A 1,153,433-nucleotide genomic window follows, 5' to 3' on the forward strand; every position below is an offset into this window, starting at 1 on the left:
ATCTGTAGTGTGTGCATTTATCCCTAAATTGAAAGTAAAATAACTGTCTTTTCCTGTAGTTTTTCCTCCCGTGTATCAGTATAGGGTTGTATTTCTAATATAGGTATAATAATATTCTTGGTGTTTGCATGGAACTGATCTATACACACCATACACTTATTTGTACAGAGACTATGCCACTTGACTCGTGCAGAAAAAAACCAGCACATGGATTTTCAGGTTGGCCAACATATGGGCATATTGGTGTACAGCTGCATCATCTTCAACAGGAGCTATATTCTTTTTGTCCCTCTTGCTTGGCACAGCACACCTAAATTTGTCACTAGATCCTCTATCTTACATGAAGATGTGAACAAAGTGTTAAGAATAAAGGTGGGGAAAAGAAGTATTTCTGCAAAAGTAGAGCCCTAATTCTGTAACAGCTGAACAGCATCAAAAAACTGGGACACTGAAATCAATAGGACAGAATATTCTCATACAGTCATGGTCTATTGTTGCTAGATAAAATACAGAGGCTTTTATAGCACAAACATGCTGAAGTAAAGCAAACATTTATTTTGAAAACAGGAGACCTTAATTCTATGACAGTTTTTTAAATGACTAAAACCCACTTCTGTGCTGCCTGCAACTAGTGAGTTGTCCTCTTTGTACTTATTTGCTGTAAATTGTGAAATAGTTATACTAGCCCAGTTTACCTGGATTGATGGGCTGAACTTCTTCACACTAATATATAGCAGTAAATTCCAGCTAGGTTATCAGAAATCCTCTTAATTGGCCCATTCCATTTAGTATAATACAGCTTCTAAAGAATTCCATAAACCAATACACACATCACAGGTGCAACATGTCTCACTCAGTGAGAAGCTGTATAATTGAATAGTCAAAATAGAGGACTGAGGCAGGAGACGCCCCCCTGCCCCATTCTGTTTTCAGTTGTGAAGCTATCTCAGTGTGCAACCCTGGCCAAATCACTTGAGTGTGTTTCATGATACTTATTTATACAGAGCACTTTAAGATAATCAGATTGTAAGTGCAAAGTCTGATTGACTTCATGATGTCAATGTCAATATTAGTATACAGAGCTCATAATTTTTAAATAGAATATTTTACTAGAATAATTACACAATATATAAAGTGCCTTGGAGTGGCTCAGATCCTTTCCAGTAGATGTCAGTTGGTATTAATGAGTAACTAGTCATCAGAACCAACAAAGTTTTCCAAGCATTTGACATATCACCCTTAGTGCTCAGTGTGTATTTTATAGCATGGTTTGAGTTGATACACTGATCCAGGTGGGTTACTATGATCTAATTAGGTTGAGATTCTGTCAACTTCAACTGCATTTATGGACTGAATGTGTCAATGGTTAAAACCCAACTTGTATATGTTGGAAGCACCAATGGGTGGGTTGTGTGTGTGTAAAACAAACAAACCCCATCAGTAGGAGGTTGGCTGTTCCACAACTCACCCATTTATTGATGGGGACTCTTGCTACAGCTATGATTGATCGTGTGGGTCATTTTTCACTAGGCATTAACAGATATTCAATATGTTTATGATCAGAAATTACTCCCTCTCCATTGAAACACTTGAAAATTGCATCTTTTGCTCAGAGATGTTCTCACTCCACTAATTGATCACTGTGTTATAAGATTGTTGTAATGAGCTTTAGGCCCAGGTTAAGGACTCTTAAACAACTCCAACACCTTCAGCCTCATATGGTAACACCTATGTGCTATGATCTTTGCAGGTTGTCTGAAGGGAAGTTGCTTTTAGTATTTAAAGCTTTAAATAATATAGGATCAGTCATTCTGTGCTATAACTGCAATTAAGAGGGGGAGTACATTATAAAGGTACACTTTTGTGAGCACAAAGCAAGGCTTTGGGTCAAAGATGCAGGACTGATACTCCAGTCCTTCCCATCAACAATTTCCATGGTTCACCTGGACGATTGATCCTTGCAGACTGAGGTGAAGACCTTTCCTTTTTAATTGTGAGGTGGACTGTGTAGTTCTTACTGTACATAGAATTTTGGACTTTAGGCAGTGGCACCAAAAATGAGTAATGTATTACAAGGAAATTCCCACTGTGATACTGATTTTAAAGTCTGTTTATTGTTTTATAGCATCCAAAAGAGCAGTAGGCACATCACAGAACATAGAGAAGGCATGGTTCCCTACACTGAAGGGCTCATACCCGATGTAATAAATGGCTTCCACTGAAAAACAAACCATGCAGAGAGAGTGAAAGGATAGGAGCTTGTAGGATTGCTTGTAGCGTAATATACAAGTTAAATGGGTTTCTATCGAAATTTTGTATTGCCGTTACTTATCCAATAGGGTAGTTATTACCATATAATAGGAGCCTTGTCAAGTGTTTAAAACACGGCTCTGAGAATGAAGACTTCTGGATTTTATTTCTGATTCACTATGGGTGGGATCCACAAAGGGATTTATGGGTTGCAATACTGAGCATCAAAGTGCCTGTTAGGCACTTACGAAAATCACATGAATACTGCAATCCACAAAGCCTGAGTTTAGGTGCACAGGCCCCTAAGAATGTGATCCACAAAAGCCATTCCACTTGGTGGGGAACTGCCTAAGCTAGCCAATGGGAGATGCTGACCAGAGGGGGTATGTGCTAAGCTCTGCTCCTCTCTGAGATAGGCATCTAAGTCTAGACTGCAGGGAAGGCATCTAGCTCTGTTTAGCAATCCACAAATGGGAACCCGCTGGCTGGAATAAAGTGGCTTAGGTTCCTAAGCTGTTTCTTGAGAGGAGTTGGGTGCCAGCCTTACTTTGCATAAAACAGATGGTGTGTGTCTCCCACCTTAACTTTTAGTTAGAACACTTGCATAGTATGTTGGAGACCGAGGTTCAATTTCCCTCCTTTCTTCCAGAGGGGGTCCAATGCGTTCACCACTGGGCTAAAAGTTAAGGTGAGCAGCACCTCCTCCTCTGGTCAGATTTTGAATGGGATCCACTCTGGTAAGCAGCCTCTGAGCATGCCTACTGGATTGGGCCCTGCCTGCAACTTAGGCAGTCATGAATCCTTCTGGGGTTTAGCGAGGAGACAGGCAGCCAGATGCCTACAGGAAGGTACCTGTGTGTATGGCCAGAGACAAACACAGATGTCTAGGAAACTTTTACTTTGAAAACTTAAGTGCTTACATGGTTTGACAGTAGTTTTGTGGAGTCAAAACAGGAACTTAGGCACCTATGTACCTTTCGTGGATCTGGGCCCACGTGACCATAAGCTAGGGTCTAACTGCCCTAAAACACTAGCAGTAGAAGAATGTAGAGTCCTGCTAGCTTGCCATGTCCTTAAATCAGATGTCATCTGCTCCTCCCTGGTTGCTGACCACAATACTGCCATTTAGTGATTCCGTACATCCCTATTGCTATTTTAATTCTGCTTTTACTTAAGTTCTTCCCTCTTACCCCAATTCTCCCTTCCATTGCTCATTTTCACCTTTTTCCATTATGGCTACAACCTGGGGCTCTACTCAGCCCAGGTAGGCAAAGGTGAAGAAAAGATGGCTTTTGGCTACCTTTGTCATCCTGACATGATATGGACTGCTATAGTTTACATCTGTCTTCTTATGTCCTTGGAGCCATTCTGGCAGCTGCTATAAGCTAATAACCACTATCCCATTTCTGGGATGTACTTGGACCTCTACTCAAGATTTCCTGCCCCTTTTTGATTAACTGAATTGGAAAGACCTTTAATGTGGGTAATGCCTACATGGAGGTATGCCTACCTAAGGCAGCAGCATGGGAAGGTACCATTCGCTTGTAAAAGAGGCATTTAAAAAGGAGAGCTGCCCTGCCACAGCATTGTTGTTGATAAATGCAAAGTAATGCACATTGGAAAACATAATCCCATCTATACATATAAAACAATGTCTAAATTAGCAGTTACCACTCAAAAAAGAGATCTTGGAGTCACTGTGGATAGTTCTCTTGAAAACATCCACTCAATGTGCAGTGGCGGTCAAAACAAACAACAGAATGTTGGGAATCATTAAGAAAGGGATAGCTAAGACAGAAAATATATTGCCTCTATATAAATTCATGCTGCGTGCAGATGTGGTTGCCCCCATCTCAAGAAAGATATATTGGAATTGGAAAAGATTCAGAAAAGGGCAACAAAAATGATTAGGGGTCTGGAACGGCTGCCATATGAGGAGAGATTAATAAGACTGGGACTTTTCAGCTTGGAAAAGAGACAACTAAAGGGGGATATAATAGAGGTCTATAAAATCATGACTGGTGTGGAGAAAGTAAATAAGGAAGTGTTATTTACTCATAACACAAGAACTAGGGGTCACCAAATGAAATTATTAGGCAGCAGATTTAAAACAAACAAAAGGAAGTATTTTTTCACACAATGCACAGTCAACCTGTGGAACTCCTTGCCAGAAGATGCGGTGAAGGCCAAGACTATAACAGGGTTCAAAAAAGAACTAGATAAGTTCATGGATGGACAGGGATGGTGTCCCTACCTCTGTTTGCCAGAAGCTGGCAATGGGTGATAGGGGATGGATCACTCTATTACCTGTTCTGTTAATTTCCTCTGGGGCACCTAGCATGGGCCATTGTTGGAAGACAAGATACTGGGCTAGATGGACCTTTGGTCTGACCCAGTATGGCTATTCTTATGTTTTTATTGCTGGAATTGAGCAACAAGACCTAAGATGACACTTATCTTTAGAATACCACAGCTGTTCTGTTCAACCAATATTGATTAGTTCAGCCAATATGGATTAGAAATAAAGCTTGGAAGATGTATGAAGAAATAGGTCCTTTGCTCCTCCTGTCAGGCTGGTGTTGAAATGGTGGATGACAAGTTTATATCAAATCATTGAAAACAAGGATAAAAAGATACATTTATTCATTTTAAAGGCTAGTTAACTGACCTGTTCGGCTAGGGGAATTTAGACACGGATTAATACATTCAAATGTCTGAAGGAGTGAGAAAACCACTTTTAGTGCTTTTTAAAATTCTTTGTGAAGAGATTAGAATTCTAATAAGGGCTGTTTGGGAGGGAAGAATAAGAACCACAACATAGAAAGTTCAGCAATATGAATAAATATCTCCAACTATTAACAGGGGAAAAATTGGTGTCACTAATTTTGGAAGCAGAAGAGCAGCAGAAGCAAGACTTTACAACCATAAGCAATGTATTCCTAAGAGATCCAGTACCTCTTAAGGCAAATATTAGTTGCAAACATGCTTACTTGGGAGTAAGACAGTTAATTGTCTGGGTCTTCCCTTCAGATGAATTTGGATAGCTGACTTTACCATTTTATAAGAGTGGCCAGCTGATTTTAGGGAGGGGCATTTGTGACTAAGATACACAAGGGATTTTTCTGTTTCTTTTCTTTGAGTGTCACTCTGGCATGTCTCCATCTTTGCAGCCCATCATGACTCATTAGGACATGAAGATCCACGCACTGTTAAACAATAATGAACTACACAGGATCTGAGTCCTATCCTAGTGCAGCAAATTTCAACATTAAGTTCTAGCCACTCCAAGTGAACAACAAAACAGAGGTAAGGCAAACCTTGATCTGTAATATTTAAACAAGTTGTTACTACCTTAACTTGCCTACCTTTTAATGAGCAGTAGCATAAAAGTGACTGGACACTATAGCAGGAATTTTATCTTGCAATTAATGTGTTACTCTGGACAGTGAAGGTAGTGTTCAGTAAATAACTTATCACAGTTAAAGGACATGCTGCATTTTTACCTTAGCTGAGCTTCCTTGCTTATGATGATACACAATGTTCAAATGCAATTTCTAGTATCTCTGTAAGATTAGTGATCACTAAGAAGCATATCTACTACGATTCAGTATTGCTAAAGACTGTCCCCTCCAAGCACTTGTGGGAAGGGTTTATAAACTAAATGGGTACTATCCTCTGCCGTACTGTTCAAAATAGAACTTAAGTTCAATGCATTTCTCTGGCTGGAATTTGGAATAGCATTTACAGTTTGATTAAGTCACAACGGTGCATTCTTTGTTAAACTGTAGCTGTTCTGGATCCAAAGCTTTAGTTTCCTCTGAAAGGCTGAAGTTGTGGATAAGATGTTTAACAGTTGAGACGTTTGACTAAGCCCGCCCCCCCTCCCCCCTTGCTGTTGAGCTTTCAACACAGCCACCTCCCAGTTTCTGTTTCCAGGATTTAAATCCAAGTACCCCAATCCCTTCCCCCTTGTATACGCCTTCGCAGCGCTCATTTATTCTAGCCTGTCTGGTTGAAGGGACTGCCCACCCCAAGGCCCCCAGTCTGCTGAGTCAGTTTCCTAAATTCACTTTCAGGGAAGCGCGACAGCACCTTGCCTTGCACATCGATTAGTGGCGCCCTCACCTTCCTAACGCGCCCTCCTCCGCTCCGTCCCACTCCCAGCTCCAGGAGCGCAGCTGGCCCAGCCACCGGGGCAGTTAGCTGTGGCCGGGAGCAGAGGCGCTCCAGTAGCCCCGAGAGGCGTTTGAAATCCCCGCGGAGCAGCGACACTTACTGACCGAGGGGAAAAGGCAAGGGGTTGTTGCTTTCCTGTGGAGCCCAGGTGGGAAGCCGCAGCACAGCCCCACGCCTCCAGCCAGGCTCGCCTTCTCCCCAGGGCCGCTCCGCAGCGAGGGGAGGCAGGCAGCACAGGCGCTGGGAAAGAGCCTGCCCCATCCCCGAGGAGAGGGGCGCAGGGTCGCGGCTACCCGCCCTGAACCCCCAGAGCCCGCCTGGGCGACGCTGCCTCTCCGGGGGCTCTTTGCCCCTGGCCCCCCAACAGCTGCTGCTCGCTGCCCCCTCCCGAGGCTGGGCGTGGGGCCCGAGGCCGCGTCTCCTCCCCCGCCCTCCCGGTGGATCAGTTACACGCAGCTGGCACAGGTGTGGGGCGCCCTTCAGACTCGCTCCAGCGACAAGGGCCAGACGCAGGGAGCAGCAGGGAAACATGCAGCCATCTTGGGCTCAGGCGGACAAAGAGCTGCCTTCTCTACCCTCCGTCCCCTCCCCGCGTGCGGCCCCCGTTCCCCCCCGCGGCTCGAACTAGCCTCACCACCATCCCTGTCCAGCCCCCCCGCCCCCTTCTGCCCCCGCTGCTCCTACAGCGTCGCGTCCGGGCCGCCGCAGCCCGACTCCTAACTAAGCCTTCGCAGCCATTTGCCCTGGCTTTTATACGCGGCTGGCGGCCAATCATCAGCGAGCGGAATCCCTCTTCGGCCGGTGATGTGAGCCTAGGCCTGCGCGCCTGCGCAGTGAGAGGGCAGCGTGTGTGGGGGGGTGGGAGGGAGGAGTGAAAGGGGAGGAGGGAGCAGCTCACAGGAACCCTCCAAAAAAAAGATGGCGGCGGGCTCGGATCTGCTGGATGAGGTTTTCCTGAACACGGAGGTGGATGAGAAGGTGGTGAGCGACCTGGTGGGCTCCCTGGAGTCCCAGCTGGCGGCCTCCGGTCATCACCACCAGCACCACAAGGCGCAGGAGCCCCTCAGGGCCGCTGGGGGGCTGCTGGGGAACCATGTTGTGAGCAGCAGTAGCAGCAGCAGCCCTAGCCCTAGCCCTGGAGGAGTAGTAGTAGGAGGCAATGCTAATGTCCAAACAGAGAGCAGCAGCAGCAGCAGCAAGATGGGACTCAGTGCCCCAGAGATCACAAAAGCAGGTAACCTGGGCAGGGGTGGGGGGCTCTCTGGGAAAGGGGCCTCCCCTCCCCCCACTCCCAAGCTCTGACTGCCTCCCTCCCTTACTGCTTTCCCCCCTTTTCCCTCTCTCCTTCTCCTTGTTGTTGTGGCAAGAGCTGGAGTGCAAGGGGTGGTATAAATCATATTGGGGAGAGCCCCCCCCACCAGGCCCTTTAGTATATGTCTGACTGTGCTCCTCCTCCCCCTCCTTGCTCCTGGGGTGTAGATGAGGTGTTTCTTGTCATATGGGGATACTGCCCCCCATGATAGAGCCATAAACAGACACTGATGGGTTATCAGTCTCTCTTTTTTTCTTACCTTGTTGCTGGAATGTAAAAGGGTGCTATTAATCATAGGGTCAAGGGGGATGACCAGTGGGGGGTAACTATCCCTTTGATAATGGCTTCCCCCCAGTTTGTTTGAATGTTCCTCTGCCTTCCCTGTTGCTGGTGTACATTGGATTGTGGGGTTTATTGGGGGGATTCCCACTTAATAGTGCCTTCCAATCTCTGTCTGAGTGCTCCTTCCCCTCCCCCTTCTCTGTTGCTGAAGTGCAAAGGGGTGTTATTAATCATGACACCCGTTTCCTGTAGAGGAGGAAGTGAGGAGGGATTTCAAGGGAAAGAAGCCCCTAAAAATGCCTCCCTCCATATCTATCTGGATATTCCCCTTTGCCCCTCTTGTAGCAGGAGCTTGGAGGGGGCATTCAACACCTTTCATTCCTCTTTTTCCCTCAAGGGGGTGTTGTGGCAACATAAGGTCCTAGTATTGGGGGGAGGATTCAGGGCACAACCCCTATCCTCCTCCTTAGAATGTCTTCTCTATATTTATCTGTGAACGTTTGCCCCCTTGATGGAGGAGCTGGGTTATAAGGGAATGATGTTAATCGTAATATTAGGTCTCACTTTGAGAATGGGTGGGAGGTTGTTTTTAGGGAAGGGAAAAATATCCTTATCTGCCCACTATCTATCTGTGATTCTGTTTCTTCCCCCCCCCCCCCCCACTTTTCTCTGCTTCTTGTTGCTGAAATGTAAGAGGATGCTGACATTAATAATAGCAGGTCTGTAATGAGGATCTTACAGGAGGGTCCTCTTAGCTACTGAGACACACATTATAAGGGTTATCTGTGACCGCTCCCTTCTCATTTCTCTTTCCTTAATTCAGGACCTGGACTGCCAAGCTGGTGTTAATCATGATACCAGGCCTCATTAAAGCGGGATGAGGAGGTCTCAGGGCAGGAGGCCACATTGTAGTGTCCTCAGTGTCCAAGTCTGTTTTCTCCCCATATTTTTCTTTATGGTTGTGGGAGCTTGAGGAGCAGAATCACAACAGCAGGCCCTGGTATGGACGAAGTCCTCTTATGGCAACTTTTTCTTTGTCAGATTGACAGCTCTCACCCCCTACTTTTTACACTGTTGTACTAGTTGAACTCCATGATACTACTGGGATCTACTATAGGAGATGAAAGGATTGGGGGTAGAGTGTGCAAGGTATAGAGGGCACAGAGAGAACTCTTTATTGATGTCTTCCCCGCTCTTCTTCTCCTCTCTCTCCCTCCCCCCCCCCCCCCTTGCAGGAACTGGAGTGCAAAGGATGTTGTTAAACATAATGTCAGGCCCTGGAATGGGGGAGAGAAGGAAGTGTAGGGAAAAGAAACACCCTCAACCCCCTTTATTGTCCAGATCCTATCTTGTTGTGTGTCTATCTTCCCTTTTTTCTCTTGTTCAAGGGGGTGCTATAATTAATATCACTGCTTCCAGGTGTCAGTATGGGGAATAAATGGGCCTCAGGGTAACCTCTTTACACAGAGGAAGAGGACTTGTATTTTCAACCCCTTTTTTCTTGTCTCAGTGCATGCAGTATGGGGGGTGAAGAAGGATTGGGAGGGTGGAGGAGCACACTCCCTCTACATTTGTTTTCCCCTCCTGCACATTCTCTCCTTTGAACCTTGTTGTTGTTGTTTCAGGAGCTGGAGGAGTGCAAGGGGGCGTTATTAATCATAACACCAGGTCCCAGAGTTCAGCTCTGGATGGAGTCACTACAACCAGCACCACCACCGCAGCAGCAGCAGCAGGAGGAGGATCTGAAGCTGCTGCTGCTCCAGGGACCCTCAGTCAGGGCAAATCAGTGGTTATCAGTACCATGGCAACTGCCTTATCCACCAGGAATGGCAAAATTGGGACCACAACGGTGCAAACTTTGAATGGGAGTAACGTGGTGATGAACTCTCACCATTCGGGAAGTGCTGCTTTCTCTGGGACTCCTGCAACTGCTAATCCTGCTGCTGCACCTGCTGTTGCCCCTCTAGTTAACAATGGACCTGGATCTGTGGGGAAAGGAAATACAGTTAATGCTGTTTTGCCATCAGCTTCTAACACTGTCATCCAGACTTCTTTCCTCAGCACTGCTGTGTCCTCCGCCTCATCCTCATCACCCACAGTAATCTCTTCGCAACCGCCACCAAGCATTGTAGGTGGGGGGCCTACTGTAGCACTGGTGAGGCCACCAATTCACACAGCAGGACCCACGGTTGCTGCAGCTGCTGCAGCCACCCAGAATGGGAGCAATACTGTGATCAATTCAGCCATCGGTGTGGGGAGTTTTCCTGCTGTTGCTGCAGTCACTGTGGGTTCTGGAGTTTCCCTCCAAACATCACTTGTGAACAGCCAACCTGGTTCCAGTGTGCCGGCAGCACCCACCACACAGGTCATCAAATCGGAGTCTCCTAAAACTATAGTGCATGCAGTATCCCAGCAGCAGACACTAGTTGCTAGTGGCCAGCCCAGTACTACAGGGGGTAATATGATAATTGGGCAAACTATGCAAGCTGGGCTCTCCAATGTGGCCCCCAATCCCGGTGGGATACCTCCTGCAGCTCCTGGTACCCCTACAGGAATGGCTAAGGGCACTGCCAGTACAGTGGCACAAAGTCTGCCAAGGACTCCAACAGCAACTACAAGTGGTATCAGAGCAACTTTAACTCCTACAGTTTTAGCACCTCGTCTGCCTCAGGCACCTCAGAATCCAACTAATATTCAGAACTTTCAGTTACCACCAGGTAAGTAAAGACTAGAGATTTTTATTTTGTGGCTGTATATGTTGTTGAGAGTAAGATGAATGATTAATATATCTAGATTTAGTTGTAAATCATGGGGAAGCTCTTATTTTCAGATATCACTTGCTTTTGGACAGTGGCATGGGATGTGGCATGATTTTTATGCTGTTTCAGGTGAAAAAGGTATGTTGACACAGAATTATTTTAGAAATCTTACTATTGTTTAGATTTTCCTTTTTACTAAAATGCAAGTGTGAACAAAGCTGCAAACCAACACAAATGTGATTAAAATGCTATTTTAATGCACCTTGCTGTTTCATTTTCACATGATGAATTTTGACTTTAAAGCAGTTTTGTCAGTAATTCATCTAACCTAGCATGCTGCTCTTTTCCCTGTCCCTGTATGCCCCCCTGTACCATACAAGGAGCATTGCTTGGTAGTGCAGCAGCAGGTACAGCATAAGGAGAGAAGCTGCCTTCTTTTACCATAAATATATTAAAATAACATTAGAAATCTGAGTTATGCTCTCAAATTTGGAGCTCATGATGATCTTTTGTCACTGGACCTTCAATACAAAGGCAATCTTACTCTGTCCTTACCTTACCCTGTTGTGTGTAGGGTTGCAGCGCCTGTAGTAACTAACATCACGCTTAGTCAGGGAACCAAGCCCTAGACCAGTAGGGAGTGAGTTAAAGGCAGAATAAAAAAAAACACCTTCTGTTCTGAGAACTGGTCTATGCTCTGTCAAATATCCTTGATTTTTTTTTTTTTGTCATTTTGCTAGGTGATATTACTATACAAAGAACAGCCAATTAAATTTTATTATTACTACCTAATGAAATCAATGGTGTGCATATGCAATTCATTTCAATAGGTTTTAGAGTAGTAAACATGATATCTGTTGAAACTACTACCCAACCTTAGATTGATGCACTTATTACTAAGATACCAGCAACCATATCTTACGGTACACTGTTTCTGTATAATACTCCATTTATAGTATGTGACACTGCATGGTTCAGTTAAGTCTGTCAGACATTCTGAATATTTAAATCACAATTGGGATATTAAAAATCTACATTTTTCTTGCATAGAAAGATATTACCTGGCAAGAATAATTCATATGCTGAAGTTTCAAAACTGTTTTTAAATTTATCAAAAAGTCTTAAACCCTTGAAATCCCTGTTTTTAAGTTGGAGCCTGGTTTTTGTTTGTTTATTTTTTAAAAACTAAACTAAAAATGCATCAGACGTTTCAGGATTTGAAGATGTTCTCTCTTGCTGCAATATTAATCCAATTGCCCTTATGGTTTACAGTTGATGTTAGTAACCTTTAGATATATAGCTCCATAGTGGCAATATGGCAATACTACATAGTATAGCTAATTATGGAAGAAATCTACTGGACATGATCAGCAGTTTCTAATAGTGTTTTTAAATCACTAACATTTTTATCAACTTGCTAAAATGTGCCCCATTTACCAACAAGGGTCCAGTCTTTATGGTTGAGCATGCATAAGTTACTCCTGTGCATGGTCCCAGTGAAATCAAAGTAGGGCTTTGCAGGATCTAACCTTTAATTTTTAGGATTAAGTCCTTTAAATTTAAATTTGACAAAAATCTAAAATCTCAAAAGAACTATATTTTTGGTCTGTGACTCCATATAGCATGCCTTTTTAAAACAGAAAAATGTACATTTCCACTAGAAATCTAGCACTTGGAAACTGGCCTGGATTTGATTTTTTTTTTTTTTTTTTTTTTAAATGGTTGTGATATTCGAGACTATTCGGAGTGAGGCAATTATATTTTTAGGTGACAAAGTTTCAACAGAACTCAGCTCTCATTTAAGTACTTAAATGAAATGGCCAGATTTTCACAAGAGCTCAGTGCTCAGCAGCTTCTGTTGAGCACACTGGGAGCTGCGGGATGCTGAGCTGTTTTGAAAATCTGCTCCCAGTTATGGGTGCTGAGTACTTCAGAAAATCTAACCCTAGATGTTTAGGGTTCTCCCTCTCTTCCTCACTATCCACTTAAGTGCCATTAACTTTAATGGAGTTTACATATATGTATGAGGGGAGAATAGACTAATACAAAAACATAATGAATTAATTGACAGGGTGACCAAATTTTCAAAGGAAGTTTTACCCATCTGTCAAGTTGCACCAGCAAAGTTTGTACATCCAAGTTTTTGCACGTACAAAACCTCAAATTAGTCTCTGCAAGCAACATTTGCATGTAAAAATTGGAGAGCTGTATGCTAATACAGTTTGCTCATGCAAATCTGAGGAGTTTATGCATGATATAACTAGAGAACAAAAGCTGAATGTGCAAACAGTAGTGTGCACAGAGTAACAACAATTTAGCATCCACTTTTGAAAAATTTGCCTGTTGTGTAGCACAGTGGCTTTCACCTTTTCCAGACTACTGTACCCCTTTTAGGAGTCTAATTTGTCTTGCATACCCTCCTAGTTTAACCTCACTTAAAAACTATTTGCTTACAGAATCAAACAAAAAAATACAAGTGTGTCACAGCACATTATTACTGAAAAATTGCTGCTTTTCTTATTTTTACTATGTAATTATAAAATCAATTAGAATATAAATATTGTACTTACATTTCAGTGTATACTATATACTGCAATATAAACAAGTCGTATGAAATTTTAGTTTTTACTGACTTCGCTAGTGCTTTTTATGTAGGCTGTTGTAAAACTAGGCAAAAATCTAGATGAGTTGATGTACCCCCTGGAAGACCTCTGTGTACCTCTGGGGCACATGTACCCCTGGTTGAGAACCACTGGTGTAGCATATATTCTGTATTTATTTTCCAAACAAAAATAAACTAGTTGTTTAATTTCCAGTCCCCATCCCCAAATGTCCAATTACTGTTCCACATAAATGACACTGAATATAAAAATGTCAATATTTTTATTAACCTGGGGCTTTACAAAAAGATTCTTTAAAAAAGTGTTTTTTGAGGTAGTCTGTCTTTACCTTTACAAACAGTTTAGTTGATTTACACTTCTTAAAATATATTGCTCTTAGAGTGTCACCTGTATGGTGAATCAATTTTTAGCTAGATGGAATTTAAAATTGCCAAATTAGAAATTAATTGTTGTGGTGCTATTGGGTTCTGCCACATTATTAATTGTTTTTTCCCCTCCCCAAGGAAACCGGGTTATCAACATTCGTTTTGGTTAATAATGAATTCATTTTTGTTTTACCAAAATCTTAGGAGGGTGGGAGAAGTGTGTATATAATATATATACACAATGTGTGTATGTATATGTAAGCAGTATATCTGCACTTTGTCTCTTCTCCAGCAGCCCAGATTTGTAACTTGTAGCCTGAACATTTGGAGCACTGCTATACAATTCCAAAAATTGCCTAAAAGACCATCTTTTTGGCTTTAGCAGAGATGCTGAAAATACTCTTGAATTGACTTTAGAAAGGATGATTCTGTCAAGTATGCAACGAGTTTATTTAAAGATGACTTATTTTGATTCATAGTGCATTTTATGAAGTTATCGTATGTTTTTAACTACTTGCATTGTTCTGAAGTAAATAGTGTGAGGAGATCTTTTATGCACTCATCTGGTAATAGCTGGGACAATTGATATTAAAACATCATGACAGTTGGCAGTTGTTTCAGATACACAGAAAAGTATCTTGGTTGCTCATAGATGGAACAGAAGTCTGCAAGTAGAACAGAACTTTGCAGCATACATGAGATAGTAAAAAGTGACCAGAAGTTATAATTGGCAGGTGCTGCAAATGTTTTTTTTAATGATTTTCACACTTCTATAAATTTTATTCCCCCCCCCCCCCCAAAGTTAGTTTTAGGATTAGCACAGCAGTATTTTCAATTGCACCGGTATATAACCGGTTCTCAAAACTGGCCACAACTGAAATCTACAATCTTCTTACCATAACTGTATTGTCAGCCTTGAGAATTTAACAAAAAACAAAACAGGTTTCTCTGATCACAGGTATAACTTAGAGAATTTTTTCACTTCAAGGTCCCAGAAACAAAGGCAAGGTGTTCTGCTATCTTCTTATGGCATTATAATAAAGTGTCTTAGGCTACGTCGACACTATGCGCTAGGGACGTGGTTCCCAGCTCACAGGTACGTACTCGCAGTAGCTCAGTGACAGCTAGCACCGGTGTAATAAATGAAAGTGTAGCTGTGGTAGCACGGGTAGTAGCAGCGATGGTCCAGCTTAGCCATACTGAGTATGTATTCACAGGGTTCAGACGGGTTTGTACGTAGCACAGCTAAGCCATGCTCCTGCTGCCCGTGCTACCATGACTACACTACTAGCTCTCATTGAGCTAGCATGAGTATGTCTGTGAGCTGGGAATCACACCCTAGCTTGTAGTGTAGACCGAGCCTAAGAAGCCTGCTAAAAGGTATGCAGCATAGTGGAGGCGGAAAGTACTATATGCATATATTGAATTAAAACGGTACAGAGCTGGTAGATCAGGAGAGTTTTTTCTCCTACCCCCCCACCGGCAAAAGTGAAATATAGAAACCCCACTTTTTTTTTCTTTTGAGTGAGTTTTAGTACTTATGAAAATTGCAGAATAGTATAGCAAAATGTAGTGACCGTTAAAGCTTCCCTACACACCAATCTGCAGGGATCACCACTAGGTGATGGGGAGGGGTAGATCATTCTCTGTGCCCATTTCATCCTCTGTTCTTTTGGCTGAGACTGCCAACAAGGATATCACAGTTGTCCACTAGTCACTGAACTGATGCCACAAATTGATTTTTATGTGGGTCATAGAACAACCATCAGATGGTAATGGTAGAGGATCTCTACAGCTTTACTCCTTCCCCAGTATTTCCTAGCCTCTGCTAGTAGTTGGGTGTGGGAAATAGGGACACAAATGTGTATTGTATTCTATCACCTAGCTTCTTGGTTTTTTTTGGGTCCTCATGCACTATGAATAACTTCAGTGGCTGCCACCACTGGTAGCTTTCCCAAGCAATAGCAGCGTGAAACTGACCTGATTTGAGGAGTTTCATTGTTGTAGGGTTCTGAATAGCTAGTGAAAATGACCAATGTTAATTTCACGCTGCTGCTGCTTGGTAGAGCTATAGCTCCAGTGCTCCACTGGCACCTATGTAATCTGTATACTGAAGAGGACAACATTATCGTTTATATTTGTCTCACATTTTGATGGTTTTCTTCACAACCATAGAGGTTGGATACTTAATTTGTTTTAAATGGAGGTTTAAATTCTACAGAAATATATGGGTTTTGGCTCTGTCACTTGCTGAAGGAGGATTCTTACTTCTCTTGGTTTTTGTTTTTGTTGTTTTTTCCAAACTCTGCTTATTGTGGTCCCATTTAGAAAAGTACTTTATGCCTAACTTTAAGCATATACTCAAGTCTCATTGACTTGAATGGTGATGCTTTCCTGAACTGGAGCCATTAAAAGCAGCTTGCACACCTGTAATATATATTTTTTGGCAAACAGTCTTCTTTGTATTTAAAAATCCAAATGTTTGTCACCAAAAATCAGCTGGGCGCACCACAATAATTAAGTCATAAAATTGGCATGAAGGCACAGAGAGAGACTTTGGTCCCAATCCTGCAAACCGTTTATGTACATGTGATCGTACTCAGATGAATGGTCCCACTGACTTCAGTAAAGAGATGTATCTACTAATGCTTTTCCAGGATTGGCATCCTAGACTAGTAAGCATAAGAGGGTGGAAAGAAAAAAGGGGAAGCTAACAGATTTTGAATAAAATGATCTAAACAGTTTTTTTCATTGTAAAACTGATACTTGTTATAGCTGAGCACATTGCTTTTTGGGTCCATTCTTTTTTTAAGTAGGCATCTCTGAAATGCTTAATTGTCTATTTAAGTTTCTGTGAATGTGAATACACATGTGAAAACTTGCTGACTTTCCGATGAAAGATACACACAAAGTATCTGAAGGAAGAATGCTAAATATTGGAATGTATCTCCAATTCTAGTTCCCACCAACTTGTGAGCAAGTCCAAATGTTCCCACCTGTGTACAGCTTTGTGTACTATACTATAGCCTACCAGTGTTATGCTTGCTAACTGTTAGCATGGCCATATTTTGTGTGGTTTAAAAAAAAAAGGGTATCTAACAAGCAAGGATAATAGCAGCTTACTGTAGTACTTTCACTTTCAAAGCATATTACAAATGTTAATCCTCTCATAACCCCTGTGTGGTTGGTAAGTAAGTGTATTCTCTCAACTTGAAAGCTGGGTAAACTGAGGGTGAAAAGTTGTGACTTTCCCATGGCCATTAGGGGTGTCAATGTCAAATCCAAAATTAAAACTTGGAAGTTCTGTGCTCAGATCACTGGATGATGATATCTGTTTCCAAGAGAGAAAATTATGGATTTCCTCTGTTCTACATTTAAAAGGGTTGGGGGGGGGGGGGGGGAAACTGCTCAAATTATATATCAGCAAAAGGAACATTTTGCTTAATTTGAAATCTTTTTATATGTAGATCCATCAGGTTTACCATATATTTCAAGACTAAGGGGGGAAAAAAAGTTTTAGACTTGTTAAAAATTGAAAGACCTTACCTTATTATGACAACCTTAAATTTTGCCCCAGAAGAATTTAAGGTTGAGAGGGTAATTTTCTTTTTTTTTTTTTTTAAAGAGCATATCATGAGGCAGAGCAATAAATTGTTTTACACTGACCAGTAAAATACAAATTGACACTTTCAGTGACCAGGCTTTATAGGATGTATAACTGTGATTCTTCAGAGCTAACTTGTGGAAGCATTTAGTTATCTTGAGCTGTATATAATATAGTTCCATTTTAGAGTTAGAGTAGTTATGCAAAAATTTGTATTCACGCCAGTCTTCATAACAAACTAGGATTCCCTTTTTAAAATGTGCTTCATTTCAGTTGAAGTTTGGTGTTTTGGGGATTATTTACCCCTTCAGTTTAAGGGCCATGCAGATGCCAATGATCAAGGCAGTTGCCCAAGAGCTGTGAATAGGGGTTGGTTGCTGCTTCTGAGGCATTCTGCACACCACTGCTAGTATAGGAACTGTCCAACACAGTGTGTTTGCTCAGCGAGGCACCATAATTTTCTATTTCCATGAATCTAAGTGGGCCACTTCTGAAAGGCACTCAAACTCTTCTGGCTTGGGGACCGAAAATTTGGATGTGGCTCTCAACTTGAGTTCACAACTTAACTGCAGTATTCTATTTTAGCTAAGCTGGCAATGGCAAATGTAAATGTGAGCACTTCATATTAATCAGAAAAAATGTGCATTGGTCAACCAACATGGTGATCAGACAAATCAATTATTACAAAATACCCTTGAGATTGTTTTGATCCATTGAGTATTTTGATCACTTTCAGTTCTAATTACTGAAAAGTGCTTCTTTCAATGCTTGTAAATAAAATTTTAAAGGAGTTTTTTTTAGTTGCATGAGCTATATATATAATTCATTTCAAATAAAGACCCAGAATGCATTATTACACTACCTGAAGTTCTTTTATTAAAAATATTTTAATATGAAAGGGCTCAGTTTAAAACACTCTTGACAGTTTTAGTTACCTGGGGTCAAACTCAGCCTTGGTGGGCTCTATTTGCCCATGTCTGAATATCCATGTTTGATTTTGAGATACTCAGTTACAAAGTTACTTTTTCAAGAACAAAGTATAAACTAATTAGCATGACTGACAAGTAACTGAAGCAGTAGCATTATAGAAACAGTTGGTCACTTGAGAAATATAGTTTAAAAAAAAAAAAGTTTACTACTGACCTTAGTATTGGAGAAAATATCTTTTGACAGTCTTTAAGTCAGCTAAAACACCTGATATTATCAACTGTTAAGATTCTGTGTATGGTCAGGTGTACCCCTGCGCCTGGTGGAGCCTCTCTGATGTCCAATGGGGTCTACCCATGGCCACATGGGTACACTTGTGCCAAGTCAGTTGTGCAATCAGGACCTCAATGAGCATTATTGAAATGAGGATCTCGTTAAAATCTCCTCCCTCCTTCTGAATACTTTCCTTCCCTGATGCACGTCTTAAATTAAAACTAGGAATCCATTCTGACATTTCACCTAAGTTCCCTTTAAGCTGTGCAACTGCCTATTAAGCCTATGCTGCGGTAGGGAGAGGCGCCTCTCCCTCAGCATGGACCAGAACTAAAAATGTAAATTTTGAACCTCATCTACCTGGCAATCTCCCTTTTAACTTTACAGCATTGGTTCTTGACAAAGTATTGCTGAGAAACATTTTTCAGTGATACATTGTACCTAATACAAATTCCAGAGAGCTTGGTTTGTATTATGTAAGAAGTTTGTATCATTTTAAAACAGTCATGCTTTGGGTGGAAGAGTTCATATGGATCCATATATAGTAGCTCATTCTTCTAGTAAGAGCAGTCTAGATAACTTTTAAACAGTACTATCCTAATATATGCCCTTGTGAGTTGCTGAATTATTAAACCCATAGCATCAGTTTATCATATAGAATTAAAAGTATGCTATGTACTGTACAGACAGCTAAAATATTATTATCCTTGTCCCATAGGGCAATGTTTCCTAAGTGGGTCATAGGAAGGTTCTAGGTGGTTGTCATGTGCAAGGCAGGATTAACCTATCACTAGGCCCTAGGCAAACATCTCCTGACTCAGTGCAGAGGTGAGGCCCGGAAAGGTAATTGGGGGTAGGGGTGGAGAGATTGGAGAGCAAGCTCACCCCACAGCAGCAGCTCCAGTGCCATGGGACACTCTGGGTGTTGAGACCTGTGGCACAGAGTTGCAGAACCAATCAGGTTTGTCCTGGCTGCCCCTCCATCACACACACGGGTGGCTGGGCCAAGCCTGAGTGGTGCTGTGACCTCATATGCCCAGTCATCACACCAGGAGTAGGCAGGAGCCATCGCTGCAGGTTGAGTGCAGGGTGGGCTTCCTCTATGCCCCCACCCCTCCCTGGGGGCCTTTCCTTTACACTGGGCTGGCATTGGGGTTTTGGTTCCTGGGATGAAAGGTGCACATATGTAATGGTGGGTTGCAAAAAGAGAGAGAATGCAGTTGGTGGGTCGCCTTAGTAAAATGTTTGGGAATCACAGCCGTAGGGCATACCATCTAAATATCAGTGTAGAAAGAGAGGCTAGGCGATGGGACACAAACAAAAAGCAGATGACTGACCAACGTTTAACTTTTGAAAAGTAACTATTAATAATCAAGTGTATCTATTTCCATGAAGAAAAGCTAGGACCGGTAAACCTCTTAGAAGAAATATGTTTTCAGGGAGGACTTGAAAGAAATGAGGGTGGGGCATGGTGGACCTGGTCAGGGAGGGGGTTCCAGCCGTAAGGAGCAGCATGGAACAAATCACAATGACGGGAGAGGAAAATCTAAAGAGGGTGATTAGTAGAGTGTTTTGGAAAAAAGAATGAAGTGATAGAAATAAAGTCCCAGAGAAAGGAGATAAGTTGTGCAACACATTGTAGAAGTACAAGGAGCTCAAATTTGGTGCGGTGGTGGTTACTTTCTAATAAAGATATCCACTGACCCATGCAAAGGTCCTACCACAGGAAACCAAAAAGGGCTCCTATCCATGCAATATGTGTCATTCACAAATATATTGTCTTGTTCCTCTCTTCCTAGTATGCCAGCTACTTTTCTTTTTCCATGGTCCCTTTTAAAAAAAGAGAAAAAACTAAGTCTTTGTACTCGTTACCCCACATTGTTCCCTTGAAGCTTTTTTAAGGTTTCTTAATTGATGAGTTGTTAGAATGGGAAACCTATTTACAGATGTGGAAAGAAGATTTTACTTTTTTGGTGAGATTTTTTTGGGGGGGGCTTTATTAAAATTAGTTCTATTTTAAAAAAAGAGATGGTACTGAATAATGTTGCTATTATGATAGACATTTTTGTATCATGTCCATGTAACAGTTTAATTTTACTTCTAATTGACAGAGGTCTTACTGGTCTCTCTTGTATCTGAACTTCCAGGAGCAGTATAGTGCTGTAAATCCCTAAAATATGAAATTCTGTGCCTGCCTAGGGAACTCGAGGCAGGGGGAAAAAAACCCCAGTGATGCCACCACTGGTTCAGTTATATATTTAGTTGGCACGGTGGTAAGTGCCACAAGTCAGAGGAATCTTGTCTACATTATGGCTCCTGCCACTGCAGCAGAACAAGTAGCACTAGTGGAAATTTTTCCTATAATTCTTTAATGTAGACAAGGCTTTAGCATGGAATGAAAACTAGCTGGTTTGCAAAACCACAGGTGCAATTTAACATATTAAAAAAATTGGCGACCCACTTGTGAATTTAATTCTTCCTTCCTCAGAAGAAATTAGGTTCATATACCACTGGGTCATATTCCCTCATGTAACTCTTTTGAAGTTAGTGGAGTTACACCAGGGATAAATTTAATCCACTTTGTTTATTGAGATCAAAATTCTTGAAGTAAAAATTTGTTTACCCCTTGATAGTGGTTTGCCTTCTAAGTTCTTGCCTTCTTGGACTTTGCTAATAATGTACAACTAGGGCATGTTAAGCATGAACTTGTTACAGAAAAACCTGCTCTGTGAATTTCAGAATAAAACCAAACATGCATCAGTTTGTTTATAGCTTGACAGAAAGGTGCGTGGTGTTTTGAAAGAAGACTTGAAAGTATGTTAACACCTTTCCAGGTAACATAGCTTTCTAGAGAGGTGTTAACATAGTTTCAAAGCTGACTGTAGTTGGGGTGTTTGTTACTTTATTATTTAATTAGCAGTGGCTGGCTACCAACACTGCTCCCTCATCTTGGAGAGTAAAACTTTTCAAATGAGTCCAAAGTGTGGTCATCATTTGGCGCTTTAACATTGATATTTGCTTCAACTGTTAATTCTTAAAATATTTTCATTAGCAACCCATACTTGATTCATCTATTGAATTGGTAAGCAATATAGTAAATTAAGCTGTATGGATGCAATGAAGTTCTTGTGTAGGGTTAGTGAGAAAAAGCCTTTGGCATGAAATTAGTCTACTTTTATACATCGAGCAATTAGGAATAACAAACTTATGAAAATTACTTTTGCATTATACAAACTTGTCTGTAATTAATTTACAAAAATTAGACTGTGAGTGAACTACAGTTGGGGGGCCCTGTGTAATCTGTGATTCTGTGCCCATGGAACTTGCCACAGAGGTCATCCTAATGCCACAGAATTGTGCTCCAGAATCTCAGCTTTCATTTTTAAAGAGCTGTTTCTAGCCTTCACAGTTGTGAAATCTAAATTGGGGGCTTGTCTACACTGGCACTTTACAGCGCTGAAACTTTCTCGCTCAGGGGTGTGAAAAACACCCCCCTGAGCGCAGCAAGTTTCAGCGCTGTAAAGCGCCAGTGTAGATAGTGCACCTTGTGCACCATGGCAGCGCTTTAGCGTTGTTAGTGAAGACCTGCCCTGAGTGTAAACTGATGTGGTCGTATCTTCCTGGGTTTGCATAGCACTTGAAACAATAGTTCGTAGGGGTGTGAATTGCCCCATTCATTTGTCAGTCACTCTAGTTTGCCATGGATTTTTCCTTTTTGCTCTAGCCAGACACCTGATATCCTGTTTTTATATATATTTTTTTGGTGTCGCTATCTTTCTGGGACTAGCTTGCAGCTTCCTTTTGCTCTCCAGGTTTCCCCATGAGGGGGAGTTAGGTTCTAGTACATGCTCCCTGCACTGTTGTATATAACCAGGAAGAAAGAGGTTAAGGGGGAGCTGGGCTGCCTGGAAAATAGCTGGATAGTCAAGGCTCAGGGAGCTGGGGAGATACGCTGCAGAAGTCAGCTACGAGTTTCCCCATTCCTTGAGAGATAGGGAGTGAAGCCAGGCTGTTTGGAGAGTATAATGGAAAAACATATTCTCAGAAATCACTGTTGAAAATATTATTTTTATAACAATGAATATTTTTTTCTGTTATGAGCCACAGTTGTGTATGTTTGCATGGACTGGGGGTATTTTGAGCAGTACAATAGATTAATACTGCAGAATAATTTAGGGGTTGTTGCAAAATTTGGTCCATTGTGCCATACATGGAGTGCCTCGACCTATGTAGCGTTTTCAAGTTCTTCCCAAGCTACTTCAACATGCCCAGTGTAGTTCAGTTGCCATTTTATGCCAATGTGATGGCAAACTAGGTCCTGAAGGGTCTTTGAAAGCCTCTCATTGATCTGCTAAGTTAGAAAATTCACATTCTTAGAGAGCAAGACGTTATTTATCCAAACAATTCAAGAGGAAGTTCAACCACAGAACTGACTGACTGGGTAAGCACAAGACACTTTCAACTGGAGTTTGGGAACTTGACCAGAAAATGTCCATTCATGTATCAAAGATGTATGTTTCTTCCACAATGCTTCCCAGGGTAAAAAGTCCAAATCTTTGGCTTGAGGCTATTGTAGAGCCAAATGTGGAGAACACATATTGTATCTTGTGGGTTGTTGTGTTTTTTGGAAAATGTCTATGTACTTTGCCTTCTAGCAAGAGTAGCTTGGAAAATCAAGGAAGGCAAGGCCATAGTCCCCAGTTCCCTTATTTGCTGATCGTGTCAATCTATGGTTCATGGCAACTTGCTGCTTATAAGGATCTGCTGAAGGAAAGCCCACTTGTTCCATGCCTCCAGAATCTCAACTTGTTGGTCTAGAACTTGAGGCAAAGGCTCCAAGAGTGTGGTTACTCATGAGAGCCAACTGACTTCCATCCTTCCTGGATTTCAGAAATGGTAGTTCTAGAGTAGTTCTGATGACTTGAATTCATCTACCTTATCTAAACATTCTAGGTGGTGCAGTAGGGACGAACAAATTATTTTGTAGACCTCCCTGTCAAATATAGAGCATGCTCTTTTCATGTTTAGAAAACAGTTATGTCTCAACTGTTTTCAAGTTCCTGTGCACAGTCTTGGACACATCAAATAATTAAGTGACATCTTTGTTGTTTATCCTTTTATTTCATGAGTTCTTTACAGAAGTAGCCAGGCTTTGCTCCTTTCAGTACTCATCAGATGACTAAGAAAACAAACCAATGGAATCTTAACTTTGTCCTCTGAGACCTGATGAAATCTCCTTTTAAGCCATTTTGCACGGGTGTCAGACCATTTCTGAACTCTGAAAGTAACTTCTTATTTTGACTGGAGCTGGGTGAAATGGGGAAAAGACCCTCCCCATAAAACTTCATGAAAACTTTGTCACTGTTCTTTCACCCCATAGATTTTGGAAGACTCCAGACTTTTTTGCAGCAAAGCACACAGGACTTTGAAGTCCTTTGCCCAAAATTTCAACCAGGGGAATAGTGTAAGTTCTACAAAAGTCTTAATTTTTTAAAAGGAGGATCCTCTGTAGAAGACGTATATCCCTAAAAGAATGATAGGACTGGCACATTAAGTGTATTGAGTATGAATAGTTATTTTATCATTAAACTGCCCCATTCCATATGACTCCTTAGCAGGACCCTGATCTAATTCCAGGTACTTGTTACTTTTACTCTGATGTGTGTAGCTGGATATGTTTGACAGCAGGAGAATATGAGTTATGGACTACATGTTTAACTAATTCAGTGGTGTCTTTTTGCAGTAACAGTCTAGTGGTCAGATGTTTGTTTTGTGAGGCTTTGGTAATATAATGGATCCAGTTTTATGTCATAATTAGTGCTTGAGAGCAAGACTCGTTTTTTAATATGAAATTTATGTGGGTTCTCTACACTTATCTTGTCCTTCTGACTTTTTTTAAGATTGGCCAGAGATGTAGCTTTAAAAACTATTTTTTCCCCATCTGTTCCTCTGTGAATAGAAATCAAAGGCAGTTATTCATTTAAGCTGTTTAAAAGTCACGGTACTCTTCCATTTTAAAATAGAAATGTAGGGCTGGAAGGGACCTCAAAAGGTCAACAAGTCTAGCTCCCTGCACTGAGGCAGGATCAAGTAAACATAAGCTATCCCTGACAGGTGTTTGTCAAACCTGTTCTTAAAGGCCTCCAATGATGGGGATTTCACAGCCTCGCTTGGAAGCCTATTCTGGAGTTTAACTACCTTTATAGTTAGAAAGATTTACTAATATCTAACCTCCCTCTCCTTTACAGCAGATCAAGCCCATCACCTTCTGTCCTACCTACAGTGGACATGGAGAACAGTTGAGTCCCTGTCCTCTTTATAACAACCCTTTACATATTTGAAGACTATTATCAGGGCCCCCACCTCAGTCTTCTTTTCTCAAGACTAAACATGCCCAGTTTTTTAACCTTTTCTCATAGGTCAAGTTTTCTAAACCTTTTATCATTTTTGTAGCTCTCCTCTGGACTCTCCAATTTCCCCACATCTTTCCTAAAAAGTGGTGCCCACAATTGGACACACTGGTCCAGCTGAGGCCTCACCAGTGCTGAGTTATCTCCTGTGTCTTACAACTCTCCTGTTAATACGCCACAGAATGCCATTAGTCTTTTTCACAACTGCATAACATTATTGGCTCATTCAATTTGTGATCCATTTATAATTCCTAGATCCTCTTCAGCAATACTTTCACATAGCCAGTTATTCCTCTTCTTATAGTTATGCATTTGATTTTTTTACTTCCTAAGTGTAGTACTCTTACTTGTCCTGGTTGAATTTCATTTTGTTGAATTCAGTCCAATTCTCCTTATTTGTCAAGGTCATTTTGAATTCTAATCTCGTCCTCCAAAGTGCTTGTAACCCCACCCAGCTTGGTGTTCTCTGCAAATTTTATAAGCATATTCTCCACTCAATTCTCAAAGTCATTAATCAAAATATTGAATAGTACCAGACTCAGGACTGACCCATGTGGGATCCCAGTAGATATGCCCTCTCAATTTGACAGCAAGCCATTGATTAACTATTCTTTGAGTATGGTCTTTCAACCAGTAATGCACCAACCTTATAGTAATTTCATCTAGATTGTTTGAGAATGTCATGTGGGATTGTGTCAAGTCTTACTAAAATTCAAGATATCATGTCTGCTGCTTCCCCCACTTTCCATTAGGTCAATAATCATGTCAAGAAGGACATTAGGTTTACGTGGAATGATTTGTTGGCAAATCTGTGCTGGCTGCCCCTTATGACCCTATGATCCTCGAGGTGCTTACAAATTGATTGTGTAATAATTTGTTCCAATATCTTTCCAGGTGTTGAAATTAGGCTGACTGGTCTACAATTCCCTGGGTCCTCTTTATTTCCCTTTTTTAAAGATAGGTACTAGGTTTTCCGTTCTCCAGTCCTCTGGGACCTCACCCATTCTCCAAGAATTCTTGCAGGTGACTGCTAACCATTCCAAGATTGTTTCAGCTAGCTCTTTAAGTATTCTAGGATGAATTTCATTCTACTCTAAAGAATATTTAGATAAGGTAGATGAATTCGTCATCAATCTGTTCTTTCCCTATTGTGGCTTGAGTTCCTTGCCTCTTGTTAATGTTAATTGTATTGAGTATGTGGTCACCATTAACCAGGGGTTCTCAAACTGGGGGTCGGGACCCCTCAGGGGGTCACGAGGTTATTACATGGGGGGTCGTGAGCTGTCACCCTCAACCCCAAACCCCACTTTGCCTCCAGCATTTATAATGGTGTTAAATATGTAAAGAAGTGTTTTTAATTTAAAAGGGGGGTCGTACACAGAGGCTTGCTATTTGAAAGGGTCACCAGTACAAAAGTTTGAGAACCACTGCCATTAACCTTTTTAGTGAAAACTGAAGCAAAATAGTCAAACTCCTTAGCTTTCTTGATGTCATCAGTTATTAGCTCTTTCCCCCACTAAATATAGGGACCTACACTTTCCTTCATCTTTCTCTTGTACCTATTTATTTAACGTGTGTTAGTCGTCTAGCCAAGCGATGACAGTTCTTCTAGGCCACCGTTGAACCTAGTCTTGTACCTAATGTATCTAAAGAACCTCTTATTGTCTCTTAGGCTAAGGCACAAAATGAGTTACAGCTAGCAAGGGACCTTTCTGATTTTTGTCAGTAATGCCAATAAAGGTTGTGATTATAATATCAGGATACTAGAAAGTTGTAGTCATTTCTCCTTAATGTTATGGCTTTCAGACTTGGATTGAGTCTGATTAGTATAAATACTATTTTAAATGGTTTAGTGCCTCTTGTTGAAAAGAATCCCAAGCACCTTACAAACTGTGGGCTCAATCGTTCTTGGAGAGCCCAAAATACCTATTGACCTTAGTGTGTGTGGGGTTCTCTTTTATGGAAATCCACTGCTTAATCAGGAAAACTGTTGGGTTTCAAGTGTTGTGGGCAGAGCAGAAGGTTAGCCTTGTACCTTGTTTGACCGTGCTCTCTGGTAGTGTACCTACTGAACTGCTGTCATATTTCTGATCTTCTGCCTCCATGATCAGAAGCAGAGGTTCCTCTGAACTTCCCTCAGGCTTCTTCCTTACGAGGCAGACTTCCATTTTTTTTCCTTCCTCCTACTAGCTTGGCTTACCTCTGATAGGAGGACAGTCTTTACACATGCACCTATGGCAGGTTGGGATTAGGCCCCAATCAACACTGGCAGTGGGTAAATTGTTCCAACAGCAACTTCAAAGGGCACACCTACTGTGTACAACTTAGCTTGTCTTACAATATAGATGCCTGGCTTTTTGGCAAATGTTGAGCCAAAAAAGATGCAAACAAACATCATGGCCACCAGCACAAGCTGGTCAGTCATAGGACGAAGAAATGAGGGTTCTGTGGGACAACCTGGATTGCCACAGTGGCAGGTCCCTACTACCCCTGCCGCTGTTTCTCTGGAAAGTTTTCTAGTAACTCTGTGCTTTCTCTGATTCACTACATTGAATGTTCATCCATTATGCCGCTCTGTGTAGTGCTGTCAAGTCATGCTGTAGAAGAGACCATAGTGAAACACCTTGGCTTTGCAAGTAAAAATTGGACACCACTCCATTATTGGCTCAAGTTTATTCAGTCATTCTTCAGTCCGTCATTTCTTAACTCACTCCCTGCCACCTTCCCCCCCAGTTTTTTTTTTTTTTTTTAAACTTATCTCTGGCCTTCTCCATTCATTTATTCATTTAGGGATGTGTTCATCTCCGTTCCTGAACATTATGGTTTTTGATGATGACTTTGTTTGTATTCCTTGTGTAATTCAGAATGCTATTGTTCCCCACCTCTGCTTTGTTCTCACATGCATGTGGCTGTTAGCCCTTTGTGGTGATTGCTTATAAAGTAGTTTTTCTTAAATCTGGTCTACACTCAAATTAGACTGAACAGCTATGTCACCCAGGGTGTGAAAAATGTTGTGCCCTGGGCGCTGTAGTTAGATCGACCTAACCTCAAATGTAGATGGCATTCTTTTGTTGACATCGTTACCTCCTGTCGGAGACATGGATTAGCTACGTTGATGGAAAAACCCCTTCCTTTGATGTTGATAGGAAGCACATATGCTATGGTACTACAGCTGAGGCGATGTAGCGTAGACGTGTCCTTAGTTTAGACTAACAGGGACTCTGGCTAACCTAGAAAAGGTGGGGTTTTTTTTGTTTTTTTTTTCAATTAAGCTTGCTCTGTTGAGTCAATTTAACTTGATTGAAAACTGCACTCTACACTTATGTAGACACAGTTTTACACCTTCAGCTTGATTTTTAGCAAGTTATAATAACTAGGGTCCTGTTTTGATGAGTTAAGCTAGTTCAACTGAAAAAAACCCCACACTTTTCTCCTAGTCTAGACGCCATATGAACACCAGGTATGCTAGCGTTGTATTACTGATTGACTTTATTTGGTGGCTAAGATTTCCACACTAAAAGTTTTTTCTTTGAAACTTCTTTGAATAATTTTGTATATCTTCATAAATTATCAAAATACTAACAAGCAATTTTTAATTTCTGAGCAATTTCAGACACTTAGATTTTAGTATAGGATTGTAGCAAGGTTACAACCCTGATTCATCTTACAATATTTTTCTAGTCTTATGTTGACACAGGCTGTTTCTGTAATTTGTTAATATTATTATTAATTTTTATAGCACCATAGATGAACAGGACAATTTATAAATAATCCTGTAATAACCCAGATACAAGGAGGCTTAACTTGTATCAATACCACAGTATGTCTTTCTCTGGAGTAACTATCTACCAACTAGATCAACACACTAACTTTAGACCAGTAAGGTTATTTGAATTATTTTAAAAAGAGAAACTATATTAAACTAATTCAAAAACTATATTAAAATAATTTATATTGTTACATAAACAAGCCCTTTGAATTTGCAGTTAAGGATCAAGCTTTCAACAGCCGGGTAGGATGGACTGTAATAGAAGAGGTAGTAATTCTCCATTGTTCAGGTTCAAGGTTTTAATTGCCAAATGTGAATTTCTAGCCTTTTATACAAATTGCGCCTAAAATTTATTTTTGCCTCCATGATGCCAGAAGTCAAACTTTCTTGGTATGCATTCTGTTGCCTGTTTGCAGTATGCGTCACAACTGTCAGTTTCAGGCAGTTAGTATAGATATTTTATATAATGCATATGCATGTTCCAATTCTGCTGCTTGTTAGCTCTCAGAACAAGGAATTATACTTAATGGGCTTGATCTTCAGGTGAACCAGAGCTCCATTTGCTGTCTTTGTCTCTCCCTCCCTTCTTTCACCACCTCCAGTCTTGGGAGTGTGAAACAGAGGAGTCTTAAGGCTGTTCTGACTTAGGTTGACAGTAGGGCTGTCGATTAATCGCAGTTAGCTCATGCGATTAACTATAAAAAAAAGAATCATGATTAAAAAAATTAATCGCAGTTTTAATCACACTGTTAAACAATAGAATACCAATTGAAATGTATTAAATATTTGTGGATGTTTTTCTACATTTTCAAATATATTGATTTAAATTACAACACAGAATACAAAGTGTATACTGCTCACTTTTGATTACAAATATTTGCACTGTAAAAATGATAAAAGAAATAGTATTTTTCAATTCACCTCATACAAGTACTGTAGTGCAGTGATTCTCAAACTATTGTACTGGTGACCCCTTTCACATAGCAAGCCTCTGAGTGTGACACCCCCTCCCCTTATAAATTAAAAACACTTGTTTAGATATTTAACACCATTATAAATGCTGGAGACAAAGCGGGGTTTGGGGTTGGAGGCTGACAGCTCGCGATCCCCTATGTAATAACCTCGCGACCCCCTGAGCGGTCCCGACCCCCAGTTTGAGAACCCCTGCTAGTGCAATCTCTTTATCATGAAAGTGCAATTTACAAATGTAGATTTTTTTTTTGTTACGTAACTGCACTCAAACAAAACAATGTAAAACTTTAGAGCCTACAAGTCCACTCAGTCCTACTCCTTGTTCAGTCAATCACTAAGACAAACAAGTTTGTTTACATTTATGGGAGATAATGTTGCCCACTTCTTATTTACAGTGTCACCAGAAAGTGAGAACAGGTGTTCGCATGGGACTTTGGCAAGTAAATACCTTGCACTGCTGGCTACAAGATATGCTAAACATTCATATGCCACTTCATCCTTCGGCCACCATTCCAGAGGACATGCTGATGATGCTTGTTAAAAAAGTTATGCGTTAATTAAATTTGTGACTGAACTCCTTGGGGGAGAATTGTATGTTTCCGGCTCTGTTTTACCTGCATTCTGCCATATGTCATGTTCTAATAGTCTCGGATGAAGACTCAGTACATGTTGTTCGTTTTAAGAACGCTTTCGCTGCAGATTTGACAAAATGCAAAGAAGGTACCAATGTGAGATTCTAAAGATAGCTACAGCACTCGACCCAAGGTTTAAGAATCTGAAGTGCCTTCCAAAATCTGAGAGGGATGAGGTGTGGAGCATGCTTTTAGAAGTCTTAAAAGAGCAACACTCCGATGCGGAAACTACAGAACCCGAACCACCAAAAAAGAAAATCAACCTTTTGTTGGTGGCATCTGACTCATGATGATGAACATGAGCATGTGTCAGCCTTTGGATTGTTATCGAGCAGAACCCGTCCTCATCATGGATGCATGTCCTCTGTAATGGTGGTTGAAGCATGAAGGGACATATGAATCTTTAGTGCATCTGGCATGTAAATATCTTGCGACGCCGGCTACAACAATTCCATGCGAATGCCTGTTCTCGCCTTCAGGTGACATTGTGAACCAGAAGCAGGCAGCATTATCTCCTGCAAATGTAAACAAACTTGTTTATCTGAGCGATTGGCTGAACAAGAAGTAGGACTGAATGGACTTCTAGGCTCTAAAATTTTACATTGTTTTATTTTTGTACATAATTCTACATTTGTAAGTTTAACTTTCGTGACAGAGATTGCACTACAGTACTGAGGTGAATTGAAAAATACTATTTATTTTGTTTTTTACAGTGTAAATATTTGTAATCAAAAATAAATATAAAGTGAGCGCTGTACACTTTGTATTCTATGTTGTAATTGAAATCAATATATTTGAAAATGTAGAAAACAACCAAAAATATTTAAATAAATAGTGTTCTAATATTAACAGTACGATTAATCGCACGATTAATTTTAATTGCATGATTAATAGCAATTAATTTTTTTTAGTCGCTTGACAGCCCTAGTTGACATTAAGGGATAGCTCAGTGGTTTGAGCATTGGCCTGCTAAACCCAGGGTTGTGAGTTCAATCCTTGAGGGGGCCATTTAGGGAACTGGGGTAAAAATCTGTCTGGGGATTGGTCCTGCTTTGAGCAGGGGGTTGGACTAGATGACCTCCTGAGGTCCCTTCCAACCCTAATATTCATAATGGTGTCCTAGGTGCAGTTCTGCCAGCCTAGGACCATAAAATTACAGCACACTCCAGCCATGTAATGAGCATAGCCCCTATACTGAGGTGGGGCCTGGAACAAGTGGGATAGAGCTGGCTATGTTGACTGTGTACTGTCTAGAGAGCCCCTCATGCAAGGCGACAATCACCAACCACCCCTTTAGGGCTGTTTTAAACCCTCTTTGCACTAGTAGGGCAATGCCAAGAGGACCTATTATTGGATGGAATCGCTCACGGTTTTTCTTTCTGGGGGGAGGGGAACAGAAGTTAAACTTAATTTTATATTTTTTGGATGAGCCAAAAAACCTAGGGAGTTCAAAAGTTGTGAATTTTAAGAACTAAGTCCATCACATGCACTTGCAAGGTAATGGCCTTTGTCACTGAAGGATTTATAGCAGGGGTCGGCAACGTTTGGCACGCGGCTCGCCAGGGTAAGCACCCTGGCGGGCCGGGCCAGTTTTATTTACCTGCTGACGTGGCAGGTTCGGCCGATCGCGGCCCCCACTGGCCGCGGTTCGCCGTCCCAGGCCAATGGGGGCGGCGGGAAGCTGCGTGGGCGAGCAATGTGCTGGCCGCGGCTTCCCGCCGCCCCCATTGGCCCGGGACGGCGAACCGCGTGCCAAACATTGCCGACCCCTGATTTATAGTTTCATCTGGCCTTATCAGTTGGTAAAAAAAAAAAAAATTAAATTTCATAATTTGTCACAAGACACTGCATTTGTCTTGAACGTGGCACTTGGTGTGTTTATAAAGTACAGCAGGAGTTTGATTATTTTCAGTTTTAATCTTATTCAACTATACTGATTCAGTGCTTCTTTCTAGATCTGATTAGTGTAAGATGTGACAAAGCAATGGGTGAAATGGATTTGTTGCCCAATAGTTCACATTTACACACCGGAATAAAATGTTAAGTTCAGTTTGTGTAGTGACACTTGAATATATACATAATAATACTCATTGAGGATGTGAACAAGTTTGTATTGTATCATTTTTCTACTCATTCAAAAACATTCTGAAATTGTCCATTTTTGCAGTGATCAGTATTGTATATAAAGGGTGATAGATAGGAAAAATTCAATGGAGGTTCTGACAGCAGTTAAAGTGAACAGAGAATTTGACCTGGTTGAGTATTCAAAATTTCCTGTACCAAAGTAGTGTTGCTTTTATAAGATATTGCATGAAAGTTTAGCAGTTATTTTACCATCTCTCTAAGCTCCACAAGCATAAACATAGCAGGATACAACATAAGTTATGACACAAGTGAAAGGTTTTATGCTGCTTTTAATTGATTAGCTAGACAATGTCTTTCTTTGAAATCTGATGTAGAAACTAAATCCAATTAACTCCATGATTTGCAAGTTTATAGTCGTGGAAAAAACTAGTAATTTTTTCCTCTTCAGAAAAATACACTTAAAATATTCATGCTTTGTGGTATAACTCTCATTGTGTGCAGTGGTCATAACTGGACACTAGTTGAGGGATGTCATTTAAATTGGCTCCTTGTTGATGTAAACTATCTTCAATTCTTTTTGTGCTGATTTGCTTCTATAAAGAGGAGTAACTACATAACTCTTGGAGATCAGTGTTTTTTTTTTTTTTTTTTTTTTTTTTTTTTAAATTGCAGTGTGAGGATATATAGGGGAAAACCTGTCTGAATTCAATATGTCATCTTTATCTTTGAAGTCATCTGGTGGAGAAATTAAACAAGTGTGTATAGTTTGAAAGCACTAGATTGGAAACATGCCAAGAAAATGATGACAAATCTTTGTCCATATACAGATGTGTTGAATTGTTTAGAAAAGCAACCTAGAACATGACCATTTCAGAGTCTCCTCTTCTAAAAGTGCCTTAGAACAGATCTTCAGCTATAGCTGGAGATCTAGAATGCTCTAACTTATTTGCTGAGTGACACGTAAGGCCGAGTCTACACTACAAAATAAAGTTGACTTAAATTACGTCAATGTACAGCCACCACAGTAATTAAATTGTTTCTGCGTGTCCATACTACGCTCCTATTGGCGGTGCGTATCCTCACCATGAGTGCTTGCACTGATTTCACTGTCAGTGTGAAGTGCTGACAGTCTGAGCCCTGTCATTGTAGGGTGCTGACAGCCAGAACAGCTTGAAAGGGAGCAACGTGATGTAAACAATGCGGTGTCTATATGGACACTGCATTGACCTAACTAAATCAACTTAAGTGATACTCCTTTCACAGAGGTAGAGTTATTATGTTGGTGTAGTGGGCGATTTATTGGTAGGGAGCTACATTTTAGGTAGGTTGATGTAAGGCAGCTTATGTCAACCCAACTTTTGTAGTGTAGACGAGGCCTAAGACTTAGTTTTCTGGTCCTAATAACACCTCTGTTTTTTTGTGTGTGCAAATAAATGTAGGTGCAGTTTTTCACTTAAGCCAAAATGTTTAGAAATGTTAACTGTTTTTGTTTTGTTTTGTTGTGTGGGGGTTTTGCCACTATTTTTGGGTCCCCAACTTGACTCCTTGGGCTTCTTCAGAGGCGCTGAGGACTTACAGCTCCCATTGACCTGACTGCGGCACACAAAATTAATAAGCACTTGGGAAATGTTTTGGTTAGATATCCCAGGCCCTGGTTACAAAAACAAACATAGCAGCTACCATCTGAAAATCTAACACTTACAGTCTTAACCCAACTGGATAGTTGTGGAGAACCAGTGTTTGGATATGTGACTGAACAGGGAATGACTGCCTCATTGCCCTCTCTATTTTATTTATCTTTTGGGGTGTAATGCAGCACAGTACCATCTGTTACAGATGCACTTGAGAGAGATTATGATTTTATAACCATTTTCATTGCTAAATTTGTTATGGAAAATTAATTTAGAAGTTAGAGAAATGTTACTGTTTCTGATAACTTTTTTTAAGCCAGGCTAATGGGAATCTGGTTTATTGGCAGGATTTTCTTTCAATTGAAGCACTTCACAAAAAGTGAATACCTTAAAGTCAGAAAAGAATAAGTAAGATGTTTTCAGGATTACTAGTTTTAACCTATTAGCTATGTGGAATGGTTATGATATTGTATATTATGTGCATGTAATATTGTACCATAACTTGCTAGACTTACTAAAGAAATGTTCTTTAGTTTTAATCAAGATTTTATGATGAGTGTTGGGGATATTTAATCTTTCTCTCTATTAAAATTTTATAAATCAGTTTTGTGAAAATCCAGACTACTCGCAGTTGGATATACATTCCAGTGTACATGCTAATTTCAAATTTGTTGGTCTTTTTAACGACACTTAGAGCTGCTCACTTTTTGTTCTGTAGCCACTTGCATGTGCAGAATATTTCTTGACCCCTTTCTTTTTTCACAGGCATGGTCCTTGTGCGTAGCGAAAATGGACAGTTACTGATGATCCCTCAACAAGCCTTGGCACAAATGCAGGCACAGGCACAGGCACATGCCCAATCCCAGCCCCAAAATACCATGACTCCTCGTCCTGCAACACCTACCAGTGCACCACCAGTACAGATATCAACAGTGCCGGTGAGTTTATTAATTTACATAAGTAAGAATCATTTTCCTTAAATATTTGTCTGTGAATTTAGTCATTAGGAAAGTGAGGGACTAATAATGTGGTTTTAGGCAGTAATAGATCAAGGCAGTGCTGTGCAAGCTTCACCATACAGCACTACCACCGCGCCCCAACCCTAATGTGTTACACTTTGACTGTTCACTGAAACTGATATTCATTTCAGTTGACTGGAAGTAAGTTTAAAACTAATTAAAAGAAATACTTTTAGACCATGCATAGTTAACCCATGGAGCTCATTGCCGTAATAAATCATTGAGGCCAAGAGCTTAATATGATTTTTTTTGTTTCAAGAGTTAGGTATTTCTATGTACAAGTCCACCATGGTTACATTAAATAGGGTAAAAAAAATCCTATTGGCAGGTTGTTCCATAATAGTCCACTATGGAGTTTCTTGCACCTTCCTCTGAAGTATCTTCTACTGGCTGCTATCAGAGGCAGGGTACTGGACTAGATGAACCATTCCTCTGGTCTTGTATTGCAATTCCTATGTTCAAACTCTAACATAGTTTGGATTCTTTTGTAGGCTCCTGGAACGCCTATAATTGCACGGCAGGTGACACCAACTACTATAATCAAGCAGGTGTCTCAGGCTCAGACAACTGTACAGCCCACAACAACATTACAGCGTGCTCCTGTAGTGCAGGTGAGTTTGTAGAAACATACATATGAACAATGAAACTATGAATTGCTAAAATAACTTGGAGTAAAATAGTGTTTGGGAATATCTCTGGGTGAGCACTTAGAGTACCCAGGACACTTTTCTCCACTCCCTAAAATGTCTGATAATCTTAAACTATGTCAGATTTTGGACTTCAGCTACTCAGCAACATTCCTTTCAAAGTCAGCTTTCTTTTTGAAAGTCCTGTGTTTGTTTAAAGTACCTCCTATGCTTTCCTCCAAAGGAATAGACACAAATTTCTCTTTGGATTTGAAACACTCTTTGATGCTACAGGACTATAGATCCATTATTGTCTCTGCTTAAGCTTTTTAAAGGGCTCTTATTATAAACTTCCTCCTCCCCTGTAATTCCTCTCTAACCTTTTCATACCATTGCTTTATCTTCTCCTGCCTCCAGCTCTTCTGCTTTTGGTTTATGTATCCACAGGGATTCAATACGTCTCATGGTGCCTCCTCAACTTGGGTTGGGGGACTCGGTCCTAAGTACAGTTCTGACTAACAGGGTGACCCACACTTTCTAACCACACCACCAAAAACATCTGGAAGTAGGGATGGAGTGTTGTATGCAGTTCTGATACCATCTGATTCCTACATCCTAACCTTCATTTTTCCATGCTTTCTTTCCCCTTTAAGCTGGCAACAGATGAATCATTGAAGGGTTTTCTTAAGTGTTCCCCTTCTTTACATTGGGCACCAAGTGCACAGTTCTTGTTCTCCTTTAACCTAGTTTTAGCCTAGACTGAGGGGGAAGACTCTGTAGTGACCTTTCCAGATTTGAGCCTTCTTTTATGCAATAGTGCCTCCTTCATTTTCACTACTCTTGTGCTGGATGAGCAAATTCACTCTGTCTTCATTGCCTTTTGGAGTGAACACACAATGGTTTTCACTTCATTCTTCTCTTTTCCTGACAGCAGTGTAAATTGGGTAATCCTCTCCTTCCCCTCCTCCCAAAAAACAATGAAACATTGCTTTGAAAAGTCGAGTGCCTTCTCTTGTGTACCTTGTATAGTACGGAAGAGTAACTTTTTATAAATGGGCTATTAATGCAAGTGCTGAAAACTAGTCCTAACGTGCAGTTATTTTCTTGATGCAAAGGGATTGTCATCAGTAGTTTAGGAATACACCTTGAAAGCCAACAGGCAAGTAGTGTACATGAAAGAAGGGTCTAGTTATAATTTTAGTTCTTTAATTAAAGACATTATTTCTGCATTGTTTGGTGTTTTGTCTGTTTTTTTAAAAATGCTTGGAAGTACTAAATTGTTTAAAAGAGCTCTTCTCCCTTTTCTGCATGTTCTCCCTAAATTTCAGAATCCGGCTGAAGGGTTCTACCACTGCAGCCATTTTTTTTTTTAAAGGAATGTTCAAATTAAAAATATACAAAAAACCTTGCATTTTTCTGTGTGCTAGATTAATTTTAGAAGCATATTCAATGAGTTTTGTATAACTTTATGAAGAAAATTATTCTCTCCAGCTATTCAACCAAAAGGTAATAGAAACAACTGAGAGCGAAGTCTTTACCCATTATGCTGTCTAAAAAAAAATCCCCCTTTCAGGAGGAATGGCAGTTGAGGGAAACAGGTAAACAACTTTGGATGTCTAGGTAGCAGAAATACAGCACTAGCTTAATAATGCTTTTGGGATTTGAGCATGTTTTCTTGCTCAATGTTGTACTTTCTTTTATCCTGTAACCAAAAATCATGCATTCTTTAATCAACTTTCAGTATTTTCAGTTTTAAATATGTAGTGTGTTCTGCCATCTGGTGGTTCTTTCTCTGAACTACGACAGATGGCTGCTAGTATCAGTACCAGTTTGGGTTTTTTGTAGCAGCTTTGAAGGATATTCCATAGTTCAGTGATTTGGTTATTCCTTCTCCTTTGGTTATGTGGTACAAAAAGACAGATTTTCGCACACTCCAAAAGGGATAACCCATGTCTGTATTCTCTACAGCCTCAAATTGTTCTGGGTGGTACCGCACAAACAACTGCATTAGGTACAGCGACAGCTGTACAGACTGGAACTCAGAGAACTGTGCAAGGAGCAACAGCAACCTCTACTGCTGCCACAGTAAGATCATGGTTACATATGTTTAAAATTCTGTGCTACTCTTCTCATTAGACACCTGTTGTACATACATGTAAGTAAGTTAACATTATCAGAGTAAGGAGCAAATCAAGACTGAGTTTCCCTTGAGTTATTGGTCTCATAGAAAATAATGAAATTTAGCAGAAAAAATATAATTTAGGATACATGTAAGCAAGTATGAGCTGAATTTTGATTTGTAACAACCTTTTTTTATGATTGGTAATGTAGCATTTATATAGAACTCTTCCTTTTTCAAAGCACTTTGACTGCCGTCTGGGACGTGGGCAAATCATTTGCTGTGACAATTTATTCAATGTCGGAATAGGATTAGAACTCAAGAATTACTGGTTCAAGATATGTATCATATATCTTCAAGATAGGCAGTGAGTGATGGCATAAGAGACAGAATCAAGCTGGAGTGCCCTTTGTTCTGTAGGGAGATAATCACCAATTCCTACTTGTTTCTCATATTATAATACACTATTTAAGCATGAGGTTACATGGTGTGGTCTTGACTTCCATTCCCCAAATATCTTATATGCACACCAACTTCAAACATCATTGTAAATTACTATGTTTTAATAATTGAAATTATTATATAATAATATTATATAAAATGTTATATATTTACATATTATATAAAATGTTTCATTGCGCCACACCTGCAAACATTCTGTCAATTTTATTATACACGTCACCCTATCTAGTATGTAAAATCTTCGCTAATATTCTGCGTGTTGTGGGGTTATAGCAGAAAGAACTAAGGGGTCAGAGGACCTTGCGTCTCAAGACCACAATCCGGTCATAAGCCAAAGGAGTTCTTTCTTTGTAAGCAACCATTAGAGCATGCGACCACTTTGGAAGCACCCTGCCTTTGAGAGTATCACCTGCGTGGTGCTTTCATATTTCAGGGCAGCAGGAACTGGAAGTCCCCAGGTCACTTTGAAACCAGTGCTTATAATAATAATTATATAATAATAATTAATGGAGATATCCCATCTCCTAGAACTGGAAGGGACCTTGAAAGGTCATCGAGTCCAGCCCCCTGCCTTCACTAGCAGGACCAAGTACCGATTTTGCCCCAGATCCCCAAGTGGCCCCCTCAAGGATTGAACTCACAACCCTGGGTTTAGCAGGCCAATGCTCAAACCACTGAGCTATCCCTCCCCCCCAAATGCTTCCCATATGACAGAACTTTTTAGTAGGAATAAACTATTTGCTGCTTGCTTTTTTGCCTTTTTTTTTTTTTTTTTTTTTTTAAGCTGTCATGTAAAAGAGCATGTCTGGTAAACTTCCAACTGAAGAGGCACATCTTGCCTTCCTCTTATCTTCCCTAACTTTCTTTTCCCTGCCCAATAGGAAACTATGGAGAATGTGAAGAAATGCAAGAATTTTCTATCCACATTAATAAAACTGGCTTCATCTGGAAAACAGTCTTCAGAGACTACAGCTAACGTGAAAGAGCTAGTACAAAACTTGTTGGTAAGAAAAGCTCATTAAAAGTACTGATCAATCAGATGCTGGCTAAATTTAATTAATAAAATTAAGTTTTATGAAAAACAGTTTTTTATAAAACCTAAGATGAATAGATATTCTGCATATGGTTTTTCTTATGAATTAAAATGGACTTTTTTAAACCCAACAGTTTCCTGTAGCATTTGTAATGCAGATATCATACCACTGTACTAGAACAGGGGTTCTTAAACCGGGGGTCGGGACCCCTCGGGGTTGCGAGGTTATTACATGGGGGGTCGCGAGCTGTCAGCCTCCACCCCAAACCCCGCTTTGCATCCAGCATTTATAATAGTGTTGTTTAATATATAAAAATGTGTTTTTAATTTATAAGGGGGGGTCACACTCAGAGGCTTGCTATTTGAAAGGGGTCTCCAGTACAAAAGTTTGAGAACCCTGTACTAGAATGTGCAACTGATTAGCCTAATGTCATGAGATGAGTGGAATGCAAAAAGAATGCACTATGAATGGTGAATATTTAAATTAGAGTTTTAAATTCTAAAAGTTTTACTGATCTTAGATGGTATTAACAAGTATAAGGATTTTTTAATTAAAGGCCCATTAGTATGCTGTATTTGAGTATGAAAATTAACAATTTCTTATTTATAGATTTATTTTTGGACAATAACATTGCATACCAATATTAAAAAAGATGACATTTTTAGTATTTGTAGAGTACCTGGCAAAATTGTATAGCCTATGAATTCTAAAACTGGATGTGCTTTTTGGGGACCAAAAGGAAAGTTGTGTGTTTAGGATCTATTCATAATATTAAAACTTTCAAGTAATGTTGCAATTCAGTTTCCACTCTCTAAATCAATCAGGGCTGTGGAATTTTTGATCTTGCCTAGGTTAATTAATTGTCTGAGACTGGTGTAACTTGTACTTCATAATTGGATTCTACAAAATGTATATGACCATAATACTCTTGATAAATAAAAATAGCCAGGCATGATGGAAATGACAACTTCTCTTTAATAAATTAGTGGACCTTTAGAAATAGGTGTGGGCCTTACTGTCCAAAGTTCATTTATTTGGTGAATTTGAATATCTATTTTGTTTCATAGGATGGAAAAATTGAAGCAGAAGATTTTACCAGTAGGCTGTACCGAGAACTTAATTCTTCACCTCAACCTTACCTTGTGCCTTTCCTGAAGGTAATTCATATGCCCCATATTCTTTTATTATCTTTCAGTGCTTACTCATCTGAGCACATCAATTTAATGAGAAAGATGCTCTTCTAGAACAGTATGTGTGCATGTTTTAACTGTTACCTGATCAGATTTTTAAAAAGATCCTTTAAAATACACAAATACATGTTTTGTTTCCCAGTCTCCTGAGATTCTCCCCCTCCCCCCCACAATGTTTTATTAACTGTACTAAATGAGCACAGGTTCCACTGTAATGGCTAAGTTAGTTTTGTGAGAAATCTGGAACATAAATATTCTTTTTCAATGATCAAAGCCATTCATCTCTCCACGGTGCAAAACCCTTCAAGCAATTGGCAGCCTTGGATTCTCTCATTCCTAGAAGTTAACTCCAAGGAACAAGCTTGAAGCACTCTGATGGAGCCGTATGGGGAAACTTGCGCTGTTGTGTTTTATGGATAAACAAGAAAATTTACTTTCCAGGGCTGTTTAAGGGGGACAGAGTTAAGGTTGCATGTGCAACTTTCACTTTGGCATTTCCTGTCTCTTACGGTTGCGTAGCTAAGCACTTAACGTTGTTATTACAGCCTTTTCCTGCCTTTGATATATAAGGAAATCTCTGATCTATGTAGCAAATGGAAAATTGTGGTTTAGGATTCTAAAATCTTCAAGCAGCATCCAGCGACTCAGCCCTCTGGTTGGGTCACCATCTTAAGTTTACCCCCTTTGTCTTAACACAAAACAGATCCTTCTGCCCTCTCTGGGGCTGTTTCTCAGCCTGTTGAGGTTCAGCTTGCAGCCCCCTTCACTGGGGCTGGTAGGGGAACCCAGTCCCACCTTTGGCTCTGGGTTCCAGCCCAGGGCCCTGTACTGAAAAGTGACATCTGCTCCTTTACTTGTGTTGCAGTTTTTCCTGGGCCACTTCCTACCTTGATGCTTCTTGCTTTCCGTCTGGGTCTCCCAGTCTCTTTCCTGTCTAGTCAGGCTCCCTCCCTGCTAGAGAGCTTTCCTCCCTGCTCTGAGCTTTCTATCCTGCTCTGACTTTCCGTCCATCTCTTTCCCCAACTGCACTTTATTACTACTTTAAGCCTGGATCCTTTTTACATAGGAATCACTTCATTCCTCTTGGGTGGGGCAGTTCTTCAATCAGATTGGTTTACCTCCAGGCTCACCAGCTCCTGGGGCAAGTCACCCTGTTAATCCAGGGTTGGCGGTACCTTGCTACCACCTGCCCTTAGCACAGACCAGACTTCCTCATGCTGACTCCACCAGCCTCTGGCAACACATGCTCCACCTTCCAGGCCTTGCTATCTCTGTATCAGAAAGTGATTGGGCACACATGGACTCCTAAGTCCTCAGAACATGCCTTTGGTACGCTCAGCCCCTGTTCCTCTGAATACTCACAGAACTCTCAGATCCTCTCCTCCCAAAGGAATAGTACAGACTAGCTTGCAAGATTCAACTCTGGATCTATATTTATAGTGAAAACAAGAATAAACTTATTATCAAAGAACAGAGATTTAAATAATGGAAAGAACATTGGAAACAAATGGTTACATATAAAACAAAATATAACAAGCTTTCTGGAACCTAAACTTATAAGACAATCTCCTGTCTTCTACAAGATACCCAAAGTCCTTTCCCCAGCATTTTCAACCAGGATGGCTGAGATTGCCCCTTTTGTCAGATCAAGCCTGCTGGCAGCTTGTCTTCACCAATGGAAGTGTCTTTTTGCGCCCCCAGATACACTATATTAGCCCTTTGATCTTCATCTGAAAAACAGGATTTCCCACACTCCCTGTTTTACTCTTCCTGTTAATTTCCTTCTGAAGTTTCTGCAAGCTTTTCATTAGCATTTGACTCAGTATGCTAATAGACTTCCATTGTGAGACATACAGTGGTCCACCAAGGAGATGTTTCCCACTTCCTATCTGGAAAATTTTGTCTCAAGGTAGGCTACTGTTGAATGGTCTGCATTTAACTTCAAGGCCTAGAGAACATAATTTTCAGCATATATACGTAACTTCTCACATTTTCCATATATACATCTTGCAATGATTATGATGGCCAGTATGACACAGGCTTTTATTAGACTTTACATGACATTTTCTTGATGAACCCAGGGGATCCTTGTACCTATGTCTTCTGCTAGATGGTATCCAGAGGTCCTTGGGTCACACATACGATGTTTTATCTGTAAAACCAGACTCACATTTTTGACTGAGATTAAATGCATTGATTCTTTTTTAATTTTTTTAAAATAATATCTGCATAATTCCTGTTAGAGCTCCATGGTGATCTAGGATTTTTGTACTCAGAAAAATTTTAACTTAACCAGAATTCACCTTAGTTATGTGAAAGTAAATTCTTTCCTTCTCTTTTCTTCAGAGGAGTTTACCTGCCTTGAGACAGTTGACCCCAGACTCGGCAGCTTTCATTCAGCAAAGTCAACAGCAGCAGCCCACAACACAAGCAACAACCGCGCTGACAGCAGTGATGCTGAGCAGCTCAGTTCAGCGCACAGCGGGGAAGGCCACTGCCACTGTAACGAGTACTCTCCAACAGCCTGTAATTAGTCTAACTCAGCCTACACAAGTTGGGGTTGGCAAACAAGGGCAACCTACACCTCTGGTACGTAAACCAAAGTGCATCATCTATTGGCTTTTGAAGTATAATGACTATTCTTCTTAAATTAACAGTTTAGCTCAGCCAGAGACCTTTCTGTGAACATTTAAAGACGGTAACTGCTAAGAAGAAAATAATGTATTTATTTTAAATACAGCAGTGATTAAAGTCCTCTATCATTTCCTAATTATTAAAAATGAAAGAATTTGCTGTTGGCTTTTTTTTTTAAATCACTGCATAGCCAGGTCGTAAATTCTTAGAACTGTTTTAAACAAAAAGTGACCCCGTTTTTAGGCGTGTGTAATAATATAATAGTATTGTAGGGGTTTTTATGTTTTTGTGTTTGTTTTTTAAAATCTAGGTTACACAATTTGTGGCTTTTTTTTTTTTTTTGAATGTAGATCATTTGGTAGCTTGTATTAACCAGCGATAGGAAAGAATATTAATATTCCATTTAACAAAAGCCCATTATAACACAGTATTGATACCATTCTAAGGGACTTGATCAACATATTGCAATAGACCAGTTTGCCACATGTCCATGTTAAACTTTGAATTGTCCATAGAAAATACAAAAGCATTCACATCTATTTTGGGTACTAACATGGCACTTATCAACGTAGTATGGTTACAGTGATAAAATATTATCTTCGCAATACTTCTGTGATGTAGGGAGGTATTATTATCTCCATTTTGCAGCTGGAGAACTGAGGCACAGAGGGTACATCTACACAGCCCGTGGGAGCATGCCTCCTCTGGTTTGACAGACTCTGCGCTTGTGGGCCTTGTGTTAGTGCTTTAAAAATAGCTGTGTAGACAGCCCTTCGAAGTTGCGGGTTAGGCTGGTTCTCGGGCTCTAAGCTGCAACTTCAAAGTGTTGTCTACATAGCTATTTTTACGGTGCTACCATGAGCCCCACTAGCCCAAGTCTGTCAAACTGGGCTGGGACACTTGCTCTCGCAGGCTGTGTAAACGTACCCAGAGAGATTGAGATTTTGCCTAAGGTCACACAAGAAGTTTTGTGGCAGAGCAAGAATCTGGAGGGCTCCAGGCCCGGTCCACATTAACACTGACAAGGCCGTGCTTCCTCTTTTGCTTTGGTTAGTTTACTGGAATGTACATACAGATAATACTAGTGAAAGCAGAATACGAAGAAACAAAATCTGATGATGTAGAATCTCTTCTCCTTAAGGCAGCAAAGCATTGTTTTGTATTTATGGTTGCTTTTCCAGTTGGGTTTGCAGATTATTTATATAGATCATTTATATTTAGTAGTGTATTGGCCAGTATTGATATTTATTGTGATGTCTGTTTAGAATCTACTTCTGTCCAGAATTTGAGGGATTGAGGGTGGGGGGCAGAAATGGTAATACTGATAGCATCTTTGTATAAAGGCATTATTTGTTTATTTCCTTAGACAAATGAATTCATCCTGTCTCCGTGCAGGGCACTGGACTTGATGACTTTTCAAGGTCCCTTCCAGGCCTACATTTCTATGATTCACTATGACCTATCTGGACAGTCTGGGAAAGCATAATGGAAATTAAGCATAATCTGTGAATTATTTTCTTCTTTTGTTTAATGGGATACTGACCATATTTACTAGGATGAAACAATTACTAATTTACTAGAATATATGTGCATATCTGTTGTGTGGTCTTCACACCAATATGTGGCAGTGCGGGATAACTTGTGGAGGACTTGAGCACAGCTAACAAAAGAAACGTGAAACTAATTATCTACATGGGGTGCTTTTGCAGTGTTTCTTAAGATATATGATTGAATTTTTAGAAGCTATTCTGTAGATCAGTGGCAGTAGATTTGATACTTAACCAAAGTCTCTGGAGAGGGCCATGATAGGCCATCATTCTCAAAAATTTTCATTTGATGGTGATGCCTTCTGATTTAAAATCCACTTTGCTTTTTGTGCTCTAGGCTCTTTTTTGGGAAGGTGGAAGCTATAGCAACTTCATCTTAACAAATAGGAAACTACCTCTTTCAGATGTTAGTTAGAATACCAAAAGCATCTCTTGCTGTCAACTAACTACACTCAGAAAAAGGAAAGATTATGGGTGGTTCTAGGAATAGGAAATAACTCCATATGGATGTTTTAGACTCTACTAATATTTTCATAGACGGGTGGAAAATTAAAAAATAGGCTGGACCTACCATTCTAACCAGGTCATAGACATTCTATCTTTATCTACCAAGTTGTTGGTGTATTGTCAAAATTAGCAATCATATATGGTATAACTAAATGCATATTATGAAATAACTTTAGAACCAGTATGTGAATCAAATCCAAAATTCAACACTTCTCACTCCAGAGGAGGTTTTGGACTTTCAAGTTTGATGCAAGAACTGTAATTGTAAAGATTCATGGTGTAAGTTTGACAGCTAGTATTCATGACAAGAATTTTGGAATGTATAGATGGCTTTCTCACTGTTTAACTCCTAAGATTCCTAAGAGGCAGATTGCAAAATTAGGGTATTGCACTCTGATCAGAACCAGTATTTTCAGCAAATATGTCCCTCAACTAATGATCTGCCTCCAACTCTGTTAGCCTGTAGTCCAAACTTCCTTACAGCAGAAAATGGTAAACTCCTAGAGTTCATCCAGAGGACTATAGATTTGTTGTGCGAGAGAAGAATCTTTGATCCTACTGTACTCTCTCCATTTAAATAACTGGTTTTCCTCTGTTCAAGAAAGGTCTGACTTAAATGCCTGGCACTTCACATTTTCAAAGAGATTTCTTAAATTAAGTAATCCTCAGAACTGACAAGGAGGTAAATTTGATTATAACTAGTTTTACACACCAGAAAACTGAGGCATAGTGATGTTAAATGACTTGTTGAAGGTAATAGCAAATTTATGGTAGGACTAGGTAAGACTTATAAGTTCCCAGGTATTAGACCTTCACTCGATACATTATAAGGTCTTTGCTATTCAGAATTTTCAATAACAAATCTAAAGGGGAGTTGCTTTTAACAATCCAGTAAAAAATAGTGTTAGGATACTGTCTTGAAAGAAATATTTAGTGGCAGATAGGTTCAGTCTGACTAACGTATAACCTGGTGTGTTGGCTTTCTATTAAGGCATTTGTAGCCTACAGAAGAGAAGGCTAAATTGATCATTTAGTCCTTAATACTTGTCTGACTTCTTGTAAGTCAAGCAACTACATGTACAGTAACTGAAGAACATATAGGGGCAAAGCTAAAGCCAGAGTCACAGCATTATGGAAGTTACGATCTTGGGTCTAGAAGGAGTTTGTAAACTATCTTTTTGTGGCAGTTTGGTAGTAAAGGATTGCTGAAAACTGAAGAATTCTAGTTGCAACAAGAAAGCTCTTTCATGCTAAATCACTTTCTTTAGTATAGCGTTCTATGGTAGCATTGACAGGTTGCAGTTAGCAGGTGGGCTAAAAAGAGAAGCTTCCTGTTAAACTTGTCTTCAGTTCATGAATCCACCACTTGAAATGTTTTCCCATCTATTTTTGAGGAGACAGTGATTCTGAAAGGTAGACATGAATAACTGTCTTAAAGTCAGGTTTTTATCTAAGGGTCAAATTTTCAGCTACTTTAACCCAAATCTGAACATGTACATGGAAATTTAGAGACTTTAGCTGACCATTTGACCCTAAATATCTTTTGCCTATAGAGAAGAAATGTAACCTGCAGCAACCGGGCTGTTCATTTTCCATGAAATAGGGTATATCTAAAGATTAAGATTGTATTGCTTCTGAATTGGTTTTGCTCAAACACGTCTGTTCACCAGTCTAAAGGTTGGCATAAGGATTTGGTTTATCCATTTGATTAACATCTTTTGTATCATTTTTCCTCAAATAGTTTAACATTATTTCCTCTCCCCCTATTGGCAGGTTATCCAACAGTCTCAAAAGGGAGGGGCATTGATAAGGCCTCCACAGGTAACGTTGACACAAACCCCTATGGTAGCATTGCGGCAACCACATAATCGTATTATGCTTACAGCTCCTCAACAAATTCAACTGAATCAACTTCAGACAGGTAAGAAAAGATTTTTGATACTCTTATGCTCTTTAATAGTATCATTTTTTAAAAAATGATCCTTAATACACTTTTAAAACAGGATTGATACTTTACTCGGGAATGAATATAGCTGAAAGATTTTACTTTTCTATTAATACTTAGCTATTATGTGGCACTTTGCATCATTAGATCTCAAAGGGTTTGACAAATGAGGGTTTTAAAACTGGGGATACTGAGAGACAGAGGTGAAAGGACCTTTTGAAGATTACCCAGTAGGCCAGTGTCAGAGTTGGGAGTAGAACCCAGGTTTCCTGAGTCCCAGTGCAGTGCCCTATCCACTAGGCCAGTGTTTCTCAATGATTGGTCTATGGGTTGGCACCAGTCCCTGAGATCTCCCTGACATGGTTTAGGAAGGCAGCAAGCTAGTTCCTGATATCAAAAAGGTTGAGGAACACTGCACTAGACACTACTGCAGGTACTGCTGTGTCTCATTAAATCATTCAGAACCAAATTCTTTCCTTAGATATGTGTGAATCTTTTATCAAGTTCAGAGGAAGCCACTAGATAAATGCACTCAAAGTCAGAATTTGGTTATTGCTTGTTAAAGCCTCTGTCTAGTTAGAGAATAAAACTAGAAGTCAGCAAAGATCCTGGTTCCTAATTTTGCACAAGGCACTGTAGTAAATTCATGTTGCCATAGCTAGTGGTTTGCTTTTGTTTCCAATACATCTCAATCTTTCTTTAACAACGACAACAAAAAATGTATTTTGTGTAAGAATGGAGTCTTTTCTAGCAGTGTTGCCCAATCTTATTACACAGGAGGGCCACATAAATCTAAGCACAATCTTGTGTGAGCCAAACAGATTTTACATAGTTTAATAAGATTTAAAGTCACTGGTATTTTTTATATTTTAAGTTCAGCTTGTTTTGTATGTATTAGACAATACTGTGTGTATAAACAGCCTATTTACAAACTTGTGTAAACTAAGGCTATGTCTACACTACGCAGCTTTTAGTGACATGGCTGTGCCGCTACAGCCATGTCGCTAAAAGGCGCGCAGTATAGTGCTGTTTGTTGGCAAGAGAGACTCCGGCCGACAAAGCGCTGTTCACACTGGCGCTTGTCGTCCACAAAACTTTTGTCTTTCGGGGGGGGGGGTGTGTCTGGTTTTTTTTTTAACACTTCTGAACGACAAAAGTTTTGTCTTTCACTTGCCAGTGTAGATCAACTTGATGACAAAATGCTGATGAATCGGCTGTTAGTATATTGTGTTAAAGCAGTCTTCAGGCCTTATAAAATGCTCTTTTGGGCAGTGTATGGCCATAGGATAGATACCTCTGATTATTTGTAGTGTAAATAGGGCTTGTGGTAATTAAGTTTCTTGTGTGAACATCAGTTTAAATTCTCTGACTGAACTGAAATATCTGTTACTTCTAGACTGTTTCATGCACGATGCTTTAATGCTCGGGGTGGACACGCTTCAGAGGAGGGTTTTTAAATTCAGCAAAAATGGTTGGGAAAGAGTAACTAAAAATGTCACAATATTATTTTTTTACTTTTGTACTGCTGCCATTTTTAAAAACACCTTTGTGCCAAAGTTGACAATGAACCTACCCAAAAATAATTAAAATGTTGAGCTAAAATCTGAAGCTCCATCACAAGTGATATAGAGAATACAAATATTGACTTTATTTTCTTTCAGTACCTGTGGTAAAACCAACAGTATTACCTGGAAACAAAGCTCTGTCCACTATTTCAGCACAAGCAGCTGCCGCTCAAAAGAATAAACTGAAAGAACCTGGGGGAGGTTCTTTTAGGTAAGGAACCAAAATCCTTGTTTCTGTACACCAGGCCTGAACACTGAAACCACTGGGAGGCTTTGCAGTGACTTCAGTGGTGCATTGGGTCAGGGCTATATAGATTTGGGGGGGGGGGGGGGAGTAATTTGAGGAGGCTTCCTCTATGTGCTCGTTTGTTTCTTAAAGATTTTTTTCCCCTCCAAGCTGTTGTTGGCCTCTTAGCTTACTGGTACCTAAAACAACGCTGTCAAATGTTCTTTGTCTGGGCAGCAAATAGAAAGTATTCCTCCTTCTGTCTACTATGCTCAGGCTTCCTCCACTCCACTTTATGCTGAATACATCTGCCACCCAGCCTTTTCCATAGTAGTGGGTGCATTCTGTTGCTGTCTTATGGAAACAATGTAATCTGGGTTTCTACAAGATGGAAGAGAGGACCTGTGAGAGCAGCAGGGCAGGGCAAGGCTGTCAAAGCACACTCAGGGTTCTAGTTCTAAGCTGAATGACAGTTTAAGGAACAAAAAAAATATTTTGCATCCTCTGTTTTTGTATGATCAAGCCAAATTTACAGGTTTACTTTATTGACTGCAGATTTGCAATGTTCTTACTTTGGTAAATGTGAAGTCTGTATCATTGTATGTACTCATGGGGAAAAGACAGCTATAACTTTTGACCTATTTCTACATGCTTTGAAAGTTATTGCTACAGTGTCGCAGTTCAGGCCAACTGCACCTGTATTTCTCCAGTCTGTGGTCCTGAGGACACCCACTTCAGGCTCCCCAGCCATACCTGTTTTGGGCAGAGATGTATGCCTCTCTCCCTCTTGACTGGGGTTTTGTCCTGGGGTTCCCTGCCTACACTGTCAGACTGCCAAAACCAGCTTTGCTTCCCCCCCTTCCTTCCCCCAGAGGCTATAAACAGCAGAATTGCCCATAGGTATAAGTTACCACACTTGCTTTTCCTAAGCAAGCACATTTATTCACCCACGAAAGCTTATGCGCCAATACATCTGTTAGTCTTAAAGGTGCCACAGGACTCTCTGTTGCTTTTTACAGATCCAGACTAACACGGCTACCCCTCTGATATATTAGTCAAGTCTTCTCCCTTGAGATGTTACATAAACCTTTGCATTTTTAATACAATGAACTCCTAAAATAATTGAACTTAATTCAGTAAGATTTAACTTAATTCGATAAAGTTTGTCCAGGAAATTGCCATGTCGGTCGCAGGGTGTGCATGGTTAATACGGGTGTGCACACAAAGCTCTGACCCCGCAATCAACAACACTAGCTTTTGGCATCCACAACTTCACTCACAGATTCCCCTTAGATTAGTAAGGTTTTGCAAAGCTGCAGGAGCTTAGTGGCTCTCAGGTTTCTAATGAACTTACAGAGCACTTTAGATTCCTAATGTTTTTTTAAAGTTTTTTTTTTTAATACAGATAAAAAATTAAGCTAAAACTAATCATATGCCCGACAGGGGATGTACATTTATATTGTGCTGTCACACATCAATTTCTCTTGTCCTCATTTTTCCCTACGAGCACCCATTTTCTGTGTCCCACCTTTCTTTGAAACAGCAGTTTTTCCTGTGATGTGTAGTACCTATGTGCAGTAGGCTAGGGGAATCATGATATGTATGGTGAGGTGGATGGGTAGAGAGTAATTCTGAAGGATATGTTAATTCTAAGTTTGATTTCATTAAGCAGCAAGAAAATGAAGTCTTCTAAAATTGTAATTTTATTTTGTGGAGTAGTAGAATTATTGGGCATAGATATTGAAAACTGAAGAGCTTTTAAGTCAGTCTCTTACGCAGCAGGGTTGTAGAACTTGTGTTATATACAGTTGCATTGAGCAGCATGTCTATACATGTCCTAAATATGTTGTAACGATTTTTCTCTTCCCAAGGGATGATGATGATATTAATGATGTTGCATCAATGGCTGGAGTCAACCTATCAGAAGAGAGTGCACGGATATTGGCAACAAATTCTGAGTTAGTGGGCACATTAACAAGGTCCTGTAAAGATGAAACCTTCCTACTTCCAGCATCTTTGCAAAGAAGGATACTAGAAATAGGTATGTTGACACCTGCTAGTTTAATTGTTATAAACACTAATTTTACTAAATCTGTTTTCTTAAAAATGGGTTTAAAAATAATTAAATATGCCAGAATAGTTTTATGCATTGGTATCTTCTGACATTCATTTGCAACTGCTATAACCTTGATATTAGAAAAAATAACACAAGTGTTTTAGGAGCTTTTCAAACTGTGGCTCTTGGATAAGAGTTGCTTGTTTTTTATAGCAAAAAAAATATATCACTAGATCTGATTGACAACCTTTTGCTGAGTTTTTTATACTATAAGCCGATCAAAAAACAACAATAAATATTGGGGGAAAAACTGGAAAAACATTTTGACCAGCTGTATAATAATTCACACTAATTATAAATTGTAAATTACTTACTTTTGTAATTAGTGAGTAAATAGAGCAGTGATACTACATCATAAAACTTCATTAATTTTATTTGTCTCTAATACTTCATAGCATATTGGTAAATCTTCTATGGCATATTTTGCAGTGCTTATGAAAATGTAGTAGAGTGAGACCTTCTCTACAGCGTCACATGTTAAATCTTGGCTGAGCAATATATAAAGGCCTCTATTTTTTGTTTGTGAATTACTTACAAATTTTTGAAGTTGGGTTAGCAAAAGTCAGCTGTATTGTAAAATATGTCTTTGCAACCGAGTGGTACTAAAAGCGTCATTTCAATTTTAACCACAGGTAAAAAACATGGAATAACGGAAATCCATCCTGATGTAGTTAGCTATGTATCGCATGCAACACAACAAAGGTTACAGAATCTTGTAGAAAAAGTATCGGAGACTGCCCAACAAAAGAATGTTTCTTATAAGGTAATTTAATTGTGCAAATGGGTAGTGTTCCACAAATGATGCTTTCACCTCTGGGCAAATGCACTCAGATCTGATCATGGACTGCACTGGAACTTGGGGCTGCTTATAAGGAGCATTTGCAACCCCCAGAACAAGGATGGGTCTAGACAGAATCTCTAAGTAGTAGTATTTTTGAGTGCCCAACCTTGTCTACTGTTACAGCTTTTGTGGGAACTGATATCGCAGGCGGTAAGATGGCAGCTCCCAATACACAAAGGGGACAGAATGGAGGAAGAGAGGAGGAAGGTTGCAGGATGATGATATTGCAAACTAGCTTGCTTAGGCTTTCATGTTTTTTGAGGACACTGCCTTGAGAATTAGAGGTTCTCTTGGCCATGTGCCATGGATCATTTGAGCGGACAAGATAGAAAGCTTTGTTGGATGACTGAAATTTATTACAGAAAGGTTATCTATTGCAGTTCCTTTTGAAAGAATCATATATATTTTAGTGTACAAAAAGGTTAATTAGACCTGGCCTAATTTCAAAAAAATTAAAGTTGGAGTGGTCACTGTGTAGACCCTGGTTAATGTACCCGTCCAAAACAATCAAACATACTTATTCCATGCAATAGTCTTTCTATAGAATTTAAAAAGAATGTTCTGCAGTAACTAACTTTTTTTAAAAATAGGAGGTTGAATATGAAGCCTGTCAGAGTTGAGATTTCCTCTTGAGAATCTAAATAAGCTAGACTAGAGTATGCACATAGTGATATTTTCTTTATTTTATAAAAAGATGTTATAAATTTAAGATAATCAACAAAGGAGAATGAAGACCCAAACAAGACATGTGGGTGGATTTAAAGTAGCAGGCTGCAACTTTATAAACTTTTTAAATGAACTGATGCAAGGCAACTGTCCCCCTTCCCACCTGTCACGTATTAATAGCGTCCAGCGTGGGATTAACTGGCCGTAAACCAAACGACCACAAGGAAAGGAGGGAAGCCTTCCCTCAGCCTAACCCTCCATACCTGGACATGAAATTCAGTCTAGCCGCTGAATCCCAACCATCTCCCAACACAAGGGGGAATTATGGTACAGATGAAGTGCTCTAGCCTGTACAAGTTTTAAGACCTCACTTCCACCCCACAGGCTAACAAGGTCTATGCCAGTCATCTCCTAGGTCTCATGCTCAGGTTAACTCTAGGAGCTAGCCTCCAGAAGCCTCTTCTCCACACTGGATGTTAGTTGCATGTTGCAAAAATAGCTGAGTTTATCAACTTCTGCCCCTTCTTTTCAAATGATGATCCTTTATCCTTGCTATTCTAACCAGCCAGGCCCCTCGGATGCTGTGAGGAATATGGGGGGAAAAAACACACTGGCCACCTTTCTAATTTTGCACAGGAGGGAAAACTTCATCTCCTCCCATTGCCGTCTCCCCTCCCCCAAATAAAAAAACATAGCAGTCTGGACATACACCCAGCAAACCTGGAAGCCTAGCACTTGCATCTACAACTTCCTGTAGGGCAAGGCAGATGGGGCAGCATCTTGGGGCACTAAATTTGGTGGGCCTACTCTGGAAGGACTATGATGGAGCCATTCTGTTCCTTTGCTTTACCCCAGTTGGTCTCTGAGCAGCCAAGAGAGGTGAATATTCCTGTTTGTTCCCTCCCACCCCTACCCCTACCCCTACCCACGCATGTGCTCCAGATGCATTCTGGGTGGGAAGGTGCTTGGAGGCTGAATGATCATCATCTTCCTTCCAAGCAAGTGATCATCCCCTGCTGGTCTGATCAACATCTGTCACTGCTGCAATGGGGTTGGAAGTGGAGATAGCAGTCAGTCTCTTATGGAGAATTACAGACTATCGGATAAATGTGAATTCCGTATATGATTCCTGTAAGAACGGATAGAACACTGTGCCTCACAGAGCGCAATTTAAAAAAACACCTCTATGAAACGTATTTAAAAGGCCAAAGTTATGTGATATTACTTGAGTCAAACCCTGATGAGATCACAGAACAGTACAGAGTGCTTGTTTTTTTTGTTTTTGTTTTTTAAATGGGTTTTAGCCCCAGTTTGACTGGTTTAAAGATAAACTTGGTGGTTGAAAAATACTAAGTGAGCATTTGAGCTTAAAAGCATGGGATCTTCTTAAACTGTACAGGACAAGCTACTAGCTTTGTTTTTAAGATTTGTAGTGAAACGCATTTTTACTGCATTTTCAGGATGATGAAAGATATGAGCAAGCAAGTGATGTTCGGGCACAGCTCAAGTTCTTTGAACAACTTGATCAAATAGAAAAACAGAGAAAAGATGAACAAGAAAGGGAAATTTTAATGCGTGCAGCAAAGGCAAGTGTTTTGATTTTACTTAGATTTGCAAAGTCACGTTGGACGTCAAAAGAATAGGGTGCCTTCTATTCTATAAGACATGCAGCGAAAGAGAGGAGTCTCTGTTTCTAATCTCAGCTTGGAGAGCACATACTTTAGTTAGAGCTCTGCTATGCTTTCCACTGTAAATTGTGTAATGTAGGCCTCTCCCTGCCCCATTTCATTCCCATAAATAAAAAAAAAATTAAATCTAATTTTTTGTGTGTGTGGTGTGTGTGTGTGCACTCCTCTAAGCAAGAGAGAGACTTCTGCAATATTTTTATAGTCATTGGTCCTCCATTGTGGACTAATCTCCTCGCTTGCTTTGAGAAAAGAAGAAACCAAGAGAATAAATTTTGCATGAGGCAATATTTGAATTGGAAAATGAATATTTATAGTTAGTGGATAGAGGAAGGGATTTGCTGACTCTTAGACCCTGGTTTTTCTGTTTCTTTAAGTGAGCAGTTACCCAATTTGTGTAAGCAACTATAGTAACTGCTAGTGCAAATGGCCAGTTAGCCATTTAACTGGTCATTTGCTCAAGCAGTTACCTGATTTGCATTGGCAGTTGTGGTACCTATGTTCATAATTAGGTGGGTAATTGTACGCCAAAGGGGTAACATTTCACAAAGGTCAAGGTCCAGTTCTCTTTTCTCAGGCATAGATTTAATCTGTGTTTATGAATGCAATAAATCACAAGCTCCAGTCTGTGTAGTTTGGGCCCCTACACAGGTAGCTAGAGACACGAATTTTCAGATACTTGGATGCCATTTGAGTCCACCAGAAGAGGAATGCGCTTTTTCCTTGCTGCATATTGCTGATGCATGGTTACAGTGAAGTAGAATTTTTATGGAAGCAACCTGTCTACTTAAGTCAAATGCAAAATAGGAACTCTTTTGTATTAATTGGATGCTGATTCTGAATAAAGAAATGAAAGAACAGTGATTTTTCAGGTATCTAAGTGAAATACTGAAACAGTGAATGTAGCAATGATTTTTGGATTACTAAGTAAAATACTGAATGAATGTATATCATCAGTAACTGTACCTTCTGTGATGGGTGCCGTAGAAATCCATAGAATCTGGGTGCCATATGTGTAATGATTCATAAAGACTTGCATTAAGAGAAGAAATTCCAAACTTGGGTACCCTAAGTTACCTAAAAATAGCTTTACATGTCTATCTACAAAGTGGTCTGATTTTTCAGAAGTGCTGAGCACCCTCTACTCCCATTGAAGCCAATGAAATAATTTCAAGAAACTACATATAGTTTAGTGTCCACTTCTTTTGCAATTTTATTAATTTATGTACTTCTTCCTCCTATACCCTTTACCAATATACAGTCTCGGTCTAGACAAGAAGACCCAGAACAGCTAAGGTTGAAACAGAAGGCCAAGGAGGTATGTGTTCAGATGAGCACGTCATTTAACAATCTAAATATTCTCAGAAAATCAGAAGGGGGAAAAAAAATGAATTGTAACTTTGTTCTGAAAAACACAGATGCAGCAACAAGAGCTAGCACAAATGAGACAGAGGGATGCCAACTTAACTGCATTAGCTGCGATTGGTCCTAGAAAGAAAAGAAAAGTGGATTCTCCAGGATCTGGATCAGGGACAGAGGTACAGTATAATTCTAACTTTTGTATGCAAATATGCTATGGTTTTGTTACCCTGTCCTCTGCAACAGTCTTTCCCTTTATTATCTTCTTCCCTTGTTGCTGAAAGTTTCCTGAGCAGCAGAAATTATTTTAAAGTGCAGAAAGAATCATTTGATCCTAAGACTAGGGCTAATGTTAGCACTGCTTCCATGAGCAGAACATAGTAGAACACAATAGATCAGGCCCAAGAGAGGAAACTTTGGAACTGTTGGCCTTGCAGCATGCTTCCCTCCCAATCCCAGCCATGTTCAGCCTCCACAACGTTGGAGGAGGCAAACTGGCAAGAAGAGGAGGTAGTGGTTGCTTTCTGCATGGTAATTTCTCTCTCTACCAAGAGGCGTGTGCGTGTTAAATAAATAAAATCCTGTAACTTTATGGCTCTCCCATAGTAGGTTGGAATCCCCTGAAAGGGATTTGGGAAGGGGAATGTTCCAGAAGTGGAGTCAGAGGTTAGGTCTCTAGGAGGATACATGTTTCAGTGATGCAGAGAAGAGACCAGGGGAGACAGTGCAGTCAGTTACCTTGTTAATAGTAGCCAAACTGTAGACTTTCTTTACTGCTCACCTCTTTGGGTATGTCTACACAACAGCTGGAAGTGTGCTTCCCGGTGCAGGTAGGCAGGCATGTTAGCTCTGCTCGAATTATGCTAAAAATACTAGTGCAGTCCAGGATGTGTATTCAGATGGCTAGCCCAAGGTGCCATCCATTCCAGTCCTGTCTACACTGCTACTCTCAGCGTCCTAGCTGGAGCAGAGCTAGTGTGTGACTGCCTACCCACATGGGAAAGTATGCTCTCCACTACAGTTGATGTATACCTCTTCTTTGAGTCCCTATGTGTATTCCATTGTGGGTATGCATATGTTCCATGTGCCTGGAGCTGGAGAATTTTGAAAGCAGTGTCCGTTGGTCCACACATGCACCTTGGCTCACCTCATGCATCTGACCTAGGAGATAAAGGAACCAGGCGGGCAGACCAACCGCCTCTCCATTTCCTTCTCGCCACTGTAGGGTCCGGGTCAGAACCCCCAGTGTCCAAAGCTTCAGCTTTCTCCTTTATCTGTGACTATTTAGATATCTGTAAATAGAGTTTAAAGTTTTAAAGGTTTTTTTTTAATCTGATAGTTTGAGTTTTACGGTTAGTCAGTCTCCCCAACCTGGTACCCATTGGGTACCAGACTATGCCCATAACATAAATTTGTGCTTCCTGTCCATGATCCTTCTCAGTCAGTGACGACTATTAATGCTGCTCGTACTGCCTCGGGGAAGCCCACTTTGCAGCAAGGTGCAATATCTGCTATTTGTTCCCCACCTGGAAAGGATGGAAACTTTGCCTTAGGAAGCACCTAATGGAAAAGGCCATGAAGCTGCACTCAGACCCAGGCTGGGTTACCCTTCAAAACCTCCCCTCCCCCCATCAGCTTGACTCAGTAAGGAGTGGGCATCTCCTGCCACAAGGTCCAATTCAGGAGAGAGGGAGTCTACCCCCACAGATCCCTCGGTGAGGTTTTACCAGGAGAGCAAGGAGCATTCTTACAAGCACGAGGCTAAGTCTCCAGATCCACTTTGAAGAAGTTGGATTAAGCCCTGCCTAAACCAAGCAAGTCTTTTAAACTCAGCTCAAGAGAACATAGGATGTACTAAGTCTCAGAGGCATGACAAGAAGGCTCACATATCTAGGGCACTATCAACACCAGATCACAATCCAGTGGCACCAGTGCCTCCAGTACACTGCAAATCCTGGGATCTGTGGGCACCAGTGAAGACTGATTACCAAGAGCCTCGGTTATTTGCAGTACTGGTTTTGTCTTCAATGGCTGTGGCAGAGACTGTCTCTACTGCATCTCCAGTGGTGCAGGCAAACAGGACCCCTCTAACTCCGGAAAGAGCGGAGACCTACGCTTTTCCTGAGGATGTCTTTGCTTTCCCAAACCTGGAGTTTCCTGCTCCACTGGGTCCCTCCCTGTTGAGAGAGGCTATGACTCCACCAGGGGAGCTGGCTTTTGGGTGGAGTTTGTCTCCCATTCCATCTTTGAGCTATGATTTCCCTCCAATGGCACCGTCAGTGCCACCGTTGGAACCAGAATTGGTTGTCACCTCACTGGGAGATTCTTGCCCGATGAACCATTATTCCCTCCTCCATGACACACCTTCCCAGTCAGAAGGCCTGGCCCAGTTTGGGACCTGCTTCCACCTCATCACCTGCCTTGTAGCCATTGATACCCCATAGCATGGGGAGCTCCTCAATCCCCATTTGATCCATCTTTTTGGCCATACTCAACACAAGCTCCTGGAAGTCCTTCAGTCCTCCGGCTCCAGTCAAATAGCGCTCCCTGTTAACAAAGCCATCATGGAGCTAGCTAGAGTGGCCTGGCATACCTCAGTTACTGCGCTCCTATTCCAAGATGGCAGGGAAACAGTATTGTCTCCCAGCCAAAGGGATGGAATTTCTGTTCTCTCACTGCTCCTAACTCTTTAGTCATCCAGGCTGCAGTGGAGAGATCTAGGCAAGACTGCCCAGTTCTACTGCAACTGACAAGGAGGGCAAACGCCTTGACTTGTTGGGAAGAAAGGTCTTTTCTTATTCTAGACTCCAGTTCATGATAGCTGACTATGAGGCACTTATAGCTAAGTACGAGTTCCTTAACTATTCCAAATTCATGTACTTTACTGACATTCTCCCACAGCAGGACAGAGCTCATTTCCAGGCTCTCAGAGAGGAAGTCAAAATGGTTGCCAGGACCACTGTACAATCACAGTAGATCTGGCTGATGCATCTTCCAGGACAATGACTCCTGCAATTGTAATGCTCAGGGAGTCATGGCTCCATACTTTGGGGTTTCCCAGGGAGGTCCAGAACACTGCTGATGACCTACCCTTCAATGAGACTCATCTGTTTAATCAGAAGACAGATGAATCCTTATACACTTTTAAGGACTCCAGGACCACCCCTCTGCTCCCTAGGAATATTACACTTGCCCCAAAGAGAATTCCACCAGCAATCATACAAGCCTAGGCTAATGGTTTAACAGTTCTTCCATCAGAGACCTTATGAGAACCCATAAGAGACAAAGGATTCAAAAGATTCACTTCCCCACACCACCGGCAGCAGGTTCCTTATCCCTCTCTCTCAGCTAAATATTTTTGATGGCATCTCGAGAGATGCAAACCACTATGTCCAACACCTCCTGATTCCTGTGTACCCTTTGGAGGTAATCTAATATTCTTTCAACACTGGGAGTGCAGTAACAATGGACAGGTTCTGAATGTCCTCCATTCTTGCTATATGATGGTTTATGTTCCTACCCTCTCCAAAGCCCTCATTTCCACCCCCTCTTAGGGGCTGCTCTCACAAGAACATTATCAGACAAGAAGTGGAATTTCTCTGTTATAGCAAGGAGTGATAGAGTGGGTTCCTCTTCAGTACTAAGGGAGTAGTTTTTACTCAACATACTTCCTATTACCCAAAAAGAAGGGTGGTAGCTGGAAACCCATTTCAACCTTTGCCATCGCAGCTACTTTATTTGCAAACTCAAGTTTTGCATGGTCACATTGGCATCTGTAATTTCATCCCTGAAAAAGGACCTGTGGTTTACAACTCTCAACATGAGGAATACCTACTTTCACATGGTGGAGAGGCCTAATCAGAACCTTTCTGCCGATAGAAAGCCTGTTCCTCAATGGGACTTGAATCTTGTTCTCTCAGTACTCACTTAGCTTCCTTTTGAACCATTAGCTTTTTGCTCCATGTCTTTCCTGTCCATGAAGGTCTCATTCCTGGTAGCTCTCACCTCAGCCACGGGGGTTGGTGAGCTTGGAGTGTTAATGGCAGATCCTCCTTATGCTACATTCCATAAGGATAAAGTCTCATAATGTTTTTACCCTCTAAATTCACCCACAAAGCAGTCTGTGAACCCATTAGTTCACACTTGTGTTCTTTCAAAGACCTCTCTCATCCTCAGAAGAAAGGAGGCTCCATTCCCTCAACGTTCAGCGAGCCTTAGCCTTTTACCTGCAGAGAACAAAACTGATCAGGAAGCCTCCTAGACTGTTTGTCGCTGTAGCGGAAAGGGTCAGGCTAGATGCTCTCAAGGAATCTTAAAATGCATCTCAAGCTGTATTTTGCTCTGTCTAATCTTCCAACTCCTCTTGGGGTAAGAGCTTATTCCACAAGAGTGAAAGCGATCTCTGTGGCATCATTTCAAGAGGTGTATCTACTTGACATTAGCAAGGCAGCTACATGGTGCTCCATCGACACCTTTGTTGAGACACTGTGCTTTGGTACAGGACTGCTCTGATGATTATATCTTTAGGAATGGCAGTCCTTTGTTGTACTCTGCCATTTACAACCTCCCACCCACCTCCTATTTGAGTACTGCTTGTCAATCACCCACAGTGGAATACATGCAGGGACTAGAACTTGAAGAGAAAGTTATTTACCTTTTATAGTAACTGGAGGTTCTTTGAGATGTGCGATCCCTATTTGTATTCTACTACCTTCTGTCTTTCCCATCTGTTTTGGATCTTCTCTGATTCGTGGTAGAGAAGGAACTGGAGAGGTGGCTGGCCCACCGCACACCTTCATCTACTGAGTCAGAGGCATGAGGTGAGCCAGGGCATATGGTGCAGACCAACGGACACTGCTTTCAAAATTCTCCAGCTGTGTGTGCATGGGGTGTGTGTGTACCGATAGGGAACTACACATCTTGAAGAACCTCCAGTTACTATAAGGTGAGTAACTTCCTCTTCGAGCAGTTAATGCCATTGGGAACCACTGCCATGCGAAAATGACTAAGCAAGGTAGTTTGAAATCATGACTGAATTAGGCAGCAGGAACATGTATAAAATCGACATGGTTTCTAAATATTTACTAGCCAATTTTTTACAATTTTGGACTAACCCTAGTTTTTGCTGACATTAAGGACAATCGATTCAATCATTTTTTTGTAGTTAAAACTTTAACTGTTAAATTGTGTTTTCTGCCAGGCACAGTTGCACTAGGTTTGGGGGCGGGAGGGAGGAGAAGTTGCTGGAGAGAATTAAGTTTGACTTTGTCAGCAGTGTACTCCATTTTTGGTAACTGTGTGTGCTCTATGCTCTGGTGCATTTGCAGACTTGTTAATAAACAGGAAATAGAGTCAGTGTTTCCTGTTGAAAGTACAATTTCTGTAATTCTTTTAAGCATTACAACTTCTTGGAGTTGGCACAGTTTTAAGGGTTTGCTCTGTAATTTTTGACTTGTGGATGGCAAAGAGGTTGCTCTCTAACTGATGGTTCATGCAAAACTGATAGTAGCATACAAACAGTTAAATAGTTCTTCCTATATATCACTTTCTGTATTAAGCATCCCATGTTCTTTATTGGTAAGCTAATTTGCATGAAAATAAGACCTTTGTTTCAGAATAGCTCATCTTCTTCTTATGTATTTTATTCTGCTTTTGAAGTAATAATTCTATGACATGATACTATATTATAACATCAAATTGGTTATGGAACAAATATGATAGTAGTAAATGACATTTTGACCCATTAAAGCATAGGCAACTTTTATTTGTATCTATCATGTTAAGCACCTTTTGACAGAAGTATATTAGTGTTCAGGTTTATTAAAATACATAAATTAGGGAGAAAAGAATTTATATAAAAATCTAAGCCAATAAAGATATATGGGTCAATTACAACAGTATAAACACAACAGTAAAAATTGCAAGATGCTACATTCTTATCTAAGACTATAAAAATTAATGTGCTCTGAGAAATATGTAATTAAAACATATGATTGTCATGATGTGCAGGAATAGAGTCACTGGGACATGCAGTTACAATGTTGGCACTACCTATTTCTGCTGTGCAACCTTATCTCTTAGTGCCATCTAGGTTATGGAATATATTTTACATTCACTGGGAATACCTGATGTATTCTAACTAAATCTGGCTAATTTAGTTGTCTCAGATTAATAAGTTACTGGTTAACCAATTAGAAACAGGTTCCCTTAGAAATCTAATCTTTTGTCTGATTAATTAAGAACCAGCTGCTTTTGATGTGATTCACAGCTGTGCCTTTGCTGTGTTTCACTTCACATTTTTAAATTGAGCTCCACTTGTCACCATTTGTATACAGTTTGTAGTTAGGGCATATTACAAGAAGTGTGGAAAATAAGGTTTGTCACTACTTAGACACAGATTTGTAAATGTGAGCTTTTGATGTCAAAGGAATTCTGAATCTTAATTACATGTAAAGTCACCTCTACGTAGTAATTGTAGTGTTACAGAATTCAGTAATACAGATTGCAGTCGGGTTAGGTATTTCATACCTGACTAGTTCATTTAATTAAAAGTTAGCAAAAATATCCTCTTAATGCCTTGTATGCCACAACTCAAACATTTGTGGCCACACCTTTTACAGTGTTAACCTCTATATATTTTGTAATACAGGTGTCACTTTCCTTACCTTTTAAAATGTGGTCCTAAGTATTTAAGAGCCTAAAAATGCAGGTAGGCACCTACTAGGAACATCAGAAGTGTCTAACCTGCACTAGGTGCCTGTCTGCATCTTAAGGCTCCTAAACACCTCTGAAAATCCGGCCCTTTAGTCCTGTAATTAGGATAATTATTTAGCTGGTGAGCCAATGAACATTGTTAACCTGCTTGAAAAGCACAAGTCTGATTTCATGATTAGAATTGTATGGAACTGGGAAGAGCTGCACTGAACAGTATAAAGTACCTGCAAGGGAACACTAATCTCAAACACATTAGTTTCTTAATCAATAATGTAGTCTGAGCATGAATATATTGCTTTGCAGTCTAGAGGATTGTATTACAGTCCATTTCTCAGTATCTCATTCACATGGCTTTAAATTAGTGTAATTTTTCTTGAATCTTTAATGTACTACATTTTCTCCAGAACATACCCTATAGTTTCATTTTTTAAAAAAAAAAAGATATAGCTGATGTTTGAACCCACCAGTGGAACATACTTGAGACCTTTGTAATGTGTTATTTGGTACTATAGTGATATAGGAAAATGACTATTTACCTATAAGCATGTTATAAACAGAATATGCTGTTTGCAGTATTCCAATAAAACATACTTTCAAATAAAGTAATATGAAATGGTAACAAAATATGTAAAATGAAAATCTGCTCTCTGCATTTTTTTAAAATAATTCTTAGCAAACAGACTTGTAAAAGTGTAGTGCATTTCCATCCCACCTGCAGGGTTATTTTGATGTATTTTAGAAGCGTTTATTATAAAGCAGCAGCAGCAGTCACGACAATAAAGCCTTTTTAAAATTAAGGCACAAGCAGACTTCTTGGCCTATGAATGCCATCTGCTGGTCATAGCACGTCCCCACATATATCTGAATGTTTTTAGCCTGTAACAAGGAAACACTTGACATCCATCCATGTGTACCAGCCTGTTTTTCTAGTCCAGTTATTCACACAAGCGCCAGTATTTTATTTCCATAAAACTGGTAATATTAAATTCACTTGACAAATTTTTTAATAGTAAGGCATTTTATGGAAAGTTGTTTGCTTTTGCTGTTCATATTTATTGACAGCACAATGTAAATCAGTGAGCTTTAAAATGATGTATTGCATTTTACTGTGGCTTGCTGTAACATTTTAAACATGTGACTATTCTGGTCTCAGTATTCTATTTTAATTATAGCATAACGTTTCCCCCTAATTTTTTCTCTACTGCTATATTTAATATAATTTTGCCTTTTAAAGCCTCTTTACATCGTAGCATTGGCACTTTCTCTGCCATTCCCAGGCTTTCTCCAATGGGGTCCTTAATTTTTACCTGGCTTCTTCTTGCCCCTTTTTCCTATTCTTATTACTGTATATGTGTCTTCATGTTGTCTTGGGTCTAAGAAGCATGCTCTTCCCACTGCAGCCAAACCAGTATTTAATCACACAGAAACTCTCTATTGCAGAGAGTTAGCGCAACAGCCTCTCTGGAGACTTGTCCGTAAAATAAACTGGTGTTCTTCTTTGAGTATGTGTCCGCGTGGATCTCAGGGTAGGTGTGCGTGCGCGTCATGCAGGTGAGATTGGATTTTTTTGAATAGCCGTGTCCGGTGGAGCCTGACATGCATCCAGTGCAGCCTCGTGTTTCCATTCAAGGGCCTAAGGGACAGAGCAGTCACAACCCTCCTGCGTTTCCTTTTTCCCATTGCACTGCCACAAGTGGTAGCTGGGGAGCGTCCAACCTGCTACCTTTCTTTGCTTCAAACGGAATCGAGAAGATGAGGTTGAAGAAAAACTACTTGACCCTCCTCTTTGATTTATTCACTAATTTGGATGTTTTCCACACACAAAAATGTGTACCCTCTGATTACTTCCCTGGACGGTGGGGTAAGACATCTCATGCCAACTGCCAAGATAGTGTCTAAACCATCAGGATTTAAGCCCGACCTGACGTAGAGTGGACTCATTCCTCTCATTAAAGCATGTAGCCAATGCCTTTTCTGTCTGGGAGAGAACCACCTCCGTGAGAAGTGCTTGGTGTGTAAATCTTTCTCATTGAGGACTCGCAAGTCAAGGGACACATGGCTGAAACTACACCTGCTTGATCAATTGATGGACGTCACCTTAGACCCAGTTTCAAGGAACCCAAAGGGTTATCCTCAGCGAGTGCTCCTCCAAGCAGACACACACCACGGCATGATCTAGCAATGAAAGGAAGGTAGGCAGGACAGTTCTGGCAAAACTGATACCAGCCACATCCATGACGATCACACTGGGACCAGGGCTGTCCGCATCAGGCACTGCTGTCTCAAGACTGAAGCAGGCTATCACTTCCACACTCGTACCATCAGAGTTGGCATTGGCCGCTCTGGGACTGATGACCTCATCGGATCTGGTGCTCAGTATAAGGGTGACACACTGTGCCAAACATTAAGGAGTGATGCATCGTTTGCCCTCTAAGGTTAGGGCACCTAAGTAATCTGCCAAGGGAGTGGCAATGAGTAAGCTGGCACTGTAGGCATCAGCACCGATGAAAGCGCCAGCAGCTGCAAGGATTATAGGATTGAAGTACACCCTTCAAGATCTCCATCCAGAGACATCAATGATATCAATGCAACAACGGGCCCACAACTGAAGCTGGACATTACTCCTCAGCACAACTATTTGAGGAATACTATTTCTCATCACCAGACTGCACTTTCTCCCCAGTGTTGAGCAGGGATGTCTCCCCATTACAGTCTGAGAGCAACCCTAGACCAGTACCAGAGATCCTCTCCTAGCACAGCCACAAATTAGACAAATGACATCGGGCTGACCAGCTGCAGCTGCGCCAGTGAACAGTGTGAAGTTGCATATGAACATCCTGGAGCTCGGGGCTATTGGACTGGCCTGTGTAGGGCACTCCTGCCAGTCTGCTGAAATTCGTTTGTGCCGATCTTCAGACAACACCTTAACTATGCTCTACATAAGCAAACAAGGGGACACCTGCCTTTTGTGTCTGGAGGCTGTCAGGTTCATCAGAGATCCATGATCTTTCATATCCCAGGAGTCGGCAACAATCTGGCGGACTTCCTGATCAGACAATCTTTGACCAACCACAAATGGTTCCTGCACAGATTCCTCATGGAGCCATGTGATGGGGTGTACCAGACCCTTTGAGGCCCTCTGGAAGGCCCTGTAGTCCTGCCATACCATGCCCCAGAGAGGAGTAGAAGAGAAGTCCTCTAAGTGGCCTAGAGTGGTTGTGGGAAAGCAGCCAATGAGGGAGGCCACTGGGAGCAGCCAATCAGGGCCCAGCAGCCTCACATAAAAGGAGCTGTAGGGCCAGAGTCAGTCGGTTCCTGGCTGGAGCTGGAGGAGTACAGATTGTGTGGCTGGCTGAGGGAGCTACAGGACCTTGGACAGCACAGTGCTGGCAGAGACCCGGGGAAGCGAGAAGGACCTCCAGGCTGGCTGCTGGACTCATCCAGAACAAGGCTCTGAGGATAGGGTGAAGGATGTGCTAGGGCCATGGGGAAATGGCCAAGGGAAGCGTAGCCGCGATGCAGTTTAGTTAAAGGGATGTGGTGGACAGCTGCTATGTAGAGGGCCCCTGGGCTGGGACCTGGAGTAGTTGGTGAGTCTGGGTCCTCTTCCCCCCCCACCCCACTTCGCCACGCTAGCCACTGGGAAAGTGGCTGGACCTTGATGCACCCCAGAAGGGAAACTGAAATCTTTTAGTGGTCCAATGGGAGAGTTGGGACCCGAGAGGCCAGCGATATTTCCTCCGGGGGGGAAGCCCTGAAGTACGGCTTGATACCAGGGCCGAGACCATTTATAGACTGTGGGACTAATTAAGGACCTAAGCCCAAGGAGGGCTACCGGGAGAGAGGGTGCAGGCAGGCATGCACTTGAACAGGGGGCACTCATGAGAGGTGAGTGTACCCCATTATAGGCCAATATTCCATCTTTGGGAATTTCTCCTGATAGGTTAGTTTGCCACCAAGGGCTGTGCCAAGTCTCAGAACTTTAGCTCCAGAGGCAGATGCATCTGGTAACCATGCTGGATTATTTCCTACTATAGTAGAACAGGGCTGCTCTATGCCTTTCCACCAATTCCCTGACTCCTAGGGTAATCTGCAAGATCAGGAGAGACAAAGCCATGGCCATTCTCATTGCCTCTGATTGGCAGAGGCAGTTTTGGTTGACAGATCTCTTGCAAATATCCATTTAGCATCCACTCCAGCTCCTGGACTGTTTGGATCTGATCTCTCAGCACCGCAGCCCCACCCAGACCTGGAGTTACTGCTCCTGACAGCATGGGCTGTTGGTTAACTACTATGGACAGAGATGGCTCCCTACAGGACCAGAAAATTCTGGTTCAGCATGAAGATAACTACCAGACTGATGTACTCATTGAAATGGAAGAGGTTCCTAGTAAGGTGTGGACCTGGCCCAGGACTTGATACTGACAATCCTCTGCTTACTGTAACACTTGAAACAGTAATTTAATCTTTCCACCTGCCTGTACATGAGAGAGATTGATCACTAAACCCACAGTATCAGTTTCTCAAGAGATTCTTGCACACTTGCTTACTGGTCAGAGAATCTGCTCCGGGGCAGACTGAACCAGATTTGGCAGTCCTCCAGTCAAGCTGCTTAGAATGTTTCCTACATCACCTCTCTCTGAAGATGGTGAAAGTGATCAAGATTCTAGGGAAAGGAAGGAGTGAGAGCAGCAAATAAGGATGATGGACTTCAACAAAGTCATGGAACTGGTGGATAAGGTCCCATAGGAAGAAAATCTTAAGAGATAAAAGTAGTTCAGGAGAGCTTGCAGTTTCTCAAGAAGACCGAAGTAAAGGCACAAAACTGCAAACTATCCCAATGCAAAGGAAAGATAGAAAGAACAGTAAGAAGCCAATATGACTCCACCAGGAGCTCTTTAATGACCTGAAAATTGAAAAAGAATCCTACAAAAAGTAGAAACGTGGACAAATTGCTAAGGGGGAGTACAAAAGAATAGCACAAGCATGTAGTGACAAAATAAAAAAGACTAAGGCACAAAATGAGTTACACCTAGCATGGAACATAAAAGGCAACAAGGAGAAGTTCTACAAGTACATTAGGAGCAAGAGAAAGAAGAAGGGAAATTTAGATCCTCTACTTAGTGGGGCAGGAGATCAAATATCTGACTACATTGAAAAGGCTGAGGTGAAATATGGAGATATACCTATCTCATAGAGCTGGGAGGGACCTTTGAAAGGTCATCGAGTCCAGCCCCCTGCCTTCACTAGCAGGACCAAGTACTGATTTTGCCCCAGATCCCTAAGTGGCCCCCTCAAGGATTGAGCTCACAACCCTGGGTTTAGCAGGCCAATGCTCAAACCACTGAGCTATCCCTCCCCCCCATCTTAATGCCCCGTGTTTAATGCCTATTTTGCTTCAGCCTTCACTTAAGGGCACATACACACTACCACCTATGTTGGTATAACTTATGTCGCTCAGGTGTGAATAAGCCATCCCCCGAGTGATGCAAGTTACACCGACCTAAGCGCTGGTGTGGACAGTGCTATGTCGGCAGGAGAGTTTCTTCCACCAACATAGCTACCACCTCTTGCAGAGATGGTTTTATTATGCTGACAAGAGAGCTCTTTCTCCTGGAGATGTGCTACATTTGCACTGCTGTAGTGCTTCTAGTATAGACTAGCCCTTAAAAGGTGAATAGTGATCACGTACTCAACACAATTAATATTAACAACAGGGAAGGAATGCAAGCCAAATAGGAAAAGAAAAGGTTAAAGAATATCTAGGTAGGTTAGATGCATTCAAGTCATCACGCCCTGATGAAATTCATCCTCAGATACTTAAGGAACTAGCTGAAACAATCTTAGAACTGTTAGGAATTATCTTCAAGAACTCATGGACGATGGGTGAGATCCCAGAGGGATGACAAAGGGCAAACACAGTACCTATCTTTAAAAAGGGAAACAAAGAAAATCCAGGGAGTTATAGAGCAGTCAGCCTAACTTTGGTACCTGGAAAGATACTGGAACAAATAAACAATTTAATTGGTAAGCACCTACGGGATCATAGGGTTATAAGGAATAGCTAGCATGGATTTATCAAGTACAAATTATGCCAAACCAGCCTAGCTTCCTCTTTGACAGTAGTGCATAGAGGGGAAGCAGGAGGCAGGAGAGATCGATTTTTTTAGTTAGGCTTTTGACACAGTCCCACATTACATTCTCATAAGTAAACTAGGGAAATGTGGTCTAGATTAAATTAATAAGTAGGCTTGGTAGAATTTGATTTTTATTTTTTTATAATTGACAGATATTGATGGTTATTTTGAAGCATTTTTTTCTATTTTTATCTATTGAAATTTTCACAGTTGAGGGAAACTGAGTCTGTGACAAGGGGCTGTTAGCATCTACAAATAGAGCCCTTTGGAAGCCAGCACCCAGGTAACTTAGCTCACTAAGGGCATCAGATGGGGTTAGAGTAGGAGGGAGTTGAGTAGTTTGAGCAGATTTGGAAGAACAGAAGTGATCACTTGCACCTGTAGAGAATCTAATGAGCTTGTGAGGTAATTAGCTCACCACCTGGGTAGCTGCGAGAAGAAGGCAGTATAAAGGGCTGGAGGTGTTTAAAAATAAGTTGGACAAAACACCTGTCAGGGCTAGTCTAGTTTACTTGGTTCTGCCTCAGTGCAGGGGGCTGGACTTAATGACCCCTCAAGATCCCTTCCAGCCCTACATGTCGTCTGATTCCTGCTAGATATTGTTTCAGACAGGAGAGTGAGTGAGCTTCAAGTACTTATGGCTGAACCCACCACCATGTAACATTCCATAGGGACAAAGTAGTGCTGAGACCGTCTCCAAAATTTATTTGGAAGGTAATCTTGGAACTTGATCTGAACCAGTGAGGTAAATTGATTTGCCTTCTTCCTGAAGCCACACTTGACACCAGGAGGAAAAACTACATGCACTTGATGTTTCCAGGACTTCACTTTATTATATATTGACAGGACCAGACCATTGAGACTGTGGGCAATAAGCTGCCAGGATGTAGCCAGACATTCTAAAGGTCAAGCTATCTCTTCACAGAGGATATCAAAATGGCTAACACAATGTATCTCATTGTTACCAGCTGGCTGGTGCACCTTTCCTACTAAACATCAAGACCACTCCACCAGAGCACCAGCAACATTGTCTGCTTGCTTCTGGAATGTGCCAGTATTGGAGATCTGTAAGGCAACAACATGGAGTAACCCACTGATTGTTTGTCAAATACTATGCCTTGGACTTAGCTTGTAGGTCAGATGCCAACCTTGGGAGAACAGTACTACAGTCATTGTTCAACTGATGCAGCTGGAGCTCCTCACTTCCACCATCCTGAGGGCACACGTAATGCTCACTCACCACCCACTTCCAGTGGGATCCACACTGACACCTACTCAAACTGTTACCCTACAGTAACTATGGTTCTTTGAGATGTTGTAGTCAGTGTGGATCCCACAACCTGCCCTCCATCCCCACTTGGAGTCCTTGGCTACCATGGGCTTCTAATTGAAAGGGAACTGGGGGAGGGTCGTGGTCACTTCGCTCTTTATGCCCTCACGTGGCATCAGATGAAGGAGTGCCCTGCTGGATAGTGTTTAAAAAAACAACAACCCAATCTCACGCACCTGTGATGCATGCACTCCAGCAGGGGGAGACATACTGACTACAGCATCTTGAAGAACCATAGGTACTGTAGGGTAGGTAACTATTCTTTAGTTAAATCTGTCTTCTGTTCCCCACTTTTGTGTTTTAAATACATTCCACCTGACTAATCTGTACACAGGATACCAAGCAGGTTGTGATATTTGGTGGGAAGAGTTGAAGCTAACCTGACAGTGAACTTTCAAGAAAAGTTAATCTAAAAACCAAAAGCACCTGGGTGACTCGAGCCTAAATCCCATTGAAAGTCAATAGGAATTAATCTCCTAAGGGTGAGATTTTGTGCTGCACCTCAGGGGAGGAGGGTGGCAGCAGCAGTGGGCTAAGGTGCTTTGCCTTCCTGATCATGGGCTGTTCTGGTGCCCCTGGCATAACGTACACAGCCCTGGGGGCCTTTCTAAGTTATGTCAGCCTGTCACCCACTGACCTGTGGGCCAGGACCTGCCCCGACACACCCTGCCTTCAGCACACCCAGGCTTGTGAAGGGGTCCTCAGAAGGCAGCTTTTATGGCAGACTTCTGTAGTCCCTGCATTGGGGGAATTCTCCCCGCCAGACACAAGTCTTTAGGGACCTTTTACCACAAAGGTCCTTTTACCCTGTGTAAAGGGGTTGGAGTGGGGGTCAGGATCTCATCCTAAGTCAATTTTTAAAATGGGACTGCGGAGCCTAAGTCACTCAGGCACTTCTGAAAACTTTATTTTATAGCTACATCTGTGCAGTACCAGTATCTGCTAAAGAGTGTTTAAGGACATGATTTGAATAGCTTTTCCCAACAGATGATGTGGACAATAAAAGAACTAGATTTTTTTTGCAGGTTGTATACTAGAACAATGGGTGCGTCAGTCTGCTAACTGAGCTATGCTGCTGTTTGAAAACAAAATATCTCCCCTGTCTAATTGTTACCCCAAATTTGACATTCCTGCATGTGCCCCAGAATTTGAAAGTACTGCAGTCAGCAACTTTGTATGTTTAGCGACTACCAGTTGAAAACCAAACATCACATAGCTAAGAAAATCTTAGGCCCTGAGAGGCAAGGCCAAATAGCTGCATGTTTGCAGTTTTGCTATCAGAATGGGAGCATGGGATAAAAAGTGAACATATTGTGAAAATAGAAGGAATGTTTGGATGGCCAACCTTGGTCTTGAGCGCCTCTGATACGTAAGTTTTTTTTATTGTTTTGATAAGCGATGAATAGTTTTGCTGAAATTAGGAGAATTGGTGACTCCATAGGAGTCACTATAGGTTATGTGCTTTGTTTGAAGTTAAAAGAACAGGAGTACTTGTGGCACCTTAGAGAAGTTAGTTATAAAAGATTAGACAAAAGAATTTGCTTTGGAGCAGTCTGAAGACGCTTTCTTTGGGCAAGGATCTGACAGCTAAGTTCCCCAGCAGCTAGATGGAAGGAGGGCCCCCCCCGAAGCCTGGCTGCTGATCCCTCAAAATCATCTAACTTTAGATAAATACAAATGTTTTGAAATGCTCTATACCTACTGCAACTGTGTGTGTGTGCGTGCTTAAGATGTAATAAAGCAGTTTTAGATAAAAACACTCTGGCTTGTATCAATTGTATATCAGACGGATGAGCTGTGCCCCCGTTGATTTATTCCTGACGACGCCTGGAGAGAAACAGTTACGTTACCACAGTTTTAGGTTCTGAAAACCTTGGGTAACATAATGGCATACAGTACTGGATAAATTCCTGTGAGAAGTCCCTCGCTTTATATCCCACACATTTGTTGTTTGTAAAACTGTCACAAGTTCTTGTCACAAAACATTCTCTGTGGATGTTTAAAAGTTCTGACTCTAGCTTTTCTTCTCACCTCCAGGGGTCCAGTACAAGTACACCAGTCCCAGGCAGCTCTGGAGTCGGAACAACTAGACCGTTTACGCGACAAAGGATAACGCGGGTGAACCTCAGGGACCTCATATTTTGTTTAGAAAATGAGCGAGAGACAAGCCATTCACTATTGCTATACAAAGCATTCCTTAAGTAAAATGGAAAAGATCAAGGTATTTTTGACGGAGAGACGCCTGAGGACATTTTTTATATATTTGCAGATTACGCCTTTTTGTAACAAGCAAATGGGATATTGTTTCAAAAACAACCACCTCTTTACATGGAACAGTTTTTTATTCTTGTTTATAAAAAAAACTCTTCAGTACAAGAGAAATACATTTCTTTAACAGTGAGGATACTTACAAGGCCTGTGGATACTATAAATGGACAATTAAACTTAACTCATCTCTTGATTGAGTGGCCTTCTTGCCAAACAAGCCATATATAAAGACTGATGGAATCGTTTAGCAAATAACTAGCTACCCTTTGTCATACCTGTAGCAGTTTCAACATTAATTGTGCATTTTAGTTCAGTTTTACTTAACTAAATTGATTATATAGGTATATGTCTACAGCAGATGACCTCATTTCATTTAGCTTTTTTTAAACAGTCAGTTAGCAAAGCAAACTGATTTTTAAGAATATTTATCTTTCCCCAAAACGTTCAAATTCTAGAGGGATATACAATTAATTGAAACATAACCTCAATTTTTAATCACATTATTGCTTATTAGAGGCCCTGAAATCCCATAAAGGAGGGTTACTTCTGAATGTTTTTATCAGCATCTGTAAAAATGCATTTTATTTGCTATAGTTTGTAAAGCTGTAAAGTTTGAAAAAAGAAAAAAGGAAAAAAAAAGAAAAAGAGAAAAACCTTTTCAGCATAAATATATTTTACTTGCACTGTGTTTTTAGCTAAAGTGAAAGCTTAGATTAAATAAAATCAAAGTTGAGAGGAATCATCAAAAAGACTTTCTCAGTGTGAATCAAGTGTTGAAAAATGGTTGGTGTATTTTGTCAGTAATTGTACATAATTTTTGGCACATAACATAAAAAATGGCTATGTAAACTATAATTATTTTGCTAAAAGACTGTATGCAAGCTGTGGGCCTACTTTAAAGATGTCCAGAGCAAAGTCCCTTCTTTGTACCTATTTTTTTATTACAAATATACTAATTGGTTCTTTATATTTTCAGAGGTTATTGTATTAAATTGTCTATTGATAGTACTTTTATGACTGTAAATACTTTGGCTTTCTTCGTGTGAACTCTCATGTTAGAATTTAACTCTCTTGCGTGTAAACTGAATGCTGATCAGTATTTTTATCAACACCTGACAACTGTTACACCTTTTATTTTGTCTTTTAGGAAATCCTGTCTTTCCATTTTTTTCATGTAAATTTTGCACAGTTACTTGTTCATATGTAAATATTTTACTTTCAAAAATGAAGTTTTTAATTGCTATTGTTTTATATAGGATTGAAAGAAAATTAACTCCTTTATTAAAAACAAATTTATCTGTATTTGCTAATGCATTTTCACTCTCTACATCTTTCCTCTTCCTGGGTTTATTTTTCTTAACACAGAAATAAGATCCCTCTATGTGAGGGGATGCTACCTTCCAATGATGCACTTTATTTCTCTTAAGCTTGCTTGCTTTAACCAATATTTTGAAGGCATATAACTACCCTTGCAACGAATCCAGAAATTTCACAGTCAGCCTAAGGCGTTCTGTGTAAAGATCAAGGGTAGAATATCTGTAGCCAGGAAGTCTTGTATAGAGACCGTGACATTTTATTTTGACTTAGTATTTTATGAAGAACTTTATTATGTTCACATTGAGGGCCAGACTGCCCTCAGATGCACGTACTACTGTCATTGACATCAATGAGAGGCACGTGTGTATCTCAAAAGAGAAAGTGGTGCTAAATTTTAAAGGGACAGTGTCAGGGAATTTATTTTCAAATAGGTAGGTTTCTTTAAGTGTGTTTTCTATGCTGTAGGTTATTAAAATCTATTGTATTTTTCACTATTAATGCTGTCCATTCACTTTTTGGATTTTATTCAGCTTGGACAGTGCAAAAAGATTGCTCACACATTCCCTTTTGTTTCCATTAGTGAGGCCCAAGTTCTGCCAGCAAACCGATGCAGAGTCCTGTTCATTTCAGCAGGTATCCTTGCAGGTGCCTGGAACTGCCAGTGCAGATATGATTGCAGGCTACTGTCCCAAACTCACTATTGGCTAATATCAACGTAGGACACAACCCTGCAGTAACTTAAGCCTGTGAGAAACTATATGCACAGGAGTGTAGTGCCATTGAACTCGATGGGATGACTCCCAGGAGTAAATTTACTCCCCTGAGCAAGTGTCGGATTGGGGCTAAAGCGGTTCCTCTTGGTTCTTGTGCTCTATTGCAATGCTGAGTTCACAAATACTGGTGGGAAATCAAACAAATCCAGACATCTGCTTTCATTGCAAAAAAAATTTTAAATTAGTTTTTAAAAACTTTGAAACTCTTTTTAAACATAGAACATAAAAATACCTATTTTAAATGTTAGATGCCATTTAGAGTTGCAAGGAAAAACATAAAAGCTGGAATTTAGGTCTTGGCAGGTAAGTGGAGAAGAAACTAACTTAGATATCACCTCAGTTTTCATGTTTAATTCTTAAAGCACAATATGGGATGGTAAGGCTTGGCCCAGAGGTTTTACTAGCAGGGTTTGAGATGGCCACGTTATTTACAAGTGGCAGATCCATATTTGAGTAATTAAAGTCATCACAAACGTACCTAAACCAATGCTGTAGCATATTTGTATATGCCATATTTAGCAGCGAAAGTGTTGTAGAAATATTCTGGAGAGACTTAAGTTGTATTGGGGAGGGAAAAGAAGTTACTTTTTTATTTCTCTCCATCCATTGAGCTCCCTTAGTAGTGTGAGTCTACTTATACAGACTACTGAAGAGAAATTTTAACACCCTCTTTAGAAAGGCCCAAAAATCCTTTTTCTATACATACAAAGTAAATATTTTAGGACTTCTCAGGGCTAGTAAATGTGCTGTTTATCTTGCTGGCAATCTCCGCTTTCCAATAGTGCAAAGCAACCATTGGGAGCTGTGAACTCTTGTAACTGAGGTACCAGACCTTAAGCCTATCACGAGTGCAGAACTGAACACTACCTAATCAGGATGTTGGGTTATTAGTCTTTTTGGGGGGGGGGGGGGGAGAGGAGGAAGGAGAAGAGGGGTTGTGGGGGTTTCCAGAATTGGGAGGAAACGTTTTTTAGTATGTTGATTACTTTATTTAAATAACGGGCAACTATGAAGTTGCTCAGAAGTCTGGAATGTTAGGGGAAAAGTTCTGGTTGAGAGGGATTAATGGAGGAGCAAGCAGACAAAGTTGTCTGAGTTGCCTAATGAATGTGACTTTAGCCCAGGGACCCACAATTTAGCATATGGCTATCAGCCCATGTATGTGGCACGTGTGTGAGTGCATATGCATATTTTGGGGATCATAAGTGGTTGAATGTCTTTTTAGAAGATTTTCTGCTCTTGTGTAGGGATTCCAGACACAATCTAAATAAAGATATGTCGTCTTTGCCCTTATGGGTGCATCTACAATCTCAACAAAGGAATGATGCAAATATATTGCAATTCTTCCTTAGGTCTCTAGGTGTCATGTGATTGAGATGTAGGAAAAAATAAACCAGGGAAATCTGAGTTCAAGTGACTGCTATAGAGCAGTGGTTCCCAAACTTGTTCCGCCGCTTGTGCAGGGAAAGTCCCTGGCGGGGCGGTCCGGGCCGGTTTGTTTACCTGCTGCGTCTGCAGGTTCGGCCGATCACGGCTCCCAGTGGCCGCGGTTCGCTGCTCCAGGCCAATGGGAGCTGCTGGAAGCGGCGGCCAGTATGTCCCTCGGCCCGCGCCGCTTCCAGCAGCTCCCATTGGCCTGGAGCAGCGAACCGCGGCCACTCGGAGCTGCGATCAGCCGAACCTGCGGACGTGGCAAGTAAACAAACTGGCCTGGCCCACCAGGGGCTTTCCCTGCACACGCGGCGGAACAAGTTTGGGAACCACTGCTATAGAGAGATCCGCTGCAATAAAGAAATGGTAGAATGACTGACTTTATTTTGTTAGCCCAAGCAGCACCAAAGGCAGTATGTAGTTGTAATGGACCTGAACTATTGATACTATTCATCTGACATGAAAATTCAGCAAAACAATTAGAATTTAATAAGGAGCTCTGAATTCAACCTGTTTTCCTATAATAAAATAGGGGTCCCATGAACAAACCTCTCAGAATGAGACGTGTAAAACTTTGATAATGTCCATAAAATGTGCAGTAATCATTAGGCCTTTTAATATGATCCAGAAACTTTTTGTCTAAGTTAGACAATTGGTTGAGCTACTGAGTAATACAATGATTGTAATATGACTGTGTTATTTCCATATTCAAATGTCTGCCCAGATAGTAAAGCCCTACTTTTCTGGGGTGTGTGTGGGGTATAAGGTACTATGACTTGGTTATTTGCTATTCAAGTTCCTGTGTGTGTGTGTGTGTGTGTATGTATGTGTGTGTATATATATATAAAGGCCCAAAGTTCAGCACAATCAAGCATGGGTTTTTGGATGTGAAGATGGAGGCTCCTGAGGACCTCCTGAAAATATGTGCCAAGCTTCAATATTAAAATTGGTTCTAACATGCAGAACAAATTTTAAACGGAAGTGAGTTCAACCTAATCGCTCTGGTTTTTGAAAATATAGCACAGACCTACATTTTTATAATGTCTTGTTTTTTAGTTAAGGGAGGCAGTGTGGTTGCATTGATAGAACACTGGAGTGGAACCTAGAAGAGAGGGAAGGCCCGGGCGCGCCTCTGGTTGACTGGAAAAGGCAGTGCAGAAACCCTCTCGTGCAAGAAGGAGAAGAACTACTGAGTTTGGAGCTAGGCCTCTAGGGAGAAAGCCCCGGGGGGCATAGCTCTGCCCCAAAGTGACAGGATGACCCTGCAGAGTCTGGGACGGGGTGGAGTGTCTGTGGAGGAGTGAGCCCAGGTAAGGGGTGAAGTTAGGTTTGTTTGTGTTTAGTTTATTGGACTCCTTGTTTACCTGAGAATGGGTGGCACTAAATGTGACCTGGCCGGAGTCACGAGTCTAGGCAGACCAATGCAGAGCCAGAGCAGCTGTTGGCACTTGTTGCTAGAGGAGACGTGCCTGCAACGCCATGCCTAGTGACAAGGGGATGCTCCAGCGGTGAGTCCACTCAACACCCCTCTATGCACTGTACTTTGTAGGAGGAAGTGAGCAATTAGACAGACCAAATGTTGTGAAAATAAGTTTTACTATGTGCCATTCCATCCAAATAGCAAAATTAAGCTATTGAGAGCAATCTTAGTTTTAAGTAAATTTTCTCTAATTTATTTCAGCATGCACAGAGCAGTATGATTTCTAAGACAAACCGATACATTGCACTTGGCTTGTAGGCTAAGCTGTTGAGAACAAATACCTTCAATAGTTCAAGGAGACCAACACTCCACAACAGTTAGAAATTTGGCCCCTATCTTTATGGGAGAACATTGTTTTCAAAATAACATATCATCCATCCACACACACAGCCTGATTCTTTTACTCTAAGGACACTGGCATGGCAAAGGGGACTTAATGTGCATATAATACTCCTGAGGGCATTCTGCACCCAAAAAAAATGGATTCACCAACGGCAAGTCACGACTGACTAACCTGGTTGCCTTCTATGATATAACTGGCTCTGTGGATATGGGGAAAGCAGTGGACCTTGACTTTAGCAAAAAGACATACCTTGACTTTAGCAAAGCTTTTGATATGGTCTCCCACAGTATTCTTGCCAGCAAGTTAGGGTACGTCTATACTTACCTCCGGGTCCAGCGGTAAGCAATCGATCTTCTGGGATCGATTTATCGCGTCTTGTCTAGACGCGATAAATCGATCCTGGAAGTGCTCGTCGTCGACGCTGGTACTCCTGCTCCGTGAGAGGAGTACGCGGAGTCGACGGGGGAGCCTGCCGCGTCTGGACCCGCGGTAAGTTCGAACTAAGATAGTTCGATTTCAGCTACGTGAATAACGTAGCTGAAGTTGCGTATCTTAGTTCGAAGTGGGGGGTTAGTGTGGACCAGGCCTTAAAGAAGTATGGATTGGATGAATAGGCTATAAAGTGGATAGAAAGTTGGCTAGATTGTCAGGCTCAACAGGTAGTGATCAACAGCTTAATGTCTATTTGGCAGCTGGTATCAAGCGGAATGCCCCAGGGGTCAGTCCTGGGGCCGGTTTTGTTCTAGATCTTCATTAATGATCTGGATGCTGGTATGGATTGCACCCTCAGCAAGTTCGCGGATGACTCTAAGCTGGGGGAAGAGGTAGATATGCTGGAGGGTAGGGATAGGGTCCAGAGTGACCTAGACAAATTGGAGGATTGGGCCAAAAGAAATCTGAGGTTCAACAAGGACAAGTGCAGTTAGGATGGAAGAATCCCATGTACTGCTACAGATGGGACTGGCTAGCTAAGCGGCAGTTCTGCAGAAACCTCTCAGAATGAGACACATGTAAAACTTTGATAATGTCCGTAAAACTTGACAAAGCCCAGGCTGGGATGATTTAGTTGGGGTTGGTCCTGCTTTGAGCAGGGGGTTGGACTAGATGACCTCCTGAGGTCCCTTCCAACCCTGATATTCTATGACCCTGTGGCCAGCAGCTTATGTCTGCTGTCTCAGACTCCTCATTTCCTCCCTCCACTTCTTCCTATCTTGGCCTTCCTTCAGGCTCTTTCCCTGAGCTGTTTCCTGGACTTTTACTGTACAGCTGCCTCTCTCTAGGGGGCATCATTTCAGAAAAATTCAAGGGAGAGGGGTCAGCAGTTTATTTATGTGTGATTATATTATATCCAGCATTTGTGGGAGGGGAGGAGTGGAAGACACAGTGGGGCATACAGACCTATGAAATGGCAGGGGGAAAACAGCCCCCCTTGCTCCATAGCAACCAATACTGCTGCTCTAGGCCTTTCCTCTACTCTGTCAACCAGCAAGGTACTGCTGAATCCTTCCTTTCTCCCTGTAGCCGCCTTCTCATCTAGGTTTCCTCCCTTTATCCCCAACACCCATCTCTTCCCCACAACTGGGCTTCATCTTCAGTTGAGTCTAGCCCACCCACCCGTGCAACCAGCTGCACTAACTGCTCTCTCTCCCTTTAACTCCTTTCATTACCCATATGGAGTACGTACCACATCCCCAAGGAACCAAATGCTGCTCATTAATTCACACAAGTAGTCCTACTGATTTGTAAACAGGAAAGCTCCCAGGGATAAGCCAAACAAGATTTGACCCTAGCTGCTTTGTGAAAAACAGGAAGCAGTAGCAAATATGCCACTGCCGAAAAAGGAAAGGGAAAATACCATTTCATGAAGGAAGCTATTTCTGAAAGAGCAGATCATACGTAGAGTCTAGTACCAGCTTAAAAAAAAAAGTCCACCCCCACCCCCAATATTGGCTGTAACATAAGCAACAGCCCACATCTCTCACTAACCAAGAAAGCATGTGAATCAAGACTGGTAATTCCTTAAACAAATTTCACAAAGTTAGGAAGTTCTGTTAAAGGGATAGGAGTGAAATTCGATAAAGGAATATTGGCTTTCACCTCTAGCTCTCTGGTTCAAATCTAGCCCAAGGCTGGTGGTGAGTGATAAGAGTTATGTGCCGGCTGTTTAGTGGCCTATGTGAAATGAGCTGGTTGTGACCTCTATTCATTTACTATAGGGCACGAGTTCATAGCATAGAAAGCCCCAGGGGGAATACTGTCCTAATTTGCACACCTAGGAATAGTCTCAGTAGAACCAGCAAGGAGTGATTGACAGTCACACCCACGGGTAATACCACCAGGGCAAGGATGAGGCAGAGCGGCAGGGTAGTACAAGCTGTAATGCTACTGCCCCTGCTCTCCCCACTCTTTGAATAAATAAAATGCTGCCTGCTCCAGGTCTGGCAATTGATTGTCTTTCACAGACACCAAAGTCACTTACCAATAATAATACCTAGCTCTGATCTATTGCTTTTCCTCCGTTGTTCTCAAAGCACTTTAAAATGGGATTAGTGATACTGACCGCCTTTTATCCGGATGGGGCATCTGAGGGTGTCTACACAGCACCAAAACAAAAACCTGGCAGTGAGTGTCAGAGCCCAGATCAGCATGCTCAGACTCACGGTCCAGGAGCAATGGGGACAATAATACTTGCCGTTCCTGTCTCCCAGGTGCGAGTTTACTTAATGCCGAGGAAGCACTTACAGAACCTGCAATGGAAAGTGCTATACAACTTTTTATTATTTTTTATCCTTTTACCTCCCAGGTAGAAAAACAGAGGTACACAGCACCTATTCAATCTCTGCTTGTTTTACCCACATCTGGTATCCAAATGGCTTAGGAATCCAATATTGGCTGACGTGCTGATATGTGATCAGAGGGCTGTGAATTTAAACATCAGCATTTCCTGTCAATCTGACAGCTCAGACTATAGTGATGAGCGCATTGTAAGAACCTATATAGACAAGAATGGGACATTTCCTCCTTTGGACAGCAGATGGTGCTGTCAGCCTATGTAAAATAATGAAATTCAATATCAGGGAATGAAGAAATAAACTGTGATTTTACAATCCCTCTAGATCGGTCTTTGGCAAAAAAAAGTCCTTTTGAATTTGCATGCAAGGAAAAAGCTTTTCTACTTTATGTAAGATATAATGTAAATTATTCATCTACCTCGCTCTAAATAATAGAAAATGGGAAAGGGAAAAAAAAGGGGAGGGGGGAATTAGTTTAGTTGGCAAAAATCTTCAAATAAATAAAAAGTAGAATGTCCCTAAGTATTTCAGCATGCTTGGATCAAAAGACTATTTATTTATGCATTTAAGTCTTTATGCAGGTCAGAGTAGCTGAGTTTAGCAGATGTCTGCGAGTTTACAAGTGAAACCCAATTTAAAAGCTAGGGGAAATGATGAGGGTGTGGAATAAAAGGAGCACTACACGAATACAAGCATCTACAAAACAGGATGCAAACACTGAACGGGGACACTTGGTGATGTAGAGATGTAAAGAAATCAGTGTCAAAATGCACAGTACTTACAAGATCAACATTTTAACCTCCACCTTTTAACACCTTGATTCCATTTTCTTTAAACTAATCTAATTTCTTCAAGTTTTGAATCTGTCCGGTTGGAGAGAAGAAAATGCAAATTTCCCTTACAACCGTTTTTCAGAGATTGGAATGTAATTTGAGCCAAATGGAGCGTTTGTGGCCGTCAGAGATGGAATGTAATTTCTCTTCCAAATGTCTCTGGATTATCTTTAATAAAGGCTTTTAAATGTAGAAGCAGACAAAGCCTAGACACCCAGGAAAGACAAATACGCTCCAAACTCAGAGCTATTGAATGCAGCTCCTGGGACTTTGGGGGAGTTTGGTTTTTTTTGGAGCAAAGCTGCATTTTTCTTTCTGTTGACTGTTTTCAAGGTCCTTTGCAGGTTTAGATTAGCTGGGAAGTACCAGCCACCTTCTGCTTACTTTGAATTAGTTTAAATGTTTGCATTTACTGTGTAACGTGTGTGTGTGTGTGTGTGTGTGTGTGAGAGAGACACACACACACAGTTATCTGTAGGGTCTTTGCTGTATGTCTTGTTCATATGAAAACAAAGTTCTCTGTTCTCCCCTCTGCAGGAATAACCCCCTGTAGGAAAGAGGCAACTCACTGGAATCTCCTCCACAGTTGTGTTGATTTATGTTCTGCAAAACCGACCAGTCTCCATTTTAAATGCCTTTTATGTCTTGGTTTTAATTCATTTTCTCGTGTGTATCCTAATCAGTAAATTTCCAAACTTTGGCCTGAGTTGTCCAGGGTCTTTGCCATGGGGCTAAGCAGGCTGAGGTCTCTTGACTTGAAAGCTGTGTTGTTAACGTGACCCTCTAGCTGTATGCCCTTGATGCTCTCGGCCCACTTATTCCATCAAAATGTTGTCCGTGGACAACATGGTCCACAGATGAAATCAGGGGTTCTCTCTGCCCCTTACCCAATTATCCCCGAGTCCTGCAGAAGACAAGGGGTATCCATAAGTACTCCTGTTGCCTCTGCTCTGCTGCCCATTCCTCCCAGATCCTCCCAGTCCTACAGTTCCTGTAGGAGTCATGCTTTCAGGGGCTCCCTCTAGCATGGCTGTCTCCAAAACCACCTCCCAAAGCTTCCTCAGCACAGGGATGAAACAGCAAGTTACCACAGCGTTGTTGCTACCCAGCTGGCTGGTAAGGGGGAGAATTGGGAGGAGCCCAACTGGCTAATGTACCCTGGCATCCCTCTTCCAACTGCGGAGCTGGGACCCTGTAGAAGGGCTTCTGCCGAGTGAGAGCAAGGGGGAGCGGAGCATGCAGCCGAGATGACCCCACTCCTCCTTCCATGGCTTTAGGATCCCATCCACACACACAGCTGGAGAGGAGCTGAGGCCCGAGTGCTCCATCTTCCGTCTGCTCATGGGATTCCTGCCCTTCCAACACTGCTGACAACCTTCTGAGCACACACAGCTCCTGCTGCGCGAGTGTGAACGCAGGTCAAAAAGATGAGAAAATACTGTGATATTACACAACAGCTTTAGGACTCTGGTCCACCTGGAGCTTTCTGACTGGCCGCAAATGCTGTCCTGCCTACAGCCCTAATGCTCTACAGATGCATCAATTCCAGTTCATAATAGCCCCAGGGTCAGTACATTGTTAGGGAATTATTTCATTCCCCAGGTTAAGGTCCATCACCCTTTAGTTCTTTACCATATACATACCCCCAAGGTGTGTTATAATCACCCCAAAATGCAAGGTCTATTGTGTCCTGTTCCCTGGCAGGTGGGGAAGAACAGGATCAGCGTAAATCACAATAATCAAGATGTTCTCTAACAAATAAACTCCAGCATCTCTGGTGGTGAGGAGGCAAAGGCACCGTCTGGCTCTCTGTAAAGGGCCGTGTTCAGCAGTAATCTTATTTGTAATGTAATCAATATGTTTACTGAAGGGGAGAATATCATCAAGTATTACTTTAAGATACTTAGGAGATGTGACACAATCCAAAGTGGAACCCACAACTCGAAATGTAAAGGTATTAGCCTGACTGAATTTGCTAATAGAAAAAAACAGCTACAGTTTTATCAAGACTGACAGAGGAAGAGAGGTTTATTAAGCCCGCTGATCACATAGGCTGTTTTAGAGAGGAGGGTAGTAGAGGGAGAAGGAACATCATTGACAGTAAGTGAAAGAGCCTTGTCATCTGCATCCATAAATCATTTTCAGCAGGCCGGGAGCCTGGCGTTCCCCAGCCACAGCTTGAATCCTGTCTGAGTAGAGCAACATGTGGCTGAGCGGGCATAGTGGCAGATCTTGAGCTGTAAATTGCCATTCTTCCATGGACTTCAATGGAGCAACACTGATTTACATCAGCTGAGGATACAGTCCATTACGCCTGGAGCTGGGAACTAATTTGTGAAACTCGTTATCTTTTAACCAAGGAGATATTGACTTCAGGTTTGGATCATGACTGGGCAATTGGCTTCAATATGATCCTGGAAACACTTATGCGTGTGCTTAGCTTTGCTTATGTGTCTTGTCTCATTGAAGTCAATGGGACTGCTCATGTGAGTGAAGGAAACTCATGTGCTTAGGTCATCATAGGATTTAGGTATGTCTTCATAGTCCCCTGGCTCATATCCCCAGCCAGTGGGCGAAGAGACCAGTGTAACGCTTGTCTACAAGGCATTTTCTGCTTTTTCTAGTGCTTTGTCTACAGCTTGTGTGGGAAGAATCCTTTGACTCATGTAAGAGCAAAAGATTTTGAACTGGGAAATTCACACTAGCCAGCCATTTTTATTGAGCTCAGTTGAGCAAAGAGGACTGCGATTTCTGGGGCACTTGGAAGAGCAAGCTCGTTAGGCGGGAGACCAAAGGCAAAGTGAAGAGGAGGTAGATATCCTATGACGTGGTGGGGACAAATGAGTGGGCATCTGGTATGATGGACAAAATCTTCACTGGAAGCCAAAGAAAGTGCATGACCAGGGTCGTATGGAAGAGGTGGGTCACCTACATGAGAGGAACTAAGTTTAAATAACTTTCTCTTTTGAAGAAGTAGAATTGTTCATACCGCTGAGAGGAAGAAGCGCTTTTGAATGCGGAAAAAATCCTTAGAAAGTCCCTATGGAGATTTTTCGTAAGTGATTAGAGAGGAGAAATTCCAGTGGTATTTTAAAGTGAACTTTCCTAGTACTTCTGTGTGTAACAGCCACTGTGGTTTAAATCTGCTGGACAGCAGGACCAGAATTTTCAGAAAGGCTCCATGTCCGCAGTAAGTGTCGCGATGGGAACTGCTGGGTGCTGAGCTCTTCTGGAAATCTGGCCCTTATTTGAGTGCCTAAATGGGAACTGAGTTTGGAAAATTAGAGGTGCTCTGGAAAATCTGACTTCCACCGGCTTAGCACAGGCAAGGATAGTTGTTTGGGAAAGGCTAAGATGCCTCTTTATAAAAAAAAAAAGACTATATTTGTACAGTATGTCACAAATATACCTGAAACTACAAATAACCTTGTTCAAGTAACATCTAAGAGGCTAAAACTGTTAATCTTAGAAAAGAGATAACTAAGGGGGATATGATAGAGGTCTATACAATCGTGAATGGTGTGGAGAAAGTGAATAGGGGAGTGTTATTTACCCCTTCACATAACACAAGAACAAATGAAATTGTTAGTTTTAAACCTGCTGCCTAAGGAAGTATTTCTCAGACAATGCATCATCAAGCTGTGGCATTCATTGCCAGGGTGCCATTGTGGTTGTGGAGGCCCAAAGTGTAACTGAGCTCACAAAAGACTTAGATAATTCCTGGAGGATAAGTCCATCAAAGGCTATTAGATAAGATGGTCAGGGATACACACCCTGGGCTCTGGGTGTCTCTAAACCTCTGCCTGCTAGAAGCTGGGACTGGATCTCACGGGTTGGATCATTCAGTAGTTGCTCAGTTCTGTTCATCTCTCTGAAGCCTCTGGCACTGGCCACTGTGAAAAGACCGATTATTGGGCTAGATGGACTATTGGTCTGACCCAGTATGGCCATCCTTATGTTCTTATGCTACGTAAGAGCCATGTAATCATAATAATAAAAAATGATGTAAGCCCAAAAGAAACGATGCAAGTTCACCCCACCATTTTCCATCAGAGTGACAGCAGGATTCATTTGTTCTGAACACGGAGGTGTACAGTCTGGCAGGTTTGACATATTGACACTGGCACAATTGATAATGGCAGCTGTGTCAAAATGTCAGTCTGGATACAATGGTTTTCAAATATAGATTCTTGCCTACAGGTTGGGAGGGTGCAACAGGGCTGAGGAAAAGGAGGAGGCTGTCTTGAACCTAACTTGCCAGTGCTATCGCCTTTGAATCACCTTGTGGTACTATTTGGTTTATAGACATTTGATATGTCCTAACTCTGCTGGAGTATGTTTGGGTTCCAGACTGTGTTTCCATTTGAGCTGTGAAGGTCTGGCCCCAGCTTCTTTTCCTTTCTCGAGTTTCAACTGCCATTCTTCTGCCTGAGTAATAGTGATTACTCTTGCATCTGTAAGGCTTCTGGATCAGACTAATGATCTTACTGTTAGAGACAAGATACTAATAGAAGCAGCTGCTTCAGAGGAAGGTGTAAAACTTCCATAATGGACAAGCGTGCCCATAGAGGAAGTTTCTTCCTGACCCCAGTGAATTAGTAGTTGGCTTGTATCCTGAAGCATGAGAGTTTATATCCCTTATAATTTTTTATCTTATCTAATGCAGTGGTTCTCAAAGCCAGTCTGCTGCTTGTTCAGGGAAAGCCCCTGGCGGGCCGGGCCGGTTTGTTTACCTGCCGTGTCCGCAGATTCGGCTGATCGCGGCTCCCACTGGCCGCGGTTCACTACTCCAGGCCAATGGGGCTGCGGAAAGCGGCACGGGCTGAGGGATGTGCTGGCCGCCCTTCCCTGGCTCATGCAGAAAGTGCTTTCCTGGTCAAGAGGACCTTGTGTTCACATCTCAGCATGTGAACTTCCAATAGCACAGAACTCCCTATCACCATGCTGGGGTACTGAGCATCTTCTGCTTAACCATGCGGTTGGCCTCTGGGGTCACCCTAGAATGCCCCGGTAGCAGTAGCCAGTACTATCCATGAGCAGTTTTGGTTTATGATCCCAGTGCACTGGCTACTTTGGCGTTAAGGGTATGTCTGTGCTGTCATAAAACACCCACAGCTGGCCTGGGTCAGCTGACCGAGGCGTGCGGCGTTCAGGCTGCGGGGCTGTAAAACTGCAGTGTGGATGCTCAGGCTCAGGCTTGGGAGAGGAGAGGAGAGGGTGTGAGAGGAGAGGGTCTCAGAGCCTGGGCTCCAACCCGAGCCTGAATATCTACACTGCAATGTTAGAGCCCTGCGAGCCTGCGACAGCTGCCCTGAGCCCACCACGGGTGTTTTATTGCAGCGCAGACAGATCTAAAGCGTCTATAGGGCAACACCGACTCTGGACCTAGGAACGCAGGATGAGCAATCAAAATCTGGTTTTGTCTGTGTCTGGGCAGAGCCTCCTACTACCACCCCCCTGCACGCAGCCTGCACCAATCAACTTAGACCTGAGCTAAACTGACAAGAATGCTGGTAGGAAAATAAAAACAACACAAAAAATAAACGGCACTCGTTTAATTATTTAAATTAAGACTTATTTGAAAGACGTGTTTCCAGCAAACACTCCCTCTTTACTTTTTAATGAGCTGCAGTGCATCGAAAGGAAAAAGCCAATAAACTTCCCACTGCAGTTTCTTAACATGTTTAATTAAACAGGTGCTGCGGGGGGAACCAGACACTGCTCCCAGAAATAATGGTATCAGCATTCCTTCCTGCACAACACGCTACGCACAACCAGGGGCAACAGCGCCGTAGGGTGTTCCTTGCTCCGTCGAGCAAGGCAGAGCTCCCCCTCTTTATAGCTCCAGCTACCTCCTGTCTCATTGCCATGTTGTACAGTGGTAATTTAATCGAAGACGTTTGCAAGTGCAAGGAGATTTGTTTTTTTATGTATATTTATTTTTATGATTCACTGGCAGCTGAGCCTGTTAGGGGATGCTGGTTGGACTGCAACGGAAGCTGATACACACCTGAGCCACTATTTGTAGGGATGAGAATACTGCACTTCTATAGCGCCCTTCTAGGTAGGGATGTCTCCATAAATAGATATAGGCCTTCTGGAGGAAGGAGGGAAAGGGAGCACAAATAAGGGCTTGTTTTCTACACTGAGAAATTAATTCGGATTAAGGTTGTGGTGTGAATGTAAAGTGGAAGAGCCTGTGTGGATGCTCTTATTCTGGAATAAGAATGCCTAATTCCAAATTATCTTAATCCATTTCAGTCAACACTGTCTTAATTTCCCTGGGTAGGAAGATAGTGAGCTCTCGTCCACTGAGTCTGGACATGGTGAGTTTTGCACCCCAGTCCTCTGGGGATAACCCTGTTACATCATATCCCAGAATAACACATCAAAAGAACTATCTTCCCAGCTTCCCACAATCAGAATCCCAGAGCCTTCTTAGGTGTCCATATTGACTCAGGCTCCAGGCAGAGAGATGGGGTTCATAGGAGGAACTTTTACCCACATCTGCATGCCTGCCACACTCTTATTCTGGAGTAAAAGCGTCCACACATGGAGATAATCAGTAGTAGCTATTCTGGTATAACTCCCTATGTAGACAAGCCCTAAAATCCCTTCACCACTCCTGACATTAAAATCAATGGGACTACTCTCACATTTAAAGTCAAGCACATTCTTAAGTGCATTGCTGGATTGGGCCCTTGGTGGGCAGCTGGTGCTGGGAAGGATTCTTGGAAGAAACGAGCGGAAGGAGGGATCAGGAGGAGGAAGGAAGAGAGGGACAACTGGAGGTGGCTGGGGCAGTAGAAAGGAAGCACTGGAAGTAGAGGGATGAAATGCTGGGAGAGGTCTGGCAGCAATATGTGGTTTAGGGGCAATGGAAAGATTGTGGTGTGGGGCTTAAGGAAGGAGGTGACATGATGGAAAAACTGGGCTTTCCTGAGAGCTCAGAGAAACTCCCAGGAGAAAAGGCAGATTCAAGCTCAGCTGGTGGGAATGAATCAGCAGCATCTCCTCAGGGAGACTCCAGGTGCAGCCGGCCACGTCGCTCGAGCCGTCTTTGAGGCCTTTGAAAGGAGTGTCACTGACAGGGCTCTGAAGGGTTGTGGCTGTGACACAGAGGGGCTGTAAAGCAGAGGAGAGGGCTCTTCAGCTCCACCAGAGAGACAAAGTATCTCCCAGGGAAATAAAATACATCAATGGCCTGATTTGGGGCAGCCAGAGGTTTCCCGTCATCGCTGACACCAACACTAGTGAGATGGGCTCATCCTCTGCCTTGACTAGAAAAAAACCCACTGCGGGAAACATGTCAGCTCAATCCTCCTTTTGTCATTTTAATTGAATTGTGTCACATTGCTTTACTTTGCTAAAAATCATAATGGAGAGTTAATTAGCAGTTCACGGAGTCTGTGGGACGAGAGCAGCTTGCCAGCCGAAACAGGGAGATCTCATGGAGATGACATTAATGCAGTAACTGCAGGCTTCTCTAGCTATCTAAAATGGGGGAGGAAAATACAATCATAAATAATCCAGGATAATAAAATCCTCCAGCGTTGTCATATACAAGGGAGAGGGAGGTCACACACACGATTGGGAGCCATGACCCTGCATGCTAATGGTTACCACCAGTGTATCTGTGCAGAAATAGCAGGGAGACATTTTTGGGTGCAGATTTGCAAAGGCAGTCAGGGTTGGCCTAGTGCTTGTCCCACTGAAGTCAGCGGTAATGGGAGTTTTACTGGGAGCAGAATATAGCCAATTCCGAGAGCTTTTGAACAATGTCATCCTATGATTTGTGGTTTTCATCCCTTTTTAAAAACCTTTGTGGATGGGGAAGAATGGATTGCTGAAGGGACTATCTCTAACTATATGTGGCCTGGTCTACACTGCCGGGACGGGGGGGGGGGGGAAATCGATCTAAGTTACGCAACTTCAGCTACGTGAATAACGTAGCTGAAGTTGACGTACTTAGATCGACTTACCGTGGTGTCTTCACCGCGGTGAGTCGACTGCTGCCGCTCCCCCGTCAACTCCACCTGCGCCTCTCCCCGAGCTGGAGTACAGGAGTCGACGGGAGACTAGATGTGATAAATCTATCCCCGCTGGATCGATCGCTGCCCGCCGATCCGGCCGGTAGTGAAGACATACCCTGAGTGTACAGTGCCTAGCACAAGGAGGCCTTGATCTTGGTTGAGGCGCTAGGCACTATTGTAATACAGACAATTAAACAGACCCTTCCCCCCCTTTGTGATCCTGTCTTCCACTTTATCAAATAAAGAGGAGCGGTGAGTGGGTGGGGTTCTTTATTGGTCTGTGGACATGAAAAGCAAAGGAACATTCGCCTTTATACCCTACATGCAAAGAAGCTCTTTATGTGGCATACGGTGGTTTAAAAGCCAGTTGAGACAGAGTGGTTATAAACCTGCAATCCACCAGCTTTTCAGTGCTGCTACAGCCCCTCTGCAAGAATCTTTCTCTTATCGCAGTTAATCACTGAGCCTTAGGCCTGGGTACTCCGTGTCGTGTTTTTAATTGAACTTGAGAGAAGGGGTATAAAATGTGGCAAAGGGCCAAATTATAAATGAAGTGCAACTCCATGGAGTTAAAGGGAGGTCACTCACTGCTTACGCTTTGGGCTGAATATGGAGTAGAGAGCTCAGCTGATTGGCTTGGAATGCAAACATCAAACGCAGGAGCTGTAAAATGGAAAATGGGCTGAGGGAAGGTCATTTCCTCATGTCAGTCTGAATGGCAAAGACCTAAGGACAGTGCAGCATGGTTGTTGGTGCTGTATGGACAAAAGGACACAGTTGGCCCTGGTAGGATTCCGTTAATCCCAGTGGAATTCCACTGGGGTGAATCTGGCCCAATAAGCCAATACAAAGCCTACCCCTGTCCTTTCTGCACAGCTTCAGTATTGTGGGTTCTGGCTGCAGGTGTTCTGACCTGAGTGCGAGAAAAACCATCAGGTATAAGCATGTGGCTGGGAGAGCCATCACATTAACACTTCTCTAGCTAACCGTGCACAGCAGTACAGTATGAACTGAGGTGTCCAGCTGTGTTAGACACTCTCATTACTCTCCCAAGTTGCATTGCAGCCATGTGGTTGTGATGGGAGCCAAAGTTCAATGTGTGGCCTTGTCTTCGCTATGGAGAAAGGAAGGGTTTTTAATCACATGCTGGTTAAGGTGGGGTGGAATCCGACTGTAGAAAGGCAGTTTTAGTTTTAACATATGTTAGCAGGTTGAAGTAAACACTAGAATGCTTCATTTAGTTCATTTCCATATTGAAGGTCACGATGTCAACTATCTACTAGCGGAGGCTACACCTTTTCCAAAGGGCTCTCTGCTGCATAACTTTAGCTTCTGTGAGTAAAACTGGGCTCATTAGGACAGTGAGAAGAGTGACCAGCAGTAACTCTGTTGCCATGTGTCCTTGTAATGGAGACTGGAGATGGTGTAATGTCTCCTCAATAAAAGGAAATGGGAAATAAAAATGAACACACGGGTTTGACCATGTAGGCCCAATTCTGCAAACACATAGATAGATGTTTGATTTTACCCAGATGACTAGTACCATTAAAGTCCGTGGGATTAGTCATGTAAGTAAAGTTAAGCACATGCTTAAGTATTTGCAGGATAAAGGCCTTCTCTGTAGCATCCTGCTCTCTCTCTATAATGAACAGAAACTGAAAATAAATTCCTCCCGTCTCACCCTTTTTTCCCCATTTAATTTCCAGCATTGCTGCAGAAATGGAGACCGGGGCCAAACACCTCATGTTTTCTAGGGCAGAATCTGTGACGTTCCGAAGCCAAACACAGCAGTTTCCTCTGGAGCATGGGGAGTGGTTTCTAGGAAAGGCTGCTGTATCATGACACATGCTGAGGTCTTTCCCCCTGCTCTGCAGCTCCATTTTGCTAACTGTGGACGAGGGAGCAAAGTGAGCATGATATGAAGGGGGATTAAGGAAGGATGTGATTGTGCCTAGGAGCTCTAAGTGTGGAGGTGTGGAGGAGTCATTTCACAGAGAGGACGGAGGCCCAGTGTTTAGGGATTCCATTTCCTATTTTGCCACAGGCTGCCTGTGTGACTTTGGGTAAGTCTCTCTGCCTTAGTTCCTCATCTGTAAAGTAGCCCTTACCTACCACCTGGGGATATTGTGAAGAAAAGTACAGTACAGATTGTGAATGGCTCCGATGCCAGGGTACTGGGAGCCATTATAAATACCCCAAGATAGATAGCTGTATATCCATTTGCATGCGCTTGAAATGTCCACTTTTGATGTGTGTGTGTTTAGAAAAACACAGAGGAATAAAAATAAAACCCACTTATTGTGGGTTGCAAAGCAATTTTAAACTCCATTGTTTCAGCAAAACTGATCTTCCCAGGCACTAGAGAAAGCTGCTCAAAATAGAGTGGGCAGATCAAGTGGGCTGGATGCCCAGCATGCAAACTGGGCCGCAAAGCCACTCTCTCATGCCAATTTATGGAGAAAGCAAAAAAAAAGAAAAAAGAAAACAGGCGGAATTTCTAGCCCCTGGTGTTGGAGATGAAACCCTAGCTGGGTCTGAGGGCTGATGCAGGGATGTCTTCATGTGAAACTCTGCTCATTAGGATGTTGTGTAATGCAGCCAGGGTGGTTCCCGACTCTCCTGCTAAGTGACGTATCACAGGGTGATTTATGGACAGTTACTCGGGGCGGACAGTGGTGATAGGTGAGAAATGAGAGCTTGCTCGTTCAGTACCCAGCATGTCAAATTAAAGCTGTGTTTGGGGTAGGGTTGCATGGCGACCATCTCCTTCGGGCAATGTCCGTGCCACTGCAGGATTACTCGCCCCTGTTCATCACCACTGATTTATTCTGCAGTGTCGTCCCCAGCTGGATATGCATGTTTAGTGCGGTGAACAGGTAGAGGGAGCCTGGAAGCCCCCCTAGTGTCTGGATATGGTCATTACAGTATCAATGGCAGTGCCCTGCTCTATTTTATTGCTCCCCTGGAGAATGAACATGAGAGAGCAACCCAGCAGATTTCCTAAGACTAGCCAATCACAGAAGAAAGCTGATGACAGGAATGATCACAGCTGCAGGCCCTCTGTCTGCAAAGGGAGGCAGGCTGAGGCCAGCTATAGCGAATTATGCCAGCTTTCTAGATGCTGTAAAAGGGTCGGGATGTGTTCTGAGCAACCATTGCATTTGGAATCAGACGTCCGTAGAGACGTGGGTGAAGTCCCTTTCGAACACTCAGCTTAAATGCCTGATCCTGGGATGCTGCTTTCAGTGGGGTCTGGGAAAACCTAGCTGTGCCTCATTCAACCCTGCACGTACAGGAATTGACCGTGCCCTTTTTTGTAAGGGAGCTAACTCTCCTGATTGCCCTGCTTTGGGAACGTGCCACTGCCTTCTAAGAGGAGAAACCAGGGCAAAGGACAGAGCTCACACAGAGCAAAGGAATATCAAGAATGTTCTCCCTACCCTACAGCCAAGCTATAAAGGGAACAAGGAAGCAGCAACCTCTCTGATAAGCCAGTTATTTAAAATAGATATACTAGCACTGGCAGATAGACCAGCCCTGCGGCAGCACTCTACAGTCTCAGGTGGGAGTCTTGCTATAATTTATTTTATACAGAGCGACTTTTCAAGGACGCAGATCTTGAATACTGTGCATTTCTCTAGCTCCTTTCCTCTCAGCCCCTCCAAGGGCTGCACATACAGTAATGACTTATGCCTCCACATACAGAAGTGACTCTTGCGCTGTGGGAGGCAATCGGTTTTGTTATCCCCATTTTACAGAGTGGAAAATCAAGGAAAGGAAGCAACCAGGTCCCAGAGAGAATCTGTGGCAGATCCAGGAGGAGAACCCAGGCAGCCTAGTCCTGTGGTTCAACCACAAGATTAGTTTCCCTCTCTCAGAAACACATTATTGCCAATAATGTCAGTGGGTCCAATAACAGAGAAACTTGGGTTCTAATAAAATGTCGGCATGGAGAAGAGGTGCCATGAAGGGCGAACAAAACACTTGAACTTCAGGTGATTGACAAGTATGAATTTGGCTTGGAACCAGCTAAGACAGCCAAATCTAAACACACAAGAGTGCTGTCAATCATCCAGGGCTCTTTAAAACTAACAATAATAATAAAAACTCAGCTGTAATTTACACCGTCGCTCTGTTTCCTGTCTGCTGTCATGTCCCCTAACCCACAGGGATCCTGTAGGATCAAGCAGATAGAGCTGATTGTGTGGGTGACTCAGGCCCTGATTCGCAAAGGTACCTAGGCACCTAAACCTGAGATTTAGGTGTCTAAAACTTGGGTTTTAGGCTCCACTCTGATCCACCAAAATTCCATCATAGCCTGTAGCCACCTAAACTCACTCAGTGCCTACATTTGCTGAGTGAAAGTTCCCTTGGTGCCTATGTGTCTGCCTCTGGGCATGAATATTGCTGCCTCATTCTGGGCATCCGGTTTCCTGTCTCCTGCCTAAGCCCCAGGGTGATTCACGGATCAGGGGAAAACAGGCGTTCAGCTGCATAAATCATGTATTCAGAACACCTACCTGATCAGGTCCCATTTAAAATCTGGCTGCTGGAGGAGATGGTGCCACCCACCTGATAACTTTTAGCCCAGTGGTTAGAGCCCTTGCCTGGAGTGTGGGAGACCCACCCCAACCACTTTGTCCAGCCATTTCTCTGTGGAGCAAGGCAGGCACCTAACTCATTCCCGCAAGGAATGACTCAGGTGCCTAAGCCATCTGGCCCCGGGACAGAGATATGCGTTCATGGATTGCTAAGCAGAAAGAGGCACCTCTCTCTGGCCTCGACCTAGGTGCCTATCTCTGAAGAGGCGGGACTTAGGACACACCCCTCTTGCTGGCCACTCCGTTGGTTAGCTTAGGAGGCTCCCTGCCTAGCACGCTTGCTTTTGTGGATCACGTTGTACGGCATCTCTCTCTCTCTCTCCCTGCTCATTATACAGGGAGTCTAGGCACCTAACTCAGGCTTTGTGAATCACAGTGTTGTTCCTGTGATTTTCTAGGTGCCTAAAGGTAAGGCACCATGCCACTGAGCGTTGCAACAATGCAGTCCTTTTACGGATCCAGGCCTCAGTGCTTATCCCAGTTAAAGGAAGCTGTAAGTCTGGAGGCTTCTGGCCAGTGAGAATGGTATTGTTCTGAGATCCAATATACAGTTATATTTACTCCCCAAATCCAAACAACGGGCGCAGACTTGTATTTAACAAGAGAGTACTAATTACAGGAAAGGTACAATAAGCTTAGCAGAGCTGGTCAGCTGCAGCTCCAGTCGTAGGTATTGTCAGGCAAGCCAGCCAGCATTCAAACTCTTGGGGAATAACACCTGCTTGGATAAAAGCCCAAACCAAACCATCCCTTTCGGCCTCTAGCACACAGAGGCCTGTCTTTATACCTGGATAATTGACACAGATGTTATCGCTCATTAAATGGAGCATAGCTGGGATCTGAGTTATCAACCAGCTGACACCCATTCTTTCTGGTGCTTCCCTGTGCTATGCTAACCCAGGCATCAAGCTGAGAGCCAAACCCACTGCCTTCCCTGGCACAAAAGGACTTAAGAAACATAACTAAGGTCCAGGGCTCCCTATCCCAAGGGGGAAAGAGATGTGACATTTCTTCCATGTTATCTCCTCAGATGAGGAGGGGTTTGAACCCCACAGCTGCAACAGGTGGCCTAGCCCTGGACTCAGTAGATCCCCCAGGGATCTATGGTCTCTCCTACAGATGCAGCACGTGGCCTGGCCTTCAGACTCAGTATATTGCCCAGGAGTTATGCAGACCTGTGGGATCTGCTAGAGGCACTGGGCCAATTCCTCTGCATAGGCTTTGCGATGCTTTGCCTCTCCCTGCGCCAGCTCCCTGGCAGTACAACTGCAATTGAGCCTCTCGGTGCCTGTAGAACTGTCATAACAATAGTAGAGGGAACAGTTGACAACGAGTGACATATCCGATTGACTTAGCCTCTTTCCCTGCTCTCGGAATGTTGACTAGCAGCAAGTGGCTGCCTCACATTTATTTGTGGTTTTAAATAATTCAAATAGTTCTTTGTGCCAATTTTTTTTCAACTCTGTGGGTTGATTGCAAACAGTTCTTCGTAAGTATTCTCTGTTCCAGCTGTGCTGCTTGGTTGTGATAGGTCACGTCGACTTGTTTCTGCTCCCTGATTAGATGAGTGCACAAACACTTCCAGCAATAGTGCCCAACATGCAGTAATTTAAAATTTTGGCTTCTGCAAAACCTCACACTTGGATGTTCGCTGCGGGTGGAATTCACCCAGGTGCCTTGGGCCTGGTGCTGAATCTCTGCACAGAGATGAGTTCTACCCATGCTGCAAACATCTGTGCTAGTAAACCTCAGTGGCAGAAATGCTAAAACATATTAATCTGCCTCATAGGGGTGTTTGCAAAGGTCTTTGAGATCCCTGGGTAAATGGGGCTATGTAAGTGCAAACTAAGGCCTCCCATCCTAGCAGCTGTTCGGAGTGGGCAGATCCTCCTGCAGTTCACCACCAAAGCCATGGGGTTCTGTGTTGGCACAGGAGAAAAGAGATCTAAAGTAGAGATGTTAAGGTAGTGACTTACTTAAATGAGATATACGGTAAAAACCCTGTCTGTTTGTTGAATGGATTTCAAGGTTATGTCTGATGCCGTAGAATGTGCAACTCTCGGATCGTCTTGAAAAAGTTTTTAACCCCCATCCCCCAAATTTAAAACAATGCAAATTAAATCTAAACATTCTAAATAGTATTTAGACTTGGACATATTTAGAATTGGAGATATTGCAATGTCCAGGTTATGAGAATGGAAGTTACTCCTTGCTCACTGGGAACGCTGCTCTTGGACTCTGGTTTTAGAGCACGTCAGCAAGCCCCCGGGGGTGAAATCCAGGCACCAGTGAAGTTGATATCAAAATTCCCATTGCTGAGAATGGAGGTCAGGATTTCATCCATGTACTGTTCTGCACACTCATGCTTACACAGACAGAAACGCGGCTTTTGTCTCTGCAGGCCGTTCAGGTTATGCAAAGTATTTTGAAGACTATGGGCTCAGCACCCACTAAGTTCTCAGAAGGGCTCAGCTCCCGTTTAGGCACCAAAATAAAGGCCAGGGGCGAAATCTTGGCCCCACTGACGTCAGGATTTCACTCCTGATTTTTCAGAAGACCTCAGCTCTGCAAATCTTGCCCCTTAGGCCTCTATAGTAATGGTGCCTCTTGTTTCTCTCGGTTGTGCATGTACTTCACACTATCTTCTCCCAAGAACTTATCTCTGCTTCCACAGGAACTTCAGTGAGAGCAGCAATGGCTCCAATAGGAGCTGTGCACCTGCCTATCAGGGTGGAATTTAGCCCTGTCGCTTTACTCCTTAACTGGAAAGGATTTGCATGTGCAAAACAGTTTTAATTAGGACCCTTGGACCTGATTCTCATTTACACAAAGGCCTCTTTACTCCATGCTGGCAGTGTAACGGGACCTTTAAGTAGGTGGCAATAATATGCACCTACTTTGAGGCAGACTTTACACTGGTACAGTGATGGAAAGAGCACTTTTTGCCTGGTCTACACTTGAAAGTTATACCAGTGTAACCATATTGGTCAAGGGAGCAATTATTTTTTATTTAAAATGATATAGTTATATTAGTACAAGCCCTAGTGTAGACACAGTTATAATGGTGCAAATAGCTATATTGACAAACCCTCAGTGTAGATCAGAGGTGGGCAAACTACGGCCCGCGGGACCCTGCTGCCCGGCCCCTGAGCTCCTGGCCTGGGAGGCTGGCCCCCCGCCCCTCCCCCACTGTGGGAGGCGGGGCTGCGAGCTCCTGGGGCAGTACAGCTGCAGAGCCAGGCCTGAACTGGTGCTCTGTGCTGGGCAGTGGCGCAGCTGCCTGTCCTGCTGCGCCGCCAGCCACTGGTGCTCCAGGCAGCGCAGTAAGGGGGCAGGGAACGGGGGGGTTGGATAGAGGGCAGGAGAGTTCGGGGTGGTGGTGGTCAGGGGGCAGGGGTGTGGATAGGGGTTGAGGCAGGGAACAGGGGGTTGAATGGGTGTAGGAGTCCCAGGGGGGAAGTCAGGAATGAGAGGAGGGGTTGGATGCGGCGGGGGTTCCGGGGGTGGTCAGAGGACAGGGAACGGGGTGTGTGTGGATGGAGCAGGGGTTCCGGGGGGGGGGGGGGGGCTGTCAGGGAACAGGGGGGGGGTTGGATGAGGTAGGAGTCCTGGGGGGGCTGTCAGGGGGCAAGAAGCAGGGTGGGTCAGATAAGGGGCAGGGGCTGGGCCACGCCTGGCTGTTTGGGGAGGCACAGCCTCCCCTAACCGGCCCTCCATACAATTTCGGAAACCCGATGCGGCCCTCAGGCCAAACAGTTTGCCCGCCCCTGGTGTAGATACATGTTATATTTGTATAAAAGCTTCTGCTGGAAAGCTTACACCTTGAGACACACAAGTAGTCTTGGCAGAATTCAATTTTTACTTGGTATAAGTGACAGATAATATTGATTCTAAACCTTTTTTAATTTAAATTTTCATAGTTGTACAAAATTATGGATTTTAAGTTGTTTCATCAATTTAAATTTTCACAGCTGCAGGAAATTATGGAGGAATCAGACCATGGGGACGGGGGGCAGGAGGGGGTTCAGACAATTATTTAATGACGGGAGATTCAAAAAATTAAAGCTTTATAAAACAGTAATACACAAATTGTCAACATCATATGTCAAACTATACAAAGTAAATAGCAGTAAATCAGACTAATTAGTTCTCAAGCAGCATTTTTCTTACTTTTCCTCTGTGTACGTTTCAATTATTATTGATGGAAATATTTTTTCATCAGTTTGTGCATGTATGGTGACATCAACACTCTTCGGCTGGGGGACACTCTAGGGCTTATACAAAACAAAACAGTCTACACCAGCGGTTCTCAAACTTTAGCAGCCCAAGGACCCCCGTTTTGATTTAAATTTTTTCGCGGACTCCCAAGCCTCCCACTCAGCCCCAGGCTCCGCCCATACTCCACCCCTTCCCCAAGGCCTCACCTCTTCCCACCCCGGCTCCACCCTGCCCCTCCTCTTCCCTGCCTCTTTCTGCCCCCTCCCGTGAGTGGGCCCTGTCCCCTGCTCCTCCCCCTCCCTCCCAGAGCCTCCCGCATACCGCGGAACAGCTATTCCATGGCGTGCAGGAGGCTCTGGGAGGGAGGGGGAGGAGTTGATCAGCGGGGCCAGCTCCAGACATGACTTGCGGACCCCCTGGAGTACCCTTGGACCCCAATTTGAGAAACGCTGGTCTATATATAGCTATGCCAACAGTGCCTGCTAGTGGAGATGCGGCTTATGCTATCGAAGGCATTCTTTTGGCAGAATAGTTAAACTACCTCTGAATAACAAACTGTGTTGGCCAAAAGATTCTTTTGTCGATATGTTGCATCTACACTGTGGAGTTTGCACACCCTTTGCTGACAGAGGTCTGCAAACAGAATTTTCTAATATAGACTTGGCCTCACCCCCACCCGACATAACTATCCCAGTATAAGTTTTAAGTGCAGGACAGGCTTATATTGGTGTGATGATTCCGCTTCCCATACTGGTATAGTTAAAGCAATACAACTTTCCACTGTAGACAAGGCCTTAGTGTAAGTGTAGGTCTTCTTAGCACAACATAGCTATCATGCTCAGGGGTGTGAAAAAGCCATAACCCTGAGCACCATAGCTATGGCGACATAACCCCCAGTGTAGACACAGCTAGGTTGACAGAAGAATGCTTCTGTTGACCTAGCTACTGTCCCTCAGGGAGGTGGTGTTCCTGTAGTGATGGAAAGACCACTTCCCTTGCTGTAGGTTGTGTCTACACTACGGGGCTATGCCAACAAAGCTACAGCCCCGTAGCTATACCACTAGTGTCCTCATAGTGTGGGCCTGGTCTAGGAGTGCTTTGCTGCTACAGCTATCCTGCTAGAGCCAAGCAGCACTTTTACTAGTATAGATTATTCCAGCCCCCTCTTGAGCAAAACTAGTTATACCAGTGTAGAAAGCCACGAGGCAGATTTACCCCATCTTGAATAACTTCCTACCGGTACAGTGAACAGCTGGGGGTTACATCAGTTTTGCCAGTATAATTGTGTCTATGGTAGGGGCTCTTGCGAGCACAGCTCTCAGTCAGGGATCACACCAATTCACACCACTGACTGACATGGCTATGCTGGCAGAAATCTGTAGCGTAGATGTGGCCTAAATGAGACTCCGCACCCTTATCTGAAGTTTGTTTATTCAGAATATAAACAACTATGAGTATTAATGAAGTTTATTAAGCCATATTATTTATAGATTTCAAGGTACGTAGTATCTGGGGGCACCTTACAAAGATTAAAGCAAAAAAAGAAATCCCAAGTATGTGAAGTAACTATAAACAACATGCCCTCCCTCTGTGTAATTATGTGTTAGTCTGTAATACACTGGCACCTAATTAAAGAAAATATTAAAATGCAAACATGTAATAAATATGCTGCAGCTATTTATGTATTTAAACCACTGGGAAATAAAATGATTACATTATGATTGAATGTAATCAAGACATTGAGTAAGTGATATTAATTCACAACTACAGTAAGTAACACGAAGCTGTATTTGTTTAAAAAAGATTCATTTTAATGCTAACATTGCTAGCTGTCAAAATGCCTGGAAGAAACTTGTAGAATAGGAAGCAGACAATAACATAGTGGAGGTTAAACATTTAAAAATATTTGCAGTTTTAATTTAAATTTTGCATTGTGCATTACATATTTTCACTTAATTAAAAAAATATTTTCAGCATCATAATTATTACATATATTTATCATATGTAGATTATATGTATTCTAAAATGCATGCAGTTTTTTTGGCTGTATTTACTTCATATTGTAGTAGGATTCTGACACTGAAATCTGATTAAACCAGAGAATATATTAAAAACAATTCTGACAGACATGCTTGTCGAGAATATTGTTTATAGAATGTCTGAACATCTTTAAACACTCAGAGATTAGCCACTGCCTAGTGTCAAAATAAAAGAAATAAAACTTAAAGTGTTTTGTGTAATAAACAAGAGCATTACAGGTACTAAAATATAAAGCAAGTAGAAATGTTGGTCATAGGACCAGGCATTTAGGCCTCAATCCTGCAAAGATTTAAGCATGCCCTGGTACCTTTAGTCATGTGAGTAGTCTTGTCAATGGGACTGCAGGATCCGTGGTTTAGGCTCATGTACTCGGGACAGCCAGTCGTTCCTGCTGGTTTTGCTGCTGTGGCTACCCCATATTTTTAGCGTGCTAGGTCAATGAGAGCTAGCACACTTATGTCTCCTTGAGCTGGGAATGTCACCCTCAGCTCCAAGTGTGAATGTGCCCTTATTCTCTGTTTCTTGGCTGTTTCCACAAATGCAGTAATATCTGACACATCCCCTCAAGCTCCAACTCCTCCCCACTCTTTACTTCCAGTTGATTTTAATAAATAAAAGTACTTAAGAAACAGTTTCTGCAGCTCCCCCGCACTACTTTGGTCAGGGGCTGGCGTGTCGCCGTGACTGGGGAGGGCAATGCGCTAGACCTGTAATATGCTGTCCTTCCTCTAGACAGGTGTTTAATGGCTACCGAATGAGTACAGGGCTCTGATCAGACTGCTGGCTGGGGGATCGGTGGGGACGCCTGGGAGCCCCTGCCTTGAAAACGAAGGGAAGGGAAGTGTGACCCACGCTTACCAGGAGTCTCTGCCCTCCTCTAGCGGCTACTCCACATGTAGGGGTTTGACTCTATGGAAACAGGGATCTTTAGCTTCTGCCGCAGAGGCTGGTGGTTTTACATCCAGAGGTCCTGGGTTCAACTGCTGACTTGTGCAGGTGTGTTGTGTTGCAAGCGGGGACCTAGCCTACATTTTGAGCTGTGGTGGATCTCTGAAGCTTGGGAGGCATTTGCTAGAGGTGCCCGTAAGCATGAGATGGGTCTGGCATAGCAGGTGTGACGGGTTCGGTCACCGAGACCCCCTTGGGACTGTCACCTGCCCTGCTGAAATTACCTCTGAGCCTGTTTTCTCGGTCAGCTTGGGTGCCAGCAGTCCTGCTACGTGCTTAGAACTGAGCTGAGTGGGCTGGAAACCAAAGCCAAGGGCGGGAGCTAGAGTCAGAAACCAGTAAGAAGGCTGGAGCTGAGGCAGGACAAGCACAAGAGCAGCTGGGGGCCAAACCGTTGAGCAGCCTGCTGCCGCTGTTCAGAGCTTAAAACCAGGTTGGCTGAGGGGAGACAGCAGATCAGGTGGGCTGGCCAATCAGGCGCCCCTGCGGCAACCCAGCTGAGCTCATTCATCTGCCGGCAGGACGGGTTGGCTAGCCCTCAGGCTCATCCGGAGAGAGGTGCTCAGTCCTGACCATGGGTTATAGAAGGAGTCTTGCATTTCTGGGATTGACAGCGCTAGTGAGGAATAAAGTCCTATTTCTGGAGGCTGAGGAGGGCCTGGGTAACAATATATTCAGCCCTTATGTGCGGGACAGTAGCTGCCTCAGTCTTTTTCGGTATCTAAATCTTTGAGAGATTACCTGCGGCATCTCTTTGCGACAACATGGGATCTTCTGTCAGCCTGATGGTAGCTTGGTGAGGTCATAGACTTTTAGGGCAGAAGAGGGACCATTAATCAACTACTCTGACCTCCTATATAACACATGCCTGTAGAATATCTCCAGTTGCTCCTGCATTGAGCGCATCACATGCGTTTGACTAAAGTAGATCTAAATGAATGAATTGTGAGCTATGCTATGTTTATCACCAAGCTACTTTTTAATCATAGATTTTCCTCTTAGTGAATGGTTGCCAGCTTGCTACTTAGAGATCGATATATTTATTCACCCTGACAGGCATGTCATTCTTTCCTATTAGCCGTTTCCATTTTAAAGCCTAATTAAGGTCACCCAATCAGCAGAAGGCTACTTAGAGACAGATTTTTTTTTTTACTTGCCTAACTAATAACTTTGCAAGAGACACACCAAATATCCCGTGTTAGATCTTCCCACTACAGCAGCGTACTGTGACCCAGAAAAGAGTCCAAAGATATGCTTCCTCCTACTGCAAGGGGAGACTGTACATATGCCAGCAAATACAGATCCAAATAAAGGAAATTACAGATGTGCCCTAGTAATGTGCTCCTGCCAGCTTGAGAAATGTGAGCTCAGGAAAACCCACTGAAAGATGCTCAGCTTTTGATTCGCTCCTGAAGCCTGAATTGCTTCCCTCAGATCCAGAGAGGATAAAACAAGATGCATCTCGCACAGTCTTCCTCCGTTGTCTTTTTTCCCCAATGCAGTTTAGCTCAGGTTGGTGTCATATCTGATTTAGTTGTGAATAACTTTAAAATCCTTGGCAGGGCAAGATGCCTGCTGAACAGATTGTAGGACCTCCACCTACCTCTCGCCGAGATTTAAATCAAACTTCTTTGAATATATTACACAGCAGAGCCATTTGTTCAGTGCCACTTCCTTCTGTATCGCTTGTATTTCATCCTGCTATAAGCTCTCTGAGATATATGGCTGTTGCCCAGAAAAGGAACAATGGACTCTCTGGATCTTGTCAGGCTGCAGTGAGAAATTGATTTTCAGATGGTTTGATTGAGTCACAGGTGTAAATGTCACTGTTGTGGGGTTGGGGAGAAGATTTCTATCAAATATCATTCATTAAGGAATAGAGGTGTTCCCTCCACCCCAAGGGCTTGGCCAATTCACCCCTTTTTATAAACCTTGCCAGGATTACAGCTGGGTTATACAACCCAGGGAATGACACCTACACTGACATTAGCCACCGCTAGATTGGGTGTGTGTGTGTGGTTTCCATAGTAACAACTTAAGAATGAAACAGATAAGAAATAAAATTAGTCTTGGGATTTTTCTTTTCAAGGGAAAGTAAGGGAAGAGAAGCGGTTAAATCAAGAGTGAGTGGTACACCCCCCCCCCCAATCTCCGCATCAAAACCTGCAAAGATAATGGATATTCTGCAAAGAGATACACTTTAAAAAAAAAAAGCTTTTAGTGTCCCATGTCCCTCATTCCTTAGGGACTTTCTAACAGCATGGGCTGAAGTTCGTGTATGTAAAAGGGGCTTGCTCTGCCACTGCTAGGGTGACCAGACAACAAGTGTGAAAAATCGGGACGGGGGTGGGGGGTAATAGGAGCCTATACAAGAAAAAAGACCCAAAAATCGGGACTGTCCCTATAAAATCGGGACATCTGGTCACCCTAGCCACTGCACAAAATCAAAAGGCAGAGGCCTCCAAAAAGATGGCGAGATTCAGATGCAACCATGTCGCGTGCTCATGTACATACTTCTGCTTTCACGTTTCTCTTTGGCTTGGGACGTGTCCCCTGGCTTGCTTTGGACCATTTGCCAAGCTTTCCTTGGTCATGCTCTATGCTTCACTTGAATATGCCCACACTGGAGGAGCCTGTGTAATGCAAACACTTTTCTTTTCAGGTGCATTAGCTTCCCTCCCCTCCACCCCCCAATTTCCTTCTGTGAAAGGCCAAGATGATTTCGGGAGGATTCTGGAGGGTGTAAGAAAACAACAACCATGTTTGTCTCTATGGTCTCCCAACAGGAATATCTGCCTGCAGGAATCTTTTTTTACAGCATGTCCACACTTTGGTCTCCAATTTACACATTATTACTGGGTTTAATTTAGTACTGTGAGATTTACCCGGGCCCCAGGGCAGTGGGAACCTGCACTGAAATGTCTGTAAAGCATGAAACACCTTGTAAAGTAAGGGTGAGAGTCAGGCTGTCACTGGATGGGTGCTAAGAGGAGAGTTGGGGCAGCCCTGCAGTACTCGGTTCACTAAAAGCTTCTCATGGGAACGGATCCCTGCAGGTTTGCTTGGAGTTCAATAACTCAGGCCTCCATAAGATCCCTTCTCACTCCACAACAAGAAGCCCCACGGTGCCCTTCTGACGTTAGCTATCTTCACAGCAGGAGTCCTAGGGTTTATTGGAAGAATCGGCTGTCTGGGAGGGGGAGGGAAACTATTGCACTCCAAGAACTGACAAACCAGGCTCGAATTTATTAGTACCAGGATTTAATGCTCAATTGAGAAAAAATTCTCCTGGTGTTTCATTATAGACGTAAAGGTGAGTTTTCAGGTGCGGTGAGGTGCAACCTTCCTGTTGGCATGCATAGTCTGCACTAAAAAAACCCCAATGCAGACAATTTTTGGATGCCTGCAAATGAATTGCGGGCCCAGATATTAGCTTTTGGATAGCCACAGATCAGGCTGTTTGCTGTCCAGATACTACTCTTAATTCACAGCTACAGAAGAGAAGCCAGCTTTCTGAACATGTAGGGCCAGATTTTTGAAAGGTTGGAGCAACCAGCTGTTCCCATTTAGCCTAAATAACTGGCTGGATTTTCAAAAGCGCTCCAGCCCCCTTTTAGGTACCTTGATGAAGCAGACAGACTTTCAAAAATGCTCAACATCTAGCCGCTTCCATTGAGAACTTCTGAAAGTCTCTCCACTTTGCTTAGGAACCTAAGTGGATTTCGGAAACTCGGGCTTCACTTGTGGGTGCTGGGCACTCTTTCAAAATCTGGCTGTAAGCAGGTGACCCAAAGCCCATTGAAGTCGGTGGAAGTCTTTCCATTGACTTCAATGGGTATTGGATCAGACACTTGGTAATCAGAATATTTATCAAAGTTTTTCAAGTTAAGACCATAATTATTAGGCAAGGCTGCTCACTTGTCTCTGTCTTTATAACTTACACAGCTGTCCCTGATTTAAAAATCATGGGGGCAGTTAGAATCCTACAGGTAGCTTCTGTATCTTTGCCACCTCTTCTCAACAAGTGGGCGACTTTCCACCTCTTGTCCTGTAACATCCAGAAAAGACACCACAGCTGGGTTCTACATAAAGCTGAGAGAATTTTTTCTGCTGATTTTTATTTTTTGGCCTAAACATGTGGAGTCAGGTTGACCAAAATGTTTTTTGTGAATTGTTTGGGTTGGGGAAAAAACATTTTTTTAAATGGTTTTCAATTTACATTTCCGTGTAATACTTGGTTGGATAAAGAAACTGTAATGTGTAAGGCTCAATTCAGAAAGGGCATAAATATGTTACTGCCTGTCATGGGGGATAAATATGTTTCCTTCCTCTCTGAGTGCTAATGGAATCTGCTAAAGACTCACTACATCACACCGTCATTAATATTAATGAGCCTCTCCTGCAGATCTGGGGATGGGGCTTAACCTATACTTGTGTCTGGCAGTTAAAATGCAGCCATGTTGGATGCGTCTCTTCTCTCCTTTTACCTTGGCACTCACACTGTTTCATGGGCTCTTTAGCACAGAGTGCTGCTGACAGACGGAGGAGCCGATTGAGAAAGGCCAGCCCGTGGCTGCACAAACCCTTTTGAAGCTGGGATGACATTTTAAAAGTTCAGGGCATCATAGTGCTAGGCGCTGTACAAATACACAATAAGAGGTGGTCCCTGCACCGAAGAGCTTACAATCCAAATAGAGAGGGTGGGAGGAAACGAATTGAACAAGGTCAGAGGCAAAACCAGTAATAGAACTCAGGTCTCCAGAGCCCTGGTTTACTGCTCAATCTACAGGACCAGGCTGTCTCTCCTGAAGTGCCTGTGCCCTCGTCATTGTACTGTTATATTAACAATGGCAGGATGGTGTTCGTTTTGTGTTCTGCCTGTGCACCACCTGGATTCTTGAGGACAGTGACTTCTGCAAGCTCCCTCAATAGCTGCAAAGGCCTTACTCCTGCAATGGAAATTCTCTGTGTCCCCTGGGGATGAAGAGTTGGGTTGTAACCAGAGTAGACTGGCAGCCATAGCGTGGACGGCCTGCAAACAATTCTAACTAAAGCTTGGTGACTAGGGCGCATGGATAATTCATTTGATGAGTTTTGCCCTTTTCTCTGCTCATGAATTGTCAGTGAGCAGACTGCGATTTTCTCAAATATATTGGTTTTTAAATTAAATTAAAGGACATATCCTATCTCTTAGAACTGGAAGGGACCTTGAAAGGTCATCAAGTCTAGCCCCCTGCCTTCACTAGCAGGACCACATACTGATTTTGCCCCAGATCCCTAAGTGGCCCCCCAAGGATTGAACTCACAAGCCTGGATTTAGCAGGCCAATGCTCAAACCACTGAGCTATCCATTGCCGTTACTTGTTGGAAGTAATTTGCTGAAGGGGTTCAGAGAGCAATTCTGGGCCTGTAGCTTGTCAGCAAATAGTTTGTGGCAAGTATTTTACATTCTAGCTGTTTTGTTTGGACGCATGTCGGTCACATGCCATGCTTCTGCTCCCCGATTGGATCATTTGTTACTCTTACAATCAGTTTTCATGGGTGAATACTTCAGCTCTGCCCTCAAGACCCACCTCTGCTGTGTTGCCTCCAGGGATAGTTTGTTTGTGCATCAATGGGAAACAAAAGATTTTATTTTATTTATTAAAGAATCATCAAGCTGTGCAAGACACGAGAACGAATGGATACAAACTGGCCGTGGGGAAGTTTAGGCTTGAAATTAGACGAAGGTTTCTAACCGTCAGAGGGGTGAAATTTTGGAACAGCCTTCCGAGGGAAACGGTGGGGGCGAAAGACCTCTCTGGCTTCAAGATTAGGCTTGATAAGTTTATGGAGGGAATGGTTTGACGGGATACCGTGATTTTAGTCAATTAGGCATTAACGTGCCATCGCGGGTAAAATGAGGGTCCGGCTGTAGAATCTTGCCTGTATGCTCGGGGTTCTACTGATCGCCATATTTGGGGTCAGGAAGGAATTTTCCTCCAGGGTAGATTGGCAGAGGCCCTGGAGGTTTTTCGCCTTCCTCCGCAGCATAGGGCAGGGGTCGCAGCCTGGAGGATTCTGTTGTGGGTGGGTCAGCTTTTGTGGCCTGCATCATGCAGGAGGTCAGACTAGATGACCATATTGGTCCCTTCTGACCTTAAAGTCTATGAGTCTATGAGTCTATGAGCTACGCATGGAATCATTCAATCTTATTTTCATGGTCTCCTCTCCATTCCCTCTTTTGTTTGTCAAACATACTTGTTGCATCTTGCCTCAAATTAGATTGCCTTTGGGTCAAGGAGTGTCCATTAGTAACTGTTTGTACAGTGCTTAGCTCAGTGGAGTTGCTGGGCTACTCTAACTAATAATAATGCCCCATATTCTACAAGATTCTTAAGTGTTTTCCTAACTTTAAGCATGGGAGTAATCCCAGACAAGTCGTGATGGTTAAATACTTATGCTGAATCAGAGCGATTATTTGCAGTTATGAAACAAAAACTTACTTTTTGTGCCTATTCTCTAATATTGACTTAAAATGCACTGTTTTGGGTAACATTCCTGCCAGCAAATTCCCTGCTAGAATATTCACAAATAGTGAATGTGAAAAGGGGTGCAAGCATAGATGAAATGAGTTCATTTAAAAATTCAAAGACCGTGACTGCAGTATTCATTTAAGCATTGGGTAATTTCTCTCTGCTCCTCCGTAATTGAATCTGTGAAGTTTGCAAGTGCATTAGTTTTGTGCACAAAAAAACCTCCCTCCACAATTGAACTTGCAATCAAAGGTTTGTTCTCTCTGACTATTATTTAAATTGTTCTGTCCTCACTTCTGTGTCTTTGCTTCAGCAAATGCCTTGGTACTGATCTGGGATGGAAATTACTCTCGTTTAGGCACACTCGTACATGAACTTGTCAGAGGACTAAAGTGTGCTTGTAATTAAATGCCTATCACACCTACCTTAACCTCAGTCTTGTTAAGTCAAAGCACTAGAAAAGCCTCGAAGAGACAGGAAAGACTCGTAAATTTGCAACAAGCTTCATTTTGCACCTTGAAATGCCCTTGATTTGAGAGATCAGTGCTGCTCATGTGGAACAAAACTATATGGAATGTCAAATGCTTTTTATGTAGCATCTGTTTTACATACTGAATTTATGTGTGATCATATATTGATGCACATACAAACTAATGTGAAAGTGGCCTCTTTGATATATTAGTCCCTTTACACGTGTAGCATATCTAACATAATTATGACATGCTGTCTCTCTGTGTATATATTACATGGGGAAAAAAACTATGCAAAAAGAATTACAAAGTCCATCCCCTGAAAGGAAGGAAATGCCAGGATTAAAGTTGTCTGTGCAACCTTAATTCAGGCCCCTTGTGCATACACATTGTGGTAAAGTCTTAGGTTACACTATCAAATTAGTGATCACATAAACACTTGCTCCCACAAGTCTAGAGCTGGGAATAAGGCCAGTCAATGAGAAAAGCTAGTTTTTGAATAATATTTCCAGATCAGTTGGAAGTGGGATCGACGGGAAATCTCACAAAAGCCTGTTCTTGCATGATATCTAACTCACTCTTGAACTACAATGTCTGGTTAGTGGGGAAAAAGTTGAAGTAAGCACCTGGCTACCAAATTAAACCAAACTTCTGAACACTCACATTCACTCATCACTACAGGTTATGTGCACTAAACCTATTTCCCTGTTCATATTGTTTGATTCTCATATGTCTGTGTGTATGTCACAAGTAAAAATTTGTTAGAGTGGAAGGAAAGGGCTACCATCTTGATTTGATTTAAAGAAAGCATTTGTTGCTGGAAGAATTGAATGCATACGTTTTGCTTATCTGCCGTGTCCGCAGGTTTGGCCGATCGCGGCTCCCAGTGGCTGCGGTTCACCGCTCCAGGCCAATGGGAGCTGCTGGAAGCAGCAGCCAGTACGTCCCTCGGCCCGCGCCGCTTCCAGCAGCTCCCATTGGCCTGGACCAGCGAACCGCGGCCACTGGGAGCCGCGATCGGCCGAACCTTCAGACGCGGCAGGTACACAAACTGGCCCGGCCCGCCAGGGGCTTTCCCTGCACAAGTGGCAGAACAAGTTTGGGAACCACTGCCCTAAGGGACAGATTTTCAATATTGCTCCACACCCAGCAGCTCCCATTGCTGTCAGGTGGTGAGCAATTTTACAAATCTGCTCTGGACAAAAGCTGAGGCAGGTCATGGCTTGCTCTGTTTGTTGATGGGTTGGATCAGCTCAGTTGGGGGGTTTACTCTTTTTTCTAAAGAAACTATTGGATTAATACGACAGGAGCACTGAGCCTTGCCTAGATATGTATTAACATAGGAATTGCCGCGCTGGACCAGACTGGGCTTCAGCAAGTCCAGTATCATGCCTCTGACAGAGGCCAGGACCAGATGCTTCAGAGCAAGGTGTAAGAATCCCCCAGTAGCAAATGTGGAATAATTGGAACCCCCTACATAGGTTTTATTCTGATTTCTAATAGAAATTGGTTTAAATCATGAAGCACGAGGTTTAATTCCCATCCAAAATTTTATTCATCACTAATTAGGATTTTTCTGGGTATTTTTGCTCTCCATATACATGTCCAGTCCCTCTTTGAATCTTGCTTGTCTCTGCTCCCACTGAAGTCAATAGGAGATTTTTCTTTAGCTAGTGTGGTTGCAGGCCTTTAGCGATCAAACAAAACTTCTTTTGTCAGTTGTAGGTTCTGAAAGCAGGGCTCTTACCTCTGATTGAAAGTTGTAACCCTCTCTGTTCTGTGGCTTTTCCAACCTACTGACAAGTTGGAATACAAAGCCAGGCAATCAGATTGCAAGATGGCCTATTATTAAATCACTAGCAAGCTATAGAAATGAAATTCTAGCCGGTTTGTTTATTAAAACGAAGACTTTTAGGTAAGCTAGTCTTGCACTGGGTGGGAGTTGGGGAGGGGGGTGACACCTAAATGATGTCAATTTAGACACTCTGCAATAAAGTCAATTTCATCTTGGCTAAGGCACTATCTTAAGTGCTCCCATTACCTAGTTTCTAGGTGCCAGTGCATCTATTCTAATCAGAATTCTGGAAAATAATGAGCTAGTCACCAGGGAAGTATGAGCAAGTACCATTCTTCTATGATCAAAATTCAGCCACTGAAATGACCGTGTCTATAGCAATAATTTGCTGTGTCACAAATAATGTCTTTGGAATGGCACAATGTCAGAAGATCAGTGTCTCCTGCTCTTAAAATAGAGGCTTGGCTTTGCTTCAGCATTTATGTAACAGCAGAAAAAAAATCATGACCCTGTGATAATGCTCTATTTCATGGACATTATCTCAAATTAAATTTAGCTTGTGCAAGGTAGAAGTACAGCTCAAGGCTATGAAAGTATGTATGCATACTTTGGAATTTTCTGAGGAAAGCAGTAACTAACTAGACTAAGATAGCAAAGGCAAGATCCTTAACAGACCAAGCTGGTAAAACTCAGAGAAGGATCAGTCATGTAGAACAGGCTAAGAATTTTCTACTTAGACCCAGCTTGAATTATTGACTCATCCACAGCATTGGGATGGGGGGTTATTGACAAAATGGAAAATGTAGTCTTCAGGGAGAATGAGATCTCAGCACTCATAACAATGAGTCAAAAGGAGGAACTATTGAATGAGTGAAGTCAACCGGGTGTTTTCTGATATAGAAACCTCTTGAAGACTGGAGATGATTCCTGGGAGTTAGAATCTAAGTAGCACTCTTGCAGGAAGCTCTGCAGATGAGATATTGAAGATGACTTTGAGTCTTTGAGGAGATTCATTAACTTCTAGGATGTACAGTTTTGCAAACCAAAGCGATTTCTACTCTGGGTCTTGACATTTCATTTAGAAATCTCTGAAGCTGAGAACTTTGGAGCCAGGTCTTGATTCCCAGAGATTTTGTCCTCTGAGAGAACTGATGAAATTCCATGGGGATAAACTAGATGTAAGTAACTCAGTAGTGGCTAGATATCTTCCAACCATTCCTTTGGAACTGGATAGTTCAAGGTGAGCTCACTGAAGTGGAGCTAAGGTGATGATACTTTCGTGCAACAATAAGCATGTAACTATGGTGTGTGTAGCTTGCTCTGTGACAGGTTGTAACTTAGTGTTCGCTGACTTGCACCTCTAAATTTCTAAGTTGTCTGCAGAGGCAGCTGCCACTGGGTGATAAGGCAAAAAGCTGATGTAGCATGCTGCAGGGACCCCGCTCTGTGCTTTCTCATGGAGACTTCACATGTGCTATTTCCCTGACTCTGAAATGGAGGCCATTTTGGACTCAAAGTATGGGATTGTTCTTGGTGCATGGACAAGCGTGATAGGAATTGTTCTGAGAAGGACATTCAGACCATTTAGTTAAAAATACAGGCTTTTAAATGTCTGTATTGATGCCTTTGGCTCCAAGGAAGCAACTGAACAATGAAGACTGTTTAAATTATACAATCTGCCTTATAAAATGTCTGCAAAGTCATCTTTACTCACAAGTCTGTTTGCGGACCTTGCTTGCCTGCTCGTCAAGAGTTCTCCTTTATGTCCTAGAACTTCTCTGGGAACAAACGGAGTGGTATGCTCTGTGCTATGCTTGTGGCACAAATCCTGCCCTCCCCAGCAGGAGGTCTAGAAAGCTGATGCATGGGATGGGGGCTGCATACCCTGGGCACCATGGAGAAGATGTGCTCCACTGGGATTCCATCTAAAGTAGCATGTAGCTGAGTTCTTAGGAGAAGGTCTTTGGCATAGTCAATGGATACAAAGTAACCCTATGTAAGGGGGTACCTGATCCCAAGGGAACTCCTCTGTGCACCATTTTCTCAGTCGGGAAGCCGGTTGAAGCCCCAGTTCTTTTCACTATGATTTATAGCGGGGGTAGGCAACCTATGGCATGCGTGCCGAAGGCGGCACGCGAGCTGATTTTCAGTGGCACTCACACTGCCCGGGTTCTGGCCACCGGTCCGGGGGGCTCTGCATTTTAATTTAATTTTAAATGAAGCTGCTTAAACATTTTAAAAACCGTATTTACTTTACCTACAACAATAGTTTAGTTATATATTATAGACTTCTAGAAAGAGACCTTCTAAAAATGTTAAAATGTATTACTGGCACGCGAAACCTTAAATTAGAGTGAATAAATGAAGACTCGCCACACCACTTCTGAAAGGTTGCCACCCCCTGATTTATAGGCTGGAATTGTTCTGTCAGAGGAAGAGTTGGGATTAGAACTTGGGACATTAAGGCTCCCCCCTCTGAGCTCAGCTCTCTGGATCGTCCTGCCTCTATAACCCCTTATTCAAACTTCTGAATCATTAATATCAGACATGCTAACATGGGCTCCATTATCAAGGATGTGTCCATCTGTGTGGGCTTTGATTGCAGATTAAGATAAACAAGAAAGAAAGAGAAAACAAAAACCCAGATTGATAAAACGATCCATCGGCAGACAAGGAATGCCTGTGACAGCTGGCTTCAGCCTAGATTGTTTTATCTGAACACTGAATGGGCTTGATTTTGTTGTTTCAAGCCAAACTCCTGAAGTTATTCTCATGTCGTTCTTTCTTTGGTAGGTTGAATACATAGCCAAGCCTGTGATGATAATTACAGGGGAAAAGACATCTCCGGGTATGGCTAACTTTCAATGCCAGACTCACAGAGGACCACTCAAGGCACCAAGAGCCTGGGACAGCACTATCAGCACAGGCACGTGCTTGTCACTTCTGGAGTGGAGATTGCTAATGACAGGCAGCTCTCTCTCTAATGGAGAACTGCTGTTCTCTTTGCTACACTGCCTGATTTGCTTATATAATCCCATAAAATCAAAATGATTGTATATTATTAACTAGATGGAGTTTGATGGATAGCTTTGATCCAGGCAGTGCTAAAAAGGATGGGGGGGGGGGAAAGAGAGAAAAAAGAATGAGATAGAAGGAGGAAAATAGAGCGAGAAAGAAAGATAAATGTCTAGACCCTAACTGACACATTAGAAGGAACTAATAAGTGTGGCAAAAAAAGAATGAAAACTGTTCCCTGCAGTTGCTCAAATAAGGGAGGATTTTAGACTGCTACTCAGCGAGGACTTGCTCTTAGACATATGCTGTGATTTCATTTGATATCATCAGATCAGTCGCAGAAAGGGAATTTTGACATCAATTACTGTAGTTCTGTTTTTTCCTTGCGTTCACAGCAGCCCACATTTTAGAGAAATATATATTGGACTTGCCAGATGTTATATAAAGTAGAAAATTAAATGCAAGGTGCATTTAATGACTCTCTTACTACTTGAGAGAAAAAGTTGCCTAATCTGCCTGTATGCCTACTTTAACAAAATCCTGACATTTCAAAGAAAACAGATTTTTTTAAATAAAAAATTCCATTTTGGTGGAAAACCGTTTTTGGCAGAAAAAACATTGCCAGAAAACTTTTGACCAGCAACAATCCTGAGGGCTGATTATTTGGGCTATTCTCTGGAATTAACCACTAGCACTGTCTGTCTTCATTGCTCAGCTACATCAGTTTTCATGTACAATTGTGAGTAAATGAGCAAATGAGGCATGCAACTGTCCCCTGATTGCATTAAAATAAGCTCACAATGTATATGGTATGTGGGAGACAGTTATTATACCATTCCCTGTAATTAGAATAGGAAATAAAGACTTGACATCAAAGGGAGTTTTTCTGTTTGAATTCCATGGACTTTGGAATAGGCTCAAAGTGCAGGGTCTGATGTGGTCACCATTGGTAAATGCTGTCTTTAATGGCTGGCTGTGTGAGTGCATATCCACAATCCTCTGATTCTTCTTTCTCAAGTAGCACCCTCATTACTTCTGGGGGAATTCTGCGCCACTGCACAATGCAGAATTTTGCAGAAATTAACGTGCACGCAGAATTTCCTTTCCTCCACAGAAATGGGCTGCAGTGTTGCGGGCCGCCACTAGGGGCTTCTGGACCCATCAGAACCCAGCTCGCATATAGAAGACACTGCCGGGAGAGGAGGGGGAGCTAGAAGATTACTGGCAGCTGCAGTTCCCAGCATGCTCTGAGGGAAGGAGAGGGCGGTGTGCAGGAAACTCCGTGCAAGTCTGGGACCAAGCATCAGACCGTTCCTTCCTCTGGATCCCTGGGCTCGGGGGGGGGGTTCGGGGGGAAGAGGGTGTTTGGGATGGTGGCGGGGGGACACAGCTGGGCTCTGGGGGGGAGGGGGTGTGGCTATCTGGGCAAGGGGGGGGCCCTGTGGCTGGATCTGAGGGAGGGGGTGCTGGTATCTGGCCCAAGGGAGAGGGTTTGGGTGTACTGGCTGGGGGGCACACCATGGCTGGGCTATGGAGGGGAGGGGTTGTCAGGTGTCTGGCCCCACAGCTGGGTTCTGGGGGCGGTGGAAGAGGGCAGAGAAACAGGAACTGGATTGTCATAGAGGTTTCTTTAACTCACTACTCCTGGGGGAATTTTTGTGCGTGGCTGTATTGTTACAGACATACTTGCTGACAGGTATTTTGAAATAAATTACCAAAATAATTGAAACTGGCATGATTATGTAGTGTTATTTTGACAATTAAAATTTGGAGAATTTTGCAGAATTTTTAGGGGCAGAATTTTTAGTTTTTTGGTGCAAAATGCCCCCAGGAGTACCTCATTCTATCTTAGGTACTTATATGGCCCCCATCACTGTGTATGAGCATCCCATAATCTTTAATGCATTTATCCTCACAACACCCCTGTGTAGGGGATAGTGCTATTATCCCCATTTTACAGATTGCCTATCTGTGACTCAGGCCCCTGATTTGCCCAGGGTCACATGGGAAGTTGGTGGCAGGACCCACTTCTCTCAAGTCCCAGGCTAGTGCAGTAACCACTGACCCATCCTGCCTTACGCCAAGAAAGGTTGTTTTCTATGTAATCAAATACTAAAACTGATTCAAAACAAGCTGGGAAGGATGGGAAACAGAGCTGCTGAATTCTATGTTAGCGAAGGAGCGAGTGTAGCATGCCCTCGGGGGGCCCTGGAAATAATGAACAACAATATTCAAGCCGTGCAGTAACAAAGGAGAAGTGTTGGTAGCCTGCCTGCTGCCTCCTCCTTCCCTCCCCAAAACAAATTCACCAGCATGTCTCCTGGACGATGCAACCACACGGTGTTATTGCACAATTTTTAAGCTCAACTTCGCACATTTGGAGGTCTGCTGCTGCATAAGGGTTTTACAAGAGTACCTCCTGGTAGCCTGATGGGAGCTGTGTGTGTGTAAATTCCCTGTGTACTGAATGGAGAATAAAGCTGATATAATATAATTAATATGTGATATCCTCTTTGACCTCCCTGGAAAGCAATCTCATCCCTCTCAGGGGAGATCTGATTAGAGGTTTACATGAGAGGATAGCAATTTCATCTGCACCTCCCTCCAGTGTGAAGCCAGAGCACTATCCATTACTCAGCAGGTACCCCAGTCCAGCCAGCTGCCTCTGTTTTTGGCTTGGCTTCAGTTTCATGAAATGAAATACAATCCAGGAGAGAATGTCTCTGAGGCAGATAGTAAGTCAGATCTGCAGGCTGAAGCAAAGCGTCATCTGAATCAGATTTTTTAATGGTAAATGGTAAATGGAACCTCCACACACACATTTACTTTACTACTGAGGTTCTGATTCTTCCCCTGGATGTTTAGTAGTGGAGGCTTCTAAAAAGGGGAGTTCCTGGCATTATTTGCAGTTAAAAGGGCAGGTATTGACACATTTACAGCTTAGATAGTAAATGTAATTTATGGCAAACCAATTTACTGCATTTGTCTGAGACTCTCTGTTGCCAGGGATTTGATTGAAAATTGATGGAATTATTTGTTCTAGATACACCAGGGATCAGCAACCTTTGGCACGTGGCTCGCCAGGGTAAGCCTGGGGGGCCGGGCCGAGGGATGTACTGGCCGCCGCTTCCCGCCGCCCCCATTGGCCTGGAGCGGTGAACCGCGGCCAGTGGGAGCCGCGATCGGCCGAACCTGTGGACGCGACAGGTAAACAAACCGGCCCGGCCCGCCAGGGGCTTTCCCTGGCGAGCCACGTGCCAAAGGTTGCTGATCCTTGAGATACACTGAGGTCTGCATTCCACTGAGGTGACTAGATGGATGCTGACTCTGGGGTGGGGATGGGGGTGCAGGGAGTGGAATGACTGCCAGAGGCAAGTATCTGATTTCTGTGCACCACATTTCCAAAGGGGGGTGGTGGTGCAGATGCCCAATGGATGCAGCTAAAAAACCCATACCTGCCTCTTGCACTCCTCTTGTTTGTGCACATAGGCATTTGCATATGCAAAATGGGTAACTGCGCATACAGATTGGTAGGGGCATAATTGATGGCGGTATGTGTGTAGGCATATATGGATTTTGTCCGCATTTCTGTGAGTGCGTCCATTGCACCCACATCTGATATTAGCCCATGGTGTCTTGCCAGGCTAACATGCTAAGTTTACTGACAAAACTACATTTTTTAAATGCTGTCGTTGCCTCTGAACTAGTGTGGATTTGTTGAATGCATCTAGGGTGACCAGATAGTATGAAAAATCGGGAAAGAGGGTGGGGGTAATAGGCACCTATTACCAAAGCCCCGAATATTGGGACTGTCCCTATAAAATTGGGACATCTGGTCACCCTAAACACATCCAGCTTTGGTGCTGAACATATCTCCATTAGTGAATCCTGGAGAGCTGTTGCCAGAGAAATGAAGAATAGAAACAGCTGCATCAACACGTGGGTGACGATTTAATTGGCTTGGGTTGTAAGCAGGGCTAGGTCTGAGTGACCAAGTTCAGATCTAGGCTTTGCCCACAATTCTGCAATCAACTCTATGCAGGCAGCTACTAGATTCCCCACTGAAGTCAGTTGGGGCTCAACATGAGTACAAGGCGCTGGCTACATGGAACTCAGTGTAGGGTCAGTGTTTTCCGGACGTTTGATTGGAGATCGAGGTTCAGTTTGGCCATCAAGGGAAGACTTTCAGAAGTGACTAATGATTCTTGGGGCCTACCTCAAAGGGCCTGATTTTCAGCAAGTGCCGAACAACCAATCTCTGAGAATCAGGCCCCCTCAAGGTGTCTCAAGTTGGGCACCCCAGAATGGAGGCACCCAGAATCACTAGTCGCCTGTAAAAACCTTGGCCTGTCCAGATGTAGGCTAGCCAGGATATTTGGGCCTGGATGTGAATTTCCTTTAACTAAAGGGGTGTTGAGATGCAGGATTTCGAATAGGACTCCTCTTTACTAAGTAGGACATTTCCAGACATCCTCAAACTTTTTGGATTTATTTTGATTACTTTCTATCCTTCCCTTAGAGCCAAGTTTGATTTCTGTAAACATGGAGTCCTAACCTGAATTTATCCTATAAACACGAGAAGTATAGATCAGAAAAAAGAAAAGTTAGAAAAGGCAGCTTTATTTTTATTTATTTATTTTAGCTGATGGCAAGTGGTAAGCATGTTTTATTTATGCAGTCAGAGATCTGCCAATGTTATGGGTTTTTTCCGACTGATGCATAAGCTACAATGACAGCTTACACCGAACCGGCTGTGTGCTAGGCTTATTTACCCTAGACAGAAGGCTTTTAAAGATTGACAGGGAAATATTCTGCACACTGAACTGCTGCTCTCTTAATGGAATGCAACTTTTTTCTTTTATTAACAGTTATTATTAAAAATGTGATTTTTTAAAAATCCCAGTGATGGAGGTTGGTTTTCTGGATGAAAAACAAAGAATCCTTAAGAATATTATTAAATACTACCCCATGGATGTCCTGCTTTCCACTGACTAGCTGTGCATGGATGTGTACACATTATCAGATAATTTTAATAATGGATGTTGCATTCCTTCTCCCCGCCCAATCCTTAGTGGAAACAAGTCAGATTTTGCAGGGTCAAGCGTGCTGCATAGTGAGAGTAGTCCCATAAATTTCCAGTGTTCTGCTTGCTCATTCTCCACTTGTAATTGCTAAAAGTGTTTGTTCTGTGAAGCCTGGATATCATGTGCATCCCACAGAAAACCCTTTTGAGATTCTATCTTTGATGTATGCTTCAAAGGGAGCTCATGATACAGCCCAAACACTTATCAGGCACTGGTGCTCACATTACAACACTTTCCATTAATCCTCTATGGCACCGTTAAGATGCAGAAATTGACTAGCCATCCTATTTCTAAATTTGATAGGAAACTGCTTTGGCAAAATTATTGCTAATGAGGGTTTTTAGCAGCATGTAATATGGAAAGTAGCCAGGATTCATGTTTTTCAAGGTAACAGCTGAAAAAAAAAATAGAGTAAAGATGTGACTGTGCCTTTGTTAAGTAATTAAGGAATTCAGTCTTGCTTAAAAGCCCTAAGGCTGTGCTTCTGTGTCTGATCTGGAGTTTTTGTACATAGGTAAACAATTTGCAATTCTTGGCATCTGAATTATATTATATAAAAAGAGAGCCAGGAATGTTTGTTTGTTTTCTGCCACTGAACCAGAGGATCGGTATCATAACATTCACGTTTTGTCATAGATTAGCTCTTACGACACTTTATTTAAAGAAATAATTGAAGTTCAGCAGAGAGTTCCAAATTAATCAGAGCTTGTGTTCCTTCCTTTGGAGGAGGTCTAGCCAGTGTGTTTAAACAGTGGGGCTTGATACACAAAACATTAATATGCTCCTTATGTATCCTGACTGTATGCTTAAAACCTAGAGATTTGCATACTAAATTTATACTCCTGGAGCCTGCACACCTCCATCAGTAATTAAGCAATGCCCTGCGTTTCTGTTCTATAGGATATGTGGATATGTGCACATTGTAATGTGCAGGAGATAATTTTGTACTGAAGTTTCCTGTTTGTTTAACTGAGTATGAAATTAACTTTGTGGGTAAGTGCACTGCCATGATAAAATCCACATACTCTATTGTATTATAGCTACTTGTGTATGTTAACAAAAAGCTGCAATTGCTTAACTAGCAGCAATGGCCAAGACTGCTTTCCCCCTGACCTCTGCAAGAGAGGTGCAGCCATCTGGGTTTCAATTACGTACATCTTTCTCCTCTTGTGACTAGCCCACCAGAATGGGGCTGTGCCTTGAACTCATTTGAACACCTGAGCTGGTGCAGAATGTGCCTGCCCTCTTATTGCTTCAGGCAGATAGTGTATTATACTGGTGCTTTGAGATCAGCATTAGTTTCTGGGTGCTGGCTTTAGACTTTTGGCCAGCAAAGTCCTAGATGCGTTGAGAGCCAGCTACTGAGAGACTTTCCTCTCTTTGCATGTGACACCCCCACAATCAGGGGAGGTGCTTGAGCAAACAACCCCTTGGTTTTAAACGTGGGGAGGGGAATAGCAGCAGGGCATTCTCTTTGAGGGGGCGCGTGGGTCCGGAACTTACATCTCCCTTTTGCCTGATAGAGTCTGAATTTGTTGCTCTTTGTGGTATGCTGCAATGCTTGTCTGTTCCCTTGGATGTCACCAGTCACCAATGGCAACATGGCTCGCTCAAGCCAATAAACCTCATGCCACAGCCTCGGGCAATACGGACATGTTCAAATATATACTTCGGTGTGTTCAGCATACATATGGTGTGTGCTTTGTCCAGCCTTTAGCTAGTCACCTTGGAGTGGCTGAGAGGATAGAATGATGCTGCCATATACTGGGGATACGGGAGGGTGTGTGTATTTAGAGTTGCAAGGTCTCCCGTCCCTTGATTTCTGGGGTAGTAGCCAGGAGGAGAGAAGGTAGGAAAGGATTCAGGCCCAACTCCTGAAACTGCAGCCATGGAGACAAGGGGATAATTTCAGAATTTTTTGGGTGGGGCGGGGAGGGTAAGATGGGTCAGCAAATAGAACATTATATGTCACATTATAATTTATAGCCCGTGCAGTCGGGGGCAGGCAACTGCTCTCCTTGTCCAATAAGAAATGATGGCCCTGCATGGATCCCCATTGACTTCCATTAGAAGGTGGTGATAATAGGCGGGTAGGTATACATTATCCCATACATCCTGCCTAGACTGGGAAAATTACATGTGTTTAGGAAATGTGGTAGTGGTGCACATGCTAATTAACCACACAGCGAACGAACACATTTTTACACATCAGGGTCTGTCTAGGTGCCCCGTGGTGTTTAAAAATGTGTTAAGTAACACCTGTTTACCAACATTTGCTAAACACGTCTCATTTTCTCAGTCCAGACTGGGACATAGTAGCTTAAGAGAGGCTGTAGAAATGCACCAACTTCACGGGCCTGCCGAAAATCTAATCTGAATTAGCAAGAGTTTTGTGGATATTAAATGGAAACTTTGAATGGGAAGTAAATTCTGCAGTGGCTGCTAAATTGTATATCAGCAAAAAAAGGGAAAAAGCAACGTGTACCATTCCTATTATCTTGAAATCCAACTTCCTTCTAGGTGATGGCATGGTGCATAATCCTTGGTATGATTCCTGAATTGCTAATATTTGTAGTGACAGGATTCCTGCCTCTCCTGCCTTTTGAAAATATTGTTTCAGATAAGCTTAAACATTCACAGGTGGTGTCTGGGGGTACAATTTGCCATTCATTGCAGCAAACCAGCTTCTAAGTCAAAGGTTTCAAGAATTTATTTGAATGCCGAGTCACTTATTGTGCATGCGGGAAATAGTGCTTTCTTTGTTGACGTTTGAATAAGTTGTCTTCTTTTGCGTGCTATACGTACAGCTGCAGGGGATTAGGGTTGCTGACAAAGGAGGTTGGACATCTCACTGTAGAATACCGGGACTCAAGATGATACCTACAAATGACGGGGAAGTGGCAAGTGTACATACTCAGATTCCCAGTTTGCAGAAGTGCTTACTATAAATAACCATGGCAGTTGTTTCTAAGGAATCTGGTCTGTAGCTAGACATGGAAATAAAATGTAAATGCAAGAAAACAGAGGGCACCAAACTTTGTAACACCCAGCATTGTATTGGTGCCTTGCCAGAAGCCCAAAGATGGCACTCAGTATGTGTTTAATATCAAAGCTAGGTTCATACAACAAAATGAGTTTAGACTGATCCTGGTCCGGACATGATGGGCCTGGTTCTCAAACCGTTCTCATTTACATTGAAGCCCTTTACATTGCTCTGACCGTGTAATGGGGCCTTAAAGTGAGTGTAACTTATTCCCACTTGAAGGCTGCTTTATGCTGCCAGAGTGCTGTAAAGGACCTTAATGTATATGTCCAATGGGTCCATTGCACCTGATCGATCTCTTGCTGACATTGGTGTAACTTGAGAGTAACTCCATGGGAATGAGAGCCCAATTGGGCCCAATATTGGTTTGTACTTTGATCTTCCTAGATGAATCAAAGCAGCTTGTCGTAGGACTTCTCCAGCAACAAACACCTGACGTGAATTGGCTTGGGGCCCACAGCGATTCCCGGGGGCGGGTGGCTACAGTTGCCCCTCTCATCCCCCTGGGCCTATCTGCTGCTGCATTGTGGGCACCCGCACTGCGCTCTACACAGATTACAATGGGAGCGATCAGCACGGTGCTGCTCGACTGAAGATATTCTAACCTTTCTGAATAGGCTACTTCAGTCCCCGGTACCCGCAGTGCTCTCGGTAGATGGGCACCCAGTACTTTAGAGCCTTTACGCAGGATTGTGGCATGAAGCTGGTGCCCGAGTTGCAGATGTTTTGTGTCCCTGGAAACTCCAGTAGGCATTGGGCCAGAGGATAGGCATTAAGTGCCTGCTGTAGCTCTGGGGAGAGCAACCACAGTACCATCCTTGAAGAGGGTGCAGAATCTGTTTAGCATCCTGGTCCTGTCCCTTTGCCAGGGACAAGCTGGGCCAGCTGCACTACCCCACGGAGGCCTTGGGCTCCCTGGGTGTAAGGATCACCATTGTGCCTGTTCCCGGGGGAGGGGGGATACAGAAGGAGGCTCCCCTGTGCCCTGTATAGCAGCTGGGCAGAATCAGGCCCTTCAGGATACCACAGATGGCAAGACTAATGTGAGAAAGTTTCATCTACAGAGCCTGGGTTCCTAACATTCCCGTTGACTTAAAGTCCATTCAGTGGGGCATTGAAAGCCCATGTTCAGGTTATGCTCCTCATTTCAACTAAGCAGGGGATTCCCCTTCCTGTCTGTTGGGGCAGTGACTTCACTGGCTAACATTCCCACAGGCCCAAATCCCAGCCTGATGCACTGACATCTCCATAAAGTTTAATTACAGCCATAAGCCAAGTGGTGTTGGAAACAAAGTCCCAAGTCATAGGAATTAAATCAGGGACCTCATAATTAAACTTCAGGGTAACATAGCAGTCAGCTGAAGCAGCAGATTTGCTAATTCCAGGATTTTATATAGGCTCCTTCACAACTCTGCTGGGTTATAGGACCTTTCATTCTCTCTCTTCTTGATAGAAGCTTTTCAAGTGCAAATGAAACTGTCCCTTTTCTACTGACACTTGATCAGTATCATTTTGGTGCTAGTTTGGGGATTGATAATCCACTCCGTCTGCTGCTGAGCCGTTTCTCTTTGGAGTTCAGTTCTGCTCTTTATCGTACAGCAGAGTTGGTTGGATTTGCAGTGCTTTAGCTGATATCTCAGTTACTTCCTGTGAGCTTGTTTTCTCTTGTACTTGCAGCGTTAGGGAAGAAAGTGAAGCAGTGAGGACCTTTATGAGCTTTGGAAGATTAGTAAGAAGGTAAACATCACAACCGTGCCATTTCTCTTTAGCTAAGTGTTATTTAGAAGTTAGAATGAAGTGGCGCTGCCTTTAAATGAGCAGATGCAAAAATAAATTCAGTGGAGGAGGTTGGGGAGCAGCATGCAGTGCTCTCTTCTAGACTGAAAATAAAACCATGATATCTCCACCTTCAGTGGTCAAACTAGGAGGAACAAGTATGGTCATTGGTGAGCTATAGTGAGTCTAAACTTATTGGGTCAGGGAATTTCTCTTTGTATTTGTCATTTTCTTCTAGGGATGACAAGAAGAAATCCTGATCAGCTAATCATTAAGGCCCAGATTTTTAAAGTTGCTCAGCATTGCAAAGCCTAAGGTCTGGATCCTCAAAGGTATTTAGGCACCGAACTCTCATTGATTTCAATGGAAGTTAGGAAGCTAAATAGCTTTGAGGATCTGGGCCTAAGTGACTTAGACTACTAACTCCCATTTTCAAAAGAAGCCTAAATCACTTTTGAAAATGGGACGTGGTGTTCTAAGTCACTTAGGCCTTGCAACACTGACTGGAGTGATACCTAAGTACCTCTTATAAATCTGAGCCTTATAGACTAGTACATCTCACCGCTACCATTACCACCATTAGCCGGTCTCTGTGAAACAGAAACCTTCACTGGGGCAGAAGTCCATCCTCAATGCAGGCAACTACCCTAGTCCTCACCATGTTCCTATCATACCTAACAAGTACTAATCCCTTACCTGAATATAGTCCCTTTCTTTGAGGCACTCAGATTGCTTCGCAAAAATGGGTAAGTACCATTATCCTTATTTTAGTGATGAGGGTACTCAGCTATATAGAGATTAGGGCTCAGATTTTCAGAATTACAAGTGGTGGGTGGGAAGAAATGCATACCTAATCTTGCATGCATGGTTATTGTGACTGCATATATAAATAGCAGTTAAGAGCCAGATTTTCAGAAATAGGGGTGTGCACATGCATTTGTGCACCTAATTTGTGCTTGCATTGACTGTAGTTGCACTGCAGTAAATAGCGTATAGATAACTGATGAGCTAAAGGTCTAACAGGACATTTTTGTTTGCAGTTCCAGTGGTAATTGATGTGGAAATTAGGTGCATTCTGAAAATACAGCCCTAGACCTTAACTGTTCATTTGTGTGTGCAGTGCCCATGTTTTTGTGCATGCAATTACATGAACATGGTTCTGAAAAGCTGGGCCAAACAACTGGTACAAGGTCACCGTGTGAGTCAGCATACGTGTCAAGAGATTCCCATCTCCTATGACCCTTACTCCCCTGCTGTACCAACTGGACCATGATTGCCTCCTTAAGAAAGGGCTAAGAAATCAGGGGAGGTGGAAGATGACCAAAGAGAGAAATATTGGGCCTGGGGGGGCAGGGGAGAATGAGGAGAAGGCAATAAGTCATGTGACAAGAAAAATCTGGTGGTAGGGGCTATAGAACTTTGTGCACAGATATTAAAAATGAAAATCCATAAGCAACACTGCCACCCCACCCCCCCATACACACACAGATACACACAGCTGTGCCAGGGAGAAAATAAATAAATAAGAAGAAAGTGACAGAGTAATTACTTGTACCTCAGTGTAGTATGTACAGATTCAACCTCTCACAGCAGCCGTGTGAATAATACGTCCCTATGGTACACTAGCAGCCCGAGAAACACAGAGCTGCTGCTATGATTCCTTGCCTAGGACAAAAAAAACAACAAAAAAGAGAGAGAGACTTCTCATTGTTTCTTAATAATATGGAATCAGCTTGGACTGTCTGGGCTGGGAGGGGGAGAGCGTGAGTATCTGCGTAGGAGGAGGCGAGGGTAGCTTGGCATGTAGTTCTGACGGCTTCAGAATTGTGGTTCAATTCCCCTTGCTAACCTCTCCAGTCAGGAGTCAGAACTGTGGCGATCATGAAGTTTTCAACATGGCAGGCTGGTTTTACGCTATTAAAAAGCAATAGTTCCCTAGTGCCCTTGTGTAGTGGAAATTAAAGCGTGCGTGGTGTGGAATACTTACATTCCGCCTTTTCGGACAGGTCTCCAAGCGACTGGTGTGATGGTACGTTACCCTTAGAGGAAGGCGAATGTGGGCAGAAGTGGTGGGTGGTAGTCCTGGGAAGGAAGGCTGTCTGGTGAAAGGTGAAGGGTCAGGGGATGACTTTGAGTGTGTGCTGGGCAAGGGAAAGACAGGGAGAAATTAGCCCCCTCTGTTTTCTTAAAATAACTGAATAGAGAGAAGAGGGAATATTAGTGGAAATAATTTTGGAGCAATGTTTTTGTTTAAAGCCATAACTGAAGGACCCCCCCCTCTAGATCTCCATATCTTTAAGCCAATTGCTTACCAGTCTGTGACTGATTTATTGTGATACACAACAGAAATGAAGTGCATTTACCTTAAAGCCTTCTTGGCAGGCTCTGCATCAGAGCAATTGGAGAATTATGTTCAGTGCACCCCCACTGTTAGCTAGCTCTTAGTGTTTTAGTCTGAGTACAGTTAAAAAGGCACAGTATTTTCTGGCCCAAGAGGGTGGCTAAAAGACCAGCATGACCCAGTCAAGTACATGTCACCATGAACTTGAGAAGCTGGAGTCTGGTGCCAGGTGGCCTCACTGGCTTGGCTGGAAATGGAAATCTTAGAACTTGGGGGTTTGGGATCTTCTTTATTTCATTTTAAAAGACATGAATAAATTCTTCCTCCTAGCTCCCCCCAGGGTCTCAGCAAAGTAAAGGAAGTCAGTGAAGTTCTGGGGAGCTGGCACATGTGCCTGGACTTGTCTGCATTTTAAAGAAAGTTAGAGCAGCAGCATTTGCTTCTCACTACCTGGCAACACACAACCTGGAGGGGAAAGAGAGCTTTGTGTGGGATAAGATGCTGCACTCAAAGTGCAGGGGATTTCTACTGAACGTCACCAGACAGGGCATATTAGGCATTCTCGATAGGGTTCAAGGAACTGCTGAAAGGAGGAACACAAAGAGAATTTGGAGGCTCAGTCCAGTTCCCAATCAACAGGTGAGCCTGTCAGCAAATCATCCAACACTACAGCACCTCTGCAGAGAGAAGCAGGACTGCGTGTGTGTTTGGGGTGGGATGGAGGCAGCCTGAAGGCGCAGCGTTGGGGACGCTTGCCCAGCTGCTATCCATGTTGCACCTGTTCTGTGCACGAACAACAGGCTTCAGTTTGCTAGACTGCCAATCTGCCACATTTTACCAGCACAAAATTCACGTTTTTTAATAAGTAACCCTTTGCTAGTTGGAATATGGAGACGAGAGGGCATCCTGGGGTTTGTTAACCTTGAGGATTCATTCTACAGCATTACCAAGTTTATTTGCACTAGAGCTCTGTGGTTTCCCACCGGGTGTTGGTTGTTTCCTCCCAGGGAATACATCTCCCCTCACCCACACAGCCCTTGGGTTGTGGCCATCAGCCTTCCAGTTATCCTTGAGCTCATCAGTACATAGGAATTGCTCTCAAGTGACATAACGCTCTTTCTCCTCTTCAGGAGCTGAGTGTGCCATCTATAAAACTCCTAGTCCTTGTTGGGTCAGGTAGTAGGGACTGGGACTGGGTCTAAGACCAGCACAGAAAATCAAACCTGGGTCTCCTATGTGATGGTGCAGTGCTCAAATTGTTAGGCCATTGGGTTGGGTCTTAGATCTGGTTTAGAACTTGCCAATATTGTAAACTATTCAAGGGCATAGACTTGACACCTACTGAAGTGTCACGCAAGCACAGCAGCTCCTCCTCCCCCTTCAGGAGAGTGATGAAATCTGAAGCACCTTCCCCTTGCAATTGATTGGTGTTTATCAGCTCGCTTGCATCCTAAGCAGTTCTGTAAGCCCATGGCCAATTTTGCATCTCTGATATTGATGAAAACTCCAACTCAATCAGCTTTAAGCAAAAAGGAAGAGAGCCTTATACACTTGGGAAGGAGATTAAGGTTAAATGAGAGGCTGCACTTGAATAAAGGAGACTTGGCAAGTTTACAGTTTGCTGCAGGGGCTATCGTAATAACCTAATTTGATTAAAGGACCTTTTAAAAAGTTAGCTTTATGGCTTGACTACCTTTACATGTTGCAAATAAATTAGGAATATTCATTGTGTTCCCTCCATTGCTGAAAGTGTGGCTAACAACTATAAAGTACTGTCAGTTTTTGGCCATGTGTATGTTCTCTCTGCATGCTGCACCGGCTCTGGCCAGATAGACAGTATCACAGACTCCGCTCGAACTGCCTAAGAAGACCACGGACTCAGTTCAGCGGCGAAAGCGCTCAGTGAGGTTTATTGCCGATAAAGCATGGCACTGGCTCCCTGGATCAAAGTCTACAGTTACGCTAGCACATGTACGCCAGTGACAACGGAGCGACTCAGTGAGCGGCAGGACTTTCCACTCCCCCTTGGCCAAAGACACCACTTCTGTGACCCCTCTTTTATGCACTAAGTCCCATTGCCATTCAATGAGACTTAGGTTCTCAAGTGTCTAACGTCACTTTTGAAAATAAGACTTGGGCTCCTAAGTCAGTTAGGTGCATTTGAAAATTTACCCCATGCTGACCAGGCGTTACACTTGGTTTTTGGGAAGATCACCTTCCATGTGTGTCTGTGCGGATTCACGAGAGTGTGCTGTGAAGGTGTTACCACCTGTTGTGTGCTTTTTAAAAATTGTGCAAAGGTCAACATTGGCACCTGTAAAAAACCATGTGTGTAGATTTCAGGTTTGATCTTTGCTTCAGGCGCTTCCCCTTCGGCGCTGTGTCCCTCTGTCTCAATGCCGGACTGCAATAATATGCAGGCTGCCTGAAGGATGCGAGGGAAAAATAGTTCTATCAGAATGTGCAATAAAGACCAATACCATGACTACCCATGGGAATAAAGCTACGCGTGGTAATAACCATGTGACTAATCTAGCTTTAGTGGCCAATGAACATCTCAGTTTTTGGGTGTATGGGGATCGCATTCCCATGTCATTACACCAAACCTTCACTGCACAATTTGTGTGGATAAATGATTTGATTGATTCCTCTGATAGGAAAATCCTTTCTCTTTGAGAAGGGTGAGGGACGTGATATCAATGAGAGTGCCTGGTTACAGGGCTGGTGTTTCCTGGTATAATGCACTCTTCCTAAAACTCATTGCCTTACACCTTCATTTCCGAACAAGACTGAAAAAGTGCAGGGCCAGCTGCTCTTGTCCTTTACACCATTGCACAAGATTCAAAGCTAGGAAAATGGCGCAATTTGTGTAAAATTTGTGCTGCTAGTGCCTTATGACTTGCACGTTGCTTAGCTATGGAAGCAGTGAGAGTGTGATGCATCTTATGTGCTAATTAGAATGCTCTTTTTGGAGCAACAGGTACATTGTGGGAGCCGAGGGACCCCTCCAGCGAAATCAAGGACATGCCAAAACAACTGGTCCGTTATCTGAAGTGAACTCCTCTGCTTGCTGCTGATTTAATTTAGGAAATAACGATGCCAACAAAAGCACTTAAGACAAAAATGGTCACACACAGATTCCCAGGAAAGTGGAGAATACAGAACGATGCTGTAGATGCAGACAGTGTCTGATGGAAATGCTGGTGGTAAATACAATAACTTTTGAGGCTGCTTGTGGAGCTCCTGATAGCTGGATACCGCTGAAAAGAAGTGGCATCTCTCCTTGCCTCATTGACTCCCTAGCTCTTTTCAAATCTCATCTGAAAATATATCTTTTTTCCCTCTGGCCCCATTCGTTCCTCTTCCCCACTTTCCTATTTAATTGTATTATTTAACTCTGTGTGAGTGTTGTTTGAAAGATCACAAGAAAACTCTATTGCATGGTGTGTAACTCTCAGAATATTGAATGTCATTTGTCAAAGGGGGATGCATGGGCGTGACAGCCTGTTCAAACGAGTTAATGTGCAAACGAGTGCCTAGTTTGTGCCCATAGTTTCTGTGCATAATTAGGGGTGAAATTTCACCTTCCATGCAGGGCCCAGGCACTACTTAAGTCCTCAATAGTGTTTAAGTGGTGCATAGGTCTGTGCTGATCCTCTGCTCGGGAGTGAATGTCACCCTTAAAGTGTAGTTTATCTAAACCAGTGGTTCCCAAACTTGTTCCACCGCTTGTGCAGGGAAAGCCCCTGGCAGGCTGGGCTGGTTTGTGTACCTGCCACGTCCGCAGGTCTGGCCGATCGCGGCTCCCACTGGCTGCGGTTCGCTGCTCCAGGCCAATGGGAGCTGCTGGAAGCGGCCAGTACGTCCTTCGGCCCGCGCCGCTTCCAGCAGCTCCCGTTGGCCTGGAGCAGCGAACCACGGCCACTGGGAGCCGCGATCGGCCGAACCTGCGGACGCGGCAGGTACACAAACCGGCCCGGCCTGCCAGGGGCTTTCCCTGCACAAGCGGCGGAACAAGTTTGGGAACCACTGATCTAAACTTATATTTGGAACAAAGCACTCATTTTCTGAACCGTGTGGAGGGACTTTCTAATGTCTCAGACAGGGCTTCAACTTGGAACATCACAGGAGGAGTTTGTGGAACTGACTAGTTAGCTCTTCTGAGTTTCTATGAAATATTTGGTTATATCATAAGTATGATTGTCTATTATTCCGATAACTGACCTTGTCGTGATCGTACCAAGAGAATAGCGGCCCTCATCAAATCATAGAAAGGAGAGGCTGAAAAGACCCAATTTTCAGCAGCTCTCTCGCAAATGCCGCTGCAAAATTTGAAGGCACACCCTGAATGCTCATCAACTCCTGTGTGTATAAACCCATATTGAGTTGTAGGGCATGTAAGTTACCCGATCTATGTGTACAAGTGACTATTTGCATATGCAAATGGCAATTAGTTTTAGGCATAAACAGGGGCAGTGCATAATGTGAGCATGCGCAGGTCAAACGCCTTGTTCAACGCTGGCCTTGGTAATCATCCCCTTAACAATGCAGGATTATTTCCTAACTTGTATTTTGCAGTACCTCTTTCAAACAAACTTTAAGTTGCACAAAGAGACGGGCTTCCATAACTTCCCCATGTGTCTTCAAGGTTCAGTTTTAGCCTGAAAAATGACTATGTAAAAATGGCAACAGTTTAGACTTGCACCTTGTGTACTCAGAATCTCATCTTGCTGTAGTGACCAAAAAATAAGTTTTTGGTACTGTTACCTTTCAGTGCTAGTCACAGAGTGTTTATGCAAACACATCCTGATATCAAGTGGTACTAGAACATCCCGATATCAAGAATGGTACAAAAACATTCCCCAAGGATAACAGGAGCATGCTGACTCCTCCTGAAGGATAAGGTCAGGATGACAGTATGTAATGGAGATGTTTTAATCGAACCAACATGTACAAGATGAAGGGTGATAACTAGCGATGTCAGGGAGCAGTAACTAACTACGTCAAAGGGGAAGTACTAACTTGTTTGTATTGGGATATAAAAATGTATCTCAGAAGGAATATCTTTGGCCAGCCTAGGACCAGTGGAAAGTCCCACCACTGACTGAGCTGCGTCCATTGTCACGAGCATACATGTCTTAGTATCCTCGTAGAGTCTGCCAGGTGCTATTACGGTGCTTCGTCAACAATAAACCTGGCTGGGTGCCTTTGCTGAAAACTGAGTCTGTGGATTTATTGGGCAGTTTAATCAAGGTCTGCTATCTCTGCTATCTGTGCAGAGCTGGGACAGCACACTGAATGAACACACATGCAACCAACATCTGACCACATAGCCAATGCTGCAGAGAGAGAGGAAAGTGTGTTCCATTCTTTCTTGTACATCATCAGCAAGATTGTTTACCAAGTTCTAACCAGTCAATGAGTTTGCACAGGCATTGCTAAGAGTCTAATTCATTATAATTTATTGTTTATATTGTGGGACAGCCTCCAAAGCCCCAGACTCCAGTTTGCTAGGTGCTGTACAAACACAGAACAAAACGATGGTTCCTGACCCAAATAACTTACAGCCTAAGTTAGAAATGTATCCTGTGGAATCTTTCTGACGGGTGGTGCTATATTGTAAGCGAAGAACCCTGCTGGACTCTGAGCCCCAGCTGAGTTTGCAGGGCTGGCAATGAGAAAAACGATATTTTTACTTGCACAAGGATCGGTTTTGATATAGAAACCATCTAGAGGCGAAGTGGCAGGGAACTCCCCAAAGTCATTTGTACAGAGTCACTTTCCAGCGTTGAAACGCACTTTAATGCCTCCTCTTCTCAGGTCTAACTTCATTTCCCACCCTTTTCACTCAGCAATGCTTCAGTGCACACTGAAGGAAATGGTGAGGACACTAGTAATTTTGTTATGAGCCAGCAGCTCAGAACTCCCTTCAACAACCTTGACAACATGAAAACACTAAGTGAAGAGGGCTCTGACAATCAAAATGTTAATGCAGACACAAATGATAATATAACTGGATACCCTCCAAGTCTTTCAAGAAATGCCCCATTGACAAGTGCTGTCCCACGTCTGAAAAGAAATGTTCCTACATAAAAAAGCATGACAGACTGAATCAAGAGCTTCAGCAGTGACAAAATACAAATGGAACGGGGGAGAGGGCCGTGGGAGGGCGCGTGTACATGTGTGACTGTGTGTGAGTGAGTGTGAATGTGTGTGTGGTTTGAAAACAAGTAATTCAAGCAGCGAATAAGAGAACTGTCTTATGGACAGGGCCGGCTCCAGCATTTCTGTCGCCCCAAGCAAAAAAAAAAAAAAAAGCCGAGATCGCGATCGGCGGCGGCAATTGGAAAAAAAAAAAAAGCCACGATCGGCGGTGGCAGTTCAGTGGCAGGTCCTTCGCTCCTAGAGGGAGTGAGGGACCTGCCGCCCCCGAATTGCCGCAGGTGCCGCCCCTCTCCCTTGGCCGCCCCAAGCACCTGCTTGTTAAGCTGGTGCCTGGAGCCCTGCTTATGGACATGGGAGTCATTCGACTGCACAGCAGATCAGCTCTCACTCTGCTCTGAAGGAGCTGAGGCGCTGCTCTCAATACCTGAATGTTTGTTTTTAATGTTACATAGGAAGGAATTATTACAAGATTTTGAGAAGTGCACCAAAGACTAACAAAAGGATGGAAGGCCTTGTAATGCTGCACAGGTGTTCCACAGGGGGCACAAATCCTTCACTGTAGGTCACAGTGCAAGGGCCAAGAGCAGCCTTCGAGAAGCCACTACTTCCACTCTGTGTGGGCTGATGGACAAGTGGGCTAGTAGAGGCAGAGCTTTGGCTCCACCCCCATCTTCCCCCACAATGTGCTGAGTAGCACCGCTGAGCTGATACAGAGGGAGAAGTAATCGGCTCCTGGTATAGACTAGCAATAGGTTACTTTCCCCACCTCCCGGAGCAACACAGGGGACTATGGAAAAAATAGGGATTGAGCCACAGCTGGTTCCCTGGTTTGCTCCTGGGGTACAGATGTGATGGTCACTTCCCAAACTGGCATTAAAAAAGCAAGTCACCAGTGACAAAAGTTTGCAAGTGGTATCTATGGAAAGCACATCTTTTATTTTTTTTTTTGCATCTGCAATGTTCTGCTGGTCTTCTTCCTGCCTGTGCCTCTCTCACTCTGGGGTTGGGGGAGGAGGTGGGAAAGGGGAAACTAACAAGCACTTGAATATTGGAAATTGTCTGCAGGGCATGCAAAGGCTTCAGAAAGTGGAATACTTGCACCATACTGAGCAGAGAGAGAGATATGCATGATCGGGGAAAAGCCCCACAAGTCAAAAATCTGATACCGCACACGATCATGGAATAAGGCCATAAAATAATTCTTTTCAATCCCGCCAGTACAGCAATTTTCTGGAGGGTAGACAAGAATTGGGTATCTTTCAAATGGCAATACGTAGCTTGGTGTTATGGGACTGTTTTAATCAGTTTTTCTGGGGGAGGGTTTGAGCTTTAACCTGTCCCATGACTTCCTGAATTCTGTATTACTAAACTTCCCGCTCTCCCTCCTGATCATTTTTCTTTTCTTTTCTTTTCTTTTCTTTTCTTTTCTTTTCTTTTCTTTTCTTTTCTTTTCTTCAGCAGATGCTTTCTTTCATCCTTCCTTATCTGGCAGCATTTTGTTGCTGTGTGCTGAGAAATGTTACCAGAAAACTTTAACTACCATCACCAGGGATAAGAATAGTTAAAAAAAAACCCTTAAGTCCTTTATATCTATCTATCTTATGGTGCATGCACCAAAGAGTCTTCAGGTCTTTCACTCACTGCTGACTTTGGCCAGAGTTGAACCTATAACCCACAGGTCAAAGGCTGTTTGCATCCTATTACCAATTTCCAGTAATCCTACACTTTGCTCCGGTACTCTATTCTTATTTTGTACTGATGAAATCGTCCATTAAAAGACTATTATACAAAAAAAGGTTGAAGACAGAACAAAAATAATTGGAAAATAGTCACTCCATGTCATATTTCCTGAAGTTTTCATCCCATTCTCTGGCAAATTATCTGGGCAGAACTCAAGGTGGTTTCCTTAACTGCCTTTCTGTTTACAACTGCAGTGCCAAGAGATCATTAATTCATTAGCAGTTTTCCTAAAATGGAGATCGGTTGCTGTTACTGAAGTAAAGAGATCAAACCCCATGATCCATCGCTTTGTGACGGCAGGTTGGATTATCTGCTAGAGCACATCCATGGTAAGTCCTCAGTTTGTAGTCTCCCTCTCTATGTAGGATTTTTGATAAATTGAAGGCACACTGAGGAGGAAAAGAGTAGCAAAAGCAACAAGCTACTTATTAATATTACTGCAACACATTTGCAGGCAGAATAAAGAAAATGTGGAGTAGAAGTACTTCTAATCCAAGGTGACCTTCATTTTAGAGCAAGGGGATGACTTCTACTGGAGTCCAGCGCATAAACCTTGTGTTTTTTCTCTCCCTTTTCAGTTAAGATAGACGCCTAACATAAAAGCAATTGGTGTTTGTACCAGTTCGATCACTTTACTGTTAAATGATCTACATGTGCTTTCCCAGCACATACATGAAAACTGGAGGCAGTAAAATTAAAATGAGTTCACAGCCTTGTGTAGCTCTCACTTTATGTATCATGTTGTGGTTGCGAGATAATGAAGAGTCATTTCCAAACTCACTCAGTGGAATGATCCCAGCTGACAGCTCCCTTCTGAAGCCCTTGTTTATAAAAGCATGTGTAAAAGAAATCTAAGCATAATGTGTCTTTCTGGGAAGTTTTTCTGCAACCAGCGCAGACACATACACAGTCTGCTTATCTTAAGGCCTGGGCAAAGAACTAATTATTTGGACGTAAACTTAAATCTGTTTCCTCAAAGATGGATTTGTGACTCTTGCCAGCTTTCCTGAGAGGATTGCAACCTCATTTTGTTTGCTGTGAACTTCTGCTGAGGTGTAAAATAACAGCAATCTTGAGAGCTAGAACCGCTGAGGGATAGATTAAATTATAATGCAACGGCTTCTGTCTGAGACTAGCCAGGACTGCTACACACTGAAGATGGGCATCCACTTCTAGATAGCATGGTAATACCACGCCTGCGTCAGTGTCACTGTCTGAGCCAGGAGACAGTATTTCAAGGGAAGAGAGATTACATTGGCTGCAAATAAATATTTATGGATCTGTGGCCATTTTCCTAAAGAAGGAATGACATTTAAAAAAAAATCAACTTGCCGCCTTTGTGGCAGTGGGGTGATTGAAGGGAAAAGGAATTTAAATCACAAATGGGAAGTGAAGATTGTCAACTCTTTGGGGCAGGGATTCTCTTGCTGTGCTTTGGTTGTGCATTGGGGTCCTGGTCCACGGCTCTACCGCAATACAAATAAATAATAATAAATAATGAATCTGACTTTCAAAGGCACAAAGGGTAGTACGGTGCCCTTTGAAAGCCAGTGGGAGTTGGGTGCCTGACTCCTATTTGTGCCTTTGAAAATCTCCCCCTCTGTCCCCAGTGCCGAATTGCCAACTCGTGATTTTCTTGCAGATTTGGGGATTTTTTTAACCTGTCTCATGATGAAAACATGACAGGCTCCCACCTCAGTAATTTTCCTTTATTCAAAATGGCCACTGCCTCCTCTTACTGTCAATGAGGCTGAAGCCACCAAGATGGCTGCCATTGCCCTACAGTCTATCTGCACGTGGAAGTGAGGGTGCCCTTCATAAAGCCGGAGGCCACCTCCCACTGTTTTCAATGAGATTCAAGCCAAGAGGCAAAATGGCCGCCACTCTGTGGTTCAGGGGGCTGGACAGAACACAAGGACTGTGAGGAGCAGCCAGAGACACTGTGAAAGGGGGATGGAGGGAGTGGGGGGATCAGGAGGCAGATTTAGGGGTTTCAGGGGAATGAGGTATAAGGCGTGAGGAGGGGAGTTGAGGGGGGATTTGGAACAGGGGGAGGCAATGCAGGGGTCGGGAGGGGGCCCCAGAGCAGCAGGAGGCAGGGGAGCAGTGTGTGTGTGTGTGTTTGTGTGGAGTGCTGCCCACTTTCAGGCAGAGAAATTGGGGGGAGGGAGGAGTCAGGGTAGTGCTGGTTCTTGCAAATGGCTAAATCAATCCTATGTTGTTTTTACTGTGATAATGTGACTTATATGAATGATTGATATAAGTTTAAAGTTCTTTAATATATTTATCTGTAACTCGTCAACCTTGAAGAGTAATATAAGTTCTGGATACAAGGGTGAATCATGATGAGTTAATTAGATCAGTGGTTCTCAAACTATTTACCATCCAGCCCTTCTTTTATCAAAGGGGATAAACTAGGAGGGGAGAGAATCAAGACAGTAATAGGAACTGGATGGCAGTTTTCCTATTTAGGGGTGTTGGGAGGGAAAGTGGACTCACCATCTGAGCAACCAGGGAGAGGCATTTTTGTGCACATTGAAGATTGATTTATCAGTCTGAAATTATCACACACACATTGGCAGAGGAACAGAGGAGAGTTAAAAAGGCAAAAGACAGATTAAAACTCATGATTCAATGGTTTTTAAAATCTCATGACTTTTGAGGATCTAACTCATGAGTTTTGATCTTTTGAGGTTGGCAATACTGCCAGTGAGACCTAAACTGAAGTCCTCCTATTCCACAAAGTAGCAGCTCTGTTACTTACATTATAGGATAATTCCTGGAGGGGAATAATGGCCAGTTCTGATGTGGGTCTCCTCTCCTGGGTCCCTGTACTGAGCTTTACTTGATCCATCCATCAATCCATCCATCCAACTGAACAGTCCAGCTCTCAAGAAGCTGGTAGTCAAAGCTAGGGAAGATTATGAGGGACTATAAGGAAATGTTCCCCCAAGGAATGGCTGCTAAGTGCTACATACACCTATGGTGATGTAGAAATGAATAAAATCAATATAGTATAATTAGATGCACTCTGGATGATTTATGCCTTTTTCTAAAACAACTCATATTGGCCACCATCAGACAAAGAATTCCAGGGCTTGACGGGCTTTGATCTAGGATGGAGTGTCAACATCCCCATTTATCATTTCATTTTGTTCATGTTTTTTAAAATCCCACCTTATCAGTTGCTCAATTTTTTAAATTGTTTCACAACCTTCTGTTTCTTTGTAAACGATGGAAAACAACAAATTTAGCAGTTTTTTGTCTTTTCAGTTTTTGGTTGTTTATTATTTATGTTCTTTTCCCCCTTCCCTGTTTTCAGAGGAAAAAGGAAGAAGGGATGGAGAGAACGGGAGAAAAAAAAAGAAACAAAATAACTAAAATGCGCAATTAACTCACGCGATTAACTAAAAAAAAATTAATCACAATGAAAAAAATTAATCGCAGTTTTAATTGCACTCTTAAACAGTAGAATACCAATTGAAATGTATTAAATATTATGGATGCTTCTCTACATTTTCAAATATTTGATTTCAATTACAACACAGAATACAGAGTGTATAGTGCTCACTTTATATTATTATTTTGTATTACAAATATTTGCACTGTAAAAATGATAAACAAAAGAAATAGTATTTTTCAATTCACCTGTGACAAGTATTGCAGTGCAGTCTCTAACGCAGGGGTCGGCAACCTTTCAGGAGTGGTGTGCTGAGTCTTCATTTATTCACTCTAATTTAAGGTTTCGCGTGTCAGTAATACATTTTAATGTTTTTAGACGGTCTCTTTCTATAAGTCTATAATATATAACTAAACTATTGTTGTATGTAAAGTAAATAAGGTTTTTAAAATGTTTAAGAAGCTTCATTTAAAATTAAATTAAAATGCAGAGCCTCCCGGACCGGTGGCCAGGACCTGGGCAGTGTGAGTGCCACTGAAAATCAGCTCGCGTGCCGCCTTCGGCACGCATGCCATAGGTTGCCTACCCCTGCTCTAACGTGAAAGTGCAACTTACAAATGTAGGGGTTTTTTTGTTACATAACTGCACTCAAAAATAAAATAATGTAAAACTTTAGCGCATACAAGTCTACTGAGTCCTACTTATTGTTCAGCCAGTCACTAAGACAAAAAAGTTTGTTTACATTTACGGGAGATAATGCTGCCTGCTTCTTATTTACAATGTCACCTGAAAGTGAGAACAGGTGTTCGCATGGCACTTTTGTTGACGGCATTGCTAAGTATTTACGTGCCAGATATGCTAAACATTTGTATGTGCCTCCATGCTTCGGCCACCCTTCTGGAGGACATGCTTCCATGGTGCTAATGCTTGTTAAGAAAATAATACGTTAATTAAATTTGTGACTGAACTCCTTGGGGGACACTTGTATGTCTCTTGCTCTGGTTTACCTGCATTCTGCCATATATTTCGTGTTATGGCAATCTCGGATGACGACCCACCACATGTTGTTCGATTTAAGAACACTTTCACTGCAGATTTGACAAAGCAAAGAAGGTACCAATGTGAGATTGCTAAAGATAGCTACAGCACTCGACCCAAGATTTAAGAATCTGAAGTGCCTTCCAAAATCTGAGAGGGACGAGGTGTGGAGCATGTTTTCAGAAGTCTTAAAAGAGCAACACTCGGATGCGGAAACTACAGAACCTGACCCACCAAAAAAGAAAATCAACCTTTTGTTGGGGGCATCTGACTCAGATGATGAAAATGAACGTGCATCAGCCTGCATTGCTTTGGATTGTTAGTGAGCAGAACCCTTCTTCAGCATGGAAGCATGTATTCTGGAATGGTGGGTGAAGCATGAAGGGACATATGAATCTTTAGCACATCTGGCATGTAAATATCTTGCGAAGCCAGCTAAAACAATGTCAGTTGAATGCTTGTTCTCACTTTCAGGTAACATTGTAAATAAGAAGCAAGCAGCATTATCTCCTGCAAATGTAAACAAACTTGTTTGGCTGAGCGATTGGCTGAACAAGAAGTGGGACTGAGTTGACTTGTAGGCTCTAAAGTTTTACATTGTTTTATTTTTGAGTGCAGTTATTTTATGTACATAATTCTACATTTGTAAGTTCAACTTTCATGATAAAGCGATTGCACTACAGCATGAAAAATACTATTTATTTTTTCTTTTTTGCAGTGCACATATTTGTAATAAAAATATATAAAGTGAGCACTGAACACATTGTCTTCTGTGCTGTAATTGAAATTAATATATTTGAAAGTGTAGAAAACATCCAAAAATATTAAAATAAATGATATTCTAATATTGTTTAACAGAGCGATTAATTGTGTGATTTATCATGATTAATTTTTTAAATTTTTGACAGCCCTAATATTTAGCAAAAAATGATTTGAGTAAATGAAAAAGAGCGTCTGTTTTGACAGCTAAAGCATGCAAATTACTTTGAAATTTTGGAAACTTTTGGTGAAAATTACTTTTGAATTTTTGATCTGCTGTACTGATGTTCTCCCTCCCCCTTCCAAGTTTCTCACCTCACCTTTGTCTCTTCTGCCTAATTAATTCCATCTTTTATCCCTACCAAACTCCTTTTTAATAGAGCAGGTTGAAAAATGTCAAAATTAGAAATTTTTTGAACTGGGGTGGAAAAGGTACAATTCTCATGAAAAACGTGTCTCTTTCCCCAACCAGCCCTGCTTTTTAATTTGGACTTACTGTTTCCATCTTCCTCTCAGTTCATGGCTAACCTTGCTGTCGTCAATTAGGCTGCCATTGTGTAATTTACTAACAAGTCTTTCTTCATTTCTAGCATTTATTGCATGATATCAAGTGTGTTCAGGAAGAGGAGAAAAGAAAACAAACAAAAAACCCCAACCAAACACCTCCCCTCCTCCAAACAAACCCCCTATTATCGCAGAACCAGGTGACATGATACTGGGGTGGGGTAGGAGAACTCCTCCATTAGGCCCAGTGTGGAAAACACTCCTGTCTGCAGGTTATTATAGGGTTCAGAAGTGAGGAGTTGTCCTCCTGCAAAGACCTAAATATAGGTAGTAAAGCCTTGCACTCAGTTTGCACCATTTTTCATTAGGAAAAGGGCACGTTGCAGTGCTTTCAAATGAGTCAAACGAATGGAACAGACCAGACTGAGCATGTTCTACAATTTCAATCAAATTATTTTGTTCATGAGTATTTTAAGACCGCTCCTAGCCAGCGTTCGGCAACAGTACATGAATCATTCACCCATTGGCCACAACTGTAGCACCAATTTCCATTCTAGGATTATGGGACCTTCTGGTCTTCAGGTGCACGAGGTCAGGCAGACCTCATGTGAGACTTGTCCTGGGTCTCCTGAGTCAAAGCTGCCACGGTGCTGAAATGATGTGGGGTTATTCTTTGATGGATATTTCTTTCTGATTGCATGTCTTTTACAAGGACACAAATGTAATCTCAAAAGAAACCACTTTGCTAATGTTCTCCAAGGTTAAATATTTTATATTGTGCTATATTTATTCAACGCATTTCCATCCTGTTGTACTTTTATATTTTGTAAGGTCTGATTATGGCAAGGGCCTGTAAGTCTGAGTTCTGTTTCCAACTCTGCTACTGATCTTGGGCAAATCCCTTAATTTCTCTCTGTCTCAATGAAATGAGGATAATAATACTTTACTATTCTCACTGGGCTGTTGTGAATCTTGGTTACTTAATGGTTATCTGGTGCTTTAAGACCTTGCATCAAGAGTGCCCTATTAGTACAAGGTGTTTATGGTAGTGTACCTTCCTGAGATGAAACATTGAGGTATAGGGTTATATTTTGGATATTAAAAGGCAAGGAGCTTAGCCAGCTCAGGTCCTACCTACAAGACACACGGCCACATTTAAAAAAAATTATGGCTACTGAAATTCGTACGTATTTGTGTCCAATTTGCACTTACAATTAGCACAGTTGTAGTAATTAGGTGGTAAATGACCTGTTAAGTGGCTGAGTGAGCAGACTCACAAGTGATCGTGTGTAATACTGAAAATCTGGGCTGTACAGCAAAGTGTCTGAGAGAGAGAAAATATATCAAGCACCTTTAAGGTATCAGTACCTGCCTTAAAAAAGTAAGTAGCAATGATATCATTCTGTTACAGGCACCTGGTAAAGTTATATCTTACCACACAAATATATGTGTGACATGTCATTAAAGACATTGCATGTCGCTCCATTCTGCATTGGTTAAAGCACAACCATCTGTACGGTAGTAATGAGGATATAATATCCCAAATAAAATGAAAAGATACAACAGGGCCATTTATTGCTGGTGGACTGTCTTGTGAGGAAATTACATGGAATGGTTTATGTTCACGTTCTTGGTTAAATAAAGAATGATACAACATGCCCTGGTCAGACCTTGCCTGTATCGATTCAGCGTGTTTTGTTTCTGACAGTAGCATGGGATGTTTGAAGAGCAGGAAGTTCGGTAGCACTGTAAATTGATCTCAGTAATTACACACTTGGTTTACATTTAATAGGCTGGGTATTCTGAGTTAAAAATAAATCACATGATTGATAAAAGTGTTCACTGAGGTTGTAAATGCTCTCTACTTTACCTAGTGGTTGAATGCTAGCACACAAGGTTTTCACGGTATGGAGTTTGTTATGGCACCTTTCATACTCAAGGTAACTCAAAGTACTTTAGCAAGTAATGAGTTATAGATAGTGTAGCATTTTAGAGATTAATGGAGTAGCCATTGTGAAGTCAAAAAGAACAGGAGTACTTGTGGCACCTTAGAGACTAACAGATTTATTTCAGCATAAGCTTTCATGGGCTACAGCTCACTTCTTCAGATGCATAGAATGGAACACACAGAGAGAAGATATTTATACATACAGAGAACATGAAAAGGTGGAAGTACGCATACCAATTGTAAGAGGCCAATCAATTGAGATGAGCTATCAGTAGCAGCAGAAGAAAAAACTTGGGTCATCTCGATTATCACTTCAACGTTTTTTCTTCTGCTGCTACTGATAGCTCATCTCAATTCTGTTTAGAATGCACTTGCTTTATAGATAGGACAATTATTGCAACTCTGGTAGATGTATCTAAGTTTAATATTCATTTAGTGATGAATTATGATTCTTAAAAGAATTTAGAAAGAACTAAGGGGAGATTTTCAGTGAAACAAAGAACAATCAGGAGCCCAACGCCCATTGGAAGTCAAAGGCACTGACTTCAAAACGTGTACTCGTGAGATAGTCTATCATACAAAGTCATTTAATTAATAAAAACTTTTAAATATCAATTTTAAATTAAATTCTTGCATGAGATCCAAATACTAAATTGTAAGCAGAAATTTTCATTTCTGACATCCTGCCTATATGATATGTTTGAAATACGATAAGAAACAATCCTTAGTTAAAGTGCAGTTAGCAGCTTTCTTGGAGCATGTCTCACTATATATGAATGTTTCCTTGGAAGTTGGACACTATGATGAACAAGTTAGGCAGCCCTCATCCATCCCTTCAAAGTCAGACAGTTTTGTAACCTTTGTTGTGCTGACTCTTCCTAGAGTGATTTGACTTATTGCCTTCAGAGAAAAATAACTCTCTGGTCTTGGATCTGACACGAAGTTCCCAGAGTGGCAGTCTGAACCGTACTGTATCAATCATACTGGTGTCCATGGTTGTGAAGCAGAGCAGCATCTAACCCAAGGAGACTGCCATGTTCCTCAGAGCAGCTTTCACAACAGCTAGTCAATATCATTTAAAAAATTTCTTACTGAGCTCCTTTTCCTTTTTGTTCTGGATAAGCACAGCATTTAAAAATATGCTCCATCACATTTCGTGTTGAAGGTACCTGTGAAAGTGACTCTCAAAAAAGACATTGAGGGTTTCCATATTTATTCGCCTGGTGACATGTGCACCTATTATATTGGCTCAGATGACAAGTCAAAGGTGATATTTTTCCCACTGTAGTCTTATAAATGCCACCAGGGCTCTGAACAATCAAGGTATTATTCTGTTTGCTCCTACTTCCTCACCAGGAATAAACAGTTTGCCATCTTTACTTAGGATCAAATACCAACTCCTGGCTCAGGTCTATACTCCTCTTTGAGCTTCTCAAGAGAAGAAGGATGATCTAGCAGTTAGCAGTAGCCCGGGAGTCAGGAGATCCAGGTTCAACAACCTGCCCTGCCACAGACTTCCTGTGTGATCTTTGGCAAGTCATTCAAGGTTAGAGCTACAAGGGGATTTAAGCTCAGCATTGCGAGGTCACCTGTCACTCACTGGAATCCCCAGTGCTGAGTTAGGCACCTAGGCTCCCTATAGAATGCTAGAAAATGCTAATTGCCTAAGAATGGCATTCATAGAAGCCAGCAAGTTGAGAGGAGTGCTCACCCAGGATGTGCTACACCTGGTACCAATCTCTACTCCACCTGATTCAAGTAGGGACTTGAGCCCAGATCTCCCAAATCTCAGGGAAGGAGGGTGCATTTGCTTGTCAGCAAACACCAGCCATGCTCTGGCTCCCACCAGACTTAGTTATTACTTGTTGGGTGACCCCCCAACACACTCCCATTCCCTCCCAAATGTGTGTTCTCCACTGTGCAGCTCTCTCCTGGACAGGTCAGATATTTTCAGTCCGTTGTCCTTGTAAGAGAACAATATGCAACAACTCGCTCCTTTTAAGGCCTAGTCTCCACTGCTGCTTACGTTGATGTACGTTACATTGCTCGGGGGTGTGAAAAAAAATCACCCCCTTCAGCGACGTAGCTTACATTGACCTAACGCGGTGTCTACACTGTGCTGGGTCGATGGGAAATGCTCTCCTGCTGCCTTAGCTTCCGCCTCTCGGGGAGGTAGAGTACTGAAGTCAACGGGAGAGCGCTCTGCCATTGACTTATCGCATCTTCACAACTCCTCCTGGGTCTTAGTGAGGAGCTGATTCCACTGTGCTGCAGCCACCCTGCCCCTCAGGGGCTCCATGTCCCCTGGGCACGGGCGGCTTCTCCCCACCTTAAGGGGGCATGGTATACAGAGGCCAATGAACCCGTGGGAGGACAGAAAGGTGTCCAGATCCTGGGGAAGGGAAGGGGGACTAGCACAAGGGGGAGGGGGGGAGAATGGGGAGGAGAGGAGCAGCCAGGCAGAGACAAGCAGGCTGGAGGTGTCGTTGAGCTTTTCTATGTGTCATACAGGTTCCTGGGACGCTGAGGAGGTGGTATCTGCTACTCAGCTTCCTGGGTTCATCAGTAATCTTCCTTGAGCCCAGGGAGATTACTGATGAACCTGGGAATCTCTAGCAGATAACAGTTCCTCATCTGCCCTGGAACCTGCATGGCACATAATAAAAATGTCCTCGGGCAGAAGCCCAGACAGTGCAAACCGCCAAAACCCGCCATCCAGCGGCAGTGGCTGTGGCAGGGAAGGCTGAGCCTTCCCTGCCCTATTATCCCCGCCGCCCTTGGTTTTGCCCCTAACTTTTATAGTTCAGATACCCCGTGAAATGCATTTTCCTGATAGTGACCCGCCACACCCCCCAGATAAAGTTATTTTCAGCTGAGCAAGCAGACTCAGAGTCTGGTGGGGAAGCGGTGTTATGCTGTTTCTTTTCACCTGCGTATGCTGAACTGTAGATTTTCTTTGTCTTCGTTCTGCCTCCCTCGTGCTGTCTGAGGACTCTGTTTACAGCTTATACGCAAACTGAGGTAAACACACATCCCTTTGTTTAAGACAAGCTTGCTTGACCCGTTCTACCTAACTGGGAGAGGGCGGTATGTGAGTTTTAACGGCATACAAGGGTGATTTCATAACTTTACATGAAAATGTTGCTATATACAGTTCACCATGTGAGTTCGTTTTCAAATCATACCTTACAAGGCAGAGCTTTGTACAAACATTATGACAATAGTGTGTAGGGTGTGAATACAGGTGTACATTCCATCACAGACAGGTGTGCGCATTGGCTAACTTGAAGTTAGCCTCATGGCCATGATGTGAATTAATATGAATGTATGAAAGCCGGGCCTCATGTTGGATGAAGACAGCCATGGTACCATGCTCACTGAAATGATAAGCATGACCCCCGCAGCAGATTACGACGTCAGGTGGGTGCTTAGCAGCAGGAGTAAATGAATTCTTAAGTAATAAAGAGCCACTTTTCATGCAAATATGCCTAGCAATAAAATCTGAGGGCAGACAAATCCCCAAGCATGGAACCACTATAAGCAACATTGTTTTAAAATGGAATGTTTTATCAAACTTTTTCCCATCAAGGGCTGCTTGCTGCTCTTTAAGGAGTTGGGGTGCATAACTACTACAATTACAGAGGCAGAAGGTGAAAGCAGCTTATAAGAGCTGGGTGAGGTTGGCCCTTGACGCTTTAATCCAGAATTAAACAGAATTAAACTGTTTCTGATTTCATGCAGGAAAGACCCTTTGCAAAATGAATGGACTGCTAGTTCATTCAGAATCATGGAGCTTCTTGAGGCAAGGGTCCCCTTCCAGCCTTGTTGGCTGACCATTGAAATTCCTTTAGTCTTTGGTGAGCAAAGACTGTCAGGTTAGGAGGTCATTTGGGTCGGGCTAGATTAACCCCACCTTTCGGAGTTGAACAGACAGCTGAAAGATGGCAATTTCAGGCTCCACTCCTCCCAGCACCCTTATCTTAGTCATTCAGGGCTGGATGATGTGCAAAGTTATTCCATTTCCCAAATGTCAGGGAAAGAGGCATTGGCAAAAGAAGCAACCTCCTTGCTGTGATGTGGCATTAAAAAACACAGCTGCTGGGTTTAAAAAGGTCCTCATCCCTCATTACTGCATAAAGAGATCTCCAACCAGATCATGCATCACTGACGGCCTGTTCAGATGTGGGAGAGGTTTGATTTCTTAGGCCCGAATGCTTTCCCTACCCTTTGCTTTCCCTTCATTGCAGTCACCTGACTGGAGATTCAGCAGAAGTAACCGCCGCTTTGGAGACTTTTCCTTCATCCAAAAGAGTCATTTGGGTGAGCTGGGGGGCTTCTCTCAATGATGCAATGCAGGGACATCACAGTCCGCTTGCGGGCTGGCTGCTTCCTCCGTAGGTAGGCCAGCATGAGGCCTGCTGCTAATGTGCTGAAAGCTGTGTGCCGCAGACGATGGACCGAAGCCGGAAGCGGCTTTCTGTCATTACTCACAGCCACCAACGTGCGGCTGCTTCCAAAAAAAGCATTACAGCAAAAAATAAAAATATTTTTCTCATTAAAGGGCCAGGGGGAGGGAGGAGAAGGAGGGGGAGGGGGCGGGGGCGGAGGGGGAAAAGGTCTACAAGCAGGATAGATAGATTGGGCTGTGGAGCTGAGATGAACGCTGTGAAGCTGTGCATTAATCACAGTGGGGGTGGGGGGGAAGATAATACAGCTCTATCAGGAGGAAACCATGTGTTATAAAACAATGCAGACATCTAAGCAACCAAACAGCCATGTGCGATAGGGAAGGGAGCGTTTCTGTTCAGACCAGGTAGGTGCCCCATTCTGTGGATGTTTTAATCCCCAATATGAGAGGCTGGGGAGAATCCAAAAAAATGACTAGGGTGCTTACCTTATGAGGATGCTATTTCTGTGAGCTTCCTGTAACCCCCCCTCCCCAACGTCAAAATACAAATCTTTAATGTCTCATTAACTCTATCCCCCTGTGCAAGCTCTACAGCAATCAGGAGATGAGACAGTAATAAATAATAATCTTGGCTGAGGCATCGCCGCCGTAAGCTGGAGAGAGGCAAAAGCTTGTAAAAGAAACTTGCAAATTCAGTCCCCTCTGAATACCCTCACTTGTCTTTGTTTCCTTTCAATCTACACTGGTATTAAGCGAGATGCTGCATCTCTCACTAATAAGTTGCATGAAATGTGTCACTTCCATTCCCACAGCAAATGCACTGAATTAAAAACTAAGCAACTGAAAGCCTTTCTGTTAAAGACTCAGAAGAGAGTGCACTTAAGAGCTACCTCCGACACGATTTGCAGTTTGAGCTACCACTTATAGACACGTTGGACTATCCCGATGAACAAGCATATCTTCAGGTGGGTTCATTCAGCCTGAACTTCAGCTTTGGTCCCTTCAGTGCGTTTACTGAGTCCCCGTTTCGCTAACCGATCATTTCACTAGCGGCTGTTCTAAAGGATGGGCCCCGGCTCTCTGTTGCCAGAGGCTGATCTCAAGGATAGCACTGTAAATCTCAAGGTATGTGATTGCAGTCAATGAATTTACAGTGTTGTAGCTGAAGGCAGGAGCCGGCCTTTAGAAACACTGATGTGAATAGGAGGCAACTTGGTTTAAACCTCCCCCCACCCCACGCCAGTGAAATGATGGCCATGTGCTGAAGACTGAGAATGTCAAAAGTGGGCCAAAGGGCTCCACTTCCCACTAACTTTAAATGGAAGTTGGGCATCTCTCTCTCTCCTTGGCTACTTAGAAAATCCCAGCTACAGCCTCCCACTGAAAAACGAGTGTTTTGACTACGTAATCAAACTGTGGCTTTCTCACAATTTCCAACCTTGCACTTGAAGGGACCTTTCCATGGGTCTCATTATTTTCTTTCTCCACCCACTTTGGGCCTTCAGAAATTTGATTTCTTTTTTCAATGCTAGGATTTCCTTGCGGGGGAGGGAAGGGGATGGGGGGAGGAAACCAAACATTCTGATTTTTTCTTTAATCAACAGAATAATCAATAATCGTCTCATGTCAGTGCTAATGACGGCTGAACGCGCCACATACGGAACATTGAGGCAAAAATAAAAAATAAAAAATCTTCCTTTGGACTAAGCTAAAGTTTTAGGGCCCACTCCAGAATTTTATGTACATGCTGAACTTTAAGCTTCAGTCAGCTCTTTAAGTTAAGCACATGTCCACGTCATTGCAGGGCCAGGGCTTTTGGGGGCAGATAAGAAGCTCTTACTATGGCGACGAAGCCCACACAAGTAGCTAGAGACGGTGATGAACTAGATTTTTGTGATACAACTGTGTTGCATAAATTCCTTGGGTAAAAATAATTCTAAGAAACTGAGCAGTGCAGTTTGAAAACCGGTGAACCAAGTATACACAGTTGGCTCAGGGACAGCAGATTGGGCTATATAGCATTTTTCAGTTCGCTTGTTTGCTTAAAAAAAATGAGCCAACGGGGTTCCACACACTTGCCTGAAACAGCTCCCAAGCATGGTGGAAGCGCTCGCTTCTCAAGGAGCGGCATCAGCAAGGTTCTTAAGCACTTGTGCAACTGCCAGCATGTGCTTCATCCTCCTGAAGGCAACAGAGTAAACTGGCGTCCTGATCAATGGTGTAAAACTGGTGTGACAGCAGAGCTGGGCCAAGACTAGGCAAAGGGGCCCTGTAACATTAGCTCTTGCTTTGGTGGATGATTAAAAGGTATCCCACCTTGAGCCTTTAGAGTTTGTTGGGAAAATATTGGAGATAGTCCTGGATAAATTCTGAATTTAGCCATGTTGGCCTCGCTAAAAATGCAAATGGTTGGATTCAAACTTTGGCACTGGAGAGCAGCTGCAAATGGGCCTGAGAATGTTGGAGGAGCTCAGGGCCTGATTTGGATCAGAAGTTTGTAAACGTGTGTGTGTGATTTTAGTGCTAGTTTGAAGCAGGTATTGGCCACTGCCCGAGAAGGACATTCAGGATCTTGGAGCAATGGTCTAAGCAGGTCTGACAAAGCCTATGGCATGTAGTGCTGTTGCAGCTGTGTTGGTCCTAGGATATTAGTGACACAAGGTGGGTGAGGTAATATGTTTTATTGGCCCAACAGCTGGTGTGTGTGTGTGAGAGAGAAGGACAAGCTTTTGAGCTTACACAGAACGCTACTTGAGGTCCTATGGTCACATTAGTAGCACAATTACAACAGTGTGTGTGTGTGTACCTGGAACAACAAAAGATACTTTGCCTTGCTGAATGCGGCTACAGATTTGGGTAACATATTTACTATTTTCACTGAGCTCGTCTACAAGCCTGGGTCCTTCATACTGTACTTTATAGTTGGGCTAGTTTATCACCGGCACAGCCACTGGCGTCAACATAGTGTCAACAGCACTTCACTTGTGTACCTTCCTGCAGCTGGGCAGAATCACAAGGGTTTTACACCTTGTGACAATGCCACCAGAGTCTTTCGTGTGGGTTAGGCGTGCGCTGAGACCGTGAACTGGGTCAGGTCCTGCAGGCAAGATAGGCAGGGAACCACCTAACTTGAGACCCCCACAGGGGCTTATGTGTGAGCTAGGTACTGATCAGCTCAATGCCATCAGGACGCAGGCAACTGTGTGCACACACACAGGCAACGATTTAGGCGCCTATGGACTTTACGTGGCTAGGCGGCTGCTGAACAGGGGTTTTGAGGATCTCAGTCGTACCTAAATGCTGAACTTTGCCACCTAAAGTGGCCTAAAGGCTTGTCTACACAGTGGGGTAATGCGCCCCACAGGGGTGTGATTTCTAAAGCCCACTAACATGTTGCAAATTAATTGGTCTGCATAGACCCTGCTAGCATGCACTAAAGGTTCCCTAGTGCAAGTCAATGTAGGGCTATGTGGATCTAGCCCCAAATGCTTTAATATCATAGTAGCTGTGCTTGTGTGAGTTCATGCACAGGAGTTTCTGAATGTCTCCTAGCACTGTCTCTCCACCGATCTCTGTTACTGACACACCAGACAAAAGGAACAGCTCTGTCTCTCTGTGTGTGTGTACACGTGCACGTGTGTGGACGCAGAATAAGGGGTTGGTCAAATGCCTGTTTGAGGTTCTGCATTGACTGTGAGTGTGAAGGCACCAGACGCTATGCGACCCGCTGACCTCCATCCGTTCCAAGTGACAATGTGTTTGCTGGCAGTGCAAAAACGGCTGCCCAATTAATGCTCAGTGAGAGGCCCAGGAGTGGGCCGGCAGGTTTGAAGGTCACAGACTGTTGCCAGAACACGGTGGGAAAGGTTACACAGCACCTGCCTGCGTTACGCCTTGTGCTAGCCCACTGTAAAGCGATCACTTTAATGAGCCCTCAAGTCACAACCACAAAACAAGTTTGGAATATCCTGAAAACCAGGAGTTTGCAAAAGAAGTGTTGACACCACCTTTACTATTGGCCCAGTGCAGCTGCCCAAGTACGGCAAGACATGGCCACAGTTAAGCTCATTAGTGTTTACCCTTATCTTCTTGCTTCAAGAGACGATTTGAACTCTAGTAGCTGCTGTATTTTTTGCTAAATGAACAGAGGCTGTGTATATGAAAAAAACAACAAGTGAGACTATTAAAAGGGGGATTTTATTTATTACACCGGAGCTAGGCGCTAATGCACCAGTTCAGCTTTGATACACAATAAATCAGCAAAGCTGTTACTCAGTTGTGAACCAAGATTGCAGTGGCACTAAAAACACATTGAAAACATTTACTCTCTTCCCTTTTTTTCCCCTCTTTTGTTTTTGGTACAAAAATGGTACAAACAACAATACAAAATAGTTGTGCTGTTGACGGTTACAAAAAAAGGTTTTTGAACTTGTTTAACTGATGCACTTGCTTTTGCATTTCGGCGTGAATACATCAGAACACTAGAAGTCTTCTTGAAAACAACCACAATCATGCGGGCTGCTACACAGTTTGTCCATTTTAAAAGGAAACATGCAAAAAGAAAAGAAAAAAAAGCGCTCCAATTATACATGTTTTTTTTTTCTTCCCCTACTTCATTTGTAGCTTTGAGCAAATAACTACATTATGTACACATTGCAGTGAGCAATTGTAGGTGGGTTTTGTGTGTACTTGAGATACCTTTTTCTTTCCATGTGAAACTGAGAGGATTTTTGCCTGGGAGAAAACTACATTGGCTCGTTGCTGTTTTTAAACATATGCTTTTAACACATACATTGTTTCCCCCAACACTTTTACATTTACACTGAAGAGTTCCAAAAGACGTTACAAATAAAGGTCCCATAGTTTCAAGATAAGTTGTCTTCAATATTTTTTTTTTAGGCCAATCAAAGTTGCAACTGCTGCATGTGTGTTCTACAGACCCTTCACAGACTATAGCAATTATGCATGGGTGAGATTCACCCCTGTGTGAGGGAACTATGGATTAATTAATTCCCACTGAAACCCTATGGGGTGGCTTCAGATCTGAGCAGCACTGAATCAGGCCTTAAGGAGGTACATTGACCTTGTGGTGGCCTCTGCACATGAGTGAATTTCACCCCATTGCCTTAAAACAATCAACGGTAGCTCTCCTGGGCCAAAAACAGAAACAGAACTATGAGTAGTACATAAGGACAGTTAATAGCACCAAAGGTTACCCATTTACTGTCAGTTTCCCGTAATCTCCCATTGAGGGCATCTCTTGTTTTGCATTGTTGCAAATGATTTCCTTGACTGATGCTTAATATTTACAAGCTGCATAATAAATACATTGGATACTGACAGTTATGTTTACTAATGCTGTCACTGGCCATGTTCTGGCATGAGGCAGTCCCAGGTGGGGGAGTGACCTCAGATATTTATGATCTCTGGCTCAGAGACTATATGTAACCTTGGTCTCTGGGAGGTAGGGCAGCTTCTACATTGCATTCAGCATGCCCCTTGCTGGCCTCTTCCCCTAGACAGAGGTGAGAGGTGCTACAGTGTTTATTGGCCATTGTAAGAGGCATAGTGGGGAAAATGGAAATCACAGAATGAGGATACCAGGAGGGGGTAATGCTCCATTCTTCCTGAAGCCAGCGCTCTTTCAATCATCTCCCATGTCACATGGGAAGTGGAGGATGAAGGAGCCCATTCTCGTATGTCTGGACTCCACGTCTTTCATTAATTAGCTTGTTATGTCCACTACTATTATGTAGATTTTTCAGAGAATAAACTTTCTTGTCCCCAATATATTAGCTGTTAAAAAACCCAACAACTTACAAGTGAGTCTTGATAGCTGGTAACCTGTGCCTCTAACATCCTGCCTCTAAACAAAAATGGTATGTCCCATCATTGACCATCATCATAAGGTTCAAAGGAATGGTTTGGTACTAGGCTGGGTGGGAAATGGTTTTTCCCATCCCTGGGAAATGTTCACATAGCCACATTTTTTCTTGTCCTGAATCAGAATGAAAATCAAAACTCACAGTTGCAAGAACCAAAAATCTGACATTTTTTGGAGGGTGTGTGTGTGTGTGTGTTTCAAGTCAATAGAAATATTTTATTTTGACATTTTCCTCTTTTTTTAAAAAAAGTTTAATTTAACAAAGATTTTGAAACAAAAAGTTGTTTTTGACTCAATTTTTTTTTTGAAAATTTCCAGTTCAAAAATTGGGACTTTTTGCCCCCAAAACTTTTCACATCAGAAGATTTGTTGAACCCAAGCCTGTCTTGTGAACAATTTTGGTTTTGACAAATCAGAATTTTTTGGCAAAAGAAAAAGTTTGTCAAAAAACTTCCCAATCAGGTGTCTTTGATACAAACATCTTTTTAAAGGGACACTGTCAGCTTAAATGTAAGCAAATTTCCTTGCCTATCTTACAAGCCCCAACTAACATAATAAAGGTGAAAAACTGTAAAAAGTGAATTTATTTTTGCTATTTATGCTGCTTGCTTCCCTTCTCTGCATATCCCGCAGCTTGGACAATGGGTCAGATTCTTTCCACAGTTACCCCCATGGACGTCATTGGGGTCTTATGGGGAAAGTGTGAGTCAAATTTGGTCAGAAGACAACAGATTAATTTGTTTCATGAATGGGCTCATATGCACTAACATGGGCTGTAATATTTGGAGGGGCAAATGCTGCAGGGAAATGTTTGTTTATTTTTAAAATTTCCAATGGAAACAGGTTACTTTATTTTATTTTAAACCACTGAAAGATTTCTGTTAGTCTTCGGATTGGTAAACACTAAATGGTGTGATACGCTTAACCCTAGCAATGTCCTTTTTACTGTTGGTGGATAAATGTCTTGTTCATCTCTATTGTAAGTCCACTTATTGGGATAATCAAATTAACTTGTACATAGTTACGCTGTACATTCTCCCTAACCTCAGCTTCTTGTTATCGCAGTTCAGCATTTTTACCTATACTACTACCATACTGTTTTTATTTTGGAAAATCCACCACCACCACCACCACCAAAGACACAAGAGGTAACACCAATCCTTCCAGAACAGATGTTTAGACTATTTGCATTAGCCAACTGGTACCAAGTGGTTTGCATAGCATAACTTAGAATTGGGGACCATCAGGTTTGACTCCTGGTTAGCGGCTGTTCACTTAGAGTAAAGCTTTCCAGGGACTGGCTGTCTGCATAGAGGGAAAGAAACATGCTAGCTAGACAGAACGGGGCACTGCTTGCATCTCGTGTCTATAAACTGGATAACTCCCTCCACCCCTTTTGTTTCTTCCTTCTCTGATGAAAAGGAGGTTACAATAATGGTTTCAAACAACTGACATGTACTAATCATTGAGAAACACTAAGTGCATGTTTTTTATTCATTCATTTTGTTGCGATTGGGCAGTTTCCATGCAGGTACATCATCCATCCTGGTTATAATCTATTCAAGTCAAACGTTTTTCTGGAAAGAAAGAGGATCAAGACAGTACATGGATAAAGACCATAGGCCAAATCTCTGCAAGGAGACTGCAATTCAAAACAGGCTGCTGTACAAGGGCCATTATTTCCCCATGTATCAGAGCAGGTACAAACTGCTTGACTTGCCAGATGCTGTATAGAAAAGTTTGCTAGTGTGTTACATTGGGCTGGAGGGGTGAGGGGTGTGGTGCTAGTGAACTCAGGTTTTCAGACTCTGCAAGTGGCAAGATGAAGAAGGCTGAGTTCCCAATTATGGGGTAAATATTTTTGAAAGGCATCAGATACTGAATTTGTCATGCACTGCACTTCATCCCAGATGAGGCATCTGCTGATAACCAGCACCTTTTGAACAACAGTGATGTGTTACCACTGGACTCCTCACTGTTTCCTCAGGTATTACCTGCCGCAATTTTCTCTCCTCAAGAAACCTGTATGTACGCTTTTTGTTTTGTTTTTTTCCTGGATAGTGAAAGGATAAGCCAACCAAAACCCCTCCCCCCCCGGCATACTTGGTAATTAATAATATAAAAGATAGAGATTGAGTCCTCTCAAGCATACTTTTACCACATTCCATTTCAGACAAGACACATTTCAAATGCTCATTAATTTACAGAAATTGCATTTTATAGAAAATATGATACAATGAAATATAAAATGCACTAGGAGCATTTTAAAAATCTATAGACACAATCCTGCAGCCTAGTATTCCCTCTTAAACAATGTCTATTCATTATCACGCACACACTTTCTCTCCTGCTTCCCCCCTGTTTAACGCTCAGCATTCAATCTACATATCAAAAAAGCATGATCATCCCCTGGATAATCACCTTCTGATACTGTGCACATTCTTGGATTTAAATGAAAATATATCTAAGCACTTCTACAATTTTTTAGCGAACCCACTGCAAAATTGTCTGCAGAATATAAAACATAGGTAATCCAAGATTTCATAGCACATGAATTAAGTGGCTCATAATCCATTAAATGTGGTTTATATTACACATCCATGCAGTCTAAATCATTTTACAAACATTAGACGTAAAGCCACTAGTCCAAATCAGTAAAGGAAAAATGTAATAATAATAATAATAAAAAAGCTAATAACTATTTGTTATTGGTTAAACTGACCCTACATATAAACTAGGTAGTATGCTACCATTTATAATACTGACGTTGTGTCTGGATGCTGCAAAACCTCTTGCTTAATTGGCAACGTTTGAGCATGTTTACCACAAAATACTTACTAGGTCCTTGTTGCTTTTCTTCTCCAAAAGACATTTAATATAGATAGAAGTGCCTACCCATCAAATATAAAGGACACACATTAGTTGGGTTACATGATGCTGTTGAGCTTTGGCTACGGATGCTCAAAGGCATTAATATTGTACTAGACCTACTTTATTCTAATGTCATGGTAATGTACTGATAAACGGTCCGTGTTATTAACACTGCCCTAGTCTTGAGGTTACTGATTATGCTCTGTCCCTGTGTATGGTTAAGCTAGGAATACAGCATTGATTTTCATACTAACAAGCATCATTATGGATGCATGACAGCAACATGTAACCCAGCTTCTATTTACACTCAAAAGGTTGGGGGAGCCAAAAACACATCGATAGCAAAAAACCAAACAAATGGCCTTTGGTCATTTCATGATTTACTGTAGGGTTTATGCAAGGTCTGTTTGAGATTTTTTGTTGCAATAACCAAAGGCTTATCAATGCTATAGTTCTATGCAGCTACATCAAGTGTGACCAGGTTACAGGAGAAACCCCAGTCAATATTTTGCATCTGATAAAACTGAATTATATACAACAATATGACTAATTCACCACCTGCTTAGGCTTAAAGATGGCTGTTAAGATTTTTCCCCCCCACCCCAAAACGAGTCACCCACTTAAAAAAAAAGGCAAAAAAGAAACAATCTCCACAGTTCCTTTTGTTAACTCCTTCCCAGCTAGAACTGGCTTAGGGTCATAGAGAGTGCTGCTCAAGATGGTTGAAACATTTGTTTTTGTATGTTTGTTTTGATCACTCCTGAGATTGAAGGGAATCTGATACATGTACCAAAAGGCACTTTCAAATATATATATATATATATTTTAAAAACAGTGCTTCTGTTCTAAGAAATTCAAGTTAAGACAGAGTGCCTTTCACTCTCTTTAGTCATAAAGCGGATAAATGAGTGATATCCCGGCTGACATTAAAAAAAAATAATGCAGCAGAGACAAGTGTTCATGCTAGACAGCTCAATGTTCTAAAAAAACCCAACCAAACCCATTAAAAAAACAAAAAGAAAAACCTCCTAAATCACCACTAAAAATAATACAGTCAGCAGGGGATATTAATTAAAAAAGCTGCCACTTCTGTACAGTTCTTGCTTCTTCATTGTCTCTTTTTTTTCCTGTTTTCGTCTTTTTTTAAAATGTTTTTCTTCCTTTTTTTTTTAAATAAGAACATGAGGTCAGTTTAATCTTCCTCGCCTCCCCCATACATGTCCGCCAGTTTCTTGAACCTAGGCCCCCAGTCATTAAGGTAGTCGTAATCCTGATCACCGGAGCTTGAGGAGTTGAGGGAGCTGACAGAGCCTGCAGTAGATCCACTCCCCTCGTAGTCGAAGACCAGCAAGGAATCATACGGTGGGGCTGTAGGGTCATTATCTGCTGCTCTCAAGCCCTGGGATTACAAAGAAACTGTAGTAATAGATGCTGTTTGTTACGTTCAGGGTGTACACAGAGAGAAGTTAGATAAAAATATAAATATGCTTCCTGGAAGATTGTAATGTAACCCTACTTTATTTCTTAGAATTCAGAATGATAACACACAAGAACCCAAAACCAGAGAGAGACAAAGCAGGCTGCTCCCTAAAAGCTGAGAGACACAACTCACCCCACCTTACTCTAGGCTGTCTGTCTGCAGAACTGAGTGCTGCTCTCAGATCACACACTTCACTACAGAGCCCCTCTAGTCTGCAAGCAGGACCAGGAACACCACTTCCCCACAATTCTTAAAGTGATACCTTGCAATTCTAACACTTCAATATACCACACTGTTAAACTTAAGAGAACTCTTCAGGGACTGTGATAATGGGGACTGTAAGTACCTAGACAGACAGATTTCAATGGGGGTGGTGGCCTTGATCCAGCAAAACACTTAGGATGAGATTTTGTGCTTCACCTGTACAAGGTGAGTCTCTGGCACATTTTAGAAAGGTCTCTTTTCTGGTTCACTCTGCACAGACCCTTTTATATGGCTGCAGTTGGGGACAGGCTGGGCTAGACTAGGGAAGAGGTCCTGGGATATGGATACAGATTTAATTCCGGTCCAGTATAAGGAAAAATAACATAATGGAAAGTATCTGATCTACAGCAAAAGTTCCTCTTTATTAATCATTTCCAGAAACTGCAGTCAAGGTATGAGTGGGTGGAATTAGTTTTACTGGACTGAATAATAGTGGAAGTGTGTCTGCACGCAGAGGTGCGTAAACATCAGTGAAAAGAAGGGGAGAAAGAATTTAATGAGAAGAATAAAAACCCAGCAGAAATTGGTATATGATAGAATTAAATTGCTGCCACATTCATATTTCTGACATATGAAATGAATCGTGTTTTGTCTCAGAGGAAATAACACATTGATTGGTTTGCAAACACACAATCATTCATTAAAAAAATTATTGGATAAACATTTAAAAAGAATTAAAAGTGCAGTAAAGTTGCAATAATCTAATGTGCTCTGCTCAGTTATGAGAAGGATTTCTCTTTTATGAAAAGGTTTTGGTGCCAAACAGAGCTTGTTGGAGATGGAGGCATGTAAACTGATAGGAGTCTGAGAGGCAGGAGCTCCTGATAGCTTTTGTGGCTGTGAATAAGTCATTTAACCCCTCTGCCACAGCTTCTCCATCTGTAAAAAACCCTCTCTTGGTCAGAACCAGATGCTGCTTTCATTTCAGGCAATTGTGAAAGTCCTAGGCACTGAAATGGGAGCAGGATTAGGGCACAGTTCTTTGAAGATGAAAAGCTACATGCTCAGTATTGCATTCTGGGTGAAAGTAGAAAATAAACCTTGGGCTTCATTGTTGCATTTTGGCTCATTTGGGCTTTAAAGCCTTTGCGAGGCCAAGTCCTGTTTCCATCATGTCCATTGACTTCTGTTTGATTACTTGACTGAGTAATGGGAGCAGAATTTTGGCCCATGGCGAGAACTGAAAATGTGTTGGTAAATTTTACTCCAAGCATTTTGTATCAGTGGCATTAGCTGACTGAACAAGCCTTGAGAAGTGAGAGAGAAAGCCTAAAAGAACATACCTCATTAATAAAGTCACCAATGTCCCCAGGATGGGGGATTACTGGTCTTATAGGATACTGGGGTTCAGCACCAATGGGTCTCTCATCCACTCGTCTGACTCCAGGTGCCTTGTTCAGTACATGATCCATAGTCTCCGGCTGTTGAAGTTGGCTTAAATCATAATCCTGTAACAAATGGAGATGCACAGAGTGAAACCTAGAGCTTTTTGTTGAGATTTTCAAGAAGGTCTACATTACACTGGCATATAAATAACTTGATGGACCCAATCCTGTTTCAACTGAAGTCAATAGCAAAATTTCACCACCATCTATATGGCATCTCTAGTTGTGTTAATCTAATCAATAAATAACTCATGAAACTGACCCATGTGTGCTCCATGAGACTAACCCCATTTAAAACAAATTTAACACCTAAGTTAAATCAAATATATTTGAAACACTGTGCGTATTTCACTTCAATACCCTATATCTTTGTGATAACTTGGATTTATTGCACATGTGTGGCTGTGGATATATGTGCAACATTTTGATCAAATACGTAATTTACTGTAAGAAAATCAATATTGGTAGCTATATTATTGCAATAATGTTTCTGTATTTTAAAAGATTAAAAACAAACTTGAATAGCATGTATGGATATAGATCTTTTGTAATGAATAGGTTCTTTTCCTATAGATCTATTATGGTAAAAATGAGACTAAGATGTAACAAGCACTAGGTAATATTTCAAATTCATAACTGTAATGGTGTTTTGCTACACTTTCTTTGCTGCTATTTTTAAAGAATTCTTCCTAAAACCACATTACAGTTGCTTGAAACCAGATTTTTCAGCTGGTTTGAATATTTATTACTTTGATCTGTTGGTTAACCTGTTCCTACTACAGAGAACTGCCCTTGGATGTGGGATGCTTAAATCTACAGGAGCAGTATTTATAAATAATTTCTTCGTGATATTAAAAACAAGAAAGAAGAAAGCGAGAGAAATGCTAATTATGAGGATTTTTGTGCTGAATAAGAGCTTGACTGTGAGAAGCTTCTTTCCCATGGATGTCAGAGGGCTTCTGTAAATGTAGGGAGAGCAGACTATTGGAGTTGACTCTGGATTCTGTTAAATGGGTCTGATTGAGTTCATAAGTCCAGTGTTTTGACATTAGTGCAGCACTGATGCTAATACTGTTTTATTGTTTCCTTGTATTCCCCTGTGTATCTGTACCTACGTATTGTCTCTTATACTTAGATTGGAAATTCTTTGGGGCAAGGATTGTCTTTTTATTCTGAGTTTTTACAGTACCTAGCACAATGTGGTCCTGGTCCGTGACTGGGGCTCTTAAGCACTACCATAATAGAAACCATAAAAATTCCTTTTACGATAAAAGTGATGCCAGAATAATGATATACCTAAAGGAAAATGAGATTCTAGGGCAGTTCTGTTTGCCCTTTGTATTACAGTCCCTGGCCATATTCACTTCTGGAATAAATAAGCTCAGTTCCATTGACTCTGTTAAAGTTTAATCCATTCACACCAACAGTTAATTTGACATTGCGCATCTGTAGCTATGAAGTTATGCAGCCCACAACAAACAAATGCTGATAAATCATTTATACCACCTCACAGCTTTATGTATTCTATATGAACAACAGATTTTAGAGAAGATCTATTTTAGAAATGGTTTAGAGTGTTTTTAATGGGACTATTTTTTGTATATCTCCACCTGAAAAGCCAGGGACCTTAGATGTGAGTGCAACTGTCCAGGGGTCGGAGAGAAGAAAATGAATACATTTCTAAAAGTCCCTAAAATAATCTGAGATAGGCCGGAACAAATGCATAAGCAATTTACAGCTGTACATTATATATCCATGATCTATGTACTATGATCATATTATACACACACAAATTGAAAATTCCACACACAGTATATATCAATATTTTATTTTTATCTGTAACTCTCCCCCTTCTACACAATACAATACAACACAACACAACAGAAAAGGTGGAGGAGTTGCACTGTATGTAAGGGAGCAGTATGATTGCTCAGAGCTCCAGTATGAAACTGGAGAAAAGCCTGTTGAATGTCTTTGGGTTAAGTTTAGAGGCGAAAGCAACAAGGGTGATGTCGTGGTGGGCATCTGCTATACACCACTAGACCAGGAGGATGAGGTAGACGAGGCTTTCTTCGGACAACTAACAGAAGTTTCCAGATCACAGTCCCTGGTTCTCATGGGGGACTTCAATCACCTGGACATCTGCTGGGAGAGCAAGACAGCAGTGCACAGACAATCTAGGAAGTTTTTGGAGAGTGTTGGGGACAACTTCCTGATGCAAGTGCTGAAGGAACCAACTAGGGGCCGTGCTCCTCTTGACCTGCTGCTCACAAACAGGGAAGAATTGGTAGGGGAAGTAGAAGTGGGTGGCAACCTGGGCAGCAGTGACCATGAGATGGTTGAGTTCAGGATCCTGACAAAAGGAAGAAAGGAGAGCACCAGAATACGGACTCTGCTGGACTTCAGAAAAGCAGACTTTGACTCCCTCAGGGAACTGATGGGCAGGATCCCCTGGGAGGCTAATATGAGGGGGAAAGGAGTCCAGGAAAGCTGGCTGTATTTTAAAGAAGCTTATTGAGGGCGCAGGAACAAACCATCCCTATGTACAAATATAGCAGGTGACCAGCTTGGCTTAACAGAGAAATCTTCGGTGAGCTTAAAAACAAAAAGGAAGCTTACAAGAAGTGGAAACTTGGACAGATGACTAGGGAGGAGTATAAGAATATTGCTCGAGCATGCAGCGGTGTAATCGGGAAGGCCAAAGCACAATTGGAGTTGCAGCTAGCAAGCGATGTGAAGGGTAAGCAGAAGGGTTTCTACAGGTATGTAGCAACAAGAAGAAGGTCGGGGAAAGAGTGGGACCCTTACTGAATGAGAGAGGCAACCTAGTGACCGAGGATGTGGAAAAAGCTAATGTACTCAATGCTTTTTTTTGCCTCGGTCTTCACAGACAAGATCAGGTCCCAGACTACTGCACTGGGCAGCACAGTTAGGGGAGGAGGTGAGCAGCCCTCAGTGGTGAAAGGAACAGGTTAAGGACTATTTAGAAAAGCTGGACATACACAATTCCATGGGGCCAGATGCAAGGCATCCGAGGGTTCTGAGAGAGTTGGCTGATGTGATTGGCTGTTATCTTTGAAAACTCGTGGTGATTGGGGGAGGTCCCGGATGATTGGAAAAAGGCAAAGATAGTGCCCATCTTTAAAAAAGGGAAGGAGAATCTGGGGAACTACAGGCCAGTCAGCCTCACCTCAGTCCCTAGAAAAATCTTGAAGCAGGTCCCCAAGGAATCCATTTTAAAGCACTTGGAGGAGAGGAAGGTGATCAGGAACAGTCTACATGGATTCACCAAGGGCAAGTCATGCCTGACCAACCTGATTGCCTTCTATGATGAGATAACTGGCTCTGTGGATATGGAGAAAGCGGTGGACGTGATATACCTTGACTTTAGCAAAGCTTTTGATACGGTCTCCCACAGCATTCTGCCAGGAAGTTAAAGATGTATGGATTGGATGAATGGATGATAAGGTGGATAGAAAGCTGGTTAGATCGTTGGGCTCAACAGGTAGTGATCAATGGCTTGATGTCTAGTTGGCAGCCGGTATCAAGCAGAGTGCCTCAGGGGTTGGTCCTGAGGTTCAGCAAGGACAAGTGCACTTAGGACGGAAGAATCCCATGCACTGCTATAGGCTGGGGACTGACTGGCCAAGCGGCAGTTCTGCAGAAAAGGACCTGGGGATTACACTGGACGAGAAGCTGGATATGTATCAACAGTGTGCCCTTGTTGCCAAGAAGGCTAATGGCATATTGGGCTGCATTAGTAGGTGCTTTGCCAGCAGATTGACAGAAGTGATCATTCCCCTCTATTCAGCACTGGTGAGGCCACACCTGGAGTATTGCGTCCAGTTTTGGGCCCCCCACTACAGAAAGGATGTGGACAAATTGGAGAGAGTCCAGCGGAGGGCAACGAAAATTATTAGTGGGCTGGGGCACATGACTTATGAGGAGAGGCTGAGGGAACTGGGCTTATTTAGTCTGCAGAAGAGAAGAGTGAAGGGGGATTTGATAGCAGCCTTCAACTACCTGAAGGGGGGTTCCAAAAAGGATGGAGCTCGGCTGTTCTAAGTGGTGGCAGATGACCGAACAAAGAGCAATGGTCTCAAGTTGCAGTGGGGGAGGTCTAGGTTGGATATTAGGAAAAAACTATTTCACTAGGACGGTGGTGAAGCACTGGAATGGGTTACCTAGGGAGGTGGTGGAATCTCCATCCTTAGAGGTTTTTAAGGCCCGGCTTGACAAAGCCCTGGCTGGGATGATTTAGTTGGGGTTGGTCCTGCTTTGAGCAGGGGGTTGGACTAGATGACCTCCTGAGGTCTCCTCCAACCCTAATCTTCTATGATTCTACGAACACACCACACCATACACACTCACACACACAGCTTACCTACGAAGCAAAGCTTTGCCATTATCAGCTTCGCAGTGGAAAAGAAAATCTCCAAACATATTTAGACATTTCTTACAAATTAAGGCCAGAAATTAAGAGAAATTAAAGGCACCTTAGAGACTATTAAGGAAATACAGAAAAAGCCCAAGGCTCAAGCAAACCCTGGGGCCATGGGACCCAGGGGAGGGTGGTAGCTGCTATCTGATTTTATGTAGCCATCTAAATGGAAAATGGGAAAATACACAATTTTAATTATTGAAATAATAGAAATGTTGTTTATATGTTAGTGTCACTATGTTGGTTTGTCAAATTTCCCCCAGCAGATAGGCTTATGTAGATAAATGCTGCACCTGGCCCACATCACTGTCCAACATGCCTGGAAATGTCCCATCCATGGTGCATTGTCCCAGCTACATAAAATGGAACATGTTGCTTCTTATATATGCTCATGCAACACCGCTGAAGCCAACAGAGTTGCACAGGCATAAATGAGGAAAGAACTTGAACCTGTGCATACAAATCAATGAAAAAAAACCCCAATATAAACTGTAACTTCGAGTACACCTCTGTAACAGCTAATGCAAATCTTGTGACTACTCCCTGGCCAGGATGAGCCTGGCAGCCACTGCTTATCTAAAATATCACACTTGGGAGCAGAATGAAGATTCTGAGGTTTGTAAGATGCAGAAAAATGACTCTGGGCAACCTCAGGCTGAGCGTTCAGCTCTCCTCACCTGGTCTTCCTCTCCACCTCCCTCTTCATCGTATTTCAGAATGTTGTCCCGCACATCATCTTCAGGGTCGATCAGAAGTTGCTTCGTATGCCTCTCCTTTTCCCTGCGTTTCATCCACACCACAAACAGCAAGACCATGGCTGCAACAATGAATGACACGAGCCAGAGTAGTGAGATTTCACATAGCACACGGACGAGCTGCGTCGGTTGAAGGGAGCATGTTAAAACACCCTAACCTTTCCCCTCCCCCGCTTCCATAACAGATGGGATGTGGCTGCCAACAAAGAGCCACATCCTGATTTATACACCCAGAAGCAGCAGAGGTATGTACCATCTCTGTGTGACTAGTTCCATTTTGCTAAGGTGACATTTATTTAGCAGTGTTAGCGGTTAATGCTGTTGTAAATAGAGCTGGGGGAACAAGTGACTTTTTGGTTTGCTGGTAGTTCCAAAAAAACGAAAAAAAAATCATTATGGGTGGAACTGAAACCCAACCTTTTCAGCATATTTTGTTAATCAAATATATCAGAAAAATTATATTCCTGGTTGAATGAAACTTTTCATTTCAGGTATTTTAAATAAAACCAAAGCAATTGAAGGGCTAGATTCAATACTCAATAGCCCAGTGGCTAGGGCTTTCTCCTGAGATGTGGGACAGTCAGCTTCAGATGTCCACTCTTGAACAAGGGCTGGAACTCAGGTTTCTCCGTTCCCAGGTGAGTGCCCCAAACAGGCTATAGGATGGATATCTTCCAAGCTGTCCTGTTGAAGCTGTTCCACTTTGTATAAGTAATTAAATATCCAGAGGAGCAGGGACTGGACCCCCTGGTCTCCCCCCACCATGAGTGCCCTCACCGCTGTGTGATAGTGTCATTCCTATTCTCTTTCTCTGGCACTATGAGCACTGAAGTATTTTATACAAAATGGAAGCACTTCAGCAAGCCACCAAAATCAACACAACAAATGTCACCCAGCTCTTGTTGTGAATACCTCCAATGATAGAATCCTCTGAATGTTTCAAGGTGTACATTTTAACCAAACAAGCCTGGAATAAATTGCAAATGCTGTAACTTTTAGCATGGATTACAAACCCCAATATGATTGGGGAAGAATACTTAAATTCTACTAGTAAGCTTCATACAATTCTAACCCGTTATTGCATGTTAAGAATATAAAAGGGATAGATCAATGGAGGGGGGGGGGGATGTAGATTCCTCCAAAAGCTCTTTGCTACCCATATTCCTTTCAGCATGTTGATTGAGGCCAAGGTTGAAAGGAGCCATATGCATAATCCAAAAGAAAATGAACAGAAAATGGGAGAACAGTAGCTTTCTCCAAGTGTTTATTCTAAAACGCAAATGACTGCAAGAGCTGGAGGATGAAGGAACAGGGGAAGAGGCATCAAGATGTTAAGAAGCAACCAAGCCACAGTCTAATGCCGAGCACTTTCCCATGAGTGGGTGATTTTCAGTGGCAGAACAATAATGCCCTTTGTGTTTATAAGACGACACTGCTGTGATCTTTTCCCCCACTTAATGATCTGCAATTTACTCAGAAGGGATGTAATGGGGTGGATAACATTAGTCCATATAATTCAATTTGGACTCATTCTCATTCTTTTTTTGGGGTGGGGGGTGGGAGAGGCTTTCTATATTTCCAAAATCACATTAACTAATGAGACACATTAGCAGCACTAAGGACTCTCACAGGTCTCCACTAACACTAGGTAATGCAACCTCTCTTGTTGTTAGCTTTAAAAAAACTTCACCATTATTCTAGTTTTTACTCAAATAATTGATATACAGCTGAGAAAAGAACAATCAGATTACGGCTCTGTCACATTATCTTCACTAGGAAAAAATGTGTTCTTAACTGGTGATAGCTAACATGTGCTAACTACTATGTGGTAAAATTCTAGTGAAGATAAGGCAGCTTGTAGTTTTAACACGAGTTAGCAGACTCAGATACACCCTAGGGTCCCTATAGTCCAGAAGTGGGCAAACTACGGCCCGCCGGCCACATCCGGCCCGCGGGACCCTCCTGCCCAGCCCCTGAGCTCCTGCCCTGGGAGGCTCGCCCCCGGCCCCTCCCCTGCTGTTCCCCCTCCCACGCAGCCTCAGCTTGCTCCGCCACCAGCGCAATGCTCTGGGCGGCAGGGCTGTGAGCTCCTGGAGCAGCGCAGCTGCAGAGCCCGGCCTGATCCGGTGCTCTGTGCTGTGCGGTGGTGTGGCTGGCTCCAGCCGGGCGGTGCGGCTGCCTGTCCTGGCGCTCTGGGCGGCGCGGCTGTAGCTCCAGCAGCGCGGTAAGGGAGCAGGGGTCGGGGGAGTTGGATAGAGGACAGGGGAGTTTGGGGTGGTGGTCAGGGGGCAGGGGTGTGGATAGGGGTTGGGGTGGTCAGAGGGCGGGGAACAGGGGTTGAATGGGGGCAGGGGTCCCAGGTGGGGCAGTCAGGAAGGAGAGAGGGGGTTGAATGGGGTGGTGGGGGGCAGTCAGGGGCAGGGGGTCTGGGGACGGTCAGGGGCCAGGGAGAAGGGCAGAGGTCCTGGGGGCAGTAGTCAGGGAAGGAGGGGGGGGTTGGATGGGGCAGTGGGGGGTCCGGGGGCTGTCAGGGGACAGGGGGTTTGGATGGGGCAGGAGTCCCAGGGGGGCCGTCAGGGGACAGTGAGTGGGGGAGCGGGGTGGTGGATGGGGCAGGAGTCCCGGGGGGTGGGGGGAGAAGGTGTCAGGGGCGAGAAGCAGTGTGTGTGTGTCAGATAGGGGGCAGGGGCCAGGCCACGCCTGGCTGTTTGGGGAGGCACAGCCTCCCCTAACCGGCCCTCCATACAATTTTGGAAATCAGATGCGGCCCTCAGGCCAAAAGGTTTGCCCGCCCCTGCTATAGTCTTTGCCTCACCCTGCTAACTCATATTAAAACCACAGATCATCTTGTCCTCACTAAGATTTTACCTTATGTTAGTTCCTACATATTAGCTAACTCGCCTTAAGAACACATCTTTTTCCCAAGAGAAGAGACACCCGCAGGGAGAATGCAGGGTTTTCAAATTCTATTTGGAGGCTCTAGCTCTCCCCGGGTATTTAGCTGAGCAATGGGAATGAACATTTCATATTTTGCTCTGTCTCGCTGTGGTTTTTAAAACATTTTTTCTCCTTGTCTCCTCATGGTGCCTCAGCATCACTTCACTGAGCACAAGAGGGAAAATGAGACAAACTTGGGCTGTGCGGACTCCAAGGGACTTGCAATCAAGGCGAGCTATCCGATGTCCTTTCATCTAAAGTGGTTAGGAAGCTCTGAGTTCTTCCTCTTTCTTTTCTTCTGAGCGCTACAGTATTTATACCCAACAAGAATTCACTGAAGTGAACAGAGGAGGACTGGACAACTAATTACTGCCATTGTGTGCCAACTGCCTGCCATCCCTGCCTGCTAGCTAACAGAACTATTTTCAGATAGTTCTGTGTTTCTTTACAGCGTATCCCAGATCTATTCTGGAGTAAAATAAAAATTTGAAAAAAATGTAACTCTTATCTCTCATGTAAAATCTCTTGACTATTTAGCAGATGACTGAAGTCCTTTTCTTGTCATTTTTTTCAAGTCTCTCACAACAAGCTTCCTGCCTAGCACACAAAGACAATATTATAATGGTTAGCAGGGTCTTTTTTTTAATGCTACTTTTCCATCGCGTTTTGGAAAAACGGTGCCATTAATGCCTTTACAGCTACCTTGAAGAAAAGACCTTCAAAGTGTCAATAGCAGATGTCGTGCGTTCTCTCTCTCCGTCCTTTTATTCACCCGACAGAATGGGAAGCTGTATTACTACTGTTAGATCCATTTTAACTCTGCATGTAGTTTTTCTTGAAATCTATTGTCTTCACCCTTCACAATTTTTTACTGCATAGTTCTTTCCTCAAGTGTGTTATCCTGGCAGCTAATACGTCAGGTATGAAGGGAAAAAAACATTGCACCAAGGTAAAAGAAAGAAACTTTCTACCGCTTGCAACCACAGCTAGTGTATCCTAGTCAGCTAGTCAGGGGGCAGATTTAGAGAGTTAGTGGTGTCCTGTGTGCAACTTCACTGTTGCCCTCCCTAACCCCTCGGGACCCAGCCAAGAAAAAGAACATTCTCTCTTATTTCCCACCCCGTTTTTCATTCTTTTTTTCTTGATCCTCCTCCTATATTATAAGCAATGGGAAGTAAATGAAAATAAAGTGAGGTACCTTGATTGGGGCAGGGGTTTGGGGTGCAGGAGGGGGTGCGAGGGGCAGGCTCTGGGAGGAAGTTTGGGTGCTGGGTGCGGGCTCTGGGCTGGGGCAGGTGTGTGGGAGGAGGGGTGAGAGGTGAGGGGTGTGGGCTCTGGGAGGAAATTTGGGTGCAGGGTGCGGGCTCTGGGCTGGGGCAGGTGGTTGGCGTGTGGGAGGGGGTGAGGGGTGCGAGCTCTTGGAGGAAATTTGGGTGCAGGGTGCAGGCTCTGGGCTGGGGTAGGGGGTTGGGGTACGGGAGGGGTGGCACTAACCTTGGGTGGCCTGACTCCCAAAGCGACAAGCACACACACCCTCTGGCAGCGGCTCCTAGGCGGGGTGGGCCAGGGCGGTCTCCGCACGCTGCTGCCTGCAGGCGTCACCCCAGCGCGTGGAGACACACACCCCAGGGGCCTCAGGGACATGCTGGCCACTTCTGGGAGTGGCGTGGTGTGGAGGGAGGGAGGCAGAGTGGGCAGGGGGCTGCATTAGCCCTGCTGCTGGCACGTCTCTGTGCGCCCCTCGGGGGTAGGGGGGCAGCGGGTCTCCATGCACTGCCTGGGGTGGGGGCAGTACATGGAGCCGCCTCCCCTCCCCGCCAGGGGCGTGCAGAGACGTGCCAGCAGCCGGCTGCTTCCGGGAGCGGCATGGGGCCCCCGGCCACGGCATGCAGGCAGCCTGTCTGAGCTCTGCTGCGCCACTGACTCAGAGGCAGGTTGTCAGATATTTGTCCTGCATTTTGGGGGCCCCCCTGTCATTGGGTACCCCGTGCCACCGCACGGTTTGTTTCATGGTAAATCCACTCCTGCATCTAGTGTATCCTATTGCTTGGTCTGACTTATAAAGCTTGACCTGCCTGACTCCAGAATGGAATTACGGAGCAAAAAAACCACACGTGCCTTTTTCCACACCATCATTCAGAGGTCACAGCATAAAATATATCTTTAAAAATAAAGAGGTGAGACAGTAGGACAATGTAACTGAAAAGCTCTTCTCATCGCAAATTACATTTTTCAACACTGATAGAGGCCTTTGCAGCTCTTGAACATTAAAAAAGTCAATTAGAATGACAATGAATGTAAAAATAAGCTTTTGTAATAAAAACCATAATTTAAAATGGGCTAATGTATCTGACAATGAAAAAGGAATATCTTAAATCAAGTGTCTGTCAGCTGAAGTTAATTTTAGTCAATAGAATTTTCAAGTGTTTAAATCACACTTTCGAGTTTGATTTATACGGGAGGCAGCAAAAGGAAACTCTTGTGGTCTATTGCGTCTGTTACTTCTGGTTCAAAGTTTTACTATGCCCTCATTCTTTTTTATGAAATCAACATTAAAGGCCAACATTTCATCTGATGGGGCTTAAATCAGGCCTGCATACGCACACACATCATGCACCTGCAAAAAGCACACCTGCTTATTACAAAGGACAGCCATGCTGCACACAGTGGCACTGTGCATGGACACACCACTGCCTGTCACTATGTGCAAATGCGGGGTAGCTCCCTGTACTTGCAGCTTATGTTTATGTTGGAAGAGGTGGCCATAAAAAAGCATTAATAATTTAGATGTAGGAACCAGATAATCCTTTGTACCCTGTGTAGATAATAAGGGACAGATTTTCAGAGACGAGTGTGACAAATCTGCATCGCATTTTATTCTACAAATACCGCATTTTTTTTCCATGCACACGTGGACAATTAGGTGCATAGCTGGGCATGTGCAGATGCAAATACCCTGCTTTAATGCTCCACCTTTGCATTTGCATGTATAAATTATATATACAACTGTATGCTCCCATCATTGAAACTCAAGCCCTAGAGGGTTGAGTGTATGGCCAATGGAATCCCACTCTCCTAATGTACCGTAGCATATATATATATTAGGCAGCATTCACGGCATAAGTTGCTCTGTCTGCTCTCCATTTAAACACATTGGGGATAAATATTAAGTGTGATTTAGCACCAGAACTCCCATTAACTTTAATGGGAGTCCCACAGTTTCATCCTGCGTTTCCTGATGAATATTTACCTCATTGTACATTTCAGTGCTTCTTTTTATCCGTCCCTACTGTGCCAACTCCTGCTTGAAGTTATAATGATATCATTTTTATTTTTAAATGTGTATACATTTAGTTAATGTTAGTGCTCATGAAAGCCCAGGAATGACGGCACTGCTAGAAACAGGGCATCTTCCCCTTAAACCATTGTGATACAGCCTCTCAACTCTTTCAGCAGGCTTGTGAATAGCAAATGTTTCTTGCCGACAATATGACAACGGTGCTCAGATACTAGAGTGATAAGGGCTGCACAAGCACCTGAATTAGAATAGAACCCAACGACAGAACTCCATTTTTACCATTCCTAGAACCATCCACAAAAACTGTAACTCTGCAAATGAATGAAGGTGGTTAGCTTGCATGAGGAGTAAATGACAGTAGATAGAAATCAAGATTTTTACAGGCATTTAGGTATTGCTTCACTCAGCCTAACTGAGTTAGGTGCCTACGTCTCATTTTCAAAAGCGACTTAGGCACTTAGGAGCCTCTCACTGAAAGACAGTGGGATTTAAGCTTTTGAAAATGAGATTTAGTCTCCTAAATTAGTTAGGTGTTGCAATACTGAATGGCACAACACCTAAATACCTGTACAATTCTGGGCCAAGTAGTCCAATCTTTTGCCAGATATATCAAGCTTAATTCTGTTATGAAATGATTAAGTTGTTTCCTGTCTAAAAAAAAGATATGTACAAAAGAGTGATGTAAAGAATGGATCTACTTGTACACTCGCTTCTTAAAAATGTGAGCTGGAACATTTTTATTTTGCTTGGTTCAGCCAGCTTGAGGTGATGTATATTTACGTCTTTGTCTTAAAGAACCCAATGTATGTTTAAACTATCTTTCCTGAGTGTTCTTCAAACTTGAATTTTTACAAGTGATGGGAATATCTGTCATTCTTTTGGAATCCAACACCTGAAATAGGTACAGCAGGAACCGGTAGTCAGGGACTTGGTTTCTAAATGCCACGAGCAGCAACCTATATGCACCATAGACAGACAGACAGGTGAGTGATCTGGGTGCTATTATGTATTCTGTCACTCACTTGCTGTGCGACCTTGGACAAGTCATTTAACCTCTCAGTGCCTCACTTCCCTCATCTATAAAATGGGTCTAATCATATAATTCACCTAATCTGCAAAGTTATTGTGAGACTTAATGTTTGCAAATCCATTTGGGATACTCAAATGACAGGCCTTATAGAAGCACAAAAGCCCAGATCCTTAAAGGTACCTAGGCACTGCTCCACTCAGCACTGCAATGCCTAATCCTAGTGGAATTTTCAGCTCTGAGCAAGGTGCCCCATACACTGCATGGGGATAGTTAAGTGCCTAAGAAAGGGACTTGCAGAAACCAGCTGGCTCAGTGGGGGAGCTGCGTAACCTCTCCAGGAGTGAAAAGCTGAGGAGAGGAGTGGGGAGGAGGCAAGGAGAGGAGCTTAGGTGCCTATGTGGTTATCTGGTGTGCCTGGCTGATGAGCCGCAGACAGCCAAGCCCTCTCCTTGGGATATTTAGCCACACCGCCTCTCCTGGAGTTCGGCACCTAAGCCAGGTCAGCTGTTTAGGAAACACATGCCCTTGCAGGTGAAACCGACTCTCTCTCTCTGTCTCTTGCTCAAACTCAATAGCTCTCTCATGCTCACAGTACATTTCTCTTTGCCATCTGCGTCTTTTGTGCAGGTGCTCTGCGGTCCCTTCACCTATTGGTGGCCTGCCTCTGCTGATGCTGGGGCTGGCACATAACGGGTGTTAGGTGTGCTCTGAGTGCACACCTGTAGGATTGGGTCTGGCTAGCAAGACAGGCGTTCCCCTGCCTGGTTTGAGAATCTGACTTCAGGGCCTGTGGGGCTTCATCTTGAGCCAGGGCTCTGAGTGGCTCATTAGCTGGGGGAGCGGCATCAGCACTTCAGTGGCTTGCGAATGATGACTGGAGGAATGTTAAGTACCTAGCGGACTTAGGTGCCTCTAGGATTAGGTAACAGCTGAGCAGCAGCTTTGAAAATATAAATGACACCTAAATGATGGACGTAGGCGCCTAAAGAGGCAGACAGAGGCCTAAGTATCATTAAGGATCTGGGCCAAAGTGTTGTGGGTTAGTGATTCAGTCCATTCTGCTTACATTGTAGTGATGGTGGTTTGAATGCAGGGGAGTGAATCACCAGCAATGTGGTCTGCACCTTCCACCCTTTGTATGAAGCTGGTATGCACCTTGAAAGATTCAGCATGTAAGAGTGAGACTAGGGAGGAGGCGGGCAGGAAGGGAAGTGGAACACTGATGCTTTTACATCAATCCTAGGAGTACCTCTTTCGCCAACAGCATTTCCAGGAACAATGTCACATAAGGGTAACCTGGCAGAAGGATGGACACAGAGGTGTTTTGAGTGGGCTGCCCAGCACCAGATATTTTCTGTTTTGCTCAGGTACCAATTCTCTATAATACATAAATAAATAATAAAGGCGTCTAAAGTTCAGCATCACGTGGACCACGATTCACTGTAAATATTTTGCACAAGAGTTTGCTTCCAACCCGTTACTTCTCATATTGTTTGATGATGCAGCTGCTAACTTAAAAGGAGACTATGTCACCTCAAATGACAGTCCTGGCTTTACGGCCCATTTTCTTGGCCACAGCTGAATTGTTAAAGTGCAGTTAATTAGTCAAATCTCTAGGAGAGAATGGAATTTGGTTGCTCTGTGATCTACCGGAGGGATCTGCTCATAAACCTTTCATTTCAATCAGAATGATTCTGACGTAAGATCTCTGCACACATGTTACCTGGTGCAACACTTACTTAGTAAAATAATGATGCATATCAAGATCGCTATGATGGCACCTGTTCCCAGGCCAGCTGCAGCGACAGCCCCGATGGTAGTGCAGTCTCCATTCTCATCACATGGACACACCTTCACTTTAATGATGGAAGTGTTGTACAAGGGAGGGTTCCCTGAATCCGTCACGACAATTGGGACATCATACATACCAGCTTCCAGATACATTATTCGCAAACTGAGCTGGGCATAGTCACCTGGGGGCAACAGAAACAGACATAGAGGTGACTGCAGTTCTGACAGGGGTGCTAAAAACAATACTGATACATTGGAAACTTCACTATCAGATTAGCTCAGTGAAAAAGGCTAACCAGGCTACAATATCCTACTCCACATCTGAACCACTTGAGCTTCAGACTGCTTCCCTGAAGTCTTGTTGAATGGTCAGCCTGCCACGACTAACAGGATGAACAAGATGCGTCACGCATGCTTCATTTCAAAGTAATGCCAGTTCACTATACTATTAACCCTGCTTGATGTCGTTAGTAAACCAGTGGTCAGTTGCTTGAATTTAAAAATTGATGGCAAGGAACTAGTGAAGCACAGATGATAATGTTGAAAACTGGCTGGAGAGATTTAGGAAATCAGTGATAAAATGGCTTTGCACCTCCCCAATTCTGGGCTGTAACAGGGCCACTACGCTGGGGCTCTGCTCATATACTCTCCTGCCCCAATATTTTGCACAGCCCTATCCCAGACATCCTACCATCTTATTTCTTCCTGCCTTTCCTTTCTATTGCTACACATGTAATGACTGCAAGAGGTGCTGGATTGGCAGTTTAGGAGACTGAGAGTCTACACTCGGGGGGGGGGGAATCGATCTAAGATACGCAACTTCAGCTACGAGAATAGCGTAGCTGAAGTCGACGTATCTTAGATCGAATTAAAATTACTTACTTTGCGTCCTCACGGCGCACCGCGGCTCCCCCATCGACTTTGCTTCCGCCTCTCGCCGAGCTGGAGTTCAGCAGTCGACGGGAGAGCGATCGGGGATCGATTAATCATGTCTACACTACATGCGATAAATCGATCCCAGATAGATCGATCGCTACCTGCCGATCCGGCGGGTAGTGTAGATGTACCTTATGTCTACACTATGGAGACTACACCAGCATAGGTATGGTGCCGTAGCTATGCCGGCATAACCCCATAGTGGAGACGCAACTTACACACACGGAAGGGGTTTTTCTGTCACTGTAAAACACCACATCCCCGAGCAGCAGCAGTTGCATAGACGGAAGCATTCTTCTGCTGACACAGCTGTGTCTACGCTGAGGGTTAGGCCAGCAGAGCTATGGCACTTGGGGGTGTGTTTTTTCACACCCCTGACCAACGATGTCGCCCTAACTTTTAAGTGTAGGCCAAACCTGAATCCCTCTTGTCAGCCACTGAACAAGGAGCTTTCTCGTGCCACCCTGGCAGAGTGTCTCAAACCTGGCCGGAAGTGATCAGCTTTTAAGACAAGAGGATAGTTCAGTCTCCATGACACGTCCATTCCTTTCCTTCTACACGGAAACTGCCAGTAACTGGGCCAATTAGAGCCAACTGAGGTTGCACACCGCAATTTAAAAATCCTTCACATACTGGAAATCTTCACACTTACCTAGCCCGCCTGGTTCCATGGTAAATTAAAAGGCTGCCTTTAAGCAATTATGGTCAGAGAAATGAACATTGATCGTGATTGTGGCTCATGACAATTACCCTGGAACATAAGGAAGACTGATAATAGCTTTTTTCCCCTTGGCCATCACGGATGATTTATACCCAGTTCAGTCCTGATAACTGTTCATAATTATGAACTGCATTAAAAAAGCCAAGTGCCAAAGCTCTTAGAATTATGCTACAGGTCTGATACAAATCATTTCTGATTAGCTATCTTGTCTATAATGTTGGGCATAATGTGTTTAAAAAAATCAGATGAAGAAGCAGGGAAGTTTGAAACTGTATACGGTCCTCATTAGTGCACAGGATTTCAGATGTCCTCCGGATTGCCTGCCCCATTTACCATTTAGCCTTGTTATGGTCCAGTTCTTCCTGACTGCAGATGGCACACTTGGCAGCTCGAAGACAAAGGGCCCAACATTTGGATCGATGTCAGCATCTGCGGCTGTTATGTTGATGACATTCAGGTTTGGCTTTTCACAGATCTGTGCCTCCTTTGGCAGGAGCTCAGGAGCATTATCATTGATGTCAATTAGATAGATCTGCAGAGTGCCAGTGCCACTTGCTGGGGGGATACCTGAACGGGAGAGGCAGATTCAAATGAGTAATGACAAATACAGCACAAGAAGTGGCATGCACAACGACGCTAGCTTCCACGCCCTTGGAAAACCTTACAGCCCCATGTACTAAAGCACGGATGAGGCCTGAAGGACTTTTTTTTGTTTCCCCCTTAGATTCCTAGCGATTTCCTTGTCCCTGTGTGACATCTTGCAAGAGGTATCATTAAAATCTGCCAAGTTCTCATGAAAAATGCTGTTTTGTTCCACTGAGTAAAACGGAGCTGTTCCATGATTTTACACTAGACCCCATGTTACACAATTCCCACGTTAATTGTGTAGTTACAGTGTGTCCCCATCATATTGGGCAGGCAAGTCATTCAGTAAGAGGGAGGAAGAGTTAACGAGAAGGGAGGAGTTCCTAAGGCAAGACATTTGGTATTAACATGATAGCTATTCGTAGTAATTAGTTGGTAGGAGAACAGAGACGTTCAGAATTAGGCAAAAATTAGCCAAAGTTCAGGGTCCAGGTCTCATTTTCTCCAAAGCCCTGAAGCTGGGAGACAGTCAAATAAATGGTTCCAGATTTGGCTCAGTTCTCTAGAGAAGGGCTGAAACTGCAATGGTTTCATTCTGCATAACCTGGTGGGTTAGGTTTTAGTTTTTCTAAACCATACCTAGGATCTGCATCTCATTTTATTCAACCCCCAAACCAGTAGGAGGGTGGGGTAGAATAATTTTTACTAATTTCTGTTTGGGAGGAAAGAGCGGGAGGGCTGAAGCAAGACGGCGGGGTGGGGGGAGGGGAATAAGAAAGACGATGTGGGGTCAAGGATGAAAAGAAGTGTAACGCACTGGTCAGGATGTGTACGTGTCCCCCTCTCTGTCCAGTCCACAGATGATATGGCTTTTAGGCACAGTCTCTCTGATTGCCAGACGCTGGGACTGGACAACAGGGGATGGATCACTTGATAATTGCCCTGTTCTGCTCATTCCCTTTGAAGCATCTGGCACTGGCCACTGGTGGGAGACAGGATACTGGACTAGATGGGCTACTGGTCTGACCCAATATGGCCAGTCTTATGTTTTTAGTTCAAGCTGGAGAGACACCAGTGTTTAGGTCTGAAGTCCTTGGTTCAATCCCCCGTGTGTTGGCCAGACGGTCACTGTCACAAAAACACATTATGATTCTACCTGAACCATGCAAAAATAGATAGTCCCACTAAATATATCCTCCTCCTTTTCAATTCTAAACCTTGTTCCAAGTAGCAGGGGTGCTGTGCATCTCCCTGACACAGAGGTCCCAGTTCTGCAATCCTTACTCAGATGAGTAGTCGCATTGACTTCAGTTGAACTATTTGCCTGAGTAAGGCTCCGTCATGTAAAGTTATCTGGATCAGGCTCTTAGTTTTTGTTTTACTTTTTAAGATTAAAAGCTGTCACTGTCCTGTGAAATCCTCCGCAAAGGTCTGGTTCTTCTGCTTTCCTAGCCCTGCATGCGTCAATAACCGCCCCTCTAGCAAGAAAAACAGCTAGTTTTCTTTTAAATGGTTCAGTGTTTTTCATTTCCCCCCACCCCTGAACTGCAGGCGGTTTTGTTCCAGGCCTCTACACTACTTATTTTCTCAAACAGCTCTGCCTCAGTAATTTTTTTTAAGCTTATATTTTCAATTCATAGTCCCGTCTTCCTAGTGCTGGCATAAAACAAACTAAAAAAACACCACTTTTTCCATCATTCCATGATGCTTTCTGTTTGTTTGGGACTTCTCTATCAAACAAGTTTAGGACTTCTTCTGTCAAACAAGGACTTGCTCCTTGTTTGTTTTTGCTGACTGTGGGGTCTCAAAGTCCCTGGTGGAGCCCTGAAAATCCCTCTCCCATGATTCCTTCATTCTCCCTCCCCCCCCCCAACCTTTTATCACAGACACCATCCTTTCACCCTGGAGCTCTGCATAGGTCTTCCTTTAGAACAAACACCCTTAATCAGCCCTGGAGTTTGCTGCAGAGAGATGCAAAGCCCATGGGGCTACTAAGGCTGTACATGCAACAGAGTCATTGTTAGTATCGTCTGTGGAAAAGCGCAGGTGATTTTTCCTGTTTACATGATGCCCAGAATATCTTTAGGACTGACTACAGACTCTACATGTGCTTCTGCACCTTTAGGGACACGTTTTTAAAGGGTCTTTAAAATAAGCTTCCGATACTAGGAGGCAGTAATGCAGACGTGACTGAAATAATCTGCATTGGCACATGCAAAACGGATACTTGCAAGTGCATGCACAAATGCTGATTTATGCATGCAAGTGGGTGTCTCTGTGCCCATTTACTCATTCAGCTGGTTCTTGATGTCCCTGAAGTGCATTCAGGAGCAACCCCAGGAGAGATTAAAACAGTCATAATAACGATTTAAAACAATTTATAGAAATTCCCTTTACCAAACAGATAGTTTCAAATGGTTTCAGCTACTCTAGGGGAAAGGGCAGGGAGGTGTTGATGTCCTAAAAGGATCATGGGGCTGAATCCTCAGCTGGTGTAAATCAAAACAGCTCATTTTACTTCAGTGGAGAATCTGGCTCCCTGGCTTGATCTGAGAGTTAAAATAGAAATGAGCTCGTATGGAAAAGATTTGGTACCTCTAAACGCAAGAGTAGAGGTGACAACTCTACATCTAGCCACAGTGCGAGTGACCACTGTCTTTTCCTTTTCCTTGTAATGGGTGCTCTGAAAGGCCTGCTCTAGCTAACAGCATTGGAAAAGCCTGCTCAACACAGGCAGCAGCTTCTGGAGTGAATAAAAAATGTGATGCTTCCCCATTATCAATTCATTGTACCTTTGGAGGGATTTTCTAGAGTATGCATAGATCTGCTGCCTGGTGGGTCTTCTCCATTCAGGAGAGGGCAAATGCCTTTAAAGTGCCTTCCTATGTACAAGGACGTTTCCCTGGGGCCTTGTAACACTGAGCTGACAAGTACTGGCGGAAACAAATTAAACTGAATTTATGTGACCTGGTGCTGGGGAACCATCCACCCCTTCTTTATCACTGTGTAATGGCAGACAACCCAAGAGGACCCCCCACAGAAGCACCTGAAACTAGATGGAGCAGAGGGGAGGCTGAAAAGGGAAATAACTTGAAATAAAAACATTAAACTGATTATGATTTTTTTAAATAGAAGCTGCACTTTTTGCTCCTGTGTGAATAGCTCCTTATTGTAGTTCAGGGAGAAATCATGTCCAAAGAGTGGAACAGCTTATTAATCACATACAGAAAATGTTCAAAAGGATTTAACAAAACAGAATGTTGTTTCTTCCTTCAGGGAAGGAAAAAAACCCCAAACCTGCTTTGATAAGTATGTGATGACACAGCACATGGAACTTAGGAAGAAATTTGAAAGGAGTCAATTAACCTAGACAAAACTTTAGCCCTTACCCTAAGCACTCAAAACAGCATTTTAAATAAGGGGGTGTTGTATATGCATTTTGATGGCTGCACTAGAACAGCAACAGATTATTTTTTCAAAATAAAGGAATTAATTCAGATTTCAGCTCATGGAGTTGCTGAATAATGGCTCAAGAGAAGAGAGAAGGTGGGGAGCTGAAGCCTGAAGAACTCCCTCCCAGTCAACTTTTAAAGGGGGGTGTCTGCGGCGGGACAGGAAAGGCAAAATCATTTTGGTTCGGCAGCCCCAGCAAATCTGCTGATGGGGGTCGGAGAGATATCAGAGCCACAAATTCTAACCTGGTATTGGGTATTTTAAAGCATGGGATGGGTGCTCAGGCATAAATTCACAATAGTACTTAGGCACCTAAACCCGAGACTTAGGTGCCTACGTGCCAGTTTTAGGTTCCACCTAAGATTTTGCAGTAAAAAGTTCCCTAGGCAGCTATGTTTTGACTCTGCTACCTCCCACTAGGCACCCCGGCACCTATCTCCCTGCCTAAGCCCCAAAGCAATTCACAAACCAAAGGAAGACAGGCATACATCACCTAACTCATGTGTGGGGCCCAGTCTGATAGTCATGGTCAGAGGCCACATGTACATCTGCCCAGGCAAGTTCACACAAAGCTGCCAGAGATAGGGGTTCCCCCATAACTTTTAGTCCAGAGTATGCACCTGGAAGGTTGGTGATCCCTAGTTCAAGTCCCCCCTCCAGCTGATGAAGAGAAAGGATTTGAACAGGGATCTGCCATCTCTCAGGGGAGCACCATAGCCATAGGGCTATGGGATATTCTGAGGTGAGACCCCATCTGTCTTCCCTGTTGAAGCTGTTGCACTGGACACTTAACAACTCAATGGAGCAGGGGGACTGGATCGGGGGTCTCCCACATCCTGGGTGAGTGCTCTAACCACCAGGCTACAGAATCCTGCTCATGTGTGTGCGCTCTCTCTTTCCCTCACCCAAATAACTAAGTGGTTATCCACAGTGGAGCAGGTTACAGAACCATTTGTGGCAGAGAGAGAGAAATAACTGTAGCCTGGTGACTAGGGCACTCAACCAGGATGCAGGAGTCCCAGGAGAGTACCCTAACCACTGTGCTAAAAGTTATGAGGGAGCTCCTCCTTCCCTTTTCCCACCCCCAACTCACTGGCTTCTTGAAAAAAGAAGCCTAACCCCAAAGAGGGTTCACAGCAGAGCATGGCTAGCAGAACATCAGAACGGCCATACTGGGTCAGACCAAAGGTCCATCTAGGCCAGTATCCTGTCTTCCAACAGTGGACAATGCCAGGTGTCCCAGAGGGAATGAACAGAACAGGTAATCATCAAGTGATCCATCCCCTGTCGCCCATTCCCAGCTTCTGGCAAACAGAGGCTAGGGACACCATGCCTGCCCATCTTGGCTAATAGCCATTGATGGACCTATCCTCCATGAACTTATCTAGTTCTTTTTTGAACCCTGTTATAGTCTTGGCCTTCACAACATCCTCTGGCAAGAAGTTCCACAGGTTGACTGTGCATTGTGTGAAAAAATACTTCCTTTTGTTTGTTTTAAATCTGCTGCCTATTAATTTCATTTGGTGACCCCTAGTTCTTGTGTTATGAGAAAGAGTAAATAACACTTCCTTATTTACTTTCTCCACACCAGTCATGATTTTATAGACCTCTATTATATCCCCCCTTAGTCGTCTCTTTTCCAAGCTGAAAAGTCCCAGTCTTATTAATCTCTCCTCATATGGCAGCCGTTCCAGACCCCTAATCATTTTTGTTGTCCTTTTCTGAACCTTTTCCAGTTCCAATACATCTTTTTTGAGATGGGGCAACCACATCTGCACGCAGTATTCAAGATGTGGACATACAATGGATTTATATAGAGGCAATATGATATTTTCTGTCTTATCATCTATCCCTTTCTTAATTATTCCCAACATTCTGTTCGCTTTTTCGACTGCCGCTGAACATTGAGTGGATGATTTCAGATAAATATCCACAATGACTCCAAGATCTCTTTCTTGAGTGGTAACAGCTAATTTAGATCCCATCATTTTATATGTATAGTTGGGATTATGTTTTCCAAAGTGCATTACTTTGCATTTATCAACATTGAATTTCATCTGCCATTTTGTTGTCCAGTCACCCAGTTTTGTGAGATCCTTTTGTAGCTCTTCGCAGTCTGCTTCGGACTTAACAATCTTGAGTAGTTTTGTATTGTCTGCAAATTTTGCTACTTCACTGTTTATCCCTTTTTCCAGATCATTTATGAAGATGTTGAATAGGAATGATCCCAGTATAGACCACTGGGACAACACTATTTACCTCTCTCCATTCTGAAAACTGACCATTTATTCTTACCCTTTGTTTCATATCTTTTAACCAGTCCACAATCCATGAGAGGACCTTCCCTCTTATCCCATGACAGCTTACTTTTCTTACAAGCCTTTGGTGAGAGACCTTGTCAAAGGCTTTCTGAAATTCTAAGTACACTATATTCACTGGATCCCTCTTATCCACATGTTTGTTGGCCCCCTTAAAGAATTCTAGTAGATTGGTGAGGCATGATTTGTCTTTACCAAAACCATGTTGACTCTTCCCCAACAAATTATGTTCACCTATATGTCTTACTATAGTTTTAACCAGTTTGCGCAGTACTGAAGTCAGGTTTACCAGCCTATAATTGCCTGGATCACCTCTGGAGCCCTTTTAAAAAATTGGTGTCACATTAGCCATCCTCCAGTCATTTGGTACAGAAGCTGATTTAAATAATGGGTTACAAACTACAGTTAGTAGTTCTGCAATTTCACATTTGAATTCCTTCAGAACTCTTGGGTGAAAAGCATCTGGTCCTGGTGACTTATTATTGTTTAGTTTATCAATTTGCTCCAAAACCTCCACTAATGACACCTCAATCTGGGACAGTTCCTCAGATTTGTCACCTAAAAAGAATGGCTCAGGTTTGGGAATCTCCCTCACAGCCTCAGCCGTGAAGACTGATGCAAAGAATTAATTTCGTTTCTCCACAATGGCCTTATCATCCTTGAGTGCTCCTTTAGCATCTCGATCGTCCAGTGGCCCTGCTGGTTGTTTAGCAGGCTTCCTGCTTCTGATGTACTTTATTTTTTGCCATTACTTTTTGAGTCTTTGGCTAGCTGGTCTTCAAATTCTTTTTTGGCCTTCCTAATTATATTTATTTATAATTATATATACTTCATTTGCCAGAGTTTATGCTCCTTTCTATTTTCCTCACTAGGATTTAACTTCCACTTTTTAAAGGATGCTTTTTTGCCTCTCACTGCTTCTTTTACTTTATTGTTTAGCTACGGTGGCACTTTTTTGGTTCTCTTACTTTTTTTTAATGTGGGGTATACATTTAAGTTGAGCCTCTATTATGGTGTCTTTAAAAAGTTTCCATGCAGCTTGCAGGGGTTTTACTTTTGGCACTGTACCTTTTGATTTCTGTTTAACTAACTTCCTTCCTGCTCTTAGGCTCGTAACTCTGGGAGACGGGTGGGCTTAGCACACCTTCCTCTGGTCAGCATCACCCATTGTCTATCTTAGGCGGCTCCCGGCCTAGTGTGCTGGCTTCGGTGAATCACAGTCTAATGCACCTATCTCTCCCCCTTCATTGTACAGGGTGCTTGGGTGCCCGAATCAGGCTTTGTGAATCACAGTGTGTTCCTGTGATTTTCTAGGTGCCTAAAAGTGAGGCTCATCCTTGCAACAGCTCAATACTTTTGTGAATCTAGCCCCCAGACGCTGGAATGGGCATCCATAAAGGCTGCTCCAAATCTAAAGGAATAATAAATTAAATAACAATGTGGCAGTGTCTGGGTGTAGTTCCAAACATAGCCACCTTCGCTTATCTCTGGCCTCTCCTTGGAACTAGGAGAGATGTAGGTCAGCAGAATTTAATCACTTGAGTTTGCATTGGGTCAGGATACCGGGGTTGACACCACTAATTTCATTAAAAGTGCTGTGCTATCTTTAATGACTACAAGAGTTCAGGACCTCAGCCTGACATCTCAAGAAGATGACTAGAGGTGTTAACTGTCCACGACATTTTGAATAGTCTCTTGCAACACGTGTTAACTCCTTAACTGTTCCACCTTGTATTTAGCTGTGAGTCACGCTCTGAGTACCTTTCCCAGACCTGAAGAAGAGCTCTGTGTAAGCTTGAAAGCTCGTCTCTTGCATTAACAGAAGTTGGCCCAATAAAAGATATTACCTCCCCCACCTTATCTCTCTAATCCCAGGAAGAAGCATTGTACTGGTCACTAAGCACTAAAGCACACTAGGTACTATGGTGATGACTGGGCACTTTAGAAATGTAGACAGATAGAGAGAGATCAGATCAGATGAGACAGACAGTTTTAAGAAAGTTATAGCATCTTAACATTAAAACAGGTCAGTTTCTTTTTAATACCATCCCCTCTGTCCCCTCAGATTGTTTCTGATTTCCTGATGGAACGTTTCCTACACGTTCTCAGCTGCGGATTTTGGATGATAATGAAGATTGCTGTGTTTTGCAGCACATGTAGCTCAGACCCCATTGGTATTTCCTTAGATATAGGCTACACTGCTACACAGAACTTCTCAAATCAATTTTCCATTTGCCCTCACTGAATGCTGTGCACATTTAATTTACTCCAGCAATTTCCTGTCCCACTTTCACATTTTTAACCATAAAACCTGGGAAAAAGATAACTTATACTGACAACTCTGTCAGGGCATCATTCCTGTTAATGCATCACATTAGAGTATTATTGAAGCATGAACAATGGGAAGCTTGAGCCCACCGTTGTCAGCCGCCAAGAACGTGGCCTCATAGACATTATTCTTAATGTAGACTGACTCTCGATCAAGGACAGCAGCAGTAGTGATCTGACCGTTTGTGGCATTAATGTTCAGCCAGTTTGCAGGATCTGACAGCTTGGAGTATCTACAGAGAAAGGAAATAAATACATGGCAGTCTTTTCAGTGACATGTCCTTAATACGGCTTGAAATAAGGGTTTTTTGGACTCCTGACCCCTGTTTTGAAGGAGCTTTGGATAACTGGTTTTGTTGACAAACAAAACACTAATTGAGTGTCTATTGCTGGTCATTTTTTTGACCTCCGCAATTATTCAATTTTCCCATTTCCTTCCCATTAAAGGTTCTGCCTTCTGCTAAGTGCCACTTATGCTCCAGCTTCCTGCTACAGGCAACAAGCCTAATCTACAGCAAGTTGCTAATAAAGATAAAAGGGCCCTTGTTAGAGTACGAAATGGTCACTACATTCATGTGTTTGTTCCTCAAGAGCTCAGACTAAAGGAGAGATTATTTCCCCATTTCCTACTCCTGCCCTCCTACAATATAGATTGCTCCAAAACTCTGGATATACCTCCCTGTCCACCCCGCACCCGATAAGGAATTAGCACTGGAAGGACCATATCTACAAGGTGGTACTCCTAAGACTGACATCATTCTGGCCAATCAACATATTTTACATTAGAACCAGACACAATTACCTCAGTGGTGTATGATGGGAACTCATGGCTGTATTCGCCATGAGGCCAAACTGAAGCAATTCTAGGTGTGCCATTTTGGAGTGGCTGCAGGGAGGTGTGTGTGTATATGTGTGCGCATGTATAGGGAATAGGGTGACCAGATAGAAAGTGTGAAAAATCGGGACAGGGGGTGGGAGGTAATAGGAGCCTATATAGGAAAAAGCCCCAAATATCGGGACTGTCCCTATTAAATCGGGACATCTGGTCACCCTAGTAGGGAAATTGGAGAAGAATCTCAGACAGAGAGATGGATGGTCAGGTGAAGAGTGTCTAGCCAGTATGTGAGGACATGGTTAGCCGGAGCAGCTGTGTACTGGCTGTGGAGAGTAGAGCATCAGTGTAATGACGGGCAGGGAATTTGGGATGAGAGCTACTGGGGAGCCGGCTTTGTGAGAAGAAAGAGTTGCAATGGAAGTGCTGAAATTCCGTGACCTTAGTAGCATGCAGGACAAACGTTTAGAGCCTATGGAAGCGGATAGGGTCAATACAGTCCTGAGAACAAAGAGTAACACTTGGTGGCAATCACAGAAGGGAGTGTATTTTAGTAGTTAGTGCGCACGACTGGAAATTGGAAAATCTATTCCTGGCTCTGGCTCTGAGACACTGCATCTCCTTCGGCAAGTCACATAATTTCTCTGTGCCTTAGTTTGCCCATATATAAGATGGGGATAACAACACTTACCTATGTATCTCAGGGGTATTATGAGGCTTACTTAATTGCCTGCCAGTATACGGGCAAATGATCGGTCCTAAAATATCTAGCTAAACAACGTGGTCGTACTAGATCCGAGAAGAGCATTAAAACAAATTCATTCTTTTTCACTAGATCAGAGGTGAAAGATTCACGGCAAAACCAGGAACCACGCAGCGGTCCCCTGAGTTCCTGATAGCATTGTAGTCTTGAAATTCGGACCAGGTGGTTCAGCACAGCTTCATCTGAGGCACATTTTCTGCAATCCCCAGGGGTGCCCTGTTAGGCCCAGAGGCCGGGCAGTCTCAGCTGGAGGGCCCCCAACTGTGGAATTTATTCCCCCACGGATGCTGGAACAATTTCTACAGTTGGGGGTGCTGAGAGCCATTGAACCAAACTGTAAACCCTGTATACGTGCAGCACCCCCCGCACCTGAAGTCCCAGCACCGATGTACTCCCCTTGCCAATCTATCATAGCTCAAGTTTGTTAGCATTCTACAGGGTTGGCTCTATAGAGCTTGGCACATTCCAGTCAAACCTTTTCCAAATGGCTCTAAACAGAGGCACTCTCTTTAATTTCTTTTAAAATCTCTCTTCATTGCTCATGATTTCTACCTGGCTTACTTTTCTAGTGTGAATGGTTGTTGCTATCTCTCATGTGTCCAGGAGCGGTAGAAAGGACCATATTTTATGTGATTGACATAAACAAACACACCTGGGCTTATTTTAGAGACAATTTGGGCTTATTGATGGTTTTTGCATCAACATCCTGCAAAATTCAAGGTCCCCTGATACGTAAGCAGGTGAAACTCCATGGCTTTGGCTGAATTTCACTTTCAGGTTCTGGTTTGTTTGAAGTTGGAACTCAAAGTGAAAATTGAGCAGCCTGAGTCCAGTCTGGACTCAAACAACAATACATTGTCTGCACAAGCCCCTGCCAAGTGAAACTGTTACGTTGCGTGGAGCTATGTGCTTTAAGGCGATTGTTTTTTAATATCATTGTTGTCACTGTGCCCTTTCATTGCTGAAAATGATCAGTGATCCGGCCTGCAAAGCTGCCTTTATGGATTCGTTTGTGGCTAAAGAAGATAATTTGAGATGTGACATAGGCTATGATCACTGACAAAAGCTGTGGCTTGTTGGGGGATGTTCTTAAGCCCGGATCTTTCCTTTGGGAAAATTATATTTAATAAAAGACTATAAAAGCTGCTTGCAAAGATATAGTGGCTGGATCCTGTTCTCAGTTAACTGAACACTGTTTAGGAGATTAGTGTATACATATGTATCTCCCATTCATTTCACTGCTTCGAATATTTACCCTCTGGCATTTTTTTTTGTCTAACTCAGCAGTGCCAGCTGGGAAGACAAGACAAAAACAAACCAAAACATCATTTTGCATTGTTCACAAAAACTGCTGGGGGAAAGTCTCAACTGAGCCTACCAATATTTTGTAGCTTCTTGCAAAGCCATGGAGTCACTCTGCCCTGATGAAACCCAGGTAAGCGAGAGCTACACTTACATTTAAAAATAGTGTGTTGCTGGATCCGAATTTTCAATGAAATGTGTGTCCTGGGAATGCTGTGAAGAACAGCTCAAGTAACTTGCTGTCGATATATAGAGAAGATCATGCAAGGTCCTATGTGTGTGCCAGGCAGTCAGAAGAATGGCTCAGCCCAGCCAGTCATTCTCCCCAAAACTGGAGAACGTTACAACTAGCAATTTTCATTCTGGATTACAGTCCAAACATCCACAGATCAGAGAGAGTATTTGATCAGAATGGGAACTGTTCTCCTCTATGGACTTCAAAACTGGGTTTAGTGGGGAAGGGAGGGAAATGAAGATCCTTCAAAGCAGTGGTGGGCAACCTGTGGCCCGCATGCGGCCCATCAGGGTAATCTGATTGCAGGCCGCGAGACATTTTGCAGACGTTGACCATCCACAGACACTGCCGCCCGCAGCTCCCAGTGGCCACAGTTCTCTGTTCCCGGCCAATGGGAGCTGCGGGAAGCAGCAGCCAGCACGTCCCTGAGGCCCGCTGCTTCCCGCAGCTCCCTTTGGCCGGGAACAGAGAATAGCTGCCACTGGGAACTGCGGGGGGCCGTGCCTGCGGACGGTCAACATCAGCAAAATGTCTCGCGGCCCGCAATCAGATTACCCTGATGGGCCGCAGGTTGCCCACCACTGGCCGCGGTAGCTGCATGATTCAAGCCTAACCGTTTTAAAAGTCAGGCCCATAAAGTTCAGTGGGATTTGAACATGCATCTGGAAGGTGCCCAGGTGCTCCTGAAAGAGGGATGAAGGATGGTCTTGTGATTCATTCACTAGAATGGGACTCTGGAAAAGTAGATTTGGTTCCCAGCTTTGCCACGTTTTCTTTGTGACATTGGGCAAGTCACTTAGGGCTGGATTTTCAAAGGTATTTAGGCACCCAAAGATGCAGATAAGTGCTTTTGAAAATCCTGCCTATCTGCATCTTTAAGTGTCTAAATACCTTTGGAAATCTAGCCCTTAATCCTTCTGTGACACCTGTAAATTGGAATAATATTACTTCTTTCCACCTACCCTTTGTGTGTCTTGTCCATTTAGACTGTAAACTCTTTGGGGCAGGGACTGTCTATGATCATGCATATGTACCTAGTATGGTGGGGCCTTAATCTGAGGAATAATAAATATGTTTTATACTGATAAGGGGACGTAGCTCCCCAAATGATGATTGATTTCAGTGGGGGTGGGTGAAGGCTCTCAGCATTGCTCAGAATTAGACCCTTTCTGAGATTCACTTATGTGATGCGGGGTCTGACAGTGTCTTACTTCACAAATAGCCCCATTCAGAATCTCACCCATTGGTATGGTCCTGAATATTAAAGGCTGCTAAGTGTGTTGAGAGCTTTGGATGGAGGGTGTTAGAGAAGTGCCAGGTATTATAATTACATTATATAGGATAGTTTATGCAGTAGATTCTGATTGGAGCATACTGTTGCTTTGATTGTTCTGACTGATGCATGCCCCCAGCCTTCTCTATCCTAACTCTTGCTCTTGATTTTATACTACCTCCTTTGTCCATCTGGTTTCCCACCTTACTGCTTGCTGCATGAAGCGATCAGGATCCACAGCTGAAAATGTTGTCAATGCCGTCCCCATGGGCACCCCTTCCTCCAGCCTGATCAACTTGTGGTTCGTTGGAAAATAGGGTGCCTCATTGATATCCGTGACTGAAATGGTGACTCCTGCTGTAGACTGGAAGGACATCTGGATTCCGCTTGCTAGTGGAGCTTGGTTTGACACCATCACTGTCAGCATGAAAGCCCTGTTCATTTCGTAATCGACAGCCTACAACAAACAAGCACACAAGATAACCCCATGTGAAGAATAAATCCCACCTGCTGGTGGAAATCTGGAAGATTTAGAATGGGGTCAGTACCATAGGTCACTGTGTAATCTAATTTCTGGGTGTAGGGCCAGGTTCTGCTGTCAGCTGCAAAGGTGTAAATCCAAAGTAATAACCACTTCAGCAAACGAAGTTACTCCAGATTCACACCTGTGTAAATGAGGTCAGAATTTGGCCCTTAGATTTCTGGGAAGTAAGAAAACAGGATAAAAAAATTGGAAAGACCAGGAAGGATTTTCTCTAAGTTTTGGTCAGGTGCTAAGTATTTTCCAGAAGGGAAGGAGACTGACTTTAGGGCCAAGTCTACACTAGGAGTACTTTGCCAGTGTTTAACTAACCCAGTATCAGGGGCGCTGGAACAGAGGGGGCCATGGGGCCCTGCCCCCCCCCACTTTTTACCAGCGATAAGGGCAAGCGACGGGGGGGGGGGGGGAGAGGGCAGAAAGGAGCGAGTGGGGGGCAGAGTCTTAGGGGTAAGAAGTGGCATGGGAGTAGGGCCTTGGGGAGGAGTGGTGCAGGGGCGGGGCCTCAGGGGGAATGGTGGTGTGAGGGCGGGGAGAGGAAGAAGGGGCGGCGCCTTGGGGTGGCGCGGGGCCACGGTTCGGGCGCCTCTGCCCCCCACCCCACTTTTAAGATGCTTCCGCCACTCCTGCCCAGTATACTATACTGACAAGGTGCTCCTAGTGTGGATGCAGCTTTTGTCATCATAGCTGACTCCAGTCCCCCCGAGCAAAATAATCTATACCAGCAAAAGTGCAGTTTTGCTGGTATAACTGTGTCTACACTAGGGGCTTCTGCGGGCACAGCTCTGTCGTCAGGGATCACACCTCCTCCCACCCCTGTCCGATAGAACTATGCTACTAGACGTTCGTAGCGTAGACCTGGCCTACCGTAGAATTCAGATTTCAGCAACCGCTCCCACCAAGGGCAGCTATAAAAGCAACAAGCGTAGCCATGTTCAAAGGAATTAGACAGGTACTTAACAGAGTTATTAGCATTAAAGCTGCTGGCTAAGTAACTGGGTCAGACTCAGTGGACTGCTGAGCCTGTAGCGTTCCTAGTTTCCTCTCAAGGAAGATTGTATGTGAAGGTTGGGTCGCAAGGTACTACAGCTGGTTCGGTAAATCATCCTGGCTCCCACTGGCGCCTTTGAAAGCTGGTCGCGCATGATGCTTTACGGTTACTCACACATTTCCAAAGGTATGTTTTGCCAGTGGGTGGCTGTAGATCTCATTTCAACATACACAAAAGGAGAGCGTCTCTTAGAAGCGAGAGGGAATAAAAAAGCTTTACCTGGCATAACTGATTGAACTGCAGAGTAATAATAATCTCTATACCGTCCCTTGTAATTATTATGAGGGTAGCTTCTAATCATACGCCAGGGAGGCTTGAGTTATGCAGTATCACACCTCTGCCCATTAAAACACGCTTTGCCATAATTTATTAATTTAGAAGTATATTAATTCCCTCTAATATGTCTTCTAATGTGATGACTATTGACTGGCTCTAGAGGCTGAGTGCTAGCGTCTCAGCTGGTGTAAACTGGTGAAACTCTACTGACTTCTATACTGATTTGCACCAGCTGAGGCTCTGTCCCCTATGTTCCATGTAAGAAACAGGAATGCCAGGGCTGAATTCAAACCATGGAAAGGCTGGTCTGAGGCTAATGGCCACAAGGGAAAAAACAAATTCCATGGAGGAAAAATGGCAAAAGGTAAAATATTGGAATCTATGTTTGACTGAAGTGCTTGTGCAGGGTTCCCATTACTAAATGATTTCTTGACAGGCAGGTCCAACACTTACTTAATAAATAAAAGGAACTCAGACAGACTGATACCCAGAACACCCACCAGCACTGGCGCAGGGACTTACGCTGCTTTCAAGAAAGGAGGCACATTAAAACTTCTTAATTCAACACTATTTGAAGCCTTGGAACTGTTCAGCTAATGTGTTTCCAGCTCCGAACACTCCTTCTAGTCTCCTTAATTCATATTCATTAATACTTCATTTTCCTCTGCACTTGCCTTTTGCTAAATATATCAAACTAAAAAAAATTATTTATACACATTCAACCCACCGTTCTGTGGGCTGTAGCTCATCAGATGAAGATATGTTGAGGGACGGGGCCCATAAAGCAGAAGACAGTACATTGATATGCTACGGGAAGCAGAGATTTGTTAATGAATTCAGAGTTGTGGCCTGGCTCTTGGTTCCAAGGGAACTAGTTCAAATCTGTCTGTTCTCTCTCACCCTTCAAGCCCTTGCCAAGGATTCCTGAGCATCCCTTTTAGAACCTTCTTCCCTACAAGGCTCAGTATTGTAGCCAAAACTTCCTTAGCCTAGGCTGGAGAGGATGCCTTCAGAATGTGACAATGATCAGACTTGATCCGCTATCAGTGCTGACACTAGAGGCCACTATCAGTTCTCTCTAATATTTCTTCCACTGTGCTGAGAATTTACTGATTCTGTACTGTGTTCCACACCCTTTGCACAACGGGAGTGGAGACCGACTGCCAAATCCTAAGCCTCCCCTGGAACGAGGGAGTCCTCAGCAGGTGCAGACTGGTGTAGCTGGTTCTTATGCCTCTCTCCCTGTGGCCCCCCTCCCCAGCAGAGGGGTGCACTGGGGCTGGAGGGAGTTGTTCAGGGGCAGAGAGAGGTGGGCAGGGGGGAGTGGCTGGACTGCGAGACACTCTGGTAATCCCCAGCTGGTAGATGGTCCCTTGAGGATCAAGTTAGAACAGCCTCCAATCTGCACCTGAGGTTGGTCAGGGAATCAGAGGGGTGCAACTGGCTCCCTGACAGCCCTCTCAGTCTCCTGGCTTAGCAGAGAATCTGGCTTTGCTTGTTTTAGGTACGCAAAGGGAATGCTAGGCCCGAATTCAAACCATAGAAACACTGAGGCCAGTGGAGAGAATTCCATAGGGGGAAAAAATGGTGAAATATGGGCTCTGTATTTGACTGAAGTGCTTGTGCTAATCTTCCCATTGCTAAAGAATTCCATAGCAGTCAGGGCCATTTCAGCCCTACACAGACTTAATACAGCACATGCCCTGGACAGCATCCATCAGGGAGACTCTTACAGAGCCCTGACTTCAACTTAGAGCTGACCTCTGTGAAGAAACCCAATGGTGCAAACGCTGTCTGCCCTTTCCCAGGGCTGCAAACCCACCGGGATGGCAAGCTATGCAAACTGCACTTCCCTGCCTGAACGGAGGTCCATCCAGTTTTCAGTATAATAGCTGCGTGTAAACGGAATAATCCGCGACTATTGATATTAACCTCAAACTTTATTTCATTTCTGTATGTCTCTGGGGTACCATATGGTTTATCTGAGCGTACGGATGGCAAATGGGTATGCAATGGGTGAGCATTAATCAGATGTGACGGGACAAACCTCATAGTGGTTTGTTCCTCCAGTTCTCAATTCTTCACACTGGGCTAACACTTTCCATCTTCATGTCACTGAAAATGCTACATATTGATTAGCCCAACAGCAGGAGCAATAGCCCAGAAATATGTAACATCTTGGATGAGAATATGTCTCAGGCAGAATCTGATTCCTCATGTATTTCTTTTATTATATATATGTGTGCATGAGAAAGAGATGTATGTGTATTCATATGATATATTACACACATACACAAACACAATAAAAGAACATTATTTAAGATTGCAAAGTCAAACACTCAAAAGACAGGAAATTCCAGAATTAAGGTTGCCTGTGCAACTGCTTGCCACCACAAAAGTGGTTCTGCACCCGCTGCGTGTACACCAGTTGGGATCTATATATGAGGGGTGCGCCCACTTTTGCAGGCACTATCCGCTGTGTGCACAAAATTTGAGGCTGTCCAAAAATATGGCTCTGACATCTTGTCTTGGGACGCACAGCTCAGCCCTCCTATGAGCACAGTGGCTCAAGTTACCTAGGCACAGCTGGTTAAAACAGAGGGCTTACACTGTGTCCTTCTCTTCTCAACATACTTGTAACTGAAGGGAACAAATTTGCTTTATGCTATTGTTATGCCAAGAGTGAGATCATTAACGGAAGTATCTCCATGCAGAGTACATAATACCGCATTAGTGAGCTGGCTGCACGGGGCATCCACAGCTGCTCTTGGAGATCATGTTCAGACTCTGCTGTGTCTCTACTGAGGGGGAAGTTACTCTCTCTCCATTTATAAGGCTTGCAGTGGAGAAAAGGGCCTTGCACCCTCACAGGAATGATATGAAAAGCAAAAATGAAACTGTGTCCTTTGGTGATCAGACTGGAAGGGCACAGGTGGTTTTGCTGAGAGCTGGTTAAATGCTGCAGAAACAGCCTTCACAGACATTCATTTGAGTTCTGACTGGCTGTTTGGTTTGAACAGCTTTATTAGGGTTACCATACGTCCGGATTTTCCCGGACATGTCCAGCTTTTTGGTCCTCAAATCCCCGTCCGGGGGGAATTGCCAAAAAGTCGGACATGTCCGGGAAAATAGGGAGGGAGGGGTCGTGGGGCTTGGGTCCGGGCTGGAGCCGCTGGGGCCATAGCCGTAGCGGCCAGCGGGTGCTTGGCTGCCGGCCGGCGCCGCTCACTCTGCCAGGGCCGGGGCCGGGCCGGAGCCGCTCGGCCGGAACCGGGGCCCGAGCCGAGCCGGCCGGAGCTGCTGGGACCGGGGTTGCTTGGCCGCCGGCCGGCGCCGCTCGCCCAGGGCCGGGGCCGGCACGCTCAGCCAGAACCGGGGCCGGCGCCCCAGGGCCCGAGCCGGGCCGGAGACGCTGGGGCCAGAGCCTCTTGGCCGGGGCCGGTGGACTGATCACTCAATGAAGCAGTGAATCTATGACATACTTCTTCAGCCCAAGAGTCTGTCTGTGAGCCTGTGCCTTCGGGTGGTGGGAAAGAACTGGCCAATAGATGCCACAAGCATCTGAGGGATCTGAGGTCAGTTTGCACTCAATCCCCCAAAAGTAAAACATTTTGTCTTAACTGAAAAGGCTCAACAGTTTTCAAAGCAGAAGGTGAAATCCAGAGTCTTTCCTTCCCCACCAGGAACAGTTAGTCAGAGGCAGTTTTCTCTCACACTCTCCTGTTGAAGAGCACTGAGAAACAGGGCCGGCTCCAGGCACCAGCCTGGCAAGCAGGTGCTTGGGGCGGCCACTCCAGAGAGGGGCAGCACATCCAGCTATTCGGCGGCAATTCGGCGGACGGTCCCTCACTCCCGTTCGGAGCGAAGGACCTCCCGCCGAAGTGCCGCTGCAGATCGCGATCACGGCTTTTTTTTTTTTTTTTTTTTTGTGGCTGCTTGGGGCGGTCAAAACCCTGGAGCCGGCCCTGCTGAGAAAGTCTTCCAGTTTGATAAGAGTGAGAAACTTAGGATGTACAGAAGGAGCAGGTGAGGTTATCTACTAAAGACATTCTATATAATTTCAGGCTTTGAGCTCAGTGTGACATGACAGGATTTTCGGTGTGATTCGTTGAATTGTGATCACTATTGGTTATATAGCAATGGAAAATCAGCATTGGCATCAATGGCATCTTGACAAATCTGTCCTGCTTTTTGCCTGCAATTTCTGAATAAGGGATGGTTCATTATGCAAATGTCCTGGTGTAGCAAGGATGATCATGTAAATCCCTTGGTTTTCATTTTGATGTAGCTCTAAAACTACAGTCATGACACTTTATGCTTTGCTAGATTAGGAATAAAGGGCTTTTTTCTTTTAGTGAAAATTGTATGAGTGTTGGCATTTCTACTTCAGATCAGCTGCCGAGGTGGAAAAAAGTTAAATTGTTTCATTTTGCCATGTTAAGTTTTTGTTTTTTAAGCAGAATAACCCCCTCGCCCCAACCCAACCAAATCTGAAAAGGTATTTTGATGTTGCAGCAGATAAGGCTGTCAGTCATCGTTAGAGAGCAATAAGAGTGATAAATAAAAAGACCTGCTGAAATACCATCTAGCAGGTAAGATGATGCTTCCTTTAAAGTCTCAGCAAAGTGGCATTTGCAGACACAAACACACAGCCTAAGGGGCAAAGAATAGGACAAGCTCACACATTCCTACCACGGGAATGTGAATGGCATTTCACTGATGTCATTTTTCCTAATAGTCGAAGTGTATGTATTAAGAATGACTGCAATTTGTTAGCGACGAGGGAGTGTTTTTTCACCCACAGAGTCGTTCTCTAATTGTGCAGCTCTTTACATTTAGGTGCTGCTTCAGCACTGTATTTATTAAAACTTTTTTGTTAAGAGAAGGTCACACTTTTCAAAAGGTGGAGGCTTTGTTCTTGACAGCATAAATAAATCTTTTCAGGTGCAGCGCATGGTACATGTAGGGCAAGTTCCTTCAGATCACAGCAGCCTATTCATGCTTTTCGCTTTCTTGAGAGTCAGTGGGAACATCCGTAGGAATCTTATCTACTAACTGATTCACTGAATGTTGAATGAATGTAGCTGTGTTCTGACTGCATTTAATATCTGCAGAGGCATTCACTGCCTGCGGCGGCTGGTCTTATGCAAGTGAATGTGAAACAAGCCCTCAAATGAAGACTGAACTCGTGCTCTTTGGAAGGGTAGGGGATGAAGGGAAATGGAATTTGATACCTATTCCAAATTTTCTTAGGGTTCCAGGTTCCAAGCTGTAGCATTTAGGACATTGTAGAAACTGGATGACAGTGGATGAGGCAGAGCTCTGAACTTCACATTGCTCACTTCCTACTTCTGCAGCAATATTGAAAGCAACAAGCTGTAGGTTAAGAATATCCAGGGACCTGTTTCTCAAGGAATCTTTGGGCCAGATCCTCAGCTGGTATAAATATGTATAAAGCCATTGATGTCAATGCAGCTGCTCTGAGTTGCACCTGCTGCATATCTGGCCCACAAAGTGTGTTGATGGTTTGGTATCGGTAAAGCAATAGCTCCCAAACTTTTCAGGCAACTTTACTAGAATCATAGAATATCAGGGTTGGAAGGGACCTCAGGAGGTCATCTAGCCCAACCCCCTGCTCAAAGCAGGACCAATTTCCAACTAAATCATCCCAGCCAGGGCTTTGTCAAGCTAGACTAAAACCTTTCCTGCACCAGCTACGGATGACTTCGTCCCCTTTCCTCTTTGCCACCAACAACCTCATCCCTTCTTGTGACAACAATCCTCCTTCCCTCCCTGCTTTCATAAGATATTAGGTGTCCAGGTTTTGTGCTGCTGCCCATCTCACATGCAGATGGGTCTGTTCCAACCTTCGATGGAGTGTGGTGCACTCCAAATCCTAGAATACGTCAGACTGGGCAAGGCTACAGAGTACAATCTCCACTATAGTTTGGAGCCAGAAAATGGTAAGACAAACAGGAGTAGTACCTAGAAGTGCAGCTCAGAGACTGGCTCCTACGTTCATCATGTGAGTGTTTGTGAGGGCTTGTGGTGGCGCAGCCAAAGAATGAGAGGGTGGTGAACCAAGAATTAGTGGCTTGTAGTACAGTATGCATGTCACGTGCTACAGAGAGAGATGGGAAACAGCAGATGGAGATTCAAGCACTGACATTCCCAGGCAAAGAAACATGAAATAATGGCAGACTTCTGGGAATCCTCCTGGGAGTAATAGCTTAGAGGGTCACAAAGACTGACTCGATTTGGCTCCCATTGAAGTCACCTACCTTCACCACAGTTACCATGCCTTCATTGGTAATTGGATCCGTCCGAATGGTGAAATGACCAGAAGGATCTCCACTGATAATACGGTACACGGCGTTCCAGTTGGGGGAGTGAGGCTGGTCCCGGTCCACCACAGTCAAATTTGCAACCACAACTTCCACTCTGTTCTCAGGAACCTCCCCGGAATACTGCAGTCAAAAGACAGAAACTGTTATGAAGAGTTCTTAAGGATTGCAGGGCTAAATCCCCAGCTGGCTTAAATTAGCATAGCATCCTTGAAGTCACTGGAGCTATGTTGATTTACATCAGCTGAGGAAGTGGACCTCAGTGTTCAGAGACGGTACTTGTAATAAAATAAGAGTTAAAAGTATTCTCAGTTACTACACCTGCCCCTGAGTCCCGTTGGCACTTGTGGTTTTACAATTCCATGTTCTTTTCTTTAAATGTTTTTCCCCACCGTGTTGCTGTCTGAAAGACCTACACAAACAAATGCGTGAAACTGACTAAGTGGCCAAGAGAAACAGCCAAACTGTTGTCAGATGTGCAAAGTAAGCAAATTGGGGGGAAAAAAGAGATTTCCCCTCCTTAGTAATCACGTTCAGTTATAGTAATCGGAGCTGTTAATTGTGACAATAGGAGATGAAAAATGTCAGACCAAAGTGATTTTTAAAAAAATTTGACTGTGTCCCTTTAATGTAAAACATTTTCAGATACTCAGCTTTCAAATGATGCAATCTTATAGCTTGATTTTATCTAATTTTTCTTCTTTCTGCTTTTGATTTGATTTTGCCTACTATTTTTCTAGTGATTTTTTGCGTCAGCCTTTCCTATAGGTTAATTCTATTATTTGTTTTCATGAACCACATCCAGTTTATGCATATTATGATGCATTATCTGCCTTCCTCTCAATTTTCTGCTTTCAAAACCTTGATTTATCATATATCTGGTCAAGAACCCTTGATAGTTCATATTTCCTGCCTTTAGGGCCCAAAAGCTCCCACTTAGACACCTAAACAATGCCCAAATCTTCAAATGTGCTCAGCAGACTGACGCTTCTATTGACAACAATTGCGAATCAACACTTAGATGGGCATACAGCAAATTAAACACCAGGCAAACAATGGAGCTGCTGGCTCCAGTTCTGAAATTGAAACTCAAGCCCCAATTGTGGGCTCGAACACTTTTGAAAATCTGGCTCTTAATATGTCTTTATGCAGAAGTATGCGAATTACAACAAATCATTATTTTGTTATTTAGCTGAAGATTCCCTTTAAAGAAATATTGTTCTAGTCTGACACCATTCAACATTTTTGTTTATATATACTTGCCACCAATATATAACATTTCACATCTGACAGCAAAAAGTTTTAATTTGCCATATGCCAATCTAAATGTAGTTTTGCCCTTTAGTGCTGTCTTTAATGACATTTTGCTGTCTTTTCACTTATGCCCCTGTCCTAAATAAGTTTTCATTAGCAAATACAGATGGTGTTTTTGCCTACGTCCATTAGGTAGTGGAGCAAAACAGTGGGATGCCACTTATTAATTCTAGTTCTAAAATATATCATAGTTCCTCTACTTCTCTTTGTTTCCCACTATGTAGCCAGGTCTTTATGTATTCTCAGGCCCAATTTGGAATCTCTGCAGCATTCAGTTTAAGCAGGGGAATATCATATGGAAATGTATCAAAAGCCTTTTGAAAAATCCATTAGATCATGTCATCTGCACACTTCTATTATCAGTCTTGTCTGAAACCTGCTCAAAAGAACTCAAGGAGATTAGTTAAGCAGGATCGTCTCTTGCTAAATCCATGATGGTTATATCCCATTGGATTAGATTAATGTTGTACTGCATGCCAGCGATGACAAGTTGATGGCTCTTTGGCTTGCTTGGGCAGTTGACTGTACTGTGTTAAAATCAAGGTATCATATTTGCTGTAATTCCAATGGAACTAAGCATGTTAAATTGAGTAATGTACATATCCCAGGTCACTGCCAGTTTCTGTCTTGAGCCCACGTGAGTCACATGAAATTTAAAGATTTAATCTATCCTATTGCTCAAATCTTAAAGCCCTCAGCCAACTTTTATTTACTCAAGCTAAACTCCCATTGCCTTTAGAAAGAGTTTTGCTTGCGTAAAGACAACAAGAAATAACTGTGAACTTCAGAATTTGGTCCGCTATTCATTTAACTCTTTGTGGGACCAAGTAGGATGAACTCATTCAGAACAAATCATTGATAGAACTTTTTGCAATAACAGTGGACCAAATCCTGCAAGATACTGCACATCCTTTACTCCCAGTGGGCTATATCCTGTAAGGGGCTGAGTCTTTGAGACATCCACTGAAGTCAGTCCTTTAAGGAAAAATCCTATGGAATTTAATAGGGATGAAATCAATAGAATTTAATAGAAATAGCTCTAAAAGCCTTTAGACTTTGAGAGAGAACAATATTCTCTCTCAGGGTTATTTTGACCCATCAGATATAATTCTCTAGGATGTGTTTTGGGGCTTCTTTTTTTAAAAGAAGCCTCCAGGAAGGTTATTATTTTATGTCAGACTTTTCCATAAGGGTGGGAGTCACAATGCTCAGCAAGTATTAAGCATCTTTCAGGATTTGGTCCATTCAGGTCATTGGGAGTTGATGGCATCTGAGGAAGCAATCAACCCTTTACAAGATCCAGGGGTTTCCGTGGAAATTGGTCATTATGCATACAGGGCCAGACCAGCTCGGGTAGATCAGAGTAGCTGCACTGAAGTCAATGGAGCTATACCAATTTACACCAGCTGAGGAATGAATCCTGAAAGATACTTAACACTTTGAAGTCTACATCAATTTTTTATCAGCTGTGGCTCAGTACTCATTGTAACCCACTGCCTCAGCCCTCCGGTCTATCTGACACTCTTCCATTGTTTATGTAAGCATGTGCTGTAATGTGCCCACAATTCTGTTTGCTTTTCATAAAATTAAGTAATGAAATTAAATTACATCTGGTACTGGACTGATGGGAGTTTGGAGATGCTCAAACATATTTAACATCATTTCCTCCCTATCCTGAAGTAACTGAGAATGATGAGCAGTGCGATATTTTACTGTGCTTTCCCCAGGCCTAGTAAGTTTTCTTTAATGAAGAGTGCAAGGGATTTTCAAATAGCGAGAGGAGTATCTCTGCTCAAACATTGTAAAATAATAAGGGGTCCAGAGAGAAGTGCTGGAATAAACAAGAACAACAACTCAGTAGTGCCTGCCCTATACTTGCTGCTTTATCACGAGTGTGATTTTTATAATGTCAGGTAAAAGGAGTACAGTAATTAGCAGACAAATGTTTTCAGAAAACAGACACCATATTCCAGCTTGTCCCATGATCTTCATAATCCAGTGTGCTCTGCACGGACTCCACCTGACACACATGGGAGTCAACAGAGCTCATCCCTCTTGGAAGCACTTGCAGGATCAGGCCCTAAATGCACTCATCAGTGCCATTTTATGACTTTGGGCAAAATGAGGCAACTCAGACTTATCCATGATGGGAAAGTTACAGAGATCCTGTTATTTAACCTATGAAGGGAATTGGTTTTTCTTAGCAACAAAACTTTGGTCTCCTCTTCCAGGCTAGTTTCTACAAGCAGTTGCCTCCTTCTAAGGACTGCAGCCCAAATGAGAATAGAGACAGGACATTATAATGTAATGTGAATCAACAGTGTGCATGAGAACAGTCTCTGCGACACCAATGTGTTCACACTGGATCCATGTAATTGCAGACCGCCCCCACCCCCTTCCTGGTGTTCCAATTGATACATCTTTCAGAAGAACAACACCAGAAAGAACCATACTACAAACGAAAAAGAAAAGGAGATTTCTCAATAAGGAAGCAAGATTTCAGTCAGAAGGACGCTTGTGAGAATCAAAACAGGCCCTCATTCCCAGTGGCCACTGCTGAAATCCAAAAGTGCCTGCTGCTTCTTGTTCTGGGATTTGCATCATCTCTGTTTGCAGGTATGAGGATGAGGTAAGACTATTTTTGAGCTGAGTTGATTGTTATGAAACAGCTGTTCAAAACTTTCATTATAGAACCTGAAACCACATGAAACACACCTACATTTTAGATGTAAGGACAAACTTGATGCCCAGCTTAGGTGTGTCGAAAGCGAAGGTTTGGGAGCCTTTCAAATGAACCCAGGTACAGTTTTAATTGACCCTGGATTCATTTAAGATTTTAACATGAAACGCATCTATTTTGACTGAGGTTGACTTTGAGATTGTTTATGCCTGAAATTCAAGAGGTGCAAACCCATATGCACTGAAATCAAAGAAAAGGATGCACATGGCCTCTTACAAAGCAAAACTGTAGAGTTTCACCCAGCTCTGCAGCAAGCATCACGTCTGACATAAATCTCGTGTCAGTTATGAGCAGGCATCACACAGGAATCATATATCATATAAAATATTCATTGCTTAAGATATTTTATCATCATCTACATCTTCACTTTATCCTAATATTGTAACATTTACTTGTATTCATCTGTAATTTATTTTGCTTCATTTTCTATTGCTGCATTATGAAGCTTTTCATGTTCTTAGTCCTTTATTTTAATCTCTCTCTCGCTAGTTATTTTGGAATTGATTGTTATTCAGTCTGAACATACATTATGAGATAAATAATTGGTCTGCCAATTTACCATGATTTCTTAAACCTGCCCTATTCATCTGAAGTTATGTAGGTTCCATTTTTTTTCATATTGGCATGATTGTAAAAGATCCTCTCACTGGCCTCTAGAGTTGGCCTGTTTGAAGTCATATGGTGCTGGAAAGGTAATAATTCATTTTGATTTCCAGGCTGCATCAAATTATACTGAAGTCATTTAACCCTAGAGTTTATTTTTGTCTTGCTCAGTACTTGACAGCACATATGTTCAAGCATCACTCAAAGGAGGAAATGGAAAGAAGCAGGGAAATGATAAGTTCACACACGATGACTTTATGACTTTGCAGCATCTTCTAAGTCTAGTCTGAACTGTAGAGCCAAGCACAGTGGAATAAAACCAAGCAGCTCCTTGCAGCCACTCCCAGTGTGTGCTGATGTGAGATGGCTGAATAGGGAGAAAAATTATTCAGGTTCATTTTGGTGACTGCTACAGGGATTTTCATTTCTTCCATGTTAGCCCCTCTTTCTCTTTGCCTTTCATGAAGATTTGCTATTGCAAAGATTGCTCATATGAATATTTGTAAAAAAAGTGAATTTCTGATCTCTAACCATAATTACAACACAGAATTAGTTGTGAGTAGAAGCAGTTTAGACGGGTTAGGCTATCCACACAGAAACAATGCCCTGTCATGTAAGTGACCAACCGTACACCCTGAATATCGAATCACACATACCTAATACCCATAGGAATGCTTGTACGGAACAGTTTATGATCAGTCCAGAAGTTGAAAGTTGTTTCCACAAAATATTTAGCAAAGAATTTTGAATATTAAATAAATTGATAAAAACTGTAGTTTGTTGGCAATTTGTGTAAAGGAAAAAGGGTTAGATTATCCCAGGGGTCGGCAACGTTCGGCACCCGGCTCGCCAGGGTAAGCACTCTAGCGGGCCGGGCCAGTTTATTTACCTGCTGACGCGGCAGGTTCGGCCGATCGCGGCCCCCACTGGCCGCGGTTCGCCGTCCCGGGCCAATGGGGGCGGTGGGAAGCCGCGGCCAGCACATCCCTCGCCCGCGCCGCTTCCCGCCGCCCCCATTGGCCCGGGACGGCAAACCGCGGCCAGTGGGGGCCGCGATCGGCCGAACCTGCCGCATCAGCAGGTAAATAAACTGGCCCGGCCTGCTAGGGTGCTTACCCTGGCGAGCCGCGTGCCAAACGTTGCCGACCCCTGGATTATCCTATAAATCATTAATTGAGAGTTCTTTGCCCAGCTTCAGCATTGAAACAAGCAAATGCCATGCTAATTGACTGCTCCTATACCATGTTTATACACCTGCATTTTTACTGTTAGGATTAAATAAGTCTTCTACATCTCAGAAAAGCCCAGAGAAGTAAAACAACTCCAAATTGTACTCTTGATCTGACAACTGGATATTTAGATCAATAATCCTCTATTTTTTTCTCTCTATATCTACTACCAGTAATTTTGCTTCTCTTCCTAGCAGCCTAATTGCTGTTTTCTTAAGCCTTGCCATCAGTTCTCTGACCTTTAATTTTCAATATAATTTGCTGTATGGATGACTGCACTAGGTTCACAAGTTATCCGATCTAATCTGGTCTCTATGCAGATTGGGATCTCAATTTCTGTGCCAGTGTAAATCTGGAGCAACTCTCAAAATGGCTTCAAAATTGTTACTCTAAATTTACCACCCCATAATCAGAACCTGGCCCTAAATCTCCAAATTTTGAACAAGATGATCAAGCCTTGTAAGTAATGTACATCAGATTTTTTGTGTAAATTGGGCAGATATTGCAATTTTAAAGTGTTAATCAGATTTTATTAAAGGCCTTCTCAGTGGCATGTGTTCTCTTTCTAACACTGATCGTGTTCTAGCTACCCCTAGCTCCACAGCCCTTCTCCTGAAGAGTAGCCCACTGAACACCTCCTGCCTACCCTATCATCAAGTGACCAATCAGCAAACTCCCTTTCCTTTTTGTGTTCATTCTTACAGTCTCTCTCGCGCAAACACACACTGCACTACACTTCTGTGTGTATTCACTTGGATCAATTCAGTATTCATTTCATGGGTACATATGACACATCAGACTAGTTATATGCCATGTGGCAAATGCCTTCCAATGCATAATCTGCAAAAGTCCAATACCATTCTTGCCAATTTGTAGTTTTGCTCCATTGGCCCAGCTGTCACATATCCCATTATGAAATGAATTACTTGGCCTGGATACATTTGCTCTCCACATGTTCTTTAATGATCTGCAGGAGTCAGCCTTGTTTTAATGATGTTCAGGAACATGGATTTGGTAGCTCACCAACTTTTAAAGGCTGATCTGGAAGTGCTAGCTTTATCTTCACCATTTGGTGCTACTAAAATGCCCATCTGACTGAAAAGCTCTGACACCTGTGAGTGAGGTTCTAAGGTCTATTAAAAGTGTTATGTATGCATACTACCATCTTGTTTATTTACAAATGTGTCTTGATTTAGGGCTTATAAAGAGAACAGTGAGTGGCAGAATTTAAAGAGGGGGGAAAAAAGGCTAGGAAAGAAACAAACTAGTCAGAGATTGGTTCATTTGTTTACTTACAGATGTTTAGGGTATCTTTTCTATTTCTCTTTCACTCAGTGGGCTTGCTGGCAGGATCCCACTAGTATGTCAATATGCCTAGCACCAATGGGCTAAGCATTTCTTCCAATTGTTCAGGTCCATTCCCTGACCCTGTTTGATGCTGCCTGGTGTTTGCAGCTAGGACTGTGGGATGACTTTGTTTTCTGAGTACAGCACCTTTCAGTTTCTAAGACCACCCCTTGACTGTGTGCAGAGACAGCAACCGTTTTGATCTCAGACTTGCTGAGAGCTGTTGACTTCACTGTTGTTCTTTACCAGTGTTGCTTTCCTTAATCTCAAGTAACAACTACATTTAACTGAAACAGGATGGTTTGCTCTTTGGATAAGGAAACATAAGTTCAAACTAAGAACTTGGAAAGAAGAAAATGTGCTCTTGGGAATGGCACATCCTATCCTCCTTGCTCTGAGCACTAGAAATGGAACTTCTGTAATCTCAGACTCTTACATTCAAGAGAGCCAAGCTTGGATCCAGTTTTAACCTTGCATCAATGACTCCCAGAGTACTTGTCAAGGATTCACAGACAAGAGGACAGAATGGTGGAAGGCTTTTTTTTTTTTTTTTTTTTTAAAAAAGCTTTGCATTTCTCATAACAAAAGTTATTTTTTTCATCCTTAAGATGTTACATTCTTTTTACAGTATGAAAAGATGTTATGAAAATGATGACACTGAGACACTGCTTTGCTGCAAGATAACCATTTCTGGATAAATATATCATATGAAACGAAGCCCACATATACATTTATACATTTAATAAAAATGCTTTACAACACAAAGGAGCTTTTAACAATGTTCGCATGAAAGGTTTAAAAAGAGATTAAAATTATGTCCTTGGAAAGGTGCACAGTCTTGTAGAAAGAAAATTCTACATTAACCCCATGCAGGAAAGTTGTATGTTATCTGTATTTAAAAGGCTATAAAGTACTACTTTAATCAACCTACTTGACTTTGGGGACTTTCATGTCTCACTGAAACTCACGAAGTCTGGCAGAGCGTGGCTTCTAGAACACAAAAGCCTTTAATCTGTAACCTGGCACTCTTGTACATTCAAATCCTGATACTATCACCTTGTTAGGAAGAAAAATTGTGAATTTATCCAAAATGGGATCTCATCCAGTCTAAATGATGTAGCCTTTGCAGCAATGACCTTTAACAATGGTTGTACTCAACAATAAAAGATCTTATCTCAAGATCCAATGGAAACAGTGTATGTTAAAATTCTGATCTGATAGCAGAGACTTCTATTTTCAAGTTTAGATGAGACGCTCTTGAACAGTCCATTTGCTTTCTTGTCTAACCCACCTTTGTTTCTTGCCTGAGGAACAAATGGCATGAAAAAGAAACGGGTGCATTTCTGATGAATATTTGTCAGGTTTCATTAATAATGCTACCTTTTAAATAAGGGCATAGACGCTAAAACTGCGGGAACTGGCTACAGAAACCTACAAAGCTTAATTCTGCTAATAAAGTAAAATAGCACTAACTCTTTGCACTGATATAGCACTTCTTTACAATGATAGGCAAACACTATAGCCTGCATTGAACTGAAGCACAGAGAGGCTGTGACTTGCCCAAGGTCACACAGAAAGGTAGTGGTTGCGTCAGGATTGGAACTCAGGTCCTGTGCTCAGCGGCCTAGACCAGAGCGGCCTCCTGAGAATATCATGAATTAAAGTACATACTTTACAAACACATTCAGGTCAGTCCAGGTTAGTCTCTCCATCACCACAATAAATAAATAAATTAAGGGAGATATCCTATCTCCTAGAACTGGAAGGGACCTTGAAAGGTCATCAAGTCCAGCCCCCTGCCTTCACTAGCAGGCCCAAGTACTAATTTTGCCCCAGATCCCTAAGTGGCCACCTCAAGGATTGAACTCCTAACCCTGGCTTTAGCAGGCCAATGCTCAAACCACTGAGCTATCCCTCCTTTATAAGACAAAGCTATATGCATTGCCTTATAGCTCTCTGATAGCCATCAAGCTGTTGCAAAGCAAACGACAAGATATGACGCCTGGAAATGAATTGCATTAAACACCGTAAAGCAATGCTGCAGATCAGCTAGCTCAGCAACACTTCAGTCAGCAATTTCCTCCTCAGAGTTTCACAATGCATTGATTTCAAAGAAGAGAAACCAAAATGATTTTACATCCCTAGAAAAAAAAATCAACAGAATTAAAAACAGCCCTGGGTTATAACCCAGCCCTGTAACAACTGGTTGTAAAGTTCTGTCTGTAGTGGCTGCAGGATCTTATCCTCCTGGACTCAGGAGCAGTGCTAATGGGACTTTCACCTTGCAACAGATGGTATAAGCAAAGCTCTTCAAAATACAGCCTTAGGTCCAGATTCTGCCATTATTATATTTATATTAAGCACTTACCTTCCTGAGACTTGGCTTCCCATGTGCTCAGGACCATGGTGAAAGAAATGATCAAAGAGGAATGTTTTGGGGCCAGATTCCCATTCCAGTTACACAGTTGAATAACTTTTGCTTTGGTGTAACTGAGATCAGAACCTGGCCCCCAAATTCAGGAAGGCACTTAGGCACATGCTAAACTTTAGGCATTTAAGCCATCCCATTGAAGTCAATAGGACTATTCTTGTGCTTAAAGTTAAGCATATGGTAAAATACTTTCCTGAATTGGGGCTTTGGTCATTTGTATGCAAACTTTCTTTTTACATAAGTCTAACATGAAAATCCTCCTTTAACTACATTAAATCAATTTTAAACCTGATGAACTCTACTAATTTGTTGGAATGCATAATTAACAGGCCCCAAACCTTATTCTTCTTCTCTATACCTTAAAGTGGCAAATCAATATGCTTCATTTGCTCAGATTTTACAAAACCTTCCCCCCCCATTTAGAATATAAACCCACTATGACAGACAAATATTCAGTGATACAGTTCAAACCACAAGCCACTGAAATGCACCCCATAGATCTGACTCAGTACTTCTTGGTGAAATTTGTATAGAACAAGCTGTTTTAATTCATGCAAGTTTAATAAAGTTTCACAAAGAAGGGCCTTAAGCTGATAAATCTAGTTTAGGATTTTCTTATTAACTGCCCACCTCTCATAATGAGTTTTTAATTTATTTTTTTCAGATTTTAAGGCATATAAAAACTGTTCATGTACCTTTGGGATCTGAAGGCAGCTATTTGGGAAAAGAAGACATTTAAGAGTACCGGAATTGAATTTTTCATCTACACCATAATCCTAGTATTGAGATTTATAACAAGTTTCCTCTGTAGCAAGGCTCAATCAGTCTGCATGGTGATTTCTTCTCAACCATATTCCATGCTGCAATGGAAAACTCTGTTGTTTCCAGATTAGTTTCAGAATTCGCATATGGAATTTTTTTTTTATGACTGGAACTGTACAGCAATACTAGACCGGAAAATCCATAAAATCTGCTGTTTATTGATAGAGCCCCCCAATTCAGTGAAGTATCACTGTTCAAGAAAGGCACTTAAACACAAGGTAAAAGTAAAGCACATCCTTAGGTCCCATTGATGTTAAAGGGACTTAAACACATGCTTTTCCTGAATCAGTGCCAAGATGATTATCACTATTTGCTTGCTGCTACAAAAAAATTAGTGTACCAACATGCAGCAGAAAAAAAATGTAGGCCCAGCTGCAAAATGCAAACATAAAGTGAATGTAAGGAAATTAAGTCAATGTTTTGATGGAGTGGCTAATATAAGGGGTAAAACAATAGTAAACATGAAGGCCTGGCTACTTAGAGTAATGTGGAATAGTAAAGAATAAATAAATAGATAAAATAAATGGCAAATAATGAATGGACCTTGGAATGAGAACGAGAGAGAGAGAGAGGACTAGAAAGAAAAGGAGGACGAGGACTGGGTCTTTTCTGAGAAAGAGAGAGAGAGACACACACAGCTACATTGGAAGAGATAGGGAGGAAACAGAAGAGAGGAAGGCTGTGTGTGTTGTGTCAGGGGTGCGTGTGTGCGTACGTGTATCTGATGCTTGGTGCCAGGAGAATGGTACTTTCTCTTTTGCAGTTAGATTACTTTATTATTGCGTAAAGCTGAACAGTTTGAAAAGTTCTAGCGTACTTAAAAAAGCCATGTGAAACCTTTTGAAAGTCCTCTCCATTTCTAATTCTTCCTGTACTGTGTGTTCTGACCCTTTTCACTGCAATTGGGAAATATTAAGGCATCCTGGACAGTTAGAAATATTTGATAAAAGAAAAGTCACAGCACTACTAAATCCTTTGCTAAGTTATTTTATTTAAGTATGTCACTGAAGATTTTATAACTGAAATGTGCTTAACAGAATTCTGACTATATATCCTCTTATAATGGCATCCTTGGGAAGCAACTGTTTTTAGGCCAGTTAGGTTTTAATACTAGGTCAACAGGATGTTGAAGATTTTTTTTTTTTTAAAAGCCCAGCCAAAGAAGTTAGCATATTTCAGAAAGAGAAGATTCATTTTTAGCCCTTTAAGACTATGGATTTACTATATGCATCCAGATTTCTCAAACTCCAATCAGAATTATTAAAATAATCTATTACAAATGGGTATTTGCCTTGAATTTGTTCCGTCAGTTGTGTCAAATCTAGGCCTATAACGATACAGCACATTTTAGTGTGGTGCCCTGGTTTACAAAGCAAAGGAGCCAGGCCTGGTGGAATATAAAGGATATAAAACAATGAATCATAAAATCACAAGAGATACAGTCTTTTTCAAAATTCCTAATTATGGATTGATGCTGAAGGTAGATTAAAAAAAAGGTCCAGGTGAGGGCTGCATGGCATTTTTGAATAGGAAAATTAGGCTGATACTGTCCTCCTGAAACTGATCAAATGAGACAGTTTGGAAAGAAAACATCTGAAATCTCAGCTGCTCTGTGGTTAAACTGCAAAGCAATATTTAAAAAACTATGACAGTTGGAAGTACAAGGGGTATTGAATTAAGATCTGAGTTGTTGACCCCATTTGAAAATCATTTTCTAACTGTGACAAAGCCTGCTAACATTCAGAGGCATTTGTATTCAGGTCAATAGCTTACTCACCCTTTCATCGAAGGTCTAATGAACTATCAATGTTGTAGCATATACTGAGCAAGTTTCACACCTGTCTTTTGATCTGGTGAGCCTAACTTAATACATGCAGTTGAACATATGCACAAAACCTGTGCATCTCTTTGGTGTGCAAACAAAGGTTTTGCACAAGCAACTTGAGCATCTAATGGCCCAACTATTTTGTGTTCTCAAAATATGTCCAGTTTTGCAGTCCTCATTTGCACACAAAACACTGGGTGCACAAAATCAGAGACCAGCTGAAAATGTTGCCCAAAATTTACTGAAGAATCATATAATATGGCATTCAAGAAATTAAGATTTTAAGAATCCTAATTTGTGACCCAAATTTCCAGGCCATGCCAACACTTTGGGTCAAGGTTCTAAAAACAGATGTCTAAGTTACACATACACAAAATATAAATGTGCATGTGCAAAATGGATAATTGAATGGACAGCTGAATGTAGCTACGTATTTTGCATGTCCAGATCCTCAGCTGGTGTAAACTGACTTCTCTCTAATGCTTTAGAGGAGCCATGCCAATTTACACCCAAAACATGTAAGCACATGCTTAACTTTAAGCATATAAGTAACTCCATCACATTCAGCAAAGTACTTTAAAACATGCTTAAATTCCAGTGAAGTTAATTTGATTTAAGCACACACCTAAAGTTAAGCATGTGAATAAACGCTTTGCTGAATTGGGGTCTAAATCCCTATTTTTGAAAATCCCCATGATTTGGAGTTCTGAGATCCAGCAGGAAATATTGGCTTTATTCCTCCAATGAAACTTTCTCAAAAGCTATTTTTTGATAGAAAGAATGCACCACGGGCTGTGGTAGTGGTGTCTAGTTGATACACATCAGTTGGATGGAGAACACTGGTGTTTTGCCTCAAGATTTACCACTCAATGTAGGTAGGGTGGAGATCATTTAATTTAATTGTGGACATTTTGTCGGCAACAACTGGTAATGTTACATCTCATTGCACTTTGGCACTGGCATCTTTTTTACACTCTGGACATTTCATCCACATTATTACATAATGCATATTACAAGGGTATGGTTTTATGGTTTCTTACTCCAGATCCCATATATATATATTAAATGGAGAAGGAAAATTGTGATGAGACACTATTAAATGAGCTATCACAGTAGGAGATGTAACACAGCCAGATGTTGCAAATGAAATAGCTCATGACAAATGGTCTATGACAAGATAATGTGAGAGCTGATGTGGTGAAACTATACTATATAGAATGTGTACGATCACTTCAATATACAGCTTTAGTGAGCAGGTTGATAATATTGAATATGTTGCATGAGCCAACAAAAACCATCATGCTAGAATATCAAACATCCCCAACAGATTATTGTGTGTTACTAGGGGTACGTGCATGCAGTTCATTCCCATTCATGGGAATTAGATACAGGCACTGAGAGGACAGAAAAGCTCTTAGTGTTGTAAACTACGGCTGAGCACATACTTATGATGTATCCATTCACTGAGGTTATGTTGTAATTTTTGGATTTCAACTACTTATGTGTTGTGAAGCAGGGAATGAATAGTGCCATGGGCTCTACCTCCTGTCCGGCATTGTAACTCTAATTGGCCAAAACTGTGCTTTCTAGTGTAGAAAGAGATGGTTGCATTATTCTTGATTTTAAACCAAGAAATACATGGGTCCAATTTAAGAGTGATCAGTCAAGCATTTTTTACTGCCTTTTTGGGGGGGAGAAGGGGTGCAACAGGGAATTGAAATCTGTAATGAAATTTGTCATTTCCAAATTTTAAATGCACTGGTCTTTGGCAATTTACAACTCCAAGGTCTGAAAAATTCATTATTAACAACTTCCATCAAGGGTGTTCCTGAAACCAAAATTACTTAATCAACTCAATTTAGCTTCTTGCGTAGACCTAATTCAGAAAAACTTTATCTTCCTGAATTGTTATTGCAATTAATTTCTTTCCCCTTTTCTTTTCTGCAGCAGACTACGTTACAGTAATTAGATATTTTATAAAAATGAGTTATATTCATTGAGGGTAGCTTCACTTTTACATTTGATTAATCATATTACCACTGAGGTCTGGGGTTTGTCTCCAAGGAAAGTTTAATGACCTCATTTTAATTCTTCTTTTAACCACAGAGCAGGTATAAATGAAAAGAAATAAAATTATCTCGCCCCCCGCCCAATCTCAAGATTACATTTGATGGTTTTGCTGTGTGACTGACCCATTTACAGGGAACAGTCTATCTGATTCTAATTAGATACAGGGCAGAATCAGGCTAAATAGAGCCTTGAACTGTCTCTTAGTAACCCAAGCTCAGTATAGTGGTGAGGAATCAGTGCTCCTGGAGCAAAATGGCAGCCAGTTTTTAATACCTTGGATATCTAATTTAGGAATAATTGGGCAATAAATATACTAAAAACAAATAAGCAAGCCAAAAGGCACTGAATTTAGATTTCAATTAAAGGATTTTATTTGTAAGGAAAATATATCAGGGAGACCAGATGTTTGTGTGCGTGTATAATGGGATCATTACACTTATATCACTTTAATTAGTTTGGAGGCACTCAGCTATGGCACCACCTTGTGGCTACCTCTGGGGATTAGCACTGTCCCAGTCTGACACCCCCTCCTTCAGTTGCGCACCCCTGGGTCTCTCTCTCTTAACTTGGGTGATTCCTCTTTGTGACACTGGACATTGGCCAAACTGTCTATCTGCAGTCTCTGGCAGTCTGCTGATCCATTTCCAAGTCTGTGCCACTTTCCCAGTGGCCAATAGGGGAACCCAGGCCCCCGAGTTACTCCAGGTTCCTGCCCATGAACCCTATGCTCAGCAACCACAGTCTGAGGTGGGTGAGGCGTTGCCTGGACAAACTAAATGCTTTCCTAAGGGTGTCAGAGGAAGTGGACCCAAGTTCCAAAATTTGTATTGATTTATGGAGTTTTGTTCATTCTATAAAAAGGTGGGAACATCAGTGCAGGTCAGATCAGTATATGCTTCAGATTTCCAAAGCTTTGGTGGTCAGACCTGGGGTTTTGGTTTGGGTCTGTCATAAATATAAGGGAAGGGTAACAACCTTTACGTATGCAGTAACATAAATCCCTCCTGGCCAGAGGTACAGAATCACTTACCTGTAAGGGGTTAATCCGTTCAATTAACCTAGTTGGCACCTGACCAGAAGGACCAATGGGGAAAGAAGATACTTTCAAATCTGGGGGGGGGGGGGGGGGGGGAGGAAGGTTTTGTTTGTGTTCTTTTTGTTGGTTCCCTCTTGGGACAAAGAGAGAGACCAAGCAGGTAACCCAGCTCCTAAAAAGATTCTGAACTGATACATCTAAAAATTACAGAAATTGTAAGTAATAGCAAGGAAATGTGTTAGATTATCTTTTGTTTTAGCTTGTGAATTTTCCCTATGCTAAGAGGGAGGGTTATTCCTGTTTTTGTAACTTTGAAGTTGAGCCTAGAGGGGAATCCTCTGTGTTTTAAATCTTTTTATTTACCCTGTAAAGTTATCTTCCATCCTGATTTTGCAGGTGTGATTCTGACAGATATTGGTTGGTATATTATTTTCAAGCCCCCCCAGGAAAGGGGGTGAAGGGGCTTGGGGGGATATTTTGTGGGAGATAGGGCTCCAAGTGGCCCCTCCCTGAATGTTTGTTTAAATCACTTGGTGATGGCAGCAATACCGTCCAAGGACAAGAAAAGGAATTTGTGCCTTGAGGAAGTTTTTAACCTAAGCTGGTGGAAAAGAAGTTAAGGGGTTCTTTCATGTGGGTCCCCACATCAGTACCCCAGAGTTCAGAGTGGGGAGGGAACCCTGATAGGGTGCATCTCTAACTGTCCCACAAAAAGCCAGTGTGCCAATATGAAAGCTATTGTGCAGACCTGGATTTAAAGAACTTCTTAAAACCTCTTTTAATCAAGAATAAGATATCCTATTGGCATTAGTCCAAAGTTGCCCAGGCAAGGCAGTATGTCAGATAAGAGGAGCGAAAAAGCACATTTTTGACCAGCAAGTCCACTCTCTCCTTTTGCTGCTGTTACTTCTGGACCCACACCCTGGCTCTAATTAATTATTTATGACAAAGGTTTTCAGGGGCACCTGGAATATAATTAAGGGCAGAAAGACCATTTCCCTTTAAAAGCACTAAATTCTTATTCAGAAGAACTAACCTGATTTGCAGTTTCTAGACTTCATTGTTTGTATATTTAATTGAAATGCGCAGGAGATTAAGAATATATTCTGGTAGCAGCCTAAGCACCTGGGCATACTGCATTCACTTGAATACAGTCATTTACTTAGGTTATAAGATGACAGCTCTGTGACTGCATATACTTTACAGTGTACTTTGTTCCAACTTCATTTTGAGTGAAAAATGAATCGAAGACTACAATCAGCTGGGATTTTCCATGAAAACGCAATTGATTTTTAATAATAAATCTCATTGGCAGAACCTTATAGAACTCCCTTGTTAGCTCTTATCTATAAACACTGGTCTACAATTTTTGAGAAGTCGTCTGCTTCAGAGATAAAATGTGCTATTTATTATGTATTTTGATGTGCTGAATTCAAATATGACAATTAAAACAACTGATTGGCTACTGTTTCTAAGATATTTAAGTTTTTACATTTTATGTCTATGTATATTGTGTAGATAGTAGAGTTTTAATCATAAATTGTAAACCTAGGTCTTTTCATGGGTTTATGGTTGCTTTACATGATAATATTTCACCTGTCCTGTTTATGTAACACTTTAAAAATCAGCAAAAGGGTTATATAAATAAAATTTATTATGAAACAAAAGGCAAAAAACTATTATGTACATAGTTTAGTCCTATTCAGTGTCTACTCGGCGCTTCTTGGCTTGTCTCTTGTATTCATTAAATGGAGCATCTCTTGTCACTGTCCAGCAATAGTCTGCAAGCATTGATGGGCTCCATTTGCCCTGATAGCGTTTCTCCATTGTTGCAATGTCCTGGTGAAATCGCTCGCCGTGCTCGTCGCTCACTGCTCCGCAGTTCGGTGGAAAAAAATCTAGATGAGAGTGCAAAAAATGTATCTTTAGTGACATGTTGCAACCAAGGCTTTTGTATGCCTTGAGGAGGTTTTCCACCAACAACCTGTAGTTGTCTGCCTTGTTGTTTCCGAGAAAATTTATTGCCACTAACTGGAAGGCTTTCCATGCCGTCTTTTCCTTGCCACGCAGTGCATGGTCAAATGCATCATCTCGAAGAAGTTCACGAATCTGAGGACCAACAAAGACACCTTCCTTTATCTTAGCTTCACTTAACCTTGGAAATTTTCCATGGAGGTACTTGAAAGCTGCTTGTGTTTTGTCAATGGCCTTGACAAAGTTCTTCATCAGACCCAGCTTGATGTGTAAGGGTGGTAACAAAATCTTCCTTGATTCAACAAGTGGTGGATGCTGAACACTTTTCCTCCCAGGCTCCAATGACTGTCGGAGTGGTGGGAATCTCTTGCACGACTATCCCATTCGCAGAGAAAACAGCAGTACTTTGTGTATCCAGTCTGCAGACCAAGCAAGAGAGCAACAACCTTCAAATCGCCACAAAGCTGCCACTGATGTTGGTCATAGTTTATGCACCTCAAAAGTTGTTTCATGTTGTCATAGGTTTCCTTCATATGGACTGCATGACCAACTGGAATTGATGGCAAAACATTGCCATTATGCAGTAAAACAGCTTTAAGACTCGTCTTCGATGAATCAATGAACAGTCTCCACTCATCTGGATCGTGAACGATGTTGAGGGCTGCCATCACACCATTGATGTTGTTGCAGGCTACAAGATCACCTTCCATGAAGAAGAATGGGACAAGATCCTTTTGACGGTCACGGAACATGGAAACCCTAACATCACCTGCCAGGAGATTCTACTGCTGTAGTCTGGAGCCCAACAGCTCTGCCTTACTCTTGGGTAGTTCCAAATCCCTGACAAGGTAATTCAGTTCACCTTGTGTTATGAGGTGTGGTTCAGAGGAGGAGGATGGGAGAAAATGTGGGTCCTGTGACATTGATGGTTCAGGACCAGAAGTTTCATCCTCTTCCTCTTCCTCGTCTGACTCAAGTGAGAATGATTCTGGTGCATCAGGAACCGGCAGTCCTTCTCCGTGGGGTACTGGGCGTATAGCTGATGGAATGTTTGGATAATGCACAGTCCACTTTTTCTTCTTTGACACACCTTTCCCAACTGGAGGCACCATGCAGAAGTAACAATTGCTGGTATGATCTGTTGGCTCTCTCCAAATCATTGGCACTGCAAAAGGCATAGATTTCCTTTTCCTGTTCAACCACTGGCGAAGATTTGTTGCACAAGTGTTGCAGCATATGTGTGGGGCCCACCTCTTGTCCTGATCTCCAATTTTGCAGCCAAAATAAAGGTGATAGGCTTTCTTAACCATAGTGGTTATACTGTGCTTTTGTGATGCAAAAGTCACTTCACCACAAACATAGCAGAAGTTATCTGCACTGTTCACACAAGTATGAGGCATCTCTGCTCACTTTGGCTAAACAGAAATGTGTCCCTTTGCAAAATCAAACATTGACAAATAAGAGAGCACGACACTGTATGATTTCTAGAGCTGATATAGGGCAATTTGTTCAGCAGAGTGATGTAAGCTTCGTTATGATTGCATCATCCATGACTTCTAGGAATAACATGATGCAATTCATATCATGTATGACGCAATACCAGCTTCAGATTGCATCATTCATTGTTTTGCCTAAAAAGCAAGTACTGTCCAAACCCAGTCATAGATTTATTCATAGATCCAGTCAAAGATGTATTTTAGTCATTTCTGGTTTAAATTGAGATCCCTTCCCTTTATAACTCACTTATCCTCCGCCATTCCCAAGTCAAGGGTCGTATATACTGACCCAATAGCGTATCTTGAAAACTAGAGCCAATCAACAATTTTAAGCACCGTTTTCGTTCTCAGTGACCCAGAATTAGTAAAGTTTGACTACATTGATTTCAGAAGCATTTTGGCTGTAGAGCAGTGTAATCAGTGCAATAATGTAGATTTCTTCATGATGACAGAAGGTCTTTTTCCTTGCCGGCTTTGATCTGTGCTGTTCACCTCTATCTTCATTTTTGTCTCTTGTGATAACTGTTTCCAAGTTGTGCTGGTGCCACTTTGGTGATATAAATTATTATCATTTATTATTATTTTAAAATCGATCCCCAAATGTAGTCCCACATTTTCGGAACAGTTGACATGCAATCATGGTGAATGCATATGCAAATGGCCACATAGAGGGCTGCACCACAATGGCACATGCAGTCATGGTATAAGCACTGGCAAATAAGGCACGTTGTTCTGAATATCTAGGCCCTAAATCTTTTCCAAGTATGGACACAACTGTTTTCTACCATCCCAGTCTGGGGCAGACTACTCTTTAGGATGAGACGCACTGGTCAGTGTCCTGAACCATCACTTCAGAGTTAGGTAAGTGTCGTTATCCCTATTTTACAAATGGGGAACTCAGGCACAGATATTAACTGACTAGACCAAGGTCACACAGTAAGTCAGTAGCAGAGCCAAAAACAAAAGGTAGGTCTGCTGATTCACCGTTCTCTGCCCTAACAGACCACATGGCTGCCTTTTTGATTCAGATCTCTCTTTTTGCCATCAGTCGTACTTGACATTTGATTGATCTGATTGCTTCAGCCAAGTGTGAAAAACAGGTTACTAACATAATATTACTTAGCAGCCTGATATGATTCCAATCTGAAGCCATTAATTAAATATCCATGTGAAAAATCTCCCAGTCAATTTGGCAGAACTGCCAGAGACTGTTTTTTTTCCAATGAGATGTTTCAGTGCACTGGTAATGAATATGTATGCATTCCCTTCTACAGCTAGCCAACTCTTCTGCTCAAAGCAGAGTGGGATTGGGCCATGCCCTGCTCTCTGTCCTGCCCGTTTTGCAGAAGATAGCAGTGTTCATCGTACTTACCTGAGGGCTTGTTGGTGTTATTCCAGAATAGCTCTTTCTGCTTTGAATTCACATCCTACCTTATTCCAGAATAACTTGCTTGTGTAGACAAGCCCTTATAACAGTCCTTGTGTTCCCCGAGTACAAGGATTCCCACTGTGAACGGTGCCTAAGCTGGGCATGCAAAGTGGGAGAAGTTCTTTGTGCCCATTCCCTTTTCTTTTTTGCACACCTGCGCAGGAGACAGGCCGATTTGGTGTGCGGGCAGCCCCCCCAAATTGTAATCAGGGCTACGATTAGAGAGTGAGCACTGAAAGGAAAATGGTTCCAGAGGCATCCCCTTCAAATATGCTCCTTTCTGCTTTGGATTCAGCACTGGAAGAGCAGATTCTTAAAGCAGTGCCAAAGGGCAAATTTTAAAGTAGCTTTAAATAAGACCTCCTAAGACTCAGGAGCTTAGAGAACTGGAATAGCCCAGTTTCTCTCTTTCTCTATGTTCCCTCCTAAAGAACATCTTGATTGTAAGGCAAGTTTTCCCAAGAATCCACAGCTCTGCTAATCATGAGCACTTCAGCCTTGCTAAATAATATTTCCTTTCCATGGGCTACTATAAAAACAAGTTCTGCACAGTAGGCAAATTTAAAATAACTTTTAATTAACATTTAAGTCACAGAAGTCTGATCATGCAAATTCATCTGCATCTCCACTTTGTGCCTGATTGTTCCTGATTGAATATGATAAAAATAGACTTCATGTGAGTGGAGTGTGGGCATGGAACTCCCTTTACTTCCCCTCCTCTCTGATTAAGCATTTACTTACTTAAAGTGGAAACCCTTGGATGGCTATTAACTGTGTCATGGGTAGAACGGCAGAAAGGCATCCTGTCCAGTATGTAGTTATAGATTGCATTGTAATTAAATCCAGTTTTTCAGTGGGCAAATAGTGTTGTCTTTGAAAATCCAACCATTTCAGTGATTTACATACACCTGGGACTGGCCAACATTGTGCTCCCAAATCCCAATTCAGGAACACAGCACTCATCAATTTATCATTCCCAGAATCAATGCTAATTTCTGTGACATGATTCAATGCACCTCCCGTATCTGAGAGGAGAGTCTGGCCAGAGGCATAGTTAAGGTTCTGTGGAAATGCGTTACAATTGTAACGTTTCTGATCATGAAGGATACTGGATAAGTGGGGATAATAAAGGTCTGGGATAATATAGGGAATTTTACATATAATTAAAATATCTCAGGGAATATGACCTTGTTATAGATAACAGGAAGTTTGGATAACTGAGCTTATACTGTATATTGATTGCAATATCTCAGTTTACTGCAACTGTCTTTGTGTCAATTGTCCTGGTAAAACTCCCTACTGGACCTTTTCAGTCTTGTTCAGTTGATTTCAGTGAAGCTAAGACAATTTATTCCAGCTGAGGATCCGACCAATGGCTCCCAATAGACAGCTATCCATATATCACAAAAACCACTACTAGAATTGGGTCTAATTGCTACCTTTGTTGGCACTCCAAGCAGAAGGGACAAAGACTGACTGAGCAAGAAGATTAAAAAACCCTCTGATCCCTAGCAGAGAACCATCCAGGACTGGGTGATGCACATTGTTCAGGCAACATGGAGAATGTTACAACAGCCAGTGCTGTTCCCTTACATCTTTTGCAGACAGAAAACTTGAATCCCTAGGGCTAATTCTGTTAACCTTTCGCAAGCACTAAATTCACACGAAAAACATTTTAGAAAAAAGAATGGGTTGCAAATATCCATCCCTTGGTCAGAAGAGTTTTCAGCAGCTCATGGTACCGCACAGCTCCAGTGCATTAAAAACGTAGTTTCCCAGTAATGCCTTGGGTCAATTCTATCTAAGAAGATCAATAGGTGCACGAGGTGCCATATTGTTTCAGTGTAGATCTGGCTGTTCCAAACGCAGAAGCATCCAACATGATGCACACCCACTGCCAGCTGCTTTCTGCTGCCACAATGCGAGATAAGATACAAGAGAAGCAGGTAGGGTAGGCTGTCCCCAACAATGACGAATATGCTAGTTAAAGAGTTCATTCCTCCTGGAGATGGCAAATCCCTCTCCCAGATGGCTTCAGAACCCTTTACAAGAGAAGGCAAGGTTCTTTTTTTCTCATCATTCTACAGACCCTCTCTCCTTTGTCTTCCAGGTGATATATTAAGGGATATGATAAATACTTTGGTCCGGTATTAACTTAGAAACCAATCGTTTCTGGGTTTTATCATACCATTTTCACTTTATGGTTTTAAACAGCTCTTGCCTGACTTTACTACTTCTCTTTCATTCCACATCTAGCACAAAGCTTTTATGACAGTGCAGCTGTGACTCTTTTTTGGTGCTCTTTAACCAAAACCTTTTTTGATCATAATATAATATAACCTTTTTTGGCCTTGGTGTGTAATTCTGACATGCATAAATCTGTCACTTGGGTCTAAAACTTCATCTGATATATATTTATAGTAAAATCAGTCTTACAAGCAGACAATTTGCCTGATTTTTGACCACCACTGTGGTTGGTTTTCTCCTCCTTTCCAGTTGTTAAATTTTACATAGTAACATTAATTCCTGCTGCTGAACACATGAGCTGTAACACCAGCATGTTGCAATGTCCTCCTGGGCTACATTTATTGCCAGAAACTATTAAGTCTAAAACCACCCAGTTTGAATGACAGGTAATTTAGGAACACTATAGGGTGTGCTTTTGTATGTTTCTGCGCTGAATATCATCCTTGATTTCCTCTCATCTGGCAACTTTCCAAGAGCAAACCACCATTTCAATTGTTCAGCCTATTTTGTTTTTGATTGTATTTCAGTGCAGAAATATCTTTTAAAAGTCACGGTATGCTTTCTTACCCTTAAAGAAGCTGTGGATTTAGTGGAACCTTTTTTTTTTTTTGTTTAAAGCACAAGGGAGGCATAAGAATACATTTCAGAGTTGGCGGGGGGAGCAAAGCAGTTCACTTCAGGTTTAATGAGAATTATCGGACAGATGATTTTACCTGTGGCAGCCAAAGGTAAAGATCAGATGGCATTTTTGTACCCACCGGAATGGGATCTTTACTATACCCAGGAGGATACAGTATTAAAGATCACATTTACTAGAGAATCATGAGGTAATATCACTATAAAATATCCTCAGGTATGAATTATGCACAGTCCCACTTGGTACTGTATAAAGGGGCCTTTTTGCCCTTGCAAAACTCTTTCTTCAGTGATTGAAATTAGAGAAATGATGGTACAAATCATTCCTGCTTAGGGGAAGAGTAGAATTTTCTGATCCATTTAACCTGATTCTATGGATAATTGTCTTAGTAGCTTTTATCCCTTCTGGATCTGATGCATGCTGAGACTTTAAATACCCAGAATTTACCTGAATGCAATTTTCCATGAGCTCCCCTCTGTCAAATTCAGTTCTGGATAAATAAAGTCTTGGTAAGATTTTTAACATATGCTCCTTTATCTCACAAGTCTCACAATATAAATACAAGGTTTCCTCCAGAAAACTGTAACAGAGCCATATGGTCACTCATAACATGGTTAATGTTCGCGCCAAGGAGTTACCAGTCACTTTAAATTTCCTCTATTAACTTTAGTTGGAGACAAGTACCAGTTTTTCTGAGATATCTTTAAGACATTCACATCTGTGCTTAAACAACTTGGCCACTAGATGTCAGCACTTTTTCACTCAAATTAAGGAGGAAGAAGTATTTACCTGGCAGCATAAGGTTCCCCAAAGCATTAGCATGCTGGGGCACATATATTTTTGTGGTGGAAAGACTCATTGCTTGGGATATTGAAAACCAGACTGGATAAGACTCTACAAATTGTATAGGAGGAAGCAATCCTACGCTGGCAGGAGAATGGACTAGATAACCCAAGATCCATCTCTGCTTTCTATGGTTCTACCAGAACTGCATGTGTCATATGCTGAAATACATTCTTTAATATACTAAATGGAAAATACCCCATTAAATGTATTACCACGACAAACATCATCACACACACCCTATGGTGAGCCATACTCTGTATGCTCTGGGCTAACAATCTCAGATACTGAAAGCTGAGTTACTTCCATGGCAAATGCTGAGTTTCATCAGGTGCCTGTGAAACGCTCTCTTCCCTAACATCAGTGGAAGATGAAGGAACTCAGCACCTTCTTTGCGACACTCAGCACCTTGCAGGTCTGGAATCATGAGCCAAATTGTGCTTTCAGTTGTAGAAGCCCAATGAGTTCAGCAGAGTTTCATGGGTGTAACTGAGGCCAGAGTTTGGCTCTGTGCTAACAAATATTGATGTACCTTATAGAATAGTATCATTCAGTATCATACAGAAGTAGCATGAACCCACTCCATATATCTACAAGAGCACTCAGTGACATGATACACAGTACAATTTTGGCTTTAAGTGGTGCTGAAGAAAAGGCACTGTTCCATCTCTCTGGACTCTGTATTCCCATATCTTCAGTGATGTTCAAGTAGGATGCTCAAGATGATTTTTTAGTGCTTTGGTTGCATTTTGAGACGTATTTTTCCTTTGCAACTGAAACTTTGCTTTTCTTAATAGCTGACCTTATTACTAATGTAAACAACTGACAGCTAATAATTCATTATTTATCATTATTTCAACATGACATCATTACGCACATTCAGAATACTGCACTTCTCTGAGTTCCTGATATATCATTAATTCCTGCATTTATTTTTGGTAAAGAGATCAATTAAATTCCTTTAGTACCTTTTCATCTCCCAGCCCCCGTTCCTTACATTACCTTGTCCACTGCAATCTCTTTATTTTTCCCAGTCAAAGAAGTTAGACCAATGGACTTGGAGCAGAATTGGATAAACACATATTGCACTAGTATATGAAGGATTTTGAGCTAATTAAAAACAGATGCACTATGGTTTAATGCATTTACTGCCTGCACAACAAAGACATCTGTTACAGTTATCAGTGAAATACGTATGGATGACTAAGTGTTACCATTCAGACTATTTATTTCTTCTTTTGAAATTTAATCCAAGCTACAAAATATAGTTCAGGGTTTAGCTCATAAGTAATAAAGTCTGATGTGTCTACAACCACTTGCTGTGACACCACTGCAACCTCCTTAGTGAAAGTAGACACTATCCTTGCCACATTCTTTGTTTCTTCAGTATCTCAGTGAAACTAGTAGCCAAACAGCGTTGCTAGTTCAGGAATCTCTCTCTCTCTCTCTCTCTCTCTCTTTTTTCCCTCTGAAAGTCTTTGTTACACAGTTATTTATCAAGTTTTTATTCTGTCTGCCAAACCAGCAAACAGAGACGAGCGATATCAAATGTCCATGAGTTACAAACACATTGTGTGTGCATGCATCATTGTGCTGATGTATTGATACTCACAGTGCTGGCAGTGAATTCTGGTGGGTTGTCATTCACATCTGTCACCGTAATGATTGCAGTTGCTGTGTTTGAGAGACCATAGTTAAGATTTCCTTCCATATCTGTAGCCTGAACGATGACTGTGTACTGCTGAACTTTCTGGAAGAGAAAAAAAATACCATTTATGTGTCAAAATACCATAATATGTCTTGAGTTATTCAACCCCACACATTTGTAGCTTAAAGGAATACCAAGAGTTATTTGGACTCAAAATGTCAGTCACAGGGTTGGGCAAAATTTACCTTCAAAACTTTTTATTTTTATGAAAAATGTGGTAGTTGACTAAGCAAAAATGTTTTGCAAGTGTCTACTTTTTTAATATTTTCACTTTGTCAGAAAGTGCCCTTTTTTTGGCTGAAAACAGTTTTCAGTTTTTTAGCAGTTTTTGGCTAAAACTGAAAACTGACATTTTTTCAGTTTTGGACAGAAAGGTGAAGTTTTTCCACTGAAAGTTTTGCTGAAAACAAAACATTTAATGTTTGTTGAAATTTTCCACAGGGAACCTCTTCCCCCTCAATTTTCCAACTAGCTCTGATAAATTGGTTTTATAAAACCTAGGATTAGAAGAAATATTTTCATTACACACTTGAACAGAGGTAAAACTCAATCACAATTGGTTTTTGGGAGTCAATCATTCTTCTGCAGGGTTTGAAACCTAAATGTTGCCACCACATGCTATTTCATGAGAAGCAGAAAGTGAAATGACTATAAATAAAAGTGCAAACAACTAGTCTGTTTTCATTGTCCAACACAAATGAAAAATAAAAAGGAAACACATAGCATAAACATGGAAAAGTAAATAATATTTTTATAATCACTTCACTTTTGATAACCTGGAAGGGGGAAACTGACCTCTCTCATGGAAAACCATGGGATGAGCTGAAAGAGAAGGGAGAACTTTCCCTCATGGAATTGCCCTCAGTCCCGTTGGAGAATAGGATTTGCCATGTAGAAACAGCAAAAGATTTCAGCCTCAGAGATCCCATGAAATCTGCACAAATCTTGGGGATTCAGTGGAGACCTTCTGAGCTGGTTCTAGGGTTCTTTGCTGGCCCTTTGGTTCATGGACAATGCAGCCTTCTCTGCTTGTCACTGCTCCTGGGACTTCCCCTTTAGATTGGGTTTTCACAGAATGGAGGAGAGGGGAAGAGTTGTACAGACTCAGGCTGCATTAACTTTTTAGTGCAGTCTCCATGCAGTTAGAAAAGAGATGATGTTTGTCCCCCAGCTTTGGCCCAGACCTCCATCTTCCCACCCGTTCTGCCCTCTGACCCACATGCAAAGGGGAAGATACAGTCACAGAGGGTCACCTCTATGTGCAGATCATGGGTGAATGATTTTCCTTCTATAGTCAAACCTTGGCATTCTTACTAAATTCTCACTTATTCCCTATTCAGGCCAAACTAAGTAAGGATTTCAGAATTGGACCCCTACTGAAGTGACAGTGACACGAGGAAAGAACTTAAGATGTGTTATTCTTAATCCAGCGTTTTCCCTACAATAAAACTAAAGCATTTCACAACGTATGTGAGTAGCAGAGAGCTTTCCACACAGAACTGTTCTCTGTATACCTGTTTTCTCCAGTTCACTCTCTGTAAGTGACCCATTATCATTGAAATGCAGCATAAGGAAGTTTAACTTGGTTTTCATTTCAAAAGACTGGAGCATGGGAATCCAGAGTGTATTTTAAAATGTATAGTGACATTTGTATAAAGCAGCCTAGAAAAAGGAGCTTTTTTATTTACTCTTTTGATGGTAGAATTAATGTCAGCCTAAGATGCCCATTTCTTCTTAATCAAGAGAAGGGCAGTATTAAAGCAGTAGGGAAAAAAAGATATAGGACACAAACATTTTGCCAGACAAATGACAAATTTGTGCTTAGCCAACTCAGCAAGGTCAGTGGGGAAAGCATGCTGCATATGAAAAAGCAATTGAAGAAAAAGCTAACATTCCTGGTAAGGGGGATTTTAACAAGGATAGAAAGTGTAATGTAACAAATCACTTATTGGTTATTGTTTTACCTGTGCTATTTTTCATTAGCAATGTGCTTTCAGTCCCATCCTTACTGGGAATCATTTAGAACTGAATTTCCACCAAGCGCTGATCTGTTTCCTTTCTTAATACTCACAACAGTCATGGGTGATCAGGGAGTAGTAAATTAACATTAATAAATAAAAGTGAACCAATTCAATGTTTGCCGCAAACTCCAGTTAAACCAAACCTAAACATTTTGGATGTACCAAACAGTTTGGTTAATTTAAAGAACCACCTTTAAAGAACAAACTGTGAATATCAGATGTTTGTCCCTTAACAAACTACTGGAAATCACTCATATTCTATGGTGATGAGGTTGGTATAAGAACCTATATTGACTAGCACAGAAATTGGCCCTCACCTTATATGTGTACAAAACACCACAGGAATCATCTACACTTCTGAATACTCAGTTGAACCAAGACAAAACTCCTAACCTTTAGAGTTGCATCCAGTGATATGTCTCCATTTGGGACTGCAAGATGTATTGTTATTGATCAATATAGCACTAACAGTATCCAAACTAGGCTAGAGACAGGTATGAAAACCAGTTCCCTTGCATGAAGTGTGTGCAGTCTAAATGACGTGAAAAAAATGAGGAAGTGAGCCAATCAAAATCAGTGTGACTGAAAAGCGAAGCTAAGCATTAAGCCACAATCTCTAAGCGCATCACGCTGCCATTCTTTGGCTCACACGTCTGTACTATGGTGGGAAAGATTCTGGAATCTATAGGTCATTTGGGGAAGGTGCATTTTGAGGAGGGATGACAAGAAGGAAAAGATGGAGGCACGTTGGATTGTGCTCAGTGGGCTCAAGGCATATGAAGCTACATGGAAGAAAACCAAGACACAAGGCAACTAATTGAGTGACTTGGGGAAGTAAAGGGGAGACTGAGGTGAGTGAAAGATAGAGGCAGAGTGTTACACAAGAACTAGTATGTGCAGGGCTTAGATGGTCAGGACAAAGAAGGTGAGGGAAGTCAATGAAGAAAAATGAATGGGGAGACGAACATTGTTAGAGCAGCTGGCATGTTAAAGTGCATGTAGGTATGATGTTTTTGTGGTGACAATGAGCTGAAACCCTGTTTTGTTTCCATCCGCTGATGTTACAAGTAGTTATTTCAATCTAAGAAAACTGAAAGTTTCTAGTGAGGATTAGGTCGATTTGGTTTCCTTCTCATTGTTCAGATATTGTTGCAATAATGGAACTTCCCTGTTTCTTCCCGTATCTTCCTTGCTGGTATAAAATGGAGGCCAGAATTTCAGTCTTAGACTCACTCTGGGGGCTTTCAATGACAGGTGTTAACTCGCTGACTGGTGTAACAACACCTGACATCACATACCAGTTTTCACTGGCCCACTGTAATTGAAACCCATGTTGGAGGCAGTAGTGGGGCCATGTTAATTTATACTGCCTGGGACGAGGCCTCCTGTTTTTGTATAAAAACATACCAGGGAGGAATTGGTCAAGTCACAGGACTGCGTGCCAGGAAACTGTGGTTAAGCCTAAGGTTTCCCATCTATAGGGATAATAGTGCCTTCCTCCCAGGTGTAGTCCATTAATGTTTGTAAAACGCTTTGAGATCCTAAGGTGCTGTAGAATAGAAGCACAGTGTCATTATTAATGAATGTGCTCTCTCTTTATTTATTATTTAGTTCTCTCTCTCTCTCTCGAATTTACATGACCGATATTAGTGTTTGTTTACAGCCCAATGATCATGTGTTGACTCAGTGGCATAGCTAGGAGTGGAAATTTGGGTGGGCTCCAACTTTTGGGTGGATGGGCAATGACAGACTGTGTTAGTTCAGGTTTCAGTGGTAGCCGTGTTAGTCTGTATCAGCAAAAAAACGAGGAGTCCTTGTGGCACCTTAGGGACTAACAAATTTATTTGGGCATAAGCTTTCATGGGCTAAAACCCACTTCATCATCTAGCCCACGAAAGCTTATGCCCAAATAAATTTGTTATTCTCTAAGGTGCCGCAAGGACTCCTCGTTTTTTGTGTGTTAGTTCAGCTTCTCCCCTGACGCCACGCTCTCTTCCTAGCCCTGGTGCCTCCAGACACAGAGCTTCACCTGCCGAGCTGAGCACGGGAATGGGGCGGCTCAGAAAATGGCAGAGCAGAGCTGCTGGAGTGTAGCTTTCTGAAGGGCGGGCGCATAGCTCCGTCCTGGATTTCAGGTGCCCAAGTGACGCTCTGGGCTGCCGTGACAGCACTATACCCCTGATCAGATTTGGGTGGACCTGGATGCTAAGTGAGTGGGCGGCAGGCCACCCAGGCCCACCCGTGGCTACGCTCCTGGGCTGAATTATCTTTTTAATGAGGTTTAAGCAATGGAGGGAGTGGGAGGAGGAGGAGGATTGGGGGGAGGGAGATTTAAAAGTAATCAGATTTCACAAAAATTAGAAAAATCAGATGGAAGTCCATATTAAAGACCACAGTTCAACAATGTCTGCATTTAAAATGGTGACACCACTTCCAATGTTCATCACTGCAGCGAGATGTGAAGCAATTTAAAGCATTTCTTATTTGATGGCATAGCTGTTGCACACTATTATAAAGGCTTCAGTGCCTCAGTAACATAGCAGAAGAAAAATGTTCCTTACTTTCCATGAAAGAACAGGGCGATAAAACATTCCTCATCTGTGGGTTCTCTCTCTCTTTCTTTTTTTTAAGTTGCAGCTTTCTATTTTACCTTGTTTGCAACCCGACCCTTTCAATAGCTGTTGGGCTTAGAGGCTACCACTTACAGGTTTATCCATTGGAACAACCTGGGACTGTCAGAGCCACTCATTGCTCTTGTCTTTTTGTCTTGCCTCCAGGTAGGGCACTACAAAGGCAGTTTGGTTTCTGTGTCAAAAGCAATTCAGAAACTCATGACACTGTTAATGCAAACTTTACTCTCAACTCCAAGAATGAACCAGACCTTGGATAAGGTCACACTAGGCTCCATGCTAGGCTGAAAATCTAGATGGTATTAATTCATATTAGGCCTAAACCTGCAAAACTCCCATTACCTTTAATTCTTGGTTTATTTGCTTATTTGTTTGTTTATTTATTTAAGTTGCTTAAATAAATAAAAATTTGCTTTGAAGAACATTTCTTGAGAAAAATCATCTGACAGAATACCAGATAAGGGACCAGAAAGTCTCATTTTAAAAAGTTTTGTTACTTCATTATCTTGCTTTTCTTTTTGTAATATAGAGCTCAGAACCTGCCATTCATTTGCGATACCAAAAGACCCTCTCTTGATAACACCAGACTGATAGCACAGTTTATTTATTTAATAAGGTGCCTCTTGTGAAACATCTACCGATAGTATAAAACATACAAACAAAACCCAAACACAGCATATTAAAGGAAGGAAAAATAAAAACAGGGAACAAGCCAACTAAATACAATACAAAGCTGGACAATGAAAAAAATGCAGCACAAGCACAACAAATTCAACAGTCAAATGACCCCACCCATGGGGATATTCTCAAGCTAGGAAGAGGAAGAGAGAAAACAAAAGTGCAATGGATACAAAAACAAGGGTAGGGGATCCAAACCCAGTCAAAAACACTACAGAGCAGCTAAAGTCAATAAGGCTTGAAGCATGTCCTAACGACAGATAGTGAGGGACCCAGGGAATAAAAAAAGGCCTGTCTTGGATGTAGCTGTCAGTCAGGGACATAGGGTGAGAAACAAACTGCTGGTATAAAGCTTTGCTGAAAATCAATAAAGGAGACACTGATTTCCACCAGCTGAGGATCTAGCCCACTGGGTCTAGGGTAGATAAGGAAACATGTGTTGTCTGAACTACTAAAGAAAGTTTCTAACAAATGGAAAATGCTACAGCACTATGGTTGGAACTTTAAGTTGTATTAAACCTACAGACAGACAAAATATAGGAGTATGTGGTTTGTAAAACCTGAGGCATTAGGTTTGGATCCATTTCCACTGGCTTCAATGGGACTACTAACATGCTTAAAGTTAAGCATATGCCTAAGTGATTTGCCTATATCTGAATTTCTCTGCTGTGCAGAGGGCCAGCACAAGGCCTATTATATCATTGAAGTCCCATTGTAAACCCTATTTTGAGGGTTTGGGAGGATTTAAGTGGTGCATAGCTTGGTCGTCTGCCAAGGGGTGAGACCATTTGCATCAGTAATAGGATAAACTATCACTTCCCATCAACTTCATTCTGAAAATGTGAAATGTTGCATACTGCTTATTATACCGATTCTGGATGCTTTCTTAGGCTTAATATGACTCACTTTATATTCTGTTGGTGAAAGGTACAAGCTTTCAAGCTACACAGAGCTCTTCTTCAGGTCTGGGGAAGGAAATCCATGGTCCAGGGTTTTGGTGTCTAGCAGAGTTATGAATTTAGGTACACAGGCTCACATTTTGAGGGTGTTGAGCAGGTTTCCTCTAAGCATGAGTATTGAAAGATCAGATATGGAGTGATCACTTTGTGAAAAGCTTTCATCCATGGGTGACAGAGTGTTTTTGTCGATTATCATTTTTCTATGCAAGCTCATTTGAAAGAGTATTGATTGCCTGGTTTAATCCACACAATTGTTATTGGGGCATTTGGTGCACTGGATGACGTACTCCACATGTTGTGAGAGGCGTGTGTAGGAACCCATGAATCTTGAAAGGTATGTTGTGGGGGGTATTGATCATCACAGCAGTGGAGATATGTCTGCAGGTTTTGCATCTGATGTTCTGGCAGGGTCTAGCTTTGAGTTGGTGTGTCCTGGTCTATGAGGAGCTGGCTTCTGATGATGAGCTTGGCAAGGCTGAGGTGTTGTGTGAAGGCTAGAATAGGGGGTATGGGAAAGATTTCTTTCAGTATGTGGTCCCCATCTGTTTGATTATACCCCATAGGGGTTCCAGTGACACAACAGGGACACTGGCTTTATGGATCATTACAATAATTTGTAACACAACATACTGCCTGGTACCTTTAATTGCCTACTTCAAACCCACAGTAACAATCTAGCCCTCAATTTCCCACTTCACTTCAAGTGGCCACCTACAACCTGCACTACTCCTTAAGCTTAACAATCTGTCCCAACTTGTGTTTAGCTACCTTCCCCAGACCTGAAGAAGAGCTCGGTGGAGCTCAAAAGCGTGTATCTTCCACCAAAAGAAGTTGGTCCAGTAAAAGATATTACCTCATCTATCTTGTCTCTCTCATATCTTGGAACCAACATGGGTACAACAACACTGCAAACAAACTTTGTATTTCCATCCCGGTAAAAATATCACAGATCTTATGTATTATTTTAATAAGTGATTAAAATATTAAAAACATAACAAAACAGAGTCTTTTTGGATCATGTTGAAGTTACTTGTAAAGTATGGGGATAGCAGAAAATCAGATCTCCTGGCATGCTCTATGTACAAACAATTTTGAAAAAAAACAGAACAATTTTCTGTCCAAAAATCACTACATGTTTTTGCAACAAGGATTTAAGTGGAGAGGTTTTCTATTTTATGACCCCTTTTCTTAACACAAATCAATATCACTGAGCTGGCAAGTTACATGGCCAAAAACAAAGGAATCTGTGACCTGAACAAAATTACAGTTATTACATGTGGCTATCTCCATCAAGACCCAGACTGGCATGACAGATACCTTTTCCAAGAACCTGGCAGCACAAGTTATTGTTGTGAGAGTTTATAAACAAGAGTAGAATATATTTACAAAGAGGCTCTAAAGGAATTGGGCATTTTTGAGGCAAAGAGCAACAATAAATAAAACCTATATGTGATTTATGGTCCAAATTTTCAAAAGTGCGTGCACAGTTGTTTTATGCACACAACTGTGTTCCCAATATACACCTGTAATGCATGCAAATTGGGAACTGTATGTCAAAGTCCAGAAATACAGTAATTATGTGATTAAATTAGTCCACATTAGTGGACAGAGTTTGCAAAATTCAGACCTACATTTTCAAAGCACAGTTAAAATATTTTCCAATTACACCTCTACCTCGATATAACGCTGTCCTCGGGAGCCAAAAAATCTTACCGCGTTATAGGTGAAACCACGTTATATTGAACTTGCTTTGATCCACAGAAGTGCGCACCCCCACCCCCCTGGAGCACTGCTTTACCGCGTTATATCCGAATTCGTGTTATGTCGGGTCGTGTTATATCGAGGTAGCGGTGTAATTACCACTTTCCTAGGAGTGGGTGTCTGGCTAAATTTACCACCTTGTTTGTTAAAGCAATATAAGGTTACAGGGGTATTGCTTCTGAATGGGGAATTATTGGAGAAAGAAAGAGAAAATCTATAGGTGTTGAAATTTCCTATTTCTTCTCACATCTATCCTTACATCTTCTCTTCTGATATTTATGTGTTTTTTATCTGCTTAATACTACTGCAGTAATGCTGAATGCCAATGAACGTAAACCTAGTGTAATTCTCTTTGGCTAATTTATTTTTGGGCCAATAATAACTTGGTATTTGCTTTTCAGTATAAGGTATCTTGCGTTATCCAATGGCCTTGTGAATGTAATAAATATTGTAGCCCAATCAGGAAAGTCAGATTTTTAAAAAATTGTCTGTCTGTACTGAAAATAGTTTCTGCAGAGAGATCTAATTATCAATCACTTAAATAAAGCTCAGGAGGACAGATTTTTAAAAGAGTTTAGCACACAACAGCTCCCACTTAGACACACCTCAATATAGGGCCAGGTTTCCAAATTGCTTAACTCCCATTCAGGAAGCTAAACAAAGCAGGCAGATTTCAAAAAATGCTCAGAGCATCCAGTACTCTCACTGTTCTGTCAATGAATGGGTGGGTTTGTGTGTTTCAAAATCTGATCCCTTCATTTAGGTGCCTAAATGGGAACTGAGTTCCTTTTGAAATCTGCCCCAGGTTGTGGGTGCTAAGCCCTTTTGAAAATCTGCCCTTTTTCTTTTTCACTATAGTGACAGGTCATGTCTTTGGGTGGGTTGTTGGCAAGGGGGGGAATCAAACCTGGGACCGCTTGCTCTTAAAGCATGAGTCTCTAGTGCCTGAGCTAAAAGATACAGCCAGGTTCGCCAAGTCATGAGCAGGATCATCAACCTCTGTATGTGGCCCAGCCCCTCCAGAGGTGTGTTTCATTTACCATGTGCTAGGTAATAACGTGAGAGACTCCATGTTTCTAAAACTAAATTGGGTCTTTATTAAGAGAACTATTTACAGAGATGCTGCCACTGCAGCTAGCCTTAAAGCCATGTGCAAACAGACTGACTTCCTGGTGCCTCCTTCAAACTCTTCCCTCCTGCAACCTGTGCTCCTCCCTCCGAGTTCCATGCTACAAGAGGGTTCCAGAGTGTCACACTAGGTCCAGTGGCTTACGGTAATAATGTTATTTTTTTATTCCCTAAAATTTCTACTCCCACAGGATAAAATTCACCCCATGAAGGGGGCCAGTATAATACCTATGGACCACCTAAATCCAACTTCCACGAACACTCTCATGTATTCTCTCTCCTCCCATTTGCCGCTTTTGTAAGTGAAGACCAAATCAGACTGATTTACATTGCTTTGTTACTCAATGCAATTCAATTACAATGTTGTTCAAACAGGTAATATTTCACCTACAGGAAGTACATGCGAAAAGCTGGCATAAACAGATCAGCTTTAAATGGGAAACTTTCTCTGCTATTCTTGCACAGGCTGAAATTCACTCCTGCGCACAGGACCAGCCCAGAGCCTAATCGCCACTGAACGCCCACCTAAACTTTACTTTGAGGACTTAAATGGGACTAAGGGGGGCAAATGCCTCCCTGTGCTAGCCCGCTGCAGTGGTGAATTTCCACATTCAAGTGCTGATTTTTACTGTGACTCAAAAGAGACCAGAGACACAAAATATTTACTTAGAAATACACCACTACCTCGATATAACACGACCCGATATAACACGAATTCGAATATAACGTGGTAAAGCAGTGCTCCGGGGGGGGGGGGGGGGCGCGCGGGGCTGCGCACTCCGGTGGATCAATGGAAGTTCGATATAACGTGGTTTCACCTATAACACGGTAAGATTTTTTGGCTCCCGAGGACAGCGTTATATCGAGGTAGAGGTGTAATTCACATGAGCAATCCGAACGTTCACTCTGATTCACGGGCCAAAGCACAGGAGGGTTCTGCCCACAATACCACGTCAGTCAGAAAAAATGCTCCATAAATCTTGGTAAAGCATTGAAAACATCGTATGTCAGGGTTTCTTGAGACAAGTAGAATTCCAGAGGCCACAACCTAGCCCAGAATTTTCATTTTAACACTGCAAAGTTTTTGAGAGCTGACCTTCAATAAATAGGTTTCATCTATCAGTGTGACTAATAATCACAAGTTCTGCTTTAAAAAAACCCAACACTCTCCCTCAATGATTTAAACATGTAAAACACTCTCACACCTTATATTATACATCTCTGTTTGTTTCCTAAGCTATTACTCTTTATCTTTTAAAATGCTGTGATATGCAAATACTTTCTTGTTTTAAAAAACACCTTCTGAATTGACAGATACTTGATCATTTCTTTTCCTGCTTCAGCTTTTCCGGGAATAGGTGTCAAAAGCTTAAATATAAATGTGAATCCAGCTTAATACATGTGATTTAACATTAAGGATTTCTTGTGTGGTTACTTCTGAAAGCACAGTTCTTCATTCTGCTGGTGTTTATATCATCTCGATAATGTTATGTTAACTCCAGTGCTTTTGCATGAGGAAGTGTTTTAAGAGTTATCTGAAGGAAAGTGGGAATAATATTAATCTTTTTCACTATAGAGATTATAAAGTTAATAACAGAGCAAAACCCTTGTTGGGTTCTGTTCTCTGACTCCTGAGCAGGTTTGGACACAATGGAGCAGAGTCTCTGCCCCTTGTTTGTTCCCTTTGTGCTGCTCAGCTGGTTGTGGGAATGGCAACCTCTTTTTAGTACACAGCTGGTAGAGGAGAGCCCCTGGCAGGCCTGGAGACAGTTTTGAGGGCTGCTATACCTCCCCTCCTGAAGTCCCCAGTACACAAGGCATGTCAGAGGCACAATGTTGCCAAATCTCATGATTTTATCCTGAGATTTATTGGATTTGGTATTTTTCTTGAAGACCTGGTTCCAGGAATCATGTGAGCATGTGAAAAATCTCACCTCAAAAAAGTACCGGTAAGTTTCTAGCCCTTGTGGGTGTGGAGAAAGCTCAGAAACATGCTCACTAAAGGTTGGAAGACAAGAAGGCAAATAAAAAGAACCCCACATTTATTTAATGTATTTATTCATTATAAAATTGCATGGTTTTTAAACCCATAACATGATTTTGGGGGGGGCCTGGCTCATGATTTTTACTGCTTGGGGTTGACAATCCTGAGGGTCTGTCCCCTGGGGAAGGGAAGTGGCTGGAGGGTGATGGACTCCAGCTATTCCCAGTTGGTATACTTCTTACAAGTGGGTTGAATTTTTCTCTTGGAATACCAGACAATAGATTAGTGCAGTGTTTCTCAAACTGGGGCCGCCGCTTGTGTAGGGAAAGCCCCTGGCGGGCCGGGCCGGTTTGCTTACCTGCCCTGTCAGCAGGTCCGGCCGATCGCAGCTCCCACTGGCCACAGTTCGCTGCTCCAGGCCAATGGGGGCTGCTGGAAGCAGCAGCCAGTGCGTCCCTCGGCCCGCGCCACTTCCAGCAGCTCCCATTGGCCTGGAGCAGTGAACCGCAGCCAGTGGGAGCTGCGATTGGCCGGACCTGAGGACGGGGCAGGTAAACAAACCGGCCTGGCCCGCCAGGGGCTTTCCCTACACAAGCGGCGGCCCCAGTTTGAGAACCACTGGATTAGTGTGATCAAAGTTTTGGAAAGCAAACCAAAAAGTCAGCAGACACATCCTGTTCCTGTGAAACATACAAGCAATATATATAAAAAAGGCACTTCTCTGCTAGGAAGGGGGCCTGTTGAAAAATACCACAATCAGAGTAGTCAGTCAATCCCCATACACCCGCCAAGATATCTATCATGCTCTGACCTTGGGCAGGCACAATAGATGGCGAAAACATGTTTCAAAAATGCTCTGCATCTAAGGTTAATAGCGAAGCATGTTCTGTTTTTACCTGATACTAGCTCTAGATTATGAGTTGCAAAGGGTGGGGTTAGAGGCCACATCATTTTTTATTCTATTTGTTTGGTTTAGGAGAATGCCATTACTTGCACATGGCTGCCTGAAAAACAGTAGACTGTATTGAAAAACAGAAGCTGTTAAACCCAAAGAATTTTTTCATCGCTAAATAGCACCTTTAAATTCATCTCATTCTTCAAAGTTGACACAAGCACCTACTTTCTAAATTGTGCCTCTATAGTTAAGTTTGTGTCAGCATTTTCTATTTTCAGGGGTTTTATAACAAGGCCATACAATTTGTTTATTGACTGAAACTTGGCAAAAGGCACAGCAAGCATGGAGCAAATTGAAAATAAAAGGTTGGGCTGTTTTCAAATTATAGGTGTGTGTATGTGTGTGTTCGGGGAGCAGAGGAGGAGAGAGAAAAGAAACTAGTGTTTTCAGGTGCTTTTTTGTATCCTTTTAAAAATTAAGGCCCCAATCCTGCAGATGGGTTGCCACACCTGCACAGAGCCCTGCCAAAGTCAATAGGGTCTCTGTACAGTCAAATCAATTTGTCCAGGCACAATAGATTGCAAGATCTGGACCTGAACTAGCCCGGCACCAGACTAGTTTAGAAAACGTCAAAGTTTTCAGACTTTGCAAATGCTAGAATTCCTTCCGTGGAACTGTTTCCAATAGGAGAGCCCAGCCATCTGTTTCATGACTTTCCAAAATTAGCATATTAGAAAATATTGTGCTTTAGAAATGTGCACTGTGCATATGGGTCTGAGACTCAAAATAAGGCACCTGAAAAGTAATAGTGCAAGAGGCTTAAATGATGGTCAACTATATTTTGTGACCTTCTTACCTCAGCAGAAAGCAAAGAGCAACTTAAATCTAAGAGCTGCCACTTTCGACTGATGTCAATATTTTGTATGCTTTATGCTCAGAAGATTCCATTTTCATTTTAGAAATCACTTGAAAATAGGATTGAGGAACAAGATTCTGGCTGTGGCAATTTTTGCAAAATTACTGTATTATTTCCAGCTTTTCCAGGGCAGAAAAATACTCAACAAAAGTTTAATATCTAGGTGGCCATACAGCAACTGTCATTGTCAGCAGATGCCCTTCAGTAAATATGTCAGAGTTGCATTCATGCTGCCAACAGTTTGCATTTGCCTTGTTATGACAATGGCAGGGAGTGTTAGAGAAAACCTAATCAGGTGCCATGAAGAAGGTAAAGGGAATGACGATATTTAAAAAAAAAAGTGCCCTCCTCTGGAGTTCTGCAAAGCAAATCCTTCTTGCAGTATGTAACTTCTTGGAGATTACCCGAAGGCCATGCTTTAGTTTTAAAAAATCCTAGTTATGTCCCTTGCACTTTCATAATCTGCAAAACCTTTGCTGTCAAATGCTGCCAGAGCAATTTAATAAACAGGGAGAATGCCTTAATGTATTCTGAAACCTGAAAACCACCCATCATTAGTCCCACATGCTGTTTCCCTATTTTCTCTGCTTTAAGCCATTTAGCTGCTACAGCTGTTTTCTTCGCAAATCTGACTTCTGTTTTTATCAGCCTGATTTGTTTTCGGGTGTATCTGGTTTGATTAAAAAGGGAAAAAAAAAAACAACGACATGATTCGGTTTTAGGGAAAATTGCCTCCTTTCTCCAACTCTGTTGGCTGGGCTGCTTAAAAAACATAATCAAGAAGAGTAAGATAAATCTAGGTCAATGAATGTTGATAATATTGTCCCTCTCATTTTTGTAGGGAAACGAGAGAGGCCACAATCAAGGTGCCACTTTTCATGGGTAGCTGAAAAAATGCAGCAGAGTCATAAGTTTTAAGTCCCTACAGTCTCGCATTAATGCACCCATCTTAAAAAAACACACTAAAATATTTCCAATCCATTTCATTAAATCATTTGCTATATATATATATATATATTTCTATCTATCTTGTTTCTATCAAAGCATCGAAGGGTCTAGGATTTTGGATCCTAAAGATTATGGCACTTTGGAGCACACCACAAGCCTTGGGAAGCTAAGGAGCATTGACTCTGTATGGAATAAACAAACTATACTGCTGCAAATCTAGTGTCATCCAAGATTTAAGAAATTACTTCACTTTGATTAAATAGCTTTGCTTGCTTCTTGCTAACGGCATATCACATATGCGCTTATACCTTATAACGAATGCAGGGGGACATCCAAAGAAAGAAGGAACAAGTTACATTGGAGAAAGTAACTGACTAATTTAAATTCAGCAAAATGAAAGGTTAGTGGGAAGTAGTAAAATAACTGAACAGCGAATGTGAGGTTCTCCCTACTCTATTTCCCCTACAATTTGTTTTATACAGTACTGGCAGGCCCACGTTGGCTCCCTGGGTCAATTTGCTGAGAGAAACTGTGATTGACATTATTATTGGAAAAGAGACTAAAAGTCAGAAAATACTAAGAGGAGCTTCTGCCAAAGGAGAACTCTGAAGGCAAGTGACCGTTTCTCTGCCCATTGCGCGGAGCATAGCCTTCATGAGCCAAATTCTCCTAGGGAAACACCACTGACATCAGTAGGGAGTCACCGGAGTAAGGTCCAGATCCAATTTGGTTCCTGGCCAATGGGAGCTGTGGGAAGTGGTGGCCTGGCCCGTGCCGCTTCCCGCAGCTCCCATTGGCTGGGAACGATGAACCACAGCCACTGGGGAGCTGCGAGCGGCCGTACCTGTGGACATTTAGGTAAACAAAGCGTCTCGTGGCCGACCAGGGCTTACCCTGAACAAGCCGCAAACCAAGTTTGGGAACCACTGCTCTAGAGGAAGACGTAGAAACAATGACCAACAATTTTAACACTGTAATGAATGAGGCAGCAAAGTAACGTTGAAAGTCATATTGAACAGATTGAATCGACAAGCGGAGAATATCATCGCTGAAGAACAGGCTGGCTTTCATGCTGGAAAAAGTACCACAGAGATGCTTCCCTTGAGTCCGGCCCTTTTGCAGGGCCAACTGCAGGATCTAGTCCTGGTTCTGTAGCCCTACCCCTTTTCTTTCCCCATTGATCAGGTCCACAGCCAGTCTCTCCTCCCAGGAGAACACTTCCTCTCTAACTGACTACCTTGCACTCTTACTTTTAAGTTCCTCCTTCAACCTAACTATGCCTTCCCCAGGTGTAATAGGTAAGGTCAATAGAAGTTTCAGGCTCATTTTAACCCTTTCTGGGGTGACGTGGGGTTTATACTCCCCATCAGAGTCATGTTGCATCTGAGAGATTTTTTCATGATGAACGGGACTTTTTTTTTTTCCAATATCGGCCTGTCAAATTTAATGATGTCCCCTTCTCTAGAATCACCCCTATGGACAGGTAAGATCGTTATTCAATGAGAGCAATTATTACTATGCATGAAACAAACTGACCACGTCAACTACCGTAAAAGAACTTAGTGTGAACAATTTTTTTTAAAAGTACTCACTCTGTGTTTTGAGGTATAACGTATTGAAGGCAAGGGTACATTTATTAATTTAAAAGGAAGAACTAGATTTAGATGGGTTTCCTTTAATTCTAAAATGTTCCAAACGTAAAGGGAGACTTTTGGCAGCATAAATTGGGCCCTTTTTATAAGTATAAAGAATCAAGCAGTAGCCACAAGCCATTTCAATAATTGAAGGCAGGATTTAATTTTCTCAGATCAGACCCTTAATCAAGCAGTATTTAATTTCCATACTTTTTGTAATCCAAGGGATGCATAGGATCTTTGCAAGTGTCAAAGGCTTTTAAGTGACCAGTAAGCAGGTTCCATCTTTGCAGGGCAAATTTCATAAAAGAATTATCCATTGACATGATCCCAGAGTCTCGTAATATGGAATTAATTTCACATTGCCACAAGGTACCAAAGAGGAACTTGCCAATCATATTTACATGATGAAATGTAATTCATGTGGATATAAGACTGGAGAAACACTGAAGTTTCCTGTTCAGTAGCTGCAAGGGGGAGTTTCTGTAGCTAAGCTTTCTGCAATTTTAGCTACCTTCATTTAAAAAAACATTAGGCTATGGAAGATCTGAATTTCATCTGGGAAGCAAAATGACCCTGAATTTTAAAGTTGAATTTAGCAGCATATATTCTCTCAAACGTAACGAGCCTAAACCGAAAAAAAAATGTGCAAAATATAATTTTGACAAAATAATTAATTGAGGTTAACTCGAGACCTGATCATATTCAATGCTTCACTGAATGCTTATTAAAATGACATACATAATGGTGGTGTATTTTATTTTATTTATTTATAGATACAAGCATTAACAATTTCATCACCGTGATACTTCTGTGAGGTAGGGAAGTATTATCATGCTCATTTTTCAGATGGAGACCTGAGACACAGAGAGATTCAGGACCATATTTTTGAAAGTATCCACTAATTTGGGGAGCCCAGTTTGAGACACCCAGGCCTGATTTTCAGAGGTGCTGGAAATAGTCTTATTCAATGGTTGAATTTTCCTGGAAAGTTTGAGGCAAATTGTAAATGGCGATATGGAGACCAGATGTCTTAAAGAATGTTTAATTGCCGTGTCGATGTTCTGGTTCGGGCTGCAGCCTGAGCTCTGGAACCCTCCCACCTCTCAGGGTCCTAGAGCCCGGGCTCCATATGAGCGCGGACGTCTACACTGCAACTAAACCAGGGGTCGGCAACCTTTCAGAAGTGGAGTGCCGAGTCTTCATTTATTCACTCTAATTTAAGGTTTTGCATGCCAGTAATACATTTTAAGGTTTTTAGAAGGTCTCTTCTAGAAGTCGATAATATAGAACTAAACTATTGTTGTATGTAAAGTAAATAAGGTTTTTAAAATGTTTAAGAAGCTTCATTTAAAATTAAATTAAAACACAGAGCCCCCCGGACCGGTGGCCAGGACCCGGGCAGTGCGAGTGCCACTGAAAATCAGCTCATGTGCCGCCTTCGGCACGCGTGCCATAGGTTGCCTACCCCTGAACTAAACAGTAGCCTGAACCCTGCGAGCCCGAATTAGCTGGCATGGGCCAGCCGTGGGTGTCTAATTGCAGTGTAGACATACCCTTTAAGTCTTGAATATTTTCCCATTGGTCTGGAGATGAAATTGTGAATGAAATAATCTTCACCCTGGAGAATGCTAGTGTGGCATCCTCTCCCTCCAAATATATCTCAAGTTCTGAAATCTCAACTCCCAGCATGCTAAGGGGTTAAATAAGCAAAACCTTGAAATCAGAAGTCTCAAAAACCACATTGTTATTTTCTTTAGGATCTCTTTTTGTTTCCTATCCCAACAGCAATTTTGGAAGGAGTTACCTGAACTCATTAGGATTAATTCTCTTCTCACACTCATTTTAGAATACTGTAACTCCATTCACTTTAATGAGGTTACTCCTGAGATGCACAGGTGTAAGAGGAGTATTAGGCCACCTTTGTAATCATACAAAAGCCTGCAAGCAATTTATACTGATGTACCATTGACACTTTTTGAGAGGAAAATAAATAAATAAATAAACCATACTTTAATCTTCTATAGTGCTTTTCACCTGAGGTTCTCGAAGAGTTTTACAAACAATATAGTAATTATACTTTATAACACCCATGTGAGTTAGATGCATGCTATATTTCCTCCATTTCTTGGACAAAACTATTTTGTGAAAGTACAGAGAATGGAAGCTTTACAGCAGTGCTATATGATTATGTGCTATTCTGACCTGGTAGGACCACCCTCTTTAGGTAGGATGTGAGGGGCTTTAGACCCTGGGCATGGGTCTCTCCTAAGTAGAAGCTGCAGGCTGTGATAAACTATGGGTCAAGGTTTTTGCGAAGCAGATTAGCCCCCTGCAGGGAATAAGGCGAGACCATGAAATGTATTTAATTTTATCATGAGTTGCAGTCACTTTTGTATCTCAGAGGTGAAAAGGTTTTATCTTTGCAGCAACTCAGCCCCACCAATGGCACTGCTTGCTTTACTTCTGAGTTTATGGAAGCTATATAGATATTTTTATTTCTCCTTTCTAGTAGCAAATGTCAGTACAGTCCAGGTTTTGAAATTTATTATGTGACAGAAGAAACAAAGCGCTAACTTAAATCAGCCATAACAGGTCCTTAGTTTGAGTCCTCGGGGTCTCTAACTAAACTATTAGCCCATGGAGTCATTGATTTAGATGATACCACATAAAGTTCTGTCACTTTCAGGAAGCACAAGTGGAAAAATACAATACATGTAACTACGATCCTATTTTCAACATTCAACAGGGGAGGCTATAATACAACAAAAAGTTTTACCGATGCCTATGAATGGGGGAAAACACAAAACAAGGATTAGACGGTAGTACCACAACTCAAGATTTATTTTGGTTTGCTTTGGAAATTACAACTCAGCCTGCAAATTAAAACTCAGCCTGCTCCTTTGAGGTGCTAAGACCCTCCTATGAGGTTGGAGTCTTTGGGAGTTGAGGGTGTTGCTGTAATAATGGGGCCTATGATTTACCCTAATTGTGAGCTCAACTGTAAAAAGTAAGTGAAAGTTCATAAAATATCACAATAACCTATAACAACAAATGCTGACGGGAAAAGGTACGAAAGGGAGACAGAGACGGAATTATTCCAAACAAAAAGGCCCCCTGATCTAAGCATTAAGATCATGCCTGGTAAACAAGAGGCACTGAGGTCTGAAAATTAATACACCAAAATTGGTATGTTGGATGTTAGGACTAATTAGTGGACAGAATAATGAGGGGATGGACCATTCACCCATTGCTCTCTTTTGGGGTCCTTAAGAAAGAGACTTTGGGGAGAAAAATTGGCTACTGAAGCGAGCTTCACAATCACTGCTGCCACTCCTACCATCGCCTGTGACCCCAGACCTTCTGCTTCCTAATCCTAAAAGATGTCCTGACCAGATCGGGCCAGAGAGAAGGATCTAGAGAGAAGGACCACCAGGTCCACTAACTCCAGCTGAATCCTGAACACCACCTGGGATGTGAGACTTTGTCTTCCCTTCCCCACCCTGTGTCCTTTTCCTTCCCCACCTTATTTCTTCCCTTTCCTATCCCTCTCCTTTTCCCTTCTGCCTACTAAAAATCTGGCTTAGCAGGCAAAGACTCTGTATTTTGCAACACTGCTGTAAGCCTGTGACCAGAAAGAGACAACTAAATACAATGCCCTAAACAACCTGATGCTTGTACAAGTTTACCAAGTCCCAGAGTGGCAGATGAGACTGTGACCTGTGCCTGTTTTCCTCCATCAGTGAGGTTGCAAGTGAAAGTCAACACCAGAGACAGAAGCTGCATTTTCTATCTTTTCTTTTCTTTTCTCTTCTCTTGTGTGTGTGTTTCTCTTGTTTTGTCTTCTAGGAAACAGGCTCAGACTAACAATAATAGAACAACATCAGCTCCAGCCCATCATAACTAACTTCTTCTCTTTTCCCCCCAAAAAGGACAGTTATTACCATCTATGATACCATCTAAAAGACCATCAAACAAGCTTTTTATTTTCTTCTAAAAACTCTCTCAGGCTATAGGGAAAGGGAACAAGGTATGTTGTTAAAACAAACGCCTTATTTAATACTTTACATTTCAAATGCTTTGATGGGTTTTTCTTTCTTTCTGTATTTTAATAGACATCTAAAAGGATTTTTAATTGTGTGTTTGCCACTGTGCTAAGCAGGCTGATGTCTCCATACACCAAACCCCAACCTTGCTGAACATTGCTGAATGTTGGACAGTGACTGGGTTCTGTTAACATCTTTGGGCCCCTCCATTCCATCCAAATTAATTGAGATAGTGGTTTGGTTTTTTAAAATGTTTTATTGAAATACTTCTAAATGCTGGGCGTGATCCTCCGCTGTGTTAGGCTCATGTTTAGCACAGCTGATAGATATGGGCAAAAGTGGTTCTAAGCAGTGGTGCAGAACCTAGGGATGCTGGGGGTGCTGCTGCACCCCCTAGCTTGAAGTAGTAATAACAAATACATGGTTTCCATCATCAGCAACCCCACTATAAAAATTGTTCCAGCACACCTGCTTCTAAGCAATTTTTATGCCTCTCCCTATCCTGGGGGCCACTGAAGGTCAAATAAGCTTCTGGTTCAAGTGACAGCAGCCACATGATAGCTCTAATATGTGCAGGTTTGGTACCATTCCACTGGCCGGACATTGGCAGAGTTTCAGAGAGCCCTATCCTCTCTGAGCTGCATCACGACCCCTTGTCTTGGCTCCCTGCATTGGTGGTCAGCCCCCAAAACAAGAGGAATTCTACTCACCCCTTTTAGGGCAGATTTAAGGTCCCTCTGCATTGCTCGCAGGGGTATGCAGGGGCTGAGGATCTGGCCTGCTGTCATTCATCAGCTCCCTTTTCAAGTAGAGTGGAGTACTAAAAACTAAACCCTGTCCCAAGAGCACACCCAGTTCCTGCTGATTTCTGCTCAGAATTGGGCCCTGATTTTTTCATAAAAAGAAACAATCAAACAAAATTGACAAACGGAAGCTTTCAGCTGGATTGTGATATATTCGGTATTTCTTTAAAAGCTGCTGATGTCTAATGGAAAATGTCCATTTAGAACCAGTGAAGGTTTCTTTAGCCCATATTTTTTGCATTTCCTTTCCATCATTTTTCATAGCTAAGGACATTTGCTACTCTGCTCAGTCCCGGCACCTTGAATTGTATCCTCTGTGGCCTCAAAACTGGTTGCTGTGGAGATGACCGATGCCACAAACAACGGTTTACATCTTCGAGTGGAGGAGTACTTCGGGAAACGATATGTTCTTCAGCAACAAAGGTCCACCTGTATTTTTAAAATCTTATATGGGAGAATGGAGAAGAAGATATAAGCAGGAACCTCTTTCTAAACAGAATGTTTTCTGCAAAGTTTTCTGAGAGGTGTCAGCTGCTTTTCATATCACACAGAAGCAAGGTACAGCACCTTTCTAGTTTTGACACCAAAGAACATTTTCTACCTGTATTTGAATAATGCGAATATATTAATTAAAGTTGATAATGGCTGATAATGATTTCCATCAGCAGTGGAATGAGGCTATATTTATCTTTAGCTATGAGATCCTTATGCCTAATTATAATTTATACAGAGAAGATCTGAAGTAATGTGAACTTGCCATTTTAACAAATTTCCTGAAAACACCCTTAAAGCAACAGAACGTTGTTTTCACCAGCATCCTTTGCTGAAGATCTAGAGGGAAGAGGTTCCATGCAGGAGAGGAGCTCTAGGCAATCGGATTTTGCTGCAAGCAGGTACACTTGAAAAGAAGCTGATTTTGAGGCCTGTCATAGCTGGGACAAAAAATATTTGCCCACAGTTTAGCAAAAAATTATAGACATGGCTTTGCAGGCAGAACCCTACAGAGGTTTGTAGATGCAATCAGAGGTGAAAGTAAGAGGAGATCAGGGAGCGGGGACCATAGGCTCAGCTAACTTTCCTCTGAAAAAATCTGAGGGGCATTCTCTCTTTTCCTCTGGGCTTTGGTGAGCAGCATTCCTCCACAGCTCCCACTCTTGCCCTGGCTTGAGTGGCAGTGCTCACCACTGCATGCCACTTGCTTTGGGATCAGCATTCCTCTACAGCTCCTCCAGCTTGGTTAAGCAGCACTCTCCCACAGTCCCCCCTTCTCAAGCTCCATAGTGCCTCCTAATGTGGTGAGAACTCCCTCTCCTCTTTCAATCTGTTTTAACCTCTGGAACGCTCAATGCCCAACAGAGTTCACACCTTGGCCAAAGTCTCCTGTTTTCCCCAAGTGCCATAAGGGGAAGCCGGATGTTGAAAATCTGTCCCGAAAATCCAAATCTTGTTCCTAGTGGAAGTTGATGACAAAAGTTCTCTTGACTTGAGTGGAACCAGAATTCACTCGAAAGACAGAGAGTAAACACAGAAACTTTCTTAAATATTTGTTAAGGTAAATCTAAAAAGCCTGTCTAGGACAACATTAATTACATTGTACAGCAATCAAAACAGAGATATTGAGTCTAATGAATCCCTTCTCTTATGTTTGGAACAGAACTGGAGTGTCTTGTTCACCTCCTTATTAGTCCATAAATATTCTAATTAGGAAGCAACTCCAGATGAATAGGATTAGCAATAAGGACATTTTAGACTAGGTACACAAGAGATACTCAAAACTCTCATGTCTTATCTAACACTCTCCTGACATTTATAATCATGTAGAAATGCTACATTTACATAGCTCTGCCTAATTAGACATGGTTGCAATTATGTTTGTGGGCTTTTTTTCTGCCCAAGTATGACTTAGACAGTCAAAAGAGGAATCGGGAATTGAAAAGAAGTTGCAGCAGAAAAAAATGACATGTACAATTTTTTAAAAACTTTTTTCAATTTTAAATGTACATTTTAAAATCTAAGTTGTTTTGATCCTACACAAGCCCTGGATGTCACCGATCCAATTTCAGAATCAGTTCCATGCTGCCAAATTTTCAGAATCAAGCACTAGGATGAACTAAATGTAAAGTGAGCTACAATAGCACAACTAGACAAGTCTGGTGGTTATCAGCACTTCAAGAGTAGGCATTAAGTTAGGCATTGATCCTGCCAAGACTTATACGTGTGAATAGTCCCACTGACTTCGATGGCACTCCTCCCATGCCTGAAGTTAATCACGTACACAAGTGCTTGAGGGATTGGGGCCTGGTAGTGCTATGAAGGTCTATAACCATGAAAAGGAACACTAACACAATAGGGAAGCTTCAGTTTCCTAATAAACTTTTTGTGGCACCGAGTGCTGATTTTACAGATCATTTGAAGCAGATAAGCTACTGTCAGCCATTTTTTCACCCATTCTGTGCAACTGAGTATTCGTGTCCAGTGAAGACCTGAATGGCCAATTAATACTGTCCTACTGTCTTTAGATGGCACCCCATTGGTTCCTGATAAAGGAGTTACAAAGAAGTGTTGATGTAACTCTTGGAAAAGATCCTGTGCATGCTCTAAGCTCCCATTGAAGTTAGTAGGAATGGAAGCACCTTGCAGGATTGCACAGCATCCCACAGGATCAAACCATTGGGCCCCATCCTGTGATATGCCGAGCACCCTGAAAGCTCACCATGAGCACACCGGCAGGGCACTCTCTATGAGGGCCCTTTGACTTTACTACTTCCACTCCTCTCCCTGTTCTGAAATAGCCTGAATGTGTTGATGCACTAGGGATGTTGCAAAGTCTGTTTACTCTCCCTGGCTTTTGGAGAGGTGGTGAGTGGTGGAGAAATTTATCACTGTGCATTTTCTGTATGACAATTGTTGGCTGTATTGGGAGAGGAGTTAGATAAATTAAGGGAGTGTGTATTACAACAGGGGTATTTCTATATATCATCAAGGGTTCCTAGAATCATGCATAGGTAGGCACTTCTTATCTTGTAAGAACGTCAAAATATATAATCTACACTAAAGAGAAAACACATTCCAAATGTCAATTTTCAGGATTAGACCTTGATCCTGCAAACTCATACCTCTAGGCAGATTGCTTACAATGGTATGGAGCTCCACTGGAGTCAATGGGACATCTACACAGACGGGAGCCTGTGAAGATGTCCATCCACATGTATGAACGTACGCGATCCGGGCCGTAAACAATTCCTCTGCCAAACCACCAAAAATCCATTTTATTGTCTGTTCAAGATCTAACCCTTGCCTCCTCAAAATGCTTTGTTTATAAGAAAAACAACTTGCATGCCACAGTTTGGCCTCATGCAAGTGACACCAGCTGAAAATGCTATGAAAAGCAGGGCTTTATGGGGCCAAAGGCAAGTGACCCTAAAGCACAAACACCACTTTAATAAAGCCATGCGAGGAATAAGAGCACGACTCAAGAATGTTATCAGAAACCTCTTGCTCACAAACAGCTGTGGAACAGGGGAGGGAGGATGAACCAAAATGAAGTTCAGGCTGAGGTTTGTGCTGGTAAAAAATTAGTCAATTAAAAAATCCCTGATAATTAACGGAACATAACAAAATAATTTCTTCTTACCAAACTGCAGAAAAACACATTGTTCCAGTGAACTGGTATTCTCACATGTCATTTAAGTGAAAGCTTGGACCCATAGCACATATCTGACAAACTAAGGGCCTGATCCAAAAGCTGCTGCATCTCAATGGAAGCCTTTCAGTGAGCTTCAGATCAGACTTTAAATGCAGAATTAATATCAAAATCCAATATATTTTTTTAATATTAGAGTTCAAAAAAATGCAACAATCAACTTCTAACAATGAATGTAGGTGGCTCTCTCTTTGACTGGAACATTTACCTATCGTTTACTTTGTTATCAGAGTTTTTAATCTGGAGCCTTGTAAATCAAGACAGCTGGATCCAAAAGCTCAGGATGGCATACCAAACAGCTGAAGATGAAGTCAATAACTATTCAACCCCCAACCTCCTTCATATGCTCTGTTATATTTAAGATCAATCAATATGTACAAATGACTAGCACCAGGCACATCGGCACTAGACTAGCGCATAATCAACTTTGTCTTGTCTCAGCTTAATATAATTTTCCACCATATTAGCAGTCTTTATGATATCCTGTCTTTTCAAATAGATATGATTCAGAAGAACTGCATAGTTCAATTGGATTATTTTAGTTGTGTGCATATACGCACACACACGCAATCCTCTCTTCAGACACAGCTTCTCTTCATTTCATTACCCAATGGGATTATAACCATGATTAGAGTGTCTGTGATGGGGTGACACTCAAGGCAATATCGAACCTTTACCAGTACCACTTCAGAAAAATTCTACGGGTTTAAAAGGATGGAAAAAGAAATGAACATAATATCAAACACTGTGCAGTAGCAGCCATTAAAAATGTCAAACAGATTTAATGATTTGGGAGAGGGTTGCTGTTGCATAAATTAGCTTTCCATTCATATGCCTTATTTGCTATAAATTTTACACTGTAAAATTATCAGGGCAACCCTGATGGAGTTGGAACATGCATTTAGGAAATAATTATGATTTCCACTGGGAAACCACAGAAGGTCCATTGGTTTCCAAACCACCTCCAGATTAGATAATCAGTGATAAACTAATCAGAACTCTTCTTCATACCTGTGGGTGTCCATTTCAGACAGCATAAAATTAGCAGGAAGCTCATGCTAATAAGATCTCCACCATCATCAGAACTTTTATCTTGATTCAGGGGAGGAACCTCTGTAGCATCTGTTGCTTAGACACATAAACGCAGTCAAGACAGCATGAAAATCATTTTGTCTCTTCAATTAGTATGAGACTTTGCTTAAGCCAACTTCTAACTCCTTGGGGTAAGAAATGTCCACCCCAAGATATATCTCTGCACAGTTGTCCATTATGGAGGTTTCATACCTTCCTCTGAAGCTCTGATACTTGGCAAAGTCAGAGACAGATACCAGACTATATGGACCATTCATCTGACCTAGAATAGCAATTTCTATATTCCTTTAAACAAAGAGGTCACATCCTTTGATAGAATTCACAAGGAATGTAAGGAGGGGCAAAAGCTTTAACTCGGTAGTATCTAGGACAAAGTGTGGGCCAAATTCTGTCCTCAACTACTCTATAGTGCTACTTGACTAGTCTTTACTCAACTTCCTTTCGTTCAACCGTAGGGCACCCTTCACATTTCAGATGGGACCCCGAGGATACTGTAAAGCATCAATGCTTTAACTCTTCCTTCTACCCAGGATGTCCCATACTGTAACCACCATTCACATATCAGCTGGAGGTCTTGCTCCCATTGCTTTCAAAGCATTCCAAGCACCTACCATCACAGAGAGCAAGGAAAGGGATGTTATGCCTACTTCTTTAATCCCTCACCCCCAGAAATCTCTCATTCTCTCCTTCCATCCCTCCAAACACCCCCATTTCCTTCTACCGTTACCCTATCCCCTGTCATTTCCACAGTGTTTCTATTTCCCTCAATGGTCAGGAAGGTGAGTGGCAGATCTTGTCTCTTCCCTCATTTCTCTACATAGTCAATAGACTGCCTGGCAGCGAGGACTATCCCCATAGGCCAGTGGAGATCACCCTGCAAATTTTTTTTAAGTACATCAGAATCAGGAAGCCTGCCAAATAATCAGTGGGCCCCCTGGATGACGAAGGCATTAACAGAGCACTCAAAGAAGACGAGTCTGTTGCAGAAAAGCTCAATGAATTCTTTGCAGAGGATGTGAGGGAGATTCCCACATAGGAGCCATTCTGTTTGGGGGATAAATCTGAGGACCTGTCCCAAACTGGCCTCCGTCAATAGAGGAGGTTTTGGAACAAACTGATAAATTAAATAGTAATAAGGCACCAGGACCAGATGGTATTCACCAAGAGTTCTGAAGGAACTCAAATATGAAACTGCAAAACTACTACATGCATCCGACGAAGTGGGTATTCACCCACGAAAGCTCATGCTCCAATACGTCTGTTAGTCTATAAGGTGTCACAGGACTCTTTGCTGCATTTACAGATCCAGACTAACACGGCTACCCCTCTGATAATTGCAGTATGTAATTTATCATTTAAATCAGCTTCTGTACCAAATGACTGGAGGATAGCTAATGTGATGCCAATTTTAAAAAAGGGCTCCAGAGGTGACCCTGGCAACTACAGGCCAGTAAGCCAGTGCCTGTCCCCGGCTGCGGCAGGTTCAGCACTGGGCTGGGTCGGGGCCAGGGGAGGGACACTGCAACAGGTCCGGGGCTTGGGGAGAGGCCTGTGCGGCACTTAATAGGCAGCTGCGCGGCCACGCAGTTTAGAGGGAACTTAGGATATGACAGAGTTCTATAAAATCATGAATGGGTATGGAGAAAGTGAATAAGTTAGTCTTATTTACCCCTTCACATAACAAATGAGCCAGGGGTCACCCAATGAAATTAATAGGCAGCAGGTATAAAACAAACATAAGGAAGTACCTCACAGAACATACAGTCAACCTGTGGAACTAGTTGCCTGGGGATCTTGTGAAGACCTAAGTATAACTGGGTTAAAAGGGAATTAGATAAGTTTATGGAGGATAGGTCCATCAATGGCTATTAGCCAAGATGGTTAGGGATGCAACCCCATGCTCCAGGTGTCCCTACACCTCTGACTGCCAGAAGCTGGAACTGGATGAGAGGGGATGGATCATTCGATAAATTGCCCTGTTCTATTCATTCCCTCTGAAGCATCTGTCACTGGGCACTGTTGCAAGACAGGATACTGGGATAGATGGATCACTGGTCTGACCCAGTATGGCCATTCTTATGGTCTTATTCTGATTTGTGAACTCTGCCTAAACAGAGTACAATGGCAGAAGGCGACTCCACAGCCTTACATTACATTCCTGACTTGCCTTCAAATTAAAGACTCCCGGGAATCTGGCCCCTCACATGGTTGAACATCCCAAAAGCTGCCTCTGAAGTTGTACCCAGTTATCAATGAGCTAACAAATGGACAGACTACACTTTTGAAGTGACATATTTATCCATTTGCAGTGTGTTGTACTTGTGTTGGTCCGAGGATATTAGAGAGACAAGGTGGGTGAGGTAATATCTTGGATTGGATTAACTTCCATTGGTGAAAGAGGCAAGCTTACACAGGGCTCTTCTTCAGTCTCTCTGCAAGATCAAAAGCTTGTCTCGTTCACCACCAGAAGTTGGTCCAATACAAAATATTACCTCCCCCACCTTACCTTGTCTCTCTAGTATTTATCCATTGCAGGTAAGAAGAGGAGGAATACGAGAAGGCCTTTCTGCAGCTGAACAAAGATCAGTTAATGGCAGAGACATGCAGTATTCATTCATTCATCCATTATGCTTCACTCACAACGTGTTGCAAAGTGCGCTTAACACCCGATTTCCACCCCAGAACAAATTTCATTCTTATTTATAAAGAAACAAAGTACAAAACAGGGTCTCTGATTTTGATAAGTGCCTCTGTGATTATTCCTTCAATAAATGCCACAAGGTCCTTCAGATTGTTCTTTCATGTTTTATTTTGGTTTGGAGCAGAGAAGAGAGAAGTCACAGAGACAAGCGCCTGTGCCTTGAATCGAATCAATTGCTTTATTTTTTTATTTATAAAACCCAGGGAACCACTAGAACATATTTCATTGGTACTTAAGGAACTTTTGAACAGTGGATTATACTTTGTGAACTGGACTCCCAGTGGAATATAACCAATGCCCAGCTATAGAAAGTGTCACAATTTATCAGGTAATTGCATCCTGTTAGATGATAATGCACTAACAGTAGGCTTTCAATATTATCACCACTGATCATGACACAGCACTCCCCTGGAATAGAAATAATCTTGATTTCAAAATAAGCAGCAAGCCAGTCTGCTGCTGGAAAGTCTGTGAGCAAAATGCATGTACAGTAAAACCAGCATACTCTAGACATTAGTTCACTGCACTGGAAGGGAGTGAAGAACGTTAAATGAAATGTAATCACCTCCTCTGACTTTTCTGTTTACATTCCCATGTCTCAAGCTAAAATGTACCATTTGTTTTGTTTACTGGATGTGCTTTTAAGGTACCCATCAACATAATATCTGGAAGCACAAAATATTAAGGATGGGATTTTCAAAGATACACAAGGATGTCCAACTCCAACTGAAATTCACTGCATGTTGGGTGCCTAATTCCCTTAATCTCCTTTGAGAACCCTAGCCTATATTCAGAGTAAACATATACTGTACATATTCGGTGGGGAAAAATCTGTGTTTATGCAATGATTCAAGCCATTCCACACACAAATGGCTGCTTAGACATGAAATGGCCTGATGTGACCATGCAAACAATAAATTATATATTAATGTCCAGACTGTGCCTTGCCCAGAAATGGGAGAAAGAGTGCAAGGAACCTCAGTCCCTCTCAGGCTGGGACAGTTCCCTGTTAACACGCCTTTATGGGATAATGAAAGATGGCGAGGCTGCAGGATCAAGATTTCAGTCTTCCTGTCAAACTATCAGGATACAAAGGTGTGTAATAATAATATCTGGCTCACATGTAGCCCAGTAAATTTTCAATGGGCTGTCTAACAGGATGGCAGATTCTAGAGAAATTTAGGACTTTTTGATGTCAGAGGGTTGAAACCTTCATAGAGCTGCAATCATGTTTGCTGATTCTTTCTGAGGTCAGATCAAGATGGTCCTACTGGTTCCAGCCAGATATGAAAGAGTTTGAGCAGCTCTTTAAGGCAGAGGGGCATTCTAGAGAAAAACCCAGAAATAGTCAAGGTTCAGGCCAGGGTGGGAAACCCAGCTGGTTACAGGCTGCACACACATTCATAGAATAGAATATTCTTAACTGATACATTTACAGATTAAAGGGGGGATGGGGGGCTGAGAACATGGAAAAGGGGGAAGATTAGACACAAAGTGTGAAATTTTGGCCCCATTCAAATCAATGGGAGTTTTGCCATTGATTTCAATGGGGCCAGGATTTCACCCAAAAAATCCAGTTGCATCAATTCACAGAAGGATATACATTATTTCTTATGTCCTGAGGTGAATAGATTGAAGCTGCTTCAAGCTCATTTATTATCGAAAATTACAAATAACACTTTCATCCTGGGTTCCTCTATAAATATGCCCCGAACCGAGGTCAGCAGCGTTATGCAGGAAATCATCTCCAAATCCATGAGAGTTCCTTCTAGATGCTAATACCAAAGGCAGTGGTCATTTAAGTGATATCAGTAGTTTCTTACTATGGACAATGGAATAGCTTTCTTCAGTTTGGCATGTGAATAATTTAGTGCTCATCTAAATATCATATGGGAGGTGGATCCACTGATAGCAGCAGCAGAAACCATGTATAAAGCAGCTAAGAGGGCATCAGGACAATCAACAAAAGCAACCAATGTTAAGTTGTTGTCTCTCCCTGGGCTGTGAAATCATTAATTCCTGTGCAGTATATGCTGATGGAGGCTGCCTTTTTAGTTACCATGTGAAATGTACAGTCAGTCCGGAGACATACACGTTTCCTATGGACTGTGATGACCACTGGGAATCCCTCTCCTATTTTCTCTTCAGTCTCTAATATGTGGTCAATCAAACCACATCCACTTGCTGGTTTACAAGGCAAATATCATGTTTTATCTTTTTGCTAAACATCACGTCTTCTGCTGTCAAAGATCAATGGGGGAAAAAGGCATGAATTAGAAATCTAATAATACATTTCCAAATCCCATCATGCTCCTCAGCAATGCAGTGGCCACAAAAAAGATGGAATCAGCCAAGATCAAAGCATTTCTAAGGCTAGGAGTTAGTGGCTAAAAGAATTAGAAAAATACGTATCTCCAAAACAAACCACTCGGAGAATGAGTATTGTGTAGCGAGCTCTTCTAATTACTACTTCACCTTGGCATTAAGCTCCCATGGCAGTTAAACAAATAAATACAGATACTTCAAACATAACAGATCACTACAGCTACACCAATACCACTGCAATGCAAAGTAATCATTCTCTTGGTGGTGTGAATGGCACACAATGCAACACGAGAAGCATGTCCGAATGTTCGCTTCATCCTTATAAAGCTCACTTATGGTAGAAAGGAAGACGATGCTTTTCAAATAAGAGTTTGTCTTTGGTACATGTTTTCTTATGCAATACTAGATCTTCTCTTTCAAAAGGCAGAAATTTACCAGTCATTAGCTATGACACAAGACTTACAAACTATTAATGTACAGACTCTGTGCCAGATCATCAGTTGGTGTAAATCAGATCTGCTGAATTACAACAGCTGAGGAATTGGCTCCTCTCCTCTTTTTTAAACATTTAAAATTGTTTACTGTTCCTTCTAATGGACAGGCATTCCATATTTGTATACATGCGAAATTGCAATCCAGAAACAGATCAGTCTGCTTGATTTTTTTCATAGATCCATAGAATTTAAGGCCAGAAGAGACCACTTGTCACAGAATTTCAACCATCCATTCTGCCATTGGAATTTGGCTGTCAGATTTAGGGTCAGCACCTGCGTCATATGGTTATTTGAACTGAAAACTACAGACGTGGCACTGGAAATATAAAATGTTATAAAGTGTGAATAAATGACCAATTTGGAAATACCAACTCTCTATGCCAAGTGCTATGTATGCACATGGCATACATACCCATGATTTCTTGCATTACCTTCACACTGAACACTGGTTTTAAAAACAGGAGTAATAGGATGATGATGGAAAAGAACAGATTTAGCTTAGATATTAGGGGAAAAATTGACTGTAAGGTCAAATGGACAACAGAACGGACTGCCTAATTGCTACTGTAATTACTCCAATTCCTAGATCTCTAAGGAAAGATTACATGTGTTTATGGAAAAAGAAGTATAAGCGCCTTCATGCTTACAGCAAAAGACTAGAATAGATTACTCATTTTAAACCTATTATCTAGGGACAAAATTTTCAATCCCTGGTGCCTAATGTTAAATATTAGTGTTAATTACTTATACGCTAATAGTGAATAAGTAATTCACAATTGTCCAGTGTGAGTAGTTCCTTCCCTCCTTCAAAGGGCCAGATTCTGCCACTCTTTCCCATATTGTACAGTATGTTATTCTTCAAAATCCGTGGCACTTCTCGAGGAGCAGGGTACTACCCAGTGAGAGTAGAGTGGCAGAATCCGTCCCTATTATGTTTGTCAATTCACACCCATCATGTCCTCCACAACTGTATATTTCATTTTTGTAAATAGGATAAAAAAAATTCCATTTGGAAGGTCAAACTCCCCAGACATTGTGGAGTTGCAATTGCTCTTCTTTGTGCTTAAGCTGCCTTTCCCCTGCATTAGGCTGAGAAAAATGTCTGCTGAAAGCTGACATGGACTGTAAATTTATTCCTGTGCCACAGACAGAGTTGCAATGATAAGACCTCTATAAACAAGGTAGCCAAAGGGTACGTTTTAAATATTGTAACTCTGTATCCTTAAATATAGCCGGGGGCTACATTTTAAAGAGATTTACTATTCAAAATGAATGTACATAGCTCTAGAAAGTAAAGAGTTAACTTAGCTCCTCTTTAAAATGCTAATAACAGACAATGGTTTGTGGATAAGTTAATTAGCAGAGCCAGCGTGTGTTTAATTATTTCACTTGACCTGGTGCAGATTTATACAATAATCCCTTTTGAACGGGGAAGGGGCTGTCAGAAACTATGTGATGTACCAGAGGAAAAACTTTCAAACTGTCTGAGCTGAGTAGGGACTCTTCTGACTAAAACTCGAATGATACACTATTCTCCACGGTAAGACAAGTTCAAATGGAAAAAGAAATGCAGGTCTGAACCACAGAGAATATGCTAAGGACCCGGTATGCTTCCCACTCTGCTACTTAACTCTCCCCGCCCCATAGTCTGCTGGGATCTTACTACTGAATAAGGCATGAACCAACCCACTTTAGTTGGTGGTGGGATTTCATGAGCAACCTGAAACAAGTGCAACCAGACTTGTACCAGAATTCAGAGCTATCTGAGATCTTCTAGCAGAGAAGAAATGGAATGAGAACTGAAGAGGCTATCTGCTCAGTTCTCATTCAGAACTTGCTAATTGGAATCCAATTAAACTCAAAGGTGTATTTTGACTCAGTAGGTCAAAGTACTTTTTGTCTGGCAAAAGAAATAGTAAGGAGCCTGAATATGAGTTTTCATGAAAAATTAATGACTCTAAAGACGTCATTACAGTTTAACATGCAAGAGTATGCCCAGAGCCAAAGGATGCAATATCTTAATGCCAGCAATACCTAAATGAGACCAGGTGCAGTGGAAGAGAGTCAAACTCAAAGAGAAAGAAGTGAAAAAACTGGGAAAACAACTCTGTTGGCCAGCGACTAGATTTAGACTCACTATGTGATTGGGAAGAAAATTCCCTCCATTTGAACCAAGTACTAAGAAATCATCCTTGGTGGAGATTACTCAGGGTGTATGTAAACTGGCTCTCAAGAGACCTTTAAATGCCAGCTGTTTCTGTCCATTTTCAGATGTCACCATCCTCCTCTGCTCATCATCAGAAATGACTTACAATGACCCAAGAACCTGAGCTGAAAACTTTTCTATAGAACAATCAGACTCACCATCACCATGTGAGCAACAGCATTACCTCTGCTTTTACTCTTAATTAAGACATCATTGATGTAGGGAGAGGTGGGGGAAAAGCAGGACCAAGGGTAAGGCAGACAGTGGCATGGGACAATCTCTGTTTTAGGGAAAGCAGCGTGACCAGGAGGCAGATTACCCATTAGCTCCCATGGCAGCTGCATGTCACTGGAACGCCCTCAAGTGTGAAACCCCTGATTGGAGGAGTCAGAGCTTTCTTGGCAACTGGTCCACAACTAATTTCTCAAAGGGATCGGCACGCACTTCTTTGACCTAGCTATCCTTCAACAGAATTGCCAATTCTACCCTGCCTCCACACCTAAATAACAAGAATTCTCACTGACTGCAGAATGGAAAGAGAGACCCTGAGAACACTGTGTGTTCACCTTGACACATGTAAAGTGCTCTGGTAGCACATCGATTGTATAAATACCTAGCTAGATAGACTGAATGTGGCAAGGAATTATTGAAGAAAAGTTCAAAATTAAAAAAAAAAAAGTTACAGCAGAACACAAAATGAACCGTGGGCTGGAGATTTTGCATAGACACTTTTGATTTGCTGTCTGGCTGGTGAGTGTTGTACCAACGTTGTGCCACTTCAGCAAGTTGCAGGCAGAGTGTATGATTGAAATAGCAAGAATGCATGTGATAATCCTCCATGGAAACCACCAGATTATGGATCACCCAGCGTGGGTCACATAAACCTAAAAAGCAGCTCTTCTAGCTAAACCAAACGGTTGATGTACTGTTGATTCAGCATGTCCAAAGTGTGCAGCCCTGCATCTCCTTTTCATCAGCATGACCACAGGAAGTCAAGGATTAAAATGTCACATGGACCTATTGATCTAGAACTGTTCCCAAAGATACAGGCTGGCATCTAAGCAATTTCCTCTCTCAGTGTGTCCAGATAGGTGATTGAATGTGTGTGCTTTGCTCTGTTTTACTTAGTCTTTATTAGTGTTTATCTGTGTTTGTCAATATTATTTACTTCCTAAAACCTGTAGTGATATTAGCAGCATGTGCATTTAAACACAGGTAGTATACTTAGTGAATGGAAGTAGAACTATGGTGACCTATCTGCCCGAAATTCAAACTTCCACCAGGGCTTTGTAGCTTATATGACTAACTGTTCTTTAGCCCATTAGGTTTGTGTCCAGCTCACCTTCTTCCTTCACTTGATTGTATGAAACTTGTGAAATGATAACTACTGATATTAGAATTGAATGCACTAGTGTGGCCTCCCTTATAGGCAGAAAGCGAAGTCAGGAGAAGTCCTGGGAACATTTCTTTTTTGAAGAAGGAGCCTAACTAATTTCTGTGGGTCCTTTCTCTCTCTGTTCATAGGGCTGACACAGCTGTTAAATCTCCTTTTCTCTATCCTTTCATTCTGCTTCAGTTGAATGACCTGCTTCTCCTATGATCTTCAAATCTCTTTTCTAGGGACACTTGTGCTCATGCTCCAGTTCTCTCTCTCTTTCTGACTACTTCCACGGCTTAAAGCTCCTCCAGTCTCTCTTTAAGTCACTGATACAACAGCTATCATTGCAGTACCTGTGAAACTTCACCATGGTAAGTGACAGACTGGGGTTTTCTAGGGCTACCTTTAACTCTATGAGTCATGGCCAGCAGTCCTACCCCTACCACTTATTCTAATATTTCCAGACCAGACACACACCTTGTCAGATACTTTAGAATGATGTTTCTGTTAGCGCCTCCCTTACTTTCCTCCTCTTTACTTGATTGATCCAATGGCTGGCTTGGTGAGTGGATAGTCACTTATCCTCCATCTTGCTCCCCCACCTGGTCTTTAAGGGGCCATTTTAAATTTGTCTTATTTAATAATGTATAAAATGTGTCCATCAGAAATATAACAAAGAAGATAACATATTGACCAACGTCAACTAAACTGTCTCCTCCATCACCATCTCAGCACATCATCTCCCTCATCAGGCAAAAGTCTAAATAAACAGATAATACTTATGTGATTTCTTTAATTTCAACCAACACAGGGTTTTCTGGACCGACAGGGGGAGCTAAATCCAGATCTGAGGATTGGTATGCCCCAAATCTAGCCCTCTAGATTTAAAATATAGGGAAGACTTACAGAAGTGTCCCAGCATCTTCCATGATGGTTCATAGGAAAGATGCAGTCTCTCCATAAGGCAGTCAGAACCCAAACCACTCTGCAATCAAAATCCTCACCTTGAACTTCACCAGAGGCAAACAGGAAGCCAGGACAGCCTTTGAAGAAAAGGTAAAGCATAATCTTTATAGCTAATATTGCTAAGTAAGCTGGCAGGAGTCTGCTACCCTTGCTGAAGCTTCTAAATCATCTTCAGGGATGGTCTCACATAGAGTGCCTTGCAGTGATCTAATTCGGGGGCACTAGGATGACTGGAAAGGGCTACATCAGAAAAAAAAAGTTGCACAGTTTGGGCAAACACAGATGGTGAAAAATAACACTTCTAGGGCCTGTGAACCCAGGACTGCAAACTTCAGTGACATACCCCCAGGTTAATAGGGGCAAACTGCATTCCGACCGGAGCCTCCTTATACATCTTCCAAATATTGGAACTCCAACTTCAGAGGGTTTGGTTATGTGGAGCAATGCTGAATGGAGAGTATTTGGAGTGGGTTCCTAACTCTTGACATCTACAGATTACTACGAATGGCTCTACACTGTGTTTCCAAAGGCACTAAATGGAGTTAATAAACTGACCCCTCTTCACTGAGGAGTAGTAGCACTCCTCACAATCATTTGCTGACTGAAGGTCATTCTGATCCCTAATGAGAAAATGAAATGCGTGTTGGACTTGCGGAACAAGTTCAAATCAGCCCTGCATACAATGTAGAAATATAAGCTTGAATCAACTATACGTTTACTGGCTAAATTCAGTTTACAGCTAATCAGCTCTTCCTTTGACAGATAATGCTGCTGTGGAAGTGGGATAATTTCATAAATGAATAATTTAACCTGTTTTATCTTTTAAATAATGATATTCAGACATATTAACATATAAAGCCTCAGTATTTACATTTTTGTTACCTGGACCTGCAGAATTAAAATGTATCCAGAGTATTTGGTGATAAATGACATTTATAGAGTGGCTTTCATCACACAGGGCTTCTCCGTGCTTCACAAAAATCCCTTGGATGGAGCATGGCAGACAATTGGCACACAGCTCACCACATGACTGCATTAGGGGAGAACTTCTATTTTAGTATCGCAGACAAACTTTTCTTCTTTCATAGGTTCACAGATTTTAAGGCCAGACGGGATCATTAGGTCATTCAGTCTCATCTCCTTCCTAACACTGGCCATAGAATTTCACCTCTGTACCCCTGTTTTGAGTGCAATAACTTGTGAGCTCATCTTCCAGAGAGGCATCCAGGCTTGATCTGAAGACAGCAAGAGATGGAGCATCCACTTCTTCCCTTGATAGTTTGTTCCAGTGATTAGTCACAGCACTCTGAGATAAAAAGTGTCCTGGAAACCTTAAGGCCACATGTTCAAATACAGAGACTCAAGATCTAAACACACAGAAATACATGTGCATGTGCAAGAATGTACCAAGCAACATATCTGCAAATCTCCACCCTTGTGCATGCAACTGCAGGAGTATTTTTTTGCATGTGTTTTTAATGCACTGACCTCAGGGCTCCATTTTTGAATAACTTCCTTTAGGCCCATGAAAATCGGACAGAGCTTAGTTGTTTTAGGTCTTGTTGAAAAGAAAACAACGGAGAGAAATAAAAAAGGAACTATTCCACAGCAATATCTCTTTATTTAAGGCAAAAGACTCAGCTAGTACATGGAAAATACAGCTCATCTTTAATGGTGCTTGTCATAGAATGACAAGCCCTTACCAACTTTATGTCAGCCATTGCTGCTCCTTTGAGATGGCTAATTTTGGTGAGGAAAATATGAAACAAATTCATATAACACAGACAAGCTAGTTAGATGTTATTTTCCTCTCATTCATTGTCCACCCCTCTCTATACACCCTTACCCATCTGATCTGCATAGATTTACTGAGGTATACCTTGTATCATGTCAAGATCCTTCAGTATCATGTTGCAGCAGATGTTATTATAGTCTTATTCAGGAGGGAGGAGTAGGCTTGGATAGCAGCACACTGATAAGCAGGGTGAGAAATAAAAAACACAGATCCTAACCACAGGCTAAATCCCTTTTGTGCTGTTCCAGTAGCATAAAGGGGGATTAAAGCTGCCAATAAGGCTCTGCTCCGGATTGTCCTGTCACAGTGGATTCCCTGGTGTCGTAAAGCCAGTGAAGCCAGTCTAGCTACATCCTGTGCCTAGTGTAAAGGACTGGCCAGGAGAGAAAAGGGGCATGGCTGGAATCCACTGCATTTCGGCAAGCTTAGGCCAGTGGAATAGTGCCCAGGGCACCATTCCAGAGGGTGTAAATTAGAGCAGCTCTGTGGCTGCTCTAACTTGCCACAGAGGCTGAACTAGCCCCCAGCTGTCCCCAGGCCTGGACATATAATGTCCTTTCTGCCTCCTCCTTCTCCTTACAGGCACTGAGCAAAACTCTGGTGCACATGAGCATCCAGCCCAATAATTCTCCAAGAAAGTGAACAATGGGTTTCTAACAAAACGGCTCCTGCAGTTACCAGAAGACAACTGTTCTCATTCACCTACATACTCAGAATAGTTACCATGTAGGGCACAAATGAACCCTGACATTGACCGAGCTGAATTACACAAAGAAAGCAAGGACATTGTTTTTTAAATGCACCCTTTCAAAATTCTGTTCTCCCCCAAAAAATTCTAGTTTCAACAAAGACATACTGGGGAAGAGGGCAGCCACATTTTCCAACCAGTGAGAAGAACCTCTCTCTCACACCCCAAAAAATCCTGCTGTTTCATTCATAAATAAAATAAGCCACAAGCTCAGTTGCTGGCAGGCACTCCCTTTTATCTTTCACTTGGTTGAGAAAGAGACTAGCAACATCACATTTTCAGAAAGCCAAGGGTGGTAATCACAGAACTGGTTGTCATGTATTTTTAAAAGCATTTGCAGCAGCACTGCTCCGATCATTTTAAAAAGAATTATAAGCATGCAGAAAATTCTGAAGGAGCAGCTTAACTCTCTTCTTTACTTATTTTTAAGATGAGAAGAATGCACTGGAAAAAGACCACTTCCAAAAGGAGATCTCAAAAAGTTAGCACCATTTCACTACAATCACAGCAGAGCTGAAATACTTATTATCTCAAATAAGCCCGGGTGACATTTGAGATGTCTAGACAATTATTGGCCTGCCAGCCGTGTGTGGAATCAGCCAGTTCCTTTTCTCTTTTTGGTATCTTTTTTTTACATGCTCAAAGACCTCATTCATAAAATATGTAGCGGGAGCTCTTCAGAGGATGATATTGCCTATGCTGTAGACCCGATGAAGGTTACTGTGCTGCTGAGACAGATATTCTGCCAGAAGATAAATCAATGTAGCTGGTGGAGTTGAATTACTGCATCAAGAACTCAGTGGTTGGCACACTGGCCTTCAGAGCGACAGTCTGGGTTTGATCCCTGGCTGGTGGGACAATTTTGAGATTCAGTGAGAGTGTGGAATAAACACTCGGTGTGGTCCTGGTCACTATCTCATGAGTGCAGGGAGAAATGCTACTTGTTAGAATAGGAAAGAGATGTGAGTTTGTGGCACATTCCCATGGGATGCACTTGGCCCATTTATCTCCTGGATGGTGCAGACAAAGAGAGAACAACGAGGACTGTAATCTGGACATACTGCTAAATTAAGCAGATAAAACGATTAGCAATTGGCTAGCAGCTTGATATAAACCAAATAAAAGAGCATGGCTTTTCCCCTACAGTTTAGTTATATCCTGTCCATCTCATATCTTTATGGCCTTTCTTGCAAATCCAAATATTCCATGCTCTAGTCACTGCCTGATTTTCCCTTGTCTTAAAATGTTCTCCAACAGCCATTTACATCTGCTTCACTTTTGCCTATTTTAGAGCAAGTGTTTGATTTTAATCTGCTGATGTTAGCCTGGTGTTTCAGTGTACCTTTGAATCTTTGGTTCTTCACATTCTAAAACCCCATCATTTTCTCCTATTAGTTCAATGGGATAGATGCTCTTTTGTTCCACCTTTGGCATTTCTTACCCTTTTGCAGGCAGGAGTTTAAATCAGACTGTTGCTAAACTGTCCTCTAATAATTTTTATGAAGTGCAGTCCAATTTTCTTTATCTTCCTTGGGGATCCATTCAATTAAGCACAGTCATAATGAATGAATGGACACAGAGCTTTGTAACCATATTTACATCCAGATTAATGGGAACCAGGTAAGATAACTTTAAAGCCATCAATATTTTAATACCTTTGCTTTTCATTTTGCTATCTTCAATGTCAGACACATTTAGAGGCTGAGTTTTTAATTTCCTCCTCAGTTTGTGAGAAATCAGAGTTTATACGTGGCTTTAAATTACCAGAATTTGCCTCAAAATAGATTTCTTGCAGTCTTCCATCTTGATAGTCAGCTGAAAGACTGCACATGACACAAACTGAGTTGCAAAGCTGATCATTTATTGGCGACTGTAACGAATGTAATCTATTTATCTGCATATTGCCAAGAAGCCAGTATTTATCAATATTAATATTTAAATGAAGACTCTGAGAGAGCACTAAAAATATAATGTAGGGAACATTCAGGCAACAGAAATGCTGAACTAGATCAGCTAAAATGTCTTCTCCATCTCACCTTTACCACTCACGTTTAACTATTTTATCCAATGCAAGGTGTTGTTGTTAGACCTCGAATATGAGCCTGATTCTCATTGACACTAAGGCTCAGACAGTTACATTTACAGAGCCGTGTAAAAGGGCCTTACTGTAAACGAGGTTCTATATCAATACAATCTAACAGTCCAATGTCACAGATAGTGTGATATGTACATAAACATCTGAGAAAATTATGATGTTGGTTTGAGCCCATAGAATGTATCTTTTAGGAACTTCACCCACACGGATCAGACTTGTTAACATTATAATCCAGATCTCAAAATCCTGCTCCAATTTGGCTCCTGCTCCTAACAATGGACAGACAACAAAACCTAATTTAGTCCCCTTTCTTTCAAGAATTCAACACACATTTGCGGTCTGGTTAGTAAAGTTCCCAGATACAGGTTTCTATTTAGATTTGAGAAAAAAAGATTTTATGTTGATAAAATATAAATTCTTCACTCCAATTCCAAATATTATCTTGGTGTCACCTGAAAAGCAACAAAGACACTGGGAATAAACACATTGTGTTGCTTTAGGGAGCACCAAGGATTATGTCTGGACCTGAGATGTTTGGTTTCATTGTCTTTTGTCCAACCTTGTACCCAGCTATGTCTTTTGTCCAACCTTGTACCTTGTACTATGGGACGGTCAATATTCTATTTCCAACTACTTACTACTACCGGGCCTCAATTTCCTAGGAATAAAGTCACAGGGAAGATGGCCCAAAATGCAAGCTTCTTCTGAGAGCCTTAGACCTGGTCTACATTACGAAGTTGATGCCAGCAAAACTGTGCTGGCTAGGAGTGTGAAAAATTGACACTTCCAGGGTACATAGCTATCCGGGCAGAACCCGCAGTGTAGACGCAACTAAACTGACAGAAAAGCGATTCTCTTGGAATAGCTAACGTCATTAGGGGAGGTGGACTTACTACGCTGGCAAAAGAACTTCTGTCAGCATATGCAGTGCCTACACAGGGGCTATCCCAGCATAGCTATGGTAACACAGGCTCTGTAGTGTAGACATGGCCTTAGAAATATTTCACATGCTAGCTCAGAGATGGGCAAACTACGGCCCGCGGGCCACATCCGGCTTGCGGGACCGTCCTACCTGGCCCTTGAGCTCCCGGCCAGGGAGGCTAGCCCCCTGCCCCTCCCCTGCTGTCCCCCTTCCCCCGCAGTCTCACCGCCGCACGGGCAGCGCTCTGGGCAGCGGGGCTGTGAGCTCCTGCTGAGCAGGGCAGCAGTGTGTCTAGCTCCAGCCGGGTGGCACAGCTGCCAGACATGCTGCTCTGAGCGGCATGGTAAGGGGGCTGGGGGGTTGGATAAGGGGCGGGGGGTCCCAGGGGGCAGTCAGGGACAGGGAGTAGGAGGCAGTTGGATGGGGCGGAGTTCGGGGGGGGGCGGTCGGGGCCGGGCAACGGGGGGGTTGAATAAGCGTGGGAGTCCCGGGGGCCTGTCAGGGGGCGGGGGTGTGGATAGGGATCAGGAGATGGGGATTGGGGGGAGTTTGGATAGGTGTGGGGTCCCGGGGCCTATCAGGGGGCAGGGATGTGGATAGGGGTCGGGGCAGTCAGGGGACAGGGAGCAGGGGGGGTTGGATAGGGGATGGAGTCCTGGGAGGGCAGTTAGGGGCGGGGATCCCAAGAGGGGGCGGTCAGGGGACAAGGAGCAGGGGGGGGTTGGATGGGTTGGAGGTTCTGAGGGGGGCGGGGAGTGGGAGGGGGCGAATAGGGGGTGGGCGCCACGCTGTTTGGGGAGGCACAGCCTTCCCTACCCAGCCCTCCATACAGTTTTGCAACCCCAATGTGGCCCTTGGGCCAAAAAGTTTTCCCATCCCTGCGCTAGCTGATAAAGGTGGGGGGTGGGAAGCAAAGATTCTGCCTTTGTTTTTTTGATTGTTTTGGCCAGTGAATTTTTAAGTTGATTTGCTCTTCCTTTGCCTTGCACCCCTGTCCCTAAGCCACTGAAATTACTAAAAAACTAGGACCTCTCTAAGACCTAAAAGTCAGTAGGACAACTGGAGTTTTGCCATTGATTTCCACAGGATTTCATCTTTAGGATTTAGGATCCAGCTTTGGGTACCTGGTTGCTGTCCTGTCATTTCTAGGAGGGCTATGAGTGATTCCTATGCTGCCTATAACTTCTCTTCTACCACAAGTCTGCAACAGGCTCCTGCATTGCCTGGGATAAGCTATCTGCTCATGATTCAGTTAAGTTTCTGATTGTATAAATAGAGAGAGCGTGGAAATGCCCGTTGTCATGTTTGCAAAGTCGCCTAGATCAGAGTGTGGAAGAGGCAAACCACAGTGCTATATTTTTTCCTCAGCTCTGTTTCCTGTCTTCACATCCAATCTCTTGAAAGTTCTTCTTTCATTTGACCAGCTCCACAGACAGCTGTTTCATTGAGCCTTCTCCCTCAGGGTCAGCACTAGCTGACGCTGTGCCTTGGGGGAGCCCCAGTTCTGTGCAAGCTCCATCCAGCACCCCTTGTTTCTATTCCAAATCTTTCTGACTGCCACAGGGGCCCTCTTCTGCCTGCTGTTGCTGACTTACTGTCAATGTTTCTATCCAGTTCTCTGTGTTCACCAGCGGCCACCTTCCCTTGCTCTGAGGCTGTGTTTAGGATTTCTGCTCCCAGGCTGAACTGAGATGCATGGAAGCGGCATGGAATCCTGAAGCCTCAGTGTAGCCTGCGGTATTTGAGTAAAGGCAGCCTGCGGTATTTGAGTAAAGCGTTCAGCAGCCAACTCTCCACAGAGTGCGTTGGAACCTAGATGCCTTGACACACAGTGAAGGCAGCTTGTAGTGACTGAATGAAGTGGAGAAACAGTGACGGAAAATTTCAGCATCCTCCCACTCCTACCATTTTGGCATCTCAGACAACCAATCAGTTCACCAGTCCTTTGAATGGATCTCTTACCCATTTAGTCTCTATCCAGAGAGACAAATGGGTTGCATAGTTAAGGGAGGAAAAAGATGATAATTTAACTCATTTTTGGAAGGCCTCCATTAAAAACATGGTACACTGGGCACTGGACTTGCACTGCAATATTTACCTTTCTGGTACTGCCACCTACAGGGCCGGCTCTAGGATTTTTGCCGCCCAAAGCAAAAACAATTTTGGCCGCCCCCCCGCCCCCCGTTTTTTAATTACCCCACCCCCGGCCCCGCCTCAACTCTGCCCCTTCCCCAAATCCCCAGCCCTGCCTCCTCCCCCCAGGCTCTCAAGCCTAGGAGGGAGGGAGGGAGGGAGGGAGGGGGAGAAGCGGCACCCGCGCAGCGGCCACTCGGAGTCTCCCCCTCCCTCCCAGGCTCTCAAACCTGGGAGGGAGGGGGAGATCCCGAGCGGCCGCGGCGCGTGAAACAGCTGATTCGCACGCCGCTGCTCCCCCTCCCTCCCAGGCTTGAGAGCCTGGGAGGGAGGGCGAGTAGCGGCGCGCGAATCAGCTGTTTCGCGCGCGAGCAGCAGCAGCGGCGGAGGTGAGCTAGGGCGGCCGGGGCACATTTTTAGGGGCGGCATTCTGGCGCCGGCCATGCCGCCCCTAAAAATGTGCTGCCCCAAGCACCAGCTTGTTTTGCTGGTGCCTAGAGCCGGCCCTGGCCACCTAGATTTAAAATGGAGAAAACCACGAACATCTTGGTAAATTTAACTATAGCAGGGTGTGGATCCTGTTGTGTGTTTTTTTTTTTAAGAGTGTTCATCGTATTATCAGTGGGATATCACAGTACAGTAAACAACTAGCACTACCAATCACTTTTACATAGTTCAGAAAATAAGATTGCCATGTTTGACATTTGAAAGGTAGTAACTCAACCAATCATAAGACAATGGAGAAAAAGACATGGCATAAATTCTTCCTCCACCACCAGCTAATCAGAATGGCAAAGTGCAATGAATCTCCACTGCCCAGACTAACCCAGTTGGTTTTAATTTAGGGGCAAGAAATTCCACTTCCGTTTCTGTTCCACTTAGTGACTGATTCTGGGGACAGGACATCCTAGCATTTATGCTAATCTGATCATTTTTTCTGTGAGAGGTTGGAAAGCCTCCCATTGGATTCACCCTGACTTTCTCTAATAAGAAGCGCGTTTCCAAAGAAGGTGGGGGGAGGGGACTTGTGAGACTAACTTTAGCTAATCTGTGCTGGTGGAGTGTAGTTTTTATAACTTAACATAGTTTTTTTTCCCATTTGGAACATTTGCATATTCTATAATGACAGCAAGAAGATCTATTTAGAGAAGAGTGCTTCTCGAAACAAAAGCACATGTGCCTTAATATACAGCAGTAGACATTTTCCTAATGTTGTCAACATAATCACTATTAAGTGGGGACCACGCTGGTTCTCTAACACTAGTGGGTGAATTTTTTAATGCCCGATAATGAAGCAGTGTTTGGGATCTAGCATTATATTTAAGAAATGTTCACAATGGTACTCTAATTGTTTCCAAAGATACAATGTAAAGACCCGTAGAAGTTAGAGATGGGAAAGACCTTTGTCCATCCCCCTGCTGGTGAAGGACTGTTCTCTACAGTTTATTTTCCACGGCTTTGTTTAAGTTATCCAGGGATAAGGCTTTTTAAACTTTTAAGACTATCCCACAGTTTCATAGATGGCTGACGATTAGGACAAAAGGCCCAAACCAGAACCCGAAGATCCCCATCCCTGGACTTTGTGCAAGTCACATCCAGATCTGAACCTCATGGCTTCACTCTGAATACAAATGGCTCCAAACTTTAGGACATTTGGGTGTAAATCCGAATCTGGATTTTACAGTTCAGTAAATCAGTGACAACCAGAAACATCTATATTTTTTCTTTTAAACTCACCTCTCTGTCAAGTCCAGCAGCCACTGTGACAATGTCTCCTGTTTCACTATTAATGGTAAACATATTTTGTGATGGACTCTGTGGGGTCTGAGTGACAATCCGGTATCTCACCATCCCATTGGCTGTAGTACTATCATCAGCGTCATTTGCAGTCACCGTCATCACATAGGTCCCTTGAAATAAGAGAAAACAAAACATCAATATCTTTTCAATCGGCAGAAATGCGTTGTTGGTGAGTTGGAAACCTGCGCTTCATTCAGAAATGTTATAGGCAAGAACATCACATTTGAAATCTACCTAATTAGCCAAGAAGCATATTGTGAAAATACTATCCCTGTTTGGATTGGATACGCTGGAAGGACAATGATCATATATAACCAACCTTCCCCTGTTTCATTATCAACTCCAGCCTTATAGTTTTTTCAAAGATTGTATGTTTTAAGGCAACGTTTGCCCTCTGCGGCTTCCTGTACCTTCTCCCAGAGGTATAGATTTCTCCTTCCAAAAATCAGCCCAGTTACCTTGCTATGAGACTATTTCTAGAATTTAGCAGCACAAGGTCTCCTAGGGTTCTCAGCAACTTCAGAAGGATCCACCAACATGCACCACTGCAGCATGGCTTGCCCCATGCCTCCAAATCCTGCAATAAAAAAGTCCATCACTCCAGTGCCAGCACCATTTCAGTGCAGAAACAAGGCTTATCTGCAGAGCAAACCAAACAGCTGCTGCCCAGCAGGGAGGGAAATCAATGGTTTGGTATGTGTGGCCAGCAATGTATTGAATCGTTGGTTTGTTTCTTGCTAATCATCAGCTTCTTCATTTGCCTTGCAAAAAGCCTATTTTCCAGATATTGCTAGGAGCACAATGACAGGCTTATTATCACTGGAGTTTGGCAGCAGGGTGTTCTGTTAAAGAGGGAAATTATCATTATGATGGTAGAGGATGTTGCTTGATTGGATGGACTCCTGCAGCTGCATGGTCTTATGACCCCCCTCCCCTCCCCCAATAGCTGATGCACCGCAGCCTAACATTTGTTATTATTGGGTGGAAAGAATGACTTAAAAGATGGGCACACACTGCTTACAAATAACGATCTCCAATAATATATGTAACTGATGATACGGTACACAAACAAGAGAAAGGGGAAAGCAGGGCTGGACCAAGTTTACTGGCCACAGCAACAAACAAGAATCAGTAGAAAAATGGAGGGCATCGCTATTACACTCCTCATTTGAGAGTCATGCATAGTGAGGGACAGATTATGGCTGGCAATCCATGGCCCACACTGGAGGAGGCACTAAGGGGTCTCAGCAGGGATTCTAGCTCACTCTAAATGGGCACTCTTTCAATGGTGGCAGCACGCATGCCCTTCTGAACTCAGCCAGCTATACTAGCCACCGCAGTGTGTACCGCAGTTCATCACACTGCTTTGCCCCACTTTTGGATAGCTACCACCTTTGGGGGTGCTAGCAGGAAGCTCCCCAACAGTATCACATCCTTGTGCAGGTGCACATAGTCCTACAGGACTCTTTCCAGCTTGCACAACCAAGCTGTCTTTGTTCTCTATGGTACTACAGATCCCTGTGAATTTTGCTATTTTAGCTTTTTAAAAAATGTGTAAGGCAAATTCCTGTGATACATGAAAGTCCTGTTTTTCTACAATAACCCTGGCCCTCATCTGTGAAATGAGAACAAAGTATTCAACGACCTTCAATTTTTTCTGATCAATAAACTTGGGCTGAAGAAAGGAATATTGACTTGGAACAAGATTGCATGAGTTATGATTTGTTCTCCTTTCTCTTGTAGCATTCCCTTTTTTTCTCCTGTAAAAGCAGTAATGATGAGAAAACTGATACAAGCAAAGAATCCATCCTTAGATAAATGCTTAATAGGAGAAATTTCAATAGAAAACATGTTGCACAAGATGTTTGATTTGAAATTTATGTTATCTTAATGCATTCCATAGAGATAATAATCTCTGAGCAGAATGTCAAAACTTATGGTTAATGAAAATGGAAGAGAAAATAAAATCTATTTTAGGAGATATAATACACACTGTAATACACTCATGAATCCAAAACACCAGGCTCTAGAGAAACAGATTTCACGATTTAGTTTTCGGTGTAAGAAAACATAACAGTTCAGAAATAAAAGTTGTTTGGTACACTACATTGCCGATAGGAAGCAAAGAAGATTCTTTTATATTCACGAGAGATGCCTAGGTGTAGGAATTTACAAAGTCCCAGACTCTGCAAATTCTTACTCATGTGAGTAATTCCATTGATCTCATTGAGACAGCTCCTGTGAAGAAGAATGACAACCCAGGTGAGGCTTTGTAGGATTGGGCTTCATGGCTTTTCTTTCCCTTCACCCTTGTTTCCCTCGATGCAGCACTTTGACCAATAAAATAACATTTTATACATTGCAGTTCTAGAAAACTGATTATATCAATTGTCCTTGACCTGCAAGCCCATAAGGACACACGAGACATGTTAAATGCCTCTTATGATGTGAACTGAGAACCAGGCAGCTGTGGCTCTTGCTTCAATCTGCTCTGATTCTCATGTGTGAATATTATAATTTTCTATTGTGAGATCCAAATTAGCAGGAAGCAGAAAAGGTTTGGGGAACTTGACATTAATGCCTAGCTTGTAGCATAACAAGTTGCCACATGTAAGGGTGGCAAGTAGCTGGGGTGGATTCTGTAGATTTTGAGAAAGTCACATTTCCTTCTCTGGTTCCCTCTTTGCTCCAAGAAGGAAGTAAGCTGATAGCATTCCACCATCCAATACCTAGTATACACTAGTAGCAGATTACTTCTCCCTCTATGCCATCTCTGCTCTGCTGCCTGATATGTGGATGGATGCAACCAATGTGCCCATTCCCTTCACCTGCCCACTTAATTCCTGCCTGGCTCTGTTGGAAGAGAGTAACAGTTTTACAGAATCTGCTCTGCTCTCCATGCTGTGACCCATGTGCAAAGGTGCACTGTCTTAAGGGCACGTGACAATTCTACCATTATTGTGTGTATTCTGTATTATACATATTTACTCCATCTTAACCAAGACACAGCTCTTGCTGGACACCTTCTCAGGGTATCGTAGTGTTCAGTTAAAAAAAGGTACATTGTTAAAATATGGCCTGCTGAAGTGAATACCATAAACACACACACACACATATTCTGTATATATCTAGGTGGAGTGGGATGGGCATAAGCTGCGGTGGTATTGGGCATCTTTGTGATTGCAAATTTAACTACTGTCAGCGCATCTAAATAGTTTGCATAGGGATACTTGTTTGTATATTTTTAATTGAAATCAAATATATCTATTTCTACAGTACTCATCATTGTAGTATCTAGGCACATATATCGGGCTAGACTGTACAGCCCTTACTCAGGTGAGGATTCCTACTGATGTTAATGGGGCTACTCGTATGAGTAAGGGTTCACCAATGTAAGGACAGCCCAATCTAGCCCATATAGTGTATGTGTTTGAATTGAGCAGAAATGAAAGTAACAGACTAACAGTGCTGGCTGTGTGCCAGTGTGCATGCAAAGAAATGGCCATTATCATCCCACAGCTCTTTTCCACCCGACGTCATGGACGGACACTGTGAAAGCTGTTCCAAGCAGCCTTGCTAAAGTGTTGCACGCCTGACTGTTCCACTTCTGGGTCAGCCACTGCCAACCGTGATGAATTACAAGGTGGTTTTTAAGATGCAGGACTAGAATGAAATGACCAAACCATTTTCCCTCGTAACCCGAGACAGGATTTGAAGCTGTCATGGGTTTCTGATAATTAATACGACTACTCAGCACTTTACTTCTGCAAAGCATGAACTTAGTGCATTTCTGATCTGAAGAGCTAGTGCACGAACACAATGCACAACCCAGACCTCATTAAAAGAGAACTCACGAACTGATGAAGCACAGAACATTGACCAAACCCAGGTAGTGTATCACATGCTGAAACACATCATCTGAAAGATGTATTCGATATAATTGCACTAAAATATACACATGATCTATGAATATCAGTAGATAACCTGTTGAAATAGAAACATTTATCACTTCAGGTACAACATATATTAAATAAAATACACCACCTAGTAAATCATGTCAATATTAAATCAAGTTTGTTACACCTGTTGAACAACCCTCCCAAGCAACTGATTGAATTATCATGCACAGATAGTGCTGACAAGAGTACTGTACATTAGCTCTTCATTAACTAATGTGCCAAGTTCATATCTCAACTGAGTCAAAGTTAACATATGACATGGCATTGCTGATCTACCATTAAAAAGAAGACACCAGGAATCTGAACTTGACAGTGCATGCCTTCCATTTTACAACGAATGCAGCCTTCTGGACATTACTTTGTCAAGTAATGCAAATTTATTTCAACCAGATGATAGTTGAATATATGAAATAGCAAGGCATCCATTGCCCCGATCTCCTGCCTACCTGAGACAGAGGGTATGCGTACGCTAGATCTGATGGGGTAATTCCAGCTCAGGTAGACATACCCACACTAACTCTGATTGAGCTAGCATGCTAAAAATAGCAATGCAGCCGTGGCAGCGCAAGCAGCAGGTGCAAGCTAGCTGCCCAAGTATGATCCCACCTGAAACCCCGGGCACATACTCGGGGCAGCTATCCTGTCCCACTGCTAGTGCTGCTGCGACTACACTGATTGATCAGAGCAAGCACGGGTATGTTTTCCTGAGCTAAAAATTACATCTCCAGCCCCTGCCTAGACATACCCTATGAGTGTCACTATGTGAAAACATCCCCTTCAGATTGATTGGGCTTTCTGTGGGATGTGCACATGATTAGAGGAAGTGATAAAGAAACCATTAAGTGCAAGATAGAGCCTTACAGAATATATTATGTCCAGAGGAGCGGGGGCTGGTAAAGATGATTAATCCACTTAGTGCAGAATGAGAGTTTCTACACAGGGAGTTAGCTTTTGTGCTTCATATTCACATCCTAGAGACTTGGCACTAACTTCCCCAAGCCCTAAGATGGTTTGGTTTGGAAATGATTACTAAAGTGCAGTTCTGCATTGAAAAGTTACTATGTAAAACTGGCTTTGTGGGGTTCCTTGTATCTCAGTGACTCAAGATCATACTGTATATACCCATTTGATAAGGAAAAATAAAAGTAAAAAAAAGATTATATTTGAATCTCTAAATACATGCATGGATGCATGCACTAAAATGTTTAGCTCTGCAAAGTCATCCTAGGATCTGACTGGCAAGGTGGATTCTTTCTGGCTCAGATGTTAACAATAAAGAACTGCAGACTAATTGCTGCCCTCGCTTTCCCTTTGTCTTCAACCTCTGATCTCTCCCACATCTGTGCCACCTCATTTCTGTACAGTAAAGATTGGGTTTTCACAGTGTTAAGATTTACAATTGTGCAAACAAAATCGGAGAACAGTTGCACTCACACCTCTTTGAAAAGATGGCCTCTAATGCTTTCGTGTTACAATTGCATCATAATTACCTCTATTCTAAGCTGGGTAAAAACAAGACTGATGTTTATTAGTTAGACTTAATGCAGAACTAATGGGGCATTTATCAAAAAACAAAAAGCCTTCCACGCTGTCCTTTATGCCTCATACCAATGCAATAAATACATAAAATAACCCCCACCCTGTCTGTTCTTGTGTAGAAACAGACACGCTAAAACTTCATACAGTTTTCAGTGATAGCATTAATTCTTTATTGAGCTGTGTCTTACAGTTTATGTTTTTAAATGGCTGGTAAATGTTACAGAATCATTAAAGGTTGGTTAACCTTCTCAGTCTAATTTTGTCTTACAAGATACTTAATTTAATCATCTCCCCATAGAAAAGGAATGAATCATTATGTGCAGACATGTAGTGATGACCATATTACATTAGATCTTCATTAACCCAAGTTAATAATGGCTTTGAGCTGATGGAATCCTCCCCTTCCTCCTTATTTCCCCCCCCAAATTGCAAAGCTCATATAGTGAATGCTCTACATACCAATGTTTGGTAGAAGAATAAAGTTATCACTGATGGAAAGTTCATGCTTTAAAAGTGGCACAAAATTTGTAATACTCTCCTAAAACTGACAATTTCTCATTTAAAAGCATCCTGATAATTGCTGTCTTATACTCCCTGGGTCAGATTCTCAAACCCTTACTCATGTTGAATAGTACCTTACTCTTCAAGCAATACCATTCATTCCAAGGAAATCTCTTACAAAATAAGGTATGGCTCGGAGAATAAGGATGGCAAAATCTGCTCCTATATTTGTACACAACGGGATCCCAAACCTGAATATGTTCTCTGGGTTCTACAGTTATACGAATACTTCTCCTCCGTTTACAATAATAACTTTTAAATATTGCTTCAGTGTTGAAGGCAGCAACCATCTGAAAATCTCAAGTTCCAGGCTGAATCAGTCCATTGTCCACCTTGGATTTGTGTATGAGAATTGCACTTTGCCTTTGTTCTCCTCTCCTTGATGATTTCATTCTGATTCCAGCAAAAAGTGAAATGGACAAGACTCTTTTTCTGAGAAGCAACTTGTCAATTTCAATCTTCTGCCAGTTTGCCAGACCAGAGCATGATTTTCATCCAGCCTCCAGGCTGAGGGACAGATTCTTAATGTAAACAAAAGGCACCAGTGGAGCCACAACAATTCACAGAGAATCTGGCATTGGCATTTTCGGTCCACTGAAGCTCTTGTTTTGGAGGGCTGATATTCTTTTAAACCATCAAGGGAATAGTTGAAAGCAGAAAACATGCTTATGGAGTGGTAGGACATTTTGGGCCTTGCCACTTTTAACCATGATCCTTTACAACTGAAATAAGTGCAAGAGTTACTCTTGTCTGTAAATGGTGCACATTATGGCTGTGACCAGCTGTGTTTTATACACCAAAATTCAGGTTCTTCATGAAGCACTGTAGAACCCCAGAACAACCCCATACATATGAATATGAAACAATAATAATACCTCTTATACAGCACTTTTTAATCAGAAGATCTCAAAGTGTTTTACAAGGGAGATCACTGACCATATCCCCATTTTACAGATGGGGAAACTGAGGCACAGAGCGGGGAAGCGACTTACCTAACGTCATCTAGAAGAAGAGCTGGGAATAGAACCCAGATCTCCTGAGTCCAGTCCAGTACTTTCTCCACTTGGAGTTAACAACATATAAAATCAAATCAGAATCAGAATAGCCCTGGCTAAACTAAGCATTATATTTTGACCTAGAGACCTTCTAAACTTTCTTGGGTGAAGGAACAGGAGTCTTGTCATTGATGTCAATGGGGCCAGGATTTCACTCCTTGTATTTTGTCAGCTAAGGACAAGGGGGGCAAAAACTAAAACCATGATCATTCAAAGTTTTAAGCACAGGAAAGGACGACAGACACAAGTGCATAGCCATAGCCTGCGAGAGTGAGAAGGAAATAAAATAAACCTACTATTTTAGTCAAATAAGGAGAGGCAAGACTTGGAAGCCACTGAAATGCCAGAATAACTATTTTCAAATCAATGAAGTATTGTCTGGATAATCAATGTAATGAATGAAGAATAGGGAGAGTTGTCATTACTAAATGTAGAAGTAGTGAAGATGATAGAAGAGGCAATTTAGAAGATATGAACTTGAGGCCAGCATAGAGACAACTGCTGTAGTATCTAAGACTAAAGCTCAACCGTGCACAAAAAATGGATTAAATAGATGATAAAAAGCCATTTTTACATTCTCATTACCCCAAATGCAAAATGAGACTCAGACCCACCAAATTTATGCAGTAGTGTCATCAAAATAAATAAATAGTGTCAACTAAATGAACAAGTGCAAGGCATGGAGATGAGACAGATGCTTGAAATTCTGTTGCAGATGTAATAAATCGCAAATATGTCTAATCTAAACTGTATCCTGCATCACATAGACAAAAAAGTAAAGTAGAAGCAGCACTTTCCTTTCAGATGCCGCTCCCTGGGGAGTAGCTGATAGCTCCTGGCATGCTCTTTTACCATTTTTTTTTTGTAATCAATGGCATATTTTGACCTTTCAAGCAATTAACCTAATTCACAGAGGATGTCACTCCCTAATTACTGGAGACATCAGATTGTCAACCTCAAACAAGGCACAAAGAGACAACCTAATGTGAATAAAGAGAACAAGTGGGTCTAGAGAGATGATTGAAAAAATCAGAAAGGGTGCTGTCATCTGGAACTGAAGAACAAAATAAACATCTTGGGAAAGAAAACTAATGAATGCACTGAGTACCAATCACACAGAGGTATAGCCAGATTTGAGGTTAACTCTTGTATGATTTGGGAATGTAGTCTGCAGCCTGGTGAGACTGAAAGCACCACAGAGAAGTTATATGAAGTAAAACTCGAAGAAAGACAAAACAGACTTCAGTACAAATGGATGAGCCTCAGTTTATGAGGCAGTTTAGTAAATGGAACCGCTTGCTTCTCACAGTAAACTCAAAAAGTGGAATAAGAGAGATTTAGGACAAAATATTCAAAACTGTAAGCAACCAACACAATTTGCATAAAAGCATGAATGTATTTGCATGCCTAATTTGCACACACACATATTGCACAGCTATAACTGTGCATGCAAACAGAAAGACAGATGTCCGATGGCAAATGCATATGCAAATAGTGAAATTATGCAGACATTTCTTTACAAAATCTGGGCCTCCACACACACTGCACAATACCATTGTGTATCTTGAATTTTCACTGAGAAAGTGGTCTATACAATTATAAACTATAGTTTCGTAATTTCCAAAATAGAATAAAAAAAGTTAGGCTTTTTTTCATGACAGAGTGGAAATTAAAGTGCACAGCAGAAAATCTATCCACATTACTCTGTAGAATTGAGCTATGAGAGAGGCCATTAATGCAATTAAAGAAAGAAAATATACAATGATGGTACTTAATATTCAACAGATTGAGAACTGGAAGAATGTATCAGGGCAACTGCACCAATGTTTTCCCTCCATGGTCCAGCAAGGGCTCCCACTCTAGGGCCCCAGATCCTCAGCTGTCAACTCTCTTGAGCAGAGACCCATATCTCTCTTGCTCCTGACTGGAGTTTTTCCCAACCTGCACTGTTCAATACCTACACTGTCATATTCTCAGCAAGCCAGACTGCCTAAACAGGCCAGTGTGTGTGCTTTACTTTCTCTCCAAAGGTTATGAACAGCTGTAATTGCCAGCAATCACAGGTTACCACACATCTCTTTATAAGCAAGCACATTTATTCTTAAAGTGAAAGCATTATGGAGAAAACATATTAAAAAAACCTACTAACATGCTAATAAGCTTACCAGAGATCACCTCCCAGTTCCAACAAGGGCTCTGGTAGGAGTCAGTCCTTCAAACCACACAAAGGAGTTTTCTGTGGTTACAAGCTTTCACAGCTTTAGCTCAGAAACGGCACACCAATGAATAGATAGTCTTTCCTTTATACAGCTTAGGTTTATGAGATTGGTCTCATGTAATAGGTGATCAGCAGACAAAAACAGTCTCCTCAGGGCAAGTTTCAAAAGACTGGATTTTTGCATAACCAGAGGTGAGAGATATGCATTAACCTCTCCTTAGGTATTTTCCAGGAACACATGTATTGTCTGAAAAGACCATTCTTGTCTGCCACATTGTTCGATATAGTCCTTTGTTCGTTCAGGCTTCTCATCACATCTCTCCCCTAGAGAAGTTGCATACAATACTGGCCCAGAATAATATATAAACTTTGCATTTAGTACAGTAGACCCAAAGAGACAAACTTAAGACAATAAGGATATTGAAGGAAACTGCTGGATCTGTCACAGCAGCTGCACAGGATGTCTCCAGAAAAGATGCAAGATGTGCTTGACACCTGTTCCATCCTTTCAATTGTATTTAGATATTTTCATTTGCTGTAGTCTGATAAGACTTGGTGATGCTAGGTGAACAGGTAGGGCCAAAGTTCACTGACTTCAATGCAGTTAGGTCAGCAGAAAATTTGTCCTTTAGTCTACAAGGGGAAACTGTGTAGATTGTGCATAGTTTTCTTGCACAATACGTTACAGACACACAGTCAGTACACACACACACAACCAATGGCAGATTCAACAAAGGACCAGATTCTTGATTGTTTTTGACTATTAACTACTTGCTGGAGGACCCCTGGAAGAATAGTTATAGCCTGGTTAGCATGATGCTTCACAACTCTCCACTGCTATCAACTTATTTGTTTCTATTCTTTTAAACAATGTGTCTTGATTATGTTTTCCCATAGGTATATGGTACATTATTTGTGGTTGTTTGGTAAAAACATTGCAGTGGATGGGCTACTGCATTGCTATAATTTATTTCCAGACTGGTCTCAGAAGACTATTTCAACCAATTTTTCTTTACATCAACTTGGCCATTTTCTTTGAAGGGAAAAGTATCAGAGTTTTTGGATGTGGATTTTTTTCTTCTTGAGCCCTATAATTCACTGCATTGCTACTGGGACTGGCTGTTTCTATACTAAAAAATAAGTAAGCAAACTATTTCATAACTACCCAGTTTTGACACAAAATGGAAAGCAGTAAAATGTGGTTGCATATGAGAACTTGCTTATCTCAGAATGGTGCTTGGCTGAGCAAAAGACTTGAAAGAAGATATTGTCTGTCCTAAATTTATGTGCAACGTGTCAGAGAGAGAAGAGAGTGGGTCGGATGAAGCCATTTTTAATAGTTTACAAAATGCAAGGATGAGAGTAGCCTCTATCCAAACTGAACAGACTGAGGCAGCATTAAGATATTTAAATGGGCTGTATGATGAACATAGTGATAATGCATCTGGTAAGACTGAGAAAACTGCTGAATCATATTCTGTTAATAAGGCAATCAGATGAGTTTTTAAGTGTTATCCCTTTAAGGACAATGATACTCTTGCTATTTCTATGCTTTCCTAGCTCTAGTGCTGATTAGGAAGAAAATGCAATTAGAAAAACACACTCTCACGCAGGGTAGGATCCCCCACAAGATTTCACTGTATACATAGTAATGTGGAATTTGATCATGAATGGTAATAATGACTGAAGTGAGTAAATCTGGGTCATGTTGAGAGAGGCAGATTCTTCTCTTGCTGTGTGACACCTAAATTGCATCCATTTTAGGTCTCCTTTTTCATTTGGTAGAGAAAAGGCTTAGATTTTTAAGGGTACAGGTATCATTAATTTTGTCCAAAACTAACGAGAATAATACTCCACAATTTCAAGAGTCAAAGAAGCAGCTTATATGTTTGAGATACTTTCATCATATTTCTGGGTCTACATCCACTCACCCCACACATGCGCTTTGACATACAGTTTCAAGTATAAGTCTCTCTTTCACTGTGGATCAGATCCTCAGTTGTGTCAATCACTGTAGTTCCACTCAAATCAATATAGCTATATCAATTTACATATGATGAAGACCTGGCCCTAGATAGTCACATATACACATTGATGTTGGGATGTGGTAAGTGGTAACCCACTGTTTCCAGTTCATGAGTATGTTATGATGTCTTGGACTTGTATTTTTCTGAATACTCCTCATTTATTAAGGCTCTGATAGGACAAAGCACTTGTAGACGTGCTTAACTTTAAGCACATATTTAAGTTTATCCTCATTCAGCAAATTCCTTAAGAATAGCATATTTCACCTAGGCCGTAGGGAGGGGTGGAGATAAGGGATGGGTTAATATTAAAATGCCTCCCACATAGAGCTGGTAGGAAATCTTCCAACTGATGGTTCTTCCAGAGGAAAATGCCAAGTCCGACTGGCTTAAGCGAGATTTAAGCACATGTTTAAGTGCCTTGCTGAATCAAGGCCTTAAATAAAGAATAATGAAAATTATTTACCTCCAAGCTTGTAAAACAACACTGACTGTATTAAAGTTGCGATTATTAGCTTCAACATAGTGTTTTTGGATTAATTCAAATTCAAAAGGGAAGGAAGTGTTTTTCACTTACTGTCTCCTGCCAGCATTTAAAAATGATGGTTCTTATTGCCACTGACTCTGGAACTTTACCTTTGCCATTTTCATTTCCTCTCTCACAACAATTTTACCACTTACGGCACTCCACCCACTTGTAATTTAAGTGGAAATACAACCTTCAGGATGATGAGCATCTCTTTACTAACTGTACTATCAGGTAAATGAGAGGAAAGAGCCAGGAATTCAGAACCTCAGTGCTTCATACAAGTCTATGTATAAATGCAACTCTATGCCTTAAAGGATTAATTTCACAAGTCTTAAATTGCAGTTTAATTTGAAAACTAATTCAGCCCCATAATTGGCTTTTCTGTTCAAATCACTGAGGCTAAAGATTTAAATTCTTAATATTCAGATGACTTTCAAGTATCTCGCCCCATCTGTGCATTAGTCCATGGTGTTAATCTCTCAAGGGAATCTCTGCTAGCATAGAAATAAAATAAACAAACAAACAACTGAGGCACTAATAGCATAAGCTGCTTTAAAAAAATCCCTGCTATTATATAGAATATTTATTTTTATGAGATTTCTTTAACTCAATTTTCTACATGTAGATTTTGCTCCCAGGTATTTAATTTTTTAGGTGACATCAATATCAAGAATCACACTATCAGAATTGCATGGAGTTAGGGGGAGGCAGCGAATTTTAATTACAAAATTTTTCACTTAAGGAGTATCAATTATAATGTTCCGTTTCTTTGAAGGTTTACCCATGATGCTCAGAGCTTCTTCCAGTTCATTCAGGAATAAGAAACTGGTATCAATTCTGCCCTTCAGTTTAACAATGTGCTAAAAAATCAAATGAAAAACAGGGTGAGGTGAAATTCTGGCATCATTAAAGTCAATAGGAGTTTTGCTATGGACTTCAGAGGGTCCAGTATTTCCCCTAGGCCGTAGGTGGGGTGGAGATAAGGGATGGGTTAATATTAAAATGCCTCCCACATAGAGCTGGTAGGAAATCTTCCAACTGATGGTTCTTCCAGAGGAAAATGCCAATTTGTCAAAAGTGAAACATTTTTTACAAAATTTTGACAACATTTCATTTTGGAAAAACAAAAACAAAAAGCTGCTGGAGCGAAACATTTGGATAGGGTTGATACTTGTTAGACCTTTTTGGAGCAGAATGTTTTGATTTCCCATTTCAAAACATCTTTTCATTTCAATTATTAAAATATATAATATAATATAATATAATATAAAATATAATATAATATAATATAATATGTAAAGTCAAAATTGGAACAAAACATTTAGATTTTATCAAAACACAACATTCTGATCACACTGAAGCTAAACTTTTGCCACAATTCCATTTCATGGGAAATTTCAATTTTTTGTTTTGTTTTCATTCTATTTTGGAAGGGAAAAAAATTCAAAATCACAGAATTTCCCATGAAATGGAAAATCCAATTCCCAGCCAACATTACTCTCACAAGATATCCCTAGGATCCCGCAATCCTGTACAAGCACTGCTGTAAAACTCTAGTAGCTAAAGTTTGTGTCAGGCAGTAACTGGTAAAAATATTTGCAAGAGGATTCTGTGAAGCATGGTAAGAAGAAGAAGAAGAATTTCCCCCCCTGGCTATTACCCAGTAAGCTAGTTTGCCCTGATTGATAGAAATAAGCTTTAAAGGTACAAGAGAATTCATGCAGCACGTACTACATTCAGAAAAGAAGCTGTGCAATCCATACAGCTTTATCAGCTCTTGAAAGGAAAGTTCTACAGTTATGAGGGAACTAGAACTTCGCTGATTAAGGCTGCTGGAGGGACCAGGGGAATTTCAGCGCTAGCTTGCAGCAGCATTTTTTAAACTTAGCTGTGTTCTTCACATAGAGGCAAAGTTCAAAGAAGCAGAACATTATTCAATGTGAGTAAAACATGGCCTTTTAAGATATACTTTCAAACAGTGGTGCATTAAATCAAAAACAACTTGAGTGTCTGTGTGTGTGTGTGGGGGAGCTGATTCTGTGGGGAAAAATATCACACATAACTATTCATGTTCTGTGTTTGTTTGGAAGGCCCTGCATTTTAAAAACTAAAGGGTTCATTTGCATACCCTTAGACTAAATAAACTAGAAACAGCAAGGAAGAATTTATTGCAGAGTATCAAAGAAGGGAAAAGAGATACATTTCAATACAGCATCTAGCACCCACTTGGGAATTGTACAAGGACCAGAGAGTGATACCCCTATTCATACAGAGTAGTACGTTACTCTGCAAGGGGCAATCCCATTAATTTCAAAGGGACTACTCATGGCATATGGTGCTATTCAATTAAAGGAGAGCAGAATCTTACTCAATGATAATAATAGATTATAATTAATAATACATGAGCTCCGGTCAGCATTCCTGTCCAGGTCTGATTACAATGGTGGCTGGCACCCCTCAGACAGTACATTCTCTGGAAACCTGGGCAGTCTGTTGGACTTGGAGTGCCATGCATTCCATTAAGGCCTGTTCAACAAAAATGAGTTCGGACCGTCTTTGAATAAGTCTCTCCATCCTTCTGCATCAGCCTTCTCCTGGCTCTTGATCAGTCTAGATGGCCAAGGAAGGCAATTTCTATGTTTTAAGGAAGTGAATCCATCTTACACCTGGGGTGACACACAGGGAAGCTAGGCAGACAGAGTAAACTAGCCACATTGCACACTTGTAGTTCACCCACCCATCTGCATTCCCATCATCTTGAAGCTCAGCACCTTCTTTTGGATCCTTGGCACAGAACTCTTCAGGCCATCTTTTGACTGGACCTCCACCACTCACAGCAAAGGCCAGGCACAGTTTGCAGTGCCTAAGCTCTCCTGACCATAGGGGATGTTCCCTCCTGCCAGGGCCAGCTCCAGGGTTTTGGCCGCCCCAAGCAGCCAAGCCACGATCGCGATCTGCGGCGGCAATTCGGTGGGAGGTCCTTAGCTCCGAGCGGGAGTGAGGGACCGTCCGCCGAATTGCTGCCTAATAGCTGGACCTGCCGCCCCTCTCCGGAGCGGCCGCCCCAAGCACCTGCTTGCCAGGCTGGTGCCTGGAGCCGGCTTTGCTTCCTGCTTGTCTCCCCAGGGACAATAGCCACCCCAAAGGGACAGGGAGTAAGCAAAACGCTAGCTCCTCCTCACTCTGCTCACTGGAGCTTGCTGGCTGTTGAGAAGGGAGCATGCTGCACTTGGCAACTCTGTGTATGCTGTGTATGCTTGAGGCACAATCCCTTCTGCAGCTCCTCCTGGGCTGGGGCAGCTCCACTCTGCCCCTTACTCAGGGATGTGCTGTAATGGCACAACAGAGTTCTTTGTTGTTTACTTCAGAGGTGATCCGCTCTAGTGATCCTGTTAATCAGCCTCACAGGGGCTTTCCCTGGTATCTCAAGGTCACTGTGCTTTGCTCATCTGCATATATTTGATTCTCTCTGGGAAATTTCCATGGGTCAGATCTTCAGTTCTTTACTATTTTCACTTGGGCAAAATTTCCACTAAGTTCAACAGGACTTTGGCCCATGGTTGTGATTGCTATTAAAGTCAACGTTTATCCAGGATACTACAGTTACTTTCCTAAGTTAAAATACATGAACATACCGGTGGCATTCCTCTATAATGTGGTAATTGAATAAATATAGTCTTTACAATATTGACCACTGTACATGGACACATAGCAAGTGTCAGAAAGAGTAATCAAGGGGCTAGTCAGAGATGAATAATCAAAGTCCCAAGAAGGAGTTCAACAGGAGTGAAATGTGCCTTTTGTGGCAATGAATGCTGATCTGCTATATCACATAAGAGTTTTTTTTCAGCTTGCTTGAAGCAGAACTAAACCTATAATGTAATAAATTGCTGAATCAATAGTGAACACATTTTGCCTTTTGTTTTCTGTAGGAATATTTGTTATACCTTTCATTTGTCGATCGTTGTGATGAATAATTAGGAATCCTGGCTGCAGTTTTTTTGCATTGTACGAAGACCTAGTGTCGTACCCTCTTATGACTGTAATTTCCTGATATAACTCGTGTGAAAAAGGATGTTTCCAAGTCTCTGGGAGCTTCATGCTTAGCTAAATATGCGGTGTACTTCATTTTAGCTATATATATCTCCAAACAAAACAGTGATGCCCTAATTTGAAGTGGGTGAGGAGTGCACAGGTTCCACAACCTAACTCTACGACCTCTCCATCATTATCTCAAAGACATAATCTCACAATTATTGACATGTTTCGCAGAAAGAGGGCATCAGACACCCAAGTCCCCAGACAGGTTTACAGAGGCAAGGAACAGAAATTCAATAACTATTATAAACCTTTAAAAAAATACTGATTAAACAAGAAAGGAGGGAAAACAAATACATCAAAGGCAAATGTAATTGCTTTTGAATAAAACAGACTGCTTCCCATTTACCTGCCTTAAAGGCAGACACACTGGACTGGGATGCAGAATACCAAAAATCACTGGTATAACAGAGGCACAAGTATTTTGTAGTCCTATTCTGATTTAATGGCTTATAGGCTTATCTGGATTTCAAACAAGAAAGGGCTGCAATTTACTCCTTCCCTCATCCTAATGAGCAGAGCTAGTTAAACATTTGGGAACACTTTCAATATTGATTTGTTTTAGAATAAGATGTGGGAAGTCTGATTTGTTATGGAAATGTCATGACCATCATGGCTTATTTCAGTCAGCACTTCAGATCTTGATAACTTGTATGTGGAAGCCCCAGTGTGGCCTTAGGGTAGGTCTACACTTACCTGGTAGTTCGGCAGCTGGCGATCGAACTTCTGGGTTCGACTTATCGCGTCTTGTCTGGACGCGATAAGTCGAACCCAGAAGTGCTCGCCGTCGACTGCGGTACTCCTGCTTGGCGAGAGGAGTACCGCGGAGTCGACAGGGGAGCCTGCCTGCCGCGTGTGGACCGAGGTAAGTTCGAACTAAGGTACTTCGAACTTCAGCTACGTTATTCACGTAGCTGAAGTTGCGTACCTTAGTTCGAATTGGGGGGTTAGTGTAGACCTGGCCTTAGTGTAACAGAGGGGAAAAAAACTTCTCTGTGAAAGAGTCATTAGAATGATCAGTTCAGTTTCTTTACAGCCCAACTCTGAGGATCAGAATCTGGATGAGAACTTTGAAGCTTTGGTGCATCTCTACCTCAAACATACCAAGAGGGAAGCTATGTCATGTTCTTTCCTCAAGAAATAATGCCACACTTTGTCCCCATGACATGTCACCACAAGAGCCATTCTTCACACTGCTGAAAGACAATCAATCAGGATTGCAATTCACCTTGTTAAAAATAGTGGCCTCAGGAGACTTCTCTATGACAACTACCTCAGGCAGCAGAGAAGTAATGATAAATGTTTGCTGACACAAACCAAAAGTCATGTGATGTTTAACCCTTCTACCTGTAAACAACTGCAGATAAATTTATCCGGGGGGGGGGGGGGGAATCTCATTAAGGCTTTAGGAGCATTGTATTTTATAGCAGTTTACCTAAAAATAGTGGCAATAGTTTTCACAACACAATCTCCACTTCTTCATTAAATAATGAATACATTTATATTAGTTATATTCAGGAATAAGCTAAAGCAAACCATTTACCATATTGTAAACTGCCTACTTATGCTCTACCCCCAATAATGAATCAACAGTATATTTGGAAGGGAAATGTTAAAAAAGGCTAAATTTTTCCAAAGACTTCTTAAATGTGCTAATGCTTGCACCATTACCTCAATGTATGCACAAATTAGGTACTCACTGATTTTGCATGAGAATTTGCACACTTAATTTTTTTGAAAATCTGGTCTCAGATCTCTGCATAATTCACGATCGGCAGAAAAAACATGGCACGAGAGCAGACACCATGAAGTCAGTGGGAACCTTGTAATTTACTACAACGATTTTTGGATCAGATCCCGTATAAGTAAGTTGTTTTTCCACAACTTGGGACACAGACCTTACTGGACTCTGGATGGTAAATACTGAGTTTACAAATGACTGGATTACGTTTCAGTCAGCCAGATATACAGTATTTCGAGCATACAGTCAGGTAAAAGTCAAGATCATTGCAGGGTTTGTTTTTCTTTTTAGGATTCTATCATTATTACTGTACTGATTACATGTTACTGTAGAACACTGTAAATGTAACAAACGTTCGAGACAGGCAACACCAGGTTTGATTTTACAAAGCTTCAGCAGGTTTCAGAGTAGCAGCCGTGTTAGTCTGTATCCGGAGTACAAGGAGTACTTGTGGCACCTTAGAGACTAACAAATTTATTAGAGCATAAGCTTTCGGGGGCTACAGCCCACTTCTTCGGATGCAGTTGCTTTTGCAAATAAAACTTCCAAGTAGTGTGATTTGGATGCAGCTCCCATTTTATTCAACTCTACACCTCCTCCCCTTCAACGTGTATGGTAATTCAGCTAAACTGTTCAAGTTTTCACCAATCTTTTACAAAAAACAACAATCCCTGTGCATCAAGAGGAGTCATGAAACATGTGATCAAACCAAGTTGTGCTTTATATTTGAAGACTTAGACTTATCATAAGAGCTCTTCCAACTCTACCTGGTTTAGATCCTTCATCAACAGATCCATTATAGACTTGGTTTATAAACTCAGGCCTGTTGTCATTCATATCAATCACATAGATGTAGAGGTCAATGGGGTTCTCCACCTTGTTTCCATTCATATCCACTGCATGAGCCCTCAGCTGGAAATAAACACAGTGGAAGCATAATGTCAGTGACAGAATTCGTTGGATAAAAGAGTTTTGTCAGCGTTGACTTCAGCATTTAAATTCTTTCCAAAAATTAAACTATAGGAATGTCATTTTTCCAGTAGAAACCAGATATCTGGTTTTCATCTAGGCGCTGCAGGATACATAACGTTTCACAACAGGGCCCAATATTAAAAATCATTTTCAAATAATAATAGTAAATAGAAACAAATAATTTTATCAGCTAAAAGAAACATTTTCTCCACGGCTAACAAATCACTACTTTTAAGTAGTTTAAGAAAAGTAGTAATTGTTGCCTGGCAATCTCCGAAGACTAAGTTTTGCTTACTGTTATTAATACCATGATGACATGGGTTTATTTTCCACTGGTCACAAGAACTTCAGCAATGTACCATGGAATCTCACATTGCTTTGTGGCCACAATGACCTGTGGTAATTAATAAGTAAAGAGATCTCATAATTGTTGATACTATTGTTATTATTTGTATTCTGTAGCACCTAAGAGCACTAGTTATGTACAGCAACCATGGTCCTAGGCGCCAAACACTGAACAAAATGATGGTCTCTGCCCAATACTTATTCAATTTCTCCAAAGGGGAGACCCATGTATACTTAAGAATGGGAAGCCTGTCTCAACATTAACTACAGCATCAATGATGCAACATTATAATAGCCAGCACTGTACTGCTGAGTTCTCAGTTAAAATGGCACTGGGACCCCATCTTATTAGGACTAACTATTGATAATAATGCTGGAAACCGAGACCATCAGTTTTCAGAATAAAAGGGACAGATATAGCATGTCAAAATGAGTAATTAATAAAACAAAGCAATCAACAATACTCTGGAACAATCAGTAATCAGGTGAGAAAAAATGGATAGCTCCTTCATTATATGGAACAGATGGCTGCTCTAAATGGGTCGTGTGCTGAAGGTATTTATCAAAGCTGGCTTGGAAGAAGGACTGGCTATGAAAGTCTTGTATTGTGCCTGACTTAAGTTGACCAATGGAGAGACATCTGGCTCTGGGAGAGTTTTGCAGCTTTAATTTTGTCACTTTCCCTCATTTCAGTACCAGTGAGCACTGTTGAATCCCTGCACTGACATAAAAATCAGGGACAGTGTTCCACACCTCCGGGGCAGATTCTGAAATACTGATGAATGAAGAATGAAAACGCCACATAAAAGGAGTTTGGTGAAACTGCTGTCTAGAAAAACAGGACTGTCACTTTAACACCAGATACACAAGTAGGCTTGCCCCATCGGCCCTTAGTGAATTCCTCATATTATACCACCTGCTATCATGCTTTTCCCTACAAGATTCCTAATGTATAATGGCCTAGAGGTTGAGACGTGCTGGTATCTCCAGTTCCCATTCACGTCAATTGAAGCTGCAGATGCTCAGCACTTCTAAAATTCAGGCCCAATGTGTCAAAGAACGTACGTAGTTCTGAGGCCTAGCACGTAAGGGTGCTAATTGTATTAATATCGATTTCAGTCTTTCGCTTTTGCCGAGACTATGATTGATGGGATTTTACCCCTTTGTGTCTGTTTTCCAAGAAGGTTTAACAAATATAATCACGCTATATTTGATAGGCTGGACTGAGATTTAATCCAGAGAAGAGAGCAATCTGCCACACAGACTGAGGGTGGACATTTTTTTTTTTAAAAAAAAGGTTAAAAATCACATTTTTTTAAATATTAAAAAGGCTGACTTCATTTTTAATACAGACTCTCTCATTTGTGTTTCCTGATGCTTAGTGCTCTTAATATTTGCATTTCATGCCTACGTATAAACTGCTCTGACTTGTGTCAGCAGAGCTATCCTTCATTGTCAGATGTCGCAATTCAATAACTTTTACAAGTCAAAGGTCAGATTGTCTTTGAAAAAAAGTAATTCTGAGCTAAAATTAAAGTTATTATCTTCAAACTGAAGCCTCACTGGACTCCTACTTGCTGCATTTTCAGGAGCGGAAACGGCTCTATTCAGAGATAAAGCAGAGTGCAAAGCCGATATCTTTCTCTTTCAGATCTGGCTCCCCATCCCCCCCAAATTTTAATTACATTTGATAGCTCTTGTTTGAAATCTCCAGGAGTAAGTAATTTCTCAGCACTGCACGTCTATCTGCTTGTCACACACACATGCCTGTGTATATATGCATATGTTACTGATTCACTCAAGAAAAAAATTCAATAAGCAAGACGGTAGTTATCTCACTAAACCTGCAGTGATACACACGCATGAGGCTCCCCTGCTCCATGGTAACATCAGCATTAGAGCCTCAAACCTGAATTCTGAAGGTGAGAACAGTACTTGAGAGTATGGACAGCTGAGCTAAGGCTTGCACCCTGGTGGATTGAATTTGGTGATACGCGCCCTTTGATTTAACATGCAATCCAAACACAGAGCACCACAGTCCCAATGCTGATACCCCCCCCGCACCCTTCCGGTTTGCATTGGTGACTGGGTGCCCTCACAGCTTCTCTTGTGTTATCTCCCTTGTGTGGTTGTTACTGCCTCCTTTCTGACCATTTTTTTCTCTCTCTCCCCCTCCTTTTTGCCTGTTTTCCTTGTCCTTTTTTGTGTATTTTTTTATTCTTTCTGTGCTCTTTTGGTTGTTCTCACCTGGCAATGACCTTCCTCCATATCCTTTTGTAGGCTACATGCTCCTTACCTGGGGGTCAGGACCATCTGCTAGCATCAACTACAGTTGACATGAACTCCCTGGGAAAGACGCTCAGTCTAGCAGGCTGCTGTCTGAGTCTATAACAATGCACAACAAGAGTGACTCCTGGGACTGGCTACATTAGAGTTCTTTGCAGGAGCAGGGAGGGAAGGCAGGTGGCTTTCAAGGGGTCACCTGCGGCTTTGAGGCATGTTTAAAGGAGGGACAGGGTGGAGCAGATATTAGGGAGCTTTCCTTGCCCTCCTCCATCTTCTCTTCTGTCCTGCAATCCCTCCCACCCTCCACCCTCGAACTAGTGTGGAGCTCTCAAAATGGGAAACACAGACATACCACATCATCATGAAGCCCAGCATATTTTACATTTTTTTGCTCCACAAGTATATATGACTATGACTTATTTATTCAGTATGCATGATTTAGTCTCACACAGTGCTCAGCGGGCAGGGCAGCAATCAAGTTCCATCTGCTACACGATGGATGTTGTGATAAGACAACGGATGGGATTAGAAATTGATACACTTAAGTGCTTTTTCATAGTATGTGAGCTGTTCAGGGGGGCAGGGCGAAGAAGGTGACTAAACAACCGTCAGGTTTACTTCTGACAACTGGAACGGAGCACACACAGATTCAGGATGGGACTAAAGTCTTCCGGAACTGGAGAAACCATTGTTTGAAAGGCCAGTTACCATAGCCTTGGGTAGAAGAGAAGGTGGGAGCACACAAAAACATTACATGGGAGACCATCAGGTGGAATTTCAATTGGGTGCTTGGAGGGATATTTAGTAACTGTTTATTAAAGTTGACATTAAACATTAAAGTTGTCACAAAGTGGAGAGCATGGTGTTGGCTGAAGGTTAGAGAAAGAATAAATAGGAACAATGGAAAATGTTGGAATCCAACAGCCATTGTGTAGGATTCATAAATATAAATAAAGTCTAGCTAGTGGTCCAGATCCTCTGCGGTGGAAGTAGTTATAGTTCCATTTTGTATCAGCCAAAGAGCTGGCCAGTCCCCTTGAACAAATATTTTTAAAAGTATGACAGTCTTTATTAACCTACTTAGGCAGCAGCTACCACTAGTCTCTGTGTTTTTTCCAGAGACAATTTCTAGAGCAAATGTAGCTGTTGGCATACAAATGCTTCAGCATCATGATTATTGATGACATTGGAGGCTGGTGCTATCTGAAGGTAGTTAGTCAAAGTCAACATAGTGAAATGTGTTAAATATAAATACTACTTCTGCACTAATACAATTAATATAAATATGTATAATCAGTAAGTGACAGATCTTTAAAAAAATTAGGAATACAATTCTGTGCCTAATTTGCACACACTTTATCATGATTAAACATCAAGTTATTATGGCACAAATGACCAGAATTACACATACGCTTCTGTAAACATGGTTCAAAATATTATTGAAATTAGTTCTGGTTTCTCTGGGTCAAATTCCTTGTTTCTAATTGTCTTTTTGTCTCCCAGAGACAGGTGGGTGAGGTAATATCTTTTATTATACCAACTTCTGTTGGTGCAAAAGACAAGCTTTCAAGGTACACAGACCCAAAGAAGAGCTCGGTGTAAGCTTGCAAGTTTTTCTTTTTCACCAACAGAAGTTGGTCCAATAAAAGATATTCCCTCATCCCCCTGGTCTCTGTAATAACCTGGGACCAACATGGCTACAACACTGCAAATAATTTTTGTCTCCCACACAGTCTAAATGATTCCCGTCTCACCCTGTAACCAATCTCCCCTTGTCCAGGCATCTCTGACTGAATGATATTTCATAAAAGTGTTAATGGAAGCAAAGTGCTGGTTGAGACTATTCCAAGCTATATCTGTATTTAAAAACAGGCATATAAACGAAGCATGTTAATTGAATATCGTTGCCTGACTGCTAAATGTTATGTTTTATGGTGATGGTGTTTTGTTAACAAAGCTTGAAAATATGTGAGAGACCAACCAGTCTGTTTGCCCATCACTACTGACTGCAGTTTGATAGGAAGTTCTGGCACCTGAAATAATCAGAAAAGCACCAGGAGGCACTGATTTGCCCATGAGTGCAATCAGAGAGTCATCACCTACAACACAGAGAGCTGATGGGAACTCAGGTTGACCAGGGTCAAGAGAAGTGATCCATGTTAAACACGGATATCTCCTGAAAGTTATTTGGCACTGTTTAAAAACTGAGACACACAGACATCCGTGTAACAGAGAAAGTACTGCTGCAATGAATCAGAGCCTTGGAAAATCCATCCCTCTGAAGCTCAAGAGAAACATTAAAAGCTGACAAGCGAGTTCTGCTTCAGAACTACCAAAATAATTAAAAATTGATATGGTTCATCTCGGAAAAAAGGTGGGTTTCATCAGGCAAATGCTTCCTAATGTGGAGAATTAAAAGATGAGTGCTTTAGAAAGAGCAATCTTGACGCAATCAGGATAATTATACAAAAGAAAGTATACATGGAAAACATGGGAGTTAATGAAACAGAACTCTGGCATGTGTCCTCCCTAATTCTCAGGAAGATTTTTTTTACTGGCTTTTAGGTTATTTAGAAATAAAATAAACATGGACAGCATGTGATGCTAACAGAGATGCCGAAAAGATTTAGCTCTGTGTGGGGCTGTAAAGAAATGGAGTTGCATATATCATACATAGCCAGCACAGCTGAACTGCTAGCCTGTGGCACACAGAAGATAACCCAATATGTTACATGCTAAAAACCCAGGGGCCAGATCTTTACCTGGTGTAGATCAGTGTAGTTCCACTGATCTCAAATGGATTTATACCAGCTGAAAATCTGGCCCCAGGACTCTACTATGTGAGCTAAGAAGAATCTTCATTAGGTATTAATAATACCTAGAGATGAACTGAGCTGTAAAATTCAGACCCAACTCTGAATCTGGAGCCAAATTTTCCCAAAGTTCAGATGTGTCTGGATCCGAGGTCAGGCCTGTCTCTAGTAATATTGTGGCTTATTGGCAGGACCCTCAGCTACGAGAAATTGGCATAAGCCCAATCAACTTCATTGCAGCCAAAGAGAAGCCAGCCATAGATTTCCTATCTCCTAGAACTGGAAGGGACCTTGAAAGATCATCGAGTCCAGCCCCCTTCCTTCACTAGCAGGACCAAGTACTGATTTTGCTCCAGATCCCTAAGTGGCCCCCTCAAGGATTGAACTCCCAACCCTGGGTTTAGCAGGCCAATGCTCAAACCACTGAGCTATCCCTCCCCCCCAAAAATGCCTCCCTGCATTGGCTGGGAATCAAACCTGGGTCAACCGCTTCAAAAGCAGCTATTCTCACCACTATACCACCAATGCATGCGATGCCAGCAGGGGCAGAAGGAACCAAAGTAGGAACTGCTATATTGCAGGGGAGGAGGAAACATGGGGCCCAGCCAGGGCCACTCCTTTCTCAGCATCTCCCTGGTCCCAGAACTGTGCACAGTAGCAGGGGTGCCAGAATAGGGAGGGCCAAGGGGCCATGACGCTCCCACTTTTCACCATGGACCTGGCTCCCTGCCCCTCCTCTTCCTCCTGAGGCCCCGCTCTCCAGCCAGGCTGGAAACTGGAGCCCGACCTGGGTAAGAGCGGCCTAAGGAGCCCTGGCAGCTGTGGGGAGCTGCGGACCCTCCACCTGCCCGTGTGCTCACCTGCTGGGCTCCCCACCCAAGGCAGATGGAGGGTCCACTCTTACCATGGCCCGGCTGTGGATCTTTGGCCCTTGAGGCCCCGCCCCCAGGCCAGCCCAGAAGCCAGAGCCGGGTTGGGGTAAGAGCCATGCGGACAGTTCTGGGGAGTTGTGGACCCTCCACCTGCACTGGGCGGGGGATCTGGGGCTGCACTCAGCCCCCGCCCACATCCTGGGCAGGTGGAGGGGCCCGGGCTCCCTGGCCTGGCTCCAGCTTGGCTGGGGGATGGGGCTTTGGGGGAAAGAGAAGAGGCAGGGGTGGGGCCATGGAGGGGGCAAGGCCTCATGCTCCTCCCCCCCCTTTTAGAAAGAATCCATCACACCTGCACAGGAGACTTCCCCCTCTGAGGGCACTAGGACCACACACTGTCTCCCCTCCTCCCCCAACATGTGGGGCTTGACAGAAAACTACAGAGGGCAGCCAGCCAGACACACCTGTTGGTAGGGGCAGAAGCAGCCAAAGCAGGGACTGCTGGTCCTTTGGGGAACTTTCTCTAGTTTTGACTGGACTTTCTCTGCCCTGTGCTGATAGGCTGTTTGCTTGAATCTTCCCCACCCCCTCACTTTCAGTCTCTTCAACTGAGCTTCATTCCACACCTGCCCCCTTACCCTATTCTCCCCTGCCCGCCCCCTTTCCTCCCATGTCCCATCTCCCTTCCATTTTCCTCCCATTTAACCTATCCTCTCCCCAGTATGCCCACCTAAAGGGAAAAATAAATCCTGCATCTAACATGATGCTTGCGGCCATCACATTACTTACTCTTCTGGGGGGTCACACCTCTTCCCATACCCTATGTCTGTTGCCTACTTAGACTGTAAGCTCTTCAGAGACTGTCTTTTTGTTCTGAGTTTGTACAGCAGCAAGTGGAGTCCTGGTTCATGACTGGGGCTCCTAGGAACTACAATAATAATAATAATGGAGCCATGCTGATTAACACCAGCTAAAGATCTGACCTCTGTCTTCATTGCTTAGAGAGAGAATCACAAACAGATCTAGTTATGTCCCATATAGGGAAGTCTTGCACATAAGCCTTTTCTGTCTTCCTGTAACTCTGGGACATTGGCCTCACCACAGTGTTTTGGGTTACCACTTTATATAAAGGTACATTTATAAATGGGTAACACAGGGTTAATAAATGCATAATCTATGGTTTAATAAATCACTTATCAATTGCTTAAAAGTCCAATAGGTCAAAAGTTTGTTTATAACCATGGCTTATAATGATCTATAAATACCTTCTTCTGATGTGTTTACCCCCATTTAAAACATAGAATCACAGAACCATGGGATTAGAAGGGACCGCAAGTTTCATCTAGTCTAACCCCATGCTAAGATGCAGGATTTGTTGTCATATACTACTCCTGCCTGTAATGGGCTTATTATATCTATTAATCATTTATTAACCCTTAATTTGGCTGTGGTTGTTTGGTTATGCCTAGGTCTCTTGCCTTCCAGAAAAGAGACTCCCATGAATGAGATTAAAAGAAGTTCTCATTGATTCCAGGTGCTAGAAATTAAAGTTGTTTTTTGGGGAAGTGATACCAGTCACTTCACGGCAGCCTTTTCCAAGCTTTCCTGAAATTTCTGGTCTAAATATACTTATAGGATACATTTGTTATGTATTATGGGTCACATAAGTCATTATTATGGGAGACTAAGTCATTTTTTTTTTGGCTCAGAGTGTCTTGTACTAGACATCATAATGGTTCCATCAAAGGGGTTAGCTTGTGAATTATATCAACTGAGAGCTATTAGAATGACCCAGCAGCATTGAAAAAATATCGAAAACACTGAAGCGACATAGGCTCTATCTCAAATATTCCTGACGGATTTCGCTAGCCTCAGAGGCTCACTGTGACCCTCCCCTTAACCCTTCTCTCTCTAGAGACAAGGGTCATAGTCTACTGAGCCATTTTCATCATAAGCCAGCGAAGGAGGTGAGGAGAAGCTATCCTCCCTTGCACAGTCTCTGGTGTCTCCCAGTCTCAGTGATTAATCAGGGGCAAAGGGGGGGGGAGCCCGGGCCCGCCCTCTACTCCGGGCTTCAGCCCAGGGACCCTAATAGTATCAGCTATGGTAGCTGACCTTTTAGAAACAGGACACGTACAATTCCCTGGGCTACTTCCCCACAGCAGCCCCCACTTCCTCAAGCTCCACTTCACCCTTACCTCAGGGTCTTCTTCCTTGTACCTAGTATGGTGTATACAGCTCAGTCTCTCCAACAGCGCAACTTCTCACAGCTCCTGGCATGCGCGCCCACCTGACTAACTGGGAGGCTTTTTAACTAGTTTCAGCCAGCCCCTGATTGGCCTCAGGTGTCCCAATCAACCTAGCAATCTCCACTGCCTTCTGGAAAGATCTTAATTGGCCCCAGGTGTCTTAATTGACCTGGAGCAGCTGCTATTTACTTATCCTGGTACCAGGGATTTGTTTAACCTGGGGCTAATATATCTATCTCCCATTACTTTTCTATAGCCATCTGGCCTTGCCCCGTCACACTACCTACTTAAGATCTTATATGATCTCCGCACTGTACTGTCTGCGTCTGAACACCTCCAGAGGATTTAAAATGAAAAATGACTATAATTGTTACTGCACGTCCAACTGCAGTAATGAATCGGTAACTTCCTATGACACCCTACTGTTGATATTGGTTTCTCACATTCTTTTAGGCCTGGTCTATACACAAACTTGACCAGCTTTCAGTTACACCACTGCTACTCTATCAAGTTACAATGGCTAAATGACATCACTCAGGACTGTGAAAAATTTCACACCCTGTGTGATGCAGTTAAACTGACCTAAGCCCCAGTGTGGATATTGCTAGGTCAATGGAAGAATTCTTCTGTTGACTTAGGCTTGGTCTACACTTACCCCCCAAGTCGAAGTAAGGTACGCAAATTCAGCTACGTGAATAACGTAGCTGAATTCGACATACCTTACTTCGAACTTACCGCGGTTCAGACGCGGTCCACACGCGGCAGGCAGGCTCCCCCGTCGACTCCGCGGTACTCCTCTCGTCTAGCTGGAGTACCGCAGTCGACGGCGAGCACTTCCTGGTTCGATTTATCGCGTCCACACCAGACGCGATAAATCGAACCCGGAACTTCGATCCCCAGCCGCCGAACTAGCGCGGCAGTGTAGACATACCCTTAGCTAGTGCCTCTGGGAGAGATGGATTTACTGCAGTGACAGAAAACCTCCTGTTGCTGTAGTGTCTATCCTACAGCTGTGTCACAGCAGTTTCCTAGAGTAGATATGCCCTAAATGAGTGTAACATTGTGTGCGGACACTACATCCGTTTAAAGCAGGCTCAGGCTATGTCTTCACTAGAAACGCTATAGTGACACGGCTGCAGTGCTGTACACTACAGAGATAGAAGGGATTCTTCCATTGGAGTAGCAAATCCAGCTCTCAGAGAGGCGGAACTAGATTGACAGAAGATGTTTACAATGGGGCTCAGGTTGGTTTAACCACATCACAAACAGCGTGACATTTTTCACAGCCCTACCCCTTGGTGTAGACACAGCTAGACTGATGGAAGAATGCTTTGACCCATCACTCGGGAAGGTGGAGTTCCTACGGTGATGGAAATCCTCCTTCTGTCGCTGTAGTCTGCGTCTACACTACCAGGGCTACAGTGGCAATAGCGATGCTGCCTATTTAACAAGGGCCAACCCATGTAAAGCACATTTAAAACAACACAGAGAGTCTACACATAAAGGGTATGTCTACACTAGAGCTGGAAGGTGCAAATTCCAGCTCAAGGAGACATATCCATGTCAATAGAACCAATGTGCTAAAAATAGAAGTGTAGCAGTAGCGAGTGGTGTGAGGAGATAGCTGCTTCAAGAGTGATCCTATCCAAGGTGCTAGGCATGTACTTGGGCAGGTTAGCCCCTCGCACCGCTAGCACCACTATGGCAACATTTCTAATTTTAGCATGCTAGTTTGATCACAGCTAGTGCAAGTCTGGCTCCTTGAACTGGAAATTACCCTTTCCAGCTCCCACGTAGACATATACAAAATGCACCGATTTAATCAAATCAATGCAGAATCGCACCTTTAGTGAAAGCCATGCAAATCTGTTATGAAAACCATGCCTTAGTCCTTTTCTCAGTCACAGGGAAAGGAGTTGATCTGTGCAAAATATGTGATCAATAAATTCTGAACTGGGCAACACTCGCATGCTTTCTCATTTCCTTATAAACTGGAAATGCAAACCTGGGCCCTAATTCTGAGCAGACAAGTTGGGTCCACAGTTCTACATCTAAATTGTACAAAACATTCAGTGATGAGATGAAACCTGCTGAAATCTAGTAATTTTGATTGTTTTACTTTGACTTTGTGAGTTCAGACCCCAAACTCAGGGAAGGAGCCAAATCTGTGTGTGTATTCTAGCCACAAAGTCCTTTTGCACTATTCTAGTGCAGGGGAGCTGGGGATTAAGGGGATACATGTACAAACCATTAAAAAAAAAGATATTTTCATATACTTACATGGTAGGAGGCTCTTTCTTCTCTGTCCATTGGACGTGTCACATACATTCTGCCAGACACAGGATCAATGCTGAAGACTTCCATAGGTGGTTGGTCAGCTCCTACTCCAGTGATGCTGTACCTGATATGGATCTCACTGTCCTTATCGGAACGAATCTGTATAAATAATTAAAGATAACAGTCAGTAAGCTATGGACAATGGGTTAGTGACATTGATATTCATGCTATATAGTTAGTAGGACATTAAGGCCCAATCTTGCAAGCCTTCTATATGCAATGCTGTTAACTCTGATAGGAGCTCTGCATACCAACGGCCTGGAACTAGGCTGCAGAAAAAAGATCTTTAATAAACTTTCAACTCATTTTTTTCACTTTTGTTTACAATGATCCTTTGGAACCTAGAAAGCAGAACCCTCTGACATTCTGGCCCTGATTCTCAGAAGTGCATCCGTTTTCATGCACAATTTATGCAACTGGCATCCACGGTGATTAAATTATGCATTCAAATAATTAGGGCTGAGATTTTTTTAAAGGAGTCTAATGGAGTTGGGCACCTAATTCCCTCAGGTTCTTTTGAAAATCTTAGCCTAGAATTCTAACAGGCTGACTAGGCATACAGACCCTAAATTTTCAAAAGCAACTAGTGATTATAAGGGGCATCTAACCTGAGACACCTCAAAGGGGGCCTGACTTTCACAAAGTATCAAACGCTTGCCCTCTAAAAATCCAGCCCCTTTTAGGTGTCTGGAGCTGGGCATCTGTAAATCACTAGACACCCACTAATCACTTTTGACAAGTCTCTGTAATCACCAGGATTGCATTTCCAACTATTTGAAATGTGTATGTAAACACACACATGCTGTTCTGAAAACAGAAGCCTTGATTTCATTCCTAATACAAGCTTGTTGGCTTGTTAATGCAGGGTTACTGATGCCTGATGGACTGCTAGCATTACATTTGAACGTCTTCTTATGGAAAAGAGCATTACAGCATTGCTTTCAAAACCCATTCCTCCCAGCCTCCTTCCCACCTTGAGAAACACACACAAAAATCAGATATGGCATGAAGAATTACATGAACTTTGGAAACAGATAAAAGAAAATAAAAAGGCAGGCTAAGATGTTACCCTAGCAACCTTGATTGTATTGCTTTAAATCTGAAGGTAATTTCTAGACCAGCCATTTAAAGCAGTTCTTGTAATGTCAGGGCTATTTCTGAAGGAAAATGCAAGGTACAAGGTACAAATAAACAAACTACCAGCCCCCACACTGTCACAAACTGTCTTACAAGTGTCAATGTGAAAAACAGGCATTTTTTTCTAGCCAGGTTTATGAATGCAATAAATTAGTGGGAACATCATATAAATCCATTTTAGAGATGAGTGTACGTTAGCATCTCTTTGATATGGCAGTGCATTTTCTGAAAAGTCTGCACACTCTGGAATACTATGGTGTATGCAGGAGGCACAAATAACGGAATTAAAAGAAGTTCCATTCTAGGTGAACAAAGGTAGTTTCTGAAGGGGAGATGAGGGTTTGTTTATCAGATACAGGAAATTGGGAGGGGGTGGCTACTATCCTGAAACCCTCCATATGTGACCAATATATATGCACGCACTTCTTTCCATGGATTTCTTTCATTAGCATTAATGAGAGTTAAACTTTCTGTAAGTAAATCACTGCAGATCCAGGAAATGAAATATACCGTGAGATACATATGAGTTATCCAGCTGTACTAAGAAAATCTATGAGATAATTATTCTACATTGAGCAAAACAAATACACTGTGTTAAATCTTGCAAACATTTGGCAATCACTCAAAATTTGTTGTGAATCACACCCACACTCTGATAGTCTACTACTTACCTGAATTTACTTTCCAGTAAGAAAACAAAAATACTTGGTTTTCGAGAGAAATTATCTATGGGGAAGTGGTCATAAAGACTGATGATAATGAAACATAGTATGTCTTGCCACTACTGAGGTATTCCTTGTACAAAAGCACATTAATTTTGTATCAGAACATGTAATTTTAACATTTAATGAGATTTTTTTAAAAGAATACTTTAAAAAAGAGAATACTTCCTATCTGTAACATTCTGACCATTCCGAGTGTGTAATCTAGCAAATCTTTTTGATCTATTAAGACTATTACGTGAATACAATATAAGCTTTGCTTATTTGTCAGAATAGTTACCGAACCAGCTTACCATATTAAAAAAAGAATCACTGGTTCAGGGAATTTCCTAGATCAGGAAAGAGCAGCTTTACATCTTATTTGTGTCGGGTAAATGAGAAAAACACAACACATGCTTATGATAAAGATTTATACGATCTGAAGAGAAACCAGAGACTACACACATGCATGCCATTCACTTAGCTTACATTTATAATGATGATGAAAATTATGCTGTTTTTTTATTTACAGAACAGATGGTGAAAGGTTAGTTTTCCTTAAATTTATTAACATATTTTAAAATGTTATTACTGTAGCACCCAGAGGTCCCCAGGATCCTCAATGTTCTACTGTGCTAGGCGCTGTATCAGTATGTATGAAGACCTGGTTAAAGTGATGTGTGCATTAAATTACCGTTAACTTATGGTGTTTGGTGATAGTTGTAATGCATTCATTCTTTATAAAAGGGTTTTCACTCTCCACAAACACATGGGAAGGAATTTAGCCTTTGGGACTGTTAACCACATCAAGAAATGCACTATCAATGGAGAGTTTGTCAGACTCAGAATCAGGACAAATGTTATAATTCTGTATATCTAGGTTCTGAAATGGCTCTCCTCACCTTATCCTGAGCGCCTCACAAACACTAGTGGAGTTTTCCTCACACCACCCCAATGAGGTAGAGAAACGTTATCTACAGATGGGGAACTGAGGACCAGAGAGATTGAGTGACATGACCAAGGCCATAAAGGAAGACTGTGGCAGAATCAGAAACTGAACCCAAGTCTTCTGAGTCCCAATCAGACCTCCCTGTTGGCTTAATGAGATGCATCATTCAGTAAGCTGCAGCATGTTGTAGGGTCAACCCCCGCTGAACCAGCCAAAATAAAATCCAATAATTTAATTCCCAACTCATAACTGGAAAGAGTTTGAGTCTGATTCTGCTCTCTCATTTACACTATAATAAATCCAGAATAACTGGAGATCAATGGAATGACAGAGATGTAAAATCAGTGTAAGTAAAAACAGAAACAGCCCTTTCCCCTTTAAAGATTCTCGGACATAATAGCCAAAATACACGGAAATGTATGATGTAAACCTTGATATAAAATTCATGTAATTCTGTCATCAGATCTGATCTTGTGGTTTCTAGCATTGCTGAATTTTAATGGACTTTCCCTTTCACATGCTAAGTATCCTTTACTGATATAGGACTTTCATGTCACATTTTTAGGCAAAATCTTAAGGGACATAAACCTCCATCAAGATTTAACATCCAGCTGTATTGTTCCTATAAGTTTTACTATTGGGTGAGTTTTCAATTTAAGAGCTTGTTCAAGGTAACAGACTTTATACATCTGTTTTGTTTCTACTGATCATATCCCTGTAGTCTTAGTGTTCCTAATTCCTGCCCTGGGTCTCGCAGTTACTAACCGTCTCACCCTACAGGGTGACAAGAGAATAACTATTCTCTGAAGTTGACAGCACTGCTGCTCTGTGACTGGGGATAAGAGGAACAGGAGTCTGTTGAGAATTGTATAGTTGGCAATTTGGGGGGACACCAAATAACTGGTAAATTACCCGATCATGTGTAATCCAAGATACCATGTAATGACACACAACTGTATTTCGCTCAGAAGAGCTTCTGTGAAATATACTATATCACGATATAATATGATGTTAATATGAAGTTAACCTGGACTTATTTTGTCATTGTATAATATTTGCTATTTGATACAAAACGAGTCATTTACAAGTCACGGGCAAGGTGTACCCAGCTGGGGATGTATCAAGGCAAAGTAAAATGATCAATTTATCCCCTGATTCAGTTTCTACTAACAAACTGAAAAATAAGATGATAGATCATCCCACAAAACTCAATGTAAAAGATGAAACTGTAACATTAATATTTGCATGACTTCCGGATACTTGAATCTGGTTTTCTGTTTTACACAACACGGCATAATTATTAATGGCCATGTAGAACAGTGTCAATGCTAAACAATAAATATCTTTTATTATTGAGCTCTGAGCTGTTTTGCCCATTACAAGGACCAAATGGAAAATAATTGAAGGCTATATTCTCGCATGTATTCAAAGTGTTGCATGGAAGCCAAGAAATGCAAACATATTCAAATCCTTTAAATTAGCACACTTACGAGTCAATTTAAGCATTCTAAGTTTGGCTCATTAATTTTAGTGGAAATATTTTAATTCAGCTACATCTTATTGCTCATTGAGACTCCTACTAAGGGTTTTTTTTTTTATTAAACTGAATTTGCTGTATGTTTAAGAATCATTCATGTCAACATTTTCAGCTATAATGTCACAATCTCTTTACAAATCAGTAAAAAGACAGATTTCGAACACCGCATCTCCAATCATATTATTGCCCGTTGACTTTTAAACATATTTTATTTCAGTAAGCCTGGCCAAAATAAAATGGACAGAGAATAATTAAGTGAGAGAAATGTGGAGAACCATTGGGTTAAGATAATATTTATTAATTTCTGTCCTGTATTAGTCCATGACCTCAAGCTGCTACCCAGGCAGCAAGGGAGGCACTGGAAAGAAAGAAAGTAACAATTGCAATTGTCTTCTGAGGAATTTGTCTTTGCTGGGACTTGAAAAAAGGACCCTCAGATCTGAAAGAAAAAGTGCTACCATACCTGAGCTAAAGGAGAATTCCCATTAACTACAGCAGAAGTCGTTTTAGAGCAGTGGTTCTCAAACTGGGGCCGCCGCTTGTGTAGGGAAAGCCCCTGGCGGGCCGGGCCAGTTTGTTTACCTGCCGGGTCCGCAGGGTCGGCCGATCGCGACTCCCACTGGGGGCGGTTCACCGCTCCAGGCCAATGGAGGCTGCAGGTAGCGGCGGCCAGCAAATCCCTTGTCCCGCGCCGTTTCCCGCAGCCCCCATTGGCCTGGAGCGGCCCCAGTTTGAGAACCACTGTTTCAGAGGTAGCACTCAGGCCTTCAATCTCTAGAACATAAAGTTATTATCATATGTAGTGTGTTCCCAGTTTCCCGTAATGACAGTCTACAAACAAGCTGACTGGGAGGGGACCTTTACCCCTTTTAATTGGGCTGACAAACAGAGAAAGGTTGGAAATACCAAATGGAGTTGAGTTATTGATTTCTTCTGTCTCTCTATGTAGCTACTATCAACATTCCTAAGGACGAGCTCAAAACACTTAAAAAAAAAAAAACCCACAAAAACCTAACTGTGGAGGTCTTGTCCATTAGCCTGGTGTTCCCTTAGCCCTAGTGGCCTGATGCCTCTCATGTGAGGTTGAATCCTTTGGAAACTCTTGGCCTGTAAGATTTTTTAATTGATTTAGCTTAATGCAAAGGAGAGTAAAAATATTATACTGGAGGCCTTTGGGGCTCCAGAACGTCTTTCGCCTGCATTAAAACCTTTGCTTTTACATCTCGCTCGTATGATCTGTGTATGTGAAAGGAGATGCTTCAAAACACTAAAATACAAAGAAATAAACCTCATAGCCACTACCATACTTCTCTGCAGCTTTCAAGCAACTACAGGTACTCTCTGTAAGCGCCGATAATCTAACCACAAATCTGCTTGGCCTCCAAGCTGACACTTACCAGTAGAATTCTGTTTCCTTCACACTGACTCTCTGAATGGGGTAGCAATGAAAATTTACTAAATTATGGAATTGCACCTGAGTTTCCAATGCTTTTCAGATTCTCTGGCTTCTGCCAATCTCTCCCCAACTCAGCCTCCCAGCAGGCCAATTTCTGTTCATGAGCAAGAGCCTGTGTGGATGTGCATCCCTTGATTTCCACCCCTCCTGGTTATTCTTTTGATCCATGTCTTTCCCTCCAGGTTTTTCTGGTTTGTTTATTTAGGTTTTGTCTTTCTTCCCTGTGTATGATATAGGGGAAGATGCGGAAGATGTAACACCAAGCAGAAGGGAAAAGGAAGAGTCTAAACCAGACTTAATAAAGAGACCTTAATGTGTTATTGAAAATCTCCTTTTCCAATACAATCATGAGAGCTATTACAAGGCCACAAGGCTTTGTAAAGTGGCAATACTAATTGCACTGGCTATCAGCTGCATTTTAGCTTTTGCTGTAATACCGTTTGCAACTGCAGAGCACTTGTGTTTTAGCATGAGTTAGCAGTCTGTATGCTGCAGGACTAAGTGACTGTTGGACTCATATGGCATCTCAGCTTGCTGTACTCTTATCTACTGGTGCAAGAGTTTAGAGTGGAGATACGGACCTGCAATGGCTGACAGTTGATGCCACTGCCATCAGGTCTCTTTTTCTTTACTGGTGAAGATTCAATATACTGTAATTTGCTGCATGGTCTTCATGATTAGCTAATTAAGCAACCTTCATTACTTGTTATTATGAAGGTCAAAAAGCTAATGCATCTGTAACAGGAAGTGGCCAAAGCTAATGGGTCTTCCACATGTAATCTTAATTGATACAGAAGAGTAGTTTCTAAAGCAATATGTACTGTTCTCCAGTTCTTTTGCAATAGATTTAGTTTTCAAATTGAAAAACTGTACCACATTGTGGAAACAGTGAAAAATACGGGGGGCGGGAGGGGGGCAAATGGATAGAAAAAGAACATTATTGAAAGTTCTAGAACATAGCAGCATGTTACCAATATTTTTTACCACAGCAAGAATTTAGATACCCAAAACTGCCAATCCCACCTTTACTAGTCTGAGCTCTTATCATGGGAGTTACTAGGGCACAAAGTCCCTGGTGATGTAATTAGGGGCAACTCCAATGGCGCAACAGCCATTTCCAGGTGCAGAGAACTTGGCCCTTTCTTAAGCTACTGGGGCTATTTCATTTAGTTTGATCTCCCATCGTGCAAGATACCAGGGCTCCTTATTAAATGATGGGGGCCTGGAGACTCCATCCATTTAATCAGTGCCATCTTGCAAGATGAAAGTTGAAACCAAATGAAATTGCTCTGGTAGCTCAGGAAAGAGCACTAGTAACTGTCATGATAGGAAAGTCACTGGCCTGCATGCTACAGGAGGACATTTTCCTTTATCTATTAATAATGGACTAAAACCTGACATCTTTATTCATAATTCAGTCCTGCAACCCTTCCTCAAGCAGCTAGTCAGTGACAGCTATGCATGAGTGAGGACTAAGTAAAAACCGAGTAAGAATATTGAGATTTTTGCCTGAAGTCTTTTCAGAGTGTGTCCTTATTGTGGGTACATCCATGAGCCTTCCATTAGCTTCCATCACAAAGCCAATGTAGGAAAGAGAGAGACCAGCACTCTCCTCGGAGTGGTACTGGGTGAAGAATAAAAGCACTTGTTACATGAGGTTAGAAGAATTAGCAAATACCAACCTTAACGGGGTTAACTATATCACTGTAACTAACGAGGCCAGTCCTCAGCTAGTGTAAATCAGTGTAGCTCCATTGGCTTCCACAGAATTACATCGATTCACCCCAGCTGAGGATCTGGTCCAAGCGGTTTAAAAAATCAAACGGCACATCATATCAGTGAGGAAAGAATAGTCTTTGTACAACCAACATACAGGCATTTCAACACAAGTAGCATTCCTCTTGGTATCACAGTGTGGGGGCAGCACAAAGGTAAACATTAAGAAACAGACACTGCTGTATCTTCATGAAGGGAAGTTTTTTCCACTCTCATGGGATATAATTTGTCTCAGTGTGACCTTTACTTTCATAATAAGCTATATCTTTTCCCCTGTTGTCTAGCTCTCCTGACCTTAAATAGCAGTGCATTTCAATTCACACTCTGTACCATGCCTACAGATATCACTGATCACACATAGTGGGATTAGAGGACACTATCCTCAGCCTTAAATGAAACTTTTAGACCTGTTTACAAGCAGCTAACAATGTACAACACTGGAAACAACAATAAAACTCTAAATTTCGAAGTTTTGGGCTACAAAATCTGCCTAGATTAATCTTGGAGATATTACACCTCTACCCCAATATAACACGACCCGATATAACACAAATTCGGATATAACGCGGTAAAGCAGCGCTCTGGGGGGACGGGGCTGCGCGCTCCGGAGGATCAAAGCAAGTTCGATATAACACGGTTTCACCTATAACGTGGTAAGATTTTTTGGCTCCCGAGGACAGTGTTATATCGGGGTAGAGGTGTACTTCATGGATGCTGGAAGGGCAGGGATTAATAATCTTGTCATTGTATCGATTCCCTCATCCGTAAATGGTCTTTTACACTGAAGACTGTATTAAGTCTCTAATGATCCCAACTATATAACAAGATACTTTCCTCCTGTAGTGTATATTACATTGTGTAGAGTATATGGAAAAGTGATTTCATTCATCAGCAAAGGAACGAGCTAAACTTGAAATGGCTGAAAGTGTAATTCTCCTTAAAAGAAAATATCTATCATAGGGACAATATTAGAGGGCATTAATGCATGTTTAAATCCTCCCTGTTTTATTCTTCATTGGTGCAGTTTCTGAGAGATGGCTGTGATCCCAGTGTCCTTTCATTGAGATACTATACAACTTCTCAGACGAAATATTGTTTTTCAACCGTATCTCTTAGGGCCAAATTCTGCCCTTGGATGAACATTGTGCTTCTTTGTACCAAGGACAAAGGCCGCTCAACATGGACATCCAAGAGCAGCATTTCTTCCTTAAATTATACTGCCAAAAGAGTGTTGGGACTCCAGTAACTCTGAGAACAAAGCATAAAAAGTACTGACAAATGAGCAAACGTCAGACACAAGTCTACAAACACACATCCGTACATGTCATATGTACCATACACACACACTGTATGTATGGTGCATAAACACATGCACGAATATACTTCATGCACTGTGCAAAAACATACATACACACTGTCCGCATCTCACACATACCACACTTGTAAACATTATATGCACAGCGTACACTAATATACACACATGCCATTTGCACCACACACACATACGAGCATGCACATGTGTGCACACCATATACATCACAAGAACACATGCTGTATGCATCACAAGCACTCCATATACATTGCAAATAAAACTGATCTCAGGTACACCATAAGGTATCTGGTAGAGTGCCTCTTAGTCTGGGACAGGCAAACCATTTTGGGAATATCACTCTCCACACATCTCCAAACATTGGGCCAGACTCTCTCTTGCACCAGAGTTCTAACCACGGAAAAGGGTGGGGAGCATCAAAAAACTGGTTAAAGCTGATTCTGAATCACAGAAGTATAGGACTGGAAGGGACCTTGAGAGGTCATCTAGTCCAGTCCCCTGCACTCAAGGGAGGATTACATAATAATTAGACCATTCCTGATAGGTGTTTGTCTAACCTGTTCTTAAATCCTCCACTGACAGAGATTCCACAACCTCCCTAGGCAATTTGTTCCCGTGCTTAAATACCCTGACAATGGGGAAGTTTTTTCGAATGTCCAACCTAAACCTCCCTTACTGCAACTAAAACCCACTGCTTCTTGTCCTATCCTCAGAGGTTAACGAGAACAATTTTTCCTCCTCCTCCTTGTAAAAATCTTTTATGTATTGAAAAATGTTATGTGCCCCCCCCCAAGTCTTTTCTTCTCCAGACTAAACAAACCCATTTTTTTCAATCTTTCCTCACAGGTTATGTTTTCTAGACCTTTAATCATTTTTGTTGCTCTACTCTGGACTTTTACAATTTGTCCACATCTTTCCTGTAATGTGGCGCCCAGAACTAGACACAATACTCCAGCTGAGGCCTTATCAGCATGGATTAGAGAAGAAGAATTGTCTTGCTAACAACATTCCTGCTAATAAATCCTAGAATGATGTTCGGGTTTTTTTTGTTGTTGAAACAATGCAGTGGTACACTGTTGACTCATATTTAGCTTGTGATACACTATAACCCTCAGATCCCTTTCCTCAGTACTCCTTCCTAGGGAGTCATTTCCCATTTTGCATGCGTGCAATTGACTGTTCCTTCCTAAGTGGAGTACTTTGCATTTGTCCTTATTGAATTTCCTCCTATTTATTTCAGATCATTTCTCCAGTTTGTCCAGATCATTTTGAATTTTAATCCTATCCTCCAAAGCACTTACAACCCCTCCTAACTTGGTATCATGTCTGCAAACTTTACAAGTGTTTGCATCCAGATTACAGCTCCCTTATAACAACTGAGTGGTGCAAAGGGGCCAGACCTGATTATAGAAATATTTACAGGTGTGGGTAAGCAACGGGAATTTGTACGTCCTCTCTCCATCCCACTCACTTCCAGCTATCAACTCCTGCTCTCCTCTGAAGGCAACTGTTGCTGAATCTAGCCTAATCCCTTCCACCCATCTGCAATTTACATTTTCCTAAAATAATTTCCCCTTACTGATCTCTATCTCTTATTCCCCTATGACCCTTTCTAGTACTATTCCACTTCAACGATCTAAGGTCAACAATTATCTGCAAAACCCTCTTCCTTCCTCATCTTCAGAGACCCTTTTGGTTCCTATTGCAGTTATCCCTCTTTTTCAAAGACAATTGCCCCAGCTACCTTCCACTCACTGTGATGCTTCCTGGGGGTACCCAGGGCTGTGAGACACTTTGCCACCCCTGGCCCTTAGCGTGAGAAAGCCTTGTCTGTGCCTGTCATCAGTCAGCTACCCAACTCCACTGGCCACCAGCAACACAAGCACTGCCTTTTAGGCCTTGTAGGTCCTGCTGCCACCCTACAGCTTAGCAATTGGCACACTGCAACCCTCAAGCCCTCTGAGCACCTCCCTAGAGTGTCCAGCCCCTGCTCCACTGGACACTCAAAGTATTTATAGATCTGATGCTTCCAAAGAAACAAGACATCCCAGCTTACATGTTCCACCTCGGATCACTGCTCTGTTTAATGCCACAGCACTTAGAAATATTTATAGCGAAATCAGTTCTGTGTTTAACAAAGCCCAGAGATTTCAGCGGTAGCAAACAGAAATACTGGCAACAAAGGGTTACATGTAAAATAAAACCATAACATGCATTCTAGAGCCTAGACTTAATTAATAAAATGCTCTCGTGTCTGATAGAGTATTGCTCACGCCAAATCCTTGGCTGTGACCCTCCTTTCATGAGACAAGCACACTGTCAGTTGCCTCCTAGGTGGAGGATCCTGTGTGTTTTCTTGCACCCCAAGATATTCCTTGCACCCCTGCTGTTTGTGTCCTCTCTGGGACATTTCACAATCTTTCGTTCTGCCCATTGTTCAGTATGCGGATAGGCACGTATTGTGAGGCACAGAATACACCAATGACCAGACAGGCAGATAGGCATCATTTCCTGTCTGAAAGGAACATTTCCAAGGTATGTAATCTCCTGGTGACCTGCCTTAAAACTCCAAGACCTTACGAACATAATTTTTAGCATAGATACATAACTCCTTAAATACTATCCACACATACATTTCACAGTGATTATGACGATCAGTGGGCTCTTGGCAGAGACCTCATATCCCACTCTTTGGTGAACTATTGTGCATATATCTGACCCAGGGGATCCCTGTAAGTCCCTGTGTATCCCCTGTGCCCTCTGCCAGTTGTCCCCAAGGAGTCCCTGGGTCACACTCACCCAGATGCAATTCTTACATTCATGGTCTACTTTTCAAAGGTAACTTTACTCAACCAATCCCCCTTATACAGATGTCCTCAGACTCCATCAGCCTCCGCTCCTGTCTGCAGAACTGCTTACTTAATTAGGGGTGGGAGATTGCCTAGAAGTAAATTTCAAACTTAGCTGAACTTCACTGATTTGAAATGTATTCATATGATTGAATCTCTGGCAAATTTTTCTGTTTCATTAATTAATTTTCTGTTTTTTTATTCCCCCAGAGCTGGTGGTCCAGTTTCAGTCTGTTAGATTAGTTCATCTCTAGCAAGACTTACATTTTACTGATATGGCCCCCATCTATTTGCCTTTAATATGGGAAACAGGACTGCTGTACCATACTGCAGCATACAGCCCTCTCCTTTTAAAAACATGGTGAGCCTACAGCTTTTAGAGCAGGGGTCGGCAACGTTTGGCACGCGGCTCGCCAGGGTAAGCACCCTGGCGGGCCGGGCCAGTTTTATTTACCTGCTGATGCGGCAGGTTCGGCCGATCGCGGCCCCCACTTGCCGCGGTTTGCCGTCCCGGGCCAATGGGGGCGGCGGGAAACGGCGCGGGCGAGGGATGGTCTGGCCTCGGCTTCCCACCGCCCCCATTGGCCCGGGATGGCGAACCGCGGCCAGTGGGGGCTGCGATTGGCCGAACCTGCCGCGTCAGCAGGTAAATAAAACTGGCCCGGCCCGCCAGGGTGCTTACCCTGGCGAGCCGCGTGCCGAACATTGCCGACCCCTGTTTTAGAGTGTCTATACAATCCTCAGTATCACTTCCTTTTATGAGAGAATCTCAACATTTCCTTTTCAAACTTAGAGAGACAGATTTGCAAAACATCAGAAGCCAAGGTCCATGTGCAAAAAAGCCTAACTGTGTGCCTAAATAGTACACACATTTTCCACTACTGTAGGAGCAAACCAGGTATCTGGACAAACAGATGGCCATTTAGACAAGTATTTGTTCATGCAAGTACCCAAATTGCACATGCAGTTACAAGAAATGCACTCGCAAATTAGGCATGTGTTTGCATGTGCAGCTGTGTTTCACTAACAGGCACAGTGATATCCCTTACCTACAGCACGGTGTTTTGAAGCGTAGGGCTTGTCTACACCATAGGGCAATATGCTCTACAGGGGTGTGATTTCTAATGTGCACTAACATACTGTGCATTAATTGGTCTGTGTAGACTCTACTGGTGTGCTTTAATGGAGTGCTGTTTGAAACCGTACTATGTTAAAATCCACTAGGGAAACTTTAGTGCATGCCAGAAGGGTCTACACAGTGCAACATGATAGTGCGATTTAGAAATCACACCCTTATAGAACACATTATCTCACCATGTAGACAAGCCTTTAGTTAATGTTTCAAAGATGTCTCGAGATCATTGAAAGAAAGATGCTTTAAAGTGGGAAGTGTTACTATTAATAATATATTGAAAAAGGATATACAGTAATCTACTTACACCACCTACTTCTCAGAACTCTTCCAGGGAAAGGGCATTCCAAAAATGATGACTGCTAGAAGCAAAAAGCTTGCACTGTGATTTTCCATGCAAGTCAGATATTTGATTGTTTTGTATATGTAGAGACCATACAGTTCAGTAAGATTCAAGATCCTAATGCATTGTCTTTATAATTCCAGATAATTGTACTCTCTCTGTCTGACAGACATGTTGACTCTCCTTGTTAATATTTTTGAAGTATTTTTGATATATTAACCTATCATTTAATTTCAGAACTGGTAAATTACAGACAGTTCCTTCACCATCACTTAAATGCCATGTTTAGAGCAGAATAGTTTAGGTAAGCAGATTGCAAGTGCTTAAGGCTGTAAAACATAATTATGTACAGCCAACTGTATAACATGCTTGAAAAAATTATAAGCCTAGTCACTGAAATTAAAATTATTTCAAGATGAAGTTGTACAAATACAACTGCAAAAAGCTGCAAAATCCTGTTAATTTATTCCAATTGCAGTGGGCAATGCAATGGAATTTCAACCCCCTTCTTCCCTGCCAAAGGGAGTTTAAGTGTAACAAAAATAATCAAAGCATGAATTTTAAAATCTGAAAGTGGCACCAGAAAATATTCAGATATCATTTTTGTACTTATTTAAACTCTTGGGCATCAGCTGGTAACTTGGCATGGTGCTGCTTTAGTGTGTCAGGGCAAACATTAAATGCTAAATTTCCATACGTCAGCTTAGAATAGTTAATGATTCTACCACATCTTGGACAGCATGAAGGTTTTTCTGAAACTGCTGTCAAACTGAATCTTTCCCCCGATCAATAAAGAAGCACAATGAAATGTGCTATTTGTGGTGTCTGTAAGAATGGATTAGCAAAATACAGTAAATGCAGCTGGCAGGGACTAATTCTAGTTCTTAGGCAGCAATCCCACAAAGACTTAAGTATGGGACTAGTTCTATTGAGTTCAATGGGACTACTCTTGGATAAAAGTTACTCACATAACTATGCATTAGCAGCATTAGGCCTTCTGCATTACAGATCTCTCTATTACACAAACTTTAACTCAAAGTTCTGCTGCTAAACTTCCCTTCCAACTCATAGTCACATGTTAACTAGTATTCTAAGGGACAATAGTTAATTGTTTTAGGAATGTTTGATCCACAGTTAGATCTTTCAACCTCAGCTAGAAGAGGTACAAAGAGAAAGACGACAGGTAAAATGTTGAGAACAAAGGTGAATCACTGGGAACAACCTTGGAAGGTATGACAATAAAATGTCTACATGTCGTAGTTAATGTAAAGGGACACTTTAACTTGGAAAGCATATTTCCATCAGAATTGTTTTCTATTACTGTTACAACTGAACGTAATATTACTGTAAGTGAAAGAGATCATAGGAAAAACAAACGTGTGCATTTGATAGCATGCGGGCCCCGATTTTCAAAACAACTCAGGGGTTCATATTTTCAAAAAAGCTCAGTTCCCACTGAGGTGTCTGAACACAGGTCAGATTTTCAGAAGTGCTCATTTCTCAGCAGTTTCCACTGAAAGATTTATGGCCAGATTTTCAAGAGATCCCCACCCCCAAACATACTGAGCTCTTTTTATAATCTGGCTACTTATTTTGGTGCTTAAATGGAAGCTGAGGCTAGGTCTACACTACAGCGGGGGTCCGACCTAAGATACGCAACTTCAGCTACGTGAATACCGTAGCTGAAGTTGCGTATTTTAGGTCGGCTTACCTAGCGGTGAGGACGCGGGAAAGTCGACCGCTGCCGCGCTGCCGCCGACTCCGCTGCCGCCTCCTGCCGAGGTGGATTTCCGGAGTCGACGGCAGAGCGATCAGGGATCGATTTTACCGCGTCTTCACTAGACGCGGTAAGCCGATCCCCGATAAACCGATTGCTACCCGCCGGATCGGCGGGTAGTGAAGACAAAGCCTGAGATCTTATTGTCTGATTGCTTCCTTGTGTTCCCCCCCGTCTGTCTGTCTGCCATATCCACCTGCTGGCTATCATCTTATACTTACATTGTAAGCTTTTTGCACATTAGCCATATGTACCAAAATACAAATGAATGAATAAATAAATAAATAAATGGTGCTCCGTTCCCTTGCAAATCTGGCCCTTAGCGCAAAGCCTGTTTCATGATTTGTTGATGATCACTTGCACTTCCCCGTCTCAGGCACTAGCAAGATGAAATCACTCATGCACAGCTCTGGGTTTTTTCCAGGCACTGTAAGAGACTTCTTACTAGTAACAGCAGTTGTGAAATTGAAATTGAAGAGGAAGGGGAGGGGAAATGAGGCTTGACCAAATGTTTTGTTGTTGTTCTTGGGCGCACCTACTCTCTCCTGCTAAAAAACAACAACAAAAAACAGCCCTTAAAAACATCCGTGAGGGACAGAAAAACCTCTTAGAGATTCTTTCTTTACAGGATTGCAGTAATGTGTGTGTGTGTTTGTTTAAATTCAGGTCATGCTATAAAAAGGGGGCTTGAGCACTGATTCATTTCTTTTGCAGATGTCTCCAGAAACATCTCTAGTTATATGTTTAGTTATATCATTTGAACTGGAATATTATGTGGGACTAAAGTCACGCAGGTGCATCAATCACTTGTTCTCACATCCACTCCCCAGAGCACACTAACAAGAAACAGATTTTTTTTTAATCACACTTCTCCTGAGATGCAAGTTCAGAGATGATGGTCTGACACATGCTAGAATCCTCATGGGGACATTTAATAAGCTCCACACTGGGACTGATCCTCGGCTGTGGCAAATCAGTGTGGCTTCACTGACTTCAGCAGAGCTACATCAACTTACAATAGATGAGGATCTAGGCCGGTAATTTCGCGGTGCTTAGTGTTGGCTGTCCCTTCATGTTTATTTCTAGGAAAAAACACAAAGACAGCCCTCGTGTCTTTGATCTGCTGTATGTGGCGTGCTGCTATTTGGGGATGATGTTTTCAAGCACTCTTGTTTTTTCTTAAATAAGGGGGAGGGGGACACTTTTCTGACCCTCAGACCTAGCCGTGGTTTTGAATAAGCTACACGGTATGCCTGTAAACAGAAGAAAAAAGTTCTTACATGAAACTCTTTAAAATGCAGAGGAAGATGGACAGCAAATGGGCTGGAAGCCAAGGAACACGACAATTAGCACACAGAAAGTTTTCAGGTTTTATTTTGTCAGTCAGCACTTAAGGAGGCTTTAGTGAGGGAGGAAAAACAATCCATTTATATATTAATCCACTACTGCTGTACTCTTCCTCTGGTCCATGGATTTAGTGCTTAGTTGCTAAACAGCCATATGCAGAGCTTTAATAAAAGAAGGTTTGTTTATTTTAGAAATAAAGACCCCATGTCCATTAGTTGACACAAGGAAATTAAAATAAAAAAAGCTGCCGTTGTGTTGGCTGATGCAACGTTCTGAGTTTCAATGGCGTATGGCAGCTTTTCCCCATTGGAAACTGGGAATTTTACTTAAAAATCAGGGTAACAAAAAGCTGACACCTCTGAATCTGCAACTGGTGGTCATTAGCTTGCTAAAGAGTCAGGTTGTTGTGTTGCCAACAGTAAGGGAACTCAAAGTAACCAATGGGGGAAAATACTCAACATCCTCCTCCCCCCACCTTTTCTGCCTTAATAGACTTGTCAAACTTCTGAAGAAAAGCTTTACTGTTTCAACATGAAATATTGCTTTTTTTTTTATTATTATGAAACAGTTCTTGAGCAAGAAGCTGGCCAGCAGCGGGAGGCTAAGCAATGCCAATATTAATTAACAACATCCCAAATGAATCACAGTTTATGCATAGCGGGATGTTTGTAAGCATGTGAACTTTTAAAATGCTGTGTTGAGCATAATGGTTGCAGTTGTTATTTTTTTTTAATCAGACAAAAATAAGTGTTGCTTTGGAAGGGCACCCTATTAATTCTTTTTTATGGCCCCATTCCCAGCCTTTTGAGCTTTTGGCCACCTCTTTATTCTGAGGATGCCATTGCCCTTTGATCATCCCTCTTGCTTAGAGACTATGGCTGTGGGATACTATTTTTCCTCTAATTAAGAGAATGGCATACACAGCTGCCCACACTGAACCTTATATCTTCCAGCAGGGAGTGTATTGCAGTAGACTAAACTTGTCATCTGTGTGACCTATTTGTTTTTCTGCTGGCCAAGAAATTAGGAGTCCACGGGCACTCCCAAATCTGCCTTCCCCTTAGTGGTGCAATGTACTGGCTCCCTGTTACCCGGCTGCCTTTCTATTTCACAGTTTTCATAACCATGCATTCTGGTCTTTTCTGCACATTGTGCCACAGCATGCGACTCCAGAAGCAGGTAGCAGCTACAGTAATAGACTCTGTCTTGGCTTCAGGAGTATATAGGGATTTAATGGAGAGGAGCTGTAATACAAAATAAGAATATGGTTTATTAAGTGCTCCCTTTGGGGAGAGTTTGCTGCTGCTTCTTTTCAGTGCTCTGGGCACTTGGAGAAAGAGGAAGAGAAGAGAGAGAGAGAGTGTATGTATAAAACCCACACTACAATGCCCAGACTTCTCTCACTGTTTCTGAAAATCAGATAGGCCTGAACTTCAACCCCAGATCCAAACACCCCTGAGCATGGGGAAGTTCAGATCCAAACCTCACACACTCATCTCAGCTAAAACATGCCTTTTAACTGGTTAATTTAGTAAAACATGATTCCTAAGGCATATAACTGTAAACATCAAATAACAGACAGTAAAATGAAAGTAAAGAAACTAGCAGACCAAATATGCAACCAACCAGAATCCAAGGATTTAGCACAACAGCAAACCAAACAACTCATGGGCAAACCATCCACCTAATGAGAAGAATCAATTCCCATCTGATACAAACATAAAATCAAAGAAGCTGGCTACATCTCTTTAATCTGTGTCCAGTTGGTCAAGTTTACTGGCAGGTGGTTTTAACTGGTCTCCCGATGGCTAAATTTTGCTTTGTACTTCATGGGTGAGCTAGTGAAGAAAGGTCTTAGGCAGGGCCGGCTCTAGGCACCAGCAAAACAAGCTGGTGCTTGGGGCGGCACATTTTTAGGGGCGGCATGGCCGGCGCCAAAATGCCGCCCCTAAAAATGTGCCCCGGCCGCCCTAGCTCACCTCCGCTGCTGCTGCCGCTCCCGCGCCGCTACTCGCCCCCCCTCCCAGGCTCTCAAGCCTGGGAGGGAGGGGGAGCAGCAGCGCGCGAATCAGCTGTTTCGTGCACCGCGGCCGCTCGGGGTCTCCCCCTCCCTCCCAGGCTCTCAAACCTGGGAGGGAGGGGGAGATCCCGAGTGGCCGCGGCGCGCAAAACAGCCGTTTCGCGCGCCGCTGCTCCCCCTCCCTCAGAGCCTGGGAGGGAGGGGGAGAAGCGGCGCCCGCGCCGCGGCCGCTCGGGATCTCCCCCTCCCTCCCAGGTTTGAGAGCCTGGGAGGGAGGGGGAGACTCCGAGTGGCCACGGCGCGGGCGCCGGTTCTCCCCCTCCCTCCTAGGCTTGAGAGCCTGGGGGGGGGGGGGGAGGAGGCAGGGAAGGGGCGGAGTTGAGGCGGGGCCGGGGGGGGGTAATTAAAAAATGGGGGGGGGGGGCGGCCAAAATTGTTTTTGCTTTGGGCGGCAAAAATCCTAGAGCCGGCCCTGGTCTTAGGAAGCCGCTATGCTCCTGCAATGCAATTGGGCAGAATTACTACCAAATGGTCCAAAGAGCACCAAGGAGGAGGCTGGGTACTGGGCTGGATGGCACAACAGGACTTAAAGGAATATAGGGGGAGGGATAGCTCAGTGGTTTGAGCATTGGCCTGCTAAACCCAGGGTTGTGAGTTCAATCCTTGAGGGGGCCACTTACGAATCTGGGGCAAAATCAGTACTTGGTCCTGCTAGTGAAGGCAGGGGGCTGGACTTGATGACCTTTCAAGGTTCCTTCCAGTTCTAGGAGATGAGATATCTCCATTTATTTATTATATTAAGCCAGACACGGGTTGGGCATGCCATCTATAGCAAGCATTAGCCAACATTGAAGGCAGGTCCTTTTCCAAATGTGCAGCCTCTCAGCCACTTCTTTGCAATCCTCCATGGTAATCAGGACTGGAAGAACAGAGAAGGCAAGGGGCAGTGTCCCTGGATCCCTTTAGAGCACTAGCAGGGAGGATTTAGCTATAAGTAGTGACATACTGAGTAACCCCTGGATTTTTGTATTATAGGATATAGAGGAGATAAGAGCTCGACCTTATGTATATTGCAGAAAAAACTCCTCTGAAGGCATATTATTCGGCCTCACAGCAAAGTGCAATACCCTGAAAAGACAGAGGTCCAGGTTTAAAAATTGCTCAATGGAATGAGTCCAGGAGAAAATGTAGGTGTTGTTCTATGTGTTTAGTCATTACATAGCAAAGTTTGGGGGCCACCACAACCTAAACAACAACGATTTCAGTTTCAATGCTGTAAATTCAGAGTAACTTCATTAAATATGATGGAATTACGCCCAATTAAGAGCCTGTTGAAAATCCATTGACATCAATGGAAAGATTTTCATTGATTTCAACAGGCTTTGGATCAGGCCTCTACAGCCAAGTAACCAAAATCAAAACCATGTCTTTCGAGAAGATCTCATATTGCATGAAAGATCACCAGGTGGGTTTTGATAGGGTTTTATTCTTGTTTAGGAAATTCGATAATTTTATAGAAATTATTGTACATATTATACAAATCACCATGTATCAACACAGGCAAAACAATGTAGGTTTCAGAATCTCATTCTCAGAAACAACTAAACTGTTTTAGCAGAAACTTAAAAAAAAAAAAAAGAATTCTTGCTTGAAGTAGACACCAGGCATGGAAAAGTTCAGACGGAATGGTTAAAGTTTAGAAAAGTTATAAGCAACTGAAAATAGAGTCTTATAATAGAAAGTGCTGGGAGAACTTAACTAAAGGTGCTGCCTACAATACATGTATTAGGTAAAATCCGAGCTCCACTGAGGGTTAATGGAAAACTCCCTTTGTTTTCAGTGAAGCCAGCATGTCACCAATTCTGTTCATGTGGACAGACAGACACGCATGTACACACACTTATTCGTTTTCCATTTCCCACCCATACTTCCCATTTCTACAAGAAACAATAGAAATGTAAGCAAAACGTAAATAGAATTACAGATTTGTTATCTAGCAAAATATTCATGTTTAATACTAAAATATAATAACAGTTATCATATATCCCAACATAACCTAATAATCTTTTGAGATATATGAATGTAAATTCATGAATCAAAGCATATCTTTAAAACATGCTTCACACGTCTTATAAGATTGGTTTTATTTAAAGCTATGTATTTATACGGAAGCCAGACATTCCATTAAAAAAAATCCTACAGACTGGTGAGGTAGTAAAAAAAATAAAAAGATTTCTTCTTTTACATTTTATGTGGGAAAACTCAAACCTGAAGAGTGTTGGGGTGTGACTTTACTGCCCTTCACATTATTAGATGCTTCACAGAGTTGGTGTAATTAAGTACTGAGTCTGTGAAAGAAAAGTTTATTTCCCATTAAAGAGGCTGAACTGAGTGAGCTCTTTAAATATCTGGTGGGGACTAGCTGGGCCTTATTGTTCTCAGCTGCAGAATCACAGTCCTTGAGCTTTCATTGATTCAAGAGGTTTAGCAGGTAAACAGATAAATCCCACTTGAAGTCTCTTGTGTTATCCTCGAATGATGGTGGAGGCTGTACTGGCATTCTTGGTCATGCTAGTGTGGAAGAAAATAAAGGCACTATTTGAAAACAAGTATTTTGGGTTTAGATTCTGCTATTTTTACCCATGTTGAATATACCCAGTGATTTCAATGGGACTTTTTACACAGGAAGGTGTGATCCAATCAGAGGGAGGCTATAAAAATCTGGCCTTTAGTATTTTTTAAGCTAACTGATCCAAAATTCTAGCAATACCATCTCATTCAAAGGACATTAGCAGATATAGCTATATATTACATAGCTAGTTATCAGAGAATCTACCACAAGATCTCTCACAGCGCAACGGGACAGAATGGCGCTCATTCAAGATTTCAAGCTAAAACTTGTAAGTTGTCATCTAATAGCCCTGAAAGGCCCGCATGCCTCAGGCTGACAAATGAGACTGGACACATAGGGCCCAAGTATTAAAATAGTCAGGTCCAAAATTGCACTAATGTAATGCATTGCGGTTGCATGCACAGACACAGCCTGTTTGCAAGTGGGAATTGAACCACGAGCTGAACCCAAAGCACAAGCCTCTGCCACATGCACTAAAGGGGACCTAACAGCTCCACCACTGTAGTAGGTTGTTTAGTTGCTGGGATAAGCCACTAAAAGAAAGAGGATCACACACACCAGGCCAAGCATATCATATAACAGTATTAGATCAGGATATTACACAAGCATGATGAAAAGGTGACTGCATAGCTGATTTGCACAAGCAAACACAATTCTACTAGTTGAATGTGCGTGTGTGTGTGTTCGTGCGCACATGTATAGATATATTTACAAATGATAAATATCAGTATTAGACCCGTCTTGGTGTCTCTTATTTGGAAATGTTTGTTTACATGTTAATTTGATTTGGGTCTCCTAATTTCTCCCTTTCTACCCACTGGTACACAGAAGCCATGACCCAACCCTTCCTCCCACCCCTCTGTGGTGGTTGCTTCTTAGGTTATCAGCATGGGTCAGACCTTGTGGTTGTGGAAGAGAAAGAAAAGTTGCTGATTTTTGAAATAGGCAAGGAAAGCACCAAAAGGCTGGTGGCGCAGTTTAAGATCCATATCTCACCAGCCATAAGGGTTAGAAGGAAATGTTGCATAGTACTGTAAAACCAGGGTCCCCAGATTGCCGACGATGAACAGGATATGTTTCTAGTCAAGGTATTTGAACTTCCCCATGGGGTCTCTCCCTGTTGAGGACAAAGAAACAACCTCTAGAGGAGGCTGGAGTTTCTACCTTGAATTAACATGTGAGTTGGTGGGACCCAGGAATTAGAGCAGGGGGAACAGAGACAAACTAAATTTTAAATAGCATTCTAAAAATGGATCAAGACTGAGCTATAACTCTCCACACCCCTCAGCTGTTAGGTAGCATGGTCTAGTGGATAGGGCACAAGAAAGGGAGTGAGGCTTCTACTCTGCCACTGACTTGCTGCATGACCTTTGAGCAAGTCACTTATCCTCCAATCCACTTCATACTCTCTGGCTCCTGCCCTCCTACCCCCCACCCCCACCTCTTTCTAATGCAACCTTCAGGGCTCCTGCCCCTCCCTTTCTGCTCTTACTTACCCACCTATTCTCCACCTCCTGCTCCTCTCCCTCTCTGTGCCTATACACTCCTCAGCACCCCTCCCTTCCCCCTGTCTGCACCTATATACCCCACAACCCTCTTCCCCTCTGTATCTATATACCCCTCAGCTATATACCCCCACCCAGCTATTTACCCCTCAGCCTTCTCTCCACTCTGCTCCTGTCCACCCCGTCCACTGACTCGTCCCCCCCGCAGTGTCTTCATCTGTCAAATAGTGGCCAGGATGCCCATCCTCTTTTGTAAAGCACTTTGAGATGCACAGATGAAAAGAGCTACATAACTACGAAGCGCTATTATCGGGGACATCAGTGATGCCAGTCATCCTGCCATTTAAAATCTGGATGTCTTACAAATGTATTTGCTGTCTGTTAGTTTTCTTTGTGCCTCTCTCTCCTGAGAGATTCCATCTCAGTGAAAGTGACGGGGGTCTCTGTACAAAGCGCGCACAAGCTCCACGCAGCTTGGAATCGTTACAACTGGGACTGAAAAATACAGTTCAAACATCTCTTAATGACCTATTATCTATGGATCATTGACAGTGTTGATTGTAACGGTTCTAAATGACTCCACTGGACTATTGTGTCAATAGATACTTAGGGAGTTTATAATCTGTGGATGCTTCTGGAATAACTGCACACTAAAAACCCTTATGAAATTTTGGACGGAAAGTAGTGATTGCTGAAGCAGTAAAACAAAACAAAAAAAGTTCAGTGCAAAAATAGCAAAACAGCCATTTTTCACGTGCCAGGCATACAAAAATTGTGTCTGAGACCAGAGATTCCCCTCCCCCGTAATGTAAAAATGCTCCAAAATATTTATGCCAGGATATTTGAATGACTTGTTTTCCAACCGAGCTATAATCTTGGTCAGCAGGAATGCTATTGGTGTGCCTTGAAATGAACTGTTGCTATACTATGAAGGAAAGAAGGGGGGAAACTGTCGTAATTCTTAGCTGCAACATTCCCTGTTGGTACAATGTGTGAAAGTCTGAAAATAAGGAGCTCACAGAAATGTTCATTTTCTCTCTTTGAGAAGTAGCATTGTGCACGTGTGTTTTAGTTTTCAAGAAAAAGTAATTCACAGGTTCATAGCATCAGCAGGTAGAAGGTAGAACGTGACCAATACACAAGGGCTTCCGTGGTTAGATGAATACCAAGCATCATAGGCGGTGTGTGAGTCTTTCCTTTGGGGGAGGCTACGGAGCGCCGGAAGCTCCCTAGAAGTGTGTGTGTGTGGGGCATCGGCGCACAGACCGTGGCCCCGCCCCCACTCAGATTCCTCTCTTGAGGCTTTGCACCCATTCCACCTCTTCCCCCCTCACTCCGCTGCCCAGCCCTGGCCTTATGCTCTGCTGTGGGGCTCCTCACTGTTCCTCCCCACCCCCCATGGGCTCCTCACTGCCCCCTCTCACCCACCTTACCACCCACCTTACTGCCCCCTCTCCAGGGTTCATTGCTGCCCCACCTGCCTGGGCTCCGACTGAGGTAAGGTAGCGCCGCCTCTCCACTGAGGGAAGCTGGGCATGAGCCCCTAGACTGCACTCACAGCTGTGCTGACACCATCCCAGCATCCGGCCCTGGGCTCCCCGCCTGGCCGAGTGCAGCGCCATGGACTACACGGAGACGCCCGCGGGCAGGCAAAGCCGGAGCACCATGCTGAGGGCAGGCGGGGGGGAAGATGAGGAGTGGGGGTAGGGCCTCATGGGAAGAGACCAAACAGGGACAGGGCCTCGGGGCAGAGGATGGCCAGGGCTTCTGACACTTCTGGCTGGCGTAAAAGCAGCGGGCCGGCAGGCCTCCAAAGGGAGGTGACCCATGCCACATCTGGCATTTGCCCCTTGCATGGCCAGCCTTTTTTATTTCCCCATGCCTATTATACGCACCACCCATGCCAAGCTTCTCAACTTACACTGACATTTGGCACTTTGCAGGATCAGGCCCATATAAAAAAAAATTACATAGTAATTTTGGGGGGAAAAAAAACATATGTCCACTACATACTAGAGACCAAATCCTAGGCATCTTGCTCTTATGAACATCACATTGTTTTTGCTGCTTTCTTCCAGACAGGATGAATCAAACAGACAAGACTTACAGGATTAGAACCTAAACTAAAAGTACGAATGGCATGTTCATTTTTCACTTAAGGTAAAGAAGTACAGAAGCTGCACTGGTGTAACTCAGGGCAGATTGTGGTCCCTAAATCTGCAGAGATCAAAGGCTGTCTCATGAATCCCCCAGAAGGTGCTAGCATTTCGTCAACAAGGAAATAACTTGTATGTTAAACGAATACTTGACAGTATGTTCCAAAGCATTATTTAAATAGACTTCCATTCATGTTATTAATGTCTTTAATATGGATTCTCTTCCCCTTCTCTCTTTTTATTACTTTGTGTGTCTTTCTGATTATTTAGAGAGTTGTGAAAAGAGCTGGTCAGCACTTCGGAGTTCCCACTGCTCATCAGCAACAGATGCAGACTATAATATTAAGCCAACCAAAAGAATCCCAGCATTGCCCTTTCTTACCTCTCTAGGGAGAGAAGGTAAACACATCAGTAACCTCTTCCAACTTCCTACTATGCAGCAATAACAAGTCTGCAATGACTTCACTGTGTTCTTTTGACTTGGAATATGGAAGCACCAATGGCCTTATAATTATTGAACAATATATTAAACTGACCAAATCTGAAGTCCTGGGAGATTTTAGGGACAGAAGTCCCTGAGAACATCTTGCATCATCATCAGAAGGATCTGTGAACACTTCAAGAGTTTGTTTTTGTTTTTCTCCTTACACTGGGCTGCCCTTTCCTTAGGCCAACAGCTGGTTTTGACAGCCGGGATGTTTGATGATGTAGATGTCACACATGGGAAAAGGGTCAGGGTTTCAAAATCATTTGGCAGAGTAATGGAAGGAGACAGCTCAGCAGCAGCAAAAGCCAAGACATTTCAGTGTTCAGACATAATGTCAGGACACCAGGACAGTTAAAGGAAATCCAGATTGTCTCAGACTCACTAGAACATCTGGTCATCTCCTAATATATTGGCAGAGTTTTCAGATGACTCCAAACCTATGTGGATTCCCCCCGGATGCAATTTGCTCTTCTTTATTTTGAATTCATTTAAATTATGCATCAATTTGGTGACTTTTTAGTGATCATGAAACCCAGGCCATTATAGCTTTCACTAACGTAGGCAGAAGGGTGGGCAGACACTGTCCAAGCTTCCATGTTAATGAACTATGGTCCTGGCTTTTAATACCCATACTATTTTAGTGCCAGGGTTCTCTTAATAATAGTTTCTAAGTAATGTTAGTTAGCATTTAGGAAGCTCTGTATATCTTCATACTACTTCATGAACATTAAGGGACACCCTACCTCCTGTTGGTGAGCATTTACTCATGTGAATAGTCCCAAGGACTTCAATGGGTCTACTCACAAGTGAATAATAAGAATCCCTAGCTCACATTTTTATCAGTGGGTCTCAAAGTCCTTTACAAAGGAGATCAGTATCATCATCCCCATCATACAGATGAGGAAACTGAGGCACAAAGAGGTGAAGTAACATGCCAAGGTCACTCAGCAGGCAGAGCCAGGAATAGGACACAGATCTTTTAAGTCCTGGCCCAGTGCTCTATCCACTAGGAAACACTGCTAAATTCTTACCTGGGTGAGTAAGTGCTTCCCAGTCTGCCCCTAATTAATCCAGTTAGGATCTGAACCTAGACCTCAGGAAATGCTTTAACATATTGCTCTATCAGCCTCCTATGTGTTTACCTAATTCAGAACTTTTCCTACCACTAAAAGCAGGAAAATAGTAGGAAGGGATGTTACTAATGAACATTATGGTTGAATGAAAGAACATGCTTTGCACAGCCACCTGCTACTGGATTACATCACAATCTCTTTCTTTGACATCATCTTGTCACTTCATATCAAGTGACTTCCTTCCATGGTCTCATGCTGGGTAATTCCAAATAAATTAATGACTACCATCTAAAATAAACGTGTGTGACTTCTAGATCAGTGGGAGCTGAATGACAGGAATTTTATATTATTAGGATAAAACCACTAGCTACTTTATAACACTCATCATGCTGCTCCAAGATTTAATACCTGCCTTTTCAAACAGTATCAATTCACTGAACAAATGTCAGTAGGGAATGACATTATTTTATTTTATTTTCCTTTACAAGGATCATGAACCATTTTCTCTTTTCAAAATGTACCAATTACCCACACGCCAGCTGCCATGGAGATGCTCTGATTCTATAGTACGGACATTCCGTACAGACCCGTACAAAGCCTTTCACATCACAAGTGCGTCTGATGTCACAATGGAAACACGGTGGACTAAATTCAGGGCTGGCGTAAGCGGGCGCATTTCTGCTCACCTCAGTGGAACTGCGCTCACTTACACAGGCTCCGAATTTTGCCCTCTGCCCTAAAGAAGCTGACAAAGTTGGATGGACGTTAGAAAGAAAGAAATCTTTCATGTGAAAAATATGTTATTTAAAGAATTAACAGAGGAAAGCAACAAAGAGAGGGTGAAAATGAGAGGCAAACATGCTGAGTCAGACCCAGCCATCCACGCTCATCCAGGGAGTTGCAAATTTTATCTCTCTGTGCCAGCCGGGACACTATACTCTAAGGCTAACAAATTTATTAGAGCATAAGCTTTCGTGGGCTACAACCCACTTCTTCGGATGCATATGCATCCGAAGAAGTGGGTTGTAGCCCACGAAAGCTTATGCTCTAATAAATTTGTTAGTCTCTAAGGTGCCACAAGTACTCCTGTTCGTTTTTACAGATACAGACTAACACGGCTGCTACTCTGAAACCTATACTCTAAGGGTATGTCTATACTACAAAATTAGGTCGATTTTATAGAAGTCGATTTTTAGAAATCGATTTTATACAGTCGATTGTGTGTGTCTCCACTAAGCGCACTACCGTGGCTAGCATCGACACACACAGAGGCGCACTGTGGAAAGCTATCCCACAGTTCCCGCAGTCTCTGCTGCCCATTGAAATTCTGGGTTAAGCTCCCAATGCCTGATGGGGCAAAAACATTGTCACGGATGGTTTTGGGTACATGTTGTCAGTCTCCCCTCCTTCCCTCCCTCCCTCCGTGAAAGCAACTACAGACAATCATTTCACGCCTTTTTTCCTGGGTTACCCATGCAGATGCCATAGCATGGCAAGCATGGAGCCTGCTCAGCTCACCACTGCTGTTGCGAGCATTTTAAATGCCACATGCATTATACTGCAGCATGTGCAGAACCTGGCTAAGAGACGGCAGCACGAGGACGATTGTGAGGAGGACATGGACACAGACGTTCCTGAAAGCACGGGATGTGGCAATTGGGACAGCATGGTGGCAGTGGGGCTGGTTGATACAGTGGAACACCGATTCTGGGCCCGGCAAACAAGCAGAGACTGGTGGGACCGCATAGTGTTGCAGGTATGGGATGATTCCCAGTGGCTGCAAAACTTTCCCATGCATAAGGCCTCTTTCCTGGAACTCTGTGAGTTGCTTTCCCCCGCCCTGAAGCACAGGAATACCAAGATGAGAGCTGCCCTGACAGTTGAGAAGCGAGTGGCGATAGCCCTGTGGAAGCTTGCAATGCCAGACAGCTACCGGTCAGTCGGGAATCAATTTGGAGTGGGCAAATCTACTGTGGGGACTGCTGTGATTCAAGTAGCCAATGCAATCACTGACGTTCTGCTATCAAGGGTAGTGACTCTGGGAAATGTGCAGGTCATAGTGGATGGCTTTGCTGCAATAGGTTTCCCTAACTGTGGTGGGGCGATAGATGGAATTCATATCCCTATCTTGGCATCTGACCACCTTGCCAACCAGTACGTAAAATGCAAGGGGTACTTCTCAATGGTGCTGCAAGCACTGGTGGATCACAAGGGACGTTTCACCAACATCAAAGTGGGATGGCCGGGAAAGGTGCATGACGCTCGCAACTTTAGGAACTCCGGGCTGTTTGAGCAGCTGCAAGAAGGGACTTACTTCCCAGACCAGAAAATTACTGTTGGGGATGTTGAAATGCCAAGAGTTATCCTTGGAGACCCAGCCTACCCCTTGCTCCCATGGCTCATGAGAGAGAGCCTGGACAGTAGTAAGGAGCAGTTCAACTGTAGGCTGAGCAAGTGCAGAATGATGGTAGAATGTGCCTTTGGATGTTTAAAAGCTCGCTGGCGCTGTTTGCTGACTAGGTTAGACCTCAGCACAACCAATATTCCCATTGTTATTACTGCTTGCTGTGTGCTCCATAATATCTGTGAGAGTAAGGGGGAGATGTTTATGGCCGGGTGGGAGGCTGAGGCAAATCGTCTGGCTGTCAGTTTTGAACAGCCAGACACCAGGGCGATTAGAAGAGCACAGGTAGGCGCGCTGCGCATCAGAGAGGCTTTGAAAACCAGTTTCATGACTGGCCAGGCTACGGTGTGACAGTTGTGTGTGTTTCTCCTTGATGCAAACCCGCCCCCTTTGTTGATTTTAATTCCCTATAAGCCAACCACCCTCCCCCCTTCGATCACAGCTGGCAAAGGAAATAAAGTCACTATTGTTTTGAAACCATGCATTCTTTCTTTATTAATTAAAAAAAAGGGAGATAACTGATAAGGTAGCCTAGGTGGGGGAGGGTGGGGTGGGAGGAGGACAAGGCCACATTGCTTATTGTAGCCACACTACAAATTAAAACTGTTTGAATGACAGCCTTCTGTTGCTTGGGCCATCCTCTGGAGTAGAGTGGCTGGGTGCCCGGAGCCTCCCCCCCACCCCCCCACGTTCTTGGGCATCTGGGTGAGGAAGATATGGAACTTGGGGAGGAGGGCAGGCAGTTGTACAATGGATGCAGCGGCGGTCTATGCTCTTGTTGGCTTTCCTGCAGCTCCACCAGACACCTGAGCATGTCCGTTTGCTCACTCATTAGCCTCAGCATTGCATCCTGCCTCTTCTCATTGCACTCACTTAATGCTTTCCTGGACTCTGACACTGAATGCCTCCGTGCATTCAGCTGTGCCCTATCAGTGCGGGAGGACTGCATGAGCTCAGAAAACATGTAATCGCGAGTGTGTTTTTTTCACCTTCTAATCTGTCCTCAGGGACGGAGATGATAGGGGAAGCACAGAAACATTTGCACCTGCGGGGGGATAAAAAGGGAGAGTAAAATTTAAGATGATACATTTCTGAGAATAAAAGGGAGACTCTTTCACAGTGAATCAAGCAATTCACAGCAGACAGCACATGTACTTTAGGTACAAGGTCGCATTTTGCCTTTTATATTGACCGCCTGCTGGTATGGTGACACATCACACATGGCTGGGCAACAGAATTTGGTTTCCAGGCAGCCATCGTAAGCCAAAGGGTATGCGGGTTTGGTTTCTAACGCCTTCATAACATATGGGAATGTTTTCAAACTGCAGTACCCTCCTTTCCCATAGCAAGCAATGTCGATTGGGTTTGCAATTTAAAAGGAGGGGCTGCGGTTTTCGGATGGATGTGCAGCACACACCTCCCCGCACCCCTCTGCGTGGCTATTTGGGATGATCCCTTCACCCCTCCCCCTGCTGCTTGGCTATTCTCAGGGATGATCCCTTTTAGCCAAGCGCAAACAGCCCAGCATGAACAGGGTCCTTTTACTGTTCCCTTACAAAAATTCCCCTATTTCAACCAGGTGACCATAAATGATATCACTCTCCTAAGGCTAACACAGAAAGATATAGACTGAATGTTGCTTGAATGCGACCAAAACCCAGGACCATTCGCTGCCATGCTTTGTGCTGCAGTGATTCCAGACTACTTGCTACTGGCTTGGCGTGGTAAAGTGTCCTACCATGGAGGACGAAATAAGGCAGCCCTCCCCAGAAACCTTCTGCAAAGGCTTTCAGAGTACCTTCAGGAGAGCTTCATGGAGATGCCCCTGGAGGATTCCCACTCTATCCCCAGACACGTTAACAGACTTTTCCAGTAGCTGTACTGGCCGTGAATGCATCCCAAGTCTTCAGGGCAAATCAAAGATTAAACACTATTGCTTTTAAACCTTGTACTGTAGTTACAAATGTGCACTCACCAGAGGTGCCTTCTCTGCCTTCAGGGTCGGGGATCCCGGCTTGGGAGGATATTGACTCCAGGGTGATGAAAAGGTCCTGGCTGCCGGGGAGAACAGATTCACCGCTTGCCTGCTGCGCATTCTCCTCCTCCTCTTCCTCATCCACAAAATCCTCCTCCGTGTTGCATGAGACTCCCCCCTTGCAGGTGTCCACGGACAGTGGTGGGGTAGTGGTAGGATCCTCCCCTAGAATGCCATGTAGCTGATCATAAAAATGGCATGTATGGGGCTCTGACCCAGAGCGACCTTTTGCCTCCTTTGTCTTTTGGTAGGCTTGCCTGAGCTCCTTGACTTTCACGCGTCACTGCTGTGTGTCCCTATTGTAGCCTCTGTCCATCATGCCCTGTGCGATTTTAGCATATATATTAGCATTTCTTCTTTTTGATTGGAGTTCTGCCTGCACAGATTCTTCTCCCCATACAGCAATCAAATCCAGTGTCTCCCGTTCGGTCCATGCTGGAGCTCGTTTGCAATTCTGGGGGAACTGCATGGTCACCTGTGTTGCTGAGCTCGCCACGCTGACCAAACAGGAAATGAAATTCAAAAGTTCCCGGGGCTTTTCCTGTGTGCCTGGCTAGTGCATCGGAGTTGAAAGTGCTGTCCAGAGCGGTCACATTGAAGCACTCTGGGATAGCTCCCGGAGGCCAATAACATCAATTTGCATCCGCACTACCCCAAATTTGACCCAGCAAGGTCGGTTTTAGCGCTACTCCCCTCGCCGGGGAGGAGTACAGAAGTCAATTTTAAGAGCCCTTTAGGTCGACGGAACGGGGTTGCTTGTGTAGACACATTCATTACAAAATTGACCTAACGCGGCTAAATTCGACCTAACCCTGTAGTGTAGACCAGGGCTAAGGAGTCAACCTTGGGGCAGGGCAGGCAAAGGCTGACTCGCCATCTCCCCCCAGGGAACATGTAGTGTGATGAGGGGAAATGGATAAAGCAGGTCAGGTTTCAGGAGGGACCTAGTTTGGCGAGACACCAACGGTACAGGTGTGAACTGGGCCAGGCTGCTACCAGAGAAGCCCAGGACTCTCAGCATATAACACTGGTCTCAATGGGTGCTCAATAATAATCTCTTTCTTATAACTCTGCCCCGCCCTCTGCACCACTTATGGTTAAAAGAACAAGTTATACTAGGCAATGGTAACTTAAATGTTCTTAGGTTTCATTGCCTGATTAACTTGGCTACGCCCCCTCCTGTGCCAATACTACCAATTTGCATGCTGGCCTCCTGTAGGTTCCTCAGCAGAGGGCAGGTCATGCCATAGCTCTCAGGGCTTGTCTATACTTACGCGCTGGTTCGGCGGCAGGCAATCGAACTTCTGGGTTCGATTTATCGCGTCTTGTCTGGACGCGATAAATCGAACCCAGAAGTGCTCGCCGTCGACTCTGGTAATCCTGCTCGGCGAGAGGAGTACGCGGAGTCAACGGGGGAGCCTGCCTGCTGCGTCTGGACCGTGGTAAGTTCGAACTAAGGTACGTCGACTTCAGCTATGTTATTCACGTAGCTGAAGTTGCGTATCTTAGTTCGAATTGGGGGGTTAGTGTAGACCAGGCCTCAGTAACATGGCAATGCTGGGCACCCTGCAGCAGCATCTACATTATCTAACGTCTGCCACTGTAGACCCTGAAGTGAATTGGGCTAATTTCTGTTTCATCGGCAGGCTTTCCTGTGTGTGCGCAGTTCTCTCCCATGCTTGCAAAGAGCTTAGTCTGCATTGATTGAGTCATGCTGTGCAAAGTGCCACATTTACTTATCACAGAATATCATATTCCACTTCAGGAAGAGTTTACCCTGAATTTGCTAATGCTCTTCAGTAAAATATATTCACCTATTCTGCTGTTTGCAGGGTGGGAGAGGAACAACCCTTAATAAATCCCAGTTCAGGAGTAGGTTTATTATTCCAACAACACAGCCCTGGTTATGCTAATGGGAATGATGAACGCAAATGCTCAACATGCCCAGGGGAGATGTGAGCGGAGGATGCTCCTCTAAACACTGAGGGAATCATCCCTGTCCTAAGGAAACAGCAGAATTTTTATATTTTCAAGACATATTTCTGGCATATCAAATGGGACCTGATCCCACAAGCAATGCCTCAGTAAAAGGGCTTTGCCTGTGGCAATCAGGTAAGGGCTTGGTGATTTTAGCCAGGGATAACAAATAGATGCACTGTACTCTCAGTTAGGGCCAAACCTACCAGCACACCTTATGGGACTGAGTAGCAGGCATGACCCTCCAAGCCCCTCCTGGATCTTAGTGGTCTACTGGCTCTGTGCTGAGCACAGACCCACTGGCTCCCATGACCCATGTTCTAGATCCCATTGTGATTTGCTGAAACCTGCTTTAGAGATGTTCTTGGTGGTGATGTGCCGGGGGGCTGTGAGATCCCACTGTGTGGCTGGGGACTTGGCTCCCATATGCAACAGACCCAGAGAACGTAAGGTGCTCTTGTCCTGAATGGCCCCGCTTAATTGGGTTCAGGAACAGAGTATGAGCGAGCCCTACTTAAAAAAAAGAAAGAAAATTATTCCATTGATTTTCAAATGTTCCGAGATTCCCCAGCAGTACAAACGGAATAGGCTGAATGGGAACAATATGGGGCTGATTGTGCCACCCTTACTCAGGTCAGTGGGGACTTACTCAGGGGACTATTCCTCCTTAGTGAGACTATTCCCCCTGAATAAGTGCTCCACAGGCTGAGTAAGAGTCATACAATCTGACTCCTTGTATATAATTTCTGTATAAAAACAGGGTAAGTCCATTGAGGAAAGTGTAATATAACCCTTATTGGGTTAGTGTAATGTAATATGTATACATAATAATAATAAATGTGGAGTGGAGTGTAACCCTTATTAAATCACCATAAAACTTCCTGCTATATGGTGGCAGGGAAAAATAAGAGATAAGGAAAGAAAAAATAGAGGAAGAGAGGGGAAAGGAATGATTTGGAGCAGCAAATGAAAAGATCCCACTATTTCTGAAGGATGCAATACAAATGAAAGTCTGCTAACCAGTGGGAAAGTCATTAGTGAACATCAGATCGATCTAATAGGAAGTATCACAGACAGACAGAAAGGGTTGCATGTTATCAAAGACAGGGATATGCAGTATTTTCATAGTAAGTGCAGTAGGAGAATAAGGTAATAAGAGGTGTTTTATTTCTCTTGGACTGCAAGTAATACTTTAATACGGTATGACCCTCAAGGAGCATTCATGAGTTTGAGTTCAACCAAAAAGACTACAGCTTTTCCTGTTATTCACTTGGCAGAGCTCCCACTTGTCGTTTCTTAGTTTTGGCTGAGAATGAGGGAGCTGGGCGACGGCCCCACTAAACCTGTCAGCCAGGCCTGGCACAGCCCAGGTCAGGCAATGAAACCCACAACTTTGGAAGAAGCAACAGAGGGTCCTGTGGCACCTTTAAGACTAACAGAAGTATTGGGAGCATAAGCTTTCGTGGGTAAGAACCTCACTTCTTCAGATGCTTACTTGCATCTGAAGAAGTGAGGTTCTTACCCACGAAAGCTTATGCTCCAATACTTCTGTTAGTCTTAAAGGTGCCACAGGACCTCTGTTGCTTTTTACAGATTCAGACTAACACGGCTACCCCTCTGATACTGAACTTTGGAAGAGTCACCGCAGCTTCCACACTGTGCTGACTTATAGGCTATCCTGCAACCCGAGTGATTCCTGGCACATTATAGTCAGTGGCTTTCTAACAGGCTGACACAATGTCCACTGAAATCAGTGAGGATTGGATCGGATCCTAAATGCATTTGGAATTTGAATTAAATAAAAAGAACAGTTAAGAAGAAAGCTTGGGCCCTTTTCTCCCCCCACCAGAAGAGCCAACAGGATGGGGTATAAGGCTTCCCCTGTACTCCTCTGCTTCCATTACTATGCTTTAAAAAATAAACAGAGAACTCTACCTCAAAAGAGTCCTGAGGCCATCAGCTTCCCCATCCATGGTGGCACAAAGAAGACACTGCCTAGAGATGGATTTCTGTCTAGCCTCAGATAGGAATTTTGAAGGGCTGAGAACTAGAAGTAGAGTCAGATGGTGATCTCTTAACTTAGCTTCCCATCGATGGCTTCCTTCTAAACAGCCTGGCTTGTCCTGGCACCAGCAGCCAACTTTCCAGGGCATGTGGTTGGATTGGGTTCTTATTTGGTTTATCAGTCTTCATTTTGTTTTCATTATAATGGAAAAGTAAAATCTGTTATCTGAAAATCCAAACATGGTAATAATTTGAGCCATAAAAGTGCCTATCTTCTCACATTATTGCCACTGTCATATACTAGGGAGTAATATCCTCAACATTATACAAAACTGTTATTCTATTAAAATGATAAACCGGCAATGGTTTTATTACACGAGTGGTTTTTCAGGCACTGAGATGTCCTGTACTGCAGACAAGAATAATAAACACACGATTCACTAACACATTAGGGAACAATCCTGTGATTTTGGAAAACTTAGTTGTTGCAAACAAATAAGTTATTACAGTGACGTCCTCAAGAATTCAAGTCCCAAATCTTACCTATTGTAACTAAATATTGCTAATGTCCAGAGAAAATACTTTGCACTTCATCACTTTGTTGTTGTTAAGTTAATAAACACTCCGTAAGAAAGGTACTGGGTACTGTTCATATATTCTTTGCAATGCCTTGTAATCTAGGCTCTGATAGTTTCTTACTGAAATACATGGGAGTTGTTGGTGATCAGCATCCTCCTGGACTGTGTTGCTGCTGCAAAACCAGCAGGGGGGAATCAAACTGACTAACAACCCTATACCCAAAATGGTGCTGGCATTATTAGAGATGTTTGCACACTAGAAAGGAAGGAATCAAAGCAGTCATATTGGCTTCTTCCCCGGCAGAAAGAAAACGGAGAAAAATAATGCCATTGCTTGCCAAATCCTCCAGTTTCTGCCAACCAGACACAGTTCTTGCTGATTTATCTCTGAGAGGGCTATAGAGGGGGCTTTCACTTTTCTGCAGTGCCTTGCTATCCATGGTCATTGCTCAACCAATTGCTTAACCTTGACCTGTGAAGATAGGTTTATGTGGGAGTATGGCTTGCAAATAATATCTAGCACATATATAGTGTTTTACAACTTCAAAGCACTTTACAAGCATGTAATACAAACAAATATGCTTTGACTGGCAAACACTGAGCTCATATTTTATTCCCCTCCCTCCCCTAACCCAGCTGAATTCATACTTATTTTCATCCTAAGGTACCTCATACAAAGACCTGGGGCACAGTTACTCCGTGTATGTGGCTAATGAATAATAGGGTCAAAAAAGTGTATTCAAATATATGTGTCTAAGAAGTCCCAGGTCACTGCATAGATGACTGAAGTCTAATGTTATAAAAGACTACACACAACACCAATATAAGAAGTCTACATTATTCAAAGGAAAGCAAGGATCACATCAGAAAGGAAAAACATGCCATTCAGCTCTTACACATTTTGTCCTTGTCATAAAATCAAGCACTAAACAAGGACCAAGCCTTTGCTCGTACACAGTGCCTAGCTGAGAACAATTCAATAACATGCAATATGCCTCATACCCCTGAATGCAGCAATGTTTGATTTATATTTGTCATTACGAACAACAATAGTTCACACACCACTGAAGCCACCTGACTCCTTGCTATGTGGTGAAGGTTTCAGTGATAGTGGGAAGGTATTCTCCCCTGTGGCCAGGGGTGCCCAGATGTGCCTTTGAAGGTGTGAGGACATGGACTTTTCCCTGTGTTGGGAAGGGAGACATATGGAAGCTAGCCTACATATTTCACAAGCTGCCAAACTAATTTCATAGGGTCTTAGAGGGCATATACCTCAGGGAGCGTCCCCAAGCAACATGATGGGCTTGATGGCTAATGTTTGCTTTGTAACTTGAACACTGGTACAGCTATAGAACATACATGTGACCATTCATTTGCCTTGTGCCTCCATGAAGGCAGATGCTTTTGAACAGCAGTTTATCCATGCTACAAGTGACAAAGGTTTTCTGCATGCAAAGGCTGTGGTTTAAAAAAAAAAAGGAACAGCAGGATGTGCATTTGTGGGCCAATTGGTTAAAAACGCCCCTTTTGGACCAGATTACTCCCTCTTCTGGAGATTCTTTAGGGCCAATGAAGATGTGCAGGTGGCAGAACATATTCTTTGAAACAGGGGCGCTTCTTGGAAAGTCCAGAATCTGCGCTGCAAATGAAATGAGCTGTTTTATTAGCCTCAGGTGTGCCCTACAGAACCCACAGGAGGACAGAGCCTTACGCCTGGTCTTGATTTTCAACTTTTGTGATTGCTACTTTTCAAGTTGGCAGTGGATCCAACAGTCTGGGCCATTTGTGGTGTTTAGGTGCTCATGAACTGCCAGCTGAAAAATCCGTAGTTTTGAAACAAATAGCTACAGCTGCTAAGTTTGTATGCTGATCCCTTTGTAAGTTAGCATGGCATGCAGATTTTTTTTGGACATCCATTCTTTATTTCAACATTTTTTGTGCGGGGTGAGGGAATTATACCCTTTAGGATCTGATATTCGAAAACACACTCAGATTTTTGAACCTGCAGTTTGTCACACATGGACATCCAAGTACCTGATTTGTACTTACAAATTATGGACCTGATCCAAAGCCCATTGACATCAATGGGAGCCTTTCCATTGACTTTGATAAGCTTTTGGATTTGGCCCTAAGGCTCTCTATATAGTGAGGTCTTAAGCACATGGCTAGCTTTAAGCACAGCTCACCTTGCTGAAGTCAATGGGAGAACTCACAAATGAAAAGGTAAACACATGCATAACCTGGTAGGATTGGGAAAGGTACTTGAACATCTACATGAATGTTATAAAATGAACCCACAATTATTCGCAGGTGAGAAATCAAAGGCTGAGTTCAGGCCTTGCTGAAAATTAAGGCCTTAATATTTTATTTGTTTTCTTGATCCTCGTTTTTGAACATTGTGGACAGTGGAATTGTTTCCTTAATATGCCAGTGTGCTGCACTTTTACAGACTGCTGCAGCCATGCTCCCCTCAAGAACTAACATGCTGCAAAGCTGTGTGGCACAGAGCTAATGTTAACTAAACAAAAAATTTTCTTCTGTCCTAGGCACAGCAACCTGCTCATCACCATGGATATCGATCTCTTCCAGCATTATTAAACCATGGGAACCTGGCCTGGGAAACCAAGTTCCAACTCCAGCAATGTAAACCATGTGAGTCATGCCGCTAGCATAGCAATAAACTCTTCCCCTTTTATACATTATGCTTTACAATATTGTAATCTTGATGCTATTTATTCACTTTGTATTACTTTGGCTTTCCCAACCCCTCGAGAATGCTTATCAGGACCTGAGACACACTATGTAATAATGACTAAATATCCGAGCACCCAAAAAATGCATATGTATTTCATCAATATAACTAAAATAGCTTTTTTAAAAGTTTTTCCACACAAAGCTGGAAAAAAGGGTTTGTAATTATACGTGCATTCCAAGTAGTCTACACACAGTGGGGGGTTTAAGGCATTCATATAAATTATACCAATCAGCAATGAAAGGAGAAAAAATGAGGACATCAAATGTGACACTTTCTTAAAACTGATGTACACAAGTACTAAATCATGGCAAAACAGTGCCATAGAAAACAGGGACTAAAATATCATAAAATGAGTTTCTAGCTCCAGCTTTGCTGCCTCTGTAAATGCATATGATCAACTTAATGATGTATTTTGAGAAGACATGATAAATCACCAAGTTAAGGGAGTTTGTGGAATATGAATACATTTGGAAATTTTCCTTTGAAGAAACGAATGGCGTATTGTAATGAATAGTGCACAGACTATTTTGTGTTAAATCATGTGGTTAAACACCACGGTTCAGTGGCTTCTGGTTTGAAGAGGTTACACTAGATGACCCTTTTGGTCCATTCTAACCCTATGATTCTATGAGATAAGAGCACTATCTTGTCAAATCCAGTCTAACCAGTCCTGCGGACAAGTTGGAAGGGATTCTTCTTTTGACTCTGATGGTTTTGGAGCTCCTGCCATACTTGCCAGGGGGATCAGCATAACAAATGTTTTGTTAGGAAACCACCAGTCCTGGTGCCTTAGGATAAGGGACTTTAAGAAAAAATGTAGGATAATCTTTCCAGGCACAAGAGCCATAGCCACTCTTGATCGAACCCCAAAAGATTGCCAGGATGGGTGCATCTTATAACTGCTGCTCATCAGGAGATTTTAAGATACCATTATAAAATACCTTCTGTTGGGCTTGTGAGAGGAACCTTCTAGATCAGTGGGGCAGAAAAGATGGCCATAAAATGTTATTTGTGGCTTCTATTATATTACCATCAAGCTCTATTACCACCAGCAAAGTTGCATATACAACATAAAACCATTTAGTGAAATGTCTGAACTTTTAGATATAATTCTACAATGGTAACCATTAAAATCTCACTTCTGGTAGCTTAGCAGTATGTCTGTTGCTATTTATTATTGCACAATTCCATGAATACTGTGGTAATATGAACTAGCCCAAAGACATCAATAACTGTACATATTTTAATGGTGATCACCTGGAAGTTATTGTGGATAGACAACTAATATTGAGATTGTAACTTGTTGGGGCACGGGTTGTCTTTTTGTTCTGTGTTGGTGCCTAGCACAATGGGATCCAGATCCATGACTGGAGCTCCTAGGCACTACCTCAGTGCAAATAAAATAATAATTAGAGATAGCAGCCCTAATGTGGACAGATGAAATGCGTATTATGTATATACCATTGTCATTTTGCACCCGTGCACGCAACCTGCGTTTTGCATTAGCAACTCAGGAGTCTGTTTTTGCAAACTGGATCCATGTTATATAGTAAGGAATTTAGATCTGCATTATAAGCAATGATACATAACACTGGGGCAGCTTAAAAGAATGTACCGTGGCAAAGCCAATGCATTGCACTGGAGAATTCAGTATCGTTTTCTGCTGCTGTTACAGAGTAAAGCAACTCTTAAATAGCCTTCACGGTAATACTACATTGGCTGTGTTATGGCTGTTTAAAAACATACATTTGATTTGCTATATTTTGTGCCTGTAAAATCCCTCATGATGTTGCACACTAGCATAGTTTTTGTTTTCTGGCTTGTAAAGATGGCTATTCCACACTGATCAAGTTAAGGCATGTTATATAAAGTCCATTTGATTTTCTTGTCAGTTTACGGTATGCCATCTGAATGATACTTCTCGATTTATCAGTGAGGAGATGATGAAAGTCAAGCCAGACCAATTATTGCAATGCCAGTTTGAGAAAGAAAAAAAAAAATCTAGCTCTTTAATCCCTGCTGCTATTTGTGCCTCTTCCTTCCTCTTCTTATTTGTACTTGCTTCTTTACTATTATAATTGTCTGGAGTTCAATAACTAACCACAAACTCCTAGATTTCAATGCCTGCATCTAAACTCTAGTTTTGTGGGATGGCTTCAGTGCTTGGCATGCATGGTACATTAAACACCGCTTACAACAACCAGATGTGAGGAAGCATTCAAAAATGTTATAGCTCGCCCCAAGAATTGATTTGTGTGGTGTTCTTACACAGTTTATTCAATTTTAAGATTGCTTTGTGCAATGGCCAAAGAAAACAGCTTCTTTAAAACTTCTTTTGTAAATGAAGAGAAATTACAGGTTTGGGTAAACAGAATTATAATAGAGCATAATGTAATTTTGAGGGTCCATTTATAGCAAGTGAAGGGGGCACAGACAGCAGGTTTGACTTGACTTTCTGTTTGAAAGCTCGGATAGCCCGATCTCTTTATGTCTATTTTTCGCATGTTTTCTGATGATAATTTGGGACTAGGAGCTTTGAGAATCAAAACCTAGAAGAACAAATTTGCTTCAGCTTAAATTTAATTCTGGAATGAATCTGGTCCAATGCCTTTGAACATTTGCCAGCTGTGGCAGAAAACATCACTGAGTGGAGTATCATTGAGTGATCTTTAAGGCCCTGCATTTTTTTTTCCTTGCTGAAAAATAAAAAATAAAGGATTAGAATGATTTGTGGCCTCACCATGTTTCAAAATATTTTACTCAGAGATACTTAAGCTATTGTACAACAAGGAGGGGTTTAATATTACAGTTCACCCCTCTTCAGATCCACTAACACGATTACGTTTTAATACCGCATCATTGCAGTCTCCTAGGATATGAGAGAGATTGGGTCGACTCTTGGTCAGGAATTAGCAATATGATTGACAAGCATTCATGTAATGCACCAGTCAGTGACTTACAGGTATGCAATCTTTGATTCAGAAACTACCAGAATATGGAAACAAAATCTCTAAGAATCAATATAAAATAACATGTAACTCTAAGATATTGGTAAATACACATTTAATATACCAGGTTGCTATTGTAATCAATATAAAGCAAAAATTAAGCTAATTAATCGTGCTAATCTTTGGCTGGGAAATTTTAGGTTAGTTGCTGATTTTTCTTACTAGTGTGCCACAGACGTACATGATTATTTAAAGGCAAATGCGCTAAGAAAAGGTCCCTATCCTCAGGAGCTTACAAATCAATGGACCAGATTCTGTGAACACTTGCACTAAAAAGTACAGTGCTCACCATCAATGGGATTACTCAGGGTAAGTACTATGCTTGGTAGTGAGTGTTTGCAGGTTTGAGCCCTACGTCAGTCAAAAGATTAGAGGAAGTGAAGTGAGAAAAGGGGGGTGAATTTGCATTAAGTTGGCAGTGGCATACATCTTGTACTTCCTTACGCTCTTCCCATCTAAGCTAGAGAGTGATTTACTGAACAGCTATTGGCTAGTCCTAAATCCTGGGGCAAATCTCTTTTGTATTTTCCTCTGGAAATCTTTGCATGGTTTACCACCCTCCCATCTGCACTAGGAACAGGCCTCTGCATAAAGAATAGATTATTTTCACGAGAAGAGCTGTAGAGAGAGCTGCAAACACAATCCTGCAATGCGCAGAACCTTGTGGAGGGGAGATGCACACCTGCTGGGTTGTGCATACATGCACAGCAGATGTGCTGGCAACAGCTGTACAGTTCAGTTAAAGTTGCACTGTGCTTTGAAGGATGTTCATAAGGGTCTGCAACACACAAAAGGAGGCATGTAAGTAGACACACATACACACTGGATGCTTCTGTTGCAGTGGTTCTAAGCCTTACACACAGTATGCAAATAGGCACTCAGCTGCCATTACCTTGGAGAATGTGTCTGCTAGGAGACATAGATAAGGCAGTGCTGTGTGTTGTTCCCTCAACAATCTCCCTGGATGCTAAATTGTATTAAATGAGCCCCACCCACCCCCTAATGCATCATTTTCTGCCCCAAGCAGAACTGAGCCCTGAGGTAGTAAATGTTAAGTGAGTCTGGTCTATGACAAACACAAGACTCACTTGATCCTGGAGCAGATGAAGATATAAGGGAGATTTAAATGTGAGCTGGGATACTACAGGAAGAAACCTTTTTCAAGTAGAATCAAGGCTAACCTTATTCCCAATGGTCATGTACTGCAGTGCCTACCGTAGAACAGAGGAAGGAATTGTACAAAGTGAGGAGGTAAAGCAGTGCCAGATAGTTGTGCTAGCAACAGCCAATGCTATGCATTAGAGGGAGGGGAAAAAAGCATTAAAACTGTACAATGAAGAGTGAACATTAGCCTTTTATTAAAACCATCAATGCATGGAAAATATAGGATTAATATAGCCCAACTGACCTAAGCACTGTATAATCCCATAGATGGTGAAAATAAGGCAATATTTGAAGGTTTCTTCTCTATTCAATATAACATTTCTGATCACAGACTATTTAAATACTATTTTATCAAATCCTCATCACTCAAATGTAGTAGCTATTCAGTTTCCAGAATACAGAATCATAAATGCATAAAGATAGTAATTACAAATAGCTTCAATCCTCTAAACATTTTAGGGAAAATATTCTTTATGTCATTTCTAAACATGATTTGAGTGCTTATAGCAAATGTTCTAGAAATATGGGAGCTTTGTCTTTGGTCTGCCTTGCAAACCCGATTCTCATTTTTTATTCTGAGATTGCCAAACAGGGACAGGAACAGATCCCTGCCCAGCTCCTTCCTCTGCACCTCAAAACAAAGGAAAAACAAATGAAACAAAAATCTAATTTCATATGAGAAGAATTCTTATTTAATTTAGTAGGGTTACCATATTCAAACATTTAAAAAAGAGGACACTCCACGCAGCCCCGGCCCCACCCCTGCCCCAACCCCGCCCCGGCCCCAACCCCACCCCTTCTCCGCCCCCATTCCAACCCCTTCCCCAAAGTCCCTGCCCCAACTCTGCCCCCTCCTCTGAGCACCCCGCATTCCCCCTCCTCCCTCCCGCTCTGATCTTGGTTGGGGGTTGCTAAGTGCTTCCCTGCTCCCCACTCGCCCCGCAGCCCCTATGCCCTTGCCTGCCCTGCTCCTCCTCACCCTGCAGCCTCTGCACCCCCCCGCCCCTGCAGCCTCTGTGCCCCCTGCTCCTCCTCACCCTGCAGCCTCTGCACCGCCTGCCTGCCCTGCCCCTGCAGCCTCTGCACCGCCCCGCCCCTGCAGCCTCTGTGCCCCCTGCTCCTCCTCACCCTGCAGCCTCTGCACCGCCTGCCTGCCCTGCCCCTGCAGCCTCTGCACCGCCCCGCCCCTGCAGCCTCTGCGCCCCCTGCTCCCCACTCGCCCTGCAGCCTCTGCACCCCCCTGCCCCTGCAGCCTCTGCGCCCCCTGCTCCCCACTCGCCCTGCAGCCTCTGCGCCCCCTGCCTGCCCTGCTCCTCCTCGCCCTGCAGCCTCTGCGTCCCCTGCCTGCCCTGCCCCTGCAGCCTCTGCACCCCCCGCCCCTGCAGCCTCTGCGCCCCCCTGCCCCTGCAGCCTCTGCTCCCCCCGCCTGCCCTGCCCCTGCAGCCTCTGTGCCCCGTGCTCCCCACTCGCCCTGCAGCCTCTGCTCCCCCCGCCTGCCCTGCCCCTGCAGCCTCTACACCCCCCCCCCACTGCAGCCTCTGCTCCCCCCGCCTGCCCTCCCCCTGCAGCCTCTGCACCCCCCGCCCCTGCAGCCTCTGCGCCCCCCTGCCCCTGCAGCCTCTGCTCCCCCCGCCTGCCCTGCCCCTGCAGCCTCTGTGCCCCGTGCTCCCCACTCGCCCTGCAGCCTCTGCTCCCCCCGCCTGCCCTGCCCCCTCTACACCCCCCCCCACTGCAGCCTCTGCTCCCCCCGCCTGCCCTCCCCCTGCAGCCTCTACACCCCCCCACTGCAACCTCTGCTCCCCCCGCCTGCCCTGCCTGTGCAGCCTCTGCTCCCCTGCTCACCCAGCAAAGGGAGAGCTGCGGGCTCCACGTGGAATCAAACACTGCCGCTGCTCTGTGGGGGAGGAGGGAGCGGGGGAGGGGGAGGGACTCTGGCTGCTAGAGGCCCTAGTGGCTGCGAGCGGCTTTCAATCAGGCCAGGCGTCCAATCAGCCGCGCCGCACTCCGGATGAGGGGTAGGGGGAAATCCCGGACATTTCTACTTGATTAGAAATCTCCCCCCGGACGGCCATTTAACACTGAGAAAGCCGGACATGTCCGGGGAAACCGGACGGATGGTAACCCTAACTTTAGTCCTTTCCCATTTGGATGAGCAGTCAGGCAGGAGATCACTTCTGGGGATACATGGGTTAATTGAGCTTTAAACATGACTATGACTCAAACCTGCCAAAACCAAGTTTTCAATGCATGTGCCAGACACTTTGACTTTGTGGCCAACATACATCCACAAACAAACAAAAAACCATCGGGCTCTAATTTCTTCCTTCCTTCCCAGGAGAGAACACCTCTCTTTTTGATAGAAACAGTGTTTCACTAAGACCAGATCCAAAAGTGATACCACTTCTCAGAGTCACTGTTCAGCTACCAGTGTTCTCAGGCAGTACTGGGATTTCAACCAGTGTGGTGACCTCAATCTATAGTGTTGTTGACACTCCAGAGCAGTTGACACTGGCTATTGAGAAGATCTGCAGACATAAAAGGTAATGCACATAAAGGCTAAGCCACCAGGTCCCAGATTTTTAAATGTATTTAGGTCTCGCTGCACTCATCACTGCAAGGCCTAACTGATGTAAGAGTCTAAGGCTACGGCTACACTACAGAGTTTACAGCGGTGGGGCGATTCCTTGATTCAAGGATGATCTCTACCGCAGATTTACACATGGGTCCTCAGATGACTCAGGAGTCCGATCCCAATCACAGATCCACCCGCAGTAGGTACAGACATTTCCTGGTGGGTCAGCTGCCTGCTGGGAGAAAGTTCTTTCTTTTTTCCATCTTCCTCTCTCTCTTTTCAGCTTCGAGGGCAAGGCGCTTCTCCTCAAAGTGGGCCACTGCCTGATGGAGGATGTGGCACCATTGAGGTCGGTTAATGGCTTGCTCCTCCCAGCTTGCGATGTCCACATCAGTTTTCTTAAGATAGGCTTTCAGTGTGTCTTTGTAGCATTCCCTCTGACCACCCCGGGATCTCTGACCATGGGAGAGCTGAGAGTAGAGGACTTGTTTTGGGAGGCGAGAGTCTGGCATCCGCACACAATGTCCAGCCCAGTGGAGTTGGTGCATGAGGATCATTGCTTCTATGCTGGTGACATTGGCTTCAGTGAAGATGCTGGCATTAGTGCGAGTGCAGACACTCTAAGCCGATGGGAGAGAGCTCTTCCGTTGACTTCATCACTCCAGCCCCCGCAAGCGGCAGTAGCTATGTCAGTGTCAGAAGCTCTCCCACTGAACTAGCACTGTCCACACCGCCACTTAGGTCATTGTAACTTACATCGCCCAGGGGGTGGCTTATTCACACCCCTGAATGATACGACTTATACGACATAAGCTGTAGTGTGCACATAGCCTCAATTTCATTTCCAAAAGAAAAGTAGGAACTTTGGGAGTCAAAATCCCATTGGCAGTCGATGGGATTTAGGCTCAAAGTGCCTAAACTCCTTTTGAAAATGAGACTTAGGTTCCTCAATTGGTTAGGCACCGCATCGCTGCGCACAGCAGTTCCTAAATACCTTTAAATATGTGGGCCTAGGTTTATGTTCAGTGGACATCGCCTTCAGGTTGCTTTTCAGCAGGATATAGGCTTAAAAGCCTTTTATTCATGTTTTTCGTTCTCCTCCTCTTTGCGAACATTTGAAGTGAATCAAAAGCCGAGCAGCCAAACAAACAATATTGTTCCTATGCAAGTACTGTAATGTTGTGTGAGGGTTTTTTTTTAAAACATAATCAAAGAAAGCTTCTAACAGTTCTAAAGACTGTGATCACAGCTCTGGGGGAAAATGCAGAGCCTTTGGTATCTAGTTATCAAAGTCTGCCAAAGCGGACTTAGGCTGACTGGTCAATATTGATTTATACTGAACCCTCGTTCACTTTTATGTATGTGATCCTAACATTTCTATTTTCATTGGCCAGATTCACATTGCTACAATGAGGTTTTGATGTTCATTTTACCAGGTAGCATACGAAGCAGTTTGTTTAGTTAAATATATTCCTTTAATGCTTTATATTTGCACAGGCTACAGCACTCATTTAAAGGTTTCAGAGTAGCAGCCGTGTTAGTCTGTATCTGCAAAAAGAACAGGAGTACTTGTGGCACCTTAGAGACTAACAAATTTATTAGAGCATAAGCTTTCGTGGGCTACAACCCACTTCTTCGGATGCATATAGAGTGAAACATATATTGAGGAGATATATATACACACATACAGAGAGCATGAACAGGTGGGAGTTGTCTTACCAACTCTGAGAGGCCAATTAAGTAAGAGAAAAAAAAACTTTTGAAGTGATAATCAAGATAGCTCAGTACAGACAGCTTGATAAGAAGCAAGTGTGAAAATACTTACAAGGGGAGATAGATTCAATGTTTGTAATGGCTCAGCCATTCCCAGTCCTTATTTAATCCTGAGTTGATTGTGTCTAGTTTGCATATCAATTCCAGCTCAGCAGTCTCTCGTTGGAGTCTGTTTTTGAAGTTTTTCTGTTTTAAGATAGCCACCCGCAGGTCTGTCATAGAATGGCCAGACAGGTTAAAGTGTTCTCCCACTGTTTTTTGAGTATTATGATTCCTGATGTCAGATTTGTGTCCATTAATTCTTTTGCGTAGAGACTGTCCGGTTTGGCCAATGTACATGGCAGAGGGGCATTGCTGGCACATGATGGCATATATCACATTGGTAGATGTGCAGGTGAACGAGCCCCTGATGGTATGGCTGATGTGATTAGGCCCTATGATGATGTCACTTGAATAGATATGTGGACAGAGTTGGCATCGGGCTTTGTTACAAGGATAGGTTCCTGGGTCAGTGTTTTTGTTCAGTGATGTGTGGTTGCTGGTGAGTATTTGCTTTAGGTTGGGGGGTTGTCTGTAAGCGAGGACAGGTCTGTCTCCCAAGATCTGTGAGAGTAAAGGATCATCTTTCAGGATAGGTTGTAGATCTCTGATGATGCGCTGGAGAGGTTTTAGTTGGGGGCTGAAGGTGACAGCTAGTGGTGTTCTGTTATTTTCTTTGTTGGCCCTGTCTTGTAGGAGGTGACTTCTGGGTTCTCGTCTGGCTCTGTCAATCTGTTTTTTCACTTCAGCAGGTGGGTATTGTAGTTTTAAGAATGCTTGATAGAGATCTTGTAGGTGCTTGTCTCTATCTGAGGGATTGGAGCAAATGCGGTTATATCTTAGAGCTTGGCTGTAGACAATGGATCGTGTGGTGTGTCCTGGATGGAAGCTGGAGGCATGTAGGTAAGTGTAGCGGTCAGTAGGTTTCCGGTATAGGGTGGTATTTATGTGACCATCGCTTATTAGCACAGTAGTGTCCAGGAAATAGACCGCTTGTGTGGATTGATCTAAGCTGAGGTTGATGGTGGGATGGAAATTATTGAAATCACGGTGGAATTCCTCAAGGGCTTCTTTTCCATGGGTCCAGATGATGAAGATGTCATCAATGTAGCGCAAGTAGAGTAGGGGCGTTAGGGGACGAGAGCTAAGGAAGCGTTGTTCTAAGTCAGCCATAAAAATGTTGGCATACTGTGGGGCCATGCGGGTACCCATAGCAGTGCCGCTGACTTGAAGGTATATATTGTCCCCAAATGTGAAATAGTTGTGGGTGAGGACAAAGTCACAGAGTTCAGCCACCAGGTTAGCTGTGACATTATCGGGGATACTGTTCCTGATAGCTTGTAGTCCATCTTTGTGTGGAATATTGGTGTAGAGGGCTTCTATGTCCATAGTGGCCAGGATGGTGTTTTCTGGAAGATCACCGATGGATTGTAGTTTCCTCAGGAAGTCAGTGGTGTCTCAAAGATAGCTAGGAGTGCTGGTAACGTAGGGTCTGAGGAGAGAGTCCACATAACCAGACAAGCCTGATGTTAGGGTGCCAATGCCTGAGATGATGGGGCGTCCAGGATTTCCAGGTTTATGGATCTTGGGTAGCAAATAGAATGTCCCTGGTCGGGGTTCTAGGCATGTGTCTGTACAGATTTGTTCCTGTGCTTTGTCAGGGAGTTTTTTTAGCAGATGGTGTAGTTTCTTTAGGTAATCCTCAGTGGGATCAGAGGATAATGGCCTGTAGAATGTGGTGTTAGAGAGCTGTCTAGCAGCCTCTTGGTCATATTCCAATTTATTCATGATGACGACAGCACCTCCTTTGTCAGCCTTTTTGATAATGATGTCAGGGTTGTTTCTGAGGCTGTAAATGGCGTTGTGTTCAGCATGGCTGAGGTTATGGGGCAAGTGATGTTGCTTTTCCACAATTTCAGCCTTTGCACGTTGACGGAAGCAATCTATGTAGAAATCCAGTCCGTTGTTTCGAACTAGACACAATCAACTCAGGATTAAATAAGGACTGGGAATGGCTGAGCCATTACAAACATTGAATCTATCTCCCCTTGTAAGTATTTTCACACTTGCTTCTTATCAAGCTGTCTGTACTGAGCTATCTTGATTATCACTTCAAAAGTTTTTTTTTCTCTTACTTAATTGGCCTCTCAGAGTTGGTAAGACAACTCCCACCTGTTCATGCTCTCTGTATGTGTGTATATATATCTCCTCAATATATGTTTCACTCTATATGCATCCGAAGAAGTGGGTTGTAGCCCACGAAAGCTTATGCTCTAATAAATTTGTTAGTCTCTAAGGTGCCACAAGTACTCCTGTTCTTTTCACTCATTTAAAGGGTTTCTTCAGCATTAAAACTGTATTCATTAGCAGGGACTAGATTACAACTAGCCTTTATGCAAAGATACAGTTCAGAAGGGGAAATAAGCCAGCTAGAAGTGCAAATTCCATTGCAGGGTTGTGCCTGAATGGTATAACCTGGCCCTAAATAATTATATGGGAGAATGCCCAGCTACTGCTGCTGTGATAGTAAAATAAGGAAGGATTCTCTGTATCTGTACACATGGGCTCTGCTCTCAGTTACATCAGTGTAGCAGGGATCAAAATCTGGCCCAAGTGATGAAATGATTGCAACAACATGGTAAGTTATGCAGTTATACTGAATATACCCCCTGCCTGAAATGTGCTGCAATGCACGAATTCAAGTATTTAAACTGCTAACTGCACTTGGAAAAATGAGTTGCCGATTTAACAGATATGTTATGTTTACATACGTCCCAACTAGAGCAGAACATTGCAGACTAAATGTATTTTTGTCAAAATCTGCTGTTTTGTTGAAGCTGAAATGTTTGCAGAGGCATATCAATTTCAATGACATTTTTGATGGGAGGGTTTCTGAGATCTAGGGCTCTCTGGTCACTTCTGACCGGTGGTGATGGTGGGGGGGAGGGGGGGAATCAAATACCTGATCTCTTTGATTCAAAAATGTACGTTTGGACACAAATCCAGTTCACAAAAGTGTTTGATAAGTTTTGTTTTCATTCCAACTTGTAAAAAAAACGAATTTTGAAACCTCAAAAGTTGCTGCTGTGACAAACGTGGCGCTGCTATGTAATAAGCTGAGAATACTGACATGTAACCATTTTATGACCATGGTATGGGATCTGCTCAGTGAGGAGAAGTTACTGAATATGGGGTTATAAGACTTTCCTGCATGAATCTATTGATCTAGCTTAACAGGGAGCTACGAGAAAAAAAGAAGCAGGAAAGCAACAGTCTAGCTATAGATAAGCAAGGCTCCCACAAACACTGAGGGACAGTTACAGGGCAATGGTTTACTTCTACACTCCGGCCCAAAGTGGCACAGCTGTGTTACCATGCAGGGAGCCCACACATCCAGTTAAAAAGCCTTCTCGGGAGAGAAAGAGCGGGGAAGTTCAGATTTCAGGGGTTGTCCAGGGTGACAGGCTGACAGAGAACGTTCTATGGAGGGAGGGAGAAGAAGTTGGACATTCCCACAGATCCAGGGAATGGGTAGCCTCAGGGCAAGGCAGACGTGTAGAGATTGGTTTCTTGTTTTAAGATGCTTTCTCTTAAATGCTTTGGTTCTAAATAAATAACACGTTGCTTTAAGGAGGCTGTCAGGTCACCGGTTCCCACTGTCATTGCTCCTGAAGAGAACACAACTGTGGAGTCAGAGCTGAAGTCAGACCTGCTGAGATAATCATGATCGGTACCAGGAGACTGCAGCCCAAGGGCCGGTCTGTGAGTGGGAGAATTGCATGATTCCATCCCAAGAGAGGTGGTGGCTAGGGGCCTAATACCTGAGGGGAGTGCACTCAAAGAGGTCAGAAGTGCTGTTAGCCTTGTAACTGAGACAGTCACAAAACGGAATTGTTATCCTCCAGCTGCCTCTAGTCCCAACCATTATATCAGGCACTGATATAATGCAAAGTGCTGTAGGGAAATCATTCCCTCATATCTATAAATCTGTAAATAAAAACCCATACTTAGCAGTGCAAGTAGTTATATTAAAAAGGAGGACAAAATCCAACATAACCCACTGCTTCTTTTATGGCCTGAAATCAGTGGGAGCTTTTCCACTGACTTCAATGAGAGTTGGATTAGGCCGTAAAGAGAGGTCACAATTCTGAAGTTCATCTCTGTTGCAGTGCAGAGTTTTTCTTTTGTTTCATGTCCCATTAAAGATTCAGCACCTCTTCTCCTAATGCTCTGAAATATAGTACAATCTATAGGAGGGCAGAAAACAGAACTAAGCAGGAGGGGGGAACACACACCTACACTTCATTAAGATCTGAAGTTTGTCCTTAATGTGCCTGTGAACTCAAAACGAGTGTCTAAATGGAGATATTTTTTTCTGCTACAGGGTAAAATGATTACAAATGTCTCTTTGTGCAAGAGCTTAGTGGTATTTTATGCAGCTGGCATTGCAAAGCTTGAAACAAATCCAGGAAAACAGATTGTATCTTTAAGGTTAGAAATCAAACTTTCTACTGCTAAAGTGCAGATTTCCTGGTAACGGGCTAAGCTGTGATACTAGAAGCTATAGCAAACAGAATCTCTACTGCTATATTAAATGAAGTGTATTGCTCTCTTTATTCCCTATTGCCTTTTTATCCATTCATTCCATTCCCAAACTATCATTAAATGGATACTATCACATCATTTTTTTTGTTATAGTTTTTCATATTGTATATTTCTCAACATTATTTCTAATACCTTCTCAGAAGGCTTATAGGGAAAACCATAAGTTAAAAATGACTAACTTTTCGAATAGACCTGAAAGCCACCTGGTAGTTTTTATCAAGCAGTAACAATAGCTTCAGTTTATATATAGGAATATCAGATCTGCCATAGTGGATCAAATCATTGGCCCACCAAGCCTGGGGGACCCCCATCTAGGGTGACCAGATGTCCCAATTTTATAGGGACCGTCCCGATTTTTGGGTCTTTTTCTTATATAGGCTCCTATTACCCCTCACCCCCGTCCCGATTTTTCACACTTGCTGTCTGGTCACCCTACCCCACATCTAATACAGCTAGACAATGTATTTATTTTATAAACTTCTCTGGCACCTCCCAAGAACTGGAGAGACAAACATAATACTTTGTATGAATTTCTATTCTTGCAGTTAACAGACTCCCACAAAAGCTCAAGAAACTTTACCTAACCATATCATGAGATCCCTTTGTACTCTCTAGCCCCTCCACTTATGAACCCCTAACCTTACCAATAGCCTATAAGAAAGGATGGGTTTTCAGCATGCCCGGAAGGTTAACACATTTGGCTCTGTCACACTAAGGAAGGAAACATATTCCAAAGAGGAGGATATATGCTCGCAGACTGTCCAGCCAGCCGCACTCTCTCATTTAAATACATTGGGCTCCAGGCTTTGTTGATCTCAGCCTTGGCAGCATGGTACAGGAAGGGAGACTGTCCTTCAGGTGATTGGGGTCCCAAACAATTTAGTGCTTTATAGACTAAACCAGCCCCTTCAACTCCACTGGAATCCAGCACAGCTGTGGGAGCCATGGTGTTATCTTCCCTCCACACAATGCACTGCTCATCATCTGGACAGCTGCTTTCTAGTTTGAGCGCTTGAGTAGTCCTAATGCACAGCCTGTATCAGAGAGAAAAGGTTGCCTGCTCGTAGCCAGAGACAGATGAAAAATACCCGGTTTTGGCTACACCTGCTACTGTTTGATCTTTCATGAACAGCCCTGGATCTGATACAACTCCAAACTCAATCCTACGCAGTGGGAACCCTGCAGTGGGGAGCAGAAGGCATGGAAGATGCAGGCCAGAAGAATGGCAAATGACTCCATGAACTGCGTGGCTTCATGACCCATAGTCCCATGTACAGTGGTTCATGGCCAGTATTTCCTGCCCATATGCTATTGGACCAGCTGGCTGGCTTCTGCAGATTGAAGATGCTTTTTCAGCTCCATGAATATATGACTGAGAAGCTCCTTTGCTGGTGCTGTGAGCTCATTTGCGGAATAGTACCCCATGTGAACAGCACCTATTGTATATTTCAGTGTGATGGGGTAGTCTGCCATCTAGGGCAGTACTGCCTAGTGTCAACCCACCCCACGACCTGGCATGTTTCTTTGAGAGACCTAAAGGAAATAGGGATAGGGAGGAAGCAAGCCCAAGAATGAGTAATGCTTGGAGAAGGAATACTGTTACTGTACTTTAAGGGCCCAGCGCCCTTCAGAATGGGCAGGGCAAGGCTCCCCTCTCACCCAGCCAATTGGAGAGGAGTTGGGGGATGTGGAACAGCATAAAAGCTGCCTCCTTCCTCCCAACAGGGGAGACACTACCTGGAGAAGGCTGGCCTGCTGAGCCCTCCAGACTGGAAAGCTAATTGGGAAGGGTACTCAACTGGAAAGTTCTGGCAAAGGCTTTGCAGCTGGCTAACCTAAGGCAAGACGCCTGAGACACGAACCCAGAAAAAGGGCAGAGAGGGAACTCCTGTTTCAAGGAGAGAGATGCTGACTGTCTTAAAGCAAGGGGCAGAGAAAGCCGCCAGCAGGACAATACTGCTGCTGCAGTGAAGAGCTGAGACTGGCTGGGGGTCGATTTATCGCGATCCGGCGGGTAGTGTAGACATACCCTAAGTCAGGGTTTCAGAATCTGGCTCATACTATATATGTAGGTTGAGTGTATACCCATCATATGCACAAACTGTGTCCGTTATATATTTAATATATGATATATATTTTAGTATTAATCCTACTGTCCTGCAACCTCTGTCCTAAGAACTCAATTGATTCCCATTAGCCCAAACGTCCACATTTAGAGTTGAACCTGAAGAAAACAGATTATTTTTAAAGTTTCCCCATTTGGCTGGTGACCTACCATATTAGAAAGCTTGGGGCAAATATATTGTTACAAAATTCTAGGTCACGAATACCTGCTCAAATATGACCTTGACTTGATCTTTGGCAGGCATGTGCTGTTAATAACGAACAGACAAACAGTTACGCATATTTACATTGGTTACCCTTCTCTTTACCTCTGTTCCAGGGGCTCATGCTGCTGGAACTAGGCCCCAATTAGTTTTGCTGAATGCAGTAACCTTATGGCATTCATTAAAGAGACACATGGGGGCAGGGGGAGAGAAGAAACAAAAAGGTCCATTCCATTTTTTGTCATCAGGCATGATATACCATCACAAAAGAGGGACTGAAGACACTTTGGTGGTAAGCTTACCTCTCCCAGAGGTGAAATACAAAGAGAGGGAATGATTCTTACTCGCAGCCAGAGCAAGTGATTAAAGGACAGAGAGGGGAAGATGAAATGTTGTCTTTGAAGAGATGCTCCTGGATAAATGTTGGAATTTTTCACATTCTGAGAGACGCTTTGTTTTGTTTTCTGCTTCAAGAAAAACAGAACCTATGGTACCAAAAGCTACAGCATGAATTAACCTGTTAGCATTTGGCAAACAGAGAGAATACCCTGCAGATTCAAAGATGCTGCTGATGGTGGGAATTTTGCTTGTCCTACTAATGCATATCACGCATAAGGACTTTGCTGTCATATTTTCCATTTGCATAAATTGACATTCTGTTAAAAAAGGGTATGGAGGGAATGTAGATTAAAGGTAGATTGTCAGTCTGGCTCAGCCTAGTTTGTATTTTCACTCAAATGAGTGGAGTGTGTATAAATAACACTTTTGATTGCTTTCAGAGATGGGGCTGGTTTCAGCATGGCATTCCAATCACTGTACTTTCTTTTTTGTATTCCCTCTGCCAGTCATGAACAATATGGAACCTTTTTGTTAAAGAAGTCTTTAATTTCACATAGTAATTACCTATTTGATCAGACAAAAGGTACCATGAATGAAAGCCATTTACTTGTTTGATGCGAGTGAGATGAGAAGTGTCACTACAGCTGTGAGCCTGTCAAAGACAAAACACTAGTGGTTGATTAGATAAGCAATGTTGTACAAAAAAAGAGGAGTGGTGGAAGGGAACAAAAGGAGAAAAATTCCAAGTTTTACTCCATTTAAGTACATGGAATGGAGTTAATGAGAAATCCTTCCGAACATAATTAGCGTAATTATCCTGAGATACAGCTCCTACAACTTCACTGGGGTCAACCTTCCATCAAGTAAGCTAAACACGCGCACATGCGCAAACACACACACACAAAACTGGCTCATAAAACAACTAACAATCTGGAGGCAACTTGCCTAACACCTGCTGCAATTTCTCAGACTCATTCATGTAGCAATAGAAATTGTGCTACAAGGATGTGAAAAATATCATTTGCTTAAGCTGATCCACTACTATTCAGACAATGATTTGCACGGCTTGAAATCAGAGCTACAGTTTGCTTTGCAGAGGGATTTTTTATTTTTTTAAAATGACTGTATCCGGGAACCTGATAATAGAATGTTGAAAAACAGTTGCAGAAAGATGCTTTTGAGGGGGGAAATTGTAGTATTTATTAGAAATGGGATGAGGAGATGGTATTTGTATCGAGATACGTTTTTTGATTGTAGCAATAATTCAAGAATGAACTGAGGATGAGGGGTGGATTTCAATTTGTTTGACACTGAAATCTCACTAGCAGTCCCCATAAGAATTCCTCCCAAAATGTGGAAATCTATCATGCTTAGCAAGTCTTCAGGCCTATCCAGACCAATAACAGAAGCTGCTACAGGGACCAACCATTGGACCAAAACCAGGGGAGGAGAGGGAGAACAGGTGTTCAGATCTATGGATTCTGATCTCACCCCCCTGCACCAACACTCAGAGTTGCTCAGACCTGAGATTCCCAGTCTGGCCCATCTCTATTCTTTTATGCTATTATCTGAATTTTAGAAGGACAGAACAATGTCCTAGATGGAATACCAATATCATGCCAACAGGGCAGCACTGTGTTCTCTGTTTTACACACACAGTATGAGGACTGGTGATCTGAGCTTTCTTTTCCACCCAACTTCCCTCTCCTCCTTTGCTGCAGCTAGCACAGGAGGTGGAAAGTGAAAGGCACTGCAATTTCCAGGAGTACATTTAAAATTGAACCAGTTTTGGATGCAGTCTGTCTCATCTGTGCTGGCCTCTTGGTGCTACCTGGTTAGAGCAAGACATGTTTTTAACATTAACTGGAAATATTTTATTCTGTTGGATGACATATCAAACAACACAGCCCTGACACTTTCATTGCTTAGAAACTGTGCCTGGAGGTACTTGAGGGTTCTTGTGGTCTCTTTCACCAGCGTGATATCTGAGTGCTACATCAGAACACCAGAAACCTCAGGATACTTTTTTCATGTCTTTATTTGACTCATAACAGTGACTCATGTAGCATGAAAGTTGAATACTGGTATTGCTTTCCTTGACACTCCTCACCAAGATAACACATATAAAAAAAGGAAAGCACCCGGCTAGCTGACCCCAATTGAATGCCATCACTGGTTCACCCCAAATGCTGAGATACTATCAATACTACAGTTATAGCAAAAATGTATAGTGCCAGAGCAGAGCTGTGGCTTAAGGGCTTTGTGGGAGCCGAAAAAGAATTCCTCCTCCTCCAAGTGCCACTAAACCTTATAGCTCCTGTACGCACAAATCCTCCACCCCGCGCCTGGCATGGAGGGAGGAATGGAACCCCCTGCTCCTGCTCTGCCCCCCAACCACCTCCGTGCACAAGAGCTCCTGCACAGCTGGGCTTCACGGTGAAATAAGAGTTTGCATCCTTGTATGTTGTGTCCTCCCCCACTCCCACCTATGTTCATGGGTGGAGGAAGGGTTTGCCCTATAATGCATGTTCTTTCTTTGCAGGTATAGATGTGCGTGTGTGTGCGGGGTGTGTGTGTGTGGTACTTCTGCTATTGCCGTACCTGTCACTACTGCTGTACCATCGAGCAGGAGGGTTTCCCTAGATCTGCAAGCAGCCACCGCAGATGCAATGCTAATAAACATGCCTCAGGAGCAGCCGTTCTCTAACAAAGTGAATAGGTCCATTACAGTATCCCATAGTCCTCTTTAAACTTTGCCATCAAAACCTAATTTCACAGCATGATCGGTTCCTGTGGCCGAATAATTCTCTATATTATTTAAATCATGCTAAAATGAATACATTAATAAATAACACTAATAAAATTCATGGGATCACACAGTGGAAAAAAATTACACTGCATGGAGAATTGGGTTACAGCAGTTACATCACCTGTTGAATCAGCTACAATATACATCAAATCAGATAGATGATTACTTTAATTCTATATACAGGCTATTTAATTCAATGCATCCCCTAGTGCGTGTAACTGCTAAATGAAATGCACTGGATGATCTGCAAACACATAATCACCTTGTAAATGAAATACCTATGATATTAAAACGGATATAACATTTATTAAAGCCATTATGCAAAGAATCAGTTTTGAGATTTGAATGGCTGGATATGATGACTGCCTATGGTTTTTTCAAATGCTCTGGGTGTTCCCAGACTAAGCAGCTATGCTTTTCTAAAACAGCAAACTCAGAGGTCCCTTATAAAGGTGGGGGAATGTTGTCTTGTGCATTCCAACTAGAGAGACGTTGTCCCCGTTCAGCAAGGCACTTACAAAACATGCTGAAATTTAAGCAAGTTCAGAGCTTTAGCTGGTTAGGATGAGGATTTTTTTTTTCCCGGGGGCGCACCAATGTGTCTGACTTGTTCGATGTGAAGCTGATTTAACAGTATGTTAAATCCCTCACAAAGCGGAAGTGTTTGGGTTGATATTGTTTGTCCCCCGCCCATCTATCCCCCCAGGAAAAATAAGAAAGTTCAATTTCTACCAGGAAACATGTTTTTAGGACCAGACTGTGAATGGCCTATGTGGGGAGGTGGGAGAATCAGTCTCTCCTTCTTGTAGACCTTGCATGATGGCTAGGGAGAAATGCAGACGCTAGATTCAGGGACTGCTTCATCTGTGAGCCCTAAAGTGGGCCGCAAGGGGCAAGGAGAAGACCAGATGCACTGGGGAGACAGGACAGCTCTGAACACATCTGGGATGGTGCAGCCTTCTCAATAGGCTGATGTGGAGAAAAGGAGAGAGAGAGAGAGAGAGAGTGTGTGTGTGTGTGTGTGTGTGTGTGTGTGTGTGTGTGTGTGTGTGTGTGTGTGTGTGTGTGTGTGTGTGTGTGTGTGTGTGGCTAGAGGCTATCATGACACTCCCATGCACAGCTGGCTACCCAGGGTGGGTTTTCCATCCTCATATTTACAGTGCATTTTCAAGTTGTTTACTCTGTCAATTTCACACCACCTTTTAATTGTTTTAATCAAGGGTTCAACTAGTCATGAACCTGCAGGGGCTGGACCTGAATATTCTAAAACCAGGAAGTTTTATATAGAAACCACTCGTTGTATTTTTAAGGGAAAGTCTCAGAATTTTACTGTACATGTCTCTTGTTTCTAGCCTCTGACATTTTTAGCTTTGCACAAAGGATGTCTCTCTGCAGAATGTTAGCAGTTGAGGTGATTTACACACTACACACAAGCTTCTATTTGTCATCGCATTTAAGTCTTTACAAAATGAATTTTGGTTAGATGTGAACGCAAAATTCTCCTTTTTCCCCCTAATGAGCCACTTTGAAATGCACTTTAAGAGGAGTTTGACTTTATCCTCACGTAGGGCTTGTCTACACTATCCGCCGGGCAGCAATCGATCCAGCAGGGGTCGCGACCGCTGAATGCTCTCCGGTCGACTCTGGTACTCCACCAGAATGAGGAGCGCAAGCGGAGTTGACGGGAGAGCATCAGCTGTCGATTTACCACAGTGAAGACACCGCGGTAAGTAGATCTAAGTACATCGACTTCAGCTACGCTATTCGCGTAGCTGAAGTTGCGTATCTTAGATTGACCCCGCGCGGTAGTGTAGACAAGTCCTTAGAGACCAAGTGGAGTGCCTACATTTAAACCATCCTGAGGGATGGACTTTGGACAAACCACTTAAAACCAAAGGATACCAATTCAATCCAGTGGGGGAACTGCAAACTCCCTTTCCTATGCCTTTCAAAAGTCAATCTAGAATAGTGTAAATAAAATGAGTTTCCAGTAGAAAGGGATTGAATGTACTAAATATCCCCCCCCCCCCCCCCCATGTCTGAACAGAAAAGAATAAGTTTTAAGCACCATCATCTACTGGCTTTTAGTCCCCAAAAGGATCATGGAGACTGAAACAGAGGAAAAATTAAACCTAAATATTGCTTGACAACACATCCCTAGTATGTTCCAGAAAATGGAATTACGTAAGCATGGAAGCAATTCCTAATACTTACATACTTATGGAACTTATCACCACAATCAATAACCGAACACCCCTCAATAAGGTATTGCAGCTGATTTCTGTTTCCTGTCTGAAAAGTTTGTCAAAATCATATTCTGTTCATAGGCAATAACACCACCAAATCGTTCGGTCTAGTATAATCTCAGAATGTTGGGTGCCCTGCTAGAAGAGGATGCATTTTTGCTGCTCGGTACATTTGGTAACTGCAAGTATCTCACTGCTTAGTATTAGAGACCAACCTGAACAGCAAAATTTACTTCCAGGTTATTGGTTTGGGAATAATAAATGACACAGTAGCACCTAGATGCTGCAATCAAGGACCAGGGCTTTATTGTGCTATACACTGTGTGTATTTAGATTAAAAAGACCTCAAATGTTACAATCTATGTCCTTGTTTATTTTTGAAATTGCATGGGATTAACTAAAGATGTGCTTTAAAATCCATTTAATTAAACTGGTGCAAAACCCAGCATGGAGACACTTACAACAGTTTTAAACCTGGCATTTATCCATTTAGCATAATTTGGTTAGGAACTGAATTAGGTTAAATTGATTTAAGATCATCCACACTGGATTTTGCATCAGTGCAACTTTGAATATAGATAGACAAGGGCTTAGGACAATGACAAGATGCAATAGTTGGATGAAATAAACACATAGATGAGGCCAGGGAGAAGGAAGCTGAGGTAAGAGTTATACAAGCATGTTTTTGCATAGCTTTGCAGAGAGTATAAGGTAGCCTAAAAAGGTACTAAACTCACCCTTCTTTTCTTCAATAGTTTCTTGACTATGTTGCTTGGGAGAAAATTCTGAAGAGCTCACTTGAATGTTTTTTGTACTTGCCCTCTCTTCTTTTTGTTTCTCTCTCTTTCACTGGCTACCCAATCTTTATACTTTTGCTCTTTGGTGCTCTAAGGGTTTTTGGGTGATGGGGGATATTCATGCCAGCAAGTACCATTTCCTGCATCCTTTGTCCACCATCTTGGAAGTGCTAAAAGTACATCTCAGTTGGTATCAGCTTTATACAAATTGACACCAAACCAGACTCACCAGGTTTGTACGGTAGTACCTCCAGCCAGGACAGAGTCTTCTATACATTACCCATAATTCCAAGCTAATTTTACTTGTAATCAAATTAGAGTTTCATATTTCCAAGTAAAGCTGAGCAACAGAACTAAAGTGTCTCATTTGGGGGTTCAAACTAAATTTCAGTATTGCACGTATAAAAGGTTTTTTAAAATTTCAAATATCTAAGCATCTGGAAATGACATCATAGAGAACTTACACTGCCTGTATCCTCCTATAGAGCGACTATTAATTGCTAGCTTTAATGAATCACACAATGCACCCTGAAATTTTGAACACTTTATGGTCAGACAGCATTTCTAAAAAAGGCTTCAAATCTGTTCTGGAGAATGACAAGAAATCTCTGTGTCATTCCATACACAAAGGTGTTAATAAAGACTCTCACACACTTCATTAAATAAATAGATATTAAATACCTGCCAATTAATGAATTAAAATAAAGAAACAAGGTGTTGCAGCAATCAGATTTTTTTCCTTCTGTTACCCAATAAAAAAAAATCTTCTAAAAATAACTTTTTTTTACATGGTATATAACTGATAGCTTTAGATGCACCATAGGATTCTGCATTAGGTATGAAATCAAAGAGCTGAAGGTCAAACAATGCCACACTGCAGAGAGCATGTATCTGAGTTGTGCTATCCCCTCATAACCTTCTGCCATCCAAACATGGCAAACATATATTCAAAACGTAGTGAAGCCGTAAATGCAGCAACCTGTTCAAATACAGGTCTGCCAGTAGATAAATCTGAAGGAAATTAGCTGTGCATGCAGAAGCAGGACAAAGACATAAGAGCACACTGAAATCTTCATATAGTCATGGAAAATAAAAACATGCACCCAAATGAACAAACTGATAGTGGCTGAGAATTTTAAAAATCCTTACATCCAATGACAGTTACTATCCCTTAAAGAAGGCTTCAGGCTGCCAAGCCGTTTGTGTGACACATTCCTATGTCTTCTCCAATTTGGGGGCAGGATTTTTAAAAGTGCTCAGCATGGGCCTAACTCTGCTCCTACTGAAGTCAATGAAAGTTTTACCATCAACTTCAGCTGGAGCAGAATTAGCCCAACACTGAGAACTTTTTTGAAAATCCCATTCACAATTGCTGTACCATTTCACTCCATGATCTGCTGTGATCAGAGACAGATAACATTAATTTTTAATCCAGAATGTATCAAATAAAGGGACTCTCAACCAGTTTCAACAGAAAACTTTCAAGCAGCCCTACTCAAGAGACCTATTATTTACCCACGCCTCAATGCCCAAAATCAAATACTGGATCCGGTGGTTCGGGCACTAGCCTAGAACTTGGGAAACCTGTGTCTGCCACAGACTTCCTGTGTGACTTTGGGCAAGTCACGCAGGACTTGTCTACATGAACAATTAGACCCCAGCAAGCTGGGGATGTGAATCTATCCTGCACTAGCCTGTTGTAGTCTAACTGTCCATGTGCATCCTGCTGACGTGCATTAGCGGTTCGTTTGAGCACTCTGATCTAGTCCTCTTTGAAACAGGACTAGCTCAAAACACATTAATGAACTGTTAATGCGCATCAGCAGGATGCCCAAGGATAGTTAATGGGGTACATTCGCACCCTAACTTGCCATAGTCCAATTTTATGTGGGCAAGTCCTTAGTCCCTCTGTGCTCCACCTGTAAAATGGGGATATAGCACCACCCTACCTGACAGGGGTTTTGTGAGGACAAATGTGTTGAAGACTGTGAAATGCTCAGATAATGTGGTGAGGGGCTATATAAGTATATAAGACAGAATTCTAACTCAGGACTTCTGACTTGGAAACCATATGTCTCTATTAGCCAAACTAAAGAAACAACTTTACTTGGAAAGCCAATAGAAGACATACGAGTGAACTAGCATATCAAATTACAGCAGAGGGCAGCTGTATATATAAAAACTACAGATATTAGAGAAAAGCTGGCACATGAGTAGGCCCAGTCCCATGCTTCATTCCAAATAGAACACTCCAGTATTCCATTTAAGTGGGGGAATGCTGTCCAACATTTTCAAGGATGGCTAGTGATTTTGTGTGCCTCCATTTTGGTGTGCCCAATGTGAAGCATCTTAAAGGAGACTGATTTTCAGAGAATGAATGCTTGGAATTTTCTGAAAATCAGATCCCTTTAAGGCAGGGGTGGGCAAACTACAGCCCGCAAGCTCCTGCTGGGGAGCGGGGTCTGGGGCTTGCCCTGCTCCGGCACTCCAGCCGGGGCACTGGGTTGGGGGCCGCACCAGGCGGCTCCTGGAAGCCACGGCATGGCCCCGCTCTGGCTCTTAAGGACTCCAATGGGAGCTGCAGGGGCGGTGCTTGCGGATGGGGCAGCAGGCAGAAGCGTCTGGCTGTGCCTCTGCATAGGAGCCGGAGAAGGGACATTGTTTCCATGAGCCGCTTGAGGTAAGCGCCGCTCGGAGCCTGCACCCCTGAGCCTCTCCCCACGCCCCAAACCCCTGTCCCAGCCCTGATCCCCCTCCCGCTCTCCAAATTCCTTGATCCCAGCCCAGAGCACCCTCCTACACCCCAAACTCCTCATCCCCAACGCCCGCAACCCCAAACAGAGCCCTCACCCCCTCCTGCACTCCAACCCCAATTTTGTGAGCATTCATGGCCCGCCATACAATTTCTATTCCCCGATCTGACCCTCAGCCAAAAAATTTGCCCATCCCTGCTTTAAGGGGTCTCAAGTTGGGCATCCAAAAAGCAGGCATCCAGAATCACTAGTTGCTTTTGGAAATCTTGGACAATGTAGGTTTAGCCTGGCTCATGAAAAATTTTGTGCCTGAAGTGCCTATCACCTTAGATAGCCAAGACCAAAAGTCAGGTTGCTAGAGCCCCAAGTATTCATTCTTGGCTCCACAGCTCAAGCAGCAAGTGAAATTTGCAGTTACAAAGGGAGGCTGGATCTCAAGCATGTTGGAAAATTTACAGCTGAATTTCTATTAATTCCTCATTTTATATTTTCCCAGGTGTCAGCCATAATTCAGTTGCAATAGGTTTTGTGTACTTGTATTATGAATGTGCTATGCACCGTTTACAACTCAAGAACAGTAACAGCTACTTGGATTTATATAACATTTTAGCACATCTAGTGCTTCAAAGAGCTTAACAAAAGGAGATAACTCCCTGGGATGGCAAGCTAACCTATCTATTACAAAATAAATAAATCAGTTTTAAGTTCAGACTTCAAAAGGGAAGCAGTAGATGTCCTACTAAAATCTCTGTGGGCAGGGAATTCCACAGAGCAGGAACATAATGGCTAAAAGAGCAGCCTCCCAATGTGACACATCATGGTCCTTTCCCGGTATAGATTAATGAACAGCGGGAATGGAAATGTTAATCATTAAGAAAAGGTTAAAATGTTCTTACTGTGCGTGAACGATGCATAAAAGGATACAACGACTGTTAAGAAAACACCAAATCAGCACAGAGATCTTTCGCAAACTAAATTCCAACTGGGAATATATTAAGAATGAGAAACAGCAACAGAAAAGGAAACCTCAGAGTAAAAAGTCAATGCAAAAACAGCAAGTGAAAATCAATTGGAACTGTGGCATCAAGGCACCTTGCACTTTGTAAATTAAAGCACCGTTCTGGCCCAAAAGCCAGTCATTTAGGGATTGGAAATCTAATACAGTGAAACATCCGGACATGCCAAACCCAGCAACTACTGTCTGAAAAATCTGATATTTTCTATATAAAATGTCTATGTCAAAGAAATGATATTGCATTAAAGTTCCCCAGATATGCATTTTAATGGATGGTAAGTAACATAGGTCCAGATTTTCAATTCATGCCATTATACGTGCATTTATTACGATTGCACACCAAATCATGCCAAATGCTTACACAAGTAACCCGCTGCAAATCTGACTGCCCACCTGTATGTGCAATGACCATGATTTCATCATCACACTCAGTGAGTGCACATGCAAAATTGGGTCAAAGATGCAGACACAATTTTGGACATGCATTTGGCATGCACCGGTTACTGAAACTCTGGCCCTCATCCCGCTGTGACTCCGTTGTACATTTTAAGTATACTGATTGAAATTGAGTAATGGTATGGCAGGTAACTGCAAACATTGTAAAGGGAAAAATCTTGTCCCCTCCATGAGCTTCTTAGGCCTCAGTGCAAAAGAACCAATGCAATTCCTCTGCATGGGTCAGGGCAGGATTTAGGATGCTGGTGGTCCACCCTCCTGTGTGTAACAGAAAGGTGCTCTGTGGGGGCTCCCTCTTGCCATAGCAGATATGGAGATTAAGAGAGTGAAAGCCAGGGTCAGTGAATCCACAACTATGCAGGTTTACCAGGCAATCTCCCCATCCATGATGGAGGGACACAGCGGCAACTGTGGCCCTGAGGCTGCAGAAGCAGCTGTGGAGTCTGTCTCCTGCCAGTCGACACTTGGGAAAGATACTTCCAACTCCAGTGCCCATGGAACAAGTCCCTCTCGTTCCATTGGGCTTGGTGCTGGGACCAAGACTTGGCCCTCAATAAATATGTGACAGTCATCTGTTAGAGTCCCCTTGACATTCCTCCCCGCCTCAAACTTATCTCCTGTCTGAGGTCATTAGACCTTTCCTACGTTTCTGGCCAAGTACAATGAGAACAATATCAAGAACTCCAGGCTCATTCTTTTTAGTCAGCACCTGAGTGTGACTGACCGGCAGTCTCTCCTGAGAGGTGTCTGCTTCGGATAGGCCAGAGAGATCTAAGTTCCTTCAATAAAATATATTCCAAAGCAAAGAGAAGATCAAATCAAGCAGTACAAATAACCCCACAAAACCCTAGGCCTCAGCCTGCACCTAGACCCACCTCAGAAGGCCAAGACCCTTTTAGCCACAGGAGAGAAAACAAACGTGTCATATCTTTAAAAACCTTGTGTTTCAGTTGCCCACCTCTCAAGGATTCTGCATGTCAACATTTCAGCCAGGAGCGCCGCCAGCTTTTCTGCCGCCCTAGGCGGCGGAAGGTCCCGTCCCGAAATGCCGCCCCCCACAGAGGCGGCGGAAGGTCCTGCCGCCGAAATACCGCTGTGGTCGCCACCCCCCAAATTGTAGTGCCCTAAGCGACCGCCTAGGTCGCCTAATGGGTTGCGCCAGCCCTGATTTCAGCTTATCCAAGCTCCAGTCCCCTGATGCTAGCAAATCACTCAGTCTCTCCTCTTGGCTCTGCAGGGCTGTCATGCTGGATGCTCAGCGGTTGCCAGTATCAATGTACTCATTACCATACTAGCCAGGAAAGAACCCTTGGTTTGTGCATCTTGACAAAAAGCTTGTAGTGGGAGAAATGCATTAAGCTTTGTCCCCTTTCTTGATAAAATAGCCAATTATAGACCATATTTACTGGGGGACTCCCTAGAACTGCAGTTATCTTCTCAGTTTTCCTCTGATGACCGCTACAAAATTTTAGAGCCTTTTCCATCAACAATTCCTTTTTTTTTGGCGCATAAAATAAATGTAGAATAAAGTTTGTAGGCATTAAAGGGGTCTCTTGGTGTGGGGGGGCAAAGTAGAGAATATATATATCTTTGAAGTGTTAGTGGAAGGGGCATCCCCTCCTCAGTTCCAGTCTTCATTGTACAGTAATGATATTTCCCCATTGCTCAGTAATACCCTCCTGTGTCAAATATGATTCATATAAATGAAAGCATCTAATGAATAACAGACAGTTTTTAGCCTCAACATCTGCGCATAACAAACATTTAGACACTAATTTTTTACTTGTGTACATAATTTACTATAAATTAATCCTCAATGAAAATATTTTGAATAAGTAGCTAGTATTTAACATACACAAAGGGAGTTTTTTCTATAAATTACCATTCTATTCCTGGTTCTGCCACTGACATGTGTGACCCTAAATAAGCCATGTAATACATCTGAACCTCAGTTTACCCAGAGATTGAATGGGAATAATAGTTCTTTGGACAGTGCTTTGAGATATATGAATGAAAATGTTTATTATATAAATGCAAGTAAACAAGAATAAATACTAATATAAAATATAAAGATTAACCTAATAATCTCACTCCTCTTTAGCATTCCTCAGGTGGGTTTGTAAGGATTATTTAATCATAGAATCATAGACTTTAAGGTCAGAAGGGACCATTATGATCATCTAGTCTGACCTCCTGCACAACGCAGGCTACAGAATCTCACCCACCCACTCCTGTATCAAACCTGTGTCTGAGCCATTGAAGTCCTCAAATCATGGTTTAAAGACTTCAAGGTGCAGAGAATCTTTCAGCAAGTGACCCGTGCCCCATGCTGCAGAGGAAGGCGAAAACCCCCCAGGGCCTGTGCCAATCTGCCCTGGAGGAAAATTCCTTCCCGACTCCAAATATGGTGATCAGCTAAACCCTGAGCATGTGGGCAAGACTCACCAGCCAGCACCCAGGAAAGAATTCTCTGTAGTAACTCAGATCCCACCCCATCTAACATCCTATCACAAGCCATTGGACATATTTACTGCTAATAGTCAAAGACCAATCTCATTATATCATCCCCTCCATAAACTTATCAAGCTTAGTCTTGAAGCCAGATATGTCTTTTGCCCCCACTACTCCCCTTGGAAGGCTGTTCCAGAACTTCACTCCTCTGATGGTTAGAAACCTTCATCTAATTTCAAGTCTAAACTTCCTGATGGCCAGTTTATATCCATTTGTTCTTGTGTCCACATTGGTACTGAGCTTAAACAATTCCTCTCCCAAGACCACATTAGCTTTTTTCACGGCCATATCACATTGGCGGCTCATAGTCATCCTGTGATCAACCAATACTCCGAGGTTTTTCTCCTCCTCTGTTACTGTTAATGTTTGAGAAGTGCTTTGAGATCACGAAAGATAGACACTATAAGAGTAAAAACTATTATTAAAGTCTCATCCGTTATGCATTTGCTGGATGTTAGCAAACAACGTTTATAGCATTACCAAAAACACATGGGGAATCAATGCATAAACTGCATCACACCCATATTTCACATATTTAACTGTGGAGTAAGTGCAGTATGGCTTATAAATCAAGTGATCCTAGAGATATGTTTGTCCATGGTACATTATCCTGTAAAATACTGCAAACATTCTCCCTGCTGCACATTAGCAGTTTTGGGGAAATTACATCGGTTTACGAGAAAGCTTACCATTTCTAGTAGAAAGGTATAAATTAAAAAGAGTGATGTTACCTATCTGGATTTGCACATTGTGCATTTACAGCTATGCACCTACCCACTTGGTATTTTCATATACCTGTTTGCTTAGCTGAGATTACACACTGAACCAAGTATCTTCTTTTTCAATCTTGACTGTCAATATCCACCCTTATGGACATTATCAGTTGCAAGCCTCTATTTAGGAAGGACATAAGGAGAAGTCTGTGAATAGTTCTCTTTCGAGCTGACACTAGCGTCACATTAATGAGCGTCCAAAAAGAGGACATGACCTCTAGGATATGTCCAGGTCTTAAGGACGCTGCTATCAAATGGGTTCCCAATCACCAGACTGGCAATTCAGAATTCCACCCTCCCCTCAATCTGCTGCAAGGATGCTGTTGAAACCTGCTGATCTATTTTCCCCCTTATTAAAAATGAATTCCATTTAGAGTATCTACTGCAGAAAGTAGTACTGCAATATGGTTCAAAGAAACAAAACAATTTCACTACTCATGCACTCTTATTCATAATATCACATCAAACTGCTGAAGTAGTACCATATGGCACTTGAGCACCAAGCCAGAACAAGTTGTTCAGCTTGTCATAATCTGGAAAGCTGCATGAAACTTAAATAATCTCTCTATGAAGTGGAAGATCTTTGGCTTTAGTATAACTCACTGAAAATGGTTTCTGCATTTTCCTCCTATTATTCCCCGTGTTTTCTCTGATTCACATTCTATTTTCTAGCTCTTGCCATCAGTACAAGTGGATGCTAGTAGCAACGGGGCTGAAAGGCTGCTAAAAGCATCTTGCCCATAGGAGCTCCTTGATCCTTCATCAGTAAACTGAATGGAATAAATATCTTCCTCAATCACATTCACATATATCTGAATAAAAGAATTAAAGGGGCATTGTCAAGTCTCACATTCCAACACCCCTTAGAAGCAATGTGTTCACTTGTAAAGCATTTGCCCCAAAGTCATGGACTGCTGAGACATTTTAATGTGATATACTCGGCCATTAGGACTGAGAAGGCCCATACTGAGGTGTTGCCAGCTTTCATATTTTGCCCCAAGTCAGGTGAATATGTGAGAATCTCAGCCTTTTCTTTTTAAAGTAAGTAAGTTTCTAGCCTTCATGGCAGAGGAGAAAAGAGGAGAAATTATTTTTAAGCAAATGATTTTGGTGAGGGGCCTGACTCATGTTTTTGAATGATTGGGGTTGGCAGTATTGATACCTTCCCATTCCAGGGAGGAGATGGAGAGAATTTGACATATATTAGTGGGGAGGTTGTCCTATACATATAGGTAACAAGAATGGAGGTTTGGAGATGGAAATGGGTAAGAATACTAAATGAGGGAAGAGACAGGAGCCAAGCCTGGAATGGGGAATAGAAGGAGGACAGGGGTAGGGGTAAGAACAGAGGAGGGCAAAGATGTAGGCAGAAGCAGAGTTATGGGAGAGATTAATGTGGAAGAACACTGCAGAAGTGAGCGGGTCAGAATGACTGGAGAGAATTATTATTTTAGCAGCTGCATGTTTAATCAATTGAAGAGAGATTAGCGCTGAGCCAGATATCCCAGCAAGGTTTTCTAATCTTTGCTGGCACATACATTCAAGCCTTGTTTATGCATCCAAATAAACAGGATCCTGAATTCATTTTCAAGGGCCCATCTTGAACGCCTGGATAAACTGGAGAACAGTATTGTACAACCATTTCCTTGGGGAAAAAAATGTTGTGACCTAACTTGGGCCAACCCTGTTCAGCAAAACCACACTACCGGAAACCATCTTCAAGAACGGTTCTCCAAACCTGATTCAGATCATAGCTCATTTTGTAGTGTAACTACAGCCAAAAGGACATATTCTGTCCTCAATAAGGGGATAACTTTCCATTGACTTCAACGGGCATTAGATCAGGCCCCAAATAGTTTTGTACAAAGACTGACGTCTACAAACTCTCCCTGCAACCCTCCAAATATATATGATTTCTCCTGCATTTTTAAAACAACATGAATAAAAAGGAACGAATCCAGGAAACTTATCTCAGGAATGAGTGGAAAAGAGCCCTCATGCATGGGAGAAAGAGAAATTGTTATGCCTGTAGTTTTGATGGAGGCAAGGGAGAGCTTTTGAAACAACTGGGACATATGGAGACAGCCTAAAATAAATAAATAAATAAAATAAATCAGCCCCACTCCCTGGATGAAACAATTGAAGTGAAAATAGGTATTTTCCCAGTGAGGCATGCACATTAACAGTGAACAAAAGGAAAGCTGCAGCTCGACACATCACTGTCATGTAGATACAAAGTTACAGAGAGGAAGAGGAGGGCTAGAAAATCAATGTAAAATCCCTTGCTGGAGAAAAGATGGAATCTGGTGTCAGTGGAATAAGAGAGCCACAAGCCTTTTGTTTAAAGTAGCAAGCAATGGTTTTGCAACGGCATGAAGTTCTGCCCATCCCCCTAGATGCTTAGCTTGGGAGCACTGTCTTGCTTTCAACTGTAGCTGTATGAACTCATCATAACCGTACTGACATTCTTGCATTCCCCCTACTCCTCCCATGCTCTATGGACTTGCCCCTTGGCAGGTTTTACATACTGATTTTGCTCTCTGTGTCAGGACCGAAGGGATGGGGGCAGCAAAGGAAACCAATGTGCGGGCGCCGCGTGGTGTTTTCTTGTTCGCGGCCGTTATTATTTTTGAGAGGTTTGAGTTTGAATCCTTCTCCTTTCATAGTCAATGTTCCAGGATGGATTGGGAGAACAGACACTAGCTCCAAGACAAATGATGGGGGAGTATCCTCAGGAAGTATGATCCAGGGTGCGGGGGAGGGAGCCGTTAGGCTGGGATTCACTCCTGCTTTGTGGCTGGATGTGGTATATTTTCATTAAAAAAAGAAAAGACCTTTTGAAATTTTAAAATCTGACAACAAAAATGTCAAGAAAAGCTGGTCCTGGATTTCATTTTAAATGCTGAGGGCCAATTCCCTCTCCTCTCACATAAGGAGAGCAGGTGGGAAAGATGACCCGAAGCCACACAGGGCTGGACCTTTCCAAGTATTTAAGTGCCTAATGGGATTTTGAACAGCACCCACTAGGCATCTATCTGCACCTTTAGATGGGTAAATGCCTTTAAAACTCTAGCCCAGAGAAGATAAGGAAATCTGTGTTGACTAAAGATCAGCACTGAGCAATATCCCTTTCCCCATGCTGCTCTGTCTAGCTAAGGTATGGATGTGGTCTCCATTACCATAGTATCTAGGCTCCTCACGATCTTTTATGTATTTATCCTCCCAACACCCCTGTGAGGGAGGATAGTGTTACTATCCTCAGTAAAAAAACGAGGAGAATTTGTGGCACCTTAGAGACTAACAAATTTATTTGGGCATAAGCTTTCGTGGGCTAAAACCCACTTCATTGGATGCATGCAGTGGAAAACACAGTAGGAAGATATATATACACAGAGGACATGAAAAAATGGGTGTTGCCATACCAACTCTAACGAGACTAATCAATTAAGGTGGGCTATTATCAGCAGGAAAAAAAAAAAACTTTTGTAGTGATAATCAGGATGGCCTATTTCAAACAGTTGACAAGAAGGTGTGAGTAATAGCAGGGGAAAAATTAGCATGGGGAAATAGTTTTTACTTTGTGTAATGACCCATCCACTCCCAGTCTTTATTCAACCTAATTTAATGGTGTCCAATTTGCAAATTAATTCCAGTTCTGCAGTTTCTTGTTGGAGTCTGTTTTTGAAGTTTTTTTGTTGGAGAATTGTGACTTTTGGGTCTGTAACTGAGTGACCAGGGAGGTTGAAGTGTTCTCCAACTGGTTTTTGAATGTTATAATTCTTGACGTCTTATTTGTGTCCATTTATTCTTTTGTGTAGAGACTGTCCGGTTTGGCCAATATACATGGCAGAGGGGCATGGCTGGCACATATCGCATTGGTAGATGTGCAGGTGAATGAGCCTCTGATGGTGTGGCTGATGTGATTAGGTCCTATGATGATGTCCCTTGAATAGATATGTGGACAGAGCTGGCAATGGCTTTGTTGCAAGGATAGGTTCCTGGGTTAGTGTTTTTGTTGTGTGGTGTGTGATTGTTGGTGAGTATTTGCTTCAGGTTGGGGGGCTGTCTGTAAGCAAGGACTGGCCTATCTCCCAAGATCTGTGAGAGTGAGGGATCGTCCTTCAGGATAGGTTGTAGATCCCTGATGATGCGCTGGAGAGGTTTTAGTTGGGGGCTGAAGGTGACGGCTAGTGGCGTTCTGTTACTTTCTTTGTTGGGCCTGTCCTGGAGTGTTACAGATGGGAAACTGAGACACAGAGAAGCTAAGTGTCTTGCCCAAGGTCACACACAGGAAATCTGCGGTACAGCAGGGACATAAACCCATGTCTCTCAAGCCTCAGGCTAGTGCTCTTACCATGGGTCCATCCTTCTTCTCACATGTCCCATCTTGTCCCCAACTCCTCTATTCATGGTTTCTTCATGATAATGAATAGCTTCAAGAAGATGAAATTATTTTTATTTAGACAGAGAGGAGAAACAGGACAGCAGAAGTAAGTGTTTTACACTGGCTGTTCTGAGGTGTCTGGGTATAGGTTTTCCCATGACATAACCTCAAGCTAGTATTATGAGCAATCTGTATAACTAAATGGTTGACCTGAATGGCCTCCATACCTGGGAGTCTTCATTAGGCCAGTTTACCAGGATCAGAAATTCAGTCATTATAGCATTTGTGGATATTTTAAATAATCTGTCAAGTCTCTTATCTCAGTGAAAAAAAATTGAAATGAAAAATCTTGTGTGCAATTAGCAGCTCCCTTTGATGAATCCATTCCAGCATTACCACCTTTATGAGAACAGTTTGCTGCCTGGGAAATGATTTGAAGTTGCCAGCACAGGCAGAACTTCAGTGAAGGATCACAATGGAGAAGAAGAGGAATTGAAAGTGAGAACACTCATTAACCTGGCCCAGAAAACACACTCAGATCTTGATTAACTCCTTGAGATCCTAGAGTGTATTTGTGCCAGGAAAATAAAGTTTCCCTGACTTTAGTTTCATATTATGCCACTCAGCATTTGTTCTTTTCCCTCATCAACATACTCTGTGCTCTGTACTTATGAATACCCACTATCCAATTAATACCCACCATTAAGCTGCACACCTGCAGTGACTTTTTCCTCACACCACTGCATAGTAACTCCATAATTACCTGACATTATTATGATGTTAGAATACAAGGGTCTGACCCAAATAGGGTGACCAGATGTCCCGATTTTATAGGGACAGTCCCAATATTTGGGGCTTTGTCTTATATAGGCTCCTATTACCTCCCACCCCCTGTCCCGATTTTTCAAACTTGCTGTCTGGTCACCCTAGACCCAACGCTGAAACTGATGGGAGCTCATCGGTTTTGGATCAGGTCCTAAAGGCTCAGCATACTCACAGTGAAGTGAAACAGTACCTATTCTTTTAAACAGCTAGGATAAGGATGGACTAAGACACCAGCAGAAATACTAAATGCTTATTTTGAGAGAACAAGGCAGCAGTGAAAACAAGAGAGACTGTGGGAGAATGATGAGTGTTATATGATATAATATCACATTAGATGAGTTAGATTTGAGCCTATATATTGCCTGATCTGTCTCGGTTCTGATGGCACAATCATATGCTTAGAAATGGTGTAATATTGATAACCTGGCTTGCCTTTAGATTTTAGTCTTGAATTTCACTTGAAAAGTAGGATACTAGAGGCTCAAAATCAGTGTGACTCCTTCTCTAATTACTGATTAATCAAGAGCTAAGTTTGCTTAAATAAAGAATCATGGGGAGAAGGAGGAAGTCTCATTAGGAACAAGAGGTAAAAAAGGGGGTGCCTTTTAACAACTGGATGGATAGAGAAGGAGAAGGAAGTGGCTGATTTCCTAATAACATGCCATCTCCTAATGTTAAATTTTGAATTCATGTCTAATCAAAAAGTGATAAGAAAATATTCTCTCTAATGCTTGCAGATACTGTATGAGGTGCAATTCAAAGAGAATAATGGAGAAATTATTTCCCTTTAATAACTTCAGAAATATATATAGTGTCATTCTGTCCCCTGCATGCTCCAAAGGCCCAGCAGCTGTTTCATAAATTCCAAATTGCCTTTTTCTTTAATGTACAGAAAACTGCACCATAAACATAATGCTGGGTGCAAAATATTTGGTAAACCTAGACAGTTGTTGTAACGTTTGCTCTGATGTTTAAGTTCCTCTCCAATGGGAGCTTTTCTGCAAAAACAGATGCTACCCAATAGCGCTTTTTGCCATCAAGCTGAATCTGAATGTTTTCTTGCAATATTTTTTCACAGACACATTAGAATATATTTTCCATCACTGAAAGAAAACTGGCACCTTACTTCTCAATTCTTTGCTGTCAAATGCGTAAATAACTATTATAGCCTGCAGTAAATGATTTATGTTCTGATGGTGTCTGATTCTTCTACCCTGGAAATGATTTTTTTTGTTAGACACTGGGGAATGCTATTACCAATAAGTGAATTGTATCATCATTTCCCTGTAAATCACCAGGCTTCAAACGTAAGATAACTGAACAGATTTTTTTCCCGACTACAGGAACTTCCAAATAGGGTTGTATGGGGACATGCGGCTGAAGCAAACATTTTGTCCATCTACTTTGCCCCAGTCTGGTAAGTATCACAGCTTCTCTTAAATTCTTGTACTCATTCACCTACCAGCTCTTCCACCAATAAAGTTCTGAGAATGATGGTCAATTCTGGACAGGCAATGATGTAACCAGAAGTATTGGCTTTTACCTGCTAAACTTTCAGGAGTGACTTGCAAATATAACAACCAGACCATATTCTTGCAGGTACGTCCCTAAGTATTCACAGATAAGTCCCATTCTGAGGATGGACATCCCGGTGAGCTGCATTTTTAGCTCTCAGACTACTGTGACTGTAAATGCCAAATGAAGATCCATTTGGTTTTGTATGAGCCAGAAGATTGTGCCACCTTACTCAAATCGAGTAGTACCTTATTTTGTGAGTGGCTCATTGGAACTACTAAGAGAATAAGAAACTATTCCCTGTGGGTAAGAGGCATAATCTTGTCCTGCAGTCAAATCTTTTCAGAGATGCCATGCCTGGCTGTGTTTCTCAGGGACAAACAATGAGACCATGCATTTCTTCCTGCTTTATTATTTTTAATCACCCCACACATTCTGAAAATAAAATTAGCTTCTTTGTATAAATAAATGTTACAGCTCATGAAGCCTTGAAGCCCAAATCATACAAATAAGTCAACTGCAAAAAAGCCTGAAAGGATTATAGAACTGAATGCAGACACAAATGCATCTTAAGGCCATTTAATGTTTTGATTTTAAAAAATGGATATCAAGACTAAAAAACAGATTCCCTTTTATAGACCGCTAAAGAAGCACGGGATTGGAATTATTACAATGATGCCTGTTGGCATCATTGTAGTTAACGGTCTGTCAGTATTTCCATCATAACCCTTCAGTTTCAGGGGTTCATAACTCATCCACAAAATCTTCCTGCAGGCTGAAACTTGGGATACAAGGTCTCATCCCATCGTTGCTATAGATCACAGGCTTACACACAAAGTTTTGGGAAACAAAGGGGTGGGGGGAGGGAAGTAGCCCCACATGACAGTTAAGTGAAAGTTTGCAAAAATGCAATGTTTTGTAAAATATATCATTAGAGTTTGTCTGAGTGTGGCAGTTGTTGTCTGCGGTGACTCTGGACACAGTTGGTTCTAGGTATTTTTAGCAGGGCTTATCCGCTCTGGCTTTGGCCACTGCCTTAGTTTTGCCTTCTTTTCCAGTTAATCAAATTCTAATGGGAGGGTGCTTTCTCATTAACTCCTCTGTTCAGGAGTCTGGTTTATTACGAGAGTTCACAACATCACAAAATCTTCCACCCAACCTCCAAACTGGCTCAACATCCTTCACGTAGGATTCTTAGCCTCAGTAGGGACAGGAATTTCTTCTCACTCCCTTCCAGCCTTCCTAGTTGGCTCTTGCTCCCTATAGGCCTTCTAGCTAGCTTCCTAGCTAGGTTCCCCCAGGCCTTCTAGCTAGGAGCTATGAAGAGTTACACAGCATAGACCTCCTCATTGGTCTTTCCACACTATAATGAAGCATGGACACATTCCCCAGTTTGCTTTTCATGGAGTCTTTCTCTTGAATGACCACAGGCTGCCCTTATATCCTCCCGCAGGCTGGTTCTTAGTCCTTGTATTTTCGTCCCCTACACCTGGGGAGGTGGGCTAAACCTGACACAGCTGAGTCTGAACCCCAACATTCTTAAAGGGCCGGCTCGCCCTGTGACAGTATTACAAGGATCTCCAGACATGGGGAGTCCATCGGCATGCTGCTAAACATACACAAAACGAGCACAAGATTCTATAGGTTAATGGCAACATTCTAAACTTAGCTTTTCCTAACTTTATGGGCATAAATCACAGCCTTAGGGCCAGATTTTCATTGCTGGCTTCTGATTGTGTGTGTCCATTTTTGGAAATGAAATTAAAGGCACTTGCTAAAGTGGGTGCACGTTTACACTGTGTATGCAAACATCCCTTTGCATGTGCAGATTTGGCAACGTGGTCCCTAAATCCTTGAAATGCATGGGCAAGTTATTTTGTGCACAACACAGAATGTGCTTGTGAAGAGCTCAATCCTGCCATAGTGCTGACCACATTGGCTGACACATGGTTAACTTTCAGCCCTGGAGTTGTCCTGGAGGAGTCAATGGGACCTCGTAAGGGATGAAAGTTAAGCAGGTATTTAAAAGTTTTACTGACTCATGACCAGCGTGTTTAGCACTGTGCAGGATCAAGCCCCAGTTGCCTTGAGGTTGGCCACAAATGTGTCCCTTAATATAATGCAGTTGCCTGATTATTCAGTGTGTGCATATAAAGTGTCTCAAGTGGATGACATGACCAAATACCAAATTTAATCAAAAATGTGATCAGCTGTCCCACAGGAACTTTCATCAAGAACAATTGCAAAAAGAGGGAGGGCTTGTCTACACTTAAAATGAGTCTGTGGCACACCACAGTTGCGACACTGTGGCGCTTGCGAAGACAATATCTACCGAGAGGTGGAGCTACGTCATCGGGAGAAGCCCTCCCATGGAGATAGCACTGTCTATACCAGGGGTTAGGATTTTCCACACCCCTGAGTGACATAGTTATACCTAAATAAGTTCCTAGTGCAGACCAAGCCAGAGTTTTTAATCAAACCATGGCAAATGCTAGACAGCCACACTTCAGTGGCCCATCATCTAACCACCTGGCTTACAAACCTCAACCAGCCTGCATTAGGAAAGGCTGTAAAAGGATTTACACCTTCACAACTGAAAATCTCAACTGCTAAAAATAAAACAATTAACTCCAGTAGCGAAGGCTTAAAATTAACCCAAGAGTAAGTTCTTTGAATCCTAAAAGCTGACATCTGAAATTCCAGTGTGCCGGATTTAATTCGTCAGCAATACAGATTAGAAAGAAGAAACAGATGTAATAGAAAAAAGGTGGGTGGTCTCTTCTACTCTCCCTAAGCTATACAGACACAAAACAGCACATTCCAGAAACAGTCTTGCCGTCGAGGGTATAACTGCACTATCTTTCAGTAGTGTATCTTTCACCGTTTCTTTAAGAATCCATTTCAAGTCAGCAAAGAAATCTAATTCCACAGCAACCTGCCACCAAAGTGGGTGAGGGGTGTTAGAAATGAATTATTCCAACAAAGGGACAGATTGAGATTTCTTTGTCTCATCTTGTGTCTCGGCCTTTTTATTTATTTATTATTTGGCAATGCATCAGCAAAACAAAACCCTTTGTCTTATCGAATTAACCTACCCTCCCTCTATACACTTTGACTTTATACATTTTGAATAGCTTTTATGAGCAGTGCACATTAGCACGGACTATGCCTTCCTGTCTTTGTCTCTACACATAATGACAGCTGTACTGAGTGATTATTAGACTTGTCTCGCGTTCTTAAAAGGATGGGAAATATAACGATATGTTGCAATATGTGCTATGGACTACAATATCCAACTGCTTCTCAGAGCGATTGATAAACTCTTTACAATATGCCTGATATGATTTTCTTGAGGGAGGGATATTTATCTTTCAGCTCTCCCCACTTTTCCATTTTTCATGATGAACTCATCTGGAACTGGATCTACCAGGCAGGGTGTGCGTGTATGAATCAGTTCAGAATAATCAAGGAATGGGCACTGGGCGCTTAGTCATTGATCATGCTGGATGGACAGCTTTGACCTCTCAGTGAATGCCACCCTTCTGCATTAGAGGAGCAGATAGACAAGATCTAGCAGTCAGCTTCAAAACAGAATGAGATAAATAACTGGATATACGAATTATAAACCCAGAATATAGGGTTGCTCTTATCCAAAGTTCTCAGAGTGCTTAACAATAAACAAACCCATCCTGAGATGGATGTGATCTAGGAAGCTGAGCACAGAACTGGGAACCAATACTCAGAGAGTTCTCACCATAAATGTGTCTGTGGCCTTGAACAAATCATTCAATCTTTCTGCCTCAGTTTCCTCATCTACAAAACAAGGATAATAATTGTTATTTATGGAGGCAGGTTGGGAAGATCAGCTCCTGTAGTGGAACCCCGCCCCCCGCAATGAAACAGACAAAAAGAGTGATAGTATGGTGATAATTTTCAGCCAGCAAGAGTGCGCAGGGTGGGGATGGCATACCAGTCTGTACCCCCCAATCCCAGTTTCGCTGAGGATCATTAGTGGGTGTAAAGCACTTTGTAAATGAAGCCCAATTTTTCCGTGCCCTGCCCCTTTCCCGCATGGCATTATTTGTACTTGCAACATTTAGGCCCATAGTTTGCCTTGGCAATGACTTTCAGGCACATATATTAGCCCTTGCATGGCATATTACTGGATTTATGCCAACAAGTTGGTTGTTAGTCATGTCAATGGATATATATGTGCCCACAAGTCATTTGCAGACACAAAAATTACATAGGTTAAATTTTGTAGGGACACCAATGTAAGCTCTCTTGGGCAATGACTGTCCTCTTTCCCAATTTGTCTGTACAGTGCCTAGCACATCGGAGCCCTGATCTGAGAGCAGGGTTCCTAGATGCTACCTTAATATTAATAATAATAGGAAAAATGAAATTCTGCAATAATACATAGTCAAATTTCGAACCTCACCTCATTTATCTTTTCCCCAGACTGAACTTTGATCCACAAATAAATAAGATATTGCATGTATTTCTCCTTGAAGATATTATTCCATTCTGCAATTATGGAAAATTCAGTGCCCCAGAAAGATTTAGTGTCTAGGTTTCTGCCGCAAGACTTGTATCAGTGCAAAAGCATTTGTGCTCTTGGGAATCAAACTGAGAGTCACCCATTTGTGGCAGGTGTTTTAAGCACTCAGCCTAACAACTCACCCCCGCATGGCACTACAGCAATTCAACGACTAAATTAAATCTCTGAATATTAAATTAATGATGGAAATCTGAAATATTAATATATTCTAATTGAATATTCTCCAATAAATTATCTAGGCATTCTCAGCAATTTGATTTTACTTTCATTTCTTAAGGAACTTTCAGCTGCATAAATACAGCTATTAAAGCAATTCAAAAAGGGAACATTCTCTGCTCAGACAAGAGAACTCTAAACACAAAGGGTCTAAAAATTTCTTTCATATGATTGATTAAATCACAGAGCCCAAGACAGCTGAATCATTAAATGACTGCTTTTTTCCAGCCCCTCTGGCGTTAGCAAGGACAATATAAATTCCCCAAAGGTCTGAATACAAGGAAATACAATATGTATAATTACAGTATAGGCTTGAATGCTGTTGTAAGAAAATTTCAAATGGAGCATTTATGCTGTAGTTGCACTTTTCAATCTCTACCGCTGCGTGTGTGTACATGTAATGCCCGCTCGAACATTGGGCTTCTGCTTTCTTCAGCCCAGATTCCAATTCCCAAAGTGGTGTAAATCGATGTAGCTCCATCAATTTAAACGGAGCTATGCTGCTTTGCACCAGCTGAGGATCCGGACTGATACTTCTGTGAAGTGACGGGAAATGTAAAATGACATCTAGTCTTTGTACTCTGGGGAGAATGCAAATGGAGGAACATTTTGTAGTTTTATGAATATATATTATGGTGCATATTTAGGAACCTACTTTCTTCTGTCTTTTTTGTTTTTTTATAAGGAGTTTTGAATGGACATGTCAAAAGAAGAGCAGTATGTTGAATCACTTTTCTCTCTTCATTCAGTCAGGGTACGTCGGGTCCTATTCTGGTAACAAAACGTGCATGATACAATCCCACACCACAGCTCGGGGCTATGGCTGCCTGTGCTTAACAAAACTGAAATCCTGCTGCTATTAATCTTTTTCTGTGTAGACTTTGGGCTGGATGGTGCCAGGAAGGCAGAGCCCCAAGCAGCAGACGGTTAGGCTCTGCATCGCCGCGACAACAGCGGCAGGAGAGACATCACAGCACAGGAAGATGCCTGATGGAGCTTCTCCTATAGGGAGGTGCAGCACATGCTTCCCTCCATGTCCGGCCAGACTGCGTGTAGGCATGGTGTGAAAATGGCCCTGCCTCCTCCTCACCCAGTCAGTCTGTCATAACTCAGTGATGAGGTCAAGTTCTTCTCACTATCGGGTCTGGACTGAGCTGGCTGCCTCTAGACTCCATAACGGAGACTGGAGTAGCCAAATGCATGAGTTTCAGCTGGTGACACTCACTGAAGTTACAGAAGTGCTGGGGTAGTTCCTGGCTGCAACCAGAGAGCTGGATCCATGTTTCTTCATGGCTGGCAAATAGTAGCAAGAAAGTACTGGGTCTACTTTCTTGACTGAGACCATCAATACCCTCCTTCAAGGGAAGCACAGTCTGATGTCCCTTTGGGAAGCCTTTCCTAGGCCTCTGTTCAAAAAACCTTCTCTTGACTGCAGACAAATGCCATGTGTTGTGTATCCCTCTTACAGCTAGAAGTCAATGGATTCCAAATAGTCAATTTCACAGTGGTAAGAAACCTAGCTAATACAGGGTCTATTAGGAATTCTGTACAACAAAGAAACTACTTCACAAGAAGGTGCAGGGTGTAAAGTGAAGCGTAGGCTGGGGAAAAGACAATGTTAATGTTGTCTGCCCAAATTAGGGCAGATTCTTGGGGGTGGTACAACCACTTTGCACCACAAATACTGGTGGAATCTGGAGTGAGAGTTAATTTAAAGCCTAAAATCAGGATCTTATACCCTGGAGGATCACCCCAGTACAGGCAGTTACTGAGGTGGCATGGACATGACACACAAGCTCTAACACCACCCGCTCTGCTGCTGGTGTAGCAGATAAATGAGAGTGAGGTCAGGAGACCTCTCTGCCACACCAGTCCCCAGATGCATCTGTGGCCTGTTGGGGCTCTTTGCAGCAGATGTTCCCCCTGAAACAAGGGGACCGGGCTGTCAAACAGGAGCAACAGGATCAAGGGAGAACAAAAGATGAGCTTTAATACATTGACAGTGTATGTAGTTCAGTTGAACCCCAGAAATGGGCAACTTAATTCTACCCCCTTGTGCACATACATTATGAGACAGTCTTTTATTACACTGTAACATACTATTTTTTTCCATAGGCCTCATTCAGTGCACAAGAGAGAGAGCACTCAGGGAACGAGGCAACTGTTTAATACTTTCTCCTCCTTGTTCAGCGTGTGGCCCCATGCCTCATTCACCACATCGTCCACATATTGTTCAGAATAGAGAGTTCTTTTCTTTACAGGTTTTACTATGGCTCCCATTGCCATAGCATCCAAGCCCCTCACAAACACTAAAGAATTTATCCTCACAGCATCCCTGTGAGAGAGGGAAGAATTATCCCTATTTCAGAAGGGGAAGCAAGGCACAGAGATTAAAGCCAAGATTTTCATAAATAGGCATCTACAAAATAAATGCACCGATGATTAGAGACTGCCCAGACACAAATGGGTCTTGTAAAGGTAACCGTACAGGTTATGAATAAGAGTTAATAATATGTCTATGGAAAGTTGACGAACGTTAATAATGTTAATACCGATACAAGTTTATTTTTTAAACGTGCTCCTAAATCCACATCCAGGCCCCTTAACAAGCTTTGGTCACTTGTGGTAGGTCACACAGGAAGTCCGCGACAGAGGCAGGAATACAACCCAAATCTCATGGGTCTTCGTGACCAACCATCTTCTAGAAACCCCCAGCCTCGCTCACTATACACCAGACACTTTCTGCAGAAAATGGGGTTTGGTGCTACAAAGACCAAGCTGTTTCATGACACACAATGCAAAAACTGAAGCATATGAGGAAAGGGTGCCCTGGTCTCCAGGCCATTTCACTATCCAGCACTGCCTCATTCTTTATCCAACACACACAGTGAATACGGCCTAGATCCTGTGGAGAAAACAGTACTGTATATGAGTATCAGAGGGGTAGCCATGTTAGTCTGGTTCTGTAAAAAGCGACAAAGAGTCCTGTGGCACCTTCTAGACTAACAGACGTATTGGAGCATAAGCTTTCGTGGGTGAATACCCACTTCGTCATACCGTATATGATCATGCAATAAAAGGTTGCACCACAGTGCATAAACACAAGGGGGCAGAGTTAACCATGTCCAGTGTTCTAATAAGAGAAAGAGGCAGGGCTCTATATCAAAATGCTTGTGGATTTGGAGGAGTTCTGCTTTCTGTACGATGCACTCTTATGTGTGCCTTGTTTCTAATTTGAACTTGCCTGGCTTCAGCTTCCAGTCACTGGTTCTTGCTATGCCTTTCTCTGCTGCATTAAAGAGCCCTCTAAGACCCAGTATTTTCTCCCCAGGAAGGTATACACACATATCTAGCCACTTCTCAATCTTCTTTTTGAGAAATGAAACAGAATGAGCTCTTTACATCTCTCTTCTTAAGGCATTTCTCTAGCCCTCAAATAATGTTTCTGGCTTTTTTCTGTGCACACTACAATTTTTCAACATTTTTTAAAAAAACGTGTCCACCAGAACTGTACGCAGTATTCCAGTAACAGTTTCACTCATGCCATATATAGAGGTAAAACCATCTCCCTACTCCTACTCCCTTCTCTCCTGTTTATACATCCAAGAATATCATTAGCTCTTTTTGCCACAGCACCACATTGTGCATGTAGAGATGCTTGTCCACAATGACCCTTAGAGCCTTTTCAGAGTCACTACTTTCCAGGATACAGCCCCCTGCACCCCATTCTGTACATACTATCTGCATTCCTTGTTCCGAGATGTATAACTTTGCATTTGGCTGTCTTGCAATGCATTTGGTTTGAGTGGACTCAGCTTACCAATTGAGCCAGATTGCTCTGTATAACTACCCTGTCCTCATAATTATTTACCATTCCACTAATCTTTGTGTCACCTGCAAATTTCATCGGCAGTGATTTTACATTTACTTTCAGATCATTGATGAAAACGTTAAATATTGTCAGGCCTAGTAACACTCCCTGCAGAACCCCACCAGAAACACCCCCATTCTATAATGTTTCCCCGTTGACAACTTCTTTATTGAGTTCTGTCAGCTAGCCAGTTCTTAATCCATTTAACGGGTTCCTTTACTGATATTGTATAGTGCTAATTTTGTAATCAGAATGTTGTGCAATACAAAGTAAAATGTTCATATTACATCTATGCAGTTACCTTTAATTGTCCAAACTTGTCATCTAATCAAAGAATCAAATCCTGTTTGTTTGACAAGACCTATTTTTCATAAAACCATGTTGACCATATATTAAAGGATAAGAATATAATTAATTCTCTATTAATTGAATCTCATATCAGCTTTTCCATTATTTTGTCCAATACTGATGTCAGGCTAACCAGTCTATAGCTACCCGGGTCATCCCACTTGCCCATTTTGAATTTTGGCACAATGTTAGCACTCTTCCAATCTTCTGGAATTTTCTTGATTTCCAAGGTATATTAAAAATCATTGGGCCACAAATCTCCCTTATCCAGCTCTTTTAGAACTCTTGGGTGCAAGTTATCTGGGTTTTCTGATTTAAAAATCTTTATCCCTAGTAGAAGATATTTAATATCCTCTTTGGTTAGTAATGGGTTAGAAAGTACTTCATCAATCTCATGTGATACCATTAGGTTCGAGTTCTGTCAAATGACAGTCCCTTCCCATACAACTGGAGGAATATTCATATTCCACGACTGTACTCTCCTAGTACCAGAGTTTACTCATTCCTTGTTGGCCAATACTCAAAAGACGGTAGCTAGGAACTGTATTCAGTTCTCTTGTATGGTATTGCAGTGCACAAACAGTGAATGACATGGGCTGGAATTTTGAATGCATTGTGATCTGCAAGTACCTACACAAAAAGAATGTAGTTAATATTATGGGGGTTCTTTAAGGTGACAAACTAAATAGTAAGATTCAATGGCTAGAAGCTGAAATTAGAAACAATCAAATTGGAAATAAGATCCAGCTTAAACAGTGATCGTATTTAACAACTGGAACAGATTACCAAGAGATGTGGTAAATTCATCATCATCTGGAGTTTTTAAATTGAGACTGGATGCTTTCAAACAGATATGCTCTACTTCCAGCCCCAGTTATTGGGTTCAATAGTGTTCGCTTACATAGACTGGAAGGATGATTCCCTTCATTGTAGGAAGGACCAGTTGAAATTCTATGGGCTATGATGCAATAGTCCTGGTGGTCTATTCTGGCCTTAACATCTGCGAATTTTATTCACACATTCACACAGGATCAGATCAATGAACTACATGGATTTATACCAGCTCAGGATCTGGCCTACAATTTGCTTCTGTATTCCTAATGTTTTCTTAGCAGCCAAACCCAAACTAGGGTGACCAGATGTCCCGATTTTATAGGGACAGTCCCAATATTTGGGGCTTTGTGTTATATAGGTGCCTATTACCCCCCACTCCCTGTCCCGATTTTTCATACTTGTCACTCTAAACCAAACAGATATTTGTTCTCTCTTTTATTGTATTCCCCTCGACCTAAACACAATCAAACTTCTAGTGGTTGACACATATGGACAGACATGATGTTCTTTGAAAGAAACAAAACAAAACTCTGTAGTTACCAGAAAGAATTCTATTCTCTCCTCCAGCCCTCCCCAGGAATAACGTTATAGAAGTTTTGGGAGGGGGGAGCGGTTCTTTTTTGTTTTACTTTTTCATTTTGCCAGAATGAAACGTTTAACGAGCAGAGAATTACAGCTGATCCCAGCTGAACCAGATAGCTTGAAATGCAGCCCTACATGGCTCCCATCAAGCTGTATTCACCTTTGCTATGATTTAAACTTCATTCAGGCACATCCTGGCTAAAAATACTGACAAGTAACTAATCAACTTCCATAAAATGGAATTTCCCCCTTCACAATAGCAAGCAGGAGTAGGAGGGCACACGAAAGATTTACCTATGCATTTCAAATTAGTCTGACCTATAAAAATGCAAACAGAATCCAGCAAGCAGTGGGATAAAAATGTACATCTAGTAGGTTGGGTCTTTTTTAACGTTCAGGTTTTCATATCATTCGACACCTCATCTTGGATATAACAAGACTACTCATAGATATCATAATGGATGGACAACTTTTCATTAGCTATACTTGCATCTAAAATGTAATCTCAGACAGCGCTCTCTAGACCAAAGGGAAGTGCAGGGTCTAGGAACTACAGCTAGTTTTGAAAGCTTTACAAAACTGATCGCATTCTCTGACACGCACTTTTTTCACACGTTGGACTCAATGCTGTATTTCTTCATGTGCTCTTTCTGCTCTAGTATGTGAACAGATGGGAACAGAAAAACCCAACACCCAATCAGCAAGAGTGTTTGAAATCAGACCAGAACTGTTCACCTAGCTCCATTAGACAGCAGAATGCCTTAGGGCAATCTGAAGATCATGTGGATTGAAATAAGCACACAGTTCTGGTCTTTGAAAACATGGGGTTGTCCTATTCTCGCCAATTAAAGGGCAGAGTCTAACTGGTGAACTTTTAACACATGCTAGCGCTCACTTCACTCAACCCCCACTTATAGGGGCTATCAAATGGGTCGAGGGACTGGATGCCGCAGATGAGACCAAACACCATCAAATATCAAACACACAAACCAGAAACATCAGGCATTCTCATGTTCAATCAAGCTGTGCCATTTGTGCTAGGCTGTGACTTTCCCTTCCATTATAATTCCTTCTTCACTTCATGAGGCAGAAAAAAAAAATCACAGTATTTTAAATCATTTCCTCCCCTCCATGTCCAAATTTTGATTTAATTTATTTTATTTTGTTTTTATTTTTGTACTACTGTCTGCACAGCAGATCTTGAAGCCATGAGGGGGTTTGCGGTGTCTTGCTGGTTCTCCCCAAGGCTGGTGTTTCTTTAAGGTGTGAATATTTACTCCTCCGTACTGATATAAAAGATAACAATTGCCTTCCCTATTTGTGAACATGACTTCACATTCTGGAGTTCTACAATCTTATCTCCAGACCACGACAACAAGTATGTGGGAGATATTAGCCACGATGAACCTATACATTTGCAGTAGGTAACCTGATAACATTAACATATGCCAAGGTTTAATAAGCTGGAGCCAAAGCCTCCTGTCACTCTTCAGCCAAACTCATAAAGAAGGCAATGTGGGGGGGGGGGAGGACGATCTCTTTTTGCAATTAGCCTGCTTGCTGTGTAGCACTCAAATACTGACAGGCATTCAGAAGTAACCCAAACTATCCATTTTGCTTAGTGAGGTTTTTGAGTTATTGAGTTTTTCTCCCTTTAATTCATTTGGGAAACTCAAATTACAATCAATAGGACATCACATTAAAAGGCCAGAGTGTGCCCAGATTCTGAATGCCAGGGAAGGCTTCTTGCACCCTTCCCCCACTCGTGCACCTCAGCAGTTGATAGGCACAGTTTGGTCCTTAATACTGTGTTGTACATCATGGACCTGATTTTCACAAAGAGAAGCCTATGCTCTAAATGTACTCTGCACCTACGTTCATATGTGCAACAAATACCATTGCACATGCGTATGGCTACATAAATCCTTGAGTACTATTTTTCACCCCACATCACAGTAACTGCAGTGTGACAGTATCTGCAAAAGTGTGCAACAAAGTGAATGAAATTCAAGCCTCTTTTTTAAAAACAAAATCAGGTATTAAAATATCTGACTGTCAATAATATTCTGTCCCAGATAGGCTCTGTGCTCCTTGCAGAGATATTGTACCAACAACACAATTGCACCTGATTTTTGGTGGGTTGTGAATGCGCTTCTTTCAGACATTATATGACTTATCAAGTTTCCTGATACTTCTGTGGGATTGAGCAAACTACTCTTTCTTTCCAAGTATCATGCAAAGTATCAGCTAATCAGTGTGGAACAGGTAATGACAGCAATTCATTTTAATCCAGGAAAGGGCTCGGCAAGCATTGTTTCAAGAAGAGCGGGGTGAATTTCCTGACAAGGGATGTAAATTACACACCACTGCTTTTTCAAAATTAGTTCTTAAATTCTGCAATTATGTCACAATTTTCTTCTAAAGGAAGAATTATAAAATATCAGTCAGTGAGGCTTCATTTTATTTACATTTTTTTTGACAGCTAGTATTTTTCCTTTCCGGAAACCAAAATCAGAGCTCATAAAACAAACAGTCACATGCATTTGTAATTTTGCTACATTTATCAACAGCAATCAAATGCATCCTGTAGTCCATATTTTTGTCATCCAAATGTCAACATAATGTCCCATGGGGCTATGAGCTGATCTTTACGAACACCATAGTAAGGGAAGAAACGAGCAACACGTAGTGTCGGAGCTAGTTAATGAAGGATTTCATATAACTTTTTACATCAATTCCCTTCTGAGGCAGGCAAACGTACATCTGGATCCTGACTCTGACTGATAGTTGAGAAAGGATGCTCAGGATGTAACACCCTTTCATACTTAGGAGTCACCATTCCTGGCTTCACACCTGCAGTCATTATCCAGTTGAGAGGGTTGGCAACCTGCCATTTTGGAGAGTGGAGCCAACTTCTCCCCCCAGGATTAGCTAGAAGGAGGTGATTAAACTCCATCTGAGTTGGATTTGAGGGGAGGGAAGACTTGTATTTGCTTCAGATCATAAGTGCTTTACCTCCAGGACAGACGTTGGCTCAGGAAGAGAGAGAAATGAGGCTGTGTTTGATGCCAGATCTCCCATGCTAGAGACTTGGAGTGCACCTGTTATTGTACCAGACCAACCACATTATCATTATTATTATTATTATTTCAATAGTTGCACTTACCCTAACCAGCTGCTGAGGGAAGGGCCCTCTTGAGTTTTCTGGCACATTGATTGGTGGGATGACCCAGTCTCTCTTTTGCCTTCTCAGCCCGTTAGAGTTCTGGGGCTGGCGCCACGGTATTAATGTGTCACTCGGTTGCGGTGCAAGATCCGTAGATGCATTTTTCTTCCCTTTTTGCTGTTTTGGAGGAAAAAGAAAGCAAGATGCAGTTAGCTTTTTCCAAGTGGGAAAAAAAAAATCACCCCTTGGGACTACTGCCACGGTGATGCTTGCTTGCATGGAATGTTAATGCGTCGCTGTAAAAATTATTGTTATTAAAATGAAGTAAACATTTCTGCATCACAGAGGCATAATAGACTTTATTGGCATCTTTGCTGCCACTTCATTTTCAATAATGTATAGAATGGTCATTACCAAATCAAACTGCTTTCCAGAATATATTGTCCTCATTATACCAATTGCAGAAAGCTTTATGAGCGTCTTGGATAAAGAAGTCTGCAATTTTTGAGTAAATATAATCTACTGGGAAAAAAAAACCAAAAATAACAAAACTCCACAGGGGTGTTTTAACTCCACTCTACAACGTTAACCTGCTCATTGGCTTTAAGAGAGTACCAATACCTTTTAGTATATGGTTTTGTGGAAGTAAGCTGGCTGTCCTAACTAATCAGGCCTAGACAATTCTTCTGCTCTGGTGTTGAAAAGGTTAATTATCACAGATCCTTCATTCTGTACATAAAATAACATTTTTTAAACAGAACTTGATTTGGAATATATACATATGCCTTCAGTGAAGGTGTATGCGAAATGTTGTAATATTTCACAGCCTGTAAATCATTTTCTTTTTCAGTGCGTGTGGCAGTTCTCAAGGTTTTGTGAGGGGTATTTTGTTTTATTGCAGGTTTTTGTAAAGACAAAAGGTAGCTGAGATAAAGATTGAAGAATTTTGCATTTGGCCAATTTAGGAAAATTACTGATTTTCCTCCCGGCAAACATTGGCCTTTTATTTTTTTATTTTTTTTTACAGAAAATGCCATTGCCATTCGTGAAGTAGGTGGAATCACACCTGAGCGTTACAAATTCTCATTAAAATCGCAGAGGGGCCATATGTGGATGTTTGTGGAGACAAAAATGATAGTTTCCCAAGATTCTCAATCTTTTTGCCATTCTGCAAAAAATCAAATTGTAGAAAAATTATTAGAGCCAGGAAAGTGTGTGAGTTCTGAAAACAAAGTAAAGAGCTTTGTTATCTTGTGCATCCAGCTATTTTCTATAACAGGGATCGGCAACCTTTGGCCCGCGGCCCGCCAGGGTAAGCACGCTGGTGGGCCGGTTTGTTTACCTGCCGCATCCGCAGGTTTGGCCGATCGTGGCTCCCAGTGGCCGCGGTTCGCCGCTCCAGGCCAATGGGGGCGGCGGGAAGTGGTGGCCAGCACATCCCTCGGCACGCGCCGCTTCCCGCAGCTCCCATTGGCCTGGAGCTGTGAACTGCGGCCAGTGGGAGCCGCGATCGGCCGAACCTGCGGACACAGCAGGTAAACAAACCGGCCTGGCCCGCCAGGGGGTTTATCCTGGCGGGCCGCAGGCCAAAGGTTGCCGATCCCTGTTCTATAATGTATATCAGGCCTTCTTAAGAAGTGACTCAGGCCCAATCCTACAAACATGCACATGCTTAACTTTAAGCACATAAGCAGCCTCACTGACTTCAGTGGGACTAATTACATGCAAAAAGTTAAGCAAATGCTTAAGTGCCTTGTTGGACTGGGGCCACAGAATATATTTACACATTAGTGATGAGTAGCACAATAATTTTACTCCTGCCACAAAAGTTACATTGATCGGTTTACTTAATTTTCCTCACTGTGGGATGCTGCATGGAATAAGATATATAGGGAAAGATTATAATTAATTATGTGGGCAAATTAAATTATTTAGACATCACACTACTTGATTTACAGGTGCACAGTGAGTTGGATTTGCACCTGCAAGTCACTGCTGGCTCAAAAAATATGAGTGCAAATTTGGATGATGCAAATAGTGCCTAAAAATAGGTTACCATTTTAAAATCTGGGCCTTAATGCTGGGTGGATACTGACCTTGGCTGTGATGCTGTATTCCTTGTGCACCCAAAATGCCCACTGAACTCAATGATGTTTGACGTATTTGAGAGAAATTTGGAAAAAATGTTTAGCACAAAGCTTAATGATGAGCTAATTTTTCAAAATATTTAGCCCATTTTCCTTCAAAAAATTTCAGAGTGAGAAAATTTTCAACCAACTCTAACACTAATCCTGGTAACTATAGTGATCAGCCTTAGGACTTGACATGGCCATGGTTTTGTATGCCTTTACTCAAAAGCACCACCACTATTGTAGCATCAGTACTTTGCCGATCACTACTGGGATACATTTGGAAGAGCACTAACTTTAGCAAGTGATGAATAAGGAAACAGCATCATAGTATGGCTCTTGGAGGTACTTCCAGTATGTTTTAGGACAGGGGTCGGCAACGTTTGACACGCGACTCGCCAGGGTAAGCACCCTGGTGGGCCGGGCCAGTTTATTTACCTGCTGACGCGGCAGGTTCGGCCGATCGCGGCCCCCACTGGCTGCGGTTCGCCGTCCCGGGCCAATGGGGGCGGCGGGAAGCGGCACGGGCGAGGGATGTGCTGGCTGCGGCTTCCCGCCATCCCCATTGGCCCTGGACGGCGAACCGCGGCCAGTGGGGACCGTGATTGGCTGAACCTGCCCCGTCAGCAGGTAAATAAACTGGCCCGGCCTGCCAGTGTGCTTACCCTGGCGAGCCGCGTGCCAAACGTTGCCCACCCCTGTTTTAGGATAAAGTAGGTGCTGTTGACATTACCACTAGTAAACCATTCATGAAGTACAATATTTCCAATAGGGTCCCTTCTACTTTAGCACCACAGATGCTTTCCCTCAACCACTGATAAGAGGCAGTATTAAATAAAGAAAATATTCAGAAATGTGTGTCTTTAGAATAGGTCTATCAGATGCTAGCTATGGGGAAGTCTATACTTCTTTTTTTTTTTTTTTTAATTTTTAATTGGTTTGCAGTTCCCAAGTGGGGTTCCTCTGAGGAGCAGGTATTTGGATCAGTTTACATAATTGGCATGTGAGTGTGGGGACAGATTATGAAGGAACGGTCAAATAATTTGTGCTCTGCTGAGTTCACACAGTGGAACACTCTGAACTAAAGACAGACTTGAGAATTAACACGAATCCCAAAGCTCTGTGTATACTGAAATAATTAGTGTCAGATCGGCAAGGCAGTACCAGCCTTTTTAGTCTTTGCTGGCAGGTGACTAGACAGTGACTAGCTTCCTTGTTGCCCTGATGATGTTTTCCTACATTAGAATACATTGTTGACATGTCTCTGAATTTGCTATGCAGAATTTCAAAAAGGGCCTCACAACAACAATCTTATTTATAATAACCCAACAACTCTTTTTCATCTTCATTTGTTGATGTGTTCTAACGGCCTTAATTTCTCTTGTGTTGTTTAAATAAGTTGAACATGTTTTTCTGCTGTTTCAAAAACTGTGAGACAAATGTTGTAACAAAGTCTGGTGAGAATGAATGCCAGACCTGTTCATTCTTCTGACTGAAATATCCAAGAATTTCTCAGGAATAGCAACAACGATCAATTATAAACACCAGCAATCTATCATGTTCTTCTGAACGTGCAAGGATCTAATGCCCAACTCAAATGTGGAATGTAAATATGGAAGCTTAATTATACTAATTGCTAATCCAGCTCACAATTTCATTTTTTCGCTGTGAAACAGTTTTCGCTTAGCTAACCCCTTGGGCTCAGAGATATATGATCTATCTATCCAGATTTTACACAGGCCTCATTGCCATGGTATCTGAGCACCTCACGATCAGTAGTGTATTTATCCTCACAACATCCATGTAGAGATACTGTTACTCCCATTTTACATATGGAGAACGAAGGGACAGAGAGACTTGCCTGATGTCATGCGGGGAGTTTGTACCAGAGGAGGAACTTGAACACAGGTCTCCAAAGGCTGAAGCTAATGACCTAACCACTGCACCATCCTTCCTTTCTACTCTCTTAATACTGAGAGTTCCATTTTAATCTCCCCACCACCTCATTTTCTTTCAGGCCATATTCTGAGCCTGGCTCTCTGTTCTACCTGAGCTGCGTTTGTTGCAGGAAGAGGGGAAGGTGTGATGGTGACTGCAATGTGGCTATTTGTACTATCAGCCAACCCCCAGCAGAATTTATGCTACTCTACACCAGGACCTGCTGCAAGGCAACAGCATTCCACCCGCACTCCCTCCCCTTGCTACATTCCCTGGAGCAGGATAAAGGGCCAGAATGGAATGCAGATTTGGGCCCTCTTGTCTTTTATTTATGTAGGGCCAAATTATGTTGAGGGCAGAGGAAGCTGCACAGCTATAAACACAGGGAGAGACATTGCCTCAGGAGCTGCCTCCTCAGCGTGCGGTCTTCTCCTACAACCAACCAGCTCTGTGGTTCAGCGTGGATGGGATGTGTGGGGGCATCACTCCACTTTATCATCCTTTAGGGAGTGATGTATGCCTTGTGCCATCCCTGTGTTCCCCCAAAAGCAGGGACTATGCATGTCCCTAACCTTTGTGCTTGGGGTGCATAGAGGCAGATGGTCACCTTGTGCTCTCCCTACTCCCATGCAATTGAATAAGGGACAGGCACAATGTGCCACTTACTTTGGGGCCTACATTTGCAATAGTATCATCTTTTCTCCTGCTGATTCTCTGCACACTTAGTGGATACAAACTCAGTGTGACATTTGCCCTTTGCAGATCATTACTCGGTAATCACTGGATCTATTTTAGCTGTTTGTAGGGTCCCTAACAGGTTGGCATGAGTGGGATACCCCATGGTGTATTTCAGACAGATTTAGGGGAATTCCCTGTATCATGACCATGCGAGGAATGAAAACAGAGTCCTCTGGACTATATTTACACTGCACCTCATTCTGCAACAGGAGGGAAAACACATGCCAAACCAGGAATCTAATTCTACTTTCTGCCAGTGGTTTCTTTCCATCCTGGATGTTATGAGGTGGCATTTAAAATGTGTAGTGCTGTGGTCAAGCGCTGTACATTGAACAGTCAAATAAGGGCATCAGCAACACTTAGTCGATTAAAGGAAGCAATAAAGGAGGCACCATAATTCAGTAACGGCACCTGTTTCCTTGGGACATTGATGAATCAGAGAAGTAGGTAGGAACAAAAGCTTGGAGTTGGACCAAAGCCCTTGAGTCAAAGAAAGGAGACTGAAGACAAAGTATGGGGCCAAAGGAAAACTGTTGCAGGGCAGACTAGGCTGGAAAGCAAATTTGTTATAAATTAAGAATTACTGTGATTTGGTGCCTTAATATTCACGTTTCAGCAATAACTGTACATACGTGTAGTTAGTACAAAGGTATCAGGGCAGATTTATTAAGAACTGCTCCTGAAAGGACTGTGACGCTAGCAATGTTATCTGTATTATTTAGATAGTATGTTCTTTTGGGCAGAGACCATCGTTTTGTTCTGTGTTTGTACAAAGGAGTCCTTGCCCATGACTGGGGCTCCTAGGAGCTACTGCACTACAAATAATCAAACAGGTAAATTTTTTGTTAATAAAGTAACATTTCTTCCCCTGAAAAGCCAAATACAAAAAAAAAATCACATTTTCAGTATTCACTGTGCGCTCCCGTTATTTTAAAATGGAGCAATGGTTCCCCTTCTCTTCTAGAGGAAGGGCCAGAGTCCCACATCCTTATGCTGAGTAGCCCCCTAACTTTTCAAGCAGTCCTAGTAAAATCAGTGTGTTTGTGTAGCAAAGCTGCCATCCCAGCCCACCCCTTGTGTTCACATATAGCGCTGCAGCAACTTTTGCCTCAGTTTCCCCCACAGTGCTTTGTCCTACTTCAGTTGTAGGAGAGGCTTGGCCCTGCAACCAGCCCACTTTACAGTGTCCAGCCCCTTCTGGGGCCTCGGAGCCTGTTACTAAAGTCCATCCAAAACTATGAAAACCACCCAACCTTCAGCCCAGCCACCTCTTCCTCACAGACACACCTCAAATGCTGTAGTCTTTCCAGGCCTCATCACAGGTTCCTATGCCTGAAACATCCCCACTACCCAGGGGCTGGCATACTCCTCCCCTTTCTAAGCAGTTCAGGCAGGTGGCGCTCAACCGAGTTCCTGCCTCCAGTCAGACCCAGTTCATTTTGGGAGTGGCCTGTCTGCTCCTCTCCCCTTTCTGAAGTTCAGCCTCCTTCCAGGCTGCTCCTAGAAAATAAGAACTCCCCACTTCCAACTGGGCTCACCCAGCTCTTTATGGAAAGCCCCCAGCACTCCCCCACCTGAGTCTGATAACTAAGTTGAGCTACCTGGATCTCCAGCAGATATGTGTATATGTGTGGGTGGGGGAGATAGTTGATCCATTACAGGCTAAACCCTTAAAGGGCCAGCCAGCCTGTGACAGTGCATAAAGGTGGCAGAATCTGGCCCTACATTTGTAACAAGGGGAAATGTCCTCTACATTCTGTGTTTTCCTTGCAGCATATTTACTGTTAATAGGTTTATAAATTATCCCACAATATTTTCACTTTTAAAATATACTGTTACTTGTTAAGGGCTTGATCCAATGCCCATTGAAGTCAATGTGTGTCCTTCAATTGACGTCAATGGATACTGGGTAAAGTCCTACGTGCTAACAGGGTGCTCAGAACTGAATGAGATACAGAAGGCAGTGTCCCTGCCTTCAATCTTTAATATTAGAACAAACTCCTTTTGTTCCCAGGACAATCCATGTGTCAGCACCTGGTCTCATTGAAGTCCATAACTGGAGCTTTGTTATTGACTTCAATGGGAGTAAGTCTGGGTCCCATGTTTCCTGGTTCATTCTCACCTTGAACTTAAATGAGTGTGGATGTATAGTCTTGTCTACACTAGGTGTTCTTCTGAACACTGGTATTTAATGCTCATGTAGACGAGACTCTAGGTGACTTCCAGATTTTAAAACTAATTTGTCTACACTACGGACGTTACAGTGAGACAACTGTACAGCTGCAGCTGCGCCTCTGTAAGGTCTCCTGTGTGGCCACTCTATGCCAGTGGGAGAGAGCTCTCCTGCTGACATAATTAAACCACCCCTAATGAGCGGCGGTAGCTATGTCAGCAGCAGAGCGTCTCCTGCTGACATAGCGCTGTCCACACCTGCGCTTTTGTCAGTGAAAGTTTTGTCGGTCAGGGGTGTGTTTTTTCACACCACTGACTGACAAAACTTTTACTGACAAAAGTGCTAATGTAGACAGTCTAAGCAAGTTTAGATGATGCTTCTTAAAACACCAGAGGTTCCTTGGAGCTCTGGCTTTACTGGGCTTCTGCCTGTCTATCTCCTGACTTAAAGAACTCAGAGATTCCTCATTTCCATTTTGCATTGTCTGCAAAGGCCAGGAGTACCCACTAGGCTGACGGCTCTATTTAAATACTTGCTATTGTTAGTTTGTGGCTTGTCAAACTTTAATGGGTGGCCTGTTGTGCTAAGTGTAACTCTCATTTACAAAATAGACCTAAGAAGAAAATAACTCACATAAGATGAATGGCACTAGGGATTCCAATAACCACAATTACCATCTCAGATAGCAAAGAGAAAGCTGCGCCACAATCTTTTCACTTGTCCACAAATAAAATCAGTGTGTGTGAAGTAACACCAGCTTTCACCTTCCGCTACACTTAGCAGTAACCAGTCCAGCCAGCTGGCACCTCTCCCCTTCCAGCCAACCTGTCTTTGATATCTGTCAGCCTCTGGCTACAGAGACATCTGGAAGTTATTATCCAGCAGAGCGTATCACAATCCCATTTACATAATATAATATAATATATTTTGTGTTCCTGCTTAGCTGAACATTTTGGATCGCACTAATATTTGGGTAAATAAGCCGCCATTCTCTGCATATAAATAATATTGTGTCTTAAAGTGTATTCTTTAAAGATTATTAATTTTATAGCGATCAGCCCTGGAAATGAAACATTTCCCATTCAGTGCTGAAATATATTACTCTTGCTTCGTGAATAAACAATAACCACGGTGGGAGGAGAGGGAAAAGTGTTTTCATTTCCAAAATATCAATATTATTTATGACTTGCTTGTGTTTTTCTGATTTGTTAGTCTTATTATTTTCATTGCCTCTTTATAGCTTTGGGTCAGACACATTTCAGAAGATAAATAATCTGTTGTTTTGTTTTGTTTTTATTGTCAAACCCAATATTTTACTGAGGTTAGATTTTTTAAAAAATAAATGACAAGTCTCTAGAGAACAATCTTCAATCCAATCCTCCAACATATATCTCTTCTTCCTGCACACCAATACACATTTTGAAAGGTGGCACCATTTCCTTCCTCCCAGCATATCTATTTAAAAGTATTTATTCTGAAGCATTTTAGCTGGTTTCCATGGTAGCTATGGGAATGACAGCAGAAAATGCTATTTACCAAACCACAAAATAAAACAATGAAAATATATCTAAGTTCTTTAACAAAGAGAACACGAGAATGGTGCTGAATAAACATGTGCATGAATTCTGTTCTGAGGAGACAACAGTTTGCTGACATCAGTGATGGTAGCAGAGGAAGAATAAGGCCCTTTTCTCCAAAATACACCTTTTTTCTACTTTTGATCTTTTAGCAGTGAGAGTGATTTCATTTTGTGTTGTCACGCAGCATAATGAAAGGTTTTCAGAGCAAAAGGAGAATTTATTTTAGGGTAATTGATTCTTTTGTATTTAGGTCATTGCTGAATTCGCCAAAGTTGAAGGCGGGGGGGAAATGTGGTAGAAGGCTGACCCTTCTTATTTTAGACCTTCTTTTACTACAGTCAGTTTAGTTTAAGCTGTTGTGTTGGAACTGTGCAGGTGAGGAATCCAAAATCTGTTTTTCTCTGTTGTTTTCCTATCGGAAGACTATTATGGCTACTTATCAGCCATATTTACAAATAGTTGTAAGCTCTGTGGTGAATTTAATCAAAGATAGCTTCACGTCACGTCCCATTAGCATCAAAGCATAAATTGCTATTCATGAATGATTTGTGTCAAAGTGCTCTGAAAACTGGCATTTTAGCAGCAAGATGTTCCAATGTGCACAGTACTTCAGCAGGGGCATTAAATTAATGTGTTTGCAGAGAAGCCACTAATTGACAATAAGATGTGATTTTGGCAGTGTATTTCCACTTTAAAGATAATGAACAGTGTTCAGATACAGAGAAGATCCCCCTCTGCTCCTAAAACTATATTAATAATTTCTGGTGCAAACAGGAATAGGAGGAACCAATCCAGCCCGGATATTTCAAGTGCCAAATCAAGCTGTTTGATCATTGCTATTTACAAAAGCAAACAGTGGAATCTGAGTATTTGTGACCTTTATCAAATCTGGCTACACACAGTCAAGAATGTTATGTTTGGTTAGGAACTCATTAAACAAAATTACCTCTCAGTTTATAGAAACCGTACAATTACAGTATAAAACATTTTTAATTAAATCAGCTAGTTAAGCAAAAATTTATTACTTTCTTTTTTTTATCAGTTAACAGTGTGGCTGTATAGAACAGATCACATTAGAGTCAATTAGTAAGAAAAATTGTCAGATTTGGCAAGTCACACAGACTTCCAGAAAACATCAGCTGACAGACAGGAAAAAGTTTGAGCGAGATTCTAACAGAGCCATCTTCCCTTAAAGGAGGAGATTGTGCCCTGCAAAATGCGCACACATGTATTATGCATGCCAAATCCATCACTGGCATGAGGAAACCAGTGCGCTTATGTGACCAAACTGTGCAACCGGCTGTATGCATGTGCTGTTTGTGCTGTGCATGAAAAATGCCGTGTGCATGCAAATGTAGGATTCTGCAGTCACAACGAGTGCGTGTGCATATTATGCATCTGGCGGGTTGGATAGGCTTTTGAAAATTTGGTTCCCTCTAACTAATAACGCAAATACAATCATCTTTGTGGAGATGCTTCTTAACACTGTACAAAAGCTTCTTAACACTGTAAACCAGTTTAGGAAAGAAAAGAAAGATGGATATCGGATACATCTGAAAGCACAAGAGAGAATTTTTAGGGAGCCAGAATGCCCCTCAGCCAATCTCCATGATTCAAACTCGTCCCCATCCAATGGCAGGAGTGGGCGGGACAAGTTTCATTACCTTGTTGCCCTGTGAGTTAGCCCATCCCCTGTGCATGGGGGAAGAGACTGGTATGGGAGGGAGGGAAAGAGAATGAAGCAGCATTTCCTCCATGTTCCATATACACATTCTGTGGCCCAGCAGGAGGGGGAGGGGAAAATACAGCAGTGTGTATGGCGCTACCCCTGCTTCTCCTGCTTGGGATCTTCCCCCTGTATTCTCCCCCGCCCCATCCAGAGAACAGAGAAAGGTGTGTTTCATTGCCCCCAGACTCGTCAAAGGCACATCCTGGCTGGCAATGGCGTAAACAAGCCCTATTCTGAACAAGTCTCTTTTTTCTTATTGAGGTATTTCAATCTTTTATATATGTGATCCAAGCGGTGGAAAACACATTAGACAGCTAGCGAGGGTAAAACTCCACAGATGATAACGTAAGGGCTGTAACTCGGGAAAATAGCCTTAACAGTCAATTGGCACTGATTCCACAAGATTTTCATGTTCATGGTGTGTAGCAGCTGATTCTACATCTGGTTCCTGAACGAACGCCAAAATGAGATGGGACGTAGCAGAACGTAGGCAGGGCTTACGTGAGTATTGATTTTTTAGACACAGATATCTCTACTTTTTTGCTTGTGCTGGTGCATATGCATGTATTTGCAAGGTTTTAGTTGCACAATTTCCATTGACTTCACAAAATCCCTCTTCAGTTATGAGAGCTGGGGAGGACAGGGCAGGAAGACAATAGGATTTACAAAGAGAATAACTGAAGTAAAAACAGATTTCTCCTTGGATAAGTTACTGACAGCAACAAGGGTTGCCATAACACTTCTTGTATCCCCAACCCCTTCTGCTGTGAACTCTCTTCTCTGTTTCCGTGATATCAATATTAATGTATAGAGTGATAATTACAGAAAAATTAAATACAGTAATGAAGAGAAAACAGTCTGTCACAACTGATTTCATGGGTTTCAGCACATATGTATAAGGGGTGAAAACGATCAGCTTGCCCTTTATGGGCCAAATCCTCAGCTGGTGAAAATCAACATAGGTCCACTGACTTCAAGGGATTCAAAGAAGTGGGTGGAGAGGACTGGCATGATAGACAGCAATGAGGATCTCAGTAACTGCACTTTGTATAGACTGGAAGGGGAGGTGTGGAAGGCTAGGAAGTAGATGGATACAGAATCATCCATAGTCTTTAGGAAGATTTCAGGGTGTGCACATATGAAACATGGGGTATTCTGAAGACTGATATCTTCAGCTCTATCACTGTTTACAAGCATATAGTTTTCGTCCTTTGCATTTGGTTAATTGAATATGCATTTGATAGAAAAACACGTTCTTAGCAAAGCCAACAATGCATAGCTAATTCCAGATAAGTAAAGCCAACAAGCTGACTTTGTTTTCTTCTAGAATATTATCCCACTCAAGTTTATCTTTTCATAAATGCTGACGTGAGCTATAAGGGCCTAATATTAGTTCCATAAACAACAATTTCTTGTTTGCAAACTATACCCACAGGTCCCATTGACACTTTCAATTGCAACAACAGCCAGTCAGATGAGAACAGTGTGAAAAACTTTATCTTAAGTATTTACTGTTATGCTAGAATATCGCTCAGTTTCCTCTGGGGTAATTCAGCACTCCAGTGGGAAATATGTGACCTCATTTGCATTTTCTAATTGAATTGCTATCAGGTTTCCTGCAAGACTGAACAAAAAAAAGTTCCTACAGTTACTAACACCACTTGTACTCACCAGAAAAAAGTTTACCTTCAAGTAGTTGCTAAGAGAAAAAAAATTCTCTATGGCTCATAAAATGGGTTTTATACTTACCCTGACTTTTATCATAATCTAATGAAACTTAGATTCTGTAGTTAAAATCCTTGTATTACAGTGGTGAACACTGAAAATTTGTCAGGCCAGCGATGCCTAGGATAAATAGCTGTTACCTCATGTTTATGCAGCATTCCTTATCGATCCTTCAAGAATGAGGTTATGTTATCTCTAAGGTAATTAGCAAATTTTATGGGTGTAAAACAAAAGAGAGGAAACAGAGCCATAGTGTAAGCGTTGCTCAGCTCTAAAAATGTCAGTTTTCACCAAGAGCAACCATGCTGCTGTTACTGAGATACATGGATAATAACAAAATCTCTAATTCTCCGGTGAACAGCTTGCAGGTAGACTGCAGCAGCAGCACAGTGCCCTTCTGAATTCAATGGCAGCCTCACTGCAGAGCAGCCGTCTACCAGCACGCTGTCCATTGTGAAGGCTTCTCAAATACCATGATGTTTCTGCCTAAGCTCCATCTGTGGCCCCTGTTGTCACAATATTTGAGTGCCTCCCAATCGTTAAAGAACGCATCCTGACAACACTACAGCAGGGCCGCCCAGAGGTTTCGGAGACCCCTTCCATAAAAAAATAGTTGCAATACTATAGAATACTTGTGGGGGCCTCTGCAGGGCCTGGGGCCTGGGGCAAATTGCCCCATTTGCCCCCCGCCCCCGGGCGGCCCTGCACTACAGAGGGGTAGGGCCGTGTTATTATCTCCATTTTAAGTGACTTGCCAAAGAGCCCACACCCAGAGAGTGCATGGCAGAGCAGGGATCTGATCCTATATCTCCTCAGTTTCAGGCTAGTGCCCTAACCACTGGATCAACCTTCCTCTCTATAAGGGTTGCACTGTAGTAATCATTAGGACCCACACCTTTTCATGTTCTCTGTATGTATATATATCTCCTTACTATATGTTCCATTCTATGCATCCGATGAAGGGGTTTTTAGCCCAAGAAAGCTTATGCTCAAATAAATTTGTTAGTCTCTAAGGTGCCACAGGTACTCCTGGTTTTTTTCATTCGGACAAGCTAACTTTTGAATGGTAGGCCAATAATTTCCTTATGGAATTTTAATTCACTGATAATTCTGAACCAAATTTTGTTTCCTCCTTCAATGAATATGCTGGTGGGTGGGGTGGGGGTGGGGGTGGGAAGGGGCGGAGAAGCAGAGGAATATGACACTTCTCTTTTGCCCAGTATACCTCTGCAAGAGTCAGTCATAGTTGGTCTGCAATCCCCAAGGAGCATGAGGAGTTACAGGTCAGTGCTAACCAGCCCCAAAGGGGATGTCTGTGTTAGGGATAAAGGCCAGCAAACTCTGATAGCAGAGGGCTGGGTAAGAGACTTAATACCAGCAATTTTTAATGATCCAGGAGCTACAGATCACCTACACAAAATCGCTCACAGATTTACAAAGTAAAATGGATGATTTTGATGGTCTACACGAGTGTTTCTCAACAATTGGTCCGTGGATTGGCGTCGGTCCCTAAAATCTCCCTGACACAATTTAGGAAGGCAGCAAGCCGGTCCCTAGTATCAAAGAGGTTGAGAAACACTGGTCTATACCGCAACACAGATCACACGTAATGGTTTGTTGTTCTCAGGAAACATTATTGATATTTATTTGAAGTCTTGCAGGTGAATCGGAAAAGTCCCTAAAACAGTTTTTGTAAAAGCATTTTTGCTTGAGTCGTATTATACCTTATAAAAATACATTTCAAATCTTTTCCCGTAAAAGCCATGAAATGCTGTATATTAGGGTCGTGGCCTGAAACTGGATATTGTTGGTTTTTAGCACCACATTGTTATCTTTGAAAATAATCTCATGATGTTGTTCCTTTCTTTGGTAAACAAAGTCTTATTTTGCTTGCAAAAAGCATAAGGATTTAAATAAAACACAAGTCAGATGCCTGTGATGTGGCACAATAAAACTGTCTGTGACCTTGTCATTAGTCTTGTTTTCCACAATTTTTCAGCCTCAAACTATACACTAATAAGGCTTTTAGAAAGGAACGATATGAATTTTAAAAAGCTGTGGCTCGTTCTATCTTGAACCACAGTTCAGTTTATATTAACATTAGAGGAATTTCCAGTCAAATATTTTACTAAAGCAGAAATGTACATTCTCTGGGTTTTCCCAGAGTGAGAAGAAACTGTAGTACAGAGGCTGCATTACTTTGTTCCCCAATATTTAATCACTGTTAGAGAGAAATGGGCTTTCTTTTGCAGAGCTTTGTGATGAATAGATTTTTTTTTCCAATTCATTGGCAACTCTGAATTTTTTTAAATCGCTTTTAAGCTCAAACACAAAATGACATTTTTCAGAATTTTTAATGAATCAAAAAGTAAAACAAAATTTGTGCATCTCCAAAATGAAACATTTTGATTTGATTTCAAGAGTTTTATATATTTTTGTTTGGATTTTCTAAAATAAAATTAAAGGACATTTTTGAAAGAAAAAGTAATTTTGAACCAAAACATTTAAAATGTATCATTAGGAAAAATGTCAAAATGAAACTGTTTGATTTCTTAGGATTATTTTTTTTCAACTGAAACAATTCAGTGAAACCAACACAAATTCGTGGAAGATTGAGATGTATCTGTATTTTTCTCTGAAAAATTTTGCCTAGCTGGATTCTTTTGATATAATGTACAGGGCTTAGTTATGTCTTGTACAAGACAGAGCAATGCTGCAGAAGATGGAGCAGGTGGTATATGTACATGGCTCAAAGCCTTGTAAAAGTTCTGGGTGGCTACAGAAAACAACTCCATCTAAGTGCTTTCTACCATTTATAATTAATGGAGACATCCTATCTCCTAGAACTGGAAGGGACCTTGAAAGGTCATCGAGTCCAGCCCCCTGCCTTCACTAGCAGGCCCATGTACTGATTTTGCCCCAGATCCCTAAGTGGCCCCCTCAAGGATTGAACTCACAACCCTAGGTTTAGCAGGCCAATGCTCAAACCACTGAGCTATCCCTCCCCCCATGTTTCCCAGCAGGTGAAAACTGTCCCAAAAAGGATGGGAAGGAAGCAGGACTGTGACCGCCCAGAGAGGACTGGGTGTACTTGGGGAGTTAGAGGCACTGTCATAAAGCACGGAGAAGGATTGTGGCCTCTCTGAGCTGCCCCTGTGGTGGGGTGGCTCTGTACCATTGTCGTCTACACTACGAGCTAGGGTTGTGAGTCCCTTGCTCACGTACACGTACTCGCGCTAGCTCTCATTGAGTTAGCGCAGGCGTAAATAACAGTGTTGCCGCAGTAGCACTGGTAATGGCAGTGGAGGCTCAGCTGAGCCATGTGTGAAACCAGTAGGTATGTACTCAATACGGCTCAGCCATGCCTCTGCTCCTGTGGCTACACTGCTAGTAGCTCACTGAGAGCTAGTGTGAGTATGCGTACACAAGCAGGAGAAATCACACCTCTCACTCAGAGTGTAGACATAGCCTAAAGTCCATGACGTAGCCCTCAGACTGCAGGGCAGGGACTGTTCCTTCTTTTTTAGTCACCATGCACATCTATGATGTTAAATATATAATAATTAATACACTTGAGATGCGATGTCTCATGAAATTTCCCTTATGTATTGGTGGTTTTTCTAAGGCTTAGGAACTGGCCTGGGTTATTTAACTCCAGGGAGAAGGGACGTTGATGCTCAGCAGACTGAATGCCTGCCACAAAGGTGCCATGTTGTGCCTGGTTGCCCTTTTGGCCACTGAGGGAACTAGAGAGTGTTGCTTATGAGTCAGAAACAATGCTCCAACCGTTGTTGTCTTCAAAGAAAACAAGCTAAAATATTTTCTCTTGATCCTCACTGTGGGAGCACGCTGCATTTCCATGGGACTTTAGAGACAGACAGATTGTTCATTGCCAGACATTTATTATTATAAAATCACTGTAGAAAACTTCATGGGTCAAATTCCCCTCTCAGCTGCAGCAGTGGAAACAGAGTCAGTGGTGTTATTCCAGATTTACATCACTGCAACAGAGCAAAATGTGACCCAGGGTGTTTTGAGAAAAGGTTGCAATTAAGTTCTGGAAGGCAGTTGGTCACGGGGTCTTATTGCTATTCATTCATTCGAAGGCTTTATTTCCAGTGGAGGGACAATCTTAACTGTAAACAGCAAAGAAATTCTAGTAGGAAAAATTCTATAGACTAAAAAGCTTCACTATATACCGGTATATCAGAACCAGGTGATCACTTAAGACTATAAAAGTATGAACTGAGGAGTTTATTCTCCTCTCTAGTAACACTAAGTGAAAGCACATGTGTCAGCAGGAGAATATACTGCTAAAGAATTGTTCACAAGATGTTGGCCATGGCTTGTGGCACTACCTATTTGAAAACCTGCCCTTTAAATACAGTTGTACAATACATGTAGTTCACATTCATATTATGTGCAACTTCTTTGAGAAATAGGCAACATAACAGGAAATAGGTCTAGGTATATTTAATCCTGCCTCAGTGCATGGAGATGGCCTAGATGACCTCTTGAGGTCCGTTCCAGCTCTACATTTCTATGATTCTATGAAACACCACAAGAGGCAATTTTAATCAAGGAAAGACAGCCTTAAAGGCCTTTACCTTGTGTCCATTGTGCTGTGTTTTCTCCCCAACCAGTAATCTGACCATTGTCTCCCATCTCTCTAGGGTCTGGTGGTCCCATGCAGTTACCATAAACACTGTCTGCTTCAAGGGGATTTGCACCTGGTGGGCAGCATATATGGTCCCATCTGTCCTCACTTTGAAGTCCAAGTTGTTGGTTTCGAACCGAATTCCATTGTTCCCAGGACAGTCACTAAATTTCACTAGAATAGGAGGCAAGAGACAGAGAACATGCATATCAGATATAAAAAGCAATCAAACACGAGTTTCAGACATTTAATTTTCAGCCGCATGCTCTATATCTCTAATAACCATCAAGGAAATGATTTAACTGTTTCTTTGACCTTTCAGGAATGCTCTTGTGCTTTATCTCCATCCCCAGGGAAGAAGCTGCGGGCCATTTTTAAAGTATTTGATACAGTTTCATTCGATCTAAAACACAGCTGTTCCCCATTTCTACAAGTGGATTTCTCCCTTGTCACCATTATCTTTTACATTCAACTAGAGTCTATTACCCCACTGTGGGTATTCTTTAGACAAAATGTATTTTTTTTGCCCAACCCTTCAACAATTTACCTATGAGACAGATATGTATATATGCTCAACTAAAATTTAAACACCTGTAACAATTCCATTATCAGAATAATAAAAAAATATTTTTTACACAAAGAAAAATTTTAAATGTATCCCTCTGCTGGAGTTGGATAGAACTGTAATCTCTCGCTGATCTGACTGTTCGGCATATTACAGTCAAGTGAAAGAGTTGGAACTCTGAAACAAGCTACAAACTGCAATGTACAGTCTCTCTCTCTCTCTCTCTCTCTATATATATATATAATCAGATCAAAGTTCTCTTATTTATAAATCTTTGTGTATTTTAAAGTAGAATTAATTTAAAGATGAGATTGAGAAGCACTTTTTATGCATGCCATGCTGAATATCACAAATGTTAGGTTAAAAACAAAACAAATCACCCCATATTAATTAAGCAACACAACTGACAGATTAGATAAGATTTGAACCGGCAAAGCACAATATTTTTGACTGCTCCAAGAAGCCACCAGAAAAAAACATACATGCTATCAAAAGAAACACATTACAGCAGTGAAAACATTTCAAGTGTTGCAAATGGATATACAGCTATCTGTCTTAGGTACTTATACGGCTGCCATCACTGTCCTATGTGAGCACCTCACAATCTTTTATGTATCTATCCTCCTAATACCCCCCAAGAGGTCAGACCCCTTTTTACACAGGGAATAGAGACAGAGAGACACTTAAGATATGTCTTCATAGCAAAGAAAAACCCATGCCCCTGGGACTTGGGCTGTGGGGCTGTTTCATTGCTGCATTGACCTCCGGGCTCAGGCTGGAGCCTGAGCTCTAGGTCCCTGGTGGGAGGGTCTTGGTGAGTCAGCTGGCATGGGCCAGCCGCAGGTTTTTCTTTGCTGTGTAGACATACCCGTAGGATTTTGTCTAGACAGGGACACTCAGGAAAATTAATCCAAATTAACTAAATATATGAATTTAAAGTGGATTAGCTCAGCAGCATTAAACCCCTGTGTGGATACTCTCATTCAGAACTAAATTGGCTTTAATTCACTATAGCTTAATTCATTCTGGAAGTGAATTAATCTAAACCAAATTGAGGACTCTTTAATTCTGAACTAGAGCATTCAAACAGGGGCTTTAACTAATCCACTTTAAATTCAGACCTTTAGTTAATTCAAATTAATTATCCTGAGTGTCTCTGTCTAGACAAGCCCTAAGTGACTTGCCCAAGGTCACACACAAAGCCAGTGCTGGAGCAATGAAGTGAATCTAGGTCTCCTGAGTCCTAGACTAGTACCCCAACCACTGGACCATCCTTCTGCTGCATTATGCAAAGTGCATCTCTAAATGGGTTTAGTATCGAGATCATTTCATAACGGTGCTGCTTACAAGGGCTTTCCAGATTATATATTTATTTAAACCATGTTAGTACATTTTTAAATCTATATGCTGTTGGAACTGTCAGCTAATGCTGCCATAAATTATGAGGCACCAACAGCAAGTGTCACATTTTGCTGATAAAAACACTGGATAAAGTTACCTAGTATTTAAAAAAAAACGTGGGTATCAAAGCAATTATAGTGGGAGGATTTTGTTTTTAAGCAATTTCACTGTCACATTTTACATGATTTAATTACTGTTTATTCCAAAACCCAGGGGGAAAAAGCTCCTCACTGTTTTGTTTTATAAAGTGTGTTATTCTCTGACTTCACCTTTCATTGTTGCTTGGTTTGCAGTAAATAACTTCTACGCCTGTCTCATCTGGAATATTTCAATTTAAACCTCTCCCCAGTTATCTGTGCCTCCCACCTCCGTGACTCCAAATATTTTTTGCATAATAGGAACGGTCATCTTCTGCACTGCTATACGTTCAAACAAAAATAATGACTTGGTTTGTCTAAGAAATAGAGTATTACATTATTGTTAGCTTTATTTTGGTTATTATTGGTACGTAACTTTGAACAGCTCTCTACAGAGGTTTGGAAAGGGAGGTACAGTCCGGCCTTTAAGAGTTCACAGTCTGCATCAAACATAGACACTGACACAGGAACCAAATAAAGGAATTTTCTGCGGCCCTGGCTCTGAAGTTCGTGGTAGTCTCAGGTCCAGTCACTGATGCCATAGAAAATGGAAGATGTGCAGTAGCTTGAAGCTCACTTCTTACTAAGGCAAAACTTCTGTTGAGATGAACAGGAGTTTTGCTGGGGTAAGGGATGAGGAACGACTACAGAATTAGGCCTTACATGATGTCAATAAAAATTGGAGGTTGCCTCAAGCCGCAAAGTTTTGATGTGGAACTGAATCACAACGTTCTCAACGTCTGTGGCTCTTTGGAGTGAGCGTTCTAACTCACTTTGAATTACTGCATATACATATAGAGACTGAGCCAAAACCCACTGAAATCAAGAAGAGTCTGTCCACTGGCTTTAGACTAGGCCCATAATGAGGAATACCCTAAAGTCTGAATAAGTATAAACATGTAAGGTTTGCATGGCATCACTCACAACCCAAGCTACGTTATCACCAGAAAACCATTAAGTATTTAGCATTTTAGGGGGAGATTTCAATGCCACTATGGGATTTAGAGACTGACTTTCAATGGGACTCCTGGTCCTAAATCCATTAGGAGCTTTTGACAATCTTCCCCCAACTCTCAGCCATGGTAAATATGTCAGAACACACTCAGGGCGTGTCTATATATTTAGTTTGCAGCATGCTGGAGTGTGAATCTACCCCTCACTAAGTGTCCGTGTAAACCCTGTGGATGTGCACTAACAGTTCCTTAGTGCACTTTAATCTACTCCTGTTTCAAAGCACTATTAGTGCCCAGCTGGGCCCACATGGGCAGTTAGTGAGTGGCAGGCTAGTATAGGGTAGATTTGCACGCCATCTTGCTGCAAACTAAGGCGATGTCTACACTCGAGAGCTTACAGCGCAACAGCTGTACAGATGCAGCTCCACCACGGTCAGATCTCTCGTGTAGCTGCTCTACACCGATGGGAGAGGGCTCGCCCAGCAACAGTATTAAACCATCCCAATGAGCGGCGGTAGCTCTGCCGGTAGAAGCTCTCCCACCGACGTAGCGCTGTGCACACTACCATTTATGCTGGCAGAACTTATGTGCTCCCGGGGGTGGTTTTTTCACACCCCTGAGTGACATAAGTTTTGCTGGCATAAGCGGTAGTGTAGACATGGCCTAAATGTTTGTGTAGGCAAGCCCTGAGTGTACTATAGCTGTATTCTTGCCATTTATTTATTTTTATACTGCTCCCACCCAGCACTCTATGTACTGTACAAACGAAATCTGGGAGCATTATTAGCCCCTGATTTACGTATCATAGAATATCAGGGTTGGAAGGGACCTCAGGAGGTCACAGTAATGGAACTGTAAACTCTAAAATCCAAACAGGCACAGTGATAAAATTGATATATTAGAAAGAAAGAAAGAAAGAAAGAAAGAAAGAAAGAAAGAAAGAAAGAAAGAAAGAAAGAAAGAAAGAAGCTATAGTGGTTGCCTTTTATAAACAATTCAACGCTTAGTTTGATTTCATTTAAATTTAAAAAAACACAATGTACAATGTGAAAACTCCCTTCCTAGATGTACCTATTGATTCAATATTCAAAATACTTAAACATCTGTTTAAGACACAGTGCACTGCTCCAATATGCTGCTCTAGTGTCATATGTCACTGTGCCGACTTTTATGCTCCATTATCTGAAAATGGCTACCTCTTAGACAAAGTCCCTCTGTGATTCACTAATTGCTTCCATTAGTTTAAAACAAACTCGACTAGACAGAGAGAATCCTGAGAGAAATTAAGACTAATTTTTTAAACAAGCAACCTCTCTGCTCCACTTTGTTCCTCTCAGATACAACAGGTAGACAAATACACAGAGATTTATTAAATACAAGGAAGTCCTCCCCAACTGAGATCTTAGAAGGGCAAAAAGACAGAAGACTTCAAGGAGAGTATGTGGACCTCAGCCCAGCAAAACAGCCTGAGTAAGTATATTAGGCCAAGTTCATCCTTAGTATCAGTTTATTAGCTTCAAAGGAGAGACACTAGGGCTGCAGTTAACTTATTGTGAGGACTATACTGTGAATCCTTCACTCAGACTGGTGAACAGTTACCTACTCCATTGTGGCTATGGGGGTATCGGTTTACCAATGTCAGGGGGTCACCATCTGGCCCATTTGGGTCTCTCTTATGACTACTTACATATGCCCTAAAGTGCTGATCTAGGATTGATCTGAGAGATGCCAAGGACACTGACTTCAATGAGAGGTGTAGCCACTCAGCCCCTCTCAGGATCAGGCCCTGAGTGACTCACACTAATGCTTTTGGTAGCACTTTCATGGCTCACCTATGCATCATGCCCTCCGATACATACCAATGTATTTATGCCCTACATCTGATGACACATCATGATTGTGACAATCTACACTATTATGGTCACCATTTTTACAAAATTATGATAAATCTTGTCAAAGCTTAAATTCTCTATGATTAATTCCCGGAGGGGCTCCCCTCCCCCCAAATTCGGAGCTCCAGGCTTTAGCCCTCTGGGGGAAAGGGGAGGTGCCGGGGCTCAGGACTTCAGCACCTGTGCTGCGCGGCACAGGGGCTGAAGCCCTGAAACCCGGCGCCTCCCACAGGTTTGAAAATATTTACTGAAGGTCCGCTCTGGTGGACTCCGGCTGAATTTAAGCCCTGAATCTTGTGCAAAGTATGCCCTGTGAGGTATCATTGGAAAAGTTATAATCTATTGAGCATCACTATCCTGCTAAACTGTGTGTATCATCATTGCATTTGAAGTTATGAAATGTTGTTCTATGTTTGTTACTGAAACATGTTGTGAGTCTGAGGAATGCACATAGACCAGCCCCTCAGAGGTAACAAATGACAGTGAACAAAAACCTTACATGTCAAGCCTCACATACACAAAAGGTGTTAGCAAAAGATTTGCAATTCACCTGAGAGATGCTACAAATCTCACATACAGCACAGACTGAGTGTCTGCACCCAAGCGGGGGGATATTCCTAAATGCCAGGTGGAGAGTATGAATAAGTGACAGTGACATCACCACTTCACCTCTCCTCCCCCACCTAAACTGAAGGCAACAAGATTGTTTGGAAGACAAAAATATTTGAATTGGGGGAGTGGTCCGAACTGGAAAAGCTTTCCAGTGAGCACAGACTGCTGTAGGCTTTTAGGTAAGAGAAGCCTTGTTGCTTCAAATTTGACTTAACCTGATAAAGTTTAGGAAATAGCTTGCGTTTTTTATCTTTTATTTCCTTTTGTAACCAATTCTGAATGTCTATGTGTATACCAATTATAATTGCTTAAAATCTATCTTTCTGTAGCTGTTAAACTTATTTTAATGTTTTATCTAAGCCAGTGTGGTTTTGATTGAAGTTTGGGGAATCTACTCAGGTTACAAAGGCTGGTGCATATTTGTATGGTATGACGAACTAATTAACGAGCTTACTCTAGTCAACGGGGTCTTGAGCAGTGTAAGACGCACATTTCTGGGGTGCAAGGCTGGGGTTGGGGGAATTTGCAGGTGTCTCCCTGTATACAGGTTTCAGAGTGGAAGCCGTGTCAGTCTGTATCAGCAAAAACAACGAGGAGTCCTCGTGGCACCTTAGAGACTAACAAATTTATTTGGGCATAAGCTTCATGGGCTAGAACCCACTTCATCAGATGCAACCTGATGCACGAAACCTAGCCCATGAAAGCTTATGTCCAAATAAATTTGTTAGTCTCTACGGCTGCCATAAGGAATCCTCGTTGTTTTCCCCTGTATACAGTTTGTGAATGGCTGAGAAAGCCTGGATATAACTTTGGGTGTGCCTTCACATACTAATGTCTATGTGAGAACAAAACCTGAAGGAGCTGCTTGCCACTAGCAGAGCAGTGAGAGGAGTACTTTGAGCAAGATAGTTAAGGGGCACAGCAATTCCACAGTCTATATTGTACCTTGGGGCATGTCACAACTGTACATTACAAAAACTGCTTCAGTAAATTATGGAAAGCACAAACAACATTGATGGGAAAAAATTCCTCTCTTGGATTGTTTTATCCGCTATTTAGATCACAATTGCTGTGTAATCTCTGCTGTGGACTCTCCGGTACCTTTTGAAAGGGGTATAGAGGGATTCAGCCAGACAAGTCAAACTTTAATGAGCGTTGTACAGCTAAATACTTTGAAAATTTATCTCACAACAATTAAATCCAAATGTCTTTAATGGAAAAGCCCATCACACAGACTCATTAAGATTGAAAGGAAGGTATTAATGTTTTATGGTCGCTAAAGAGATGAACTTGCGTGAGGGATGGATAAGATTGTCTCCGAGTTTCTGCGTTCACCTTAGGTGGAGGTTGGGTCACAGTTAAGGTAGTTTCAGGAACTTTAACAATGCATTTTGTATATTTTGTGCCACAAGGACTCCTCGTTGTTTTTATATATATATTAAAATTTTACAAATTACAGTCCATTAAAGTTAAGCACTGGTTTGATTGCTTTCCTGAATCAGGATGTCTGTATATACTGTATGAAATAATATTACATTTCAAATAAAAAATACAGCATGCACCTTATAAAATGCACTTTATATGATGCTCCTATGGAACACTGCCTCATTCAGGGTGCACTTGAGGAGACAAACAGTGAATGCTACAATGCACTGCTCCATTCAAAGTGCACGTTACTCACAAATGAATGCAGCAGGGTGCCACAGAATCCACCCAGTCCCTAGGATTTGCAGAGTTTGTGGGTGGATATCATTTTTTGCAGGACAGCAACCTTCAGCCACCAATAAAATGCTGTGGGGGAATCTCCGGGAGTAGATCCTTTTGGATATTTCCTCCCCATGCCCAATTTTCACAGAGTTTACAGCAGAAGGAAGGAACTTCCTCGTTTGTAGGACGTTTCAGGGAGCCAGGGGAAAATGTTTCACAGGTCATCGGTGACTGAAAGCTGGAGACTACAATGGAAATGCTTAAGCGACCTTCACCATAGCTGATGCGACTGCTCCAATCACACTATATATACTAGCACACAAAAATGCAAATATGCTTCCATGTGGTATAGCAGAATTGCTAGCACTCTACTCTGAAACCCTATTATCATTACACACACACACACACACACTCCTCACCGCACAAAGAGCATGCTTTTACAGGATTTTACAGAATTTCTACAGCATTTATCTTGGGGAAAAAAGCACATTACTCTATTGTAATAAATACTACGCCAATCCATCTTTTAAAATTCCTGCCTCCCCATTTTGCTTTAATTGATACAGAATTAAACTTTAAAATGTACATGATGCCCAATAACATTGATCTTTTTTTCTATAGATAGCTCTACATTTATGTCATTTGCAGTTGATGCAAATCTTGAATTAAAAAAACAATCAAAAGACCACTGGCTATGTTTACCACGCTCAGATCTCTGTGGACTTGAATCTATCTTTCTTTGACCAGTTTGAAGTCTAAGGAACACTGTATGAATTTAACATTCAAATGCAGCGGCATCAGTAATTAGGATTTCAGATAAACAGCAGAGCCCCACATCTATCATTTTTACAGGATGGATTTTTTTTTTAATATACTGTGGATAAATGTTCAGTGATGCTTATCGAAAGCTTATGCTGAAAACACCATCAAATGCTGGATGAAAAGAAAACCAGTAAGGCATCCTCATTAGCAGGCTTTTAGGTTTAACCCTTTACCCTCATCATTTTTAATTGCTTGCTCTATGAAAGGAGGCAATATGACAAATCTGATATGGCGAAATAGGTACTGAATGCCAGGCAGAGAAGTTGCAGCAGTCTGCAGCAGTCTGCCCGGAATCTAAGGAAGAAAAAAGTTGTATCTTTCTTCAAACAGGAAATGGTGTAAAAATGCAACAAGTTTATGAATTGTCCTTTTTTTTTTATTACTTAGCTTGTTAGGCTAACTGGACAGGCTCAAATGATCACACAGTGAACATGCAAGATTTTCTGTCTACACATTGAACTTGTTGGACACCAAAATGCCTCAGAATTGGTTTTATGGGGGAAGGTCTGCTTGCATTTAATTTGGCCATGGACACTATTCACCAAAAAATTAGAATTAAGCCTTATCCTTCTGAGTTCAAAACAGGATACATTTTTCTCATTTAATCTTATTTAACTACAACGGCCACTTTTTGATAAGCCAGACAGTGCCACATGTCCAGGAATAACTCTGCGCCTTTGCCAGGAGTTGGACCATGGCAAAACAGCAACCTGCAGTTCAGGGCACCGTCCCCCAGGGAGCACTATTTTCCACCATACAGTACTGTCCAGTAAAGGCACCCATATTATCCAAAGAAGTGGGTTGTAGCCCACGAAAGCTTATGCTCTAATAAATTTGTTAGTCTCTAAGGTGCCACAAGTACTCCTGTTATTTTTCCATATTATCCATGTAAACCGTTCCCTTGGTTTTAGCCAAAAGGCTGAAAAATGACAATGTAAAGCAGTCTCCTTTCTCCTGGACTTGAAAGAGTCATCTTATAAATTCTCCTACCTACACTAATATGCAAAAGTACACTCTGCATTAGGAATCAAACTCTGATCCATTAACTGCCCCGCAAACACCCCACTTTCCCTAACAGTGACAACGGAACAGTCCATTAACTATTTAATTGTATTTGCCTCCTTTTCTTTTCAGAAGACAAGGCTTAGAAGCCAGAAGATACAATTGACAAGTTCATCTCTGTACAAACGGTGCCTTTATTTAGCACTACATATATAGCAATCTGCATGGAACTTGTAGGAAGGAGCACCGTTTCAAGGAGGGAAAAATTTGGAGACCAGCAAGGCAGTCTGTTTGCACAAAGCTTGAATGCTAGCTGAAGTTGCAGCACCTCTGTAACGAAGTTCTTTTAATGTAAGCCAGTTTCGTTTTACAGGCATGGAGTGCTCTCACGTTATTACCCAGCACAAGGTGCATAAGACACTTTATAGTGTAAAGGTGTCTCTTTTCATAGACATTCTTTGTGAGATCTTTAGCAAATCACTTGCCCTCTTGCTTTGATACTTGTGGCCCAATGCTACAATGCATCTGCATTCAAACCTCCTATTGATTTCAATGTAGGGTAACCAAATAGCAAGTGTGAAAAATCGGGACGGGGGTAGGGAGCAATAGGTGCCTATGTAAGAAAAAGCTCCAAAAATTGGGACTGTCCCTATAAAATCGGGACATCTGGTCACCCTGTTTCAATGAATCTTTGTACAAGGCATGATGGCAGAACTGGGTCTTTAGGATATACATTAACAGCCTTTGTTTTCCATATTACAGTGCCATCACATGAGCCATTTGGAGGAGGCTAAGCTAAGAACACTAAGACTCCGTAATCAGAAAAGAGGTCACCATACATAACAATTTTAATCTCCCCTTATAGGTATTAGTGGGATATTTATTGCCCCAGAAAGCATCTATCTTCTGAAAAAAGGTGAGACCATTCAGTCAAACAGGCAATCTAGCTAGCAAATCTTCTTGAGTATTTTATAAGTAAGTACATTGTATTTATGGGTGGTGTTCTTACAATCTAGCAATGTTCATTAATCAGTAATGTTAAAAAAATTGGAGTATGTCTCATTGTAAAGTTTTATTTGTTTGAAAACAATGAGTGTGCAATAAATTTTTTGGCCAAATTTTCACAGGTTGCTTGATCAGACCTTTATTGGTGTTCATGCAATGACATGGTACCTATATGACTACGTAGTATTACACCCATCTTAAATATGAGCAAACTGAGGTCAAGTGAATTCCCCAAGGCCCCGTTGTGAGCCTATGGCAAAGCTAGGAACAGAACCCTGAAATTCTGACTCCCAGTTTCCTGTTCAAATTGGTAGATCACACTGCCTCATTAACCCCTTTATGATTATACCAAACCTAGGAAATGAAAGTTTGGGCTGAAAACATGTTAAGCGACTTCCTCCTGCATGCCACAAAGCAAGGGGAGCAGATTTTTGCATACCGATCCCTCTCCCTGAAAAACATTCCTTACTTAGCCTAGGAAAAAAGGGAAATGGACAAGCACCAAATATATGTTGTTTTACCCACCCTATTGTTAAGAAATCTTGCGGATATATACGAGAAGTTTAGTTTTATGGAGCCCTTCTGGGATTGTTTGGTGTGCATTACAAAAGCTAATGGTGCCAGGTTGAAGAGAAGATGAGAACTTTAGAATGAGATTCTGTTTTCCTTTAGCCTGAGAGAATGCATTTAGCTCTATGCAATTTTTATTATCTCTAAAAAGTACTCTATACAGGTGGGACAGTCTTCTTTATAGCATTCAGAGATCTGACTGGTAATACTAGGTTTTTAAAACAAAATACAAATACTCAGCAATGCCATTCCATTTACAGCAGCTGCAACGTAAAAGCAAAATAAAAAAAACCTCTTTCTCCCTGGATTGTTTGTAATGAGTCTAATGCTATAATCTAATACCATAACTGGATTTTTTTCTCACACAGACAATGAAATACCCAAAGCTCTCCTTGCTTTGTAGAAGACAAATCATGCATAAATAGAAAAAAATGGTAGCACTAAAACCCGATAAAAACAATGGTTTGTTGTTGTTTTTTTTGCAAGATATCAACCTGATATTACTAATTTTATGCATTACATTTTCAAGAATGTCCCCATTAAAATATTGCACTAATAAACTCTGAGTGTCTTTATTTAATATTTATAGCACTGTGGGCAAAACAAAGTCTACTGGTAAAAGGAAAAGCAGCAATTCAAACAACGTTGTTGGTAAGTGTGTGTAATGATCCTATCCCTGGTGATCAGGTTTGACAGCATGCAGTTTAAGAAAACATTTTGATATGGCATATGAAATGTGTGTGTGTGTGTGTGTGTGTGTGTGTGTGTGTGTGTGTGTGTGTGTGTGTGTGTGTGTGTGTGTGTGTGTGTGTGTGTATAAGAGAGAGTTTGGATTATTAACTAACTGTCCTGAGTTTAAAAAAAACACAAATGAAATATCAGTGGGTAGGGAAAAAGAGCAGTTTATGGAAGGTTATATCTATAATCGGTCTCCTTCTGGAAGTGTATTTCTATTTGAAATGTATAACTCTTATTAGGAAATCCCACTATTTCCCCATCCAAATGAACCCTCCATTGCTCCCAGTATCAAAAAGCTGTGCATCTTAATTTGGGTGAGTGTTTACGGAGCCCCCGTCACCACTCTTACAACTAATGTGACAGCGAGAATTCCAGATGCTGATCACAGAGGCCGATCTGAAATGGCTCCATCATTTACAGGGAGAACATGGTTAATTCCTAATGACTTGCTCTTGATAGGCCCAATCCAATGCCCAGTAGTGTCACTGAAATTGATCAACTGCAACAGATGTTGAATCCGGGGTGTTTTTTTCCTAATTTTTCTTCCTGAGAGGTGGTTTAAGTCAAATATTTTTGTTACCCGTTAGAAGAAAATACGGGCTCATACTTTTAACTTGTAGGTCCAGCAGTATCCGAAAGCTGTCCCTATCTGATGGGAGGCCTGTATGAAAAACGTCAATTTCCAAATGGACAAGTGCTTCCACACACACAATCCAGTGCTGGGAACCACAGCTGGGAAGCGAAGGACTTAGTTATTCAGCTCCATCTATCCTCTGACCCTAAGGATGGTCGCTGTAAGGGCTAGTCTACGCCAGAAGCGTTACAGAGGTGCAGCTGCACCGATGACGTTCTCCATTGAAGGGAAAAAGCGCTCCCGTCGGCACAATAAAACCACCTCCCCGAGAGGCGGTAGCTATGTCGGTGGGAGAAGCTCTCCCACCAACATAGCGCTGTCTACACCGGCGCGTAGGTTGGTGCAAATTAAGTCTCTCGGGGGTGGCTTATTCACACCCCTGAACGACATAAATTATACTGATATCTAATCTAGACAAGCCCAAAGTCATTGCTGAGACACATTCCCTGGCAGGGTGGGGACCCTTCCGCTGCTGCAGTCTATGCTGCTCCTGTTCTGTGAATCATCCTCTCCAGCTGTCAGTCTAGAACTTTCCACAGATAGTTAACTAATTTAAAAAAAATGTGATGAAAAAAAAACATATCCCAGTGTATGATTTGAAGAAAACATTTGTGTGATAAGCCAGGAAATTCCTACTCTTTGCTCCGTGGGAGTCAATAATACTGTAACCTGGGGCAATTTTAACTAATCTCCTTGATCAATCTTTCTTTCTCTGTCTCTTGACACTCTCTTCCACATATGTCAATATAGGCTTGAAATATTGCATACTAGCAGCTGTCACAATGAATAATGCTTACCTTACATATAGATGGTTAGACAGCAAATTACAAAACATGGCAATATGCACCTTGTCGTGTCTTCATTTTGGCAGTTAATTATGGACATTACACATACTGTCCCAGTAGATTATATGCAATCTTTGTGCTTATGGTCAGGGGCGGCTCTATGTTTTTTGCAGCCCCAAGCACAGCAGTCAGGCAGCCTTCGGCGGCACGCCTGCGGACGGTCCGCTGGTCACGCGGATTCGGCGGTGTTTCTGTGGGTGATTTGCCGGTCCCGAATTGCCGCCGAAGCCGTGGGACCGGCGGACCTCCTGCAGGCATGCCGCCGAAGGCTGTCTGACTGCCACCCCCCGCGGCTTGCCGCCCCAGGCACGCGCGTGCTGCGCTGGTGCCTGGAGCCGCCCCTGCTTATGGTCACTAATATTTGCCGGTCTGGAGTCAGATTAAACCTCCTTTACACTTTAGTGTATGACCTTGTACTAAACACACTCTTATTTATGTTCTTGTAGTCTTCAGCTATAATGAATCCACATATACAGTATGTACAATAGCACAAATTGCATCACATTTGTAACATATAGTATACTTGGTTAAAGTGATTTCACCCATTTCTCAACTGGCTCCACCAGTGTTTCTCAACCAGAGATACATGTACCCCTGAGGGCACGCAAGGCTCTTCCGAGGGGTTACTCAACTTATCTAGATCAGTGTTTCTCAACCTGTGGGTGGCAACCCCCAGGGGGTTGTGGGATGGGTTTAGGGGGGTTGCAAGTTCAGGGCCGGCATTAGGGGGTGGCAAGAGGGGCAACTGCCTGAGGCCCCACAGCACAGGGGGCCCAGCGAAGCTAAGTTACATGCTTCAGCCCCAGGCGTCAGGCTTCAGACAAGGCTCACAAGTGAAAAATATGCTCAACTATCACAGTGAAATGTAAGTACAATATTTCTATTCCAGTCGATTTATTCTTTAATTATATTGGAAAAGTGACAAAGTAAGCAGCAATTGTGGGCTGTGACACTCTTGTATTTTTATGTCTGATTTTGTAAGCAAGTAGTTTTTAAATGAGGTGAAACTTGGGATATGCAAGACAAATCAGACTCCTGAAAGGGGTACAGTAGTCTTGAAAGGTTGAGAACCACTGGGCTACGATACTGAAACAGTAAACAAGCAACAAGTAAAGGCAAAACTTATTCCATTTGACATGGCTGGTAAAAAACAAAATCACTTTTTTCTGATTATAGAGAATTAAAAAAAAATTAGATTTAAAATTTCAAAGATCATCCTCTGTTTTGAGCACACAAATTTGTGCACTCACTTTGCAGGTGCAAACATGGATGCACACCCTATACAATTTCTAAGAACCCTGTGTGCATTTTACGTATGATAAAGTATATTTTGCACCCACACCAATGCCTTTCATAGGTTTTATGGATGCAAGTTGTAACCCCTGCTTATGCACAGGTGTTAACTATAAATAAAGGAATTGTGAGAGCTGGATAGAGGCCCCACTGCCTAAATCCCTACAACACCTTCTCTAGCTTTATAACTACTTTGGACAGCTCTTGCCTATACAGGATTTCAGTTCCCACTGGAATACTGTGACCAGATGCAAAGAACAGGCACAACACACTTTATCACATTGAAATTTGGATTTGGAAAGGAAACTGAACCATCCTGTTGCTCTTGTAGTTAGCCAACAGCTATGAAGAGCTGGGAGTGCATTGAAAAAAACAGCGGATATAGTTTCAGATCCAATTCCCACTAAAACAAAACCAAGCCAGCCTTATAGTAAACAAAAATCAATTCCCAGAAGGTGCCCACCTGTCTCATTCTCACCTGTGCTATTTTCCATTTATTCTAAGACAGTTCAACTAAAATAGGTGTTTTTAATGAAGGAAATGTACATTTCACTTTGGGTTTTGGAATTGGAGGGGAATAAAGGCACCCTGGAGAGAGTGACTATAGTACATAATAGAAAAGATGAATCACAGTAGCAGCAGCCAGACATCCTCTAACTAATTTTCAGTAAGCCAGGAGTCGGTCCAGTTAAACCTTGCTGTACATTAACATGCTTTATTCAGGTTTTCTTCCAGAGCTAAAGTATCAGCTGTAGACCCCAAAGGCTTTTCTATTTAGGATCAATCAATCTACCTCACTGCAGTGCAAAACATATGCTGTCAGCTCTGGGGCTAGCTCAGAAAAGAACAACAGTAGAAGAATTTCTATATAAAAATTGACATGTTCTAGTAGTCGGTATGGGGATGCTTTCAACAGTATCGCTTATTTTTATGGGATTAGAACGGAGCACTGGCAAAGACAATATTTCCCAAGGTCCACACTCGCTCACTGGTATTTAGGATTCATCTAGACCTGTGCTTCAGTTCCAACCTGTGGAGCATTGAAACCAAGGGGGATAAAAAGCCTTACTCAGAGGACATCAGGGTAGTATTATTTTAAATCAAAGGGTCACTAACCCATTGTGCTGGGAAACTGTTCAGGGGCAATAGGTAACATTGTGCTGGTGACAGATCAGTAAGGGATTCTGTTACCCCCTGCCTTGTAACTTTGGGGTGTCTTAATCCTGTATTGCTAGGCTCAGATCCTTGACGCCAGCAGTCAGCCTACAAGCACAAAGGTCCCACCCTGGCTTCCATCAACCTAGTTATTCCTTGCAGCGTGACCCCCAACAGCCCTTCCAGTCCTGAGTCTCCCCAAATCCTTCTACCCCGAGTTCTTAACTACCAGCACTCAGACTTTCCCCCTCTGGTTCATCACCCACGCAGGAGTGAAACCTACCCCATTAGCAGTTCACTTTGGGATACACACTCCACACAGTTTGTACACCAGAGTACTGCTAGGGGTTTAAAAAAAAGTTTATTTAATAGAAAAATCACAGATTCAAAGATGAACTAGTAAGGAAAAGCAAACATATACAACTTACACCGAAAATAAACAAATACGCAACTTCAGGCTTCACACTTCTATATTAGACAAATTCCCTTTTCTAACAGTCGTTACCTATTGCCCCTGAACAGTTTCCCAGTTTACCCCCTGTCAGATAGAGGGGATCCAGTGTTTTGCAGACAGCGTCCCTCCTCGATGGTGGCCCTCAGTTTCTGGCTGTCCTTCACTTCAAACCTCTTATCTTTTAGGGTTTGCAGGTTTTTTCTTTCTCTCAGACTATGGTGATTTATGGTGGGGGAAATGTCCTACTCTTAGTTTTCCAGGACTGCGACTTTGGAGTTGTTTCAGTGTTTTCCCCATTAACTTGAATGGTCCACTATGGTCTTTTTCTGGCTGGACAATGGATGGGTACTTGAAGTTAGTTTCATGTAAACAGCCCCTCCCTGCTGTCAAGTGTATTTGAAATTGCAGTACGAGTCACAAACATACTTTTCTATATACATAAACACACAGATTTAAAACCATTGTCTGTATACTTATCTCTTAGTGACCATAAAGTTCAAAACATTACAAGCTTCACAAAAGACCTTACTTGGCATGGTTTTAAACACAGTCCCATCGGATACAACCAGTTGATTCAATTGCTTACTCTTTGGGGTTCAGACCCTGTTCTCCCCTTGTGGTGTCTGGACCCTGATTGTCACACACATGCTTGACATTTTCAGTGGAGCAGCTCAGAATGTGTCTCTTATATTATTGAGGCCATTGCCTATCATGCTGACCAATACTGTCTCAATGTTTCCTTGTACTGCCCCATCTCTCTGTTTGTAACCACCTGCTGCCTGTCTTTCGTCTTAGGCTATGTCTACTTATGTCGCTCAGGGGCGTGAATGAGCCACCTCCTGAGCGACATAAGTTACACCAACCTAAATGCTGGTATGGACCAAGCTTCTCCTACCAACATAGCTGCTGCCACTCTTTGGGGGTGGATTAATTAAGTTGATGGGAGCCTCTCTCCTGTCAACTTACAGCAGCTACACTAGAGAGCTTACAGCAGCGGAGCTCCATTGGTGCAGCTGGCCACCTAAGTTCCCTGTAAGCTGCGCGGTCACGCAGCAGCCTTCTTAGCACCGTGCAGGTGCTCAGGGAACCTGCCTGGGGACCTGCCGTGGCGGGGGAGGGGTGCCCCTCCCTTGGCCCCCACCTAGCCCAGCCCCCAACCTGCCATGGCTGGGGCACCCCTACCCCGACCCTGACCCAGCCACGGCCGGGGCGGCCTGGCCTGGCCCAAACCCAACCATGGCCTGGACCTGCTGGGAGAAGGGTGCCTATCCTGTGACCCCAGCCCCGGAGCTGCCGCGATGGAGAGAGGTGCCTCTCCCCACCAGCCCAGGTGCTGCTGCGGGGAGAGAGAGCTGCGGGGAGAGAGAGCTGGGGGGAGTCCTCTCTCCCCACCGTAGCCCCCGAGCATCGTCCTGCTCCCCAAACCCTTCATCCCCAACCCTACCCCAGAGCCCGTACCTCCAGCCGGAGCCCTCATCCCCTGCATCCAACCCTCTGCCAAAGCCCTGAGCCCCCTCCCACACTCTGAACCCCTCGGCCCCACATCCACCGCATGAATTTTGTTATGTGCACCAATCTGAAGGTCATGTGTCACACATCACCTCCATATTGGTGCACATAACAAAATTCATTTCGCACATGGGTGGGAAAAATTAGAGGGAACACTGCTGGCCACCAGATGCACCAGAACGGGGGGGGGGGGGAGGGGGTCAGGGGGATGGGGCCATGTGTCATCACTTTTTACTGGCCGTAAGGTCAAGCGACAGGGGCAGGGGGTGGAGAGGAGCGAGCAGGGGGCGGGGTCTTGGGGAAATAGGTGGCGTGGGGGTGGAGCCTACAGAGCTTGATCAGCTGAGCTCCTGCATATGAAGTGTTTGGGAAAAATACTTCAGTTTCTCTGAAGAAAAATACATCAAGTCACAGTTCATGTCATGGTACAATGAGCATAAATGACGCATAAGGGCCTGATTTACCACTGCACGGATCTCATTTTATGCAGGTGTAAGTCCACCATAGTCCGTGGGAGTTCCATTGCCATAAAGTTGGAGTAACCAGTGGTGAATCAGGCTCAGCAAATATGGTGGGCACCATCAAAGAACCAACATATGCCTAATAGTTACCACATAATGGTACCATATAACACATTTTCCCCTCTAGCCTGGTTTGATTTCATCCTTAGAATAGGAAAGATCTTGGTAACTCTGTGCTAGTTGTTGGCAAACGCTGAAATTTTATGGGCAATCACTGCATGAACCTGGCTCTTAAAATTCCACACCTTCATGCTATAGTATTGAAATTTACTACAGCACTAATGAGGTCATTTTGCTAAGTAGAAACAAATCTCTGTCCGCTGTACAGGAGAGTTTGGGTTCTTCGATTAAGCAGCAGTAAATGAATCCACATTGCTTTTGGCCTTGTTGCAAGAACTCTCTATGATTAACTCTCCAGATAAGATGGACTGATTGACCTCATGGATTAATCAATGAGTTTTCTCTGCTTCAGAGCAAAGGGCAAGATGTGAGAGCTACCTGCAGTGGCATGTGTTTTAATTATTATTACTACAGCACAGAGTAAAGAAATCCCTGTGCGCTTAATCTGTAGGAAAAGACTTGAGGTTCTACTTCTTAGCACTAATTTTCATAACACTTGGTTTGTCAAGCTATCTATGCAGGGGGATGTTATAAACATCAATAGATGTTGCAGGGTGAGAAACGCAGACAGTGTGGAGATGCATACTTGGGAAATAATAATTTTAATACTCTGTGGGTAAACGAAACTAATTTAACCCCAAACATCCCATGCAAAGCATGACACCCTGTACCCCATGTTCACCACTTTTGTAGGGTTCTGATATATTTTGTGCAAAGCATGCCTTGTGAGGTATCATTTGAAAACTCACGATCTACTGAACATCATAGTCCTGTTAAAATGGGTGCAAAAACATTGTATATGGAGTTATGAGATTCTGCTATATGTTTGTTACTGAAACATGTTGTGAGACTGGGGAATGCCCACAAACTAGCCCCTCAGAGACACAAAGGACTGTCCACAGGTGTGAGAAAACTATTGCCTGCTAACTGCAAACAAAGGATTTACACGTCACTTCCGAGACAGCACAAACTGCACGTACACAGAAAGTGTAAACAAGAATTTGCAAGTCGTCGAAGGATGGTTTGCAGAGCATGTAGGCAATGACCCCAGGACCCAGCAAGGAATTTTCCAGCACAAGGAGTTGGGGTATAAAAAGGAGGAATAAGGGCTTCTGGTTCCCTAGGCTCCCCAATCTCACACATAAAAGCAAGATTGTTTGGAAGACAAAGAGAAGCATCATTGAACCGTGGGAGAAGTGGTTCCAGGCTGAAAAGAGACTGCCTGTGAAATATATTGCAGCTTGTGGTGAGAGAAACTGTTTTGCTTTTAGAATTATTACCCGTGGTAAAGTTTAGGAACTGGATTGTGATTTAATCCTTTTATTTTTGTTTGTAACCAAGTCTGATTTTTATGCCTTCATCACTTATCATCACTTAAAATCGATCTTTCTCTAGTTAATAAACTTGTTTTAGTATTTTATCTAAACCAGTGTGTTTTGACTGAAATGTGTTTGGGGAATCTCTACTCAGGTTAACAAAGGCTGGTGTATACCCATTACCCTTTGATGGCCTGGTGGACTGATTATTGAGCTTACACTGATCAAGGTGGTCTTGAGCATTGTAAGACTCACATTTCTGGGGTGAAGTATCAGAGGGGTAGCCGTGTTAGTCTGAATCTGTAAAAAGCAACAGAGGGTCCTGTGGCACCTTTAAGACTAACAGAAGTATTGGGAGCATAAGCTTTCGTGGGTAAGAGCCTCACTTCTTGCATCTGATGAAGTGAGGTTCTTACCCACGAAAGCTTATGCTCCCAATACTTCTGTTAGTCTTAAAGGTGCCACAGGACCCTCTGTTGCATTTCTGAGGTGCAAGACTGGGACTGAGGGATATGCGGGTTTTGCCCTGTATCTGTTCATGAATGGCTGGCAGAGCATTCATGTAACTGTGCTGGTGTCCCTTTACATGCTTATGGCTGTGTGAGCGGAGCCTGGAGAGGCTGCTTTTCACTAGCACAGCAGTGTAAGAGACACCCTGGTCTGGAGAATTAAGGGGACACTGCTGTTCAAAAGTCTAGCTTGTACCCTGGGGGATGTCACACAAAGAAAGTCATCGACAGCACTAACATCACTGTTTCTAGACCCTGACCTGTCTGAGACCTCATTTGCTAACCTCATGGAGATTTCTCTTGGGTGCCACAGATGTACACCTTTTCCATCTGGTTAGTATATAAAATAAAGCAATAGAGAGCTGTAGGAACTTTTAAGAAAGGGAGGTTTGATAGAGACCCGTTTCCAGCATAGGAGTTCGGAGAAAGGGAAAGTGAAAACATGGTCCTGAGAAGGTATCCAAGTCAGGTAGCTTCATGCTTTCCTTTCTGCATCCTCTTCAAAACAAACACACACACACACATCCTCTTCAAAACAAACACACACACACACATCCTCTTCAAAACAAAAACATACACACACACCCTGGAAATAGAGGATGCACAAGTCACTGAAGAAAAAAGAGAGATCCAAGTAAGGAAACTGAATTCCTAGTAGATTTGTTCTACAAATAAGCTCTGAGAACAATGGGCCTGATGCTCTTCTCACTTACACTAATCTGAATCAGGATTAACTTCATTCAAATCAATGGAGTTACACTTGTTTAAATCATAATAAGCTAGAAGAGAATTGGGCCTTGTGTTCCCACCTGAAAAGGGAATGCCGACTAATTTGGTTTAAGCACAAATACTAGCATTTGCAAACCGCCTTATCAAATGAATTAGGATAGAGTGCCTACATTTGCCATGCTGTTCAACTTGACAATGTGCACAGCGAGTAATAGTATTCTTTGACTTTCACTGTAAAGCATGTACAAAATCTTCAGGTTTCAGTGGAAATTAATATTGCACTGAATAAAGCAGTGCTCAGCATCCACTGGATTGAGCTATTTTGACATTTAAGACAACCATGCCCATAGAGCTTGCAGATTTCTTTCTGACCCAGTTGGGTTCAATTTCAGGTACGCAGTCAGCAACCCAGAGCATAACAAAGGACAGCTTTGCCTTACCACTCTGTCAGAGACTAGTTCATGGATTTCAGATTGCACAGAAGAGGCTGCATCTATCTACAAAAGGTCTATCATATTGACAGCAGTCCAAAACTTACTATTTCAGGACCAAATCATGAGTAAGGATTCAGCCTATTGGCCTTAAACTCACTTGTTGGATGTTGCAGAACCTAATATAACATTGTCAGCTACACCAAGGGGGTGCCAAAGCAGTGAATTAGAGGATGTGATAAATGTGGCACAAAGCAGTGAGATCACAGAAGGTATCAAGTAAAGAAACAATAGGAAAATCCAAGACATTTCTGAGTGTAGTGAATCAAATTAAACTGCCTGAAATTCCACATGGGAATTTATTTGACAAATTTCTTTCTCCCACTTCAGTGTTCTGTTTGAGATGAACTGTCGTCTGGCAGCTTCAAACGTCTGGCACAGTTTCAGCTTCAGTTTGCTGGGGTTGAATCCAAACAGGAACTTGAACTTTACCAGTTCTGCTCTTTTTGTAAACATATTTGCTGTGGCTGCCAAGTGCTTTCCAAAAGTACACAAACCCAGAATCCAAAAGGAAAACATTGTTTTCTCTCAATAAAGATGCATGTAAACACCTACTGGTAGCGTCTACCACATATTGCATTGTGAAGCCCGGTTATATCCTGCCTCATCCTGCATTCTTTGCATGCTCCAAACAGGAATTCAGCAGGAGTTCTGGGTGCAAAAAACTGCTGGACTGGGTTCATTACTGAGCCGTGGCTGTAGTCAGATACCACTTCCAATCCTAGCTTTCCAGGCTGCGTTGTTTGCAAATTTTCTCCATAAGGCTGTGTGTTCAGCCAATAATATAACAATTAGCAGTAGGCTCATTCAGGCATACTGGATGAGACAAGCTGCAGCATATCATTCACAGGTTTGATGGCAAAGACCACTATGGATAACCTTAGTTTCCTGTTCAACTCTTATTTTTAGGTAGGAGACTTCAGGTTGAGTAAAGCCAGACACATAAATAGAGAGACGTGGTCAGGAAACTCCCGAGAGAGCAGTAAGTCACCATAAACCAGGCAGATTCTCTCTTTTCCTTTAAAAATGAATTACTGATTCTTTTTAACAACAAACATAACACACATTCATAAATTTCTACTTGGCAGGATGAATGTAGTTCTTCACGACTGGAGAGGAGCTCTGTGTGGCTCAAAAGCTTCTCTCTCTCTCTCCAACAGAAGTTGGTCCAATAAAAGATATTACCTTCCCCACCTTGTCTGTTCTTCATAACAGCCAGCCATCATTCAGCAATATCCCACCTTGCAGTGCATGGCCTCTTACAAAAACCATGCATTCTGTTCTCCACCATTCTAACCTGATGAAACCAAAACATCGCATACCACTTGAGTTCCATAAACTGCATAAAATACAGCAGCATTGAAATGCTGTCGGTGGAGAGCAGCAGGCAACGCCTTACACAGCTGTGGGAGTACCCATTTTGGCACTGGACAAAGGGTCAAATAATTGCTGTTGGGAAAACGTCCATAAAAACGTTATTATCTATAAAGGGCTGGCCTTATCTGTAAGACTCGCATACAATGCACAAAATACACAACACGTAGGCCATATTTATTTTGATTTATTACACATTTATTTTTTTCCTCCTTAGATTCTAATTATCTCTAGATTTTGTAATTACCATCTTACTAAAGTTTCTATCCATACAGTAATATTTTAAAGCTATTTCTTAAAAACTGAAAGATTTGCAGGGAAAAACATAGAATCTATTTTAAGGTTTTGGGATGTCACCCATCACCATAATATCTCAGCATCTTTCATGTAAAATCTGTTGCAATAGAGAAGTCTCTAGTAGACTTCATGGAGTCTGTCTCTTCTCGCTTTGGGGGGTAAACACTTGGCTTGGGGTATGTTTTTTTCTCTTTGCGTTGGTTGGTTGATGTGATTTGTTGATTTATTTTGAAGGTTAAATACATGCAATGCACAATGCTGGGGAGAGTGTTATCAAGTCTTACTACTTTGCCACAAAAATGGCAACAGGCAAAGGTCACTGCCTCCCTGAAACTATGGAGAGCAGCTGATGATCCGAAAAACTACCAGCCAAAGTCATTACAATGTGTAATGCACAAGCTCTTGGTAAGGAGGCTACTGCAGAGAATTACACTCATCTTTGAAGACTATAGTTCTAAAAAGTAATCTAGGTTGAGACTGAGATGAAGCACCTGCAATTGGGTAATTGCATGAACAGCCTATATCAAAACCGGCTATCAATGCAGTGGCCTTTGTGCACTGTCCTTGGCATATGACATGGTTTGTCAGGACTGCCTGCTTCTAGCAGTGTCAAAAATAGCACAAAGCAGAACAACACTGCGCCTACTGACAGTCATGCTCGCCAACCACAAATTACATCTAATGGAACAGATCAGCAAACCTCATTCACTGAGCTGCGGGCTTCCACAGGGATCTGTCTTGGCACCATCGCTCTTGAATATTTATATCAGTGGCATGCCACCGACCCAGTCATGGACATTTGGATGTGTGGATTATCTCAGGCTTGCCATCAAGGGAGCACTTTTACCCCCGTGGAATGCATCCTCAGAGAAGATATGAAAAAACTGGAGGAGCACTGTTATGGTGGATCCTCACCTCAAGAGCACCCTTGTACCTAGTTGTTCCGGTGCAGGGGGACCTTGTCTCGAATGCCTCTGCTGGCCATTTCTTTGGCCCTGCCATGGCCTTTTCTCACCTGTCTTTTCTCCTGAGTCTCTATCTGGTTGCTCTGTGGCCTGTTCCCCTGGCCAAGTCACAGAAAAGTTTAAACCCCTTCCTGAGTAATGAAAAGTCCACTTATATCTTTCAACTAATAACATCTTCTGCCTTGCCTCTATTCCTGGGCCCTGCAGAGCTCCTTCTAGGTGGCTTCTTCCCAAGCAGCATTTCCAACTTTGCTCCTTTCTTCCCCAGGGACTCTGGCAGTTTACCTCAGGGATCTCCCTGTCACTTACAAACCCTATCTCAGGACTTCTCCCACAGGAGCCTAATATGCTCCCTGTGGCTCTCTTCCAGTCTGTCTTCCCCAGGCCTTTTCCAGAAAGGATACCGTCCTTGTTCCTCTCACCTGGGTCTCCTCCCTCTGACTGAGTTCAGTTCCATTTAAGTAGTCCTCCACATCTGGAGTCAGTCATTCTAATTAAGCTCCATCACACCCACTTAGGATTACTAATTACCCCTAAATTGCTAGATCACGGGCCAGGCTGAGGGACAGCTGCTAAGTCACAACCAAGGCTGAGCTCAGCTTGTCTTAATGGGACAGCCAGCTTATTGGTTATGGTAACTATAACCACAACCTCAAAAACCAGCTGTCTCCATGTTCCACCTGAGCAACAAACATGCAAAGAAGTGCCTTAGTATCACCTTCTGCAATATCAAGCTCAGGCATGAGGATTTCCTGAAATATCTCGAAGTGGTTCTGGATTGCAGCCTCACATACCGCCAACATCTGATGAAGACTGCTGCCAAGATAACAGCTACGAGCAATGTAGTTCACCAACTAACCGGGACCAGTTGGTGAGCAGATGCCCACACCTTACAGTCAGCCACCTTGGCCTTTGTCTTCTAAGAAGCTGAATATTGTGTGCCAAAATGGGCAATACATACAAAGTTTATCAACATGCATTTGAACACTGCTATGAGAATTGTCACAGGAAAGCTGAAGTTAACACCAACGGTCTGGCTTCCTGTCCTAGCACATACCTTATTACCATCCCTCAAAAACTGAAGCAGCAATAATACAAGAATACGATAACAAACCCAGTCTCGCCCACCTATGAAGATCTCCAACCTCTCTGCCCGAGATACCACCTGAAGTCCAGGAACCCCTTCTGGTTAGCAGCCAAAGCTCTTAAAACCTTGGGTCTGTCAACAAAAGACAAGTAGCAGAGGCTGTGGGAAAATGGCAGGGGCAACAATCAAGACCTGATTACGGATCCTACAGACCAATCACTGGGCTTCAGCATGCCATGTAAGATATGGATTACAGCAAACTGCATCAGAACCTCACATGGGCATTGGAACTGCCTACTACACAAAAGGAAAATGAAGGTTCACCTGATATGTGAATGTGGAGAAGACATTCACACCATGGAATATCTAGTGAACCACTGCCCTTGAAGATCTTCCTCCGGAGGGACAGCCCTGCTTCTATCTACGTCATCAGAAGCCACAGAGTGGATGACAAATGTGGATAGCAACCTTTAATGGTGCTTTGCATGTTGCCATATGAAAGAAGATTATTTTGCAGTGACGTCTTTATGTACTTCCCTCTTGGTTCATGTCTGATGTGAGATATGAAGTCATCTCTAACCTGGGCATTGAATCCTACTCTTATTTCCTGTTCCAAATACAGAGAATTAAGGCCCCAATCCTGCAAACACTTCAGCATTAATTTAGGTGCTTAACTTTACGCTTTGAAGTCAATGAGATGACTCATCTGCTTAGAGTTCAACATATTAGTGTTTGGAGGATCAGAGGTATATCAGATATTAGTGCTGTGTATAGATCCTGGTAAATCTCGACAGTTCAGTGGAACCACTGTGTTTCTAACAACTTGGATATAGGCTGTATGGCATACTCTCACTACTAAACATTTTTTTTTTATACAGGACATGTACACATTAATTTATGCTGCAGTCTTATTTACTTTATTCTGATTTTTGATATTTAATTATTCATTCTGGACCAGTTCTCAGTTTGCACTACTATGCAAAGATAAGGAAGGATGGAGAGTTTCTTTCCACTGGGGTTTACATCACCATGCTCTCCAATTAATTCAAGTTTTTCATTAATCACACTGTTTTTCTAGAGTGAAATGGTGGGAAAAAACCCACCTGGGTTTCCTTTGTAGAAAAATCAGGACCTTGATTCTGCAACCCTTACTTGCGTGAGTAGACTCAGTGAAGTCAGTGACTGTGCTTGTGTGTGTAAAAACTACATGGGTGAGTAAGGATTGCAAGACTGAGCCAATCTGGGATTTATTTTTTTAATTACAGGATTATGAGTGAACTAATCAGTTGGCAGAGTTTATGCTGATGGAATCAATACATGTCTCGTGAAGAACTTTGACCAAAAATTTGAAACCTTCCAAGCATTTGTCTCATGTTCCACACTTTCAGCCGCAGGAAATGGTAACATAGCTAACAATGTCTTTTCTAGTGGAAGATGCTATGCATGATTATTTTTTTTAAACACAAATGAAATGTTTATTTCAAGGTAATTATCCTCTGGAAATTTTTGACATAAAACTCTCATTAAAGATTTCACAAAGAAGCAGGGACAATATCACCCAGTCCATAAAATGTTGTAGAATTTTATTGACATTTTACCTCTGCATAAAAATTAAAATTTCAAAAAGTCAAAAGAACTAAAATAGATTATTGAATAAATAAAAGAGTTAAAAAAGAAAAGCAGGAGGATTTGGATGCTTGCCAGCAAAGGACACCACTGAAAAGCCATCAGTATCCTCTCAAGCTTTTACAGGTTTCTGACATGACAAAATTCCCACTTCGTAAAAAAATGCAGCACAAACCATTGATTCAATCTTCATTTAAGTAAAACACTCTCTTGTCTGAATCATGATTATGTTCCCCAGTGTGAATTACTCACCCAGTTGTCCTTTGATTACTCAGATGTCCCAGAAACATTTCAGTTAAGTAGGCTTGCAGTGCATGTACGTTATTTCTCTAAATGGGGGTAGGGAAACAACCTTTTTCTTTTGGGCATATGTAAATGATTGCAATAGCCCACAGCCTGTAGCTTGAAGTAATGAGTTACTGATAGATAGTCAAAAGCAGCCACGATCTTCATCCAACTATTCAGATTAGTCCTCACTGACATCACAATTGTATCCTGACTTATGCCATGCCTTGGTACTGCGCATTTATGGATATATCCTATCACATTTTAAAGATTCAGGGCTTGATATTTATGTGCCTAATATCATGCACTATCATCAGGATTATATGCACAAATCAGATAATTACACTACAAATGAATCTATTAGCCATTCGTTGTTATCACCTGATTTTTGCACACAGCTGGTATGCCTAATTTGTCTGAATATCAGGCCTTTAAATAAGGAATGGGCAAATCGACTCTGATTAGCCATAACCAGCTCTGATGTCGGCCCAAACCTCAAGGAATTTTGAAGGTGCAGCTCTGTGTGGCTAATTTTAAGGTTTTGCTAGCCTTTATAAAAGCAAACCATTTAAAAACAATAGCTGTTCAATTGGCATCTTGAATCCCTGCACCTGGCCACATATACATCCTCCCAACTATCCACCCCATCCTTCCCTTTCACGTATCTCCTTTGGCAAGCAGATGCTGGTCAGAAAGTGGTGGGCTAATCTGATAGGGTAAAGCTATTCAGAGCTGGTTTACAGAAGTGGGTAAAGAGCAATACTGTTCTACCCTGAGGAGCTCTCATGCCCCATGAATTGAACCTTCCTTCCCTCAGAGAATAAACTCTTGATCTGGATGCATTTTTTATTGCCTGCCATTGTTCCCTCTGTTGCCTCATTTCCTCCTCTAGTCCTTTTCTTCACCCATCCTGCCTTCCCTCTTGCTCACACCTGGTGCACACTGTTTTTGCTAACATGCATCACAGAGTCTCAGTGGTGAGTCTAGTGGACAGTTGCAAATCCTGGTACCTACCAAGACCTTCCCAGAACAGATATACCCCAAAATACAGTGGATTGTATCCTCTGCTTTGTCCATTTACATCAGCTGAGAACTTCACACTTTGCAGGTGGAAGGGATGCTCTGGACATTTGATAAGAGCGGACGGACCCACAATGCTGAGATGCCGCCTTTGTGAGGGACTCATTCAGGATGAGTGCACCATACCGGTTTGGAGTGTGCCTGGGTTGGTGCATTTATTTCCTCATTTTCATGAGCAACAAAAAGTTACTTGAAATAATAAAAAATTTTAAAAAATAAAATAAAGGAAAGAACACAAGTAACATGGGAAGATTCCCCCCACCTACTGATTTCTGAAAAGAAAAATATAGGCTGTCTTGCTTATTACTGCTGTCAAGTGTTTAAGCTGTCCTCCTTCCAGTGTATTTGTGCTGCACAATGCGCCTGTGGAGTGGTGATATTAGATGTTATCACTATTCCCTGTTGTGTCTGATTGCTTAAGCAGCAAGTGACCAAACATCCTCTTTCATCTGTGCTCCGTTATTAGAGGAGAGGTCACTAGGCTTTCTCCCTACTACCCCACATGACTCTGTTGCCCAAATGGAGTTCTCACGTGAGGTGATTATTTGTTCTGGACGTGATTAACTGAGCATTTGCATCGGGTCTCCTGGATTCTGTATTGCTGTCAATCTGAAAGGATATTTTCACCGAGCTAACCCTCAACTTCACAAAATCTAGTGTAGACTTTGTGGAAAGAAAGCTTATTCTCCAGGTGAATTTTCTCAAGTTTACTCACCTCCACATAAAACACCTTCTCCATTTTTCAATCATTTCCTGGTTGCTTATCTTTGGTGGATGGCTGATATTTCAGAGTTATGTATGCACTAAAGTAATTTCAGATCCTTTATAATAAAGCTGAGGAAACACTAACAATGAAAAGCCAATGCTCCCACTGGCCCATTAGCAATTCTTAGCTCACAGATGAAGGACTGTATCATCCAAAACCGTTCACTAAAACTTCATTTAAAATTAATATTATTTAAATCAGAGAGGAATGAGTGATGTTCCTGGCTTCTATCACCTCTTCTTCAATGAGAGCCATTAATTAACAGCTGTCCCTCACCACATAATCCTATTTGTGAGATCCAGACAGATTCAGATGTATAGCTCCCATTGATGCTAACATGAGCTGTGCATACAGATCTCGGAGGATGTCTGGCCCAGAAAATGAGTCACACCTCCACCACAAATCGCACAATGGAAACCTCTTCAAATATGAAAAATGATCATTTGTGCTTGTTTTCTTAATGCTGAATACAGTATCAATCAGGCCATTATGAATCAGTTCTTTATTTATGAACATAGGACTCAGAAGATAAGCAATTTGATCTTTTTAACTTAAAAGTAAAAAAAAATTTTCAAATCCAGATTACACAGCAACAAAAAAATACATAACACAGAGGGCCAAATATCCAAAGGGTGGCAGGGGATTGATTGCATGATTAACAACATATATTCAAAATAGTGGGACCAAATTTTTAGTATCCCATGCAATAGATGAGCCACAGTGTCCAGGTGTCTATTGTATAAGCAAAACCCTGAACTCTGGAGACACTTGGTATTCCTGGGAGTCTTACAGATGAGTCTGGATTCAAATATCTCTCTGTTACATTTTGCATTCATAATTGTTCACAGCTCTCTCAATTTCAAACTGAAATTATATTAGTGGGAGGGTATGGAAGAGGGAAGAAAAAATGCCTCATCCTCTGGTTAAGCTCTGCTCAGTGTGGAACATGAAGAGAGGGAAACAAGTTCTGTCACATCACCATTCCAAATTCTGCCCACTTCATCCTCGGTACAGACAGGAGCCAATCCAGTGACCAGTACAATTTAGACCCACCTCAGGGCTAGTCTACACAAGCTAATAATGAACCCCACGGGGGTGTTATGCAGCTAGAGATCAATCCTTTCTGCCAGCAACACTGGTTCTGCTGCACCTGGGTATATTCCCATGCCAGGGGAATCCTTAAGGCAGCTTTCCGACACTGCTGGAGTGGCCAAAGGCACAGGTGGGGGTCAGGAGCTGGCCCAAAGGATGCAAGAAGATTTCAGGATGGCCAGAAAAGGAAGCAGAAATCCTTCTAAAATTGTTGCATGTTTCCACTTCCAATTCCCCTCACATTTCAGTATATTCTATTCCGTCTCAGGGTGAAGGTTGGGGTGAGGTCAAATTGTGTCTGCTTACACCAAGCCTGAATATGGCTTCTTAAGACCACTCGCATCAATAGAATTATACCTGGGATGAATTTGTCCTATCGACTTTTTAGAAACAAGAAGTTAAAAAATTCCGAAAAGCTTTAAGGCTTTCTAATATATTTGAGAACGTTGCTGTGTTTTTGCCCAGGAGAAAAAAAACAAAAACATCTTCATACTTGAAGCAACAAAACTGTGTTTCTTCTATTAATGAACAGTAAAAGCTTGTCTGGGGGGGAAATCTAGTGATTAGATTTCAACCGTGTATTGCTTCCAAACGTAAAGCCATTTTGCCTGAGACAATATTAAGATGCTAGGATGCAAAGTTTGATCATTAATTTTGGCTAACACTACACATTAATGTTGCTGCTGCAGCCTTAGATGTTTTCTTCCCCCCCCCCTGTTTTAGACAGCCTTAATGATGCTTAAAGCCAGTTCTAATTGCTGAATCATATCACTCTCCACCTTCTCTAAAATGCTTGGGGCAAAAGAAATAGTGAAGATTAGTGACACACGTATAATTAGAAGAAAATGTACAAATCTTTTGTTAATCATTCAGAAATAATTTGATAAATATGAATTTCTGAAAAGCTCACAGAATAAAAGATGCTAAAATGAGTGCTGCAGCACACAGCTGAGCTCAGCTACAGTGCGTGGGGCAGGGGAGAATGGGGATGTATTAACATAACAGAATTCAGCATGGAAGACCATCTGTTTTAATTGAGCAAACTTATTCATACAATGCTTTGCACCACTAATCTTGTTTAGATTAATGTTAATGTTCTATTAAAAGGTAGTTTATCATCTCACAATACTGAGTTAAAGTAATCAAACACAAAGCAATATTCTGCAGCTTATATAGAGGCAGAAAGCTAGATCATTACTGGGCTATTGATCTTCCTACAACACAACTATTAGGCTGGGAGCCTTTGTTGAAAAGTAACCAGGGTTCCTCTTTTTGTGTTATGGGTGAGTACACAGATGGAAACTTTTGTTTTCTTAGTTTAGAGAGGCTACTCTGCAAAAGATTTGTAATTATGTGTTTGGAAAAATACAGGAATGATCTTTGGGCTGTTGATGTCTTTCAAGTCATAAAAGGGTAGAATAAGCATTGTGTGTGCGTTTTCCTGTGATAGCTTATGGCGAGAAAACATTCAGTCTTTCCCTAGCCTGTGCATTTAATGAGAAAGCAAAAAGTTGAGCATTACTTGGAAGCATGCCTATCATTAAAAACACAGTCAGAAGGGTAAGCCAAAGGAATCATAGCAAGTGTCGTGTCTGTGCTGCAAAGCACATTTAGGGTTGAACCAAAACAATAAAAATGTAGGAGGCACCTGTATTTCTTGCTGAACCCAATTTTTGCAAATGTGGTGGAGCCTGAAAATGTGCTCCCCCATAGTCCCTCACAGGAGAAGACTGGTACCTAAAGATTTATGGATATTATTATGTGTTTGCCTTTATGTAACAGGACTATCCTTGCAGCAGCCAATAAATAGAGTGATTTGATAGGCTGGGGCTAGCATCAACCAAGAGGGAAGTAGCTCATTGACAAAGCAGCCATCAGGAAGCAATATGTTTACAAAAAACCAGGGGTATCGATGGAAAAAACATTTAACTTTAAGCACATGTAGATTCCTTGGGATCACACACACACCCCCCTAAAAAGTTAGGCACATGCCTAAATACCTTGCTGAATTGGGGCTTATACGAGGAAGATAATTAGAGTGTGACTCATTTTTCCTTTCAAGACAGAAATGTCTTTGGAAATATGTGAGTTAGCTACATGGACAATGAAGCAATGCATTGTATTTACACATGACAAATTATGCATTCATCCATTGTTTGAAAGTTTGGAATTCACTGTTGGTGGTAAACTTTTTACTAGAACACACAGATGGTCCTGCCTGATCTTGTTAATGAAAAAACTCTCACACAGCTACAAAAACAGACGTGATCATCTGTTTTTCAATATTCTGGAAAAAAAATCTACAGAGGTGTAAGGTGCTATACAAATGAGAATAATTAGCTTGTGCCATCTGTGGACATTAAAAAAAAGGAGAGTATCTGTATTCCTAGGTTTTATAATGATAAGCTTTATATCTTCAGCAAAGTACGCAGTTAATAACTTTTCAATTTATAGTGACCTTCTGCTCTAATTTACTTAAGGAACTATAATACTAGCTGCCTCTCACGCCTTTTCACCTTATAATTAGCAAGTAATAAAAAATGCCATTAAAAAGTAATAAGTCTGTAGCTGTCTGACAATCCACTGATTAATTTTGCAGATTGTAAAGCACTTTGGAACTGAACCATCAGTTTTATCCAATTGTCAATTTGCTGTGGAACATTGTTCATGAGTGACCAAGTCCTCTAGCACATCTATCGGTAACTGACACCGGTGGGATGTATTAGCAGCCATTGGATCCCAGTCATTGATAATACTATCTGAGGACACAATAATGCTTTCATGCATGCGATTTTGTACTGATTTATATTTTGTCCCTGCACATGGGGATATTTTACTCCTCTGCTCTTTGATATGGGAGGGTGGGTACATACAATACAAGGCAGTGTGATAAGCTGATGATAAATGCAGAATCTGCCCAATGCACCAGCATCAGGGTGTGGTTGGTATGCGAGAGTATTAATGTTTATATATTCAGTGAAGGGGCATTAGAAATAAATTGTCAATGTCTAGGAATAGATTTCACCTGGTTCTATTAAAACTCCTCAAGGGACACCTAGAAACAAGGGATGTGCATGTGTCAAATTCAGATGTGTGTTCCATTACATTTGGAGTAATTGGGCTGCCGAGGCACTGAAATCTTCAAAGCACAGGTCTGGTTGTCTCTCTCTTTACCTTCTGCCTCACCTCTGGTTGTCAGGGTGCCATGGGTCATCCCTACATTCACTCCCAGGGTGAAATAAAACTCTCTGAATAAAAGACCTATATCCTTAGCCACATGAAGAGTTTGAGAACTTGTAAGCCAAGCCACAGGACACTCCCCCAATCTTTATCGAAAGGAAGGGAACCTAAAGCCCCAGTACTGCAAGTGGACTCCTGCACCCATGCAGAGCCCCTTGGAGTTCAAGTGTGTCTGTGGGGATTCTTTGCTCCCCCTCTGTCTGGAGAGGGTTAAAGGATGGAAAGGGTTTGCCAGGTCAAATGCAGTCAGGTCTTTTGGAAGAAAAAGTAGGGAGCATGGTAACTAGCACTCTGCTAGTTCAACCTGGTCTCTCATCTGGCCTGGACCAGGCTGAGCCAATGGAACACCAGTAGGAATGCAGAGCTTGGATCACACACACATCATCGGAATATCAGACTTAGGACACTCAGAAAGAGCGTTCGTTTTCATTCCCACCCATTATAACAACAGACTGTCATGTGGAACAAATTCTTCCTTGCGCCATTCAGCTTCTCTCTCGGAGGTGTAATTCTGAGGTGCCATCGTATTAATGGTTTTCACTTCATATTAAATGAAAACAAATAGTATGCAATGAAAAAATGCCAGTACTATGAAATGTGGAGAACAAGAATGCCATTGCTTTTGTGAAGCAACAGTAACATGGTTCACAATTCTGTATTCAGGCACTGGGTCATATATTGTTCACCTGAGGACAATTGCACATACCTTTCAAATCCAAAAAACCACCCCCAAACCCAATTTTTTTTCTTTACAGCACACGTTTTCTACACAAATCTTCACGGTGGACCATAAACACTGGTATAGGAGTCACTCAATACTGCATTTCATTTATGAATTAACATTACCATTATTTTGTTAAGAGCTGATAGTGTGCTCCATGTTGTACAACGCAATACAAAAGACAAACTCCTTGCCCCCCAAAATTTACAACATATGGATTACAATATAACATGGTTACTGCTTACCTTACAATCCTAACATGCATTTTTGTAAACACGTACAAAAACCAAACCCTACCAACCAACCCAGTCTGGATTCCTCCCCCCACCCCCTCTGTTACACAGGTTTTACCACAGTATAACTCGATTGTTATCCATGGTGTTACAGTAAAGCCAGGATAATGAAATAGATAATTAGGCACGAAATCTTTATGACATAAACAAAATTGGGGACTTTTTTTTAATAATACCAAGGTTCCAATCTTGACGTCCTGACACAGGTAAAACCCCCACTGACTTCAGTGGGAGTTTTGCCAGGGTAAGGTGTGCACAATTTAGCATTAATATGACTGCTTCTATATCCTGATTGGGATTTGAGCAACTGTAATAATAGTACACCCACCCAATGTGTTTAGAAAACACTGGTTGGCCATGATGGGCCAGACTAACTTAATAATGGAATGTTTGCCTTTAAAAGTTCCAAATGGGGCAGGCCTTGTTTATAATACAGATCTCTTCCTTGAGCCTCCTCTTGACATGCATCACTCAACTTCTAGGCATCCCATAATCACCTGGAAGATCAGTCATCCTTTGCTGTGCTGGCCCTAGGATATAGAACTCTTTGACCCTGGCATCCATCTCTTCCCTCTGTTGGTCCATCTTTCCTTCTAAATTATTGTCATTGTTGATCCCTTCCACTGATTTTATTTGGTTGAAATTTAAGGTTTTATTTCTTTTTAATATAATATTGTACAGTATTATATTTTATTTTACTGCACAGCATCTTGAGTCCCCGGGTGAGCTGATCTTTAATTTATTATTATTTCACCTTTTTAAAAAATATGCTTGTGTTAGGTGTTAAGTGGCTTAGCATTAGTCTGAGATGACCGGGTACAGCTTGTACATACCGCAGTCTTCTAAGTGCACTCAAGAAGGCAAATTGACTCACAACGTCATCATCTTAAAATAGGAAGTCATGAGAAAGGAAAGAATTCTGTTATACAAAGACAAGATATTCAATATGGTGCTCTAATGTAACTCTTTTCAGTTCAAGTATGTCACTGAATGTACCATGCAATTAAATGCCCATATGAAATTAAAATACTAAAAGTCAGATGCTTTCTGCTATATTGTTAAAGAACCTCATAAACATCAGTGTTTTTTATTGCATGCACACTTTAGCTTGTAGAGATACCAAGAAACATTTGATTCTAATGGGAAAATGATGTTCACTTCAGAATTGGACTGGCCATTAGTATCCCACCTGAGTGATGTTTTCATGGAAGTCTGAATTGCTGTACACACTGAACTACAAGGACTACAAAGATATTTTAGTTTCTATGTTGTTTTAAATGTCAGCGAGACGGAGCAATTCATGCGTTATTCAAAAACATAGCACGTAAAGGCTTCGTGCCTCTTAATACGGGCAGGCGTAGGCAATTTTTATTTTAGTTCAGTTTTTTGGCAGTAGAAACTCAAAAGTCCATTTGCCAGAATAGTTCCACCCTCCTTTAGATACTTTAGTGGAGTTTAACCATTAGGGTCTCTTTCTACCAATTAATGGTCAGAGAGTTGGACTCATCTAGGCTGTGGAGCAGAGAAGAGCAGCAGAAGGGGTTGGAAGAGCTGTGGAAGCCTGGATCCTCTCCGACATCTCTCTGGAAATGGGCTTCCATGGCAGGAGCATTTGGCAGATTCTTGTAACCTACCTCCCCGCATTGCTTCTGCGGTGGGGCCTCCTAACACCACTGGTCACAGGAGCAGTTGATCCAGACATGCTACAGGCTCAGCAAACACCTCACTAGCCTACTCTCTGTGCTCTCTCTGCACACAGATCAGATATGTGAGCATAGCCCCCCCAATAAACCCACCAATGCCCCCACCGCTCCCCCACCCCGGAGAGTGTACAGGCAGCCCTCGACTTTATGACGTTTGACTTAAGATGAACAGCACTTACAATGTTTCTGAATTGACACCCTGATTTGACTTACGGCCATTGGTTTCGACTTTACAATGCTCTGTCCCGCAATGAAGTGGATTGTGGTTCTGAGTTACAACGTTTCGACTTATGATGCAATTTTCAGGAACCAATTGTGTCGTAAGTCTGAGAACTGCCTGTATAGCCTTTTACTGAATGAAGGAACAGGTGGAAAGACCAACCAAGGGAGTGGGGAGAGGCATAGGTGCCTTTTTACTTTTACTTTTCCCCTGGAGTGCTCCAGCCCTGCTCTACCCTGAGGCCCCGCCTCTTTCCTCAAAGCCCTGCCTTCAGTCCACCTCTTACCGCCCCTGCTCCTCCAAGGCCCTGCCCTCCCACTCCACCCTTCCCCCAAAGCCCTGCCTTCACCTGGCCTCTTCCCAACCTCGCTCCGCCCCCTCCCCCCAAGGCCCGCCCTCACTCTGCCTTTTCCTTTTCCCCCACTCCACCCTTCCCTGATGCTCCTGCCCACCCACCGCTCACTGCTCTCTGCCTTTCCACAAACCCCTCCCCGAGCCGCCAAACAGCTGTTTGGTGGTGCCTCCAAACTGCTGATCAGCAGTGCCACTGAGCAGCTATGCCTGGTGGGTGCTGAGCACCCACTAGTTTTTTTTTCTGTGGGTGCTCCAGCCCTGGAGCACCCACAGAGTCGACGCCTATGAGGGGATGCATGCCAAAAAGAGAGAAAAGTTCAGGTGGTGTATAGTAGTTGTGGTATGGTAAAGTGTCTGATTGTGGGAAGAGGAGTAAATGGTGTTGATTGCTGGTGACACAACTTTTCATTCCTTTTGTGGCTTAGTGTCAGGCATGTTGTATCTGTGACATCCTCCACTCATTCACAAGGTATTTTTTGTGTGTATGAATTAAAATTTCAGTGCTTCCCAGTGTCTTCTAAGCTGAATACCCTTATCAAAACAACAGGGTTTATCTCACATGATTTCCAAATCTCCTGGTCTTTGCCAGTAAAATACAGGCCTGTTGCAGACACTCGGGGCCAGATTGTCAAGAGACCGGAGCTCCAGCAGCTCCTGCTGTGTCACTTCTGTCACCTAAGTGAGGGTCAGATTTTCAAAAGCGCTCCGTGTTCCATTGTGACCTACGTGGCCAGTTGTTCAAAAGAGCTCAGGCCCCAGTGTCCTGAGTTCTTACGAAAAACCTGGCCACTAAATTAGGTGCCGGAATGGGAGCTGAGCGCTTTGAAAATCTGGCCCCCAACTGTGGGCACTGAGACCTTCTGTAAATGTAGTCCTGGTTGTGAAGGCTGAGCCCCTTCTGAAAATCCTGACCCTAAACCAGAGAAGGAAGAAAAAGAGCTTTCAAGCTAGTTTGAAGATGGGAGTTTGTCTTTCCAAGACAGTTTCTGCCAGGCAAAGCTGACATAGGCTTAAATGGTGTGTTTTTCAGCCTTGGAAATGTTAACAAGATTTTAGTGTTTGATTTGGGGCTTCAAATGAATGAAAACAAAATTATGGGATTTTCATGTGTGGTATTGAACACATACACTTTTGCATAAGAGACTTGTGTTTTGTAAATTATACCCTTTAGCCATATCACTAGTCATTAGCCTAATTTAAATTTCAATAAGATTCTAAGCTTCTATCATTAAAACTAACTAGCTCTTCACTAGAAAGTTGCAATCCAGAGGGTGAGGTGAGAGTGATATTATGAAGTCAGACTATGATTAAATCCAACTTTTATTTAGCGCACCTCCTTGTTCTCCCCTGCAGTGATACAAAAGCAGCCCTTTTCTGATGGATAGCATGTCAGAGTGTCCCTTTTTAAGTGTCCCACAGGCCATTCGCTGCCTGCTGTTTCAGCTAACTGCTGTCTGTCATGTATTGCTAAGATTTATAAAGACACCGCAGGGATCATCTTACAAGCACCTTACTTACAATGTGCTCCAATGCAGACGGTCAGTCCAGGAATTACCTGTGCAAGCGGCAAATGTAATCCTTAGAACCAAATTCAGAAAGAAGCTTTCCTACTGTATTATCCTTTGATTTGTCTTTGTATTTTTCATGTTATGGGAACAGAAAGTTGCAATCACAGGAGCTGGGTGCTCATCTAATGTGAGGCAGAGGAGGAAGACTAAGGACAATATGCCTTCCATTGAAGCCAATAGGCCAGGCTCTGCTCTACGGCAGCTCTTCTACCACTGGAATGGCACTGGCTGGATTTTCCCCAGGAATAAGGAGTATTCCAGTGATACAAAGGGTGCTGGAGGTGAGGATGGGAAGGAAAGGGGTGAGTTGGCAGTGAAGGATGTGGCTGGAACAGACTGCACTCCAACTATTCTTGGCAGCACAGCAGCCCATTGGGGGCTGTAGTTAGCTGCTCTAACCTAGAGCAAGCAACTCTCAGCAGGGCCCAGTATTTGGGAGCTGAAATGGTGGCTTTGCTCCATCCCCTTTTCTAAGGCTAGGTCTATGCTACGGGGGGGGGGAAGGGGGGGTCAACCTAAGATACGCAACTTCAGCTACGTGAATAGCGTAGCTGAAGTTGCGTATTTTAGGTCGACTTACCTGGCTGTGAGGATGGCGGCGAGTCGACCGCTGCCGCGCTGCCGTCGACTCCGCTTCCGCCTCTTGCCGCGGTGGATTTCCAGAGTCGACGGCAGAGCCATCGGGGATCGATTTTATCGTGTCTTCACTAGACGCGATAAGTCGATCCCCAATAGATCGCTTGCTACCCGCCGATCCAGCGGGTAGTGAAGATGTGCCCTAAGACAGGAAAGGAATGTCAAGGAATTTGGACAATTGTCTTTAGTGGGAGCAGGATAAAGCTCCCAGTGTCATCAGAGGAAACAATAAAAATCCCAACGTCAACTGAGAAGATAAAAACATGAAAGTGAAAGAGAAAAGTAAGCATCAGGATTTCAGGAGTGTATAAAACTTGAAGTTATTGGGATTTGTTTTTATCAAGCCTAATCATGGAAAATGAAGCCCCGTAAGTATAATTAGTCAATGACTGATGCTAGGCAGATCGCAAAAAGGAATACAGCTCTCCTACACAGATCTTGACTGTAAAGGCCCAATTCTGCAGAGTGGGCCCTCAGCTTCATGCCCTCAATTCCCCCTCCCACAGGACACATACAACATCTTGCAAGACAGGTAGCATAGAAGACACAGGCCACTAAAAGCTCATTTGTTTAGGAAAGGATGTCCTTATTGCAAGCTTCTGTCTTCCAACAAGTAGCTTTGGAACCACCATTTGTTGCCAATGTAGGCAACAACAGCTTGTGGAAAGATTGTCTGTCCTCTTTGTCTGACTGATTGGGCATATGTATAGGTAAGACTTTACTAGAGCTTTAGATGAAAAATGTCTTCTCTACAAAATTGTCTGAAGTGACACAGGATTCCATGGGTTCTAGTTATATATTACAACATTAACAGGATTGATTATGTCATAGAGAACAGTGGGGAACTTTTTTTTAATGTTCATTTAATTGGATATTCTTGTTCTCTTGTTATCTTAAGCACATCAACAATGCCTGTACCACTAAAGATCTACCCGGAATTAAGAGTGCTGCATTTCTTCGATTCTATTCTTGATTGAAACTTATACTGGAAATACCTTTATTCGTAAGAATAGCATATATACCAGAGTACATAAAGGATATGTTATGCTAAATGCTGTCCTGTATATTTGCTTTATGCAACAAGTGAGAGATGTAGATCAAGAATTCTAAATTCCCATCAAATGAAACTGAAGATTAATTGCAAAATCCTTCAAAGTACTTTTTTTTTGGGGGGGGGGGGAATGGTAAACTGTAAATAAGCATTATGGGACTTTTCCAAATTTCCATAGCCTATAATTAGAGTTACTGAACACTATCAAATCTGAGGCACCAGTCCAAACAAAGAGTTTTTCTTGATTTAAGATGCATACACAGATATATGAAATTTGTGTAATTATCAACAGTGGTTTTGCCTCCCCGTTTAATTTCAACAGCACTAAATAAAGGCTGTGCAAGCCTTTCATATACAGTGGAATAATTAATTGCGAAATCAGAATGCCTACAAGGTTAAGCAATAAAATACAAAATGGGAAAATATTCATAAACACAGGATTAAGTAGTTCTGCCCGCAGTCTCAGGATAGGGATGGGCATGCCTTCTCATTTAAAAGGAGGGATGCAACTGGATTTAACTCGATTCAATTTTGAATTTTTGCATACAGCTTAGACAAATTCTCAAGTTCTGTTTTCTAATTACAAACAGGTGTAAACAAAGGCCCCAATCCTGCAATCCAATCTATGGGAGAAGACCCCTTGTGTTTACACAGAGCTTGGTTGACTTCCGTGGAAGTCTACATAGGTGCACAAGTCCACCTGCATGGATCTGATTGCAGGGTCAGAGCTAAAACAGATAATTCCTAGGATCATGGGAACTTCTGGGAAATGTCAAATTCTGCAGAACTTTTTTGTGGGGGAATTTTTGGAAGGCTATTTTTTTTTCAAGGAAATTCACTCAACCCTGCTCACCTTACTTGTGTGAGTTGTCCCGCGCACCTGGAGTCAATGGGAGTGCTGGCATTGACTTCAATGGGTGTAATATCAGACCCAAGACCCAATCACTACTGTACTTCTCTATTTTAGAGATAAAAGACATTTTACCCCATCAGAACACTTAGATGGGAATCAGGTACTGTAAAATACCCAGATTCTGTGTTCCAGACCTAAGGTAGGAGACTTATGGTTTAATATATAAATTGCATCCATATGCTTTAGTCTGCATCCATATGCTTTAGTACTTTTGTATGCTTTTGTATTTTTCCGTAAATGCATAATTATATATGATCATGAAACTAGAAGTCACAGCATTAAAAAAAACTCTCACACATACAACTGGCAGTGACAATGTTCAGCTTCTATTGTTCTATGGAAAATATTTGCCGCTCTTGCAAAAATAACACTAATCTGTTCAATAGCTGGATTATTTTAGAATTAGCCAGAACACTTCCTTTTTGTATTATTATTGGTACTTGAATGTTTAATTTCAGAAGTGTGAATCATATAATTAAAGCTCTGTTTTGAGAAATTATGTTTCAAACATAGCTCTCCATGCCACAATAAAATACAAAGGGCAAGATGAACAAGTGGCCACCTGCCAGGTACCCCCTCATAGCCTTGGGGCAAACCTACAAGTGTCCCCTGGCCTCAGTTTTCCTCTTGGGTCCCCATGCCAGCTTATCCTCTAGCCCATTAACTTAGTTTATTATCAAAACATAGTGCAGAGAGTCCCTAAAAAAAGTCCCAAAACATAGTCCATATTACCCCCAGTGCATGGAATCCTCAAAACCTGACCTTGTTCTTACCATACCCTGGTGTCTTCTATCACACCTCCATCCCCCTGCCAAGACAACCATCCCAGCCCTTCCTTCTGGGGTGAAAACCCACTCTTCACAGCTGGAACTCCCACAGCCTCTGTGCGGGGTGCATCCCACACTACCTCAGGTTCCCTCACAGTCCTGGTCTCTGCTGCTGCCCCTTCCTTCAGCCCTCTCTAGCCCTTGACTCTGGCTCTCCAGCTTAGGCCCAGCAGGCATCTCCGTCTGCTGCTGCTCCTCCTGCCTTCAGCCCTCTGCCCCTGGCTCTCTGGCCTGGGGATGCCAGCCAGCAGATACTGGGCAACATTGTGGTCCATACGGTAGCCTGGGTGGGCTGCTGTAACTTAGACAGGACCCCAGGACTATCTCATAGATTTTAAGGCCAGGAGGGACCATCATGATCATCCAGTCTGACCTCCTGCACATTGCAGGCCACAGAACTTCCCCATCCACTTCTGTAATAGACCCATGCCTTCTGGCTGAGTAACTGAAGTCCTCAAATCATGATTTAAAGACTTCAAGTTTCAGAGAACTGACCATTTACTCTACTTTAAACCAGCAAGTAACCTGTGCCCCAGGCTCTAAAGGTCTCTGTCAATCTGATCGGGGGGAAAAATTCCTTCTCGACCCCACATATGGTGGATCAGTTAGACCCTGAGCATGTCAGCAAGACCCATCAGCCAGACACCTGGTAAAGACTTCACTGTACTAACTCAGAGCCCTCCCCATCTAGTGTCCCATCTCTGGTGGTTGGAGATATTTGTTACTAGCAGACACAAATTGGCCACATGCCACTGTAGGCAATCTCATCATAGCATCTCTTCCATAAATTTATCAAGCTCAGTCTTGAAACCAGAGTTTTGCCCCCACTGTTCCCCCCAGAAGGTTGTACCAGAACGTTACTCCTCTGAGGGTTAGAAACCTTTGTCTAAATTCAAGCCTTATCTAAGTTACACTGAGGGCCTCTCCAGACCCCGGAGCTTCCCAGGATCAATAAGGATCAAGGGTGGCTTAAAACCACAATGCCTACCCTTTCCCCTATCATCAGGCTGCATGTTCTGTGCTGCACCTCTTAGAGAACAGAATTGCACCCAGAATTTTTTTAAAGAGTAAACCTATCTTGTTCCTGTATTATTCATATTGCTGCAAAGAAATCTCTACCATTTTCTTCAGGCCCTGCCCCCAACTAGAGATTTTCAGAAGCATCTTTAAGGAGAAATAAATGATAAACTAGCCAAAAAAATTGCTGTCACAATATTTTAAAATTTTACATTGCAAAATGTGCTTGACTCAATCTTTTAGGCTCCGATTTTCAAAGGAACCTAAGGGAGTTAGGCACCCAACTCCCATTGAAATTCATTGGGATTTGGGTGTCTAAATGACTTACCTCCTTTCAAAATCCCAGCATTAACTATCTGTCAGATTAAATTATTTCTCAAAGTTATATGTAAGAAAAAATGGAATATAAAATTGCTTATCCCATATTTAAGATAGGGTCACAACCTTCTCTGCATATGGCAAGCAGACCAGCTGAATCAGTCTTACAGCTGCTTTTTGGCTTTGGCCTCTTGATACCCAGGTTATCACAAGACACATTTTATGGAAAGCCACATGCCAGTCATGTCATTACATTCAAACAATATAATGGCCTGATGCAGTGAAGTTAACCTAAGATACCTGACTTAAATTTGAGCAGCTGGCAAATAGAGGTATCATCCAACCTCTCAAACATACAGGCATTTTTGTAAGTGAACTGTTTCTACCAACAAAAACAAATCCCTTATTTAAAACCATACTAAATGATAACAGCACATGCTTTCCCTTTTCGTTTATTACACTTGACAGTTCTACCATTACAGAGCTACTATATGACTAAACCTTTACAAACTAACTAGATCAGACCCATGGTAATGGAGGTCTGTTTATACTGTATAAGTCAACTGAATCTTCTACTCAGGATGTTGATATATTTCGCTAAATAGTTGGGTACCATCTCTAATAAATTTTCAGTTCTCAGGAGCAGATATGTAGCACAGTGTATGTGGAAATGAGAGTTAGCTGCCAGCCTAATTCTTGTCCAATCCACACAAAATGCATCTCTGAGCTAATAACTGGGCCATCTTTCTTTCTTCCTTCCTTCCTTTCAGAACTGTAATAGGGAGATGTTCTGAGTTTTCACATGATAGGACAGATTAACCTTGGCATATATTTGTCCTTATGGGACTTCATACTACCAGGACTGAAAAAACCCAGCTGGATACCACTTGGAGAACTTATTAAGACAGAGATAGCCCTAAGAATCCTTCCTTACGCAGGCAGGGTAAGACACAACATCTAGACAAGGAGATGTCTAGCATAATGCAATCAGCGGGCTGTGACGTTTCACTCCATATTCTGTGTGAAAATATGCTTATGCTATGAATATGACATAACTGAGTTATAATTTATGCAAGATGGCTCATGTGAGATATCGTTGGAAAGGTTATGATTTACTGAATGTGATTATCCAATTAGTATGCCTGTATCATTTATGTATCTGAAGTTAAGAATATTAACTATGTATCTGCAGAAGAGAAGAGTGAGCGGAGATTTGATAGCAGCCTTCAACTACCTGAAGGGGGGTTCCAAAGAGGATGGAGCTCGGCTGTTCTCAGTGGTGGCAGATGACAGAACAAGGAGCAATGGTCTCAAGTTGCAGTGGAGAAGGTCTAGGTTGGATATTAGGAAACACTATTTCACTAGGAGGGTGGTGAAGCACTGGAATGGGTTACCTAGGGAGGTGGTGGAATCTCCATCCTTAAAGGTTTTTAAGGCCCGGCTTGACAAAGCCCTGGGTGGGATGATTTAGTTGGTGTTGGTCCTGCTTTGAGCAGGGGGTTGGACTAGATGACCTCCTGAGGTCTCTTCCAACCCTAATATTCTATGATTCTATGATCTGTATTTCAAATGTGTTACTTTAGTTGTCACCCCCAACCAGCACGTCAGGTACAACAATGGAAAAGCCAGTCAGGACTAATGGGCCATTAGCAGAGACAATGGACTATGAAAGAACTTAGTCTTCCTGTGGACACTGGAGACAGCCTATGAGCAATGGCTGCCACAGCCATGCAGAGACATGGGTCCGAGTCACCTGGTACTGGACACCCCTCCTCCCCTTTTGGGACGCTAGTGGTTTTCCACTAGAAGACAAAGGGTTCCCACCTTACACAAGAGCTATATAAGGCAGGGGAGTGACATCTTCATGGTTCTCCTCTGCCTCCCCACCCAAAGAGACACTGAAAAACACCTGGAAGCAAGAACTGAACTGAGGGGAGAAGGGTTGAGCCCAAGCTGGAAGGTTTCAAGCTGGAGACCAGTGCATCTGCTTTTCAAGACTTTCTGTAATCAGCCTGCAACAATATCTAGGGTGAGAAATTACTACTTGTGTAACCAATTTCTTTAGTGAAACAAGCTTAGTTTGTGTGTTTGGTTTTATTTTCTTAGTAATCTGCTTTGTTCTGTTTGCTACCCCTTTAACCACTTAAAATCTGCCTTTTATAGTTAATAAAATTTGTTTTGTTTATTATTAAACGCAGTTTCTGTAATTTCTAATGGGGGGGAGAGGGGAGAAATTGTGCATACCTTCCTCCACATTGAGGGAGGAGGCGAATTTCCTAATATACCTTTGGGTCTGCACTCCAAGGGAGGTGGACACCTGAGTGCTGGGGCAAGTCCCTTAAACTGAGCCCTCCCAGAGCTTATCTCATTGTCTGTATTGTTCTGCAGTTGGGTGTGGCCCTGCCTGTGTGTGTGTTGGAGGAGGCTTAATAGCCTGGCTCAGCAAGACAGGTAAAATGGGGGCCCAAACTGGCAGAACAGGCAAGCTCAGTGGTATCTCAGCACATCAGGTGGCATCTCTAAGGGGGGCAACCCATTACATGGGCATCCATACTTGAATTATTAAAACTGGTTTTATCAGGTTATCACCAAAGCGCCAATAGCAGCGTTTGTTCCTTATCTTTTTCTCGGGGATGCTAAATAATCCCCTTTATGGTTTTATTGCTGCTACTGTGGTTCCTTTGACACTGAAAACATTGATTTTTTAAAACAATACTGTATGTGCTCTGCAACGGTGCTTTGCTACCATTCAATGGCAAATACACCAGCTGCAGAAATAAATTACCTACAGTATCTCTTTGCTTACGTTGCCACTGCATCTAGCAACAGGCTCTGTTGTGGCTCCGTTTTCAACCTTCCTAAAAGTCACAACATTAATACACTGTGGCTAGATTTAAAAAGGGGACAGATAATTCTCTAAGCAATAATTTCCCTTTGCTGAATTAAAAACGAAGGGCAGGGTGGGGGCTTTGGGGATTGTATCGGTCAAAGGATTGGTAATGGGATAAAGAGTCCTTCATATCTCATTTTCCAGGTCATATCCAGGCTGGGTGAGCAGTGACAGAAAGCTGGTAACACCTTATCCCTATTCAGAACAATGACCATTGATGGGAAATCAGTTTTCACACCACAGTCGGCACTAATCACTAACTTTCAGGGTGGCTTCAATAGAAAGGGCCTGGAGAGTGAACTAACCTCAAGGTGATCTCTGCAGAACACAGAGGTGCATCATGAGGAAGCTTTAATCACCGTTACCTGTGATGGCTAGAAAACCTACTTCCTTTCCCCAGAGCTGTCAATCTGGGACCTTTCCCCAGCAATAAGTGCAAAGTGATAAAAGAAAAAAATAACTGAGGAAAGAAGTGAAATACCAATCTGATGGCAGAGATTGTTTAGGTCACAACTGGATGCGACAAACTCCTTTCCCTTTACTCTGAGGTGGGAAGGGATAGCTCAGTGGTTTGAGCATTGGCCTGTTAAACCCAGGGTTGTGAGTTCAATCCTTGAGGGGGCAACTTAGGGATCTGGGGCAAAATCAGTACTTGGTCCTGCTAGTGAAGGCAGGGGGCTGGACGCGATGACCTTTCAATGTCCCTTCCAATTCTAGGAGATAGGATATCTCCATTAATTTATGAGGTTAGGAAACCCATGTCTCTCCCGCCCCATAACTGTAAGAAAGATTCATGCCACTTCTATTGGTTTTAAAATATCCAGAGGTGTTTCTGTCTTACCTTCTTCTTAAGGGATACAAACTCTTTTCTCTCTTTTTTTGGTGACGCTTGCATTTTCACAGGAGGTGGTAGAAATGGAAATAATAATAAAAGACTAAAGGAGTGGGGTATCGGGAGCTTTGTAACCAAAACCAGGAGAAATAAAGACGCCTACAGTGAAAGGCATATGCCTCTTCGGTCACCAGTATGACTAGTCAGTGTACATATTCATTAGTATATTTTGTGCTGATTCTACTCTCTCTTATACCGGTTTTGCACCTGTGTATTTCCATTGACTTCACTGGTATTATCCCTGATTTAAACCAGGTAAGTGAAAACAGAATTATGCCCTGCCTGTTTGCATAGCATCAGCAGACTCAGGTCTGCTGTAGCCTCTACAGGAGCTGCCTCCTCCTCTACAGAGAGGAATGGATTACCAACAGAGCTATCAGCCTTGCCTCATGACAGATACCGGAAGACTCTGCAGATCACAGTTCCATGACACACGGGGCTCCGTGACACGTTGCTTGGGCTCTTGGCAGCCCACACTCAGCCCGGGGAAGGGAGGAGAGGAGAGGAAGGCAAGGACTGGCCCCTAAAACTGGTATTTCTGAGTAGCCAATTCGATGACACTCAACCTATATTTTTGTACCAGAAATATGGTAACACCAATTGATGTATATCACCGGTGAAGTGCTTTGGGATCTTCCGAGCTGAGGAACAATCTATCAATATATACATGTCTATTATTAGTACTAGTCTGTAACCTAGGTGCCACCCTACTGAAATACTACCTTAACAAATCTGAAAATTATTTTACTGTGTAAACAGTTGGTTAGAATATTTAGCATCAAAGTCCCTATTCTGATTGGTCAGAAAGCTAGAAAGCTGACTGGACAGGAATTGTGCAGAATCAATCTTAAAGCTGTAATGACTTTATACCTTTTCCCATTCTTATTACATTCCATGTCACAACAATCCATTTCACAACAATTACTTTGTTTTCATTGCAATATGTATTACAAGATTAAGACACCAGACTTTGACCGGTCCATATATTTTCTGAATTATAGAAATGGGCTGCTCTGCTTTGACCTTATCCACATTCTGTAATTTGTTTGGTTAGCCAGTCCACTTCTCTGTTTACAACCTCTGTAACCTTTATGGAAGAAAAGAATGGTCAGCCAATTAAAATACAGAAGACTGAGAAGGTCAAAGTTCAGCCTATGCTACCATATTTCACACTAAAATTCTAAAAAATTATTCCCATGACAGAAACTGTAATGAGAACACATAACAGCACTAAATATGTCCTTTCTCATGGCCAAGATAATTAAGAGTGGCACAAACTTAATCCTCTTCACAATATTTTGTGAAATCTGTAATCTCGTGACCCTGCTAGTGCTATAAAATAGTAAATAGTAAAAAATAGTAACCATGCTATATTTTTAAAAGTATCTGATTTGTGCACACTGAATTGGAACATAAACCTATTTGCATTTCAAATTTTGCAAATACAAGTTGGGTACCTGTATCACCAATTTGCTTTTCCTGTGTTTATTTTGCTTTCTGCATTTGCTCTTCATGTTCTTTCTCCGTCATGTACTAAAACATCATCCCATGCTTGCATGGCTATTGTGTCTGTAAAAGCTTGGTATCTAGCTCACTTCAAAATAAACCTCAGCCAGCCAAATGCACACTTGGCCTATAATGTTTCTAGTAATATTGGCATTACAGAGCATCAGTTGATCTTGAGCCATTCAAGGTAATTCCTTCATCTGCTACCTGGACTGCAGTCCTACCTGTGTGTGGTCCTTAAACAAAACAATATTAAACACATATTAAAACATACAATGGATTCTATGACTTTGGTTTCATTCTGAAGCAAGCAGGCCAACGTTAATATCCTGAAATAGCTAGTGCACAAGGCGGCTAACAAGAAAAGTTTATATTGGTACCACGGACAGTTCCAAACTCTGGAAAGGACGTTTACATTGTATCTGGAATTTTTCTCCTATATAATGACAAAATCATTGTGGTACAAGAAAAATGAGAAACTTCTGACAACTGAAAGGGGGTGGGGATGTCTAATGGCTTATTTGACCCTCTTCCCCCATGTGGCCATGGCTAGGCTGGCAAAGTAAGCTGCTAATGACTCTAAGCAGGTATCAGCTGTGTTATCATTAACATTACCAATCTGGATGTATGACTTCAAAGCATTAAATTTCTGGTCTCAGAAAACATGGCTGGTTTGATCTTGCTATGCAGCCAAGCAGTAAAAATGTTGCACACATTTTCTGCGCCTATCCAAAGAAATTTATCTTTCACACCCTACTTCATGCCATATGTTGGAAGCTGAAAGAATGAAGGATTTAGCTGTCAGTCTCTGAAGGCAGTACAGGCCTTATTCCAACTCTACAGCGCATCGGATCTGAAAGTATGACATTTTGCTTTAGCTTCTGTCAGCACTATCTGCAGTGTATCACTGGTGCACTGCTGAAAATATTCTTGATAGGCAGTTCATATGCACTGGATAAAGTGCTTGTTAATCTCTTTTTTTTTTTTAAAGAATTGAGAAGAGGGGTGACTAAACTCTTTAAGTGAATCTGGGATGTTTCCAAAATATAATAAATATACAAGATGTATCCACACTATATTTCTTAGCCAGTGATGAAGTGAAACTTTATGTTGTAGCTTCAAAAAGCAGCCAACAAAGTCATTTACAAGTTTTTTTTATTTTAGCTACACTTTTTTCCTCTCCTCCTATTGATCTTGGTATCACATAGACTTAGCCATGCAAATAACACCTGCTAATGACTGCCATAGTGAACTGCGTAAGATAAAATGGGCTAATATTGAGGACTGAAATTCCATGTCACATATCACTTTGGAAAGACAGAAGTATTTTACTGCTCTTGTAAACTACTATTCAATGAGGCTGGTTCATATGGGTTATGAGTCTACTACAGCTAGTAGACAATGGAATTAATCCTTTGGCTCAAGTTGTAGAAGCTGATGCTTCTAAGTGCTAGAGGTTCTGAAGTCTAGGTGCTAGAGGTCTAAGTGCTAGAGCTAGTAAAAAAACATTTTTCCCCTGGAAAGTTTGAACAGAATTAACAATTAAAAATGCTTTTCCTCTAAATTTTCCACAGAAAATTTTCAGTTGAAATTCAAATACTGAAATATTTCAGTTTTGGGACATTCTGTCTTCTGACAAAACACCGCATTTGCCACAGAAAGCAGACACTTTCTATTAAACATTTTTTTTGGTCAAAGAACCAATTTTCCAAAAAAACCCAATTCTGATGACAAATTTTCATCCAGCCCTAGTCTTGAGTTCAATCCCAGTGATGACCCAGGATGGTGGTTCTTATCCCAGCCCTCATCTTCACTACAGATAACATAACTTTATTTTTCTTCCCCCACAGCTAAGTACAACAGATTCCTGCACCAAGTCAGTCATGTTTAAGGAGTCACACGAAAACAAGACAATGAAATTGAATAATGTATTTAATTAAACCGCCCATTGCCCTAAGAATAAAATCTTTGAACATGAAACCCTTGAGATATGAAATTACTCATGAAAAGAGGCCACTAACCCCTTCTGGTGGCGATCCCCTTGTCTAGATCTTACCATTTTCTCTTTGTAAGCGCATTCCTTTTGTAGGACCTGGCACAACAACAGAAGGCCAAACTGAATAGTCCATAAACACTTGAAATGCTGCCTTCTGCAGTGAAACCAAATCTGTGTTTGGATATAACATTCCATTAGGATTAAAAAGCTAAAGTAATTTAAAAAAAAACAGGCACCCTCCCCTAGGAGGAATTTACACTCTAAACAGCATCCATGTCAAAATCATTTAGATGCCATGTATTGTGTGTCTACTAATCTTCGCAATCAGTGCTCATCATTTATCCCACCTCACACAGTAGCAGGATGTGCAGGGCAGAACCAGACATAGCTACCTGCAAAGCAAACCAGAGTAAAGGAGATAAAAGCCTCTCTTACTCCAGCAGACAGGCAGAATCTACTTGTATAAGAACAACTTATAGGGCCAGATGCTTAGCTGTTCCCAGCGTCTGCCTGGCGGAGTAGCCAGTCATGGCTCCCACTTCTGGGGTCAATTCAATGCTGCCAGCAGCCCCGGTGTAGAGTAGAACAGCCCAAAGACTGCACTAGTCTATGCCATCTATCTGTGCCCCTAAAGGGGAGATCCACTACCAGGGAACAGCTGCAGTGTAGCATGCATCTGGCCACGCACCCTCTCACCTCAACATGCCACCTAATCTGGGGATTGCAGGAAGGTGGCTTAGGACCTGCTATGCCAGGTCTGTGCTTGCAGGGGGCTCTGCTACATTGGGAGAATCCCCAACAGGGGAGATGCAGCTGTTTTGTGCATCTTTGCGCTGTTCCAGACCAGAGAATCTGCCCTAGAAAGTTCCTGAGACTCCAGCAACACACATTCATGGGGGTGAAATGGAAGCGCACAGACAGCATTTCACTCTACACTTGTATTTATGCCAGAATTTCCATCTCTGCAACATTCTCTGTATATTTATTTGATGTATTTATTTCAATTTGTGTAAGGCACCTGCCCTAAACTTCAGATGCACGTACACGATAAAAACATATACAGGGAAATATATCCATCTCAATAATGACTTTTTCCTCATCCCACTAACCTCTTAGCATTAACTATTAGTATCTGTCTGACCCCATGTACACCCTCCTCAACCCACCTCATTTGGAAAGACTGACAAAACAGAGCTTGCAGCAGGCCCTGAAGGTCAGCTGATTCAGTCTGTTGCACCTAAGGGATGCTGGAAGCAAGTTCCGGGTTCCAGGGTCCTGCACTGCAAATGCCTTGCCCCCTCAGTCAGGAGGAGTTTCAACTCAAGTATCCCAGCTGCTGTATGGAGAGAGGAGGTCTCTATGGTACTTACGGAATTGCTCCTTGCAAGAAGACACCACATTTGCGCACAAAATCACAGTAAGTGCAAGCACAATTTTGCATGGATTTTTACATGCAAAATTGCACACATGACCTATTGAAAATCAGGGCCTAATGTTCACAGCAGATAATAGTCTGCCCATAGCACACAGCTAGCTCCAGTCCCACCCAGAGGCAGGTCCGATAGATGAGATTACAAAATAAGTTCTCTCTTTAACCTGCCGTCTCAGGGAGGGTATAGAGGAAGGTCATTTTGGGGCATTAGGAAAAAGAACCTGTGTGAAAGATGCATACTGGGTGGGCCTAACTTGCCTGGGACAATTTAATTGTAAGACACAAAATGAATAGCGCACTCTGCCATGTCAAAGTGTGTAGCTTCACTTATCGGCGCCTAAGCCATTTTCAGTGAAGCAGAACTGAAGTGTTTATGTGAAAGCCGCTTATGTGGCCAGCTACTCCAGACTTCTCACTTTAAAGCACCATGAAATATACACCCTATAATGTTATTTTCAACTTGTGTTCCAGTCACTCTAACCAGGGCTGGGAATTAAGGACATTTCTCAACAGCTCCGGCTGGCAATCACAGGGAGACCTTGTTTCATTTGGGATTTGATTGACTTTGTGTGCCTAGCTCTGGCACGCTATATGTGTCTTTGGAAATGCAGAGAATGTCAGAGGTTTACTGTCCATCACCAGTAGCACATTATGGCTGTAACCAGTGATGTTGTAGTTATAGGGTGAGAAGATACTTTCATTTCTAAGCCTCTGTTAAAAGGCAGTTATAGTTTTATGAAAACATTACCCTTTGGGTTTAATCTCAGCCCAAAGGTGAGTGTAGGGAAAGCCCCTGGCGGGCTGGGCTGCCCCGTCCGCAGGTCCGGCCGATCGCGGCTCCCACTGGCCGCGGTTCACCGCTGCAGGACAATGGGAGCTGCTGGCAGCGGTGGCCAGTACGTCCCTCGGCCTGCGCCACTTCCAGCAGCTCCCATTGGCCTGGAGCAGCGAATTGTGGCCAGTGGGAGCCGCGACTAGCCGGACCTGCAGACGGGGCAGGTAAACAAACTGGCCCGGCCTGCCAGGGGCTTTCCCTACACAACCGGCGGCCCCAATTTGAGAAACACTGCCATATATTCATGTACATCACCTATTTGTCCACCCTGATGTCTACTGGCTCAATCCTGCCCCCACTGAAATTACTCCAGATTTACATGCATGTCAAAGAGGAGAATCTGGCCTTCTGCGTAAGATCTGAAAGAAGAAATGAGCTGTGTGGAGCAGTAGTTTGCTGATTGTAACAGAGAATACCTAAAAATAGAGGACAATAAATTGAGAATTGCACAGATGAAGAATGATTTTGAACAGATAAATGCCTTATCAGTCTCAAGATATGTAAAGTTATGAGACTATAGGGATAAAGCCAAGAAAAGGATTTTAATGGGCATATCCTAAAAAGCACTGGGAAGGGGAAGTATCCAGGTTTAATAAGAAACTTGAAACCTTCTGGCACAGACCTGGAGAACATTAAAGTGAAGAAAATTACAGGATATATAAATATAGGTATCAAATCCAGTTCAACTGAAGTGATTATAACATTGGAGAAAGCGCAAGTGAATCACTTTGTGAATATTTGTGCTGGCAAGTTGATAATAAAATACTTTCTTTAGAAATGGGGAGGAGTAGAAGTGGCCAGCTGAAGTACAAGCCTATTCTTTTCCAAAGAGTTTTAAAAGGAATCTCTTCACACACATTCCCATTTTACTTCTATTGAAAGCAGTGGTAAAACCTCCAGAGACTTAAATGGGAGCAGAATTCCACTCGCAGAGAAGAGCAGACAACATGTGGAGTAAAATGCCAAAGACAGCAGCTGAAGCAAAGAATACAAAGTTATATTAAAAGAAGAAACCAGTGCAGTGCCCTCACTTGAAGAGTGCACCATCTCATGAAATACTCTGCCAAGATCTCATGCATCACTTAGCTCACAAGTCGCTGGCAAATTTGTTGGATTGGCTCATCAGAAAAGCAAATCAATTCAACTGAATATTAAGGCAAAATGACCAAACTCCATTTCCTAAAGTTTGGCACCTAAATACAAGCGGCCCGATTTCTAAAGATGCTGAATCCCTGCAGCTCTCATGGTGATTAATGGGAGCCGTGGATGATCAGCACCTTGGATGATCAGGTGACTTTTATTTAGGTGCCTACATCTGCAAAAGAAAAAGCTGACCCAAAAGCTTCATTTTTCATTGCAAATGCATTCTGCAGTACTTGAGTGCAGCTACTAGTCTAGACTCACTCCTCTGAAGAGTGAAGTCTTGCAACCTATAGCGAAAATGTTAAAAGCATTGCAAGGATAATGCTCATATATGCAATTTCCAACCACACCTCCCTAACCATTTTAAATCTTTAACATCAGTTATGGGCATAGGTGCCCAGAGTAAAGTGTGCAGGACATTGTGGTTTCCACACTGCAGATTCCCATGGGATTCAAACAGCAGACAGCTCTTTACTGTATTTGAGAGGATTTGCGGAGGGCAGGGGGAGAAGTAGAGAAAGAGAGAACTGCTGATTGGAGACTATCAGTTCTGAACGGTGGAGCAGAAAGGGAAATTTTCCTGCTCTAAATAGAATTTTCGCAAGTCAGATACACTAACATGGTGCCCACCTAGAGTGCGCATTATAACTGCATTATGGGTGGGTTTGTAGTGTCAGATATGGTCAATAAACCTTTTGTTCAACTTATCCTATTTATTTTAAGACTAGGCTGCTCAGTGAAATGTGGAGAAAAATCACTTCTCAGCAGGAAAAATATAATCAGCATACTTTGTTCTGAGACCCTGTCCTTCATCCGTGGAGAGGAATGCCCATTAGTCAAGATTGGTGGATCTGATAAATTGAAATAGGGATTTTTGGACACCTTCCATATACTGCACCTATATTTTATAACCATTCACAATACCCACAAAATTTTAACAGTGCTTTTCTTAAACTCGCATACTTTTGATCCAGAGGGTCATGATTAGCTGCACACCATTAATCTACTATAAAAGGCTAAAGTCAGGGGGTGAAATTCTGATACCAGTTATGCTGCTATGAATCAAGAGTAATTGCACTGAATTCAACACAGACTTACTCCAGATTTACTGCACTGTAAATGAAATCAGAATCTGTCTCTACACCAACTTATTTTTTAGGAAAATAAGGTGAGAGTTCTAAGCAAACTATCAATTTAGAAATGTTTTAAAAAACAACAGAGGCCCTTCTAATTCCACATCAGCTTACTTTAGATTATATGATCCAGCTATCAAAGAGTCAGGTTACCTCTAGCGTCAATTTTTAGGGCTTCCCTACACAGGGACGCTCAAGAAAATTAATCTGAATTAACTTTAACAGTGGATTTGTTAAACTGCATTAAATCCCATGTGTGGGATGCTCTTATTCAGAAATAAGGTGGCCTTAATTCTTTAATTCTGAATAAGGGCATCCACATGGGGTTTAATGTAGTTTAACTTATCCACTGCAAAGGTTAATTCGGATTAGTGTGTTCTCGTGTAGACTAGCCCTTATACTTAAAAAAAAAAAATAATGTGAAAAAATATTGATCTGAGGGCAGGGGATACCCTGGTGCTAATATTGAGCATTGAGTCAACACCTGAGACCATTGGGGAATTAAAAAAAAAAAAGAAAACAAACTGAATATATGGAGGGCACCCGTAAGTAGCTATACCTAAGAGTCATGGGATGAAACAAATTAAGGGAAATGTAGGAAAAAGCTTCCTAGCAATGCAGCTCTATTAGCCCCTAATCAACAAGGCACTAAAGCAAGTGGTTTACTTTAGCGGGAGATTTACAAAGGCAAAAATGGGAGTTTGGTGTCCAACTTCCATTGACTTTCAAAGAGCGTTGGATGCCTATCTATCCTTTAGGCCTTTGACAATTTTCTCCTAAACCTTTAAGTAATCATGAACGTGATCATTCCCCTTGTCTGGAGCACATGACTTATGAGGAGAGGCTGAGGGAACTGGGATTGTTTAGTCTCCAGAAGAGAAGAATGAGGGGGGATTTGATAGCTGCTTTCAACTACCTGAAGGGAGGTTCCAAAGAGGATGGAGCTTGGCTGTTCTCAGTGGTGGCAGATGACAGAACAAGGAGCAATGGTCTCAAGTTGCAGTGCGGGAGGTCTAGGTTGGATATTAGGAAACACTATTTCACTAGGAGGGTGGTAAAGCACTGGAATGCGTTACCTAGGGAGGTGGTGGAATCTCCTTCCTTGGAGGTTTTTAAGGCCCGGCTTGACAAAGCCCTGGCTGGGATGATTTAGTTGGGAATTGGTCCTGCTTTAAGCAGGGGGTTGGACTAGATGACCTCCTGAGGTCCCTTCCAACCCTGATATTCTATGATTCTATGATTGACTTCAACAGGACTGTTCACAGGCTTAAAGTTAAGCAGTTGCTTAAGTGCTTTGCTGAATGAGGGCATTAGACTGTGGAATGGTCTCCCAAAAGCAATGATGGAAGCCCAATCACATGGGACATTAAAAACTAGATTGGTCAAGGCACTAGCAAATAAACTGTAGTGACCAATCAGTCCTGCACTGGAAGACAGGATGGACAACATGACCTCATGGTGCTTTTCCATTTCTAATTTTTACAATTCTGGGTACCTGAAATTCAGTTGTGTAACAACAACTTGAGCATTTCAAAACATTGCAAGTTGCAGCTTCAATACAAATTGAGTTCTTTCTCTAAAGTCTCCTTTTTATGCTCTAAATACAATAGTTAGTCATGTATCTATGAACCACTGTTTTAATTTTTTTTCTTTTGCTTCATCGAGTACCTACTGAGCAGAAGGTACTACCTGTGATAAATGCTACCTGTCAAGATTTTACTTTGATCATGCTTCAAGAGGGAAGGCTTTCCAAATCATTTGCTTGGAAATTTTTAATTCTTAAGTGGGTTGTTTGTTTGCCTCAAAGGAAGCACTAACCTATTTTACATAGTCAAAATCTATTTTTAAACCAAGTTCTCCTTTGTACTTTAAACCTTCCCTACAAATATTTGTTAGGCTCATTTTGCAAAATTAAAATAAAATGGATGATTAAACTATCCCTTGAATCAGCAACTTGGTAGCTCACTATTTATCCACCGGCTAAGGAAGTAGGAACAAATCTTGCCAATGGCTCTGTTCACCTGAGTTAGAGTGTTGCGCTAATACTGTAATTTTTCATGGGCACTGAAGCCCCTCTAAGTGTGTCAAATCACAGACAGGAAAGATTCCTAGTTGGGCTTAAAATTCTATTTAAAGAGTTGAGTACAGAGCGAAAATGTAAGAGCCCTCTCACCAACGCTTCCACTGGCTTATATCAGGTGTCAGAAATAAAAGCAGGAAGTTTGGTGTGGGAGGTGGTTTCAGAGGTCACCTCTACAGCTTACAGAAAGGCTTTGCCTTGCTTCACTAAATCCCAGACACTGTATTTCAATTTTACCAGTTAAATGTCACTTCCCTGGACTAAAAAGGAGGGGTGCAACTTATCTACTGTGGTCAGCAGAATCCATGGCACAATGCATCGCAGCATAGCAAATGCAGGAACCTCATTGAGCTTGTTGGCTGATAGGACAAATTTTACAAGACGGAAAGTAAAGCTGACCATTTTCTTTTAAAGGGAAACACTTGGAGATATGCCGATTTTCTGGCTTGCATTCTTCCATTGCAAATGATCGATAGACTTTCTATTCAGAATAAAAAATATTTTTTTCAAGGCTCTACTTAAGCACAAATAATAGCAGTTAGTGTGATGGACTCATTCCTTAAAAGAAATTCTACTTCTAGTATGTCTGGTTTAATCAGAAGTCAATGGAGTAGGAGAATGCTTCTCCTGGTACTGTAGCATTTGGCCAGGGCTGGCGCAACCCATTAGGTGACCGGCACTACAATTTGGGGGGCGGCGATCGTGGCGGTATTTCGGCGGCGGGACCTTCCGCCGCCTCTGTGGGGGGCGGCATTTCAGGGTGGGACCTTCTGCCGCCTAGGGCGGCAGAAAAGCTGGCGGCGCTCCTGCATTTGGCATATGCTCCCCCATCTCTATGCATGTCGTCCATGTTAATGTCAATGGGAATTACATTAAGTGAGAAGGAACAGACCCCCTACTTTGCACTGCTGTGCATGGACTTAAAGATTTGATTAAAATTCTTTTATGTGAAAAGAAAAATCTCTATAAGGGGGAAAAATAAGGCTGTTTTTTCATTTTATTTACAGACGTTTGTAAGTCTCCTTGAAACCTTAAGCTACTTTCACTTGATGTCTCATACCTCAGCGAAGCAGATGTGAAGAAGGCAGATATATAGCACTACACCATGCACAGCAGGGTTGCCAACTGTCAATAAATTTATGAACAGTTTGCAGATCTACGGGAGTTTTGTGAAAATTCTTATTCTTTTAATAAAAACTGGCAAGCCTTCCTGCATCTTGGCAGAAAATGCATAAAATTACAGTCTGAGACCACACTGGTCTATTTCCACCTGGAAAACCTCCCTCATCTTCTCCCCCCTCAAAACAAAACAAAACAAAAACCCACTCCTGATGCTGTTGGATCAGATCAGTTTCACTTGCTGTTCTTAAATCTCTGATTTAAATTTCTCTACTGTTGGGAAGGATAACTGATGTTAGAAACTATTCAGTGTATTGCAGAATTCATTTGCCACTCTGGACAATGTGAAATATGATGCAAACAGATTTTAACTAGCCATGAAAAATAGCAAAACTTTTTATTATTAAAAACAATTATCCTAAATTATTTTTTTTAACTCTATGGGCACCAGGAACTTAAATATTAGTCTTTATGATTAAATGCATTGGGGGAAAAACTCTAATTTTAGCCCAAACACTGGATAGGCAGACTTTAAATGCTCAATTTTTCACATGCAGTTATGCATTTTGTTTACACAAATCAGATGAACACAGGAAACATGTACTTACAAATTTAAAGGCTGGGTTGAAACCATTCTGAACACTTGATCCTATATGTATACAATTATAAAAGGGCAAATTTTCAGATATAGCCTACCAATTTATCTGGCATTGTTTTGTAAATGTGCCTGTTAACCAGTGTCCAACTGGGCATTTCCTTGTATTAATCAGTCAAGCTAAACTGCACAGTTGTATACCCAATGTACAGGCACAATCAGCAGACGCACACAGAGACAGGTGCAATTGCTGAGGCTAGTTTGAAAATACAAATCCAAATACATTTACAATATAGGATACTCAATAATATAATAATAATTAATATAATATATGGAGATATACCTATCTCATAGAACTGGAAGGGACCTTGAAAGGTCATCAAGTCCAGTCCCCTGCCTTCACTAGCAGGACCAATTTTTTGCCCCAGATCCCTAAATGGCCCCCTCAATGATTGAACTCACAACCCTGGGTTTAGCAGGCCAATGCTCAAACCACTGAGCTATCCCTCCCCCCTCCTTCCTTTTCCAGTTAAATCCTAAATGCAGAATTCTTTGCTTCTCCTGTACATTCCAGGCATTGCAAAGGCTTAAATTAGTGAAGACAATAAAGCAGGGAGACAATTGGATGGCAGCCTTGAGCATAACCATCCTCATAGCCATGCCTATAAATTACTATTGTAGTAGGGTGGAATTAACTCCCACTGTCTTTGCAAATGAAAGTAGGAAGATTGAAGATCCTTACAATTAGGAGCAGCAGTACACAAAGGCAGGGAGCTCATTTACATGTGCCATCCTCCCAGGAGGCTCAACACCTTGCTCACACAGTTGAAGGGGTTGTGGAGTAGCTGTAAGGTGACTTCCTGAACAGGTCGACCCACCATAGATCTAGGATCTGAGGCCCTCCAGGATTAGAACAGGTTATTTTTGTATGATTTATTAACTATTTGTTGTCATCATTAGATTACAACAACAATTATTACCATCATCACCGGGGGACCTAATATGACAAATGTAAGGAAGTTCAGGGTTAAGATTGAAACTCCACCCTCACTCGGGCATTCCAGGGTTTCCCATTAGTATGTGATGTTACAGTTCGTATATACTGCATAAGCTAAGAAATATGGAAAAAGTTAAGGATGGAGTCATAGCCTGTATCTTGCTTTGTTTGCCTGTGTCATGTAAAATGAGATTTTCATAGTACATTTTATTATTTTCTAAATTCCTGAGCCTGAACATTAATATGAATTTAATCAACTGTAGAACTCTTTATATTTAGTATACAGTATAGTTATATATACCTTCCTCCCGCTACCACAGCATATATATCCAGACTATCATTTTTTGTGGGAAGAAAAATTGATACAACATCAAACTGAGATTAAATGAATTTCTGCCACTGCTGAATGACTTAGGAACTGTACTTGCTTTAATGTACTATGAGCTATCTTTCCTGTCTTTATAAAAATACACTGAGTTTCTCAAGAGCTGCATGAAAAGTATTCCTCCTTTTTTGTACTTTCCCATATTTAGCTGTATATTTTTTTTCCAGGGAAAAGATACTGCTGAATGTTAGCAGGAGCAACAGATCACTCTCGTTCTACTCCCCCCCCCCTCTTTATATATATTATTTATAAGGGGAGCTGGTACCAACCCCGACATTTAGGTTGCCTAACCATTTCCATTATAAAAGATTCTTGTGACCTTTTTTATGAGCTCTGCCACCTCCATTGTTTGCAGCAGGCCTTTGAAATTCAGCAGGGAAAAAACCCTGAAGGCACAGAAGTGCTTTTACTTGGCCCATGAAATTCAGTTTAGATTTGGCTGAGCTACGAGCATTTAAAAATTGCCATTTCCTTTCTATTACGTTATCAGCAAAAGTTTGGTAAATGCCAAAACAACAACTGTACAGGAACCTTCTAAAGTGCTGGGCCACTCCCAAAGCAGAAGCGCACTGCAGTGGGGAACCTCAAAGCAGAGAGTTTGTCTAGGAGGTGGTGAGAAAGAGTGCTCAACTTTGTAACCTTTCTTTTAACATCATTTTGTAGATAATGGTTACAAATAAAAGAACATACAACTATGATGACATAGTTCTGCAATGAATACAGTTGCTTGTAGAGGCTAATGAGAGAGGAAATTATTGAGAGACAACACTCATCATTGAAGTAGGATATCACAAACCTGCAGTAACAAATGCCTTAAGTACCAGTAGCCGAGTGTGTACCAGTGGTTCTCCCTGCGTCGGTATGCATACTGTGATATTACAAAATACAGCCGTTTCATTCACAGAGGGTTCAATTTAATTTGCCAGGAGAGGAAATTGTTTCATATAGTTTTGCACCTTCTGACTTTGGGACAAGCCCAAAAGCAAAACTCAGCCAAAACTGCCAAGTTTCATATGTTTTGAAACAAAAACAACATAAATCCTTTCTGGCAACGTATGGAGAGACAAGTAATCACTCGAAACTCAGCGTGGGCTCATGAACCTTTCAGCAATCCTGGACTAGGCTTTATATTTGTAATGAAAACTGAGAAAACTTGAGTTTCAATAAGAACATAAGAACAGCCGTACTGGGTCAGACCAAAGGTCCATCTAGCCCCGTATCCTGTCTACCGACAGTGGCCAATGCCAGGTGCTCCAGAGGGAGTGAACCTAACAGGTAATGATCAAGTGATCTCTCCTGCCACCCATCTCCAACCTCTGACAAACAGAGGCTAGGGACACCATTCCTTATCCATCCTGGCAAATAGCCAGCAATGGACTTAACCTCCATGAATTTATCCAGTTCTCTTTTAAACGCTGTTACAGTCCTAGCCTTCACAACCTCCTCAGGCAAGGAGTTCCACAAGTTGACCGAGCGCTGTGTGAAGAAGAACTTTCTTTTATTTGTTTTAAACCTGCTGCCCATTAATTTCATTTGGTGGCCCCTAGTTCTTGTATTATGGGAATAAGTAAATAACTTTTCCTTATCTACTTTCTCCACATCACTCATGATTTTATATACCTCTATCATATCCCCCCTTAGTCTCCTCTTTTCCAAGCTGAAAAGTCCTAGCCTCTTTAATCTCTCCTCATATGGGACCCATTCCAAACCCCTAATCATTTTAGTTGCCCTTCTCTGAACCTTTTCTAGTGCAGGTATATCTTTTTTGAGATGAGGAGACCACATCTGTACGCAGTATTCAAGATGTGGGCATACCATTGATTTATATAAGGGCAATAATATATTTTCCGTCTTATTCTCTATCCCCTTTTTAATGATTCCTAACATCCTGTTTGCTTTTTTGACTGCCTCTGCACACTGCGTGGATGTCTTCAAAGAACTATCCATGATGACCCCAAGATCTTTTTCCTGATTCGTTGTAGCTAAATTAGCCCCCATCATATTGTATGTATAGTTGGGTATTGAGTCTTGAAATGGAAAGTTCTCACAACTCTATTTATTATGGAAGCACACTAAATGAACTTGCAATGTGATTTCTAGGAGCTGGTCTGCTAATATTGTCCTCTCCAGGGTTTCAGAGGGGAGTTTTTTACTGGTCATGTGACTACACCAAGACTTTGACTCATGCCAATTCTTTCCTCAGTTGTACCTCTTCCAATTCCTGGCTTCACATTACAAAGCATGCGTGCTATGCAATGCCTCATACCTGACATATTTCAGCATAGAGCCTGTGAGGTAAGTATTACCACTGTACAAATGGGGAGAACACAAATGACTTGTTTGATTACATGGGATTCAGGGTCAGTGTGCAACATATCAGGGTACAATCCAGACCAATAAGTAGCTGTGTTGCCCCTGCCCTATAAACTAGGGTGCTGTAGCCTCCAACCTGGACTGCTCAAAAATAGCCTCCAGCATGTAAGTCATTCCAAGCTATGTCTGTGTGTGTTACAGGCAGCCTTGGGTCCTACCAGCCTTAAAGATTAACACAGGCTGACCCCAGCACATTCCCAGTCCCAGATTTCCCCCCATGTCCTGGACAGCACAAACACATTAAGTCTATTATTCCTTTAAGGGGATAATATTCACACAACGTGTACCCCAAATGGAGTTACCGAGACACTTCAACTTAAACACACTGGATTAGCTAAAACAAGTATACTAACTGCAAAGAGATACATAATGAGTGAGCACAATTAATGAGGCATAAAAGTCAGAAATGGTTACAAGAAAAATAAAGATAAGATGCTTACTGGGGCCTAACAAACTATATTAGCTTGCTGCCCCCACGTCAAAGCTAATTCCCCACTCTGGCACTCCGAGTGCAGAACGTGGGGGCCCGCAAGGATTCTAAAAATTAATACTGGCCACTCCAGGCTTGTATTAAGCTCCCAAGGATACAGCTTTTCTCTGACCTTGGACTGGTAGATGCTGCCACCACTCAAGTGCAGAACCCCTTTGAGAGCCCAGGAAGGTGCACTTGGGAATTCCTTCCTGTAGGGTACCCTCAAGCCCTTTCACCCCCCCCTTTTCCAGGGAAGAGCTGAGAAAGAAAAAAAAAAGAAACCAGCTGTTGCCATCAGCTAATTAAACAACGTGCACAAACCTCTTAAGACACAAAAATCCAATTCTGTTCTTAAAAAAGGTAAATTTTATTAATAATAATAAAAAAGAAAATACATCTGGAAACTCAGGCTATTGCTAGATTTTAAAAGAGCAACTACAAAGATTAACCACCAAGAATAGCTTTCTTGAGGTTCAGCTTAAAGGTTACAAGCAAAACAAAAGCACCTGGGGGTAGCACAGAGGAATCCACAAGCCATAACGAAATAAAAGGGATAATCGCGTCTTCCTAGAAATTTCCTGATCTACTTACATATCTGGGGTTTTAAATTAGTAGTTTCTAGGTATGATACTGATGATTTTTTCACACTTGGCCCAAGCTTCTTACAGCATAGCTGCTGCCTTGTCTGCCTCTCCCCGGGAGAACAACAACAGACAGTCTTTTTTTTCAATGTTAAAAAGTTCTAGCCTTCCCATTGGCTCTTTTGGCCAGGTGCCCACTCCCTTCCTTTTACCTATGCATAGCAGTGAGACTTTTTAACCCTTTACAGGTAGAGCAATTAGAGAACAGCTACTAAGAGGGATTTTATAGCTACTGGCTGCCTGGGTGTCCATAAAAGGAGATACCCCCCTCCTTCATTTATCACAGTTTCAAAGCAAAGTTTTCTCAACACATGTTTCAACAGGTTACTGACCAAACTCTCAGGTAAGGAGCCCTTCCCCAGAGTCCAATGGCTGCTTCCTTTGTCTTTTCAGGGCAGAGAATGCGATGGGCAGGGAGAAAGAGAGAGACACCTTGTGGTGTTTGTCCCTCTTTTTTTATAATTTCAGTCCCACTCTTCAAAACATTTCCACCTGGGAACCAGGAGCCAAAGAGTCTCTGTGGAAAGACATTCCAAGCTGTTTCTTTGCTAAAATGTAGATTTTTGCTCCTAGCCCCATTGCTGCAGAAGAATAACCACTTAGCAGGTAATGGTTCCTCAGTCTTATTTACACCTGGCTTAGGCATCAGCTTGCCCTTTGGCTCTGAGAAACTGGTCTGGCCACTCCCCAGACTTATCTGGAAACATACTTTTAGTCAAGAACTCAACTTGTGTTCATAACTTCACATAGAATGTTGCTACATGCCTTTTGCCATGACATTATTGATCAGGAAGTTACGAGTTTTTAAATGATACCTCGCCAGGCACACCTTGTACAAACATTATTACAGTAGTATGTAGGGTGTGAAAACAGGGGCATATTCTGTTACACAGTGGGAATGAGATTACAGCTCAGGAGTGAATCCTTGTCCTGTGATCAGACCACTAGACCTCATCACACTCTTAATAAGATCTGAGTCTGAGTCAAGGGTTAGCTGTAGTTCTGAGTACATCAGTCATTCAGGAAAGAACAAGAAGCACTAAAGCTGGATCACAGCTGCTGTATACCTATGACAAGAACACTTTCAACTCCAATAATTCTTTCATATAGCAATAGGGACACAATGACAAATCTGATTATGTTAAAATGCATCTCTTTCCTAGTTTCCCAACGTTTACAAATTTACCAGGTGATTTAATAAAAGGACAACTACATTTTTAAAAAGTAACAATTGTCTCCATTGTAATGGAGTCAGTTCTGCCTGCAAACATGTATCACTTTGTATCTTGTGAAGTCAGCTATTGCATATTCATGTATAAGCATAACTGCTTTCCCAAGGTCGAGTATTGTATCCACATGTGTATCAAAGGGTAAGACTTTAGGTAAAAATTTTCCAAAGCACAGAAGTGACTTAGGAGCATAAATCCTAACTTCCATTTTCAAAAGTGACTTAGGCTCCTAGGGGAGAAATTTTTAAAGGTATTCATGTGCTTAGGTGCTTTTGAAAATACCACTAAGTGCCTAAATACTTTTAAAAATCTTGCCCTTTATCTTCAAAAATAATAATATTGCACTAATATAGCATTACTGACCTGAGAGTGACGTATAACTTTTTCATGTGCTAAAGACATTTTTGATTTTGGTAGACAACATTGATATTATTCTTTTCCCCCCTGAAGGACAAGGGTTTTCCAAGTAAATGATTCATTTATTTTATATAATGTGCGTGTATACACACACACACACACACACACACACACACACACACACACCATTTATGAAAATTCAGGAACTGTCTAACACATTTTGTCATCCTCATAGTAACTTAACCTTATTCTTATACGTCAGAGTAAATCTTAAAAATTCAGAGAGAACATGCTGTATGGTTTGTCAAAAGGAGAAAATTCAAACTGAGCACTGAAAAGAGCTACTTAGTTGCACTGTATACAATTTGTAGGTAATTCACATCACATTAAATCATATCAAATTGTACACAGAACAAAAAGTGTGCCTGGAAGCATGACAATATTACTTTTTCATGGAGAATAATAATGCACGCTCTTTCCACATATGACTCCTGGTGAAATGAACATACTAATAAAGGGTCAAATCTTGGTCACACTTAAGGGAGTTTTGCCACTGACTACAATAAGATTGAGACTTGGCTTCAGATGCTCATGTTATGTGCATAGTTGGCCTAAGATTTTGAAAAAAGTTCTCTTTCTGCAGTGTAAAATTAGTGCACTATTCTGATCCTTTTTTACTTGTATGTGGGTGTAAGGATGTCAGTATCAGAGGACCTTCTTCACCTCACACCTATTGTTATTGTTGGCCAAAACCCTTGTTGAGTTAAAACCTCATTGACATTGATGCATGTGTACGCACCCTTCAGTTAATATAACTGTAAGGGTAAAATAATCACAACCCCCCACCTAAAACAAAAGAGTTACGTTAGCCTTCCCAGGACTTTTGGACGTAGTTGTGCTGATTACTGTTTTGGGTGAGTGTGTGTGTGTGTGTGTGTGTGTGTAGGGTGGTGATTGAAGGGTGGAGGGTGGAGAGAGAACACAGAACAAGAGAGACTCAAGAAGGCAGCAAGAAAGCCAAGTGGAAGCCTATAAGTATGGTGTGAACCTCAGAGAAACCTAAAGAGAGGTTTCTAGGTTGGAGGTGTTGGCTGAAAAGAAGCTTTGGCCAGTAAACTAATAAACTACTCTTTTTGCCTTTCATTCCTCCTGCATTCTGAGAAGTAGGACTTTGTACTTCCCTTGTAAATAAACAAGATTGCTTCAGAGAAAATACCAGACTCCATCATCAATTTCTACTCCCAACTAGAACATCCTCAGGGCCCTAAATTTTGACTAGCCACTCAGGTCAAAAAGGGATAATATTATGTATATTGTTTGGTATACTTCCCTCCCAATAATAAGAAGGCAAGGTGAGTGATTACATACTGGATTCTAGGAAGGGTTTGAAGTCCTACTCATTTTACTAACAAATTCAAGTGCGGTCTTGAGGAAGAATCTGGTTTATCCTTAAAGAGGGATGGATCTTCAATCTCAGTTTGCACATACCTGCATCTGCACTTTGCATGTGCACTAACATTTGTGAGAGCCCTTTAAAGAGTGCAGGTGTCAGCATTACCACTTGCAAAATTAATGTGTTTTGCTAATCCACATGAAGACTTTCCCACATATAGGTGTTAAACTATTTAAAAGGATGCACACAAGTGTTAGATATTAGCAAGTGTTTGCATCTGCAAAGTGCTGGCACAGGTTTGTGCATGTGTAATTTTCAGCACACACATGGAGGCTGGGTAGGGGCACATTTCGCCCGTAGGTCAATGTTCAGTTCCAGGTTAAGTTTCTTTTTGTCCTTCTATGCAGAAAAAAACATTGCCTCATGAACAACCTGAACTAAGTTAACTCTCTCCAAGCAGGATTTCATAAGCAGAAATGTATAGGGGTCCCTTTGTTCAGAAAAAAATGAAAATATACAGTAAAACCTACTTACAAGAAACTCAGTTGTAGTGAATGTCCCTTTTTAGTATATGCAGTATTTTTGTAACCATGTTGATCTCAGGCTATTAAAGAGAGAAAGTAGGTGACATCGTATCTTTTATTGGACCAACTTCGTTGGTGAGAGAGACAAGCTTTCGAGCAAACAGAGTTCTTCCTCAAGTCTAGGAAAGGTACTCAGAGAGTCACAGTTAAATAAAAGGTCAAACAGTTAGCATAAGTAGTTAGTATATATGCTAAGGGACCATTCGAGATGAAGTGGACCATTAACACCCCTTTAGTCAGAGGTCCAAAAGCGGGGTTAGTGGGTTACACATTGTTGTAATAAGCCATAAATCCAGTGTCTGATGATGAGTTTGGAGAAGTTGGGGGGCTGTTTGGAGGCCAGAAGTGGGGTTCAGGAATGATTTCTTTCAGGATGGGGTCCCCATTGAGTATGCCACCATGAAGAAGAATTTCTGGACAAATACACCATGAAACCTGAAATACATCGATGATATTTTCTTCCTCTGGACAGATGACAAACTCCCTCAGAGATAACCACCACAACTTCCCCAACCACCACCCATCCATTGAACTCTCTCTAGAACACTGCCACACTAGCATCAACTTCCTGGACACCACGATCAACTTAAACAATGGAATCCTACAGACAACTATATACAAGAAACCCATGGATCACCACACCTACCTTCACAGACCCTGTAACCACCCTAACAGACCACGAAATTTGTTAGCTACAGCCAGGCACTGAGGTACTACAGAATATACTCTGAGGAGAAAGTCTGCAATATACACCTTAGCACACTCAAAACCACCTTCACCAAACAAGGACACTCCACCAGAGAAGTAGATCACATCATGGAAAAGGTATCAGAGGGGTAGCCGTGTTAGTCTGGATCTGTAAACAGCAACAAAGAGTCCTGTGGCACCTTATAGACTAACAGATGTATTGGAGCATAAGCTTTCGTGGGTGAATACCCACTTCGTCAGACGCATGTAATGGAAATTTCCAGAGGCGGGTATAAATATGCAGGCAAGAATCAGTCTAGAGATAATGAGGTTAGTTCAATCAGGGAATCATGGAACAGGCCACCCATATGCTGAGAGAACCTGCTTCAGTAAAGAAATAAACCCCCCTCCGTCCGCAGACCCCTATTGGTCACCTACCACCTTAGGTATCATCAAACAACTACAACCCATACTCAGTGGGGACCACATCCTGAAAGAAGTATTTCCGGAATCCCCTCCTTCTGGCCTTCAAACAACCCCCAACCTCTCCAAGCTCATCATCAGAAGCAAGCTTCCCACAGGCCAGGACATACCAACTCAAAGCTGCACCAGACCCTGACAGGACAACAGATGCAAAACCTGCAGACACATCGCCACTTGCTACACTGATCAGCATCCTCCACAACACACCTTTCAAGATCCATGGGTCCTATACATGCCATCACAACACATGGTGCACTAAATGCCCCAATAACAAGTATGTGGGTGAAATTAGACAATCACTACACTCTTGAATGAACTCACACAGGAAAATGATCAAAGAGAAAAACACCCTATCACCTGTGGTGAACACTTTTCACAAAGCGATCACTCTGTATCTGACCTATCCGTCCTCATCTTCAAAGGAAACCTGCACAACACTTTCAAAAACTGCCCCTGTGAGCTTAAATTCATAACTTTGTCACACACTAAAAATCATGGTCTTAATCAAGAAACTGGATGTATAGCTTATTACAAACAATCTGTAACCCACTAACCCCCCTTTTTTGACCTATGACTAAAGGGGTGTTAACGGGCCACTTTACCTTGAATGGTCCCTTAGAAAATGTGTTAACTACTTACACTCAACTATGTTCAACCTTGTATTTAGCTATGATGCTCTGAGTACCTTTCCCGACCCGAAAGCTTGTCTTTCTGACCAACAGAAGTTGGTCCAATAAAAGATATTACCTCACCCACCTTCTGACCCTTCTAATATAGTGGAAGGAAAGCCCTGAATTGCTTCAGCACATTTCAGTGGGCTTTCACTTCTCTTCTACTGAAATTTCCTTCCCACTATATTTGTGCCCAGTGTGGTAATCCCCCTGCTTTACATGAGGATGGTCTATTGTAGCAGACAGGCGTCACTGGCTACACTCCAAGGGGATTACCATCTCCTCCCTCTCCCCTGGACTAAGCTGAGGAGGCAATGAGACTTGTCATTGTCCAATGGAGGAAGGAGTGAGGAAGAATTCATGTCTCCTTACTTTGTTGCATATTCCCAGGTGCGGAACTGCAGTTACAGCTACTTCCCCTGCCAATGGCTGCCACTGCCTCCTGCTATAGCAGGCGCTTCAGAGAGGCCCTATATTCACTGGCAGGGTGAAGGAGAAGGGAAATGTTTGTCAGGATGACCCTCTCCTATGACAGTGGAATTTGACTAAATTGCCTTCAGTGATGTTGGTCCTATTTGCACCTGGCTTGAATTTGGTCCTAAATGTCTCGTACACTGCCTTCATCAAACATAAATCAAATATGTATATCCCTACATTAATGAGTGTTTTGTTTCAACATCCTAATCTGAAAGAACCAAGTCGCCAAAGAGCTCTCTCAACTGGCAGATGTCTTCTGGTGTCTGATTTTCCCCCATCAAGATTTTTGCACACAATACGTTATTTATTTCTATTATGAGACCCCAATCCTGCAGTAAGCTCTATGGGCCAGATTTTTAAAGGTATTTCAATGGGCTTTAGGTATCCAAGTGCTTTTGAAAAATCCCTTTAGGTGCCTAAATATTTTCTAAAATATCACCCTATCTGCTTGCATCTACACAGACCTCATAGCAGGATTGAGGCCACAGAGATCATGTATGAAAATGTTGCCCCAAACATCATCCTTTTACATGCAGTTAAGCATTTCCCACTGTCTCAATGTTAAACTTATACATGGTACAATGATGTCTAGTCTTAATCGAATGTTAAAAGAAACATTTCTACTATATGGCTGCTTAATGCACACAATGGGAAGAGACAACCCTGATATAGATAATTATGTCCTACTTTGGTCTGGAGTCTATTTCAATCACAATGTGCAATCTCAGCATAGGAATGGACATATTTTTCAGCTAGAATTGTATGTATACTCATATATAATTAATAAGGGCCCTAACAAATTTGGATTCCAGACCCCTTGAATGTTTGAGCTGAGGCAAAAGATAATGTGTATAATTGGTTTAAATGGACAAGCTGCATTCTATCAAGGCAACCCTCACTGCCTTTGTTGGATGCTCCCTCTGTAGCCTGGCATATCATATATTTATTTTGGCCCAAGACACAAGCATTTTTTTGGATGGCGGAAAATAGATGAAATGTAATATAAACAAGTGAGAGCAACAAAATGTCCAACACTTGAATGCAAATCAGAGATATGTAGCATCTAGTAAGAAGTATGTTTGTAAATGCGATAGCCCTAGAGATCACTTTCAGATAAGCCTCTAGAGGCCCAATCATGCTACCAGGTGTAGGTGTGCAATCAGGCCATATTTGATTGACCACATGTTTCTTCACTCTATTCTCTGCAATAGACAGTGCTTGACCCATCACCAAACGTTATACATCCTGGCCATTACAGAACATATAGCCTCCAGACTTGAAGCTTACTGTACATTTCTCTAACCCAGGGGCTCCCAAACTGTGATCCATGTATCTCTGGTGGTACATGAGCTTGATGTTCTATCCATTCACTTCACAACAATTATTTCAATAAGATGATACATGAACCAATAGGGTATGGGAACCTCTGCATCTAAATCAAAACCTATCTACATAAATAGTAACCACACTGGGTAAAACTTCAAAGACAAACTATGGTGCATAGGGATAATTTTGAAATTAATTAGACATAGCAACATTCACAGAGGTACATTCTTACTTAAAACCCTCCAGCTGTCAAATGGATAACACTTAGAAACATAAATAGTACAATATATTAACAAGTTCACCAATATGGAGTTTGCTGGAGTTCAGAAGAGAATTATAAATGAGCAAGCAAAATACATTACAAGTTCACTGTCTTAGGAAGCATTCATTTTTAAAGGCTTCAATGTGTTTCCACAGTGTTTAGCTCTTTAGGTGTTTTTTTTCTTTGAAAATGTACACTTTAAAAAAGTATACTTTTAATGGGTTCTGCTGCTTTAATTCAAAATCTGAATGGTGCATTAGTGTGCAATATTTACAGGAGATTTCCCCCCTATTTTGTCATATTGTCTGCAGTAGACATGTAATTTTTATTTTCCCCTTAGCAGTGAGATAATTTGCCCATGTTATTTGCTCTGTGGGCATCCTCCTAACACATTCTGAATTTATATCATGATGTCTCTTGAAAGCACTATGAATCCAAGACATGCTGAATCAAACTAATGAAGTAACCTCCATACTAACAAACCCTCCCTGCCTCAACCCCAGAAGAAGCAGAGAGGATGTAAAACTGATAGACAAATATTTAAAATATAATTCTTTTGGACTCGGTCCACATGCTCTCTAGATAATGAGACCTTAACAAAGATGTAGATGCTCATGTGGAATATTAGAGCTGACATTTCATTTGAGGTGAAAATTGCCAGTCTTCTTAATGACGTCTTTTCTTGCCAGGTACAAGAAGCAAAACTATAAAAAAAACTTACTGTTTTCACACCAGTGATCATGATCTCAACATGTTGCATTTCACTGAAGAGGTTTTAAATGAATACAATGGAAAGTTAGCTAAAAAAGAAAGATGCTAGTTACAATATTCACCCACATTTCTGGTTATTTTAAAAAGAGTCACCAAGATAGAACCCCATCAATGTCACCTTTATCTGTCAATCTGGGGGTGGCCCAGGGCCACATCATTAAAAGCAGTCCCTTTACAGACAGAATGCATTGACAGTGACAAAATGCTTTCTCCAAGTCAATGCTATTTGTCCTGAGGTACTCAGGGGGTTAAAAAACAGTTTACATCAACCTAGATATTTTCATACTTCAAGTTCTATCTTCAGCTCAGTTTGTGACCTTACGATGCAATGTGTCAAAATGAAGAGGCATCTGGATATTTTATTTCAGTTGTAGTACTGGGTCGTGCATATATTTATAAATTTTGTTTATGCGGAGATGTCACATCCCATTCCATATTGGTCACTCAAACACAGCTGCCAAAAAATATTTTAATTAAAAACTTTCCGTAATTGGAGTTGGGGAGGGGACTGACAGTCCTGATTGTTAAAAAAAAAAAAAAAAAAAAAGAAAGAAAAATACTGAGAATGCATATGAAAAAACAACTTTCTAGATGGCTACATGGAAAGTGCTAGTTCCTTTAGTTATTGTTCAAGAGGTTACCAAAGTTCTAAAGAAATAATTGTAACTTTCCAGAACCCTGTAGTTTTATCTCAGTAAAAAGACAGGTTCCCGGCTGAAAATGTCATCAGAGAAAGACATGAGATATCCAACAATTGGCAGCTTTTCTAATATATATCCAGACTGTAGCATTTAGCCACTGGGGTCTGGGTGGAGCTGCTGAGCACCGTGGCCTGATCCAGCAAAGCATATTCGCATGTGTTGACTTTAATCATATGAGATTTTAAATCAACGGGGTTATTCATGGCAAACACTTAAGAATATATTTAAAGTTAAGCACATCTCATTGATTTCAATAGGATTTAAACACATGCTTAAAGTCAAGCATGTACTTAAGTGCTTTCCTGAATGGGACTGAAAGTTATGCACATGCTCAAACACTTTGCTGGATAAGACTAGTGCTCAATGCCTTGCAGGCACCCATAGTTTCCAGAGTGGTGCAATCAGCGACAGAGAGTGATGCAACATTAGATGAAATTCTCTTATTTGAAAGATCTCAAGAGAGCAATTTCCAAAGTTACAGCTCCATCACTCTTATTTTTGGGTTAAAATTAGGGCTGTCGATTAATCACAGTTAACTCACACGATTAACTCAGAAAAATTAATCGCGATTAATCGCAGTTTTAATCACTCTATTAAAGAATAGAATACCAATTGAAATGTATTAAATATTTTTGGATGTTTTTCTACATTTTCATATATATTGTGTTCTGTGTTGTAATTGAAATCAAAGTGTATATTATTTTGATTACAAATACTTGCACTGTAAAAATGATAAACAATTCACCTCATACAAGTACTGTAGTCCAATCTCTTTGTCACGCAAGTGCAACTTACAAATGTAGATTTTTTTTGTTAAATAACTGCACTCAAAAACAAAACAATGTAAAACTTCAGAGCCTATAAGTCCACTTAGTCCTACTTCTTGTTCAGCCAATTGCTAAGACAAACAAGTTTGTTTACATTTACAGGAGATAATGCTGCCCTCTTCTTATTTACAATGTCACCAGAAAGTGAGAACAGGCATTTGCATGGCACTTTTGTAGTTGGCATTGCAAGGTATTTATGTGCCAGATATGCTAAACATTCGTATGCCCCTTCATGCTTCGGCCACCATTCCAGAGGACATGCTTCCATGCTGATGACGCTCGTTAAAAATAAGTGTTAATTAAATTTGTTACTGAATTACTTGGGGGAGAATTGTATGTCCCCTGCCATATATTTACCCATATTCTGCCATATATTTCATGTTCTAGTAGTCTCGGATGATGACCCAGCACGTCGTTCATTTTAAGAACACTTTCACTGCAGATTTCACAAATCGCAAAGAAGGTACCAATGTGAGATTTCTAAAGATAGCTACAACACTCGACCCAAGGTTTAAGAATCTGAAGTGCCTTCCAAAATCTGAGAGGGACGAGGTGTGGAGCATGCTTTCAGAAATTTTAAAAGAGCAACACTCTGATGCGGAAACTACAGAACCCAAATCACCAAAAAATGAAATCAACCTTCTGCTGGTGGCATCTGACGCGGATCATGAAAATGAACATGCGCCGGTCTGCACTGCTTTGGATTATTATCGAGCAGAACCCATCATCAGCATGGACACATGTCCCCTGGAATGGTGGTTGAAGCAGGAAGGGACAGCTGAATCTTTAGCGCATCTGGCAAGTAAATATCTTGCGACACCGGCTACAACAGTGCCAGGAGAATGCCTGTTCTCACTTTCAGGTGACATTGTAAACAAGAAGCGGGCAGCATTATCTCCTACAAATGTAAACAAACTTGTCTGTCGAGTGATTGGCTAAACAAGGAGTAGGACTGAGTGGACTTGCAAGCTTTAAATTTTACATTGTTTTATTTTTGAATGCAGTTTTTTTGTACATAATTCTACATTTGTAAGTTCAACTTTCATGATGAAGAGATTGCACTACAGTACTTGCATTAGGTGAATTGAAAAATACTATTTCTTTTGTTTATTTACAGTGCAAATACTTGTAATCAAAAATAAATATAAAGTGAGCACTGTACACTTTGTATTTTGTGTTTTGATTGAAATCGATAGATTTGAAAATGTAGAAAACATCCAAAAATATTTAAATAAATGCTGTTCTATAATTGTTTAACAGTGCGGTTAATCACAATTAATATTTTTAATCACACAATTAATCGCGATTAATTTTTTTAATCGCTTGACAGCCCTAGTAAAAATCACTTTTCTGTCATGCCCACGACCCTAATATAATTGCCTGGATCAATCTCGTCCCTCTGTAGCTGCCCCACATCGTTACTCCTTTTGTTCAAAAGTAATGCTTATTGTTGGCCAATGGGATCTTAGAGGATTCCAAAAAAAAAAAAGAGCCGGGGGTGCGGAAGGAAAAATGATTGCAGCGAATGTCTGTTAATAGTATAGTCTTTGAACATAGTAATAGTGCAGCCTTCACATTATACACTCAAAGGTCATGGACACATTTGATGTTATATGACCCCAGTGGATCATAAGACAACCTTGCTCTCCTTGGCTACACACATGCCTCATAAAAGATGAATAAACATAGGCTTGTCTGTTAGCTCTTACATACCCTCAATGTAATCTTGAGGTATTATTGTGACTCTCTCCAGACTGCCTAAGCCCCTGGAAAGGACATTTTATAAAAGGCATTCATCATTTGATAAGAGGATACATCTGGGATATTCCCTCTCTAAGGTAGCTACTGGTACTGTTTAACAGAGGGAAGTGAGAATCAGCAAAACAATCAACAGTACCACCCATGTCTTTTTACAAAGATTAAAATCAGAGTTGATTTTTAACTAAAGCCACACACACATTACAGTGATAAAAATATATTCTCAATCTGTTCCAGAAAATATGTTGACAATATGATCTGGCAAAAAGCAACATCAATAAGAAACAAAAGCAGTTTTATTGGTGATGAAATGCTGGACTCTCAGCAGGAACTAACATTCTGGCATAGGAAAATAAAGGATGAAAATGACTTCTAAAGTTACAGAGACAAAAACTTCAGCTAAAATCAAATAATGCTATATTTATCTTACAGAGTGTGCGTTCATTTTTCAAAACTACCTTAAGCTTTTTTAAAGTATTTAGGCATTGCTCTGCTCAATGTTACAAGGGCTAAGTGACTTAGGAACACAAGTCTTATTTTCAAAAGTGACTGTGGCACTTGGGAGCCTAAGTCTAACAGAAAATCAATGGGAGTTAGTTGCCTAGTGGGATGTTCAGAAGCACCTAGGCACCTATCTGCATCATGCCTAAATACCTCTAAAAATCTGGCCCCTAGACACTTCTGAAAATTTTACCTTTTACGTTTGTGTGTCTGATCTCTTTTCAGGGTAAGAACTCTATTAGTTAAGTGTTTGCAAAAGCACTTTGAAGATGTATTATTTATAAACAATTCATCAATATGTGTGAATTAGAATTGGTCAAATGATGGGAATTTTTTCCATGAAAAAGTGCCCCTTTTTTACTACAAAATTTAAATTTTGAAAAATTTCAACCAGTTCTAGTATGTATTTACCACACACACATTATACATATATATACATCTACATATTATACATACATAGATATACATTTCTCCTGGTGACAATTTCTAGAAAGTGGTGGCCGCCCTTAAGGACCTACACTGTCCCCCTCTTCCCCCCACCTCCAAGTCATTTAATTTATGGAGCCTGCATGTACATTTTACACTGAGAGATGTCACATTCTTCCCTCTCTCACACCAAATCCCTGTGAGTTCAGTAGCCATGCTGCCTGCTTGAATTAAACGATTCATCAGCCCCTCTCTATTTGTCCAGGATCTGAATGTGTTCATTCTTTTTTTTTCCTCTCTGCCCTTTTCTCCAATTCAGTTCAGTTTGAATTTCATTACAGCCTTTCTTCCCAGGAGTCTTTGTACATCCACATTCATCCACATTCATTCTGAATGGCAAAGTCTCACTATCTGCTGGGAATGCTGACAACAGATTGTTTCATAATTAATTGAAAAGCAAAACCTGGACATTCTCAGTCACCTGCTGATGGGAATTACTTTGTACAACTTCAGTAAATCAACAGTGCGCTGCAAAGAAAAACCACAGGTCAAGTTAACTACCAGCCATTTCACCGTGAGCTAACTCTACAATTTAAATTAGTGCTTATTTTAAGGAACGCCTTAAAAAGAACAGCTTCTACAAAAATGAGAAATATAGAAATTTTGAGGTAGATTACATCTAGTTAGTTTAGCTAATACTTGCCTTCAGGACAAGCTTGCATAATAGTATGGATTCCACTTCGAACCAGTAAGTGCAGGTCACTGCAGATGTGCAAAATGTGTCACATGTATTTTGCCCACTGCTGTCCCCAACAGAAACCAGTCACAAACATTGTACTATATTTATGGCGCTGAATTAATTAAAAGAATTGCTGGATCACTTCAATGTGTAATGGAGAAAAAAAATACATATCCCACAAAGTAACACCTGTGTGGTATTTTGTATGCAGGATTTTTAATCTCATGTTCTTCTGATTTTGGACCAGTTTTTGGTCTCAGATACACTGGTGTAAATCTGGAATAAATTGATAGAGAGTTAATCCAGATTTACATTAGTTTATGTCAGATCAGGATTTGCCAAATAGGAATTGCTATACCAGATTAGACCAGTGGTCCATCTAGTTCAGAATCTTATTTCCAACAGTAGCCCATACCAGCTGCTTCAGAGGAAGGGTAAGAAAGCAGCTTTCAGTAGTCAATTATGAAATAATCTGCCTACTAGGGAATGTTGTTCCTAGCCCCCCCCCCCTCCTTTAATTAAAGGTTGGTCTGAACATGAGGATTTATTTAAAAACTCTTATTTATTTTTTAATCTTTACTGCTGTAACTTTGCCTGTTCTCGTTATCCATATAAATATCTGGTTCCTTTTTGAACCCAACTAAGCTTTTTATTAGATAGGAATTTCCAGACTGGACCAGACCAGATGTCGATATAGTCCAGTGTCCAGTCCCTGACAGTGGCCAGGACCACATACTGCAGAGGCAGGTGTATGAACAAAGGTGTTCCACAAAGGGCAATTTCAAGTGCCACAGTAATTCACCACATGTTCAGAAAAGGAGCAACTAGATGTCCCTTTGAATATATACTGCACTCCACCGAAGTTTCAAACCAGGTGTGAAGACCTATATTTACAGATTTTTTTATTCGCAACAACTGACTCTTTTGACTCATTATTACATTCTAAAGAAGTGGTACTAAAGACCGCTTTCTCTGCCTGCCGCTCTGGATTCCAATTAGTGCTCTGCTCACTCCGCCTAAACTTGCCACGAGGAGGCACCAACAAAATACATGCATCATCATGACATTGTAATATGTTGTGGTTGTATCACGGCTCTTTATGACTCCATTCAGAGAGGGAATGATTCTCCAGCTGTAAAAGGTGATCGTCTATACAAAATTCCATTTCCTTGGACATTCTGTAACTGCACATTCATTCCACATGGAAACGAAACATAATTTAGTTTGGTGACTTTAGACATTATTGTATTCGCTTCACCAGCCATTAAACAATTCCTTTTAAAGTCAAACTCCATTCTCCCGGTGTCCTCCAAAATCTCACGTAAGTAGGATATAAAATAGAGTTCCTTTTTGCTTGCAAAGCCTTCTGAACGACATATAGATGAAACTGTATGAATCCTAGAAGGTTGTAGAAGAACTACAGCTTCCAGCAGAAGTAAGCTTTTGTAGGAGGCCCAGTTCTGAAATATTTAATGCTTTGAAAGACAGACAAAGGCCTCACTCTTTTGTTGAGCATGAGCTCAAAACAATTACTGCAAAGTTGGCTTCAACACCAAAAACAAACAAACAAACAAACAAACAAACAAACAAACAAAAGATGAATATTCTTAACTTCTAGGATCACCAAACTGACAAAGCTAATGACTAATAGTTTAAAAATGCTCCCTTTGTTCTGTTCAAGATGCTTTATTAAAATATGAGTTAATTTCATACTATGTAGTAAAGCATTGTGCCTAGTGACAGTATAGTAAAGGATCTGTCAGGCATTCCATTACAAAACCCCATTTTCAGTCATAAAAAGTCCCTCTGGGCTGAAACTTGGCATACAAGAAAACTTGAAAGAAATCCATTTTGTGGGTTTTGAATTATAAGAGTGAAAAGAAAATTGATTTAAAATGTTTAAGGGACATTTTATGCTTTTATAACTCAAAAATAAGATTCATGTTTTTAAACAAAATTTTTCTGGTCCCTAGTGGAAAGCACTCATTTTTGCTACTTAAAACAAGTAAAAAGAAAGAGTTTTGATTGTAAAAAATCATCAACAACAACAACAAAATTGTGTGTCTGTGTGACAACTTAAGATTGCACAAACACTATCTCTCCGGTCTCAGTTGGACATCTGCTGTTTCTAAGTCACATTAAGGACACTCTCAAATAGGTAGGCATATATGTATGATAAAAGAAAAATAAATGGGGGGGGGAGGGGAGAAAAGAAATTACTCTGGGAGCCATATGAAAGCAAACTTGATTTCTGTCTCTAAATGAAGAGCACATGTTTATATAACTTGGGTAGCCAAAGATACAGCCCATGAAGTTGTGGCCTGTTGCGGACCTTTGGTCTCAACAGACTTATCAAAGAAAAGCATGTTGCAAAATCGATCCATTATATGCAAATTAGGTGTTTGTGTTATTGTTCTTTCTCTTGGACTCATAGGAAGTTGCTCTGTGTGCTTTGGCCCGATTCAATATACATACTGACTGCACACATAATGTACACACTTTAGGGGAAGAAAATGCATTTGTGCCCAGCAGAACTCAAAGGCAAATAAAAGCTTCTATAAAAACTGTCAACACCAATAACGATTATGCCTCTTCTCTGAAGTTTCAAAACATTTGGAGTGACCAGATTAAAAGATAAAGACACTGATTATCCTCAGTGGACTAAGAGTGAAGGTCCTGACTCAGCCCTTACACAGGCAAATTCTTGCTGAAGTCAATGGGATTTTTTCTGAAAAAGGATCAAGTAAAAATGGAATCAGGACTTTATAGTCTCAAACCCAAAGTATTTACTGAATTCTCTCACAACCAAAACACTAATTAAAATCACTGGGCCAAACATTGAGTTACTTATTCAGTTTTGACTGTGTCCTTACTAAAGCAAATTTTCATGGACTTAAATAGCTTATCTGAGAAAGCAGCTGGAAGAAACTGAGTAAAAACTGAGCGAGGAGGTTCAGGATTTGACCCAGTGGGAGCTTTGCCTGAGTAAGGACTTGAGGAACTGGCCGAGTATCGTCTTCCCCCAGTAAGTTAAAAAAAAAAGGGATGTGTCATGGCTGATTGCAAAATTATTTCCCTTAAGGAGTTGCTAACACTTGCCTAGCTCTGGGTCTTTCTTCAGCTCACTGTGTCTATGCCAGTCCTGTTATTGGTTCATGCAAGGCTCTCTTTTCATTCATTCCTACAGTATGAATTTAGCTACATTGCTCTGTCATTTTTTTCTTCAGGCCTAGAAACTCTCTCAGTGGGGAAGATCTGTAGCTGCTACTGAGACTCTGTTTCTTCTTTCAGCGTTTGATTACCACAGTGTGCTCTCTCCTCCTCTCTTTCTGCTCTCGCAGCTTCACTGTGCAGCAAGAAGTCTTGAGGTTTTTGTGTTCCTTTATTTTATTTTCCTGTTATTGCTGCCTTACACTCCCTTCAGGCTTTTTTCATCCAGGCCAGGATAGGTTATTCTTTGAGAGTGTATAAGGCCAGTAGTAGGCTTTGACCATCTTCCTCAGTCCTGTCACATTTTATCTGCCTGTGTCTTGGGGACTGGGAGTTTGTCCCCTCTGAAATCCACTGTCCTCCTTCATGCTAGTCTGTCTTCATTTCCCACTAGCAAAGATATTAGTCTCCTGATACATCAGGTATATGATGGGGCTTACAGTGCCTATTATGTCATATCCTTTCCACCCCTTCTTCTATGGGCCCTGGCAGCTACTGAGAATGTCCTGCTGCTTCACACCACTCACTGTACCATATTAGATATCTGCCCCCTGGGGATGCTAGCAGAAATTTGCACTACCGATTCTCTCTCATTTAGTTTATCCCTCTTCCCAAACCCCACCCCAAAAACAAACAAAAATCCCCTCTCTTCTCTTCATATACTGCATGATCACTGGATTAGCTGATTTGGAATTTACCTTAAATAGCAAAATTTGGTTTCTGTTATCATATACAATATGAGCATGGCCCTGCTCCAGTGGGGAGCAGACTTGTCCCCTATGTTGGACAGTATCTATGTGATGAGCTGAAGGATGGCATTCTTGAACTCAAAGGACATTTTAAACTCACAATGTTACTAAGTGAGGAAAAAAGTGAAAGAATGTAGCAACATAAAATAGTGTCAAGGGAATATCAACATATTTTTAGGAGAGAGTCCATTCTGAAATAAAGCAACTAGTCTGTGTCAGTCAATAGCACTCTTCACATTATCCACTTTAATTTTCCACTGGTTAAGAGGATCATAAAACAAAATGATTGAAATAACCTTCTGCCATGTTTACATTTTCTCCCCTCCCCCAGAAATCACATAACGCAAATACAGACACACACATTTCACACAGCATGCAACACTAGTGTTTTGGTTTGCATGATTTTTTTTTTTAAGTAACTGACTGGATATTCTTTCCCATACTGGCTAGACAGCAGGAATTCTTAGTTTACCTGTGTTATTTTGAATGTCGATATTATGAGACAAATAAACGACCATCTTTATGTTCTTTGTTTCCTTTCTAATTTATTTTATCACTGAAGGACTCTTTCCATAAAATTCTCTCTTCACTGAGAATACAAAGAACAACTCGCAGGTTAAGAAATAGGGAAACATATTAATTTGTGGATTGGTTAGCTTTTATATTTTTTGTGCTCTTGCAGATAATTGCTTTTTTTAATTTGAAAGTGAAGAGGAGAATGAGCTGTATTGGAGTACTGTCCATTTTATGAAGGAGCCAGGACCAGGCAAAACAGTAAATGTCTGCGAGGACACCAGGTTATAGGACCTTGCATGACAATAGAGACTATTCTCCTGACTCACCTTGTCAGTAAGACCAGATGTGTCTGATTAGTTCCCAAACCAAGAATATAAGTGGCTGACAGTCTGTCTAAGGCAACATACTAGGAGCATGGAATGGAGGCTTCTGCAAGGTGAAACACTAGACATAGCCAATCACACATGAATGTATGTGGTTACTTATGTTACAATAAAAGAAACCCCAGGAAATGGGTACATTTGGCCCCTACTCAGTGTACATATGGTGTGTTAGGAGCAGAGGGGAATCTAGTAACTGAATGATTTCTTTTCCCTATTTATTGGTGACTTAGGCATGGTCTATATGATATTATTATTCAGTATTTACATTTTAAGTGCATTGAGAGGCCCCAATCAAGAATCTGGGCCCAATTATGCTCAGCACTGTAGACAGAACTGATCCAGAAAGTATCTTATAGTGTAAAACAAGAGTGTTTCTTTTAATCATCATGGTGGATGAACTAAGCCTCCCAGAGCCTTCCACTTAGAGTTAAATATGTATTAAATAAACAATAAGTTAAACACAGAAAAATTGCATCCCATAAGCTGCTTCTTCTTGGTAGGGCTCTCCAAAAGCCTATTATACCATGGGCTTAATTAAGGAAAATAAATGATTATTCAGAATTCAGGAATAATTTTTTTTATTCAAAAACTCAAAATAACTAACAACTTCAAAGTGTGTATGGGTGAGAGAGTGAGTCAGAGACTGAATGTTCGTCTGTCTGTCTGGAAATAGTGTCAAGTGGATATCACTGGAGGGAAAGGATGGTCCAGTGGTTAGTTACTAGCAAGAGACTATGAACACCTGAATTCAATGTCCGGCTCCCCCAAAGACTTTCTGCATGAGCAAGTCAATTCTCTCTGTGTCCCACTTTCCCATCTATAAAATGGGGATGATAGTACTTCCCTACCTCATGATACTGCAGTAATGCAGGCCATATAATCATCTCTAGCTTGAAACAAAAGCTGCTCATAGGAGTGCCAGGATTCTAACTGACTGGAAAAGTTTTTTATGACTCTGAATAGCCTCATGAATATCAATACTACGATTGGACAAATGAGTTCAAATCTATGTAGATACAATGTGATAACTCCATGACTGGAAGCCTCTCCCGTTGATGTTTTATTTTATAAAGTGTTCCAGTGCATCACAGATAAGATATCATTGTTCTCTGATTTTCTTTTGCAGCCACTTACACACAATGCTATACGAATCCGTCAATTCCACTTTCTCTAATTGTTGTTCCACTTACTATTCTTTTCAGCTGCCTTCAGTCCTGAATGACAGAGAGATTACAGAGTATGCAGACACACTGCATGAAAGAGGTATATTTGGAAAAAGGTATGTAGGAATTTAGCTGCATGACTCTCACTAACCTCCTGGAGGAACATGTGGCTATATCCTTAAGACCAGTTTTGAAAGTTAACCCCTTAAAAATCCTTAGACTTATGATCTCACACCAATTTTATATATATTTACTTGAGTGGAGTTACTTCAGATTTACACCTGTGTAAATGACAGAAAAATCAGGCTTTTTTTGTGTCTAATAACCACAAATACTTAGGAACTTTTACTGTCTTTTACTATCATCTTCTCTAAATCACATTATCACAAATGTGTATGCATATGACCAAATCTACTCCATGTTGTCAGAGAATTTTGTAAGGGGTATGAACTCAAGTAAATTGTAACAACTTCCCGCATATCAGATAATAATTAATAATCAATAATATTTTGTACTTACAAACCTTTCATCCAAGCTTCTCAAAGCAATTTACAGAGATGGATGTTATCATGCCCAGTTTACAAATGGGGAAAACAGGCATAGATTTGCCCAAGCAGCACAATGCAAAACAGTAACAGTGAGAACAGAATCCAGGTGACCTCTGGTTCAAACACTACACATATCGCCTTCCTTTAGGCACACAAGTACCCGACCATGTATATATTGCACATTTTCAATGCTACTGGGATTTTAATTCCAATGTAATCCATAATCTATATGGTAAAGCTACACTGGCTGCACCACTGTAAAGAATCAATGGCAGTTTTATTGCAACCACTGCCAACTATGTGCATATTTATATAGGGGAGGAGGTCAGTGGGAAGGATGCAAACTCCTGGAGTGAAAAAAATTAACAACATAGTAATGGGTAGGTTGATATCCATTTCTACTTTTTTCCTTCACAGAACTTGTATAATCTTCAATAATTATAAAGTTATATAAATAATTTGTGCAGTATTAATACAATTTTTCTATTTATCTCTGACAAGTCATAGAATCTGATATTTTTACCATGACCAACCATGAAATCTGTCAACTCTGCCCATGATTTACATAGGGATCTATTTATAAAACAGTATTAAATAGAGGACTGCATCATCAGTGCTATCTGTAAACCAATTTACAGAGGAGCCTGTGTCAATATCTGATATTTACTAAATTTTATGTTTATTTTTTAAAAGGCACTGGCTTCTAGTCATTATTTTGCCTGCCATTTTTAGCATACATATAATACACTTAATAAGGTCTTCTCAAAGAGCTGGAATCTGAAGGGGAAATCAGCAACTGACTGTTACTGTTTATTTTTTAATTTATTTAAAGTTTCTGACTTTTTTTGGTCTTTCAAATAATAATGATAATGTAAAGAATTCAACATGAAAACAATAGCGCTTGATGTGTAACCAGCTCTTACAGTTTATCATTTGTTTTTGAGTTTTCTGTTTATGTAAAGTGTTATGGATATATATTATATATATATATATATATATATATACACACACGATACATTTTTAAAAAAATGTGGCCAAAGCATCAAAATATTGAAATGCTACATAAATAGCCATCATTCAGGTCATGACCCTGCACCTATTAAAGACACTGGCAAATATCCCTCTGTTTTCAGAGATACTGGACCAGGGTTTAAATGTAATTGATTTAGAGGCTGAATTGACTGCGTGCACAGGACTGGGATCTAGGCTTTCCTGAATGCTAATCTCAGCTCTGCCATTGCTAAATCAGAGCCTGATCCAGAGGCCAGTGAGGTTAACAATCTTTCTACCAGCTTCAATATGTGCAAGATGAAGCCTCTTTTCACGAGATTTATGATATTTGGCGTTCTTCTTTGGGCCCTAACTCCAGGAGTCAAGGAATTATATGAGACCTGCAGCTTTCATAAAAAAAAAAAAAAAAAAAAAAAAAAAAAGTAGATTTCTAGCACTCTTGGCAAGGGTGTTGGAGCCATCCAAAAAGTGAGCGAGCAGGGGTCCCCACCCCTCCAAGGCCCCACCCCTCCTCTTCTCCCAGAGGCCCTGCCCCCAGCCAAGCCAGAAGCCAGAGCAGGGCTGGGGAGCCTGGCCTTCGCCACCCCAACCGGGGTGCATGGGGGGGCTGAAAGCAGCCCCCTGCCCGTGTCCCCGCCCCCCAGGCCACTCGCCCAGGGCAGGTGGAGGGACCCAGGCTCCTCACAGCTGCCCACACAGCTCTCCTGAACCTGGCTCCAGCTGGGGGGTGGGGCCCTCGGAACCAGAGCCCGGACATGATAAAAGCTGCACAGGCAGCTGTGGGGAGCCGCCGTGGACCCTCAGGGTTCCCTGCCCACAGGGCAGGGAACCCTCCAAGAGCAGCCCCTGGCCTGTGTCCCTGCCCTCCAGGCCCCCCACCTGGGCAAGTGGAGGGTCTGCGGCTCCCCACAGCTGCCCATGGCGCGGCTCTTACCGTGGCTGGGCCGTGGCTCCGAGCCCCCTCCCCCAGCTGGAGCCAGGTCAGGGAGAGCTACGCGGGCAGCTGTAGGGAGCCAGCATGGAGTCATGGACCCTCCACCTGTCCTGGGTCGGGCGGGGGCTCCTCTCAGCCTTTGTGCACCATGGGCAGGTGGAGGGTCCATGCGGCTCCCACAACTGCCTGGCCTCCCTGGCTGGGCTCTATGCTGGCCTAGCCAGGGGATGCGTCCTCATGGGGTCTGCCGCGGCAAAAAGCGGATGGACCAGGCCTGTCCACTTTCGAAAAGTGGGAGGGCTATGCCCCCCCTGGCCTCCCCGGTTCCGGCACCCCAGACTCTTGGTTGTGTAGAAAAGCTTGAAAATGTGACTCATAAAGGCTCAAAAGCCAGAAGACAAATAAAAATAATCTCAAATTTATTATTTTTAAAATCTCAATACTTCTAAGCCAACCTCATGATTTTGGGGGGACTTGACTTGTGACTTCTGAATGTTTGGAAGTTGGCAATACTGTAGCTCATTTTCTCCATCTGCAAAATGAGGTTAAATAATAATAATTACAGTATTTACCTACTCCCCAAGGATGTTGCAAGGATTAATGTAAATGTTTCCACAGTGTTTTGAATATGTAAAGCATTATATATGTTAAGTATTATTCTCATTTGCATGTGGGAGAGCAAACAAACTAGATCCTGGATCTCTATTAAAAAAAAAATCTGACAAACCTAAACTTCAGTTAAAGCAGCCTACCTCATCAATAACAAATGAACGATAGTACTGCATAATGTTATGGATAGTTGGACAAAAGTCACTTAAAAGAACGTATCAGAGTGTCTGAACAATCTTCATCGTCATTTTTAATTATCTCAGAAGTATTTTCTTTAACATTAGGGAATTTATCACAACAACAGTGCCATACTCCACTACTAAACACTGGTGAATACGTGGAAATAAGGCAGAGCTCTGCCATGTATCACTGCATGGAGGATAACAAGTTAAAGACTGAAGACTTGCCTCTAGCACATCAATCAGAGGAAAATGTTGTAGAAAATCTTTCTGTGTGACATTCTTCCCTCTTTAAATCATTAAAAATGGTTTTAAATAGGGTGCAATTTATCAGCTGGCCCTTGTTTTGTTTTTCCAGGATATCAACAATTGTCTAGCACCACTGTCTTGTCTGTGGCAAGACTGAAAAGAAACAGAGCTCCAGGGACTGCGTGTCTGTATATATCACAAAAGGCCTCATTCTGACTTTGGATGTGCATGTACTTCAATAGAAAACACCTGTGGGTAGCTAAAGCTAGAATATGTTTCCCACCCTGGATATACATGAACTGCAAAGTCAGAATTCTTGGCAGAGTTCTTCTATGCTTACATATATTTTACCACAATGTAGACTAAGGCTAGAGTGGAACTAGAGCTGCAAAATTTGGATCTGGACTTCCCTGAATTTCAGGGATGGCTGTATCTTGGGGTTTGGCTTAGGCTCTCCTCAAATGATTAAATATTTCTGTTTCTCAGCAACTGTGCCTTCGGGGTATGAGTGTAGAGGAAAACGAGGTGTCCCTGTACAACACCACCATTACACACAGTACATACAGTTGAAAGAGAGGTGGTGAGCCAGAGTGAGGGTGGGAACATTGTGTGGGTTTTGGTTACAACAGGACACAGGGGGAACGCAACGCTCTAAAGTGTCAGTGGGGGAAGGGTCACAAAGGGGAAAAGGCCCTGGGGAAGCATCTGCAAGCAGTGCTAGTGATTCCATGAAACCAAACTCGGTGCTTCAACAAGCAGGCCCTTGAATACAGAACCCCAGGGCTAGTTCTGTACATTGAAGCTTTGAGGGATCTGGTGATCTGATGATGGTCGTCCTGGCAAGAAAACTCAACTCCCTATGTCTGTTTCAGCTTTACCTCTTTCTGTGAATATATTTTCATTTATTTATTTTTAATTACTCTTCTTTCCCTAATTGGGACAGAGACATTATGGACCTGATCCCTGGTTCTGGTTGAACGCTGCTTGGTGTAGGACCCAAGAAGGAGGCAAAAATGACTGTATATCACCTTTGGACTTCCACAATCCTCATGTCTACCAGGTGGAAAGGCAGTTTGGCACCCGGCTTAATTACAGCAGCCTCAATGCTGCTCTAACTTACTGTATGTAATAATAGCCCCCTAAAAGGGCCATTATGCCAGCTGGGAATCTCTGGGATTCATTGTGATCTGGCCACACCGCTTCCCTCTGGCATGCCCCCAGTACATCCTTTCCGGTGGCACGTGTAGGTAGCACAGAGCCACTTATGTTGGGTCTAGGCCAGACAGAGATCCTCCCACCCCAGGTGAATCCTCAAGCTGCCTAGTATGGGCAGCTTTCCAACCCCTTTGCTCCAGCATGGATAGAAAACTCATCCTCATACTTGTGGGATGGTCTTTCCAGATGAAAACGGCAGCAACATGTGAGTGTTCTTCTTGTGTAGATTACGCAAACAGGAGGCAAGCCGGGGAGCACCTGCTCTGAGAAGCTACATGTAAAATAATTATAAAATGTACGTATAATAATTAAAACCGAAAGAAAATATCTGCCATCTGTACCCACTCCCCAGTAGTGTTATACTGTAGGCAAGAGAGGGAAAGAGAAAGGGAGAGGCAGAGAGAGAGACACAAAGAGTTGTTTAGAGACAGACACCCTCGGGAATGGCACAACCACTGTGCACACACACGGGGATTCTCTCTCCCCTCAGACAGGCAAATTTCATGCCCGCTAAGCTGCGTCCATCAGCAAGCAACATTCTGCAAGTCTAGAATGGAAAATCCCACACTGCAGTCAATGTGCCAGAGAAGCTCACTGGTAAGATTGACCGGTAGCCTACAATATCATTTCTCCCCTCTCCCCCATGTTTTCATTTCTGATAATGGGGTGAATGTGGTGAGTGCTATTAAGGCTGAGGACTTGCTCTACCAGTCATGTTTTACAAAAGGCTTAATCAGGGCATCCATGATTTTTCAGGCAAACACAATCATGCAGGAACCTCTGAATGAAAGGTATACAATATATAGAGCCTCAAGCTGCCACATTTAAATTAGTAGGGTGTGTGTGTCTTGCTTACTAGCTACATAAAGCTGAGTTACTGACAATTCTGTGTGAAAAATCCCACATTTTGGAGAAATACAGTTCCATAACAGCACCTCAAGGCTTACATATACCATGTATATATAATAGGTTGAGCCTTATTCCTGGATACAAACATATGATCTCTGGATTCCGATTCAAATCAACATTTTGCGGCTAGGACCATCTCTAGATCAACTGAATATCCCACAAACCAGGAATTCTGTGGTAGTTCTTGAACTCAGGTCACTCTCCCAAGAATTAATTCTTATAATATGCAAACCTATTACTGTATTTTACATTCATGTCTCTCAATCTGCAAAGGCTAGAAGTGGGGTGATTAAATTTGATTCAGAGACCCAAAATGAGGAACAGAGACTAAGACTTAACAGGATCTGGGATTAATCTCTTAGCATAAATAAGAGTTTCTGTAACCTCAATTTGATTAATCAATAGTTCTAATGGAAATAATTCACACCAGTAAAAGAGAGAGAACATCAGGTTTAACTTACAATAGAGGTTAATTTAGGAATAACATGAAGGACATCACTTAAACTGAAGGACAGTCATGAGGAATAGTTGTAGTGTATGGGAACTGGCTGTACATATTTTATATACATTCACATGCATTGCCTATTGCAGTCCCCAGTTAAAAAAAGAATAGATAAGGGGTGCAGAAGGCTAAGGAATTGGCAGCAGACAGAGTTTAGATGCTCACATTGTGCAGCAGAAAATTAACATGGGGAAAACTGCCCTTGTGTTTGATCACTTGCAATGATACTTCATTGTTTCTTATTTAGCCAACTGTTCGCTTTCATTTGCAAAGGGCAGTGACAGAAGGGTAGAACAAAAAAGAACCCCTGTATCAGATACATTGTGGTTACTCTTTATATCCACCAGCCCCTCTTTCTTATTTATGATTTCTATAACAGTATCACCTGAAGGCTCCAAACTGAGATCAGAGCCCCATTGTGCTAAATACTATACTCCAACATAGTAAGAAACAGTCCCTGACCTGAAAAGTTTACAATCTAAATAGACAAAAGATGGGAGAAAGGAATTTTATTTTACAAATGGGAAAATGAGTCATAGAGAATTTATGTGATTTGCCAAAGGTCACATGGGAAGCTTGTGGAAGAGATTGAAATTTAACCCTGATTTCCTGAGTGTCTCTATTTTTCAAAGTTTATCTAACTTTTTAATATATTCTGCACATCGGCACAGGGATCAATACTAAGTTTATTAGTATTGTATATTACATTTAAATAGCCTTTCAAATGGAAGGATCCAAAAGCACTTCGTATTCAAAAACATTTTATGTCTACACAAAGTAAAAAAAATAGATCACTGCTCACACAACTGAAATGCAGCCACCTCTGTGATAAAATGTAGCAGCTGTAGAACAATACAATGCAAACTAAACTAAAATAAAAAAAATAAAAGTTTAAGCCAGGAACTAAAGAAGGGGAAGATTGCACTGAGCTGAAACGACGGTAAGACTTTAGATAACAGAGTGCAGAATATAATTACACAAGTTGGAATCTGGCCAGCAGGCATTAACATTTTTCAGTGTTTTCCATTTAACTGTTATTAATTTATTTTCTTACAAATGTTATTACAAAATCATTAAAAAAGGAAGAGACTTTTGTTAAACAATGAGCTCTAAACAACTGAAAAACATGTGAATATGTTAGACCAAGAGAATTCTGTAGGATGTGCAAAAGGTCACATATTATTGAGGGTTGTGGGTTGTTGTTGTTTTTAAAGTAAACACAAAGTATATTATCATCCAATAACCAATCACCACTGACTGTCACATGTTGCTCAGACTGATTTGTTCAGACTCATTTTTTCCTCTCTGTATGTTTAGTAAAATCTCTAACTACCTTTGACTTCAAAGGATTTTGGATCAGACCCTATGTGCTTAGTTCATTTGGGAGCTTAATTTATGAATCCTCCTGTCTGCACTTTCTTGCAATGCTATTTTATTTTTTCCAGTAACTCAACATACTACTTCAGTTCAAGAACTATACTTCTGTACTCACATATTTCATTGGGACATAAAAGTACCCCATACAACCTGATGTAACCTCTTGTCCCCCTCTGTGCAGATGTAATTAATTATATTTTCCTGTGGATCTCCTGATTCTAGAAGTGGTCTAGAAGTACCATTATAGAACAACACAAAGCTAAATCTCCCTCTTCAAGCTAATTGCACCACCTCTCTAATGTTCTTGGCTCATATCATCTTAGGTACAGAGAGAACACACCTGGAGTTTGAACAGAGATCTCCTTGGTAGTAGTTCCTGGCTTTTTTAGGCCACTGCACTAATACCATAATGCAAAATTTTCTTGCTCTAAATGTAATGTTAAGTTTTGACAGCCCTGTTGGTAACTGGTCATGCAGCAGATTGAATTTGATACAGGCTTCATGGCATTGCTTCCTATATTTGTCTAGCTTTAACTCATGAACCAATGGATGTGTGGATCATTTCAGTGAAAAAAAGTAAAAGATGGCTGCATTATTTTTCCTAGGATCTGTTTTGAACTGATTTAGATATTCTTTTACTATTATTTTTAAGTGCACAATTTCTTTCCATCACTTAGAAAATGAGAGTCCCTCTCATTCTTTACACTGGGCCAAATTCTGAAGTCCTTATTTAGACAAAACACTGTGCTGGTGGAATTCCATTCTTCGTGATCTCCATATCAGTGATTTTACTCATTTTTAGAAACTGCTTTTTCTAAATACAGTGCAACAGGTCCACCCACAGTAATGCACCCCTTCTAAAAGCCTGCATTTGCATGCAAAAACCCAATGCTTGTGCCCTTAAGTGGCCACACAAGCTCACAATAATCCATTTTACCCTTGCAACATATGTGCTTGAACCATCTTTAGCAGTTTTGTAATGCTGTTTGCTGCTGGGATTGTACAGTACCTTGATATATCTGAATGGCACTTTATGAATCAGCAAATAAGAACATATCTGTATGATGAGCAACATGAAATGTGTTATTGATGTTGCTCAGGTTCTCCTAGTAGCTTTCACATTTTCCATTCATGTGGTGGCCTTACTAATATATGCCCCCTCTGTCCCAAGGTTAGCTGTCCATTTAAACAATTCCATTGCTTAAAAGATAAACAAGGAGGATTGCTCTCCATGATCCTAATTTTTAGGGTCTGTCAGCAGAATGTCCTCATGGCCCACTTCTCACCTTTCCTCCTGGATATATATGAAAGACCTCGAATGCCACTGGCATGCTCAGGCAATTCAATCAACTTGCTTTCAGGGTTATATTTTCACACAGATGTGAAATCGGGGGAACAAGCCTGGAATTTGTGTGATGTCAGCAGTTGATAAAAAAAAGAGGCTGTTTTGGTGATGGGTCTCTTACCCCCTCCCCCTTCCTCATCATCTTCATGAGTTCTCATTCTTCCTGCCTTCTCACTGAGGAACATAACAGAAGGCAGAATGGGCCTGATCCAGTTCCCATTGACATCAAAAGGATTAACTCCCACTGAATTCAGTGGGAGTGGGATCTGGCTCTGAGTGGCCTTTCTTACTTTGTGCCAGTAGCCCCATGGGAATTCCAACCTAGTGCGGTAATACCAACTGTCTGGGACCAAATGCACCCCTGTATTCACACTCTACACACTATTGTAATAACCTTTGTACAAAATATGCCTTGTGAGGTATCATTTGAAAATTAACAACTCACTGGTCAATAATATCATGGCAAAATGTATGCAACAACATTACATGTAAAGTTATGAACATAAGCTGAAATCATGACAGAAGTGTATTTACAGGTCTGTTTCTCAAAGACAAAGGACAAGCTGACGCCCGACCAGGTGTCATCAAAGCTGATGGGCCATCACCTATCAAGTAGCCATTTTTTGGCCAGGAAAAGGGGCAGGAACAAACAGGTCTGCATCTTGGCAAACAACTTAACAAACCTCCCTCCACCAGACTCCCTGGTTCCTTGCTCTCAGCTGGAAATAACTTTATCTAGGGGCCACTCTCAGGAAGGTGCATTTCAAAGGGTGACTGAATTATAAGAATGAGAGACAAAAACACCCCAAGTTGTCTCTCCTCCATCCATGTCCCTCTTTGTACCTAAGACAACAAAAGAAACAGCCATGGGATTTTGGGAGAGAGGTCCTGACCTGAAAAGTTTGGTCAGTACTGCTGTCAGAAGGCTGTGGTAAGGACTTTTACTTTGTATCAAGGATAGTTGGTTAAGTTAGGCACTAGGAAGCATTTTAGCTTTATTTTTCTGGTAACCATTTCTAACTTTTACGCCTCATTACTTGTGCTCACTTAAAATCTCTCTCTTTGTAGTTAAATAAACTTGTTTTATTCTTTAATTGAAACGAATCCAGTGTGTTTAAGTTAAATTGTCTGAGTAGCAAGTTGTTGTGTATTGTCCCCTTAAAGGGACAACAGACCTAATATCTCTGGATTGCCCAGGAGAGGGTTGGACGGTACAGAACATACATTTTGGGGGGCAAATCAGGGACTGGGAGTATGTTGGGGTCACCCTGCAGAAGTAACCCAGGCTGGTAAAAGCCAGCGTGTAAGCCAAGTGTGGATAGCAGGCTGCAGTTACACACAGACACTCAGGGGCACCTGCATGATGGAGGCTGTTTTTGAGCGATCCAGGTTTGGAGCTACTGCAGCAAGACATTACCGGGCACCCCAGGTTACAGGGCAGGTGATGACACAGTCCCCAGAATGTCACACTGACCCATAATAATTTAGCTAATACTGTTCACCGTGCTCCGAAAGTAATAGCTCCCCGACAGTCATGCACAAGTGCCCAGTTATGCAGCTGGCTGAGGCTGCTTTCCATCCTCCTTAAAATGGTTGTTGATTTCTGCTAATTCAGAGCTGAACTATAAAATATTAAGACGTTATTAGTTAAAATATAGAACTGAGAGTCTCTGAAAATAGACCAATCCTTTAGCCACAGCTTTCACTGCTCTTCATACATTAATCAATGGTTCATATTTAATTAATTAGCACCAAGTTCACTTGGTGATGAAAGAATTTCTATGAATAGGAAAATATCTGAATATGAAAACCCAGCTACCAGACTGTTCTAAAGAGTCTCTCCCACTGACTTACATGTGATAATGGATGTCTCTTCTTTATATTATTAGGTGTTCCGAGCTGCTTTTTTTTCAAGGGGAAACGAAAAGCATCTTTTTTCCCAGCTAGGTAAGAAATAACAAACTCTTCCTGTAGAAAAGCCACCTGCCTGTACTGGTAATAGTTGATTTATTTGGATACACTTGTGGATGTGCTCTAAACATATCAGCACTGATTTAAAAAAAAATTAGAATTTTTACTCAACCAAATCTTACCTTCTCAAAAGAGTACTCAGTTCTAAAATTATTGAATATTTGCCAATTAAAGTGCCAACCCATGGAGTTTATTTAAAAAAACCATGTCAACATGCCATGAAATAAACATTTCTCTGGCTGAGCAAAGCAAGTTTAATCTCAAGAGTCTATCAGCTATTTTAAGGTCTTCTCCCTCTCCCTGCAACAGGAGGGCTAAGTTCAGCTCTGTTGAGTACCACTTACTCACGTGAGTCATCGCACTGACTTTAACAGGTCTGTTTGCATGAGTAAGTGCTACTCAGTGTAACCGCAACTGGGATCCCAGCTGCTAGCTGCTCTTCTCAAAGCTGAGTTTTTAGTGTAACACAAAAATAAAAACCACCACAGAGCTATTTGTCAGACAGAGAAAGGGTGCTAAGGGTGATATATGTAAGGAAGAGAAGCAAAGGTGCCTCCATGATAAGACACCCTGCTCCCCAACTCCTCTAACATCCGTCAGTACAGGGATGTATTTTCCAAAACACCAGAAAAATAGTAGTAGCTAGGACAACTAGGGTACATGCTGGGAGAGAAAGGACAGTTATAACATCCCCTCCTTCAGGTATCAGTGCTAATGTTTCCCAAGGGACCCAGAAGCATCTTCTGTTACGACTTAGGAAGTTAATAGATCATCATAAACTGATTTGTTGAGGACTGAGCTTTCAGTATTGACCTCATTTGTTTTCTAGGGATTTGTCCTCAAGCTCTCTCTTATTTCAGCTTTATACTTATAGTTGTAACTCTGTGTAGTAATATCCTTTATTTTCTTAACTAGAAGTTACAGGAAGGTTTATGGAAACTGTTAAGGAATTTCATTCAGACTAAATGTGCCGTAATATTGTAATATTTTTAAAGACTATAAAGGCAACAGTTTAAAAGATTATTTTTAAAAACAATTATTATAGAGGGAAAGGTAGAAAAGTTTTTACTTTCAATCCCACCAACACTTCTAATGTAAATTAGATTAAAGTAGATGTGTGAGGTGGGGTACTTTGTAAATTTTTGTGGTCTACGGAAGAGGGCAAGGCTACTAAAAATTCTCAAAGGGTCCTGTGGCACCTTTAAGACTAACAGAAGTATTGGAGCATAAGCTTTTGTGGGTGAATGCCCGCTTCATCAGACTTGCGTCTGATGAAGCGGGCATTCACCCACGAAAGCTTATGCTCCAATACTTCTGTTAGTCTTAAAGGTGCCACAGGACCCTCTGTTGCTTTTTACAGATTCAGACTAACACGGCTACCCCTCTAAAAATTCTCAGATTGTTTAAGTTGTACGTAACTGCAGTGAGTAAGCAGTTGTCTATAACCCACCTTAAGTCTACATTTTTGGTTTGGAAATTCAGAGTTTGGGGACACAGTTAGCATTCCAATAAATAACTAGCTTTATAAAGCAAAAAGTATATAAGTCCTTTAAGTAAGTCAGAAAGGAATTAATATGTTTTGGGAAGCAAGCCAGTTTAGCAAGCTAATTGCTGTATGTTATTTTTTTCAGGGACTATTTTTGAAAAGGTGGCTTTCGTCACCAAGTACCCCTGAGAAATGTCTAATGTGACTGATTAGTACTGCAAAGCTAAGAACAACAAATGCTGCCGGCCTTTGAGATCCACTGATTCCCTGTGATTACTTAGGGATCTTGCCATTCCCTAATTTTTGTGTACAGGGCACAAGGGTTTCAAGAACGTTCAGAAACCAGTAAACATCTGAGGAGGCTAAAATGGTTTTAGGTGACATTGAGATACATAGCTCTCTTTTCCCACCAGCTCTCCCAAAGTTTTCCATCCAACATGATAACACATCTCATATTCCTTTAGGAAGATAGTGACTTCAGAACAGATTTAAGTTTGCTTGGGTAAAGTAACTGACCTAACAGCTGAAACAGTACAAAGATGATGCTGGAGAAATGTAGACCTTTCCAACCACAGTAGGGCTGCCATCTTTCGAATGGCTGGTAACCGGATCCCTGAGGCCCCGCCCCTGCTCCACCTCTCCTTCAAAGCCTTTTCCCCCACCCTGGCTCTCCCTCCCAAGGCCCCGCACCTGCTTTGCCTCTTCCCCCCAGATAAAAAAAAAAACAGACATCAGGGCTTGTCAAATGGCACCCAGACACACAAGCTGAAACCCAGAGTAAACAATAAATGGGTGGCAACCCTAAGCCACAACCTGATTCTGACATTTTAAAAGCAACCCCAAGTTACTGAGAGAGAAGATTCCTCTTTGAAGATTCACTACAAGATTCTTTCCTTTAGCTTGGCAAAATAAATAGGCAAGAGCAGAGCAGGCCAGGAACATAGTTCCTTTCATGTGATGCAGATGAACTGCCCACCAGCTTTGTTTCACTTTGATATATTAACTGTAACGTAGTATTTATTGGTTAATGTTTGTAAAGGGCTTTGAAGATTAAAAGCATTATAATATAGGTTTGGGATTTTTCAAAAACACAATTTTTCTAAGAAGTTAGTTAACAAACCCTGGTTTCTTCACACAAAGGACTCATCTACACCATGTGCTAATCCGCATAAGAGGAGTGTAAATTCTAGTATGTGCTAGGACGTCACGCTCTAACTGGCCCATGTGGACCCTGCTGGAGCACACCAGAAGTTCACTGGCATGTGTTAATGCAGTACTGTTTGAAGACTGTTGAAAAAACTTGGCACTAAGGTATTACATGGGCATGGCCTGTGTGTGTGAAGGGTGGAGAATTTCCCCCCAGCAAATGGAGAGCAGGAACAGGCACATTCATGTGCAGCCGGGCAATGGTCACTATTACCATGTGTCAGAGATGTAGCTGAAATTCACCCTGCCATTTCGTTAGCTGGCAATTCCCCTCCAATCATCCCATGGAGAAAGCTGCAGTGGAAAAGCACCTCTGCAGGATAGAAGAGCGGCAGAGACCCTTTGTTATGCAGCATCTCTGCTGAATCATGAGCACTGTACATCCTCAGACATGTGGCTGACGTCTGGCCCATATTTTTCAATACATATTAAAGACAGAGTTGTCCACTTGATAGAGCAGGGGGCTGGGAGTCAGGACACCCAGATATAAGCTCTGAGATCTCAGATGAGAGTTGCTACAGAAGTGAATCACATTATTAATGTAGTAAAGGCTATTATATTATAAAATACCATTCATTCCTTTTTTCAAGCATTTACACTTCAATTAACAGTGATTTTTCTTTTACTACAGTATAGTGGAAACTGCAAGGCTCAAAGTATCTCACCAGGACATAAAGAAAATAATAAAACACAGAAAATTATATACAGCCATAGCGAGAAATCAATTAATTCAGGGAGACATAAGATGTTAAATTACCACACCAGTAGATAATGCCACTGGTTATTATCAATAGCCTGTTGAGTAATGCCTATGCTCCTGTTAGATTAGGATGTCAGCGAATGCACATTATATATTTTAGACACTTTACAGTCTGGATCATAATTGTATTGATTACCCCAAGTGTGGTAGCTGTATTATAAATTAATGTTGATCTAGCATATTCAATTCATTCCTTTTGATGAACTCCATGAAAAGTTGCCAGATTTTATAGAAGGTAGTAAATCTACTTAGAAATGTGCTGTGTGGCTATAATTTTTTCTGATAGCAACAACATTCTATATCCATAATCCATTCTTAAGCAATGGGGCAGCTTAACTTTCAAACACATTACAAGAAGCAGGCCTTTTTTTTTTCATTTCTATCAGTGGAGCCAGACATGATGGTGTCATTGACATTAGAGGGGAAAGCAGACGCTGCAATCAACGTTATGCTGATGTTGATTTCCTTATCAGAAAATCTAAGGAATTGCTTCAGTATCTAGTAAAGTGGGTGACCAAACCCAGTGTGACATTTGGATTACATTAGAGTATACAGAGGAAAGTGGCAACTGTGGAAGGGAAAGTAGTATATCCTAGTCAGCTGAAGAACTGGAAATTAAGAGACAAAAAAGAGGGACAGTTTTTTCCTAGCTGTACTTACGAGACTGAAGACCATATGGAGACAGTGGCCACTACAGGTGATTGATGAGTATAACTATGATCACAGGTCCCATAAATCAGAATATAAAAATTAAAATCTGTACAGAAGTCCTACTGAAAATATCATAGACACATACCATTCCCTTTCCCATTCCTTCTGGGTTAATCAACAATGTGGTTGAAAGCCTCCTCCAGTGCGGCATGAAGTGGGATACATGGCAATAGCTTGGAACTGGAAGGGAAGTACTTCCTGGATGTTTCACTCCCTTTACAGTCCTGTTCCTCTGAACTCTCCTTTTCTGTCAAGTTCATGGGATGCTATGGCTCTCTGGAGCACAGCCTCATAGTCCTCTGAATCCATCCTGTGCTTGTTCTCTCGGTATGTGGTCTCAGACCCTGACAGCTGGCTCTCCTTCCAGGAGTATGCAAATTTCCTTCAGCTATGTTGCCCTGCTTTAGTTTTGCCTCTTCTCAGCGGACTGTGTTTTTCATAGTTGCATAGATTCCCAGGCCAGAAGGGACCATTGCAATCATCTAGTTTGACCTCCTGTATAACACAGGCCATAGAACTTCCCCAAAATAATTACCAGAGCAGATCTTTTAGAAAAGCATCTTGATATAAAATTGGTCAGCGATGGAAAATCCATCACAACTCTTGGTAAATTGTTGCAATGCTTAATTATTCTGACTGTTAAAAATTGACACCTTATTTCCAGTCTGAATTTTTCTAGATTCGGCTTCCAGCCATTGGATTGTGTTATACTTATCTCTATAGATTGAAGAGGTTATCAAATATTTGTTCCCAATGTAGGTACTTATAAACCCCTTAACCTTCTCTTTGTTAAGCTAAATAGATCAAGCTCTTTGAGTCTATCACTATAAGGCATGTTTTCTAATCCTTTAATCATTCTAGTGGCTCGTCTCTGAACCCTCTCCAATTTACCAATATCCTTCTTGAATTGTAGGATGGACACAGTATTCCAGCAGTGGACACGCCAGTGGCAAACATAGAGGTAACATAACCTCTGTACTACTACTCAAGATTCCCCTTTTTATGCATCCCAGGATCATGTTAGCTCTTTTGGTCACAGCATCATCCTGGAAGTGCATGTTCAGCTGATCATGCACCACAGCCCCCAAATCTTTTTCAGAGTTACTACTTCTCAGGATAGAGTCCCCCACCCTGTAAGTATGGCCTACATTCTTTATTCCAAAATGTATATATTTACCCATATTAAAAACACATATTGTTTGCTTGCACTCAGTTTACTAAGCTATCCAGATTGTTCTGAATTAGTGACGTACCACTCCCCCAATTTTTCGGTTGCTGCAAACTTTATCAGTGATGATTTTATGTTTTCTTCAAGAACACTGATAAAAATATGAAATAGTGTTTGGCCAAAAAATGCTCCCTGTGGGACCACACTGGAAACAGACCCACTGAATGACCATTTCCCGTTTACAATTCTATTTTGAGACCTATCAGTTAGCCAGTTTTTAATCCATTTAATGTGTGCCATGTGAATTTTGTATAATTCTAGTTTTTAATCAAGAAGTCATGCAGTACCAACTCAAATGCCGTACAGCAGTCTAAATATGTTATGTCAACACTATTACCTTTATCAACCAAATTTGTAATCTCATTTAAAAATCTAGTTCGTTTGGTGGGATTTATTTGCCATAAACCCAAATTAATCTGAGTTAATTACATTACCCTCCTTTAATTCTTTATTAATTGAGTTCTGTATAAGCCACTCCCTTATCTTGCCCAGGACCAATGTCAGACTGACAAGGCCTATCATTACCCGAGTCATCCAATATACTCTTGTTAAATAACGGCACAAGATTACCTTTCTTCGAGTCTTCTGGAACTTCCTCAGTGCGCCAACGTTTATTCAATATCAACATAAGCAGTCTGGCAAGCTCCTCAGCCAGCTCTTTTAAAACTCTGGGACGCAAGTTATCTGGGCCAGGTGATTTAAAAATGTCTACCATTATAGCTTCTTTTTAACATCCTCCAGAGATGTTAGTGGAAAGAAAAGAGTGTGATCATCACAATATGAAGTTACTGCATCATCTGCCTTTTCCCTAAATACAGAACAGATAGTGATTGAACACTCCTGCCTTTTCTGCATTGTTATTGATAATTTTAATATTTTCATCAAATAATTGTTCCTAATATATTTTTAAAACTGCTTCTTGTCCTTCTTGTCCTTAACTCTGCTGGCCACAGATTTCTCCTTGTGTCCCTTTGCTTCCCTTATCAGTTGGGACCTGCTGTGCTTAGTTGGGGCCTCCAAGGATGATGAATCAAAGGATGAATTCCTGAAATCATCTGTGTGTATGTGTGTTTGTGTGACTAAAGCCTTACTTAGTCACTGAAGTTCCTGGATGGTCTCTGAGAGGGACACAAAATTGCATATGCACCTTCCTTCTTAATTTCTTAGGAAATTTAAGGGAAGATTTCCCCTTTCCCCTCCTTTTTTTCCTCTTTCAGCTGGAGCATTTGTCCCTAGAGAGTGGAAAATAGGACTCAGGGATCCTTCTAAGGCTTTTTCTGCGATAACGAGATCTCTTTGTGCCCTGTGACTCAATGGTTCAGCAGACTGGATTATTCAGTGGTAAATAAGACTCTCTTTAGCTCAACTTGGTACATGATGAATACTATACTTTGCTTAACCAGGCACAGTCAGGATGTCCTGTTCCTCAGTCTGTTGAGCAGTTATCCCTTTCCTACAGCTTTATCAGTGCTGGCCTGGCTGATGAAAGAAAATATTTTCGGCCTTTTTGGCAGAATGTGAGTCCCCTCACATTCCATTTTACCCTCTCCAGGAGCCCTTTTATTAGCTAGAAAACTCATCATTTGAAGTACAGGATAATCAGTTTAAAACAAAGAGAAGGCAGCAGAGGCCCAACTATGCATAGAGAATTTGTAATATCCATTAGACCAGGTTACCACCAAATGAAGGGCTGGAAGACCCTATTTATATTGGAGACAAGCTACCACAGAGAGGTGGGGGGAGGGAAGTCTTAAGAATGGCAATAAATGCAACACATACTGTATTCATTATCTCTACATTTCTTTTTCATCATTTTCTATCCTTTCTTTTCATTATAAAAAAACATTTGCATAGAAACCAGCCCTTAGGTTGCCTCCAGGTAGTCTAGGTAGTAAGGTTTTATCATACAATTCTAACTAGAGCTAGTTGACTAATATTAGTTGAATTGCATATTTCCTGAATAATATTTTATGGATTAAATATGTTTTTGAATTCAAAATTTCATCCATTATTTAATAATCTGGAAGGCTCTAGCTCAAACACAGGTCACAAACAGATATATCCCTATCCAAGCTGGTCACAAAAGACAAGCTAAAAATCTACTAGCAAGAAATATATTTACACATGATTGCAGCTAGCACGGTTCTGATCCCAGAAGCAGCAAGGACCAAAGAGTTTATATGATCTTGCAGCGTATTCCGCACAGAATGTTCTCATACCTCTATTTGAGACATCATAATACCCGTTGTCACAGTAGCCAATGAATATGTCACAAAAAAGGAGAATGATGATTTAGTGAGGCAAGTGCAGCAGGAACAGTTGAACTCTTAGGAAATACAAATATTGCTCTTTTGCAGACATCCATTGAAATCAGAGATCTGATTAAGCTGTATGGTTTAAAAGTGTGTGTGTGTGTGTGTGTGTGTGTGTGTGTGTGTGTGTGTGTGTGTGTGTGTGTGTGTGTGTGTGTGTGTGTGAGAGAGAGAGAGAGAGAGAGAGTAACTGAGCATGTGGCACCAATTTGACTTGTCTCTACTAGGAATAAAAATATTAATAGAGGGTAAAAAATTCCAGAAATATATCTAGCTAAGAATGCCAGGTGAATTGTTAATCTTCTGGTTCATGTAAAGTGCTCCTGGATCAAACACCAGAAAAATGAGGCTCATGCAACCAATAGTGATGGGTTTAGAAGGGTTTGGGATACAGACATGAAGGGAAAATTCACAAATAATTACAAAAAGTTGGCCCTAATGATTTATTTTTAATAGTATGTCTGCTATTCCTAGCATATTAATAAATAGCATAGAATATGAATAATTAACCCTTCAAACTTCTCTTCTGAGCACTAGACTGGGACTCAGGAGACCTGGGTTCCACTCTTGTCACAAGGCTGGTGGATGACCTTGGGCAGGACACTTGCATCTCTGTGCCTCTGTTTTCCCTTCTGTGAAACAGTGATCATAATACTGACCTCCTTGAGAAAGTGTTTTGAGATCTACTGATGAAAACAGCCACGTATTATTATTGATCTCTGAGCCATCCACTGTAAACCGGCGAAATGAACCAATTGGCTCAGCAATAGGAAGTAGAAGTCAGTTTTTCTCCTCAAAGTTTTATTCTTGAGTGTGTGTTGCTTGAAGAATGTTGGGCCAGAATTTCAAAAGAGCTCAACACCCAACAGCTGCCAATTTAGGCAACTAATAAATGCTGGATTTTCAAACAAGCTTGCAGCAGTTCCCATCATTCTCAGTGAGAAAAGTTTTGAAAACCTGGTAATTTCTTTTAGGAGCCTAAACAGGAGCTGAGCTTCTTCTGAAAATCCATTGCCAATTGTGGCTGTTGAACACTTTTGAAAACATGGAGCAACATGTCTTTATATTTAAAAAAAAGAAAAACACCCCCTAGTTTGGAGAGAAAACCAGCTGTGCGACAAATGAGCATGGACCTCTACCTTCTCAAAAGCCATCCTCTGCCTCCTTTAACAATTTTTATAACATTTCCTGTTCACCCTCAGAAAGCCTAATTAGAACTTCAGTTCCCTTTCTGCCACTCCACTCTGCCCTGTAACACCTATGTGAAATCTAAGCAAGGAGTTAACACCTTGCTTGCTTGAAAACAATAACCTCTGGATCATGTTACAAGAACAGAGCTCCAAAGTAAAATGTCTGTCCCTTCCAGAAAGCACAGTAGTAGGCGGCCATGGAGTGAAATGCTTTGCTTTGTAAGGACTATAAAGATTTCATTAGCTGCCTTGTCAAAAGCAGTGCTACTGGGAACACGTAATTCTGAGAGGGAGAAGGAGTGAAGACAATATTAAGACAAACATTAATTAGAAAAAAATTAAACAAAATTAAACAAAAAAAATTACCTTTACATTCTACAGAAGCGAGCAGCACACCTTATGCCCTTGCTTAGTGTCTGTACCACATACCTCCCTGTTAAGGTTCCTTGTCCACTTTGAACTCTAGGGTACAGATGTGGGGACCCGCATGAAAGCCCCCATAAGCTTATTTACCAGCTTAGGTTATTAGTAAGCTACCACCACCAAGTGTGTTTTAAATCTTAGGGAAGAGCCACTTGGAACTTTGCCTTTTCCCAAATATTTCCCAAGTCTCTAACCCCCCCTTTCCTGGGCAGATTTGAGACTAATTTCTCTCCCCTCCTCCCCCCAAAGTCCTTACATCCCTTTTCCTGGGTGAAAGGAAAGGCTTGAGAGTATACCCTTACCAATTAGTTCTGGTGAACACAGATCCCAAACCCTTGGATTTTAAAACAATGAAAACATTAATTAGGTTTTTAAAAGAAGGATTTTAATTAAAGAAAAGGTAAAAATTATTTTTGTAAAATTAGGATGGAAAATAACTTTACAGGGTAATTAGATTCAAAGAGCCCAGAGGAACCCCCCTCTAGCCTTAGGTTTAAAGTTACAGCAAACAGAGGTCAACCCTCTAGCAAAAGGAACATTTACAAGTGGAGAAAACAAAGATAAACCTAACACGCCTTGCCTGGCTGTTACTTACAAGTTTGAAATATGAGAGACTTGTTCAGAAAGATCTGGAGAGCATGGATTGATGTCCGGTCCCTCTTATTCCCAAGAGCAAACAACCCCCAAAACAAAGAGCACAAACAAAAGCCTTCCCCCCACCAAGATTTGAAAGTATCTTGTCCCCTTATTGGTTCTTTGGGTCAGGTGTTAGCCAGGTTACCTGAGCTTCTTAACCCTTTACAGGTAAAAGGATTTTGGTGTCTTTGGCCAGGAGGGGTTTTATAGTATTGTACACAGGAAGGTTGTTACCCTTCCCTTTATAGTTATGACATTCCCCCTTATTTCTGCTCTGACTAGAAAGGGTTTTATCCTGGAATGGAATCTAGTCTGATGAAGAAGTCTAACATTTAGTCTTCTCCTTGGCGGACAGGATGTGTGAGAGTCCAGGCATGTGTGAAAATTTGAGGCTGTCAGCAAAACTTGCTATTATTCTGACAGACACCCTGTGCAGCCTTCAAAATTCCTTCAGTCGATTCTCGTCTGTCAGACTGAAAAATAACCTACGTTGGTTCAAAGCTACTCACTCCCGTCCTTTTTAAACATAAAAAACAAAGGTAAGATTGCACATTTCCAAATGGTGCAGTCTCTGGATCTCCACGGTGCTCTGTGATGCTGAGGACTTATTTTAAGCCTGTTTATTTTACAGATCACTATCTGAAAAATGCTACATATAAATCCGAATGAAGGGAATAACTTTTTCTACAAGTATTTGTATTATTGCAGTCCATTGCTGCTGTTTGTGCTCCAGCTGCAGGTGTACTTCAGCATGGCAATAGCAGTAGGTTTTAGGTGCCTTTATAGGACACCACTGCTATCTGTTGATTTTTCCCCGGTGTTGACCATCTTTCTGGGGCGATGGGGGGTGTGTGTGTTCTTTTTTGTTGTGTATGCATGTATATATAATTATCAAAGAAGCACTTAATGTTCACTAAGACAGATCACATCACTGAACAATTCATTTTCTACCAATGTAGCCTGGTATGACTGGGCCTTTCGGTAGTAATTGAATCCAGTCTACTGCTGTCAAAACAGAATTTATGAATAATAAATTGATTGTAGCCAACAAAGCTAAGTTTGAGATGGCAAGATACGTCAAGGAATCAGAGGAAATTTAAGAACACAATAAAGATTAATTTAGAATCAAACCTGTAATGTTTCCACAATGGACAGTAAAAGCAAGTAAAGCTGTCACTCTTCTCTAACATAATCTATAGTGTCTCAAGGTAAATACGCTTTTGGCTAAAATAGGGCAGCAAAAACGTATGTATCTATAAAGTGTGTATGCTAATGTAATACAAAATGTATAAGTACGCTAGGAACATTTTGGTCTAGAATGAGACACAGTTTAAGCTTTCATAACCAATTTCACTTTAATGTACATGTATCTTCACAGGGAAAAAATACCAGGTACTAACGGGCTCTTTAACCCAGCAGACAAAGGCATAGCAAGAACCACTAGCCGGAAGTGAAAACCAGACACATTCAAATGAGAAATAAGGCACACATTTTTAACAGTGAAGGTGACTGTAGAATCATAGAAATGAAGGGCTGGAAGGGACCATCCTTTTTCAGCATCTCTTTGACAGCTTCCTGTGCTGAGGAAGGACCAAGTAAACCTAGATCATCCCTGACAGGTGTTTGTTTAATCTGTTCTTAAAAATCTCCAATGACTGGGATTCCACACCCTCACTTGGTAGCCTGTGGAACATCCAATTAACCATGAGAACAAACTACCAAGGGAAGTGGTGGATTCTCCATCTTTTCATGTCTCAAATCCAGACAAGATGCCTTGCTGAAAGATGTGCTTTGGTCACACACAAGTTATGGGGTTCCATAGAGGAGTACCTGGGTGAAATTCTATGGTCTGTGTTATACAGGAGGTCAGACTACATGATTGAATAGTCCCTTCCAGCCTTAAAAATCTATAAATATATTAGCTAAACTGGGCTCTTTAGAGCAGAGGTCCCCAAACTGTGGGACAGCCCCCCCCCCCCCCACCTCCCAGGGGGAGCAGAGGAAAGTTCAGGGAGGTGTGGGTGGGGCCCAGGCCAGCCCCCACGGGGGTTGGGGAGGGAGTGCCACTCAGCTCTGCTCCTGGCTCCGACCCTGGCTGCCGGTTCCATGCCTGGGGTCCCACTCCCTGCTGGCCATGTGCCCAGGGCCCTGGCTGCTGGCCTCAGCCTCCAGTCTTGGCACTGCTCCCACCCCTGCCTCCAGCTGTGGCCCCAGCCTTGGCCTCCTTACCACTGTCTGTGTCGCCCCCTCCTGGAGCCGCAGCTCTGGTCCCGGCTCTGGGGGAGGGGGACACTGACAAGGGTAAGGGGGGGTGAGGTACAAAGTTTGAGGACCACTGCCTTAAAGAAAGCAGCCCAGATTCTGCAGTACAGTTGCTGGCACAAGATCTTAACAATGACATAGCTTAGCAACAGTATGATTGCCCTAATGTAAATGAATCCTCCACTAGTGTAGAACCATTATATCTTCCAGCTCCTATGCCATCCCCTCTCTCCTGCTCCCAATGAAATGGGCATGGCTGAAGCTCTCTTCTTTCTGGTTGCTGCAATAGGCGCTAAATGATCACATCTGAGCCAGTTAATGGATCGGTATTGAACAAAGATCTGTGGGTTTGAGACCTGGACTGTGTTAGCTCAGTGAGTCGCTGTGAAGTACAGTATCTATTTCTGGAGCCCTTGTGAGTTCAGTACTGGGTGAACTGGTGTTTTTTCAGCATCTCTTTGACAGCTGTAGTATTTATTTTAGTAAGGTCAGTTCTATAAGGCTATACCTATTCAAACCTCTAACTCTTGACACTGCTTTTGTCACACACTAGCCAAAATCCCTGCATGCAGCCCCTGAGGTTAAACAACAGGAATGGCATACGTGGACTGAGGGCAGTGCATGGCCCTATATCTTAATGGTACCCAGGAGGCCAAAGGGAGGGTTAGACAAAATACGCATTAACAACATATTATCTCGGTTTCACAAGAAGCTGTCCTCCCCTCGAGTGAGAAGCAGAAAAAGGGATCAAGCCCTGTCTTTTCTAGTTAGTCATTAACAACTGGTCAATTATTCTACTTTTAAATTAAAGGGAATAAATGAAACTCAATTTAAGTAATCAAAGCAGTAGATAAACCTTAAAAATTGATAGCGGTCTCCAATTCATCTTTCACTTAAAAAAGAAAGATCAAGTCAACTCTATGCTCAGGATACTGAATCTACTCTCTTTTACACCAGAAAATCAGAAAACAGTGCACTGAAGTCAATGGACTTACACAGGTGTAAGGTAGGTGTAAGTGAAGGAGGAAAAATTGCACCCCAGCATAGAGATAAGGTAACACCACACATTGGCTTTGAATACTATTCATTTTTTAACTTGGGGAAATTCTGTCTAATTTCTCCAAGCATAGTACAACATGCACACCTGCAAAAATGTGCAGTCATTCGCTATGTCTGCAAAACTCTGCCTTTGCACACACAAACTTGGTAACTGCATGTGTTAATGAATGCAATCATAAATTTTGTTGGCAACACTGTCAGAAGCTTTGTAAAGCTTTGGCCCTATGTCATGAAGCAGCAGATGCTTGTAATACAGACATGAAATGGCTGCTGCAAGACAGCAACGTCACCACTTCCGCGTGTTTATTTCCCGGATTATCCTGACAACACGGATGAAAGGACATGGCTCTCTTCTGGTAGGCCCAGTCCTGTGAGTTATGGGAACCTTGTCACTCCCACTGAGTGCACTCAGCACTTTGGGGGACATATGAGAGCTGGGACTGAGAAGGCGGGTGGGCCTACGTCTCTCTTCTCTAATTCGAGAAGTTCAAGGTTCATTCTGAGGGTGAAATTCACATTTCCTGGGAAGTCACAACTACAAAGAAGCCTTCTACCATCCACCATGGACTTTGCTAAGAACACACACTCCGTCATAGGAAAGAATGAGACCTAAACTCACTGCATTTGTAGGGAAGTATGCATAACAGTCAGACCATTTTTCTCCCGTCCCGACCTCTTATTTTTCCTGATCTTATTATATTCATTGTAACCTTTTTTTAATACTAGTGAGTGGTTCTGTCATGATTAAAAAAACACATTAAGTGAATGCTCCAGCATTCCACCTTAGAGAATATTGAGTAGCTGTTGGGGCATTATTCCTCCTGAATGGTACCCTTTTCTTATGGCATGGTGGTGAAATTTTCCCCTGCCAAATGTTTTAAAATATATCTCATAGCACTGGAAGGGACCCTGAAAGGTCGTCGAGTCCAGCCCCATACCTTGACTAGCAGGACCAAGTACAGATTTTGCCCCAGATCCCTAAGTGACCCCCTCAAGGATTGAACTCACAACCCTAGGTTTAGCAGGCCAATGCTCAAACCACTGAGCTATCCCTCTCCTTTTCCCCTCTCCTATGAAGTATGGAGATGAGGACAATGCATGGCGTATTTATTGTACAGCCCTATGAATCTGCCTTCAATTGTTTTTTCCTCTCAATATTAGGATGCAGCAGTGACAAGGCATATAGAAGCCTGGGGAAGGAGGTTATAGAGCAGCACACTTCTCTCACACACACAAACATGTTTGTCTTCACTGCAGAGAATGCCAGGGAACCCAGCCATAATGGAAAAGTGGCTGGGCGCAGCTGGAGGGAAGATGTGTGTGCGGAGGGACTATAACAGTAATAAAGCTTGGTACATTTACAGCATCATTTGGCCGAGGATCTCAAAGTGCTTTGACAAACAAATTAAGCCTCACAAGACCGATCTCGGTTAGCTAAGTAGTATTGTGCCTATTTTTTATGGTTCCAGTCTAGTGCTCTATCCACTAGGCCATACACACTCATGCCTCCTGGAGACTGTGGAGTATATTCCTTTAAAAAATACGTGTAACCTTTACTCAGCAAGATTCTGAGAGGTCTTTTGTCTCCTCTCAGTCAAACAGCTCTCCTTTACTACTTGCCACCTGGTTACCTCGCTGCCTAGTGCTTAAAGTAGATGGAAACAGATAGGGAGCGCTCACTGCTTCATACAAGGAGGAGGGGAACTGTGGAGAAATGCTGCTACTCCAAGCCAAGGAGTGGAGAGGGAACTTTCCTTTGCTTTTAGCAAAAGAGGGGTTTCCCTTTCCCGCTTACTTTTAGCTCTGCTTCTTCCAGTAGCTAATGCCTCATCTCAGATCATGGGTCTTTCTTATTAATTATTACTTGTGTGACATAGAGCTGGAAGGTCCCATTGTCCTAAGTACTGTACAATCATATAGCTAGTGAAGCTTAACTAGCTGTTCACAAGTTCTCCCAAACACACAGATTGATTTCTAGTGGAGGCCCCAGGTTTAATCAACTTGTCATGTTCTCTCTAAGCTGCCCATGGTATTTGTTCATATTACCAAAAGCTGGCCAAGTAGCTGTACTAAGCCTGTGTAAATCAGAACTCTGCCTTACCACAGGATATCTAAAATGTACCTTCTGTAAATGTTCTTAATGCACTGTACCAACTGAAAACAATCACACATAATATCGCTTTCCATTAGTTTAGCATTCATCTCTTTTCGTATGCTTTAACTATGTACCCACATTGTTAGTAGTTCAGTTTGTACCCATTAAGATTTGTTTTAGTGTAATGATATTTTGAGGTCCTTGAGAAAAGGTGAACAATGAAGATATGTCTGGTAATATATCAGCCTCCTTATTACCTGCCCAGAATTGCAGTATTAAAAGCATTACGTGTGAAATAAAATTATACATTCTTACTGTATGAGAATGATCACAGGGGCTCATCCTTGTATGAACAATGGAATAGAAATGTAGAATTTCTTGACAAGGAAATAAAACTATTCCATAATAACAAAAAAGTAAAAGTCAGTGGAACTCAGCTTTACCTTAGCCCATCATACATCTGCCCATGAACTACAATGTTGCTTGCAATGTTACTGTAGTCTGGAAACTCAAATTCATAATTCTGCTAGACACTAAAAAGCATGCACTGGTTTGATGGCTCATTATGACAATCTAACACACTGCACTGTCTGCTAACCCTTAATTGCCCACTTCATTTTAAGTGGTCTCCTACAGCATGTGTAAACTCTTATGCTTAACAATCTAGCCCTCAATCGCCCACTTCAAATGGCCTCCCACAACAGGTGTTAACCCCTTATGCTTCGAACAATCTGTCTCAACTTGTATTTAGCTCAGACGGCCTAGCTGTCTTCTCTAGACCTGAAGAAGAGTTCTTTGAAGCTTGAAAGCTTATACCTTCCACCAACAGAAGTCGGCCTAATAGAAGATATTACCTCACCTACCTTGTGTCTCTCTTGAACTATAATGTTCAATTAACTTATGAACCTATTTCAACAGGACTCATTATCTTTACTTTGACATCTGATCTAAGTAGTAGTACATACGACTGGGGGCATTCTGCGTCAGAAAATTAAAAATTCTGTGCCAAAAAAAATAAAAATTCTGCAATATTCTCCAAATTTTATTTATCAAAACAACACTAAATAATCACACCAGTTTCAATTATTTTGGTAATTTATTTCAAAATATCTGTCAGCAAGTATGTCTGTAACAATACAGACACACACAAAAATTCCCCGGGGAGTAGAGAGTTAAAGAAACCCTTATGACAACCCAGTTCCTGTTTCTCTGTCCCCTTCCCCACTTCCAGAGCCCAGACATGGGACCAGACAACTGACAATCACTCCCCCACCTAGCCCAGCCGTGATGTGCCCCCCACAGCCAGTACCCAAACCCTCTCCCCCCAGAGCCCAGCTGCCAGGCCCCCATGGGCCAGATACCCACACTCCCAGCCCCCAGAGCCCAGCCGTGGGGCCCCCCTGGGCCAGATACCTACAACCCCTCCCCCCCAGAGCCCAGACATCCACCCTCCTTTTCCCAAAGCCCAGGGATCCAGAGGGAGGAACAGCCTGATGCTTGATCCCAGGCATGGAGTTTCCTGTGTGCCGCCCTCTCCTTCCCTCAGGGCATTCTGGGAACTGCAGCTGCCAGGAACCCTCTAACTCCCCTCCTCCCCACAGCAGTGTTTTCTATGTGTGAGCTGGGCTCTGCTGAGTCCTGTGGCCATGGGGTAGTCAGCATCACTGCAGGCCATTTCTGTGGGGGAAAGGAAATTCTGCGCGCATGTTAATTTCTGCAAAATTCTGCATTGCGCAGTGGCGCAGAATTCCCCCAGGAGTAGCATACTGTATACTAAATGGTGACATATATATATATTAAGCAGCAGCATTAGCATTTATTCTGGCAGTGTAATCACTTGAAAATCATAGGCCAATTTTTCAAAGGAGCATTCTAGATTGCATCCACAAATTTGTACATGCAAAAATACTAGTAAATATGCACATAAGAGAGCACTTGTGTGCACAACTGCATATTGTGCACATGCAGATGTGCATTTGCACATGTATCTGTGTTTTTACATGCATAAACAACACAAACAAATTTCGTTGGAAACATTTCAAAGTCTTTGTTAAAAATCTGGCTCAGTAATTCTCAACACAGGTGAAAAATACACAGACAGGTTCTTAATTAAGGATTCTGCCAGATGAAGCACTCTCCTTCAACGTTAAGTTCTACAGTTGTGACTATAATAGGTCAAATTCTGCTCTGACTCACCCCAATGTACAGTAAATCTAAGGTAAGTGCACTGACTTAGTGGATTCACTTCAGTTTTACACTAGTGACATGAGCATAACATAGCCCTATGTGTATCAAAATAAAGTGATTCTACTCCTGTCTCCATTATCACTTGATGCATTTCTGACATATAACAAATATTGGCTTTAGTCACCATACACACTGCTGATGAGAGAAATGCAGCAGACGATTGGAACCTAATTGTTAAATGATGTTTTTGATTGTCAGAAAATTAATGGCACACTACAGGCTGTGTAGTTCATGTCTTTGAAATAGGGATGAAAGTTCCAAGCTTTTACACAAAGCTTGTTTTAACAAATTTGGTTTATACATTTATTTATTTTTGAAAGAAAGAAAGAAAACTTTATATGCACATGCACACACAAATTTCAAAGAGGGTGCTATTTTCCAGCAAATTATATGAAACGTAAAATTAACAAAATGTAAATAATATAAACAACCTAAATTAAATATTAAAACAATACCATAGCTGAATGAGTGAATTTTATTTTCATAAGAGGCTGAACCATAAAACCATTCTTACCAATGCAACACCCAGCTGTTTGGTGTTTAGCATCAGAATAACATCATTCTAGTGCAGCTGCTGTTATTGTTTGCTGTATTTCTGCCAACTTGTGGAAGCCAGAGATGTTAGTCTAGCAGAGAGGGACAGCTCTGATGAAAGCTACAGTTTGACAGATGCTCCCATCAACAACTTTGTTACTCTGATTGACTACATGGTATTTTAGGCAAATTAACCTGTCCAAAAAATTCTTTATTACTATGCTTGTGCACAGATGGAAATATGAACTTCACAATTCTGGGTATGAGCTTAGCAATTAACTGAAATGTTTCAATAGACTAATGAACTTTCATTCAAAACATGCTCTCTGTCAGGAGGAGAGACAGGCTGTGTTTGAGAAAGTGTTATAGAATGTCAAATAGATCTTGACAGCAATGCTACTATGAAATTTGAAATATGAGAAAAATCACAGAAAGAAAATCATTTAACACCTTAGTAATCCAGAGGGATCCAAGCTAAGTCTTTATTATCTAAATCTGAAATTGTAATACATTATACATTCACTTACTGTAATTCATAACGTATATAATCACAGTGCTGCAATCACTAACATTGCTCAGTTTTTAATGGTCACCCTTTATTACCATGGGAAAAAAATATCAAGTGGTGACATTTCTAAGGAAGTTATTGGAGATGATGTTAACAATCCAACCTTAAAATTGCAGTAATCACTGTCTGAGTCCTAAGAAACTATTAAATAGAAAACCCAATTAAAGCATAACAATCCTGTGCACTGAAATGAAGGAAGAGAGAACTAGCGTATCACCATTCTACATGGATACATTTTTTTAAATGTGCTATCCGGGAAATAAATGTAACCTTTTAGGGTGCGCTGGAGAAGAAAGTGTACACACACAAAAAAGGGATTGAAACTTGGTTTGGAAAACCCAGAATGACATTTCTGGGAACATGTTTAAATTATGCATCAAGCACTCTTTATAGAGTAGCATAGCACCAATCCAGTGTCCTATATAGGCATTCCACCCTCCCCCAAAATAAAAGCCACTGGGCCAGATTCTGAAGCCTAGTTACAACCCTTTTGCATTAATCTAGTGGCACAAGGGGGCATAATCTGGTTGCAAATCACCATCAGAGAAATCCCATGCTGGTGCAATTCTAAATCCAGGTGTAGGGAGTATGTTGGGGGTGTGGTAGTGTAGAAAGGAGCAGAGGCAGAGTTCTGTTCCATTCTCACTATATGGACCCTTCCTTGTGGCAGTAAAGGACCCCTCAGGACTACCCAGGGCCTTTCATAAAGCCTTGGCTGAATCTGGCCATGATTCTGCAAAGCTCTTAAATTTGTGTTTAACTTTAAGCACATGCTTAAATCCTGTTAACATCAATTTAAGTGCATGCTTAAATGCATTGCAGGATCAGGTTTGTAAAAGCTTTTTCTTTCTCTCTCAACATTGTCAATATACAATCAGGATGTATAACATATATGTGTGTACATGTATTAAATATGGCATATATTACACAGGCTGTATTACTACTCTAAACCTTTGGATCAATAAAAATCTGAGCATGCTATAACTTTAAAATAGGATGTGTCCAATGGAAATATTTCCAGTGCACTTTTATTCAAATTACAGAACATGCAATTTTTCCTCAATTGTGTTATTTTGTCTTTGTTAGAGAGGAGCTAAATTCTCCATTCCATTATGTACAGCCTTGTACTTAATCTTGGGGGAAACACTGCACTGTGACAAAATACACTTTTGCTACACAGCTTGTAAACAGCTTGACTCTTTCATAATAAAATATTAAAACCTAATGTTGTAGTTTGTTCCCTCTAAGGATCAGGACTCAGAATAGCCCCAAGCATGTCAAACATGGATTGGAAATGCTACATTTTAAAACCAAAACAAGGTGTTAACTCATGTACTTTGTAATAACATGATCTAAAACCCTTGCAGGAATCTTAAAATCTTTATAATATTAATTATCTGGTGAGTTAATAGCTCTAAAATAATGGCTGATGTTTAAAGGAGGCATTTGGAAGACTAACGAATCTTAGAACGTAAAACTACTGTAAAGCTTCTGATATTTAACCTTATAATGAGCATACTGCTGTTCCTACACATGATGTGCAATACTCCCATTGACTTCAAAGGAAATAGGTTGGGGACCACCATTTATTAACTTATAACATGGACAACTCCATAGCACAGTGGTCTTTGTTAACATCAGAGAAATTGAGTCAAATTTTGCCCCAATCAGTAACTCCACTCTGCTTGCACTGGTTTAACTGAGGGCAGAATTTGAACTTTTCTTCAGTGTACACTCTCAGCTGCAGTCTTTCAGTGCTTGGGATATAATTCAAGGCAGCTTTTGGCTTGGATATAAATCATTTGATGAAGTTTTTATGTCAATGTTCTTACTGAATTGACATATGCATCTTATTTCTGATCTTCCTGAGGTTATGCCCATACCAATAGCTTCTGGTAGCACAATTAGGTAGACCATTATTGTGAGCAAGACAAGCAGCATACTTACTTATCAAATTTTATGTAAAGAGCAAGTTGGTTATAAGTGACAAACTTATACATGTTCCCAATTTGTGCCATCAAACTTTGGATAGAATTATGCAAATTTTGCTATTTCTGTTTCACAGAAGTTTGTATGAACTTGTTCGCACCAATTAATTCCAGGTAGTTTCACACGATGCTCCCGTCCACCCAGTGGAATTAGCAGTAACTTTGCCTGAGCAAGGAGCAGAGGTCAGGCACCTTACACCTAACAAATTCTGTACTATTCCTACTAAACTACTAAGATTTAACAAACTGCTAAAACCTTATTTCAGCCAAATTCAAATTCTGAATATTTCTTAGACTCCTGGGACATGATCCAACGCCCAGTGAAGTCAATGGAAAGCCTTCCATATACTTTATGGGTCACTGGATCAGGCCCATGGACAGTGTTCACATGAATCTTCCCGACACCCATTTTGGAAAGCTGGTTTAAAACATTTGCTCACCTTAGTAAAGTCTGGATTAAATAGAATTAAATGAACCTTCACCTTATTTTGCCAAAACCTTGAATTATAGATTTCACATAGGGTTCTTCATTTCTTAACAACTTGGCCAAGTTTATAAACTTAATTTTTAACCCCTGCCAAATCCCCAATGACTTTTTGCTCCCTGCGCCTGTCTCGTGATCTGTAGCATGAACTCCTATGTCCACGCAGAGACCCAGTGACTCCACACTGGCTTCTCATGATGCAGGATTGGGGTCTAAAGAGTCACACTCAAAATAAGATCAAGTGCTTTTCAATGAGCATTCAAAATGGCACTTGCAAAATATATTTGTGCATGCCTTTGCGTTTTTCACTCTCTCTGCAAATTTAGTACAGACGAATCTTGGACAATGTAATGACATTGCTCCAGATCCTTCACTATCATCATTACAAAGCAGCCTGAAAGCTGGCTAAACCAGCTCCCTCGTGGTTCTGCCCAGTTGGATGGAATCCCACAGGTGGCGCTGAGTTGACATAGTGGCTCCACGCTGCCTCTCTCCTAGCATACTGGGCCTGGCTGGAGAAAGGGAGTAGAGAACACCACTTTATAGCAGAAATAGTACAGAACTTCACTAGCAGAAAGTTTAAGGTCATCTTATGCTAAGATCAGGATGATATTCCAATTGCAAACACATGTGGCTGACAGAAAAAAAGATCCTGCATCCAGGAATTCAGATAGGCCTGTGAACATGATATTAATACTACAGTTAGATAGAATCTCTTTGTCTGTCAAGGCCTGGTCATAAAACAGGGGAAAATGGACAGATAGCTTCTTGACTGAGTAGGTCAATTACTTTTGTTACCTAGGCTCATACACCCAGCAGTATATCAGTATTTGTGGTCAGATATTCCCTCTTAATTCCGGAATGAATAGCTTGTTTTTTGAAACACTATATTATAGTAGAAGTTAATGAAAATAGTTATTGGAGCAACTCTCAGGCTGCTAAGATGGACACTATTGAGGGGCTGGGAAAAAGCCCTGCTTGCAGTGAAGTGGAGGTAAAAGGGTTGCTGAGGTAACTGCAATCAGATAGCTAGATTAGAGGCATGACTGGGTTCCCTAAAGTCCACACAAATTCTCAAGAAGGCCTCATATATACACTGTGAAGGCAATGAGTCGGCTGCTGCTTTTATTCTGACTGTTTCAGGAGTTTTCCTATTTCTTCCTCTACTTTACTCACATTCCACAGATGGAAGGCTTGGTGAAAGTCCGGAGTCTGGTATTTCCTGTACTACTGGGTACACAAGAGTGTGCAAAAATTTTTACACTCCCATAATATAGGAGGTAAATAAAGACTAGAGATTTGCTGCCAGCAGAAGACTTGAGCGGAACTAGTTGGAACATTTTCAGTGAAATGAAATTTCACCAAATTATGCTCTTTCAAGAAGATGTATCAGTTTTGACAAAGTTTCTGTTGGAGATCGGGGGGAGAGGGGAAAGAGGGAGGAGAAAGACAGCCCCCTCACACACACACACTCCGCACATCCCAGGCCAATGTCCTAATCACCATGCTACCTACCCACACATCTTCCCAAACTGGAAAATTCAGGATTCAGTCAGAAAAGATACAACTCTGTTTTTGCAAATATGTTCAAAAGGTTTTGGAACAAAAACAAATTCTGAAACCTTAAAAGTTGACATGACATCGAATTGTCATCATCTGGTCAACTGTAGACTTAAATCCTCATTTCAAATAGATGGAACAAAAGTACCAATAGGGGAAGTCCTGCATGTATTTTATCACGTTTTGGGTTGTTGGATGGGGGGGGGGGAGCATATGGAACAAATTACTTAAATGAAGTAGGTATAGCCAAAAAGGTTTTAAAATAGTGGCTAGAAGTTTTCTGAAGTCAACCTGGATTTAATCTTCAGGAGTCTGAGAGCAGTGTACTCTAAACCTGTAGAACATTTTTCCTAGTTTCAACTATTACTTAATTGATATTTCTGCCTCATTCTCAAACTTCTCTATTCTCTCTAAAAATGACAGATGTAACTTCCATAAAACCTTGATTTGATTCAAGCCACTTGCTAAATTTATTGCTAGCATTTCCAAAACAAGATTAAGGAACACTCTGCCATCCTGTTCATAGCTTAAACATAAATTGTACTTCCCGACACAGAAATTAAATGTGCTTGTTGGATAAGGTGGCCAATTGTAAGAAGATTTATATTAAGTGCAAATCTTTGACAGACCAGCATAATGAGCAGTCTTAAGTATTTATTGCTTTTTTTTAAGGACACCTCGCCAATTTCACCTTTGCATTTGATAATAATTCATAAAATCTACCAGATTCCATTTTCCTGTATGAACAATATACTGTGAAGAAAAATAGCTTTGAGCTTCTATTTGAAAATAAATCTGATCTGTATCTCTTTACTCGAACTATTAACTAGCTTAACAAAACTCAGCTAGTATTTAAAATTGCCTCACTAAAAATACTTTCATTTGATTCCTTTCTCACAACAGGGTTTTTAATTTGCTTTATACATTATTTCAATTATTGCACCCACATTTACACCACAATGGTTATCACTACTATTTGTAAAGAAAGTTTCCTGTTGACGGTAAGAGTGAAATTGTAAATCTGGCAACTCTTTCTTGGCTATTATCAGTGACAAGAGAGGCTGTTTTAACTAAAGATCTGAAAATGTAAACTTTTTTTTTAAATGCTGAATTTGTTTAAATCAAATATTTTTAGTAAAGTTTTAGCAGCCAGATCCTGAAGTTTGAACCCACACCAAGTTCAAATACAGAGAAATGTTACTCCCTTCAGAGCAACATGGTCACTGTTAGACCCATGGGACTTCGGTAGGATCCTCCCTGTTTCATCATGGCTGGAAGGTCCAGGTAGTGGTGGCTTCATTAGCTCAGACCCTGCTCCTCCTCTGACATGCCTCTGCATCAACTCTACATCTTAAGATATCAGGATGAGCAGCTTGCAGAGCTGGGCTCCTGGGCATTAGCGGGTTGCAGATCCTCTATACAGGCTACAAAAAAATCCTGCCCCAGTGGAGCAGAACTGCAGCTGTGCCCCTACATTTAGGGCTCTCCACAGCTGCAGAGGAGAGAACATGGTTGTAGCCCAGGAAATCCACCCCCTGTATCTCCACCATCTTATCTGGAGACTTGCCATTTGCTCCTTTCCCAGTAGTGCCCAGAAAGTACCTATTATAGATGCAGTACAAATTACAGGGGGCTTCTCTTTTACTATTTACCACTATTTATGGTATTTGCAGTATTCCTTACACTTGTAATGGAGAATTATTACAAACAAACAATCAGTTATGGCAGTAAACAACACATTTTTTAAGGACACCTGCTGCATTACATTTATTGAAATGTATGTTTTGTTTGGAGAGTCTTTTTTTGTCCACTGTAAATGACTGTCTCTAATAAGCAAATCCCTGTCCATAGACTACAATACAAATTTTCCTCATTAGTGTAAAGTGAGTGGCATTTTCAACTTTCATGGGGAGAGGCATTGCAAGAAATAAGAGATCAGTGTCTGAGAGCTAACTGCCTGCTCATTACCGCTGCCCTCACTGTGCTGCTCTGTGGTAGCTCATCAGCAGCTCTGAGAACGGCCCTGTGATAGGATGCACAGGAACCAAACCTTCCTGTTGGCTAAACAAGAGCTTGAAATATATACCAGACCCCTGCACTGGAGGACAGAACCTGCTAGCTAGATGTACCATTGGGAGAAGAGAAGAGAGTTATGGACCCCATCACTGAGGCCTAGGAGCAATTAATACCCCATCACTGCCACGCCAGGGACAAGGAAGGGGCTGGGGTTTGTACCAATGTACTCTCTCTGAACTGCATTTGAGGGCTTTGCATAGGATAACCGCTTCTGGCTAGCTTATTTCTGATACATCTGAAGCACCATCCCTCTATCAGCTGGAAAGGAGAAGGAACTTTCCGTCTGTACTCCCTCCTCCAAAACCTCATGGATACTGCAAGGGTTGGGGAGGGGTGTGTGTGCGGGGAGGGGTTGCTGGTACTATGCTTCTTCCCCAGAGCCCCCTGACTGCTGAGTGCCATCTACTGAGGCAATTATCTGTTTATATTAAATCTCACTGCCAACACGACAATGGTATCATTTAACATTGGTACAGTGCCTTTCATCCCAGAGGATCCCCAAATGCTTCATCTACTTATGGCCAGTAGCTGTCTCATAGTGTACGACTATACGGCAGTTTAGGACAGAAATCAGAGAAGAGTTCTGTATCCAGCTGAAACTATAGGGGGATTTTAGGTAGGCAAAATGTAATTATTCAAATTGCACTTTTGCCAAAATGCCCAGAGCTAACATCTCTCCACTCGCAAAATGTTGCCCTTAACAATTCTGAGGGCATTCATCTCTTGACAGAGAGAAATGTCTTTGGAGAGTCATGCAGCTTGTACAACTCAAAAGCAAAGAGAAAATTATTATAAATCCTGTTCCACATTTTTCATTCATTAAAACCGTGTGCGCCACGTTATTTCTAGGCATGATCAAATCTGTCTGGAAGAGCGCATTCTGTGACCATTAGCTCGGTCTCCTTATCTTTCCACACTGGACACAGTAGTTGTCTAGCTTTCCTCCACTTTGCAGGATGTCCTGGGGACAAGACAGGATTCCATTTTGGCAAGGATCATGACCGAGTGAGGAAAGCTTGGGTGAGCAGCAGTGAAAGAGAGCAGAGAACGTGTTGGGGACGGGAGGGAGTTTAGGAGGAAGAGTTGCCATTGCTACCTCCTGCCCTTCCCGGAAAAAGCAGAGGTAATGGCTGGACAGGCACCAACCTAGGGGACCACATTTCAGAGGGAAGTAGCCAACAACACAGGAGACATCATGCTATGTGAGCCTGCCTTTTAATCACAAGTACCCAAAGCCTTCACTTATATCCGGCCATCTAGATCGCAGGACAATATCACTGGGAGTGTGGAAAGAGGTTAGTAACCACAAAACATAAGCTCCGTAATCTACAGCAGGAGAAGAAAAGAAGTATGGGAGGAGGGAGCTGAGGAACGAAAGAGAAAGTCAGCTTTGACTTGGGTTGCACCAAAAAATAGTTAATTTCTTTGGGTCCCAACACCTACAGCCAAGCACCATAAAAACTACAGGATGACTCAGTTTTCTTGCATTTTCCAGATTAAATCACATGTCTCTCTATCAACAGATCACAAAAGAGCCGAATGACTCGCTCAAAAGAGCATAGTGGGAACAATGAAAACAACAGGCCAATACCAACTAGCATTTTGAACAACAGTCTGAAGGACTAAGAAGCTCAATTAAATTTTTTCCTTTTTAAGAGGAGAGCTACAAATGTACCTTAAAGAAGGCTTTTCATAGTAGAGAAAACTGCAAACGTCCCATGTCACAGCTTGGCTGGCCTCTGTGATTAAAGTAGGTTCCCATTTGGGCTAGTTAAGGGGGCAGGACTGCACCTGGGCTATAAGGGGTCAGAGGGAGTTTCAGTGAGGACAGAACTGGAAGGGAACAGACCTGGCTGAGACAGAGCCAGGAAACTGGAGGGAGTGAGAAAGGCTCCTGCAAGAAGACCCTTACATTGGGGGAGTTTGGAGGCCGGAGCCCAGTGAGCAAGAGGCCCCTGTGGCAGGGTTGCCAACTTTCTAATTGCACAAAACTGAATACCCTAGCCCTGCCATTTAAAATGGCCAATAGCTTTTGGAATCTTGCCAGTGACATATTGTGTCAGTGAGTTCCACAGGCTAATTATGCACTGTAGAAAATCATTTCCTTTGGGCTACCTGAATATCCCCTTATTCACAACCCAGGGGAAATAATACATTGTAAGTGTCAGGCATTCATTATCCTCCTCCTAAATGAGCTGGCTGTAGTTAGAAACATGGAATTAAAATAATTAGCTAATATAGAGGCAATGTGTTCTTAAATTCCACCTAAAAGATTTACTGAAGGTATTTTTTGGAGGGCTACATACATCTTGGTTGCATAGACTCCCCTCCCCTTTCCACAGCACTGTTGCACCACACTGAATCACCAAGCTGTTCGAACAGCCAAGTTTTAAAGTGCATTTTTGGACTTGACATTCTGCCTTTCTCGCTAGTACATGTAGCTCAATCATAGCTTCCTCGGGCTACTTGCAAATAGCTACTAACCAGAATATGAACTCTGGTGAACAGGCTCCTTTCAGGCTCACTTGGAAAATCTCACAAGCTCACTGCTGTTTTCCCCCAAGACTCAGGAGCAAAAGGAAGTCTTAACGCTGCCAATACTTATACATTAACTCCAGTTGTTTTATGTGAAACAGAGAAACACACACACACACGTGGGAACAGAGACTAGCATTCCAAAACAAAAATTGCATATTTAAGGGATTAATTTCAATTTTGATCCTAGTGATTTCTGTGTTGCATTCATTAATGTTCTGTGTCGGCTACTCTGCATGGACAGACTCCTTTATTTTTAAATAAAAAGATGGAGCTTGAACACCATGTGGAGTTTCCCAGCCACTCACTCCTCCATGAGCTAAGTGTAGCGACATCAGTTACAGCAAATTGTGCCCTCTCTCTGCCCTCAGCCAATAGACACTGAATTTTTATGTGAAAACATTTTCAGGGCTGTTCTGCATTTATTGCCCTCCTTTCAAAGAACAGGGGAAATCCAGACCCCAACAAAGTTCAATCTTTTCCACAATGCACTCTCTGAATTCAGTCAACAAAATTAATCCATGCCCAACAATTCTGCAGAGTACAATAACAACAAGCTGGTTACACAGATGGGGATGCATTTGGAATTTAAATGAGTTCCCGTTACTCTTGCTCTCTCGAAACGTACACCATGCTGAAGGACCCTATCTAATGCTTTTTAAACACTGAAAAAAAATCAATTTTTTAAAAAGTATTTTAACCCCTCTTCTGTTACTATGATTTGTCCTCCCAGAGGAAAGAGTATTTCTTGGAATTTCTTTTGCCACAAATAAAGGCACTCATCAAAGATACATTTTACTCTGGTTGTCTTGACAATCCCTTGTGATTAAATGGCTCAGAAATAAATACCTGCAGTTTATCATACATTTAGAAAAATAATGAAAACATGAAATTTTTGCAATAGGCTCAATTATTCCATCTTAATTTGGTCTGTTCTGCATTTTTTGCTAGTAGTATTTATAGTGTGGTAGTAGCAAGGAGCCCCACTCATGGAGCAGGGACCCCACTGTTCTAGACACTGTATATGGGGGGAGGGATAGCTCAGTGGTTTGAGCATTGGCCTGCTAAACTCAGGGCTGTGAGTTCAATCCTTGAGGGGGCCACTTAGGGATCTGGGGCAAAATCAGTACTTGGTCCTGCTAGTGAAGGCAGGGGGCTGGACTCAATGACCTTTCAAGGTCCCATCCAGTTCTAGGAGATAGGATATCTCCATTAACAGGGCCGTAGCAACAAAGAATGTGGCCCCCTCCGAACATATGTCCGGGCGGGGCCCCTTACAATGCAGAAAATGGAATGCGGTATTTATTTTGCCACTTTTAGGGGCCCCCTTCCTTGCGGGGCCCCCTCCGGTCGGAGGGTACGGAGGGCGCTCGCTACGCCTCGGTCCATTAATTAATTTATTTACAAACACAGAACAGAATTATTGTGTATGTTTTCTTCTTTAAGTTGCTTTCATATCATGTCTTTCTCCCACTTTGAACCCATGATATTGAATATGAGCAGGGGTGGCTGGCAGTCAGTCAGACTGTAGTAGCTTTTTTACTGCATAATAAGCTTGAACCAGTTACTAAAGAGCTCCTTTTTATTTACAATGTTCACTAAAGTACAATATATTATTCCCTTGTTTTTCCCTGCCTCCAACCAGTGAAAAGATTATTCAGAATCTCACTTTGAGAAAGGCAACCATGGTCCATTCACATGGAAACTTCTGTTCAGTTACATTTCGAACCCAAGTCCATTCATCCACCTCTATGACCTCCTGAACTGCAACATCAGGTTGTATATAGTTAACGTGCCTTAGACTCCCTTACTGCCTGTTTCACTAGGGAACTACTAAAATAGTGTTCATAAGGTAGGTTCCCACTCTGTTTCCAGTCATTCTTACTCCTTACATTCTTCTAAGGCATGGTAAAAGTTTTACAGATAGATGAAGGAGTCTTCCCATTGAATTCAATAGGAAGTGGGTCAGCTCTTTAAATAGATCATTCAGATATATCTGTACACAGACAGACCCACAAAAAACAAATAAATACCCAGCCTGATCTCAAGAGGGGCCATGTACTTACAAATCCCATTGACCTGTATTTTGAGAGAGAAGTAAAATACGGGATTGAAATGAAAAATTAAATAGGAGAGATCTGAAATAATGCCATCAGCTCTCCTGGTGAAGCTAAATCTTGCAGCTCTTATTCCTGTTGCTCAAGCAAAACTCCCATTAGTATCTGCAGAATTTGGCCCTAAAATTATGCCCCCCTCCCCCAGAAGAAAGAAAAAGCATCCCAGAATCTACAGCCAGCATTTTTATAGTAAAAGCTGAGCACCACTCATGGTGGGAGCAAAATGCTTTCCAAGACTGAAATATTAAATCACATTTTCTCTGAAATCTTGGCTTTGACAATGAAAGGGAGGGGGGGATCCTCACTCTCATTTGTTTGGTTCTTCCTCATGGGCTCCTAGAGCGCCTTTCCACATTTTCTTGTAAAGGAAAAAGGAAGAACTGTGGTAATTTAATACTTCTTCTTCTTTATGAACCACGCTCAGCTCTTCTGTATAAATAACTACATGCTCTTATTGGGCCTAACACAGAGAGAAATACATTCCATTTGGATCGGTGTCAGTGTGAAATCCTTGGAAAAATCAACTTCTGTCTCTCACTCTTAGTTTTCCAACAAGACTCTGGTATTTTCCCCTGAACCGTTGTTTTGACAACAGGGCCACCAAAGAATCAAGAACAGAAGAGGACTGCCCTCCCCTTGGGTGTCGGCCCCCATCTTTCCTTCCATAACCAACATATACAACTATTGCATTCATTTCAGCACAGCACATACCTATCAGCATGTAGGACAAACTCTGCTGCTCCACTGGGGCTGTTCATTCAATTCCAGCAATCCAGAGCTGCTATCACTACTACCTCTAGGAAGTCTGGAGGTGTCGCTTTGGTATATACCTTCCTAGAGCGTGAGAGTCTTGACAAATCAATACATCATGCCAACATTTTTGTGTCACCAGGCTAGCCCTTTCCTTATATTTCTAATGCACCTCCATTGCTTTTAACCAAAGACTGGTCCAGGAGTTATCTGAAGAAAACTGCATTTCTCCAAAGCACCTATGACAATGGGTCAATCGTGTTCTTGCCTAGACCTGCAACTTACATTGAGATCACTAGGAATTGCATGAAGACAGGGACAGAACTTGACCTAGTGCATATTGTTTTCCTGAAGTTTTATAAATTAAGTACAGTAAAGAGTCATGCACTAGTGGTCTGAGCACAGGACTGGGAATCCGGAATACCTGAGTTTTAATCACAGCTCGCACGATGCCCTCTTGTCTTGGGCAATTCTGCCTCTGTTTTGCCAACTGTGAAACAATGATGATAATATCCATTATCTATCTGAAATTAATATGTTGGGATTTATGTATTAGTTTCATAAATAAAACAACACATTTGAGTAGGACCTACAGAAATGTTTGAGCTATTGTTATCCTTTTCCACGGTGTTATCCTTTCCTATAAGCACCCAAAGCCCAGTCCTGCAAGCACTCTGTCTTGATTCTCCCATTGATTTCAATGGAATTTCTATTCACAGAGTGCTTTCGGGAAGTCTCCGTGCCTAGATCTACAATTAGCATCATCAATGGTGTTGATAATCAGAGCAGCACGTCATCAATGGGCAAACAAATAAGTATACAGTGGAAAATAAAACTTGTAAAGTGTGTTGGAAAAATCCTATAATGGGGGAACAAATCAACATTTGCCAGCAATGCTAAAGGATAAAACCAATGAAGAAAAAGTTATTTAAGTTTCCCATCCTATATTACAAACAACAGGAATTAAACAGAAAAAAACAACAAAATACCCACGTACACACAGGCCTATATTCATATATAAACATGACTCCCTCCTTTTAAACCCACATTTTAAATTAGGAAGAAAGGCCACAAGTGAGTGACTTGCTGATTGCAGTGTGAATATAAGACTTGTCTAATCATTGCTGACAGGTACACTTGTAATTTCAGCAGCTTCAATTAAAACAAAAAACAACCTCAAAACTTGACAATGATCATTGGGTCTTCCAGAGTCTCTTGTAATGTGCACTATTAACCAGCAGAATTTTTGCTTGGTTTGTTTCTGTTTTTGTTTATTTAACTGGCTTCATAAAATAATATCAATGGTGATGATAATACATATAAGGATAAAGAGTATTCTGCATCAGGACAAGACATGAGCGTACAGTGTACAAGAGACATGGTGTTAAGTTCAAGCAGAACCCTATCTAGCTCAAGACATTTTAAATGGCTTTCTGCAGAACCTAAGCCCCACGAAGGAGCCTATACTGGCTACACAAAAGACCCAGCGTGCATATAGGGGACACTTTACTGACTGCACAGGAGGGAGTTGCAGAATGGCTTATGCACATGTACACTTTGTTCCTGGTCTCTCCCTATCCCTTCTGCTTGAGTGACACAGGGAGCAGGAGTTATCATAACTCTAAAGCTGCTTAGCAACTTCAAGAAGAAAAAAAGCAGGAGACGCGCCCACCCTAGGCTATAATCGACCTTGTTGGCTAACCTATTGCCTCAGGAATCTGGCCCTCAAGTACTGCAAATGTGGATATCGGTTTGGACTAAACTGAACTTTTAGGACTAGACTGGGGCCCTTGGATTTTATGCCAGTACATTCCACATGTAGAAACAGCAGCCCCTGTGACACTGACCCCACCCTTCTTGGCCCAGAACACAGAGAGTCTTTTGCAGAGTGACAAGTATCAGAGGGGTAGCTGTGTTAGTCTGGATCTGTAAAAAGCAACAGAGAGTCCTTTAAGACTAACAGATGTATTGGAGCATAAGCTTTCGTGTTAGTTAGTTAAAAGATAAGGTACCAATAGATAGTGCTCAAGAACATGTGGTTTTGTAGGACCAAAAAACCCCCCAAACCTTATTGTGCACCCTAAATAGAGAATGGGAGAGGGGGACAATCTTGCCCCACGAGCGTTGAAAGGAATTGCTTAGCCCCTCCTTTAAGAGGGTACATTGCAGTATAGCTTAACAGGTATAATTAAAATAAAACGTTACTAAGCATGGTGCAAAAATACATGTTTTTTGGAAGTTTCTAAGGAAAAATCTTCCCCCTCCCCAGTTTCCTACCAATTCTTTGCTTCTTTTTTAAGCAAGGCATGAGTCTCTGAAGCATTTTAACTGGACTGGATCGGGGACTGTGAGCTGGCAGTCTTTTTCTGGTCATGATGCAACTTGTACAGAACAGGCTGGATGAACCTCAAGTGCGCAGCTGTTTACTTTACAATTTTATTTTTTACATTCTGAAAGTTTGTGATCTAATTAGCCATTTTATTTTATAAAAATACTTTTTGGCACCAGCAGACTCTAAACGACTCAAATGTGGGAGGAGGGGTGCGTGTGTTAGTATGAGTGGGTAGTAATGTGTGTTCAACATGAGCATTCCACTTCATTTTCACAGACATTTCAACCTGAAGGCAGAGGCAGATTATGGGTTTGTGGGGCCCTGGGCCCCTTTCCACCCCTTCAGCCTGAAGTCCCCGCTGACCCTCCCTGCGCTCCTGCCAGGGAGCTGGGTCAGGGCACAGGGGTCAGTGCTGGGCGGGTGCGGGGAGCAGGGCCAGCCCCCACACCCTGACCCCACTCCCTGGCAGGAGCGCTGGGCTGGGCGGGCCGAGTGGGTTGGGGCATGGGGGTTCCCATTTTTCTGGGGGCCCCCAATTGGCTGGTGCTCAGTGGTTAATCTGCCACTATCTGAAGGCAAATCTAATCTAGTTGTGCATGGCAATTGGTGGCAGGATATCAAGCCATTAACGTCCAGGGCACTGGCTTAAATCTAGCTAAGAACAAATAATAACCAAAATTTGATACTTTTGAGTAGCCTATGTGAAATTAGTAGATGGTCTCAGATCCCATTCCTGGCACAGAAAAGTCTTCAAAACAAAAGGCCCATGTGCTTTTTGATGGTGCTAGTTACCAATCGCAGCAAAGAGGCCAGGGATAAAATAGGCATAAAGACTAACATACCTTCTTGCACCTAGAGCTGTTCTCTGATAAATATCCAGAAGAAGTGAAATCCTTCAAGTCAATGTCAAAACTCCCACTGACTTCACTGGGTCCTGGATTCCACCCAAGATGTCTGGATAAACAGAAACTTTTTGTCTCCAGTGCAGTCAAGCCAACTGCTTTTATAGATCACCAAGATAAAACTTTCTCCTGTGTGCAAAGAACTTGCACATGGCGTGGACAATGCTTAAGTCCCACTTAAGCTCAAAATAAAGTTTAAGTGGGACTTAAGAGACACACAAGCCCTGGACAGGGTCTCTGCAGAGTGGGTAATAACATGCCCAATGGATTAAAACATGCTCATCACACCCTCTAAGCACAACACATACGTCAACAAGGAAAACCATCTCAATTAAAATAAATGAGCTGACTTTGGTGCATATTTTATTCATTATTTTCACATGATAAAACCAACGCATTAAAGTGTAAATTAGCTATAGATCTTCTGCATAGTTAAAATAATATATCTGATCTTAATTCACAGGGTCATTCCTATTGGCTGAAATCCTAGATTTATCTAGAAGGGATAAACGTTAATTTTGGGGTGAGATTTTATGGGTTTATTTATATACAAGTGGTCTGTAGAAAATATAATTATATCACATAATGATCAGAAACACTAATTATGCTGGGATACATGTCCCAGGGCTGCAGAATTCCATTGGGAATGCAGTATTATTAGCATTCAGTGACATAATATGATTGCATTAAAAGCCTAATTCATATAACCTGAGGCAAAATCATTACATTGGAGAGCACCTTGAAAATGAGTAAGAAGCACTTTTTAAAAAAGGCTATCTTAGTGCAAAAAGTGCCGAACCTTGTCGTGAGCAACAGACAGAAAATGTGGCTTAGCTTCAACTGACAGTGGTTGATAATGGGAATAAAGAACTTTTTCACTTCAAATAACCATCTTTCTCTATATATAATATACATAACTTTGATGACACACAAGCATATTTCTTGATATTTTTAAAAAACATCTTAGTATGTTACTTAGTACTATTATGATTTGTATTACAGTAGCACTCCAACTGAGATCAGGTCCTCGCTGAACGGGGCACCGTACAGCCATATAGTCCTTGCAAACTAAATAGGCAAGCCAAGGAAAGAAATAGTTCCGTTTTGCAGGTAGGCAACTGAAGCACAGGTGGCAATTGGTAGAGCTGGTAGAAAAAAAGCTGAATTTTCAAAATTTCCCAATGAGAAAAGTGATAGAAATTTTTGTGAACATCTTTCCCATCTTTTGACAATCTCTGGTAACTGATTTGCTGCACGTCACACGCAGAATCTGTGGTTGAGCCAGGAACTGATCCCCAGGCAGCACCTTAACTACAAGCTTCTTCTCAAGCTTCTTATTAAGGCCAGTGACCCTTCGTTATGGTTAAGACATAAAATATATTTCATAATATGTTTTAATGTCTCGATCATGATTGGCAGAGCAACAGCTATGCTGTGTGGGTGCAGTGTGCTCTCTCCAGGGTTCCTCTGAGACACATGAACAGGGTAAGGAAGCTTGCACAATCGCTTTCCAAGGGGTACAAGCTTTCTGGATAAACTGAGGCTCTCAATCTCCAGCACCCTCAAGCCAGCCACAGGGTTCGCATTGCTTAATGAGGCTAAGCATCAATTCACACTTACTTCCTCCACTTTCAAAAAGCCTGGTGGGCAAAGCTCTCAAAACTGCAATGAAAACAAAGTACTTTATTGTTAGATGCCAAGGGCATCTGAGATAGGATGTTCCGTAAACTGATATACGGTTTTTTCTTTCAGAGAGTAGGGGTGTGTGGTGTGTGGGCAAATAAACCTTTTATTGAAATTCTTATGTTCTTAAAACAGACAAGTAATTCTCTGTACTGTGAATCCATGGGAACTGGAATACATTTCTCTGAGGTGCATTAATGATGCCATATCTGCTCTCATATATGCTGTGTAAGAGTGACTTCCAGCTGAGAAAAGCAGAGCATGCTGCAGCTCCTGCTGGTAAAGTCAGATGGAGGATTTCCTTTAGCTCATTTGGCAGAGCTGAAGGCCCTGATTTTCAATTTCAGTTGAGGTGGCGCACAGATAATACATAAAGGGTCGAATGATCAAAACCAGGGCCTGAACTGCCTGCTCAAATGTGCATTAAACACGGTGCCCACTGCAAACTTGCCATGTTCTGAAACAGTTCTCCAGAACCGGTCTTGAAAACGGCTTCAAGCAGCATGGTCAGGGTGCCTGGTCAGCTTGTCCTGAGGTGAGTTTTCAACAGTGGTTCTCAAACTTTTGTACTGGTGACCCCTTTCACATAGCAAGCCTCTGAGTGCGACCCCCCCTTATAAATTAAAAACACTTTTTTATATATTTAACACCATTATAAATGTTGGAGGCAAAGCGGGGTTTGGGGTGGAGGTTGACAGCTCATGACCCCCCATGTAATAACCTCACAACCCCCTGAGGGGTCCCGACCCCCAGTTTGAGAACCCCTGGTTTTCAACAACCTTCTGTCAAATACAAAGCATTGTAAATCCTGGCTGGCACCTGCTAGCAGTGCTGTGTTACCTGATACCATTCTCAAGATCAGTTGCTGGAAACTGATTGGAGAACCATGGCCAGTTTCCCAGCGGGGATGCAGCCTTAGGCACACAATTAATTGCATTGCATGGGTTTAAATGTACAAGTTTAGCAGACAGTTTTGGCCCACACCAGCTCCTGCCAATAGCTGGATTTCTGCCCACCATTTGGCAAATGCACTTTCTGTCATGGGTGAATCCAGTACATGCTTCTTATGTAGCACTGTGCCTTTTAATTTAAGAAACCAACAACACATTTCTCTCCCACAAAAACATCATGAGCTGTATTCAGTATTCGGATACTAATTCTGGACTGAATTTAATCAACTGTCTTGATTTACTAAGCTTTAATGCCTTCTAAAGGAGGGTAATACATTCTATTCTATAAAAGGTTTTTAAACCACACTCATCACCGTAGTATCTGAGCGCCTTTCAGTAGTGCATTAAGCAACGTGACTAAACATCTGTCACATGTTGTTTGTTCTCTCCTTCTCTTCCCAGAGGGAGAAACATGTGCAGTGGGGTGTCTTGTTTGGTAGGTTCTGGGTTTGTTTTTAAATATATAAATATACCTGTTATGTGTTTATGTTAGAGAAGGCAGGGGCAAAGAAATGTGCTATGCATTTGGAGTGAAAAGTGGTGAGATTTGTGATGGCCCTTGGGGGAGTTCATTCCACACTCTCAGATCACCCCCGGAGAAAGTTTTGTCTCCCACTGCGGTCTGGGAATTAGCTTTTTCCTCATCTGGTGCCCCCTTCCATCAGTTGCTCATGCTATGGCCCCCTCTCCATGACTTGGAATGCTCCCTCTTTGTGACCTGGCCGGAACTAGATAGTCCCTCCCTTCTGGGGTAACAATGTCCCACTGGACAAGCTGTCTGTATGCCGTCTCAGGCAGTCTTCTGTTCCAGCTCCAGATATATGCCACTTTGCCAGTGGATGGTAGGGGAAGCTGGGCCCACCCACAACTCTGGGTTCCAGCTCAGGGGGACCCTATGACTCGCAACCTAGGTCTTCTCAGTCTCAGTCCTGATTGCTGTTTCTCTGGACTCCTTCCTACCCCGCCTCTCCATCCCTGGGTCTACCACTGGAGCATCTTCTGCTTCATGTGGTTACTTCAGCTTCTTGTAAATCTTCCTAGTCCAGGGCAGGACCCCAGGGCTTATGCTCCCCCTGGATCTCCTGCTTGCCCCCTTAGGGAATGAGTGCAGACCTCCTCCCAGCAGCCTTTTCCTGCTCTCACTTCCTGACTTTATACTCCTATCCCAGCTCCTCCTCCAGCTGGGCTTCATCTGCCATTAGTGCTCATCAATCCCTGGCTTCCCTCCAGGTGCAGCATTAAGGTTAATTGGCTCCTTCTGGCCTACGTTAAGCTGCTCAGAGCTTGTGTGATGTGAATACCCCATCACATCTGCGTTATTCTGATTGTTGAGAGTTCCATTGTGCCAGATGAGCATAGTTGTTGAACAGGGTCTTCATCCTGAAGCTTTAGATGGTCTTTTAGATACATTACAAAACTTTCAATCCATCTTTAGAAAACTTGATCATTTACTTTGTTAAATCAGGAAAATATATAGGACTGCTAGTTGGAGCATTTGCTAATTCTTATATGCAATCGCATGACAGTGAAACATGCCAAAAAAAAGGCATTTACTGTTTCAGGTGAAACACTTAACACAATATTCTGAATGAAAATATTAGCTACAACCAATGAAAGGTCCTCTCAAATTAGTACATGCAATAAGCTAAGAAGAAAAATATTCCAAATATACCAGAAGATTTTATATGTCAGTGATCTGCTTATGAGAAACGGAGGCCTATTCATGCAAGCTGCAGTGTTACTGATAAAAAATGGATATCCCATAGCATTGCCAATAGCAGTGGGAACTAATTGGCCTGGGTTTACTCCTGCTGACTATCCTCTGTTCAGTTTGGCCCTCTCTGGAGGACCCAATCAATCTCAAGCCCAAGCTACATCTGACCCATAGGCAGCTGCAATTAAAAAACAACTCCTGCTTGCTTAAAGGTAAGAAGTGAATGAATTTAAGATGATCTGAGCGAGGAGAGGGGACTTCAGGCTTCTCATAGTGCACAAGAGGTTATATCACTACAGACAACCCTGTTCCTTCTATCTAGTGTTTCATTTTACCTAAGACATTTGGGTAAGTAAATATAGCAGTTTAGATGGCAATTGTCCATTGGAACAACTCCATTCATACAGATATAAGCAGATATAGTTCCACTGTGGTTTACAGCAGCTGAGCACCTGGCCCATCATTTTAAAATAATTCACTGATACCCAGTTTAATGGAACAATACTTCCTTGACCTAAAACTGAAAGCAATGTCTGTGCCCACAGGACATTGACCAATAAATCGCCAAATGGATATCAAAGTGCTACAGGAAGGCAATCCAAAAGAAGAGATCTCAGAGTAAACAGCATATTATGATATATTTAGGAGATGACATTGCAAAGCACAGAAAAGACACAGGGGAAATATACATTCTCTGGTGTGAAATCAATGTCTAGTTAGTCTTCTCATGGTAGGCCAGATTTTGTTTGGCTGTGCAAAAGAGGGAGAGCGGATAAGGGGCTACTTCCCTCCCCTGTGTGTGACCTGCAGAGACACAGGCAACTTCAACTATGTCTGTGAAACACAGGGGCTGCTCCTTCCCTGCTCCCCGCACCATGGCACGTGGAAGGGGGTCAGTCAGGGAGGAAGAGAAGCCATCCTCCCCTCCTCCTCCATGGACTAGCCAGCAGAGTCATGCAGGAAGAGGCAGAGAGCAAACTTCACCTCATCTAGGTAATGGGACACCATGTGTTTGGAGCTTTGAAAGGCTCTCTGCAATACTGGCGCTGATGTGACTCTGCACCACCTCTTGGTACAAGCTGAGCCCATTCAAGCCCTGTGCCTTGTGGTCCTTCTTGCAAGAACTCACATTGCTTATTGTACCTCACTAAATGACAAACAATGGGCCAAAATCGGTCCTGGTGTATGTGGGGTGACACTCCACTGGAGTTTACAACAGAACTGAATTGGGCACAATGGTTGCTAAATGCACTGTAGATACAAAACACAAATAAGACTGATTCAATGATGTCAGGATGTTATTGCCTCCAGACAAAAGCTGCCCTTTTAACAGTTCAGAGGCAAATCTAAAGTAGTTAAATAGTCAGGAAAGAAAAGTATTAGCAGAGAAAGAGAAACTCAGACTATCCGGTGCATTTTTCAGAGGTCTAGTTAAAAAGTAAAATAAACTACTTAAAATGGATATCAAACTTCAAAACTGTAACCAATAACTCAGTTATGCTCCAATATAATCTCCCAATTGCAGATACTCTCTAAAATTATGTGATTTAATCCCTTGTAGGATAGCAGTGTGTCTTCCGCGGGCAATGAGATCATCAACCAGTAAATCATATTTCAAGCTGGTCATTCCTTTGGCCAACTATAAATCTTCCTGATTGTACATTTTTATGTTTTCTCTGTTACACATAAAGCAAAGAGACACCTCTGTGCAAATGTGTTACCAGTCAATCCACAAAAAACATAACCAAACAATCAAATAATAAATTTAGGAAGTGAAAGAACAGGAATGGCTTTGGACAGCCAAGGCATTACATATCTATGTTATTTATATAACCAAGCAATAAAACATTAAAAAAAAAATCTAGGGATACAGCAATTGATATTCTGTGCTTAAAATGCAAAGGTTGTATAAATACATGGATTTGGCTGGGTTTATTTGCCTCCCCTGAAGCTAACACAATACATTTTCCAACAATTAAATGCTGTTTTCCATCTGCATTTTAACTACAGAGAATAAGATGCTTTCCTGGAAAGTTACGCCAAACCTCTTAACAACCTGTACATGTCCAGTTTTGGAGCACTTTAAAAAGTATACACAAATTCCCCTTACACTACCACAAGAAGGAAGTAAGGTAATTAGCATTTAGTACAGTAACAATAAAACAGAACAAGATGGAAGCAATTCAACTCTTGCCCAAACTAGTAAGTTTTCCAATTCAATTAGACATTCACACTCTGTTTTGGTGGCAGCTCCCACTGAGCAGAACTCTCGGGTTTAATGGTGTAATGACTATGAACCAGTCTTATTAAAAGTAGAATTCTTTCAGAGTCCAATTTCTGGGCTCTGTTATTCCCTTGAAGTTCCTTCACAGAGTTAACAACTGTATAGAACAAACTCTGGAAAAAAGTACAAAACCAAACTTCAAGGCTAATGAAAACGCACATTCTGATTTTCGAGTTTTACATTTCAGCCACCAGTTGAAAGACAGGGAGTGACTTTCCTTGGGTTCCAGGCTCTGGGGAAACAAGATCAAATACTGAAAAGTTCACTAACACGTAAATTAATTGAATAACATCTTGTGTAGCTGAACTTGAAATTTACAAACCATGCGCACCCTGCCATACAGCCACATTTCAACAAAATTCAGCATGACAGTATGTAGCTCCAGTTGTTGTTCCCCTCCCCCTCCCTTACTCTCTCTTTGTATAGCGACTTTACTTTTTGATTCTTGCTACATCTAGATATTAGATGGTTCTGCAGGGTATTAAAGTTTCATTTAGTGGCTAAGTAGAGATATTTAAGAGCAGGACAATTTGGGACCATGCTGGTGAGAAAGGCATTGTTACCACAATACACATTGTACATTGTTTCTGGATGCCTATGGTTTGTAAACAAGAGAATCACACTTTTATATCTGGAGCAGCTCAATGCAATATGTAGACAGTTTACTGATCATTCTATTGGCACAGCAGCATCTTGGCTTACCTCGTCAATTCTGCTAAGAAAATATGTGCAAAGTTCACTTTTATCATTTTTTTTAAGAGCTGAGAGAAGTGAATTTTAAGATCTGGAGGCTTCAGAAGACTTCCAGTTTTTATGTTTATGTCAGTCATCGGTTATTAGCAGTTAAAACTTTGTTTAAAATGTGAAAGTTCAAGTAATGAAGGTTATTACTTAAGGCAGAACCGTCTCATGGTTAGAGCAGGAATTGGGGCTTTAGCACACTTGGGTTTTATTCCCAACTCTGACACCGACTCACTGTGTGACCTTAGGCATTTCACCTATCTTCTTTATGCCTCTGTTTTCTTATCTATAAAAGAGGGCTAATAATCCCCACTTTTGTAAATTGCTTGAAATCACTGGATAAGAGACACCGTATAATTGCAAAGCATTATCATCACCACATAAGGTTGGGGGAGGGATGTTTGATTGGTTTTTTATTTCTTTTTTCATGTTGGCATCCACAAAACAAATTACCAGGACTGAGGATTCGCAGACATTTACAAACCAATTCTGCTTTTAATGGAATATAGCTGCCTCTATGCCATTTGGAGGTGCCCCTTACAGAACGGGACTGGGTTAAGGTGGATTAAAGCATACACAGTGGGCCCAAGGATCTGGATTAACCTGTTTGACCTGCACTGGTGCTGGCACAGACCACCTGCTTTTCATTAAGGGCCTGATCCAAAGCCCACTGAAATATCTTGCAAAGACTCCTATTAATTTCACTAAGGTTTGGATCAGATCTTTAATGGTTTCCATTAAAAGATCAGTATTTTTTTTTTCTTTTGGTATTATCACTCATTGACTTGCTTTTGCAGCCCCACTTCATTTCACTCTCACTTTGGCAACTTCAAGTGGCAAGACTGTCACTTGCCATTTGCCCATTACACACACACAGATAATCCTCTGCCTTTTTTTTTTTTTAGTTCTTTAAAAATGCGCAGTGAGGAAAGGTGTTTTGTTCAATTAGCTTCAGTTAAAATTTACTTCTGCAAGGCCTATAGAACCTTGTAGGTGAAAAACAAACCTGTACTTTCTTTTGCTTTCACCTGTTAAGAGGCCTTCGGGACCTCAAATTATTATTAATACACCTCTACCCCGATATAATGCGACCCAATATAACACGAATTCGGATATAATGCGGTAAAGCAGTGCTCCGGGCGGGCGGGGCTGAGCACTCCGGCGGATCAAAGCAAGTTCGATATAATGCGGTTTCACCTATAACACGGTAAGATTTTTTGGCTCCAGAGGACAGCGTTATATCGAGGTAGAGGTGTACTAGTAAACATTTATAGTGTGACAGCTCCCAAAGATTCCATTTGGGACTGGGGCCCCATTGTGCTGAGTTAGATCCCAGTCTTGAAAATGCTTAACTTTATGCACTGTGTGTAGCCTCACTGACTTCAACATAATGGGTGCAGATAAAAGATCATCCCTGCCCTGAATGGCCTAGATCGTGCACTGCTGTGCTCACATGAAGCCCTACTGAAGTCAATGGATGGATCTAGCTACAGGATATAGCCCTAAAATACAAATATCTTCACAACACACTAAGTGTAAGTTGGGGGGAGGGAGATGTTTGGTTGGTTGCTTGGTTGGCTGTGTGATATGTTGTTTTGCTGTTGTTTTATTAGCACAGTATCAATCTGTAGGCAAAATCCCGCTGTCTTCAGTTCTTACTCACAATTTGGCCCTACAGTGATACACCGTGAAGATGCATTCATTAATAAGCATTTCACCAATACTGTCTGATTGCAAATATCCAATCCTCTCTTAAACTTCTTCCTGGTTGGTACAAATAGTCCTGAGTTCATTAGTACTGGGCCCCCTGGGTCAGAGTGATCAGCTTGCCATCAAAGAGATGTGCGGGAGACTAACACAAACCTAAAAACTCATATAAAAACCCCCCAACATTCTGTTTTCCAGCCCTATTGCCCTTTCCATTAACAGAAATCTGCCTTATTCAGCTGTTCTTTGTGCTTAAATCCCTTGGGCTTCTCAGCAGTGACTGCTAAATTATAAAATGATTTAGAGATGTTTTGTTATAGGAACCATTCATACATTATATGGGTATCATATGGGAAACATCAGGGCCTAAGAATAACAAATGTTACCCCTGCCCTTAGTCCTTACAGAATGCTCCTATACAGAAGACGTATAAGAAGTATTCACCGTGAAAAAAAATGTTGGGCTCTTTCTTTTATTTAAATTGATGAGTAGTGTCACATTAGATCTCAAAGCAAAGTGATATGAAACGTCATACACTAAAAATAATGTGCTGGAAAATGGGTCAGTGCTGAAATGTTCATGCTGTCTGCAAACCACAGATTATCAGCTTCTCCAGTTCACCAACCTAATTTTTTTGGCACAAGCATGAAAAGCAAAATGTGGGCTAAAATCTGTCCTTTGTCACAGGGCAGTAATTCAGGGGGCGTTGCACCCATGTGACTGAACAGGATTTGGGCCAATTGTGGGGAAATGATTTTGGATAGACCTGGCTGAAAACTTTTCTGACATAACAGTTTTCCATTGGAAAATGCTGATTTGACTAAATCAAAATGGTTCATAGGAAGTCTCTACTTCTTGCACACACTAATATTGAAATGCTTAGTTTCAATAAGGTCAAAACTTTTCATTTTGACTTCATCGTTTCTATTATTATATTATATAAACTATAAAAGTCAAAACATTTTGACTTTTATATTATAGTAGGAATCCCTGTGATGTAGGGGTGTTCTTTTGTCCCACATAAGCACCCTTCGCTGGGGAAAGGGAGCTGGAATATAGCTGCCTCTGTGCCACCCAGGGAGTCCCCTTACAGAAGAGGATTGGTTAAGATGGATTAAGTAAAGCATGTGTAGAGGGGTCAAGGATCTAGCTCAATGTGTTTAACGTGCACGGGTGCTGATACAGACAATCATTGTGTTACAGCAAATCCACTGGAAAACTCATCTCCAAAATCACCGATCCCAGCACAGGAGTGTGGGAGAGTGTACCCAAGAAACAGGAACAAATGAATGAGGTCAAGGTTGGTTGCGAAGACATGTCTTCTGTGAGAGCAGAAATCAGGCTAGCAGGGTGGGGTGTGAGAGGGAAGAGAGCTGGTTCAAGCTGAGGAGAAGGGAAAGAGAGAGCGTCACAAGGTACAGAGAAGGAGAGAGTCAGATAAAGAAAGGTCTCTAAGAAGAGGGAGATGATTACAATGATCTGAGGGAAGGAAAGAAAAACTGCTTTAGTACTTTATTTACCAAATGAGCTACTGACATGACAAAGGGCCCATTCAAATAAAAGAAGTGAAGGTGGTTGCCTAATGCTGGTTGTATATACATAACACAATGTACACTGAAAATATGATTCCCATGGACAAAATTAAAAATACACATTGGCAAATTTGCCCAGATAATACAAACATGCATCTATGTGATGGACTAAGAGGCAGTAATGGAAAAGCACCAGTTATACAATGTAAGGAATGTGTGCAATTTACCAGAATAAACACAGATTATCATATTCAACAATCAACAGTATCCAAATAGCTATCATATTTCCATAAATAATTAGCACCATCCTCTAGTAACACTCCAGGAAGTAGCTGGCATATGGATGGTGTTCAGTAACCAAACAATGACATATCCAATCCTTAGCAATAGGACTTGTGCCCATTCTAAATTATGTATTCTCTTCCCCTGCACATGCACATCCTTCAAGGAAAGGCTTTCATCCACCTGGCACCCAGAAGCATAGGAAACAATGTCATAACATTTTAGAGTTTAAAGTCCAGGCACAAAGTGCCAAATAGAGGTAGCAGATGGGGATCCAGACATTGCTAAACGCCACCTAGCAATACAACATATGCAGCTCCTGGAAATCATGACATCATCTAATGAATACCAAAAATTTGTACTGATGATGGAATTGCACAATTTATCAAGAGAAAAACTGAGAATAAGCAAGATGCCACAGTGCCCAGTTCAGGGAAATGAAGGAGAAAAGAGACCCAAAACTGCCACTGGTATCTCAGGCCTGGTCTACACTACGTGTTTAGGTCGACTTTAGCAGCGTTAAATCGAATTAAGCCTGGACACGTTCACACGACGAAGCCCTTTCTTTCGACTTAAAGGGCCCTTTAAACCGGTTTCTTTACTCCACCTCCGACGAGGGGATTAGCGATAAAATCGGCCTTAGGGGGTCGGAATTGGGGTAGTGTGGACGGAATTCGACGTTATTGGCCTCCGGAAGCTATCCCACAGTGCTTCATTGTGACCGCTCTGGACAGCACTCTCAACTCAGATGCACTGGCCAGGTAGACAGGAAAAGCCCCGCGAACGTTTGAATTTCATTTCCTGTTTGCTCAGCATGGAGAGCACAGGTGACCACGCAGAGCTCATCAGCACAGGTAACCGTGATGGAGTCCCAGGATCGCAAAAGAGCTCCAGCATGGACAGAACGGAAGGTACGGGATCTGCTCGCCATATGGGGAGATGAATCAGTGCTAGCTGAACTCCGAAGCAGTAAACGAAATGGCAAAATATTAGAAAAGGTCTCCAAGGCCATGAAGGACAGAGGCCATAACAGGGACGCACAGCAGTGCCGCGTGAAAATTAAGGAGCTAAGGCAAGCCTACCACAAAGCCAGAGAAGCAAACGGAAGGTCCGGGGCAGAGCCGCAAACATGCCGCTTCTACGCGGAGCTGCATGCCATTCTAGGGGGTGCAGCCACCACTACCCCAACCGTGTGCTATGACTCCCTCACTGGAGAAACACACAGGGAAGCGGGTTCGGGGTACGAGGAAGATGAGGATGGAGATAATGTGGATAGCTCACAGCAGCAAGGAAGCGGAGAAACCGGTTTCCCCAACAGCCAGGATATGTTTATCACCCTGGACCTGGAACCAGTAACCCCCGAACTCACCCAAGGCGTGCTCCCAGACCCTGAGGGCACACAGGGGACCTCTGGTGAGTGTACCTTTGTAAATATTACACATGGTTTAAAAGCAAGCGTGTTTAATGATTAATGATTAATTTGCCCTGGCAATCGCGACCAGTACAGCTACTGGAAAAGTTTGTTAACGTGTATGGGGATGGAGCGGAAATCCTCCAGGGACATCTCCAGAAAACTCTCCTGGATGTACCCCCAAAGCCTTTGCAAAAGGTTTCTGGGGAGGGCTGCCTTATCCCGTCCGCCATGGTAGGACACTTTACCACGCCAGGCCAGTAGCACGTAGTCTGGAATCATTGCATAACAAAGCATGGCAGCGTATGGTCCCGGTGTTTGCTGGCATGCAGACAACATCCATTCCTTATCGCTCTTTGTTATCCTCAGGAGAGTGATATCATTCACGGTCACCTGGTTGAAATGGGGCAATTTTATTAAGGGGATATTCAGAGGTGCCCGTTCCTGCTCTGCTGAACAGAAATATTCCCCGCTGTTAGCCACGCGATGGGGGGGAGGGGTGAAGTGATCATCCCAGAGAATTGGGTGTGGGGGGGAGGGGAGTTAGTTGGGTTTGTGCTGCATGTTAACCCTGAAACCGCAGCCCCTCCTTTTACATTGCAAACCCATTTTAAATGGCCAACCCAATGGGTGCTTGGTATGGGAAATGAGAGCACTACTGTTTGAAACCATTCCCACATGTTAAGAAGGTTAAAAAAGCCAAAAGACTGTGTCTTACCATGGCTGCCTGCAAGCCGAAATCTGTGGCCTGGCACTGCGTGAGTGATCTCTCACACCAAACCGGCAGGCCCTCAATATAAGAGGAAAAATTTGACCTTGTAACGAAAGCACATGTGCTGTGTAATGTGAACAGCAAAATTTAACGTGAAAGAGTGTACCCATTGTTCTCTAAAATGTGTCTTTTTAAGCACCTCTCCCTTCTCCTCCACCAGCTGGAAATGTTTCTCCTTCACAGAGGCTAGTGAAGATTAGAAAGAGAAAACGGAGGACGCGGGATGACATGTTCACAGAGCTCCAGATGTCCTCCCACGCTGACAGAGCACAGCAGAATGCGTGGAGGCAGTCAATGACTGATTACAGAAAAGCACAATATGAACGAGAGGAGAGGTGGCGTGCTGAATCGCGGGATGAACAGAGCAAGTTGCGGGCTGAAGATGATAGGTGGCGTCAGCTTGCAGACAGAAGGCAAGAGTCGATGCTCCGGCTGCTGGAGCATCAAACTGATATGCTCCAGCGTATGGTTGAGCTGCAGGAAAGGCAGCAGGAGCAGAGACCGCCGCTACAGCCCCTGTGTAACCAACAGCCCTCCTCCCCAAGTTCCATAGCCTCCTCACCCAGACGCCCAAGAACACCGTGGGGGGGCCTCCGGCCACCCAGTCACTCCACCCCAGATGATTGCCCTAGCATCAGAAGGCTGGCCTTCAATAAGAGTTAAAGTTTTAAACTGCAGTGTGTCCTTTTCCTTCCCTCCTCCCCCACCCATCCCGGGCTACCTTTGCAATTATCCCCCTAGTTGTGTGATGAATTAATAAAGAATGCATGAATGTGAAGTAACAATGACTTTATTGCCTCTGCAAGCGGTGCTCGAAGGGGGGAGGGGAGGGTGGGGTGGTTGGCTTACAGGGAAGTAGAGTGAACCGGGGAGGGGGGTGGCGGAGGGTTCATCAAGGAGAAACAAACAGAAGTTTCACACCGTAGCCTGGCCAGTCACAAAACTCGTTTTCAAAGCTTCTCTGATGCGCACCGCGCCCTGCTGTGCTCCTCTAACCGCCCTGGTGTCTGGCTGCGCGTAATCAGCGGCCAGGCAATTTGCCTCAACCTCCCACCCCGCCATAAATGTCTCCCCCTTACTCTCACAGATATTGTGGAGCGCACAGCAAGCAGCAATAACAATGGGGATATTCTTTTTGCTAAGGTCTGAGCGAGTCAGTAAGCTGCGCCAGCGCGCTTTTAAACGTCCAAATGCACATTCCACCACCATTCGGCACTTGCTCAGCCTGTAGTTGAACAGGTCCTGACTCCTGTCCAGGCTGCCTGTGTACGGCTTCATGAGCCATGGCATTAAGGGGTAGGCTGGGTCCCCAAGGATCACGATAGGCATTTCAACATCCCCAACGGTTATTTTCTGGTCCGGGAAGAAAGTCCCTTCCTCCAGCTTTCGAAACAGAGCAGAGTGCCTGAAGACGCGAGCATCATGTACCTTTCCCGGCCATCCCACGTTGATGTTGGTGAAACGTCCCTTGTGATCCACCAGGGCTTGCAGCAGCATTGAAAAGTACCCCTTGCGGTTTATGTACTCGGTGGCTTGGTGCTCCGGTGCCAAGATAGGGATATGGGTTCCGTCTATGGCCCCACCACAGTTTGGGAATCCCATTGCAGCAAAGCCATCCACTATGGCCTGCATGTTTCCCAGAGTCACTACCCTTGATATCACCAGGTCTTTCATTGCCCTGGCAACTTGGATCACAGCAGCCCCCACAGTAGATTTGCCCACTCTAAATTGATTCCCGACTGACCGGTAGCTGTCTGGCGTTGCAAGCTTCCACAGGGCTATCGCCACTCGCTTCTCAACTGTGAGGGCTGCTCTCATCCTGGTATTCTGGTGCTTCAGGGCAGGGGAAAGCAAGACACAAAGTTCCATGAAAGTGCCCTTACGCATGCGAAAGTTTCGCAGCCACTGGGAATCGTCCCACACCTGCATCACGATGCGGTCCCACCAGTCTGTGCTTGTTTCCCGGGCCCAGAATCGGCATTCCACGGCATGAACCTGCCCCAGTAACACCATGATTTCCACATTGCTGGGGCCTGTGCCTTGTGAGAGGTCTATGTCCATGTCAATTTCCTCATCACTCTCGTCGCCGCGCTGCAATCACCTCCTCGGCTGGTCCTGGTTTTGCTTTGGCATGTCCTGGCTCTGCATATACTCCAGGACAATGCGCGTGGTGTTCATAGTGCTCATAATTGCCGCGGTGATCTGAGCGGTCTCCATGATCCCAGTGCTAGCTATGGCGCCTGGTCTGAAAAAAGGTGCGAAACTAGTATTTGACGGACCAGGGGAAGGAAGGAGGGAGGAAGGGAGGGAGGGGCGAGTGACGACATGGCGTACAGGTACAGGGAATTAAAATCAACAAAGGTGGCTGTGCATCAGGGAGAAACACAAACAACTGTCACATAGAATGGCCCCCCCAAAGATTGAACTCAAAACCCTGGGTTTAGCAGGCCGTTGATTTCACGGAGGGAGGGGGAAGCTAATGAATACAGAACAAATCTATTTTTTACATCTTAAGCTGGCAGCCGACGGTGCAGCATGACTGATAGCCACTGCAGTACGATGATGACGGATACCAGTCGTAATATACTATCTTCTACCAAAAGGCAAGGGGCTGCTGCTGTGTAGCAATGCAGCCCCACGTCTGCCAGCCCCACGTCTGCCAGCACCCAGATCGCCCTCGGCCTCTTCTGGGTGCTTAGCAGAAAATACTGGGCGCTTGGCAGAAAATAGCATACTACGACTGGTAGCCATCATCATCAAGACAGTTCAATAGGACTGAGCATGTCTGCCCAGGTGCCTCTGATCGAACCGCAATATGACGACGATGGATACCAGTCATAATATACCATCTACTGCCAAAAGGCAAAAGGCAAGGGGCTGGTGCAATGCAGCCCTACGGCTGCCAGCCCCACAGCTATCAGTCATGCTGCACCGTCTACCGCCAAAAGGCAGTTAGCTGCTGCTGCTGTGTAGCAATGCAGTCCCACGTCTGCCGGCACCCAGATGACATATGGTGACGGTGAGCTGAGCTGAGCGGGCTCCATGCTTGCCGTGGTATGTTGTCTGCACAGGTAACCCAGGTAAAAAGGCGCGAATCTATTGTCTGCCGTTGCTCTGATGGAGGGGGAGGGGCCTGACGACAGGTACCCAGAACCCCCCGCGACACTGTTTTGCATCATTCAGGCATTGGGATCTCAACCCAGAATTCCAATGGGCGGCGGAGCCTGCGGGAACTGTGGGATAGCTACCCATAGTGCAATGCTCCGGAAGTCGACGCTAGCCTCGGTACTGTGGACGCGGTCCGCCGACTAGAGCACTTAGAGCATTTTATGTGGGGACACACACAATCGGCTGTATACAACCGATTTCTATAAAACCGGCTTCTATAAATTCGACCTAATTTCGTAGAGTAGACATACCCTCAGTGGCAAGGAGATAGTGGGTAGTTCAGGATCAGCAATTTTTCGTGCTCTTCCAACATTCTTTGGCAGGCAAGCAGAGACAACCTGAGAGATAGTTTGTAGATACCTTTAACAGGGTAAGCCTTCATTCATTGCATCCCCTAAATATACATGGATTTGCAAAATGTATTTTTCTTTTAGAAGACAAATAGCTATTGTGCATCTAGATCTTACAGAGTCTGGTATCAGACAACAACTTAAGCTGCAAAAATAGTAAAAAAAAAAACCCGCAAGAAAACCACCTCTGTTCATTGTTACTGTTACCTTTTAATTATTTTATTTTCCTTGGAAATTAAGGAGAAGAGAAAAAAGAGGGTACAGAACATTGGGTCCCCAACCTTTGAAATTCTGGTCTTTAGTCTTGGCATAAAAATACATTATTCTGACTCAACGTTCACTTTAGAATCATGTAGTTTAATCAGATATGTTCACAGTTAATGGAACTGAAAATCCTTCCTGGCAGTGTAGCAGCTAAAACTTCAGCACTACCCAGATAATTTTTTTTATTACATTATATGGGATAGTTAGAATATGCTCTTGTATAGTACAAATACAGAGTATGGCCAGATTTTTAAAAAATGTGAATATGCAACTGCATGTGCAAAAATATATAATGCATGCCTACTTTGCCCAAGTAAGAAATGGTATAAAACATGCAAATCAGATAACTGCAATGACTGACCAAGCAAATGACACATGCAAATGTGTGCACAATGTTGTGCACCTAAAATTTTGAAAGTCTACCCATACTATGGGAATTTAGAAGAGATTTGTGATATTCTGTTGTTACAACCTCAGACCAGAAAATAGGCATTCGATTGTATTTTGTTGTTATGGAATTGAACGGACTACCAATGCTATTTTTTTAGTTACGAAGACAGTAACATTTAACTTCTTAATTAAACCTTAAAAACCTTTAATTAAAATCCATAAATCAAAGCCAACCATTGCAGACTAAAGTGTGTTTATTAGACAGAGTGAATTTTATTTGTAAATTCTTTATTGGCCTGTAAGAGAACAAAGCAATATAAATGCCATTCACACTTTTTAATTGACACTTTTAAGAGGGTTTTTTTGTTTTTGTTTTCTGTATTCTGCAGAACAAGCAAGGGCACTGATTAGAAAGTACCAGATACAAGATGTGTTTGGATCCTGTAAACTTCAGTCCAAGTATTCCATTATGCCAAATGATGGACAACAGTTTCCCTAGAGTTCACCTAGTATAAAGGAGTTCTAGGCTCTGGAAGTGCCTAAAGCATACCTAAGGTTTGAATTTCATTCTACTCCATATTGTATTTCCTTCCACCTATAGAATTTTATTTATTTATTTATTTATTTAAGAAAGGAAGTTTGATTGGCTCCCCTGACATGGCTGTGTTATTACAAACCAAGAGAGCCCTTTTGGATAGAAAGCAGGAAACAGAACTGTGCTTCCCTGTGTGCTGAAGGGCAGCATAACCCTTATCTCCTTCTATCTCTCTCTCTCTGCTCTGAACTGTTGTCACACACTATAGCTCAATAGGGCTCAACATAGCCGTATATGGTTAAAAACCATGTCTTTAAAAGAATTTCACTGCAGAAAACTACAGAACGGTAAATGCAACTAAATTTACAGATATAGCTGAAACTAATGTACTCTGATTCCATATATACACTTAAGACACAATAAAAATGATAGCTGGAGAAAGAGCAAAAAATGGTATTTAAATTTGAAAACAAATTTCCAATTCAGCCATATTCATGACAGTTATTTGCTTTCCACAAACATTTAAATGCTCATGCTTTATAGCTAATGCGCACCAAAAGAGCAAATTTTGAGCCTGAACAAAATTCAGGTTATATATTTGATTTTAAATTCCACAGTTTGCTTTGTACTGGTCAATTATATAAACATCTAATCCAGTAAAAGAAACAACAGTATGTGATTTGCACAGTGAACCAACAATACACAAATTGGCAATATTCACAATCCACAAATAATTTTAAAACCCAGAATTATGCGCTAACGAAATTTGCAAATAATTTTGAACACTGACCAACTGTTGGAATTTTACTGTTTGCTCGAGGTCAATTCTTCCATGAGGAAATAAAACACGAAATTGAGCAAACAAAATATTTGTTATGAATTATTCGCTAAACTCTGATAAAAAATGAATTTAAGGTAGGATATTTGATCTGTTTTCCTCTTTACTGAAAATACCATTATTTAGTTTGCTTTCAAATCGTAGATTATTTTCTAGGTGATTGGAATTAATATGCTGCTAACTGTTAAGTAGGTAGATACAAGCATGCCAAACCTCCTCCTATCTAAGCAAGCACAATATGGGTTTACATCTGGTCTCGCGCAGTGATGGGCAGACTTTAAACAGATTGGCTGTTCAGTTCAGATAAGTGCCCAGAAGTCTGGATACTTATCCAAAGCTTATTCAACCTACCTGAACCACTTGGTTCTGCAAAATTAGACTGGCAGTCTGGTGAGAACAGGCTTTCTCCTAACATTTCTGGCACTTCCTGCTTCCAGTTGGGCTGGAAATCCTGCAAGAACAGTCTCTCGCTTTTGACATTTCATGTTGTGGTAAGCTGGAAGCGCAGAGATGCACAACATTGAAAATGAAGGAGAAAAACTTTTTAATTAAACTGCACTGAAAGGCTAGTTGCAGTTTGAGGGGAAGATTTAGCCAGGATTTATCTTTTATCTGAGGCTATGTCTACACTACTGCTTTTGTCGGTAAAACGTTTGTCGGTCAGGGGTGTGAATAAAACACACTCCTGATCAACAAAAGTTTGACCGACAAAACCGCCTGTGTGGAATGTGCTATGTCTGCAGGAGACGCTCTCCCGCCGACATAGCTACCGCCACTTGTTGGGGGTGGTTTAATTATGCCAGTAGGCGAGCTCTCTCCCGTCGGCGTAGAGCGGCTACGCAATAGATCTTACAGCGGTGCAGCTGCACCAGTACAGCCGTGCCACTGTAAGGTCCGTAGTGTAGACACAGCCTCAATCGCTTCACATGTCGCTAATCAGGATCTACATTCCACAGCTCATAACCTGTGGATGGAACGAGAACTGACTAACAACGTATTTTCTGAAAGGAGATATCTAGCTACATGCCGTGTTGTTGTAGCCGTGTCGGTCCCAGGATATTAGAGAAACTAGATGGGTGTGGTAATATCTTTTATTGGACCAACTTCTGGTGGTGAGAGAGACAAGCTTTAGCGCAGAGGTGGGCAAACTACGGCCCGCAGGACCCTCCTGCCCGGCCTCTGAGCTCCTGGCCTGGGAGGCTAGTCCCCCACCCCTCCCCTGCTGTTCCCCCTCCCCCGCAGCCTCAGCTCGCTCCGCTGTCGGCGCAATGCTCTGGGCTGTGAGCTCCTGGGGCAGCACAGCTGCAGAGCCTGGCCTGACCCGGTCTCTGTGCTGCGTGGTGGCAATGGCACGGCTGTAGTGCCACCAGCCACCGGTGCTCCAGGCAGCGCGGTAAGGGGGCAGGGAGCAGGGGGGTTGGATAGAGGGCAGGGGAGTTCGGGGGGGTGGGGAGGGGGAAGGGGTGTGAATAGGGGTCGGGACGGTCAGAGGGCACGGAATAGGGGGGTTGAATGGGGGCAGGGGTCCCGGGGGGGCAGTCAGGAATGAGAGGAGAGGTTGGATGGGGGCGGTGGGGGACAGTCAGGGGCAGGGGTTACTGGGGCAATCAGGGGACAGAGAGAAGGGGTGGTTGGATGGGGCAGGGGTTCCGGGGGGGCCATCAGGAATGAGAGGAGGGGTTGGATGTGGCAGCGGGGGGCAGTCAGGGGCGGGGGTTCCGGGGACGGTCAGGGGCCACGACCCTCTCCCCTAACCGGCCTTCCATACAATTTCCAAAACCCGATGCGGTCCTCAGGCCAAAAAGTTTGCCCGCCCCTGCTTTAGAGCTACACAGAGCTCTTCCTCAGGTATGGGACAGGTACCCAGAGTGTCACAGCTAAATACAAGGTCAAACAGATAGTTCAGTATAAGTAGTTAGCACATATACTAAGGGACCATTTAAGGTGAAGTGGCCTTGAATGGCCCTTTACAATGTGTGCTAACCACTTAATGCACACTCTACTGACTTGGGCTTGCGCTACATAACTAAAAATAAATGTGTAGACTTTTGGGCTAACATGGGAGCTTGGGCTCTGAAGCCTGGCGGCATGGGAGGGTGGGCTTCAGAGCCCAAGCCCAAACATCTACACAGCTATTTTTTAGCACTGTAGCACGACGAGCCTGAGTCTGTGGGCCTGGGCTTTAAGACTTGCTGCCATGGGTCTCTGCTTGGCGTGTAGGCCGTAGCCAGAGCGCGCAGAAGCGCGCACTGGGTAGTGCTGCTAACATCTGCATCAAAAAGGTGCAGCATACATTTCTCCTGATCCTGTGTCTGTTTCTAGGCACTATCTTGGCTGGTCATGCCTTTTTGGGATCTCAGAGCCCTAACTGTGCTAATCTGTGTGGTCAGGAGGGATGCTAAAGAAATTCTGCCCGAGTCCGCTGTGTGTGTGGTAAAGTTGGGAAAGGCTCCCCACACTGTCCCTGGCGCAAACCAGCAGGACCAGTTGGCATACAGGTCTGAATGAGTCAAAATTTAATGGGCAAAGCCCTACGTGACCTTTTAATGGTGGGAAGTTGCCTCTTTAGCACGAAACATCTATGAAAAATATCCATTTCTTTGGGCAAGGTTGATATTTGTGTCAGCATCACTGAGCGTATAGACATACCCAACCTCCCCTCACAAACCACTAGGGAATGTGCACGTAATGAACTGCCCCATGGCTGGCCTGAAATGACACTAATGGAATGCTGCAGAGAAGGATTTGAAATAGCATACAAACACCGCAATCCATTCCACACCAATAGGCTTTACAAGTAGCGCATTAACAACCAACTACCCTGTGTGACCAACTAGCTGATCCTGAAAATATACGAGTAGTACAAGGTGTTCGGCTAACATTTTATTCCTGCTGTCTCTGGCAGCTCCCACTGCTGGAGCTTTCCCCTGACACAGGTTGCTGCTAAGCCTTTTCCTGCCATGGGGAAAGATTCTAGCAGTGGGGAGGCAGCCTTTCACTGATGCCTGTAGCTGCACACCGCAGTGTGGAGACAGCTTGCTTTTCACTGTGGCCTGTAGCTACATATATCCTACACACCAGCGTGTACAGTGTAGATGGAACCTAATACGCTAATGGTCATGGAATCTTCAACAAAAATATAATCCTTCTTTAGCTTTTCACCAGTTATGGTCCTGTTGAAATAGATGTTCATGGCCTTAAATATTTATAAAGCTACTTAGAATAAAAGATATCCAGATATATAAATAGATATACAAGTGCATCTTGGAATAAATGTACAGGTGATTGCGTACGTTGCAAGGACAACTTCTTTGTTTACCAGAAAGAAAAGGCTATTTTACATGCTATCTATCATCTCTACATTACCAAAGAAGGCAGCGAAGACACAGCAGTTCTAAATTACCCCCTAAAACCATGAGTAAACTTTGTTTAAAACATCTGGATCTAGAACTAGAGAATAAAAAAGATATGAGGTTCCAACATAGAGATGTATAAGTGACTTATCTTTAATGTTTTTTTTTTTTTTTACTACAGTCCCATTGGTCTTTCTGATCTTTCGCTATGACAAATCCATTTATGTTTTCCAAAAATCAAACATGACCAGGAATACATCCATATCCATGACTGATCTACAAAAATGAGATTGCTTTGGTTCAGAAAGCTCCTGTGTCAGAAAGACCATGGAATACATGCCTATTGCTATTGCTGCACTTCAGTCACATGGGACGAAATATTGAAGTCTTTACTCAGAACTTACTCAAGTAAAACTTTAGTGGGAGACAGTGGGAGTTTGACCCTAATAAGCACTGAGCAGGATTTCGCTCACAATTTGCACAATTACTTCCCTTGTGTTTGTATCCTATGACGTGGGTAATGAAGTAATGTTTAAACTCAATTAGAGTATTTAAAATGTATACATCTATTTTAATATGCAGACATTTGTGGTAACTTAGATTTAATATGGTAATGGCTGAACAGATGTTTAGGAAATTGTGTTCATAAATTGATGGTGACTGACAAAGGATCCATATTTTAAAATGTTAGCTTCTATGGTTTATGATGTGCTGCTGCTCAGAGTCTGTGTTTTGTCTGTAGTTTGTCTGGAAATGGGTAAACTGGCTTTACACTAAAGAGGGCAGTGCTTTGCCTTTATATAAATGAAAGAAGAACTGGACAAATTAAATATAGAACCGGTCCATTACACACAATTAGTTTCAATGGCCCAGATTTTCTAAACTCATTTCCACCACTGCAAATCCGGAGAAACCATTGACTTCAAGGAAGTTACTCCAGATTTGCACAAGTGTAATGAATGTAAGAGAATATATTAGCTATTTTTAAATGCCTCATCATTTACAGATTTGACTACCTTTTCCTATACTCAGTGATATGTGCCACTGAACTCCATTAGACTACTCCTAATAGTAAGTACTGCTCCATATAACAAAGGGTGGCAGAATTGACTCCATATTGATCAAGAAGCTTTAACATCAAATTGCCAATATCCCTGAGGAGCAAGCCAGGGAATGCAGGCATAATATGGTTTCCTGCTACACCTCACTAAATGATGACCATCAGTATTCCAATCAGTGGCTGATGGTTTTATTTCCCTGCTGAGTTTCTCCAGGTCATCCCTGACAGTTAGAAAAGTGCTTAGTCATTAAAGCTGCATTGAACAGATGGTTACTGATCAGATATTAGTACCAGAATCCGGGGTCAGCTGGCTGCCAAAAAAACTCATCTGAAGCCTGTCTATTTCAGTCACCTCTGGGACAGCAGTTTGCTGACTGCTATAGACAGGTGACTCACTAGGCAATGTTATTGTTCACGTTCAGATCTCTCTATGTACAACCAAAGCACACTTGATACATAATTTATAGCCCTGTGATTTCAGTGACTGGTGCTACAATATCACTTTTGGCTCCAGGTCACTCAATATAGACTTTTGAAGGGAGGGAGGGCAAAGGTAGGAGAGAAAGAAAACGGTTTGATTTTTTTAGTCATTCTTCATGGAATCATAAACATAGGTCTGGAAGGAGCCTTGAGAGGTTGTCAAGCCCAGCCCCCCATTCTACGGCAGGACAAGTTAACCTAGACCAGGGGTGGGCAAACTTTTTGGCCTGAGGGCCACATCGGGGTTGCAAAACTGTATGGCGGGCCGGGTAGGGAAAGCTGTGCCTCCCCAAACAGCCTGGCCCCTGCCTCCTATCCGCCCCCTGACTGCCCCCCTCAGAACCTCCGACCCATCCAACCCCCCTTCTCCCTGTCCCCTGACCGCCCCCTCCTGGGACCCCACCCCCTATCCAACTCCCCTGTTCCCTGTCCCCTGACTGCCCCGACCCCTATCCACACCCCAGCCCCCTGACAGCCTCCCCTCCCCCCCGGAATCCCATACCTATCCAACCGCCCCTGCTCCCCGTCCCCTGACCACCCCCCCCATCCAATCACCCCCTGTTCACCCCCTGGAACCCACTGCCCTTATCCAACTCCCTTCCCCCCGCTCCCCATCACCTTACCATGCCGTTCAGAGCGGCCTGAGCTCGCAGACGCGCGGCCTGGCCAGACCCAGCCATACCGCCCAGAGTGCTGGTGTCACGTCGTGCTGAGGCTGTGGGGGAGAGGGGACAGCGAGGGAGAGGGGACAGCAGGGGAGGGGCCGGTGACTAGCCTCCCCGGCCAGGAGCTCAGGGGCCGGGCAGGACTGTCCCGCGGGCTGGATGTGGCCCGCGAGTCGTAGTTTGCCCACCTCTGACCTAGACCATCCCTGGCAGCAGGGCCAGCGCTTCCATTTAGGCGACCTAGGCGGTTGCCTAGGACACCAGGATTTTGGGGGGGGGGGGCGGCATTTTGCTGCCCTTGGCGGCAATTCGGCGGCGGGGGGTCCTTCCGCGCTCCGGGTCTTCGGCAGCAATTCTGCGGCGGGTCCTTCACTCGCTCCGGGACCCGCCGCCGAAGTGCCCCGAAGACCGGGAGCGCGGAAGGACCCCTGCCTAGGGCGCCAAAAACCCTGGCGCCGCTCCTGCCTGGCAGATGTTTGTTGAACCTGTTCTTTAAAACCTCCAGTGATGGGGATTCTACACCTTTCCTTGGAAGCCAATTCCAGAACTCAACTACCCTTATAATTAGTAATTTTTTCCTAATATCCTTATCTAAATCTCCCCTGGTGCAAATTAAGCCCATTATTTTTGTCCTACTTTCAGTGGACATTGAGAACAATTGATCACCATCCACTTTATATGAGCCCTTAATATAGTTGAAGACTGTTTTCAGGTCCTCCCTCAGTCTTCTTTTCTCAATACTAAACATGCCCAATTTTTGAAAACCTTTCCTCCAGGGTCAGGTTTCTACACCTTTGATCATTTTTGTTGCTCTCCTCTATAGTCTCTCCCATTTGTCAACATCTTTCCTAAAGTGTGGAGCCAAGAATAGGACACAGCTCTCCAGCTGAAGCCTCACCAGTGCTGAGAAGAGTGGGACAATTACCTCCTGTGTCTTACATGCAACACTCCTGTTAATGCACCCCAAAATAATGTTAGCCTTTTTCACAGTGGGAATCACACTCCTGACTCATCTTCCATTTGTGATCCACTATAACTCCCCAGATCCTTTCAAGCAGTACTACCACCTACCCAGTTATTCTCCATTTTGCAGTTGCTGTGCATTTTTTCCCTTCGTATGTATAGTAGTTTTGGTTTGTCTTTATTGAATTTCCTCTTGTTTATTTTGGACCAATTCTCTAATTTTCAAAGTGATTTTGAATTCTACTCCTGTCCCCCAACAAAGTGATTGCAGCCCCTTCAAGTCTGGTGACACCCCCCCAAATTTTATAAACATACACTACATTGCATTTTCCAAGTCATTAAGGGAAATATTGAATAGTACCAGACCCAGGATAGACCCCTTCAGGATGCCTCTAGATATACCCTGACCCAGTGTTCCAGCAAACCATTGATAACTATTCTTTGAGTATGGTCTTTCAACCAGTTGTGCAACCACCCTCTAGCTATGTAGGACCATAATCCCTCACAATCTCATTAAAGCCTCCTCGCGCTTTTCAAAACTTCTGATCAGCATGTCTCTTTTCATTGCACATCCCTCGGCCCACGCCGCTTCCCGCAGCCCCCATTGGCCTGGAGCAGCAAACTGCAGCCAGTGGGAGCCGCGATCAGCCGAACCTGCGGACGCGGCAGATAAACAAACTGGCCCGGACTGCCAGGGGCTTTCCCTGAACAAGCAGTGGTCCGACTTTGAGAACCACTGCTCTAGAACATGGACACTGTCTACCGTGTCGAAGAACTAGGTCTGCTATTTCAAATTCAGGATTAAACAACAGAGTATATTGGGATATTTAATGATATAGTTTTCTCATTACCATTTTTATTCTACTTTCTTGTGTTTTAATTTCTATGTGCGTTGAATTGCATATTTCTGTGATATGTTAATGATTTAGGCCCTGATCCTGCAAACACTTACATGTCTGCTTAGCTTTATACATGCGTAGTCTCACTGAATTTAGTGGGACCACTCACATGTTGAAACTTAACTGATCAGCATCTAATTCATTTTTCTATTTTATTCTGAGGTTTTCCTCCTGAATCATTTCTATTATTCTTCAATATTCTGTCATTGCAGAATTTTGACGTTCATGCATTTATTTCAAAACAAATATATTATTTTATGTTAAAAGGTAACCTTCTTCAGGAGTTTAATTAAATGAAATATTAATGCACCAGACTTCTCAAACAGAAATGTCTGGTCGTTGTCCTCATTTCAAACCAGCCAATTTAAAAAATCATGTCTAACCTACCTCAAGAACAATTTTATGGTCACAGCTTGAAATTTGTTTTGAATTACCTTGGTGCTAATATAGCCATTCATTTAGCAACAGTGGTTTTACATGGCTAATATATCTCTAAGGCCCGATTTCTAAATCTCATTCCTACTTTATCATATTATTAAAAACAGTAACATTCCCTATCAGGGAAGTTAGAGTTAATCTCCCCATCACATATGTTTGTACAGAGCCTAGCACAAGGAGATCCAACTTAGCTGGAGCCTTTAGGTGCTACTGCAATACAAATGTTAAACAACAATTAAAATGTAGATACTTGCACAGTAAAACCTTGATCCTGAAAACACGCACATGAGGAACTACTCATGTGCATGAAGTTGAGTTCAATGGGATAACTCACATGCATAACATATTATTGGGTAAGTGTTGAGATTCGAGTGTTCTCACCCAACCCCCTTGGCTGTGGGGAGGCTGCCGCATATGATTTTGCTTGTATTTAGGTGGGCTTGTGTTTCAAGTATATAACAAAGGTGTTTAGATAGGCACTTTTTCACATTTTACATAAATTGGGGGGAATAAACGAAAATGACCACTGAGGACTAATTTAACATTAAAGGAATCTGCTAAAAATGTCTCAGCATTTACGAGACAGACAAGGTGGGTGGGTAATATATTTTATTGGACCTACTTTTGTTGGCGAAAGAGACAAGCTTTTGAGCTATAGAGAGCTTGGTCCAATAAAAGATATTACCTCACCCACCTTGTCTAATATCCTGGGACCACCATGGCTACAACAACACTGCAACCAGCATTTAATGTAATTTTAATCCCTTCCATGACAATTTTCAGGACAAATAAATATATACAAATAAATATATACACATTTTGCACCTTACTCCATTACTATACTTCTGCTTGGTCTGGATTCTTAAAAATTCTTAGTAAAACTTACTGCATCTGTGTCTAAACACTGGACCAAAAAACCAGAATGTCGCATGTGACCGGTTGGATGGTTTCCACGCTGTCCAGCAAACATCGTGTTAAAACCCTGACCTCTAAAGATAGTCCTGCAAACACTGCTAAGAATCCAGGGGCATTCAGCTAGCTAAAGTTGTGGCTTCAAACAACTCTATAGCAAAGCCTATGGTCACTGGTCAGTGGGAGTTTTTTGGGAGAATGTTGATGAACTTTAATAGGCAACATGCAGGAGTAGTACAGAAAACACGCAGGTAGTTTGAAGTCCTGAGAACAGGCAGAACTCCCTAGTATATTCCCACACTGGGCTTTGGCTGCACAATCTCTTTCTTTCCTTCAACCTTTGAACTACATGAATCCTTCCCCATTTACTTTTGGGGCTTGACTTCAAGAAGATTTTTCCTTTTGCAGTCAGTTCTTAAATAAACCACACATCCTTCAATTTCTGAACTACAAGTCCCGAGTAAATTATTTTTCTACCTGCCAGCTGACCCACCCCAGCTGCTGTGTTACTTGGCAGTAGCTAACAACATGTTATAATACAATAATTACACAGTAACTTGCACTAATTCTAATGCATAATCTCCCAATAAATGAACTATTTGCTTCTGTTGTCATGGCGTGCTCACTGGACCAGACAGGGGCTACTTCAATTACAAGTTCATAGAGCACTTAAGAAATTAATTGCCATTCTCCAGATAATATGGGGCAGATTTTCAAAACTCTAGCTCTAAACAGTGCCCATATGTACGCACAGAAAATGTCATGCACTAAACCAGCACCTCGGTGTGCACACTGAGTGACAGAATCTATAAGAATGACTTGTGTGCACAAAAGTGGCTTTTGTACATACAAAAGTAACTCAAAGCATATTCCACAGATCTTCATATTATTGTGCCACCTGTTTCTTGTGCGATTAGAACAGCAGTGAAATAGTAAACAATGTTGACACTTCAATTCCCATCATTATTCTTCAGAATTAAAACCCAAATGAAATGAAAAGAAGAAACACTTTTCTGCAATTTGGCTGTAATTTATGAAATACACCACTGGTGACATTTGGTTCACATTTTGAAGGTTAACTTTTTTGCAATCAAAATAACTAGTAACTTTGTAAAAAATTGTACATGAAAACTTAGATTTAAAACGACAAGTTATCAAAAAAGTCAAAGTCCACCCCAACCTGCATTTGGCTTATCGGGCTCACGTGATTCAGGCAAGTCAGTTTCTATAGCCAACTGTACACAAGGATGCAATGTGGCCAGCACCACCAACATCTGGCGTCCTTTCTCCTAATCTGATGTATCAAGTACCCATTTGCAGCTGGTTTGACTGGAGGTAGCCTTGCGGTGTGAGATGAAATAAGACTCAACTTCCAGAATTGCTGCTGAACACTTGAACCATGTGGCTGCCACCCCTCACAGCACAAGCTTTAGTATGTGGAGAAAAAAGTACCAGCTCATTGAATCACTGTGAATGGCCCAATGTGACCAACATAGCAAATTATTTGCTAGAACTATTACTTGAGTATGTCCTGTTTATATTTGGAGCTATGTAGCTGGCCACCTAATGTCATATGGTATTGTTTCTGCTCCCTCATTGGGAGTGTATATTTGCAACACTTTCTTGTGCAGGAATTATCTTATAAGCAACTTGTTTGAACAAATGTTCCTGGAAGTGAATAAACGGGGGTTACAAATATGATCAGTGATGAATATTTTTTGTTAGGTGCAATATTTACACAACTCTGCTCTCAAAGCTGTTCTGAGAGTTGATTCATTCGTGTTTGTACAGCACGCCAAAGATGTAAAACTATATATAAGTGCTAAGTATTCTTATTACTGGTATCTACTGCATGTGACCCCTATGAAATATGCATGATGAATGCTTGTATTTTTGAAAGGGAGAAAGCAAAAGTGTAGCTACAAGGAGCAGGAAAAGACATACAAATATCTACGTGCCATCTTCTTTAAATAGAACTCCAAATGTATAATCAATCTTTACGGCCTGTCGCTGCAGGGAAGGCATAATAGCATCAAGTTGTGTCATACAATTGCAAATCATGTGAATCCCCTTAAAAAACGAGATTATGCCACTCTTCATTCCAAATCAATACTGACTATTCCTTAAGGTTTATATAAACTGTTTTTAAAAGTATACATTTCATGTGATAAAAATACACTTAATATGGGACAAAATGCTTTCTACCATACTAAAAATGCCATAACTCATTTATCGGTCTTAATTCATGAAAAACACCATTATATCTACTATTTATGTGCAATTTTTAAAATAAAGGTTATATTTTAGTCAGCTGTTGCCTCTGTTTTACTCTGTGCCACGATGACCCAGTGTACAACATAATCCCGGAGAAGAAAATCAGTGCCCAACTCAAGGTGGACACTGGGCCTGATACAAAGCTCACGGTATTCAATGGAAAGGCTCCCTTGGCTGTCAAAGGGACCAGGCTCTCTGTGAAGAAGCATGAGTGAAAAGTGAAGGTTCTCACGATGACACTCTGGAGCCCCATCAGCAGTGAGCTAGATTTATATTTAATATTTAAAAAATTCATCCAGGAATGATTTTTGCTGGCATGAATCAAATAGGAAGTTTAAAAATTAGTCACCTGATGTACCCCTAATTTTTCTAAGCAGTAGGTGCGGGGATCTAGCCATTGCTTCCATTAAAATCCATGGAAATTTTATTATTTAAAATCCCTTGCACTGCTTAGCAAATTCGGGGGTACATAAAATCTGTGCGCCATTTAAACTCTCTGCAGTTCTCTCTCAACTTCTGAAATTTACAAAAAAAGAAAAAATCCACAACACAGCTATATTTGTGCTCTCAACAGGCTGGAGAAAAGTTACAGTTGAGTCTAGCACAGCAAGCAAAACGTCTCTTTCATAAAGAGAGAAAATATAGAAATTATTAATTCACCAGTATCCTCCTTGGTATGCTAATCAGCTAGAATTGTGCAGTTTGCTGAATTTAATCTAGTATTCTGCACTTGTAGCTTTATATGCGACCAATCACAGAGTCTGTTTGATCATCAGTTATTAGACAGAATGTGCTTCTGCAAAAGGAAATATGGTTTCCATTGCAATAAACTTTTCAACAGTTTTATATCACAAAACGGACCCTTTACATTTTTTCTCTCAGCATTTAATGTACCATACGTTTACATTTGACTTTTGATGATTAATTTTAGGACACAAAGAAAATTGTATGGGCTTTTTACCCAATCAGGACACTTACTGTTTCAAACATAACTGCATATATGGTGGGGGGCTGTTTCATTGTAAGAGAAAGACCAGTAGGTGCATTAAACCTCATTTTCCAATCTTGTCATATATTGTAAATATACGTACTTTAAGAGGCAGTGTTAAGATGACAGTCCAATATTCAAACAGACACAAAGACACACTCCTTAAGATAATGTTTGCAATCAGATGCAAATAAAAATAAAAATAAATGAAATAATCACTGTTTGGAGTCCAAAACAAATTGGTACAAGTACTATCAAGAATTAGTTTCGAGATTTCTTTTTAAACGGGATATCATCTACTTAGTCAGGAACAAAGTAGACGAAAACATTTGCCATCTGTTGAGAACATGGACTTGGTTTTCCTTATTACAAGAACGAATCTTAAAGCTAGGGCTTAATATCTGTAGTACAGTCACCTCCTGCAACTCAAAAGCACAATGATTTAGAGCTCTATTCATCTGAAACAATTCTCAGCCTTCCATGCAACATAAATCCATGGACCCTGGCTTTGCACCAGAACAACCTATTCATAAGGAATTTGGCCAGGCCACAGAGCCTTTTCATGCTTTGTTATGTGGGTTGGATAGTAGAGAGGTAATCAGGAGGTGAACATTCAATGTCAACAAGTCTCTCTAGTTCACCCGTGATTGAGGAAAGTCAGAAATTGGCTGGAGGCGGCTAGGTTTTGAGTGGATTATTTTTGTTTGTTTGTTTATTTTTAACCTTGAACATTAATCTACCTCCAGCATGGATTAACTGCAATGGCAGTCAGGGTGGGGACCTGCCAATATGCCAATATGTAAGCTGCAGAACTTTTTTTTGTTTTTTTTTAAATAATGGCAAAGCATACTTGACCATCATTTTCTTCCTTCCTTCCTTCCTTCCTTCCTTCCTTCCTTCCTTCTTTACATTTTTATCAGAGAGACAGTTAAGGGTTTATGTGAATGATCTTCTTTATGGTCCTTGCTGTTCATAGTTAGAGATCTTGCTCATGCTCTAATTATGAGTGAGAATGTCGTACAATACTGTGATATTTCATACCTTTATGACCATAAAAGGGGACACTAGTTGGAAGAAGTGAAGTGGGGAGCATATGGTCATATTCAGCATTTGGTGGAGCTGGTGCCAAAGACACAATTAGGACCCAAAGTCCTCCATGACCAACACCCACGGAGTCAGGGAGCCTGATGGTCTTCTGATGTAACCACTGATTTTTACCTCTTAGGTAACAAAGTGGTAAATCAGATACAGGAGCTTTAGATAGGTATGGCCCTTTGGTAGAAAAAGGAAGAGAACCATCTCACCATCAGATATAAATATTTATGCATTGGAAATTATCAGGGCCAATGGTTTTGTGCATCCAGCCTATACCTTTTCAGTGGCACATGACAATTTTTTCATTGTCTGGTTTTCTGTTTTTTTGTTTTGCTTTCAATAAAATTTGTAAACAGAATAATTACAGAAAGCTGGATTTTATATTTTCAGGTATGGAAGGATAGAATCATTTACCCTGTGGTATGCAATCATACAGTACCATAAAAGGGCGAGAAAGATCATGGGTTCTCACAGATAAAAAATATTTTGAAGAACAGTATCATCATGTATCAGAGGGGTAGCCGTGTTAGTCTGAATCTGTAAAAAGCAACAGAGGGTCCTGTGGCACCTTTAAGACTAACAGAAGTATTGGGAGCATAAGCTTTCGTGGGTAAGAACCTCACTTCTTCACTTCTTCAGATGCAAGATGTTCTTGCATCTGAAGAAGTGAGGTTCTTACCCACAAAAGCTTATGCTCCCAATACTTCTGTTAGTCTTAAAGGTGCCACAGGACCCTCTGTTGCTTTTTACAGTATCATCATGGCTTCCGAATGGGGATGGATTCTCACATGTCTCCTTGTAGTTTATTCTTATTTTTCTCCTCCTCTTTTTAAAAAAATGGTGACTTCTAATTTAAAATATGGTCTTGCAATGATACAGACACTATATTTGACATTTTACTGACTGTTTTCAAATAATTTTCCTTAAGAATTTCTAGTACAGAATTTTGCAACCATACAGTTTTAAATATTCTTTCTTTTCTGAACAGAAATAAGATGGAGTAAATCGCTTCTAATCAATATTTTCTCCAGCAACAAGGAACAAAACTTTAAAACACTTTACCGTGTCATAAAATGGGAGGACAACATATAAAGTGATCCCATTTGTTGCCTCACACAGTACATGTTTGGTTCCCTTAGTCCACTCTTTAACGATATGTACCTTTTTCACAATTACTCAACATAGCTTCTGATATGATGTACTTACATATGAAACTTTTGCAGGTCTAAGTCTAACCAGCCATTTTACTGATCCAGTCTGATGCCATCTCTTCCCGTAGAAAATTGGATCCATTTGTAAATTTGAATAAGATTAATCTCTTCTGCTTTCTGAAATACCTCAACTCTATAACCATTCTCATTCATTATTACAAATAAGCCATACTGATCAACTTGTTATATGATAATGCCCCACATAGCTATTATTTATCTGGCATCACATGGCTCGCTGACATTTGGTCTTTAAAAAGTTTCCCAAGTTGAGGTATATAGCTGGCAGATTATGTACTTCTCACTTCCAAGGGTCTTAAAATATGGGTCATTTTAAAAGAATACACTCGATTTGCTGAGCCTCCATTCACCTGTCTTTAAACTTTAAATAAAAATGTGGAGAGGGAATGGGGAGGTGACAGAGGGACTGCATGTTGCAATAAGTAAATTGCTGGGTCCTGAAAAGCAAGATATGGGGAAAGAACAACTGGAACGATAAAAACATCTCATGAGGGGGAGGGAGAGAGAAAGTTCTCTTATCCTATTTGCCGCCTTCCATATTTTATATTGATCAAAATTTTATATTTAATCCAGTAAAGAACAAACAAGAGTGTTCCTGATGCTTTGAATAATCATTTCCCTCTCCTATTCTGCTGGATCAGATCTGCTACTTAAAACACAAATTACACTGCTCTACAGCCAAAATGCTTCTGAAATAAATGTAGTCAAACTTTACTAATTCTGGGTCACTGAGAACGAAAATTATGCTTAAAATTGTTGATTGGCTCTAGTTTTCAAGGTATGCTATTGGGTCAGTATATACGACCCTTGACTTGGGAATGGCGGAGGATAAGTGACTTATAAAGGGAAGGGATCTCAATTTAAACCAGAAATGACTAAAATACATCTTTGACTGGATCTATGAATAAATCTATGACTGGGTTTGGACAGTACTTTCTTTTTAGGCAAAACAATGAATGATGCAATCTGAAGCTGGTATTGCATCATACATGATATGAATTGCATCATGTTATTCCTAGAAGTCATGGATGATGCAATCATAACAAAGCTTACATCACTCTGCTGAACAAATTGCCCTATATCAGCTCTAGAAATCATACAGTGTCGTGCTGTCTTATTTGTCAGTGTTTGATTTTGCAAAGGGACACATTTCTGTTTAGCCAAAGTGAGCAGAGATGTCTCGTACTTGTGTGAACAGTGCAGATAACTTCTGCTATGTTTGTGGTGAAGTGACTTTTGCATCACAAAAGCACAGTATAACCACTATGGTTAAGAAAGCCTATCACCTTTATTTTGGCTGCAAAATTGGAGATCAGGACAAGAGGTGGGCCCCACACATATGCTGCAACACTTGTGCAACAAATCTTCGCCAGTGGTTGAACAGGAAAAGGAAATCTATGCCTTTTGCAGTGCCAATGATTTGGAGAGAGCCAACAGATCATACCAGCAATGGTTACTTCTGCATGGTGCCTCCAGTTGGGAAAGGTGTGTCAAAGAAGAAAAAGTGGACTGTGCATTATCCAAACATTCCATCAGCTATACGCCCAGTACCCCACGGAGAAGGACTGCCGGTTCCTGATGCACCAGAATCATTCTCACTTGAGTCAGACGAGGAAGAGGAAGAGGATGAAACTTCTGGTCCTGAACCATCAATGTCACAGGACCCACATTTTCTCCCATCCTCCTCCTCTGAACCACACCTCATAACACAAGGTGAACTGAATGACCTTGTCAGGGATTTGGAACTACCCAAGAGTAAGGCAGAGCTGTTGGGCTCCAGACTACAGCAGTGGAATCTCCTGGCAGGTGATGTTAGGGTTTCCATGTTCTGTGACTGTCAAAAGGATCTTGTCCCATTCTTCTTCATGGAAGGTGATCTTGTAGCCTGCAACAACATCGATGGTGTGATGGCAGCCCTCAACATCGTTCACGATCCAGATGAGTGGAGACTGTTCATTGATTCATCGAAGACAAGTCTTAAAGCTGTTTTACTGCATAATGGCGATGTTTTGCCATCAATTCCAGTTGGTCATGCAGTCCATATGAAGGAAACCTATGACAACATGAAACAACTTTTGAGGTGCATAAACTATGACCAACATCAGTGGCAGCTTTGTGGCGATTTGAAGGCTGTTGCTCTCTTGCTTGGTCTGCAGACTGGATACACAAAGTACTGCTGTTTTCTCTGCGAATGGGATAGTCGTGCAAGAGATTCCCACTACATCAAGAAAGATTGGCCACTCCGACAGTCATTGGAGCCTGGAAGGAAAAGTGTTCAGCATCCACCACTTGTTGAATCAAGGAGGATTTTGTTACCACCCTTACACATCAAGCTGGGTCTGATGAAGAACTTTGTCAAGGCCATTGACAAAACACAAGCAGCTTTCAAGTACCCCCGTGGAAAATTTCCAAGGTTAAGTGAAGCTAAGATAAAGGAAGGTGTCTTTGTTGGTCCTCAGATTCGTGAACTTCTTCGAGATGATGCATTTGACCATGCACTGCGTGGCAAGGAAAAGACGGCATGGAAAGCCTTCCAGTTAGTGGCAATAAATTTTCTCGGAAACAACAAGGCAGACAACTACAGGTTGTTGGTGGAAAACCTCCTCAAGGCATACAAAAGCCTTGGTTGCAACATGTCACTAAAGATACATTTTTTGCACTCTAGATTTTTTCCCACCGAACTGCGGAGCAGTAAGCGACGAGCACGGCGAGCGATTTCACCAGGACATTGCAACAATGGAGAAACGCTATCCGGGCAAATGGAGCCCATCAATGCTTGCAGACTATTGCTGGACAGTGACAAGAGATGCTCCATTTAATGAATACAAGAGACAAGCCAAGAAGCGCCGAGTAGACACTGAATAGGACTAAACTATGTACATAATAGTTTTTTGCCTTTTGTTTCATAATACATTTTATTTATATAACCCTTTTGCTGATTTTTAAAGTGTTACATAAACAGGACAGGTGAAATATTATCATGTAAAGCAACCATAAACCCATGAAAAGACCTAGGTTTACAATTTATGATTAAAACTCTACTATCTACACAATATACATAGACATAAAATGTAAAAACTTAAATATCTTAGAAACAGTAGCCAATCTGTTGTTTTAATTGTCATATTTGAATTCAGCACATCAAAATACATAATAAATAGCACATTTTATCTCTGAAGCAGACGACTTCTCAAAAATTGTAGACCAGTGTTATGGGCTATACCTTAGCTGGTGTAAATCGGTATATAGACCATTGGTGCCACTAACTGAAGACCCAGCCCATCAGGGGAAACCACTTCTAGCTTGTTTAGTGTTTTCCCTTTTCCCATCATTCCTTTTGGATATACAGGCAGCGGGTAATCTGGTTTTCTAGACATTGGCACTGCATGGTTCATGGAATTGAAAATGGGATACAAGGCCTTTTTCAACTTTAGGTCAGTAGTTCAGATGCTAGCTAGGCCAGTCACGACCACAAGAGGTTACTTTCTGACAGTGATCTCAGTACATTAAGAAATTCATCACCATAACTGGCTCTAATTGACACTCGTATTGGTACACTCATCACAGCTAAATGGACCACGGATGGGATAGAATAAGCTTTTCTTTTTTAAAAGGATCAGGATAGATTTCGTTTGAGCTCTGATCCCGAGCTAATAGTTGCTATAATCTCAATGAAAATACATCCTTAAGCATTGTGGACTATTGTGCCAGTTTCATGCCAGAGGTGCAAATGAGTTGGGGTGAGACATTAAAATAAGCTGCAAGATGGCATTAATTCATTTGGAATTCACTGTACTAATACTAATTATGGTGTGCTAATGGGATATTACTGAGAACATAATATACACTTCTACAGGAAATCCACTGTAATGCACCAATTAACGTACTACTATTGTGAAATGTGCTTTATCATTAGTAGTAGTATTTGAAACCCTCATTTAAAACTTCAGATTAGTGGTGTGTTTTCTGGGGGGAAAAATGAGTTTTTTTTTTTTTTAAACATAGAGTTGAAGTCAAACATGTCGGCATAAGATACAGAACAGAGATCCTGGTCTACAAAACCTGTGGGGATTGGAACCTGTGTTTTTTCTCAATATTTCAATGATCATAAATATTTTTTCCATAAGGCTTATTCTGAATCTTATACCTACTCATAAGGATCTTACAACAACAACAAAACCCCTACTTTAAATACTCTGCCTACTCCCCCATTGTTACTGCCCATTTTAGAGCCACAATCCCTCGCAATATGGAAAGGTATAGATGGCTTCTTTTAGTACTTGTCAATACACCTTAAGCCAGTGGTTCTCAAACTTTTGTACTGGTGACCCCTTTCACATAGCAAGCCTCTGAGTGTGACCCCCCTTATAAATTAAAAACACCTTTTTGTATATTTAACACCATTATAAAATGCTGGAGGCAAAGTGGGGCTTGGGGTGGAGGCTGACAGCTCACGACCCCCCATGTAATAACCTCGTGACCCCCTGAGGGGTCCCGACCCCCAGTTTGAGAACCCCTGCCTTAAGCAGCCGGCAAGCTCTCTCCCAATCCCTGTGCAGTGTATGGTGAAAGAGGCTATGAAGCATGCATTTTCTTAGTCCGAGCACAAAACATTACCGAGAGGCCACAAAGTTAATTTAAACACAACTACCATCCCACAAAGTAAATCTCTTAGCTTGCCTTTGCCCATCTGATTGCAAGATAAATTCTTAGAAACAGCAAAGAGAGGAAAACTAGCATTCTGATGAATGGTGAATTGCACGAGTCCAGAAACCATTAGTCAAAATTACTAACTGTTAAGGAACCAAGCTACATTTTTTCCTATCAGAACTAACTCTTTTTTTCTGCCTCTAATAGTTACAATAATGAGAGAGTGTATTCCTGTCTCTGAAATTCCTTTACTAGTTTTAAAGACTAAACTGCGGGAAAACAAATTGACGAAGAGATTACTTTATTTTATTATTCTTTAGACCCACCGCTAGATTTGCTAGCATAAAATTACAACATTTGATCTCAGATTGCAAGAGTGAAGAGTTCTGCTCAACTCTTCTCTCTCTTTCATGTAGTTTATGAAAAGGGTAATGCTGATCATCTACATCTCCCTTGCCAAAAGGCTCTGCGTAGCTCCAGCTGACATTTCTGCCTTTTCAAGCAAATGGACCATTTTCCTACCCTTACCTCACAGGAATAAATACCAGTATGCCCGAAGTCTGGAACCTCACTGCTTGACACTAGGAACAATGTACTGAAATGACAAGTAGTGCCAAGGTTTTTAAAAATAAAACAAAAAAACCAAACAAATAGATCTTCAGGAGCAGAGAGGATAACAGTCTCATTTATTTCTGTTCTCAGCAACATTACCAGTTCCCTACACATTAACTTCATATCCGCAGCACTCCTAGGAATGTACGCTCTTTTCTAAAACACTACCTTAAAAATAGCGGATATCTAAGGCTCAAGGAACAGAGTCTCCTCTTCTCTCAAAAGAGAAATGCCTCTTCTCTGAGTGGCTTAGTATTGCCAACACCGAGAGTTAAAAACCGTGAGTCAGGCTCTAAAACTCATGAGACTGGCTTAAAAATAATGAATAAAAAAATAATAAATATGTGCCTCTTTTTATTTGCCTTCTAGTTTTTGAGCACTTGAGCCACATTTTCAAGCTTTCACCACAATCATGAGGGCAAGAGTCTCGCCTTTCTTAAGGAAAGCGGAGATTATCACATAATCAAAGGACTCCAGGAGCTGGAGCTTTGAGGTCAAACATCATATACTGTGAGACTCTCAATAAATTCATGAGAGTTGGCAACACTGCAAGCTGACCCTACAGTCTGTGAAAAGAGAAGTAAATGATCCAGTAGTTAGGTTGCTGTCCTGGGACTTGGAAGACCTGGGTTCAATTCCCTGCTCTGCCACATACTTCCTGTGTGGCCTTGGTCTAGTCATTTGGCCCAGATTTTTCCACTCAACGTTTCAATGCCTAACTGACTGAAGAACCCAAGTTGCTTTTGAAAATCCTAGGTCAGTTAGGTATTGCAACACTGTGTGAAGCAATGCTTAAATACCACTAAAAATCTGGGGCTTACTCTTTCTGTATCTCAGTTTTCCATGTGTAAAATGGGGATAACAGACTTGCCCTACACCTCCTGCACACTAAATATTGTGAGATGTTCAGATACCATGGTAATTAGTTCTATATGAGCACCTAACATGGATGGAAATGCGAAGCTCTGGGATGGGAGTACAAGCTGTAACTGTTTTTGTCTCTACTTCAGAAAAAACAGACAGATTGCAAAGTAGGTCGCTTCTTCCAAAGACACCGTGGAAGCCAAACTCAACATACATTTTTTACTATCAGATTTTCTCAACATCCTGCTAACGGGAAAGTTGCTCCATAGCCTTTTGGAGAATTTTCCTCTTTTGCTCAATATTTTAGATAGGCAAATTTATCATATTCAAGCCTGGGCCTGGAAACAGGATGAAATCATTTTACCAGCTCAGCTGCCATGTATTTAATAACTTACTCACAGTTGTAGGATGGGAAAAAAAGTTAGATTATATGGGGGAGGAGGAAGGGGACTTACCATTATTTCCTAGAGTTATAAAGGACTTTCCATAAATACTCTGATTCATAGGTGCCAGCTTCCTCTGGGCCTGGGGAGTGCCCCCTGCTCCGCCCCCACCCACCAGCTTTCCCCAAGCCACCACCCCCATCCTGCCTCTTCCTGCCCCCACTCCACCCCTTCTCTCAAGTCCCCACCCCACCCTGCCTTTTCCCACCCAGTTCCGCCCCCTACCCTGAGTGCGCCCTGTCCCCACTCCTCCCCCTTCCTCCCAGAGGCTCCTGCACACCACGAAACAGCTGACTGTGGTGGGCAGTAGGTGGAGGGAGGGAGGGAGAGGATTTGATCGGCGGGTGGGAGACACTGGGGAGGAGGGGGAAGCTGGCTGCCAGTGGGTGTTAAGCACCCACTAATTCTTTTCAAGGGGTGCTCCAGCCCTGGTGCTCCAGCCCTGGAGCACCCATGGAGTCGGCGCCTATGCTCTGATCAACTGAGTGAGGTCCTTATACAGTAGGACCTCAGAGTTACGAACACCAATGTTACAAACTTACTGGTCAACCACACACCTCATTTGGAACCGGAAGTACGCAATCAGGTAGCAGTAGAGACAAAAAAAAACAAAAACAAAAAAAAGCAAATACAGTACGGTACTGTGTTAAAGATAAACTACTAAAAAAAAGGAAAGTTTAAAAAAAGATTTGACAAGGTAAGGAAACTGTTTCCATGCTTGTTTAATTTAAATTTTAATTTAAGTTAAGATGGTTAAAAGCAGCATTTTTCTTCTTCATAGTAAAGTTTCAAAGCTGTATTGAGTCAATATTCAACTGTAAGCTTTGGAAAGAACCACCATAATGTTTTGTTCAGAATTACGAACAACCTCCATGCCCGACGTGTTCATAACGCTGAGGTTCTACTGTAACATTTTCTATAGGCTAAATTCAGAGGCTGAGTTTAAATTATGCTGGTGATGGCTAATGTGTCTTGCAAGTGAACAGGAAGGAGTGTCTGTTATTAAAAAACGAACGAAAGAAAGAAAAACAGAAGTCAGTTTGCTGAGAAAAGGTTTTGTTTGTAGGCCAGAACGGTACTCTTGACTGCAAATGCCAAGTGTAGATTTGTCAAAAGACATGTCGAGCACCTGATGCAGTTGTCAATTGTTCCAGTGACCAAAAATATATAGGATGACATGTGAAATGAATTTGTACAGGACTCGTGTGATGGAAATGCTTCTAGTCCTTTTTGGCGAGAAACTGTGAATGGAGTGAGGGGGCGAGGAGGGAAGCCCTACTGCACTAATAGAATGATTGACCTAATATTGGATAACCCAGTACCCAAGTGCTTATATGAAATAAAAAGCCTGGCTCCTAAGTAATTATTAAACACAATGAATTACTAAATCCTTGCATTGTACATATTCTATAATAAATTAATCATTGTGAACTCTGGAGAATACAGTTTTATAATATGAGCAGAAATAGAATAGTGCACAATAGGGTATTCAAACGCTAATACAGTCAGGACAGTGTAAAGCATAGCATACATTTTAACACTGGTTTAGTGAATACTAATTATGCTCCACTAAGTAGCCATAAGTACCATTTCTATGGTATTGATCCAGCTTGTAACAAGTATAATTTGCCATAGTGTATATATCTTTAAAAATATATATCTATTATCAGATTACCAGCCCCTTTTCAAATTTGCTTTCCCTTGGATTTCCTATTGAAACAAGCAGTGGCAGTGTAATATGTGGCAGTTTAGAATCATTTCAGCTCAGCAGTATGAAATAGAGATTGAACATTAGTGTTTCCCCTTTTTGACCTGAGTGGCTAGTCAAATTTCAGGGCCCTGGGGATGTTCCAGTTGGAAGTAGAAATTGATGGAGTCTGGTAGTTTCTTTAATGCAATCTTGGTTATCTACAAGGAATGTATAAAGTCCTGCTTCTCCGAATGCAGGAGAAACCAAAAACCAAAGGAGCAGTCTCTTGGTTTACAGCCCCAAGCCTCTTTAGCCAACCGACCCAAAAGCTTGCTCTCTGGCTTTTCCCAGGGTCAAACTGTACTCACAAGCTACTGCTTGGCTTTCTTGATTATTTTTCTCTGCCTCCCTCCGTTCTTAGATAGACAAGGAGGATGAGGTAATATCTTTTATTGGCCCATTTCTATATAAAAGATATTGCCTCACCCTCCTTGTGACTAACATCCTGCGACTGACACGGCTACAACAATAATCTCTCTTTTCTTGTCTGTTCCCATTTCTGTGTGTTCTCTCATACCCACACACTAGGGTTGCCAACTTTCTACTAGCACAAAACTGAACACCCTTGCCCCACCCCCTGTCCCTCCTCCTAGGCCCCACCCCTGCCCAGCCCCTTTTCCGAGGCCCCGCCCCTCACTCACTCCATACCCCCTCCCTCTGTTGCGCACTCTCCCCACCCTCACTCACTTGCTTTTTTTCACTGGACTTGCTCAGGGGGTTGGGGTACGGGAGGGGGTGCAGGCTCCAGTTGGGGGTGCGGGCTCTGGGATGAGGCCAGAAATGAGGGTTTCCGAGTGGGGGGGGGGGGGCTCTGGGCTGCCCCTATGCCTAGGAGCTGGAGAGGGGACATGCTGCTGCTTCCAGGAGCCGTGCGGAGCCACAGCAGGCAGGGAGCCTGCCTTAGTCCCACGGCGCCGCTGATCGGACTTTTAACGGCCTGGTCAGTGGTGCTGACCAGAGCCACCAGGGTCCCTTTTCGACCAGGCGTTCCGGTCGAAAACCGGACACCTGGCAACCCTACCACACACACACACACACACATATGTGGTCACAATATGGACAGACTCTTTTAGGCCTTGCTTTAAGTGTGACTTCTTAACTGTCTCTATGAAGGGTGTCTTCACACATCAGTTTGAATGAGGTTTTAACTCAACCCATAACAAGGTTTTACCCAGCTCATGATATTATTTCAATCTCAAACCCATTCTGCTTTACTAGACATAGCCCCCTACTTTCCACAATTTCACAACTGGCCACAGAGTTGCCATGTATACTACATGGACTACAGTCAAAACCAAATGGCTCTACCCCAATATGTACATGGATCACCCCACATCTATCAACATTTTGTTGGTGTGTTGCTATATAGGTAACATGCATTTCAGCAAGTCCATATATGTAAGTAGTGAAGGCATTGTGTTACCCTCACCCATGTCGAGCAGTCCTTGAGTGTTCAAGCAGTCCTTTGGGGGTCATTTGGATTATTCGTGGGTATGATATTAATCAGCATGAAAATAGGGGGGCAGAATCAGGCCCATAGCCACTAAATTTAGCTTAGCTGGGGTGGAGGTCAGCACAGAATTTGGCTCCGTGTCACAAATAAGATCACATCAAAATATGACAAACATGAAGCTGGTAAACCTCAGTAAATATATTTTAATGATAATCTCCCATTTAATTAACATACAATAACTACTGCATTAAATGCAAATTAAATATGCATACAGGATATATTTAAGTTAAAACATTGCTATTTTCTTTTATCTACTACATCAAAGAATATCAAAAGAGTAGTGGCTTATTTTATTTTTTTTGTCTTTAAAATATAATGTTAATAGAACTGACTTAACGGGAACATGAATGCAAATGCAGATTCAACTACATTAACTTTTGCAATTTTGCTACAGAAATTGTTTTGCTTGATATTTTAATTTTAACTTGGCTGATCACGGAAAGGAAGTGAGGTCAAAACCCCTTGCTGAAGTTTCTCCAACTGCATAGGAACACTGAGTATAATTCAAGTAGTTGTGAAAAATTAGCACAGCAAGCCATGACAAATGGGTTTGTTTGTCTTTTTAATGTAACAGCATTAGGTAAAAGAAAGTACCATTTCTGTAGTTCAACTGAAATAAACATTACAAAAGGCCAATTTACACTTCCAAGATTACTTGTAATCACACAATGTTAAGGAAAGCAACATTTTAAGGAAATTATGTGTGAGGTTAGTGTTATTTTGCTGTACAGCTGTAAATATGCCATTTTACTTAGTTATTTAAAATGTATTTCTTAGCTGTTTTTCTTCGCACCAACAAATACAGATGTGCTGTGATCTACTTTTTAGATTTATTTTTATCTCTAAAGTTAAACAGAGAATAGTGCTAGACATGCAGTGTCATAAATATAACATATTAGGGCTTTGAAATTAACAGAGGGAAGTGACACTGAGTAAAATTAGCATTTTCCCTCACCCACTAGAAGTAGCTTATTGCTAAAAATGTTACCACTGGAAGGAAGTTCCACATTTCTTTTGCTTATCCTGGTCATATTGAACTATATTGACACTCACATAACAGCATTTGCTATTTGAAAACAGAATATAATTACTTTTTTAATCATTGCAAATGCATTGCAAATGTCATTTAATTTGAATATCTTCAGCTCAACATGTAGTCACTAAAATATGAAAACTGGCTCTTTTCAGTTAATGTGGTAATTGAAAAAAAAATCAAACTTTAAAATATTCTCCAGCTATTTATTGTTGCATCTCACTAGCATACCTATGGAACTACTCAGCAATTCTGTATTAACCCAGATGAATGTGTCCAGATTAGTATAATTACAGTAAATAGCAAAGAAATCTAGATGAGCAGGTCACTTAAATTTTTTCCAGTTTTTCTTGATACTTTTTCAATTTGACAACAGCCTTTTCAAACTTTGAAAGTACCTGAATATACTGCAATTAACTTGATACAACAGAAAATGGTCAAATTCCCCTCCTCTCCTCCCACACTCACTTGCTTTTTGACAGGCCCCTTGATGTAACTCATTGCATAAGAAATTCAGAGATGTAATGGGTTTCAAGAGCCTGGAAAAAAGCTTTTAATGGAATGGCCTGTTTGTTTGATTATTACTATAATAGTGCAACAAAGTCAATGTAATCATTTGGAAGCCACTTAATTCTGGTACTAATGGGGAACTGCCAAAGCAATTAAGGTTACTGATTTAGCCGCTGGCAGTGAAGACATATAAAATAATCCTGTACCCAGTCACATTGTTCTTATGGGTACACACTATTGAGGGAATAATATCCAAACAACATGTTTTAAATTAGCTGCTAGAACATCTGCTGAGAGTAGATAGCTTTTGTTTGGAAGACAAAAGCTGCAATCACAAACCCATTTGTGAAAATGGTGTGAAGTCTTAGGTCCTGCTGGACTCATCACTAACTGGGCACCTAGGTGGTATCAGTGGCAAGAGATGTCTTCTTCCACATTCACTGAGGATCTGCCTACACTAGAAATGCTACAGAGGCACATTGCACTGCTGTAGTGTAGACACTTACTGCTGCGATGGGAGGGGTTCTTCCATTGCTGGAGTGAATCCATTTCTCCAAGACGTGGTTGCTAGGTCGACAGAAAAATTCTCCGACTGCCCTAGCGGTGTGTATACTGGGACTTAGGTCAGCTTAATTACATTACACATGAAATTTTTCACAGCCCTCGAGCGATGTAGTTAAGCCGACCTAACTGCTATGTAGACCAGCCTCTAGTTAGGAGACTTTGCCTCTTCCTCTCTGAAAAGCCTCTGACTACAGTAGCTTAGAAGTTCACCACTTCCAGTCTCGAGACCGTAATTCACTATATCTGGGGCTGTGGATGGAGTTGGTACAGAAGCTTCAGCTTGTGCAGAAAATAGCAGATCACACATTCCACTGGCTCTCAATAGCTTCCATTGCTCATCCCAACCCTGAGTCCTAATCTTCAAAAACTGTTAGTAGGCCAGGACCTGGTTATAACAGCAATGACATCTCCAACAAGACAGCGGCACTCCTCTGGGATAGGGGCTGTGGAGCACCATTTAAAGTAGGGGGACCTGCCTAACCCTCCTCTTCCCTTCTCAGGCACCTCACCAGCACCAGCAGACTGACACCTCCCCCCCCATCCCATGAGCCCCTGCACTCAACTCCTCCAACTCTGAGCGTGTGGCATTACGACCTAGCACACAGGATCGCAGCACCACTCTGCTACCTCACGTGTGAGGTCACAACGGGTCTCACTCAAATTTGGTTCAGCCACCCGTCCGTCAAATCTGAGTGAGTGGCAGCCGGGCTAAATTTGAATGAGTGGCGCTGCAGCCTGGTGCCCAGGGTCATAGCACCACTTAGGTCTAACCCAGCCAAAAAGCGGCCCTCTGGCTCTGCGGCCTATATTCTGGGATAATGCAGCTAACAAAGCCAAGGAAAAGCCCTGGAGAGCTGGAGATAAAGGGTACGTCTATACTTACCTCCAGGTCCGGCGGTAAGCAATTGATCTTCTGGGATCGATTTATCGCATCTTGTCTAGACGCGATAAATCGATCCCGGATCGATCCCGGAAGTGCTCGCTGTCGACGCCGGTACTCCTGCTCTGCGAGAGGAGTACGCGGAGTCGACGGGGGAGCCTGCCGGCCACGTCTGGACCCGCGGTAAGTTCAAACTAAGGTACTTCGACTTCAGCTACGTTATTCACTTAGCTGAAGTTGCGTATCGAAGTGGGGGGTTAGTGTGCACCAGGCCAAAATGTTCTAAGTCAAGGAGACTTCAGCACTTCAGTAAAGGTTCAGATGCTGAAACAGCTTTTAGAACATGCTGCAAGACCCTTTCAACAGAGCTGGAAGATTAAAAAAAAACAAAAACCCAGAATAGACAAACACAAACAAAACTTTAAAAATGTTACCCAGATGCCCCACAGTTTCCTAAAAGATGGGATGGGTGGAGAACAGAATCCTCTATGAAATCCACGACAAGTTTCCCAATGCTAGTCCAATTTACTTGTGCAGTGCTTGCATACTACAGTGATGGTTGGATGATGTAGAAAGCACTAAGACAGATAAGATCCTAGCTCAGCTGCATAAAACACAAGTATTTAATTTAAACGTGGGCAAAATGGGTTAGGTTAAAGAGCCAAATTCTGACAATTCCAAACCAATTTTCATTCCTTTCAATAGCGTTGGTTTAAAATTGCTTACGGGTTTATTCATCCTTACCCTCTCAATCTGTTCTGTTCTGATGGGGATATGGAAAGTTATACCCTGCCATCAAATTTCCCAGCCTGAATCCTTTCTCCTAATGTTGCCAACATTCTTATGATCTCTGCTTTGGCTCCTCTTTGAACATATCAAGGTTCTTTACTTAGCACTCACTCTTTTTTGGATCTGCTTCTCATTTACACAAAGGTCACTTTACCCCATACCGGCAGCAAAAGGAGGCCTTAAAAGGAGAGCAAACATCATTTATGCATCATGAGAATCAGGCCCTTTTAGTTTACATATGGACAGAAACACACAGAATCTGACACTATCGCTACCAGATTAGTAGATCATCCCAGAACAATAACATCAAGTGGGGTACAATCACACACAGAAGATCCCCCAAAATACTGTGATACTTTCAGAGGGTTTCCTTCAATGAGCCCACAGTATTTGTGAGTACATCCATTTGTGCATGCATGCAAAAACCTGCATTTGCCTACACAAATGGGTATGCAAGCACATAAAACAGTTAAATCATGTTCAAATAGGGGAGCGCACTGCATTACACATTCTGGCTTCAATATTTGGAATTATTCTGCCTGTACACCCAGGCCAATGCAAGTTTTGGCAAGCATTTAAATGAATGCCCTTGCAGATATAATTCAGGAAGCCCTACAAATCTTAAATAATAATGAAAGATGCCTTGGATTTAGCAGGGCAGTATGCATGGGACAAATGAGCAGGTGTATGAGGGAACATGAGGAATTACTTAGGATTTAAAAATAATGTCTTTCTATTTTTAGACTGAGCATACAACAGTAACAGGTCGGGGCTGGAGAATAGTGGTGGGGAATGGCCACATGACCAAAACCAAAAAAAAATCTTAAACACACACATTCATTTTGTAGTTTAATATTGCACAGGGCTACATGACTAGCAGGTCCCTTCGAAGAAAGAAGCGGTGCGACCGGGCAGCATAAGAAGCTGGTCTGCTGCCAAAAATAATGGATTATATTTTAAAAACTGTGGGTGCAGAGTGTGCTGCAGCTCCAGGGCAGCAATACAAATATGCACCAGCAAGCAGGCTTTACACTGTGCTTAATATAATTATCAAAAAGAAAAAAAAGTAAATGAGGTGTTGCCATAGCAACCGTTACCTCCTGAGGAATATGAAAGATAGGGGACAACCCTCACCCAGGGAATGCTTTTATTTACTGCTTCATATTTTGAAGGTTCAGCAAAAGCTATGCTGCAGGACTTTGCTGTGCACTTGGTCCGCAGACCTTCATTTGGCAGCACTTGGATTGTCCCTGGCTAGGTGTGAGAGAGGGCCCTTGTTGCCATTACCATGAAGCAGGAACAGAGGGAAACCTATTGACCCTTCCAGTCTGATATCCTGCCTCTATCAGCGTCCCGTCCTTGGCTTCACAGGAAGGCCAAAAACTAAACAAACAAACCCCCACATAAGGACCTAAATAACTGAAAAAATGAGGGGGTAGGCGGAAATCGAGGCCCTTTTTGATAATCAAATTTATCTCTGGGCTCATCAGGGTTTTTTCCCTTACCTTGGCCTAAAATCATCCAGCTTTTTACAAATCTAACTATGGTATTTGGACCCAATTTTGGGGTCCAGCAAAACTGTGCTCTGTGTAGAACCTGTGGGGAGGTGCAATCAAGGGGCAACCACCTGTGCAAATCAAAGGGCCATTCCAGCACATGGATCTGCTGGAGAAGAGTGGCTCTCTGGCCACACCCTGGTGTTCCAGCCACAACCCTCACCCCAGCTTCACCACCAACATCCCCCCTACACCAGAGGCTGCCACCAAGGGAAACCTCAAGAAGCTGGTTAAGCAAGCTTTATGCCCATTTTTGCCATCAGAGCACCACACTGGGGCCAATAATCTGGCCCTTTCATTCAATGAAGACCTGTGGTCATGAATTCCACCAGCTGGCTTCCCACATTTTCTTTCAGTTATTACAATTTCACTTGCCAATAATTTCATTTTTTATGCTCTGGTGCTATATAAATAACACACACTACAACAGAATGAGAACAACCAACACATGTCTAATGGGACCCAGGTAAAGCAGAAAAAGTGAGGGATAAAGGAAATAGACAAAATCATCAGAAAGCTTGGAGAGCAATGGTCAAGCATAGACCCCAGCCTATACTCCCCTTCACAGGAGCTGAAATACCCACTCTACAGCAATGAAGCTGCTCCATGGCAACAACAAAATGTTCCAGTGTTTCCTTTATTCTGTGCCCTATGAATGTGGCATGTATTAAAGAGAGAACTACTTCTTACTACCACTGGTGTGGACATTCTGTAGCCCTATTGCTGTTCACTAAAGGATTTAAGCATGTTTTACTTATAAGAATGTGTCTACATTCCATTGACATCAACTGGACGTAAGCTTGTGCTAGTATGTTTTGCTGAACAAGGATTGATTTAAGATCGTGCTTAAAATTAAGCATATGCTTAAATGCTTTGCAGAATTGTGGCCTTGAACAGTCAGATCTGGGTGTCAATTGTAGACATGAAGAAGGGCAATGAAAGGCCACTATCAATTACTGTAAGGACCAAAATATAAGGCATAAAAGGATGTTGTATTTCAAGACCATAATCAGTTTCTAGGCATGTTCTTCTTACTATTGAAGGAGATGTGGATGCTTGTAACATACCAACTTCACTGGTATGATAAAATACAGGAGATCATCTGAAGATGGCACCACATTTTCTGAATGCTTTATATTTAAGTGATGGACTTCCAGGGCAGAAAAGGAATGTAAAAGGAAAGTTTCACATTTTACAAGAAAATAAAAATCATCCCAGTAGTATCTAGCCTATCTCTCAAGTCACAATCTGCTCTTCACAAAATCTGAAAATTTCTTTCACTTCAGACTTATTTGTGCTGTCAAAACAGGCTGATACATCTTGTTACTTGTAGTAATTGAAGGCCAGGTTCTTCCACCCAGACTCACAGTGAGCAGTGCCTTATTCTAGGAGCATTCTCCTCCATCTTTGCTTGTACTATATCTCATACTCAACATCTGTATTGTCACTTTTCATTCCTGCTGCAGTACTCTTCTTAGATCCACTGCTAATTCAGCCAACATAGACAGTTTCACATTTGTTCTTATTATCCAATCTAAACAATAGCTGTAATCCACACAGTAATACTGCACTGGCACAGTGCAAATACATTTACATCTAATGTGTAATACTCATGTCTTCAAAAAATCCAGGATGTCCAGCTGGAAGTACAAACATGGTGATTATGTTCAAACACTAGATAAAGCAATTTTATTTTATTTTTTAGAAAAAAACAATAACTTGCATTATTTCATGCATTCCTAAAGTTGAACATGCTAATGGACTTAATTTAAATCAACCTAAATTTCTAGCAAATTACAAAACAAACAAAAATCCCAACCCTCTGTCTTTTGCAATAGAAACCGAATTCATGCTTCCAAAAATTCCAATTTTAAGCACAGCATACATTGAATATAAAGAGCAGGAAAAAAAAACTCTTGACATTAGCCGCATAATATTCACGTCGTTAGGTTATGCCATATAAAAGAAAGAAATTCACCCTCTTTTCCACCTTGAAAAACAGAGATTTTTTCTAGCCCTATGTGATGCCTACTCAATAATGTAATAGAAGGAGACAGAAATTATACATGTATGGAATGTAGCGAACATCAGAGGAGAGATGGTTACAGTTTCGCCACCAAGTACAGTCATCTGAAAGAAAGAAAGAAAGAAAGAAAGAAAGAAAGAAAGAAAGAAAGAAAGAAAGAAAGAAAGAAAGAAAGAAAGAAAGAAAGAGAGAGAGACAAGAAGCAGAAGTGGGGGGAGGTGGGAAGAGAGAAGGGTTTTATGCAAGAAGGATGAGTTACAGGATTGTAATACAACATGCTCTTCCCTCTAGGCAGAAGACTGACTGGGTGTAGCAATAACAAATGTCTTGTATTGCGACAGCAGCTGTAGAAGTAAAAGCTGCAGCTTTAAGAGCACCCCAATCCTGTTCTTCCTCTTCCCAGCAGGTTCCTTTCTAACTTTTTAGCCAGCTTTGCTGCCATGGCTAAAATAATATCACTCTCTACATCCCATTATCTTTATACAGAGCACTATTAACTCCTACCGTGTCATGCTAGATGGGAGACATAGATCTGAATAGGTTGGAAGCAATGGGGGATCTCAGCTGAATTTTCTGAGGGGGAATCTTAACTCTCCTATGGCACACTATGCTCATGAGTTAAGGACTCTTTAGACCGTGTCCCTCTTGCTGCTTGAATGTTCAATTAATTCAGTTGCAGGTGCCCATCTGGAAGTGCTCCAGATGTGTGGAAGCTTCTTAGCGGAGAGTTTACAGTCTACACAGTGTGGCGGACTAGAAAAGCTGCCTTGCCTGCACACTTCCTTTGGAAGTGTTATCCTAATAAATTAACAGCTGTGAAATGCACATAGATTTGGGATGGAGGCCCATTGACTTCAATCCAAGTTTATTTGTCATATTTCTAAATGGAGGAGTGTTCCTGATGCCTGGATGGAAAACACCACCGCCACTACCCTTTAGCACTCATATAGCCACATGGTGTATATCTACACTGTAGGAGGTGTGGGGTTTTGTTTTATTTTGAAAACTTGAATCTTCTGCTGTAGTTGTAAAAGCCCTCAGCTGAAAGCAGGTTTCACTCCAGTGAAGCCATCTGCAGCTTTTTACAGGTGAAGGACTGAAACAGCCTCAAGTTTCCACACTTGAGCAACACTATGGATTAGAACAAACTTTAAAATCCCAGATAATCCTTAGTTTACTAATAAGCAATTTTATCTAAATCCTTCCTTAAAAATTGTGCTTCCCTGACTCATGCGAGTAGAAGAAAGTTACCATGTCCAATTTACAGACTCTATTCGGCAAGCAGGCTGCCAAGTCATGAGGCTCAATGGACCTCTCTATCTCAGCAGCTATGAAGCCTTCTCTTGATCCCTCTTAGAATTCCAGCTTCAGTTCACTCCAGGCCCCATCCCGAGAAGGGCTGGGTAACCTGAACTCCCATTGGCCAATGATGGTGCTATCTTTTCCAGGAACTTCTATGGCCCTATGCCATAGTGTCTGAATGCATCACAATGTTTAATGCATTTATCCTCACAACATCCTTAGGAGGTAGGGAAGTGCTGTTATTCCCATTATACAGAGGGTAACCGAGACAAAGAGAGCAAGTAACTTGGCCAAGGTTACACTGGAAGTCTGAAGCTAAGTAGGGACGTAAACCTTCATCTCCTGAGTCCTAGGGGAGCACCCTTAGCATTGGACTATCTCTTTCCTCTGCTAGCAATGGGATCTAAGTGTGCTTTTCAAGAGGGACCCAATCAAATTTAACAAAGTCACTGCATGCACAAGCCAGCTAGTAGCATATGCTAATATGATTAATTAGGCATATTTGTGTACAGAATTACCTGAATTTGCACATGCAGCCACAATGATGGTGCATGCTAATCTAGGGCACACTTGGGGCATGTCTATGGTTCAGCAAAACAAAAACAACCAACTTGCAGCATCAAGTCTCAGAGCCTGGGTCTGCGGACTCATGCTCATGATACAGCACTAAAAATAGCAGTGTAGCTGTTCCCACTCAGATTCTGAGACCTACCCCCACTTGCTGGGTTTCAGAGCCCAAGCAGGGATGTCTACACTGCTATTATTAACACATTAGAGCAAGCCCAAGTCTGTAGACCTGGCTTTAAGACTCACTGCCACAAGTGTTTATTTGCAGTAATGTGACCTATCCTTCCACGCCTCTTTTCTATTAAACCTTTATAGCAATGCATGGAATCACTCTTAGGCAGCATACTGTGAAGAAAGTGGGTCTTCAAGGAGGAAAGTCAGGCACCTCCATGCAAGTATTGGGTTTCCCATTACCTCTTTTCTGAGGTCATCTCTGGAGAGCTCTAAATGTGATTATATTGACCCTACTTACACTGCAGAGACATGTATTGACCTGCAGCAGCCTTCACTGTGTAGCTGCTAAATACATTCACTCAAAGTATGGTAGTTGGCCTACAGTCACAGCTTGAAAATGTTTTCATTGTGGAAACGCTGCCTGGTTTCAATTTTTATTTTCTGTCCTGTATGGGAGATTAACTGTGAGCCACAAGGTCGTATACCAATTGGCTCTGCTCTGAAGGAGCCAATCCAAGAGCGATATAGGACTTCTGATCTAATCCAGCACAGAACTATAATACTTCCTACACCACACGTACAGCTGTATTTTAAAACTGTGTACCTAATTTGTGAAATCAAAGTAATCGCAGGCAACAGTCAAGGTAACTGCATATATAAACATGGCTAATTGGGTGTATTTGTGCACAGAACGACGCTAATTTGCACTTGGAGCCACAATGATTGTGCATATAAATCTAGGGCATACGTTCTCACCAAACTTTGCCATTAAATCTGGCCCATAAAGAAATTACTGCAGCATGTAGTTGTAATGCAGGGTTTGAAATACACTTTCTGCTAGGGAGTATAGCATACAATTATTTTATATACTGTAATACTCAATTAGAAAATAAAAAGCAGAGGCATGGTTCATTCCTTTCCTCCTTTGGGAATAATGGGACCTGGATCTACAGAAGAGTAAATTACTGAGCAGAACCATTGGTAGGATGGGAAAATCAATTCATAATGAAAGTTCTTTCCCCATCAAAATATGCCTGTTTCCCAGTGTATGAAATTTGAAATTCTACATTAAAACTTTGTGCAAATATTTCCCTGCAATCAGGATGACTGTGAAGTCTTTGTGCCAAATCTTTGCCTTGCTCTTCTGTATCTAAAGCTGGACACATGGTATTGGTACTGCAGTGTTGCCAGCCCCAAGTAATCAAATATCATGAGTCAGTTTCCTCCCCAACCCTCCCATAGACCATTAGATAGGCCAAAAAATAAGATTAAAAAAAATGGGGTTCTTTTTATTTGCCTTCTGGATTTCAAGCTTTTCTCCACAATCACAGAGGTAAGAAACTTACGTTTTTAAAAAATGAAAACGGAGTTAATCACATGACTCCAAAAGCTGGGTCTTTAAGAAAAAACACAAAATATCATGAGACTCATGATAAAATCATAAGAGTTGGCAACCTGATGGTTCTTTGATTGTCAGAGTAAGCAGAAGATTTATTATTTGTGAGGGCTCAGAAATAAAATGGCAGCAGGGCGTGGCTTGGTACTATTTCATGTCGACATCAGTGGAGGTGGCAGAAGTGGTGATGGGGAGGCACTTTTCACCTTAACCTTCCATGTTTTCAGAGCAATAATGGTTCCAACTGGTGGCTACTTGGTGTACGGGCCTGTTTATCAACCAAAGATGACAGAGGAGGGAGCAGACCACCAGTTGTTCCTAGCAAAGCCAACACAAAGGAAGGGCAAGGTGGGATTGTCTGAGGACAGACTGCCGTGGGTCTTCTACACATGGCTTAGATAAGCCTCCACACAGCCCTTTTGAAGTTCTTTTGTCACTGGCTTTACAGTTTGCCTACACTTCTATTTACAGTAACCCTGTTTGGCCACGTGATTGCTGTGCTTTGCATGACTTTTATTTTATTCTAAGGCCACCGGAATGAGTTAGGATTTGCCATGCTGCGAGATCCCAGTGGAAAACAGACTGGTCTACCAACGAATTACCATAAGAACAACGCCAGCAATAATAGACAAACAACACGCAGCCTCAGACCTGCTTCCCTCACTACAGTTGCTAAAATTATTGTTTAAAGTCACATGACTCCTCAACGGCCACCTTTTGGGTGACTGCTGGATTCCCAGGTACTGTAGGGCAGATGGACCAAACAGGACCAGAGGAGAAACTACTCATGATGATGCAGGAAAGGAAATACCCACATCCTCTGCCTCAGTCTCCATGGATATTCAGTCAACTGCATCATTGGCTGCACAGTGCTCAGATAGGTCTCTGCCTTCAATGAGCAGCCAAACTTCCTGGTCATTCAAGACCCATTCACGGTACTCAGTGCTCCACTCACGTTGAGTGACAGCAGCCTCAAAACAAAGGATACTTCATCATCTGGGCCTAGGCCTAATCCCACTTTGTGGGAAAACTCCTCCTTGTGGCTGCATCTCAGCATGGGCCACAGAACTGGCTGAAAAATGGAGATATCCTATCTCCTAGAACTGGAAGGGACCTTGAAAGGTCATCGAGCCGAGCCCAGCCCAGCCCCCTGCCTTCACTAGCAGGACCAAGTACTGATTTTGCCCCAGATTCCTAAGTGGCCCCCTCAAGAATTGAACTCACAACCCTGGGTTTAGCAGGCCAATGCTCAAACCACTGAGCTATGGGGATTCCCAAGGCACACCAGCATGCAAATGTGCTTGGTAGCTTCCATCCCCACCTGACCGGGTGCGTGTTTGTGGAAGTGTGTTTGTCTCTTTAGATATTTTAATTCATTAATTTTATTCATAGGCATCTCCCTAGTACCCGTCAGCCCAATATCCGTTTGCCATTGCGTCCTGATCTGCCATGCTACTTCACAGTGTGAATTTTTGAATGCACGAATCTGTGAGAGGTAGATTTCATAAGCTGATCTGCAAAATAATGACAGACGCTCAAAATGACATGAATAAGAGTGCCGAGGGCTCACAAAGCATATGAAAAACTGGTGGAAAGATCTGTAGGACTTTTTTTTATTTTTAAATGTCAATTATTCCCAGTCCTCTCGGTGGGCAAAAACCCACAGCTCTCTCCTTGCAAGCATAAGCTTAAATGATGCAAAAGGTTACACAGAATTACTTCTTAGCAGAGCCTTAAGATATCGCCATATTATTTTGTTTATTTTAAAAACAGATAAGCTGGGGATGAAAAAATTCTATCTAACTATTTACTCTATAGTCTGTTGTACAGCACCATAAAAAAGCCCTCCAGATTTCTTATAGATACAATGCATAGCATTGACACAATAAGTTAATATGACAGCATAAAATCCAATACTCACTCTGGGATCATACAATAAATAGAATCTGTTAAAGTACTCTGTAAACTCTCCTGTGAGATATTTCTCTTTGATCCAGACTTTAACAGGAATTATTTAATCATAATGAGATGGTAATAAAACAGCAGCACCTGAATAATCTGTTTTATTACCGATTTCTTAATTAGCTCCTGTTCATTATAATTCTTTCAGATATTTAAAACTTATGATGTAAGTGACACAGTGTAAAAATATTAGAAACGGTATATATCTGTGCTAAAACAGCCTTTGTACATTATCCAAAGTGTCTGAATATCTCAAAAGTGTATCGTTTTGGATCTACCAAAGTATTACACAAAAAATACCAGCAAATGAAGTGCTCTTTTTTCACTAAATGTGGGGAGGGGGAGATTCATAAATCCAAAAGTGACAAAACATCTTTTCTATTTAAAAACACAGAAATGGCCAAGGTTAAATATAACACTAGCAAAAATAGTTTAAAATAACCTAAAAATAGAAAAGTCAAAAAGAAGTATACATTTATATTACATCCAACAAAATGATATTAAAAGAATGTTAAGATTGCAAAATTGAGCAAGCAAAAATTAGGAAATGCCAGAAATAAGGTTCCCACAGTAGCCCCTGTCAGACAGGAGGAGAAACTGCAGTGAAAGCCTGCTCACCTGACACAGCTTCAGGATGGAGCATGCTCAGTTGCTCTGTGTGGATGGCACATGCGCAATCTGGTCACATGCTGGAGCTCTGAGGGAATGCAGCATGCTTAGTACAGATGGAATCTTTGGAGAATTTAGCAGCCAAACTCTAACAAATCTTTACTGAGCATGTGCGAACTCAGATTTTTTCAGAGGCTCACAGTTTCCCCCTGTTTGGGACAGTTTCCCTAGAGATGGGAAAAGGCACATCCTGTTATCAGGGCAACCTCCCTGCCAAATTTACAATCCAAGCAAAAGTTTCTCAACAAAATGGTTGTAACTTCATGTAAGGAAATTAGTTGGTTCCACTATTAACTTTCTTTCTTTCTGGCTACATAAAACTCCCAAGTATTTCTGTACATATGCTACAAAAATTAAGATGCTTAGCACAATTATATAAAATACATTTTGATATTTCTTAATTTCCTATAGCTAAACACGTTGTAAAGTCCACCCAATTCTGTTTTGAAGACTCTCTTTGAGACTACAAAAAAAGTAGTAACTGATAACTTGACAGGCCTTTGAACACTGTTGAGTTTTTAATAAAAAATTCATGTCAGGGACCAAAGCTTTAGCTGTATACATGCTAAGTCTAAGGAAAGTTTCACTCTACTGAGAGTGTAATTGGATTAAAACACATCATTTGATAATTTTGAAGTTAATCACTGAAATGTACATGTAAGTAATTTCAATTTCACAGAAAACTAGTCATCTTGGTACAGTTGTGCAGTTTGGTGAAAAGTTATTTTTAGGAAGTTTGGAAATAATACACTATTTAAAAATGTAAAAAATGTCAAATATGCAACAAAAGTGGATTCTACTCTGTTTTTCCCTTATATGTGTTCCGGTATTTCCTATATTAGGTGTAACATGTTTTTTTCAAAACATCACCTGCGCTTAGCAATTTTTATAATTTAATTCTGCAAAATGTGTAGATAATTACAGTATTAATGAAAATGAAAGCCCCACAGATTTCTCTACAAATGTCTACTACAGTATGTCAATCTTGAACTAACACACCCTTATTATTTCAGTATTGTGTAGACTGGCACTTGTGACCTATTATATGATGACTATTGGCTGGGACCAAATAGGGACTAGGGTGAGATGCAGAAAGTCATTCTCTTTGGTGCTAATAGAAAATATAAAATATGAATGAAATGTTAAAACTGAATGTAGAAAAATAATCAATGACAACAAACTATTATATGACATTTAACACCCTTTGCACAAATTCTAAAAGGACACTGCCAACGCCTTTATGCCTTAAATGTTGTTCTTTTGGTTACCAAATACAATGTCAAATTTTCAAAAACAGCATCCAACTTTGACCTCACAGTTTTACCTTTGCCAGTCCAAATTTAAAGGTTAAGGCCCCTTTGAAAATCTGTCAAAGTTGGGGGGGAAAAAATCAACAAAAATGAAAACAAATTTTCTTTTTCATTTAAATATTCCCTGCAGAGCTCTAAATCCAACCACAATATGTATTTATTTATTTTGATCCATACCGCTGCCACTACAAAAAGAACCCATCCCAGATTCTGGGTCAGTTTGGAAATCTTTTACAATATACTATTACACCAATTGTCTATTTAAATTTGTATGCGCTTTAGGGTTGTAAATCTGTTCCTATGTGTTTGCACAATGCTTCGCACAATGGAACCCTGATCTCAGTTGGTGCCTCTAGATGCTACCATAATAAAAATACAGCTTTACTACTAATTATAACAATAAACAGTGCCATTGTTTTAATAGAAATAGGACAATATTTTGAGGTTAAAATATTATATTCATTTTTGACACGGTTTCTGCAAGTATAATCAATGGTTTATAATTAAAAGATATGTAATCCTTTTTTCTATGCTACTGCTAAGTTCTCCTACATCTATGACTGTGTCAATTCCCAGTAGAAGTGCCTATTCTGTACAGCTTCTGCAACTTTCCTCATAGCAGAGTCTTGCTAATGCAAGGCATTGATCCAGCAGCAATTACTAGCATGGTAGTGAAAAGTTACACTAATTCCCTGTCTTTATTCCCCCTCCCCCCAAGCTGCGAGGTATCAGTTTCCAAGTCTGTGTGCAATACTAGTTGCTAACATTACCTTGTTCATCGGGAATCAGGGCAAACATCACAGCCTGGGTAGTAGACTCTGGGGAGGATAAGAATTAAGGAGTGGAAGAATGATCTTGTAGCTATAACACAGGCTTGGGAGTCAGAGGAACTCTGTTTAATTCCCAGCTCTGGCACAGGCTCTCTCCCCGTGGGCCAAATTCAGAGGTGAGTCTAAATGAGTTGAGAGGTAGTCTAACACAGGGGTCATGCTTCAAACATTTCAATTGCTTTGACTAGATATGTTACCTCAGTATTCGGATCATTATAAGTATTCCCTATACCAAACTCACTTCAGAGGTAACCTTATCGAAGGCAAACTTGGTAAATACTAAAGGATGACCACTGTCCACCTCCTTCTTGTGCCACAAATCTGTACATTGCAGAAACTTAGACTCAAACCCACTTACAGTGTGTAATTTCCCCTCCCCTTACCCTTCACTTAGAATTTGGCCCACCGAGTGAGAGTGTAAGGGAGTCTAACTTGGGCCACCACCCAGTCACACATTGGTAAGATGGTGTAAGTAGATGAAAGAGAGTCTAGTTGCATCACCTTACACATCACTTATGAATTGGATTTCCTCAGTTTCTCCTTCTGCAAAATGGAGAGTATAATAATTGGCCTGCTTTTGCTACCTAATATTTGTGCTCATACATGTCCACATTGAGAATAAATCAGAATAAGGTAAAGCATTCTGTATTAGTATCGATGCATTTTCTCTCCCAACAAGAAAGTAAACCAATTAGAATTCAAATCTCCTCATTCCCTTGCAGAAGCCTTGACTACCCTAAAAACCCATCAGTTGTAACAGTCACTCCTGAACAGTTTACAATAGCCTAGCTCAGGCACTGGGCAATCTTAACAATGGTTGCAGTCCAGTACTAGAAAGTATTCTGAAATTTATCACAGGTTATTTTGTAGGCTTGTATCAGTTCCTGTTCAATATGTGTACCATATATCAGGACATCATTCACATATAACCAGCCGAATAAAGCATGCAATACTCTGTCTTGAAGCTTACAGGACATGTAATGGCAGGCGAATTCTTGCAGCTGTGGATCCCCGGAGCCCACACCAACAAGAGCTGGCCTCAATACTGGCTTGAAACTATGTCAGTGTTTAGAAAGGATCAGCACACAGAAGGTTAGGTGTTACCTATTTATCTCCTGTATCTTCTGTGTTACAGAGAATCTCAGAAGGGGCGCAGTGAAGCAGGTTATAAGGGCACAGAGGCACCAAGACAGTCAATTAAAACAACTACTGCAGACAGTAGCGAGGAAAAAGGTGAAAAGTGCAGAAAGCTCATGGCTTTCAGCGGAACAATTTTATACAAGTGTGATATTCAAGCGAGGCTCTGTTACAGACTGAGGGGGGGAAATGATTCCATTAATACAAATAAATTACCTTTTACCATGTTAAATAAAAGCTAATAAAAATGAAGCAGCGATGTACATGGCAGATTTATGCTAACTATAATCGCGTCATTCCAAGATGGAAACACTTTAACATGATATTAAAAAAGATCAAATTAAACTTTAATGAATACTATACTAGGTGTCAGAAACTGTGCATTCCCTTTTACCCATTTTATACTGTAAAGCATATACTTTAATTCTGCCTGAACTCCAGCTTGTTAAAAAGTTGATCGGCCCCTTTGGAGAAAACGAAGTACCATTACTGCCACATTTTTTTAACATTGAAAATGGTGCACAGAAGCTAACAATCACTCTGGAGCATTTTAGGTGGCATTCCAAAATCAGAGCACAGGTTGCTAAATAAGGGAAATACTGTATTTCCGCAGAATAATATGCTGCAACACCTGAAGTTGGGCCTTAATAATATATATGTGATGAAAACAGAAAACCATCAAAGAGGCCTGTTGTTTAAACACTTACAAAGCCAGCTTGACATCTTTCATTTAGCCAGAACAATGTGAGAATTCTTTTATTGGTAGAAAAGTCATAGAGATGTAGAAAACAGTAAGATTCCTTATTGCATGACCACTACCTGGGAAAAAACAGTATAATATTAACAACAGCAGGTGCTGCAAATTTAGCTGCGTGGGGTAGAAAGCTTTCGGTTATTATTTGATGGCAAACTATTGCTACTTTCAGCTTATTTACATATATATATAAATACATACATGTGTGCACTGTATTCTTATTTTGAGCAAAAACAAATCAGCAAGCAAATTCTAGGGACCAGCAATGTGGTTGCCAGGAATCCATGCAGACCACCTTTTGAAAAAAATGAAATACGATAAAATCAACACCAAACTACCCACAATCTTCACTCCCTAAAATTACAATGGTCTGAGTTTCTGAGGAGCACAGTGAGCAAGTGTCAGTCTAGGATCAATTCAAGGCAGTGAACAATTTGAGATCTCATAGGACTGGAAACAGACTGAGAGGGAGGTTTTTCAAAAGCACAAAGGAGAGAGAGGCTTTCAACACCCAATGACAACTGGGAGCCTAGCTCCCCTTTGCAGATCTCCCTCTCACCCCCTGCAGCTTTATACCAAACTGGAGATTCCAAACTTTCTAACGGGATACGTGACATTTTGCTCGTTTCTGCTGAAGGGCCGGAGGTAGCAGGTCTTAAAATTACAATATTAGGCTTCAATTCTGCAATGTGCTCAGTGTGGAACTGCACAGAGCCCCACTGACTTCATGCAGCGCTCATTGCAGGATCAGGGCACTGATTTCTGTGGAAGTGCTATTTCTGATCATTAGTAGACGTTTCTAAAATTCTCTCTCTCTTCCTCTAAGGCTTGTACAGTTGGATTTGCACTGTACCAAAGGCATCTTGGCTTTGCTCTGCATCAGTAAAACCTGATTGCTCCAACATTTGTAGAAAGCAAACACCAAAGGGATGCAATCATGGCCAAAGTGAATTCTTTTAAAAATTCAAATGAATACTTGTTGAACTTTTCTTTTCTTTTTCTTTTTTTTTTTTGCACTATTCACCCAGGTCTACCGCCAGCCCTGTCTCCATCAAGAAGTGCAATGGGACTTTTGACTACTGAAGGGGGTGAGAAATCCACCGATTTAATTTTTATTAGCATTTATAGCATGAGAGGAAAAAAGCAACAGTTTTTGACCAACGCCGGATCCAGCACAACACTTAGGCGTGGGTTTATCTTTTAACATGGGGTAGTCAATGGACTAAGACCTGAGATGATAAGCAGAAGATGCTCACTTTGCACACTTTAGGGGCACTTTACAAACTGCTTCCCAAATTTGCCCATAATATACAGGATCACTTCATTTCAATAGGTAATTACAGATACAAATGCGAATTTACTAATGCAAAAAAACAATCTTTATGCATAAATCAGGCACTAAGCACTTACATATCACCCAATGTGTGCAAATGTTATGTGCTACATTGGCACATAAAATGCCCATTATATGGGTGATCAAATTCTACCACCCCCAATAGTATGGGATGATGCAAACTTCACAACCTCAAGGTAGTGAATTTTTCTACCTATGTATGACTCTGACATGTTCTCCTGCCCTCCCATGACCTCGATCCAGATTGGGACCAGTCTTCAGTTGCCCAGGTGTGAATGGAATATCCAAATTTTGGAAGGGTATACTGAGGGCAAAACTGCTTGCAAAAATAGGCCACTATTCACCTTCCTTTCCAGGAAACAAAAAGTCAAATGCAATTCTGTTTCATTTATTTATAATTGCCAGTAGTGCTTTTATTTTTCCCACTGGTGACAGAAAAGGGGAATTCTGTGACCTGTATCAGGCAGGCACTGCAACTTGCTTCTGAATCAGATGGATTGATGTAGAAGTGTTCATGAAATTTCAGTGCCAGTGACATCTCTACCTAAAACATACAGCTCAATTATATCTGCACGAAGAATACCTAGAACTGAGGAAAATATTACTTATAATTGGCTGGCATTTGGAGACAAATGGAGGAAGGGGGAAATGTGGAAATTACAGCAAATCACCATTCCTCAATATATTGTGAGGTTGTTTACATTTTTGTTCATTTGTTTTGCTGATAGGAAAAAAACCACCTGAGTCAACAGACTACGATTTCGATTTCACATTCCATATTTCAAGAAACACTTTGTAGTCCAGAATGTTCTAGAACAGGCATCATTTACTGCATATTGAGAAAATGATGAAGGATCATCCTGAATTACACAGTTACCATTGCTGCCAATGGCTCGTTCTGTTACTGCAATGTAAAGTCTGCTAGCAAAATTTTAACTGAAGATTTATGAGCAAATTCACCGTGACTGAAACAGGAAGTGCGGGTGCATTATTCTTCTATGGCAAAATTTAATCAAAACTGGGGGGGAAACTAAGATCAGTAGCACAAAAAATAGCCCAGTGGCATTTTGTTCCACTGACCTTTTGCACCATCATCAGAGATATGTCTACACTGCAACCAGGAGACACAACGGTAGCATGTGTAGACATGCCTGAGCTACCTTTGACTGAATTAGCTAACTAAAAATAGCAGCAAAGCCACGGTGGGACAGGCTAACTTCCCAAATACATAACTAGGTCCTGGGTGGGATTGAACTTGGGTGGCTAACCTGTGCCCCCTGTGGCTATACTGCTATTTTTAGCAAGCTTGCTCAATCAAAGCTAGGTAGGGTATGCCTACATGTTCTGCAATTGCACTTCCCAACTACAGTGCAGACATACCCACTGCATCAAATCCTGCCTTGCAATATGCATGCACAGCTCCTGTTGTAATCAACAGGATTTTGCATATACATATTTGAGGGCAGAATTTGGCCCTCAGACTTCACAAACTGAATCATTAGTGATCCCACTGAAAGCAATGGGAATTGTGCAATCTCTGGGGATCTGATTTGCTTGTTTCATCACTGATATGACAAATGGCTTAAAGCAATTAATTAGAAACTGTGCCGCTATGACATTTGACCAGATTTACTGCATTCAGATTCATAGAGTTGGATTTATATTATAGGTATCTGCATCTGACTTAAACTGCTTCAAGCCCTAGTTGGCCCACACAGGTATGATGACTGCATGCCCCCAGTCAGGATCTGTGCACACAAAACCTACTATGCACACAAAACCAATTGTTTGTACACACACTTACTATGACACGTAAGTATGGTATTTGTAGTAATTATGCATGTACAGGGGAATGAAATAGCATGCATTTTGTGTGTGGAATTATACATGTGGAATTACAAAAATTTAACCACATGGGCCTTGCAGGACATGAACAATCCCATGGGCTTTGTGTTATTTTAAAATGAAAATGAAAAATGTATTTTGCATAATTTAAAAAAGCCTAAATATGCACATATTCTTTAGAAGTGAAATTCCCACATCCCACACAAACCGTCTAGCTCGCACCTTCTGTGAAATGAGTGGTGAGTGGGTGAGCACTGCTCTCAGATCTAGCGGCCAAAACAATACAACTCCCTCAACCTAAGCAAACAGTCTTTCCTATGATATATGCTCCTGCTCACTGGGTCACCATGGAGTCTGGCAGCAGGGCATGCAGGGGTTACAGAGAGCCCCTACACAGTCCCTCTGCTTCCTGGCTCTTCTATGCAATGAGGATGAGCAGGGATTCTTCTTAGCAGAGTAAGGCTAGGTCTACACTACCCGCCTGAATCGGCGGGTAGAAATCGACCTCTCGGGGATCGATTTATTGCGTCCCGTCGGGACGCGACAATCGATCCCCGAATCGACGCTCTTACTCCACCAGCGAAGGTGGGAGTAAGCGCCGTCGACGGGAAGCCGCAGAGGTCGATTTTGCTACCGTCCCCACAGCGGGGTAAGTCGGCTGCGATACGTCGAATTCAGCTACGCTATTTGCGTAGCTGAATTTGCGTATTTTAAATCGACGCCCCCCTGTAGTGAAGACGTAGCCATAGACTAGAGACTTAATCAACATTTTCTATTAAAGATAGTAAGAGCCAGATTCTGCCACCCTTGTGGAGTAAAGTGCTATTCAACAGGGCTAAGAGCATCAGAGATCATGCCTGAATGATTTTAGGAGAATTGTGCACATGATACATTTTAAATAATAGCCAGTTTGTAGAAGATGAGTAACAAAGAACAAATTCTTCATCTTTGTTCTACAGTATTTCTCTTCCACATGGTAATAATATTTTACACTTATAAAGAGCTTTGCATGTTCAAAGCACAGTCCAAACATTAACCAGTTAATCCTCAGATCATCCCAAAGAGTCACTGTTATCATCACCATTGCATAGTTGGGGAAATTGAGGCACAGAGCAGTGAAGTAACTTGCTTGGGGCCAAAGAGTGAGTCATTGACAGAGCCAATAATAGAATGCAGGGCCCAGCTCAACCCTCTAGACTACCATGTTGTTCAAAGAAGCAAATGCAAGTACACCGCTACCTCGATATAAAGTGACCCGATATAACGCGGTAAAGCAGTGCTCCAGGGGGGCGGGGCTGCGCACTCCGGTGGATCAAAGCAAGTTCGATATAACGCGGTTTCACCTATAACACGGTAAGACTTTTTGGCTCCCGAGGACAGCGTTATATCGAGATAGAGGTGTAATTTCTTTCAAGACATACTTCTGTAATAAGCTGCATGAAGTATTTCTTCATTTATCTTTTTAACTGAGATTTACTATTAAAAAGGGCCTTTTGAAAACTGCTTAAGTCCATTTAATTAATCTTCTGCCAACATAAGAAACTGTAAAATGATTATGAACACATTCATTATTACTTCACCCAACCTGTCTCCAGCTGAACGCCTACTTTTGTCTTTCATAAGGCTCACAAGAGCAGAACTGGATCATAACACAAGTAACACTGTAGTAATGTGCATTTTAGTGGACCCTGTTATTTAACCTCTCATTCTTATGTGCCCTAGACAAAATGAAGCCTATTACATGAATTGGACATGTACTGCTTGGATGAACATATGGTCAATTGAATTGATTGAATCTCATTTTTACAAAGTCTTAGTCTTTTGTATTCATTGTATCAAAGCCATCTATGGAATCATCAGACAGTTCTTTTCCTTAAAGTTTCTCTCTCTCTCTCTCTCTCTCTCTCTCTCTCTCAGACACACACACACACACACACCAGATCCTTAATTTTTGCCTTTTTTGTAATCTGAGGCCTGATTAATCTTCATAACAGTCATCACCACCACTGGCAGTTTCCCCAGTAAAGATATGTCAGTGCAGAGAACGCAGCTTTGTCAAACTTTGGTATGAATATGAAGTAAAGGAAATTCAGTGCATGTGAAGGGTGTTGTTTGGTTTACTGTTAAGTTTTGAAGTCCCAGAAGACAAGTCTTACAGCTCTGAAATCAAGATAAAATGAACTATATCTACTTTGCTACAAGCGGCTTATCAGCAGTGTGGAAACATTCCAGATACTCATTATATATGATATACATAAGAAAAGTGAAAATAGTTCTTTCCAATGTATTGTAATATCAATGTCCTGAGGTTATAGATTTGGTCTTTGTGAGTACTATTAAGAGCAACAGCATATGATTCTGCTGTAGATTTTTTTCCAGGTGAAATCTCCCCCAATTAACTCAGTCAGGGTAGGTAGAAAGATACTGGCTGTTATTCTGTAGCTGCTTAAATTTACTCTCTGATAGAAATTCATCATTATGGGTGAAATTCACCTCAGTATGGAGGGTCAACACAAGGCATATGTACAGTTAGAGCCCTCCCTCCATTTAAGGTTCTGGTGAAGGCTGTAAGTGGGCTGACGTTTTGCATAAATCCATATTCTGCACTGGAGTGAAATTCACTTGACAGGGTCTTTACACTATTTTTCATGCATGAGGTATTATTGAAAGCATTCTGTGACGTGTCATTCCATATTATTTATGAAAATATGCTTATGGTATGAATATGACATAACTGAAATATACTTTATGCCAGATGGCTCATGTGAGATATTATTGGAAAGGTTATGATTTCCTGAATGCAGTTATCCAATTTGTATGCCTATACCATTCCTGTATCTGAAGTTACAAATATTGACTATGTATCTGTATTTCAACTATGCTACTTTGGGTGATGCTCACTGCTAACACTTCAAGTACAACAATGGAAAAGCTAGACAGGGCGGATGCATAGGCACTGACTCCATGGGTGCTCTGGGGCTGGAGCATCCACAGGGAAAAATTAGTGGGTGCTCTGCACCCACCGGCAGCCAAACTGCCCGCCCCACTTCACCCCGCCTCGCCTCCTCCCCTGAGCGCGCTGCGTCCCCACTCCTCCACCTACCTCCCAGCGCTTGCCACCGCCAAACAGCTGTAGCAAGCTCTGGGAAGGAGGGGGAGGAGTGGGAACATGGCGCGCTCAGGGGAGGAGGAGGGGAAGAGGCGGGGCCGGGGCGGGGATTTGGAGAAGGAGTTGGAATAGGGGCAGGGAGGGGGCGGAGTTGGGGCGAGGACTTTGGGGAAGGGAGTGGCAGGGGTGGAGTTGGGGCGGGGCCAGGGGCAGGGACAGGGACAGGGACAGGGGGGGTCGAGCACCCACCGGCGCCAGAAGAAGTCGGCGCCTATGGGCGGATGGCCCATCAGCGAGGGCAATAGACTGTGAAAAGCTTGGCCTTCCTGTGGACACTCTGTACTGCCACTGACTCATGGATGCTGTGATCCTACAGAGTCAGGTGGGCTTGTCACCTGATACTAAAACATTACCTGGGACGACTTGTAACTTTCCACTGTAAGGGAAGGGGGGTCAAGTTTGGGAAACAAAGGATTCCTGCCTTATGTAAATCCTATTTAAGGGTGGGGAGGAAGGCAAACAGGACACCTCCTCTCCATGGCCTGTCTGCCTAAGAAGAAAAACTGAAGGCAAAGGGGGAGTCCAGACTGAGACAGGGGTCCAGTTTGAAAAGGAATCTAACTGGTCATCTGAACCACAGAAGCTTTGCAACCTGCCTGCAATAATATCTATGGTGAGAAAAACTATTTGTAACCAATTTCTTTGGTGAAACTAGCTTAGTTTGCGTGTTTGATTTCATTTGCTTAGTAATCTGCTTTGTTCTGTTTTTTACGCCTTTTACAGTTAGTAAAATGTGTTTTGTTTATTATTAAACCCAGTTTCTGTCATTTCTAACAGGGGCGGGGGCGAGAAGTGTGCACACCTCTCTCCAAATTGAGGGAGGGGGCAAATTTCATACATATCTTTCGGTCTGCAGTCCAAGGGAGGTGGACATCTGAGTGCTGGAGCAAGTCCCTTAAGCTGAGTCTTCCCAGAGTTGATCTGCAGCTGGATGTGGCCCTGCCTGTGTGTGTGTTAGAGGAGGTTTTAAGAGCCTGGCTCAGCAAGACAGGTTAAAGGGGGCCCATGCTGGCAGAACAGGTAGACTCAGTGGTATCTCAGCACATCAGGTGGCATCCCAAGGGGTCCAACCTGTCACATATCCATAAATTAATAAGTTGGTAAATGATATTTAAATTTAAGGGACATGCTTAAAAATTATTAGCTGTAAAACTTAATATACTCTCCAAATGTTCATGTATTACATGTTTTGCTTTCATTGCTCCAACAATGCATTTGTAATTTTATTATTTAACAACAATATAGATGATCTGGGATGCCTTTCATCTTTAAGCATTAGCTAACAAAGCCTCACATCATGCTATGGAGATACAGTATTTTCACTATAATTATCCTCTTTAAAAAACAGAGAAGGAACCTGAGGCAGAAATGTTAAAGTCCAGGCCTTAAGAAGTGTACATTTCACAGCACATAGGCATGGAAATGTGCAATCCCACCTTGAAGCACTTGCATGCATCTGCCCTGTTTGCACAAAATAGACACATACATGGGTGTGCTTTTGAATATTTGAGCCTATGAGGTTTTTCCGAGGCTGCAGGAGGAGTTAGTGTCAAAGCTGGGATTAACACCCAGTTATGTCTGTTTTCTAGACCTATTCTCAGAGCACCAGATCCCCTTCCTTAGCCATCCTACAAATCCCTGTCCATGGACGCTCTAGTGGAGATATCAAGGCACACAGGTCTATGGACTCTCCACACACCATATTTCCCTCACACAGAAGAACCACATCACTTCCACTGGTTATCAGGTGTTCCAATTGCATAAAGAGGAGGAGGGAGCAGTTACTTATCCCCAGTTGATCAAATTCAATTTTACATCAGGTACATCCAAACTCACGCACAGCTACTTTGCCCCACAGATTTATCAATGGGGCCAGCAAATACAATCAGTTTAACTTGTCATTATCCTTAAAGTACATTCTCCAAGATCATATCATAGAGCAGTATTTCTGGGTACAACGTTAAAAATAGAACTGCCCCCTATTTTATTTTATCTCTGATTTATAACACAGTTTTAGAGACTGATGCAAAACCCACTGAATTTAATGAGAGTCTTTTTAATTCACTCCAATGGGCTTTGGGTCAGACCTTTTAAACACCAAACAAGCTAATATAACTTCTTTCATGTGCCCTCGATTCACAAAAAACAATTATTTTTAAAAAGAGATAATTAAAAACTCACAGAATCTGTGATTGTTTCTCAATCTATTTAACTGCTTAAAAATGTATCTTTCCCCCATGGAACAACATCCACACTGCAGCCTTCCCCCCTTATCATTGGTTAACTGAATATGTTTATATGAAGATGTACTTTTTAAATCTACCTTTTTGGTCAATTTTAGCCATGCAAATTCTAAAAAGCCTCATATTGCCAGACATGTAGGAAAAACTAATGCTACAGGTGTTCGCAAAACCCAGTGATAATGCATGACAGATAATGTAGAGAAATTCATGAAATAATAATGCCACAGGAGGGCACAGCAAAATATGAATCACACGCAATCAATTCTAATCTACTACAGGTGTGACTGCCTCATTATTATTAAATAAAACCAAGCTGGGTGTGGAAAAGAAAACATGTTTTGCATTGGAAAGGGAAATAGAAGCTGGCACTTTATGCTGGACTGTATTTCAGGATAGAGTCATAACTCTTAATCAGCTACAGCCTACATCCAATCCAACCAATTGTGTAATTAGAATAATAAATATACCAATCAATTCTTTTCATAGAGGTAAGAAAGCAAAGACCTTGCCAAATTTAACTTGCATTGCACACTAATGTGCACCGAACATCTGCTGTCACAGTTCAGTGAAGTCAGGTTTCTATCAGTTTGTTTTTTTATGCAACATAACTCATTTAAACAAAAAATGTTAATGTTGCAAACAGTCTAGTCCATATTTCATGCATATTGTACCTTTCACAATGAATCTTGTACACTTCAGGCCTGTGTGTAACTGCTGTAAATGGGGCTTGTAGCACTCCCTATCAAGATGGGCCAACACCATTATAAAATGCTATTCAGTTGCAAATAACTTTGCCAACACTTAACTGCTTGGGTTGAAATTTTCCATGCTGATTGCCTGCTTCAGATAAATATTTTTTTAATTGCAACATTTCAGCCAAAATGATTCAGCTGTTTCCCAGAATGAGGTTAGCGAGACATAGGTTTTGCCCACATTAAAAACATTCTGGCCACTATTTCTTTGAAACCTTCTACTGCCTGAATGGTTTGGAACAGGGACTTGAGAGAGAGAGAGAGAGAGTGTGTGTGTGTGTGTGTGTGCGTGCGTGTGTGTGCACGCGCTTTTTGCTGTTCCTGGGAATATCTGCTCACATTTGGTCAAGTTATGAACCTTTGAAAAATCTCAGCCTGCTCTCAGTCGAGACTTCCTACAGTTTAAACGACAAACCCTGAAGATTCTACCTGCACTGAGCATGCTCCAGCCTGGAGCTACGTGGGACTTTCCCTGAAATTGCTGTTTTGGGCTGCTGTGGGCCATGCCAGGGCCAAGCACTGGAACTGTAAAAAGGGAGACTGTCTTTCCTGTGCTCTAAATACCCTCAGGCTGGCACCCAGACAGTGCTCAGGAGGAAGCTTCTTGATTCAAATGCAGAGGGGACACGAGAACGACCTGGGGGAAAATGGACAAAGTAGATTGCGACAAGAAGTGTAAGGGGAAGACTGGGACTGGAGGCAGGTGATGGGACAAGAGGGAAACTGAGACTGGGAGTTGATGTGTGTGTGTGTGTGTGTGTTGGGGTGACTAGGAATGGCTGGCAAAGACACAGGGACAAAAAGCTTGGGGGGCGGGTCATTGAGACTGGACAAAGTGCCTGGGGAGCAAGGGCCTGGGAGTCAGTGGGAATGGGGAACATGGCTGGGTGCAACTGGAGGCAGGGAAGGAGAGAGACAGATTGGATGATGTATCCCTAAAGGTCTAGAATCTTCTGACGGTTACATCGGGGTAAATCCTGGGTAACCCAGTTTACAGGGCTGATTGAGAACAGAGTTTGGCTCATTATTTATTCTGATGCGAGGCTCCAAAGACCCCTGTACAATAGTAGATTTTCTGATCATCTGATCAAACTCCTCTAGACACGTAAAGCTCCCTTGAATGCACACAAATACATCTAGAGTACTTCTGATAAGACGTAGACACCACAGACAGGGTCAATTTGATGCAAATAGTATTTTACACTAAAATGCTTTATGCCTGAATTAGATTTTGCAAAAACTTGCCTGTGCAAAGTTATATGTAAAAGACATGCCAGTGAAGATATTCGTGACTTCTGAACTTGATAATTCACCCCTTAGTATAGTCATGGTATTATATTTTTTAAATGGAAATCTATTTCAAAGAGATTGCCTGAAGGCTATGGAATATGTCACTAGGCTAATCATAGTAAAGTAATACAGCAGACACTATTAAAAATTCAGCGATGACTGACTCTCCCGGGGTCTTTGAGGTAACTGCAGCATTTTGCTGTATTGCAATCAATATAGAAAGGCCATGTTAAGTCTTAAATGGAAACCACCCTGTACTTTTTTCTCCCAGCATTTAAGAGCATATTTTGTAAGGTGCTGAGCACTCTGGACCCAGTCCAGCAAAGTACTTAACCATGTGCTTATCTTTTATGGGACTTCCCCGTACTTAAGTTTAAGCACGTGCTTTAGCAGATCATGACTAGAACACTCAGTGTCTGGGCAGGATCGAGGCCTAAATGAACTAGTGCTTGTAGAATCGATTGCACAGTGAACCCCGGAGAATGAAATCCTCTGTTTACCCACAGGAAAAAACACAGCATGGATGGTGGGCATGTCTAGTGTCAGCCTCGCATACCCCAAACCACCACCTGGATAGGATCTTCCTGCCTGCTGAAGTGAAGCGCCAGCTAAATTTCATCCCATTCAATTCCTGATCTCTGCTGAGACTGCCAGTTATGTTACCACCGAAGAACCAGCAGTGGGCAAATTTTACTCATTGACCCACACTGGGTGATGCAGTGGTGAATGGCTATGTGTTCCACTATCGAATGTAAGAAAGCAATATTTAACTAATACTGAACTGTGTCCCAGTAATACTTCAGAAATTATATATATTAGTACCAGGAGAGCCCAAACCAAAAACAAGCAGAGAAAATGTGCACAAATTTGAAGGTCTCCCAGAGTTCCAAGAATGGACCATGGCTTAGAACTCCTCTGAAACTGGCCACATAAAGCCTTATGAAATCGAATAACTTTCATAGAATCACAGGCCTGGAAGAGACCTCGAGAGGTCATCTAGTCCAGTCCCCTGCACTCATGGCAGGACAAAGTATTATCTAGACCATCCCTGACAGGTGTTTGTCTAACCCGCTCTTAAAAATCTCCAATGATGGAGATTCCACAACCTCCCTAGGCAATTTATTCCAGTGCTTAACCACGCTGACAGTTAGGAAGTTTTTCCTAATGTCCAACCTAAACCTCCCTTGCTGCAATTTAAGCCCATTGCTTCTTGTCCTATCCTCAGAGGTTAAGAACAATAATTTTTCTCCCTCCTCCTTGTAACAATCTTTTATGTACTTGAAAACTGTTATCATGTCCCCTCAGTCTTCTCTTTTCCAGACTAAACAAACCCAATTTTTTCAATCCTCCCTGGTTGTCATGTTGTCTAGACCTTTAATGATTTTTGTTGCTCTTCTCTGGACTTTCTCCAATTTGTCCACATCTTTCCTGAAATGTGGCGCCCAGAACTGGAGACAATACTCCAGTTGAGGCCTAATCAGCACAGAGTAAAGCGGAAGAATTACTTCTCGTGTCTTGCTTACAACACTCCTGCTAATACATCTCAGAATGATGTTCGCTTTTTTTGCAACTGTGTTACACTGTTGACTCATATTTATTTAGCTTGTGGTCTACTATGACCCCCAGATTCCTTTCCTCAGTACTCCTTCCTAGGCAGTCATTTCCCATTTTGTATGTGTGCAACTGATTGTTCCTTCCTAAGTGGAATACTTTGCATTTGTCCTTATTGAATTTCATCCTATTTACTTCAGACCATTTCTCCAGTTTGTCCAGACCATTTTGAATTATAATCCTATCCTCCAAAGCACTTGCAATCCCTCCCATCTTGGTATCATCTGCAAACTTTACAAGTGTACTCTCTATGCCATTATCTAAATCACTGATGAAGATATTTAACAGAACCGGACCCAGAACCGATCCCTGCGGGACCCCACTCGTTATGCCCTTCCAGCTTGACTGGGAACCACAGATAACTACTCTATGGGAATGATTTTCCAACTAGTTATGCACCCACCTTATAGTAGCTCCATCTAGGTTGCATTTCCCTAGTTTGTTTATGAGAAGGTCATACGAAAGCTTTACTAAAGTCAAGATATACCACATCTACTATTTCTTCCCTATCCACAAGGCTTGTTACCCTGTCAAAGAAAGCTATCAGGTTGGTTTGACATGATTTGTTCAACAAATCCCTGCTGTTACTTATCACCTTATTATCTTCTAGATGTTTGCAAACTGATTGCTTAATTATTTGCTCCACTATCTTTCTGACTACAGAAATTAAGCTGACTGGTCTGTAATTCCCCGGGTTGTCCTTATTTCCCTTTTTATAGATTGGCACTATATTTGCCCTTTTCTAATCTTCTAGAATCTCTCCCGTCTTCCATGACTTTTCAAAGATAATCGCTAATGGCTCAGATATCTCCTCAGTCAGCTCCTTGAGTATTCTAGGATGCATTTCATCAGGCCCTGGTGACTTGAAAACAACTAACTTCTCTAAGTAATTTTTAACTTGTTCTTTCCCTATTTTAGCCTCTGATCCTACCTCATTTTCATTGGGATTCACTATGTTAGACGTCCAATCGTCACCAACCTTCTTGGTAAAAACCGAAAGAAAGAAGTCATTAAGCATCTCTGCCATTTCCACATTTTCAGTTATTGTTTTTCCCCCTTCATTGAGTAATGGGCCTACCCTGTCCTTGGTCTTCCTCTTACTTCTAATGTATTTGTAGAATGTTTTCTTGTTACCCTTTTATGCCTCTAGCTAGTTTGAACGCGTTTTGTGCTTTGGCCTTTCTAAGTTTATCCCTATGTATTGTTTATATTCATCCTTTGTAATTTGACCTAGTTTCCACTTTTTGTAGGACTCTTTTTTGAGTTTTAGATCATTGAAGATCTCCTGGGTAAGCCATACTTCCTATCTTTCCTACGCAGAGGGATAGTTTGCTCTTGTGCCCTTAATAATGACTCCGAAAAACTGCCAACTGTCTTCAATTATTTTCCCCTTAGACTTGTTTCCCATGGGATCTTACCTACTAACTCCCTGAGTTTGCTAAAGTCTCATAGACTCATAGACTTTAAGGTCAGAAGGGACCATTATGGTCATCTAGTCTGACCTCCCGCATGATGCAGGCCACAAAAGCTGACCCACCCACTTTCCCTTAACTCAGCTGTTGAAGTCTCCAGATCGTGATTTAAAGACTTCAAGTCGCAGAGAATCCTCCAGCTTGCGACCCCTGCCCCATGCTGCGGAAGAAGGCGAAAAACCTCCAGGGCCTCTGCCAATCTACCCTGGAGGAAAATTCCTTCCCGACCCCAAATATGGCGATCAGTAGAACCCCGAGCATACAGGCAAGATTCTCCAGCCGGACCCTCATTTTGCCAGCGATGGCACGTTATTTCCTAATTGACTAAAATCACGTTATCCCATCAAACCATTCCCTCCATAAACGTATCTAGCCTAATCTTGAAGCCAGAGAGGTCTTTTGCCCCCACCGTTTCCCTCGGAAGGCTGTTCCAAAATTTCACCCCTCTGATGGTTAGAAACCTTCATCTAATTTAAAGCCTAAACTTCCCCACGGCCAGTTTATATCCATTTGTTCTCGTGTCCACATTAGTACTGAGCTGAAATAATTCCTCTCCCTCCCTGGTATTTATCCCTCTGATATATTTAAAGAGAGCAATCATAAAGTCTGCCTTCTTGAAATCCACTGTCTTTATTTTTCTGTTCTCCCTCCTACCATTCCTTAGAATCATGAACTCATTTTGTGATCACTTTCACCCAAGCTGCCTTCCACTTTCTAATTCTCACTCAGTTCCTCCATATTTGTTAAAATCAAATCTAGAACAGCCTCTCTCCCCTAGTAGTTTTCTCCACCTTCTAAAATTAAAAATGGTCTCCAATACATTCCAAGAACTTGTTGAATAATCTGTGCCCTACTGTGTTATTTTCCCAACAGATGTCTGGGTAGTTGAAGTCCCACATCACCACCAAGTCCTGTGCTTTGGATGATTTTGTTAGTTGTTTAAAAAAAGCCTCATCCACTTCTTCCTAGTTAGGTGGTGTGTAGTAGACCCCTACCATGACATCATCCTTGTTTTTTACCCCTTTTATCTTTACCCAGAGACTTTCAACAAGTCTGTCTCCTATTTCCATTTCAACCTCAGTTCAAGTGTATTCATTTTTAATATATAAGGCAACACCTCCTCCCTTTTTTCCCTGCCTGTCCTTCCTGAGCAAGCTGTACTCTTCTATACCAATATTCCAGTCATGCGTATTATCCCACCAAGTCTCTGTGATGCCAACTTTGTCATAGTTGTGTTTATTTACTAGTATTTCGCGTTCTTCCTGCTTATTTCTCATACTTCTTGCATTAGTATACAGACATCTAAGATACTGATTTGAACCTCTCCCCCCCCAGTTCTGTCTTGTCTCTCCTTTATCCCTGCTATAACAGCCCATGCTCTCCCCCCGCCCAATTTCCGACCCTTCTCCCAGGTCTCGATGTTTTGATCATTTACAACTGCTCAGATATCAGACACACACCATCTGAGCCCCAGCTAAATGACAATGAAGGAAATTGCTGCCAAAAGTATCTGTAGATGCTGAATACTCAACAGCACTAATAAGTATTTACAGAAAGGTCAGGAAATGTTCTATCCCCGTCTGCCATTATATTTGCTATAGAAAGAGCTGTCCATCTTTCTGGAGATAAAAGGTCTCCTCGGCTACATTTTCCGTGTCAGTGTCTACTGTGTCAGTTACTGATGGCTTCCCCCCAACAGCATCACAAACTTTGTACTAGAGGCAGCTATTCGAACAGAGCGAAACAGCAGCATTTCTTTGTCATGGTCATTTAGATTTCGGACTTCAGAGACGAACTAAAAATAAAATAAAAATAATAAAAAAAAATCTACTTACAAAACAGAATTGTAAAGTGCTAATGTAATGCTGCATTATCTGAAAGATAGTTATTATAATCAAGACAGCTCTGCTTTGCTCTACAATCTTTCTAATGAGATGCACTGGCAAATGCTATTCCAATTTTTGTACAAAAATTACCTTTACTTGTTTTCACATCTGCTAATTTTTTTTTTAAATATATAACCAGACAGCACAAGAGCTCACACAACCACCAGCTTTATTAGTTGTGCTTCTAAAAGTATAAGCACGCAGGCTCCTGAAATGGGTGATATTTACAAATCCTTTAATGTATTGTCAGCAACTGTTGTTATTGTGATTAAAGGCTGACTGATTTACAGTACAGCTGTGTTTAAGCAGTTAGAGGCATTTGTCTCATCACAAAAGACACTATCAGTGTTTGGTAAACTTCTAACCTAGTTTGACAAAGACTCCTTTTGCAGCTTGCTAAAATAAGATTAAAAAACAAACAAATTTAAAAACATCTTTAAATAAGGCTAAACAACATGGTGGCTTGATTATAGCATTCTGCTAGAATGATCACTCTTATAATCTTAGAACTGACAGTATATTTAGCATGCTGAGTTACAAATTATTTTGGTCTTGTTGCACATATACTCAAGGATGATGATTCTGACAATGTTATAAAGAAGTCAGAGAAATTGTTGCTGGAAATACCTGCAAATCAGCAGCACAGACTGGAAAAAAGAGAAAAGGAACAAGATGTTCAAAAATCTCTACAGTTTTTAATCTAATACTTTCAAGGATTTCTGTTGTTGATATCTACCAAGAAGAATGTCATTTAACTATAGCAGGAATGTATTCTGCAGAAGTTCCTAGCGGGGACAATCTATTCTGAAGTTCAAATTCCATTTATCAAGCTCTATCTTCTAGATTGGCTGAGGAGAGAGAGTTTTAGTGATAGTTAATTGAAGGGTTAAAATCCATGTGCATTTTATATAACAACCTGGTATATGGATTGTGCCAGCTCTTTTCCAGACCCAAAGTCCAGAGTTTGGTCTGGAGACCAGAGGCCTAGCTAATAGTGATCAGCTAAGAGAAAGCTGGGGTAAACAAGATAACATTGCCTTTGCTAAGATATCCTTGGTCAGTAGAAATGCCAGATGTTGAAGCAATAACTGAATAATTATGTTTCATCCAATGTTTCAAATTGAACAAAGGATCCCTGTTCCTATTGTGTTTCTCCTGAAGGGAAAACAGTCTTCCCACAGATCCAACCTTGAGTTTATGAAAATTGGCACATGTCAGTATAATGATATGGCATCCTTCCACCTCCCTTCCAAGGGACCAATGCCCTGCCTTAAGACATAAAGGAGACAATCTCTATTTCCATATGCTTTCACTGTTTCTTTGCTTTGACCCCTAGGAATGTACCTGTTGGACAATCAAAGGAGTTGCTCCATTCCTATGGACCCCAAATCAGAATTCAACATATATATTTTATACTAATAACATTTTATCAAAGTATTAATTAAATGTTAACTTGCTAACTTGAGACCCTGGGCGGAGACATTATGTAACCTTTTAACCATTGGCTACTGTGCTATCTTGTCTTGTTGCAAAACCTATCCCGGGGTGTGGAACTGCCTACCCCGTCACTTTCCCCCGCCCATGGAAAATCTATATATTCCATTGTAATCAATTGACTGACAGTGTCTCTGAGCCTAATAAGCAAGGTGACACTCCGCAAGCGCGGTGTGTAATAAACTCCTATGTTTGACCTCTACACGGTGTGGATTTATGTCCTTCATTAACTCTCCACCCCAATCCTCTCTACTAGTAAACTGGACCACTTCTGGGGTGAGAGGAGAGCATGCAAAGCGGATATCTCCAAAGTGGACAGCTGTCTTTTCTATTTTCCAAGTAATTATTGCCTGGGGGTGAAAATAAACTGCAACAATCACATTTTATGTCCTAGGGTATATGTCATAACTATAAAGGGAAGGGTAACAGCTCTCCTGTGTACAGTACTATAAAATCCCTCCTGGCCAGAGACTCCAAATCCTTTTACCTGTAAAGGGTTAAGAAGCTCGGGTAACCTGGCTGACACCTGACCCAAAGGACCAATAAGGGGGCAAGATACTTTCAAATCTTGGGGGGGGGGGAAAGGCTTTTGTTTTGTGCTCTTTGTTTAAGGGGTTGTTCGCTCTTGGGACTGAGAGGGACCAGACATCAATCCAGGTTCTCCCCATCTTTCTAAACAAGTCTCTCATATTTCAAACTTGTAAGTAAAAAGCCAGGCAAGGCGTCTTAGTTTTACTTTGTTTTCTCAACTTGTAAATGTACCTTTTACTAGAGTGTTTATCTTTGTTTGCTATACTTTGAACCTGCGCTAGAGGGGGGGTCCTCTGAGCTCTTTAAGTTTGATTACCCTGTAAAGTTATTTTCCATGCTGATTTTACAGAGATGATTTTTACCTTTTTCTTTAATTAAAAGCCTTCTTTTTAAGAACCTGATTGATTTTTCCTTGTTTTTAGATCCAAGGAAGTTGGATCTGTATTCACCAGGAGTTGGTGAAAGGAAGGAGGGGGGGGAAGGGTCAATTTCTCCTTGTTTTAAGATCCAAGAGGGTTTGGATCTGTATTCACCAGGAGTTGGTGAAAGGAAGGAGGGGGGAAGAGTCAATTTCTCCTTGTTTTAAGATCCAAGGAGTTTGGATCTGTATTCACCAGGGAATTGGTGAAAAGTTTCTCAAAGCTTCCCATGGAAGGGAATGGTGGCAGCGGACCAGAACTAAGCTGGTAGTTAAGCTTAGAAGTCCTCATGCAGGCCCCCACACTTGTACCCTAAAGTTCAAAGTGGGGATACAGCCTTGACAGTATAGAAATTAGAAGTATCCTGTATTTAGTAATTTGTCCAATATTAATATCTACATGTGGCAATTATATGCAGCAGGCCAATATTAATCTAATGTGGCTTTATTAAACTAATACTTCTGTGACTATATTTTTGGTGTTTTCTAGACTTTCAAGTAATTACTAGTCAGGCAGTCATTGTTTTTAATATGATGGAGAATGGTCTTGTGGTTCAGGTTCTGGAATGGCGCTCAAGAGATCTGGATTCAATTTGTGTGATGGGTCTTTCTGGGTGACCTCAGGCCAATAACATAGCATGGGGAATGAAGGGTCCAGTCCACACTGAAATGTAACAGGAGTTGGGGCCTTAACTTCACTAAGCAATTTTGATTATCCCAGCCTTAAATCTCAGTGCCCCAGTTTCCCCACTGTAAAATGAGCTGATGGAAATTTTGAAAAATTTCAGCAACAACAAAAGTTTTTGTTTCACTGGAGATTTTTCATGAGGTATTTTGTTTTTCAATGAAAAATTTTGAAAACAACTTTCATTTCATTTTGGTGGGGAAAATCCCACTCTCTTTTATTTTATTTCCTCACGGAAAAAGATGAAGGAGATGAAAATGAAAGTAACTAAAGGGAGAAAAGCATTCTCCCTCCCTCTGCCCCTTCCTATCTTTTTCTTGTGCATGAAAAAAAGGGTGAAGAAATTTTTTTTCAAGTGTGATAAAGTGGGATTGTCTCACAATTCTGAAATGGAAAACTCAACAAAAATGGTTTGTGGCTTTTTTGTGAAAATTGTCATCAGTGGAACCCCATTGTTCAATATAAAAAAATGATTTTTTTTGACTAGTTCTAGAGAAGAATTATACTTCCTGTCTCACACAGTATGTGTCTTGTCTGTTTAGATTATAAAATCTCTGTGCATGTACAACAACAAACACAATAGGGCCCCAATTTTAGCTTGAGATTCTAGGTTCTACAATGCAGTACAATAATAATAAAAACAACAACAATTTCCCACCTTTATTAATTTAAGAGGTAGTCAGGAAAAAAAGAAGAAGAAGAAAACACATGCAGGATATAGTGAGGCAAACTTCCTCTTTCAGGTGGCCGAGTCTACTAGCAGAGGTATATTCAACGGTCTATTATTGCTTTTTCATAATGGTTTAGTGACAATCACATAAAACAGTATCTGTCCCATTACAGCAGATATAATTCAGTCTTGTCTGCTGAAATGTATCAGTATTTTTGTGCTGTTAGAAAGTAGACTCTCAGACCCCCGCAGCTATTATGTTAACTAGACCTTATGCGTCACTAAAAACAAAGGCAACTGAGAATGTGAGATTTGCATGCACTTTGAGTTACCTGCAACTTTTACATTCTCTTTGGTCTGCACACAGAATTTACTATGAAAGGCCAAGCTACCAGGGTAGGTTGACAGCAGTAATTCTGAAAACATCTATGTTGTACTCATGATTAGTTCTGATTTTTATGACTTAAATTTGCCAGTAGTAAAATTGCAATTTCCAAGGTTCCCATGTCCAATTTCTACCCTTCCTTAGAAAAGCTCTTTTCAGTTTGCTCACCTGATGGGAACTTTAAAGTGTGATATGTTAAATCAAATCAGTTCAATACGCCTTAACGCAGTAATAGTCCCTCCAAGAATGAAAGCAGATATACATTTTAAAATAATTTCAACAATGAAAATAGCCCGAGGTCATATTTCTTAAGCAAAACATTAAAATATAAAACAATGAATTCTGAGCAGCATAATCAAAAAGAAACACCTTCTTTTACATTAGGAATGCTCTCAACTGCTGTCTTTGTTGTTTCATCTTTTTTTTCCCCATTAAATCAGACACTTCTTCTAAATCAAGCCCTCGGGGAGTAAGAGACAAAAGTGATGAGAATGCAGTGCGTGAATATAAAAGTGGAGCATGTGTTTTATAACTAACTCTGTTCAGAGATCAAGGGAAATGTCACTGTTTATAGCCATCAGTAAAGAATCAATGTAATTATATTTGTAGTGTCAATTCAGGTCAATATTCTAATACATACACTGTAAAGCCACAATTACAATTTACATCTGAGCTGAACTAGGGTATTTATCTCTCAACTCTTTCTTTGTGTAAAATAATATCCCAAAGCCTATTTTAAATTACAGACGCCTGATTTCAACTGTAAAATACAAAGGTTCAGTACTTCAGCGGGATCTGTTATACAGCTTGAGTGCACACTGTACTGACCGATCTCAGAAATCTGGGTTCAAAAGCAAATGGAGAGCTTCTGGTCTTTAATCTTCTGAAGTACTACAGCAACCATGAACTCAGTCTCAGGGTGAAGGAAGGAAATGCTCCATCCTTGGAGCAACCCCTGTCGGATCATTCATGCTGCAGTGAATTTAAGAGCACTGGCACCAGGCTCCTCCCCCCATTATTGGTTAGTAATATTTTGTGGAGAGGCTGAATTTTGGGAGCGGGGGCATGTGAGAGTAGTGGTATTGTTGCCCAGCTCTGCTCACAAACCAACCTCTGCCACTTGTGACACCAGAACGAGTAGATTGTGCCAATATTAATAATATGTTCATCCTCTGGTTTTACTGTATGCTTCAGTCAGCACTAAAACAATTGAAAGTGTTGACACTTAAATTGTAATAATTAGGCTGCATTGTTAATGACCCACACAGAGGATTCAGAACCAGGCACACCTCTCAGAGATATTGTTTCAGGCTGACTGAAGCCTAAGGTAGACATCATTATATCACTTATACTCAGCTCACATTTGGTGGTTATCTTTGCAACCTAAGGGCTAAAGACTCACACTCTTACACAAAAGCTCAGGTGTTGTAGCACCAGATGGCAACCTCCACAGAAAAGTACCATCTCAGTGAGCCACTGTTTACCGGACCAATTCAGCCCCTGCTTTTTCATCACCAATACAATAAATATCATCAGTGTTTTGGTATGGCAGTTGGGCTGCTGGTATTTGAGTGAACAAGTTGTCTTTGGCCCAAGCACAGTGGAAGATGGAGGGACTAACATTCAATCTCATAAGCGACATTCTTCACTGCAGTGATAGATGGAGTTCTCTACACTCAAGTTAGCCTAGCTTGAGTGGGGGTGTTTGTATCAGCAGAACACAGTAGCTGAGTCCCCACTGCATTCCTAGCTCCCTCCAACATCAGCAGCACTTGACCTTCAACCCCCACCACCTGATGGGACAGCGAGCTCGAATTTAAAGCATCACTTAATTTAAGGTGGAGCCTTTTGTGGGTGCACATAAATTGGGTCAGAGGCAACAGCTGAGTTATACTTTGGGCTAACAGTGCACTGAAGGCAAGCCCTCACAGTGTGAATGAAAGAGGATGAATTGGCTGTGAATGCACTCTTTCTCTGGAAAAACAACAACAACAATCCGAGATGGCAACTACCACATGGCACCCTACAAAATCCTGAAATTAATTTTTTGGGGATGAACTCCTCCGGTTAATCTACTCTGGAACAAATAGTACATCTCAGCACTGAAAAAAATACTCACAGGCAGCATGCAAAACTTTGTATGCCTCTATCATAATTAATTGCCACCAGTGAAAATGATGATAGTTAACATAATATTTCAGTGGTTGTCTAACAGAAAACCCTAATGCTAGCAGCCCAGCTCAGGCGAGTCACCCTGCAATAACAAACATATGATACATTGTGGAAAAAATAAACACTAGATAGAAGTTCCCCCAGAGGTTATTATAGATATTGATAACATAGTGCTAATAGCTTGCTTTGATTGTTCCTAAGATAGGACAGTCAACATCAATTGCTTTTTCTTGTTCACTGACCATTTTTCTACTCCAGTTTGCTTTAACCAAGGAGAATACAGAAGCATTATCTTTCACTCACTATGGCTTGATTCTTGCTGCGTGGATCTCAGAGCACCACTGAGTGTACAGAGCCCTGCAGGGCTGTGGTGAGGACCTCGTAGAGCAGCACATGAACCAAAGCCCACCCATGCAACAGGGGACAGGTGATGCATGCAACACAGAGGAGCTCATGGCTCTGCAACAGTGCAGGGTGGGGGATTTTGTCTGGGGTCACTTCTCCAGCTTGCTGAGGTGGGGACAACATGGGCCTCTACTACATGGCAGCAGAATGCGTAGCTTTCCAAATGGTGCAACTGGGGATCTGCACCAGTGGGTCCGGTGTGTGTTCAGAACGGCTGTGGATTCCATCCATGTAGTAGCATCACCCCTTGCCCACTGGTAGGATTAAGCCCCGGAACACAGGTACACCCGTCCCTCCCACCTCCTCCCTCTAACGTTAGAGGTAGAGCTGGTCGGGAATTTTCTGACGGAAAATGCAGTTTCCACAAAAGCAAACATTCCCATAGGAAAATTTTGTTTTGCTGAACATCTTCAATTTTCTGTCAGGAAAATCAAAACGAAATATGTTGTTTCAGGCCTATTCAACCCAAACTGGAATTTTGTTTTATTAATTGGACTGGAAATGTTTCAGATCAGTTCCAAAAAAAATTAAGCTGCATTTTCCTAATGTATTGCCTTATGGGAGTTGTAGTTCAAGCCTACATTGTCTCCTAGGCTCCCTGAAGAACATCATCTCCCACAATGCAATGTGGACCAGTACACCAATCTGTGTGGTGCATCATAGGAGACCCAGTCAGGGAGCCTGATGCCCCCATTCTCTTTTATAGTCCAGGCTCCTGTTTAATGCTGACTTGACTCAAAATTGGCCTTTCAGGTCAATTCAACAAAGTGAAAAATATCAATATCCAGAATAGCAAAATGTTTTGATTCAGAAATGTCAAAACATTTCAAATCAAAACAATTTTTTTCAGAATTTCTGTTCCAAATTTTTTTTAAATTTCAACTTTTCATCCTGTTTTGGGATGAAAACAAATTCCAAAGTTTGTTCCACTCTAATTAGAGGCTCCATTTTCAGCCAGCCTCAAGCTGGGCTCTGAATTTACATGTCCACTTTGCACAAAACATTCCCTCAAAAAGCGTTTGTGTGGAGCATACAAAACGTACAAGCTTTTGCCTGTGCACAAAATTGGAGATGAAAATATGGTCACAAACTCAGAAAATACTGAAAAACCATAATAAAAATATATCAAAACTGAGGATAATACCGGCCTTACTTCTCCACAGGGTATCCAACCTTTCAGTGCTCAGAGAACTGGAACAGCGAAGTATGTTCTTATATCTTTTGATTTACCGTACATAAGGAAACTTCCATAGTCTTTAAGACCTGAGACACTTACCTAGAAATAAAGAAGAGCGCACATTAAGCAGAGCTACATTTTTTGTTCAATTTTGCTTTTTAAAATGACAAAAAACTTTGGTCAAACTTTATATTATACTTTATAATTATATATTATAAATACTTTATATGCATTATATTAATATTGCATTTATAAATGATTTATATAGTGTTAATAAATTATTAGTGGTTGTTCTAATGAATGCTTAATCAATTGTTATATTGTTCTGAAGCCCAACAAATCAGTAGGCTGCTTATAACTCTGGCGTATAACCATCATTACTTGCGTGTGACATACTTACAATATTTTTAAGCTTTACTAAATCTTTACTCATCATTTGTAAATGGAGACTTAATGTCAGTGTGACCAAGACTTTCTTAACCGGTGCGAAGCCATATACACTGAAACAATATACAAAAAGATGGCGCTTCATTAATAGATAAGGCTGCGATTCAGGGGGCAACCCTATTCACGACAACACTTTAAAAGGTGCTTAGCTTTAAGCATTTACTTAAACTTCCACCTTTAGGACAAGACTTGACAATAGCAGACTTAATCATGTTATGTTCTTTCCTGAACTGAGGCCTGCATTTGGATATCACATAAAAAGTTAAGAGAGAGTAATGTGGGAGGATAAACCAAAGAACAAAACAATATTTGCATTGTACTTCTGATTATTTATTTTAATGAAAACAGGGTTCAGGGCCCAATTCTGCAGTCTTTGCTCATGTGAGTAGACCTTACTTTCAAGAATACTTCCATCAAGTTCAGTGGCACATGTGTGGATATGGGCTGCATGATCAGGCTCAAGTTTTGTATTTTGGGATTATGGCTTGTAGAACACTAAAAATGAATACAGCATTTTTGGCTTCCGTTCACAAACCCCCCTATTCAAGCGAGCCCTTAAGTACCTGCTTAAGTGCTATCCAAAATAGCAGTGCTTCCCAAAATTGGGGGCAAAGTGTTTCTATTAGGACTCTCAAGCGATTTAAAAAACGTGATTAATCGAGCTGTTAAACAATAATAGAACATCATTTATTTATATATTTTTGAATGTTTTCCACATTTTCAAATATATCGATTTCAATTTCAACACAGAATACAAAGTGTACAGTGCTTACCTTATTTTTTTATTGTAAATATTTGCACTGTAAAAATAAAAGAAATAGTATTTTTCAATTCACTTAATACAAGTACTGTAGTGCAATCTCTTTATCATGAAAGTTAAACTTACAAATGTAGAATTATGCACAAAAAAATAACTGTATTCAAAAATAAAATGTCAAACTTTAGAGCCTACAAGTGCACTCAGTCCTACTTCTTGTTCAGCCAGTTGCTCAAACAAGTCTGTTTACATGCGCAGGAGATAATGCTGCCCGCGTCTTGTTTACAATGTCACCTGAAAGTGAGAACAGGCATTTACATGGCACTATTGTAGCTGGTGTTGCAAGATATTTATGTGACAGATGCGCTAAAGATTCATATGTCCTTTAATGCTTCAACCACCATTCCAGAGGACACGTGTCCATGCTGATGATGGCTTCTGCTCGATAACGGTCCAAAGCAGTGCGGACCGATGTATGTTCATTTTCATCATCTGAGTCAGATGCCACCAATAGAAGGTTGATTTTCTTTTTTGGTGGTTCGGGTTCTGTAGTTTCTGCATCGGAGTATTGCTCTTTTAAGACTTCTGAAAGCATGCTCCACACCTCGTCCCTCTTGGATTCTGGAAGGCACTTCAGATTCTAAAACCTTGGGTCGAGTGCTGTAGCTATCTTTAGAAATCTCACATTGGTACCTTCTTTGCATTTTGTCAAATCTGCAGTGAAAGTGTTCTTAAAATGAACAACATGTGCTGGGTCATCATCTGAGATTGCTATAACATGAAATATATGGCAGAAAATGGGTAAAACACAGAGCAGGAGACATACAATTCTCCCCCAAGGAGTTCAGTCACAAATTTAATTAACACATTTTTTTAACGAGCATCATCGTGGCTGAAGCATGAAGGGGCATACAAATGTTTAGCATATCTGGCATGTAAATACCTTGCAATGCCAGCTACAAAAGTGCCATGCAAAGGCCTGTTTTCACTTTCAGGTGACATTGTAAATAAGAAGTGGGCAGCATTATCTCCTGTAAATGTAAACAAACTTGTTTGTCTTAGCGATTGGCTGAACAAGAAGTAGGAATCAGTGGATTTGTAGGTTCTGAAGTTTTACATTGTTTTGTTTTTGAGTGCAGCTATGTAACAAAAAAATCTACATTTGTAAGCTGCACTTTCACGATAAAGAGATTGCACTACAGTACTTGTATGAGGTGAATTGAAAAATACAATTTCTTTTGTTTATCATTTTTACAGTGCAAATATTTGTAATACAAATAATATACAGTGAGCACTGTTCACTTTGTATTCTGTGTTGTAATTGAAATCAATATATTTGAAAATGTAGAAAAACATCCAAAATATTTTCAATTGGTATTCTATTGTTTAACAGTCCAATTAAAACTGCGATTAATTGCGATTGATTTTTTTGAGTTAATCGTGTGAGTTAACTGCGATTAATTGACACCCCTAGTTTTTATATATATATATCTATTTCCCATGACATATTTATATATATATTTCTTAAACAAGTTTATAATATTTCCCCATAAAGTACTCTGTGGCACCAACTCTACTATATTTTTATCCTTCTAAGATTGCAGGACAAGTCTTTTACAGACCAGTTATTCCAACAAAATGCAATCTATAAAGATTAAAGATTAACATTTATTGAAAAATGCCTGTCCCTAATACTATAGAGATGCCATAAAAAGTAATACTTTTCATTATTATATCATTTTATGGTACAAGAGCTTTAGTATCCCACAGTACCAGTATCTCCTTCTCAATATATCTAAATGAAAAAGAACACAGATTACAAAAAGTGGTTACTTCTTTCCTCTGCCCTCCCAGCTCAGCAAATATATATTAAGTCTCTTCAAAGTGAGCTGTGTTGTGGAATGAGATAAGACCCACAGTAAAGCCAAAGTTTAAACAAAATTAGTCATTGTAGATGCATTTTTACCCATTTTGACAATGTAGAATTTTAATGAGAGAATGCTGTAAGGACTTTGCACTGAAACAAGCAGTTTAATTCACTCAGCAATTCAGAAAGCTAGCCTGAGTAACGACTTTGTAATTTTTAATTATCATGGAAGAACCCTTGTTTGTGCGCTCTTTTTCTTTATTACTACTGTATATCCTATTAAAATTTAATTTCCATTCTCAAACTAGGCCAATAATATTTTCATTGTTTGGCAAATAAAAACAATAATGTAAACAAATTACTGAGGGGCACACACAGAGTGTTCACAGAATGGCATTGTCGGGTTTGTGTTTATTGTTTTGGTTTAGCATTCAAGCCATCTTATAATCGTTCAGAAATTTCTAATAGATACGTCATCCTTTATTCTATAGGAGTGAAATTCATTCATTGATGTAAGGAACATGGAAGACCTCCAATGAAAACCACAGTGGTGTGCAGTTGAGAATGGGAACAAATGGGGAGCCTACATCTCCTGTGAATGACACAGATGGCTCAGGGCTTCATAGACCAGTGCTGCAGTGGTGATGGCTTCAAGGTAGGGCCAGTGGGCTTCTAATTATGCAGGTAAAGTGTTCACAATGCACACCCATCTGCAGGGTTACTTCTCCAATTATTGTCAAAGCGCTGGAGAGTAGCAGACTTGTCACCCCAACCTCCGGAGAAGTTTCCTACACAAAGGCTGTTATTTTGGGGTTTTCTACAAGGAGGTGGAGATGAATTTCAGCCATAAGTTTAAACTATAGCCTGGATTTTCAAAGAAAGGTGCATCCAGATAAGCCATTTAAGGCCCAAATTTCAAAAGCAGCCTCTGATTTTGAGTGCATCGATTATTGGGTGCCCATCCTGAGTCACCTGAGGACCCTCGGCTCCCACTGATGTCAGCTGGAGTTGTGGGTGCTCAACCCATTCTGACAACCAGGCCAAAGATGTCTCCGTTTGGGTTCCAGAACTGAGACACTGAAAATCAGTGAGTTTGGGAAATTTTGGCCCTAACTCCCATTGGTTCTCCACTTACCGTTTGTGAAATGGGTAAAATAATTCAATAAAATGAATTAGAGTAATTAATGGCAATAATATTTACTTATCTCACAGGGGTGATGTGAGGTTTAATAGCTTGGGGACTCCTGAACAAAAGGTGGCACATAAGTGGGAATTATTATACAACACCATTAGCAATTTTGCCTCCACAACTTTTTAATAAGACCTTTTTTCACTCGCATGAGTAGATTATATACAACATCTGAGTTACACAGCTGTAGATAACAGACAATCACACACACACCTTTCCCACCCTAGTTTCCTGATCACTGAGATTTCCAGTTCCATAAAGCTTTATTCCCTCCAAGTAGGTCCTATTTCTCACTCTGACTTCCCAAATTCTCTCCACTCAACAGTGCCAGCATCTTCCCCCTTAAACCCTATTAACTCAATTTTCTACTTACCTTCAGCATTTCAGTCTGCAGCACCCACTAAATACCTTTCCCAGAATCTTGTCGCCAAAATAGCCAACCAAGGGAGCTACATTCCTTGCAAAAACATCCACTAACATAGCAGCAATTTGAGTAGAAATAGATGTGCCTTCATTGTTTCGATGGCAGTTGATAACCGTTCTCTCTTCTTGTTAGTAACACATATGGAACTGAAAACTATGAACCACTTTATATGTACTATGATAGTTCATCCAACTACAGAGACTGCTGAATTGGTTTTCTCAATCCTCCAAACAAGGAGGATTCTTTATTTTCTCCCTGCTTCTGTCCAAATGGAAGACGGACAGAGTTTAGCACAAAAGCAGTGGATAACGGAGAACTAATATAAAGGACTGTAGTATTAATATTTATTAACTATTTGACTTACACCAGGATAAAGCTTTCTGGCATTCATTTCACAGCACGATGGGCCCGATCCAAAGCTCACTGAATAAAGGTGAGTCTTTTGATTCGTTTTACTAGGCTCTGAATCAGACCCAGCGTCAGCTTGTATCATACTGAAATCAATAACAGAAAATGTTAAAAGCTATCCTAAATATACAATTTAAAAAATTGTTTAAATATTTTACTGAACTGGTTTTTTTTGCAAAATGTTTCCTTATTTTTTATTTAATTTTGGAATTTACTGCTAAAATAGTACATTCATTAAAACAATAGATTTGCTTCCTGTATACACATCTGTTACCACAGCAACTCATCATTGCCTCAGCAGAAAATGAAAACCTCCATTTGGAACTCACTTAGAAGCTGGTTATTCTGAATTTCATACAGAAAGGGACACTCTTAAAAGTGAAGATGAATAATGATGCATTTGTCAAAAACCCATAAATATTTGGGTGCAAGATTTATCTAGGGCTTTGATACTCCAAATGTGGTACAGATTTTATAGAATCCAATGCTATATGCACAGTGAGGGAAATTCACCACTGCTCCCACCCTGCATGAAAACAGAGTACGTGAGACTAAAAAGTCAGGAATCAAATTCACCTGATCATCATTAAGCCACCTCAAGCTACTCCTCTCATATCATATACAGGAGTTTTGAGACATACAGTCAGCTTACGTGAAGGTCAGAGCCGGTCAGAACATTCAAATTCCATTCTTATTTTATTTGACAAAAAAGGACTTTTTCTTTTTTTTTTGCAAAAACTTTCACACACAAAAAAGTTGGTATTTTTTTTTTTTACCAGCTCTTGTAATGATCCAGTGATCGGTGCCTGGGCTTTCACCCAGCAACACCCTCTATTTTGTACTATTCTCCTTATTAAGGTAAATAGAGCTTGCAAGTCTGTACCCTGCACTTGGAGTTTGCCAGGTCCTGGAACTCAGGACTGAGCACTTGTCTACACACAGAGTGCTGCAGCTGCCCCGCTGTAGGCTTAGTGAAGACACTACCTACACTGACAGGAGAGCTTCTTCTGTCGGTGTAGGTACTCCACCTCCCCGAAAGGTGGTAGCTACGTCGACAGGAAAAGCCCTCCCGGCAACAAAGCACTGTCTGCACAGGGGGTAGGTCAGTATAACTGCATCGCTCAGGGGTGTGGATTTTCCATACCCCTGAGCAACATAGTTATACTGACATAAGTCTGTAGTGTAGACCAAGGCTGAGCCTCTAGGGGTTCGTATTCGATGGAGTATAACAATAATGGCTACCAGAGCCCTCTAACACCATTTCCCAGCAAACTTGGAGTCAGAGGTGTGGGCAGAATGGACTAGAAACTCCTGCTGAGGCCAGCTGGGAGGCTTCCGCATGGAGTGCTCTGGCCAAGCAGTTTGCTGGGCCTGTGATGAGCTAGGCAGCTCACCTCCTCAGTGAGAGCAGAGCAGCTCAGGAAGTCTCTGGTTGACTCCCCCTGGCCCCTTGCACAAAGGGGGTCTTTCTGGGATCCAATACATGGGCCAGGCAGCTCCCAGCCCCGGAGAGACCAGCATCAGAGTGGCAGAGAACCAACCCAGAGAAGCCAGCCGAGACCCCCATAGGACGCCAGGCCAGGAAACCAGGAGAGAACCCTGCCCCACGAGGGTCGGACACACTCTCAGAGGGACCCTTTTTGCTTAAGCCATTCACTGTGCTACAGCACTCATGTCCAGCCTCCCATCTGCCTGGGAAGGTGCTGGGACGGGTGGGGGTTGGGGGAAAAAAGCTGGGGCCTGGAAAGAGTTGTGGATGCTGGGAGGTGGGGAATTTGTTGATGCTCAGTACCTACTAGTTATCCCTAACCCTAACCCTGACCTACTAGTTATCCCTAACCCTTTCCTTCCCCAGATTCTATGTTTCTGCTCCAAATAAAGGCCCTTTTGTTAAACTGTTAATTTGGGTGTGTCATTCTTTTGCGAGGGTTAGTGTTGATGTACTTTGTTGTTTCTTGTGGACTGGGTTTTATACTCCTTGCCCATTAGTGGCATTGTTCAGTATCCCCAGGGACAGCACCCCTTGTGGCCCGGCTCAGAGGTCACCGAGGGTGGAGGTGCCGGGCGACAGAAAAAGAACCCAGGCCCCAGCCCAGGCAAGGAGCGGGGAGAAGCCACTGCAACGGCATGTGCCAGGGAGGGAGCTTGAGCCTCACACATTATTTCTATTTAATCATTCCATCACTGGAACACACCAGCAAGCAAAGCCCAGTGCTGGCTGCGCAGCCTCCCTGCCTTCTGTGATGCTTCCCAGGGTTGTGAGGCGCCTTGCTACCGCCTGCCTTAGCGTGAGGAAATCTGGTCTGTGCCAGCTGCGGATCAGGAACCTGACTCCGCCAGCCTCTAGCAGCACAAGCACTGCCTTCCAGGCCTCTGCAGGCCTCGCTCTCTCCATATAGGGCTGTGAGAAGCCCACACCGACTCCTGAGTCCTCTGAGCATCCCTGTGGCGTGCCCAGCACCTGTTCCGCTGAACACTCACAGAACTCTCAGATCCTCCGAAGGCACAACACACACCAGCTAGCTAGATTCAGCTCAGGGTCCCCACTCTACTTAACACATGGCACTTGGATATATTCATAGCAAAAACAAGAATTAGTTCATTAGCAAAGAACAGAGATTCGAATAACAGTAAGATAGAATATTGGAAACAAATGGTGACATGTAAAACAAAATCATAACATGCTTTCCAGAGCCCAAACTTAACTCACGAGACGTTCCCCCATCTTCTACAGGATAGTTTGCCCCAAGCTCTTTTTGAATTTATGTTCAACCAGGAGAGCTGAAATCCTCCTGAGATCAAGCCCAGCGGCAGCTTTTCTTCCCAGGCTGAAGCATGCCTGGTACACCACCAAACGTTCATTGTCTTTATTCACAGGCAGGAGAACCCCTGCTGTTTTTGGTTTTTTTCCTGAAGCACTTGCAATCTATTAATTAGCATTTGACTCAATATGCAGGCTTCCACTGCAAGATACACAATCGTCAACCAGGGAGATAAGTGTCTCCTATATCTTGTCTGGAGATGTCTGTCTCAAGGCACGCTACCTCTGAGTGACCTGCCTTTAACTGCCAGGCCTTAAGAACATAATTTTCATTATACATATGTAACTCCTGACACATTATCTGCACATATATCTCACAATGATTATGATGACCAGTGTGATTCATGCTTTCAGCAGAGATCTTACATGGCCCCTTTTGGTGAACTCAGGCGATCCCTGTACCCCTATGACCTCTGCCAGTGGACCTCAAGAGATCCTTGGATCACACCTTCCAATGTGGAGGGACCTTTGGTTTCTCCAGTCCTTTGGAGTTTCCAGGAATTAAAAGATTAATCTTTAATTAAGGACTATTCATGTGATGAAACCTCCAGGAATACGTCCAACCAAAATTGGCAACCTGAGTCACACCTCATATTTACATAACACTAGCAGCTACTCCATGCATTCTCCAGCCTACTTGGGGCCACTACAGAATCCCCTTCTCAGCAATGCAGTGTCTACATTTAGATAGGCAATAGCAGCCATATAAATACCATCATATGCGAGCCCCCCACCATTTTTTCATGTATGTATCCTCACAACACCCCCGTGGTACTATTATCTCCATTTTACAGATGGGTAAGTGAGACACATGGTCTATGTCTATACTTTGAGCTGGGGGTGTGATCCCTACCTCAAGAAGTCATATTGCAGTAGCTCCCATCAAGCTAGGAGGCTAAAAATAGAGTGGCAGCAAGACCCAGGGCCGGCTCCAGGCACCAGCTGAGCAAGCTGGTGCTTGGGGCAGCAGATTGTTTGAGGCGGCGTTCCGCCCAATCCTAGGGCGGCACGGACGCTATTTTTTTGTTCCGCTCCGGCTGCCCTGTAGGGGGCGGCAGCGCAGAGAACCAGAGCGCCCTGCAGGGCAGTCCTCTTCCTTCCCTCCCCGCCGACCGGAGTGGAGCCCTCGCGGCAGGCGGCAGGAGGCGGCGCAGCGGGAGGGGCCGCGTGGCAGCGTCCCTGCTGTAGCCCTGGCTGCCTCCTTCTCTCTCTCTCTCTCCCGCCCACTCCCCCCCCTTTTCTCCCCCCAGCCGGTCCCCCTGACTCGCGCTCCGGCCGCGCCGCAGGTTTTTTTTTTTTTTTCCGTTTTTTGCTTTGCCGTTCTGGCCGCTCCGTTTTTTTTTTGCTTGGGGCGGCCAAAAAGCCAGAGCCGGCCCTGCTGTGTACCCATCCAAGACCCTTGAGTGTGTTTGTACCCATCCAAGACCCTTGACAGGTACTTCGGGTGATCAGCTCCTCCCCCCTCTGCCACAGCTTCAGTCAATTTTTAGCACACAAGCTCGATGAGAGCTATGAGTATATCTCCTTGAGCGGAGAATCACACTCATAGAATCACACCTCTGCCTCACATTGTACCCACAGATTCTAACCGAACAACCCAAGGTCACGCAGGAAATCTGAGGTGGAGCAGGGAACTGAACTCTGGTCTTCCTAATGCCCTATCCATGGAACAACCCCTCCCCCACAACATGGCCACTACACTTGGCTTTGCCCCCACGAGCACATTGCTCACATCTAATGCAGGACACCTCACATGTGGGTCTCTTCACCCAGTCTGTAGAAATGGAGGATCATGTTAACGTGCAAGAATGATGGGAAATGATAGAGATGTTTACACAACCTGCCCAATGCCATAGATGGAGTTTGCATCACTTCCTGGAGAATTACTAACACTGAGGGATATTCCACCATTATGTCTGCACTGATCTGTTGTCCACCAAAGATGAAGGTAGGTGACTTATCCAACACCTTGAAAGGTTGGACCAGTGATAACATGGAAATGTTTAAAGACTAACATCTTCAAAATGAAAAGTACACAGAGTTGTATTTTGTTGCAAGTTTTCACTGCTCTATCCTGAACAAACCTTTTTGTTTTTCTTTCTTCTGTATAAAGTGGAGTCAGGTGCACTATTCAAGTTTTTTCTCTTCATAAGAGCTCGACCACAGGCTCAGAAGTGAAAACACAGACCCACATCCTGTCCAGAGACGCTGCTATGCATGAAATTTTATTGAGACAAACCCCACTGGGAAAAGAAGCTACGTGGAACACAGCTAACTCGGCCTAAAAATGTAAGTGATAAATATCAGAGCTGTTTACAGTCCAATGGCAATCCAAATGGTGCTGAACATCTCCTGTCTGGGCTATACCCAGCCTCACTCAAGCTTGTCAAACTGAAAACTTGCATAAGGATCTGTGTGCAGCATCCAAGATTATCCTCAAGATCGTAGAAATGCTCATGGTTTTGGATGGATAGTTACAGCGCCATGGCAAAGTTTAACAGGCAATGATTGGAAACCTTTTAGAGTCAAAGCACGTATAGCAAATCTAAGGTACATAAAACACCCTTTTAAAGAATCAAGTTAAAGCGCTATGCAGCCTGCAGCATAAAAAAATACTAATTACATTTAAAATGTCTAAATAATCCCACATTTATAGAATTTCCTGTTCCAGCTAAAACACAGTTTCTGCTGTAAAGCCAGCCTCCCTTGGCCTTCAACCACATAATCTCCTTTTTAATAGAACCATAATGACTGAGCTTTGGTGCTACTGCGTGTTAGAGCTGTTTTGTCCCAGAGCCTACAAACAGTCAGAAGAGCAGAGCGTAAGGAGACTAACTCCCACTGAAATCAAAGGTAGCATTGGCTGAGGATGGCAGGTTTGGGCTCTATATTTGTAAGGCAGCTCTCAAGTTAAAGTACACAGATCAGAGATGAATCCGAGAACACTGTGTCTTGCAGCTTTGAAAGTGTTCTAGCATGTAAGATAGCGACTAAAGCATCAGGGGAAAGCAAAGCCTTCAGTAGTCCTACCATCAGCCAAAAGGGAATCATCTTCTAACACAACATGAACTGATGGGAACCCAAGTCTGGCCAGAATGAACAGGAATGATCTATGTGAACCTCCGCTGGTTCTGAAACATTGCTGAGCAAAGTTTAAAAGGTGGAGACACACAGAGGTGCATGTGTTATATGGAAAAAAAACTCCAGCCAGGAAACAAAGCAGAGACTAACCCATTCTCCGAAGCTGCAAAGTCTGAAGAAACAAATCAATGAGAATTAAAGCAATCCTTTATTCTAATTCTTCAAATTTGTTTTTCCTAACGATGGGGGATTTTGCTACCAAGAAAAAAAAAAATCTTATTCAGATGTGTCTCTGCCCTGGAAGATCTTCATTCCCACTGTGACATGTTTATTTTTATCTAGAAAGGGCAAGGTCTCTAAAAAGACTTTATTCCAACAGTAATGTAGTTTCTTCCTCTAAAGAACATTATACATGGGTCCTGCTCCATTACTCTGCTTTCCTTGTGCTGACGTTTTAAGTTTAAAAGACTGTGCCCACTGTACGTGCGTTAGATATAGATTTAAGATCAAATACTGGCAAAGGTTGAGCACGATTAGCAGTTGGGAAGAAGCAGAGAAGAGTAACTGAAGTGGTAGAAACCTGGATGAGTAACAAACGTAGTAACATCAGGTGGTATCAGTAAAATGTATCCACATGTTCTTTTAGAATTGAGTATTAAACAATATTGAAGGATATTGGAACAAAATATTATATCACAAATACAATGTTTTTTGTTACCTAGAAATGTTAACTTTACAACATGCCATTAAGAAAAGAAAAAAAACACCTTACACTTACCATCTATTAAAATTACCACAATTACAAAACCATAGCAGCTTTTAGTACTGTACTTAAGAAGAGATCCTTAAAATGAACTCACATTCCTTAAAATGGAAAGCCAGCATAACAGAACCCTTTGTAATGAAACATTTAATACATTTACATTCTACCATAGCTACTCAGATTCCCTATGAGATGCATGTTACAAAAATGAGCCAAATTATAATGGAGCTTTGTGTATCTGGGTAACATAACATACAATTATTGTAACCTTGCCCTGAGGCATTTCACAGGGAGATGAAAAGAGAGTAATAGCCTGTATTTAAGTATTTAATTTTTTTTTTAAGGGAAAAGATAGCGTTGGTTTCCTTAGCCCTTCCTAAAAGGACAGTGGACAGTATTAATTAGGACACATCTCCATTCCTACAAAGGCAGACAAAATTATGGACTTTCTTTGGTAAGTTATTAGACGTTTGCACAAGACATCCCCATGCCTGCCATTTAGGATGTTTGTTCCAGTTATAAAAAGTGTGAGCATCAGGAAGGTGACTCATAGCAAGGAATAAAGAAAGGACATAAGCCAGGCCACTCAGGTCAGTCACTGCACACTGGCTTCTGCTTCAGAAGCAGCTTTGTAAAGCACATGACTGGAGAGAAGTGCAGCGCAGTAGCGTAGCGTCATGATTAGTACGTGAAAGACGCAGAAAGCAGCTACCATTCTACTGCACTGGGCCAACAAGAAACTGAACTGGCTCCTGGAGTAAGATAAGATATGTTTTAAGATAGTCTAGATAGATTGGCTCCCTAGTGACTATCCTGTGGATCTGGCACTGTCCTTGCCACTTTCCCCATGGCGCATACATTCAATCACTGTCAAGGCTTTAGCCAAGTTCAGAATTGCCCCATATAGCTAAGGGGTGGGAGAATGGATGGCACAGAGTCAACAGTGCAGCTTTAGGCAGGGGATTTGTGTACAAGAGGGAATTCTCAGCTGCCCAGAATGGACCAAAGAAACTGGAAGGCTTAGGCCTTGTCTACTGCTTAAGTCAACGTATGTTACATCACTCAGGTGTAAAAAAACCACTCCCTGAGCCACGTAACTTACATATACTTAACATGGTGTCTACACTATGCTGTGTCGATGGGAGACACTCTCCCGTCAACATAGCTTCTGCCTCTCGTTGAGGTGGATTAATTAAGTCAATGGGAGAGCACTCTCCCCTCAACTTATCGCGTCTTCACCAGCCCCACTAAATCGATGCTGCTGCATCGATCACAGTGGCGCAGATTTAGCACTGCAGTAAAGACAAGCCCTTAGATATTTGTAATTAAGTAATCTTTACTAAGATTCAACATCCTGTAGGGTGCATCTACCAACAAAGACCAATCTCTGAATAAAACCAAGTTTAACTTTTTCCTTGCAAAAGAAATGTGGATATATGTTCCCACAAAATCTAACTATTATCCTTTATTCTCCTATCATCTTCCTCTTTCTTTGCCTGTTTGCGCAGGTTAGGTCTATAAAGGCTAAACATTGAAAACCCGGTGGGACCTTTAGGAAATATGAGCAGCACGTTGTATGGAGAATTATTTCTTCTCTCAAACTTTGTAGGGTCGAACACACACAGTAAAACCACTCAATTACGTTAAAACCATAACTACAAGAATCCCTACACAAATATACAAATTATATTTTGGAGACCATAAAATGTTGCCACTTAAAATAGCAATCTAATTACAAAGCAAACTGGCATACTGATGGGTTCTAAAAGGGAAACTTTGGCAGCTGCAGGATCCATATATTAGAGCTTCAATGCATATTATTCCTGCAGTCAGTGTCTTACTCTGTGGCAGAATTCTTGGCTGACAGTTGTGGGGACAGTACAAATTAACCAACCAAAGGGCTATTTTGGCATTCTTCATATCATTTTCCTTTAACTCTCTGTACACTACAATCTCTACAGTAGACAGCTAAAGGGAGTTTAGTGATTGATGGGGAATTTACTTCTTTTTTAAAATCCAGCATCACAAATGCCCCTTTTCAGAGCCAGATAATCAAGGGTTTTTAATGACTTTTTTCATAGTATCAATTAATTCAGGTACTATAGAACTGATAGGTCAACTAGTCCATCTCCCTGCCAAAGCATGATTTTCCCCTACCATACATTAGCTTGTACTTCTGTCCAATCTAATCTTAAATGTACTAAACAAATAGAGTTTCCACCACTCCACTTAAAAGACTATTTCAAAAGACCTGACTCTCTGAAAGGTTTTTCTGCTCTTTATCTTAAATGTTTCGTTTTTTAATTTCATCCCATTAATCCTGTTTATTCCCCCTTTACTGTTCCATTCATCTTTCTCGGTGTTTGGATCACTCAAACATATCTAAATGTTATCACGTCTCTCCTTAGCCAAGATAGACATATGTACTATTTAATCTTTCCCCATCAGTCAATCTCTTTTATTATGGGAAGAGGGGAACATTTCACTAGGGGCTGAATTCACACATCTGTGCACCACTTAGTCCAAGCTGGTGCATGGTCCTTGTCAGGTGTGGGCAATGAACTTTTAGGTTTGGTCTCAGACTTATGCTTTGGGGAGCATTATGTGGCTCAGGTATTTCAATACTGGTCCACTTTTATTAGGGACTAACCTTCAACATGCCTCTGGCAATGCATGATCAAAAGCACACAACTTTGCACCCAAATCAGTAAATGCATATTCAACTGGCTGCTTAAGATCACAATTACTTGATCTGCATTTCCAAATGCCTCCGGAGACCTTTGAAAATCTGGTCCTTAATGTGTACATACACTAATCTATATTTTTTATTTATGTAAGAAGTTTTACCAAGATTATAAATCCTTGCCATGTAAATATCAGAAACAAAACAATCATTACAACAGTTAGCTTTTGTTTAAAGACACATTATGCATGAATAGATCTTTCTATTTAACAGAGTGTTGCCATATTACAGAGAGAGCATCATTACAACACCTGGGTTGTTTCCAGTGATTTCATTAAATTGAGTGAAATATCTGTATCCACATATTTAACAGACCAGGTATGGTAATATTAAAAAAAATTGGACAGGTATGCTGGTATTTTTGTAAGTGAATGTACTTTGAGTACTGAATAAAAAGAAACCAAGTATCTAATTATCTATCTGTTCTCTGTCCATTTTGCTGGGTACGTAACTGGAGTTAATTTTTCCATAATCACAACCTCCCATATTTTTTGAAGCATGGGTAGGCTATTTTCTTTTTCCAGTGAGAGGCTACCAATAACAGAGCAGGTACTAGCAGATGAGAGATTAATTTTTCGTTTCCTTTTTTGTGACCACTTCCACGAGGAAGCCCCAGAAGGATTATGAAAGGATCATTTGGTAATAAACATCCAACCATTTGTGATATTTGGTTACGGATTGCATACCAATACCCTCTAATGACTGGGCGTCATCACCATATATGCATAATAAAATCTCCTCTTTCACCAAAAATTCTCCAACATTTATCCCCATTCAGTCTATATCTATTTTTTAACCTGACTGCTGTGAGGTACCATTGAAACAGTATCTTAAAGAAATTTTCTTTTATTGTGCTACACACAGGTTGCTGGTCCTCTCCTCTCTCGGCGGCGGGGGGTCCTTCCACGCTCCGGGTCTTCGGCAGCAATTCTGCGGCGGGTCCTTCACTCGCTCCGGGACCCGCCGCCGAAGTGCCCCGAAGACCGGGAGCGTGGAAGGACCCCCCCGCCGCAGAATTGCCGACGACTGGGAGCGCAGAAGGACCCCCGCCTAGGGCACCAAAAACCCTGGCGCCGCTCCTGGGTCCTCTTTTTCAGATCAAACCTCATTTTTTGTTTCCTAATTGACCAGATGCCATCACTTCTATTAAAGTTAAATTTTTTGTATAAAACTGGTTTTCTAGAAAGCTTTCTCAGCTTTCTCATAGTGCCCGACTTGAAAGTACTGGTATCAGGGCAGGGAGAGTGGGCCAGCTAAAATTAGTTTTGGTCTCTAAATAAGTTAGAAAAGCTTCTTTACTGAATAGCTGACTTGCCATGTGTCTCCCATGGCTCTCCCAATCTTTGAAACTCTCTGGTTTGTGATTTGGGTTAAGATCTTGATTATTTGCAAGGGGTCGCACTGGTGAGGGAAAAGAACTGATCTTATCTCACACTAATAATTTTGAGTGAGTATTTGTGGAGACCCTTATGCAAGACTCCTCCTAATTCAGCCTGTATCGTATAAGAACACAACATCTAGGAGAGCGAGCAATTAAGTGTTTGCTACAACAATCAGTTGTGGGGCATAAAAAAGGGCTGGAAGTAGACAGGAAGCTGGCATTTGTCCCATTTGCTGAGACAAGAAAAAATGCAGAGCAGAACTTGGTGTCTCAGGCATCACAGCATCAGAAGCTGTCACACACATCAACGACAAAGTCCTATAAAGGACATGCCAATTCATTTTGCAAATTGCACTGCTATTTAGACAAGTAAGAGCTATATTTGATAACCATCACCTAAAAACGTATCTGTGGACATCTGAGATTGCAATAATGTTGCAGTACAAAATCTCTTTAGCTAAAAAGCACATACCCGTGGAGGCTGTCAACACCAATCCATAAGTGGAGACAAGAAAACAGGGAGGATGACCACAGCCTGGATGATTTTCCCAATCAGGCCTAATTATTAAAATTAAATTGAAAATAATTGTTTTTAAGAGAACAAATCTTTTTGACTCATGTAACTTCCACATATAGCCTATGTGTCCACAGGTGATCACTTCACTGCTGAAGAACAAACTTTTGCTAGAGTCATCAAATTAAAATTAAATGTTGCCAGTTTATTCTGTATAATTGAGCTGCTCTCTGGAATAAAAGAGCTATAACTAGAGAGATCTAGTGTGGCCACTCTCAGATACAGCAGCTTTAGTGTAGAGCCCTGCCATGATGGGTTTAAAATAAGACCTTCTATGGAGAGTTCCCTCCCACAGAGAATCTCAAAAAAAATCTCACCTCCTTCAAGAGGAAAAAGAGGAGAAGTAAGAGTCTGAAAATGCCTGATAACTTTTCATGCAGCATGGTTCACCAAGAATGTGTGTATGTTGGAGATACGGTAGAGTGAAGTAGGAATGAAGAGGACAAAATTAACTGGCGATACTGGATACTATTTCCTCACAGTCAATCTTATGGTTCCAGTTTTAACGATAATTTTGGATTCATTTTAACCTGTACTGTCTCAGGGTACGTTGATTAAGTAAAAAGCAAAAATAGGAAGTTCTTAATGTAGGCCACTGTAGGTACAGTCTTTCATATGAGATGCATACCGGCAGCTCTAACCACCTCGCTCATAAAACTTTTAGCCCCGAGTTTAAGGTACAGATCTGGGACATGGGAAACCCCTGGTTCAATCTCCCCTCCAGCGGAGGGGGAAGAGTGATTTGATGAGGAATCGGCCACCTCTCAGGTGAGTACTGACCATTGGGCTACAGGATATTCTGACGCTGGGTTCCCTCAATCTCTTTGCTGAAGCTGTTCCACTAGATACATAATTAAAGGGTCATTTGGGACAGAGAGAGAGAGAGAGAGAGAGAGAGAGAACACATGCACAGGCATGAGAATGACTCTACAGCCTGGTGGTGAGAGCACACTCAGGTTGTTGGAGACCCAGGATTGAGTCCCCCTGCTCCAGCGACTCATTATCCACAGTGGAAGAGCTTCAGCAGGCTTCAACAGCTCTGAGGCAGAGGAGGGGGAGAAAGGCATCCAGATGCCAAGAGGGAAGCAGCAGTGTGCATGCCCACTGGCAGAAAGGTAGGTGCCTAGTGAATTTTCACTGTGAAAATTCAAGTGCCTAGTGAGTGTAAGCAGAGTTAGGCAGTGGGGGGAGGTCATGCTTGGCAGTGGTGCCAAAACTGGGACTTAAATGCCTAAATAGAGTTTAGATGCCTAACTCCCTTTATGCATCCAGTCCATTCTGCCTAGAGTACATAAAGTTATCCGTGCAGTTTTAACTGGATAAAGTTTACATTTTCTTTCCTGAACTGTCATGTAATGTTCCTGTGGCCTTATCGGTGACTTCAACCCTTTATCCCTGAGGTGACTGCATTTTAGTCTAAGTGAAGTTATTCCTATAGGGCCCTACTCCTGTATTTGTTAACCATGAGTGGAAATTCCACTGACATTAATAGGAGAGTCACAAATGAAAAGAATGAAGAATTTGATCCTATTTGGAAATCACATCATCAGACACTTAAAGATCTTTGAAAATAGCTATTTTTTCCAGATGTCAGTTATTATTAACTCTGAATTTCAAGAAATGTGACACCAAATTAGTTTAGTGTCACATCTGCAAATTTCCAGTGGAAGCCCCATTTTAATACAGTCTTGAGTTTTACAAAGCATCATGTAATATATCTAATGATCAATATTTTTGCTGAGTTAATTAAGAACCACACAGAGGTAATTTTTATTATACATGTCAGGAACAAACAGCTAACGAAGTATTATACTGAACTTACATTTTGAAATTTATACATTATGTTGAGATTTGCAAAGAAGCCTGGGGGGTTTAGACACATATTTCTATTATTGGATTTAATGGAAGGTGTGTCTAAGCCCCCCAGTTGCTTTGAAAATCTCATTCTATGCTGTTAAATTCTGCAGATTCGCTATTTCAGGTATAATCTGAGGAAGAAACATCAGTTTCTATAAAAATATTTTTCATAGCATTAATCATTATTTAAAAGTGTATTAAAAGGAATTAAAAATGTTAACCATTTGCCTATTTTCTTAGTTATCAGACATTTTCTCACTCACTATTGTAGGAAATCAAAATCTGATCCTCTGTGCCTGTATATGTCGTTTTCACAATATGAGCATATCAGACAGACAATTAATTGCATGGAAAGTGAAGAGTACTCTGTTTTAAATGTCTGTGCTAGGAAAATTGCAGATACCAGCCCTACTGAGCATTCCTAAACCTGTTAGTAACAGAGCAGGATATTTCTCTAGGTTTTTTTTCCAGCTCTCCTGCTGTGAATATATTGTGAGCCTGCTGTGGATAAATAACAGAAATGTTGAATCATCACCACACTCTGGATGATTTCCTTTTAACCTAATCAGCCTAAACTGGGTACAGGATTGTCAAAAAGTGGATATTAATATAACTGAAGCATCCTCATGCATATCAGGTCCTGCAGATAAAAGGCTCTGAGGCACATGGTTCTACAGGAAATGAAGCATCATTGATGAACATCAGTTTTTCATTTTAAATATTAAAACAGGCCACAGGACTTTGCCCTTTTAGAGTGGGACTGAAGAGACATTTGAAAGGTTAATTAAATGACTGACATGCATGAGGGACAATAAGCAATTCCCGTAGAGATAGGTCTACTCATAGAAGGCTCCTGTTTGAAGGGAATGTAAACATTAGGAACAAAGTTTTAGTTGTGTGGGTTTCCCTGGTGCTATCTTTGCTTTATCTTTTCATATATATCTCAGCTTTAGGTTTCTTTATTATTAAGTTTAGCTTCATTTGTTTAGATTTAGGTTTTCTTTATTTCTTGAATTTTATTTTGGATTTGAAATAATGCTGAATAATGAAATAATGAACTGGGGGTGAGAAAAAGTGGGTTCAGGCCCAACAAAATGGCTCCTCCCTCACCCTCACAATGGGGCCTCTACTTTTCCCTCCTGTGCTACCTGCTATGTTGCCTCAGCTTCAGGTATCCCTTTGTCTACATGGCTCCCATCTCCACAGGTCATAAAAGCCATTGCCACAAATGGCATCCTTGGGGGCAACCTGAAAAGACAGACCAAGGACTGAACGAGTCACAGAGATGGAACTCCTGCTCTCATCCTCTGGTCAGGGTTGAGGCCCATTTGCAGGACAGTGATGAGGAAGCTTCCATTCCAAATATCCAGGCTGCACATGTTTAGGGCCAGACTGTGAATCCCTTACTCCCAGTGGTAAGCACTTACTCAGAGGAGCAGCCCTCACTGAAGTGAATTACAACTCATTGGGAGCAGGCACGGAGTAAGATGCAATTTGTCATGAGTAAGGGTATAAGAATCTAGTCCTCAATGGAAAGTCAGTTTCTGCAACAAGAGCTATTAGCTCCCTATCCTTCACAAGTCCCTACTTAACTCCATAGGTATGTAATAATGGGACATGAACCATTCACCTGACTTTACCATCTTTTGGGACAATGGTGGAGTAAGGAAGAATGCTTGGAGCCATGAGCTTAGAGGAGGCCTCTTTGTGTCTAAAAAAGGGGGTGAAATCCTGGTTCCATTGACTTCAATGGGAATTTTGCAATTGACTTCAGTAGGATCAGGATTTCATCCACAGACTAAGTGCCTTGAAGGATCCCCCTCCAGCAATAGGGGAGGAGCAGGTTTGTGGGGCAAACACCTGTGCCCACCAGTATTTGTGTGTGCATAGTCAGAAGCCAAAATTAGGTACTCTTGAAATTCAGGATCTTAATATTTTAAATTATATTAAAAACCCCAACAAATGTATAAATATAAATATATATACACATACACATATAAGTTCCCCATCAGATTTGTGCCTGTAGTTCTTTTACACCATGTATTAAAACATTATCAAATTTTAGAGTAGACAGCCCTCAGCATTTAAACAGCTGCAAATATGCTTTAATTTTTTTGCCTGCTGGTCATGAACATTTTTAACATATGTTCTAGGTACCACAAACGAATACTGAAAAGTTTCGTGTTCTTCGCCCTACACATTTACTGGGGGAGAAAAAAAATCTATACGTTTCCTGCTGGCTTGAATTCCTGCTGTGACATCTTTGAGTGCTTAATAATTTCATTAAAGCTTTGTAGAGAAAAAAATATAATAAAAATCTGCCATACAGCTACCAAGACTTTGCACTCTTGCAGCATTGGTCATAGAAGTTTTGTTAACAGCAGATATAAAAAATGCTCAAGGCATTTAAAAGAATATTTTCAAGGAGGAAAAAAGTGGATGAAATGTTGGAGGCAATCATAATTATGTTTTAAAGAGAGATTTTGATTGCTTAACCTGAGTCACCTAGGGCATAATGATTACAAAATTCATAACTCTTCCCATCTTACAGTAAATGGAAACGTCTTAATAATCTAAAAAATATTGCAGAATCTTTCTCTAGTCTGTGTGAATCAATGATATTTATAACCCTGGAGGTATTGAATTTCTTTTGTATCAAAGAACACCAATAATAATGTACTATTCCATTATAAAAGAACATCTCAGAAAAGTGAACATTTTCCAAGACTAAGAGAGTAGAGAAAGTTAAAGCCTAGTATCTATGATCCCAAGAAACAGGAGGGTCTTTTTCAACCAGTTAGAATGATCTAATGTTCTCAGTAGTTTATAGTACAGAATATAAAAATAAGATAAAAAATGTGGACTGGAAGCAAATTGGCAAGACCTGTAACTGAGTTTATTTGACAAATTAGTGGAGAGCTTTACAGTCTAAAACTAAAGATGCATTTGACCCAAGCTAAATAAACAGAATCGCTTAAAAAAAGAATGAACAAAAGCCAACATAGGTTTGCAGTGTGATGTGATGGATAAAAGTAATCCTTTTAGAAATCGAATGGGATTAGGTGGCCCACAGAAAAGGGAAGCAGGGGGCATCTGGCCTCATAACCTCATAGACTTCCCAGGGTGTGATTCCTCTGCTCATGTAAACATACTCATGGTAGCTCAACGAGAGCTAGCGCAAGTGTAAACAGCAGTGTAGTCACAGTAGGATGGGCAGCGGCAGTGGAGATAAGGCTGGAGTGTGCCGAGTACAAACCCACCTGGAAACAATCGGCGGTAGCTCAACCAGGCCTCAGCTGCTGCTGCCCATGCTACCCAGAGCCTGGGTTTCAACCTAAGTCCAAATGCCTACACTGCAATTTTAGAGCCCTGCAGCCCAAGCCCACCAACACGGGCCAACTGCGGGTGTTTAATTGAAGTGTAGACCTACCCACTGAGGTTACCTGCACACATGCTTTGTGTAGTCTCTGCCTTGGACCTGCCAGGTGTTCATCCCCACCAACCACCCATAAGGAGGGCGCATTAACAAACATTCTTACAATAATTAATTAGGCACAAGGGCAGAGGGACCAAACCCACAGGATGTGATATAATTTTTTATAATTTATTGTTAATATTGTGTATTAATTATACAAAGCATAGCAGAGGAGACTGCACACATACCCCTGAAGACACAATATCACAATGAGCGTGGTGACCATGATAATGGCATATATGAATGGCATTTTAAATTATCCAGTTTCATTGTTGAATATCTTGTATCTTTACGTACCATGGGTGGGATTTTCAAAAGCATTCAGGATTGGCCTAACTCGGTTCCTATTCAAGTGAATGGGAGTTTTTCCACTGACTTCAACAGAAGAGAAGTTAGGCCAATGGCTCAGCATTTTTGAGAATCCCACTTTATGTGTATTGTTACAGTTAAATATGTACCATGCTTCCTGGCCATTAGTGTGAAATTCATCCCTGTGCAGAAGACCATCAAAAGCACAACTTACGTCCTGAAAATAAAGACTTAAATTATTATTTGTATTACCTAGGAACCCTAGTTATGGGCCAGGAAGCTCTTTTGTGCTGGGTCCTGTACAAACACAGACAAAACCAGATGGTCCCTGCCCCAAAGAACTTACAATCTGCGTATAAGGCAAGAGACTACAGATGACTACAAAGTGACAGTTGGGGGAGTACAAGGAAATATTTAGACAATACGGATCAATTAACATAGTGCAGGGATCGGCACCCTTTGGCACGCGGCTCACCAGGCCAGTCTGTTTACCTGCCGCGTCGGCAGGTTTGGCCGATCGCGGCTCCCACTGGCCGCAGTTCGCCACTCCAGGCCAATAGGGGCGGCAGGAAGCAGCGGCCAGCACATCCCTTGTCCCGCGCCGCTTCCCGCAACCCCCATTGGCCTGGAGCGGCGAACCGCGGCCAGTGGGAGCCCTGATCGGCCGAACCTGCCAACGCGGCAGGTAAACAAACCGGCCCGGCCCGCCAGGGTGCTCACCAAAGGTTGCCGATCCCTGACGTATTGCATAGGCGTACTGATCCCTTGCAGAGAGCAAGTTTCAATCTAATTTTTTGGAAGGGGAGTGAAACCTTTTATTTGTTACAGAGAGGTGTGTTGCAAAGAGGGATTTTATGATGGGTTTCAGTGGAGTTTTGAGATAGATTACAGGAGTCTTCTGCGAAGGGTAGCTTATTACTTTGGGACCCTTATAAAGAAGCAATTCCATCAGCATATACTTTGGCACAGCTAAATAGAGGACGATGCTTATATCACTGCTATATAAATAAGTCTAAAAGGTGTATCTGGTGCTTTACAGCTATAAGGAGACAAGGTCCTTGCCCCAAAGTGTTTACAGTCTAACCATTAAAGAAGCACATGAAGCATAGGGGAAGGGATGTAAGAAAACGAGCAAATGAGAGGTGGAGTAAAGAAGTTATCTTGCTAGTTCCTCTGCAGCATCAGGGAATAAGAACTAAAATAAAATTGTGGGTAAAGCCATTATAAGATAGGGGAAGATAAAGCATGGCTCTTCAGAAGACAAACACTTAAATCTATATGCACTAGGTATTCATATTGTCTCTTGTTATACTTTTCTACCCTTGGAAATGACACCTGATTTCTCATCCCAATGTATCAAACTAGGAATGTGCTCTTATGTTTTGAGGCATTAAATAAGATTTACTCCACAGTAACTTCATTCTGACTTACCGAAGGAGGATTTGCCATGCCCAGCGCTTCTGTTATAATGGAAAATCTTCTCCAAGAAATGCAGAGCTTAGTGAAAAAGTTACTATTACAAATGTCTTGATACTTCGTTTTGACAGTCCAGACCATCAAACACAGCTAGTCTAGAACTACTTGTAGCAAATAAGGGATTAAAGAGTTAGCACCAGCTAGACATGTGAAGAAAGATGCAGGTGCTCCTCTCAGGCTTGTTACGTGTTTAATATGTCACTTGTAGGTAAGCGTAATAAACAAAAAGAATACTCTACATTCAGGGTTTTGTTCTGCATCATTGCCAACACTATGGGGTACATATTCACCACAAAGTACTTGTGAGTAAAAGGCACCAATCGTCTTACATTTAATACTGGCTCTAATCCTCCATACAGTGCACTGCAAATTCAATCCTATCTGGGTGTATCAATTTCAAAATTAGCCTTTTTGATATATAGAGTCAATGTTGGTCCATCATTCCTTGCATCTTGGAGTGGTAAAGGTCAATCCTGAAGAAATGCTCTTCCCTATGCACACAGCATTGTTCAGTTGGCTGGATTCATTATATTTTTGTTTTGTTTTTCCTTCTCCTCACAAGCATTAAATATTGACCAATATCAGAGGCAAGATACTAGAAAAGATGGACAAACAGCTTGATCCTATGTCCCTCATATACAGAGCTTCCTTTCCATAGAACTAATTTTGACAGCCTCGCGCTTTGCATGTCATAATAGGATACAATAATGTTTGATTTTATCCAGCTACTTTCATACGAGTGTTATTTTAAAGGGCTTTATATAGCAATGAATGGAGTAGCTAATATGTTCTTAACAATAGCTGGCACAGCCTCAGACACTGGGGTTATCACCTACATTTGACAATTTTCATGGGAATCTTTGACTTTCACCTGAACTGTCACCAAAGAATGGCTCATAGAAGAATGAAGTCCTACTGAGGAGTGTATTAAAAAGGGAGACTTTATGATACACATTAATGGAGGTCAGAGACAAGGCTACCCTTCTCATTTATGAAGGGAGAGCACTAGATTATAACGATGGCATCAGTATGGGGAAACTAATAAAGTCATTCCCATGGTTCAGGCAGAATTAGCACATCTGGCCCCATTAAGTAAAATCTTTTTCTCCTTAAATACACAGCCTGCGGCTGCTTGTACATGTGACTCTGCAGACAGTGTAAGACTACTAACATGCATAGCATCATTTGGAGCAGGTAGCTTTTGTGTGAGAATCACAGGCACAGACATTCCACCCAGGGAAGAAAGATTGATTCATGATTCATAGCAGTCCTTCATTAAAAGGACACCGTTCTTCATAGTAAAAAGAAAACTAAAGGTTACATGGCTGTGATCATAGGTTGTAATTCTGGGATTATATTGAGGAATTCACTAAATATACTCTAAGAGGTCATCTTTCCTGTTTAATTCAAACAGGACTAAAGTTGGACCAAGGATGGTCACACTTGAATACCTTATTTTCAATGGCAGCACTGATGCGTGGCCAGAATAGGAAATCCTGGGCTCTGTTCTTATGAGTCTCGCAACCCAACTGAACACTGTAGATTATGCTCAGCATTTCGGACCTCATGTACATGCTCATTCATGAACGAATACCTGTGCTGGCACAGGAGTAAAAATATCTTTCCAAACAACAGCCACTCCCCACATACTCACACAATCAAAAACCTGTTTGCACTAATATTTGGGAAGAGCAAATCCCAGGGAGGATGAACGTGGTAATCTAAACACATTTGCAAAACTCCTTTTTGGAAAGTTCAGCCAGCTATCCTGGGTACAGACCTGTTTATCCTGGACAGCTTACGAGATATAAAAGATACCTTAAACCTTTTCCAAAATTGCATATGTATTGATGTTTGTGGTCCACACTCAAGAATCCATTACCCCAATTCCTTTCCACGTTCAGAAATCTAATCTGAAACTATCCAGGTTAGCAATTAGAAGCCTTATATTTAGGAAGAGTCAACCAGCTATCAAAATAGCTTAAAAACCTGTCTTTCACTGTAAGTGTTAAGCATTATAGTAAAAAACAAAACAAAAACAAAACCCCTTCAGTCCAGAATAACACAGCTGGCCATGAATGGCTGAAGACACTTCATAATTAAAAAAAAAGGGGGGGGAGTAGTAACTAAAGAGGGGCCTCTTAGGGTTATGTTTACACTACAATAAAAGACCCCGTGCAGGAGGAGAGTCCCTGAGCCCAAATATCTACACTGCAATGTTTAGCGCCGCCCCTGCTGTCTGAGCTCCATGAGCCTGAGTTAGCAGACCTGGGCTCTGAGACTCAGTCCCGTGGGTTTTTTAATCTCAGTGTAGACATACCCTAGGAGTCCCCTCCTTAATTACTACTCTACCTTCCCCTCCCCACCCCTGCTGGGTTTTTTAGATTATGAAGTGTCTTCAGTTGTTTGTGGCCAGCTGTGTCATTCTGGATTGAAGTGCTGGTTTAGTTATTTATTTAAACTCTAACGCCGAATGCTTACAGTGAAAGGCAAGTTTTTCAGCTATTTTGATAGCGTAGGGTATGTCTACACTACAACGAGAGCTCAGGGCTCAAATTAAGACTCAAGCCTAACTCCCGTCCATCTAAACACAAACTGTGCCAGCCCAGGGCTCTGTTCCTGGATCCCAGGAAGCCACGGGGCTGGAAGGTTCCACCTGGACAGTCAGGGTTGGTGTTACTACTTTTGAAGGGGCACTTTAAAGAACAGCCCCTCCCACCCCCCCAGCAGGTCCCCACTGCCTCCCCAGGCTCCCTTCCATCCTCCCAGGGCACCGCTGCCTCCCCTCCCATTGTCCCAAACTCCCTCCTGCACACCCCGGGCAGGAGTGGTGGAAGCTTCCTAAAGCGAAGATGCTACCAGCACCCAAATGTGGCCCTGCACCACCCATTTCCCCCGAGGCCCTGCCCCCATACTGTCCCTTCCCCCAAGGATCTGCCCACTACGCCGCCTCTTCCCCTCTAGACCCCGCCCCCCACTTGCTCCTCTATGCCCTCTCCCATGCGTCTCTCACTCTTAAGGTCAGTAAAAAGTGGGAGGACATAGCCTTCCCACTTTTAAAAGTGATGGGGCCACGGCCCCCTGTCTTTCCCTGTTCCGGGCTTCAAACACTTACTGGAGGCTGTGGGTGAGGAAGGGACAGGACTGGCTCCCCCGTGCACCCACTGGCAGAGCTGTGCTGCTAGCCTGGCTTACCTGCTCCAGGGGGCATCTAGTGGGGCTCAGTGGGATCACCAGCTGCAGTGCCTTTCCCAGGCATGTCCCTTCAGCCACACCCTGGCAGAAACGGGGGAGGATGAGCTCGGGGGAGGGAATCCCAGGGTGGGGAACCAGGGCAGAAACTGGGGGTGGTGGTGGTGGAGATGCTTATTGGGCAGGGGCATGCCCCTCTTTGTCCCCCCTTGTGCACATCCCTGCTGGGGACCCAGAGTTCAACAATTCTTAACCTGGGGTTACAAATGAGTGTAGACACCTAAGCCCCAGGTTAACAAACATTGGGCCTGCTAACTCCAGTTCTACTAACTCTGGGCTTACATTGCAGCGTAGATATATCCTTACTGTTTTGACAGAGCGTCGTATCTCTGCCAGTACTTTGAGCTCAGTCATGCCTTGCAACAATGTACATGAGATTTCCCTGATGTAGTCTCTCATAAATATACATTTTTTTCTCTAAAGGGATTTAAATTCAGGATGCCAGCATGCAGCTTTCCCCCCCACTTAAAAACAAAACCAAAAAATACCTGCTTCCCCAGCCTTCTTGCTGGGCATTCAACTTCGTGCTCCAGAAGAAAAGCCCTCATGTTGTCTCTAAAACATTCTTGTTAACTTTCAGTGCCTAAAATCAAAGTTCCTCTTGAGGCTCAATGGGGATTTGGAAGCACGTTGTTTTAGATTTGAAGGCATAAAAAATACATTTTTGGAGACCTACATGAACTCTGAGAACTTGCCTAATAGGGGAATCGAATTCTACATCTCCAAGCTTTAGCTTATTAAATAGGGGGAAACATCAAATGCATGACTGGGATAAAAGAACCGCTCTTTTTTGCTGATTAATTCCTACGTTTTTGAAGTCAGTATCTTTGTTCTGAGTAAAATGTGTTTGGTAGCAGCTCAGCCCCACTGGATGCCAAGCTACATCAAAAAACTATCAAACACAAGTTGGCAAGACTGTCCAGTTCCACTCAAGAGGTTCCTGACTAAGCTTGTATAGAGGCAGAATCATAGAAATGGAGAGCTGGAAGGAACCTGAGATGGTCATCTAGTCCACCCCTCCAACATGAGGTAGGACCAAATATACTCCTGACTCCTTAGGATGGTAAATGGCCTAAATTGGGTATTAGATCTTTAACAAGGCTGGATACAAACATCTCACAGTACAGCTCTCTATCCTAACTCAAACTAGTAGATACATCAAGGACTTTAGTTTCTAGCTTTACCCAAACCAATTAGCTCTTGGCAGCATTATTCACTTCAGAGAACAAAATATAATATAACATTTTAAAGTACAGTTTAACTCATAATAAGAGTAGTTCCTCAAAGGTAATTACAAACCGATGTATTCTGAGTCCCAGCATGTTACTATGCTTCTCTTTACTGCTTTCTAGTGTTTACATTTGATTTCCCACAAGAAAAAAAAAAAGCGGTACCAAACCCTAGAGCCAGCATCTTATATGACAGCTGTGTCCTCAGCAGATAAGACCCATATATTTTTAAGTGGAAGGGGCAACTTGTGAGACTCATCTAGGTCAGTGTCAGGAAGGGACTCTTATCAAACCCTACGGGTAGCTATACTCCATGGAATATTTTTTCTTTTAAAAAATGAACAACAAATTTTCCGGCCAAGGCTTTGCATATTCTTTGGTCTTGCACAATATGATGTAGAGCAGGGGTCGGCAACCTTTCAGAAGTGGTGTGCCGAGTCTTCATTTATTCACTCTAATTTAAGGTTTCGCGTGCCAGTAATACATTCTAATGTTTTTAGAAGGTCTCTTTCTATAAGTCTATAATATATAACTAAACTATTGTTGTAGGTAAAGTAAATAAGGTTTTTAAAATGTTTAAGAAGCTTCATTTAAAATTAAATTAAAATGCAGAGTCCCCCGGACTGGTGGCCAGGACCTGGGCAGTGTGACTGCCACTGAAAATCAGGTCGCGTGCCACCTTCGGCACGCATGCCATAGGTTGCCTACCCCTGATGTAGAGGATGGTATGCAGTGCTCATGAATGGATAACATTCATATTTGTTTATATATTCTCTCCAAGTTTTGGCCTCCAGTATCAGAAGTAACAATTATTAGCCCTACACAAAGCTTGAATATGTTTATCTATGTAGGGAGAATACATGATGTCTGGTAGAATAGTTTTATTGGCATGAGTATGAGGCGACCACGCTGCTCAAAAGTGGCAAAGCCCATTTATGCCTAATATCCGAATGAGTTAGGGTAAAACCTTTATACCACACTATCAATATTCTCTGATTTCCGGTTTTGCAGGAAAAGAGTACATATTTTTGGCTGATTTTTAAAAATCTGATTTGTTTAAAGATACTCAAGGACATCAAACATTAGAATAAGTCCTTGCAAGTGCAAGAGATGAGGTAAAAGGTGCACGATAAATGGAATTTACCACATAGCTATCACAACTGTAGATGTAATATGTATGGCCATCTCAATGAAGCTTGCTGACCAAGTACACTTTTCAGTGGTGTGTCAGAGTGCAGCCAATGAAGTAAAGTCTGCATGAGTCTGCACACACCGTGAAAGAAAACCACAGGCAGAAGTCAGATTTGCATCTGCAAATTAAAAAAGGGGGCGGCAGGGGGGGAGAGATTTGGTCTTGGCCCTTTCAAAAATCTACCTCCTTAAAGAATACTGTTTTTTTTAATTATTTTATTTTATTTTTGTAAGGGGCTGAGACTAAGATTGGGATCCTGTCAGCCTTGCTGTATTCCTTTAAAGCTATTTGGTTAATTTTTTCTGTGATGTTGTTCTTTCAACCCTACCACTGAGTGGCAAAGAAATGTATGCATGTATAAGTTAAATACGAAAAACATCAAATCAAATTGATTTTAAGTGCAATGGTAGTAATATACATATACAGACATGGGCGGCACGTGAACTGCCCATTCGGGGAGGCTAGGCCCCAGCCCCGCCCCTTCTGCTCCCCGCCAGAGCCCTGCATCGTGGCCACCCCATGTGTGGCCCCAGCCAGCGGCCCCAGCCTTGGAGCACCAAGCAGGCGGGCGGCGTGGCCCCAGTCCCAAAGCACCGGGTGGGTGGGTGGCGTGGGCTGTGCCAGCCCCAGCCCGGGCCACACACACGGCAAGGGGGAGGAAGAGCTGCAGAGCGGGAAGCAGGAGGGTGGCTGGGGGCGGAGTGTGGGCAGGGCAATGCCTGGTTGTTTGGGGAGGCTCAGCCTTCCCTGGCCTTTGATACCCACCGCCCATGTATATAGAGGATATATAGCAGGGATCAGCAACCTTTGGCATGCGGCTCACCAGGGTAAGCACCCTGGCGGGCCGGGCCGGTTTGTTTACCTGCCGCGTCTGCAGGTTCGGCCCATCGCGGCTCCCACTGGCCGCAGTTCGCCGCTCCAGGCCAATGGGGGCGGCGGGAAGCGGCGGCCAGCACATCCCTCGTCCCTCGCCGCTTCCCGCAGTCCCCATTGGCCTGGAGCGGCGAACTGCGGCCAGTGGGAGCCGCGATGGGCCGAACCTGCAGACGCAGCAGGTAAACAAACCGGCCCGGCCCGCCAGGGTGCTTACCCTGGTGGGCCGCATGCCAAAGGTTGCCGATCCCTGATGTATATAAATCTACCAGATACTCTATATCAGTGATACTCAGACCTCAGTAGTTCAGGAGCCAAATTAGCTACCAACATTACCCGAAAGAGCCATACTAGTGTGAATTCACTGTTTCATCTGCTATTTTTTAATATCTCATAGCAAAATGACTGATCAAGTATTCTACAATTGGTTAATAACATAGTAAAAGCATCCTGATTGGTTAATAATTAAATCACACAGTATTTTAATATCATGTGCCGCAAAGTGCCACAGGAGACACATTAAAGAGGCACTTGCAGCTCCCAAGCCTCAGTTTGAGTATCACTGCTCTTTATGCATCTAGATACGTCATATACAATAGCTATAACTAGGCAACGATATATAGTTCCAGGGTGTGTGTGGGTGTGTGTGTGTGTGTGTGTGTGTGTGTGTGTGTGTGTGTGTGTGTGTGTGTGTGCAAAAAATATGCACTAAATAGGTGACAGACAGTGACCCTTCCTTGCTTTAATGTTTTTTCAGGCCAATGCTCATATTTTAAATCTGATACCTTCTAATGATACAAGTGGCTAGTATAATCCATTTAGGACATTCTGGGTTTTTTGTTTGTTTTAAGTCAGCTTTAAAGTTGAATTTCTAACATGCGACAACCCATTCAGCTTTCTACAGAAAATAAAATCAAGTTTCCAGCTGACCACACAGGCACAGCTAATATTAAGGGAAAAGGTGAATCCTATATGACATGTACTTTTTTCTTAGGGTTGCTGTGAAGCCCGAGGGAGTCAGAAGGACAGACCAAAATCCTTAATAAACCTGTAAACTGAAAAAAGCAATATCTGCCCCTGGAGAGAGAGGGTCTAATCAGACTGACACATCCTAACCAGTGTTTATGTATATTTCCAAAACCAATGTTCTCTGAATTTCTAAATAAATTTCAATTTTCTTCACTTAATCAGTTTAGTATTCTGTTCTTGTCCAACTGTCTTGTCAAAAAACATTACCATAGTCTAAAAACTTTAAGTTCACAGGAGCAGTGGGGGAAGCTGAAAGAGCATCTATTAGAAAGGACATTTATTATCTTCATTTTAAAACAAATTCTATTTTTATGACTGAGGGTACAGAGCTCTGCGCCCTCAAAATTTACCCCACCTCTCAAGGCTTGGGATAGGAAAGCATGCTGAATAATTCCTCCCTTATCAATTACTAGTGAAGTGTAAAGTAAATCTGCTGCCGTTCAATAAAATCCTTCCATGAAATCACAAGTCTCTCAGTTACTGTTTCTGTCTCAGTGGCGTTGAGTATTACAGGTCACTGCACAGGTTAAGTGAACAACCTCACAAATGCAGAAATAACACAAACCGTGATCGTTCCAATTTCCTCACAGCAGCGCGTTAAAGAAGAGCGTAATCAAACCTGCCCTCTCCCTATGCTGACCTGCCCCTCCTTTTTATTTACTTTTTGGCATTGTATTGCCTCTTTTATACAACCAACTCCCCCACAACCATACATCCCCTAGTCAAACTGTTTTTTTACAAGCATTTCCATACTTCTCTAGCAATTATTTCAGAAGACCCCTTATCTCAGGGTCTTTTGTCGAGGTTTACTCTTTTCAGGGGAATGAAAGTCACTTTTCATTTTTGGTAGAAGATATTCTAAAGAAGCTTTCTCCGACGACTGATTTGTCAAGTTCTGACACTCGATATGTTATTTTTTTACACTAATGTAGTTCATTAACCCTGCAGAACTGCCAATTAAGAGATTCTCTCTTTGAGAAGCAACATCCTCTCTCTGAAACCCATTTAATTACCGAAAAGTGAATAGCTTAAATATAACACCCTCCTCTCCTATTAGTTCAGCTGTGGTGAATTTTACATACTCTTACTATTTTTGGCCTCTGGTTGCAATGAAAAGGTTGGAAAAAATACCCTACTTTTTCAAATGATATTTTTTTCTGTAATGTGACTCTGAATGAGCTAAATCCTGACGGACTTACTCACATGGGGACTGTGCCCTTCCAGATCTACAAGCAGAGGGGGACTCTCTGTGCCTTTCTATCTATCTGAGGTACTTCCTTGGCCCCCATTATCATGGTTCTGAGCACCTCACAATCTAATGCAGTTATCCTCACAACACCCTTCTAAGGTAGTGAAGTGTTATCCCCATTTTACAAATAGAGAACTGAGGCACCGAGAGATTAAGGGTATGTCTACACCGCAGCTGAGACTAACTCCCAGCTCAGATAGACACATATTGGGTCATATTCTCATCTGATATAAACTGGCATTGTTCCATTGCTTCTCTGTATCTTTGCTTCTCTTTCTGTTGAAAACCCTATCAGCAGTAAGCCATGGCATTCATATATCTCTATAGAAAGAGAAAGGACAAGCATTTAATTGTTATCAAGAGCTGAGTGGAGAAATTAAAACTCGTATTTGGTGTCCTGAACTCTGGGATGAGCTGTACAAAGTTCAGTCGTTATCAAAATGCATTCTCTAAAGGAAGAAAAGAGAATTTAATTTAAATGTATTTATTCATAGGCATTGCCACTCATTACCGTATTCTCTCATTGTATGAGAAGATACAAGGGAGGCATGGTATAAACTGTTCAGCAATTTAATAAACAATATAAAATGGATTTTCCCCCTTTGCTTAAGGAACAAAAATTACACTCCCCGTCATTCCTCTGGCTGCTTATTTCCATTACATACTTCCCAATATTTTGCATCTCACCACTATGCTCACCTTCCTCTGAGACTCCCCTTCCTTGCTGTTCCATCAGTCAGGGGCTAGGGGACACTCAAAGTGATGTCTGGTCAGCATGGTCTCACTTAGAGATAAAGCAAATGAGCTGCTCAACCATGTTTAGTATGCATCCTATCAGAGAGTCCGAAGATAGTCCCTGAACTCCGGTTTCCTACAGAGCAATGCAACACAGAAATCACCAGGTGGCTCTATTATGTAGCAGTCATTAGTGAAGAACCCCAGCCACACAAGGCCTGGCTTTCATGTTTTGTAACCTTGCTTGATTACTTGAATAAAAGATGCCCTACTCTCCCTGGAGACTGCTCACTGTGACTTATACCCTGGTGGGGACAATAGAAATTAATTGAAGACATTGTTAACCTCTGAAGGATGTGAGAAAGCCCAGCTGAGGACATACAGAGAAGCAGATGACAGTGAAGACTAATTGTTTAGAGAAAGATTCCCTGAGTTTATTTGAAAACGGACTCTCATTTCAGGAAATTCATATACATCTTTATTGTCTTCAAGATACTCAGGTTCATATGAGGACCAGATTCTGACTTGAACGGAGTTCACACTGGAGTAACTGAGATCAGAACAGACCCTAAACACATGTTTAAGATGAGCCCCATCTCAAAAAGACTGCACCCGTACAAAGACTAACTTGCCAATTAGTAATCTACTGATGAACTGAGGTAGTGTGTCCTAGTGGCTAGAGCAGTGGACTGGGACTCAAGAGACCTGGGTTTTAGACCTTTAGAGCATTAGACGTCAATGCTTTGTGCCTCAGTTTCTCCGTCAATAAAATGAAGATACAACAATAGTGACCTCCTTTGTAACGTGCTTTCAGCTTTACAGATGAAAAGTGCTATATAAAAATCTAAGTATCACTACTATTATTAAAGTGGTTTTATTTTTAATTTTACTCTGTTAATTAGGTTTTAAATGTTTCGCTCATTGCTACTGCAGAAGACATGAGTTCTCATTCTGAAATGTCAGTCACGTAACTGTCCAAAGCTGCCCAGGAGATTCTCGCCTGCATTTAAAAAAATATTTCTCTCAACCCTCACCCCCAGCCACATAAAGGGCCAAATTTTCAAACAAATAGACTATTTTGTGGAGCCAACCTGTGTCTGCAATATCTGCAGTCACAACTGAATTGCAGGCACATATCTGAATATATGTGGGTCTAACTACCTAACTGTGAATGCAAATCAGGTAGCTAGAATCAAAAGTAATCAGATTTGCATTCAAAGATTGTTTTGGGGTTGCAGAAACACAGGCATAAATTTTGCAGGTACAAAATTACCTCAGCCTTAGGACATGATCATAAACAGAGTTACACACATGCTTAACTTTATGCACTGCGAGTACTTCCACTGAGATCATGGCACTAGTGCAGTGAGTAAAGTTAAACATGTGCATAAATCTTTGCAGGATTGGGGTCTGTGACATTGATATTATTGTTCTAGGACAGAGGTGGACAAACTACGGCCCGCAGGCCACATCCAGCCCGTGGGACCGTCCTGCCTGGCCCCTGAGCTCCTGGCCCGGGAGGCTAGCCCCCGGTCCCTCCCCCGCTGCCTTAGCTCGTTCGCTCCGCCGCCGGCGCCATGCTCTGGGCGGTGGGGCTGTGAGCTCCTGGGGCAGCGCAGCTGCAAAGCCCAGCCTGACCTGGTGCTCTGCGCCGCCAGCCACTGGTGCTCCAGGCAGCGCGGTAAGGGGGCAGGGGGGGCTGGATAGAGGGCAGGGGAGTTCAGGGTGGTGGTCAGGGGGAGGAGGTGTGGATAGGGGTTGGGGTGGTCGTGGGGGGGGGGGGGAGACAGAGGGTTGAATGGAGGCAGGGGTCCCGGTGGGGCAGTAAGGAAGGGGGGGGGTTGGATGGGGCAGCAGGGGGCAGTCAGTGGCAGGGGTCCGGGGGCGGTCAGGGGACAGGAAGTGGGGGTGTGCGGATGGGGCAGGGGTCCCGGGAGGGCCATCAGGGAACGGGGGGTTGGATGGAGCAGGAGTCCCAGGGGGGGCAGATAGGAGGTGGAGGCTGGGCCACGACCCCCTCCCCTCCATAACCAGCCCTCCATACAATTTACGAAACCCGATGCGGCCCTCAGGCCAAAAAGTTTGCACGCCCCTGTTCTAGGGGAAAAGTACCTTACAGTTACTGCCTTCTGATAGAGTGAAGAACGCACAATTGCATAGCATCTTATACTAGGAAGGGGACAGGCTTGTAACTCAAGGAGTTCTCTCATGGGGAGAGTGTATGTATACTTACATATAAAAACTTTTTAAAGACCACCATAAAATTCAAGGATAATAAACTATTGTTGGGTATTTTTAAAATATATTGCACCCCAACGAATTGGCATGTACTAACAAGGTAAGCCAATTTCCCACCAGTCAGTAGGCATTGTTATTTAATGCAAAAGCCACTATATTTATTCTAAATATAAAAGAATCCTCTAAGGACCAGAGACTAAATTCTTTTGCCTTCAGTCAAAGATCTACCTTAGTTCCTAGCGAGTTTGTGCACATCACAAAGCCACCGCACAGTTCAGGATGATGACAGTCTAAGAAGAAGTTTCCGGCAATGGAATACCAGGAAGACTGTAAATCTAAAGAGAGGTGCTTTTGGCATGCTACATGGGCAAAATTATGACTGTAGCCAGACTGATTAGTCTAATACTATACATATACACTTAACAAATGCATCCAATATTTAACAAGAAAAACATCATGTAGTTACGATTCCCACCTTTATGTTAAGAGATGATTACCAGAGCTAAAAATGAAAAAAAAAATGGTTCCACTGAAAGCTAGCAAACCAGTTGAGTTACTCTGGATTTACACCAATATAACTGAGATCAGAATCTGACCCTAGATTTATAAATATAAATAACTAATTTTCTCTGATATTAAAGTGACATATAAATTGCTTAGTGTATTATAATATCTTCAATTTGATTTTTAGCTGAGCGGACTATACTTTTCAATTTCCTTTTGGCATTAAGTGGTTTATTATAAATTGACATGGTTAGTTCTCAGAAAATTTCATTTTCGCATTTTGATTTGCTTTTTTAATAAAATCTTTTTTACAGAGATGTCTTCATGTGACATATTAGAAAAGTTTCATTTTAAAAGAATTTTTAAATGAAAGATCAAGAGCTTTATTTTCAGAGTCCAGGCTCCACTTGGGCACATGCAATTTTATAAATGTACACATGCATGTGTATTCGCTTCCACGTGGAGATAACAGAATTAGCACACAATAAATGCAAGTGTTAATGCAACAAAGTGCAGGCAGAAGTGTGCATGTGAGCAAAACAAAACAACCGATAGTAAACTTTAAATAAATAGTTTAACATCTATGCAACGTTGAATTTGTTTGCACCATGACATTTGTGCAGGGATTAAACAATTAAAAGTTCACATTAGCAATTTTTACTATGTGTATGCACGTGTTTTGCTCCTGAAATTTGTGTGTGAAAGAATGCGTGTCCAATGGATAGATGTCTGTCAATGGATAGAGGACATTCTCATCCTCCTGAACCTCTCTGCAATGTTTGACACTGTTGATCACGAGATACTGCTGTCTTGGCTGAGAGAGATGGCAGAAGTCCAGAGTAATGTACTAAAATGGTCTGAGTCATTCCAGGGGTGACGCACCCAAAGAGTAGTGATAGGAAACGGCATCTCCAGCACTAAACCCCTCATCTGTGAAGTTTAGGGTGGCCAGATACCCTGTTTTCGACCAGAAAGTCCAGTCAAAGAGGGGACCTGACAGTATCTGGTCAGATCTGCTGACCAGACACCAAAAGTCTGGTTACTGTGGACAGGGGAAGCGGGGGGGGAGTGCTGGGTCATAACCCGCATCAGCCCCTACTCGGCTGGGACCGCCTCTTACCTGCTTCAGGCAGCTGCAGCTTCCAGCCCCGGCTCCACAGGCGAGTCTAGATTGCAAGAATAAAATATCGGGACAAATTGGGGGAGGGGGAAGGCATGGGCGGTGGATGGACCCCCCCTTCGGGGAGGCTAGTCCCACGGCCCCGCCCCTGCCACACGAGGCCCCACCGCCAGAGGAACCCCGGGCCGGCCCCAGCCAGCTGGTCGGTCGGAGCAGCCCCAGCCATGGGTTGGAAGGGCATGTCCCCGGCTCCAGTCCCCGCTACAAGGAGGGGGCTCAGGGCTGGGGAGGGGGTTCAGGATGCTGGTTCCAGGAGGGAGTTTGGGTGTGGGAGGGGCTCAGGGCTGGGGGTTGGGGTGTGGGTGCAGTCTCCAGGAGGGACTTTGGGTGCAGGAGTGGACTCAGGGCTGGGGCAGGGGGTTGGGGCATGGGAGAAGGTGCAGGGTGTGGGCTCTGGCAGGGAGCTTGGATGCAGGAGGGGCTCAGGGTTGGGGGTTGGGTTGCGGAAGGGGGTGCGGGCTCCGGGAGGGACTTTGGGTGCAGGAGGGGGCTCAGAGCTGGGGCGGGACATGGGAGGGGGTGTGGACTCCATGCAGGGCCTACCTTCGGTGGCTCCCCGGAAGCCTGGGTCCTAGGCGGAGGCATGGTCAGGCGGCTCCGTGCGCTGCCTCCGCCCACAGGCGCTTCCCTCCGCAGTTCGTGGCAGGGGCAGTGCGTCAGGACGCAGGACAAATATCATGACAGTCCCGATTTTATCGGGGTGTCTGGTCACCCATGGTGAGTCCCTCCCAAGCTTGGGGGGGGAGGGGGATGGGACAGCAAGTGATGGGAGGAGGACGGAAGAGGAGCAAACAGGGGGCAGGCCTCAGGGGGAAGAGGCAGGGCCGGGGCGGGGAAGCAGAGGTTTCGGCACTTCTGCTGGAGTGTCCGGTTTTTAAATATTACAAAGTTGTCAACCCTAGGGAGTTCCACAACCAAGGCCTGGGCCCAGGATACCGAAAAGAACATTTAAAGCCCCAGGACAAAGACTGTGGTCAACAACGTCGCACCTCTGGCATAATGGAACGCTCAACAATAGAGTAAAGCTCATCTGTGCAGGAGACAGCACCTTCTCTGGGGTTGGTCCAAGACTGTGAAATTAACTCCCCCAGGAACAAAGAACTATGACAAACCTCACAGCTTTCTGCTCCAAGTGCAAAGGACAGTTCTTTGACTTTGCCTTACGTAATATCATCACCTAGCACCAGGTATATTTAACAACCCTCCCCACCTCAAACGACCAAAACAAGGCACTCCACATGCTTCTCTCTCTGAGGAGAGGAGAGAACAAATGAGACAGATGTGCAGTCACCCCTTGCTTACTGCACTGAAGGAAAGTGCTCCAATACTACAGTGATAAGCGCAGTATAAAAACCTATAGAATAGAATAGTATAGAAAATATTCTAACTCTTCCCTTAGAGAATTACTCATTTTAGCCCCCTAAGTGGCTGTCAAAATCAACTCCTAAACAAAAAGCTTACCCCTTTCAAATGCTCAGGAAGAAAAGCAGTGTTTTCTTAATTTTACTGTGCAATTCCTCAGGTTTCCTTCTCACGTTGTTCAACAGGAATAAGGCTCCTACCACTGGAGTGTACACGTAATAAATTACTTTTGCAGCTTAGAAAACACCTGCATTTCATTTTGTCATTTAATCATCATCAAAAGCTGTTTGTAGCCTCATATACTCCTCCACTATGAACATTAGCCCTTAAATATTCGTATTTTCATGCAAGGATACAAAAAGAGCCCAGAAGCTGCTTTAAAAAGTGACACTAAGGATCAACATGAGTAGACACAGTGCAAGAATTTATAGTAACCACTAGCTCATTCATCAATCATAACTCCATCATTTCAGGCACCGCTCCAATTAATGTGCCTTGATTATCTGTGCCGAATAAGGGCTAGAACTAATCGCACGGCTCCGATTGTTGGTTTTTGTTTAACCTCTGCTGCTCCTTTATTTCAGACACTCAGCTAAATCTTCTTAGACGTTAGCTACATTCCAGACCAGTTTTGAGGTTCATACTCATTCTAATCTGTGCTCATCCACCATCCACTGTTAGGGATCTTATCATCATGCCCTACATTTGCACACAATTCATGCTTTATTGTGGTTGGTCCCAAAGTGTGGAAATGGGTTCTCTTTGAAATACATCTCAGAGTCTCTCTCTCTCTCTCTTTTACAGAAGTGCCTTTAGAATGACCACCATTGGTCCAATACTTATTAATTTCCTCGGTTATGCTTTCGGGTATTTTGCATGTTCAGGGTGTGTAAATGTATGCAAATATCTGATTCGCAAACACACTGAAATACTTGCACATGCAAAGTAAATGTGCTCCATTGCATGGAAGCCTGTGGGACAACAGCCATCTGGGCCAACACAATGGGGACTGAACTGGGACCTGCAAAGCTAAAACATACAAACTGTTACATCTTGAGCTAAATCTCTCTAGGTGCTGTGTAACAGATTAATATTCTCTATGGACTGGGCACAGAGGGGTACCTGTAATGTACATTGACCAGTGGGTTGCACCTATGATTCAGCCATTTTGAATATATGACTTTAAGGAGGGTCATTTCCAGTTGTTGTTGAAAGTAGGATTTTCAAAACTGCTTGATGATAGTGTAACTTTGCACCACTGAAATCAATGGGATTTCATCATTAACTTCAACGGGAACAGAATTAGGCCAACGCCAAACAATTTTGAAAATCCCACCATTTATTCATTTTGATTATGTTGTACAGTGTCCTGAACACCATGGCAGGAAGTGTGGGATAGGGAACAACCTCACAGAAGGTTTTCAAAAGGGGCTAGAGAGCCATCTGTCTTGGATGGTGTAGACACAACAAATCCTGCATCTTGGCAGGGAGTTACACTAGATGACCCTTGCGGTCCCTTCTCACCCTATGATTCTAAATCAATTACATACCCTATGCTTACAATGGGGCTTGGCTTTGTTCCCAGGACAGAACATCACAGTGTAATAAGCACAATAAATTGCTTCAAAAATTGTTCTTTAGAGAAAAAAAAGTGGTTTACTGTATTATAGAGAAAGCTAGAAATTAGGGTACACCAAATATGATTAACGTTTGTCAGAGACATTAAAAACAAAACCTAGGCCGAGCAATTTAAAATCAAACAACTAATAGGAGGGACAGTGCAATCCTTATTTAAAGAGTTGTTCATGCTGTGCATGTTCTGTTAATGTAATGGGGAAAAATAAGGGAAGCAGAAAATGGTCCTTGTCAAAGAACTTGGAAAATGGGAGCGTTCTAGAACATGATTATTAAGAGTTTTAATTATTTCATCTCCTCTCAGTCTGATGGCAGCCACCTATAGCAATCTAAAGTGACTTCTGTTAAATCCGTCCTTTCCCCTGCATTGTCCTCGTGTCTGCTCCTGAGTGTGAAGCCTCCTGAGGAGCTTACTAATTTTGCAGCAGATGCTAGCCAGGCTAGCATTAGGCTGAACTCATTGTTACACTGTATTAAGCTTGGCATATTATTCTGTGGAAGCAGTAGAAGTTGACTCAACACTGCAGCATAGCAGAGGAGCAGGCTGCGTAGACCCCTAACTTTGTACGGTTTTCCTAATAGTAGGGCTAGCTGGAAAACAACAGTTTTGTTTTACAAATCAGAGACTTGAACCTCTGTCTCCCATGACCCAATCCAAAGCCCAAAGCATCAGCTTTTTGGCTATTCTGGGGTGGTAAATCGCTCTCTCTTCTCCCCACACTCCATTTTCATATAATTTTTATCACTCATACCACTGAAATAGTCTTATACAAGCTACCCCCATACTGTAATTTTCTTATTAAAGCTTTTTGATCCTAGAGTTCACGCTCTAACAGGGACATTCTCCCAGAATAAATGTAATAATGTAGAAATGAAAATATTTTGTTGGCACTGAAAATTATAGTGCATTCTATTAACAAAGGGGTGAGGTGGGGGGGAGCTTTAAAACATTGTCTTTGATTAAATCAAATCAATTGTTTTGTCCCTTTTAAAATACTAACAGAATTTCCAGGGAACATAATACATGTTTGTATCCAGGCAAACTATGCAAGTATAAATGTACATACAATAACTTTATACACACTATAGGAGATTAGAAAGGAAAAAAGGCGTGTATGATGAATCAGATCTGGACAGTAACCACAAGTAACTCCATGCTGCCTTTGTGTTTAGTTCTTTTGAATTGTTATTTTGTGTGTTCTGCTCATAAAACATAGTCACGGAAAATATATACCACATTTCTGCTGTGGAAGAGCACATCATTGCTTACTGAAACCTCTTAGGGAAACAATAAAAAAAAACCTATTTAAATTATGCAGCAGAAAGATAAAATGTGTTGGATTGGAGTCAGCCACAGCAATTTATGGGTTTGGAAGACTTAAAAGTAAACTTTTGTTTAGTCTGTGGCTTAACAGCAATGAGTTAAATGCACACATAGCCAAAAATAATCCTAACAAAAATTTCCCCAAAGCAATCCATTTTAAGAACCGTTACTTTAACTTATGCCACAAAACTCATTCATTTACCCAGGGGACTCAGCCATGTTGGCATCCACAGAGGATGCCAATGCCACTTAAACAGCTTTGACAGCAAAATCATGGTTCCCTGGAAAGCGTTCAAGAATACACAGAAAAAAGTAAAAAGAAAGAAAAAATCAAGTTAATTCAGAGTTATCATTTTTCAGAGGAGGAGAGGCAGAAATTTAAAGAAGTGGGCGAAGGCGGGAATAGGATTGGCCTGGAGTCTCCCGGAACTGGCTTCAATCTCCCGGTGACTATTAAAAGCAATCTGGGAGACTTTAATAGGACATTTAAAGAAACTGACATTATGTCATGTTGGAAAAAAAGATCTCCCAAAATAGCTTCAGTCAGAGTTGGCAACCCTAGGAAGGAGGCAAAGGCCAATATTAGGAAAGCAGTTGTGTGTATCATGGAATAAAATAAATTTCTCGTTCTTTTTCAATTGTAGAAATGATACAATCTCCCCCATAGATAACCAGTCTTTAGACACTAAACAGCATTAGGCCTCAGTTCATCAAAGTACTTAAGCATGTGCTTAAATCCATCCCCACTGAGCAAAGCATTTAAGTATTTGGGTAAGTTCCATTAGAGTCAATGGGACTTAAGAACATGCTTCAGCACTTTGCTGATTAGGAATGGTTTGCCACATTGGGGCTTTGAGAAGCAGGATAATGAAGTCTGCTTGTCATCTTTCATTTCTGTCATTCTCCCTCGGTATGCGCCTGGTCTGGAAGGTGCTGATCACTTCCTGAGATGTGCCAATAGTTCTTGGTTCCCATGAAAATCAATGGGAGATGAAGGTGCCCAGTGCCCTGCAAGGGTCATGTGTTGCCTGGTTGTCTGCACCAAAGTGCATCAGAATAGGATTTTCAGGATTCCTTTATTGTTTCAACCATATCGCCATGCCTTATAAGTTGTAACCTATTATCTCTCTTGTCCCAGGATGCCAATGAAAATGAGATGCTCAGTCTCAGAGGGAAGAAAATAAAGGAGAAGCAAATGTGTTTACATCTAAAGCCCCTTGTATCAGGCACAATAGGCACAAAAGGCCATTTCAGGGCACCCATACAGTCTTGGTGCCACTGTGAATGAGAGTAATTGATGGGGAAATGCTAAAGCCCAACAAAAAGGGAAGGATGTTGATTTTATACCCAATGCAGTTAGCACAAATTCAAGACTGGGGTGGGGAGGTCTGTTATTTCATTACCACTTAACACTATGGTATCTCTCTCTCAATGGGAAAAATACTTTTGTAAAAAAAGAAAGAGCAATTCAATACATCATGGAATATTTTGAAGGCTGTAAAATAACCTTGTTCTCCTGAGTTGATATAGTGGAATTAGATAGGCAGGACTCGGGGTGTGTCAGAAAGGTTTTCAGGAGATGATAAAATAAATAAATAAAATCATCCACCTGAACTGCCGAGAGATACCACAGCCGCTCTTTGCTATAAATCAAATGAATTTGAGTCTTCCGATATTTTTATTTTAATAACTTTGCCAGCAGGGTCTTCTTTTGAAATTAATATATCTGCTCGTCGTTTCAGTTTTCCTTGTAAAATAATGACAGCTAATAGGAAAGCACTGTCATGTATTCTGACTAAAGGTAATGTAGATGACAGCTGGGTGATCATTAGAAGAAAGGTATTTCCAAAAGACAAAAAGAATAATTAAAATGAGCCTTCAGACCTAGCCTTGGATTTAAATGTTTAAATGTTTTAATTTGAAAGAACAATGGCTGCTTGATGCAACTTCACAACCAGTACTGACAGCCTGCCATTTATTAGTCACTGTTAAATAACAGTAGTGCGGGTTTCAACGCTAAAGAGTAGATTATGTCTGAGGTTCTTTAAAATAGCAGTGAAGTTTCAAAGCTGGTGTATCAAATGAATGGAGTTTTCAAGGGAACCTTTTGAAATATTGACTCTAGAGACGAAGCATCTTTGGAAATGCAACTGATATGACAAGTACGTATCATATTTTGTTGTTTAATTCTCTTGTCTGAAGTGTGGCCTTTCATGTGTCTCAGAGTAATTAGCTGACCTAGGCGTGTCTCTGAAAATAACCAGTGGACCACAATGACGAATGCCTCCTCATCAGTTGACCTGATTAACCAGTCAAAGTAAATTTTCAGCTATTTAATAAATTTCCCAGTCAGCAATCACAGTGTAATTCCTCTTTCTCCCAAAAGCAGTATGTATAGTTATTTAAGGGAACACCGATGAATCAGTTGGTACATTATAACTATAAATTTCTGGCAGAACGAAGACAGCAAGGCTTACAGTTAGATTATCACTGTGTACTCAGTACTCAGGGTTTAAGCCAATGTCTGATTTTTAGGGGTTAGAATGACACCTGCATGGGGAACGGATTGTGTGAGGGTTCTGGACCCTTCCTCTGAAGCATTCGGACTGGAGATTGGACTAGAGGGATCATGGGTCTGGCAATGCCGACATACCTTGGCTCAGTGCATTTCGAAAATGTTGCTTATTGGCTATTCTCTTCGGAATAAAATCACGTCTAAGTGTGTTCAGGTGGTTTTGAATAAAAATTGGAGGGTTGAGGGACAAAATGCAGAAAGAGTCCTTCCATTTTAGGGCCCAATCCGGAATCTTTCCTCTTCTGAATAGTTTCATAGGAGTCAACAGGCCCAATGAGCAAAAATTGTCTCTAATTCTAAAAACTGAGGCACCAGTTTGAAGTCCACTTTTGAAAATCAGAGCCAGCCTGACAATTCAGGTGATTATGACCTATAATGGATGTCAAAGGACCAAATTTTTAGCTGTGGGTGCCCAATTGAGGAATCATACATGTAACTACCCAACTCACATGTGCAAGGGCAGGTCTTCAGTGGGCACAAGACATAAAACGATACATCCAGGAGCTTACTTTACATCTGCTGGAATGTTGGATCTAAATATCTACATATGATTTCAACCATAATTCTAGATCATAGGAGAGGTCTGAGCTTGGAAAGTACTGAATTGTCTCTCTTCTTAATTGTGTAGCATTTATCAATAGAAAACATGTATCTGTTTTGCTGCCAATATCTTCACTGTGATGTTTTCATAGGAAAACTTGTGCCAAAATATATATATATATTCTCAGGCAGAAGTGAAGGGATTAAATGAGTCCATTCCACTTACTTTATGGCATGTAAACTATTCTTCATCATCTGGCGAGCAGTGGCAGAGAACTTGGCTCTAGAGCTGGGCAAAAAAAAATTTGACAGCAAGTTTCTTCATTGAAAAATTTGGCTTAATTTAACAAATATTTTTGATGAAAGTATTAAAAACCAAAATAACTTCTGTTCTTTATGCAAATCTGAGACTTTTCTCTAATAATAATGTTTGTGTTGTTTTAATCTCCGTTTTTTAGAGGGTGGGGGCAGAAATAACTTATCAAACAGCTCCGCCGGACAAGACAGAGGAAACAAGATCCCGGACCCAAGACAACAGAGCAGATAAGGATGACACTACATACAGCAGCCATTCCTCTAAAGGCCTCTTCCCTTACTCCAGTATAAATCACCATCCTTATATTTAAGCTACTAGCTCCAAAGCCACAAAGGGATGTGCACCTATTTCAGAGGAGAGGAAGATGATGTTATTTCTATCTGACTGGCCTGTCACAGGCTGGCTAACCCCTTAAGGCAAGTTGGGCCCAGTGTTGTCTGTGACCTAGCCACCTCAGTGATAATCAAGGTATGTCTACACAGTGAATGGCAGCAAGTCTCAAACTGAGTCTCTCCTGGGCCGAGAGACTCAGGCTTGTGAGGCTGGGGCTACTGCGCTAAAAAGAGCTCTGTCGACATTGCAGCTCAAGCTCTCAAGCCCACCCCCCACCCCCCTAAGCTTCTGAGCCTGAGCCACAAAGTCTACACACTATTCTTTGCACGGTAGCCTGAGCACCACAAGAATGAGTCTGTCGACCCAGGCTCTGAGACTCGGTGCCACAGGCTGCTGCTCCCCATGTAGACGTACCCTTAGTGACCCCAGCTGAAGGTTAGGGAGGTTTAATTACAATAACTAACCCCAGCTCTGGGGAGGGAATCAGGAAGGGCTATATAAACAAAGTTAAGAACTCGGAAGAATGGTGAGGGTCCGGAGCAGCAGGGGAGAACTGCTGGGGACAGGCAGAACCAGCTGGAGAGTTGACTGAGCTCCTGAGACAAGTACAGACGCTCCCTGGGTTACGCAAGACCCGACTTACACAAATTCAACCTTACGCAAAAAGTTCCATAAGGCAGAAATAAAATTTTCGAGTTGCGGAAAATATTGCGTAGTGTACGGGAACACAAAGTACTGTAGTGCGGTGTGCGGAGGAATACAGCTGTAGCATCTCCTACAAGGGAAGGCTTTGAGCTCTCACAGCCTCTCAGTCTTGTGTTATTTCAGTGATACTGTATTTCTGTTATTTCACCCTATTATTTCATTCAAATCATGCCTGTCTCCTCCTTTCCTTTCTCATCTAAAAATTAAGCCCGTTGTCATCCACCATCAAAATGCAGCCTTCAGTTGCCAGGATAACAATAGGATTAAGGTAAATGCAATATTTTTGTTGTAAATGTTTTTTTTTTTTTATGCTTGCACAATATACGTTTCCGACTTATGTAAAATTTGGGTTACGCAAGGCTTTCCGGAACGGAACGATTGTGTAAGTCGGGGAGTGTCTGTAGTGTGGTAAGTCTTCAAGGAGCAGCCTGACAGTTTAGAGACTACAGTCCCAGGAACAGAGTCTTGGGAAACTCCAGCGAAAAGAGCTGGGGGAGTAGTGGGGAGACTGAGGTTTTATGTTTGGCTGTGGACAACTGACCTCAGGAAGAAGGAATGGTATCTGCCTGGTGGGAGCGATGGAAAGACTGTTTGTCCAGTGGGAGGCTGGGAAGAGAAAGATGGGTTGAAAGGGCAAAGCATCCAAATTACAGAAGACCAAGAGACACAGGCCATCACAGGGCTGAGGAAGTGGTCAAAAGGTGGCACAAGAGGTGAAGTTCCTTCTAACACCACAACTTGAAACCAGGGGCACTATGGAAGTAAGAGCAATCGCTTACACGCCGCCTCTTGTATGTGTAGACAGCTCTTGGCAAGGACTTACCCTGTGCAGGACTTTCCTATGGGATGTCTGGTCCTTCCATATACTATCACCACTAAAAAGTCAGGAAAAAGGGAATCAATAAGGCTGAAGATAGAAATGTTAATTTCATTTCAACAGCCATGTGTGTCATTATAAGAGTTGTGGCTCCAGCTCCAAGCATTTTGGGGGTTTTCCCTTTGCATCACTTCACAACAGAAGAGCGTAACAAATATTTTTAATATAGCTGACGCCTATGAATGCACATTCACAAGGTCAAGTATTCAAAGAATGAGATTGATCTTCATGTCAGAAAGGCAATGCTGTCAAACAGAATGAAGTGTTCCAACATTATTTAATTGGCTTTAACCGCTAGTTCAAAACAATTTTGAGGTATTTTCTCCCCATTTTAGATTTTATGATTTTACAAACATTGTGTTAACATTCCGGTAATTTTTTTACACAAACACATTCTGATTTAGTAGATTTATGGGTGACTGAAATAAATCCATCATAGCAAAGTAAGGAGGAAAAAAATTAATTGTAAATTTGTAAATTAATTTTTCATGAGCTTTGATTCTGACTTCAATAGATGTTTTAATTTTTGAAGCGTCTCTCAATCATTTATTTCTTTCCCCCTCAACGCATACACATCATTTTTCAAAGAACAAAAAGACAAGAAACTTTTTTTTTCTTACTAAACTGAGAGTCTTCTATGCTGGAACACACAATAGTCAATTAAAAAAGCAACAAATTCACTTTTAATTAACTAGTAAGTGCACTAGTATTTCTACAGCCCTGTTAGAAAAACACTAGACAGTAATAGCTTATTATTCATTTTTTAATTTGAGCTTTGTAAATTGTAAATAGTCTATAGTTCCCATGAAATCATTTCTTCATGTAACCAACGTGTGTAATGCAACTAAAATAAGAGCAGCTGAATAGCTAATTTATCTGACCCGTAACAAACCTGCAGTTTTCTGTCATATATGTTCAAAAGTAGATAACTATTCTTTCTTGTGAGGTCATCTGTCTTTCTACAAAAAATAGGGAGAACACGGACACCAAGGTCTATCCTATCTAGGTTCAAATGTTGGGTTCTTCATTTTACAGATGGGGAAGATAAAGGTAAAATCTGGCCCTGTTGACTTCAATGGGTCCAGAATAGTCACTCTAAGTGCCAAATTCATTCCTGGTGTAACAATGATTAAGTCAATGGTTTTACATCAGGCATGAGCATGGCCATGAATGCTTTGCCCAAAGGTTTGTTGCAAAAGCCAGATTATAGCTCAGGAACTCCTGCCTCCCCCATTTCCCCCATGAAAAATTATTTAAACCACACTGCTTTTAGACTCATCTCATGTGATTCTTAGAAGGTAATAATTGACAAAGTCATTGAAATCACATACGGTATGAGCCTAAATGTTTTTCCATGAAAATCAATAGGAGTTCTGCCACAGAGTGTAATAAGAGCACAAGTAGGACTGAAAGGTAGTCTATAGCCAGTGAGCCAAATACAGCCCAGATGTGTCAAGGGTTGCCAGGCATCCAGTTTTTGACCAGAATGCCCGGCTGAAAAGGGACCCTGGTGGCTACAGTCAGCACCATTGACCGGGCCATTAAAAGTCTGGTCGGCAGCTCAGCTGGGCTAAGGCAGGCTCCCTGCCTGCTGTGGCTCTGCACAGCTCCCAGAAGTGGCCGGTACGTCCGTCTCCTAGCCGCAGAGGCGGCCACTGGGGCCCCGTGCACTGCCCCCGTCCCGAGCACCGGCTCTGTAGCTCCCATTGGCCGGGAACCACAGCCAATGGGAGCTGCAGGGGCAGCGCTTGCAGGCACGGGCAGCACGCTGAGGCCCCTGGCCCTTCCGCCTTGGAGCCAGTTATGTCGGCCGCTTCCAGGAGCCGCCTGAGGTAAGCGTCGCCCAGAGCCTGCACCCCGACCCCCTCCCACACCCAAACTCGCTCCCACAGCCAACCCCCTGCCCCACATCAGAACCCCCTTCTTCACCCCAAACCCCTCATCCCCAGCTCCACCCCAGAGCCCTCACCCCCCAGCCAGAGCCCGCACCCCCTCCTGCACCCCAACCACCTGCCCCAGCCCAGAGTCCCCTCCAGCTCCCCAAACCCTTCATCCCAGGCCCCACCCCAGAGCCCGCACTCCCAGATGGAGCCCTCACCCCCTCCTGCACCCCAACACCCTGCCTCAGCCTGGTAAAAGTGAGTAAGGGTGGGAGAGAGCGAGCGACGGGTGGGGGGAGATGGAGTAGCAGGGGTCGGGGCCTCAGAGAAGGGGCCGGGAAAAGGGTGTTCAGTTTTGTGCGATTAGAAAGTTGGCATCCCTAGGTGTGGCTCCAGGAATGTGAAACTCCGCTGAATTCCACCTAGAGCTGAGTTTGGCCTAGACTGTAATATCTGTGTGTATGTGTGCACACACGCATGTGACTAGAGAAAGATATACCTAATATAGGATTAGTTAATCAGTTAATGCCTGTAAAGTACTTTGATATGTAAAACACTGTGGGCAACACACACAGAATGCTAAATTCTGCATTCAGAGCGCCCACTCAGGTCAATGGGAACCTGTTCATAACAACTAAGGTCTCTTTAGCCCACAGGGTGAACACACACAGAGAATGTATAAAAGCAAAGCTACAGTGCCAAAGATATATGTAAATAGGTCTTTAAGCACATTGAGATACATTAAGTAATGAAAGGTTTCAGAGTGGTAGCCGTGTTAGTCTGTATCAGCAAAAACAACGAGGAACCCTTGTGGCACCTTAGAGACTAACAAATTTATTTGGGCATAAGCTTTCGTGGGCTAGAACCCACTTCATCAGATGCATGAAGTGAAAAATACAGGAGCAGGTATAAATACATGAAAGGATGAGAGCTGCTTTACCAAATGTGAGGTCAGTCTAATGAGATAAATCAATTAACAGCAGGATATCAAGGGAGGAAAAATAACTTTTGAGGTGGTAAGAGAGTGGCCCATTACGGACAAGGATTCCTCGTTGTTTTTATTAAGTAATGAAAGACATATACAACCCCTCCCGACAATTCTGTTTTTTATTCTTCTCTTACAAATGCAAATAAAATCAAAAGATCAGTTTACTCTAACATTCCCACCATGTGGCTTGCAATAGCACTCACTGCATACTGAGGCTTCCTTCACAAAATCTCCTTTACTCTCTCACAAGATCTGGGGACAGGCATTTGAGTTAAATATTGATATTACTTTAGCAGCCTGACTGCCCCACAATGCTGACAAATAAAATACAGGGTAAAATCCTAGGCCCAATACAAGTCAATACCAAAACTTCCATTGACTACAACAAGGCCACAATTTAAAAGATATGTTTCCAATATCTTATTTTATTCCTCTGACTTTCCAAATTTATCTGACCTACTCCCAGCCAAGTATGTGGCTTAATTTACAGCATAGGACAATTCCCTCCATAAAGCATATTTTCAGGATCTGTAATTTTAAATATAAATACCAGGTTCTACAATGAAGTTTCCACAGGAAATGATATACAGTAATACAAGGCAGCATTGATAGCAAGCTATTACCATAAGCATGCCATTTTGCAACTTTGCAAATGCCCAATAAAAGTCTTCCAGAGAGTACTTCACAAATAAAATATTTTCTTTTACAATAAAGTGTGTCCTATTGGTTTATTATGTACTTTCAAGAAGAATAAAACCTAACCTATAAAACTAAAGTTTCACAGAAAGTCTGACTAGCATCTTTAAAGAAAACACTACACAAATATCATGAGATTTCCATAATTTCTAATGGGAGTTCTTTGCAGAAGACATCCACTTGTGTTCATACCACCATAAAAAGAAATAAAAGACAAAATGGAACCACCATCTTCAAAGGAATCATACTTCTAATGTGAGGCATAATTTAAGGTAAGTTTTATCCATTAAGGAAATGCAACATGCTAAAATGCATTTAATAAAGTATTAGAGATTAGGATCTAAAACCTAAAAATAGATGTCTGGGGAAACTATATTCAATAGCATGAATTTGATTTTCCACTAAAAATAGAAGTTGTTCAATATTATAGTTAGCTAGGAATATAAATGAAGTTTGAATATCCACGGAACAATGTCCATGCTGTTCTTCTGGACATTAATTTCTATTTAAGTATATTATCATCCACTGGTACTGTTCGGTCAAGATAGGAATGCAAAGAAATTGCCAACATTTGAGAAGAGAAAATAAATCTTTTCTTGTTCTTGTTATCTGATCAAAGCCAAGTTTATAATGGTAGAAAACTCCAAAAAAAATATCCCTTATAGCATGATAAGACGTGATCCGTATTGCTGTTTTTGAGATTTATAATGTGATTACAATTGCTCTGATGATAAGAGAAGTAGAACCTGTTAATCTTGTTTAGCAAATCAGTGTGAAATTGCAAAGGATTTGTGTACCAAAAAAAGTAAAACACCCCAGAGCTTTTCTATATATTCTCACTTTGCTGCAGACAGACTGAGTAGATAATATGCTACTATTGTATCGTCAAGTGAAAACTCGGATGAAAAAGGGACATGCCTCTGGACCAAAGTTTTTATGTAGATAAGTTATAAAGGCCAGCTGCAGCACCGCTTTACATATAAAATGCCCAATTATGACTTTGGTGGGAGGAATTTAGCTGTCACCACAGAGATTCAAGATGGCTAATGCATGACTTCTGGCTCTGGTGATAATGTAGAACTTAGTGTGCATTCCCACATTTGCTGCTTGATTACTGATTTTAACAAGACATCAGATCTACATACGGTACTTCCTGATTACCTGCCCTCTGATTTCTGAGGTCTTTTTGGACACAATAATTTATGGCCAATGCAGGATGGGAGAGAAGTCTTCAGAACCCTAAACTACATACACCCAGTGGGGAACTGATAGTTTCAAGACATACTATTCGCAGATTGTGACAATTTGCTGCCAGTTGTGCCTTTCCTCAGACAGTAAGTAATGTCCTGCTATGTAATGGTGGATGCTTGGGGGAGGCCCGACACTGTTGAGATTCCTGCTGATGTCCTTTGGAAACCGTGCTGCCTCCGCTCCAGGCTGTAGAGCCAAGGATTGACTTCTTTGCTTCCCAGCTGGTAAAAGTGAATGCTTCTGATCAAGCCTAATAATGAAAAACTGCAAGTAAAGAGTAAATCAGTCAGCAGCATTGCTTGAGAGCTAAGCTTAAGAATGCAAAAGCACATTATCTTGTATTGGCTGAAGCAATAGTTTTGCTCCTTTACCTAAATAAATAAATAAATATTTGGAAAATGGTGCCAAGAGCAGAAACCTTTGAGTCTTTGAGATAAACTAGAAGCTGACTCTTTCGGAACCTCCAGACAGCACAGAGGAATTAATTTAAAAACAACACTAGAAGCCTGATTGCTCTATAAAGATTCACAAAGTTTACAGGATGCCTTCTTTGCAAATAAAATTCTGAGTGCATATCCCACACCAGCAGGGCAAAGCACTATTGAGAGAGAGGGGCTTTGTGCAGTTCTTTGATAGGGATGGAGATAGACATAAACAAGGAAAAAAAGATAGGTCCGTAACTCAGGTTCATGTGGTCTCCAGCCTGGGAAGGACACACACAAGAAGGGAAGAGATAGGACTTGGGTGTAAATTTTCAAAAGTGCTTGAGTGACGTAAGTTCCTAAGTCCCATTTTCAAAAGTGACTTCGGCTTTTGATGAGATTCAGACTCTTAAGTGCCTAACTCACTTTTGAAAATGGGACTTAAGCACTTTTGAAAATTTCTCCCTTGGTCAAGAAAGAATTTTGATGTATTGGATTCAATGTTTCTGTAATTCTCATGGGTAAAAGATACAATTGATAACTTAAATTCCTAACAATGGTATTAATTGCATAGTTAATAATAAAATTCTCAATTCAAAGATGAAATTCATAGGGCTCTTGGGTGAGTTATGCAATGAAAAAATTGTTTATGGTGAATATTCAAGATTCACCTTTGGTTTTTGCATGTATTCATAACTATAAAACCTATTCACTAGAATAAAGTATTCTTAGAAGAAGAACAAAACTGAATCAAGTTTATTTGAAAGATACAAATGAATACTCATGGCATTTATTATTATTTTCAGTATTCACCTATGTCTCTTATGAGGTGGTAAAAATTATTTTGGATTGCAAAGTGACCCTCCCAGCCCAACCATTCTCACCATACACACAACTGAATTGCAGGTGTAAAAACGCAGACAAATTTTGTGGGTTCAACTTGGGCTTCTTTGAAAATTTGGCTCTAAATGGCCCAGGAAAAATACAAACTAACACTTAGAGCCGATGGGCCAAATCCTGATCACAGATACTCTAGTGTAAATCAGGGGTAACTCCACTGCTAATTCCAGATTTACACCAAAATAACTTCAGCGAAGCCATATTTACACTGCAGTAATTGAGTTCAGAAGTTGATCTAATTAGCTCTCCTAAGCCCTGATTGGCCAGTGACCTTCATGCAGGTGCCCCTTGCAGTCTACTTAATTTTAAGTGTATCTGTAGATTCCCAATATAAGTTGGAAATTTGTTATGTCTCTCAGTACGCCACGTGTGTTCCATCCCAAGGATGTGGCAACGTGGATCTTCTGGGGCCATTGCTGACACATTCCCATCAGTTTCTCTCCTTGCTCTTCCTCTCTAGCAGCCAGGTGCTTCCTAGTACTGCCTGATATATTTTTTCCATGCTTCTGATAACTTCTTGGGTGCCTTGGCTCTCCTATGATACCTGGTATGTACCTACATTAACACTTTGCTTTCTGGATAAGGTCTTATCCCATGGGATTGCACAGGTGTAACAGAGAAAAAAAAATGACCCTAAATATTTTGGATACATATACTTTAAATTCTAAAAAAACACTTGCACTTCCAATTATGGACGTTTCAATTACAAAATATTTGCAACAACTCTCCGTTGCATGAGTATCCTTATTGTAACCAGACAGTTCTGTGGTTAATTATGCATATTAATTATGCATTTTTGGACATAATGGTGCATTTAAGGGAGAAATATAGTTCAGATAACAATCCTGGTTAATCAGAAGCAAAACAATGTTGGACAGTGAACAGCAGATTAGGATATACAGAAATTTCCACAGCTCAGATATTTTCTATGTACCTTCATTTTTTTAAACATATGGTTCATGATTCCAACAATTAGATTTGTAGATACAGAACATTATAAACAGTGGTCTTTTTTATTAAAAATGAAATGCTCAGTGGAAGGAGGATTCTATCTTAACTGTTTTCTCATCCGTTACCAACTGTTACCTCATCCGTTACCAAAATTCCTTAGTTTACTCTCTCTGTGTTACATGAAATGCTCGTCAGCCATTCATTCGCTTTGTGTATGAAAAGTAGCCTGTATCTTTAAGCCTCAGTATTCAGATTCAGTGCATTAATTACTATGGAGAGATGATACTCAAATACATCATGTGCTTACTCTAGAATGGACTGTTCTTGTCAATAACGTATTCAAGCAGCTTAAAACTTCAATAGCCTGGTTCTTATATACTGTAAGTGGTGCCGAATGTTCAGTTTTATTTCTCTGTTTCCCTGCCAGAAGCAAATAAAGAACACACTTTTAGCTAAATGAGAACTGAAGTGCATTGGAAGAGTGCTATAAATTATATGCAGGCCACCAAATAAAATTCAATTTTCAGGTAATGTGAAGGTGTAATGCGTCTAGAGAAGCTGTTTTGCATATCACACAAGACAGCAGGCAATAAGGAATGGGGAATGACTAAAAACTGATCTGTCACATGCAACTCTTTGATTGTTTCCCCTCCTTTACCTACTCTAATCGCACTGTTGCAGTGTTGATTCAGAACACGGCGGCCCATGAAAAATGTCACCGTTCTGTCGATGTTGCGGATCCGCTGGCAATTTCAGCAAGCACTGGATGCACATAAAGGGTGATAAGGCACTACATCCTGCCATGCTCAGCAGGTTTTCCATTTCCTCCTGCAATTACACATCAAACTGTTTTAGCTTCACAAGCTTCTGCACTATGAATGGCCTCAAGGCAGAAGTCTGCTTCGCACACTGATGAGCCTATCTTCAAAGCAGAGTGCAAACTCAGGTTTTGGGGAGGGATTTTAAAAAAAAAAATCAACCCATACAAACACCCTTTTTCCAGAGCTTTTAAGAGTTTACATAGAGATTAATCCTATCATTTTCTCCAGGTACTCCAATTAACAGGCAGTTTTATATCAACCATAACTGGAGTTGCCTCTAAGAGGAGACTAAAGTCATGCATGAGCTAAGACTGAGCCACTATTTGCTTTGGAATTCTGTTTATAGTATTACATCTTTACATACCCCCATTTTTTTAAAATGAGTTTACTTGAAATTCTAGACTGACCAGGAAAATCGGCTGAAGAGACGGGTTTTCAGATATACCAAAGCCTCACAGTCACAATGCTACCAATGTTGGATCTCTCTCAGGCTGCTCCATTGCAAACAGAATTATTTCAATACATCTCAGGCCGTTCCCTGCCTCCTGCACTGCTGCATTTCATTTATAAGTGTTCTAGTAGGATGCTGCCCTTAATCTAGGCACAAGAAGAGAGTAAAACCAATGTATCATGAGGGAGTGGCTCTGGCAAACCTCCCATCAGTTGTGGAAGGAGAAGAGAATTTGCAGCCACTTCTTTCCTTTCCCCACCAAATGAGAGAGAAAATGTCTCCAACATAGGGGCCTCAGGAGGTATGCAGATGGCACAAAAGAGATTACACTAGGTGACACATGCACAACACTGTACTTCGATTTCATAGCCTGCTCACACAGAATGCTAACGTTTTGCTATTATAAAAGCAGTTCTCTCCTGCTTTGTAGGCTAAGGTCTTTACAACTTTCAAAATGCATGGAGCATCTGAATTCCCATCATGCAGGCTGAAGGCTGGTTTTGATGTGGACATGGAAACAAGACACAGATACAATAATATGCACAAATGCAGAGGCCCATAACTTTATGTAACAACTAATACTGAACCCACTGGTAAGCTACCTAAAACTACCGTATATACCTGATCATAAGCCGGTTCGTTTATAAGCCGCCCCCCGCCCCCCAAGATGGATAAGTAAAAATGGAAAATTTTTATGACCCGTTCATAAGCCGACCCTATAATTCAGGGGTCAGCAAACTTTGGCTCCCGGGCCATCAGGATAAGCCACTGGCGGGCCGAGATGGTTTGTTTATCTCGAGCATTCGCAGGCACGGAGGTAAACCTAAGTAAACAAAGTGTCCCGGTGCGCCAGCTGCTTACTCTGACGGGCCGGGACAGCAACTGGTGGGGAAATTTTTTTGAGGGGAGAATTTTTTGGTCAGGGAAGTAACCCCTGTGACCACCCCCCACATGACCCCACCCCTAGCCCGGGACCCCCAAACTCTCCCCATCCCATCCCTTCCCACCTTATCTGGGGAGGGCCAGGGGAGGATGTCTCTAGCCTGGCTGGAGCTGCTCCAGCAGGCTGGGCGGCGCGGCCGCAGCCTGATCTGGCAGGTCAGACCGGGCGGTGCAGCCGCAGCATGTTCCAGTGGGTTGAGCCGGGCAGCGCGGTCACAGCCTGGTCTGGGGGGCGGGGCCAAGCGGCACGTCTGCAGCTGCTTCAGAGGCTTCGGAGGCTGGGGAGAGCAGCGTGGCCAGAAGCGGAGAGACTCTGGCCCTGCCTCTTCCCTTCTGGCTCTGCTGGTTGTGCTGCCTCTCCTTGCTCCCTCTGTTGGGGGGAGGGGCTGTGTCCCACCTCTCCCTCTGTATACCCGTTCATAAACCGACCCCCTTCTCTGGTGCTTCCCTTTTTTACTAAAAAAATCTGGCTTATGAACAAGTATATACGGTACTTAGCCAAGTTGTTCCCGGGTGGATCTCTATGGGCACCAATGTCTCCAGTGCACTATAAAGCAAGGCTTAGTGTGACGTCTATGCCCCCTCTTCACCATCAGACCGGGCAAGAGACCCTAACTGGTGGCCAGAATGCTGACCCACTCCCCTCCTCAATGCTGGAGGTAAGAGAGATGAGAGAAGAGGAGCCTCAAGCAGTGCCAGAGATAGGGGGCAAGGCATACTCCCCCATACCATGCCATGTGACTGCTCAGGACCAGTGCCCTATCTCTGGGTTTTAGGGCCCAACTGACCCTCCCTAGCCCATACTGGAAACCACCAAAGCTGTGACAATTGCAACTTAATACACACAAGCACACACACCAGACCTCCTAGATACCAAACGGAAGGTGAAAAACCCCACACAGCCGTTCGCCAAATGTGCCATATGGGAAAATCCCTTCCAGAGCCCCAAAGAGCTGATCAGCCAAACCATGGGCACCACAGGAGATCCAGCTACTAGCTCAAGTGTAGGAAAGGTGGGGCTGAGAGAAGGTGCCTGAAATGACTACCTGGCCTGCATGCTGTGCGATACACACGCCTCCCCCCCTCCACTTCCTCTGCTTCCACTAGAGGGAGCCAATCACCCAGCCCTGAATGTCCTCCAGCACCTCATCTCTCAATGGCAGCAGCAGCTGACAATACAAGCCCCAGAGCCTGAGCCCACATGCAGCATGTGACTCCCTCTTCTCTTTCCCCTCCCCAACCATGCAGCACAAAGGAATGGGGGAGAATGAAGCAGCCGACCCCGCTTGCTGGAAGTGAACGGGGCGGGGGAAATGGGGACACACAGAACACGGCTTCAGCCGCTCCATGCATAGATCTCCCTCTCGCACTAGACTGGGACTTCTCTGCTCCCAGCCAACCCTGGCTGGTGGGGTGAGAATTTTCAAAGCCTAAGGGAATTAGGCACCCAATGAAATCAGGTGCCTTTGAAAATCAGCAAGATGGGTCCCCCCTCTTCACGATCTGTAAATATTCAATGGGGGGAGGTAAATACTAGCTTTCTTGAACCTACTTATGTGTTCTTCTCACATTTGCTGCCACCACGGCTAACTTGGACATCTTGGGGGCTCTACAGCTTTCATCCCACGACAGGATGCTTTTGAAAAAAACCCTCTTGAATCTACTCCTAACTCTTCAGCGGATTTTTTGTTTTTAAATCTGGCATTGCTCCTTGCTCTAATTTGAACAGAATTTACCACACACCGTTCATAATGAAATGACTATTTCCTTCTTTCTTGGCACCTTCTCTAGGTGGCATTGTTACATTTGCTGTAACTCTCAAGTGTCATTCCAGAGTTAAATCCCATCTTTGATAAAGAGTTCTTCAACTTCCAGAAAAACAACTGAATGTCAAAGCATGTTCTTTCCAATGCAACGTGGTCCCGGTCCTCCCAACATGAGCTGAAAAGTGCATAATGGGGAAAATGAGCACCACGCTAGGCCAGAAAGAAGGTGCACATCACGAATGCCATTACATGGTGTGCAACCATCAAAGGGAAGAATCCCATGGAATGCAACGTGCCCAAATCAGCTGGACCTCTGAATTAATATATTTTCTTTAAATAGCACCAAAGTGTGCTCAGTGCTGTACATATGTAACAGCCACCAGCTTGATTAACCAGGGTTCCTCCAGAGCTAAAAGCATACGTCTCTGCCACTGGAACTAAAGAGCCAGGCTCTCTCTAGCTAAGAGCAGTAATAGGCTTGCATTCTCTGTGGACTCGTTACAGAAGGGGACAGGTAGCATATGCTGACTAGTAGGTTACACATATACAGAGGAAGACGTGGTCCCTGCCCCAAAGAGATATGCAGCCCAACAAGGAGAAAAGAGAAGAAGGCTGGGGGGGGGGAAACATAAAAGCAAGCATATGCAGAGTAAGCCAAGATGTACTGGCTTTTTGCAGCAGGACAATACAGACACATTAAGTAAGAGAGCGTTATTCTGTGGTTCTCACATGCGCAGTAAATGAAATTCAGCGATGCAGTACACCTGGGACTAGGGTGACCAGACAGCAAGTGTGAAAAATCGGGACAGGGGGTGGGGGGGTAATAGGAGCCTATATAAGAAAAAGACCCAACAATCGGGACTGTCCCTATAAAATCGGGACATCTGGTCACCCTACCTGGGACATAGCTGAGCCGGAGCCGGAGCTTGTCACCGGGCTGCTGAACACTAACACTCCACATTTCTCAAGTATTCTATAAGAAGTGACCCTATGCCACAAGCCTGTTGACAGAGCTCCTTGGGCTAGGTTGTAATTTTACAATCTACTCTCAATGGAGGGCAGCACATAGCTTCCCCACCCTAGGAGCAGACCGGAGAACAATCTCAGACACAGAGGGTTTGTCTGCATTGCAATAAAACACCCACGGTTGGCTCGTGTCAGCTGACTTTGGTTTTGGGGGCTTGGGCTATAAAATTGCAGTGTAGACATCTGGGCTCGGGCTGGAGCCCGGGCTCTGGAACCCTTGGGCACACTGCAGCTTTATGGCCCCTCAGCCCGAGCCCTGCAAGCCCAAGTGAGGTGACATGGGCCAGCCGTGGGTGTTTTATTGCAATGTAGACATACCCGGAGAGTCCCCATTCCTTCCCTGCTCCCGGCTTGGGAGAATAAATTACTTCAACACTTTTGGTGGAGAAGTTTATTCCTTCCTGTGCAACCAACCTGCTATTCTGGCTGGTGAGTAGGAGGGACAAAGCCAGGGTTCCACCTATTTTTTGCCTCCTTCCACCCACTTGCTTGCAGGGGGAAATAATGGGAAAGCAACCTCATCTCTCCCCACAACACATACACAAACAGCAAGAGTTGCATGCAATCTGAGCAGGGGGGAAGCAGGAAACCTTAGAAGCCAAGGAACGGCTGTGACAATCCAGCCCCAAGTGAATAAGCAGTCTGCAATTAGCCAATTTAAGAAGAGCATTAAGAGATATAAAATAAACCTAAGGATAAGACTAAAATGAGACTAATGCTGGGAATAAAACCATTTGAGGGAATAAAAATATTACAGGCAGTAAGATACATACCATGAGAGAGAGAGAGAAATCTCCTATGACAAACACAGCTGACAAACAAATACAGATACTGTGACAAATATTTCCATCAAGTTAAATACCATAAGAAAACTGTCAAATACAGAGAGCATCAAACACACATGTATTACCAACCTGCAGACATAAAGGGCACGTATCGTAGAGAAAGAAAAAAAAAAGTAGGGGAGGAAGAGGAAACAGATATCCCTAATGGAAACCCAAATCTTGGTCAGATTTAGATTAGCAGTAGCAGAAACATGTTCAGCAGTGACAAAGAGACTTTAGCAGCAGCAGTAAAAAAAGTAATACGAAGAACATAGGTGGGCAAAAGCAGATTGTCTAACGAGGGAGAGGAAAATAGCTGCTCAGCCGCTGATCCAGCATGAAGCCCCCTTGCACGTGGCTGCCAAGCCAGAAAAAGTCAGAAATCATCTTGTGAAATGTTCGTTATAAAATCCCCTTGCAAAAGTTTGCATGGTATTGTGGAGTCTGCTAATCAGTGGTGACATGCTATAAATGAATTAAACCAATTCAGAACCCTGTCTTCTTGGGTTTGATCCTGCATAGTGGCACAGCACTGCAGAGGAAACTTAAATCATAATCCACAGGTATCAGCTCTCACAGGTATGTTGAAGGGAAGCCTCTGGATAGCTGATTAAAGAGGAACAGTGCTGAGCTCTGAAATTGTCCTAACAAATAATATCATGAAACACTGCTGCAATGTGGTTGGAACTGAAGTGGGCATGACTCAATTTATAATCTATCACCTCTAAACAATTCCTCTTCTGCTGCAGGATGGTTCATAATGAGTTGCGTTGAGATATTGCAACAATAAAGATTCTACTATACGAATTTCTACTGTAAGTGGTTTTAATTGTGGATACTGGTTGAGTTAATATCAATCAGCTGGAAAACCAGAACTGTTCTTTTGCCTTTAGAACCTAAGAAAAGCCAAAAACTCAGAAAAGCCTTTTTGAAGACTATGAAATTGCCAGCAGATCGAGGGGTGTGATCGTTCCCCTCTATTCGACATTGGTGAGGCCTCATCTGGAGTACTGTGTCCAGTTTTGGGCCCCACACTACAAGAAGGATGTGGAAAAATTGGAAAGAGTCCAGCGGAGAGGAACAAAAATGATTAGGGGGCTGGAGCACATGACTTATGAGGAGAGGCTGAGGGAACTGGGATTGTTTAGTCTGCAGAAGAGAAGAATGGGGGGGGGGATTTGATAGCTGCTTTCAACTACCTGAAAGGGGGTTCCAAAGAGGATGGATCTAGACTGTTCTCAGTGGTAGCAGATGACAGAACAAGGAGTAATGGTCTCAAGCTGCAGTGGGGGAGGTTTAGGTTGGATATTAGGAAAAACTTTTTCACTAGGAGGGTGGTGAAGCACTGGAATGGGTTACCTAGTGAGGTGGTGGAATCTCCTTCCTTAGAGGTTTTTAAGGTCAGGCTTGACAAAGCCCTGGCTGGGATGATTTAGTTGGGAATTGGTCCGGCTTTGAGCAGGGGGTTGGACTAGATGACCTCCTGAGTTCCCTTCCAACCCTGATATTCTATGATTCTATGAAATACTGGGTGCAATGTAACCATGGTCATTTGTTTCTCCAAGAAACTATCAATATTGTCAGTTAAATTATGAATTGTGGTTACTTATCACATTCATGTCAATAAGTGTTTTCAGCGAGTAGCACCATGGTAGTTGAATGTGAGATTTCAAAAATCTACCTGCAGCATATTTTGTCAGGCATATTCCACCATTCTGGACAGCAACGTCAAACATAACAACAGACAGAGGAACAGTCCAAATAAGCCAGATGATGATGTTAATGGCTCCTCTATGAATATAACATGTTAGTAACAAACAGCACAGGTTCTGTAAAGGAAAATGGGGCCGTCTCTAATCTATTAGAATTCTTTGAGAGCTTAAATATGGTGCATCACACGCAACAAAGCTGTGGTATAGTTATTGCTCCTCCAAACCACAACTTGTAGAGATGAAAATCAAGTTACTTCTGCGTCCTATTACCCTGACCCAGCTGACACCATGCACCACTGAAAGCTTTTATCATCATACAACCCTATCTGAGCCACCAGAATACCAAAGAGCACTTTATGTAATAGTAGGGCATGTGAAATTCAAAATCTGGCATGCTTTCTCTCTCACTACTATCCCATATATAAGTTAACCTTGTAGATCATATTCATAACATGGCACATCTCCAGCATTTTTGGACACCATATGATGTCACTAACTAAGCATGTGTAATTAGTACAATTCCAGAGGAGCTAACAGTTCAAGAGGTGAACATAAAATATTAATAAATAACAATAATGATAATAATACCATCACTTAGAATGAAAGAGTTTTCTCCCAAGCCCACCGTGTGCTCCTTTGCTGCTGTGTTAGATATTGATGTGAATTCTGACAGGCAGTGAAGATTGGTATGTGTTGACAGCTGAAAATGAAAATTAATGCGGAAGGATTTCCTGTTTAAACATATGTTTTGTAACAAAGTTAAACAGCATTTCATTCCACTCAGCTGTGGCTTACAGTAATGCTCATAAAAATATTGGTTCATACACATTTTCAGTGTTTTGCATACTGGGCAATTTATATTTTCCTTACTAAAAGCTAACTGCCGATGATCTATGTACAAATTATGTACCGTGCTTGTGTAAACTTCAGTTTTAAAAAGAACCCCCATATTCCCAAATTTGCTAAGGGTGCGCCTGTGTGCTGGGAAGAACAACGGGGGCAAAAAAAAAAAGAGGAAAATGGTGTCAGGAGCAAGTCAGACGAAGAAACCACACTGAATACAGAATGAGGGTAATAAAGGAGTTGACTTTTGGATGAACATTTGCCTGGTGTATTAAGAAGACGATCATTAATTTGTTTGATTCAAAGAACATGATTTCCAATTAAGTGAATGGGTGGGTTTCCTAAAGTTAAATTTTGCTTTTGTTCCCTCCAGCCATTGTGATACTGTATACTGTAATAAAACTAGTGACACACTTAATTGTTCAGATATGTACAAGCTTAACAATACCGAGTAATTCCAAATGCTCAACTAACCTTTCCTTTTAAGACTAAATACACACACTAGAAAATAAACAGCAGCCGACAACTTCCCCACACCTGGAAACTCCTGTTCTAACTATGACTATAAATGATGGAGCAAATGGACTATAAACGTTGGCATCAAAATTGGGGTATTGATGGATCAAACAAGCCGTAGGTTTGGTTTAGTCCCTGAGTAAATTAAACTCAAGCCTAGAACAATAGTGATGCTTTAAAAATGCATAATGATCGCTTTTTTATCAAAACTGTTTTCTTATATATGTGGGTTTGAGGCAGGAATTATTCAGTGAGTTTCTATGGCCTGTGTTATGCTGGAAGTCAGACTATATGATCTAACACAGTGGTTCTCAACCAGGGATCCGGGGCCGCCTGGGTGGGCCACAAGCAGATTTCAGGGGGTCCACCAAGCATGGGCAGTGTTAGACTTAGTGGGGCCCAGAGTAGAAAGCCGAAGCCTCACTGCATGGGGCTGAAGCCTGGGGCCCTGAGCCCTGCCACCCGGGGCTGAAGCCAAAGCCTGAGCAACTCAGGGCTTGGCTACACTCGAAACTCCAAAGCGCTGCTGCGGGAGCGCTCCCGCGGCAGCGCTTTGAAGTGCGAGTGTGGTCGCGGCACCTCCACGAGGGGATTAGCTTACAGCGCTGGGAGCGCGGCTCCCAGCACTGGGGCACTGTTTACACTGGCGCTTTATAGCTCTGTAACTTGCTGCGCTCAGGAGGGTGTTTTTTCACACCCCTGAGCGAGAAAGTTGCAGCGCTGTAAAGCGCCAGTGTAGCCAAGGCCTTAGCTTTGCAGGGGCCCTTGTGGCATGCAGCCTCAGGCAATTGCATTGCTTGCTAACACTCAGGGCCGGCTTTAAGCCGATTCGGCCGATTCCCCGGAATGGGGCCCCGCGCCTAAGAGGGCCCCGCAACTGCCGGCGGAGCGGGAAAAAAAAAAAAAAAAAAAAAAAAGCCGCGTCCTGCTTCTCACCCCTCCCTCCAGTGCTTGCGCTGCCATACAGCTGATCAGCACAAGCCTGGGAGGGAGGGGTGAGGAGGAGGAATGCAGCGTGCTTGGGGAAGACGCGGGGCCAGGGCGGGGATTTGGGGAGGGATCCAATGGGGCAGTGAGGGGGCGGGGCTGGGCCAGAGCAGGGATTTGGGGAGGGATCCAATGGGCCAGGGAGGGGGCGGGGCCAGGGGGGCCAGGGCGGGGATTTGGGGAGGGATCCAATGGGCCAGGGAGGGGGCGGAGTCGGGGCGGGGCCGGGTTGGGGCGGGGGGGCACGAGACAATTCGCGTCCCGGCGTGGGGCCCCGCACCTGCTAAAGCCAGCCCTGCTAACAATGGCCCTGGCTTTTATATGCAGAAAAACAGTTGTTGTGGCACAGGTGGGCCATGGAGTTTTTATAGCATGGGGGGGGGAGGGGGCTCAGAAAGAAAAAGGCTGAGAACCCCCGATCTAACACACCCTTCTGGCCTTAAAAACGTATAAATCTTTAATATATTTCTCAAAACCTGGTGAACTATTACCATTACTTTAAAAATTTCTGGGCATACATATCATTTGGAATTAGAGAGTTATTATGTTTCATTTACTTAAAACTATAGCTCCCCAATCATTTGAAATTACATTTGAGGGTGGAGGGAGGAGTTGGGAGTGGGTTCCATCTCATATGCCCCGTCAATTAAATTCTAAGCACAATGTATTAACTTCATTAGAACTAAACACTTTAAATTGGAGTATTTAAAAAGTTAAACAGTCTTTCTGAAATTGATCCAAGGGAAGCTGCACTATGCCCCATCCCTGTCTGTCTCAACCATGGGAATCTGCTGTGATTGACTGAATGCACCCAGGAGTCAATCAGTCGTTTGACCTAGTGCTCAGGGATAGGTTACAGAGAAGAGAAGGCTGCAGCGTATTGTGTTTCACACAGAGGTGTTTCACTTTCACACACAGATATCTTATTGATGTGATGATGGGTCGTGATAGGCTCCTAAGCTAAACATTGATCTGCAGAAAAAGACAAGCATGTTTCAAAGACAGATTGAAGTGCACTTTTTATTGAAGAAAACAACAGTATATAAACGAGATCTGCGTCCCTTTATCTTTCATTTTGTAAGAATGCCTGTATTTGACCTGGAATTGACTTTGGAATTTGCAAGTTAAAAGCAAGTCTCTGTTACAGTGAAAAACAAGCAGCAAGGCCACATTTACTAAACCAGTCATCTCCTTTGCTACTAGCACTGTGCAATAACATACCGATGTACTTATAACACTTTACGGTTATTAATATTTCAGCTGCACAAAGAGAAAAATTACTCAACCTGGTGTCTGAATTGAAGTTACCTATTAGAGGGTCATTTTTATTAACAAACTGTCAATGAATGGAATTTATAACAAGGTGAATTAGAGATGTGCTGAATGGTTTTCTAATGAGTCTTTGCAGCATTAACTACTGACTTCTTTCCAGGATTGTCCAGGGCAAACTGCACATTTAAATTTAATCTGTGATAAACTGCAGCTATCCACAAGCACAAAAACCCCATGAATATGACATGGCAGGTAATGGGAATCTTTCACCTACAATCAAAATTACACTCAGCTCTTCTTTTCTCATAGCTTAGTTGCTTTCTGTGATCAGCAGTTGCCATGCGCGACTAAACATGAATTTTTATATCGCACAAAAGCAAAATACATTGCCTCTAAATATCTTATTTTATTGGCAATGTGCTATAAAGATCAAACACTGAGAATATTTTAAAATTCAACCTTGAGATTCATTTCAAACATACCCAATGGCCAACTGGACGCTTGTAAGACATTTCCAGCTTACCTTTAGGATTTACATTTTTAAATCCATTGTTATCGGCACTCCCACATTTGTAGAGCACTCATCTCCCATGAAGAGTGGCAGTCAATGGAAGAAACAGGACACCACAGCAGTAAACTACCTCATAGGAGCCTTGTTAATGCAAACTGTGTTTCCAGGAGAATAAAACAGCTTAAAGGATTTTCTCCCTTTGCCAATGTGACCATAATTCCGTAAAAAGGCCATTTCTCACACATTTATATCTGAGTCTCTCTTCCACTTGGGGCTTGTCACTTGAGGAACTGCTTCAGTTTAATTAAAATCCTCTCTTTTTTGGGGGGGTGGGAGGCTAATGGAGTAGCTCCAAATCAGATTCCTCCTTTTCTCTATTTTATTTTAGGAGGTGCTCTCAAAACACAGAGACAGCAGTTAGATGATGTCACAGAGGAGCTCAGTAAATCCTCATCCAAAGCATGGAAGGAGGGAAGTTGTTCTTAGTGAGGAGAGACAAAAAACAATTTGCCATTAGGTTTGAGAGACAACTGGGGGGCAAATAGAGATCAGAATTAGGCTCTCTCTTATTATGAATCCACAGCCAATGTTTGGATTTTAATGTATAGCCCCAGACCAAGTGTCATCAATTCAACTCTTACAGTCCTGTTCTTCCCCATAAAGGTATTTTTCCTAAATAGGTTTTCCAGATTTTGAAAATGACTATACAATATTTTCAACACAGTATCCTGGACCCAGAGCAGAAACTAGCTCCAGAAGCTCTCTCATGGAGCTCATTGTGAAATAATTTTTTTTCCCAACCGGGCATCAGAGTCTGATGAGCAATGTACAATGCTTTCTGAAAGACCCAGGAGAATTCTATTGTTTTGAGGCTTAATTTTCAATTTGCATCTTTAAAAAGGTATGATTTCATGCAAATTCACTGGCCTACTCATTTATATTTATCAGTAAGAGACCACATTTTAGTTCCTTTGAAAAGAAACACAGTAACAAATCTGATGTTCAACATTATTCTAAGAGCACTACTCCGGTTTTACTGCTGTCTGTTTGGATAAAGATGTGACTAATTTGTTGTACCCATAACTAAGGGCTTGATTTTGTAGCCACTCTATGTGCGATCATCTCACTGAGTTCCAATGTGAAGCTACTAAATACAGGATGAGGTGATGTAAGCTTGAAATCAATGGAGCTCAGCTGATTTACATCAATGGAAAATTTGACTCCTCATTCTGTAATGGAAAATATCTGCACCCTAAAATATTTTGTCCCATGCCAGACAAGTCTCTCTTTAACAGTGACAAGCTGAAAACTAACTGCAATTGGAATAAATTTAAATTAATCGCAAAGCAGTTATTACCTTGCATCAAATCCCAACTAAAAGTTGTGCCTTGCAGCTTACAATATCTTGAAAATGTTCAAGCCTGATCCCTTCAGATGAAGGCTCTCCACTAATTTTCTATAATGAACTACTTTAGAACTCTAAATGCAATGTTAACTAGTGATGAAGCCTTCCGGATTCACATTGGTTTTGAAAGAGAGCAATCAAATAGCTAGTTATTTTGAATCCATGTCCCTTTTTAAACTGTTTTCCACGTAGTCCATCTGGCAGAGAGCCTTTAAGGCAACCAAGAAGATGTAATGCCAATCATAAAGAGCTTTCATTACACTAACACTTTCAAAAGACCTGCACTGTTGACTATCATGAGTCCCATTAAGAAAATGCAAGTTGCTCCACTATCTTAAAACGTATTAGTTCCATGGGCATTGTGTACATAAATGAAACTGAACAGATACAGCAAGTGCAATGAAGGGAGAACTTCAGAGCTATCCACCCCTGCTGTTCTCATCACACATCTTTAGATAAATTCAGGGTCCTGCTAATGGGAGCCCAGTCCCATCTTGGCTATTTGTTGCTTTTCTCACTAAAACTGTTGGATTGAAACAAAACAGGAGGGGGAGTGGGGAAAAGAACCCTCACAGTTCACCCAGCAGGAATGAGAAGTTTGTCTTAGTTTCACCCATGACTACCAGATGGCAAATCTAATTCTTCAAGGAAGATAAAATTTAAGGCTGAAGTATTTTTGATATACACATATGATAAAAGAATATATAGAACGGTAAAGTAATAGTTTAACTCTAGGGTGATTTTCCCAGCACAAAATAATTTGGGAATTTATTTGATCTACTGCATATAAAGACAGAGGAAGGCTTAAATAGCAAAAAATGTTACTCTATAAAAAGTATAGATATTCATTTCATTCACAGTTCAGGGCAACTGCACCTGTATTCCCCCTCTATGATCCAGCAAGGGCGCTCACTCTCAGCTTATGGCTCCCAGCCGTTGCGTCTCTTCAGTGGAGACACATGTCTCTCTCTCTCTCTTTTCTGACCAGGGTATTCCCAGGCCACACAGTCCCCTCTCTATACTGTGATAACCCCACCCCAACAACAGACAGGCTGCCTAAGTAGACTTCTCTTGCCTTCTCATCAGAGACTGTGTAAAGACCATAGTTAATCTACCACACAGCTCTTTCTAAGCAAGCACATTTTATTCTTAAGGTAACAGCAATAGAGAGAAAACATACTAAAACAATAAATAAATCTACATGCATGCTAATAAATTTGCCAGGGATCACCCCAACTCCAACATGGGCTCTGGCAGGTGAGCACTCCTTCACTTGTTGTTTCAATTTCATAACATCCTTTGCTCAGAACAAGAACACTCATGACTCTGAGTCACTCACTTATTCAGTTTGGGTCCTTGATGAGACCATGAATAGGCAAGGAGTCAGACAATGGGTGTCTGCTCAAAGCACAGCTTCCGAAGGACCCCACTGCCAGAGGTGGGTAATTTGCATTCCCCTCACCTGAAGTATTTCCCAGGAAATCCATTTCAGACGTATTGTCCCCAGAAGTCCACTGAAGTGCATAATACTTCCCAAAGATTGCATTAATCCTGTCCTTTCTCCTAAAGAAGTTCTATGCAATCCCATAACAGTAAATAAACAACTGCATTTTAAATACAATGGATTCCTAAAATACTTCAACTTAATTCAGTGAGGTTTACCTTAATTCCATAAGGTTTGTCCCAGGATATTGCAGGATATTGTCATATCCGTCATAATGCCAGAAACACAATTTCCCAGAGTTTACGGCCAAAAGGGACCATTTTATCATCTGGGTCTGACTTCCTGTATATTACAGGTCATTAAGTTTCACCCAGATACCCCTATATTGAACCCAATAATTTGAGTTAAGGATTTCGTTACTCAGGAGATAAAACGATTGTGTTGCCATAAGCAGAACAGATGAGACCGAGATGGTACCAATGCCCAAGGCCCCTGCCTTGATGAGGAATTGATTACGTGAGAGATGCCCGGATGATCCTAGCAGGGGATTCATACTCCATGCTGAAGAGGAAGGTGACCCCCCGCCCTTGGTCCCTCAATCAATGTTACCCTGTACAAGATATTTGCATCAATGCTCAAGTCCATTCTGATGGAGCATTAGGGTAAAATCCTGGCCCTACTGAAGTCAATGGGGGTTTGGCCACTGACTTCCCTATGGCCAGGATTTGAGGTTCAATATATCTGTGCTCGTGAAACATTAGATCTGGGGTTGTTCATACAATTGGGACACCAGTGACACTCCCTCCTTGCAGCTAGCCTGTCTCCATCCACAGACCACTGTCCACTCCTTTCCAACACATGTAAGGACAATCCCTCTCTAAAGACATCTCAAAAAGAGGTCCTGGGGCTTGTTACAAACTCAGCTATCCAATGAAATCTGAAAGGACTAGTTTGTCTCCAGGCCCTGCAAATACAACTGCAGGGTTTGGTTCAGAAAACCATTTAAAGAACTGCATTCCAGAGAATTCTGTTAGCCTTAATATCAGTATTGTCAACTCTCTTGTAGTGAGTGTCACGACAGCTCGTGGATGTGACAGATTGCATGAGAATCTTACCTTTCTTTCTTTCATTCTTTTTTTTTTTTTAAGTACATTTCTAGGCCTTCTGAATTGTGAAGAAAGGCTTTAGAACAGTGTTTCCCAAACTTGGGACGATGCTTGTGTAGGGAAAGCCCCCTGTCGGGCCGGGCCGGTTTGTTTACCTGCTGCGTCCACAGGTCCGGTCGATCGCGGCTCCCACTGGCTGCAGTTCGCTGCTCCAGGCCAATGGGAGCTGCTGGAAGCGGTGCAGGCCGAGGGAGCCGCGATCGGGGCAGGTAAACAAACCGGCCCGGCCTGCCAGGGGGCTCTCTCTACACAAGCGGCGTCCCAAGTTTGGGAAACACTGCTTTAGAACATGAAGTGACCACACCCTGAAGATTTGGAAACCAGGAAACAAATAAGAATCACTTCAAATTTATTATTAAAATAATCTTTAAACTAATCTCATGATTTTTGAAATCTCGAGGTTGGCAATACTGGAATATACATTACAGGGGTGTGTTATATGTCATGTCAGAATTAAGGTTCTGGTCAAAAACAAAATAAAGCAAAATAGAACAAAGATCGGTAAGATGAAATAAAACTTTTACTACTTCTCAAAATTTATTTTAAAAACTATTTTATCAACTCTCCCAGTCTATGCTGCAGCTGTGAGGGCTGCCAAATTGAGACTTTCAAGCAGATCTCAAACATAATGGCATTAAAGTAGGTGAGAACTGAATTAACAGAACTGAAGCGATCAGCAAAACCTAGCACTTAAGTCTGCCCCATCTGCTTTTACTTATTTAGGAAACAGCAGGTTTCACATATTTTAGATGAAACGAATGAGAAAACATTACAGCAACATAAGTATATATTTTCTGTTGAAGGAAGTTAACAGATTTTAAAACAGATTTCTAATACATGTAGGAAGGGTTCCCTGCTTCTTCTTTTTCTTTGTTTTTTTTAATTGGCTCGGTGAAGTACAAAGAAAATGGTTTTATTTTTCACAGGTTTACTTCTAGAACAGACATTTGCTTAACAGTTTTGCAGTGGGAATGGTGCTGCCAAATCCTGATACTTCTTCCTACATAATATTGCTGAAATTTATCCCTTCTTCTAAAAGTTTGGGTCCTGATTTTGCAAAGAGTTACACATGTGTTTAACTTTACACACAAGTTACTACACTGAGTAATTCCATGAGAGCCTCACCACATACCCTGGCCTGCTCCCACCTTAATTACTGCAGCCACTCTTGCATCTCTGACACTCAATTTGTACCAATCCTCCTAATATGCTGCTCCTAGAGTCAACTCTCGCCCACTGCTCTGATCACATCAGATCTGCTGCAACAAATTCTACCCCCAACTTCACCAGCCAGGTTTTCCACAGCTCTGCCCTGCCTACATCTTTTCTCTGGTTTTCTGTCACTTCCCTGCTTGTCTCCCCCATCCTGTGAATTCGAGACTCTTTGTTTCCTAGATTTTCCCTAGAAGTGATTTGGTGCCTCTTTTTCCATGCTGCCTGCTACAGCTGAAATGCCCTCACTGATACTGGGTGCCAGGAAAACGCACTCTCCTTCAAACCCCTTTTCTTTTCATTAGCCTTCCAATGATAACCTCTCCACCAATATGCCCTTTTGGGTGATTTGCTCTGTCTATAATATTGCTGCCCTTTTGGCCTGAGCAGTCAGCCAATATTTAGAGCTTTGTTTCCATTAGGATGAGAAATCGATGATGTGTGTCAGGAATATCTTTTGTGTAATCTTGTTGGTTTACAGAAAATGTACACAAAGTCCTGTTCCCCATAACACATAAGAAACAAACAAAAAGGCAGTTTCCTTACTCAGAAATCCCAAAGGCTGCCGCTCCATCGAGTTATGTGCCCAAGAAGTTTTGTCTATCTGTTTCCTCTCAGAGTCATGTTCACAACTGCTTCTGCTGGCTTTCAGCTTCTAACACACAGGCATGCAAACCAACATCCAAGCCCCCGCATTTCCAACCAGGGAAACCCCTCCATCGTGACCTGCCATGCAAACCAGTGCCTGAGGCAAGGGCTGCCATTGTTCGCAGCCGTTTCACTACATAAAAAGGACTTAATTGCTTCTTCCACAGAGCCTGAAAGAGAATATTTGGCACCCATTGTATTAAATGAGATCTGCGATTATCTTCCAATCAAAGACCCTCTGGACGGTGGCATAGTTAGAAATGGAAATTCCAACCCAACTTTCGGGTGGACGGGCAATGACAGACTGTGCTCGCTCAGCTTCTCCCCTGACGCCACGCTCTCTTCCTAGCCCTGGTGCCTCCAGACACAGGGCTTCACCTGCCGAGCTGAGCACGCGCATGGGGCGGCTCAGAAAATGGCAGGGCAGAGCTGCTGGAGTGTAGCTTTCTGAAGGGCGGGCGCATAGCTCCGTCCTGGATTTCAGGTGCCCGAGTGACGCTCTGGGCTGCTGTGGCCGCACTATACCCCTGCTCAGATTTGGGCCTGGATGCTAAGTGGGCGGGCCGCCCACCTGTGGCTATGCCCCTGCCTCTTGATGGCAGCCATTAGCCCCTTTCAGCATAATATATTGACAGAAGAGAAGTGACACAAGAACAAGAAGATCCAAGAAGAAAACCTCACAGACCTTCACTACCATAATACGTGTCCTCTCCACATGCTGCCTCCCTCCTTTGCTCCGCTCTAAAATGGGTTCAAACTCTATTGGCTTTACTCATCCAAGTAGTTCCATTGAAGTTCCAGTGAGCAAGATGAAGGGATTTGCTACTTGTTATTTTTACTGTGGTAGAGCCTAGGAGCCCCAGTCATGGACCAGGGCTAAGTGCTGTACAAACAGAACAAGAGAGATGATTCCCACCGATTGGAGCTTTCTGAGATGACTTCCATGCAGGGTTTTGTTGACTTTAATGGGTGTCTGCATGGGTGCAGGGATCCATGTACTTGGAGCTCATTGCAAGACTGGGGCCTTAAAGCTCAATCCTGTGAAAATGTTCTATGTGCATTATTCCTTTGGCGGGATTGTCCATACGTGTAATGTTAAACACTACGTAGTTTTTGCAGGTCAGGGAAGTTTGATTATAAACTCTACTGAGTAATGCCTCTTCTTTGTTGACCTGTGAAACAGCACTCACACCTAGGTCACTGGAGAAATCTTAGTGATTCCAAGAAACCAGGTGAAGACAAAGCAACATTTTCCCCCAATCCATCCCACACCTGACAGCATTGCCATTTCTCTCTGTAACCACTGTCAAGAATAATCTTTTTTTTTTTGCAACCCTCATAATTACAATCAAGTCTCAAAGAATGAACTCAAAACCAGGTGGTATGCACTGTTTTAATGTCACTGGTCATTTCTGAAATGTTAAGAAGTGTGAAATGTATCTGATGCTTTGATGCAAAAGCAAACCACCACTGTAGCAGAGAGTGATGGGTGTGAAAATTAAACAAATTAACCCAACCTTCAAAAGAGACGGCGTTGTTAAGGATTCTCAACAGCTGTCAGCATTGTTTTTTTAGATATTAAAATAAAAAGTGACTCTGAAAAGGAAAAAAGAATGTCTTATTGTTAGTACCATGTAGAAAATGGAAGAATGGACAAGACAAGACAGATCAAGGGACAAAAAAAAAGCTAGTGAGCTTACAAAATAATGTGCTTCTGATTTTTGAACCTGTAGATTTCTGAGGTCCTCGTATACATCACAACTCTGCAGGCATTCTGGCCAATAATAATGAAATCACCATGTCCCTATTACTTCAGTTTAACCGTGGTTGTCAGTCACCTAATTGCATCAATAAAATTTAATTAATTAAAAATAACATGTGGAGATATTTACATTAACTGAAGACTGCACACAGTAATTTCCAGATTTCACTGATTTTTTTTAAGAATCCTTCCTAACATATTTAATTATTGCTAAAACTATCAAGAGGTATTGTACAATAAACATTATTTTCTGGATAAACAAAATTTATACCTCCCTAATAGTAAAAGTTTTTCATTATGTTTTAGATCTACAAAAGTTTGTTTTAATTTACAATTTACCTGTACAAACACACTACGTGCAAAACATCTAATATGAAAATTAATTTTGAGGTAGGAAAATTTATAAATGCATTTAAATTAGATCTGAATAAGCTGCATTTCTGTATGGTACTATACCTGAAGCACAAATATGTGACCCTAGAAAATTGAAATGATGCAATCTGACTCTACAGTTTTGTGCTCTGAATTTTAAACTAGATCTTTCACTATATATATGTAGAAGATTCTACAACTGATATTTCTAGATCTTTGACAAGATACTCTGAATCCTGAGTTGGAAGGTTTGCAACTGGGTGCCACAGGCTAAATAAATCCGATGTAAATAGCTTGGCCAATTTATTAGAGCTGATCAAAACATACAATTTCCATCCCATGGAAATTTACAATATTTTGAAATTTGGATTCCTCTTAAATTGGGATGAAACGCTGAAATGTTGGAATTTTACATGAAATAAAATATTCCAAAAATATTTGTTTCAACCTTATTGAAATATTTTGTTTTAATAGGGTGAAAACACATAGCTTCCACTTTACGGTTTTGGCTTTGTTGTATTACATTTCATAATATAATGTAACAGAAAACTTGAAAAGGTAAAGTCAAAGCAAAAAATTTAGACCTTACCGAACTAAAACATTTTGACCTCATTTACAGTCAACCTTATCAAAAGGTCAAAGTAATTGTTTCAATAATTTGCTGTAAAATTTTTGACAAAATACATATGCTTCTGCATAACATTTTGATTTAATCAAATTAGCATTTTCTAACAGAAAAAAATGTTCTGATGGAACATTTTCAACCAGCTCTACAATACAGCTATATCTATCCAACCATCCTGCATGTGGATGGATTGATGCCCTTTTTTGAAAATGTCTCTTTAATTCACTCCCATAATCTTCTAGCAAAATCAGATGGCTAATTCAAGAAAACCCCAACTTTATTGGCAAAACCTCAATGTCAATGTAATGTGAAGCTTTCTGGTGAGTCCTATTTTTATTTCAAAGAACCAGGAATAAAAAAATATTTGAATTGTAGAAAACACAGTAAAATTAAAGTATCAGAGGGGTAGCCGTGTTAGTCTGAATCTGTAAAAAGCAACAGAGGGTCCTTGCATCTGAAGAAGTGAGGTTCTTACCCACGAAAGCTTATGCTCCCAATACTTCTGTTAGTCTTAAAGGTGCCACAGAACCCTCTGTTGCTTTTTAGTAAAATTAAAGAATCCAAAGAATCCCTTTGAACAATAAATCAAACAACTTCGCGGGGAAAATAACATTGTATTGTCTAAAGCTCCAAAACTTCACAGGGAATCATTCTGGTGAACTCCACACAAACCATGTGGGTCATCACTGAAGTACTTCCAATGTGGTTTTAGGTGTAGGATTGAGGCCTGGCTGATTGGAAACATGTCTAGTGTCTACCCTATGCTACAGTTACCATGCTTGCAAAATGTCACAACCCCCTCTGTCTAAAACTGCTTTGCACCATAAAGGCAGTCAGCACAACAGATAACAAAAGCTTCAATCCTACAGCAATTTGGGCAAGTGCTGATCATTAAGCATCTAGTCAGACTACTCACAAGCTTAATGCTAAGCACATACATAAGTCTGTGCAGGATTGGTGCCTAAAGAAGCAACAATTTGCCAGTCAGTTTTTAATGGAATAAGGGTAAATGTGTTTTGTACCAAACCCATGTGCTGCAGACATACAAGTACAAATGAGCCCCCCCCCCCCCTCTCTCTCTCTCACACACACACACACACACACACACACACACGCGCGCACGATCAGGGTGGATTGTGAAGCCCTTGCTCATTCTGGTGAGCTCCCACCTCACGCAGGTAGTCCCATTGATTCCAATGGCACTACTTATTAACCACGGTGAGTAGGCAGTTCACAATCTGGCCCCCAAGGAGCTGGAACTAGAACCTCTGACCTTCAGTTACAGAATGATAAGCCCTCTGCCTCTTGAGCTGAACAATGACTCCTATATTCTGAAATTACTTGCAGGTCTCACATCCTCTCTGACAGACATCCCCTAGACCAGTGGTTTTCAAACTGCGGTCGTGGAATGGAAGGCACTGGGTCGTGGTGGCTCTGGTCAGCACCGCCGACTCTGGTCGGCACCGCCAACTGGGCCATTAAAAGTCCCATTGGCAGTGCTGCCTGGCTAAGGCAGGCTAGTTCCTACATGTTCTGACACTGCGCTGCGCCCTGGAAGCGGACAGCAGCAGGTACAACTCCTAGGCGGGGACCACGGGGCTCCATGCACTGCCCCCGCCCCGAGCATCTGCTCTGCACTTCCATTGGCTGGGAACGGGGGTGGTGCCTGCGGGCAAGAGCCACACGGAGCTGCTTGCACGCCTCCACCTAGGAGCCGGACCTGCTTCTGGCCACTTCCAGGGTGCAGCATGGTCCATGGTGCCAGGACAGGCAGGAAGCCTGCCTTAGGCCCTCCCCCTCTCCGCTCTGCACTGCTGACCGGGAGCCACCCGATGTAAGCCGGCGCCCCAATCCCCTGCCCCAGCCCTGAGCCCCTCCCAAACCCGGAGTCCCTTCTTGCACCCCAAGCCCCTCATCCCCAGCCCCACCCCAGAGCCTGCACCCCAGCCCAGAGCCCCCTCCCACACCACAAACCCCTCATCCTCAGCTTCGTTGGGCCACAGGCATCAACAATTTTCTTCAACTCAGTCACCAGAAAAAAAGTTTGAAAACCGCTGCCCTACACTACAGGGCATCACCATTCATTCACACACACAGCTAGTACATTACACACTCCTCCATAGTTAAACAGCATCCATCCTAAGCAGCAGCTACTAAAGAGCTATGTCTCTCAAACACATACAAAGCCAGTAGTTTTGTTCTGCCATTTTCTGCATAATCAGTAAGTTTCAACATATATTCATCCTCCTCTTGAAATATCTTGCTAAAGGCTAACACTCATATTTATTTGTACAGACAGATACATTTCCCCACAACTGAGAAACATATTAGAGGTTCAGAAATGCATTAGTACCAAGGAAAGGGCAATTGGTTGATAAAAGAATTATGTACAGCATCAAATGTAATTGCTAAATACATTTTACTCTTCGCAAAAGGCATTAAATGGATATAATGGCAATTGATGAACTGGACAATTATTTTTTCTCTCCTGTCCAACAGGCAAAGTTCAAATTTCTAAAGCAAACTTTAATCATTTTTCTGGGGGGGAAAAATGGCTGTAAATCAAGTTCCATCTGACTTCCTAGATGAAATGGATCATTATGTTGAGTGAAACGAGACTAAGTTCACATACCAATCCTCTCTATTAGATACACTAAATTCTCATCAAACAGAATTTAAAATTATAATGTTTCTAAGCCAGCACTCTGGCAAACCTCACAGCCTCATGTACAGTTCATCTGAAGCAAATCTATTAGCTTAAAGGAATGCTGAAAAATTACATGTAAAGTAATATAAACACCCTCATCCCCCACCACCTTCAAATTTTTTTTTTTAAGTTGAAGGCAGGTCTAATGGATAAATGTATTAATTTATTTGGAATGTCAGAAGCGGAAGCAATTATGGTGAATTAAACAGTCATAGTACTTGTGGGGGAAAAAAGGCACTTTCTCCTTTCATATCAACCATTCCTGGGTTTCTGTAACCTTCACTCATGCCTCCCAGACCCCATCCACATCTGAAGTGGGAAGTTCCAAGCAGTTTCTCTGCATGGTAGAGCACTGAGTGGGATTTTCAGGAGTGTTCATTGTTGGCTTAATTGCTCAGACTGAATAATGGCAAAACGCCCATTGATTGCAACAGGAACAGCCTTCCGAATCCCCTTGAGCAATAAATCAAACAGCTTCTTGGGTGGAAATTACATTGTATTGTCTAAGGCCCCAAACCCGTATGCAGAATTGCAACAGTGGACTCCACACAAACCACGTGGGTCACCGCTGAAGTAATTTCCATGTAATTCTGCATTTAAAACATGAAAATGTGTGCGCTTTGTCATCGTTCCAAAGTAAAAATGATCACTTACTAAAATGGCAAATAAAGCGAGATTTGACGGGATGTGTGGAATTGCACAAACATAAGAAGTGCAACCTGTCATCTTACATTCCACACACAGTAGCTATAGGAGTGACAAAGAAAGATGGGGAAATTGCTCCCATGCTACCAAAATGCATAACATTATATGTAATGTATATTACAGAAAGGAAAAATATGTTCGTACCCATTCTGCCCAACATCTCATAGTCAATAGTGAGCATTGATAAAAATGAAAAATGACATAATAAAAACCTTCATCCACATTCACAAGCATATGACAGTAAATAACATCATGGACAACTAGAAATAGCCTTGAAAATACAGGTCAATGAACCCTATACGCAGAAAGTTCATAGGCACATGCAACTTGATGTCACAGAGTGAGAAGCACTTCTATCCAATGCAGCCAGCTACAAGATTGACCAATGTGAGCCACTCACAAAGGGCATGTAGTGCTGGCCAATGGCATCTCACTCTTCTACAAGGCTAAACACTATTGGCTGGTGCCAAATTGAAGGGGCAAACCATTCTTGTAAGCCCCCTCAACTGTCAGCCAACTGAATTCCACAGAACCCTTATAAAACCCTTATAAAATCAGGAAGAGCAATTAAGACATATGCATTAACGGTCCAATCCTGGTAGGTGCTGAGAGCCTGATCCCACACTTGCTGAAATCAAAGAACCCACTGACAGCTGGATCAAGCCCCGAGTTTAGCACCTTGCAGGACTGGGTCACTGTAGCAATGGTATTCTGAAGTGACAGCACTTAGCAACTAAATGTCACACAACAAAACCTTCAGAATCACTTTGGTGTCTTACATAGGGCCCAACAGCTTACGCAATGAACTAAGGAGGAGATATGAATGTTTACAACAGGGGTTGGCAACGTTCAGCACGCGGCTCGCCAGGGTAAGCACCCTAGCGGGCCGGGCCAGTTTATTTACCTGCTGACGCGGCAGGTTCGGCCGATCGCGGCCCCCACTCGCCACAGTTCGCCGTCCCGGGCCAATGGGGGTGGCGGGAAGCGGCGCGGGCCAAGGGATGTGCTGGCCGCGGCTTCCCGCCGCCCCCATTGGCCCAGGACGGTGAACCGCGGCGAGTGGGGGCCGCGATCGGCCGAACCTGCCGCGTCAGCAGGTAAATAAACTGGCCCGGCCCGCTAGGGTGCTTACCCTGGCGAGCTGCGTGCCGAACGTTGCCAACCCCTGGTTTACAATCACAATATTGAAACAATTTAAACTGCCAGACAAAAATGTAACATCTGATTAATATATGAAATTTGCAAGGGAGATGTATATTCAAACGTTCAAAATAATTTATATTTACAAACAAGAACCCTCAGTTCAGTGAAGTGGAAGTAAATAAAGCATATAAGAAACATAACTGCTAACAATACACAGTAGAATCTCAAATGGGAACATGTCATGATATTTGCAATTCATTTTGTTCTAGTTCTCATAACGAGTAGATTATTCCTGGGTTCCCAATTAAATATTTTTATAGTAGTAATCAGCCTGGGGCAGCTATTCATTTAAAGGAGAAATCCTCTTTCACTTAAGCAGTAACTTTGGAGAATGGATGAATACAATCTGACCCAAAGGAAAGGCCACACAACTTTGACAACATACAGTTTTCATCTTTATTTTAATTGCTTTGATTAACACTATTTTTCTATCCAGAACAAACTCCATCTTTTGCATCAGGCTATCACAAACCTACCTAATAGGATCTCTTCCCACTGCACAACTGGGTATGAGTCTCGACTTGTCAGTTATAGTCAGGCAGTTGCAAAGGCAGAAAACCCAGCAACAGTTTAAATTTTCTAGCCAAGCCAGAGTAGGCTGTGTAGCAAATTTGAGAGCGTGCAAACTCAGCACCAGCTGCTACTGCAAAACACTGTTTGATAACAGAAGAGGGAAAACAAGGCCAACTAAAAAGCCCCAGTCAAATAGTTCAAAGGCAGTTATTTTTGCAAGACAAATGATAATTTAATTTGCCAACCAAGCCAGAGTAGATTTTGTAGTGAAATAAACTACAATTTGATTACTTGCTGCAAAACACAATTTCATTTGATTTTAGAGGAAGGGCCTTTCTCTAATTCTTCGTTATAGTCTTGGAATTGCACACTTAGCTGCTTCTTCCAGGGGCTCACAATTTAATTTCCAAATCAATCCTTGATTTACACACTAGTAATTTTACATACATTGGTATAAAAGCTATATACACCCAGACTTGGTTGATATACAACAATATATTTGAAAAGTGTCTGGAACGCACTTCAAACCACCCAGTTGGATCTTAGGGTTTAAAAAGAAAAAAACCCAATCTCCATCAACTTGAATAAATAGAGGGTAATATTGAAAGCTCTGGGCTAAGTAAAGGTAAAGAACATACCACAGAAAATGTATACTAATAAATATTAAAAACTTAGAAGTAAATATACTTTCCAGAACTCGTGGAAAGCTAAATAGCCATGGGTTTCATGTCAGAAAGATGAAAAGTTTTGTATAATTTGCAGAAACCATGAGCAGCTAATGGCAGTCTTTTGTAACTGGAACTGATTCCTTACATGTACATGACTGTTCATGTGAAATGCATAGAAGCAGAAAATGTGTAATTTTGTCCATAAGAAGATGCGCTTACAAGAGTTCTCTGTAAAATGCATGATGAAGAGATCCCAAAATTTGCCACCTCATTTAAAATTACTTACACAGTCATGGAACACACCTTTAGTTTTAAAATTTTGAAATGGCCTTTATATTGGATCATACTATAGAGACAATTGCAGAGTCTTGGGGGAGTGTCTCAGTTTTTTTACTGTGCTTGCAGAGAGATCTACTGAGAGATCTAGGGATAAGCAAGAGTCTGCGTACATCAGTTTTGTGCAAGATGGGAAATGTACCCTCTTTATTCACACACAAGGAATAAAGACCACTTATGGAATGGGGATAAAGGCAGAAGAACTCATCGGAGCTGGTTGGCTTGTATTTGGACGATGCAGCAACCAACAATGGGTGTTTAAGTGGCTAAGATATTACTGTGAATTCGGGTTCCCAAAACACAAGATCATCCCTACTTTTAAAAGTTGAATCTAATTTGAAACACATTTTCAAAGTCTAATTATCCAAGTTCCAAAAGATTATGCCAACTTTCTGATGCCACAAAGTTAGCTTTGAGTTAGGTGTCCATCATGTATGGTGGGTTGTTTCTCAGGCCAGAGGTAATGCTCAGAATTGTGAGTGCCACTCATTTGTAACATACTGAGAACATTGAGGCAGGGGGTGAAGTACCTGGAGCTAGGGGAATTCTTAAGAAGATCAAGATATAGAAGTTTAATTAAATACATTGTATACACAAAGAATTAAGCTTCACTGTGACTGACGTTTTCCTTACTTTGTAAGAAGATGATCTCTTGTTTGAGGCTTTGCAAAAGCTAGAAAGTGCTATGCCAAAAGACACACCAATAAAAGACAAACCTGGTCTCTGTGTCTGAAAACTTACCTCTGGGGATGGCAAATTGAAAGTTGGAAACATTTCCAGGTCTACAGGCAAAGCTGCAGAAAAATCATATCTATACCTGCAAATCTATAGACCCCAGTGCCAGATTCACCAGTTTTCAGTAATGCATTCATATGGGTCCAGAGCTTCAGCTTTAAACAATGATTAAGTGATTAAAAAAAAAAAAAAAAAGAATTGGCCCTTCATGACAATGAACTACTGATTATCTGGAGACCACTTTACACAGGTATTTACTGAGTGAGGGCAAAAATAAGAGAACCATATTCCAGTGGCTGTCTGTAAAATTGACTCAAATAAAAATAAAATCCACAATAAGTTTCAGCATGCATGCATATCCAACAAAGCCTTTAACCACCAGGCCACCTATATTTCAAGATAGATACCTCTGGGTGGAAATACTCTTCTCAATGACCCTGTAGCATTGGTAGGCTAGAAAATGGATCCACCATGAACTTCATTAAAAGAAGCCTATGAACAAAGAACATTCTAGGATTTACTGAAGATAAGAGTGTTCCCTCAACCCCATCAGACTATTCTCTATTAGCTTGTAGAAGAACCAGGAATGTCTATGGGACACATCCTCAGGGAACGCTCAACAGCAACAGCAGACAACACTAGTAGAGGATCAGGTTAGAATTACTCTCTGTGACCAGATTGAGATTACAAACCATGTGGGCATTACCCAAACTATTCTTTGGGGATTCGAATTTTTACTTGAATTTTAAATAATATCACAGCCTCAGTTCTGAGTCCCAGTCTCACTCTTATAATAAAGTGAGAACAACTTTAAATATGCAAAACCAAGAGAGATCAGACACACTGACAACAAGAGAATAAAAAGGAGAAACCCTGGCATACAACAGTCTGCAAGAAGAGAAATGCCGAGAAATGCCTTTAAGACAATCACAGTAGAATAATATTTCGTATCACTCAATTTGAGAGAATGAGAACACAACTGGAAGATTTGGACAGCTCAGATTTTGTGCTGAACAACCAAATCTGAAGTCTAAGATGCTTGTGGACAAGTGATCAAAAAGTTGTTTTCCCCCTAGACTGAAATACAGGCAATCCCTTACTGTAATATACAAGGGCTGTATGCATTTCCAAAACCAGCTTGCAGGTAAACAAAATTCTAACATTGTGGTTGTCACAAAGAATGAGCAATGTGAATGAAATGAACGTCCCCCACCTTATTAAATGAACTGATAAAGAGGACTTTCCAAGGGAGATTCAAATGTGCTATGTGGGAAACTATAAGTAAAATAAATGGCAAACATCATAGCCTAATCATGCTGGAAAGCGTAATCTGGGTTTTTTTAAATCATCTATTCTATTTTATTAATGCTTCAACAGAATGAAAAATGTTCTTGGTTCAAGAAGGCTCAATTTTTGGTAGCAGATATATGTTCACTTCTCAGAATTCTCCCTACACCGACAGTAGGGAAAGCTTTTCTGGTGGACAACTAGTTTTCAGTAAATAAAGTGACATGGTAAAATGGTAGCTGGATAAATGGAGGAGATTAATGCACTTGACATTTCAGAAGAACCATTGGCTGAAGTGGCATTTTTCCCCCTTCTGAAATGAATGTGCCATATTGAATTTCTGGTGAATGCTGTGAGAAACAGTCCGAGATTCTTTGAAAATGTCAAATTTAACAGCACAAGGAAATGTCTTTTGAATCAGAAGATGAGAACTCAGGGGAGTTAAATTAACAACATAGCACAACATTTTACCAAGTAATAGCCCTATATTTTTTCTTTTATGGAGCACTGCTCAGAGCAATATTTAATCTCTTGAGTTTAATGAACTTTTAAAACTACTCAATAAATACTCAAGGCCATGACAAGTACAATCATAAGATAAATTCAGCTCTACTTCAATGGGCTATATCACTTTTTGTTATGAAAAATGATAATTTTAATATTCATGGGGACTTCATTTCCTATAAAATAAGGTGTCAGATTTTCTAAATTCACATCACGATGATAGGTTTTCATTAAGTACAATGTAATTTTTAATAAAAATACATGGTGATTCCTTCTTTCTGGGCTATTAATGGGGATTTGTATAAATAGCCCTATCTATAAAATGGTTCTAGCTCTCTGGAAGGCTTTCTTTAATTACACAGGAGGTTAAGATTTTGGGAAGTAGCTTAATGAATAAAATTCACACAAGAGAAGAATTTGTGATGTTCCTTCAGATGAAGAACACCGTACTAATTGTATATTCGTGCTCCTCAGTGGGGGGGAAAAAGTGTACATAGTTGATCTGAGTACTAGCATTAAATTAAAAAACTAAGTGATCAAATGCTAGAGACATGTACAATATAAGACCCTACATCAGTGATTCCCAAACTTGTTCCGCCGCTTGTGCAGGGAAAGCCCCTGGCGGGCCGGGTCAGTTTGTTTACCTGCCGCGGCCGCAGGTTCGGCCGATCGCGGCTCCCAGTTGCCGCGGTTCGCTGCTCCAGGCCAATGGGAGCTGCTGGAAGCAGCGCGGGCTGAGGGACATACTGGCTGCCGCTTCCAGGGTCTTATTAATGAGATGTCAAGCAACCTTAATAATAGGCAGAACTTCCTGCCCCACCTATAATATATGTTTTTAACTAAAATTTTCTGATTTGCTCTAACAGTAATAGTTTGCTCTAACATGATTTTATGAGTATTAATTGCAAGCTATTTGCATGCTATTGATCAACTAAACTCTTCAGAGTTTCACTCTGTGAAATCCTACCCACACTGAAGTCAGTTTTGCCATTGATGTTAGTGGAACCAGAATTTTGCCTTATATCCCTCTTAATCTTGCCACTGATTAGAATAGGTCCACACTTGACCATCCATTGTGTGCTGATAAAATAATGCTTAATTGTGCCATAGGATCATCACTCAACGATACTGCTTCAAAGGACTGTGCAAGAAAAGAATAATAAGATTGCAAAGTCAAGCACTCAGAAGTTAGGACATACCACCGGAATTAAGGTTGTGAATGTCTATGTTGACAATTACCTATATTAAATACATACAGATTTAACTTTCTAATTTCAAAATAGTACCAGGGTCACAATGGGGAATCTTTTACCAGTCTGCCAATAACAAGTTACAGCTGTCTGTGAATCTCTCCTCTTGGTATAGGGAGGAGACATTGGACAGGGAGACAAAACAACAGGGACTTGTGTCTTACAACAGTGACAGAAGAGTCCCATGAGAAATGGAATTCTCAGTGGTTACTAGATTAACCCCCAAAATGTTTACTACAATGCACATAAAGAGGCCTTAGATCTTAGCAAATATTAGGAACATCCCTGAATGTACTGGTATATAAATTTACATAGTGTCCCTTACGTTCCCCAAGATTTTGGATATGCTTATCCCTAAATGCTTTCAGAACCTACCCTAGATGTGTGCATATGTCCTCTGAGTTATCATACCTGAAGTGTTAAGTAGTTTTTCCATTTATTTTCCATTACCTTCCTAGAAAATGGAAAAAAAAAAAACGGCTGCAATTCTTCTTGAAATAGATTTCTGAAAAATCTGTATATTGATTTAACCTCTTCCATGCCACATTTCTTTGCACTCCCAGGAGCATGTCTCAGTAAAATGCACCTATTTGTTTAAAATAGCAAGCTAGATGTGTGATGTGTGTTGGACAAGCACCATCTTCCTTGTTATAGTCTGACATGCCATGGCACTGAATAATTCCTTATATAGTATTGTGCAATGCTTTTTACATTTTACACAGAATCATAGACTTTAAGGTCAGAAGGGACCATTATGATAATCTAGTTTGACCTCCTGCACAACGCAGGCTACAGAATCTCACCCACCCACTCCTGTATCAAACCTGTGTCTGAGCCATTGAAGTCCTCAAATCATGGTTTAAAGACTTCAAGGTACAGAGAATCTTCCAGCAAGTGACCCGTGCCCCATGCTGCAGAGGAAGGCGAAAACCCCCCAGGGCCTCTGCCAATCTGCCCTGGAGGAAAATTCCTTCCCGACCCCAAACATGGCGATCAGCTAAACCCTGAGCATGTGGGCAAGACTCACCAGCCAGACACCCAGGAAAGAATTCTCTGTAGTAACTCAGATCCCACCCCATCTAACATCCACTTCTATTTTCCCTTTGAAACACACCGTAAGTTGCAATGGCCACTCAGACCCACCAGACACAAACACAGAAACCATTTAAAGAACTCCGTCATCTATATACTTCTTTTGTCTTCAAGAAGGAAAAGGAGCTCTGCCACAGACTGCTATTGAGTCTCCAGTGCCATACAGGTAATTTGTCCTGAAAGGTTATACGAACAGCATCCAGGGTTTCAGAGAACTCATTTCATTGCTTCCTAAATTTTTCTCTGTCTGATAAAAAACGTTTAACTGTTTTTTTATGGGACACAGGAGGCTGTCATTCTGGTCCATTACAGGATGTGACAGAAGTGCCGTGCCTAATCAGTCACCAATGGAAACTGTTGTTATTCCCAGCAGGGTTCAGTCAACAATCCAGTGGGGCCACATGCTTGCACCTGGGCCTTCTTTATCAGTTGCAGTTGTCAGATTTAATGAGTTCTGCAGGTACCCAAGCAAAGCACTGATAGTTTCCATTTTCCTTTAATAAACGTGCTCTGCACCTTCCCCCACTCTAAATGATGTTGGTTCTATTTGGATGAACTGTTTTACCAGATACACTTAGGCTGCAAATTAGATAATAATAGATAACAGAGTAACTATGTCAACCTATGCCTCTTTTGGGGTGTTCTGGTTTGTGTTGGATCACATGGGGTTTTAGCTGATCTTTAGATATAAAACTATGAAATAGTCAAGTTAGCTTTAAAACAACAATGTGCTGACATCAACCCAGTAAAATATTTAACTGGGACTCTTCTGTGACCATAAAAAAGTATATACTTTCCCTGGTGCCAGACTGAAAGTAGCTTTTAAGGCTGGCTCAAAAGACCTCATTCCAATAGAAAATATCTGCAGCCCCTCTCCCTCCTACCCAAGTGGTCAGAGGAAGTCAAGAAGGCTGGTGGAAGTCAAGAGTAACTGTGGAGCTATACTTGATTTACACCATCTTAAGTGAGAACAGAATGAATCGAGCTCAAGGTTACAGATCCGGATTCTGCAGCAGGTAGACTTAGGCAGGGATAATCCTACTCCTGCTGAAGTCAGTGGGAGTTTGGTCATTGATTTAAGTTTTAAATAACATGGATCATTGCTCAGTGACTTGGGGTCAGCCTGTAGCTGGTCTCCAAAAGGAGGGGAAAGCTGCAAGGAGCCTTCCCTCCTTACATACCCTTCCCTATATGCAGAGTCCAGGCACAATTGCAATCTTTATGCTTACCTAAGTGCAAGGACTGCCCCCTGCTAGGGTTGCCAGGCGTCCGGTTTTCGACTGGACTGCCCGGTCGAAAAGGGCCCCTGGTGACTCTGGTTAGCACCACTGACCGGGCCGTTAAAAGTCTGATCGGCGGCGCAGTGGGGCTAAGGCAAGCTCCCTGCCTGCTCTGGCTCCGTGCAGCTCCCAGAAGCAGCCAGCATGTCCCTAAGACTCCTAGGTGCAGGGGCAGCCAAGGAAGCTCCGCACCTCAACCCCCTGTCCCAGCCCTGAGATCCCTCCCACACCCAAACTCCCTCCCGGAGCCTGCACCCCAACCCACTGCCCCTGCTCCAGCCCTGAGCCCCTTCCCACACTCCAAACCCCTTGGCCCCAGCCCAGAGCCTCCTCCTGTACCCCAAACCCCTCATCCCCAGCCCCACCCCAGAGCCTGCACCCCCAGCCAGAGCCCTCACTCCCTCCCACACCCCAACCCTCTGCCCCAGCCCAGTGAAAGTGAGTCAAGATGGGGGAGAGCAAGCGACAGATGGAGGAGGCTGGGGTGAGTGGGGGCAGGGCCTCAGAGAAGGGGTGGGGCAAGGATGGGGCCACAGGGAAGGGGCGGGGCAGAGGTATTCAATTTTGTGCAAATAGAAAGTTGTCAACCCTACCCCCTGCTAGTGACACAGGACAGCGAACCACTCCAAAAGCAGAGTCAGGGAGGAAGTGGGCTATGGCCTTGAGGCCCTATCTCACCAGGCAGCAAAGTTGGGGTAGCCACAAAAGGGAATGCCCCTTTTAGGGGGTGTAGCAATGGGCATGGGCCCCACTGAAGCATACCTACTGTTTGACTCTGAACAGTCTTCAGTAGGCTTGTGCCCAATAGTTATGAATGCACCCTTGGAAAGGGAGGATGGTTCATGGCCCTATTGGCCATTTAAAACTAGGGCTGCTTGAAAGCAATTGCCTGGATAATTGATGTTAAAAACAACCTTTGAAAGAATCCAGCACCCACCAGTTCACTGCATGATCATCTCTCACAGATTTTCCAAGTGCCAGCATTATCCCCAAGAGACACTGATTTGAATGAGCATTCTACATTCTGCTTTCACTTATCCTGGTCTAAATCAAGAGGGACTTCACTGACTTCATTGGCCTTGCACTAGTGCAAATGAGATGAATTTGGCCCAGACTTTTTGCTGTGGAGATTACAATTGCTTAAAGACCCCATGACGCTGTCCCTGCGTTAGCAGAAGAGAGAATATTTCCCACTTGAACATCAGGAGTAGCATCCACAGCTGTGGGGCACAGAAGCAGCATGGAGTAGCCATGAAAGCTATTTGCAAAAATGCAAGACTCTCCATTTGAAAGTGAGAAAAGAAATAAAAGTGAGATGGCAGATTTTTTACCTCTATGTTACTGGTTTAGGTTGCAGAAATAAACTAATTTTCATAAAATAAATAAATAAACAAAAAAAAATCATCACAGGATGTTTAATTAGAAAAAAGGTTGCCAAACATGACAAACCTGCCTTCCACATTAAGGACTGACCTGTGGGTTTGCCACAAGCCCTGAGTAAGGGGCAGCACATGTTGCACTGCTCCAGGAGCAGACCAGGGACCAATTTGTGAATCAGAGTCACAATCCAATTCCCGGTTCCCCGTTTGTTCTAAGATGGCGTAATCTGTGCCAGCCTTTGCCTGGTGCAGATTAGTTCCCCAAGCACACCAGCTGAGCTACATGGGCCAGTGGATGGGGGAAGGAAAAAGGGAAAAGTACTCCCCACTCACCTACACAAGACGGGGAGTAGCAGCTCCATAAAGGCTATTTTTGATCTAGGTAGCCAACACAGGGGAGCAAATAGGAGCTAAATGTTCTCTTGCTCCCCTGCATGGGAGCCTGGTTACCTGGTAACAATCTGGCTTGAAATTTTCAAATTAAAAAAAAAAGTGTCAGAATACATACACCATTTAACAAATTAAACAATCTCACATAGACTCATGGATTGTAAATCCAGAAGGGACCATCTTGATCATCTAGTCTGATCTAGACTTGATCATCTAGTCTGGCACATCACAAGCCATAGAACCTCATCCACTCGCTCTTGTAATAGGTCCATAACCTCTGGCTGAGTTACTGAAGTCCTCAAAACATGATTAAAAGACTTCAAGTTACAGAGAATCCACCTTTTACTCTAGTTTAAAACAGCAAGTGACATGCCCCATGCTGCAGAGGAAAGTGACCCAGACCTGCATATCGCGTGCACCCAAATTTCCTATTGAAATCACGGATGTCAAGGAGTTCAGGATCAGGTCCAGGGACACAACAGGTAGAACTTTAAGGAAATCCGCTAACTAGTACTAGGCTATGTCTACACTACGCAGGATTTAGCGACAGGACTGTGTCACTACAGCCGTGTCGCTAAACGGCACGCAGAGTAGCCGCTGTTTGTCAACTCTTCTGACAACAAAAAACTTCCACCCCCAACAAGTGGCGTTAGCGTTGTCAGCAGGAGAGCATTCCGGCCGACAAAGAGCTGTTCGCACCGGCACTTGTCGTGGGCAAAACTTTTGTCTTTCGTGGGTGGTGGTGTTTTTTTTAACACCTCTGAAAGATAAAAGTTTTGTTGTTCAGTTGCCAGTGTAGACACAGCCCTATAGAAAGAAATTACCACCCATCTAAGGTTGGTTTAAATTACTCAATTGAAACAGGTTCTCAGACCTGCTCCTATTTATCTGTTTAGCACTACACATCCCCACTCCCCCAAGATTTTAAAGAACTACGGTTTTGATTTTTTTTTCAATTCATAATTTTTTATTCTTACCATTTACCTGTAATATCCACTTTGCTAATTAAACTCTCCTCCCTTTTCATTGCTGTTTTAATGGATAGCCAGCTCAAATGTTGATAATGGGTCTTTCAAGAGATTCAACATACTGTGCATCTATGTAGTATTAATTCTGGCAGCTTGTTCTAATATAGGCAATAAAGAATTAGTCTGCCTTTACCTCAGCCAATCCAGAGCAAATCATAATAACTGCTAATAAACATACATAGAACGTTCATGTTCAAAACAATTACGGTCAGATCCTGCTACCTTTGCGTTGAGTAGTCCCTTTCTTCATGCACAGTCCTTTGCAATGGGACTATTTGTGGAGCAAGGTACTACTTAGCATGAGTAAGAGTGGTAGGATTTGGCCCTTAGATAATATCTTATTATCCCTCACACTACCCCAGTCAGCTTTGAAAGCATCACCCCAATTTGACAGACGGGGGCAGATTGAGGAAGAGGGATTATATCTGGCCCAAGGCCACATTAGAAATTAGTATCAGAGCCATCATTTGAACTAAGGTGTTCCCATAGGTGTTCCCATCTCTCAGATACCATTACTCAAACCACTAAATACCACCTCAGATAGCAAAATGTAGATACTGTTTTAAATGCCTTTCCCCTCCAGACCTAAAAAGAGAGAATTCTCACATAGCTGACAAGATGTGTTTTTGAAAAAAGCCAATTATTTCTGTTTAACGCGATGCACACCAACAATAATCATGTATAGTTGGTGCAGTTTTCTAAAGCACTTTCTTCTCTTGTATTACATAGGTACGGTTTCTGATTGTAACTGGTGATACGAGATAGTCAAATTGTCGGTGCACCATCAACTGTAGGTCACAAAGAGGCAAGCTAACCTTTTCGCAGCAGATGTAGCAGAGAGCCTAAATGAAACAAATCACATAGAAAACATGAGACCTAAAAATCCATTCCATAATAATTACAGTCATGCAACCCTTTTGAAAATGCATGCATGAAGCCTGTATTTCTGATTTTCTTTCAAAGGCAGGACCCAATCTCAGCAGAAAATACACCCCGCATTTTGTTGGCAAACTGCCGCAGCAGAAATCTCTGTACCTCCTGCTGAGCTAAACAAACTCCTTTGTTTGTGGACTGCAGCATTGGTTGCTGAATAAATTCATCTCCGGGGAAAACTAATGACTTGTATTCTCAGCACTTGAATTCATGTAGCTTCTACGCAGTGTGGTGAGCTGTTTTTTCTTAAATCACTTAGGGCCAAATTGTGCACTGACTTACACTCAGTACAACCCAAATGAAGTTAATGGAGCTGCACAGGGTGAATGTGAGCACAAATTTTGGCCCTTCCCCCTTAAAACTTTTCTTCCCATTTCAAATGCAGGTCTCCAATCTCATAAGATTAATGGGACACAGAAATTGACATTATAATTCAATAAAGCAAAAAGAAATCCTATCTGTCACTCCATCTTCAGGCCACATAACCTCTTTTTTGCTCTTCTTAGCTGACCTCTGAACAAAGCTGTCAGCTTGGAAGAGGACCATATTTTGAGACGCTACCCCCTTTACATTTCTTCCCTGGCTCATTGACATTCTGTCACCTAGGGAAGAACTTGCCCCAGTGATAGGATTTCTGGGAAATCCCTGACCATGCTCAGTGGAATGCCAATGCTACATGCAGTTGTCCTAGATAAATCCCCCCTCTGAAAGCCTGATCCTGCAAGGTGCTGAGAGTCCTAAAACCCCCTTAATGGAATTTTACAGAATTGCTTTTATATCAGGAGTAGCCTAGCAAGAGTGCAGAGGCTATTTTTTGCAGTATTTGGCCTTTAATAAATAAATACCAATGGTTCTAACTTATCTCACCCAGCAACTTCAAAGGGGTTTCATGGGTTAATTAAGGGTCAAATTTGCCTCACTGTACAGCGTATAGTATTTTTCATTCAATGCTCTCAAATGATTTATGGAAACAAACCAATATACCTGTTAGGTAGGTAAATATTTTTATACCCATTTCATAGATGGACAAACTATAGGACAGAGCAGCTCAGGCCTAAGTTTTCAGTTGTAGATTCTGTTTCTGGATGCCTCAGGGCAAGATTTTTCAAAGGTATTGAGCCCCCGAAACTCCTGTTGACTTCAATGGCTACCTGCTCAGAACATCTGAAAATCAGGATATAGGTTTCTGGAAGTTGGATACCCAAAATTAGAGGCTACTTTTGAAAATTTGGCTCTAACAGACTTGCCCAAGGTCACACAGTTAGTCAATGGCAGAGATAGGAATAGAACCATGAAATCCTGACTCCCTGACCTTTACATTTCAAGGATATAAAACAATAGCAAGAGAAAGGAACCATTTAAGACCCCCCACTGATGGCAAATGCTGGCTTTTCAATGATTCTCTCTGCATTTCTGAACTCAGACATTGGTAAATATTTGGGGTTCCCTTTTCCTTTTAGGGCTGGGGAAAATGCATAGGGTTTGATTTTCAGAACCTTGGTATGTAGACCACACCCATATTTGCCTCCCCCTGGGACTCCTGCCCCACCCCCGTTCCCTGATGGCCCCTCTGGGACCCCTGCCCATGGCATCCACACACACCCACTCCCTGTCCCCGACCGCCCCCTGACCCCCGCCGCCCCATCCAACCTCTCCTCTCATTCCTGACAGCCCCACCAGGGACCCCTGCCCCCATCCAACCACCCCCTTCTCCCTGTCCCGTTTCTCAGATTGCTGTTAAATATGAAAAATTTCCTGCCTACATTTCTACATTGTTACTTTTACTGAGTTAAAATACATTTTTAAAGGGGAAAAATGCCTTTATTTTTATAAGAGGTAAGTGCTACATAGAAAGAGTTATTCACAGTCATTAAGTGAACAATTATGAAATGCAAAAATGTAGCAATAATGAGGCTGAGAACATTATAGGAGAGACTTTACTTTTTCTAAGAACATTTGAGTGCACAATTTTACTACTATCAATGCTAGGTTTTTTTGCCTTTAGTTTCCTTGAGTTTTCGATGACAAAACCAGGAGATAATCAGATTATTCAGCATACAGAACCTTTCCCCTGAAGACCGTGTACCATCTTGGAACTGCAGCTATAGTCAACCCTCGATTATCTGACGCCTCGTCAACGAAAACTCTGATTTTTTCAATCAAATCGTGCTTTACCTCTCTCTCTCTGGCTCTCTTTTATTTTTAATCTTCATCTGAACTATTTCTTATCATCTCTTATATAGTCCCAGTATTTCCAGTACCGTTTTGAGTGGGTGAAAGAGAACCAGTCAAACTCCAAGGAAGGAAGTGACAAAAGACATTAGTTATTAAAATTGTATTAACAGAACACTTTTTTTGCATCAGTACAGTCACACCAGCTGACATCTGCCCCCTTTTTGAAATATTAACAATTAATATGGTACACTACCCATGCCAGCCACCCAGATTTTGGCATTTAACAGTTTATATGATTTTAAAAATGCATATAATTTGCTGATCAGATTGGATTTATGAATGACAGAATTTTATTTGAACTGCCTAATATCCCGCAATAAGATATTATCACTTGTCTGCTGTGTGCAGACAACATTTTAAAGGATTTGGGCGGAGGACTGCAGATTTCACTTGAAGAATCAGTTGCACTTTTTTGTAAGGTGAAGTGAAATGCCATATCTTTTGTGGATCTGGTGACGCCTGAATGACACACGATTACTGGCTTTAGAAAGTTTGCCATACATGCAAAAGCCAAGACAGCTAGATTATTATATCTGTATCACAAAATGCAGCAGTACAAACTTTAGCACAGAAGGAGTGGGTGAAGCTGAGACAACTATGATTAATGTACAAACAGTGTCCACTCAACCATTGAGGCAGTAATAAAGGTATTAATTTGGCTGCAAACATTAAAATGTGTACAGTAAGATGGATTTTTGAACAGTGCAGCATGGCATAACCCTAATGCAGTACATTAAAATCATTCATTACAATGAATAAATAGCTTAATGAGATTTGAAACATCTAGCAGTCTCTGTATAAGCGGGTGATGAAATGAAGCATGCTATCAGCATCAATGAACACAAATTATACAAAAGTAATACTTTTAATGTAATCTATTCACTTGTATTGTTGCTATTGTTAAATATTCAAATGTACATCTTTCTAGAATATCAAATTAGTATGTACCATAAAAAGTCTATCTAAAATACATATAAGATTATAGTGTGATTTTTTTCAACTGATTTATTCTTGCAGAGAAATGCATCTAATCAAGCTTTTTTTTTTTTTTTTTATTAAAATCTTTGTTGGCATTTTACTTCCAAAAGTTCAGCTGTCAAATTGAACATGGTATGTGTATGTTCAACAGCAGGTATTTGTAATATACTATGTTAAACTGAAAGGGTATTAAAAGAACCGCTGGAGCATTTTTTTTCCTATTAATTTAAATAATTAATTAACAAATCAAGCCATTTTATTTAAATTAGGCATGTAATTAGTTAAGTAAAAACACTTAAGGCACATTTTTCTTCCCATTTTAGACAGTGATGTTAAAGCAGATACATGCTAAAGCAGGGGGGAAAAATTACTTTACCAATGATTTTTAAAAAGGCGAGCACAGAAGTTCTCTGCAGCATAGATGGAGCCTTGAATTTTGTTTAACAATCATCTATTTCTTCCCTGTGCACAGACACAGTTTTGAATTTTGGATTAATTTCAATAAATATAAAAATCTTTATCCTAACTGTTCCGAAGCCCTTGTGATTTACATTTGGAAGTGCAGGATCATTCATGCATGGCTGGCTGTCAATTAATCCAATATCACCCTGTGGATTCTCCCATTTGTAATTGGAAAATAGAGAGCTTTTAGTGCTCTGCAGAGAACAGCAACCATTTAACTCCAGTGGCATTTGCAGTGGCAATATGCACATTCATCCAGTGCAACACACACACACACACACACCATATACAATTTAAAAAATCAAGAATTTTTTCAGAGATGGAAAATGCCTTTTTTTTTTTAAATAATGGAGATATCCCATCTCCTAGAACTGGAAGGGACCTTGAAAGGTCATTGAGGCCAGCCCCCTGCCTTCACTAGCAGGACCAAGTACTGATTTTGCCCCAGATCCCTAAGTGGCCCCCTCAAGGATTGAACTCACAACCCTGGGTTTAGCAGGCCAATGCTCAAACCACTGAGCTATCCCTCCCCCCGTTGTTATTTTTCTAGTCTTTATTCTCAAACTTTTATAAGTGCTTGAAAAGCAGAAATTAGAAGAACAGCAAGGGGTGTGAAGTGAAAAGATTAAAAATCTTAATTGATCTTAACTTTTTGAAATGGAGCAAGTGAATATACATTGCCTGGTATTAAAAGGAGGATTTTACAATTATTTAAAAATATATCAAGGATATATCATACATTGTTTTGGACATGATTTTATTAATGATAATTTATGTTTCTCTTTCAAACATTAATGGATTTATCCACACAACACCTCTCTGTAGGAGGGAAGCACTAGCCCCATTTTACAGATGGAAAACCGAGGCATAGCAAGATTAAGGGCTAGGTTGTGAACCCCTTATCTTGGGTTGATCAGTTACATGGGTTGAACAGTTATTTGGATGCGGTGTCTGACTATTTGTGGAGTAAGGCATTTTTCTGCATGAGTAAGGATATCAAGACCTGGCCCTAAGAGACTTGTCTAAGGTCACACATGAAATCAGTTGTGCAGCTGGGAATTAAACCCAGGTCTCGAGGCACCATCCAGCACCTTAACCATAACCACAAGACATCCTTCCTCACCAAACAGACTTAACTGCAGGATCAAAAATAGACAATTGCAGGATCAAAACACAGGACAAGCAGAATTGTGAGGAGCAAAACCCATTCAAACAGACAAAAGCAATAGTTTCAAAAGCAGTTTGGAAAGATATTGTCCAAGTGCAGGGCATTTCTCTTAAATATAAGATTAACTTCATACCAAAGTGCTTCAAGGTGAAAGTTCCACTTAAGGGGAGGCTGTGCATTTGGTGAGATCCAGAGTAAAGTCACACTTGTGGATTCATTGACAATGCTTTCCTAAGGTTGCCAACTTTCTAATTGCACAAAAACGAATACCCTAGCCCCACCCCCTTCCTGAGGCCCCACCCCTGTCCTGCCCCTTCCCCGAGGCCTCGCCCCCACTCACTACATTCCCCCTCCCTTGGTGGCTCACTCTCCCTCACTTTCACTGGGTTTGGGCAGGGAGTTGGGGTGCTGGAGGGTCTGAGGGCTCTGACTGGGGGTGCAGGCTCTGGGGTTGTACTGAGGATGAGGGATTTGGATGCAGGAGGGGGTTCCAGTCTGGGGAGTGGGGCTGAGGGATTCCGAGTGTGGAAGGGGGCTGGGGGTTGAGGCAGGGGGTTGGGGTGCAGGAGGAGGTGCAGGCTCTGGCTGGGGGTGCAGGAGGGGGCTCTGGGTTGGCGGGGCTCAGGGCTGGGGCAGGAGGTTGGGGTTCAGGGTTGGGGCGCAGGCTTACCTCGGGCAGCTCCCGGTCAGTGGCGCAGCAGGGCTAAGGCAGGCTCCCTGCCTGTCCTGGCTCCGTGCTGCACCCTGGAAGTGGTCAGCAGGTCCGACTCCTAGGCGGGAGGGCCAGGAGGCTCCGTGCACTGCTCTCGCCTGCAAGCACTGCCCGCCCAGCTCCCACTGATTGCGGTTCCCAGCCAATCTGAGTGCGAAGCTGGTGCTCAGGGCAGGGGCAGCGCGTGGAGCCCCATGCCCCCCGCCCCACCTATGAACCGGATCTCTGCTGGACACTTCCGGGGCGTAGCGTGGAGCCAGGACAGGTAGGGACTAGCCTGCCTCAGACCCGCAGCACTGCCAACAGGACTTTTAACGATCCGGTCAGCGGTGCTGACCAGAGCCATCAGGGTCCCTTTTTGATCAGGCGTTCTGGTCGAAAACTGGACATCTAGCAACCCTATGCCTTCCCTATATCCAATAACCTCCCTGCAGTGGGATTCCCCACATAGAACTATCTTCCAAGGTGCATGGGGGATACATACCCCTTTCCGGGGCTCCCCATGAATTTTGGAGGTGGTGGGAAAACTGACCCAGAGGAACACTCAACCAGAAAGCCAAGAGAGAGAAGTTCTGAAAATGAAAGTGCAGAGGGCAGAAACCGCAGACAGCCACAGAGCCAGGCTGTTGTATCAAATCGAATGGAGTAAGCTGATTGCTTTGAACACTGGCTCCCAGAAGTACTACATATTCAATGCAAAAAAGGAATGAAATAATGATAAAACAAGCATATATTCCCCCCAGTGTCCCACAGAACCTGGTATTTTTACAAGTTTAGAATGCAATGTGTAAAGTTTTATTGCATGGTACCTATTCAACAGCTATCAAATGGCCTGCAAAATGCATAAGTAACCCTTCCCAGCTGCCTGTTTGCTCTTCCGAATCTTTTAGATTTCATAGAATTTTTTTATATATACACGAATCCGTTACAACTAGGACTGTCAAACGATTAAAAACATTAATCGAGCTTAATTACACGATAAAAAAAATTAATTACGATTAATCGCACCGTTAAGCAATGATACAATTCCATTTATATAAATATTTTTGGATGTTTTCTACATTTTCAAATATTGATTTCAATTACAACATAGAATACAAAGAGTACAGTGCTCACTTGATATTTATTTTTGATTACAAGTATTTGCACTGTAAAAAAACCAAAAGAAATCATATTTTTCAATTCCCCTAATACAAGTACTGTTGTGCAATCTCTTTATCATGAAAGTTGAATTTACAAATGCAGAATTATGTAAAAAAAACCAAAAACACCTGCATTCAAAAATAAAACAAATGTAAAATATTAGAGCCTGCAAGGCCACTCAGTCCCACTTCTTGTTCAGCCAGTTGCTCAGACAAACAAGTTTGTTTACATTTGCAGGAGATAATACTGCCCGCTTCTTGTTTACAATGTCACCTGAAAGTGAGAACAGGCATTCGCATGGCACTGTTATAGTTGGCATCGCAAGATATTTACGTGCCAGATGCACTAAAGATTCATATGTCCCCTCCTGCTTCAACCACCACTCCAGGGGACATGCGTCCATGCTGATGACGGGTTCCGCTCGATAACAATCCAAAGTAGTGCGGACCGATGCATGTTCATTTTCATTATCTAAGTCAGATGACACCAGCAGAAGGTTGTTTTTCTTTCTTGGTGGTGCGGGTTCTGTAGTGTTGCTCTTTTAAGACTTCTGAAAGCATGCCCCACTCCTTGTCCCACTCAGATTTCAGAAGGCACTTCAGATTCTTAAACCTTGGGTCGAGTGCTGTAGCTATCTTTAGAAATCTCACATTGGTACATTCTTTGCGTTTTGTCAAATCTGCAGTGAAAGTGTTCTTAAAATGAACAACGTGTGCTGGGTCATCATCCGAAACTGCTATAACATGAAATATATGTCAGAATGCAGGTAAAACAGAGCAGGGGACATACAATTCTCCCCCAAGGAGTTCAGTCACAAATTTAATTAACACATTATGTTTTAATGAGCATCATCAGCATGGAAACATGTCCTCTGGAATGGTGGCCAAAGCATGAAGGGGCATATGAATGTTTAGCATATCTGGCACATAAATACCTTGCAATGTCAGCTACAAAAGTGCCATGCAAATCCCTGTTCTCACTTTCAGGTGACATTGTAAACAAGAAGAGGGCAGCATTATCTCCTGTAATTGTAAACAAACTTGTTTGTCTTAGTGATTGTCTGAACAAGAAGTAGGACTGAGTGGACTTGTAGGCGCTGAAGTTTTACATTGTTTTGTTTTTGAGTGCAGTTATGTAACCAAAAAAAATCTACATTTGTAAATTGCACTTTCACGACAAAGAGAGTGCACTACAGTACTTGTACAAGGTGAATTGAAAAATGCTATTTCTTTTATCTTTTTTACAGTGCAAATATTTGTAATAAAAATAATATACACTTTGATTTCAATTACAACTTACAGAATACGATATATATGAAAATGTAGAGGAACATCCAAAATATTTAATACATTTCAATTGGTATTCTATTGTTTAATAGTGCGATTAAAACTGCGATTAATCGTGATTAATTTTTTAAATCGTGATTACTTTTTTTGAGTGAATCGCGTGAGTTAACTGCAATTAATCGACAGCCCTAGTTACAACTCATTCTTAGTTATTTGTTGGAAAGGCTTGTAGCAGCACTTTGATCACTGGGTATTCCGCAAGTGAAATTCAGTTACAGTAAGCACCATTAACAATGGACATTTACCACGTGCAGTCATTCACTTAACCACAGTATTTGCTGTACTTCCCATTCTAAGAATAGGAAATAATGCTGAGAATGCCAACAAGGTTACCAATTAGTTTTAATTGTGATGTGAGTACATGTTTACTGAGAACAGACAGAGGCCACTAAACTCATTTAACATAGACTACTAGCTATCAAATGGCTCTACCATTCAGTCACTCCTAGCCTGCACTGGATTTAAAGCAGTTATCTAGAGCAGAGGTTCTCAACCTTTTTCTTTCTGAGGTGCCTCCTCCCCCCCAAACATGCTATAAAAACTCCACAGCCCATCTGTTCCACAACTGTTTTTCTCCATATAAAAGCCAGGGCCAGAATTAGGAAGTAGCAAGCAGGGCAATTCCCCATGAAGCTAAGTTGCTCAGGCTTCGGCTTCAGCGCAGGGCACTGGGCTTCAGCCCCATACGGTGAGGCTTCGGCTTTCTGCCTTGGGCCCCCGTGAGTCTAATGCCAGCCTTGCTTGGCGGACCTCCTGAAACCTGCTCGCAGCTCCCACAGGGGCCTCCGGACCCTTGGTTGAGAAACCCTGACCTGAAGAGAAAATTTCTCTATCCCTTGAGCCATCGAGTTCTCCTTCCAAGCAATTTCTGAATACAAACAAGCATCTGAACAATTTAATGAAAGCATGGAAAGAAAGTATTTTCCATGCTCGTCATACGTCAAATACAGCTTTAATGGGTTTTCTTCAAACTAAAAAAAAAAAAAAAAGTCACTTCTGGAAGGAGGCTTAGCATTAGAATTTTTAGCCCAAAAGGTACGTTTTGGAAAAATTTATGAGCCATTGGCGATCAGAACATGGAGTTTGATTCTTACCTTATTTATGCCCCTTTCTAGTCTGAATGGCACACACATGCATTCAAAGGCAGAGCTCACAACGGAAGAGACTTCTCAACACTAATGATACAGTAATAGCAACGCCACCCTGATGATAGTGCAATGCAACAAGTGAAGCAAGTTGACAAACACCTTTGCTTTCTTCTGTCTTTATATTATCTTTAAAGAACAGTGAGAAACACAGGGCCAATAACTGTTGGACTACACAGCATTACACTCTTGTTCCAAGAATACACCAGAAAACAGATTATATGCTTCAGCAGCCATCCGGTTTTTGTTTTTTTAATTCAATACAAACTAATTCCTTAACAACTAGGGCAGTTAAAAGGTGTGCATATTGTAAAGGAAGAATGCCTGTTGACTTTTTTTCTCCCCAGTGGCACATGTTGGGTTAAAGCCAACAGGGCCATAAACTGACTAAGCTGAGATCCAGGGATACATATAAAAAAAAGAAATTTGCAATAACCTCCTTCCACAGCTCTGATGAGGAGGCAGTTAATCTGTTTAATGAAAAACTTACTAGTTTAATGTAGTATTAATTCCAACACAGCTTGTTTTACACTAAGTTTTATGTAGTAATTACATTTTGTCCTCTCATTAAAGGGTTTAATGTCTAGTAAAAAAAAATACTCTCATTATATTCCTGGTAAAACAATATTGTTAAAAAGCAGCACCGAATTATGCTCTAAATAACCGATGCAATCGGTATTTTGGATTTTACTTGTAATCATGACCACACCATTAAATATCAGTGATTTCAAACTAAAATCATTTTAAACGCTGAAACAAAAAATAAGTCATCTTGGAAAAAATATATTGGTGAGTCAATCCCTTAACTCCACAATGTATACAGTAGCATCTTCCAGAGAGTAGTCAGGTAATTAGGAGTCATTATAAAGTATCCCACAGTATGAACAATTTCACTGACTCCCCTTTTGGGGGGGAAATGTCATTTGTATTTTACTTAATTATTGCACAGACAATAAATTACTGATGAATCAATGACATTCATCAACAAAATCCCCCCATTTTCTTCTGTCAAAGCGGGGAAGAGGCAATTTAAGGAGAGCAATACTGGTTTGTCCAGTCAACCAGCTTGGGCCTTTAGAGCCATTCAGAGAGGAAGTCACATATCTAGGAATTATTTTGGGAAAGTTCTATGGCTTGTGTTACACAGGAGGTCAGACTAGATGATCACAATGGTCCCTTCTGGCCCTGGAATGTACAAATGGATGAAAGTATTCCAACAGGCACAGATGCATAAAATGGGCATCTGTGCACTAAAAGTGGAATTAATGTCCAAGTGAGTTAGGAGCACAAGACTCATTAAAGTCAATAGGACTTGTGCACCTCAGTCTAGTGCTTTTGAAAGTCCTCTTTTAAATGCTGATGTAAGCATTCAAGGATAGGATCCTATTAATTCACCCCTATTTAAATACTGCCCCCCCCCCCCCAGTGTTCTCCATCAAGTCAAATCATCTCCACTTGGGAAATACCTGATAATGCCTCAAATTTCCATGTAAGGATGTAACTTGCAGATCTTTGGCTTTTGGACTCTCTCATAACCTCTCGCCCAAGAACCCTAGAGGGAAAGCTCCCAGTGTAATAAGGCCAAAAACTGGCTTTAACTAATCTGCAGTTACTGAACAAGCTAGAGCAGGTGTGGAATGCGTGAGAGAAACTTGGTAGCATGCAGATAAATGAAAATACCAGCTTCCTGCAGCTAACAATCACACAGAACAGTGTATGCACTGGCTTGCATAATACAGTCAAAACAAAAACTGCAGGATATAATCAGAATTCTTGTACGGTTGACGTGGTCGCTTTCCTTCCATAACAGCTTTACTAAGCAGCTTTCAGACCATATCTGCGGTTCCTTAAGTCACACACACACGCACATTGTACATGGCAGATCCTTGGACACGTGTTAAGACATTAAATCAAAATAAACCTTTTCTGTTGCAAGTTCTCATTTTGGGGGAAATAACCAAAATGTAGCCTTTTTCTCAAGAACAGGAGAAAACAAATCATATTTTTATTGTTCTTCTTTGGAAGTTCAATGGTTTCTCGCATTTGATCTGCAATTTTGATGCCATGGTTGTATCTCAGTTTCTTGTGTATCTTTTATATGTAGTCAATCTGTAATGTTATGAAAACATTAAGATAGGGAGGAAAGACCACTCTAGGGTGGTCAGAAATGAATTCCCAAGGCTAAAGACTGCAAGGGGCATCTGACAATGTGTGTGTTTATGGTGGATGGAGTGAGGGTTGAGTGCTCACAAGTGTCCATGGTCCGCGATCCTTGTAGTTATGACCTAGGGCTATGCCTGTGACTCATCTTATTACCGCCTGCCTCCCGCACAAGGGAGTCTTGCCTGAGCAAGCTGTGTGTTAGCTCCCTAACACAACCAGCCTGTCAGCTGCTCAAGCACTCTCTGTGCTACACCAGCCTTGTCTTTGCCTTGCAGATCAACAATAGATGCATCCTAGTCCATTCCCCCCCGCAAATCTCTTCAAAGGGTCCCCCTGTAGTATCCAGCCCCTGATCACTGAATACACATAGCAATCCCAGGTCCTCTGTTTCCAAGGAAGAGTGAACCTGTTTTACCTTAGACCTTTGCTCCGGTATTACGCACAGCACTTGAGTTCAATTATAAAACAGAAAATTCATTTAAGAAATAATAGAGATTCAAATAAAACCCAGTGTGAGAGATGGGAACAAATGGTTATATATAAAACAAAATCGTAACACGTATTCTTGAGCCTAAATTTAACTAACAAGTTTATGCTCCTGTCTAAAGACATTTCTCTCTCCCAAAGTGCTTTCCAGCATTTTCAACCAAGCCTGGCTGAGATCCCTTTTTCTTGAAGCAAACCTGCTGTCAACTTCTTAGATAAAGGATGCTAGGGAGTCTCTCTGCACCCCCAAATATACCAGAACAGACCTTTGATGTTCATTCAAAATAGGGTCCCCCATTGTTTACCTTTTCCTGTTAATTTCCTTCTGAAATTTCAGCCTGCTCTTCATTAGCATTTGACTCAGAATGCTAATAAACTCTTATTGTATGACATACAATACACAATGGTCCACCATGGAGACAAGCATCTCCCATCCCCTGTTGGGAGAAGTCTGTCTCAAGACATACTACCTTTGAGTGACCTGCTTTTAATTACAGATCTAGAAAACATAATTTTTAGTACATATACATCATTCTTCACATATTTTCCATTCATACACCTTGCAACGATTATGTTTACAGCAGCTTTCAGCAGTGACCTTGCATGACCCCTTTTGGTGAACCTAAGCGATCCCTGTCCCCCTATGTACTCATGTTCTCTGCCAATCGACATCAAGAGATGCTTGAGTCACAGTTAAATAAGAAATTAAACATCTGACACTGACTATTTGGCTTTCTTGATGCTTGGGGAGTATATCTTAATGGATGCTCTGAACCTTTTGATACGTAAGAGTTGACACATAAAGCTAGAAAATAATCTCTCTCTCTCTCTCTCTCTCTCTCTCTCACACACACACACACACACTTTTAAAGCATTGCAATCTGAGTGCCTAATTTTAAAAATACAGTAACAAAATTTGTATATGTTTTTCATGTGATTTCATTCACACACACACACACAAGATAGTAATGGATCTCTCTTTGGCCTAGTTTGAACAGGCAACTGCAAAAGCAGATTTTACCTGCCAAAAATGGGGGTAGTTAGAGAGAGACTTTTTCGGAGGCTAGTTTGAAATTTTGACACTTTCTATATTGGTTCAGTTCAAAATTTAGACTCAGTTTTCCGTCACAAACACCAATATTCATTTAGAGATGTTTTATTAGCAATAAGTGATCCCACAAGTTTGGAGGCTAGTGTAACATGCTGAGAGGCCTATGCTTGTCTGGTAGTAGCTTGTCCCCAACCTGCAGTCTAGCATCCCTGGTGTCACATCATACTAGATCCCTTCTGGAACCTGACCCTCTTTCACCAGTTGCACTCATCACAATTTCTAAAGAAAATAAGAAACACATGATTAAACTAATTTCCAGTCACACAAAACTACCGTAAACCGGATTACATTAGTAATTAGCCTAATCAGAATCACCTTTACAATGGATTTGAGTAGACATAACCTCAAAAGCTGGGGGAAGGACATTTCGCAAGACATCTTAGCAATAACATTCTGTTGAGGACCATCAGAATCTACAGAAATGTCTTTGACTTGTGGGTTGTGTCCCCATTCTAGATAACTCATCGGAACATGAAATAAATCCCACACTATGGGAATGTGTACTGCCCCTTTTCCTTTGTTACGTGGAACCACATTCTAGATACAAAATTCCTTCACTCCGCAGATCTGGAATTAACTATTGTTTTGGTAGGAATATGTTCTGTAATACATGAGAAACAGCAGAAGAGATTGGCTGGGTAGTCACATAGAAAAATCTGATCACCCAACAATATATATTTCTACGTACCTTGGAACGTCTTGTTCTACTAATTTTGTGTTTGTCATTCAGTTTTCTTTCATATTTTATTGTAGTGTGATGGCAGTTAAGGTGATGCAGACAACAATGTAGAAGGCCTTATTAAGGGGATGAAATATGAATCATGTGATCTTATGTTGTAAATAGTGTTGCCCACTGGGCTAGCTTGCCTTTATTATATTCACTGCTTTGCATTATATTCAGCAGTAATGCAACAAACCGACAGGCCTGTATCCTGTAAGACATTAGCTTCTTCAGCAAGTTAGCAGAAGGCTTGAGGCCTATGAACTTTGAACAGATAAACTTTGCACAGATAAATGGCGCAACAGAAAACTCCAAGTATTTGGGGAGCTGAAAATAGAATTTAAGGGGAAGTTCTGACCACAGATACATGATCCAACCACATTAGTGTCCTGGCAATGAACTGACATGCATAACAGGTAAATGAGATACATCTACAGCTAGCCTGCTTGCTTATATATCTTTTCTTATGGGTTTGCTTATTTGTTTTATTATAATAGGTTTATAGGTTTATATTACAGTCACAGTTGCCAACTTTCACGTGGCAAATAAGCACCCCAACTTTCACAATAAGCCAAACATCAAGCTAATCCCATTTCAAAACAAGGCCAAAACAAGCCAATCCCTAAGAACCCCAACACTCTATGTGACTAGATCCCCCCGGCGTGCAGTCTGGGACTGTGGTGGGCCCGCTGTGCACCCCTGACTCTCTCCCCCCCTTGCCCCTGCTTGTCAGGAACCGATCAAAAAATAAAAAACTAGCCAATAAGCAACTCACAAGCCAATTAAGCCAAAAACAAGCCCAATTTCTGCATTTTTTTTCACGGGTTTGGCATGTCTGATTACAGTATATTTTGGCTGTAACGCAAGGGACCTACAGGCCACATCCTCTATGTTGAGCTAGGGCAAAGTTAGCATACATATGTTTGGGACCTTTCACCTAGATAGATGGTGATGAGCTAAACCATAAGGTCCATATATGGCTGTGACCTTTAACATAGAGGATGCATTGAAGTAGGTTTGCATAGGGGACTTCCTAAGTTCACACCCTTTTAAACTTAACAGATACACCGGAACTTGGAAAGAACTGAAATAACCAGGGAAGATGATGGTGATGTGGAAGATGATGGCTAACGTTTCAGGTTGTTCTACAGGAGATATTGAGAGTATATGGATGTGCGGCTGCACATTCTGTAGTATCTCTATCTACCTTACTGAGTTGGGGGTTTGTGACTGTGCTAAATGTATTAATATACTATATTAGTAAATATAAAAGAGTTCCTATTGTGCGAGTGTTGCAACTGTGCACATCGGGGTTCCCAACTATATAATAATTTGAATATTACTGGGCCTGATCTTGGGGCAAGAACCTGTCAACCCTCAAAGTGATAACTGGGAATTCTTAAGTAATCAATATAATTAATACATAATCTAAAGATTGGGCAACAAGAATTATGGGATAGTTTGATATAAATGAGAAAAAGAGCACTGCCATTATGGGATTACAGTGTAGCCCTATGGGAATTCAAGTGGTAAGGAATATATAACATTGCTCTGACAATACCCAGCATAGAAACTTTATTGTTCTCATATTTTTCTTTGCAATATCTACACATCAAATACCAAAATATTATTTTTTAATATGTGTGCAAAATATATACCCTGAAGTGAGGAAAATTCTTTCATTTTTGTTGAAGGAGCAGAAGACCAAGTGCTAGACTGAGGCAGTGCACGTTACACACTCGGAAGAAGTATAATAGTGGGTATACTCCACTCCCTCTACCCCCTTAACTCCCTTTGCACCACCACCTACTCACAGCTCCAGCTAAAAGCTATGATGCAGCCCAAAGAAAATTAAGCCTGAACTTTGGTATGCTGCACAGTGAATGTTTATGAACTAGGGAATATAGTTTGAACATTAGTTTTTAAGCAACTTATTTTTGATATTTCCATTGCATTCATGGGACTTCTCCTTCTGTCTGTTAATTTACCATGAATTCCCCACCCCTTTGTTTAAGATTATTTAGCCTACATGATATGGCACCTTGTTTTAGTACAGAAGGTGGTGCTGGGGTTTGAATCCATTCTAACTCTTATGAATTAAACATCTGTTTATACCAGTATTTCCTCTGAGTGGGATACGGAAGAACATGGGCCCATCACTTACTAAACGTTCTAAACCAAAACAAGAGAGTGTAACAATCAATAAAAAACTTCAAGCGTCTGATTTTTTTCCAAATGGACAGAAGCCCAAGTACTCACCTAATTAGCAAGTACAGTTACTGAAATTGCACACCAAGATTAGGTGTGCATAAGTGTAACTGGGCATGTCTCATAGACTCAATTAAATGCGCCAGTGCTTCTTCGGTATTTTTTTACAGATCTGTACAAATAGAAGCTTTTGCTTTTAAATCAGACTTTTTCTCCTGTCCCATTACTTTAATTATATTGCCATTGTTTGTTTATATATTTATTTTGACACAACAGCACACTGCTATGTAAATGACTGTGATGAACCAAATTGTGGATTTCAGAATTCGGAGGTATAAAGACCATGCAGCATGGGACATTACATTTTTCTCTCCTACTCACCCACCTACTCATAATGCTTCAGGGTCCTTTCATTACCTTATTTTTTCAATTTTCATAATCCATTTTTTTCCTCTCTCCAAGAATCAGATAAATGCATGTAAAGAAAAAATTGAATTCAGAAGTTTAGCTTAAGCTAAGCAACATGCCAATATTTTCATTTTATAATAGTGCTAGTTCATTAATTCCAAGTGAAACCAGACTTCAGGTCAGTGACTTTCTACTCTCAATCTTTTCATCTCATTAAAAAAAAAAAATACCCTGAATCGTCCACTGTGATGGACAGGAAATTTTTTTTAAAGATACCGAATAATTAAATGTGTGTCTTTTGTAAGCATCCATCTGGGAAAACTACAGTTCGCCCAATTGTTGTGTTTTGGGGGGTTTGTTTTTTGTTTTCCTTTTTCCAAGCTAACTCATGGAGATTCTTTTACTCACATTGTATTCAGAGCCCCATTTGCCAGAAATAGGATACCTGAAACCGAACAAATCTGGGCTCCTATTGCACGATTCCTCTACAAGCATTTGTCTTTAAACCACCTTAATTCCCAGTTCACTGCTCTATTGTAAACACTAGGCTCATTGCTTTTACGCTGCCTACAGCGCAATGGGTTGTGAGGACACCAAGGGGGCCTAAACTAAATTCTTTGTTGCATCTACACAAAGTAGTAAATGAAGCATGCAGCTCAAATTTCTCCTGCATTGGCCAGGCCCTTAGTGCTTTTCCTTATGGAGGTGAGGGATTTAAAGCTATCGTTTTCTTTCCCACATGCTTCATCTTTCAACTTTATCAAGCAAGGGGAAAAAATTAAGGCTTCGTTTTACACTAACTGTTCCCTTCAGATTCTGACGCATATCTTGATTAATGTTAGGCTGTGATGGAGCGAAAACAAAAGAGGAAGAAATTTCACCCCTGTGAAATTATGCTTAAAAGGAAAAAGGCCTTGGGGAAAAAGTTCCTCATTGAGTAATTAGCCATAATAAGCTTAGATAGACAACAGATCAAACGAGTGCTCTTAAAAGAGTTGTTGGGGGAACAAAAGAGAGATTTTCTGCAAGGGACTACAAACAACTCTAAAATTTTAGAAGGTGGAAATATTGGCAAGTTTCTCCGTTTAAACTATAACAAACTACACATGGTTGTCTGTCTCGCTGATCAGTTTCATGATTCCAACTTGAGCTAGGAGAACTTGGGGCGGGGAGGGGAGAACAGCCTTTTGTGCAAGTACACCTATTCTTTCTTTCTTTCTTCAAAGCTAGATAGATCTCTAAAGCAGAAACCAATCCACCTATGGTACATCCTGGACCTATTCCTGTAAGTTCACCCTGCTGTGAGATGTCAATGGGAGTTGAGAATGCTCAACCCTTTGTACTAATCTTCTTCAGGGTTGAAAGTCAGCCCCTCTTTCTCTCTCCATCTCTGCTGAAAGGTCTTGCTCTCACAATGAACAATCAGATTTCCAAATATAAATATTAACAGCTTAGAAATCCCTTCATCAATGCAGCAAGGTCTCAATAGTTTTCAAGAGATACTTAGGTACTTAAGGTCTCCATTATCCTAGTGCCTGAGCTCCCATTACCCTAGTGCCTGAGCCCATCACACTCTTTAAGGTATTTATCCTCACAACACTATGTGACGTAGGGAAGCACTATTATCCCCATTTTACAGATGGGGAGCTGAGGCACAGAGAGATTCACTCAGCGTTCGACGCCTTCGAAGATTTGGGCCTACATGACTTGTCCAAGGCTATGCAGGAAGTCTGTGCCAGAGCAGATGACTGAACCGAGGTCTTCAAGACCTATGCCAGCACCCTAACCGTTGAACAATCCTTCCTCTCCAATTCTAATTAACACTTAGAGATCATTTTTGGTAGCACGACGGGACACTCAACAAAACACTGCACTTCAGTACTCATGCCATACTTTAAAAAAGCAAAGCAAAGTGGCAGTTGCAGAACATTTTTCCTTTCGGGGGAGTTTCACAATTATTGGATCATTGGCTCTTTGCCGACTGCCAGGCTGCAAATGAAGGCACATGTAACGCGAGGTCAAACTGACTGCCATTTTATTAAAAACAACTATTTGAACCAAATCAACCAAACTTAAGCCAGTCAAGAAATCCAGGCCAAACTGGAGCCAGACTAATTTCAGTTAGTAATTTGGGAGGAGTCCTGAGCCAGACCCTGGGGACAACCTCTCCCTGCTCTCAGCCCATGCATTGGCCCAACTGAAGACAATGGCAAAACTCTCATTGACTTACTGCCACCAGGACTTCACTCATGTAGTTTTCAACGCTATGACTATAGAAACTTTCTATTGCACTCAACTGATAACGATTAACTTTGTTTCTTTTTTGCATGTATTCAGAATAGAATTATGTTCTGGAGGCTGGTAGCATCCAATTTTGGATCAGCAACGCATGCCTATAATGAAGTATTGGGAAAACACAAGGATGAAACAAAGTCACTTGTTCTAGTCACAGTGTAGACTGCTGGCCTGTCTCCCCAGCCCAGGAAGGATTGGGATCACAGCTCAAATGTCTGCTGCAGGCTCTTTTTCTCCAGGCTTCAGCTTTATTTCCTCTATACACCACAAATTCAGCACATCAATTGTCCCTTCTCCCCTAACTCAGGGTCTATCTATTCCCTACACGTGTACCCACACCTATCAGTCATTTGATGAGGGTATGTCTACACAGCAGCTGGGAGATGTGATTCCCAGCTCAAATAGGCAAACATGCTAGCTCTGCTTGAGCTAGTGCCTAACAATATCAGTTTAGCTTGGGCTAGCCCCCCTGAGTATGTATCTAGGCGTCAGGCAGGATTGTACTAGCCATCATCCATGGTGCCATGACCACTCTGCTACTTTAGGCGCTAGCTTGTACAGAGCTAGCATGTGTACGTCTACTTGAGCTGATCCACCTCCCAGTTGCCGTGGAGACAGTCCAAGTCACCATGCTCCAGGGCCTGCCACAAGTGCCAGCCTGCTTCCTGTAGCTCTTTCCTCTTGACCCAAGAGCTTTTTAACACGGCCTCCCTGCTCCTGATAGCTCTCTATCCCAGCTGAGACACTTGCTGCTTTTATAATCCTTTGCTCTCTAGCTGATCAGTCTCCGCTGGCAGGTAGCTGATCCCTCACAGGTGATGCTGGGCCCAGCTCTCCTTAAAGGGCCAGCCAGCCTGTGAAACACACACTTTGATTTTAAATGGTACACCCCATAATTCACAGGTAATAACCTCAGCAGGCTTTATTCCAATGTTTGCACAATAATTTTCTTCGAAGATCATTTGATCACACTATTTCGGAGTTCAAGATACTGCATTTCTCTCTAGAGAAAGCAGTAGTCCAGATGTTAAGAGATGTAAATAAACCATAATGCAAATTCAAAATTTACTTTTCATCTCTAAACCACTGAAATTTGTAGTCAGGACTAAATCTGAGTTATTTCCCACTCTCAAGATAGCTGACTATACAAGATTTGGCTCATGAACTCAATTTTTTTTTTCACATTTACTAAATTGAACCTGGAAGCTTTACCTAAAATGACTAATTCTGTTTTGGATTTGTGATGAAGTAAGATTCAAACAGGAAACAACCATAAATATGTTAATGCTAGACTCATCATTTAAATATAAAAGTCTAATTAAAAGGGCATCCTTGCATGGGTGAGTAAACATTGTCTAAAACTGGTGTCTTTTTGCCCTGTGGTTGTTATAAACCCAAGCCAAAGAATCAGTCTCCACTTCCAACATACACATTGCTTGCTTTACTCTTATAAAGGTTAGGCTGAAAGTGTGTCTTTCTGTAAAGGTGATCATCTGAAAATGAGTTTATTTAGACTGCTGGGCTTTGGGCAGATTGTGTCAAGGTGCGGGTAAGTTAGCTGCACCCACTAGATACAAAGAAGATTGAGGAGAATTGAAACTATAGTTGCTGGCAAACTAAATGCAGGCCTCATGCATGGCAGAAGGGCTGACAATACCATGGTATTGACAGTACCATGGAATCAAGCAAAAAAAATTTAAAAACCCTATGTTGCCTCTTTTCCCCTGATCAAGTTATCTATGCTTTTTGTGAGCCTGATTCACTGCAAATTGTTCTAATTCTTTTCAGTCTTTTGCATTGTTAGTTTATTTGTAAGTATTTATTTCAGATATCTAGAAGGAACGTGCATGCAGAGACAGATAAGGACACCCAAGAATTTGGGGTGAAATTCTGGTGCTATCAAACTCAATGGTATCTCTCCCATTAACTCCAATAGGGCCAGAATTCAGCCCTGGAAACAAAAATGGATTTGTTTAAGCAGCAAAATATTTTTCTTTATAACCATGGTATTTCATTAAAAAGGAGATCAAATTAAATATAGAATTGAAACAAATGGCAAATAATTACATTTCACTTTTGTAAATATTAAAATTCTTACTTCAAAACCAGCATGTGCAAAATCAGATTTGTTTTAATTAAATTCAAAACTAACTTTATCATATAAACATTTTATCCATTCCACCAAAAAACGTTCATGAAATGAACTATTGTGCTTCCAGACCCACAAAGACAAGCTTTCTATTAAAATGGTTTTTGTTCTTCAAGGCAAATTAATTACCCTGAATTAAAATATACAACACAGTGCAAATTATGTTTTAAACAAGTATAAATAGTAAATCCATGTAATAGAATAGAATTACAATTTCTAGGACATCTTTTTTTATTTCAGGTACAGTCCTACCCCTTACATACTTAAAAGGAATGAGTTAGATAATAGGGTGGAAGTACCTACGCAACACATGCAGAGCACCATACCTGTTGTGCATGCACAGGCCAGGATTGTACTAGGACTAGATCTGCAAAGAGATATAGGCACATCACAGCCACTTCAGGCACCTATGTCCAAAACTGATCCTCATTACCCTGGCTCAGTTGCCACCTAACCCTGCAGGTGCCCATGCTTCTACCGATAAAATTCCCTAGATACCTAAAAATTATTGGAGCAAGGACTTAACTTGAGTCTCCCACACCTCAGGTGAGTGCCCTAACCACTGGGCTACAGGGTCATTCTCTCTCATGCTCTCTTTCCCTGGCCCTATGCATATATAAATAGTTATACAAAGCAGAATGGCTTCAACAGAAGAGACAGAGGAGACCCATCCACCCAAGAATATCCCATATCCCAGTGGTTAGTGCACTCACCTAAGGGGCAGGAAGCAAGGGTCTAAACCCCTGCTCCAAATGAAGCAGAGTGGAGATCTGGGTTCAGGTCTCCCACATGTTGGGCAAGTGCTCTTATCATTGGGCTAATGGTTATAAGACCGACTCCTCCTCCTCCTCCACTATAGGCTCCTCCCCACCAAAGAAAGGGTGTTACTCACCGTCCCAAAGCACCCTCTTGCAGCAAGATTCATGGCACTTCCGCCTCAATTTCCCCACAATGATCTTCAGCCCACTCCTGCTGTAGAGGTGACCTGACCCTCCAGCCAAGGCACTTTAAAGCATTCAACCCCTTCTGGGGTAATAGACTCCCTTAGTCCAAGTCCAGTACAACATCAAAACAAGAGAGTAGTTGGCCCCTCACTGGGCTCAGCCTTCAGCCCCCTTCCTCACAGGTGAGCTCCCCATAGCAACAGCTTATCTCACTGCCAGCTCCTCCTGGGCTCTAATCCTCCCAGCCACCCAGGTCAGGTCTACTCTCCTACCAAGGACCTCTGGCAGGCCACAGCCTCAATGAGTTCCTAGCTCAGTCCCAGCTTCTTGCCTCACATCAGTGCAGCCTGTCCACTCTCCTCCACAGCCAACACTCAACTGCAGCACTTTCTTCCTTTTAAGTCCTAAACCCTGCACACATGTAATGGAGGATGGGGGTCTACTGAACAGAGCTGACTGCCCCAAGGCCTCTTGGCCCTTAAAGACAGGCTGCCCTATTACAGGCACTTAACTCCAACAGAGGTTCACAACTGTGAATTCCAAATGGAGATAGATGCCCAAATCCCTTGAGAGATTGGGCCACACCCTTCTTGTTGGCATTTCCCATTGGCTAGTTTAGGCAGCTCCCCACTCAGCTTGCTGGCTGGCTTTTGTAGATTACATTCTTCAGTGCCTAAACTACAGCCCAGGGAATTATGCAAGGAAAAAAAGCAAAATTTTGTAAAATTAAATCCTTTTATTATTATTATTAACAAATTATAGCACTACTTGAACCTTCTTTAGAAATATATGCAGGTATTTTGTATGTATATAGCACATCGAGCCCATTTTATCACAAAATCTGTAGTGTTTTAGCATTCCTTGAACAAAAAGAAGTGACCCAGCAGGTGTGATTTTGAAAACTAAATAAAGTTGTTAAATAAAGGACTTGTTAAATTGAGATTAGTTTTTATAATTTTCAGCAAAATGACCATTTTCCTGCAGTAAATTACATGCTCACATCTTTTCAAAGTCCATGTGCAAAACAACAAACGAATGCTTTAAGTCCTAGTACTATCTCAAGTGCTGTGCAATGTAACAAAATTATTGTGCAGCTATATTGGTTCTTCTCTCATAGTGCTTATCAAAATACTAGCACCATCAGCAAAAATAAAATAAAATAAAATAAAATACAGCATCAATAAGACTAAATCAATGGATTTTTTTGTTAACATAAAGTCTTTTTAAATTCCAAGATTGATATAAAGGAACACCAGCTCTTTCAGTTTGTCTTCTGAAAGAGAACGACTGACTGGAGAGGAGAAGATTATGCAACGAGTTGGTGCGTTCAGTATCTGCTGTGTTTGTTACAGCATTTATGGATCTGAAAGCTAATGTTTTCAAATTCAGAAGACAGTCGGCCATTGATGACCAAAACATGGCGATGTCAACATCCCAGATTTCTGTGTGAGCAACAGGTACTGCACATGTGCAAAAAGGCATTCACACTTCTGGAAATCTGTTTCTGCAGTTGGTTTTACTGAAAGATAAAATGCTGACCTGGGCCTGGGGGTTATCGTCTAAACTTCCATGTGGTCTTTAACACAGGAGAGTACTCCAAAACTGGGCTGGGATTTTCAAAGCAACCATTCAAGGATTTACACACATGGGCATTCAAATTCCATAGCTGACGTTGATAATCTTAGTCTTAAACTATATTGAGACAGAACATATTTATGGTGCCAGTCTAGTCTGTTCACTATTATACACTGCATTATTTAAATCAATATAAATCCATCTAAAGGTGAAATTCTAAAATTGGTTTGTCTGCCATCTCTTCTTGTACAGTTCACAAATACTCAAAGTCAAGGACTCTTTTAGGTTTCTGATAATGTGTCCATCTATCTATCAATGGCTGAAAAAAAAAATCAGCAGTTGGATGAAATGCATCTGGCATAAGTTCAGCCCAGAAGAGTCAGCCATGATGTGGGCTGGAAGGGGCAAATATTCTGAGAAACATGGCAATGTGTGTCCACGAGTCAACAAGGGAATCAGACCACACACAGTCAAGATGGTGTGGAGCTTCTTGGTTTTGTTGGACTCCTCAATAACCCTCAGCTAGAGCTGGTCAAAATTTCTGGATCAAAATTGTGTTGTTCTTGAAATAAAAATATTTTGCAAATGTTCAGTTTTGGTAAATTTTTATTTTTCAATGAAAGAGCTCTAAACAAAAAAAAAAAAAGAGGAAAATGTCGTGTGTTGAATTTAAATTTTATTTCCTTTTGAAGTTAAATTTTCTTTTTGTTTCAATGTTTTTCCATCAAAAAGTCAACATTTGCTGACAAAAATGTTGAATGAAATTGTTCTGTTCAAAATTTTGTGGAAATAGAACTGGATTTTTCAACCAGCTCTACCCTGAACACAAAGATTGCCACAATACAGTATTTTTTTTCTTTAGTCAAACACAAGTTATTAGTCTCAACAAAGGAGTAACTGGTGAAATTCAATGGCTTGTGTTATGCAAGAGGTCAGACTAGATAACCCAATAGTCCCTTCTGGCCTTAGAATCTATTCACCTTATTTCTCCTTCACTCGGCTTGCAGGCTGCACCCACACTTCTGGGTTGAGAATTTAGCCACAGGGATCCAGTCCATCATTGTTCCAGGTTAAAGGATTGTTAGTCACTCTACACATCTGGCCACAACTCGGTTAGAAAAGCTGAAGCTGGCATACCACATAATAGCAAACCTCAATAGGTGACAAAAGATGATGTAGACACATAACATGTGTGTTTTGCAAACTCTACTGACTCTCCATTTGCTTCAGAGCAGGTTTCAAAGGCCTGATCCTAAACCACAAAGGTCTAGAACATAACATACCTCAGAGCCCCAGGACCCACGAAGATACGATGCAACCAAGGTCTGGCTGCTAGCCACTGAGAACAGAGTATTCCTGGTGGTACAACCCAGAATATGGAGCTTCTTGCAGAGGGTTGGACTGAGCCTGGCGTTCTCTCTCTCTCTCTCTCTCTCTCTCACACACACACACACACACACACACATACACACACACACACAGGCTCCTATGCTTAGAGAAGTAGAAATAGGAAAAGTACCTCTTAGTTGTGGGCTTTTGTACTCATCAGTTTTATGCAACATTTAGATACCAAGTGCTACATGTAAACCTTAGGTAATTACATTACTTTATGTTAAGAGCCAGCAGAGGGAGCACAAGCGCACCAAACAATTTTGTGCAAGTCCGACAATAACTGTTAGCTCTGTGAGTACATTGCCTTTTCACTTTCTCAGTGATGGAGTTGTGAATTTCCAAATAATTCTTTAATCAGAATTGTTCTTTATTATATTTTTGATTTCGTGACAATGCCTAGAAACCTAGTAGAGAGATATGTAAAGTGTACATGCAATGCTATTTGACTTGTGTGGGCAAGCATCATGGCTGTATTCACAAATGGAGTAACTCCAACCACAGACAGCCGGTTGTGGTCATTTGCTCATTCTGCGATTCCCAAACGGGGCACATCAACATAATAACACTGGGCACAAGTTACAACTCTTTGGAAGTCTGGCCCATATTGTCACTGATTTGGGATATTAAATATTCAGAAGAACAGCATGAATTTTTTTTTGCTCGTCTTTTTGTCAAACATTTTTGATACACATTTTCCAACCGGCACTAACATATATTTAAATAAAGTTTCACTTCACCAGAAAATGTTTTCTTAGAAATGTACAATTAATGCATCAAAACAGATAGGATTCATTTAAAATCAAATCAGACTTTTCCCACTATATCATATAAACCCAAAACTCTCAGTTTTCCAGGGCTCAAGCCATGGAATTAGACATTGTTCTATTCAGTTTTATTTGAATACCAACTTGCCTTCACTGTAAGATGTAGGAAATCTCTGTTCAAGGCCATTTGAAGGTAGGAATTCTTTAGGAAAAACCCCAACAATTAATTAGCGCTCAGCAAGGTTCCCTCCAGTCTATGATGTGAAGTAAAAGTACGTCACATATGCAGTCCCTCAGACCTGTTACAGGTCACAGATCTTTACTTGAGCACAATCACTTATTTGCCATTTCAGCACCTCAAGGTTTCTTTCTAGCAGCACTGCTATGTTGACTTCGGGCTGGTCCACACTAAGCCCCCAGTTCGAACTAAGATACGCAACTTCAGCTACGTGAATAACGTAGCTGAAGTCGAAGTATCTTAGTTCGAACTTAAAGGTACTTACCGCGGGTCCACACGCGGCAGGCAGGCTCCCCCGTCGACTCCGCCTACTCCTCTCGCGGAGCAGGATTACCAGCGCCGACAGCGAGCACTTCCGGGATCGATTTATCGCGTCTAGACAAGATGCGATAAATCCATCCCAGAAGATCGATTGCTTGCCGCCGAACCAGCGAGTAAGTATAGACGTACCCTTCATTTCTTGAACATGACTCTATTAAAGTAGGCAGTGGAACGTTTCCTTTGGGAAGTTACAAAACTGCAACATTATTAAAATTAAAAACGTTTGTGGCTTTGTTTTAATTTTGGAATTATGAGCCAGATCCTCAACTGATATGTCTGCAGAGCTTCCTCCAGCCGGCTAAATGGGTAGGATCTTTTGGCAAAGTCAGCATGTTACTGTTTTTACTCTTTTTCCAACAGTGATGTCTTTTTAACATGCACATTTTCTTAATTCCAGGTTTTGTCCTCCCGAAGCATATTTAGTTTATACATGAAACATCGTGACTTGTTATTTCTTTTGTGTGAGCTGTTTTTAAACTTAATTGTGTAGTACTTGCATAATAACAATAGCTTACTATTACAGAGGAGTAACAAAACCCAATGCCTTGAATGAAGGGGTAACATGTTCAAGGAAAATAAGCATTAACTCTTTCATTCTCAAAAAGCCTTCTGGACAAAAATAAACCCATTTGGATCTAGAGCAGCCACTCAGCCAGCCCTGCAGTCAGTCACACAACACTCATTGTCTTCAGTGGGAGCTGCAGGCAGGCTGCCGACTAGGACTTGGAGAAGAGAGGCTTTTAAGGAGTTTCTCTCTTTTTACTGACTGCTGGCCGAAGTAAACTATTGATCCTTTTGATTATTTAAGGCTGCTGGCTGGTGGAGTTAATATATTGTGCATTAGTATTGCTGTTGCTGGATGGCTATCGTAAGTGTAAGAACATAAGAACGGCCATACTGGGTCAGACCAAAGGTCCATCCAGCCCAGTATCCTGTCCACCAATAGTGGCCAATGCCAGGTGCCCCAGAGGGAGTGAACCTAACAGGCAATGATCAATCTCTCTCCTGCCATCCATCTCCACCCTCTGACAAACGGAGGCTAGGGACACCATTCCTTACCCATCCTGGCTAATAGCCATTAATGGACTTAACCTCCATGAATTTATCTAGTTCTCTTTTAAACCCTGTTATAGTCCTAGCCTTCACAACCTCCTCAGGTAAGGAGTTCCACAAGTTGACTGTGTGCTGTGTGAAGAAGAACTTCCTTTTATTTGCTTTAAACCTACTGCCCATTATTTCATTTGGTGGCCCCTAGTTCTTATATTATGGGAACAAGTAAATAACTTTTCCTTATTCACTTTTTCAACACCACTCATGATTTTGTATACCTCTATCATATCCCCCCTTAGTCTCCTCTTTTCCAAGCTGAAAATGATCAGGGCAGGCTGAGCTATGGGATGGGAGTTCTTTTATTAATGTCAAATCTAAAGTAAAAATAATAAATAAATGTAAGTGGGACTGTGACATACTATTGCCTCTCCACCACCCTTCTGCTCTGCGCCTCTGCTCTCAGTTTCTCCTACTTCCTAGAGCCAGCTTGACAAGAGGAGCATTTTCAGATCCATAGGTGGCAAGCCGGAGGTCTCTTCCATCCTCTTTCCCTCCCTTTCTGATGTTGGTATGGCCCTGACAACACTATTAGGATGTGCTTCATTGAAGGATCAGCATAAGTGCCTAGTCCTGCATTTGTTTTCTGGGTTCCCATCTCCACTACTCTAACCAGTGACTGCGACTGCCATATTTGGAGTTGAGAAGGAATTTCTCCTACCTGGTAGATTTGCCCAGCTTTCTGCCTTTCCCCAAACAGCCTAATTAGCACGTGTCTCAGTTGTCAGACTGAAAGGCTGGGGATTATCCAGTATGTACGAGGGGCACACGGAAATTGGTGTGTAGGCAGCAGGAAAGCTGAAGAGTCATGACTTGTCTGACCATGTTCCTCTTGTGAGAATGGGTGGTTTAATAGCCATATACTGTGCTCAGTAAAAGAAAGGAAAGTTGGTCAAAGGTTAAGGCATTAGTCTATGACTTGGGAAACCAGAGCTCAATTTCCTGCTCTGTCACAGACTCCCCATGCGACCTTGGGGAAGCCACTTAGCCTCTTTGTGCCTCAGTTCCCCATCTGCAAAATGGGGGTAATAATAATACCTAGTTCTTATACCACGCTTTTCATCAGTAGGTCTCAAAGTGCTTTATAAAGGAAGTCAGTATCATTATCCCCATTTCACAGATGGGGAAACTGAGGCATAGAGAGGTGAGGTGAGTGGTGCAAAGTCACCCAGCAGGCCTCTGGCCAAGCCATCAAGAGAACCCAGGTCTCCTTAGTCCCAGTCCAGTGCTCTATCTATTCGGCAACACTTCCCTACCTCCCAGGGATATTGTGAGGATATTAGACACCCACGGCTGGCCTGTGCCAGCTGATTCGGGCTCACAGGGCTCAGGCTCAGAGGTGTGGTAAGATGTTCGGCTGCGTGTGTGTGTTTTTGTTTTAGGCTCTCTTCTAGTAAAAGAGGCTGTTTAATTGAGGTGCTGAAGTTCTGGTGTGGGCTGCAGCCCAAGCTCCGGGACCCTCCCATCTCCCAAGGTCCTGCAGCCCAGGCTCCAGCCTGAGCCCAAACTTCTCCATTGCAACTGAGCAACCCCATAGCCTGAGTCCCATGAGCCCAAGTCAGCTGGCACAGGCCAGCTGAGGGGTTTTCATTGCAGTGTAGACATACACCAAAGGTACAATATGGGTCAGCTGGATTTGAGCAGACACCATATGTCATTTTGCCAGATGTGTCAAAAGTACGTCTGGTGGTGGTGGTAGAGAGAAATACCCTCAATCTATGGAAACTACTTATTCAGGGGAGTAACTGCAAGATACAGAGAGAAGATATTTTCCAGTAGAGAGTTAAAAAAAATTATCCTGAAGAGCAAGATTTAATAGAGCTACTGCCATTTTTTTATTGCTCTGCTATTACTTACGATTTTTGAATATATAAATGAAAATTACTTGACTGACAGCCTCTTTATCAATAGTATAATCAGCTTTCTTTTGTTGGAATAAGTCATTTATTTCCACAGGAGCAACATTTATTTTAACTGTAGAAATATAACCCTATTTATTTCCAGTGTGTGCAAGTAACCCTCAGTGGTATAAAGGAATTGAGAGAGAGAGATTTTTTTCTTATCTGCACAAAGAATAATAATAATAATAATAAAAAAAAAAAGACTATGGACTACACTGTTAGTGATCTAAAGACTAAGCTTATATTTCCACACTAATATTGGTTTGTGAGCACAAATTTGAAAGTCTACAATAGAATTAAATTTGTGATAATTCAGTTTTACTAAATGTAACTTTAATAGACAAATGTCTTGGCCTTTATCTGTTATTTTATCTCCAAGCTGTGAATATTCTCAGTATGGCTACGCCATTTAAGGGTAATACTGCTCTACTACTGTTGGTGTTATTAAAATAAATTCTTCTATTTTATTTCTAAAGAAAATACAAAATAATAAAAGTATGTCACAAGAGCTGGATACAGAACGTGTTTCTGCATACAGATGTGTGCTGATTCCTCCTTGACTGAACATGATCATATTTTTAGGTACTATAATTAATAGCTAACAGCTTTAAAATTCTCTCTAAATATTCATTATTAGAGGGAAAATTGAAAAGGTCTAATCCATTTTAAACATCTCTGACAGCTGCCATTAAAGCATCCTTGTGCAAGTTGTTGTAGATATTTATATTTAGTCAGCACAGAGATGGATCGTGGGAGTCCACATCCTATGTTACATTTTCCCCTCTCTATTACACATGTGAATTGGAAGAGATGTCAGGTACATTTTAAAGAAACAGCATACTCTTAAACCTTCCCTCAAATATATAGGTTAGCTGTAGTCTTCCATTTCAAAAAGATTATGGCTTATATTGTGCCTGTCAGGCACAGCCAAGAGTAAAGCACAATGCCTCTTGGCATTCCCAACATGTGTGGGGAGGAAATAATTTGTGATATCCTCTTAAAGGATCATCCTATTCCTTCTCCCTCCCTGTGGCTGGTATGCAGAGCTGAGCAGAGCCATTGCTCCCCCTATTTTCATTCCTCCCTTCCCCCTTATCCAGTGAGATCCTGACACCTTAACTCAGGCAAAGCTTTCTTTACTGACTTACATGGGAGTTTAAAACTGCTATTCTTTCCTACAAGGGCTACAAGGCTGATTATTTTAAAGGTCTAAGATGCTATTGCAAATGTCACGTCTGCCCCCTAATCTGCCTGCATTTTCATATCAATTAATACCTTTTATTTTCCTTGCTAAATATAGGTTTCAAAGTCAAGGGTTAAGGAATGCATTTTATGACTTATGAGGATTCTTTCTGCCTTCAGTGATAATCTTCGCTTGGCCTCGTAAAATGCCTACTTGCGAGTCTGAGGGAACAATAAACAGGAAAACCATTGGATGTAAGCAACTGTGTACATGCTCGTTTGCATATACATTCATTTGGGGACTACGATTTTATTTTTATTCCTTCTTTTATGAAATCATTTGAGAGTTATGCTGAAAACAGTAACTGCAGAGTGCAGTTAATCAGAATCAGGGAGCCTTTTTTCACAACACTGATATAAGTCGTATAAGTGATATGGACTGACCTTACAATCGATGTGCTCCCAGAAAGTTACAACTAACAATTTTTCAGACCGAAATGCACGACTGGCAGCAATCCATAATCCTGACACAATGTCGCTGGTGCCAAAGGGCATCCATTGAGTGCTGCCTTTGCATTTTTTAAATGTTTTATGAGCTCAAGACTCCAGGATTAAATATCTTCACTTTGGCAAGCACCCTGCCATCTACTGATGCTATGGGCACAAAAAACAAACCAAAAAAAAAAAAACCCTTAGCCCTTAAGTCAAGTCTCCTTATCCTGAAATTCTCCAATTCAAGGGCTTTGAATGTTATAATCTAAGCTCTCAGCTTCAGATCCATTACTGTTGACTATTCTTTACCCTTGTCACTAACTTGTTTTTTTTGGGGGGGGGGAGGCTTCTGCAAACAGTCAAAAAAAAAAAAAGGGAGAGAGAGAGAGAAGCCTAGCACAGATATTGTGGGTTTTTTTCAATTTACGAGTCTCCTATTAACAGTACTGTAGAATTAAGCAGCATGAAGATATTTACAGTCATGGAAAAAGACAGTGTGTCAATTCCATAGTTGTCAGTCTGCAGTATTTACCAAACCTATTCCACAGTTTCTTAATTCCCTGCTCCCAGTAAAAATATAAAACAGCTCATCTTTTATTTGTCTGAAAATGCCATACTCCAGCCGTTCCACTTAGAGAGATTGCACAATTCCTTGGTTATTTCCAAAGACTTTGGAGGCATGGGACGGCTTAGGCAGCCCCGCAATCTCAGAGTCAGGAAACCGAGAACCTATGAGAAAGGGTAAGCATGCAGCAGCCTAACCAGGATTCCCCCTCCACAACTCTATAAAAAACCCCAAACCCATATACTGCTTTTAAGGAGAGTCACTGCTATAATCCCGAATGAGGGAAGTACAGAGTTAGCCACAACCTCTGTTTTGTAAACGTCTCACAAGGAACTGTATTCTGGAAGGATTTCTCCATTTAAACTGTGTGCTAAGTTTCTTCATATAAGAGTTTACTGAAAATCAGACCACCACCATAGCATCAGGTGTTTTCCCAGTTATAGAATTTTTGTTTAAAATGGTACATAGAGGCTTGAATTCTTTTTGTCTGTCTTGCTATTAAAAGACCATATTAAAAAAACATAGCTTGCAGCCACACGGATGAACACACAAAACTAAGCTGGGCTGGGTTAGAGCCGTAACTGGATCGGAAACCTTTAGGGAGCAGCTAGTCTGTATCTACACTAGCAAAATATCAGTGTGACTGAGTCAGTGCAATTAGCAATGGTATAGAGAGTTTACACTATTCATCCAATTTTGGGTGCACCACATCCACACATAGCATTCCCTGAGAGTACTATGTGGGCTGTGCATTGTGTGTGTCTCTGTCTCTGCCTGGCATAGCACCCTAGAGCAGGTGCAGAATACCTATACGTTTACACTACACTGAGGTAAAAATGCTAGGAGTCAGTCTACCCTAATACTCCTGCAGTTACTAGGCCTGGCTGAGCTGTTCCACAGGAATGGTGGGAGACTCTCCGAAACACCTGAGTAGACAAGGCCATATCTGTTTAGTTGGCACAATAATTGTTGCAACAGGCAGAACTGTAGGGAAGATCTTTATTGAACATGCTGGGAAGCCAGTGTTACATGCTAAGAAGCCTGTGCTTGTTCAGTAGCAGCCCGGCTATCAGCTATTATTCTTGAGCTCCTGGTATCACATCAAACTAGGTACCTCCTGAAACCTGACCCTCTTTCTCTTTATCCCCCGAAAAAATATGAGACATAAAACATCCAATGTGTTGCACTCATTTAAGATTCCATTTAAGATTTCACAACAGCAAAACCATTCATTGCTATTAGGGTAATTACTTTAAGGAAGCCAATAAAATTTAATGACACTCAGAAACACCAACTAATGCAGGCATATGTATATAGCTGATATTTGAAAGAGATTGATTGTTTCTTACACAAACCAACAGACAAAGAAAATCTTTCTGCTTCAACAACTTTTCAAAATTGGGTTAAGTACTTACAGGGAAAGCTGTATATCCACAAATATTCCCCCAGATTGTTAAAGAATGCAGACATTGTCAATGGATTTCAATCACACAGGCAATCTAGAAAAAGTGCACGAACGGTATATAGATTTTGGGGGCAAGGTGTGGAATCTGTAAGTGAGATCCATGAAAGCCTCCCCCCACAATCCAACTGAGTGTGATTTATTACATTGTAGTGCCACGTCTTGAAAAAAGCAATTTTAGGTAACCATTGATTAAGTCTTCCAGTGTATCAGTGGATTACAAGTCACTATGATCAATTTCTATTGCATTCCTGCAACTCTAGACAAAAGCCCTCTCTCTCCAGCTCCACGATCTTTTTCCAACACTTCCAGAGGTGGCCCAATGTGGATGAAGGAAAACATGAATGTATTAGGAAAGCTGAAATTCCAAATCATCATTGGGCTTCTTAAAGTGCCTTCCCATCCCCCTAAGAATAAGCCTTTTAGAGAAGCCACCTACTGAAGGGTCTGAGGCTTTGAGCAGCTTCCCAGATGATAACAATTATCCCCCTGTCACTTGAACAATAAAATCCAACAGCATAGAAACCCATATATTCCAATATTGTCTCATTTTCTCCTCTTGTGTACCATCATCTGACTGTTGTCTCTTGTCTTATACTTAGATTGAAAGCTCTTTGGGGGATGGACTATCTTTTTGTTCTGTGTTTGTACAGAGCCTAGCACAATGGGGTCCTGGTCCATGACTGTGGCTCCTAGGTGCTACTGCAATACAAATTAATAATCATAATTTAAAAACTAGGAGGTGACAAATTATGTATTTATTATTATTATTATGAAAACACTGAAGGTGAACTTCTGTACTCCTCTCATCTGGGTGGCCCAATAAGGACTCCAAGTGACACATTATTCAGCACGTTAATTTGGAAAGCAAGAAATGGGAAACATTAAAAAAATAAGAACATGATAGAATAAAAATGGTATATGAATAAAATGTAAGATGAGAGAGAACTATTGGTCCCAGAACAGAATTTAAGAGTAGTCTAGCAGCTGGCATGTAAAGTTCCAGCCCATTAAGATTTTAAATACCCTAGTTATCATAAAACCAGAGAAATTAAAAAATAGAAAGGGCTATTAGATAAAATAGCCCATCCCTCTGCCAATGCTGGATTGTTATCTCAAAGAAAAAGTCAAAATATGTAGTGATAAATGGCCATGACCTTTAAATTTGATAATATAACATCCCCAAAAACATGCCATAAAGCAGTTACCAACTAGTTATCCCTAATAATAGTGTGTGTAAACTTGGTAAGAGGAGGAAATACAATTGAACATTCCTGTGTTCTCTGTATTCTGACACATCTACCTGCTGAAAGAAATTTTTCCTCAGAAGTTCTCAAACGATTACTATAATTTTTATTCTTTATTAATAGCAGCCATACTTCCTTACAAAAATGAAAGCAATAAATGTCAGCTTAAATATACTAACCTTGCAGTACTGAATGCAAGAAAAGTTATTCAGTGACTATATACAGCATTTCAGTATAGGAAATGTAAAATATACCAGAAAGTATTTTATCAGATGTTTTTAGAAATAACTAGTATAATAGAGATTTATATTGTTGTATTTCCACATTAGGAAACTAAAACAATGAAATAAAAATGACAACAGTTAGACCCTCAATAAAAAAATTGCTGGGGCAGCTTCTAAGATTCTTCTCAGTAAGAAGTTTTAAGATGACATAAAAGCATTTGACATGGTGCCACATGGAAAAGTATTAGTTATATTCGGGAAGATGGGGATCAGTACAAGCACTGGAAGGTGGATAAGGTATTGGTTAAAGGAGAGAAGGCAACAAGTTGTGTTGAAAAGTGAATTATCAGACTGAAGGGTGGTTACTAGCGGAGTCCTCGAGGATCAGTTTGAGGACCAACCTTATTCATTATTTTTATTAATTACCTTGGCACAAAAATTAGGAGTGTGCTAATGAAATTTGTTGATGATACAAAATTGGGAGGCATCACGAATACAGAGGAGGATCGGAACATTATATAGAAAAATCTGGATGACCTTGAAGACTAGATTGACAGAAATAGAATGAAATTCAATAGTATAAAGTGCAAAATCATGCAATTAGGGTCTAATAATAAGAATTTCTGCTACAAGATGGGGTCTCATCAGTTGGAAGAGACAAAATAGGAGAGATACCTGGGTGTGTAGGTCAACCACGGTATGACTGTGAGCCACCAATGTGATGCAGCTGTGAGACAAGCAAATGCAATCCTAGGATGTATTAGATGAGGCATTTCCAGTAGAGATAGAAAAGTATGAATCCCATTGTACAAATCAGTTGTAAGACCGCATTTGGAATATTGTGTACAATTCTGGTCACCCAAGTTCAAGAAAGATGAATTTAGAACAGGTGCAGAGAAGAGCTACTAAAATGATCAATGAAATGGCAAGCCTATTTTATGAGAGAAGACTGGAAGAGCTTGAGTTGTTTAGTTTATCAAAAAGAAGGATGAGAGGGGATAAGATTGCTCTCTAGAAATACACTAGGGGGTATAATACCAGAACTATTTTAGTTAAAGGACAAAGTTGGTACAAGAATAAATGGCTATAAAGTATCATGGACAAATTCAGGTTGGAAATTAGAAAGCTGCTTCTAGCTATCAGAGGGGTGAGGAACAGCCTCCCAATAGGAATTGTGAGGGCAAACAACTTAATTAGTTTTAAGAGACAGTTGGACAAATTTATGAGTGCAATTGTATGAGAGGGTTTCTTGTGATGGTCGGGGGCAGAGCTCAACAGCCCTGGGGCTCACTGCTGGTTTATGTCTTATGTTCCTGAAGCTCACGCATCAGAGTTTCAGCTGGCAACTGGCAAGGGTAAGGAAGGGATCTCCTCAATGTATTGTAAGAGAGATTTTTATTACTCTCCTTCCTCTGAAGCATCGGGGATGGCCACAGAGATGGGACATTGGGTGGGGTGGGACAGTGCTGTATGGTGGTACTGTGCATTCTCTCTCTAGATGCTTGGCTGGCTGGTTCTTGAACTGCTCCCCTCTTGCAAAAAGTGCTATAGGATCTGTAATGCTCATAACTGGTCAAGAGTTTGGTTTCAGGGCTCAGTAATAAAAGACATTAATTTAATTGAGAATTGTGTGGCTAAGTCCCATAGTCCACTTTGAACATCTCAATCAGTGCCTCTAGCTGCATGAATATAACACCATATTGGAGCACAGACAGCAGGAAGAGGTCTATCTAGTGTCTCAATTTCTTTTGGTGTGTTCCCTGGAAATGTCCATCAAAATACAGACCTGGACCAACACCACTTACAATGTGAAATCCATTAGAATTACAGTATAAAGTGGCACAAGCTGCAGTTGAAAATATGTGAACATATTGAAACAGCTGACAGATAAGAACACAAAATACGGAAAAACTCTAGCAAGTATTTGAATAGACAAAAATATCCCTCTGCAACGTTTCTGGAGTCTGCAGTATGCAATGTGACATTAGGGCTTTCCAGTCAACAGGGAGCAGAATACTTGATTGAAAATAGTAATTTTTGCTCCATTGTACTGTGTGTCAATGCAATAAAAGCTTGATATTCTATAATTGGCACCCAGAGAAATGCTTTCTTCAACATAAACAATGTAATGCAGTGTAATTACAAATGAACAGAGGATACAGTTTTGGGCACTGAGGTCTGTACAAGCATTCTAAATAGACTCATATCAGAAAGATCTATTTCAAATCACTATTTTGGAAGTGTTCTGGACATTTGACTTTACCAACAAGAAACTAATACAAAGGAAGAAGCCACAACGAAGAGGAATAATTGACAAGATGTTTTAAGAAAGAGAAATTTGATGGTTACCAAGTATGGACCAGGTTTATAGTTTAGAAAAATGTGGATTTATACTCTACCTCAAGTAACTTCTGAATGATGCCCACATAGACCATACTCATAGCAGGATCTTATCATAGATGTGAGGTCAGTGATGAGATGGACTTGGCTAAGATCTGCACACCTCTGATGGCAAAATACTAAATAGAAGGGAACATTTGTAAAGAGGCTTTTGCTTGCACTATACTAGTTTGGCCTTCTCTGCATAGGAAAGTTGTAGCAGTTAATTTACCTGTTTTAAAACCAATTTAGTTAAACCAATGCAAACCCCATGTGCGCACTCTTCATTCAGTTTAGGAGTAGTTTATTTTGGTTTAGCTTAAACCTGTTCTCAAATGATTTCAGCAAACCTAAAAAAGCCACTACTAAACCAAAATAAAAGTGTCCATACAGGGGTTTGCATCAATTTAAGTAAACTGGTTTAATTTCACACTTTAGGTGAAAATGATTCAACATTCTCATGTAGACAAGTCCTTAATTAACCCTAAGCCTTTGTCAGTACGAGGAAAATGCTACCGAGCACCCCACACTCATTAATAAAAACAACTTCTATAGATGCCTAAACAAAGGAAATTTGAGTTTTCTGTCTCAGGTATTCATTTGTACATGGTTAACTTTTGGTACACTTCTTGAGGACATTTTTTTTAACTGCTGGTTTTTGAACTATCACAGTGTTTTATTTTAATTCCTTTGTATAATAAAAAATAATAACTATATTATTACACACCAGGTTGGGTATTGTTATTCACAGACAACCACGCCTGTGGAAGATCAGAAGTGTTCCAGCTGTTTCCCATGCCTGGTAATCTCCCAGAGGTGTGATTTTCTCAGGATACCAATAATCACATTTCATGTGTTCATATAAAAGGTGCTATTTATCATCAAATCAAAATTTCGCCAACCTTGCCATGCTGAATTTGTGACTTAATCCTAAAACCACACCTAAATAAAAAAAATGTAAGTCTGGTTTGCTGTAACTAGGTAAACTGTAACCTTTTATTCGATATATTAATTATATAATAAAACCTAATCTTGTAATTATTGTACTGGCCATTTTCTTGTTAGTTATCCATTAATAAATTGTCTAAAACATTACATAGTACATACCGTATATAAATATCAAATCACATAAATACACTGACATTTCTCAACAGTCATATCTGTCGAGTGTTGCTGACTCTCCAAGATATATTTATTATGGTGACTAATACAACATCATAACATTAAGCGACAAAATCTCTTTATCTCATTAGCTTTTAGTATCAGTCATCAGGTTTATTAGCACAGGGACAATTGGTAAAATCTGCAGCATTTGGACCTTTCACCCCAGATGCTAAGCCTTTCAGGGTTAATGTAATGTGAAAACTCAGGCACTTCCCACAACTTTTCTGCATCTGGCAGTAACAATCCTTGCATAAGTCTTCATATTCAAAGGCATCACAATAGTATGCAGTGAAGATCTGCTATTTTAATACAGTGAACCTCAATTTTATGAATACCAATCTTATGAATGACTAGTTATAGGAACCATTTTTCCAGACCAGGGCAAAAAAACCCATGTAACACAAGTGATGTCGCCGAAGAACAAAATGACATTCCTTTGCATTCCGATGCCTTCAATGCATTGGGAATTGCTTTGCAGTGCCCTGAAGGACAAGAAGAAAGCAATGCCGTGCACCAGGCCTACTTTAATTTTGAGATGTTCACTTTTATTATTGTTTTGATTTTGTGAACACCTCGATTTGTTTGTAAAACAGGGCTTCATAAAAACAACAACAATAGATTAGATCAGATGAATCACTGCATTGTTCTGGTATTAGCAATTCCTATGCTCCTGACTTGTTGGTTGAGTCCTTGCCAGTTCAAAAGAACTCAGCAGAGCTTGCAGGAATTTGGACCCGATGATTCTCAGAATCCAGATATTCCAAAACCAACCATTAAACTATTTCCCTCTGGTTCCATCAGAAAAATATGAACTTCAGTGGAGCTGGGCTGATTTACACCAGCTGAGGATATGACCCACAGTGCAACAGAGAATAGGTAACAGAAAGCCTTTACTTTTGGGTTGTTCCACAGCACCATGCTATTGGACTGTCTTGTAAATTTGTTTTTCTGCTTTTTAGAACTCGGCCTTTGTTCTGAATAGGTCAGTTTCCTACAGAGGCAGAATCTACAGCTACCCACAGCTTGTGCAGCTAGGAAAGTTGCATATAGACCATGCTGGACAAAAGACTACTGCATTTTTTTAAATCTCAAGACAAATACAATTCTGTATTGTAAGAACAACCATATCTAATTCCAGGCATCCAAGGAAGATATTCCTTAAAAAAAACTGATTAGATTTCCTAATATTCTGAAGTGCTGTGTGTGTGCACTGAGCAACTGGCAATCATGCACTGGGTTCACTCAGCTAATTTAATGCCCTCTGCTACCATGTCATTGTTATATTAATTAATTTCACCTAATACACATGCACACCATATGCAATGCTGTGATGGCCTCTATCTTGACTGACACACTGGGGATTGAACTGAAGACCTACAGCACTCATCTTCATAACTTATCACTCCAAAACCACAGTCAAGACCTGGTGGTGTCTCTTATCTTGAATAGTTCCTCGGGGGTACAGGAAGTTGAAAGAGCGTACTACATCAGGCAACATTCAAGCATTTGCTTACACTTTCCACATTCACATCAGGGGTCATTCCTCAGCTTCAACTTGATCATATTGCCTCCCAGTCTTTGCCACCCAACCTCTTGTTCAGTTTAGAGTATACCAGTGTTTTCATTTGCGGTCTGTGTCTGAGGGAGTTGTTCTGATGAAAACAGGTACTCCAAGGTCAGTGGGATTTCCTGCCATTTTGTTACCACTGTAGGCTACAAAGTATTTTGGGGTTAAGAGATTTTCAGAGGCAAAGCTGTTTCTGGACTTCAGCCTCTTAGGTAGCAGAATGTGACCATGTAGTGGATGTCCTGGATTATGCACCTATTTCTGTCTCTCCATTTTACTAAAGGCCTCCCACCTCACTGATGATGGTGCAGTCCCCATCAGGCAGTATAATGGCATTGTGGGAGTCAGTTTCAAAGTCCCTCTGATGATCCTACAGGATTGATTGAGTTCAGTATCAATTTTGTGTGCAGTGCACACCTGCAAAGCTAAATGCATGAGATAAAGAGCCATGGTTCTCTAGCTAGGGTTGTAACAGAGTCATATGTTCTGTAGAATGGTCACGGGGGCACCTGAACAAGCACACTCCCAATGGGTTACAGTATAAATGGTGGCATTTTAGTCATATGCAGTAATGCTTTCACACCAGGCTTCCCCAACAGCCCAGAGTTTAATTTTTAGTCACTTTGATACAGAGACTATAAAACTTTATAATATTATACATTTCCACTGAAATATCAACCTGGGACCTGGGCAGAATCTTGGGTGGCACTTCGTTTCCGCTGCACTTTGATATGCTATCCAAGCATAGCACATAACAGCTGCTTCCATTTTTCTAGTTTAACAATTCAGCCCCTTTAACTCCCAATTCTGCATCGACTAGCATACATTGCCAGAGTAAACTAGCCACAGGGGCAGGTCTGTGCATAAAATTATTTTTCAATGGTTGCACTGCAACAGGAGCATTTATCACCTCATTTTAACCAACCTAAACTGCATTTCAACATTGCACTAAGCATTTCCTAATTACTCAAAGACCTTTTTTGTAGAATAGCTTACTATTAGTGTTCCATTCATCTGTGGCTCATGGGTACCAATTTATTGCTTATATTCTTGGAATTTTAATAATAGCATCCAGCAATTGTCACAACTGTAGCTTCATTTATTCCAATGTTTCCTTTGAAAAAAAAATCTATATTAAAAATACTTTAAAATGGAAAAGCTATAAAGCCATGAAGAGAATTTCTTCAGTTTGAGGGGGGTTTGTTTGGTTTTAAGAGCAATAAACTTCTATATTCCAAATAGAGTATTTTATTCAAGTGATTGACATCTCAATATATTGCTAGACATCATGAAGAATGCTTGGTTTTAGGAAGGTAAAAACAAACAGGCATTTCATGGTAATGCACTACTGTTTAATAACAAGGCCAATTAATGTCTAAACACTATAATTCAGAACAGCAGTGCCATTAAAGTGCCAATAAATACATCTTTAAAGAAATATCTGGGTCTCTTCAAATATTTCCTGGTAGCATGTTCATGACTTTTTTGGTGCTATCTAAACTTTGAACTCCTCTGATCAGTCTGATGATTATAAAAATATCAGTGCTACTTATCTCTCTAAAGATCATTAGTATTTTTCTATATTTGGTGGCAAGAAGGATTTACTGCATCACAGCTCAGAGTCAAATCCAAAATCTGTATCTACAACATCTTCTGTACTCATGGAGGAGTTTATGAGGACAACGTACAGGATACATTTTCCATGTTGAAAATGTGGACAAAGCTGGTTGCAGTAAAGCAGTGTTTCCCAAACTTGGGATGCCGCTTGTGTAGGGAAAGCCCCTGGTGGGCTGGGCTGGTTTGTTTACCTGTCGCGTCCGCAGGTTCGGCCGATCGCGGCTCCCACTGGCCGCAGTTCTCTGCTCCAGGCCAATGGGAGCTGCTGGAAGCGGCGCGGGCCGAGGGACATACTGGCCGCCACTTCCAACTAATACAGGAAATGGAATTTATCAGCTGCAGAAATCAACAAAGAGTATGGGAAGAATTCCATGTAGTGTATGCAATTTGGCAAAAGTAGTACACGTGATTCTAAATAGGAGACCTGGTTAAGAAACATGGACCTTCTGTTTACACACACTTTCTGCATTTCTTGGTAAATTTCTTTTTACATTTCCTGGTCCCATTGAAGGGAATGGGAGTTTTGCCATTGATTTCAATGGAGCTAGGATTTCACTCTTACGTCTGTATTGGTACTGAAGAGTCATAGAAAGATTTGCAAGTTTTTCCCCACTCTACATACTGAAAGGGAATGTGTCAAATCATAACTACTTCATGTACAACTCCCTTTCCTCCAGTCATACTGCATAGCATCCCAAGGAAAACTTGTAATTACATCTGGTTTATATTGCCATTTTGACCCACCAATAAGAGAGAAATGTAAGATATTTTGTTGTTACAGTCAAAAATAAAATATAATGAAGCCATGTCCAATGCTGGCTATCAAAATTACACTCATCTTATGTGAAATAGTGTGGACTGTCAGTTAATGATGGGGATCAGGCACTTGAAGGATAACAGCAGACAACATCAAGAATGATAGCCCCAAACATTAGACACTTCTACCTCCTAAAATCTGATAACGCCTCTCTTCGCTCTTTTGCTAAACTAATCACAATAAATTTTGTGACCAGCAGGCATGTAACAGTGTCTTCTTTTTATAAAGCATTTGAAAACACCAGGAAAAAATATCACTGTACATAGTATCAGTTATTACTGTTAGCTCTACAAAAACTCAGTGTAACTAACTCTCTAGAAATTTTACTGACTAAAATCTCACCCTTTCTAATAGATATTTTCAGTTTGAAATGGTCTTTTAATTACTTGTGTACTCATACCAGATGTTTTCAAGAAGTACTGAATCAAGACATTAGACTAACAAGGATCCCTGGATGTAGTCCAATAGGAAACTGAGCTCAGACTAGCTAAACTAGCCATCTGTCCTGAGCACCACAAATCAAGACTAATATTTTACATTATTTCAATCTGGTCTTAATTGCAAGAAGAAACTTACAAAGAAAGATGACTGTGATAAGGCGGAACCCTGAGAAGTTTACATCTGTGTTACAATCTATTTCAATTTCAATACTTTAACTTCATAAACATAAGAAAAGTCCTAGCTACTGCATCAAAGGGGCATGCAATAACAACCAAAATTGCAGTCTTTAAATTGTCATAAGAATGAATTAATGAATTACATTTGTACCAGTTACTGTTCTAGTTACAATTATCACCAGGAGAATGGATTTATAATGTGGTGGTTCCTGTTCTCATTACAATCATTCTCATGAGAACATATCATCAGAATTTTAATGACTCACCCATTCTGTGAAAGATGACTGTAAAAATGTATTAATTGGACCTTTTCAACGTTTTGTTATTTGATTTGTTGCTTATTCTTATTCTCTCCTGTCTCTAGCATGTATAAATTGTCAGAAAATGTACGCATGGTCAGTGAGTCAAAGCATGTCAGTTTATTTTTTTCTTCCAATGTGGAGATTGTGATCTTATGGCCCTCTTTAGATACCACACACAGACTGAGTACAGCAGTTCATTGCTTTAAGCTATCATTACAATTGTTGAATTTCTTCTTCAGTATTAAAGGAATAGTCAGACCCTAAAAGTAAATATTCAGAGCAGGGATGATAAAAAAAATATTTACAATGGACAGAATACATTACAAATGATCCATTTTAGTAAGCAGACCCTTACCATTATCTTCAGTGTGTTTTCCAAAATATACAAAGTAACTGAAGCATACAGAACTACCAAGAGTACAACATTATCCTAATATAGTTTAATGCACAGATCCTTCAGACTAGCTGAACTGTGACTGGGCATATCTGGAGTGGGGAGAGGGCAAAAGTGGGATTAAGTCACCTACAGACCGCTCTATTTTATGCCAGCTGCCAGCAGTCTGCAGGGACTGTACCAATCCTATGCCACCAGAATAGTCCCTTCTGCGTTCCTTTAAACCAGTTTTAAGTTTGCTCTGTACCACCAGCATAATGCAAAGCAGACTTAAAAGGCTGCAGAACCTAGTCCTCGGACTGCAAGGCTTGCTAGAAAAATCACTACATGGTTCTATTTACACATAATACCATGAGATGCTATAAAGCTATTGTTCAATATTGTGGATTATCCAGAACTCCAGTCTAGACACGTGAAATTTAGTTACCACCTCCCGGCCAAGCTTTTGACCTGCACTTTAAAATGCTGGTTGCACCCAGTGACTTGTGCATCTGACTAGAACCTTAAAATGGAATTTGGTCTCCTGCCTCCATTTCTTTGCAAACATCATTGAGGGAATGGGTAAGTCACCTTCCTGGCCTACTTTGCTGAACATCTCAATAGTTCCATTCATCCAGTGCACATAGCTAATTATATACATCCTCTACAGGAAACTCAGTACTACAACTACTATTGTGATATGTACCACAAACTCATGTGAGAGGCAACATGTTACTTTCGGTATCAGATCAGACATGACAATCAATGCACCGAGGAAATATCAGACCAAAAGACTGTCCCTCCAGGGAAATAAGAGACAAACAAATTAGACAAGCAACTTTCTTCTGCCCAAGCATCAGGTGGAGGTTTTAGATTTTGCTCATCCTAACATGGACCTCCATCCTCTTGCCTTCACAATAGTTTCAGACTTAACTTCCCCCTCCCCTCCTCCTCCTCGTACTGCTCATTTTCTGGGTGATGCCTCCCCACACAGCCCTGGAGCATGCATGGGCGTAGGTCATCAGTACTGATACATACACCCTTTCACACTTAGGATACTAGTTGAATTCCAGACCAAGTTGGAAGGATCCCAAAATTGTTGTAGTGTCAAATTTTTAAAAGTCCTTAAAAGTGACTTAGGAGCCTAAATCCCATTGACCCAGGTCCCACTTGATACTGCATCCATCAAGCGGACATCAGAAAAGACACTGCCACATCTGGCACTACATGCCACTTTTGTTAGAAGTCTTGGCAGAGAAATCAAGGACTGACTGGGCAACGGAAACTGAACAAGCCCACTCACCCTGAGAGGTGGTCCCTCCAAGACAAGGTTGTGACATATTTGAGGGGAAGCTCACACCGCCCTGGTCTGTGCTTCACCTGCTCTGTGGATAAATAGACAACTTCAATCCAGTCTGAAAAGAAATATAACTGGAACTCTGAACCACAGAAACTTTGCAACCTGCCTAAAATAACATGTAGGGTAAGAAATTACATTTTGTAACTGTTTCTTAAGTATATTGAGCTTAGCTTGCATATTTTGCTTCATTTGGTCAGTAATCTGCTTTGTTCTGTCTGCTCTTATAGTCACTTAAAATTCACTTTTTGTAGTTAATAAACGTATTGCTTGTTTATAATATAACCCAGTTTATATCATTTCTAACTGCGGGGAAGGGACACAAGAAGTTGTGCCTATCTCCCTCCACACTGAGGGAGGGGGCAAATTTCATAAAACCGGTGGGTTTGTACCCCTTAAAGGGAATGGGCACGTGAGTGCTGGGGGAGCCCTCTCACACAGAGTTGACTTCAGTCTGTGTCTGCAGCAGGGTGTGGCCCTACCTCTGTGCTTGGCTGTAAGAGGCTGGAGAGCCTAACCCAGCAAGGCGAGGTAAAGGGGACCCAGGCTGGCAGAATAGACTGATTGAGCAGAGGAGGCTCAGTTAAACCCCAGAACATCAGGTGACACCCCAAAGGGCCCAAACCTGTCACAGCACCCGTTGACCTTGGGGATAAAACAAATGGTGGAAGAAAAATTTCACCATGAAGCCTATTTGAAAGAAGTCACCAAAGACACATATAGCACTGTTGTAGTGAAATGAACCCTTTCTGATAGCTAGCATACCATTCATTATGAAATACATGTTCACGAATCTAAGATTTACGGTGTTAAGTATTAGGAAATGAAAAAGGACAAGCATAGTGATCAGCTAAACGACAATAAAAACATAGGTCTCTACAGACCAAGATGACTTACATGCAATGCAGCTTAAAATACAGCTACTTTGGCTACAACAAGTTGAAGCAACCATACTTACCTGTTGGACAACAGATTTTATGATCCTTCTTGTCTGTGACAGTGTCATCTTAATTATTTTTTCTTTCCCCCTAGTCTGGATGCTTTGAACAAAGCTTTGACCCATATTTAGCCTTTTAATTTTTTTTAAACAATGCACGCGTCTCATTTGTAATGGTAGTGACACACAAGTATTGTCTGACCTCATTTATGTAGCTAATGAGCCATCCTTGAAGAGAGTTGTGTTGTGCTATATTTTCAAAATCCTGGGTCATTATATTGCTGACCTGACGCACATAGGAGCGTGTTATGCTGCTGAAGTTGTTGTATCAAGTGACCTTGGAACAGTAATTCCCAGGAACATTAGGGACTTGACATATCCAAGTGGCAATGTTTTCGGCTTCCACAGAGGATGCAATATGCTCACTGCTCTGCTCTTACAGCAACCCCTACAGTCGAATACATGGAGTGGAACCAACGGCAGCCTCTCAGGAGACTATGTGTCCTGCTTCTGGAAACTGGAGGAAAATGTGACAACAAACCAATTTAGGGGATTAGAAGTAAACAGGTGAGCAGTCAGCCCACGTTACAGAATGAGACTGAACCCATTTTGGATGGTCTGCACCTATATCTGATGACAACAGTGACAGATTTGCAGCATGCAGTAGTCATGATATTTATCCAAATACAGCAGTGCCATCAAAGCTGCTGCTTATTGTGGTAAAAGCACAGGATTATGAATCATGAGATCTGGGCTTGGTCTACACTGCTTTGCTGCAGATTCACAGAGAGACCAAAGGAAGTCATTTCACCCCAGTCTGTGCCTCGGCTTCCCCACTTATACAATCGCAATACCCACCTCACAGTATTACCACCAGCCCATGCCATCATCTTCCTGCTCTTAAGAAAAGGCTGCAACACATGAAAAATTTTAAAGCAATAAACGTGGGTGTCAGAAACTCTTCACGGAACATCTTTCATCAAAGCTGATTTTCTGTAGGAGAACAGAGGCCGTGCAAACCAATTGGTATGGACAGGAATCTTAATTTGCAGTGAGGAAGAAGCCCCATGTTCTTCAGAATGCAGGTAGGGGATGGCTATAGAAATGCAAACCCAGCACCTTGAATCCTACATTTGGATATACTGAGGTAGAAATCTCACCTGCCATAGATTTAGATAAAGGCAAGTTGATTGAGACGATTTACTCTGGGGGATAGGATCGTGTTCACAGCAGAACTCACCCAGGATACAGGGGTCTTCTGGAACATTGTGTATATGGCTTGCTGAATGGTATGTAGGTGTCAGACTCAGTTTTCTAAGGGACAGGATACGCTGGTTTTAGATGCACGTTTTTAGTTTGTGTGCATCTTGCCTTTATAAAGCTGTGCCCTTTTCCTACCAAAGAAAACACCTACGGTGCCATTATTCAGGTGTGTTTTCTTTCAGCAATGCAGCAACCTAAAATAAGTCCTAACAGACACAGAAAGGCGAGCGTTCACTGACACAGAGTTTTCTATTCCTCATCCTCAGTACTACCTCTCCATAAATATCAGTTCTTGATATTTGCTCTTTTGATGTTTAGCCATTTCACCAACGCCACCAAATGCATTTCATTAGTGTTTACTAGCTTTTCAGTCACATGCACCCGCATGTGCGCACGCACACATCACAGTCTGTGGTTGAGTGGATCATCCATCGTTAAATCTCTTAGTCTTCCCAGTTTGACGCACACAGGGAAAAAAAACAGTTTCATAGTTCTGAAGCATTGTATTGTCCAGAACCAGAATGTGCACAGAAACATTTTGTGCTCATTAGGTTATCAGCAATTAAGACTGTTGTTCCCATCTTCTTGGACACATTCTTTCAGAAGTTTGCAATAGCATCTCTTTGACTGCCCTGACAGATTCTGGCACACAGAAATATACTCTCCATGGTGAAACCCTTGAGATAGCAATGGAGAGAGACTACAGCTAATGAGGTCAACCCGGCAATACAATGCATTGCTCTGGTATGCCGTCCCCAACATTGTTTTGTCCAGTCAGACCCCATGATCTCAGCTTGCTAATAGACATTGCAGTCCAAGTATTGTTTGAAAGAATTTAGGGCAAGTGAACCTAGAGACTTGCCAGAACACATACCATATTTTATTCAGCTTTCATAGTTTAAGAGAAAGGGGAGGAAGAATTAGGGTGACCAGATGTCCTGATTTTATAGGGACAGTCCCGATATTCAGGGCTTTTTCTTATATAGGCGCCTATTACCCCCCACCCCCTGTCCCGATTTTTCATATTTGCTGTCTGGTCACCCTAGGAAGAATGGATTAGGTGGTGTGACGAGGTGTAAAGATACTATCTAGCCCCAGGGAGCAAGAGGTTAATTTAAACGAAGCTTCCCTCCTTCCTAGCCCAAGTATTCAAGGGAGGGGCTGCAGGAGAGGCTATTTGGGAGAATGCCTTTAGGAAGACAGGACTGCACTCCCAGGGTCATGTGAGTGGGTTGAACCCCAACATGGGGGATAGCCAGGGTTTGTTTACTATAACAAAAAAAAGCAGCAGCAACGAGGTTCTTCTATGGTAGTGTCTGAGCACCTTGCAGGCATGCATGAAATGTATCCTCCCCATTTTACAGACAGAACTGATGCATAGCAAGAACTTGCCCGAGGTCACACTGCAAGTTTGTTGCACAGCTGGGAATGTAAACCCAGATCTTCTGAATCCAGACCAGTTCCTTAGCCACAAAGCCATCTTCACTCCTTACGTTAACGTACTCGGATTTCTCATTAAAAGCATTCCTAGGAGAGAGAGTCCTTGCTGACTGCGATCGTGTTTGTTGTTTTTCTGCTGAGTCATTCCGGCAGCTCACAAGGATATAGTCCCTTTTAGTTAAGATGCATGCTACATGCTCTTCCCTGCCCTCAAAATCACAGCCTCAGAAATGGCCCCTCTACAGTTTGGTTCAGTCACCACAGGAATAATTTGAGTATACTCCTCAATAACTCTAAAATGATCTATGTCGTCAAGTGTCCAATGCTCCACTCCCCTTATGTCAGCAGAGGGCAAAGCACTGGGCTGGAGAGACCCATCTGGAGGGGAGAAGCAGCAGCTTAGTAAGTTGACCAAACTGTCCCAAACCTGCCCACTGTTCCAATACTGTGCACTGGATGCTCCATAGGCAATGGACGGCAGAGTGGGATCCATGATCAGGTCAGCTGCTCTACACAATATGAACCCTTGGGAAAGGGCTGAAAGTTTGCGAACATTCATGCTTCTAGGACACGTAACAACTCTCCCTCCACATTAGCAGCCAAGGGGTGGCCATGTGCAGCCATGGTGGAGAACAGAGCATGGGAGTCAGCGATGATGTCAGAACCAAGAGGTATGCCCAGAGAGCACATCAAGAAACAAGTTGTAGGCAACCTACAAGATCTGAGCTAGATTCCTAGCTACATCCCTCTGCCATGGGAGCTACATTTCCATTCATCTGATGGGATGATGAGAAAGAAAAACTATGGCAAGAAGCTTTTGGTATTTGAGAGTACTTTTTTCTGCTTGGCTGAGGCAGGGGGCTTGAGCTCATATTTTGCCTTTAACCCTCTCCCTCCCCCAGTCTTTGACAAATGCTTATAGAAATTATTCTCTCTCGGTTAACTCAACCATATAATCAGCCACATAATTTCCATGACCTAATGAAAAACTCAAGCAAAATCCTGTATACAGTTTTGGCCTTGATCCAAAGTCCACTGGAGTGAACAGAAAAACTTCTGTTGACTTCAATAGGCTTTGGTTTAGGCCCGTCTCATTGTTTTCACTAAATTTCTTCAACAAGGAAAAAGCACATGCTGCTGCATTGCCCCACTCTAATGTTGTAGTTTAGCACATTTAATTTTACTTATGAACCAGTCTGTTTCAACCAAATACCAGTACCATCAGTCAGCAACATTCCTGGCCTACTAAATTACCATAGCCAGAGACAACGTGCTCTACCTCTAACAGGCAAAGCGATTCATTTTCTCACAAGAGGCAGCATATATTAGACGAAAAAGGGTAACGTTTTAAAAACCTAATAGCTCAGAGGCTGATGAGTTTGTCCTCCTCCTTCCCCCCCCTCCCCCCTCCCGGCAAAGATGTATTCAGTCTCACTTGAAACAATAAATTTGTTTTGTCACCCTAGACTTGATTTAGCAGGACAAACTTCCTTTCTTTGTAACACTCGACAATTGTGTTGAGTCGTAAACTTTGTTAATTACAGGCTTTTTTAGCCACAAAGGTCAGTTTTTGATTTCACTCTCTCTCTCTTCCTCTCCTCTGGTATACAAGACTTCCCCCCCCCTTCAGAGGATGATTTTGGGGGGCAACCCAGATAATAGCAGTCATAATCTGTAAAAATATCCTTTCGTAAAGTAAAGAGGGAATTATGAATTTAATATTTCACTTGTGGGTTTATGCTTGAGTGTCACCGAGACTCTTCCAATGAGCTTGGCCTGTATTATCTAATCTTAATGTCCACAGAAATCACAGAGGAAGAATAACCTGCATGATGCCTTTTTAAGAATGATTTTGTGACATGTTAGCTCATGCAGATATCAATGGGACTTACTCGTGGAGTAATATACTACTCATCTTGCATAAGAATGGAAGAATTTTCCTCTATCCAAGGTACTTGTACGGCCCTTATCACCACAGTATCTGAGCGCCTCACAATCTTTAATGTATTTATCCTCATAACATCCCTGTGAGGAAAGGAAATGCTATTATCCCCATTTTTCAGAGGGGGAACAGGTGTACAGAAAGACCAAGTCCAAGACTAAGTGACTTGCCTATGGACACCCAGGAAATCTGTGGCAGAGCAGGGAACTGAACCCGCATCTCCCAAGTCCCAGGCTGTTATGATTACTAGTAATTGAAAGCCCATGCGGTCACACAGGTGTAATCAGTAAACTCACGGCTGTAAAAAAAGCCAGAAATGGCTGAGAACTTAAAACCTGGATAGTAAAAGACTGCAAAACCCAGTGGTGATTAAACCTTGTGATAATGTGAATGAAAAGAACTCTCAGCCCTGGCTATAGCTGTTTCCATCACTAAACACTTACCGTATAGACATTTTAGGCTTCAGCATGACATTCCTGGAATCGTATTATACACACTATTTATTTGTATGATTGTAGGACCTAGGAGCCCCAGTTATGAACCAGGACTGCACCGTGCTAGGCACTCTAACATCACAGAACAAAGACAGTCCCTGGCAGGCCTGCACCTTAGCCACCAGACAATCCTTCCTTTCTACATGATTATGAGCCTATTTCACTCAAGTCAACGGGAGCTTTGGGTAATTAAAGAATGGAAGATCAAGCTCTACATCTGGTCACCAAACTGTTTAGAGATACCAGACAGTCCAGTTTAAGTGACGGACCAGGGCCATCACTCAGGGACAAAACAGGAAGTAGTACCTCACTATCATACCCCTGCAGGCCTTCCTGTGTCTATGAGTATAGGGAAAGGGGTTTGTGCACTCCCTACTCCCCACCCCAAGTAGATGTGTGAGAGGAGTAGCAGCAAAGAACAGAGCTCCTGATGTCCTTGGTAGCACGGCTGAGCCACCATAGTGAAGGGGGAAAAGAGAGAATTGGTAACAAACTGCTGTTGGTCAATTTATCCCTTGGAACAAGAGCGGGAAGCAGAGAAGGACTCATGCCTGCATAAAACCTGATTTATGCCCTGCATTGCTGCTGAGGCATCACTTCTATGCACTGACCCTTCAAATGCACAACTGAGCCCTAAATAATTCCCCAAGGGTATTTTGACAGTACTTCTGGGCAACCTTGCAGGTTAGATACTTTAGACATAACCCTCTGCTAATTCATGTAACTCTACAGCAAATGAGACCAATGATGCTGAAAGGTATTATGGGCCATCCTGGGCACCTTGCACTTCTTAAGAACAATGAGACATCTACAGTCCATAGAGGAAACTGGAATAGTATAATTTCTACACTAAAAAATAGCTCATCCCCTAAGAACAAGGACTTGTCTTCCATGATTTACGCCAATTGATCCGCGATTAACCACCACCATAATAGTGAGATTGACTGCAGTTTGTACTCTACTCTAATAGGAAGTGGACTGACCGCTCATAATAACAAAAAAATATTGAAAATAATAAAATTACCCATAATAAAATCTGGCTTATGTGGCATTTACTCAGAGCTTTCATGAACAATATGCATTCGTCTTGCCAATCAGATGATCGCGTTTTATTGTCAATTCACACATCATATTAACAGCTTTCTCCTTTTTGCTCAGTAAACACGCATTTATTTAGAGAAGAGTTTATACAGGGTAGGGAATGAGTGTACGACTCCCAAGAGGATCTCTGTGCACTGAAAAATTGAGAAAGCCAATATTTATCTAACGATGGGTGAAAATCTGAGACAAAATGCTTTCTTTAATGAGGGAAAAGAAATATTAGCAAGCTGGTTTAATGGATTGGCTTAGACTGCTGATGCACCTAACACACAATAGACTTTACTTTAGGAGTAACATTAACATGAATCTAAGGCTTGCAGAGGTTATTGTATGTCTTAGCTCTCAATCTGCTGGAGAGAGACAATTGCATATTCTCCCTCCTACTTTTCTCCCTTTGCCCTCACCTTCGTATCGGGTTATAGATTCATGGTGCATCATTAACACTGGCCTCATGCCATAGTTGATCTTCCATTCTCCTACTTATAGACGGAAGCACATGCATCCACATGTACACTGCAGGGGTAAGGAAATACAGAGGCATATATGAATGAATGGTAGAAACCAACTGCCTTGATATGCCAAGAACACACCCTGGACAAAAAAAAACAACAAACAATAATAATACAATGGGCCAAATCATCAGTGGGTGCAAATCAGCATAACTCCATTGACGTCAATGGAGCAATACCAATGTCTGTCAGCTAAGGAGCTATATAAATATGTTTAACTTACTTCATGCAGCTGACCTACAAAGGATGCAGAATTCACATTGTGATTTAAATGCACAATATGCTTTTTGTCTGTTTGCAAATCAACCTCTCTTATGCGCACAAGCAAAATAGCTAAATCTGAGACTGAGGGTGAAAGTAGATAAGATGTGCACTAATATAAAATGCAGCAAATCCCCAAATACAGTACAAATAGTAGAAGGGGAATCAATAAGGATAGCATGTGTATGTTAATGAAGCCCAAGGGCAGCTTTAGTTAATGCATCAGCAAGTTGCACAGGTTTGACGTGACTATTTACTTTACAATTCTATAAAGCTGGAGTAATTATAGTACAATAACAACTCCCAGACCACACGCTACTTATGCTTTTACCCCTGAGATACAGACCACTTTTCTCAAACTAAATATTTTCTGGTATGACTCATAAGGGAAAAAAAATACAGGTAGAATGGTGCTGTTTACAATGCCTATTGGCACTAGGGCTGTCAAGCAATGAAAAAAAGTAATCGTGATTAATCGCACTGTTAAACAATAATAGAATACCATTTCTTTAAATATTTTTGGATCTTTTCTACATTTTCAAATATAGTGATTTCAATTACAACACAGAATACAAAAGTGTACAGTGCTCACTTTATATTTATTTTTTATTACAAATATTTGTGCTGTAAAAAAATAGTATTTTTCAATTCACCTCATACAAGTACTGTAGTGCAATCTCTTTATCATGAAAGTTGAACTTACAAATGTAGAATTATGTACAGAAAATAACTGGATTCAAAAATAAAACAATGCAAAACTTTAGAGCCTACAAGTCCACTCAGTCCTACTTCTTGTTCAGCCAGTCACTCAGACAAACAAGTTTATTTACATTTGCAGGAGATAATGCTGCCCGCTTCTTGTTTACAGGGTCACCTGAAAGTGAGAACAGGCATTCACATAGCACTGTTTAAGAGGCATTGCAAGATATTTATGTGCCAGATGCACTAAAGATTCATTTGTCCCTTCGTGCTTCAACCATCATTCCAGAGGACATGCGTCCATGCTGATGGGTTCTCCTCAATAATAATCCAAAGCAGTGCAGACTGACGCATGTTCATTTTCGTCATCTGAGTCAGATGCCACCAGCAGAAGGTTGATTTTCTTTTTTGAGGGTTCGGGTCCTGTAGTTTCCGAATTGGAGTGTTGCTCTTTTAAGACTTCTGAAAGCCTGCTCCACACTTCGTTCATCTCAGATTTTGGAAGGCTGTAGCTATCTTTAGAAATCTCACATTGGTACCTCCTTTGCGTTTTGTCAAATCTGCAGTGAAAGCGTTCTTAAAATAAACAACGTGTGCTGGGTCATCATCCGAGACTGCTATAATATGAAATATATGGCAGAATGCAGGTAAAACAGAGCAGGAGACATACTATTCTCCCCCAAAGAGTTCAGTCAAAATAAAATTAATGCATTATTTTTTTAACGAGAGTCATCAGCATGGAAGCATGTCCTCTGGAATGGTGGCCGAAGCATGAAGGGGTAACGAATGTTTAGCATATCTGGCACATAAATACCTTGTAATGCGGCTCCAAAAGTGCCATGCTAACACCTGTTCTCACTTTCAGGTGACATTGTAAATAAGTAGCGGGCAGCATTATCTCCTGTAAATGTAAACAAACTTGTTTGTCTTAGCGATTGGCTGAACAAGAAGTAGGACTGAGTGGACTTGTAGGCTCTAAAGTTTTACATTGTTTTGTTTTTGAGTGCAGTTATGTAACAAAAAAACCCTACATTTATAAGTTGCACTTTCACGATAAAGAAATTGCATTATGGTACTTGTCTGAGGCGAACTGAAAAATACTATTTCTTTTGTTTATCATTTTTACAGTGCAAATATTTGTAATCAAAATAATAATATAAAGTGAGCACTATACACTTTGTATTCTGTGTTGTAATTTAAATCAATATATTTTAAAATGTAGAAAAACATCCAAAAATAGTTAATACATTTCAATTGGTATTCTATTGTTTAACAATGCAATCAAAACTGCGATTAATCGCGATTAATTTTTTTGAGTTAATCGCATGAGTTAACTGCTATTAATCGACAGCCCTAATTGGCACAATTTTCTATTGGCAATATTGTCAACTCTCATTCTTCCTATGAGTTGGCTTTTAAAAATTGACTAAGATAAGAACTATTTTTTTGGTTAAAGTTAACCCTATTTAATTAAATTAAATATAAATATTAATAATCCGGGGATAAATTAATAGACCAAGGAAATCTAAAAGTAATGTTATAAATAGAGGCAGAGGAGGAGGAAATTCTGCCCTCCGTTTACCTTCTGTGCAGTTGACTGGGACTGCACAAGGTATTCCAGAACACAATTTGGCCCTACCCCACTATGCACATACTGTATTTGAATAGAGAACAATCAGGATGTAAAGATATCCACTACTTAAAGACCTCTGGACATGTCAGTATAAAGTAAGGACAACTTGCAACATTATGGGCCTGTCACATAGTCCCTAATTAAAGTTTTAGTTGTGTAGGTGCTGCAGGATTTGTCCCTAAACCAAAATTATTTTTGCTTTCCTCTGTTTACGGTTGTTTTTTAGCCCTATTTAAGAATAGGGACTAAATTCTCTGGTCATGTAAATTGGCCCAGCTCCACTGAAGTCAGATAAACCTCCACATTACACTCACATGGAATCTAGCTGTAAGGTTTGTGGAGTATTAAAATCTGCAGGGCTTTACCTAAATTACAATATTTGTCTTCGTATTAGTGCCCCTTTTCCAGGTGTTGTGATTTAATGGACCATATGTTGGGGTTCTCCTGTCCCTGCACCTGAGTTGCTGTTCCCCTATTCCTGCCCCTTCATCACTGCTTGTTCTGTAAGGGAAGAATAGGTGATGGATCATACTTATGGGAAGGAGAGACGTATGAAGAGTGGACAAATGCAACAGCTTATGTTGCAATTCTCTTTCGCACAAGTATTTTATTGCTGTTGAGGAAGTACAGAAAATATGTGGTCTAATATTTACTGAACCAAGATCCGAGTACCTTCCTAGAGCAAACCATGTGGTCAGTACATGAACGGATATAAGAGTTGTGTCTTGGGGTCTGCATTTGAGTACCATGCTTCAGAAGACTGTCATCCCTGCTAATATCAATTCTTGTCTGCCAAAGAACTTGGGACATCATAATATGTGAGCTCACTTCAGCAAAGAAAAAAACCAGTAACAATTTCAATGTCCGGCTGACACCTGCTCATTCTGTAGTCATGGAAATGCTGAAAACTGATGCATCTGCTTTATTGTCCCACATCAACAAGGGATGCTTACTGTCCAACACATCCAAATGTGATGGTTACTTTATTTCAGAACAGATTTTTGATGATCACAGGTTTATATTTAAAAAAAAAACTAGCATAAAGACTACATTAAAATACATTTTGTAACATATATATATGGGTAAACAAACATTTTAAATGTAGTTTTCTTACTGTGTAACATATTAAAACAGCTTCCCTGCAACTCACATAAACAGAAGTACATCCCAGTCTCATCTCCTTAAACTGTTTTTCCACAGGTGTAACTCCACTGACATTACGCCTAACTTACAAGGTATAAGGGAGATCAGAATGGAGCCCAATAGGATGCTAATTTTAGGCCTGGGAGTCCTTCTAAAATTCTGTTACAGAAATAAATCCATCACCTAGAAGGAACGTTGCACTCAAAAGTCATAATATTTATGCTAGTGTAAACGTAGTTCTCCTTTTGGTATAAAGTGTCTGCTTTACTCAAAAATGGATGGAGCGCTAGGGCTTCCAAAATTGTACTTTTAAAAAAGAGGCTGAAAATTCTTAGCTTGCAATCTTCCAAAATAATTCATTCAACTGTGGCTCAGAAATAAAAATCCTTCCAGACTGCCCCCAAAACTCTCCAAAGCCAATGTAAGAAAATGATGGACTTAACCTAGGGAGAATAGGAGTGGGACAGCTTGCCATGCATTCCTGACAGAAACAGCAGCTAAAACAAAATTCACAAGAGCTGGAGCAGTTTTCTTTAAATTAAAATTCAAATGCCTGACAGTGTAATGAAAATAAAATAGCTAAGAAAAAACTTTGTGCAATGAATGTTATTAAGGCAAGGTTTACGAAGTTTGAGTATAATTACAGATAATGTGTATTTATTACCCCTATAGGATCAACCTGTGGAACAGATTTTTATATTTGAAACCAAATGTATAGATACTTACCACATCTGTAGTTATCTCCAGGGCTGAACTCCCACACGTCTCCCTAGCGACACATTTACTGTATCCATTTGTGATATATCAGCATCCTTCATTTTATTTATTTCTGTCTTCTCTTTACAAAAAGGAAAATTCACAACGGCTTATTTAAATCTTTGATATGGCTCCTAGATTTCTGAAAGGGGCAAACCCAAATAGTCAAAAGGGATATCCAGACTGTCACAGTAGCTGCTTAAAAGCCTTTTATAAAATCGGAGAATAAAAGCTTATATTTAAAGATGTGCTCAGAAATGTTACATGATCTATTCACTGGTCACCTGCCAATTAAAAGGAAACTGCGGCCTACCTTCTCCCTTCACAGCCTACATTCAATAGACAACTGAGCTGTATGGGAACACGATACCATTCCCCTCTGTGCTTTGAGTGCGGAGCAATCTAAGCAAGAATGTAAAGGAGTAAGGGGTATAAAGCAGTGATGAAAGCTAAATAAAAATACTTCATGAGGCTGAAGCGTCTATATATGACAGACAGAGTGAGCCGGAAGCATTATCACAACTTCCTCAAACCACACTGTCAAATCCAATAGAAATGACTGCTCGCTGCATCACTGCAATGCGGATACATTCCACTCCATGCAGTTGATTGTACAAGAGTCATTAAGGTGAGATATTCTATACCAATGTTGCATCCGTTCTGTGTGGACATTGAAGATGCCATGGTGCTTTTTGTTAGGGTTTGCATTGGGGCTCTCAGCCAAAAATGGTCCCCAATGTGGGCGTGTTGGAGAGCTGGGGAAGAGGCGGTATATAGGCAAGTCTTTCTCCCACTGGTGCTTCCATGCAGGAAACACCCATTATATGGCTACCTGAACTCCCTCTGTGCAACGTGTGTGGGCAATAGCACTGCTGACAGCTCACAGTGCCCCACAAGTGGTCACGTTTTGATTGGGGTGTATCCAAGGCTTTCCCCACACCAGTCTGTCTCTGGAAGGTGGCACAGGGGAAGCACGTTGTACCTTTTACAAAGGGAGTAGCCAGCAGCAAGCGTTTCCTCCGTGCAACTACAAACATTATGTTTCAATCTCCCGTATACAGGGGTACTGCCTCCAGCCACGGCTGCTTGCACAGTGTGTTTTTCCCCTACCCTTACTGTGGCTCTAGATCTAACAGCTGTAACTGAGCTTGTCATTTGTAAAGCATCCTGTGTAAGAAATCCCTATATAATTGTAAAATACTAGTTAACTGCAGTCATCAGATAAGGACAGGATTGTGGGGAACTATACAAACAGAAGGAGGGAGAGTATGTCTTGGCCAAGGGATGCTAGATAATAATAGGGATTAATAGATTCATAGATTCTAGGACTGGAAGGGACCTCGAGAGGTCATCGAGTCCAGTCCCCTGCCCGCATGGCAGGACCAAATACTGTCTAGACCATCCCTGATAGACATTTATCTAACCTACTCTTAAATATCTCCAGAGATGGAGATTCCACAACCTCCCTAGGCAATTTATTCCAGTGTTTAACCACCCTGACAGTTAGGAACTTTTTCCTAATGTCCAACCTAGACCTCCCTTGCTGCAGTTTAAGCCCATTGCTTCTTGTTCTATCCTTAGAGGCTAAGGTGAACAAGTTTTCTCCCTCCTCCTTATGACACCCTTTTAGATACCTGAAAACTGCTATCATGTCCCCTCTCAGTCTTCTCTTTTCCAAACTAAACAAACCCAATTCTTTCAGCCTTCCTTCATAGGTCATGTTCTCAAGACCTTTAATCATTCTTGTTGCTCTTCTCTGGACCCTTTCCAATTTCTCCACATCTTTTTTGAAATGCGGTGCCCAGAACTGGACACAGTACTCCAGCTGAGGCCTAACCAGAGCAGAGTAGAGCGGAAGAATGACTTCTCGTGTCTTGCTCACAACACACCTGTTAATACATCCCGGAATCATGTTTGCTTTTTTTGCAACAGCATCACACTGTTGACTCATATTTAGCTTGTGGTCCACTATAACCCCTAGATACCTTTCTGCCGTACTCCTCCCTAGACAGTCTCTTCCCATTCTGTATGTGTGAAACTGATTTTTTCTTCCTAAGTGGAGCACTTTGCATTTGTCTTTGTTAAACTTCATCCTGTTTAACTCAGACCATTTCTCCAATTTGTCCAGATCATTTTGAATTATGACCCTGTCCTCCAAAGCAGTTGCAATCCCTCCCAGTTTGGTATCATCTGCAAACTTAATAAGCGTACTTTCTATGCCAATATCTAAGTCGTTAATGAAGATATTGAACAGAGCCGGTCCCAAAACAGACCCCTGCGGAATCCCACTCGTTATGCCTTTCCAGCAGGATTGGGAACCATTAACAACAACTCTCTGAGTACGGTTATCCAGCCAGTTATGCACCCACCTTATAGTAGCCCCATCTAAATTGTATTTGCCTAGTTTATCGATAAGAATATCATGCGAGACCGTATCAAATTGAGGGGGGAGTGATAGCTCAGTGGTTTGAGCATTGGCCTGTTAAACCCAGGGTTGTGAGTTCAATCCTTGAGGGGGCCACTTAGGGATCTGGGGCAAAATCAGTACTTGGTCCTGCTAGTGAAGGCAGGGGGCTGGACTTGATGACCTTTCAAGGTCCCTTCCAGTTCCAGGAGATGGGATATCTCCATTTAAAAAAAAAATGCCTTACTAAAGTCTAGGTATACCACATCCACAGCTTTTCCCTTATCCACAAGACTCGTTATCCTATCAAAGAAAGCTATCAGATTGGTTTGACATGATTTGTTCTTTACAAATCCATGCTGGCTGTTCCCTATCACCTTACCACCTTCCAAGTGTTTGCAGATGATTTCCTTAATTACTTGCTCCATTATCTTTCCTGGCACAGAAGTTAAACTAACTGGTCTGTAGTTTCCAGGGTTGTTTTTATTTCCCTTTTTATAGATGGGCACTATATTTGCCCTTTTCCAGTCTTCTGGAATCTCTCCCGTCTCCCATGATTTTCCAAAGATAATAGCTAGAGGCTCAGATACCTCCTCTATTAGCTCCTTGAGTATTCTAGGATGCATTTCATCAGGCCCTGGTGACTTGCAGGCATCTAACTTTTCTAAGTGATTTTTAACTTGTTCTTTTTTTATTTTATCTGCTAAACCTACCCTCTTCCCATTAGCATTCACTATGTTAAGCATTCCTTCAGACTTCTCGGTGAAGGCCGAAACAAAGAAGTCATTAAGCATCTCTGCCATTTCCAAGTTTCCTGTTACTGTTTCTCCCTCTTCACTAAGCAGTGGGCCTACCCTGTCTTTGGTCTTCCAAAGGATGGTCTAGGTAATACTTAGTCCTGCCATGAGTGCAGAGGACTGGACTGGACGACCTCTCGAGGTCCCTTCCAGTCCTACAAATCTATGATTCTATGCTGTGAGAACTCAGCAGCTCTGAAAAATCAAGCCACTCTTACACTGGTGCCCCCAACTATGGCTGTAGGTGGCTAACTTTAATTTTGAAAACGTTGGCCCTGATCCATAGCAAAAACTAGCTGCTGCCCTAATAAGATTGTAGGTGTCACTATTCACACAGCAAAACCCCAACATATATGAAAAAAATAAATACATTTACAAACTTTTGTCCTCATCATTTCACATACAAGAACACATTACTTAATGGTATCTGCTTGTTTAGAAAAGGACTATCTCAGAGGAAGTCCATATTTCATGGAATGGAGGACTCCGGTGCTACCTACAAATGTTTACTGAATAGCAAAGTATCATGCATTTGTGCCCAGTGTCCCCTGTCAATAGCTAAAATTCTAGTCTAGGTGCCCCAGGTGACAGAACTCTGCCTACACTTTGTGTTGAATAGAAAGACTGTGTTTCTTTCTTAAAAGCACAGCTTGTCTCTTTTGAGTGATCCTGTCACCACTTGTTTCCACTAAGACAAATGATGGAGGAAGGTCCAGAGAATGACTTACATTCACTTGAACAGAATTGTGTTCCGCAGTCAAACTGCATAATCGCCTTGGTTCTTGAATGTTCCCCTATGCTCTCACAAATGTGGACCAAAAACCCAGGCAAAGGGAGAGGAAACAAAATCTTGATTATCCAGTGTCAGGAATGTCATCTTTTAAACATCCTATGCCAAGAACTGGTATAACGACAACTAATGCATTAAGAAAAAGTTACATTATTTTCCAGTCATTTTGACATACTGTCCTAAAACTCATCGAGGGCAGAACATATCATGTATGTCCAGTGCACCCCCGAGCCTTACACCAATTCTCTCCTGTAGTTGATCTTGTTAAATATTTCAGAGAGGAACATCATCTACCTAAACATCCCTCTTGTTTCTGAAAATATTTTCTTTCCACTTGTTGCAAGTCACACCATAGAACAGTGGAACTGAGGCGTTGAGAGAGAAAATATTGCTCTCTATTTTCAGTTTGTATACTTTATGCATTTGAGTATAGTCATTTTCATGTCACCCTGTTGTTTGTTTGGGGCTTTCAACCAGTAACAGAGGAGGAGAAAGTGTTTTAAAAACCAAGGGTTTGTCCACACTTAAAATCCCGTAGCACTTCAGGGTAGTCACTACCTGTGCCGACAGGAGGATTCTCTCATCAATGTAGGTAATCCATCTCCCTGAGAGGCAGCAACTGAGTTGACAGAAGAAATCTTCTATTGACCTAGCATGGTGTACACCAGGGGGTTAGACTGGTATAGCTTCATAGAATCATAGAATATCAGGGTTGGAAAGGACCTCAGGAGGTCATCTAGTCCAACCCCCGGCTCAAAGCAGGACCAATTCCCAACTAAATCATCCCAGCCAGGGCTTTGTCAAGCCTGACCCTAAAAACCTCCAAGGAAGGAGATTCCACCACCTCCCTAGGTAACCCATTCCAGTGCTTCACCACCCTCCTAGTGAAAAAGTTTTTCCTAATATCCAACCTAAACCTCCCCAACTGCAACTTGAGACCATTACTCCTTGTTCTGTCATCAGGTACCACTGAGAACAGTCTAGATCCATCCTCTTTGGAACCCCCTTTCAGGTAGTTGAAAGCAGCTATCAAATCCCCCCTCATTCTTCTCTTCTGCAGACTAAACAATCCCAGTTCCCTCAGCCTCTCCTCATAAGTCATGTGCTCCAGCCCCCTAATCATTTTTGTTGCCCTCCGCTGGACTCTTTCCAATTTTTCCACATCCTTCTTGTAGTGTGGGGCCCAAAACTGGACACAGTACTCCAGATGAGGCCTCACCAATGTCAAATAGAGGGGAACGATCACGTCCCTCGATCTGCTGGCAATCAGGGCCGGCTCCAGGCACCAGCCTACCAAGCATGTGCTTGGGGCGGCACCTGGAGGGGGGCAGCGCTCAGGGTTGGGGTTTTTTTGTTTTTTTTTTAAACATACTGGGGCTGTTGGGGCGCCCGGCGGCACTCCGGCCCGAGAGCGGGGCCGCGACTGGGCTCGCCACCCTCCTCCCGGCGCTCCGGCCGATCGGGGAGAGCGGGGCCGCGACTGGGCTCGCCGCCCTCCTCCCGGCGCTCCGGCCGGTCGGGGAGAGCGGGGCTGCGGCCGGGCTCTCCACCCTCCTCCCGGCGCTCCGGCCGGTCGGGGAGAGCGGGGCTGCGGCCGGGCTCTCCACCCTCCTCCCGGCGCTCCGGCCGGTCGGGGAGAGCAGGGCTGCGGCCGGGCTCTCCACCCTCCTCCCGGCGCTCCGGCCGGTCGGGGAGAGCGGGGCCCCGCCGGCGGGCGGGGGGCGGCGGGAGGCTGGGGCGGCAAAAAAGCCAGAGCCGGCCCTGCTGGCAATGCCCCTACTTATACAGAGGGGTGGATTTTTCACACCCTTAGAAGATAGCTGTACTGACGTAAATTCCCAGTGTAGGCCAGGCATAAGAAAATGTATCTGTGAAACCACAATAGTTGGCAGGAGGACTCGGGGCAAGTGACTTTTTTTTTTTTTTAAGTTAGATTTCAAGTTGACTGTCTCCTTTTAAATATTCAGTACGAAACTTTGATAAGTCTCAAAAATCTCTATGCAAAAAGGAATAGCTGATGTGTAACTCTCTCTCTTTCTCACACACACACACACACACACACACACACACACACGAGAAACTTGGTGTTCTGCTGGAGGTATTAAGGAAGGGAAGTGGGATGGAAACCTCTGTATAATGTCACAAAATGGACTAATATAAGATCTCATGCCTGTTTGAATACATAGCATCTTTAACAAACAAAATCAACCAAGCTAAAGAAAAATACCCCCTACAGAATTTTTATCCCAGAAAGGGTAAAGAGCTTCCCACTAGGGACTTTGCTTCATCTTTTTTCATGGAAGGCGATCAGAAGCTATGGTGATGGGCAGCAGTATAAACTCCCAAGCTAGACAAATAGATTTTATATAAGTAGGATAAAATTATACAGCTCTTCTAGAAGAATATTTCTTCATACTGACTGCATCATTAAGGCTCGATCCTGCCCTCTGCAGATTGGGTGCAAGGGGAGGGGATGAAGAAGAAAGCGTAGAACTCATAGTGGTGCTTGGAAAGAACGTCCATTCCTGCCCACACTGACCTCACTGGACTTTAGATCAGGCTCCCATTGCAGACTGGGACAGTTTAGGGCCTGACCCAAAAATCAGTGTCCAATGAGAGCACATTCCAAGGTGTCTTTCACGTCACTTATTTGAAATAGTTGGTGCCAGAGCATGTAAAACCTCTGTCGCAGAAAAGAGAAAGACAACTGGGGTGGGGAACAGAATAAAAACGGAGGTTCTTTTTAACCCTGAATTTTTTTTAAAGACTTACTCTTGAGGAATTAATGGAAATTAACTTTTTTTTTTATGCACAGCATTAAGTGATTAAAAGCTTGTTCATCACTTTGCTTAATTTTAGAAAGGCCTACTTGCAGATCCTTTGAAATGCATAATTAATTAATAGCAATATGGTTACACGTCTACTGAAGCAAACAGTAGGTGCAAAGTTCTGTCGCCAAAGAAAAAAAAATGCACAGAGCATAGGCAGCAATTAGGATATTCCAAAACTTTCCTTAGCTTTCCAGTGGAATCCTACCTCCTTCTGCACGGCTACTGCACATCATTGACAAATCTCACTTACATTGTGGTATTTATTGGTCCACAACTCATTTCTACATACACAAGATTTTTTTGTCAATTGGATCTGACAGAGAAAATTAAAATAATCCTCTTTTACTTCTGCATTATCCTTTAAGTACTTAAGTTTTAATTATATCTCAGTCTACCTGAAGACATTTTGGGAAACTTCCAATAATGTGCATAAGCAGTTGAATACAGTGTAAAAGTGCATGTAATTTCCAAGTCCCCAGTTGTTAATGAAATCCCAAACATTCAGATTTTAATTGAACTAGATAAAGATTAAGAAGCTTAGCAGCAGCTGGCATTGCGAATTAGTTCTCAGCAGATTTTTATGTTGTACTCTAAATCATTGCTTTTGTAATCTTCCTAAATTGTCCTTTATCTTGCTAATGCAGATATGATTCTCAGAAAGCATTAGACTTCCACTGTTCCCATTGCCTGTAAAATCTTGAACTGTAAAATCTTAATAGTCTTTTTTTAATAAGTATTATGATCTATATGTATAATGTGCATTCAATAAAATCTTACTGTAATTAGAAGAAAAGTTTTTAGTTTTTACGTGACCTGTTTTGCAGAATAGATTTATTAAACAGCATAAACTGTTGGAGCTGCATTGAGATCTAATGAGAGCCGTCTGGCACCAAGTGGAAAAACAGTACTGAATTTAATATTTGGAGGTTTATCTGCTCATATTCTCTAACAGGGCATTAGAAGACTTCCTCATTCTTGAGGTTCAAGGAGTTATGTATAAATATGGTTGCCATACTTAAATGTTAGGATATTGTACACCAGGGTGAGCAAATATTTTCCTTGAAAATGTTTTCTAGCAATCAGAGGGAATACTCTGCTTACTGCCTGCCCCCTTACCTGACCTTTGTGCACTGCTTTCCCGGGGGTTTGTCCCTCTTTTCTAACTTAGAACCTGATCCTGCAACAGATTCTCCCCACAAGGGCCCATTTTTCAGGATCCAGGCCTCAGACTATAAACTCTGTGGGGCAAGGATCTATGTTTGCAAAAGCTTCAACACTACTCTCACAGTACTTTAGAGGCACAAGGTGGGTGAGGTAATATATTTTATTGGACCAACTTCTGTGGGTGAAAGAGACAAGCTTTTGAGCTGCACAGAGCTCTTCTTCAGATCTGTGTAGCTCGAAAGCTTGTCTCTTTCACCAACAGAAGTTGGTCAAATAAAAGATATTGCCTCACTCATCTTGTCTGTCTTATATGGTGGGACCACCACAGCTACAACACTGCAAACTCACAATACTTTGTCATCCACAGCAGTAGTTCATAGTACCATTATAGATGTAATTATTTATATCACCATAAGTGCATATAGTGCTTACTTAGTTGCATGCGTTGTGCATTGAAAGGTTAAAATATTTTTTCTCACGCTGATGTAAATGTGTAGTTCCTCCATGTAATACACGGGTGTAAAAAATGGATGAGAAAAGAACAAGGCACACTGATTCCCTCATCCAGAACCATGAAGCACTTTAGTTCATTTTGTCTTCATTGTAAAACACACTAGTGATTTTCCAGACTGGTTTAGGAATCTCCAACACTTTAAGGCAGTTGTATGTGGTTTACAGGAGAAAATTACAAGTGGATAACACAGCCAACTGGCTTTAGGGTTTTGGATACCTGAGATACTCTCTGGGGCAATTAATCAAACTCAGACTTCAACGAAGATGCCTAAGTACTATTAACCATGGCTGTCTAGAGTAAGGGAATCCATCCTATAGAATTTTTCATAGGAGTGGCAGTATCCAGATCTAATTAATTGCATTTCAGTACATTCGGCCTCCAAAGCTTTCTCCTACAGTTTCAGCTGAATACATTATTCTCCCGCACTTCGTGTCTTGAGATGCTGTGCTGTAATGATGTCTGTGCCGAACAGTTATGCCCCACCACAGAGCTGGCTGCACTTGGGGTGAATGAAGTGATTATTAACCTTTACCTACCTTCAAGGGATGATGACTGGCTCATCTAGCTGTGTGATTCTTGAAAGATACCATAAGTGGGGCTAAGCAATTTTTTCCTATCTCAAAGTAAAATGAAACCGCTAACTTTTCATGTCTCTTTAGGTCCCTTATTACTTGCCAATTCCCCCTTAGTAATCTTCTCATTTCAAATACTGACATTCTGGCAGACCTGTTATTTTCAGAAATTATCTCAAGGTTTCAGATGGTGACATTCTGCTCAATCTTTTCAAGCATTTTCACTATCTGAACTTAAGCAAACTTACCTATTGATTCAGATGCTCACAACTCTACTTTCTTTTGTTACTATAAAACAAAGAGCAATCACTGTTCTCATTCAATTTCTTAAAGCATTAATTACAGTTTCTTCCCCTGCCCCCCTTGCATTTTTGTGCTTTCATGGATATCAGCCAAGATTTTCAAAAAAGTGTCTCCTCACTTTGGGTACCTCATTTTTTGGGTGCCCAACAAGAGACATCATCGAAGGAATTGATTCTCAGGGGACAGGTGCTCTGATCTATCTAAAAATCAGGCTTCTTTAAGGTGTCTCAAATTAGGCAACCAGAGGCAAAAGCCACTTTTGAAAATTTTGACCATCACGTATGTGGAAGATACTCCTGGGTGAATAGCAGAAGCCACCATATTGGTTCTAGTGCTGAGACTACCATGAACCACTCTTTCAAAATGCATCATACAAAACAAATCCTGACCCTGTTGAAGTCAATAGGAACTTTGCTATTGACTTTAGTGGTGCCAGGATTTCATCCACATCTCTCGTTATGTGAGGTATTTTATCTGGTACACATAAAACCATATCACTGTCCCCAAAAAACTACCAATGTCGTGTTTGAACCAAAGTTAAAAAAATGGAAACATTTTGAGGACAATGAAATACAGTTCACGCGCGCGCGCACACACACACAACACAGGGGCAATCAATCATTCAACAAAATATTTATATTATTGTAGGAAAATACACAGAGGGGCAAAGAACTACAAAGAGATTCTAATTATTTGGAGTACTGTTAAATGGACTAGTGAGCCTTATAATTAGAAGCATAATAATCACTTTAAGACAAATAAAAATAATGGCTCTTTTGTACTACACGGCCTGATTGTAATAGTACTTTGCAATGATTTATTAGTTATTGATATTAGCTTGTTGTCCTATCAAATTTTAGAATTATAATCACTGCTGGCCAGACTCAAGATATGCGTGAAATAACCAAGGGGAAAGAAATAACTTTTGGGGGTGGGGGTAGGGAATGTTAATTGTACAAGACAACTGATCATTCAAGTCCATGTACCTTAATCTGACCCTTGCAACACACACACACACACACACACACACACACACACACACACACACAAATTGTCTCTCTGCCAGCTAATAACCAAACCAGACACTAGTTGGCTTGAGAAAGGTTGCCCAGCGCTAAAAGCTATTGTGCTCGTGTCCACAGAAATATAGTGACTGAATACAGTGGGAAAACATCATTTCCTAATACATAACCACAGATGTTAAATTATATTTCTTCTATTACTCGAATCATAGGCAAAGGATGCTTCATTGAATACGTGAGCTATTGGAATCACTGGTACAAGTAGCACTTTCTGATGTTAAAATTCTTACTAGAATTTCATATATGTGCAACATTATATGCCAACACTGAAGCAACAAAGCAGAATAATATTGTATTGCCTCTTGTATTTGACCTGTAACCCAGAGTAGAGCTAAATAAATGAACTAGGAATTTACTGACAGTAGAGGAATCTCAGGAGCCCCAGATTAATACTTCCTAATTGTTATTCATATCACATCTGCTTTAATATATTCACTCTGTTTTCCCTACAGATAAATGCAAAGTTCAGCCAAGTGCACATATTAGTTAGCTTTCGAAACCCACCAAAACATTGGGAAAAGCCCAATAAAGATTATAACATAAACTACTGTTGTAGTTATCACACAAAAAATGCACACCAGAATAAAGTAATAATTAGTGGTGCATTAAAATGCTTTACTTAATATTATTTACTAAATAATAAAACAATTTACTGTGATTCTGCGGGATGTAATGTAACGTATCAGCACTTTAGTATTATTATTTTTTATTCTAATTGCGACAAAAAGTGTGTTAGGTGCCTCGAGGTAAAAAGATAAGGGGCCCAATTCTCAGCTGTAGACAAGGAGTGCTAGGCACAGCTGAGGAAGGAAAGCAAAGGGTCCTTCATGATCCCCCCGATCCTGGGGCCAATCTACATCAGCCTGGTCATTCCCAAATGGCTCATACAGCATCTGGGGATTGCTAGGGTACAGAGAGAGTGGTGTAGCAGAGGGGCACTATGTTAGCTGCCTAAGGCAAGAAAGATCCTCCAGGGGAAAAGACTACAACGTTTAGGGCCACTCTGTGGAACAGAATAAAGTAGCCAGAGTCCAGGCCAAGATAAAGGGCAAACTCTCTATCAGAGGAGCTCATGAACTAAAGCTCTTCTCCTGCAATGAGCTCTGCATAGGTGGGTCCCTTGAGCCTGTGCAGAGCTCCCATGCCTTCAGTGAAGCACCACACAGAACCAGGGAGACAAGTGTCAAAGCCGTCACAAGCTTGAAGGGCTGTGCAATCCTCCGAACTGCAGAGGGATCGGGCCCTTTGTACAGGTTCCCATATGCAGCAGGGACTGTACCATGTGCCCTCATGGGCCTGCAGATATGGGTGAGGGAGCGTGCCCAGTGTGATCAAGAATTTTACACGTCTGATGTTTTATCATAGCCATTAATTTACATGAGGGGAAAAAATCTGATAGCTATAAAACACCTTTGCCCGTATTGATCACTAAATGAATCTGTAACTTGGTAAAAAAAAAAGATACATCACTTTTTAATGCAATTAAAAATATTAGCTCGGCCTTATGGCAAGATTTAAATTTTTGCTGAGAGGGCAATTTCAGGCATTGATATTTTAAGCATGACTTTGATTTTCTTAATGCTAGAGGTTAACACACAATTGGCTATAGACCTCACTATTTTCATTAGACTTTTTTTTTTTAAACCATCTTCAGACAGGGACAGGTAAGCAAATCATTCACAGCAATACTACTGCCTCACTCGTTCTGCCGTACACAATGATGACACCTGGATACGATCCATAATCTGACCGCTTTCTCTCTTTTTTTTAATATCTGAGTGGGGAAATCTTAAAATCCAAGGAGCTTTCCTTTTACTCTTCTGACTCAAATGCATTATTTTGCTTTCCCCTGCTTACATAAGAAAACAGTGTACCTGCCTTCAGTCACTGGTTGAGATGGCTTTGTTTTCCCTTCATCTGAATACAATGAGTAACTTTGGACATTGCAATACAGATAAAGCTGAGATAGCTTATATTTTCAATTGTTGTGTAGTGCAGACGTATATTATTTCAGCTACCTGTAATGTCAGCAATGTAAACACAAGCCGAAGATACAATCTGCTTCATTTGTGGAGCTTTAACATACCAGTCTTTCAAATCCACTTCGCTAATTTTTCAAACAATAGTATTACTTTTCTGGACAGCAAGTACATAACCTGGTAAGAACAGATCTATTCTGACAAGCAAGGCAAATTGTATAATGCTGCCTAAGTGGCAATGAGATTCATTAATTAGGTGGCTGCTTTAGAGTGTTGTTCCCCTGCAGCTATATTCTGCTCCAGGGTGTTTTCAATAGTATTGAATAGATGAAGCAATTACTAAACAAAATCCACTAACTGATGGCTACTGTCAGCTTCCTCTGGCTGCAGTTTCAGAGGGGTTTATGTATTTCCTGGACTATAGGATTGAACTTAGAAAAATCAGTGTGATAGCATTCAAGTTATTCACATTTAGGGTGTGATTTTTAAGAATAGCCTCTACTTTTGTCAGCGGAAAACTAGAGGCAGAATTAATTTGCTGTTGCAAATGCTAGCTGGAGGATATCTAACTGCCCAACAGCACCTGCAAACCGGGTTGTCTGATATCTAAAGGCTAGTATTTGTGCTCACTATTAACTGCAGGCACAAAACTACACAAGTAGTAACTGGTCCTTCTTTGATTGCAATTGCCTAGTTTGTATCTGTATTTGCGATAACAGCATATGTAACCTAACTTTTAAAAAAGAATAACCTTGTGGCCAGCCAAAATGTTCTTGTTCTGTTTCATGTGCTACTCATCAGTGTACTGTAATGCTGCCACTGTTTTATGGTTCCCATAAGGAGACAAAATCCTGAGCATGTAAGCAAAATAAATATAGTACAAATGAGTCTTCATTAATAACAAACATCGTTTCATATTAAAGATGTGTTAACATGCTTTTGTGTCTGTGTGTTGTTTCAGTTATGATGATGTTTATATTGTGCCCCATTAAAGTTGGGAGCAAAAGTAAAACAGTCTTCAGTCAGGAACATTTCACTGAAAGTTTAGGGTATCTGTAATTGTAACCAATCTTCTGCTCGGCATTAAATCTTCAAAGAATGTCAAAGAGTGTCTTAAAAACTAGAGATGCTTGACTCTATATAGATGAGGAACAGATGCACCTCTGTAATTTGCCCATAAACAAGTAAAAAAATGAACCCATCAGCTATTCAGGGATACTTGCATGCAATCTGGCAGACACATCCTTTTTTTCATTGTTTTTTTGTTACAGTTTTTAATGTCTTCCGAACCAAGCCAATGCGCAGTGCTGTTAAAAAGCTTTTACACCGTCATATGTTTGTTTTCAGAAACTTACTAAACAGAAGTGCCATCTCAGAACTCTTGCCCTTACATAAAGGCGTTAGCCACTACTCTTAGCCTCAGAACTCAACAGAACCCACCTCTCACTGTAAAATGGGCACACCCAACGTACATTTATTTTCTGAAAAACTGAGATCACCTATCCTAAAAGTTTTCTTTAAGGTCACATCAATGAGTTTGCAGAAAAGAAGTCTGCATCAGCAATTAAACCAGCTCTCAAATACAAGAAAGACATTTAACTGAGCTCTTCTAGCTATTTTTTTTAAAAGTGCCTCTAGAGTCATGTCTGGCTTTGCAGAGAAGTGCACACACTTACTGCTAAGTATTGATCTAATAGCGCAAAAAAAAAAGGGGGGGGGGGACGGGAGACAACCCACAAATCTGAATGACTTTCAGCGAAAGCTTTCAATAAAAAGCCATTTCAAATAGAGGTTCCAAAAACAGGTTTTGGTCAATCCAATACACTTTAGAGTGCCCAATTTTTGATCTGATTTTCAACCTACACTTTAAGATTAGTAGGCACTTACTAAATGACACATTTACCACGATGAATCCATTTCCCACTGTTCTGACTGATTGCAAACACCTTGCTATGAGGCACATACACAACCTGTCACTGACATGTTAATGAAAACGGTCAGCAAGATGTAAACTAACACCTAATGCAAAGTAATCAGCACAGAAATGATGACTAATGTCTGGACTGTATTCAAAACAAAATCAGTCACAGGCCTCAGATTCAGGTAAGGCTTTCAAACCTCTGGAAATCCTATTTCCCTTCAGACTAAGGATGCTTCCATGCTTGATAAAGGCACGGCTAAGCAGGTGATCAGAATGGTATCACTCTGATAGTCCACTAAAAAGTACAAACTGTGTGCTGATTTCTCTAATGAGCCAGAACATTGACACTTGGATTACATGTCTATGAAGTAATCCTTTCATTTCCTTATCTAGAAAGAGCAGAGAGAAAAGGAATAGAAAAACCAGCTCATTTCTAACTAAAGATTTTCAGTTACAAATCATTAAACAGGACTGAGTAAGATGTACATCAGAGGCTGATAACATGTGAGCTCTTACTTTGTTGAACTTTGTTTGCTAATGATCTCCTGCCTTGACTACTGCAACTTTCTCTGGTCTGCCTTCCCTGCCTTTGGCCATGCCCTACTCGTGTCTCCAAAATGTGACTGCTAAAGTCATCTCTCACTGCTACTGCTTCACCTGTGACAGGCTTCCTGTGTCTTAAGACATCGGTTCAAACTCCTCATCCTCACTCGCAAGGCCCTGCATTGCTGGGTGTCCGGTTTTCAACCAGAACTCCCGGTTGAAAAGGGACCCTGGTGGCTCTGGTCAGCACTGCTGACCAGGCCATTAAAAGTCCGCTTGGTGTGGGGCTAAAAGGCTCCCTACCCGGCTCCACACGGCTCCCGGGAAGTGGCCAAAAGGGCCGGCCCACAACATTTTGGCACCTGAGGCAGGGAGCTCAAATGATGCCTCCATGCCCCCTCGCTTGGGCCAAAACTTTGAAAGGTCTCAGTTCTGCCTTCTTCCTCTTCTACTCTGCTACCGACCCCAATAAAGGAGAACTTAAAATATCTTGTTCAAAAATGATAAGTAACACTTAACTTTCAAACGCCTGAACAGAAAAAGTAACTTTTCTTGTCTGCATAGTAAACACTGGCATTTTTATCCGTTTGAATAATCAAAGTGGTGCTTTCCGTGCCTTCTAGGTTGCAAAGATTTGAACTGCTTCCTGAAGGTCTACAGTCTGGGCCAGCTCATGCTCTATTGAGATTGTTGCAAGGCCTACCAGCCTATCCGGTGTCATTGTGGAGCGTAGATGTGTTTTTATTAACTTCAGTTTGGAGAAGCTGCGTTCTCCAATGGCAACTGTTAGAAGTATGTGCAGAGCAACAAAAGCATTTGGAAAAAGGGTGGTCATCTTATTTGTGCACATATATTCCTGAACAGCCTTTGGAGTTGATCCTGCTGAAATGTATCTTGAAAGGACTTTCAGTTCATCACCTAAATCACTCGCATCAATATTGCGCATGTCATCATGTGTCAACACTGTCTCTAGTGCCCCGCATCGCTGGTGTAGGTCTTTTTCAGGTATAGTGAGGAGTTTTGGAATATCATACAACATCCCAAATATACTGCTGTATTCCTTGAGCTGCATGAAACGTTCAACTGACTGTATTGCACAATCTAGCACCTGGTTAAAGAATTCAACATTGAATTGTTGCTTGGGGTCTCTTATGGGATTAGCCCATGCCTCGTAATCAAAATGTCTTCTTCTTCAGTGACTCTTGTATTCTTGAATGGGTGGGAAAATAGCTTCAGTGTGAAGTTCCTCTGCCAACTTCTGTGCACTCTTCAGAACGTTTTGAAATCCCTCATCTGACCTGTAAGGCTGTAGGTATAACTTTGCTTTGTCCAGTTGTTCCATTGCTCCAGATATATCAAGGACAACACCTTGGAGTCTCTTGCTTACAACATTTATTTCAAACAGTATGTCATGCCACAACACTAAGCCACACAGAAATTTGAAGTTATGTATGTTTCTGGTGATTCCATTTCCCTCTGCCACTGTTCTCCCATGAACAGTTCCCGTCATAGCATTATCCTCCATAATGGCAACTATGGCATCATCTAGCTTCCCAATTTGGTGTTTGATAGGCTTTATCGCCTCCATTCGACTTTCCCATCGTGTGGCACTCAGTGGTTTCAGTGTCAGAGAGGGTGTTCCCAGATGTTGCTTCAAAATTTGCCATCAATGAATTGATGCAGAGAAAAATACATAGATGCTTTGAATTACATTAAAAAATTCAGCAGACTCACTAGAAGCTGATGCTGCATCACTGGCCACCAAGTTCAATGAATGAGAACTGCATGGGACAAAAAAAGCTCGAGGGTTTAACTCTCGGATCCGTGTCTGCACTCCTCTGTTCTTTCCTCTCATGTTGGCACCATTATCGTAGCCCTGACCTCTCATGTCAGCTATCGCAATTCTGTATCTTCCAGCTTTTTAAGAAGCACATTTGTCATACCAGCTCCTATAGTATCATCAATGTCAATAAATTCTAGAAAATGCTCTCTGACAGTCACCATTGCAGGGACATTTTCACTAGGTTCTGTTGTTGTTACAAAACGCACCTTAAAGTCATTTGTTCCGTATGGCTGATGTCAGGTGTGCAGTCCAGAATAACAGAGTAATATCTTGCTGACTTCAGATCTGCCACAATCTTCTGTTTAACTTTTGTTGCTAGTAACTGTATGATCTCATTTTGAATGGTTTTTCCAAGGTAGTGGTGTGTGTCCATTTCTTGGGGGGTGACTCTTCTTAGATGCTCCTGGAGCACAGCATCAAACTCAGCCATCAGCTCCACAATTTTAAGGAAGTTTCCATTGTTTGGCACATACAGCTGATCTGAAATGCCACGCAGTGCTAGGTTTTGGGTAGCAAGCATTCTCACAATGGCAATGAGCCTTTTCAGAACATTTTGCCAGTAAAAAGACTTTGATGCAATGTTCTCTTGATGCTGATCATCTATGGTGGCCTTTAACCTTAGTCTCATCTCAAGCTCTTTCCACCTATGGAATGCTCTCTGATGATTTGCTGCCTTCTCATGGCATGCCAGATTTGTAGCCAGATTTTTCCAGTCCCTCCCACACTCTGAACCCCTTGGCCCCAGCCTGGAGCCCCAGCCTGCATCCCAAACCCATCATCCCCAGCCCCACCCCAGAGCCCACACTCCCAGCCAGAGCCCTCACCCCCTCTCGCACCCCAAGCCCCTGCCCCAGTCTGGTGAAAATGAGCGAGTGAGTAAGGGTGGGGGAGAGTGAGCGACGGAGGGAAGGAGGATGGAGTGAGCGGGGGCGGGGCCTCGGAGAAGGGGTGGAGGGCAGGGGGCGGGGCAAGGGTGTTCAGTTTTCCGTGATTAGAAAGTTGGCAACCCTACCCCCACCGCCTGCCAATTTCTACGCTCTTGACCATCTTTGAGCCTTATTCCTCTCTTCATCTTTTCCCATTCTCAGTGCCTTCTACCATGCCAACTGAGAGCGTCTTCCTGTCCTCATGCATCAGGCCAAACAGCCTCTCTCTCCTGCTACAAATCCCTTCTTAAAACTTTCAGATATCCCTCTGGAGAGGTGCCTTTCCCAACGACAGCTAAAAAAGTCTAAACCCTGCACAGTCCACAGTCGAACATACAAAAATAAGAACAGCAATACTGGGTCAGAACAATGGTCCATCTAGCCCAGTAACCTGTTTTCTGACAGTGGCCAGTGCTAGATGTGTCAGAGGGAATGAACAGAACAGGGCAATTATCGAGTGAATCATCCCGTTGTCCAGTCTCAGATCCTGGCAATCAGAGGTTTAGGGACACCCAGAGCATTGGGTTGTGTCCCTGACTCCCTGATTATCTTTGCTAATAGACATTGATGGACCGATCCTTCATGAATGTATCTCTTTCTTTTTTGAACCCAGTTATACTTTGGATCTTCACAACACCCCCTAGCAAGGAGTTCCATGGGCTGGGTGGTGTGAAGAAGTACTTCCTTCTGGTTGTTTTAAACCTGCTGCCTATTAATTTCATTGGGTGACCCCTGGTTTGTGTGTCATGTGAAGGCATAAATAACACTTCCTTATTCATTTTCTCCACACCATTCATGATTTTATAGACCACTATCATATCCCCCCTTAACCATCACTTTTCTAAGCTGAATAGTCTGTCTTTTTAATTTCTCCTCATATGGAAGCTGTTCCATACCCCTAATCATTTGTTTGCCCTTTGTACTAATTCCAATTCTAATATATCTTTTTTTGAGATGGGGCTACCAGAACTGCATGCCGTATTCAAGTTGTGGGCATTCCATGGATTTATATAATGGCATTATGATATTTTGTGTCTTGTCTATCACACACATACCCTTCATGATAATGAAGAAATTAACAATAAGACCAAATTCAGATCAAGCCTTCTTCCCAGGTCCTGGTTTTCCTAGGTTTCCTGCTTCAAACCTACTCAGTTCACACCTTAAATCCTCTCAAGAGAGCCATTCCCAACTCTCGTTGAGGTTACAAGGCACTTGGTCTGTGGGCAACAGCAGAACTTTTGTAACTCTTTCCCAAAAGATGCAACACCTGCTCCCAAGGTGTGGTGTTTCAAGGAACTTCCAGGTCCTCCCTCTTCTGTCTTGTGTGTGTCTTTTTGTGTGTGGTATTTTTCTTCTCTTATTTAGGCCACATACTTTTCATGAGAGGGAACATCTCTTATCCACGTTCTGTAAAGCACAATGTAAATTTACAGCACGTCACAATTTTATTCAAATACTAAGAATTATACAAAGTGACAAAGAGTCCCGTGGCACCTTATAGACTAACAGACGTATTGGAGCATAAGCTTTCGTGGGTGAATACCCACTTCGTCAGACGCAACATTATACACACAGTTAAGCACCATGACATAGAACTGCTCGGATTCCAGGATCACATTTCATTTTTTAAAGAAAAGTCAGAACATGTAAAGCCAGCCCCCACAGATTAAGTCTTTGTCTCACATATTCAATGTTAATATTAATAATTACACACAAATACTAACTGGATTTCATTGGTTCTTCCTCACTTACCACTGCAATTTACCATGATGTGGCAGACACGGGTTTGTTTGTTTTTTAAACAGAAAATTAAGACCTCTGCTTTTCACTGATGTGTGTTGTAACAAAGGGAGAGCTTGTTGAAAAATGCCAACTGGGGGGTGGGGAGGGTTGCACATTTCATAGCTTGTGTTGGCCAAGCTCGCTGCATGCATCAGGGGCCTCTTGCATTCCTCCATCCCCCCTCACAAGCTCCACTACCCTCTCTGTGCGCCTCCCATTTTCCCCTCCCCCCAATGCCAAGGGCTCTCTGGGCTCTCTCCGCTTGCTCCCAGACCCAGGTTCCCCAATCTCTGCCCCCCACGAAGGGTTGTGTGTGTTGTCATTTCCCCTCCGGCCCAACTGCAGAGTTGTTTGAAGCTACAGCTGTGCTTATCAGCTGGCAGGGGCTCCATGCGTCCTCTATTTTTCCCCTTTGGTTTTCCAATTTTTGCCAAAAATCAATGAAGTTCTGGCCAATGATGCCTAGAACACTCTTTGAAATTTAGGAACTGATCAGATGCTGCATTCAAAAGTTATCGTGTAATGGACAGACAGAAGAATGCCATCAAATTAAGCGTAAGAAGGTCCAAGCTTGGCAGATTACTTTTTGTGGTAATTTTGTTTTAAATTCCATTTTTTTTACATTTCTCATGAAAATATTTTGGTTTTTCACTGGAAAGGAAAAACCACCCTCCACTTTTCAAAAAACCCCCCTTTTTTTTTAATTAAAACCTATTTTTTAAACCAAGAACTTAGATTGTACAACTCTCTTGGATACAGACCATCTTTCTGTTACGTGTCTGTACAGAGCCTGTCACCATGCAGCCCTGGTCCGTGAATGCGGCTTCTGGATGCTACACAATACAAACAAATAAATCATATTATTAATAATAAATTGAACATTTTAATCAATTTTGGTTCCGTTTCTAGTATGCCGGAAATCTGGAAAATTTCAACCAGCTTTAAATAAGGTATGGAGGTATTTACTTTTTTTTGAAAAAATTAAATGTCCAGGTTGTTTTGTTCACGACCTATACTATTCAAATTTCTTAAGAAAATCTGATTTGAATCCTAGCAGAAAAAATTGCAAAACATGAATACATGGGCATCATACTGTAGTGTGTAACAGTTACTACTGCAGGGAAAAAGTAACCTAGTCATCAATTCAAATAAACACTCCACTAGTACTTATGATGATTTATCAGCACTGATATTGGTGGGAGTTGATGTATTTGCGCAAGATTAAACTGGCGCCTCCAAAGCACATTTCGAGACTCCAAATGGGAGGAAACAGAGGAGATGGAAGCAGTAGGTGAAAACAGTTTAAAATATTAATAAAAAATTAATTCAGAAATTGTAGACTCAGAAAGTGCGATGGGACTAATTCAGGCCTTTATCATGCAAATATTACCGAGTGTACTACTATGACGACAGTCCCATTGTGTTGAATTGCAGGGTTGGTCCTTTGCATTGACCATTGGTTCTCTTGTAATGCATCTACATCATCTTGTAAACATGTGTAATTATCAACTGTTAGAATTTCAAAAAGACAGGGAAGGCAAGAACCACAGCTCAAGGCCACTCCCATAATTAATATAACAATACTATTAATTTCCATTGTGGTAGCACCTAGGACCAGGGCTCCACTGCACTAGGCGCTGTACAGACACTGAACAAAAAGATGGTCCCCTAAACGTAAGACAAGAGACAAAAGATGGATACAGACAAATGGAAGACCATATAGAAACAATGAGATAATATTAGTCACATGATAGGCACTGGTCTCAGTCCACCAACTGCCTAACTACTGTCAAAGTGATATTTTTCTTAAGGTGCTCCTCAAGATCTAATTGGAATCTTTTTTACTATGATAAAAAAGACCAAAGCCATCACTATGTCACATTATCCACCCCTTTAACCTAAAGCTAAAGGAAATATCTGAGCCGTGAAGGACATCCTTTCACTGACTCCTTTCCAACCACACTAGTTACACAGAAGCTCTTCATACTAAAACAGAGAAGCTGTCCCAAATCCATACCTGATGGCTTATTTGGAAGGAAAATGTTTGTGGCAAGCAGTATTTTCCCCTCACTGACTTCTGTGATCATGCAGATGAAAAAGTAAGTTTCACAAGTCTTTGATTTGGTTTGTATTTTGTTAAAAGGGGTAGTTAAAGATGACAGGCCAAAAGCAAACTTATGATATGGAAATGCACCATTTTCTTCAAGTTTCTGGTCAATTCAAAAACTTTTCTGTGTTTCCTAACACAGTTATGGTACTCTGCATTAACCAGTGCCCCAAGGTTAGCATGCAAAGCACCCATCTTTCCCAAGCCACACTGTCTACTTTCTCTTCCATTCCTATGTGGAAGCAAGTTATTGACATTTGCAGGACTCTGAATTCTCAGATGACAGGAGGCAGGAAGGCAGGCAAATTCAGAATTTAAGGCCACAAGAGACCATTAGATCATCGAGTCTGACCTGCTGAATAGGTGACAGGCCATTAAATTTCACCCAGACTCCTGTATTGAGCTCAATAACTTACATCTGGCAAAAGCATAACTTCCAGAAATATATGCAGGCTTGATTTGAAGACTTAGGGAATCCACCACTTCCCTTGGTAGTTTATTCCAGTAGTTAATCACCCTTACTGTTAAAAAAAAAAGTTCCTAATTTCAGTTTATCTGACTTCAGCTTCCAGCCATTGGTTCTTGTTATAACTTTCTCCATTAGACTGAAGAGTGGAGAGACACAGCAAGCAGCAACATGGTCTGTGAACCTAAACTCAGAGGCTAGGTACAATTTTATGATAATGAGCTTCTTACATCTTACTTCATCAAGATGGCTTCTTTGCAAACTTTACTAACTGATTGCAAGCAATGTAAAACAAATCACGTCACCCACAGTTGCAATGCAGCCACCTCTGGAGTGAAATGTGGCAGCAGCTGATCAGCACAATGATAGGTTAGGTCTGGAAATGAGGAATACCATATGCAGTTGAAACACCAGAGGACATTTAGGTTTGCAGAATATACTGAAGCATTACTAGTAAATCAAATTAGAGTATGACAGTGCAACCCTTTACACTTGTAAATATAGCAATGGGATTCCTTTTTAAATTAATGCTCATTAAAGACCCACATTTTTTTTCAATAAACACTGGTGGCAAGAACATTGGTTTTATGTCTCATTTGGAAAATGGCACCTCCAACATTGGTGCAGTGGTTTAATTAGATGTATTAGTCCTGCGTCCCTTTCACAATAGATTTAGTATTTACATAGGTCTAGACCCTCCGGCCCTTACACAGCAAATCTCCCACTGGAATTAATGGGACGAATGATCTGAAAGTTTTGCCTGCCTGAGGAATAGTCGCTTACCATTTTCCTCTGCCATTCCCTATGGTCACTCATGGTATAAGTACTCTGTGTGCTACTGGAGATGGACAATTGTATCAAACAATATGAACCCTGTTCCTTCTGCCCCACAAATGCAGGTCTGTAGTATTTCAGCTGACGTACTATAGCTATCAGTAGTAATAGGTCCTATAGTTTGTCTGGGAGTCTGTTAGTGGAGGGCAACATCATGTTCAAAAGCACCTTATATCTGTTTGCATTATTATTTATTATTTCTATTGCAGTAGTGCCAAAGGATCAGAGCCCTGTTGCACTAGGCACTGTACAAACACAGTCCCTTTCTCAATGAGTTTACAATCCAAAAAAACAAAAACAGAAAAGGGGGTTTCACCATAGAGCTGCATAAGACACAGGCTTGCCAGCAGGTTGATAAAACACCTGAGATAAAGTAGCATAATCAATAAGAATAGTGTAGATTTAAAAACTATTGAGTATGACATGATCAATTCATACCACAGTAAACTAGTAGAACAGAACATCTGCAGCTACAATAAGCTAATTTAATGATACTTCATCAAGTGCTCACTTTCAACTACTGTTGTTCATGGTACAATGAAGCCTGTGTAAAAATATGTCATGAGTCAATATGGCATTGTAGAGAAAAGAAAAGACCCACACATCATTAAAATTTTAAGTAAGCCTTCATTAAATAAAATACACCAAATTAGCTCCTTCAGAAGAATTTAATTAGTCAATACATGCAGGTTAAACTCACAATATGCCATTGTTATTTTGCGAAGCCATTCATTTTCTTAAAGATGTGCCATAAAAAGGATTGTTTTTTAAAAAAAAGCTAGTAAAACACCACAATTCTTTTAAGAAAAAGACAAAGTATCCCTTGTAGACCATGCAAACATCTCAAAACATTTCCATGTGAAAACATTTTTCATTGGTACTGTGTATAGAATGCTGCCTTGTTACGTTGATTTCAACCATGTTAGCCATCTTCATTAAAAAGGTCAGGGATAAGATTCAACTTTTCACAGCAAAAAAAACTCACCAGCTGCAGAATAAAGGAGGGACAACAGATTTTTAAACAGAAAAGAGGAATTACCAGCTACCTAGCTTGAACTGAAACCTTGGGAAGCCCCATCTGCAGTTTCAGACATTACAAATCATGATAATTATGTGAGTTTGCGAGCCCATATATACAATTTCAATACCTATGAGGAACTGCAATGCTGCAATGTCCACAATACAAAAACATTGCCATCTCATTTTGAGAGGCTTCAGGCTACTTGTAACAGAGAGAGGAGATGAATCAATAAAATGTTATCAGTAAAACAGTTTGATTCCTGCACAGTTAAGCGCATGGCCACTTCTATATCTCAATCCCCTCCGGTCAATATAATTTTACACAGTTACCCAGTTCTCAGCAGTGAAATGATACTGGTGGATGTTTCAGAAATTCTAAAGCACTTATGTCTACGTGGGGGAAGGGAAAAAACAGAATACAATTTTTTTTCTAATTTGGTTCAGAACCACAGATCTTTAACACAATCTTAAATGCTAATAGTTCTCTGCCCCAGCTCTGGTAAATTAAGTTATTCTGAAAAGGTTCACTAGGACTAATCCTGAATGATTTATTCCCCCTCGCCCCCAACTTCAACAGGAGATTTGGGTGAGTAAAGCAAGCAAAGTTTGGATTTGATCTTTCACTGCATGTAAAGATGAGACTTATAATAAGGGTTAGTTTCTGCCCACTTTACTCAAGCACTTTTTAAGAAAAGGGGAAAATGCTGGTGAGTAAGGCAAACAGAACTTGGCCCACCCACGAGGATTTAAGAAACCGAAAATAATACTGACATAGACGAACTCTAAAGTTAATCTAATATTCCATCATATATGCATGTAATTCCTCATGCATACCCTTAATTTCCAGCTTCCCATCTGAGCATGTAATATAATAATGCCGACGGTTAATCACACATCTCCAAAGAGTTGCATTTCCTGGATAAATAAAACAGCAAATATACCTCCAAACACAGGAAGAAATCATTGTCATTGCTAACCAACTACAGTACTCCAGAGGCAGGTAATGTTCACAAGGAAGCTCATTTTAGACACAAATCCACTTTCCTTGATTTAATTTGATAATGGCTTAATAAATGAGTATAATCCTATTAAGGGCCCAATCCTGCTCTGACTGAAGTGAAAGGCAAATCTCCAATAGACTTTAATGGGAGAAGGACTGAGCCCCAACACCTGTGCAAGGTTAAAAATATTTCTGCTTTTTCATTTTGTCCCCATTTTCATCCAATTATCTCTCATCTATTTTCTTCTGCTAGTCAGCACCCTGCACTGCACCCAAGAGGCTAAGATAACAGCTGATCCCACAGCCATTAAAAGACAAAAGGCATTTGCTATGAGTATTTGCTGTAGTGCAATAACTCCTACTTTTACACTCAATTCCAATTAATCAAGGATTATGTCGCTAACAAAATTTCACTAAAACCAAGATCAAGCTACTTATTCTCCCTCTACCTCATAGCAAATCTGTTCTGAAAGGTTTAGTTTACAAATATTTTAAGATCATTTAAAAAAATGTGCAAAGCCTATAGAATGTATGCATGGTATTTTTTTTCTCCCTTTGCTATACCTTTACACTAAGAAACACGTATAGCTACATTGTTGGCATAAAATTCTAGCTTAATGGTTAAAACATAAGCACGATTTTTTTTTCTGTTGAAGAAACAAAAAACAAAACAGATTTATATGATACAATCCAAGCTGTTCGAACATGTTTGGGTTTTTATGTGACAGAGATCGGTTTATAACTTTCCCCTAAATAGGCTATCATTTTAGCATTGTAAAACATTAAACTTACATTTAAATAGCAAAACTGTAGTGATCATCACATGTCCTATCTCACCATTCTGCACTGTTCATCCACAACAAACCAGGATGAAGAAAGCGGTTTATCATACTAGAAGATCAAACTTACCAAAATACAAACAAATCAGTCCCTTTTTTAAAAAATAACTTCAGAAATCAAATAACTTGCTGGGGGAAGGTTAGAGCTTCCCGAATAGAGATTCCATTGGGAGAAGGAGTTTTAGATTAACACCACAATACATTCAGAAATAAATAGATAAGCCTTTTGCTCTGCAACACTAGCTGATATTGCAAGACTGGAACTAAGTCTTAGAAAACAGAGGGAACTGTTAAAAAGCATTTTTCCCCGATCTGTCTGCTTTTGTTTTTTAATCGAAACCATCTAATGAACCACACATCTATATCGCATGGGGGATTATCACAATGAAAAATATTCTGACTTGATAACACTTTTTAATTGTAAAATTTTGGTCAGCTTTGTACTTAAGCTAGGAGGAAAAATGATTTTTTCACTACACTGATAGAGCTGAAAAGCAATAAGGGAACGCCAAGATAACCACAAGTATGGGCTGTCTTTCTGATATAATACAAGTCCTTTAAAGTGAGAAAACAATGTGATTAGATACTTGTGCTGGGGGAGAAAGATACAGTTAGCAGTTTCACTCCATCTGTGAAAATTCCTGAAGACTGGTTTCCACTTCATTTGAATATGTGGATTAAGCAGCACCTACTTAGATTCACCTTCAGGCTGGAAGGAGCCCAGTTTTCACTATCATTACTAATGCCTCTAGCCATGGTTTGTGTGTTTTCACTAACAGTGTTTCTCTCCTCGTTCACCAGGGTTGGGTTTTTTTCAGACTGGTGGGGAACCCAGGTAACAGGTGAGTAGGTCACAGCAGCACCCATGCCCAGATAATGAGAATGCGCAAAATTTTGCTATGAGCCCATAGATTCCAAGACTAAAAGGCACCATTGTGATCATCTAGTCTGACCTCCTGTACAACAGACCATAGAACTGCCCCAAAACAATTTCCAGAGCAGATCTTTTAGAAAAACATCCAATCTTGATTTAGAAATTGTTAGTGATGGAGAATCCACCACGACCCTTGGTAAATTGTTACAGTGGTTAATTACCCTCACTGTTAAAAAAGCTACACCTTATTTCTAGTCTGAATTTGTCTAGCTTCACCTTCCATCCACTGAATCGTGTTATACCTTTCTCTGCAACACTGAAGAACCCATTATAAAATATTTGTTCCCCATGTAGGTACTTACAAACTGTGATCAAGTCACCCCTTGACCTTCTCTTTGATAAACTAAATAGATTGAGCTCCTTGAGTATCACCATAAGGCATGTTTTCTAATCCTTTCAACTTTCCGGTGGCTCTTTTCTGAACCCTCTCCAACATATCAACATTCTTCTTGAACTGTGGACATCAGAACTGGATGCAATATTCCAGCAGGGATTGCACTACTGCCAAAGACAGAGGTAAAATAACCTCTCTACTTCTCCTTGAGATTCTCCTATTTACTCATCCAAGGATACATTCGCCCTTTTGGCCACAGCGTCGCACTGGGAGCTCATGTTCAGAGGATTATCCATCATTATCCTCAAATCTTTTTCAGAGTCACTGCTTCCCAGATTATAGTCCCCTACATTCTTTGTTCCTAGATGTATCATTTATATTTAGCCATATTAAAACACATACTGTTGCTCAATTTAGAAAGCAATCCAGATCACTCTATATCAGTGACGAGAACTCTTTATTATAAACCACTCCCTCAATTTCTGTGTTTTCTCCAAACTTTATCAGTAATGATTTTATGTTTTCTTCCAAGTCAGTGATAAAAATGTTAAATAGCACGGGCCAAGAGCAATCCCTGCAACACTCCACTAGAAAGACAATGATAATTCCCTGTTTACAGTTACATTTGAAGATCTATCAGTTAGCCAGTTTTTAATCCATTTAATATGTGCCAAGTTAATTTTATATTGATATCGTTTTTTATTCAAAATGTAATGTATTACCAAGTCAAATGTCTTACAGAAGTCTGAGTATATTACATCAACACTATTACTTTTATCAACCAAACTTGTAATCTCATCCCCAAAAAATCAAATTTATGCTCATAAATGAGCAATTCCAATTCCTCGTTTGTTACCCAAGCTCCTAGCATTGGTGTATAGGCAATTAAAGCATTTCTTCTCTTCATGTCCTTTGGTCCCTTGACTAACTTTGTTCTCAACATCTTGATTCTGTGCTAAATGAGTGCTCATATCTACCCTCTTTTTACCCTCCCCTTTTGTTATTGCTTTAACATCCTTCTGACTACCCAAGCCGGCCTGTTCCTGAGGAGACTGGCTCCTCTTCTACTGAGGTGGAGGCCACCCAGATTATACAGTCCCCTCTACCTATGGCAGGTGGACCAATGTTCCACAAAACCAAAACTCTACAGCACTTACTTAGCCAGCGGGTCTCTTCCAGAATCTTCTGTCTTCTAGCTTCTTGTGTTCGCAGTACAGAAAGGATCTCAGACAAGCTCACTTGGACATTATTATTGTTCAGCATGCATCTGAAGTCCCAGAAGTCATCTGTTATTTGTGAGCTATCCCATGATACCATATCATTAGTGCTGATTATGAACCATCACCAATTGCCTGCTGACTTCAGAAGCCTATCTAATCTTAGAATGACATCTCATGTCTTGGCAGTGGAGCTTGGTACACCCTAAAATAAATCAGCCAGCACTCCTGCCAGTGCACAAAAAAATGTGGCCTTACCCAAATCCATACAGTTATTTCTGGGGCCATTAGCCATCCCCACTAACCCTTACTCCCTAGAGGCATAAAGAAAAGGAGGCATAAAAGGAAGCCCTTTAAAATACATTTGAACCACATTTACAGCAGGTTCCAATGCATACATGATCATATCAAAGATGCAAGAGGAACAACCATTGTTCTTGGGCAAATTAAGCCTGTCGGAACAAGTTTTACTATGAACTTTCAGTTTTGCAATAAATCCCTCCCTCCTTCAACACAGAGAGGAAAAAATCTCTCTTGAAAAACATTCTTAACAACTTTCTTCATCCAATCTGGTTGTATATAATGAAAAATCATCAGCATACATGCTATCAATAGTAATGAGTCATACTTGGGGCCAACACAAAGGTCACAGGTTGCTTGATTATTTTTTTTTCTAATTGCAATGGCTAGTGCTTCCACAGAATTGCCAAAAAAATGGGATTGCCATTGGGCAAAAAAGGGGAATTTGAAATACAACTATTTGTCATGTGTCAAGCCAAATAGGGCAAAGTCTTATTACCAACTGATGATTCTTCAGTAAGCTCTGTGACAGGTGTTGCTGGTTACAGCCCAGTTACTAATTGCCCATATCTCAAAGACTGCCACCAATATTGGCATTCCTTTTTGAAGTTCTCAGCAGAGCAGTCAAGAAACAAGTGCCCAGTTCAGCCCCCAGAAACATGCATGCATCTCCTATTGACCTCAATGAGAACCATGCATGTATATGTGAGAGAAAAAACAGGTAAAAAAAAAAAAGCTCAGCATGCACAAAACTTTTAAATGATCAACACAACTACAGCCTGAAGGTAACAGGGCTCATTGGCAGGGCAGGGCAAGAAATACTGCACAGCCATTGTTCATGCTGCTCCGGTTGCGTAATGGCTTAGTCCAAAGCCCACTGAAGTCAATGGGAGTCTTTCCGTTGGCTTCAACGTGTTTTGGATCACACCCCTGATAGACAGGGCAATCCATTTACTAGTCCTGTAAGTCTGACACATTTCATAAGCACTTAAAATAAGTGATTAAAAATTATACCCAAAGAAGAATTTAAGCCAAATTGCCTTGTCACTCAAATGTGTAGGCTCATTCCACCCATTGTTAGCATCCAACAACAAACAGGTAACATGAGCATTTAAGTCCCCTCCTTCCAACGTATTAATCTTTAAATTGTCTTCAAAGGCTTCTATAATTTTAGGGGCATTAAATTTTATGCCTCCGGAGGTATTTTTATTAGCTGGGGTTGCATTAAATTGACATTTACAAGGTATTAACTTTTTTTGAGCATGTGACCTAGGTTTTTTGGATGCACACTTGAGCTGGCCAATTTTTAAAAAAACAAGTGTTTGTATCGTTTCATAAAGCTTCTCTATGCTTAGACTGTAAACTCTTTGGGGCAAGAATATTTGTACTACAACTAGCCTATCTCAGAGGCTAGTAGAAATAAGTAACAGAGCACAAATTCAGTAGTTTCAAGGTGCACACAGTTTCATGGCATTCATCGCTGCATGTCTTTTTTCAACAAAACAAAAACATGCTAAGTGCTAAATTCTTGCTCTTAGAAGACAAAGCTGGACTGGGAAGGGGCACCACTCAAGCTACAGTGAATAGGGTGACCAGGTATCCGGTTTTGGACTGGAAAACCCAGTCAAAAAGGGATCCTGGCGGCTCCAGTCAGCATTGCTGACCGGGCCGTGGACTGTCCAGTTGGCGATAGCGTCACGCAGCTCCCTGCTAGACTCCGCTCTGCGCAGCTCCCAGGAAACAGCCAGCATGTCCCCCCTCCGGCTCCTACATGTAGGGCAGGGGTGGGGAACCAAGGGCCCGTGGGCCGGATCCGGCCCTGTGGTTAATTTCATCCGGCCCGTGGTGCCCCCGCCCCGCAGGGCAGGAGCCACACGTGCCAGCTCGCCCTGTTGCGGTGGGGAAACCCTGAGTCTTGGCACCCCCCTCACCCTCATGGGGCTGGAGCCACAAGCACTAGCTCACCCTACTGCAGGGGGAAGCCCTGAGCCTCTGCCCACGCCCCAAGCAGGTGAGTGGCCCGCAATTGATTATTTTCTGTGGGTCAATGGCCCGTGACAGAAAAAAGGTTCTTCACCCCAGAGCCCGCACCCCCAACCAGAGCCCTCACTCCCCCCCACGCACACACCCCAACCCCCTGCCCCAGCCCTGATTCCCCTCCCACCCTCCAAATCACTCAGTCCCAGCCCAAAGCACCCTCCTGCACCCCAAACCCCTCATCCCTTGCTCCACATCAGAGCCCACAACCCCAGCCGGAGCCCTCACCACCATGACCCGCACCCCAACCCCCTGCCCCAGCTCGGAGTGCCCTCCTGCACCCTGAACTCATTTCTGGCCCCAGCCCAGAACCCGCACCCCCAGCCCAGAGCCCGTACCTCCTCCCACACCCCAACCCCCAATGCCTCAGCCCGGAGCCCGCTCCTCCACCCCAAACCCCTCATCTCTGGCCCCACCCCAGAGCCTGCACCCCCAGCCGGAGCCCTCACCCCCTCCCAAACCCCAGCTCCCTGAGCCAGCCTGGTGAAAATGAGTGAGTGAGGGTGGGGAGAGCAAGCGATGGGGGGAGGGGGATAGAGTGAGCGGGTGTGGGGCCTCGGAGAAGGGGCGGGGCATGGGCAGGGCCTCCGAGGAGGGGAGGGGAGGGGCAAAAGGTGGGGCAAGAGTGTTCGGTTTTGTGTGAGTAGAAAGTTGGCAACCCTAACAGTGAATGGGGGAATGACTACTCTAAGTCATAAACATTCATAGGTACTGGGAGAAGAACTTGGAACAATGGAACTTGCTACCCCGTCACAAAGATGAAGCGAGCACCTCCACCAGTGCTCTGCTCTGGGGTGGCACATGGCAGCTATTTAACAGCACACAGCAGAATGTGTAGGAGTTTAGGGCAGGAAGTGAAAAGAATACCACATCCTATTGAAAATGGAGGGAAGAATTCAGAGACATAAAATGCCATTATCTGCCATGGGGTTCTGCCGGGGTGTTGGAGTTAATATCCATACTGCCATAAAAATTGTAGTGGGCTCGTAAATGAACATACGTGGTCAGGACCCCTGTTCTATGTCTCACCACAAAGGCAGCGCTTCTGATGGAACATTGACCCCTACCACTATATTAGAATGCTGGTTCAGTACCGAGTCAGAGCCATGAGCACCACTTACTGAATCACTTTCACGTGGTTTTCCTTGATCTGTCAAGTGCATAGCTTCCAAAATGGGACAAGATTCAAGCCTGAGCTAGCCTCGTTCAGAGGTTGGAGTTTGTATTTTGCAAGCAGATAGCCAGACCACACCTAACCCAGTCGGGAGGATTCTGCTTGGGATGGGTCAGAGGAAAGGGCTCTGCATCTATCTATATGGAAATTCCCACCCTCCTCGTGGATTCACAAAGATAGTGACCTCTGTTCCAGTGTAGAATAGTGAAGAAGCAGCCACAAGAGAGTTAGGATGCAGTCCAGTCTCTGAACCCCTACTGAGCCCCCTACCCAAAACACTCAACTACTTAGGCGTTTACTCAGGTGGGGTCAAATTCTCCCTTGAGGAATGGAATGTGCTATCTTTCATGGTATATAGCATCTGTCTGTTATGTAGCTTTTTTACAACTCATTTGAACGAGTCATTTGGAAAGTCCCACAATTCACTTTACTGAGATAAACACTAAAAGCTCTCTGGTTTAGTCTCTTGCTGTAGTCCGGCTGTTCCATCAAGAAATGTTTTGGTGCATTCTGACAATTTTCAATGGCAACCTTCTTTCAGGGAAGAAGGATTTCACCACTGCATTCGACCCAACCCTGGTCTTTACACTCATCATTATATTAGTAACTCTTCACTACATCTTCCTTCAGCCTCAAACAAAAAACAAAACAAAACCCAAACTCAAACAAAAATTAGATATTCTTTTTATGTCATTTACCCACATTCCTCTATCCTTCTGGGAGGGTCACAAGCCAAAAAGGGACGTGGAGTCAACCAAAAAAGAAAAATGTTTAGAGTCCCATGGTAGGAGAAACAAATAAAAGAATAATTCACCCCTGTAATGTAGGAACAAAGAATTAAGCTTTCTGGAGACAAGCGTAACAGTTGCCTTTTACATGTAATTGTGTAAACCTTCTGTTTTCAGGGGAGCGAAGCAACCAGCCAGCAAAAATTAGGCTCTTGAAAGACAAGTAGTAATACTTTCAGGACCCGAAACGTTGCCTTCTCCCATTCCCCTAGGACAGTACTTTTAGTGGGAGCAGGAAAATTCTATAAATAATTTTCCATCTGGAAAACCACTCTCCCTACTTTGTTCTCCTCAAATGAGCGACTCTAGATCTCATCGGCAGGGGGAGTTTTTCCCTTTAACACAGAGCAGTGAGCTTCTGCTAAAAAAAAAAGCAGTCTCTAGAACACACTCACAACAGGTGAACAAGACACAGGCACAAATCAGTGTAATGGTGAAACACGGGCTGGAACATTATTAAGCTTACAGAATATAAAGTTATGATGAAAACAAGAAATGCAGCAGCTAACTGGTCCAATGCAGAGCAAACACTTTGCCATCAAGACACTACATTACGTACGTTTCTCTGACGATCAATATTCTATATTATTGGCAAACGTCAAAGTCCCCAGCCACCTATTTCTCATTGCTGTGCCCTTCATTCCTCCAATGGGTACCTCCCACTATTTGTATATAGAGGCATACATGCTCCCAGCCCACACACTACCATGGGACCTGACTTTAATTTAATCCCATGGCTGTCAGTGGATGTTGAGCTCAACCCAAATATCCTCCCTCTGATTAGGTTTTGATTCTGATTTGGGGAAAGTGAAAAACCCAGACTGGGAAAAGGCCTTCACAATGCCAAACCGGCAATCCTCTAAACCAGAGCGCTTAAAGAAATTAGGCAGTGAGGTAGCCTGGACAACCATCCAGAAACCACACCCATCAGAGGCAAAGGTTGATGGGGGGCGATTGGAGCTGGTCAGAATGGTGCCCAATGCCAGAACAGCTGTTCTTCTGCTCTCAGAGGGGCAGAGAAGCAATCAGTGGAGCCCCTGCAGCATCCAAACTGGCCAATAAGGACACAGAGTGGGACTGCTCTTCCCTTCCCACCAGCAAGAGAGGAAGCTCAACATGCCGCCTAAAGCAGAGGGGGAAGAGAACGGGGAGCAAGGGGCAGCCCCTCCTTAAGGACACAGAGAGAGGCGTCGTCCCCTGCTGGATCAGCCAAAGGCCAATCCCAGGGAACAGGCTGGGCCTGTGATTAGCTAATTATCTCCACATATTTGTACAGGATTATTTCAGTTCTAATCCTCAGTATGCCCCAGTATGGTGAGCAAAGGCTCAAAGCAGCCTTCCTTATGCACGCTCCCTCCTCCAAGCACACAATCCCAGGCTTTGCCTGTGCTCCCATCTCCCCTAAGTGCACAGACTGCTCCTTGCTCATGGAAAAATAAGGTGTGGAGCAGGCACGACCATTGCTACCATAGCCCTCTGAACCAGCTAAGAGTTGCACCTCTTTTAGAAATATTACTACTATTTAACAGATATTGTGGTAGCGCCTAGAGGCTAATCAGGCTGGGGCCCCCTGGTGGTAGGTGCTGTGCAAACATATAGGGCACATGGCAGTGGGAATGCTTTCTCTGCACAACTGGCAGCTAGGGTTAGGGTCACAACGGCTCCCAGAATTCCAGCCGTGGCTTTGCACCCCACTGAGAGGCCATGTCTAGAAGGCACAACTTAATTCTGTTGTTCCCCTTTGACAGAAGGGGATTGCAGGGTGAGAACAAATGTTGCCTGCACACCTTCCTGACAGTGGAATTGTTTTATGCCATTCTTTGTAATACAAAATGCCACATACACTGCCACCCGAATGTCTCATTTGCCATTTGGATAGAAGGGAAATGCTTCGCTTTGTTCCACTCTTCTCACCTAAGCTCCACTTAAGACACCAATTGTATCATAAAACAGATCCTCCCGGGGATCGTATACATTTGTACCAGCAGTACACCACTATCCTAGCGTGTCTTCGCTATTCATTTACAATCTCAAAATGATGAAACTGCAAGTACATTAATTCTTTATTAATAGAAAAATGCTCACAATATCACCCTCACAGTGAAGTGTTTTGTGTATGTCTTCATGAATAAAGTAATGTGCATATTAGGAGGGTGTACTTACATTGCAAATATTTGCATCTGTTTTTAGGTTTTCTGCAGGCATTTTAAAGGCGGAGAGTGCAATTCATGCAGCTGAAACGACAATCTGGGCCCTCTCATGGATGTGTGTTTCTAGATGGTGAAATTTCAATGAGAAGATCACATTTTGTGTCACTCTGGCCCAAAAAAAGCCGTGAAAAGCAAAGACAAATGCAACTTGACATTTGGATTTATTTCAGTTCATGTGGAGCCCATATACACAGCCCTAGCACACGTTCTAGTTAAGGATCTGCACTGTTCTTATCTAAGTGAGGTTGCATTTCCCACTTTCTACAATTTTTCTCTCTCTCTAAAAGCTTACCTTAAGTCTACCTAAATCCAAGCATAAGTTGGTGCACCAAGGTACTATGAGTTGCTACAGAGAAATACTAATGCACGTTAAAGCAACATGGTCTAGTTGAAATTGACCAAACATAAAATTCAGCAGACGGAGGATTAAACCCCATTCTTTACCAACCCAGCAACACTGAGATATTGATGGGTCCCAGGAATGCAGGCTTAAAAAAAAAAAAAAGAAGAAGAAGAAGAAGAAAAGAAAAGTCATATAGCAATTACTGTGGTTTCTCAGAGGTGGTAAAACAGGGCATACTTTGGATGGAGTTTTTTTCTTGAACTCTGAATTTCCTGATTTCACAGTTTAGATCAAACACCTAATGTTTGACCTGATGGTGGGCTCTCTGACTTGGAGTCAGCTGATGTTTTCCCTGTACAAATAGCTCAGATTTGGGTTCATTATTTTAAGATCAGTTTCTTCAATATACTCTTGCTTGCATTCTTTAAGTTAGCTCAGAATTATTTGGTGGCTCCTATAATGGAAGTGCAGAGAGTGATCTGTTCACCCATCATTGTGCAGGGGATTTATAGATGTATGATAACACACGTTCTCATTAATTTCCTACTTAACAGGACAATTGACTAGAAATGGGATAACTACTCAGAGATGGGGGAGCAGAATTAACTTGATAAACAGCTATCCCTAAACCAAATCATTCCCCCACACCACAGTCAGATAAACAAACATTTTTATACCTTTCCCAGATGAGGCATATGGCTCCAACTTCCCACTGAAGAATCTGTGGCAGAGCCCAGAAATCCTGAAAGCCAGTCCCTGCTGAATTCAAATCTGGCATACTCTGGGACAAGCAGTGGTCATTAGGGGGTGCAGCCTTAGATGCCACTAAATCTAAATTTGTGTGGTCTAGGGGAAGATAGGGAGAATCTGTTAAATTGCCCACTATGATCAGACACCTCCCATCCCACCATGACATATGCGGCCCAATATTCATTGTGAAAAATTCCCCATTCCCTCTTTACCAAACTTCTCTGTCATGCCAAATAAGCAGGTGGGGAATTAGTCCCACCTGTGTGTTTGGGGACAGGGGTGTGATGCAATAAGGAAGGCGTCCGGGACTGGCAAATGTGTTTATGGAGGAAGCTAGAGAACTAGTTGATGGAGGTTTCCTGTTAAAAAGGGAGGTGGATAGGAATATGCGAGGGCAACAATAAAGAGGAAAGTGGTCTTGATCCAAGCTGTTGAACAAGCCAGAGCTCAGTTAACGAGGTGCAGCTCCCACCCCATACCCCATGGCACCGGAGCACAAGACAAACACCACATGAACATTTCAGCCTGTCCGCAGTGGGATGGGCCACCGTGTGGCGGCACATTTGGCAGCATTATCCAAACCAGCCCAGCATTCCACAAGGCAATGAAGAGCCACCAGATGGTAACAACTTGCTGTCATACTAAGAGCCTGATCCTGCCCATGAATAGTCTCTCTGAAGTCAACGGGACTTCTCACAGTAGGACTGGCCACAGCAGCAAGTGTATGTAGGACAAGCACTTAGGGTTGATTTATATCACAGCTCTTTTATTTATTTAATTCCTGACTAAGTTGATCCTGGATAAATAGCTTGTTACATTTTACGCCGTAAATCAGTACTGATTTGGACTTATTCAAGTGCAACCGCTTAGTCAAGTGTTTGGGTTTTCACATTTATACAAACACAGAATTGCTAAACCACGATTTTGTATTTAATTAAAGCACTTGCTACTATATTTCTTGGTGGTTTTGCTTTGCATGCCAAGAATCCCAAATTACATTACTCTCTAAGACAAGAAACAGTTTTATTTGCTTCTTTGACATGCCTTTGTGGTGTCTTTCTGTGGACTTTCCATAGCAGGGATTGATTGATTGGTTTAGCCGATTAATAGCTTTGTAAGTGACAATTTTTGTAATCCTGGCTTTTTATCTTTGACTAATTGCTATGTTTATAATTATTTCAAAGGAAAAATAAAAGGGGTGATCACTACTAGACAAACTCGGGATAGCAAAGTTTTAGGCTGGAACTCATTTTTATGCCTAATCTATAAACAGCTACAAAACTGTGGTTTATAAAGGAAATGGCAAAAGCCTTAATGATAGCAATGCTTCTGAATACCAATGTAACACACAGATTGGCTCTTAATTTAAATCGAAAGGATTTATACTTTTATTTTTCTGCTGCATGGGTGACACAAATGGATTCCCAGGCCCTACATGAGTACTTCCAGCCCTTCAACTGGGCCTTCCAGAAAATGACTGCTACACCAGTAGAAATTTTAACAGGCTGTAGCGTACCTGACCCTCAGCATAGCAGCTAGCCTCAACATAGCAAATGGAGCATTGAACTGGTCCCTGTTATTGGCTCTTGGTGTTACCAAAGGGCGGCAAATAGGAGCAGAGGCAGGAGACAGACAATGGTAAAGCAGAAATAATTGAGCATTTGCACCAGATGGGAACAGAGGATAAGCAAGAGACAGGGCTGGCATGCAAAGAGTCAGTGTCCTGGAGTTATGTGATGTGTTGGGAAGGGAGAGCAGCAGTAGTAGCTGAAAATCTCAGTTTCTAATGACTGTATGGTCCAGATGCCAAAACATTTGTTTCTCCTCTCTCCCTCCATGCACTTGCAATTTAAAATAAATAAACAAACAACATTAAGAGGCCATGAATGCAGTTCTATTTCAGACAAATATCGGCAAGAACAACATTAAAGACTGCAGCAGAAAGGAATTTTGCTCAACTAACAACTTTATGCATTTCACAGAAATTCACTTGGGAATGATTCTACTGAAGGAAATAAAGCAGCCAGTATTACTGACAAATATTTTGAGAAAAACAGATGTTTTCCTTTTAATTCAGTTCAAAACAAAATCTTTATGCTGCATGCTCTTGATGAAGTCTGATGTTTCTTTTAGTCTGGGAGACAAATCATGCCCACAGTTACGCCTGGACTTTAGAGGTGATGCACAGCAGAATTTTGGTCCCTTGTGTTTAAATTATTACCTCGTTAGAAGTTTCCCTTGCTAGAAGCTAGACAAGTACCATTCGCCTGCTAGCATCCATCTTTGCAGGCTGTTCCAATATTTCTATTTAAAGCTATTTGATCTACACAAAGCCCTTCTGCCAATTTCAAAAAAATACTTTAAAATGTCTCATAGTATCAGGGAAAAAACGGACATTACATGATACAAGGGTGATGTGGGCCATGGAAGTATCTAGATACAATCAAAAAGTTAACCACAGTCTTTTTACAATTACAAAATACGGTTTCATATAGAGAAAATACACAGAGATAGATCCTTCTGCCTCTGAGTCAGTGGGAAGACTCTCATTGACTTCAATTGTTCAGGATCAGGCCCATAGAGAACTTCATTTCTAGTCATTGGTCCTTATAAAGGATAAATCATTGAGCCATTGAAAAACTGGAGTTTTACAAATTTTATTCAAAGCATGTACTGGACACAATCCTGTAAACACATAGTACTAGGCATAGTACTTCAATGTGTTACCAGTATCCATGAACTGAACTAAATTTAGGTACCCCTCTTCCTCTATATTATTAAATTCTGGGTCTATGGAAAAAATAAAATGATTGAGGCTCCCCTAGAAAATCCCATCATCAATAATCCTTCTGAATCAGACTTTTAAGCCCCATCTACACTAGTAAATTCCCACTGGTGACTATCTATCTAAGGGTACGTCTACACTACCCACCGGATCGGCAGGTAGCAATCGATCTATCGGGGATCGATTTATCTTGTGTAGTGTAGACGCGATAAATTGATCTCCAATCGCTCCCCCATCGACTGCTGAACTCCAGCAGTGCGAGAGGCGGAAAAGTCGATGGGGAGCCGTGGCCGTCGATCCAGCGCCGCGAGGACGCGAAGTAAGTAATTTTAATTCGATCTAAGATACTTTGACTTCAGCTACACTATTCTTGTAGCTGAAGTTGCGTATCTTAGATTGACCCCCACCCCCCACAGTGTAGACCAGGCCTAAGGTATTCATATGGCCCCCATTGGGACAGCATTCAAGTGCCTCACAATCTTTAATGCATTTATCTTCACAACACTTCTCTGAGGTAGGGTTCTGCTATTAACCCCCGTGAGCAGATGGGGTACCAAGAGACTAAGCGACTTGCCCAACGTCACACAGGGATGTCTGTGGAGAAGACAATAGAAATCAGCAATGGGTCCATGTGAACTGATGGGGGGGGGGAAGAGTTTAACCATTAGTGTGGGTAAATTAAACAATAACATTTTAAATACTATTTGAGAAAGCATTCTAGAGATTCCACACTGCTAGCAGCAGTTCAATGGGACCACTGCTTAGTAACATGGCCAGCAACAGGTCACTTTGCTAATATAGATGTAGCTTTATGGTAACCAGGTCTTCTTGAGACTAGAAGATGTTGATGTCAGTGGCTTAAACATTAAAAAAAAAAAAACACAAACCCATGTATTATAAAGATTAACATCAAATCCCAAATTTGTCCCAATATTGAAAACAATATTGTCCCACACATAACTAAGCCCCATCTCAGCATGCCAGGGGAAAAAAATATGCTGCAAACAGAATTTTCTTCACTAGAATTTGCTGTTTCATTTCATTCTTCTCCTAAATATCACCTAGTCAGGCATGACTACTTTAAAGCAGTGCAATTCTTGAATAGTCAAATTACAGAAAAAGAGGAAAAGCTGAGTCTGTTGTTGAAAAAGCCAAGTAATTCAGATAAGGATCAGTTGCTTCCCCAGAATTTGAGCAAAATTGATTTTACTTAGGTTTGAAACTCTGATCCGGGAAGTAATATTCATTTAACAATACAAGAGGCTTAATTTGCAGGCTCTTAATAAATAATCTGGTCTCATTAAATTGATATACAATTTTTATATTAGGACTATGATATGAAGGATAATGCGCAATATGGACAAAATGCAATGGCTGCCTCCATCCTGAAATATTCAGTGAGTCAATGTATTGGTCCCAGCCTGGGGTCTGCCCTTGAATTCCCTATTTGTGTAGTGCATTCTGACTTGCAACAAACCCCAGGTGAAGATAAATACCTTTAAAGAGGCAGCTATGGGGCTGGAGAAGCATTTCCTGGGTAGGATAGGTGGGAAGGCACCTTTTTCTGGAAAACCTTGGGCTTGAAGGAGGAGAGGACAAACCTATTGGAATGTGCCTTGAAGATTGCAGGAGGAGAAGTGGCCAGCCAACTGCCCACCAGTTAGACCAAGAAAGAGGGGGATGAACAAACAGTCCCCTTCCCAAAATGTAAAGGTAGAAGACTGGTCAACATGTAGGGAAGAGTCCTGGGGCCCACCGAGCATTCACCTGGTTTCAGGTTTTAATATAAAACCTTGTAAAATTTATTAGGACAGGGTATGATCTTCTTCAATAATTCCCACTTACACTTGGATTCTTTTCTGTTCAAATACACTCCAAGTGGGGAACATACAGCCTAGTCCACTAGAAAGGTACGGTCACAGTAAACCAGATGGGGTATCGGAAATAGTTAGGACAGGCAGTAGTGGAATTCCCCACTGAACACATTAGGGCAGACTGTGGCTAGTACTGAATAGGGGACCAAGTAACCCTCCCTTTGCTTCCTAGAAATTCTAGCACCAGACACATCAAAGGGGCATAATACGACATGGCAGAAGACAGGGCGATGGCTGTGCACCCTTCTGTATGAATTGATGGCATGGAGGGGGAAAGAGGCATGCACACCGCACTTCCAGAAGGTGACGTGGAAGTTGCCTCTAAGGACCCACCCTCAGTGGCACTAAAGGCATTCTACCTGCCTTCAGCTTCATGGGCACATCATCTCCAGGGACTGACAGTGGGCCAGGACTCCCTCTTCCCCACTAAGCTTTAGATGCCAAAAGCCACCAAGGAGGCCACAATGCACATCAATGACTTCAAATCCCAGGAGTCATTTTGGAGATGCTGTATGCACAGGGTTTTATTTTTTGAGTAGAAAGCATTCACGACAAGTCTAAAAGCCTCAGCTAAACAATTGTTTCCATTTTTAAAAAACATTGGTCAAATTCATCTCTCTCTTTTTCCCCCTCCTAAAGAGACACGGAAGAAACCACTGCTTTAAATGCCTCCAGCATGCCATGTTTGTAGTTTCCTTTCAGCAATGAGCAGATTCATAAAATTGCTTGCGATAAAAAGTAATTAATCGGAGCCCCTCAGAACAGGAGGTTATGGCCCGGGGACTCACTATGAAGCCAAGTCCTTTAAATGTTAAACATTTCAGGGGCTATGGAATATTTCAGCTGCAATCCTTATCGCTCTGATTATTTCTCCAGCAGCAGCTAGATGCGACTGATAGTGAACGAAAGAGTTGTGTGCGTGGGGGGCTTATCCAGTTGAACTGGAAATTTAGGGGCAGGGACCATGCAAAACCCAAATGTTAGATTTCAGCCAGACTGACTGGCTCACTAATTTCTAAACCAGGCAAATGGGCACCGGGAATGAATATAAATTAAATTCAGACTGGACTAAAGTGACTGACAGTGGAATGGACTTCAGTGAACTAAATTAAATTCAGAGTAATAGGAAAGATATGTATGTCACCTATTCACATTCAGAGCATACAATTATAAAAGCCTTGTAAACGCTAAGAGTACGTCTACAGTACATTGGAGCTGGAGGGTACCTGCACCCCAAGCCCTGCCCTGAGCCGCCTGCCGCACCCTGCACCCTGACTCCCTGCTGTACCCCTCACCCCCTGCACCCCACACCCCAACTCCCTACCCTGAGCCCCCGCCACACCCCACACCCCTCCTGCACCCCCTGGGGGCAGGGAGGGGGCAGAGTTGGGGTGGGGATTTCAGGGAAGGGGTTGGAATAGGGGCAGGGAAGTGGTGGGAAGAGGCGGGGCAGGGGCAGGGCCTCATGGAAGGGGTGGAGTGGGGGCGGGGCCGAGGGTGGCAGGGGGGGGAGGTGTCAGTAAATGTGGCCCTCGGGCCAATATACTAGTCCTCATGTGGCCCTCGTGGTCATTTGAGTTTGAGACCCCTGCTCTACACCAACGGGAGAGAGTTCTCTCCCGCTGGCATACAAAGAACACCTCCGTGAGCGGCAGAAACGGTGTAGGGGGAGAGAAGCTCTCCCGCTGATATAGCCCTGTGTACACGAGCACTTATGATGATGTACCTTATGCAGCTCACAAGGGTGGTTTATTCACGCCGCTGAGCAACATAAATGATGCTGACATAGGCTGTAGTGTAGACATAGTCTAAGCACTTTTTTTTTTTTAAACCAATGTAAGTGTGTCCACACTAGGGGATTTATACCACTTGAACTATACCAAAATAGGTAAAGCACTGCCACTTTGGTGTATGGACAGGACATAACTTCAATGACTTAACTAGATGTGAACAACAACAAACAAAAAGGAGTTTTAAACAGTTTCACTAAAAATCCCGTTCCTTCTCAATTGCTCCGCTTTCAGCCTCCTGACTCTTGTGAGAACCACACATGGCAGACACTCGTCGTGAAACTTATTGCACTTCTGGGAGGTGTTCACATGCTACGGAGTGCAGGCTGTGTAAGAACCTAAATAGACTAGAACTGTTATGTCATCATTCCACTAGTTCCCCAGGCATCAGAGTCTTCACAGTGCAGACAATGCCTGAATTTTTAATGTAAAAACCCAGATGTTTAAAAAAAGAAGCGCAATTCAACCTTTCAGACTTTATAAAGCAGCATAAAAAAGGGCACCAGACCAAATTTGTTAATTTACTTTTGCAAGTCACCTTTCAATGACACGGCCCACTATTACCAGCACCCCACTTGCTACCCACGCCTCCTGCTCTCTGAGACTAAAAGGTTATCACCCCAATACACCTGACCCCCACTAACCCAGGGATCAAACCCCTATGGTTGCTCCTGAACTCAGCCTCCAGGGTAGCAGTGCATCTCAGTGCCGCCAACCCCTCCGGATAGATGTTCTCACCAGTTTAAGTTAACATTAATTATTAACAAAGCAGAGGAAAAAGATACCAGCACAGTAATTGTCCTCTGCTACACTGCAGCTTGGAGATGGTTCAGTTTTAGCCTAAGGAAAAATACTTTAACCATCCTATTTTAGACATTACCATGCATCAGTGATCATGACTGTAAGTTTATTATCCTGAAAACAAAAACAACAGACAAAAATATATATGATTACATCCAAACAACTCATAATAAAAGAGGAAGGAGCAGCATTTCTAAGGGAGCCACTGGCTTTACAGATCACATCAGCTAATGCCCCATATTAAGCTACGGCATTTGCAATGGGGTGCCATATACAATATTTACAGCCCTATTGGGGAAAACTATTTAAAGCCTAATTAGTATGAAATGTTTAGAATGCAAATGCTTTTCATTTAGACATAAAACAAAATGCCATGACATTTCTTCCATCCATTTATCATAAACATGTTAATTACTGTGTAACAAATAATTCCTGCTGGAATCTGTGTGTTTGGAGGAAGTCAGAGAGCTGAGTCAGGCAAATGAGATGAGCCACAAAGTAGCAGTTAATATCTTATGACATACTGATAATAAAACAAGGACTCTGTTAAAGCTTTTGTTGTCAAATTAAGGCTCAGCTATTTCCATTGGAATAACTCAATTATAAGTAGTCATTATCCATTTAACTTTATTCAAACCAGGAATGCCTGGAGCACTTTTATTTTGATACATGTATTCATAACATATACATTTGTGGGCCAGGTATTACAAAGCTTAGCATGTAAATGCTGTATTTAGCATCTCACTGTTTTTAAGTAACCTTGAATAGGCTTCATTTATTACCACTGAATCTTATTAACGTTGGCTGAAATTCATTCCTGTCCTGAGGTCCAGCACAAGGCCTATTGGACCACATCAATCCTTTGGGGTAAATCCTCCGCTGGTGTAAATTGTCAGAGCTCCAGGGAAGTCAACTGCAAACTACACCAGTTGATAATCTACCCCCTGGAGCTAAGTAGAATTTGTGTTGGTCGTCACAGAGGTACATTTCATCTTTTGAGAGTCACTTGAAAAAAAAAAAAAAAACTTTTTCCCCCCTGAATCCCCAAAAATCTTGGCAGGCCAAAATCTACATGCCTTTCTCACACAAACAGTCCCACTGAGCCTGAAGAGGAATTGCTGAATACTGTTGACAAGATGGTGGTAACTGGCAGAAAAGCTTTGCTTGGCTAGATAGTGTGAAACAGTACATATGCCAATCCATCAAACACGTTAATATAAGCAACATGAACCCATTTTGGGGCTGAACTATTGTGGAATACTTCACCCAGATGGAAAGAAAGAGGTAAACATTTTATGTTGCAGACACAGAGTGTTAGGAAGTAAAATTAAATGAAAACTGGAAAACTACCAATTTTGCATGCTTGAGTATATATAAGAATAACATAAGCACAAAGTGGAATTTTATGTAGCAGATTTTCCCCCCCAATTATACAAATTAATTAGATATATTTGTTTCTCTATGATAAACAGCAGCATGTATTTGAGTGTACAATTCCAAAGGTGTAAAGAAGACACTTTAACTATTGGCAAACACAATATTTGCACTTTTTTCTCTTTCCTACAGTTGACAAAATGCTCTACAACTGACATAACACCTGGCAATGTTACATGGCACACATTTTACATATGATGTGTATATATGTTTACATATATATTTAAATAACATATTGAGGGCCAATTCTCCTCCAAGTCAATGGAAGTTTTGCCATGACTGCAGTGGGAGCTCAACAGGAGACTCTAAAGGATAAAACCAGGGTTCATTATATACATATTTTTATTCAACTCAACTAGACTGACTGTATAAATATAATTTCATATTTATTTAAAGATGACATCTGTTATTGAAATTAAATGACAGCTACTCCATTGGCTTAGCTGGCAATAACTTTGAACTCTTCTAAACAGACCTTCTGCTCCATCCCTGTTGTCCACCTACACAATATGCAGCACAATTCATCAACAGCAAATTGTCATAAATACTCCTCCAAAGTAGCAGACTAATGATATTATTTAGTAAGATGAAAAGTAGAGAGAAATATTTGGAAAACACTGTAAATCAAAATGAGTTCCCATAGGCAAAGCGTCGAAATCTAAATGCTCAGCTCACAGACCGATCATCAAAATCCTACAGTTTTGGTAGCAGGGGGAAAAAAAGAACTTTAACTATGTAAACACCTGGTAGCATTTCTCTATTACTTTATGACTTATGGTATTCCTGGATTTGTCCATGTGACGTTTCTGTATAGTTATCCTTCAAATTAAAAATAATAAAGTTTAAAAAAAATTCTGCTAATTGATGCCAGGGTCAGCCAGGTGAATTCCTGCACAGCGGAACTAAGACAACTAGGCTGAAAAACCAAACTGATTGCCAGACCATGGAGAGATAAAAGGGTTATATAACTGAAGCGAAATGCTCAGTTCCAGATGATGAAGCCAGAAAGAGAACTACAGCAATCCTGTATCTCTAATGAATCCAAATGGTAGAGCTAGTGTCAGCTATTTGGGCGGGGGAGGGAAGGGGGAGAGAGAGAGAGATAGAACAGGACATAATTCCCACCATACTGGGAAAAGACCACAAAAGTGAGAAAATAAACTTGTGAGAAAGTTTACAATCTATTCAGTATAAAACATTGAACTTCAGTGTGCTGCTTAGCCCTTTTCAATGTATTGTGATTACAAAACTCCTATATCGCATCTGTTAGAGATTACCAGTGTACAGCGGTGTCGTATTTTGTCTTAAAATATTGCCACAGCAGTAAAACAAGGATACATTTCCTGTATCATGCAAATATAAAGTTTAATTATTTTTAACTTGAAAGGGAAATAGATCAATACACAGGATAATCTATTGTCATTTGGATTATGAAGATGTCTTAGAGTTTACAATCACAAAAGTGGTTATAATCCTGCAATTACTATCAAGCTAATCGGTAGTTTCTTCCTGCTTGTGTTTTCATGTTGTCAGTGGGGCAGTAATGAAAATGAATGCCACATTTGTGAACAGAATGTCTGTAGGCTTGTTTACCACATTTCCAACAACAACGTCTGCTTTATCATGCATTTCAAAGTAGGGATAATTTAAGGATCTTTGAATTTCATACAGAAAAATACTCTGTAAAAAACAAATCTAAAGCTCCTGCAACATGATGGGGGAGTGGGAGATTAAGATGTGAAATGGATGACGTCACGTACTATATTCCAATAATTCACTTGAGTCAGACAATATGTGGACATGGAATGATTCATCTAATTCACAAACTACTACTCTCAGGTAAATCACTTCATGCTTCATCCTCCTACAAACATTCTATGGATTTCACCAGCAAAACCAGAAAATTCTGGCCTTTTGCCTCTCAGATCTCTAAGCGCCTCTCCCCCACAAAGGAAAAAAAAAAGAATGAGCATAACAGATTTTCACTGCAGCATCTAGGAATCGTTTCATTCCACTTACCTTTGAGTAACTTCTGCCCTTCCACGATATTTGGCGAAACCAAAGCTGTGTAATCTTCTTCTGAAAAGCCAGGCTTGCAAGTGGGTCTGACTGTAAGATCCCCATTGTGCGCCTGCAGAGAACAACCAAAGGGAAACAAACAACATGACTTGTGTTTGTTATGATATTGTTGTTCAGGTGTTGAGGTGCAGGGGAACCTGAACAACAAAGCAATGTGCAATAAAAGATGGATCCGGTGAACGTGACAAGGAGTCTGTAGGAGTGGATCCAGACCATATTAGAACAATTAAACTGGACAGAAAATAGTGGCATGAAATACAATAAGGAATCGTTATTCATAGGAAGCCTGGTTTACTGGATATGATTAAAAGGGGTGGAGAGGAGGCTCAGCAATTCATCAATGACAACAGTGCTCCTATAGTGCAGGCATCCTATGCCCTGATCTTGCAACCTTAAAAATCAGTGGGAGTTTTGCTATCCTTAAGGAGGATCGGGGCCCCACACTATGGGACTGGAATGTGATTAAAAATAATTCAGTGAGAACTGGGAAGAGGAGCACCCGTCTGAATTTGACAACTACCCTGCCCACCGACTCCACCCCATCCCCGGAAAGTCTCTTGAAGTTCCAGTTAAGCCTCAGTGCGCGGCTGCTTTGCATTTGAGACGTTAAGCACCGGACACCTCGCCTAGCAAATCAGGGCAGAACTGCTGAGCAATAACCACCTGGCAGGGAGCGAGGGTGCACGCAAGCCTGAAACACAAGCACATGCACACGAAGGTTAATCGAGAACAGCCCCCCTAAGGATGACCCCACACCTGCTGCCCCGAGCCAAGGCAGCCTATTAGCATCGCCCAGCCCCAAACCTGCCTGCCTTAAAGGGAAAGCGCCGCCTGAAAACTTGGCTGCTGCAAGCAACTTTCTCTTTCCTTCGCTCTGACTGGGCTCCAGATGCGACGCTCCCCGCATTACCCCGAACCTAAGGCGGGGAAGGGGGCGATGTCATGCTCTCGGATTCCTGGATAACTGCCCCTGCTCAGTTTCGGCCAAAGCACCAAGCACCGGCCGGGACAACTCCCCCATAAAGCTCCTTGTCTGCAAATAAATGCGGGTGGCAAGGGATGGTCTGAAGCTCTGGGACAAAGAGAAGATCTCTCCCGAGCATTAGCTAATGGATACAGATTCCACATGGAAAGAACCCAGTGGGCGCTAGGCTCTCACTGATCAGGGCTAAAGACCAACTAATCAGATACCCAGGGAACGTGTCACTTTTAACTCAGGAAGGGTTTGCATCCAAACACAGCCACACAAGCCCACGCAGACAGAGCCCCTCAAGCCAGGAAATGAGATCAGCTCCACTCAGGTGGATTTTAAAATAATTATGAACTGAGAGAAAGCTGCATTTAAAAAGAGGAGGAGGAAAAACACCCGGCTTGTCCTTTCAGATGAGCTTACTAAGCAGAAAGAAAAGCCAATGTAATCTCTGCTAGAAATCACGCTTGGGAGACAGATGCCAGCTCTTGTATGAGAAGTGCAAGAAAGCAGCAGCTCTGTGGACTCTGACGGTCTCCGGCAAGATGTTGCAATTAGGAAACATTTCAAAGGGGCTGACTGAAGGGAAGAAAATAGCTTTTGAATTTAAAACCGCCCAGTTGTTAGAAGTGTGCCCGCTAGTGCCGCTGCAGTGGGGGGGAGTATGTCAGTGTCCTCCCCTCCTCTCCGGGCTGATAACTGGGACATGATGGACATTTCCCACAGATTAAACTTGGCACACTGGGGCTCAGCCTGAAAAAATACACAATGCCACTGGTTTCTAGGACAAGCCCTACCCAAAACAACAACATTTTCCAGGCAACATGCTAAGAATGCATCCACGTGATTGATAGATGGTTTATATATTATATAAGCTGCGGGGGGGGGGGTCGTTTGTTCTGTCTATTTGATCGGATTGCATCAAGAATTTGAAAACAAACTTTTCAAGCCACTAGCCCGTAGGACACACCAGGCCCAGTTAAAATATACCGTAAGTGATACAGCCGAAATAGGGAGGTTATAAAAATCGCTGCCGTGCAGGCAAAGGAACTACTTATGAGGATTTGTACTCCACGTTCAGCACAATTCACCACAACATTCAATTCGGAAGACTCCATTACAGAGTCTACTGCAAATGTGCATTCAAAATACGATAGAGTACCCCGATAAGTGAGCTCTCTATTGCAGATGCGGCGTGCAGAACGAAGACTACAGCGACGATCATGATAGTAACGCATACACAAGCCACGAAAGTTGATCGTAGGAAATGCATATTAAATCGTGTACAAGTTTTGTCAACCCCCCCAGCAGCTCCACTGACAGGAGCCCTTTAATGACATCGAATGGGAGATGTGAAATTAAGCGAAGTACGCCATAAAAATGGCACACAGCAAATGCTATAAGGCAACGGACATCAATCTACCGAAGCTACGGAACTCAGAAGTTAAAGGATGCTGCTCCATGGTTAGCCCGCCCTGCTGTGCCTGGTCCTCTCTCTGCCGCTGATCACTGCGTGGCTTTTACTCTCTCAGGAGTCGCTGCAACACCTAGGCACACACCGTGAGGGGGAAATGCTGGGGCTCAAATCCCCATTTGAGCCTCAGCTCTGAAGTTCCTGCATTTGGTCGCCTTAGAACAGCCTCCCTCTTAGTGCAAAATTAAAGCAAGCCCCCACCCCCGGAGAAGAATTGGCTGCACCGAGCTGTAATTGATGGGGATCTTCGTCTCGGCCGGCCCGAGGGGTACCGTGTTACCCCTTTGCCAGACAGACGCCCCCCCCCCCCCTTTGGTTTCCATGCAGTCTCTCCGTACAGGAGGTTTTGTTCGCCAGTGCCTATGAATGGCTCGGGAGAGAGCCGTGTGAATGCGTGTGTGTGTGTGTTCGCTCCGGCATGAGACACACAGACCTGACATTGTTGCACACACTCTCTGCAACAAGCGAGGAAATAACGCGCGGGCTGCCACTTGCTCCAAACATGAGATGAACCACACACACACACACACACACACACACACACACACAGAGACGTGTGGGATTCTCTAGCTGCAGGCAGCTCTGTGCCTGGATCGCCAGACGCGCATCTCCCCAGCTGTATGCAGATAGATCCGTGTGTGTGTAAGGATCTATGTTCCAAGGCTCCCCCCGCCCCCCCATGGCAGAAGGAGGCGAGCCCACCCCGGGGCGAGCCCCCGCTTCCCAGCTGCATCCTCTGGGCCACTCGGCGGCGTGGGAGCCGGGCACCCAACTTACCCTCGCCGAGCCACAGAAGGGAAGCAGCAGCAGAAGTAGCATTCCGGAGCCAATTGTCATTTCCCCGGCTGCGCTCGGACTCCGGGCTGGCACTCCTCCTCGCCGCTTGCCCAGCGCCCGGGCTGCCTCCCTCCAGCCAGCCTGGGCAGTCCCAGCGCCCCTGCTTTGCTTCCCCCGCCCCCGAAAGCAACTCGCCGGCTCCCAGTCCCCCCCTTCCGCTCGCCCGCTCTGAACTGCAGGTGAAGCGCGCTCGGTGCAGCTCTGGCGAGTCCCCGCCTCCCAAGCCCGGCCCACACGGCTCGGAGGGACAGGCAGCCTTAAAGGAGCCGCCTCGGTCTGCTCCTTGCTCTGGCGTGCAGCAGAAGCGAGGAGACAGGACCAGGCTTCATAGCCCCCTTCTGCTCCTGACACAGGCGAGGGTAGCACTGGGCAGCTTTAGGCGTGCACCGAGGCCCAGGCTGACCCCTGCAGGAGGTACCCCTGTTCCACGTGTGCATTGCACTAGATATTGCTGTCTCTCACCAGGATCATTTGGGTACGCGAAGGTAGGAAAAATAAAGAGAGGAAGTGATCACCATGGGAGCGCCAGCCTCCAAGCAGGAGCCCCAGAGGACTTCATTATCTGAATGGGTTTCACACAGTCACTTAGCATTATGAAACCACTGGTATTTAAAGGATGTAGCTACAGTGTTCCTAAGTTCTGTTCAGTGTACTTGGGCACAAGTGCCTTTGGTCTGGTAGAGATGAATACCTTCAACACAAGTCGACTAGTAGTTTGAAGTTAGGCAGTATCCTAAACGGAAGTACAATATACTTTTGTCTAGGACCACTTTAAAAGCACCTGCACTGTGTAAAGAAAAAGAAAAAAACCCCACACAGTTGTGTTCACAGAAGTCCAGCTTGCATCTGAGAAAGGATTAGGTTAACCTGCCCTCCTTCATGGTTATGCACCACACTGTAATGTTCTCTACAAGAAAACAGAAGAAAAACCAACAGACCCAGAAATCACAGTACAAATACCAGTTTGGAATAGCTTCCCTTTCTGCGAAGCTGGGAGAGTGGATGCTTATACTGAAATATTTTGAGAGTGGAAAAATGTTATATAGGTACAGTTAGATAATGTGGTAATGCCCATATTAGAAATTCCAAAAGAAAAGAGACTTCATGAAAAAAGAAAGGCTGAGTTTACAAATGAGTAAAGTTTGTCTGTGTTCAGTTTTAGCAAAGGGATAAACACATTACTATTTACTCAGGTATTCTGAGGTTTCATCCATTGTGTTTGGCTGGAGACCCAGGTCTAGAGGAAGCATAGGTCCTATGTTTGTTCTAATTACATTTATGGTAGAGAGGGGAGGATTGAATAAAATAGGCATGTGCATTCCTGTGATCAAAGTAATTTGTGTGAAAGCCAGTTCTAAAAACAGGTATTTAAATAAATAAATCTTGAGCCAGATCCTCAGCTGGTCTGATTGGGCCCAACTCCAAACAAGCCCCTTATTTATTTACTTAATTTTAAGGGAAACAGATATATTTGGTCTAATTCAGATATCACAGCAGTGTAAATTAGCATTTACTCCACTAATTCAGTGGAGTTACCTTTCTGTAAAACTAGAATTTAATCAGGCCCTGGGAGCCTCCCTCAAAGGAGGGAAACTTTGTACAGCATTTTGAAAATGTAAAGCAATGATAAGCACTATCATTTATTATTTTCAGCCAGCTTGAACCAGGCATCCAATTGTGGTCATTCTTTTTCATGCATGCAGTTCAACTGCACATAAAATAAAAGTTATCAGACACACATTTTGAGCATATATGACCAGTGTTTGCAGGATCAAATTGGATAGCTGGGCACCCGACCTCCTGATTTGCACACATAGTTGCATACCAATAGCTGTTTGTGCAAAATGCAGGGTTGAAAGTCTAGTCCTTAAATCGTTCCACTAGATACACATATTAGAATGAGACACATGTCCACTTAGTGCATCCTTTGCTATTGGGTAGGTTTATTAGTATCATGTTAATTAAAGACCAGGGCCTTGTTAGGTTAACCTCTGTATACATATATAATGAAAATTAGTCCCTTCCTCCCATCTTAGTAGGTTACAACCTTTACCCTGCTTGAAGGAGATAATCTGAATATATTATGTAACATCAAGTAAATATCCACCGCTACTTTAAATTTGCACTTACTATTACTACTTTTGGCAGAATATTCCATAATCACATGACCCTGTGATAGGGGGAAAAAATAAAATCTCACCTAACATACGTAGTCTAAATTTGCCCTTCCATAATTTCACCCTAAACTCCAAAATTTGTCATGGGCTGTTGTCATGGATTTAAGGGCAGCTCTTGTTGCTGCTGCTACATAAAGTTTAAAGAGCCCTGCAGACAAGCTTGTTTTTACTTCTAAGATTTTAAGAAAGTGGATTTGTATGGCTAAAATGTGAATATTCTCTTGTGAACATCTACATACTGTTGTCTCTAACTGGACTACAGCTGTTGCTGTGTCCATATTCCTTCCTCCCTCCCCCCAGCATATTATTAACATTTCAAGTTCCACAGTATTATCAAAATAAGTCTAACACCACAACTCATCATGAAGAAAAGCAGAGCAGATTTTTTTCTCCAATATGGTTAGAGAAGATTTCTAATCTGATGGCATGCTGCATTTTTTTAATCTACTGCTGCTTCTTTAAATGTATTTATACCCTAAAGTAACAGGTAGTTTTTCTTCTTTGCTTTTAACAAAGTGTCTTCTGCTCTTTCCAAAGACTTGAGAAAATATTTCTCTAACCTCCAGATTTTGGATCTGAAAGAATGCAGTGCCCCACTGTTTCAATTTGTGCACTATTACACTGCTTGCAAAGCCTGGCCTCTTTTCATATCCCATTTAATTCATGTTTGCCAACCTTCATTTCTAAGCAGTGGCCACTGTCTCTATACTTGGGGAATAGAGACAGTGACTGGAATTCCAGTGACTGGAATTTTTCATTAACTCACCCAACAATCTGTTTGGACTAGTTTCCATTTAGGGATCTATAACTCTGACTTGTGTGATCTATTCTTTACCTTGGCTCTAAGGGCCATATTTAGTGTTTTCAGAGAGATCATGGAAGGAGAATACGTATATAGTATAGTATAGACAATGCAAGTGCAGATAGTGTCTGGGTCCTCTCCCCCCCTTCCCATTTCCCTACCTCAAATTTCTTTAGTAAGTTTTAGAACCAGATTAGCTGTTTTTACCTCCATTCCTCTCTGTTAATTTTTAAGTGTTCATAAACAGGTAACCCTTTAGATCTTTAGGAAAATTGAATCATCCGGTTAAGTTGTTTATATCTATTGAGGTGCCATCAGTTATTTGAATCTAAGGGTTAGAGAGGAGATTGATAGTGTGCAATTTCAGGGGGCTGTTCTCAACTTTACTAACTATATTTTTGTATAATAATAATAATTAATGGAGATATCCCATCTCCTAGAACTGGAAGGGACCTTGAAAGGTCATCGAGTCCAGCCCCCTGCCTTCACTAGCAGGACCAAGTACTGATTTTGCCCCAGATCCCCAAGTGGCCCCCTCAAGGATTGAACTCACAACCCTGGGTTTAGCAGGCCAATGCTCAAACCACTGAGCTATCCCTTCCCCCCCACTTTCTCCCTTCCCCCCTCACTTTCAGTCTATTGCAGGGAACTAGTTACGAAGACTCCTGTGTAAAAAGGAAATAGGAAAAATCTATCATCTGAACACAAGATGTGGGTTTGGCCGGATGAAGGTATTCAAGAATGTACACGTGCACATTAAATTAACTTGCTAAACACCTCAGGAGCAAGACTGCTGATCCTGAGAGCCAGCTTGCTACACTACACAACACTCAAGAGAATAAAAGACTCAGAGATGAGACATTTACAGAACTGACTGTGCCAAGATAATGAGGAGAATGGAGTACACAGGGGATCTGTCTCCCCTTGATGCCCACGTGTAATTCCTATTGACAGCAATGGGAGTCACACGTGCATCTCAAGGGGACAATGGAACCTTGAGTAAAGAAGATAAGTATCAGCTGTAAGCTGCATTACTGAGGGCAGAAACTGAGATACAGGAAGGTGTGATCACGGAGGAGGGACAGCACAGTGCACAATTACATTGTCAAGCAGGCATCGAATATGTGAAAGCATGAGAACAACAAATTAAATGTACAGGAGGAGGGAAAACAAAGCCAAGAGGCATACGCTGTTCCAACCCAGGCGCCCAGCTCTGAATTCCTTACTCAGGAAAGACTTCCACCCAGTTAATTAGTTTACTTCCATGGGAGGTTGAGTTCAATGAGAGGTTTCCTTGAGTAAGAAGTTCAGGCTAGGTGCTAGCAGGAAAATAGCCTATACTAAAAAAGAAAGTGACATATGGAGAGAAATGAAATTAATACAATGTGCAATCATGACCTTGGGTCTCATATAAATTTGATGTTTTCAGGTTCTGAAAGTAGGAGACAGGTGGCTGAGTCCTGATATGATCTGGAGAGGCATTGCTACCAACCTTGGTCCATGTCAGAAGCAATAACAAAGGAAGGAGGAGTTTGGAGATCCAGAGAAACAACCATGCCAAGGACTGATGGTGGCCTTCCATTAGGAGTGGCACTGTGGTCTCCTTACTGAACAGTACAGGCAGGGCTGGATTAACTCTCCTGTGGGCCTGGGGCTATTAGATTTTGTGGGGCCCACATACACAAGTCTTGTTCCTAATTTAAAACAAAATGATCATAATTATGGCATCGAGGCTATTAACGCTATACTAAACTTGCCTTTTCATTAACATAAAGCCATTCTGTGGTTACATTTCAGTCTGAAAACATGTAGAACATAGTTAATTCAAAATAGCCTACTTCTTACCTTAGAACAGCTGTTATATTAGTTTCTTTCTGGGAGGGAGTTTGGGTGCAGGAGGGGGCTCCAGACTGGGACAGAGTGTTGGGGTGCAGGAGCAAGTGAGGGTTGTGGGCTCAGGGAGGGAGTTTGGTGCAGAAGGGGATTCTGACCTGGGGCAGGGGGTTGGGGTGCAGGAGGGGGTGCAGGGTCTGGGAGGGAGTTTGGGTGCAGGAGGGGATTCTGACATGGGACAGGGGGTTGGGGGGCAAAGGGGGTGCAAGGTGCAGGCTCTGGCTTACCACAGGCGGCTCCCAGCCAGCGGCGCAGCAGGGCTCAGGCAGGCTGCCTGCCTGCATGCCATGGCCTCACGCCACTCCCGGAAGCGGCCAGCTGCTGGCACGTCTCTGCGCGCCCCTGGCAGGAGGGGGACAGTGTGTCTCTGTGCTCTGCCTGCGCCTGCAAATGCCATCCCGATAGCTCCTATTGGCCGGGCTGCAGGGACGGTGCTGGGGGCAGGGGCAGCACACGGAGACAGGTTGTCCGCCTCCCACCAGGGGCTGCAGAGATGTGCCAGCAGCTGGCCGCTTCTGGGAGCGGCATCGGGCCACGACATGCAGGCAGCCTACCTAAGCCCTGCTGTGCTGCTGGACTTTCAGCAGCCGGAGATCGCGATCGACTGGCAGAGGCTTCAGGATCGACCAGTCGATCGCGATCGACAGGTTGGTGACCACTGAATTGGATATAATTATGGATTTATTTTTGCGGGGTCCCCCTTAGCCTGAAGCCCTGGGCTGCAGCCCCTAAAGCCCCTGCGTTAATCTGCCGAGTACAGGCATTGCCTGGCAGTATTCCAACACGGGTTGTATTAGAGACAATTAAAAACCCTATTTCCAACTCATTTTCACTTAGGTAAAGTAACACACCAACATACTTAATATGGACATAATGTAGAATTAAATTATGATGCTCGCAAAAGTGTAAAATTTCTGATCTTGTTTTTTCTACTTATATTATTTTTGCAAATGAGGTATCACCCTACACTCCTTCCCTCCTCCTCCTCTGACACCCTCCCCCCCCAAATAAGTAATAAGCCAAAGGCAGACAAAACAGTACTTGTTTCAGGTCTGTAACCTTATGACAGATTATAGTTTAAAGCAGTGATATTTTTACAAGCCAGCTATTCTATTTGTTTTGTTCTCCGAAGGTAAGTTGTTAGGCTATTTTTATCACCATGTCCCTCTAACACTGGGGATGAAATAAAAGTTTTGGAAAAGATTCCTCTGCAAGCCACCCAGGCAAACCTGAATATGCTCACTACAGCCAGAAGTTGATATAACATGACTGAAAACAAAATGGCCACGTAGGTAATTTTAATTCGTGTTAGTGCACATGGTCATGTTGCTAAGAGCTAGATTATGCCTGGGCTTGTGCCACTGTGCAAGGGAATAAAGGGGAGTAAGGCACCTTCCACACCAGCTACCTGGAGCCACTCCACCATGTTTGCTATGATCCCCATTCCTTGTGTGAATGGGCAGGATGGGGAAGGGAATGGGCGGAGCTTTGACTCCGCTCCCCATGCCCCAAATGGTGCCTAAGGTAGCTATACCAGCACACTGGAAGAAATATATTGCTACAGGTATACACCACGCAAGGGGTTACAACCTGCTTCCTGGGCTACTCAGTGATGCTCTTCTTTTCCCTTTACTCAGGGCAACAATTAAGATGTTTAGCCAGTAAAACAGAATAATATCTGTGAATTTATTTTAAAGAGATGTCTTGATTATCTCAAATATCACCAAAAAACTGACTCATCATAAACTGAGCTTGATAGAAAAAGTGTTTTCAAGTAGGCTGCAGGAAGGAATTGCTTGTGCCGTCACCTCAGAAACAAAGCTGCATCAGAATAGCTAATCACCACATAGGCCTAAAACTCTGGGAATCCAAGGTAGCCTTCATGTTGTAACGATAGCCTGAGTGGGGAAGGGTTTTTACCAAGATAACATACAATTGTTTAATTGATTTTTTTTCCTAAGCGAAAAGGACTTTGGGGATCAAGCCCAGTACGCAGACATGGCTGTCAACCAGCCTCTTCCACCACCATCATGGGAAATTACAGTCTTCCCCCGCCCCACGTTATGGTCAAACTGACAGTTTTGATAAAAAGTAGCAATAGAAAAGAGAAGGACATTGTGACGGGTTTGGGCCCTTTGGGGAGTCACCTGATGTGCAGGGATTCCACTGAGTCAGTCTGTTCTGCCAGCCTGGGTACCCTTTACATGGCCTTGCTGGGTTAGGCTCACAAGCCTCTTCCAGCCAATCACACAGGCAGAGCCACACCCACCTGCACAGAGAGACAGAGATCCGCTCTGGAAAGATTCAGCCTTAGGGGCTTGCCCCAGTACTCTAGTGCCCACTCCCTTGAAGGGGTACAAACCCAAAGGTTTTATGAAATTTGCCCCCTCCCTCAACGTGGAGGGAAATATGCACAACTTCTTGCCCCCCCCAGTTAGAAACTACATAAACTGGGTTATATTATAAACAAAAAGTAAGTTTATTAACTACAAATTTTAAGTGAATATAAGAGATAACAGACATAACAAAGCAGATTACTGAGAAAATAAACCAAAGTACGCAAGCTAAGATCAATATACTTAAGAAACAGGTTACAAAATGTAATTGCAACCTAAGATAACATTTAGGATAAGCAAAGGTTCTGTGGTTCAGAGTTCCAGTTATATTTCTTTTCAGACTGGACTCTTGTCTCAGTCTGGACTCTTCCCCGCCCCCCGTTCCCTTCAGGTGGCTTTTGCAGTCTTTCTTCTTGGGCAGACAGGCCATGGAGAGGAGGAGTCCCGTTTGCCATCCTCCCCACCCTTAAAGGATTCCCGCCTTGTGTAAATCCTATTTGTTTCCCAAACTTGACCCCCCCCCTTCCCTTCCAGTGGAAAGTTACAAGAAGTCCCAGGTAATGTTTAGTATCAAGTGACAAGACCACCTGATTCCGTAATATCACAGTGTCCATGAGTCACTGGCAGTATGGAGCGTCCCCAGGAAGGCCAAGCCTTTTCACAGCCCATTGTCCTCGCTGATGGGTCATCAGCCCTGTCTGGTTTTTCCATTGTTGTACCTGAAGTGTTAGCAGTGGGCGTCACCCAAAGTATCATAGTTGAAATACAGATACATAGTCAATATTCCTAACCTCAGATACAGAAATGATACAGGCATACAAATTGGATAATCACATTCAGTAAATTATAACCTTTCCAATAAAAAATGATAAAGAGTCCTGTGGCACCTTATAGACTAACAGACGTATTGGAGCATAAGCTTTTGTGGGTGAATACCCACTTCGTCAGACGCACAAGGTGCCACAGGACTCTTTGTCGCTTTTTACAGATCCAGACTAACACGGCTACCCCTCTGATACTTGAAACCTTGCCAATGATATCTTACAAGACCCATTTTGCATGAAGTACATCTCAGTTATGTCATATTCATATCATAAGTATATTTTTGTAAAGACTATGGAGCGAAACGTCACATCTTCCCCCAGAGATTACTGCCAGAGCATTGGTCACTGACCAATGTGGAGGCAGTATGCCTAAAATCCCTTTTTGGCTTGGGTTATACAACCTCCAAGTGTTACCAAACACTGTAATGGTATCCACAGGTGCTTTTGCAAAATCCTGGGTTTCTGTTCCCAGGTTGCCTGAAACCATTTTGGTGTGTAGCATTGAGAACATTAAAAGACATTGATATCTGCATTAAGTGTAGGTGTCTTGGCATTTACCCACCAATGCCAAGGCAGTGTGCCTCAGTTTCCCCTTCCACACAGCAGTCTAGATTGGTTATGCTTTCTCTGCTGTGCCCAGCTCTAAGCCTGTTTACAGGTACTAGCTGAGAAGCAGTGTTCTTATAGGACTTTGTTACCGCTCCCAGTTTGTATCAAAGATTCTTCCAAAAATCATGCATGTCGCATGTCCTGAACATATAGTAGATTTAGCTAGGAGAATAAGGACTAGTATATACTTAAAAGTTTTGCTTCTTTAACTCTGCAGGTATAGTTGAAGTGGTAAAGTTATCTAGTGTGGACATGGTTTACCAGCATAAGAGTTCTCATATTGGTATAATTTATTCCAGTTTGGGAACTGGAATAAGCTATACTGGTATAAGGCACTTTTATACCAATATAACTGTGCCTAGACTAGGGCCTGGTCTACACTAACCCCCAAATTCGAACTAAGGTACGCAACTTCAGCTACGTGAATAACGTAGCTGAAGTCGACATACCTTAGTTCGAACTTACCGCGGTTCAGACGCGGTCCACACGCGGCAGGCAGGCTCCCCGTCATCTCCGCGGTACTCCTCTCGCCGAGCTGGAGTACCGCAGTCGACGGCGAGCGCTTCCGGGATCGATATATCGCGTCCAGACCAGACGCGATAAATCGAACCCGGAAGTTCGATTGCCAGCTGTCGAACTACCGCGGTAGTGTAGACCTGGCCTAGGGCTTTTAACAAGATAGCTGTATTGGCAAAGAATCACACCACTAACCGATATCAAATTGTAAGTGTAGACCAGACCTAGAATATCCATGACAAATATTTTTTTTCCTCTCTGAAAATTATATGTTGTTTCTCAGGGAGATTTTCAAAGCCACACATGGGAGTTAGGTGTCCAGTAACTAACTGGCTTTTAAGCCTTAACATCTTCCCCTCTGTGAACATCAATCAATTTAGCACCAGGGCAGGGTTTCTAAATGTATTTATTGTGAAGAGCTGATGTTAAGAGCTGCACAGAGGAAGATACCATTATCTGGTTTGATATGAAGTAATTTTCTGAAGCTGTCAACATCATTGGCCTAAAACCAATATGGAAGATGAGATACTTCACAGGAAGGAACTTACAAGCCTAAGGGTTTGAAGGGCACAACTGAAAATAAAATGTAGGTAATATGCCTTTGTAAGAGATCCACGGACAGCCACTAGAAAGTTGGGACGTCCAAGAGATGGGAAGGACCCCTGTCTCAGGAAGTATCTCTGAGAGGAAGTTCAAAATGTGTGTTTGCAAGCTCAAGGGGAAACTGTTTGTACCCAGGGCCGCCCAGAGGATTCAGGGGGCCTGGGGCAGAGCAATTTCGGGGCCCCTTCCATAAAAAAAAAGTTGCAATACTATAGAATTCTCGTGGGGGCCCCTGCGGGGCCTGGGGCAAATTGCCCCATTTGCCCCCCCCACCCGGCGGCCCTGTTTGTATCAGCAACATAAGGGGAGCTGCCTCTGCACCCTCTTACTGTAATATATACAGGTGGTTCTGTTACATGGAGCTCAGGCCACTCTCAGTATACTTGGGACTCTGCTTGGCTGTGCTAACCAACCAATAAGGAGACCATAGGGACACAAAAATATTTTACAGCACTTTAGCCTTTGAGAATGCATATTATTTTAGATGAGAAAATTATATTCTTTGCCTTTAACAATGATCCGAAATTTTGTTTGGTTCAAGCCAAATGCTGGATCCTGGAATCCATCTATTAGTCATTTGGGGATTTTGATGACATTTCATTTTAGCAGTTTATTCTGAATTCTCTTGCAATAGGTAGAGCCTAAATCTTGTTCTGAAAACAATTGCAGGTTGCGGTCACTGGAATGATCCATATGCAAGCCACTGTATATTCTTAGACAACTAAATTGTTGTATTCCAAATGTGTTGCAGCCTTTATTTGTTAAATGAGAGAGGGTTTTTAATATATATTAGCTACTTAATTTGCATGCAGAATTGTCATGAATATGCATGCAAATAGGAAGGTTCATGTACAAATGACTAATTAGTTGCATTTGTGTGAGAATTTACCCACTGCATGTATGAATCTGAGTAATTGTACACACAAATCTGTGTACAATTGCATTTGCATTTTGTTCATCTAACTAATTTTAAAAAATGGCTCTGCAAGTTTATTACTGCGTAGGAACAATTGATGCATAGCACAGGATTGGAAATGCAGTATGTTGATAGGAATTATTAAAAGACTATGAGCTGTACAACAAGACTGGGATTTACAGTACAGTATCTTCTACTACTGTTTTTCCAATTTATTTACAATCATAATGTGATCTATTGAAGTGATGAACAGATAGTGCCATCACTAAAGGGAAAAAAGTCTGGAATGTAATGAGCCCTTTTTGTTCAAGTGTTGCAGAAGCAAATATTTTACTTTTTACTCAGCACAGCAAACTGAAAGCTCGCATGGCAAGAAGCATTTTTCACTAAGCAGAAACTGGGGGAAAAACAGGGCTTTTGAGCTGCAAAGTTTAAATGAGTGAGAATTTAAATGTCAGAGAGACAGTTTATCAAAGAAGGCTATTTTAAAACTGGCTTAAAATGACTCCAAAACTGTTTTCTCTTCCTTAGAAAACCTGAACAAAAAATAGCAGAGAAAGGCATAAAAAGATCCAATGGATGAAAGTTGAAATTGGAAAATAAGCAATTTGGAAATAATGTACATTTTAAAAATTTAACTGTGTGGGTAATTTACAAGTGAAACATCTTACCAAAGAACGTGATATCTTTTCCATCAAGTCCTTAAATCAAGATCACATATCTTTCTAAAGATGTGTGCTAGAACAACTAGAACTTACTGGGCTTGATGGAGGCATTACTGGGTGAAGTCCTATGGCCTATATTATACATGAGGTCAGATGAAATTATCATAATGATTCCTCCTGGTCTTAAAATCTATACATCTCTGAACCTGACAATGATTTTAATTTAAATCAATGTTTCTTATCCTTTAGCTGGTGACATTGATGTGCCTGAAAAGTGAAGCTTTACGTCAGATTGCAAAACAATTTTGATATTGCTTTGGCTCTTTTTTTTAAAAGAGATTTGTTTTGTGCTATCTACAAATAAAGTTTACATATATTTATATTTTCAGGCATTAAAGTTCTCTCCTGATTGTAAAACTAGTTGTAAAGTATGCTGGAATATGTTTGCAATGTTTCCCAAAGGGTTCCCCCCGGTGGCTCCCTTGTTGCCAAAGCTATAAATGATGCAGTTTGTCAAGAAGTTGGCTGCTGTCAGCAGGAAGTTCAAAAGGACCAATTCTAATTTCAAATGTAGTTCATGGGGACCGGATAGCCAAGGGCATTGAGAATGGGCTATACAGCATTTCACTTCTAGGATGGTTCACAGCCTGCCCAGGGGACTCACTATTCACATGCATAAAGGATGAAATTCACCTTTCTGCACCTATGCACCACCTAACTTCAAAATAGGGTGCAAATGGGACTTAAGTGGTGCATAGGACTTTTGCATAAAGGGTAAAATTCAGACCTATGCAGAAGGTCAGCACAAGCAGTAGTTCCATTCAACTCAGTAGGATTTTAAGGGCTAGATCCACAAAGGGAGTTAGGTATTGTAACACCAAAAGTTTAAGCGCCTTGCCACCCACTGGAATCCACAGCCCAGGGTTATCTGCCTAGGCTCCCTACGCAATACATGGGGAGATTTAGGACACCCCCCCCCCATACACCCCTTGTAACTTATCTCGCTGGTTAGAGCATTCACCTGAATGTGGGGGACACCCCCTATGCCTGATGTAGAGAAGAAATTTGAACTTGGGTGTCCCATCCCTCCACAGGAATAGTGCATAGCTCAGTGGTTAGAGCACTCTCCTGGGAGGGAAAAGGGATGGGACACCAAGTTTAAATCCCTTCTCCACATCAGGTGGGGGGCATGTCCCATACTCCAGGTGAGTGATCTAACCACTAGGCTAAAAGGCATAATAATGGGACCAGTGGCACATCCTCCTCCTCCTCTGACCATTGTGTGTGGAGATAGGCATGCCCTGAGAACACCAACCTGCACAGAGCTCTGGGCGAGACCAGGTCCGGATCCCATGGGGGCTTAGGAGTGAGATAGGTACCCAAGCGCCTAGACTGAGGCAGCTGTGCACATGCTCCATGACAGAAACCTTGGTGCCTAGGGGACTGTAACAGTGGAAGTTTAGGTGCTTAGAGACTTTAGATGCCTACAGAGTTAGGCAGCAGCTGAGCAGGGGTTTTGAGGATCTCAGTGGCACCTAGAGTAGCAGTTAGGTGCCAAAGTCCTTTCTTGGATCTAGCCCCACATGCCTAAGTGTTTGCAGGATCTGGTTCCAATTTGGTAGCTGCTTGAAATAAAGGACCACTTGCCCTTTGTTCATTTCCTAGTGGACAAAAAGTCCACATCATCACACCACCACCACTAGGAATTTTTTTGGTAGCTCCAGCAGAGACAACATGAAGATTGTAAGGAAGTGGAGTGCTTGTACACGTGCAGTTGGACGTGACTAAAGCTACGTCTACACGGCCCACTCCTTTTGGCAGTGTGTAGAGCATGCCCCCCCAGTCTGCCCTCCCCCCAGCCTGGGTATAAATAGTGGTGTAGATGGCGAGGCATTCCTTAGGCAAGTAGAGCAAGGCCAGCCTGAACCCTGTGGATACATACCCAGATATGTACCCTACTCATCCAAGCAGCGCCTCCCCCATCTACACTGCTATTTTTAGCAGTATAGTATCCTATGCCCCACACACATACACACACACACACACACACACACACACACACACACTGCTGGAGCTTTTCTCTGCCTCAGGAAAAGGCTGCAGCAGTGGGGAAAGACTCAGGTGGTTTGGGGAAGGCACTGGGGAAAGGTTCTGGCAGCTTCTCACTGCAGGAGCTTTTCCCCGCCTCAAGGAAAGAGTGGAATAGTAAGGAGTCTCAGGCAGAGGAGGTGGGGGAGAGGGGAAGCAGTGGGGAAAAGGTCCAGTGAGGTCCCTGCTGCTAAGCTCTTTCCCGCTGCCAGAGCCTTTCACTGACACGTGTAGCTACACACGACGGTGCGGATGCAGCCTGTAGTTACACATCCCTCTGCATGCCACCACCAGCAGTATGCAGTGTAAACCTAGCCTAAAGAGGGCAGCGGTGCCATGCTAGCCCACCTCAAGGATTTGAATCGATAGTGATTAAATTACCCTTTCTCCCCAGAGATGTTCCCTCCAGCTCAGGCTGAAGGCACATTAGGCAGGGCATTGTGGGGAAGCATGCACTGCTATTGCCTGTGCTACAGATAACTAGAGAACTTACCTCACAAGGACTGTTAATCCAGCACCTTTCCCACATTCAAAAAAAAAAAAAGGACCTTTTTTTTCTTTACTTCCCAGTCTTTGTATAGCAACAAGAACATCTCCCCTTTGGAAGGCTAAGATGGATCTGAGGAGAATATGGGTGTGTGTCTACTTTAACATTTCAACTATTGAAATTCATGCCTCTTCCCTGGCCCATAACTGTGGTTAGTTCACTCTGTTACCAACAGAGAGCAAGCTTATTATGTAAAATATTTAAAAATGCAACAGTGTAATACAAGGAAATTCTCTCAAGGTTTGGACGTTAAAACCATTTGAGTTCTGTCCCTGAACAGTGTCAATATCCTGCCATGAAAATGTATCTTTACTGATCATGTTTGTTTATTTTAGGCCTTTTCTTCTGTATTTTGTGGCTATGGAACAGAATGTTGGGCCTGCATTAAGCCAGCTTCCAATTTTCTGCTCTTTGTTGTATGTGCAATTGACCATGCTGGCAACGAGGCTAGTGTCCCTGTAGCGTGTGCAAGACACAGAATGGCACAACCAAGTGTTTGGGTCACAAACTTGTGCAGGCAAAAATGGTGCTTTGGGAGAACAATATTGTGTTCACAAAAGCAGACATGCAACATTAGAGATCGGGGCTGAAAATATGCTATATGTTGCTCAAATACCCATATTGCTTCCACTACAGTGAGTCTCCCTGTCACACATTTTGCAGCATTCATCTCAGTGTGAAAAACCAGTTTTTTTTTTTTAATTTAAACTTTTTTAGACTAGATTCCAGAAAGGAGGATTTGAAATAGGCTTTCTGCCACTAAGTGGTGCTGTATACAGTACAGTATCTTGATGATACCACAATTCAGAAGAAAAACAGAGCATTGGCAGGCTGATTAGGGTGATGCAGGCACTTAACAAGTGTCCATTATACTGATTTAATCTCTCTGTGGTACTGGATAAATCAGGAGGAAAAACAGACAATCCAGATGAATAAAGAAATGCAAAGATTGGGGCATAGCATTTAGCATCAGAGGCAGAGAACTACAGAAAATTGCTTTAAAGCATTTTTTTTTTTAAAAGAAAAACCTGTCTTGGTTAATCCTATTCTGATTTTTCCATTGTTTCAAGTCTAAATGTTTTTAAGGCCTCGTCCACATACACAATCACACTGACAATTACATTTTAATGCCTGTTAGTTATTTCTAAGTCAGTCAAAAAAATCTCATTTTTAAATATGCAAAAGTTGAAATAGGTGATTTAAATTGGGCGGGGGAAATCCAGTTAAAGAAAATCAGAAAGGACACTTACTTGGAGAGTATACACAGACTTACACCGACACAACTAAATGTGTCAGTTAAAAGCAATTTAATTATTTTAGTCTACATACAATGTTGCCCCAATCCAAAGCTATTTTAGTGGCATTAGTGTTTTGCAGGTTGTTTATATAATTACACATTTATGCAGATAGTACTGACTCTAATTAGAAAATTTTGCTCTGATGAACTTGGTATTTGTTTGAGTGGATACATCCCTTTAGGAGTTTGGACTAGAACTTTAGTAACTTCTAGTTGCGTTAAACATTGCTTGGATTACCCTACAACACTTTTGATCACAGAATTAAGTTCTTAGCACCATGATGGGGAGTGTGACAATTTCTTTGCATGAGTGCATTCTCATGTAAATCTGGCCTTCTTTCTCCTCTCTGTTGAGGATGTCAAATGCATTAGGAAAAGGCAGCTGGATATAGAATTCTTATGCCATTTGCTAATGTGCTGTAACATCTTCCTCTGGACGTTTAAATTCCTGTTACCTGACAATCTGGAGTTGGTTGCTATTGGAGAACAATGTTTCTTTTCCATGTGTATTGTATAGCACAGATAGCCCCTGTGAAGGCAAACAGCTTAGCTGTTATAAACAAGGAAAGGTAGTCAAAATACTTTCCTTAGCAAAATGGCTTTTAAAAGTAATGGTTAAGGAACTGTCAGGAAGATTTTAGAATAATCCAGGGTTTGTTTTCAGGGTCATTAGGGAAACTAAAGGAGATGTCCAGCCTTTGTGTGATGACCAGCAGGTTTTAGTCAAGAGATTCTCCGCAGCCTTGCACAGTGTCGTCATTAACCCCAGTGAGAGTCAGCATTTTGCAGTATGCCCTGAGTAAGGGCAGCATGCAACTGTGCTGCCCCAGAAGCAGAATAGCGAATGGACTATGTCACAAGTCCTCCCCGTACCCCTCTTCCTCTAGGGAAGAAGTTATTTCACTCCTTTTTTTGTGAAGCAGCTTACTCCCCACTGTGTGCCCTACCAGCCATTCTGTCCTAGTGAGCTGGGTTAACGGGGACAGAACACGTCTCTCCCCACTGCCTACTCTTCCCTCCCCCTCCCCAACTAATTGCTTGCTATGAGGAGCATTGGGAGAATAGTCCCTGCTCTCCCAACCATGGCTGCAATTGCAATCTGAGCAAGGGCAAGCCAAAAAAGGAAGGCTGACTCCCCCTTAACCCTCCTGCACACCTGAGTAAGGGCTGTGACAATATAGCCCAATGGTGTGATGCATGGAAGAATTGATGGGGCTCACAGATCTCACACTCCCTGTCAAACATTTCTTCAACAAGGAAAGAGGAGGGGGGAAAGTGATGCTTGATTTGGTGCTTCCTAGGTGCAGGTTCCAGCATCGACTGCATGTGCACCAGTGTTGGTCTGTCTTCTGAACCAAATCACCTTCAGAAAGAGAGAATTTCTGGACAGAGCAGCAGGCTTTTCTATGCATTGTATGCATAATACACTGATATTGAGGCATAATTTTCCCCTTGTAATAAATTTAGATCAGTTGAAAGCTGAACGGGTATTTATTTTCCTGCTGTATAAGAGCGGATTACTACAGTACATTTTACCGAAACAAACTGACTCTTCGTTGATTGTTTAGTAGTTCTCTAGAAAAGGTGTACTAAGGAGGGCTGTGTTAAACCACAACAGTAGTTCCTCTTTATTTTGCATTTTCATTCCATGTGATTAATTCCATTCTTGAAATTATATTAACAGGCAGAGGTTTCAGATTCTCTTTGTCTATAAATCATCCCTCTATTCTCAAACAATGATAAAATATATAAAACCACAAAACTAATATTTCTTTCAATGTTTGTACATGAAGATGGGACAGAGTAGGCCACAAACACATAGTAGGAGACAGTACCTATTCCAAGCTTTCTGTTTAAAATAGGCAAAGCACGGTCCGGGAAACAGAGGCAAAGGTGAAGTGACTTGCTCAAGGTCACAAAAGCAGGTCAGTGGAAGAACTAGGAATAGAATGCAACTCTGACCCCCAGTTCAGTGTCCTATCCACGAGACAGCATTACCTTAGGGAGTTCCATTAAAGCCTCTTGGATGATAACTTTGGAGGTTTCCAATGAAGTGAATCTGAATCCATCAAATGTCACTTCCATCAGTGGTTCTCTAAGCTGGTCTGCCACTTGTTCAGGGAAAGCCCCTGGTGGGCCGGGCCGGTTTGTTTACCTGCTGCGTCCGCAGGTTCGGCCGATCGTGGCTCCCACTGGCCGCGGTTCACCACTCCAGGCCAATGGGGGCTGCGGGAAGGGCGGCCAGCACATCCCTCGGCCCGCGCCGCTTCCCGCAGCCCCCATTGGCCTGGAGCGGCGAACCGCGGCCAGTGGGAGCCGCGATCGGCCGAATCTGTGGATGCAACAGGTAAACAAACTGGCCTGGCCCGCCAGGAGCTTTCCCTGAACAAGCAATGGACCGGCTTTGAGAACCACTGTTCTAGTGTGCTCTTATAACACAGTGATTGCATAGCTCATTTGTCTATACTTTTTTCTCATAATGAATCAATTGCAATGCCAAACAGAGAATGCATCCTTGTTTGACACCAGTGTCCATGGTGAAACATTCACTCAAGACTAATTTACTTTAACTGTGGAAGCTGCATCTTGATAATGATTTTTGTTGGCATACTGTAATACTCAGGATGTTCCAGAGTGAATCACAATGGGGGTAGTCAAATGCTTTCATAAATCTATGAAGTTTGGAGTGGCTCTTGCCATTCAATGCTCTCTCTGATAATTATTCTGAGGATAAAAATCTAGTCAACACATGATCTTCCAGGTTGCCCTCCTTTTAGCCTTGCCTCATATAATTTCCTTTATTCTGCTTGAGATGATACTGCAGAAACATTGACTATAACTGAAAGGGAAGTAACACTTTTGACCCTAATGCCATTTCTCTCTGGAGGCTTCCTTGGTCCCACACTTGGCTGAAAAATGTGGTTATTTTAAATTGCTGGTCTCATCATCACAAGCTTTCAACATTTCTGTGGTGACTTGGTCTTCATCTGTAGTCTTCTCAGGTTTTAAATGTTTTTTTATTGCGACTTTCACTTCTTTGTGATGTGGGATGTTATGATGTTTAGTTCTGGGTTCTTCATTTCTTTGTCAACGTCAATCCAGTACACACTAATTTGGATAACGAGTGTTTGGATTCACAGCACTGCTGTTCACTAACATAGGGTTTCACGGGGGACTCAGTGTGGATTTGGATAGTTAGGATTTTCAGATGAAGGGAATTCAGATAATGGGAATTATACTGTAGTCTCTTGTGGTGTTGGTCTGCTTAGCACCTTATGAAAATGCTCCTCCCATCACTCTGTTTTTTGTGTTGCTAAGGGCAACCAAGGAAAGACCCTAACAGGTTCTCTGGCTGATGTAAGCTTGCCGGTTACAACTTTGGTGAGCTAATACAATTTTTACTATCACCGCTTTGAGCAGTAGTGTCAGTTGCTTTGGCCATGTTATCCATCTATTTTCTCTTCTCATGCTGCTTTGTCCTTTATTTTATAAATATCTTTTTAATTCTTTTTCTAAAAGGTGTCCGAGTGGTTGAGGTTTCCTTTGGCTTGTTTCCTTTCTTTCACACAGTTCCATATTTCCTCACTTATCCAGTGTATAGATTTGCTTGTCTGGAAACCAGGTACAGTTATTGCAGTATCTATGATACTGTCAGCAGAAAGGGCCATGGCATGTCAACATGGATGTCTTATGAAACTAAAGTATTGTAGCACCTGATATCTGTTCAGTTCACTTGGAAATTGCTGGTGTAACGTCTTGTCTGTTAGCCTTCGCTGTTAATTTTTCCCAGTGCTTTTGGAATTTTTGTTTTTTAAGTTTGATTCTTCTGTCTTGCCACACATATTGTGGTCACTTCCAACTTTGCTCCGACATCCTGGTGAGTTGATCTAAGCTTCCTTACAATCCATGGATGGTCAGTCTGGATATATTTATGTGGGAATAGTATTCCACCAAATATGAGCCATGATACCAGGTCTGGTTCTATCAGTCTTTCCATCATTTTGATTTTGGGAACCAGAACCATGCTTGCCGGTTGTTCTCCCCACTCGGTTGTTATCCCCAAACCAGGCACTGAAGTCCGCCTTTGCAAAGCAGATGTCACACTTACACATTGTCAGAATTTGCCGTCAACTGTAGAACTGACCTTTTTGTTCATCATTATAGTTATCTTTTGGTGCAAAACATTGTATAATTCTTATCATCATGTATTGTGTTTGAAACTTAGCTCGGAGCAACCAGTTGTTAATTGGCTCCCAGTCTATAAGCAATTTTTCTGCTTTGGAAATAATTAATTCTACTCCCTCTGAATGGTGACCATTTTGCTTCTGTGAATATATTATGACTTTATTTTCAATGTTTAATTGCTTTTCATCAGCTTGTCACCATTGACATTCATTTACTCCACACATTTCGACATTATATTCTTCCATTTCTTTCATCACCTCTGTGGCTTTTGTTGTGGCAGCCATTGTTCTAATGTTCCAGAAACCAACTGTCATAGTTTGTTTAACCTTTAGTAATGAATCAGAGAAAGGCAAATGCAACTACTTATGTTTAAGGAGGAATCTAGAGAAGATCCCAGGAAGCTAAAGACCTTCATGGTTTTACACTACTAAGAGACTCGGATATTACTTATCAAACAGTGCTAGTCTCACTTACTAAAACTTATTTAAACAGTCGACATAATTCCTGCTACAGTGACTGAAATGGATAAAAAACTTGAAAGCTTTAGTTTAAAATTGCAAGAAGCTTAAAGTAAGAAAAACAGAGATAATGAGTTTGAATTATGAATAGGACATGAAGTGGATATTTTTCCTTTGTAGAATTTATATATTTTATATGCATATTCATCTCTGTACCATACAGCAAGATATTGCACAAAAAATTGATTACAATTTGGAAGATACAATATAAAAAATGCCACTCATGTCAAATATCAAATATCTATCCAATACCCCTTTCATGTATCTGGCTTTATGAATAATGGAGATAATGTTACACCAAAGACTAAGGTAGTTAGAAAGTGAAACAATATGTCCAAGAGAAACTTCCAGCCTAAAACCATACAGGGCTCCTAGTAACATAAATGGGAAAGTTTTCTCTGGTCATCAGACAACTGAGGAGTTAGTACAAATTTTGAAGGAGGAATTCAGTTTCACACTTCTCCATACTGGGAATGTGGATATTAATGGGGTTTGCAGCCAGCGAGCTCAATGACCTCAGTAGCTCTACTGCATTGAAAGTACATTGAGCATTAATTTTTAAATGGGCCAGGTTTTCAAAGACTGATGCCTAAATTGTGGGCACAAATCCTGCCCAAGGACCTGTGCCCTAAAAACCCACATTTAAATATGTAAATCCAGTATCTAATTGCACAAAATTGTATTTACATGTGTGTTCTTAGCTAACATTTACAGGTGCCCTTACTTGTTCATACATGTATTCCATACTTTGTACAAATCATTTATTTGATGAGGAGAAAGGATGGACCATTGGTTAGGGTGCCAGCCTTGTAATTCAGAGACTTGGGTTCAACTATCTGTTTTGCCACACAGACTTGCTGTGTGATCTTGGTCAAGTTACCTAGTCTCTGACTCAGTTCCCCATCTATAAAATGGGGATAATAGCACTTCTCTACCTAACAGGGATGTTGCATGGATAAATACATTAGAGTAAGGCACTCAGACCCTATGGTAATGAGGGCTATATAAGTACTTAAGAGATATTTAGGCTCTGTGCCTTCAAAATTTGGTGAGGGAGCATGGAAGAATACAACACATGCATAAAGAAGACAGGGGTACCTGGTATTGCTTTATAAATCATGTCTTGTATTTTATAGTGTGATGGCCTGAACATAAAAAAAGTATCTGGCCACAATATACCTATACCAGAACTGGCCACATATAATCTCCTTCTCAGGGCCAACAGTTCTTGAGCCAAAACACCATGCATGGTGACTTCCGCTCACAAACTTTAAGCAGAATAATTTTGCACTTTACCTTTTCAGAACACTGTACATACATCGAAGGACACTGGGAGTGCCACATGTAGAGCACTTGGTCTATGTAATAAAGGTTTGCTTCCCAGTGCCCACAAATCCCATACTGAATTCACAAACAGCATGACACATTTCTGTTGGGCTAGTGTTGTGAGATTATCCTCCTTCTTCTCTTTTCTAGATTTCCTGGTTCCCCTTTTCAAAAAGTGGGTGGGCGGGAAGGGTACAACATTCTAAGGAATGCTAAATTAATAAAAATTATATATTTTTGACCTTGTTTATTATTAATCAAATAGCTCTTAAATGTCTGAAACAATTACATCACAGCTGATAAACAGCACTTGTCAAATATACTAGTTATCTAGCTCTATAGTTAAGGAAATTATTTATTGAGGATGCAGCCTGCTTATGTTAACATTACTTACTTAACAGTGCAGTATTATTTAATAAACCAAATTAAAAAATGATACTGGAAAATAGGAGGAGACTTCCATTATTGTTAATGGTTGTTGCACACCTAATTCCCTGTTTGCTGTGCAAAAAAAAGGTTAACGCTTCCACTCCTCCTAGTTAGAGCAATGAATTATCATCACTGTAGGTTATATAACTAAATCCTTAACGTAGATAATTGCAGTGCTTCATCTTAGCATTATCATCATAGCAACAGGAACTAGCCACAGTGCTAACAATATCAGAGATACACCATAGCTAAGGTAGGAAGTTTGTCCCAGGGGTCATTGAAGTCATGGGCTCAGTGATTTCCTGAAGTTGTTTGTGACCTTTACGACTTTTAGTTTCAAGCCATCGATCTTATGTAATCAATTTCATCTATTTATATGGTCTGTCTTACTTTGTTATCCAAGTGCTCCTTCTACTCTCCTCCTCCAGCAGGGGCTAATTTGCTTTCATTTTGCAGGAACAAATATTGTGGGTGCAAACTGTTCTGCAAAAGGGAAGCCAGGCGCCCTTAAAAAAAGATACCCACTTTTTAACACCACATTTTTTTTTAGCGTTAAGTGCTTTTGGCATGCTCTGCTCAGAAGAAAAAAAAACATGAAAGAAGTCACAAATTAATTGGATTAAGAACTGGTTAATGGACTGATCTCAAAAAGTAATTATCAATGGGGAATCATCATCAAATGGAGTTGTTTCTAGTGGGTTCCACACTAGGCCTGACATTAGTCAACATTTTCATCATGGTCTGGAAGTAAATACAAAAATCACTGCAGATAAGACAAAGTTTGGCAGAATGGTAAATGATGGAAAACAGGGGCATAAAGAGTGCTTGGTAAGCAGGCCCTATTAAAAGAAAATGCAAAGTTATACCTCTAGCAATAAGAAAGGCAGGCCACACCTACCAAATGGGAGACTGTATCCTGGAAAGCAGTGACTCTGAAAAAGATTTAGGGTTTATGGTAGAATAGAAGCTCAACATGAACTCCCGATGCAAGGCTGTGGCAAAAAGGGCTAACACGCATCCTTGGATATATAAACAAGGGACTAGGGAGTAGGAGTAAGGAGGCGATTTTACCTCTGTGTAGAGCATTGGTGAGACTGATACTGGAATACTGTGTACAGTTCTGGTGTACACATTTTTAAAAGGATGTGGAAAAATAGAATGGGTCCAGAAGAGCCAAACAATTATTTGTGGACTGGAGAAAATGCCTTACTGTGAGAGACTTAGGTTTTGTCTACATTGCATTTATACACCGCGGCTAACCCATGCCAATTGACTCAGGCTAAGGGACTGTTTAATTGTGGTGTAGACATTCAGGCTCAGCCTGCAGTCCAAGGTCTGGGACGCTCACACTCTGCAAGGTTCTAGAGCCCAGGCTCCAGCCCGAGCGTCTACACAGCAATTAAACAGCCCCTTAAGCCTGTGAGCCTGAATCAGCTGACAGACACCCACAGCTGGCCTAAATGCAATGTAGACTAACCCTGCTTCATCTGCTCAGCTTATCAAAAAGACTGAGCAATGACTTGATTTCAGTGTAAAAGTACCTTCACTGAGAGAAAACAGGACTAAAGGACTAATTAAACAGAGAAAGACATAAGGATCACTGGATCGATGCTGAAGTCGATCAAATTCAAAGTTAAAAATTTGTGCCTAACTTCTACAATAAGGGAGATTAACCAATGGAACCAGCTACCAAAAGAGTGGTGGATTCTTCACTCTTTTGGTAGAGTCTTCATTTCAAGACTGGATGCCTTTCTGGAAGAAAAGCTTTAGCCAAACAGACATTATTGGGTCTCTTCTGGTCTTAAACTATGAATGAAAAAGCAGGCATGTTGCTGTGAATGACAGAGTTGCACTGATAAATTCTATGGGGAATCATAGAAGATTAGGGTTGGAAGAGACGTCAGGAGGTCATCTAGTCCATCAACTTTCCTTGACTCAAGATAGTGGTGGTATTAGTCCTTCACCTTTTCGTGCACTCAGGGTTTTATCCTGCACCCCTTGAAACCAATGGCACAGAATCAGGCACTGACAAGCAGGTGATAAAGGGAAAATACAGGGCCTTAATGATGTTTTTTTCATGATGCTAATATCATGATAAATATGATGGAGGCATGTAGGTTATTTTCATGCACTTCCCCTTTTCCTTTAGTTGATACTAGATAGCATGGACAGACATCTTTAGTCACATAAAACAGAGTTTATCTTGCTTATCCCTCCTCACATCTTTTTCCTACTTCCTGATGCCCTTCTGGTGTAGTTTAGGTTTTTATTGAATTCAGCTTCTCTACTACTATTGAGAAGGCTAGCTGCTGTTGGCTATGAGTCATTTCTAATTTTTTCCTGTAGCTAACATTATCATATACATGTTCATTGCTGTGCAAAATAAGCAGAATTGCGTGGTGACATTCAGACTTTGCATTATGGATTACGTATTCCTCAAGTTACACTCAAAATGTTGTGAGTTTCATTTGCCATAGTTTGAATACCAAGAGTTGTGAAGGTTGGTTTTCAAAGGCTGAGAATTTTGTTTGGCAAATAGAGTCTCTTCTGGCCGTGATGTCTGTCTATTTTATCCCTCAAAAGCATTAGTGTTGCTTTACAGTCTAATTCTTTAACATGTATTTTTCAAGATATTGAAGCACAGTGTTACACAAATTGTCAGTGGTTTGGACAGTGGTACATTACAGTGAAGAATAAAAGCAGAACTCAGCTCTTACATATTTCAATTCTGCATGGGTTTTGGTCAGTCTAAATTTACTCAGAAAATTGACTACTTTATCATTGTACAATAGGGCAGCATTTGCACCCAATCCTCTAGATATTAAGCAAGAAAAACCTCCCATGCATGACTTTATATATAATTTCTGCATAGAGTGCTCAGTGTGTACACATTGACATAGATAGGCACTGGAAAGAACATGCCCCAACAATGCTCATGTGGGTTTGATTAATGAAGCACCACGAAATAAAATAACTATGCTGAAAATCTGGAGAGCAATGCAAACTTTTTATAGCATTATCACAGTATTTAATCATAAAATTGCTCCTGAATTTGTTTGATGTGAAACTTCATTACAGCCTAGAATGTTAATGTGGAGTTGCAACTGCATCATAAATTACTAACTTCTTCAGTGATGCATGGCTCTGTCCTGCTATGGCCAATTGCAATTTTAATAACTTTCTCAAAAAGTGAGAAATTTACAAATAATTGCATGAACTTTAAATTAAGTTACTGTTCTAGAGATCATAAAATATAAATTGGTTAAAAGGAATAAAAACATTGCTAGTTTCACATAGGCAAATGATGCAGTTCTTTACTGTTGAAGCAAATTCTAGATTCTAAATGCTTATTTTTGAATGGATCCATTAATAACCAATTCAACTGACCTAGCTTTCTATGCCTGACAGACAGTGAATGAATTACTACACGTAACTGGCAATTTTACCATTGGAAACATTATTGTGTGTACAACTAGTAGCTTGCAGTATCTTAAAAAAATAGTATTCAATTTTTGACAAGTCTAAAGTACCGAATTGCAGCAATGTTTATTGACAGACATCCTTGTTTAGAGCTTAATATTTAACAATACAGCTGGATAGAAGAATCAGTTGAGTATTTTTATGGTTTGTAAAAGGCAGGTGAACAGAATTGCCATGCCGTTGTGCTTTTCACCTTCACAGCAAATTTCACAACAAGTTTCTAGTAGCATTTTTTTAAATGAACTGCCGTAGCCACACCCTTTTGGAATGCAAAAAACCCACCAACAAATAAAACCCCACAACTTGCTTAAGGTGGAAGTTTATTACGATAAACGTAATGTAATCCCGAGTCCACTGTAGTTGATGTAAAGATTCCCACTGATTTCAGTGGGCTTTGGACCAGGCCCTATCATTTCAGCTCAAAGCTAAATCAGCACAGAAAGGGAGGCAAGGAGCAACAGTTAGCCTGGATGTGGTGGTCAGAGGGCCAAAGACGTCAGTGCAAACAGGCAGTGTTGAAGTTGGAGGTAGGAAATGAAAGGATTTATAGGCTGGTTCTGTTTGGTCCTGGACAAGGATACTGGGCACCTTGTTTGTGAAATGGTCAAAATGATTGAACTTATCTTGAAAGTGATTTTTATTATGTATTCAACCTGGTCAAAATTTTCCAGGTTTCAAGGTTGATTCAGTTTGTCAAAATTTTGGATTTTTTCAAGAGATATTTTCCTCCCCCCATCCGCACCCCCACCCCCAAAAAATTGTTATCAGTAATACAGCTGTTCAAAATTCTTCAATAATGGAAGGAAGGGTCAAATGTTTGTAAAAAAGTAAGTTACAAAACAGCTACAAACATTTTTATTAGCTCAGTTGGATACAAGACGATCCCCAGTGGCTCCTCAGCCCTGCCATTTATTAGACAGCTACATTCTTGTAGTCATCACTAAAAATGGGTCTTCATTATACAGCACTTTTGTTAATAACAAACCACATAAAACATGTAACATAAATGTTAGGGAGAGCTATGGCTTTCCAAATTTCATAGGAAGACTGACCCAGAGAATCCAAGGGGTCCACAAGATGTAAGAACAGCGACCAGCATGTACCCAAGAAGAAATGCCAGATCCATTGTGAATATTCTTGTGAATATTCTTTCCTCATAGCCTTTGGGTGACTTATGGTTGTAAGCTCTTTGGGACCAGAACAATGCCTCCTTATGTGTACAATGCCTAGTATGCAGTGGCTGTGATAGTTTAAAAAACACAAAAGGGAGGGACTGGGTTCCCCTACAGCATCTCTGTGAAGGTGAGTGGAAAGCTGTCGGACACAAGGGGCCAGGACTGTTGGGCCTGAAGTGAGGCTCTGCAACTATTGAGTGAAAATTCTGCTTTACCCCAAAAGGGATGAGACCAAAGGTGAACTGGCTAGAGAGCTAAGTCCACAAGGCAAAAGGATACCACCAGCAGACCTGGTTGGCATGACTACAAAGGAAAAACCCTGCAACACCACAGCTAGCCAAAGTGGCGCAGTGTCTGCTGAGTCACTTTGACACAACTGGATGACAAACCCCACCCCACCAAAAAAACAAAAACCTCACTTCTCACAGCTATCTGGGTTTTCCCTGAAGACCTTTCATTCAAGTATTATCCAAATCAAATTTTGCTTAGCTAATGAGATCACAGCCCAAAATAATGACTGCTCAACATCCAGCCACCCGTTAGTCTATCATGCAACCACTTCCACAACATATTGAAGAATGAAAATACTGAATATATTGCACATCAGAAACAACTACAATCCAGTTTCTTATATTTTGATATTTTTGTCACATATGCATCTCCAAGTTGTGATTTTTAAAAAGAAAGGAATTTGTAAAGAAACCAAGTCAACTTATGAATAATTTCTGAATAGGAAGAGACTGTATTCACCGAATAACTTCATTCAGTTCTACTTAAGTTTCCGGCCAAACACCACAAATAGTGCAATGTTGATTGCAAAGGCCAGAATTAAAGCGGCAGATAGAGAAGGTTAGGTGGGTTAATGGGAAACCCATCTCTTGATGGTTACAGTTGAGGTGAAAATTCAATGCCTCCTGCTTAGGAACTGTTTTTATGATTATTCATCATGATGAAAATTATATCTTGGATCCCAACTTCAGCTCCAAAGAAGTGCAAGTTGTAGAATGTTAACAAAAAAATTAACTGCACTATAATTATTCAGGTTCTTTATTTAAACAAGGACCAGGATGAGAACAGTGGTGTCAGATTTCATAACAAATCATTTGAATTTAATTGAATCCTTAGCATTTAACGTGAAGTATAAAGAATTAACTTTTACTTTTGTTTCCCTTTGGTATAATGCATAATGACCTGCCCTGTGATATGAACAGCCACTCACAGCTCACTTGTGGCTTTGCCCATTAATCTTCACCTGTCATCTAAGATGTAGTTTACTTTATGGATGCTCATTATGTATCTGTTACTCATACCCAGCAGAGAGCTAGAAGTCCATACTTACTCAATCACAATCTACCAAAAAGATACTGAAAAACTGAATTCTATTCACTAAAAATCCTCATGCTCCTGAAGAGCTTGTCAGTCTATCTGGCTGTGCAAGGATCTGTTTCCCCATTAGTGCACGTTTCCCCAGTTGAAGCTTTAAGATTTTCACCCACTCTCTCTCTCACACACACACAGCAGGAGGTGTCATTTCTAAAGACCAAGTGTTTAAGGATTGTCGAGTTGAGTATTTTATTAAGTGAAGAAATTACATTTTTGATTGAAGTCAGAAAATGGTGAGCCATTTGCAGATCAGCCTCTGAACTTTTGCAATGAATACATACTTTTTTCTTATATAAGGCATACGCCAGATTTCAATATTAATTATACACAGGTCTTTTCAGGTCACAGGCTAATTTGTCTATTTAGAATTTTTCATGATAGTTTCACCAAGGCGCTGTCATTGTGTCCTGTTAAATATTTTATTTTTATTTTCCTGGGGCATAAAAAAGCAAAACAATGAATCTGAAAGTGTTGGCAAGAGGCATCCATTTTAACATGGGGGCGGAGGGGCTGTGCTAGTCCAATGCTCATTGAAATCAGTGGGAGATCTTATATTAACTTTAATGGGAGATGCATTGGGCCTGAAGGTGTCTCTCTGCAGTACATCATCATGGACTATCTGCAGCTTTCAGAATTTTGCCACGATGAGTGTATTACACCCATTTGTAAACAATCATGGAAACATTAAGAATTATCAGTGCAACTGAGCAGGTGTGCCTGCAAAGGTGACTTAAAGCTTCCCTGATTCTGGGTGGGTTGGAATAGCACTAAGTGGCTGTAACGAGGAGAAGAATCAGAGCCTCTGTCCCCTAACAACTCAAATATAATTGTTCTACATGTACTGCACAGCATTTCATTTACACCATAAATGTATCATGTGACAAATATATTAGAGAAGTTATCTTTTTAAAAGCCTACTATTGATTGAGACACAAGGTGGGTAAGGGCTAACTTTTGTTGGTGAGAGACAAGCTTTATGAGCTCTGTGTAAGCTCGAAAGCTTGTCTTTCTCACCAACAGAAGTTGGTCCAATAAAAGATATTGCCTCACTCACCTTGTGTCTCCAATATCCTGGGACCGACACAACTACAACACTGTATTCTATTGGTTGAGTCAAATGTCATTTAAAAAACTAGAATAAGGATTTATCACTAATTTGATGGCACGTTTATGCCACTAAAGGTTTTCAATATGTTTGCCAGATATATACGCTGTGTTTAAAGTTTCTTTTTACAATGGTCAATATTAAAAGCTCCATATTCCATGCCACGGAAATCGACCGTGTGAGTATTGCTTCAAGCCTTTTAATGTGAGTTACAATGAAATAATTAGTGATGCTCCTTGTATGCTACCCCTATGAACACAGAGGTTCAGATTTTCAGCACACTTCCTTACTGCATCTGCAAAATTGAGAGTGTGTTCATTATCTATGCCCAAAGCCTGTTTTTCCACTCAAGAAATAGGGGATGACAAGACCAAATGTGCACATAAAGCACACACTTGAAAAAAAAAAAATCTTACAGGCACAGTTAAGAATATCAGACAAAAATTTGGCTACCCATGTTCTTATCCACTTCCAGAAATAATCTTATAAAATACAAACATCAAATAGTATTTACAAGTTTCTCTCTAGATCAATGTGATTTTTTATTTATAAGAAGATGTTTTTGGAGGGAGAAGAAAATCTGACACTTAGCCACAAAAAAACATGTTTTTATGAGTCTCATTGGGAAACAGACTGATTTTTAAGTACATAAAGTGAATTACCCAAAGCCAAATGTGATTTGAGTTTGATGGGGCAAGACTCAGCAGACGTCGTGCGAAATAGTTTTAATAGTAACCCAACTTCACCTCAAATATTTGTTGCCATTGTTGAAATGTGCTTTAAAATAATCATTTATGATGAGGTAACATCTTACATTTTCTCTATTTTCTTTCTTGAATATCATGCACAAGGTGTTTCTGCTTGGCTTTTGAGACAATTGCTCTGTGATGGCCAATGGCATGTTGTGGAATCAAGAGGAACTTCAGGTTGCCTTCAACACTACAGACTATAAAGCAGCACAGGACCTGGAAGCAGTGTGTTGTTCTTACAGACACTGGCCCAGATGTTCAGAAATGCCTGTGCAAATGAAGTGCACAGGTGTGTGTGCACTTTTCTGAACAGGCCATAAGCCCGTGTAAAAATTTGGGAGGGGGAGCAGAGAGGCAGATGACTGAGTTTCATCTCAGAGTTTTCCAACATGCATCCTCTCAACAGGCTCCAGGGCCCATTAAGTTGGCAAGTAGCCCAGGCTGAAGAACCCAGAAATTTCACCCCCAGATCCAGGGACATAGGAGCCATCCAGCTTGGCCCCACTCCCTCCAGACAATAAAAGCTCCTGTGGGAGCCCTGCAACTATTAGCTGTCTCCTGAAGCTGAGCAGGGGATGGTGCCCCAGAAAGGCTGTCAGCTTCTTTGGTGTACTCTTCTGGCCTCTTCCTCAAACTTATGGAGCCTCTTCTGCACAGAATCCAGCAGAGTGTATGTGTGCCGGGAGTGTGTGTGGGAGGGGGCAATCCTACCTAGTCGTCATAAGCAATGATCTAAATTCAGCTTTCCAAATAACTAGTCCTAGAAACATTCCAGAATCTCAGCTTTCATCCCTTCTTTACCCTACCAGGTGATCAAGTGTATTGCATGTGGATCTTCATATTCAGAAGAGGTTGAGGCAGATTTCAAATTAAGTCTCAAGGTAGGAAAAGCCTAGTGTGAACAGATTTTCTGTTAACATCTCTAAAGACTGAAAGTTACATCTTTGCAATTTGGTTTCTGGCTTGGCAAAAACATGCCAATTTTAATATGAAATTGTTATGAGTTTTAATGAGGGCTCAGAGAAGCAGAAAGATTTACAGGTCAGAGTAGTATGCCAAGCTGATCCAGATCTGTGCACGGACTTGAGCAAATGAACTAGTGAAACAGCCTTGAGAAGAATCTTCTAACAAGCTGAGATGTTAATTAGGTTCAAAATGAGCTCAGCGGCAAAACGTTTGGTTCTCTTAGTGGGAGACTTCTGAGAAACTGAACACACCTGAGGGCTAAAGGAACACAGTTGTCTCTCTGCTCTTGGACTCTTTTGGAAGGATGAATATTCTCCTCTTTTGGGGGGGACTCTTGGCACTTGGAAGATGCCTTGTGACACTCATGGAGTGTTATACACTCAATGATAGGCGAAAAATATGAAACCCTCCTCTCCGTATTTGTCTATTATAAAAACAGCCTTTTGAGAAAATGGGTAGTACAATGAAAGGATCAATGAAATGGGGGAAAGAGATGAGATAAAGGGCACATTTTTCCAAAGCACCTAAGTGACTTAGGAACTCAAATCCCATTGATTTTCAATGGGAGTTAGGGTCCTATGTCTCAGATACTTTTGATTTACCCAAAGCCCATTCTGCTCAGAGTTCTCCAACATGAAGATCACAAAAAGTGATCAATTTTCTGTAGTTCATTCTTCTGAAAGAAACAATATTTTTCAAGTATCTGGGAGAACTTCCAAAAACTACCTGAGAGACCTTAGATGCCATTCTTCTTTCAAAGAAATGCAATTCTTTTATAGTAAGGCAAAAATTCTTTTGAAGAATGTTCAAACAAAACAAACTCTTAGCCTTGTGGGTTGCTGGGAGAATAGCAATTCCTTTTGCTACAAACCTCTCCTAAAGGTAATCCTACATTAAGTAGTCAGTATAAATGGCACAAACCTACTGAACATAGAGAAGACTAAGGTCGATCTTGCAGTACAATCAGGGCCGGCTCCAGGTTTTTTGCTGCCCCAAGCAAAAAAAAAAAAAAAAGGCAGGAGTGCCGCCCCTTGAAAAGTGCCACCCCCAAAGGGCCGGAATGCTGTCCCTTGAAAAGGGCTGCCCCAAGCACATGCTTGGAACGCTGGTGCCTAGAGCCGGCCCTGAGTACAATTAGCAAAGGTCACAAAAAATAAGCAGAGGAAAAGATTCTGAATATTCTTCACACAATTTAAAAAAAAAGAAGAATTCACTTCTGGCTGAGGACAAGGCTTTTTAAAAATTAATTAATTAAGGAAAAATCCTGTCAGACCTATCCATCCAGAAGCATTGCATTACACCTGGGGACTTTATAGGAGTAACATCCCATCAAAAGATTTAAATTCTAGAAAGGTGCAAGCTTGTTTAATTTGAGATGACAGTCTTCAGACAGTGAGTAGCCAAGAAAAAGGGTTTGAAATGGAAAATAAATCCATGCAAGTTTTTCAGACATAATGGACAATAATATTGGAGACAGGAAGTTGGATGTTCTCGAGAATCACAAAATCTAGAAGCACAGACAAGTTATTTGGGTATTAAACACATGCATCTTCTGTTAGTGAGTATTGGCAGGGCCTGATTTTCAGATGATATCTGTGAGCAAATGCACTCAAAGTTCTTGATTCTCTTGTCATTTATCACGGTGCAAATCTGGAGCAATCCCACTACAATTTGTGGTAATACCCTTGATGTGAACACATGAGGGAAGGATCTGGCCCTCTTCACAGAAAGATTTCTCTGTTCTTTCTTGTGAAAGTTGTTCTTTGTATCAAATTCAAAACAAACAATATAGTTGGAGAACTAGTTACATGTTGCCACAATAAGTTAGAAAAATCAAATAATGACTGGTCAAGCACTTTTTGCTAGTGTAGATTGTATGCTCTTCCAATTTCTGTTGATGTGTACCTTCCCATGCTAGTGAATTTGAACCACTTCACCACAAGCTTGTTCATAGCAAAGGGTGAGTAAACATTTTCAGAATACATCTCTAGCCCTCAGGGTTCCCAGTTGATTTTGATATAAAATGTTATTAACTTTGGCTCCTAGTACAAAAAGTCTTGATCAATAATTGCTTCTATCTTCTAAGACACTTTTGGGCTGCTGCCAAGGCATTTTAGTTCATAAGCACATAACGTATCCCATGCTACAAGTCTAGGAGGGTTTCTCTCACAGTTTCATTAGCTTGAAGATTTTTTTTTTATCTACATAGATTAGAATTCTCCATAACTGTTTAAGGTCACCCTGGAAAAAAAAAAAAAGAATACTCCCCCACAAGCCTCAGTAAACACCAGCTACCTTTCAACAGAAGCAATAGCCTACCATTGCATGTAAATATCTCTTCGTATCAGTGGTTTTTAAACTCTGGGAGTGAGACACACAATCCAAACTATATAAACTAATAGACTGCTGTTCACAACGCCTTCCTTAAAAAAACAAAACATGCTGCCACCATTTTGTTAGGGGATTTAAGGGACAGATGGGAGTCAGGTGGTCCTAAATACTGCAGCACTTAGAGAAGAATCTTCTGTAACTAAGACTTACAGCATTCCATCTCCAGGCCACACTGGAAACACTTGTGGGCAATGAGAGCAACTTAGGCATATGATTTTTCCTTCAATGCTTAGAGCTAGATCGACACTGTCCCGCAGTTTGGAGGATGTTTGAAGGAGATTATATTAATGTGAAATAGGAACTTTTTAGTTCACACATGCAGCGTCCATGAGTGGGAGTTAAAGCACAGAACTTTGGTGTGCACTACGGTCCGTTTCCCTGTGGTCAGAACTCCAGGGCAGTGTAGACAAGCCCTTAGATCGGGGCGGGCAAAGTTTTTGGTCTGAGGGCCGCATCGGGTTTTGGAAATTGTATGGAGGGCCGCTTAGGGGAGGCTGTGCCTCCCCAAACAGCCAGGTGTGGCCCAGCCCCTGGCCCCTATCCTGTTCCACTGCTTCTTGCCCCCTGACATCCCCCCCCGGACTCCTGCCCCATCCAACCCTCCCTGTTCCCTGATGCCCCCCATGGGACCCCTACCCCATCTACCCCCCCTGCTCCCTGTCCCCTGACCGCCCCCAGAACCCCTGCCCCAACTGCCCCCCCGCCGCCCCATCCAACCCTCCCCCCTTCCTGACTGCCCCCGGGACCCCTGCCCCCATTCAACCCCCCTGTTCCCTGCCCTCTGACTGCCACGACCCCTATCCACACTCTGAACTCCCCTGCCCTCTATCCAACCCCCCCTGTTCCCTGCCCCCTTACTGCGCTGCCTGGAGCACCGGTGGCTGGCGACACTACAGCTGCGCCGCCCAGCTGGAGCCAGGCCATGCCACTGCCACCGCGCAGCACAGAGCACCGGGTCAGGCCAGGCTCTGTGGCTGCGCTGCCTGGCAGCCCAGAGCATTGCGCCGGCGGTGAGGCTGAGGCTGAGGCTGCAGGGGAGGGGGAACCATAGGGGAGGGGCTGGGGGCGAGCCTCCCGGGCCAGGAGCTCGGGGGCCGGGCAGGAGGGTCCCGAGGGATGGAGGTGGTCTGCGGGCCATAGTTTGCCTATCCCTGCCTTAGATTCTATCCACAGAAGGGATGCAGCACAGGCATTGGCAGGACAAGCAGCACTGTGCAAATCTGGCAGGGTTTGCTTTGCTATTGTGTTCATGGATGGAGCCCTACTGTTCAGTTCACACAGGGATGGTCATGAACCAAGCTCTGAATTTTCAACTGGAGGTTTGAGTTCTCCACCTCTCCCTCCCTTCTTGCCATTCACCAGGCTCTGTGACCAACTCACGCCTCATTGTCATTTTCAGCAGGACCTGGTAGTTTCCTACCACCTTCTATAGCCTCCTGAATCTGGAGGGGGGCATTGTAGCTCATGGCTTCCCATCTTCGAGGGGGTTTATTAGGCAGATCTCCTAATATGGTTAATGAGGAGGCCACAGCAGCAGGAGAAAACCTTCCCTCTCCCACTGAAACGGGAAGCAGGCACTAAGGTCTAGTGTGGTAGCTAGGGAACCCTTAGGAGTTCATAGCAACTATGTGCTACAATTATGAGGCTTCACCTAGTAGCATATGGTTGCTAGGGAACCCTGAGGGATGGGTAGGTCAGGCACTTTTCTGGCTTCTGATTCAGAAGACTCTCCCAGGCCGACCCCTGAAGACAGGAGATGTGGAAGCAATTACTAAATGCGCCCTGAAGGCCCAGGTATTAGTAGGAGGGGTGGGGAAAACTGGCTTATTTTCAACATGCCAGATCTGAATCTGGTGTCACCGGAGTCAGTGAAAAGTACCAATCAGCTTCAATGGGAGTAGGGTCAGGATCCTGTATATCAGCAGTATCCTCCCTAGTGCATCAGCTCAAAATGTAAAAACAAATATAAAAACCACTTGCTGGAATCCTTCACTTTTTAAGATTGAAATGACAAATTAAGCTAATCAACAACACATGCCTGATTACCTCAGTATGTCCCCATGTGTATCACTGGCAATGGAGCAGAACCACCAGCGTGGTTCAAACTTGTAGCTTAAAAATATGACAGTTTGCTGAAAGCTATGACAAAAATATGCCAGGCTACTATAAATGTATTTTTAAAACAATTATCCCCTCCAGGGCCGGCTCCAGGGTTTTTGCCGCCCCAAGCGGAAAAAAAAAAAAAAAGCCGCGATCGCTATCTGCGGCGGCAATTCGGCGGGAGGTCCTTCGCTCCAAGTGGGAGTGAGGGACCGTCCGCCGAATTGCCGCCGAATAGCTGGACGTGCCGCCCCTCTCCAGAGTGGCCGCCCCAAGCACCTGCTTGGCAAGCTGGTGCCTGGAGCCGGCCCTGATCCCCTCCCTTTGGCTAGTGAAGATTTATATGGGCAGAGAGAGCATGAGCTGTTTTGCCACCTAGACACATTTAAACCTTTATCTCCAAAGGACTGAGCAGGGACTCCAAAATGGAATGAATCACAATCAATCAAAAGCCTTTTTTGTTCATAAGAAGTATTTTCTGGTACACAATATTTTTTTACAGTTATACTGTAGCTAATTCCGAGAGAGATTATTTCTTCCTTGTGATCTGCTTTTAGAACGTAAGTAAAAGATTAAAACCCTTGGGGGCAAAAAAAAAATTCAAAGGAGTTGTTAAATGTTCAGAAAGTAGTAAACAAAAGGCAGGGGGGAAGAAAGAAAAAGAAACATATCTGGAGGTGTTGTGAAAGTAGTTTGGATGTAGCTTCACTGTCTTTGTTTTGGTTGGTAAGTGTCATACACAGTTTTACAGTTCACTCTGTATGCAGTTAGCCTTTGAAGCAGCATTTTGAGAACAAATCTACTATCATTCTTTGATTCTCCATTACTGAGAGCGTTTTTTTATTACAGCAGAATGAGCAAAGAGACTCATTACAAAGAACATTACAAAGCAAAATGCAAAGACCACAAATTGGCTAATTTGGGTGAGGAAGTGTTGTGAAAACAGTAGATGAGTTTCTGTGGCCCTCATCACTGGACTGAGTGCTTCACAGACAGTGAATTTCTCCTCACAATTCCTTTTGGAGGTAGAAAAGTAGCATTAGTCTCATTTTACAGTTGGAAACTGAGGCAAGAAGAGACTTATGTTATTTGTCCAAAGTCACACAGCCAGGAACTACATTCCTTTCTCTCCTCAAACAAAGATTTAAGTGGGATTTAATTGATGCATAGGCCTCATAGCGGCCCAGAAATTAATTTCTCCCAAGGTGAATAAACATATGGCATCAATACATCTTGAGACCACGTTGGGTATGCCAAGGCAGCCAAAAAAACCAACAACCCACAAACACATAAATATAATGAAGTATTAATGTAGGGTTCCGAAGGGTACAGCTATTCAGCCAAAAAAAACCCCAAACAACCTGCAGGAGCAAGTCTCAGAGCCCAGGTCAACTGACTTGGTCTCCTGCTGAGGGGTTAAAAATAGCAATGGAGACATTCGGCTTCTGGCTGGAGCCCAGGCTCTGAGACCCTCCCTCCTCGCCGGGTTTCGGAACCCAGGCTCCAGCCCAAGCTGGAATGGCTACACTGCTGTTTTTAGCCCCGCAGCAGGAGCCCAAGTCAATTGACCTGGGCTCTGAGACTTGCTCCTGCAAGATTTTTTTTTTTTTTTGCTGCATAGATTTACCCTTCGGAACCCTACATTAACACTTCATTCTATTTATTTTACGTACAGTTTATTTAAAATTAGCAATGAAAATATGCAATCTCCATAATACATTGCATACTGGTCTTTGCAATCTACACAGGCTCGCAGTTGATTGGGACCACATTGTAAAAGTGTGGTCTGCAGTGCCTCTCTGTGCTCCCTGCTCATGCCTACACCACCATCTGACAGCAATCTGCTCCCCAACCCCTCCTCCTAAATAGGGCAATGTTTCACTGCAAAAGGTTGCAATCTACTTTTATCCCATGCTTTTCTGACAAGCTCACAGATATTTGTGAGATGCCTGTAATTGCTGTTCCCTTATGCTGATGGCATGGATTAACACCCACACAAGGTCTGTAATCCCTTAATAACACTTTGCACTTAGCATCTTTCACCCAGACACTTGGAAATGTTAATTAATGAAGGCTAGAGCTGATCAACATTCAAAAGTTCCATTCCATGAAAAATTCCAACGTTTTGAAAATTTCCTTCTGTACCAAATTGGACCAAACTATCCAAATTGCCCATGAGAAGAAATTTCTAAAATAAAATAAAATAAATAATAAAAGTGTTTCAGAAATATCAAAACAACTTTATCAAATCATTTCATCTTTATCATTTTGACATCTATTATGACTAATATAAATTATAATGTGATATCAAAGTTGAAACAAAAAGCACTTCAATAATTTCACATTGAAAATGTTGATGAAATTGATAAATTCCCATGAAATGTTTTGATTTCGTCAAATCAAGCATTTTCCAATGGAAAAAACTGTTCTGTCGGGAATTTTTTTCAACTAGCTCTCATGAGGATCTAAACCATCACTGGGAGGCAGGTGGCATTATAACCATTTTACAGATGGTGAAAACAAGACAGTTGGCTCCATTCTACCATCCTTACTCGTACTGAGCAGTCCCTTATTTCATGAGAAATCTATTAAATTCAGTGGGACTACTTGCAAAATACAAGGTATTTGTGAGAAGGGGACAGAAACTGGTCAGAAACCAGGACAAGGGCAGATGTGCCTAGTGGTAGAAGCAGGGAGTCAAGCCTAGTGGTTGGAGCAGGAGTTGGTAGCCAGAAATAGGAGCCCAAGATCAGATGCCAGAGTCAGAGTCAAAGCCAGAAGCTAGGAATTGGAGCCAAGGGTCAGAGACGGGTTACCTGGAGTGAGGCACGGGAGACAGGAGCAGGGCTGGAACAAGGCGGGAGCAAGGATGGGGACAAGCAGGCACAGGAGCTAACAGTCATGGGCAAAAGCTTTGAACAGCCAGTGAACTGCTGCTGCTGAGTTTAAGAACTAGTCAGCTGACTCTGGTTACACTACCTGAGTGGTGGGAAATCAGGCAGCTGGTGTACTACAGGCCAGCTGTGCACATAAGCTTGTCCAGAGATGGGCTCTACTGCAGGCCCTGATTCCTGGACTCTTAGAGATTAAGTGATTGGACACAAGTCAGAGTCAATGGCACAGCCAGAAACAGATAATAGGAAACACACTTTGTCTGGGGATCTAACCACAGTGAAAATGAATCCGCTTCCACGTTCACCAGAGTCCACTGATTATAGTGAAATGACTCCTGATTTACACTTGTGTGATGCCACACAAGTGTTTGGGCTTATGGCTATCAAAGGGAAAAGAAATCCCCAATATCAGTGCAACTGGTTATTCTAGCCCTCTTTTTGATTTCATAAATGCAAATTAAAAATACTTATCTGCTGTAAAAAGACTTGGCATGTTTAAATAACTATTATCCTTTAAATATATTCCAGTGATGTAGGAATCATTATTCTAACAGATAGAATAGGCATTAAATCCACAGGGGAGTCATTAAAAGATGGCTATTTCTCTCTGTTTGACCGAAGCAGCAGTTATAATGTATTTATTCAGGATTTACCAAATGGAATTCAATTAGAAATGAAACGGCATTAAATTGAGTAATTCCTATTGTATTTGTCTGACAGAGAGGAATGGCATGACCTGAAAAGTTAAAAGGAACAATATTCATCTGAGCCATCGGGATTCTGTAGCACTTGTTGACAGAATGTCACTAAACTGGTGTATATCCTACTTAACTTCTTAATCACCTGCTTAACACCTGTAGTAAAAATAAGGACCACACAGGTTTATTGATATTATGTGGTAAAGTCATACCTTAATATGAATAATCCCCTAACATTCACTGTATTACAGTCATGTTTGAGTCAGGTGCTCAGATATAATTGTATTTTAAATAACAAGGAAGAATTAAGTACTATACAGTAACTTGTTTTACTGGTACTTTCTTCCCCCCCACCCCAAATGATAGTGAGATTTCATGGGACTTAAAGCAATTTGCTTTCTGTTTTGGTTTGGTGCTGGAATGATTGTGTGTGTTTATACAATATTTATATTTATACACACACACACACAAAATATACACATACGTAAGCAGGTCACACGTCTAAAACGTTGTATATTGACAATGTAGGAGTGTCTGAGTGAGATTCACAAAATTATTATTCACAAAATAAATAGCTTCACTATTTTTCATACAACCTCTCTGAAGAGAGCAGATTGTGGGAATTGTCCCTTGATGATCCGAGAGGAATATGTATTCACCTCACTGAGCACAAGATGTCACTATTAATCAACAAAATTCCACCCATAAGGGCATTTACCTGGCTGTAACTAGGCAGTGTCTTTTAAAAAAGGACAACAATTTAGAGATGTTGTCTGGCATGTGTTAAATATGCAGGAAAACAAAGTGGCAGTATTGGGCCATCAGATGAAGCGAGTGTTCTGGTAGATTTATGACCTCTATTAAAGAACTGGCCAGCACTCAGTTACCTTACCCATTGCTGCAATACTTCTGCAATAAAATATTGTATTCAAGTAGTAATTATAGTAGCAGACCTCATACAATGCAAATATACCGAGGCGGATTAAGATTTAATGGGGCCCTGGGCACAAAGAACATTTGGGGCCCCCGCACCTCATTACAAACCCATGCCCGCCCACCTTTTAAGCTGGGCATAGTTTTGGGGGCAGGAGGACGCATTGCTCCCCCAAACTGCAAGCCACAGGTAGGTGCAGAGTAGTGCTGGCAGCCGGGGCGGGGGCTTAGATCTTCCTCATCAGGATGCCCGCTCCCTCTCTGTGGACCCGCCTTCCTCTTCCCCCTGAGGCACTGCCCCCTGGCCAGGCTGGAAGCTGGAGCCAGGTAGTGGTAAGCGCCGCCCAGGGAGCCCAGGCCCCTGTGGGGAGCCCCAGACCCTCCACATGTCCTGGGTGGTGTTTCCTGGGAGCCAGGATATGGACCGGGGGCCCCTCTTGGTCCCACTGACCCCCCACTCAGGGCTCCTCACAGCAGCCCGGGTGGGTCTCAGCACTCACAGCTTTGAACATGGCCGGGGGCAGGGCCTTGGGGGGGAAGAGGAGGGTGGGGCCACAGAGAGCGGTGGGGCCTTGTGGTAAACGTTGAGAGGGGGGCAAGATTCCAGGGCTCCTGCCAGGGACCCCCAAATTGGCTGGGCTCCCTGGGCACAGAGCCCAAGGACCAGTGCATTAATCTGCCACTGCAAATATAAGTTTCATTTTTAAAAAGCAGCAAGTCATATTTCTTATTTATGTATCTGGAGCACAGAATTACATCAGGCTCCCTCAGTTTTACTTTTTACTCTTTCCTGTAAGCAGTGCTGATTATCTCCAAAGACCTGATCCTGGCAGACCTTAAGCACATATATAACTTTACTCTGTCCAATTAGTCTCCAAAGCTCCAGTTCAGCAAGACATTAAGCACATGCTTAAATTCTCTGTTGAATATGAATGAAATGCTGAAACAAAGCCTGACTATAGTGGGATTACTTATGTGAGGAATGTTATGCCCAGGCCTAATTGTTTACAGGATTGGGACCCAACTAACAACAAGATGACAATATAAGAACTTGATCCTTCAAACTCTTCCTCACTCTACAGCTTCAGGAATAAATAGGTTTGGTTCCTGGCAATTCTGAAAAATTGAACGAAAAATTAGCTGCAGATCGACCGATAACGGAACATTTGATTTTCAAGCTTTTTAAAAAATATTGAAATGAAGAGTCATTTTGAATTGAAATATTAAAATATTTCCAAAATGCATAAATGAAACTCTTAGATCTTTTCTGCTTTTTAATATTTTGCAAATTTTTGGATCAAGTGAATCTGCATTTATTGATGGAAAAAATTTCAGCTGAATAACATTGCCCAGCTCTGCCCTGCACAAATACTCTTTCCATAAGAAGTCCCATTGAAATCAGTGAGAGTACGGGATAGTCATGTGAATAAAGGTTGCAGAATCAGTCCCAAAAGGCGCAATTGAATACAATTGCATTTTGAAAAAAATCTGGATGAAATTGGTGGTACCAAAAGAAATATCAAATAGTATGGAAATACTTCTAAAAAGTCAAGAGACATTCAGTTTCGATAAGGAACAAACTGTAGTAGATTCAAAAGGGAAATAATGCTTTAGACCAATATTTTCAAAAATGGTTAGTATTTTTGATTGCCTAACTTGATTTCCTTAAAGGGATTGATTTTCAGTGAGTGCTGAGTGCTCACGTGTTGAAAATTGGGTTCGCTTGAGGTATCTTAGGTTAGGCACCTAGAATCACTAGTCACTTCTGAAAATCTTGACTTCAGATTAGAATACAATAAGTGCCCGGCCTTAAATATGAAAGGACATAATTGTCAGAAAACTTCATAACCACCACCTAGCAACCCAAAGATTTTTTTAAAATGTATAAATGAAGGCATTAGTTTAAGGACAAAAATAGATGCACTTGGCTGTTATCTAACTATTTAGATGTTCATAAAAAAGGCAAACATATGATAAAAATCCCACTGGACAGTGATGTCCCCTTTGGAGTGTTGAGAAGCAGATGGTGGGGTTTTTTTTTGTTTGTTTTAAGCAAAAATCAGGGCAAGGAGGCAGATGCTGTACAGTTTCCACAAAAGAACAGTGGTAACCAATAAGTTCAGACAAACTTTTGCTGACTAGTGGAATATATTATTTTTGTGTAAAAATAATTACTTTAAAAATATGTCTAGGAAATAGCCTGCAGTTCGATTAAATTATTTTTATAATCATCATCCTCTTCACATCAATCCCAAAGCACCTCCAAGACAAAACGTGAAACAAAAGCTCATGGGGGTGAAACCATCATGTGGAAAGACAGGATAGAAAAATAAATTCTGTACTGAAACGTTTAAGTCAAAACAAATGTGGATGGATAAAACATGTAATTTCAAAGCATTAAGAGATGCAATTTTAGATACTAATTAACATGCATCTTAGGTATTTATTCTTTGTCTATAGGGTTAACTGCACTGCCGAAATACCAAGATAATTGCTGAACGTCATGTATTATCACCACAAATCTTGCTCATAGACCTTTTTATGCACAATTCATGCTTAGAAACTGTCTGACATACAGAATGACATTTCCCATATATAATTTAAGAACAAAAAAAACCACACACTTTTTTGTTTTATAGATCAGCCTGAAGAATTCACTATGGCAAAAGGTTATGGCGTCATACATGGCAGGATAGGGGTAATCACGTTATGCTTTGAGGTGTATCTGATCACAGCAGGAATTCTGCACCTCTCATCTTATGGACAGCACTTCATAATTGGCCAGGTGCATTATTGTAAGGGAGGAATTTTCCTCTGGAGCGTGAGGCATTGACATGGTATTTGTCATACAATTCCATGAGCAGAAATGCCTGGTATAAACTGGTGCAGTTCTATTCATGTCAATGGAACTGTGCCAACTGACGCCAAGAATTTGGCCCTATAGGCCTAACATCAAAATTTGATAATGTCACAAACAAGTCATCCTTTTGGTTTCCTTCACTATTGAAATTTAGTTACTACCATTCCAAAACATTTAGGGCAGGAAGTGAAGAGTAGCGAATACCACTGAAAGTACAGTGGGGAATTTAATGAGACAAATATACTACTGACCAAATACAGCTAAAACCTCTCTCCTAGAAAAATGTGGCAGGGGTTTTGCATGTTCAGAAGCCATCAAGGCCTCATTTTGAGGCCTGATCTGAATGCTGGCACTTCTACCAGCACAGGGCCTATATGATGGCACCATCTGGGTCAACACCAGGAATTCAAGCAGGGGCCTTCAGAGATGAACACATGAGTGTCTCTACAACTTGAGCTAAAGAGCCAAGTCTGACATTTGTAACAGATCCATCCTCCTCTGTGGATCAGGCACAGAGAGGGGGACACATGTACGCACTAACCAGTGGGGGTACACCTGCATGTGTCATACTGGGGCAATTTTGTCAAAGAAGGAAGACTGCCACCTACTGAATCCATGGAACCCTGATATTTCCTGAAGGCTTCTCAAAAAGTACTGATCAGACCCGACCCCCTCAAAGGAGTTTGTGCAATCCAGCAGGATCCAAATCTGAGGTGCTGTTGCTGCACACTATTCCTACTACACCTCTACCCCATATAACGCGACCTGCTATAACACGAATTCGGATATAACGCGGTAAAGCAGCACTCCGGGGGGGTGGGGCTGCTCACTCCAGCGGATCAAAGCAAGTTCGATATAACGCGGTTTCACCTATAACGCGGTAAGATTTTTTGGCTCCCGAGGACAGCGTTATATCGGGGTAGAGGTGTATATATTTTTTATTCAAATTGTATAAACAAATATAATTTGCTTTTGGGCACCACCACTTCTACCCAGCCTCATGCATGGTGAAGCCTGGTCCCAATAGCTTTTAGAGTCCAGGACTGGAAACCACCCCAAGACATCAGAAGGGGAGGATTTCTAGAAGACATCAAGAAGGGGAGGATTTCTTTTGCTATAGTGTTTTCAGCACCCACGGGCCTTCTGAAACTTCAGATACAGAGTTCCTTGAAGGAGGCTTTAAGAAACAAAAGAGGAGCAGTCATTGAGGTCTTTTGCTTCTGGCTTTCTCCATTCCTAGAGTATTATCTTCCCAGAAGGGCCAACAGTTTCCAGGCTGCCCTGCCGGCAGATTTCAAATAATTTATGTTTGATTCTGAAAATGCCAGAGAAAATCCCCACTTTTGAGATCTATTTGGACATGAACCCAGAACATCCCTAAGCAGAAGGCTGGTTAATCGAACCACTGACTCATCATGTGGACTTTTGAATTAGTCATGGTGGACCTGAGGCACTTAAACAGTCAGATTAAGACCACAGCCTGAACACGAGGTGCTACTGCTGAGCTGAGCCTTTCCAGGCTAACAAGTTACAAAAAACGTATAGAAGAGGGATGGGCCTGGGATTAAGGCCTTGGATAGGGACTCAAGAGAGCTAGATTCAATTCCTCCTTCAGCCACAGACTCCCGGCGTGACCCTGGGGCAAGTCACAATCTCTGGGTACATCGACATAGTCTGCAGCAGCCTGCCTTCCAGCCCAGGTCGAGGGGCTCATGCTATCATGTTAAAAATAGCTGCGTAGACAGCGCTTTGAAATTGCCTGGAGCCTGGACTCTGAAGTCCACCAGCCTTGCTAGGCCACAGAGCCACAACACCAACACAGCTTTTTTAGCATGGTAGCATGAACCCGAGTCTGTCAACCCAGCCTGGGAGGCTCGCTGCCATGGACTCTGTAGAGATACCCTCTGTGTTCCAGTTCCCCATCTGTAAAATGGGGAGGACAATAATTCTTGGTCTCACAGGGAGGTTGTGAAGATGAACTCATTAATATGCGAGGGGCTCAGAGACTGAAGTGATAGGTATATAGGGAGAGGCACTTAAGTACATTAGAAAAGGTGCATTTATTAGCCTGGACACAGGAAGAATGTACAAATGAGGAGCACAATTTTCATGACAGCCTCCCGGCTGCTGCACTCCAACCCGACACTGGTAATTTAAATCGAAAAACATTCCCATTCTAAATTTTAAACTAGGTCTTTTACAGGGCTCGTTTTAGCTTTCCTCCTAACAATACTCTATTTGGTTGGGATTCTTTTTTTCCTTCTTTCTTTTAAATTCCAGTCAAACTTAGATAATAAGAAAGTTGAAAATAGAAAGATAAAGACTTTCTGCTACATTTTTCTTATTCAGGTTGGAAGATAATTTTGTTTACTTGGTTCAGGTAATATTCCAGTTGTATTGCGAGCTGTTCCAGAGGAATGAAAAATTGATTTTCTCCTTTTAAAGTATAGTGTACACAAACACCTATAATCTTTATACATTTACAATAATATAAAAAAGGTCATGGTACATAAACATGTCAAAACCATAAAAATTCTATGGGCCAAATTTTCCACATTCTCTCTAAAATATAGCTGTCGCTTTTGCCTATGCAGTGGCAAAACACACTCATTTGCATGTGCAAATGAGACACTGGTTTATGCATAAAGTACATTTTGTATACCTATACGTGCCTGCTCGCACAGAGAAATGCAGGGCAACCAATATGCAAAAAAACTATTTTTGTATTCTCATTGAAAATTTAGCACCCTCTTCTAAGCTCCCCTTCCACTGCCCAGTGTGGTAACGCTACCCTGCCTGTTTCCACCACCACACACTCATAAACACCCAGGCTATTTTCTCTTCACCACATGTACCTTTTATGCCACAGTTCTTTTTCAAACAGAACATGATACATCCATATTCCAGCAAGAGTTTTCCATACCAGGTCTCTTCTTCACACTACTGACCCTCTGAGCTCCTTTCCCATACTTCCTGTTCTTCCCACTTCTGTCCTCCCAATTACTGCGGGTTGTATCAATAGCCTAGTAATTACCACCCAGGTGCTTGTAATCCCCCAACAGAAAGTGGTTAACAGCTTCCAGCTCAGCCTGCAGCCTTCTCAGTGGGGAAGCAACATCAGTAATCGGGGTGCTGCTGCTAGCACTATGTCTCACATCCAATGTTTGTCAAGGTTTTCAAAAGCGACTAATAATGTTGGGTGCCCGACGTGAGCTACCTTAAAGGAGACTGATTTTCAGAAAGTGCTGAGAGCTCACCCTCTTAAAATCTGGCCCCTGTAAATTGTCTCAAGTTAGGCACCCAAAACCGAGACACAAAATCACAGTCGTTTCTGAAAATTGTGGTTATGGGCTATATTGTTTCTTAAGCATTTTATCCAAAAGCAACCAAATATTGTTTATCAGCTTAACCAAGCAGAAACAATATAACAGACTTTCTTCCCCCTGACCTGCCAGATTAATTGCTTTGGAAAAAATATGGTGAGGGTAGCACTAGATTTTGCATATTACATATTTGAGCTTTTTATTAATATTTAGTGTGCTTCTGGTTGTCAAGTCGGCTGCTTTTGACGAAGCACCTGAAGTAACAATCTACTTCATGATTTGGCACTGCATCTTTACATAATGCTGCTTAAATTATTTATTTTTTAGGTTTGCTCTAGATGTATTTTACAAGTAATCTGAGACTTGGAAGCAGTGCAGATGGAAAAACTGGTTCAGATAAAACAAGAACCTCAGGTCAGGTTTGGAACCTAGCATTTTTAAAGTTCTGAATCATCTGCTAAGGCTTTGTCTACATGCAAACATTGTACTGGTTTAATTACACTGGTGTAATTAAAGCAGGACAACTCCATGGGGTGGATGATGCTATACTGATATAGCTTATTTCTGTAAGAGAAGAGGAAATAAGCTATACTGGTATATAAGAGTATACATGCACCCACACTAATGTTGTAGCAATAAAACTATTTCAGTAAAAAAACCCACCCATACACCTAACTGAAGTACGGTAGTTATAGCAGATATAGATCAGGTTTTACTGTTTATTCACTGTCTGCAGTGGGAAATGAAAATACTTTTTTTATGGCATTCCACAACAGGTCCAAGAAATGCACATTCCTTAAAGAAATCCAAACACTAAGAATGCCTACGAGCATAGGTGCTGGAACTAGGGGTGCTGCCGCACCCCCTGGCTTGAAGTGGTTTCCATTATATACAGGGTTTACAGTTTGGTTCAATGGGTCTCAGAACCCCCACTATACACATTGTTCCAACACCCCTGCCTAGGAGTGACTGAATTCTCCAATACAGTGACTTTGCCTCTGGTACCATGACAAGGCAAATGTACCTAAGCTGTCATATTACATATACAGATTCTGTGGCTTTGGATGGTTCAGGTCAACGTTCAAGCTTTCTAATCCTTACCCAAACTGGGAATTTGTTAAGGTTTGCTCATTCCTAGGATTTAAATCCCGCATCCATAAAGTCCTTGGCAATTTTGCCACTGATCACAATCACACAGGAAAAGATTTGGGATGGTCCTCATGCAGGTGCATAGTGATGGGGGAAGAAGTAAGGAGCTTACCTTCACCTTCTGCAGGGCATGTGAAATCTAGACAGAACTGCAATGCGTGCGTGCGTGCGTGTGTGTGTGACGGGAGGTGGGGTGGCACAGATCTATTACCAAGATGCTCCCAAAGGAAAGGGAGAGGGGTAGACAGAGCCATGTTTCTGTCTCCTCACACGCCAGCTCGCTGAAGTACATTGCACCTCTTTAAAGGGTGTAAGAGTATGTATGTTTGGCCACACACCAGGAAACTCCTGGAGTGTCCAGTGGCAGAACGCTGCCAGTCCTTCCTTTGTGTGATGCAGCTCTGCCTTATCCCCAGCACAGATATGTTCCTAATGATACAGCCTACCCAATGGGAGCAGGAGCAGGCCCAAGTAGTAGACAGAGAACCCGATACTTTGCCTAGAGAGGAAAATTAGCTGGCATAATGATACCACTAAAGTTATACGGGCCTAACTCCCCACGATTCACTTGTATTCCAGAAAAGGAATACCTTTTTCCAGTGTCACTTATGTCACTTTGAAAGGTATAATTATCCTAGTATAGTTATGCCCGTAAATTTGCCCCATGTAGACAAGCCCTTACTTGACATGGGTTTGTTTATTTCAGGACCAAACATTACGACTCTAGGGGTATGTCTTCCCAGCCCACGTCAGCGAGTCTCCCAGCTAGGGTCAACAGACTTGGGTTAGCGGGGCTCGCACTGGCGCTCTAAAGGAAGCTGTGTAGGCAGCACTTGGAATTTGTGGCCTGGGCTGGAGCTCAAGCGCTGAAGCCGCGGGAGGTGGGTGGGCTTCGGAGCCTGAGCTGCCACTTTAGAGCGCTGTCCGCACAGCTATTTGTAGAGTGCTTCCGTGAATCCCACATGCCCCAGTCTGTTGACTCAGGCTGCGAGGCTCGCTACTGCAGGCTGCATAGACATACCCTAAAAAGTATAATTCTTTCATGTCCTTGTCTGGCATGTACTGCGGGTTTGATGTGAATACTGCTTGACATATTATTCAATCAATCAGTCAAAAATGCAATTGTTTTCCTTGAACTCCACTATTAGTGCCATTTATTTTCTTTGTTAAATTCTTTGAGTCACAAATATTAACTACCCAATCAACTAATATTGCAGCTACTTTGCATTCCACTGCCAGATGATATTCGCTTGCACCAACCACAAGACGAACACCTATCCTGTTTCCCAGAAAGCTGGTCGCTTTTCCTGCTGACTAATATTCTTTGCCTTTCTTTTCTAGTCTAATCCCACAAGTGAATTCATTTGATTCATTCACCAAAAGGTAAGTATTATACAGTTCTGGGGTCTGTTATTTTTCAAATAGCATCAAGTTATATAAAGTACATACCCAAATGTAGGCACTACGGAGACAATTTTAAAGAATTTCCTTATAAATTATCCATGAAGATATGGAATGAAACCAGTGACATAAATTGCCTGTGGCAGTAGCTTCTTTTGTGCCTATTTGTTTCAGCAAATAGAGGCTGCCATATAAAATCAGATGCTTAAAATTTGTGCATTGCAAGCAATTTTATATCCAGGCTCCTTCAGTAGTTTGGATGCCGGAGAGAGCTGATTGAAGGGAGAAAAAATTGATCGTTCTATTAAAGATCTGTACATTCTAAACACAAAGTGAATACCCTGCAACCTTAAGCAAAAAGGAAACAAAGAGTGTATATGTCTGAAAGAAGTCAAAGGAAATTAATGCAATCTGACCAAGATAGAACATGCTTGAGGTCTTTTTCCCCCTTAACCAAGGTATTCATAATATTAATGTGCTACCAGTCATAGTGCATGGATGCCACGTTGATTTTGTTAATCTGAAATATTTTACTTTCACCGAAACCACACAACTCTATTAAGATAATGTTAAAGGTCTGACATCCCACAAAAGCACTGATTGCCAAACTGCTTCCTGAACTCACTTCATCGTCAGGTCAGCAAATGAAATAGTAATGCTGACACTTTGCACTCATGCCTTTCATCAGAGGAGCGCAAAGAGTTTTATAAAGTTGGGCAGCTCTTACTATCCCCATTTTGCAGGTGGGGAAAATGAGGCACAAAGTGAGAAGATCTTACTCTCAGTAGCAGAGCTGGGAAGAGTGTCCTGGCTCCCAGTACCCTGCTCTAAGCAGTGGGACACATTGTTTCTCTGAAAACTCCTCCCTTATCCCCACCATGTATGTAAATGAGGAGGGTGGGACAACCCTTTACCCGATAGCTACCTAAGGAACAGCCTTTCTCCCACACAAGTTCGTATCTCAAGTTCCCCCGACCTTGCATTTCAGTAAGTCAGGTACAGCACATCCCCTCACTTGAAAGAGGAGAGAGCTCAGCAGCAAACCTTTGCTCTCCCTTGCTGCTGCACCTCCTCCTCACTGCACACAGGAAAAGAATATAGGGGAGCTGTAGTGTATAGTAATACGGTAGCATGCCTTTAAATAGTTTGAACGCACCACAAATGATTTAAAGGGATATCACAATTCCTATACACCACAGGAGAGGATGCAGGCTGGATGTATTCTGGGGAAAGAGAGTTCCAAGAGAAGACAATAGGAGGAAAAGACAAATGAGGGTGAGAAAGAGACGAGAGAGGGAAAGGAGGTGGGGAATGAATATAGGACAGAGAGGGAGAGGTCTTAAAGAAAAAGAGAAAAATTGCATGAGGAAGAAAGAGTAGAAGGAGAGAAAGGAAGAACAGAGAAATAATCATGTTTATTAAAAAAACCCACCTTTGTTTAGTATGTTTCAATTGGCCTATCAAATCCATGATTTACAGCAAGGGAGTGATAAAAGACAAAATATCCTGGCCTTTGGCTGGGGTGGTAGTTACTCCCTGTCCCTTGACCCACCTCCCATTGAATACCACGTATCACTCTCATTTTCAGCCCTACTCACCTGCCTTTCCAGCTGCTACTTTCCAGGACTTTGGGGAGACTTAATTCCCTGTTGTTTGTAAAGTGGTTTGGATGAGAGGCAAATGTGGGAGAAATACAAACAATGTAGGCTGCATCCTTCAAGCAGACTCAGGTAATGAGTGGGAGATGGAAAAGACCACTGGGTCCTCCAAGAATAACCGCACGTGTGATTCTCTGGAATTCTAAAGCCAGCCCTTACACTGTGGGCCTGACTTACAATAGGAGCAATGTGATGTGATGCATTAGCAGCAACTTCAGTGCAAATGTTCATTTTTTAATCTGGCATCCAGGGGAACGCACATTGTGACAACACAAAGAGAGGGTGATGGAGAGCCTCAACATTTTATTAATTTCTTTGCAAATATTATTTGTTCTCCAAGTCTCAAGTGCTACATTTTCTTCCTCTGGAGAAGCTATTCTAGCTTTTGGGAAGCCTAGCTTTGTATAGCCTGCCCTTCCACATCCCTAATTGGATCTTTCAATGGAAAGAAATGTTACATCCATTTTACAATTTCAGCAAGGTGAGAAGTAACATTTTATGATTTAGTGTCTTCCTTAGCAGTGTAGCATAACCACAAGTAAGTGCCATCAATCTCTGGCATATAGACTATAATATTCGCACCTGCTTGGATATGAATTCATGACCTTCTCTATACATTAGATATTAGGAGTTCTTGAGTGTTACTGTACTTTGTCAAAATAAAACCATCTCCCCATAGAAAAGGGACATTGTGAATTAATATGAAAATAAAGAGCTCAGCAGCTTTCCAAAGCCAGGACATTGTGACTACAATACACAGTTTCTTGCAACAATAACACTACAAAATAATAGCCCTTTTATATTCAAGGAATTAATAACATTCAACATGTAGTAACCTCTGTCAATGTGGCTTGTCAGGTATTCTTCCAAAGGCTTACCAGGCAATCTGTGATAGGTTTCAGTGTGACTTTATTTAACACCACAATCACTCAAGCATGGTCTGTCATGAGTTGCTTCTTACTTTTTACTGCGGATGGTTCAACCTCATGGAGTTTGATGTTTTGCAAACTTCTGAAATGATAGATCTAAACAATCTTGAGGACAACAATCTTTTTTTCTTTCCCCAAAGGTGAATCACTTAACTCCCCATTTCCATTAAAAAGAAGACGAAGAACAACAACAAAACCCACTGCATTAGAAAGGAAACCTGTGCAATTTACCTATCTATCTTAAGTAATTATATGGTCACCATTACCACACTTTCTGAGCACCTCACAATCTTTCAAGTATTTATTAGGAATACTGGTGTTATGTTCAGAGCATACACACAGAGAAGTTGGATAAAAACATAATATAATCTTTCTGGAAGGTTGCAATGTAACCATACTTAATTCTTAGAATCCAGAACCCTAACATACAAGAACCAAAAACAGAGAGAGGCAAAGCAGGCTGCTCCCTAAGGCAAAAAGGCAATCTCAACCCACCTCGGTCTTGGCTGGCTCTTTGCAGACTGACTGCTGAAGACCCAGAGTTTGCAAGGAATCCCCTTAACTTAAAGTGATGCACAGTTTTCAATATACAGGAACTGTTTCAAAGCTAGGATATCACGGATTAGTTCTGTCTCCCTTTCTCTGTATATAAGGTCAGATTTTTAAGTACTCAGCACCCAAAACTGAGGCCAGAGTTTCAAAAGTGCTCAGCATCCAGCAGCAACCATTGGCACCAAATTTTCAAGATCACAGCACCCACAATGGATAGCTTTCTAGAAACCTAATCCAAAGACCATTTAATCAATGGAAAAACTCGATTGTCTTCAATGGGCTTTGGATCCAGTCCTGGGTCTTCTTCCTTAATGAATGCTGTAGTTATTGTAACAGTGAAATTCACAGCTATTACAGTTAGTAAATTTGTGAGTTTATCCTGCTTTAACCTGAACTTGCCCTTGGGAATCCACATCGAGTGCTAGATTTCAGAACAAACCTCTCTCAGAACTGATGGACTGGCAGCATTGATTTATGGGGGTTTGTATGGTGATATACAGTGGTGATATTTATGGGCATGGATGGCCGACAGAGATACAAACACATAGCTGAAGGTGAGCAGCACTGATTAATGGCATGGATTATTAAAGCAGGTCAGGCAGCAATATTAATAATCAGTAACAACATAAACTCTCTTCAGGAAAAGCATGAGGCTAGGAATCAGTGCAAAGATGGGTTTCTTAATTTCTACCTGCATAAGAAGTAAAATTGTCCTAGCTTCTCATGCATCAGTTTGCCAACAAGAGCTAGCTGGATAGTCTGGTCTGAGGTCAAATACAGCTATGGTAAGCTGCTTCTCCTCTCTTACTACAGTAATAAAAATGGGTCTGGAGTAAGGGCTGAATTTTCCAGATTTTCAAAAGCGCTCAGTTCCCATTTAGCACTCACTGTGCTCAGGTCTTTTGAAAATTTGGCTACCTAGTTTGTTGCCTAAATGGGAGCTGACCCTATTTATCTGATCTGACAAACTATATCTCTATCTCTATATATCTTGGGTACCTTCCAGTCAAATGTGTTTTAAAATGCATGTTTTAAAAAAAATGGTTTGCCCTAAAAACACAAAAATGCGTTGTACATTTCTTGGATATAATCATGTACAATTTGACAGGAAAAAAACGTATGTTTAAATTGTCTAGAGCTCCATCTGGATTTTCTTTAAACACGGGCACAACAGAGGCAGATGCCTCTAGAGAATGTTAAAGTCACTTTTGCCTCGCCTCTCTGAATTATTCTGAGTGCATCATGGATAGATCTGAGGATCTGATGCATATTAAAGGAAGGAAGGCCTCCTTTCGGGAAATGGTGGATAAAAGAGCTCTCAAGCGGCCAAGTCTCTGGTTCTGAATGAAAAAGCAAGAAAAAGCTCATTAATCATCTATCTGCAACTTTGTCAATAACAATCATTCTTGGGCCATGGATCAATAGGCAGGGTCACACCACTTAGGTCACTCATCACTGTCTTCCTTTCCAAATACTGGTCTACAAATGTTACTTCCAGAAAACTTGGTTAAAAAGAGTAATTAATTGTGATTTGAGAATGCATCCAACCTTGCATTTATTGTGTTATGGGACACACTCCTCTATTATTGTATCTTATGTAGCAAAATTACAAAGTGCCCAGGACTGGCTCTATCTGCTCTAGACTAAAAGCTATACTCTGAGGAGCTCTCCCTTCCTACTTTCTTTCTTTTGTTCTTGTCTGATGGCAAATCTTGGATACTAGTTCCAGAAGAGCGGGCCCCAAATGCTCTTGTTTCTTTTCCACAAGTGACATATGGGTGCGGGCCTCGCACTCCCCATTGATGTGGGATGATATAATTGCTATGTGCCAGTTCCCAAATGATACTGCACATTCTTTACTTTTTTTTTTTTTTTTTTTGGTGCTTCAACAATGAAATGTTGCCACATTGTTCACAATACATGGGCCACCGCAATTTACCAATGTCACTCATATAGCAGTATGAATTTGCATGATGATTTACAAGACAAAAGCCGAGCGCGTCCCCCCAGTAAAGGGAGAGAACATGCAGTAGGGGAGAATGACAATGAGAGTGAAGGCAATATAATAATGCAGTAACTTTGAAGGCTGAATCATGTCTTGATGGTTACATGGTAGGGTTATTTTATACACACACACACAACTATGGCCTCAGTTGCACTCCACCATGATATAAATGGCTATAATTATATATGTACTAACAAGCACGAAAGGACAAAAATCAGAAAAAGCTAAGGCACAAACTGCGTTACAGCTAGCAAGGGACATAAATGGCCAAAAGAAGTGGATTTATAAATACATTAAAAGCAATAGAAAGATGAAGGGAAGTGTAGGTCCACTACTTAGCGGGACAGGAGAGTTAATAACATGACATGAAGAAGGCTGAGGTGTTTAATGCCTATTTTGCTTCGATCTTCACTAGGAAAGTTAATTGTGGTCAGATGCTTAACACAATATGAACAAGGGGGGAGTAACACAAGCCAGAATAGGAAAAGAACAGGTTAAAGGTTATTTAGATAAGTTAGATGTATTCAAATAGGCAAAGCCTGATGAAATTCACTCTAGGGTTCTTAAAGAATTACCTGAAGCAATCTTAGAGCTGTCAGTGATTGTCTTCAACAACTGATAGACATAGGTGGCGGGTGGAGCCCCTTTTCGGGGAGGCTAGTCCCCGGCTCCACCCCTTCTGCCCACCCTCCTCAGTGGCCGGAGCCACGAGCCTCCCTCCCCCCACCCAGAGGAGCCCGAAGCACCCTTCCCCTCAGCCGGAGAAGCCCAGGGCCAGCTGCAGCCGCGCTGCACCTCCCTTCTCCAGACCCCAAGCCGCCCCGGGGGAAAGTGTCTCACTCTCGTCCCGACAAAGCACATGCAGGTTCTGTGGCAGCTGTGGAGGCATATTTGCTACTCAGCTTCCTGGGTTCATCAATAATCTCTCTGGAGTCCAGGGAGATTACTGATGAACTCAGGAAGCTGAATAGCACATACTGCCACCTCAACCGCCTGGGAACTTGAATGGGGCATAATAAAGCAAAAACTTCCCCCAACAAACCTGCAAACAGGAGTCCGGCTGAGCCTCCCCTGGCTTAATATACCCACTACCCATGCTCATGGAGAACCAGTGAGGTCCCAGAGGATTGGAGAAGGACAAACATAGTGCTTGTCTTTAAAAAGGGGAACCAAAAGGACCTGGGGAATTATAGATCATGTAGCCTAATGTCGATACCTGGAAAGATACTGGAACCAAAGAATAAAAAATTTGCAAGAACTCTGAGGATTATAGGTTGATAAATAAATTAAATAAAGATATCCTATCTCCTAGAACTGGAAGGGACCTTGAAAGGTCATTGAGTCCAGCCCCCTGCCTTCACTAGGAGGACCAAGTACTGTTTTTGCTCCAGATCCCTAAGTGGCCCCCTCAAGGATTGAACTCACAACCCTGGGTTTACCAGGCCAATGCTCAAACCACTGAGCTATCCCTCCCCCCCAAATAAGTAGTGATTGACTTAATCTGTAGCAAGGGAGGTTTGGGTTAGATGTTAGGAACCCCTTTCTTACTGTAAAGATAGTTAAATACTGGAATAGGCTACCAAAGAAGGCTGGAGAGTCCCCATCATTGGAGGTTTTTAAGAACAGTAAGATAAACACCTGTCAGGGATAGTCAATGTTTATTCAGTCCTACCTCAGCACTGGAGGATGGACTAGACAGTCTCTCGAGGTCCCTTCCAGCCCCATATTTCTATGATTCTATGTACATACAAACAGTGTGTGTGTGTGTGTGTGTGTGTGTGTGTGTGTGTGTGTGTGTGTGTGTGTGTGTGTGTGTGTGAGAGAGAGAGAGAGAGAGAGAGAGAGAGAGAGACTAGAAGGTATTATTTTACACTCCTTGATTCTGTTCTATTCTATATTGCTCTCATCACTATAGTATCTGAGCACATATGAAGTGAGTTGGAGTCAATCATGGAAGGAGATGCATTTGCACTGCCACAGACAGTGAAGGCTGACATGCATTGTTTATGGAATCTTTCCTGTCAAAGTATGCTGTTTTTGAATATCCTGTTTTAATGAATGCAACCATTACCTGTCAGATAAGACACAGACCTACATGCTACTTCCTTGAGGGAATACAGCTTAATTATTATCATGGTGAATATCCAACTCTACATTGTAAAAAAACGGAGTTGGCATGTGCTAGGGTAGGGTCTGATAAAGAGGCTTTGATTTTAAAAGAAAATTGGGGGCGTGATTGTGCATCTAGTATATGCAAGAATTTTTACAATTTCCATCATGGGGAATCATTAGTCACACAAAAGTCTGAATTTTTAAAAAAATGCAGGCTGTGTGGTTTTGACTGGTGGTGGGGATGAAGAAGGTAGAGCGCTCACTGTCAAAGCTGGAAAGCAGTAATGCAAAAATGAAGTCGTTCTCTTGTTATTTGTTGAAAAATATAAGGTTTAGCTGCATCTTACCACGGAGACAGTGCCTTTATTTTGAGTCCTAGTCTTTTTCTAGCAGTTAAAGACTTTTACACTAATTAAGAAAAAATTGAAATCAGTAGACATGGGCAGGAACTGGATTTTCCATTTTATGGGTTTTTCCACAATTCTGAATTTTTTTCTGTTCCGAAAAAGAACAAAAACATTTTTTTCAAGAAACGAAGAAGAAAAAAGTCCTTTTTGTATTGATGGAAATGTCTTGTTTTGATAAAACTGAAAGATTTCATCCTGATTTTGATGTTTTTATATTTTAATAATGCTCCATTCTGATTTTTTTGTCATGACAAAATTTTGTCTAAATTGACATGTTTTGCTTTTGATGAATCCACTTTTTTGTTCTTTTTTTACAGAAGAATGTTTTTCCATTGGAAAATTTCTGACCAGCGCTAGAATTTAGTTAAAATGATAAATGAAAAACTAGATTCAAATCTCAGTTACAGAAGTACATAACTCAATTAAGCTCAGTGACTTCAGTAGGCTTACTCTGGATTTTCACCAGTGTAGCTGGGAACAATATTTTGCCCTAGATTTATAATAAAAAATACCAATGTAGATCAAGTTCAAACAATCTGCCATGTCCCAGGCAAGAAAGATAAATAATTGGCACAAAGCGCTGAAAATTATTGCAAAAAGAGAGAGAACTAAATATGAACCTTTGCAGAAAATTTCTCATGGAGTTTAATGAAGTTAACAGTAGTGATTTTAAAAGATGGCACAATCATTTATTATTATTTATTTGTACTACTTTAGTGCCTAGAGATCCCAACTGAGACCAGAGACCTACTGTGCTAGGAGCTGTACAAACACTAGAGCTGGTAAGGGACTGATTTTTTCCCCTTCAAAAATTTTGGGTTTTTGTAAAAAAATCAAATGCTCAAATTTTTCAATGTTTGGCAATGAAAATGTTTCCAGTTTTGGCATTACAAAATAAATTATTTTTTGGTTTTCAGTTTTTTTTTAATGGAAGTGCAAACATTGTCTATGGAATGGAGATTTTGGGGGGAGAAAATTCCTGTTTAATCGAAAAGCCATTTTCTCGTTGAAAGAGAATATTTTTGACCAGCTCTAAGAAACACATAGTAAAAGACCGTCCGACCCCGAATTACACACAGTCTAAATAGGCTAGGTGTGGGAGGAGAAATAGAGGCACAGAGAGGTGACTTTACCAAGGTTGCAAAGCAGGTCAACGAGAGACCCAGGAATAGAACCCAGGTGTACTTCCTTCAAGTCTGGTGCTCTGACCACTGAAGCTTGCTTCTGATTAAAATGGGGGAAAAAATCTTTCTAGAAAAAAGTGGCAGTGAAGAGGATTTTTTTCTCAAGCTTTCAAGAAATGTAATGCAAAAGCTGTCTTAAATCTTCTGTGACTATATGGAATTTCACAGTAATTCTGATGAGGTTGAATGGAGTTTTATCAGAAATATTTCTAAATGTTCAGTAAAGTGCTTCTCTGAGAACTTTTAGCCATGTAGTCTGAAAGCAAGTCACTAGGCTAAATTCTGCCCTTAAACTACAGTGGCATGACACCAGAACGACTCACATCAATCCAGGTGAGAGCAGAACTTGTCCCAGAAACTTCACAACCATAGTTTAGATCCAGGATTTGGGCTTCAGTTTTTTCAAAACCACATCTTGGGCCTGAATCTCCTCCCACTTAAACCAGTTTTACACTCAACTCCAAAGGAGTTACTCCTGGCTTACATACACCAATGTAAGAGGAGACTCAGGACTGTCATAGTCAGGTAAATTTCATTCTGGTGCATCAGTCTCAGTCTGATACAACACCCTGTTATTCCAGTTTTACACTGTTATAATTTCAAAGTTGCTTCACTGAGATACAATTGGAATAACATAGTAGTTAATCAGGTCCTTGATATTTGAGTGGACTCAGCAACTCCAGCTCCCCCAACCATTCTGTTCACTTATCCTTAGATCATAGAAGTCAGCGATGGAAAACACTTTTTTTAGCTCACGTACTCCCTGTGCAAGGTGCATCTTCAAAAATCCTCATATCACAGTTTGACAATGATATGGTAGTGTTTTTATAGGGAACTGAGAGTGGGGCCAGTTTTGAAAGCCATTGCTTTACAGGTGTCAGAAGGAACATAAGAACAGCCATACTGGGTCAGACCAAAGGTCCATCTAGCATAGTATCCTGTCTTCCAACAGTGGCCAATGCCAGGTGCCCAAGAGGGAATGAACAGAACAGGTAATTATCAAGTGATCCATCCCCTGTCACCCATTCCCAACTTGTGGCAAAAAGAGGCTAGGGACACCATCCCTGTTATAGTTTGGTCTTCACAACATCCTCTGGCAAGGAGTTCCACAGGTTGACTGTGTGTTGACACGGAACATGCTAAAACATGCTCCCATGCTGATGGTTCATTGGAATTAAAATGAAAGCACATAAAAATGTCTCTTTGGTTTATAATATCCTGTTCTAAGTCCATTCAGCAACAAAAACATTCAATTTTCTAACTAATTCATAATTCATGTGTTTTGTAGATGAGGCCAGTTCTTATGACCACAATTGTCTTATCTCCCTCCTTCTGGACTTTGAGATTAACCAATAATCAATCATTTTTGGGTTAATTTGTTCGGTATAATGTGTATATTAGATTGCAAGAAAAGGAAGATTCATGCTAAAATCATGATTTGAATGTGAAGATTAGTGGATGTGGAAGTATTCAGTGTTGCTTTATGTTTCATGGCAGTGATTGTCCAGAAATATTAAAAATACAAAAGGTAACAATCTGTTCTAATATTGCAGTCACAAACTTGCTATTATCTAATAACATACAGATGCTCTTAATGGTGTGATGCGCTGACTGCTTGAGATAATTAATTTCCATGTTCCTGCTTAGCTAGAATCCTGAAATTTGGTTCAGTCATTCATTATGGACTGCTGAGTACAGGAATTTTTTTTTCCAAATTTGAAAACACATCTTGCCATTAGAAGTCAGACAGTTTTATCAATGGCTTTCAATTTTTAAGTACTTTTATTTGCACATTGGGGTGGGGGAGGAAATCAAGCCTCCATTTTGAAGAAATAAAAGTAATAGGAGGCGATCTAAGGATCAGATTCAAGATAAGAAAATTGTAGAAGATGAGAAAGTATCTCAGTTGTCCACATGCCTAAATAACATACAGACTTATGAATTAATGCTAAATGAGATGAAAACAAAGCAAAAATTGGCAGTGTATTTAACGAACAGATACCGGAGAAAGCCAAGAGTTACTGTAGCTCTGTTTAATTTTGCATTTGCATGCCAATAATGATGACAACAAAAGTGGGAGCCATTAAAAGTTGCCATTTACCTAGAAAATCCTTTAATCCTTCTTTGCAATATTTGCAATACTTCTTCATTCTAAATAAAAGGAATATATCAAATATCATAAACAAGGTAAAAAAAAATTAAGAGTGCTCACTTTATTCAGATTAATTTCCACAGCAGGTATAAACTCAACCAGCAAAATTTATAAAATTTTCATCGTGGGGAGAAAAAAATGTCATGGGACAAATCCATAGCATAAAAGTGATGAAAATATTTCTATTTCTGCAGTGTACTGAGAGATGATACTTTATTAAGGTGATGCTAAGGCCAAGAATACATACCACTAACTTAAGGGAAAAATCATTCTGAGAACATTGTATTTTAATAATAAATAATAATGATACCTAGGAAAATACAGAGATGAGGTTAAACCCATTTGAAAATTGGCCTTTTGTGCTGTTAGCTTAAATAGAATAGTGAAAGCATCCTCCAAAACATGTTAGATTGCAAGCAAATGTCTTGCAGCTGCTAGGATGGGATAAGCAAGTTATTGCTAGGTACCGTAGGTTATGATAGTACATTGTACATCTCAAACAAGGTATGTAATGATCATTCCTTTTTTTTATGTCGGATGCTATCGCCACAAAATGTTGGCTTCATACATTATCCAGACTGGTATTAAAACTTCAGCCAGCCTCCTTTGATGAGCTGACCCACGCTCAAACACTGACTCTTGGCAGTGGGCCCGCATCAGCGTTCTAGCAATCTAATTTTAAAAACACACTTTGAAACAGTGCAGTCGGAAATGGCTTCCATCAGCTGAAGAACACGAATGTGCATGATAAACATTACTAGCAGGCTGGGATCTGAGCACCCAATTTCTGCTGAAGCTTCAAAAACCAGGTGGAGACGCTGAACTTGTTTCCCAGGGGATAATCATGATGTGGATTAGTCCCTCCTGAAGGCAGCAGAGGCATGGCTTTGACATGATCTTAGAGCCTTAAAAATGCAGCAGTGTAAAAATTGTAGACGTTTGTTAGCTTCTTTTTCCAGCCCTCTCTTCAAAGCTTGCAATAGTAGCTTAGTGGGTGTCAATTGGTGGTAAATAGCAGCCCATGGCTCGCATGGCTCAGGAGCAACAGGACACGGAGAAATGAGTAATTGTCTCATCCCCGCGTATCCGGAGATCAAGATTTGTTACCAGGGTAGTTTGAGGAAACTGTGCCACACCTAGGCAAGATACACTGCAGTATGTAGATAACATTGCGCAAAATCAGCAGCTTCTGTCCCAGAAAATATTGCCAGCCAGGATTCAGCTGTATTTTAAGAAATGCTTAGAGAGCACTAAGAATTGCACTACGCGTCACTCGAGCCTGCTATTTCAGGCCCTGCTTTTAAAAGCTTTACCTATGAGTAGTGTCACAGTTATAGGGTTAGCTGCACCTATCTCCCCTTCCTCTCAGAATGCAGCTCCTTTGGTGTCTGGGCTTATACCTTGACCTATCCTGGGGTGGAATTTTGCACTGAGCCCTGGGCTTCAGATCCCTGTGTATTGATTGTTCTTACCCAGCAGGTCCAACTGATTTCAGGTACCTGCGGTTCTTTCCTTCAGGAGTCTGTGACCAGTGGTATACAGTGATCAGACCAACTTCTTAAAGCAAAGTACTGGTTATTTCAACAGTAAGAACAAAGCATTTAGAGAAAAAAGGATTTAAAAACAACAACAGTCTACATGCCTATCTATCTTCCCCAGTGCTTAATTTGTGCCAGGCCTTGCTGGGGCTAGATTTGACAGTTCATAGTCCTGGCATCTCTGGGTTTGCCGTGTCACTTATGAAAGTAAAAAAAAAAAAAATTGCTTGAGCCCCAGCACCTCTTTCATTACAAATTAAGCACGGATCTTCCATAATGGCTTAACGCCAAGAAGGTAAGTTAGGCAGGCCTAGCTTCTTCAGACACCCCCCTTTGGGTGCTGTGTCTCAGTTTGGTTCTCCCCAACAACTACTACCCTTCTCTTGAGAGACTGTCCCTTTTAAAACTGATATAGTCTTTGTTTCTTCTGTGTTCCTGGGCCTTGGCCTTTCTGAAGAAAACCAGACCTATAGGCTCAGCAGGAGACTGAGTCATAGTCCCCAGAGCCAATGGCTTTGCCATTGTCACTTAACAGCCCTGAAGTGTTTGTTTGCTGATTTGTGACTTATCTTGAGACATTCTTTCCCCTTCCTACTTGCTTTTCCTCACAACCCTTTCTTAAACTAAACCAATATGTTCATACAGTAAACATCGCAATTAATAGGTCAACAAAGAGCAATGACAAATTTTTACAGAGCAGCTCCACTTCCATCACAAGTAATACCTTAATCTGTGAGCAGTTCATTAAGGTTAGATGGGGCTATTAGAGGAGTAAGGCATTACTAATGTGCATAAATTACAGAATCTGGCCTGCCAAAGTTAAATCAAAAGAAAAAGAAGCCTAACTATAAATAAAAAATGTGCCATATTCTGATCTGTTACATTTATCTACATTTCAAGGAATTCCACTGAAGTCAATGGAGTTATTCCACATTTATAATGGTATAACTAAGATCAGGACTTGCTCTATGGTTTAACATTTAATTAAGTCAATACTAGATGTAACATTTTACTTCTTTCTCTTTTCTGGCTTTAGATCATAGGTTCTGTAAAAGAAATTCATATACCGACATTACCAGCTCTACACTGTATACTACATCTCTACCCCGATATAACGCTGTCCTCAGGAGCCAAAAAATCTTACCACATTATAGGTGAAACTGCATTATATCGAACTTGCTTTGATCCACTGGAGTGCGCAGTCCCGCCCCCCTGGAGCGCTGCTTTACCGCATTATATCGGAATTCGTGTTATATCGGGTCGCGTTATATCGGGGTAGAGGTGTATATCATAATAAATGCTATTATTGTGTGGCATTAATGGAAATGCTGTTACAATGAATAGCTGAGCAAATAAAAATAACCAATAGGTGGGAAATTAGAATGGGACTTCTGTGTCATTTCTGGAATTCTCCCAGTGGTGTAGCAGACAAGGCAGGCAACTTTTTATTGAAAGGGGGATGGAACAAGTCTCGATTGTTTGAGTTAGCCATGGCACATGTAACAACTGCTTCACATGCTTACAGGGTACAGTTGTACTTTAATTTTGGGAGGATGTAGGTGAGAAGTCTCTTCGGTGAATGGATTGTTACTTATAGAGAACCAATTATACCACCCTTATGTTGAATAGTACCTTTTTCCCTGGGGTACTTCTCCTGGAACCAGTGAAACCATTCATGGAATAAGGTACTGCTCAGAGGAACTGGGTCAGAATCTGGCATATAATAAATAACCTTTGATCAAAGGTTCCCCCCACCATACCCACTGCTAGCCTCCTCCGAGTACTATAGAACTTCAGTGAAACCAACATAAAAAACAACATTATTGTTATAGTCCTTGCGTGAGCACACATGCACACGCATTCATGAGAGGAACTCTGTCAGTTTAGATATTTACCTACGTATATCTTGCCAAAATCCTGTCTGAGTCAAAACTCTCGTTGAAGCCTCTGGGCAAAATTCTACCCTTACTTGTGCATATATATGTAAACCTGAAGTAACTCCGTTGGATTCAGTGGCAACCCTTCACATATGCATCAATTATCTGAGAGGAGAGTCTAGCCCGTGTGGAGTATTCGGGATTTGGCCCACTATTTGTAACATCCTCTCAGTGGCCTGAAGAACCACATTTCCCCCCTTAGCTTGGTCCTGTTCTATGTGGAGAATATTCATTTTTTCTTCTCTGTGTTTCTCATGGGGCACAGCGAACACTACTCCTTTTTCATTTATCTCCTTGTTCCTGCATTTCTCTTTATCTTCCAGACTATTCAATAAAGGGCTTTGTTGTCATTTTGTGCTCCATATCCCAAGCTGTAATCCTCTGGTTGGCCTAGTTCCAAACCACTCTGGACTATCCCTGTCCTTGACAGTGACAGCTTCAATACTGTGTTCTCTAACCAGATAGAGAAGATTATTGTTGCCTTGCTCAGGAATATGGGGCTTGATCTAAAGCCCATTGAAGTCAATGGGAAAATTCTCATTGACTTCAGTGGGCTTTGATCAGGCCTACAAAGAGCTCCCTCCCTCTGGGAGGGGAAGGGGAAGTGTTGATTTCCCTCCCCATTTGGGCATATGCTTTGGAGCATATATATGACGGTTTGCAGAGGGAAGTAAAGATTTTTATTTGATTACATTCAGGACTGTTTATGCCACAGCAACACAAAGGAGTACACACTCAGATGTGCAGCTGTTCCACATTCCGAAGGCGAAAATGCTGCAGGAATGGATGAACGATAGGGCCCATAATGGCACCAGATTGGGTTCATAATGGCGGAGCATTCTCCACAATTACAAATAAAGCCATTATGTGATCTCAGATGAGCTATGCAAACAGCAACTTTGATTGACAACCACAAAACATGGTTAAGCCTTGAAAATTACTTTTAAAAAGAAAAAAGTCTTTGCAGAAATGAGGACTATGGGTCAAAATACCGGCAAACCTCTGGAATCACAATTTATGCCAAAGCCAACCAAATAAAAGAACAGGCATGTATGTGCAATCATAGCAGCATTAATGTGTGCCCATATTCTGGATGTAGGCAGCCCATGACCAGAGTAGAACTATTCTGTCTATGGGGCTGTGGGAAGCCAACCATTTTCAGGTCAAGGAGAATATGAATATTACAAAGATGTGGACCATGACTCCTTGGCAGACCCACAACAATGCCTTTCAGCCCTAAGTGCCTACAGAGAGATCTCTTCACAGGCCTGAACCTCTAACAGCCTTGAATCTCATATAGTCATTTACACCTGTGCAAAGTGAGTCTAAAATCATAGAATTATAGAACTGGAAGGGACCATCTAGTCCAGTCCCCTGCACTCGAGGGCAGGACTAAGTATTATCTAGACCATCCCTGACAGGTGTTTGTCTAACCTGTTCTTTAAAATCTCCAATGATGGAGATTCCACAACCTCCCTAGCAGGGCCGGCTCCAGGCACCAGCGAAGGAAGCAGGTGCTTGGGGTGGCACGTCCGGGTCTTTGGCGGCAATTCGGCGGCGGGTCCCTCAGTCCCTCTCTGAGGGAAGGACCTGCCGCCAAATTGCCGCCGAAGAATGAAGTGGCGCGATAGAGCTGCCGCCGAAGTGCCGCCGATCGCGGCTTTATCTTTTTTCTTTTTTCCCCCCCCCGCTTCGCCGCTTGGGGCGGCAAAAAAGCTGGAGCCGGCCCTGCTCCCTAGGCAACTTATTCCAGTGCTTAACCACCCTGACAGTGAGGAAGTTTTTCCTAATGTCCAACCTAAACTGCCCTTGCTGCAATTTAAGCCCATTGCTTCTTGTCCTATCCTCAGAGGTTAAGAAGAACAATTAAAAAAATGCTACCTCTGTATGATTTGGAAGCACTGTGTACCAATTTCACACTCAGCAGTAAATGAAAACACCAGGTGCAAGGCAGTGGAGAACTTTAGGCCCAATGGGTTTTCACAACTGCCAGGGCTGGGGCAGTCATCCTCTTCCAAGCATTGTAGCAACACCATTGATATTCATGCCATTTAGCAGACGCACACAGAGGAGGGCATGTGAAACAGAATTTGACCCCAAGGCTGCACATTTTCATCCTGTATAATATTTTACAAATTCCTCTTTTTTTACTACTGTGTTATTTTTCCCCTGGTGCCAATGACGACATTTGGCTTTTTTGTTTTTTATCCTGGCATGATAATTTTGCAGTAATCTCTCATAAATCTCAGTGTGCTCCCAGAAAGTAAATGATGGCATAATTTATCACAATTGAAAATGCATTTTGTAGCATGACAGTATAATTAGGCATTCTTTTCAGGAGACATATTAAGTATATACCAATGTATTAAAGCTACTGTGCTGCAGATCTGTTTTGTTGATTTACTCCTTGTCTTTGGCTAGCTTGCTTTATCATGATAGCCACACAATTGTGCATTTTCACAGAGGAAGGGGGGAAAAAGCATGAAAAAAATTAAAAAGGGTTTCTGTGTGTTAACTAATTCATGCTGGAAGGGGATGCAATTCGACTGCATTTTTGTACCAATTCATTGCACATTAATTATGCAGTGATCAAAATAATTTCACATGCATAATGCTGACCTCATTCACTAGAGGGCAACAAAACCCTAGCTTAAAAAGCCTCCACCTTCTCCTTTCAATGACAGAGCACATTTAATAAGATGCTGCATGGATTTTATAATGAATACCCTATTAATTTTACATAAGTGCAAAGTTACTTTTGAAAAGCTAGTTAGGCTGTTTAATATACATGTTTTAGCCTAACAGGTGCCAGGAAGACATTCTTGCAGTAACTCCCCCAACCCCTCCCCCGCCCCACTCCACAGCAGCATGTCAGTGGGTGTGTTCATTTGTTTGAGTATTATTGTTTGACTGAAGTTACCCTATTGTGCTCCATTTAATAAAGCCCTCTCGGTATGTTATACTGTTTTTGTAGAGCAAAACATGTGGGTTTAAATGCAGATCACAATGTTGAAACTACTTAAAATTGTAGCAAATGAAAAGTTCCTGTTTACTTGACTGGGTTTTCGATTTGAACTGGGGGGTTCTTTCCTCTTTTTCAGCTGCCTCTTATGGTGTCACCTTAGCATTGTTGCCTTAGGAGAATGCAGATTTTCATAAAGCAGGTGTTTGCTTAACTAACATACAACAATAAATCTTTGCCTGAAATTTTTTGAAGAGAGATGTTATGACAGGGGTCGGCAATGTTTGGCACGCGGCTTGCCAGGGTAAGCACCCTAGCGGGCCGGGCCAGGCCAGTTTATTTACCTGCTGACGCGGCAGGTTCGGCCGATCGCGGCCCCCACTGGCCGCGGTTCGCCGTCCCGGGCCAATGGGGGTGGCGGGAAGCCGCAGCCAGCACATCCCTCGCCTGCGCCACTTCCCGCCGCCCCCATTGGCCCGGGATGGCGAACCGCAGCGAGTGGGGGCCGTGATCGTCCGAACCTGCCGCGTCAGCAGGTAAATAAACTGGCCCGGCCCGCTAGGGTGCTTACCCTGGCGAGCCGCGTGCCAAACGTTGCCGACCCCTGTGTTACGAAATCTAAAACAGTTGATATCATCTCTTCCAAGAGTCTGAGAACTAATTAATTTACTATGAGCCACCACATTAGTCCTGCTAATTTAATTTTAAAAAGTTCACTCTGCATAATAAAATCTGGTTGCTGGACCTTCTTCCTGAGTTGTAAATAAGAAGTAGCTATTACTGCTACGGTCTATTGAGAAAGGGTTTTATATACTATGAAAAAATCATTACGCACTTACAGACCCATCCAGTTGGAAAATAATTATGTGAATTTGTCTTTTGTCCTTAGATGCAAATAATAGCTAATGCAAATAAAGCCCCAGTGAACTATTTTCACATTGTTTTTAATAGGATATCTAATACTATATTTAGTCCATTTGTAATAAATATTTTAAGTGTCATTTTCCCCCCTGTTACTTGTTATAAGAGGAAATCATTAAGACCAGCTGAAAACATCCATATTATAAAGGGATTGCTTCCATAAACATGTCCCTGGCCTTGCCTTTAAAGTGATTTCTTCCCAAGGGGTGACTGGATACGTAGAAATGCATTGTTCTGTTTCAGAGAAGCGTGAGGTGGGGGGGAAGAGATGTACAAATACATTTTTCTATTACACAGTTGACAGCGCCTTGGGAAAACAAGTCTAAGAAATGTGCAACCTTGAAATGTGTGCATGCTGCGAGGGATATTTTCAATGTGAACCCTGTGTTCTTATTTTCAAAGTCCTTAATCATTTGGCTGGGCTGTGCAGGAAGAGCCTACTGAAGATCCTAAAACACACACAGAGTCTGGATTTAGTGTCTTTGGTGTGTGAGAGTCATTTTATCCTTGTGGAAAGGCAGAATGAAGCATCTATACTGCACCATCTTGCCGATGCAGTGAAGCCTACGCATTGCATGCCTAGTTAGCAGGATTCTCTTCCCCAAACAGTACAGTGTGACATGTTCCCCTTCCTGCCGACGTATTTAACCATTTCCTTTGAAATGGAACTCATTATACAAAAGCAGAACTAAATAAAAAATACTCCAGAGAGGGAACAGATTGCTAGATATAGATTAGATGTGTAGCTTAATCCTTCACAAGAATTAAATATTTAACATAAACACACCACAGGTGACAGGAAGAAGTATACATTGTTTCATTAGACTTAATTAAGCATAAGGAAAAAATGTAATACTCATTCAGGTCTAGCTTTTAAATTGATTACAAAAAACCCCTCCCTTTTTGAAGTACCTTTGTATTGAAAGAAATGCATTCTTGTTTTCATTAACTGGGTGGGTCCTAGCCTTATAGTGTTCAAAAGCTATGAAGAGACAGTCTGTCATGTTCAAAAGCCCATAGCTGACTGTGGCTTTACACCATCAGGTTAAGGACAACACAAAAGATCTGACATTTCTAGCACTGCTGACTTATAATGCTGCGATCCTTTTGCTATAGTTGTATAAACAATTATGCTCAGGATATTTTTTTCCTATTATCTTTGTATGTACTTATTGTTTACAAGAAAATAGATAGAGCATTTAATTATGAGATGGAGCTAATATTCTATAAAAACCATTGCACGCATGGCACTGACTCTGGAATTCTGCTTATAATTCATGTTAATGCTACTAATAGGAAAAAACAGTTTAGAAGAGATGCTGCTTTGTAATACTGGGCTAGCATTTAATATTATGAATCATTTGCTGATAGCATTCTGACACCTCTCCCAGTTAATATTACATTTCAGAACGATACTAAAGTGCAGAGGAGTACATCTGCAATGTACAAGAACTAGAAAAACGTCACGGTATATTACTTAATTTTACAATCATCTCATTTAATGACACTAGTTGGAATAGCTGGGTGAGGGCCCAATCCAGCCAGTTTTTGCATTCATTGGCTCAAGGCCTAAGCTATTATTTATTCACACACTAGACGTGAAATATGTAAAGAAAATACACTAGACGGGAAATATGAAAAGAAAAGCAACTACACAAACCCTCATGTTCATACAGGTAAACTATCCAATTCAGTGATCTTCAGCTTTGCAGAACGAAAGCCATTCAATTTTGAAGGGGAGTTGCAAAGAGCTACAAAGTCATTACTATGGAAGGTTCTTCTGACATTACAATGCCACTTTCACACTTTTATTGTTCAATGTCATCTTGCTGATGCACTGTTACAGCACAACCATTGCGACTCCATGAGACATTGCTCCACACTATTTCAAGGCTCTCTGGGACTCCATTTGACCCTCCCTCCCTCCTATGTCGTCCTCCTCGGGCTTCTGGGCTGGAACTCTTTTTTTTTTATTTATTTATTTATTTATTGAAGAGTAGGGAAACTTGTGTATCTGCTTTTGGGTTCCAGCTATGACTTATCCAGACAAGCTAACCCAGACAACAGGGTTAAAAAACTTATACAGTAGACTCTTATTTTATTAAGTTGAAGCCAGTGGTCCATACGCATTTTTGTGCATCTGTTTGCATATGCAAAACCCACAACTGGATGCACAAATGAGGCATATGTGTGCACACAAATGAATATTAAGAATTATTTGAATGTGCACATATCTAATTTGCATGCATAATTATTGCTGTATTTTCACAGGTGAGACAGAACCTTGCGCCTCGGTTTATGAAAATAGGTCACAAATGCACTAGAGATTTGCCCAAGATGCAAATTTGAGATCCAGATTTCAAACACTTGAAAATTCAGGACATTTCAACTCAGAGGTTTGGTTCAGCCCTTCCTCAGACTCTGCAAAAACTTGACAATGAGCCTCCATGATAACTGGCTTCTGTATCTGGGGAGAAGGCAGCTGAAGGATGAGATTGTCGAGATGGCTGAGGGGGCTGTGTCATATGTCAATCAGCCTTGTTAGGTATTCAATGGGGAAGTGCTATCTTTGACAACATTACTTTACCCAGATTCCCAACCTGTATGGTTGTATCCAGTGTGCATTAATGGGTTGGCCAGAATATGTTGCAGTCCCAAGCACTGGCCAGGTGACTTTTAGCCATGGGACCCTGCCAAACATCTTAGGATTTGAGGATAGGGCTTTTTTCCCCTCATTGATTGATTAGACTGTGTAAATTCTCCATGGGTTCTCCTTTCTCCATCGCATCAAGCATAAGCTACCTCTCCTCACTTTCAGTCCCCTCATGACCTACTCCCATGCTGCCTATCATCTCTGATTCACCAATGAGATGTTGACCTCCAATAGGCCAATGATGCCAGACTTCATGGCCCACGTGTAAATTTTTCAAACAAGTACTTTTGTACTTTCTCCCACATTGCCCCTCATGCTTGGGAGGAGCTCCTTGTAAACATCCACAAAGCTACTTCATTATCTGCCTTCATATCCCATCTTACAAATCCTCCTTTGCCTTGAGGCCTGCATTGTGGTCCTGTATTGGTGAACCACACTGGACTTAACCTGCTGAGCTGTCTGGGATTTCTCCCTCAGTTCTGTCCATTAAACACCTGATAAAAGTTACAGACATATTTCTCTGTGTGATATCTCATTCACTGTGGTGTCCCGGCCAAATCAGTATTTATCTGCAGTGAATAATTTGACCTGCTGTAAATATAATACAAACTAGAAGCCTCTGTAAACACTGTAGAGAATAGAGTGGAAGTGTACATGGGCCACAAGAATTTAAAACAATGGACAAAAGCCAGTGCAATGAAGAGTGAGGCCTAATTTTTCCAATACGGAGAATACGCATGAAGGGAAAATCCCTCCAAACAGAAAGTTCAAATGAGAGAATGGGGATATCAGCAGGAAATTAAACATGAATGCAGAGTGTGAACCTGTAGCATAATGTTAATCTGGGGGTTACATTAAGTCGCAACCTTGTGAGGTGCTGAGCACCCTCAACTCCCAATAAACTCAATGGGAGGTTAGGGCATTCAGCCCCTGACAGGAGGCTGTGGTCAGCACCGTGAAGCCTTGGGACTAGTGTTTGTAAGACCCTGGAGGTGATAATTCTTACTGACGTGAACTTAGCCCAGAGCTGACATAGTATCTTTGTGTTAGGGCGCTTCATTGTAGAAGGAGCATCGATAAACTAGAGACCGTTCGAAAAAGGGCAATGAAAATGATAAAGTGGATACCTTGCATGTCCTAGCAAGACAGGCTGAAGGAAATGGATATGCCCATATCTATGTAACTGTAGAAAAGCAGTGACAAAGAGGGGATAAGAGAACTATCAATAACTGAAGGTTAGTGACTGACACCCAAGGGAAAGAGTAAGGCATTTAAAGGGGGCAAGATATAGATTCCTTAGGGCTAGACTGTAGCCTTATGCAAAGCCCTGAGTAAGGGATGCTACCTAAGCTAGCTGCAGGAGGTACAGTGACTCACAGACCCCCTTACCTCCAAATCACAATTCCTCCCCACCTCATTACTTTGGAGGGAGGGGAACAGCAATTTGCTGCTGGCCTTTACCAGGAGGAAATTATGACACCCCCCTGCCCTGTCACATTGGCTCAGCTGCACTAGCTAGTGAATACAGGGGCAGGAGGGAGATGGAGCTAAGTTTCCATCCATTTTTGCCCCGCTTTCTACCTGCTCCACACAGAGATTGAGTGGGTGTGCAGCACCTACTTACTCTTACACGCCTAGACGCAAGACACAGGGAGTAACTATTTTCCCATACTCTCCTGGGTGGACAGGAAAGACACAATCTGGCCCTTAATTTTAAATCAGAAAAGGGAAAATTCAGATACACTATCAGAAAAACAATTCTATACATATTTCCCTGTGGCCAATCAGGCAACAGAACAATTCACCCAGGGAAGTCATTGCATCTAAGTGTGTTCAAGGGAACATTAGATGTAACACATGCATGGCTAACAAGCCAGATGTAACCCTTGCATTCATGGCTGGGAGTGAGTGTCCCTTGGAGAGTATCCTGTTAGATATAAACTTTTGTAAAAAAAAAAAAAAAAAAAAAAAAAAAGACTGACATCAATAAAATGATTCATCTTTTCACATCAGTATGTACCTTGGTATTTTTTGCTTTCTACTTTAAACAAATCATTCCCTGCATGAAGACATCAGAGGAGCGCATACTGCAGATAAACATTAACTGACCTAGCACATTCTTTTAGAAAATAGTGTCTGTTGACATTTTTTCTTTTCTTTTAAAGACAAGAAACAAGATTGGATTATCTACTAATCTACAAAGCCAGAAATGTTTAGTTAGAATATATTAAAATAAATATTTCTGCTCACAATTATATAATTACATTACTGTAACTGAATGTTTAACCCAATCTCACTAAACATTCTGGTTGTCTTAACAGCAGCATCTAGATTCAGGTAATCATTTTAATAATTAGATTAATTTTTGATATTTTAAAATGTTTAAAAAGTGGGCCCTATCCTGCAGTCCTTACCGGAGGCTAAAATCCCATCCAATGGAAATTAAAGTGGCAGAATAATTTGATTACTACTAAGGGCTCACCTGTGCCAGGTACATATCTTTTTAGACCCTTCATTCCTTATCAGTGTAAGGGTATGTCTACACTACAGGATTAATCCGAATTTATATAATTCGAATTTAGGAAACCGATTTTATAAATTCGAATGTATTCGGCCACACTAGGCACCATTAATTCGGTGGTGTGCATCCAAGCTATCGTAGTAGCATCGATTTCCAGAGCGTTGCATTGTGGGTAGCTTTACCATAGCTATCCCATAGTTCCCGCAGTCTCCACCCCCCTTGGAATTCTGGGTTGAGACCCCAGTGCATGATGGGGCAAAAAACATTGTCGCAGGTGGTTCTGGGTACAGCCTCCCCCTCCCTCCCTGAAAGCAAAGGCAGACAACCATTTCGCGCCTTTTTTCCTGAGTGAACTCTGCAGACTCCATTCCGCAGCAAGCATGGATCCCGTTGTGCTCCAGAACGCAGTCTTGAACATTGTAAACACCTCGCGCGTTCTCGTGGAGTTTATGCTTACCCAGGACCAGAAAAAAGAGGCGAGGAGGAGGAGGCGGCGATTGCAGCGCAGCGACAAGCGTGATGAGGACATGGACACGGACACAGAATTCTCTGAGACCGCGGGCCCCGGTGCTTTGGAGATTATGATGTTAATGGGCCAGGTTATAGGCTTGGAACGCCGATTCTGGGCCCGGGAAACAAGCACAGACTGGTGGGACCGCATAGTGCTGCAGGTGTGGGACGATTCCCAGTGGCTGAGAAACTTTCGCATGCGTAAGGGCACTTTCATGGAACTTTGTGACTTGCTTTCCCCTGCCCTGAAGCGCCAGAATACCAAGATGAGAGCAGCCCTCACAGTTGAGAAGCGAGTGGCGATAGCCCTGTGGAAGCTTGCAACGCCAGACAGCTACCGGTCAGTCGGGAATCAATTTGGAGTGGGCAAATCTACTGTGGGGGCTGCTGTGATGCAAGTAGCCAAAGCAATCACGGAGGTGCTGCTACGAAAGGTAGTGACTCTGGGAAATGTGCAGGTCATAGTGGATGGCTTTGCTGCAATGGGATTCCCTAACTGTGGTGGGGCGATAGATGGAACCCATATTCCTATCTTGGCACCGGAGCACCAGGGTACCCAGTACATAAACCGCAAGGGGTACTTTTCAATGGTGCTGCAAGCACTTGTGGATCACAAGGGACGTTTCACCAACATCCATGTGGGCTGGCCGGGAAGGGTTCATGACGCTCGCGTCTTCAGGAACACCAATCTGTTTAAACGGCTGCAGCAAGGGACTTACTTTCCGGACCAGAAAATAACCGTGGGGGATGTTGAAATGCCAATTGTTATTCTTGGGGACCCAGCCTACCCCTTAATGCCATGGCTCATGAAGCCATACACAGGCAGCCTGGACAGGAGTCAGGAGTTGTTCAACTACAGGCTGAGCAAGTGCAGAATGGTGGTAGAATGTGCATTTGGCCGTTTAAAAGGTCGCTGGCGATCCTTACTGACTCGCTCAGACCTCAGCCAAACCAATATCCCCATTGTTATTACTGCTTGCTGTGTGCTTCACAATCTCTGTGAGAGCAAGGGGGAGACCTTTATGGCAGGGTGGGAGGCTGAGGCAAATCGCCTGGCTGCTGATTACTCGCAGCCAGACACCAGGGCGATTAGAAGAGCACACGATGAAGCGCTGCGCATTAGGGAAGCTTTGAAAACCAGTTTCATGACTGGCCAGGCTACAGTGTGAAATTTATGTTTGTTTATCCTTCCTGAAAACCCGCCCCCTTTATTGACTCATTCTCTGTAAGGAACCCACCCTCCCCCTTCCCCCAGCTTGCTTTCAAAGGAAATAAAGTCACCATTGTTTAAAAATCATTTATTCTTTATTAATTGATTATAAAAAGAGGGAGAGAACCTGAGTGGGGTTTGGGAGGAGGATCAGCGGGAAGGAAAAGCCCAGTAAAAAAAGGTTAAAAAAATGGCAGCCTTTTGCTTGGGCTGTCCACTGGGGTGGAATGGGAGGGTGTACGGAGCCTCCCCCCCCGTGTTCTTAAACGTCTGGGTGAGGAGGCTATGGAACATGGTGAGGAGGTAGGGGGGCTGTAGCGGCACTCTGTTCTCCAGCAGCCGTTCCTGAAGCTGAACCAGACGCCGGAGCATGTCTGTTTGCTCACGCAGCAGCCCCAGCGTTGCTTCCCGACTCCTCTGATCTTCCTGCCGCCACCTCTCATCTCGAGCGTCTCTCCTCTCCTCACGTTGGTCCCTTCTGTCCTCACGTTGGTCCCTCATGTCCTCACGTTGGTCCCTCCTGTCCTCACGGTCACTGGCTTCTTTCCTATACTTGCAAACCGTCTCCTTCCACTCATTCAGATGAGCTCTTTCACTCCTGGTGGATTGCATGATTTCGGCAAACATCTCTTCTCTCGTCTTTTTTTTACGACGCCTTATCTGGGATAGCCTTCGGGAAGGAGGAGGGAGGCTTGAAACATTTGCACCTGCTGGAGGGAGTGAAAAAAGGAGAGAATTTTTTTTAAAGATACATTTTTCAGAACAATGCTTATACTCTTTCACAGTGTATACTATTCACATTACATAGCACATGTGATTTCTGTGCAAGGTCGCATTTTGCCTCTTAATATTGAGTGCCTGTGGCTTTGCTGCTAGAGATCACAGACGCAGGTCCGGGCAACAGAATTCACCTTGCATGCTGCCATGGTAAGCCACTGTCTTTAGGCTTCTGCGCCCTGCTTTCCCACATACCAAGCAAAGCCCGTTGTGCTGCAGTTTTCCTGTTAGCTTGTTTTCTGCTGCTGAAGGTTAACACCCCCCCACCATCCAATTCTCTGGGATGAGTGCTTTCTCCCTCCCCCCACTGCGTGGCTGGTATCAGGAAAGATCCCTGCAGGAACCAAACTAACACCCCCCCCCCACCCGCCATGAATTCTCTGGGATGAGTGCTTTCTCCCTCCCCCCACCGCGAGGCTGGTATCAGGCAAGATCCCTGCAGGAACCAAACTAACAACCACCCCCCCACCCGCCATGAATTCTCTGGGATGAGTGCTTTCTCCCTCCCCCCACCGCGAGGCTGGTATCAGGCAAGATCCCTGCAGGAACCAAACTAACAACCACCCCCCCACCCGCCATGAATTCTCTGGGATGAGTGCTTTCTCCCTCCCCCCACCGCGTGGCTGGTATCAGGGAAGATCCCTGCAGGGACCAAACTAACAACCACCCCCCCACCCGCCATGAATTCTCTGGGATGAGTGCTTTCTCCCTCCCCCCACCGCGTGGCTGGTATCAGGGAAGATCCCTGCAGGAACCAAACTAACAACCACCCCCCCACCCGCCATGAATTCTCTGGGATGAGTGCTTTCTCCCTCCCCCCACCGCGTGGCTGGTATCAGGGAAGATCCCTGCTAGCAAAACGCGAAAAGCTCTGGGCCAATCCTCCCCCCCCCTTTGCACTTGGCTAAATGCAGGGAAGGATTTCTTTTCAGCCACAGGCAAACAGCCCAGTAGGAACGGCCACCTCTGTCCCCTTAATTAAATTCCCTTATTTCAACCAGGTTACCCTAAGCGATATCACTCTCCTGAGGATTACACAGCAAGATAAAGAACGGATGTTGCTTGAATGCCAGCAAACACCGGGACCATACGCTGCCAGGCTCTGTCAGGCAATGATACCAGATTACTTGCTACTAGCATGGCGTGGTCAAGTGTCCTACCATGGAGGACGGAATAAGGCTTCACTGCCCATAAACCTTGTGGCAAGGCTTTTGGAGTACCTCCAGGAGAGCTTCATGGAGATGTCCCTGGAGGATTTCCGCTCCATCCCCAGACATGTTAACAGACTTTTCCAGTAGCTGTACTGGCTGCGAATGCATCCCAAGTGCTCAGGGCAAATTAATCATTAAAAATGCTTGCTTTTAAAACATGTTTTATATTTTAAAAGGTAAACTCACCTGAGGTCCCTTCCATGGGGTCATGGTCTTGGGTGCTGGCTTGGGAGGCTTGGGAGGGTACTTCAGTCAGGGTGAGAAACAGATCCTGGCTGTTGGGGAGAACGGAGAGCTGGGTGCTCTCTGCCAGCTCGTCCTCCTCCTCCTCCTCTTCCCCTTCCACGGAATCATCAGGTGTACCTGATGAGATTATCCCCATCTCGGAATCCACAGTCAGAGGTGGGGTAGTGGTGGCGGCCCCCCCTAGAAATGCATTTAGCTCAGCGTAGAAGCGGCATCTCCGCGGCTCTGACCCGGAGCGACCGTTTGCCTCCTTTGCTTTTTGATAGGCTTGTCTGAGCTCCTTGACTTTCACGCGGCACTGATCTGAGTCCCTATTGTGGCCTCTCTCCATCATGCCCTTGGAAATTTTTTCAAAAGTTTTGGCATTTCGTCTTTTCGAACGCAGTTCTGCTAGCACTGAATCCTCTCCCCATATAGAGATCAAATCCAGTACCTCCTGTACGGTCCATGCTGGTGCTCTTTTTCGATTATCAGCCTGCATGGTTACCTGTGCTGATGAGCTCTCTGTGGTCACCTGTGCTCTCCACGCTGTGCAAACAGGAAATGAAATTCAAATGTTCCTGGGGCTTTTCCTGTCCACCTGGCCAGTGCATGCGAGTTCAGATTGCTGTCCAGAGCGGTCACAATGGTGCACTGTGGGATAGCTCCTGGAGGCCAATAACATCGAATTGCGGCCACACTAACCTTAATTCGGATTAACAATACCGATTTTGACGCTACTCCTCTCGTCGAGGAGGAGTACAGAAATCGAATTAAGGGGCTCTTTAATTCGAATTAAATGGCTTCGTTGTGTGGACGGTTCCAGAGTTAATTCGAATTAAAGCCACTAAATCCGAATTAAAGGCGTAGTGTAGACCAGGCCTAAGACTGTGAGGCATGAACTATGCATAGCATGAACTATTTCAAGTCTGCATATAACTAAAAAATAAGATTGTCATCAAACCCTAGTCTTTTAGGCCTCACAGGCAAAGCTCCCATTGACTTCAGAGGAGTCAGGATTTCACCCTTTATGGCATCACTTTATGGCATCAGCTGAAATAGAACCCAGATCTACCAGTGACACTCAGTTGTACAGTTCTGATTTCTTCCAGTCAATAGCGGTGATGCACAAAGCGACTGGACAATTTCTTAGAGCGTAATTCCATTTCACTGTTAAGAGATGTGCTTTAATAGCTATATTTTAAATATGTCCAACATGTTGTTTGCATAGGAGAGAGGGAACTTAGTAATGGTGGTGCTTTTCAAATGTGAATCCAAATACTCATCAGTTATTTAATTTCCAGATGAGTCAGAGTGAGAATGTCAAGGATTAGCTGTCACATTTATACCTGGTCTCTTGCTATAATAATAAACAGCACACTTACATGCCTCTCAGACTACTTCCTCTTATTCCAAAGACTCCATTTGTTCAGCATTTCAGAACAATTTAGTTGAATCAAAAAAATAAAAATATAAAAAAGCTTCTATTTCAGACTTAGTTACATAGAAAGGAATTTGTACATATTACACAACATACTAACGGATTCTGACATCTTTAGCAACTGATATGCTAGGGAAAAAAACAGTCAGTGGAATAGGAATACAAAATAAAATATATAAATTCTGATATCTCCACTACTATAGAGGATCCTCATCTATTATACATGATGTACTAGAAAAAGTCTGCAATAATAATGACATCCACACTACAGAACTTGTTTTGATTACTTGAAAATAGCAAATAGCTCAGAACTTCTTGCTCACCCTATCTATGTGAGTTTTCGCTTCTCCCTAAATTTCAACTTCAGTCATAATTTTCTTCCTGGTTTGTTCAAGAGCTTGAATTCCATCTCCAGTTGCTTTGGATTTCCTGGAAATAGAAGTGCCAGCTAAAATTGAATATAATAGGCTAACCATGGGCTCAGCCAATGGTCTCTGATAGTACAGTGACTTGTTTTAAGCTTTAAACCTGCAGGGCAAAGAAATAAAGCTCACAAAAGTGAGACATCTTTAAAGCCTACCATTTAAGCATTTTAGTCACTTAGTTTTCAACCATATTTCAACTGTTGAGTTTTGCACGTACTAGGACAGATTTTCAAGAGGGCTTAGTAGCCACAAATGGGGGCAGAAATTCCAAAGAACTTAGCTCTCATTTAGACACCTAGATTTTCAAATTTGCTCACCATACATCATCTGTATGCAATTCAAAAATGTATTGTGGTTTGGAAAGAACGTAATAAACTCAGAGAACATTGCGATGAGGCCATGCATAATGAACCTGATCCAATGCCCATTGAAGTCAATGGGAGTCTTTCCATTGACTTCACTTGTTATACAATCAGACACTGTATCATTTTGATTTAACATGATGGCACTTTGCAATCCAGAATCTCTTTTAATCCCCACTCTTTCCCCCAAGTGATAGAATTCTCACAGTTAACGCTGTCAAATGAAAACTCTGTTCAGAACATGACGTTCGTTTGAAAGCGAAAAATAAATCATTGTTAAACAAGCTAGCATGTTAGCATTTCTAAAGCTGTTGAAAAAATGCATGAAGTGTGTGTGGGGGGGTTTCCCCTCCAAGAAAAAGTAGCACAACATTATTTTGATGCAGCCACTGAAAGCAGACTGACCTTTCATATTTAGTTTTCTTCATGGAACTAAGGGCAAAGTGAACTTGAAATAATGTGCCAGAAGGCGCATAGTGTCCTGAACATATGTAACTTGATAGCAAAGACGCTTCCTTTATAGACAATGGGTGCATTGAATAGACAAGCAGATAGCACATTTACATGAAGACCAAACTGAAGAAATAACACAAAGCTCAGCACAGTAAAATGATGAGACAGAACATCATTACCTCAGGAATTTTTGGTTCATTTGCATCTCTAGATTCCTCCCCACCCAACCACAACAAACAACGGTTCTTACTTCTGAGAACAAAACACAGCCCCTCTCTAAAAAGACAGGGGAACCCACCAAAGAAGTGATTTTGATAGGCGCCTCAAAGCTCCAGTGCAGAAGGGAATTTCTAGCACCTGGTGATGAATAATTAAACTGCAACTCCAAATAAGCCCATTGACTCTTACAGAGAGACAGGAATGAACAGCATGGCCTGTACAGTAGGTAGATTAATATTATCCAATAACCACTGCAGAGAAACTTGGCTAACAAAACTCATTCCACCAGACAAATGAGCTGACAGAGAAGTTTCAGGGTGAAGCGATGTTGCCTATCGTAAAATAACTCTTGCATAGATGAGGTATCAAAGCAGCCAAAACACATGGGAATACACAGATAGCATACTGGAGATATGTAACGCATACCAATGCCTTACAAAGCCAATATCTGCACAGATGTCAAATATGGAGGAGGAATTAGTGTATTTAGTCATATTATTTTGTTTTGTTTGTTAAGGATGTAACTGAAGTTAGTTTAAAGCAGCTGAAAAGAGCAGCCCAAAGCTTTTTGCTTGCCAGGGCAGAAAATGTTTTAGGTGGAATGGCTGAGCAAAAAAACAAAAACAAAAACAAAAACAAAATGCGGTGGGTCGGAGGGGCGGCAGGCTAGCCAATCCAGACAAAAAAAGATACAAAGTTGGTGTCCAGGACAACTGCCCTTGCCCAGCCCCCTGGCAGCTGAGGAGAGAATGAAATATGCGTGGGGACTAGAAATAATTAGAAGTTATACATAATACAATGATCGCTGTAGAACCAAATAATTTCCTGGCTGACAAAAAACATCAGAAAATATAAAGCACGAGACTTCTAGATCTCAGCATACCCACCAATCCCCATTCTCAGGCCAATGATGCAGTTTGCTCTAGAAGAGCATGGATGAGCCAGGCATCTCTAGAAGGATACGCATTAGTCACAAAGAATATCTTAACACTATGGTTTCTATAAGGGCCTGGTCCAATGCCCATTGTGATCAGTGGGAGTTTTTCCATTTGCGTCAGTGGATTTTGGTTCAAGCCTTGTATAAATAAATGAGTCAAAGCAAGCAGACATTTAGGGGGTATATTTTCTGCCAAGCTGAGTCCAGGCCGCCCTTTGCAGGTACAAGTTTTAGGGTGTAAATTGTGCCAGCAACAGAGAACGGCCCATCTGAAAATATCATTTAAAGAACTGGAGTCCTGTAACAATCTGCACATCATGGATTTACTGCAAAGATAAGTGGTATTCTATGCTATCACTGATAACTAATTATGAAACTGAATATAAAACACAGTTATATTATCTCACTGTAAAGCTTTGTGAACCATTTCCAAAATGCCCAAATCCTCCCTCCTGCCCAAAAAACTAGTAAATCTAGGGCTAATCTTATTCTTGACCTGGAGCTCCTTCTATTTGACTGCCTCTGACATCAGAATCCAAAAAAATTATTGAAAAGCAAAGGACTGATATTGCTTTATTGTGTTTATTGCCTTGAGCAGCATTTTACTGTTATCAATACACTAAGTGTATTATTTGTCATAAATCTGACACAAGAATCTCACCTAAATGAAGATGTTTTGCTCTGGATGGAACACGGAACTATTCACATTTTTAATACAAATAGTAAACTGATTACATACATTCAATAATGTTAGACATGTTAAAATCAACCATCTTAGCTGCAGATGGTCTATTCCTCATCATGGGCACGATTACAGGCATAACAGATATAGTGGCTCCCATTTCAACAGAAAGGGTAAGTTGATGCACAGAAAAGTTACGTGATTTGTCCAAGGTCATACAGTGAGCTGCTCTTACTGTCTACTGACAATAATCATTTTCATCCACAGATTTAGTTCTTGAGAAAGACACACTGGCATGGATTCTCCCATGCACGACAGTCCCATAGCCAGCTGGCAGAGAATTTCCCCAGCACAGACCTCACAGGATGGATGTAGGGTGCACACATGCAAGCCCCCCTCACAAGCCTCAGCACAGGGAGCAAGCCAAGGGTGGGGCTAGGAGTAGGAGGAGTTTGTTGGTAGCCTAAAGAGCTGTGGTCATTCCAGGCAGCTCTTGGTTCTGGAGCTGCCCACATGTCCTGATTGCTCTCTCTGCACCTTCGTTATGATTTCCATATATCCCAACTCTTTGATTTTTGCGTGGTATGATAGATGGTGGTTTGCCCACTAAGCCATAAGGGGAAATTAGAAAACATAACATCCATCTTCAGAAAATGAAGCTTCTCTGAGAATGTCCATGGTAGAAATAAATACAAAATCTCCCTTATAGACTTAATGATTTGCCCTGTTCTATTCTTCCGCTCCATTCCGTTCCGCTATGCTCCTTCAAGTGCCATATTCCTCTCTGCCACCCCATTCAGGTCTTGGGTCCTTCTTCTACTCCTAAAACAGTCTCCCTACATCACAGGGCCAAATACTCAGTGGGTTTATAGATCTACACACATAGATTTTGCACAAGGACTGATTTGTGCATGCAGAATCCACATATGTGCACTCACATTGGGTAATGAAGTGTGCAATTACTCAATCTCTAACTATAAATACCAGCTTGTATGCTCAGCTGAGGGTTTTTGCACATACAAATGGATATATATGCAAATGTAGAGGAAGCAATTAACAATATTGGCTGGATAGAGCAAATGTAAACTTGGCATAAGCAGTTGAAACTCTGACAAATCAATGAATATGGACCAGGGCATCTAATTTATTTATAGATATTAGCTCACCAATATTTGCATGTAGAGACTGCAATTAATATAAATAATTCCACAACAGTTTTATTGGAATATCAGAGTAAATTAAAATGTATATGGCACAAGAGTATTGAATACCAGACTTGACTGTTCAAGTAATTAATGAGCCAAGTTATCTGAGGAAGAAAAAACAGAATGATGATTATTAGAAATATTTCATGACTTTGCTACCTGCTGTTTAGATGTACTTACAGGTAGCATTTATAATTAAAACCTTCTCTGTGCTTAGGCATCTCTCTCTCTCTCTTATATATATATATTATTTCTTGCATATGTGGAATTCCTTAACCATAGAAAAATAATAGAAAAAGTTACTTGTAATTACATTCTTTATGGGGTTTCTGATGAGCAACTCATATAAGGAAATCAGCTGCAGGTGTGAAGATGTAATATAATGTTCATTATCAGCTGGGTGAGTTTAATCATTGATTTGACTTGATGAGAGAACACCTGGGAAGACTTATGAGTTTAGGAAGGAATTTTCAAAGGAGCCTAAGGGAGGTAAGTGAATTTCAGAGGGAGTTCCCTTAGGCACCTTTGAAAATTCATCTTAATGTGACTGGTGTGGGGGAAAATCAGACTGAATGTTTCTAATCAGATTTATATGAAGCCACCATGTGAGATTGTGGCCTATGTCTCAAGCACAGGATTTCTCAAAACTAAGCCGAGTATCAATAACCTTTGACTAAGTCCTATCCTAAGTTACAGACTTGCAATGAGTAGACTGTTCAAGAATCTTCCTTTCAAACTGTTTTCCAGATGTTTGCTTTCCATGGGAAGTATTGATTTTTCATCAGAAAACAAAGGTCCAAAACTCAAAATATTTCAGGCAAAAGTGTATATTTGAAAATGCTGCTGCAGTGCCTCATGGGACTTGTAGTTTATGTGCCTTATGTTCCCATTCTCCCCAGACAAGGACTACCATCTTACATGGTGCACCATGTCCAGGGACTCCCATGATGCACTGCCTTCACTCTCCAAGAGGGGAGACTGTGATGCATCATGGGAGGTGTAGTCCAATTAGAGAGCATGGCCTGGAGAAGACAAAGGGAGCATAGCACTGAAACTACAAGTCCCATGAGGCACTGCAGCAACATTTCCAAATCTAAATATTTCGATTTTCAGCCTAAATATTTCAATATTTGTATTTCCAGTGAAAACTCAAATTTGTTGTTTTTGTGGGGAAATAGACAGTTTTTTTACCAGTTCTAACAATGAGTTTTGCCTACTTTCAGGACTTGTGGTGAAAGTTTCGTAAGTAGGGCCCTACCAAATTCACAGTCATAGGATTTTTAAAATCGTAAATTTCATGATTTCAGCTATTTAAATTTGAAATTTCACCATGTTGTAATTGTAGGAGTCCTGACGCAAAAAGGAGTTTGGGGGGAGGAGGGAGGTCACAAGGCTATTGTAGAGGGGGTTGTGGTACTGCTACCCTTATTTCTGCGCTGCTGAGGGAAGTGGTGCTGCCTTCAGAGCTGGGCATCTGGAGAGCGGCGGCTGCTGGCTGGGAGCCCAGCTCTGAAGGCAGAGCCACTGCCAGCAGCAGTGCAGAAGTAAGGATGGCATGGTATGGTATTGCCACCCTTACTTCTGCATTGCTGCTGGCGGGGCGCTGCCTTCAGAGCTGGGCGCCTGGCCAACAGCCGCCGCTCTCCAGCCGCCCAGCTCTGAAGGCAGCACAGTAGTAGAGGTGGCAATACTGTGACTCCCCTAAACTAACTTTGTGACCCCCTGCAACTCCCTTTTTGGTCAGGATACCCAATTTGAGAAACTCTGGTCTCACCCATGAATATAGTATAGTATAGGGTAAAAGTACACAAAAGAACAGATTTCACAGAGGGAGATCAGATTTCACGCTCCATGATGCGTTTTTCATGGCTGTGAATTTGGTAGGGCTCTATTCATAAGCTCTGGTAAGGAGAGATTTCTCTTTGGCAAATGCCCTAACATGAACTGGCATTTCTTGTGTCAAGGTCTGGGTCTTTTAAATTTGGATGGTTGTCCCTGAAACTAATATTATTGCTATAGACATAATTGTATTCCTGAAATTGCCTAAGGAGAAACACACTGTGGGCCAGATCCTTATCTCTTGTAAATCAACATAGTTCTATTGACTTTATTGGAAATATTGTGGTTTACACCAGCTGAGGATCTCTCCCTGCAATTAACAGATCGTTCTCCTTTGTGAATATAAACACTAACATTCCTCCTCATTTACCTCAAGAAATGGTAAATTCTGCCGCCCCTTTCACCAGTGCTCAAAGCCCAATTGGACACAGGAGAGCTGTGTTTCATTAAACTTGTAATTTCCTGCAAAAATGATTTGGGTTCCACGAACTTTCAGCAAATCACAGGCAGAGTTCCATTGGAATCCTGCTTGGTTCCCTGCCAGCTCATCTGGCCTGAGCCCAGCCATGCGGACAGCCATAAGCCAGGCACCCTGGGCTTCCATGGCCTGCAGTTCCAGAATAGCCCTGCCACAGAAGGGCTCTCAGGACTTCCCAGCTCCCAGCTCTACAGCTGTGAGCCTCAACTCTAACTGGTGTCCCTAGCCTCTGTTTGCCAGAAGCTGGGAATGAGTGACAGGGTATGGATCACTTGATGATTACCTATTATGTTCATTCCCTCTGGAGCACCTAGTATTGGATACTGACACAGCAGCTGCTGGCCCTGGGGAGCAAAGTTCATTTCAGAAACACCATAGACCGGGATAAGGCCCTAAATTTGCAGGAAACAAACCCAACCCCCCTTTCCATGTGCAAGAGGATTTTCACACATTCATTACAATCGGTCAACTATGGACATTATTTATGAAGAATTATATTTGCTATTTTGAGAGAAATTCTTAAAAAGGCACTGGGAACAACTGATGTGACTTTGAACATGCAATCCAGAGCCCAAGACTGTGTGCTGGTATCTTCCAAATCACCTGGCACGGCAAACAGAAGGATCCCAGTGTGCAGTGAGAGAACCTATTCACTTTGATACCGGACACCTGGTTGTTTAGTGTATGTGCATCCCCACAGCGGTGGATTGGATTCACAAAGAACAGTAATGGGTTGCTAGAAAAGTCAGAAAGTTTGAGGGGAAAGCAAAAGGAAAAATAAATGAAACAACGTTACTAGAACTTTGTAGGGACAGTCTTATGGAAAAGAACAATGATCGAATAAAGGCGCCCTACTAAGTTTAAAGTGTTCGTCTTGCTTTTGATGTCAAACATGCCACTTCCTCACGTGTCAAGAATGAGCAAAGACAAAGCTCTGAAGATCTTAATTCTGATTTTAAGGGTTGGGTTTTGCAGCCTAATGATAAAACTCTATAATTATTTTTGTTCCTCCTGGCAAATTACAGAGTGGCAGAATGGTTCTGATTCAGGGCCAGAAATTCTGGGGGTAGGCTGGGTTGACTTGACTCAAACAAGTCAGCGTAGCACCGTGTGGGAAATATATAGACTGGATATTTTTTTAAAAATTCATTTAAGAATATTAGGACCAAAAGACTGATTTTAAAAATGGCTTGATTAATTTAGGGGTCTCTATTTTAGAGGCTCAATAGGAAGAGTCTGGCAGATCTGAATTCCATGGAAGACACTTGTTTGGTACCAAAACCTAACGCCTTTTGGGCCAGAATCTTGGTATTTTATTTTATGAGCCACTACAGAGGTAAAGTCCCTTTTTTAAAGCCCTCAGTTCCCTGGGCTGCCTTGTCCTCTTCCTTTGAGCTCCTGAAAGGATTCCTTTGGGTCCTAGTTTCTCCATCTCTGCCAGATGTTATCTCATTTTGTTAGGGAGTATCAACACCAAGAGGGCCCACATCTAGGTCCTGAGGATTCGGCAGCACCCATCACAGAGCCAGTTCAGTCTAAATAGACAAGTCTTAACAGATCATTATTCCTCTTGCATACAAACAATACAAGCTCAGAAAGGGACGATCTGGGGGTAACTTTTCACTGCCTGACCTCCCTTTTGTAGGCATAATTGGTGCCTGTAAAAAACATGCTCCTACATCTTTTGTGCCTGCAGTACAAATCTAACCAGTCACACATCTAATTCTCTGGTGGTGGATGCAAATGAAGGTTATTGGAGCAAGGCCAGAGCCACAAACTTCAGATCTAGTTCTTGTGGGATATTTTGATCCAGGATTTTGATTCACCCCATTGAACACAAAGAAGCAAAACACAAGTTTGGATACAAATCTGGAGCTGAACTTCCTCAAAATTTGGTGATGTTTAGAGCTGGAGTTCTGGTCCAATTATGTCTTATGCATACTCAAAGGTTGCTCTGTGAAACTATTGGGAGCTGAAGGTACATATGCAAGATCAGAATGTGGTCTAATTAAACACATAACTTAGAGTACCATGAAAATTCAAGAATCGAAACTGCTTTACAAAGAGATATTACAGAATGTGTCAAGAATGTGTATGTTAAATGAAAAATATTTACAGTGGTAATCACTGTCAAGTTAATTTCTCTAAAATGTACTAACCTGATGTTTGTTTATCACGGTTTGACCCACGAGTCTAACAAATGGATAGCAAACACAACAGGCCACATTACAAGACAGCCAGGGTCTCAAAGATTATTGCTTGTGTAAGCCATTACATATCATGCCAACCACTTTAATAAAGGTGCAGCCTATTTGCATAACATTCATTTGCATTATGTTGCTAGTTTGCATACTAGCTCCACCTCTTAACATCATTCTCTTTTCATTGCAAAAACTTACATCTGCTACGGCGACAGATATCCAACACTGTAGTTAGGAGCTTAGAATTATGTTCTTACTGAACACTTTATGACCTTGGCTTTTGCTACTGCAACTGCTATATTTAAAGTGTGAAGTTCTCAGCCAAATGTCTATTTTTTCTTGCATCATATGAAATATGTTCCCTTATAATCTATATCGTTTTGGTTTCATCCAATTTGCATGTGCAAACCAGACAGTGGATGCCTAGCTTCCCAGCATATGAATAGCTGCACATGCAAAACAGGGTTCTCGCCTACTTTTATGCATATTGCCAGTTGTGTATGAAACTCACTGTGCAAAATAATAAAAATTGAACCCAATAAATGCACTTGTGTAGTATTCACTGTATATTTACATTTAAATCCAAGTTAAGCAACACTGGCATGAAAATGTTTTAATTTAGGACTAATTGAAAAGAAAACTAACAAATAAAAATGTAGTGTAAAATGCAATATTCTATGCCCGCTTTGCATAACTTTTTTTCTGTTTACTTACAGAAGAGTATATGCCACGTGGAGTGATCACTTCATTTGGGTGGCACTGGGTTGCAGGACTGAGCACAGGATGTGGATGTTGGAAAGTTTTACAAAAGAAAAACAGACACACCATGGATCACGTGGCTAGAAGATGTCACCTAAAAGTGCAGCAATTGGAGAGCTACTGAGATTTGTTACCCACCAATCACTGATATTTGATATCCATTAGCCACCTACCTATTTGCTATCCACTATGAATACAGCATAGGTATGTGCACTATGATCTGAATTCCTAGGCTCTTACATGTGTAAAGATGGAACTCGCTCATTAATCTTTATATGCTTCTTCAAGTCCCCCTGCACTTCTAGAGTACCCTATCAGGTTGATAGCCTAGAAATCAGGAGAGAGACTGAAAAAGTAAATACGATTTGCCCCCTTTTCAACTTCCTCAGCCTCTAATTATTAAATCTTTTCCAGCTCCTAAAGTTATACTATACTACCCATCAGGCACTGACTGTGGATTCAGCATCAGTGGAAAAACCTAATAAATCTGAAGACCCTGGTCCCTTGTTCTGGATCAGGGCCCAGGTAAGTGGATAGAATGCTTTCCCTACCTTGATTTGTGTGCTTGTGAGAACCTCATGAAAAGCTTTACTGCTTCAGCCACAAAAATCAAACTCAGAACTGAACTTTCCGATAAGGGACAAGGGTTAGGACCAACTCATTAAAGAGACTGAGGAGAATCACGATATTTGGATGGGCATACAGATTTTTTGAAAGTTTGGTTTCAGGTCTGTCTTTAGAAGGAAGTCTCCAAGGCAAATGGGGAGGCGATCTGAATGACGGTGTGGCTGGACAAGTGGGCAGAGAAAAAATGACGATTGTATTATGTACAATTCAAATGATAACCCCTCTCTGGCCAACATGACCTTTCTCTTTAAAACATGTTAATATCCAAGGGGGCGTGCGAGTGATTGCCGAATGCACAACTGACTTAACTACCAGTATCTCATTCCTTACTTCCCAGAATACCTAGCGCTACTCAAGCATAGAAGGCTGTGTATAAAAGTGAATTCTAATGCCATCATGGAAAAGGAGCTGTTCCTCAATCTTCCACAGCACATAGTTCCATGCACCTTGAGTGTGAATTGAGGTGAAAGTATAATGCTTTATTCAGACCAACTGGCAGCAACCTATGGCTACATCACCAGTAAGATATTCCTACTGATCCACTCAAAATATCCATACATTAGAGTCTCAGGAACACATCCTTTCTGGGATAAGGATTTAGTGATAAGCAACAAAACTCTTTTCAAACACCACCAAATATAATACATGCTCTGGTTAGTATAGAGGCTGAGTTGCAGTGTATATGCACCCTGTGCAGTTGGATATGAAATTTGGGGTCTTCGATTTCAGGGGGAAAAAAGAACAGGAGAAACAAGGGTGATTTATATCTAAGTTTATATGAAAAATGCAACATAGAATATATTAATCAAGGATAGGACATCCAATATAACAATGAAGGATTTAATTTCCTAAGCAACCAAGTCAAGACAAACTAAAAACAGTTCATCATGCTGATTTGTCTGGTAACCTGAGTTCAGGGCCAACGCTTTAGGTAAAAGGCTAGTTCATTAATCTGCTGTTTTTCAGAACAGGTTTAAATTCAGAGTTCAGATTTTTACAAGCCAATTCAAAGAAGTCAGCAAGAGAAACTCCCCATTGAAATTATTTTTCATCTGAGGCAGCACTGAATTATACCTTTCATGACATTGCACAGCTGTGTTAATAACAGAATTCAGTGTGAGCTCCCTACACTGTTCATTTCCTGGAGAGCTTCTTTTTGTTTGTATGAATGTCCAACTAGTAACGAAAAAAGGAACATAGACTTCTTTTGTATTGTGGCTAATGAAACCTAGAAACTATACACCATAGTTTCAAGTGGATTTCTGAAGCATACTGAAAAGTTCCTGGAGAGTAATGAGGCATGTGACAGTCAACCATAATGACAACACTGCTCCCAATTGGCAAGAACAGAAATCATAGCAATCCGTCAAAATTCTTCCCTTGATAGAGATGGAACTTGAAAGACAAAGTGTTCATAACATTTCTGTGGGGAAGGTAGAGCTGGGCTTAACATAGTTAAATATACAGTAATTAATGAAGGAATGATTTGGTGTGGTGTTGGAGTGAACACATCCGTCCATGACATCAGTGAGACTTGTGGGCTCTCAGCACCTCACAGGATCAGCTAGAAAGGGCTAATGTGCACATCACTGATCTCATTATGGGGAAACATTTTCCAACGAGAAAAGACTTGGCTGGCTTTTTAATGGGGTCAGTTGGAATCCACAAAATGAATTGTGCGTGCAATTTTGAGAACTTGTGCTTGCACCTACATGATTTGCATATACAGCCAAACAGTTAGAGGTGTCAGCACTTGGATGGGGGCCTGTAACTCAGTTACATGAGCAGACCACACCTGCAAAAGGGAGGCAGCTTTGTGGAAGTGATGCCCTTTATGCATGGAAGTAAATGCTAAAAGCATTCCAAGGGCAACAGTATACTTTCCCACCTTGGAGCTCGGTATCGGCAGAGCTGGTAGTGCTGCCTAGAGTTAAGGTTGCCCAACACTTTCCATTATAACTAAGACCCCATTTTCAGTTGCTTATAACTTTGACAACATTTAACATGTGGGTTCAAATTTCCCACGATGGGTGTCTGTCTCAGGCTAATTCATTTGCGTATTTTTAAATTTCAGTTAACATGGTTCAACTGTTTCCAAGGCTAAAATTATGGGGGTGGGGGGGAAATACATGAAAATCTGCCCAAATTTTGCCCCGGTGTAAGACTCCAAAAGAAAAAAAACCAACAAAAAACAAACACCACAGTTCTCATATGCTCAGAATTTGGCACCTAAATTCTCTGAAGTTTCTGTTCATGCTCCAGTCCAGGACTTGAGGGGTTGAACAGGACATTCCTAGTGATTGCCAGGGACAACAGTGGCACCAGGGAGACTATGGAAGAGAAAGCATGGAGATCGTCTGTCGTGTCCTCTCAAGGCTCCCCTTTCTGGAGCCCAGGCAGCATGAATAAGAGGAGGAAACAACCTGAGAGGAATACAGGGGGTGAGAAGAACAGGGTCAGAATTAGCATTGCCACCTTTGAGATACAAAAAACCAAGACATCTGGAAAGATCCCAAACCCATAAAAGAGGCAACTGGCAGTGGGTGCTAAGCACCCTTTCAGATGTCCTGGGACAGCTGCCTCCAAAGAGGGATGATCCTAGGAAAACCTGGACAGGTGGCAACCCTAGTGACAACAGGAACAGAAGAGGAGAGGGACAGGAGCTGGTGTGGGAAGGAGGATAGTTGCATGGGTGTGTATGTAGCTGGGGCTGTGGTGGTATATAGGTGCAGAGAGGGAGTGGAGAGGGATGTGAATAGGAGCAGAGGGGGAAGAGGTAGCAGGATCTATAACCCCTAGTTCACACTCCCCCATCAGAACCTGAGTCCCAAGTCTCTACATTACTCTGATGTCAGCAAATAGCTAATAGACTAACAGACGTATTGGAGCATAAGCTTTCGTGGGTGACGAAGTGGGTATTCACCCACGAAAGCTTATGCTCCAATACATCTGTTAGTCTATAAGGTGCCACAGGACTCTTTGTTGCTTTTTACAGATCCAGACTAACACGGCTACCCCTCTGATAGCAAATAGCTACAAAATCTACTGGCAAAATTTGAATCTAATCCCCATCTGGTGCCTGGTTCACCGAGGGTAACAACCTACTACTGTTACTCTGTTAGCCCATGTGGTAGAGGACTGTGCTGTGGAACTAAAGGTCCAAACCCTTCTAATGACTCAAGTTGGGGTCAATATGATTCCATGACGGAATTGTTTCTTCATTTTTTTTTAAATTAGCAATCACGTAATTAAAGATTTTATCATACTGCATATGCACAAGAGGTCCAAATTAAGGTTACACAGGTTAACTTTCATGTCCTAACTTTCAAGTGCTTGACTTTGCAACTTTAATGTTGTTTTAATGTAGAGCTTTTTTACTGTAATATAGCATTTATTTTGATGAATGGAAATCAATGAGCATTAGTTACAGTATGTTTTTGGGGGCATATAACAGCACAGCATGTATGATTGCATATTATTATCACAGCAACACAATGCTACTTTTCAGATATAGACGGTACATGCAATCAGCCCTGAGAGTTTTGCCAATGTTTGATGCTATGTTGTGGTGATTTTATGGAAGAACAGCAGGAAATCAACACAAGTTGCCAACCAATATTTGATATGTTCAACAGTAGAAAAGGAGGAAGTAATTTTTAGTGGAAGAGAGGGAGAATAGTAATCATGAGATTGTACCTTCTTTTTTTGTAAACAATGTAGCTTTGGAATGGATTAATGGTAAAAAACAACAACATTTTTCAGGTACTTAGAACTAACCTGATTTTCAGAGGTGGAACTGGGGCTATGTAGCACTTCTGAAAAATCAGGGCAGTTGAATTTCACTGCCTAAATAATGGTTTTTGGAAATTAATTTTAAGTACTACTTAAAGTTTGAAAATTTGGGGCAGAGATCTTAGAGTAGTTTTCAACATTTAAAAGAGTTGGTCACACTTTAAATTAAGGTTCTGTTTATAAAAGGATACATGATTAATGAATGTTATAAACATGTCGCAGACATGAGTGGTGTGTGTTATAAATGGTTGTAAAAACAAGAAAGTGTTAGATGGTTTTAAGCAACCTATTGACCAGTTGGACTCTAACTCAATTAAACAACCATCTATTAAAACATTAGTTATTTATTAAACATTTGTAAGCCTTTTGTAAATAGACCCTTAATATAAAGTGTGAGCAAACAGTTTTTCAAAGTGTAGTGAATCCTTTTAATAATATAACACACTATGGATTCAGTGCTATACAGGTGCTAACGTTGTGTACTGAGTTATTAACACTGACTGATTTATGAAGTTTCCAAAGACACTAGTAAGATTTTCATGAATTCCAGTGTATTATTATTTATTGTTTGTATTGTGGTAGCTCCTAGGAGACCCAGTCATGGACCAGGGCCCCATTGTGCTAGACACTACATACTCAGAAACAAAAGAAACTAACCCTGACTCAAAGAACTTACAAACTAAGAACGTTTCTGATATATGCTATTATTTTCCTAACTCTATTAACATGGATAGGGTTTTACAGACACTTCCACTGTACTATGACAAGAATGATGTGAACATACTGAACATTTTGTAGTAGCGTTTGGAATTAAACAATGGCATTCTAGTGACATCATAAAAGGGCTCAGATTATGACCTGATTGTGCAATATAGCATAGGCACCAGCAGCAGAAGCCATAGAATGTGTAGGCAACACCTTCATATGAACAGGATAAGCAGCAGCATATCCATCAGCAGCAGAAGTGAGAACAAGCAGCTTACCAACATCAGCTGGATACATTGTAACATTTCACATTTTTTGTCACTAAGCCATATGAAGCATTTGCTGTGGAATTATTCTTACATCTCTGTGGTTCATAAGCTACTTAGTAAGGTAGAGTTGAAGCTAATCCGAGTCCTATATGAGAACTGAGATGGGGTATTTTTTGCACCACTATTTGATATCTGGTTACAGCTTTCTGTGCACTCACTGTAAGTTACGGCTGTTCCATTAATGCCCAAATAATGGCCAAGCAAGGCTCACACAAAGGCCCTGTGAATGGGGTATAATTCTCCTGCATGGAAGCAGGAGAGGCGAGGAAATATATGCCTATATTGTGCATCAGGGAGTTGAGGAAGGATTTGCCTCCTTCAAACAGATCCCTCTTTAAGTCGCCTTGGGACAACGAGACACTGTGCTGTGCCCAATGTGGGTCTATGCATTAATGGCACAATTGGGCCTTATCGTAAATCTTGTTCTGAGAGAGAGAGTTTATCTATCATTTCTGCAAATACCATTCTTGTGGCCACATGATAGAAATTCCATGGGGCAGCCAGCATGTTTCTGTTGTAAGTAATTTTACAAAGTTTAAAATAAACTGGATAGTTTTAAAACTCTGATTGAGTTACAATTTCAAGGGGCTTTCATTTCTAATCAACAGTTTTATAACCTAGTGATCTTTCTTCAACGAGAGATGTGTTTATTCCAAACCATTTAAGAAAGCAGCTGTTTATTAAAGTGCCAACACCAGTGATTGATTTCTGATGCTCTTGAGTGCATCTGTTTTCTAGCTAATGACATCACGCAAGCAAGCAGATACAATATTGCAGGCTGGGACTCTAATGGAGAAATAAAGCAGGCATGCCTTTTCTATAAAAAAAATCGATTTCATTGAAAGATCTATTAATAAGTCAAATGTTCAAGTAACATTCATGCCAATTGGCATTCTTATACACAACTGGCATTTCTTCAGAAAGAATTTGTGGGTTAACAGTGTTTATACTAAAATCTCTAAAGACGACATCTGTTAGCTTACATTCCAAAAGTGGCGATTGATTTATGATCTATTAAATCACATCTGTACAAGAAAAAATGGCCTGTAGGATGACATCTGTCATCAGTCAAATACATAACATAGGTTTCTATGATAGTGTATGAAAGATGAAACATTTCAGTTTATTTATCTATTTGTTCATTCACTTTAACATTTTTTGGGGGGTGGGAGAGGGGCGGGGAATAAAAATGAACTTATTCTAAACCCCATTCAACAGTTGGAGAAGTTACAGAATTTCTAATTTCACTTTCCTGGACCAGGTCCTGTGCTGATGTAAAGGAGCAGAGCTCTACTGGCTCTGATGGAGCTACGCAGCTGAAGATCTGACCCCTCTCCAATCTCTAAAAAAATCTCTAAAGAATGCCTATGCACACAGCCTCTTTATTGTGGCAGTGCCTGGGAGCCCAGAATATGCTCCTTCCTGAGAAACTGTTTATGGTCTCTGTGGCTGTTCTCTTTTTAATCCTATGTGCTCTTCGTTAATTAAAATGTAATCATTTTCCTAAGTAAATCCTAGTGCACACAAATAAATAAGCACTGATTTGCTCCAGATGGGGCCTATCATTAATTTATTATTTGTGTTACATGTGGATTGAGTGGGGACAGAGCAGGGCTATGAACTAGCCTTCCTCAGGCTTGGGCACTCCTGGCCTGGATAGAACATTGGCTACCTTTCCAAAGGTGTATCAAGAGCCACATAGCAGGGCACTCCCCACACTGCTAGCAGAGATAAAATACCTCCCCAGGCTGTTTAGGGGCTGCCCCTACTGCTTCCCCAGTGCTTCCAAGGAGACATCATTGTCCCCTAAGACAGTTTTTCCCTTTGGATGCATGTGTGTTGGGTGAGTATGCAGTACTGCACAGCAGTACAGTGAGAAGGGATTTGAAAAAAAGAAGCACCAGACCTAATAAATCAGCAGTTTAAAATTCTGTACATTTAAAAACCAAGATAAATGCCAGGGAAGGTGCGATCACAGCTTGAGCCCCGAAAAAAATCTTTCACATTTCTTGGCTTTTGAGTCCTTTCCTTGGCTCCTGACCTTAGTAATAGAAGTTTCCCAAATTTGGAAACACTGCTTGGTAGCTAGGCCCTGCTTTCTTACTATCATTTCATGGTCTACTCTTTTCTTTCCAGCTCATTTCTTCCACTGAAGCACCAGGGAGCATCACTGTTCTCATTTCAAAAAGGAGGAGATGACCTATTCAGAACCTAATGAGCTTCCTCATCCAGGCTTACATGTTTAGCTTGAACACTAAACCTAACCCTACCCAGACACTTTTCACCCTTGTTATTTCCAAAGGTTTCCTACATATCATAGATTTATATTTTCTTTTCCTTCTCAGCTTCTATGACAGGCTTACTGGCTTAGTGGATGTGGGGAAGGAGAGATGTGAGATCTCATGATTTTAGTAAGGCTTTTGACATAGTCCCACATAACATTCTCAAAAGCAAACTAGGGAAATGTGGTCGAGATGAAATAACTATATTGTGAGTGCACAACTGGTTGAAAGACAGTATTCAAAGATTAATTATCAATGGTTCAGTGTCAAAGTGAAGGACATATCTAGTGGGGTCATGCAGAGATCAGTCCTGGATCTGGTACTATTCAATAATTTCATTAATGATGGATAATGGAGTGAAGAATATGCTTATAAAATCTGTGGATGACACCAAGCAGGGAGGGGTTACAAGCACTTTGGAGGACAGAATTATAATCAAAACAACCTTGACAAATTAGATAATGGGTCTCAAATCAACAAGATGAAATTCAATAAAGACAAGGGCCAAGTTTTCACTTTGAAAGGAAAAATCAAAAGCAGAGTTACAAAATAGGGAATAGCTGGCTAGGTGGTAGTACCGCTGACAAGGACTTGAGAGTTATAGGTCATCACAATACAATAACAATGTGATGCACTTGTGGAAAAGGCTGATGTTCTGGGGTGCATTACGAGGATTGTCGTATGTAAGACACGGGAATTAAGTGTCCATCTCTACCTGGCACTGAGGCCTCAGCTGGAGTACTGTGTTCTATTCCAGACACCACACTTTTGGAAACATGTGGACAAATAGGAGAAAGGCCAGAGGACAGGAACACAAATGATAAAAGGTTTAGAAAACCTGACCTCTAAGGAAATTAAAAAAACAAACAAACTAGGCATGGTTATTCCTGAGAAAAGAAGATCGAGGGGGGACCTGATCACAGTCTTCAACTATGTTAAAGGCTGTTACAAAGAGGATGGTGATCAGCTGTTCTCCATGTCACCAAAGGAAGGACAAGTAGTAACGGGCTTAATTTGCAGTAAGGGAGATTTAGGTTAGATATTAGGAAAAACTTTCTAACTATAAGGATAGTTAAACTCTGAAATAGACTTCCAAGTGAGGTTGCAGAATTTCCATCATTGGAGCTTTTTAAGAACGGGTTGGACAAACACCTGTCAGGCATGGTCTGTGTTTACTGGTCCTGCCTCTGTGCAGGGGGCTGGATTTGATCACTTATCAAAGTCGCTTCCAGCCCTACATTTCCATGGTTCTAGCCCAGCATAATTACAACACACTAGTGTCAGTCCCAATTCCCACTAACCTTATGGACCCAATTCTCCACAGTCTTGTACCTTGTACAGTCATTTACACCTTTGTAAAGTGGGTATAAAATGCTACCATATCAGAATGGTAGTATTTTGCATTCACGCCTTGTACAGGTGCAATTGATACCACAAGGTACAAGGCTTTGGAAAATCAGGCCCTATGAGTCCAACCATCTATCCTCTCCCCTGTTAAAGGGCCATCACACTAGATTTTTTGGCTCATATTTTACACACTACCTTAAAGATGCCTTTTTTAATGTGTGTTTGATCCTAGTCAGGAATTTTTTAATTAAACTTTTTTTTTAATTGAAAAATGCTAATTATTCAAAACCAAAATGATTGTGAATCAGGGTTTGTTTTGATGAATCTCCCGTTTAAAAAAAATTGTATTTTTTTTCAAATTTGTCAAAACATTATGACATTTCAAAATGAAAAAAAAAATCATTATTCCAATTCAAAATTATGTTTTATTTCAAAATTTAAACTAATAAGACTGAAGAAGGTTAAATAAGAAAACAGGTAAAAATCAAAATGAAACACTTTGATTTACCTGAACCAAAAATTGTTTTGTTTTTTCAGTTAATAAAAATTTGAGATTTTGACTTTTTGTCCCAATTTAAGACAGGAGAAAATTTCAAACTCTCAAAAACATTAAATGGATGGGGAAACTATATTCTACACAGAACTAATCCATATCCCACTGAAGAAAGTAGAAAGACTCCTATTGACTTCAATGGGCTTTGGATCAGCCCTTTATTGCTCTGTGGGAGAGAACATAGAACTTGAAGTCTACCTTTACTCACAGACTGGAACCTTATTAATACATTTATTTATCCAATACAATCAATAACAGGATAATAAAAAGTCTGTTAGTTTCAGAGGTCTCACAGAGTATGTGAAAACATCTAAGAATGTACAAAAAATGTTGTATTCACTGGAACAAAAATATTTTACTAAATCTGGATCACAGGTTATGGATTTGACCTTTTCCCCCTTTTCCCCTTGTAAACTAAAATACAATGCACCCTCTTCAGGAGAGATGTTGCTCACAATACCACAGTTACTCCAGAGCCTAGCGGCATTCGTTTCCTTGTGTCGATATTGTTGACTGACCCTTCACTTTTTCACTCTGGATATTTGGATGGGGAGTATTACCTAGTTGTTTAGAGCTAATAGGTATAAACAAGATAGGGATTTTTAGTCCAAAAAGGAAGTTATTCTGTTTGGGAAATTTTTAATCATGTTGGTCTATGTCTGAAACAGGCAAAATTTGAATTATACAGAGAGTTTGGATAGAGAGGTGGGGAGATGATAATTTTTCTAGATATTAAATGGTACACAAATGAGGATAAAAGAAGGACCAATTTTCAAATGTGGGTTTCTTAAGATGCCCACATCCCATTTTAAGTAGGGTGTTGCAATCAAGATTCTACCATACCATACCATACCATATATCAGCCACTATGTTCAAATGTGGGGCCAAAGGATAGCTGTTTCAAAAGTGCATAGCGATGGCTTAACTCTGCATCCATAGACTTTGAGGCCAAGGCCATAGTTGAGCATTTATGAAAATTGTTCAAACTTGGGGACCTAAATTTAAGCACCTAAAACCTTATTTAGGCACTTAAATAAATGGCCTGATTTTTTTGGAGGTGCCATATCTGCAGCTCCCATTGATTTGTGAGATATCTTAAAATTTTGATGCCTAAACGGGAGCTGAGCTCTTTTGAAAATCTGGCCCTACGTATTCAGGAAAGTGTAAGTCCACTAAAGCTCCCCTCTGATCACAGTATAAATATTTAAATAAAAATCTCCAATAAAACTGAAGAAATACATTACTTTATAAACAATTTTGATCACTCGTGCTGCTGTCAAAAATCAGGGCAGCAACTTGGCAATTTTTGGATACTATTCCATCCTGTTTATTAGACCAGCTATTCAATAATGAAAGACAAACTTCTAAAAGCTTTTGAATCAGCAATAATCAGTGTAATTTCCCCATGCTTGTGTTTTGCTTTTTCATAAGTATTTGCGCTTCATGATACTCATTGTAGAAAATTCTTCTAAATGTGGACTTTTTCTATGGCAACATACTCCATGGGCAGGGCCGGCTCCAGGCACCAGCCGACCAAGCACGTGCTTGGGGCGGCACCTGGTAAGGGGCGGCCAATCTTGGGGTGGTGGGGGGGCGCTCAGGGTTTTTTGGAGGGGGGTTCGGCGGCGTGGCGCTCCGCGGGGAGCTGGGGGCGTTCGGCGGCGTGGCGCTCCGTGGGGGGCGGGGGGGTTCGGCGGCACGGCGCTCCGCGGGGGGGGGGGGGGTGTTCGGGTGGCGTGGGTTGTTTTTGTTTCGGCGGCTGGACGCACAGGGGGGGGTGTTTGGCAGCGCGGCTCCGCGGGGGGGGTGTTCGGCGGCGCTCCGCGGGGGGCTGGGGAGTTCGGTGGGGGGGTTCAGCGGCGCGGCGCTCCATGGGGGGCGGGGGGGTTCGGTGGGGGGGTTCGGCGGCGTGGCGCTCCGCGGGGAGCTGGGGGGGTTCGGCGGCGCAGCGCTCCGCGGGGGGGGGGTGTTCGGCGGCGCTCCGTGGGGGGCTGGGGGGTTCGGCGGCGCGGCGCTCCGTGGGGGGCTGGGGGGTTCGGCGGCGCAGCGCTTCGCGGGGGGGGGGATGTTCGGCGGCACTCCGTGGGGGGCTGAGGGGTTTGGTGGGGGGGTTCGGCAGTACGGCGCTCCGCGGGGGGGGGGGGGTTCGGCGGCGCTCTGTGGGGGGCTGGGGGGTTCGGCGGCGCTCTGCGGGGGCCTGGGGGTTTGGTGGGGGGGTTCGGCGGCGCGGCGCTCCGCGGGGGGGGGGTTCGGTGGCGCGGTGCTGAGGGTGTGTGTTATGGCGGCGCTAGGGAGAGCGGCACTTTTTTTTTGCTTGGGGCGGCAAAAAAGTTAGAGCCGGCCCTGTCCATGGGTAAAGTGTTTTTGTAAGGATCCCTGATGTTGAATTTGATATCCTAAACATTTTCATTAAACTCATTCTTTTGGGCATACATTATCACTTCAGGCAGCAAGTAGCAGTGAATTTCCTGCTGTGGTTATACAAAGTAAGCCATCCAAGGAATCCATGCTATATATGGTACTGATGCCAGTTGCACAACACTGAGGCAAATCCTTTTTCAAGTTGATTTGGGGACACTTATTGAACAGCTTGTGAATGTGGATATAACTAGTAATAGAAATAGGAAGGCCATTCAAACCAAGTAGAAAACCATTTCAAAAACTTATCAATATCTGTAGCCCTTTGCAGTGTAGCATAGGATACATTATGTGGGACTGCAGAAGTATGTCCAAAGGGCAGCCACACTTAAAAACAACAGTTGCAGACAGAGCTATAATACTATGCAAGTATGTCTTTTGTTAAACTTCTTCTGGGTTTCTAGAATTGACTCCAAAATGAGTGACATTGATGTACATAACCACAGACATAAACTGACTCACTGTGAACATAAGAAGTTTCTGACAGCCTTTATTTATATTTTTATGTGAAGCCACAGTGATGGGTACCAACGTTTTCCACAAGATAAAAGATGTAATGTTTCTCTAGGGAATCACACTGCATTTTTTTATACATACATGGATGGCATCTGGCTAGCCACTCTAAATATATCCTGCATTTCAACACTGACTATAGAGAGAAGAACTAATTCCGTCATTTCAAAGCTTTAGGGAGGATAATTTTGATGCCCAGTTTCATCTGATGTTGAGGTGGGGAACTGCCAATTGCTCGTAAAGCAGCTGACCGGCATATGCAAACAGATGCATTCAGCGTTAGCGCTGTATGCAAGCTTTTGATGTAGCATGTTAAATCTTGAAACAGAAAATGTGAAGGGATATATTGTTGTAATGATCTAATTAGTATGTTTTTTGTTGAATGTCAAGTAAGGAGAATGTGTAACTTCAAAATGAGAAGAATGTACATTGGTTTGATCCCTCAAGCACCTAGCACCATATGTACATGTTTGTGAGTGATTCCGCTTCAGCGAGCAACTTGAACAACACATAATTTCTCTGATCCTGTTTTGGTCCCTGGAGTAACACTTGCAGGTCACTGTTTAAATGAGGAGAAAATTGGTTATAGATCAGCTTAATTTTCAAATGTATTAATCCAAAGAGAACCCAATTTTGTGCAAAACTGTGCACTTTGAAAAGAGTACAGGAGACTAGTAGGAAGAAAGCCACTTGACTTAAGCTTGAGTCACATTCCCATTGAAGTAATTTCACATTTCTTTTCTTTTCCAGGTTTCTGTATTTCTGCAATGCCACAGAATGTGGAAGAAGAATTCATCACAGGGAAAATGTTAGAATTACCTTTAAACACAGTGCTTTAGAAAAAGTAAAGCTGTTCAGACATTGTTTCTTTGTATTTTCTGTGAAAATGAATGTGATGAAGGGTTGAGCCTCTTTGCCATACAGCTTCGGGTTAAAGTACACTTTAATGAGACCTGAAATCAGACTTATTGTTGCTTGTAATTTTGGAGATCTTGCTTTTGCTTCTGACAAGAGATTATTTTGAACAGGAGCAAGGTGACATGGTAGGTTTTCACTACCATGAACCTGGATTTGATTTTAGTTAAAAGAAGAGCAACCTTCTCATCTCTGATCTGTCACATGAGCCTCTCTTGCATGTCCCTCGGTTGGAAACACCTCTTCCCCCATCACCACCACCACCACCGTGAGAGTTCTGCCAATGGAACAAAGGCAGAATATGTCACTAAGTTCTGCACTGTGGAACAGCAAGGAGAACATTGCCACATAGTAAACTTGGTAGCATCATCTATATTCCTAGGAGGCCACAGCCCACACGTAATTCCTCACAATTGACAGTCTGCGCTCAAGAGAAATGACTTGCTTTGACATGATTTCAGAATTTCTCATTGTACTTTCCCTCCACGGACTCAGCAGGGAAGAATTAGTTAATTCCTTGAGGACTGCCTACAATTAATCCAGAACAACAGCTTTTTCAACTATCTTTTAGGCCCTTACACTTGTGCTTTCAGTTACAGAGAGGGATTTTCACAGGTAAATTCATGGAAGGGCTAATCCTGCAAGGTGCTGACTCCAATGGGAGTGGAGGGAACTGTGCTCAGCATTCCACATGATAAGGCTGCTCTACCTAGAAGCACTGAACCAGACTAGGTCAATCCAAGCTTCAAGCCTCCTTTGCACATGCCATTCTCCTGTAGTGCTGAGAATCTGGCCCAACACTTTCATAGTCCTTTTTTAGAAATGCAGAAAAAAGCCATTATCAGCAGAGCTACCAAATAAATAAAATATAAAGTCCAAGGAAATGAAACTGAGAATTTAAGTCAACACACATATTCAGTCATAAGCAATTTAGATTATGTTGTTTGATTCATTAGCCAGAGGTCAAATTCGGCTGTCTCTTACACTCATGCAACTTCATCAAAAAATCAGTGGGTTTGTAGTCATATAAGTGGCAGTAGAATTGGTTCAATAAATCCTTCATTATTTTGTACTAATTACAATTTGTTTTTACCGCCAAACACAGTTCCATCCCAGGAATATCTAAAAATGACCTCCATCTATGCTTGTGTAACCCATGCCTGCTTGGTGTGGCACTCTGTCCCCCTCTAGTGGTAGCTAGACCAGCTAGAGATTGATGAGTGCTACAGGCTTGGCTAAGAGATGTATCTTTTAGCTCATGCGCTAAGCTCCAGAGGTCCCAGGTTTGATCCCGGCTGCCAGTGACCGGGGTCTGTTGGTATTACACTTGGACGAAAAAAGAAAACCTACTCATGAAAATCCAAAAGACCCAGGAGGAAAAGGAAAACCAAGGGCCTGATTTTTAGAAGTTCTGGACAACCATAAATCCAAGTTTAGTGAATGGGAGCCGTGGGTGTTCAGCCCCTCTGAAACATGGCTCCCAATGTCTGAGGGGAGATACAGAAAAGGACACAAAGGAAATATAGATGGAGAGAACACTGGTTTCTCTGAATGAGCCCCAATGGAAATGCCCACAGCAAAATTGCCCAATAGATTTTCTGCTGAGTGAATTGGCAAACTGTGTATTCTTCAGCAGCCTTCGTATATTGCATATTGTATTGAGAGCTCTCTGTACAGGGACTATCTTTGTTTTATTTGTACAATGCCTGGTACAATGGGATTCTAAACCCTGTTTCACTTCCTTCAGTTCCCACATACTAGAAATAAGAAATAATACCATCAGGAAAAAAAAATGGTGCTATACTCTGCTAATGAATAGTGTCTTCCTTGGCTTTTATATTTTATCATTGTGTTAAGATCATATGGTATCTTGGTACCTTAACATTCAAACCCTTTAGAAAAAGCTGTTTTCTTGAACGATCATCCTGTAGTCTTTATCCTACCATTGATTCACAGGCAAATCTCCCTACTTAAATCAATGGAGCATTCTGCATACAAATCAATGGTAGAATGTGGCAATTGAATTTGTGCCAGAGACAAGTACATGCATTTGTGCAGGCATTTACCTTATACTGGGTCTCATTCTGGAGGTTGTGACAGCAAGGTGAGTAATACAACTGTTTTCTGGCAGTGTCCTATTTTACTGTTTTCATTTCTTGCCTCCTGTTCCAATAGGCAGCGTAGGCTAGTTGTTAAAGCACAGGACTATGAGTTAGAAGACTATTTCTAATCCTAGTTCTACCACTGCCTTGCTATGTGATTCTGGGCAAGTCATTTAATCTCTCTGACTTAGTTTCCCTATTGAAAATGGGGATAGTACTACCCACCCATATACCTACCGCATAGGATTGTGAGGACGAATTAGGGATTGTAAAAGTCTTTGAACGTGTACTAAATGAGTGCTCCCAATAAGAGTAAACATTATTGTTCCTACTTTTCATAACCCAGCACTGCTCAGCCAAGTGTGTGTCCATTGAAGACAATCAAGTCCCTTTGAACACATGGTGTCATCCCTCCATCACATCTCTCATGCAAACAAAATAGTGATAGGTATTTAGAAAATTGATCACTCTTTTTAGCGAAATCATAGGAGGGCTCTCCTGCCAGCAAGCCAGAATCTTTAGCCAGGTTCTTTGAATATTAACCTTATCCTGAATAGTAATATGTAATACACGATATAGTATGTTAGCGTTTTATTGTAGTTTTGTCTTAATAAAAAAGTTTTAAATAAGTGTGCTTCTTCCACAGATTTGTAAAACACAATGTATCAGACAAGTTTAAAATTCTTTAGTAAAAACATCTCCTGTTCGGATTAGATGAATTATGAATTACAAAGTTATTTTCTTGAGCATCTGCATTTACAACACTTTCATCTGATTCAAAGCATTCAAATAAAGATTGTCTAGCATACCTGGGGTAATTATGTCTATCAAAGTACATTAGCAGCTATACAAAATGCCTGGAATAGCATGCAGTGTGTGTGTATGAAGTGTGATAGAGAACTCAGGTATCTATGGTAACAACATGCAGATATTTTAATGTCACTGTACTTTCTGATAATGGGTGCATTAATGAAATAGTTGTTTGATGTTCAATTACATATAATGATAGCTTTTTGCACAATAACTATTCAGCTATACAGATGTGTGCAGATAACTTGTTACAGAAAAAAACAACAGCCCCCCCCCGCGAAAAAACCCAAAAAACCAAAACACCACAGGCATAGTCATTAGGAAACGTATCATTCTATCCTTGCTTTCTTTGATTTATAGTTCAAATATTTGCAATGCATGTTCAATAACAAAACAAACAACCCGCCCTATAATTTTAAGGACATCGTGGTTATCCATATGCTACAGTGTAAAAACGTTGATTAAATTGCTGACAAGGATTTATTTGAGCTATGAAAAGAGATTTTTGTGATGGAAATAGCTGCTTGATTTTACAAATTAATGCTCCAGTCAGTAAAAATTTCCAGTGGAAATAATAGTTTATGGTCCCAGGTTATGAAATGAAAACCCTTGCAGCTTTCACCTTGTAAACCTGAGTACTAAGCCTGTTCAAGTTTAGTCATTTGATGAGTACGATTTCATGAACACACACTTCAGGACATATAGAAGCAGGCTTATAACATTCACTTAAATACTCTTGATCACCTCAGATGAATTTTTCAACTTTAGAACTTGTCAACTACTTGTTTGGTCCTGAAATTCTCTCTGTTTCCCTTAACACATTGGCTCATACTGCATTAAATTACTCACAGCATGGCTAAATAAACATGAGTTAGCAAACTATTTTTATAAATGGGTTTTAAGTGATTCTTGAAGGGCTTTCCAAACGAGTTATATGCATTTAGACTTTTCCAGGTTCCTTTTCCTAAACCATTATAAATCCAATCACAATTTTACATGCTGCAAAGGAAAATTTATCTTCAAAGACATAGGGCAAGTCTTCAGCTAATGTAAACTGATGGCACTCCATTTACTAGAATAAAGATATGCCAATTTACATAATCTGATAATCTGGCTGATATTTTGGGGCGGGATTTTATTTACCACAATATTTTATCTTGTTTTACAATGATTCTTATTATTTTCTCCCATTCCATCAGACCATAATTTACCTGTTGGTAAATTCAACTAAAAGATACTCACATTCTGATCAGAATGCTTGGCTGTTTGGGGTTGTTTAGTCAGCTCCTAGACATGATGGGGCCAGGACATGAGGTAAACAAAGATCCTCCGTTCTTTCTTTTTATTTTTTTTAATGTTGAAGGAGGAAGAAGCCTAGCTTCTTAAAGTTTTGCTCAGCACTGTCCCTGGTCTACAGGGGAAGCAGCACTGAAATTCTCAATGGTCGCTTGCTTTTGAATCAATATACATTAACCAAAATGTTAGAGGATGAGTTCATTTTCACTTTTCTCCGCCCCCAGAGCTAATGCCCTCATTTTTCGAAGAGAAGGAGTTTCCTAATCTCCTCAAGCGCTACTATTGAGGAAGAGAGAGGCTCATTATGTATTAAGACAGCGATCCTGATGTGTAAAGCATAGCAGCTTCTTATCCTCTTCTTCAAATGGACTTAGAACCTCTGTGACAGGCTTTCAAGTGTTTGGAAGTGTTATCACAATGATTTGAGAATCTGGTTTGTTTGAAGAAAAAGGAAAGTTTTGAATGACACAATGCAGATGGTGAAGTCTGAGGGTTATGAAAACACTTTATAAGCTGCCTTTTACAAACATCCGATTTGTGACCTATTTTTCACAAGACACGTTGATAAGGAAGAATTTCCAAGAAATATGTGCAAGTTCTGACATTTTAGTATTATTTTAAAATTACAACTTCCACATTTTGTTTCCCATTTTATCCATGTCCCTTCACATCCAGTATGTTATTATCATCCAAAGTGCAACTAGTCACTACTGGCTGACACCAAACCCTCATTGTTACTGAGGTCCCATATCTCAGAACAGGAAGCTAAAGCTTGCAAACAACAGAATTCAAGAGATAAAAAAAACCCGAGGACTGAATGAAATCCGATGTCAACAGCTATTTGTAGAAATGTGTTACAGGGGAAGTGCTAAACCATCCGTTCCACCTTGTATTTAGCTGTGACACACTGGGTACAGGCAGGGGTGAAAGTAACTTACAGGACTTACCGGTACTGCCGGAGTCCTGAGGGGGCATGGCCTCATCCGGAAGAGGTGTGGCCTCAACTGGAAGAGGAGGGGCCTCTCAAGATTTAAAGGTCCTGGGGCACTGGCTGTGGCTGGGAGCCCCAGGGCCTTTAAATTAACCCACGGCTCCCAGCTGCAGAGGTGGTTCGGGGCTCTGGGGCAAATTAAAGGGCCTGGAGCTCCCGCAGCTGCAGGGAGCTCTGAGCCCTTTAAATCCCGGCCCCAGCCCAGCCACCGGAGCTGCGGAGGGGATTTAAAGGGCTCGGGGCTCCCCATAGCGGCAGGGAGCTCCGGGCCCTTTAAATCCAGGGCCCAGCCCGGCCGCCGGAGCCCAGAGCCCTTTAAATCTCCGCCGCGGAAGCCGGTGCGGTCTGGCACGGCGTACTGGCTCTTGCCGGTACGCCGGACCGGACCGGACCGGCTTACTTTCACCTCTGGGTACAGGTCCCAGACCTGAAGAAGAGCTCTGTGTAAGCTCGAAAGCTTGTCTCGGTCACCAACAGAAGTTGGTCCAATAAAAGATATTGCCTCATCCACCTTGTCTCTACTATTCTGGGACCAACATAGCTACCACAACACTGCCTTACAGGGGAGGTGACGTGCTATCCTTTTAACTGCATAAGGACACAATAAAACTTTGCATGCCATTCCATAGTAACCACAAGCCAGTATTCCCTGTAAGAACACTCACTGAAATTGCTAAGTCATACTGGTCTATGTCACACCAGGGCTACTAATGGTTTCTAAAATGCATGCAGGCCTTTATAATTGCAACCACAGACTTCATTAATGCAGCACTTTAGTAATGGGTCAAATGAAAAATTTCTCAAAGAAAATACCCACATTCACACAGATATATTATTTGCAATAAATAATTTGACCAGCTCTAGTGGCAATGCACATAATTCTAAAGCGGTTTTGGACAACATGTACAATGATCCAACAATGAATAATGTAGACATTCTCAAGCCAACCCCTAACTAAAGCAGTGATGGGAAGTAAACATACAGCCTGTGCATGATACAAGCAGGCAGACTAGAATTCCACACATTTGGTGCACTTAGCAGCAGCAATATGCATCCCCAGGTAGTGCTACCAGCTAACAGTAAAACATGCATTAACTGACAATTAAGCAGGGTGCAACCTTTGAAATATAGGCAACATCCCCTGGCAGGGGATTTCTCATCTGCAGTCTTTTGGCTCCTTTGGTTATGTCACATTCTGTTGCTTGTATAAAAGAAAAAGCTATGTACATTTTACTTCCCACTTCCCAGAACAGAGCTAGAATGAAGCCACATGTATTTGCACTTGAGCTATGGCACTGTATAATATTTGTGTGATACAACATTCATTAAGAAAGGACATGGAAATAAAACAATGCTCTTTGTGTTTGAAGGAGAAAATGCTTTTTTTCTTAAAAAAAAAAAAAAAAAAAAATCAGATACGTGTCAATGTTCCACAGGCAAGAAGGGTATGGCTCTCCTGCTAACATCAAAATATCTGCAGGGTTTGTAAATGAACGAAAGGTGGATGCCTTACAATGCATCCATTTTCACCATGAAGTCCATCAACCTTCACTTTGAGCCTAATACTATAATTGTTTGTGCGCACTCAAACACCAAAAAATGCTTCATACTTCTACAATTTTATAACGATCAGTCCTTGGCCTATGTCTACAGGAAGCAACAGAACTAGTAAACACACACACATACACACTGCATTTCTTTTGTTGTCTGAATTTAAGTTGAAATGAGTCAATCTCATTTGAGTAATTACAAAAGACTCTCAGTTTGCAAACCTTTTATGACATACCCCAGAATGTGATTTATCACACAGAAATAATAATAAAAAATGCCTCCAACAATTTATATCTTCCTGCATGCTGTAAAAATGCTTTTCACTTTTATTATATCTCCCACTAGAAAATGGTTTCTGAGGCATGATTTACTGGAGATGGTTACAACACCTAGACTACTGAGAAGCCTGACTATCATTTGCCCTATTGACAAATTCAGATGTTTCTTGCTACTTGTAAATATTCAGCCCTATTGCACTTGGAACATTCTCACATTTGAGCCTGAATAACACATTTGCCACACAGGGCAAAGCTAAAGAATAATCGTTCAAAGATATAGTTACATTTGTTGCAAAATCTTGAATTTTAAATTTAATTTTTCCAAATGCTGCATTGAGCTACTCAAAACAGGACTTTCCAGAGAATGGTAGTTGGGCTACTGACTTGACTCCAAATAGGATTTTTTTTAAAGAACGTGTCATAGAAACAGGAAAGAAACTGAGGCCAGACTGGGAATCTCTTTATAAACACCGGAGTAGACAAGAGATTGAACCACTACATTGTTTTGAAGTATGAAAATCATCACACTAGCCTGCTATCATTAAAGATAGAGTAGTTACTCTACAAGCAGCTCCACAATGGGGCTACTCGAGGAGTAAGTGTACATGGGGTAAAGAGCTACGTAGCATGATTAGGAGTGGCAGAATTGGGCCATATGTGAGTTGGGTAGATCTCAACACAGTGTCTAGCAAAAAGTGTTCACACAGCTCACTAAATGCCAGCATGAGCAGCCCCTCTGTTGAAAGAGAAGCCAAGAAACAAATGAGCCATGGAGACTGAACTACCTTCTCACTCTACAGGGAGTCTCACTCAGGTCAGAGCTGATGCCTTGTGCAGAAGCTCTTTCAGCTGCAGGCCATGCTATGGGTTGTGCCTGAGACACTTTGCAGTGTTGTCTTTTTGGCTAGACAAAGTTGCAGCAGTGTTTACACTGTTCCCTGAATTTAGCGGTATTTTTGTTACTCTCATTACTTCGTCTAAGGACATTCTGTGACTACAGAACTTACATTAATAGACCTGGTTAAAGATGGCAAAAAAAAAGTTCACAAAATATTTTGCCAATTTTTTTAGCCCATTTTTTTTAAAAAAATCAACTAGTTCCCAGCATTATCATTAAAAGGTGTGATGAAAGGTGTGAGAGTGACAAACCATTAATTTTCATCAGCACTAAGTTACCTCTTGGGGAACAAAAAGCTTATTTTTCTAAGCCCAGAAGTAGCTACTTTAAGTATTTCTTTGGAGATTAATTGTAATTAAAGCTTTATTCAGAGCATCTTGGAAAAGCAGAGACTTTATTTGAGCTAAAACAAAACAAAACACCACTCAAATGCCTTTCTTTATAGCAACTTACATCACTTTCTTTACAATACTCTACCCTAAACTCTAATACTCAGTACTTTACCCTACACTCTAATAGGGAGGTGACAAAAGCAGGATGCTGTTGGTTTTAAGTCTGGTACATAGCTCAGATCCAGACTATTAAAGCAAAGCTTTATTAAAGCTTCAGTGCAGCCACACTTATGGGCCTCATTCAGCTAGGCTCAGCATGGTCTGGCTGTAGTAATGAAGACTATTCAGTGATGATTTTTCAAGTCTTGCCCTTACTGGGTGGCTCAAACCTGCAAAATGGAGAACCTGACCCAGATGTACTGCTCTCTCTTCCGATGTACGTGCATACATTGGGTTGTATGCAGACATCATGGGTTTTATGCGTCTCAGGCAAGTGCACCCTGAAATGTGCTCAAAAATAGGCCTGTCATCACTTTGAATATTTGGGGTTCAGAGTGAGCAACAAGGAAATGCTAGCCTAATGGCAAGGGAACGGATAACTACCAAATAGATCCTTTTCGCTCCATCACCACTGCTAAAACCCTTGTTTATCACGTCTTTGCTCTCTGTTGACTTGTGACCTCTAAATCGCTGTTCTTCCCCACACCTCACATTGCCCTTCCTGATCTGTCCAAATTCCCTGCTGCTAATTGTCTCTTTCACCAGAAGCTGATCCTATCAACCTCCAATGCATCACTGCCTTCCTGTCTTTTCCGGCACTATAGAAATAATTAATATTAGTATTATTAATAATATATATATGTACATCTTTATGAATTATTCATAACAAGTGGAACTGCTTAAATTGTTAGACATTATATTCATAATCATATATATCCAAGAAAGATTACCATATATCTTTCAAAGTCAGCTTATTTTTTCTGTTAGCCAGAAAGATTTCAATTTTCACACAGTTTAGGCATACAGTTTCATGTGCAGAATGCACACAAAACTGCACCTGTAATTTGCATGTGTTTATCACAATTTTTCCCAATTGGGCAGCTGAGCATACAAACGGGGAGTTAGATTTACTTGTGCATGTAACCAGAGTAATTGTGCATGCAAATTACTCAATTGCATGTACATTTGTGAGGCTATAAAGATATCGTGCCCAGTTTAATTTTTTTCCCCATGAATGCCGTTTTACCTCATCCAATTCATCAATCTTTTAACATTTGAAACATTCACCTCACTCATGTTTGTAGAACCGTAATTTTGGAAACTTCTTCAGTGCTTGAAATGTTTTTTCCCCATCTGCTTCAATTATACTGGGATCCTTTAAATGAAAAAAAAAAAAGTGACACTTCCTGCTTCCCTTCTTCTCTGTCTTGTGTTTCAAATCACAGTTAGACTCACTGAGTCTAAAAATGGACTCAGGGGGCCAGAATCTCAGCTGTTGAAATTGGCATAGCTCCACTGATTTCAGTGGAACTACAGTTTACATCAACTGACAATCTGGCACATAGAGTTTGTGTTTATGTCAATGATTTCACATAAAAATACTTAGTTTCCAAGTCCAAAGATCTTATCTACCAGCCCTGCAAACAAAACATGTGAACTTAAAGTCAAATAGAGGCCTTCCTGGTTCTGACAGCAACTATCAATGATTTTGTAATCAGAACTGAGTTAACACTTCTATTAATTATGTCTGACCCAAAATCGAAGCAAGCTCCCTTCCCATAGTGGTCTCTGAAGTGCTAACAGGAGTAAGACATAGTACAAATTTGATTTGCATAGAAAATCATGCAAATATGACTGAATACACACAGAAAGCAGGACTGCTGAGCAATGAAAGTGTCATTGTGCCAGAAGCAACCCAATATGCGAGGGATGTGGTTTAATGAGGCTGCAACTTTATTAATTTAACTCATCTGGGAATTATCCAGCAGTTACACACTGTGCAGGTCAGCATTCCTTTGTCACTCATTTCCATTTATTTGGGAGGGCTGCCATGAGACCCAACCCTTCCAACCCTGGTCCCAGCCTACTGCTGGGACCCTAATGCCCTCCCCTCATATGAACATTTAGGGGCTGGTAAAGGGGGTTATTCTCCGCTTCATTAGGATCCCCAACCCTTTCCCGCGCTTTTTCAGGGGATACCTTCCCCTAAGTCAACTTCCAACTCTGGTTTATCAGGGAACTCCCACTATGGAACAGGTACCTGCACTGGAAACCTGACCCCTGCTAAGTTTCAACAGCTTGCATCGTACCTCCTAACCTACCCAACCAGGCCCTGGAGCTGCTACGGGGAAGTCAACCCTTCCCCACCCATCCCAGCCAATCTGGGGGGAGGTAAAAATTGCTTCCCAGAAAAAGGCAACTAGTGCAATGCCTACAGCAGACCACAAATATTCAGTCTTACTCTAATCCCATGGGTGAGAGGATGGGGGCTGCTGATCTAAGCATGACAGGGCTCCATCCTGCAGAACAGTGCATATATACCCTCCTTTAGGTGTGCAGAGAAGCCAATGGCTTACCTGAGCCCCTCTGGCTGCGGCCAGCCCCCAGTTCACATGATGCATTGGAGAGGAAACCCTTAAAGGAACCACGACACCTTTCTTCCTGCTTGACCAGACACAAAGCCCCTGTACCTTTGAGGTTGTGAGGATTTGCAAATTTTCTATTGGGTTTGGGGTTGCCCTGCCTCGTAGACAGCAAGTGCCACAGAATTGCCATTCAAAGGGCGCTTAAACAACAGTGCACCTGTTGCTATAGAGAACAGAGATGGAGACACAATCTATAGGTTCAATTTTCCTATTGGGTTAATTAAATCTTAGTTGGGGACATTTTTTCCAACAGCCTAGCACAGCGGATAATACAGCCTGGCTCATCATAATGGGGTCAACCAATGGAAAATAAGTCAGCTTGAAACCTTTGCGGAGTCAACATTTGTCCAATCACGTTGACAAATCTAATAGATTCCTGTAATTCTAGTGTTTCTGACAGGTGTCAATTTACTTGTGTGTGTGTGTGAGCTCACTCTTGCACACTTTTATTTGCTATTACTTTCTGGCTTTCAGAAGTGTATAGCATTCAAGCCTCAAGCTTGGATTTAGCTTCCTAGTATAGGGATTTGGAGGATATTTTACTATTAATTAAAACAAACTTAGAACAAACTCAGATGAGCATTAGCAATTTCACATACTTCTCATTTCTACTTTGAAAAGGAATCACACGGACCTACAGTATCTAGCTGTCAGTGGATGGATAATAAGAAAAGGGAGAAGTCACTGGGCCAAATTAATCTCTGGTGCACTGGCGATAGGAGTGGAGTGCACTGGTGATGAATACTAGGGTCAAATGTTCACATGGTATGACTTATGTAGGTCTACTGAAGGCAATGGAGCTATGTTGACTTACATCAGTTGAGAATTGGGGCCTTGTAAGTCTTTGTCTGTTGGTGGATTTAATCAAGTGAAGAGTATTTGTTGACATATAGAAAACTTTACTGGGTTACTTTTAGAGGGTGACTCCATTCTTTTATCAGTGTTCATTTCAGGAACTGTATTAACATGACTTATCAGAACAAAGTGCTCTGTTTTTTAATAATTTCTCTTATTACTATAGAAACAGAAGCAAAACAAACAGAAATTATCTATAATTTCCCATTGCTGAAGTTCACACACATGATTATACTGCTGAAGTAAATCCCTAGGAATACTTGAAAAATTATATAATTATCTCCAAAGTGTGCTAATGGCACTAAAGCAAATGGCTTTTCATCGCATTTGCTACTCATGACCTCTTAGCTGAATAATTTAGGAGAAGGTGATTGTAGCCACTTTCAGACTAATGGCTAGGGGTAACTGCTGTGTGATTTGTAGTTATTTCTGGCAATCCCCGACAATTAATTCTCTCAAACAGAGAAAGTGATACCAAATGGAAAGATAGATGGTTAAAGTACTGCTTGGCACTGGGAAAGCATTAGGAGATTAGTGCTTTAATTCAAAGCAGAAAAGAATGACAGCTTTGTGCGGTGGAGTTTAAATATTGCATCTACCTCCAGCACCATGAGAAAGTGAAGTTGAAGGAAGAAGCACTTTTTTCTGGGTCTGACAAATTCAGCAAAATTCAGAAATCTTCAGAGAGGCTGCATAGTTCATGGTCAATAGTTTACGTGTCAAGAAAGTTGGATTCTATTCCAAGCACCTGCCGCGGGACCCTGGCAAGTCACTTCGCTTCTCTATGCCTCTGTTTTCCTGTCCATGATTTTTCTTTCTTGTCTATTGAGATTTTAGGCAGGAACAATCTCTCACTATGTGCCTGTACAATGCCTAGCACAATGGGCCCCCGATATCAGTTGGGGCTTTTAGAGGCTACCACAATACAGACAATAAATGATGAGCATAGTAAATCTTTGACATTGGTAGGCTAGAGCAGGGAGATATGTGACAAATCATCCTACTGACTTCTCTTTTCTTTTTTTACTACAGTGATCCAAATGCTTTGCATACCATGTTCACAACCCTACCGCAAGTTAAGCTGCAGCCAATGAAACTATAGCTGCAAGTGTGTCTTTGATCTAAAGGCAAACACACACATGGTTAGAGCCATGCTAGCCACCCTAAATTCTGGCTAAATGGAAAAGCCAATTAAACTGCTTTATGGTGTAACATAGTTGGAAACATTAAGAAGCCACCAGCCAAGACACTCTGTACTGAATGACAAGGACTGAGGAAGAACTAATTCATCAGGGAGAATGAGGGGTTTCCCTGAGTGAAAACAAAGGCATCAGAACATTGATTGGTGGACCTGTGTATGCCAGAAGCAAAAAGCAGTGAGTAAGCCAGAAGAAAGCCGGAGTAGCACTGGCAGTGTAATCCTGGAAGGGTGTAGAGACAGAGCTCCTTGGGACACAGAAAGCAAGTTTGGGTTTCTGAACTGGGAAACTGCCTCCTTCTTTTTGTTCTTACTGTTTTCAGAGAAACAGGACTTTGTGAGCATACTTTGTAAATAAACATGGTTGAACCAAAGAAACACCCGACTCCTATCATCAATTTCTCCTCCTAACAGAAACAACCCAGCAAGGCCCCAAATATTGGCTAAACCGCATGAGCTAAGGGGCAATACTTCAGAGTGCTGTATTCATTGATTGAATGTGTAGAACAGACGGTACATTCATTCCTTCTTGCTTAGGTTGTCAGTTGGTCTCCAGCCCCCAACCCATTCTGCACCCTAAAAACAGCAGTGTCAACATGAAACTATGGCACAATAATTGGATTTCATTCTTCTTATTAATTATTATTGCCTCACCGTCAATTCAACAACTCAAGCTTTACCCAGTGCTCTGAAGTCCTCTTATTTGGTGATATTTCATGGTGCTGATATAAAGGAAAGTATCCCATTTTGTAGGGCTCTCAGATTAGCACAGGATCTTTGCTGGCTAGTTCTCAGTGGAACATTTCATTATAGGAGAGATATACTCCACAAATTGGAAATGCAAAAAATGCTAACTATTGTCATAAACGTGGGACTAACTACAGTAAATTAGTGTGCGTGTATCTATATCACTGTAAAGGTGAGATAGCTGTAACAGTATAAATTGGTCCTTTCCTTTGGGATATAAAGGACACCCCATTCATCTTTGGATAGCAGGTAGTAGCAGTGTAAACTGATCTACATCAGAGTGTGGTTGTCCCTGCCCACATGAGCCTTGGATCCGTCTGGCCACAGTTGGTAGTATTTGATAAGGGCCCCTGCTCAGGGTACTAGCAAAGGGCAACAATGGACCCAGCAGATGAGGGCCAAGTTCTCCTAACAGTGGTGAAGGTGGATAAGCCATGACTGTGGATGCAGTGACTGTGTGATGGACAGTGTTTTCTGGGGGCGCCACCTAGTGGCTAGGAGGTTAGGCCTCTGTTCACCACACCTCTACTCTTTAACCTGGGCCACCTTCATGCCTACTGGAGGTCTGTCTTTTTAAATGGTTTGATTCGACCCTACAGTCAGGTTACCCCTCAGTCTTTTCTGTACCCGGTGTGACAGGTTCTTAGGAAGATATGGGGTTCAACTATTCAACCCCTGATGAGTGTCCATTGGCTGACAGGGGGTTCAAAAGTTATTTACCCTCTCCTTCCTTCATCCTTCAACCAATGGCATGTAGCAGGAGAGTTTCTGGGAAGGGGGATACTGTCCCCCTTTTGTGCCTCCCCAGTCCCAAGGAGGCAGAATGAATTGAAGGGGCCCCAACCATGACACACCGGAACAACAGCACCAGGGTTAAAGCCCCCACTATTACTGACTCCAGGAGGACAGGCATGTTCGGCATGCATAGGACGGGCATGACCCAAACCCGACTTAGGAAAGACACAACCCCAATCACTGCAACTTCCTGGAAGTCCAAACCAGACCATAGAGGTGTGTTCCATGTCATCACATAGACTATGTTAACACTCAGGGACACTGGGTACAAGGCAGCTCTTATCTAAGAATTCACCTGTCACAAGTTCATAATCGCTTGTATCACAGAGGCCCATCTATGGAAGGAGCAGCCTCTCTCCATCCTGGTTGTCCACACTGAACTCAAAGTGTGGCATTTGTTACTGGACAACCTCTAGCACAGATTTTCACCACATAGAACTCCATCTCTCCATGCTTACTCTATGTTCAGTGCCAAAATTATCATGGACACTTATCTGTCATTGTGGCCTATGCGCCAACAGAAGATGCAACAAAAGATGTGGAAAAGGATACATTCTAGCATCAACTAACAGCAAAGATTGTGTCAACTCCACTATATGATGATATACCTATCTCATAGAACTGAAAGGGACCCTGAAAGGTCATTGAGTCCAGCCCCCTGCCTTCACTAGCAGGACCAAGTACTGATTTTGCCCCAGATCCCTAAGTGGCCCCCTCAAGGATTGAACTCACAATCCTAGGTTTAGCAGGCCAATGCTCAAACCACTGAGCTATCCCTCCCCCCACACACTGCGCCTGCTCAGAGATTTCAATGCCATGACTATCTGCAATCAAACTGGCTATAAAACTGTGATAGGTCCCTTTAGTTGAGGTACTCCAAATGACACCACCGCTTGTCGTTTGACATTGTGTGATTGAAAATACATTATGAAGGTGTGCTGAACCATGCAGCTGCTGATGACTGTCCAGAGCTACAGGCAAACTGCATGGCTGCAGCCCCAGAGACAAACACTGATCCTCCATCACTCAAGGAAGTATGAAAGGCCATCCAAAAGTTACGGAATCGATACTCTGCTGGACCTGCTGGTATTCCACCCAAGCTACTCAGAGGTGCCTTGTAACCAGTGAGCACTGGCCTGTATCAACTGTTCTTAAAAGTGTGGGCATCAAGCAAAGTACCAACGGAATGGAAAGACAGCATCATATTGTACAAGCACAAAGGATTTTGCACCTAGTGTAGGAACTACAGGTTGATCTCATTATCATCAGTCCTTGGAAAGGTCTTTGCTCATGTTCCGCTTGGTAGGATATAGACTCTCCTTAACAGACATCATCATCCATTGCAATCAGGTTTCACTGGTGAGCAGATGACTATGGATGCTGTCCTTACCTCCCAGCTTCTGGCTAAGTTGCACTGAGAATTTAACCAACTGCTTCATGTGGCATATATCAACATCAAAGCAGCGTTTGATTCAGTCAGCACTTTGGGTGGCTGAAAGGAGTTGGCATTCCAGATGTTAGGATTTCTCATATGGAGCTCATGTGGGTACTTTGTGATTCCTCAATGCACAAAAGCAGCCAAACTTACACCACAGAACAAGCTTTTTAGTTAAATGGCCTCGGAGCACATGAGTTTGGATTCACTTAAGCTTGCTGGCAGGGCACTCGCTTTGCTGCACCTCTGCTGTAGACCAATAAAAGCCATTACAGCTTTATGACAAAATGATACGAAATGTGTGAAGTCTGACCCTGCTAATTATGTTGCATTGAATATGCTGACAAAAGACATGATCAGCACAGTTAATGTCTCTTGCAATCTTTTCTAACTTGGTTTTAAATGCAAAGAACACTCATAAACATTAAGGGCAACCAAGTTATAGTTAAGCCTTGACATCCACATTTAACCTTAGTGGATTGGTAAACAAGTCCAGAGAGTGCCATGTAAAGATAATGAGACAGCTGTCAATGGCACAAAATCACTATAATCACTTAAGATGACATGGAAGGATGGAGCAATCAACAGAACCTCTGAGCTAATCTTAATAAAAGATCCCAGTGTCTTTAATTATGTGCAAAATAAAAAGGCCACTGAAAACGGATTTTTCCTCCCTTCAATTGCTTAATGAAGTGTGAATAAACAACTTATTAGGTCTATTCCACTGAAGAGATTATTTTCTGTGTTTGTGGTTTTAGATAAGAAATTGAAACCCAATATTAGCAAGCTGAGTTAACACACATATAGGAAGCTAAGGTTTATTTTCTGGACAGAATATTTATCTGAAGTAAAAACACATACACACAATTCAGGAAGCAGGTCTCCTATATTGCTTGATCCTATAAAGCCTGGAGCATCCTCAGCTCCCACTGAAGTTAATGTAAGTAGAGGGAACTTACCACCAAGCAGAACAGGCTCTCAATTGCTGAGTGGCAATTTCATAACGACACCAGGAAGGCAAATTATATGTATTGTGAATTTAAGGTCCCGTCCCCCCCCGCATTTGAAAGTCATTTGCAACTAATCCTGATTTCCAAGAATGTATTATTATTTTTATTTGAAGTATTGGCCAGATAATTTTTAGGACCAGTTTTCAGTCTATGGCTTGTCTGAACAGTTTGATTCAGCTCATCTCATTGATTATCCTACTCCCGCCCCTCTCCCCCTTGTATCAGGGAGTGTGACTGCAGGTCTCTGTTACCAGCTCCCTGGCTTTATAGAAGCCCTGCTTGTTTCTGCCCAATTAAGCTTCATTGCATCCTAGCTCCCCTCCAGGTGCAGCCTATGGCTAATTGGCCTCTCGTGCTTCTAGTAACCCTTTCAGGGCTAGTGTGGGGTGAACGCCCCATCACACCGCTGCAAAGAGTTTACAATCTGAAAAGACAAACAAGGATTGTCAAAGCAAAGAGGACTGGGGTAGAGGTTACAGGCAAAGAGATCAAAGTGATGGTTGGAAGGGCCTGATAATTCTATTTATTAATTATTATTATTTACAAGGGACTGTCCCTCTATTTACCCAACTGTCCCTCTATTAAGCCATTGTTACCTGGCTAAATTCTTACAGGTGTTACACTAGGGCTACGTCTACACTATGAGCTAGGGGTGTAATTCCCAGCTCACATACATAAACTCGTGCTAGCTCTCATCTGGGCACAGGCTTGCCATCCCCAGTGCAAACCCTCCTGAATCCCGTGGGTGCATACTCGGCATGGGTAAGCCATGCTGCTGCTGCCCATGCTACCATGGCTACAGGCTGTAAGGAAAAACAAGAAGGCAGAAAACAAACTGGATCAAGGTAAGCTGCTTCTCCACAAACACTTGGGGGTTGTTGAGAGACAATGCCAAGACAGGAAGAGGCAGAATAAACAATACTTTTCTTTTCAGAAGACTGTCTGGTCATTATATACACTACTGATCACAGAGTCCCAAAGATGCTAAACCCAGTTGGGCCTGCAGGTAAGCACAGATACACAGAGAAAATTATATGATTCCACCCTGAGATAGGGATAGGTCTGAGATCTGAGATGGTGCACTCAGAGATACCAGAAAGGGGACAGAAGGGCAGTTAACCGTGCAACTGTGACATATGAACTTTCACATTAGTTGCCTTTTAGGTTTAACCATGACTAACTAGCACATTTTCAATCACCACTGTCTTGACACTGGGTACTAAGTGGTGTTTAACAGGTGTCTAACAGCATTTTAACTGAACAGTGATAGCTGACATATTTTCTAACACAACTCATTTTCCCAGTGTAGAAAAAGTTGAGGTGAGTCTTGAAGTGGGTGGACTTGTGAATCCATTCAGGAAGGAATAATCAACAACTGTTGAAAATGGATAGGAGATGGTTGTGGGAGAAGTGGACAAACTTGAGGTGGGCATCACTGGTGGAGTGGGAGAGTTAGGGGTAAAACTGTAAGATGAAGATGGATGGGTAGAGAAGGGCAGAGTTGAGTACAGCCTTGAAAGTGTTCACAAAAAGTGATGCAGTGGAGAGAAGGAGAGGTGGGCAATGGAGGGAATCAGAGAAAATGGAGATATGATCTCCTTAATGGACCAGGATGTTAGTGGATGCATTGTGTTGTTGCAATTCCCCCTGAGACCTCTTTCCACTTGGTATCCCAAGAACTTAGTTTGTCACTCGGGCATTTTTATTTGGCAAAAATTATGCTGAGTTGATCAGAATGAAATGCAAGGTGTAGATATCCAGTACATCACAAATCCAAAGTTACACAAAAAAACTCTTCCTGTATACACATTCACACACACACATTGGATTACTATACATTACATCACCTACTTTGGGATTGGCTTGGTTATTTTGTAGGAACAAATCTCTGTACAGCATGTTCTGTCCGCACACAACCTCCTCTTTACCTCATTTTGTCCTATGTTGTTCATTGTTATCTAGTCCCTTGGAAATGCTTCCCTGAGATGTGCAATGGGGGGAAGAGATAGGTAAAAAGGGACTTCCATGGGTCATCCCTATAGAATGGGAACAAGAAGTTAAAACCATGTGAGAGGATGTCACTGAAAGACCAGGTGCAGAGAGAAAAAAGGAGGGAAGTCAGTGTCAAAGCACTCTGGGGGCTCCAGGGAAGGCAGGCGAAGGAAAGCTATTGTGTAATATTGTCAAACAGTATATTCCAGGAGGGTAGGGAATTTTATCTCATAAAATAAAAAGTCATTCAGTAATCAAAAAGATTGGAATGAAGAAATGTGATTTTCCGCTAAAATATGCACAACATTTCTCTCTCTCTGCTTATAATTTTCTACCACCACATCAGCTTCAGGTTTAATGTCTCCTTTCTCTAATAAATAGAGATCTGTAGAAGTTGAGAATTTGGGGACTTCTGTCAAGAACTAACATGCAGAATAATCAGGGATAATTTGGGAAAAGTGTTTTGATTTTAACTTCTCTTTCATAAGCACTTTGTCTATATTACTAAATTCATTCTATTATACTAAAGAAAACTCTCTTGAAGTTTATCCTTTGTGTTATTTAACCCAACTTTTCGAGACTGAAAATATGTGCTTTGGAAAATTGTCTCTCACATCATTATAACATTCAGTTTCCACACACCATATATTTTTCAGGTGCAGTTCTTCTTAATGACAAGATTTGCATCACAGACAATAGCATTTCCTAATATCATACATGTCACAATCATTATTCTTTAAATTCAAAAATATAAATCAATTTATTATTATAGCTTGGATATTACATATATTTTCATTAAAAAAGGGGACTTCACTAAAGCAAGATTCAGATACGTTGCTTAAACCTCCACTTCAATATAGTGCCTTAGAGCTGTCGTAACTAGAGCTGGTTATAAAACAGAAAAGCATTCCATGAACACTTTAACAAAAATGGTGTCCCTGTTTTCCAGTGAAAACTTTTGAAAATTTTCTGCCAGCCATAAAAAATATAGAAATTTGTTCTTCAGAAAATATGTTTAACAGGCAGATGTTTTAGGCCATTTCACACACAAATGCTGATATAATCCCTGTATTTTATGCACTCTTGAATATCTTGCCCTAAATAATTAATCATTTGATGCCACAAATAAACACAATGTGAAATTTAGAGGTCCAAATTTTAGGTTCTCACTCAGGCAAAGTAGAAGATAGCCTGAGTAAAAATTGAGTGAACATCTCAGGATTTGGCCCTTGAAGAATAAGAGTGACCAGTCAAATCCAAACATATTCTATTCTTTCAACTATTTACAGAATCTCTTCTTTTCTGATCTGGCTCATAGCTAAGAGAAGTATGGGACTGCTGTTGACATAAAAACTCAGCATCAAAGGTCTATTACCTTAACACTCAGCTTCTTGTACAGTGGGAAGCCTATTTAAATCATAATGTAATGCTAACAGAATAGGAAGGCCCATTTGTATATATGGTTTCTAAAATGAAAGCAGCGGTCTGCCTCTCCTATAATTGCTGTCAGGTTTTAAGCTATCCTCCTTTCAGAACACACATTTTAGTGCAGCTGTGAAAAATTGTTACCAGGCAACAAGCAAGTTCTGAGTCCTGAGAATTCAACAATGATTGACATGAAGACTTCTCAACTAGAGCATGTGAGGCTCTTGCTACTACAATGGGAACCACAACATGGCCTGATATGATGGTGAGGAGTGGTGTGTAATATCAGTGGAGGATCAGAGGCTACAAAGCCTCAAAGAATCCTCTGAACATGAATATTGGCACTTAACATTTCTAACTCGTCTGACTGTGAGCTGACCGCATAAAAGGCCAGGCATTCATTTATTGTCAAACAGGTTATTTTGTCAGTACTGGGAATGAGGACTGTGGATGAGCTAAGATGAAGGGAGTTAGAGGACAGTAAGTTACATACAATACTTTTTCCACTCATCAGTGAATCTCAAGTGACCTAGTACAAACAAGCCCTCGGTATATCTGGTTTGTCAGGGAAGCTCTCTCACTGAAGTTCCAACAGGATATTCCCCATCAGGAACATGTCCTATGTCTTACCACATTGCTTATGATTGGTACTAGACTCAATTGTCCCCTGCTGCTTTCAACTGCTATCTCCTAGATTGGCCTCAAGAGGAATATATGTCTTCTTTCAGTTCTGCCTTGCAGCCGGTGCACTGATGCTCTAGAGCATGGAGACTTACCTAATAAACCTACTTCTGAGAGGCAACTTATGAACATTCTCTACACTGCACAGACTTTTCATTATAAATGGGCAGAAAATGGTGAAAAGACGTGGAAGACTAGTCATGATGATATATTTTACACTAAAAGGAGTGTTTTTAAAATAGGAGCTACAGGGAGTTTAAATCACGTCTATAACAACATGAGTCACAACCATGGCTCTATAATAGTTCTCTCTCTCATACACAGTATCTCTTTGTTCACTTGTACGAATAAAAATATATACAGCCTGATTTTCAGAGGTGCTGAGCACTACCAACTCCAGCTAAAATCAATTGGAACCATAGGTACTCAGCGGCACCTCTGAAAATCAGACCCATAAAGTTATAGATGGATATATATCAATAGTTTGTTCCTTAGAAAATATATATCACATAAGGGTCAGTCCCGTAGTTCAGTAGAATTATTTCTCAGCATCTCTGGTATGATATTGGATAACTTTCTGAAGCCTATGTTCTAGCCTTCAAAAGAGTTTTGACATCCGTGTAGATTGCATTGATTGAGATCAAAGTTCATGCATTGTATTATGTTAGTAAGAGATTGTTTTGCCCCGACCATTTTCAAAGTATTGTAGGGGACTTTGCTGGACAACTTGAGATGCTGCCTAATTCTCACTCTAACCGCCATTGATGGAAATCAGAAGTAACACAGTTGAAATCAATAAGGTTAAAATGGTGTAAGGCATAGGAGAATCCATCCCTCAGTTTTTATTTCTTTCTCTGCTTGCTGTTTACAGAATGCCTAAAGAAGAAGTGGCTGAAAAGATGTGACTGTTTTGAACTGTTTCCATTACTGCATCGTCTTCTACTGGCCTTGCTTTTCAGACTCATGACTTTCAGGGTAATTCTGACTTCAATGCCCTTTACACTTATCGTACATGCAGGAGTCTCCACAAGAGAATTATTCTATGCAGGGGATAATTAAGCATCTTTGCTGATGCTAGTCTTTGACTATGGTAGGAATTCCTATAGCAGAAGCCTTATTTTCTGACCACTTTGTGTCATTCTTGAATTAGAATTGAGCCGTAAGATCTTTCAAAAACTCTTAAACCCATCTTATTGTCAAGAACTTTTTATGCATTTCTTTGCCCATCAGACCTCAGCTATTCAGCAAAGTATGTGCCTGTCAGCCACAGCTTTCTCTTGAATGACCAGTCTCCTGCTATTGTTTGATTAGCAATGGGAAGCTGAGACCTGTTGCATAGGGGAGAACAGAGCACTGACTTACTGTAGAAGAAAAGGGAACATTGCTGCCATTTTGGAAGTCATGGGCTTGACTCTGGAGATGCTATGTGTTTCCTAAAACCTCACATTCACTGAGGTCTATGGAAATTGAGGGCTCTCAGCTTCTTGGAGAGGTTAATCATACCTCAGAGGATCAGATCCAACGAGAAGTCATGACCCAATCCATCTCTGAAAAATGGCTGGGGCATAAATCAGGGTACAGAAGAGATTTTAGAGTTCGATCCTGCAAAATGTGTGCTTTGCTTTATGCACATAAGCGGTCCCAGTGAAGACAAAACCACTACTAACACGCAAAAACTTAAGCACATTGTTAAGTGTTTTGCTGGACTGGGCCAGAATGGTCAGCAATTCATAGGATTACATCTCTAAAGTGGTTGGTTTGTTTCTGTTTTATACACCAGTTTGTCTATCCCTGACAAATCATTTCTTGATTCTGTTCTGAACTTTCTTTCATCAATTTCACATAATATTTTTGTAGGCTAAAATGACCATTCTGACACCTTTTAACCACTTTTAACATCCAAAGCTGCAGCCCAGGGTAGAGTTTAATGCAACTTCACCACAGAATCAAGCTCCATATGTCTGTGTCAATATCGCAACGTGTTGAAGAGGGTCTGGGAAATAAGTGCATGGCAGAACAATCTCAACCAAACATTTGCAGAGGAGGGAAAAAAATATAAAATTGCAACTAGGGGAAAAATGAGTCAACCACCTTTCGACTTTATCACAACAGAACCTTTCTATCCTGCTCATAAAAAACAAACACAGGAGGATATGAAGGAAAATCACCCACTAACAGGCTTATATGCTTCATAAACAGATACCTGAGAGAACTGCAGCTCTTCAACCAATCTGCCTATGACTGACAAAGAGTTTATTAAATCAAACAAGATGCTCTTGGCACTTCCAAAACAATTTAAATGAGGGGTAAAAAGATGAATTGAGGCACCTTGACTTAGCAAAAACAACGGAGGTGAAAGGAACAGAAATAAGCAAGCCAAAAGGCCCTGTAAAAACTGTTGTTTTTTCCTATCATCTAGCAATTCATTTTGCTTTAAGACAGGAGAACATTTTTTCTTTTTGACAGCCTGGCCATTCTTACCCACTAATTGCGTCTCATGATAAAATATGTACTATACAATTCTCAGTTAGCCCCTGCCTGCCCCCACCATCCTCAAAAACTAAAATCATTCTGACAGATACAAGAGACATCACCATATTCCTGAGAGAAAACATTGTCTAGACAAACAACAAAATCTTTACTACTAGTGGCTACCTATAAACTTAACATACCAAGGCCCTGATGACACTTTTTAACACACTAAAAATGTGCACACAGAAAAGGGATGTGTGCAACAAATTTACCACAATAAAGCGGCAATAATTACATCTCCTTATTCCACCCCACTAACCACCACCTTCACGGCAGAGACTGCATTTGGAGTAGTTAGCAACAGTGTTTCATGCATGATAAGATGAAGTCAGGGAGCAGAACTATCTTAAAGCCATTTATGGAAGCTATTGGAAGAAAAAGGAGCAGAAGCACGGTGCTGGAAAATGCCTTATTGTTAAGGTTAAGATTCTATCACAGGTATTTTTAGTAAAAGTCAGGGACAGGTCATGGGCAATAAACAAAAGTTCACAGAAGCCCACGACCTGTCCCTGACTCATACTAAAAATACCCTGGGGAGTGGGGGGGGGGGGGGAGGGGAGGGGAGGAAGACAAATAGAGTGCTGCTGGGGGCTTGCAGCTGCTCCAGCCTTGTTGTTCCTGTGGCAGGGGCTGACCACTGCTGCTCCAGCCTCAGGAGTACTGACCGACCCTGGTCACTGCTCTGTCGGGCCCAGGACACAGGGGCTGGCCATTGGCTGCTGTTCCGGTGGCCTCGGGGCCACTGCTCCGTCAGCCCCAGGGCTGACCACTGGTTAGCTGTTCTGGCAGCCCCGGGGCTGGCTACCAGCTACTGCACCGCTGGCCTGGTGGTTGCTGCTCCTGCTCTGGAAGCACTGGGGCTGACTCCCTGCAGCTGATCCAAACCCAACCATGGCTCCAGCCCCAGGGGTGCTGATCCGACCTCAACCACTGCTTCAGCCCATGGAATCTGGGACCTCCGTGACAGATTCGCATCCTTTCTTATTGTCTAACAAGGAGCCCTTCGGTGACAGGGATAGCACTGAAATGACATGGCATAGGACCACATATATCAGTGTGAAGGCAGCTCAACAAAATCATACTCCTGCTGTAACACGGAGTCGGTTTCAGTAATACACATGGGCATTGGCACTCTACTGCAGCATGTGATAGACACTGCACAATCGCTGCCAGAACACCCTTTACAAAACTTAGATTCATAGATTCCAAGGTCAGAAGGGACCACTGCGGTCATCTAGTTTGACCTCCTGTATGAAACAGGCCAGAGAACTTCCCCAAATAACTCCTAGAGCAGAGCTTTTAGGAAAACGGCCAATGTTGATTTAAAAATGGCCATTGATGGACTGTGCCACATCCCAAGATGGCTTAGGCACTGTGCCACATTTCTCAATCATGTGTCATGGAGGGTCTTATTGTGGTCCAGTCACACCCGTACAAATTAGTGCCCAATGGCAATGGTCAGTTTTGGACATCACCCTGTAATCCACCCTAGCTGGTGTGGCAAGATCCTATGTGCCAGTGCCGACCAGTGTATGATATACTTTAAAGCGGTGTTAGCCTGCTTTAAATTGCAACATGAGGTTTCAAGAAAGATAGAAGCTTACGAATATCCTCTCTCCCCTCAAAGGACAATCATCAACACTATCTGCCCCACCCCTTGGAAGCAGTAGCAAATTCCTTTCTGGTAGCGGCTGAATGCAGGAGAATCTAAACACTTTAAAATATTTATTTTCTTCACTTTCAATGAGGATTATAATAATTAAATTGGTTTGGCTTTTAAATTGGTTTGTTTTTACACCTCTAGCTCCCTTAACTGGTCCTTATCCAACTGATAAAAGTTGACAATGTCTTCGATAAATAGATTGAAAAAGACTATATTGAAATCATCATAGTGTAAATGGGAGATAAGTGTCATCATAGCCTGAGTTTTGCCCAGATGCTAGTACAAATACATAAAATAAAGTGGTAGCAACGTGAACATATAGTCCAACATATGGCAGCTTGTTCAAAACTGCCTGTCATCAGCTTCCAATGAAATAATCCCACCACATGATATATTTTTCAGGAGAAGTATGTTAAATGCATGGTCACGACACACATTTGTCATAACAAGGAAACATTTTGTCTGGATTACAGCAAGGAAATAACTTGCTGAAGCACCATCTGAAGCAGAAGGTTCCAGCTCATTGAAACTACTGTATATTCATTATATGCATGAACAACTCCCGGAACAACAAAAATTAGCGCATGACTATACACGCAAATATAAAACAGATTTTGTACTTCCATTCACTGGAACCTGAGAGTGTCTTTTCAAAATCGTCTCTTGGGAATTTGGCACCAATGATGCATCCTTAAGTCAGTACTTCAAGATATCAGGTATCTTACAGGAGCAAACATCAACTTCATGTTTGAAAACAAAGAAGAAGCTGTTGTCAGGGCAATATCAGAATGCATATCATGCATAAACTCCATAGCAAGTGAAAAGTAGGACAGAGATAAAGATTAATTCCCATATTAAACAGAGATGGACCAATCTCCTATATCTTCTGTCCACATTGAGAATAATAATAGTTGGATGAATTTGGTCCATTGCAAGCATTCAATTTGTGGCATTCTTTTGAATTATTTCTGCTATAGAAAGTGAAAGGAGCTTCCTGGAGAAAAAGATATTGTAATACTGAATGACACTTTATATTTTTGGCACACAACTGGCACTTAGTTATTTTAAGTTATCACATTACAACATGTAATGGCAGAATGAGCCAAGATGATAAAACACCAGCTTCCAGTTACAAATTTGCAGACCTATTCTGTACATCTATTTTTAGGTATTAGAATTGTTATCAGCTCTTATACCATTACCAGGAGAAATAACATGACAGACCAACAATTCAGTGAAAAGACTTATACTAGCGTGTCATGCTCTGACTGTCAAAATCAGCCAGTTTGTTGGTATTCAAATGATTGGCAAACTGAATGGCCTGAAAGTAACTCAAAAAGGAAAAATGAAACTACGTATCCTTAATAACCAGAAGAAAGTCACCGGAAAGAAGATTCTGTAAGGAAACTAAGACAGACCATGTCATCTACTGCTCATTCACTTTTTCCACTCTGCAGTGGACACCTTACATACATAATCTTAGTTCATTTCCCAGTAGAATATATTGATATCATGTACACTTATGCTGAATGTAGAATAACTAAGTTATTAACAATGAGTCAGCAACAGGAAAGGAATAATCATTGTATGTTAAATCATGACCGTGAGGCAAAACCCCTTTACTCTTCTAAAAAGCAAGTAATGGTTAGCCATTCCAATGATGCTCATACAATCGAGTTTAATTTTCAGGCCCCAGGTAGATGCAAATTTGCTCACGTGCATGTACACACCCAGATACCTGTGTGCAAATTCCTGTTTCTTTACACACAGTTAGTTAGGTGAGCATTAGTCATGTGTGGGCACAGACTGGGGACTTGCACGCACACATCTGGACACGCAGGCACAAACTAGGTGGATATTTGCAGATGATGGGGAGGGGTTGAAAAATCAGGTCCTATATGTCACTTTCTTAAAAAAATATAATCTGGTAATTGATTCTTAAACATACATACATACATGGAGATATACCTATCTCCTAGAACTGGAAGGGACCTTGAAAGATCATTGAGTCCAGCCCCCTGCCTTCGCTGGCAGGACCAAGTACTGATTTTGCCCCAGATCCCTAAATGGCCCCCTCAAGGATTGAACTCACAACCCTGGGTTTAGCAGGCCAATGCTCAAACCAGTGAACTATCCCTCCCCCCTCTTACTAAGAGACAACTCTTCCTATATGTTACTCTGCAGTGAGTACAGTGGAGATTGAATGGGAAAGAAGTATGTTGACATCAGTGGGAGATGCGTAAATTTATCTGCAAGTATGAGGAAGCCTATGACTCAGCTGGACCACAAACACTAAAAGCAGAAGAACCCTTGAGAAACAAAGGTCTCTTCCTATCCAAATATCCATCACACCCAAACAATGGAAGGAAACATCCCCGTCTCCAGAGAAAATACCAGATTTTCAAATAGATCCTTATATGCACCCTCCCTTACTACAGTATTTGAGCACCTCATAACCTTTACTGTATTCATCCTCACAACACCCATGTGAGGTAGGGCCATGCTATTATCCCCATTTTACAGATGGTGAACTACGGCACTGTGGCTATGTCTACACTGCAAGTAAACATCCATTGTTGGCCTGTGTCAGCTGGTGTGGGCTCATGGGGCTCGGTCTACCGGGCTGTTTAATTGAGGTGTAGATGTTTGGACTTGGGGTGGAGCCCAGGATCCAAGAGAGCCTGGGCTCCCTCCGGAGCCCAAATATCTTCACTTCAATTAAACAGCCCTGTCGACTAGGCTAGCGGACATAGGCCAGCCGCGGGTGTTTACTTGCAGTGTCGTCATACCCAGAGAGACTGAGTGACTTGTCCAAGGTGACACAAAAAGCTTGTTGCAGAGCAGGGAATTGAATTGTGTTCTCCTGAGTCCCAGGCTAATGCCTTAACCACTAGACCACCCTCCTTTTCAAAATGTCAGCATTTCTTCTCTTCTTCAAGGAAGTGCGTCATTAAGAGAGGAAAAAAGGAAGGAGGCATCAGAGTATCACAATATACAGAAAAAGCAGAAGTGCAAGCATATACAAAGATCAGTGCAATATAATGCAGGAAAATAATATAAATGGCTTTTAATAAAGGCAATGCTCAATTACTCAACAGGTAGAGGGAGAAAGAAAATATTTTAAATATTATATTAAAAGGAGAAAGCAGATTAGCCTTCTTTTATAAAAATAAATCAAACATCATTACTCATTCCCAAGACGGAGGTTTGGAAGAAGTAAAGGAATGTGGTGCAGAAAGCTCTTTTGTTGTATGTAAGCCTAGGAACAGGAAAGAATTAAAGACATCACTTTGTCATTTGAAAAGGCTATTCTATTTTCTTCAGGATCTAAGACAGCACCCCATTATTGTAGTATCTCAGCATATTCAACTTTCCACTCCCAACCATGAGAAGCCTATGAAATATATATAGTTAGTTTTTATCCTTGTGCAAATGCTAACAGGTTAAGAAATTACTTTGTGGGAAAGTAAAGTTGCAGATGGGAGTTTTGAACTGGGACCTGGAACTGGTGAGGTTTGTGGTCAATCTTATTTCCTCCAGGAATGAATTCCACAGTCCCAAGCCATGCACTATTTGAAGCCCCAGATTCACCCAGGTAGTTAAGCATATGCCAAATGTTAAGCATACGATTAGTCTCACTGAAACTTGAGTCTTGTTCCCCGCCCATGTCAGCTTTACTTTTGATGTTCAAAGTTCCATTATTGCCGAAGTGCAGCACTCTCGAGTGTAGTCAAGGCACCGCAGACTGAGGCAGTCATTTAGACATCCATGGTCCAGCTGATGGCTTTGGAAATAAGGATTGAAATGTGCCCCGTGGGAGCTAGTGGAGTGAGCAGCACCATGAGGCGACATGCACATGGTAGTTCGTATTGCTGAGGAGATGAGCTTCCCACATTCAGCACCACTTCTTTTCCAAGGATGGGCTCTATATATGTGATCATTTCCAATCAGAATACTTGCACGAAAAACACACTACTTGTAGACCATGTGTGCGCCCCCGCTGGGGGTGGGGGGTGGGTGTCTATTTTCTTGGGAAGTTACCCTGATGTGGATGCCTTGTTGTCCCTCCAGGTGATACTTCCTACAATGGTGTTGAAGCATGAGGAGCATAGAGAGCTGATGCTTTAAAGTTTCCCCACTTTGTACCACCTCTGGAGTTGTTAATCCTAGCTGTTGCGTGTATCTGTGGGATGGCTGGTACATGCCTTGAGGAAACAGTGAGCACTACAGAAATTAGCAACTTGGCCAGTCTCCAAGTTTCCCCTCCAGCAAATATTTTCAGTTGCTTCATTATTCTTCTGCAGCTATCTCCTCTGCTATAACTTAATTCATGTGGAAGGGTTTAGGTTTATCATTGTGTTAGATGACTAAAATTAAAACCTTTTGCAGCTGATGATGTTTTCACCATTGTGTGTTAACCAAACACACTCTGTGGCTGAATGTCAAGGAGGGGAAAACACATGTACCTGTTTTCTCTTGCTTCAGAAAAGAAAAAAAGAAAAAAACTGGAAGCACTTTTCTTCCCTCTGAATTTATGAAAAGAACATAACATCCCACAGAAACTAAGGGAATCATTGCTGCTTAGCTAGGAGCTTACATTGGTAAACTGGGTGAAATCCTTTTTCTTATCAGGTTTTAATTTAGATGTTAAACCAGTTTACAATGCATTTTGGATTCTCCAAATGTACATTTAAAACGGGTACGACATAGGGAAAAAATCTGCTTAGAAATAATCTGCATGTAAGGCTTCATTGTTTGAAGAAGTGTTTTTTCCCAAGCAGTATTCAGAATAGGTGTACCCATGAGAGAAACTGTGTTCATCATCTAAATGACTGTAATTAATTGGTGGGGGAGGAGGCGGGGAATAACTGAAGGCGATTACTAGGAAACACATGGGAAGTGAGATAGACTATTAAATTTTGTTCCAAGTGGAGAAAGTATTACATTTCCCTGTCCAAATAACCTTAGTTAATATACATTGATCAATCACTGCTTCACATATATGCACTATTTATCAGTTTATCAACATCCCGGACTTTAGTGCCAACAATTCTGACATGTTCTCGATAAATATTATAATAGAGAAAGGACAAAAAGAAAATGGGGAGATCCATCTTTCAATGACTACTACCATCTTAGCAGATCAATTCATGTCATAATGTCCTTATCATTCTGGAAACAGAAATCCTATTATGGCAATCAAGCTCTAGTATTTTAGTTGTTTATTTAGATCAGTCATGACAGACCCAGGATATTTCAGGTTGCTGCAGGAAGTAAGAATACAAAATTTGGCCGGAGTAATTGTTAAATTCATTTTCTATGTCAAGCAGAAAATTCTGCATGGTATGTGGATTTGGGACACATCCCCACGTCTTTGGGTGAGTGTCTAGATTCTAATCTTGTTGCACTGGTGAAAATCCAAAGTAATTCCACTGACACCACCAGTGTTACTTCTGATTGACATGATTGTAATTGGAAAAATAATCTGACCCGATTTGTTTTATGTATTAGAAACATAGGAATTATCATACCACATTGGACCAAAGGTCCATTTGTAGGCACCACCAGTGTCCACTACCAGATGCTTCAGAGAAAGGGGCAATAAATACCATAATGTACAAACATGGGATAAGCTAGCCAAAGGGTAAGATTTTGCCTAACTCTGGGAAGATAATTGGCTTATGCCCTGAAGCATATACATTTATATTCCTTATAATTTTAAAATTCTGTCTAATGTAACTGTGGATGTTTTCATTTTACCCATATAATAATCTAATTCTTTCTGAAATCACATTAAACTCTTGGTCTCAATTATACGTGGCAGGAATTATATACATACACACACTTTGGACTTACAGGATATTTTTTATTCAAGGATCTCAAAGCACTTGCCAAAACATTAATTTTCACAATACCCTGGTGAGACAGAAATTATTACACCCATTTTATAGATGGGCAAGCTGAGACACATAGGGGTGAAATGATATGGCCAAAGTAACACAGCAAGTGTAGAGTCAAGCCCTCAGTCATCTCATCTTCTAATTACATCCTCTAAATATTAGATCTCACTTTGTATTTCGTGGTGGGACAAATGAAACACTTCCTATGCAGTTGATATAATTATGTTCTTTTTTTTCTGGTTAGAGTAAATATTGATAATTTGTGCCTGATATGTATATGGCCAATATTACTAGTCATCTTATCCAATGCAGAATAGTATCCAGTCATTAAAATCTAGTTTACTTATGATTTTCATGCAATTTACAAAATTATTATGTAGAAGACTGGAGACTTGAGGACAGCCAGTTTATAAAAAAGAACAATGTATAGATTGTGTGTTCATGGAACAAAAAATAAAATTTGATATGGGCATCTTTTTGCTCATCCATGGACTGGAATTTATGTGGGGCATCTTTCAGGAAAGCACCGTTACTGTGTTTTGTATTTGGCTGCATTACTGCAGCAACATCTTTGGCATGGGGCAGAATTGTCATGTCAGATAAACTCCAGCTGTCCTTTGCACCTGTCACTTGCTTCATCTTCAAGTGTGTGTGTGTCTGTGAAGGTGGTGGTGAGGGGTGGAGCACAGAGGGAGACAAAGGAAGGAGGAACTGGGTAGAATAGCAGGGCTGGCCTTACCATGAGGCGAACTGAGGCGGCCACCTCAGGTGCCAGACTGGGGATGGGGGTGTGGGGGGTGCCACTAGGACCCAGAGTGTAGAAAATTGTGTCTGCTGCTGGTGCATATGTATTCTCTCTGCTTTAGATGCACAGAGATGGTGGAGTGCTGAGGGAGGAAGGAGGGTACAGGAGACATAACAGGCAGGCAGGAAAAAAGGTGAGAGGGAAGAACAGAAAGCAGCAGGAACTGCAGGGAGAGAGAGGAGGAGGAGCCTCTTATTTACCTCTCTAGCACCCCCAGGAGCCTGGACTGATTAACACCAGCTTCTCAGGGAGCTTCCTGTTTCCTACTGCTTCCCTGAACCCACTTGAGGAGTACAGGCAGTCAACTGAAGTAGTAGGACCCAGTTAGGCTCTTAAGACGCTGATATCTTCCCTCACTCAGGCCCTGCTACCAGCCTGCTTATTGAGTGTTGAGAGCCACTATAGCTGGCACAGAACAGCAGTCATGAGTGAAAGAAGAAAACGTCCCTCTGGGGCAGCATTCAGAAAAAGAAAGCAAGCAAAGGAAGCTTTTCTATCTAAGCAGGAAGGAACTCTCCTGAGATACATAGACACAAATGTTCATGGTCAGCCTTCCGGCCCCAGTGAGGATGTGAGTGGTGAGGAGATGCCTGATTTTCCAGTTAGTCAGAGTGCAGGTGACCTGGCAGCTACTGCAGCATTCATATCTCCATCTCAAATGGATGTAACCATGCACATTCCTGAAGAAAAGTGTAGATCAGAGAAGAGTGTGGTGGAGGCACAAGAAACAGCTGCTGCTGAGTTTAGTTCCTTAAGTCTAGATGATCTAGGACTGTGGACCCACTTGAGTAGTAGCCTGAGGGACTTCCTTGTATTGCATGGGCCCCAGCAAGAGAAAAACTTCATATTCCCCAAAGACAATGAAAATAGAAGTTTCCATCCAACACATTAGTGGCATGAAATCCCCAATGGTGACAAAGTGGAGAGGCCGTGGTTTATGTACTCAAAAACCCAGAATGCTGCATACTGTTTTTGTTGCAAACTCTTCCAGTCTAATGTTCCAGCCACATTGGGTTCTACAGGAACAAAGGACTGGAAAAATCTGGCATGCCATGAGAAGGCAGCAAATCACCAGAGAGCTTGAGATGAGACTAAGGTTAAAGGCCACCACAGATGATCAGTATCAAGAGAAGATTGCATCAGAGTCTCTTTGCTGGCAAAATGTTCTGAAAAGGCTCATTGCCATTGTGAGAATGCTTGCTACCCAAAACCTAGCACTGCGTGGCACTTCAGATCAGCTGTATGAGCCAAACAATGGAAACTTAAAATTGTGGAGCTGATGGCTGAGTTTGATGCTGTACTACAGGAGCAACTAAGAGTCACCACCCAAGAAATGTACACACACCACTACCTTGGAAAAACAATTCAAAATGAGATCATACAGTTACTGGCAACAAAAGTTAAACTAGGGTTACCATACGTCCGGTTTTTCCCGGACATGTCCGGCTTTTTGGTAATCAAACCCCCGTCCGGGGGGAATTGCCAAAAAGCCGAACATGTCCGGGAAAAATACCGGCCGGGCACTTCCCTTCCCGGGCTCCAGCTGCTCTGCTCCTCCCCTGACTCTTCGGCTCTGTTTAAGAGCCGAGCTGCCCGAGCCAGCGCTACCGGCTTCAGGCAGCCCCCTTGCCTCCGGACCCGAGCCGCCGGCCGGGCACTTCCCCTCCCGGGCTCCAGCTGCTCTGCTCCGGCGGCGCAGGGTCCGGAGGCAAGGGGGCTGCCTGAAGCCGGTAGCGCTCGGGCAGCTCGGCTCTTAAACAGAGCCGAAGAGTCAGGGGAGGAGCAGAGCAGCTGGAGCCCGGGAGGGGAAGTGCCCGGCCGGGGGCGCAGGGTCCGGAGGCATGGGGGCTGCCCGAAGCCTGAGCCCTACCGGCTTCACGGTTTGCCGGGCAGCCTCCAGACCCTGCGCCCCTGGCTGGGTGCTTCCCCTCCCGGGCTCCAGCTGCACTGGGGAAGCGCCGGCCGGGGGCGCAGGGTCTGGAGGCTGCCCGGCAAACCGTGAAGCCGGTAGCGCTCGGGCAGCCCTTTTCGTGTGGCTGGGAGGGAGGAGGGGGAGTTAGGGCGGGGACTTTGGGGAAGGGGCGGGGAATGGGCGGAGTTGGGGTGGGGCGGGGCGGGGCCGGGGTGGGAAAGGGGTGGGGCCCGTGCCCGTGGAGTGTCCTCTTTTTTTATTTTTTAAATATGGTAACCCTAGTTAAACAGAAGATTGTGGCAGATCTGATGTCAGCAAGATATTACTCTGTTATTCTGGACTGCACACCTGACATCAGCCATACGGAACAAATGACTTTAAAGGTGCATTTTGTAACAACAACAGAACCTAGTGAAAATGTCCCTGCAATGGTGACTGTCAGAGAGCATTTTCTAGAATGTATTGACACTGATGATACTACAGGAGCAGGTATGACAAATGTGCTTCTTAAAAAGCTGGAAGATACAGGAATTGCGATAGCTGACATGAGAGGCAGGGCTACGATAATGGTACCAACATGAGAGGAAAGAACAGAGGAGTGCAGACACGGATCTGAGAGTTAAACCCTCGAGCTTTTTTTGTCCCATGCAGTTCTCATTCATTGAACTTGGTGGCCAGTGATGCGGCATCAGCTTCTAGTGAGGCTGCTGAATTTTTTAATGTAATTCAAAGCATCTATCTATTTTTCTCTGCATCAACTCATCGATGGCAAATTTTGAAGCAACATCTGGGAACATCCTCTCTGACACTGAAACCACTGAGTGCCACTCGATGGGAAAGTCGAATGGAGGCGATAAAGCCTTTCAAACACCAAATTGGGAAGAAAGATGATGCCATAGTTGCCATTATGGAGGATAATGCTATGACAGGAACTGTTCGTGGGAGAACAGTGGCAGAGGGAAATGGAATCACCAGAAACATACATAACTTCAAATTTCTGTGTGGCTTAGTGTTGTGGCATGACATACTGTTTGAAATAAATGTTGTAAGCAAGAGACTCCAAGGTGTTGACCTTGATATATCTGGAGCAGTGGAACAACTGGACAAAGCAAAGTCATACCTACAGTCTTACCAGTCAGATGAGGGATTTCAAAACGTTCTGAAGAGTGCACAGAAGTTGGCAGAGGAACTTCACATTGAAGCTATTTTCCCACCCATTCAAGAATACAAGAGTCACCGAAGAAGATAACATTTTGATTACAAGGCACAGGATAATCCCATAAGAGATCCCAAACAACAATTCAAAGGTGAATCCTTTAACCGGGTGCTAGATTGTGCAATACAGTCAGTTGAAGAACGTTTCATGCAGCTCAAGAAACATAGCAGTATATTTGGGATGTTGTATGATATTCCAAAACTCCTCACTATACCTGAAAAAGACCTACACCAGCAATGTGGGGCACTAGAGACAGTGTTGACACATGATGACGTGTGATATTGATGCGAGTGGTTTAGGTGATAAACTGAAAGCCCTTTCAAGATACATTTCAGCAGGATCAACTCCAAAGGCTGTTCTGGAATATATGTGCACAAATAATATGACCACCCTCTTTCCAAATGCTTTTGTTGCTCTGCGCATAATTCTAACACTTCCTGTAACAGTTGCCAGTGGAGAACGCAGCTTCTCCAAACTGAAGTTAATAAAAATACATCTACGCTCCACAATGACACAGGAGAGGCTTGCAACCATCTCAATAGAGCATGAGCTGGCCCAGACTGTGGACCTTCAGGAAGCAGTTCAAAACTTTGCAACCAAGAAGGCACGGAAAGCACCACTTTGATTATTCAAACAGATAAAAATACCAGTGTTTACTATGCAGACAAGAAAAGTTACATTTGCTGTTCAGGCGTTTGAAAGTTAAGTGTTACTTAAAATTTTTGAACAAGGCATTTAAAGTTGTTAGTTCTCCTTTATTGGGGTAGGTAGCAGAGCAGTACCATGAGAGGAATAGAAAAGGAAGAAGGCAGAATTGAGACCTTTCAAAGTTTTGGCCCAAGCGAGGAGGTATGGGGGCATCATTTGAGCTCCCCGCCTCAGGTGCCAAAATGTTGTGGGCCGGCCCTGTAGAATTGGGAGGAAAGAGAAGGGAGAACAGGACAGAGAGGGTCTGAGAGATGAGGGTGTGTGGAGAGTGGAGAGGATCTGGAACAAATGGGAGTTTGGACAGGAGATGGAATTAAGGTAGAGTGACCATATTTCCCTTTGCTGAATACGGGACACCTGGTAAAATTACTCGTATCCAAGCGAGTTCAATGGCAATCAATCAGACTTATGTAGTACAAATGTTCAAATTAATATCAAGTTGACTGAGGCCCTGTTAAAAAGAAATGCTGCGTGGTTGGATTTTTTTTATTTACCTTAACTTTGGCTTTAAGGTTCACACGGGTAGGGGTGACACACACACCCTTACCCCCGCAACACACACACACACACACACACGGGGAGAGGTGACACACACATGCATTCCTGCACTCCCATACGCCTCTCTCACACAGGGCGGGTGACTGACTGACCTGACCCTCCATGCCCGACGCTCTCTGCCGTCCGTGCCTGGCTGGGCCCCTAGAACGGACCCGCCTCTCCTGGTACCTTGCGCCAGGTCTTCCTGAGGCAACACATGTGGGGGAGGGGGAGGGCATGCAGGGTCACATGCCCCCCTTCCCCAAATTTCTACCAGGGTTCACACCAGAATGTGGCCAGCAGCAGCCTACGGGGGGGGGGGGGGGGGGGGAGAGAGATGATGATGACCTGGCCCGTGTCTTTGCAGATCTCATCTCTTCTTCCCCCCACCCCACCGTGTTCAGAAGTAGCTTGTCCCTTCCTGCCCGCACAGTGTCGAAAGGCAGTTAACACCTCCAGGCTGCTGCTGGTCACTGACATAAGCCAGCCACCTCCGGCTACAGCGTGGGCAGGAAGGGGTTAAGCCCTAAGGATGCATTGTGCACCAGGCCCCAGGGAACCTGACTGCAGGGGCTTCAGCAAACCGGGCCAGAGAGGTGGCTCAGCAGGGGAGGATGCCTAGGGGATGGAGCAGCCCCGCGCTCCCTGGAGGCAAGACCCGGGGGGGGGGGGGGGGGAGGGTTAAGAAGGTGCTAAGTCCCTGCCCTGGGGGCTGCTGTGGAGCCTGCAGGTTCAGGGTATGAACAGGCTGGAAATCGCTTCTCCCCCACCACTCCAGAGCTTAGCAAAGCCCCATACCAGCGCTGTGCAGGGCTTTGGCACATGCAGGGCTCGGCTCCTTCTGGCCAGTGCCCCGGGTCAGAGGGTCTTGGGCTTTCCTAGGGCGCCGGCCCAACCAGAGGCAGTAGGGGAAGCTGAGTGCTCTGACCAGGAGCTAGTTCTTTGCACAGCACTGGGAGCGGGACATGCCCAGCCAGGGGAGATATGGAGGAGCAGCGGGGCTCTGGGGGACGAAGGGGCAAAGCAGGGAGAGGACAGCGAGAGGAGGAACACATAAAGGGCGGATGGGTGGGCAGCAGAGGCAGCATGTAACTGGTCACCGCCTCATCAACCACCGCAGCAGCCAGAAACGGGGGGCGGGACCCTGCTGGTCGAGAGCTGGCATGCAGCGGGGGCTGTGCTGATGGGCCAGCAGGGGGAACAGCTGTCCCACGTGCTGCATCTTCGCCCCGCCACCAGCCTTGCACACCCATCCCCGCATCGGCCACTGGACGCTCCCGCCTGCCCCCCACTCATGCTGGACGGCTGGCAAGCAGAGATCCAGCCAGTAGCAGGACCCACCTTACTGATGGGGTGGGAGACAGAAAATACAGGGCAATTTGCCTGTTCTTAAGAAAAAGTTGGGACACCTGCAGGAGGACTTTAATACAGCACTGTCCTTTTAAAAATGGGTCCCCCTAAACTAAGGGAAAGAGAATAAGGAAATAGGAGCTTGAGTGAGACTTGTCATTTGCTCTTTGATGAGCATATGCACTCTGATGAGAACGTGCATTTGATTTACATATACTTATAAATGTCCTCAATGTACAGGCTCTTTTAAGGTGAGCCTGTATGACAGCTGGCTTGCTGTCATTTAGCACTGGAAAGATTCCCCCCTTGAGTAATGACATCAAGGCATGCACGATGGAATCCACCTGATGTCATCATGCATGGCCTTCCGCCATGGGGCTCCTGAGAGCAGAGCTAAAAATGGTGGGAGTCTATTCAGAGAGAAGGGCAGAGTACATTTCAGGAGCAGACCTAGTTGTCTCCTGAATCAGGACAGGTCCCCCTTGGGCACATGCACTTTGTGGAAAACAAAATCCTCAACTTTTTACATCCATAAGTATTGTGAGTTAATTAATGTAAAATAAATTCAGTATCTTCCACTGTTGTTTGCAGTGTTGTCGCTGTGTTGGTCCCAGGATGTTAGAGAGACAAGGTGGGTGAAGTAACATCTTTTATTGAACCAACTTCTGTTGGTGAGAGAGACAAGCTTTCACGCTTACAGAGAGCTCTTCTTCAGCTCTGGGAAAGGTAATCAGAGTGTCACAGCTAAATACAAGATGGAACAGATAAGGAGTTAACACATCCTGTGAGAGACCATTCAAGGTAAACGGGGCAGTTAACACCTCTATGGTTGTAGGATAAAGGAGGGTGTGTAAGTTACAGATTGCTGTATTTAGCCATATTGCCAATGTTTTTATTAAATCCATTGTTTTTGGTGTCTAGCGGAGTTACGAATTTAAATTCCTACGCTCCTTTTTTGAAGGTGTGGTGCAGGTTTCCTTTGAGAATGAGCAGGGAGAGGTCGGATATGGAGTGATTGTTCTGTGAAAAGTGCTCACCCATGGGCAATATGGTGTTTTTGTCTTTTATCATTTATTCTGTGCGTGTTCATCCGAGAGCTTAGTGATTGTCTCATTTCACCCACATAAATTGTTATTGCCATTTAGTGCACTGGATGAGGTACACCACATGCTGTATTAGGCATGTGTAGGACCCGCAGATCTTGAAAGGTTTGTTGTAGACGGTGTTGATCATGTCTGCAGGTTTTGCCTCTGTTGTTATGGCAGGGTGGGTGCCACTTTGAGTTGGTGTGTCCTGGTCTGTGAGCTTGCTTCTAATGATGAGTTTGGTGAGGTTGTGGGGTTGTTTGAAGGCCAGAAGAGAAGGGTCAGGAAAGATTTCTTCCAGGATGAAAGAATGGGTTGTAATTGCTTAATGATACCCTATATGGGTTCCATGGAAGTCAGTGGAAAAGCTCCCAGTGACTTCAGGGCCACGCTTCGGCATCAAAGATACATTTGGTTTACCTTGTACTTTTCTAATGTCCCCTTAGAAGTTTGAAAATTCAAATGTCTCACCTACTTTAAATGGACAAATACTGATATTATTACCCTTGGAGTTTGTTAAACATGGCCTTTTTTGTTTTTTGTTTTGTTTATTCACTTGTTTGATGGTGTCTTTCATGGTTCCAGAAGGAAGAGCTCAGCATGCTCTCTGTGTGTGCATGTGCATATGCTCCTATATGAACCCTGGAAATACTGATTTATTTGAAACAGTTTATGATCTAAGTATATATGTTTGCTATGGCTTTCCAGTGAGGGTTGGTGCAATTTCTTTGTAACTGATTTTAAATCCATTCTCCAGCCAGATTTTAATAACTGTAAATCAGGAGGTAGGGAGAGATGGGTTTGTGCCTATTAGTAGGTTGCCATGACCACTGGAACTTCGTAGAAAAATTAAATATAAAGAACGAGAATGATACATTGAAAACATGCTAAGAATTGGACCTGTACTAACTGCAAATGTGGGATTAGAATGTGACCTTGAGACGGCCTCAACAAGGTATGCTGCATAAATTACACCACCCATTGTACCTCAGACCCTCAGCCTGAGTGACAATTCTTCCCCCACTTTCTCCTTGCTTTTGGAAGGGGTAATTTGCTCCTGGCCTATACCAGCAGGGAATTATGATACACACTGCTGCTGGTTTCGCAGCACTCGCCAGTGAATGGGAGGGGCAGAGGTAAGGCTTTACCCTTCCCAGACCAACTATCCTTGGAGGAGGAGTTAGCAAGCATGCAGCACCTGCTTACTCCTCTGCACAGGGTTTAGGTAGCCTGAACAGGAGTTTCTTACTCATATAATCCAAGCGATAATCTAGCCCTGAAAGGGCATCTAATCTAATGGACTTTTTTTAAAACCAGGATATTAACCCACTCTTAGTCCAGAAAAAAGTGTTTTACAAATGCGCTCTCGCTCCCTCGTCAGTATGAAGAATTATTTTTCATTACTTTCTTTTCTTTACTTTCGGATAGCAGTGGGTATAATGTCCACACACAATCCAGTGCATCTCTATCACGGATAATGGAACAAGTAGCCCAAATGCTGTCATTTCTATGCACTTCTTATCACTGGTCCTGCAGCTGGTGTTTCTTTGAAACTTTGCTCGCCTTTGTTCGAGTTTTTAAACCAGTGAACATTCTCTGCAGTCATATTTGGGTACTTTATAGTCCTCTTAATCTTGACAAATCCTTGGTCCATGATTTAATGACCACAGATTCACCCCAGTTTTCAGAGGTTTAGAATATACTGCCATGTGGCATTTGGCCTCTTGGGAAATTTTAAATTGTCTTCTAGTCTTTAGATATGAGAAATATGTCCTGTACTCTCTAGTATATTCTTGTTGTTTAAACTGCATAGTCCTATAATGGAGATTTTCTTTTCAAAATCCCAATATGAAAGATTATTTCTTGGAAAATAATCTAAACAATTAGGTCAGATAGTTTTCTTTCAAAAAGGGGGTTCCTTTGATTTTGTTTGATTTCTGAAAACTGAGGCCCAAGATTTTCAAACATTCAAACATACAATATTTAAAGCCTGAGCCTGAATCTTTTTTTTCTGATTATGCCATCAATTGATCTTCTCCTCATACTTAATGAGATTGATATTCTAGGCTACCAGCCAGATCATCTGTGAAATTATGAACATGAGAATCATCATGTGTGTCTATGACACAGACATTTTATGTTGCTGCAAAAATGGATGTCCTTTTTATTGCAAAGGAAAGCAGTGTGTTGTGTTCCTATGAGATTTCTATTCCTTTTGCCAGTACAGAGCAGGCTAATTTGTAGAAGAGGCAGTGAGCACCTGCTATGGGCCATTCTGTGCAGTGTTGGATCATGGCTTCCTGTAGTTGCAAGAGCAGTCTCAATGAGCCGAATACTTTGTGGGTCGGGGTGGCCCCCTGGGAATGAAGAGATGAATCTGGGATACCAACCATTCCTAGTCTGGGAGAGTTTAAGCAAGGCAGAGGAATGTACCCCCCCACCACCACCACATCTCACAACAATGACAATAAACCATTCCACTGCAGTATTTATTTCATCTCTCCAAGTATGTCCTTGTTTATTTTTCAGTAGCTCCATAAAATCCAAGACTGTCTGAATCCTTTCATTTTGGGTTTCACTAAAATATCCAGGTCAATTACTGAATGTTTTAGCTAATTGTAGGACAGGTGCTGTGTTTCTATGGAATTCCATTAAAGCTCACTGCAGGTTTGCTAAAACGTTGCAACTTTGTATAGTAAGATTATTTTTTAACAAAATGACTTGCTGTCTGAGACTGATGTGTCAGTCTCAGAAATGGACACAGTAAACCATGGAAAGGTTCCTTCAGCAAAAAATTAAGTTTTGCCAGCTCTTAGTATTTAAAGCACAACAGGTTTCCATAGCTCAGCACGGAGCCTAACCCTGACTGAGACACCCTTTACCATCCTTACAGAGCATTGTGATTAGCTGTGTGTTCTTGATGCCATTCCTGAGACTCTGATTAGAAGGGTTTGCACCTCTCTGCTAGCAGAAAGATAGTCTCATAGACTCATAGACTTTAAGGTCAGAAGGGACCATTATGGTCATCTAGTCTGACCTCCCGCATGATGCAGGCCACAAAAGCTGACCCACCCACTTTCCCTTAACTCAGCTGTTGAAGTCTCCAGATCGTGATTTAAAGACTTCAAGTCACAGAGAATCCTCCAGCTTGTTACCCCTGCCCCATGCTGCGGAGGAAGGCGAAAAACCTCCAGGGCCTCTGCCAATTTACCCTGGAGGAAAATTCCTTCCCGACCCCAAATATGGCGATCAGTAGAACCCCGAGCATACAGGCAAGATTCTCCAGCCGGACCCTCATTTTACCAGCGATGGCATGTTATTGCCTAATTGACTAAAATCATGTTATCCCATCAAACCATTCCTTCCATAAACTTATCTAGCCTAATCTTGAAGCCAGAGAGGTCTTTTGCCCCCACCGTTTCCCTCGGAAGGCTGTTCCAAAATTTCACCCCTCTGACGGTTAGAAACCTTCGTCTGATTTCAAGCCTAAACTTCCCCACGGCCAGTTTATATCCATTTGTTCTCGTGTCCACATTGGTACTGAGCTGAAATAATTCCTCTCCCTCCCTGGTATTTATCCCTCTGATATATTTAAAGAGAGCAATCATATCTCCCCTCAGCCTTCTTTTGGTTAGCCTAAACAAACCGAGCTCCTCGAGTCTCCTTTCATAGGAAAGGTTTTCCATTCCTCGGATCATCCTAGTGGCCCTTCTCTGTACCCGTTCCAGTTTGAGTTCATCCTTTTTAAACATAGGAGACCAGAACTGCACACAGTACTCCAAATGAGGTCTCACCAGCGCCTTGTATAACGGAAGCAGCACCTCCTTGTCCCTACTAGAAATCCCTCACCTAATGCATCCCAAGATCGCATTAGCTTTTTTCACAGCCACGTCACATTGCCGACTCATAGTCATCCTGCGGTCAACCAGGACTCCGAGGTCCTTCTCCTCCTCCGTTACTTCCAACCAATGCGTCCCCAGCTTATAACTAAAATTCTTATTAGTCATCCCTAAATGCATCACCTTACACTTCTCACTATTAAATGTCATCCTATTACTATTACTCCAATTTACAAGGTCATCCAAGTCTCCCTGCAGGATATCCCGATCCTTCTCCGAATTGGCAATACCTCCCAACTTTGTGTCATCCGCAAACTTTATCAGCCCACTCCTACATTCGGTTCCGAGGTCAGTAATAAATAGATTAAATAAAATCGGACCCAAAACCGAACCTTGAGGAACCCCACTGGTGACCTCCCTCCAACCTGACAGTTCACCTTTCAGTACTACCCGCTGCAGTCTCCCCTTTAACCAGTTCTTTATCCACCTCTGGATTTTCATATCGATCCCCATCTTTTTCCAATTTAACCAATAATTCCTCATGCGGTACCGTATCAAACGCTTTACTAAAATCGAGGTATATTAGATCCACCGCATTTCCTTTATCTAGAAAGTCTGTTACTTTCTCAAAGAAGGAGATCAGGTTGGTTTGGCACGATCTCCCTTTCGTAAACCCATGTTGTAATTTGTCCCAATTGCCATTCACCTCAAGGTCCTTAACTACTTTCTCCTTCAAAAATTTTTCTAAGACCTTGCATACTACAGATGTTAAACTAACAGGCCTGTAGTTACCCGGGTCACTTTTTTCCCCTTTCTTGAAAATAGGAACCACATTAGCTATCCTCCAGTCCAACGGTACCACTCCCGAGTTTACAGATTCATTAAAAATTATCGCTAAGGGGCTTGCAATTTCTGGCGCCAGTTCCTTCAATATTCTCGGATGAAGATCATCCGGTCCGCCCGATTTAGTCCCGTTTAGCTGTTCAAGTTTGGCTTCCACCTCCGATACGGTAATGTCAACCCCCCCTCGTTTATTCCCCTCTGTCCTGCTCCCTCTATTCCTAAGCCCTTCATTAGCCTTATTAAAGACCGATGCAAAATATTCATTTAGATATTGTGCCATGCCTAGATTATCCTTAATCTCCACTCCATCTACATTCTTCAGCGGTCCCACTTCCTCTTTCTTTGTTTTTTTCCTATTTATATGGCTATAAAACCTCTTACTATTGGTTTTAATTCCCCTCGCAAGGTCCAACTCTACACGGCTTTTGGCCTTTCTCACTGCATCCCTACATGCTCTGACCTCAATAAGGTAGGTTTCCTTGCTGACCAAGGTGGGCTTCAGCAGATTAGGTGAGAACTCTGCAGTAAACCCAGGTGTGGGCCTCAACAGGCTATTGTCCCCTTTTGACAGATGGGCACCTGAGGCACAGAGAGAACTGTTCAAAGTCACAGAGGAAGTATGTGGCAGACCTTGGACCTGAACCCTAATCTGCTGAGGCCCAAGGAGGGTATTTTTTCCCAGATAAAGAGGTAATCTGAAAGGAAATTAATTCTGACCAAGTAAGAGGCACAACAAAATAAAGTGAAGTCTCGGTGGGAAAGCGCAACACATGTGTGTCTCTTCTGACAGTCTGCACTAACTGAACCCAAGAGACATAAGGACAGCAAAGTTCTTAGAGATGTGAAGGCGCAGTATGCAGAATAAATTTTTACCTGTTACATAGCTAAATAGCTACCTAGGGAACTCAGCACCCTGCAGAATTGGGCTGGAGCTCTCTACATTAAAGGAGCATTGAAGAAACTGAACTGTTATGCGCTGTCATGGGCAACTGAATCCTGCCTACTGATATGTTAACTTTATCCTTATTATCAAGCACCTTTGCCATCTGACTAGTGCTGCTTCCCAAGCTGCTTCTGTGCTGCCATCTCTAAGATGAATCTTTGGGCTCAGTAAAAGTCATTACATAAACTTAATATAGAAAAAGCCAATAAGTTTTCTTTCACAACTTTTCAAATATCCCCAGTTTAAGTTAAACTTCAAACTTCACAGGCTGCAAAGAGCCCCGGGCTTGCACAGCTACATCTGTGTCCATGGAAGGAAGCAATTGTTTCTTGAGAAAGGATAATGGAATCTGTAGTGACACAAAGGCAGCGAATAGGAGCGGATTAGAATGCCCAACATGGAACAGGAGCACTTTTACATTTTTACCGCTTGCTCCTCAGGATGTTTCTCTTTCTGCACTGGTATGAACAGCGTATGAACCACAGAAGTTGAAAAGAAAATATACAGACACTCTATAAAAGGGGGGGAAAAAACCTTGATGCTGCTTTTTACTTACAGGTCTCCACCAAATTCAAACAATGAGCCAGGAAAGCATGTCAAAAGACAATTCTTGGGGCTTTTTCGTGTACCATCCTTTCCACTAACAGAATTACAGTGATGGCAGGACTGGATCGTGCACAGTTCTCCAAAGGAAATCCAGTCTCCTCTCTTTAAGATGTCAATAGAGTCACAGAAGGAACAGGTTTTTGCCGCCCCAAGCGGTGGGGGAAAAAAAAAAAAAAAAAAAAAAGCCGCAACCGCGATCGGCAGTAGCTCCACCGTGCCACTTTCTTCTTCGGCGGCACTTCGGCCGCAGGTCCTTCCCTCCGAGAGGGACCGAGGGACCCGCCGCCGAATTGCCGCCGAAGAGCCCGACATGCCGCCCCTTCCCCTTGGCCGCCCCAAGCACCTGCTTGCTCAGCTGGTGCCTGGAGCCGGCCCTGTAAACAACCCAAGCTCTTCCAGTCTCCTCTCATAAGAGGCGCCCTCTGGTCCCTGATCATCCTAGTAGCTAGTCTCTGGACTTGTTCCACTTTAAATTAATCTTTGTTGTACATGACCAGAATGTACACAGTATTTCAAATGTCGTCTTACCAATGCCTTGTACAATGGCATTAATACTTTTCTCTCTCTACTGGAAATGTCTTACCTAATACAGCCTAGGGTCGCATTTGAAAATATGAGTGAGTATTAAACTATTCAACATGAACCAAACAGAAGAATCTTGCATAGGTAAAGTTGTCCATGCCATTGGAACATATATTCTTCTTGTAGTCCTTTGTTTCATCCATAAATGCATATATGCAGCCCCTTTAATTATTTAATCTGCAAAGAATAGATCCTGCACTCCCTTACTCATGAATATAGTGCCACTAAAATGAGCTTGCAAAGATTAACTAGCACTGTTAGGATCACTGGACTACCAAAGACTGTGTTATGATGAGGTTAACTGCTACCAAAATGGCTGGAGTTACGTTAGCCTGGAAGTGACTGCTGACCTTCCTGTTTCCTTCAATCAATGTTTGCAACATAGAATTGTGTGAAAAAGCAGCTTGCAAGCTCTCAGTGGGTTGCTTGAATTTCATCAACATGTTCTTCAATATAGTTGGATATTGTCTTTGCTGATTATTGTTTACATCTTGTTTGGAGGGTTTGGCCAGAATATAACATAGTGCTCAATTTCAGCTTCAAAGATATCCTTTATAATCCTTCCGAGTACTTCAGTTAGCACCCAGAGACATCTCCCTACTTCGGCTTCTGCATACCTTCCTGATATAGGAATCAAATTCATAAAATACTTCTATGTCTAGCCTACTAATATCACTCATTCCCCACATGGGAAATTCACTAGCAAGAGAGCATTATCATTTCCATTTGACTTAGTGCTACGCAGCCTTATTTGGTAGAAATAAGACACATGTAGTGTTTTCAGATATGCCTTGAAATATCTGAGCAAGATATTAGAGAGATCATTTCTTGTCATACCTATTTCAACATTCCAAGCATCGAATTATCAGCTGAGCTCCTGCAACCTTGACTGAAATCAACAAGAAATTCAGATTTTTAGCCCCTCTGAAAATGAGGTCCTAAGATCGCCATTATTTATTGAGTTATTACTTCCCTGAAACACTGAAACCCATTCTCTACCTGGCACAAAAAAGGATTGCTTCTATCACCATGTTTAGTATGATCCAGGAGATTACGTTAGCCCCTCTGGAAGTTGGTTGTGGCGTATATGGATATAAAACAATATACGTACAACATCTTTAGGTCGAATTTTCCCCGCATGGGAGCTATGCAGGGCCAGCATACTGTTTAAAGCCCATTTCAGCAAACATTTAAGCACATGCTTAATTTCAAGGAGATGAATAATCTCATTGACTTCAGTGCAGCCATGAAGAAATATTGACTTCAGAGGGGCTACTCGTGTTTAAAGTTAAGCACATGCTTATTGGCTTTGCTGGACTGGGGCCTACAAGAACAAACGGAAACTGGCTTATTTTATGCTGTTGTTTTATTTACAGTGCAGGGGTGACATGTATTACCAGTTGTTTGAATTTGTCCCCCATACTGTAGCTTTCTATTTCTTTTCTACTCCTCCCTCCTCCGTTCATATCTTGCTCCCTCTACGTCACCTGAGTTGTTCTTAGCTATTGAGCCCCTTCTTCCCAAAGTCATCTAAACACAAAAGTGCCTCAGGAATTTCTACTGATATTACAGCTCCTGAACTCAGCTTCTGACACCCTCCAAATCCTCAGTTCTCCCTCCCCCTCTTACCCCACACCCTCACATGCAACCTAATTTCTGCTCACATAAACTCTAATCTTCACTACACTGTATCACCCCCAAGCTGTACGCTGATCGGCTCTACACTTGCACCCTGAGTGATGGCTGGGGAAGCTTTGTATCATAAGCTCCCCTCCCTTTTGGCTCTCCATAGAAGGCATGCTCTGATCTGAAGGAAAAAATAATTTAGTCCAGAGCAGAACAGCAACCTTCTGCAGTCTTCTGTACTATGGGAGGTTGGAGATGGATGACCAGTGCCTCAAATCTGTATGCACTTGACGAAGGAGGTTCCTCAAGTTAGAATACATGAACACCAGCATGTGGATGGGAGTACAAGAGCATGAGAGAAGAAAGAAGCATTTCTAACCTGCAGCATTTCTGCAGACCAATGAAACCTTGCTAATGTAATGGCGATAAACACCTGCTGTTGAAAAAGCTGGGTAAACAAAATGTAATCTTAAAATCAGTTTTGCTTGAATCTGATCCAACTGAGTAGGGAAGATGGTGCCCAGACAATAAAGGAATATATGGATTAGTCACACACTTTGTTCATGCTATGCCTCTGTTCAGTTAAACTTGCCCTTCCTGACCTGCCTTCAAGATGTGTTATCATATTTTCTCTGAGTATGATTTTGGAAAAAAACAAGACAAGCAATTCCTTTTTTATTGATTTCTTCTGTCAGGTTTCTTGATGCAGAAGTGTATTTTATGATCAAACCTCACTCTTTTCTTTTAGTAGTAAACAATAAATGGTGCATCTTTAGTTTTTCCTTTTAAAAAAAATGTGTTACGTGAAATAAAGGTGCTGCGAGGGCGGTGTGGGGAGAAGGGATTGTTTCAAATTATTCAAAGTTCAGCCTCCATATATTTCCTATTCCATTACTTTCAATCTACCATGAAATCACTTGCACTAGTGGTTACAGTTCATTCCTGCTCAGTAGCTGGAAGAGATGGATACCAATTCCTATATACAATTGCTACTTCCTAATTACCAATTAAATTCAATATAGTCTTATGTTATTATACACTCATAAGACAACTGAAATTCTGCCAGAGTACAAATTAGGGCATTGTATTCTTTTGACCATTTACTACTAGTAATCTACACATGAACTACATCTACTATATGTAAATCACCAGGGATGTTTCCCCCATGAGAGGCAAATCATATCTATTTATACTGACTGACAAAAAAGACTTAAAATTCCCATCCTGTACTCGGCGACATGTGCACACATTGCAATATATCTTACTCAAACTCAGGAATTGTGCAGCCATGCCAAGGAACTAAAGGGAGGAGGAGAAAGACATGGGGTTTCTGGCCCCACTTGGAAAGAAAAAGCTTAGCTACAAAAAAAGGTGTAGCACATATGTGCAGCCATCTTTGTCTGAAGAAAGGATTTCTATTCCTCCTGGGAGAATTTCTTAGGAAAGTTATTTAAAAGGGGAAAAGAAAAAGAAAATCTGCTCTTCCTTTTACAGCTGACCATCTGTATTGTATTAAGAGCAAGAGCCGTTGACAATAGGCTGCTATTGATCTGTAGGTTACATTTATAAAGTAAAGAGATTATTTGAAAAAATACAGTACCGCGTGTTGAGGGCTCAAATCTGAATTCCCTGTGCCCCCGAGGGAACGATCAGGTCCAGCTTTTGAATTGGTTGAGTTTTAAGTCTGAATTCTGCAGAATATGGAGCCAAACTTTCATTCAGTAAGGCCTGAGGGTCAAAGGCAGAAACGTAAGTGCTACTGCATACAGGCATTTGCTGCACAATTATTGTGACTGCGCATGCATATCAGGTGACTGCATGAACAAATGACTAGTTGGGTGCTGTATGAATACACAGTCAAGATACCTTGATAAATATGAGGTGCAAATATAGTAGCAGTGTTATATATGGAACGTAGGCCTCTCTAAATGAAAATTTGTCCTACAGTATATATATATTCTCATTCCTTTTTTACATGGTGGGCAGTCTGGACAATATCAGCATGCTATAGGTTAAGTGCCCCTTAAAATATTATTGTAGGGTTGTATAGAAACATAGGAACTGCCATTTGGATCAGCCCAGGTCCTTGTAGTTTAGTATCTTACCTGCAGCTTGAGCTGCTTCAGAGGAAGATGTAAGAACCCCTCAATAAGCAGATCTGAGATAATCTGCCCCCCCCCACCACGTCTCATTCTGATTTGTAATAGAGATTGGCTTAAACCATAAAGCACAAGGTTTAATAACCCTTCCAAAACTATTATTGTCATTAATTATAACAACTCTTGATAGTCAATCCCTTTAAAGGTATAGGTAAACGGCAGTTTTTTGAGATGATTCAAATCCATTGAGTTCTTATACAAAGAGATGACTCTGCCTTATGAAGGCAGAAACTCAAAGAAACAGCTTAGGTTCGAAAGAGAAGTAGTTTTAAGGGCAAGAAATAAAAAGGGCATTATTCAGTTTTATATTTGAAGCTGAGTTGGCAATTTGGAGTAGAGAAAGGATATATTCTGCTGCCTTTAGTGCAATTAAAAATGGTTCCAATATTATACGCTGTCATCTCTGAAGTACGAGCAAAAGACTGGAAGGGAATTTGCCATGTACGTTACCCAGCTTATGTGGCTGTTTCATGTACAGATTTGCCGGTCAGCTAGTGGCTGAGTTTTATAATGAGGAATTCGTCCACAAGGACTCAAGCAATATTCTCAACAATGTTACTGATTTTTATAGTGTGCTTTTTAATGGGACAAATATTGATGTTACCCAGAATAAGTCTTTCTTGGACTGCATCCAGTTCCCTGGAGTTTTAGCAATGGAGTCTATAGCTCTATTTCTTTAATTTCACAGGACAAGCTCAAGAAGCAATTGCCTCTTTAAATTACCAAAGATCTCTAGGGATGGACAGCCACATAGCAGAATTTAAAGGAAAAAAAGAGAGGTCTTCTACTAAAAACTTTAGTGTAAAATGCATTAAATCATTATTTGATTTCATTTTAAATTGCCCTTTAAGAAGAATCCTGGGGAGCAGTTTTGGAGGAACATGGGTAAAACAATCAGTAACTCGAAAGCTGGATTTTTTACTTAACAGCAATTGTTGAATGGCGTAAAAAGCATTGCTCAGCATTGGTTGTGCCTTTCCTATAATTAAGAAGAAATGTGAGCCATGAAGTGTGGGCTGAATGCTTCTCATTCTAAACAGAAAGACATGGATTCTCTGCAACAAATATCTGGGGAAAAGAAGCTTTGGTGTCAAAAACTGAGCAGCTAATCAATATGCAATGCAAAGTGGATAGAAGTACTCTAAAACTCTGCACATCAGCACCTATGAAAATTGAGCCTCCAGGCTCTCCGTTTTTCCATCTGTAAAAAGAGTGTAAAATTCCTGACCTCAACGGCAGCTGTTGGGTGCTCAACAGTTGCAAAAATCAGGCCTCACTTAGGCATTTAAAACCTTGCACCCCTCATTTAAAGAGCTCCAAGCCTCAGTACTAGCAGCTTTCTATCAGTGCTATGGTAAGGAAAGCTCACTGTATAATTACTCTCTAAATAGATCATGAAGTTGGGCTGGTTTGGATATTTTTCTAGCTTTAAATTTTTTATTGTATGCCTCATTGACTACACAGAAGGAAATAAATAGAGAAGATGACAATTTTCATAGCTTTTTCTTTTTATAAACATATACAGCAGAAAAGACATGAAATGTTTTCCCTGGCTTCTCCATCACAAATTTAATACAATCCAATTTTTCACCCTAGACTAAGACTCAGTTTGCTAAAGAATTCCCACCATAGGTACTTTGTTGGCTCCTCTGTTTAATTCTAGGATTTTAGAATGCTTTTATCTTTAAAAAAAATATTATGCCTTTTTCAATGCCAGGGCATTTCTTTCTATATCTCAACCTGGGTCCATCTAGAAAGCAGCAGTTCTGCAAATAATGGGCTCAGGCCTGCTCACTTCTGTGACCTCAGGAATTAAGCCTGATGTTCTTATCCTCTGGATGAAATGGCGGGTGTGAGATGAGGTAGGGAAGGCTGATGGAACTAGTTTGGATAAAAGGGTAGGTGAAATCATCATAAGCCCCCTCCAGTTCATACATGCCAAATGATCCCCTCTTCTGGATGTGCCTCATTGGGATGTAATGGCCTGTGTATTGAATTCATGTGGGGTAGGTAAAAAAAATATCATATAAACCTCACACATACATAATGTTGGGACTAGAACTCTGGTCCTTCAACCCCAAAACCAGATGCCACTACCACTTGAGCTCAAGGAGGATTCCTCCATTTGCTGGTAGTCCCATGTGTGGTCTGTGGTCCATGCACATTACTCTTGGGATCATGCAATTGCTTGGATCCGTAGTCCAGTCATGTATTACTCTCTGGGCTCAAAATGCAAGAGCAATTTGTTAGGGTGGGGCATTATGCCTATAAGGAGACCGACTGACTTCAATGGAGCATCACAGGGACGTAAGCATCACAGGAACGCAAAGGACACCCAAGCAGTCAAACCTCATGAGTCAAGCCCCCCAAAATCATGAGATGGGCTTAAAAATCATGGTGCCCCCCAATTTTTTTTTTTTTGAGTTCTTGTTTTAATTGTCTTCTAGTTTCTGAGCTGTTAGGGTGCACTCAAGCATTCCTCTGCAACTATGAGCTGTAGGAAACTTACTTTTTTTTTTTTAATGAAAGCTGCAATTCTCCCATATTCACATGACTGCGGGAGTTTTAAGAAAAAACACCAAATATCATGAGACTTGCAACAGAATTATGAGCATGAACAACACTGGGGTTAGCCTGCACAAATCCCCTTGCCAGTACACTACTCCTGCAGCACATCTGCACTGTTATCCTTTGGTCCTTGGGGTTAAGTTGCCATGCTTCCTGCTTCTTCTAGCAGCCTGCGATAGTGTTGGTGGAGAACATGCTAAAGATTAATGTCCATTCTCCAGATTGCTCCAGATTGTAGCACCTACAAGTCGCAGTTGCGGTTCAGGAACCCATTGTGCTAGGCACTGTACAGACACAGAACAAAAAGCTGGTCTGTGCCCTGATGAGCTTACAGATCAGTCCAAACCATACTGATTGGTATTCTGAGCTGGCTTTTGTCCTGGCTAATAATCAAAGCAGGATACATGTCTGGGTTTGGATTTTGGTTTGGGCCCATCTCTAATATTTTTGTGCTTCTCAGACCTTTTTGTACTTATTGGCATGGAAGGATGAATTATGGCCCTTGGTGCTACTGGCTTTGCGTTCTCTTGTCTGATCACTATTCCTTGCTGTATGAACATGCGCTTTGCCAGTATTCAAAAGATACGTCTTCCTGAGGAAGGTGCGTTTCCTCCTCTTGTGTTGTATAACATCAAGTAGTCTGACAGCCTTCAATAGCTACTAAATTCTAGATCAGTCAGTCACATACTTTAACTTTTTCTCTAAAGTAAATGATGCAAAATTACTGAAGAATGATGGCATTCAATATCAGCATTAACCACAGAGACAAGATGAAAGGAAAAATAAGTGATGCCTCCAGAATTAACAGCACACTCATCAACTTCCCGAACAGCTGCTCTCCTGCATCCTCCTTCAGCTAGTGCCCAAGCCACAAAGGACAGACCCAGATTTGTGCATTCTCAAAGCTCCAGAGTATTCAGATCAGGGATTGTGTGTTAGGGGCTTCCCAGGAAGACTCAACACTGTGATGAGATTCCCTACTTTTGCGCTGCACAGTCACACAGCGTGACATACCAGAGATATCACAAAGATAATCTGGAAGCGAATTCATATCAACTGCTGCAGGTATGTCACCCCAGCATCTGGAGGAGATCTATCCTCTCACTCTCTTCCGCTTAGCTGCGGATTGCTATCAAGCTGTGTTGTCACAGTACAGATGCCTGTGGTACGTTTTCAAAACAATTTCAAGTTAACCTGGAAGCTACTTGACCTACCCTTCAACCAAATTATTCTTTGGAGACCATTAAGATCCAAATCACTATCAACTGGCAAATGGAGGGTTCAATCCCTTGAACATTTTTTTTAAAATTAAAAACAAGCCAAATGCAAACTGAGGTTAATACAATATGTACAAGAAGAAATAGAAATAGATTAGAAGTGATGTGTGTGCCAAGAGGCCTTCTGGAGGCAGTGGAAACAAGCGAACAAGGTTAACATGTTTGATTTTTTTGCCCCCCTGAAGAGCCGGGAGAAGTCCTCATAGCAGCAAGGTCAATTCTAATCTTATTTCCTTATTTCTCACAGAAATTTCATTACCTTCCTCCCCATTTTTAAATTTCACAGAAGAAACGGTTTTGTTGAAGCAGAAAACAATTTTTTTGTTTCCAGAAACTTCTGCATTCAGGATCAGTTAAATATCATTTTAAATAATTAATATGAGACAGATACAGGAGCAATGACTCCTTTTAAACAATAGCCACCTGCGGCAAACTGTTTAAGGAACCACAATCTTTTCTTGTCCTGAATAGCTGCCGCCTCGCTCATGCAGACATTAACATGTTGCACACAAAAAATCGTGTAATTATCAAGCACTTTCTCTATTTCTGTTTTCATTATTGCTGATTACCAGAAATTACTGAGCAAATAGAAGCTTTCTCCTTTATAATCAACCTATTTCTCCTCCAGCTGATTCCTTTGATGATACACCAGAGTCTGGATCATTGTTTCTATGGAGCTTATTTGGAGGGGGATGGGGTGAGGGGAGACGAGAGGTATTAGACTGTGTTTGAGTTGCCAGCGTTGCCAGCTTTCAGGATTTTATCACGTGCTTTGTGACTTTTTGGTGTTTTTCTTCAAGCCCCAGCTCCTGGAAAGTTATGATCAGGTTAGAATCGCAGGTTTCGTTTAAAAATAAAAAAGCAAGTTTCCCACCCTCATGGTTGCAGAGAAAACTTGAAAATGTGACCCGAGTGCAGGCTAAAGGCTCAGACACAAGAAATCAAATAAAAAGACCACAACATGTTTTTTTTTTTTTAATCTCATGAGCTGTAAACCCATCATCATTCTGGGGGCCTGACTGATGATTTTTGAATGCTTGAAATTGGCAATATTGAGTTACCATGGTTGCTGACTGCAGTTTGGGAGGCCCTCTGCTGACTTACTCTTAGTTCCCATGAGAGGCAGGAGAACGCTTCCCTTGCCTTCCCTGAACCAGCACCAGGATTCCAGGAGGAGGAGCAGCAACCCAGAAAATAGTCCTCTGTTTCAGGGCTCCAGCCAATTATTAGGATAAGGTATAATATGCACCCCCTCTAACTATCTAAAAATAACATCTGCCACCACAGGCCTGCCCCTCCTGGCACAACTGCAGGTTCTTGCTCAACTGTTCTAAAACCAATTGCATATGCACTTTCACTCCTAGCTGATGGGTTTTCAGCTCGCTATATGCATGGGTAAGGTCTAACATGGAAAAGTGACACTTTCTTACCCAACACATCTACCTCCTGTGCGAGTCACAGCTGCTCATTCCACTGACCAAAGCCAGCATTTAGTCTTGTTCCTACTATTCTTCCCAAGAACAAGTTGCAGACAACTTTGGTTTGTGTACAATGAACAATGTTGGCCAGCAAAATTCTGAGTTGCGATGATAAATTATTCAGGAAAAATGCTCAAGCGCTCTATAGAAATTCCCAATGAAAATGGCCCTCTGTCCTCCAGGAAGGAAAACATGAGGAGCAGCAGCTGCTAGCAGTGCTGTGGGCTGAGAGCCAGCCAATCGCTCTGCTTTCTCACTTCTCCCATGGTGCCAGGACATAAGAGGTGCAAATCCAGTGCAAGTTCTCCACGCCCAGAAACAGCAGGGGCTTTATAGTCTCGGGTGCCTTGATAATGTCAGGAGCTCTGGACTCGATGAGCTGTTCTGGTGGGGTTGGGAGATTGTTTCTTAAGGGTAGGCAAGGGCGGTAATCAACTGTGGGTGAGGTAGGCAGGGCCTGGCAGCACCTTCACAGCCCTGGACTATAGTGACATCTGAACATAAACACCCCAGCTGATCAATGGACTTTCTACCTTCTTGCACTTGACCAGGGCCAGGGCCTCTCCTGCTCCTGACACAGCAGCACAAAGAGTGGGAGAAGTCCTGGGCTCCTGGTGGCTTCCCAGACCCTATTTAACTGCAGTTGTTTGTGAACTAAATGAATGCAAAAGAGGAGGAAGCGATCATTTTTTGGTCTTGCTCATGTATCTCACCCTTCAGAGTGGGCAAAATGATTTGCTTTTCAAAACGGAGAAGAAAGAAATACTATCTCAGGCTGAGACTTTGCATTTTAAGTTTTAGCCTGGAGCAAATTATTAAGGCTGAGTTACTGTCTAAATCCCTGGAAATAGGGGTTTATAGTGAAAACACTGACAGATCCACAACTATAGCCATGCAAATACAGCAGATAAAAATATGTATAAATGATAATGTGATTTAATAGCTTAAAAGAGTTTTTAAAGGAGGAAAAATGTCTGCTTTATTTTGACAGTGCAAAATGTCAGAGCAGAATCCTGTGGATGTAGCAGAGTCTGGCTCTATACTTCTTGGAGATTATTTGACAAGAACAATTTCAATGTTCTATTTAATGCGCTTACGACAAATTTAAGTGATGAATTGATGCCTGAGACACCATGTGGCTAGAATTAGGAGAACAAATTCCCTTGTTATGGGAGCAACTAGAGGCCACTTCAGTGCTGATAGGCATACTAAAAGTTAGATAAAGGAAACCTAAAAAGAATATTATGTCAATGGCAGAGAAAATGGAAACTATATATTTATTAAGCTTTAATATCACCCAGGTTATACTTTGAAGTACCTCACAGACAGTAACTCTTTAAAGTCTCTAGTTACAAGAAAAGGATCAGAGCCATTTTGGAAAAGTTGCTCTGCTGAAAAAAGCAAACATTACTATACAATTTCAGATGTCGCTCATAGTCAAATGTGCTATTATTCTGTGAGCTCCTCTAATGGGGAGTGGAACTGAGCAAGCCATTCAGTAAAAATGAGCCTTCTCTTAATAAAGGGGAATGCAGCCAGACATCACTCAGACAGATCTAGGAAACCTAAGATTATCTCCCTTTTCATACTCAGTAAATAGCTAGTCACTCAGCACAATCTATACTCAGGGAGCTTGGATCTTGCCAACCTTTCATACAGTAATTTAGGCACGCGTAAGGGATGCAAGACTGGGCCACATTCGAGAACCCTGACGAACGTTCTTTAAAGCACAATAATAATTCAAGGGAAAAAGTCATGTGGAATGAATGTAACCTGAAATAAGTCAGCTTCCAAGGATTTTTTCTGCCGACACCTTTTAACTGAGGCTGCCAGTTTATTAGTTGCACTGAAAGTGTCATGACCCCATTGGTGGGTTGAGAGGGGAGACTGAAATTGGAGACCTCTTGATCCCACAGAATAAGCTTGAGCTGAAGGACTGCATCTATTTGGTGGGAACAGTAGATTGCTCAGGTAGGCCAGCCACTAGACAGGGACAAAAACCTAGACCTGTGTTCAACTGCATTACAAAAGGATGAGGATCTGAACAAACATAGGCATGTCCACAGGTTATTTTCCCTCAAAAGTGTTTCAAAATGCAGTTTGAATGAAAGAAGATGCTAATTATCTGAACCAGGTCCTCCCTAGATGGATGCAAGTACTTTGCTGAAGGTTACACAGCACATCTGCCCTAACATGTTTTCCTCACTATATGCCCCATTATGAGCCACAACACTGAAACAAGCATGTGAAACAAGATATGATTCAGGATAATGTGCGGTATCCCTGGGATTTAGAAGTTCTTACATCATAGGACCAGATTCAGCATAGACTCTGCCTAACTTCTGGCTAGCATAAATCCTGCAGGGGGAAGAAATTGGTGTAAATGTGTTGCCTCTCCCCATCACCTTACTCCACAATAAGGGGAGGACAGAAGTATCCCATACTCCCTAAAAAGTGGGCGATGTTGGCCTGAAAGGGAACTGAGAAGGCAGCTACCATTTGCACTACTTCAGCACATCCCATTAGCAGTCTCAAATGGTGTGGCTCCGGAGTCACTCCAGGTGTAAACTAGAGCTGCTTCACCCAGCACAAAATTCCAAGGAATGGCATCAGAAGCAAAACTGCCTGCTCTCTGGGGCAGTGAATCCCTCTGGGGGAAATCAGACTGACCAATCAGTGTAATTCAAACTCCCACTTTGGTCAGTTTGGCCCTTGGAATCTAGAGATGGGATGGACCTATTGAGGAATTGCACCTCCATTGTATATGTAATAATCTAAGTCTTCCCTTTAGTGTCCAAAATGATTGAGCTTTCACTGATTCCTGTGGATTCCACAAGTCCCCAGGGCAATACATCTGACTGACAAAAAGCTTTCCTCTTAAACTTTTTCATTCTTCGTACAAACCCAGGACTCCTAGTTATAACCCCCTTTATTATGCCAAATACAGAGGTGGCAAGAATCCCTTAAAATGTTTTGTTGAAACTCTTTAAGCGCTCCACACTTTTTATTTCTAACCAGCTGCTCTTTGTAGATATTCTGTGTTTGTAGCCTTGACTTTCCTTTTTTTCCTAACTCATCTCTAAGTTTGCTGTACACCAGCGGTTCTCAAACTTGCACCGTGACCCCCCTTCTGAGAACAAAAATTACTACATGACCCTAGGAGGGGGGACCAAAGCCCGAGCCCACCCCAGCCCTGCCACTCCGTGCTGGGGGAGGAGGGGAGGCAAAGCTGAAGCCCCAAGGGCTGGAGGCAGGGCCGGCTCCAGGCACCAGCACAGCAAGCAGGTACTTGGGGCGGCCAACAGTAAGGGGCGGCACGTCTGGCTCTTCAGCGGCGGGTCCCACAGTCCCTCTCAGAGGGAAGGACCCGCCACCAAATTGCCGCCAAAGAATGAAGTGGCAGCTGTAGAGCTGCTGCCGATCGCGGCTTTTTTTTTTTTCCCCCGCCACTTGGGATGGCAAAAACACTGGAGCCGGCCCTGGCTGGAGGCATGTAATCTTAGCCCCCCTTCTCAGGGGCTTTGGCCCTGGGCAGTGGAGCTTGGACTTTGGCCTCAGCCCTAGGCCCCAGCAAGTCTAAAACCAGCCTTGGTGACCCCATTAAAATGGGGTCCCTACCCACAGTTTGAGAACCCCTGCTGTACACATTAAATGCTTTTGATCACCTCAGGATATATACCTTCCCGCAGCCCCCATTGGCCTGGAGCAGCGAACCGCGGCCAGTGGGAGCCACGATCGTCCAAACCTGCGGACACGACAGGTAAACAAACCGGCCCGGACCACCAGAGGCTTTCCCTGAACAAGCGGCGGACTGACTTTGAGAAGCACTGGCCGAGAGTGCCTTCCCAGCCCTGGAACATCTCTAATTTTTGTATATTCATAAATGAAAGGTTGTTAGATGGCATGAAGCAGATTGTATATGCTTCACTAAGGACAGATATTATTCTTTTTAGAATATGAAAAGTCCTCATTCCCATATGAAACTCTATGATATGCTTCACAGGAAATGCCTGAATTCAGAGATATCAAGGGTTGGCTTGTTATGCTAACACTTATATAATTCTGGGATTAAACCAAATAGATGCAGATGATGTAAAAAATTTTCACATTTTCCATATTCAGGGTTCATTATAGTGGAAAAGTTAAGCCAGACAATAAAGAGAAAATAAATGCTAATTCAGTGATTTCTCTCTCTCTCTCTCTCTCTTTTGGTCAAGGAACCAACTAAATTTTCCTTTTTGAAAATTTAGCCAGGAGCCCTGCGAAATCAGAACAAATAGACTGTTGTTGGAGCCCTGAAATCATATATGCTCGAGGACTTCTTGCAGATCTATATTGCTCTGAGAGTTGGTGGCCTGGCCTATTTTCCTTCATAAAGAACTCTGTCTGGCTCAGGGCACTTGGATCAGAGAGTCTAACCACATTCTATGGGGAAATGCACCAGGTTTAGAAGTTTGCTTATGCTGTTTGTTTTCAGCTACGGGCAACGCCTGATTGCACTGTTAGGTGATGACTCCAGATCCCAAATTTAAGCCACAATTAAACTCCTGTGTGCCAGCTGTATTCCCATGTAAGTATCTCACTGCTGATCCATTAGCAGAAAATATCAGATGGACAAGGAGGAGCAGATCCATTAGAGAGAAAGTCTACAACATAATGAACCAAATACGGACCAAATTCAGCTTTTTTCTCTGAAGTCAATGGGGCAGCACGGATGTTATGAAAGGAGAACTTGGCTGTTTTTTTCCAGCTCTTGTTTTCCTTTGTTTCACCCTTTGTTGTCTGTTGAGTTCCTCTAGCTCACATAAATATTTAGGGCCAAATCTTACTTGCCTTGAAGTCAATAGTTTTCTCCCCATAAATAAGGCGAGTGGGATTTGGCCTTTATTATATTCTAAAAGTCTTTTTTTCCCAGTGTTTGTTAAATCACACAGTGGAATTCTCTCTTCCTGGAATGAGCCAATTAATCTAGGGCATATTATAAGAAGGGGCCATGTGGTTGCCTGAAAAATTTTTGGTTGTTTGCAATAATTTGGACATGGGCAAGTAGCCAAAGGACTGCTCACAAACATATGGTTATTTAGTTCCACTACTCAAGCACTAATAAAGCCTATTTGCTACATTACTTTGCAACTGTAACAAGCTTTAAAAAGAAAAAGGACCACAAATGCACAAAACAATTAATGGGAATGGCCGAAAAGCAGTGCTCAGGCACACAAAAATCACTGACTGATTGAAAAACTCTCCTTCACTTTCACTCAACAAATCCCCAAAGATCGACTCAAGCTTAATCTGCTGTAGCATGTTTAACTCCTTTGTTTAGCCAAATCTGAAACGGCATCTTTTCAGTGTGACACGTCAGCTGAAATAGTGTAACTATTGTTTGGAGAAAGCTACGATGTGGGTTTAATTTTGAAGGCTGAGAGAAGCATTTGTGTGTGTGTGCATGTGTGGGTGAAAGCAAGAGGAGACATGGGGAACTCAATGTAAGGTGACTGACTATTTGTCACCATCCTCATGTTGGTTCTGGTGTGACGGCCTCACTTCACAGACCTAGAAGGTCCCCCCCTTTGTGATTTTTAAGGAAGCAGAGGTGGGCTCTACTGAAATATCCAGTTATTGAGAGGGCCAGACTTTAATGACTCAAGGAGTCTGGGAGTGGGACACGGTTTAGGGGTTTCACTGATTTACAGAGGGTTCCCCTCTGGGTAACTTCATCTAAAGAGCTATCTGAGAAGCAGCGCAGGCCGAGGGACGTACTGGCCGCTGCTTCCAGCAGCTCCCATTGACCTGCAGTGGTGAACCGCGGCCACTGGGAGCCGCGATCGGCCGGACCTGCGGACGTGGCAGATAAACAAACCGGCCCGGCCCACCAGGAGCTTTCCCTGCACAAGCGGAGGAACAAGTTTGGGAAACACTGCTCTAGACAATGCTCATAAAACAGCGTTAGAGCAAACAGGATCCCCTTCCTTTGCCCCCACTCTCTGTGGCTGACCTGCCCTTGCAAAGCACATACCAGGTATTCTCCTTTCATCTGGAAGAAGCCAGTATTCCTCAAGGATATTTTAGTCTTAGAGGGACAGACAACTAGGTTCTGCCTATACCAAAGTAGCACTAACCTGTGGCCCAAATAACAAAGTATTTATCTGGTGTTTACTGCACAAAACTCCCATAGATATCAATAGTTCTTCTGAATAAGGACTTCAACCCTTTATATGGTGCAATATTTAGCCACAACGGTGTGATTTAAGATGGTAGAGTAGGCACCTTACCCTGGAATGTCCATGCTTATGTATGTTTGGAGATGGCTGGAAACCTGGGACATTATATACATTGTGGCAAATTCTACTTTTTTGTGTGTGCACAAATCTTGATATCAGTGGATGAGGATGGGGAGGAATGCTTAAATTATACTCAAAAGAAGACTAAATCCCATTGATGGAATATAGTAAATTGCATTGATATACCTATCATTGTCATGAAACAAGAAGGGTTTCTACAGGCATGTTAGCAAAAGGTGGTGATCAGGGAAAGTGTGGGACCCTTACTGAATGAGGGAGGCAACCTAGTGACAGATGTGGATAAAGCTGAAGTACTCAATGCTTTTTTGCCTTGGTCTTCACAGACAAGGTCTGCTCCCAGAGTGCTGCACTGGGCAGCACAGTATGGGGAAGAGGTGAGCAGCCCTCAGCGGTGAAAAACAAGTTAAGGACTATTTATAACAGCTGGATATGCACAATTCCATGGGGCCGGATGCAATGCATCCGAGGGTGCTGAGGGAGTTGGCTGATGTGATTGCAGAGCCATTGGCCATGATCTTTGGAAACTCATGGCGATCGGGGGAGGTCCTGGATGATTGGAAAAAGGTAAATATAGCACCCATCTTTAAAAAAGGGAAGAAGGAAAATCTGGGAAACTACAGCCTCCCCTGTGTCCCTGGAAAAATCATGGAGCAGGTCCTCAAGGAACCCATTTTGAAGCACTTGGAAGAGAGGAAGGTGATCAGGAACAGTCAACATGGATTCACCAAGGGCAAGTCATGCCTGACCAACCTGATTGCCTTCTATGATGAGATAACTGGCTCTGTGGATATGGGGAAAGCAGTGGACATGATATACCTTGACTTTAGCAAAGCTTTTGATACTGTCTCCCACAGTATTTTTGCCAGCAAGTTAAAGAAGTATGGATTGGATGAATGGACTATAAGGTGGATAGAAAGCTGGCTAGATCATCGGACTCAACGAATAGTGATCAATGGCTCGATGTTTAGTTGGCAGCCGGTATCAAGCAGAGTGCCCCAGGGCACTGGCGCTGGTTTTGTTCAACATCTTCATTAATGATCTGGATGATGGGATAGATTGCATCCTCAGCAAGTTTGCGGATGACACAAAACTGGGGGGAAAGATAGATACGCTGGAGGGTAGGGATAGGGTCCAGAGTGACCTATCCCAATTTGGAGGATTGGACTAAAAGAAATCTGATGAGGTTCAACAAGGACAAGTGCAGAGTCCTGCACTTAGGACGGAAGAATCCCATGCACTGCTACAGGTTGGGGGCCGACTAGCTAAGCGGCAGTTATGCAGAAAAGGACCTGGGGATTACAGTGGACAAGAAGCTGGATATGAGTCAACAGTATGCCCTTATTGCCAAGAAGGCTAACTGCATACTGGGCTGCATTAGTAGAAGCATTGCCAGCAGATCGAGGGAAGTGATTATTCCTCTGTATTCAGCACTGGTGAGGCCACATCTGGAATACTGCATCCAATTTTGGGTCCCCCACTACAGAAAGGATGTGTGGAAAGAGTCCAGCGGAGGGCAATGGAAATGGCTAGGGTGCTGGAGCATGACTTATGAGGAAAGGCTGAGGGAACTGGGCTTATTTAGTGTGCAGAAGAGAAGAGTGAGGGGGGATTTGAAAGCAGCCTTCATCTACCTGAAGGGGGGTTTCAAAGAGGATGGAGCTAGGGTGTTCTCAGTGGTGGCAGATGACAGAACAAGGAGCAATGGTCTCAAGTTGCAGTGGGGGAGGTCTAGGTTAGATATGAGGAAAAAACTATTTCACTAGGAGTGTGGTGAAGCACTGGAATGGGTTAACTAGGGAAGTAGTGGAATCTCCATCCTTAGAGGTTTTTAAGGCCCGGCTTGACAAATCCCTGGTCGTGATGATTTAGTTTGGGTTGGTCCTTCTTTGAACAGGGGGTTGCACTAGATGAGCTCCTGAGGTCTCTTCCAACCCTAATCTTCTATGATTCTATGATGAGATTCTATGAGATATACTAATAAACAGTGTGGGTTTAATAATCCATTGATTAATATCTAAATAATATTATTCATAACCAGTAGATCAATTATATGATCACTGTTGAAGCCATGTTGATGTATTATATCAGCATAGTATATGGATCTGGTACAATACAGATAAACATTTAAGAAGCAATGAATAGGAGAAAGCTACTGTGCATATGCAGAATATTTCATGACCTACCAGTCAAAATCTAATTCTCAATGTAATTATTTAGTCTTTTGTAATATACTAATAGTTATTATCAAATAATGGCCAAATAATTCATTTTTTTTAAATGTGGATTTTTTTAAAAGAGGAACTAAAACAGCATGCAAAATTGGCAAGCATAACATTCTTTTGCCTTCTTCTAATGAAAAATAGCTGAACTGGTTTTGAACCAAATTATATAAAGTATTCAGTCCTTGGCTATGAATATACACATAGAGGTTCGGCATGAATCGATTTCCCCCCCCTGAGTTATAAGCGTCTCGGCAAAAGTTTACTGTATATAAGAATCACTGACACCAGCTTATCTATAGTAGCCCAAATGGTGTTAGTTAATTGTACTGGAGGATATGCTGTAATTTTTGAATTTGCATATACAGTAGGCTCATTAATACTGACTGCTAATTTTCATTTATCTGGCATCCCCTGAACAAATTCCATGTCTTTTTGAAATAGGAAAATGAAGGCAAAACAAGAAAGGATAGGGAGGATATCAAGCTTTCAACCCTGAGCTAGGACTGATACTGCTGTAGTAGCAGCTAGGTCATTAGAAATATGCAGGTAAATCATACTGAGGGAGTATATTGCACAGAACTGGCATTATGTAGGCAGCTTCTGTAATTGTGTAACAGATGTGTGCCAAACCCACTGCACATCCTCAGGAAAGCATGAATTACTATCACAAGAAAACAGACAATTTCTGTCACTGGATCCACCAGTAATATTGGTGAGAGATCAGGTCCTGTTCCTAGATAGCAGGACTTCAGAGGAAATATCTACGTGGTACTGCAGGGAGGCACAGTACATAAACTACACAGACTGGAGAGGATTAATTGAATTGAATGCAGAGTAAGATACTAGCGTGAAAACAGATAGGGTCTGTGACCTTTCTAATCATTCTAAAAGTATCTGTTTGTTTGCACTCTGTCAACCTGGTTGAAACTTAGGGAGATTTGAAGTCCAAATTCTCCTTTGATAAAAAAAACTCATTTTTTACAACTGGCTAAGCCTAATTTGGATCCCAATGTTGAGCTCTCAGCTAATCAATCCACTGGGTATTTCCTTCCACTTGTTTTAAAACATTATTAGCAATGGGTTTAGTTAGTCTGGAGAAGACAAGACTGAGAGGGGACATTATAACAGTTTGCAAGTACATAAAAGGTTGTTACAAGGAGGAGGGAGAAAAATTGTTCTCCTTAACCTCTGAGGATAGGACAAGAAGCAATGGGCTTAAATCGCAGCAAAGGCAGTTTAGGTTGGACATTAGGAAAAACTTTCTGTCAGGGTGGTTAAGCACTGGAATAAATTGCCTAGGGAGGTTGTGGAACCTCCATCCTTACAGATTTTTAAGAGCAGATTAGACAAACACCTGCCAGGAACAGTCTAGATAATACTTAGTCCTGCCATGAGTACATAGGAATGGACTAGATGACCTCTCAAGGTCCCTTCCAGTCCTACGATTCTATGATTGTCTAAGTTCTGCCACTCTTATAAGCACAAATTACGCTCTTAACTGCCTATATTATTTGTCAGATAAATAAAGCGACAGGAAAACAATCAATGTGGTTTTAATAATATATCCTTGTCAGGAGGAAGAATCTGTATATCCAAAGTTGCACTGCTAGAAGACGTAACAAATACATTATTAAATGCACACAAAAAAAAAAGCTAATGTGATGATATGGTTGCAAATTTTAATAACCACCAGAAGTCAGGAGAGGCAAAAATTAAAGTTCCACCATTAACGCTAACCATAGCTATAGTTTAGTTAAGACATGAAGAGCTACACATTTAATAAGAAAAACAAGAATAGAATGTATATTTTCTATAACGCAGCAACAAGGCTTCACTGAACAACACAACAAAACTCCGAAGGATTCATTCAGAAGTGCCAAAATCAACAGTGTCACGGACACAGTATTGCCAGTACCAAGCATTCAAAAATCATGAATCAGGCCTAAAAAAAAAAATTATGAGATTTGTAAAAACATTTTGGGTTTCTTTCCTTTTGTGTCCTGGTTTTTGAGCTTGGGGGTGTACATTCAAGTTACATTTCCCAGCTTTTCTCTGGAACCATGAGAGCTGCAAACTTTTTTTCAAATGAAAGCTCATGTTCTCATATAATCAAATAACTCCAGGTTCAGGGGAAAAAAATACCAAGTATCAGAAGACTTCCAATAAAAATTGTGAGAGCTGGCAAGGCTGGGTACAGCAATGGCAAGTTGCAGTGGCCTGTTTTATATTTTGACCTAAAGCTGCAAACGTTAATAGGTGCTGATAACATCTCTGGGGTCAAATCCTGACGTTCTTACTCAGGCAAAATTCCCATTTTAGACAATGGGCCTTTTGCCAAATTAGACCTGAGTGTTTGACTCTGTTTGAAGCTATCATAACTTGTCAATGCACTTCGGTTCTGCTTGTGATATCCAGTTCTCCCCCCTTCCTCACAGATCTGTGCCTGAGCCAATCCCCTTCATCAGAACATCTTGATTCTTGTTTGGACCATAAGTGTACGTTCTCTTCGTTTTCATGCACTGTTGCTGGAAGAAACCATATGTAAGTTTGCTTTTTTGGTGGCAGAGGTTTGCCAATATATGTTTCTTTACTAATTAGCAATTACTAGTGTCTTTATAAACACATTTCTGTTGAGCTCAACATTTAACATTCATAACACGGATGCAGTGCCAAATATATACAGCACTTTATTGCGTGCCAAGCTATAAAACATAATTTACTAACATTTCATTCCTTTTATGCTAACTTGAAAATTCAATCCAAGGTTGGGTTTTTTTGCACCTTAAAAGGCATGATTAGTTTAAATTTCTGGAAGTGTTTTTTCATTATTGATATTTAAATTAAGTTCTCTTGAGATGGAGGAAAAGCAAGGAATTTATATCAAGAGACTAATAATATAACCAGTGAAAAATCTGAGCTTTTTTATATTGAATTTATAAATCATGCTAGCAGTAACCAAACTGTTTAAATAATATATAGAGTTTAACTATAATATACTTATTGGTATAAGTAATTTTGGAGCTCTTTAATATAACAAATCACTCATAGAAAATATTCTCATTTAATCACTAGTCTACTCAAGCCTAGAGAGAGGTATATGTATCATTCATTTTATAATTTGGTAGGAATAACACTACTATAAAACTTTCTATTGTATGCCAGTTGACGCAGCATTTATTAAAGACATTCAGGGTCATTAATAAAGTATCAATTTCTTTCTGCATTGTTAAAGACACTATCTACAGATATCAGAGGGGTAGCCGTGTTAGTCTGTATCCACAAAAACAACGAGGAGTCCGGTGGCACCTTAAAGACTAACATATGCCCAAACAAATCTGTTAGTCTTTAAGGTGCCACCAGACTCCTCATTGTTTTTATCTACAGATAGGCTAGTGGATAATTAAAACCCAAAGCAAGAGTAATTAAAATGAACATGCAGTAGAGTGTAGAAACATGTATTGTGTATTTTAGTCAAGACACATCAGAAAATATCTGCTGGCCTCTTTAAAGGTGAACTTCACCTCTCCTGCACTCTCACCCCATCCATCACAAAGCTGGAGTAAGAAAGCTTTGTGTGGGGAGCTACACAAGGATACTGGGTTATAAATTTCAGCTTGGTAGAGAGGCTGGCTGCAACCCTTGCATATTCCTCCTTGCACATAATGGTACATACCAATTGCCATGCCACTGCTCATTCTAGCCCTCTCCAAACTTCCAGGTCTGTGGTTGCCTACAAGTGCTTCAAAATGGATTTCTTGAGGACCTGCTCCATGATTTTTCCGGTAACAGACGTGAGTTTGACTGGTCTGCAGTTCCCTGGATTCACCTTCTTCCCTTTTTAAAGATGGGCACTATATTTGCCTTTTTCCAATCGTATGGGACCTCCCCTGATCGCCACGAGTTTTCAAAGATAATGGCTAATGGCTCTGGAATCACATCAGCCAATTCCCTCAGCACCCTCGGATGCACTGCATCTGGCCCCATGGACTTGTGCATGTCCAGCTTTTCTAAATATAACGTGATGCTACTGCTTGACTTCTGGGTTTCAAGGAACTTTGTTTTAGCACAACAAATTCTTAGCCTGTTTGGCTAGCTTGTCTCTCTTTGGTTATAATTTTTGCATCCACTGGCTCTTTCATTCTGTGTAGTATCTTAAATAAGGATTAATTTGCATGAAAAACACACTTTTGGAAATGCTTGAGATGATCTGACCTTTGCAAAACAGCCCCCAAACTACATAAATAGTCTTCCACCTATTATCCTCAAGGTAATGTTTCAGAAGAAAAACAGTTGCCATCAGCAAGGTCTTTTCTTTAGAGTTACTGTCAATAACAGGGGAGCGAATCCATTCACGTAATAAGAAAGGAAGCAGAAATCTTCTTTAGGCTGAGCTCCATCCCTGTCTCATGACTTCGCAGTGTGTAGCCTGTGTAGGCCTGAGACCTAATCAATATTAAACCAGCCTTCGTTGAAACTCTGGGAGTTCACCAGTAAAACTGAAAGACACAATGTAAAAAACTTGTGCTGGAAGGAGGAGACATAGGGGCCAGTGTGTAATTGGTTAAAATGTTTGTTATTTAGGAGTGTGGATAATGAGATAGATTTAGTAAATTTGAAGGAGGGAGCTAGTTTTACCTATATAATGTAAATGAAAACCAACGCTCTTTGGGAGCCATTTCTGGACTGCAGTTCAACATCAAGCTGCTGGAAGTCTTACCCCTCTGCACAACTGTGATGTGCAGAGGCATTGCCGGGAACCCCCAGAAGAGTGGATCCTGACTGGCCATTGGGTGAAATTTGTCTGTATATTAGGAGTGGTGAGCATAAGAGGTTTGCTTGGTATATATATTTTGTGTTTGTGGCTAATAAATAAATGTTTAGAGCACGGCAGTGTAAGGTCATGCAGACCCATATAGCCCGAAGCCCCATGGGAAAGGGCGGGCACTTAAATCGATCAGGTTTCTCCCTGAGCCCCGTGGGAAAGGGTAGGTGCCTTACACCCTGAGCCCTTGGTAGGGAAAGGGTGGGGGATGCCAAAGTTGACCTGATCACGCCCTCGCTAGGGTATAGTTGGGGTGCCCTAGATTGTGTGGGTAACACCTGACTTTCCCTAAAAAACTTTACCCATCATCTGTGTCCCAAGACACCATTCTTCCAGTCTCTCGCCTTATGTAAGTGCAAAGCCAGAATGAAGCAGAGATGGAGTAAACTCTAGTGGTGGGCAACCCGCAGCTCCCATTGGCTGGGGACAGCGAACCGCGGCCACTGGGAACTGCGGGCAGCCATGCCTGTGGACGGTCAATGTAAACAAACTGTCTTGCAGCCCACCAGCAGATTACCCTGATGGGCCGCAGGTTGCCGACCACTGGAGTAAACCCTTGTTCGCCAGAGACTAGGATAGCATCCTTCCACTTTGCCACAAGTCGAAATGAAGCAAACAAAGGCCCTGATCCTGAATAAACTCCATTAGTATTCACTGGAGTTTTTGCTTACTTCTTCATGGCTTGTGGGAAGGGAGACAGGGCTCTTTAGGGATCAGCACATAAGGGCCTCACTGTAGGATTGGGGCCTCAGTAAGGAAAATCAAGACGTTTTTCTGTGTTGTAATGATGTTTTTCAGTGTATGGTTAGGGATCTATGGAATGTTTACACAAAGAAAACAGCACACATCCGTACAATGAAAATTACCAAATCCAAGCAAGATAAGTCATTGTCACAAGGATAATATTTTAAAAGTTGCTAGGGTCTACAGCAAATTAAGTAACATCTGGAGGTACAAAGAAAACTGAGAAAAAATAAATGTAGCACAATGTGAGCTTTCTATGAAAGAGCAAAATCTCAGCTGTTCTGTTCCTGAATTTTTTCTCCCCCATCTGGAGCAGAAGCAAATAAATAACGCTTATAAGGCAACAGATCAAAGGCACTTAAGTGAAGATGAAGAGATGAAATATTGATGCAGTTCTTTGTAATGGGATTTGGTCAGGAGGCAATAGCAGAATGAAGAGGGGAAGGTTAAACAAAGAAAAAATGAAACAGATAGAAAGTGTTGAAAGTTCACCTGTAAATAAAAATATCTAAAGATAAGCAGAGCAGAATTGCTGGGAACTTTTAAAATTCTTGCAGGACAAAGTTGAGTGTCTGCATCTAATCCCAGAGTATGCTGGGTTAAACTCGGATGTACTGGTACATAGGATGTAGCATGAATCCATAAAGGAGTTTTTCCCCATGATTTCAATATTTCAGCTGAAGTGTGCATCTTTTTCAAAGTGATGATCTCTTAAAAATATGTTCCATTGTAATCGGCAGCTTAAAGGAAACCCTGCTGTTCCTCAGGGTCCATGGTAAGGAGTAATTCACTGAGGATGATGCAGACGTTGCATTGGAAATTTATTAATCATGGGTTGTTAACAGTCAAGCTGAAACTGTGCCCTCTCACTCTTATGCTATTAAGTATCAGAGGGGTAGCCGTGTTAGTCTGGATCTGTAAAAAGTAACAGAGAGTCCTGTGGCACCTTTAAGACTAACAGATGTATTGGAGCATAAGCTTTCGTGGGTGAATACCCACTTATGCTATTATGTGACTATTGTGCACCTGGTGTGAAATATGCACACTCCCAAAATAGCCACCTCTCCCTACCACTTTAACCTTCTTCCCCTATCGCCTCACCATTCCCCCCTTATGATTTGTGGTCTTCTCCCCTCTTGCCATTATAAGGTCTGATTAACTGATGTTGTAAGTTCCATTGGACAGGAAGCTTATCTTACTTTTATGCTTTAAAGCATCATGCATACACATGATGCTCTACAAATAAACATCTTAAATCGATGGGGCCAATAGAAATATGACAAGGCAGAGGGTTAGCAGAATGATGCTCTTCCTTTTATCTCTTACCTAGCTAGGAGGTGAACACACTGAAAATGTGCATCACTCCTACAAAGACACATCTTTCAACTGTTCTTGACTGTCTTATTCATATCTTATTCAATCTTATTCATATCAACAATGAATATATTGTTCAACAATATAATGTAATGTTCAACATATGAACAATCTTATTCATATCAACCATGAACTTCCCCCCATCCTTCAATTTACATCGATGGCTCCAACAAGTTTGGTCAGCCACTTGAGGTTAGATTGTACAAGGTGCTCAGCGCTCTCCCCTCTATTGTCCTCAGTGCAACTGTAATCTCTTTGTGGCAGGGACTAATTCTTGGTATGCATTTGTACAGCTCCAGCACAATGGGGCCTTAATGTCATTATGTAATATAATTCGATAATATTTAGGATTATGCTATAGCTATGCAATGTTTGAAATAAGTAATACATAATCTATTTGCTATGCAGATTATTTTCGTTTACTATGCAGTGCTGTTTAAATAATCATTGAAACAGATTACCTGAATCTGATTGTTTTTACTTGAAAATTCATGTTGATATTTTATTTAGGTCTGCATACAAAGGAGACACCATTTCACTTCTAGCCCGGAATAACCCTGGATGTGTAAAATACAATTTTACCCATAAATTTAATCTTAGGTTTAGCGTCCTTTTGCATAGCACTATTGGGATACACAGTGGGAATCTAGACATAAAATCTATGCTTTCAGTCATCCACCTGCCCTATAAGTAGAACACATGCCTTAAAACAAGCACAAACAATCTATTCCTAAATGCCCTCTAAATTTTTATGTCATTCAGTAATGTAAATCCCGAGCAAAGATCCGACTGGTTCCAGAACCTAGCTGAACCATTATCATACATGGTGGGTGAGGTTCCCATCTCTCCTCTCTAATATCCTGGATCCCACACAGCTATAACAACACGGCAAACTACTGTCATGCATGTCTCACTAACACAAGGCTAATGCATTTCTGTGCCTTAAAACTTTTGCAAATTTTTTCATGGAAAGTTTTCAAAATTAGTGACAAGCAAGAGACAGCTCCAGTTGCCAAACTAAAGGGAAATGTGGGGTGATTTTACTGCTTTTGATGGAGTTTACCTACTCTGTAGCTTCTGCTTATTAATCCTTTCCACAAATGGCAAGGCTGAGGTGGTTTATATACTTAAGAGTATGTTTTTTTTTTTTTACCTTTGGAATGCAATTGATAGCACTAAATGGCAGATATTTTAAAATAATATCCTGGGGGAGATTAACTCCAGATTCTATGAGGTCTTCAGAACTGCCAGCAAATGATGCTACATTATCCATCTGCTATCGGTGGGATTTTCAAAAGGGATTGATTTAACTCTCATTGAAGTCACTGATAAAACTCCAATTGATTTAGTGGAAGTTAGGCCAGCACTGAGCAATTTTGAAATCCCTCCTTCTGTGTATTTAGGCAGAATTCGATTTTTATTTTTTCATAATTTTTTCATAATTTTGACAAATATTGATGTTTATTTTTAAGCATTTATCCTATTTGAATCTTTTAATTTTTTACGTTGTGTGAAATTATCGGTTTTAAGCTAATTTTTAGAGTTGTGGAAAATTCTGGAGGGGGTCAGATAATTTAATGACAATAGACATTGAGATTCAGAAAATTAAACCCTTCTAACTGTTAAAACACAAATTGTCAACATAAGTTAAGATATACAAAGTAAATATCCTTAAATCAAACTGTAATAATTTCTCAAGCAGCATTTTTCTTACTTTGACTATCTGTAGATTTTGACTATCGATGGAAATATTTTTTGTTGGTTTCTGTGAATAGGGTGAAATGGACATTTATTGATAAAAAGTAACCCTTCCAAGCATAAGTATATTTTTCAGAAAAAGTACAAATATGTCAGCCAAGTCCTTTTCTTTCTTTTTTTTGACTCCCCGTTTGGTTTTTATCTTGGGAAAACATTTTTACGTTTTTGTTTAATTGTGTGTGTGTGTGTGTGTGTGTGTGTGTGTAGGGTGGTGGGCAGAGTGAAAATATTCCCCAGGCCCTCTCACTTTCCCTGCAAGTCCATGCACCCTGGGGACACAGCATTTATTAGAGGCTAAAGGGGAACACTTTTGTGGGGGCCCCATGTCAAGGTGTTATCAGCACAACAGTGCATAGAGACAAATTGACAGTTTACCCTCTTGCTAACCTGCAAGAAAAGAGGTTAAAGTGGAGATTATTGAGTTTTTATTCCTAGAGCTCAACTCAAAAGCAGGATTAACTCAGAGACGTTGTTGGTATCCATTGAATAAGATCTACAGCTGCCTTTTGTATTGTATTAATTTTCAGCAACAGAACAGTAGCCAGGAGGATTAAAAGAGCAGCTGGAATGTTTCTATAAGAGATGACCCCTCAGTTGACATCCTTATGAAACTGAGGTGACTGCCTACCAGAGATCACAAATGTGCATTAAAAATGTTGCAACGTGAAAATACAATGCTTCCTAGGTCTGATTGCTGGAGTGCCATTCTGCCCTGCCTAGGAACCATTAAACAACCCCAGATGGCTAAACATATATCTTAGGATAAAAACTCTTAAAGAACTTCTCCTGACTGAGAGCTGTGATCTGACAGCCTTGCAAACCTCTCTGGAGAGAGACGCTGGGGCTTCTGTCAGTGCTGTAAAATATTTAAAGGCAGATGTGCTTCAAGGTCATCTCTCAAATGAGGTCCCTGTACCTAGAAGAAGACACAAATCACTAAGTACTCATAAAAGATACAGCTGGTGAGGGACTCTTCGGTTTACTTGCTTTGATAACTCAGAGGTGAAGTTTGAGTTCCTGAATTTGAAAGTGATATGACAAAGTGGCAGAAGAAAGCCAACAAGTAATAATTAAAACAACAGGGCAATAGCAGCAGCAAGAATAGGATGGGGAAAACTCATTATACAGTAACTAAGTCTAAAAGAACATACCCACTCTGAATATGAGCTTTGACCATCAGATAGGACATCAGACAGGACAGATGCATCATGAAAAGCGTTGCTTTACAGCTCTTCCCCCCCCCCATTATTTTAAAATATATTTCAACATATTAAAACACACTGTCATATAGAAATGATGATATTTCTTATTTTTATTAAGCAGTTACTTCCTTTCCCTCCCTGTTTTCTTGGGCCAAGAGTTTCCAAATACAGTAGTGATTTTGGGTGCCGAATTTTGGACACGTTAAAAGGGCTTGAGAGGGTCCCAATCTTGTCTGGAAATCAGTCCCCTTTAAAATGTTGCATATGGGGGACCAAAAAAAAAATGGAGACACCCCAAATTACTAGTCACTTCTAAAATCATGGCCCAAGAAAACAGGAAGGGAAAGAAAACAATTGCTTAATAAGAGCAAGAAACACATTTACTTATGTATTTATTTGATTCCAGAAAGTTGGTGAAGTGAAGAATTTTAAACCATGTAGTATTTTGCAAAGTACATATTCTGTTTCAGCAAGTTCTTTGAGTCCTACATTCAAATAACTAACTTTTGGGTACATGATGATTTATATCTCATTGAAACTTTTTTGCCATGAAGGAAGCTCAGAAAGCTATTTTTTTGGTCATCTTTGGAACCATCACCTACATTTGATAGGTTTCCTACGTAAAATATGCAAGTCTCATGCTATTTTTACAACCATCTTTAATTAGATCCCGATGATGGGTCCCAAATAGTTTTTGCTGCAAGTGATAATTCCAAAAAAACCCCAACGCATTCATTTATAGCCTTCCAATACTATGTATCATGGCACTTGCTAATCATTCAGTAGCTAGGCGAGTTGCATGATTCAGACCACTACTGTTTGTAAACATACCTAGTAGAAGTCTTCATATTGGAAGTCCTTGTGCTGATTTTTTAGCCCATTTTCAGAACTAGAATAACTCAAGGCAGAAAAAAATGCCGATCAGCTTCTCTCATGAGCCTTTTACTGTAGTTACTAGACCACGTCGCCTCCCGTGGCTATTATTTCTCCTCCATTCAATCAAGAAAACAAACCTGTGTTTCAGGCTACATCTACACTACGGGGGGGGGGGGGGGTGTCGATTTAAGATACGCAAATTCAGCTACGCGAATAGCGTAGCTGAATTAGACGTATCAGATCCGACTTACCCTGTTGTGAGGACGGCGGCAAAATCGACTGCCGCGGCTCCCAGTCGACGGCGCTTACTCCCACCTCCGCTGGTGGAGTAAGCGCGTCGATTCGGGGATCGATTGTCGCGTCCTGACGAGACGCGATAAGTCGATCCCCAAGAGATCGATTTCTACCCACCGATTCAGGCGGGTAGTGTAGACCTAGCCTCAGACTATCCGTGTTGGGAGCAACTTCAAGTAGCGTATGCCTGTTAGGTCGCATTAGCCTAGATTCTCTATTTAAGTGAAAAGACAAAGACCCAAGCCAAATGCATTTGCCGAGTGCAATAACAATTTTCACAAAGTGCTGTGTGGCTGATTTTCTCATGAGTTCCTTGCAATGTTATATTAACAGAATGGGGTTTGTGAACAAAACCAGCTATAAGTTATATTTTTCCTGTCAGCACGTTGGCCTTCTTACTTTTGGATTCTTAGAAAGCTTGTACACAAATTTGGTTTTCTTTTATCTTCTTCTAGAGACAGGCTGATATCATGGCAGTTACTCAGTCTATATACACCTTCTCATCGAAAGGTTTTATATAGTAAGCACACTGCCTTATGGACTTCCATTATGTTGCGGCTTTTGTGAAGATTGCACTGAGATTGCCATTTATCTCATACCTGAAAGGATGTGGTTTCTGTAAAATAGGTGGATTTTAAGCATCCTCTCTTGGTCTCTAATGCTTTCGACTCAGCAGATGAACACTTGTGCCAGATACTGGAAATTATTAAGAGCAGTCTTCAAAAAAAGGGATGTGCAGGGGACTAGGAAAAGTCTAAAAAATCCAGAGCCTGATACAGCAAGGAACTGAACACCTCCTGAGAGATGCAGAAAGCCCTCACCTCCCACTAGTGTCAACAGGATTTGAGGGCACTCAGTACATTGCAGAATCAAGGTCTTAATGCATCCCAGGATGAAAATACATTCTTGCTGATATTGGAACAGGTGGAAACAAATTCCCCTTTCTGACCCTCCAATTGTTGTTGGTATATATTTTTAGATTAGAAACGTCCACTAATGATGTGGTTTACAATTCTTAAACCATAGAGAAAAGAAAATTTAAGCAATTATTTGTGTATGTATGTCAACTATTTGCCATATGCAGATAGCTACCATGTATTTTTAAAATTACAATATCAGCCCACTATGTACAGTGAGTGCACCAGTTTGAAAGAGATTACTGGCTCTATCTTCCCCCATTTAAATTATAGGGAAGATACAAGAAACTGACAGAATCTTTAAAAAAACAGAAGAAACTTTAGTTGCAACCACAGTAGCATGAAGCTAAATATACTCAATCAACCATCCTCTTTGTATTCAGGTCCCTTTTGCAAAACATATTTCCTCCATGAAGCTTTTCAAAGAATAAACAAAGCAAGGCATATATTTTCTGTACATTTATATATGTATGAATGCCACAACATTTTGTACTGGTACTTATCTGATTCTTTAGTACTTTGTGCATGTTATCTGTCTTATATAGACAAAGCTCTTTGAAGCAAGGCCAATGTTTCCTATGTATTGAACTATGCTGGGCTTGCTGTCAGTACTCAGTGAATAATAGAGCATAATTATAGAAAATATCAATAAAAGCACTTTCAGTTCTAAGTATAATTATGGTACATATGATTATATTTTGTACTTTGATAGCACCGTTCACCTACTGAAGAATCTTAAAGAGATTTACACATACTAATTATGCTCACAATACTTTGTGAGGCAGGCGGAATTTTTACCAGAATTTGGTAAACGGAGGCACAGAGTGAATAAGTGACTTGCTCAAGGTTACCGAATAAGCTTCTGGTCCTGCAGTCAAATCAGCATGGCTGGACCCCTAAGCCCCATCCAAGTTAATGGGGCTTCATATTGGCCCAAAAGTCTGTCCGCACAGATTCAGTTGTGGAAGCAGGGTCCAAATCGGTTGCAAAGTTTGGAAGAGAATCCAAGGGTTCTGACATCCCGTCCCCAGTTTTAATGCCCAGCCTATGTTCCCCCATGTTAATATGAAGCCTTTGAAAAATACTTAGAGATTTGCTTTTATAATATGAACACATTGGCATGAAAGAGTGAATGTCAAAGTTTAACATGTGTGCTGTAAACCTATGAGCAACAACTCTGATTTGAATGGAAAATAACCTGACTTATGCCCACAAATCCAGTGGCTAACCATGCAAGTACTATGATCTGCTCCCACAATTCATTTTAGGGCAGCAAAAATCCAGTGAGGCTGTGTCTCAGCCAGGATGAAACTTTGCTCTTTAATAACTTCTGACAGAAATGACTAATATCTGTAATCTTTGACTCTAGGAGGCTAGTCCAATGGCAGGGAACAGTTTATTTTCAAGTACAAATCATCAAGGTTTGGCACATGTAAATGTCATCAGCAATACTTTGGCACTGATTTCCAGTAGAGAAGAAATTAGATTAAGAGGATACAGATTCAGAAACATCAGCACTTTCCATTCCAACTGCCCTGGACTGTAATGTCGTTCTATTATGAATGATTTGTAGTGTTGATTTTTTTAAATCTGTTGACTGCTCCATCTTTTGCACCTTATGATAATAGTGCTTTGCACTTCCATAGCATCCTTCATCCCAAGATCTCATAGCACTTTATCAATAATGAAATAGGCCCTTTGTGAGACGTAGTCAAATTATGTGTATTTACTTGTTAGATAAACTGGGGCAGAGAATGGCTAAGTGAATTGCCCAAAGAGAGGCAGTGAAGCAGAGAACAGAACCCAGGTATTCCAATTCTCAGTCTCCTCCAGTATTAGGGATCACAAAATTTTAGTTCCGCAGAATGCTTGATAATTGTTAGGGGAAAGTTGCCATTATTGCACAACTGGAATTCAAGTTCTCACCCTCCTTTGAAGACCAAATATTTTTAAGCAATAAAATCCAGGCCCAGAACTGCATGAATCTGAGAGACTAACAACTATGCTTGACAGAAAGACAACTTTCAGCCTTTCACAGAAGAGAGAGTTGAACATGGGGCCATCAGTGTGTACTGTGGCAATGGAGAGGATGGAACGTACAGTTAAACATATGCAAAAGTCAAGCTGGTTGGATAGAAACAACAGGAAGTGAGGGAAGAATTGCATGGTATCTCAGTACCTGTGCCATTGAGGAGAGGAATACAAGGCAGTTCACTCTAGTAGCAAAAGGTCAACAAGTGGCTGAGAGTTGTGTGCACAAACAAAAGGTAGAGAGAAACGTGCAAATCTGCAGAGATTTGGGGGTTTGATTTTTTTTAAAATAGAAAATATTCTTCCAGCAGGTTTTGCATGTTTTCACAGCATTTTACTTATACTGTTGCCAAAGTCATGCTCTTCAAATCTTCCACTTGTGGTTATCCAGGAACAGCACGAGGACAAGGCGTGTCTTAATATCCCAAAGAACTGGAGATGGTCAGCAAGACCATCTAGTTTGGATAGCCAGACTCCTTACTGCTAACCTGAAACACAGAATGCATTCATCACTGCCTATCACAGCACTAGCCTTTCCTGTGAAACGTAAGAAAATACATCAGAACAGACATACTGGGTCAGGCCAAAGGTCCATCTAGCCAAGTATCCTGTCTAAAGATGGTGACCAATGCCAGGTGCTTCAGAGGGAATGAACAGAACAGATAATCATCAAGTGATCCATTCTGTCACCCATTCCCAGCTTCTGGAAATCCTTTTCCAATTATACTCCTGAAAGATAGAATTACTAAGCCCATTTATGACAACAACATAAGAAGTTTTTTTTTAATGATTAGATTAACAATCTGGTGACAGTTTTTCAATTAAGAAATTAGAAGCCTGCCAATAAAACAAACAACTAAAACCAAAAAGACATGGCTATGGTAAATAGCTTTCACAGATGTTTAACACTCTAACGATGCAATAAAGCCAATTATTGAACTGGCAACCTCTTCAGCTGGACTTAGGGCTTGTCTACACTACCTGATGGATTGGCGGACAGTGATCGATCCAGCAGTGGTTGATTTATTGCATCTAGTATAGACACGATAAATCGACTGGTGAGCGCTCTCCTGTCGACTCCAGTACTCCACCAGAATGAGAAGCACAAGCGGAGTTGATGGGAGAGCGTCAGCTGTCGACTTACCGCAGTGAAGACACCACGGTAAGTAGATCTAAGTACGTCAACTTCAGCTACGCTATTCATGTAGCTGAAGTTGCGTATCTTAGATCGACCCCACGTGGTAGTGTAGACAAGGCCTTAGAAAACAATTACAATGGGATGCAGCTATCCCTTGTATTGTTTAGGGGTTTCACATATAATTTGTGGCTTCCTTTTTGGTTTTAACAAGCTAATTAAGAATGGCAGGCCTACACTAGATTGCAAGAGTAAGTGATGCATAAATATTGTATAGGAACAGAAAGAACCTCATATGAACTTGCTAAGGAATCCTGACTCTTCCCTTTGAGTGATTTTTTCATTTTTGTTTTAGCATCCAGAGGCATGGGCAGCCATACCTTCATAGTAATTGAGATAATTGAGTCCTGCATCATATCATTTGTGTTGCTCACTTACCATAATGATGGAAAGAAAGGGGAGTATGTTGAAATCTGAGGATCTCAGGAATTTTGTCTCTTTTGCTGTGTTACCCAACAAATTTCATAAGCCTGTATCACCCTTCAGATGTTGTCAGTTGCAGAATTGCATTTAACCCCCCAAAACTCACTCCTACTGATCCTGATGTCTCATAAATGCACGATGAAAGATCTACATAAGAGATCATGTTGCTTCACTGGCAAATGAGCAACTCAAAGGTGATCTTTTTAGAAAACTCTTTGTATTATAGTAGCATCTAGGGCCGCTAACTTAATTTAGAGTCCCACTGTGCTGTAAACTTTAATATACATAATAAAAGGGAGTCCCTGCCCCTGGGAGATTACAATCTAACTGTAAAAAGAGGAAGAAGGAAGGGTTATATTATTATCCCTATTTTATAGATGGGGCATGGAGGCACAGAGAGATTAAATGATTTGCCAAAGGTCAAACAGAACAATTTTTCCAGGAATAAGGCAGCATGGGATTTTCTACTTCGTATGATCCAAAATTCAAATGAATGATCCCAAAGCCTCTTTTTGCCATTCATAGAGTGCTTGGGCACCTAGTCAGGCCTTCTTGGCGGGCTCTATGAGTCTGAGACTTGACTCATGAGAAGCTAGCAGTCATGTCCTAGGATTGTGCCCCAGTGAAAGGCTTTCTGTTCTCAGAAATGTTTAATTTCATAAATAACTTTCGTGACCTGAATTTAAGGGTCACACCAGATACAGTAGCTTCAAAGGAAATTGTCTCCATGATGTTCCTGCAAATGTTGAGAATGGCAGATATTTTGTAACCAGAGCCTTAAAAATAGATTAACTAAATGGAAAGAGACTTTCCTTCCTTCTCAAAATGGTTTAAATCAAGGCCACTTAATTAATACCATTGAAATGTCATTGGCTATGAGAAATAGAATATGATGAGCTGCCCCAAAATTTGGAGAATGAATTTCACTGAAGATATTTCATAATTGGTATTAATACTGGTGACTGTTCATCTCAGTTTTCATCGTTTTTCCTGCTATCCTTGACACACACACACACACACACACACACAGAATATGTATACAGAATCCCAACTCAGTTATTTTGTTCAGCTTTGAATTTTAATAATACTTTAGATTTCTTGAGAATTGCCAGTGATGTATAGTTATACTATGTATTGAAGGATTCATATAAGAATAATATCAACTGAATCACCATCCAAAAAGTTTTTAGGATTGAGAACAAATTCTTGATCCAGTAGCATCTGAGACACACTTGTTTGTAATTTACAAATGGAGATTTATTATTATTATCTATTGATGGAAAAATCCTTTGTGTTGAACTTTCCTCTTCTGATGTTCTCCTAGGTATCTGAAGATATGGCCAATTTATAATAATCAGAATTTATAGCACTTTTAATCTTCAAAGCATTTTCAAACATTAACCAATTAATCCTCACGACACTCCCCAGTACTATTCATTATTCTATAAATGGAAAGATAAGGCAAAGAGGCTGAGTCTCCCAAAGCCAAAGGGAGTCAAGTGTCAGACCAGAGATGAGAACACAGAAGTTCCTGGCCCCCAGTCTTGTGTCAACACTCACTTATTTTGCATGTTTCACTTTGTTCAACTCAGGTATACAGCTATGATCAATATATTGCACGTAAGGATGATATCTACGTGGATAAATACTATACAGTTATACAATCAGCTTTGGCTTAAATTAATACATTCTTCTGGATAAAATTTTTTGCCACAATAAAAGTCTTCAAAATGACTTTTGGTGATTTTCTTAGAAATATTATGTTATTGAAATTAATGATTAAGAATCATTGAATGTATTTTATTTGGGATATTTTCTAATTTGAAGTTCATTTTATAGCTACTTGCTGCACATCCTAATAATCAAAGAATCATATTTCTTATCTCTAGATATTTTTCAGTTACAGAAATGCATAGCCCTCTTTGAAGCAAATATTGGTGTGGTCTCTTTTTAAAGGCACCAGTTCAAATTGAGCCTTACTATAGTTATCAACAAATCCTATGGACATCAATGGGAAATCACACCCAATTACTCCTAAACTGAATTTTATGTGCAGCATTGCCAACTGTTTTAAAAAAAATCAGATTCAATTCTCCAAGTATTAAATTGCTCTGCGTTCTGTATGTCTAATATATGTACCAGCGCTGTTGGAGGCAGATTTCAGAAGTTATCTCCTATTGCACTACTCAGAATCAAGAACAATTTACCTTTCTTTCTGCTCTGAAACAATTTGGCAATTAACTAGTGAAATGTGACTGTATATTCTGATTCACTCCTTCTACAGATAAGACCCAGTGAACGTTTTTCATCACTTCCCAAACTCTGTGCATTAAGCCTGACATGCATTGGTAATTTCCCCCCTGTTTTAAAACAAATGAAGGAAGTTATAAATAAAGGACAGTGAAATTCATCCATTTTCATTGGGAGAAGGAGGCAGGATGGATTTTCAACTATCATATGGTGATTTTAAGTAAATACCAATGATTTGTATGTGCTGTAACCTGTAGGAGGGAAAAACATCCCTAATGGGCTATATTGTGCCTCCCTTGCTCATCCTGGTAAACTTTCAGGTGAATCAGGATGTTTATCAACGTAAGAGTGACACAATCAGATTCAAAAATGAATTGCTCTCATTGTATTGTAGCAACTAGAAATGAGCTGAATGTGTCACAAAGACTAGAACTGGATCTGAATTTCTCCAGTGTTTGGAACTGTTGGCACTGGTTTTTCGTTTCAGCCAGTTCGTGAGATTGGAGCTGGCCATGAAGTTCGGGTACAGATTTGGATTCAGATTCCAGGTCTTTCGATCTGTTTGGGTTTGGGAAAATCTCTAGTAACACAAAGCAAACTAGGAACTAAATCATCTGCATGTTTCTACATAAGAATCTTTATTTGGATAATATAGGCTGAATTCTCCGGTGGTGTAAAAATTGGACTAGTTCCTTTGACTTCATTTGATCTATGCCAAAATATACTATCTGATGATCTGGCCCTATAAACTGGAAAAAGAAAAAGCAACATTAAAGTGAATGTTACTGCCTAGTGAAAGGTACCAAAGAGAATCGTTTGAGACTTCAGTCTTCCATTTGTACAGAACGGGAACATATCTGGCATGGACAGTATAAACTTCTCTCCGCCTCCCTGCCAACATGCTTCCATGCTGACCTAAGAGACCCTCTATATAAGAGGAAGTGTAGTTCATTATTTCTCTCTATTCAGACCTTGGCCTCTCTGCTGAGAATGGCATCATTCATGTTGTTGCATTTTGTGATGCAGACACGTGTCTAATATGAACTGGATTGAGACCAGCAACCCAATCCACTACAGGCCACCAAGCATTTTTGTGGTGGATCAATAGGAAGAAAAAGGATTTTATTTAATCTGATCCAGTTCACCCACGCCCACTTTCAAATAACCCAGTAAACGATTTTTGACTATAGGAAACTCAAGAATACATATCTCCATATAGTGTTCCATATTCTTGGCCTGCATTACATTAAGTATGATTAGTGATATCCATGCAGTAAGCAGAATGAAAGATGCCATTGTATCTTGAGGAACTATCCATTTGAATTAGCACTTGGGCTATCAGATGGCGCAGGTGAATTTATCAAATCAGCTTGAAATCCAGCCACGACTAGCTTTCCCCGGACTCCCTGATAATCAGCAACCTACTCTTGGAGATTCTGGCAGTCTCACCTGGTTACACCAGTAAATCTGAGTGAATAGCGGCTTGATTTTTTATTGATTTCCCTGAGGATATATCTGAAGCAGCAATTTTAGTGATAGGTCTTCAGAGTGGAAATGCAGGGCAAAGAAAAAGCTTTGCCCATGAAGGGGGATTCAAGTGGGCACAATCTAATAGCAACGGAAGATTCACTGTCAGTAATAAGCTGAACTTAGGTTTCTTTTTCAACTGACTGAGGCAAAGGGGTGGGAAGGAAAATCAACCCTAGCATAAAATCTGCAGTTTAGGAAAAAAATTGGAAATATGTTCAGTTACATTTTCTGCTTTACTGACTATCTGAACTTGTTCAAACCTCTGACACATGACTGTTATCAGATATGATAACTGGTATTTGAGCCTCTACTCAGTGTATTTGTGACAACCATCATCTTGCCTGACACCCTGTGGATTGCACTGGGGACCGCCATAGCTAAAAGTGTGAGCTTTTACAGTTGGAGCTAAAGCTTTGTAGGAGGAGCTGTAACAGACTCATATCCTGTGTGGCTCGAGCAGACTGGGGGACCTGTAACACACACTCAGCAGTGGGTTACATGTTCACTTAGTAGTTTCAGATATTTCCATATTACAGTTGGGTAAAATGTCTGGGTTTTGTGGAACATGAACATTTGGCAGCATGTGTGGAATGGTAGAAAATGATAAATCAGTGGGATAGGCATGTCCGTGAGGTTTTTAAGGTCAGGCTTGACAAAGCCCTGGCTGGGATGATTTAGTTGGGAATTGGTCCTGCTCTGAGCAGGGAGTTGGACTAGATGACCTCCTGAGGTCTCTTCCAACCCTGATATTCTATGATTCTATGATTTCAGGGCGGAGCTCTTGGTCTTGTGATCTGCTTGTGAACATTAATGGAATGTAAATAAATTCCCTGAAACCTCATTTTCAGGGCAAGCAAATGGTTATGGCTGCAAATGTGGCTGGGCAAGGGAAAGAGAATACTGTAAGAGCAGGTATCGGATCACTGTTTGTGATTCATACAGCAATGAAGTTTGCTTTTTTTTTTTTTACATACACCTCACCGGCAGAGCTTTCATTATTTCTGCTTTTTGTAAGGCAGAAATTCTGTCCTCTTAGCTCTGTAGTAAGGGTATTTCTATTCTTTTTATGTGAATGAACAATTGCACAGTCCTTAAAATGGGTTGCTCCTCTTGGCTGATAATTAGGCTTGGCATACTTTTTATTCTTTATACGATTTTAATGTTTATCTATTTTTAAGTAATTTTCTATTTTTATCAATTTAAATTTTCACAGTTGTGCAAAATAATGTGCTTTACACTTCTTTTCAATTGTTATCAATTTACATGTTCACAGTTGAAATATATTGGGGGGGGCAGACCAGGGCCGGCTCCAGACACCAGCTCAGCAAGCAGGTGCTTGGGACGGCCAAGGGGAAGGGGCAGCATGTCGGGCTCTTCGATGGCAATTCGGCGGCGGGTCCCTCGGTCCCTCTTGGAGGGAAGGACCGGCCGCCGAATTCCGCCGAAGAAGAAAGCGGCGCGGTGGAGCTGCCGCCGATCGCAGCTTTTTTTTTTTTTTGCCACTTGGGGCAGCAAAAACCCTGGAGCCGGCCCTGGAGCAGACAGTAATTATTTAATGACAGCAGATGTTAAGATTCAAAAAGTTAAAGTTTTATAGCCATTAAAACACAAATTATGAACATTAAATGTCAAAACATACGAAGTAAATAGCCTCAAATCAAACTCCAATAAATTCTCAGGCAGCATTTTGCTTTTTTTGCCTTTCTGTAAATTTCTATCATCATCATCAATGGAAATATTATTTTGTTGGTTTGTGTGTGTACAGTGAACTCAACATTTACTAATAAAAGGCCAATCCTTCCCAAGCCTATGGCCAATCCAGGCTTAACACTAAAACGGTCTGCTCCAAAGCTCATTAAAGTCAAGGGGAGTTATGCTACAGCGCCAACTCTCCATGCACTTATGAACATGAGTAGCTTTAAATGGGGGTGGTTCACATATACTACTATTCTTTGAAGGATCAGGGTGCAAGTTTAGAATGCTGGATCTGTGGTACATCTGAAAGAGTATCAAATTTGATGACACCAGAAATATGGGAGACCTGTGTCTAGAAAATACCTTAAAAAGGTGATGTTTACACTCTGAATCTCCCGTTCCCACATCTCAGTGGAGCCTGAGAAATGTACTTTAAACTTTTAATCCTGACACATTCCTTAAGGACACAACCAATTTTAACAGATGGTGGCTAATCCATTAGAATCATGTGCAATACGAGGACAACAAGAGCTGGTGAAATGGATACACTAAACAAGTCCTTCCTGTTATACCATGCTTCCCATATTATACCACACAACCAGCAACTCAGTTTTCTTTTTTCTACCAAGTTCAAGCATCCTGACTTTTTCTTTTATATTTTGCATCACAAAAGATCCATGGGATTTGAAGAATATACTTTTCCTTAAATTAATTTATTCAGACATCTGATTTGTCGTGGTTTCAGATGTCATTGTGTCCAAGTTGTATCAATATGAAAGAAATAGGATTCAAAACCCAGTGGCATTCTCCCTATTCAAAGGATAACCAAGAATATAACTTAAATCAAGCTAATGCAGAGCTTTCATCAACATTGTTTGTTGCGACTTTAGCAGAAGCGATGTTTTTCTACAAAAATCCACCATTTGGGCAGGCTGTTAAAAACAAATGAACCCTCTCCCCAACTGTATCTACTATGTTTTCCCAAATGGTGAAATATTTCCTCTTCATTTTGCACTAATAAGCCAGTACATCTACCCATTTTGCAACAGCATATACATGTTCTCAACTACAAAAGCAGCAAAATAAAGAAATGTGTGTTGTGGTTGACTTGTCTCCAATTACCAAACTTTTACATGACTGGAAGAAAAGCCTGTTTCACTGGCACAAGCTGAGAGGTTGCAAATTTTTCTATGAACAAATGAGGAACATCCCGTCAAGACAATGACACAGCATTTATGATTGTGCCTACTCATGGAATTTTGTCCTTTTTAAAATCAGACAACTATGGCTCTCATCCAAAGCCCATTATGTTAATGGAAAGATTCCCATTGACTTCAGTGGGCTTTGCATCAGACCGTAAATGAACAGAGACATTAGACCTGCCCAGTGTTTTTGCATGCACATATGTAGGGATTTCTGAGTGCAAACATATTACCCTCCTCTACCCTTTGAAATGTGGTCCTTAGGTTGGCAAACTCAACATTTATAGAGTGCTCTCTCTCCTCTGACACAATTCCCACTATGCTCAATTTCACGACAATCACCACTTTTGGTGGATGCCTGGGTCACATTGCTCAGTGGTGGGTATGTAGTTGATGAAAAAGTATAAAATATATATCTCTATTATAAATGCACAAGAATGTTTGTCACTTCCAGAGCTAAGATGTTCAGTAATATTCATGATGAAGTTTGTGATGCAGGGTAATTTGATTTGATGTGAAATTCTGTTTTGCTCCATCATAACCACTTTATTGGTGTCATACTGGCTAGACATTTTATCAAGCTGTCTACTTTCTCTCACGTTCATGTTAAAACCTATTTTGAAGTACAAAGAATATTACAGCGTGCCTATTATACCACTACTCAGCGAACAATTTTAGCTTCATATACTTTAAGGACATGCTTTAAGATTTCTGCAAAACTTCTGCATCCGAAGAAGTGAGGTTTTTACCCACGAAAGCTTATGCCCAAATAAAGCTGTTAGTCTTTAAGGTGCCACCAGACTCCTTGTTGTTTTTGTAGATACAGACTAACACGACTACCCCCTGATGCAAAATTGAGTTAAGGTTGCTCTGAAATTGAAAGACATGGATTTTACTCTTTTCTACCAAGGGACTGTTTTAACTGGTGTAAATCCACTCATTTCAATGGAGTTATTCTTGGTTTGCAACTGTGAGATCGGAATCAGTTCTCCCAAAAGACCAGGGACATGCAGTGGATAATGGCTTATTTTCTTTCTCAGCAATGTGAGCTTTTCATACAACTCACTGAAAGCAGCTTTCCTCTTCAAGGAGTAGATTCTTACAACTTGGGTTTTCTTTGGAGAACAACAAATTAGCTCAAAATTTAAGATGAAGACTCACATTTTGGTATGTGATGTCAGGTTGCATCAGTCATGTTTCATTATATAACAATTCACCAGGAGTGACACTATTGGAAGTAACTTTGCACAACACATGTCTGCTAAAACCATTAAAACAAATTGCTTTGTCACCACTGTGGTTTAGACAAATATACTTTAAAGAACAATAATTCACTGCCTGTGAAAAAAAGGGTATAGGTAAAGTGTTTGAAAACCATACACTTTGCAGATACAGTAGAGACTGCTGGGAATTTCATTGCTGCACTGTGTGGGGTAACAAAATGCATTGTATTGTGATACAAAAATTAGGCAGAGTAAACATATCTGTACTCTACCAACCTACCACCTGCCCTTGCACACACTGAAGTCAATGACAGTTTATTTCACAGAAATGTTGGGCCGGAAGTGACTTCAAAAAGTCATCAAATCCACCCCCCTGTGCTGAGGCAGGACTGGGCAAACCAAGACCATGCCTGACAGGTGTTTGTCCAACCTGTTCTTAAACCCCTCCAATTATGGGGATTTCACAACCTCCCCTGGAAGCCTATTCCAGAGCTTCTCTACCCTATACATAGAAAGTTTTTTCCAAATATCTAACCTAAATCTCTCGCTGCAGATTAAGCACCTTCAGAAGAACAATTGATCACTGTCCTCTTTTTAACTGCCCTTAACTTACTTGATGACTATTATCAGATCCCCCTTAGTTTTCTTTTCTCAAGATTAAACATGCCCATTTTTTTTAAAATCTTTCCTCATAGGTCATGTTTTCTAAACCTTTTTATCATTTTTGTTGCTCTCCTCTGGACTGTCTTCCATTTGTCCCCATCTTTCTTAAAGTTTGGCACCCAGAACTGGGCACAACACTCTAGCTGAGGCTTCACCAGTGCTGAGTAGAGCAGGCCAATTATCTCCCATGCCTTACATATGACAGGCCTGTTAATACATCCCAGAATTATATTTGTCTTTTTCACAACTGCTTCACACTGTTGATTCATATTCAATTTGTGATCCACTGTAACCCCCAGATTCTTTTCAGCAGTACTACAACCTACTTCCCTATTTTGTAGCTGTTCATTTGATTTTTCCTTCCTACGTGAAGTACTTTGCACTTATCTTTACTGAATTTCATTTTGTGGATATCAGACGAATTCTCCAATTTGTCAAGGTTGTTTTGAATTCTAATCCTGTCCTATAATGGGGTTTGCAACCGTACCAGCTTTAGTGTCATCTGCACATTTTATAGGCATACTCTCCACTTCATTATCCAAGTCATTTCAATGGGAGAAGGATCAAACCTAGCAGTTACTTCACATCTAACTCCATCTTGGAATCCACCCCGTGCACACATACAAGAAATTAGATCCTGTTGGATTTGAATTTGATTAAAGATCATTTCTCTCAGTGGGCAGATTCAGATCAAGGGTCACCTCAGATACCTCCTATCAATGGAGGTTCAACATGCACCAATCTCTACTGAGGGCTACTTGGAAATCCCAAGCATACCACATCCCAAACACAGATTTAGCTTTTTCTAGGCCCTGTTGGAGCACCAGGATACTCTATGACTCCAATTTTTAAAACAGGAAGTTTGCATTCTTATTTTATCACTTTCTGCTACTGAGTCATACTGCTACAAATTCAGTAATCATCATGCAGATACAGTAGCGTGTTTCAAAAGAGGGCTGCTGAAACTGAATATCATGGCATGCATTGACAACTAGTTTAAGAATTTCATTATATTATAGCTTAAAAATTTCTGTTCTTTACTCTCTCACTAAAAAAAGAGTCAGTGTCAAACTTCCCTTCGTGCCCCGCCCCCCCACCCACTCACATAAGTTCTCCAATGAGAAGTATCAACTGATGCAAAATTCAAAGTTAGTTCATCAGCATGGGTTGTCATTCTGTTGCAAGTAGATGTAATGGGCATTAGGTCAAATGTTGAGCTGAATTGTGTTTGACACATCCCAGAGACTTTCTTGCACATCTGAATTGCAGAATGTGCTCCTGGCAGAGCTAATTCAATTGGTAATGGATGCTTAATGTGAACCACTACACATTCCACATGTACAATCATTTAAGCAGTAGTGAGGTGTTTTTTTTTCATATAGCTTTATGCCACTCTAATACCAGCTTTTTGGAAACATATAACTATTCATATAATATATCAAGAAAATGGTTTAAGCATAATATTTGAAGAACTGGTACTACCTGAAACCAGAGGTTCACGTCCTGTCATTTATACTGTGCACCATTCTCCCAAGACAAATTAAATTCAGGGTATTTTAGCATGTAGGTCTTTCAGAAAAGTTCTTAAAACAACAATGTCCTCTCTGTGCTGTGTGAACACCGAAGACCCTATAAGACTTCCTGCGAAAGTTGGAATTTGCCTAGGGTGACCAGATGTCCCAATTTTATAGGGACAGTCCTGATATTCAGGGCTTTTTCTTATATTAGCACCTATTACCTCCCACCCCCTGTCCCGATTTTTCACACTTTCTATCTGGTCACCCTAAATTTGCCCCGATGTACTTAGCCATGTATGGTAGTTGGACACATAGGAAGCTGTGGTATTTTCTGTAAACTAATTGGATTCAGGAATAGTAAATGCCCTAACAGAGTATAGTATTTCTGGATACTAATTATCAACATGCGAGAAGCCCTAGTCAGAATCTACACATCTACACCCAACCTATCCTTTTTTTTTTAAAAAAAGGATTAGAAACTACTAGTTACATACCCTCCAGCAAAGAAAGCATTGTACAGACTGTTAATTTTTATAAAGAATTGTATACCTTTTAAATTACTATCCCCAACTTCTCTCCCACCTATAAATCAAGAAACTGGAAAATGTAGCAATATTTTATGCTGCACACAGTAAAAATTTAAAATCAGATTAGAAAACATGGTTGCCATGGCACCTGAGAACTATACTTTCATGCAAAGCAATTTAACAGATGTGAAAGAATTGAACCATATAGCAGGCACAGTACAATTCTTAGATGAAATTAAAAAACACTGCAAGGAAATTTCCAACAGAGGCTGGGGTGGAATGGCCCTTGTTCCAGGTTTCAAGGGGCTACCCCTCTCTTACCTAATGTTTGCAACTGGACCAGTCTGGCCCTGAGGGATGACATATCCTGGGATGAGTCCCCTCTCCTGGGCTGCAATATTAGCCACCTTTAAGTCAATGGGAGCTTTGCCATTGACTTCAGTGAAGCCAGATTTTCATCCCTGGTTTTATGAGAGTAGATTGCAAAATGTAGCATTTAGGGAGAGGAGCACTCTCCTAGAAAAGAAGGCTGCTGGAACTGCAGTCTGATATGCCATCTTGGCTCCAAGGGACAGTTCAGATAGCCTCTCCTGTTACAAATGCAGTTACTGTGGGTCTCCTGCATTAAATTTAAAAGAGAAAAACCATATCGGTACATGCATGAGGCTAGGTGTGCTTTCCATTTCCAATATGTATGTGTGTTGCATGCATTCCCTTCCTTTCCATTAAGTGGTAATATTGAACATAGTTTGGAAGAGAAAAAAAGTAACAGCAGAAATACTAAGAATGCAGTACGGCCAAATGGGAACCTGGGATAATAGTGAACAGCAAATGAGATACTAGCTTTTCATGCTATTGTTGCACAACTCCTAACTCTACTTTGGGCTGCATATACAGAGACCTCATATTAGGGAACAGTGAGTTGATGATCTCTCGTTATATGACACTGATGAACTTTCATGTACAGATATATCAAGGTTGTCTAGAAGAAATCCTATTGTCTGCCAACTGAGGACAACCCAGATTCTGAGCTAAACATACTATTGACCTGCACTGAAAGATTCTGGGCCAGATTTTAAAAATTGCTCTATACCCAACAGCTCCTATTTAGGCAGCTGAATAAGTGGCCAGGAGAGCTGGTTGAAAAATGCTCCCGTTAGACGAAACAGGTTAAGGACTATTTAGAAAAGCTGGACATACACAAGTCCATGGGGCTGCATGCAATGCATGCAAGGGTGCTGGGGGAGTTGGCTGATGAGTTAAAGAGATTTTCAAAAGGAGCTGAACACCCACTAGTTCCCGTTTCAATCTGGCCAGTTCATGTACATAACTAAATCGTAGGAAGTTCTTTTCGAAATCTGCCCTAACTGTGGGTGCTGGGCAATTTTGAAAACTTGTCCCTCTGTGTATACATTAACAGACTAGTAAGACCAGAAGCTAAACATGAAATGCGGCCTCCTACCTTGAAACACCACAAATGGCAGAATAAACAATCAAATTTTCCAATTAGCCCATGTCATTAAATTCTTTCTGTGCCCCAGACACCACTCCTGAAAGACAGCACATGGTTAATGTGCAGCTAGGAAAAAGAAAAATTGGACAACTATATTTAGTGGTTGGGCAACCAGATTTGATCCTCCCTTGGAGACTGCACCTTGATGGGGGAAGGCTTCTATATTCCAATGAATCTGAAAGCTAGGCTAGCAGGAGTTTTAACTCCTGGTAGGGCCACCCAAGCCGGACAGGTCAAAGGATAGGGACCAGCTGAATGTCCATGTCCTCCAGATTGTGGGTTGAATAATAGGCCAGTAACCTATCCCCTGAAAAAAATTATAGAAACTACTAGGTACCCATTCCGACAAACACATGATAGACAGAGCCTTGTTCGTTCCCTAAGCAATGTCTGACAGCTTGGGAAAGATTCAGATTCAGATTTGATAGCCAGCCTATCCATGAGGACATTTATCCTTTCTGAGGTGGACTCCTACTTATATCAGTACCACAGTGGGATTCACAAATGGAAGGAATTCAGAGAAAATGAACAAAACATATGATTGTCCCATGTAGGTGGGATGGGCAAAATGATTGGATTTCCATGATTCTCTGACCCTAAGGGATTCCAGGGAAATCCTGGAAAGGGAAAACAGGGAAAGTTAATAGAGCAGTGAGAAGATGCTTGCAGTTGCAGGACATCTATGTTTGTGGAAGGCCCACATGACAGCTAACTCTGGGGTAGTCTCTCCCTTTAAGTTACTTGGCAATCATTTTGGTTTAGAGGTAAAGCTCTCATGTAGCTTTAATTGCCATTAAAAAAAATAGCTTTGTAACACACATTGGAGATAAAACAGATTTATCAGGGAGTCCCTCTCCCTCCATAAATTAAATGTTTAATTTTGCAGTGAAAAAATTAGATACTGTATTGGGACAGCAGGATAATATGTCATGTCAAGTCTGTCAATACATGAACTACTGGAACAATAACTTGATATAAAACTTGATGAACTGCATTGTCCTCTGCTGCTTATAAAAGTGAACACCTTGTTGCATGTTATACTGCCAGCGAGAGCGTAACTCCCACAGAAACACTTTCTGCTCAAAGTTTCACTTTCCCTTAAAGAGGGAGTATCTCAAGGAAAACAGAAAACAATTAGTAATAGACAGCAAACAGAATGTGTTCCAGGACAGGAGACCATATGGGAAATCACCATGCAAGTACTTTAACAAAACACTATTTTGTATGCCTAAATCATTTATTGTTCAAGGAAATTGAAAATGTAAAAGAAAACACAGATAAATTACTTTAATGCCACATCTGCAATGGCAGTCACAGCTCAGGTATTCTCCTAACTAAACCAGGAGATAATCTTTTCCCTTATTTTAAATGTTTTACACTGTTCTTTGGAGTATACAATGGAAAGTATAGTACTAGCTCTCAGACAAATGTTGCTCTCTGATCTGATATGCAGTTCTCATTATATGGCCCTGATCCAGCAAAGCCCTTAAGCACATGCTTAGTTTTAGTTACATAAGTGGTCACACTGAAGTCATATGGCTGCGCATCTCCCATATGCTCTCTTTCCCAATGGCCCTAATCCATTAAAGACCTTAGGCACATGCTTAACTTTAAGCATGTGAGTAATCCCATTGAACTCAAGGGAAAGGCTTCCATGGTTTCATATGAAATACAAGCTTAAATGCTTTGATAGATCAGGGCAATCGATATCAGACTCATCTTCACTACAGCCTTTATCTGCATAGTGGGACAGTTAAGAGCTCGCCTTTGAGATGCTAAGAACCCTTCTGAAAAGATCTGGCAAAAATACTGAATAGTGAAAAAAAAAATGACGTCAACGAGGTTTGCACACAGGAAAGAAAATGGTGTCCTTTAAAACCACTGTGCTAGTACACAGTATAAATACTAATAAATACTTTGCAATATGGAAAACAGCCACCATGGAACTCATTTTGTCTAATTTTGAACCTAATGGAAAATCACGTATATTTCAGTTCAGCTATAACTCAGAAGTCATTAGGTTATTGCTCAGCTCAGGAGAGACTGAGAAAAGGAGTATGAGAAGGGGGAGAAAAACAGTACAGACTACGGGCCAGATTTGCAGCGGGTGTAAATCAATGTCACTCCAAACACATTACAAATGTTTGCCTTTTGTCTTTCATTTGAAACTGTCTGTACAGAGAATGCAAACCAGGAGTGGGCTTTGAGAGAAATCTGGACTCTTCTCTACATACATAAAAAAATTTCAAGGTCATAAACCTCTAGTTTCCTGTCAGGCACCTAAAGACACAAACAGGCTCCTGGTGGGATTTTCAAAAGTCCAATGGGAGTTAGGTGCATAGGTGATTTGAAAATCCCATGAGGTGCATACCTGCAACTTTAAGTACCCAAATACCTTAAAAACCTGGCCCAAAGTACTTTACAAATAGGCTTGGCAGAATTCAATTTGAATTTTTGTATTATTTTGACAGATATTGATGTTTATTTTTAAGAACTTTCTTTGATTATTATCAATTTCACTTTCACAGTTGTACAAAATTATGGGTTTTAATCATTTCTTTAGATTTTTTCCATTTAAATTTTCACAATTTCTGGAAATTGTGTAGGGCATCAGACAATAGAGGGAGTCAGACAATAATTACTCAGTGATAGCAGACACAGATGTGAAAAGTTAAAACTTTATAATCATCAAGAACACAAATTGTCAACATCACATGTCAATATATACTAAATAAATATCCTTAAATCAATTTCTAATAAGATGTCAAACAGCATTTCTTACTTTGCTTAACTGTATATTTCAATTATCGATAGAGATATTTTTTCATCAGTTTGTCTATGTAGAGTGAAATCAACATTAACCGACATTTACCAATAAAAATCAAATCCTTCTAAGCCTATTTATAAATGTTGAGTCAAAAATCCAATTGACCTCAATGAAATTGGGATTTGGCCCATGAATTATGCCTTACAGCTCCTCTGTGAGATAGATATTCATGTTGGAATGTATAAAATAACCCATTACAAGTAATAAAATAAATTACTTTTACATCAATTTTTGGGAAAAATTGTTTGGGAGAAGAGCATGTTACAATATAGGAGAAAGAGAATTTTGTATAATAGCCTGTGATATTAGCTGATATTAGCAATAGCTGAGTTGTGATACAATGTATTTTCCATTTGGAGTAAGAAGGAACAGTAAAGGTTTGAGTAATGAATAGACTTCATTAAGTTAGACTGAAATCCATAAATGCTTTGTGCAAAAGCCTGTGTATTTCATCCAGATCTCTCTTGTTTTTACTGGTGAAGGTATGGCTGAACCCTGTGATACTGACCTTGATCAATAAGGTTCCATGTCAAGAAATGCTCAGTATTAGGAGGATGCAAGAAACATTTCAATATTTTTCTCATCCTTTATTTTGCTTGTAACCACTTGGCCCTCTCATGAAGACAAAAGTTTGGTGCAAGCGTAACCCATACCTGCTTGGTGTGGCACTCTGTCCCCATCTAGTAGCACCTAGACCAGCTAGAGATTGATGAGTTTGCTACAGTCCTGGCTAAAGGACACGTGCATTTTAGCTCATGCCTTAAGCTCCAGAGGTCCCAGGTTTGATCCCGGCAGATGACGACCGGGGTCTGTCGGCATTACGCAAGGTTCTGATGATTTAATTCCATTTCTAAGACTGAATTCAACATCACTTAAAGAGTGATACCATTAGCTGTTCATATTATCCAATACATTTCTTATTAACAATAATCTATCACACTGCATGACGATTATTACAATCTGAGCAATAAGAGCTTTAGAATAAATGAATTGGCATACTTGACTAACCTTGAAACCTGCTTTATACATTAAAAATGCTTTTTTCCCCATGAACACTTCAGTCACTTCACTTTCCTTATGTTCTTCAAACCTGAATTGTATTTCTTCTTCTTTTTTTTAACTTTTGCCATTGATTCACGTGAATCTATTCAAGCATGTGGAACAATTTTTTTAAGATAAACCATCATATGAAACTAAAAACACTTACTTTCTCCCTTCTTTTTAGCCATCAAAAGTGGGTCCTTACTTGCCCCAATGCCCAGGTCAAGACGATAATAAAGACAAATTTACTTTGTCCCTAAAGCATGAAGATGAACATTGCTCAAAGCAGAGATCATGGGATTTTCCCCTACCTCACTCCCATGCAGTCATACTTCATACAGATATCATTTAAAATGAAGACATCACATGATTAAAAACAACAACAAAAGCTTGGAAGGGATATCAGTTATTATTCTAGGATGATGGATTTCTTAATGAATACTCAACCAGAAGGTGGTGGTCTGCAACGCTAGGACTTAGTGAAAAGGAAGGGAAAAGTGGCACAATTTGTAAGAGAGGATCATTATGTGGTTAAGGTACCAGACTGAGATACCGGAGTTCCATGTTCAGTTCTCAATGCTGCCATATATTTCCTGTGTGATCTTGGGCAAGACTCTCCATGCATCAGCTCTAAGTTTGCTGCTTGAATGTTGCATACTTTTATCTAGCTTGTTCAGAGCATAAACTATTCTACAGGGACTGTCTCTTACTCTACGTCCATAAAACACCTAGCTCAACCTAGCCCTGCCTCCCAGCAATCCTAGCCCTGCCTCCCAGCAATCCTCCCAGCACAGGTTGACCGACTCGGGCTAGTGGGACTTGCACTAATGCTTTAAAAATAGCTGTTGGACAGTGCTTTAAAGCTATGGCTCAAAATGAAGCTTGAACTCTAAAGACTACGGAGTGAGATGGGTTTTAGCGCCCAAGCTCCAGCCCTCATTGCAACTTCAAAGTGCTATCTATACAGCTATTTTTAGAGCTCTAGAGTGAACCCTACTATTCTGAGTCTTGTGACCCGGGCTAGGAGGCTGGCTACCATGGGCTGTGTAGACATATCTATAGAGTCTTAAAGTAGGTTGCAGCATCCAGGTGCTACTGTAATGTGAATAGGGCTTCTGTTTCTCAGGGAATATTAATTTCATTTTACAAGGTTTATTTTCAGCGGTTTGAGTTTTATGTAGATGCCCTAAAACTGGGGGGTTCCAAGACTCTCTTTGTATATACCAGGGATCAGCATCCTTCAGCACGCAGGCCATCAGGGTAATCCGCTGGCGGGCCATGAGACATTTTGTTTACATTGACCATCCACAGGCATGGCCCCCCACAGCTCTCAGTGGCCACGGTTCGCCATTCCCGGCCAATGGGAGCTGCAGGAAGCAGCGTGAGCCACAGGGACGTGCTGGCTGCCGCGTCCTGCAGCTTCCATTGGCCACTGGGAGCTGTGAGGGGCCGTGCCTGTGGATGGTCAATGTAAACAAAATGTCTCATGGCCCGCCAGAGGATTACCCTGATGGGCCACATGCCAAAGGTTGCCGACCCCTGGTATATACTGGAATGAGTAATGTATGTTATAGACATTATTTATTACAGTAGTACGCACTGTAATGAGTCATCTCTTTGTAATTTTCTGTACTATGCTTTAACTCAGTACTGTTTCAGACTACACTATGTTAAAGTGCACTAGAGATTCTCTCTAAGGAACGTTTACAATTCACACCTGTTAACCCCTAATTCTAATGCGGACCAACTCCACTTTAATACTAAAATTAATTTGCTACATATAAAGTGTATCTTCTAAATAACTGCAATGTAGACTGACTGGCAATAAGAGTGTGTCTGTTCAATACACTAATTCTTCTCTCTACTAAATTTTGCTATGAAGACTAGGGAAGAGTTAATAGTAAAATATATTCCAAAGTGAACGATTTGATGCTAATAAAGTTAACACTTTCCACCGGGCATAGGACAAATTGGAATATCAGGGTTTAATCTTGCACTATTGAAATCAATGTCAGTGTGTGCAATTGCTACAATTGCAAGTATCACTCTGAAAACTGCTAGTCCAAGTGGCTAATTAGGCACAACTGTGCATGCAGCTCACCAATTAGGCGGTTGATGCTTAGCATTTTTGAAAGTCTCGTCCTTAATTGCATGTATATATCTGAATTTCTAATTCTGTGAAGGAGAAAGGAACTGAACTGACAATATTCTAAAAATGAGATTAATTAAAGGAAAAGAACAAGCACAAGAACATCAGGAAAAGAACCAGCAACTAGGAGTCAAAAGGCAGAGAATAAGATGTTGCAAAAGGTCCATAATGTAGAACAGGACATAGGTGAGAGATAGGAATTCGAAAGTAACATGAATAGGATAAGATAATAAACAGAGTGATAGCAACAGAAATAAAACTGGGAGACGAAAGGGAAAATAAGTGAAAATAAACCCAAGCTGTGCACTTCACACTCACAAAAAAGTGGAGCATAACGAACCAAAATGACATGAAAATCAAAATAAACACAGAGGCAATTGAAACCGGATGACAAGCAAAATTAAAGTTAAGTCACTTCAAACCACAAATCTAAATGGAGAAGAATGAAACAAAACCAACAAGTACTCCAAAGAACTCAAAACAAGAGAGGCATGCAAATAATGAGACCAACAGGTTCTTGGTTTATTTAATTTAACGTCTAGAGCTGAGGAAGGTGGGTCCCAATGCTGCAGATGTCTGCATGGTAACATTTCTGAGCAATTTCTCTGCAGATCTGTTAATTTTTCTCATTACAAAAGCAAACAATTTTATTAGGGCTGGACGCAGAAAGCGCTGGCATTGTGAGCGAGGAGCAAAGCTATGGGATTTAGTGTCCAATATATAGATTTAAGGCTAGCCAGAAGAGACGGTGCTTTAGTGACATAGTTAATATGCCTTCTTCTGAAGGAGGTAAAGACAGGCCCAAATCCAAGCAGTCAAACTTGGGAGCCTTTAGGCCATAAAATTCCACGGTGGCAGTAGCTGCATTGTGGGGACTGCTGTAGATCTTTCCGTCCAAGGGGGGAAAAGGCCAATGGATCCAGATAACAGTAGATCCATTTCCCTTTTCTCTGTTTTTGCTCCAACCCACTCTTGCCACCCACTCCAAGCACCAATATGTGCATGTAAGCAGGGAGTCTCCACAAAACATCCATGCAGGGCATACCCAGTGTTCCTTTTTTACAAATTCTGCCACCCTCTTCCCCCATGCAGCAGAAGTGCACCAGTTCCACTAGGCAGATATAGAGCGAGGAGGAAGTGTAAAGGGAAGAGCCAAAGCTAGTTTCCTTAATTCATAAATGAAATGCTGTAGGTTCTCTCTGACCAGAAATATTCTCCCGTGTTTGGAGACCCACATTCTGTGCTAGAACAAAATTTCCCTTGTTTTACACTAAGCCTCAGATTATTTGCAAGTCTGTATCGATACTTGATTTCTGGCACTGTCTGGCTAAACAATGTCTAATTGTTACTGACTTTCCAGATGGTCATTCTAAATATCAGGAGAAGGGCAACCAAGCTAGCAATCAGGTCTCATTTAGGTTAAGTCAGTACCTAACAGCTGTCTTTTTCTTTCTTATACACTCATGCAGAGCTTTGTGTTTTTCCAAGACTCTCCTGAGCATGCAGCAAATAGAGTTTCAATGAGCTGGAAAGGCCTGACTTCAGATGATGTTTTAGTAAATTGTCCCTATTCTTCTCCTCCTTCTCCTCATTTTGCTATGTGTATGTGTGTCCACTACAGTTGAACACTTAACTTTAAACTAGGGAGGAAGCGGCTTGATTTCTGTGCTGCCTTCAGCCTATTTAAGGGGTTTAGGTTCACACGCAGGAGACTCATCATGAAATACGTAGCTGCTCAAATCACACAGAAAGCGTGAAATAGTCAAAGTGCACACGAACAATTAACTCTGTTTATGATACATATCACACTGACACTGCTGGATAGTGTCATAAAACCAGAAAGGAATGTCAGAAATCACCTCTAGCTTACAGAGAACTAAGCTGTTAGTGGATGCTCTAAGCTGTTAGTGGATGCTCTCAGTAAGAATCATCACATAACAGATTAAGTAGTTGTTGCAAAACCAAAAACCATGTGTATCAGGTGCATGAGGCATGAAGCCACAGGTCAAATGCCACCAGCATCAGAGAAGTGGTGCTCTTGTTCTCACTGTAATCATGAATCCAAGGAAATGTGTGTCAGATCTATGACAGCAAGAGCTGTGCCAAAATGGATACCCATCTCATTGCTCCTGTACAAACCACTCATTCAGCATCTCCTGTGGTGACTACTTCCTCGTCACTCCATCCCCCTACCAGGCAAATATCCTTTTAGAATATCTTCATACCTTCCCTTACAAAGATTTTGTGATTTGTTATGATTCCATAATTGACTAATGTTACCTTTGTAGGCCATGTAATGCAAGGCTTTTTTTCTCATCAACATTTCATTTATATGGATGCATCATTTTTTGAGATCCTCTAGGTGTAACCTTTTCTGCACTGGTCAATTTTTACATCCATGATAGGCAGAAACACAAACATCTGGTAGGTGTTCAGTTAGTTGTTTACTTAAGCCTGGGAACCATGTACGGATACAGAAAAACACTTTTGACTGTGTAAGTGTGAATCTGAGTTTACGCCTCTAAACCATAGCCATTGGGCCAGAAAAATCTCAACAACAAATCTAATTAGCTGGCCTCTATCGCAACATGTTTACAGCAACCAGAAGGGCATTAAGTCTGTCTGTAGCTACAGTTCCTCTAGCTATCCTCTGTCACTACATCATAACTAGGATCAGAAGATGTGTGAAAGCAGCCTAAGCGCATTCTAATTTTCATGCCATTGCACATTTAGGCCCTATCTGGCTTACATTTTTTTTTCTTTTTGGTGCCTTAAGAACCTTTTGGGAAAAGGATTCATGTTAAATTTGTGTCTGCAGCATGAGTTGGGTGTCACATTATTAAAACTTTAAAAATGTCTTTGTTTAATTACTTTATAAGCAAAAATCATACCCTAACCACACCATTGGCCCAACCTTATTAGCAAAGTAATGGCAGAACATACAACATAGATAGATTTACAGTGTCTCTTGCTCTTCAGAGCATTTACACTCTCTCCAGGAAACCCTCAAGGGGCATCATTCATATGCCAAGAAGAGGAAATGCAATCTCAATCCCCCCCAAACTGATCTATTGCAAAACAGAAAGGTGCAGCTGTGGAATAATGGACTGGGCATGGGGCTAGGCGGCAGATACCTGGGTACTGTTCATGATTCTGTGTCTGCCTCGGCAAGTGATCTTGGGCAAATCACTCTGTCTGTCTTCCTGAGTTTCTCCATCTCTGGGGATACCAGCATTCACCAACCCTTGTAAAGAGCTTTCCTAATTTTGGATGAAAAGCTCTGTAACTACAAAATGTCATGATGCTGGTTACTAATGACAATATATAGTTAAATACAGTTGGAAACAAAAAAGCGTTTCGAACAGGTTTTATATGAAGGGGGAGCTCATTCACTGACAGGAGTCCCACAGAAACATAGGGGTAAAACCGGTGCTTGTGCTTTCATTGTGACACACTAAAGGCAATAACAATGAGGAGTCCTTGTGGCACCTTAGAGACTAACAAATTTATTTGGGCATAAGCTTTCATAGGCTAAAACCCACTTCATCAGATGCATGGAGTGGAAAATACAGTAGCAGGTATATTTATACATAGTACATGAAAAGATGGGAGTTGTCTTACCAGGTTGGGGGGGGGGCGGGTCAGTCTAACGAGACAATTTAATCATCAGGAAGGAAAAAATCACTTTTGTAGTGGTAATGAGGGTGGCCCATTTCAAACAGTTGACAAGAAGGTGTGAGTAACAGTAGGGGGAAATTAGTATTGGAAAATTAGGTTTTGTAATGACTCATCCACTCCCAGTCTTTATTCAGGCCTAATTTGATGGTGTCCAGTTTGCAAATTAATTCCAGTTCTGCAGTTTCACGTTGGAGTCTGTTTTTGAAGTTTTTTTGTTGAAGATTTGCCACTTTTAAGTCTCTTATTGAGTGACCAGGAAGGTTGAAGTGTTCTCCTACTGTTTTTTGAATGTTGTAATTCCTGATGTCAGATTTGTGTCCATTTATTCTTTTGCGTAGAGACTGTTCGGTTTGGCCAATGTACATGGCAGAGGAGTATTGCTGGCACATGATGGCACATATCACATTGGTAGATGTGCAGGTGAATGAGCCTCTGATGGTGTGGCTGATGTGGTTAGGTCCTCTGATGGTGTCCCTTGAATAGATATGCAGTCAGAGTTGGCACCAGGATTTGTTGCAGGGTTTGGTTCCTGGGCTAGTGCTTTTGTTGTGTGGTCTGTAGTTGCTGGTGAGTATTTGCTTCAGGTTGGGGGGCTGTCTGTAAGCGAGGACTAGCTTGTCTCCCAAGGTCTGTGAGAGTAAAGGATCGTCCTTCAGGATAGGTTGATCTACAACCAGTCCTTCAGGATAGGTTGATCTACAGCCCCCCAACTCCATGCATCTGAAGTGGGTTATAGCCCACGAAAACTTATGCCCAAATAAATTGGTTAGTCTCTAAGGTTCCACAAGGACTCCTCGTTGTTTTTGCTAATACAGACTAACACAGCTACCACTCTGAAACTAAAGGCAATGTAAAACAAAAGACGCCAAATCCTCACCCCTGTGGAAGTCAATTAAGCTATGCCAATTTACACTGGGGGAGGATCTGGCCTGAGAGTAAGGGACACAGCTGAGCCTTTGAAGCAGAGACCTTCTGCACCTCTCTCTGGTGTAAACACTGAAAACAGTTTATATTTCAGTATTAGCCCCTTCAGTCTAACTCTGACCCTTGTGACCATAGCAGAATCGGAGCTATTTGTGATGGCCACAGAAATTCTGTTTTAATTAAAAAAAAAAAAACAGTTGAAAATAGAAAAATGTGTTTCATGGTTATAAAACAATGTTGTGCTACATACAATGGCTACCATAATGAATAGTTCTGTTTTAGCAAAGTGCTAACACCACGAGGTTGCTAGTTACTGAAACTCTACCGTTACCATTCATGGCAGATCTGATTTCCAACCTTTCTTTTTTGGTCACATTCCATTTCCTTCCTTCTTAGACTATTTTAGACTTGTGCACCTTTCCCCCTCCACTCAGACTAGCCATTTGTAGAAATAGTGATAGATGACACCAATGTGTAATCCCAGCCACACAGCCCTCCCCTCTCTTTACCCATTCCTCCACAAAATGACACAGACCAGCGAGGTCAATACTTTTAATAAAACAAAATACCACAGCACTTCTTTCCTCATAGTGTGTTGACTGTGGCCACGCTACAAATATAAGACAATGGCAATACAAATTGTGACTGACAATTCACCATTGAAACAAGACTAATTAAGAGTCTGGAGAGGAATTAGACAAGGGTTGTTTTTGAAGAATACACATTACATATGCAGGGAAATTGAACAGTTATGTCCAATTCAGCCTTTGTTGTTGTTGTTTTTTTAAGAAGCGTAGGAAACCCTGACAGCCAACCAAGTTACAGGCGAGTCTCATCTTACGCGGGGGTTCCGTTCCGCGGTTAGCGCGTAAAGCGAAAACCGCGTATAGTCAAAATTACATTGAGTTGAATGGCGGGCGGAATCACCCACACTACAGGTACAGTATTAAAATTGTTATTTTTCTCTCTTTTTTGTTCTGTTTTTGTTTTTGCCGACCGCGTAAAGCTGAAATCGTGCATGTTAAATGCGCGTAAGATGAGACAGACCTGTACAAACATATCAAATGAGCCAACTGTCATAGGTGAATTATACCACAAGGGCAGGATACTGTAAGATGACTGAGCCTTTTTTGTGTGTCATATACAACACTACAGCTATCCAAACTCAGTGATGCCAACTCCCACATCTTACAATACTTGGTGTCTTGCTTAAAGCCCCCATCCTGGAGTCAGGTGACTGTGAGAATCTCAGCTTTCATTTAAAAAAAAATGTTTTTAGCCCTCATTGTGGAGAATAGCTCAAAAATGTAACCTAACTCTACCTGAAAGGCTCAAAACAAGAAGGCAAATAAATGGAAACTAAAATATCTTGATTTTTAAGATCTCAATTTTTAAACACATCTTAATTTTTGGTGTTGGCAATACTGCAAACTATTTATTATGAAACATGCTCATTACAAATTGTAGCCACTTTATTTTTGCTAGCTAGTCATTTGCCACCTAGCTCTAAAAGTCTGTTGTCTGTCTGCCAGCTGGTTTTGATTAGTAATTTTCAGCCTATGGGTTCTTTAGAGGCTATTTGTTTCAAATATTTGTTCACTGTGCGTTAGTCCTGGTGTGTGATTGGTGAAACCAAGACACATGGGTGAATAATGCACTTATAGCGACACACTTTTGGAAAAATAACCTGATCAAAAATTGTGAAACTTTTGGGATTCACAAATGTTTCCACACCTACCCAGTGATTATCCAAATACTGGTGAATAGTAACCAGTATGCACCCAACTCGGCACAAAAATATTTATGGATCAGTGTTTTTACTCTCTGACTAGCTGTATACACTACAACATTTGGCTTGTACCTGTTTTCAGGACTGAATACAAAGCTCCTTGGTCTGGATTTGTACTATCCTGCATGCTTGCATGACAACTGCATTTTGGTCATGACCAGGGATTGAAGCAGGGACCTCCACAATTAAAGCACAAGACTCTACAGTTTGAGGTAAAGGATAAAATTAGAAACAATGGAGCTGTAACAGACTCATAAGCTCTATAAACTGGGCACAAAAAGTGGACACAAAACACACTGACCAGTGGGTTATATTTGCATAGCACTAGGCAGGCTGTCAATGCACAATAAATATTTATTCCCACAAAATGTTTCCAAGTAAGAGCCTAACTGAGGTCGAACATAGCTGGATCTGAATAAAAGCATAACCTAATGAAGTGTTTTTATTTTTAAATTATACATTGCATTCAGGATTTTAGACTACATCAAAAATTCCCTTTGTTAACTTGGATTAATATTTTAAAGCAGGAAATATGACAAGGAGACAAAGAGAGCATTGTAGCAGATTAAACTAAAAACACCCCTGCCACGTTAAAATAGCTTTAGAAATAAAAGGACAGCTGTTCACAGGATGAAAAGGAGTCGGAATAAATGAAACAACTACATGATGTGCTTATAGTCTTACACATCCTCTCCTAATGCAACACATCTCTCTTTGTACAGTATTTATATTTGTTTCTCAGTAAGATTAACTAAGTCTCTATTATTCAGTTGCATTTATGAGTCAGTTACAAAACCAGCTAAAAAAAATCCTTAACAAAAATCATCTTTCTGAGTTTAGCCTCCAAGCATGATACATGAAGAAAAACAACACCTGTGCCCTGCAAAAGAACACAATGTTCTTTTAGAAAACACACTAATGAGGGGTCAGGCCATATTCTTTAGTGTATGCTGTCTGATTGTTGAGCATGTTTTCTAATTCTTTTGCTACGGCAAAAGAGAATTGTGGGTAGTGTTGGCTGAAAAATAAGAATTTATTTTCACGAAAAATGGAGATTTCAAAATATGTTTTCATTCTACATCAGAACAAAAATGAAACCTTTCCAAATGTGTGTGAAAAAACAACAGAAACACCCACCTCAGAACAGCCAGCATCCTCGTAGTTACAGCACTCAGATGGGATGTGGAAGACCTGTATCAGGAAAAGCAAGGACTTGAGCGTGGGTCTTCTATATCCCAGGTGAGTGCCTTAACATCTGGGCTACTGTGGAGTCTCTCTGGGTCTCATATGTACATCATAAACTTGATAAACCTTCCTGATGAAAGATTAGTTGAAACCAAATCATTTCTGTGAAAAAGTTATGATTTGACAAATAGACATTTTCCAATGAAAATCGTTGTCAAACATTCCCAACCAGCTCTAGTTGTGGTGATTTTCTGCAAGCTAAATCAGATAAGTGAAAAAAAAAAAAAGAAGGCAATACTGTAACTAGCAATTGGGCTTGATTGACTAGGGGATCCCCACAAAGACACCTCACAAGCTAGTGACAGTTTACGTCACCAAGACCGCAACTTTATTAAAACACACAACCAACAAGAATGTAAACAAATGCAACAGAGAAAAGAAGGTAGTCTCTGCAGCAAGGCACTTATATCAAGCATGAGCCATCATTTGTCCTGATTGGCTGAATAGCCATTTGACTTAAGGGTCTGCCAGAGATATCATTCAGCTCATGCAGACCTACATGTGAACCAACCAGTGCTTCACCCCCCAAAAGGGGCTTAGACCAATCACTGGGATAGATGCCAGACACTTTCCGCTGATGAGTTTTTCAGTCTCAGCGTCACACGAATCACACAGATCTAGGAGATATATACTCCTCCCTCCTTACCATTTCAGCCCAATCAACAGAATGCATTGACACTCCTATGAAAACTGCATCTGCCTCAAAGGCTACACATACACTTAGTACTAGGGGTGTGACGGACATTTTCATTCTAGCTCTCATCAAGCTAAAAATGGTTGTGTAGCTGTGGTAGCACAGGCAGTGGCAAATGATGGCATGGGTTAATCGCCCTAAATACACACCCGCCAGGTCCAGTGGGTTTGTACTTGGGATGTCTAGCCCATGTCATTGCTATGATGCTATTTTTAGCACTCAAGTTCAATGAAAACAAGCTTGCGTATGCATAGGCGCTGACTCCGTGGGTGCTCCGGGTCTGGAGCACCCATGGGGAAAAATTAGTGGGTGCTCTGCACCCACTGGCAGCCAAGCTCCCTGCCCTGCCTCACCTCACCTCCTCCTCCGGCTCCTCCCCTGAGCGTGCCACGTGCCAAACAGCTGCAGCAAGCTCTGGGAGGGAGGAGGGAGGAGTGGGAACGTGGCGCGCTCAGGGGAGGAGGCAGGGCTGGCGCGGGGATTTGGGGAAGGAGTCGGAATAGGGGCAGGGAGGGGGCGGAGTTGGGGCGGGGTCTTTGGGGAAGGGGATGGAATGGGGGCGGAAGGGGGCGGGGCAGGGTGGAGTCGGGGCGGGGCCAGAGGCAAGCAGGGGTCGAGCACCCACCAGCACCTGAAGAAGTCGGCGCCTATGTGTGTATGTCTACACAAGCTGAGAGAGTTACACCCTCAAGGTGCAAAATGTGGCCAAAGTTACAACATAACGTAGTGGAACAGGTGGAAACCCAAATGCAATTATAGCTTGGCCTGATCAGCTAAAAACCTTCCATGTTTAGTTGTCCTCGCAACATACATCTAGCAGTTATACACTAATGCACCCTGCCAAGGAATAGAACCACCCCTTGCCCTAAGCTCTGCCCCTGCAACCCTGAGTGCATACGCGCCGACATTCCACTTCCCCTGGTGGTGCTCAAGCCCCGCTCCGCCCCCAAGCCCCGCCCCCATCCCACCCCTTCCCCCAAGGCCCACTCCCACTTCTTCCAACCCGCCCTCTCTTCCCAGCCCCATTCCACCCCTCCCCCAAGCGCACCCAACCCTCCCAGCACCTCCTGCATGCTGCTGAACAGCTGATCGCGGTGGGCAGGAGGCGCTCAGAGGGAGGGGGAGGCACTGATCTCCGGGGCCCCCAGCAGGCGGGAAGTGCTGGGAGGGAGAGGGAAGAGCTGTTCAGTGAGGCTGCCAGTGGGTGCTGAGCACCCACTATTTTTTTCCCGTGGGTGCTCCAGCCATGGAGCATCCATGGAGTCAGCACCTATGCCTGGGTGGGTTGGAGGGAAAACTTTGCTACGGCTGGAAGAGAGCCTGAATGGCCCTTTCCTCCTCCCCCAGATCAGCTTAAGGAGGGAATGCAGCTCCCTGGCACCTAGAGGGCTCTTTACAGCTGGGCAACCCACTAATCCCTCTTTTTGTCCTATGACAACAGGGGTGTTAATAGAACAGGAGTACTTGTGGCACCTTAGAGACTAACAAATTTATTTGAGCATAAGCTGTCGTGGGCTACATCCCACTTCTTCGGATGCATAGAAGAAGTGGGATGTTGCCCACGAAAGCTTATGCTCAAATAAATTTGTTAGTCTCTAAAGTGCCACAAGTACTCCTGTTCTTTTTGCGGATACAGACTAACATGGCTGCTACTCTGAAAGGGGTGTTAATGGATCACTTCACCTTGAATGGTCCCTTAGAATATGTGCTAACTACTTATGCTGAACTATCTGTTCGGCCTGTATTTATCTGTGACATTCTGAGTACCTTTCCCAGACCTGTGGAAGAGCTTGTTTTATTTTTAACTTAAACTAATCCAGTGTTGCATTTAAACTGAACTGGTGACTCCAGTTAAAAAGCAAACTATTGAATGTTGACCTTCTCTCTCTCACCAACAGAAGTGTGTCCAATAAAAGATATTACCTCACCCACCTTGTCATTCTGACATCCATTCAGGCAAACTTCCAACAAACCTAGCCAGCCAGCCACTGCCCTGCGAGTCTGCTTGGTTTATTAGTTTTCAAATGATATCTCACAAGGCATATTTTGTACAAAGATTATTACAATGGTGTGTAAGGTGTGAATACAAGGTCAGTCACACACATACACACACAACTATGCACCCACACAAGGGCAGACCATACATTGATTGTTCTCCAAGCCCCGTTCCGGGGAAGTACATCTCCACACTGCCTCCTATGCAATATAGTTCAGACAAATGTTTTAGGGAGGAAAAGTGTTGAAATTGCAAGAATAATTTTAACTTTTGAGTACAGTTCTGGGCCTCAGTTCTATGTCTTTATCTGTACAATAAGGAATGGCTGTATGTCAAATGCTTCAGGCCTTTATCTATTCGTACCGATCTATATTTCATTAAAGTAGTACAGTATATTGGGCCATATCCTTTAGTTCACAGTAAATGGAATTTCATTCTGTGCATCTCTTCTAACTAGCATTTCATCGGTTCATCCTTCAGAAACATGCCATTTTGTTTGCTTACAAAATTGCTACTTAGAATATTGATCTTCCCAGGCAGTGTTTTACGTTGCATTCACTCATTAGAAAGGGATAAAAGAGTAGCACATAGGGGTGTATAGTAGCATGCGAGAAATTAAACACTACCAAAGTGAGTCAGAGGATAGAATGGATCGATGGTAAAATTCAGATGAAAGCACTTGCAGCTAACAGTGGTCCAGGGATGCGGATTCCCACTGCAGGGCAACTGATGTGTTTTAAGGAAAATAAAACAAAAATGAATTTATCATACAATTCTTCACTTGAGGCAAAGTGTGAATACTTGATAAGAAAAATGCGTGAGGTTGATTAATATAAAGCAATCCTGCCTCTCTTTTTGTCCTCCTGTTCACAGTGAAGCAATGCTCTAGAAATTATTAGCTCTATATCAAAGAAGAAAAGTTTCAAGTCTCTAGAGAGGACTTGGAAGCAGTAAGTTGGAAAAATATTCAACTGATTTTCTGCCTTTTGCTGGGCCCCGTCTGCTTATATCTAGTATTAGACACTGGTTGGCAGGGGATGTGGCCCACTATTGCCTCCATGGGTGGGAATCGTGATCAGGTGTTAAGAGACTATTATGTCCATTGTTTCATGGAGCTCCTTAAATCATATGGTTGAGACTGTATAGTGAGATATCTAAATTACAAGCTTTATGAATTCACTACATATGCATTCACACACACTCCAAATATGCTCTCAGAAATCCAATCCCAAGTTGTGCTGGGCTCAATAGAAATCCTACAGGATCCTCTTCTTGGGTTGTTCCAAATCCTGGTCAGGAATCTGGAGGGACATCTCCAGGACACTGCAAGCATTCCAACAGGAGCAGAACTTTCTTTGGAGTGGGGTGATTTTTATTTTAATAATGATGTTCAAATGCATTCAGCCATGCCAGTGGATTTAGAATGTGTCTGGGAGGCAGAAAATCCCAAACTCTGTTCCCCCTTCTCCAGGTGACAGGCCTTAATATTATTTCACACTGATTCCACTTCCACAAATATTGGGCTCGATCCTGGGCCCTGCTATCACCTCTTTGCACCACCAGACTGAGGATTCTCTTATCATGGAGGGTGTTTCTGGGTGGTGGTGATGTGCCAACTCCTCTCACGGCCTCTAGGGCAAGGGGCGTTTTCAGGGATTTGGCTGGTGTGTTGGTGCATTCTGACTATCCCTAACTACTAGAACAGCCCTCAAGTTTTCTAAATTGCACCAGGGGCTGAAGTTGCATTGGCGAGTCACAAAGGCAGTCTAGAGTCGCCTTTTCCCACCCCACCTCTGCAACAGTCCGTTATTTAGTTACAGGTAAGCAAATGTCATTATCCCCATTTATAGATAGTGAAACTGAAGCTCAGAACAGTTAAGTGTCTTGCCCAAGGACTCACTGAGACAGTGCCAAAAACAGACTATTAAACAACTGACTAATTATGGCAATTTGCATGCAGAATTACTTCATTTGCACTAACTGCTTTTGCCTTTTTCTGAAAACGTAGGCAGTCATTTTAAAGGACGGTGTGGTTTTTAGGGCAGAACCTGTGTGATTTTACCTGTGTTTTTCCCAGAGGTGTTCATTTAACATTCCACACTTGTCGCAACACTCATATACGCTTACACACCAATAAGTGTTATTGTTTGTCATCACCATGCTCACCTTGCTAAATGGGGAATGTAACTGGGGAGTCCAAAAGCAGTGGGGATACATGTGCCACCACTTCTCCCCCTGGGTTTGGGTGTGAGAATAGAAGAGGAGGGGAACTTAGCTCCCTCTGGTCCCCTCTTCCCCTTTTCTCCTGATGGCCTGCAAATCTGGGGGGGGGGAGAGAAGACGAAGAGGCACTGTTTTCATCTCATCTCATTCCCATCTCTCCTCTCACTTTTCCCCTGTTAAGAGGGGAGGGTGGCCTATCTCTCACAACACAGAGCACTGGGTGTGTCCTGCCCACTCCAGCTGCCATTGGATAGCTGGGGCCATGAGAGGCAAGCTACCTGGCTCTTGCCTGCTGAGGGGAGCTAGGAAGGATTGGGTCCGCTTGCTGCTGGCTTGTAGCCATTTTGGCTTCGTTTGCTAAATTTTCTTTGGGGTCTTGAAAGATGGCAAAATTGGCAAACGTCTACGTGGGTTATTTCACCCTCCATCCAGCATGCTGGAGGTCCGGATAGGGGGTTTATATTACATTTACCACAACTTTGGTGGGGTCTTGTGCAGTCGATAGGTTAAAAAGAGTCCAATGTGAGGTTCTGGTAACCCAATGGGCCCAGAACATGACATTGCACTGTGAAGGGGTCATTCCTCCATGTTGCAGGCTGCATGGGGCTCCCCCTCAGCTCCTCCCTCCTACTTCTGGTGTGGAGGAGGGGAATGGGTTGGGACAGCTTCCAGCAAAGGTCCCCCGACAGGCCTGGTGTGTAGAAGGGGCACCGTCCTTGTATCCATACTCAGGTTTGTAGAGCCCAGGGCCATTGGTGCCCAGGTGAATTCTTCATTGGAACAGCCCTGCCAAGTAGTTCGGGGAGGGGTTCCCTAGTGGTTGATAGTCTAATAAAGTGGCAGTCTCTGCATTTACCCGTACTCTGGTTTGTGTTTCTCATTGTGTTCATGTCTGCATCAATAAGGAACATGATAAACACCTCACTTTTTCAGTTCTATTTTCTAAGTAGGATTGACAGCGGTTCTTTTCTGTTTTCAGATTAAGTTATTTTGCTTCAGATATGCTAAGAATGTGTAGCAGACATCAAAATGAATCTCTGTCTAAGCTTTTTCTTCCATCGAATAACAACAGTGCATTGTTTGGTTTTTTTAGCCAATCATCCTAGCTTGATGGTATCCAGTAATTTCCCTCATATCGCTTTTGGCATGTTTCAGAAAATTGTATGATCGGTCGAGCTCAACAGAACTTTCATAACAAAATTTAAAACTAGGAGAACTATCACTAAACTAATTTGGCACAAACCTGACCAAAGCAGAAATCGTGTGAAACACTGTGGTTTGAAGACATTATGTGCAATTATTCAATAAGTGCACAAAACAGGTGCAACTGAATAGGTAAACACAACTGTACATCTAAACTATCTGCAAACCTAATGGCATACAGATCAAGTTAAACAAAATCTACACATGTAAAATGCCAATTTAAATCTATTAATCCAAGACCAAAAGGAACCATTTTAATAATCTAATCTTATCTTCTGTATAACACAGGCAATATAATTTCATCAAATGATTCCTGCATCAAGCCCATATTTTCTGGTTGACCTACTGCTATATCTTTTAGAAAGACATCCAGTCTTGATTTAAGGATTCCATGTGATAGAGAATCCACAACATCTCTAGGTAGATTGTTCCAAATGTTAATTACCCTCACTATTAAAAATGTGTACCTTATTTCCAGTCAGAGTTTGTCTATTTTAAGCTTATAGTCACTGGACAGTGACATGTTTTTGTCTGCTAAATTAAAAAGCTATTATCAGAAATTATCTCCCTATTGAGTTTGCCTATTTTTAGTCCTGGATTTCTTAAATGGGCAAATCACAGATATTTTAACTTATTTAATTTGCACTGTTGAGTGCAGAAAACAAACATTTCACAGTCATTACATCAAACAAAATATTACTTTGTGTTGATCTTAGTTTGAAACCAAACCCTGCATACAAATATCCCCAAACTCTGGGGGTGGACGGAAAGCATATGGAAAATTTTGATCCAAGGAGTCAATAGAAGACCCGCAAGAACCACATCATAAATTCATTGTTTATTATTGCTTTACTCTGTTTATACCCTTACAGTGTGATACCTTAATCATTATTGTTGAGCAAGAGATATTTATGAAAGACTCAGGATAAGAAACTAAATAAGTGGATGTGGTCAATGCATACACTGTGTACCATATATATTACAGAAACAATTTGAATAAAACAGAAGGGAAGCCATAATGAAGACACTACACAGTATTTGAGCTCTGGTAATTTTCTGCATGGCTGGACTTGTCCAGGAATGTTGTACCGATTACGTTTCATTTTTAATTGTCAGTTTATCCATGGGGTGGCATGAACAAAATGTCCACAGGAGCCCAAGAATTTTCAGCAACTCGGGGGTTTGTCCATATTACAATCCTTAAACCTGTGTGTATTTTTTAAAGCCAAAAATAATTCACTAAATACATTTAAAAATGATCTAATTTTCTTCGGGCATCAAGTTGCAAACACACTTGTTCTGCATTATAAATATTACATTCAATCAATATTTGGTCTTTGAAAAATCTTGGAGAAAGTTTCTTTCAGAATCATGAGAAGCAATCACATGGTGGGTTGCAGCTTGAAAGCTTTCACAAGTGTGTTCATGATAAGTTTTTCATGGCTTGAATATATATATATATATATTTTTAATTTCCCTTTCAGCAGAGAGTTTCTTTTAAAAATTAGTTCAATTGTGTAACTATGAAACAAAGACAATATGATCAACACATGAAAACCTGGTAATTTAGAGAGGTTGCTGGCTGTGGATAAAGCTGTTTTGAAATCTTTGCCACTATTCATCCAGGAAGAGCAGGTTAACTTCCTCATTGCTGCTGCAATATCATTTGCCAGAGGTATTATTTGTGGGAATTAAAATATAGTACACAGAGTATACAACTGAAAGAGAGAAATTAACACCTCTAGTGTGTGCCCATTGCACGACTGCAGATCCAGTCCTGATTTTGAGCTCCCACAGTTTGTATGTGTTTACATCTGGTCCATCTGTATATAAAGTCGTTAGAAATTCACAGTATGCATTAGGTGACAGTACCGTAAAAGTATCCAACCCTCTGATTATGTCAGGGGTGGCCAAACTGTGGCTCGCGAGCCGCATGTGGCTCTTTTACAGTTAAAATGTGGCTCATGGAGCCGCTCATGTCCCCACTACTCTCCACCTACCAGACTTGGGGGGGGGGGGGAAGCTTGGGACCTTTGCCTTGCAGCAGGGTGGTGGGGTAGGGGCTTCAGCCCCGTGGGGCAGCCTGCCAGGGCTTGGGGTTTCAGTAGGAGCAGGGCTGAAGACCCAAGCCCTGGCAGGTGCACCTCAACTCTTGAACGTCTGAAGATTGTTGTATGTGACTTGGAGGGTCAGTAAGTTTGGCTGCCCCTGGATTATATATACATGTGTGTGTTTATAGTCATGAGCACATATATATAAATATATATTATTCTTCGTGTGTATGTATTATATATACATTTTGACTAGGGCTGTCGATTAATCGCAGTTAACTCACTTGACTAACTCAAAAAAATTAACTGCAATTAAAAAAATTAATTTCGACTAATCGCACTGTGAAACAATAGAATACCAATTGAAATTTATTAAATATTTTTGGATGTTTTTCTACATTTTCAAATATATTGATTTCTATTACAACATAAAATACGTGTACAGTGCTCACTTTATATTATTTTTTTTATTACAAATATTTGCACTGTAAAAATGACAAACAAAAGAAGTAGTATTTTTCAATTCACCTAATACGAGTACTGTAGTACAATCTCTTTATCGTGAAAGTGTAACTTACAACTGTAGATTTTTTTTGTTACATAACTGCTCTCAAAAACAAAACAATGTAAAACTTTAGGGCCTACAAGTCCACTCAGTCCTACTTCTTGTTCAGCCAATTGCTAAGACAAACAAATTTGTTTACATATATGGGAGATACTGCTGGCTGCTTCTTATTTACGTCATCTGAAAGTGAGAACAGGCGTTCGCATGGCACTTTTGTAGCCGACATTGCAAGGTATTTACATGCCAGATATGCTAAACATTCGTATGCCCCTTCATGCTTTGGCCACCATTCCAGAGGACATGCTTCCATGCTGATGATGCTCGTTAAAAAAATAATGCATTAATTAAATGTGTGACAGAACTCCTTGGGGGATAATTGTATGTCTCCGGTTCTGTTTTACCCACATTCTGCCATATATTTCATGTTATAGCAGTCTCAGATGATGACCCAGCACATGTTCGTTTTAAGAACACTTTCACAGCAGATTTGATAAAACGCAGAAAGGTACCAAAGTGAGGTTTCTAAGGATAGATACAGCACTCACCCAAAGATTAAGAATCTGAAGTGCCTTCCAAAATCTGAGAGGGATGAGGTGTGGAGCATCCTTTCAGATGTCTTAAAAGAGCAACACTCCAATTCAGAAATTACAGAACCCGAACCACCAAAAAAGAAAATCAACCTTCTGCTGGTAGTATCTGACTCAGATGATGAAAATGAACATGCATCGATCCACTCCGCTTTGGATCCTTATTGAGCAGAACCGTCATCAGCATGGACGCATGTCTTCTGGAATGGTGGTTGAAGCATCTAGGGACATATGAATCTTTAGCGCATCTGGCATGTAAATATCTTGCGATGCTGGCTACAACCATGCCACGTGAACGCCTGTTCTCACTTTCAGGTGACATTGTAAACAAGACGTGGGCAGCATTATCTCTTGCAAATTGTAACCAAACTTGTTTGTCTGAGTGATTGGCTGAAGTAGGACTGAGTGGACTTGTAGGTTCTAAAGTTTTACTTTCTTTTATTTTTGAATGCAGTTATTTTTTGTGCATAATTCTACATTTGTAAGTTCAACTTTCATTATAAAGAGATTGCACTACAGTACTTGTATTAGGTGAATTGAAATATACTATTTCTTTAGTTTTTTACATTGCAAATATTTGTAATAAAATAAATATAAAGTGAGCACCTTACACTTTGTATTCTGTGTTGTAATTGAAATCAATATATTTGAAAATGTAGAAAACATCCATAAAATATATATATGTATTGTTGTTTAACAGTGCGATTAATCGCACGATTAATCGTGATAAATTTTTTTAATCGCTTGACAGCCCGAATTTTGACAGATACCAATAAGAAAACATATACTGAATTTTCAGACAGGTTTACTGGTTTCATTATGAGAGATAACTAGGCCTCATTTTCCACTGCATCACACCTTGCTTAGTCATTTGCACGTGTAGAAAGTAGGTATAAATGCTATCAAATCAGCAGAGGTTGGCTTATAGAACTCCGTAAGACATATGGTGCCATAATTGATATGAACACTATGAAGCAGATAAAAGCAGACTTACTCACTTCTCTTATAACTGAATAATTTCTCCACTTTTAATGTATTGCTTTTTTCCACCCAAAGACCCTTCATTGCGCTGGCTACTGCTTCTGCAGATCTGGGCTTGGATGCAACCCTCTCTGGAGACTGTCCGTGCATTTTGTGGTTTGGCTGGATGGACTCCTTTGGGAGTGAAATGAGGCATCCCTTCCAAGGACTGAGTAAACTGCCTGCCCTTGCATTTGCTCTCAAACCTCGTTAGCCATGCAGCAGTACGTTCCTCTGCCACCGCTCCAAAGATACTACGAGCAGTCACATTTTGACTTAAGTGCTCATAAGTGTACTCATCTCTTATTGACTTCAGTGGGAATTGCGCATTCTTATTTGAGGGCAGAATTTAGTTCCGTGAGATTGCTGCAATTTCCCATTTCACTCCCATTATACTGCCTTTAAAAATCATTGACCAATTTTGAGCGTCTTTTCCCAGACACACAGGAAGGTTCAGGGGGAAATACATATTGGAAATAAACATAATCCCATGGGCACATTAGAAATGCATAGAAAGACAGGCAACATTTAACACTTATATACCATCTTCCATTTGGTGAGCTCAAAGTGTTTCACGCAGATTAATTCTGAATGGAAATGTCATTATTCAAACTTCAAGGACCTTGTATGAAAATGTATTCAAATATTTAAAATATTTGTTCAACTCACAGACTGTAGAATATGTCTGTATTCCATTCAGAAGCTATGGAAAGACCATGCCTACATAATAAGTGTCAATCCATGTTTTATTTGGGCTCTATATGTGTTTAAATATTGTTATGTTTAACGTTATGTTGCCATAGATACTGTTTTCCCAAGTGGGAAAGCTTTTCACAAAGAAAAATAGTAATTAGTTGTAGCACTGATTGATTATTTAAAGAAATAATTCCATTTCTGTGACAAGGAAAGACAATCTTTAAAACATCATATCTGTGTATGCGTTGATTTAAGTTGTTCATGGGGTGGCGGGGAGGGTAATACCCCAAATTGGCATTGGTTTAAGCACCCAAATCCCTTTCCACCATGAGACTGGCTCACTGAAACCCCCTTCTGATCCCTAAACCCCAACAACAAACAACAACAACAACAAGGAAATTAATACCTTTAAAGCAAAAAAACCCCAAACAAACAAAAACAAACAAAACCCCCCAAACCCTACCCCAAGCCAAGTTTTGACTTCAAATAGATATGCCACAGACCCCATGAAGTCCACTGTAGACTTTGCTTTTGCTATCAATTTTACATGGAAGGTGCTCAGATACTATGGTGACAGGGGGCATACAGAACCCTATGCCAGATGGCTAGATAGAAAGAATGACAAGGAGCACACTTAATGTTTATTTAGTTCCATTTTTCCTAAGGACTCACTCACCTGTCATAGAAATGGCAGCCACCTCTGCAGTAGAGCAAAGGCAACCACTTCTGTCACAAAAAAAGTTCCATGGGGATGTTAATGGACACAGGTGGTCAAGACTGTGGTTTTATCATTCACATCCTAAAGCTGGCACTTCCAGCCTCATCGTGCCCCCATAAGAAAGTTGTGTCACAGAGAAGTCCTGAGAAGAGATTGAACTTTATCACCTGATCCTAGTGACATAGCATGGGTCATGGCTACAAAAGCTTATGTCCTTGTTACATAGAGCCACAAACTCTGGGACTACTTTTACACACACACACCCCCGACACCATATGATGGTATTTGTTCAGAAATGACTCCTGCGACAGCACTTGATGTGTCTGAGCTCTTCTTAGCTACCTCATATCAAAATACTAACCATAATCAGAGTAGCTTGTCAGGCCTGTGAAAACCACCGCCTGAGTAGTAAAGAAAGTGACTGAGGTGGCCATGCTATTTCTGAATGTGTAGATTACCTGGTATATTTATGTACAAGACTGCCTCAATTACCCATGAATCAAGGTTTCCAATAAGGCTGAGCCCGTTCATTCCAATAAATCACATGAATAAAATAAACACTCACTTTGGTGTAGATCCAGATTAGCAACAAAATAACTGTACTGACAAATGGAAATACTAACGTGCATTCCACACTGTAAACCTCGATATAGTTCACAATTATATTCCAATTGTGCAGTAATAACCACCAAATAATCAATACTTAGTTAAATCATCTTGTTTTAGATATTGTACCACAGGGATCCCAAACACTTATATGTATCTAATTTAAAGAACTATTTATTGGTTGAACAATCAATAAGTTAGGATTAGAAACTGAAATTCTTGCTTCCAGTCAGGGTTATATATGTCTGCCTTTTCCGTCTCTCCTCTGTTTGCCTTTGTAATCAAGATCTCCATTTCTTTTACATACCCAGCTCTCTGCAGAAGAGGCATGGTCAGCTTTTGATTATTGTGAAGACTTTTGCACTTGCTGAAGCATGGCCTTTATGAAATGGGGAATGGACTGTGTCTCCCAAATGATCCTAGACAACACCCCAATCACTCTAATCATTTTATCATTAGTCCCATGCTAGTATGCTTTGAAAATTAATCTGGAAACTAGAGATGACCGACCTCACCTGTTTTGGATAATCACCCAAAACTCTGGAAATGTATTTGAATTATCTGAATAATTACATTCCCTGTCCTACACCCATACTTTTATCCCATTGTTTTGTTGGGGAGAATCCCAGAAGCTTTCTTCCAATGTCCTGTCTCATTCATTAGGGTTTGGCTAGACAATCCAGTTCCTCCAGCCTAGCTTACTTCCTAGTTCTGGTGTAGTAGGATCCAGTAATCACTACAAACATGCAAATTTAGCAGCACTTCAGACAGTGGCATAAATGCTGCTGAACTGAGTCCAGTACTATCTAATTATGGGTACAAATCAATTTACATGGAACAAAAGTACTCAGATTTATGCCCACAAAAAAGGAGGCTGTCTCTCAATCTGGCTGAAAATATGCCCTTAAATGTAATTACCACGATGCATGTGAGTAACAAAATCCCTGTAAAGGGAAAACCTATGAGAATGCCTTAGAAATTATATACATTTCACCAGAGAGCTCTAAGGTATAGAACTTTTGTTTGTTTTCCCTTTTATTCCTTTCCAATTTGAGAATGACTGGATAAGGAATGCACACTCTGTATTACCACTCACCATGTCTTACCTTGCCCTCTATTTGTTCTTTCTTCCTCTGTTCCCTTTGTCTTTTCTCTGGATACACTAACCTCCTTCTGGCTTTTTCTACAGCATGAACTGTGTTTGTTTGTAGGAGAGAATTCAAAATGGATGCCAGTGTATTTACAGATTAGTCTCCACCCACAGTAGGGGTTATGCTAATTAGGGGGCAAAAACCAAAGTCCTTTACACTGAGCTTTGGCCCTTTGACAAAACTTGGTTTCTGCAAAAAGGAGGATTTGGGTTTACCCTGGCTATTTGTACTTCTCTCAGAGTGGTTAAAGCAATTGGATATAGAACCCATAGGAGCACACATGTTAATGTTAAATGTAATGATCATTTGCTCAACAGCAATAATTTCCAATAAAATTCTATACACATGTAAGGTTAAAGAAATCTGGATGCAGCACTGTTATGTGCCAACCTCTGCTTGCCTGTGTAACAAACATGGTGCCTTTAAAAAATGTTGATATACGGTTCAGAATCCTGGGCTTCTTACACCTTCCTCTGACACAGCAGGTCCTGGCTGGTATGTGACTAGATGGGCTGCTGCTCTGATCCAGTATAGTAATTCCTTTGGGACCCTTGCATTAAACATAAGAGTGCTCTAGAAATCAGATTTTATGATTTAGCCACAGCTAAACTGCCACATGGATACTCATGTATCTAAAAGTGTACACTGTCAGCAAAGAGGATTGAACCTCAGACCTCTCGCTTTAAAATCACGCAGTGCTATGCCTTTAGCTGAGAGAGCTCTGGAAACTATAGGTTTAACAGGCTCAGCAACCTCTATATGTAGTACAGTCACCACTGAGTTCCACAAAGAATGGGTTACAACTAGTGCACCATCTTGTAGCACCACTAACACACTCTCTCTACGGCTCCTCTGCTTCCCAGTATGGGGCGACAGGCCCCTGACTTCTCCCCATCCCTGCGTTATCTTGCACCTAAAGGGGTGCCAGAAAGATAAGGAGACTCTGCATTCATCAACAGCCCAGAATCTGCAATTCTGCATGCCTCTTGTGCAGAGGGCAGAATGGTCAAGATGGGTGAAAGACTTCCTCTCTCTCCCTGCATGTGAGGTAGCACAAAATAACAGGAAACATTCACAATTTCCATTCTAATGTAACGTAAAATGGGCAGGAAATAAAATAACTATTCAAAAGCAAAGTTTGCAACAGAAACCATAGCTCATCAATAATCCCTTTGGTTTGTGGTTGCAGTCAGTGTTTCCATGACACTTTGTTAAGGCTACAATTTAGTCATGAGTATTTTTAGTAAAAATCATGGACAAGTCATGGGCAATAAACAAAAATTCATGGCCCGTGACATGTCTGTGACTTGCACTATAAATATCCCTAACTAAAGCTTAGCTGGGGGGCTGCTGCTCTGGGGGACCCCTGGGGTATGCTGCTGGGGGGGGCAGGGCTGACCACCTGCCACTGCTCCAGCCTTCCCTGGGACTGCTGCCGGGGGCCGCTGCGGCCAGTGGCACTAGCTGCTGGGGGCCGCCAAACAACGGCTGCTCCAGCTGCCCCCGGGGACATCCACCCGCCACTGCTCCAGCCGCACCGCTGCTCAGCCAGTCCTCAGGCCAGCCACACTGGCTGCTGCTTGTGTGGCCCCAGGGGCGGTTGGCTATGGGGCCGCCCAAGCGGCTGGTTGCAGAGCTGTTCCAACAGCGGCTTGTGTGGCTGGCCCCAGGGCCCTGGGGTCAATCACACTGGCAGCTGCAGAAGTCATGGAGGTCACAGAAAGTCATGGAATCTGTGACAGACCCAGAGCCCTACACACTGCTTACTGTAAGTGATAATTGAAGTGAAACTGACATCTAGTAGGAGCCAACTACCATGGCACTGTAAGAAAGTGTTTGTAGTGTTACTATAACCAAGTTGGTCCCAGGATATTAGAGAGACAAAGTGGATGAGGTAATATTTTTTTTCGACCAATTTCTGTTGGTGAAAGAGCTGAATTTTTGATCTTACACAGAGCTCTTCTTCAGGTCTGGGAAAGGTACTCAGCGTGTCACAGCTAAATACTACTTATTTATCATGAGTAGTTAGTGACCATTCAAGGTGAAGTGGCCAGTTAACACCTCTGCAGTCATAACACAAAATAGGGGGGAGGTTCGTGGGTTATAGATTGTGATAAGAAGTCATAAGTCCAGTGTCGTTATTAAGTCCATGATTTTTAGTGTCCAGCAAAGTTAAGAATTTAAACTCCCAGGCTTATCTTTTGGAGGTGTTGTGCAGGTTTCCTTTGAGGATGAAGACTCAGAGATGGAGTGATCACTTTGTGAAAAGTATTCCCCCATGTGTGATATGGTGTCCTTATCTTTTTTCATTTTTCTGTGAATTCATTAACGAGCACAGGGATTGTCTTGTTTCACCCACATAATTGTTATTGGGGCATTTAGTGCACTGGATGGGGTACACCACATGTTGTGATTGGCATGTGTAGGACCCAGGGATCTTGAAAGCTGTGTTTTGGAGGATATTGATCATCGTAGCAGTGGAAATATGTCTGTAGGTTTTGCCTCTGTTGTTATGGCAGAGTCTAGTGCCACTTTGAACTTGTGGGTCCTGGTTTGTGAGGAGCTTTCTTCTGATGATGAGCTTGAAGAGGTTGGGGGGTTGTTGGAAGGCCAGAAGAGCAGGTTCAGGAAAGATTTCTTTCAGGATGAGGGTCCCCATCGAGTATGGGTTGTAATTGTTTAACAACACCTCATGTGTGTTCCAGTATGGGGTGGTTGGTGACAACTAGGTGTATGCACTGGGAAGATATTTCCCCCCATATTGAAGCAGGTTCTCTCGGGGTATTTGGGTGGCCCGCTCCATGATCAACTTCTCTGGTGGACTGTCCTTGTTCGGTGAAGGTGATTTTAAGTGTGTCAAGTTGTGTATCCCAGGCACAATCAATGTGTCTCGGGCATATCATTGGTTTTGTGGTGCACTGTAGGAAATTGCTGCTTGTTTAAGTTTAATTTCCTTCCACTCACCACCTTGGACTGCTGCTGTGCTTCATCACTGATGGAGGATTATTTTTCTTCTTTTCTTGGGCCTTTGAGAGGTAAGCAATTTTGCTACAAACCAAATATCAAGAGAGAATGTAATTCCCTTTCAATTGTAACACTTTTTCTTTTAGTGTTTTCATCCAACAATATTTCGCAACATGTAATTCCTTTGAAAGAGGTAGATGGTTCATTGGGTTACTACCTCATAGCGGTGGTGTTGCTGTTGCTTAGATCTTGGTTAAATTCCAACTGATAGATAAGAGAATTAATTGTCAATGGATGTAATATAGCATCCTAGATGTAATGAGTTTGGAGAACTCAGCACATTCTTTTAAGGCTATAAACTACTCACATTTTATAGAATATAGAAGCAGAGCTGTAGATAGGATTCATACTTTGTAATGCCAGATGAGACCATTATTATCATCTACTCTGTCCTCCCATATAGGAGGAGAGCTCTGGTTAAGCTCAAAAGCTTGTCTCTCTCATCAACAGAAGTTGGTCCAATAAAATATATTACCTCTGTAGTAGGAAGAGAGCCTGAGACATAAGCCCTTGTATCAGAGGCCTAGTATGAGGTCTGAGGCCTGGGCTAAAGTAGTGGTCAAAGCTTTGCTAATATAAAGCAAATACAGGCTGTGACTTAGATGCCGGGCTGCTCACAGAATCTGGCAAGAACAGAGATGATATTGCAGAAACGTTCATTCCAAAGTAGTTCTAGTCACACAAATACACACACACACAAATGCATTCCAGAAGGGTGGTACCAGAACAACTCGATAACAACACAGTCCCCAAAGAAGACAGAAACCCCCTGACCCATCCTAAAGATAAGGTCAGGATGACAGCATGATGGATAGAGATGTTTTGATCAAACTAACAGGTACAAGGTAATGGGTGGTGGTTTGCTATGTCGGAGGGTGGCATCTAGCCACGTCAAGGGCAATATGTAATTTGTTTGTATCGGTGTATAAAGAGGTATCTCAGAGGGAGTATTTTTCGCTGGCCAAGGGGATAGTGGAAAGTCCTGCCATTAACTGAGCTAGTCCATTGCAATATGTTAGTGTACCTGAGCCAGGACATTAGGACCATGCTTTGTTGACAATAAACCTGAGCAAGTACCTTCATTACAAACCAAGTCTGTGGTTATTGGGCAATTTGGTCAAAGGGTGGACCGGCAGCCCCGCTATCAGCTTCCTGTTCCCCTAAGTTCCCTGTGCGGCAGTCGCCCAGCAGGCTATCAGTTGCCGGCAGTTTAGCTGTCACTCCCCACACTGCTATGTGCTGCTCCTGCCCTCTGCCTTGGAGCTGCTCCCTGAGCCTCCTGCTTGCTGTGCGTGGGGGGAGTGGGGGAAGAGGGGGACTAATGTCAGGGTGTCCCCCTCCCCCCTGCTCCTACACCCCGCTTACCCCATCTTCCATAGAGCGGGGGGAATGGGACATGACAGGGCTCAGGATGGAGGGAGCTTCCTGGCAGCAGCTACCATCTCAACTTGCTCAGTCTGCTGTGCCAACTGTCTGCGCAGAGCTGGGACAGCACACAGAGCAAACAACTTGTCTCTCGAACATCCTGGGACCAACACCACTGCCTCCTCCTATATAACAGTGGCCAAAGAACCTCATTAAGTACAGTAACTCCTCGCTTAATGTTGTAGTTATGTTCCTGAAAAATGTGACTTTAAGTGAAACAATGTTAAACTAATCCAATTTTCCCCTAAGAATTAATGTAAATAGGGGGGGTTAGGTTCCAGGGAATTTTTTTTCACCAGACAAAAGACTATATTATATATATATATATATACACACACACAGTATAAGTTTTAAACAAACAATTTAATAGTGGTACACAGTGATGATGATTGTGAAGCTTGGTTGAGGTGGAGGAGTCAGAAGGTGGGATATTTCCCAGGAAATGCCTTACTGCTAAATGATGAATAGCAATTGACTGAGCCCTCAAGGGTTAACTCATTGTTGTTAATGTAGCCTCACACTCTACAAGGCAGCATGAATGGAGGGAGGGGAGACAGCATGGCAGACAGAGACAGAGACACACACCTTGTATGTGTGAGAGAGATACGCATTGCCCCTTTAAGTACACGGACCCCACTCTAAGTACACTGCCTTTTTAAGTAGATCAGTAAGTTGAGATGGCAGCTGCTGCCAGGAAGCTCCTTCCATCCTGAGCCCTGTCTTGTCGTTTCCCCTCCCCCCGCTCTGTGGAAGATGGGGTAAGCGGGGTGCAGGAACAGGGGGGACGGGGACACCCTGATATTAGCCCCCCTCTGCACAGCAAGCAGGAGGCTCCGGGGAGCAGCTCCAAGGCAGAGGGCAGGAGCAGCACATGGCAGTGGGGGGAGGGACAGCTAAACTGCCAGCAATTGATAGCCTGCTGGGTGGCTACCACACAGGGAAGTTAGGGGAACAGGAAGCTGATAGGGGGGCTGACGGTCCACCCTGGTTCCAAACCCTAACCAGCTAGCTGCAACGGGCTGCTCTTCCTGCAAGCAGTAGGAACAGCTGCCAAACAATGTTATAAGGGAGTATTGTGCAACTTTAATCGAGCATGTTCTCTAATTGATCAACAATGTAACAATGAACCAACGTTAACCGGGACAACTTTAAGTGAGGAGTTACTGTAGTCTCTGCATCAAGCCCATAACTGAAAAAGAATTTTCACCACTTCTGTGAGAAATTAAGCAGGATTTGAACCTGCCACCACATATACACACACAGCCATGCTCCACCAAGTCCCTATATGAGACAGACAAGGATGTTGGTTCTGCAAGGAACCAGTGAGGTGTGCTTAAGGGCCAAATATTCAAAAAGTTCAGCTCCTATGTAGGCATCTTAAATAAGGGCTGGATTTTCAGATGAGTTAAGCACCCCACCAGCCCATTACACCTACTGTGCTAAATTCTATGTGAATCTATGGCTGTGACTGCACAGAGCTCAGTAAAAAGCTCAAGAACCTAAGGTGCTAAACCTGTAGGTAGATCAGGATTTTGACCAGGGCTCCAGCTTGCAGGATCACAGCACAAGTGCTATCCATTTTACAAAGGTTTATGGAAGCTCAGTTTCTTAGAACAAGGGAAATTTACCAGGACAGCTAGTATTTCATATTTAGCATCTCCCCCAAATTTACATTTATGTTGCACCAGTACTTCAAATAAAATAGTAATGTGCATAGTGTCGGAGGAATCTGCTCAGTGGAGAAGGGTAGAAAATAAAAATATCGAGATGTTGAGCCTTAAACACATCATTATCCTTTGCTGGCTTCTTTTATGTCTCAAGTTTATGCTCTATAGGACACCCATAGGCTGTAGCCTTTTTGTTAATTATCCTGCTTTTTTCTACTTGCTTTCAGGTTCTTCAGTTGATTTGGGAGAAAAGCAAGTTTTTAAAGATTTTTTTCCCTGCCCTAAAGACAATCATTTTTCTTTATATATTCAATTAACTGTTTTCAAGTTGCAACCTCTCTCTTGTATGTGCCTGTTCTCCTCATTTCTTTTCCCCTGTCCATTTCATGCTGGGATTGAGATTAGTTGAATCTTCCCTGGTCTCTTCCTCATCCATTAATCCATAAGGCTCAGAAAAATGAAGAATTAAATGGTAGAATTTGGATTCTTGTCCTCTATAAAATAAGCTTCAGAGGTGAGTTTATTTTCATCATTGGAAAAACTGTTTGAAGGTAGCACCTGACTATAGTAAAAAGAGAGCCTGGGACATAAGGCCTTTCATCAGAGGCCTGGTATGAAGTCTGAGGCCTGGGCTAAAGTAGTGGTCAAAGCTTTGCTGATATAAAGCAAAGTCAAGTTGTGAGCAAGAAGCAGGCCCTAGTCATAGAATCTGGCAAGAACAGGGCTGATATTGCAGAAACACACATTTCCAAGTAGTTCTAGGCACAAGAATACACACCAAACATATTCTAGAAGGGTGGTACCAGAACACCTCGATACCAACACATTCCCCAAAGATAACAGGAATACCCTGACCCATCCTAAAGATAAGGTCAGGATAACAGCATGATGGATAGAGATGTTTTGATCTAACCATCAGGTACAAGGTAATGTACAAGGCACCCAGAAATGTTAGAGGTTGGCATCTAGATATGTCAGAGGGGCAATATGTAACTTGTTGTATCGGTGTATAAAGAGGTATCTCAGAGGGAGTGTCTTTGGCCAGCTGAGGGGATAGTGGAAAGTCCTGCCACTAATTCAGCTGTGTTCATTGTCACGGGCATACATGCATTGAGTGTACTTGTGGCAAGCATAAGGCACCAATACCATGCTTCATCGACAATAAATCTAATCAAGTGCCTTTGTACTTTAACAGATCTTGTGGTCATTGGGCGGTTCGCTCAAGATCTGCTGTGCCAGCTACCTGAGCAGAGCTGGGATGGCACACATAGATAACACACACACACACAGCCAACATCTGACAACACTGACCAAAGAAAACTTAATGCTGATTGGCGAATGTTGTCCAGAAAAAAATCTTTCACATCTAGTATTTTCACATATGTACAGTAAGGGATGAATGTCTGCATTTTATATTGAAAAATATTGAAGTAGGGGCCAGTCAGAGAACTCAGTCTTAGCCATCATGCATTTCTCACAGCTGACTTGATTCATTCTGGTGAACAGGAAAAAGTAAAATGGGGCTGGTGAGGCGTGAGAAAGTCCAACAAATAAAACCATTTTGATTTAGGCCCCACTCCTGTAATTGCATCTGCATAAGTGGACCCCTGAGTTACTCCAGATTTTTACCATCATAACTGAGATCAGAATCTGGTGCTTAAGTCTATGAGATTTGGGGGAGGGGAATGACAATATGCAACCTGTGTAGTATTCTCTACTCTAGTGTGTCCAGAAAAAAATGATAATGAGGTTATGTTTTCTAAACCAAGATGAAAGATTTTAAAAAATTGGGAATATTTAGTCTTGAGGAAAGAAGAATGAAGGGGAGAAGATAATCTTCAACTGTGTTAAGGGCTGTTATAAAGAGGATGGTGATCAATTGTTCTCCATGTCCACTGAAGGTAGGACAAGAAATAATGGGCTTAATCTGCAACAAGGGAGATTTAGGTTAGAGGTTAGGAAAAACTTTCTAATCATGGGGGTAGATAAAATCTGGATTAGGCTTCCAAGGGAGGTTGTGGAATCTCCATCACTGGAGGTTTTTCAGAACAGGTTGGACAAACACTTGTCAGGGTCTACTTGGTCCTGACTCAACACTGGGGAATGGACCATATGAACTTCTGATGTCCCTTCTAGTCCTATATTTCTATGATATTTGCTAAAGTTTTTAATGCCACCGTGTTCCCCCCATCTTTTTCTGACTTCTCTTCTAATCAGCCGTCCCCTTTTGCTACCATTCCATGCTATCAGTACAACACTGTCGTGATTCTGTCTCCCTATTACACGGCAGAAGTCCCTAGATAAATCAGAACCACAGCAGTTTCACCAGATGGGGGACAACAGGTCAGAGGGGTTCGTGAGCTTTAAAATGGTGACAGATTTCAAGTTGTTCCTAGTGCCCCACAAGGCATAGAGGTACATTACCAGAGTAAAATTTTCAAAAAAGCCTGAGTGATTTAGGACCCTAAGTCCCATCATCTTTCAATGGGATTTAGGTGCTTTTGAAAACCGTACCCATAATCTCTGGAGCACTGAAAGTAAGGCAAAGCAAGGCCCCAATTCTGCAAATGCTTTCACAAGGATTTAAAGTGAAACACCTGCATATTTGTTTGCAGGATTGGAGTCTAATATTCTAAATCTTCACTAAATTGTGTAAAGAGAACTCAGGGCATAGGAAATGTTTTCACTCATTGGGAATGAACTTCCATAACCTACTGTACCTGTGTTTATGCTTTCTTATTCCTGAAAGTATAAGGTCATCCCTGTCTTGCTAAAAAAAAACCCACCTTTAGTATTTTCTGATACCTACAGTTTTCCATACAGAACCCTATAACATTAAGAGAATTAAATGTGCAAGCTGACTAAGAGAAAAAAATTGGCGTAGCAATATTTAAATGATCACAAATGTAAGTTTAATATAAAACCATAGCAGAACAACTGAGAATCATGAGAGCTGATTTATTATTTATATAGCGCACTAAAAATTATCTGTAAAGGAAATTGTGTAATATGCAGTAAATTAGACAAAGCTGCACTATAAATTGGGATTAAATCTTAAACTGATTTTAATATTTAATATGCCAGCATGACTCACATTTTCATTTATGGTTGTTCAGACTTCAAAAAAAGACAAGTAGATTCAACAGGAGGTCTAGTTCCTCAACCTTGCCTATGGACAATTCTAGCTCAACTTTGTTCTTCATTGAAGAAAACAAACAAAATCACCATGGATCTTTAGACTGGGCCTGATCCAAAGCCCACTAAAGTCAATGGAAAGACTCCCATTGACTTCAACAGGCTTAGGCTTAAGCCCAGGGAGAATTATATTGTTACTTGAAATAAACAAGCTATTGTCCAGGAGAACAAAATGTTTACATTTTGAACTGATTTATTTGTGATTTAGCGGCTGATCTTGTTGCCAGTAGAATCAATGGCAGACCTCTCACTTACTTCAGTGGAAGCAGAACTGGGCCATTGTGTGTGTGTGTGTTTTTATATATATATATATATATATATATTTTATTTATATATATATATATATATATATATATATATATATATATATATATATATATATATATATATATATATTCACACCAGAAGTGGGTCAGAGCTACAAAGATTTTGGTTTGGCCAAGTTCAGAATTAAGGGCCAGCTGCAAATTTTGATCTGGACTCAAACTGCTCCCAAGTGTAGGGGTGTTTCAATGTGGAGCATTGGCCCATCTTCTTTTCTAAATGTAGAGGGTGCTATATGCGTAACTCTTTGCATATTGCACGGAATTTTACTAAGTGGAGACCAATTTATGGCCCTTTACATTAAGACTCCCATAAGGAATCTGCATTTCAAAGTTTCTGATTTGACTATCAGACACAGCCCTAGACATAGCTCCAGGTACATCATCATATTTATATGTTTCCATTGTAATATAAGAGCCTGTTGAAAACACTGTCAGATGCCTAAACACATCTACATGTGGAATAACTCTTTATCAAAGCTACTAGCAATATAGTTAGATGGATCCAAATTAAGCCATTTTTTTAGCCTTAGTTGCTCAAGGCAGATGCTTATGTGCTTTTTTGAACTGTGGGCGAAGTTCACAGCCACGGTGCTCCACTTATTGTCTACATTTCTATTTGGATACAACACTAAAATGCATATAATAGCCAAGTATGGAATAGGCACTACCATGTTGTGCTGAGACCACTGCCTATTATGCTGCTCAATATCGTCTCATTGCTTCCTTGTACTCCACCTGTCAGTCTGTCTGTATCCATCTGCTGTGTCTTGTCTTATATTTAGATTGTAAGCTCCTTGGGGGTAGGGACTGTTTTTTGTTTTGTGTTTGTACAGTACCCAGCACAATAGGGTCCAAATCCCTGATTAGGGTTACTAGGTGCTACAATAATACACATAATAAAACCTAGTTCTTTTTATCCATATATTTCAAAACACTTTACATAGGAGGGTCAGTTGCATTATCCCCATTTTACAGATGGAGAAACCGAGGCACAGAGAAGTGACTTGACTTGCCCAAGGTCACCCAGCAGAGCTGGGAATAGAATGCAGGACTCTTTCATGGGAGTCCAGGACTCAAGTCATCTGGCCTCATTTTGACTTACCTTTAATGCTGCGCATACATTTTATTTTTAGCTGTTCTCCAGTGGCAGTCATATGCAAATATCTAGCAGGTCATGAAGTGGCTTAAAATGCCTACCTGTCATTTTGATTGATCTAAAACAGGCGCAAGGATGATAAATTTGGCCCAAGTGACTTGACATTACAAATAATGGTTCTTTCCAGGGCTGCTGCTGCTAGCAAAAGGCTTAGAAATGCCAATTTTAATTAAAAACTTTATTTTAAAATATATTGTTTTGCACATTTTGAAAAGGTCTCTTGCTCAGTGAGAGCTTTCAGACTGATGTGCTAAGCAACATGGTTTGAGTTCTCTTTCAAGTCCATATCCACATTGTCCTCTTGTCTACAGTCACTTGTTTCCAGTATGGAGACATTCCAATGAAAGGTGTTTCTATCATACAAGACAGCTGCCTTCTTGAACCACTTTAGCTGCTGACGTTTATTCCTTGACTGTAGAGATAAATCTAAGGTCTGTCCAGAGCTAGTTATGACCCTAATCCAAGTCTGAAATAAATTCCAAGGTTTAATGTATGAATTGAATATATTATTATTTATCTGACATTTGTCATGACTGAGAAATTCATACAAAAATAGTACATCATAAAAGCCAAACATATAGCGCAAGAGATGGGCCCAATCCTTCTCCCATAGAAGCCAGCGGGAGTTTTGCCAGTGACTTTAGTGAGAGCAGGAATAGTCTTTAACTGAGTATAGTGTTGTCATTATGTATAAGGGAGATTCTCCAAGGTAAAAAGTGCAGTTAGCCAGCCAACTCCCATTGCAAGTCTATGGGAGTTTGGCATCTAACTCACATTTGCACCTTTAAACATCTCCCCTTAAAACTTGTATTTATTATGCCAGGCCTGAAGTGCTGTAGAGGTTAGGTGCTTCACGCCTGGTAATGAGGGGTTTGGCTGGTTTGCTTTTCATTCAGTAGGGAAGCTAGTAATAGATACGAGGATAGCGTTAATTTCTGAAAACATCAAATCACTTTTGAAAGAAACTGCCACAAATCCTCGGTTCTCAAGGGGAAGACAGATTAGCAAGAGAAGGATTCCAAGAAATGTGGGCTATTCAGTTTCTGTCCCTATTGCAGTGGTTCCCAAACTTGTTCCGTCGCTTGTTCAGGGAAAGCCCCTGGCGGTCCAGGCCAGTTTGTTTATCTGCCGTGTCCACAGGTTCGGCCAATCGTGGTTCCCAGTGGCCGCGGTTCACTGCTCCAGGCCAATGGGAGCTGCTGGAAACGGCGCGGGCCGATGGACGTACTGGTCACTGCTTCCAGCAGCTCCCATTGGCCTGGAGCAGCGAACCGCAGCCACTGGGAGTCGCGATCGGCCGAACCTGCGGACGTGGCCAGTAAACAAACCAGCCCGGCCCGCCAGGGGCTTTCCCTGCACAAGCGGCTGAACAAGTTTGGGAACCACTACCCTATTGGAACACACACCTAGCAGGCACTGCTATACCTGGCAACTTGTTTTACACATTTTTTCCATAATAATGTAAATAAAGGGGTATCGATTTCTTGAATGTATGGGCAACACTGGAGTCCATGAAAGAAGCTGCTGTATTCCTATTGCCTAAAGATGCCTAGTGTTCCTTAGGTCTTTTTTTTTTTTAAACACTCTCTGCACCTATCAACTCTAGAATATACCCTGGTTTAGAATAAGAAACATCAATTAGCTGGAACTGTACATTTCCATATAACAGTGGGTATTTGACAGTAATAATGGAGACTGGTTGATAAGATGACAAGGGTCACTCAAAGGTCCCCACCCCATAGTAAGGCATTCCCTCCTATCATCATTCCCATAAACCAGGTTGCCAGTTGGATGTAATCAATAGGCCTGATCCTCAGCTAGTGCAAATCAAAACAGCTTCACTGACTTCAAAATTGGCTAGGTTGACTTACACTAGCTATGGATCTGGCTGTGACTTGACCCCTATGAAGGGACAAGCTTTGGTAGTCAAATAATTGTGTAGCTTTTATCTGAGGGGGAAGCCTCTCCATGAAATTGGAAGAGGATAGAGTTGGTTGGAAATTTTTGACAAAATGGATGGCAGGAGCGGGGGGCAGAGCATGCCCAGAATAGTCTGATTTAGTGCACAGAATTGTTGAACCTGCCTCTCCCACATCCCAAGTGAGCACCCTAACTACCAGGCCATTGGCTGGTCTGGGGTGGGTCCCTCTCAATGGCTCCTGTTGGAGCTGTCCCACTTTATAATATTCATTGGGCCAGAGAGCAAAACACTAATTCTACAGGCTGGTAGTCATGGCACTCATCTGGGAGATGTAGGTTCCTACTCTGAATCAGACTTGAACACCTTTATCCCACTTCCCACGTGAGTGCCCTAACCACTGGGGAAACTGTTTTCTGACCAGCTGTAGAAGAGAATTCTGGGTTGGCTTGTTCCCCAGGCCAGTTTCTGTAAACCCCACTGGATACAACCTGTAGATTACAGACGTATCCTATAATTCACCAAAATATTTCCACGTCTACACCAATGTCTATATTATTTTTACTTTATTATTGACAAAAGTATCTCACGGGCAAATGTGGCCCAGCTTCCTTACTGAAGACCACGTTATGAAAATTATTTCCAATGCTGAATATAAATGCCTCTAAAACTAATTCCCTTCAAGAATTTTATTTGTTACTTAAAGCAAATACCAACATTTTCATGGTGTAAAAAAGCATTATGGTCCTAACCTAGTGTTATTTTTGTGATCATGTTCCATTTAAAAAAAAAATAGAAACTTGAATACAAACTGGAATTGTCTGGCCAAACCTCTCTATTTTATTTCTTTTTATTGTAACCATTAAGTCAGTTTTCATTTCATTACTCTAATGTGCCTCGGAGCAGCAACTGGTACCTTAAAGCACATAACCTCATTTAAGACGTTCACAGCTCATTCCACCTTAAAATATATTGCACCACTTACGATCAACACAGCAGGTCAAACCATACAACAGCAGTGTTCTGATCAGAGGGCATTCTGGCAGCTAAATCAACTAAAAGAAAGACCGAGGCAATGTAAAAAGTAACATTTCTCTTGCTTAAAAGAGACACAGAAGTTGACATAACCATTTTTTTATTTGTATCTTAGTGTCTCCAGAGCATTTTTATTTAGGTAGAGATTTCTTACATGACATACAGTTCTCGGCACAGAACACAAACAATTCACTAGGGTGATTTTTACCATGGTGATTATGTAAAGGAAGAGCTAGCTACTTTACCTGTGAGGGAAAAATATCATTATGAGGCATATATTTATCTGTGGTATTTATATGGCCCTCCCACTCCCATTGTATCTGAGCACCTTACACTTTAAATTATTTCTCCTTACAACATCCCTGTGAGGTCTGGTTTACCCCCATTTTATACCTGGAGTACTGGGGTAAAGGAGCTAAATGACTTGCTCAAGGTCACATCACCACTGGACCATCCATCCTCTTCTGTATGGCTGAGAGTACTGTTTAAAAATGGATTCAGCTATTCAGCTGAAAGGGATATTGGACCATTTCATAAACATTCTGCTCAGACAAAAGAAGGGGAGATTTTCACTTGCCTACAGGGCGCTTACAGGTCCAACTCCCACTGAAAGACAAAGTCAAAGGCACACATGTAAGTTAGGCTCCCCAGCTCCCATTGAAAGGTAATGGAATTGTGGGCATCTAACTTATATTTGTGCCTCTGAGTCTCTCTCCCTAAACAATCAGACAATTTGAGTAGCTTGGTAACCCTAAATAATACCCACTAAATAATTAGACATAATCCATAGCATTTCTATAAGGTTTTTCAACTGTAGGATGCAAAGCATTATACAGTGGTGAGTAATCCACCATTTAAAAGGGTGGGAAACCAAGGCACAGAGCTTTTATAGAAACAATGTCTTACTTTGCAGCTCCATGCAAAAATCCTTATCAGTCTTCCCGTAAAGAGTAATATTAGCCACAGTATGAATTTGGAAAATACAGAGTCAGATTCAGCCCAGTTCAATGGCACAGCACGTCATATAAGACTGGACAACATGACTCACTACCCAGATAGTGTACAGACAATGAAATGCTGATATATGTCAGCAACATGCAAAAACCAAAATTCACAATGTTTTTAGCAGTTTGATTTAAGGAGGAAGGGGATTTTTAAAAAGACTTTTTTGCCTTTAAAAAAAAATCAGTATTTTTTAAAAAAAATTCTCCATTTTTTTAGCATCATTGCTGTAATACTCCAGGCTTGGTAACTTCTCTATGTTACACAAATGATTTAGCTGAGAGCTTAGACATTTCAAAATGACAGTTTAAAAAAAAAAACCCCGATGCCGCTTTTGTAATACAATCAAATGATTGAGTGACATGTGGCTATCCTATTGTTATGACATACTGTATCATTTTTCCAAGTCAATAAAATAAGAATTTGAAAAAGGCAGTCGTTTAAACACATCAACTTTATATATAAGCATGATACCAATTATATCTGACACCTCTTTAAACTGCTTGGTGTGTAAAGAGGTGAATATTCATTGATGACACAGGGTGTTCCTATCAGTGACATTGCTGAATGCCTCCTGCATGGTGCAGGGGATTGTAAGGCCTATTAACCTTCTGAGGAATTGAGGTGGCCATTCAGACTCTTCCAAATAGTTCAGTGAATTCATGGAAATTAGGGACCTGATTCTCCATTGCGCTGCACCTTGCAAAGTAATTGACATTAGTTCAAAGCGAGTGTAAAATGTGATCGAAACCACTTTTCTATTGCAGGATTGTTAAGCCTGTGTTCGCTTGCCCTGTGCAATCTGCCGGGAGTGACATCTTTTTCACGGTGTAAAAATGAAGCGAATGTGAAATATCATGAGATTTCATGATAAGTCTCATGACGACTCCTGTGATAACCATGTACCGACGGCAGGGTAGCTCTGTTGGGGCAGGAGCATGCGGAGGAGGCTGATACTATCTGCCAGTGAATGCCCCATTAGCAGGCATTTGTACATTTCCACCGACAGTGACTTGGCACAACTCTATTCTACCTGTTTTACCTATTATGGAGGCTCATATTTTCATTCACATTCTCTTTGCTTTTTTGTAATAATTTCGTCACTGGCACTCCCAAATTTTAGCATCACTAGCTCCCAAATCTGAACCAGAATTTCACCATGATTTGCAAGGAGAGGGCACCGCTGGTTTTGTAATATGTGTTGGAGACCTAAAAAGACCAGATTTTCAAATTAGCCTCTAAGTTTGTGCCCACTGTTTTGTATGTAGAACTGATAGGAATTCAGATCTTCAACTAGTCTATAATTGATGTAGTTCCTCGGCTGACTTCAGTGGAGCTATGTTGATTTATACTAGCTAAGCATCTGGCCTGATAATTTTACTTGCTGTGTGGGTCCAAACTTGTGCCCTGATCCTTCAAACACTATTGAACACATGGCTTACTACGGTCGGTAGTTCCATTTGTTATGCAATTTGCTCATTCACTATGGAGCTCATGATGCACTATGAGTAGCAAGCACAATGCCGCATAGTGTTTGCAGCATCAGCGACTTGGTCCATACTCAGATTAAATTCCCAGTCACCTTATGCTTCTATGATCTAATAACCTTTTGGTGCATATTGGTTGTTCGCTTCTCAGTTACTCACTTTGAAACACCAGAACTCTGGCATGTTCAGAACTGTAGATGTATCTTTTGAGAACTTGCAGTATTTGCCAGGAAGAGAATATGATATTAATATGGTCGATTCTGAATTTTAAACCTGAGATGGGCATACAAGGACTGTGAGGGCTTGTACACACGACCACTTATGTCGTTGTATAACTTATGTCACTCACTCCCCCCTGAGTGACGTAAGTTACACTGACCTAAGTGCTGATGTGGACAGCGCTATGTCAGTGGGAAAGCTTCTCCTGCCAATACCACCACTCGCAGAGGTGGATTTATTATGCTGATGGGAGAGCTTGCTCCCGTCAGCATAGATCATCTTCATCAGACACTCTAGAGTGGCGCAGCTGCACCAGTGTAGCGCTTCTAGTGTAGACTAGCCCTCAACCTGAAGAAAGAGTTGGCTGACTAGCTCATATAGGGAGATGCATTCCCTTGAATATCTACAGTAGATATACTGAATAATAATCATATCCTAGTAGATGTGAGAATGTTATCTGCATATTGTAAGCTTCTATTCTCCTTAGTTTGTAAGTTCCTTGGGGAAAGGGATCACTTTTTGCAATATGGCATGTAAAGTGCCAAGCACAATGAAGGCCTAGCCCCTGAATAGAGCCTGCATGATGCTAACTGCAATACAAATAATAGATAAATATTGTTCTTTATAGCAATTGCTGTAAAACTCTAACATTTCATAGGATGTTACTGTTCATAAATCTCCATAGGGACATTATTTTCATGATGGCAAGATTTCATAATGTAGCAGGGACTGTGCTCAGTGTTCCTATCATTGCCATAGTTGTGACGTGACATGCTAGAGAATGGCAAAAACTTTATGCTGTCTCCTAAATAATTATAATATGGGGTGAGCAACAGCTTGTGCATAGTGAGGTTTGTGGTACTGTGCTACTCAATCTGCTTCAAGCACCACCACTATAATTCTTCCTGAGACCCAATAAAAGTTCCTATAAATTCATTATCAATTATAAACATCTTAATGCCTTACAACAGGGGGCTGTTTCTCATGGGAAGGAAGAGCTTCTTAATTCCTGACCCTCGGCATGTCTGTAGCTTTATTAGATACCTGGTCTAGCACCAGGAACATCATGATTGGTAACGCACTCTGGAGCCACCCCTGTCTGCAATTGCCTTAGAAGAGGACATTGGAGTAATTCCATCAGTTTTGCTACTCTGATTAGCACTGATCATTGCTCATCACTGGACAGTCAAACATTTTGATATAGAGGCTGCTTCTGTTCAGTGGTATTATTTTTGCAGCGAACAAAAATACAAAGAGACTTCTCCCATAACCTTCAATCATTTAAGTCTTGTAACAGAAGTTAACACATAATGTATGTTCAGATAGAGTTGTTATTCTTTACTATTTGTAGTGAGATAGAGGCCCCAAAATAACCTGAGTCCCCATTGTGTCAGGTGCTGTACAAATATGTAGTGAGACAATCTCTGCCTTGAAGAGTTTATGAGTAAATAGTCAAGATATTTTTAATCTGTGTTTCATAGCCAGTTAGAGAGATTGTGACATGCTAGTGAAATGCCTAGATTTTTCATTTCTCTTCCTCCCTTACATTTTTCCTTCATTGTGTTATCAGACTCACTCAGAGCCACAGCCTCTGATTCACCCTTTGTGGAAAATAAGAAGGATAACACTGAAATATGGGTTCATTTTCCTTCCATTTTCTCATCAAAGGCAGTGTAAGAAGAGGAACAGCTGCAGCAGAAACAGAGACATTTTACCAATTATCAGGCACTTCTCCTGACATGGTTTTCTTCCAGCCCTGGTCAAGCTGCCTCCATCTCCACGCTACCTCAGGTTGAATCTGAGTGATAATACCTGCAGATTTAGCTTGTGAAAATGTCACAGTAAATAGAATTTATGTGTTGAACATCAGTCCCCCTCCCCTCCCTGCTGTGCTGCATGTTTCATTTTCATGAGGTGCAAAAAACATACTGATTATAATGTCCTTCTGCTGCTTCTGAAAAGAATCAATGTCTTAAAACCACTTCAGCAAAATATCTCCCAGCTTAACATCTAACAGAATAAATGTAAATTCTTAGGGCGGTGCTTTAAGGGGCAGACAAGTATTTCTGCTTAGGGTAGCTGGAAAAATCAAGGATCCTAGCCTTGAAATCTTACTTCTGGTGGCATCCAGTCTATGAACTGAGTCACTCTAGAGTGGGTACAGTAAGTATGGGATAAAGAGTTGGCTGAAAAAAATAAATGCAGATTTAAAAAACTTCCTATTTTAATTATTTCATTCTGAAGTGGGTTTTTTTTTTTTTAAATTTTTGGCGATACATTTTCCACTCTTTTTTGGGACCAAATGCCATAAAACATATTATGTTCAGATTTCTTTTCTAGCTTCTTTGTTTTTCATTCTCCTCCCCACCCCCGTATGTATCTTTTCAAAACTTCCTCAACTTTGGAAAAGTTCCAGCATGGCAAAAGGAATAATGAAGAAAAAGAAAGAAAAGTGAAAAGGTTGAAAGGGGAACTTCCAAAAACTGGCTATCATGTACTCTCTCGCATTCAGTAGCAAATAGGGGTTGGGGGAAGGGAGGACAGGGTGGGAAAGAAGGAAAAAACCCTAAATTTCAAAATATTGGAAATTTGAACGTTCCTGTTTTATTTTTAAAAATATCAAAACTTTGGAAGCACAAGTTTCTTGTTTAAAAAAAAAAATCATTCAGAGTGAAAAAGATTTGAGCACGTCTAAGTTGCCAACAGAGCAGACACGCTGAGGGACCTGTGTACCTCCTGCAAAGTTTTGAGGGTCTCTGTGCCAGTCCCATATAGGCCAGTGCAGAAGGTAGCATTGGTTGGAGGGTCTAGTGCAGCCAGAGGATGGGCCATGGTGAGGTCTGTGATTATGTGGACCCAGTAGCCCTAACATGATATGCAAGTACTGTGGGACGCCCATGCTAGCCCATAGGCTAGAGCAGCAGTTGTGTGCATACGTACAGAGGGAGTGGGAGAACGGTTTTTTTCCCCCTCAGACCTGACCCCTATTTTGTGGGCAATATTTCACTGATTATTTGAACTGTATGACGTGACTTTCATCTTATGAGAGTAAAATGTCTTTCATTTGATTAAAATACATACCAAATGTCAACATTAAAAACTCAGCATTCACCAGATTTTATCACACTGTTATATCTATTATGCCATAGTTATTTCCTTTTTTTTTACTCATACAGGACAGCTATTATGGGGTTGACTCTTCAGTATGTCTGAAGAGTTGACTCTTCAGCTGGCCTGGGTCAGCTGACTGGGGTTGGCGAGGCTCAGGCTATGGGCTGTTTATTGTGGTGTAGTCATTCAGGCTGGAACCCAGGCTCTGGGACCCTGCAAGCCCCAACGTCTACGCTGCAATTAAACAGCCCCATAGCCCAAACTTCACAAACCCAAGTCAGCTGACCCAGGCCAGCAGGGCCGGCTCCAGGCACCAGCTGAGCAAGCAGGTGCTTGGGGCGGCCAAGGGGAAGGGGCGGCACGTCGGGCTCTTCGGCGGCAATTCGGTGGAGGGTCCCTGTCCCTCTCGGAGGGAAGGACCTGCCGCTGAATTGCCGCCAAAGAAGAAAGCGGCGCGGTGGAGCTGCTGCCGATCGCGGCTTTTTTTTTTTTCCCCCACCGCTTGGGGCGGCAAAAACCCTGGAGCCGGCCCTGCAGGCCAGCCATGGGTGTTTAACTGCAGTGTAGACATACTCTTCAAGTCCTTCTTCTCCATTCCAGTCTGTCTTGAAGCAGTTCCTCAGAAACACCACAGCTAATCAAATCCTTTGGGATGACTTCCATCCATTTAGTTTTGGGTCTTCCCTTCCTTCTCTTACCTTCCATTTCTAAGTTTAACACCCTGTTTCCTATATAGTCTTCCATTCTTATATAGTCTTCTATTCTTTTCACATGCCCAAACCATCTAAACCTGGAATCCCTCAGCGTTTCGACAATTCGTACCACCTCCATACTTCCCCTAATTCATTTGTTTAGAACATGGTCCATCCTTATAGCTCCAAACATCCATTTAAACATTTTCATTCTATTAAAGATCTGCTCCTACCTCTCCCTCAGTGCCCAGCATTCAGAGCCATCTTGGAACATATCCTGCTGGATAATATTCCGAGGCTCCTGTAGGATGCTGTGGCATCCAGAGAATATTTAACATGTGGCACTCTAATAGAGATCTCATAGAGATCTCTAGAGAGGTGTGGCTCTTGAGCAAGGGGAAAACATTAACTTAAATGCTTTTAGAAAAAAAGAATTAATGGTGACAAAGTGGTAAAGGGACTAAGTTGGATAGAACCAATTATTCATGTTAGGGGATGTGAGCAAGGGCTTACTTCAGCAATAAATGCAGTTACTGAAAGCAAGGAAAAGTAATAAGCCCAAATATGTGCTTGCTTAGGGGAAAGATTTTCAAAATTCAATGTATGGAAGTAATTGGACTGAGGGAGAATTTGAGCCAGAAGAAAATTTATGGCAATAAGTTGTTCGAGAAACAATATAAAAAAAAAAATATCTAGAGTCTATTTAACCCACGACACACACAGTGGATTAAACCTCTTCCTTTCTAATAAATGTTGCAGGGATTATAGCAATGCTGTTAATGTTTATGGATAAATGATTGAGTTCAATTAAAATAAACCAGACCACAGACCTTAACAAACGGATTTAACTCAAATGTAAGTTGTTTTGACCTTCAGGAGTGTTTTGATAAGGACCCCTCTCCATTTCCCACCCCAGGCCACAGCACCTCAAGCCTTTTCAGTATTGCTCGGCGTATGTAATTTTAAGATATTAAATGAGACCACTTTAATGCTCAGCTGGCCCCAGTATGTTAGCATATATATTTTATTACTGGGATTAATACAAAATTTGCTATGACTATTGCCCTATTGGGGGTTAATTTAGAGAAAGAGAAAAATGATAGTCCTTTCAGACCTCTTAGGATTTTTGCTTCTAGTAGCACATATTACAATAGCAGCACAATGGAGAGACTCAGGAGTATCATCAATTATTGGGTGACTTAATAAGGCAATGGGACATACCATCTCCGAAAAAAAGATGTACATAAGTGAGATTCTTTGCTTCAGATCCCCTTTCAGTCAATGCATTGGTATAGCCTCAGTCACCCGTTGAAATGGGCATAGTAACTTAATCTAACTAATTTACATAATGTATTATTAAATTTTAAATGATTTCTAGTCTTTAGTTTGGTGCACATCTCCTCGTGTAAGGCATATTATAATAAGTACGCTTAGAATTAATACCCACCAATATAGATACTATACTCACAATACATTGTTTCCTTATATGTTTGAATTTAAATACATATCAGAGCATTCTAAAATCTCTCTTTCTGGGAGTGGATGACAGAATTTTCTTTCTCAGGTCCACAGGAAATACAATTTTACAGGTAACTAGAGACTCACCCCATGCCTACATTTCCCTCATCTATGGCATCTTTCTGCTTCTAAGGGCTTGAGCCCTGTAAGGTGTGGCGTGCTTTCTGAAGAGCCCAGTTTACACACAACTCCCACTGCTGGGAGTTCCTGCTCCCATCGACATCAATGGGAGATTTGCTTTTAACTTCAATAGGGTCAGGGTAGGGCACATCAGTAGGAGTTGAAGGAACTCAGTACCCCTCAAGAGGTGCTCAGTCCCTTGCAGGATTTAGTCCACTTCAGATAGCAATGCCACAAGGACTAATCAATGTGAGCTTATTGGTCCAGATCCTCAAAAGGTATTTAGGAGCTTAAATACTGTTGAAGATCTGGGCCATTGACACTTTTATGCAGGCCTTTCCAGCCATCAGAAAGCAGGGCTATGATTCCATGGCTAACATTAATTGTGAACAGGTCAATGGTCTGATGTGGAACTTTTTTTTTAAAACACAAAACCAAACCAAGCCCATAATGTCACTTCAGTTTGCCCTGTTTTTTCCTTTTCTTGTGTATTTGATGGAATTGTTCTTTATTACATTCATTCTTCTATTGATTTGGGGAAAAAAAGAAAAAACAGAGGAAAACTGACAAGTAGGCTGCATTTGTCTCAGCTCCTCTGTCATTTGTTTCATGGGTAAGTGAGTAGAAATGAAGACAGCATGTTCCATGTCGAATACTGAGAGCACAGAACATGGCCTCCAGCTAGAGCACAAATAATTTCTATGCATGATGAATCCTTTCAATAACAAGAGCCCTGCAAATGTGGGATCAAATCACGGTCATTAGCTCTTGGCACTGTTCTTAAATAGATGATATAGAAATCCTAACAGCATCCAGCCTTAGTCAAGTGTCACACAAACTAGCCCATATTTAAGTTAGTAATTTACTCCTCTCATGAATGTACTGGTGTAATTAGAAAAAAAGCAATCTGATAAGATACAATCCTCCAAAAGCCACAGTCATTTTAAGAAAATGGTGGAGCGTATTAAAATAAGAGACTATGATGGCACTCCATTGATGGCTAAATTGGCCCATTGAATATGATAAGGAAATCTCAGGTTTTTTTATGTGAATGCTTTTTCTATTGCAGGTAGCATGAGTTTGAAAAACTTTGTCTGTTTTTCACTCTCCTTTTTATTTGGCGGGGGGGGAGGGGCGGAGTTTGTAACACCAAACCTAGGAATGAATCATGTATATGGAGTGTGCAAAATGTTTAAGGGGTATGAAGAGTTGACTCACAACTAGAGCCTCCTTGTGGCTGGGCGTAGTGTGGCGTCTCTCTCCCTGTCAGGTACCTCCTGCTCTGACACTTTGGTGGCCTGCCTCTTCCTGTGACTTAGACCTCCGACTTTAAAGTCTCTCCCTTTCCAGGGTAGCCAATGAACAGAAACAAAGGGAATTAACACAAATGAATCACAAAGCTGGATTAAGACTCTCTTCCTTCAGAGGGTGCTTGTCAGGCTCTGGGCCCAATCTGAGTTTACAAGTTATAGAGGGGAATGGTTCCTGCTCAAAGTTAGTCAGCAGCTGGTCCTCCTTGGTCATCAGGCAGCAGTCATCTGGAGAGCTTTTGCCTTCACTCAGCCCTCCCTCCAGAAGCTGAGGATTAAAGATCTGCTCTCCTCCCTGGTCTGCCATCAAATGAACTGGGTTTCTCCCTGTTAAACTCCTCCCCCACAAATCTAATATTTCTCAAAGGTCCGATGGGGTGGAGCCACCTTAGCCTCCATTAGCTCATCAACCTTAACCCTGTGTTTCCCAGTGTGGGGTTTGTATACTCCAAAACAGGGACTGTTTCTCCTTTGAATGGAGGGTTACATTTGTAACTTCATTGGGATGCTGAGCAGGTTGCTTTCTTTGAATTGTGACAGCAGACAGGGATACAGTTAGTAAAAGGCCAGATGGATAGAAGAAGATTGGAGGTGGAAGAGACCTCAGGAGGTCATCTAGTCCAATCCCCTGCTCAAAGCAGGGCCAACCCCAACTAAATCATCCCAGCCAGGGCTTTGTCAAGCCGGGCCTTAAAAACCTTTAAGGATGGAGATTCCACCACCTCCCTAGGTAACCCACTCCAGTGCTTCACCACCCTCCTCGTGAAATAGTTTTTCCTAATATCCAACCTAGACCTCCCGCACTGCAACTTCAGCCCATTGCTCCTTGTTCTGTCATCTGCCACCACTGAGAATAGCCGAGCTCCATCCTCTTTGGAACCCCCCTTCAGGTAATGCGCTGCCCAGTGCAGCAGTCTGGGAGCTGACCTGGTCTATGAAGACTGAGGCAAAAAAAGCATTGAGTACTTCAGGTTTTTCCACATCATCTGTCACTAGGTTGCCTCCCGCATTCAGTAAGGGTGCCACACTTTCCCTGACCTTCTTCTTGTTGCTAACATAGCTGTAGAAACTCTTCTTGTTACCCTTCACATCCCTTGCTAGCTGCAACTCTAACTGTGCTTTGGCCTTCCTGACTACACCTCTGCATGCTCGAGCAATATTTTTATATTCCTCCCTAGTCATCTGTCCAAGTTTCCACTTCTTGTAAGCTTCCTTTTTGTGTCTAAGCTCACCGAAGATTTCTCTGTTAAGCCAAGATGGTTGCCTGACATATTTGCTATATGATGTCTGGAATTTATGTGGCAAGTAAGATACATTTCAATTTCTTGCATCTTTAATAATCTGTGGATAGGGATAAGTGAGGGATGATTGAGGTTATGGTTTATGGTTATGACTCTGCAAAGTCTTACTTCCTGGGGTGGGAGGAGTACTTGAATCCTCAGACCCTGCACTGAGGGGAAAGCAGTTTCAGTCATGCTAGTATTCTTCCCACCTCATGCAGTTGGAAAACACAGGCAAAGCCCCACCCAACTCAAGCTCAGCTGGTGTGGGAGGGAACCTAAGCTGCTCCAGGACAATTGGTGGCACAGCTGACTTTCCCAATGGAGCAGAGAAGCAGGGATCTAGTTATTACTCTCAGAATCACAACCACAATTGGCTCCTTCCCTGCTACCTTACTCAAGGTCAACGGTATAGAACCACGTTATTCCAGTTGCATACCTTTTGCTATAATTGCCATATACAATGGAAACAAAATAAATCTTACTTTTTGACTGAAGGAAAACAAAACCACAAATCCGCTTTATTGTCCTGTACTGTGCTTTAGAAATTAGCGCTAACTCCAGTGCAGCACATTATTTAGGAACCCAACAGTAGTAGAACTAGTAGCCGATCCACAAGAGCAAGAGGTCCAGCCACCTTCTGCAAGAGTCCCTGCTGTGAACCAAGCGCCAAACCTACAAAATTGTCTTATCACCAAAGCTTTCTTTGAAGTTACTGCAGAACTGAAACTCCATGTGCCAGCTATTCTAGTGCTTCTTGTTTTCAATCAACAGTATCTTTTGAAAGCATGGTCACACTTCTTGAACCAAAATGCCTTAGAGCTGATTTCAGCGTCTTTGACCAAGATCCAGAATTTTATCCTAGTCCTTAAGTACTTATTTGGAAAAAGCTTCTCTGTGCTTAAAACTATGGTTTTGTCTTTTGACACTATGATTTTTGACAGGAGTTATTTTCCAATTTTTATTCTCTGTTCTATAATTCTCTTCTATCCATTGGTCATTATAGCTCCTAACAGCAGATTTATATATACACTTAAAAAAAAACAAAAAAAACTAGCTTTTCCCCAATACCCTAAGCAAGCCATATCCTTTATAAAAATGCTTTCTTTCTATTTCCTTTGTCTTAAATCATTCACACTCTATCTCATAACTGCATGTGTATGCAGAGATACTTGGAAATTTATTATTAACAAATATTTCTATGGAACGGAAGACTGGTGAAAGATTACATTTGGCAGGTTGCTTCCGTGTCCTCATATTATTGCTCCTGTGGGAACACTGTATAGCAAAGTAGCTATTACTATTTTAGTAAACGAGGGTCCATGTACAATTAAATTGCAGTCTGTATCCCCATTCCTTCAGCTCAGATAAAGGATGCTTCCCCATGTCTGTATTTTCCACCAGTAAATGCACTGCACTGGCACTGCGTTCACAGAAATTGTTACATTCCCATTTTGATTTGTTAATTTGATGCAATGGTAACATCCTAGGTTCTGCTCTGGTTATGTTAAACAGCAACAAGACTCAATTTATTACCACATAAGGTTGGAATATGGCCACTAATTAATAATTTGACACAGAGATTTCTGGCCACTAAGCATACTTAGCTGACTCAAGCATGTTCGAGTATCCCTCTGACACCATACCAAATTTCTGGCTCTTCTGAGTACTTTATTCTGCATCCCTCAGTCCATTGGACTCAAAGGCAGCTTGACAACACACCCTAGATTGGTGAAAGCAAACCACATGATAAATAGCTCCATAAACATTGATGCTTTTCCAGCTCCCAAATTGGCAATATCAACAAAAATCAACTATTTGATCAAAGAAGGGAAAACTTCTGTTGAACCAATATATTTTCTTGTTTACGGAAATGAAAGCAATGCACATACCCCATTACCTCCTGGGGGAGTTGTACCCAGTGGACCATCTAGGAATGCTTAGACTAGAGCCATACCTCTGGCACAAAGTAGGACGCAAGTCTTGCCTTACTGAAATCAATCTTCAGTTACATAATGGAAGAGATAAAGGGTGGAGAGGCCATTAGTAGGCCTGGTGTTCGACTAGCTAGGAATAAACCAATCTAATTGAAATTAACATAAACCTCATGCTGTTTGTGGTACAAATAGGGTCAAATAGAATCATATATTTTAAAGTTGAACGAATACATTTTTTATCATGACCAGCAGACCTTTATGATGCAGCATGATCTGATGAATTGGAGGATGAAGAAACCTGGGGTTTATTCCCAGTTCTGTCACTGACTTTCTGCGTGGCTTTAGGTAGTAGCATAGATGGAAAGTCAACATCCACTGCCTTTGACATTTTTGAAATTTTTTGCCTTACGCTTTCCATGCCTCAACTTCTTCCTCATCTATAAAATAGCATAACCCAGTTTGCAACTCATTATGAGATCTGTCACTGAAAGGTGCTAGGTAAGTGCTCAATAGAAAAAACAAATATATTATAACTCCATATGATATATAAGTCAGTGTCATTTCTTGCTCAAATCTTCTCACGCTAATCACATGCCATGTTAGGGGCCAAGTTCTGGTCTCATTTACACTGAATTAACTCACTTCGAGCCATTTTTCATCTGTGAAGTTAATTATCATCTGTGAAGCTAAGAACAGATTTTAGCCCTAAGTGCAATATTAAAATAATCAAAACAAAACAGTTTTGAGCCTTCTCTTTGCTACAATTGAAAGAAATCCTGAAGATCAACAATAAAGATTATGTAAAGGCTTTGTACTTTTTGTTATGCAGTTTTGTTACATAAAATACATGAATCAAATGGGATTCTAAACAAGAGAGTAGAAAAACATTGTCTCTAGCCAGTTGGTTTGGTTGATTTCTAACATTAGCATTTAGGGAAATATAACTGATGCCATATTTATTTGTTATAATGTAATTTGGAGATCAAAGTCAGAGCCATAGTTAGCTAATGCCAGATTGTCTTGTGTAAAAGAAAAAACACAGCTTGACCTATGATGTCTCAGGGAATGGTGCATAAACCTGAAAATGACCAGGTTTATTATGTATTGAGTCTTGCTGGCAATTTGCTTGGCTGAATTAAACTCAGACACTCACCTCTTCCTTTTCTGTGACAATTCATGTCATGACATTAAAGGGCATGTCCTTTCTGTTACTTTAGATTTATACCATCAATACCCTGAAATGATGTGAAGGAGAATTTAGTAAGTGCTGCAGAATTGCTGAAAGCCATCCTAGGTGACTGTTTTTCAGACATCCATGCAGTTCCATTTATGATTTCAATGACTTCAGCTAATATTTTGCATCCTTAAAAGGAAGAACAGGTGGCTTGAATATAATAGGGAGTAAGTTGAGGATGCAGGTCTTGGGAGTAGTAGTAATTTAAATTCCAGTCACGCCATTCCTACAATCATAGCAATAACACCATACATGCATTCATTAAGGAAACATTCAGTTACTTTCTTTGCAATCAGGTTTTAAATGATTTAGCTCAACACTCTATCCTCAAAAGCATACATCTGTGCTAAAATCAGAAATAAATAATTTAAAAGAATAAATGTTTATTGAAAACATTTGGATCTAACTCAATCAAGTGCTTACTTGTATACTTTTCAATGACTATTTTCCTTCTGCTTTTTTATTTTTAAAATGAGAAGTAAAGTTTCATTTTTCAAACAAAGCACCTTTCTCTTTCCCCCACCTTCTGGCAGGTAGTTCGAAAGTAGTTGTTAGAAAATGACTTGGAGTCCCCCACTGGAAACATGAATTGAAGGTATAATGTAACTTGTAAACACACCATTTATCTTAATAGTTACAATGAACCAACCTGGAGAATGAACTGCCAAGCAGTGACATATCATGTGTGCTTCCCATTTCTGAGAAAGCCATGAGTGCTCCAGAAGGAAATAAAATAATCTTTTTTCCTTTTTTCTTTTTGCTATGTGGTTGGTGCTTATGATATGGTTTTCTCCTGCAGGTTTAATTATTACAATGGCTAAAATTCTCATTTAGTAATTCCTTTTCCTTAATTTGAGTCAGATTTCTAAATTTAGATAAAAAATCCTCCCACCACCCCCCCCAAACTGCACCCAATATAAGTGACCCAGGCAGCAAAACCAATGTGGTTCGAAGGAGTAGTGGGGCATAATGGAAATCCACATCTCCTGTGCAGCACACTGTGTCCCCTACTGGAGGGGATGGGGCATAGGTGGACTAGCTGTGGATGGATCCCCCCACCCAGTTCCCCACTGTATAAACATCCAAAGTAAGACACTTGGACCATTGGCCTGGAGTAACCTCTGCAGAGAGCTGTGGAGGCAATTTCTAAACTAGGGCATATGATTATCTGCCTCTTGCATAACCGCCCAGTACAAGGCCAAGCCCTCAGATTTTAGTCTCAATGGTGATTGGAAGAAATTATTTTTTGGATTAAAATTAGTAAGTGATAGGGTGGAGACAAGAAAAGAGACACCACATTTCTAAATGGTCTCTGGGCGTGTCTACATGATGAGTTTGTGTCTGGCAAGTCAGAGTGTGAATCTGTAGCACACCAGCCTACCACACACTAACTGGCCACAGTTTCTATTATCCAATAAGCAGACAAGAAACTCCAACAGTCAAACTAGCCCAGTGCTGTTATCTTACAACAGGACCATAACAGGCCTAAGCACAATCAGGGCCCAAGTTGGCCCCAACCAATGAGATATGGCTCAAGACCAAAATTATGCAGCCAGTCCTTTCCTCATATAAAGAACTGTGCACAACCAAAGGGCACCTCTAATCTGTGCTCTGGGTGAAAGGTCCTCCCCCTATCCTAACATTCCCTGCATCCTGTGACTTACCCATGGCCAGCTCTGTACACAGATTTGAGATAAACTATGACGGCACCATGCCCCATTACTGCAGCGGACTCCTCTCATTCTGACAAATACTTAAGTGCTGCCTATAGACCCAGAACAATGCAACATCTACAGAACCATCCACGCTGGACAACTCTGATCTACCCCCTAACTGCATCTACCAGATGCTTAAGGGAAGGTGAAATACTTGTCTGACAGACCTGATCAGCAGTGAAGGAAAAATACCTTCCTGACCACAAGAGGCAGTGGCCAGGGGTAGCTCAGATCTTGCCAAAACCTTAATGCCCACAGAGCTGAACAAAAGCCATGGCCATGAGGGCAGGTGCTGGGGGGGGGGGGGAATGCCAGATTCTTTCTTTCAGTGACAAGTATCCTGCCCCTGCTCACACCAGCCTCTATATACCCTTTCTAAAGAGGAAGAGAGGGGACAGCCAATTGGCAGCCAACAAGCTTCCTACTCAGGAATTAGGTCCAGGGCCTACTAAAAGCTGCCCCCAGTAAGTCAGGGGCTTGCATGTCTAAACAGGATTTCTATTCTGACCTTTTCCTAACCATTTCAAGTGACAGATGGAATGTTCAGCTTGGATTTCCTTAGTGGATTCAATATTTAGGCTGTCAACTCAATCTTCTGTTTTTCCTGCAGGGTAACAGGCAGCACCTCAGGTGAAACAGTTACAAGCACCAAACCACAGAAATAGATCATTCATGATACGACATCCTCAGCTTCTATTTTTAATGGGTTGCAAGTTTTTTAAAATTTACTTTTTTCTTTCCTGTGGCACTTCCTCCCCTGCGCCCCCCAATCTATTATACACAACCACAGTCAGAATATTGTCACTCTGCAATGTGCCAGAGAAGCCCAGCTTCTCAATACAATGATCAGTTATTTATTGCTGTTATGATAGTGTCCATGTTTATTTTGTCTGGGGTATTATGTCAAGAGCAGGCCCTGTTTTGCTAGGCAACGGGCAAACACATAGTAAGATGAAGATGGGGGAGAGAAGGAGAAGGACTGAGGGAGAGAATGGTGGAGTGCAGCATGGAGGGTAGAAAGACTGAGGCTGGCAGCAGAGGAACAATGAAGGAAGGGTATGCGGGGAGGTGGGGGGTGGAACTTGGAGCAAGCAGGTAATTAGACATTAAAAGAATGCCAGGAACTCACTTTGTACACGGCAATCTGCTGACATCATTGATGGCAACAGTTTCTTCATCTGCTTCAACTCTGCCCCACTACTGCTTCTGGCTGAACCTCACCTCCTGTCACTGCTACTTCCAGCTAGGCCTCTTCCTATGACCCACCGCTGGTGCTGACTTTGTTACTGGGAACGTATCTGCAGGTCCTGGGATCTCTCTCTTCCTATCCAGGGGGCTCAATGTGAGGAAATGGAAGGGGTGGAACAAGAGGAGAGGTGCTTAGGACCTGCTTATCCCTAAAGAAGAGGTTCATGTTCTTGTCCGGGTCCATGGGGGGGAGGCAGGGGGCGGGAGGAGATGAATGGCCCAGCTGGGCCTCTCCCTGCCTCCAGGCTGTTTGTTGCTAGGGAACTCCCTAACTCCTGGGGTTGGCTCCGGTTCAAGTGCTTCTCCTTTACATATGTTGTTTGAATATTTGTCATTCAGACTGTGGATTCTACAGCTCTTCATTTGCCTGGACAGGACAGATGACCATATACTGGGTCTGTTACTGCAACCTTTACTCATATTGACCAGGCCTTACTCAGACAAGGAGTCTCATCATGGTCAATGGAGCTACTCATGTGTGCAGGTACTCAGCACAATGTAAGTAAAGGATGCTCAAACAGGCACTGGTGCTTTAGAAATCAAAAGGGCCAGATGCAACACAATCCTCCTCCCCAAAAAGCACTCCATAATTGGACTCTAGTACAAACCCAGGAAGCTGACTTTAAGTCAAGGCTTGAGTGGAGCATGAGGCAGAGATTTTGTTTAACCGACTCCTGAAGTATATAAGCCACCTCCCCCCACAATCACTGTTGCCTAGAGTTTCGTTTTTAGATCAATCTAGTAGAAGTTGAAAAACTGCCCAATGTTATTAAAAATGGGGAACATAGTACTGTATGTAACAGTAATTGTCAAAATCCGTAACTGTCAGCTCTTATATTGTTCAGATATACTTTTTAAACCTGCTACAGAATGCATAATTGCCACCTCTCAGATCACACCTCGCAGCCTGGCATACTGATATTTGACTCAGTAGTCAAAAATCCCACACAGGTAATTCGTAGCTCTTAGAGTAAACGTCATTGTTTTCATTCAAAGCTGCATTGCTGATTATCCAGCTTCAAATCTAATGGTCATAACTACAAACTGAAGTAGCTATAGGAGGCTGCATGTCTCATTAATCTTTTCTGCCTGAATTATTATTATTAAAGGGCTGCATTTAATTTTTCTCCTGATTTAAAAAAGGAGATGAGATAGTTTTAAATACAATTTGAAACTCCATTTCTTTGAATTCAAATTTTTTTAGCCACATCCATTATAGTATAGTGCAAGCTTTATATATATATATATTTTCATGCTTGTAATCCTCTCAAAAGCATGTAGTTGGATAATTTTTAGTGCACTCAGTTGCCTTCTAAAGTGCATTAGGCAGAAAGGCAATCAGATTTTTCCTTATATTTATGTTTTCTCCTAGCTAGAAAACAATGGCTGTAATACTGACCCATGTCTGGCTGCCTCCTGATTGTAGGCCTTGTCATTCTGTTCTGGAAAGCCGGGAATTGGCATAAAGTACATTATCTTCACTGTTTTATTGTCAGACCTATTCTCCAAACCAAGACCCTGATCCTGCAAACCCTTACTCAAAGAAGCAGCTTTTTCTTACACAAGTAGCCCCAATATAATCAATACTTCACCTACAAAGGCAATGAGACTACCTGCAAGAGTAAGGGCTAATCACTTGTGTAAGGGTTTGCAGTACTGTGCTCATAAGTCTCAGGTTAAAAGAGCATTTTCCACCCAAATTAATCTTAGATAAAAAGTTTTATTATGATTTTATACACATGCAAAACTTCTCAGTGACTCAGGACCATCCAGTTGTAGGTACTGTATTACAAACTTATGTTCCAAAACATTGTCTTCTTAACACCAGCTCTGTTATGGTTGAGTTTGGGAATGCTTTTCTGATGATTGTTTGAGTAATGCAAGTACAGAATTCATTGCATTTATACCTGTACCTTTCATTCTTTTATTGAGAAGAGGCAGAATCTAGGGCACATGATTCAACTGTAGAAAAAGGATTGTGTCTGGGATGAAACCCCATGCTCTGGGTGTCCCAAAGCCTCTGACTGCCAGATGCTGGGACTGAATATCAGCAGATGGATCACTTGATATTGCCCTGTTCTGTTCATTCCCTTTGAAGCATCTGGCACTGGCCACTGTCAGGAGACAGGATACTGGATTAGATAGACCATTGGCATTCTGGGTCAGACCATTCTGATCACCGTTAAAGGGATATTATATATAAACCTGCACAGAGTTTTGGGCCTCAAGAAAAATTCAGGAGATGCTCAATGGATGGTTAAACTCTGCAGGGAATCTTACACAACTGAAGAGGAGAAACTCTGAATAATTTACCTTAAAATCTGCTTGATTTACAGCCTTCTGTTCTCCCCTATCACCAGGGGAGACTGTATATGGGAATGAATCCTCATGGTAAATCTACTTTTTTAACACATGAAAAGTTACAAAGCTCAAAAAGACTGACCAAGACAACTTAAATAACTATGACAATAAAGTACCTGGAATCCCACAACTTCCAAGTGAGAAAATAGAGCCAGAACTCATATGACAGGCATTCACACACCTTGTTTTATTAATATTTATTATTTGTATTAGCATACCGCCTAAGAACCCCAGTTATGGGACAGGACCCCACTCTGCTAGGCGCTGTACAAACACAGAACAAAAAGACAGACGATAAGCTTTTGGGGCAGGAACTAAGTATAAGACAAGAGACAACAGAAGTATACAGATAGATAGATGGTGCAGTAAAAGGAAGCAATATTGGTCAACACGATAAGCACTGGTACATGAACAGCCTAGCCATTGTCAATTTTTCTTGTAGACATCATAGCAAAGGAGAGTTTTATGGAAGGGTTTTAAGGAGAACTTGAAGGAGCTTTGTGAATGTTTTTGGAGAGATCCTTCTAAGCATGAGGGGCAGTGGAGGAGAAACCACAAAGGTGCAGATTGGAAAGTTGAACAGGAGGGCAATAGAGGCTGGCATCCCTGGCCAATTGTAGAAGGCAAACTACTGGTTTGCTCATTTCCATCCATTCTAGACAGGGGAGGGATAGCTCAGTAGTTTGAGCATTGGCTTGCTAAACCTAGGGTTGTGAGCTCAATCCTTGAGAGAGCCACTTAGGGATCTGGGGCAAAATCAGTACTTGGTCCTGCTAGTGAAGGCGGGGGGCTGGACTCAAAGACCTTTCAGCATCCCTTCCAGCTCTATGAGATAGGTATATCTCCATATTTATTTTAAAACCCAAAGATCCTTACACAGGCAAAACTCTAATTGATAAAATGAAGCCTCGGACAGCAACAATAACTTTAGACAACCATATATGTTTTCTACAACTTTCTTTTTCACAGCCGGGATCTTACCAACTCTCCCTCTTCTCCCCGTCTGCATGGCCCCAGGATCATTGCTGACTGACTACTGGCTGAGAAATGCACAGTCACAGGGGCACAATGCTTTGTCCATAATGATCTCTTTTAAGAAATAGCTTTCACCAAATGCATAATGGTGGTTCATAAAAAAATGGTAAAATCACTAATTTAGAATCATGTCTTTGTTGGGGACCCTTCTGGAGCAGAGTAGGGGCCAGATGGGAGAAAGGAAAGTTGGAGGATTTTGATAAGGGGATAGGGTATGACAATGTTGTGGCTTCACCATTATAGTTCAAACAAACATATGCACACAGAGCAATGCATGGCCTGTTATCTAGGGAGGAGAAGTCAGCGCACATACCTAAAATCATGAATGTGCCACCGGAGGAAAAGGGAAGATTAGTGGAGAGGGTGGGGGGCCGTTGTAACTTACCAGCCTTGGATTCTGGTTCCTGCTGCCGTTCGGGGTTCTCCACAAGTTCATTGCGGGGGGCTTCCTCAACCAGCTCCTTTGGGTGAAGGTGAAGATTCACATGCTCCTTGTCCTCTGGATCTCCTGCAGCATCCTCTGTAGTCTATGTTGCCTTCTCCCTGGCCCTCATCAGACAATGAGGCCAGAGGGGTTGGACAGGGGATAATGAACCACTTAAGGCTCAGTACTGGGAGTCCTAGACAGCACCTGGTCAAGCTCCTTGAGAAGGTGCACGTATGATGAGCCCTCCTGGAGTCATTTTTTGAGTCTTTGGCCTTCCTGTTCAGGACCCTGGCACTGGGCCACAGGCCGCTGAATGCCCACTGGCTCCAGCCTTTATGAAATTTCCTGGCACAGGTGAAGGAGTGGGTTTGTGTCACAGTTAAAGACTTTGTAACTGTGCACAGTTATGGATTTTGCATAACTTTAAAGTAAATAAAAGTGTGTGTGTGTGTGTGTGTGTGTGTGTGTGTGTGTGTGTGTGTGTGTGTGTGTGTGTGTGTGTGTGTGTGTGTGTGTGAGAGAGAGAGAGAGAGAGAGAGAGAGAGAGAAGATCTGCATTCTGTATGTCTGATGAAGTCAGTTATTTTAAGTCTCTTGATTACAGGTCCATGTGCTGGGCTATCACTGCCCCTTCCTCCTCACAGTGCTCTAAGTAACTATAAGGACGCTAACATTTGTGTACAAAAGAGATATATCCTGATTTTGCAGAAGCACCATAACAATCTTCCCTTTCAAAGCTTTTCCAGAATAATATGTAAAGAAACATCAAATATTTCATAGCATTATTGCAGCAAACTAAAAATGTTTCATTTCATGGTTAATTTATTTTGTAATTATAAATCTGTTGGTAAACAGTGCCATAATATTCTTTGCTTGTTTATGCTTTTGAACAATTTAAGTTTTAATATGTTTTCACTACAAACGACATGATAACTGCTCCCGAAAATGGCTTACTAGATAGGTTCATTCAAATGTAATATTTTAGCATTCATAGATATACAGATTGCTCCTGCATATACCTGCTAGTAGAGGACATTAAAAAAATTAGATAAAAAAGAAAATGGATTCAGGCAATTTTTAAACTGCAGAATAGAAGTAATCATTTATAACCAGAATAATTTTAATACTATCTGTATCGTAATGATACTCACTTTTCTCAGAAAGTCAAGAAGACAGTTTTCAATTAAAACTACTTTGTGTGGAAACAAGATATGTTAAATTAACACATGTACATGCATTTCCTATTTTAAACCATTCTCTACTTGTTCAGCATAGAGAATAGACAGAACCAAAGTTGTGGACTCACATTTTACTATATTCTCATGTCTGCATTTCCAAAACAGAGATGTAATTTCCCCACCTGAATTATGAGAGGGTAAATGGTATTTTGCTTTTGCCTGGTTCTGTCCAGTACTTTGCAACAGCTTCCTAATAATGGGGCTTGGAATTTAAACACCTGCATTACCAAAGTGAAAGAGAGTGCCCTTTCAAAGTGTGGATTCTTTAACATGCTTCTTGCTTTCTATTTTGCAAGAATACATTTGTTTCAGCTTGGCTGTGGCAGTCACTTTTACAGTAGGCGTAATTGCTGAGCATATAGCAACACATAGGGTCTGATCATGAGAGTAATCTCCCTAATTATACATGCAAAATGTACAGACAGAGAGGCCTATATTTTGAAAGGCCGACCACCTTTCTATTTCCAATAGCATGTTCCTCTATATGCTCATGTGTATATTTGCACTTCAGCCTTGATGGTGAAAGCACCACCATGTGTTCTAACATTTCTAATGCATAGGATGCTTACTTCATGTAATCTAACATTTGCACATGCACAAGTATTAGAAACTGCCTTCACATGACCCTCAAAGGACAACAGGTTTTGCAGGTGTAAATTCTTACACGTGCAGATATTAAATTATGCAAAGCATGTATACAGGTATATAAAATCTGTACAGAGGTGATTGCATCTGTAAAATGTAGGAACCAGTGTGCGCATGAGATTAGGGAGACCACACAATAGGGAGACCAGCCTCTGCAAGTTTATGTGTATGTACAGAAGACAAAGAACTTGGTTTTGTCTGGCCCTACACACATCCTCACAGGGGTGAGGACTTTGGTCAGTGTGCATAAGAAAGCTCAGGTAGCCATCTCCTTTATGCCCCTACACAGATTCCTAGCACAACTGCACAAGATACTCAAGGACTCAGCAAGTCTATTGCTGCTGCCATAGTCTTATTATCTCCCTGTCAATGTGTCCCCTCACGGAAAAGACCATATACTACATCCTCTTCGAGTGCAGTACTGCAGTGGTTACACTTTATCATCAAGTGACCATAGTTACGTTGCAATTACTGTGCAATTACTTCCAGTCGCTGTATTTTATAGCTTAACCTAGACTTAAAATGAATCATTTTGCTGTTCTCTTCAACTCTTCTAACAAATTTAACATAGGCCAAGGAAGCACTATGTAGTGCTTAGATCATACAATAATTCTTTTGCACAGAATAGCAACCCGTTTTTAACCCATTTGGAGAGGAGTGAGAGTATGGAAACATTATGGCCATCCTGAATCAGATCACAGATCCATCTAGTTCAGCATTCTGCCTCTGTTACTGCTCAGTAGAGTCACAGGTTAAAGCCATTAGATTATCTAGTCTGACCTCCTGCATAGCACAGGCCATAGAATTTCACCCCGTTATCCTTGTATTGAGCCCAATAACGTGTGTCTGACTAAAGCAGATCTTCCAGAGAGGTATTCAGTCTTGATTTAAAGACTTCAAGAGACAGAGACTCCACCATTTGCACTACCAGATGCTTTGGAGGAAGGTGTTAATGGACAATTGCCAAATAAACTGGTCATAGGGGAATTCTTCCTAAAACTAGAAGGAGGAATATAATTATGAAGATAAATTTATGTAAGGGAGAGAATCAGTGTTATATTTTACTTAGCTAGTTTTATAGGATATATATATATTTTTTAAAAGGACCACAATACAAGGCAACAGTGCCACAGCTGAGTGGATAGCTGAATTCTGGAATCCACTTTATTGTGGGAAGCTAAGACAGGTGGTTTGTGTAAGTGTGCTGCCTTCAACATGAAAATTATTTGTGCATTCTCCTGGGTTTTTAACATACAATTCATATAGCGTATGATCTAGATTCTTTTTGGGTTCAGTTCTTGAATAATCTCTGTGGGAAGAAGCAGCTTTTTTTGTATGTAGGTATCTTTCAACATATAAACAGCTGACTCTGTTTGTTCAGTTCTAATAATATATTCTTTATGCTCTGTTACCTCTGTCAAGTTTTAAAATCAGTTAAGAGGGTTTTAGTTCTCATTCTGTGTCTCAAAAAGTTTATAAAATCTTTTGATGTCGTGACTATGGCAGGAGGTGGAATACCGACTTTTATGTAACAATTATGTTTTTGTTATCTAGACGAAGAGACAAAGAAATACCTATTTATAATATCAAAAATGTGTTTCATTGTATTGTCTTTGTAGAATGTGGTAGAAGATCGCAGTTTGAGAAAAGCTAATTGTTTTTCTATGGTATGACTGATACTTTTTAATGTTTATTGACTTTTTAAAATATTTATTGAAGAAATGTTAATTCATATTCTTCGAGAAGTACAAATTCAAACCTAGATCTGTTTACATAATACAAAAAGTGATTCATAAATATGTTGATGAATATATTTGGCCAACTCAATCCACTGTTATTTATGGAGGCCATATTCTTCTTTCTTTGTAAGTATTCATTACTAACACAATTTTAGACATCTAACTACCTGATTTGTTGGTGCAAATTTAGAGGATGCTTTGAAAAATATGACCCTCAAAATTACCTTTTTAATAATGCATAAAAATTCTTTGGGATATGGCCCCAAGAGAGCATCAAACAAAAAAAATTGATGGATTTCCCTATTTTTGAGTTTTGTGAGAGAGATTGAAATATGGCATTCCAAAAACGTATGCAACTCAAATGATATAGAAAACTGACCAATGATTGAAACACGATGTTCCACGTGTAATAGAACCCTGACAGTGGAGCTTCTCAACAGATATAGTGCTAATCATAAATTACACCTCTTTGGGGCAAGAGAAAACCCACAAATCCAACCTTCCTGTTTGATCATAGGTTTGAAAGTTAGATGATATTTCATATTGGGGTGGTTGGGAAAGGCATTAGGTTTATTTTCTTTGCTTCTCCCAAGCAGAAAGTCATTTAAAAATCCTTCCAGCTGTCCATCTTGAATGGTTTTGTCATGAGAAATTAATTTACAGGCTTATGCAGAGATGATAGATCCCTAAAGACTTTTTGGGCAGAAAATAATTAACTTTGTCAGCCTCCTGAACACTCTGAATGATTTAAAGTTTCCTGAGTAACTGAGGCAAGTGGTGGTCTTATCTCATCACTGAGCACCAATAACTTCTGCAGAAAGTAATACAAAAAACTTTGAATTGCATCATTTAAACATGGAACATCCAATTCACAACAGTAAAGGCCTTTGAGTTCCTATTACTTTCCATTTACTTATGCATGTGGAGATGCTGTCTGCACAGAGGTTTAGTTCAAAGGGGATGGATATTCATGTGGGAGTTTCACTAACAGTCTTCAGAATTAGTGAGACATTAGTTGACCCTGCTCTCCCTCATTGATCCAGATCCTAGAATGAAAAAAGAAGTATGCATTGGAGATCTAAAGTAATGATGGTTTCCTCCATTTTCTAGCCATCCCCAGAACCTAGCTTGCTATAGTCTTTGAAACATACCCTCTTCTCTTTAGTACTGCAATCCAGTGCCTATGTTTATATTTAAGTACTGCAAGGACTCTCATCTGGGGATATTTAACTGCTGCAAGGATTAGTACATTCCACTCTGCATAGAAAGGAGATAAATATCCAAGTCCTTACCTGTGAGGTGCTCAGAACTTTTTGCAAGAAGGTGAGCAATATCAACTCCTATTAGTTTCAAGTGAGGCAGGTGAATTCTGACTACTCTCACTTTCACTTATGAGTTACTCCCTTATACATTCATAAAGAGATATAGCCCCCCACCCCCCCAAAAAAGGGATCATACAATCTCAGAAATAAAAAAAGATCTATCAGGTCATCTAGTAAGTCACCTGCCTGGTGAGGGCAGGATTATCCATACTATATATATATATATATACACATATACATACACACACACACACACGACATCAGCTGAATGTTTTCCCAATTTTCTCCTGAATACTTTTCTTTATTTCATCCCAAAGTTTCTTGCTATAGCCCTTGGCACTATTGCAAAGTAATGTACTGTGTATAAATAGGATTTACATTTCTGAACCAGAATCTGAACCCTACCTACAATAGAAATTTGGGGCACTTAAGGGTCATAATCACACCCAAATTTCATGGCATTTGTGTCTATCAGAGGCAAAACCTGAACAGACTTGGAACTTTACAGAGATTTGATTCTAAATAAGTGTTTGATACTGACTTCATGACTCAGGCTGATCTCTGTCACACACATATTTGTATCTCTATCAAACACACATTCTTCCTTTCTCCATTGTGCAGCTCTGAAGGGCACATGTGCATTACTCTTAGTCCATGGTGCTCTAGTATAGTCATGCATTATAAAATCCATGGTTCTTTAAAACACATGAATTTAAAGCTTCACTTTTGTCCCAGAACCAGCTAAGTTTTGATGAATGAGATCTCAGACTAGACAGGTAAATAGAAAAGGGGTGAAGTCTGTGAGCTTGCAATGTATAATTTATTATAAGTGCCACAAATACTAATGCTGAGAGAAAACAAATTATTGGCCTCTCATGCAGTGACCATGAGAAGGTGATAAATATTTCATTATATGGTACTCATCAGACATTTGAATAGCTCATCTGTCCTATTTATGCCAGCTAAAATGAATTCAACCTATCAGTGGCAAATGTATTTTTAATGATTCTCTTTACCTTCTGTGGAAGATGCAGCTAAAAAGTCCATCTTCCACAGGGATTACATTATTCATTTCATTACATACTGTAAACTGTTTATGCTCAAATAGGTTTTTCCTACTGAAAACAAGCCTTAACATCTTAAGAAAATTTCACCTGAATTGCTCATTCTGGTTACTTTCCTTGGGCGGAAACAGAAGTTACCACCGATGTTTTCAAAGCTTTAAAAACTTGATATTTTAATGGAGAAAAAGTCCATCCTCAACCCAAGTTTTAAAATGTTCAAAGATATCTGTGGGGACTTTCTTCTTTTGAGAAGGAATGCCAAGATGGCTACCATTTTGGAAGCTTTTTCTAAGTGCCTTCTGAACTTGAAAATCATATTGCATTTCTTCGCAAAAGGATATTAGTGATGCTTCCTGTGGTGGATATTTCAAGCTGTCATATTTATGTAATGTCAAAATTTACAACATGTTTAAAAATTGTAACCATTAAATATGCAAAGACTGTAACATGAAAAAAAAAAGATATAAGGCTACAAAATCATCTTGGTGCTCTAATGGCAACACAAAAACTTATGAGCTTCTTTCTTGCTCATACAGTCCTTGTCCTGGGAGGTGCCTAACAACGCCTGAGCAATGCTGAGTGTCTTCAAGTCAGTAGGAGTTGAGAGCACTTGGCACATTATGGGATTGTATCCCATAATAGAAATTCTTGGGTCTATATCAGATTTATCAGGAGCATCTTCTGCAAGGCACCTAGTATCTTGGCAGATTGGGCCAACAGTTACCAATATCCAAAAGAAGCATCATGTACCCCCCAGCCATGTGCTTCTCTTCGATACAATTTTCTACAGATTTAATATGTGGTTAGCATTACTTTCATTACCATGTTCAATTAAGTTTTGGTCAAAAGCACACTCTATTCTCGTAAAGGTTTTTAAACAGACACATTTATGCCAATACTCACGCATACAGGGTTACAGGATACTACTGTGAACTTGAAAGTAAGGTTGAGAGCTTACGTTCAAAACTTCTGACATAAAAAAATTATCCCCTTTTAGAAGTATGAAGTGAAAGGCACTTGCTGATTTAGACATCCGTATCTAAGAAGGGTCTTTTCATTTTTTTGCCTACATATAGTAGGGAATGAGAGGTTTGCAGTTGATTTAATCATCTAAAAAAATGTCCACTTCTTATCTGTTTTGAGGGATGGTGACAGTTGTGTCAATAAGAAAAGGATTTAGTGGATAATCTTTTTTAAATAGCTGCATATCATCCTAATGTTGTATAGTATCTTACATTCTTCATCATATATCATGAAGACCCGCTAAATCGATTACAGAGCACTCCCCGGTCAACTCCGGTACTCCACCGGAACGAGAGGAGTAAGGTAAATCGACAGGAGAGTGTCTCCCATCAACGCAGCATCGTGTAGACACCGCAGTAAGTCAACTGAAGCTACGTTGACTCCAGCTACATTATGGAGTAGTGTAGTGTAAACAAGGCCTAAGTAGTGCAACAAGCTGGGTGTGTAAATCTAAAGTGTGTATCATGCACTATCTGTTCATGTGGACCCTGCTACTGTGCACTAAAGGTTCCCAAGTGTGCATTGACCTACTGCTGTTTCAGATCAAGAGTAGATTAAAGCACACTATGGACATTTTAGTGTGCAGTACCAAGGTCCAAATGGACAGTTAGTGCATGACACACTAGGGCACTGTAGACTTGCAGCCCAGATTGCTACACGCTAACTTGCCATCTAGACCAGGCCTAAATGACTTACCCGAGGTCACACAGGAAGTCTGTGCAAGAGCAGGGACTTGAATGCAGGTCTCCCACGTCCTAGGGGCCGGTTTGTTTTGTTTTGTTTAATATCTTTATTAATGATCTGGAGGATGGTGCGGACTGCACTCTCAGCAAGTTTGCAGATGACACTAAACTGGGAGGCGTGGTAGATACACTGGAGGGTAGGGATCGGATACAGAGGGACCTAGACAAATTAGAGGATTGGGCCAAAAAAAACCTGATGAGGTTCAACAAGGACAAGTTCAGAGTCCTGCACTTAGGACGGAAGAATCCCATGCACTGCTACAGACTAGGGACCGAATGGCTAGGTAGCAGTTCTGCAGAAAAGGACCTAGGGGTCACAGTGGACGAGAAGCTGGATATGAGTCAACAGTGTGCTCTTGTTGCCAAGAAGGCTAACGGCATTTGGGGCTGTATAAGTAGGGGCATTGCCAGCAGATCGAGGAACGTGATCATTCCCCTTTATTCGACATTGGTGAGGCCTCATCTGGAGTACTGTGTCCAGTTTTGGGCCCCACACTACAAGAAGGATGTGGAACAATTGGAAAGAGTCCAGCAGAGGGCAACAAAAATTATTAGGGGTCTGGAGCACATGACTTATGAGGAGAAGCAGAGGGAACTGGGATTGTTTAGTCTCCAGTAGAGAAGAGTGAGGGGGGATTTGATAGCTGCTTTCAACTACCTGAAGGGGGGTTCCAAAGAGGATGGAACTCGGCTGTTCTCAGTGGTGGCAGATGACAGAACAAGGAGCAATGGTCTCAAGTTGCAGTGGGGGAGGTCTAGGTTGGATATTAGGAAACTCTATTTCACTAGGAGCGTGGTGAAGCACTGGAATACATTACCTAGGGAGGTGGTGGAATCTCCTTCCTTGGAAGTTTTTAAGGTCAGGCTTGACAAAGCCCTGGCTGGGATGATTTAGTTGGGGGTTGGTCCTGCTTTGAGCAGGGGGTTGGACTAGATGACCTCCTGAGGTCCCTTCCAACCCTGATATTCTATGATTCTATGATAGGTTAATGCCCTACCCATGGATCATCCTCTCATAGACAAGAACTCTCTAGTACTATGTGTTTGAACAGTGCATGGCATAATGGGTCCTCGAACTTAGTCGGGGTTTAAGCACCCCTTTACTACAAATCATTCTAATAAATGAACTATTTTGCTTTACCACAGAATTTTATATACTTGGCTCTACTAAGCTGCATATTTGAGAATAATCCATGCTTAAAAAAATTACAGCTGCAGCCGGCTGTTTGCCAGAAACAGAAACTCTAGAGTAAACCTGACAGTTGACCTTATAAAAAGGTCCATCCTCCATTCAGACAACAAGCTTGTGTGGGACTCACAATTATAAAACCTCCCCTTTTATTTATTTTGATCCAGTTTTCTTTTCTAATTTCTCATGAAATGCTGCATGGGGCTCAAGCTATTGTAACTGCCACCCGCTTGCAAAATGAAGTTAGCAGGAAGCATTCAATAACCACTGCATCTCAACTTATTATGAACATTATGATGTGATAATGATTTTTTTCAGAGAGGAGAGAGAAAAGGTGCGACATCCACTTGATACTGATGGAAAGATGCAGCACATTATTTTTTCCTGTAAGTCATGCTGAACACCACTTTGAGAGCTGGAATGGGAGGCCCTGGGTTTTTAATGTAATGCTTCCCCCCACCATCCACCCTTTTGTTTTAGAGGAGGCAAGGAGCAGCCAGGTTGCATTGTGCAGCTTTGCCAGTGATTAAATATGTAGCTCATGCAGGGAAGATGTCACAGCTCACAAGGGGCCTTACATAAAAAATAAAGATTTGAAAATCCAGACTTTAATGAACAGGGGAGTCAATAATAACAGGGCCAGCTCCACCATGTGCGTATCTCTGCAAACTAGTAGAACTCTGTAGGAGTAACTACTTGTTTTCCAGGTAAAAGGCCGGAATGCTAAAACTCGCATGGATTAGTAACTGGTTAAAAGATAGGAAACAAAAGGTAGGAAAAAATGGTCAGTTTTCAGAATGGAGAGAGGTAAATAGCGGTGTCTCCTAGGGGTCTGTACTGGGACCAGTACTGTTCAACACATTCATAAATGATCTGGAAAAAGGGGCAAACAGTGAGGTGGCAAAATTTGCAGATGATACAAAACTACTCAAGATATTTACGTCCAAAGCAGACTGCAAAGAGTTACAAAGAGATCTCACAAGACAGGGTGACTGGGAAACAAAATGGCACATAAATGCAAAATAATACACATTGGAAAACATAATCCCAACTATGCATGTAAAATGACGGGGTCTAAATTAGCTGTTACCACTCAAGAAAAAGATCTTGGAGTCATTGTGTAGCGGCAGTCAAAAAAGTGAACAGAATGTTGGGAATCATTAGGAAAGCCCACATCTTGAATACTGCATGCAGATCTGGTCACCCCTCAAAAAGATATATTGGTATTGGAAAAGGTATAGACAAGGGTAACAAAAATGATTAGGGGTATGGAACAACTTCCATATGAGGAAAGATTAATAAGACGCAGCAAGCTCAGTGAGCCAACAGCAGCCTGGGACCGCTAACAGAGAGCATTCTTCAGTCCTTCGCTCAATACCACCGCCATTGAGACCAATGGGAGGTTAGCTAAAGAAAGGACTGAAGGATTAGGTCAAGAATCATCAGCCATTAAATGAGCTGATCTATCAAAACAGAATGGAGAATACTCCCACTTCCCATGGTCCTTCCAGCCTCTCTACCTTTCCTTTGAGCCAATTCAAAGAAATTCAGTCTCAGCTGTAACCAGGCACCCAGTATCACTGGAACAAGCAGATTTTCGTGTGGATCCTGAAACAACAATGAGCGTGCCTTGCCATAAATTGAAATAAGGGGTTAATAAATATGATAATCAACCAAGTAACTTTCAAAGCATCACAATGGTACCAGGTGGAACCATATAATTACATCACATATTAGACAACTTCTTCTTCCTCACAACCCCCGCACCCTTTTGGGGTGGGGGGCATTGCTTACTAAAAGCTTGGAAATATGTACAGTAAAAGCTTTGTTATCTGGCATGTTGGGGAAATGGGGGGTGCTGGTAAGTGAAAAATTCCAGTTAACTAAGAGTTATATTTACCAATGGAGGGAGGTAGTTTGGGTGCGAGAGGGGGCTCAGGGCTGGGGGATGGGAGGGGTTTTGGGGTGCTCGATCTGGGTGGTGCTCACCTTGGGCAGCTCCCTGGAAGCAGCAACATGTCCCTGCTGCTCCTAGGCAAAGGTGTGGCCAGGTGGCGCTGCGCACTGCCTCTGCCTGCAGGCGCCACCCCCGCAGCTCCCATTGGCGCTGGTTCCCAGCCAATGGGAGCTGCGGAACCAGCGCTTGGGACGGGACGGGGCAGGGCGGGGGCAGCGCACGGAGCCTCCGTGGCCGTTCCTCCACCTAGGAGCACCAGGGACATGTCATCGTTTCCAGGAAGCCATGCAGAGAGCCTGCCAGCCCCACACCAACTGGACTTTTAATGGATATCAGAAATGCCGGTTTCTAGAGCTTTCCAGTTGGTAAAGTGCCGGATAACACAGCTTTTACTGTATATTTTTTGCTTACCCTTTTACTTTCTACCCACTATGTGTATGAAAGCAGGGGTACAAATTTAGGGCCTGCTTCTGCTCCCATTTAAATCAGCAGCAAAGCTTGTATTGATTTCAGCGGGAGCAAACTCAGACACTTAAAGTTCACTTTAATGCCCTTTTTAAAAGTTCTCTTCAAACTTTGCAGAATCAGTCTCCCTTCGCCTTTAGAGTAAATATGGCACTTTTCAGGCCGAGCCAATTTTCCAAGCCTTTGCTTTAACAGGGTTAAAACAGGGCTTTTTCATGGGATCTGCCTGCAACAGACCACTACTTCTTCATGAAACTGGAATTTTCCATGCAGCACAAGCACGACCCATTTTGGCCTATTTACGCGTATTGGTGGACAAGACTGGTGGGTGATCTATGCCCTTGCAATGCTCTAGGAGCAAAGCATAAGAATGCTGAGCCTGCCGCTCCAGCATATCCCAGTGGGGAATATGGCTATTAGCATTTCAGGGTTCAATCCTGTTTCTGTTGCTATTAACATAAATGATAGCAGAATAAGGCCTGAAAACCTTTCCTGGCTTTTCTTTTAAAAATAAATATGTAAATTCATCTAAATTAATCGATATAGGTGAAATAAGGAACCACAGACGGCACTGGCTGAGGAACCTGCAGAGCATGTGGAGGGACCCATAAACCCCCCCTGTGGGATTAACAACAGTTGAAACCAAAGTCCTTTACAGAAAAGTGGTACACATGGGATTTAAAACAAAACAAAAAACAAAACAAAAAACAGGTAAAATAGGAACATTATACCCATTCTTTATGCAATAAAATTTATGATTTTTTTTAAATCCTTATTTTCCTTAAAGCATCTATTTTACTGCTGACTCTCCATTGCTTTGCATTTATCGGCACAGGATTTATGAAAGAAAGCAGTTAAATATTACAAGTTCCATATTTTTATTGCTCAGCTTTTCCCACCAATTCCTTATATGCTTTTCTTTTATGATGAATTCCAGACTCTGCATTCAGTAATCATTCTTTATGACAACCTAAATATGTACTGCATTATTTGTGAATTAGAGAGCAATTTATTTAGGAATTGCAGAAAATGACTTTTCTTCTGGGTGCTGTTTTACAGTCTATCCATTTTCTCTTTTATCTGCTATTACCTCCTGTGTGTCACATGAGTCTGAAGAGATATTTCATTCAGATGTGAATTGCAGTGTTACAAAAATTGTTTCAAAGAAAAGTTCCTGCTTTGATTGTGGTCAGAAGGAAAATAAAAGCTCTGTGAATACAAAAGAATATGAAATGCCTAGAGAAGAAAATGGGACTCCTTAAAGGGGCACTGTCAGCACGGTGCCAAACTACACTAGCAAGAGCACAGGGGACCACAGTGCCTCTTGGACCCCAGTGTTATAGTTAGAGTGCATCAGTGGTGCACAGATGGAGCACACCCACTGTCAGATCCTCTAAGGTGATTCTGGCTGGTTGCAGAGATATGGGTACAGTGCCATGGCCCTATTGCTGTCCACTCACAACCTCTTTTGAGAGCTCTAGTTAGCTACCAAAATGCAGTCAGGAGAGTGCAGGGAGTGAGAGAGGGATATGACTGGGACGCGGGTGGTCAGGCCCAATGGTTAGAGCCAATGGGTGCTCTGAAGATGTAAGCAGGATGCAGAGCCAGGGGTGTCAAGGATGGAGAAGTGCAGGCCCTGAAGAAGGCACAGGAACAGGCAGAAGAAGCAGGACCAAGCACAGTTGCAGGCATGGATTGCATTGAGCAGCCAGTGAGCTCTGGCTTCTGCTGGGTCAAGTAGTAGCTAGTTTCATTCCTCCACCAATCAGAAAGCTCAATCAATCAGGCGACTCCTACCAGGGACAGCTGTGTCCAGTGTGTTGCTAGGAGACTGACCCTGCTGCAGCTGGCTCCCTGACAGTGTAGTTGTAAGGCCACAAGGCTTTGTGCACACATGCTTAGGCCTGATCTATACACAGATCTTGTACCAGTATAGCTATTTCAATTAGGGGGGTTACACCTGTACAACCTGTAGTGTGCAACACACTTATATCAGTATAACGATGTCTTATATTGATATAGGTTATTTCCCTTCCCTTCCCATCCAGGAATAAGCGATGCTGGTATAACTGGGAGCAACATAGTGCTCTAGCTAGTTAAAGCAGTGCAACATTTGTGTGTAGACAAGACCTAACTTAATTATTAGGGGCCTGACCCACAGCCCATTGACTTCATGGGATTCTTTCCATTGACTTCACTGGGCTTTGAGTTATAGAATTATAGAAATATAGGGATGGAAGGGACATCAAGACGTCATCTAGTCCATCCCCCTGTGATCCGGCAGGACCAGGTGTACCTCGATTATCCCTGATAGATGTTTGTCCAACCTGTTCAGAAAGACCTCAGATGATGGGTATTCCATAACCTCCCTTGGAAGCCTATTCCAGTGCTTAACTATCCTTACAGTTAGCAAGTTTTTTGTAATGTTTAATCTCAGTCTCCCTTGCTGCTCCCATTACTTCTTCTCCTACCTTCAGTGGGCATGGAGAACAATTGATCATCTACCACTTTATAATAGCCTCTGATAGAGGGGCTTGGAGAGGAGGGCAGCTTAGTGGTCAACGCACCCAACTTCTGGATGTTTGTCCCTCTGTCAGGGCAGTAGAAATATCTGTTCCTGACTTTAAGATGGGAATCTTTGGCTTCCCACTCATATCTGGGCCTCAGCCCTTATGGGGTACAGCATGGGGACCTGGGCCTTCACTCTCCACTGGGTCCCAGCCCAGAGTTCTGTAAGAAGCAACAACAGAGGACTGCAAGTCTGCTTCCTTGGGCTATTTCCTACCAATATGTCTCTTCGGTTTGGGGCATGGCCCCTATAGTCCAAATAGTTTTTCAACTACAACAACAAAAGGTCCAAGTGAGCAAGGCCCTGATGTTCTCAAAGTGGCTGGTGGTTGGAGAAGGCACTGCCTGTGGGCCTTACCTGCTCTGTAGTCCCCCTCAGACTCAACCGTCTGCCTGTCTTGCTAGAGAAGAAGTCCTCTCTCCTGCAGTCTGTTCACCACCCTTTACCTGGGCTTCTGAACTCCATTGAACCTGCTTCTCCAGCTGGAGCATCCTTGACAGGCTTGGAGAGGCGGGGCTACCTGGTGCCAACATCATCTTTTAACCCCTTTGGGCCCAGTGTGAGGTTTGTATATCTCATCCCACAGTGCTTAACGTATTTGAAGACTATCAGGTTTCCCCTTAGTCTTCTTCTCTCAAGACTAGTTTTTTTAACCTTTCCCCATAGGTCAGGTTTTCTAAACCTTTTATAGCTCTCTTCTGGATGCTTTTCAATTTGTCCACATCTTCTTAAAGTGTGGTGCCCAAAGCTGGATACAGTACTCCAGCTGAGGTCTCACCAATGCTGAGTAGAGTGAAACAGTTACGTACCGTATTTTACATATGACACTCCCATTAATTCATCCTCGAATTATATTAGACTTTTTCTCAGCTGCATCACATTGTTGACTCCTATTTAATCTCTGATCCACTATAACCTCCAGTTATTCCCCTTTTTGTGGTTGTGCATTTGATTTTTCCTTCCAAAGTGACATAGCACTTGTCTTTACTGAATTTCATCTTGTTGATTTCAGACCAATTCTCCAGTTTGTCAAGGTCATTTTGAATTCTAATCCTGTCCTTCGAAGAGCTTGCAGCCCCTCCCAGTCAGACTTCGTGTGCCTAAATGAGAAATGTGGGATGTTGAGCAATTTTGAAAATCTGGTTCATAGCCATGGTGAGACAGTTCTATGAATAGTATTCTGCAGCAGTTAACTATATAGCATTATCTCTCCCTCATTTAAGGAGTTCTCAAACTGATGTCTAACCTTTCCTTAATCAGAAGAGGCAAAAGAGTCAACCTGTCCTAATGTATGTATTTTCATTTTTTTTAAAAGGGTTGGGTTGGATTTCAGTAAACATTACAGGCCAAATTCTGCTCTCTCTTTCAGTAGGGATGACCAGGATATAAATTAAAATAGAAATTGGCCACAAAAATACTAATTAAAGGGAATAAATGAAATGGTTCTGAAGTCCAAATTCCACATCTTTTGTAGAAAACATGCACATGCTATTTAAAGAGAAAAATCTATTTTCCTTCACATTTAATGTGTTAATGTAAAATAAAGTACATTTTCTTTAGTGATTAATTAACACCTGTGGTTGAGATAACAATTTAGTGATCTCATGAACAACTTAGGTGCTAAAAGTCCACTTAGGTTTGCAGAATGGGATTATCACCTCTCCCACCTCACTCTAATGAGCACTAAATCCAATGAAAAAATGCATTCTGTTACAAAGGCCTTTGTAGCCCTCAGTATAAAATGTTGAGATGTTTTAGTATATCACCAGTTTTATCACAATCCCAGGCAAAAGACTATTAACCTGGAATTAAGATTTTTTTTTAAATCCCTTATTTCATCCCAAAACAGCGGATATCTCAAAAAGCACAAATGTCATAAAGCCAGGAGATTGCAAGGAATTGTTCCACTATTAAGAAAAAAACAACGTTTTCAAAAATAATGCACTACTGTTACTGTAAGATCAATGGAACAGGATAGCTCAGTGGAGCAACCATATTTCTCTGGTCATAACACTGAAAAGGTTTGTGGAATCCTTAGCCACATCACCAAAGCACCACTGATTTACTCTTGAGTACAGCTTGTAAAAATATTTCATCACAGCTTCTTTTACAACAAAAAATTATTGTTTTTGTGTTGACAAAACAGAATTTTTCTTGTGAAGCTTTCCATTTTCATTAAAACGATTTGGGTTAAAATTAAAAGTCTATTTTTCAAAAAAAAAAAAATGACTTTAACAATAACCTGAAAGATTCCAAGAAAATGAAAAAAATATTTTCTTCAAAAATTTTGCACAAAATAAATTACATTTTTTGAGCCACTCTACTCCTGAATCTGTGTGATGATGGGTAAGTTTATCCCAAAATCTCAGTTTTTCTTTGGATGGTAATATAAGGTGTCTCTCTCATGCTCTGATCCCAGGCTGTACTCAGTGAGGACATGAGGGAAAATAACAAGGTGCGGGGGAAGAGCACAGATTTATGCCCATCCTGATCCTGAGAACGATTTGGCCTCCAGTGTAAAAATAGAAATAATAGTATAAATTAAATGACGACAGGAGTAGGAAAACAGGTGCACTGAATTGGCATTCAGAGGGAGAACAAGTTGGGTGTAATTTACACTTTTAAGGCAGAGAAAAGCTGGCAGAGAGAAGCTACCATAAGGGTGCAAGAATTAAGAACTACTGAATTAGTCTGTTACTGTATTAAAGCTTATAGGAACCTAGGGCACAATGAAGATATTCTGAATGTTCCCCTAGTGTCAAGCAATTTACTATGTAAGATTCCCTCCTGCACCAGAACTCTGTTTGGGACAGTGCATGTCAGGTATTAGGCAGACAATAATGGCTCCCTGGTTCTGAGGGCTAGCTCCCTGACTCCAAAGGTCAGCTGAGCTGCTAGACAGGTGCTGAAGAGTTCTTTGTGGGCCCTCACCAGAGGAGGATTGGCATACAGGAACTCCACCCCATCCCCACCCTGCCCTTTCTGCTGGGCAGGATGCAGAAGAACAAAGCAGCCTATTTGCACCAAGCAGAGGGTCCCCCTACACCAAAACCCACTGCTGTGCATTTGTGGCCAGATTATGACTCCTTTACACCATTCACTAGAGAACCTGGCCCACTGACTCCTATGCCTATTATTAAAGTTGACTCCTCTAACGGGTTCCTCAGAGGGTCTTACCTGGGAGTCTGGTAGGCACATTCACCTCAGGACAAAAAGAAAAGACTTGAGTAAACATCAGTAAGCTTGAAAAAATTTATGGGCTTATTTTCCCACAGTTAATAACCTGGGTGAACTATTTGTCATGGGTCTAATGTTTATTCTGGTGGAAAACTTAGTCTGCACACTTTTCTTTCTTTTTATTTTTTGTTTCTGTCTGTAAATTTTAAAAATATCCAATGACAAATAGCAAAGATCAGAACCTTTCCCTGAAAATAAATAGTGCTATACTGCTTTTGTATCAATATGTTATTAAGCATTACATTCATTGAAAGAAAAACAGACGGTTCTGTCTCTCTCCCCCGCCCCATACTGCTTCTCCTCTCTCTTAAATAAACAGCAGTGCTCTCTGAAGAGAACTTGTACCACACTGAATTACTTTATTTTCAATAAAATCCAGCAGTGTGCTGCTATAGTAACTGTCTTAACCATGATTAATGTAGGAAACATTAGGAAAGCATGTTATTATTATTCTAAATTACATTTTGCTTGAATTAATTTTTATGCATGGTTACTAAGATGTAAAGAGTTCTGAATTTCTAATTGCAACGTTCATGCTTCTAAGATAAGATGAGATTCAGAACACAAGTGCACCCTGCTGAAAGATTTGTAGTTGGAGAATTTGCCAGAGGGCCAGCATATTAAAATAGTTAGTCTATAGGCCACTAAACCAATAGATTATGATGCCTATGATGTCCTTAATTAGAGACTTTTGTTAAAACCAGGGACCTTAATGTACTTCATGGCAATTCTTAGGTTAATGATATAAAAGAGAGCCTGTTACGCAGGCTGGTGAGTGTACTATAAAGGAATAACAAATATATATTGCTAGCTGGATGCTAAAATTCCCAGTGTTCTTTGTAATGATGTGGTAGATTAATTCATATAGGGGTTATGGGCTGAATTATCCATCCCCTTGCATAGATATGGGCAGGGCAGCAGATTTCTGGAACTTGCAGATTTCTTCCATGTCTTCTCTGGAACCCCTTTGTCCCCACTTTGGTTCCCAGACAGCCGGGTTCCATTGGAGCTGTAGTGCCAGGGCTTCCTCATAGCCCCTACTGAAGAGTATTTTCCCAGCACAGAGGAATACACAGATGTTGTACCTGTAAATCTGGGAGAGAGAATGCAAAAAGCCACCTTCTTGGCCCTCCCTTCTCTTGCCACTAGCCTGCGCCCTCTACAGCTATAGATCCTCAGTCCAGCAGGGGTTTTGCAGGATCCAGGGACGGCGGGAGAGGGTGCTTGGGAGGCTGCAAATGGCTGGTTTTCTCCTCCTACAGGAAGGGGAAGGATACATGCATAAAATGGGGGTTTGACCACACACAAGATCCTGCCACCCCCATCCCTCTATGCTACTACCCAGACCATCTTACCTTATGTTAGACATACAGCAGGTCAAATCCTCTTTTCTACTCCTCACCCATGCCAGCATGACCATATTTTGCATGCCAGGCTTAACAGCATCAATTCTAGATGGTCAGTTTTAATGAGTGTCTTGAAGATAGGTTGATGTTGCATTTGAGTTCAGGAATGGTGATTTGCACTCCTCATTCTTTGAGAAGAAGAACCTACTCAATGACTGATACATGCACTCAGAAAATGATGAAAATACTGCAAAACAAATCACTGTTTAAAAAACAAAAAACAAATAAAAAAACCAATTCCCTAATCATTGCTTTCCGAGAGATCTGACAGTTCTATTTAATGGATATACTGATCAGTCACTCATCAGGACAGCAGTAAGCAAGGATTGTTTTCTGATCAATGGGCAGAATGGATACTTCTTTGCTTTTTATCTGCATCTAAATGAGGATCCAGTATTTGCTGTCTTTGCAATGACATAACCCAAAATGCCATTATGATTTGATACAACAGAGTTTAAAAACACATTTTTTCCTCCATGCTTTCCCCTCATTATAAATAGCAAATACAGAAACACACTTGGAAAATCTGACCATGCTTACCCATTCTATTTCTCTCATTTCCATTTTCTCTACAGAGTCCCCTCTCCATTCTTTGTTCAAAAACTCATCCAATTCTCTCCTGAATGCACTGGTGCTCCTTGACTCAACAACTGTTCAGATTGGTAAATTATCCCAAAGTAATTTGTTGTTCTGTCACATGAAATAACTGTGCTCAGGATCCCCTAAAAGTCCAATTTTTGGTCATTTAGAGGATACATTTTCATATCCTTGGGTTGTGCAGCTCTAGAAATAGGAGACCATGTAGAAACCCTGAAAGACATTTTATAGATAACTCACTGTGTCCAAATTCTGGATTGCAATAGGACAAAGAATGCAAATAATTACTTATGATCACTTGTTCGATTTTTTAAAATATTTTTGATTCAGCTGCATTTCTGCCCCTACTGCGTGTTCAAAGATCTGGCCCAGTGAGATAACTGGCAGGAATGTTCATCAAAACAACACACGTTACAGGATATTCATGGAAAGAATACAAGGCCAGGTTGTCAAATAGCATAAATTAGCATAGTTCCAATGAAGCTCAAGCCACAGCTCCATCAACACAGCTATACAGTTTATACCATCTGACAACCTAGCCCACCATCGTCCTTCTTTACCCAGCTATTCATATCAGTGAATATATGAGTTTTGCTCATCCAGTGAAGGAACAGAAACACTGATATGTGGAAGCTTGAGTTTCATACGGCCTGTGTCAAAGCAATCCTGACAGCCAATAGTTCATGAACAACCCATAGGCTGAAATACATAATTATTTAGTGCTTGTATTCTGTGACTATATGATGAAACAATTCATAGAAAACATAAAATGTTCACTAACAAATCAAGAAGAGAAAAATAGGGCACATGTTCTATGAATAAATTGCTTGTTGCAAAAAGTTCACCCCAGTTCTACTCATGTTTCCACTTTCGGAGACTTGTGCTCTAGTTATGGTGTGTTGCAATCCCCAAAGGCAATTATATATCTATATTTAAAAGCTATTGGATAGTTATCAGTGCTTTAAACAAGATTTCCAGACAAAGTCTACCCAATGCCTTATTTATTAATAATGCCTCCTCCTTTGATTTATATTGCATGTACAGCAAAGCAACACAGTGTCCCTTGTGGACAAAAAGCTCCCCTAATTTAGTGGATAGAGCAAGATGTTTTTATCTTCAACCTAGCTAGAGAGTTGACTACAAGGTCAACATCAACCAAATTAAAATTGTAGCTGCAGCCCTTTGCAGAAAGAACAGGGCATCACACAAAGAATAAGCTGACAATAAATAAAATACACATCTTGCAATAACGTGCACGCAAGCTGGTTGACAGCATATGGAGTAGAGATAATCCTGTTAACACTAGCTGGTGGTACCATAAATTAAAGAAAGTGAAGAAATAACAGTAGCTCCTCAAGAGTCACTACATAACCAACGGCAAGTACTATTTGCTGCTTGTCTATCTTCTTTCTATTGACTTCAGTGGGCAATGCATCAAGCCCATAGTGGGTCATTCTTTCAGAGAGATGATCCTCTGCCTAATTGCATCTTGTATATTGTTTCAAGGGCCAAAGTAAGCCATAATTAGCTCTTTAATCTGGTAATATTGTTGCTAGCTAAGATATTTTTTACATTACCTGACCAGTCAGGAGTTTACGTACTTACAACCTGGGGCTCAGTCCTGCAGTCCTCGCTCAGAGACTATTCTTCCATCTACTCCAGTGGGAGTTTTCACTGAGGAAAAGTGGATTTAAGGACTGACAAAGAGATTGAAATTCATCATATGAATGTCCTCTGGATGGAAAATGGATTGATCATTTTGCTGCTTTAAAAAAAAAATCACTCAAATACTGTGAATCACTATTTAAGTTCATCAGAGAAAACATTAAAATAATGTAAAAAGAAAGGAGAGCACAGAGGAGTGGAGCAAGAGAAAAAATACACTGTATTGCATAGCCTCTGGAAGGCTCCTAACTCCCTTTTACATAGCACGGACTTCCCATTAGTTGGAAACACTGTTTCCTTCAAATTAATCCCTGTTTAAAGAATACGGGCTTAGACTATGTATAGGGGCAGGAAAAGGATTAGAATCTAGAAGATGTTTTGCTAACCTCCTCCTCAGAAATTCTTAACCCTATTCACAGATAACATTTGATATTATACCCGCTATTGCTTAATGGTTATATTGCAGTAGCATGGAAAGGCCACTAACAGATTAGGGCTCATGGTGCTAGGAACAGTAACAAATGTATTCTAAGTGATAGTCCTGATCCCACTGAATTTCAGCTTCTATGCATCACAGTTACAGGTATGGATCTTGCTGACCTGTCCGATGAATAATCATCACATTTTAAGGGATTTAGCCCCATTGAATTCAATGGCAAAACTCTGATTGACTTCAGTGGAGCCAGGGTTTCACCCAGGGGTTCTGGAACACTTTGTATAGTGGGGGTGCTGAGAGCCATTAAACCAAACTGTAAACCCTGTATGTGATGGAAACTACTTCAAGCCAGAGGGTGCTGCTGTACCCACAGCACCTCTAGTTCCAACGCCTATTGGTTCACCCATTGTATTTCTCACCAGTCCTGTTAATCCAGCATCCTTTCTCATCTTCCTTGTGCACTCACAGATTCTGCTGAAATCAACGGGAGTGTTGAGCATGGAAGGAATATAGAATTAGATCTTTAAAATGCAAAGCTAAGGATGAGAGATTTTGAAAAAAGGTATTTAACTTTCCAGTAAAATTTTCAAAGAAAACAAAAGTGTTAATTTTGGCACAAATCCCACCAAAATTAGATGAAAAAAGAAATTTTTTCATGAACATTTTCACTTAGTCATATATATATAGATAGATAGATATAGATAGATATTTCACAGAAAAAAGTGACAATTTTTATGAGCAGTTCTACACAAGGCAACTTTAAAATACCCCCAGACATGCAATATTCAGTTTCTTGTAGTATACTCATACTGTGAGCAGCATTAACAGAATCCTTCTCAAACAAGGTCTTATGCCTTTGAAGCTGGAAGCTCCATAGCTTGTAGACATGTTCTCATGTTGATTTTCTCTTTCAATAAACTTCAATATTTTCACTGTCAACATCAGAAATTTAAAAAAATATATATTTAAATTATTGAATAAAAATAGGAAATCAGTAAACAAAATTAACATTGGTGATTCTTAATCAGGCTTCTGAGTGATTTACAAAAGCTACATCTGTTAAACAGGGGTACCAAGAGTTTAAGGAAATGTGGTCTGGTTAATAAAACCAGACTAATGTGACTGACTCTCCTATTCATTCTGTATTTATACATGTCTAGTTCAAGGGTTCAGAATGACTTTTATTTTTGCGGATACACGCACTTCCTTGTTGTTCTGTTGATTAAGAAAAAGTTGTAAAATAAGCATATCTAAAAAATTCAAGGCCAGAATTTCAGCCCTAGGGCCAGATCCTCAGGGTATCCCATTAAATTCAATGGTGTCATGCCCATTTACACCAGCTGAAGAACTGGCCATATTATAGCCTTTATATTTGCAAACCCACTTTGCATGCACAACTCATTCCAGGCATGAAAGATACCATGGCAGCTGCTTTCCCTGCAAAATTGGGCTTACTGAAATCAGATGTTAGCTGGAAATATGCCCTTCCATGTTTTAACCTGTTTAAAACATAGCTGTATCCAAAGGGAGAGAAAAGAAATGGACCATAAAAGGTCTTGCTGACCTCTTCACAATGACAAAAAAAAAAAAAGAGTAGCAGCAAAATCTATTGTCCTCATGAGGAGTCTGTAACCGGTGAGTGAATTCAGCAAGAGTGGAACTTGAAGTCAACCAGCAGCAGGATGTGTTTAAAATGCTACTTTCTCCGGTGCACAAAAGTGATGGAAAAACAGGGAGGTGGTAAAGCTATTTTGATCAAATAATAACAAATAACAAATCATCAAAAAATATATTTTTAACATCATAAAAGTAATGGACAGCGCAGATTAGTAGCCAGTCGAATACTTCATTTTGCAGCCATCTGGCCAGAATTGCTTTTCCACTCCCTCAAATTACCTACATTAGTAATTGGTATTTCAAAGTGCGACTTTCCACAGAAAAGCTCTGTGGCACTCTGATTAGTTTAGCTTTTACTCTTTCAGAAGTCTAGGTTTTATCTGGAAAAATGCTAATATAACTTAACTGCTAATACCTGTAAGACAAGGTAAAATAGTAAATGGTAAGAGATTAGTGTCTGGACAGATGCTGTTGTAGAGTTCATCTTAAATCACTCAAGGCCAATATCTTTTATACCTATAATTGCTGCTAAAAGTTCAGTGTGGCATTTTGCTGATGTGCTTAAAATAGTTTTCATGGGTGGGCTGTTATACTTGATTTGACAGTAGTTAAGGTATAAGGTGCAATGATCCAGCTGACTGCCTGTCCAAGTCATTTTGATAAGTGAACTGCCTGTGCAGAAACTCCTTAATTGTTCCAATATTCTTCAATTGTTCCTGTTATTAGGGTCTTTGAAAAAGGTCATTAATCAATCACAGACAGTGTGAAGGTTTTATGTTTTGTTTGCTTAATAAAACACATCGTTAGGGAAGTATAGCCTTCTTAATTTCTTAGTAACTGATTTTAGTGCTCCCTTTCCGAAAAATAAATTGGGAATGTGAATCATTTAATGTCTCCAATAATAGGGAGGTGCATGGTGAGCACCCTTCCTTGCTCCATGTGCTTTTTCTCAGATTGCAAATGCAGGAGAAGCTAGCAGACTTACTTAGATGCAGCAGAGGATAATAGATGGGTCCACAACGACTATAAACCTGTAATTCTCTCAGGGGGCGGGGGGGTGAAATTATCTTGTTAAGCATGGGATTAGATGCCACAAGCTTTTTAGGCCTAGTCCCATGTCGTAGGCCTGCTACTGCATTACGTGGGTTTGGACAAGTCACTTAACTAGTCTATGTCTCAGTTTCCCCATCCACAAAATAAAACTAATTCTTATGTACAGTGCTTGATGTGTGGATTAGTAACAGACTGCTTTTACATGCACAGAGCTCTGAAGATCCAGAGCACTTTATAGCCTAAAGGCTGTTTTAACTTGTGCCAGTTACCCCAGGGAACCATTGGCTGATATAATAGGCAGTGGGCACCAAAGCACAGAGGCTAGGCTATGTGACTTTTTCCTGGCTATGATCCAAATCCAGACATCCCACTTTGTTAGGGTGAGGCACAGTGGTGCAAGTAGAAATCATTTCTTGCCGGTACTGCACTCATGGGATGGACAGAAGGGGTTGGGGGGGGGGCACATGACCTCCCCACGTGACCCTCCATGTGACTCCTCCCCGTTCCGCCCCCAGCCCGGGGCCCCGCCAAGTGAAGGGAAATCTGTTCTCACTGTGAAAGATGGTGTTTGGAGTCACATGGGCAAGTTACATGTCCATCACCCCCACCTATATTCTAGTTAGAACCTTCACCTTGTGGGCATTATCACAGGAGGAAACATGTAGTGAATATAGCTAATATTCATAACTTCAGATACCAAGATGATACATGCATAGAAATAGCATAATCATAAGTACCAACTATTTCACGTACATGATTATTCCCAAAAGAGATTCTGAAAAATCACACCATGTATCTGAGACCTGTGTGCCAGCACCATGCCCCACTGGAGTTTTGTTCTCTGTTATGTAACCACAGAGATGGAGCCAGTGACATGACTCTTTTAGTCTAAAAGGGCAAGGTTAATGTTTAGCTGTTCAGGTGTGACTGAGCCTTTAGTCAGTGAGGGCATACCGGCTGGCACACATTCAGGTTAATGGGCTTCAGTGTTCCTTTGCAGTTAACTTTTTAATGTTCATAAACCTGGTATGTACTGAGGTGGTTTAAGCATAACACAGGTTTTTAGGTTTGCAAATGTGTGAACCCCTGCCTCTTTGAGATTTTATTATTATGTATTTTTTTATTTATTTGCTGTTCATAATGTGGGAGGGTCTCCTCTCTGCCCTCTGCTCATGAGGTTATGTATGTGTCTTGTAGCACTCTTCTGAACACCAGTTGGAAGGAATTTTTTTTCCCAGTAAGTGTGGACTGATTCTTTTCTCTTAAAAGGCATGTACTTTTTTCAGGTACCCACTGATTAACACAGAAAACAATCGGGGCTGTTAAACTTTCTTCAAATTCCATAGAAAATTAAGTTCAGCTATATTTTCCAGTACAGTGATGAAATGGGTATTTGTATATACAAACATCAACATACTTATCTACTCACTTTACCCCCAAATATGCAGTATTTCAGTCTGTTTATGTGGAATATGGGAGTTGGGTGAGGAGCCATTTCAGCATATGTATGACTTATTAAAAGACAACATTTAAGTAGGACTGTACCCTAAACTGCATTATGGAATTGTACCCAAACATTGCATTTCAATGGGAGATTCAACTTCCTTTATAGGAACAGAACAGACTCCTGAAACTCTTACCACAAAAGTGGTCCATAGTCATGCAAATAGTCCCATTGTCTTCAATGGAATTGATCAAATGATTAAGGGTTTACAGGATTAGGTTCCAAGTTTGTAAATTGTTCTGGATGAAACTGACAATGCCTGAGCTGTCAGATCAGAAGGAGCTTCATTCGAATAAAGGTGGGCAGATGTGTGATAAGTCTTAGCTCTGTTGCTAAGATGAGGAACATATTTTCAGCAAAGTTCTTGGCAGATTCCTGTCAGTGTCCAGCATTATAATCTTCACTTATAGTTCTCTCACCCACAAAGCTGGAAAATGAGGCATTTGTTTTCTTTGTTTTGCTGATCCAGTTCCAGTTAACAAAATGCATATTAGACTAGTTTGGCTGCAAAGAAGAATTCTGTGTACACTGGGCACACCACCTGATTCCTGTCAGGCTGCAGAAGTTGGCTGACATCAGAATCCAAACATCCTCTGGTCAGTGCAAGCAGAGGCATTCCTCTAATGATTTGGACTAGATGTGATGCAGTATGGATGTCGTGGATAATTCAGACCAAGGGGGAGAAACAGAATCAAAAACATTGTTTAAACATCTTCCATCCCCCACCCCACCCCTCTCCTCTTGAGGACTCCTGACCAACTTAACAGCACAATACATATGTGAACACACTTAAACAAAGCCTTTAAGTGTGTTAGCATATGTATTGTGCTGTTAAAGCCATATAAAGAATGAATGCCCTCCCTAGCCACATTCTTCTCCTTTAAGGAGCAGAGCGCAGCCCTCCCGTCCCCCTAGCAGGGGGGAGGGATAGCTCAGTGGTTTGAGCATTGCCCTGCTAAACCCAGCATTATGAGTTCAATCCTTGAGGGGGCCACTTACGGATCTGGGGCAAAAATCAGTACTTGGTCCTGCTAGTGAAGGCAGGGGGCTGGACTCAATGACCTTTCAAGGTCCCTTCCAGTTCTAGGAGATAGGATATCTTTATTCATTTATAGCCCCAAGTCTTTCCAGTACCCCGTACCCACTAAAAATCTTTTGCCGGTACTACGTACTGGAGGGCACCACCCTACTTGCACTCCTGCTGAGGCAAAGTGGCTTCACCCAAGTGGAGACTCTGGTCCAGGTCTGAATTTGACCTCTGTCTGAAAAGCTCTACATGTTTCATGTGATTTCAAGGTTATCATAGTAACAATGGAATTTTTTATTGAATGGAAGAAAGGATTCAATAAGTATGATGTAGGAATTGTGCATAATTTGTTGGCACTTAATGCAGGCCTAAGGCAGCAGGCTCTTATTTCAAAAATAAACTCTTCACTGAAAAAAAAACACTCTTGACAAAATATTTAAATTTTATAAAATATTTAAATTTTTGCACTTACTGCTTTTAGAAATGCTTATTTTATGTGTTATCTATGGTTAAGAACATTTCCTTGGGTCTACCACTGGAGGGAGGTTAAATAGGAAGCAATGCCTAGGGAGTTATATAAGAGATCTGTGAGTAACCCCAGCCTTCAGGGCCGGCTCCAGGCACCAGCTTGCCAAGCAGGTGCTTGGGGTGGCCACTCCGGAGAGGGGCGGCACGTCCAGCTATTCGGCGGACAGTCCCTCACTCCTGCTCGGAGTGAAAGACCTCCCGCCGAATTGCTGCCGCAGATCGCGATTGCGGCTTTTTTTTTTTTTTTTTGCGCCGCTTGGGGCGGCAAAAACCCTGGAGCCGGCCCTGCCAGCCTTCCTATTTTTCTCTCACATTCTCTCTTTCCTATCCAGTCTCACTCATGTGAAGTACTTGTGTTAGGTTGCCCACAAGGTGTCCAGACTGAAATGCAAACCTGTACAAGTGTGATTATTTTCCATTTCGCCTGCAAATATTTTTCTCATCTCTAGCTATGGCATTTCAATCACAAGGCCTTTTCTTGGAAGAAATTATAAAGTAAAATGTAAAGGTGGCATTATTAAAAAGTTTCTTTTACTTGCATTTATTTAATTTATTAAGGACCTGATCCAAAACCAACTGAAATCAATAGAAAGTCTTGCATTGACTTCAGCAGGCTTTCAAGCAGGTCTTTAATGCACCCATTCCCAAAATCTCTGGGCCATATTCTCCATTGCTCTGTACATTCTGTTGTCCCTGGTGTCACATGGTGTAAGGGAATGGAGAACATAGCCATCTGTGAGGAGAGGAAAGGGGAGGGGAATGTACACATTACAGATTTTCAAGGTGCCAAATGCAATTGTGAAAATACAGATGACTTGGGCCTGAATCTGACACCACACCAGTGTAATTCTATTGCATTCCATTGACAGTATCAGATCCATCAAAGATCTTACATGTCCTCTTACCTACTTTCCTGACAGTTCACTATAATTGAAAGAGAGCACACATGGTGTGCGCTGAATTTCCTGCAATTCCTGGAAGCAAGCAATTATTTGGGAGAGGAAATCCCTTACCTGATGTTGGACCATGAATAAATGAAAAATATTAAAATCCCTTAGGAATTAGACAATGGTTTCTAGCTGAAAAATGGAGAGGATACGATTCCCTTAATTCCTTTATGCTTTTTGCATTGCTAAGATTGCATATTTTTTTAAAATCTTCTTTTACCACAATTTTATCTCCCTGATCATCCAGCACAATCAGCTCTCCTCTTGAGTGAGATTCAAATGCAGAGTTGCCAAACAATACTGACATCAAAATATAGTTACCAACATTTCTAAATTTAGGGCCAGATTTACTATACGCTATGTGACAAGGGAACATTTTCAAGTAATCATATCACAGGAAGAAAATGAAAATTATCCCCATGCAAACAAAACTACAAATATTTCATCCCTCCTTGTAATGCAGATTTGCCATGTTATGTTATTTAACTGATTAACTATGGTAATTAGTTATGTAAAATATATGCAACAGACTCTGTATCTTTTTGTTTGTTTGTTTCATTTTTTTAGGACAGGATTTACCTTTTAAAAAAATACCCTAGATGTCTCTTTTGGTACAGGTTTTATCTTCCTTTAAACTTGCAAGTTCCTCCAGGGCATTGTAAAAGAAGGAGAGAGAAAGAGAGAGATATTTTCACACATATGAAGAAGATTTATTGAATAAGAGAGCCATAGAATTTGATCATTTTGCTGCATTTTCACTCTTTTTCAGAACAAAGATAAAAAAAGAAATTCCATAAACTGAACATAACTGATTTTATGAATCTTTAAGACGCACATGCATAGTGTACACAGACCTGAAGGTAAAAGGAAAATATGCATATCTGAAAGTCTGACACTCACCGTTGTTTTAGCAATCTGAGTTATGAATGCTGTGCTTTGCTGATGGCGTGTAATTACATGAACTCTGGTGTAAAAATCTGTGGTCCAGATCACCAGCTGGTGTAAATCGATGTACGTAGATGGAATGGTGCTGCTTAGCACTGGCTGCAGATCCGTTCCTGTCAGACATCAGAGGATTAATAAACAAAATAATAACTTGAACTCCATTAGATCCTTTCATCTGAGTAACCCAGAGCACTTTATAAGTAGCCACTCTTGCTGGGGTAAGGAGGTTTCTTGCCAGCCTAGGTTGCTGCACACAAGGGCAGGTCATGATACTGCCACCTACACTCCCTGTGGGTTTCTGTTGGGAGGGACACTTTAATCTCTGCCCAGGACTCCATGGGATACCCACAAGTTGAGGGAAGGTGCTGTGCTGAATGCACTTTTTCTCTCTTGCTAGCACATCCCTTTGGGGCTTGCTCTGCCTGAGTGTGGGGTCCCCTGGCAAAGAGGATGTTGTGGACAACTTAAACCATAATAATCATTCTTCAGATGGGCTTTCTACCCTGGGAGGCCCATTAACGAATTAAGCCTCAGAACAGATCTGTATGGTAGATAAGGGATATTTAGCAAAGAGAGGAGCCGTATAGATCTGCAGCAGTGGGAACTGAGGTTCAGCAAAACATCATTACTTGAGCTGACATTTGAGCTGGATGCCTGTGTGACCCGGCAGTCAGTTATGAAAAACCCCATAAGCGAATGGTCAGGCTGTCAGCTTTACACCTTACCCACTGTCCAGAAACGCAGCACTCCCTCGCACGGTGCCAGGGAAGCACTTTGCTACTGCTGCAGAATTAAGAGTTCCACACATTCAACATTGCCTCAGCTTCTACAGAGATACAGAGAGAGTGATAACTTCTTTCTTGAAATGTCTGAAACATTAATGAACCAAAGTCAAACAGTTTATGGAAATAAGATTGTTTGGTTATTTGTTTATTTCATTTCTTTCCAAGCCTATGGCAGTAACACAAAGCTGATTAATTAGGTGACACTCTGATCAGCCAAGAGGCAAAGTGCAACCCATTTATATCTAGGATAACATTTTAAAGAGCTTTTTTAAAACATAATTGTTTGTTTGCAAAGTTAAAAATAAGTAGTGCCTCCTGCAAAGAGCAGGCACAGAGAAACTGAGGTTCTGCAAAGATGGATTTATAATGGTGAAAAGAAAATGCCACTTTAATAAAGCACCTCATAATATATCCGCCTGTTTTCACATACAGCTGAGAGTGACAGACCTCCACTCTCAAGGATTAGGAGGTGTAACAATATAGCAGAGAATATTGCTTAGTATTATTGAACAAAATCCTGGAGGTCTCAGTTCTGCTACTTTTATTCACATTGAATAGCCCTCACAGAAGCACTCTCATTGGGTTCAATGGGAATATTTATGTAAGGACTATTCTGTGTTTGAAATTCAGTGAGCGAGTACTCATATGAGTCAATGCAACTCGGTATAAGTAAAGGGAGGGTAGACTCAAACCTTAAATTCTTATACTTATCCCATGGAGAGATGAGAGGGTATCCTGAATCAAATCTACATGTCTTCTGTGTATGGCCAATGGGCCTGGATGTTTATCCCTGTCCTGTTTCTCTCAATAACTTAACCATGGTGGTGACCAGATAGAAGCAGGAACATAAGGGTTAGAAACATGGAAAACAATGGGGTGGGGGGAAAAACCCAATTATCCCAAAGTTTTAGGGTCAGATACTGCTCTTGGTTACGCTGGTGGAGCTATGGCAGATTTTTTTGCCAGGATAACAGCAGAATTCACAGCATAACCAGAGAGATATCTGATATCATCATTGAGTTTATAGGACATATGGGTCGGATGAGCTGAGGACAATTGCTGAAGCTCATGTTGCAGGGACTGGGGCTGGGTACCAGGGGATGGCTGCAGCGATGTGGTTAGAATATATGGCTGACTGGATGGAATGCAGTACGGTGCACTTCTCCAGGCTACGTGAAGACCTGCCCCATGGAAAAATCTGTGGGTAAAGGAGAACAAATCTCATCCAGGTTCTCTTTGGAGATATTCCTCCCTAATCATTCCATTGTCAGGGAAGGGGGGTTCCTATACAATTCTTCAATTGCTGAGGGGATGGATTTTCCTCTCTCCCAGAGCAGGACATTGGCCCTGCTGAAAAAAAGTCATAGATGGGCAGGATCCGCAGCTATCTGCTGGGATCCACCAAACTTCACACCAACCCTAGGCAAGGAAGCACCAATAGATCCAGACTCACAGGGACTCCCTTGGCTGCAGCTTCCCCTAGAACACCCCCTTACTGGAGAATCCCCACAGGAAGGAGGACAGCAGAGAAGCCTTCAGCCATGTTACTTTTCTACCCTCAGTTCTGCAGCCCAGCCTCATCTCCCCTTGGCACCGCCTGCCCTCCCACTCACCGTCTGCCCTCTTCTCTGTGTGTGGGAGCTAGGAGGACTGAGGGAAGGGGCTGGAACACTGCAGCTGAGGTATATACAGAAAGGGATGCCAGGGGACCCAAAATTAATAGCAATGGTGATAGCTTGGTATTTTCACAACACTCTGTATTTTAAATTCATTATCTTTTACATTTGAAATAATGTTATCATGTATAATTATTATTATTAGCACTTTTAATTAATTCTCTGGTTACTCACTCTTCAGTCAAGTAGAAATTTTACTTCATAATTAAAGTATTCTGTTCTGCCTCTTAACCTCTAGCTGCTCTAACACTGCTTCAAGTAGATAACTATGAATAATCTCACTTCTATCTTCTAATAATAATTAGGAAGAATTTCAATTTGAGGGATCTTCTATCATGGAAAAACAATTTGGATTTGAGCTTCCTTCAATTACACAAGCAAGATTCCCATTGACTTGAACAGCAGTTACATGCCCAGACAAAGCGGTAAAGGTGATTTTTAAAATGATGTTGTGGTGTTAGAATGTGGTGTTAAATGTGTGAACATTTAGAACCACTATTCAGAGTGGCCAATGGGGGCATAGAACATGTTCAGGAAATAGAAACAGGAAATAGAGACAGTTTTGTGTTCACTCCGTCCACGGTGCTTTGGATCTCTATAATCTCTACAAATATTTCCTGATATTTTTAACATCATCATCATATTATTACAGACTACAGTCTCTCCTCACATCCATACAGAGCGGGCCAAACCTCACCATTTTCAATGAAAAAAGGCACACATTTTAAAATGAACTATGACTGTTCTTCCCGCCTCTTGTATTCACTTTCTGTAGCATTTAGGCTGTTATGAGAGTGCTGCACAAAAGAGAGATATCCGTATACATGTGCTGGGATTTAAGTATATGAAGCATTGTTCATACACAGTTGTGGTTATGCACAGCAAATTGCGTCCTGAGTCCAGCTCTTAACACAAGTAATTGATTTCTACTCACACCAAGCTTTGCTGGAAGTGAATTTTAAACTTGCTTGCACGTACGCAGAAGTGGCATATTTTACATGGGAAGTGCCACTGCTTGACACTGCAAGGGGATAAGACTCCTAGAACTCCCTTGCCAGATCTTTGGGCACATAGGCAATTAAACAATCAAGATAAGTATTTAACTACACCCCTGACAAAGAGGATTATGTCTTTCACAACTAGGACCGAGCACATGACATTAATTTATGTCAATGACTGTGGAGATGACAGGAAGTTACAAACCTCTAAATGGTATTTGGTATATTTTATACAAGATGAGATACTACAGGATGTAGAATAGGGAAAGGGTTCCTAACGCCCCTTGCCAGAACCCTGGCAGCTCAATAAGCCATAAGCCCTATTTCTGATTGTAACCAATCTGCTTGCCCAATCAGAGAAAGAAAACAATATTATGTGACCAATCGTAACTACACAGCATTTGAATTCTATTCTATATAGGTTCTTATACCACAATCATCGCTGTAGTATCTGCGTTCCTACATCTAAATATCAAGTATTGCAGCAAACTGTTCACTTATCAACAAGATTAAAATAAAACAATCCCCCAACTTTGTTGAGTAAATACAAATGTCAAATGAAATCATTTTGATCTTTTGTGGACATTCTATAAGAATTTTCCCCCTTAAGTCCTTGCATCATGAATATGTCGTTTTATTCCAGAAGGAATCAAAAGTGTCAGAGTGAATGAATATAAAATAACTTTGTTGCTAATATTGGGTAACATTGTAAATGAATCTATCCTCTTTTCCATGCCTATTAATGCTAATACATGTGAATTGAAAAGAGAATATAATCCATAATATATGCACAAAACCTGCATTATTGTTGGTACAAGAGTCACGCTTGTCCTTGGGGGTTAGTAATATGCAGTGGTAGTACTCTTTTATTTAATAAAGTCTTCATTATTTTTTCTTTTAATTGAATATTTTATACTTTATAGTAGCATTAGTAAGACCATTTTCAGCTGTATTTTTATTATAACCCAGCCATCCTGCTGTTTAGCACTCTGTAGGGATGTGTGAATCTGCCTGTCAAAACCTGATATGAGCCAAATTTTATCTCTTTGGAGATTCAAAAAAGTTCAGCAAACTTCTCATTTATTTGTGTGTTTCTGCACTTTTTTGATCTCATGTAGGTAGAAGCAGAAGTGTAGAAACACTGTGACAAAGGCAGTCACTTCTGAAAGTATTTCTGGTCCACCTGAAATGCAGAAGCAGTAGGTCCCACTGAAGTCAGTGGCAGAAATCCCATTCAGTGGGGCCAGGATTTCACCCATAGGTGTTTTGCAGAAAGACCACTGCATTGAAAGCTTTGAACAGAAGCAAGAATCTTTCCCAGCTACCAAGCAAACATGTTGGGACAGGTCTATTACCAGCCCCTGAAAACAGAATAAACTGAATCCTGCAGAATTAGTCAAGACTTAATTTTCATAAGACTTCCAGTCTAGTTTTCAGACCAGAGAGGATTAGACAGGTATCTGATGCCACCAGAGGACTAGCTCATTGATCTCTCAGAAACAGCTTTAATTCCTGTATGGGTGGAGAGATTTAATATAATATATGGAGATATACCTATCTCATAGAGCTGGAAGGGACCCTAAAAGGTCATTGAGTCCAGCCCCCTGCCTTCACTAGCAGGACCAAGTACTGATTTTGCCCCAGATCCCTAAGTGGCCTCCTCAAGGATTGAACTCATAACCCTGGGTTCAGTGGGCCAATGCTCAAACCACTGAGCTAGCCCTCCCCCCTCTCCCCCTTAAAGGATTGCCCCCCCTCCCCCTGAATTAGGTTGGGTTTGCAAAGGTTGGCCCTAGTGTGACACATGCTATGTTCAGATGTGTCCATTGTAGCATGCACAGTTACAGATATTTGCATTAAATAGGAAAATAGAGGTTATAAGAAATGCAACATATTTGACCTGCTAGGAAGCTTATGTATTTCCAGAACCTGACCTTAAAGACTGCAGAGATAAAATAGAGCATTTCGCCATGGACACTGAAACCTGAGGCACGTGGATTAAACAAGCATGATTCTGATTCAGCAGATCCTAGCTGCAGCCTCACTGGCCCACTGCAATGTAAAGTTGCCATCCTCTGACACAAAATCTGAGAGCAGCAATGGTAAAATAGCAACCTTGAGCATTCTGAAACCATTAGCCAGGCCCCAACAACCATGAGATTGGCTTAAAATAGGAGATTTTTTTTTAAAAAAAAAACACATTTTATTTATCTTTTTATTTGTTATGTGGGTGTTTAGCGGCTCATGTTTCCAACTTTTCTCTGTAACCCGGAAGGCTAGAAACTGAGGGTGTGTTGACACTGCAAAAAAGACCCATGGCAGCGAGTCTCAGAGCCTGGATCAGCTGACTCGGACTTGTGAGGCTGAGGCTCCGGGCCTAAAAATAGCAGTGTAGGTGTTCAGATTCAGGCTGGAGCCCAGGCTCTGAAACCCCTTTGAGGAGGTCTCAGAGCCTAAGGTCTGGCCGGAGCACAAACATCTACACTGCTATTTTTGCCCTGCAGCCCAAGCCTGATTCAACTGACCTGGGCTCAGACTCACTGTTGTAGGGTTTGTTTGTTTTTTGCTGTATAGAGGTAACCATAGTATTTTTTAAATGAAAACTGCATGCCTCCCATAAAAATATGACTGCAGGAACTAGGGTGTTAAGTAAGCCACCCGCTATCACCAAATCCATGATACAATTAGGAGAGTTGGTAACACTTGCAAATACTCTATCTTCCCATAGGGTGCTATAATGCCCCCTGGTGTAGGGATATTAAAGAAGGTACTAACAGTGATTCCCCCAAGTGACAGTGACCCCCCAATAATTTGTCCCCCACACTTTAAAATCCAACAGTTTCACCAAGTACAAAAATCTCTTGGGTCTTCTGTTGAAACTTGTAAGCTACTGTCTGTAGAAAGCATTGATTGTATCTATCCTGTGAAAGATACTTTATTACTATGTAAAACTTACAAACAAGTTAATTGACTTTGTTCTTGAAGTAATTGATACAATGTAAACAAACACTATAAGCCGTTAAGTGACTTTCACTTCATTGTAACAGCAACAGCTCCTAGACCCCCACCCTCTGTGATTAAAGGGCGGGGAGTCTCAAATGAATTAGCACACACCCTGAAAGTGGTGGAGACAGTAAATTAAAATATGGTTAAGTTATGGAATGTATGTTGATGAATGCTTGATGTACATGAATGGTTAGGTAGGTGCCAGCCTAGAAAGGGAGTATCCATCGGCCGAAGAATGTGTAAAGTGGACCACCCGAACCCCCGGAGGGTAAACTGGGATCCACCCCATCACCTGGAAGGATGAGAAACACAAACTTTGGACAGGTATCAGAGGGGTAGCCGTGTTAGTCTGAATCTGTAAAAAGCAACAGAGGGTCCTGTGGCACCTTTAAGACTAACAGAAGTATTGGGAGCATAAGCTTTCGTGGGTAAGAACCTCACTTCTTCAGATGCAAGTCAGCATCTGAAAGTCAGGTGGGCCAGTGGAGGCTGCAGCTAGGATCTGCTGAATCAGAATCATGCTTGTTTAATCCACGTGCCTCCTAAACTTTGGACAGTTTGGAGCCACCAGGAATGTGCCCAGGAATGTGCCATCTGCTGATTGAGTCAGCAACAGCAGAATGAAACAGCTCCCATAGACTAACATAGGAATTAATTCCTATAAGAATGGACTCTCAAGACTGAGGATTTTGAGTCTCTGGTTCTGTTGCCAGCCTCCAGGAGCATCAGGTGCACCTGACACAGACTCGGCTCCATCCTCATGACCAAGATACCTGGCCAGTAACTTGGCATGAGCAACTTCTAGGCTGGTAACTATAACACCTATACAGAACTTGAATGAATGATTGTGTGAATGAATCTATATCTATATAGATGTGTGTGTGTGTGTGTGTATATATATATATATATAAGGAATAAGTAGTGATAGGAATAAGTAGTCAAACCAAGTTGTTTACTTTTATCTTTTGCTTTACCATTATATTTACAATAAATGTGGCATCTTTGCCTCATCCCTCTTAATAAGATCCTGCTGGTTTTTATTCTATTGGTATAACACTGGTGTGCAGAGGTGCAGTGTCCAGAACTAAAGTCTGCATCTCCCTGCATCCTGCACAGTGATTCCCACCAAGTGTGTGGACGTCTCGCTGGCCATGGCCTTTGCCTCATTTGTTTTGTGGGTAAATAGCAAAGTGCCATTTCCAGTGCTATCAATCCAGGCCCTTTCTCTAGCACTAATTTAGAAATCACACAGCTTTTGGAGATTAGGCCCTCAGTAAATACATATAAAAATTCATTGGCAATGTATAGAACGTATGCATTGGGAATACAGCTTGCAAGTCTGTTTATGCTTTGACCTTCCTATTTTGCCAGGTCTAATTCTGAATTGCTCTGCACATCCCAAAGCAACCAATTGCTTATTCTGCCCCTGTTACCAGTTTAGGGTAAGAATATGTTATTGGGTTGTTGTTGTTTTTTGGCCTGCTCTATTTTCTCTCTCTCTCTTTTTTTTAATTAAACAAGACTTTTGTTTTTCCAAACAATGAAAGGGTAAAATGCCTCCCATTGTATCCAGCATTTCCTATACATTTCAACAACAATTCATGGACAAACAGCATATGCCCTGCGGGAAAAGTATTTGTACAGACAAAAGATGTTGATATATTCATGCAAATTACTACACAGTTCTGCAAACAACTGTATATGCTTTCCCCCCCCCCCCTTTTTTTCCCCAACTGAGGCACCAAGGTGGGAAATGTCTACATTTGGTAACAAAATAAGTTAGCAAACAGCATTTTAGCCAGGTTCCCCTTACAGAATTCCATTAAAAACATTCTATAGCAGCCTTTAGTTAACCATTCACGTAGATGACAGATAGTCTTCTGAGCCAAATAGCTCCTGCCCCATGTGCTCTCGTCTTCCAGCTCACAGCTCTCATAAGAGGACATTTTATTTAAATGATTTTCTAAAACACCTACACAATTAATAGGTTTCTTTTTCCCCTCGGTTGGATTTGACAAAAACAAAATGAAACCAAACCACACACACACACACACACCCCAAACCACATTTTTTTCCAATAAACCCACAGGTTAAGGCTCATGTTGCATCTCAAAGGGGAGAGAAAGAAAACTTTTAAAAGGTAGATTATTTTCAAACCATTTCTCTTATTGCTTCCTGCTCAACCAGACTGCCAAGTTCAGCAAGGACTCAGAACACTGTAGTGTTTTGGGATATGAATTCAATTTTCCTTTAGGGTCTCATTTAGGTCTAATGGAAATGACCCTAGTTCAAAGTCCCCGGAGTAGAAGATGCTTGCCCCTTGTCATCAGTTCACATTTAATTTAAGAGAACATGAAGAAAAAAGAAAAAGAGGTACAAATCTGATCTATGTGTTTGCTTTAGCGACAGCATTTGTATGAGCAAATGTGAAAGGAGTAAAGAGCTAGCAAATGGAGTGACTTGAATATTTTCGATGGCAAAAAGCTTTGGAAAAAAGGTTTCCTTTCACCCAGAATTAAATACCTATGAGATGTAGCTCTGCATAAGTAGGGGGGCTAAGAACAGAATGCAGATTGATGTGGACACAGTGGCAAGAACAGACACACACATGGAATTAAATGGCAGGCTTAACTTTTATTATACTTTAACACAGGGGAGGGGTGCTACCTGCCCATCACCTAGACTCTCCTATACCAGGCATTTAACTGGTTCTAGTGTGGGGTGTACAGGGCTCACTACTATATAACCCGTTAACTGGCTCCAGGATTACAGGGTCCTTACCATATAACCCATAATGCAGGGTGGCTCTCCTCAGCCTACCCTCCCCCGCAGTACTGAGCTTTCTCTGTGGGCTAGTGTGTGCGCGTGCACACACACACACACACACACACACACCCAAGCGGGACAGAGTGTGCTGGGGACCTTGGTACAAGAAGACCACAAGGGCTAACCTTGGGCTGCGAAGGCCACAAGGTCTCACTCTATCACATGAGCCCAAGACCCATCTCCAAAATCCCAGGTCTTCTATCTCTGGGAACCATTCATTTTATTCTCTTAGCCACACTGGAAACTGGCCAGAAGTTCTGACGATATATAACCATCACATACTGTTACGAGTAATCGAAACAGATATAAGGGAAGTGGCATCTTTGTCCACTTGTGACAAATAAACACCACCACCTCAGTACTTCAGTTAGGTACTAAGCACATCCTTTACTTAAGTAATATAACTAGGAGCCAATAGTTAGCCCACTGTATTTATTAATCAACAGTGCAATAAGGGCCCTACCCAGCTACCATTGAAGTCAATGGGCCCTTTCCCCAGACTTAAGAGGAAAGTGCATCAGAATATAAATGAATTACAATGCATTCATTCATATATTACAGTTGAGCAACACTTTAAGATCCCATCTATTGTTAATTGCATTTTGAAAATTTTACAATGACCATAATGATTTTCCATAATAAAATGGGTGAATTCTGGAGACCTGACTCAATGGGAACTTGGATTGAGAAGAGACTGAAGAATATGGCCCCAAAATGTGAACTAATTATGTCCATCTCTTTAAACCCATGCCTATGGGCTCTGCTACCAATTCTTTTCATAAAGGAACATGTAATATCTTGAAGATGCCATTCAAATACAAAGTTCTAATAGGTGATTGCTGTCCCAAAGCACAAGGAAAAACAAAACATATATAAGAAAAAAAAATCACATTTGCATCAGAACAGTGCAGTGCTAAAATATATATATTGTATCAAACAGTATATAAGTCACTGTCCGTTTCTATCAATGATAGAGCAGGCAAACCCAGTATCTCATATTACTCCTCTCTTTTCTGCAGCTTCCCCTTAGGTATCACATAAATTAGTTAGCCAGATATTTACCTTTCCTCAGGAATAGGCTGTCTTTGTCAGTTTGTCCTGACTTTATCTGTGGTGAGTCAAGCTGTGCCTGAAGAGTTCCGGAAGGTTCCTTGACATCAGAACAGAGAAACTTCTATTTAAATCATAATAATAATAATGGTGCCCAATTCAGTTGCCAAAGTAGGGGGGGAAAGTTTTCCTAACTGTGATGTTCCTAGGGTATTTGCTACAAGATAGGAGAGCATGGGGGATAGCTTGCCATGCTCACAAATCTAATCCAGTCAAGGAAGAACTGAAAAGTCGGAAGGTAAATGAGTTAAAGCAGGGATCGGCAACGTTTGACACGCGGCTCGCCAGGGTAAGCACCCTAGCGGGCCGGGCCAGTTTATTTACCTGATGACGTGGCAGGTTCGGCCGATCGTGGCCCCCACTGGCCGCGGTTCGCCGTCCCGGGCCAATGGGGGCGGCGGGAAGCCGCGGCCAGCACATCCCTCGCCCGCGCCACTTCCCACCACCCCCATTGGCCCGGGACGGTGAACCACGGCGAGTGGGGGCCACGCTCGGCCGAACCTGCCCCGTCAGCAGGTAAATAAACTGGCCCGGCCCGCTAGGGTGCTTACCCTGGCAAGCCACGTGCCAAATGTTGCCGACCCTTGAGTTAAAGTATCTCAAAGTGACAAAGAAACATCCGAAGATCAGATAAATTCATTCTAGAGATGTCAATGGATGTTCATTTCAGTTATGCAAGAAGAAAGGCATGCAGAACATAGAAGAAAAAAAAGTGAACAAGGCACCAATGAACTACCACACCCTGTTACAAGTAATCAAAACAGATATAGGGGAGATGGCATCTTTGTCTACTTGCTTCACATCACTGATGGAGATGAGCAAATCAATGGCAAAGTTCAATGGTTTGCAAAACCTCAGCTAGCTATGAAACAATTCCCATCCTGTTTCCATCATATGGGTTGAAATTCACCCCAGTGTTCAGAACTTGTACAAGGCCATACACACCTATTAAGCCCGCTGTATGGGGCTTAAATGGTACATGGATGCCTTGCAGTGAGGTGAATTCCACGTTTTGCTGTACGATCTCCAAAGTGACTTCTTGTGGAATGTACAAACACACTTCTCTAATGGCCAGAAAAGATTATTTTTCTTTTCTAAAATCACTAAAAATAAAAAGGAAATTTGTTGCCACTTTTAGTTATGTATATACGCAGGCAACTGGTCCTTTCATAGAAATTCATGACTTAAGCCAAGTATTTAGGATAGTCTAAGAACAACCCAAGCGTACAGTTCTATTCATTCCCAATCCCACTAAACCACTAAGCAACTATGCAATCTGAAGGACAAAACAATCACAAGACATTATATAAAAAATTCAGTTTTTGAACAAACTACAGAGTTAGCCAGCTGTGTCTCCCATCAGGGCCGGCTCCAGGGTTTTGGCCGCCCCAAGCAGCCAAACAAAAACAAAAAACAAAAAAAAGCCGCGATCGCTATCTGCGGCGGCAATTCGGTGGGAGGTCCTTCGCTCCGAGCAGGAGTGAGGGACCGTCCGCCGAATTGCCACCGAACAGCTGGCCCCTCTCCGAAGTGGCCGCCCCAAGCACCTGCTTGGTAAGCTGGTGCCTGGAGCCGGCCCTGTCTCCCGTATTGTATCTCAGATGATTATGTTGTATTCTTTCCCCCTAGTTTAGCAGATGAGTTGAAAAATTGCCAACAAAGCATTGAGAGTTCAAGATGCAGATTTGTAGATCAAGGTGGTATTTCTCTCCTCTAACTCGATAGAACGCTGTCCTTGGGAGCCAAAAAAATCTTACCGCATTATAGGTGAAACCGCGCTATATCGAACTTGCTTTGATCCGCCGGAGTGCGCAGCCCCACCCCCCCAAGCACTGCTTTACCGCATTATATCAGAATTCGTGTTCTATCGGGTCGTGTTATATCGAGGTAGAGGTGTATTAGACAATTACAGACTTGAGATGTCCAGAATTATTCCTGCGGGCAAAGAAAATGGAAGCGATTGTAAAAATAAATAAAGATAAAGCTTGCAAAAATATTATTCAGCATTGAATAATATGGACCAGATTATCCCTAATGTAAGATCACCATTAATAGGCTTGATTATCCTCTGACACTGATCTAAAGCTAGAATAACTATTCAGATGCGATCTGCCATGTGGCAATTTTGCCACTGGCCCTGCAGAGACAACCCGGCCGCATCCCCTGTTCCCGCTCCATGGCCCCTATGCCAGTGGGTGGGGATGAACGGGGTGGCAAAGGAGCTGCTATGGCCATGCATAGTTCCTCATATGCTGGTAGAGATCCTCCTGGAGCCAGAGCTGCCTGCTTTAGGGCTCTGGATTGCTGGAGCTGGAGGATTGGGGCCACTGGAATTACACTGCTGTAAAATTGCAGTAAGTGAGAAGAGAATCAAGGACAACGTAGTAATGCTAAGGATAAGTATGGCCCCAGATTTTGCACATTCTTGGGCATAACAAAGTGGGAATGAATTGAGTTGAGCCTTACATCTAGATTTTCAGTATTCTCTGTGGATTTGCCAAACCATTAACTTTTTGTGAAAGGAAGTGGGATTGGTGTGGTTTAATAAGGAAATATTAAACCAATTTGAGCATTTCTTAAGAGTTATGCATCCAATGCTTTTAGCCACCAAAAGGAAATTGAAGATTCAGTTATCTTCATTACAAATAGCTATGATAGAAATAGAACGTAGCATGCAGATACATTTATATCATCTGATTTAGTGAAACGCTAAAAGGAATAATTTGGAATTCAAAAATATACTAGAGCAGAGTGAGAGTCAAATTTTCTAATGAGTTGAAGTAGTAAAAGTGTAAAATTTAAAATAATTCATTTAGGGCCCAATCTAATGCTGTGTGATGTCAATAGGAAACTTCCCATTCACTTCAACAGCTAATGCACCAGATCTTTAAAAGAGAGGGTCTATAGACAAATAAAACAGTGTACACACTACTTACAAATGGATTTTAGATCGGATATTCCATTATCTAAGGCCTAGTCTTTGTATTCTCATCACAGGTAAAATTCCTATTTACTTAGTTGGAGTTTTGCCTGCATACCAGATCTGGATTAAGGCTCCCACTGTTTTTCTGTGCATTGTCATGAATAGTTTTTAGGGGTCAGGGTCCATTTTACACATATCTATGCAGTCAATACACTATGGTCCTGATCTCACACCACTGAAGTCAATGGGAGCTTTGTCACTGACTTCAGTGAACACAGGATCCAGCCCCTTGTGAAAGGAATGTTGCCTTGTTGCAGGGTTTGATAAGACAATTAAAGTCGGTTTAAAAATCTTGAGTTTCTTAAAACCTAGTCAACCTTATGCATAAATATTTAATTTTTTTTATAAAGACAAACATAAATAATTCAAACTGAATCTATTAGGAGTGACCTCCCTATAAACAAAACATGAGCAATCTTAGCCCCCAGTCAATAGGGACATCTGTCACTCATTCGGACATCATCCAGTACAATGGCCTGGACAAACCCATTCTCCAGTCAGCAGGAAGAAGCTGTTCTGAGGTGGCTTTGCCAAGTGATTTTTATGGTGAGAAGCAGCAGTTGATGCTGGAATGGCATTAGGCGCACTCACATTTTGTTATTTCGGTTTAAATTTTTTATGTTTGCCCTTATAAAAATTTAAATAGAACATTCTTACCCTTTAGCAAGGCGTATCAGGATTGATAAAGGAATTTGGCTTCAGAAAGTAGAGAGGGACTTATAAGGGGCACCCAAAAGCTCTGGACACTATTATATTAATGGAAAGCCCTGACACTGCCTCACCAGACCAAGATTTTGCTAGGTCACATCATTTCTAAATTTGCACTGAATTTAACTATGTGTATTAACATGTATAACAACTGGGGTGGGTATCCCACTTGTATGAATGCAGTCCAAAAGGGGACATAGAAATCAGAGATCTGGGCTGGATTTTTAGCCTTTATATAAGTAAATCCACAGTAGTGACAATTGGATGTTCCAAAGATTTTTTAAAAAGAGTTCATGTACCTAAGAAATATCAGCATCTGCAGCTTTTCAAGCAAAAGTGGTAAAAATGTCCGTGTCTTGTCTACACTAGCACTTTGTTGCTTATATCATTCATCCTTGCAGACAGTTACTGAAATATGGCTAGTATAAACGAGGCCAAAGAGAGAGGACAGACTGCTATCCAACCATTTCAGTGGTCCAGGAGTCAGAACATCTCTGGGTGCTTTGATTCTCACCACATTGTGTCATGAAGTTGAACCTTACATGCAACATCCTTTAAGTGATAGATCAGGATTATGGACTGTCTCATATTCCGGTGATGAAGTTTAATATCATGCATCAATGTATATGTGCACAATTACAGATATAAAACTTAACTTTTTTACAATATGGTGAACCAAGGCAGGCAAAAATTAAATAAAATGAAGCTCTGATGCATTGTTTTCAAGTCATTCCTGATCAGGCGATGCATAGTAGCTATGCAGTGCGGACCAGATGTGTATACAAAACAGTTTACCCATAGGAGGGACAGGGATAGGAAGAACCTTCCAAGCAACTGGGCACTTAATAGTATTAATGGAGTTAACTTGCTCTTTGTTATTATCCTGTCAGAAGACGAGACAAATAAATGCTTTTTCCACAGAGAGGATTCATATGAATCATGCTGGCTTCTGAAACAGCTGGGTTTGGGTCTACAGATCTCTCTCTCTCTCTCTCTCTCTCTCTCTCTCTCTGTCTCTCTGTGTGTAAGTAAAGGAGATGAATTTTTAAAGATTTGTGCTCAATAACTATGAAATACAAGAGTTCCATTTCAGAGAAAGCTGGTTTTACCGAAAGCATTTATTCCGATTGTGCTCCAATTCTACACAGCATGCATAATTTAAAAACAATATATTTTCAATTATTTTCAGCTTCCAAAACAAGACTTTTTATGGATGTTAAATATAACCAGGTAATCATTAAAATCTTGCTTGTGTTGCTATTTCCTGCAGTTCAAAGCCAATGTTAAATTTTTTTAGTAGTAAATGAGACCTCTGGAGAGAAATGGTTAGAAAGAGATTTAATCAGTTTTTCCACAAGGAAGAGAAAAAAAAAAAATAAGCAGCAGCAAAATAGCTTTCAATTTTCCTACTTGTTTTGGAATCAAAGTCATGCTCCAATAGCCCATTGAGAAGAAAATTATTCTAAGCTAGCAGATCTACAGAGTGAATCTCCATTTCCATGAAAATGTATTGACGTTGTGATCTCGCTAATATGCGATTATATCCAGTGACAAATTGACTGCATGACCAAAAGTGTTTGGGTAGCATTATCTAAATGTTTGGATATGTAGTTTGATGTAACCTCATTATTATAAAATTAATTCAGACCCTTATAGGATGTTTTGAAATGCCTGCCAGAAATAACAAAAGTGACAGCTTAGTAAATCATATTTCAGTATCAGAGGGGTAGCCGTGTTAGTCTGAATCTGTAAAAAGCAACAGAGGGTCCTGTGGCACCTTTAAGACTAACAGAAGTATTGGGAGCATAAGCTTTCGTGGGTAAGAACCTCACTTCTTCAGATGCAAGTAATGGAAATTTCCAGAGGCAGGTATAAATCAGTATGGAGATAACGAGGTTAGTTCAATCAGGGAGGGTGAGGTGCTCTGCTAGCAGTTGAGGTGTGAACACCAAGGGAGGAGAAACTGCTTCTGTAGTTGGATAGCCATTCACAGTCTTTCAGTGACACCTTAGTGAAAAGTCAAAAGAAATCAGCTTGGTCTTCCTAGATGAATAGTTCAATGTTCAAGCTACTTCTAGCCCTCAGACCCATGTCTGTAAAAATATATAACCTCGCAATGAAAGATGCACAGACATGTCAAGGCTCACAGTTTTCCTGTGAGCATAACTGATTTCTTATTAAATTCCTATGTCCATAAAAGCTGCTTTATTTCTCAAAAGTTGGCCATTTTGAACTACAGGAAAAAAATCATGGCCAACACATGCAAAGCGCACGATCTACCATACTGCTGTGATTGTAGGCAGCTGGAAGAAAATTTCAAAAAGAAAAAAAAAATCGAATTGGGAAGAATTTTCAGAAGCACCTAATTAACGTAGGTTTCTAAGTTCCACTGACTTTCACACGGACTTACATAACTTAGGAGCCTACATCCTGTTGAAAGTTAGTGGAACTTAGAGGCCTACATTAATTAGGTGTTTTTGAAAATTGTACTTACTGTCTTTGGTCAGATGGGGTTGATACACTATAATAACTCGGGGCCAAATCCTTAATTCTCACAATATACCTATTAGGTAGGTATGGCTCCAGTCCTATGAAACACTTGTATATGTCCTAAACTTTACTCACATGAGCAGCTCCATTGAAACCAAAATGTACAGAATATGCATTGATGTTTTTGTTTCTTTTTTTTTTTTAAAACAGGCTTGGGGGCCTACACAAGCATTATCATCTCTATTTTATGATGGGAAAACTAAGACAGAAATATCGAATGCTACACTTTCAAAAGGACTGACTCCCGGGACTTGTTGGCACTATTCAACACTCAAAATTTGTGATGGTCTTTTGAGACCCACAAAGTTAATGGTGGTCACAAATGTGTATTCTTAAGTGTCAAGCTCCCTGATTGGTGCCTATGACAGATAGCTCAAGCCAGAAATAGAGATTTTTGGAGAGGATTGGTAGGAATACATGTTTTGAGGCCCACAGCTATGGATAGAATTATTCCAGTTTTGATCTATCTATAGTTGTGCCCCACATATGGGGACCCTTAATTTGTCCCTTGTGTCCTCCTGCACCCTATATCCAATAAGTAGCATCCGCTCAGATAAAAAGTCCTGATCCCACTGAAGTCAAAGACAAAACTCCCGTGGACTTCAGTGGAAAAAGATTTCACCCTATGTTTTCAAATAATGGTCTATACAATCCTACACTCTTATGTGAGTATATATTTTTCTGCCCCGTTTAAAGTAGTGAGGGTGCTGACCCTTAAAAATAAGGTGTATCCTTTATTTTTCATGCAGTTGGCCTGTGATTCCTGGAAATCTAGGTGAGGTACCCTTGTTATACAGAAAAACTGGAATGCAGCAAAATGCATGGCCTACCATTTTGCTGTGTTTTCAGGCAGGAAAATACTGATTCAGAATGCATGCACATCAGCAGCCTGCCTTCTTAACACTGGCCTTCTTGTTTCTGTAATCTAAGGAGGAAGAGGAAAACGCATGAGATCTGCAAGGTGAGAGGACTATAAGGATGCTGCAGAAGATTAGAGATAAGTGTTTGCTGTCAAAATAAATTAAACCATCTTGGGTTCCTATTTCATCTATTTCCTGTACATGGGAGGAATTAAATTGGAGAGTCATCCCAAAAAGAAACCAGAACAACAATATTAATTTTGGTGTTTAAATAGCTCGAGGACAAACAGTAATGATCTCCACAGTCAACAGGGTGGTTTTCTTTATTTATTTGATTTAACGAGAGCAATATATGGTGGAATAAGTCCTATCTGTAGTAAATTAATTTACTCTTGGAGAAGAGCGTATGGGTTTTTACTGATGGTATGTATGAGCCATTCTGTTTCTTTTTTCTTCCCCCCCCTTTTTGAAGGAAAATAAAAAAGTAGCTATGGTAGAATTTAAGCCACCATTGAAAATCATATCACTTTTTGTCAGGGTTTGTAGTTTTATATGTGGGTGTGGAGCAATTTACATAAGAAACCGACTCTGCAGCGTTGGCTTCTGGAGAAATTCTTTGAGGATAAGGTTGCATTTGTAAAATCAGAGCTCAGCGCTGAAAATGTTACCTAGTGCACTGTGACGGGGTGCTCTACTCACCACTGAGTGGCACCTCCTCCTGGCTGTTCTGGGGATTAGCTCAGCCAGGCCGATGCCCTTTCCTGCGGTTGCACTGAGTCACTCTCTGTCTGCAGTCCCCCTCTCGCTCCAGGAGAAGCGGCTTCCTCTTTGTGACTTGGTCCTCCAGCCTGGTCAACAAGCGGTTTCCCCTTCTGGGATAGTCTTTCAAAGTCTCTCTCCACAAGCAGTGTCAGGCAGTCCTCACACCCGCTGCCCAGACTATGTCACTCCTGCAGTGATCTTAGCATTCTTCCTATTCATTGTCCTTAGTGATGCTACTCTGCAGTGGTTGGTAGGGGAATCCAGGCCTGCCCTTTTCTCTGGGTTCCAGTCCAGGGCCCTTTACCAAGCAGTCAAGGTCTGCAGCTTCCCTAACTTTACTGCTCTCGCCCCTGGACTACTTCCTATTTTGCTTCCACTCATCCTAGTCAGACCCCTCTCTCCTGGGGTCTAGAAGAGAAAGAACGGAAAGGGGAAGAGAAGAGAACACACAGGGGAAATTGAGTAAGTTATTTTGCATGTCACGTCATTATTTGATAGACAGCTTAATGCCACAATGTTACAATAAATAATCCAATAAAAATGTTAAATGATGGGATGGGATAGAATGGATTGGGGCTGGTGCATGTAATGAAGTTCACTAAGGGCCGGAAAATGCCTAGAGCTGTACACCATTTTAGGCAGAGATGAAAAGAACTAGGAAACTATCCTCAATCATGTTAATGACAGGAATTTCTAAAATATGCATCAAGTAGTGTAAAGGAGAGAGGGAAAGCTGCCCCGGCTGTCTGTAAACTCTAACCTTTGGTGAGTAGCTGTTGCAGAGATGGAGTGGTAGGAAAGCAGTTACATATGGATTAGTTGATCGCAGAGCTGACTTCTCTCTTTTGCCTCAAGGGTTGTTTCTCTATTTATGAGCACCATTTATCTTTTATCTAGCCCCAATGTAGCAGAAAGTGATATCCAAAACAGACAGCATAATTTGCTCCATTAAGCTCAGAAAGCTTGTTCCTTGAGTCCTACGGAATATCCTCTTGAATTGCCTGATTTTATTTTTATCCTAACCGAACTCAGACACGTGAGTGAAAACAAGACAGTGCCTATGCTTATCCAGAGTATCTTCACACAAACCTGTCAGGCTGCATGACCTGAAAAAAAGACCTGGACAATTACAGCTGGTCAAATATTAAAACATTTGTGACTATGTTCATGAATAAAAGTACTGAGTTTGATTCAATATTGTTTATGGATCATGTTTGTTATGCATGACTATTTGGGCAGGCATGAGATATCCATGAAATTAACTGAAAATCCCCAAACCGTCACAAATTTTAGCACAAATCAATATTCTTCTAATAATTACAGCTGGAAAGTGCCTGTTTGCTGCGTGCCATTCATTATTTGTCATTGGTTATTCTCCAGTTTTAAAGAGTTTCAAACTCATCCATTCGGGCAGCAGAGACAAAAATCACCTGACATAGGGTATGCCAATGCTTCAAGCTGGGATTGTAATTCCCACCTTGAGGAGGCATAAGCATGTTAGCTCCGATAGCACACTAAAAACAGAGCGGAGCTATGGCAGTGCAAGTGACCAGCTGCCCCACACACACTCCTAGCATATCCAATTTGCAGGGAGGGATAGCTCAGTGGTTTGAGCATTAGCCTGCTAAACCCAGGGTTGTGAGCTCAATCCTTGAGGGGACCATTTAGGGAACTGGGGTAAAAATCTGTTTGGGGATTGGGCCTGGTCCCTTCCAACCCTCATATACCATGAAATGGCTAACCCCTCCAGATGCTTGCAGCTACGCTCTATTTTTGGTCTGTTAGCTCGATCAGAGCTAGCGTGGGTACATGTACTTGACCTGGGAATTATACCTCAAGCTCAAAATATAGACACACCCTTAGTTGACTAAGCCCACATCATAAAGCACAAATAAGCCAAGTGTGTCGAGTTTTTAAGCAAACCACAGGCTGACATTGTTCTTCCAAATTATTTGGCAAATACAAACAAGTCCATTAGCAGAAATCAAGATCATTAGGTAAAGGATTTGCATAGAAGGGCTGAATATGCAATGAATATTGTTTGTGATTAATAATTCAACCGGTTCTAGGTTCAATGCACACAGGTGTAGATAAAATATATGCTATACTTACATACCCACAAAGTTGTGATCATCATTAATTAGCAGTAAAAATTTGAAATGTGAATTTTGTATGATTTGGAATTAATTATCCACCAAACACTGAATTGGGTGTGTGAGCAGGAAATTAAGGTTATATTACAAAAAATGTACTGTGTGAAACTATCCCAAAAATGTGTAGCAAAGGCTTTTAATTCTTTTGGCCTGTTGTCTCAGCTGAAAAAGGAAACAGAAGAGGCGAGTGAAGATCCTTGGACCTGGCATAACCTATAGTTGAATCTTGGCTAACAAGGAAGCCATTCAAAACTTAGTTTTGAAAAAGCATGGAGGTGTCCACTGAGTTTTGCCTTGTGTTTCAGGCTGATTTGAAACTCAACATTCCAAGTAAAACCCAGTGGTGCAAACTATACCTACAAAATTCCATATGGGTCTGTGGGTGAAAAGTAGGAACTGAAATTTGTTCAGATAAAACTACCACTGACCTCAAACTTCTGCCTAGCCTTAAACTGAACACAAGTCCTTGAGATTTGAAAAAGGTGAGTTAAATTCTCTTTAAAAATTTGCAAGTGTGGTCATTAACTGACTTGGGTTGAATTCTAATGATCAAATTATAGTTAAAAATAAACACAGAAAGTACTAGAAATCTCACCAAAAAAACCTCTGATCTTGAAACGTTGCCTACTCCATATCTACAGCAAAGATATTTAGATGTGTGAATTTGCTTTTCATAGTATTCAAACCTTTCAATTCTTATTCAGACTTGACTTATCAACCTTTTGAAGTTCGCAAGCAAAGAGCAGTGCAGTCAAATAACAAATAAAAAGTGTTCTTTGTGTAGCATTGAATAGTGCATGACAGAACAACTATTTCTTGTGAAAAAGCATGTCAATGCTTTCAAGGTTGCCTATATGCTTATAATAGGCCCTCTTCAATGAGATTCTGAACACCACCATTGGCAGAATGAGCTTTCTCTCCACCAACCTCCCTCCTCCCCCCCTTCTGATGAAGGAGAGAAGAAAAGATACAAGAAATCAGCATGCAAAATCAAGTTTCTGAGCCAGCACTACATTCAAACTGCTCTGATGTACTCAGCTAAGGCAGAAAGTCATGTTTAATTGGGAATATTGCTGCATTATAAGCATATTCTGAATATAATTTTTTTTGTCTGTGAGACTATGAGGCTGGGCACCGTATCAGTAGAAGAGACCAGACGAAAGAGGGAGGGATATTCATAGACCATGTAATGGCATTTTCAAAATCCTTTTCCCTGTGAGCACAATGACCACACATACACACAGTTTGAGATGGGGGCAGCATAGACTGAGCAGAAGATATTCATTAAAAAAAACACCCCAACAACCCCACAGCTCTGGTGTTCAGTAATCACTCCGGGCCCTTTATTCAGTGACAATTCTGTGTGCCCCTGCTTAACAGAACACTGGCTGCGGTCATGCACCTCCCACAGATTTCCTGTGCATTGGAAGCTAAACCACTTAAAGGGACTGTTCCCAATACCACAGGAGCCATCCACAGTCCATTTCAGATTTTAGTTGTGTGCTCCTCAAAACAGCATTAATTTATTCAGTTTATTAATTTTTGGAGCAATGCATTTTTCCAATATGTGATAACACCTGAAAAGAGAGGGTGATACGTCTGTGTTTTCACAATCCAGCTTCTTCATCAGAGTAACAAAAAGTTGGACCACCAAAAGAAAATATAGCTAACCTTAAACAATATTGTCTCTTCTCCTCTCCGTATACAAGTGACATACATAGGAGCTACTGGCCGTGCATGTACTTGAAGAATTGGGTACACTTGCTCTCTTGACTTAATGTCTGACACAAAAACCTCACAGCACGGTTTCTTGAATCTTCTTTACGTTGCGGCAAATGTCTAGTGCAGGGGAATTCACCAAACCAGCTCAAATAATAAGATATGGATTAATCCCCACTGACATAGGTCACTGCTTCCTGGATGTTCACAATCCAGCCTTCCCCTCCTACTAGCTAGTTAGAAAATCTCACAGTGTAAGATTTTACTTTAATTTATGCTTACACTGCAAATTCTTTGGGGGCAGGGACCGTCTATTTCTTATGTGTTTACACAGTATCTTGCATAATGAGGCTGTGATCTGTGATTGGGGCCCCTGGATTCCACAACAATATAAATAATAAATAATAATAATAATGTGCCATGATAATGAATCATATCAGAGCTGCTCAGTGTGCATAAGTAACATTAGAAGAATAAGTACCCATTCCATGCACATAACAGAGAAGACCTAAAGCAATTCAAACAGAACTTAAGCCAACGATACTCACTAGAGCTTCTGTCTTCCCAGTGCATTACACAGCTTTCCCTAGGACTGACAGCGAGTTTACCTTGACAACACTACTCAACTGAGTCAATGACCAATACTCATTCCCGTGGAAGGGGCCAGATTCCGAGAGGTGCAGACTTTCACTGATGTCAATGGGAGCTGTGAGTGCTCAGCAGCTCTCAGGATCACGCTTTAATAAGTACTTCATTGTGCTCATAAACATCACATGCGTGCTTGAAGGACGGGGCACGTGCGTTAAATTTTGGGTTTCCATATGCCAAGAGCAGACTGAACAACTTCAGCCCTTCCCAAGAAGGAGCCGGTGAATGGGAAATGCACAAACCCTAACAATTGCTTTATGGCCCTGGGGGTTTGAAAAGGACCCTTCTCATATAATAGACAGGAGAATGGAACAGATCATCCAGTATGGCAATATCCTGAAGTACTGTAATTGTTACACCGGGGGATTCAGACAACAGAGAATGAGATTTTCCTTGCCATGGCAACAACATGTTTATTGGGGGGAGGGAGGGGAAATAGGTGGAAAGGGAGAGGGGTGCAAATGTTTGCTGTGGAAAAATTCAGTTTGTGACTAATGCAACGGAGAAGTGTTTTGAGAATAGAAGTTCATCCATGTGAAAATATGACCCCGTGATGCTGCCAAAGTCAGCGAGACCTAGTGTGATGTGCTGAATAAGCACTGGCAAGGAAACTGAATGCCAGCTAAGGGATGGTTGCATTAACAGATGCACCTGCATTTCCTGAGATGTCAAAACAAATTCAGGCATGGGAATGCATGTAACTTTACTCTTTTGTGCCACTTTTGCCCCCTTTCCTACTTCGTCAGACCCCCCTTTTCTACTTCCTCAGACCCCCTTTGGTAATTTGGAAGAGATATGCTATAAAGGAAAGAGCTGAGTTTGCTCTGTTTGAAGGAGGGAGCCAGGGCATCACATTTGCATTGGGTGAAACCTGAGGTACGTGAGGTAAGTGAAAGTACACCAGCGCCCTTGGCTTTGTAGATTAAGGGCTTTTAATGAGCTGCAGATTTTTTTAAAAGGTAGAATAACTCTTTTTGTGCTACAGCTCTCAGTTGCCTTAGAAAGAGAGAGAGAGAAAACCAGCCACTGAGAGTAATAGCAAGGAAAACATTTTCCATGGAAGATATTGCAGTTTATAGACAGTCCATGATGGTGTAAAGCGGAACAAAGGTTTTGTCACTGTGAATTTAGAATGGCTGCTTTACTGATGAGTGGTGACGCTACGAATGTCTTATTCGGGTCATGAGTAGCAAGGTAACTTTTATACCACTGCTCATCACCATATACTCTGTAGTGGCCACGTATACATCAGGAAAGATATTTTAGAAATGTCTTAGCCCCAATCATTTTTAGCTCCCTATTATGCATCTTCAGGTTGCCTTAATTACTATGGGGGAGGTGGGATCCTTGTTCACACTCTCACATGGATAAGTGCTTAGTTGCCTCCATGGTATCATTCCTGTCTTCCATTTTACACTGTAGAGGGCTCTCTGTTGGTTCAGGGATCTGTGCAGAGGAGAGCATGGGTGCTAGGGGAAGAGGATACACAATGTCCCACCTTAATCCCTGAAGAATTTACTCAGAAGCAATAATTCAGCCTGCGGCTACATTGCCTTTCCCAAGAACCACCCTCCATAGCAGAGAGGGCTTTCCAGAGCAACCCTGGATATGAGTCGCTTTGATAGAGAGGGTCCAAAGAAGCCTCGTTCCGCCAGGGAAGAGGATAGCTATCAAGAGACTGAGCTATTGAGAGACTAGAACTTTCTCACAGGCCACCCCTGAGATCTGCATGATTTGTGAGTGTGTCCCACCATTCATTCGGCATAGGGACAAACCTCTGGTTACAAATGGAGCAACTTAAGTACAGTATAGCTTTGAGGGGATCCGTGCAAAGATTCCAGCCCTATGTATCCAGCTGTACAGGTCTCGCAGGAGAAGAAAATTATAAACCAAACATCATCTTGGAAAGTTGTACAGTTACTTCAGCAACTTTTCAATGCATAAAAGAATCACAGTTTTAAAGCTTGATGTCTTGGCATTTTACGTGGCTACAAACAAGAGTTATGTCTCTCATTAGAAAGATGGGAACCTCCCCTTTCTAGTGGTCTAAAACTCCCATTTCTAGCTCTCAGGAGTCACAGGACACCAGACTTTAAATCTGCCACTAATGCAAGATTGCACACAGCCTGTCTTGGGATCCATTCAGTGAAAAGAACATTGGGAAGAGAGAGTAATCTCCATTTCGGGAGGAAATAGTTCTCTGATGGGTTGTTTTTAGAAACAGAATCTGTATAATTTCCTCCAGGCTTGTGACAGAGCCAAGAACAGAATTCAGCTCTTTGGATTCCTTGTGCTGTGCTCCAGTCACAGGGGAATACATTGACTAGGCCAGTCCACCCTTTTGAAAGAGCTGATTCGCACTTGCAGGTCATGTGGCACACTCACTCAGCATTGTGTGGCTACAATTTTTTTTCCTTTTTTTATGTTGTGATGTTATTTAGTTTTATCGTTTTAATCTACCTCACTGATCCTTTCTTGATGAGCATGCAGCTTCTCAGCCTCAATCTAACATTGCTTATAGATTTTGGATGTGTGTTAAAAACTGAATCAAATAATGTAAAAAATGGGTAGACTATATATATTAATATCACAATAATATATTATAGCTCATAGACTCATAGAAATGTAGGGCTGGAAGGGATCTCAAGAGGTCATCTGGTCCAGCCCTCTGTTTACAAGCTGAGTGAGTAATGTCGTGTACTCTAATATGATAGCATTTGCTATAGTGCGAGTGTGACAAAGCATTCCTTTTAGCTGTATAGCATGCCCTTTTTAATGTAAAAGTGACCAATTCTAAAAAGATAGGCTGCATTTAAGCACCCATCTTCTCCTGCATTGTTACAGTACGAATAATTCTCCCAGTTCTAAGCAGTAACATACTTACTGCGTATGAACTGCATGACTTAAATGAAACCTGACCAAAAAAATCCAGGTGACCTTTCAATAGATGGGTGACCTGGCTAATGTTCTGTCCATATTTTGAGTCCAATATGAACACTCTGGTGCTCGATTGAATGTTACCATGGTCTAGAGAAGAGGTGAACGCACTGGCTTTTATAATCCATATGCTATTCATGTACAATTTGCATTTAAATCAAAGTTGTGACCTTTTAAAGGCCTCAACCTGCTTAACAAAGCATTCTGTAAATTCAAAAATGTATCATGTTGAAGCTTACCACCCCTTCAGCAAACCGGGCATCCTCATATGGTGGGGCACACCTGTTAGATAAACCCAAGACAGTGTTTGGATATTTATAAACATGATTCACAACCCTGGATTTATTTTGAGGGATGTGACAGTACCTGCAGGCAATACTATGTCAAATAAAAACCAGAACAAAACATGGTCATGTTTCTGCTGGTGTTTCAGGCTACTTGAACCAAGATTGTTTTAATGGTTATTGTTGTTTAGGGTGCAGCTCTGCCATCAAACAGAGAACGGCAGCACAATCCTGTGCTCGGTTAGATAAAGAGGAGGGAAGATGGTGTTTTTTAACAAGGATTTCCTATTCTCCCAAACCCTACAAGAGTGGTGGCTGCCATCTTGGCTGACACAGCAGGGACTGAATGCATGCCTGGCAGAGTTTAAGGCAGGAGTCTCTGCAACGTGAGCTAAAGAGGCAGGATCTCAAGCTGGGAACTTCATCGTCTGTGGAAGAAAAATAACTGGAGCTGGTAGGGAATTTTTCAATGAAACTGGGGGGGGGGGCTCATAAAATACCAATTTGTCAGCATTAAAACTTTTCACAGGAAAGGTTCTGTTCCGATAAAATTTTCATTGTCTCAAGTTGATAATGGGGTGGGGAGAAGGAAGAACAGGAAACTTTTTTTAATTTTGTAAATTCTCACAGGCTGGGAAATCCATTTCCCACCCAGTTCTCCACGTGACACACTGACCAGTGAGTGGGTTAAACAAACTTGTGTGGCAAAGTACCTTCTTCTCCTCAGCAGGCTCAGTCCTTTTTAGCCTTGGAGACACAGGCTTGGGCAAAGCAAATCCTTATAGGTAGCACAGGGGCTGGCTATTCCTTCCCTCAGTCAGAGCCTTGTGCTTGTTTATCTTCCCTTCTGGGGACAGAGTGTGGCCTTCTTTGCTGGAAGGGTTCAGAGCCTTGCTGCTCCTAGCTTACTGGCAGCTTCCCTGCTTCTCTCACTCTCTCTCCCCCCTCCCTTCCACGCCGGGGAGGGTTTAAAAAGGTCCCAAGCAGTTGGAGCCAGCTGAACCTAATTAATTCCCTGGTAACCCCTTGCCCAGCTGAACCTTATTTCCCCATGGTTCTGTCTCCTCAGTGGCTTGGGAGAGGCATTTTAACCCCCTGGGACTGATTACTACCCCCCCCCCCCTTTGTAGCTGTTTGTCCTGGGTTTGCCACACTTGTTATACATGTTAACGTCCAGTTCTCTAACAAATACATTATAGACTTATACAATGGGTGCTGAACTACAGGTCCAGATACAAGACAGCTTTTGTTCTTCAGAAAGCTGAGCTGATATTCAGTTTTCAAAACAACCGTAGCAGCTAAAAAATGGAAGAATTTAGTTTCAGCACACACCTGTCTTGTAGCATAACCACAATGACAAGCAGATAAGATTGTGCATGTAGAGGTTTCTGTTCTCACATGACCCTTTTCTGCCAATCACCTGTGACCATTCATATGTGTGTAATCTATATAGAAGGGAGGTAAGTCAATTTACATACCAATTCTGTGCTACAGAATTCCTCAAAGTATTTGCACAGACCATGAATTCTTATCCTTGCAAGAAACTACAGTTGGATTTTCAATAGGAATCCTCTAAATATTAAAATTAGAAACTATAATAGGATTCACTTTCTTTCTCTCCTTAGGAATCCAGGAACAATCTTTACCATAAGACAGTTACACATACACACAGTTAATTTCCTTTTTATGAATAAACACTCAAAAAACCCCAAACCTGTTACACCACAGCAGTTGCAATGCATTTTAACTAGACTAAAATCACTAATTAGAATTTTGCTATTTTCCTTTAAAATTAAGACTAACATGGGGCCTACCCCCTCCCACACACACACACACACATATACCTTATGAAATCAATACAGGGATTGGGACTTCTGACAGTCTAGGTCTTCTACTTCCATGTAGGCTCACCCTGGGTATTGACAATGAAATACAACATTCAGTTGTACATAATCAGTTGTTTCAGCAGCCACACTGCTGAGCATGTACAGAACTTCAAATAAGAAAAAAAAAAAAAAAAAAGCTTGACAGTGACTGTAGCTGTTAAGCTCACACACTGTTTCTGGTTCAGTGATGTAGGACACCTCCTGAAGACATTTGGCGCCCAGTCTGTGATTGCTTCTTTATGGTGTTTCCCCAGTCTCAGTCTCACTGACTTCTGTAAAATTACAGGAAACTGCCTTGAGATCAAACCCACAGTCACCCTTGGGTTGCCCCTGGCAGTTCTGTCTTCTCCCTGCAGGGCTGGACTGGATCGGACTGATGCTCAAACTGGTTGCCAGTTTTGTACCCCTGACAGAACTCACTATTGATTGACCAGGAGCTTCTAATTAAGGGGGGCACATGTCTACATGCACAAATATCTGCCCTTAATAAAGCCTTCCAGACCAGCTTCAAAACAGCTACTGAGCATGGTTAACAATTTCCTGCACTCCCTCTAGTGTGCTAAAATAGCAACTACTTCTTTGCGGTCATTCAAGGCTCAAGGAGAAACAGCAGCTGTAATAACAGCCATAAGTATTTGAGGCTGAACATCATGAAAGAAGAAAAAGATTGGGCTACTTTCACTAGTGGGGTATTTCTAATTCTGTGCAATGTCCATATATGCACCTGCAGATATTATTGTACATATAAAATGGCTATTTGTGCATGTTCCTTGGTGTTCAGAAAGTGTCTAGAAGACAGGGCCGGCTCCAGGCACCAGCCCACCAAGCTTGTGCTTGGGGCGGCACCTGGAGGGGGGCGGCGCGGCGCTCCGGCTCCGGCCACCGGGGGGAGAGCGGAGCCCCGGCCGGGGCTCGCCGCCCTCCCCCCGGCACTCTGGCCGCCGGGGAGAGTGGAGCCCCGGCCGGGCTCTCCGCCCTCCTCCCAGGGCTCCGGCCGCCCTCCCCCCCGGCGCCCTCCCCCCGGGGCTCCGGCCGCCCCCCCCCCCCCCGCCTGGGGCGGCAAAAAAGCCAGAGCCGGCCCTGCTAGAAGATTTTGGGTGCGAAGTCAAGTCCATTTATTCTTGTCTGAACACTGGTGACATTATAGCAGAATTTTCAGAAGCCTTCTTGGTCAATTGCTGACTTTGCACACACAGCAGTTGACCTCCCAATGATCTGTGCAAACCATCTATCCATCTCTGTGCTGGTTATCCCTCTGCTACAATGACCTGCCCCCATTCCTTCCATGATAACCTTCTCAAGATTATTGCCATCTCTACACCTGCTGTGACCAAAGTACATACATTTGCACCTGTTGATTACTGAGAGCCAGGGCTGGCTCTGGCTTTTTTGCCGCCCCAGGCAAAAAAGCCTCTGGCCGCCCCCCCGCCCCCCGCGCGGGGAGGGCGGCGAGCCCAGGCCGGGGGGAGGGCGGCCGGAGCCCTGGGAGGAGGGCAGAGAGCCCAGTCGGGGCTCCGCTCTCCCCGGCGGCCGGGGGGAGGGCGGCCGGAGCCCTGGGAGGAGGGCAGAGAGCCCAGTCGGGGCTCCGCTCTCCCCCCGGCGGCCGGAGCCGGAGCACCACACCACCCCCCTCCAGGTGCCGCCCCAAGCACAAGCTTGGTGGGCTGGTGCCTGGAGCCGGCCCTGCTGAGAGCAGAATTTGCTTCTTTCTAAAATATTTCTAACATATGTGTCTGTCTTCTTTTCTGTCCAGCAGATAAGCAAGAGTCTTCACCAGTGCCACATAGCAAAGGCTTAAATTTTCCTCCTATCTGCAGCATTAGTTTCCCAGGATTCACCTCCATAAGTTTTAATGGAAAAAATTAAACTCTTCAGTAGTCAAACCTTCATATATTTAAAGATGTCACGATTTTTCCACACTTTTGTGGAGGCGGCCATGGTTGAATGAGCCATTCCTAATCTTCTTCAGATTTTTTTAAAACCGCCTCCTTGGTTAGATATGTATGATCCCAGTTAATTAAATTAGTCTACTGTGTCTACAGTTTCACTGTTAAATACATCTTATTATTGATCATGTCAATGTACATGCATTTCATTTTTGCCACATTCAAGGGATAATCCATAGTCCTCACTAACTGTTTCTACAGACTCAACATTTGTTGCATTGCATCAGTGGTTGCAGCAAAGAGCGTTATATCATCAGCATATCTGAGGTCGGTTAAGAGGTGTCCACTAAAGGAATACCCTGCTCCTTCCACCTTGTCCAAACCTTCCAGGATTTGTCTCAATAAATTCTGTGCTCATTTTGAAAAGACTTCGGGATAGAATCCACCCTTGTATCACACCCTGCACAGGGGAAAACCGGTCGCTGTTGCCTGCTGCTGTTCGCACTGCGATCTGTTGACAGTAGAGACTTGGGATGAGTTCAGTGAGATACTTTGGAATCCTCATATCTGCCAGTATCCTCTGGAAGAAGAGCTCTGTGTAAGTTTGAAAGCTTGTCTCTCTGACCAACAGAAATTGGTCCAATAAAAGATATTACCTCACCCACCTTGTCTCTCTAGTATCTTCCAGAGACAGTCATGTCAGACAAGATCAAATGCTCCGGAGTAATCAATGGGTAATTATACTCCCCACATTTTTCAATGATATTATGGGCTATTCGTGATTTGATCACATATGCCTTTCTGAAACCAGCTTGTTGCAGTGATAGTTCTGCTCATTAGTTTCATGCAATCCTGAATTATGTAGAGCAATACTTTACTCGTGTGCAATACCAGGGAGATGGGACTATAGTTACTTCACATTGTTATACCCCCTTTCGCTGGTAAGGGCAGAAATATTCTGTTTGTCCAGTCATCCAGCCAATTTCTAAGCATTCAGACATCATTGCAAATTGTCCACATGATATCAATACTGTGGTAACCGATCACTTTTAGCAATACTGCTGATATATTATGTATCCCTGGTGTTTTCCCAATCTTCATTTTCATAACATGTACCACTTCCTCTTGCAAGATTGATGGCTCTAGCTCCATACTCTCTTTTTATGTTGTCCAGTATTGTAAGTGGTTCTCATGAGGCATATAGATTGGCACAATAATCTCTCAACCTGCTTTTGATATTCTCACCTTCAGGAAGAACTCTGCCATCAATGATTTTTTTTATTATACTCAGTCATGGGAAAAAAACTTTTTAGTAAGAAGCCTGGCTTTTGTATTATTACTCTCGATAATTCTCAAGTTCCTTGCATTTTGCCATGATGTATTCATTCCTGTCTCATCTAGTCTGCCTTTGAATCTGTCTGCTCAATTCTTTGTCTTCTCTCCTACATTCTTAAGTCTCCAAACCACTTTTTCATTCTACGATGTTTTCTTGCTAGATCAAACGCATTCTCCATTAACTGTGGTGTGGTCCAGTGCTCACTTTTTGGAATGTAAGCTTTGGCTGCCTTCAGGCATGATAATATTCATTTTATTCCAAAGTTAATTTGGGTTGGCTTCCTCTTTCACCAGTGATCATTCCTCACACCCATTCTGGACAGAAGTCATGTAATTTTTGGTGAGAAGTCCAGATGCTGGACTTTTGGAGAAGTCTAGATGCTGAAGGTCTTATTTTTGTAAATTTTAATTTTATGATTGAAACGAACAGTGGATAGTCTGACCCTCAGCCTGCACTCCGGAAAATCTTTGTCCATTGCATGCTCAATCTCCAGTGTCCTTGTATCATTACATAGTTGAACTGGTTCTTTGTCATGCTGTCAAGTATACATGTATATGAATGTCTGCTACGTTGGGTGAAGATGGTGTTCATAATGACTAGATGATTAGAGCACTAGAATTTGAATAAACACCTTCGTTTCTCATTTTGTAAACTTATTTTTCCCCAGTATTTCTTTATGAGAGCTTGCATCTCCAACTTTCACATTCAGATCACTAATTCACAAAGGTGATATCTTTGCTTGGTGATTTAATGAGTGTCTCCTCAAACCATTTGTAGAACTCATCACTTGTGTCGTCATCAGCTGCTGTCATAGGAGTATAAGCCTGTATGATAAACACAATAACTGGCTTCGTTCAAAAGTGAATCCTGTTGCAGATTGGGTTACATCCAAGCACACGCTTTGACGTTTTCTTGGATAAGATAATTCAACCCCATTTTCTCACACTTTCTCAGATGCTGAGTAGTATACCACACACTCATCCATCATCATGAAGTGATCCATACCGTTCCATCCCAGCTCTGAGATTCCACATATATCTATCTTACCACTTTCCAAATTCTTTGGTCAAAAAGACTTCTCTTCATACATATTCCTCACATTCTATGTTCCTAGTCTGATGATTTGTTTACAAAGGTTCAGGTCATTCTCTTCCTTGATGCAAACATCAGGCGCTGTACCTCCTAAGGATTTGGTACAGCATCATCAAAACCACAACTGGTTCTCTTAATGGCCAGAACCTTTCTTCCCATCGGGCCTGGAGGTCTCGTCATCCAGCATCACACATAGATCGCATTGCATTGCATTTGTTCTGCCATAATAGTTCTCATGGGAAACAATACAGAGGGCAGTTTTCTGTTGCCATTACTCCAGTTTGTAGCTGCCATTGGTTACATTGTTATTTCTCTCTTCCACCTTTTAATGGCATTTCCTCAATCAAGGGTTCTACTCCCCTCCTGAAGCACTCACCCATCTGAAGCCATTGGCATTTCCTGGTGGTACTATCTACTGCCATTACAGTAGCAGGCTAAAATACAGTTTGACCTAGCCTATTTTGGGTGCTACTGCCACAGAAATATTTACATGCTTAAATACAGATTCTGTATGTGCAGATTTTGCAGACATAGCTCAGGTGTACATGCTTGGAAATGTGGTACTCGAGGCCCAATTGCCCATTGGAAAGAGAATATATTGGCGCCCGACACAAGATTTGTCAATATTCCTAGAGACTTTGAACTAAAGTTCTACTTCCAATGGCAGCAGTGTTAAGCATCATAAGCATCACAATCCCATAGGACAGTTCAGCTACAGTGCTATAAATCTGGCAATAACGGAATTTCACTATTGACTACAACTGTTTTATCACTTGTGGTTTCAAAACATCTGCAGAGGGTCTTTCCAGATTTTTCTCTTAGCCAATGAGATAGGCACTTTTAACATGATGAAATATATACATGCATTTTCATAAACAGAAGTTTGTTACCTAGTAGTTTGTTACCTTTATACTTTCTTTTACTTTACAAGCAGAAAAGCCGAGTGAGACATGGGTTGAGAGTTTCATATATACCATCTCTAATCTGTTTCCTTTTATCTGTATGTATCTACCGCAATGTTACTTAACAGCTATATTTACTTTTGGTGGTTTAATTTCAAGTGGAAAATAAGAATATTTTCTAAGTACTTTGACATCAAGAACACATGATGCAGACTACAAGATGATTAACACTCTGGAAATGCTCATTTTATTGCCTTGTACCTCACTCCAAACTTCAAGTTTTAAAACCCCCTAAACAATAAGATAAAAGAACATTGGAAAGTGGTTTGGTTATTCAGGTCTTGCAGTTATGCTGCCACAATTCATTTCCTTAATTATACTAAAAGTCATTTGCCCTGAGTGTTAACACAGTTTTTGAATGGTAATGTATGTAAAAAGCCTTTGGGGGTTTAATGAATTATGGAACATACATTTTCTTTCACTGGGATTGGAGATCACTTGTGGAAATTTCATAAATATGGGAAATTATTATTAGAACTTGGGAAAAATCCTCTTGACAAATTGATTGCTTTCTCTTTTTTTAAGTTCCTCACGTTCACAAGGCTGGTGAAATAACTTAGTCAATAAAGAATAAGACAGTGAAGAAAATCCACTACACATTTCTGGATCACGTTGTGTATTTTCTAACAGATTAGTCCTCAACTTTTTCTAATAGAGCTACAGACCTATATATACACATGCAGACAGCTTTCTAATAGCACATCCCATCCTCACAAATCAATTTATTCTCAAGGATCAGGTAGCAAGTTTTGCAGATCAAACAGTTGTACAGTAGGATGAGCTGTGAGGTGTGTAGATGTGGGGAAGGAAAGCATACAGCCAAACAAATGTCAAAAGCTCCATCCCGAAAGCTGTTCATGGATTCAGATGCCAGTGCCTGCATGGAAAATCCATTCACTTATTTGCAAAAACAGGGCCTAAGAACCTTTAGAGTTTACATTTTCAAGCTTTTCTCCACAACCATTGGGGCTGGAAGCTTACTTTGTTTACAAAGAAAGCTGAGCTTCTCATGATCACATGATTCCAGGAGCTAGGGCTTTAAGAAAACACAGCACATCTTGCAATGCTCATGATGAAATTGCAAGAGTTAGCAACACCAAAACAGTGCCTGGAGATCAGCTAATGGGCATTTATTTTCAGGATATATGCTGCCAGTTCCAATGATACCACTTCATGAATTATCTCCACAAAAGTATGTCCTCTTCTGACACTACTTCTTGTGTAGACTGAACTACAGCTGGCTGAAACTTTTCCATCAAAACTTGGTATTGATTTTTCACAAAAAGTGTCTGCTTTCTATGGAAAATCTCAGTATTTCATTGACAAAGCTAATGCTTGAAAACAAATATTTTAACTGAACACGAGAATATTTCTAATCTGAAATGTCATCACAATGTCTCATGGTATTTGTAGGTTGGGTGTCTCATGCTCCCATTCTCCGCTGTGAGCTGAGCTCACCAGTCAGACTTTGTCTCCCATAACTTACTGAGGCCAAATAACTGCCATGATGCAGTGCCTCCCCTCGCTAAGGGGGAAGACAGTAGTGCATCATAGGAAATGTAGTCTGAGCATGAAGCCCAATCTATAGAGCAGAATGGGACCATGAGGCACTTTAACTATAGTTCCCACGAAGCACCGCAGCAGCATTTCAAAATCAAAATATTTCAGTTTTGACCAAAATATTTCAGTTTCTGATTTTTTGCTGAAAATCTGAAATATTCTGTAGGGAAAAAAGGCCCATTTTCTTACCAGCTCTACTCACAAATATCAACAGGATCTTATTTCTGAGTGAAAGTGGGTAATTTTTCAACTGATCTCATTTTGGGGGGGAAATATTGTCAAACGTTGATATTCTTCTAATGAAAATGGAAACATTTTACAAAATCCAAAGAATACATGAAGGCCTCCAAGTTTTCAGAGTTTTCAAGTTTCATTGGGAATATTTCAAGCATCCTTAGTCACTGCATTGGCAGCTGCTAACTGAGTGGGACATCATTCTTGCAAAGAGAAAGGCTATGGGCAAAAACAACAGCAGTTCTGTTATTTAGTGTTCCCTAGCTTCTGAAAGCTACACGAGGTGCCTACAGGTCGATGGGGAAAAAAATAACGATTTGAATCCTCACCAGTATAGACTAGAGTGAATCATCATAATCTTTTCTCTGATTGGCTATTATCAGGCTTCCTAATAAAGTAAGGTTTCAGAGTAGCAGCCGTGTTAGTCTGTATCCGCAAAAAGAACAGGAGTACTTGTGGCACCTTAGAGACTAACACATTTATTAGAGCATAAGCTTTCGTGGGCTACAACCCACTTCTTCGGATGCATAAGAAGTGGGTTGTAGCCCACGAAAGCTTATGCTCTAATAAATTTGTTAGTCTCTAAGGTGCCACAAGTACTCCTGTTCTTTTTGCTAATAAAGTAAGTCTTTCGAGACTTCTCAGACCTGCTCAACTATTAAGTTGTTAACTAGCAGCAAGATAACAGAGTAGAAAGCCTTAGGATAGTTAATTAAGCATTTTCTTTATCTTCAGTCTTAATGAAGTCAATGATGGTTTTCTTTAGCTCAGGTGTTAGAAGGCTACATTTTTGGTGAAAAATACCTTAGTTTTTAATAACTTTTTTATATTAATGGTCAAAGATTTAAGTACTCCTAGATTAAATAATCTGAAGGACAGGTAACAAAAGTCAACATGTCATACTATTGATCATGTCTTAAAGAAGGAAGAGCTTTTACAAGGAGCAATGAAAGGTCCAATCCTGCTCAGTTTGCTCTCAGGAGTAGGCCCACTGACACCAGTAGGACTACTCACATGTGCAAAGGGAGCTGAATTTGGCCTTACATTTAGGTGTTTTACCAAACACAGTGCAATAGGGGTACAGCAAAAGGACAAAATGGAGAAAGCAGGGAAAAGGAGCGAAGAAGCAAAAGGAAACACTACAGCAAATAGCTAATGTAACTGGAACCGGATTCCAGTCATTGTCAAATTGTCTTCATTGCCCTGAAGCCTATAAACTGCCTTCTCATAAAGTCTGCTTCTGTAAGTGATATTATCCATTCCCTTTCCACTGGAGAGCTCTCAGATTTCCAGTGTCTTAGAATTATTACCTTGGCAGGACGGTTTTGTGCTCTGTTGTTCCCCATGTGCGCTGTTTAGTTGGCTGATGTGATGTTTGTGTGTATGCAGCTATGGCTTTGCTACAGGCACTAAAATTTATAACTAATTCAGGAGGAAGGGGTAGTGTTCTTGGCATTTTTCTTTATCCTCTTCCCCCCCCCCCCCCCCCCGTTCCCCATTTACAAGAGAGGGAAAAAAAGGACAGTGTTTTTGAATTCACAACCTGTCCTTTAAAAATCAAAGAGACGATTGACAGGTGGCACGTGGAGCCTAGATGGCTGATCTTGCTTCCTAATCTGCAGCAGAGTGGGAGCTTGTTCTTAATTCCAGTTATGCAAACAACTTTAAAAACCTAAGCATATTTGAATTTGTTTCTTTAGGGGAGGTGGAAGAACTAATTTGCAAGTGTAGCACAGCCCACATATTGCCTCTTCCTTAATGTTCATGAGCTCTGTGTTGGCTCGTTCTACTGTGTTAAATATATTAATAGCATTCCAAAAAAACAGTTGTACAAATGGAGCTGCAAATGGGAGGAAATAGCGAAGAGAGAGCAGAAACTGGAGTAGAGCTGGTTTGGAAAGGGGGGGGGGAAGGTACGGTATATTCCAGTGTTCTCCCAGTAATTGGACACCAAATGTATAGTCTGTTTTCACTTGTCTGCAGAATCTGCTGATTTTATAGCTCTGCAAATTCATTCGCAGTTCCAGAAATCCCCCCCCCCCCAAAAAAAGCACTGGCCAATGAGTTGGAATAGGAGAGATTCAATAATCAAATTGATATGACTCTGGAGAAGTAAAATAAGTATTGTATCTTCATTTCATTCATGGCACTCGATCACCTTTTCTTCCACTGATGCTAGAAGTCAATGAAATCCTATTAACACTGTGCTCCGGTATTAAACCCGACAGTTTACAAATTACCGAGGTTTTCATTTCAAACATGGGCAGTTTGTGGCCTGCTGGAATGTTAAAAGTTTGAACAAAGTTGATTAAAAAAAGTGAGTGGGTGATTTTCTCTCATTTTTAAATAAAGAAAATGAGATGATTATTGTGACCCTTTCATTCAATCTAGGAAGTGCAGCAGAAAATAGTGGTGCTAACAGTTCTATGGGCTATTGAAATCAGTACAAATCTTTCCATGGACTTCAACTGGCTTTAGATCAGGTCCTGTGTGCTCTGTGTAATTAGCAGTAACCACTTTAGCAATGAGTAGCATATCCTAAAAAGAGACAGATTAAAGCAACTGAACCTTTAAATAGGTAAATAAATAGATGTATAACCAGCAGGGCTGGAGCTGGCACCTGCAGGAATGGCAGTCATGGGTAATCTCAGCCAGCTGGTAAATAAAGAGAGGAGAAAGTTGGTGAAGCTACATTTGAGAAGCCCATCCTCCTGCATGCTGTTGCTTTGATCTCTAAAATTAAATAGTGCTTAGTCTCACTTACTTGGTTAATAAGGCAAATACATTGGATTAATCACAAGAGTGTGGGGGAGGCTCTGTGTTTCTGAAGCAAGTATTGCCTATCGGGTGGATGTCTGGACACAGGAATAACCAGCCAGTCTTTAAGGCCATTAGACTGCTTTATTCCCACTTGTAAACAGTCAAATATGTATTTTGTGCCCAGAAATTGCACTTTGCGACAAAGATGCTTCAAATAATTACCTCTAGAAATGATACCAAATGGTCGTAGTGGGTAGATGTATAGTGCATTAACTATATACCTATTTATATACACTAGTAATTCATCTGACAGTCCATGAATACTCATGAAGTTATATGCACTGACGTCTGATGGTATCTACTTTCCCATTGCTGTCCTTGAGCTGGGGTTATGAGAACCAAATGGCAGGATTCCGTGCATTCAGCACCACATTTAATTTACCTGCAGAATGACTTCTTGTACAAATGGTTGGTAAAGCTGCAGCCTTGGAGCCTTAAATTTCCTCCTGAACTGCAGTAAAGTGATGTCTTTGTATGTTATTCAGTTAAACTAATCTGCTGGGCAGAGGGAATTTTAAGGCCCCAGGCCTATAACAAGCACATGGAGGGAATCAGTAATGAGCCATTAACTAAACTACCTCTAAAACATACACTGTAGGTGAATCTAAACCTTTCTGCCATCTATGATAGTTTAGTCTTAAGAGATATTCCCCATTTATGTCCAGCCATATCTTCAAATACATGTTTATGATAAGAGAAATGTACCTGACCATAGTTATGTAACCTTTCTACCACATGCTTAATGCCAGCAGTAAGAGTTGGGTTCAATATATCTTGGGTCCCCCTTGACAAACAACTAAACTGGCTCAAGCCCTGACCCATAAACCTGGGACCACTAGACACACCCTTCCTGCATGCCCTTAACAGGCAGAACTTCCCCACTCAAAAGCAATCTGAGCCTATGTACAAACAAGGAAATCTTTACTGGGGCAAAGAGACCACCACCAAACTTGGAAAAATACAGCAACAGAATGTACATGGAAATAAAGAGTAAAATCTTTACTTACACACACACCCATCAGCCCATCCGACTGTTCCCACTTGCCCATGAGAATGTCCCATAGGTAATAGTCCCTTAAATGCAGCACCTCACTCATACACCAACCCCACTCACAGTTTGGATCAATGAGTACCTGTTGTTCAAGCATCTCTTTGGAGGTCTATCTCCAGTCTCAAGGGACCTGCTTACCTAGTCTCATGTGGAGAAACCATTACCTAACCTAGCTTAGAAATTTGGCTTTATTAAGGAGGTTGGTAAGTAGAACCTCAGCTGAATCCACTTATCTCTCACTGCAGTAGCCTCCCAAAATAGTAGGCACTAAAAGCAATTAGGATCCTGCTATAGACTGCTTAGAAATCAGTACTTTCCCTACTCTGAGAACTGTTCCCTCCAAAAATCCAAGTTCATTTCCAGTTATGGTGACTCCACAAATGTCACTAGAGGAATTGTGGGTAGGTAGTCTATGCAAATACAGCTCTGAGGCAGCACTTTTCCCTTTTCACCAATCAAGGGAGCAGAGAGCTCTTCCTCCCAGTGAAGTTTCAGACCAGAGAACTTACAGTTATATAGCAGCTTCTTTTCCTCTCATTGTTAGACAACTCTATGATCAGGGTCTATTATTTCCAATTTTCATGTTTAAATAATAAATAAAAATAAACATTCATGTTTAAATAAAGATGAGCAATGCCACCTTTTCCTCTTCAGGCTGAGAGCAATTAATCAAAGATACCATTGGAAGAATGTACTGGATGGCTTTGTAAAATTCCAAGCCTTCCACTATTAAAAACCAAACATAAGGCAAAATTACATCTGCTGCTGGTTTTGTTAGCAGACAAACTTATATTGTGAATTGGAAACACATTTTGGCAGAAACAATTGCAAGGGTTTTCAGCAACCAAGCACACTTACATGGCTTTTCTTTTGGCTGGGGACTGACTCACTTTCTTCTCTCAGGGTATTGGATTGCTTTCCTTCCTTTTCAAGAGCTACAATAAATAATCACTGACACATCAAGTGACCACTAAGGACAAGAAGGTGTTACATTATGCTCTGATTTTGCATCTTCCCACCTCTCAGCACAAGGGCAAAGGGCAGGAGGAAAGAAAAAGAGAACAAGGATTTGGTGAGAGGTGTTTCCCTCTGTGCTTTATACATGTGTTTGTACAGCACCTCGCGCAATGGAGGTCTTTGTGTGTTTTATGGCAAAACAAATAATAGTAACCGGCTAGCTGGGGCCGAGAGCAAGAATTCCTGAGAATGAAGCATGCTCTTTTACCACTGGGGGGACAAGGGCATAATCTGGCCCTTGTCACTTTGTTATTTCTTTCATCTTTCACCTGAACATTGGGTTTAAAACGTTTCCAGCTCCAATGTAAGAACAGCTGTGGGAGAAAATCTTTGGTTACTTTATCCAGCAAACACTGAAATAACCTTTCGCCTTTCTTGCTCTTATGAAAATATTTGAAGACTTTTTTTTCCCCCCTTCAAAACTTTGGCTGAGTGTGGTGCTCAAGGCAGATTGACCAAAGCAAGCGAGTGCAAACTTCCACATTCTACACCTGATCAGGAATTCTCCTTTCACTCCAGGCATTTCTTGAGAAATAACTGCAAGTGAAGAGCTGGTTTTGTGATGTGGACAAAATTCTCCAAGAAGTAAAGGATCCCTATGCTTTTTCCTATTGAAGTCAGTGGAACCTAGATTAAAATAATCAAATCACTGTCAAGTCACAAATGAAATGATTTTGAAAATGGATTTCAAACTATGAGAGTCTAATGAATTGACCCCTTCACTGCCCTCTGAGGTTACAATTACCCAGGTGGTGCATTTGTAATCCTATGGCAAGAAGCTCTCATCATTCTTTAGGATTGGTATGCCATGCAGATGGGTTAGCAAAATGAGGCATATAGCCCCTTTTTACTTTTGGGTTCATCTGTTTTCTGCAATTTTAAAATTTCCAGTATGTTTTTAATATAAAAGGTGCCCAGCATGGGCAATTCAGAAGATGCCATATTTATAAAGGATTGGCTGATGGACTGATTGAGTTCATTAAAATCTATTTTCAAAAATTAGTTATGCATGCTTAATTTTGTTTTGGCTAGGGATGTATTTATTAAAAAAATTGCAATCAACTGCACACTCAGATGAAAGTAGATGTAAAACAGATGGGTTGGGAAACAGAGAAAAAGATCTATTGTCATGAGGAAACACCCCATTGTGCCTTTATAACAATCAATTATGTGTTCTCTGCTGAAATATCCTGGTTTCCTTAGTTCAAAACTTGTCAGTGCATTGGCTCTACATACAGGGCCAGATACTCAGCTGGTGTAAATCAACATAGTTCCACTCGTTTCAGGGTCTGGCCCCATATGTGTAAAAAGCTCTATAGTGAAGAAACAAGATCTCTTGTATATTCCATTGACTTCAGTGGAGGTCCACCGATTTCCATCAGCTCAGGCTCTTATCATTTCAACCGATAAAGAACAGCCGTCAGACCCCAGAGTGCCACACTAATAAATTCTCTAACTGAAATTAGACATGCATCTTCTGTCTCTATGATAATTGGATAGTATTATTAACACCACATTATTGTGCCAGGCTAACCAATCATTAGTTTTACAGTAATATTTTTAAATTATTTTTTGTATAAATGTTGCAATTTAGTTAGACCATAGTGAGAACTTAGTTGCTGAGATGGTAAAGAGTGTGATCAGTTAAGCAGTGGTAGTGATCAACTCTAGAGAAAAAAATATTGTTCTTCCTTGACTGGCAGGAAATTAGGCACTATTTGGGGCCTCAAGGATGGAGGAAGTGGAAGGTAGGGTAGGATGATTTTAGAAAGAACTGGGGCTCTACAAAGGAGGTAAAAGTACCCTAGGAAAAATACCAATGTTGCAGAATACTTTGATCAATTTGTCAACAAAGAAGCTGGATTCTCTATGTGGAGGAGACCCTGAGATTCCTCTGACCCTAGGGCTCCATGACACCATTCCACTCCACTTCCCAGGAGATGGGGGCATCAATACAGAAGCCTAGATAGATCAAATTAGGTAACTGAGGCATCACACAAACCTTGGGCCAAATCAGATTTTTTTTCTTGGCAGGGGGGCGGGGAGGGAGGTTCTAACAAATTTAGTAATGATTTTATTTTCTCCATTTCTGCATTTTTCTGCATGCAGGACCCTAACAAAAAAGACTATTTCTGAGCCAGCCAGAACCAACACTGGAGATTTAAAAAGAAACTTGGCTCTCAGAAGATTTGCAGACCACTTGCCAGAAATATAGTTTAGAGGAACATCCAAGCCTTTGGATAGTTATCTCCGCCTTTCAATCCTACCCATTTTCAACAAGCCTCTATCCATGCAAGATTCCAAGACTCAATTTGCCAAGGTTTTAATGAGTGTCTGTCTTCTCTGCATTCTGCCAGCACACAAATAAAATAGGACTGAACTGTGTGCCAGTCCCACACAGACAAAAGAGACACAACAGGATTGAAACTTTCATAGAACAAATGACTCAAGGCAGGAAAGGACTGGTAATTGGATACAATCCAACAACAACCAGGTGTCTCTACCATTTCCTTCTTGCAATTCTCTGCCCCATCACCAAGTTAATTTGTCTTATCCTGTCTCAGCGATGAATGACTCCCCTTTCCCAATCCCCTTCACCGCCTCTTATAGTCCCCAGCTGCTGGCAATTAAGCTAATCTGTAATTAATCAATTAAACTCCACTCTACATGTAGGGGACCCTATGTTTACAATTCCATAATCACAGAGCATAATATATTCAACCAGGGAGACCAAATGTCTGAAAAACTGCATTTTTAAAAAGGATATACAAAGCAGCCTGTTCCCATCTTCCTAACAAAGAATATGCAGTAACTCACATTGCAGAAGACAGGAATAAAATTATCCATGAAAACGCAGTCAACGCGCTGTATCAGGATGTGCTGGCCATCTGGCCAGGTACTGTAGCTAGGCTGTTCACTCCGTGAATAAAATGGAGTCCTTCATTATAAGGTTGTTCTATCAGGACGTGGGAGACCCGGCTTCAATTTCCTGCTCCATCACAGACTTGTGTTACTTGGCCCTCGGTTCCCAAAGGGACTCCGGTGTGGCAATGCTGCCTGTTGCAACGCCTAACCTTTATGCACCCAGAAAATCACCCAACCATGGGATCCACAAAGCCTGAGTTAAGTGCCGAGGGCCCAAATACAATACGTGGGGAGAGACAGGCACCTTAGAATGGGATCCACCAAAGCCAGCACGTCAGGCAGGGAGCTGCTTAAGGTAACCAATGGGAGATGCTGACAAGAGGGGGGTGTCCCGAGCCCCGCCCTCTTACAGAGTTAGCTGCCTAAATCCAGGCTGCAGGGAGGCACCTATCTCTGCTTGTGATCCACAGACAAGAACCCCTGGCCTGGAGTCAAGTGGCTTAGATGCTTAAGCTGCTTCTTGCAAGAATGAGCTAGGCATCTGCCTTACTGCACACCAAAGGTGGGGGTGGGGAAATAGTGGTGCCTAGGTCACAGCTTTTAGCCAAGTGGCACTAGAGCACCCCCCTGTGATGTGAGAGACACAGGTTCAATTGCCCCTCTCCCTTATGGGGAGACGGGGTACCCCATCTCTCAGGAGAGTGCTCTAACCACTAACCGGTGAGCTATGCTGTAGTCCAGTTGTTCCCAAACTGGGGTTCGTGGACCCCTGGGGGTTCGCAAAATGTTACAGGGGGTTCTCGGAAAAAAATTCCCTAATGGCGGACAGAGCTGTTCCTAGGGACCCTGGGCAGCACGGGGCCAGCAGCCCGGAGCCCCCAGACTTCCAAGAGCTAAGCAGATCAAAGCAAGCATATCTATCACACTGAGGAGATTTAAACTTCAAGACTCCTTATAAGAAATGGAAAGGGAGGTGGATTTTTTTTGCTGTTTTTAAAATTAAATAGGCAGCTAGTATTGTTTTTAAAATTATTACGAAGAACAAGTTTAAGCTTTGTTGTAACGTGAGTTCTTTGCCTAGGCTGCTCAAGACCTGAATGCTTGTGTAGGAGGAACTCTTTGAGGTGGCTTCTTAAATACTTTCATGCTGTTTCACATCTAATACTCCTTGATGAAACATAGGAGCCTTGTCTTATAACAGGCTTATTCAAAGTGATACACGCTATGAAAGTGAGATCTTGGAAGAGTGTTGCCGTTTTCATAACATAATAAAAATATTGTGATGATAAATAATAATTAATAATAAATAGTGTGTAATAAGCATGTCACAAAAACAAATTTTATATTTCCAAGATCACTGCTTTTATAATTTATACTCAGGTAAAGGAGAAAATCCCTGGAAATATTCATTTTTAAGAGGGGGGGTTCGCGAGACTTGACATTTTAGTGAAAGGGGTTCATAGGTTGTTAAAGTTTGGGAACCACTGCTGTAGTCTGATGTGGCTTCCTCAGTCTCTCCTGATAAAGCTACTCCACTGTATATAAATACTTGAAAAGTCCCCTGGGCAGAGAAAGAGAGAAAGAATGACTCAGTAGCCTGCTGGTTAGGGCACCTGCCTGGCAGACCAAGTCTACAGCCCCCTGATCCAATTCCTTTTTAAATTATGTGGCTCTGGGCCTTAGTTTCCCATCTGTAAAATGGGGATGATAGCACTCACCATGTTAGACAGGGGAGAAGCTACCACTTAATCCAGTCAAACATGACCCTGAGAAGATGTGGTCTATTGGCTTGGGGACATGACCAAGCCTACCACTTCTCATCTGCTGAGATTATATTGTGTGCTAAAGGGTGGTGCAATCTAATCTCCTCTGGAGCAGCAATCAGGCACTTTTCAGTGTGTGCCTTCCAGGCCCCTTGAGCCATTCTGCCCTGTGCTGGCAGCCAGCTCTACTCCTTCCCTACTATGTTCCACCAGCACCCCTAAATATACTAAGAGCAGGACTTTGCCCCAGTGTGGTCACACTGGAACATGAAATCCACCTGCAACCAGGCAAATTTAGCTTGTTTCAGGTCTTAATACACTAACCCCTGGAGGCTGTAAACACTTCTAAATATGAGGAAAACTTTGAGTGTGGGTAGACTGAGTTAGGATTTCACCTCATGTTTTACCTGAACCTATGTCAATGCTGCCGGCTGTTTGTTTTTAAATGAAAGCCAAACTAAGCTAAGAAAAAATTATGCCCGGCCATTGAGTTTCATACCCAAAGTGAAGCAGAGTGGATATGAGCATTTTTAGTAAGGTTATTTTGTTGTTGTCATTGATTACAATACGGAAAGATTTTCAGCAGCAGTATCTGGTGGCAGAAGGTTCCATTAAAAACAATGTTCTTTTCTACAAGACCAAGCTGGCTTTCGACACCATCAGACTATAGACTCCAGGGGAGGCAAAGCTGAATTCTCCAAATTACATACTCCCAACCTCAAATGCACTTGACTGAGCCTTGCGTTCACGATTTGATGCATTTGTAAGCCTCAGCCCATTTTGCAATCCTGAAGTCAGTCTGCTCCCTTCCCTGCATCCATCCTCTTGCATTCCTCCCTGCAACCTCAGAACCAGCTCTCCCAGCGTTCTTCTAACCTGGACTCTGTCCTCCAAAGTGCAGGTACATTGTGGGGGGTGGGAAGGTTCCCTGTCTCTGTAAGCTAACCTGCAGGGCTCTGTGCACAAACCCCTTTGTTAATTTAACATTGTAGCCCCAGCACTTAGCTATGGGAACAAGGCGATCTGCATTCTTGATTTTAGGCAGATCTCATGAGAGAAGCCTGGGCAGTTTGTTACTGAGACTGAATGAAAATGGTAGTGACACCTGTTCTAATAAAGGATTATTGGTCCTGATTGGACTATATATTAAAACTGTTGGTCAAATCAGTTTCTTGAATCATTTTAAACAGAAAAGAAACCCCTGCTTGGACGTTAGGAGAAGTGATCACTTAATCATAGTTCCATGTATACTATGTATACTAGAGATAACTCCAGGAACCAATACATTTGTGTTCTTTCCCCCCATAAAATAGTGTACCATTGATCCAATGTGACATCTTTAGATTTGTGTATAAATCAGATTCTGCCTTCTCTTTAAAAACTGATGTTTAATAGTTCTACTGTAACCATATGGTTTTTCTATGGAAGGATGGTCCAGTGGTTCGGGAACTAGCCTATGACTTAGGAAACCACAGTTCAGTTCTCTGCTCTGCCACAGACTTCCTGTCTGACCCTGGGCAAGTCACTTAGCCTCTCTGTACCTCATATCTCTGTGACTAACACTCACACTGAATGAACTTGAAACCACAAGTAAACACCTTGGTGTATATGCTATTGTGAAACTGTATACAATTCCTCTAGGAATTGACTAATGCAATTGCGGGTATTAGGAACTTCCAAGGCTTTTTGGACCAATACATGTGAAGTGGATTTCCTAAGAAATACCTGGGGTAACAGTAATAAATGACCAACTTTGAAACCACCCTTCTGAAGCTAAGCCCTGGAGAGGAAAACCCATTGTCTAATTACCTGCTCCTGAAACCTCCAAGTCAAAAGACCCCTGGACTGTATAAAGGGTGGACTAAACCTGCAATGAGTGTGTTTGTTCTGAACTGAAGCTGTTATGAACTTGAAGCCACAAATAAACCCCTTAAGTGGGGTGTGGAAGGACTGGTCCTGCCAGAACTCTTGTTAGAGTTGGGATGATCTCTGGGAAGCTTTTTGTATTCATGTAGCTTTTTTTTAATTGTTTTTAATGTTTTCGCTGTAGTGTTTTTACCTGAAGAATACAATGGGTTTACATCAAAAGAGCTGTGTGGTATCTATAGCTGTGGACAGTCACACTGTTAACTGTCTCTGAAAAGAAAGCAAACAGGCCTGGGCAGTCTATCTTTGCTGGAAATAACACAGTGGATGCAGGGAACCGTTCAGCCTGGAGCATAGGCTCTGTCTCCATGGATGCTCCAGGGCTCAAGCTCCCACCGGAAAAAATAGGGGGTGATCAGTACCCATGAGCCACAGCCATAGGTGGCGTGTGACTCTTGCATTTGGGGAGGCTGGGGTGGGAACGCCAGAAGATCCCTAGAAGTGGGGGGAGGGGCACCAGTGCCCCGACCATGGTTGAAAGACTAATATTTCAAAGGATCTGAAGACTGTTAGGTGCCCAATTCCCCTTGAAATTCGTTATAGGACAGTGGGTAGTAACTGAAGTGTTGTTATGGCAACACTAATTTCCTATTTGTAAAGTTTCTTTTCCCCAGAGATGACTATTTGGGGACAGTTTTGTAAAACTCCATTTGTATATTTTAAATCTAATATCCTAAATCTGTGTCTTAATTACAAATATTTTTGGTAAAGCTGTGCTTCCAACAGAACCCTGGAAAAGTCTCTCTTGTATCTATAATGAGCAATACCTGGAACTCTGGCATATTGTAATGTAGAAGAATTTGATGCTGATATTATGGAACTTTCAAATTGTCCCTGTCATTTCAGACAACGTATTTAGATTTTTTTGAGCAAAGGGCATAATTAACTTCAAGTACAGAGCCCATTTCCAGTCTATAATTCCAATTACTTAAAATATTACGTTCCCCGCCCCTTCCCACCGCTTTTCTCAACTAGTTCACACCTCCCATTCAAACACTCTTTTTTCAGTGACTAATCATCTGTAAACCACAGTATGAAATCTGGAGAGCCATGTGGTATGGAAATGAGCCGTGTGCAGAATGCAATAGACAATAGATGGTAGCATTAGGAAAAGAGAAAGGAAAACATAAAGGTTGAGGTCTGGTGGGATAACACCCAGTTGTTCATTTTCTTATCCAGATTAATGCAAACTTTAGTTTTCTACAAAATTCACTTGGAAACCGCACCTAAAAAGACTTTCTCGTGGCATTTCCTTGATGGTTGGAAACCAGAAGTGGAGAGTTGCACAAGGGAAAAAAATATATAGGGACTGTTTCTTCCTGTATGTTCGTGCAATGCCTAGCACATTTTGAGTGTGGCTATAATAGAAATAAATAATTAACACCGCCTTACCAACATTAAGAGTTCAGTCCTGCTCCCATGGAACAAAATGGGGATTTTACTGTTGCTCTCATTGGGAGTAGGATCAAACATTAAGGGCCAAATTTTCTCTCAGTTGCACCAATGTAAACCTAGAGTAACTCCAGTAAGTCAGTGGAGTTCCAACAGTGAGATCATAAGGAGAACTTGGATCTAAAGCATTTACCTTCATATCTTCTGTCTATACATTTTCGAGATGATGAAAATGAGACACAGATAAGTTCAGTGACTTCTCCAAAGTCACAGAGAGCCAGATTCTGATACCCTGGCTCAAGTAAGTAGTAACCTTACTCCTTGCATAGTCCCACTGAAACCAATGGGTCTATCTGCGGGGAGAGGTACTGGTTATTCTGAGTGAGAATATTAGAATCTGGCCCCCAGTAAGTGGGGAAACTCAGAGAAACTGCCCTGCTGATCCTGACTACTGGGCTGCTGCTTTAGCTACTAGACTACATTTCTCTTGATAATGGAAAAGTAAGGGCTTAGATCCTTAAATTTTTACCAAAAGGTCAGTAGGACATGGGGGGGGTGGAGTTTTATTTTATCCACATGAGATTGTTCAGCCCTATGACAGTATATATAATATAACCAATAATAATACAATATGAGATCACTAGGCATATCTGCTGTTAATTAAGGGCAAACGAATACAGAAAACATAAGAATGGCCATACTGGGTCAGACCAAAGGACCATCTAGCCCACTATCCTGTCTGCCGACAGTGGCCAATGCCAGGTGCCCCAGAGGTAACGAACAGAACAGGTAATCATCAAGTGATCCATCCTGTCGCCCATTCCCAGCTTCTGGCAAACAGAGGCTACGGACACCATCCCTGCCCATCCTGGCTAATGGCCATTGATGGATCTATTCTCCATGAATGTATCTAGTTCTTTTTTCAACCCTGTTATAGACTTGGCCTTCACAACATTGTCTGGCAAAGAGTTCCACAGGTTGACTGTGCATCGTGTGAAGAAATACTTCCTTTTGTTTGTTTTAAACCTACTGCCTATTAATTTCATTTGGTGGCCCCTAGTTCTTGTGTTATGAGGAGTAAACAACACTTCCTTATTTACTTTCTCCACACCAGTCATGATTTTATAGATCTCTATCATATCCCCCCTTAGTCATCTCTTTTCCAAGCTGAAAAGTCCCAGTCTTATTAATCTCTCCTCATATGGCAGCTGTTACATACCCCCAAACATTTTTGTTGCCCCTTTCTGAACCTTTTCCAATTCCAATATATCTTTTTTTGAGATGGGGTGACCACATCTGCAAGCAGTAATCAAGATGTGGGCATACCATGGATTTATATAGAGTCAATATGATATTTTCTGTCTTATCTATCCCTTTCCTAACGATTCCCAACACTCTGTACTTTTTTTGACTGCCGCTGCACGTTGAGTGGATGTTTTCAGAGATCTATCCACAATGACTCCAAGATCTCTTTCTTGAGCGGTAACAGCTAATTTAGACCCCATCATTTTATATGTAGAGTTGGGATTATGTTTTCCAATGTGCATTACTTTGCATTTATCAACACTGAATTTCATCTGAGATATTTGTTGAGGTGATGCAGACCCAGGATGGGCTACAGGTCCCCTTTGGCCTTCGGGATTACGAAATATCAGGAGTAAAACCCTTTCCCTCTCAAGTTTTGAAGAACTTCCTCTATGGCCCCCACGCGTAGTAGGACTTGCACCTCCTGCACATGAAGCTGCTCGTGAGAAGGGTTGCTGAATTAGGGAGACCAGATGTACCGATTTTATAGGAACAGTCCCGATTTTTGGGTCTTTTTCTTATATAGGCTCCTATTACCCCCCACCCCCTGTCCCGATTTTTCACACTTGCTGAAATAGGGATGAGGTTGTGTGCTGGGAGGGGGGAACAAGTTAAAGAAGTATGGGCTGGATGAATGGACTATAAAGTGGATAGAAAGCTGGCTAGATCATCGTGCTCAACGGATAGTGATCAATGGCTCCATGTCTAGCTGGCAGCCAGTATCAAGCAGAGTGCCCCAAGGGTCGGTCCTGGGGCCGGTTTTGTTCAATAGCTTCATTAATGATCTGGAGGATGGCGTGGATTGCACCCTCAGCAAGTTTGCAGATGACACTAAACTGGGAGGAGTGGTAGATACGCTGGAGGGTAGGGATAGGATACAGAGGGACCAGCGAGAGCTCACCGGATGCCGCCGGAACCGCGACGCTTTCCAAGGCTCGGGCCCCTCTCTCGGGGCGAACCCATTCCACGGTGCCCTGCCCTTCATATTGAAAGTATTCAATTATTAACAGTTTAAAATTTAAACACTGTCCAGAATAATAAAAGGCAGCCTTTTTTCATAAAAGCAGCCCTGCTTTCAACCTCCTTTCCCACATGTTTACACTACCTGTTCAAAGGCCTATTAGATCTAAATTCTTTGATGTATGACCAACTACTTCTGTTGTGGCTTTTTCTTAACTCAGATCTAAACCTAGTGGGGAAAAGGACAAATTGATTCTTTTATCAAATACCAACTAACAATGAACTGGGATGTCCCTGGTTTTTGTGGGCGTGTTTATGCATGCGTGTGCATGGGTGCATGCTTAAGCTACATGATGATGTTTATGACAAAGACAAAGTGGGGAAATACACAACTCAGCATCTTAATTAGAACAAATCAAATATGCATAAGCAATGGGAATATGAACGGTTCCATTTCTAAATGAAGATTGCCTGTCTAAGGCCCTGAACATAGCACGCTATCCACATGGACAGACCTTTCTGCTCTCCCTGAGTCCTCTTAAAGTCAATGGGACTCCATAAGGGTCTGCTCACATGGACATCTTCACAGGATCAAAGCCTATATATGCTGATAAATTAAAGCCTTAAGAGCAGTGGGACAGACTTCTTCTGTGATAAGGACTCAGTGCAGAGGAATGTGTATCATTTTTTCGCAAAACGAGGCAGGACATTAAATCAAGTATCAGAAAATAAGATGCCCCTGGGCAATCCATTCATTTATTAAATAAAAGGAGGAAGCTCATCTTTCAAAGCCTAAATAGCTCATTTTGTGAGGCTCTCAGGCCAAACATAACAGTAATAAGAACGAGGACTACTTGTGGCAACCTAGAGACTAACAAATTTATTTGGGCATAAGCTTTCGTGGGCTAAAGCCCACTTCATCAGATGCATGCAGCGGAAAATACAGTAGGAAGATATATATACACAGAGAACATGAAAAACAGTAAAACAGTAATAAGTACCTACTTTTTTGCTATCCGTATGTCTTTATTTTAGGTATCACACTTAGCTCTTGTTATGAGGCTATATTATCGAATACCATCTCCAATGTCCCCTACCAGCCATTCTCATCTTGCAAATGTGTGAAATCACGTTAGGATTACGTGTCCGGTACGAAGGGATGGGCTGCAGTAAGGAATCTTCTAACTGCTTCTAGTAGCATCCTATGGACTCGTGGGCATGGGTATGAGGCTTGAGTAGCAATGCAGCGTGGACATTCAAGCACAAGGTTGAAATGACCAGGTCTGCAGGCGCAGGTCCAATAGACCCAGATTTACTATGCAGAGTAGACATTCCCCGAGAGAGGCTCTGATCCAAAGCCCATTGACATCAGTGGAAAGATTCCCATTGACTTCAGTGGGTTCTGGATCAGACCCAGAATGAAAATAATTCAGGGTCAGATTCACAGTGTTTTTCAAGTGGTTTAAACTTACAGTCAAAATCAAACTTCTGCTACTCCAGGTCATGAGCTGAAAAGGAAGAACTTGATAAAAGGTGAGCTGCTCTCTTCAGAAAACAAAAACCCCGTTTAATCAAAGTCAATGGAGAAAATTAAGGAATAACAAATTATGGCAGCACTTTAAAATGGCCCCGGGGAAAACAGAGGAAGCTAAAGCAACTCACATGTTGTGTGACATGGGATACAACCAGGGATAGGGAACATCAAATGGAGAGCATGGGGAAGGAAATAATCCATCTATTTCGTTGTCTAGTAGGAAAGCACATCCATTATATTTTTAGAACAGGCTGGTTAAATTCTGTTTAATATAGAATTCTAGACTGCACTCATCACTGTAGTATTTAGTGGGATGCAAATAGTAGTAAACACGTAAACTAAAAACTCAAATTATGATCCCATGAAAGGTTGCCCCCCAGGAAACCATAGCTGTCAGTTTGATGAGCCAGTCTGCATTATTATTGTACCGTACATTGGGCATGTTGGCAAAACACAATTGACACATGAAGCCTGGAAACCCCCAGACATCACTGAATTATAATAAGCAATATATTTAAAGTTTATTTCAAAATGTAATGATCAGCCTTCCAACCTACGAAGACCTTGATGTATTTGGGGAGCAGGGCAGAGTTGGAAGTCTGGTATTTTAAGTACATTGCATCACTGTATCAATTACACATTACTGTTTTAAAGAATTCAAAGCTACCATGATCAAAAAAGTTCTTTAATGTGCAATGTATTATTTTATTTGGATTTCATTTTTAATGAGGCATGCTTTTCAAAGTGAATAAATTGCTTTGTATAAATTGCTCATCTTTCTAATCGCTCTGAAGTCAATCTAAAAAATACATTTAAAAATGAATTCTATTGTTTTTAAAGTGGGGAAAGTGCTAATGTAGATTTTTTTTCCACCCTCACCACCGTGTTTTAATTGAATTGAATTCTTGAAACTGAATAAATGGTGCATGAATGTGCATAGATTCAAAGTTCAATTTCTTCAATCAAAAATTCAGAACGCCAAACTAGGCATGGTAAAAAACAAGGCAAAATAGCATCTGCTAATATTAAACTCAGACTCCGCCACTCCAGACTGAATTACAAAACCTTATCTAATGACAGAATAATTAAGCACACATGAAGTAATCACCAGCACATTGTCAGAAACTGAGTCTAAAATCAAGATATAAATATCAGCAGTTTCATGCACTAAGTCTGTAACATTTGCTTTCCCTGACTAACTCCAATCAATGAGTCAACTGCAGCAGGTCGAAAGCAAATGTGATAAAATGCCACCTTATGAAGTAATTGCCTTCATAGATCTTACCAAATGAGTCATAAAACTATTCATCAATATCCTTGGTTGTGCAGCATAGCGGAGTTAAGAGGTAAGCTCAGGGAATTCTCTGATCAGAAAAGCTTCCTGTGTGATTCCTTTCTCAGTCCATAAATCATCATTTCTTGAATTTGGTACCAAGGTTGAGTAAGAAATGAAAACATCCACTACCATTAGGCGACTGCTAACAAGGCGTTAACTTTTCCATTAATGGCGTTGACAAATTCAAATAGATTTTAAAAGCTCATTTGCGTCAAATCTAAAGAGGTGAAATAAGTTGTCTGAATGTTCCCTTTAATTATACACTGAATTATTTGCATTTTTTCATGGATTTTCTTTTCTACTGACATATAACTCCCAGGCACCTGAGAAATACATGTCACACCTACTTATACCATCCCCTCTGCTTGTTTCTCTTATTTCTAGTTTTCACATTTATTATTTTTAATTATTAGTTCTTCAAGTTTATAAAATCTCACCATTGTGAGCCATCGTGGAGCTCCAACTGAGCTCTTCAGCAAAGCCTTCAACAACACGCTTAAGTACCATATACTTCAATGGGACCTAAACATGGGCTCAACATGCTGAATAGGAATGGACTTAAGTATGTGCTTAAGTGCTTTGCTGAAATAGGGACTCGAGACCTATCCTATAGGAAATCAATACTTACCCACAATAATATAAAAGGGACTGCCCATAGAGATCTAAACGCTCCCATTTTTAGCCTGGTCTCTTCTCAATAGCCTGAGAAGAGATGGCAAAAGATGCAATGACACACACTTTAGTGCAATGTGTGAGATATTTAAATATCTACTACTCACAAGAACACAAAACTATACTCTTTTCAAGGTAAAAATCTTACTCTTTCCAACTTAAAGAACATCTTGTATTACCAACTCAACACCAGCAATGATTCTCCCCTAGTTCTGAGCTATCTATCACTTATGCTTCAGCAGGTATAGAATCAACACATTAACAAGGTGTGACGGAGCAGGGAGCGGGGCGGATTTGACCTGGGAATGTTGCAGGGGAGTTACATTGGGGATGGGGGACTTCCCTTGAAGGAAGCTACCTGAGCTGTAACCTGAGCCAGGAGGGGGGTTGGGAGAAGTGACACCTTCTGGCCAGGAGACTGAACAAAGGAGAGGAGGAGCTGGGGGGAGGGGGAAGAGAGCTGCTGGAGGAGTTTTTGTTTTCAGTCTTGGGCTGGGTGGTGCAACGCAGGGAACCCCAAGCTGGGGTCTAAGCTCCCTAAACCCCCCAGAAGGACTTGATTGAGGGGTTCTGGTTGTACCTACACACTCTGCTGGGGACTGTGTTCCTGTCATCTAATAAACCTTCTGTTTTACTGGCTGGCTGAGAGTCACGGCGAGTCTCAGGAAGAGGGGTGCAGGGCCCTGACTCCCCCACACTCCATGACACAAGGGCATGACATGGCATCATCAGAAAGATTATTAGCAAGGCAGGCACACATGCAATAAGCAGGCAGGTAACATCATATTCTCATAGTAACTAGCAGAGGGATCTACTCCTTTTACCGAGGGTTCGGGTGAGTCCTTGCATGCCACTAACCCTGTAAGGCAGCTCTCTGTGTGTGAGCGCTGAATATTCCAGGCTCTCTCTGAACTCCTTGCATGCTATGCAAGTCAGTTCCAAGCCAGCACGTAGAGGGATGTTGGGAGAAGCCTGTGAGCACAGGCCTAGGGAAGAGCCACTAGATCTGTACTACATCTGCCCTGGTCTGGGAAGTGCCAGGACACAGAGGTGTAGCAGCCAGCATCACAGTCCCTAGGCTGAACTCAGTGGGCATTTTGCCTATGGAATGCAAGACTGGTGCCAATGAGAGCCAGCTCTCTCTCTCTCCTCTAACTTCCTTCTCTTACACTCTAGCTTCTGTCCTAGATATGTCCAACCTGAGTTAATAAAATGCTTTCATGCAACATGATGCCCAGTTAAATCTTCCACTTGTGGAGGATCAAGACCAAAAACTTCAAAGAACTTTCTATACTCTTTACAAGGCTCATTTGCCTTCAGACCAGAGCTCTGAACCGGCTGAGGGATAAAATGCTATTTGCTGAGGGAAGGATAAAAAGAGGGATCTATGTCAGTAGTGAGTGAAGGGCGAGGTTGTGCCAGTGTAGAGACTGTGCAGAACCACATTACCCCAGACCGGAAGGACCAAGCACCACCTCATCCCCATCCTTAAACATTGGTACCTCAGGAAGCACACAGAGAGAGCAGAGACAACAGCTGGGCGACTCTTGAGCCATTCTCCTGTAGGGCCACCTGCTCAAGAGTCAGTCACATTCTGGCCCAAAAGACCAGGCTCTCCCCGAGACAGGCTCCCAATGACTTCAGCAGGCTTTGCATCAGGCCCTGGTTGCCTCCTGCTATTACTTTTTAAGTAATTTCCCAAAAATTCAGCTTACACATTCTTTCTCCTCTGGGCAGTGGAAAGCTGCTAGGCGCCCAGTTTCTCATGTAAATCCTGGTATGTTCCACTCATTGCCTGAAAAATCTTTTCTGCAACAGAAACTTTGTATTTTCCCATCCAGTTTGTAAATACATGGCACTACCTTAGCATTGATATGGTCTCCTGGAGCCTTAATAGCTTGCATAACTCTAGGTAATGACACATTTGATGGCAAGTCATCTTCCGATGACTGAATAACAGCAAACCTGGGTTAAGCATGCCTGCCCCCAGCTTGACCCACTACGGAGCTGACAGCAGACTGCCTACACACAGCTGGAGGTGTCTGCAACTGCGGAGGCTGCTTTGACTGGCTACATTTTCCTGGGACTTTTCCTGCATTTGGAGGACAACTAGTTTTTAATCTCGGCAATACACATTTTTGCTGGATGGTTGCTTTCTGAACTTGGGGCATCTGAACACAGCCAGAGACAGAGCATGGATGGCAAAATAATGCATTGTCTTCTTAAGAGGTAAAACAGATTGCTGTTGCCTTACACAAGCAGCAATAGAGAATTTATCAAATATACATGATACAGGAACACAGCACAATTGAGGAAGAAGTAGTTATGGATTACAATAAGCCTATATAATTTCTATCATTCTATTTTAGGGTTTGCTATAGTGTCTATCCCATCTAGTATAGTTGTGTGACTTTGTGGGGGGATAGGTCGGACAGGTATAATCCCAAGAAAAATGACAGCAAGCACAAGTTCATTTAACCAGGAAGCCAGTTCTTTTATTGCTGGGAGGAAGGGCACAGATAGCTCACCCTTGGCTGCTCGTGTTGGTGTTACATTCAGGCTCACTCTCTCAGAGAGAGAAGGGAAAAATTAAGAAGGCACACTCCTGAACTTGTTCCCCTGATTGATTCCTGAGCTCGGGTCCATGCAATACAGGTTGAGTAACATGCTTTGGGAGCTCTTTGTGTTAGCATGCAAAGAAACACATACTCACCCAGCCAACACAATTACTCCATCAAACTAGATATAAGGCACACATTTTTATCAGTAACCATTGGAACAGGTTACCTAGGAGTGCAATGGACTCACCATCACTTTTTTTTTTAAATAAAGACTGGATATCTTTGTAAAAGATAAAGAGAAGTTGTGGCCTTAATGCAGGAATTTATGGATACATTTTTATGACCTGTGTTCCGCAGGAGGTCAGACTCAATAATCATAATGTTCTCTTCTGGATTTACAGGCTATGGATTACAATACCAAAGGCCTCACCAGGTAAATTGCTAGTGGACTTTAGGAGTCTTCTGCTCTTCTCCCTTCCCTATTAGAGGAGGTTCTGCTTGGAATATACTTCTCCTCTTCTTTCTCTTACCCCTTCACAATAATTAAAATGAACAATCCTGTTATTATAAACATCTCAGTGACGTGGCTGTAGATTAAATTATGACAAAGGTATCAGACTCAAGACCTACAGTCTAGAAAGAACAGTCATTGTTCTTTTGCTAATCTACGGTGTTAAAACTGTCCCCCTGGTGAGAAAGTAAGCTGGGTTTCTGTCAGAGAAAAGGTGTAAGGCTCCCGGGGGGGGTACCTGCTGAGGTGGGCTGCAGTAGCACAAGACACCTCTGGGGAACCAGCTCTGCCCCCAAAGCGCACAATCCAGCATAGCCCATTTCAGTCTCTTTTGGCAAAGCCCCAAAGGCGTCCTCAAAGTTAATGCTACCCTCCTGTGGGTGATGGTAGATATACACAGGCCCATTGAAGCCAATGGCAGAACAACTATTGACTTCCGTGGCGCCAGGATTTCACCCCTGGAGAGCAGTGGGTTTCAGAGGAGAGCATAGGGATGTAAGGCAAAGTTTTCAAAATAACCTAAGTGACTTTGAAGCCTAAGTCTCATTGACTTTCAATGCAATTATCACAACAATACTAGTAATAAACCATATAAATCGGAATTATCTGTGAAAAGAGCCACCCAGAGGATTTCCTGCCAAAGGTGAGGTTCTTGATTCACATTCATTATTAATTTTATTTTTTCATATCTTTAATCTCAACATTATAAAATGGTTCCCGGATATCTATTTTAAAGTTCTTGCCAGTGACACTTCTACAGCAAAATTACATTGCGTTTTTCTAGTTCCTGCAATAATTTGGCACTAAGCAGATCTTTTTCTGTAAATCATCCTTCGAAAAAATACTTTCTAAACAACGCTTGTGAAGACTGTCATTCTCTGTTTGCCAGAACTCTTGCATCAGACAAAATGCTGTACTGGTAAATTCTGAATAATTTATTGTATGGGCCAGCATGGGTTCTTCCTTATAATGCCCTTTTCAAGGTTAACAGGCGTCTCAGCTAAAACCAGTTCGTGAAGACATTGAGAGGTAAATAATTTTGAAAGTTAAATAATTGCACTGAAAAATGTAACTGTCCATGTAATCATATACATAAATCAAACTTCCATAGGCGCAGTTACTTTCCCTCATTTCTCTCCATCGCCTCTCCTCTGTTAACAAGAGCAAAACAAGCAGTGGCTTAAACTGAATCTTTCATAACACAAACAATTATTTAACTTTTTAAAAATTCTTCTTAGGACATTAAAGAAGGATGGTTAGTATTATCCAAAGGACAGTGGACAATTGGAGGGAATAGAGCCAAACATAGACTCTTTTGAAAATCACATCCTAGGTAAATTAGGCACCCCAAAAATTGTGTACAGTGTTTAGGTACCTAAAGATGCAGATAGGCGCTTAGTGGAGTTTTCAAAAGAGGCTAACCATATGTCTGTACATCATTACCTCCAAAAATCTGGCCCTCAGCTCCTAAAGAATTTCTATAAATTGAACTTCTAACTCCCAAAATGTCTAAGACTTCTTTGAAAAACTCCAGGAATAATATTCACATTAGAGCTGACTGATGCAATTTTTTCAACCACAATTTCCAAAAAAACCCTGGATTTTCACAATAATGAAATTTTTCATGGAAAAAAGTCATTTTTGTTTAAAAAACAAAAACAAATGTTTTCCTTTATTTTTTTGTTTTGTTTTAAAATTGTGGCAAAAGCCCCATTCTTTTTCTTAAAACATTTTCCAGTCAAAGCAAGGGAAACATATTTTTTTAAATAATAGAAAATGGAAACGGAAAGTTTTCAAATAATATTGTTGAAATGAAAAATGGAAAATTTCAAACAAATCAATAAATCTTCATTTTTAAAAAAAATCATGAAACATACTTAGCTTTTTTCAAACACATTGATAGCATCATATGCTGAATATGGCAGCTATCTACATTATAATTCTATTTTGCAAGCTTCTAGCATACACATAAATGGTCTGACTGTTTCAGTTACACTGGTATCGCTGTATGTGCTTCTAGAGCAGTGGTTCCCAAACTTGTTCCACCGCTTGTGCAGGGAAAGCCCCTGGTGGGCCGGGCCGGTTTGTTTACCTGCTGCGTCCGCAAGTTCGGCCGATCACGGCTCCCAGTGGCCGCGGTTTGCTGCTCCAAGCCAATGGGAGCTGCTGGAAGCAGTGCGGGCCGAGGGACTTACTGGCCGACGCTTCCAGCAGCTCCCATTGGCCTGGAGCAGCGAACCACGGCCAGTGAGAGCCGCGATCGGCCGAACCTGCGGACGCGGCAGGTAAACAAACTGGCCCAGCCCACCAGGGGCTTTCCCTGCACAAGCGGCGGAACAAGTTTGGGAACCACTGTTCTAGAGCATTACTCCAATGGAAACAAGAGTAAGATTTAAAAACAGAAAACAAATCTTTTTAGGTAGCCTAAAACTGGAAAAAAAACAACAACCAACCACAGTTTGTTAACCTGAAAAATGAATAAAAAGGGCTTCAGTGAAAAATCTCATTTTTTCAAATGAAAACAGAAGAGTTTGTTTTTCCTGAAAAATATCTATTTCTTGAAAAGCCATTTTGTATAAAAAAGTTGTGATGGAAAATTTTCACCCAGCCATTACTTTTTATAGTGACAAGACCCATTGTGCCACCTAAAGAGTACACCCTGCAATTCATGATCATTTGGATTACATTCGAATTGCCTTATTTGGTCATGATATGATCTAGCATGATGAAAGACTATTGCTAGTACAGCTACAGTGCCTATAATTATATTTTGACTTCAATTCTGGGCCAGATTTTAATAAGATTTAGGCATCAAAACGATGTCATTTAGAGGCTCAGGTACTTGAATTCCAACACACATGATAAATGAATATCTAAAATTAGGCACAACAATTGCACAGTTAAAATTTCTGTAAGCCTGACTGTAAATATCCCCCCCCCCCCCTCATACTGGTACTTTAAAATCAGTTTATTTTAAAACTGCCATTGCTATGTGCAATATACAATTACAGTAGTTGAAGCTTTGGCTTTTCCTGACCACTTTTACAGAATTTCTAGATGACACAGTGTTAGCTGCAAAAATTACATTGGCAGAGACTAAACTAGATTCAAGAGCTAAATAATTTGTAGACTTGGAACTCAGACTTTGAGCTTCTGCAACATTGATTGATTGACGAGAAACTTCTGGACATACCCCTTTCCCCACAGTTCTTACCAGTATGTTTTATAAGATGACCCACTGGACACCGGGAAGATGTCTTTAGAACTTTCTAATGAGAATTCCTAATGAGTCCCGCACTGTTATAAAAGAGGACATGATTCTCGATAGCTGATTAACAGCAAGCCCTTCACTGAGCAACTTTAGGGGACTGCTAGAAAAGAAATGAACATGTCCGTTAAATAATAGCAAAATGATAAAGAAGGGCTTTGTTCCCCTGATAGAGCATAAGTGCCTGTCCTGTACTCTCTGTTGGAGGCACTCAGAGACCTCATCCACAAAAGTTCCATGACCCAAACATATTTCCTGCTGGGTAGCTAACACAGCTCTCTGCCCTTTAGCAGACTTAAAAGATCTGAAAGTTTATGTCACATCTAAAAAGTCAAAGATTATATTTTAAACAGGGAATCAGCTGTTAGAGACAAGTCTTTCATCCTGCACCAAATCTGAGTAAATGGACTTGTCAGGGTAATGGAAGTGGGGGTGGAATCTTGCTCTCAGTCCAAATACATTTTGGTTGCCAATGTACTCTTAAGGTAGTGTAGTGCACTCCCTATACAGGGCCTTGTACATATGTAATCTTCCATAGGTTCTTAGGGCCTGAAAGGACATAGAGCAAGTGCAGAAAGGAGTTTAAGGGCAGGATAGGAATACTGGTGGATTGTAGGAGGCAAGGCTAGCAGGCCCATTAGGACTAGAGTTGGTCAGAAAATTTTCAGTGAAATGTTTTGGTTGGAAAATGCTGATTGGTTGAAACCAAAACTTTTCATGGGCATGTATCAGTTTTGACAACGCTTTCCTCACCTACAGGCAGGGGTGAAAGTAATATTCAATTCTTACCAGTACAGGGGCTGGCTCCAGGCCCTTGGAAGGGGTGGGGCCTCGAGCGGAAGTGGCAGGGTTGGGGGTCAGCTTCCCTCAGCCAGCCCATCCGCACTGCCTGGCCCGCACCGCCAGGGGCTCCGGCGATTTAAAAGGCGAGGCCAACGGGGGCTTTAATGTCGGCTGGTTACGAGCCGGTACCAGCTTCTTAGCAGTACACCTGACCGGCCCATATCAGCCCACTTTCACCCCTGCCTCCAGAGTGTCTGGGAGAGGGGGGGAATGGGACAGCCACCACCCCAGAATAGCCAACAGTCCAGTGGTTATGGGACTCATGTGGGAGTTCACAGTTCAAGTGCTTGCTTTTAGTCAGCTAGAACGGGGACTTGAACATTGGGGTCTCACAGCCCACATGAGTGTCCTAACCACTCAGCTATTGGCTGGTGGGTCTCTCTGAATTTATCCTGGTGAAGCTATCCACTTTGTATAAGCCATTAACTATGTATTGGTCTGGGCGAGGGGGGGAGAGATTGACTGCATTACCCAGTGGTTGTGGCACTTACCTGAGATATGGGTTTAACCTTGGTTTCCCACGTCCCCAATGAGTGCCCTAACCACTAGTGTGTGGGGTATTCTAGGATGCGCTTTCTCATTTTCCATGAAACACTTCAAAAGATCACAGATTCATCCAGATGCCGAACAAGAAATATTTTTTGTAACCTCAAAAAGTTTTGCAAGACGTGAAAAGTGTTTCCTGCCCACCTGTCATTATGACATGGATTCACCTACTGAACCTGTGACTGTGTCCAACCAGAGGGTCATTTGCACTAGTTGTGATCACTATCACAGCCACAGAATGGATCAGCTGTTGCTATGTGGCCAAGGGGTAGACAGTTCTCCCCTCTCACAATTGCCACAGGACACACCCTGCACCATGCTCGTTTACTCCAGCTTGGTGTAGTGCTGAGGATTTATGATTTATCATTGCTAGGCAAATCCCAGGTCTGATCATCATTGAACATCCAAGGTAATGAATGTTTGTCAGATTTGATTTGCCAGAACAATGGTACTGCCCTGGTGTTCTTCAGTAATGCTCCAAGAACTGTACATTTCATGACTGCAGGGAACCAGAGATAGGCAGAAGATAAATCTGAGTGCATTGCACTTTTGCCTTCTAAATACAGTATCATTACTGGGTATGACCCAGTCCTTCATATGGGACCTTATTCTTTGAGTCCAGATCCTTACCAGCTGATGCAAACCAATATAATGTAACATCAGGTTCCATCAGCTAAACAAAAAAGCAAAGTTGGGAGGGAGGGAAGGAAAGAGCAACCTTATTTATTACTGAACGTATTTCCAACCACCTGAGATCTACTGCATTCATAGGCGCCGATTCCCTGGGGGCTCGGGGGCTCAAGCACCCACAGAGAAAAAATAGGGAGTGCTCAGCACCCACAGAGTTGGCCAGGGCTGCTGCTCTGGTGGCCCTGGGACTAGCTGCCAATCAGATATTCAGTGGCTGGCCCTTCGCTCCCAGCAGCTCTTCAGTGGCTGCCCCACTGATCATCTGTTCAGCGGGGCTGCACTGACACTGGCTCCACTCTTCCCCCTCCCTCCCCCCTCCACTGCTCTTAAAGCAGGAGGGGGCAGAAAGGAGCAAGCAGTGGGGGAGAGGTGCTCGGGGGAGGGGGCAGAGTGGGGACAAGAAGAGGTGGAGTGGGGCCCTGGGGGCGGGGCCTTGGGGGAAGGGGCTGAGCCGGTGTGGGGCACCCACCGGCAAATCGAAAAGTCAGCGCCTATGACTGCATTCATCATGTCCTTTAAATGGGAGTCCAAATTCTGAGTTGGGAGTTTTGTAACTAAACTTTGTGGTTTATTCTGGTGGTGTAAGTGCCACAAGTGCTAAATTGCCTGGTATACAGCAACCCCCATATTCACTCCCATGTTCCATGCATTTTGTATATACCGGAGCTCATCTTATTACATGCTCAATTGATTCTTGGAACAACAACAAGCTGTACAAGATTGTACCCTGTGGATAAGGCAGATGTTTTTCTGATCTCCACCTACTAACTTTAGATAAACAGAAACAAATCTGGCTTTTTGTGGAAAAAAAAATATTCCCACTACACATTTGACCCATGCAGAGCAGATATTACATTGTGATATAGATAGCTAGATAGATATCTTCCTCTAACCTGTCAGACATCTGACAATTATGTGTGAAAGCCATGGCAAAGTTTTAATTCCTAGGAGACTGGGACTTTAATTCCTGGCCGACATTCTTTGTGAAAATTTTGGAACATGCCATGCTGAATGCAGAGTATATTACCCAAAGGAAATTTAAAAAAAAAAAAATGCAAATTCAAAATGAGCATTTGATTTTGAAGGGTGTGTGTGCACATGGGCGCGTGTTTGTTCTGCTGGCTACTTCTGCTGTCTAGTTGCATAATGGGGTGTTTCTGATTACATACGAACGTAAGAGCTGCCATACTGGGTCAGACCATGGTCTATCGTGCCCAGTATCCTGTCTCCAACAGTGGCCCATACCCAGGGCCAGCCCTTGGGTACGGCGAATTGGGGCCACTGCCCCAGGCCCCACGCTTCGATAAAATCGTGAGGAGGCAGGCGGGGAGGCGAGGCAGGAGGCAGGCAGGCGAGCGGGGTGAGGAGGCGAACGGGGAGGTGAGCGGCAGGCAGGCAGGCGGACGGGCAGTGGGGCGAGGAGGAGCCCCCCTACCAGAATCTCCCCCTCCCCCCAGCGCCTCCTGCCTGCCGCCGGGCCCCACCGATCAGCACTTCCCCCTCCCTCTCAGTGCCTACCACCTGCTGCGGATCAGATGTTTTGTGGCATCGGGAGGCCCTGGGGGAAAGGGGAGAGGAGCGAGGGTGCAGCACGCTCGGGGGAGGGGGTAAAATTGGGCAGGGGAGAAGTGGGGCAGGGGCAGGAAGAGACGGGGTGGGGCCTTGGGGGAAGGGATGAAGTGGGAGCAGGGCCTAGGCAAAGCCGGGGGGAGCACCCCCCAGATGATTAAAAACTCGGCGCCTATGACCCAGGCCCCGCACCCCCTTAGCAATGGCCATGCCCATACCAGAGCTTCGGGGGGACTGTACAGAACAGGGCAATTATGGAGTGATCCATCCCTGTCTTCCAAATTCAGCTTCTGGCAGTCAGAGGTTTAGAGTCACCCTGAGCATGGAGTTGCATCATGACCATCTTGGTTAATAGTCATTGAGGGGCCTATCCTCCATGAACTTATCTCGTTCTTTTTTGTGATAGATACAGTTATGGTTTTGGCCACCACAATACCCCCTGGCAATGAGTTCCACAGATTAGTTGCGTGTTTTGTGAAAAAGTACTTGGAAGTGAATTAAACTGAATTATGGCCACTTTAATTCTGAATGAGGGTGTTCACACAGGGATTTAATGTGATTTAACTAATCCACTTAAAATTTGCACCTTTAGTTAATTGAGGTTAACTTTCCTGTATGTCCCCATGTCGACAAGTCCCCAGTCTATGTTAACTGAATGAGATTTTGAAATCTTCAGTGGCAATATTCATGCGAGTAAGAACTACCCAAAGGAGTAAGGGTTTGCATGATGTCGCCCTCAGTTAGTGTATCTTCATATTCTATAGTTAGTATTTGATTTTAGAAGAAAAAAAATTGCATTTTATTTCTTTGTAATTGTAAAATAAATGCTTGGTGTTTAAATGACCATCAACTACAGAACAAAACAAAAATGCTCATATACTATTTCTGTCCTGGAGTTTTACTGATGTTGGAAAGTTCTGACTGGTTGGTTTAACTCTGAGTTTTAAAAGTGAACAAGATATTGCAGAGTGAAGGCAGTATGAAAACTAGAAAAATCTGTCAATCATAAGAACTGAGAAGAGAACAAGCTCTCCCCCCCTCCCCCTTTTTTTAGAAGAACAAAAGGGTCTGGTAAAAGGCACTGAAAGAATTTCAGGCAGGAAGTGCAGCAAAGATCAGATAGACAGCAGTGACAAAGGATAAGGAAAGAGAGGTGTGGATGGAGATTTGTGACCTGAAGTATAGGAACACTGCCTCTGAGGACATCAGAGACCAGAAAGCCTGAGAACAAAGAACAGTATTGATTCATTGTATGTTTTGTGAGCTCTTTGACTGATTAACCTGTTCACTGTGGGAAGTGGGGTTGGGGGTGAAAGGAAGGGACATGATAAACAAAGATCTCCAGGCGCGTACACATATACAAAAGTGACTCACGGGTACTTCCATTACACCATGTAGTCAAGGCCTATAGTAAGGGCCTCAGCATAATGTTACCAGGTGACAAGCAAAATAAATCTCATCAATAGCAGGTTTCTAATACAACTGACAATATGATTGACAAAGAAATGAGTGTACCTGCTCAGCCTTTATTAGCATCACGAGATCATAGTAGTTAGAAGGTAGAGTTTTTGATTTAATTGTGTATTCCACTACTTATATTGACACAACCACATGACAATCTCACACATATACAAACAACATTAGACTGAGATTTTCAAAGCCACCCAAGGGAGCTGAACACCCAATTTCCATTAATTTTAATGGGCACCCTAATGACTCTAACAGAGCATCAGATTTAACAATTAGGAAACCACATGTGTAGGTCTTTGTAGGATTAAGGACAAAGAAGTACTGGCAACTTGGCTGAAAATTCATTCCTTTACCATGGCTGGGGAGTCTACATTGTCAGATGGATGCTGCACTTCTGAACTGGAATGTTTGGCAGATGTAAACAAAATGGCCAGACTGGATGGATGAGTTTGATCAAGGGTATGTTAATTTCAGCTGTCTGGAGTTGGGGCTTAATCTTATCCCCACTGAAACCCATAGGAATTTTATCAATAAACATAATTTTCAGAATGTTGGCTCAATGCTTGTTTTGAGGCTTGAACACCTTCTACTATAAATATCTATTTGATTGAAAGAAGAACAAAAAAGATTCTGGTCTCCATCTCAAAACACATCCTGACACAGATATCTCCTCATGTGTTTTGATCTGTCTTCTGCCTGATCCCCCTTGTGTTTTGCTCTTGTGGCTTCTAGACTACAGAGCTTCTACTAGAAAGAAATAAAGTGCGTTCTCATGGTATTTCGACAGGGGAAGAGTGCACCTGTGAAGGTTCTGACCCTTATTACCAATACCCAGGAGTGTAGTAGAAGAATAGAAGCTAAAATCTTCAACGCTGAACACTTAAAGAAAGAAGGTGGGGGAAAGGGGGAAACCCCAAACCACTCAGCTTCTGGAGTGTTTCTGATAGCAAATAAACTGAGAAAAATTCAAAGGGTGTTCAGAATGGCAGGGAGTGAAAATATGAGCTTTAAACTGTAAACTCCTGTGCCCATAGTCCATGTGCATTTATTGAGAAACAAAAGGCTTTTTTCCAGTTTTCTGTGATGTTTTGAAGCACAGGGAAAGGAACACTTTTTGAGCCTCTGTGCTGTCTTGGTCAGTTAATCACTCCAATATACATTTTTTAATTTGTTAGGTTCTAAATCAGTTTTGAACCAATGGCCTGCCATGATATTAGCAGGCCTAAACTGCTGGAGGGCCCATTTTTGGAATTAATCTTAAAACACTGATAACTTGTGAGCAAAGGATCTTTTTTGCAAAGGAAAGGACACTAGCTGCCATGCCACACCTCAGTGATAGCTTGGATAATTACATTCTTCCCACTGAAACTCCCCCTTGCGATTTATCTTGGGTATGATATTTGTAAGAACATGCCACTGCCCCAGGAATAAGAAACAGAAAACACAACAGAAGTTAAGAGCTCTTACCGGCTGTGATCATGAGAACTAACACAAGGAACAACTAGCTGCAAATGGCCTCTTTAAAGCTGCAGTGGTATGTCTTTTACAAATTTCAAGGTCCAGCTCCTGGCCAGAAATGCATGCTGGGAAGAAGTTCCTATAAGAAGACTAGCCTACATTGGGGATGGGGAAAGGCGGTGTTTGTGGAGAAAGGCCTATTAGCCAACACACTGGGAATTGAACTATGGCTCTC

At 41.9% G+C, this 1,153,433-nt stretch overlaps 2 protein-coding genes across 3 annotated transcripts; one reads left to right on the forward strand and one right to left on the reverse strand.

The window, feature by feature from the left end:
• The first annotated feature begins 7,344 nt into the window (after nt 1-7,344).
• TAF4 (TATA-box binding protein associated factor 4) lies at nt 7,345-72,667 on the forward strand. Its single transcript, XM_065414529.1, has 16 exons — nt 7,345-7,660; nt 9,646-10,737; nt 34,834-35,006; nt 35,579-35,698; nt 37,682-37,798; nt 39,176-39,298; nt 40,396-40,485; nt 42,865-43,107; nt 46,980-47,127; nt 48,813-48,927; nt 50,814-50,983; nt 51,691-51,821; nt 54,026-54,151; nt 55,512-55,568; nt 55,669-55,788; nt 71,828-72,667. The coding sequence occupies exons 1-16, from the start codon at nt 7,345-7,347 to the stop codon at nt 71,993-71,995; spliced, it is 3,309 nt and encodes a 1,102-aa protein (XP_065270601.1). The 3' UTR covers nt 71,996-72,667.
• An 82,148-nt stretch (nt 72,668-154,815) lies between these two features.
• Nucleotides 154,816-804,925, reverse strand: CDH4 (cadherin 4). 2 transcript variants are annotated; one of them, XM_065414320.1, is made up of 17 exons: nt 804,866-804,925; nt 801,585-801,696; nt 398,135-398,358; nt 391,371-391,373; nt 381,516-381,692; nt 294,010-294,165; nt 282,963-283,107; nt 264,409-264,581; nt 219,615-219,752; nt 193,897-194,082; nt 185,954-186,207; nt 181,436-181,578; nt 172,995-173,228; nt 170,953-171,186; nt 161,871-162,010; nt 156,651-156,815; nt 154,816-155,022 (listed from the first exon to the last, which is right to left on the reverse strand). In XM_065414320.1, exons 1-17 carry the CDS (start codon nt 804,923-804,925, stop codon nt 154,816-154,818), a joined length of 2,751 nt encoding a protein of 916 aa, XP_065270392.1. The 2 variants fall into 2 exon arrangements, with proteins under 2 accessions (XP_065270392.1, XP_065270393.1); XM_065414321.1 differs by lacking the exon at nt 391,371-391,373.
• Nucleotides 804,926-1,153,433: the final 348,508 nt, after the last annotated feature.

This window comes from Emys orbicularis, chromosome 12, assembly GCF_028017835.1.
Source record: "Emys orbicularis isolate rEmyOrb1 chromosome 12, rEmyOrb1.hap1, whole genome shotgun sequence".
NCBI lineage: Eukaryota > Metazoa > Chordata > Testudines > Emydidae > Emys > Emys orbicularis.

Coding starts and splice junctions, on each gene's coding strand:
- TAF4 (XM_065414529.1), top strand. CDS start 7,345: ATGGCGGCGGGCTCGGATCTGCTGGATGAGGTTTTCCTGAACACGGAG. Junction 40,486..42,864: donor ACCTTGTGCCTTTCCTGAAG/GTAATTCATATG, acceptor TCTTTTCTTCAG/AGGAGTTTACCTGCCTTGAG. Junction 47,128..48,812: donor ACTGAATCAACTTCAGACAG/GTAAGAAAAGAT, acceptor ATTTTCTTTCAG/TACCTGTGGTAAAACCAACA.
- CDH4 (XM_065414320.1), bottom strand. CDS start 804,925: ATGACAATTGGCTCCGGAATGCTACTTCTGCTGCTGCTTCCCTTCTGT. Junction 173,229..181,435: donor GTTCTTGGCGGCTGACAACG/GTGGGCTCAAGC, acceptor TCTCCCGTTCAG/GTATCCCCCCAGCAAGTGGC. Junction 162,011..170,952: donor ATGCATCATTATTTTACTAA/GTAAGTGTTGCA, acceptor TCATTGTTGCAG/CCATGGTCTTGCTGTTTGTG.